At 39.5% G+C, this 881,367-nt stretch overlaps 3 protein-coding genes and 1 long non-coding RNA gene across 12 annotated transcripts; 2 read left to right on the top strand and 2 right to left on the bottom strand.

The window, feature by feature from the left end:
• The first annotated feature begins 13,546 nt into the window (after window positions 1-13,546).
• On the top strand, window positions 13,547-22,264 carry LOC137163665 (uncharacterized). Of its 2 annotated transcripts, none has more exons than XR_010922770.1 (3): window positions 13,547-13,640; window positions 19,930-20,075; window positions 21,894-22,264. It is a non-coding gene; the product is annotated as an uncharacterized lncRNA (long non-coding RNA). The 2 variants fall into 2 exon arrangements; XR_010922769.1 differs by lacking the exon at window positions 13,547-13,640 and adding an exon at window positions 14,840-14,954.
• A 33,680-nt stretch (window positions 22,265-55,944) lies between these two features.
• On the top strand, window positions 55,945-837,069 carry IMMP2L (inner mitochondrial membrane peptidase subunit 2). Of its 8 annotated transcripts, XM_067564212.1 has the most exons (6): window positions 55,946-56,141; window positions 81,794-81,931; window positions 89,672-89,775; window positions 617,262-617,327; window positions 704,309-704,411; window positions 836,398-837,069. In XM_067564212.1, exons 2-6 carry the CDS (start codon window positions 81,797-81,799, stop codon window positions 836,515-836,517), a joined length of 528 nt encoding a protein of 175 aa, XP_067420313.1. In that variant the 5' UTR covers window positions 55,946-56,141; window positions 81,794-81,796; the 3' UTR covers window positions 836,518-837,069. The 8 variants fall into 8 exon arrangements, 7 of the variants coding, with proteins under 7 accessions (XP_067420314.1, XP_067420317.1, XP_067420319.1 ...); XR_010922851.1 differs by lacking the exons at window positions 617,262-617,327; window positions 704,309-704,411; window positions 836,398-837,069 and adding exons at window positions 281,352-281,449; window positions 283,713-284,129 and having other exon boundaries at window positions 55,945-56,141; XM_067564213.1 differs by lacking the exon at window positions 704,309-704,411 and having other exon boundaries at window positions 55,945-56,141.
• On the bottom strand, window positions 214,293-214,708 carry LOC137163664 (large ribosomal subunit protein eL36). The gene has a single exon (XM_067563961.1). It carries the CDS (start codon window positions 214,649-214,651, stop codon window positions 214,334-214,336), a length of 318 nt encoding a protein of 105 aa, XP_067420062.1. The 5' UTR covers window positions 214,652-214,708; the 3' UTR covers window positions 214,293-214,333.
• Window positions 455,890-459,224, bottom strand: LRRN3 (leucine rich repeat neuronal 3). Its single transcript, XM_067563960.1, has one exon. The coding sequence runs from the start codon at window positions 459,222-459,224 to the stop codon at window positions 457,098-457,100; it is 2,127 nt and encodes a 708-aa protein (XP_067420061.1). The 3' UTR covers window positions 455,890-457,097.
• Window positions 837,070-881,367: the final 44,298 nt, after the last annotated feature.

Genomic DNA, 881,367 nt, shown 5'->3' with positions numbered 1-881,367 from the left:
TGCAATCCTTGGGTGCATAAGCAAGGGAATGTTGAGTAGGAGAGAGGTTATTTTACCTCTGTCTTTGGTACTGATGCAACTGCTGCTGGAATATTGTGTCCAGTTCCGGCATCCACAATTCAAGAAGGATATTGATAAACTGAAGGAGGTGCAGAGAAGCACCATAAGAATGATTACAGGATTAGAAAACACGCCTTACATCATGGAGTACAATCTATTTAGTTTAGCAAAAAGAATATTAAGGGATGGTTTGATTATAGTCTAGATCTAGATGGGGACAAATATTTGATAATAGGCTCTTTGATCTAGCAAAGAAAGGGGTAACATGATCCTTTGGCTGGTAGTTGAAATCAGACAAATTTGGACTGGAAATAAGGTGTAAATTGTTGAGTGACTGTAAATAACTATTGAAACAACTTACCAAAGGTTGTGGTGGATGCTCCATTTCTGATGATTTTTAAATCAAAATTGGATGTTTTTCTAAAAGAGCTACTCTAGGAATTATTCTGGGGAGCTCTCTCTGGCTTATGTTAGGAGGGCAGCCTAGATGAGCACAATGGTTCCTTCTGGCCTTGGAATCTATGAAACAAAGGAGCTCTGCATGGATGGCTGTGGCTACACACAAATTCTTGTGGATCCAGACAGTCCTGGCAGCGTTGGGTGTTTGGGCCCTCCACTGTAGAAAAGTCATGAGGCCTGAGCCCAATATGAGAATGGAACTCTGCAAATGGATCTGCAAAGCCATTCCCCCTCAGCACTATCCCTTACACAGGAGCATGCACAAGAGGAGGCAAGTAGTGGCACAGCCTCACCCCCCCAGTAATCGTCAGGAGCACAGAACTCCAGTCCCAGAGCCACAGTTGGGTGGAGGGGAGAGCGCCCTCCTCCCAGCACTGGGCTGTGGTGGCTGGGGGTAGAGAAAGCGAGCTCCTGCCACAGCGGGGAAGTGGGAGCGAGTGAGCTCCTGCTGGGGCCAGAGCAGGGGGAAGGAAAAGTGCGCTCCTGCCAGTGCAGGGGAAGTGAGGGAAAAGCAAGTTCCTCCCAGGGCTGGGGGAGGCGCACGAGCTCCTCCCAATCAAAGTTAAATTTCTGTGCGTGCCCCTACCCCCTCAAGATATACTATCAGAGGGGCTGATCCAGGCCACCATAATAATCTACAGCCATAGTTTGGGTTCATTTGTCCGTAGAAGGGCTCTGTGATTTTAATCCAGTTGTTTACTGATATTTAGTTCAGCAAACTCCATTGATTGGTTGCTCTTGTAAACATTATCACAAAACCTTGACATTAGATGGGCCAAAGATTTGAGAGAGGTCTGGAAATCACGTGCTGATGGGTTAGACCTCAACATATGTATGATCAACAGCCGCACGGAGTGACTGTTCCTTGGCAGTGATACTAGTGGTGAAGAAAACAGGAAAAAGTCTCATCTGTGGATTATTTTAACATGGAACTCTGTATCTGACAGCATAGGCTGCCCCCGCTGCAGGCTGCAGTGTATCCAGCGTGCATGGTGCAAGCCTCCATAGTCGGGCGGGGCAAACTTTCTGTGCCTAATGTAGAAACCACAATGACCAAAGGACTTTGATAGTTCAGTTCTAATTGGATGCTGTTGGTTTTCCTTTCAGAAGAGAGATGGTGTGGAAGAGAGAGAGAGAGGGAGATCTGGAGATGAAGAGAGGCATAAATGGGGTGTGGATAAACTCACTGAAGAGCTGGGGTGTAGGCACAACTTTGGGACTGGACAGTCTCACCCGAGCTGGCTGTTCTTCAGGTGGGAAAAAGGGCATAAAAGGGAGGCTCTTCAGCACAGCAGTGTCAGGTGGAGAGACAAACCTGCACTCGCTGCCATGGAGGGACTATGCCAGGAGGGTAGCCTCAGGGGCAGGACAGCTGCATGAAGCAGGGACTCCCCAGCCAGCAGAGGCCCATTGGCCAGGTGAAAAGGGACAACCACAGGCCACGATGCATCCCAATGAGGGCCAGAATGTAGGAAGAGACACAGGGGAAGGTGTTAGCTGGACCACAGGAAGCGGATGGCTTCCTTATAGGTGCCCAAGAGGGCCCTGGATTATAACTTGGTGGAGTGGGAGGGCCCAGGTTCCCCTACGACTAGGCAAGGTTGCCACCACAGACTAAATGCTAGGTGGGAGCTCACCCCTCACAAGTAGATAATGAAGTAAAGTGTTTTTTCAGTCAACACGGACACAGCGGATGAAGCTGTGGAAAGAACTTGGGGGGGGGGACAAGAATAATTCTAACGAAAAAACTGAACCCAGTATAGTAAAAATAGCTACACTATAGTAGAGTAGGGCATCCATCTTTACCAGCTTATATGTTTCTGGAAGGGGGTGAAGCTGTGCCCCAAATTCATAGTTTTAGTTTAATGTTTTTCTTGCCATTGAATTGTCCAGGGGGGAAAGTGGGGAAGGAGGGGTGACTGTCATAAATTACGGGAGAAAACGGGTTCACAAACCCCATGCTAGTTTTATGAAGCCCTCCAGAATATTAAGATGTTTGCCTGTAGCTGTCACAGAGTTATTCATTCCACTAATGATCTTTTCTCATATTCACACACACACACACACACACACACACACACACACACTCTCGCTCTCTCTCTCTCTCGCTCAGGGGTTTTTAGAGAACAATTCGGCATCCAAATAGAATAGCAGGAAATGGCTGCTGTGATACAGCTCATAAACTGTTGAAATGTCTATGGTAGATTTAAATACATGTTTTACATCATTGAGTTACTATTACTACTGGATCCACTGGTGTATTTTAATTTGCGCCATTTGTTTGTAAATGGTATAGCAGGGAGACAAATTATACCCCTGCATAGCTCTGAAATGTTAGTAGCACTGTTATTTCGTCTCATTTTCCATGGCTTCCCTAGAAGTGCCTCCTCTAGGAAAGGCTCTCAGTTCGCAGTATGCCACATCTAAATCGTACAGTGTGTTTCTGATGAGCACTCCTGGGGGGCTGGCTCCAGTACTTAATTTGTAATAAAAGAGGTGCCAGGACTCAAGCAATTTTTGCTTTCATATCTGACGTGGCAAGCCCAGAGGTGCTGGGGCTATGAACTGCCAAGCCTAGCGGTACCGGGGCACAGCCTTAGCACAAATTAAGCACTGAATGCTCCATGTGCCGTGTGCATTCTCCTAGGATGATGGTTACAAGAGTCTTTTAAAAACACCAGCCAGGGGAGGCGAGGGGTGTTTACCTGTAGATGCACACATTTAAGAGTGTGTGGGTGGGTGGGTGTGGATGTGTGTGGAGGCAGCGACTGCTCAAGGGACAGGGATTCTAAAACACTTCATTCTAAAACACTTCAGGTCAGTAACCTAGTCAAACAGGACAACACGGTCAAGGCACTGCACTACAGTGCTTCAACAGAGCTTGAAGCTCAGTGCAAAGTGTTCCCTGAAAGTGGAAATATTTGCTCTTGCAGCCTGTTATCATATTCCCTTTTCCTCAGGCAAAAATCCCCAGGGGTGGTGTGGGGATGAAACAATTTTTAGAGGGAACGCAAAGGAGCCAACCTCAGAGCGAACCTTCGCTCACCTGGTCATCTGGCCAGTACATCATTCAAGAGCAGTAGTGCTTGGCAGGAGTGCCGTGAAGGGGTTTCATAGAACAAACTACCTGGCGAGCCTTGAATCACATTTACTCTTCTAATCCGGCGAAGCTTTGCTGTCTGCTGTGAGAGGAAGATTCACTGCATGAGCACAATCTTCATTCCAGTGGGGAACTGAAGCAGACGGCGAGCTATGGGCTGACCAACATGCTCCTGGTCATGACACCCAGCTTTCTGAGACACCCAATTGACTTGCATTCATCCTGTGACTGCAGTAAGGCAAAGGAGTCTGATCCAAATCCCATTAAAGTAAGTGGAAAGATTCCTGTTGACGACAATGGGAGCTGGATTGAATCCCAGGGGATTTGGGAGGAAGCAGCTGCTAGATAATGACCAGGACTCCCAACTGAAGAAAAGAAGGCACAGCCTAATACTGACCACATTTTGTTACTAACATTTTTTTTTAAATCAACGAGCCAATAAGGTTTTTTTTGTATTACAAGGAGATGCACCAAATACTTAATGTGCTATGCCATTCTTACACTATTTTCCTCTTCCACAATAGACTATGTCAGACAGAAGCCTTTTCATATTGCCAAAGAAAGCTTTCCCCACACATTTGCGGTCCTTCCCTTCCCTCCCCCCAGTTCTGAACCGCAGAACTGAAGTAGGTCCTGTCAGTAATCCTAAAGCTTTAGTTTCAAATGGATTCCAGTCAGAATTAGAGCAGTTAAACCTGAGCTGCATGATGATAAACCAGCAAAATCAAAGCAGAGAAAAACAGGGCTTCACACACACACACAGTCAGTTCCGGTGTGGGAAGCTTTTTGCCATCTCTCTGCGTCTGGCTGACTCCAGCGTTTGATATTATAACAGTGGGGAGTGAATGTGTTCTCCAATAGTTTCAGAACTTTCAAAAGAGTTGGGAAATTATGAACACTTTGTTAATTTTTGCCTTCTCAGCAAATAATATCAAAGAATAGTTTTTGGAAAGGGACATTGTTTTCCTGATTTAATTTCTTACGTTATTCCTATATCCAGGGGTGTGCAATGTCAGACATTTCCAATTTAGTTAACATTCATGTGATAGACTTTTCTCCCACTCCTGCAGGAGAAAGAGAGAGGATTTCCTCCGCCCTCCAAGCAGGCTTAGATATTTGGTTAGCTTTTCTCCCCACAGATGCAGGGGAAAGGGATGGTCTCAGTTCTTCTTACAGAAGGTCAGGGATTGATAGGTTCTTCTTTCCTTCAACCCCCACTTAGGAGGTGGAAAGAGGATCTCCTGCAACCAGCGATGCATATGATCCTAGCCTGGGGTTGCTGCAGAGCACAGTTCCAAAACAGTTGTTTTGCCAGCCCTAATTCTTGGACCTTGAAAGGTTCCCGTTCAGTTATACATTCTGAACCCACAAACTGGATTTGAATTTAGGCAAAATGTGTTTATCCACCCCTAGTAATAAGTAGCTGGTGCTCTAGTGCAAGGCAGGGAAAAGTGTTTGCAAATGAGACCTAGTAGTCGCTCCAGGTCGGTGGCGTCGAGCCAACCTGCACCAACGTGGGAAGTTGAGTGTCCCACTCGGCACCAACGTCAATCCCCGGCACCGGCAGCAGCGCAAGCCAGGAAGCAGCACCGGTCGAGGTTTGCTATGGAGCCGCAAGGCAAGTGGCACTGGAAATCTTCGGTATTGAGACAGCGCTCCGGTACTCCAAGCTCTTCGGCGCATGACCCTGCTCGTCAGCACCACTCGCGGCAATGAAGGCAGTCCTCATCGCCATCCAGGTCGGACTTGTTGAGGTGGCATTCCCCGGCGCAGAAGGGTGTCTGTGACCGGGGTTGGACACCGTACCGCAGGTCCAGGACCTCTGACTCCGATGATGCTTTGGGGTGTCCCAGGGGGACAGTCGTCGGGCCAGTCAACACCCTCATAAAGTGCCTGAGCCTGTGTCGCAGTTAGCCCCATGCTGGCCCCAGGGATAGTGGCCACACCAATGGCCTTGTTGGGCCCCCTGGGGTCTCCAAGTGGGACCTGGGCCCCAATCCATTAAATCATCTGGAGTGCAGTCTGTGCCTCCTGTACAGGAGAAAGCCCATCGGCATGACTCCTCGGACGAGGAGTTGGACCCCCAAGAGGGAATCTTGCAGGCTGCACCACTGCAATCCTCCTCGCCTGACGAGGACCACTCTGTGCCACTGGAAGATTTCAGGGCGCACCAGGAGCTGCTCAAGAGGGTTGCCTCCAACTTGTAGCTGGAGGTGGAAGAGCTAAAGGAGGCCGCAGATTGCATCTTTAATGTGCTGGCGGCGGCTGCCCCAGCTCGAGTGGCCCTCCCTGTCCACGGAGGGGTCCTTAAGATTGTACAGGCCCTGTGGCAAACCCCTTCTTCGGTTGCCCCGACGTCAAAGGCAGCCGAGAAGAAATATTATGTCCCGGCCAAGGGGTTTGACTATTTGTTCACACACCCGGCCATGGGAACCCTGGTAGTAGACGCTGCAAACCAGTGGGATAGACCTGGTCAGCCAGGGTCGGCTCCCAAGAACAAGGACAATAAGAAACTGGACTTGTTTGGGAGAAAGATTTACTCAATGGCAAGCCTTCAGTTTAGGATTGCCAACCAGCAGGCTCTCCTGGGCAGGTATAATTTTAACCTGTTTACTCCCTCAGATGGTTTGCTGAGGCCCTGCCCCAGGACCAGACTGCAGACTTCAACACTATCATGAAGGAAGGAACCGCGGTAGCTAGACCAGCGCTCCAGACATCCTGGAACTGCTGGGACTGCTGCTGACTTGGCGAGCAGGGCTATAGCCTCCGCCGTTTGTATGCGAAGGTGCTCGTGGCTGCAGTCCTTGGGGCGGCCCCAGGAGGTGCAACAGTCCATTCAGGACCTCCCCTTTGATGGGTCTGCCTTATTCTCAGACCAGACTGATGCACGGTCTGAAGGACTCCAGGCCCACGTTTCGCTCCCTGGGCCTTTATGCGCCCCAGTTTTCTAGGCGTCAATCAAGCCCCCAGGCTCAGCAGCAGCTAAGGCCTCAGCCCAGACCGTTCCATTCCTATAGGCAACAGGACAGAAATATGGGGTTTAGAAGGAGGAATCAGCCCCCTGGCTCTTCCTCGGCTCCCCAGCAAGGATCCCCTAGGAGGTCAGGCAACCACAGGAGGCAGTTTTGATGGTGCGCCCGAGGGTGGCGCCCTGACTGCTCTTCTGGATCTGCCACGCCCCTTCCTGTACAGGTTAAGCCCCTTCTATCCCAAATGGGCCAAAAATCACTTCGGACTATTCAGTCCTTGGGATAGTTTGGGGGGGGATATGCCCTGAAGTTTTCTTCTACAGCCCCCCAACAAACCCCCCTCCATCCCTCTTCAAGGACCCCTGTCACGAACAACTCCTTTTATAGGAGGTGGACACCCTCCTCAACCTGGGAGCACTGGAAACGGTCCCTCAAGGCAGAAGGGGGAAGGGTTCTATTCGAGGTACTTCCTCATCTCCAAGGCAAAGGGGGGGGTCTGAGACCTATATTAGATCTGTGTTGTCTAAACAAATATGTCAAAAGACTCAAATTTTGCATTTTACATCTCCTGGATCCAGGAGACTGGTTTAACCACCCTCAATCTCAAGGACACATACTTTCATATATTTATCCTCCCCAGCCACAGGCGCTTTCTTTGTGGCTGGCTCCCATTAACAGTTTGCAGCCCTGCCATTTGGCCTATCTTTGGCCCCAACGGTATTTACCAAAGTACATGGCGGTAGTGGTGGCCCACCTAAGACGAAAGGGTGTGCAGATTTTTCCTTATCTGGACAATTGGTTGATCAGGGACAGGTCCAGGTCCCAAGTGCAGGACAGTGTGATCCTCACTTGCTCCATGTGCCACAGGCTGGGACTACTCATAAACAAAAAGAAGTCCACATAAACCCCAGTGCAGCAAACAGAGTTCTTTGGGGCTACCCTGAATGCTTCCCAGGCCAGAGCCTTCATGCCTCAGCCATGTTTCAAGGAGATGGTCTCTATCATCTCCTAGCTGCACCAATGCCCCACGACAACAGTCAGGCACTGCCTGCAGCTGTTAGGCCACATGGCAGCCTGCACATACGTAGTGAGGCTCGCTCATCTAGGACTCAGACTGCTTCAGGCTTGGTTAGCCTCCGTATATATTCCGAGCAGATAGCCACTAGACCGGGAGGTCACAGTGCCCCTGCCAGTCCTAGCCTCCCTAGACTGGTGGCAGACCCCCCCTCCCCCCGACAGTGCTGAACAGCGTCCCATTCGAGGAACTAGTCCTGGCGGTCACCCTAATCTCCGACGCTTCGGACGTAGGTTGGGGGCTCTCATCAGTGCCAACCTAGGCACTCGGGGGTCTGGTTGAGGAAGGAGAGGCACCTGCACATCAATGTGAAGAAGCTGAGGGCCATCCGCCTAGCGTGCAAGGTGTTCCTCCAGTTCCTGGCAGGCAGGGTGGTGCAGGTGCCAACGGACAAATCGCAGGCGTGTTCTACATAAATAGGCAGCGGGGATCGTGCTCCTCAGCCCTGTGCAGGGAAGCTATCCACCTGTGGGACCTTGCCGTGAGGCACGATTTCCACTTGACTGCCTCTCACCTTCCGGGTCTGAAGAATGACGAGGCAGATCACCTCAGCAGGTCGTTTCTACCCCGCCATGAGTGGTTGCTACACCAAGAGGTGGCATGTATGATCTTCTGGAAGTGGAGTGTTCCTGAGGTGGACTTGTTCACATCAGCCTGGAACAGGAAGTGTCTCGCTTCTGCTCTCTCCAGGGTCGCGAGATCAGATTGATTTCCGACGTGTTCCTCATGGACAGGACAGGGGACCTAATGTACGCATTCCTGCCCATTCCGCTCCAGCTCAAAGTCCTGCTGAAGATAAAGAGGGACAGAGCGGACGTTATACTGATCGCTCCAGCCTGGCCGAGGCAGCACTGGTTCAGCATGCTGCTGGACCTTTCTATCGCCCCACCCCTGGAACTCCTGAGGCAGCATCATCTCCTGTCCTAGGATCATGGTCGCCTGTTGCACCCAGACCTGGACTCCCTGCACCTCACGGCCTGGAGGCTCTGTGGCTGATGGAGGGAGAGAAAGCCTGCTTGGTGCAGGTCCAGATCACATTAGAAGCTGGTAAAAATATGGCGTAAAAGTCTGAAGCATAATTGCTCTTTATTATGCTCCTTTTACTTAGGAAATTACCGCTCCTTTGCTTTGAAAAAATGCATTTGGAGGCCTGCATATATTTGGGTATGTGAATTGGTAGCTCCTTGCATTTTGATTTGTTTTGATTTGGTTTGGTTATTTTTAAAGAAATCATCAGCCATTCTTGCCAGGTGAGTCTTGAGGAATCATTCCGGATGAGATCCTGAGGCAGCTAGAAAGACATCTCTATAGAAAACCTTTGGGCTGTTTTGCTCATTAGTGACATTTTTATTCCACACAGAACTAGATACAAGTATCTGACAGACCGGGGTACTCTGAGCAGGCAAATATGCTTTCTGCAACAACAGAAATGACAGCAGATGGCAGGTTCAGCTTGTTAGCTATGTTTATCTAATTAAAGACTTTACACATAGTGTCAGGTATAAATCAGCTGTCAGAAATTTCTCTTGGTCATAATTGATCATCATTAATAAATCTGTTCCAAACCCGTCCGCCAAAATCTCAGCTATGATCATGTAATCTCAACTAATGCGTAAATTAACTAGAATAGCTGTATGTGACTGGATTCTACTTTAGCTAACTAGAATAGAAATGATTCCTGCCTGCAGGGAGACATGCAGAACTATCCTGTAACGTGAGAGTGGTTTACTGGACTGGGCTGTCAGGACTAATCTTTTGGCTGTGGTTACAATTTCACTCTTTGACAGTGTTCCTGTGATTCTGCCTGTATTGTGGATATAATACTTTACACAAAGGAGTCTGGACCACCTCTTTGTCTAGTGCCAGGGGAATCTGTGGCATCTTCAGATGACATATTGATTTTGCATAAAGCAGTAAATATTAAGATTGGATTAGCCCAGACTTTTGCCCTGTGGTAAATAACCCTGATTCCTACTTTGTTCTCCCAGGGAAAAAGAGGATTGCTAGGAGTTTTCTTCTAAAAATAAAAGGGAGACTTGGCTGCTTGTTAAAAACAAGAAGTCATCCTTGCATTATCTGTGGACTTGTTTGGGTTATATGCCCATATGGAAAACTGGTTGCTAGCAAATCAGATAACTTACTCCAAATCATCCTCTCTTTGTTCTCCTGTCTTTCCATTTTCTGGTGTGAGGAAGCTGAGGGGTACACTGAACTGTGGATGCGTATAAACAAGGGCCAGTATCTAAGACTTCAGGAGAAATCATCACCAATCATACCAAGCTGTCAAAGGCCGGAGTAAAAAAACCTGAAAGTGTGTTTACTTCACAGAGGATTGGTTATCCGGCTGCAGTGAAATCAACAGCACCCTGCAAAGGCTATTAACTCAGTTGTTCTTTTCCCTCAGGGGAAGCCAATTAGATGTGACATGCCTCCACTTTTGCACATACCCTGTGCCACCCCTGTTTCTCTTTACATGTGATGAAATGACAATGTTGTCCTTCTCAGGCTGTATGTATGAGGGCCTGAAGCAAATTGAAGTAGAGCTAGATGCTGCCAGAAGTGTGATGACTGGTCATTGATGTAACTCAGGGTATTCTGCTTAATACCCTGCTTAATAATTAGAGAGAGCAAGATTTCACCAACCCCAAACATGCAACAAGAGCACTGTGACCTCCTCACTCCTCCTGGTCATGAACCGGCCCATCTGGCTTTTGCCCTTGAAAAGGCACAGGGTAGGCTGGCTCATTCTGTGTGCCATGCCTAGAAAGTAAAATATTGGCAAGAACACACAGCAGGCATGGGAAGAACGAAGAACTGAGGTGTGCTGGTGTCTCAACCCTGGAGGCAATGTGATCTGCCTGCCCTACTACACCAATAGCTGAGTATGTGCCTAATGAACATAAGTCACAGTTCTTGCTCAGCATGGCCAGAACAGTACAATGCAAGTCACTTAAGCAGAGAGGCAGAACAAAACCCCTAGGGAACCACAAGCATGCTTTCCAAGTGGAACTCGTGACGCGGCACTGAGTCCATGCCACACGGAAGTACTTAAGCGAATAACAAGTAAAGATTAGAACTCAGATATTTACTCCACATCAGACAGTCTGGCCCTGGGTGATAACTGGCAAAGTTATTGACATAATGACATGGGTTCTTATATAGTAATAACCTCACCACTTGAACAGAAAACATTGGATGTAACATTCAGACGATCTAAAAATTATGTTAACTATTCAGAATGTATGTTGTTTTACCTTAAACAGGCTGCTACTGTTTTGGGGACTTTTAATTGCTTATTATTCTAAATCCATTTGGAAAAAATACCAGAGGCCAGTGGCAGATTATAAATAAGGTAAGATGATATGTAAAAAACAGATATTTTAATATTGATTATTTTAATTATCTCAAATTTATTCAGGCAAAAAACCACTTTGCTAGCCTCATGTTTATATTTTCACCTTCCTGTGTTGATTTGTCTCTGAGGGCCACAATTGTTTCATGTTTGGTGTTTTATTCTGAAGAATTTTCAGTATGCAACTGGGAATAAGTGATCATTTATTTACATAATATACAATAAGAAACTCTAGTTTGTGTCACTAGAATGTTTTGACTTTCAATCTACTGTATATTGCTTTCTTTAAGTCCTCAAAGTCACCCAGTCTAATGGATATATGAAAAATGTATATATGGCCTGGTAGTCACTCAGAGTGAAATTGCAAGCTGTTTATAACAAACATGTACCATCCATAACCAGGTAGTTCAAAGGCAATCATCTTCCATATGCCCCATATGAGGCTGAGATGAGAAGCAATCAAACAGCAGTTAGCACATAAGTCTGATTTTTATTCTTGGAAGGTATATGAAAAACTCAGAAATGAATTCATATGACAGATTAGAACTTCTAAAACGCTCTTAGGTATACATTCTGGCCAGTGGGCCAGGCAGTCCAAACTCATTTTGGTGCAATTTACAAACATGCTTTCCAGGGGGTAAAATAATTCAAACCTGTATTGAGCTGCTTGAGATAAGTGGTAGCAATGTAATATGCCACAATCTGAAATGGCTTTTTTTTCCTCCCCAGAATGGCTAGTATTCTTCTGAAGTATTGCAAGAACTCTAAACTATTGTTAACACTCTGAACACAAAATAGCTACATCTCACCAATGCAGAATTAAAAATGAAATGTGAACTGTAAAAGCTTTAGAAAAAGAAAAATGTAATGATTAACAAAATAATCATTTAAAACCAAAGAGCTATGTATGTTATGCTAGTGTAGTTATACTGGTGCAGTTCCATTGACTTCAAATAAGTTATTCCTGATTTGCACTGGGGCAAATTAAGCACTGATATATTTTTAAAACAGTTTCCTCTTCGTTTACCTTCTAAGTCCTGAGTTTAGTGTTCTTGGCACGATTCACAGATTGCAAGCCAGGCATGTGATCATGACCTTCTGTATAACACAGGCCATAGAACTTCCCTGAATTAATTCCTGTATCACTGATGGTACATGAGATTGATGTGTCAAGTCATTTCATAACAATTAAAAAGGTGGTTGATACACGAATTGATAAATAGTTATTAATTATTAATTTTAAGAAGGTGGTATGTGAATTAATAATGTTTGGAAGTACTGAACTATAGCACATCTTTTAGAAAAATGTGATGATGTCAAGGCCACCTAAAAAACTGCATGGAACTCTCTGTGGTTGGGCAGACAGCATCAATCAAAGAAGTGGAGAAGTATATGATTTTTAACTATTTTGTTGAATGTACAATTTTAGTCTAGGGTGAAATTCACTCCCGTGCTACCTAAGGTCTATGAACATCATAAGTGCTATTTAAGTTCTCAAAATAGGGAGTAAGTGACACTTACAGGTGCACAGGCCTTTTGCTAGTTCCATGAAAAGCAGTGAATTTTACCCTAACTGATCTGAGATTTTAAACCATTTTGCAGTAGAACTTCACTAAGCTTCACTTTATGAAATGTGACACTTTATAATCACACACAAACAGGTGCTCTCCTCAACTCTCAACAAAGATATGTAATAAAGTCTCAGATTACTATCGTATTATTTGCATGAAGTATACCACAGAATATTTACTAACATGAAGGAAAGTATCATTATGAATGATTAAATCTAAACTTCAGCTGACAAAACACTATTCATGAAAAGTACATTTGTGATGCATTTTCCTGGCTTTTGTATTGTTCACTTTTTACTTGCAAATTTCACAATGGGTCTCCCATTCATTACCACAAATGAAGGAGCATTTGTTTGTGGCAGGGGTAGTAAAAAATTATGCTGTGTTATAAAATAACCTAGAAGAGTCATGGTAACTGACACTTTGTTAAATGCTCAGACTGGGAATCACCAAGGGGAATTAGGTGCTGCCACTCCTTGCTTACAGGTGCCCTGCCATTTACTGGAATTCACAACCTCCAAATAGGCATCCAGGCTCCCTAAACAATGCATGATAATTAATTACTAGATTTATGCCCTTCTATTCTATGCAGAACATAGGGTCTTCAACATTGTCTTCTAACTTTAGTGAGCTCTTGTGCAGTTTTAGCTTCTTCCCATGTGAGGACTTTCAGTTTTGCTTCTGTTGTGTATTTCCAAGTTGTCCTTGGTCTACATCATCACCTCTTGCCTTAGGGCTGCCTGTCCAGAGCCTGTCTTGTTATGTTGTTGTGATAAGGTATAACAGGCCCTTTGTGTCTCCCTGCTGGAAAGCCCTGAGGTCCTACTACAACATACCCCAAGAAAGAGCAGTGAAGATGGGTCCTCCAGGCCTGTCTAGAAAGGCTGCACAGACAATTAGAGCCCAGCAGGCTCAGATAAGGGCTGCAAGGCCTGAGCAGGTCAGTTTGTGGCTGGGACCACAGAGATGAAGAAGGGTGCTGTGGCCAAAGGATCTCAACTGGCTGCATTTACTGGTCCTGGGAGTGAGAGGACATGAGAACTGTAACCCTGAGGTAATGGGTGAAGGTAAAGGGACCAGGTGGGAAGAGGCTCAGAGAATGCAGCAGTGACTAACTAAAGGAAGCAGTACATGGCTGCCGTTTACAGGATCCTTGGGTTGGTACCCAGAGTAGTAGATGGGCCTGGGTTCCCCTATGGGCAAAATGGCCTAAGCCCTGAGAAGGGGACCAGACTTGTTTAGAAGGCCAAGCAAAGGGCTAGATTTTGGCTGGAAAAAAAGTTAGAAGCATCAATTTAATTTCCAAGTGGTATTTTTGTTTCAAAACGTCTTCCAAATTTATTTTTCAAAATATTACCAACTATTTAAAAAATGCTCAAGCTAAACATTTATTTAATCTCAAATGTTTTTTACACTTTGATTCACCAATAATTTCATAAAATTTTCGTTTGATTGATCTGAAAATATTTTTAAGAATTGCCAGAGAACAAAAAAAAAATCTGTTGTTAGCACAGCTCTCTCCTATGATGAAGCTGCTTTGGTCAGTATAGTTATAATGGGTTATTCTCAGCAATTAGCTACTCTCATGATATTAGTAAACATTACGTAAACTGTACTATATGCCAGAATGGGAAAAATGACTGTTTATTATTAAAGTTTCAATAATATCTTGGAAGGAGACAAATATAATAGCCAAGTCTGTAATGCACAGTAGCTGATCTTCAGTCTATTGTAGCTATTGAATCTTCATACTGTAAATACATACGTTTCAGGGTAAAGCATCTTATGGTAATCTTTGAAATGTAAAAGATATTGCAAGTTAAAAGAGTTAAGGGGATGAATACATTTTGAACAATGGACATTTTACTGATTGTCTTTCCTAAGTACCTTTATATTATATTTGGATTTTCAAATAAAATGTAGAAGTACATTTAATAGGGTAGTCACAAATGTATCAGAAAATGGAGAATTAAACTATTGTATGTAGTTTTTTTTAAACTGACAATTTAAAATCAGGATAAACAAATAGCTTAGTGGCTAAATATGAACCTGGAGAATGTAAATAAATTTGTTTCCATCTGAGGAATACAAAACTCTTTATACAGACCAGTTTTGGATTAGTTTGCTGAACCTGGCTGTAATTGAAAGCCATTTCATAAACTGCTATCAGGAGATGCCACACTCAGGTGATGAACTTTTGATCTTGAGGCTCCTAATTATTCTTTGCTAAGCCTTGAAGATTTCACTGTGAATGAACTCTGCTGAAGGTCTGTTTAGGGAGAACTTTAAAAGCTTTCAAGAATACCATCCCTGTGGAGCTTAACTACAAATGTACAAATACGAGCAGATTGGAAAAAATGACCTGCAGGTGATGCCATCTTGGAGAATTCTTAATGACAAATCTGAAAGCCTGAATTCTAATGTTTTTATATGCTTGAGAGAGGCCATGTGTGTATGTGTAATAGCTCTATAGTTAAAGTTCCAGAAGCTTCCCTATTTTACATAGATTCCATTCTTATGATCTGATTCTATCATGAGATCTGTGACTTGACTTCAGTAGGGTTTTGTGTGGCCACAAAAGTCTGCCTTCCTGGAGTTGATTGCAGGATTGAGGCCACAAGCTGTGCCTAAAGGTGAATACTTTTGGAAAGGGTTTCCCTTTTTTGGGGGTATGAAGTGAGTGGGAAAAATACTTTTATATTTAAAAAAAAAAAAACCTCTTTCATATTTTTAGCAGCTCTCTAGCCACAACATTTGAGAGTTGAAAAAGCTGAAAATCAGCATGGAAATAGCCCTCATTGCATTTGATTTGACCAATTTATTAGCCTGGCTCATGCAGTGAATATTTTGTATAAGTTTTTGCCAACCTTGTAAAAGTGTGTGACACAGAAAGACTGCCCTTCTCAAACTCATGCCTGGCTAACTCAGCCAGAAAGTGCTAAGTGGGCCCAATTCTCAATTACACAATTGACTAGATCCACAATGTGATTTGGGTATTTTAGTGTCACTTTAGGCATCTAGACCAAAATTTAGATCCTCAAAAATCCCCACTCAGCTGCTGCTTAATCCTATAGACAGCAAAAGTCTCTAGCAACCTAATTTCCATTGATATAGTCACCTGCCAGTGAGCATGCGCACAGCTGCTGCCTAAGGCCTGGTGCTAAACCCTGGTGTTCCTCTGTTTATCCTGCCTGCAGGGCCTGAACCAGAGGAGGTTCTGAGAGGCTGTCTACCAGATCAGGTCCCACATAAAATGCCAGTGGCAGTAGTGCCATCCCTAACCCTGCCACTTATAACTGTTGTTCAGTGACTAGAGCACTCATCTGAGTTAAAATCTCCCCCCATTCCCAACCCCCTCCAATTTGGAACAGGGATTTGAACCCACATCTCAGGAGACTGCCCCAGAGGCTGGACTGTAGGATATTCTGGGGTGGTGAATCTCTCCTGTTGAAGTCATTCTGCTTTGTATAAATAACTAGTCATTGGGCCACTGTCATGGGCTGGCTGGCCTTTTGAGGCAAGTTGGGCTCAGCCTTGCATGTGCCTTATCAGTTATTTTATCATTTATCCCTTATCACTTATCCCTCAGCCTCCTGATGAGTTGGCAACATAAGGGCTACTTTAATGGGACTTAATTAGAAAGGCTGACCCCTGCCCCCAGGTGTGGTGATGAAGAAGGGAGATCACTTCTTAAATAGAGCTGGGAACTCAGTAGAGGAAGGGAGACTCTGGCAGGAGGAACAAGGGGAGTTCCCCTTTGAGAAGAGCCTGAGGAAGTCACACTGAGACACCCCCCACAAGGAGCAGAATAGGCTACTTTGGTGGAGCACTGAGCTAGGGCCTGCAAGGTTAATGGAATAGAAGAGACAATCAGGAGGGGTGGAATACTGGTATTTGGACTCCCAGCAGGGAAAATCCTGGGTTTGCAGCAAAGAATGGGGAAATCCTGCTGAGGAAGAAGCTAGACACGAGAAGTTCTGCAGGGGCAAGGAGAAGGGCCCAAGAAGTAGAGGATTTCAGTGGAACCTGAGAGGATCAAAAGGACTATTAGTTTAGATATTTGATTTTAGATATTGGACTGTAAGTTGACCTATAGTTACCCTGGAAGGGGGGTGAACTGTTGTGTGACTTGGCTGGAGAGCTGAATCAGAGGAGATCCAAAGAAGGAGTCAGGAGACAGTACCTCCTGGGACTGATATTGTGGCCAAGAAAGTGGGAGGGAAAGCCCCATGCAACACTGTATCCAGGCATGGGGCGGGGGACTGCCCTAAAGATGTGGTTGTGCCTTTACTGACACACAGAGTATGAATAACTCTACATGCCCGTGGTCAGAGCTCTCATGTGGAATATGAGAGACTCAAGTTCAAGCCCTTGTTCCGATGAAAGGCTACTTATACCAAAGGGAACGGTTTCAAAAAGCGAGATTGAGACACCTACTCCAAAAGGTACCATAGCTCTCCTGCGAAATGAGAGTTCATATTCCTGCCTCACCTCAGGCAGAGTGGGGATTCAAACCTGGCGCTCTCCCATTGTGGGTGAGTGCGCTACTCACTGGCCTAAAGGTTAGAAGGGGCAGCAATGGTGTCTCCTCTACCTCCTATTTGTTGTTGTTGTAAGAAAGGGCTAAGTGCCTAACTCAAGGGGAGGGTTCACAGCTGTGATATCTCGAGCAGAGAAAAGTGACTCCCTCCCGCTCTGACTGCACTACAGACTTATGTCAACCTAACTATGGAAGTGTCTACGCTGACATTTCACTCCCACTGATGTAAATGCCCTGCTAGCTGACATAATAATTCCATCTCCACAAGTGGTGTAGAGTGAAGGCTGATGTAGTTAGGTCAGCGCAGTGTCAGTGTAGATGCTATGTTGCTTACATCAAGTGTTAGTGGCCTCTGATCTGGTCATCATTGTGAACTCCACTGCTCGGCAGCCCGCTGGCCAGGGAACTGCCCCTCCCCTTTAAAGTTCTGTGGATTTTTGAAATTCCATTGCCTGGTTGCCTGGCTTGGAAAGCACACCTAGCAACTCCAGAGCATGTCAAGTAACTGCCCAGCTGACCATGCCAACTACACACTGCAAATGTGTTTCTGCCTGGAGTAAACAGAAGACCTTCTGTTCCTGTTGGATCCTGTTGGATCTCCTGGTCTGTGGGGAGAAAAGGCTTCACAGGCACAGCTCCGATCCAGCTATAAAAACTTTTACATCTATGAGCAGATCGCTCAGGGCATGGAGGAGACAGGACATAGGAGGGACCAGCAGCAGTGCTGCGTAACAGCCAAACAGCTGCGGCAGGCATACCAAAAGGCAAAGGAGGCTAACAATCGTTCTGGTGTGGAGCTGCAGACCTGCTGCTTTTACAAAGATCTGCATGCCATCCTCTAACGAGATCCCACCATCACCCCCAAAGCCCCATGGCTACTTCGGGGGACCTCGAGTTGGCTGCCTTTGCTGCGAACAATGAGGAGATGTTGGATGAGGAGGAGTATGGGGGACAGGCAACCATGGAATCTAGTGGTGCAATGAGCCAGGACATGTTTTTGACTCCAGCCAGTCCCTACAGTCCAGCATGGGCGAGCCTGATGCAGGGGAAAGAAACTCTAGCAAGTATGCAATTTGCTTTGAAATTACAGGGATAGAAACCACAAAGTAACAGGACAATCTGGTGATTTACTCTTGTTTTACTTCTGCTAGAAGAGGCAGTGAAACAACCAATAGAGAGAGATTTGCTATCTGCTTATCATCCCCTCTGGAGTTAGGTAGCGGGGGCCCAGCGGAACACTCTTTATATACACTGGGATGTCCTGTGAATCCTCCATAGAGATCTTGATGAAACTTTCCTGCAGGTAGTCTGCAATCCTCTGACAAAGGCTCCTGGGGAGAGCTGCCTTGTTTCTTCTGCCATGATAGGGCACTTTCCCACACCACACCGCAGTTACTTCAGTGGAAACCATTGCAGCACACAAGCAAGCAGCATCTGGTCCTGGGCAGCAGCCAAATGTATGCAGGAGCTGTTTCCTTTAAGCCTCCATTACCTTCAGGAGTGAGATATTAGCTAAAATCACCACTATCTGTGGAAGATAGTGTCAGTATTCAGTTCAACTGCCCTGTACATATATGCTCATGCCCATGAGCTATCCCTCCTCAATTCCCCAATTTGTCCCCCACTCCAGGACCATATGCACCATGGCTGGTGCTATGGCTGCTGTCATGCTGTATAAATCCCAAGGAGAGGCAAGAATGTCGTTCTCACAATTTGTGTGGATCAAGAGGAGTGAGTTCAGTACCCTAAGTTTTGATTTATCTCATGAATACACTGACAATAGTACCTCTGTATACTGTATTTTCAGCAGCTGTAAATGTGTCCTTGAGGATCTTTCCATCCAAACCAGCGGAATGGCTGAGCTAAATAAGGAGAAGGACGAGGACTCAGGATGACATGTTCTAAGAGATCCTGCAAGCCTCTGCTGCTTCACATAACAAGCACAGGTCTTGGAGGATTACCTTTTCAGACAGCATGGACAGGGATAGAGTGAAGAGGAACAGAGTGGAGAAAGGTGCAGGAAAAGGAGAGGGATGTGCAGCAGGAAATACTTGTATTAATCCACCTCCCTGAGAGGTGGTAACTATATCAGCAGGAAAAGCTCTCCCATCAACATAGCACCATGTACGGGTGGGGAAGTGATATAACTATATCACTCAGGAGTGTAGATTTTTCACACCCCAGAGTGATATAGTTATACCAATAAAGGTCTGTAGTGTAGACCTTGCCATAGGCTCCTAAGCCCCTTTGAGGGGTGGTACGTAGACCACGCCCCCTCTCCTCAGTACTTATTAATTAGCTTAGGTGGCTCCCCACCTAGCATGTTGGCTTTTGTGGATTCCATTCTTGTGTGTCTAACTCTCCCCATGCATTGTAGGGACTCTGGGCACCTAAATTGGGGCTGTGGATTCCAGTAGGCAGCAGAGGACCTGAAGTTAGACACTGCCAAATCTGAACAAAGTCCTCTGTGCAGATTTGGCTTTATGTCTCCTTTGTCTGCTCTGACTGCATAAAGAGAGCTTCAGTCAGTAGAAATGTCCCCCAAAAATACAACTTGTGCAAGAGACCTCCCCAGCCAGTTTAGCACTGTCATAAAGGGCTCTACACTGGTTCTGCTCCCAGCCCACAGTGTAGTGAGTGGATCAGGGGCATTGCAAGAGTGAAGTACACTGTGGCTAATCTCTGCTTTTTAGAACAGAGAACGTTGGGAACAGAGTGTAAGTTAAAGAAGATAGTTCGCCCTGGATTCCTCCTGCTTGTAACTGAAATGTGTGATTAATAGTGATTTTTTTTCTTTCTCTAGTTCCCTGAGCCAGAAACTTCTAAACAAGAGAAACTCCCTTCCCTCCTCTCGCGTCCCCACTACAAAAGCCAGCTGCTGCCAACCAGAAACTTGAAAGGCAAATGCTATATGCTGCTGAGGCTTAGGGAACCATTTCAGAAGGAGAGGTAAGAGGTGACACTGGAATGAAGACATACAGTGGGAGAAGATGAGATTGGCACCACCTTAGGTGACTGAGGGCATGCCACATAGCATCCACCATCACAGATATCCCCATCTAAACACAGAAGAATTTTATTTCTCAATTCTGGAACAACGTCTAAATCATGCGATGCTCCTGATGCTGCAGAAATTGCCAGTGAGGGCCCAAAACTGCTTTCCAAAGCAGAAATGAGCTGCACTAGAACTGCAGGTGCTAAGTATCTCTGAAAAATCATGTTGCTGTTATCTAAGTGCCTAATGTTAGGCACCCACTTTTGACAAATTTGGCTAAAGAGGCCACAAAAACATTGCTAAACATGCAGGATTGCTGTGCTTTGACATGAGCTTTTTTTTATGCTATTTTAAAAAACCATTTTACTGTTCTACCACTGTGTGATAAGAATGTGATGTGCTCTGCATTAATAGAAGCCCATGTAGAAAATTTACTTTGCCCACTCTAGTATATTATATATTTTAAATGCCAACTGTGATCTAAATGTTTCTCAAATTAGCTGTGCTACTCTAATGCTGTTATTGAGGAATTCAGAGTGGTGAGATGGCCTTTGTTGCATAATAGACTCATAGACTATTAGGTCAGAAGGGACCATTATGATAATTTAATCTGACCTCCTGCACAATGCAGGCCACAGAACTTCACCCACCCACTCCTATAATAGATCCCTAACCTAAGATTGAGTTCTTGAAGTCCTCAAATAATGATTTAAAGACTTCAAGGTACAGGGAATCCACCAGCAAGTGACCCATGTCTCATGCTACAGAGGAAGGCAAAAAAACCCCAGAGCCTATGTCAATCTGCCCTGGGGGAAAATTCCTTCCCGACCCTAAATATAGCGATCAGCTAAATCCTGAGCATGTGGGCAAGACTCACCAACCAGACACCTGGAAAGAATTCTCTGTAGTAACTCAGAACCCACCCCATCTAACATCTCATCACAGGCCATTGGGCATATTTACTGTGAGTAGTCAAAGATCAGTCAGTTGCCAAATTAAGCTGTCCCATCATACCATCCCCTCCCTGAACTCAGTTATCAAGCTCAGTCTTGAAGCCAGCTAGGTTTTTTGCCCCCATTGCTCTCCTTGGAAGGCTGTTCCAGAACTTCACTCCCCTGATGGTTAGAAACCTTTGTCTAATTTCAAGTCTAAACTTCCTGATGGCCAGTTTATATCCCTTTGTTCTTGTGTCCACATTGGGATTAAACTGAAATAATTCCTCTCCCTCCCTAGTATTTATCCATCTGAGGTATTTATAGAAAGCAATCATATCTCCCTTCAGCCTTCTTTTAGTTAAGCTAAACAAGCCAAGCTCTTTGAGTCTCCTCTTATAAGGCAGGTTTTCCATTAATGAATATTATGGGAACTTAAACACACCTGCTCTTTGTGTAAAATGTGAAAATAATCAATAAAGATGTCTTTTTTTACCATTCAACGTCTATAGCATAAGCCCAGCTTACACTGCAGCAGTCTGATCCTACAGCTTTAACTCATGGCATCAATCCCCTTTAAGTCACATAAGTAAGGACTGCAGGATTGGGCTCCTGCTTTCCAAGCTTATGGTGAGTCTCATGATTAACAGCTTCTGACTCTGTATTTATTATTGGTGATGTTGTCATGAACAAGTCCTCTACATTATGGAAAGGACCTAACACTAAGAAGCTCAATACAGACCTCAACAAATCCCACACATCCCCAAAGCTGTGACTGTTCTTTGAATTTCTTAGTGGAAATTAGATGTCTCTAATATAGGTTTCTTTCATTATGAACAGAGCATTCATGGAGGATGTCTCACATGGGAGATCAAAGCTGCAATTCCAAAAATGATTGCTGAAAGCCGTCTTAGAAGAATTGGGGTTCAAACTGTATTTGCTGATCCGATTTAAAACAGTTTTAACCAATTCAGTTTAAATTGGTTTAGCAAGCAGGGTGTGTTCAGAGCCAGGTGTCCTGTCACTTTACATCAGGGCCTAGAAAAATCTAGTTTATGGAAATGACAGAATAAATGTAGGTGCCAAGTTTTCTAAACATGGATTCCAAGGTGTATCACTGAGTGTTATTTATAAATGTAGTGAATTGAATGTATTAAGCAATTAAGCAAAAACTATGCAATTCAAAATAAATAAAGCCCATGTGGAATAAGTGAGGCACAACTGTCTTTTAAGTACATTTTTATAATGGTCATAACCAGTGCCACATTGTTGACTAAGAATTAATTATGTCTGTGTCCCCAGCTCTGTTTTTTTGGGAGAACACTTTGATTAACTAATATACTATTGTGCATGTGTGCTATACTATCATAGTGTATAGTATTATATTACAGTATAGTATTATATAGTGTATAGTATACACTATTATAGTGTATACTATTGTGCATGTGTGAACAGGCACTTGTTTCACACTTGTAGACAACGATATTGGACATGTCACTGCTTAGTGAAGTGGCGGATGGGAGAATTTGGAGTAAAAGAGAGAGAACTGTTGCCATCATCCTTTGTGTGCTGCACTCAGGATAAGAGTTGATTCAATAATTCCACAGGAGTCAAGACACAGTTGGATTTCATAAGTATACAGCTTAACAGTTCCTATATATTATGAAAGACTGCTTCTGCCCTTTGACTCACCCACATTCCCTATTATTTCTCCACTTGTCTAACCCCCACATGCACTCTGCTAATTTTCCCACTCTCCTATTTGCCATTTCAATGCATTTAGCCATTTGTGTTTCAGTTTTTAATTTACTCATACTTCCACTGCTCAATCTTTCTGTCTCAGTAATTTTCATCCTGCTACCTTATTCCCATTTTAGCTCCCACTCTCTCTTTCAATGCCTTTTCATGCTGATTTTACTTAATACAATATAAGTACAATGAGGTTGTTCACAGAAATAAAAGCCATTTTTCATGGAGCAAAACTGCAAATCTTACAGGGCAGCATTATATTTCATAAACACACTTTTAATGACCCACAAAGGTAATGAATTTCCATTCACTTTTTAGTTTGTTGGAGCTCATAATGAGGTATACAGTCCTTTTTTTGGCATAGTCTTCCAGTGTCAGTACAACTTCATTTCAGGTTTGCCTGTAAAAATACCTATGAGAGAGCGGAGACTGGTAGAGAGGGAGAAGAAATGGTGTTGGCTTCCTGAGTCCAGCTCTTAACACATCCTCATACTGAAACTGATCATTTCCACATCTCTCTGCTCTTTTTATATACCTGAGAAATAAACAAACATGGCAGCAAATTTAAATTTCACATTTTTGGTGGCAGTCAAGTTCACATTAAGTGTGAAATCTGTGATCCTTTGGAAAATAATATAACCCTAAGTGAAAAATAAATACCCTCTGAAGGGGTCTACAGGCCTGTCCAAATATAAAAAAGGCCTACAACCCTTTTATTCCCCCGGTTGGGTCAATAGGCATATGTAACTAAACTGAGAGAGGTTACGTGATTGGGAACAAATTCAGTAGGAACTCGATACACTCCAAAGTCCAGTGGATGTGCAAAAAAGAGGAAAGTAAGGAAGTTGGTAACAGAATGGGGAAAATCTGGGTGCAAACAGTGAAGGAACTTTGTTCTAGTAATCCCACAGTGGATGGACTTTGTTTTGTGTGCTATTTTCACTGGGCCAGTGGGAGCAGCCTGTGAAATATATGCTTAAGAATATATGCTTTGTGGACTATAGCATATATATGCTATATGCTAGTGGCCTGTGTTTGGACATAGGCCTTGTGCAAAACATTGATTCTGAAAGAGGCCGGTACTATTGCTACAGTTCAGATAACTGAAGGCAGTTTCTTAACATTGTATCTCAGTTAGCAATGTGTTAAAAGTGTTATTGGGTTTCATGTTTTAGCACCTATTACGTTTTGATTAGGTTTCCCCTGGATACTTGGTTTTAATAGAATTTGAGGAATTAAAAATGGCTTCACAAATCATTTTTTAATCTGGTGAAGTAAGCAGGGAATGAAAAACATCCCACTGTCATCTCTGAGTGTTTCAGGAAAGTTGCAAATAAAGGACATAAATCATTGGCTGGTTCACACTTCATCAACTGCCTAACAACCTGTAACCAGTTAATTACACATCTTTAAAGTGCACGTACAAGAAAATGAGTCAGAATTAAGTTTCTCTAATGGGGAGAGGATAGTGATTACTTATACCAATCAGCTGAGATTAAACTCCTTAAATAGTGTGCTACTAGGAAGGAATGTGCTGCATCTCATAACAAATTAATGTTGACTCTCTTGTAGTAAGTGTACAGTACATAGACCACTGGTGTTCTAATCTTAGTTCTGACAATGTCTCCTGTCCCATTTGCCTTTTGCCTTTACGGAAAGCACAGAATTGCTCTTCCTCAGGCTTTGGTTACACTACAGAGTTTTATCAATGTAAGTTACACCGACGAGCATAAACCACTATAATTGCAATGCTTGTGCATGTTCACACAATGCTCCATCTGTCAGCATTGCACAGCTGCAGTTGGTGCTCTAGCAGTGACAGTGAAAGAAGTGCACTGTGAGTAGCTATCCCATTGTGCAGCTCACCAACTTCTGCAGCTAGGAGTTGTGGGAAAGCGTAGTGGTTCGCAGTGCATGATGGGTTTGGGCTCAACCTCCCATGATGGAATTTTTTCTGTCCCATCATTCCATGGGCTTCTGGCTGCTTTTTGTGCCATTTTTCAATGGCCCCTGTTTACTGTGCACCTGCCATCTCTGCCAGAAAGGATGGATCCTGCACTGCTCTCTACTGTTGTGGTCAGTGTTATGAATACAACGTGGCTGATCATGCAGTATTTCATGAGCTCTGAATCTGAACAGGAATCCATGGTGCCTGCCCTGCTGTGTGCCATGCAAAGAAAAAAGAACAGATTACTTATGACATTCACAGAGCCGCTTGTCCTGGTGGACCATCAGTACTGAGCTCAGGAAACAAGTACTGAGTGCTGGGGTCACATTATGATGCATGTATGGAATGATGAGCAGTAGCTGCAGAACTTTAGGATGCACAAATCCACTTTCCTGGAACTGTGTGTGGAGCTTGCTCCTGCACTGCGCCACCAGCACAACAAAATCAGAGCTGCCCTTTCAGTAGAGAAATGTGTGACAATTGCTGTGTGGAAGCTGGCAACTCCAGGCTGCTACCGGTCAGTTGCAAATCTTTTGGAGACAGGAAGTCCACCTTTGGGGTTGCATTAATGCAAGTGTGCAGGGCCATTAATCACATCCTGCTACGAAGGCCTATGACTCTTGGAAATGTGCATGAAATAGTGGATGGCTTTGCAGCGATGGGATTCCCTACCTGCGGCAAGGTGATAGATGGCACACATATCCCAATTTTGGCCCTGAATCATCTTGCAACAGAGTATATTATGTGGATGCTGACGATTAGTGAGTTAATGTTGGTAAAATAAGACATGCATACATGTTAAGCGTCATGGCTGAGTTATGTTCCTATTGCTGAATATTTAGAACCTTACTACTCCTTATAGGAGGTCCACACACACTACTCATTAGGGCTGTGATACTTATATATTTTTCTGCCCTTTGAATTTTGTGGATCTGTGTAGTACCTGTGGTCATGATTTTCAGATCCCTGCTCCTGTAATTTACATTTTCCCCATTTCCCTCAATAAAGAGGTGTTTACTTATACATTTTTATGGCCCTGAGAAGCAACTTCCTTGTCTTATTCTTATCACTTTTTTTTTTCAGTGTATACAATGCCTAATATGCACCAGAGCAGTAAATGTGATAACCAATAGCTTAGCAGGAACCGAGGAGTACAGCTGTACTAAGGTTCTCCCAATTGTCTTTTTGTACTTCCACAGAGAATTTATAACCTACACCAAATGAGGGTGGAAGTAGCATTATTTGGATTGCATCTGTACTAGAGAAGTTGTGACCTGTTCGTGTCTAGGGTAGCCACCTGAAAATGCTAAGGTCAGGGCAGGCTGCAAAAGGAGAGCAGATTCTCCCAGCACTGGTGGGTGGTACTGAAGCCAGACTTCCCAATGAGCCACAAACTGTGCTTCTGATTCCCCTAAACTGGTTATCAAGAAGCTAGTACACAAATACATACAGCCCCCTTTACTGCATTCCAGTCTCCAATCAGCCACTAGGTCCAGTAAAGAGACCAGTTATTTAAACTCTGTGCTCTTTACCAAACAGGTTCCCCCTGACCCCAAAGGGTCAGCCACATTACCAGTTTGGATATAATATAAATATAAGTTTGGATCTTACCCAAAATACCATGCTGCCAGCTAATCCTTTAGTAACTAAAACTAAAGTTTTATTATAAAAAGAAAGGAACAAACAATAAGAAAAATGTTACAGGATTAAAGCAATCAGATACATACAAATGATTTGCAAGTCCACATACATGAGGTTTCTAGAAGAATTGTAGAGTTTGCAGGCTTGTATAGTCCCTCTGGTGCACATCCGGTACCTGGATGGGTCTCAGGTTTCACACCTTCAGTTGCGGATGACTTGTTCCAGAGGTAGATAGGTGGCTGAAAGCTGAACAGGAGTGAAGACAAAATGGATTCCATGCCTCTGCCTTATATATCCTCTGGCCCTTGCCATGCTGCTTGTGGAATTTCACAGGAACCAAAATGGAGTCTAGAGTCACAGGAGCAAGTCCTGGTGACTCATCAGGTATATCCCTGGCTTCTCCCCCTGGGCCCCTTGTACCTGTGACTCTCTTAATGGGCCATTAAGCAGGCTATTGTTCTGTAGCTATCCTGACGGGTGTATCCCAGACAGCACAATTTGAAATACAGATACACCAAACATATCCATAACTTCCATTACACATATAACATGTGATCATAAACATCATCTTACTTAGCACATTATAGCCATTTATAGCCTGTAAGATATGCTATGTCAGATACATGAATTATTATGATTTTGACATACTGATGTCAAACAATATCACAAATGCTGCCCCCCTCAATTCAGCCAGCGTGACAGAAGTGAACCATTGTAATTGCACTGGTATAAATAGCAATGGTGCAGTTCCTATCCTATGACCGCTCTATGCTTCCTAGAAGCCTGGGCTGCCCTTCACCTGCACCCCAGAAAGCCCTGCAGATAGGCAACATGACTGCTGGTGACCCAGCATAAAAGACTGCAGGTGTAGAGAATTAGCCAGCGAGAAGCTAGGTCTCTTGAATGCTAAGTGTGGAGTTTTTCACAGGTTTTAATGACACTGGAAACCTGCTTCTCATTTACACTAAAAATATGTCTATCCTGCAATTAAACACCCACAGCTGGCCCATGTCAGCTGACTTGAGCTACAGGGGTGTAAAATTGTAGTGTAGATGTTCAAGCTCAGGCTGGAGCCTGAGCTCTGGGACCCCCTGTGCGCGGCACGTTATTGGAGTATATTTTGTTTGCTTTTGCTGAATATGAGGATTTAGATACACAACCTCATTCATGGAGAATAGTACACCATGCATCCAGTTTTTTATAAAAGGAAATAACTTTCACTTGGGCCTTCAATATCATCATCAATATTTCTTTCCTAAAAAGCGGGGTGGGCCTGTTTTTCTGTAGTGTCTACATTCAATTTTACAATGGTGTTAGTTAACTTGTGCTAGGTGCAGATTAAAACGTGATTAGCAGTTATAGAAGCTTTGGGGGATGGAGGAAAGAAACAGTGGAAATGAAGGAGAAAATAAATGGTCCACATTAGGGGTAACATTTGCATTTGTAGGGTAGACAAACCTTAAAACATGGCAGCTGATTCCTAAGTATCCCAATTATGGCAGCTGGGTCTTGTTTTCAGTGCATGGAAGCTTAAAGAGCAAGCTATCTTATGGCAGTAGAAAGACAAGCAAGTGTCTATAAAGAGTGAGTGGGTACAGGAAATACTGTAGGTCACAGGAATCCTTACTCTGGACATCAAGGCATTTTATAGCTTGGTTTAAGTTGCCAAGTTTTAGATTATTTTTGTTCCATACTAGACTGAGGGAAGTGGGTATTTCTTCCTTGAACAGATGCAGCCATATGTTCCATGTGGGTGTGTGCACTCCAAGCACCAGAGCCAGAAAACTTTGCCTAGCAGTACCTGTAGTGGTGACACTCATGCCCTGTCACCATAGCCTCTCCTCTGGCCATATAAGGGCAGTGCTGCCCTGACCCCCTCAATTCCTTTCCATCATCCTTGGCTAGAGTCAGAACGCTGTGTGGTGTGTCCATGTCACACTTTTGCTCTGAGTTTTCTGGGAACTTTTCTTGTATATAGTAGTAGTAGTACCTTAGGTTTAGTTTGTGTTAATTTAGTATTAGTAGAATACCTGGCTGCCCTGTGTGATGCCCTCACCAGGGTTCAAGCACTGTTTATTGTGTAGGAGGGCCATCCCCAACATGACCCCCACACAAGGTGCTTGTTGTGTCTTGGTGAGGAACACAATAAAAAGGAGGTGGTCAATCTTCAAAGTCATTTACAAAGAGGACTCAAGTGGCGAAAGACCAGCAGTTGAAGTAACACCTTCTGGGCCAGGCCTTGAGGCCCACTTCAACACCAAGGCCCTCATCTGCTCAGCGGTCACCTTTGTATCCATCAAGTGATTCTGCCTATGCTCGGGCTCTGGTGTTTCCCCCAAGAGGAAAAGGGGACATTCACCCTCCTCTGGTGCGGCAAGGAAGAGGTCCTATAATATGAGTTAAGACAATTCCAATGTTCGGGGACACTCCTCCTGCTCTCTCTCTTCTCGGGGGAGTGCTGTCAGCTTCGTACTCTCTCTAGCATGTCAATGGAACAGGTCTGTCCAGTTGCTCCCTAGTATGATGCTGAGAGCAGCAAGGGCCCATATCGTCAAATCCAGTTCTGGTCATGGGGCATCTGAGTCCAGTACTGACAACATTGGCACCAGCGCCAACTGTCTCCATGTTGACAGCATACAAGGTGCCATCAGACCTGCTTTGCCTCTCAGTCCTAGACTCTCTGCTGGTTCAGGAATTTTCCGGTGTTATGGCTTCTATCGGCTCATCCTCCGTTGTGCCCAAGGCACCTTCTGGCCATGTTGCAGAGCTGCCAGGTCCATTGGTACACAGCTCACACCACCTGGGCTACAGACTATGGACTCAAGGCAGAGCCTGACACCACAGGCCCCCTAAATGCTGATGCATCCATCGACACCCTCATTGTGTTGGTAGCAGATGCCATCATTGAGATCCCTCGGTGCTGACGCCTCTCCCAATACAAGGTAGGGGTGTGTCTCATTCAGTGCCACTGGTGTTGATGCCCCACTCCTCTTCAGCATGGATGATGCCTCCTTATTGGGTTTCAGATGAATCTGATTGATTGTTTGCTGCATCAGAGCTGCCTTCCCATTGTCACCACAGAATACCCAGGATTTCTCAAGATCCATGTCAGGGTGGTTCTCCCTCTCTTCCTCAGATTGGCACCAAAGATCACCCTCAGATCACTATCAGTACCGAGACTGGCATCTGTCCCACAGGCGGGACAGGGGCTCTTGGCCTGCTGCATACTAGTCACCAATGCCTCATCCATATGTCAAGTAGCCTCCTTGGAATCCCTGGCACCACTCCTCAGTCCCTCAGGTCCCACTCCTCGACCCACAGAGTGAGATCACTGATCCTGACAGTCGTTCCTCCTCGTCCTCTTTGGATGATTCTACCATGCTGGAACCTTCCTCTCTCTCAGTGTCTGCTGACTTTAAAGGTGCATCAGACCTCCTGAGTTTTATGGCTGCTACTTTGGGTATCCAGGCAGAATTCCTGAAGGAAAATACGCATAAGCTGCTGAATATTATCCAATCGTCATCTCCAGGGAGAGTTGCCCTCCTGATAAATAAGACTCTTCTGGAGCATGCAAAGGCCCTCTGGAATACCCCAGCTTCATTGCCCCGTACAGTGAAGCATTTGGAAAAATGGTACTTCATTCCCATGCAAGTGCTTGAGGGTTTCTACTCCCACCAGGCTCCTAACTCCCTGGTGGTCACTGCATCAAATGACAGGTTATGGCAGGGATGGTATAAATTCACACCCAAGGACAGAGAGTTCAAGGGGATGGACTTGATGGGGAGAAATATTTATACCTCCTGTTCCCTGCAGATGCTCATCACAAAACTGGAGGTGTTACTCTCTAAATATGACTGTTAATTGGGCAGTCATGTCTATGTTCACAGACAAGTTGCCAGAAACCTCCAGGAAAGAGTTTAAGGTGTTCATTTCAAAAGGCTGTCTGGTAGCCAACACTTATACGAGGCAGCTCTGGATATGGTGGATGTTGTGGCCAAAATTATGACATCGGCTGTGACCATGAGGAGGCCTCATCGGTGCAGAACTTGGGCATTGCACTTGACATGCAACAGACCACTGAGAACTTACTGTTTGATGGTCAGGTTTTGTTTTTAGAAAAGACCTCCAAAACCTTGCACTCTTTTAAAGGCTCACAAGCTACTTTATGTGCTTAAGGAGAATGTACTCTGACTGTGAAGAGATGCCACTATAACGGTCAACAGCTGCAGCAGCAATACCGCTCGCAGTGTTCTTCTTCAAGGGATGTCCCTATGGGTGCTCCACTTCAGGTGTCAGTGCATCCCGGTGCCATTGATTGGGGAATTTCAGCAGCAGTGTCTGTCCGGGTTGCGCATGTGCGATGGTCATCTTGTGGCATCGTTGGAACCTCATCTATAGCGCGTGTGACCTGACCCTCTGTTTCTTCTCGATCATCCTTGGCCTGAGATGGAGCTCCATAGTGGTAGCATAATGTCTGATAGACCTAGAAAAATGAGTTAAAATAGTTATAGTTAGTAGTTTTAATCAAAATAAGTTTCATGGCTAGTCAGTTTAAAAAAAAACAAACAAACAAAAACACACAACTCTTTTTAAGTAGTTTTTTCCCTAAGTGGGAAGATATTCAACAACATCTGCCAGGCTTTAAGGGATGTGGTTCCTGCCAAGACACAATACTGGTCTCAGATGGCCACTCTCTGTGTCAGGTGTTTTGGAGAGTCACACATTCCACAAAAGTACACCCCCTGCACAAATCTGAAGGCTGGAGCTAGGCGAGAGAGAATACTTAAGCTGATTCTGATGGAAAAATTGGCCTCTGACTCGGGACAACAGACTCCAACTACAGAAGATACCCTGGGGAAATCAGACAAAAACAAGGCTCATTCCTCTGCAAGAGCGAGGAAGAGAGCCATGACCTCACCACAGAGATATGCACCTAAAAAGAAGCGGTTTCCTGCTAGGTCGCTATCCTCGGTGCCAACCACCTCCAGGGTCAGCACCTTTGAGGCAGAAGGCACATCTGGCACTTTCCACACTGGGACTTCTGCTGAGCCCCACTGAAAAGGAAATGAGCTGAAACGGAAGTTTGAATCCGCTTCCATGGCACCGTTGACTAGCAAAAACTGCAGCAGCAAGACATTATCTAGTGGCTATGCCACCACCACTGGTGCCGAAATCCTGGGTGCAATTGTCAGGTATCCCAAAAGACATGCAACTGAAAGTGGAGGACCTCCCATTTGATAGGGAACGATCTCTTCTTGGAAAAAAAAACAATGAGGTCCTTCACTCTATGAAGGACTCCAGAGCAACTTTAAGGACTTCAGTATTTACACACCTGCACCCAAGTGCAGGTGATACCAACCATAATGCAGGGAAGCCGCCTTCCCTCATCAGCAAAAGCTATTCAACACATACAGACAATGACAGACTTCAGAGATGGAGACCAGCCCAAACACAATCATCCGCTTCATAATCATCAGCAAAGCAATAATTTTGAAGACTTGGTCAAGGGTCTGAACGACCTCCCCAATATCTCAGCACCAACAATCAACATCAAATAGATCTTTGGGCATCGATTATGGCCTTTTTACCACATCTGGGCATCAATCACTACAGACAAAAGGGCTTTAGAGATTATACAAGTGGGCTGCTCCATCCCCTTTACATTAATACCACCCTTCCTGTCCCTCTTCAGGGACCCTTCTCACAAACACCTTCTGTGACAAAAAGTAAACCACTTTCTACAGTTAGATGCCATGGACCAAGTTCCTCCACAATACAGAGGGAAGGGACTCTACTCCCATTACTTCTTAACACAGAAGAAAAGTGGAAGACGGGAAACCCATCTTAGATCTCAGAAAGCTCAACAAGTTCGTACAAGTCCAAAGATTCAAGATGGTCACACTGGCCATGATAATCCCAGTGCTGGAACAAGGGCATTGGTTTTCAGACCTACAAGGTGCGTACTTCCACTTCACAATACATCCAGCTCAGACAGTTCCTTCACATCACAGTAGGAAAGGAGCATTACCTATACAGAGTATTATCATATGACAGTGGTCTTTCCACAGTGCCACAATATTCTCCAAAACCTTTGTGGTAGTGGTGGCATACTTACACAAAAAAGGGATGATAATCTCATATTTTGAGAATTGTCTGCTAAGAAGCCCCACTTGATCAGAGGCAATAAACATTCAGAAAATTATCAACCTATTTCAGAACCAAGGATTTCAGATAAATGAACAGAAGTCAATCCTAATTCAAATACAACAATTGGAATTCATTGGAGCACATCTCAATTCCATAGAAGCCAAAGCATCACTACTGACAAACATATTCCATACACTGACAAACCTCATTTCAGTATCTACGTCCAGCCCACGTATAGCAACATGTACTTACCTACAGATACTAGGACAAATGGCGGCCACTACTTTTGTGATAAGACACGCATGACTGCACATGCACTATCTATAACGGTGGCTGCATTCCATCTGCACACCAAACAAACAGAACCTGATCAGACATATGACAATACTCAAAGTCAAAGAGACCAGAACACATGTACAGGAATACCTTTCCAACAAGAACAGTCTTCGATATTGATTGCAATAGAAGCTTCATTGATTGGATGGGGTGCCCACATGCAACATCACACCATTCGGGGGCGATGGTCCCCTATGGAGATGCAACTTCACATCAATCTACTTGAATTACAGGCGGTTTGCAACAGGTGTCTTCACTTTCTCCCACTTATAGAAAACAAGACGGTACAGGAATACACGTCTTGAAGAACCTCAGTTGCACAAGGTGAGTAACCTTCTCTTTTTCTGGACAATCCTCCCTTCTTGTGTGACCATTTGACTACTCCAGAAAGCATCACAGATCTCAAAGAAGAATGTTCTCTGGTTCTGGGTTTCACCAGCTGCCCTCATCAGCATCTAGTAAACATCCATTTTGACTCATGTGTCCAGGACAGCAATCCAGTGGTAACCTCTTCTCCATCCCATCTGTTCAGGAACAGACTGGCCTGCTTTTACACAGTTTGGCACTCGATTACTACAGTCCTAAGCACCATTAGATCAGGTTATGCCATGCAGTTCCTCTCTATCCCGCCTCCTCATTCCTCCCCCACCTCTTCCCTTTTCAGGAACCCTCACGAGACACTGCTTCTCAAGCAGTTTCAATCTTTACTGGCTTTGGGGGCCACAGAGGAGATCCCCCTGAAGAATGGTGGCAGTTGTTCTACTCCCGGTATTTCCTGATCCCCAAGCCCAAGGGAGGAAGGAGACCTATCCTTGACCGCCACAATCTCAACAAATACATGAGATCCCATTGAGCCGCTCATGTAATTATCCTCCCTGCCTTGAAGCCCTGGACTGCAGGATGCTTATTTCCACATAGAAATGCTGACAAACCACAGGAGGTTCCTCAGGTTTTTGTCAGGCCAGCACTACCAGTACACTGTGCAATGTTTTGGCCACTCTTCTGCTCCCCAAGTTTTAACCATGTGTATGACTGTGGTAACAGCATAACTCTAGAAGAAGGGGAGTTCATATGTTCCCATATCAGGATGATTGGTTATTGAGGGGCAAGTCCAAAGAAAAAGTCCTCATGTTCAGTTTACACTAAACCTAATTTGATCATTTGGTCCCACCCTAAACAGTGGGAAGTCAATGTTGCTTCTAACTCAAAGAACTGAGTTCATTGGGGCCCTGATAGGCTCTCCAGATCAGAACCTTTCTACCAACCGAGCAATTTGGCCACATGCACAATGGTAGTCTAATATTGCAGGCTGTGCCTGCATCTTCTTCAGATGTGGCTGAAGTTGGTCTATCATCTAAATTGCTACCCTTTGACCATGATGGTCCAACGGCCTCCTCTAATCCTGGTGGACAATTCAGGCAAAGCATTCCTAGGTGTCCCTTTCTCTTGGCCTTCACCGACCAGCTATAGTTGCCGATGCCTCCTTAATAGGGGACCACATTTGGATTTGTTGGAAATTCAAAGCCTGTGGTCCAAACATGAAGTTTCTCTGCATAGCAGTGTCTTGGAGCTTTGTGCCATATGCAATGCCTGTCAGACCTTTCAGGATCCCATCAGAGGTTCTCATACTCCCTGACAATACCACTGACAATATTATGTGAGCAGACAGAAAGGAGCACAGTCCTGTGTCAGGAAGCAATCTGTAAAAGCTTGTGGGACTAGAACTAGGGGATTTGGGACTACTGACATTTAGGCATTGCCACTGGAAGCTTAGGCTGGGTTTCTGCTGGAGGACCATCCCTGTGAAGCTAGGCTCTGCAGGAAGTATTGCCCAGCAAGGCCTGAATGGTGGTCCCCTCACACCCCACTGATTGGCTGATGCTAGAATTTAAACCAGGAAGCCATCATGGGGAGCTGTCTGAGCAACAATGCAGACTGCCTGCTTGCTTCTGCTATAGATCTTGCTTGCTGTAAACCCTAGACTCTGGCAACTTCTTTCTTCCTTGTGAGTCAGAAAACTGCCTTCCTTGTAGTGCTAATATCTGCAACAGGAGTGTGGGAGTTGCAGGCTTTGATGGCAGAGCCTCCTTACGTGCAATTTTCCAAAGATAAAGTAACCCATATCTAATAAATGTGACAATTTCCTTTCTATATTCATCTGGATTTATGAAAGATGATTAGCAAGGGGTGGCATAAAGAATGCTAGAAAAGCATAATACAACAAAGTATATAGATACCAGCTTGACAGCCATGTGTAATATTTAGACCCAATCATGCCCATTTCATAAACTAATCCGTGATGTCTTCCTCTGAAGGATGAAAGAATACATTATTTTACAGGGAGTATAATATAGTTTCTATATTGTGGCTTTAGGCATGGGGGATAAACAACCTTGATCATAGGCCAAGGTAAATTAAATGTTATCCATATTTAAGAACAGTTTATATCTTACACTAAAAACTAGCAGAGCACCCTATTGCTATGCTGATTGGTACCACACATCTGCATACTTAAGATTTTTTACACCACCCCCACCACATAATTATCATATTGAGGAAAATATTCTGCTAAATATAGAGGTTAAGGCCATGTTCTACAAGTGGCTTGTGTTCATTTATGATTGCAGTAATTAACATTAGTAATGTATTATTTGGGAGTGTGATAAACTCGCAGCACTCACTGGCAGACTGGTGCCTCCTGCTGGTGACCTGGGGAATAGCTTGAGCATACGCCCATGTCCACAGGTGTACTGTGTCACACTTCCTCAGGGTTCACCAGTAGTCCTTCTTGTCACCATCAGGAAGGCCACCACATCTTCTTCCGGACTCAGTCCTCTGGCCACCCTACAACCCGTGTTCCCCCCTCTACCACTTATTTCAGTGGCTGCCGCAGTCCACCACCACTCTACTGGTGGTCTGGGGGAGGTACCCGAGCCTGCCCACTTCTCCAGGCTCCCGCTCAGGGACCCTGTGTGTAGCGATCTTGCACTGCTCCTTCCCCCAACTCCTTAACAGTCTTCCCTGTGCCACTTCCCTGCAGCCCCAGTACCTCTTCCGCCTTTGTATCAGGGCCTCTGGCTCATGCAGAGTACTGCTCTGCCCAGGGTGCTGCCTTCCTGTAGCCTGCAGGGTGGGCAGCCTTCCCTCCCTGAGCTCCTGGGAGTGACTAACTGCCCCTGCTCTGCTTACAGCTCCTTTTTATACTGGGCTCCCAAACCCTGATTTGCTATCCTGCAGTCCCTTCCCATTGGCTGCTGTTCCAAGGGCCCACTTAACCCCTTCCTAGTCAATGCAGGGTAGATGCCCCGCTACAGGAAGAAAAAAGAAAGCACAAGGAAAGTTCTGAGTGGACACAATTTGGCGAGTGATCCACGGGAAAAGGAAGCTAATAAAGTAAGAGAAGAAAAGTTAGTTTAAAAATAAAATTATAATAATAAAAAACATTCACACAGTGTACCTGCTCACAATTAGCTGTAACCAAAATAAAGTTGGCTAAATTCATAGATTCTAAGGGTAGAAGGGACCATTGTGATCATGTCGTTCATATAATATCCTGAATATAACGGCCACAGAACTTCCCCAAAATTATTCCTAGTATATATTTTTTAGAAAAACATCCAATCTTGATTTAAAAATTCAGTGATGGGGAATCCACCACAATCCTTGGTAAATTGCTCCAATGTTTAATTGCTCTCAAAGTTAAAAATTTTCACCTTATTTCAGTCTGAATTTGTCTAGATTCAACTTCCAGCCATTGGATCATTTAATACCTTTCTCTGCTAGATTGAAGAATCTGTTATTAAATATTTGTTCCCCATGTAGGTACTTATCGACTGTAATCAAGCAACCCCTTAACTTTTTCTTTGTTAAGTTAAATAGGTTGAGCTCCTTGAGTCTTTCACTATAAGGCATCTGTCACGTGGGCTAGCTTGAGTGGGGGGGGGCATTTAGTATATCGTGTGACATCAGTATGTCAGAATCATGATAATTCGTGTGAGATATATCATGTCAGGTACTGTTAGAAGGGATATATCATGCTGAGTAAGATAATAATACTTATGTTCATGTATTATATGTAAAATGGAAGTTATGGATGTATATGATATTTCTGTATGTCAAGTTGGGCTGGCTGGGACAAACCCCAGACAGAGAGGCGGCAAGACAATAGCCTGCTTAATGGCCCATTAAGACACTCACAGAGGCAAGGGGCCCAGGAAGAAATCCCAGGCATACCTGAAGAGTTACCAGGATTGGCCCATGTGACTCTGGACTGCATTTTAGTTCTTGTGACTTTCCACAGGCTGCATGGCCCGTGACAGAGGGTTTATAAGATCAAACCACAGAATCCATTTTGTCTATGTTCCTGTCCAGCTGCAGATACACACCTACCTCTGGATCTATTCATCTTGCAACTGAACCAAAGGATTTAGACCCATCCAGATACTGGATGTGTACCAGAGGGAACTATACAAGCCTGCAACTCCACATTTCTTCCAGAAACCTGATGTACATGGATTTTCAATCATTTGTACGTATCTGATTTGCTTTAATCCTTTAACATTTCTCTCATGGTTTATTTCTTTCTTTTTACAATAAACCTTTAGCTTTGGTTACTAAAGGATTGGCTGGCAGCGTGGTATTTTAGGTAAGATCCAAACTTATATTGATCTGGTACTGTGGCTGACCCCTTGGGGTCAGAGCAAACCTTTTTAGTAAAGAACATAGAGTTTAAGTAACTGGTCTCTTTACTGGACCTAGTGCTGATTTGGGAGCCAAGAACTGGAATGCAGTAAAGGGGGCTGTGGGCATTTGTAGACTGGCTTCCCCACACTGGTTATCAAGAAATCAGAATCAGTTCGTGGCTGGTTGGGAAGCCGGGCTTCACTGTCACCCACCAGCACTGGGAGAATCTGCTCTCCTTTTGCAGCCTGCCCTGACTTTGGCATTATCAGTTGGCTACCCTGGGCACAGACGGGTCACAGCATCTTTTCCACTCCTTTAATAATTCTTGTGGCTGCCTTTAGAATCCTCTTCAATTTATTCTTCTTGAGTTGCAGGCACCAGAACTGGACACAGTATTCCAGCAGTGGTCACACTAGAGCCAAGTACAGAGGTAATATAACCTCTTTTCTCATACTCAAGATTCCCGTTTATGCATTCCAGCATCACATTAGCTCTTTTGGCCACAGCGTCACACTGGGATCTCATGTTCAGCTGACTATCCACCATGATCCCCAAATCTTTCTCAGAGTCACTGCTTCACAGGATTGCTTCCTCCATCCATTAAGAATGGCCGGCTTTCTTTGTTCCCAGATGTATATATTTACAATTAGCCGTATTAAAATGTATATTGTTTGCTTTTGCCTAGTTTACTAAGAGATCTAGATTGCTCTGTGTCACTGACTTGTCCTCTTCATTATTTACCAAACCCCCAATTTTTGTTTTCTTCCTGGTCATTGATAAAAATGTTAAATAGTGTAGGGTCAAAAACCAATCCCTGTGGAACTCCACTGGAAACAGACCCGCTTGATAACAATTCACTACCCACAGTTAGTTACATTTTGAGACCTATCAGTTAGCCAGCTTTTAATTCATTTAACATGTGCCATGTTAATTTTATATCATTCTAGGTTTTTAATCAAAATATCATGTGGTACCAAGTCAAATGCCTTACATAAGTCTACATATTTTACATCACCACTATTACATTTATCAACCAAATTTGTAATCTCATCAAAAAAGATATCAAGTTAGTTTGACAGGATCATCTAATCTGATCTCCTGCATAACACAGGCTACTAGAATTTCACCCAATAATTCCTGTATTAAGCCAACTACTGGTTGAGTGAGAGCACATCTTTTAGAAACACATCTTTCATGGTTACAGAATAAACTCCACTTTCAGCCTCTTTAGTTCTCCTTAAGTGCATCCCTTCCGTGACAGTCCCGGCTTCTTGCACTTCATTTTTGCTGAAACTGCTAGATTCAATCACTGTAGGACTCGATCGCTGGACATCAGGCTGTCCATTTTTCCAATGGTATTAATGCAATAGGCCCAACTTGATTTGGCACCTGTAAACCCTTTCACTCTGGGGATCTGTGATCAGAGAGGTAAGTAAAGCAACTCAAAAACATATATTTCCAATTAAAGCATTATTTATTCACCCAAAAGTACATAGCATATATAGTGAGGGGTAAAAAACAATAAAGGTCTACATGCATATTCCCCTCTACTTAATCCTCAATTTTTCCTTGGAAGATTTCATACATTTCAGCTAGCCCAGTAACCTCCATCTCTGGATTAAGAGAAGCAGGCTACCCCACTGCAATTTCTGCCCCACTCTTTCTCTGTGTCTCCCTAGGCAGCCTCTGGCCATTCATTCAACCCCCATTCTTTTCTAGGCCCAGAATCATCTAATATTAGGTATCCTCCTTTTGATCCTACACTTAGCCTTGGGAAGAATAAACAAGTCTTAGTCTCACTAGAGCCAGGTAGGTGTATTCCCAATAAACAATTTCCCCATTGTTTCCTCAAGGACTTTTATGTCTGTCATTGTTTTATCTTTCCTGCTTGGTTCCTTTAAGAATCTCTTTTGATGTACCTGGAGAGTAAGTAACCCTCCAGAAACAAACCTAAAGAGACATACACCATATTCATTAAAAATAATACAGATATTTCTCAGTTTGCCACAACAGCCAATCTTGATCTAAAGTATTAAAGTCATAGAGCATCCATTGCATCTCCTAGTCAATTGCCCTCATTGTTAAAATTTTGCAACTTATTTCCGATTTTAATTTGTCTAGTTTCAACTTCTAGCCATTGAAGCGGTACTGCTGTGGATAAATATTTAAACAGGTATTAGGCCAGAGAGTGTCAGAACCACTCTGGTCATCCTAGTCACCCAGGATGTAGGAAACTCAGGATCCATTCCCCCTGTTCTAATGACTCTCATTAGTTATACAAAGTGGAATAACTTCAACAGGAGAGATTGAAGGAGCCTCAAATCAGAATATTCCACAGCTTAGTGGTTAGAGCACTTCCTTGAGGGGTGGGAGACCCCTATTCAAATCCTTTCTCCCCATCAGGAAGTGGTGGTGAACAGGGGCATTTTAGCAACCAGCCAGGTGTCCAAGCCACTGCCAATTATTGGGATGGACTACCAATTATTTTGCTTGCTGCTTTTAGCCATTTTCAGGCCTTTGAAGGAATTTAGCATAACTAGGCAAACTGGGAAGAAGGGGTAGAGAGTGAACACGTGAAGTGAGTCTAGCTGTATACATTTTTTCTCTTTGAATATGCTGGGGTGAATGTCTGTGAAAAACAGGAAGTCTGGATATATTTTAGAATTGTTGGTATGGGGAAATTTAGCTATCAGACTAACAGGTTAAGACTGGATTTTGCTTAACAATATTTTTTTAGGGACATGTCTCTGTAACTCCTGCTTCGGTGCAATGATTGATTTGTTTGGTCAGCTATGTAATATTCTTTTGATTTACATGTCTGTAATTTTGGGGTATAAGAGGGAGGTAGCGAGCCTGAGTCAGGCAGATTGCTTCATGGACATATTGAAAAGATCTCCAGGTGCAGACAGAAGGACCAGCCATCCAGAAATCTGTGATTGATTCACCCAAAGACTGCCTCAGACTTGTGGGGGTAACTACCAAGTGTTGGGGTACTTTAACTACTTATAGTATTTGTATGTGCCTAAAACTAATAAGTGGATACTTCCAGTAAACGTAATTCCAGTGGGAATTGCTAGAGACCAATAAAGTAAAGCTTTAAAGTTAAGAGCACTTGATTTTTGACTTGTCTGTGCCAGACATATAGCAGGCAGAGATACCGCATTTTCTTTGGTTTATTTCCTGATACTGACTCGCAGAGACTGAAAGTTACTGGGTCGAGGAATCTTGGATAACAGACTGGGGAGAGGAGGACTTGAACTGGGGTTCTCCTACTCTGAGGCAAACTTACTACCACACTAGGGCAGCTCGCTCAGCTGCTGTGGTGAGTCAGCCTCAGGCATGCAGCAACAATCTATTGTTGAGCAGAGCTTGGGTCAGATGACCTTGGGCTCAGGTATTTCCACAACTCCAGCAGAGCTGCAGCTTATTCTGAGCAACAGTACTACCTGGACAGGAACCCTCCTCCTGCCTTGAAGTGCACCAGACTTCAGTGACCCCCTCGCCCCAGCCCTGCCTTGTCTTTCCTTGCCTGAGTCCTGTCCGAGTACTGTTGTTGCCCTGCATTAGCCTTGCTCCAGCCTCGTCACCGGCCCACTCCAGCCTTACTTCTACCTCCCCCAACCCCTCAGACTCTGACTATTCAGTTTTAACCTTTGGCATGTATCTGAACTCTGGCTTTGTTATTGACTTGACTTGTCTTTGGACTCTGACCGTCTGGCTTAGACCTCTGACCTGAACCTGGACTCTAGCTACGGTTCCGATTCTTGTTTATCTATGGACTCTGATCTCAATTTTGACCCCTCCTTCCCTGGATTGTCCCCGGATCTCAATTCCAGGACAACCCTTGGCCCTGGCCCAGGCCCAATCCTACATCTAGCTGTGAACAATGCTCCAAGCACTAGGCTTGATTAACAGAGGCAGTGCCTGATACTTACACCCCAGGGATGAGTATCCTATCTGCTAAACTAAAAGTTATGAGGGATGTCCTCCTCCTCTAGTTGTTTTCTATGGAGAGATTGGGCCCCACAGGCAGATTAGGCCTGCCCCACAGGCAAATTAGGTAAAGGAGCATCTATTTTCCCCTGGTTTGTGGATTGCACTGGGGCTTAGGAGTCTGGGCAATTACAGTGAGGCAGTAGTGCATATGTCCAAAGCCAGAAAAAATAGATACAGAGGGAATTTTCACTGCAAAAACTTACTCACTGAGTGAGTATAGACACCCTACAGGTTAGGCAGTAGCTGAGCAGAAGTTTTGTGAATGCCAAATGGAGCCTAAGACTGGGACTTAGATGCCTAAAGTGGCAGTTAGATGACTCTAGCCCTATGTACCTAAAGACTTTGAAAGGGTAACAGCAGATTTTAATGTCTTTTTTTGTTAATCCAAACTTGCTACTTCATTAATCAAGATAACTTGAGTTTGTATCTTCTCAGGAGAACAAATCAAAAGCAGCCCTACAAAAGAAGTTAAAACACAAAACATGCAAATCCACATAAACTAATATTCTGAAAGCATAATTTAAAAATGAGGGGAAGGTTGCTATGGTAGCTTATAAAAATATCCAAACCCAGTAAACATCTAAATGAAATGCACAAAACCTGGTATTTGCATATGTGTTAGACATAGGTCCCAGTCCTGTGTTCCTTGTTAACGCAAGGAAAATGCAGGATTGGGGCCCTTCTGCAGCAAGTATTGTGTAATGTATTCAGAGCACTTAGGAGTCATTACTCTAGGTGCAAATACATATGCATTAATGAATTAAAATTGGTAAAAGCTGAACAAAAATGGTTTTATTTTTCCAGATGGCATGCAATTTATACAATTTACACAAAGGGTTTGATCTGAAAAATGAAAGTGGAAAGTTAAACCTTTCAGGAATTAGATTAGTTTAATCAGAATTGCCATAGTAATTGCATTTGTGAGAAACATTGTAGGCAGAGTCACTATGTATTTGCTTCTCTCTTAATCAGTGGTGGGTCCAGGAGGCAAATAGAATTTTCCTAAGGAGCAGGGACCACAGCCCTACCTCCTCTGCGCTGCACCCAGCCACTCCCTGCCACTCCCCCAGTCCTGAGTTCTCTCATGCTGCCTCTAGGCACAGGCTCTCCCCCCTGCACTCAGCTTCACATACACACTGCCCCATGCTGCTCCATACTCCACTCCATGATTTCCCCCTGCACCCTGCTCCACACACACTCCCCACCTGTTGCTCCACACCCAGCTCTACAATCTTCCACCCACATTGCCCAGTGTCTAGCCCCCCAGTCTCCCTGCCCCACACTCAGTCCTGAGCTCAGACCCAGACAGGCAAGCAGGCTGAAGAGAACCATCTCAATCAGGGCAGTGACAATTCTGGGTGTCCCAAATCCCATCATCCATTTGTGTCTTCACTTCCCCAGGAACTGACAAAAGCCTGGATCCAATCTCCCCACCCTCCTGGTGTGACATTCCCCTCTTCAATCTGGACAGGTGTATTGCTGTGTCACCCCAATCGCTCACTCTTGGAGCCCGTCTCACTCTGCTTTACTGTGTGAACCTCCACTCCTGGGCAGTTCACACACAGCCTCCTCCAAGCAAGCTGCTCTCAACTCAGTGAGTGAGTGCTTCTGGCCAGCCACTCATGGGATTATGCAATAAAAATGACCCCAGCAAACACCCCCAGTCCCAGATACAATCCTAGCAACTTCTATCTTACAATGTTCAGTGCTTCCCGCTGCACATTCAAGCTCATTGGTTCATCAATTTATCAAAGAAATTGATACACACCTGCCTTTTTACTTCAAATGAAGTCTTACACATCTTAAACTACATGCACTGCTTTAGATAAAACAAACAAACAAACACATTTATTAAGTACAGAAAGATTTTAAATGATTATAAGTCAGAGGACAGCAGGTCAGATTTCATCAAAGGCAAATAAAAGGCAAATTGCATTCTAAACTAAGCTTAACACATTCAGCAACCTTACAGTCTTACCTGATTCTCACCACAAGGTGGCTGGTCCATCTCCAGCCAGGCCTTCCCCCTGTGGTTAATGCTTTAGTTGCTTAATGTTGTTCGTAGTTGGGAGTGGAAGAGAGAGGGCCTTACAGCCAAAATGTCACCCTTTATACCATGCTCCTTCACCTCCCTCTGGGGCCTTGTCCCCCCGCCCCCTCCCACTCAGGGTTAGGTGACAATCTGTTTCTGTGCATGGTTTTCTCCACTGGCATTCTTTGTGGATTCACTTGTTGATGTCTGGGCTGGTCCTTTGTTCTTGGAATGCTGAGCCGGGTTGTTCTCTACAAGTCTTAGTGAGGTGTGAATGGCCCTCCAGTTCTGTAGAGTTTTGCCCAGATCTGCCTCAAGCCATGAGACAAATATTTGGCAAGATTACATAGCAAAACCTCATACCCATACACATGACATTGCAACAAACATACTACTATAAACATAATGTTCAGTACACCATGAGCATTTCAGAAATATCTTACATGACCTACCTTGCATTAAACAATACACAGTTATACTACAAGGGTGAACATGAATGATACACAATCACACCATAAGGGTGCACATAGGGAGTGCAGTGTGTCACACCTGGGGACGGGGGGCTCCCACTCCCTCTCCCTCACTCCATTTCTCCTTGGGGGATGGGGCTGCCTGATGCCTGTGTGTGCTAGGAGGACCACAAACATGGGGGGCCAACGAGGCACACGGGGTTGCAGCACCACTCAAATTTGGTCTGGCTATCACATCTTGACGTAGGTGAAGCCAACTGTGACATACCCCAGAGTACAACCTGAACTGCTGTGTCCCCTTAGCTCTTCATCCAAGCATGCCTTTTACACTGTTTTGCTAGTGAACTGCAAACCCCTCCAGGCTCTGCTCACTCACAGTCACCAGCATGCAAAGTCACTCCCAGCTGAGTAAATGAATGCTGTGCCCAGCCATCCATGTATCACATACAGGACAACACCTGCATATCACTCAGTCCCAGCCTTGTCCCCCAGAAATGTGCATCTTGTACCATTCAGTAGCCCACTGGACCATACAAGCTCATAAATAGTTCATCATTCTATCAATGGGTAATGAATATGCACCAGCGTTCTTGTCATAAGTGGAGGTTTCCCAAACACTTCAATCAAACACACTGGTTTAGATAAAACAAGTTTATTAACTAGCAGAAGACAGATTTTAAATGATCATGAGTAGTAAGCATAAAGCTCAGAATTGGTTACGAAAGAAATAAAAGGATAAACATGAAAGCAAATTCTTAAATTTTACCAAGCTACGTGATCTTGAAAACAAAACAAAAAAAGTTTTCTTCTCATCCAAAAGCTTACAGCAGGCTGTGCCAGCTGGAAAGTCTTCCAGCTAGGACCACTCCCACTGGTTCCAAAAGCTTCCTTTGTTCTTTCAAGCTTGCAGCTGCTGTGAGCAGAGATTTTGGGGGGGGGGGGGGGGAGAGAGAGGATGGGGATGGAAGAGGTAATTTGTGCGTTGTAAATTATCCATTCTTATACCATTTCCCCCTCTTTGAAGATTATTCTCAGATGGCATGTAGACAAAACAGTCCCCTGTGTATGTGAGATTCAAAATGGCTTTTAGGTGAATTGTAAATTTTTTGCTTATATCTTTTGCATACATGACATTTGAGTCATTAGAGAGGACATGTAAATTTTTTGTTTACTGTCTCCCCTGCTGGCAAATGGTTGCTTCAGCACTTAATAGTTTTCTGACACCTTTGGTCAGTCCTTTGTTGTCTCTGAGGAGCTAGTCTGTGCGTGTACCCCAGAATTACAACATATTTTAGTAAAAAATATATAGTAAAATCTCATAGCTTTACACAGTGTTGTTACGCACATTTTAACAGGACAATGATGTTCAGCAGATTCTAAGTTTTCAAATGATACCTCATAAGGCATACTTTGTATAAAATATATCATAGCTATATAAAAGTGGTGAATGTGGGATACAGGATGTTATACTGAGTTAAATTTCCAGCTCCAGTCAGGATCTGGGGGGCCTGAGTCCCCTTGCCTCCCTCCCTATAGCCATTGCACCCCAGATGGATCTATGATTTAGGGTGTCACACAAGAATTCGTCCAAGCTCTCCCAGATTTTTGAACGAATATAAATTGTCTTCAAAACTATAATAGAGAATATGTTGTACATTATGTGTTAGTCCTAATAATGGGTGAATACAATGTGCTGCCCTTAGATAAGATAAGAACATTTTGTTTAGTTCTGAGATCAGTTCTGAAGGACTATGTAGGGATGATGTCTGCCTCTAGATAGGGTTTATATCCCCCCACATTTTTCACAAGCAATTCTGCATTGCAATGCTGGACAACATCTTTTACTATATATGGGCATGGTTAATGTCATATTTTATATGGGCATTCTTCGGGCACTCAACTTGTAAAATGCAAATGGGAACACCAACTTTAATTTTTTTTTTAAAAGGGTGTGTCTCTACACTCCTGATAAATTTCATCCTTGATGTTTTAGACAGAAAAAAATGGCAATGGCTTTAACAGTTCCTTGCATTCTGTCACAGTGAAAAAGCTAAAAGATTCTCTGATTTATGATGTGATCCACATCAACAGGCCTAAGTGACAGTCTAGTTACCACTACAGAGAAAACACACAATATACGGTATTTTACCTCCTATTGAGTCCTTAAACTAATTTTCTTTTCAAAAGCAAAATTGCCCCACAGACCTCAGCAATGATTTCAAATATCACTGAATTCTCATCATGCCACTTGCACAGAAGTTCTAGGTTTTGGAGTGAGTGCTTTTATGATTTCACTAAGTTTTACCTTTATATGATGTCTTGGGATGATAGAAAACTGAAAAAAGACAGACTGTCAGACCTACATCAAACCTCTGATTTTGCTTCTCTAGGAAGCAAGTTTTTGACACTGGATTATAATGGTATCAGAAGTGTTGCTAATAATTAGTTAGTTGACATTTCCATGTAAGACCCTAGGGCCTGATTATCCTGGCAGTTATACATGCACATGCAGTTGTATGTGCACAAGTGACAAGATAAGAGGTCTCCTGAATTTTGGAACTTAGTGGATTGACTATTTCAAACTGCATTAGTCTGAAACGTCTAAAACTCCCACTAAAAGTAGTAACGCTGCTTAGTTTCATTACAGAACCAGTGAATTTCAACCCACCTCACAACATAGGCCAAGATTTTCAAACGTGGCTAGTTATTTGGAGTACCCAAACTGAGATGCCACCAAGGGGCCTGATTTTTCAGACTGTGGGGTTTTAGTACCTTCTGAAAATTAGGCCCTTTTAAGGTGTCTCAAGCAAGGCACTCAAAAACTGAAGCATGCAAAATCACTCATCACTTTTGAAAATTTTGGTCTTAGAGGTTCAGCTGACTGGCCCTTCTGTGTTTCTTCTTTCTTCCTCCCCAAATTTGGGAACAGGCAAGAGAAGACCATTCTCTTTTACAAACATCTTTAGGGAGAGTGGCTGTCCCCTCATACACCATTTAGCAGTGCGAAGATACTAAATGGTATTGCCAGTCATGGTGGATGAATTTTCGGGGGGAATTGGGGTGGGATTTGAAACTTTTATGGTGAAAAATGCAGATTTGGCAACACCAAAGCATTTCATGAATTTGTATCAGTTTCACCAAATTGTTCATGTCAAAAACCCTCCCCCTCAAAAATTCAAAACAACTCACACAGTTTCATTAAGAAAATGCCAAAATGAAACATCTTGAATTTTTGGTTTGAAGTTATTTTTTGTTTTAAATGTCTGTTAACTATAAAAAAGTCAAAACCCTTTAAATGGTTAAAATTTAAATGAAACATTTAGTTGTGAGTCAAATGAATAAAAAAAATTGTTATTCACCCAGCTCTGTATCACACATAGATAGGGAGAAGGCTACAGTGGATTGAAGTGTCTTACACCTATTGAATGGAAAAAGTTCATAGGTGCCCCACTCCCTTGAAGGTAAGCATGGAGCTTGCTTTTTTCACTCTTTCCCAAAATTAAAACTGCAAGGAGTAAATCAGCTTCTGAAGATGCCAGGAGGGAGCAGCGTGCTGACTTGCTGCCCTGAAAATGTCAGAAGAGGAAGAGAGTTTGCAGGGCACTATCACAACAGAAGACAACTATTGAAAGGGTAATGTACGTGAAGAGATACAGGGCATGTTGGGAATTTGGGAGAGAGGAGGTCCAGTTGTCTATGACATTCCCAAATCTTTGAGTATTGTTTTCAAAGCAATATCTCCTCAACCTGCCTCCCCTCCCCAAAATAAAACATACACGTTTTTCATGAATTGAGCATTCATAATGGAAATTTAATGCAATTCTAATCAGAGTCTTGCTTGCTGTTGAACACAGTCCATTTACCACAAATACTGCATGTGGTATAGCTCCAGATTTAACTCATAGAAACCATTCCTGTGTTACATTAACCTGTGACAGAGTGCTGGAAGCTAGCAGGTGAGCCAGCAGGTGAGCCACTTAGGCATCAATCAGCTTCCTGGAGAAGGCTGATTGGGGATGTGCAAGCTAATTGGCTGATCATGCTGGGAAGCTGGATAAGCCAGTAAGTCCATCAGCTGAGAGATATAAGGAGGACACAGGAAAGAAGTACGGGGGGGGGGGAGAAATAAAAAATAATCAGGGCTAGCTGAATACTGTATGTTCAGACATCTCAAGGATGGGAACACGCTGTTCCTCCCAAGCTTGGTGGGTTACAGGGTTAAAAATAGAGATGCACTATATATAATACTGCTGCATGGGACTGTATTGGTAATGGGAACGTAAATAACTCATATGATGTTGCCACTCAATGGAGAGAATCAGAGGTCCCTGGGGCAGCTGGGGATGGAGTGTGCCCTGTTACACAACCTGTTAAAGAAATAACATATTTAAATTTTCTGCTTTGCTAATTCTCTAGCTCAGCAGCTTAGAAATTCTACTGTGTTGGTTGAGCTAGAGTGGTTGGTGGAATGAAATCTGAGAACCAAGCAATGGAGAATTAGGGTGTTGACTGGACAGTTGGGTCCCTACAAGAATGTCTTTTACCAAGTGTTAAGTCGGATGAAAATATAGAAGCATTACTCAAGGCCTATATGCTCTGGCATTTGATATCTGAGCAAAACATTATCCCCAAACCTAGTGTATCCTAAATATACCAATTTATTCTGTTTTCTTCCATCAATTATTCAGTTTTTGGAGTTTCTCCCTTTCTTTACTCATCCTCACTTTTTATTCCTCTGATGTTTATCTTTACTTCCTAAAGTAAATTTTGCCACCTCTGTATCAAACTGTTTTTCTCTTTCAGTCTGGGTTCAGAAAACCGTTTCTCAAAGAAGGAAATGAAGTTTTGACAGTCAACATGACTGCAATTCTTCCTCATCCCTGTTTTTTAAGTGTATAAGCAATTTTAAAGATTAACTCTTCAAAAATATTTTTGGCTTTTATTTCATGGATTTGTCAATATATGGATAAAGAGACACTAATTGGTAGACAGGGATTGGAAGACAGGAGAATGTGGGAGATTTAAAGAGTGATGAAGCAAAATAAATAGTTAAAAGGAAGATAGTTGAGGAGGAGAAGCAAGGTGGAGAGGGGAAAAAGAACATGAAGAATGGAGACGAAGGGGAGAAATATAACAGAAGAAAATCACAGATGCTTATATTTAATGGTTTAAGTGAAACATAAGTATCAAGTCATACTGACATACAATATTCAGAAAGTTGTTAAAAATGAAAGGTGGTATGGCTTAAAGGAATGAGGAAAAGACTGGGACTCAGGACCACAGCAGAGTGAGTGTCAGAGCTATGATTAGAACTCAGGGACCCACATGCAATTGTCAGAATTATAAGACCCCTGACTTTTGATCCAAGACACTTTACTTTAATTCCTCTGGGGCTTTGGGTATCTCCTTACCTTCTCTATCTTCATTTTCCCCTCTCTAAAATTGGGATATTAATGCTTACCTACCTCAGTGGAGTGTTGTATGGACTGATTATAAAATATTTGAAAAATGTTCAAAATTTAAGGTGCTTTACTGAAGTGTTCTTAAATATTATTAAAAGTTGAACTTATTTTACAAACTATACATATCTGCCTGACCAAAAAACCTCACTTGGTTAGGACACAGAGAGAGAGAGATGCTTCTAGAATTCATAGGAGCTCAAGATTTGCAGGTGTAACCTAATTTTCATATTGTTCTATATGCTGACTGGTCACAGTTGTGGTTTTCCAAGAGCCTTTAAAATCCTGAGTCTGTCACCATCTTGTCTTTTAGTAGTTCTTCCTGCCCATGCCCCCAGACATTGCCAGCCTATGCATAGTTTGTATAGTTTCTCTGTGTGTATATTTTGTATAGAATCTATACTCACAGGCTCCCCCTATCAGTTTATGTTTTGTGTGGGGTGTGTAGACCGCCATCACGGGTGTATTAATATGAGTTTTGTGTGTAAGACAAAACAGGTAATTGTTTAGCGTGTTGTGTTCTAGGCACCACACTTTAAGAAAGATGTGGTCAAACCGGTGAGAGACCAGAGGAGAACAACAAAAATGATATAAGGTTTAGAAAACCTGACCTATGAGGACAGGTTAAAAAAAACTAGGTATGTTTAGTCTGAAGAAAAGGAGACTGGGGGAGAGGAGGACCTGATGATAGTTGTCATATAAATTAAGTGCTATTATAAAGAGGACAGTGATCAATTGTTCTTCATGTCCACTCAAGGTAGAAAAAGAAGTAATTATCTTAGTCTGCAGCCAGGAAGACTTAGGAAAAATTTAGTTAAGCATTGACATAGGTTGCTGAGGGAGGTTGTAGAATCTGCGTCATTGGAGGTTTCTAAGAACAGGTTAGAAAAACACTAATCAGGGATGGTTTAGGTATACTTGGTTCTACCTCAGTGTGACAGGATGGACTACATGACCTCTCAGGGTCCCTTTCAGCCCTATATTTCTCTGATTCTATGTCAAGAATGAGTTTCTGGCATATCTAGCTAGCTGAGCCACCCAGCCACCTAACAACCTTTACCATAACTTTTGGCAGATACCAGTGGATATGAATGCCTATGGATATCAGCCTGGCTCCAGAGGTGTTCTGTGTAAACTCAACTAGGCATAAGAGGGAGTCTTAGGCATTGAGACTTTAGCTGATAATATTTTTATTGCAGGAAAAGGAGAGGTCAAGGAAGGATCATGATACTAAACTGCAACAACTCCTAAACAGGTGCTAGAAGCAGACTATTAGGCTGAGTGCAGACAAGCTGAAACTGAGTAGAACTGAAATCCTCTGCATAAGACATAGGTTAATTTCTGAGGAACTCTGGCTTGACACTGAGAAATTGTGAATCATTAAGGAAATGCTTTGACCCAATTGTGTGGAGAGAGTCCAATTTATAGGGATGGTCAACTATCTGTCCAGATTCTGTGCATACCCATCAGAAGTCTGTGAACCCTTGTGACAGTTTACACACAATGATTAGGTGTGTGTGATCAGAGACCCAAGAACAGGCATTTGAAAATGTAAAGAAAATCATCAACAAGGCACCAGTCCTAAAGTATAGCACCCATGAGGAGCAGCTAGAAGCAGTGCAGTGAGTAGAAGGCCTTGGAGCAGAACTTGATGTAAATCCAGCAGCTCATAGCATTTGCTAGCACAGCTAGTACACTCCCTGGTTTCCTGATTGATATCTCCTGGCCAGGCATGAATGCCCCATAAGAGCATATATGGAACAGGGTTGGTGTGTAAACAGCATAGTGATTGATAACAGAACTCTACTATGAAATGGAATCTCAACCTGACTCTGGAAAAAGTTTGGAACAGACCTCATCACTTGACAGGAACTACCTGGTCATGGTAGATAACTCCTCCAGAGACTGGAGTAATCTATCTACTGAACAGTAAGGCAAGAACTATGATCAGGAAACTGAAAGCACATTTTGCAAAGTATACCATAACTGACATGCTATGTGTAGACAATGGGCCACAGTACAGCATAGCAGAATTAAAATGATTCAATGCCAAATGGAAACTTGAGCACAAGACATCTCCCCTGGGTACCCACAAAGCAATGAGAAGGCAGAGTCAGCAGTAAAGACAGCAAAGAGGCTGATGGCAAAGGCAAAACAGACAGCAAGGGATTCCTACCTGGCAATTTTGGACTATCACAATACTTTCTCTCAGGAGCTAGATAGTAGTCCAGCACACGGATTGCTGGATTACAGAACTAGGACTTTGCTTCCCATGGTGTTCATCTGCTGCAGTCAAATGAGGAGCAATGGACAGGACAGAGAAACAATTAAGAGAATGCTAAGCTAGGCAGGCAGCTTGCTACAACAAAGGAGCCAAGGACCTGAGGCTATTATGCACAGACGAGCAGATCTGAGTCCAACTATCAAATAGCGACACAAAGAAATGGCAAAAGTTGCAACAGGACACAGGTCATACGAAGCGTGACACTATCTGGAATATGAGTGACCATTTATATAATACTATTAATAACAATATGACAAAATTGCAATGTTTTTTGCAAGACATGTCATGTAAGGTACCATTGGAAAGGTTATAATTTGCTAAGTATGATAATAATGTTTACGTATAGGGTATGGTTGGAGGTCCAGCTTGGCCTGAGTTGCTTGACTGAATTGCTTGACCTTTGGTGAGTTGCTTCACCACTGTTTGAGGCCTAGCCTCAGCAGCCTGACTGCTTTTTACAATTGGCAGAGACCAATAAAGTGCTAAACAACCTTGTGCTAAATATTAGTTTCTGCGCACCACAGCAAATAACTAGTGTGGGTTTGGCACAACATAGCAAATGGTTTGTTAGTTTGCAGCTGCACATAAATAAATATGAATAAGCATAAGAGTTTATACATTTTATGTTATGGGACGGTCTTTCTCACTGCATCTCCCAGATGTTGTTTTGCTCCAATTTATCATGGTCAGAACATAAATATATCTAGTGTTAACAATGAAGTATAGAGAAAGTGAAGTACATGAGAACATCACCCAAGACAAGCAAATGGAAGGACAATGTGTACAGAAAAGTATAAAAAGCCACCACCCAGGCAAGGAGGCATGTTTCATTGCCACCTGATTCTGCAGCAGATGCTGTCAGCCCTATCACCGGGCAGGGCTCCTGAAGACAGCCATTCCTGAGTACAGACTCTGAAGTGAACACATAATTCCTTGCGTCTAGTGAGTATGATATGTTGTAGTTAATTTTTGGCTTTGTATTGAACTAACTCTAAGATCCTTGTGCATTAAACCTTATTGATCTGCAAATCGGGCATACCATGTCTCACTGATAACTTCACACTGCAACATGTATCAACTTTGTATTGTAAGTTATGGATATGTGTGATTATCTGTATCCAAAAACTTGTGCTGTGCTACTGGGTTAAACCTCCCAGGTAGATTAGCATCAGCATTGTTCAGCGCACTTGATGACTCACCGAGATCCATCAGCTATATAATGAGCCCACCCACAGAAGCCAGGGGCTAGCCTATGAGTCATCAGGACATATAAGGACATGCCTGTGGACAGGAGCTCTAAGAGCTTTTCCCTGCCTATGTGCTAAGAGCTTGTGTTTGAAACACAGGATGTACAAACCACATGGCAGAGATTATAAAATGCAGCTTCACCATCTCCATTTTGTCTTCATTCCTGCTTTTTACCTCTGAATCAACTATTCTACAACTGAAGCTTTGAAATAAAGGACTGAGACCCATCCAGGAATTGAATGTACTCCAGCAGAACTGTAGAAGTCTGCAAACTCCTTAATACTGCTGAGAACCTGATATATATGGACTTTGAAGTCATTTGTATGTATCTGATTGCTTTGATCATTTAACATCTTTCATCTTGTTTCTTTCTTTTTATAATAAATCTTTAGTTTTAGATACTAAACGACTGACTGGTAGCATGATATTTTGGGTAAGATCCAAACTAATATTGATCTGGTATTGTGGCTGATCCTTTGGGGATTAGGAGAACATTTTGGTAAACAGAATGGAGTTTTAAATAATTTAACTCTTTACTGAAACTAGTTGCTGATTGGGAGCCACAATCTGAAATGCAATAAAAGGGGCTGTGTATTTGTTTTTGGGGCTTCTTGATAACCAGCGTGGGGAATCAGAAGCACTGTTTGTGACTGATTGGTGAATCTAACTTCAGTGTTAGCTACCAGTTTTGGGAGAATTTATCCTCCTTTTTGCCCTGCCCTGCCCTTGGTATTTTCAGGTGGGCTACCGTAGACACATGCAGGTCATATGAAGTAGCTAAGCTACAGTCTCAGGACACAGGTGGAGACACAATTGAGGACAATGGCGTACTACTGGCAGAGGTTGATTCTGGACACTTTGTGATCAGTGTGGACACAAGTGAAACACGGTACGCCCGATTTGCAGATCAGTAAGGTTTAATATGCAAGGTTTTCTATAAATATACTAGTTAGATACAAAGCCTAAAATTAACTACAATATATCATACTCTTTAAGCCTGGAGAGCTAAGCAGTTGCTCAGAAGGCTGTATACAGGAATGGCTTTCTTCAGGGGCCCTGCCAGGGAGTCAGTGGATCCGCTAGTCCAACCGGCAGCACCTCCCATAGAATCAGGTGTTGATGGAGCGCCCCCCTTTGTCTAAGTGGTGACTACTTATACCCTTCCATAAACAACCTTCACCTAATTATCTTTCTCATTATCATATATGCTAATTACCTAAATTGGATTTCTACCCTTAACTACATTTCATTCTTACCATGATAATTGGGGTCGTCAAAATAACATCTAGTGATAGGAGGGGTGGAGTAAAAATATGCCCCTTGGCAATAAAACAGTGTACCCCAGATGTTCAAGGATAACTTGTTGATCCCATCACTGTTATCTATGTGCAGCTGCAAGCATACAGTATCTGTATTTTGTCTTATTAGGTGCCATACTATGCAGAAATTGAGACATCTGTAAGGTTATTTAGTCTCCGCCAACTGGAAGATGTCATGCTACAGGGGTCAGAATAGCTAAGTAAGCAGCTGAAGCTATGCTAGGCCTGTAGGACAGTGATCAAGCAACTAAAATTGTACTGGTCCTTTAACAGCAGGTAGCTGATATACTCAGGCAAGGCCAGGCAGACTTAGAAAAATCCTCTGCCATCATCTGGCCTGATGTAGGAAAGTCAGAAAAAATGTGGTTCATGAGCAACACAGAGAACCAAGAGGACACCACCCAACAGAATGAAGACAGCAACAGGGTGGAAGCAAGTCCCCCACCAACAGCCATAACATAAACAATAAGTAGAAGACTGGTTCAAAGACCAGTATATTTGAAATACTAAGAGACTTAACACACAGCAAGGGGCTGGCACTAAAGCCATAGCCCTACAGTGGGCTATGTACTAGTAACTTTTGTCCCCAGCAAGTCACCAAATTCTGGCACAAAAACCACAACAATTGTTGAAGGATATAGCAACCTGCAGAGAAGTTGGAGGGAGCAGTGCAAACTGCAGGAGGTAAGAGTTTGGAGGCTGCACCAGGGAGGTTGTCTATGTGTATATGGCTTGAATACTAGCTGCAGTTGCAGCATCTCTATAACTAGTGCGATGTTCCCCTCTGCAATCTAGACTGGTGCATCACTATGTCACCCCAATCCCTCACTCTTGGAGCCGGTCTTTACCCTGCTTTGTTGTGAGAACCCCCACTCCTGGGCAGCTCATGCACAGCCTATAGCATGTAAGTTGTTCCCAACTCAGTGAGCGAGTACCTCTACCCAGACACTCATGGAATTATGCAATGGTATGTCCCCAGCCGCTGTCCCCAGTCCCAGATACAACCCTCGGAACTGCCAGTGTACAATGTTTACTATTGCCCACTGAACCCTGCAAGCTCATGTTTACCAATTTATCAGTAACATGCAAACACACACAGCGCTGGCTGCACGTACTGGGTCCCTCGCCATACAAGTCCATCCCAAACTCCACTTCATCCTAAGCCTGAACTATTTGGTGAGCTGGCCACGCTAGAGCATTGTCAGGCGTGAGGGCAGATGCATGTAGCCGGCTTTCTATTTGAGCACTCCATTACGGGACTTGAATGACAAGGTCAGCGAAAGCGCCTGAGCCAACTATTTTCCACAAGCACGTGCTGCGCTGCTAGGGTAGCAAACATGACAATTTGCTGCACTAGGAGCCAAAGCGTGTGGCAGGACAAACCCGTGCTTAAACTGTCATGCATTTGCCGGCTGCACTGGCCCAGGAGCCAGCAGGCAGCGGGCTTCCTGTTGGGAGGAGCTGTGAGACTGGTTAGCTCAGCCGCTGGAACCCGCCCGCTGGTCCCACCCTCTGCTGAGGGGCTTCTCCGCCTCGCCCCTTCCTTTCCCCTCCAGCTATCGCGCGGCACCAAGTGACGGGTCTCTTGGGTGCTGAGTCACACGGCGGTGCTGATTACGTCACCAGCGAGCCTAGGCCGCTCACCAACACCGCGCCCCTCGCTTTGCGAACGCCCTCCGGCCCCGGCCCCGGCCCAGGAGGTGCGCGCACGTAACGAGCGCGTCTCCGCAGCTCGCGTCAGTGGCGGATTCAAACTGGAAGCGCTGAAAACTTGTGGTAAGTGGCACCACCGCACGCTCCGGGGAAGGTGGAAGAGAGCGACGGAAGCCGGGAGAGATCAGAAAGCTCCCGGGGCCATCAGCGGCGCGCGCATTGTGTGTGGGGGATGGGGTCAGGAAGCTGCTGGGGAGAATGGGGGGCGGTTTGTTCCGTTGGAGGAGCAGTGCCATTGGGGAAGCGAGGAGTTCCCGTGCGGGTGCGTGGGGGGAGCAGGCTCTCGGGTGGGCACATTCTGTGGGGGAGCAGCCCTGAGCGCTTGCTGTGGCCGGTCGGTGGCGCTGCGGCCATAGTAATAACCCGCGTGAAAGCTGCTTTCTGTCCCCGGCTGCACTCGTAACCCTTGGGTCGGGCGCGGTGCTCTCAGCTTCCAGAGCCCGCCGCGCCTCGGCTTCGGCTTCGCTGGGCAGGGAGCTCGCCGTTGCCTCGCGGCGTAGCATTACCGCGCTGTGTGAGAACAGCCCGGAGAGGAGCGCCTGGCGGCGGGGACTTGGGAACCGCTGCACGCAAACGGCCTCCCCGCCCATAGGCGCTAGCAAGCGCTGCGAGGGAGCAAAGACTAACCGCTAATGAAATCACTCCCAACTCCGCGGTTACCAGTTACTGGGAGCAGGGAAGGGTAACGAACCGGGAAAGCTGCGCAGCAGGTGACCTGAAAATAACTTGACCATGCCAATTGACAAATGGCTTGTATTGGGTGGTTTCCCAGGTACAGGCCCCGGTAGGAGTTTTTAAAATAATGGATCGAGCCCAACCTGAGCATAACTGTCCCCTTCTCCTGTGTAGGGTATTAGAAGGTTTGGTCCGCCGTTAACATTTGGAGAGTCTGCGATCTGGGCAGAAGGCAGGAAGAGGCGACTCTTGCACGGTGCTTTTACTCTGCAGGTGATAAGACTTAGCTCACCCTAATCATTGGCAGAAACACGAGTTAGGTGCTACAGTGTTTCAAACCTTAGGGGTCAGAGAGGCATGTGTATACTGCCTGTGATCTTAGACATATACTGTTCTTGTTTGAGGAAGGGTTTTGTTTTTGTTCAATTTGTGCTGGCTGGCTCTTGCTTTGCTGGCATGTTTTGTTACGGCGAGCTGCTGCAGAATGTAGCTAATTCACAGGAAGTCATATAAGTGGGATTTTGAAGAAATCATCCCAAAGAGTACAAAATGTTGAAAGAACTTCAAAATTGTTCTATATACTTAAAAAACAATCCTTTTACTAACCTACCTGACTGCCTTCTTACTGACACTAGCAAGTCTCTAGTGGCTGTTATGTCACGCAGGACATCTCTCCCATCCTTTGGGTCTCTCTGCCACTTACCCTGTTAGGATTCCTTCTTGGTGGTTGACTTCTCTCAGATGTCACTTGTTTAAAGCCAGAATTGGAGGGAAAGGGAAGAAAGCGCAAGCAAGAGACCAGATGCTGTTGTGAGGTATTCTTCTGCCTCCTCTGTTTGCTATGGTTCAGTGACACTGATTAGAGCAGAGGAATCTGGTGAAACAGTTGCCACATGTAAAGGAGGCAGCAGTAACAACAACCAATAGTGGAGGAGAAATAGGGTTATTTTAATTAGAAAATGGCTGCCATGGTGGGGATGTTTTACAAGGGGCTCCTGTGAGCCCCTTCCAGCACAATACTTCTCAAGCGGATCCTCCTTCCTACATTGTCCTTGGTCCCAGAAGACTCAAAGAAGATAATTTGCATCAACCTACTCTTCTCTTCTTTAACCAGATCCTCAAAGTCATCCTTAATCTATTGAATTTCTTTTCATTTTATTTTTGTGTTTATATGTTTTTCCCACATAGACTAATGAACTGGAATCTTTAGCATTCTTCAGGTCTCACATCTTTCTTGTCATACACATCCTGGGCACCTGGGAAGTTTCATAGTATTATCTTTATGTAGTTCATAGTAAGCAGGGCTAGATTTCTCACTATGGAATTGGTAATCTGAAAATGTAATCTTCAGCACTTGCTGCTTGTTTCTGGTCCTTCTTTAGCCTGTTTTTTTTTATTTCTGCTTCTCTTCCTCAAGGCCAGGATACATATTATAATTGACTAGGCTGAAAAAGGTTCCTAGAAATTTCCTCTCAGTTGTTCTTACCTTTTCTCGTGGGAAAAGTAATTTTGTTTGTATTCAGTGGTTCTTTGCTTTTATATTCATGCTTTACTTTCTGTAAGCTATAACCCAGTAATAGCTTTTAAAATTACTCAATATTTTATAGGTCTGTAATTATCTTTTTCATGTAGACTTCCTGATCTTAAAGGGTTCTAATGCCGCTAGCTCAGTACATCAGGACATTGGACTATGAGGTTGGTGAACTGGAAAAGCTGCTTCATAGTTCTTGGGTTACTGTAGGAAACAGTAAATTAAAATTAAAATTCCCCCTACCCCCTGGATAAACTTTGTGTATGTTGGAGTTCAAAAGATACTGGTGAAGATGGTTCCTTTTAACCTTTAAGGAATTGTGGATATTAGTTCACTAGAAAAGAGGTTTATTATAAAATCATAACCTAATGCCTTGATTATTGCAATAGTCATATCTTTGGCCTTGACAAATGCAATTTTGTCCTCATGTCTATTCAAAATGCTGCTGTAAAGATGGTTTTCCTAGCCCATCACTTTGGCCACATCATCCCTCTTTTTGAATCACTCCACTGCCTCCCCCTTCTTTTTCGCATCCAACACAAGCGCTTGAATTACTTTCAAGGCCTTTCACTGTCAATCCCCATGCTACCTATTATCTCATATTTGCTATTGAGCTGTCAATGTTTTCTGATCATAGGTGAATTATGCCAGCCTCCTCTGCCCACTTGTTTATATTTGCAAACAGCATTTTTATGCTTTCTCCCATATTGTCCCATATGCTTGGGAGAGACTTCCTATGAATATCTGTAAAGCATCATTATCAACTTTCAAATTCTATCTCAAACTCTCCTTTGCTGCGTTGTCTACCAAAAACCTGGCAGTGGTGTTGGTGTGCAGAGACCACTGTCTATCATGCTGCCAATACGTGTTGTCCTTCTGTCTCTATCCATTTGTTGTCTCCTGTCTTAGTCCCTTCCCCAGAGAGTGAACAATCTATCTTTTTGTTCCGTGTTAATATAGTACCTACATAATGGAGATCTGGTTCCTGACTAGTACTCCTAGGCGCTGCCATAAAGCAATGAATAAATGCGTTAAAATGATATAGAATATACACCATTTTATGACTATTATGATTCTGTGGATTGGCGTTATGCATGTAGATGGATAATGTGTATCAAAGATACAATGCTTTGAGGTTATCCTGAGATCAGTGAATGCACATTGTGCACTTCAGAGCCCCACAGTATGGATTGAAACACAGGTACCTTCAAGCAAACAAAAGTATAATAATAAAAATAAATCCTATCTATTTTGAGACTTTTGAAATGCATTTCCTTAGTGATTTTCTAAAGTACAAATAAAACTAATGAAATGTAGAAACTGTATGTTTGAGTAGATAGGACATTGGGGTTGAAAGTCATAAGACTTGGCTCTGTAGCACTGAGCTCTTCAGCTAAAAAATCACTGTATAAACTAATTATTACTTTCTGACAAACAAGACAAAATAAATGACATTTCCTTGAGTTTCACTCAACTTTAGACACTTTGTTTCTGGAGGAGCAATGTGAGTGCATGTAATGACATTCTGTAATCCTTGTTGCCTCTGACAAAGTTTCAAAGCACACTTCTCTTGCTACTGCAATATCAAACCATACAAAATGGCAGATCCTCAGCAGATATTTATTTTTATAGGCCCATTGAAACCAAAGGACCTATGACATGAGCTGAAGGCCTGTCCCTAGGTGTAGTGGTGGCATAAGTGATTCATAATTTTTAGTTTCCTCTGCAGTAAGTCTTACGAACATAACATTGTTTAGTTAGAATGTGAAAAGAAAAATAGCAATTAGACTTTTCAATCTTTAAGTTATTTTATTCAATTTTAAAATGTTAACACCTTTTGAATATTTTCTGGTTATTGAAAGAAATTACCAGATTCTGTTAGAGAAATGACTACATATTGTATATAGAAGTGAGAAATATCCAGCTTTGTGTTAAATTGCATAGTATATAAACAGTTATGAGAAAAAATATTAAACTCTTCATATTCAATTTGTCCTTTAATGATAAAACTAGTAGTTCTTTGTTCTTAACATAATTGGAATTTTTATTTGGGATTTTTGGTAACTTTTGTCCTTAACATGTAGAGGCTTCAAATGGTTTCTGAAATACCCATATCTTCTAGTTTGTTTCTTATTTCAGCAGTGGGTTTTCATATTAAAAAGATAATTCAATATGCCAAATGGACTGCATTGCATTATAAGATTCTTCAGGACCTGTTAAGCCTAGTGATGGTTCTAATTAGTGTCCCTACTAACATGTGTTATATAGAGGTTGTTCGGGGTTTTTTTCCCCCCTCTTTTTGAAAACCTTTAGTTTCTAAGCAGCTGCTTCTTTTGTATTGAGGGTAAATTTATCAAAATTTGAAAGTCAGTTTTCTAAATGCTATAAGAACAAAATTAATTGATGATATGTATTTACACAGGATACATACCAGGAATTATAATAATTAGATAAATTGAACAACAAAACCTTCCTGTTAACTAGTTATCAAACAACTTAATTTCAGTCATTGCAGAGTAAATATTCTTGCTTGTGCAGATGTGTATTTCTTTGTTTTACAATTTGTTTATTTTAAAATAACTCTGCCATCAGTTGAGGAAAATATAGTGAATTTGAATAGATTGCAGTGTACATTGGAGGATCTAAAATATTTGGCAAACTGGCTGTGTTGTTCTAACAGTTATATATGTTTCCACAAAACATTTCACAATATTCTGCCATCTGCACCAAGAAGATCAAGTTCTTCTAACTAGTATCTCACTGATTTGTTATGTTGATCCTTTGATATGAAGGAGAATACGACATCTCCCATCTTATCAAGTTGGATAATGTATCTTCTGCCTTGGTAAAGTGGTGCTTGCAGTCCATCTAACGTATTTACGATTTACAAATGAATTAATTTACAAGTGAAAAATAATAGTAGCTCTTTTCTCTTGCCTTCCTTCTGATGTCAGTGACATGACTTCTGGACACTTTGCAGAAAAACAGATTAGAGAATTAATAAAGTTAATATATATTTCCCAAAGAATATTTACTACTAATTATTATAGACTTCAGTGAGGTATGTTTATCCTTCAATATCACGAAGTGGATGTGGCAACTGGCAAAGCATGCTTCTTGCCATGAATATCAGATTCAATATCAATATGGCAGCAAATATTTGCTGTTGCAGTCCCACAGTGCCCTCTAATGTTCATGGATAAAATTTAATGAGTCACAGTAAAGGAAATCTTTTTCAAAAAAATCAAAATTTGATACAATCTAATGACTTAAGACGAGAAACTAATTTGCAGAAACACTTAGTTCCATAGTATGACAGTAGATTTTGCATCATTAGCAAATAATATACAGTAATAATATTTACCTTGGTATCTTGTAGCGAGGTGCATGAAAAGTATGTTTTAGGGAATTTAGTCAGATTCCGTCTTTGGTTTTGGACAAATATATTTCTCTAGTTTATCTCATTTATTAAAAACCGCAAAACTCTTTCATTACAGAGGTTCTGGGAGGACTAGTTTTCTTCCTTGGGTACAATTTTTAAAGTAAATTTAACATTTACTAAGTTATTAAATTATGAACATTGATCTCTTTAGGCTACTTTCACAGGAGAGAAGCTTGCTTTAATATTCTCAGATATTAATTGTCTATAAACCCAGGAGAATTCAAAGTTTCCTTTCCTATCATGCTGTGCTAAGATGAGTACTTTGCTGAAAAACGTGCTGGAAAAGTCTGATTCGGAGACTTCCATATTTTGAGATGGCAGTTTTTCATTTTCTGTATAACAAGGATTATTTATGCTTCATGAATATATACTTATTTTTATTTAAGCAAAAGTAAATGATAAACATTAATTATTTGGCTATTGTTTTTTGTTTGGATTTGCATAAATTTGAATAATAGCAAATCGTGTGGCAGTGCTATAAACTGGAGTGCAGAATTTTTGGAGTCTTCTTGGAGGTGGGAACAGGAGAAGTGGCTTTACAGGGGAAGTAGATTCATGTAAGGAGTGGATAAAAATCCAAAGTTTGTTAAATATATTAATGTAAATGTTATACAAAGCTAATACATTGAGATGCAACATCTCATTTACAATGTCTACCTGAGGCCAAAACACAGCAGCTGCTGGCATTTACAGTGGGCACTTCACATTCATTTGCCAAATTAACCTGTTTTTAATGCTTTGAATCAACTTAAAGGCTGACGTGAAAACAATCAAATCAAGTGCAATAGGACATACCTGCCATACTGTTCATCTAAACCTTTTCTAAAACTGAAGTAAATTAAATTGGCGTATATAAATGCATTCATTAATCTGTACAGAGATTTATCTTTCTTTGTCTTTAAAGCTGTGCATTTTTCTATGTTTTGGAAATAGATCTCAGCTTAGCCCAAAATATTCTGACCTGGAGCCTGAGAAAGCTAAAGTTTGCTAGGCCAATAAGTGTGCATGCATAGGACATTAATGCTCAGAATTGCATGAAAAGCTCAAATGCATTATTTTTTGAAAAAGAAGTACCATATAAAAATCCTGCTAACATACATAGATCATTTTTCATGGCTCAATGGTTGCAGAAAATTAGTTGATTTGCTATATCTTTTCTTTCTTGCATTTATGTGTGCTTGGGAATGGTCTGCTGAGCTTAAAAACGTGAATACCTCAGTTCAGAATAGAAGGGTAACTAATCTGAGAGTAACCATCACATGGAATTCTGTTTCTTCTCTCCTTGTTTTCCCTGTCTCAAAGATAAATCCTTCTGTTCAGAAATGGATGACTGTCTAGAGGGGTAGAATTTGTGTTTGACACACAATTTAATTTGTTGCAATAGGCAATGAATTCCTCCCAATCTTTAGTAACAGCCTGACCCATTTACATTCTGAATGTGTGGGTTTGATATGCAATCTTTGCATGGATGGGATATGGTGATGGTACTTTAGCAGAAGAATTGATCCTTCAGTGAGTTGTATTTTCCAATAATGAATCAGTGATAGGCAAGGCTAGTGATCATTGTGTTCTAATCTGATCTGTGATATTTTTGTAGCATTGGCCTGGTGTCTCAAAGATCATAGTATTCATCTGTTTGCTTCTGAGAACTCCAGTTTGGGGTCTTGTTCCCTTGGTAAGGTTATAACTTTGAAGATTTTACTGTTGATTTTCTGTATCATGATTGTACTAGTAAGGCTTTTTCTTAGTTCATAATGATGGAAAATTAATCTGCCTATTATGGAAGGCTGGTTGGCTTGTAGTAATTAAAATTATGCTGTGTGAGAGCAGATTCCAGTAAAGTGTAGACTAGAACAAAAATCTTTTTGTTTAGTTTTACATTTAGATTAAAATAACGCTAATATGGATATTATTAGAAAAATGTTGGAAATAGTCGGGATGGCTACTTCCCTTATATTTTTTTAGGGTTTCTTACCTCATTTCTCATATGAAGTGGAACAGTGATGTAATATAGAGTATCTGTTTACTTTATTGAAAAACATGCTTAAAATTCTGATTTGGAGATTTTCACCTGTTCAACAGTTAATTTTTAATATTCAGCTAACTGTTGTGATTTAAAACAGGTGGAATGGTAGTGATGCCAATATGAAGAATAACTAACATTTTCCATTATAACCACCTGTTTTCAGTTGCTTATAACTTTACCAAACTTTAACCTTTTCAATTGATGTTTTTTATGCTTGGTCTCTACCTGAGACTGAATTGTAAGGGAAAGTTTGAACAAAATATCTTTCAACCACTTTGAAGAAAGAGTATCTTGACAAATAGGTAGTTTTGCTAATATTAAAAGAAGTTTGGACTAGTTTTGAACAGCTTTAGTACTTCTGTGGTTTGGAGTAGGAATCTGACATTTGTCAGGGAGATATGCTTGTGGTCAGACAGATGCCTTTTGCTGTTCTCAGGAAAGTCTCTGTACAGGTTTGGTTGTTACAAACTATGAAGATCACTATTTGCACATGTACAGCAGATCGTACAAAGACTTGTACCTTAATTTTGTGAACATTCCAATTGCATGGAACATACACTCATGGTACACTGGACCTTCTGCATTGTTCTGAAGCAATCAAACAGAACCTTTGGTTGGGACAGAGACGAAATGGTGATTGGTTGATTTCTGCAGGCTCTGCTCATCTTCTTATCAAAATGGCCAAGGAGAAAGTGCGTTGGCTGGGAATCAGATTATGAGAGATACCCATTGTAGTCAGTGGAAGTTTTGTTAATTGGACCAAGATTTTACCCTATGAATTTTAGATTAACCTCTTCTGCTGACTGGTGTTAATAGTTCTGTGCACTTTACAGCACTTATTAATGAGCAAGGCTTCATGCACTACCCTTATAAGGGAAGCAAGTATCAGCTTCTTCTTTTACAGAAGCATAGTGGTTACTCAAGGTCCTATCTAACAGAGGTAGGCTTAGAGCTCAGGTATCTAAGGGGTATGTCTACATTGCAATTAAAATCCCACAGCTGGCCCACTCCAGCTGACTTTGGCTTGCGGTGCTAGGACTAAGGGGCTGTTTAACTGCGGTGTAGATGTTCGGCCTTCAACTGCAGCCCGAGCTCTGGGACCCTCCCACCTCACAAGGTCCTAGAGCCCAAGTCTGAACATTTACATCGCAATTAAACAGCCCCCTAGTCTGAGCCCAAGTCTGCTCTAGCATTTTGCCAATTGGACCTCAGGGGCAGAGCCTCACATTGGGGCTGAGGTTCCTGTGTCCCAGGTAAGCTATTGTCAGCAGGCTGATATGTGGAGGGTTGGAACATGGCTGCTCCCATAAACCTTGCAGAATTGGGTTCAAGATCCTTGGGTCATGACACACAGTGACTCGGAACCTGTCAAATCTATCTGCAAATCAACTACCACCACCTCCTATAGTAGCTGGTCCACTGAGGATAACTGTTACTGCTAATAGTGAGCAACTACCTCATTCATTGAGCACTGTCCATCATGTGTACTGATTGAGGCTGGTTGGTAAAATGCTATAGCTACAGCATAATCTTGTTGACCTGTTAAAAGGTCACAGTTGTCTTTTGATTTTTGTGAGACTTGACCATGTTGAGTCCTCAAAATGACTGATGACTTCTGTTTGTGCATAGGTGAACTTTTATAATGTTACATAAATAGCCTCTAAAAATTCTGCTGAAACAGTTACAAGGCTAGCTGTACCTTGGTACCCTCTCTCGTGCCTCTGAATTCACCCCTTCTCAGGTGTTAGGCCTCTTGCCTTAACCTGTCTTAGGTAGAATCCTGTGATTTTCCCAGTCAGGGACTTGGTTTCAGGTTACAGTGCCCTGTGTACCAACTCAGGTTACAGTGCCCTGTGTATCAACTGTGTACCCATTTCTCAGCAGAACCAGCTGGGCTTAGCACCTGCAAATCCTCCCTTGGGGAGATGTGACCAGGAATTAATATAGTGACCAGTCAGTTTTCTTAAGATTGAACAACACCTTTTTTTTTTTAACAGTAAGAACACAGCAGAAAAATGGATTTTAAAACAACTAAACAGTCTGTTTGCATGACTATCTTACCTAAGGTTTGCCATCCCCTGAAAGCTTAGGAAGGTCCAGCTGCTTCAGTCCTCCTTCGCAGGGCTGGCATGTGCATAATCTGACCCTTGTGAGGAGTTTAGGTGACAGCTGCTTTTGTCCCTCTCCCCCAGCAACTCATTTTTTAATAGTTTCACATCCTTTTGATTTGTCCACTCCCAGCCTTGGCAAAACATCTGTGAAACTTGGAACCAAAAAGTAGTATCGTCACGGCTGGTAGCACAGGTATTGTTTCTTAACCTCCTGACCTGTTTAATAGAAGGTGTTTTATCTGGACCCATAGTGTTGTCTTCCTGCTTGTTTCCTAATAGCCCTGTTAGTAAATTAACACATGCATGCAGTAAGTAACCCCATATTATTGTATACAGGGCCCTACTAAATTCACAGTTCATTCTTGTCAATTTCATGACCATAGGATTTGAAAATTGGTCAATTTCACAATTACAGATGTTTTCATCTGAAATTTCATGGTGGGGGTCCCAACCCAAAATGGGATACTTGGAAAATCACAAACCTGTTGTAGGAGGGTGTCAGGATTGCCACCTTACTTCTGGGAGATGAGTCTGATCTCCCCTGTGCTGCTGGGAAAGCCCAAGCCCATCCAGGATTAGCAGCTAGGTACTGTCTGCAGGTGCGCTCCCAGCAGCTTGGGGGAAATCGGACCCATCTCCGATAACTCCCCCTGCTGCAGGAAGCTCCAGGGCTGGGCAGCTGCCCCAGAGGTTCCTGCAGCTGGAGGAGGCTTTGGATTTTCCCTGTGCTGCTAGTTCCGTCCAGGTTCAGGTGCTCCCAGCAGCATGGGGGAGATCAGATCCACCTCCGATGCTTCCTCCTGCTGCAGGTGCTGGAGGAGCCTTTGGAATTCCCTGGCACTGTTGAGAGCGTCACAGCCCTGCTGGGACTAGCTTGGGGCCCCTGGCTGGGGCTCTCCCAGCAGCATCGGGGAGATCTGAAGCCACATCTGGCTGCAGGAACCTCCAGGGCTGATAAACTGACCCCCCCCAAAAATAGATATTTCATTAGTTTGTGAAGATAAGATAATATAAATATAGTCATTTGTTTTTGACCTAAACAAGCACTTTAAGTGGAGAAGAGAGAAGGAAACAGATTGTTTTAAAACAAACTGATACAATTTTTGGTTTTGCAGTTATTTCACTTGTAGGCTGTGATTGCTTGCCTCTTCTTCCCCAGATGTTTTCTTGTAAAAGCACATCAGGGATCATTTTCTTTCCTTTGTGGATGACTGCTAACACCATGTTTTTACTGCTGTCTTTCCCATCACACTTCTGTGAGTAATGTTTAAGTGCTTAGATTTGCAAATATATTGTAACTTGGGGCTTTCTGCATATTACTTGATGAGAGTCTGCAGACTGCTTGATAAACAGTGTCTTCTAATGTGCAGGCAAGCTTAGGAAATCAAAACATGTATGTAGAGAGCAATCTAAATAGTATCTCTGTTCCATATGTTGTAGTACCCACCAGGGGCTCATTATAAGCCTTGGACCTTTTGTGCACCAAACACTTCAGTCCAGATAATGCTGTGCTCCATCTGCCCTAATCTCTGAGTTGCATAATGTGAACTTCTTAGTACTTTGACTTGTTACATACTAACACTTTTGATCCTTGCTATTGCGTGCTGTGTTGTGATTTTAGACAAGTTTTCTGTACTAAAACATGAGTTAGCAAGGTTGCTGTTTTATGGGATCAGTTGCTGTTACTTGTTTTTACCTTATAACCCCTCCCCCTCCCTAAACCCCTCAAAAAACCAAGTGCAGCACTAATTGTAAATACTATGAAAAGGGAACACATTTCAGGGTTATTTCTGCCTATCCTTTTTTGTTTGTGTTTCTTGGCTATTTAGTAATTGTTTTTGCGGCCGCATGAGCAAGTGCTTATGGCTTTTTAATGTATGCAAGGTGCAACTGTTACACTTATAAATGAAATAAACAGCAGGATCTTATTCGGGGAGGAGTAAGGCAATATGTCGCGCTTATTGTGAATACAGAGATTCCAAAAAGGAATTGTGCGCCGCCGCCGCTCCCCCCTGCCCCCCACACACACTCTCCCTCTCCCTCCTGCAAGAGGGATATAATTACCAGCCGCTGTGTTGCTCAAGCCGAGCCACTGGCCATGTGGATTGGGCATGAGGATGGAGCCGGGCTCCATGCTCCTTGGAGTTTGCCGAACGAACCAGAAGTCCTCATCTTTTCACACAATGTTTATAGTAATCCATCCCCATTCTATGGATTTCACCATGCCATACTATCTCTGTGTTTGATGTGATTGTCAATTACTCATGATGTTGCAAACATGACCCCTTCTGTTATCCTTCCATTCCTGTTTCACACTTTGTCTTGTTCCTGTCCTTGGTTGTTAACTCCTCCATGTTAGGGGGTTATCTTGGTTTGTGTTCTTCGGCTGTTTGGGTTGTAAAAGTTTTTTTTTTAAATGAAGCATCATCCCTCTCTCCTGCTGCCATGGAGTTTTAGGGTTGCTGCCTCTCCATCTCCTTATTTTCTACAAACTTCATTCACTCCTCAATCACACAAACTAACTTTTTACTTCTAACAGAACATTCTCAAATTCACTAACTGGGATCACATACCTACCAAATACTACATTCTTCAATCTTAGAAAGAAAACAGATACCAGGGTAGCATTAACCATTAATATGGGTTCCACTGTCATTCATTATCAGAGACCTATTTACAATGGATGTTCCTTGATTTACACAACAAATGTATTCTTGATAGGCTTCAGACACTTACATGTTACAGCAAAAGGGCCTCAGGATGTTCCCAAACAAACATAGGTTAAGTTCTGAGGAACAACCCTCCAAGGTGTTACAGAATGTTAAAGCTGGATGTTTCCCATGCATTTGTTAACACAATTACAGCCCTAGAAGCCTAGGATGCTAGGATGTCTAAGTGACAGCAGAATAAACATCAGGATGTTAAGCTATCACTGTTGCTCTGAATTCTTGATAGCCTAATACACTGAAATCTATCTCTATAGTGGAGGTCTCAGATAGTGGTTTAGATTTTAGTTATCAAACTATTGTTCTTGGCCTGGCCAACACAACTGGTTGCTTGTTGATCCAGAAATATGTGCTGTGTTGGTGGAATTGTTTGAGGTCCTCTAATTAATTTATTATAAAAGGAATAACTCTTTGGAGGATTAAATACTTTGCCTGCTCCATTGACACACTAAGTCTAGCCATACTTTTTGGCTAGTTCCCTGTTGGCATAAAACCTACAGTGTTTTGTGTGCCTTAGAAGCTGCATAAGAGTATAAGAATGGCCCTACTGGGTCAGATCAATGGTCCATCTATCCCAGTATTCTGTCTTCTGACAAAGGGCCAATGTCAGGTGCTTCAGAGGGAATGAATAGAACAGGTAATCATCAAGTGATCCATCCTGTCAGCCATTCTCCGCCTCTGGCAAACAGCATTTCCTGCCTATCTTGGCTAATAGCCATTGATGGACGTATCCTCCATGAACTTATCTGACTATGCATTGTGTGAAGTTTAGTTCATTTTAAACCTGCCTATTAATTTCATTTAGTGACCCCTAGTTTTTGTTATGAGAATGAGTAAATAACACTTCCTTCCTCATTGAGTGGTGACCTTATGGGTGCTCCACTCCAGGTGTCTGGTGCGCCCTGATGTCCGGATTGGAGATTTCCATCAGCAGTGTCCACTTGGGTCGCACATGCGCAGCTCGTCTCATGGCACCGTTGGTGCCTCAAGCCGTGCGCATGACCCAATCCCCTTGGTTCCTTCTCAACTGTTCATGGTCCAAGATAGAGCCACAGCTGTTCTCTTCAGCTGCTTGTTCTGAGAAAAAAGTTAGAATAGAATAAAAGTTAACTTAGTTAGTTTAGTTAGTTACCAATTCCTTACCCTTTTAAAAAAAAAAAATCCTTTCCCCAATACTTTAGCGTACATAGTAGTCAGACAGTTATTATGCCTGGTTCCCCAGGCTTCAAAAGATGCACTTTGTGCAGAGATGTCATGCAGGTATCGGACGGCCATGCTGAATTCATTTGATGCCTCGATGAGGGACATGTCACACGGAAATGTCCCCATTATAATAAAACCTCAAGGCAAGAGCCAGAAAGGACAGGGAACTCGTGTTAAAATTGATTCTAACGGAAAATTCCATGAGACCTGCCTCAGACCCTGGGCGTGAGCCATCACCCTTACCATCAGATAAACACTTCAGAAAAAGGGCTTCAGTGCCATCTAAAAGCCCACCAAAAAGAGGATGGCACCGACTAAAATAAGTCTCTCATACCCCTTTGGTTGCTGCAATCTTAACATTACCGAAGGGTCTTTTCAAAGCTATTGGCCATTGTAAATGCATGCCTTTGTATTTTCATACCTAGACGACTGCCTTATAAAAGTAATCATTCAAATATAGGCCTTACAAGCCACTCAGCGAACATCACTATTCCAAGCCCTGGGACTCATGATAAACCATCAAAAATCCACACTGGTCCCAGTACAGCAGCTAGAATTCGTAGGTGCATACCTCTACTCAACATCAGCAAGGGCGTCATTACCAGAAAAGAGATTTGACACCATCAGAAGCCTAATCACTTCAATAAGAAACAGCCCTACTCTGACAGCCCACGTCTCCAATCTCTGGGCCACATGGCAGCCATGACTTATGTAGTAAGACATGTGCGTCCACAGATAAGCATGGCTGGCCACAGTATACAAACTCGCAGACATGGCCTATTCAAAGTGCTAACGATGCCCAACCACATCAGACTCACTATTGTGGTGGATACAACCTGCCAACATGAGGACTGGCATCCAATTCTATCAGGAACTGCCCTCAATTATAATCACAACAGACACATCCCTCATTGGATGGGGTATGCATCTATCATACCACACTATTCAGGGCAGGTGGTCACAAATGGAAACATGCATGCATATAAACTTGTTGGAACTCCGAGTGGTATGCCATGCATGCTCAGATTTCCTTCCACTTATAAAGAACAAAACAACAAAAGCCATGATGGACAACATCGCGTGCATGTATTATATAAACTGTCAAGGGGGAGCCAGGTCATATTCGCTATGCAGAGAGGCGATGAAGCTATGGAAATGGTGCATTCGTCATGGAATCAGTATCTCAGCTTCATACCTACCAGGATGCCAGAATATAAATGCAGATGCCCTCAGCAGGAACTTTGCACAGAAACACAAATGGGAACTAAATGAGACAGTACTACAGGAAATCTTCTGGCGATGGGGCCGTCCAACCAGTGACCTTTTTGCAACCCCACAGAACTGGAAATGCCCACTATTCTGCTCCAGAGTGGGCCTGGGTATCAGATCAATGGGCGATGCCTTCCTCATCAGCTGGAACAAAGATCTACTATACACATTTTCCCCCATATCAAGTCATACCCAAAATATGAGGATTATTTTCGCTCTGTTCGAACATAGCTTCCGCATGGCTGAGACAAGTGTGGTGTTCCTACCTGCTTCAGATGTCCATGTGCTCACCGGTGATCTTTCCAACACACAGAGACCAACTCCACCAAGATAACTGTTAGACTCTGCGCCCACACACAGACAAACTCCATCTCATGGCATGGCTCCTACATGGTTCCAAGAGGAAGAGTTAGAAGGATCAACACAAGTAAAAAATGTGTTATTAAACAGCAGAAAATCAACAACTCTCAAAACTTACCTCCAAAAATGGACCAGGTTCAACGAATGGTGTAGAAGCAGACATATCTTACCTGTGTCAGCCTCAATCCTGACTGTTCTGGAATACATTCTCAAATTCAAAAACTCAGGCTTATCATTCAAGTCCGTCGAAGTTAATTTGGCTGCCATAGCTACTTTCCACCTGAACATAGCAGACAAGACAATATTTACTCACCCGATGGTCAAACTATTCCTTTGTGGCATATAAAACACATTCGAGATCTGCTTGCCCACTATAACATGGAATCTGAACTTAGTGTTGTGCACCATCACCGAACATCCATTCGAACCACTAGTGACATGTTCCCTCTCTCATATGTCCATGAATACATCCTTTTTAGTGGCCATAACATCTGCCCTATGTGTAGGGGAAAATGGGGCACTCATGGCACACCGACTAAACACAATTTTTTACAAAGACAAAGTCACGATACGTCTTCACCCAAAATTCTTGCCGAAGGTCAATTCATTATTCCATATTAACCAACCAATTCACCTACCTACTTTCTATCCGAAACTGCACGATAATGCATGAAGCACGTCACTATACACATTGGACATTAGATGTGCATTAGCATTCTACTTGGATAGGATGAAATCCTTCAGGAAAACATCGACTCTTTGTATCGATATCAGAACATTCTAAAGAAGAGACCATAACTAATCTGAGACTTTCCAAGTGGATAAAAGACTGCATCCACTTATGGTGCACGCTAAAGAATGTGCAACCCCCGCAAGGAATCAGAACGGACTCCACCAGAGGAATGGCAGCATCCACAGGCTTCCTTAAGAGCGTTCCCATAGCTGATATATGTAAAGCAACTACGTGGGCCTCTATACATATATTTGCCAAATGTTATGCCATTGACCAGGTCAGATGCAGCCTTAGGCCTAAATGTGCTATCAGCCATAGACCACAACAACTCCGAAGTTCCCTCTGCCAAGTGAGGGACACTGCTCCATAGTCACCTGGAGTGGAGCACCCACAGGGACAGCACTCGATGAAGAAGAGAAGGTTACTCACCTTGCGCAGTAACTGAGGTTCTTCGAGTTGTATGTCCCTGTGGGTGCTCCATTACCTTCCCTCCTTCCCTCTACTTTGGAACTTGCTTTTATCGCTCCACGTTAGAGAAGGAACAGATGGGATTGGGTCGCGCATGCGTGGCTTGAGGCACCAACGACACCGTGAGACGAGCTGCGCATATGCAACCTCACCAGACACTGCTGATGGAAATCTCTGATCCAGACGTGAGGGTGTGAACAACATCTGGAGTGGAGCACCCACAGGGACACACATCTTAAAGAACTTCAATTACTGCACAAGGTGAGTAACCTTCTCTTATTTACTTTCTACACACCAGTCATGATTTTATAGCCCTCTATCATATCCCTCCTTAGTTGTCTCTTTTCAAAGCTGAAAAGTCTGTCTTATTTATCTCTCCTCATATGGAAGCTTTTCTATACCCCTAAACATCTTAGTTGCCCTTTTCGGCATCTTTTCCAATTCCAATATGTGTTTTTTGAGATGGAGCAACCAGATCTGCACGCAATATTCAAGATGTGGGCGTATCATTGATTTATAAAGAGGCAGTATAATATTTTCTGTCTTATCTATCCCTTTCATAATGATTTCCAACATTGTTAGCTTTTTTGACTGTCGTTGCACATTGAGTGGTTTTCAGAGAACTATCCACAATGATTTCAAGATCTTTCTTAAGTGGTAACAGCTAATTAGATCCCATCATTTTATATGTCCTGGTCTACACTGCCAGCGAAATTTGGCGGCAGTCAACAGGAGTTATGCAAACTACACAGAGTAGCATGTGTAACTCCCGTCAACTTTGTAACTTCCATTCAGCACACTGTCTCCACGGTGCTGCACCGATTGGAAATGCATACCAGTCGACATAGTGCTACACTTTTTGAGGAGGTGGTTTTATTACATTGACTTCCGGATCGATTGAGCAGTTCTTCGCTCAATCGATTCGGATAAATTGATCTTACAGTGGAGAATTTGCTGCCGTCAGTGTAGACATACCCTATGTATAGTTGGGATTAAGTTTTCCAATGTGCATTACTTTGCATTTATTAACATTGAATTTCATCTGTCATTTTGTTGCCCAGTCACCCAGTTTTGTGAGATCCCTTTGTAACTCTTTGCAGTCTGCTTTTGACTTAACTATGTCGAGTAGTTTTGTATTACCTGCAGATTTTGCCTTCTCACTGTTTTTCCCGTTTTCCCAGAACTTTTATGAATATGTTGAACAGTACTGATCCCAGTACAGACCCGTGGGGGACGCTACTATTTATCTCTCTCCATTCTGAAAACTGACCATTTATTCCTATCCTTTGTTTCCTATCTTTTAACCAGTTACAGATACAGGAGAAGATCTTTCCTCTTATCCCATGACTGCTTACTTTATTTAAGAGCCTTTGGTGAGGAACCTTGTCAAAGGCTTTCTGAAAAATCTAATACACTCTATCTATTGGATCACCCTTATCCATGTGCTTGTTGATCCCATCAAAAAATTCTTGTAGATTGGTGAGATGTGATTTCCCTTTACAAAAATCATGTTGCCTCTTCCCCAACAAATGATATTCATTTATATCTCTGATAATTCTGTTCTTTACTATAGTTTCAACCAGTTTGTCTGGTACTGCAGTTAGGCTCGCCGGCTTGTAATTGCTGGGATCACCTCTGGAGCCTTTTTTAAAAAATTGGTGTCACATTAGCTATCTCCATTCATCTGGTACAGAAGCTGATGTAAATGATAGGTTACATATCATAATCTCTTCTTTATGATATTGAAGGAAGCAGAAGAACTTTGCAGAATGAAATTTTGAAATCCAAGTACCACAAAAGGCTTAGAATTTTAACTTTTCTAAAATTTTTGTTTTACTCACTAATATTAATAATTCCTTGTGACTATTTATATGGAGACTTTTTTTTTACCTGAATGTATTTTCTTATGGTCCTGCAGATTTTTTTCTGTGAAATTAAAGAAACCCAAAACCACTGAAACCCATTGTCATATAATGATTTATTTTGTAAAACATCATTAATCAAATCTTTCTAATAGTGTTTTTGATATGCAATGTTTTATTGTTGAATTTTTATGTTAGGAAGTTGTGTTTTGTGCATCAGACTTGCCAATACCTATTTAATGTGGAAACTGAACAAACTTTCATTGCTCTTTGACATTTGCCAGGCTTTATACTCCACCAGCTGTGCGAACAGTGTCCAGATAGTCATGATTAAAGTTAGTTGGGAACCAGAAATTCCATTCTGAGGAAAATTCCAACATTTTAAAAAAATGTTTCAAATTGGAACGAAAGGTTGAAATGTCTTGTAGAAGAAAAATTCTGACAATTGTCAGTTTGGGACCATTGAAACGTTTAGTTTTGAGTAATTTTTTAGATTAAGTACAATGTTAAAATATTGTTACATACATTAAATATTTAAATATAATACAATTAATATTTTTATATGTTATAAAAGTAAAAATGTTAAAAAGGAAACATTTCAATATGGTAGAAACAAAAATATATATATTTTTTCCCCAGAAACATTTTCCCTTCTAAATCAATATGTTCCCTTTAAATGTTTTGAGGAAACTGTGGTTTTTTTTGACAGAAAACTGTTCTGTCACAAGTTTTTTGACGAGCTCTAGTTACAATGAGACAGATTTTCAGAATGTGTTACAACACCCAACTCCAGCTGAAGTCAGTAGAAAATGCAAGTGTTCAGCACTTCTGCGTGTCAAGCTCCATTTCTTTCCCTACTGAACTAACCTAATTTTTTGAGCGTGTCCAATGAATCACTAATGGAACATTATATTAACTTGTTTAACCTTGTCAGTCTTTTTCATTCATGTGAGAATATATACACTAGGAGCTCAGTCTGTGTACTGTTCCAGATAAAAATAATAAACTGAACTAGAGTTAAGGTTGAGAAAGTATTGTGACAGGGTCAGACTAGATGGCTACTGGAGAATGCTAGAAGGCCAATATATCAGCCCCAGGCTCAGCAAGTCCCTTTTTCCCTGGTAGCTGAGCAGGGGTTACTCCAGGTTAAGTAAACACACCTGGAGCCAATCAAGGCCCCACCTAGGATTTCTTAAAAGCCTCCCCTCCAGAGAAAGGGTGTGGCTGGAGTTGAGAGTGAGGTGAGCTACCAGTGTGTGTGAGCAGGCAAGATGCTGTCAAGAGCCATGAGGGTTTAGGAGAAGGAGCAGAATGCTGGCAGAAGAGAAACCTGCAGGTACAAAGACTGGGGGAGGGAAAAACCCTGCCCAAAGAGGGCAATGGACCTTTCCCAGCCCTGGAGGCCTAAGGGAAGAGACCCTGTCAGAAGAGAGAGATTGAACTGGACATTTGGTTTGGGCACTACCACACCCAGTGGGGCTGTCAGCAGTTAAAAGCCTTCCCTGGCAAGGAGGCCAGGAAAGACCCCTGTCTGAGCAGGATATGGACATTAAGTCAAGGGGCATGGGGAAATAACCCAAGGAAGCTAGCAGTTTTCCTGAAACCACAGCATGAGGCTGCTACTTGTAGGGTCCCTGGGTTGGGGCCCGGAGTCGAGGGTGGGACCAGACACCTCCCCAACCCCCCCGCACTACTGGCCATTCACTGGAGGTGCAAGAGCCCCAGCGAAGAGGCAAGGGCCTGTGAGAACCAGAGACAGGACTGGGAGCCAGCAGGGAGCGGCCATTTTAGAAAGGTTGTATTATCCCCCCCGCCCCCCCAATCACTAGAAGGTGGAAGAACCCTAAAGGGTGAAGCAGTTCCCTGAGCTACTGTTAGAAGAAAGCACTGGACCCACCAAGGTAGAGGAAGAGCTTTGTCACAGTATATATTTGTAATTTAGAAGTTTAAAAAACGAACTCTTACATTAACAATATAGCCATAATGATCACAAATGTAGGAAATCTAGAGTTCAGGTTAAATTTAAAAGAAAGCCAAACATTTTAAAGTATGTGAATATAAGGATACTGGACCACTTTGATTAATCTAATTTCTGAGACAATCATTGTCATCTATAATAATAAACTGTTTAATCTCTTTAGTGACCACAGAAAACAGAATCCCATATTACATACCGATATGTATTCTTTACCTTAACCCGTGTTTTATTTTTGTTTTTTGTTTTTGGGGGGGGTGGGGGGGGAAGGGCGTGGAGTAGTGTGGTTGGGAAAGTTCCTTATTATAGAGGAGCAGGAGAGACTTTCATAGTTAAGATTGAGGAGAGCGTCCTGTTTAAGAGCCATCTTTCAGAGTGCTCTAAAATGAGCATGCGTATATATGATGCTCCCCAGGGATACCCTGGCTTGTGAGGCACCTCACCACCATCTGCCATTAGTGTGATGGAGTCTTCACTGTTCCTGCTCTGGATTATCTCCCTGAAACCAACAGCCTCTGACAGCACAAATATTACCTTCCAGGCTCTCATAGCTATTGCTTTCTCTCAGTAGGGGTAGTAATAGGCACACACCAACCCCAGAATGTTTGGAGTGCACCTGCAGTGTCTAGTCCTTTATCCTCTGAATAGTCAGAGAACTATCAGGCCTGCTATATACAAAGGAACAGAACACACCAGCTTGTAAGATTCAGCTTAGGATAAACACTTCGCTTAACACCACAGCACGGAGCTAAATTTATAGTACAAGCAAGAATATGTTTATTATCAAAGAACAGAGTTTCAAGTATTAGCAAATAACAATACTGGAAACAAATGGTTCTTCTTCGAGTTTGTATGTGTATTCCACACGTGCCCCATGTGTCTAAGTCCAGAACTTTCTTGTAGGCAGTGTCTATTGATTTGCATATGCACTATAGGAGGAGTGCTTCATGCTCCAAACCAAGGGAATAAAGGACTGTGGACCAACACCTCTTCAGTTCCTTCTTACTGTTTCATGGTCTGAGTCAGAATCTTTGGTGTCCTCAGCTTCTTTTCTACTGTGTGATTTAGATGAATATATTGTAAAAAGTTTGTTTTTCTTCAATGAGTTGGAAGCTCCTCAGGAGTTTTGCTATACCATGCAGAGGAGTCCCTTGACAGAAGACCTAGAAGATCAGGGTCCTAGCCTCTGGCCAGACATGATTGGCCAAGGGACAGGTTGTACCCTATACCAGGGTTTCTGAAACTTGTGGGTCAAGACCCAAAATTGGGTCACCAGAATGTTTCAATGGGTTGCGTGGCAGCTCTTGTGATTCCTGTCCCACAAGGCTGGCTTGGGCCTTCCTCCCTTGTCTAGGCACTGCAACCTCTGAGGTCCCAGCGCCACTCAGGTTTGGCACAGCCAACATGCTGGGAGTCTGGGTAGGTCAAATTTGAGTGAGTGGCACTGCAACCCCATAAGCCAGGTAATGACTCCACTCTCACAGATTTGGTCCAGTCATGGGGGTGGGGCCAAACTTGAGTATCACTGCAACCCCAAAGGTTGCAATGCCCAGAGCAGAAAGCCAAGCTCAACAACACAGGAGCTGCCACTGTGGGGTGAGTGCTGGGCAGGACCCAATCCCTCCCCGCCCAGGGGGCAGGGTCTGACCAAAACCACTCCAGGGCAGGGCTGTAATCAGGGAACAGTGAGTGGGGCAGCCGCGCAGAGGACAAAGCTGCATGGGTGGCTTGGGCTGGTGATACGACTTGCGGCAGCCCTATGCAGCAGGGCTCAGTGGGGGTGCACCTCTACCCCTGACTCATCTTAGCAGGCCACCCAGCCTGTCTAGGTTCAGGGGGTGCAACCCAAAAATCTGGGGGGCACATGACCCCACGTGTGCCCCCATGCATCATCCTATTCATATGCCTGCTGACGGATGGGTACTGGAAGTTATTCATGTCAGCTATCTGATTGTTTCTGGCAACTCCTACCTCTTCCCCATTCCTGCTTTCCATCCTCCCTCTGTGGATTATCTGGATTTGTGGTAAAAGTAGGAATTGGAGAATTATCAGTCTGCACTGCTTTCATTTGAGAGCTCACGTGACGTTCCTTTGTGAGCTAAAACATACATACCTGACTCAGAAGATTCTTGTAAACCCTCTGCACCCTCTTGCCAGTTTGCATTAAGGTTCTTGGCTCATGTTTGGCATGTATTGGGAGGAAGCGAGCAGAGTACTCTGCAGGACTTCTAAGCTTGTAAGGCACTATTATGGCGGGGAAATTATGTTGTATGGTGGGATTCAGAGAGCCATGAACCGTATAGAGTTAGGGGTATGTCTAGAGACAATGAGTTGTTTAAATTGGGATGAAAGATGTATCCACCTTTTAAAACGCTAGTTATTAAGTTGTATTTTAACATGTTGGTTGGATGCTAGTGAACGCTAGTGGCAGTGTAGTCTTCAATTCAACCAGTTTAATGTGTGTTAAAGTTTTCACTGCCTTATCCACATTAGATTTTTAAAATGTCACAGCATGTGCTAGTAACATCTTTAAATCCTAGACTAGGAATTTGTCTTGCTATCTCCATGTTTCCCCTGGCTCCTTAGCCTCCATGAAGCTTTGTTAGTGACAGACAAAATATTAATTCCCCCACTCCCAAACTAACTAGATAGTGATTGTATATACATTGGGTCTTGCCAATGTTTAGTCCTGCTCTTAAGTTCTGTGGTCATGCTAGTTATTAATTATCTCACACAACCAAGGGTGTGTAAGGTGCCTTAAAAACAGATACGACATGACCATTGCCCAAAAAAACTTACAAACTAATATCAGGCATGAAGCAATGAATGGATAACAAGACATTAGAGTGGGCTTGGATAAGAAGGATGGAACAATGCCAATAATATTATGTAGTTTGTGAAGACTAGTGCATATGTTGATGGATTAAAGAAGAGCTTTTAAAAAAACTGATGTATTTGAATAGTTTCTTATAGGTGTCGCAGAAGTGTCTTCAAGAGGGATTTAAATGAGGAGAGAGTAGTATTCTGGCAGAATTCACAAAGGGACATCCATGCATAGGAGCTGGTTGTGGGGAAAGCGCACGAAGCAGGGTATTAGGACTGATATTACTGGAGGATTGGAGACGGGTGGGAAGGAACATAAGATCCAAGATTAGATAAATAGGGAGGCGTTGAATTATGCAGGGCTTAGAAAGGGAAGGCAGGAAGCTTGGAAGTGATGCAGTGGAGAAGGGGGAGGCAGTGAGGGACTGATGAAAGATTGGTGTGATGTGGTTAGTTTGATGGATTAGGAAAATTATCTCAGAGGTTGTAATTTGTATGGAGTAGTTCTAGAAGTGAATTTGAGCTGGTTTGGGCAATGGTCTGTTCTAAAACAATAAGATGGAAATACATATTTGTTAAATTTGTTTAGGATCGGCAAGTTTTTAAGTTTGTGCTTCACAACCTGTTTCAGATATTTTACAAAAGCAAATGATGCAATTTGAGAATATTTTCAGAGAGAATGAGTTAATTAAATCTAATGTACAGGGAGAAAAGTCACTGAATCGTAGAGGTAGACATATTAAATCTGTACATCAGTTATGCCTCTATCACCAAGTATCATAGACGATAATAAAGATCCACATGAGGAAAATCATTTGGAGACGAGTTTTAAATCTCGTGAAGACTAATGTCAAGAGTGATAGAAAAGATGTTTCAGTCTTTTGTGTGAAAGATCTTTATCATTGAAAAGATATTGAAATCTGTAAAGAATTCAAGTGAAAAACATGCTTATCGTGTTTTTTGCAGAGCTGGTTCTTGTCACTTAAGTTTAATACTTTATGAAACTAAGCTTCCATGTCTGTAACAGAAATGCAGTTTGCAATATTATTTCATTAAATATACTTGGAATACCTTACAACGTAACTAGTCTGTGTAGCACAACTGACAAAGACTGAACAATAAATAATTATAATATGTAACTTTAAAAATTCTGTAGTTAAGAAGATTGAACCAAATTACTTAAAGAACTCCAATAGTTTCCTCCAAAAATATTCTCCGTTCATTCCACATAGTCATACTGGATGACTGTAGACTTCAGAGGTGGGCCCAGCCTACTCTCCTCACCCTATGTACAAATAACTTCTATTAATGGCAGCAGAGTTGCACACATGAAGAGGAAAATAAATCTTATGTTATGAGTTCAGTATGTTAAAATGTTACTTAAAAAGTAGAATTTAGTGCTCTAGAATTGAAAGCCCTGAAGGTAAAACTTTATTTAACCACATAAATGGGCAAAACACAGGTATAAATATCCTTACTCTGCTCCCCCAGTGTGCTTCAACACTGGCTTGCAGGGAACATTTTTATTGGTGGAAGGTTATTTATCATCTTATTCATCCATTTATTTGCTTCTCATCTGAGAGCATCAAAAAAGGTGCTAATTGTGCTGGTGATTTATGAGAGAGGTACACACATATATTAGCACTGGGATTGAGGCCCTCAGCTGATTTAATATAGGCCTCATAACAGGTCCGGATGCTGCTGCTCTGATATAAGTGCTGACAGTTTGCTTGGTTTTGTTTGACACAAATGCATTATTACCAACCTTAAAAGTCATGAATTAAGCCGCCTCCTCAAAATTGTAAGTGGCTCCAAATTAGAGATTTTTAAAAAAAATTAAATTATGTTTTTGGTCTGTTCCCTCATTTTTTTAATGCCTCTGTCTCCCTCGTGTGTGTGTATTTTACTATGTGAAAGTGGGGATGTGATAGAAGAATTTTTATGCCCTGTGTTACAAAATGAATTACATATTTCGGTTGCCTAACTGTAACTAATTCTCTTCTTTAGCCATAGACTTCATAATCTCCAATGGCAGGGAAAAAAATAATTTGGGAACACTGACATTCTACTCCAATTCGTTATGCTCCAGTTTGTTTCCTTATAGTACATAAGTTTTTGCTGCAGATACATAGTTGGGTTTTATATGGCTATATTGCTGTTCTAACAGTTCCACTAAAATGGCTTGACTACTACTGATTATGGTAAACTTATTTCTAATAGTAAACTCCACATATAATGTTTAAATTAGATAAAAGGTGAATGAGAGAATGCCAGACATCAAACTCCATTTGTCTACACTGGCAGATACATAATCTCTATTTTAATCATTGCAGGTTTGTAACTTTTTGTTCTGTTGAATGCATTCATCTTTTCATAGTAGATGCAGAGGAGCACTGACTAATTATAGTTCATTTATCAATAAGTATTCATTGCTTAATTATCATAAATAATCCTGCTATTATTTAAGATTTGTTTTTACGGTGTTTCCATTTTCTTCCTTCATCTTTTCAGATTATGGCACAAGCTCAAGGCTTGGGGAGGAGATACATTAAAGCCTTTTTTAGAGGCTTCTTTATTGCTGTTCCTGTGACAGTGACTTTTCTAGATAAAGTGGCCTGTGTAGCAAGAGTGGAAGGAGCATCAATGCAGGTAATAAAGCTTTATTTTCTGTTAAACTATATCCATGTGTTTAGCAAGGCCTGCGTCTGAATTTTAAGTAATTGACAATCCAGTTTTAAAGGTGAGTGGATTTTTGGTAGGAAGGATTGTTTCCCCTTGATATTGTGCAGTAAAATGAAATGTATGGACAGGGCCTTACATCATGGGGTGGTCTGCTTTCTAATGTGTCGCAGGTATTCTGTAGTGTGGCAAGAAAAGGCTCTTAGGAGTAAAACTTCTCAAAACACTATAATGCCAAGGAAAGCAAAAAGATATTCTTTCAATAATAGATCTTGCTAATATTTTGGCAAATTCAGACATAGTCATTTTACAGTAGTAAAAATTTCAGTATGGAATTTGGAGGCTGTAGAGGAGGGTGGGTTGCTTGTTTTTGAAATGTTCTATTTAAAACACTATACATTTGAATGTTAAAACAGAAAACAACTATTAGTAGGCTTATTATTACTCATGACCGAGTACAAGTACCATTTCAATAAGGAATCTGTGGAACTCATTGCCAGGGGATGTTGTGAAGGCCAAAACTATAATGGGGTTCAAAAAAGACTTCGATGAATTCATGGCGTATAAGTCTGTTGATGCCTATTAGCCAACATGGTCAGGGATGCAAGCCCATGCCCTGGGTGTCCCTAGCCTCTGACCGCAGAAGCTGGGAGTGGACAACAGAGGATGCATCACCTGATGATTGCCTGGCCAGTTCTATTCTGTTCATTCCCTGTGATGCACCTGACATTGGCCACTGTCAGAAGACAGGATACTGGGCTAGATGGACTATTGGTCTTGACCCAGTATGACTGTTCTTATGTTCTTGAGCTAGAAAATTGATACATGATTTCATGCCAATACTTATTTTTTTTAATTGGGAAAGTGGTGTTCTAACTGGGGTTATAGTGTATGGTTGTGATATAAACTGGTGTACTAAAGCATATGAATATTCTGATATATATGTATATTTTTACAGTGTAAATTACATTTAAAAGGAAACAAAACATTCTTGCTACTGAAACTACCACTGCTTCCCCTTACTGTGTTGTTAGGACTTCTCAAATGGATGCTGCTTCAATTTTTCAATTGTCAGAGTTACTCCTTTTGTCTGTTGCTTCATTGCATTCTGATTACCATATTCCTGTGTGCTTAGCTATTGTATCTATCTTGTTTGGACAGTGCAACCTTCCCTCCCTCTCTCTTCCCCCTATGAAAGTTACCTTAGTGTAGCAAAAGAACTGTCTTCTCTGTCTTTCTTAAGAGTGGTAGGGATTAGGGATTAATCAACTTCTGTTCCATAGCGTGGCTCTTTAAAGTTCCTGGAGTTATGGCATAGATGAAGATCTCGAGAAGAGCAGAGACAGGTATTGGAAGAGAGGAAGTAGTCTTGGGGAAAACCCAGGCTACTGTTTCTTTAAGGGTCCAGGAACTTTTTTAGGGGTCCATTGTAATTGTAGTGTGGAGCAAGGCCTTCCCTCTCTCCCAGCCCACAGGATAAGCTCTGGGAAAGAGAGCAGTATATGGTCTTCCTCTTCCATCATAACAAGAGAGATACCAGCAAGAGACAGTCTGCTGACTTCTGCTAGTCCAGGAGGAAAAGGACTGAGTTACAAATGGGCTAGCTCGGAGAAGCTGGTTTAAGGCTGTAAGGGCCTGAAATGATCCCTTGGGTCCCAGAAGGAGGGCTGTGGGGCTCTGAACGAGGGAGAAGAAATGTGCTTGAACTAGCATGCAGGCCCCAGAAACAGGACTGTAGAACTTTGGAACCAGGGTGAAGAAACCTGCTTGAATTAGCAAACGTACCCCAGAAGGAGGGCTGTGAGACTCCTGAATCAGGGAGAAGAAACTTGCTTGAACTAGGACACAGACTCCAGAAACTGGACTGTGGGACCCCTGAATTTAGGAGAAGAGGGGTTAGGCCTGAGGAGCTAAAAGAACTTGTATTTGGGAAAAGACTAAATAAATAAGACCTCACAAAGGAGGCAATCCTATTTTAAGTATTCTAGTCTGAGTGTAAATTATTGTAAACAACTCACAGGGAACTGAGAGCTGGTTGCTTGTCATGCTACCTCAGCCAATGTAACTTAAATTTATCACTCAATCTTGATGATGAGTATACATTACTACTTGATACCGGCTCTTACGTTTATGTAGCACTTTTTTATCATAAAGTCTTCAAAAGTGCTTACAAACTAAAGGTTTGACTCTGTGAGTTACTGTGCGGCCTTCTCTGATGTCCTGAGCCCACCCAGCAATTGACTTCAATGAGCGTTGAGGGTGTTCAGCACTACCTGGATCATCCTCAAAAGATTTGATCCTTCAGCCTTTATTCAGGCAAAACTCTCTGGGCAGCTGTGCTTGATGTAAGATTCAGGATGGGAGAGGAAAGATGGCTCTTACACCTTCTTTTTGCTTGTCTATTCTTTGTTAATCTGGTGCCAAACTGGCCTCTGTGAGGCCTTTGTGCTGCTTCAGGTTACATTGGATAAAGTGCTGCTTAGGCACTGTTCCATTGTCTACAGATTGCTGGAGCATGGTGCATTTTGACATTGCTCTTGGCTACTTCCTTGGCCTGACCAAGAATTTTACTTTATGCCTGCAGATGGAGTAGGTGGTATTGAGCTGGCTATGGCAGATTTATATCACTCCAGGGATTTCCTGTACATCAGGAATCCTCAGCTGTCCCTCTCCGCTCACTCTGCCCCTCTAGTCTCATGTTGTGACTTTTTCAGAACACTACAAACCCTAACTAATTTTAAACATATTCAGTTACTTTTGTGTGAAGGTTTATTAGATACCAAACTAGACCAATCTTTTAGCAGGTACGTTATTTTAAAGAAATGTACCTCTCTGTCACACTACAGAGTTTGAGGAAGGAAAACTACAAGTCACTGCTTTAGAATGCCATTTCTTTATCTTGCACTCTGGAAAGTGATTTATGTTGAATGCATTTGAAAGCTATAGTATAGGAAGGAAAGTGAAGTTCAGTCAGCATGTAGCCTTATTCATCAATAGCATGCCTCTATTGGGTATGTGATTGTGTTGACTTCAAGCTCTCACTGTATGATCTCCAAGATTTGATTTGTACTAGACCGCTTAGACTCCTAGCTGGCTTTTTGCACTCATTATTCTGGTTCCTGCTGTTTTTGAAATTAAAAGTTCTGTCAAGAAGCAAGCACTAGCGCTTTTTTCTTTTCAGATTTTTCTTTTTTGTTTGTTTGTTTGTTTTGGACCCAAAATATGTGTAATATTGTCCCATAATCACTGAAGATTGTAACTCTTTTGATACTCTGGCAAATATACTGCATGGAGGTCCTCAAGAATACAAATATTTTGCGATTTATTCTCAATCACTTATGACAGACTTCATGAATTTCATTGATTTTGCATCTTCACAGTGCTGAGAACCACCTGGTGCAAATCTTCTTTCTGCTCAGTCTCTATGATGTTCACCCCAATCTGTAAACTAATGCACTAATCAATTTTAGTACACTTTATTGGTTCATTTGTCTTTTTTCTTTTCAAATTTCCTTTTCTTTAAATCCCTCGTTGTGGCTTTTGTTTCTTAGACTGTCAGATTTCTATGTGCTCATCTAACATATTGTTATTAACAGGGGACTTCAAATGGATTAGTGTTGATTTACAGCATTGAATATATGTGATACAGAAACAGCTGATGTGATAAGTTAGTAATTTATTGTTACGGATCTTGCCATTTTTCCTGTAATGTTGGATATACACTTGTTTTATAGTGTTACTGTCCAATATAAATGCACTTTCATTTTCTGTCTTTATTTTTGTTCATGGCTTCTCCTGTTGAGTTACAATGCTTTCTGCTTGTCAGATACATTAAAGTTCCTTTATACTTCAGTGGATTGCTCATGTTTTTCCTAATGATGTGGAAAAAGGAACCCCCTGATGGTTAATGAATTTAAAGATTCATATATCCAAATTAGCTGCTTTGAAATGTTAGATTACAAATGACAAAATGAGCTTGCAATTTTATCTCCAAGTTCAGCAAGAAACAATTGAGTGTTCTATACCAGGAATTTAGTCTGCTGATCAATAACCTCTGACAAAGTACACTTGCCACTATAAAGACTACAGTAGCAAATATTTTTGAGTATTATAATCCATTATGCAATGTACATGTAATAATTACATTCTATGGCAATTTCCCCTTACTTTATTATTGTAATATTATGATTACCATGATTATATCTATGCCTGCATACTGCTTTGAATATTTCTCCTCCTCTTCAAGCTATAAGAAAATAAGCCTTGACCTTCTGGTGTCCTGCAGCAGTATAAGTATCAAATTAATCATTTATTGTTAAAGGGTGTGTTGCTTCCCTCTTACGGAATCTTGTGTCCTGTGAAGTTCCTATCATATGGCTGGAACCTTAATTTACATGCTTTTAGCATTAGGTTAGTTAGAAATTGGAGAATCAAAATGCTGTGTGAATTCTGCACCCTAGCTCTAAATTAAGACCTATGTGTCCCATTTGCACTGATCTATTAAGCCAGGAGCTTGAACAAACGAGAGAGGGTTCTTCAGATTAGAGATATGTGGGTAACATTCTTGGATTTTGTTTCCTTAAAATAACTGCATTTAGGAGTCCATTTGTTAACCCTCTTTCAGAAGTAGCATTAGATGTGTTTGTGGGTTATTTTTTAAAACTTGAAGTTTTACTGCTAATAAAAAAGCATGCAGAGTAAATTACTTGCAAAAACAATTATATATAGTGTAAGTGTTCAGAAAAGAAGTCACAATATATTCTGTTTGCTAAAAGATTTATGTTGTTGTTTGCGGGAGACTGCAATTGATAATGTAAAATGAAGGTCTTCTCTTTCAGGTTATCCTCCCTTCTTCATGCCTTCTGTTTCTAAAGATCAGTTTCTGTATGTCCCATTAAGATGCCATTTCATCATATCAAAAATGCTGTTGTGGGAAAGAAGAAATGCAAATTATCCTAAATTTCAGTATGTCCTTTGGATGTAATACTAAAACATAGCTATCAATGAATTGGATATCCAGCCTCTGCATCGAAACAAACCATGTCAGTAATATATTTTTTAAAATGATATAATTTTCACAAACCTGGCATAAGTTTTAGTGCTAATAAAGTTTGCGGATGACACAAAGTTGGGAGGTATTGCTAATACAGAGAAAGACCAGTATATCATATAAAAAGATCTGGATGACCTTGTAAACTGGACTAATAGAAATTGGATGAAATTCAATAGTGAAAAGTGCAAGGTCATGCACTTAGAGACTAATAACAAGAATTTCTGTTATAAGCTTGGGACGCATCAGTTTGAAGTGACAGAAGGAAGAGAAGGATCTGTGCGTATTGGTTGATCACAGGATGACTAAGAGCGCCAATGTGATATGGCCGTGAAAAAAGCTAATGTGGTCCTAGGATGCATCAGGCAAGTTATTTCAGTAGAGATAGGGAGGTGTTAGAACCGTTATACAAGGCATTGGTCAGACCTCATCTGGAACACAGTGTGCAGTTCTGGTCTCCCATGTTTAAGAAGGATGAATTCAAACTGGAACAGGTGCAGAGAAGGGCTACTAGGATGATTTGAGGAATAGAAAACCTGCCTTATAAGAGGAGACTCAAAGAGCTTGGCTTGTTTAGCCTAACCAAAAGAAGGCTGAAGGGAGATATGATTGCTCTCTATAAATACATCAGAGGGATAAATATCAGAGAGGGAGAGGAGTTATTTAAGTTCATCACCAATGTGGATACAAGAACAGGAAGTTTAGACTTGAAATTAGATGCAGGTTTCTAACCATCAGAGGATTGAAGTTCTGGAACAGCATTCCAAGAGAAGCAGTGAGGGCAAGCAACCTAGCTGGCTTCAAGACTGAGCTCGAGAAGTTGGAGGGGATGGTATGATGGGACAGCCTAATTTGGCATTTGACAGATCTTTGACTACTACTGGTATATATGTCCAATGGCCTGTGATGGAATGTTAAATGGGGTGGATTCTGAGTTCTTTCCAGGTGTCTGGTCTTGCCCACATGCACAGGGTTTAGCTGATCACCATAGTTGGAGTTGGGAAGGAATTTCGCCCAGGGCAGGTTGTCATAGACCACTCTTCTTTATGGGTATGAGACATGGGTGACATATCAAAGCCATCTTAAGTGTCTGAAGTGGTACCAACAGCACTGCCTTAGGAAGATTCTCTGTATCAGATGGAAAGACTATTGCACCAATGCCAGTGTTCTCTCTGAAGTGTTGAGGCAAAGATTATGAAACATCAGCTTTGCTGGCTGGCCATTGAGTGTGGAGGGCTGATATTTGTCTTCCGAAGCAAGTCTTCTTTTCTCTACTTAGTCATAGTAAGAGAACCCACAGGGGACAGAGGAAATGCTACAAGGACACCTTGAAAGTATATCTTAAGAAGGGAGTCATTGACCCCACGAATTGGGAGGAGCTGCTGGCAATAGATTGCACATGGCGTCACATCATACATCAAGCTTCAGCCCGTTTTGAAGAGAATCACCTTGCTCAAGAGGCTGAGAAATGGCAGAGGAATAAGGAAAGTGTACAGAATCCCGGCCTGCAGTTGTGCTCTCTCCAAGCAACTACCTGTCATGTGGAAAAATATGTAGAGCACGAATTGGACTCCTCAGCCCTCTTAAGCTGACTCATCAAACCTCATCAATAACTTCCCCCTGACAGCCATGATCCTTGTATCCAAGGATATTACAACAATGGTAGCATGTGTGCAATGCTCCACATAAAAGTCCTAAAACAGAGAACTATAAGGTGGAGTCTAAAATCTTTTTTGCCTCTGATATGTCAGTTAGCATTGTAACAACATGATGGCTGGAGCTGGTTGAAAATTTTCCGATGGAATGCTTCTATTGGAAAATGCTAATTTGATAGAATCAAAACATTGCTGGAGCTCAATGACTGTCAACATTTTCGATAGAAACCAGGTAGGCTGGCTAGCCCTGTTTCCTGCCAGCCTGGTCACCCCTGGCTCCATGCTTCCCTGGGCAGCTGCCTCTCAAGGCAGCTGGGAGAGCTGAAAAATTCCATTTTGGCTGTCCTGTGATTTTTTTTTTAAATTTTTTTTAACTGTTCATATTGATTCAGGACAAATATTTTTTCCCAAAACATCAAAATTTTCCATAGCTTGGCTGGCAAATGTGTATTACACTCTCAAAGGAGTGGGTTAAGAGTCTGAAAACTCCCTTAAGAGGCAGGTGGGACTGATGCCAGCCTCACTGAGTACATTCCTGAACTCTAAATCTGTTAAGCAAAGAGGTCATGCTAGCAGATGACCTCTATTACAGATTTCAGGGACAATGTGAGTACTACTTGATACAGAATATGGTAGAATGGCTTTCTAAAAATGATCCCACTTTTCATGAGAAGCGTTCTTGAGTCCTGTTATCCTAATAAAAGTATGGAATTGCAGTTGAATTACAGTTTGCATGTTTTAGTGCATTGCAAGATGTACATTATACTTTACTACAAATATATGGTAGTTAACTGTATCAGTGCCTAATATAAGTTCCACTGAACATACTCTTCTCACCAATGGTTCAAATCCTGGTCCCATAAAGCCAGAGGCCAAAAGAATTCCATTATCTTAATTGGACCAGGATTTGGAACATAGATGAAGTGGGAGAGGAGCAGGAGGGGAGACAGGAGAAACGTTGAGTTTCTTTCTTTTAACATTAAACTGTTTTCCCTCTTTCCTTAGCCTTCCTTGAATCCAGGAGGCAGACAGGTATCTGATATAGTGCTTTTAAACCATTGGAGTGTTAGGAATTATGAAGTGCAACGTGGAGACATTGTGTCATTGGTGTAAGTAATTTCAAATACATTTCAATACATATTTATGCACATCTTGAACCATCAGCATTGTGTAATACATTTAATCTGTAATGCCACAGTGTGTTTTTGCATGCTGACAATGAAGCTATACAGAAAATTGATAGTATGAGCAATCAATGCATTATTATTATAAAATGTCAACATACAAGAGATCTTTAAAGGGTTCATTATAATGTATTTGCTTAAAAGGAGAAAAATGTCAAGTAGTGTGTGGTGTTATATAGATGTTTACAAGAATTGCCAAAAAAGGAGATGTGCTGTAAGGATTTGAGATTTCTAATCAAGTAAAGTGATCAGCTGAATAATAATTATGGCTGTGGAGTACAGTAGGTAAAAATACATGGATTGATGGAACATATGAAGAGTTTTTTTTGTTTTTTAAATTGTATAGCTTTCTGAATATATTCAACTCAGGAGAAAAAAAACCTCTATTTTTTTAATGTTCAACATACCATAGTAACTTTTTTTCTGAAGAAGTCTAACTACAACATTTAAGTTAAAGTTAAATTTTCTTCACAAAAATCAGACTTCTCTTTAAAGTATAATTTTATAAAAACAGCTTATGAATTAGAACATGGAGGCCTATGTATCAAGCCAAAAGGTGGCACTGTTTCTCTGTTGAAAATACTCAAGACCATTAGAGGACAAAAACTCCATGTCAGTCTTAATGTAATGTAGAAATGTAATGTCAAAGTGTGCATAACGGACACAATGATATAATACAGTCTTATAGTATATGCCTGGACGGTTTAAGCTTAAGGTTTTTTAGTTTCATAAGTAAAATGCACAGTATATAGACTACAACTGAATGTGTCTTCTAAAGCTAATTTCCTTAGGTTTCCTCTGCGATATACATCTGTTTTAATGGACCATGTAGTTATGCCTACCTATCTATTGAGATAGCAATTAATATATTAAAATTTTACTACCAATTGTTAAAGCAAAATAAAAATGTGTTCTAAGGCACACTGTTCTTTTGTTGGAATATTTCTGGTTTATTTTTCTGGTTCTTGAATGGGCTACTGCGTTTTCTGGCTTTGACTAAAGTAGTATATTATTCAGATTTGAGACACCTTACGTTTTATGGAAGGCCTCCAAATTCAGGTCTTTTATTGACTGTGTAGAAGCAGATTCTACATATGTGTACGTACTTCTGCCCAAGTCATATCCTAAAGGTTACTTTAAAATATAGTAGTAGATCTGGTTAGTAATTACTGGACTGAATAGGAGGTCAGTGAGTTTAACCAGGCACAAAGTGGAATAACATGGTTACATAGTCATTATGCTTTCAAAGGTTCCTGCTATCCTCTGAGCCATCTGCATGGATTACTTTCACTTTGTCACACAGATGCCCTGTTTTTGAAACCTCCTTGTTATCAGCTTTTTACATGCTGGGCTATACACTCATGTCCTCATTACTCTTTTGTCTTCTGTTTGACAAGGTTGTTTCCTCACTTAGCTGGTGATGGAAAGAATATCCACCCATGTGGAAGAGGTCATATACAAGCCATGCAGCTGTATTGAGGTTTTTCCTTATTCTCTTGGGAAGTGTTCAGAAAGCACAGAATAGTATGTTCAAAAGTCACTATGAGCACAAAGAAACAAAGAGATGAAATTTAAGAAGATTCAGTATAATTTTTGTATGTAGAAATATTAAAGGATATGTCATTACTTAATTTAGTCTATCCTATCATATGGGCTCATTAGAAATTGAGTACACTTGCCTTTCCCTACTTCCTTTCAAACTTTGTGACTTAGGCAATATCTCATTATAAATTTTGAAGTATGAATGCACAATAGGATGTTGTGTGTCTTGTATGATGTAGTATCCAGGTGAAAAGAAATTGTGCAGGCATGTGTTTATTCATTCAAGAGACTTAATTTCTGGTACATGAGGCTTTGTTGAGTAAATGGGTTAATTTCTTTATCCTGTCCGTCTTGGTTCTCCATCTATGGTTTTATGATTCAGTGGTCAGTACATATGGTGTGTGTGTTTTACTAACTTATTCTTGCACTGAATATTTGATATGGACCATCATTATACTGCTTGTTAGAGGACTCATTTGGATTCAGATTGCAGATATTCATCACTACACATCTTACAAAATCAGCAATTGCATGTATACCCATGTGATACACTGTAGCTGGTTGTAGATGAGATGAATTATATTGATTGTGGCATCAATGCTTAAAAATATAAATGACCTACAGGGCCAAATTCTGCCTCTGGTTGTAACTCTCCTGGGCTTCAGTGCTAGCCACTGTGAGTGAATTACTGATGGAAGAATTTGGTGGTAGAGGGTGAAGTTTGTGTAGTTTGAAAGTTTGTAAAACCAAATGTGATTTCATTGTATCCTTTTTAGTTTTATGTCATGCTTATAAATGGATGAGATAAAGAGAATCGTGTGTTACATATAAAAGCGTTATATATATAAAAGCTTGGCTAACAAAAGTGGGTGCCCCGTCTTCTGTGAGTGTGCATATGTAAAACATAAAAAAGGCATTTTACCTCATCTAAGCAGATCATGAATCCTATTTTTGAGCCAAATTTTCAAAACCACGATGTTTGAGTTGACTCAAAATTAGGAGAAATGAATTCAACCATCCCTAAAATTTTGCCCTTAACTGGGACATTATTGAATTACTAGGCTGTAATTTAAAACGAATAAGGTCTAATGACAGATTTTTCTCTGGTAATTAAATGAATATGAAGTATAAATATGGAGTAAATCCATTGTGTGTGGTACATATGCCATTCTGTCGTGGTGCTTTCCTGGCATCTTTTAATGGGTAAAGATACAGGGTAGTCTATATCTGAAAATATAAAGCTTTTTTTTTCTTTTTTAAAAAAATGAACTTAGTTTATCTTCAGTGCTCAGAATCTGAGAGCAATTAAAGAATGGGGTCATCTTAATGCCAAAATAGGCCCTGATCCTATGCTAGGCATCATGGTGAAATAAGTCCTGATCCTGTAGTAAACGCTGCGCAGGTAGAACTCTGAACCTGTGTGGAGCACCACTGAAATTAATTGGCTCCACTCACACATAGTATATTGCAAAATCAGGGACTATTTTGCCATGATGCCTATTGTAGCTTTGGGGGTATCTTTTGTAATCTTTTTATTTTAAAAAGAAATTGCTAAGGAATGATTTATAACTCTAACATTTACTTTACATGTGTTTACTGAAAACCCCTGGTGCTCTGACAATCAAATTCCCCCCTCTGTCTCCAAGAGTTACTGGTATTTTTAATTTATTGTGGAAAAATATAGTTGAAACGTTTGCTTTGGAGCCTTCGGCAATGCACACACTTCAAATTAGTTTTATACGGGCATGGCAAGAAAAAAAGGGTTGGTCAAATTTTCAGATGAGTAAACTTGACAGTAAACTGTTTAATTCAGACTTTTAAAACATCAGGCATCTAACATATTTTAATATAGCTCTGCCAAAGCTTCTTGTACTACTCTATTTGGTTCACTAATGGCTGGCTAAGGGACAATTTGACCTAGTGAAAATAGTATTGCTCTGATTCTAAATGCTGAATGTAGAAACTAAATGAATATTCAAAATGTGCTTATTTTACACGCACACACAACTTGCTCATTTGTACATTGAAGTTTACTTTTACAGTGACTTATAAACATAGGCATGCAAATGAAATCTTAAAACGAAAAAATTGTGTGCACACTTAGATTCCAGTTGAGCAACTTTTACAAGAGTCCTATCTGAAGTGAAAAATGAAACTTCCTATATTTACAGCATGTAATCATACATATTGACTGCTAAGGTGCTTCTAAAGATTTGAAATTTAAACTTCTGAAGGACTGGAATTAAAGTGGACAGAGAACTAAAATATATATATATTGTAAGGGACAACCCTGGAAATAGTGAACTAATGATCTAACAGAGCTTGTCAATGTGTAATTTATATAATTATGTGATCTTTACAAGGCTCAGGAAAAAAGTTAATGAAAATATTTATGTAACACATTTTATCTGGAAACTTTCCCAAATAGTCAACATTATGTACTGTGAAATATTGATGTGTGCTGTTCCATAGTGTGTGTTTCCCCTCATGCTGTGGATAGCTGCATTTCTACACTGGGTACAGTATTGATGAGGATAATAATTAAAATAAACTGTAACGATACCTAGTTCTATATTGAACTTTTTTTTTTTTTTTTGGGCAGCATTTGAAGTGCTTTAAAATGGAAGTCAGTACCATTATCCCTGTTTTATAGATGGGGAAACCGAGGCAGAGAGAGGCATATCAACTTGCCCAGTGTCACTCTGTAGGCCAGTAGCTGAGCTTGAAATTGAAACCAGGTCTTTTAAGTCCTAGTCCAATGCACTGTGTATTAGGCCACACTGTCTCTGGCTTTAGTTGAAGCCGTTTACAGATATGTCCTAATGAATTCTAACAACACCTCTATGATACAAGTATGTCGATAGCATATTTGAAATACTGGGTATTATAATACTATATCCATTTTACAAATGGGGAAACTGAGGCAGAGATATTTTTTTGTTTGTGGCTCATGTAGCATTAATTTCAAAGTCTATTAGTCTACAATCTCCCAAGCCCATGTTTTATCTACTAGACTGCTCTTCTGTCTGTGATTCCTGTTTTGTACAGCAGTTTAAATTTATCAAGGACTTTGGGCTCTTGTACAAATGTATACTTTGATTTCTACTTAAAGAATAACTTCAGTCACCTTTGAATATAATGCAGCAATTGTTTAACAGTGTACAGCAAATCTGCATAAATGATTAGGTCAGGCAATGAAGTATCTTGTAGAATTCAAACCCTAGATGGAATTTTAGGTAGGTAGAAACCAAATCAGGACTCTGTGGCTAATTAGCTTAACTTGTTACATGGGAGCCAATTCATAAATAAGAAAATAACAGCTATTACCTTGTTTGGACTGCAGAGAAAAAGATAAAATATGAAAAACCATTTTTAATCCATGTAAGAATATTTTCCCAGTCAAGCACACAAGAGCTGTACTGCCTGTAATAGAAAAATCTCATCATTTATAACCTTCTGAGTCACAGGTTCACTGAACACAATATCAGTTCACATATAATTAAACCTGTGAGAATGTCTGTTTAGTTTTCCTTTTGAGATATGGCTGATATGATGCAACATAATGAAATTCTGTCAAATCTAGGTTCTTTATAAAATAATTCAGATAAGTCTCAATATGGCCCAGTTAAAATTCGATTGTGACTTGCATGCTTTTGAGAGTCTTGCTCATGTGCCAGAATCAATTCAACATAAATTTTGTGATTTTAAAATATAGTATTTGGGAACCATTTAAAAACACACAAGCCTGTATGTAAAGATGCTGAATCTCTTGTGAACATCATCTTAATATACACTTGTATGAGTGTGTTTTTAAGGTTATTTTGCCTGTCAAATATCTCAGCACACTGTGTAAAACACCGTAGAAAGGAAACTTAGTGTGATACTAATATCTTCAGTACCCCCGCCACCTCCCCAAAAAAAAAAAAAATTCTAGGGAACAGTTTACATGTATTGTGAGATAGATGTACAAAAGGACCCAATAACAGAACTGAGCAAAATGCTCACATTGAACTTAAATCACCCTTGAAATAAACCTTATATTTGAGATTCTAAGTTTTCATGAACTTCACCCTATGTTGTAAGAGTTCACCTAAAATGAGTACCTGGGAATCTTCATTGCCTTCAGCGACAGCAAAAGCCTTTTCATCACTTGCCTCCAACTCACTTACCTCTGTCTGACTCTCCAGAATTCACATTTAAATGCATATATTTTTCTGAACTGGATACTGCAAATGCCAGTCAAAGCCACATGCTACATCTGGAGATGGAGTCAGAGCGCATGGAACCCTGGCTACTGTGTCTCTGCTTGATCTGATATGTCTCTATGGGTATGTCTTTACTGCATTTTGGAGTGAGCCTCCCAGTCCAGCTCCACAGAGCTATGGTGACAGGGCTCATAGTAGCATGGTAAAAATAGCTGTGTAGATATTGTAGCTCAGGCTGTCAAGCCTGGGGGTAGGGTTGGGGTAGGGTTGAGAGTCCAAGCTCCAGCCTGAGCTGCAAAGTCTATACTGCTACTTTTAGCATGCTAATGTGAACCATGCTAATACACGTTTGTGTTTGTGGACCCAGGCTGGAAGGCTCACTCCTGAGTGCTGTTGTAAACATACCCTATGTACATGTACCAATTTATGAATATCTGTTACAAATGTATGTGTTACTATCTCTGAGGCTCTGTCTTTCTGACTTCTTTCCACAGGTCAAAATTCCTAAGGGTGGTTGCTGTGATCAGAATTGTTAAATCACAAAATTTTGAAATAAAGTTTGATCCAAACTGAGAAATATGTTGGGCCTTATAAATTTCATGGAAATCTAAATTTTGAGTGTTCAAAGCATACAAACGGAATTAACAAAAGTTTCTTTCCTTGTCAAAAGTTTCAACCATGCATATATAATATTCATAAAAGGCTATATATATTAGTTATTTTATTAATGAGTCTTTTGCCTAAAAAGTAAAAAAAATAAAAACGTACAAATGTATTTATTGAAAGAGCTGCACTGCATTTTGTTAAGCCATTACTATTCTGAACAGTCACTCAGAAAAATTTGCAGCTACTAAAAGAACCTAAATAAATGTAAACTTAGCATTTAGAATGCAGTTTGATGATCATAGTTTATGCTTTATTTCTTAAAATTTCAGAAGCTGTTTTCCTGTCTCAAATACTGAACTAGCTTTTGAGAATCTTGGCTTGACCTTCTACAGTCTGCCTATTTCTATTCTATTATTGTTTGTATTTAGGGCCTTATACACAATCATCTGTCTTCTGGGATGCAGGACACTGCACGAAGAGGTTGTGCTGACATAGAACTTAAATAATCACTTTACTTTTTGAGCCTTGGTGACCTCAAAAGATCTTCTATTTTCTTCTGTTTCTTTGGCTGGAGGAAGAATTTTCATTGTCTTTTCCCAATAAAAATCATGTGTAATTCTACTTTTATTATCTTTTCTTAGTTTAGATATTATACTGTATATTACGAGTTTTATAGAGTTGGGGAAAGACAAAATTATTGTATCTTGTATTTGTAAAGTGACTAAATTCTATTTCCCAAAGAATGTTTTCAAGTATTGTACTGACTTCCATTTTAAAGCACTTCAGGTGCTGCAAAAAAAAAGTTAAATATAGAGCTAGGTATTGTTACAGTTTAATTTAATAATTATTACCCTCATCAATACTTTACCCAGTGTTGAAATGCAGCTATCCACAGTATGAGGGGAAACACGCTATGGAATAGCACATATCAATATTTCACAAAGTATCCCTTTGTGAGGTCAAGGGTTGTGATGTACTGGGCTTCCCCAGGCTGGTTGAGAAGCTTGTCAATTCAGGGCATCGGGTAGGCATCGAACTTCGAGATCACATTCACCTTTCGGAAGTCGATGCAGAATTGGAGAGTCCCATCGAGCTTCAGGACCAGCATGATGGGACTGCACTATTTGCTCTGTGACCAGTCAATGACCCTTAGTTCTACCATTGCCTGGACCTCTTTTTCCATGACCTCCTGCATCAGTTGTAGGAGGGGCCAGTTGATTTCCAGACCACCTGTCCTGGGCTTGTCAGGATAGCATGCTGGATGAGGGTGGTTTGGTCCGGTACAGCAGTGAAGATCTTGGGAAAGGTTTTTAACAGCCTCTGGGCTTGCTTTAGCAGCTCCATTGTCCCCTCAAGTTCCTCTGAATGGTTTGCCTTGGGGACCTGTGGACCCAGCTCTGGTTTGAGGTGGGGAGTAGCCCTTCCCACTCTTGGCAGAGCTTTAGGAGGTTCATATTAGAGATCTGTTTTTGTGGGGGGATTTTTTTTTTTCTGTCAGTCTGGTTGTCCAATCTTGTATGTAACTGGCCCTGGGTCAGCGGAGATCTCACTGAAACATGCTGACTCATGTTCTGAAAACCTGACTCAAGTCTGGTTTCCTTGGGCTACTTCTCACCAGTATCCGGGGCTTGGGTCCAAGGGTCTTCCATCTCCTCGGAGTATTTGGCCATTGGCAGTTCTAATAGCTCTTCTCTGTATTTGGTCTCCTCTGGATAAAAGGCAGCCTGCAGTCCCAGCAACTCTTCTCCACACTTGGCTTCATCTAGGGACAGGGTGCTGTCTGGCTTGGTAGCGGAGCTGGGTATCCGCAGCAGGCTAGAGATGTTTGTCTCCTTCCTTGCCTTTGCCACAACTGAGCCTGGGGCCACGCTTCTTATACTTCCTGTCCTGCCTCTTCTCTTCTGGCACAAGAGATGGGTCTCACCTGGCTCCGCCCACTAGGCAGTAGAGGGCATTCCCTCCCTCTTTGGCTCAGAGGGAGGCCATTCTGCCTCACTACAGGCTGTAATGGAATAATTGTGGAAAGGTCCACTTTCATAATGTGATAAGTGGAATGTATGCCAGCCAGTGAGACCACCGTATTGTGTTCTATTTTGTTTCAGTTCTTGTACTTGACTGGTCATCCAGGTATCTGCTTGCCACTTACTGAAAAAAGTTAAACAGTAAATTATTGCTTGTTTGTAATTTTTATTATCTTATTTGTTAGGACACATTATGGGTTAATAAATAAAAAACCTTCACTTTCATGGTTAAGCTGATCTGATTGGCTGCAGGAAACTCTTGGCCTGTTGTTGAAGCCGACCAGAACATACTAATCAATATTGATAAAAGAAGCAACTGTTCTACTGCAGCAACATCTATTAGATAAAATGGTTACATCAGTCATTTGGTATAATAGACATAATATAACTGAGAATAGAACTTTGTCAAAGGATCAATATCTTCTGCTTCAAAAGTAAATGTTGAGGCATTGTAGCAACAGGAAATGATTACCTGTATTAGTCTTATTCCAATAACATCCCTTAAATAAATGTATGGGTTGAAGTTTGAAAGCTAAAAATTCCTTTTAAAATATATGAATATATATACTAATTACCAACATGTATATATTTGTTTATGGCTAAATTGCTTCTTAGCTGGGAGATGGCAGGTTGCAATGCTCATCCAACTAAAGTGCTGCTAATGCAGTGGCTGAAGTGTGCTGGAAAAACGATAATTTTTTAAGAGTGTTTAGCTCTTGTTGTTGCATGTGTGTGTACAGTTTTTATTCTCTCTTTAAAAGGTAGCAATTGGGAGCTGGTTAAAATATCAAGTTAAAAGCAGGTAAACAGGATATAATACAATTATTTCACTTGGTACATCTACACAGACTGACAATCTGTAGGCGAATTCATAACCTTTGGCAAAACTCCCATTGACTAACAGAGTCAGAATTTTTATAACCTCATGTATGCAAATGTGCACTTGCCATTACAAAGATTTTGCTTCTGACCCAACTGTGCTCCCACTGAAATAAATTTGAATTATACTGTTGTCTTCCATGGCAGCATTAGGTTATGACTAAAAAATCAAAGGATAAGGTTATATTAAGCTCCCACCAGAAATGTAATTGATTGGAGGAAGGGGGATAGAGAAGAGAGAAAAATTAGGTCTGTATGTGACCATTTGTATGAGTTCATATACATTTTATAAAGTGATCAGGTACCATGGTGGTGGGAGAAATGTAAATATATAAGGAAGACAAGGGGTCAGCAAACCCCAGTAATTTTCTAAATCTAACTTGTGAAATGAAATCAGGTTCTTATTCTTTTTGGTCTCCTTTACTTTTTAGTCAGTATGTGGGGGAAGGAGAAACCCGAACAAATCTACAAATGAAGTAACTCTTACTGTTCTTTTTTGTATTCAGTGGAATAATAAGCAATATAGAATGGGGTTTCTCTGTTGTTCTTGATGACTAGCAATCATAGTATTTTGAAGATAGTGGGTCTAAATGGGCAGACAGCTGTTTGAAATACTGCAGAAATTACATTTATGATTTGATTGGCTGAAAAGCCATCTGTGTCCTGTTACTGTGCCTGACTTACAGCATGATGGTTGACTACTCTGTGAAGGTCATTTTATGCAAAGGGAGCTTAAAAGCTGTCCTGGTTTAGAAATATGTCATTTTTACTTTTTGAAATATTTTATAATTTAGATCCTAGGAACTTGCTTTGATATCAGAGGAGCCTAATGATATATGAATGCCTGCTGTGATGTATGTACAGTAAGATGAGTACACATCTTGGACATTTTTATCCATACGAAGATGTGGGTAATTTGGTAGTGGAATTTTTAAAAGCAGATAACTTCATAGTCTTTAAATTGTGGCCAGTAAAATTCTTTGCTGCAGGCAAGTGGGTATTGATTATTTACATAGGGGCACTGGTATACAGGTACCCTGTTAAAAGTTGTTCACTTTAGTGTAATGGATAGAGCACACTATCAGGCTGTCTAAAGTGGCTCAAGAGCATGAGTACCAACCTCAGGACAGACTGTTAAGGAGCAAGACACAAACCCCAGAATGATTGTGAGTTCTATACTTTGATTTCGCCAACCAAGTATCAAATGTAGACTCCTCAGGCACTATAACAGGCTAACCATGGAGTCAGACAGTTGCCTGGGGCACTCTGATCTGTCTTGCCGCCTAGGAGTTCTTGCCTTTGTGATAGATGGTCACTTACATCAAAAATCACAACAATATTTAGGTTACTCCCAATTCCAAAAGGATCAGTAATTTATCCCAGGTTAGCTGCAGTTTAGATCTTACATCAAAGACAGTGCTTGTAGCCAATCCTAGAATAAACTAAGTAAAGATTTATTAACTAAGAAAAAGAAACAAGAGTTGTTTACAAAGTTAAAGCCGATAAACATACTCTCACAAATGAGTTAGTCTAAGGTTCAAAAGGTGATGATAGAAGCTACTATAGTATGCAAACTCTATATGTCCTTTAGGGCTGACCCAGGCTAAGCAGCTGGTGGTCCCTTGCTTATGCTTAGAATTGTTGCCCTCCCAAAGTTCAAGGATCATAGAGATACAGTTTCTTCTTGTTGGGGATTTTTGTGCCCTTCTCCATAGAGTTTAAGCTGATGGGTTGAGTTCATGCTCATTTCTCCTCTTATTGGGGGAGGGGGAGAAGGAATGTAATTAACAAAGTTTTTGTTCTTTCATGTTTCACAATGGCTCATTTAGTTTCAATGGGCCTTCTTGGTGGGCAGGTCCTAACACCTTCTGTAGGAAACCAGCATTTTACATTAATTAAAGCTTCTTTCTTGTTCAGTGACTTACACAATTACAGAAGATTACAATGCAAACACTTAATATCACTTTATAACATGGAGTACAGATGTTATAAACGGGATTAATCCAGGGAGCATCCTACAAGCGTTTCATAAAGGCTAAACACATTCTTATAAACTTAACATCTGTTTTAATAATTGTAGTACACAGGTGAACCAGACTGGTTCCAGCTATGTGTGTGTCAGTGCTCATTTGAGACCTAGGGACCTTTGTATGAGTTGCCACCTGGTCTGCCAGTGTATCACACACAATCCCACAGTCAGATTGGTATCTTAAATGAGTACTTTAGCAACAAATTGAAGATTTCAGTGCCCATGGATGTAAGTGGTGGTCAGTTTAAGTGCTCAGATAAGAAACCACAATAAATAGTTGGTTTTTTGGCATTAGAATAATAAGGGGAACTTGACTTTTTTCCCTATACCTTTGCAGACATACTTTATAGGCCGGTTTCAGTCCAGCACTGAGCTCATGCAAGTGGTGCAAAGGGGCCTGAAGTGGGGCAGAGAATCTGGTCCTAGAGGGTTACTTAAACTACGGAAAACTATAAATTTACTTCTTTATTATAATAAAATTCCTGGAGTTCCCTTATTTGAAATATTCCTTTTAGCTTGTTATAGAAAGAGCTTGGGCCCAGATCATTCCCTCCATAATATTCATGGGAGGAAACTAATTCTGTATACTTTTGGGTGGGAGGGAGGGACTCTTACTCACTATGTGGCCTCTAAACCTTACAGAGTGCCACAGCTATCTGAATAGCTTCAGTATCTGTGCTTCAGTATTGGCTCTATATGGCTCTGACAGCCCCAACCCCTGCAGTGTGGTACCATCAGAACTATGTTACTGGACTCAACCCTGAGTTCCAGCTGTACTTTGCAGAAAAGATTATACAGCCTTTAATGGCATTAGTACCCCTTCTACAAGGAGAGGAAGAGAGATATGTGGTTGGAAGGTCTGCTTTGTGCAGGTAACTAGGGGTCAGGAGCTGGGCTTTGTCCTTGTGCTTCACTAATTATTCCAGGGTGCTAATACTGTCCCACATATACATGAAACTGCCATGTTTCTTTGCAGTGTAGTTATAGCTGTGTTGGTCCCAGGATATTAGCAGGACAAGGTGGGTGAGGTAATATCTTTTATTGGACCAACTTTTGTTGGTGAGCAAGACAAGCTTTCGAGCCACACTGAGCTCTTCTTCAAGTCTGGGAAAGGTACTCTGAGCATCAAAGCTACATATTCTACATATTTTATTACGCTCATAAACTAACGTGGTTTGAATACTCTGTACACATGATTTAAGTACAAAACAAAATAATCAAACATTTTATAATTTCATTTATAGAGATAAATGTATGGTGTGATTATAAAAGTACAGTAGAACCTCAGAATTATGAACACCTCGGGAATGGAGGTTGTTCGTGTTCCGACAGGTTAACGATCCCCCAGAGTCAATAATGAGTCAGTTAGGGAATAAAGGAATTTTATTATAAACACAGGAGTAATATAGATTTTTAACTAGTTATACTCATCTAAACAAACAATTAACTATAAAATATAGAATAATATAAAAGGATATAAACACAATTAAGCACAAAACATAAATTGATATAAAAAGGTATTAAACAGGCAACTAACTGTAAAGACCTAAACTAATATTAAACAGACAGTGGTTCCCTGCCCAGGATCAAACCCTGGTCTCTCAGGTAGCAGACAGGGACACTTACCACTATGCTACAAAGACAGTTAGCTGCTTGCAGGAAGCAGAAAGGGGAGGGGGGTCACACAGACGGTAAACTACAAGGCACAGTGGCAGAAGCAGTTAATTACAAGACAGAATGCTTTCACACAAACACACAGAGAGTTCACACAGACAGTTACTGGCAAAACAGAAAGATTTTACATAGACACACAGAGAGTTCCTCACCATCACACAGGCGTAGTATAATGCATTCGATTTCGATACGGCCGGCAAAACTCGATTCATGCTCGGGGGGGGGGGGGGAAAAGACGTGAGCGGGGAGAATCGGGACCAGGGGATCAGGCTGGTTTCGATGAGACTTTCCGAGGGGGCTTGGGAAAGACCCCTCTTTATGAACTAAATGGGATATGAAGGGTTAACTGATTGGCCAAGGAACATGATATGGGCTTCGTGCCAGCACTGGATTGGCCGGGGGACCCTTGCAGTTTTCCTGGTTGCTGGGGAGTTTAGTCTCCCCTGGTCAGTTACATTCCACATATATGACGTGGGAGCCAAAGGTGCAGCCGTGTCCATGGTAATGCCCTAATAAGGTCAGGTTGTGGGTTGACTGTTAGCCCGAATGGATGGGTAATAGTGCGAGGGGGGGCCATGTGCAGGAATTGTGCAGTAACAGTTCGAAACTCTGAAATGTTCGTAACTCTGAACAAAAAGTTCTGGTTATTCTTTCAAAAGTTTACAACTGTCTATTGACTTAATACAGCTTTGAAACTTTACTGTGCAGAAGAAAAATGCTCCTTTCCCTTTATTTTTAGTAGTTTACGTTTAACACAGTATTGTACTGTATTTGCTTTTTTTTTTTTTTGGGTCTCTGCTGCTGCCTGATTGCGTACTTCAGTTTCAAATGAGGTGTGTGGTTGACCGGTCTGTTCTCTGGTGTTTGTAACTCTGAGATTCTACTGTAGTACTAGGTGAACTTTACTTAGTAGAAATAACAAAACACTTGTATGTGTATCTATACTCAAATCTTGTGACTCTGCTCGACCTATAACTTCACAGCAAGTATTGCTCCTTCTTCTTGTCATTGCCCACCTCTCTATCATACCATGGTGTCTCATGCTCAGTTTTAAAGCTCCATTGAAAAGTGTAGATAGCCTTCTGCTGGGTTCTGGTAGCACTATACATAATTCTGGCATACAACATCTATGTCCCTGAATGGGAATGACAGTGTGAAGTATTGAACCAAGGAGAGGGTAGATTTAGTATGCAAACTCTTTTAATACAAGAGTGAATTGGAAGTTGTATGTCTCTTATGGGTTAAATTAATGCTATTATGTGATTAAAATGGCAAAACTATTTTAAATGAAAGAGACACAAACAAATAATTTTTCTCTTTAGTTACCTGCTATATGCTTAGCTGATGATTATACAGTATGTTTATTATTAGGGAACATCTCCTTTAATAACTGTATGGCAACCTAGCTTTTGATGGTAATGATTGAGAGGAGTTTGTGCTTTTAGTTAATCTACGTAAACTATTAATGAAGGGGACCTATTCAAAATACCATTTGTATCCTTTACTTATAGATAAGAAACCCTAAATAGATTCCTCTTTTTCCTTTTGGTTCTGATCTTCCTTACTAGTGACTTTATGCTTGACTAAGGCCTTAGTCAAAAGTTATGGGAAGAAAAACCAACAGAGATGTGAATTTATACCAATATAGTTACGCCGGCATAACCCCCATGTGGATACACTTTTTCTGGTGTGTTTTTCTGTCTTTTTTGGTTTAGCTTATGTCTGTTGAGAAGGGGTTTAAGCTAAAGTTTATACTGGAATAGAAATGTCTATATGTGGGATTATGCTGGTATAATAATACTAGTATAACTGACTAAAACTTTCTCATGGAGACAATGCCTATGATTGGTAAATAGGGCTATGACTCTCACTCAATGACAAATTTTACCTCACTGATTATAGAGCCATTTAAAAAGGTTCAAATGACATAATTCAAATTTTGCCATAGTTAATTTTACTTGGACCCTGCCTACAAAATTAGATGGGTATAACACCCTTACCTTGCACCTTTGTGTGGACACTGTCAAATTTAGAAGTTTGTTTGGTTGTTGATTAACCTTTAATGTACCTGTTGAAGCAGAAGAACCTATTCAGGCAAGAATTTCTTGGATGCAACCTCCCATCTTTTCTCTTTTACATTCTTTAAAATTGTGCATAATGAATATTAAGGTCATTAATCACTTAATAAAATATATAAAAAAAAGTCTCTCTTTAAGAAAGAGAAAGTGGGATATTTGCTGATTTGAGGAACACATCTAAATAATTCTGAATGTAATAAATTGAAAAAGATTAGGTCAGGCAAATATTAGTTGCAACCTATGCTATTTTTCTAAAGGGGTAGATATATTAATACAAAAAAGTGTACCCTTTGTGATATTATCAACCACTGTAGATGAGGAAGGAAATTATCACTTGCTTTCTGGCAATAATTGATCTTACTTACAAGGTGCTGAGGTGAGATGTACAAGCCCCACACTGGAGAGGAAGGAGTTAAGGAGCTGCTCTGCCCCAGGCAGCTCTGCCCCACCATACAATGCCTGCACAGGCTCAAGGAGGAGCTTAAAAGGGGAGCAGAGTAAGTCACTTGCAGGCAACCAGTGGAGGTGAAAAGGCTCACACTCTGAAGCTCGGCAAAATGAGCACTGTGGGGGACCCAGCTGCCAGGGCCTGGGGCTGTTTTGACTGTCTACCCAACATACTGAGGGAAAATGACTCTGGACATTTCATAAGGTTGGAGATTTCTTCTTTGATTTCTTTTATTTACATCTTTGCTTTTCCCTCCTTCATGTGGAGGCCAGTAGAAAGTGACCTAGGGAGCACAGGTTGTGGGACTCAGCCTCTTATCTTTTGGCCCTGGATCAAAACCCTTACTCACTCTCTGATGGGGCTGGATGCAAAAAGCCTATCTCTCATACTAGAGGCTCAGGACTAGGAAGACTCCATATCCTGGAGAATCACAACTTTGGAACTTTGGCTGGATGAGCCTGATGCTCATTGCTGAGCAGTGGAACAAGCCTTGGTTGAATTCTTTATATATCCCGGAAAGGATGGAAAGCAACTTGTGTGCCAGATGGAGGCCTTAGTCGCAGAAAGGGACAGACTACTGCAGGACTCGAGCAGCTATCAAGAGTCAGCAAAGACAGGTGGTTCCTGTAGGGAGCAGACCCCTTTACAGCTTTTTATATATAGAAATTGCAAAAAGGTAAACTAAAATTAAATTCTGAGCTACTCACCTTCTATCTTACCAGGCAATTTCATCATTGAAAAAACTCACAATTGTATATCTCAAGATCTATGCCCTCTGCTTGTGATCCTAATGTTCCTCTTAAACATAATCTGAGACCCTGCCTCATCAAAGCATTTAAATCCTGATGATTCTAATGAATCTCCTGGTACAGAGGTCTGCTCACAAAGAGCAGCTTTCTGGATTGTGGCCTAATTGTTCCTCCTTTCCATTTATTTTAAATAATTTAAGAATTAAATTTAAAATAAAAAATCTGTCTACATGTAAATACCACTACAACGATCCATTCTGAAGATTTCCCTCTGAAAAAGGAGGGGAAAAATGGAACATCTTTTCCTAGTGATGATAACCAGTTTGAGGTCACTTCATTCTTCCTTATTTCTGTGAACTTACTCTCTTCTGAAGCATTTCAGTCCCTTGGCATCGAGGTTTGCATTTTCCAGTGCTAAATTGAGATACAAAATATATTAATATATTCCGGGAAGAATGGCTCCAACAGCACCAAAGGGTTAATGAAGAATGCATGTAGAGGGTTTGTAATTTGGTTCACTACATTTGGAAGCTAACAAGTAGTAATCTCACTTAAGCAGTGAAGCATTAACTTCTTTTTAACAAAATACTCAGGTGACTTCAACAGGAAAACAATAATTCCCTTGAGGTAAAACTGCTATAAGAATGGAATTGCTTCTACAGTTTGTAGGTTAAAAAATATTGGATCCTAATAAGTGTTATAGCCATGTTTATATAGTTGGTTGGTTTTCTTTCCATATAATCGGAGAAATACTGAACCGATATATCGCTATACATGATATTTCTTCACACAGTAAGTACATTATTCCAGAAATGACTTAATAGTTTAAATGCCTTCAAAGTCTGTTGCAGCTGACCTCATATCTTTTAGCTGAGGAACAGGCTTCCCTTAGGCCAGTTTAGTCAGTGATATTATGAGCAATCATAAATATTAATTGCAGGATGTTACTTCTAGGAACCTTTCAACAAGTTGTATATATGCTGAGAAAGTGAATTCTGTTTATATATCAAAAGCATTTATTTAAAATCTAACTGAAGTTGAAAGAACGGTGCTGAATAAATTGTCAACATGAATATTTTTAAAAGTAGTAAGTGAGCCTTGGCCATATTTTGTATTATGCTGTCCCCTCCTCAAAAGCAAACACAAGACAGTGGCAAAAATCAGGTTTAAAATGATAATTATCATGATCATTGCTGTATTTTCTAGGCAAGTTATCTGAGCTTCTAGTCATGAATGCAACATTCATCTTGTCCTTGTTTTTAATGCACATAGTTAATACTGGAAACCTACTCTACAGAAAAACATGCCTTGTGTATAAAGAAATAGTGTTAACAGATGTAACTGGTAAAAACCAAATGAAAAAAATCAGCTAATGCAAATCTCAGCAAAAGCTGTATATGTTTTATTGCAGAATTTCTGAATTGAACAGTATTTAGCAATAGAGTTTGTGATGAATGAGATATAACTGTGTTGTCTTTCTCATGATTTTATCAGTTAATGTCCTGTGTCTGGTATACTTTATGCTGGCTTTAATTAGTTCTTTTAGGGAAAGCGTTATCTCTTATTGTGGGAATGAAGACTTCTAGATTCCGTTCTGCTCACATTTATTTGTATTACTGGGTGCCTAGAAACCCCAGGCATAGAGCAGGACTCCATTGTGGTTGGTGCTGTACAAACACAGAACAAAGAGATGGTCTGTGCCTTAGAGAGCTTACAATCTCAGATGAGAGACAACAGATGGATATCTACAGAAAGACGGAAGAGTACAAGGAAATAAGGAGATATTATTGATCAGCATGATAGGCAGAGGTCTCAGTAGACCGGCAGCCTAGCTTTAAAGTTTTTTGTAGGCATCACAGCAAAGGAGAGATTTAAGGAGTGTTTGGAAGGAGAGTAATGAGCTAACTTTGTGGAAGTTTACCGGGAGCTCCTCCCAAGTGTGTGGGAGAAAGTATCTAGTAGCTTTTTTGAAAATTCAACAAATGGAGTGTGGAAACTTACATCATTGGCCCATCATTGGCAGGAGCTCATATTTTGATAGCGAATGAAAGGTGATAGGGGTGTGGAAAAGGGTGTGGGGTGTGGAAAGGCCATGAAGGGCCTTGAAATTGAAGGCAACCAGCTTATGTTTGATGCAATAGAAAAGGGGGAGCCAGGGAAGGTATGTAAAATGATCTTTGTATTCACACTTTAAATGGATATGAGTGGGCCAAGAATTTATCAAATTTGAATTTCCCATGCCAGAGAAAAGGATGTTTCCACTAACTGAGATATGAGATGATGAGAGTGTAGATAAAAGGTTTAGCTTTGTGGATGGATGTGAAAGGCTGTATCTCAGAGAGATTATGCAGAAAGAATCATCAGTATTTAGACATAGGCTGGATGTGAGGACAAAGAGAGAGCTCTCTCAGCTGAGGATGATGCCCAGATTATGGGCCAGAATAACAGGCAGGATGGAGATATTGTCCATAGTGATCAAGAAAGGAGGCATTGGGGGAAGAGCTTGAGAGGAAGAGTGATTCAGAGCTGTGTTTTGACCTTGTTAAGCTTGTTAAGAGAAACAGGCCAAGGTTTTAGTTTGGACAAAAGGAGACCACTCTGGAGTACAGAGGTAGATCTGAGAGTTGCTAAAAGAACACAAGAATGACCATAGTGGGTCAGATCAATGGTCCATCTAGTCCAGTATCATGTCTTCTGATGGTGGCCAGTGCTAGATGTTTCAAAGGGATTGAACAGAAGAGGACAATTATCAAGTGATTCATCCCCTGTTGTTCAATCCCAGCATATGGCAGTCAGAGGCTTACCCCCCAGTCTATATTTACCAGGAATTTCTGCAGCAGTCGACTGGAGTTATGCAAGCTACTTAGAGTAGCTTGCGTAATTTATGTCTACTTCTTAAATCCTCTTCTGCACGCCGTCTCCACTATCCTGCGCTGACAGAAATGTGTAGCCGTCGACTCCAGCACTATGCTTTTTTTGGAGATGGTTTTATTGAATTGACTTCTGGATCGATTGAGTGGGTCTTCACTTCCACTCAATCGATCTGGATAAATTGATCTCTGACACACCTAGATTTTATTCCTGACCATGCTGGCTAATAGCCATTGATGGGTCTATCTTTTGTGAATTTCTCTAATTCTTTTTTGAACTTTTGGCCTGCATAACATTCTCTGGTAACGAGTTCCACAGGTTGACTGTGCATTGTGTGAAGAAGTACTTCCTTTCGTTTGTTTTAAACTGGCTATCTATTAATTTCATTGGGTGACTCCTGTTTTTTGTGTTATCTGAAGGAATAAATAACACTTCCTATTCACTTTCTCTACACTGTTCATGATTTTATAGATCTCTACTGTATCCCCCCCTTAGTTGCCTCTTTTCCAAACTGAAGAGTCCCAGTTTTCCTCATATGGAAGCTATTCTGTACTCTTAATCATTTTCGTTACCCTTCTCTGAACCTTTTCTATTTCTAATATATCTTTTTTGAGATGAGGCAACTAGAACTGCAGACAGTATTTAAGAAGTGTGGCATAGCATGGATTTATATAGTAGCATTATGATATTTACTGTCTTATTATCTATCCCTTTCCCAATGGTTCCTAACTTTCTGCTAGCTTTTTTGGCTGCTGCTGCACGTTGAGAGGATATTTTCAGAGAACTATCCACAATTATTGTGAGATCTCTTTCTTAAGTGGTAACAGTTAACTTAGACCCCATCATTTTGTATGTATAGTTGTCATTGTGTTTTCCAATGTGCATTATTTGTCATTTATCAACATTGAATTTTATCTGCCATTTTGTTGCCCAGTCACCCAGTTTTATGAGATCCCTTTGTAACTCTTTGCAGTCTGCTTTGGACTTAACAATCTTGAATAATTTTGTATCATCTGCAAATTTTGCCACCTCACTGTTTATCCCTTTTCCCAGATCATTTATGCATATGTTGACCAGCACTGGTTCCAGTAGAGATCCCTGAGGGACACCGCTATTTACCTCTCTCCATTCTGAGAACTGATCATTTACTCCTACTCTTTGTTTCCTCTCACTGATCAAGGAGAGGACCTTCCCGCTTATCCCATGACGACTCTGCTGTGCTTAAGGGCCTTTGGTGTGGGATCTTGCCAAAAACTTTCTTAAAGTCCAAGTACAATATATCCAATGGATCACCCTTGTCTACATGCTTGTTTACCCCCCCTCACCCCCCCCGCAAGCATTCTAATAGATTGGTGAGATATGATTTTCCTTTACAAAAGCTGTGTTGACTCTTCCTCAGTGAATTGTGTTAATCATTGTGTCTGTTAAGGAATCGTGTTCAGTGTGAAATCAGTATGTCAGCAAAAAGATGGTAGTTGAATTTGTATTTGTGGATGAGATTACCCAGAGATAAGATGTGGATGGAGAAGAGGAGGAGACCCAGGATTCAATCCTGTGAAACTTCAACAGAAAGTTGGAGGAGAGATGAGGACGATCATCCAGTGGTGATTAGAGAGGTAGGAGGAGAACCAGGAGAGGACAGCATAATGAAAACTGAGGGAGGATAAGATTTTAATAAGAACATGATCAACAGTGTTGAAGGTGTCCAACAGGTTAAGGAAACTGAGGATGGAGCACTGGTTATGAGCTTTGGCTAGGAGGAAGTAATTCGAGACTTTGGCAGTTTCTATGAATTGCAAGGGGCAGAAACTGGATAGGAGAGGGCCTAGAATAGAACTGTAGGACAGGACCTCTGGACAGTGATTTTAAACAGCGCATTCATGTACTTGCTGTATGACCTTGGGTAAGCCACATACTCATCTGTTTCACTTTCCCCATCTGAAATATATATATTATACTTAAAAGGCAAAAATCTTTCTTAAAGTTATTTAACTTCTAGAAATTTGTAGCTAAGGTTCAAACTACAGCTTGCCTATGTACTTCAGATTCCATTAGAATTTCACATATCAAATGGAGCAGATTCTCTCCTGTTGTTGTTTCTTAGTATTGATTTATATTTCAGTGCCACTCAAAGGTCAAGTCAAGATCGGGGCTAGTTGTGCTTTGTGTTGTGTGAACAACAATTGCTTACATTCTAGCAAAACACAGAAAAGGGATGAGGAAAAGGTGTACAACATACAAGTAAAATGAACAGGATTGTAGCAGGCATGTTAATTCTATGTATTTTTACCGTAGTTTCATATATTTAGTTTATTCATATTATAAAAGCAGTTTCAGGATGTATATATTTTTTGAGGATGTATATATTTTTTCAGGATGTATATTTTTTGCAGGGGAGGCACTATAGACACTAGGAGAGCTGGTGTAAAAGAGGGGACTGTGCAAAGGAGAAGGAAGAAGGAATGGTAGAGGGCAGGGGAGAAGCATAATATATAGATGTGAGGCTGGGCATTATTTTAATTCAGATCATTTCAAAAATTGTAACACAGAATTCATTAAAATACTTCTGTGCATGTGTTCCCAGAGACGTACAAAAATTAGTCTATTTTGTAGATTTCTAGACCAAAACATGAGACCTGTTTTTCTCAACAATTTTTCTCTAAATGTATGCTTTCACTTTTGAAAACATTATTCTAATATACATAATTTTAAAAAGGCTGTAAATCAGAATTTCAGGCCCAAAGGAGTTTTTGTTGTTGTCAGCCTGAGAGCATGACACAGTAAATTTTCCAATCATAGTAAGTTTACTAAATATAGTAAATGTAGTAAATTTGCCCAATTGGGCCAATTTGGGCCCAATCTTGCAAGTTGCTAAACACCTATGAAAGAATGCTGAATGTCCTCTACTCCCACTCACTGGAGAGATGGAGATTCCCAGCACATTTTTCAAATTTTGAGGACAGAAGAATTTTATCAATTTTGCTCTCTGCATAACACACAAAATAGAATTTCATCACATATGATTCTTGCATCAGGCCCATAATTTTTAGTTGAGTTAGCGCATATCTTTCAGAAAGTATTCCAATCTTGAATTAAAGACTTCAAGTAACAGAGAGTCCATACTCCGCCTTACAATAAGGGTTCCTTCTTGTGCAGTTTATATTAATATTATGAGTTTTATGTTAGATTTTTTCACATACAGCTAAAAAGTTTACCTTGTAGTTTTAGGATGCCCTTGTTTAACTATATGACCATTTCTCATTATTTCATGACAACATTATTTGTGTAAATGTGACATTTGTTGAACGGCTGAGGAGCTATTGCAAAGAAGAATCTGGATTTGAAGCTGGTAGAAAATAAATACTTAAAATGCACCTCATTTACAACAGATATATGTAGCTTAGTGCCCGTTAGGGCTTCAGTGGTTAACAATGCATATCTTAAGCAAATAAAAGAGATACCTAGTGAGCATATTTCTTATGTCACATAGTGTTTTATATGTTTGCTTTAAGGTACAAATTAGCGGCATTTTGAGACAATAATAACTTTGATGTTACAAAAACTAGGGCAACTGTAATGAGAGAACTGTGGTACTGTCATATAAAGAGAGAGTATATTGTCAGCAAGCAAAAAGATAATAGCATCCTATATACCCAGAAGGCCTGCTGTGATATTTGTGTCTGCTTATGATTTCGTTTACCCTCAGAACAGTCTATTTTAAAATTGATGCTGGATATGACCTTAGTAAAGAAATGCTGTTGGAACATATTTAAATACATGCTGTATTCATTGGTGTTCTAGGACACTGACAACTAAGTTTTTTTTTTTTTTTTTAACCCCTGCGGCAGATTTGTATTAGTTTGCACTTTTCGTGAGTTCAAGGACTTATCGTCTTAAAATCAAATGTGAAAATTTTAATTAAAAATTCCATATCCTTCATCAAGTAATATTTTGGCTGAAGCCTTGAGAAAAGAATTCAAATTGTAGTTTAGTCATCTTAACAGTTTGATGGTCAGAAATCCCAGGATTTCTGATTAAAAATAGGAAGAGTTATGTATAATCAGAATACCAGATCACTTAATTTGTTGAAACTATATTTTTATGTTGATCCTTACCAATAATATGATTTCTTCATAATATTTGAGAAGAATATAGATTATTTTAAGTCTAGAAAACCATCACTTCAGAGGAACATTATGCAGATTCTGGAGAGAGAGCGGGGGTTTAAAGGCTGTTGTATATAGTTTGTGTATTTTCTCTAACAAGTAAAAATAAATGCTCTGTAAAGCTAGAAAATTATAAGAGCAATAATCTTTGATGACCCTCCTGTGGCCTTATATGATGATGCAATACTTTGAAGTATATTATTGCATGATATTTGACTATTATATTGATGAAACGTGTGCCAGAATTTTAAATAAACACTGCCACCTTAATTCTCATTCTTGTCCATGACCAGTTGGTGCTTTCCGTGTATTAGTTGGACTGTAGCCCTGCAAGTGGCAAACCTTATGGGAGAGGACACTTTAGTCCATATCCTTTTTCCTGAGACTTGCAAGTGTGGGTGGGTTCTAGACCCTCTTTCCTTCACTAACTTTTCTTAGGGTATGTCTACATTGACGAAAATGCATCGTGTTAGAAAATGTGTTAACTAACATGTTTCAGCTAATACGGTGTTAAGTATGACTTGGTGTAGACAAGGAGAAATTGTGTTTTAAAAAGTGTTAACTGGTTGTGGTCAATCCTAAGGGAACACAACTTGTCTTTGTCTACTTCAGTGCTAATAGATGTTTAACATTGCATTACTTAATACATGTTAGTTAATATGTTGTTAACATAATATGTTTTCCAGTGTAGATCAGGCTGTAGAAATTGAAGTGTTTGTGAAACAGCCAGGACAAGTCTGTATGAAATTCCACAGCTAACAGTCTATGGTTTGTCTACCTGATGTTACATCAGCAAACAGCTAGCAGCTAAAGCGGAGTTCAATGGGAATTTGGCCTGAGAAGAGAGTGGTGATTTTGTGTTCTGAAGGTGTAGTGATTTGTTCCAGATGTGTGGCATGAGTCAGTGCTTGGTGATAAGCCTTAACAAGAGGGAAGTACTGACCTTTTTTGTCTAGGTTTAAAAGTCAGCCACTAGCAAACATGAGAGCAGTGAATACCTAGCAGCTAACAGCGGAGTGTCTTTGGGCATTTGTAAGTGGGAGATTTAATGGGGTGGAGAGGGGGAAGGAGGAGATTTTTTTTCTTCTCTCCTTTTTTCCCAGAAGTAGAATCTAGGAAGAGAAAACGATGCACGAGAAGTGACTCGAGGAGAGGAGTTAAAAAATATGGTAGGATACATAAGCTGTGGGATGTACATCATCCTTGAGCGTGTATATGATAGAAGCTACCCATCCATGAAATGTGGCCCAAAAGTGCTCATGGCAGGGAAGATCCAAGGATTAGCAATGCAACTGGAGACGATGGAATTCAGACAGCGATTTGAAGGTGTAATACAGGTGAGGAGAGAGGAGGTGATACAGACGACTCAAGATTTGCAGACACTTGCTGGGGAAAAAAGAACCAGACTACCAGAAGAGGAGGGTGATCCATGGAAGAACATGAACACGAGGACAAGGCAGAGGAAGATACTAGCGAGTGATGGTTAAATCAAGTTAAGTAACAGGTTTGCTGCACTGGGGATTGAGAAGGCGTTACAGGCAGAAGATGAGGTGGTGAGGAAGAGAAGTAGGCACACCGGTCTCTGCAGAAGGGATGAAGAGGTGGTGGAGGTAGCCAGAAACCAGAGGCTAAGGAAAAAATGAAGATGATGTATGGGGAACTGTGAAAGAGAACATAACACAGATTCATACCAATACCAGGAAGGGACGGAACTATGTGATTGGAGACTCCATGCTCAGAAGAATTGACAGTGTGTCATCAGACCAGATCCAGAGAACAGAAGAGTGTGCTGATCGCCAGGAGCAGGGATGAACCAACAAGTGGTGATGCCATTTTAGATTTTTATTGGTGAGTAGTGAGAACCTTGTAGAAGAACTGGTTGTAGGGGAAAACCTTGGTTAGCATGATCGTGAGTTAATTACATTTAAACTAAATGGAAAGATAAATAAAAATAGACCTCCATCAAGCATCCTAGGTTTCAAAAGGGCATGTAATCCCAGAACTTAACAGTACTACAGTCAGCCACTGCCAGCTGAAAACTAAACACCACATAGCTAGAAAATAGCTAGCAATAATCTTTCTAGGACCCTGAGAAGGCAAGGCTTGCTGCATGCTAGCAATTTTGCTATTAGTATGGGAAGTTGGGACAGGGAGTCAAGGTTCCATGAGGACATAAAGAATGTTTGGACAATGACCTAGGTTTTAGGTGTCTCGAACATGTAAGATTTATTGTTGTTATGATTAGCTATGTTTTGCTAATAAGGAGAATAATAAATTGTTATTGGCTGTTATTAGGAAAATTGTTAGCCTATTAGAGGCATAAATTATGTGCTTTGTGTGGAGAAAATTTATAAAAAATTTAGTTAGAAAGTGTGCTTGGGAGCAGTCCGAGGGAGCTTTCCTTTAGGCAAGTATCTGACACCTGAGTTCCTCAGCAGCTAGGAATGAGCAGTCCCCGGAAGCCTGGCTTTTGATTCCTTGAAACCATCTTAACTTTGATAAATATAAAGGTTTAATATACTCTGAGCCTAGTGCTACAGCATGTGTGTGTGCATGTGCTTGAGATCTAGTAGAAAAGTAGTTTTAGATGAAAGTGCTCCGGTTTGTATCAATCATTTATCAGGCGAATGAGCTGTGCCCCCATTGAATTATTTCTGACCCTTCCGGAAGCAAAGCAAAACAGTTAAATTACCTCTGCTTTGGGTCTGAAAACCCTGGGTAACAGGCAAACTTTAAAAAAATTAAGGAGCAGTTAGTTAGGGAAGTGGATTGGACTGAAGAACTCTAAGATCTGAATGTGGAGGAGGCTTGGAATTACTTTGTCAAACTTCCAGAAACTACCTGAAGCCTGCATCGTAAGTAAGGATAAAAAATTTGTAGGGAAGGGTTGCAGACCAAGCTGGATGAGCCAAGTATCTCAAACAGGTGATTAAGAGAAAGCAGAGAACCTGCAAGGAATGGAAGATGGGGGATAGATCAGCAAGAAAAGCTGCCTCTTGAAGGTCAGAAAGTGTAGGGATAAAATGAGGACTGCCAAAAGCAAAGTAGAGTTGGAATTTGTAAAGGAAATTAAAACCAATAGGAACAGTTCTACAACCATATAAGTAAAAAGTAAACAAGGAAAGAAGAAGTGGGACCACTAAATACAGAGGATGATGTAGAGATTAAACATAATCTAGGCATGGACCAACACCTAAACAAATACTTTGCCTCAGTTTTTAATAAGGGCAATGAATTACTTCAGAGTAGTGGTAGATAGGTAATAGGAACAAGGATATGAAAGTAGAAATTACCACATATGAGGAAGAAGTTGAACTCAAACATCTTAATGGGACTAAATCAGGGTGCTCAGATAATCTCTATCTGACAATATTAAAGGAACTGGTACATGAAATTTCAAGACCAATAGCAAGGATTTTTAATGAATCTGTAAACTCGGGATTCATACCTATGACTGGAGAATTGCTAATATAGCTCCTATTTTTAAGAAAAAGGGGGAAATGTGATTTGGGAAACTACAGGCCTGTTAGTTTGACCTCAGTTGTATGCAGGGTCTTAGAACAAATCTTGAAAGAGAAAGTAGTTAAGGACATAGATATAAATGGTAATTGGGATAAAATACAATATGGTTTTACAAAAGGTAGATCATGCCAGACCAATCTGATCTCCTTCTTTGAAAAGATATCTGTCTTTTTAAAGAAAGGACATGCAATAGATTTAATTTGCCTGGATTTCAGTAAGGCATTTAATACAGTTCCACATGGGAAATTATTAGTTAAATTGGAGACGATGGGAATTAATATGAGACTTGAAAGGTGGTTAAGGAACTGGTTAAATGGGTCACAATGGGGCATACTGAAAGGTGAACTATCAGTTTGGAGGGAGGTTACTAGTGGAATTCCTCAGGGATCAGTCTTGGGGCCAATCTTATTTAACACTTTTATTAATGACCTTGGCACAAAAAGTTGGGAGTGTGCTAATAAAATTTGCAGATGACACGAAGTTGGGACGTATTCCCATACAGAGGTGAACCGGAACACCATATAAGAAGATCTGGACGATCTTGAAAACTGGAGTAATAGAAATGGGATGACATTTAATAGTGCAAAGTGCAAGAGACTAATTTAGGAACTAGCAATGAGAATGAAAAAGGAGGAGAAAGACCTGAGTGTATTCGTTGATCACAGGATGAATATGAGCTGCCAGTGTGATATGGCCATGAAAAAGGCTAATGCATTCCTAGGATGCATCTGGCAAGGTATTTCCACTAGAGACAGGGAAGTATTAGTCCATTTTACAAGGCACTGGTGAGACCTCTTCTGAATACTGTGTGCAATTCTGGTCTTCCATGTTTAAGAAAGATAAATTCAAACTAGAACAGGTGTGGAGAAGAGCTACTAGGATGATCAGAGGAATGGAGAACCTACCTCATGAGAGGGAACTCAAAGAACTTGGCATGTTTAGCTTAACCAAAAGAAGGCTGAGGGGATTTATGTTTCTCTCTCTATATACATCAGAGTAATAAATACTAGGGAGGCTGAGATGTTATTTAAGTTAAGCACCAGTTTCGACAAAAGAACAAACGGATATAAACTTGGCATCAACAAGTTGAGGCTTGAAATTAGATGAAGGTTTCTAACCCTCAGAGGAGTGAAGTTCTGGAACAGCCTTCCAAGGAGAAAAGTGGGGGCAAAAACTAACTGGCTTTAACACTGAACTTGGTAAGTTTATGGAGGTGATAGTATGATGGGATTGCCTTCAATGGCATATAGCTGATCTGTGACCAGCAAATCTCTCCAACGGCCGGTGATGGGATACTAGATGGGGAGTGCTCTGAGTTGCTACAGAGAATTCTTTCTCAGCTGTCTGGTTGGTGGGTCTTGCCCACGTGCTCAGGGTCCAACTGATTGCTATATTTTGGGTTGGGAAGGAATTTTCCCCCAGGTCAGACTGGCAGAGACCCTGGGGGTTTTTCAAGTTTCTCTGCAGCATGGAGCACGGGTCACTTGCAGGTTTAAAATAGTGTAAATTGTGAACTCTCATAACTTGAAGTCTTTAAATCATGATTTGAGGACTTCAGTAATTCAGCCAGAGGTTATGGGTTTATTACAGGAGTGGATGGGTGAGGTTCTGTGGTCAGCAAAGTGCAGGAGGTCAGATGAGGTGATCATGATGGTCCCGTCTGGCCTTAGAGTCTGAGGTATGGATGTGATACTGAACAGGATCCTGATGGAAGTGGGGAAATATCTGCTGTTTGTGCTGCATGTTGGGATGAATGACACTGCTACATTGCCACTGGAATGGATCAGGGAAGGTTGACCACATTTGGCAGGATAAGACATTTAAAGAAGTAAATACTTCTGGTCCCTAGAGAAGGAGGGTGAAGGTGTTTTTAAAAAAAAAATCAACAGGTGCCAGAAAAATTGGTGCTATGGGACTAGTTTTAGGATGATTGACCGTTGGACTCCACTTGAGCACTGGGATGTTAACCTTCTGGGATCACGGCTGGAATGATTGATAAGAAATGCTTCAAACTAGGAAATGAGGGAATAAGATTGAGACACTTGTGATATCTCCATATCTGGTTTCATTACACAGGAGAAGGAAAATCAGCTAAAGAAAGATATAGTAATGTATAATGGAACACCACAAGGTAAGAGAATGGACAGCAAAGAGGAAGAAAGTTCAAATATTGATTGGAGTAGGTAGGTGCTACAGTAAATGACTGTCTAATCTGGCTAGAAAACTGGGTGAGGTCCAAGGAAAATAACTGAAATGTTTGTATGTGAATCGACGGAGTCCAGGCAGTAAAATGGAGGAACTAGAATTACTGGTGCAGGAGGTCAAACTGGATGTTATAGGGATTACATAAACATGATGGAATAATGCTCATGACTGGAATGCAGATATTAAAGGGTATGTGTTGTTTAGGGGTGAGAGGAATAAAAGTAAAGGTGGTGGGCTAGCACAGTATATTGAAGCAATAAGAGAAATAAGAACTGATCGAATGGACAAAACAAAATCTGTTTGGGTCAACATTACTTTTGGACAATGATTGTAAAAGAAGCTCTATTAGGATGGTATTAGGGGTCTGTTACAGACTGCCAGGGTTGGACTCAGATATGGATAGAGATCTCTTTTAATATGATTAGAGGGAGAAATACTATTAGGACTTGTGTCATAATGGGAGGGTTCCCTGGACAGAGATTGGAAAATAAATACTAAGACTGGTAGGGCCTAATTATTTCAGGGTATGATAGATATTTTTCTTCAAATTGACTTCGAACCAAAAAAAAGTGATGAATTTTAGACTTGGTATTTGGTAAGTATTGAGGACCTCCTGTATCAACTGGTAGTAGGAAATAATCGTTGATTGAGTGATTATGCATTGATTCAGTTTAAATTAAATGGAAGGATAATCAAAATCAGATTGACTATGGTTTTTTATTTCAAAAGAGCAGACATTGGGAAATTAAGGGAATTAGTTAAAGAAGTCAACTGGTCTGAAGAGTTCAAGGACTTAAATGCCGAGGAGGCTTGGAATTTCTTCAGTTCAACTATACAAATACTATCTGAAATTTGCAGCCCAACCAAGAGGAAAAAATGTGTAGGGAAAGGCTCCACACCCAGCTAGATGAATAACCATCTCAAAAAGGTTATTAGGAGTAAGCAGAGAGACTATAGGGAATGTAAAAAGAAACAGATCAGCAAAAAAAAAAAGCTACATCATGGGGGTTAGAATACGTAGTTATAAAGAGAGACTTGCTAAAAGTCAAGTTGAATTAGCTTTTGCGAAGCAAATGAAAATAAATGAGGTTTTTTTAGTTGTATAAATAAAAAGAGAATAATGATGAAGTTGAACCCCAATGTGGATGGGAAAGAGAGTAAAGACAATTTAGATATGACCCAAAAACTGAATGAATACTTTGTCTTGGTTTTCAATAAGGATATGGAACATGTGCATGGAGGCAGTACAGCTGATGGAAATAAATAGAAATAGAAATTACCACAGATAAGGTGGAAGAAAAATTTAGAGCTTAATGTGCTCAAATTTTGGGGACCAGATAACCTCCATCTCAGAATACTAAAAGAATCAGCACACAAGATTGCTAGTTCAGAGTAAGGATTTATGAATGAATCTATTTGGGGTGTTAGAATAGCTAAAGTTGTACCTTTATTTCAAAATTTGGGGAAAAAGTGTTCTGGGAAATTATAGACCTGTTAGTCTCACCTCAGTACTATGGAAAGCTTTAGAATAAATTGTGATGGAAAGAATAATTAAATTCATGGAGGTAAATGGTAAAGAGTATATAATGCAACGTGAGTTTACCAAAGCTAGGTCATGCCAGTCTAACTTGATTTCCTTCTTTGAGAAAATAACTGATCTTTTTTTAGATAAGGGAAATGCAGTAGATCTAATGTACTTGGACTTCGGTATAGTAATCTCTGTGGTGTGTGTGTGCCGGATGGTGGAGGACGACACTTGCAAGTATTATCTGCGTATATGTTACTTAATCATCGCCTTGCCATTTCGGGGGCCTTGGGCATTGGCATGCCTCTATCTCTCTGTTCTCTCCCTGTGACACATTATAATAGTGTAGTCTCCTTTGGGCTATGCAATACTTTGGTCTAATTTCAGTTGTTGGGTCTAGGGTGCAGGTGTTGGTGGCCTGTGATAGATAGATAGATAGGTCAGAGTAGATGATCTTGTGGTTTCTTTTGGCTTTAAACTCTGACATCATGTTAGAATGCAGCCATAAGTTAATGAATTAATTTAAGCATGACTATTTCTGCCTAGACTGAGTGCTAAATTGTGCTTAAATTTGAGTCCGCTACTGTGTCTCAAAGTTAAGTTTTGACATGTTGTAATTCTCAATTGTGGACAATCCCTTAGACCCAAGTGGTTTAATTTAAAACAAGAATGAGTAATTTAGGCACCCTATACTTGAGGGGCCTCGGAACTTATTTGAGAGTTTTACAGTTGAGACGATCCTGGGAGACTACAACTCCCATGATGCCTTGGGGAAAAAAAAAAGAGACACTCTTCCTCTTTCAGGGAGTTCAGAAAAAAGCATGTGTGGACTCCATTTTCGTTTTGGGGGATGGAGTGTAGCTGAGGCTGGAAGCTGCTGGGGGTCCTGAAGCTGCTGTTGAACGCCTGCTGGAGTTTTGATCGAGCTGCCAGCTTCAGAGGTTGGTGGCATTGCCCAAGCCAGGGCAGGAACTGAGCCTGAAGCTTCCTGAAGTGGGCCTGCAGTGAAGGTCGTGTGAGTGCCTCCCCCCCACTTTTGTTTTGGGGTAGGGCTTGTAAAGGAAGGGGCACAACAGAGAGACTTTGACTGGGCTGGAGAAGAGGCAGAGAGGTATTGTCTTCAAGTCAGGGTCAGGATTGCTGACATTTGGTTGGGCCAACTCCAAATCTTCAGCTTGATACATTGGTTGAACTGATACACTGAACCAACAGAGTGCTGTCTCCTTCAGATCTTCAAGCGTGCCCACGCAAGCAACAGATTAGGGCTCTGAACTCTAGGGGAGTGTACACTGCGGAGGTGGGGTAAACAGTGGCAGTGTAAATGCCAGTTAGACAAGTTTCATTTATTACTGTATACTATATTTATAAACTGATTTATTCAACTGCCCCTGTGGATTTAAATTAGTAGTGATATTTAATTTCAATCTGTTATGCAATATTTCTTTAATTTGTTAAGTAAAGGTGTGTTAACTTTAATTAAAGTATATGGGATGTATAGTTTGCATAAATAGTATTTTTGAGTTAGACCCATGCCACAGATTATTATTATTAGAATAGGTTTAGTCCTGGAAGCTTCCAAGGCACGCTATTGAGTGCGCTATTGGTCCAGCCGGATGAAGGCACCACCAATTATAAACTCCTTTAAGAGTAAAGGGACTGCAGCAGAGTGGTGGATAGAGGATTCCCACCTATCCCACATCATCACTGGGATACTCAGATCTCCTTTGTTGTCAGCAACCTTAGGCGCCTGTGCACACAGGTGAATGTTGCCTGCTCCCAAGTAACCTAGAAAAAAAGGGGTTTACAGTAAGAATAGAAGAGAAGGTCAGATAAAAACAAAAGAAATTGTTTGCATAACATAGGAATTGTGAATCTCTGCTAATCTTTTCTAGGTTACCTTTAGGGTTTAAAAACAGTCACCTTACATTTCTGTACCACACTTCCCTTCTCACCCCGCCTGCCAGAACCACACTCTTGGCCCTCTCAGAACACAGCCTTAGGTTTTGGCTGTTATAGATTTTTCTCCCCTTCAGATAGCATCCTTCATAATCTGTGACCATTTTGAATATTAAAGGTATTTCATAATTCTTGAACATATCAGGCAGGCTGGTTGAATTTATATGAGCATTTCATCAATGTAATATTTGAATCTGTTCATTGTGCTAGCTAGGGGGAGTGGACTAGACTGTTCTCAGCACAGTAGCTACTGATCCTTAATTTTGTTAAATCCCTCTTTCCCACAGCACCCACCCACTGTCAGCTCTAGAGATACTTCTCAGTTTTCTCCCTCAAAACCTAGTTGCCCTTATGAAAATCCAGTCACTAAGTTCTGATTCAAAATATTCACTGTTGTCTTGTACTTTTGTTGTTGTTTGAGAAATTAATATTATTTATTAATCGTTATGGTTATAGGCTTTTTCTAGTTGGTTTTATAGTGTGGTTGAAGATTAGGTGCAAAACAAAGTAAAATCTCTGAAACATGTTTGAGTGAAGTTAGATGTATTTGAAAATGTTTATCTCTTGTAAAAGCTCTTTGTTGTTTTATTAAGGATTTAAATAGGGGTTGTAGCAATATGCAAGATAACTCAGCAGAGTTTTTCAGTTCATAGAATTTGCTAATACAGCAGCAGTTAACTGACGAGGGAAATTTAAAGTTGAAGAGACTCTTCATCTCATGATTTCTAAAAGCTCTTGGGATATTGTCCTAAAAATTTCTGCCAGTAATCATATTTAGTCATAATGCATTGCTTCTGTGTTACTATATTCATATGTATACTGTTTGCTAGAGCCCTGGAAGTACTACGTCACACCAACAAATATATTCTCTAGGTACTTTTGTCTCTGCTATCAATCATATGTGACAGCCATTGGCATTCATACAACATACAGTGAGCATTTAGTCTTGTATTACTATAAAGTATTATTTCAGGCTGGAAACATGCCATCTGGGTATCCTTAATCTATTAGTTTTAGTCCTGCTTTGTGTGATATCTTAATGCCATTGCAACTGTTACTATGTCACAGGTTCAGTAAAAGCACTAAACCTATTTTTTCCACAGTCTTGCAGAATCACACAGCTGCAGTTGACAGGATAGAACAGTATTAAAATAAAAAAATACAAATAAATAATGTGCCATTCGTTTTTTGTAATAAGATATATCTTCAGGAAGATAAACCTAGTGTAATCTATTTTTGGAATATTTTAATGTGGACAGCCGACCTATTTTCCTCCGCTTTTAAAAATCTGTGAGAATAAGGTAAGTACTCTGTAACTGGAATGATATCTTGTTACTTTGTCAACACATGAGAGACCTGAGTTTGAAAGTGACCTAGGGATTTCAATCTTATGCCCAATGGGGGCAAAAATGTGGAATCTCTGTGGCGCACACACTACAAATATGCAAAATTATTCTTACGTTGACTCAATTAGGCAACTTATGTTTCAACATTATGGGCCAAATTCTTAGTGTAAATTGGTGAGGTTCTGTTGAAATCAGTGGAGCAATGCTGATTTCCACCAGCTTGATTGTCCCTAAGTCCTCCGTCAGCTCAGTGAAGCTTCATTGTTCATAAAAACATGTTAAACCTCAACAATATTCTATTACAACATAAAACATGAACACAAACGTCTTTTCAGTGTTTAAGAATATAGTCAATCAAACACTTGCTGAATTGAATGATGATCATACAAAATACTATGTTCCAGTATTGCTAGGGTTGTAATATTTGCTGACAAATACAAGGTCCTTTGGATAATGCATATTATATGTATATAGCAAATGCAGTCTGGCCTTTCATTGTGAACCAGCCTATTACTGCTTAAAAATGAAAGGCTAGACTACATTTGTTGTATACATATAACAAACAATACAGTAGCCTAATTGGTAAATATTTAATATTTTTACACCTACAGTTCATATTCTGAAACATTTACTTGGCATGCAGTATTAGAATGGCTCCAAAATGTCACTGTTGTCTATCATGTAAATACTTAAATATGTACACTGTATAAAATCATTCACTGCATATTTCCAGTATTTCGTAGGAGTAACCTTCCTTTGCCTATAAGCCATAGCACCATAGTGTGGGAGTCCCAGGTGTGAAATGCTTTGGATTCTCTATGGTTGATATTTTTTGGTGTTATAAAAAGGTCATCTTGCTTTGAAGACAGATCATTTGTTTTTTTCCCCACAAGCCAGGAGAAACTTCCTAGCATTTCTTTCTCTTAGGGCTAAATCCAATATTGTTTTAGCATAGTTCATAATCAAAACATTTTAAACTGCTAAAGCAGAAATGTTAAGTAAATTTATTTATTTATTTTTTGTTTGTTTTTGCAGTTTATCAAATGTATCAAAATCTAAGGGTTTATATACAAAATATAAAGTCACATACATTGAAACCTATAATTACTGTGTTGAATTTAAAAACAAACAGCCCACTCCATATGTTGTGCTGCAGGATAAAACAGATTGTTTCTGCCACTTCCCTGAGAATCGTGAGCCTCTAGTTACAAACCTAGGTATTACAAGTGAAAATATCCCAGCTAATCCCAAATGCTGGGATAAAAAATGAGAAGAGAGGTAGCCTCAGCTATCTACTCTGTTGTTCTAATACTGACCACCTCACAAACATTTATCATATGTGTCTTCCAACATCTTTGTGAGGTAGGGAAGGATTATTATCTTCATTTGGGATTCCAGATGAGGAGCTGAGGCAGAGAAATAAGTCACTTGCTCAAACTTCACACAAGAAATTTTTTGCAGAGCTATTAATCCTCAGTCGCAATCCAGTGCCTTAACCACAAGACCAACCTTTTCCTCCCTGTTAAGGTACCCAATATCCATAGGGTTTTATCAGTCTCTTCTATTTGTAATAGGCCAGCCTGAAACCCTAAACTTGAATTTTCGCAATCCATTACCTCTGACAAATTTTGGAGTGCTTGAACTTTGGATATGGACTTTTCAAGTTGGACCCATCTGTATTTCTATTGCACCTTAAAAGCCAAATGATCGTAATGATGCTCAGGAGCAATGTTCTCCATTTGCGAATCATCACAAAGGACTGTACCACCTGAAGTTTGAGTGGTCTTTGCATGTGTCACCCGATAGAGCAGATTACAGTAATCCAATCTGGAGGTGACACAGCCATGGATAGCTGAGTGGTGAGGGTCACACTGAAAGGGAAACATTTGCAATCTCCTTGACAAGTAAATATGGAAAAAAAGCACTTTTAACTACTTCTGTTAACAGGGAATCAAAGAGCAAGTGAGGGTCCAATAGGCACCAGGATGTGAACTTCACTAACATGAGACTGAGCATGCCCTCTTGGTTCAAGAAGTAGTACCACTTCCACCATCTGATTGTTTCTCCTAACCAACATCACTCCTTTTGTAGCCAATTAGTCATTTTAATGTTGAATTATGTTACTGTCATGGTGAACTAATATTATTATTTCATATATAATCAATGTGTAATGAATAAATATATGTAGGATAGGACTATAGGAGCATAAGATTGACAAGTATTTAGGAGTGACAAGTAAAGGAAAGATGGAACAACTATGATTGTTCTGTTTCTGAATATGAGACTGTTATGAACTTGTAACTATGGGGAAAACCCAGTTGTGAGTTTTGAAGGACTGAGACCTACCAGAGCCTGGCGTTGTAGTTGGGGTGATCTCTGGTAAATTTTTTAGCATGTGTGTAGGATCTTTTGTTGTTTTAATAGGTTTTCTCTGTAATGATTTCAGCTATAAATGTGCTTGCTTATAAAGAACTGTGCGGTAACTTGTAACTTCTGGCAATTACACTGTTCATAGCCTCTGGAGAGAAATCAAAGTGCTGTTTAGGCAGTCTGGTAATGTCACAGTGTAGGCAGGGAATTGTGCAGACTTGAAAATCCTTGGTCAGAAGAGGGAGAGAGATGTGGGTCTCTCCCCCAAGAGAGTTGACTGCTGAGGAGCTGGGGGCCTAGACTGGGTGCTCGCGAGAAACCAAAGTGGGGGAATACTGGTGCAGTTGCCCTGAACTGTGACAGTTACTACTAGAGTTGGCCGACACAAGAAATTCCCATTCTGTGAAAAATTGCATGTCTGCCTGCAATGCCCCTGGAGCTGGTTGGCTCCCCAGACAGCTAGGTGGATTGTGAAGGAAACCAGGGAGTTAGGTGAACCTACCTGCCTGGTTTTCATAAAATATTTTGACAGAATTGACACATTCTCACAGAACCTTTTGATTCCATTGAACAGTATTTTCCAGCGGAAAACTTTTGTTAGAAAATTTTCCAACATCTCTATTTACTACTACTGCTACAGTTACCATACCTACTTGTTAATTGCTTTCTGCAATACACTTTTCTTCTGCCTTTTGACAAAATTACATCATCCCCTTCGGGTGTGCCAGACTTGGAGTGCCAGCTTCAGAAGTAAAGTTCAGGGGTGTATGAATTACATATCAGAAACTGAGGGTATGTCTATACTGCGGTGATGGCAGGCATCAATGCAGTGGCTTGGATTGAGCAGGTCTGTGTAGACCTGCTCAGTCAATTGAAGAGCACTCTGGGCAACTCAATTAATCCACCTCCCCGAAAGGAGTAAGGCTGTGTCGACGGGAGACACCCTCCCATTGACGCAGTGCCGTGCAAACGCCATGGTACATCAGCGCAAGTATATTGATGGGAGATATATTCTGTCAACTGCCAGTGTTGACCAGTCCTGAGTGTTAGTTCAAGAGTTTTTGGTGGTGTACCCTACACTCTAAGGGTATGTGTACACTGCAGTTCAAAACCCGTGGCTGGCCTGTGCCAGTTGACTAGGGCTAAGAGGCTGTTTAACTGCAGTATATTTGTTTGGGTTTGAGCTGCAGCCAGAGTTCTGAGATCCTCTCAGTTTGCAGGGTCCTAGAACACAGGCTCCAGCCTGAACCCAAGTTTATTTAAGTTGGTATTACTTACATCTTCTTCTGGCCTCTGAGGATATGTTTACACTGCAAGTAAACGGCTTCTTAGCCAGAGTCCCACAAGCCCAAATCAGCTGGCATAGGCCAGCCACAGATTTTTAATCGCAATAGACATATTCTCAGGAGCCAAAAGAAGGTGTAAGTAACACCTACTTAAATACCCAAATTCACTTAGATTTACCTCTGAATTTGTCTCCGAAAATGAAATGTCCTCATAATGTTATATTTGGGAATGCCATAGTAGGGCATTCTATTGTTGAAATTTAAACATGAATTTAGTGGGAAAAGTTCAAAGTATTCTTGGCAGGATAATTTGCCCACTTCTGTTGTTAATAACATTTGACAAGTAATGTCTGTCTCCGTCCTAATGGTATGTAAAATATCTTTCTTTCCTCTCTCCACAACTTCGAGCCCTCCTATTGTGATAGTTAGAAGATTTTCCTTAAAGTGACAATCACTGTGTAGTATGTTTCAAAAAGTGATATAAAAATAACGTGAAAGAAAGAGTATACCAGCAGGAGTTTTTAACGTTAACATATGTTTTTCTTCCTGTCGTAAGTCATCTGTTTAATTAGTTCTATTAGTACTCTAAATGGATAATGTTGGCTGTCTTTCATACTGTTCCTGTGCTCAGATTTAGGTGTGTCTTTTTGTTTGTTTGTATTTTTTGTTTTTAAGTTGATAAACCACATGGGGGAAGAAAAGGTCCTAACTTCATGAATGATCCCTTGGATCACAGATGCTGACAAAATGAAGCCTGAACATTTTAAATTGGTAGGCTGCTGTTATCACGCTAACCGAGCCCATTAAAGTCACACAAGAGAGCATAACTTATTATGTAGCTAAGCAGTGACTTTTTCATGGTTTCATTGTAAGCATGACAAAATTTATGGTTGGCATTAATGGTATTAAGTTGACAGAATTAAAACCACTGTTTATTGTTACAGTTCAGTAACTTGATTTAATTAGTTTCTCACTGAACTGATCTAAGAGGAATTTGAAACAGTATTTTTGTATGAGCATTTAAAAAAAAACTTGAGTTTTTCTATCAAGATGAATTTTAAAGTGTATGTGTTAAGTAGTTTGCTATTTAATATTTAAGCAGTGTGTAGACTGTTGAAACTTATACTGGGGTTGAGCAGGCCCTTTTCACAACCCAGTTACAGGCAGCTAGACCTAGGAGTCAGAGCCAGAGTCTGACAAGACAGGAGTCAGGCTGGGTCAGAATAGCAGGAAGACAGTCAGGAGACAAACTGAACGTCAGAATCACGAATGAGATGCCATGGGTCATGTTGGGTCAGGATACCAGGAAATCAAGCCAAGGAAGCAGAAGAAGGAGCGGGAAGCACAAGGCACACAGTCCAGAATAGGTTGGAGCCTAGTTGTTTGTACAACTTCCTATTTTCGCTGCTGAGTTAACTAGGGCCAGCAGGCCAATCAGCTGCTCTGAGACTCCACCAATAGGACTGCAGGGGTGGAGCTTCAAACTGGGGCTGGGCAACATGGGTCCCAGGTAAGCAAGCATCAGCAAACTGCTAGATGGAGGGTTAGAGCATGACTCCTCCTATAAACCCTGCAGTCCCAGGTTTGAGACTTATGGGTTATGACATCACCTCTTCCCTTAGGGAAGCCCTCTGGATGACATGGGTCCAGGTTTCAGAGGCTTGCTTCTATGGAAGGCCCAAATCAGGGCAGGAGCATGAACATTTTCCTGACTCCCAAGTGCCTTCCTTCCCAATCTATCAGGTACCATAATTTGTTCTGTTTGATCTTAGAGTCGAGGACTTCATGTACAAGGTATTCCTGTTGACCCTGTACCTGTACTATTGGGGGTGGTGCTTGGGATCTATGCGGAAATGTGTTCGTAGTATATGGATTTGAAGCTCAAAGGGGAATGGGTTGATTTGTCGCCAAATGAGGTATGAACCAAGGAGCCAATAGTTTAGTTTCCTGGGAGGGTCTGTCTATGCAGAGGTGCTCTATTGAAAGCCATACCTTTTGTCCTATGGAGCAGGTAGGGTCCTGTTGTATGTTTGTCAACATGCCTTTTGAGGTCCGCCTTTGCAAGGTGTCCCTTCACCTTCTCTTGGATGCGATAGATGTGTTCAACTAGGTCGAAGGCTGATGCGTTACAGGAGGATGTGCATAGTTATGGATGAAGTTGGGTGGTACACATAGTTGATAAAGAAGGGGCTGTGGCCTGTGGATGTGTGGTCTGTATTATTGTATGAGAACTCTGCATATGGTAACAGTGAAGACCAGTCATCCTGATGATGGTTATCTTGATGTGGGCCCACACCTGGCAGGAAGCTGTAAAGATATTTACTGTGGAGCGTATTCGGGGCCAAGACGAGAAATGGAATGTTAATCATTGGGTCCTGTATCATCAAGTGTCCTGCCAAGGTGGAGTCATGGCCCAGTTGGAGAATTGCCATCCTCACAAGTCCAGGGGGAACATAGATACGGTCCTTCACAAATGTGATCATGTGCTGGGTATCATGTGGTTCTCGGTTGACAATAGCCAACCGTAGGATGGAATTCCAGAGACAGAGATAGAGTGAATGAGTGTGAGCAGCTCCTGGCAGTGAGTTGCATTAAGAAAATTATGGGATTTGAGAATGTGTGCTGGTTCCTGACTGGGGCCTCATGGGTCAGGGTCATATCTTTGGACGAAGCATTTTCCTTGCTGTTCCTTGTTCCAGGGTGATAGGTTAAGGTGAAGTTGAACCAGGAGAAGAATAAGGCCCATTAGAGCTGTCGGTTCAGGGGGTTGGCCCTGTGCAGGTACTCCATGTTCTTGTGATCTGTAAACATGTGGACCAGATGACAGGCCCCTTGTAAATAGTATTGTGACTTTTCAAAGGTAGGCTTAATTGCCAGGAGCTCCTTGTTCAGGATTTCATAGTTTTGCTCAGCAGGTCTGAGCTTCCTTGAGTAGTAGGCGATGGGATGCAGTATTTGCTTAGGTCCATGCCTGTGGGAAAGGACTGTCCCGATTGCTGTACTAGAGTCATCGGCTTCCACTTGTGTCATGTCAGGGTGGGCCAACACTGGAATGGGGGTGAAGTCAAGCTTCAGTCGCTTGCATGTGGGCTGGGCCTCGGGCAACCAATGGAAATTGGTGTTTTTTCAAAGTAGGGCAGTGAGGGGCTTGCTGTGTTTGGAAAGATTCTAAATGAACCTCTGGTAGAAGTTTGCGAAGTCTAAAAAAGCATTGTAGGTCACAGATATTGCGGGGAGCTGCCCAGTTGCAGACAGTCTGGACCTTGTGTGAATCCATCTTGATGCCTTCTGGGGACAGAACTCTGATGAGGTCTGATCAAATGTGTTCTCTAGTTTAGTGTAGACACTGTGTTTTCATAGTCTCTTCAAGACTGTGTGGGCGTGAGTGGTTCGTTGGTCCAGATCATCTGAGAATACCAATACATCATTTAAGGACACTTCCATGAACTGGTCCAGTAGGTCTCATGGCACATCAGTAATGAAATGCTGGAATCTTGCTGGAGCATTAGTCAGTCTGAATGGCATAACTAAATATTCAAAGTGGCCATAGTGGGTCTAAAAGACGATCTTCCATTTGTCACCTTCTCAGATATGGATGAGATTGTAAACTCCCCAGAGATCCAGTTGAGTGAAAATGCAGACTGTCCCTCTGTGGTCCAACAATTCGGAGATCACAGTTAGCAAGTAATGGTTCTGAATGGTTATCTGATTTAGGGTTTGGTAATCAATGCAGAGGCATAGTCCTGTCATCTTTCTTTTTTATGAAATGGATGGGGGTGCCAGCTTGTGAAGTTGATTTGCGGATGAACCCCCCCCACCCAGGTCGTCTTGGAAATGTTCTCACAGTGCTGCCAGTTCAGAATCCGACATTGGTTTTATCTGTCCAAATGCCCCAGCTGAAGTTCTGTGGGCAATCATAGTCCCGATGAGGAGGTTTTCTGCATTCTTCTCAAAGACGTCAATGTAGTCATGGTACTTAGAGGGAAGTTACATAGTTACTCCAGTCGGTGCTTCAGTGTGGGCAGCTACCCCTAATTGAGCCTTCTTGGGTTTGGATGCAAAGTTCCCACAGTATCAGCAGAGTTCTGATGGGAAGGTGACTTTCTGTTCTTTCCAGTGAACGAGGGGGTCATGAAGTGTTAGCCAGGAGATGCCAAGGATCAGGGGAAAATGCAGGTAGTGCATCATATGGAATTGAAGCAACGAAACCCTGCCCCACGTCCTCTGCGGCTGCAAGCCCCACTCCAGAGCCTGGCAGCTCCGGCACAATGTGGTCCAGAGCCGACTCGTGAAGGCCATCCCGGCTCACTGGGGAAAGGTGACCGTGAGCTCCGCTATCCCCGGATCCGACAGCCCGCTGCAGCTGGACATCGTGATCACGAACGAGGACCGCAAGAAGATCATCTTGGTGGACGTCACGGTCCTGTTTGAAAACCGGACCCCAGCCTTCCTCGCATCCTGAGCCCATAAGGAGGAGAAGTATGCCCCCCCCCGGCCAACACCCTGAGGGCAAAGGGCTACGAGGTGCAGACCCACACCCTGATTGTCGGGGCCTTGGGCGTCTGGGACCCCCGCAACGTGCCCGTGCTGTGGGCCTGTGGGGTCGGTCAGCGCTATGCCTGGCTGATGCGGTGCCTCATGGTGTCTGACGCAATCCGGTGGTCAAGAGACATTTACATCGGACACAGGCAGTACCGTGAGGAGTAGGCCGGAGCGCCACCATGAGAAACCTACAGCTCGATGAACTAACTTAACCACCCACCTGACTTGATGAGGGACAACCCACTATTACGGACCTATCTACTCCTCCTTAACTACATCCCCTGTAAGCCCACACCAAGTGATGTTCCCTCATTATCGATCCCTTGTACTCCTAACTGTCAAAACTATCACCCCCCCATCCAGGATATAGCAGATTATCCTGTCGTTGTGATCCCCAATTCCCAACCAAACTCTGTACCCCCTGATAACCTGTACACTGTCTGGAAGTTCAGTAACTATTTCGCTTCACCTCTGTACCATAACTTTTTAAACATTATCTTCAATAAAAATTTTATTTCTCTGTGTCCCTGAATAACGGCCTCTAGGGATACAGTTTCCTCCTGGACCTAAAGACAGCAGGGAGCCATCAATAGTTTTGATCGTGTCAGGCATGGCCATGCATAGAAGGGGAATCTGTAGGGCCTTAGCTGAAGCTGAAATTGTCTGCCACTCCTGAATTTGGGAGCCTGTTGGAGGGGAATCTGTTGGAGGTACCCTGGAATGTGCAGCTGGATAGGCACCTGCAAATGGGAAGTCTGTGGATAGGACTCATGGTGTGTCTTCACTGCAAAACATTTATAGACTGATGAAGTGTGTGATTGGTTGAAGAGGACACTAATTTCATCTATTTGTATCTCCTTTGTGTTCAGTTGGTGAAGTCTAAGATCTTGTCTACACTACAGAGTTATATTGACGCAAGGTAGCTTACATTATCCTAACTATGTAAGTGTCTACACTGTCCTTCTAGGCTGACTTAATAACTCCACCTGCATGAGAGGTGTGGAGTCAGTGTCGATGTAGTTAGGTCGACTCAGTGTCAACATAGACAAAGCATTGCTTACATCAACTGTTACTGGCTTTACTGATGCCCCACGCTGACAGTACAGTCAATACAAGTGCTCCTGGTGAGGATGTGCATTGCTTACAGAAGGAGCGTAGTGTAGACACCCAAAAGCAATTTAATTACTGTTGTGGCTGTATGCTGATGTAATTTTGGTTAACATAATTTTGTAGAGTCGACATGCCCTAAACTGAATGCAGTGATGTTAAATGCACAATGGAAGGTTTTTTTTCCCATCTTTGTAGTAAACCCACTCTCAGGAAGGTGTGATAGCTTGGGTTTGTCTATACTTAGACCACTACAGCAGCATCATAAAAAATTCAGAATATTTTGAGTTGGTTGTTTATAAAGCAAATTAATTTGAAAAATATTGTTGGAGCTCAGGAAGGTATTACAATGATGATAATACATGTTGACCAGTGAGATAAATGAGTGTCTCCTGAAAGAGACTGGGCACTGCTAACTCCTATAGATCTCAATTAGAGTTATTGCCTTTAGGGTTGATATTATAATAATCCCCCAACATCTCAGCAAGGATTGGAATGTGGGGTGACTGTGCCTAAAACAGTGCCATTGATTGATAGCTTTGAAATGGAGTTGTCAGCCAGGGGATGGAGATAAGGACCATCAAGGTGAAGACTAATTCATATGATGATCTGAGATTTGTCACCCAATAACCCTCACAGACTCCACATAGGAACAGGTCACTGTGCATTATTTTAAAACTGTAGCAAGTCTGAACACTCGTCATGAAAAAATGAGGCTTGGATTGGCCTGGAGCTGTTTTGAAAGGTGGTGAGCTTACCAGAATGACCTTTGGTTGTCTCTAAATCTGCTGCCAGTGGATGAGGATCCTTCTATTTCCCTCTTACTTCCTGTGCCCCAGGCAACCTGTCCTCATTATTGGCCAGCCTGGTGCATTGCTGGTTTACACATGTGGGACTAATGAGCACCTTATTGCTGTGTAAATTAGGGCAAGGATTTAGTGCTAACTTTCTATATGCAGTAAGTACTACCTGGAGAAGGCTGGAAAAAAAATAACTACAGATTTACAGAGCTAAAGCTTTTGAACATGTAAATGAAGAATGTTATTGGAAAGTGAAGTATGTGAAGTGAGCATAAGAATTGATAAATTGAAAACAAGAGGACAACTGATGAAGGAAAGTTAAAAAGACTTCATGAAATGACTAATGGAATAAGTTTAGGGGAATGCCAGAGTCACACAAGGCTAGTGTACTATTAAGTCTGGAAATTGCTTTTAATGGCATTGCATTATATGAAACTTCAAACGGCTTGACAGAGATTTTGCTTGGCATAACAGCATTGTCAGAAAAAAACTCAGGCAGTCTGTAGAGAAAAGTGCATGCTTTATCTTATTCTGTTGTACTGAGATTACATAATGAGAATCAAGACATGTAGTACCTTTAAACAGAATAATTTGATACTTGTAAACCTGGAAGATTTAAACTGAATAGTAATCAAACATTGTGGAAGGGGTGGAGAAAAATGAGAGATGGGAATTGGTTTTATACTGTTCTTGTTGTTTTCTGTCTGTAAATTGGCTAGTGTGAAGTTCTCTGTTTCAAAATAAATGTTTTTGATCATGTTACACCTATTGTAGTTTACATAGAATGAAGACTTACTTAAATGATATCAGAGTTCTTCCTATTCCATATTCTCTTGTAAATAAACTTAGACCTTTGGGGTGAATTCTGGCCTCACTAAAGTCAGTGGGAATTTTCTGCTGACTGCAGTAGGGGCAGGATTTCACTCTCCATGTTTGTTAAACCAAAATATGATTATTTGCTGAACCGACAGAGGCTTGTAGATTTGTCATTATACTAAAATGTGATCATTCTCCTCCCTCTAACATCACTTCTTTTTGCCTATTACAAAAAGTGATCTTCACACTAACAATAATTAACTTTTTAAATCAAATTTTTCTAAATATTGGCGGTGGGGGAGGGGATGCCAGAAGTTGATGTGGCCATGTTTTGTATGTAGATGTGGAGTTCTGTGGACTATTGATGGAGTGGAGACATTTCATAATCACTGTGTGGTCATTGAGAAATAACTATATATCCATTATGCAAATCAGTTCTCTTCAGCCAATCAGAGTGCAATAAATTGTATAATTGAGAAATTAGTATACAGTTTTGGGTCAATAACTGTACTGCATTCTTGCCTTCTGCCTGAGGCAGTTCTGTTTCCATATAATGCAAAAATTAGGCTGAAGATGTAACTTCGTTAATGTTTATGCAACAGTTGATCATCAGATAGTACAAAAGGTATATGAACACTTTATTTTTAAAAGCAGTAGTGATGGTAAATGTGCAGTAGAAAAAAAGTACACTTTAATGTGAAATAACTTAAAGCAGCTTTGACAGTGCTGTCTTTGTAAGTCATGGATCTTTCTGAGTTAACCGTTACAAAACTGTGCCAAGATTATCAGAATGAAGCATAATGTGGCTCCTATCCCCTTTCCATCTGTTTGCCCAACGCTTGTGGATGTCAGTGGGAGTTATGCAAACAGTGGAATATAGAACCAGACCCCATGGATGAAGTCTCCTGTATTCACATCTGTGATGCAGATAGCCATCTTGTGCTAAATGAAATGTATGTAAAATAAATATATTTGTTGTGTACCATTAGTCCTGAGACTTGTCTGCAAGTTGATTATCTACAGAACACTGACTAGACTCTAAGTCTAAATTTGCAAAAATACATTTGCTCAGTTTTGCCCACTCCCAAAGTATGTGTAAGGTTGGAGATGAATGCATGCAAAAGTGTGTGTGCTGTTAGGAAATGTAGGCCTGAAACAGAACTCAGAGTAAAACCTGGGAAGAAGTCTTTGTGATCAGACTCTACTTTATTCGATAGTTCTGTTCAAGAATCTGAAGGGATTTCACTGGGACATATTATGTGAGATGGCACTATATATACTCCTACAAATTTTCCCCTAGTGCTTTTGTTTCAGTGTTCATGTATCACTGTGCATACACTGTAATTTTGTAACAGTAGAAGATATGAGTAAAAGTGACATAATCAAAATTTAAAACCTTACTATATTTTTTCTTGCTAAGGATTCTAACTGTATTGTCTATATCTCTTTCTTCCTCATTTTGTGAATGACATTTTCAGCTTTGCTGCCCTAGGTACAGATAAAGTACAGTATGTATTGTAGAAACAAAATGAAATGGATACTTTTTTCCAATATATTGAAAATTGTGAAGAGGGGAAACACCTTTCCAAATGTCTTAAATATGAAAAGGGAAACATTAATTTTTAAATGTGTTTGAAATGTTTTGAATATTTTTGGCATCCAAACATAATTGGGGTTTCAGAAACATGTGACAAACTAGATCATGCAGTAAAGCACAGGAAATGATACTGACATTTTCATACTTGTACATCAGATTAGTGTTTTGACACATTTTTGGTTAGATTTTACTGTTGTCTTTGAAGAGCAGTTGAAGTGCATTCAGAGAAAATAGAAACAGTACAGGCCTTGCTCATTTTGGACTTCACTGTATTCCCTTGGCGCATATGACTACTAGAGAATGTAACCAATTCATGGGTCATGGTCCATGGTCCCTGCTGAGACCTTCTTCAAGTCCCCCAAAGTGCACTCTTTCAAGTGACAGATCTGTGCCTTGGCTTCTCTTTGGGGTGAGATCTGGTGATCCAACTACTCTCTCACTGGCTTTCTGGGTTAGACTCCTGTGGTTGCCAGCTTTGTTATTTAGCAGGCCTGATGGGCTTGGCACCTGCGAGTTTTTCCTTTGACAGCATATGTTTGCAGTGAAACAGAAAGTGTTGTTTTTTTGTTTTTTTTTGTTTTTTTTTTTAAATAAAACGTTATTTATTTTCTCCAAAAGGAAAGCAGTACTTACAGAAGTGGATTTAAAATAGCAGAGACCTTACCATATATTCCCTTACCTAAGATTAATCTCTAAACTTTGACTACTGAATATCAGGAACATTCCTGAATCAGTGCTCAGGTCGTATCCACACAGCTCAGTTGGGTCCAGCTTATTCCCCGTCTCTCAGTTGGGAGGAACAGCCTATGCTGCTTACAGCCTTCTCCTTTTGTCTCTGAATAAGACATCCAGGGCCATTTCCTCTCCTCACTTTCAACCGATGACTGAGGCTTGGCGAAACAAATCCTGTTAACTTTGCTGGTGCTTGGAAGTAGCATCTCCAATGAATGATTACATTGTTCTCTTAGTTGCTTTGAAGGTGTGTGCCTTAGCTGTCTTATCCACGGCAATAAAAGGTCTGACCAATGGTCCATCTAGCCCAGTATCCTGTCTTCCAACAGTGGCCAGTTCAGGTGCTTCAGAGGGAGTAAACAGAACAGGCAATCATCAAGTGATCCATCCCCGTTGTCCACTCATAGTTTCTGGCAATCAGAGGCTAGGGACACCCAGGGCATGGGGTTGCATCCCGGACCATCTTGGCTAAAAGCCATTGGTAGACTTATCCTCTATGAACTTATCTAGTTCTTTTTTGAACCCATTATAGTTTTGGCCTTTAGAACATCCCCTGGCAACAAGTTCCACAGGATTGCTGTGTGTAATGTGAAGAAGTACTTCCTTTTGCTTGTTTTAAAGCTGCTGCCTATTAATTTCATTGAGTGACACTTGGTTCTTGTGTTTATGTGAAGGAGTAAATAACACTTATTTATTCACTTTTTCCCCACTAGTCACAATTTTATTAGACCTCTTATCATATCCCCTCTTAGTCAACTCTTTTCCAAGATGAGAAGTCCCAAACTTTTTAATCTCTCCTCATATGGAAGTTGTTCCATACCCTTAATCATTTTTGTTGCCCTTTTTCAATTCTAATATATCTTCTTTGAAATGGGGGACCTGAACTGCACACAGTATTCAAGGTGTGAGTGTACCATTGATTTATAAGGTGAGTCCCTTAATCACCAAGCAATTGGCTGTTAAGAGGTGATCTTTTAATCTTTCCTGTGGATGCTGTTCCATTCCATATAAAATACCTCAATAGTCATTGGGCCAGAGAGAAACTAAGAAAGAGTGACTCTATAGCCTGCTGGTGAGAGCACTTATCCCAGGTGAGTGCCATAACCTTTAGGCTATTAGGTTTAAGGGGGGACACTTGCACCACCACCTGCTGTTTTGTCAGTCTAATCCTTTCCTTTCCTTTGCTTTTTTAAAAAAGAAATTGAAAATGCCTGGAAACTAAATGTTTCATTTTGGGTTAAACTAAATGTTTCTTTCAACCTGAAATGAATTTTTGCGAGCTCTTTAGATTTTCTGAAAATTCTGAAAAATGTTGCTTTCAGTTCACATCAAACCAATTTTTTCCCCCCAAGAAATGCCAAGTAAATGAAAAATCAGGTATTTGTCCAGTTGCAATTAGAATACAGAAACTCCTGACTTCCAGTTCTGTGGTCAGACAACACCTCTCTCTGGTATCCTGAATTAGCCCTACATGAATTACTTGTTTTCCCCAGACCTCTGCTTTCTCATGTGTCACTATCATCTAATATACTACTTTTGACCACAGGGACTGGATGCATAGCCTTATGAAAAACCACTGTAGACACAGCAATCTTTGTACCATCATAGGTGATGCTTCTTTTGAATGCTTCTCTCCATTTCCTTTTAAAGAAAGGCTGTGTACTGTGTAAGAATACTTCTGCAAAACATGAGTAGTGGTGTTGCACTGTTATACTCCACAGCAGTATTTGGAATTAGTTAAATTGAAAATTTATATATTCTATATCCTATATTCTTAACAGGATCTAGAAGTCAAACATAGTTGAATAGTTGATTACATCGTTCAAGTGATTTGCATTACAATGAGAAAATCTGAAATCTTCATCTGTAAAATGGAGAAAATAGTACTTATCTACCTTGCTGAGGTTTTGTGACAATTAAATTGTTCTGTACATTGCTTTCAAAATATAAAACTATTTTATTAACAAAAACAATGAGAAATGACTATATCGAGTGTGAAATTACTATCTGAATAAGTTTAATTAATGTAAATATTCTGATGGGATGACTTTTTTTTCTCAGATGATCCCAAAAAAGACAGCTTATAAATTATGGATACTTTATGGCATAAGAGGCATCAACTTTACTAAAGCATCAGTGCTTGCTTTTTAGATCAAGGAGGATGGTCATAGGGCTAGATTCACAAAGGTACTTAGGTGCCTAACTTCTATGCACCTTGCTGTCTAACGAAATTTTCAGCAGAAGTTAGATGCCGAGGCTCCCCATACAATACATGGGAGAAATGAAGTGCCTAAGAAAGGAATTTTCAGAAGCCAGAAAGCTAAATAAGGATTTGAAACTGACCTTACATACCATGGCACACAGGTTGGGAATTTTTTGGGCTTGGGCAGGTATGTGTGTATGTCCACAATACCTAATAGCTTGGTGGTTGGGGTACTCTCTTGGGAGGTGGGTGATTCAGTTTCAAAACCCTGCTTTGCGTGATTTGGAGTAGGGATGTGAACCCAGATCTGCTGCATCCCAGGTGAGTGCCTTAACTACTGGGCTGTTAGGTATTCTGGTTACATAAATATGGATGCATGCCCAAAATATTCCTGACCTGCTCGCCCTGGCTGTCTCATGTACAGTGTCCGATTCAGTATACATGCTCAGAAAACACCCCTGGGGGATCTGGCCCCTCGAGGGAGACAGGCAGAGGATCCCACCAGGGCTTTGGCTTGAGCAAGGACTCTGACCTGCTTGTTAGCTGTGGGGTAGTGACAGGATTTAGGTGGCTTTGGGCATGCACACCAGGGAAATTTGGGTGCCTGTGAGGATTTAGGTGCTTACAAGGTTATGTGGCAGCCGAATGGCAGTTTTGAGAATGTTGGACTTAAGTGCCTTAGCCCAGGTCTAGACCCAAAAGTTAAGTTGACACAGGTCACGGAGGGGGTGTGAAAAATCCACACCCTTGACTGATGTATTTAAGCCAACTTCCCCCTGGTGTAAACTGTGCTAGTTCAATGAAATAATTCTTCTTTTGACCTAGCTACTGCTGCTTGGGGAGGAGGATTAATTATGCCAGTGGGAGAACCCCTTCTTTTGCTGTGGTGAGTGCTAACACTGAAGTGCTGTACCTGTGCTGCTGTAGCATTTCAACTGCAAACAAGCCCTAAGTATCTTTGTGAATCTAGCACATAGCCTACGAAGCAAAGGATGACTGTAGCTTCTTGCTCCAACTGTAAGCCACGTTTTGTCTTAGCTGGCAAACACTAAGGTCAAAATAGTTACCCAAACAGATAAGATGCCTGGCCCACCCAGGTTAGACACAAGGCTTGGACCCACAGCCCAGACTTCCCCTTCTTTTGCCTCCCGCCCACAAGTCAAGGTGGGATAGAGCCATCAATGTGTTAAATTCATGCAGTCACCACCGAGGAATGTCTCTTTCCCAACAACACACAGAATCCTATAATACTAGGAAATGCATAGTATTTTAATCATTTCTCCCCAAACAGAAGAATAAATTTAATCCACTGCAAAGACTGTATAGTCTCCCAAAGGTGAAAAGCCTTAACACACTGAAACCTGGGTATCTGAATGGAATTCTGGCTTGATGTAAAAAGAAAAGAAAATGCAATGGTTAGTAAACATAACATGCCTTCTGTGGTGAAATACATATAAAATCTCTTAGGAAGATGTACCGAGAGCTTGCCCAAAACCTTGCACCCTGTGTATGGCTGGGTGGGAATGAAAACCCTGCTGCAAGCAGGAGAGCTTGAGTGGTTCTTGGCTGCTTGTCAAGCAAAATGTAAAGGGAAATGCAGTTCTCTCCCTCCCTCCCAGCCAATTAGAGAGTTCTTCAGCCTAAGGAATGACCTACGATAAAGCCTGACACAAACAAAGCTATGTTGTGATTGATGGGGGAGGTGAAAAACCCAGCTCAACCATCCCTAAGCTGGGAGTTTGCATGAAAGGTATGGGAGGGCTGAACTGAATTCTACTGGCAGAATGTTGCTTATTGCACAGTTGTTCATTAGCATAGTGATTCAACTTCACTGTTTAGAAACAATACTTTTTATCTTTGCCCAAAGAAATACCAATTTCTTCCTAGATAATAGAATAAGTGTTGCAGAAGGATGAGGGAAAAACCGAATGCTAGAATAATATGCATGCAATTTAATGAGTCCCTAGTTTGCTAACCTAAAGGATCTTTGATCTTTACCATATTTTAAGAATTACAGTTAAGTCACTGGTTCACTTTGACACTGGCTTCTGAAAGACACCCAAACATTTAATTCAGAATATAAAGCGTACATGGACTCCATTTTGCCTCATGTGTTTATGAACTGCTACTATGAAATATCATTGCTTTATCTTTTTCTTTCCACAATATTTTGCAAACTTCATTCATTGCATGCCCAAATAAGCTTTCAATATGTATTGTAGTAGGAGAGTTAGTGAATCTCTGTTTACAATTATTGACTTTTATTTGCATAGTCATTTGTTGACAGATACTAGATTGGCATTGCATGTTGCTCAATCAACAAGTGTAATGTACTGCAGTTGTAATTAACAACTGGATTAATTCACAAATGCTGGGACATCCCAGTCATTTTATTAAACCATGCTAAGCAGAGTTAAAAATATGAAAAATCTCAGGTAGTGCTTGATTATCCCGCTGTGTCGATCAAAATCCAGACATCCCAAGGGGAGTATGAGGGAAGGGGTTGAATCCCAAGGAATAAACAGTTGAATCAATTGACTTTGTACAATGTTGTTATGCTATAAAAATATGTTGAGTAAGGTCTTTTTTGAAAGCCTGTAATGTGCTGAATTTTATAATCGTTAGGAGATAGGTACACAGGCTAAGGTTATGAATTTATGTATTTGTGTATATAGAAAACTGGGCTCATAAACCTCAGTTCCACCTCACTGCAGGACTGTGAGCAATCAGACAGGGAGAGAGACCTCGCAAGCCAGGTATTTACACAAAATTAGACTTCATTGTACGACCCAGGAAAAGACAAGAAATGGGCCATAAAAGTTAATGGAAAGACATGGACAGAACTGGGGATTTCCCCACTTTGACTATCTTTGACAAAAAAAACCCCCAAAACCCACAACCATTTTAAAGGGAAGGGGTGTGAAATGAAAGGCATCCAGAAACTGAGGGACAAGCCTCTAGGGAGGAAGCTGTTGGTGAACCTCACAAATTACCTAGCTAGAGGGGTGGATTCTATTAGAAAAGGGATTTTATCTAATACAGAAATGCAAAGCCTGAGGTTGCGTCTTTGTTTATTTACGGTGTAACTTGTACGAAACCAAGTACAATCAGTTGTACACATACAAAATGGGAAATGACTCCCTAGAAAAGAGTACTGCAGAAAGTACTGGGGGTCATCATGGATCACAAGCTAAATATGAGTCAACCATGTTACACTGTTGCAGAAAAAGCAAACATCAATCTGGGATGTATTAGCAGGATTGTTGTAAGCGAGATACGAGAAGTAATTCTTCCGCTCTATTCCTTACTGATTAGGACTCAAGTGAAGTATTATGTCCAGTTCTGGGCACCACATTTCAGGAAAGATGTGGACAAATTGGAAAAACTCCAGAGAACAAAAATGGTTAAAGATCTAGAACATTAGTTCTTAAGCTAGAGAAGGGGTCGGGACATGGTTATGTGGGTGTTGTGAGCGGTGAGGCCTGATCCTGGCCAGGCACAGGGCTATGATATTCGACCCTGGCCAGGTGCAGGGCTGTGAGCCTCCCTGTTTCCTCCTCATGGAGGAACGTGGGAGGAGGGTCCGAGCGGTGATACGCAGATACTGCTGACCCCCACATTCCTCTGCGCCCCCCCCCAGGGGACTGTAGGTGGCGGGGAGAGAGAAGCAACACCATGGCTCCCTACATCCAGGTCACTTTCCCCACCTGGGAAGTGCTGTGAGGCGAGCATCAGGAGCTACTGCTCTCTGCCCTTCCCTTATGCAGCCCAAGTGGGGAAAGTGACCTGGATGCAGGGAGCCCTGATGTTGCTCCTCACTCTACCCTCATTGTCCCCTACGGGTGCCTGGAGGAGCAGTTTTTGAGGTGGGAGCAAGCAGCAATACCAGCTGCTCCGTGCATTCAGGTCTGTTTCCTCAGGTAGGCGCAGGTGGTTGCAAGAGTTAGGGGTGAAGAGGGCACAGTTCAGGGATTAGGGGGTGAAGTGAGAATGGGGAGCCCGTGGGGACCAGGGACAGGTGACAATGGGGGGGAAAGGCGGTTGCACTCATAGGCTTGCTATGCAAAAAGGGTCACCAATACAAAAAGTTTGAGAACCACTGAGAAAACATGACCTATGAGGGAAGAGTGAAAAAATTGCGTTTGTTTAGTCTGGAAAAGAGAAAACTGATAACAGTTTAAGTACATAAAATATTGTTACAAGGAGTAGGGAGAAAAATTGTTCTCCTTAACCTCCTGAGGATAGGACAAGAAGCAATAGGCTTATATTGCAGCAAGGGTGGTTTAGGTTGGACATTAGGAAAAACTTCCTAACTGTCAGGGTAGTTAAGTTCTGGAATAAATCGCCTAGGGAGGATGCCTAGGAATTGCCTAGGAATCTCCATCATTGGAGGGTTTTTAAAAGCAGTTTACACAAACATCTGTCAGAGATGGTCTAGATTGGGTTAGCTGATTATTTTTTGTCAAGGCCAAATTTGGTCAAGGTCCAAATTTCTTGGTCAATGTATAGTCAAGGTCCAGACTCCAGAGAAATATTTTTTGCACCGCAACAGCAATAATAATAATAATAAGTAAATAAAAAGATTTCGTGGTCCATTCAAAAGTGTCTGGTGGTCCGGATTTGGCCTGCAGCCTGCCTGTTGACTACTCCTGATCTAGATGATGCTTGATCCTGCCATAAGTGCAGGGGGCTGGACTAGATGACCTCTTGAGGTCCATTCCAGGCCTGTGATTCTATGTTTTCTCTTCCTTATTATTTCATCTTTGAATCTGTGGTTTTTCTATTAAATAAACCTTTTGTTTATTTTTACCATAAACAGGCCTCTGATGTACAAACTGTGTGGAGTGTGGGGATCTGAGTAAGCTGGTATATGGGGGACCGATTTCACACCTTTTGGGGTGATGAATCAGAAGAGAAAACTCTGAATGTGTGGTAGCTAAGAACCTGGGAAGTGTGGATTTGGGGAGACTCAGGACAGGAAGTGCTTTTGGTGTCAATCTGCAAGGACTCATTAGGCTGGTGGAAACCAGGGTGAGACCTTGTGCTTGTGGGCAGACTACTGATGTGAGGGCTTTGAGCCATAGCAGCACAGCATTAAGGCACCCCTTATTGATATAGGTGATCCCCAAAACATCCCAGCAATGCTTTCTTAATAGTTCATTAGTGTATCCGTTCTTCTGTCACTGAGAAAATCACGCAAACAACTTTCCTGGTATTGATAAACCTATAAAAGTGTATTATGGCCAGTGACATCTCTGAGTGGCAAATATAGTTTCTAACTGAAAGTAAAAAGCTTATCTTTATTTTTTATAGGTATAGTATTCCCTCTAATAATCCACAAATCATGTACAATGTACGTTGCAGCATTGAAACATCCTTCTGCTGCTCACTGCCCCCTCTTCACCTGAAAGAGAATGACCTCCATGTTTTTTCTATCTTTGGCATTTCTTATTGTTTTTTCAGTGACAAAAACAGTTTGCTGGAAATTGTGTTGAGACACCAACTTCTCTGGACTTTTCCTGAATCTGTCATGCCAAGTAAAAAGCTTCGTGGTATGACAGAGTCAGGAGAACTGCAGAGAGCAACACCAGGAATTGCATTCATTGACCTAACCAAGGCCGTTGACTTATCAATTGCGATGCCTCATGAAACGTGCTATGTGTAGGCTTGGCTGCCCACAGACATTCATTTCCATCATTAAACTACTCTATGATGGGATGACTGCCACCATTCTGTGCAATGGCTCAGAGACCGAACCATTCATCATTCGCACTGATGTCAAGCAGCGCTGTGTCATTTCTCCAACACTCTCTTTTCCATTTACCTTGCCGTGATCCTGATTCTCATCTTCCTGACAGAATTCGGATCGAGCATTGTATGGATGGCGAACTCTTCAATCTCCAGCGTATCCAAACAAAATCTAAGATCATGAGAATTGGCATCACTGACCTTCAATATGTAGATGACTGCGTCATTCTTGCATACACAGAGGCTGACCTGCAAAGCACACTAAATCTTTTTGCAGATGCTTAACACAGCCTGGGTTTCCCTCTAAACACTAGAAAAATCAGGGTACTCTTCCAGCCCGTACCTGCACAAACTTCTCTTCATATTCCACAAATCACCATCGGCGGAGAACTTCTGGAAAATGTAGACCATTTCCTATTCCTTGGCAGCCTCCTTTCCCAAACAGCCAGCCATTGACACCGAAATCAAGATCTAAAGAGGATCATGATTTTCAGATTTCGGGATCTAAAGAGGATCATTCTAGGTCAGTATTCTGACCTACAGAAAAGCTCCGTGTAAAGAAGAGTTCTGTATAAGCTTTAAAGCGTGTCTCTCTCATCATCAAAAGTTGGTGCAATAAAAGATATTATTTCACCCATCTTGTCTCTCTAATACCTAGCACCAACACAGCTACAGCAACACTGCATACATCGTTATTGTGTCAGATAGTGTTTTGAGAGCTTTCTGTGGTGTTTCAAAATTCAGAGGCAACTAAAATAATAAAGAAATGCTAATAATGCCAAATAATGCTTTAATAATCCTACACTTCGTAAAATTTTACAAATCAGAGAAGCATAAGATGTCATTTTCTAATAGATTTGTTTATTAAGTCCCCTCCAGACAGTTGGATAATGGCTGTTTACAATAATTATACTGTTAATTGTTAGCAAGTTACTGTTGATTTTCAATTTTTACTATGTCTTGTCTAACTATCTGCCTCAGGTCATCTATCAAGAGTAAAATAAAATGAGGTGGTATTTGCCTTTTTAAAGGATTCTTCCAGTTCAGATTTGGACAATATTAATTCCATCCTAAAGGCACAAATTATAATTTTTGTTTAATTAGCAAATTTTGATGGATCGCTACATGTTATTGAGTAGCAGAATTTGTACCAGTCAGCTGAATTAATAACTGCAATTTATCACGACTATTATCACCAATACCATGTATGTGTTAGAAATGTATATTCAACATATCCTCAGTTCTTAAATCTTAATCATGACAATATAAATCTCAAAATACACACAGACAAATAATGTAATATACCTGGCCAAAATGCAAGAGTCACACCTCTCAGCCTCATCTTCAAAGCTCAGCATGATCTACAGCTTCCTATGTATCTCCATCCTGCCAACTATCCTGTCAAACCTGCCACTTGCAGACCCCATTATTATTATTATTATTATTATTAATTTTTGTGTCATATCAGCAGTTTGCTTGGTGCATGACAGACATTCATAAAGATGAGGTAATCAGAGAGGGATTACTGATGTTCTTTATTTTTATCATTCTTTAATAAAATGTTTTGATCTGAAATCTGTCAATTGTGCGCACACAATTTATGAAACCATGTGTTCCTATACCTGCAACTGTCATCCTCCGTCTTCTGTTCCCTCTGATCATTTGTGACACCCACTGATTGCACCTTGTCTTAAATTAGATTGTAAGATCTTCAGGGCAGTGATTGTTTTAGCAAAGTACTTCACTTAAGGAGGAAAAAATCAAATGCACAGCTACAAAATGGGAAATAACTGGCTGGGTGTTAGTACTGCTGAAAAGGGCCTGGGGGTTATAGTGGATCACAAATTGAATATGAGTGAACGATGAAATAAATCAGTGTAGATGGAAGGGGAAAGTTAGCATACATCATGGTAGTATATGTGCGTTTTCCTTAAATAATAAACATTTTCAGTGGTCACTAACATCTTTTTTTTTTTTTCATTTCTCCGTTCCAGTCTTTGCATTTTCCCTGTTACCACTATACATGTAACTCCTATCCTTTTCTATTAAATGATCTCGACCTAATTCAAACAGCTCCCTAAAATACATTTCCTTTGCCAAGGGTAGTTCCACCTCATAAGTATTAAGAGCAAAATTCCGCTCCCATTGCTTGATTTAAACCATGGATTTTAAACTTGTTTTGCATTTATACTTATTTTCTTAAAAAAAGAAAAGTTGATTCTCTTTGGTTGTTAAGCATTAAAACATGTTGATTTATATCTAAATATTAGCTTTACACTAAATTTACTACCTCTTTTGAGAACCAGGAAGATGCACTATATTTATACACATTTATGTAAGCAATCATAGCTTAACATACATTTATTGAGATACTTAATTTTTACTTTTTTAATATGTTAGAAAATGGTGAGGGACTCATTTTTTGTTTACTAGATTAATTTTTTTTGTGATTTGTGTCAAGCTTCATATGGATGGAAATTGGAATTCAATTAAAATGCACAAAAATAGCAATTTAAAATTGTTTTTCATTAGTTAGATAAAACTACCTTAAATGTGCAGGATACATAAGAAGAGTATGTTTATGAAAATATATTTTACATTAAAACTGATTTATTAAACAAAAAAGTATTGGATGAAGTTAGTGAATAGAACTGATTTGATTGTTCTTCTACAAGGAGATGCAGCCATGTATTCCACTTAGTTGTGTGTGCACCCACCATGCTATAGCCAGAGCATTTTGCCTAGCAGTAACCACAGAGGGGTGACGTTCAGGAGTCGTGTCCATAGCCCCTTCCCTGACTATATGACCTCCCTCAGTTCCTTCTTGCCATCCATGGCTTGAGTTGGAGCTCTGGGTGATCTTAACCTTACAACCGCTCACTATTTTAGTGCTTTTTTTTTTTTTGCTAGTTGTATACAGTTAGTGGTACCCTTCATGTTAGTTAGATTAGTGTTAGTTGTTTTTAGTTAAATATTCCCCTATGATGCCCTCATGAGGGTTTAAACATTATATGTCGTAAGGGAGAGCGATCCCCAGCAATGATCCCCATATGCGGTGCTTTCTGTGCTTGGGTGAGGCCCATGTCAAGGAGCAGTATTCAATTTGTAGATCATTCATGAAACAGACTCAGGTGGTAGTCACCTTAGCTTAAAGCAGTATCTGTTCAAACAGGCCATGTGCCCTGCATTGACACTGAAGTCTTTGTCAAATTGGAGATCACCCTTGGGTTCTGATAGTGCTGCCACTTTGTGTTCTAGAGCAGGCACCTCTCCAAAGAGACAGAGGAGCCATTCTCCATTGAGGGTGCCAAGGAAAAGGTCACATAAAACCTATCAAGATCACTCCAGGTCTCATGGGGACCCTTTCGCCTCTCCCAGGAAGAGCATGGACAGGCACAGGGGGGTTAGTGCTGATGCATGGGATGACATGGTTACTTTTAACCGCTCCCTGGTACTGAATAGGGAGGTTAGAAACTCTGTACTGTCAACTCCAGTTCTGTCCCTGCTGCATCCATTGAGTCTGGTACTGATTAGGGCAATGCCGCATTGACTGTTTCCATGTCAGCAGCATATTAGGTGGTTACAGACCTCCTTTACCTTTCTGTCCTTACCTTTCCCTTAGTTAAGGGTTGCATCGTTTATAGCTCCATTAACTCGATGGGCCATTGAAAACCTGGGTTCTGTCGGCACTGCACCCTGATGGTACCGTTCCACAGTCTGTGGAAGCAGAGCCAGTACTGGGCTCAGTGCAAGTGATCTCCGTAGTGCTGAATGCAATGGTGCCGCCGATGTTACTGTGGCAAATACACCACAAATACACACAGCCCAATAATGTAATATACCTGACCAAAATGTCAAATTTATAACTCTCATCCTCATCTTTAAAGCTCGCATAGATCCCAGAGGAGGAGGCAGTCAAGTCCACGGTCCAGTTAGTTGACACACCTTCCCCCAGCAACCCCCAAGCACCCATTTTGACTTCTTGGTCCAAAGCAGTTGTCCGGTCATCACTTCCTTTACCCACCTCCATTCAGGGACAGTTTTGCTTGCTTTTGCAATGTTTGGGGCTGGATTACAGCCAACAGTTGGGTCCTAAGCACTATCAGACAAGGCTACGCTATTTATTTCTTCTCCTCTCCTCCCTCCCACCCTTCTTCCCTGTCCTCCTTCAGATATCCCTCTCACAAGGTTCTGCTGCTCAGGCAGACCGCTTTGGGGGCGATAGAGGAAGATCCTCCGGAACACCAAATCAGGGTTCTATTCCCTGTACTACTTGGTTCCCAAATGCAAGGGAGAGGTAAGACCTATTCTGAATTTTGAGAATTTATAATCATATACACGAGGTTCTGTACGGTCACCCTATCGACTCTCTTCCCTGCATTAACTCAGGATGACTGGTTTCCTGGACTTTCAGGATTTCCAAGTGGCAAATCTCTTCAGCCACAGAAGTTTTTTCCGGTTCATTGTGGCAAACTGTCATTTTCAGTACTGTCCTTCCCTTCAGTTTGTCTTTTGCCCCTGAGTTTTTACCAAAATGTATGATTGTGTTGATGGCATACCTCAGGAGGAAGGAAATCAATGTCTTCCCATATCTGGATGAGTGGCTACTCATGAGTAGGTCCAGGAAAGAAGTGCTTTCTCACATATGCATTACACTGCACTTACTCATCCTAAACCCCGGAAAGTTAGCATTGGTCCCCACTCAGAAAATCAGGTTCATTAGCGCCCTAATAGAGTCTACAAGTTGGAGAGGATTTCTGCTGACTGTTTCCAGACAATTTGCCACCTTTGTCTCTGTCTGGATAGGACTAAACCTTTTCGGGCTTTGCCTCATCTGTTTGTGTCATATACGGACTATGTGACAGGACTGGCGGTCTCCTCCCAGACGATCTCTAAGTGGATAACTTCCAGCATCAAGACTGCATACAAAAGGCTTCAGCTATGCCCCCTCTACAGGTGTAAGCTCATTCTCCAGTAGTATTAAACTACATCAATAGTGTTCTTAAGTGATGTCTCAATGTTGGGTATTTGCAGGGCTGCTATATGGTCATTGATACATATGTTTATGAACCATTCTGCCATTACTGCGGCATCCAGAGCAGATGCAAATTTTGGGAAGGCAGTCCTGCAGTCCTTGTTTAAATAGACTTCAAGTCCCCCACCCCCTGGGGGAACTGCTTTTGAGTGACCTAAGTGGAATACATGGCTGCATTTACTCAAAGAAAAAGAAAAAATGGTTATTTACTGCAGCTGTGGTTCTTTGAAAGGTCTGATGCAGATGTATGTTCCACAAACCAACCTCCATCATCAGAGTCTAGGCCCTGGGCGTTTGATGTGAAGGAACTGATGGTGATCAGGGTGGCACTGCATCATATAGGCAGAGGAGAGGCTTTGGCTACAAGTCATGAGTGCAGCCCCTGTATGAGTATACTGCTAGGCAAAATTCTCTGGCTCTGGTGCATTGAGAGCACACACACCTAAGATTTTAGAACTAGGAGATCTCATCATCATATAGCTTATTTAGATTAAACAGTAACAAGTCACTGGGCTCAGTAACAAGTCACTCAAGAGTTCTGAAGGAACTCAAATATGAAATTAAAGAACTACTAAGTGAGGTATGTAACTTGTCTCTTAAATCAACCTCTGTAGCAGATGACTAGAGGATAGCTAATGTGATGACAATTTTTAAAAAATGCTCCAAAGGTGATCCTGGCAATTACAGGGCAATATGTCTCACTTCAGTGCTAGGTAAATTGGTTGGAGCTATAGTAAAGACCAGAATTACCAGACACATAAATTAAAATATTATGTTAGGGAAGAGTCAACACAGCTTTTGTAAAGGGCAATCATGCCTCAGCAATCTACTAGAATTCTTTGAGGTGGGGGTCAACAAACATATGGAAAAGGGTGATCCAGTGGATATAGTGTACTTTGACTTTCAGAAAGCCTTTGACAAGGTCCCTCACCAAAGGCTCTGAAGCAAAGTAAGCAGTCAAGGGATAAGAGGGAAATTCCTCTCATGGATTAGTAACTGATTAAAAGATAGGAAACAAAGAGTATGATTAAATGGTCAATTTTAAGAATGAAGAATGGTAAATAGCAATGTCCCCCAGGGGTCTGCACTGGGACTGTGCTGTTCAAATTATTTATAAATGATTTGGGTAAAAAGTGAGATGGCAGAGTTTGCAGATGATACAAAATTACTGAAGATAGTTAAGACTCAAGAGACTGCGAAGAGTTACAAAGGGATCTCACAAACCTTGGTGAATGGACAAGAAAATGGCAGATGAAATTCAATGTTGATAAATGCGAAGTAATGCACATAGGAAAACATAATTCCAACTATTCATACAAAATGATGGGATCTAAATTAGCTATAACCACTCAAAAGAGAGATCTTGGAGTCATTGTGGATAGTTCTCTGAAAACATCCACTCATTTTGCAGCAGCAGTCAAAAAAGCTAACAATGTTAGGGACTATTAGGAAAAGGTTAGATAATAAGACAGGATTTATGTAGTGGCATTATAATGTTTTCTTTCTTAAATACGGAGGGTGACCAAAATTGCACAATCTCAATAAAAGATATTTTAGAATTGGAAAAGGTACGGTGAAGGACAACAAAAATCATTAAGGGTATTGAACAGCTTCCATATGAGAAAAGATTAAGAAGACTCGTACTTTTCAGTTTGGAAAAGAGTCAACTAAGGGGGGATATGATAGACGTGTATAAAATCATGGATGGTGTGAAGAAAGTGAATAAGGAAGTGTTATTTACCCCTTTACATAACACATGAACTGGGGGCAAGGTGATCATCCAATGAAATTAATCGGAAGCAGGTTTAAAACAAACAAAAAAAGTAATATTTCATACAATGCAGAATCAACTATAGCTGGGTTCAAAAAAGAACTAAAGTTCCTGAAGGATACGTCCATCAATGGCTATTAGTCAAGATGATCTGGGATGCGACCCCATGCTCTGGATGTCCTAAATGTCAGAAGCTGGGAGTGGATGATGGGATGTGGATCACTCATGATTGTCCGTTCTGTTAATTCCCTCTGAAGCATTTGACATTGGCCATTCTCGGAAGACAGGATTCTGGGGTAGATGGGCCATTGATCTGACCAGGTATGGCATGTTCTTATGTTCATTTATATTTTTAGATTTGTAGATTAAAAGAAGCTTTTCTGTTATTCCAACTCTCACTTAGTTTCTCAACTTTGACGGAACTCATCATTGATCTAAACTAGTTGTATAAACTGAATTGAAGAAAATATTCTTTCTGCAAAAGAATTTATAAAAAGCTGCTATAAAATATCTATAAAAAAGAATCGATTAAAAAAAAAGCTATAAAAAGCTAGTTTAGCACTTCAACGAACTCTGTTTCTAGCTGCTTTGCGAGTGACTTTTACCAATTCAGTGGTCTGACTTACTTTAAAAATTTGGCAGCAACCATGCCCTTCTGTAATATTGTTATTTTTATTTAATTTAAATGATTGTAATAGATTCGAGTAAGTTTAGGATTCAATATAGGTTGTTATAATTTCAAATTTAATTTTAAATAAGTTTATTTTAAAAGTGTTGTTAATATAAATAAAACATTGAATTTAAAAAAAAACCAACCTGATATTTTAAATCATAGATTGTTATCCATCCTACATTAAAGTTCAGATTGAAATTCTCATGGAATTCCTTAATGGAATGAGGATTTATCTCTAAGAAGAAAGGGAATAGGGGAGGGAACACGTTATATTCTCCTATATGTTAAGCTGATCTTTATTGTATATTTCACAAATGGTATCTATGCTCAGACTATGTATTTAAGAAGTGTGTAATACCTGTGTTTAGTATGGACTATAAATCCCCTGAGGCAGGACCTATGTCATGTTCCATGTTAGTTCAGCACTGAGAACACATTCTGTGCTCAGTAGTAAAAAATAAAAAGTATTGTGTTGGTTTGTGGCAGGGCTTTATCTCACAATATGAGGACTATCTTTCAATTAGGGGGAAAACATGCCTCCCCAGTGACTTTTCAACTAAAGCCGGCCTCCTGTGACTTGATATGGGACAACCAAAAGATTGGCATGGGAGATTCATTTTACATTACTGAGAGGCATGCCACATTCCTTCTCACATTTATTTGATGTTATTTTAATTTTGCTGTTCTCTTAAATATAATGTTTTAGTTATTACATTTCTATCATAGATGAAAAAACTAACCCTACGGTTAGTGTAATTCATTCATTAATTTCTGGGTATAAGGCCATCCAGAGAGTGTCACAAATCTACATGATGAACTTGAGTGCTAAATTTCAAATTTGGATTCCTGATATAGCTGAAAGTTATGTTAAAGCTCATGTACGCAGACAGCTCCTTTTTAGCTACGTATCTGAGGTGTCTCAAGAGTCCTAGTTATCCCTTGCAATGTCAATTGTAATTTACACTCACTCAATCACCTCCATATGCATCTTTTTCAAACAGTAGAATAGAAATGATTAGTTATGAAATACACGCTTATGTTATGAAATACACTGCCCAAACCTCCTTATCTTTTGGTTATGCGCTGTCACAAACAAGAGACACATATAAAACAGATGATCTCCACTTCTTGGAGTATAGAAAAATACCAAAGTACCAGGTGCTTTGCTCAGAAGGTGCCTCCAATGTATAGCTTATTCCAATCTTCAGAGCAGCACAATTTGGATCTTAAATAAAATCTGTTTGGCAGTGGAGTCAAGATATATTTGGATAAAAGAACCTCTGGTTTAAGAAAGTAAATTATCTGTGGCAGTAATCATCATTTTTATCCAGGATTATACAATCAGAGCATTCATGTTCTTTTTCATATTCTCATTCATTGAGGTGAAATTTGCCTCTATGTAAGCACAAGCACAAGGTCTATGCACTATTTACGTTCAGGGAGAAATTTCACCTTTAAACTGTATTTGCGCATTTGAGTCTCCCTTTGTAGTCATTATCAGAAAAGTGGCTGTGTACAGATGACATGCTGGCGTCATATATATTTTATTTTCTGTCAGGGACTTTTATATGAAATTTATCTCCATATAGTCAAAAGATGGCTTTTCTAATTGTCAGCACTAAAACCTTAACCTAGAATCTGAAAATCAAATTCCTGTCTCTATCTCTTAAATCATCACTTGTGATAGTGATTCTTCAGAGCTTAGCTGATATTTTGGTGATGATGCACCAAGGCAAGACAAACTCATTATCCAACTTCTTATCTCTTAGCTGTATGTACTAATTCTACCAGTAGTAAGTTCTTGTCAAAATTAGAAGCTATATGATTTGAAGAAAGAGCAGAACTAAATATGGTGAACAAAAACATACTCTTTTAAAGGCATTTTTCTGACTTACTGCTTTTTTTAATCGTATTGTAGAATCCTGTTTCTAGATCTTTTTTTGACATTTATGGTTTCAGGATCTTAGTCCTTAAACCATATCACATTTCATGATCACTCCCATTACCTACACAAAGGTAATGATGGAGTCTGCTGTGGAAATTAAATCTTTATGTCCAGACTTTAGTGCATATAAAATATCCCTTCTGACCTTCACCTTGAAGGTGCTAGGTGACCACTCAGTCACCTCCTGAAGCAGTGATAAAACAGCTGATTTTTATTAATGTAGCTGATCATTCTAGAAATGGTTCATTATATGGAACATCTCCTTTACTGGGTATGAAGTATGTTCTTTGTATTACTACACGTGACAAAATATAACAGACCTGGTACTTTTACCTTAATTTGCATTTAATTGCTCTTCTGTTCCTTGATTTCAAGGATTATTCCCTGAAAACAGAAAACCTTTTCCTTAAGAAATGGTGTAATGTATTTTAATACAAATTATTTTCTATAATGGTAGTTTTCAATATTTTAGTATGACTAAAACAATAACCAAAACATGAATGGCTCTTGAGATGATATGGGAAAAACTCCTTCAAATGGCATTAGAATAACTAAATATTTTTGTTGTAGGAGCTATAAATTAAATTGAATCCAGTTAACTTAAGAAAACAAAGCTATAATATTGCTTAATTATTTTCTTTTCCAGGGATTTTACAGAATGCTCATATAGTCAATAAAAGGGCAGTTTCATCAAAATACATTAATTTTATTTCTTCTAAAACCACTTCAATTTAAACATATGATACTCAAATTTTTACATGAAGGTGATGAAATCCTTTAGGCCACTTAAAATTTGTGAGGAGACTTGTGATTTCATTCATTATGTTGACAATATGCAAAACTTCTTTTGAAAATGGATTGAACCAGAAAAAAGGTGAACAGACGTTGTTGTAATAGCTCTATGCATAGTGTGTGCTGAATTATGAGAGTTACTTCTGGTTATACGTTACTCAAGAGAACTCTTTAATGTGCTTGGTTATACAGATCTGCAATTTTTTAGCTGTAGCTGATATCCATATTGAGCCATAAATTTGCTGTTGATATATTGCTTTCTAGACAGACTACTCTTACTCTGATAGAAATGGAGGCAAGAAATTGATTTCCTGTTTTAGAATAAGACACATTTTAGTTTAAAACAGTAAATGGCTACTAGATACTGTATACAGAAGCAGACATTTGTTATAAATATTACATATGCAAAAGAAAAGGTTTTTTTCATCATAAGGTTTCTATCACCGATTGATTACAGGTATATACATGGAAACACTGAAAAAAGCTTTCTGAATAAAAATAATATATATCCTCATCTGATACATTTCAAATGATAAAAAGTTGTCAGCATTTATTAACGTTTCTGCTCGGTAATGAACAGAATATTTCAATGCAGCAGCTATATCAGTATTGTGTCAATATATCATAAAGGCAGAATGTGCTGAGGTTCGTGTTATAGGTTGTCTCTAGCTAAAGCACTGAAGATGAATATTGCTTTAGTCTTTTGTACAACCTGACTACAAAGGAAAGAAGAAAAAACAAACAAAAAAAACCCTCCAAAACCACACGTATTAAAATCTGTGGGGCTTGAAAATTTATCAGACACATACCAGTCAAAAGCACATGTGAAAGGGAGGTAGGGCTGTCTATGAGACTGAGGGATAACAGCTTTAATGTCTTGGCATTGTTACTGTTTCCTTAGCAACACCAGTCAGATTGACATAATTCTTCTTAGTTTTACTTCTGCCCAGTGTTCTGAAAAGTAGTGAAATTTACCATGGTTTTGTCATGTGAACTTTGCTACTGCTTGATAAGGCTATTCACAGCAGCAGAGAAACTGTAGTTTTCAATCAGCAGATTCAGGAAGACTTCACTATATCAATTTAAATTCAATTCACACCTTGAATGATCTCCATGTATACATGAGGGCTGGACATTTAATTTTTTTAAGGAAGGTTGAAGTGTGCAAAATTTAATGGACTTTAGACCTCTCCTCTTACCAGGGAAAGAGTCCTTCTCAAGTGGACCAAGTGGATTTTTTTTCAAGCTCTGTAAAAGATAGCCATGTAATTAGATGCTCAGTGAACCTGTGAATAAATATTTGCCCTTCCTAACATCATTTAAAAATACATATAGTATTTCTCTATCATTACTTTTGTTTTAGACTTGATTCTATTCTATTCTAATGGAAGAAGAAAAAAACTCTATCTATCTATCTATCTATCTATCTATGAGTTTTTAATTTATATTGGTTCATTACCATGTGAATTTTGTTAAATTCTGTACTTTCTATGATGTAAAGGAAGCATGTAGTCTTCTTGTGACCTCATACTTATTGGCTAGAGAATTTGTTATGTGACTGTAGTTTCTAGCAGATAATGGAGCATGTCAGCAATGTTTCTTTGACTTAGCCTAATTCTGTTTTAAAAACCTCTCTCTACATGGCAGCTTTTGAAATTATTGAAGTGGTGAGTGAATTCAGATTTTTAGCAAACACAATGATATTTCTATGGGCTTGTCAGTCAGTATGTGGCAAGCTAGAGTGTAAAGCTGTAGAACACAAACCTGGCGCACACTAACTGGCCATGTGGACTCTGCTACTGCACACTAGAAGTTTGGTAGTGTGCTTTGATCTACTCCCATTTCAAATGTAGTAGTTCAAAACATGCTATGCTGCTTCTTGTGTGCTGTAGCAGGGTCCACACAGCCCACTAGTGTGTGGCATGTTAATGTGCTGTAGATTTACACACCCGCTTACCACACACTAACTGACCAGACAGACAAACGTTATATCAAAAATACAGTATTTTATATGTTCAGAATGCATTTTTTTCCCAAGATGAACAGTAAATACCAAAGATGGAAGTGGTGTTATTTGTAGCCTGCTGTGGCTGTAATAATACTTTTCAGAACAAACAGAGACCAGGCTTGAGCCCCAAAGAGTTTATGATCTAAGACTCCAATCCCGCAAGGAACTCCATGCAGGTTTGGTGGTGTGCCTAGGTAGAACTCCTTGTGGGATTGGAATATTACTCTAATGAACTATAATATTTTAGATAACAATGTAGGTGCAAGAAAAAATGGGGTATCTGTGAGTTACAAGATTATCATAAGAAGGCTTGACAGATTTGAAGAATGAGATGAGAAGATGTACATCATCTAATGTACGTATGGTGGAATGGGAGGCTGTTTCAAGCACAAAATTCTGTGTTAACAAATACCTTGTATAGTAGCTCTATTCAGTTATGATTTGTTTTCCTTTCTTTGGTTAAAAAAAAAAAAATCCAGAATCAGAATCACCAGTTTATATAAAAATAGTGTCATATTCTGGATCATCTTCCAATTTCTCTTTTCCCTTTTACTAAAACTGGGGCATCCAGATTATATATTTTGGAAATACCTCTGTGGATTTTTTAGGCTATTTGAAAATTAAGATGATGCTTTTTTTTTAATCTGGCTGCATATGATACTTTTCATAACTATCAAGAAATTATATGTAAATTAAAATCACTTCATTAATTTTTCCTTTTTGTTTGAGGTCTCTTGAATCTCCTATTTTTTAGTCTTTTTTTGGTGATCATGTTTCTTTATTAAGATAAAGAAAAATGTTGCTCAGATTGGGACTTCATTTTTATGCTGAAATTATTAGCTATTAGGAGTTTGTTTTTGTCACTACTTCAGTGGCCTCAAGTAGTAGTTTGGAATCAACCCTGCTGGATCATAAATGCCTGCAGCTATGTTGAGACTGTATGCCAAACCTTATTCTCAAAGAGGCCTGCGGAAAGCTGAACCAGTCCAGTTTTTAGTAGAAAAGGTTGAAGTAATTTGGACTACATGATTGGTCTAGTGAAAAGAAATAAACCTTTATAGAAGTAAAATTTATCTTAACTGAAATAGATTACTGTTTCCTGAACCTATGCCATACTAGATTGTGTCTGGAATTTGGAGTTAATAATATTGTTTTTAGTCCCTGGTGGAATCCAAAGGTAATTTTTAGAAGGGGAGAAGAAAGTTTAATTTGCAAGCCCACAGACTGTGTCCACTTTTTACTGAGGTGCTGACTGACAGTGTTTTATCTTAGCTGGATTCACCTGTGAGTGACCTATATGTATGTTGTTACCAGAAGTACACTGAATAAGCTTTAAAGTTACAGGACAGGTACTTTATGCTGTATCTTATACTATATACTTTGGAACCTGTATGGTAAATTTTGAAAGAAGATTTATTTAACGTGTTCCAAAGTTGTCTAAATTACGTTCATGACTTAATGATGATGACTTAAATTTATATATTGCTTTCATCTGGCACTATCTATGAATTCTTTAAATAACAATGGCTGAAGAATGATGCAGCATAATTTCATGTGAATAGCAAAGGCGGATGAAAAATGAAAAACCTCACTTACCTCACTTCCCCTTAAGTTGGCTGAATCAAAGAAGAATGGAGAACAGAGTTCTTTACAGACAAATCAACACAATTCTTAAATTTGTGTTTGCAGCCATTGCCCTAGTATTTTGGAATCATTGTATAAGACTATGTATTGTAGAAAGTGAAATGTAATTCAATTGAAATTACAGGGGAGTATTTAAGGTAGATAGAAAATGTGCTCTTTAAAGAGTGCAAATGGTCAGTTTCTAGATTCCTGGTTTGACATTTCTTATTCTAAAACATATTCTATTAATTCATGATATTTTTTAATTGATGGCCAGTTTCCATAGGAGAATATGAGGCCAACATCGTCAGTTTTAGATGCAATTTTTCTTGTACCTCAGATCATACTCTGTTTGAGTGTTGTGGGACAATATAGTCAAACCTTATTTGTATGACTTTCAAAGTGTTACCGTTGGTATGAATATTGTGAGCTTTCCTTGCTGTTAATTATAATAATGATCTCACCACGTATTAAGCAGTGGGGGCCATTGTCTGGCTTATTGGAAAAGGTGTGTGTTTCTTTAAGGGCTAGGGAGCCAGGGAATGGCTCTGCAGACCAGGCCAGGTGACTGGAAAGAGGGAACTATATAGCTCCATGTTGGTGTAGGCAAAGCCCTCTTTTACCTGAACCAGGCAGAGTACACCTGGCCTCCCCAATCCTTGGATGTGGTGAAATATTGGTTTTTGTCAGGATCCGCTGTGGGCATTGTGCTAGTCATTCCTTTCTTGGGAGCTGGGAAGGAATTTTTCCCTCACTGTTAGATTAGCCAAGGAGAAGTGGGGTTTTATTTGCCTTACCCACGGCAGGTTTCAGGAGGCTAAGTTGGGATGAACATGAGACAGGAGTCTGGCTATGATAGTGCAACGCATTATGTAAACGTGGGGTGGATGTCCATTGCAGGTACTCTGTGGGGAAGTGATACAGTGATCAGATAAAATGCATTGGTAAAAGATTTAAAGGAACTATTCTTTAAAGAAGAAGAAATGGGGAGGGGGGGGGGGGAGAGGACGACGACTCCTATATCTGGTATGGCAGGGAGCTAGCCTTCCTACTTAATCCGCAGTTGAGGTGCGGGAATGATGAGGTCCTAGCAGTGGATTGGCTGGGAACCAGGATGGGTAAAGGGGGGGCTAATGAAAGCCCCCCTGGACATATAGTGAATTACCTGCACTGTACACTTTTTGGACTAGGTATTCCCAGACATTTAAGAATAAAGTTGTGGCCTAATTAAACCACATGCAGTGTCTCTTTCCAGCATAGCCGGACAATTCCCTGTTCTCTTGAAAGCATTTATTTGGGTTATTGTCTAAGGATATCTTGCTACCACTTTTTCTGTTATTTCTTATAGATTCTTTGTGAAGTGTCCATTTGCTGTATTCTTGGAATTCTCTGAACTATTGTATTAATTTAAAATATTGTTAAATATCTTGTAATTTTGTTTAAAAAATCAGTCATAATTAATTTATAACTGACAGTATTTGAAAATTCAAGTGTTGGTCAGCTGTGGCCTATAAGAACTGTGGCTCCTTCCTTTAAATGGATGACATATTTTTAAAAAATTAACAAACTGATATTTGTCTGAGAGGGCAGCCAGCTCAGGTCCTAGAGGAGAAAGAATGTGATGCTTTACTCAGTGGCAATTATTTTAGCTAATCGGTGAGTGCTATTTAAGAGCTGAAAAGTATTCTTGTCCAGCACTTAGTTAGAAAAATGGTTTTTATGACACTAGCCTTGAAAATTAAAGGAATTTTGGAAGAAGCACAACTGGTGGGATGCTCATGATGACTTCTTTGGTAGACTCCTTGTTTCCTTAGGCTGGAAAAAGAACATGGACTAAGATTTTTAAAAAAACAGGAGCCTAAATATAGGTTTTAAATAAAGTTTGGCAAAAGTTTTGACCAAAACTGGTTTTTGACAAAAAAACGCAGATTGGATGACATCCATCCAGACACCAAGAAACCTGTTACCTACAGTTAAGCACTCAGATACCCCAAAATTTACTCCAAAGAGAAAGTCCTGGGTACCTAAAAACACTTAAGACTGCCTTCACTAAACAGACACTCCACCAGAGAAGAAGATTGCATCATGAAACAGGAGAATCTGCTTCAATATGGAGGGGAACCCCACTGATTGCACACCCCTAGTTATCACCTAGAACCCCACACTGCAATCTATAAGGGGTGTCATCAAACAATTACAGCCTAGAGTTGATGTGGCCCACATCCTGAAAGAAATCTTTCCTGTCCTCTCTTCTGGCCTTCAAACAACCTCCCAACCTCTCCAAGCACATCATCAGAAATAAGCTCCCCATAGACCAGGACACACAACTCAAAATGGCACTCGGACCATGCCAGAACAACAGAACCTACAGACATTTCCATTATTATGATGATCAATATCCCCCACAACACACCTTACAAGATTCAAAAGACGAACTTGAGAACTTAAATTCATAACTCTGCTAGACACTAAAAACCATGGAATTAACAGAGATACTTGTTTTATAGTTCATTACAACAATTTGTAACACATCCCACTGCCTGCTAACCCTTAGTTGCCTACTTGATTCTACGAGTGGTCTCCTACAGCATGTGTTAATTCTTCTTCGGGTAGTGTCCCTATGCATGTTCCACTGTAGGTGTATCTGTGTCCCTGCACTGCTGATTGGAGAACTTTAGTTGCAGTGTCCGTTCAGCCCATGCATGCACTGCCCCTCATGCTGTGCCACGAGGCTAACCAGCGTGCGTAGGTCATCCCTATTCAGTTCGTTCTCAACCTCCTCTGATTAGAGACGGAGCTTTAACTGTCCATTAGTGGATCGTTAACCTTTTTAGAATTGTTCATCTTTAGCTACCTTTTGAAGCTTCTTTTCTTTCTTTTACTTCATTTATCTTTTATTTGGCCATTGCCTAAAAATAAATAAAAAGGACTTTGTTCTTTCTTTAACTCCCTGTCTTCAGACCCCCCTGGAAAGCATATTCCCAGCTCCTCAGGCTTCAAGAAGTGTCTTAGTTGCAAGGGATCTATCCCAGTGACTGATGGATACTCTCAGTGCATTCGCTGCCTGGCAGAGAAACACATCCTACAGACGTGTGGTTTTTGCCAGCAAATGAAGCCCAGATCGAGGAAGGACAGAGAACTGAGGCTCAAACTCCTACTCGTGGAGCATCCAAGTCACGCCAAGACCCTGGATGGTGGGAAACCTCACCACAAACTTCTACTTCTAGGGGAGGTGAGCCCAAGGAGACATCCAGAAGCCATTCACGTAAGGCCTCTAAGAAAAGATCTGAGAGTCCCCACCAGGAGCCTGATTGAGCCAAAAATGATCTCCAGCTTGATCAGTATCATTGGTACCGATGGCACTGAAACCATCTAAATCCCATATCCAAGGCTTTTGCGGTACCGTCCTAACAGAGCATGTTGCATTGCCTAAGGACCCAATGGGCACAGGCAAGGAACCATCAGTATCTCCTGAGTGCGAGAAACATGGAAAATCCCCTCAGGGGGAAGGCTCCTGCAGCACAGACATAGACATCAATATCAGTACTGCATGTGGACTGCCAGGCACTGATGGACCATACTGCCACATCACTCGGCACCGACAACCACTTACCGACGGCTTCAGCACCATTGGACTTCCAGTACGCAAGGGATCTTCTGGTGGATTTGCCTCTGCTCAGTATCGGGGCCCTGGTACCGAGCTCATGTGAAGCTTTTGAATCACCGACGACCTCCTGTTGTGCACCACCCTTTTTATCCTCTGAGTCAAAAAGTGAGCAAGGGGACGTGTTCTCCTGCTGCTCTTCTCACCCTCCTTATAGTGCCCAATTCCGTTGGACCACAACCATGCTGCCCACCTGATCCACAGCCTCCCTGGTTTGGACAGTCGTGGTACCAACCAATGGGCCCCTTCCCACCTTTGCAATAGCCTACTGGGATCCCTGGCAGGTTCAAAGACAACATGCCTCCCATAGTTCTAGCGTGGCCTACTGGCAACCAAGGAGACATCCTCCTTCAGCTGCTGATTCGAGGACATCTGAACCCTCTGAATAGACAAGAGAGGAACAAGAGGCTGAAGTTGAGGAGGAGGTTACTCTTTAGACTTATTTCTCATCATCACCAGATGAGACAGTGATGTCCACTCCGCTATCGATGGCAGATGATTTTAAACTGTTTCAGAACCTGGCACAGTGGGTGGCAGAGGCATTGCAGATACCACTATAGGAGGTGACCAAATCACACCACGAACTAGTGGCATTTTACATTCTTCTACCTTGTCCAGAGTAGCCCTCCCTGTTAACGAGGCATTCTTGGACCCCGCCAAAATCATATGGCAGAACCTGCATCAGTTCCACCAACATGTATGTGAACTGACAAAAAATATTATATGCTGGCTAAAGACACAAAGTTCCTCTTCTCCTACCTACCTCCCAACTCAATCATAGCGGACGTAGTCAACTCATAGGGCCGCCAGCACCATTTCACATCCATCCCCTACAACCGGGAATAGAATTCAAGGCCATTGTTAATGAAAGCCAACTAATGGCAAAGACTTCTCTCCAGTCTGCACTCCGTGCAGCTGACACAGCAGCACATTCCATCTCTACTCTTGTTATGATGAGATGAGTTTCTTGAATGCACCTATTTGGCTTTGCAAAGGAGGTTCAAACAACTGTGGACGACCTTCCTTTTGAAGGGACTAAACTGTTTGTTGAAAGGACCAACTCCTTCCTCCACACCTTAAGACTCCAGGGCTACTCTTTGATAAGAGGAAGTATAACCCTCAGCCATCATTCAAACCCCGCTTGTCATAATATCCATCTCAAAAGTCTTATGAACCTCAGAGAAAAAGTCCAAGTTCTCCAGCTGGAAACTTTCAAGATCTCAACCTACTTCCTCTAAACCTGCCCCCTCAAAGTGACAGTTTAATGGGTTGGTCAAGGTGTCCGTAGACCACTCTCCACAACAGCACCAGATGCTGGAAAACCTCACCCATCTCTTCAGATGCTGTCTCACCCTGTTCTGCAGCACCTGGGAACTGATAACCTCTGACAAATGGGTGATGGAGATTATTCAAGATAGGTATTCCATCCATTTCATCTCCTTTCCCCATTCCTCTTCAGAGACCCTTTTCATGAGAGCTTGCTATGATAGGAGATAAACCATCTCCTCAGCATAGAAGCCATAGAATCAGTGCCCACACATCTAAGAGGCAAAGGCTTCTATTCGTGCTACTTCTTGTTACTGAAGAAAAAGGGAGATTGGTGATCATACGAGGCCTCAGAGCATTCAACAAATTTGTCAAGGCTCAGAAATTTAATATGATCACATTAGCAACTATTATTCCAGTGCTAGAAGACCCTTGACCTTCAAAATGCATATTTCCACAAGTCAATCATACTAAATCACAAGATGATACCTCAGGTTTACACTAGGCCAGGACCACTACCAGTATAGAGTACTCCCTTTTGGCCTCTTATCGGTCCCCAGAGTATTCTCCAAGGTCCTCTCAATAGTGGTGGCACACTTATGCTCTCAGGGCATCATGATTTATCCTTACCTGGATGATTGTCTTCTCAGGGCACATTCCTTTGCGGAAGCCTAGTGAATTGCCCATGTCACACTGGTTCTATTCAAGAATCTGGACCTTCAAATCAATGCACAAAAATTGTCATTAACACTGGTACAGAGGTTAGAATTCATAGGAGCTGACTTCAACTCCATCAGCGCGAGGGTGCTCCTCCCACAAATTCCTCAGTCTCTCCATGCTTTTAGAGACAATGGAATCCAGGCCCCAAATTTTGGCCAGATATGGCCGCAGCTTGGTTATAGTTCATGCCAGACTGCACATGAGATGCCTCCAAGCATGGTTCATTTTGGTTTACAGACTGAACAGAGACAACATAAACAAACTACTATTGATGCCTGCCAACATCAAACAATCCTTGAATTGGTGGAAAGACCCAATAAACATGGGGATCCTGTTTGTTCATCTTTCCCCATGGCTACTCCTGACCACTAATGCATCCCTCATAGGATGGGGCGCACATCTTAACAATCTCACAGTTCATTGTCTCCATTTGAGACATGCCTTCACATCAGCCTGCTCAAATTTAGAGCAGTCAGAAATGTGTATGCTCACTTCCTCATGCTGATCAGAAGCATGCACACAAAAGTCGTGATGGACAATATGGCCTGCATATATTACATAAACCAACGAGGAGGAGCCAGATTACTCTTCCTGTGCCTGGAAGCCCTGAAGCTATGGAATTCGTGCATTTCCCACAATGTCACAATATCAGCAGTCTACCTACTCAGAGTGGACCACATGACAGTGGACAGTCTCAGCCGCAAATTCCCACCGGACCACAAATGGGAGATAGAGTCAGTGATACTCCATGACATATTCCGGCACCAGGTGACACTGACAACAGACCTATTCACCACTTACCAGAACAAGAAATGTCCATAGTACTGCTCCAGAGTGGAAATCAGATGACAGTCCATGGGGGCACTCTCCTCCACTTATGGGACAAGGGCCTTCTTTACGCCTGTCCCCCATTCTCTCTATTTACTAAAAGTCCTGTTGAAAATAAAAAGGGAAAAAAGAAACATCATACTTAGGGCCCTACCAAATGCACACCCATGAAATCTCCCACATGAAATCTGATCTTTTGTGTACTTTTATCCTGTACTATGCTATTGAGTAAAAGTATATAAAAGTACACATTGTTTCACAAACTGGGGTCCTGACCCAAAAGGGATTGCAAGGCTATTTTAGGGGGGTTGTGGTATTCCCACCCTTACATCTGCACTGCCTTCAGAGCTGGGTGGATGGAGACCGGCAGCTGCGGGCCAAGCGGCCCGCTCAGAAAGCAGTGCCATCACCAGCAGCAGTGGAGAAGTAAGAGTTCCATGGTTTGAGGCTTTAAATGGTTATATTTTCCTGTTTTTAAATACATATTCATGTTTTGTTACAACACTATGACATTTATGATTTAAATATCTGAAACCATGATTGAATTTATTTGAATTTGAAGATTTAAAAAAATGCTATGACCATGAAATTTGCAAAAATGGTCCCTGAATTTGGTAGGTTCCCTATTCATACTGATTGTTCCTATGTGGTCCAGACAGATCGGATATCCCCACCCGTCACAGCTGGTGCTGTGTCTATTGATAACTCTTTCAAGACACTCTCCATTCCAACCTGTAGATACTATGGCTCAAAGCCTGGCTCCTTCATGGTTCCAGCACATAGGGACATCTTTCCCTGAGGAGGTATAGGAAGTGTTATTACACAGGAGGAAAGTAGCTACCCATTGTACCTACTTACAAAAGTGGACAAGACTTCAAATCTGGTGCCAGTCCAAAGATGTCACCCCAGATATGACCACTCTACCTGTAATCCTAGACTCTCTGTTGACTCTCAAGAAACCGAGACTCTCTATTAGCTTGCTAAAAGTCCACTCAGCAGGAATTGCCACCTTCCACCAGCAGGTAGAAAGGTACTCAAATTTCTCCCACCCAACTACAAAGAGGTTTCTTAAAAGTACAGTGAACTTCTTTCTTCAACCCAGGGCTCTCCATGAAGATGATGTTCCTGATCGCCATCGCCTCGGCTAAAAGAATAGTGGCTCTGATGGCGCATCCTCCCTTCACACTGTTCTTCCTTGACAAAGTCATGCTTAGACCACATCTGAAGTTCACTCCCAAGGTGACTTCTGCATTTCACGTGAGCCAATTTATTCACCTTCCAACCTATCCCAAACTTCATCAGGATAATAGGGATCCTCCATATGCTCGATGTAAGACGAGCCTTGGCCTTCTATTTGGACGGGACAAGAGTTTTTAGAAAATCTCTGAGACTCTTTCTCTCCATTACAGATAGGTCAAAAGATACAGCAATTTCTTTTCAAAGACTCTCAAAATGGGTCCCGAACTGTATCAGACTCTGTTACCAGATTTGTAGTGTAACGCATGCACGCACGCACGCACGCCCGAGATTGGTCTTCTCATCTGTTGCCTTCTCCAGGAGTATCCCCATATCAGAAATCTGCAGAGCAGCTACCTGGATATCTTCACATACCTTCGTTTAATTGGGGGCTTAAAATATCACAGCCTTAACATATGTTACAATACAGACATAAGTTTAATATGCCATAAAACATGAGACAAAATAATTGCCCCATTGTTATGTGGGAGAGAGATCAATCTTGATTCAAAAAGATAATAATAAAACTGGTATAACTTACTTCTTTTTTAATATTAGGTTATTACAAACTTGTTTGCGTCTTTTATTGAATATTGAGATACAATTACAAATATATTTATAGCCAGGATGCTTAAAAATATAACAATAGCTATGTATGCTTTAGTTAGTTATATTATAAAATGTTGAAGCTGGTGAAGAAAATTGAAGGAGGCTTCTGCTTTCTGGCACCCTTAAAACAAGCAAATGTCAGGAGAATAGCTCTCCTTAGCTATAAAACCATGTTTATTACCAAAGTGCTTTTAAAAATCCAGAAAAGTTACATTTAAAACTTCATCATATTTGAATTTTCTATTCCAATTTGTTTATACTGTATTTTGAAAAATGGATGTAAGCTTGGTGTTTTGTGGTGCTATGTTTAAGATATTTAATAGCCATTTTTGAGGAAGGAGAACTGATGGGATATTCACTCTTATTTAACAGGAAATTTTAATTGCAAATTGCATAATGCAACAGGTATATCTCATTGGGTCTAAAGGGCAACTAAATCAAGACACTCTTACCTAGACCAGGACACCTCTATCTTGTATAAATACCAGTTTGGTACAAATATTATCCTTATCTTGAGAAAACAAACCATATAAAACATTCATATTTCAGGAAAAGACCTAATTGTGAAAAGGATAGGGTTGTGTTATCAGAACAATATGTCTAGGTGTAAGGTTGGCTTTGTCACCTCCCCAGGAAAAACTTCTAAGTAAACCCACACAAAAAATTATAGAAATGTTGTTGCTGAAGTGAAATATATACTTACTCTAAAATCTTCATTCAGAAAAGTCTCTAGGGAAAATGTGTAGTTAGAAATGTTTTAAACCTTTTGTTCGTTTCTTAAATGTTGAAATGGCAAACATCTTTGTGAAATTCATACTTACAAATATGTTAGCTAATGCAAAACTCCAAATATAATTTCCTAATATCATTGTTATGTAAATGGCAAAATGCTTTAGATATCCACATGGAATCTAATAAATTTGCTAAACTAATAACCATTTAAGTATAGAATGTTTGTTAATAGAAAATTAATTACTGGCATTGCTCAAGCAACTCCCTCACACAACCCAGGAAGACAAGAAGAATCATTTTTCCAAAATTTGTCATATAGAATGAACAACTTCTTTAATAACTGTTTAATTTAAAGACTCTTTCTAAGAATTATTTAATTTTAAAATAGTTTTAAAAACTAAAAACGTATATATAACTAACAGGCGTGTTTTGGCTTTTCTTAAAACAGAATCTCATTTTTTGTCAAACTCTAATAAAATTGAAGGAATATCTCCGAGAAAGGACTGAATGAAAAGGAAAAGTTAAAACAAACTTTAAAAGTGATTTTGCTGCTTTCCTGCCAAAGTTGAACAAAGGCAATTAGAAAAGTTAGGTAGACCTGCACATTCAAGAAGTGAATGTGTCATCTAAGACAACCACCAATAAGGCATGAAGTCAATGAAAAGGTGACAGCACTCAACTTGGATTTAAACAAGCCCGAAAGAGATGTGTTTTCCTATAATTTTGGGGAAATAGGAAAGAGAAGAGTATTAAAAAAAACCCTTGCAGTGAGCATACCTCATAAAGAGCCAACCCCCTGCTATGCTGCTAAAACAGCAAACACTCATCAACTTATCCTGCATCTGTACAGCCAAGCTGCCACAATAGCTAAGAAAAACAGAAAAGATTCAAGAAGAATCCAACCCAAGGAAAACCTCCCCTAGCCGTAAACATTGGATTAGTAAAACGAATTTAGCTAAAATGCTGCCAAGGGATTAATTTAAATCTTTTGCCATAATTTTATTAGGATATGGAGATGCTGTTGTAACTTAATATACTAACAGTTTCTCCTGTTAATCACCAGATGGTTCGACTATGTATTCCTGGAGATAGGACAGGCTAAATATTGGTAAACAGAGAGATAAGAGGATTTAATTGAATTTAAGAGTCTTAATATTTGTAATTGTCCTATATTCAAAGCAACTCCTTAAATGGCTTCTTCTACGTAACTGATTTACTTTTTTTTTTTATTTCATAGAATTTAGTTTAGATTGCTGATCACATGATTATAAACTCTCTCGTTATTATTAATAATAATAATAATAAAACAAGTTTCACTCACTAACAAATTATTTTGCCCATACATAAACAGTTTAAAGAATCTGATGAAATGCTAAGACTAGATTCACAATAAATTTGGGAAACAATATTGTTTGGTCTTAATTTACCAAATGAAGAATGTGTCCAGAGGCAGTCCACTCTCAAAGGTGTAGTCTCCTGCTAAAAGCTCTCCACTGAGAGGCATACAGAAGAGATTGTAATGGAAGGAACCGTTTTATCACGTATGTTCTATTATTTATGTTGTTTTGTTTAAAGTTTTTCTTTTCTGTTTTCAGTAATAAAACAGCCGTGATTAATAATTGTGATTATTTTGCATGGTTTTAATCATGGTGTCCACTAAGGTGTGTAAAAGAACCCCATCTGACTAAAATAGTGGACGTCTTATGTCTGAGTTGATAGTAACAAAAACAGTTAGTAAGAACTGGCCTACCATTTCCTGTTTCTGTAAACTAAATATTTTAGTAACTTTAAAAACAAAATTACTTGACATCAACTGTTTAAAATTACTCCTTTCTACCCCCACAGTTGGAAAACCACTATAATTTATTTTTTATTTTAATAATGCATGTTAATTAGCAGCTGTTCAGAAGACAATCCACATGATAAAACATTGCTACAGATGTAGTGCAGCATTTTTTAGTTACGTCTGATAATATAGTGAGTTAGGAAATGGGTTGTCTGATCAGCAGTCTGTGTTTGAAAAAAAAGAGCAACAGCAGTTTGTGTCACCATCTGATGGGAGAGGCAGATATACAAGCTCTTCAGAGCTTGGCAATACAAGAATTTGGGCTGACAAGGGGTCGCAGCTCCAGAATATGTAGCTTGCTCATAGAAAATGTGAAGACTGAGTAATAAATCCGGAACATGGTTTTAACAGGGACTTATGCGACCCAGGAAATAGAATCCCAGAAGAGTGGGTAGGCAGTAAGGTGATCAGATAGCAAGTGTGAAAAATCGGGACAGGAGGAGGGGATTAATAGGCATCTATATAAGAAAATGCTCCAAATATCGGCACTGTCCCTATAAAATTGGGACACATGGTCATCCTAGTAGGCAGAAGTTGTGCTCTTTCCAGTTCATCTGTAATAGAGGAAAGGCAGATAGGGCTGCACTACTCAGCTAGTCAGATCAGAAGACTTTATCTAAAATTAATCCTTGACGCTAACTATATAAGAGGTTTTGCTTTTCAGAAGAGAAGGGAGGGAGTGCTGAAAGACCATCTTAGAGAACTGCATAAAGGGTATCTCCCTGTGAAGGGAGCTTCAGAAATGTATTGTTTCACTTCTGTTCAAACTATTTTAAAGTTATTTTAATTGTTTTGTAGCTGTATAAAGTAGAATATGGCTTAGTAACTCCAGATAGGTATTAATTTTATATTTATTCATTAGAAAACCAATTAATAGAAATCCTGGACAGAGACTTTTTTCCCCTCAGCCCAAACCCTATCATCTATATCCAATCAGCAGTACTGCCACCCACAAGTCTTTCACGCACATCCGACGGAAGAGAAAAGAAGGAAAAAAATCTGGAAAATAGCTTTGATCAGAAGAAAAATATGAAGATTGAACTTCTGCCTTTTTTTTTGTTTTTTAAATTCGCACTGAATGTTTTGTGTCCAAAATGTGAAGTCTATATTATATATTAATAGAGAGATGAACTGGAATTTAGGAAGATAGACTGGGTGATAAATAGATCTTTTTATCTTGTATTATTCTGATTTATTTCACCCTTGACTTCAAGTCAGGAGAAGAAAATTATAAGTGTCTGGCCTACTGTTTAAAGCATTTGGAGAGTGCCACTTATATCTCTGTTGTCATAAACAAGTATATATACACAGAATTGCCAACCCCAAGCATTCAGAAATCAGGATTCAAGTCAAATCGTGAAACTGTCTTAAAATGTATGATACTTAAAAGATAATAAGTGGTAAATTATATTTTGTTGCTTTCTGCCATTGGAAAATTTAGGGTTCATGTTTTAAAGCTTTTCTCTGCTACCTTGAGGGCTAAAAACCTTTTTTTTAAAATGAAAACTGAGATTCTTAATTAAACCTAATTTCAGCAGCTAGGACTGTAACAAAAGCACCAGATATTATGAGACTCATGAAAAAATTGCAAGAGTTGGCAATAGTTTATACAAGAAAATTCAAAATTTGAACAAAGTCTTGTAGAATTTCAATAAAGAATGCTGTATGTCTGGTGTGATATATGACAGCTAGACCATTTTTTGGTGTGCTTTGGCATCTAAGGTACTCAATAAAAGATGACTATCGGTAGAGCATTTAAGTTGTAATGTAAAATTGAATTGTGAAGTTATACTTAATGATCCTAAGCCACTTGAGGAAATTAAACCTGAAAATGGCATTTTCATTGGTGGAAGATTTACTGGCCCCCATATATATCGCTATTTATACCTATAATGTGTTGTCATGGAGTTCTTGATCTTGCAGTAAGATTTCGTCTAAGAGGAAACAATGGTTAGTATAGTATATGGTTAGTTTTAGGGCCTTAAAACTTTAAGATTCTGATTCACGAAGTATAGCAGCTGTAATATTACAAGCACAAGATAAATTAATTATGAATATATTAAAATTTTACAATATTTAATATTTCTTATGTTTGTAATATTACAGCTTCTATAAATGATGAAAAGTTTGTGAAGAATATTATAATCAGTATTTTAAGGTTTTAGGGTGAGATTTTCAAAAGCATTCAACTTGGCCAAACTGTGCTCCCAGTGAAGTCAGTGGTAAAACTTCCTTTAACTTAAATGGGAGCATTTAGGCCAATGCTTATAAGTACTTTTGAAAATCCCACCCTTCACTATGCAGATAAGTTTTCATTTAAACTATAAGTTTGAGTGTACTATTGGCATCATCATAAATGTTAAATACATTGAGTATTCTAGTGCATGGTCCAGACATAACACCATCAATGACATCTAATCCTTATTTATAACATCTCTGCTATTTCAGTTTTGGGGGCTTTCATACATGTTTGCTAGTGCACCTAAATCCTTATTTAGAGCTCTCCATCCCCTTTTCTAATCCTGGCAACCTGGCCAAACCTTGGTTATATCAGTACATATCAGTCCTGCCTTAAAATGTACACAGTATAATAATGTACTTCATGAAATAGTGAGAATTCTTTTTAGTAGGAGTCTGACGGGGTCACCCAGAGTATTAACAGCAATGTACTGCTCTGAAAGCCACTGTGCTTTTTATTACAGCACAGCTTGGAAATGCTAGCTATCTCTTTGTTTGAACATAGTGCCTGTACCCTTTACACAGTCTATTCCACTAAGTGCTGTATCTGACATTTCAAGGAGTGGAGTTATACTCGGTGGAATCTAAGTCCAGAGGGAAGGAGCATTGGGATAATTGAATGTTAAGCCCTTTCAAGATGGGCATTTCTATCCCTGAAGGCCTACTTAATGTGAATAAAAGAATACTTATAGTTGCAAATTTTCTACTTAGTGACTGAAAATAAGCTGTGCAAGCACATATGAGATCCACTAAACCACAGATGCCAAAAAGTTGTGAAATTTCCACAAGCTCTAAATGTCTCATCAGGTCAGTAAGGCGGCTGATTGGGCATATATTATCTGGAGGGTTATTTTCCTCTCTTGTTCTTGAATTTTAACTGTGTTGAGTGCAGCTCCATTTCCTGTTATCAGTTTTTTATTCAGTGTAAGATACTTATCAAGTTAGAGGAAGTGGTTTAAGTATTCTTTTGTTTGGTTTTATAAAGCCTAGGTTTTCTAAATGAATTCTGAACTTCCCATGTTGTCTACTGACAAATACTGTGCATAAGAAACTCATATTATTGTAGGTCACTGAATTCATTTTTAAAATGCCAATTGACACAATTCCTTTAGGGAATTGTAAGTTGCAGTTCATATTATGGTCTAGTACAAATGTGGAAATTCATTGTTTTAGAAGGGATCTCATTTGTACTACAGAAGCAGCCTAACATGAATCAGGTGATGCCTTTCCAGCTTTTAAATCCTACTAAATGGAAATAGGAGACTTAATTGGAGTTTTCCACTATCTCTGACTAGCATTCACTAGAAATTTGGAATAACTTTTTTACCTCCTGGCATGGAGCTTTGCTACTGTAGTTGATCCTAGTATTTTGCATAAACAAAAATGGATTGAAGTACCCATAATGGTTACAGCTGTTTAGTTCAAAATAAAAATTGGGGAACTAAATGCATGAAGAGAAACAGCAAAAGACAAGCTATCCAGAGCTATTTGTGTAAAAGAATGGTTTTTGATTGGAAAAAGCTGTGGATTTATTGGTATTCATTATATACTGCTGACATCTTGCATGAATTTAGTTTCTGACAGAGAGTGAAATATAGTGCATGCTAGATGAGAAATGATTAAGTAATAAAATTTGCTTTTCATTTTATTAGAGCAGTGCCCAGTAATACTGTTAAAGGTCTCTCAGAAGTTCTAATATAAATCTCCATTTTCTGATGCTTAAAAAATGGCTGTTTTTAATTGTAGAATTTTGAGGATTGATGTCATGCTTGCAGCCTAAATGCAGTTTCCCTTCTTTCCTGTACTCACCTGCTTCAGTCTATTATCCCCCATCCAAAAAAAAGTTGTGCTTTTAAATTAGAAATCATGAGCATGATTCACTATGCTGTAAATCCAGTATATTATTGGTGTAATATTAATCGCGCGCGCGCGCGCGCGTGTGTGTGTGTGTGTGTGTGTGCGAGGGGGGGGGGGTGGAATGTGGCAGATGCACAATTTGGAACAGGAAGGGACAAAGCAAACTGTATGCAGTTGAAAACTAGAACTTGGCTAGGATTCCAGAGTTAACACATCTCATCTTATGGAAAATGTTATGGGATCTGGGCTTAAATTGTATGTCTTATCCTAGTGGTCCCCAGCCTTTTCCATACCAGGATTTTTTTTTCCTGCCAGGAACCTGCGAGAATCCTCTCTTCTCTAGCTAATTTTACCACTTTTATTTAGCAAAATAGGAAGGGTGAGGTGGTTGCAAGCCCCTAGTACCTGTTTGAGAATCATTGCCTTTTTCAAAAGAAATACTAAAAAAACCCAATTTCTTCACTTACTTAAAGCTAGCCAGGCTAAAACATTAGTTAATAGACAACATGGCACAGATCTGCAGTGGCAGGGAGAAGGACTGGATGACATAGCAAGTCTTCAAATTCTAGTTCCCATCTCTGATTTGTATGATTCTGTCATTGAATAGTTAACATTCTTGTTGGCATATTCCGCAAAAAGGAAGGGCAATATTAATAATGGGCATGGATTTTCATTTTATAGTCTGCTTTTTAACTGAGATTACTCAATTTAAAAAGTTTTATTATAGGTTTTGATTGCAGCATATTTAAGAGCTACTGTTACTTAAACTTTTATAGCATCTTTGGATTCCAATGTATTTCAGAACACTTTTATGTTAACATTTAACATGTTTCATTCAGCATAGTTAATAATTAGTTAAAATAGGACTAACGTCAATGAAGGAAATATTTGCTCTCTCTACTGCTCAGGCAGAACAATGGAGATAGAAACTCCCTTAATTCCCTGTCGTGTATAATCCCAGCATGGAGGAGCCCCCTATATATGCAGACCAATAATCCTTGGATAGCATACGGTTTCTAAGGAACCACACTCAACTGGTGAGAGTTAAAAGCAACCCTCCCCCTCCAAAGCTACTGTAATTTGTTCAGGGGATGGAGTTGTGGCAGAAAATCAGGGAGAAAATAATCAGTTCCCTGACAGTCCTCTTCCCTTGGCTGTGGAGGTCAATAGGAAATAGAATTGTGAGTAGCCAACACATAAGAAATCGAAATCATTTTGTGAATGATTATGTAAAAAGACATGAATAACTTGACTTTAGCTGATGACCAGTAAAGTAAGATGTCCTTTAACTCAAAGGTGATTAGACTGTTTCTATAAAAGGTTTGTAGGTCAGCATAACCTTATTACTAATACAAAATTTTACTAGCCAACTGTGCAGCTGGACCAAGACCAAATTTTGTATTCGCTCAGGGCTCTATTCATTAGTTGCTTTAGTTTGTAGGCAGAAGCAAGGTCTAATAATTAAAAGCAAAGCTCTGTGAGCCAGGAAGATCCTGGCTGGTTTTAATGTGTGGAACATTTGAATCCCTGTATAACCTTGTGCAAGTTAATTAAACTTTTTTTTTTCATCACCTGAAAAACTCACTTATGAAAGCATATTTTGGGTTGAATGATTTAGAATGGAACTAATAGGAGATTGCATACTTTGAATTATCAGCTGTGTTTTCCCTTCTGTTTCCTGCCACTTTCTGGGAGAAATCCTGAACGCTATACCAAGAAAAAGGTGTAAAACATATCACATTGTAAAATCTTAGTGTACATAGAGAAAACTATAGTTTTATCTCTTTTTAGCTAAACCCTAAACTCCCACTTAGCTAAATCAAGGTAAAATTACAGTTTACTGTGGTTACACTAGGATTTTACATGATAGTATCACATTGTAAAAACTCACCTTTTCCAAGTGTAGACACACCCAAAAAGAAGGGAGTGTAAAGCCTTCATTGCATTAACCCCAATTTAGTGTGGCGAAGTCCCAAGGCCTCAGAATGAAACCGTATTATAAACTTTCCCCCATTGAGCATGCAAGATTTGAAATGCTCACCATTTTCTATGATGTGATAATATACTGTACATACAGTAGTTGTTCATCTTGAAAACCTAAAGGCTTTTTTATATGTCTATCCATGAGAAACATCTGTAGAGTAGTTAATCTACTAGACCAGTGTTTCTCAATTTTATTTCACCACGGAACCCTTGCGCGGCCATGCCATACCCTTCGTCGACAAGTCCAGGAAATTTTCCTGTTTTCGGTGGCGCACTGTCTAAGCAGTTTTCAGCGGCGCGCTAACAGCTGTTCGGCGGCGCGCGATTTCTCTTAATTTCGGCGGTGCAGTTCTGCTTTTTCGCGGAATCCTTCAACTCGGGTTCCGCGGACACTATTTGAGAAACACTGTACTAGACTACATTCAGCTCTTTTGTCTTTAAAAATCTAGGATAATTTTGAGGAACCCCAAATTTACTCAGCTGTAGCATTAGCCTTTTCACACCCAAGCACAAAAATAAGGCTGCATGTGCTTTTTATATATGAACTGAAAAGTAATTTCAGATAAAACTATGCATTGTTAAAACACATTTGATAATTTATGTTTAGATAAATATCTGACCAGCCAAACAAAACACAGTTAGGTGAAACAGCTTTTTAAAGAGGCATAATTATCAGCATGTAGCAATGCAGTCAGACGCAAAGTGTCCTATAATGTAGTCCTTTTATTGTGAAGAAAGAAAATGCTCTTATTTTGAAGATGACCCCAAGAAGTCTGAAGAGCTTGCCCCTTTGGGAGATTATAATTTATGGCATAGGCAGATGCGGTCAGAGAAAACGAGCCAAAGTTAAAAGCCTTTTCTGTGCTATTGCATCTGTACCTACCCTCAAAGTACTTTCCACGTTATAAAACAAACTTTCAAATCCTATGGGTAAACGTTATCTGTAGGAACCTCATTGTATATGGAAACATCATTGTATTCTGACAATTAACAACCAGGAAGTACAAATGCTGTATTCTCTTCTCTTCTCTCAATAGCATTTGGTATTGAATTGTTTATTCTTTTTAAAAGACTTAATTGTTGTAACACAAATCAAGATAACCTGGGTAGTTAAAACATGATACAACCAGAGTCCTAGTTTTTTGCAGTAATTGCCATGGAAATCAGAATAAATAAATTCTGTTAAAATTCAGTTTGTTCTGTGCTGTATTCTTCTCTAACCCACATTTTCTTCTCTTATTCTTCCTGCCCTCTCCTTTCCCTCGCCACCTCTTCTTTTTTTTTCAGCTTCTGCTTAGCTCAGGGTAATACAAATCTTATGATTAACATCTATGGATAGCCATTCATAGGTTGACAACTCTAACAATTCTAGCTACCCTTATTATATGTGCCTTTGCTTCAACACAACATGCACCCTGAGGATTTGAGCTGAGCTAATATCTGACGGTGAATAATTTATTTGACAAATTTAGCCTCTTTCTGTTTGTGCAACATTTGCAAACAGATTGTGACTTACTTGAATTTATTCATTGTTGAAATTTTGAATTTTATAGTGTTGGGATTGATCATCAAAAGTATTATAAATTGTTTTGCTTAATTGCAATCAGCCAATTACACCATATTGTACCGCTTCCTTTTTCCTGTTTGGATGAGCACATAAGCATGTTTAGTCTGAATACTGCTATGTTAAATTTTAAAATTTAGTTTTTCTGAATAGTTACACTTGCTTCTTATAGTTTGGCTTAGATCAGTAAGATCAATATTTATGAAAAATGAAAATGAGATACAAAGCTGTCCAAAGAGTACTACTATACAATTAATAATTGTTGACATTTCTTGTATATTTGACTCAGCTTTTTTGAAAATTAAGAACCATAGATAATATGGTGCCAAGAACAGAGCACCAATAAAACACTTTAAAATTGGATAATAACAGGCAATAGAGAAATCTACCTAACACTTCGCCATATACATGCCCATACACTTCCACTTCCAACATCTTTAACTTGCTTGTAAAAGAAAATAGCACCTAACATGTAAATATTATTCTAATTCCTCCCCTCCCCCCCCAACATAATCTTGTATAAAAGCATGTGACAGGACATTCTTATGTGCCTTTGGGCCCAAAATCCCAACACCTTTCAGACTGTATCTTGATATTTATATTTTTTCCTCACTGAGCTCTCTAGAAGAAGCCAAGATTGAACAAAATCAGCACAGTGGTTTTAAAGTTAAAAGGGCCATAAATCAGATGATCTGACTTAAAATAGTCCCTAATGTGAAATAGCTCAGAGATTTAAATGTTCCTGAGTATTTTATTGCAAAACTGATTTTGCATGTTCATTTTGCCCTCAGAGGTCAGTACTTTATTTCCAGTATTTTTAATTTCTGATGACATAATATAATTTCATAATATGCCAGAGGCCTGATTTCGGGACTAGTTAACTGCTAACTAAAGGACTAACTTTTTCTGTCACACACTTACTAGCGAGTTTGTCAAAATATTCAATAGTTCAACAAGCTAAACTGGCCAGGAAAACTTAATTGGATATTTTCCATTCCACATAACTTTGATGCTTATTTTTAAGAGAGCCATGGGAATAGCTGTTAGTATATGTATTGATTATTAGTCTGCTGTTAATACAAATCAACTGTGTAGCAGAGTAGTGATTCAGGAAGTTAAATTTCAGTGTACTTAAATTTAAAGGGAGGAAACCCCACTCTGAACAATGGATCTGTCAAGTATTTTCACTTTGTTACATAATTCTTATTTTATTTCTTTGATGTATAATTTTGTCATTCTGCAAGAATTCACAAGAAATGTGTGTCACAATCTGACAATGATCATTGTTTAACTGCAAGCATGCATCAGAAATCAAGAGATTCACAATCTGATTTCTTGCTAAAACTTGGTCACTCTGAGATGATTAGTCTTATTATCACTTGGCTATTAATGATATAATGTACAAAACATAAGACTATAAAGTGTGTTGGTAGAGTAATAGTAAAGTAGATCTACCACAACTGGCTCCCCATATGAGCAAATAAGTGGTTAAGATCAGTGGCTACAATGACTAGGAAAAACAATATATTAAGTTATCTTGATGAGAGGTGGTGCAATAACATTTCGTTCTTTGACTTCTTATCCCTATGCATTCTCCACCTGAGAATGTGCATGCACCCATGCACTCTTGATCAGAGATTTTGTCTGCTGTGTGTATGGGTCTGTGTCTGGAGCAAAGGCATATGGGTGGAGGGCAGGCACTGTTGTTGCTCCGTTTCCTTCTGAATCACCCTCGGCTCCAGACAGAGCATTGTGGTGTCTGATGGTTAGTGCTACAACTTTCTTCCCTTTTTCCCATTTTGTAGTATATCTTTTATTTAATTTTATTACTTTTGGTCAAGTTCTCCTTCACCCTTGGTTTATTTGCAGCCTTTCCCTGCTTAGGTTATGCCAAAGACCTGTGGTTTCAAACCTTGTCATACCTTCCACAGGTCTTTTCCCCTCAGTGATGGGCATTCCAGCTACCTTGGAGAGTCACTTGTCTCATTGAAATGCAAGGTCTGAGGGAAGATAGATTGAAGCACCTCCTCAAAGAGTGCTCACTGAGACTTGTGGAATCCAGTTATCCCTCCCCTGTTGACTTCTGTAGCCTTGGTAAGTAGAGACCCTGGGGCAGCTTTGGACACTTCAAAGCATTAAAAGTATTCAAGAAGAAAAGGACTCCATTCCCCAGAAAGAGACTCCAAAAAAAAAAAAAAAAAAAAAAAAAAAAAAAGGTGGGGGGAGATAAGTCATCTTCAAGGCCAGGGACCAAGTAGACCTTGTGCCCCAGTGCACATATTATCCAGGCCATTCATCCATATCATCTCTGGTACTGCTCAGTGTCACTGTGGATTACTGCCCATGCTCACCGGTACTGACCAAGTTCATCTCCCATGAGGACTCTGAGTTATGGAGGAACCCCAAGAGAGAATGCTCACCACTATCGAAGCTGGAGTATCTGCCAGTGTACCCCCTTACAAAGATTTGATCTCCGGTACCGACTCGGTAGCCATTCATACTTCAACCACTAGTACTGACACAGCCCCGGTACTGATGTCAATAGCTCCTCAGCAATAGCAATTCAGACATTTTCATCCAGGAATTCATCACCTACCCATTCTAGCCCTCCTCCCTATAGGTATTTCCAGATGAGGAAACCCCAGAAATGAACTGACATCCTCCGCGTCAACCCTGGCACTAACACTCCTTTCTCAAGTGCTCCATCACAGTGGGAATTTTGAAACTCCTGGGCTCCTTATGGGGACCAGTAATATATGGTGCCCTTGTACAAAAGGATCCATCCAGACCCTCAGCCACCAGTGCTGGAGGATCTAGTCCAGAAGTGCATGAACTAGTGATTGCCGAAGAGACACCACCATCCCACAAGTCTTTCTCCTCCTCACCTGACAAGGCAGTTATGCTCCTTCCCCAACCTATACAGATGATTTCAGGGCTTTTCAAGACCTGATTTTAAAAAAAAGTAGCAAAATCTCTACAGATCACCTTGGAGGAAATACAAGAACTGCCACACTCCTGAGTGGATATTCTGCATACGTCCCTCATAGATCAAGACTGTTTTGCCCTTAATGCAATGTTACTCTTACCAGCTTGTATGGTGTGGTAGACACTTGCAGCCATCCTGCCCATGTGCAAAAGGAATGACAAAAAATATTATGTACTGTCTAAGGTGTTGGAATATTCTTTTTTCTTCCATTCCACGCCCCAAGTCTTCAGTAATCAAAACTGTAAATGTTAAAAAAAAAAAAAAAAAAAAAAAAAAAAGAGAGAGATGATATTGTGCTAAGTCAGCTCCCTCCAATAAAATAACTTTAATCTCCTGGACCTTTAGGTCACAAGAGCTACTTCTCACTGTCTCTTCAATTTAGAGTTGCAAGCTACCAGGCCTTCATGGTGACATGACTTCATTAGTTACAGTATATTTTCACATTCTATTGATCAATTTCCTCAGGAACAGGAGCAGTTTCAGATACCAATTTTGAAAGGCCACATCATTGCAAAAGCCTCTGTAAAGATGTCTCTTGATTTGGTTGACGCTGCCTCATGCTTGATGGCAGCCACTATTATCCTGTGTTGAGCCTCTTGCCTGCAAGCCTCCGGCCCTCCCAGTGAGGTGCAAAATACCAGGGGAAACCTTCTTTTGAGGGCATAAGCTTGTTAGCAGTGACATCAGTGGCTCTCTTCTTTTGCCAAAAGACTCCATGGCAACACTGTGATTGCTTGGTGTATATATATACACCTGTAACAAAGAGGAGGTGCAATAGATCACAGACAGCAAAACGTTCTCACCCAGTCCAATACCAAACCCCTCTGAGACCAACCATACCACTCAGAAAAAGGTCCAGATTTCACAAAAAAGGGACCTCATTTATAGTGACCATGGAACCGATAACTGCCTCAAAGTGAATTTTGTGACCCATTGGTCAAGGGTCATAGATTGTCCCCATTCTGGATCTCACACTTCATGAAACCACCCTCAATCCACCATAGGAAACAATCTTCCCTATTCCCTATCTTCCTGGGATCTCATTGCTACAGAGAAGAAGATCCTAGAAGTGGTTACAACTGGATATTCCATCCAATTTAACTCCATTACCCTTCTCCCTGCAACCCCCAATCCCACTCCCTATTCAGAGACTCTTTTCATGAGGTTCCCCTAAAGCAGGAGATTCAATCTCTTCTTCTTCTGTGAGTAATCAAATCCATTCCCCCCATCTCACTGCCATAACAGCCTCTCACCCACCAGTCACAGGGTTTTCTGTTTCAACATATGCTATCCCACTGCTAGGTTCCTTAAATGTTTGTCTAACCTTTTTCCTCACATGAAGTAGCCTACTCCCACTTGGGATCTTAACTAGTTCTTAACATCTTAAGGAAACCTCTGTTTGAACCCATAGGGAACTGTTCATTCCTACATTTATCCTTTAAGACGTTGTTCCCTGTAGCCAAAACTTCAGCCAGAAGGGTAGGAGAGCTAGGGGTGCTCATGGCTGACCTTTCTTACCTGATTTTCTAGCATGATAATGACCTTATGACCCCATTGTCACTTCCTGCCCAAGGTCTCCTCAGTATTCCATATCAATCAGGACATTCAATTGCCAGTATTTTACCCCAAGCCTCAGTCTTCAAGAGAGCGGGGTAGTGGATGTGAGAAGTGCTCTTGCCTTCTTCCTTGACAAAAATAAACCTTTCAGGGCTTCTCCCTGACTGTCCTTTTTGCAGAAGGAATGAAGGGACATCTGAATTCTACTCAGAGACTGTCAAAATGGGCTTCAGGGTGCATTTTAGATTGTTACAAGACTTCTGGAACATATCCCCTAGCTAGAATGACTGTCCCTTTCAGTAGGGCTCAGTCCACCTCCATAGCCCTACTTCAGAAAATATCCATCATGTACAAATGCAGGCTGCCACCTGATTGTTTGTTCATGTGTTTTCCAAGCACTATGCTGGAGTACTTCCTTCCAGAGTGGATACAGCCTTTGGCGATCTCTTCTTTGATCTGTACTGAATATACCTCCTCCGCATTCAAGTTCTGCTTTTGAGTCTCCTGATGCGGATCACCCCTCAGGACAGTAATTTGAAGAAAGAGAGGTTATTTATCCATACAATAACTAGAGTTATTTGAGATGTTTTGTGCTTATTGGTGCTCCCCAGCTTGTTTTCCTTTTCCTCTTCCATGGAGTCTTGCTTTTAGGCTTCGTAGTTGAGAAGCACCAGGAACAGCAGCAGGCTAGGCTCACATTCTGGAGCATGAGGATATGTAGCGCGCAGGCGTGGACCTGTGAACATTGCTGACTAAAAATCTCTGCTCAAGAGTGTATGCATATCCTGAGCACCTCCAGGGACAAAACATCTCAAAGAGCTCTAGTTATCTAAGCAATCTCCTTTTTTATCCTAGGAGAAAATGTACCAAATGTATAAATTCTCCAATGTACCAAGTGGAATTTGGGTACTCATAAAGGAGACTTGATGATGATGTACAAAATTGTGAATGGTATGGCCATCCAGTAATTATCCTTTTTGGATTTCATACACTCTCCACCCAAGTAGGTATGAAACATGCAGTACTTAATTTTAGTCTTCAGTTATAGTGTATTATGCCAGTTGGATCCTTCACACAAAGAACACAGATAAAGGAAAATAGACTTTTTGTAAAAATATTAAATATGTTTAAGTGCACTCATTGCCTCAATTGTGCCTAATTGTTAAATTCTACCAGCAGCCAAAGTAGGCTGGGAATTTACATAGCACTTGCTCAAAAGAGTTTGTATCTGCTCATAAAACGGAAAGATGTGTCATACTTGCTTTTTCTTTTGCAAAGCTTTAATTTACTAGCCTGTTGTGAACTGATAAAAACTGATTTTTCTACTGCATTGTGAAATTGAGTAGCTTTATGTTTGTTGATGGAAGAGTAATAAAATGTGGGACAAGTTAACCATTACAATTTGGGGGGCAAATAAATATACCATCAGTGTTATAATAAAGGGTACAAACAGTAAAGATAACTTATGAAGAAAATTCTTGCAACAATAAAGTGTTGTTTTTCTGTAATCTAGCACAAGTGAAGATGTTGACAATACAAGTGCTGATGATATCACTTGTAGGTGTTAATTGACAGCAAGCATTGTGATTGGGTTCAACTGAAAAGTTAGAATTTTAAGTGTATTTATATTTAGCATGTAATATATTCTAAAATGCTATTTCACTGTGTTAACATTGACCCATTTTTCAACTAAAAGTGGTTTGTACAGTTGTCTGTTCTTTAAAAGGTCTTGCTATCATTATACACTTTATTCCTGCAGAGGTGAGAAATCATGTATTATTAGTGTGCCCAACACAGAAATATCGAAGTAGGGGTAGAGGTCATCTGTACAGTCCATTCCGAATTTGGATTTTTTAAAGCTCTTCTTGAGGTAGAAAGACATTCGTTCTTATACTGAGCCCTCCTGGCCTCTGCACCAATTGATAGGCAAGGCAGCTTTGTTGGATATCCATGAGCAGAAGGAGTTCTGCAGTCTGGCTCTGTTAAGAGTCCTATAACATTTCTGCTGGGTGTCAGAGAAGCAATGTGCGCCTGGCTCTCCTCATGCCAAATGTCCAGGCACAAGCAGCCCCCATGATAACCCAGAGAAGTGAGGGACAGTGTCTTGGACCCAGTTCTGCATGAGGGAAGAGGGGAGCCTTTCCAAGTGTAGATATGAAGGGCATAGTCTGATCCCAAGTTAGCACCTTTCTGTTTTACAAATATTTTTTACTTGAAGTGTGCTAACATGGTTTCCTTGACCAGCATAGAGAGACCTGTAAGCAGTACTGTATTGTAGTCCATACTAACCTGAAAATTTGTGTTTAAACATGCTTCTGTAGAAGGATGGTATCATTGTTTCTAATCTCTAATAAAGAGGACCTACATAAAGATTTCAGGGAGCTGGTCTTACTTTTTCTCTGGTCATTTCCTGTCCATTATCAATAAGGATAACATTTTGTCATGGTTACTTTTAGTAAAAGTCCTGGACAGTTCGTGTGCAATAAACAAAAATTCTTGGAAGCCCATCATCTGTCTGTGACTTTTACTAAAAATAATGGGAGGGAAGGGGGGCTGATGGTGGACAATGGAAACCCGAACTGGAGGGGGATGAGAGCCTGAGCCCAGCTTCAGGAGGGTAGGGAGGGAAGGGGTCCAGCACCCACCACCACCGTGGCTGATAGGCTCGAGGCCCCCGCTGCAGCCCTAGCGGCTCAGGTTCCCCCGGGCTGCTCATGGTAGTTGGGAGCTATGGGGTCCCTGGGTTGCCCACGGCAGCTTGGAGCTTCAGGGCCCCTGCTGGCTGATAGCTCTGGCCTTGCTGCGCTGAAGTGGAAAATGTCACAGAGGTCTCTGAAAGTCATGAATGTGTGACTTCCATGAACTCTATGATATAATCTTATCCTTAATTATCAATAATGTATGTATGCTTTTACTTCTTTGAATAGCAAATAGGTTCACTTCCCACCTTGCAAAGTAGTTCGCTATCCCAGGAGCTGGAGTGTAGTATACTATTGCACTAATGTGAGCTATGTTTTTTACAATGGATGAGGATCTGAGTCTTTCTCAAACTGCATAACCACTGTATTAGACATTTACTCCATTATATTGTTGCGTTTTCACAGATCACAAGTCTATCATCTGGGTAGTCTGAATACATTTAAATTCACCTTTGCCACAGTACTGAAGAAATCAATACTGCAGTCTCTCATATAACAAGTGATGTAGAAATCACATTGGAAACCATTGCCAGATCTGCAGACACTTTAAGCCTTGTACTAAGATGGACCAGGAGGACAGGCTGAAGTTTTTGCTCATGAAGACAGCACTAAGACCTTCAAGTGAGCCAGTCAGCTCAGACTCTTGCCTCGGTGCTGGTAAGGAGTGGTATCGTACTGGAGTCGTGGCACCGATCACCATCCCCTACGTCTAGGGAAAAGGAGTAATAAGCAGTCAGCTGAGAGGGGACGATCCCTGGCATCGAATGGGGAACAGAGTAGAGTGCAGTCTAAACCAAATCTCTCCTCTGCCTCGTACAGCAGAAGTCTGCACTATTAACTCAGGCACCTATTCAGGCACTGGCAAGTCCTGTACCGGCAGAGCCATCTACTTCTGTGGCATAGTGTGGTATTGATACTATCTCGGTATTGACCACATTAGTGGCATTTGCTGCTGCCAGGAACCTTCTTTCACTGTCGGTACCTGTAGCACTGGCAGTTCAAGAGTTGGCATTATCGGTGCCGATGGACAGGAGGGAACACACTGGATACTGTCATTGTCATCCACTGGATACTGGATACTGTCATTGTTCAGTACTGTGCCCTTCAGTACCGTCAAAAGGGAAACCGGCTATGCTTGCCTTGGTGCAGGCATCTCCACCATGGCACCAGTGGAAACTGCAATATCGTGGTCACCAGACAGAGACTTGTTGTCTTCCGAGTCAGAGATTGGGTCTTACTCCTCCCATCTGAGGAGTTGTTCTCTCTACTCCGTGAGGCATTTCTACCCTTCCATGGAGCAGATCAAAGGAGTACCATCAAGTGCTTGGCCAGGAGGCCACTGGGGCCTATGCCAGTCCATTTGAAACCTGTGAGGGTTCCTCCCAGTTTCCAGGGTTATTCTAGGTGTTCCTATTCAGTGGCCTTGGAAAGAAGGGTGGCATCATCTGACCAAGCAGCACCCTATATGGACTCCGGTACCGAACCCAGTACCGAACTGTAAGAGCCAACGCAACAGGATCCTGTTGAGATGGAAAGGGAAAGAAAAGCATCCACAGCCGGTGCTGGCTTCCTCCTTCTCCCCGGGTGAGGCAGTCTCAGCAGGGGGTGTGTCGCATGTCACCTCCACTAGGTGACTATAAGATTCATGAAAAGTTGTTGAAAAGGTGGCGTTAAATCTGGGCATACAGGTGGAGGTAGTGAAAGTTGACATTTTAGCTGCTGTAGGCCTGTCCAAAGTAAGCCTGCCTGTCAATGTGGCCATTATAGACTCTGTTTAAAATCTTGTGGCAGACCCCCACATTCCTTCCCTGCACATCAAAAAGGGCTGAGTGAAAATACTTTGTTCCTGCCCAGGGTTATAAGTTCCTATACACCGACGCCCCTCCCACCAGGATCCCTGGTGGTATCTGCTGCCAATGTGAAAGAAAAGGAGGGTCATCAGGGTGCAACCCCAAAGTCAAAAGACCCAAAGATATTAGACTTGTTTGATAGGTAAGTGTATTCTACTGGGGGGGGGTTACAACTCAGAATTGCAAACCAGCATGCACTGTTGGACAAGTATGATTTTAACGTAAGGGACTCCATGCAGAAATTCAAGGATTTGCTCCTACAAGAGCCAGGCAAGAGTTCTCCTCGCTAGTAGGTGAGGGAAAGTCTCTGGCCAGGGCCTTGTTACAAGCTCATTTTAATACTCCTGACTTGGCAGCCAGGTCCATGGCTTCGGCAGTGGCCATCTGCAGAATTTTGTTGCTACAGTATTCAGGACTCCCGCAGGAGGTCCAGCAAGACCCTTCATGACCTACCTTTTGAAGGAGCATCACTCCTTTTGGAACAGACTGATGCAAAGCTTCATGGTTTAGAAGACTCCAAGGCAACCCTGAAGTCCTTGGATTGTACACACTAGCTCCTTCAGGGAAGCACTATAGGCCTCAACAACCCATCTGGTAGTTGGCCCCAGCTACCCATCAGGATCTGCAGAGAAAAAGAAGCAGGGGTTTTAGGTGTAGGCCACCATCCACTTCTACCTCAATGTCAGTACCTGCCCCACCCAGCCATCCAAAGAGTTCTAAGCAGGCATTTTGATGGGACGCTCAAAGATGCTGTATCAATACCTGTGATGCCAAACCCTGTTTCTCTTTTGTTTGCTAACCGCCTTTTCCACTTCCTCAGTGTGTGGTCCCATATCACTACGGACCATTGGGTGTTGAGCACAGTGGAAGTGGGATACTCGCTCCAGTTTATTTCTGTTCCTCTATTCCACCTTCCCTCCTTGTTCTTCTTCAGGGGCCCCTCTCATGAAGAACTTCTGGTCCAGGAGGTTCAATCTCTCCTTCAGGTGGGAGCCGTGGAAGAAGTTCCACAGAATTTAAGCGGAAAGGGGTTCTACTCCTGTTATTTCCTAATCCCAGAAGCCAAGGGGGAGGGCTCAGGACAATTTTAGACCTGCATCAGCTCAAGATCTATCTCAAGAAAATAAAGTTCCACATGGTCACCCTGACATCCATTATCCCCTCTCTGGATCTCAGGGTTTGGTATGCTGCCCTCGATTTAAAAGACACCTATTATCATATAGTGCTGTACCAAAGACATAGAAGATTCCTCAGATTCATAGCAAACCACTCACACTACCAATCAGCGGCCCTCCCATTCAGCCTGTCTGCAGCTCTGTGGGTGTTCATGAAATGTATGGCGGCAGTAATGGCTTTCTTGAGGTTAGTGTTTTAGGTCTACCCTTATCTAAAGGACTGGCTAGTCAAGGGCTGGTCCAGGCTTCAGGTAGTGTTCAACGTTCAGCTCATCAGTTGACATTCAAGGCCTTAGGCCTTCTGATAAATACAGAAAAGTCTACCCTCATTCCAGTACAGAGGATAGAGTTCATTGAAGTGGTGTTCAACTCTACTCAGGCCAGGGCCTACCTCCTAGAGTTATGTTTCCAATCAGTCACATCACTGATAATGCATCCAATCACAACAGCCTGAAATTGTATGAGGCTTTTAGAACGCATGGCCTCATGCACATACGTGGTACAACGTGCAAGGCTGCACCTTAGACCCCTCCAGACGTGGCTGGCTTCAGTGTACTCACCAAACTGCCAGCATCTGGACACTGTACTCATAGTACATCCTTGGGTTCTCATCTCCCTTAATTGGTGGTTGGATTTGCTCACTGTTTGTGCAGGTATTCCCTTTGTATATGCTCAACTGTCAATGACTCTGATCTCAGTGCTAGGGTGGGAAGCTCACCTGGGGCCCCTCAGACTCAAAAGCTTTGGTTTCTGGAGGAGCTTTTAATCCACATCAATGTGAGGAAACTCACAGACTCAAAAGCTTTGGTCTCTGGAGGAGCTTTTAATCCACATCAATGTGAGGGAACTCAGAGTGGTTTGCCTGGTCTGTCAGGCCTTGCTTCCCCACGCTACAGACATAAACTTCTTTGTTCTCATGGACAACACTACAGCCATGTTTTATCTCAACAGGTCAGGAGGAGCTCGTTCTTCCCTCTTTTGTCAAGAAGTGATGGAGCTATGGGAGTTTTGCATAGCCTATTCAAACAACCTCAAGGCCTCTTACCTTTTGGGAACACAAAACAAGCTAGCAGATCACCTCAGCAGGTCTTTCTCCTGTCACCATGAGTGGTCCCTTTGCCCGGATGTAGCAAGAGATGTCTTCCACCAATGGGGGACTCCTTGGATAGACTTATTTGCAAACAGGTACAATAGAAAGTGTCAGTTCTGCTGCCTGCAAGGCCACAGTCCAGGTTCTGTCATGGATGCCTTTCTGCTACTTTGGATGGGACATCTTTACTATGCTTTGGGCACACGTGGACTAGAGGGAAGAGTCATGCTAAAGATCAAGTGGGACCTTGATAGCTCAAACATGGCCAGCCAACATAGGTTCTCCACTTTGAGAGACCTCTCAGTGGCAACTCCAATCCTGCTTCCATTGCACTCGGACCTGATCTCTCAGGACCACATTCGACAGCTCCACACGAACTTGAGCACTCTTCACCTAATGGCCTGGAAGCTCTATGGTTAATTCCCAGAGAGCAGGCTTGCTCAGAGCAAGTTGGTCAGACCCTAATAGGTAATAGAAAGCCCTCCACCAGGGCTACATACCTCTCAAAGTGGAAGCAGTTCTTGGTTTGGGTGTTCCAATGCGGAGTCTTGCCCATGCTTTCATCCATACAAGCCATACTTGTTTATATATTGCTCCTGATACAGCAAGGCTTAGCAGTCACCTCTATCAAGGTTCACTTTGCAGCAGTATCAGCTTTCCACCCTTGAGTGGATAACTGGTCCATTTTTTCAAATGACTTCTGTTGGATTCCTCAAAGGCCTGGAAGGGCTGTATCTTCAAGTAAGAGAGCCAGTTCCCACTTGGAACCTGAACTTGATCTTATTGAAACTTATGGGCCCACTGTTTGAACGTTTGGCAACTTGCTCCTTTTTGTACCTCTCCTGGAAAGTGATTATCTTAGTGGCCATCACTTCAGCCAGAAGAGTCTCCGAACTCTGTGCCTTCACATCAGAGCCTCCATAAACAGTCATCTTTAAAGATAAGGTTTGTTTATGTCCTTACCCCAGGTTCCTCCCAAAAGTGGTTTCACAATTTCATAACAACCAGTCAATCTACCTATTTGTCTTTTACCTGAAGCCACTTGCAAATAGGAATGAACGGTGTCTTCACTTATTGAATGTTAGACAACCTCTAGCTTTCTACATAGAAAGAACTAAACCATCCAACCCCAACTATTTGTAGCTATAGCTGACAGGATGAATGTTCTCCAAATCTCTTCACAGTCAGTTTCATCTTGTATCACTTCATGTATTCGTACTTGTTATAATCAGGCAGGTATTTTGCCACCAGCTAATCTGACTGCTCATTTCACAAGGTCACAAGTACCAACAACCGCATTCTTAGCGCAGATCCTTATTCTGGACATTTGTAAAGCAGTGACATGGTCATTGGTGCACATGTTCTCCTCTCACTACGCCATCACTTAGCATTCCAGAGATGTTGCCAAATTTGGCTGAGCTGTTCTGCAGTCAGAGTGTACATGAACTCCATCCCTCCACCTATTCAACTGTTTGGGAGTCTCCTAGAGTGGAATGCACATGTTCAATCATTTGTGTGGAAACGGAGAGAAAAACTCTCTGATAGGTTCGGTTTGGGATACGGGGGGTTAAGCGAGACAGTGATGATTCTAGGGGTTTGCTTAACCAATAAACCCTTTATTTTATAATAAACAATTCTATCCTTATAATAAACAGTTCTATTTCTATAATAAACAGTTTCACAGCAAGCGATTGCACAGCAAACAGTGATAGCAAAGGGCAGGAGAACTCCGTGCACGAAAAGACAAAATGTGCCACCCAAGACTTTAGCGTTTTGTGATCTCTCCTGGATCACCACATGGCTGCCAGCATGTGACACTAGGGTGCCCAGTTTTGGAGTTCCCCAAAGAAGTTACAAGACAAACACAACAGAAAACAGTTAATCCATACTCACAAACATTATGTACAGGTATACTATGCTGGCCAAATTCAGTTGCCGTTTGCTTAAGATACTGCAGACGGGAGAGAGCCACTGTGAGTGATCAGTTCACAGTGAAGCGGGCTAGTGAAGATGCGTCAGCCCGCCGAGCCGACAAGACCGGGGGATATGCAGGATGCCGGGTGGATTCAATTCCTCTCTGCCTTCTGCCACCTGGGTTTGAACTTTTATAGTTTCCCCTGGTCAGCAGAGGCTAAGCCCCATTGGTTGCTATTTGCTGCATGACCTTCTAAGGTCATGGCTTGGAGTTTAGTCAACCAGGTGCTCCTGATTTCCCAGGCAGGTATGAACCAGCCAATCAGGTGATTACAATTATCCTGGGCAGTTGCTGACCATGCACCAGCAGGTGGGGTCACTTCATTTCCTTATAAGGAGACAGGTACATGCGGCTCATGCTGCTGAGTCAACCCTCCCTAGGCTGCCTCTTTATCCAGGTGGGGGGGGGGGGCAGTGCATGTGGTGCTGCAGACGCCACTATGCAATTCAGTCTCCACAATTTGAAGAAGAAAAAACAGTTACCAACCTTCCGTAACTGCTGTTCTTTGAGCTGTGTTGCATATGTCTATTCCACAACCAACCCTCCTGCCCCTCTCCTTTGGAGTTTTCTGGAAAGAAGGAACTGAGTGGTGCGGGTTCAGCTTGGTGCTTTATACCAGCACTGTAGGCATGAGGCAGCAGGGGGCACTCAAGCCACCCTGACAAGTACCACAAAGGGAAAAATTTCCAGCAACTATGCTCAGGACATGTACACACCTGGAGTGGAATATGCAACACACCTTGAAAAACTACAGTTTTGGAAGGTTAGTAACCATTTTTTCTCTTTTTGTTCCACTTGCATTCACCCAATGTACATTCCTCCCTTCTGACTGACAGTTTGATGTCTCTGCCTGTCTCCAGCTCCAGCTGGTTTCTTGCAGTGGACAGGAAACTTGACATTTTTATTTGCCCATACAGAATTCCTGTTCCTGTCAAGCTTTGTGCAAGAGGATTTTTTCCAGCATGGGGGAGAGGGAGGTGGTGAGAAATTGGGGTCAACTTCGTTTTTATACCACATGGAGGAATTGGGAGAAGGAAGGAAAAGGAGTAGTTAGAGGCGTATTGCGAAAAGAGCATGGTGGTCTGGGAAGTTGGGAGAGGAAAGAGGGAGTCATGGAGAGAAGATGCTGCTGTCAGAAATAGAGAAGTGATGGAGTTGGAGGGGAGCCTGGTACCAGATGGAACAAACAAAGAAAGCTAGCAGGATATGGAGCTTTCAAATAGATATGCGGATTGGTCAGGAGAAGATGCACAGGAGGGAGCCTGGAATAGGAGGTGAGTTCTCTCTGGGTCAAGAGTCCTACCATCTGGTAGGAGTAAGAGGTAGGCACTCCCTGATAATGAAGAGGCAGAGGCAGACGCAGCATGTTCCATGTGCCCTGGGTGGTGAAGTACCTGGTTCTTGTGACATCTTGTGAGATGCTAGACACTAGATGGTGGCCACCAATGTAATTGTGGATCTCTGAATACAAATACCCAGATTGTCAGATTCATTTGGTCTTACATACCTTTTTCATGTTTATCTGGATTTCTTAGATTCTGTTTAGTTTTCACAACAGATGCCATACATGAATATATAGCATTTGGGGCACCTCTTAATATGTAGGAACAATTGATACTTTACCAAATGTCAGTCATATACCACAGTAACCCATACAATATATTTTAACTTTAGCTTATATACTGTATTTTATTTTCATTTTCAATATTCTTTTAAGTTTGGTGAAGTTTTAAAAAATAAAAAATAAAGTTAGTCATCTAGTGGCCTCAGTCTCTCAGGATGAAAGTTAGCCTAGTTAACAAATAATCTGAGAGCTACACAAATGGGTACTCATTGCAACATAAAAATGAGTTATCTAATGAGTTTGTAATTATTATTATAAATTAATATAATAATATAATATAATTATAATAACTTGCTGATCGCAGTGTCTTGAAATTAAGTAGGCAGTTTTGGGATGAGTAAGGATGGAGAGCTCTATTCAGTTCTTGATAATGCATTGCAGGAAAGGGCTTTTGAGGTAAAGTAAATAAGGAATACATGTACGTTGATTCTTTATTTAATGTTCCCTGAAATTACTATGAAAAATTAATATTGTATAAGTAAGACATCAGGGAGAAATTAAGAAGAATCATAGACATAGAGTTGTGAAAGGGACCTCGAGAGTTCATCTAATCCAATCCCCACAGGATTATGTATATCTGGACCGTCCCTGACCAATACTTGTCTAAAGGTAAGAATAGGGGTGTATGAGAGAGTCTAGTGGCCTGCTACCACTATCTGGTGTGTTCAGGATGAGGATGCTTTATCCATTTTCTTCCTCTGGCATCCTTCCTCCTTTCCTTGGGCACATAGAAACATGTGATTCTCTCACTATATGTCCTCATCTCTCTGTCTCTTGCGTGCTCTCTTTTCTGTGCCCATCATGGTGTCCCCCTTGCCTTTTTCGTCTGAAATTTCTCCATATCTGTTTTTCCTATTTTTTTCTTCGCTTCCCCAAATTATAATGCTAGCTGCACCAGCACCAGATTTTAATGGTCTTGGTTTGCCTCCCACCTTCAGATTTGATGGTCTCTTTACCTCTCCCCATCTCATCAGAAGTTATGGCCTCTCTTTGACTACTTAAAGAATTGACGTGCCCATCCCTGTCTGCCCATCCTCCAACATACACACAGGTCCAGAAAATCCGAGTGCTGTGGAAGAGTAATGCAGCTTCAAACAAGGGGTGATTTGCCACCACTGTGTTACGTTAGTAATTTTTCTATTCCTCTCATGACCTTGGTGCCTCTCCCCATTCCATTCTAAAGTCAGACACTCCAGCAGGAACACAGAGGAGTATATGAGGCAGGGAAAGTGGAAAGCAGTGAGCCAGAATTGTTAACTCTAATGATTTTTATTACAAGTACCACGATACTTGTTTGGGTTTATTAATGACGCCCATTAATTTCTTAATATGAAATTACACCCTTATCCAAAATGGTGAAGGGGTTTCACCCCAGAGCAAGCCCCATCTGCCCAGAAGTAACTCACTGGCCAGCATTCCCTTGTGGCTTGGTTTGTGTTGCTGGGTTTTCTCCTTGGTTGCTTCCTCCTGTTTGCTCTCTCGGTCTGGGTCGTCTGTGGCTTAGCGTTCCAGTGAAGTCACTTAAAAATTCAGTCCCCTTCTAGGGTACTGAAAGTCTCAAAATAAATTCTCATTTCAACAGTACTCTCACATTAACACAAACAAAAATATTTTGCCCCTCCTTAGTTCAACTCACTAGTCACTGCCTCTTTATTGAACGCTGGACCCCAAGACTCCTTCCTTGAGCATGGGTGTCTCAAGCAGCTATTGCTTCTCTCCTTAAGCTGGGTATCCCCAGTTCTCCTCCTGGAGCAGGGTTTAACTTAGGCTTGTGTAGGGCCTTAGCCAGAGAGTTTGGCAGCCTTCTCATGCTGGTGTCGTCTTTGTTGTGAGGGAGTCGGTAACATATATGTAGGGTTGGAAGGATTAGATATTTATTGGTAAATGTCGATTTCACCATCCCACACATAAACTGATGATTTTTTTACAGACAGACAAAGTAAGAAAAATACTGCATGAAAACTTAGTAGTGTTTGATATAAGGCTATTTACTCTGTATATTTTGACATATGTTTTATTGGTGGATATAAAGCTTTAACTTTTTGAATGTCAGCATACACTGTCTTTAAATAATTATTGTGTGACTCCTCCCCCAATAATTTCCCACAACTGTGAAAATTCAAATAGATAAAAAATAGAAAAACAAGCTGACAACCCATAATTTTGCACAACTATGAAAACGTATATGGATAAATATCAATTAATGCTTAAAAATAAAGCCTCAATATTCAAATTATATATATTAAAACAAATTCTGCCAAGCCTACAAATTGCTAGTCCCCATCTCCTAGCTCATTCTCAATTGGATGGAGAGGGAGAGCTTTGCCCTGCCATCTCTGCAAGGCTCCTGGCCCTCAGCCCTTACCGATGCAGTGATGGAATTCTTCACAACCACCACTCATTCCCAGGACCACTTCTTCTCTATACCCCTTAGTTCCTTATATTTGTCCTTTAGAATCCTTAAAAGGCCATGCCACTTAATGCAGTGGGTTGTCCACTAGTCCTTACTACCTTTGAAGGCGGACTACCCATCAGAGATGCCATTCCCCATTGCCATCAATGCCACTAAAGTCAAGGCTGTTCTCAGCAAGATGGTGACCATATCCCTGTAACCTTTGCAGGTGAAAATGAGGCTGCCTCAGCAAAGATGGAGCTATGGACTGTTTCCAATAGGGCTGACGCCATGCTACTCTCAGTAATGATGATGTTCCCTTAGGATCCATATAAAGACCGGGCAGGACACAGGAGAATGTTGAGGTGCAGGAAATGGGATTGTGGGGAAAGGAATATGTTAGGAAACAGGACAAGAAATTATGAGGAGTTAGAGGAATGTGGGAAACAGAAGGCTGAATGAGGAGACTGCAAGATTATGTAGAGAGCAGGAGGGCCAACTGAGGGAATGTGGGAAGCAGGAGGCCAAGTGATTGTAGAATGTGCAGGGGAATGTCTGGAGCAGGAGGCTGATGGAGGGTTGTGCAGGAAAACAAGGCCTATGGAGAGATAATAGGGTGGTGTTTTAAGTAATTAAAATATAGCATGGGCTCAAATGATTTTTTGTGATTTAACCATTGTCCTCTATGTAGGTTACTTTCCATTGAAGTTTTGAGAGAAACCAGCTCCATGTATCTTTTATGAATGTATTGAAAGATTAAACAAGCAGTTATAAAAGATATTAGTTTAAGTGAAATATGTCATTAGCTAATTTAACTTATAGTTTTTCTAACCTAATTTACAACAATATAATACAATACTCAAATGAAGGTTGTAATTGAAATATAATCTATAAGTCAATGGTTCATTTTTTCTGGCTTGCCAATCACTAAATGAGTAATTAAATCAAATTATAATAAACAAGTTGAAGAAAGGAATTCTCTTAAGGTCTAACAAGAAGATAAGTGAAGTAGCTGTTCCCATTGTTTGAAGCTGATTAGCTAAGAGTCTGTTAAAAGGAGAAGATGGTCCTTGGTTTTAAGGAAGTACAGCTCTTAAAAATTATTTCCTGATAACTTCCTCCTTTAGCTTCTCTCATTAAGCTTCACTTTTCACAGATATCACCTCAAACTTTTGTTTATGTAGTCTATTTCTGCTTTCCTGTTTTACACAATGCCTGCATCTTTCTGTCAGTGTTGTACAGATACAAAATAATTTCTAGTATCCCCAGTTATAACTACTTTTGAATGACATTGGTTTAACCCAGAGATCTCTCATTGTTTAGGTAACAATGGATGTGTACCTCCTGGAGGTCCTCCTGGATACCTCCTGGAGGTCAGTTAAGATGACACAACGAAGGTAGCATCTACACTGACACTTTGTAATTCTAACTTTGCCACAAAAAGCTCTGAGCCTCTAGTCAAAGTGGTTTTATTTTGTCAGCAAAGCAGGAGTGTTTTGTCAGCAGGAGGAGCATTGTAGTGTGAACACCTCCATTGTTTTGTCAAGAAAACAAAAGTATAGACCAGGTCTTAGTATATCGCATGTGCATGACTGGCTTCTTGTGTCAGCGCTGCATGTATTTATCAGGAGTGCTTGTGTTGAAGTACAGTGCGATCCACCATGGCTAAATATCCCAGTTTGCAACCTACCACAATCCAGCACATCGTGTTTTGGAGAGCTTTAGCATTGCATGATGGAGAAGAAATGAGTCACAGAGGATTGCATGGGAGCAAAGGGTCGGCTTCCCAGCATGCAACTGTCTCCAACCCATAATGTCATCTATAGCCCATAATTTTCACATCTTTTAAAAAAAATCCCATGAACCCACTCAGTCCTCCTCACTGTCCACCATCTTTGACAGAAGCATGGAGACTGCACAGCTCTGTGCTATTGTCATGAGCATTGCAAGCACAGATGCATGATCCTCTGGTAGTTGCAGAACTCTAAGAAGAACCACAATCATGAAGATTTCTTGGAGGATGCATAGCTAGATTGCTGTGGTACATAGCTAGAACCAATACAAGGCTGTTGGTGGCATTCATAGAGCAGCTTCAGATGGTGGAGCGCTGCTTCTGGGCCTGAGAAATGAGCACTGACTGGTGGGATCACATCATAATGCAGGTTTGGGATTACAAAGCAGTGGGTGCAGAACTTTAGGATGTGAAAGGCCACAATCGTGGATCTGTGTGCTGAGCTTGCTCCACCCCTCCAGCAATGACACCAAAATGAGAGCTACACTGTCAGTGGAGAAGTGAATGGTGATCACAAGTGTGGAAACATGCAGCGGTGGATTGCTACCGATCAGTGGGAAATAATTTTGGAATTGAAAAATCCACTGTGGGGGCTGTCGTCTTGCAAATGTTCGGGGCCACTAATCATCTCCTGCTATGCAGGACTATGACTCTTGGCAATGTGCAGAACATAGTAGATGGAATTGCAGCAACGGGGATCCCAAACTGAGGTGGCACAATAGATGACATGCACGTCCCTATTTTGGCACCTGATCCCATTATCACAGAGTACATCAACGGAAAGGGCTATTCTTCTCTGGTTATGCAGACATTGGTGGATCACCAGGGATGTTTCACCAGAATGTTGATTGGTCAGGAAAAGTGCATGATCTTTAAGAACACAGGACTATTCAGAAAGTCACAAGCAGGGACTTTCTTTCCCAACCAGCGGATTACCATGGGTGATTTTGAAATGCTAGTAGTAATCCTGGGGGAAACTGTCTACACCTTGCTTCTCTGGCTCATGAAGTCATACTCCAGCCACCTCTACAGCACCAAGGAAAGATTCAGCTATCATGTCAGTAGGTGCAAAATAGCAGTTGAATGTGCTTTTGGTAGATTGAAGGGATGCTAGTATTGTTTAGGTCTCAGTGAAAAATATCCCAATGGTTATAGCTGCTATTATGTCCTGAATAATATCTGTGAAGCAAAGGAAAAAAATGGTGGAGATGGAGGGGCTGTCTATTGCATTTGAACAGCCATACACAAGAGCTATTAGAAGAGCTCAAGATATAGCTATATGGCTCAGGTAGGCTTTGAAAGAGCACTTTAACAGTGAGTCACAATAATGTTTTGGGGGTGAACTGTGCTTTACCTGGCCCTGCTGTTTTGGGACCTGTTAGAAATTGTGTGGTGGTTGGTGTACATCTATGAATACAACACTCTCAATGCACCTATTAATTTTGTGGTGCCTGCTGTACATTTATGATTATTACACTGTTTGTTACTGATACTATAAGTTGTGTCACATTGTACAGTAACAAGTAAACAAGCTTTCAGAACTGCTAGGCACTATGCAGCATATAATGTGAACTAGAAAAGAGGAATTATTTTCCAAATAATAGAATTTTATTCAGTAACAAAACCAGTGCAAAGAAAACTCTGTGTAATTTGGAAGCAAATACATTAAAAACTTAATATATCAATGGAACAGAACTTAACAAGGGAAAAGAACACTTATGTCCATTTTTAACTTCACATACAGCAACCATGGCTTTCACGGGTCAGTGCATGTGGAAGTGGTGAGGATAGGGATGTGGCCTCTGATGCCACATGGCATGTTAAGATAATGTTTAGGGAGATACTGCATGAACCTGAGTCAATTGACCCAGACTCTGAGACTCAGTGCCGAGGGTTTTTCTTTGCAGTTTAAACATATGTTGTGAGGGAAATATGGGAGGCAGTTGATTATTAGGTTTACATAGGTACAGGAGAATGTGGGAGAACATGGAAGGAAAATATAAGTATTCTATCTAGGTAGGAAGAGCAGTAGAGTGCTAGAAAAGCAGTTCCCCATGCCCTAGGGACAGGAGTGTGTGAGTGGTGTCTTATCTAAGTAGCAAACTGCTAGGCCTGCATTTTTGTGTGTGCAAATAAGATGGACTATGGAACCTGATATGATCCCATGCAAACTGGGGGTAGGCAGCTTCACCTAAAGGTGAAAAGACATCAGAAGACAGCTGAAAAACCATGATTTTGTCATGCTGTCTCATGATTTTGTTAGTTTCACTTATGATGTTTGAACTCTTGGGGTTGATAATAATTGAGTATCCATCTAACATCTGGACCACTCAGTATGTTGGAAGTTTGTATTACTCTTTGTATGTCAGGTAGAAGCAGCAAATAGTGCCTCTGATGGTACATAAAACTCAGGTTAGTCATGGGACTACTGGAACTGTTGGCATGTATTGGTCCCTACCATGAAAATTAAAAGTAGTTACAAGCGGAGTATGGTGGATGAATAGAAACTTAGCATGCTTGCAATTTACATGTCAAAACTAAAAGTCTTAAAAAGTGATTTACATCTTTGGTAAAGGACTGAAGTCAAAGTGGTCATCCACTCAGAAAAGACAGTCCATGCAGTTCCATTATCCTTAACTATTTAAAACATGTAAGACTTGGTTGCTAATTGATATTTTCCAACAATTGCACAATATATAGAATGGTTCAGAGTGAGTTTTCATTGTCAAACTTAGTGGTTAAAATTAATTTTAAATGTGGCAAATGTATGGCAGATGACATCTTAAATCCTTTCCCTCTCTTTTATTCTAGAAATAATTTTAAAATGTATATTCTTCCATTGCTTGATGCTCACATAAACCTATTTGCCTGAAGCAAAGGTAGAAGATGATAAAGAAATCAATAGTGTAGGACAGTGTTTCTCAACCTTTTTGATACCAAAGATCGGCTTGCTGCCTTCCCAAACTGTCAGGGATATCTCAGGGACCAGTACCAATTCATAGACTAGTCGTTGAAAAACACCACAGTAGGCATACATGGTTGTTGCTATATGTGATTGGACATATGCAGTTTTGTGTTACAATGTAAAAAATAATTCTGGACAGAAACTGAATATGTTATATTAAAACAAACAAAGTACTTCTGTTAGGCAATTCTATTCCACTTTTAATTGGCTTAAAATATTCAACATGCGGAATATATTTATGTCTTGACAGCACTTTCATTAGCATTTTCATATCTTGATACATCCCACTGTGAACTCATCAGGGAGCTTTGGTATCACTTAATTTTGAGACAAATACTTTATTTTAACAGTTTATTCATTGGATCTAAACTTACTGTAAATCTAGTGTTTATTAGAGTGACTGGTAAACAGGAGCTCAGGGTTTGTTCTCCCATTAATGTGTGGCAAATGTATGTTCAGAACTGTAGTAATAGTAGGAGTTACTGTACTTGCATATTTCCCAGTGTACTGAAAGCACAAATCTCTAAATCTTTATTTCCACTTCTTAGAAAAATCCAAGTTCTCAGTATACAAGTTTAAATCTGTAACTATTTAGTACTGGAATTCTTGGTTGTAAAGGACTTGCCCTTCAGGGCTGGTTTTAAAAAAATCCAAATGGGTTATTAGTGCATTCTAAAAATATTTTCCTGCATATTTTAAATATGTGCATAATTTACATGTTGTAGTGTGCAAAACTGTTCTTATATCTAATTATCAGAACTTCTATATGTATATATTGCCATTCTGGAAATGACAGGCATATTGGAAACCTTTGGAGTTATCTAAAGAGAGTGCTCATCCTTTAGAGGGCAGAGAAATTTGCTTAAAAAGTGGGGAATTAGCCAAGCTAAGCCATTTAGACTTACACTTTTTCCAATAATCATGTCCTATTTTCAGTTGCTTAAAAAAATGTTTACACCAGAAAATTACATTGTATTACAACATGACCTGGAGGAGTTGTAACAGCTAACATGGTGTTAAATGGTATAGACAAGGACTGGCATGTTTTACATCACATCAATTGGTTAGTTTCACCCTTAGAGTTCATAAAACACTAAAATACAAATTCACTCTTTGTTGATACTTGTAACTATACAATGCAATCTTAGTATAACAAACTAATCTGTGTACTTTACATTGTGGCTACATTTCAATAGTCCTTGTTGTGTTTTCATTCAGAACTAGACTCTTATTTCAAGTGCATTTTATTTTGTTCCTTACTTTTTAAAATCCATTTGTTAGTTTGAAGCCAACATTTCTTTTTCTTTTCTACTTTTTTATATTGTAAAGTTGGCTGTAACCTGAACTGTGGAACAGTTAGTGCTGCTCTGCAATACCAGTTTGTATTTGTCTTAAAGGGATTATCAAGGGACTCCCCTGTTCATAAAAGTTGTGAGGTGGCAACAAAAGCAAAATAATTGACTGAGTCCACTGAAGCACAACAGGGCATCCTTTCACTATTTTTTGCAGTGTTCATGAGTCTGGCTGGAAGAACCTTTAATTGTAAATTTTCCTATTCTTGCTTTTTGGTATTTTCTGTTGCAACCATAAAGGTCTTTTAATGTGGATTTTGTTAGATGTGTATGATACTTTTTTCTGGGTGTATTTGTTCAAAGACATAATTGGCACATAGCACGGTAAGAAAAAAATAATCCATCTTTAAAGGTTGCCTTTCTTGTCTCAATTGCATGATTAGAGGACTGGCCTCAGAAAGCAAAATCTTAAATTCTTACACATTTGCTGTCAATACAGATCAATGGGCAATTATTTCTATTTTAATTCTAAAAGCTAATGAACTCCAGCACTTGGTAGTGTCTATTTCAGTGTAATTTTCTGGTGAATTCATCTCCATTCCTATTGATAACTGTGCTGCCTCTTTTAAAAAAAGAAAATAGAAACAAAACAAAAACAGCAGATGCATAGAATAAGCAGCAATAATCAGTGTTTGTACATTACACCTCATTAACGATACCAAATTGTAAGTTTAAAGTATTGGAATTAATGTCTGTTGCCTGTTCATTCAGCCTTTTTTTATCCAAGTCTCAGTTATGTCACCAGGGTGAACTACCTAGTTTTTTATCCAGTTATTTGAACCCCTGTTTATCTGAGTGCCAAAATGGTTTGGATGAATCTGGTTGTAATGAGTAAATTTCTTTATAAAATATTTTATTAACCATTTGAAAAAAGGGGTGACCTATAGTGAGGTAGCAAAATTTGCACATGACACAAAGCTATTTAGGTTAGTAAAGCACAGAGAAGATTGTGAGAAACTTCAGAAGAATTAAATCAAACTAGGTAAATGGGCAACATGATGCCAAATGAAGTTAATTGTTGATAAATACAAGTAATGCACATTGGAAGGGAAAAAATGAATTACTCCTATGCCTTACAGCGTTCTAAGGGTTTTACTGAATCAAAAGAAGGAGATATCAAGACCTCTGCTCAATCTGAGGCTATGGTAAACAAAGATGTTAGGCGGCATAAAAAATGGAAAGAAGAATAATGGGAAAATATTACAATGTCATTATATATATCATTGGTGCAGCCTCATCTGGAATACTCTGTGCAGTACTGGTTACCCTGTCTTAAAAATTAAAAAATTAGGGGCAATGAAAACTCATATGAAGAGAGAATGAAATGACTGAGATTGTTTACTTTAGAAAGGAGATGATTGGAAGGGCCTGATAAAATATCTATAAAACAATAAATGGTATAGAAAAGATAGATTAGGAACTCCTGTTCTCACTGTCTTAAACACAAAAACAGGGATACATGTAACAAAACTAAAAGGTGGTCAATTAAAACTGATAAAAGGAAATACTTTTTCACCTACAGTATAATTAGACTGTGGAAGTCATTGCCTCAAGATATCACTGAGCACAGAAAATTAGTAAGATTCAAAGAGGATCTGGATGTTTATAACATAACTATCCAGGGTAATAATTGTTAATGATAACAAAGGAGTACTGACAGGGAAATATGAAGGTTTTTAACCGGTCTCTAACTCCTGAGAATAAGGCTGAGACTGTTCTGGGGAGCAGATTATCATACGTCTGCCTGCAGTGAGATTTCTTGTACCTTCTTCCTCTGAAGCCCCTGGCATTGGCTACTGTTGGAGACGGAACATTGAAATAGATGGACCATGAAACTGATGCAGTATGGCATGTGTGTGTAATGGGCTTCCGTACACTCACTGGCTGGGTGGTACTTGGGTGTGAGTTGAGAGAGAGGCTGGAGTAGTTAGCAAAGTAAAGCAAAGTGTTTTGTTGAAGGGGTACCAGCTTTGTATGTTCTAGGGAAGCAGACATTGCTGTGTGAAAGCTCTGATTGTATTAAAGTTTGTTGGATATTTACATCATGTGGGCTCACCTCATTCACATATTCTTGATGTTACAACATATAACCTAGGAATTGCTGTTCTGGATCATATCAATGGTCCATCTAGTCCAGTATCCTGTATTTTATATGAGTATGACCATGCACCTCTGTATTCACACTCTACATGCCTTTGTAATAATCTTTGTACATGATATGCATTGTGAGGTATTATTTGAAAATTAATAATGCACTGGTTAATATCATGATTAAATGTGTATAGTAACATTATATGTAAACTTATAAACTTAAACTGAAACTGGGTCTGAAATACGGTTACCACACAAGTGAGTTTCTCAGACAAAGGACAAGTTGATGCCTCTAGCCAGGTGTAATTCCAGTTGATGGTTGATCACCTATCAAGTGACTATTCTTTGGCAAGGAATGGGGGCAGGAACAAACAGATCTGCTTGTTAGCAAACAACAGGATGAAACCTCTTTCACCAAGAGATTCCATGACTCCAACCTCAAAGTGGGAATGAACTTGATCTAGGGGTAACCCACTTGAAATGAAAGTTCATTTCAAAGGGTGACTAAACTATTAAAGCAAGGGGCAAAATCACCATAAGTTCTCTCTCCCTATCCATCTCTCTCTTTCACCTAAGAAGACAAAAGAAATAGTCTTTGGAAGCAGATCCTAGTCTGAGAATTTGTTCAGCAATGTTACTGGGAACAAGTAGTAAGGAATTTCACCTTGAACCAAGCCTAGTTTGTTAAGTTTTAGTACTAGGAAGTATTTTATCTTTATGTTTCTACTTTAGTGCTTTATACTTGTACTCACTTAAAAACTATCTCCTTGTAGTTAAATAAATTAGTTTTATTCTTTAATCAAAACTAATTTGATGCTGTGAATTGTTTGGGTAACTCCATTTATGGTAGCAAATTGTTGTATATTGATTCTTTTTGGGCGGGGCGACAAACCTAGTACATCTGAACTGTCCAAGAGAGGGCTGGACAGTGCAGAACATACATTTTTTGGGGTAAATTCAGAACTGGGAATGCGTTGGGGGTCATCTTGCAAGAAGTAATCAAGGCTACTAGAAGCGAGAGAGTGACTGGTGTTTGCTGACAGGCTGGTGCGGTCAGCATTGCTGGAACAACGCTATGGCTATGCATGGACACTTAGGGTTTGACCTGCGTGCTGTTTAGCTGTTTGTGAGTGGCTCAAGTAGGAGCTACAACTGCAAAGCATTGTGAGGCACCCAAAGTTGCAGGGCAGGAGTGACACTACACTTCAGTGGTGTGATTTGCACCCCCAGAATGTCATAATGTGTATGTATATATTTTACTTACATTTTTATATAAAGCCTTGTAAACATCCCCAAGCACTTCACAAATTATACTCAGGATGCTCCATCTTGCTGCCTTGTCAAAGCTCTCATTGACTGTATTGGGAGCAGGATCATATCCATTACAGAGGAATCACTTCACATGCCACTTATTTGCAACCACTTCTGATGTGAAACAGTGTGACTGTTCATTAGTGCACAGCCTGTTACACAACAATTTAGGAGAGATACTGAAAAAGAATACTATACCCAAAAGAAACTGGTGGAAGAATTTAGTTTGGCCATAAGGTAATTTCCCAAGTTGGAGTCTAGCCAAGGCACTGGTATTTATATTTTCACTCTAGCACAACAAGTGCCATGGGATCTATAATTACAAAAAACATGATCAGGACCTCAATTTTATATCTCTTTGAAAGACAGAAGCATCAGCAGAAAAATGTGCCCTAACACCATGCCAGGGCATGGTTCAGTACTGACTCAGAATGAAGGACGCTTCTTAATAAATTACCCATATCATTTCCTAAACACCTGGGTTTTCCTTGGCAGTCTCCATTCAAATGCTGAGCATCCCCCACATGCTTAGTTCATAAAATTTGACCTCACATCCTTAGGTACAGTAGTATGGCTGCAGGCATACAACAGGCATGCCACATTATAGTTGTTCTATTAAAAAGAAAGGGGGCAGAGCGGGTTTCAAAGTGTTAAGCAAAGGCTTGCTTTTCTGTCTGGATTTTGTTAACCAGTCACACGGTACAACTGATCCTAAATACTCTTCCAAATTCTATGAAGCCATTGGAAAAGAATAACAGGATTGACTGGCTTCCTGTTCTGCAAATCTGTCACCTATTAAACACATCCAGCATGACCTGGATAAAAAGTAAGGTCTATGAAACTACACATTGAGTGACTAAAACTATACTTTTAAAAAATCAAGAGCTACCAATGGGTTATTTTGGAAAACAAAGTTCTATTTGAAAGAGACTTGTTTTGGTCAGGAGAATCATTTACAAATTCAGTGTGTAATACATATTTAATTTAGTGTCTTGGACATTTTATTTTGTGTGTGTGTGTAAGGACACTGTTTTAAAAGAGGACTGTATTGTTTAGATGTATAAGGCAGAAACTGCAGTGATGTATAACCATGTATGACCCTTGATAGACAGATCAGCAATTCAGCAGACTAGCAGATAATTAATTCTGTGTTTTTCTTCTCTTAGATTCATTGGAATTGTGCTTTTATAATGATTTTTTTAATTTTACATAATTCATTTGACTACCCACTTATAGTAGCTATTTACTCCTGCAGTCTACAAAGCGTATTTCTGAGCCAGTGATCTGACCTCTAGATGAAAAGTTTCAAGTTGTCAGGTACTCTCAAATCCATGGTTATTACCATTCAGCAATTAATTTTGACTGTCTTTGGCACTAGCTATTTTATGCTCTCACTAGAGGAAATAGATTCCATAGAAGTGTTATGAATACATAACACAGTAAGTGCACCAATCATATTGATGCCTAATGATGAGGGCATGTCTACATTACCACTTAGTGTGTCGCAAAATAGTGTGTAAACCTACGGTGCTTCAGTGTGCTGCATATTAACTGTGTGTGAGGACCCTGCTGCTGCACACTAAAAGTTCCTAGTGCATAGCACATCAGGGCACACTGGACTTATGGTTTATTACAAAAATCTGTAATACACTAATCCCCTCTTTTTGTTCTGTGACTGCAGAAGTGTCATAGTCCATTACAATATGTGCTAGCTACTTATGCTAACCAATCTGTTTCACCTTGCATGTTGCTGTGAGGCTGGGAGTACTTTTTCCAGACCTGAAGAAGAAATCTGTGTAGTTCAAAAAGCTTGTCTCTTTCACCAACAGAAGTTGATCCAACAAAAGATATTACCTCACCCACCTTGTCTCTGTAGATTTATTTTTTTAGATTTTAAAATATAATACTGTGTTTCAGTAACATTGTGAGTGTTGAACATGCAATAAAAATATAAGGAGGTTTGTGCTTGCTTTATTCTTATTGAAGAATAAGCATTGAGACAATTTCCTTGCTTCAAGCTAAATCTCATTGACCTAAGGCTTGGTGTCAGCCAATCCAGACAAAGGCTACAAAAGAAGCAAGGAATTTATAGGTTTTTCCTATGTATCTATATGTGGGGGAAAATGGTGGGAAAACAATAAAATATACTATGAAAGTTTTGATTGATATATAGAGAAGGAAATTAATTAATTTGCACACCTGGGTACTGTAACGAACATTTCTTTGTTTAGTTAGTTTTCATATTGTAGAAAAATGCACACTTTCCTTGAACTCTGAGACTAATTTAATAGATTCATAAGAGTTTAAGGCCAAAAGGGACCATTAGATCATCTTGTCTGACCTCCTGTGTATCACAGGCCATTATATTTCACCAAATTACCCCATATTGAGCCCAATAACTTGTGTTTCACTAAAGCATACCTTCCAGAAAGGCATCCAGTCTTGATCTAAAGTCATCAAAAGATGGAGAATCCATCACTTGCTTTGGTGGCTTATTCCAGTGGTTAATCACCTTCCCTGTTAAGAAAGTATGCTTTTTTTCTAATTTGAATTTGTCTGACTTCATCTTCCTGCCATTAGTTCATGTTATGCCTTTCTCCCCTACATTAAAGAGTCTTGTAGTACCCAGAGTTTTCTTCCTGTGAAGGTAATTATATACTAATCAAAGCATCTTTACCAAAAAAAAAAAAAAAACCAACAGATTGAACTCTTCAACTTTCTCAACATAAGGTATTTTCTCTAGCCCTTGAATCCTTTTCATGGCTGTTTTCTGAACTCTCTCCAATTTGTAAATGTCCTTTTTAAAATGTGGACATCAAAAGTGACTGTAGTATTCAAGTTTCGGTCTCACCAAAGGCATATACATAGGTAAAATAATAAAATCAGCTACCGACTTCTACGTACTACTCCCATTTATACATGTAAAAATAGCATTAGCCCTTTTTGCTACAGCATTGCACTGGGAACTCATGCTGAGTTGCTTATCCACTATGAACCCTAAATCCTTTTCAGGGTCACTGCTTTCCAAAATACAGTTCACCATTCTGTAGGTATGGTCTTCATTTTTTGTTCTTATATTGGCCCAGATTACCAAGTGTTTTCATGTTTACTTCCAGATCATTGATGAAAATGACTAATATCAGGTATAGTTCCAATCTCTACAGAATCCCACTAGAAACACTCCCATTTGATTCTGGTGCCCCAATGACAATGGACTACTCCTTGATATCTGTAAATTAGCAAGTTCTTAATCTATTTAGCATGTGTTTTATTGATACTGTACTGTTCTAATTTTTTAATCAGAATGCTGTGTGATACTGTATGGGAACAAAGTATAAAAGCCATATAGTGCATATTGTTCTCACACTGTTACTAACTTTCATTGCAGGGTTTTGGTAGTTGCTTGTGGCTGCAGAGTTCTTTTCTGTATGTTTTAAAAGCCACAGTTGTGGAAGGGTTTTTCCATTTTTACCCTTTATACTGGCAGTTTCATTGTTTTTGGATCATTTCAATAAAACCAAGATGACTCAGCTAAAGGTTGCTGTAATAATATATCTGTATTGAAATAGTAAACAGTGAATGAGATATTTCAATTTCAGAAAAAAATAGAGCGGTGGTGTAGCATTTAATTAGTTCTCGTATGGACTCCTTAGTTTTCCTAAAAGGAGAAAATGGTGGATAATGCTGGATAGTACTGTCTATCTGATACATGTTATTAATGTATTAATAAATGTGACAAGGATAAAAGTATGAAATAATTCGAATTATAAAGTGCAATAGTGTTAGAAAAACCAAACCACATGCATGTTGAAATGGCACATTTAGGTCTTAAGACCTGCCTGAGGTCTTAAAAAGTTATTTAAATCCTGTTTATTGTCCACTATGATCTGAAAATTGCAGTACTTTGAATCTACTGTGTTCTTATGGACATCCTAGGATCAAGAGGGATCTCAGTATATTTGCTTCTCAAACCAGATAAGGCCAGTGAACATTGTAGAGACAATAGTCTCAATTTTCCAGAGGGGGAGGATGTTGCATGCATCATACTTTATATCCCCCAAATGCTGTTGCTTTGGGTTATAGCTTTTGAGAAGACAATTTCCTTGGTGCAGGAAAAATACAGGAGTCATAGCCAATGGAGTTGAAAGGGGAAAAGATACCCATATTAAAGCTAAAGTTGTAAGATTCTTCAGTTCAGACCAGCTAACACTATGGAAGTTATTGCTGATTCAGTAAACGAATGGGTTTTTTGCTAAATATTTAGCAAGACCTAATAGTGTGAGCAGGAAGTTCTCTACTACAAGCTCCCCACAATCTTCCACTTCTCATTTTACTCAAAAGAATGATCTGATTTCTAATCTTTGCCAGAGGCTTACTAAAACTTTGAATAGCATTTATAAAGTGTTAAGATGTCTTAAGTATATACACACTGATAAGGTATAGCCAAGTGGCTATGAGAGAGTCACTGAAGGAGGATGTGTAAGCCTCAGATTGGTCAGAGCCCTGTTCCCAGCCAGCTGGGAAGGGGTAACCTTAGGTTAATGAGACCACCAGGGGCTAATTAAGGGCCTGCCTAAGACCTATTAAAAGCTCTTGCTCCAGAGGATGGAGGGAGTTTGGAGCTGAGAGAATGAGGAGCCAGGAGCTGAAGGAAGCAGAGTGAAAAACCAGAAGCAGGAGTGGACTGGGGACAGAACCATGGTAGGGGGAAGTTACTACTACCAGGAGGGTGACTACTAGAGTCTGGGGAGGACAGCGTGGGGAAGCAGCCCAGGGAAAAGATTGTAGCAGTTTAGGCGAGCCAGCAGCGTGGGCTGCTGCCATCAAGGTCCCTGGGCTGGTGTCCGAAGTAGAGGGCAGGCTTGGACACCCCCCACCTGCTGCAGCTGGGACGGCCAAAGCTCTCCCCAGAGAAGGGGTGAAGACCCCACGGGCCCAAGGCAGGGTTATAGGCTACGGTGAGTGTTGACCGCTGAGGGAAGCACCGGACCCAGGGGCACTGGATGGATGCCCCGTCAAGCATCACACCACAACACTTTATCTGTTTCTATGTTTTTACATCAAGCTAAGGATTTTTCCCAAGTGTCTAGTCTGCTTTTCTCAAGAAAAGTGATAATTTTCCATAAATATATTATCCTTTTGGACCCTTCATCCCTGAATATGTCACCTGTTACTCATAGGAAAATGCACTTAAACAAAAGTCAAAGATGTAAGGGAGAAAGAGATCTACCTGAAATTCTTTTTCTTCTATAGATATTAAAATCTTATTTGTAAGTAGATGATCATAATCAAGACAGGATTTTGACCGTACTCTTCTCTCTCTCTGATGTTTTAGCTAGCTAATAGATTAATAGATTTTAAGCCCAGAAGGGACCATTGTGATCATTTAGTCTGACCTTCTGCATAACACAGGCCATGAGACTTCCCTGAATTAATTCACCTTTCAATTAGAGCATATATTTTAGAAAAACATCCATTTTTGATTTGAAAAATTACCAGTGATGGAATATCCACCACAAACCTTGGTAAATTGTTCCAATGGTAAATTATTCTCTCTCACCTCATTTCCAATCTGAATTAATCTAGCTTCAACTTCCAGCCACTGGATTTTCTTATAATTGCCTTTACTAGATTGAAGAGCTCTCTATTACCGAATTTCTCTTCCCTATGGAGGTACTTAAAGATTATGATCAAATCACTCTCACATTCCAGGGTACAGTCCAGACCAGTGGGGGGCTGTGTCACCACTGCCCTGCAACTTTGACTACCTTACAATGCCTGCTGCTGTAGTTCCCTCCTGGGCTGCTCACGAATGGTCCTCCAGCATGCAAGAAATACACTCTGGGTGTCTATGTGTAACTGCAGCCTGTCAGCCACACTTGGGTTATACTCTGGCTCTCATCAGTCTTGGTTTTTACTGCAGAGTTTTCCCCCAGAAATGTCCAGAAATGCCCAGCTCTCTCCTAGATGGTACACATATTTTAAGTCCATTATGCTTTTATGGGAAAAATATGTCAATTTATTATCTCAAATAGTTAGTCAGACATTTCAGTTTGAACACACTGGATTAGACAAAGCAGTAAAACAAGTTTATTAACTACAAAGAGAGAGATTTTAAGTGTGTACAAGTAACGAGGCATAAAAGTCAGAAATGGTTACAAGAAAAATAAAGATCAGACGTTTACAAATACCTAATTTAACAAATTATAATAGATTCAAGTAAAGTTTCTCATCACATGTTTTCAGCAGATTACTGTCCAAATCTCTCAAATCAATTAGGCAGATTTTAATCCATAACGTATGCCATGTTAACTTTGTATCATTCTAGTTTATTAATCAAAATGTCATGAGGTACCAAGTCAAGAGCCTTACACAAATTGGAAGATATTACATCAACACTATTACCTTTATCAACTACACCTGTAATCTTATAAAAAGAGATAACAGATTAATTTGACAAGATCTAGTTTCCATTAACCCATAATGTTTGACATTAATTGTATTAGCCTCCTTTAATTCTTTATTAATCAAGTCCCATATCAACCATTATATTATTTTGCATGGGATTAATGTCAGGATGATGATAATATCAGCCCTATCATTTCTCTTCATCCCAATTACACTTTTAAAATATTGACACACAATATTAGCTTTCTTCCAGTCTTCTGAAACGTCCCCAGTGTTCCAAGGCTTATTAAAAATTACATTAATGGTGCACAGAGGTCCTTGGCCAGAGTCTTTTAAAGCTCTTGGTTACAAGTTATCCACCCTGCTGGTATAAAAATGTATAGTTTTAGTAGCGACTGTTTGACATAAGAATGACCATACTGGGTCAGGCCAATTCTCCATCTAGACCAGTATCCTGTCTTCCAACAGTGGCCAGTGCCAGATGCTTCAGAAGAAATGAATAGAACAGAGCAATTATTGAGTGATCCATCTCCTGTCATCCAGTCCCACCTTCTGGCAGTCAGAGGTTTGGGGACATGTGGAGCATGAGATTGTATCCCTGACCATCTTGGTTAATAGCCAGTGATGGACCTATACTCCATGAATTTATCTAATACTTTTTTTAACCCATTTATACTTTTGGCTTTCACAATATCCCCTGGCAAAGAGTTTCACAGGGTTGACTGTGCATTGTGTAAAGAAGTACTTCCTTTTGTTTGTTTTAAACTTGCTGCCTATTAATGTCATTGGGTGACCCCGGGCTCTTGTGTTACGTAAAGGGGTAAAGAATACTTCCCTATTCACTTTCTCCACACCATTCATCATTTTATAAACCTCTATCTTATCCCCACTTAGTCATCTCGTTTCTAAGTTGAACAATCCCAGTTTTTTAAATTTCTCCTCATGTGGAAGCTATTTCATACCCTAATCACTTTTATTGCTCTTCTCTGTACTTTTAAAAAAAATTGTATTATGTCTTTTTTTGAGATGGGGCGACCAGAACTGCACACTGTATTCAAATTGTAAGTGTATTATGGATTTTTATAGTGGCATTATGTTTTCTGTTTTATTTCTCCCCCCCCCCCTTTTTTTTTTTTTTTTTTTTAATAGAATCACTGAAGATGTCCTGCTCTGAGCAGAGGGTTGGACTTGATGACCTCCTGGGGTCCCTTCCAACTCAAATCTTCTATGATTCTATGGTTAGGGTTGGAAGGGACCCCAGGAGGTCATCTAGTCCAACCCCCTGCTCAGAGCACGACCAATCCCAACTGTATCATCCCAGCCAGGGCTTTTTCAAGCTGGGCCTTAAAAACCTCTAAGGATGGAAATTCCACCACCTTGTAGGTAACCCATTCCAGTGCTTCACCACTCTCCTAGTGAAAAAGTTTTTCCTAATATCCACAGTAGACCTCCCCCACTGCAATTTGAGACCATTGCTCCTTGTTCTGCCATCTGCCACCACTGAGAACAGCCTAGCTCCATCCTTTTTGGAACCGCCCTTCAGGTAGTAGAAGGCTGCTATCAAATCCCCCCCCACTCTTCTTCAGACTAAATTAGCCTTGTTCTGCCAGCCTTTCCTTATAAATCATGTGCCCCAGCCTCCTAATAATTTTCATTGTCTTCCGCAGGACTCTCTCCAATTTGTCCACATCCTTTCTGTAGCAGGGTGGCCACAACTGGACACAGTATTCCACCTGTGGCTTCACCAGTACCAGATAGAGGGAAATAATCACTTTCCTCAATCTGCTGGCAGTGCTCCTACTAATGCAGCCCAATATGCTGTTAGCCTTCTTGGCAACAAGGACACACTCTTGACTCATATCCAGCTTCTTGTCCACTGTAACCCCAAAGTCCTTTTCTGTAGAATTGCTGCCTACCCAGTCACTCCCCAGTCTGTAGCAGTGTGTATGGATTCTTCTGTCTTAATTGCAGGACTCTACACTTGTCCTTGTTGAACCTCATCAGATTTCTTTTGGCCCAATTCTCCAATTTGTCTAGGTCACTTGGTATCCTATCCCTACCCTCCAGTGTTTCTACCACTCCCCCCACACTTAGTGTCATCCACAACTTGCTGAGGGTGCAATCCATCCCATCATCTAGATCATTAATGAAGAGGTTGAATAAAACCAACCCCAGGACTGACCCCTGAGGCACTCCCCTTGATACCGGCTGCAAACTAGACGTCGATGGTTCCTAACATTCTGTTAGCTTTTTTGGACTGCTGCTGCACATAGAACAGATGTTTCAAAGAACTACCTATGATGACGCCAAGATCTTTTTTGTAAGTGATAACACCTAATATAGACCCCATCATTTTATATGTATAGTTGAGATTGTTTCCAATGTGCATTATTTTGCATTTATCAACATTGAATTTCATCTGCTTTTTTTGTTTTGTTTTGTTTTTGCACGGTCACCTAGTTTTGTGAGATCCCTTTGTAACTTTTTGCTTTGGACTTTACAAGGGGTTCTCAAACTGCGGGGATCTGCGGGGTCATGAGATTATTGGGGGGGGGTCTTGAGCTGTCGGCCCCCATGCATGCCAGGGCTCTGGCTGTCAGTCCAAGCCCTTCAGAGCTGGGTGGCCAGAGAGCAGCAGTTGTTGGTCAGGTGCCCAGCTCTGAAGGCAGCACTTCCCCTGGCACCAGTGCAGAAGTAAGGGTGGCATGGCATAACGGGGGGGTCATCACAGCCTGAAATATTTTCAAAGGTGGTCCCTGCAAAAAAAAGATAGTTAAGTCCAGGGGTTGTCAATCTTGAGTCATTTTGAATTGTCTGCAAAGTTTGTCACTTCACTGCTTACATCCTTTTCCAGATCACTTATGAATATGTTGAACAGCCCAGCTTCCAGTACAGATCCTTGGGAGACCCTGCTATTTATCTCTTTCGATTATGCAGTGGTCCCTAGGGCTGCCCCTAAAGCCACATCACTCAGTCTTACTCTTATGGTGGGCTGGAGCGGGTCAATTATAAAAAATAGTATATACATTTTGTACACAAAAGAATGTTCACAATAAGGGAAAATATTTTCAAGAGTGTTATTAATATTTTTATTACAGTTTGTACAAAAACAATTAGCTTGCCTTTGCATGGTAAGTAACACCTTCTTCATTAGTGTGAACTCTGGGCTTGCTTCTGGCTGGAAAGAAATTCAATGTCAAGCTCCATGGTGGACTCATGTAGTCTCAGTGACTGATGCAGTTGTTCATCAGTGATTCTTGATCTCATCTGAGATTTCAGTAATTTCATTCTTGAGGTTTGCTCACATATATAGGTGCTGCCAAAGATGGTAAACATTTAAAGAGCTATTTTTTTAATGTTTGGATAAGTGTCCTTGAGAAGGGCGACATAGAAGTCAAGAAGATTGTTTGACTTGAACAAGTCTTTCGGAGCATCACTTGTAATTTGGCCAACACAAGCTGATAAGAAGGCAGGGCTTCATCTACGTCAGCTTCAAATGGATTTTGAAAAAGGCGAATGAATATCTTTGGCAGTTCATGGAATCTCTCCTTGAAGTCAGTCTGCAACATTTCCAGTGCATCAGCACACTTTTCTACTGGAAATGGGACTCCTGGTGCTTCAGCAGACATTTGTTGAAAAGTAGGCAAATGAGCCATGTTTCCTTCCTTCACGAGTTTTACAAGCACTCTTAATTGAACTTTGAATCCCTTTACATTGAATACATGTTTTTTTTTTGTTTTGTTTTGTTTTGTTTTTTTGGAGTCTCACAACACACTTCATTGAGTTACAGGAGTTTGTGTAGCTTAATCCTTCTTGGCAGCAGCCTTCCTCATGGCTGCCAGGACATTGCTGAGCTCTTCCCGTTTCCGCTTGGCCCGAATGTGAGTACCAACCCTTTTCTTTATGAACTTCAGAGCACGTTTGTCCTTGGAAACTTTCAGCAATTCCATAGCACGTTTCTCATAAGGGGCAAAGCCACAGACCTCTCTGATCATGTCTCGCACGAATTTAGTGTGTTTGGTCAGGCGCCCTCTGCGGCGGCACTGCCGGGGCTTGGACACGTTCTTCGTCACCTTGTGGCCCTTGCTCAGGCCGACGGCCATGGGGTAGCGGATCGCCATGTCTGCCCCTACTCGAACGGCTCCACACCGGAAGGAAAAGGAACGAGACCGCGCGGCATGTTGCATATGAGTTTTCCCTTGCCTTGCAGCTGTAGATTAAGGAAGTTAAAAAATTCTGTTACATCAGTCAAAAGGACAAGGTACTATTTCTATTCCAGATTGGTTAGCTCTGGGACAGTTTTGTCCTTTGTCAAGAGAAATGTGTTAATTTCAGGAAGCAGTTTGTAAAAACGTTTCAAAACTCTGCCCCGACTCAGCCATCGCACTTTTGTGTGGTACAGCACATCTCTATACACTGAGTCAAGATCAGAAAGAAATTCCTGGAACTGTCTGTAGTAATGACAGTTTGCTTGGATAAAATTCACACATGATACAACAACCTTCATGATGGAACCGCATTACACTATTTTGCAGCATAATGCTTGCTGATGAATTATGCAGTGGATTTGTACTGGACGTGTGAGACCGCGTTCATCCATTTTCCTGTTTATGTGACCAGTAAGTCCCTTTGTTTTACCAACTATGCATGGAGCACCATCAGTTGTCACACTTGTTAACTTTGCCCAGTCTAATGCCAAAACAGCCATTGTTTCGCAAAGCTTTTCAAAACTATCCTCACCTGTCATTATACCCTTGAGGCTTTGGAGACTAGCAAGCACCTCAGAGAGGCCTAAATTAGAATCAACTCCACCGATAAAAATGATAAGCTGTGCCATGTCACTTACATCATTACTTTCGTCAAGTGCAAGCGGGAAAAAAAGTCAGTTTTTAGATTTTTTTTTGGAGCTGGATAAACATGTTATCCCCCATTTCTTCAATTCTTCGCATAATGCTACTTGAAGAGGAGAGACTTACAGAAATGAAGGCTTTTTTCTTCTCCAGGCACACCTCTTCAGCGACTATAGTCATGCACCACTTAACAAATTCTCCATCTGTAAAGGGACTCCCGCTGTCCACAATCAGTTTAGCAACATAAAAATTGGCACGAAGGGATGACAGATTCTCCTCCGATTTCAGTTTCAAAATGTTTCGCTGTTTTGATAGTCCGTTTTTAAGTCTTGCAATTTTGTCAGATCACACTTTTCCTTGCAGACTATCATATTTTTCTTTGTGATGAGACTCAAAATGTCAGTGAACATTGAATTCCTTGAATACAGACACAGACTCTTTGCAAATGAGACAAACGGTTTCCTGTACTGTAAAAGAAATAATCATAGAATCATAGAGTTGGAAGGGACCTCAGGAGGTCATCTAGTCCAACCCCCTGCTTAGAGCAGGACTAACCTCAGCTAAATAATCCCAGCGAGGGTTTTGTCAAGCCGCAGCTTAAAAACCTCGAAGGATGGAGATTCCACCACCTCCCTAGGTAACCCATTCCAGTGCATCACCACTCTCCTAGTGAAAAACTTTTTTTCCTAATGTCCAACCTAGACCTCTCCCCCTGCAACTTGAGACCGTTGCTCCTTGTTCTGTCATCTGCCACCATTGAGAACAGCCTAGCTCCATCCTCCCTGGAACCCCCTTTCAGGTAGTTAACCGCTGCTATCAAATTCCCCCTCATTCGTCTCTTCTGTAGACTGAACAAGCCTACTTCCTTCAGCCTCTCCTCATAAGTCTTGTGCTCCAGCCCCCTAATCATTTTTGTTGCCCTCCGCTGGACTCTCTCTAACTTCTCCACATCCTTGTTGTAGTGGGGGGCCCAAAACTGGACACAATGCTCCAAATGCGGCCACACCAATGCCGAATAGAGGGGAATGATCACTTCCCGTGATATGCTGGCAATGTTCCTACTAATGCAGCTCAATATGCTATTAGCCTTCTTGGCAACCAGGGCACACTGCTGACTCATATCCATCTTCTTATCTACTGTTACCCCCAGGTCCTTTTCTGCAGAACTGCTGCCTAGCTCGTCGGTCCCCAGTCTGTAGCTGTGCATGGGATTCTTCAGTCCTAAGTGCAGGACTCTGCACTTGTCCTTGTTGAACCTCATCAGATTTCTTTTGGCCCAATCCTCCAGTTTGTTTAGGTCCTTCTGTATCCTATTCCTATCTTCCAGGGTATCTATCACTCCCACTAGCTTAGTGTCATCTGGAAACTTGCTTAGTGTAATTTGTCCACTCTTGGTTAAACACCCTGCATTTGGAATCAGTTTTTCTCTTCTCCTTCTTAGACATATTGCAAGTAAACTGAAGGCTTCAAATTTAATGTGTTCTTTTGATTCTGGTTTTTTTTCTTTTCTCCTCCTTCTCTCCTCGCCAGTCTTTTTCCACTCATAACTCCCACACCGGATATCAGTGTATTCGCTTTTTATATCCTCATGCTCGGCTTCCCACTTAATTCATAATTCTACCTATGACAGGGACACTGAGCCCGGGAAAAATTATGCAGCCGCCAACTGTACAGCAGATTTTTTTTTAAACAAAACCGTCTGCCTGCTGTTAAAAGTAATTATTACTAAATAATAAAACCTGACTATATATACATTTTAACAGTTATATTACAAAAGAAAAACAGATTCCTGTTTAAAAAACAAGCATGAATGCATGATCTGACCCATTCTCTGGAGATTTTACTGGCTTATGTTATATGTTCAGTTATTAAGGGCCGCATGTAATTGTAATGCCACTGGACTCAGCGGGCTGGTCAAAATGTGTTGGCGGGCCGGATGCAGCCCGTGGGCCGTAATTTGGGTACCTCTGCCATTGTGGATTCTGACAATTTATTCCTACCCCTTTTTTCCTGTCTTTTAACCAGGTACTGTCCATGAGAGGACCTTCCCTGTTATCCCATGACTGCTTACTTTGCTTAAGAGCCTTTGGTGTGGGACCTCGTCAAAGGCTTTCTGAAAGTCCAAGTTCCTTATATTCACTAGATCACCTTTATCAGAGGGTGATATAAGTGATAAGGTAGATACCACAGTTTGTAGTTCTGCAATTTCATATTTGAGTTCCTTCAGACCTCTTGGGTGACTACCATCTGGTCCTGGAGACTTATTACTGTTCAGTTTATCAGTTTGTTTCAAGACTACCTCTGCTGACCTCTCAATCTGGAAGATTTCCTCAGATTTGTAATGTAAAAAGAATGGCTCAGGTGTGGGGAATCTACCTCACATCCTCTCCAGTGAAGACTGATGAAAAAGAATTATTTTAGCTTCTCTGCAGCCATTTTGTATTCCTTCTGTGCTTCTTTAACACCTTGATCGTCCAGTGGCCCTTTTGATTGTTTGGCATGCTTCCTGCTTCTGCTGTATTTTAAAGAAATAGCTGTTAGGTTTTGTGTTTTTTGCTAGTTGTTCTTCAAATTCTATTTTGGGCTGCCTAATTATACTTTTACACTTGACTTGCCAGAGTTTATGCTTCTGTCTACTTTCCTCGGTAGGAGATGACTTCAAATTTTTAAAGGATACCTTTTTGCCTCTAACTGCCTCTTTTACTCTGCTGCATAGCCATGGTGACATTTTCCAATCCTCTCATGGTTTATTCTTTATTTGAGCTATATGTTTAATTTTAGTCTCTATTATAGAGTTTTAAAATATTTTCCATGCAGTTTGCAGGCATTTCATTCTTGTGACAACTCCTTTTTACTTTCCATTTAAGTAGCTCCCTTATTTTTGTGTAGTTCCCCTTAAGTTCTACTATGGTTTGTTTCTTTGCTATTTTTTCCCCTACAAGAATGTTACATTTAATTATATTATGGTTGTTGTTACTGAGCTGTTCAGCTGTGTTCACCTCTAGGACCAGATCCTGTGCTTCACTTTGGACTAAATCAAGAGTTGCCCATCACCTTGTGGGTTTCAGGACTAGCTGGTTCAAGAAGCAGTCATTTATAGTGTCTAGAAATTTTATCTCTGCATCCCATCCTGAGATGACATGTACCTAGTTTCTAGGTGGATAGTTGAAATCACCCATTTTTATTGGGTTTTCTGGGTTTTTTGTAACCTATTCCTATTGCTATATTTTTATTATTTAAGCATGGAATTTCAATCCATAGAGATTCTGTGGTACAGTTTGATTCATTTAAGATTTTTTTTTATATTTGACTCAGATGTCTTTCACATATAGTGCCACTTCCCATCCAGTGTGACCTACTCTGTCATTCCCATATATTTTATACTTATTTTATTTTATATATGTCCAGTTGATTATCATCATTCCACCAAGATTCAGTGATGCCTATTATATTAATATCTTCATTTAATACCAGGCACTCTAGTTCACCCATCTTTGTATTTAGACTTCTAGCCAATGTATACAAGCCCTTACAAAATTTGTCAATATTTAGTTGTCTGTCTTCATGTGATGTAATTGAATGGGACTCTTTTTTCATTTGACTGTTTCTTTTAATTTCCATCACATACTTGATCAACTTCTTTCCTCTCCTCTTTATCAGGATATAGATATCCACTTTAATGAATCCTCCCTTAAAGGATATCTCGCTCCAAACTATGTGCTCCTCCACACCTGTTATCTTCTCCCCCAGCCCTTAATTTAAAAACTCCTCTATTACCCTTTTAATTTTACATTCCAGCAATCTGTTGTCATTTTGATTTAGGTGGAGTCCATCTTTCCTGTATAGGTTTCTTTCCCAAAAGATTCCGAAGTTTCTAATAAAGCTAAATCCCTGCTCCCAATACCATTGTCTTATCCACACGTTGAGACCCTGTAGTTCTGCCTGCCTAACTGGCCCTGTGTATGGAAATGGAAGCATTTCAGAGACTGCTACATCCTCCTTTGTTACTGTTGGAACGGAAATCATCATTATATTGTATGAATACATCATATGGCTTTTTCTCAAATGCAGAACACAGATATTTATTGGATGCTTCCAGCTTTTCTGAATTGTTATTGATAACAATAGTAATGGACCTTTACATTACTTCTTTGAGTACTTGCTTATATCGATTCCATTCTAGGTGTAAACACACCCACGTGCATGGTGACTGGAATTTTTTTCCCTTAGCAGAATCTGTAGGGCTGGCTCTGGCACCCTTTGGAGCCCCGGTCTCATGCTGCAGTATATGAGATGTCACTGGCCCTGTGCCTCCGTCAGTTCCTTCTTTCTGCCCATGATGGCCGCTGGCACCCTCTCTCTCTCTTTCGCTTGCTGTTGCAAGTGTTCATAACTTGCCCATAGTAGTTATAATTTAGTTGCTTTCTTTTTTTTTTTGTCTAGCAATTCTGTATATAGTCTGTATTTGAGTTCTAGTCTGGGAGCACTGCCCTTTGGCCTTTCCTCTGTCCCCAAGGGTAGTCACAAAATGCATGGTGGTGGTGGCTGCACACCTAAGGCACCGGAGAGTGCAATTTTATCCTTACCTGGTGTGGTACGGTGTGTTGGCCCCCGGTGTTTATCGGTGTAGGCTGCGTGCATGTGTTCCTGTACAGATGCTGTCCCAGCTCTGATCAGGAAACTGAGACGGCTCTCACGATGGAATGAATCGACACAACCACGGATTAGCTGAGCAATGAAGGCACCCAGGCCAGGTTTGTTGCGTGCGGCACAATAATAAGTAGCCTACAGAGTATCTCTGGGTCAGTTTCGTATAGGCAACGTTACATAGGCCACGGCCCAGTGGCGGGACTTTCCGTTATCCCCTAGACCGGACGTCAGTATTCCCTCTGACACCCTCTTTTATACATTGTTTCATACAATTTCAATCTGCCCCTTTTGACATAGGTAGTTGCCACCCTCTTGACGTAGTCGAATACCACTTTTTTCCGTTAATTGGCTGATTTGGGCAAAACAACTCCATTTATCACTTTTTAGTCATTTCTATTCATCAGTGTCATTCTAGGGTGTTAGTATCTTGGTACCTCCTATACCTGCTACATAATTTAGTATTTTGACAGCACTTTCCTGTGCCAATTTCAGCTAGCTTGGTTTTTTCTCTTATACTCCTGTTCACTCGGTTTTTTCCACTTAGGCCTTTAACCTGTTTCACAGGCCTTAAACTCTCATTTCTTACTACACCTGGATGACTGGCTAATCAAGGGCAAGTCCCAGTCTCAGGTCCGGAACAGCCTAAACCTAATTTGGGCCATTTGGCACCGTCTTGGCCTAACAATAAATGAACAAAAATCAATGTTATCACTGGCCCAGTGAATAGAGTTTATCAGGGCAGTCCTCGACTCTACCCAAGCCAGGGCCTTCCTCCTAGAGCCTCGATTCAAAACCATGTCAGACCTCGATATGCACATCTGTGCCTTTCCCTTCACAACAGCCCGGACTTGACTCAAGCTACTAGGTGATACAGTGGCTTGCACATACGTGGTACGCCATACACGTTTAAGGCTGTGGTCATTACAGTCATGGCAGGCCTTGGCATATACCCCAAGCAGACACCATCTTGTCAACTCTAAGTTGGTGACTGAACACCTATTTGGTGATGCGGGGCATGCCCTTCGAAGGGTTAGTCTCCTCGATCACCCCATGTATCTGATGCCTTGGACATCGGATGGGGGGCTCACATCAGCATCGATCACAGCACCCAAGAGACCTGGTCGCAAGAAGACTGCAACCTCCACATAAATGTCAAGGAGCTCAGGGGAATATGTCTGTCTTGCCAAGTATTCCTCCCCTTCATGATGGGCAAAGTAATACAGGTTCTGACGGACAATACTGCTGCAATGTTTTACATCAACAGGCAAGACGAAGCCTACTTTCCGGCCCTGTGTCAAGAGGCCATGTGCCCATGGAACTTCGTCATTCAACACAATATTCATATCATGGCTTCTTATCTCCCAGGAGCCAGGAATGCCATAGCGGACCTCCTCAGCAGGTCCTTCTTACCTCGCCACGAACGGTCACTCCACCCAGAGGTGGCCAACATGATTTTCCGAAGGTGGAATTCTTTCCAAATGGGCCTTTTTTGCATCCAAACTGAGCAACATATACCACCAGTTCTGTTCGATGTGTGGGCTTGACGAGGGCTTGCTGTCTGATGTCTTCCTTTTATTGTGGACGGGAGCACTCCTGTATGTCTTCCTGCCGATATCACTTATACACAGAATCCTGTTGAAGATCAAGAGAGACAAGGTGGATGTGATCCTCATAGCTCCCGCATAGTCATATCAGCATTGGTTTTGCACTCTGCTGGAACTGTTAGTGTGCCCTATCCCCCTACGTTGGACCAACCTCTTCTCCCATGGCCAGCTCCTACACCCAGACCTAGGATCCCTACCCCTGATGGCATGGAGGCTGAGTGGGTAAACACTAACGAATAGGCATGCTCGTCCCAGGTCCAGCAAATCCTGATGGGCAGCAAAAAATCCTCCACTAGGATGTCGTATCTGGCCAAGTGGAAAAGATTCACCCGTTGCGCATTAGGCCAGAAAAATCTCACCTCATCAGGCATCAGTCCAGTCTATACTAGACTACTTGTTGGATCTGAAACGTCAAAGCCTTGCTAATTCTTTGTTAAAATCCATCTGGCAGCCATCTCTGCATTTCATACTCCGATCCAAGGGAAATCAGTTTTTTCCCACTACATGATGGTTAGCTTCCTTAAAGTCCTGGAGAGGCTTTACCTAAAGTTTGGGACCTGTTCCTCCCCTGGGATCTGAACCTAGTTCTATCAAGGCTCACAGGGCCACCCTTCGAGCCTTTGTCTACCTACTCCTTGTTGCTCCTTTCCTGGAAAGTGACCTTCCTGGTAGAAATCCTCTCAGCATGAAGGGTTTCTGAGATTACGGCACTCACCTCTGGGCCACCAGACACAGTGTTCTATAAGGACCGCACCTGACCTTTTACCCAAGTTGGTGTCTCAGTTTCATAATCAAGAGATATTTCTTCCAGTGTTCTTTCCAAAACCGCATAGCTCGAATGAGGAACATAATGGCACATACTTGATGTCAGGCATGCCTTAACCTTCTACATTGAAAGGAGAAAACCTTTCCATAGGACCATGCAACTCCTTGTTGCAGTGGTAGAAAAATGAAAAGCTTACCGCTTTCCTCCTAGAGGATCTTCTCATGGATAACTTCCTGCATCAGATTCTGTTATGAGTAGGCAAATGTTCCTCTACCAGAAATTGTCACAGCCCATTCCACAAGGGCAGAAGCCTTTTCGGCAACTTTTGTGGTGCAAGTACTGACAGAAGACATCTGTAAGGCCCCTACCAGGTCCTTGGTCCACACCTTCACGTCCCATTATGCCATCATCCAGCAGGTGTGGGACAAGGCCAGCTTTGGCAGAGCAGTGCTGAAAACGGCGTATCTTTGAACTCTGAGCCCACCTCCAGGGATACTGCTTGTGAATCACTTCGAATGAAATCGACATGAGCAATAACTCAAAGAAGAAAAGATGGTTACTTACCTTCGTAACTTGTGTTCTTCGAGATGTTGCTCATGTTCATTCCATGACCCGCCCTCCATCCCCACCGTTGTAGTTGACAGCAAGAAGGAACTGAGGGAGCACAGGGCCAATGACACCTCATATACCGCGGCATGAGCATGGGGCTCTAGCAGGCACTAGAGCTGGCCCTATGGTTACTGCTAAAGGAAAAAAATTCCAGTAAGCGTGCACCTGGGCACGCACACACCTAGAATGGAATAGACATGAACAACGCATCTCAAAGAACAACAGTTATGAAGGTAAATAGCCATTTTTTCCCCCCCCCCCCCGATACGTTTATATACACAGAGAACTACTCCTTCTTATTGTCCTTAAATCTGCTGGTCATAGATTTCTCCTAGTATCCTTTTGCTCCTCATATTGATATACAATTTCTAGATAAAATGGTTAGGAACTGTGGGCAAATCATTTAACCTTTCTGTGCCTCAGTTTAGTCATCTATAGAATGTATATTGTTCTGCTTGATAATTATTGATCTTACTGGGATGAAGTCTCAATAAGACTCAATATATGTTTTAAAGTACTGCATGGTTTACAAATGAAAATCTGTTACGAAATTAACAAATATAACTTGTAAATGTTAACCATCTTCTGGGGATTTAGTATTCAGAAGCAATGAGGAATTACGGTGCTATTAAGAAGAATTAAGGAATTATACCATGTCCCAAGGCTATGGAAGGCCTCATGTTCTGCAGACAGCCAAGCTCAGTGATCTAAAGAGTGAAAAAAACTTGGAAACGTCTTCTGTCTTTTCTATCTTTGACCTTGTCTCCAGATGTAGGTGGTTGTCAGCAAAGCTTAGGCCTAGGGCAGCAGACAGGGTGAGTCTTCTCTTTTTGCCTCCAGCTGTGGGATGTGGGTGATGTCTGGGCTAAGAGGCAGGACAGCTGCAGTTTTTGTCTCGTTTGCAAGTTAATTGACATAGTACATCATTTTACATCCCTGAACAGTGTAGTTTTCATGTATGAGAAGGGCAGCATACTCTCAATTTTGACAAACCAGAGATGTCACAGATTAGTTGTGCAGAGAGTTATGCTAATGTATCAGAAAGGAGCTGAACCTTAGATAAAAAAAAAACAAACCCTCAGTGAATATATTATATCTCAATAGAAGTGTATAAGTCACCATGCTATGATGGAGTCTGCAAGGTCAGTAATTGTTTCAATAATTAGTGTAAATGGAATAGAATCCATATTAAGGGCATCCTCTCTATATTAGAATCTAATTTTTTTTTAAACTAATTTTGTCTTTTGCTTAAACAGTACAAAAGGTCATCTGTAGCTGTTTCCAGAAAGAAAAAAAGTAGAGTTTTGATAAAAATCCTTCCACAGCTCAGCCTAATACCCTTTCAGTCTGGAGCATGCTTTGCCTTTTGTTGAATGAGAAACATTGGAAAATAGTGGTTCATAATGGAAATACTGGCACACTGACAAGTACTTATTGCCATAAATATGAAGCAGGTCTGCTTGTTTTTTTAAGGAGAGAATACATTGAAGTTGCTCATTTTCATCTATTTCCCATACCTTCTGAAGATGTGTCTTTCCTTTGAATGCTAGCCAAGCTCGGAGGCTTTTATTTTGTTGTTTATTTTTAGATTTTTAAAATGCTTCCATCACAATATCAATGAGTTATTGAAAAGACAAAATACTGTTTTCTTACACTTTTAATGTCAGATATACAAAACCACTTATATTTAGTGGAAAAATATGAGTTATATGCTAGATGAGTAAACAGAGAGGACTTTAGTGCATTATTATTAATAAATTGATTTCAGATTGCTGATGCTTTATTACCTATTTGCTCACATATCTATAATCAGGGGTTACAAGGGTTATCCCTTTGTATCCAACAGATTGATATATGGACATGAAACAGTTTAATTTAGGATATGATATGTTAATCCTGTGCTATTTGATTTTCCCATCTGTAATCCTTTATTATTCTCCTCTAAGTATTTCATGTTTGAGTAGTAGAACTGGCTGCTTTGTGGCAGGAAATGCAACAGCAGCTTTAGTGTTGTGTGAAATGAGTATCTTTATGGGAAAAGTAATGATATCTTTCCCAAGCAGGTGGAATAAAGCATTATGATGTGGGATGCTGAAAATGATAAGCATAAATAAAAATCTTTTCAATACATAAAATATTCATTATATTCATGATATCAGACAGTGTTTCAGAACTTGAACAGTTTGAAATAATCACCTTTCCCCTACATTGTTCAAGTAGAGCAAACTACAGAAGTTCAGAATTATTCAAAGATCATTGCATTCTATTAATTCCATACCGAATTTAATTTTAAAAGATTAGCTTCAGCAAAGTGAACAAATTACCGTTCCAAATAAATTTTATTAGTTAAGGCATTTTATATTATTTCAAAGCAAATTAAATGTACATTGTTTTCTAACACTAAAGAGAACCTACAGTTATTTAAATGTTAATTATTAGATAGGAATGTTTTCATATTATGCCTATAATAGTAATAACTTCTGGTTATGCATTGAATACAGAATGTTTTTAAATGTTATGAAGTTTTAAGGTGTCATTTTAAGTTTTAATATAATATTCAAAGTAATACTGTAAATAGAGTTCCAGAGGGGTAGTCATGTTAGTCTGTTTTTAGCAAAACAGCAAGAGTTCTGTGGCACCTTAAAGACTAACAAATGTATTTGGGCATAAGCTTTTGTGGTCAGAACCCACTTCATTAGATGCAAATGTAAATAGAATCTTCCTAGGTACTGTTGATATATGGAGAGTTGTTATAGCAATGTCGGTTCCAGGATATTAGAAAGACAAGGTGTGTGAGGTAATATCTTTTATTGAACCCAACTTCTGTTAGTGAGCGAGACAGGCTTTTGAGCCTACATGCATAATTTTGTTAATGGTGTATAAAGCCTCTTACCCTTTTATATTGGCAGCTGTGAAGGATCCTATATAATAGATTGAGACATGTTCATGCCTTTCTCCAGTGTTGGCCTTCTATTGCACATGCACTGTACAGTTGTACAGTCCCATTCTTTGTTTGATTGTGTGAATAAATCCTCATTCATCAGCAGAACTTTTTCTCCCCCAAATCTTTATTCTGCTTGTCATTTAAATATAAGTACTAAATAAATCCAATATAATCTGTACCCCTTTCTCTCCTAAGGATATAATTTATGCCAGAATGTACTAAATATCCTACTTCACAGTTTACTATGGTTCTATGGTCATACCCTTCTTAGAAACTTGCTTGTTTTAGATCTGATCAGATTATAATAGCTAATATTCTATCTCAATAATTTTACAAAACAGGGCTGTACCAGCCTTCATCTTTCTGTTGCTGGAAAGTTTCTCAAATATATTGGTTGAATTTATTGTTTTGGTTTGGGAGTGGAACAACTTGCTCTTTGCAGATTTGTCACTTACAAGCATTTTTACCAGCTGCCTTATTTCAAGGGAAGTTCTCTGGATTGAATTTGCAGAAGTGCTTCTCTGGTGCAGTTATTAACCATAATAGGCTGGCACTAGGTTGAAGGGGCAAACTCTATCATCACTTATTTAACGTCACAATTTTCATTTAAGTCTGGCAAGTTAAACAGCAGTAAATTTGGTTTCCAAATGTGAAATGGACAAGAATTGGAACACTATTTCAAGTGTAACAACTATGAAACTTGACCTTGCTAAAATGCTGGGAAGAGAAGGTGCCAAAATTTAGCAACCTGGTTGTTTTAAATGAAAATTGACTGAGAACCATTGCCAAAATGGGAAAATAGGTTTAGGAATTGGACCTTTGGCATTTGAAGGTACATCTACACTGCAGTTGGGGTCTGTGATTGCAGTATGTATAGTGTGCTGCCATGGCTTCACTGTTATTGGTATATAAACTTGCTAGTATAAAGTTAGCCTGGGTATGTCTACATGTGTTGCAGTTACACCTCCAAATGTTGTGTAGACGTACCCTGGGTGTGAAACTTGGAAAGCTAGTGGAGGCTTTGTCTTCAATACAAAAAAAGATATGCTCTTAACACAGGTTAGCTAACTTGAGATAAAATCCAAGGGAAGACATGTCAACTTGTAGTTTTCACATGAGTTACCAAGTCAGGTTCATAGTTTTTCATAAATTTCAAGGCCAGAAGGGACCATTGTGATAATCTAATCAAGTGGTTTTCAACCCAGGGGTCCGCAGACTATCGCTAAGATTTCCAAAGGGGTCCACACCTCCATTTGAAATTTTTTAGGGGTCTGCAAATGACAAAAGGTTGAAAATCACTGATCTAATCTGATCTCCTGTATAACACAGGCTGTAAAATTTCCCCCAAATAATTCCTAGAGCATATCCTGTAGAAAAATATCCAATCTTGATTTAAAATTTGTCATCAATGGAGAATCCATCATATTCCTTGATAAACTGTTCCAATGGTTAATTACCCTCACTATCAAAATTTGACACCTTATTTCCAGTCTGAATTTGGCTAGCTTCAACCTCTGGCCATTGGATCATGTTATAATTTTCTCAGCAATACTGAAGAGCCCATTATTATATATTTGTTTTCCCATGTAAATACTTGTAGACTGTTGCCTTCTCTTTCTTAAACTAAATAGATTGAGCTCCATGAGTCTATTCTCATGGCTCTTCTCTGAACACTCCAATTTCTCAACATCCTTCTTGAATTGTGGGCACGAGAACTCGACACAATATTCCCACAGCAGACACACCACTGCCAAATACAAAGGTAAAATAACCTCTCTACTTAAGATTCCTACGTTTATGCATCCCAGAATCGCACTAACTGTTTTGGTCACAGTGTCACATTGGGAATTTATGATCAACTGATTATCCATCTTGATTCCCAAATCTTTTTCAGTCACCATTTCCCGGGATAGAGTCCCCCATTCTGTAAGTATGGCCTACATTATTTGTTCCAGAGATGTATACATTAACATTTAGCTGTATTAAAACACATATTGTGTGCTTGCTCTCAGTTTACCAAGTGATCCAGATTGCTCTGGTGGATTCTCTGTAAGTTGAAGTCTTTAAATCATGACTTGAGGACTTCAGTAAGTCAGCCAGAGGTTACGGTGTATTACAGGAGTGGGTGGATGAAGTTGTGTGGCCTTCAATGTACAGGAGGTCAGACTAGATGATCATGATGGTCCCTTCTGGCCTTAAAGTCTGTGAGTCTATCAGTGACCTGTCCTCTTCATTATTTACCATTCCCCTAATTTTTGTGTCATTTGCAAACTTTATCAGTGATGCTTTTGTTTCTTCCACAATATTGATAAAATGTTAAATAGGGTAGGGCCAAGAACCGATCCCTATGGGACCCCACTGGAAACACACCTGTTTGATGATAATTCCCTATTTACGATTATATTTTGAGACCTGTAAGTTAGCCAGTTTTTAATCAATTTAATGTGTGTTTATGTGAATTGTATACCATTCTAGTTTTTTAATCAGAATGTCATTAAAGGTGCAACTACAAGCTGCCTTTTTCAATAGGATTTTACCTTGTTAGTTAAATTGAGTGGTGAATATATCTTTTTGTTGTACTGAAGACAAGTCTAGAGTGCAAAATCTCTTAAAGTTTGGCTTTTCATTATTTGAACTGATTTCTATACTATAAATGTTTTTGTAAATAGACAAATTTTCACAGTACCACTGGAGCTAGTTTCCTTGTTTGCTTTATTTTAAACCTTTCCAAAACTCTCTTAAACATTTCAAGCCTCTCTAAAGCATTATTCGTCCAATTAATATCATGTCTTCATAATGACCATTATACACAGATTCATATTTACAAAATTCAGAGGGCATTTTTTCTACTTTCTTCAAAAGCAGTTGTTTGCCTCCCTGCTGTAGTGAAATTATTTTAGTTTTGTAGTAAAATCAATAGCTCAGTCAAGTACCCTTAGCTTCCATTCACTGATTTTGATTTTCAAGATCCAGTCCAGTTGGGCAGCAATGAACTGGTCTACTGCCAATATATGCTGGCTTTCTGTGCTGGTATTTGATGATACCACATAAACTAAATTCCTCAGATCCTCTGCTTCTATAGATGGTGTCATTTTATTTTTTCTTCACATTAAGAACTTACATTGAAATCAAGAGATTGATATTTCAGTTTCTCTTCTTTAGGGGGTAAATTCTGATTTATTATTTAGAGATGATCCACATAAGTCAGCTATTGAAAGTCTCAATGTTGGTTCATATCGCCAATCATTCATTTGAGGTGTGCTGTTAAACTTGGATAAATTGTTGTGACATTTTGGGGACCACCCACTCCAGTAAGGGGTTTTGTCATCTCCTGCCCTTTAACATTGGGAGCCTTTGTTTTGTGCATCTATGGTTTTGATCCCTGACACCGAGAGCCAGGCAACAACATAAGGTCTCACTCTGACTCTCACCAGCCCAGTTACTCTTGTCAGGGTGACACCAACAATCCTTCCAGTCGCGAGTCTACCCAAATCTGTCCTTCCTGAGTTCTTAACTATGATACATTGACTTTTCCTCTCTGGTTAATCACCCTCAAATGCATGAAATCAGCCCCCCAGATACCAGTTTAATTTGGCATATGTACTTCACACAGTTTGCACACCAGGGATCTGCTGGGGATGAAAATACACAAAAAGTGTATTTAATAGAAAAAACACAGTTTCAAAAATAAAATAAGAAGAGAAAGCAAACATATACAAGTTACACAGGAAATAAAAAGATGCAACTTCAGAATTTAAATGCTCATATTAGATAAAATCCTTTTTCTAATTATAGTTACCTTAAAACAGTTTCCCAGCATACTCCTTAGCTATAGGAGGATTCCAGTGTTGCTGGACAACCTCTGTCCTTGAGACTAGCCCCCAAGTTCTGGTTAAAAACCTAAGTCTTAAGACTGCTTTTTCCATTTTTTTCTTTCTCTATCAGTGGTTACTCATGGTCAGTCAGAGTGGGGAAACATCTTCCTCACTTGATGTTCAAGAGCTGGGGTGGGTTTTTTTTTTCTATTTTGAGTTGTCTCAATGTCTTTCCATTACTTCTGACAGTCCACCATTAACTTTTCTTGGGCTGGACAATGGATAGTTACTTGAAGCTGGCAAACAGCTGGTTTGGGAGCTGCACTTCTCTGCTTGACTGCTCACTGCCCTGCTGTAATGTGGAGCTAAAGTTGCCTACAGATTATGAATACAATCTTTTATGTACATTACTTAAATTCATAACCAATGTCTATATACATATGATGATGACCAAGTTCAGAACATCACAAACTTTTCTAAAGAACTTAATATATTTTATTAAGTAACACAATATGCAATCAGTTAATTTAACTGCTTATTTCTGGGGCTTTAAATAATCTCTTCTCCCCTTGTAGTCCCCGATTTACACAGTGCTTTCTCAAGAAGTTTTGTCTTCTATAATAATAGGTTTCTGTATTACTTAAACAGGAATACTAATGTCTGCTTTCTGTGCCTTGTAGCATGTTGTGGAGTTAGTGGATAGATTGCAATAGAAGTAGAAACATATTTTTAAAAAAGGTTCCTTTATGAACTTAAATTCATAACTCTACTAGACACTAAGGCCTTGTCTACACTACAGAGTTTTATCAACACAAGTTATACTAGCGTATAGCCACTGCTGTAATTAAACCGCTGTTTCATGTCCTCATATGCTTCTTGTGTCAGTGGAGTGTATCAACACGGGGAGCAGTGCAGTGTGGGTAGCTATCCCACTGTACAACTGCACGCAGGGTGCTTTGGGAAGGATTTGCAATGTCTCATGGGACAGACACAGCCTCACATGATGAAGATTTCTGAATCCCATCGTCCCATCCTCCTAGATTGCCAGCCATTTTTCAACTGCCCTGTCAGCCAAACTGACACTGCTGAATACAAACACAAGAAAACCACAGATGTGGGGAGAGGGGAGAGTATGTGATGGGGTGAGTGTGTGCATGAGAGATACAGACAGTGTGTGTTGGACGGTGAGTGTCTGCACACTGTCTCTTTAAGTTCATACAGCAGCCAGACCCAACCAATCCTGAGGCAGAAGCTGGTGCACAGACAGCTGGTGACCCCCCCTCTAACTCCACCTCAGCTCAGCGGAGACCGGTACACCAGCAGGGGTAGAGGGACACCCCTGCCTGGCTCTGTATAGCACATCAGGAGATTTCCCTCCCCCCTCTGCTCCCAGTAGGAGCCCGCCGTGCCTGCCAGCCAGGGAAGAGCAGGATTGATTCCCTCTGTGTTCTCCCACAGCCGCCTCTCCCCACAGACACAGGAGATGCACCCTCTCCTCTGTAGTCCACAGAGGAGTGCCTTTGCTTCCAGGAGCCAGAGTGCTTACCTATGTGACCTCTCCACACTGAGCAATTTCAAAACTTCCTGGAGCTTTGAAAGGGGATGGGGCACATGCTTGCATAGCTGGAATGTAGAGCAGCACAGTGGAGTTCAAAATGGTGACCAGATAGCTCCTGGAGGCCAGTGATGGCACACAGCATTTACACTGATGCTTTGTTGCTCTAACTTTACCACAAAAAAGTTCTTCACTTCTCATCAAAGTGGTTTTATTTTGTTGCCACGCCAGGGGAGTTTTATCTATGGGGGCAGCATTGTAGTGTGTACACCACACTGTTTTGTTACCAAAAGCTGACTTTTGTTGACAAAACTCTGTAGTGTAGACCAGGCCTAACAATCATGGTCTCAACAGAGGCACAGGTTTTATAGCTCATTACAACAATTTGTAACCTACTAGCCCTTCATTGACCTATGACTACAGAGGTGTTAATTGCCCGCTTTAAGTGGTTTCTTACAACAAGTGTTAACCCCTTTTTTAGTTTTTTTTTCTATAAGCTGTTTATTCCTAGAATCATCGAATATTAGGTTGGAAGGGACCTCAGGAAGTCATGTAGTCCAACCCCCTGCTCAAAGCAGGACCAATCCCAACTAAATCATCCCAGCCAGAGTATTGTCAAGGATGGAGATTCCACCACCACCCTAGGTAATCCATTGTAGTACTTCATGACCCTCCTGTTGGTAAAGCACTGGATGGTTGGGAAACCTCAATGTTTCTCAAGATTAGAAGAAACTGTTAGAAGTTCTAGTTTGGTCCAGTTGTTGGATTTTTTCCCATATCCTGGAGAATGTTTTTGTCCCTTTGGTTCATCTTGATTCCTCTCCTGATCCAATTTATAAGACTAATGTGAACCTTTTAAAACTTTATATCTCCAACTGTACTTTCTTGGTCTCTGTATGGTCTCTACTCTTAGTATAGAGGTTGCATCCAATTAACTGGATTTTATATTAGCCTTAGCATCATATTGCATCTGTTGCTGGCTCCTCTCCTATGTTGCTAAAGCTGCTTGGATTTTCTCCTGGCTGGCATTTATTGCCTCCTGGCAAGCTTTAATTTTTGCCATCATGGAAATGAAATTCTCTGTTTCTGTTCAAGCAGGAACCATACAGCCCTAACAACTCAAAATTTCTCTCCCTGGAAATATTAACATCTCCTACCACTGATACCAGTTGGCACAAGTTCTGAGTGACTAAAACAGTTTCCTTTTTGGGAGATAGGATATTTTATCATAATTTACTTTTTACAGTCTGTAGTGGATATTAATCCTTTCACTTGACATATTTATAATATACTTCATAATAAAATCTGTGGGTTTCATATTGTATCTTTGCCATAATAACTTTAAATCTCAAATATGTCTTGCATTATGGTATCAGATGGAAGAGGCATACCTTTATATACAAGTCATAAAGAGATGGTTTAATTGCTAACATAACAAGAAAGTGAAATTAAAAGGACTATTCTGTTTTGAAATAAAACTGGATAAAAAAAGCATGATTTTTTTGTGTGATACCTGAAATTTAAGATTTTGTGTGTTCAGAAAGTCTCAATTACATTCCACAACTAAAGTCTCTGTCTTTAAAAAGAAATTTTCATTAAAAACATCTTATGAACAGTGACAGCTATGAAACTATTGATGAATATGTGCATAAAGAAAACTCAGACTTTCTCTCCTCTTTTTATCAAGGCCATGATACAATGTGTGTTAGGAGGTATAAAGAATTGGATTAAGGAAAATTATACTAAAAATATTATAAAGCTATTTATTCCAAGTGAGTTGTACTATTGATTTTAATATGTCCAGATTTCAGCTCTCTGTCTTAGCAAAGATACATCAGAAAAAGACAAGATCCAGAAAAGGGTAAAACAAAAAAATGAGTGCAGAGATTTCTTTATGAGGAGAGATTGAAAAGATTGGGACTGTTTACATAGAGAGGAGAGAAGTCTGAGGTACATGATGGAGAGATACAAAACGATGAATGTTTAGGAAAGGTATATGAGAGACTATTTACCATTTTGTATAAAACAAGAAGAAGAGAATGGGAACATCCACAATTACAAGTGAATAGGATAAACGTTTTCCACCTCAAGATTTCTATCACTTTCTATCATAAGCATCTACAACTGGCTACTTCAGTGATAGGAGACTGGACTAAATATATCCACTGGTCTGATGTGGAATGGCAATTTCTATGTTCCCATAAAACACCCTTCTGAATCTGAATCCTTCCTGTGCTTTCAGACCTCACTGAGGGAATGAATAAGTCTTCTCTATCCCTGTCTGTCATGTTGTTGGCCAGAATGGTTACCTTGTTATGTTATTAGCTTAACTTTTGTATGAGAATAAGATGTTGGCCTATTGTCCAACCCCCAACCTAGAGGAGCAGTGGGCTGCTTTTCATCTGGTTCCTACCCTTTGACCTATCTGTCTTGGGTGACCCTAAAAATCCCACTTGCACAGCTTTCAGGGTCATTGGAACACACAAGCCTTCCCACCATGTCAAAGTGCCATCCCCAGAGAAAGTGTCTTTGTAGTAGGTAAAAGTATAACAAGCCATGTACAATTTTATACACAGTTAGAGTGTACATTAGGGACACATTATTCCTGATCAAACTGTAAAGAATTTCTTGTATCGGAAGTGTATAGTATGAATGACAGCCAAGACCCTAAGTAATAGTGGGCATTCACTTTTATCAGAGAGACATGTTGCGTGAAGTAACATATTTTATTAGACCAAGTTTTGTTGGTGGAAGAGACAAGCTTTTGAGCTTCATAGAGCTCTTCTTCAAGCCTGGAAAAGGTTACCAGAGTGTAAGGCAATGGCTACACTGATGGCGGCAAAGTCACTGCCATCAGATCGATTTCTCTGGATCGACTGTGTGGTCAATGAAGACCCATTCAGTCGATCCAGAAATTGACATACTAAGACCACCTTCACGAGTGGCGTAGCGCTGCGTCCCCGTTGGCGCAGTGCAGTGAAGACAGTGCGCAGAAGAGAAGCAGAGAAGTCGATGGAAGTTACACAAGTTTTTTGTGTAGCTTGAGTAACTGCCGCAGAATCTCGGAGGTAAGTGTAGACCGGGTCTGAGTTAAATACAAAGTGGAACAGATTGTTATGCATAAGGGGTTAACACATGTTGAAATAAACCACTTAAAATGAAGCAGGCAATTAACACCTCTGCAGTCATAGGTCAAAGGAAGGTTAGTAGGTTAAAGATTTGAGGCAGGCAGTGATGCCTTCATGGTGAGAGATGTTGGTATATAAGAAGATGATATCGGATTGTGTTCTGAGGCAGGCTTTTTATGACCATGCAGCTTTACTGCCTGCCTCAAATATCTATAAGTTAATGGTTAACATTAAGATATCCACCCCAAACACATTGCCAAACTCATACATTTCATCCACATCCATAAATACTTTACATTTAACAACAAACAATGTGGCCAAACCATGGGAACTAGGAATATGGCAACCTCTTCATGGGCCACCTCGAGGAAGAACTTCTGGAAAAATGCACTATGAAAACAATGATATGCTTGAGATACATCAGTGATATTTTCATGCCCAGGACAGATAACCTAAACACCCTCATAGATTTCCATTGCAACTTCAACAATCACCACCATTCATCAGATTCTCTCTAAAACACTCCCACACCAGTATCAGCTTCCTGGGAGCCATGGTCAGCTTCAACAATTAAACCCTACAGATACCTATATAAAAGAAACCCAGGGATAACCACACTTACCATTACAATATGTAACCTACCAGCCCTTTTTTGTCCTATGACTGCAGAGATGTTTATTGCCCACTTCATTTTAAATGGTTTCTTCCAGCTTTAACAGTCTGTCCCACCTGATTTTAGCTGTGAAACTCAGGTCACTTTCCCAGACCTGAAGAAAAGCTCTGTGAAGCTTGAAGGCTTGTCTCTTCTGCCAACAGAAGTTGGTCCAATAAAAGATATTACCTCACCTACCTTGTCTCTCTCATATCTTGGGCTACAACAACACTGCAATTTACCATTATAAAAATCATGGTTTAGTTTAGTTTACTGTAGCTTCATCACACCAGTATTTGTAGATTAGGGGTACACTTAAAAGAAAATGGCATTGTTTATCTTGGTGGAAAGCACTTTCATACACTTTCATACATCTGAATTGATTTAATTTGAGTAATAAAAAAATACAGATAAAATGTCTGGCACCAGAGAATTTTAGCAGTCTGTAGATAAGGAGGTGGGGGTAGGAATACAAGATCTAGATAAAATGAGTTAATTCAGTTGATATTGTTCAGAGTTTTAAAAGCACATATGAGTATCCAGAAATGAATGCGTTTAGGGTTGTTAATATGGCAATTACACATAGTTAAAGACTACACAGATTAGCATGTTTTTAATGCTTATATGATCATCTTAATCTTGTAGGGATGACTTAATTTCAGAGTCATTTGTGGATAGTTAATTTTGCTGTATTGTTGCATACCAGGAAATGAAGCTTCATGATGGATCTGTTTTTCCATGCTTATATGGAAGACTTTGGGTTTTCTTTTTTAAGATAGCACAGACAAAATTCAGTGTTTGTTTTGCCCCAGAAGAGTGTTTAGAATACATGTTAAGAAGTAGGTAGCATGTATTAATCTTTTAAGAAATTATACAGTATATATTTTAAAAATTATATTAAATCTAAAACCTATATACAAAGCCCTTGAGTTCTGTAAAATAGGTTCTCTAATTTCACATTATATATGTTTGTCATACTTAATATTTTTGCAATCCCTGATATTTTCTAGGTGTTGTATCTGACACTATATATAATTTTAATGGAGAAATATTTGTGGCTAGATGTATTTTTATATTTAAGTTCATAAAAGGTGCCAATACAGAATTCTTGGTACTGTATGGTCATTAATGCATCCAAAACTCAGCTGATAAATCTTAGAATTCTACGACTGGAAAGAACCTAGAAAGGTCTTCTAGTCCAGTCTCTTGTATTCAAGGCAGGACCAAGTATTATCTAGACCATCCCTGACAGGTGTCTGTCCAATGTGCTCTTAAAAATCTCCAATGGTGGAGAGTCCACAACCACCTAAACAGTTTATTTCAGTGCTTAACTACTCTGACAGTTAGGAAATCTTTCCTAATGTCCAGCCTAAACCACCCTTGCTGCAATTTAAGCCCATTTCCTCTTTTACTATCTGCAGAGGTTAAGGAGAACAATTTTTCTCCCTCCTTCTTGTAACAACCTTTTATGTACTTGAAAACTGTTATCGTGTCATGTGTCCATCCGTCCCTCCCCCCCGAGTCTTCTCTTCTCCAGACTGAACAAAACCCATTTTTTTCAATCTTCCTTCATAGGTCATGTTTTCAAGATCTTTATAATTTTTGTTGCTTAGCTTGTGGTCCAATATGACTCCCAGATCCCTTTCTGCACTACTATTTCCTGGGGAGTCATTTCCCATTTTGTATGTGTGCAAATGATTGTTCCTTCCTAGGTGGAGTACTAATTTGTCCTCAGCCTGTTTACTTCAGATCATTTCTCCAGTTTGTCCAAATCATTTTGAATTTTAATCCTGTTCTTCAAAGAACTTGGTATCCTCTCCTCCACATCCTTCCCAGCTTTGTATAGTCTGCAAACTTTATAAGTGTACTCTCCATGCCTTTATCTAAATCATTGATGAAGATATTGAACAGAACCGATCCCTAATCCCTGCGGGATCGCACTCAATATATCCTTTCAGCTTGACTGTGAACCATTGATAACTACTCTCTGGGAATGGTTTTCCAAACAGTTATGCACCCACTTTATAGTATTTTCATCTAGGTTGTATTTCCCTTGTTTGTTTATAAGAAGGTCATGCGAGACAGTATCAAAAGCCTTACTAAAGTTAAGGTATACCACATCTACTGCTTCCCCCCATACACAAGGCTTGTTACCCTGTCAAAGAAAGCCACCAGGTTGGTTTTACATGATATTTTTCTTGACAAATCCATGCTGAATGTTACTTATCTTATTACCTTCTAGATGTTTGCAAATTGATTGCTTAATTATTTGCTCCATTAGCTTTCTGGGTACTGACGTTAAGATGACTGGTCTTTAGTTGCCCGGGTTGTCCTTATTTCCCTTTTTATAGATTGGCACTGTATTTGCCCTTTTCCAGTCTTCAGGAATCTCTCCCATCTTCCATGTCTTTACAAAGATAATCACTAATGGCTCAGATATCTCCTTAGTCAGCTCCTTGAGTATTCTATGATTTATTTTATAAGGTGGTGGTGACTTGAAGACCTCTAACTTGTCTAAGTCATTTTTAACTTGTTCTTTCCCTATTTTAGCCTCTGATCCTACCTCATTTTTGTTGGCATTCATTAAATTAGATGTCCAGTAAAGACCTCCCATTCCACCAGAATAAATTTTCTCCATTTCTGTTAATTTCAAAACCCTATTCAACCCTTTGTAACAACCCCAGGAATGCCAAAGAAAAACTTGTCTTCCTCTGTGCCCTGAATGTTATCAAATATTGGCTGTATAGGACCAAGGAGAAATTTCAGGGTTGAAGATCCTTCACTGAGAGCACTGTGCAGCAAAACCCCTCCCATTTAGACCATGGATCCATAATTGTCACAGAAGAAGTGTCTCAGTTGATCACAACTGCCAGGGGCATTGCATGAAGAGAGGCATCATCCAAAGAAACAAAGAACCAAATTCCTGTTGTGATAATCAGAGTAAAGCATAATGGTATGAGTTCAATGCTTCTAATGCTTTTTAATATGTAGTGGTCAAACAGCTAATCAAGGGTCTGTGCAAAAGAAAGTCTTAATAAATGTAGTGAAGAGGGAAGGGGAGAAGGCCTATAGGTAACTTCTGTAGGGGTTACTGCAACCTTACTGTATTCTGTCCCTAGTAGGAGGCTTTGCCAAGGAAGTCAACAGCCTGGCAGTTTAGGTGGTTTATTCCTAGACATGATTCAGAGGCTGCTCTAGGAAGCCCTGCCACTTGAGAGCTAATTAAGGAAAGCTGGGTTTATTTAATATTTAAAAGAAGGGATTTTTCTCTGAGAGGAAAGAGACTAACTGGTTGTCCTGACCAAGAATAGAGAGCTTTGGGAAAGCATAAAAGCTATTTTGTATGGCTTCGGCTTTTAGTATTTTTTGAACCTACTGCTTGTAAAATTTTGCAGAAACAATACAGCTAGAACCCTTTTTCAAACTCGAGTCAACCCAGAATCTAGAAAGTAAATCCTACCACAGGATAGTGATTTTGTATTCAGAACTTAGCTTTTGTTGTACTTTTTTCTTATGTTCTACCCTGGCTCTGTGACAGATTGATAGATTATAAAGACAGAAGGGGATATTGAGATTATCTAGTCTCATGTCTTACATAACTCAGGTCATAAATGTGTATTGGGTTCTTGATTTGAATAAATTATTATGTTAGGGGAACTAATTCCTAGTCACTAGATTATGGGAGAAAAGGCCATTTGCAAGGAAGAGTGAAACTAAGGGAAAGTAACTCATGATCCAGGGATTTTGGGAGTTAGAAGAGGGATAAGAGTCACCCACCAGAAAGGATATCTTACTCAAACGTTAAATTGACATTGTATTTGAAAGATGTTGTGTAATATATTTTCCCTCCAGAGAAATGAGAAACTGTTGGAAGTCTAGAGCTGGCATAGTCAAAAGTTGTAGATTACCCAAAAGGAAAATAAGGGTATGTTGAATCCAAAGTAAAATATTTTCTATTTAAATTGTTCCCTTCTTCCAGTTCAAAGAAGTTTGAAAGAACTTTAGACACCACTTTAAAGATTTGCATTTTACGTCTTTCTTGGCTGACTTTTTTTTCCAGGATGGAATGAATTTTGTTTTTATTTAAGCTAAATGAAGCTACTGACCATTTTGCAATGATTCTACTAGCTCTTAACATTTTTAACCGAGGAGAGGTTGTGAAGAGTCAGAGCCTGAACTCAGTTTATATTCTTACTCAAAAGCACAGACTAGGAAGTCCCAACGTGTAAGGCAGTCTCAGAACTCTGACTGTGGTCATACCAAAGCATGGGAAAGCATAAGGGACTAAGAAAAACTAGATTGAGGGGGCAAATATAATTTATAATGTGTATATAAGTTATAATGTGTACTACCTCTGAAGGGCATTCTCTTGCTGAGTTACCTGTGATTTCCCAATGGTTTTAAGTTGTAGAACTGACCAACTTTTTGGTAGCCAAGGCATAGATAACTGTGGGAAGGTCCAAATCCAACATAAAAGGTCTAAACATTCTTGCCACATGAAAATGATAAAAGCATTCTTGGCCGCTTCTGCTGTCTGGGCATCAAGGAGCAGCTAGGAAACCATCAAGACCTGTAGGCTCCCAACTGGAGTTACAAGTGGAAGGCATGCCACTTCAGTGCTATTCTTTCTGCCATTTCTTCCATTTGCTTCCCCCCAAGTATGAACTTTCCTTCAGGCTTATCTCTATTTAGTCTCAGCCAGTGAGCTGTCATCCAGGCCCCACGCTCTGTCAGCTCCTAGGTAAGCTTCTCAGCTGCACCAACTGAATCAGGAAAAAGTGAGATACAGTTTTTGTTGTCATCTACATACAGTGAACATACCAAAACAAGGAAATTTAAAAGAATACTTGAAAATTTTATTTTATTGAATATTCAGTCTCTTTTCTTTGTTTATTGTACAGTCAGAATCAAATAGGCTTCAGAATTTTTTAATATACTCGCTTTAGTAATCTCAAATGAAGTATCTCAAATTTGTTTTATGAGTTTTCCAGTTGAATTAATTCTGTCAAGTCAAGTGACTAGTTCACATCATTATTCAATATTCATCAAGACTTGGAACATACTCCTTTGGCTTTAACCACTGCATCAAATAGCTGTAAGCCTTTTGTCTTCTGTTTTGGACAGCAATAAGGACTGAATTCAGGTGACAATATTCACTTGGCTGTAAGCTTAGGAGTACTGTGTAGCTAAATAGACTAGAGACAAACCCAACTAGAGACAAACCCAGCGGACTGTACTCTGATTATAAAATTTAAAAGAGCCTTGCTTACCATTTTATTTCCCTTCTCGAGAAGTAATGAACACTGAATTCACTTAAGCTTGGAACATGACTGGATAATTAGACTTGTCTGAATAAGTTTAAAAAAAAAAAAAAAAAGTGTGGCAGCACAACTTGGTCCCAGATATTCAAATTTGTGTGAAACAGAGGCACATAAATAAAAGACCGGATTTTCGGGGATGCTGAACATTTATCCGCCCACTGAAGTCCACATGCACTTATACACCACTTAAAAACACCCATATAAAGAAGGATGCTCAGGTTGTAGGATATTATCTTACCGTAGTCTTAGATTCCTTATGTGCTCCTGAAATGACCAGGTATTACCTAGGTTTAGTTTTAACCACAAAGCTTGGTGAAACTGAACCTGATCCTTGGTATCCTGAAACACAGAGTTCTTCTGAGCTAGCATCACAGCATAATAATATTGCTGCAGTGCTGCCATTATAACATAATGTTTCAAAATAATAACAATACCTAACTTTTATAAAGAACTTTTCATCATTTGATCTTAAAGCACTTTACAGAGGAAATCAGTATCATTATCCCCATTTCATGGATGTCATCACTTTTGCAGATGTGATACATCAAATAAGTCATACTTGCAAAAATTTGAGTTCAGTTTAAGGTGGAATAATTAGATGATAGTGCATAGATATAGAGGGCTAGAGAATAAGTAATATGCTCTGATGTGAAATACTTTTTTGGGGGTATTAGGAAAACTATCATGTCAGATGTCATTCTGTTGAAATAAAACTGATGTTAAAGTAGCTGAACATCATTTCACTGAGATGTGTCAGCCTAATCATATTCCGTTTTATATTAATAAATCAAATGGGATATATTGAGGGGCAATATAATAGCTGTCTTGCAATGCATAGTCCTCTGAAGTGTGAAGTCATGTGTAATGGATATGTGATACAACACTGATAAAATTGAGATGGACTTGTCACTCTTCATTCACTTAAAATATATAGCTGAAAGTTTAACACAATATCGACAGATTTACAAAAAGGTAAAACATTGCTGATGCACTTATTTACTAGGCTTCAGTACACATCTATCCTAGATGACTAGCAGTCATTGACCTTAAGATGTGGAGTTGAAGAACTTATTTAAAAACTCAGAATTTACAAGTGTCATGATGGCGTAAGTTTTATCTGGAAGCATGGTAGAAGTGGAGAACAACACTATCTCAGTGAATGCAAATGCGTGTGTGTATCAGAAATAGACTGCATTGCATTGAAGGGGGGGAAATATATATTGCCCTCATTGACATTTACTTGATGGGATACAGTCTAATAATATCAACCATTTTCTTGAATTTTATGTTTAATTACTTGTCTTAAATTTTTTTTAAAAAGCATAACCAATTAACTTAAATGACTTCATTACCTTTTTAGTTTTATTTCAAATCAACAGAGTTGTAACTGGAAGCTGACATTTACACTGGTGTGGAGGGCCCACACAAAGCTCTTGATACAAGTTGAGTTCATGTGACAAGGGCAAGCCATCATGGCATTGGTGCTGCATGCCACAGAAAGAAAGGGGGAGTGGCCTGCCTGGTTTCTTAATAGGGTGTTGACGGGATGGGCCATCCATGCAGATCCAATAGCCCTAATATATTCTGATAGTGACACAGATGGAATGTGATCTTTGCTCCAGCCTATAAACTGTAGTGTTGTCTCAGCATATACAGAATTGCAGCTTCACATCCTTGTCCCTATTTAGAAGCTCAGCTTTAGCTTCCCAAATCACTCCTCCTGCACTTAATTTCACTCAGGATGCATAACTCAAAATAATTGTTCTTGATAAAGTAGAGTACCCATTTTATTTTTGTCTTTCTATATGATTTAAGCTTAATCAGTTTTTTATATTGTGTATCATTAAATATCAAAATCTAATATTAAAATAATGCATCTTAAAATTCCAGAATTCATTAAAAAGTGAGTTGAGGGTGACTCTTAGTCCTTTACCTATCCCAGTGTGCATACCTATAGCATATGGTAACACAGATAGTAAAGTTGGAACTGAGTTTTGGGGAACTTGATAGCTCAAGAGACTACTAATTGGGTGTATGGAGCCTTTAGCTCTGGTTCAAATCCAGCCCAGATCAATAGTAGTGGGAACTGACCTGTGCAAAATGACTTGATTCAACTCTGACTTGAATTGACATGAAAAATTCACTACTTTCTAAATCTTAGAGTGAATTCCTTCAGGTCAGGGTTAAAGCACATTTGTGAGTAGCATAAGTAAGCTTTGTCTGTCCTATGTCGCTTTGATTAAACAGGAAACGTCTGGGCCTTATCTTTATTTTCACTAAAAGCCCTCAAAGCGAGTGTAAATGTAATTTAAGCCCATTTTAAGTCTCCTTGCACTGCCAGAGTGTCTCCAAAGCTGTTTTTTCAGCATCTTGAAATTCACTAACAAAAGATTCATATTTGAATCAACAAAGAAACTCTGACAGATGCCCTTCTTGACATGTTTTGTGACACTTTAAAAATGTTCAGCGAAGTTAAAGCTTTACAAACAAAGTCCCACATACTATTTTCTTATGTATATTATTTTCATGTATTCCATGTTTTGCCAAAGTGTTAAATTTGGTCATTAGGAACTAATGTCCTGTAAATCCCAGAAGGCAAATCTAACGTTATCTGTAACACAGGGCATATCAAACAGCTGTTTATTGCAGAGCAGTAGACCACAAATATCCCTCTGGTGTCCAGACATAAAACAATCCTGTGCTAGTTGAAAATACACTTCAGTCTATGCTTGATTCTAAATGAAGCACAACCAAAGCATTTTGCTGTAATGGTCAGTCTCATCAGCACTTTTTTTACATGCCTGAAATTAATTGTTTTATGGATGTGAATAGTGTCAACCATGCAAAGGAAATAATTAAATCCCAGTTTGATCTTTAATTCACATTCTTATTGTGATCACCTATTGAAAAATGTAATTGTCTCAATTTTCATGCTTTTAGTTGGTAGTTCTTAATTTTTGAACAAGCTAATGTTCAGGAAAGCACAAGATACTGGCAAATGAAAAGAATCTTGTCTTATGTAAGAATTGCTTCAGAGAAGACATAAACAGTCTGAAAAGTGAACAACCAAATGCTGTGAAAATATTAAATAAATATCTCTTCTGACGCTGTAAGGATTTTCATCCTGGTTGATTTTAACCAATGATATTATTCCAAATTCTGGAAGCAAGGATAAACTGCAGTGTGGTGAGATATTATAGATAGTGTTCGTGTAAATAGTGTAAATACATAGTCTATTGCCGAGGGACTGTCTTCGCCTCATGGGTCGGGCATGCCCCGGTTCCTGGGCTTCAAACCTGGTACCTCCTGTGGCAAGCCCATGCCCGACTTCATGGCCAGAAGAACTTCGAAGAAGCACTTCAGGCCTCTACCTCCACCACACTTCTTGGCTCTGCCTTTGAGGCAGGAAATCTAACAAGGAAAGGGTGAGGTTACAAGTGAAGTCAACCTTCCACCTCAACCTCCCAGCCAGGGTTTCATAGATATTCCAGTAGGTGCAAGCAGGACTTTTGAAGGAACTATACCAGTTCCTGCCTCAGATTCTGCCTCCCTTTCATTTTTGGACCATCTCTCTCACTTCAGCCCAGAATGGTCCTGCATAACATCGGACAGCTGGGTGCTAAATACAGTGGTGGTTGGCTATACTCTTTGGTTTTCATCCACCCCTACTTCCAACACTTCATTCCTGTTCCTTTTCATGGACCCTTCTAACGAGCAACTCCTTGCCCGGGAGATGTAGTCCCTCTTATGGATGGGGATCATAGAGGAGGTTCCTCAATACTTGAGAGGTAAGGCGTTTTACTCCTGATACTTGGTAATCCCAAAGACTATGGGGGGCCTTCAGCCCATTCTGGAGCTGCATTGCCTGAACAAATATATTTCAAGAAACTGAGTTTCCTCATAGTCTCCCTGGCCTCCATCATTCCCCCTCTGGATTTAGGGGACTGGTATGCCACTCTTGACTTAAAGGATGCTTACTTTCACATATCTTATTGTCCATGGCCACAGAAGATTTGTCAGGTTTATTGTAAACCAAACCCACGATCAATTCACCGCTTTTCCCTTCAGTCTGTCCGGAGCCCTCTATGTTTTCATGAAGTGCATGATGGTGATAGTGGCCTTCTTTAGATGGTGAGGCATTTGGGTCTACTTGTATCTCAACGACTAGCTGATCAAGGGTCAGTCAGAGGCTCACATACAGAACAGCATCAGTATGGTCCACACCACCTTCTGAATGCTTGGCCTGTTGATAAATGAGCAAAAGTCTACTCTTGGTAGAGTTCAAAGAGTAGAATTTATTGGGTCAGTGCTTGACTCGACTTGAACCAGAGCCTTCTTTTTCAGAGACCTAATTCCAGACTGTGTCAGACCTGATATCCAAGGTTGTGGTCCACCCAATTATGATAGTCTGAGTTTGCCTTAAGCTACTGAAGGCTTGTTCACACTTACCCGGAAATTCGGCGGCAGTCGATGGGAGTTACTCAAACCATGCAGAGTAGTTTGCGTAACTCCCGTCGACTGCTTCTGCGTGCTATTCACATTGCACTGAGCTGATGGGAACAGCGTTCCCGTCGGCTCAGTGCTATGCTAGTTGAGGGGGTGGACTAATTCAGTCGACTCCCTCATCGATTGAGCGGGTCTATACTGACCGCTCAATCAATCATGAAAGATCGATCTGGCAGCGGCGAATTTGCCGCCGCCAGTGTAAACGTAGCCTGAGGCACATGACCGCATGCACTTACATCAGGAGTCTCCAAACTACAGTTTGCGGGCTGCATCCGGCCCGACAACACATTTTGACCAGCCCGCTGAGTCCAGTGGCATTACAATTATGTGCGGCCCTTCATAACATAACGTATAACGTAAACCAGTAAAATCACCAGCGAATGGGTCAGCTAATGCATTCATGCTTATTTTCTAAACAGGAATCTGTTTTTCTTTTGTAATATAACTGTTAAAATTTATATATTGTCAGGTTTTATTATTTGGTAATACCCCTTTAACGGCAGGCAGCCAGTTTTGTTTTAAAAAAATCTGCTGTATGGTTGGCAGCTGCATAATTTTTCCCAGGCTTGGTGACCCTATCATAGGCAAAATTATGAATTCAGCGGGAAGCTGAACCCAAGGATATAAAAAGGGGATACATTCCGGTGTGCGAGTTACACATGGAAAAAAAGTGGTGAGGAGAGAAGGAGGAGAAAAGAAAAAAAAGAGAACAAATTAAATTTGAAGCCTTCAATGTACTTGCAATATGTCTAAGAAGGGGAAGAGAAAAATCGATTCTCAGGCAAGGTGGTGCAATTTCTGACAAACAATATCTTGGCCATGTTTGAAATCAACAAGAAGGGTGGAACCTGATCTTCTGCTCTGTGTCAGGAGGCCATCCGTCTACGGGATTTCTGTTTGAAGCATTCCTTTTACCTCAAGGCGCCACATCTTACTTGATCCCGGAATGCGCTGCTGGATTAGCTCAGCAGATCCTTTTCTTCTTGCCACTAGTAGTCTTTTCCTCTGTAGGTCACCAAGTTCATCTTCCAAAGGTAGGGGTCTCATCAGTTAGACCTGTTTGTGACTAAGCAGAACAGAAAGTGCTAAAAGTTTTGCTTGCTGAGCAGGCAGAGCCTGGGGTCCCTCTACGACACCTTCCTGCTTCTCTGAATGGGGTTCCTGTTCTATGCTTTTCTCCCAGTCCCTTTGGCTCACAAGGTCATCCTGAAAATGAAGTGGGACAAGGCAAGGATTATTCTTATAGCCGTGGCCACACCAGCACTGGTTTTAGCATGCTTCTGGATCTATCAGTAGAAACCCCACTTCCGCTCCATCTGGACCTGATCTCACAAGACCATGCCCAGTTGCTTCATCTGAACCTCACCTCCCTTTACCTAACTGCATGGATGTTACATGGCTGAACACAGAGGTGCAGTCCTGTTTGGAACAAGTTCAACAGTTCTTGCTAGGTAGTAGGAAGCTGTTCACTAGGGCTACCTACCTGGCCAAATGGAAGCACATCTCGATATGGGCCCTTCAACAGGGTCTCTCACCGATTCAGTCTTCCCTTCAGTCTTTCTTGGACTACTTGCTCCATCTAAAGCAGCAAGGTCTGGTCCTCACATCTATCAAGATGCACTTAGCAGCAATCTCAGCCTTCCATCTGCCAGTGAATGGCAGGTCAGGTTTCTTAAGGGTCTGTAGACACTCTGTCCTCAGTTCTACAAGCTGATCTCTTGGTCCTGTGAAGGCTCACAGGTCCTCCTTTCAACCACTAGCATCAGTCCTCCTCCTACTTCTCTCTTGGGATGTTGCCTTCCTAGTAGTGATCACCTGAGCCAGAAGGAACTCTGAAATCTAGGCCCTTATGTCAGAACCTCATACATGGCGTTCTTTAAGGACAAGGTCAAACTGCAGCCCCACCTGGTCTTCCTACCAAAGGTAATTTAGCAGTTCCATAGCAACCAGGCTTGTTTTCTGCCAGTTTTCTTCCTGAAGCCTCACAAGAACTCTTAAGAGTGGTGGCTTCACTTATTGGATGTTTGGCATGCCCTCACCTTCTATATTGAGAAGACTAAATCCTTTCACAAATACACGCAATTCTTTGTAGCAGTAGCAGAAAGGATGAAAGTGCTTCCAGTGTCAGCCCAGAGGATCTCATCATGGATAATCACCTTTATTCTGGCTTGGTATGAGCAAGGCTAATCCCTGTCCAACCTATCTGCTCATTCCATGAAAGCCTAGGCCTTGTCAGCATTGTTCCTCACACAGGTACCAAGTCAGGACATCTGCAGGGCTGCAACTTTGTTTTTGGTGCATACCTTTGCAACCCACTATGCCATCACCCAACAGACTCAAGACAATGCCAGATTTGGAAGAACAGTGTTGCAGTCAGCATGCCTGTGAACTCTTAGTCCACCTTCTGAGATTCTTCATCTAATGTGGAATGGAAATGAGCAAGCACTCGAAGAAAAAATGCTTACTAACCTTTTGGTAACTTGTTCTTCAAGATGTGTTGCTTATGTCCATTCCATGACTCACCCTCTTACTTCTCTGTCAGAGTTGACTGGCAAGAACGAAATGAGAGGATGTGAGGCTGGTGGTGTCCCTTATACTGGCACATGGGTGTGCCTCCAAAGGGCGTTAGAGCCAGCCCAGTGGAAACCATTGAGGAAAAAATCTCTGGCAACAGAACACACCTAACATGGAATTGATATGAGCAACACATCTCAAAGAACAATAATTATGGAAAGGTTAGTAACCGTTTTTTTCTGATGGAAAACTGTTCTGTTGGAAAATATTTGACCAGCTGTAATACCTTTCTTTGTAAAGGGCATTGAGATCTGTAGATGAAGGATAAGTATTAGCTCTTTTACCACATTATTTTATTGTTAACTTGTTTTTGTACCTGAAATCTATTGAATATGTATCACTTCTGCTTTGCTTTGCTTAAAAACTCCACTGGAAAAAAGATCTAAAAAATGCAGTGTAAGGAAAGGTTTTGCATTGGTAGACAACAGACTAGGAGACCAATTAGGTCCCTTCCTTCTACAGTTCTATCTGATTCTATGAATTAAATCAATTGCTGAAATTTGTTTACTTGTATCATTTGGAGAAAGGCAAGAAACATAACTAAGAAAAAGTAACCTCAGAATTTGAACATTGTCTTCAAAACCAAGTTTTGTGACCTTCTCCCAGCTGTGCAAATTAGTTTGTAAAGGAAAAATTAAGTTTCATAAACTAAATTAGCCACCAAATTGAGTGCATACAGTCCTAAGACATAATCACATTAACAATAAAGCTAAACATAGACATTTCCCTTACCAGAGAAAACGAAACATTTTGTAAGTTTTACTTCATCAGAAGTCTGTTGTCGCTGCAGGGAAGGGAGAGTTGGATTCTGCTTCTTCTGTGCAAAATTAGATTCTCTCTGAAAACAGAAATCACTATTCATATTTTCAGCTATTTTTAATGTTTTAAGAACTCCCCAATCAAACGTAATGGTAGTTTAACTCTCTTTGTCTTCTGAGCATCTTTGAATGTGTGGTCCTAGTTGTGAAGATTTTTCATTAGTGTATATCTCCAGCATCAATTTCTGTTTACTAACCAAGACTACATGAAGTCTGAAATGTCAGCTGTATAAAATATTCTTCTACTGCATATTTTTAAGTGGGCTGAGGAGGAGAAGGATTTTTTTTCTTTTTCTTAAAGAACATAAGTATGTATAATTTTCACTATTTTACTCACACACGAGCAACTCCTAAATTACTCTTGTCATTTTATCTTAAAGTAAATTGGCAAACATTTGTAAACTATAGAGGAAATTATTATAGTTATTGAAAACTGTAAATAATTCACCTTCAAAATAAAAAAGAAAGTATATATGTTAAGCTAAAATGAACCAAAACTACAACCTCCAATCTAAAAGTTCAAAGTAGGTCAAATTTAGGGATGGAATGGAAGAGTTCAGTTTTGAATCTGAACCTGCCCTTTATATTTTGGTTCAAGTGTAGAATCATAACTGTAAAGAATTTATATTATGGTTCCAATTTGAATGCAGATGAAATCTTGCAAATAAATCCTCTGAGATTTCCACCATTTTGGGCTAAAATTAATGAGAATGTTTTACAAGATTTTGGTGGCTCTGTGAAGAATGTGGGAGATAACCTGTGTTATTTTTATGAATGTTGTTTGCATCTCTGTTTGAGTATTGAATGGTTAGCTCTATGGAACACCTTTGTGTTCTCCACATACACCCAGGAATGAGGCATGGACTAATTCAACTGCCAGAGCTCAAATGGACAATACAGCAAAACCACTACTGAAAGTCTACCTCTGACTCTCTTGGAGAGATGCATTAAACTGGATTGACTAGGTTCAGGTGTCCCAGGACAAATACCGGGACTTTGAAGTGGATAAAATACTGCCTGGGAACTCAGGGTGGAAACATTAACTGAGGGGGTAAAACTGAGGGGCAGAGGCTGCAGGAGTACAGTCTATCTTGCCCAGCCCTAGTATTGGGGGAGCGTTGAGATAATGGCGGACTACCTAAACTTGCAAGGAAAGATTGAGGTTCAGGTAAGATAATAGGAATGTAAACCTGTTGTTGTTATCTGTCACTGCATTTTCATACTGTTCACATCTCTTGGAGGGAAGTCCATAGCAGGAGCCAGAACCCACTTGGACCTGCTGAGGGTTTGTGGACAGAAGTGCTGTGACCTGGGCACCTAGTCTAACAGTGGGGTGAATTGTGGGATTCCACCCCAAGAGAAGTACAGGCACAGACCTGTCACTAGGAAAGGGTGCTGTCAGAGCAACTGAGTCAATGGTCAGTCAAAGGTACAACTCGCCCAGGAAATGAAACGGTAGCAAAACTAAATCACAGCCCTCTCTGAAACTCAGCACCCAGTTTTAGTTTAAGTTAATATATCAGTCCTGATAACAGTTGCTCCTCCTCACATCCTTAGTTAACATTACAATACAAACAGCAGTTCTTTTTAAAAATAACAGCGGTGCAGCTAATCAAACTTAAGACACTAAGTATTTTTGAAAAACAGCAAGAGTCCTGTGGCACCTTAAAGACTAACAAATCTATTTGGGCATAAGCTTTCGTGGGCAGAAACCCACTTTGTCAGATGCATGCAGAAAGTGGGTTTCTGCCCATGAAAGCTTATGCCCAAATAGATTTGTTAGTCTTTAAGATGCCACAGGACTCTTGCTGTTTTGCTAAAAACAGACTAACATGGCTACCCTTCTGGAACTCATCAAGTATTTAAAGTTATTTTTACTAGGGCAATGCTATAAGATTACAGCAATTCAAATAATAGAATTAAGCAAAAATGCTTTGTTTCAAGTTAATATGCAATTTCTACATCCTGTATCCCTCAAACACACAGAGATCTTTATAAGTGCACATACTACGTGTTCTTTTTAAAGATAAGGGGAAACGGCAGTGGAAAAAATAAACATGAGCATTTTGTGACAGTAGACACAAGCAGTCAATCACACTGATTGACAGGTGCAGTGGGAGAACATTTTAAGTTCTTAGTGTCATTTGAAGTTTCTGTAACATTAATTGTCAGTTTAGGATTTGTGGGTATAGAGCACAATAAACATCTAAATATATTACGTACACTAAAAATGTATTATCTGCATGCATTCTAAATGTAATCATGATACATCTTTTTAAATAATATTTTCAGTTTTACAATATTCTCTAATTCAACAGTGTCGTCAATTTTAGTCTTCATAAAATGTATTGTAAAGAAATACTTAGCACTTATAACACTTTTTATCTTCAATTCTTTCTGAACATTAATTCTGACAGCATTTCTGAGAAGAGGTCACTGTTAATTAATCTTGAAGCTGACAATATTTCTAGCTATTGACTTGTATCCACTCTCCCTTTTTTGGGAAAGGCCACTGAGAGCCTTTTGGTGATGTAGCTTTGGCTGTTTCTGGAGTTTTCAGATTTCCTTATCCCAAGTCAATCAAATCTCAGGCACAGGTATGATGGAGAGATCATATTGGTGATATTTGTGTATTCCTAGCAATGGTCAAAGCTGAAGTGTCTGTGCTGATTCTCTTGGATCTGTCACCTGCCTGTGATATCAATTACCACAATTTTATAGTTGACCCTTGGGACGGTTAGTATTACTTAAACTCAAGCAACCGTTTCTTAATGTTGACAATTTTGTTAAGTCTGTGCTGCATCTGCAGCAGCACTGGATGTAGGAGGAATAATAGTGTGAGGTGGGAATGGGCCTGAAGAGCAATGGAGCAGATTTTAATTGGGAGGAGAGAAGGAGGGGATGCAATTCTGCACCTCCTCAGCAGCAGCAAAAGAGCCATGCAAGTTAGGGAAGCTCCCAGATGTCCCCAAATAGGTGAGACAGAACCAACTCCCCTCTGTCCCTATGCCAGTGCAGTGATTTATCTGGCCCACTGAATTCCAAATTACCCTAATCTGTCACTGATACTTGTTAATAATGTTTTTCTGATTGATTAGCACTTGATGCTTAAAAACAGTTTCTAGCACTGTGGAATTTGGCCCCATGATCTTTGAGTAGGATGCAATGGTTTCCTCTTTGCTGCTTGTCTGAGTTATTTCAATCTTATTTCCTCTTAGTGCCTGCTCACTTCTGCTTTTCTACTCTTCTTTCCTTACATTTCCTGTTCTAGGCATCATAGTCTCTTTCCTTTTCTTTATTGATTTTCTTTTTCTTTATGTAAGGTAACCTCAGTACCTTTTATACAGCCAGGATTCTGAAAATTAGAGAATGTCATTGAAATTAGTGGCAAATATCCCAATTATTAATTTGGGTAAGGTGCCAATCAGGGTACTGTTTTGTCCAAGCATTTTGCGTCATTGGCTTTTTAGGATATAAGTTGCACAAGTAGAGTAACTGGGAAAAGTACCATTTGGAACACAATATGTAGCATAATTTCTTCAGCACAGTGTTCGGTGACAGTGGTTTCAAATACATTATAAAACAGCCTCTTATCATATTATGTGCCAAGTCTTGGGTGGATGATTAAAAATGTGCAGTGATGTGGTAAAACTCACTATTATATTCTCCTGATACTGGTGTAATAGTGTGCAGGGCTGGTCCCCCAGCATACGTAAGAGCATCCGGAAGACTACTCTAATTTACTCTGGCTGCTAATGGCCCCATGGGCTGAAACTAGAGGTAGGAAGCATTGTAGCATAGAGATGTCTTATCCTGTCGTCCTACACTGGCATAAGGGAGGTGGCCTCCATAGGAACCTTTATGCCACCAGTGATCTTCCTGGGCAGATATATCAGTTATATAGTTATAATCTGCTAGTGGTGCAGTGCAAAGCAGTCACAGTGCACTGGAATATCTGGCTCAGATCTTTAAATTCCAATATGCAGACTCCCACTCATACATATACTCTTCCAGGGAAAAGTTCTCATGACCTGAAAGATAGTATAGATTCACAAAGCAGGGACATGGGTAGATTTCTGTCTTATGTATAAAAGATGAGTCCTACTAGATTGCAAAATCACTATAGTCACAATTTGTACCTGCAATGGCTATCTAATATACATTTAAGTGGATCGGATCTCAGGATTCTCCTCATTATGAAAGATTCATTAACTGTTTTCAATGTGGGTAAGTTACTGTGATGGGATAAGTGTAATGGTGCCTAGGGGTCAGCTCCTCCTCCCCTCCATCTGGTCTAATGGTCCCACACAACTGCAATCACTTAATATGGCCCTTTAAGAGTTTGAGGGGTTTTGATATTCGAAATGGGGAAAAAATGGTATCTGTCCCAAGTTCCTATATAACCAGGGTCCACTGGCATGGAAACGGATGATGCAGCTTTTCACCAACATTTTGGAGACTGGTGAAATTCCCCACATGTGGAGAGAAGTACTCCTAAAGCCTGGAGAAACTGCAGATCACCATTCTAGTGTTAGGCCAATCTCCCTCTTGAGTACTACCTACAAGGTGATGGAGAGGATGATTCTGAACCAAATTGGGCCCACTGTGGATGCTAGCCTACCAAGGAGAAAGCTGGTATTCAAATGCACAGAAGTTGCTGTGACCAGGTCCTGGCCACTGAGGCTGGATTCCAATGAAAACTCAAGACCGGTAGTGTTTTCATCGATCTGTCATTGGCACATGACACAGTCTGGAAGGATGATCTGCTACTGAAACTGGCAAAGTGATCCTTTGTGTACAGATTCTAAGACTGCTGAACACCATATTTAGCGGGTGAAGGATGTACGTACTGTTCAGAGGTCAAAGCAGCAAGCCATGCTCTTTGAATAATCGGCTACCACAAGGTTCTGTACTTGCTCTGACATTCTTACTCATATATACAAGTAATATGTCTGAAATGGTAGCATAGAAATTTGCATATGCTGATGTTTGGCACTCACATCTCAGGCCCCTAGCTTTAAAGAACTTGGAGTGACCTTTACATGTGACCTTAAGATTATGGAAGGTTCTTCCAAAAGTGGCAGCTGAGACTAAATCCAGGTAAATCAGTAGTCTCTACTTGGCAATAGAATTGCACAAAACACTCTGTCGAGTTTTGTGGTGAAATTATCTGTTATGTTCTGAAGCCAACATATCTCGGTTTCGTTCTCGACTGCACACTGACTTTTCATGACCATCTCAAGATAGTAGCCTCTAAAGCAAAGGCTTGTGTCAATGTTATTCAAAAGTTAGTGGGATCAACTGCCCTGATGCTACGAACATCATCCTCGCCCCGGTGTACTTGGTTGCAGAGTTCTGTGCAGTGATGTGGACAAGAAGCTGCCATACTCAATTTGTGATAGTCAGCTGAATCAGACCATATGAATGATCATGGGAACTTTAAAATCAACACTTCAACCATGGCTTTCTGAGTTAGCAAACATCAAATCTCCAGATATCCATAGAGATATACCCATAGCATGAGAATTTAAATGCACCAGAAACTATCCAGCACCTTCCATCCAGCAGGTTATGGAGAATATACCCCAACAACACCTGAAATCGTGAAAACCACTATGAACCACGCATGAACACCTCATGTCTCTGGATCCAGCCAGGGAATGGCAAAATGTCTGGACCTCACTTCATCTCATCCTCATTCCAAACAAGCACATTATTAGTGACCCTACAAGATGCCCTCCTGGTTTTAACTTGTTACACAGACTTTGGACCACACTGAACTGCATCCAAACAAACTGTGGAAGATGTGGCTACTTGATGCACAAGTGGAAAATCAAAGACTCCCGTTCATGCAACTGCAATGGGAACATACAAACCATCGAACACATCATAATGTAGTGCCCCAAATATGGATTGAAAGATGAACTGGACAATATCCACAATGTCACAGAGGAGGTCTTGAAATGGCTTATGGACCTATGGCTGCACCTATAGAATGTTGTTCTGCAGATGCCGTCCATGTGTGAAAGAGAATCTCTTGAAGGTTTTCCCCAAAAAACATTCTCACTTCTAGACTTAAGAAAAGCATTGAGCATGTACAATATCTCCCTGTACCCATGTGGAATGCTGTGATATACTCTCTTTCTGAGTAAGTTCTTTGGGGGTAGGGACTGTGTTGTCTTTTGGTTTTTGGACAGTATCTATCATGTAGATGGCACTAGAAAAATACAAATAAATAATCTATGGTAACAAGGGGCAGAAAGTGTTATGTGGGTATGTAGCATTTATGTTAGCCTTGCAAAATTCTGCTTGCCTGGGGCAAGATTATTTTTGGGGCAGGTAAGTAAGATTGCTAGCACTTTCTTCTTCATCATCATCATATTAAGATTAAGTGAGTAAATTTCATGTCAGTGCTGATAAATTTTCATAACGATTTTGCAAGATGTCTTATATGGCCATCCTGAGGAAACAGTGAATATTTTCACTAATGACTTGGATGATGGAGTGGAGGATATGTTATAAAATTTGTGGATGACACCAATCTGGAAGGGGTTGCAGGTACCTTGCTGGACAGAATTAGAATTCAAAATGATCCTTGATAAATTGGAGGATTGGTCTGAAATCAACAAGATGAAAGACCAAGTGCAAAGTACTGCATTAGAGAAGGAAAAATCAAATGCACAACTACAAAATGGGGAAAAACTGGCTAGGCAGCAGTACTACAGAAAAGGATCTCGGGTTTATGGTGGATCACAAATTGAATATGAGTTGAATGTGGTACTGCTGTGAAAAGGCGAATGTCATTCTGGGGTATATTAACTGGAGAGCCATATATAAGACATGGGAAGTAATTCTTCTGCTCTGCCTCACACTGGTGAGTTCTCAACTGGGATATTGTGTCCAGTTTTGGGCACCACACTTTGAGAGATGTGGAAAAAAAATTGGAGAGAGTCCATAGGAGAGTAACAAAAATAGGTCATGTTTTCCAAAACTTATTAGGAAAAGTTTAAAGAATTGGGTTCATTAGGTCTAAACAAGAGAAGACTGAAGGGAGGTTGTAAATCTTCACATATGTAAAAGGTTGTTCTGAAGAGAGTTGTGATCAGTTGTTTTTGATTTCCGCCACGGGCAGGACAAAAGATAATTGGCTTAGTTTGCAGCAAGGGAAATTTGTTAAATATTAGGAAAAACTTTCTAACTGTAAAGATAGTTAAGCACTGGAACAGGTTACCTAAGGTTAGGCAAGAACATGTCTATGTATTCTTGGTCCTGCCTCAGCAAAGGAGGAATGGACTAGATACCTCTTGAGTCCCTTCCAACCCAACATTTCTATGATTCACCAACTTAGAAGCTACCCTGTATTCTATATCAGTGTACCCAGACATGTCCCATGCTATGAGTGTACTAGGGCCAGGCTTTGGACCATAAACTTTCAACAGTGGGCTTCCTTAACCTTTTCAGAGGCATCTGGCTAGTGATATTGGAACTGTCCTTTCAAGTCAGGTCGCAGGAAGGGGAAAGAGCCTTGAAACATCATATAAGTGGAAGAAGGAAGAAATGAGGAGAGAGGCTGGGGAATGAGCTCCATACTAGTGGAGGGCCTTAAATATTGAGCTCATCCATCATGATTAGACTGAATGGATAGATGCTGTGTCACAGCTGTTTGTGGAGCCTCTGCACTGGCATCCTTAGAATCAGAATTTGTAATTAGTCAAGCTGCATAAATCTCCTATGAAAGAACATATAGTTTTTCTTTTGATCCCTTAAACTAATATGTCTGTCACTTAATTAAGTTTGCTTTGTTTCCTGAAAGTAATAGAATTATCTTGTACTCCAGTGAGTAATGATTTTGTTATCAGTATCTTTGTGGTAAGTTCTGTTTAAGTAATAATAAATAATAATAATAATCATTTGATTTGAAGAAAGGACTCCATGTACAAGCAAAGTCCAAAAGGGACAACAGTATCCCATAATTTAAAATTACTTTGCAATAAACGTATGTAGCAATGATCTTAGATTAGCATTAAAATCAATCTTCGAATTGTATTCTGTTAGTATTTGCTACCAGTAGAACTGATTAATGAATGTTTTTTACATTTTATTTCCATAAAATAAGTTACATTAAATAAATTTGGGAATGAACAGAAACCAATCATAATGTTCTCAATACATTATAAAAATAAATGGATTTCTTTTAAGTTTAACCTTGCTGTAAATGTCCTGGTTTTACTATGGGTGATTTTGAGATAATTGCTGCGTCCGTATAATGTATTTCACTTTAATTTATTCATTCTCAATCTGAATGAGTTTTTTGTCTGGGAATTACCTTGGGTTTTTATTTAAAAACATCATATATGAATAGTAAACAAAAAACCCAAAGAGATTGTTACCATGTGATATCTTTAATTATATGAAAATGGAGCACTGATCTTATATCTCTTAATTTTATGGCTGTATTAATTGGTATGGTCAGGATGCTGTATGCCACTCTGGAGCAGTGAGAGCATACTGGGCATTTAAGCTTGGTTTATAGGCTGGTTTTTTTATTATGAGTTCTGCCCAAAGCAACTGGAATGTATTCCTCATTATCCTCTGATCTCCTGTCCTCCACACTCTCCCGCGCACACAGTTGTTTCCTTCTCTCTCCTGCTCCCCTGCATCTGCATTCTCTGTTCTACATAACCTCTAGATTCTCTATCCATTTTCCAACCCACATTCCCCTGCACATACAACAATATCTCCCCTTATACCTCCTGTTGAATAGATCTTGTAAGACAGATAGCTTTAGAAATGAAGTATTTGTGACCAATGGTATTTTTTAATCATTTTTCATAACTGAAAGTTTTATGTCAGCAGAGGTTGGTACATAAAATTGCTCCTTCAGAGAAACTCACGAAGAAACTCTCAAAATGTGATCGTTTTCAATGGGACTAAGATGATAGCTGCTCTCATACAAGATGCTCTTATTCAGAAGAGCAAATGTCTTCCATTATTTTCAATGAAAGTGAAATCAGCAGTCATCTTTATTAAGAGCAAATATGACCTCAGTAAGGTGACCATAGTTTCCCAAAGGGAAAATGGGATGCCGTGCGGGGCCAGCTCAAGCTCTCCTCCCCTGCCCCCATTTGTGCATGGGGCAAGGCCAAGCTGCCCATCTCTGCCACCACCTGCCTGCACAGAGCCAACCCGAGCTGCTCGCCTAGCCCTTCCTCCCATGTGGGGCTGGTGTCACCACTCGCCCGCCTCCCCCCCACCCCCCCGTATATTCCTCTGTGCCCTGGTAGGGGTTGCACCCCACTTTTTTTGGCAAAACTGGGCATTTGTTCCTTTTGCTCTTGACAAACGATCATCAGTTGGCAAGCGCAAATGGGACAAATGTCAGTTTTGCCAAAAAAGTCAGGACGGCCAGGACAGAGTTTAAAAAAGGGACTGTCCTGGCCAAAATGGACGTTTGGTCACCCTAGAGCTCAGTCCCATTGAGAACAGGAAATTAGAGCGACTTTGAAAGAGGGAAGGTCTATGATGAATTCTCTTTAGGGGAATACACATCTCAGCCCATATTGAAGGATACAAGAAAGAAAATAATCATTAGTTTAAAAAGACTATAATGCTATAATTTTACATAGGGATTATTCTTTATACATAGCAAAGTGGTTGGATCCCTGTGTTAAGTGCAAAACTCAACTCAGCCTTAACAATAGAACATCAAAAGGTGCTTCCATTATACTTAGCTATATTTTGATTCCTTAATATACTTGAACGATGGCAAATCCTATTCCCTTGCAGAGTACTAGGGTGGGCAAGATTCAGTCCTGGACGAGTGATGTGTTCTGTGCATAAGTGTCACCGTTTAGAGTTTCAGTATTCCAAGATACCTCTAACCTGACAGGATTAAAAATAAGAGCTTTATGACAGTGAAGGAGGGATTGCACTTTCTAATTGGATGGAGCAGTTGCTCCTAGGAATGGAAGATCTTGAGACATAAGATTTAAAAATCAAAACTTAAAGGGAATTTATTTTAGTACATTTGTAGAGGATTTTATGGCTCCCTTTAAGCTGTGTACAGTTGAACTGATGGTAAATAATACACCTGTAGCTGTGGGCTGTTGATTTTCTATATTGTTTGTTAAATACGAAGCAAGATTTCAAAAAGAATATAGTCCCAGTGTATATTAAATAATTTCAGAGTGATATACACTTGCTCATAGTTTGATGTGTTGGTAAAGTAGTTGAGTACTTTTAAGAATAAAATGGGAATCCAGGCTGTATAAAAAAGTCCTGTATGGTGTTATAGACTTTTAAAGTTTGTATTTTTAAATTACTAATTATACTGTGTAGCGACTAATCGTACTATACGTTAATATTGGAGTATACTGGAAATGGATCCCTGGAATAGGAAATGGAATTTTACAATCTTATAGTTTATTTTGGCACTTTCATATATTGTTTGCAAATATTAGGGAACAAAATTAAGCTTAGTGTAAGCTCGGTGGAGTACTGATGGCATCCCAAGTGCTTCATTTTCAATTTTAAAGTGTGAAGTGTTTGTAACAGTGTAATTATTCCTTAGCTTCTTTGAAACATACTTTCAACTATAACACTTCTTTAAGCTACTTGTTTATGGATTTCCCAGTTTTAATCAGATTACACTGACCAGAGAAGAGGAGCCCTTCCCTGATAGATAGTAGGGATTTATCTTTTACAGATGTCGGTAAATTGCTGGTAGGTGGGGTTGTGTGTTAAGGAAAGAGTTGAGCCAAACATGCAGGTAATTTGCTTTAGAAAAGGTGAAGCTATTTTAAAAACATCTCACTAATGAAAAAGCATAGGTCTGTCTTATGCTTTCTTAAAAGTACACAATCGCTAGGTGGTGCTGCAATTGAATCAGTACATTTCTTGAAATAAGTAGAGCATTTTAACACCCTTTTCTGAGTCAAATTTCTATTATGAAATTGTCATTGGCATGTGTTGAAGTTAATCATGTTTATAACTGAATGAATAAAGGACTTTTCCAAATAATCATTTCAAGATAAGGTAAATTATGAAAATTGTTACATAGATTCTCCCCCCCTAATTTGAAAATTTACTTCAGAGGTGATGAGTGTGTTCATTGATGAAGACATGCACCAGTGAGGACAGGCAGATAGTGAAGTTAAAGAATGACTGACTGAAAAGGCTTCTATCTGTTAATATTACAAATTAATTAAATAAATCCTAAATGCAGAGAGCTCTGACAGCGATTGAAAGGTCTGTAAGCCTAAACAGATTTTCCTCATCCAAAGTCATGTAGAGGCATGCAATCTAGTGAGTCACTGCCCTGAGATATTGCCAGATGTTGAGATGTTATATAGAAAGACTGGGTACTTACTTCCATAGATCCAACTGCCATCAACCCCAGATTGTGAATTGATTCACAGGCCAAGGAAAGCACATCCCCCTCAACTCCCTATCACATTGGTTTTCTCTGCATGGAGCTGTTTATCCAATCAAGAGAATGGGAGAGGAGGCAATTCTAATACCTGCTGCCAGAACCACCCACTTGCAGATAGAAATATTACTATGATACCTGCATAATGTCATATATAAAAATCCACAAATGTGAAAGAAAAACAGGAAACATTTAAAAAAATGCTTGGCAGTGTGAACTGTGGTTTGAGAAACAGCACTGAAGCCAGGTAGGAAACATTTTAAACCCTCTATTGGAAAAATATATATTTTTTAACTGTTAGAAGATTTCAGTTAATAAATAAAATTACAGAATTTACTAAATAACTTTGTAAAAAAGATAAATGTTCAAGACCACAACACACACACAAGATTCTAGACATATTTATGGTTATAGAAAATGTAACATTAGCATGTAGATTTCATAAGATCATATCATGATTTCCATTTCTTCTGACGATCAAGAAGGAGTCAATCTTTTAGATCTCTGAGACATCTGAGGAAGACTCCAGCCTCAAGCTTCTTATATGAGTTGTTTCAGAAAGTTTCACAAAATCAACTAATATTATGCCTCCAATTTTAAATTTAGTATCACTCAAAGCTACCAGCTAACGCTAATCTTGGAAAATTCACTGTTCTGGGCAAGGCATGCTGTTTGAAGACCACCTGAATGTTTCTTAAAGAAAGTCTTCCACACTTAAGTACGTTACATGAAGATTTCACATAGGCTTTGTAAAAGATAGACTTAATGCAGCCCACACTTACTCATTCCTGACAGTTTCTCAAATAGTGCATAGAAAGAAAGAAATAGGAGACCCGACTTGAGAACCTCAGATTGAAAAAGACTTGTTTGCTATTACCCTTGACAACACAGCATGCACTAGATTCACAAGGGGAACTTAGACACCTAACCACCCCTTTAAGCACCATTCACAAAACCATTGCTCAGTTGCCACCTTGCTGTGTAGGAGTCTAAAGTCCCTAGGTGCCGAAGTTTCCACTGGAAAAGTCCACATGGTGCATACATTTCTGCCAGTGAGCATGAAAATCTTGACACCACCAATCTGCCTGGGGCCTATATCACACCTAAGCCCTGCTGGGATTCACAAATGAGTCATTCCCTTGCCTGTCTCCCCAGTGACATCTAATCCAGGAGGCATTCTCAGAGCCTGCCTAACCTGCACAATGATGGAGGAGGTGCCTTCCCTGATTTCCCCCATTATATCCCATATCCCAGTGGCTAGAACACCTAACCCAAGTATACCAGAAAAACACAGGTTCAAATCCCCACTCTGCCTGATTCAGAGCAGGGGCTTGAACACAGTTCTCCCAAGTGAGTGCCCTAAACACCAGTCCGTTGGTTATGCTGGAGAGGGTCTTTCTCAGAATCTCCTGTTGAAATACTTAATTATTGGGCTAGAGAGAGACCTATGGTCTATAGACCAGTGGTTAGGGTACTCATGGGGGGAGGTGAGAGACCTGCGTTTAAGCGTTCTAGTCCCTACTCTGAATTAGGCAGAGTGGGGATTCAAACCTGGGTTTCTCACATGCTGGGTGAGGTGAATGCTCTAACCAATGGCTATTGGTTGTAAGGGGGCACCACCACTGTTTGCTTAGTTTTTCATGAGAAAGGAGTGACCTTGTTTAGGTGCCTAACTCCAGGAAAAGAATCTCATTTGAACTTTCAGGCCTCCATTTAGGCACCTAAAACCCTTTGAGTAGTAAGGTTTAGGCATTTCCTACTGCTAACTTCGGCAGCTCCCCGCTCAGCATGCTGGTTTCTGTGAAACCATTTTTAGGTGCATAAATTCCCCCATGTATTGCATGGAGTTCCTGGGCACTTAACTTGGGGCTATGGATTCCACTAGGTGGAAGGGTGTCTAAAAGTTCCCTCTTGTGAATCTAGCCCTATCTGTTTTCCCCTTTCTAATCACCTTGGTGCCTCACTATCCTTGACAATGAGGAGTAATAATTGATACTGATTTTCTAAGGGATTACTTGATACTACTTTGTGAGGTCCGAGGCTGAATGATTCCAAGCACCCCCAGAAAAATATCGTTTAAAAATGGATTGTCTTCACTGTTCAATAAGTCTAAAGAAATTGAAATGATGGGGAAAAAAATAAGATAAAAATCACACTTGAACACTTTCTAGGGATTGTACATGAAACAATTGTGAAGGTCCATTTGTGCTCAAGGTTCTAAATCCTTTTTCTAATTCTATTTAAAATGCTTCCTAACACACAACTTTGATTTCATTGTGATTCCTGGGCAAAATGAAGCCTCCTAAAATCCAAACGTTAGATTCACAGATGATATGTAAGGTTATATAGGATATATCAGGTCAGTACATGGATGTATGTGAATTTAAAATAATATAACTGGTATAACAAATATGGCCCGGAGTAGAAGAGAGGGATGCAATTTGAAAAAAGTAACTGACAGAAAAGTGTGTTAAATTATTTTCCACCCTATTTCATTGATTTCTTTTTCGGTTCCCTTGTATTTTAAGTTATACCAATTTAGGTTCCAATAGACACGGTGGAACAAATTCATTGTTGGTGTACTTTGGCTGGCAAAAGTGATTAATATGGCCAATTTAAACTTCCCTACACTACTTATTGATGTATAATGTACACAACGATTTATGTCATCTTTGAGTCTTGCAGCAAGAATTAAAATATTTATGCTTTTTTTGCACCAATTTTCTAGTGTTCTCTGATACTTAGATAAATGTGTGTGTAGAGTAAATCCAAGGGCATGGTGAAGTAGCATGTGGAATAGTTACATGGGAATTTGCTGCAACAATTACTGAAGTGTTTAATGACAAGTAATTATCTACTTCCCAAACTATACATCTCTTCCTTGCCTTTTACCATTATGTACCCCTACTTGTTGACACACACATTTATTCTGTGCAGCATCCAGCTGTTACTTATTCCAAGAAGCAACATACCTCTAATTTATATATCTTGACTCAAGACACAAATGACTGATACATGTCAGAGATTATAGTTCTGCTTTTTGCTTTCAGGATGCTTTGTCTTACCCTTGAGGTCTTGGGAAACTTTCAGGCCCAGTGACTACTTGAACAATCTATCACTTTTGCAAGAGTGCTGTTATGAAAGAATCCTTTAAAAAATCATCTGTAAAAATTGGCGAATCCCAGGAATCACTGCACCTGACATGCATCCTTGAGTGCAGCCCGGTCAGATATTGCCACCACCTTATGTGGGTCCATGATGAATCCCTCGGGTTAGACGATATATCTAAAGAAATTCCACTGTGTCCTTATCAAAATTGCATTTCTCTAGCTTCATGTAGAGGTGGTTCTGGTGGAGTGTCTCCAAGACAGTTCATTTGTGATGATTATTGAAGTCCCGACTTTTGGAGAAAATGAAGATGTTGTGTAGGTAAATGCTGACAAATTGGTCCTGTATGTCCCTAAAGATTCATTTATAAAATGCTGCATGGTCGTGTGGGTGCTGCACATCCCAAACAGCATGACCAATTAGTTGAAGTGGCCATACCTGAGAGAGAGAGTGGTCTTTCATTCATCTGTTTCCAGATCCTCCCCAGAGCATAAGCTCCATAGAGCTCCAAGTTTGTGAAGACTTTGGCTGACCTGAGTCCTTTGAACGACCAACTTTCTTTACCATCTACATTGGGGCCACCACTGCAGACATAGAGGGGCAAATTAAACCCTTTTGCAGGTTTTCCTCAAGATAGCTTCAGGGTGCCTGTAGTTTGGGTTCCAAGGGGGAGTAAATACAAATGGAGGGAATCTCTGATCCTGGTTGGAGGTTGATGGGGCAGTTGTAACTGTGATGGGGTGGGAAGGTGTTGGCTTTATTTTTGTCAAACACATCAGCATAGTATTGATATTTACCAAGAATCCCTGGAGCCATTGTGGGGGGAGGGGCAGGGCAGTCATTGGGGTTGCTTGGGTTGTTTTTGGATCCTCTCTGCACATCTCTGAATTCTTTGGAGGATTTAGTAAACCACAAAGATTGCTGGTCCTGGGTCAGCTCTTGGGAAACAGGACTGTCGGCAAAATGAGGAGTCAAAGCGTACCATTCCTGACTGCAAGTGGGTGTGTGGGTCATGGGCAATGAGCCAGGGAATAAAAAAGGACAATAGATGAATGTGGTGCACGAATTAGCCCAAACTGAAGGACTTCTTGATGGCCTTGAAGGGAGCTGTCTGGTGAATGACCGGATCTGACAAAAGGAGTGACCCATCTATGGTCTCTACTAACTCACTGGTTGGGGATCTTGCACTGGTTGGGGATCTTGTGTGCTTGGGGAAACTCCAGATCTATTAAATTGCCTGAGGCATCCGAGTCTACCAGCAGCTCTATATTGGTTTCAGACATTGCAGGATGCCAGAATTGGAGAGGAAATTAGAGATGTGTAGGACACTGATTAGCCATCACCATCATACCAGTGTATTGGTGCAGACTACTGGAGAAAGGGGAAGGATGCCAGTCCAACTCGGACACCAATGTAGGGGCTGCGGCTTGGTATTTCCTGACCAGAGTGCAGATTAAATCTTGGCAGGGCAGCTCGATGCAAAGTGTTCTGGTTTCCCACAGTAAACGCATAGATCTGATGCCCAGCATTGATTCTTCTCCATGCTAGATAGGAAGGGCCAGACCTGATCGACTTGTATGTGTTTGGGTGATGTAGAAGGGTCTGGTCATGAGAGGACTAGAGCCAGCAGAATTCTCAGGAAATGGGAAGACAAGCTTTTTTCTTGGTGGCATTCAGTCAGGTGGTCATTGATTGTGATTCATAGATAGCAGAAATAGGAGCTGACCCTGATTTGTTGTGATCATCATTGAACTTGTCAGACAGGGGGAGCTTAGGCTCACAGGGAGTGGGGGTCAGAGCTTGAAAGTGATGCAGTTGGAGCTTGCAGGACCTAATTCTGCACCTGCAAGATGGTTACCTGGGCCTGCAAGGTCTCTAGGGCTCCCACTATCTCCATCAGAGACATATTGGCCTTTGTAGGATCCATGGTCACTGTATATGCTCTAGTTCCCTTATTGTTTGGTTTTTTGGGCAGCTCAAATTTCCAGAGACCTGGACATGGCAGTCATGCCTTGTGGTTGGAGCCAGGAGTCATGATTGTCAGTTAGAGCAGGAGTCAGTAGCCAGGACTAGCAGCCCAGAGATGGAACCAGAGGCAGAGGCCAGATGTCAGAGCCAAGGGTCAGAGCTGGGGAAGCTGGAGTGAAGCAACATACGGGCAAGGCTGGGACCAAGGCGGGAGCAAGACTGGGAATAAGCAGGCATAGGAGCTATTGCAGCCATGGAGCAAATGCTTTGAGAAGATACCAAACTGCTGCTGGGCGTAAGAGTTGATATGCTGACTCTTCCCACCAATCAGGCCGGGTTGCCAGTCAGGCAGCCTACTACAAGCCAGCAGCGCTTATTAGGTTGTCTGGAGACTGGTTTTGATGCAGGCCCTAATTCCTGACAGGGAGCAGGATGACTATACAAAGAAATATGAAACTAACTATATACAAAGTACTGTCAACTGCAAAGGTTAAACAAACTGAAAAACAGAGAAATGTTTCTTGGTAAATTATTTCAGTTTTAGTAATCTTATATTTTACAAGTAACAGTAGTAGTACATAATTTTTAGGCAAAAATTTGGGTTTTTTTCAAGTTGATCATATCCCTTTTATTTAAAACTCACTTTACAAATTTTATATCTGAGCTAGCTTATATGACAGGTATGCTGAGAGCTAGTTATATGCCTAATATTGAAATCTTTTATTGAAATAGATATTGGGCAAAGTCCTGAGTGCATGCGAATTGGCATACCTAGGCTGAAATTAACAGGTACACTGATTGATGGAACCTGAGGATCTGATCTACTGGGTGTTTTGAAGGTGCTGCTAAACACCTGTGGAGTGGTCTCCCAATCTATTATGTCCTTCTCGTGACCAGCTTCTGATGAAATAGATAGAGAAACTGGACCTGTGAGTTTGGCTTTTTCTGTTTTGTTTGATTTTGCTGTATGTTCTCTTTTGCATTTCACTTGGAGCTATTAAGCAACAGATAAAATAAAATAATCTGTATGTATATCCAAAAATATGGAAATATTGACTTGAGTAGCTCAATTTGATTGGCCAAATTGATTTAATATTGTTGAGATTAAAATCACATACTATACACTTATAAAAATTATAGTACGTAGCAGTAATGTGTGTTTTGGCAGCTCAGTTACAGACAGCGTTCTGTCTGGATAATATTTTATATTTAAATTTATAACGGGATGCATTTGACTGCATATGTTTAAATATTAATTGTCTGTTTTTAATTGTACTGTATACTCGTGCAGTTGAGGGAAGTGGTCTTAACGTACTTTCTTTGTTTTTTGTACATTGTGTATATTATGTCAGTCAGTATATGCATAATTTTTGGTTATACATACTCAGTAGTTTAATAATAAGATCATTAGTCCAGGTCTTCTCCCATTGAGGTCTGGAAGAGTTTTGTCACATGCTTCGGTGAGAGCATAGTGTTACTTATGTTTACTTCATAACATACTTCGTAACATAGTGTTACTTCGGTGAGAGCATAGTGTAATTATGTTTAATGTTAGGTTTATGGAAAAGAGAATGGATATTGCAATATACTTTCTATATTCATATATTATTGAGATCTGAACACTTTCCGAGTAGCAAAGTAAGGCAAAGTGTTCATACCCAATAGATGAAAAATAAAAATTGTTCACTGTCATGTATTCTATGCTATATTCTGTGTGTTTGGCTTTATCTTTTTTTTTTAATGAATTTTGAGTACAAGCTATTTGGATTAGAGGTTTAGACTAATAGAACTTGTCACTCAGGGTGAATAAATGGTTTGTTTTTCCTATAGTTTGCAGAAAACATATAATTTATTCTTGATTTTTAATTTATCCTGGAATAAATACATACAGTGATAGGCCTTAAAATGTACCTATTACCTTATTTGTCTAAATAAATATGTGCAGTTAAATAACCTCAATATTTATTTCATTTAAGATAGTTCTTATAGGAAGTATGAGAGGTAAATGTGGTGTTTATCTTAGGAAAGTCTGGCTAGTTTTTAAAGGTCACCCATAGAAATCTATGTTTATTGGGTCAAATTCTGACCAGCATGGGGAGAGTAATGTTACAACTCCATAGTGGACACATATGTACAGTATGCTGCGACTTTACATCTGTGCCATCTTTGGGGCACTTTTCTCCCTTAATACTGACTTTTTAGCTATAGAATGGAAACTATTTAGATTAGAAAGACCCAGGTGGGTGAGGTAATATCTTTTATTGGCCAACTTCTGTTGGTGAGAAAGACAAGTTTCCAAGCTTACACAGAGCTCTTTTTCAGGTCTGGGGAAGAGCTCTATGGAAGCTCATAAACTTGTCTGTCTTCCCAACAGAAGTTGGTTCAATAAAAGATATTACCTCACCTGCCTGGTCTCTCTAATATCCTGGAATCAACATGGCTATAGCAACACGGAATACAACCATATTTTAGATTGTACACTGGCGGTATCAGGTGGATGGTATGACCTGCTCTGTGTGGAACTCCTAGAAAGCACCAGTAAAATGACAACCTAGACTAGGATAGACAACCGGATTTGCTCTGATCCCTCAGACAGAGACAAACACCTCCAGGATCTCCATAAAACATTCTTAAAACTACAATACCCACCTGGAGAGGTGAAGAAACAAATTGACAGAGCCAGATGGGTACCCAGAAGTCACCTACTACAGGATAGACCCAGCAAAGAAAACAACAGAACACCACTGGCCATCACCTACAGTCCCCAGTTAAAATCTCTCCAACACATCATTAAGGATCTACAGCCTATCCTAGCAGATGATCCCTCACTGACTCAAGCTGTGGGAGGCAGACCTATCCTTGCTTACAGACAGCCCCCCAACCTGAAGCAAATACTCACCAGCAGCCGTACACCATACAACAAGAACACTAACCCAGGAACCTATCCCTGCAACAAACCCCGTTGCCAGCTCTGCCCACACATTGACTCTAGTGACACAATCACTGGTCCTAACCACGTCAGCCACACCATAAGGGGCTCATTCACCTGCACATCTACTAATGTAATATATGCTATCATGTGCCAGCAATGCCCCGCTGCCATGTACATTGGCCAAACTGGACTGTCACTACGCAAAAGAATACATGGACACAAATCAGACGTAAAAAATAATAAGATCCATAAACCAGTCCGACAACACTTGAATCTCCCAGAACACTCTGTCACTGACTTAAAAGTTGCCATACTCCTACAAAAAAGCTTCAAAAACAGACTTCAAAGAGAAACCGCTGAGCTTGAAATCATCTGCAAACTTGACACAATCAAACTGGTCTGAATCGGGACTTGGAATGGTTATCTTATTACAAGAAGTAATTGCCACTGATCACACATTCTCACCTCCTAATCAATGGTTGTGAATAGGCCTCAACTACTCTAACTGAATGGACTTTGCTTTCATCCACCTTCCCCATTGTTGTTACTTCCCTTGGATATGTATATATATGCCTCCTATGTGATTTCTATTCCTTACATCTGACAAAGTGGGTTACAGCCCATGAAAGCTTATGCCTGCAGAAATTAAATTTGTTAATCTTTAAAGTGCTACAGAACTCTTGTTGTTTTAACCTAGACTAGGCTGCTCTGGTGCACACAGAGAAAACATGGAAGAGCAATTCAGGCATTTTCTGCAGATTCCAGGTATTTGCATGGTCTGCATGCACAGAGAGGCTTGCAGCATTGGTTATGCTGCTCTGCTAGTTGCTGAGTAAAGGCAGTGGTAATTTTGGTAAAATTCTGTGCTGGGCTAGGCTGCTCTCCACATGCATTCTGTGGGAATCTGGAGGAAGGGAATGCAGCACAGAAGCTGCCTGAAAAGGAAAGTCAGCAGGTTCTGATTACTGAAAACCCAAATCATTAGAAGCTTTTAAAAATTTTGTGAGAGGTGGTTCTTATGTTGTAAAGTTCTCTATAATGGAGAAGAGTGAGCCTATGCTGCTCTCAGATGGAGGTAAACTGGAGTCAGATGGGATTCTGCAGTGGAAAAACCCTAAACTGCCTCTATAATGATAGAATAAGCAGACCTAAGCCAAAGTGTCCAGACTTGTAGATGCATATATATGAGACAGTGTTATATTTTGCAGGTTAGCTTAGATAGCACTGGAGTACCTTTTCTTTTTAATGATCATCTCATGGATCATTCTAAGAAATTCTGATCACATTTTCCTGTGATTCGTTCTGTGGCTGAGAAATCAGACATGCTGTAGGAAGTGCCCAATGAGGCACTGTTTTTCTTCATTTCTCTCTTCGGTGGGTCAGTTGCTAGTGTTTAAAGGGCTGTCTCCCACCGACTCTGTTCACAGGGATTGTAAATTATTCAGCTATAATGTCTTGTCATGAACATTATTAGTAGCATTGGATTCTTAGTGCACTGGAATTTTTGGTGGGGAAGGTAAAAAGATCCTTGGTCCTCTCTATTCAGGAAGGCTTGGTATGGTCTTAAGTGTTTGTAATATTATCTATATCTTTCTCCTTTTTCCCTCTCACTTGTTCTCATTAAGACAGAATTATCTTAGAGGTGTAACTTGATAAATACTATAGTGTCAGTTACAACTAGGGCTGAACCCTAACCCTGGATCTGTACATCTCTGAATTTTAGGAAAGTTTGACTCTGAGTCTTTCTTGCTGCTCCCTATCTCTGCTATAAATAGGAGGCTGTTGATAAGTGAATATAATATGTTGAGAAAATAGCTGATGATTTAATAATTCTATATTTACAGCTATAAAAGTGAGACAAAACAAATGACTATAGAAGGAATATGTTTAATAGCTAGCTGTTCAGAAGATATTTCAATGTATTTAATATGCATGATGGAAAAGGTTGAGAGCAATACGAGCAATATATCTCACAGGTATAGATCAATATTTGGAAACATCTGCTCTCAATTCAGTTTGTATATTCTCAATTCAGTTTATATATTCTCAAAAGATGGAGGAGATACCTTGTAGAATGATTTATGATCATGCTTATATTATCATCTGTGGAAAAACACTGCAATTTACAGTTGTGTTGAAATATTTATATTTACAGGAAGGAGATCATATTTATTGCATATATGCAAAGATGTGTAGCCTGTGCTTAAGTATTAGTGTAGACTTTGTTTGGGAGTGCACAATACCTGATAACACAATAGTGCTTTGGATGATAAGTAAAACCCATTGCTGTTGTTTATTTTTATTTATAGACCCCATAAAAAGAACATTAAATTGTAAACACTGGTCAGATTATTTATCATCATTCTTTAAATAAAATGCACACAGTGAGGTTCAAAGTACTCTACATGAGTTTAAACTAGTCTTCAATAAGTAATATATAAAAGAGAAAATGGTACAGGATCTCTTCTAAGATAATTAACTCTCTCTTTTTCAGCCTTAGAATATTAGTATTTGAAGAGCAGCAAAATGTTTCTCTTGGTTAAGGCAATGTAATGTGACTATCAACAAAATGCTGCTGAGTTTGAATGTTAAGAACTGCTCTAACAGAGAAGGGTGGCATTTCGTACTGTAGATGTAAATGTATATATTGTGTGGACTTTTCTGGGTCTATGTCAGTGAGGGTGAGGATTCTGGGTAATGGATCCTTGGAACCAGGTTGCCATGTACATACTGGCTGCAGTTTTAGTTTTGGGTCCAATGCATAATGGATCCCAAAAACTGATGGTGCTGGCTAGATGAAGGATGAGACCAGGCAATGAGAGTTTGTGGATTCAATGGAGAATCTCCTGCCAGTGGAACTCCTAACTCTGAGGGTTGTCCTCCTTTGCCACAGTAGACAACCCATGGAGGACAGTGACGGACTACTACCTTCCGACTGCAGGTGTGACTCTCTCCTGCAGTACAAGGGGCTTTGATGCCAGGAGATATCATTTACAGCACATGCCTTTCTGCCCTAGCTTTGTTGAATTTGGACCCCATTTTTATTATTATCAATTAGAAATCATTTACAGGATTGAGTAAATTTTTAAATATTAAAAAATAGGACAGATTCTAAGGCTATGTCTACACTGCTGGCAACTTGGGGATCAATGCAGTGGGATTGATTGAGCGGGTTGTAGAGACCTGCTCAGTCGATCCCGGAAGTGCTCTCTGGTCGACGCGATTAAACCACATCCTCAAAAGGAGTAAGGCTGCATCAACCAGAGAGCATCTCCGGTCGATGCAGCAGTGAAGATGGCGTGGTACAAGGTAAGTAAGTCGACGGGAGATATGCAAACTACTTTACGTAGTTTGCGTATCTCCCATTGACTGCTGGCAGCAGTGTAGATCAGGTCTAATTCTTTTTATTTCCTACTTGAAAATAGCTGTCTGGAGAGCCTTGTGCTCATCACAAGTAGTAAGATACAAAAATAAACTGATAAAACTAGAGAAAGGAATTATGCTTAAATAACATCAAACTGTAATACAGACTGACTGTCCATGTCTCTTGGATAAGCATGTACAGTGCTTAGATTTGTGTAAATAAATATTTAGTAGAATCTGAAGCTCTTACCCTGAATGGTGTTCTGTTTTGGGTGGGATTCTGCACTTGCATAGTATACCTTGCAGGATTGGGGCCAAAATTTGTATATAAGGATTGTCAGGTTTTCTACATTTGTAAATAAATAAATTAGAGCTAAAGATTTCCAAGTATTTTATGCTTTATCAGGTAAATAATTTGTAACTTAGCACTTTTGCTTTGAAAAAATTCATGTTGTCTGTTTATATGTATAGGAAAAAAATATATATATATATATATATGTATATATATATTTGTGCCCCAATTTAATTTTAACAGTTTGCATGGTTATAATTCACTGAATCATTCCATTTTAGCTCATGGAGTATTATTAACCGGCTAGCATGTAACAGCTCAGAAAAAGCTGTTAGGTTATCAAATTAATCTGGCTACTGCACAAGTATTAAATCCACATATCTAAAATCCTTATGAAATTTTCATTAAACAAAATTAGTATGGGTTCCACACTTTTAAACAAAATAGTAAGTTTGCTTTTAATTGTTTGATTTTAATACTCAAAGGCACTAATCCACATTATGGACTAATGGGCTGTGAAAACTTATAAGAGGCATAACAAAGTCTTTGAAACCAGTAATGTCTGCTTTGCTGTTTTTTAAATTGAATGAGTGTAAAACAACAACAACAACAAAAGCTTTTATTTTTTATTTTTGCTATATTTTTCTGGAACTAAGATTTGTACAACATAATAAGAATAGCCTGGAGAGTTTTGTTATGGCCAAAGTTTGAAAACCTAAAAATGGGGAAATTAGAACCAAAAAATAGCCATTTGAAATGACAAAGGCTTCCTATTGATTTTTTCAGAATTCTAGCACTATGTATATCATTAGCTCATCTGAAGCTTTTTTCCTAACATTCAGTTTCCCTCCAGCACAGAATAGCTTCTGCTTTTAAAAACAGTAAGATACCTACATGGTTGGGATGAAACAATCAGTCTTGTTCCATATATTTACATACAAATGAATATCTCATAATAGCCAGCCCCATGGGATGTCCTGTTGGTTAAATACAATATATATCTTAAATATTCAGAATCATAATGTAAAAAGTTCATTTTGTAATACAGTAATTAAAGAAATTTTCCTGATGATATAAACAATTTGTAACCTAATATTGTCTGTCTATACTGGAAGGAGGACAGGAGACACTCTATGTGATTTAATTAGGCTGCAACTTTATTATTAACTGTCTGGGAGTACCTGGCAGATAAAAGTGTATAGTGCAGGTAACTCCATGATCTTTTTAATATTTACCCAGGGGGTTTCTGTCAGCCTCCCCATCTTTCCATTCTGATCCCCTGCTGCTGGGACCTTACCATCTATCTACTCCTCAAATGAGGGATGAGGGTAAAGGTGGTCTATAAAACTGTGCCAGTCATAGATGCCCCGAACCACCCCTTGCCCCTTTCTGCTCCATTAACAAACAGCTCTTTTAAATCTTTTATCAAACCATTAGTCCGACCACTATATCCCTTCCCTGTGGAGCACCTGCACTAGACATCTGCCACAAGGAGGTGCCAGTAATTAGTTTGGCTGCCCCCCCTCCCTCATGCCCAACTGGATCCCCAAGCATTTACTAAAACTCCCTTTAATATTGGCCAAAAATATGGCAGTCCCCAAGTCCAACAGGTGAACCTCATCCTCCCTCCATAATTCTGGTGCCCCATATGCTATGTCAGATTGTGAAATTATTAACCTTCCTCTAACCCCTGTGAATTTGACCACCTTCCTTTTCACATACCTCCTAGCTTTGTCAACCCAAGGGGGCTTCACAGCTCCCCACTAAATGCTGTGTTGTAGCATGTCCAACCATACAATTTTTATGCCTGGAAAAAGTTTGAAGATCTGCCCCAGCTCCCTCTTAGCTCTAAGAATTAATGCTACCCCTTTACACATTCCCAAATCATTCCCCCATGGTGCACATAATTATATCTCATGCTCTCTCAATGGCCCTCCTGGTATACAGAAGGGATAACAGTTGATCCTGTAATGTTCCCCTTCTTCTGTGACAGCTCAGGACTGCTTCCTCACCAAGCCCCAGCTGCGAACCTTTAGACAACCTGGAAGCCCGCCCGTGTACTCAGTAAACAGTACTGTGCTCACAGATCCACACCACCATCTGCCTGACCCGTCTTCCCTCATCTGGAATTTAAATATAATAGAAAATTAACACTGATTCCCCACTTGGGTCTCATGTACGTTCTGTATGATTCTGAATGCCAGTGCCCAATTGCCTGAATTGCCATAGCCCCCATATCGAGCTGTTGCCAACCCAATCTTGAATGAGTGGGAACCAAATTCATGGGGTGGGAGCCTGAGACTCGTCAATCCCCATCTCAACATTGTAACAAACTGGTATGTTGTGAGAGGACTACTGTCACTGTGCACAAAGAGGGACCCATCCCTCCCCTGTCTTATCACCATGTATGTCCTCAGAGCTTCAACAGGAGAAGCTCTGGGCTCACCAACCTCCCAGAGGATTATGGATTCACCCGGCCTCCTTGATCCATCTTTGACTTACACAAGGTTAACATAACTGCTTGCCCCTCCCAGTATATATCCAGCAGTTCCAAAGCCCTTCCAGAAGACCCAGCTACTAAATCTCTGATCCTAAAAGCTCCAAAAAATGCTGCCCTGAACAAGGCCACCTCCTGTCCACAACAACATAAATTCTCCGAGAGCTGCATGAGATCCCTATGCATATTAATTGTGGTGGGTTGATGGGTATCCTCCTTTGGGCCAGTTCTGTGGGACCACCCTGCTAGAAACCTTCAAACTAAGAAACGGCTGCAAGAATCTGAGTAGCTATGCAGCCTACTGACAAATGTAAGGGCCAAGAGGCAATTGGAGATAGTTGAGGAGAGGATGCTAATGACATCAGGTACTGCAGGACACATTCCTCTGTAACAGGCCATCTGCGCCACTGGCATTCCAGATCCTGAAATTGCACAAAATCATTAAAAGTTCTTTCATAGCGCCACAGTGTTCATGGAGCCACTGACCTCTGCACTAAACTGACCATTATGCTAAGGTTCCATACTGCTAGCAGCAGCTGCTCAGGTTCCTTGCTGGCTCTTGGTACCAGCTCCCGAAATCTGTCCATCTGACAACGAAACAATGCATCTGCTAAGCCGTTATCAACCTTAGGCACATGCTTGGAAAAGAAATAGATATTAAGGCTTAAACATTGTAGCACAATGGCCCTTACCAACCTCATGACCCTGTGTGATCCAGTGGACTGGCAATTGTTAATGTACTACTGACATGTTGTTGCACCAGAAACACACCCTTTTATTAGCAAACTCCGTTCCTCTAATGACCATTACAACCAAAATGGCGGGAAAATTCCAGAAGTGTCAAGTCCCACACTATCCCTTTCTGCATCTAGGTAGAGGGCCATTTCTGGGCTCACCACCTGCCTTGGTACAATACCCCAAAACCCATAGCTCCCAAAAGCAGCCCAATGGATTTTTAAATCAGCCTTCAGTAACCATTCCTCTCTGCATAAGGACACACCACTAAAATGTCTCAAACTGTTTCCAAACCTTCAATTCCTCCCCCATCTCTCTAGTAACTCTTATAAAATGGTAATGTCATGCTATGCCTGTGGTGGCTGCTGCCAGCCAGGCACTAAATGCCCATCCTGAGGCTACCACCTAGAAGGCAAAGTCAAGGTGCCCAGTAATAGATTGCAGCTCACAGAATGTAACTTGCTTGGCCCCTATTCCTCTCCCAAGCAATCCCAGTAGCTCCTGAAACTTATCCTGAGTGAGTTGTGTTGTACCAGCCCTTGTGTCTAGCTTGATCCCTAAGTAGGTCAGTGTAATGGAAGTTCCCTGTTTTTTCCTCCACTAGAGATACCCCCAGTTTTTTAGCAAGGGCCTGAAAGGTGTACGACAGGTTAATGCACTTGTCCAACTTTACTGTGCCTGTGAACAAAATATCGTCTAAATAATTCCCTACTTGCTGTAATCTAGCTTCCCGCATCACTGGCTAGTGTAGCAATGTACTAAATTTTTCAAATGCAGAACAGGATATTGCACATTTCATGGGCATAGCTTTATCAAAATAAAATTGTCCCTTGAAAGAGAAACCCAAAAAATTGAAGTCTGATGGATGCACTGGCAGCAGTCGAAAAGCGGACTTGATACCACACTTAGCCAACATTTCCCCTGGGCCACAAGCCCACTCAGCCACATTTCCCCTAACCATACACATGGCCTCATCGATGGAGGAATAGCATCCAGGACACAAAGCTGGGTCTATTCAATCATTAAGTAAGCTACCCCAGGGGTATGATAAGTGATGAATTAATTGATATTCACCCAGAGCCTTCTTAGGGACCAAGCCTAGGGGGGGAACCGGCAAGTTCTGAATAGGTAATTGATTGAATGGCCCTGCTACCCTATTCTCAAGTGGGCCAGGTCCCTGTACCCCACCAAGACACCTATTGCCGCGATGGGTTGCAGGGGCTTACCTGCACTCCCAGCTCTTGCAACATCCATCTGGTGCTGATCAAACTCACTCCTTCTAGCAGTGTCAGCCTCCTCTCCTGCGGCCAGTTGAATCAAATGTCCCGACGACCCAGGACACTTTGCAGACAGTGACGTGCAGTGGAAACAATCTCAGAAGCAACCACCTGGACCTCTTGAATTAATTCTCTGCTGGCTGACCCACCCACAAAGGTAGCCAGCTCACCCACAGGGGTGTTTGTTTGCCCTGGATCCACCTCATTCAAGGGGACTCCCTTGATAAACAGAAAGACCACCCTGGGATCCACCAACCCCAGTCCTGGGTCTAGCCACTTGCCTAACTGGTGGGAATCCTACCCCACTCCATTCTGGTCTTTCCTCGTTCTAGCACTCCTGCTGTGCCCAGCTGAAAGATGGAAGCCATCTTCCCCACTCCTATCACATGCCCGCTGTGACTTGAAGCAAAGCCTGAAACCTGATTTCTCTCATCCTCTCCCTCAGCCTGCCCACTACAGAGCCCTGGTGTTGGGGGGTGGGGTGGCTCGTTTCCCTTCTCCCTATCTCCCGTTGATCAGATGTGGCTCTAAGCTCTCTCACTAATTGCTTCCCCTTCCCCTTCTGTTAGCACCTGCCTGACTCTCCTACTACAGACAAGACTTCCCCCTTACCTTGCTCTTACTTGTTCTCATGCAGTGCCATTTAGACTGGAGAGCTGGAGTCCTTGCTGCTCCATGCTGCAGCTGCTCCACTTAGTCCAGGTGAAAAAAGGCTTCTCCTACCTGGCTTGCACCTATGTAGTCTCCCCCCTCTTCTGATCACCTGGGGGAATGAGTCAGTCTTCTCATACTGACCAGCTCTACCTCTGTAGCAAGGTCCGGAAAGGAAAGCAAAGAACATAAAGAGGAAAGTGCAGTAGGCCTTAAGTAGTAGTAGTAGTGTGATGGCAGTTAATGCCTGCACTATTTATGGCAAGGACTGTCGCTTGAGAATTGGGCTTTCTAGCCACCTGCAAAGCTACAGCGTAGTAAATGAACTGCTTTGGCACTTACCCCATCGTCTTTCCAGATGGACAGTTGCATAGCCACAAATTTTGCAGTGCATTTATTTCAGCAATAGAATAATTAACAGTATCTAGTTTACTGAGAAGCAGAATAGCTGGATTTTTCTAATTTGGTTTACATTTGTGTTTAAATTTAATTGAAATTGAAATAACTACAAGACATCTAGAATATTTCAGGATATATACATGTATTCAAAGACACAATACTTAAAATATGATTCATATCATATGGATTAAATCCCAAACCGTTCATGTACAGTATTGCTGTGCCAAAATTATTTGATGCATATAATGCTTCTAAAGCAAAATTCAATAAATGCTGTAATCTCCCTGGAATGGCATTTGAAAAACTCATAAATTTAGAGTACACAGTTATGTCAGTGAATTCAAATTAATGAAATGGCTTCCCACACAAGCACCATAGTAATTTACATATTAATTTCCGCTAATGTTTTTTTAGGGATGTAACAGACTTGTACTAGTCATATTCGATAAAATACAACAGATTGTGAAACAACAAACAGTGAGCAGTTGGGTCTGATTTATCTTCTGTTCCATCCGATCCTTATTTTTCCCTGAAAATGCTTTGTCTACATTATTAATGTCTGACAATTTTCTTGCATTTTATGCCCTGAAGCAGAATATGTCTGTTAATTTCGTATATTGACTGCTTTCGTAACAAATGCTATTTATTTTTCATACTATAACAAACCTAATAAAATAGAAAATAGAGCAAGATGTGCTGAGATGGACACTAATGATGAGCAGTTATATATTAGTGGGTAAAAGATGTACTGATTTTAGGATGCAAAGTGGAAATGTAATTTTCATTGGTTATCCTATGTTTCCATTCAATACCACAGTGTCTATTTTACCTCTGACCTTGAAAGTTTGTTGGGTCCTACAACTGTGGGCAAAGAATGATGTGATGCTATAGTGGAATGTGCTAGCAAGGTGTTTTCTTCAGAAGACAGCTTACCTCAGCTCAATTCTAGTAACCTCCTACAGAATTCAGGTCTCTTGTCAGATTAATTTTCTTGTACTACTTGTTTTCTAGGCACTTCTCCAACTGAGTGGAGGGATAGAATAGGTTAAGTTGTATGGGAAAAATGCTTGTTGTGAGAGCAACAGCATTGTATTAACTACACAATAGGGTGGGCGGCATACAAAATCTCTGGATAATCTGAAATTGCTAAAGCTTTGAAATATCTGTGATTAAAAAATAAAAATAAATGCTATGAGCTTAAATGACAGCTAAATGTCAAGTAAGGTAAAGATCAGTGTTGTTTTGTTTCCTAAATGAAAGCCTCAGCATTACATGAACATTCAAGCACTTACTGACGTAATAGCCATCCTCTAGATGTGCAGCACAATATATATCTTATTTAGATCTGCACTCTGGGGGTCGCACAAAGTCATTGGGAATCTGACAGAGATCCCAGTAGTGAAATACTCTGCTCATCTGCTGATGTGAACCTCTTGGGAGGACATTTCGTAAAATGCCCCACACTGAAAAGAGCAACTAGGGGTGATGTAAACAAATGTTTGGCATTTGTTCATATGATATTTGGCTAAAGGTATTTTGAAAGGTTGGGAAGAGGACGCAACATGGGTCTTTAAACCCATTTTGTCAATGAAATGTTCTGCTGGCTTTTGTTTTCCTTGTACCGAGTTATTAATAGACTTTTTTCCCTCCAGCTCAAAAGATTTTGTATCTGACCTCTTTTTTACTATTTGTCATTTTATAACATATTTTTATTATATGCCTGTAATTTTAGAATTTCAAACAGAAACTACTGAATACTTTTTATATGTTGGGCTGATGTAAAAAAGAATAGAAAAGCTTAACTGCATTTGAAACACATTTTAGATAAAGCAGGGAACAAGGCAAACTTCTGGCTGAACATTTTATAATTCCACAATATAGAGACTGACGAACATATTTTACTGACCTATAAGGCACAGTGCATCACAGTGAATTTTAGAAACTAATAATGCCTTATGTGTAATCCATCTCCCACTTATTCTAATTATTTACAAATAAAAGGCATTCCTGGTTATACAGAAGGCTTGATCTCAGTTTGACTTAGTTGTCTGTAATGGTAACCTCTTTCAGAGTAATACATTTATTCTTGCAACTTGGAGTTACATTAACTAAGTATTATTGCCTATCCTGCTTTAATGTTTGTGAGCTCAATGAGTAACAGTTTCTCTACTGGATAAAAACAGTTCAGTGCAATGTGAACAGAAGAATGTAAATTAGGCTAACTTGAAAACTAAAAGTTTCCAGTTTTTAAATATTATTTTCTTCCTGTGTAGACAGAATGGAAAAGTCAGTTGGCTTCTTTATCTCCTTGTAGGGCTTTGCGAGCATAATTTGCATATTAATGTATGTATTTTTCTTTTGTGGTTTAGTCCATATATCATGGCTTCCTGCAGTAACCATTTTCCAAGCAAAAGTGGACTTTATTGGATACATCCTGTAAAACAGCCAGATGTCTGAGAGTGTTAAAAATCATGGTTTTATAAGCAACTTCTGTGTGCCTATAAAACATTATCACTGATAGTTCATTAGGAGGTAAGCTTTCAATTGCCATTAGGCTGAATAGTTGGATATCAGGTCTATTCTTCACAGAGATGATGGATAAAATTGCAGTGGCTAAAGAATGATTTTTTCTATTAATACAAGGTAGAGCTCAGAAAAAGCCAAATAATTACCAATTATGATGATGATTTTGTTGATGATGACTGTGAAGGCAGAATGCAGTTTTCTAAAGATTTTTAATTTGGTAGGGAAAAGTGATACCTATAGTTCTACTTTTGAATATAACATTAATGGGAAATATCTATAGGAAGGTTTCATATTGTTGCTTTCTTTACACTACAGCGCAAAATAAAATAGTCAAACTGTTATGTCTCCATAATGGTCACCTTAGGTTTGGGTAGGAATTTGTGTTATTTATTTTATTTTTATTTTTTCTCTTTTCAGTAGGGAGTCCACAAGTCAGGATTACATTTCATCATGGCTTATCACACTCACAGTCATTTAGTATATCGAAATAAAATTCTTACTACAGCATTGTCCCACAGATTTTTTTTAAATGGCCACCTTTCCAGAACAATAAAATACTCAACAACAGCGACAATAAAAATAAAAAGAGAAAACTGAGATGGTTTTGTGCTATCAAACTTACTAATGTTTTTTTCATGAAGGTTCTCTTTTTCAGTATTAGTTGAACTCCTAATATGGTGAGAGGCCTTATGCTTCTAAAATGGAAATTATTTGAAAACAGCATTTGAATAAGTGTAGACCTTGTCTAAATTGAATTGTTTTATAACTTCTCTAAGAAATCAACCGCATATAGGAATATTTAAAATTAATTTAGGAATGGGAATTAATAACATATACTGTAAAAGACTTTTCTGAAATTCACTCTTAAATATCTGTAAAATGCAGTGATATTTATTATAACCAAATGTTATGTTTGAGTGAAGTTAAAATGTGAATTACGAGGTCATTACAACTTTCATTCAATTGGATAAAATTCTTTAATGCCAAGGCTCTACCTTTCCCTACCTGCTTGTTTAGGATGGGGGGAATACTGGGTGCATAGCCCCTATTCCCCCCACACCCCACATGCTTGAGGTGCAACATGGGAATTTCCATGCCATAGAGGTGTGTTGTACTTACATTTACTTCCTTGTGAAGTCTTGTTAATCTGAGTCACAAGCTTCCTCCAAAATTAGCATGTCTAACTTGGACTCTGACTTCATATTCCAGGTATTTCCATCACTTAATCCTACTTTTTCTTGTAAAAGCATATGCTCTGTACCAAGCACGTGGAGCTGCTTCTTCACCTATAATTGTTGTTTGGTAAGTTATCCTTGCTTCCATGGACACATGGAGTGACTGTCTTTCCAAAATGCATATCCTTCGACATGATAGCACTTTGCACTGCCATTGACGTCATTGAGTTGTTACCAATCAGGAAGCTGTTTTACTCTTGATATGAAAATTGTATTGTACATGCCAGTAATGAAACACATACTTCACCAAAATTGTATTTTCAGTTATGGAACTATACAGTTAAGTATACAAGCAGATCTCATTAAGTGCTTGTAAGGCTGTGATTTTTTTTTTTTTGCTTATCACTTGAACAACATATTTATGTATGAAACTGTGTGCAAAGAGATTTATGAATAAAAGAAGTTAGATTGTTTTTTTGTTCATAAAAGGGTTGTTTGAATTAATCATGTTTCATAAAATTTTGCACATACACAAAAATGATGCATGTTTCAAGTGGTTTGGGGGAATGTTGATGACAAGATGACATCAAACTAATCAGTGTGCAGAAGGAAAAAATAAGTGGCAGATTGATAAACACACTGGATCATAAATAAATGAAGCATATTTTTGAATTATAGAATTTCTCCTAGAACTTTGAAAGGAGATTCTATGGAGAACAGCTGAAGATTTCAAACAAATGGGATGTATGCATTGTATTCTCACTCTAGTTTCTCATGCAAGTATTCTTTATAGATGTTTCCATAAAATTATGCTATGCTGCTATTTTTGTGGTTTCTAATATTATTCTTTGGCTAAGAGAACATGCTTAAGTTGAGGAAAATTATATAGTTTAGCAAAAAAATAGTAAATTAATTAATATTCAACAATAAACTCTACACTATTATAATAAAAGCATGCATTCTGGTGATAGAGAAAATTGTTAAATGATTTGTAATTTTTGATTCAGGGAAAGCTCTCTTCAGAATATCTTCTGAAGTATTTTGCAACGATAAAAATGTATTTCTTGTACTCAACTGAATGAATAACAAATGTGCACATATTTAGCTTTACAGGGCTATAATCAGAGTTCACTTTTGCTGAAAATGGGAGTAAATATTTGTACATAAGGTCAAACAAACATTTCAACTTGCAGCTCACAAAGAAGTATAATTTCAAAACAATTCTTTGTCTCCTCTGTTTTCTGGTGTCACAATCTTATAAAATAAGTTTTGTTTGAAATTTCAAGAAGTAAGCAAGCATGTGATTACATTTCTTAGCATACTTATTCTTCAAAAAGCTTGCCTATAAACTGTGTGAGTTTTAGGACTTACAGATTGGATCCAGTTTTTTTGTTGCTGCTTGTGATGATGGTCTTTATTTATGAGGCCATTTTGAGGGCTAGGTAATGCTTATCAGATACTGAGCAGTCTACCAAAGTTATTGGAGGCTAGTTTTTAGGAAACTTGTGAAGTTAAGACTATTACTGCCACCTGACCAGTCAGCCTCAACTTTTATGTTGTCAGCCTCAACTTTTAAGTTTTTTTCCTTAGATGCAGATTTTCCTTAAATTTTAAAAATAACTCTTCAGAAAGGAGCAAATAAATAAAAACAAACAAAAACCATATTGTAACTGTGCTTTGAGATGTGGGTGCAGATATAGATTACACTTAGGCATTTTCATGCGCAATATGCTGGATCCGGAAAGCTTTCTATTGCAGTATTCATTGGGGTGGTGCATACACCCTCCTCATGGTCCCTCCCAAGGCTAGATTAGGGCAACACTCTCTTGACTCCCCCTCAGTTGCTTTGCATTGAAATATGTGCTGAAGACTTTGATGCAGAAGGGACAGGGAATGGGAGGTCACGGAATACATGTCTGCACCCATATCTTGAAGGATACCACTTACAAGAAAGGTAAGTAACCATTTTTCTTCTTCAACTGATTGCAGATGTGTATTCCATTCAGGTGACTCACAAGCAGTTCTGTCAGAGGCTGGGGTTTGGAGTCTATTTAAATAGAAACTGCAGGACTGCCTTCCTAAAGTGAACTTCAGATCTTGAAGCAGTTATGAAAGCGTAGTGTTGGGTAAAGATATGAACAGAGGACCAAGTATCAGCCCTATATACATTTAGCATGAGAACATCCCTGAAAAAAGCTATGGAAATAGCTCGAGTTCTTGTAAAGGAGGGGTTCTGCAACCCTATATGCCTTTGTGATCCAGGAAAAAATTCATCTGGAAATTGTTTCTGCTAAAATCACTTGGCCTTTCATTCTGTCAGCATAGGAAAGAAAAAGTGTAGAAGATACTCAAAAGATACATAAATCTGTCTAAATAGAACATCAGTGCTTGTCTCGCATCTAATGTGTAAAGGCACTGTTCCTTTGTATTTGAATGTGGCTTTGGAAAAAAATATGGGTAAATATATAGTCTGATTTAGATGAAACACAGATACAAGTGTAGTTAAAAAATTAGGCTGTGGCCAATTGATCTTTGAAAAATTGGGAATACAGTTGGCCTGCCATCAAGGCCTGTTCACCTGCCCTTCTGGCTAAGGTTATTGCTATGAGACTATCTTCTGGCAGAGGTGAGAGAGACAGCCAGTAGCTAAAGACTCAGCGGAGGACCGGGACAGGGCAGCCAATACTGTATTAAGATCCCAAAGAGGAAGTGTCCTTTACTGGAAGGAAGAGATGAATACCTTTTAGGAATCTAACAACAATGGGATTAGAGAACACTGACTTTCCTTGAACTGGTAGATGGCTGAGATTGTTGCTAAGTGGACCCTCAGTGACCTGTTAGAAAGTCCAGAAGATTTGAGGTGTAACAGATTCTCTAAAATGTCCTGAACGTTGGTATCTGATGGCTAAATCCCCTGAAATGTAGATCAGTTCAAGAAACGCTTCCATGTAGCCAAATAAGCCAACCTAGTGGACTCCTTTCTACTATTAAACAGATCTGCTGAACTGCCTCTGAACAACCCTTTTCTGCTTGATCTAGCCAGTCAACATCCATGCTGTGAGGCAGAGGGAGCTTGGGTCTGGATGTCATATTTGAAATGTGACGGAAGGTCTGGAAGAAGTGGAAGAGGACATGGAGGTTGGGTCAAGAGACTGTGAGGATCAGAGAACCAGCACCAGCTTGACCATGCTCGTGTATTATCTTGGCTCAATCCTGTTTCAGCTTGAGGATGATCTGAGGGATTGGTGGAAAAGCATATATTTAGCCTCTGTCCCAAACTCAGCAGAAAAGCATTGGACAATAAACCTGGGCTGTGACCTTCCTGAGAACGAAACTGATATTTTTTGTTGTCCTTTGTTGTGAATAGGTCCCCACACAGAACTCCCCAGACACTAAAGATGATCCTCGTGCACAGTTTTTTAGGGATCATTCATGCATCCAGGAAAAATCCCTGCTGAGATAGTCAGCCAACCGATTGTGACAACCATGTAAATGGGTGACAGAGGGGACAATATCATCTTTGATGGAAAAATGCTAGTATCTCATTGCTTCCTGACAGAATGAATTGGACCAAGCCCCACCTTGTCTGTTTACATATTACATTGCAGTCGCACAGTCAGTAAATATCTGAACCGGCAAATCCTTGATGTGAGTGAGAAAAGCCTGGCAGGCATTGTAAATCACTCAAGGCTTCTGGGGATAGTTACATAACAATAACTCTTGCTCTGTCTATAATGCTTAGATTCACAAATTCACTGAGAGTGTGTAACGTTCCCCTCTGCAATCTGGACTGGTATATAGCTGTGTCACCGCAAGCCCTCACTTCTGGGCACCATCTTGCACTTGCCCTGCCCCACTCCTAGGTTAGCCCACGCATAGCCTCCTGCAAGCAAGTGGTCCCTGATTTAGTGAATGAATGCTTCTGGCCTGCCACTTATGGGATTGTGCAATAAAATGACACAGCAAAGTTCTGTTTTACAGAGTTCAGTGCTGCCCACTGCACGCTGCAAACTCATATATGTCCGATAATTTATCAAAGAAATTGATATGTACCAGCTCTGTCACTCTAAACGAAGTCTCTAAATACACCCAAACCACATGCACTGCTTTAGATAAAACAAACGAATACGTTTATTAAGTACAGAAAGATTTTAAGTGATTATAAGAGAGAGGAATATAAATCAGATTTGATCAAGAGTAAATAAAAGGCAAATTGCATTCTAAACTAAACATTTCAGTAACCTTACAGTCTTTAGACAGTTCTCACCACAGGCTGGTTGGTTAGCCCCCAACCAGGCTGTCCTCCTGTGGACAGTTTTGATGTTGTCTTGTAAATGGATTACAAGAGAACTCCTGAGAGCAAAATGTCCCCTCTATTTCCAATGTCTCCATGCCTCTCTCTGGGACTTCACCCTCCCCCCTCCTCTCCCCCCCGTGCACTTTGAGGATCATGTAACAAAAGTATCTGTGCATGGTTTCTCCACGTCGTCCACTTGATGAGCATCCCCTTATCAGATGCTTAGACCAGTCCATTGTTTCTGGAAGAGCTGGGTTGTTTTATGCATGCCTTAACGAGGCGTGATCTATCTTCCTACCTTTAGTGTTTACCTGGATTGCCTCAAGCAATGTGAGAAACACATTTGGGAATATTACATAACAGAGCCTTATAACCACACATATGACATTGCAAGAAACATACTCCTATAACAATAATGTTCCATATTTCATGAGCATTTCAAAAACACCTTACATGACATATTTTGCATTAAACAATACACAATCACACCATAAGGGTGTACATCGGGTGCAGTGTGTCACAGAGTGCACTGCAACATGTCACTGAAACATCAGTAACTATTGCTTTGGCCAGGGAAGGATGAGAAGAAAAAGGTAAAACTCCACAAACATTCCTCTGATCCATCCACCAAGCTAGGGACTCTAGGACTGCAGGACCAGTTTGTCCGAAGGATGATAATTTAGGCAATAGACTTACTTCAACCATCTCTGAAAAGTGTGGAGATTCAGTCTTGCATAGAAAATTATGTAAGTACATAAGGCAACATAGCCCTGTTGCCTTAAATATATTCAGACTGTGTGATAGAGTTAGACCTGAGAGACAGGCAGAACTGTTAATTGACTGAAACCAGTCTTGTGGGAGAAAAGCCAGTGAATTAGTAGAATTGAGTAGGCCCCTGATGAAGTCAGTTTTCTCTGTTGGAACTAATGTGTACTTTCCCTTAGTTCATATAAGACCCAGACGATAGACTAGAGATAGTATGAACTGGCTATATTGGAGAATCTGGCCTTCAGTTCTGCCTTGCGCTAGCCTATTGTTGAAGTAGGGGAAGACATAAATCCCCTCCCTCCACAAATAAGCTGCCACCATTGCCATGCATTTGTTGAAATACACATGGGGCCGAAGACAGGCCAAAGAGAAGTACTGTGTATTGCTAATGTTGGCCCATGACCATGAATCTCAGGAACTTGCTGTGGCTTGGCAATACTGCCACATGGAAGTAAGCATCGTGAAGACCAAGAACAGTGAACCAATCATTGTGATCTAAGGAGAGAAGTTTTTTTCCTCCGATGACCATGCAAAATCTCATATATTTTATGTATTTGCTAAGATTCTAAGGTTGAGTATAGGTCTCAAACCCCTTTGGACTTGGAGATCAGAAGATACCAGGAGTAAAACCTCTTGCTCCTTTCTTCTATGGCCCCTGAAGTGAGTAGAATCTAAAATTATAGAAGCGATGACTCATGAGATGGGTCCCTGAAAGGGGGACAGGGTTGGTGGGGTGGGTAAGGGGAACGGGGAGGAATTGGATAGAGTGTCCCAATTGCATGGTGCTTAAGATTATGGCTTCCCAAACATTGAAAAAGCAGAACAGTCTGGCCCAAAGAAGAGGGAAATGACAGGAAGATCACTCCTAAGTGGATGGCTATCCTCGAGGTGGAAGTCAAAAGGGTTGCTTCCCAAAGAATGATGGACTAGAATGAGGACTAGTTGTCTACTTGGATTTGGAGCCAGAGGATCTCTTCCCCTGCAGCTTATTCCTCCTTTTTGAAAAATAATGTTGTCTAGAAGTATTAGTATGTAGCATAGCCTGTAATACTGCTGGAAGTATTGCTGATACTGCTGAGATTGCCAGGCCCTGTACTGCCATCTGTTCATGGCTGAAGTATAGATTCTAACTAATAGAGCTAGTACAGGAGTCCTAATAAAGGCTCATGAATTTTTTTCAGAGAGCAGAAGTGGAAATAAAAACATTTAAAGCCTTCCATGGAAACATAGAAATGTTTCTCCATGCGCTTAGCCATAGGAACTAAGGAAACTGATGTGTGCCAAAAAGATCTTTGCTGGCTCCAAGTTGTTCCGACAGGTAAAAGATCCCCCAGAGTCAATAATTAATCAATTGGAAATAAATGAGTTTAATTATAAAACACAGGAGTAATATAGGTTTAACTAGTTATAAAAGGACATAAAAACAATTAAGCACAAAACAAACTGATATAAGAAAGTATTAAACAGGCAACTAACTACAAAGACCTAAACTAACATTAACCAGACAGTGGTTCCTTGACCAGGAAACAAACCCTGGTCTTCCACATGGTAGACAGGGACACTTACCACTATGCTACACAGACAACTAGTTGCTTGTAGGAAACAGAAAGGTGTTACACAGACTTAACTGAAAAGCACAGAGGCAGAAGCAATTAACTACAGGACTAGTTGCTTGTAGGAAACAGAAAGGGGTTACACAGACTTAACTGAAAAGCACAGAGGCAGAAGCAGTTATCTACAGGAGGGAATGCTCTCACAGAGATTTCACAGACAATGAGTTAATTACAAGGCACAGAAGGGGGAGTCACACGGGCAGTCAACTGCAAAGGGGCAAACGGGCAGTCAACTGCAAAGGGGCAAACGGGGCGTAACACACAAACTGCACAGAAGGGGGGTCACACGGGCAGTTAACTGCAAAGGGGCACACAGGCAGTTAACTGCAAAGGGGCACACAGGCAGTTAAAACAGAAACTAAATGAGAGAGAGGGTTAGCAATGGGGGGAGGGGCGGCTTCTGCTTTCAGAGCAGATTTAAAACAGAAACTGAAAGAGAGAGAAGGTTAGCAATGGGGTGGGGGCGGTTTCTGCTTTCAGAGTAGGTTTAAAACAGAAACTGAAAGGGAAAGAGAGTTAGCAATGGGGGGGGGCAGCTTCTGCTTTCAGAGCAGATTTAAAACAGAAACTGAAAGAGGGAGAAGGTTAGCAATGGGGGGGGGGGGCGGCTTCTGCTTTCAGAGCAGATTTAAAACAGAAACTGAAAGAGAAAGAAGGTTAGGATCTTACCAGTCCCAGGAGGGAAAGTTGCAACATCACCCCTGAAGCTAAGTAGCAACACAGAGCAAGCTTACACGTTCAGGCTCGGAGTCCGGAGTGGGAGAGGAAAAAACAGGGCAGCTGGTGTGTCTAGCAGATGGTGAGTTCTCTCTGGAGCCTGGGGCGTGCCCTGGCTTTAAACTAATCACTTCAGGTGGCCAAGGTTACTCCTGATTGGAGGGGAGACATTTGAATCAGGGCAAACCTTTGGCTGGGAGGTGAGCCGACCGTTAGGGTGGCTGTGCTACCGGTCACATAGCCAGCTGCTCCCAGTCACCTGGTCAGTTTCAGGAGGAGCAAGGAAATTGCCTAATAAGGTCAGTTTCAGCAGGAGTGAGCTAATGGCCTAATAAGGTCAGGTCGAGGTTTTACTGATGCACCAGGTGGGTAGGTGGGGGCGAGAGGTGGACATATCAGGTACTGCGTTGCAACACAAGTGAGCCTTGTTTATCGGCTGGGCAGTCCTTGCAGAGGCTGACAACTGAAGAAACTTGTGTCCAGAAACTTGTGTGTGTTCTCTTGGAAGAACTCCTCTTGAATGCCCAGCACTGCAGCCACCCCCTCCCCCACCCCCCCTTAGGAGGGTTGATAGGACTTAAACTCCTCTGGAATAGAGGAGGAGGAATTGGGGGCCAGAAATAGAGACTCATGTTGACGTTCAAGAATAACTCTCTACTGCCATGGAGGACGTTGGTGTCAAAGATGACACCCATGTTTCATCTTTTGTAGGCTTCTTAGCCAGTACTGACACCAGCACCGTTGACAGTCTGTGCACTGGAGCAACAGATTCAGTCATGCCAAAAACTGCAGGAGGCACCTCTATTGTACAGCACTCATACAACAGGAGAGTCTGGAATGTATAGGCAAAGCAAATCAATTTCTGCCTGATAAGCCTGTTGGAGTTGTTGCTACTGACAATAGTGCTGCAGTCATGTGCATTGATTCCAGGCTCAGGACCATTCCACAGATGGTACCAGAGTCAATGGTATTGTACCAATATGTTCTTATTGAGTTACCAGGAGATGTGGGTTGAGGTTGTGGCTCTAACCCAGGTACCTGAGGAGTTCCAGTGATGCAAACCTTTCACTGAGGAGGAGAAGTCGCTCTTGGATCAGGAATGGCTCCAGTTTGTTTTATGGGTCCTCTATTATAGAGGCAGGCTCCACAGAGAAAGATTGGCCTCTGTTTATCCATTAAGAAGAATCTTAGTCCAGAAGCCTGTCAAAATCTACCACAACCTCTGTAGCTGCCTGGGTGACTGGGCAATCAGACGAAGGCCATGTGGCTGAAGCAGGGCATCTGCTCCATGAGGTGCTGTCTGAGATTCAGAATTCTATCAGTATTTTTTCTTGAAAGATCAGCAGATACTGTACCTCTTTTTAATGTGTCCCTCACCAAGACACAAAAGGCAACTTGTGTGTGGGTCACTATTTGGCATAGCTACCCCATGTGACAGACATGTTGTTAAAGCATGGTGAGTGCATACCATCGGGCTTCGCATCAAAGTAACAATTAACTAAAGCTAACTACTGGGTACTAACTAACTATTCAAAAGAAAGACAAGGAGAAAATTTGCTGATGCGGTAATGGTGAGGCAAACTGCCCAGGGAGCTCCAACTGAGGCCATGGGCAATGAAAAGGAACTGAGAGAAGTCAGAATGGTGCAGCCCTTACATAGCTTTAGGAGGAGCCACAAGGAGCTGCAGAGCACATGTGTCCAGTATGCTGGGTGTGTGCACACGTGAGTGGAATATACATCAGCAATCATTCAAAGAAGAACTTAGTTTTAACCATGCAGATGGCTATGCAGTTTGGCAGACAATACACAATGAATAATTTATTGTGTGAATTTACCTCCTTCTGTTCATGAATTATCCATGAATAGGTAATTAATTTTTACAAATTTGTTTACTATTCATAAATGTTTACCAAATCTTCTATGTGAACAGTTTTCTGACTGGAAACTGACTATTAACAATTTTGATGCAAGCATTTGTTGTTTGTGATTTGCTATTTTTACCTGGTGATAGAGTTAAGTCACAAGCAGTTGGTTCTGTTCGCTTATTAAATGATCTAAGAACTATAGGGTGTATCCTGAGCCAGAAGCTCAAAAATCAGTTTATTTGAAGCTTCCTTCCTATACTTCAGTTCTATGAATCACATTTACTGCTTTTCTTTTTCAATCTAATTTTTGCTACTTTACTTTGTTTATTTGATGTTCTTCCTGCATCAGTTCTTTACACTTTAATGGCTTTCATACTAGACAACTCAAATTTTCCAGAAGTGATGCTCACTCTGAGAGTGCAACCCTCCCTGCTATGTGTACGTATGCTTGTGTGCAACACCAATGTATGCATATGCATCAGGTACTGTCGTGTACAAAATGAGAGAATGTTCAGTTGACTTTTGAAAAATTGGGCTTATATTTAAAATGGGCCAAAGCCACCTGCAAGCTTGGAGTGTTTTTTTTGTTTTTTTGTTTTTTTTCATAGAATGTTTTCCATTTGTGGCACATCTGTAATATTTATCTTTACAGTTTGCCAATTATAGTGATTAGCTGAGTCTCTTAGTTCATCATACACCATCATTGTTTATGAGTTGTCTTTCATACTGATGCCATCAGAGATTAAAACCCAGATTGTTTCATTTGACTTCCTGATTTATTCTGTGGAAATTCCCAGTCCAGTAAAAATTACTGGACAAGTGTGTCCTCTTAATTTTTCTAACTTTGTTTTAGCTGGTACAAATTGAGTTAGTCTGAACCAGTTTACAGACTATGTCTTCTGCTGTTAGGTAATGTTCATCTCACTGAAACTGAATCTGTCTAATGAGGTACAATGGTGTTATACACTGAAAATAGCAGAAGGCAAGACAAAAATCTTAGGGTAAAATCCTGTAGAGTTAGAAGTAGTATAGCTGAGCTGGCCATGTATCAGCTAATGGAGCAAACTTAGTGGTCCAGGGTAAGGTGGGAGGAGAGTGCCAACATCTTACTACTGTTTATCTGGAGTCTCTGGGTATCAGGTCACACTCCTTTGAAGGTATGATTCTCCAGTGGGAACATGAAGTAAAGATTCTTGCTTCATGAATATGCTAATAGGCAAGAGGTTCCCTATATCCCAATTACTCCAATGAACTTGGGCAACACATGCCAGAATTTGAACTTTAACACATAAGCATAGCCCTGTTTTCACTAACCAGTAAGTTGCTTTAGTATAGGTATCTCAGAATGGCATCAAAACATTTGTAAGGGCTTGTCTACATACACAAGTTGTACCATTTTAACTATACCAGTAAGTGAAAATGGTACAAAGCTGTTAATGTGGATGTGGTCTTATTGGTATAAAGTTGCTTTATAGTGATACAGCTGTTCCTATACAGGAAGGTGAATAATGCTATTTTGAAATAGTCACTGTAATAAAGCAGTATAATAATTTTCTGTTTAACTTTAAAAAAAAAAAAAAAAACCTAACTGAAACTGTGTGTGTGGAGTAGTAATAAGTATATGTTTTACTGAAATCATTTGATGAAGTTAATACATTAGGATTAAATGCAAGAAGTCATATTATATTGGGATTCCATTTGAAGTGTTTTTACTTTATTTACAACTGTTGTTCTTTGTAAAACTGACTGACTTTGCAAAAGATTAAGGAAGGATGATAAATTGACTTGCACTTTACTTTGTGATTTGGCACTTCTTAATTATAGAACATAAGGACAGTTACGAGAACTGATGGAGATCTGAGGGTTGTGGCAATAATTAGTGCATTAATAAATGCTATCCAACTAAACCCAACCAGAAGGGTCATTCATTAAAAAAGTATTTGTGGTACTTAAAGCTTATTCAAAAGCTCCTGGTACATGTTTCAATCTTTCTAGCCTTTAAGTGGTTTAAACGTATTTATTGCCTCCTGGGCCCAAACTGTTAGCGAGTATTCAAGTGTCACTTCTCCCCTATCTACAGCATCGCTCCACCTGTGGAATTTTTATGGGCCCCTTTACATTTAAAATATTTTATTTAATAGTAGATATATATTACCTTCAGCTATAGAATACAAAGCTTAAACAGACAAAGAAAATATATTTTGAGTCTGTTCGTTCCTTTGAGGTTCTAGTTTATTAATTATACGTTTATGTAAAATCTTAATAGTTGTAAATTATTTATCATGTCCTTACTGTCTATTTATATATATAGATCAGATTATTAAAAGCAATTATAATATACCCAATAATAACTAAGAAATTATTAGTGCCTTTTCTGTTTAATCTTTCAAAGTTAAATTGACTACAATTTTACAAGGATATGCCAATTATTAACTTTATTGGATTATTTGCAGGTGGGATTCAGAGCTTTATTTGACTAATCATTTGAATTTAAATAATTCTGCTGACTATAAACTGGTACGTAATTAATTTAAGTAAATTATGTACCAGTTTATAGTCAGCAGAATTAAGCATGTGTGGAATACTGCCTTGCTTTTGAAATGGTAACTTCACCTTGATAACTACTTAAATATGGTATACTTTGGCGTTCTTCTTTATTCATCTGAGCTTGTGCAGTCCTTGGACAATCTGATTGCTTATCCCAGCACTGCACAAAAGAATGGTGCTCTATAGTACCTGGGATGCAATTTGTAGAAATGAAATCTGTATTTTTTAAGGTTTCAGACTAACATAAATGATTATTGGAGAATCTATTTTGGCTCCATAAAATTCCCCCGTGAAGCTTGCATTATGATATCATATTTCAGAGTTTATGACAGATACACTTTTTCTCATGAGTTCTAAATAATTTTCTGTCTTTTGTATGATGATATTATTTTATAGTAAGATTGGCTGGAAGAAATCAGGTGTATTAAAATCACAGCAGTTCATTCTCCATATCATTAATTTTGTAATATCTTTTTCTGTCCAGCCAATTTTCTCTCTTTCTCAATCTTTGTCTCCACTTATAAAGATATATATAGAGAGAAAATTGTAGAGAAAGTGATATCTTAATTTCTTTCACAAATCTTTTACAGTAAGTTCTTGCAGTTTAACATTAGTTTGCAGATTTCCTGCTACTGGAATTTAATAGATTTTATATTATGCTTATTAAATTTCCCTGCTTTTGGGGTGGGAAGTTATTTCAAAAGATGTAAAAGTTATAATTCCTTCATGTTTTATTTCCCAGACATTTAGTATTTTATACCACAAACTATCTTCAACTAACCAATTTCTTTTATGACACTTTTTAGTTTCTTAAAGACACTGAGAATCTCTGCCTTTAGTGAAGAAAAATGTTATCAATAATTAGAAGAACTAGCTGTGGACACCTCAACAATGCTTTTCATGGAAAGTGTGTTAGACTTCTGGTCGTCTCTCATTTGGGTTAATATGGCCTTTCACTTTTGTCCACTCTTAATGAGCTAATAGAATATTGGCTGTGAAAGAGGAAGGGAGAGAGCTGTTTTGGATTCCTTTCTTGTCTTTTTCCACCTAAACTGTTTCTTGGATCTCCTTTGTAGCAACTATACCAGCACTTTTCAGGTTAGAATCTCAATGCTTTATGTAAAGCTATGGGGATGTTTTTACCAAAGATTTCATGAGATTCCAGAAAACTGCATTTTGCAACAAGAAATGGAATTTAAAGTACAAAATCGCTGGTAAGTTGCATAAAAGACAGTATCTGAGTTGACTATGGACTTGAAGGAATTTTAGCATGCACAGTATTTGCATACTTTATTGGCCAGATTCAGACAGTACATTCTGCTACATGTAGAGGGCTACAAGAGGCAACTAGGAGTGTAATATCCAATTGGTAAGTCCCACTTTTGGCTCCTTAATACCTTCAGAGTTTGGACTCCAGAGATCTAATATGTCCACACTGTTAGAGGATGGGGTTTGCGTGAGTTCTGGGGATGGTGATTTTTTGTTTTTTATACTAGCTATTCTGGAATTAGCTCAGTAGCTGCTTCACATTTTACATAGATTGTCCCTGCCATGGGCATCTGAGATATGAGCTCATAATAACATTGCTTTTGCAGTATTAATTGTACTCCTGCACTCAGGAAAATTGGTGCAAAGCCTGAATTTGACCTTATGACAATTTACGGATTTAGATAATTTAATATATTAATAATTTATTTCACAGGAACTAACCTAAATGGGTGGTGACTGTTAGAGAGAGACTGGAAAATTATTTTGTTCTTCTTCGAGTGATTGCTCATGTCCATTCCATTGCATGCCTCCGTGCATGGCTACAGGAACTTTTTTCCCCTTAGCAGATCATGTAGGCCCGGCTCTGCTGGCCCCTGGAGTCCCGCGCACATGCCACATGCTAAGGGGAAAAAAACTTCCGGTAGCCATGCACGGAGGCATGCACACACCTATAGTGGAATGGACATGAGCAACACATCTCGAAGAACATCAGTTACTGGTAAGTAACCTTGTTTTATGTATAGATTTTTTTGGTTTAAAAGTATTTTTGTTATATGTTGTTTAGACATCCAAAGACTTCAATAAATTGACATATTTTATTAAATTAATGTTCTGAACTGTGTTTTTGGTTTGGAAAAGGATTCTTTTCTCTCTATTAACTCTTTCAATCACTTATACTCAGTGACAACATTTCCCATCTTCTCTCATACTTTTTTAACTATTAAGATTCTTACAATATCTTCATTGTATTTGGACTCATGATCTTATATAGGCCATCTAAAGATAGAGATACTTTATAGCAATGGAATAAATTTGTTTTGGAATAATTTTAGCAATGGAATAAATTTTGTACATACATGTGATGGTAGTAATGTAGGTACAGCATCATGAAAATCCTTTTTTGAGTAGCACCTTCTCTGGTGACTTCCTAGTCCCAAATAACCTTCCCCAGTATAAGAACAGCCATACTGGCTCAGACCAATGGTCCATCTAGCCCAGTATCCTGCCTTCCAATAGTGGCCAATGCCAAGTGCTTCAGAGGGTATGAACAGAACAGGCAATCATCAAGTGATCCATCCCCTGTCGTCTACTCCCAGCTTCTGGCAAACAGAGACTCGAGACACTCAGAGCATGATTTTGCATAGTATAGTGTTACCCTTTTTAAATGAATTGGTTTTCCCAGGGTAATGGGATGCTAAATGGTATTATACCATTTAGCTACTAGGTGGCACTGTGTGAGATATACTTCATTTAAATGAACCTCAGCCATACCTGACAGAGCATTAAAGGATCTTATGACGGATACATCTGGGGTGTATAAGGAATCTGACCAGACCATATCTGATACAGAAGAACATGACACCCAGCCTAATTTTCTTGGCTTGGCCCATTTTGTTTTGCAAAGCCAAAGTGTGGTAGACCTCAAGTGCCATTTTGCATCTTTCTTCCAGGTAAAAATGTCTATTATGCTTTCCACTTCTTATTGCTGAGGAGATGGTCCATTTTTATAGAGATTTTTATATGGTGCCTATCATGAAAGTATCTAAGCACTACATAAAATTAAGGTAAACAAAAGCCCAGAAATAAAAGGTGTTTTTCTCTCTTTACTTCTCCAAGATAGAGGAGTATAACTTTATTGTATACAAGTTTTGTTTTTTTTTTTAAACAATTTAAAAAAGGAATGTGACCAACTGTTCAACACATTTTAATGGTGATGGCAAAGTTTACAACGATACAAAATTACAAATAGTTAATTCCAAAGCTGAAGTGTTACAAAATATTTGTTTTTATTTTTATTCTGATGGAACACTTTATTGAAGTTGTGACCTATGCCTTGAACTGAACACTATCAGGCTTATCTCACTCTGATCTCCGCTAGCAAAAGGTTTCTCATCCAAGGTCCTGCCTGAGAGCTGAATCTTGGTTTTTCTAGCTGTGCTCTTTTTTAGAGTGTAGTTATTTTGGGGGATTGCAGAGGGTAAGGTAAGCAAGTCCCAGTCCATTCAGTGCCTTATGTAAGATGTAGGTGTAATTTAGTTGCTCTAAGAAAGTGTGTGTACTTTATGTGTGCCTTTCTCAATCTATGTGAGTATTGTCTCAGAAAATGTAATGTTCATTACTTAGGAAATATTTATCAGAAGAAATTCAGGCTAAATTATGAGAAATTATTGCCCTTAAATATTTTTAAATGTTCCTTTTTCTGTATGCAGCCATGTTTTTCACAGAGGTAGTGAGACACAGAAATGATCGTCTTAATCACATAAATATCAAAGTGAGAGATCCCCCGGCACAGGAAACCACCTTAAGCAGTCAAAGCCCTTGCTTCTCATGTTTCTTTGTAGTGGTTTGGATAAGAGGGATGTAGAAGTGTGTAGCATACAGCAGCTGCTGCCCAAATTAATTGAAATTGGCAGAGCAGAACAAAGCAATGCAGGTATGATAATGCCTCAGGGTGATGGGCAGCCTTTGTTCTTCACTCTGTCTGGTGAACTGTTATGTACAGTCTCACTGTATACAGAGTATGTCTTAATTATTTCAGGTATTATAATGAGCAGCAAAACTGAATAGGCTGAACTGTCTCTTACCATGTGTTTACATTTTTAATCCCATGTATTTAGATAACAACATGACATTTTGATTATACTGTCTGTTTCAAAAACATCACCTTCTTTACAAAGAAAGCTTAAAATCTCTGGTGACTGTAACAAGCAAAGAACATCATTCCCTTCTGTTAGCTCAATATTTTCAGGTAATTGAAAATAAGGACAGAATGGACAGTTATCTGTTTATTTCTTTTACTACTGTTTTTATGTTTCAAACCATGTAATAGTGGCTATTTTTGACATTTGTGACACATTTTGCATTTTTGTTCATATTTACTATGTTTATTTAAGGCCTGATTCACACAAACTGCTGTATTCATTACTAATGAATTTTCTTGTCCTACATCATGAAAGATAAATACTTGGTCTTGTCACTCTTTATTTTTCTGACTTACGAAGATGAAGTGAGAATGGAGCAGTCACATAGGCTTAAAATGGAGCAAAGTCACGTTTTCAGAGATGACTTGTGGGATTTCTGGCACAGATTTGCTTCTTTGATTTGTTCATTTTTGGGGAGCTAACAATTATAATAATGGAATCATACCTGAAAGACCCAATTTTTTTCAGCAAAGTATTACATAGTGTAGCAGATACACAACGATAAAACTAAGTTGCTTTATTTATAATCAGGGCTTGAAAAATCCACTTGCCCACTCCTTGGTGAGCAGGAATTTTTCCTGGGCGTAGGAAGGCGCTGTGGCCTTCCTCGGAGTCTGGGCCCGAGGAAAGGTCAGGACACCCCTGCTGGGCAGAACAGGGCCCTACAGGCCAAACTGCCCGGCAACAGAGGGGCGGAGCCAAGGCAGGAAAGGGAACTATAAAAGGCTGGCATAGCAGCTCAGTAGGGAGGAAGCTGCTGCTGGAGGCAGATGTGTCTGCCCGGAGGCTGTGGCCTAGGCCTAGGCCTGACCCAGACCCAGTAGTTGTTTGGAGTAACCGCCCCACCGAGCAGAGCATCCAAAACCTGCCCGGATTGTTGGGCTCTAGTGACTAGAGCGGGCCGCCGAGCCCTAGTCACTGGAACAAGCCACCCGAGAGTCCTGGGTGGGAAATACCCCCTGAGGCCAGCCCTGACCTGGAGGAGCTTCCTGACTCCGGGGATTTCCGGGAGCTGACTGAACCCAGTGGACCGGAGGAACCCCTGGAACCCTGGGACCTGGAGGAGCTGCCCTCCGCTGACAAGCCAGAGGGGTTTCCAGACCTGCCGTTGGTTGATGGTGAGGGACTTGTGGGACTGCTGCTTGCTTTCTACTCCAGGGACCTAGAGAGAGACTAAGACCTGCAGGTACCTGGGGACAGGGTGGGAGGAAGTGGCCCAGGGACAGCCGACTAGCAAGTGGCTGAGGCAGGAGCTAAATCCCATCAGCGTGTTATGGTTGGACCCCCGCTGACTCAGTGGCAAAAGGCTTTGCCACTGATAAGGCCCTGAGCTGGGATGCAGTGGAGTCTGGTGGGTCTGCTGCCCCTTCCCTAACCACCCCGGGAGTGCTTGGCATTCTCTGTGTTGGCTAGCCTAGGATACCGAGCTCTACTGGCCCCGCCTGTCTGCCAGGCCGGGGGCTCCAGATTATTTAGCTAGACCTGCCTGTGGGAAGGCCGGGGGCTATTGACTGCCACATCCACCCTGCGTGGCTTGTGGGCCAGGAACTATAAACTGCTTGCCTGCCTTGCCCGCCTGAAGGCCGGGGGCAATAGACTGCTTGCCTGCCCTGCCCCACCAGGGGCACCAGATCACTTGCTAGCCCGCCTGTGGGAAGGCCAGGACTACGGACCTCATATCAGCCCTGCCCTACAGGAGGGCCGGAGGGCTACAGACTGGGAAAGCAGCTCGCCCCATGGGGGGCCAGGGCTAAAGATTTGTAAATGGGCACTGTTTATTCCCCTAAAGGAAGGCACTGTGTCCTTCCTTGGAGCCTGGGCCTGAGGAAGGGTCGCAACACCCCAGCCGGACTGTGCCACCGGCTTACACGGGGCAAGTGCCATCAACTTTAGAATTTAAGATTTTATTTAAAATAAACAAGTTTCGACCTCTTAAGTTTGTAAAGAAAACCTTCGCCATGTAAACCAATGCAGTGTTGTTATCCTCTGTTTGCAGAATTCTGTGGGTATCAGTGAAATTAGATAAGAATCAGATCAATGGCACTATGCTGCAGTTTGAGAAGCTCTGAGCAACTGTGGAAGTAGACACTGGAGCTATTCACAGCAGAAGTCTCCAAAATGGTGGTTGAGGTAGAGCTGGATTATCAGAAACCCTCTCACCATAATCTTGCATCAACCAGAAAGCTCTGAGCTGGGAAGTATTCAGAAGGTAGGGAGGAAAGAATGCCGCTTCTCTTTTCCAGCAGCCAGAGAAGGTTGTGGAAGAAGGGATTTCATATTTATCAGACACTCACTAGGTAAAGGCTGTTATGAAAGATGGAACTGAGAAAGGCTAATGGATAACAGCCTGGTAGCAACTGCAGAACTTTACACTTTCACTGGAGCTAGGGTGGAAAGGGACCATCTCACCTAGGTATTGGTCCTAGACAGTGAGGACTCTTTTAATTTGTTCCTCTGACTGTTAGGTGTCTTGTAAATTTTTAAAACTTTTTAAACTGTGTGCATGAGGGATTGGATGGGTCAAAGAGGAGAAATGGGAGAGAGAAATCAATGGGAGAGTCCACAATGCTGAAAGAGAAAAAGGAACAACGAGAGAGAAGGGCAGAATCTTAAAACAGTTGACAAACAAAAACTGTGTGTTGTGGCAGGACACCTCCATCAACCCAAAAAGATAAAATAATAGAAATAGGAAGTGGAAGGGAAAGACTTGTGCATGCCTTTCCCCTTTCATATTGCCTACAATGCTATCAATAAAACACTGCAGTATCTCAAAGGTTTTCACTTCCGTTTCCAACAGATAACCAAAAGTAATACATATCCAGCTTCTTCAACCTTGCAATCTAATGTAAAATCTTCAGTGACCTTATGCTTTTATATCAATTATATCAACAAATCAGAACATCTGAGTATCTTACATTCTATGCATTAGGGAAATTATTCTGCTATAACATTGCTGAGGCCAGGCCACAGTGGGTTCAACTTCATGCACATATTTTCAATATTAAAATGTTCTGTAGGAAATGCTATCTATGTATAGATTACCTCTCATATGCTGATTCCTAGGTTATCAACATGCACATTACAAGGAATCGTATAGTATTAAGATATATTTGCAGACATTGTAAAACATACATGAAAATACATATTAAAATACTTCTATAGTCTTTATATTCTGAGTAAACATTTAAAGAAGTTTCTACTAAGGAAATGTACCATGAAATCTTTAAAATCCCTATTACCTATTTTTATTGTAATAAAACAAAATTATTTTTAGAAAGCATTTCCTGTACATTGTTCTGTATTTTGGACATTTTATTTTGTTTTTCAAAACAGCAATCCTAACTAGAAAACATTTCATTTCCCTTATTTCTTTACCCAATGAAAGTTAATTTAGTACGACTATAAAGAATCAACAGCAAGGTATCAGGTTTTTTTTTTTTTTTTTTTTTTTTTTTTGCTTCTCCAGTCAAGACCCCAGGATCTCTAATCTTTCTAGGCCCCAGAGTCAAAGATTTCTATTCTTTTTGTTCTTCTTTTAGATTTTAAGTCAATGGTCCCCAAGCTGTAGGCTATCCCTGTTGGGGGGTGCAGAGGAACATTCAGAGGGAAATGGCAGGATTCCGGGAAGGGGAGACCACCCAGCTCCACTCAGCCCCCAGCTCTGCTCTGGCCCCATCCCCAGTCCCAGCCTCGCCTCCAGCCGCAGCTCCTCTCCTGGCCACAGCTCTGGCTCCAAGCCCGACCGTGGCTCCCAGCTCCTGGTCCCAGCTCCTGACTGTGGCCCCGGCCCCAGCTCAGCCATGGCACTGCTTCCAGCCCCAGCTCTCAACCCCAGCTCTGGCCCTGCTCCAACCCCCAGCTCCCAACTATGCTCCCAGGGTAAGGGGGGGGGGGGGTGCAACCAAAAAGTTGGAGACCACTGTTTTAAGTACATTACAGTAAAGCCAGTTCTGAAATATGCAGTGCATCCTAAGCTTTTCTATTATGAAATTCTAATATATTGTAACTAAACATAGGACCACAGAAAACTCCAGAGTTAAATCCTGGCCCCAGTGAAGCCAATGAAAGTTTGGACTTCAGCAGGGCCAGGATTTAACATCAGATGTGAACATATGAACTTTGAAGTTTGGACCATTACTAAACTTTATGGTTCAATTCCATTTTTGGAAATAATCATAACTACTGTATGTAGTAAGAACGTAAGAACGGCCATATTGGATCAGATCAACAATCCATCCTGTCTTCCGACAGTAGCCAGTGCCAGATCCTTCAGAGGGAATGAACAGAACACAATAATTATCTAGTGATCCATCACCTGTCGTCCTATCCCAGCGTCTCGCAATCAAAGGCTTAGGGATACCAAAAGCATGGGATTGTGTCCCTGACTACCTGGGTAATAGTCATTGGTGGACCTATCCTTCATGAAGTTATCTACTTTTTTTTCTAACCCAGTTCTACTTTTGACCTTCACCACACCCACTGGCAATGACTTCCACAGGTTCACTATGTGTTGTGAAGATGTACTTCTTTAGCCTATTAATTCATTGGGTACCTGCTGGTTCTTGTGTTATGTGAAGGGGTAAATAACACTTCCTGTTGTCCGGTGTCAGCTATCCCTCCCTCTCTGGCTCAGATGGAGGCCACACCGCCTCACTATGTCATTGTCTCTTGACAAGAGGGGAGTTAGCCAATAGGCCGTTAGTGGAGCCCCGGGCTCGGCCGCCAGGGCTCTGAAGGGCCGGGTGAGGGAGCAGTCTATAGCCTGGGGTTTTGGCTCAAGTAGACAATAGGCCTGTTGGCTTACGGTGTGTGCTGCCACCCAGGAGTGGGATGGTAGGGAGAGGCAGGCCCACCCAACTCCACTGTGTCCCAGCCCAGGACCCTAACCGAGGTGGAATGCTCCATCATTGGGTCAGTGGGGAGTCCAACCATAACACGCTGACCAGGGCGCAAGCCCCAACACAACCAAATTGAAATCGGCCTTCTTTATAGTACCTTCAAATATTTTGTTTGATATTTTGACAATCACTAAACGTTGTTCAGATGAACCACAGTGGCAGCCAGTTTTTTTCTTCAGTAGTTATAGTTCATTTGAACACATTAATGTTTATAAATAGTTCAGCTTATTTCTTATGAAGTTCATCACCTGGCATTTGTCAACACTTCCGGTGGGTGGGGTGAAGTTGGTCTGGCTCCGCCTACTTGGGTAGGGAGGGTGGCTCCTCCCCCTCTGATTTGGAGGGAGGCCACACTGCCTCACTACAATTCCCTATTCACTTTCTCCACACCATTCATGAGACCTCTTTCATATTACCTGCTAGTTATCTCTTTTCTAAACTGAAGAGTCCCAGTCTTTTTAATCTCTCCTCAGATAGAAGCTTTTGCATACCCCTAATGACCTTTGTTGCCCTTCTTTGTAGTTTGTAGTTTTTTCAATTCTAATATATCATTTTTTGAAATGGGAAGACCAGAATTGTACACCGTATTCAAGGGGAAGGCATCCTATGGATTTATATAGAGGCATTATGATATTTTCTGTCTTATTTTCTATCTCTTTGCTAATGGTTCCTAACATTCTGTTGGCTTTTTTGACTGCTGCTGCACACTGAGCAGATGTTTTCAGAGAACTATGCACTCTCTTTTGCATGAGAGGACCTTTTCTTTTATCCCATGACTGCTTACTTTGTCTAAAATCTCTTGGTGAGGCACCTTGTCAAATGCTTTCTTGAAAGTCTAAGTCCACTATATTCCCTGGATCACCCTTGTCTACATACTTGTTGACACCCTCTATGAATTCTAATAGATTTTAGAAGCATGATTTCTCTTTACAAAAGCCATGCTGATTCTTCCCCAACAAATTGTGTTCATTTATGTGTCTGATAATTCTGTTCTTTACGATAGTTTCAAACAATTTGCCTGATACTAAAATTAGGCTTACCTGCCTGTAATTGCCAGGATTACCCCATGTAATTGCCAGGATCACCCCTGAAGCCTTTTTTAAAAATTAGCATTATATTAGCTATCCTCCAGTCATCTGGTACAGAGGTTGATTTAAACAATAGGTTACATACCACAATCATTATTTCTGCAATTTCATATTTGAGTTGCTTCAGAATTCTTGGGTGAATACTATCTGGTTCTGGTGCTTTTTTTACTCTTGAATTTATCAGTTTGGTCCATAACTTCCTCTGTTGACACCTCAGTCTAGGACAATTCCTCAGATTTGTCATCTAAAAAGAATGGCTCAGGTGTGGGAATCTCCACTCCATGAAAACCAATGCAAAGAGTTTGTTTAGCTTTTCTGCATTGGCTTTTTGTTCCTTGGATGAATCTTTTAGCACCTTGATCGTCCAGTGGCTCCACTGATTGTTTGGCAGCTTTCCTGCTTCTGATATAACAAAAATTTTTGTTGTTAGTTTTTGTGCCTTTTGCTTGTTGTTCTTCAGATACTTTTTTGGCCTGCCTAATTATTTTGCACTAGACTTGCCAGAGTTTGTACTCCTTTCTGTTTTCCTCAGCTGGATTTGATTTCTAATTTTTAAATGATGCCTTTTTGCTTCTAACTCCCTCTTTTGCTCTGTTGTTTAACCATGGTGGAATTTTTTTGGTTATTTTGCTATTTTGTTTTTATTTTGGGTATACATTTAGTTTGAGTCTCTATGTTGTTTTTTTAAAAGTTTCCATGCAGCTTGCAGGCATTTCAGTCTTGTGACTGTTCCTTTTAATTTCTATTTAACTGCTCCCTCATTTTTGTGTTGTTCCTCTTTTCCCCCTACAGGAATGTTAAATTTAATTATGTTATGGTCACTATTACTCAGCGATTCAGCTCTATTCACCTCTTGGGCCAGATCCAGTACACCAGTTGTGACTAAATCAATTGCAACTCCCCTTGTGTATTCCGGGACTAGCCACTTCAAGAAGCAGTCATTAATGGTGTCTAGAAATTTTATTTCTCCATTCCATCATGAGGTGACAAGTACCCAGTCAGTATTGGGATATTTGAAATCCCCCATTATTATTGGGTTTTCTGTGTCTTATATCTTCTTTAACCACACTGAGCGTTTCACAATCACTGTCACCATCCTGCTCAGATGGTTAGTAGTACATTCCTACTATACAATTCCTATATTATTTATTATTCAAGCATGGAATTTCTATCCATGCTATGGTAAAGTTTGTACCGTAATCTATCATGGGAAAGAAAAGAGAAAAAATGAAATAAAGTCAGGAAGGATAAAAATATATAATGAAAGGAAGAGACATATTTCCGTAAAAGTTACTAAATGGGACGCTGATTGACAGTATGTTACAATTAAGTATGGTGACTGAGAGACATTACACAACTTTATTAAATTAAGTCGCAGGGGCCATGTCTCAGGGGAGGCTGGCAGGTTGGGATTGCTACCCAGCATTTCACTCAGTCTTGAAGATTTAATTCTCAGTCTAGTAGGTGTTGGGTATTTTTCAAATGATGGTGACAATCTATTTCTGATTGAGCATAATGTATTCTGTAAAAAAATTGATGTGTAATATTTCATGATGATACAAAATTGTATTTGTAACTAAAGTTGTATTTATCCAAAAATTGTATTTTAGCTTTTCAAACCAAGCTGAAGAATCTGACTCCAATACAAGATCCACGGTGCTCAGACAAGTGGATGTTGTTGATTCATATCTTGTAAAAATAGCCACTGTACTGGAGCTTGCATGGGTTGTGGCTGAATTTACAAGTCATACAGAGATGTTCGCATTCATATAAGAGAGCAAGACTGCAACCAAAGAATTGATTTTCTTTTTTTAATCTTATAACCTGTCTGTAAACATTGATCATGATAAGTGCATTGTAGGCTACCTCTTTAGGTTAATTTAATTAAATCTTGCATTTCTATAATGCCCTTTCATACTGAAGGATCCCAGAACACTTTACGAATCTAGATAATTCTATTGACATCCATGTAATTATGATGGGATTACACCAGCCTACCCAAAATAAGAATATTTCTCTCTCTTTGTTTTTGTATGTCTTTAGAATCCATTCTTACTATGCAAATTGTGAAGAGCCATGACCACTTACAGCCTTTATATATAACAAAAACATAAGATAGCTTTGCTAAACTTCACTCATCTACTTTCCCGTGAGGAGTAATATTTTTGACAAGTGAATAAAATATCACTGAGTTTTTCATTATCATTGTCAACTTTATAAAGATGAAGAAGTAGGGGGTTGTGCTTGGACTGATAAATTTCCAAGAGAATTTTACAAGCTTGACATAAAATAAATATTTTTGACTTCCTTCTTCCCCTCCTCACTGAAATGTAGCCAACTATAGTTTTGAGAACAATAGGTCTTTTATTGCTCACTGCAATATTTCACAGTAGTTTAGGCCACAAAGTGAAGAAGAATGTATCTAATTGAAATTATAATGAAATTCTATGTAGGCAGAAGGTAATTACAAGATTTGTATTACTGAGGGCACTAGTGCTGCTGCTACTATTTTTGAAAAAAGTAGCAAAATGTGACAACCACCATTTTGAGTAATGGTGAGAACTGAATGGAGAATCATCATATCTGAAAGCTTGAGTCTCCATAGCTTGAGCTAAATGGCCAAGTTCTGTAACAGGTCCATATCTTCTGTGGATTGGGCACAGATATGAACATGTAGTACAAACTGAGCAGTGGGTTACAAAAGGAATTTAGAGGAATCATAATTTTGCCTGTCATCCATAAGACATCTCCAACAGGACAGAGCTGTTAATACCAAACTAGGACTTCAGTACTGTCTGAGGGAAGAACCCTATCTATTGAATCAGTCTCCATTTTCAGTAAAACCTGGAGATTTCAGTGAGGTGATCTCTTTCAAGTGCTAACCTATCTGAGCTTTGCTTAGCCTACGAGATTTAACAAGCGAAGATCACAGCCTGACATTGGAGGCAGCTACTCAAAATGGACCTTAAAGTTTATGCTATTATCTTAGAATTTAGATGCTTAGTTTATTGCAACTTCAAATGAGATTAAGGTAAAAAATTATAGATTAAAACCCATTGAGTTACTTTTTTTTAAACTAATTATGATTAAATTATTCGAGGAGCATAAATTATTCACTAATAATGAAATGCTTTTGTACAACTTGTTTTAAACTTCTTATAGTAATGAAAAAACACAACAAGTGCTGATGTGTTAAATTACAAATGAATTAAACAGATGTTATTGAGAATGACCTTTGCTTATGGCAGAACTTGTAACATTCAATTATATTTAAGGGTAAAATATATAACTGATCAACTTTTTTGAAAGTAGTCAGATTGGCTTCAATAGCTTTCAGCTGTTTTATTATCTTTTCTTGTACCCCCAAAAATGTACTTCATAGTTGTAACTTTATCTCAATTTTATCATCAACATCATTGGTTCTGTAATTTATCCTTTGAAGGCAGGAGCTATCAGTATTTGTTTTCCAAGGTTCCATTCAGTTCCAGGCCATAATTTATTAGTCTTACCTTTCTGTGTCTTTTCCTGCCCCTTCTGTCTGAAAATACTTTCTTCAGCCCATTTGCAAGACCCCTACCTTCTTCACATTCAAATCCTTCCCATCTCTCCCATAATGCCTATAAGAAACTTGTTAAATTGTCACTCATGAGCATAAGTTACATGCCCTATTTATTTATATTTAAAATTACTATGCATTTCTTCTTCTCCTCCCTACTCTGATCTCTATTTGTCTGCCTTTACACTGTGAATCCTTCGGCCAGTGAATGGTATTACACAGGTATTGTATACTTTAACAATTATCTTCTCTTTCTAAAGGGAAAACTCAATTTACAACAACCTATTTTTGCTCTTGTACAACCAGTTCAGCATTGTTAAAGATTTGTAAGTACATACTGTTCTTAAGTTATTCTGAATCTTAAAGATTTCATATCTTTACATTTTTCCATTTTTAAACTGACAAACTATATTTTAGGTTTATTGAAATACAGCGAGCACTAAAACTGTTGCTGTTAGCCTTGTTTTTTGAGAAAAGGGGAAGATGATGATGATGATCATCATCATCATCATCGGTTTCTTCTTATGGCTATTCCAAGCAAATCAATACTAGAATGTGCTGCTACCTTTAAATGGCTATTAGCACATACGTATATATATATATATATACTGCTATATAAAAAAATTTAAACATGAAAAAATCTTGTTCGTTGTAGCAGACCTCAAATACCCTTTATTAATTGGAACCTGAGCCAGGAAAGCTTACCAGACTACTGATGCCCATTATTACATTAATTTTTTTCCAGTTTAACTTCACTGTTGACAAATGCCAGGTGATGAACATCGTAAGAAATAATCTGAACTATTTGTAAAGATTAAAGTGTTCTAAATGAACTATAACTACTCAATAAAAAAAAATCTGGCTGCCACTGTGTTTCAGCTGAACTGTGTTTAGTGATTGTCAAAAAACCAAACAAAATATTTGAATGTACTATAATGAAAGGGATCAGAAGTAATAATTGCTATTATTTATTATTTTGCAATGTACAAAAGTGTGCTAGGTACCTCACAATACAAATAAGAGACATGGTCCCTTTCCCAAAAAATGTATAGACTAATAAGATATGATGTAACAAAGGTGGGAAAATATTTAACAAAACTGTAGGTAGGATCTGGGGGTGAAGGAAAATGAAACCTCAATAAGATTGTGTGGTTATCTCGATTAGACCTTCGATAAGTTATTCCATCAGACCTTCAGGGTCAGAAGACACAGGTCCTTGAAATGGGTACCTATATCTTAGTTCTGGTATCCATAATGAACTCCCTAAAGTCACCTGTTCATCAGAGCTGGTGTAAAAACAGAATTCCTGTACTGTAGAAAATGCTAAGATTTCAGAATTTCATTTTGCCCTGAATTGGGACAAAACGTAGAAATCTTGGATTTTTTTGTGAAATGAAATATATTCCAAAAAGTTTTGTTTTGACCTTTTTAAAATTGTTTATTCTTCAAGTATGTATCAGTGTGAATTTCAATGTAGGTGGACATGTGTCTCATGCACATGAGATCGGAGTCCTTTAAATATCAGTGTCCATCAATTATGCTCTCATATGAGGCCATAAAGGGTAGCACAGCATCAGCTGTGACTCTCCTTCAGTTCCTTCTTACCACCTATGGCAGTGACATGGAGCCTGGCAAGTGTATGACTTACTAGTCTTTAACTTAAGTCTTTAACATCTTCTCAAAATTCTCCAAAACCTACAGAAGTCTTTTGATCCACTGATAAAGAACTGCCATGAAGGAAATTGACCTCTCTGGACTGAGTATTGATAGTCAACGACCCCTGTACAGGGCATTTTAACATGGCGGATTCTAAACCTGAGGGCTTCAAGCCTTGCCCGTTCTGTGACATTAATTACGCTGAAAGATGCACACAGTAGATGTCTCTTCCATTTAAGGGAGACCAATATACCAGATAGTTGTTCAGTATTCCTGTTGTTCTTTGCAAGGATAAACTGATTTCCTCAAGCACCCCAGATGCTGAAGACCAGCGTAGAAAAGACAGCACTGAGAAAAGACCAAGTGCTAACTTCAACGCCACTGGCATTTTTAGTACTGGAGCTGACAACATCAGCACTGGCACCAGTGCCAAAGCCCACCCCTGAGAGGCCACTGTGGACACAAAGATCCAAATGGATCTTAATGTTTTTCCACAGGGACAGACCATAAAAATTCTCTGGAAAAAAACCTCTAAGCTCCAAGTGGCATTGAGGGTTAGTGATAAAGAGCACCTTACCATCACAATGCAGAAGAAAAGCTCTCCGGCACCAACCCCGATACTGGTGATATATCCTTCAATGTCAATATCTGCAGCCATACTAAGGCCACTTGAGGTGCCCCTGGAAAAAGTGGGAATGGCTTTGGTACTGGGACATCTACTTTTATCAGTACAGACTCATTGTGGAGAGAGCTGAATGCCTTGGCACTGCCCATAGAAGAGATCTACTTTTCTTCATCGCTGTGGCACATGTTCTCACCTTCCTCAAGTAGATCCGGAGCAGATATCACTGAAAGGCCAGCTGTCTCTCTCTACAGAACTCAGCCACCATCACACCAGGAATGGTACTGAACTGGCCAATAACAATACTGCATGCTGGTGTAGTCTTATTGGTATTATTGGGGTCTGCCTTCAGATGTTTCTAGGAATTGATCTCCATTACATTTGAGTAAGAGAAAGAGATCTCACTTCCTGATGGCATCCCTGGCCAGACCAGCAACACCAGACAGCGAAGAGTCCCAGAATAATTGGACCTGGAGCCACACCAACAACGATGTCCCACTTCACCACCTAAGGACCTGTCATCTTGGTCACCTGATGAAGTGGTGTCAGCACAGATATTGGTTCTGTATGACTTTGTTTGTTTCAAAAACATCTAATGAATATTTCTAGACACTAGAAACAGAGAATTCTATGATACCAAAAAAGTCTCGTAAATTATATGTATGCCAAGTTTGCCAGGTGGTCAACCATCTTCCATATGGAGACCGTGGTAGGTTTGTACTTCAGGTCTTCCCACAGGTCCAATTTTGTTGGTCCCAGTCTCATGCCTGTCAGTTCTAACAAGGGACTCTGAGAGTTCCGTATGTTCTTTGAAGGTGTCTTTAGTTCCTGCAGGAATTCATCATCTTATCCATTTAGCTAGGAATACAATCACTAACAAGCCTAAAAATGCATATAACATTTATGAAGTTAATATAGTAGTCTCTGAATATTCTGTTATTTCATAGCGTTGCATGTGTCACACTTTTCTATTCTGCCCAACACATTTGCAAAATGCAGAAATAAAAGGGGTTCAAAGACGAGCAATAAAATGATGAAAGTTGTGGAAATACTCCCACATGAAGAAAGAGTGAAGGGATTAGATCTGTTGAGGGAGTACACATGCTACTAGGCCAGGACTTCTCAGGTGGTGGGTTGTAACCTGCAGGCTGGTCCAAGGCAGTATATGCCCCAGTGGTTGAAGAGGCCACAAAATCAAGCACTCTCTCTAGGACCCAACAGGAGCCTGGGTATAAGTAGGAAGGAGAAGCTCAGTGTTTCTTCATTAAGAAAAAATATTTAAAAGTTTAAAAGTTATATGAGTTTATTGAGTTATTTTAATTGCATAATCATTTAATAGCTAAACAAACCATATTGGGGACTATTTGTAATAAAGGAACATTTATTGATATTAATTTTTCATTTAAACATATATTATTGACCACATATGAAAATTTAGGAGAGCAGAACAACCACTAAAATGAAACAACTAATTTCCTAATAATATCATATTGCATACTAAGGACTAATGGGAAAATAGAAGAAAATAGAAGATAAAGGCAAACACCAATCTCTGTATTTTTTAAAAAACATCGTGTATTAAAAGAACAATATGGTTGCAAAGTCAAACACTCAAAAGTTAAGAAATGCCACATTTAAAGTTGAAACATTTAGCTCCATTGCACTGATCTATCAATTAATCTAATGAAGTAACTAATAGCAACAGACTCAGTTAGGCTCTATATCAACCAGCCAGTACAGGGCATCTACTTTATCAATGGGTTTTGCAGGTATTTTCTGGGAAATAAGAACATAAGAATGGCCATACTGGGTCAGACAATAGTCCAGATAGCCCATTTTCCTGTATTCCAATGGTGGCAAATGCCAGGTGCTTCAGAGGGAATGAATAGAACAGATAATCACCAAGTGATCTATCCCGCCAGCCATGAGTAATGTAGCAAAGAGTAATGTTTGCACTCTAGAATCCCAGATTCAATTTCAGGTTTGGGAGGGGAGTGACTACACCAGTGTTTATAGTCCCTTTTCCTGCACCTCCCCCAGTTTGTCTCCATCTGTTCCTTTCTCCCTCCAGTCTGTTTGACACCCTCTGCTTTTCCCACTTCACACACATCTGCATCACCTAGTCTACCTCTTTCTCTCTCTCTCTGTTACCCCTATCCTCCTCTCTCCCTTGCATTCAAGCAAGTCCAGGTACTTTCTCTTAGTTCAGGCTCCCTGGGTGCCAGCCAGCTGTGGGGAGTCTGGGGACATAGAGAGTACAGGAGAGCCAGTCTCCATGTTTTTAGTTCTGAGGCCAAACTGTAGAATGGACCCCTGACAGTCAAGAAGAGTATTTGGCAGAAAAGTTCTACTGAGCCCCTACATACTCTGCGGCTGTGATGGACCTTATCTAACCCCTGGTCAGTGTGTTATGTGCAGGGATCCTAGAAATCTGTTTGCCACAGAAAAATACGAAATTTGTGTTTTGACAGAGAACTTTTAATTTTTACATTTTGTGAAAATATAAAAACATATATTAACTACAATGGAACCCCGTGTATCTTATCTAATTGGGACGGGGGCCAGTGCAGATAAGCAGAAGTTCGGCTAATCCGGAGAATGGGCAAAGTGCTTCAGCCCCTGGTGATGAGGCTCAGGCTGTCATCACTGGATGGTGGGGCTTAGGCTGTTAGCCCAGGCAGAAGCCCCACTGCCTGGGGCTAACAGCACGAACCCAACTGCTTGGGCCACCTGGGGCTGACAACCTGATCCCCACTGCTCAGGGCTGAAGCTCCCTGCTTATTCTCTGGATTATCTGAATTTTTGCTTTTCCGATCTGGCCCTGGTCCCAATTAGATTGAATAAACAGGATTCCACTGTATATTGTGACTAGGGAAACTAAAGTTCAGCATTTCATTTTAATTGTGGAAAAACACAGATTTTTATGGCTTTTTATCAGAGAATTTTGGGTTTTTTATCATGGAATGTTAGGATCCCTGATTGGGTCTCCCTCAGTGACTGATCCACAGAGGATGTTCGCTGTTACAGCTTTTAGCTAGAGAGCTTGGCTCGTTAGCTCAAGCCGTACAAACTCATGCTTTTAGCTCTGGAGATCCCTGGTTCAGTCTGAGGTGTTGATCAAGATGGTAACTATTATGTGTGCTCAGCTAGGAGCTGTGAAGGGATGGAGCATGCTCAGTGTAGATGGACTTGTCACAAAATAATACTACAGTCCATGGGTGCCAAAGATGGACGTTGGCTCCTGATCAGAGCTGCGTGGTGTAATTGCCCGAGCCCCTTCCCTGCTGGCATGACAGTGGTTGGGCCAAATTTGAGTGACTGGCATTGCAACCATTACTCTCCGTCCCCCGCTCCACACACTTTTGCAGTCCATCCAGCGCCCCTGATGCAATTTCTATCAAGCCTCTACTGAGCATGTTCAAATTGTGATTTTCAGAGGTTTATACTCATCCATATTTGGGTGGATTTTCACAGGAACATGAAAAAGTACAACCTGACACCAGGAGGACACCTGCCAGATTTCAAGTTCCTGCTCCAAAAGCACAGAAGCCTTCAACGGTTGGAAGGGACCCGAGGAGGTCATCTAGTCCAACCCCCTGCTCAAAGCAGGACCAACCCCAACTAAATCATCCGAGCCAGGGCTTTGTCAAGCCGGACCTTAAAAACCTCTAAGAATGGAGATTTCAGCACCTCCCTAGGTAACCCATTCCAGTGCTTCATCACCCTCCTACTGAAGAACTTTTTCCTCATATCCAACCTACACCTCCCCCACTGCAACTTGAGACCATTGCTCCTTGTTCTGTCATATGCCACCACTAAGAACAATCTAGCTTCATGCTTCCTGGAGACGCCTTTCAGGTAATTAAAGGCTGCTATCAAATCCCCCCTCATTCTTCTCTTCTGCAGACTAAACAAGCCTAGTTACCTCAGCCTCTCCTCATAAGTCATTTTTCTCCATCCCCCTAATCATTTTTGTTGCCTCGTCTGGACTCTCTCCCATTTGTCCACATCCTTTGTGTAGTGGGGGGCTCAAAACTGGACACACTACTCCAAATGTGGCCTCACCAGTGCTGAATAGAGGTGAATAATGGTTACATTTGGTAAAGTTATAAGCAACTGAAAACAGGTTATTGAAAAGAGTACTTTAGCTATGAAAGAAATGAAATATTTAAAATTACCCTTAGGGACTTAGAGAGAAGTTACAAACTAATTACTGTCTTCCTGTGCAGCAGCAAATTCTTCAGCAATGTGCTTCTGGTGGCTTCTCTCATTGGTTTGGAAAATAATATTTAAAAAGACAGTGACAAATCTAGATTAGTTACTTTGTTCGATAGTTTATATGCTGCTTGCTGGAACTGAAAACTAACAGCAGTCAACCACATCTACATGTGGACATAGTTTTGGACACAATTCAAACAAATATCCATCTGAATTGTTGGAGTCTGTTTTATAGTTCCATCAAGGAGTGAAATATGTTCACTCACACGTACTACATTACATCAATTTAATCTTAATGTTTTATGATACTATCATAGAGTCTTTAAAGAAACTCAAGTCAAATACACCTGTCAGTAATTTCCGTAAAATTCTTTCCTCCTTTTCCTACGGTTATTTCATTAGGAATGAAAATTAAAAAAAGCTCAATAGTACTTATCTTTGTAAACCCTCTGAGCAAGGGTAGTCTTTTCATTATATGTTTGTACAATGCCTAGCACAATGTCCCCGACGGGAGCTTGCTACTACTAATTATAATTAATTATCCTTTTCCTCTGAATTCAATCTGATATGAGAAATGCCATTACAAATAAATCAGGTGTGTTTTAGATCCTTTTATTGAATGATAACTTTTTAAATTGCATGTAACAATCATTAGCATTTTCCCTTTATTTTAATATGTGGATTACATTCTCAAATGGTGTGGAAGTAAAACATTTAGAGTCATAGTCAGATTGTATTCAAGTTTGTGGGGAAAATGGCTAAAGATCAATGATGCAGATTTCATGTGGGCATATATTCTGACTTGTTTAAGACCCCACCAATTGGTGTGTGTCCAGAATGCAATAGGGTTTGGAGCCTTTCACCTCTGGGAGTATGCTTAAGGCTGTGTGCATAATGCAATTGTGTGGCTCCCAAGATTGCAGCATAATTGTTCTTCTTTTTGATTTTGCTGTTTAATGTGCAGTGGAATCTAAGCTTTCATTTGTTTTAAAAAATAAAGTCTCTAACCCTGATGATTATCAATACAGACCCATAGTGTCTGTTGGTTTAGTGTGAAAGGAAACATCAATGGACAAAAACGTATCTGATGGTGCTTACTTAATTCTCAGACCTGCCATTCTCTGGCCCTTATGCAGTTTAAACCATGCCAGCTGGTAATGGCCCTTCAGGGGCAATCTGTCATCTGAGAACACAGTAGTACTCCTGCCATGTACCTCTCCTGTCATGGCCCCTACGCAGAGTACAGGAGTGATAATGATGGAGAAGCTTGTTAAGCCAGATGAGGACTTTCCTAGGCTGGGGGATTTTCAGTTTGTGAAATGCAGCCTGTTTGCACCACTGGTTTTGGCCAGAGTGGCCAGATTACTGGTCCATATACCTTGAGAATATGAACTGAGTGTAAACCAGTGCAATTATGTTGGCCTGAGTTTTTGGACAGCTTGAAGCAATAGCCTTGAGCTCTGTGAGCTTCCTCTTTCCTCTTAATCGGGTGTTATTTGTGAAGTCTAATGATGTGAACTTTAACTATTTCAATGCTGAGCATTTTAGCAGTAACATCACATTATCAAGCTCCTCCATTCTTGGTGGATGTAGTAGCAGATGTTATTTGGGGATGCAGTGAGACAGCAAGATGATCTAAGATTTACTGGAGTTGAGAATGAGAAATTCACTTTACCTAATTTTAACCTCACTTTTGCTTCTTCCGAAGAATGGGAGGTAAAGAGGAAATGAAGGTCGCTGGTCTGTGTAATTTTCTGCCACAGGACTTCAGAATGAACTTCTGTTTATGAGTTCAGAACACAACTCAAGACTTCTGTTTTCATGTATTCTGTCAAGAAAAGCAGTGACACACAGCTTTTTTTTTTTTTACTGTAAATGATTTGCTTGATTCACTGTTGCTTCAACCTCGTGTGTGTGTGTGTCTCATCCACCTACTGTATCTTGTCATAACCTAGATTGTGAGCTATTTGAATCAAGGTCTGTCTTTTTACTTCATGTCTTGATTTGTGCCCTTGGGCAATAGCAGTACAAATAAATCATCATCATCCCCTCACCATTATCAAAGGTTTCAGTGTCCTGTTGATGGTGAAAAATAAAAACCACTTTGGGTGCAAATAGCCTTAACCGTCCCTTCACAATGTTTATAACCTCTAGCTTTCATGGACAAATCTCAGGTATGCATTGTCAATAAAAAAAAATCTGGAGCACCTCAAAATTCTGGGGAATGTAAAGGAATTAAATTTAAACTCAGAGTAAACAGAAGAAGGGAAATGTCACTATATTCTGGGTGAAGAATGATGGGAAGAAGGCAGTGCCCAACTGCACTAGGGTTCCTGCCAAGTAACTCAGTGTCCCTGCTGCATAACTTGGATCTAATGACTGCACAGGACATGGGTCCTGGACAGTGGTTCAAAATTGGACTGCTCAACAGTAACCAGCTGGTCAATGGTGTCTGGGAGATGAATTGGTGATCTCAGTTCAACTTCTAGGGATCAAATATTGACATCACAAAAAGAATTAACACAACTGGCACTAATACACAATCTTGTGAGAAGATCAGCAGAGAAGCCAATGATTAACTGAACCTGGAGCGTGAACTATCTTCTTGCACCTGGCTGGGGCCCCTTCAGGACAGGGTTGAAGCATACCAGCATGGCAGTGGGGGAGTGGAAACTTTCATTTCTACTGCTAATGCTGTGCTTTTTCTGTAGATAAACAGTGTGCTGTCAATCTGTCACTTTACATGAGCAACAAAATCAAATTTTAAAAGACCATATGGAAATGTAATTGCATTACATATACAAAGCAAACATAGTGATATCATATCAGCAATAGAATTTCAAGATAAATGAAGATAAGCAATCATAATGGAGAAATTTAACATTGGATATATTTTTAAAATAATGTATATCAGGGGATTTGACATTTTGAAAAGTTGTAGCTGCCCTTTTCATCTCAGTCAAAGTTATTTAAACATTAAGCATTGATTTCTTACTCTATGACAAATATTTAGCATTTAAAGAAAGCTTCTAATTCTGTTGAAAATTTTGCATCATTTTATTAGTTTAATTCATGATAATAATCCAGACAGACTTTGATTACTAAATCAATTTTAGCAGCAGTGTTTCCCAAAGGCCAATCTTAATTTTTGAGTGGTTTGTTGTAGTACATGAACCTAATAGTATATCAGAGTCCTTAGTCGTCATGTTGCATTATGTTTTTCCTGCACTATGCAAGTTGAAATTAACCTTTTTGGATTTTTTTGCTCCAGAACCAACAGTAGGACTCAGGAGGACCCATTTATGAATCTTGTTCTCCATAAGATTTATGGTTTTCTTTCAGAGTGTGTAGTTTCAACAGCTGATTGTGAGGTTTATTCCCCTTGTGGCTGCCCAGGAAATGTAGTCGCTGCAGAAAGCCTTTATGGAATCCCATAAGACTTCAGTGGGTGGTGCAGATTTTCTCTTTTTACAAAAACTCATTGCATTTGTAGAGAACAGTGAAGGTCCAAGTCCTTGAACATCTGTATTTGTCTGCTATTACACATTTTGAAGAATTACCATGTAGATCTATCATTTTCACTTAGGGCTGGATCAACTCTAGTTCTGAGGAAAGAGATATTAACCTTTACATATGCATATATGAAAAAATTGTAAAACAAAAATATGTAAAACAAAAAATACATTATCTCCCTTTTAGATGTGCTTTATATTTTTCTAATTAAGCCTGCTTTGTAGGTTATCATCTTCATTTAGTGTCAGAAATGAGATGTTGGAAAACTTTGAGAAACTATCTGGAGCAGAACCAAATATCATCGATTCATAGATTCCCAGGCCAGAGGGGACCATTGTGATAATCTTATCTGACACATATTTGACCTATATGACACAGGTCATAGAACTGCCCCAAAATAATTCCTAGAGTATGTCTTGTAGAAGAACACCCACTCTTGATTTAAAAAATGTCAGTGATGGAGAATCCACTAAAACCTTTGCAAAGTTTTTCCAATTGTTAATTACTCTCACTGTTTAAAATGTACACTTTATTTCCAGTCTGATTTTGTCTAGCTTGAACTTTCAGCCATTGGCTTGCGTTGCACCTTTGTGTGCTAGTTTGAAGAACACATTATTAAATATTTGTTCACTGTATAGATACTTAGATTGTAATCAAGTTCCCGCCCCAACCTTCTCTTCGCTAAGCTAAGCAGATTGAGCCTCTTGAGTCTATAAGACATGTTTTCTACTGCTTTAATCATTCTCACGGCTCTTCTCTGAACATTCTCCAATTTACCAATATCCTCCTTGAATTGTGGGCACCAGATCTGGATACAGTATTTCAGAAGCAGTCACACAGTGCCAAATACAGAGGTAAAATAGCCTCTCTACTACTACTCGAGATTCCCCAGTTTTGACCATAGTGTTGGATTGGAAGCTCGGCTGGTTATCCACATGACACTTAAATTTTTTCAGTCATTTCTTCCCAGAATAGAGCCCCTATCCTGTAAGTATGGCCCAAGTTCTTTGTTCTTAAATGTATACATTTACTTTTAGCCATATTAAAATGCATATTCTTTGTTTGAGTCTAGCTTACTAAGCAATCCAGATCACTCTGTATCAGTGGCCTGTACTCTTCATTATTTACCACCCCCCAATTTTTGTGCTATCTGCAAACTTATTATTTTATGTTTTCTTTCAGGTCTTTAATAAAAATGTCAGATAGTGCAGGGCCAAGAACTGATCTCTGCGGGACCCCATTAGAAATGCACCTGCTCTATGATGGTTCCCCATTTACAATTACATCTTGAGATCTATCAGTTAGCAGCTTTTAATCCTTTTAATGAGTGCCATATAGTTTTGTATCATTCTACTTTCTTAAAAAGTTATAGGATACCAAGTTCAATGCCTTACAGAAGTCTCACAATATTACATCATGATTATTATCTTTATCAACCATGCTTGTAACCTCATCCAAAAAAAAAAAAAAGATATCAAGTTAGTTTGACAGGATCTAATTTCCATAAATCCATGTTGATTGACATTAATTAAATTACCCTTCTTTAGTGCTTTATTATTCTTGTCTTTATTATTCATGCCATTATCTTGACTGGGATCAATGTAGGACTGACAGGCCTGTAAATATCTGGGTTATCCGGTTTATCCTTTTAAAATACCATGAATAATAGGAACGTATAAATATTTAGGGTTAAGTTCTGTTCTTCTGAAGGTCCATGCACCCAACATACCTATTTCTAGGATCACTGCTTATGATATCTGCCTCAAATTGGTCTGCTCTTCAGTTTTCACTGATTTTATGTTTGTGGATCTGGATGTGGGTGGGACACCCAAATCTACGCTTCTGCCAAACATAGTCTTTGTTTACCCATATGCCCAGACATAGGGCTCTACTTAGTCATTCTTATGCCTGCCATATGTCTTACTCTGGCTTTCAGTTCCAAATGGATTTCTTTACATTTCTTTTACAGACATAACACAGTATGTTTCATTAGCGATACATGGGGAATAAATCATCTTTCACTGAAACTGTGGGTTCTGACTATATGACCAAGAATTTGTACGTTGTTCGCAGTTCTTGTACCCTGAACATGATTGTTACAGTCACAAAATACATATAGTCCAAAAGTGAGCAATGTATCACACTTGATTATTGCAGTATTTTAGTGAAGGGATTGCAGTGTTTTTGGTATTTCTCTTAGTGAAGGGAGGTATTGGAAGTGTGCCTTGTATTTTGAATGAGTGCTCTCTTGTGGTCTCTCAATCTTTATGCAGCTTGCAACTAGAAAGCCTGGTGATGGGGAATGAGGGAGATAGAAAAAACACGAACAAATAAACCTGTCCTCATAAGAGGACCAAGGTTTGCTATCTTATCTACCATGAGGCTATACAACAAAATGAGTTATGGCCTCTCTGTTGCTCCCTGTCAGGGATATTTTATTCATTCTTTTCTTTCCCACATCTCTCTCTCTCTGTCTCTCTCTCTCTCAGAATAACTATTCATATATGTTCTTCGTTAGCCCGTTCATCCCCATTTATTTTTTCTTCTTTCGTCTTCCCTTTTTTGTGCTCTGTCATGTACATTCTCCACATCCTGTATCTTCTAACTTGCAGGGAATAAGACGTCTGTGCAAGCCCATTGTGGCTCCTTACAGTTGCTGTCAAGAATGTTGCCCTCTATATAGCTGGTTAGCTGCATATGGCACTCACAAACAGCAGCATGAGAGACCTGCACTTTGCAGAGGCCAGGGAAGGTAGAGTTGGTTGGCATTTGCACTTCTGAGCTAGAAACTGAATCCACAGTTTTAAGGAGCCATTTGCATGAAGACTTGTGGGCAGTTTAACTGAATTGCTCTTAGTAAGACGATATTTGAGTAGTGCATGTTTCATCTTCACCCATGTTTACTAAATAGGGCTGTCAGAAACTTTTATAACAAACCTGAAATCAGGCAAAGCTCAGCTTTGTTACTAAAACAAATCTTTCAAATATGTTTTTGTTAACTATCTCACAAAGAGGTGTTGGGATGTCCCACAACAGGCCCTATCTTCCCATTGGGTTGTAAATTCTGGTGGGGCCCAGTGGACTGCAACTCATCTTCCCACTGAAGGCACCTTTCTGCAGAAGGCTGCTGCCCCCTTCCTCCATTCTGAACTTTCAGATGGCGGCAGCAGGTCTTGGTCTCACCAGTCCTGTATTCAGGCCTTGGTTCCACCAGTCATGTAATCTTATTTTAAAATTAATAGAATGAGTTACTTTTAAAAACAGCTATTTTTTTTTTTACTTTAAAAAAAAAAATCGAAACTTAACACTTTTAAAGTGTATTTTCTCTTCCTTCTTAAAATCACTTTGTTTTAATTTTAGAAATAGTTAACTTTAGAAATGAATGAAGAAACTCCTATTGCACTTTATACTCCTACATGGGCCAGCAAACCATTTACTATTTAATGACTTCACCAGTCATTTCTTTCTTTGTGACCTTAGTTTTAGTGTCAAAAGAACAAAGACTCTCAGTTTATGCTAATATGGGCTTAAAAGTGACTGACTGTAGATATATATTTTTATGTATAGAACTCTGCCTCTCTTTTAATGATCAAATACTTGCTTCCACTCCTAATTACGAAGATTATTTTATTATAAAACTGTCCATGTACTGCACAGTTTTTAGCGGATTTCTTCTTGAGATTTATGTGAACAGATGGTAAGGTGAACATCACAGCAGCACCTAAAATATGAACCATGGCTTGAAGGTCTTATTCAGGCAAAGGACAAAACTAGTGCTGTATAACTATGACAGAAAATGCAATGGTATGCAGATTTTGAAACTTCATTAATAAAAGAAAAAAATCTTGTTTTGAACAGCTGTTTGAAGTCAAATGACTGCAGTGGAAACTAGCTTAATTTACATAATGATTTCAAAGGCTAAAATATTAGCTATCATCTCATTGATTGAATTGTATGTTCATTATGGAAAAACCTTCATACAGTTCTTACAAATGTCTGGCATAATCCTTACACAGAAAGACAGACTGAACAAATTGAGTGTGAAAGTAAAACATTTATATTTGATATGTCTATGGTGTTGGATTAGTTGAATATCAATTTTGGAAGTATTCATATCCTCCTGATACTAAGAAGTGTGTTTGCTGTTTTTAAGAGAACATTAAGTAGTCTTCTTTGTAAACTGATGATTACAAAAATCAACATTAGCAAATAAAAATCCTTCCTGTAATTTTATGCTAATCCCAGTTCCAAATTCATGCATTCTCTGAACTAGTCCTTGACGTTCAGTCACCTTGAATGGGGATTGTTCTGAAGAATTTATACTATCTGGCCTGGATTATGCATTGAGAACCATTAGTATCAATAGGAATCTATCAAATTTGTGGCCCTGAAAATCATGTCACAGATCGTGAAATCTGGTCTCCCCTGTGAAATCTGGTCTCTGGCCACCCAGCTCTGCAGGCAGAGCAGATGGTGGTGGTGGCTTGCCAGGTGCCCAGCTCTGAAGGTAGCACTGCTGCCAGCAGCAGCACAGAAGTAAGGGTGGCAATACCGCCACCTTTATCTCTTTGTTGCTGCTGGTAATGGTGCTGCCTTCAGAGCTGGCCAGCAGCCGCAGCCCCACTTCAGGCAGTGCTGCAGCCAGCAGCAGCACAGAAGTAAGAGTGGCAATACTGTTACATCCCCCCAACCCCCCTCAATAGGCTTGCCGACCCCCTTTTGAGAAATGTTGTGGAGAAATCACACATTTTTTGTGTGTTACACATCTATGAAATTTGCTGTTTATGCCATGACCAACCCACCAAAATGTCTGATTTCTCCATGATTTAAGTAGACCCCTAAGTATGGGTCACTGTCCTCCTTGTGGAGTCCTATTGAGTTCATTGGCATAGGAGTCCCATCAAGGCCACACAGACACAGGGATTCATGCCAGTGAATTTCAGTACATAACCAGGCCCTAAGTGATCTCAACTGTCTTTCATGAAGAGTCCCAAATTTCTCATTACATTTTAAAAATAAGATGCTTACATCAAATAAAGTGGAGATTGTTTACTTAAGAATTCTTTTATGCAGTATATTCCCTCAAAAGTCCATTGGAAATAAGTTTTAACATTCCCAGAAATATGTTGCTTAAATTAAGAAGGGTTTGATTAAGGCAGAATGCAGTAGCATCTAAATCATACTCATTTGCTAATGGCAAAATAAGCCCAATGGCATCTAAATCAGATTCATAAGCAACTTTGTGCAGGGATCTTGTCTCTATATTTGTCTATAAAGCATCTTACTATATGTCTGTATGTCTATAATGCATACTTAGTTCCTGACCTTGTTACTTATTCAATGCCAGTGGAGGGGTTCACCTACACAGAAGAATTTGAAGGATTGGTAGTTTAGAGCTCAATTATATAACTAAAAATCATAACTGTCCAATTCATCTTTCTAAATCCTGCATTAAGTATCACATGGCTTACAGAGCAAATTAATATTTTAAAATAATTACATTTACCATTTTTGTAGGAAAATTCCAGTAAAATCTATGTAACAATATTTAATTTGTTAAATATCACATTTGTTCTGGAAAACAAATCAGATCATACAGGTATTTTGTTATTTTAATCATATTCTAAAGGGATGAGCATCAGAATGAATATTCAGGAATATGACTGAGCAGAAACTGAATTTTTTGAGAATAAATGTATTCCTAGGATCAATCAATTTGAAACAAAGCTCTCATTTAATAGAAGTAATATTTTTTTATGTTTGCTTTTGAAAATTGGGTCTTTGAAAGTTATGTAACTAGTAAAAATACTTAGATACCACTGATAGGCATTTCAGAAATACCTAAGGCCTGGTCTACACCTAAAACTTAGGTTGACCTACCTACATTGCTTAGGGCTGTGAAAAATGTCATACCCTGTGTGACGTAGTTGGGTTGATCTAAGCCCCACAGTAGATGCAGTTAAGTCAATGAAAGAATTCTTCCATTTACCTAACTACCGCCTCTAGGAGAGGTGGATTTACTATAATGACAGAAAAACTCCTCCCGTTTCCATAGTAACTGTCTACACTAAAGTACTACAGTGGCATAGTTGCAGCTGTGCTGCTGTAGCCTTTGTAGTGTAGACGCACCCTACGGTAGTTAAACCACAGTACATCCTTAGAAACAGGATAAGTATTTCTTTGTTGTGCATCAGTTAAACTGTATCTGGATTAGTAATCATAATTGCAACCATTGCATTTTAGAGTGTTCATGAAAGGGCAACAAGAAAGATATCCAACTGAGTGAACTGTTATGGAAGTTTATTTATCTGATACAGGTCAAGAATACAATAAATAAATTTGATTTGCCACATATTACACTTTGGTAAGTAGTTTAGTTGTGAGTTTAAATGTTTGATTCAAAGAGAATTAAGTGAACAAAATAACGATATATGCTGCCCTACAGAAGGGAAATACAAAAAAGAATGAAGCCATTCAGTGCAGAACAAACAAACCCAGAAAAGCAAAAACCTACTGTAGGAAAGCGCTGTGGCCTCCCCCGGAGCCAGAACCCAAGGGAGGGCCCCAGCAGCCTGAACGGACCAACCCTGGCCCAGCAGACAAATCTGCCCGGCAACAGAGGGACCGGGCCGTGATACGACCGCCCGGCCAGCCCAACCAGTGGCGCTGGGGTGGAGCCCCTACAGGAAGGGGCAGTATAAGGACAGTCCCCAGAGCTCAGTCTGGGAGAGACCGCCGCCGGCAGAGGCCTAGGCCAGAGCAGAGCCTCCGACCACCCACGGCCCAACCCGGACCTGGAGACTGGGTGGGGCCCTCAAAGAGCTGGATAAGGCAACCCAGCCAGAGAGACTGGACCGAGGTACCCGAACCCCGGAACTGAACCAAGCCACCGGAGCCCCGGGACTGGTCAGAGCCCCCCGGAGCAACCCGGGTGGAACATGCCCCCTGAGGCCGGATGGGACCTGGAGGAGCTGCTGGCCACTGAGTCCCCTGACCTGGGACAGGACCTGGATGAGCTGCCGGAAGCCGAGCCATTCCCCACGCCCAATGACCTAGAGGAGCTGCCCCTCGAAGAGGAGCTCTGCATTGCTGCCTGTGGACGAGGAGGGACTGGCGGGTCTACCCCCGACGGAATGCCCCAGCGACCCTGAGGAGGCAGACGCTGTGGCATCCCCTGGAGCCAGAACCCAAGGGAGGCCCCCAGCAACCGGGCCGGAAAGGACAGTCTGCCACACCTACACAACACAGTACAAAATCCTAAAAGTACTAAAACGAATTCTAGTGATAAAACCACAGGGTCCTTACCTCTTTTAGCACTGCCAGGTAGTAAATTATGTCTGCAAGGATTAGTGTTGATCCAGCAGTATTTCAGAGGAAAGTTGTTGATTGCTAGTATGAGTAAAGTTCTACATGTGTATGTTTGCAGATTCAGTCACAGTGTTATTTGTGGATGCAAAGCACAATATAAATTTTTTTGGCCATAAATGTGTTTGAAAATGGTTGCAAGCAGTTCAAATGCTAGCAGGAAAGAGGTCTTTGAAATATATTATGCTAGGAAAAAGTGTTTGGGGCAGATTCTCATCCCTGCTTTGCTCCTTTTGTGCCACTGAGGCAGTGTAAAAGGAGTGGAGACTCACCATAACTCTCTTGCTGGGGAGTTCTGGCAAAGTCAGTTCCTACGGCAGCCTTTGGCACAGGGATGTATATAATGGGGAGTAAAAAGGGGAAGTTGGGGGTTCCAATTGTCCATGGCTTGTAAATGGCCTCTTGGGTTCCACTGCCCACTAGTTCCTGTCATTTTCAAAGCATATTATTGACTTGGTAAGGTGGGTAGTATGGTTCTTGTTAGCATAGTTCTGATAAACAATCCATAGGGACACTGAACACCAAAACTATACTAACTAAAGCCATGTCAGAAAACATTGTTGTAAATACAGTAGCATGATTGATGACCCAACATAAGGAATTTTGCAACACGTCCGTGGCCGCCTAACACCTATATACTTGTCACTTTCTTTGATACCTTGGCCATTAAGAACTTCACAGTAATAGAATTTACATTATCCTTCTCCAAAACAAAGGTCACTGCTGATACCACTTGAACTAGAGGAGAAACATTCTTAGCTCTGAGCCTCTTAGGATAGTTAAGTGTTTTTGATTCCATCCAGTGGAAGACAGAGGTACGAGCACATGCTAGTTGTTTCCTTAGTCTCTTCAGCTATTTATTATCAGAACAAAAGCAAGTAAAATGCAGGAATGAGTAGTCTATAAACTGACACTTGCTGCAGATTGCCGTTTATTAGTTTCGGAGGAAGAAGTTCCTGTGGAATTTTCAATGTGACAAATAATAATTATATATTTAACAATAGAAACCTTGTAGCATATTTTGCTTTGTTATATTTGATTTTGTTGACAGGGCATATATTCTGCCAACATGACTAATGACGCGGATTAGGCAAACCTATGATCTCATAGACCACAGATATAATTATATATTTGCAAGAACTTTCCGGTACTGAATGCAGTAGTTTTGAGAAATGGAAATCTCATCATCATATAAGGTGCATTATATGATAGCTCTGAGTATGTGACAATTTTCCAGCTTGTTGAATTGTCTACAGTATATTGCTTGATAATTTTGTCACTTGGTATGAAGAAACTCAGCTGGAGAATGGTGAGACACATGTTAAGGATAATTTATGTCCTCAAAGGAATGAATAAAGGAGCTGTGCCAAAGATGCATATCTTACAAATGATAACTAGCCTGAATATTAGATCATCAGACACTGTTAAGGTTGATAGGCCCTAAGTTAATATCACTTTAAAAACTTTTATTTCATGTGTTTGGGTTTCATGCCACTAAAAAGGAAAAGAAGAAATATTATTCGACAACCAAAACATAACAGACCCATAAATATTTTTCTCACCAAGTAGCTATTTCCTTATGTAATTGTGAAACAGCTGTGATGATTGCTATTATCCTAATCACTTCTGTTCTTCTAGTGTCAAGAGAGAGGGCTGGATCACTTGTGACCTCTTCTGAAGATATTTAGTAGCTCTGTTTAATGAGACACCTGCCAATAGCTTTGGAGGGACAAGTATCTCTGAGGGAAGAAATGAGCCATCAGCAACTTTATAGTTGGACAGTGGTCTGCTGGTGGGTGTCTGGAAGGTCTCCAGCAATTTGATAATGGGACGTCAGCCTTGAACTGGTCCTCCTGAAGTCTCCATCAGCTCTGGAGAGGGAGCAGGGTCACTGAGGAGTCTAGTTGATGGTGGGAGGATCTGAGGAAAGCATGGAAAGTGCTGGATATGTGGTTTGGTTTAGGACTTTGCCTTAGGCCAGGTTGGGAGCTGCAGCTTCTGAGGTCAGTGAGAATCCTACTTTTGCCTTGCAGTTTGTACTTAGAAAGTTTCTGGCTGATGTTGAATGTTTCAGCAATTGTTTATGGCCCCAAATTCTGGTTTTGTTTGAAGACAGTCAAAGTTATCTAAACATCTCCTCAGCCATCTTTTCCTGGGCATAGTGTTTTTCAGATGCTGCCAGTCCAGCATTGCTTTCTAAGAATGTATATGGCCAACATCAACATAGTGTCTGAGTGCCTCACTAATATTAGTGAATTTAGTCTCAGAATTCCTTTCTAAGGCAGTGAAGGATTATAGTACAGAAGGGGAGCTGAGGCACTGAAAAACTCCATGGCTTGACCACAATCCCAAGGAAATCTATGACAGATATGGAAACTGATTCCCAGTCAGGTGCCTTAATCACAAGACCATTCTTCTTCTCTTGTTTCAAAGTGATATGTGAAAGAGGAAGCAAACTTAGTGGCACTCTGTCAATTTTGATGGGACCCCTCAAATGCTCCTGTGCTCATCCTCCATTTAAAAAGAGCACCAAAGGCTTTTGTGTACTGGGCCGGGGTGGAGATGGATGACATCAGTCTCCACACAAAAAATGACATGTGACCGGACTAATGAAGTTATCATAGACAAGAAAGGGGAAGGGATACAGATCAGGATAAGTAAAGATCACATCCAAGATCTTCTAATTAATGTGAATGAATTCAAGTCAGCAGGGCCTGATACTATTCACCCCAGTGTGCTGAAGGAATCTTGGAGCAACTGGCAATAATAATTGCAAACTCATGGATGGCAGGAGAGGTCCCGGAAGACTGGAGTTCTGATCTTTAAAAAGAGGGAAAAGGAGGAGCCGGGGAACTATAGACCAGTCAGTTTGACCTCGATACCTGGGAATCTACTAGAGCAATGTGTAAAACACTCACTTTGCAAATACCTGGATGATCACCAACAGCCAGCAAGGATTTACTAAGAACAAATCATGCCAGTCTAGTTTGATGTCCTTCTTTGACATGGTAACTGGTTTGTTGGATAGGGGGAATGCAGTGGACATAATATACCTGGACTTTAGTAAGGCTTTTGACGCAGTGCCACATGACATTGTCATAAGTAAACTGGAGAAATGCGGGCTCGGTAGAACCACCATTAAGTGGATACATAATTGGTTAAACAACTGCAAACAAAGAGTAACTATTAATGGAATAATGTCAGATAGGAAGGAGGTCTTAAGTGGGGTTCCACAGGGATCTGTTCTGGGTCCAATATTTTTTAACATCTTTATTAATGACCTAGATGTAGGACTAGAGAGCATTCTGATCAAATTTGCAGATGACACAAAGCTGGGGAGTTGCAAATACTTTGGAGGACAGAGCTAAAATTCAAAGAGATCTTGATAAATTGGAGAACTGAGCTTTAGAAAACAAAATGAAATTCAACAAAGACAAATGTAAGATGCTACACTTAGGGCAGAAAAACCAAACGCACAAATACAGAATGAGGGATAACTGGCTTGGCAGCAGCATTGCTGAGAAGGATCTGGGGTTTGTGGTGGATCACAACCTCAAGATGTGTCATCAATGCAATGCTGTTGCAAAAAAAGCAAATACAGTTTTGAGTTGCATTAACAGAGGCAAACATGCAAGTCACGGGAGGTGATAATACCTCTGTACTTGGTGCTGGTTCGGCCTCAGATGGAGTACTGTGTTTAGTTTTGATCTCTGCTGTGTAGAAAGGATGTAGAGAAGCTGGAGAGGATCCATAGGTGAGCAACAAAGATGATCAAAGGGATGGAATGAAAGGAACAAAGTATGTTTAGTTTGGAAAATTGTAGACTAAGAGAGGACGTGATAGCATTCTTCAAATACTTGAAAGGCTGTCATAAAAAAAGATGGAGAAAAATTTTTCTCTCTTGACACAGAGGGCAGGACAAGAGGCAATGGGTTCAAACTACGGCATAGCAGATTTAGATTAAATCTCAGGAAAAATTTCCTAACTGTAAGAACAGTAGGACAATGGAACACACTGCCTAGGGAAGTCGTGGAAGCTCCTTCACTGGAGGTTTTTTAAAAGAGTCTGGATAGCTATCTGTCTTGGATGGTTTAGACACCACAAGTCCTGCATCTGACAGGGTTTAGACTAGATGACCATCCTTCTAACCCTATGGTTTTATGATTCTATGGTAGTGGGAGTTAATGTTGCTTGAACCATACTGTCAGGAATAAGTCGGTACAGTCATCACTTCAGGTTTACTCCTGCTTGAATTGGCCAGGTTCCTTTCCTTGGGGATGTCCATATCTGTAGGTTGAGGGTGTCTCACTGCAGTGACATTTGCAGCCCACAACCTCCACCCCTTCCAGGCAATTTTGTCAGGAAATTCCATGATGGGAACCTCACTACTTTCTCTGCCTCTCTATTCCTCAGCCCATTACTTGCTGTTATTGGCAGATTATGCTCAAGAAAGGCCTAGGAGTGGAATTACCATAGTTGTTTCAGGTCAGGATTGAAATGCAATGGCAAACATGTGAGAAGAAATGTATAGATCACCTACTCCCCCTGTACTTTCACAAGTACAAAATTAACATATAGGTTAAAAATAGTGTGGTGAGATGGGAGGAATCCTAGTGCACAGACTGTGTAATCTTAAAGGTTGACAGGCTGCTTCTCTGGCATTTATTTAAAGAGAACTAATATAACATAACATTAAAATAATGTATTTGTTTGTGGATCTCCTCACAACATTTTTGGAAGTGGTCAGCACAATTTTATTGATTTTACATAGTGTCCTTAGTTACTGCAGGGATTCCCTTGGGTAGATTGTTCTAATTCCTTACAAGGTTAGTATGAATGGTCACAGAACAAGCACATTTCTCCAGACGTGATCAGATTCCAATGGGCTGGAAGAATGCCAAGAATGTCAAAGCAAATGGAAAGGCGATGTTCTGCCCTGGTTTTGCTGGTTTGGGGTCTGAGACTGAGAGATGTCAAGCAGACAAAGCTGTAAATGATAGAGTGTGAGTGCTTTACATACAGATGGGGAAATGTTGGTGTCTTTAATGTTTGCACAATGTTAGTACTTGAAATCATGATAGCTCTATGCTTTCTGTGGGGAATCAGGCAAGAAAGGCTTTTTTATCTTTGTTCCTCACTCTTGGGAGAGATGTCTATTTTCTTAAAGATGGGTTTTTTAATTCAGGGCTGCAAAACAGTAGTTCAGAAAACAAGCGCTACAGTGTACCCAAACAGCCTCTTCTCTGGTTTCTAGGAATTAACTGTGTTGGTTATTTATTTCTGTCTGTTAATTAGAATATAACAGCTCTTATTAGTAATAGTCCAACAGCCCTCTGAGGGACAGTAGATAACCTTCTCTGTCCTGTTTGGGGATTAGCAAATGCTACTTTGGGAACTTGATTATTATTTTAGTGTAAATGAATCTAACAGCAGCTTATCCAAAAAACAAAAGATGGTATAGATTTGGGAAAGAAGCAGAAAATTCTGCTTTTGGTTATTAACTAAACTCATCAGCTCAACTTAGTTGTAATAAAACCTTTCACAGTGAAGTAAAGTGCAAATAATTAAAAACACCTTTTTACCCATGATTTTTTCTTAGTTCTATGGATTGGTTATTTGATTTTTACTTACCATGTAGGAATTTCTTAGTGTTGAGTTTGAGGTAGAAGCTGAACCTATTTTTAAAATAAACCCTAGATAAAGAACTTGTTCACTAGGTATATATCCTGGTTAAACTGATACATAGCTGTCTATTTTTATAAACATTTTAAAATCTTTTATGAACAATTGTTGAGCAGTGGCATACAATTTTTTATTTAGACTTAGACTGGATTTCCACAGTGGTCTAAAGGAGAACAATTTATTGCTCAAATCTGAACAAATTAGGTGAATAGGTAGTAATATATATGTTGCCTGGTGAGGAGAAAATTTTTACTTGCATTGTTTGTACTGTATTATTGAAAATGTGAGAAAGAGAGATGTGGAGAGCCTATGGCGAATCCATTCTCCACTGGATAGGCAAGAAATAGCTTTGGGTGTAAATTTAACTTGTCCTCTTATCATGGCTTCAATGGTCCCTAGCAAGTTTTCAGATGATTATTTTTAGATTTACTCATGAAAAGTGCTCTGTAAGGGCTAGGTATTTATTTATTTAACAGCATTTTTTTTTATAAAACAAAAAAGAAAACCCACACCAAAAGGCTTTTGCTCTTCAAAGCAACACAAAATCCAATAAATTGGCACAGGCTAATTTACAGTTAGCACATACAAATGGAACACAGGATGGGTATAATCTTCTTTGCCTCTACTGACAGCAGCCACTTCTATAAGCAGTGCTGTTATTAACCCTCAGTCACCTCCCAAAACGGTCTGAACCATTTTTGCTCACACTTACAAAATGCATTTGTCTTCATTTAGAGAGTAGGCCTTGGAAAATTTCAGATCAGGAACTGAAGGCTTTGAAAAATTGTGAGGGATTAAAAACCAGGAATTAGAAAGTAAATGTTTAGGCAACCTTAACTATATCAGTTGCTTGCACTACAGCTATAATGTGCACTCTCTCTCTCGTGAGACTTGGTATGTATTCTTAGTTGTACTGAATTTTTGTATCTCTAATAGGGGAATGGGAGAAAACACTAAATGTTGTCTAAAATTTTACATTTGGTGGATTATGAGAAATAATGACTAATGTTGTTTCACCAAGCTTTTCAACAAATGAGACTGAATCATTGAAGATACATACAAAATATCTGCAAATGTTTATTAATTCAAGTAAAGCTCAGTCTGTAGTAATAGTTAATTTTATACCCTTATATCCTCAAAATTAAGTCATTTTCTTATCATGCAAATGATTAATAAAAATATCTGTACCCCAGACCTCTGTCTCCTTCTGTCTAAACCAAAATCTTAACCTGCCTCTCTGACATCTCGTGGATGTCTAGCCATAGGCTCAAACTCAATACAATTAAAACAGAGCTCTTAATCTTCCCCCTCAAGCCCTTCTTGCTCTCTCCTCGCTTGATCACTGTGGACAACACTACCAACATCCTGCCTGTCACTGAGGCCCATACCCTGGCCATAATTTTGACTCTGCATAACAGCTCCAAAATATGGCCAATACTATCAATCTACACAGCTAAAACTCTCATTTAGACTATCATCATCTCACTTCTCGATTATTGCAACATCATTTTCTCTGTCCTTGACCAATGCAATCTTGTTCCACCCATTTCCATTCAGAATGCTGCTGCAAAGATCATTTTCCTAGCCTGTCTCATTGATCATGTCAGCCTTCTCTTTGAATCTCATTGACTTTAAGGCCAGAAGGGACCATCAGGATCATCTAGTCTGAACACTTGCACTTTGCAGGCCACAGAACCTCAGGCAGAATCCTTCCACTGATTTCCTCTTCTCTACTGTCTCAAACATAAGCTACCTGTCTTCACTTTCAAGGCCCTTCGCAGTTTGCCTCCCTCCCCACCTATAATCTCTCACTCAGTATTGAGCTGTTGACTCCCTTTTCTGATTGGCCCATGATACCATCACCCATTTATTAAATTTTCACACAAGCACCTTCATCCTTTCTCCCACACTGCCCTCACATTTGAGAGGCTGTCCCCAAAAACATCTGCAAAGCTACTTAACCAGTGGTGTACTGTGGGTTTCAGGCACCCAGGGGCCAATACTTTCTTTTGTGTCTCCTCCCGTCAGGCAGGGCAGCGCACCGCGGGGGACGGGGTCTATAGGCCCATTTCCCATTCTCCCCTATTCCCTCCCACTATGGGGGCGGCTGGGAGCAGGAGCGATGGCTGGGAGTGGGAGGAAGAGTGCTTGCTTCCCCTGCAGCCAGAGCCCTTGGTCACCAGGAGGCCTGAGCTGTGGTCAGCGTGGCTGCCAAGTCCTGGCTGCCTGTGACAGAGGGAAACAACTCCTTCAAGGAGGGCTCAGCTGGCACCCCTAAGAGGCTGGCATCTGGGGGCATGCCCCCTCCCCCCTCCACCTTCTTGGTACGCCACTGTACTTAACTGTCCTCCTTCAAATCCCTCCTTAAAACTTCTTTTTCCATGATGTGTAAAGAAAAATTAACAACGGGTTGGCTGCTGGTGTTTAATGCAACCAATATTATTTCATTGTTTCCTGGTACTCCACAGTCTGTCTGTATCAATATGTTGTCTGTTGTCTTATATGTAGATTGTAGGCTGTTCATGGCAGGGACCATCTTTTTGTTCTGTGTTCATTCAGCACTTAGCACAATGCAATTCTTAGCTCAATGCGTTTTTTAGCTGGTAGGTAGGCACAGAAGGAGAGGAGACTGTTGCTGAGATATTAGTAGGAGTCTGAGTGGTTCTGTGCAGACCCTTAGGGAGGGGAGGAGAAGCCTGAACATGATGAAGAAAGACAGAAAAGTAATGGAAAAGCAAGGATCCAAGGATCCTGCCTTAATCCATCTCATGGGACTAACTACAAGTTTTCCTGTGTTGTGTCCATTACTTTTTTTCAGTCCGATGCAAGAAAAATCACTATTACACCTTAACTTTCCAAAAAATAAAAATTGTGAGACTATTTTGAGATTATTTCAATCTGGCCAGTCAGCCATTTCAGAGACCCATTTGAATTTCAGGAAAAATATGTAATATCTACTGTGTGGTTTAGTAAATAAATCATCTCACTTCTGGTTTCTCGAGTTTAATTTGTAACTGATAAAAGAAAATACATGAGTGAATTTGTAGATCTTTCTGGGCTCCTTTTATCTCCATATTAGTGAGACCACTTCACAAGTACACAAAAATGGAAGCTTAAAGCGGGCAAATGTGACCTCATGAAGTGAGATCTTCAGGGCTCTGTAGTCATAGGGAAAGTGAATCAGTTAGTGAGCTAGGGGTAGATAGCAGGTTATAATACAGTGCATGCATGATTACAGCCAGTTAGGATGGACTTGACTGTGTCACTCAGAAAGAAGATAAGGACCCAGCTGGGGATATAGGATGTAGAATCTGTCTGGAGGATTTAGGAATGATTGAGGCCTTGTCTACAGTAGAAAGTGTTGTCAAGGCAAGTTACAGCGATGATCAAAAAGCACTATAATTACAACACTAGAGTTTGTCCACATAGCATTCTTTGTGTTGCTGAACCACATCCACAGTTGGTGCATTGGCAGTGAGAGCAGTGCACTGTGGCCAGCTATCCCACTGTGCAACTTGCCACCTTGTGCTGCTAGGAGTTGTGAGAAGGTGGAGAGGATTGCAGTGAATCATGGGTGTGAGCTTAATGTCCCATAATGCAGTGATTTCCGCCCTGTCATTTCATGGGTCTTTGACTGTGTTTTGTGGTATTTTTCAACAGTCCTCGTTTCCTGAGTGCCCGCCATCTCTATCTGAAAGGATGGTTCCTGCACTGCTCTCCACTGTTGTTGTCAGTGTTCTGAAAACATCACAGCTAGTCACGCAGCATATCATGAGCTGCCAATCAGAACAGGAATCCAAGGTACCTGACCTGCTGTGCCATGCAAACAAACAGCACAAGATTATTGTTTGCTTTCAGGAAGTAACTGCACATGGTGCACCACCACTTTTGGGTATGTGAAACAAGCACTGAGAGTTGGGATTACATCATTATACAGGTCTGGGATGATGAGCAGTGACTGCAGAACTTTCAAATGCACAAAACCACTTTCATGGAACTCTGCGCAGAACTTGCACAAGGACGAGCCTGCGACACAAGGACACCAGAATGAGAGCTGCCCTCTCTGTGGTGTTTGCTGTGTGGAAACTGGCAACTCCAGACTGCTACTGGTCAGTTGCTATTCAGTTTGGAGTTAGGAAGTCCACCGTTGGTACTGTGTTATCACAAGTGTACAGGGCCATTAATCACGTTCTGCTATGAAGGACTGTGAGTCATGGAAATGTGCATAAAATAGATGATGACTTCACAGCAATGGGATTCCCTAACTGTGGTGTGGCGATAGATGGCACCCATATCCCAATTTTGTCCTCAGGCCATCTTTTGATGGAGTACATCGATAGAAAGGGGTACTTCTCTATGGTACTGCAGGTGCTTGTGGATCACTGTGGGCGTTTGTTTCACTTATATCAACGTGGGTTGATCAGGGAAGGTGCATGACATATGCATCTTCAGAAACACTGGTCTGTACAGAAAGCTGCAGGCAGAGACTTTCTTTCCAGACCAGAAGATTCCAGTGGGGGATGTTGAAATACCCACAGTGATTCTGGGAGACCCAGCCTACCCCTTACTGCCACGGCTCATAAAGACTTTTACGGGCAACCTGCATAGCAGCACGGAGTGCTTCAATAACAGGTTGAGCAGGTGTTGAATGATCGTTGAATGTGTGTTTGGCAGATTTAAAAACTCACTGGCGGTGCCTTTATGGCAGATTAGACGTAAATGAGGAAAATATTCCCATAGTTATAGCCGCATGCTGTGTGCTCCATAATATTTGTGAAGCTAAGGCTGAAAAGTTTCCCCCTGTGTGGAGCACAGAAGCAGATTGTCTTGTAGCTGACTATGAACAACCAGATGTCAGGGCTATTAGAGGGACACAGCAGGAGTTCTTACAAAGCAGGGAGGCCTTCAGGAGCCATTTCGACAATCAGCACCAATAAAGTGTCTTTATAAACTGCACTGTGCCATGCTATGACTGCTATCTAGCTTGCATTGTGTATCAACATGAGCTGTAACCACCATGTGCAAGAGACAAATAAAGATTGCTTATTCTTCACAGAATATGTCTTTATTAAATATTAGTTATTCACAACACACCCAAAAAGCTGGACTGGAGGGGAGAAAGCAGTGAGGAGCAGTGTGAGTTATGACAGCTGGCTGTAAGTCCAGCTATCATTCTGAAAGCTGTCTGAAGGGATGAAGTGAACATGCTACCGAGATGAGCCAGGAGTTTGGCAGGAATATGTGGGTGGATTTTGGGGAGGGCATGGAAAGCAGTTCTGTAGTGGCTGCAAGGGGAGGCAGGCATGCAGGAATTCAGTCTGTAGCATTATTAATGACTTTAGCAGCACTCTTTGCTCCTGTACGGCTTTTATCATGCGCTTGTGACTATCACTCGCTCATGGTTTTCCTTCCTCTCTTGCCTATCAATTTTTTGATTTTCGGACATAGTGTGTCTCCATACCCTTGTTGCTGCACAAAATTCCTGCACATGGCCCCCCCTCGCATTTACCCATCCATTTGGGCTAACAGTCAACCCACGACCTGACCTTATTGGGGCGTTACCATGGATACGGCTACACCTTTGGCTCCCACGTCATATATGTGGAATGTAACTGACATGGGGAGACTAAACTCCCCAGCAACCAGGAAAATTGCAAGGGTCCCCCGGCCAATCCAGTGCTGGCACAAAGCCCATATCATGTTCCTTGGCCAATCAGTTAATCCTTCATGTCCCATTTAGTTCATAAAGAGGGGTCTTTCCCAAGCCCCCTCGGAGAGCTGTATCGAAACCAGCCTGATCAGTTGGTCTGTCCTCCCCACGCACATCTTTTCCCCACCCCCCGAGCGTGAATCGTTTTTGCCGGCCCGTATCGAATTAATCAAGTAATGCTGTGAATATTGGTAAGGAGTTTACCATCAGTCTGTATTTTACAGCTACGTTGTCTGTGTAACTGTCTGTGTGAACTCTCTGTGTATTTGTGTGAAAGTAATCTGTCTTGTAATTAACTGCTTCTGCCACTGTGCCTTTACCATCTGTGTGACCCCCCCCCCTTTTTCTGTTTCCTGCAAGCAGCTAATTGTCTTTGTAGCATAGTAGTAAGTGTCCCTGTCTGCTTAGTGAGAGACCAGAGTTTGATTCCTAGGCAGGGAACTACTGTCTGTTTAATATTAGTTTAGGTCTTTATAGTTAGTTGTCTGTTTAATACCTTGTTATATCAATATATGTTTTGTGCTTAATTGTTTTTATATCCTATTATATTATTCTATATTTTATACTTAATTGTTTGTTTAGATGAGTATAACTAGTTAAAAATCTATATTACTCCTGTGTTTATAATACAACTCATTTATTCCCTAACTGACTCCTTATTGACTCTGGGGGATTGTTAACCTGTCAGAACAACCCTTTTTTCTTTTATTTCCGCTTTAGAAGACTGGAGGAGTTCTTGGAACATCTTCTCTTTGCTTTTCTGTGGTCATTTTCATATCAGCTGTAGGTGCTCGGCAGGTGTGGAGGGGTTTACCCTCAAGGGCACATCTGTAGAAGCATAATAAATAATGAACAGAAGCATGATTGTGAATTCAATAACAGCATTGATTCATTACTGTAAAATACACCTCTTTTTGACTTTTCCATGGCAAGCGCACAGCTCGACAATTAACCAGGACATGGTGTGTTGTGCTAGGGAGAGGGGGCACTCAAGTTGGGGAAAAGATTCTGAGTGATTGTTTGGGGTATTGATTCAGTTAGATAGGGACAAAATTTCAAATTGTGCCACCATTTTCCACAGACGGGGGCCATAGAAGCCTCTTACTCCTGAGAGTAAGCATGGATGCTAGAGTGCATCTCTTTCATGCAAGCAGCTTCAAACCAGGTCCCTATGCTGTTCACCTGTGCCGTTTTGGTCCCTGAACAAGTGATTGCCGATTGGCTTGTGAAAGTTTCCTACAATGGGGGAAGAAACAAAGCAGCTTTTCCGAGGAATCTCTGGCAGAGGATTGCCAAGTACTTCCAAGAAAGTTTCCTACCGAGCTCTCTGGAGGATTTCATGAAATCTTGGTGTGCATTAACACACTTTTCTGTTGCACTGCCTACCTGAACAGGGGAATGGAAAGCACATGCAAACACAGCTACTGTTGTGTATTTCTATTACTTCAATCACTTGTTTAATGCAACAAAGCAAAGGACAGCTGTACCTCATGAAAGCGAGCAACATCAGCTCAAAAAAATCACCTACCTGAACTCCCATCTCCTGCATGTCAGAGTTCCGGGGTCAAGAAGAGGTTTTGCCTCCTCATGTCAGCAAACAACATGGTCCCCTGTTCCATATGGTTCTCCAACTCGACCTCCTCATCCACGACTTCATCAGGGTTGAGTCTGTTATTCGCTGCTCCAGGTCTGTGGAGGTATCCACAGGTCTCTTGACGGTGAAGGTGGGGTCACCGCTGAGGATGCCTTCCAACTTCTTATAGAAGCAGCAGGTCTTTGGCTCTGCACCAGAGTGACAGTTTGACTCCCTAGCCTTTGGTAACCCTGCCGCAGCTCCTTGATCTTCATATGATGATGTTTCCCATTCATAGCCCTTCTCTGCCATTAAACAAGAAATTTGACCGTACATGTCAAAGTTCCTTCAGCTAGAGAGGAGCTGAGACTTCACAGCCTTGTCTCCCCAAATGCCGATAAGATCCAGAAGCTCCAGTGTGCTGCACGCGGGAGAGCATTTGGTTCATGGAGCTGCCATGGTTAGCTGGGAAGATGAAATGTGAGCTCTCCATGCCGAGCAAGCAGGAAGTAGAATTTCAGAAATTCCTGGGACTTTAAAGGGTGGATGGCTGCAAGGCAGCGGAGTTCAAACTGATGGCCAGAGTGGTCAGGATGGGCATTGTGGGACACTTCCTGGAGGTCATTTACCACGATAGAACCAAGCACGGTGTCTACTCTGACACTTTGTTGCTAAATGTTTGGTGCAAAAAGCTCTGTGCCTCTCGTCGAGGTGATTTTATTTTGTCGCAAAATCAGGAGAGTTGGGTCGGCAGAGGGTGTGGGGGATATTGCAAGGTGTATACCACCACTTTTTTGGTGCAAACAGCTAACTTTAGTCGACAAAAGTCTGTTGTGTAGACCAGGACTGAGGAAGGTTAAAGCATTTGTAGAGCTGGGCTCAATATTTTGGTAGATCAAAGCAGCATTTAAGCTACATCCAGCTTCATTTGGTCCCCACAGACCTTCAAATCCAATTGCTCACTGGAAAAAATTAGCAGTACCCTTGAAAATTCATTGGAAACATAATTGGGTTTTTTTGTTTTTGTTTTAGCAGTTTTCAATCTGCATTTTCTTTTCAACCTTATAAACAGTTTTTTCTAGACAACCTCACAATTTGAGGAATGAAAATTTAACAAATGTAGTACTCCTTTCCCATTATTTTGTTGTAAAAAACTTGTCTACAAAGTGATAAGAAGAACTGTTAAATAGTAGCTGCTGTCATTCATAGGGTTTATTTAATGATGCAATGTGCTAAATTAATGTAAAATTTGGATTTGAGTCAGTTTGCAGTTGAATCAAGTCTTTAAGGGGACATTGCTTTAAAAGTCTGATATAGCATTTTCATAGTTTCTGATAAGATTTATTAGAAGAGCTGGGTTTGCACCTGCTGAAACAGTAAAGGCTAGTCCCAATATATAGGTATTTGCAAAATACCACTTCCTATGACATTTATAATAGTCTATTAACTATGTCTGACAATTTGCCACATAACTGTGGAAAAGTACATTGTGGGTCACAGGCCTAAGTAAAACGATTTAGTGTTCATTGAAAATGTTGGTAGAAGTAAACAGTCTCTTACAGTAATTGAAGCAGAATATAGTTTAATTTTCTTGAGTTCCTAAAAGGGGGTTGGGGGAAATCTGTTGTTCTTGTTAGCTATGAAGATATTCTTTTTTTTTTTTGAATGAAAAGATGATGCATTTTGTATCCAGCACTGTAATCATTTAGCATATTGTGTAAGTAAATAAGTAAGTAAGTAAATAAGTAAGTAAGTAAATAAGCTGGTATAAATAAACACATAATTAGTTTTTAATTTGGAGAGAAAGGAATCAGTGGGGCAAAGAGAACATGCAAAACTTAGAGGAATTTGCCTTGTAGAATAACTTAAGAATCACTTGAATAAAAACCTAGTGGAACAAGCTTTTGTTGGACAAAAGAATGCAAATATATTAAAAATTAATACTTCAGTGTAATTTGAAACCAATGGTGCCTGAATTATGATGTGCCAAATTAGGTTGCCATAAACAATAACAATGGTTGAGTGTTCAAATGAATGCAATGAGTTATTTAAACTTGCATTAGCATGTTTAATGAGATGCAGTGAATGTGGGAAATGTGTAATTTTGTGACGGATGACCTGACTCAATCTTTTCTGCCGGATAATATGCTTTTGTATTAATTTTCACTTTAAAAGAAATAACTTAATAATTATTACTATAAACAGATAATAGCATTATTGTGTTTATTCTTAATGAAAGAACTGAACATCTGAAAGAGCTTTTGTTTGATCCCAGTTAGATGTATTACTATCAGGAATAGATATTTTTTCTTTGATTTTTGTATAGAGTGGAAATTTCACTGTAAGTTTAGAAGTGATCAGAGATAGGTCCTGCTTTATTTAATATCTTCATTAATTATCTGGGAGGGAGATTAAATCACAAGTAAATGAAATTTGAGGATGATACTAAAGTGGGACAAGTGCAAGTTACTAGGGAGGCCAGAGAAATTATATAAAGTAACCTAAAAATTGCATATACCGAAAATAAAAAATGAGTTTCATCTTTTTGGATGGCGCTTGTTAATAACATAACTTCTCATTTCAAACTGATAAGGAATGCGGACAGATCTATAAGTATAAATTTATCAACTATAAAGTACAAATATTCATTTAGAAATGGAAACAGTAATAATTTAACTGACCTAACCATCTTAATTACTCTCTATCTGGCTCCCACCACTTTCATAATAATGACACTCCCCTTCTTTAACCTATTGTCTGAGCTTTGCTCCCTTTCTTCATACTTATAAACACATTTGTCACTCTCAATCATGACATCCCTCTTGATTCATGATACAATTTTCTGGAGTCTGAGTCACCTTGTTCTCCTTCTTTCATTCCTGCTCTGTCAATACCTAGTTTTTGGTAGTCCTTTCTGAGGATAGATCTCTCTACTAGGACATCTCTCAAATTTCAGTGCTTCATGCTCTCCCTTTTTTTCTTTCGCATCTTTGATACCCTTCTGCTTTCAGTGAACTCCATATACCCCTTTCTGGCTTTGACTCTTCATTATTTGAATATGATGCTGAGAAAACAAAATTTTTGGAGTCAAAGCATTTCTCTTGATTCTTGGACTCAGAATGCTGGAGTTCCCATGTCTGAAGGATTATGGTGGGATCTCCTTAATCAGAAGAATATCTTACATTTCTATGCCACTTTATCTTTGAACACAAAAAATAAGCTGCATCCCACATCCAAGCACGATACAGCAGGGAAGAGGTTTATAGGAAGTTAATACTATGTTTGTCCAAAGTGCAAATGTTTTATGATTTGGAGTTTTTTCTTTCTGATTGAGGGTTTGAACTTTGAAATTCCTAAAGAAATAGTCATATGCCCTTTCTAGATCTTTTTTTCTTCTGAAGGAAACCTTGACAATGTATTAGGGAGTTTTTCAGTTTAAAAATGTGTTGTGTCTTTGGGTTTTTTTCTTCAAGAATGCTTAATTTGTAAAAATAGTTGTGTGTACTTTCTTGAAAAAGTATGTTGTATACTCCATATCACATTAACTTTTCTATTATATAGATTTTAAAATCAAAATTAACTTTTTTATTATCTAGAATCCACTAAATGTGTTTGGTTTATCTTGAGTTTTGTATGTTTGCCCATCAACATGATATCTCAGTCCCTTTACAAGAAAACACAGAAATATCTCTCTTCCAGTCCTGCTGGCAAGAATAATCTTAAAACTATTTGGGGTTTTATTTTATTTTATTTTATTTGTTTTATAACTATTTAAGGTGTGGGAGTGCTGATGTGTTTGAGAGGATTAATGGGGGAAAGCTAAGTTGAAGAGATGGGTTTTGGCATTGTGTTCCAAATGTGGTGGTGATGTGATGGTCATTCTTATTTTACTTTTTATTGTTTATCCAGATGTAATGATACTCCATGACTCTTCAACAAATGGTTGATCTAGATACTTTCTATCAGCCAGCTTGATGTTCTCATTGTTTTCATATGCCAAAACAATAACATTGTGATAGTTTTAAAAATTTTTTTAAAGTTATGGCTTTTAATACTTATCAGAAAGGACATTTAATGTAGGTGCATGTGACCATCTTTTGTTATAAATTAGGCCATTCACTAGATGCTAACCACTTTGGGCCAAATTTTCCTCTTGACTATAAAGGGAGCATATGATGTTGTGTGTGAGACTGCAGAGGGCATTTAGTACCTGAGCACTAATAAGGTTATGCCTGTATAAAGGCATAATGTTTTCTGGATGTCTGTGTAGAATACACTGGGCAGACACACTTCTTATGCTTGTACAACAGAAGCAGCAGTGCTGGTTAATAGGTTTGGGGCCCTCTGTACTACTACTGCCCCAGGAAACTGCTCCCCTCTGAGGTATGCTAAGGGAGTTAATTGTATGTGGTTCCTGGAACATTGGCAATAGCATTATGCTATCTCCAGTACCAGGAGTACTGAAAAGGAGAGAGTTAAGGGAATTCCTGAATTTATAAAGTTCAGCCATGCTAAAACTTTGGATATAGAGTTGATATAAAACAATATTTGTTATTTTTGTCAGACCTTCTATGCAACATGAATTGTTTGTCAAAGGGTAGGAGCAGTCTTTTCAAAATATATGTCTGAATGGAAGGCAGATAGACTGATAAGTTTTGTCATTGAAAACTTGTGTATGTGGGAGCTTATTTCTTTTCTAAAAACCTATATTGAAAAGATGCCACTTAGATTATTTTTACCTCTGCATTTGATGTATTTTCGTGTTTGAAGAATCCATATAAAATTTTAGGAGACACAAGAAGAGATGAAAACTTTTCAGTTTTTATCTGTGCACTAGTAGTAACCAATTTGAATTGCTGCTACAGAATTCCAATATACTAGACCCATCAATTATCTAATCAGGAAGTTATTGTGTATTCTGACAATCCACCATGGAGACAGATTTATTTTACCTTGAATACAAAAAGTTGTTTCTATAACTGTTGCTTCAAAGGATTTTGTCATCTGTGAAATAGCTTTTTCATTTATTTTTCTAGCTTTTTTCCCCAAACTTCACAGACGAGATGATCAATGACATTAGATAAATGTTACTGTGCATTAAGAAGAAAATCAAATGATTGAAGACATTTTTAACTGTGTTTTAAGCTGTGTCCTTCCTAACAGAATAAACCTTATAGCACATAGTTAAAAGTCATAACCCTTTAACATAATGTAACCTGCAAAGACATTAAAAATGGCTTATATCAAAGCTCTGATGACAGACTTATTCAACAGTATTCTGTCTAATATTTACCTGTTTCTGGTAAGTAATTTCAACTCTGCTTGTTACTTAATGTGTATGTCCGGGAATTTACTTTGGATTTTATAACAGGTTGTACTTGCCTTTTTAATGGGGATTCCTGTTTATTCAATGTTATTTATTCTGTTATTTAATAACAGAATTCTGAGACTTGCAGTCCAGGGCCTGTAGGCGTGATCATGTACCTTTAAAGTCAGAGGGATTTTTGCCATTGACTTAAATGGGACTTAAATGGGAGCAGGATTAGGCCCTCCGTGACTACAGGCTGTTAATGAAGCTTGCTGGGGGATGGTGGGGTAGGATTATATAAGGAAAGCTCTTTGCCCCTTAATGGAAGATCAAAGACAAGATTTGGATTTGTAACTTCCCTGTTACAAAAGGCCTAGGAGGATCCCTGATATAGTAGGAAAAGAAGGAACCTTGGCTAGGAATAAATAGTTCAGTGGAGTAAAATACTTATTGTGAATGTTGCACTGAGGAGTAATTTATGATTTAGGGCTGTGGTGAAAGAAAATAGATTGTAATGAGAGATGTAGGCTTGTGTGTGCAATTTCTCTTATTTAGTGGTGCAGTCCAGGAATCCAAGAGAAGATTGTAGGAAGCCCCTTCACTCCCCTGTAAAAGGGAGAAGTCTAAGACCCACCTTAGACTGTTTATCTTGAAGGAGATCAAAAGACTGTTTTCTTGTTTGGAATTTTCATTACTTCTGATTGAAGGGGAGAACATTATGGTTTAGAGGGCTAAACAACTTTACCTACCCAAACACTGAAGGGAAACGGAGACACATCCATACTTGATGCTAGACCAGATGAGCAAGTCCATTACAGACTTCTGAAGATCACAGGAAGCGGGAGCTTCAATACTGTATACCTTAGAAACCTTTCTGTAAATATATAAATATTGTTGAAATGTTAACAGGACCTTAACGGTATCTTTTAACCAAGCTAATATCTTGCTTATGACAGGAAGTTACATACACTGTTAAGACCTTCCTATTTTCCAAAACAGAATTGTATTGTAATTAGATTTTCTGGCATGGTTAAATCAGCAGTGTAAACTGGGCAAAAGAACTGCAGAAGAGTCTTCCTCTTTGGTATTCTTGGTCCCAAATTTCCTCTTTCCCTCCCACCAAATGGTTGTATGCTTAGCATTTAGCTTGTTTTTGCTTGCCTGAGAGATTTCAGACTTGTACTGAAATTGTTTTGCCAAAGCAATCTCATACTGCACTGTAAGGCATCATTGTAATGGGGACTACCCTGGCTTGTATAGAAATCATTTTTCCAGCATAATCCAACATTGTAATGGTTTAATCATAATGGAATCTATATGGACCTGCACTGAAATTGCTTTACTATTGTAATCTGAGATCATAACTGTATTTTAAACTGGGTTTCCATGGGCAGGCATTGGAATTATTTTGCTATCACAGTAAAAATGTAATAGGTTCTTCAGATCTACTCTATTTTGAAGTTATTTTGCTATAGCAATCTTACATTATAATGGCATTGTAATTTAATGATGATGTTGTCAATAGCATCATGACCAAAAAATTATGAAGTAATGCTACATATGCTCTCCAGTTCTTTGTCAAACTGAATTGCCTTAGTGGTTTATATTTTCCAAGTTGCCAAATGGAACTAGTACAGTTTAAGCACATGCTGCCAGCAGAATTTTATTTTTAAATATCCATCCTGTTTGGTCTAGAATTGGCAAAAAGATCCCAAACTGTGTCCAAGTTTGTTCCCATTCTGAAACTCAAAAATGAGATTACAAATTTAAGCTTTAATAAAATATTGCCATAGCTTAACCGATTAAACAAGTGCTAAGTTAAATCTGATTCAGCTTTCTAGAAAAAGTAGTGGAACAGAATAAAATCTGTTCTCTCCCTGCTGCTCTTCCTCTTTTGTCCACCCACCAAATAGCCTGCCCTAGTTAAGAGAAAAATCTTCAGGGTGTTCCTTTCTCCCAACTCACAATAACTATGGGGCAGCCTTCATTGGTCTCATGCTTTCAAAAGGTGGTTATGGAGGCTCCATTAGGCAATCACTTCTATCCATTGTCAGTAGGAACAATCACAATTGGCTTCCCACTTCTTTCCCCATTCCCCCCCCCCCCCCCCGGCCGACCCTCCTGACCCTGCAATGCACATTTGAGGCTGGACCAGACCTTTGGGAGGCAGCATTTGCTTAACACCATCTCTAACTCTCAATGCAATGGGAAAGTGACCCTGACGTTTTCTTCTCTTGGTGGCATTCTCCACTGGGACATCCTCTTCTGGCCCAGTTAACCTCAGCAGTGTATAAGTTACCTTAGGTAGTCTTCATTAGCCTGATACCTATAATTAGCCTACGTAGCCTAATTCTTATTCAAAACAGGAATATTTGAGGGATTTCCTAATTCTTTACTATTTCCGTGTAACAGAAAAGATCAGCAAGTAATACAATTTCATATTCTGGTCCTGATCCACTTCTAAGGGAAGCTGAAAAGATGGACTAGAGTTAGGTATGATCCATAGTTAAACCTTTTGCCAGCATAGAAATGTTGGTCAGAGGTATGATTTCTTTTTACTGACATAGGTATGCCAGTAATAACCCTAGTTCTGATGCAGTTATACTGGTACTGTTCTCCAAAATATCTGGTTCTTGTCACTGTCCTAGATAAGCCATCAGACTGGATGGTGCTCTGGTCTGCTCTTGTAAATGGATGGGTTTTGGTATTTTAATGATGAGATAAATTTTATAAAAATAAAAATGCAATTAAGATCAAGTGAGTTTAATGACAGACTAGTTAATTAGAAGAAAATGAGTATACATAACAGGCTAAGTGGAACATTTAAAGGAAAAACAGTGAGCCATAATAAAAGATTTTGACCTGGATCCTACAATTACTTTTGTCTTTACTTTCTGCACCTGAGTAGTGGGACTATTCACAAGCACAAATCCAGGCAGGTTTGGAGTTTAAAAATACAGGTTTAAAGTTGTAAATTTAATTTTCTGTCTTAGAAAGCAGGAAATCCTTCTTCTTTTAACTGAGCATTGAACAGAGGTATGTTTCTCTTACAAATTATGTAAATTATGGACTAGTTTTGATTGTCTGATTAAACTGGAAAACTCTAAGTGTAGATTAAGATGGACAGCTATAATATAGTGAAGCGAAATTAGAGCTTTAAGACAAGGGATATTTTGAAATATGAAATACTCACTAAATAAAGCATGACTAAAATAAAGGGACTATGATAGATGTGGTTTGAAGAATTTTTGTTTCCAATACATCAGATATTTCTGTACTTCCAAAGGACTGCTTTATCCAATCATTCCTCTAAGTGAGCCTCTAGATTGGTGTATAAATGAACCATTGTATCTGTTCTCCTTCTTATTTTCTTTTATACCCTGAACTGGTCCTAAGAAAGGTAGATTCACTTATTGTTTAGTTGAAATGGAATGACTGCAATTTCACAAACAAATTGGACCTCAGTTAGATGCACTTTGTTATAAATAATCTTGGAGGAGATTGGATTTCTCTCCTTGCTGATGTACTTCAGCTGTAGATTAAACTCATAGCATCTAAAAAGGACTGAGTTATTGCTCAGTTGAATGATCGCTGAGCAACATACACCTGTCCTTGTTCTTCTGTGTTGTTGTCATCTTTATTTCCCTAAAGCACATTCAGCAAAAGTTTATGGTAAGAGAAACTACTGTTCTGTTTTCTAGGAGTTTTTGTATTGTTTATCCCCATTTTTCTTAATCAGCTCCATGATGCACAGCCCCCTCAGTGCATAATCCTTCATTATCTGGAAAGAAAAGCCATTTCATAGATTGGTTAAGGGCATTTTCCATGGTCAGATCAGCTGGTAACCATATTTCACATTCAGCATTAGGCCACTTTGAAATTTAACAGCATGTCTTTACCAGCTGCTAGAAATCCTTCTGCCTTTATATTTTCCATTCCAACTGTTCGCACTTGTTTATTTGGGTGTGTTAAAAAGGCAGGCTATAAAACACATTCTCTCCGTCCCCCAGAGATCTTTATGATTGCTAAACAATGTCTAATTTTCATCATGAGGTTGTGTGGTAGTGACAGCGACAATGTAAGATTGTGCACTTCTAAGACAACTACCTCTAATCTTGTATTGGTTGGGAAAGTTCCCTTCCAAAATACAGCACTTCTAAACTGAGCTAATTTTGCAAAGAGATAATCACGCTAATTAATGTTAAATTATGGTTTGTGGTTTGCTGATATAACTTGTCATAGGGGAAAGTACACATTTAATTTAGTTGAGCCTAAAATAGTATCACAGGGTGAAAGAGCACACCTGTAATCATTTAGCTAATAATTCCCACAAAAAAAGCAAGTTTGTGCTGTGTATATATGAGTAGCAAATCTGGGATATGTTAGATGTATGTTGGTTGATCAAATTAGTTTACATTCTATTGCTTTTTGGAATCTTCCAAACAAGCAATATTAAAAGGAAGTGGAGGAATCATAATGCCTAATGAAAATGTAAAATAATAAAACAATAGGATAGTGGTTTTTCTTAATGATGAGTTAGCAGATTTATAGTGTGGGTTCTCTTTAAGCATTTCATAGAGTGTACTTAGAAAACTAACAAAGCACAGCTTCTCTGTTTGTTTCTCTGAGACATATCAGTAAATCTGATCAGATAAATAATGTGATGTTGATATACAGTGTACACTGCTGCAGAGACTTCAGTGTGGGTTTTTAATTGTCTTGACAATATCAGATCTGTTTCCTGCAGAGGAGAATTTAAGAAAACATAATTGAACAATGCATTAATATGAATCAAATTGAGAGGCTAGATGTAAGTGCCAAATATAAAAGGTAGGATGGTAGTGTGAAGTTATTAAAAGGATGCGGAACTGTTTCCAACATAAAATAATGTGACAGTCAAACATAGTACATTAGCTTTGTCTGCATTAAAATACGTCTGCAAATAAAAATCTTCTTCAATTGATTGTCTACACAGATTCCATTCTCAGAGCGCTTGTGCCAGATGCACATGAGATTGGATTCTTTTTAATAGGAGAATAGGTCCATTGGGTCCTGTGCCCTGGGAGCCCTTGCAATCACTGTAGTCAAGGGTATTAGGAGCAGGGCTACCTCAGTGGCCTCTCAATTCCTTCCTACCTCCCTGGCTGAGAGATGGAACTCTGCAATGCCTGCACCTCAACAACCAGCAAGATATTTGTTGGCTTTGTTATTCTAATTCCCAGTCATTAATTAGTAGGCCCATTGTTTTAAAAGAGAAAAAAGAAATTTAGATAGAAGTTCCCTGTGCAAACAAAGCATTGGTAGGCTTTCTACACACTTCCCTACCCTCCTGTACAGGACTAGACCAGCTTGTATATGAGGTCAAGATAACTGAAGTAGTGACATAGCTAGGAGTGGAAATCTGGGTGGGCCCCAATTTATGGGGGATGGGCAATGACCTGTACCTGGGGCAATCCAGGGGGTTGGAGACTGAACTTCCCTACGGCTGCATGGGTAGGTAGATCTTTGTGTTTATCCTAGGATGGGCTTGGGAAGGCATCAGGGTGGGGGACATTGTTGGGTAGAGAAGGGATGGGGTAGGGAAGTGTCCTGGGCTGTACTGCTGTGTTAGGAGGTGGCAGAGACATGCCTGCCCCATGGTGAATACCTGCCCTGTCCCTGGGGTAACTCAGGAAGTTAGAGACTGAAGCCCTGACTGGGCTGTGCTTCGAACTTTGTTTCTAAGTAGATGCTGCACCCTCTCCTCAGTGCCTGTGGTCAGGACTCACCTGTGAGTTGAGTCTAGGATCAGTCGAGATCCTCGGAGTTGGACAGACTTTCCTTTCTGCCCTTGCTCTGCATCTTCACCGACAACCGCATTCCAGAGCCATACTGAGCCTGGCTAAGGGAATGGTTTGGTGCTGGAATGGGACAGGAGCCCTAGCTGCCCAGCTTTGGCTTTAGAGGGAAAGGGGACAAGGCATGCCTCCTCCTCCTTTTCCTGGCAGCAGATATGTTGACAAGGGTGGTGGGAAGCAGGCAGGGGGTGTGGGGCAGGAATGGGTGAATTTTGGGTGGGCCTGCAGGCTAATTGGGTGGGCTGTGGTCATGCCCCTGGTTCGAAGGCAAATCTCCAGGATTCAAGATCTTTCCCTCCAATGATACCTTGAATGACTATCACAAATGGGCACGGCTGTATCTTCTATGCTTACACAAGGGCATATGCCTGAATGCTGCTTGGTGTTAAAGCCAGTAAAAAAAGACTGACATTTGATCTCTTGGAGACCTCAGTTCAAATATCCTCAAATCCAGGTAAACCAGCTGAGAGATCATCTCTTCCCAGCTACTCCTCCTGTGACCCTCTGAACCATACCACCATCACTATCCAGCTAGGAGGCAGAAGTCCTCTTCTAAGGTTTTGACTTACCAGAGCCTTAAGATAAAGCCTTGTCTACGTACTAAGGCAAGACCAGCACTGATAGTTGCTCCCCCGTGTAAGTACCATGCTGCCTGCAGTACTGCCCAAGCAGCTGACCCTGCACCAACCAAACCAGCACCGAGGAACCCAACACTGAGCTCATTGGCACCAAGTACTATGGAGCCAAAGGAATCAGCATTCTAATACACTTTTACTGGTACCAATGGCCTCATGAGCATCATAATGTTTCTTGGCCTCAGAAGACTTAGCAATGCCAGAGTCCCTTATCATAGACAGGCTCAGAGAGTGATCAACATGCCAGGTCCATCCTGTGACCTACTGGTACTGGCCATATATATAACCAGATCAGACTCATCAGAGCATTGCTCTCCACCGGTGGAGGATTATTTTGCGTTTTCGACATCCTCAGAAGATTGCCACAGACCATCTTAACCAGACTGCAACTCAGTGGGTCATGAACCCACAATCCAGGGAGGAATCCACAAAAGACACTCACAGGTCAACAGATTTAATTATAGAAACACTGAGCTGGTATGCACCTATGTACCCTTTTTTCCCCTCCCTCAGCCCAGTACCTAACCCTGGCCATATTGGGCCTCTTGGGGTGTAAATCCATATGTCAGGAAGCCGGCTGCCTCATTGAAGTCTAAATCAAGATCATCTTTGCCCAAAAACCTGCTGCGACTGGCCCTGGTGCCAACTCCTTTACAACTTATAATAGACGAAGAACAAGAATTGAGTGTGATGATCTCTTTCTTGAACACCAACAGCCAGTGGCCACCTCCTCCTGGGACAAAGCGAACAACCGTCTATCCATACCCCCTTTAGACAAGTTGAAAATCATTTAGGACTTGAGGAGAAGACTAGCAGTTTGATGTTCTGTTCAAGATCATACAAGAAAAGCGGCACAATTTGTTGAATATTCTCGCCAATCTCTTAATTGGATACAATGGCCCTACTGATCAATGAGAGCTTGCTAGAACCTGCTAAAGCTACATGGCACACTCCTCTGTTGAATCCTGCCTCTTTGAAATGTGCAGATGAGAGACATCACATGCCAGGAAAGTGATTTGAGTATTTTTTTCCAGCATGCCACCTCAGGTATTTGATCAGCTAAGCTGCATAAGAGAGGTCAAAATAACAAGCTTGGTCAACCTCCAGAGAAAAGGATGGTAAGAAACTGGACCTTTTCAGATGGAAAGTGTTATTCCTCAGGGCCTTCAACCCAGAGTCACTACCTAGCAGCTGCTCCTAGCAAAGTACAACTTTCTGCTATGAGATCAACTCTCCTCATTAGCAGACAAACTCCCCAATGAATATCAGGTGGAGCCAATATCCAAAGGGCAGCTCATTTCTAGAATTGTGCTTCTGATGCCACTGGACATGGCAGCTAGGACCAAGGCAATAGCAGTGACAATGAGATGGTCCTACTGGCTGCAGATGTCGGGCATCCCGGCCACTTCAGGGAGACAACTTCTTTAATCGTGACACAAATGAGGTGTTACATTCTGTGAAAGATGTGAGTGTGACCTTCCATTTGTTACCCCATCTCCTAGGTGTAAGAACACCACTGCCACCAACAGCATCAGTCATAATGGAGAGGTGGCTTGGTCAAAACTGAGAGGTGCTGTAACTTCACGAGCCAGGTTGCAACACGACTAATTTAGATTTGGCTGACCTACGCACTCCTATCTCTAGGCAGCAGGAAGGTGCAGTCAGGGTGCTGGGATTATGGCAAAACCTCTCCCCACATTGAGCAGCCAGGTCTGGATGCTGAGTGGAACTGTCTCCTCCTTTGTGTCCTGGGCATGGACTCTTTAACCACTGTAAATAACAAGGGACCAGCGTTCAGAGCAGATCCTGCACTTAGATTATGTCCTGGCCTGGGCCCCTTATCAGACACACATCCCACCCCCCGAAGGACACTTATTATGCCATGCTTTCTTGGTATTTAGGTTTTGTTTAATTAAATATCACAATTACACAAGAGTTTAGTATAGTGCACCCATTGAATTGGGAAGCTACATCCACCCCAACCTGAAGGTCAACAAAGACAAATCCACCCTGACTCAGACACAAAGTATCAAATTAATAGAAACAGTGTTGGATTCCAGGTTAGCAAAGATACTGTGACGTTCCCCGGGTGCAATCTGGACTGATGAATTGCTGTGTCACCCCAATCCCCGACTCCTGGAGCCCATTTTACTCTGCTCAGCTGTGAGAACCCCACTCCTGGGCTGTTCACACACAACCTCCAGCATGTAAGCTGCTCCCAACTAAGTGAGTGAGTGCTTCTAGCCAGCCCACTCTTTTGATTATGCAACAGTGACCCCAGCCAAAACCCCAACCCCAGATGAAACCCTAGGAACCTCAGTCTTACAATGTTCAGTTAAGCCCACTGAACAATGTAAACTCATTTAAGTATGTGAATTAAACAAAGAAATTGATATGCACCAGCCTTGTTAATCCAAGTGGAGTCTCCAACACACTTCAAACCAAACATACTGGGTTAGGTAAAACAAACAAAGAAATGTATTAACTACAGAAGGATTTTAAGTGATTATAAGTCAAAGAATAAGTCAGATTTGGTCGAAAGAAACAAAAGCAAAACACATTCTAAACTAAGCTTAACACTTTCAGCACTTTACAAATGTGGGTGATTCTCACCACAGGCTGGCTTCCCTTCATCCATGCTCTCCCCTTTGGTCAGCACTTCAGTTGCTTGGTGGTGTTTGTAGATGGAGATGAAGAGAGGGAGCATGGCAAATGTCTCCTCTTTTTATAGTGTTCCTTCGCCCCTCTGGGGCTTTGTCCCCCCCTGATCAGGTGACAAACAATGTCCTTATATGGATTCATTCATGTTCTGACTCAGTGAGCATTACTTCATCATGGTTCCAGGCTGGCCAAAAGAAGGGATGTGACTCACTTGAGAGTCCAATTGATCCTCCGTTGATGCCCAGGATAGGTCTTGTTCCTGGAAGGCTGAGCTGGATTTGTCCTACACATGCCTTGTTAAGATGTGAACTGCCCCTCTGCTCCTGGAGAGTTGTGCCTGGATATGTTTCAAGCCATGAGGACATATCCATAATGAAGCCTTATAACCATACACATAAAATTGCAACAAACATTACTACAACGATAATGATCAGCACCTCATGAGCATACCAAAGACATCTTATATGACATACTTTGCATTAAACAATATACAATTATACTGTAAGAGTAAACATTGTGTATGCAAACATACCTAACTGCAACAAAGATTCCAAACAATGACAGACATCATATGGCAGCTTCATGCGCAACCGGTAACACACGTGAAAGCTTCTCTAAAGCTTCTGGGGTACGTGCTGGCATGTATCTGTGTCACACATTATACCAGACTTCTCCTTTGTCAGTCTTCTTTGGATGAAGACAGTCTTCCTGGTGTCCATAACATCAGCCTGGAGAAGAGGGGAAAGCCAGGCCCTTATAGCAGGTCCTCCCTATGCTGTTTCTACAAGGCCAAGGTTACTCGGAGACCATACCCTAAGTTCCTGCCTAACATTGAGTGATATGAAAATCCAAAACAATCTGTTCATTTCCTGGTCTTCTTTCCTAAACCTCATTCTACAATGGCTGAAGCCAAACTTCATACCTTAAATGTGATTAAGGTGTTGTCTTTTTACATGGGTAGGAGCAGATCAATTAGAAACTCACCAAGACTATTTGTGGCATTTACAGAATGGACGAGGATAGCTGATATCCTGACAGAGACTATCCAAGTGTATTTTGGACTGTATATGTACCTGTTATATTGTTGTGAATATAGATCCACCTGAACACAATAAATCCATTAGATTCAAGCTTAGGTGATCTGCTCTTTGAACTATACCTTCGACTAAAATTGTAGATCATCAGTATGAAGTTCAATCCACATGTTCACCACTCCCTATTACATGGTGTACTTGCCTCTAGCTCAGATGCAAACTTTGGCAGAGTGGTCCTCCAGTTGATATTATAGTAAGAAGCCTCTTATCTACCTTCAAAAACATGATAGTGCTTGCTATCGCTCAAAAAATTGTTATTTATTATGCAGTAATCGTAGTTCTTCAAGTTGTGTTGATCACACATATTCTATGGTCCACCCTCTGTCCTTGCTAATTAGGAGCTCTGACACTTGAGATTCTTATTGGCAAAGAAACTCAGAGGCAATTGAGGCCATCCTCCTATTTATATCTTCGGCTGGCCGTTGCAAGGGCTCCCAGGGCACAGGTGTGGCCCTAACAGACACTGTGTCTCAGTCTTAAGCACATGAGGTGCATGGACGCCAAGAGTGGAATCTGGGCGAACAATACATCTCAAAGTACAGTTACAGTAGGGCAAGTAACCATACTTTTTGGTATTGCCAGTACCACTGAAACTCTTTAACGTGTCTGTAAAGCACCATGTGCGCACACACACGGATGCAACAGTGCGTATGTTTTCATACCACCTTTGTGAATGTACTTCCTCTGAGCAAGTTCCTCTGAACAGCACTGTGCCTCCACCGTCACTGTGTTACTTTGAATTTTTGCCCTAGAAACTGTCACTGGTTCCATGCCTGATATACCCCACTTAGCCAACTCTGGCAGGTTACATAAATTTATAAATAATTAAATTAAATTAAATTAAAATATATAAATCTATATATATACACTTCTAACTGTCTGGATAAATCAGCTGGATTCCCTCTAGGCATAGTGGAAGAAGTAGGACTTGAGAGGGACTTAAATGGAGGGAAGGAGGGGGTTGCTGGAGGAGCTCAGGAAGTGTGTTCCATGCATAACAGGAGCTCTGAAAGAAGGCTCAGAGATACATATGCAAGAAGCCAAGAAGACTGACATAGTTGGAGGATCAGCAGGAAATTGGGTGATGCAAAATAGACCAAGGGCAAAGTTTTAGAGGACTTCGAAGGCTGTAACATTAAGCTTGACATTGATAAGGTATAAAGGGGTGAGTAAATGGAGAGATCAACAACACGTATGGAATGATGGGGATAGGTCAATGTGGGTGGCAAGGAAGCCAGAGAGGAGGATGTGCCAATGGTTGACATGGAAAATGCTATTGGATTGGAAAGGAAAGGATAGATTCTAGAGCTGTTGTGAAGGAGGAAGTAGCAGGATTTGGATGTAGGTGAATGTGGGGCAAAAAAGAGGAAGAAGTTAAAAACAATCAAACAAACAAAAAAAAAAATAACCCCAAACACCAGCAGCATATGTACTTCTAATGGGGAGATACTAGTCTTGATAGTAACAAATAAATGGAAAAGCAGAGAGGGTTTGGAAAATTAACAGGTGTAATATGTTCATTTTGGGGCATTCCGTTTAAATGGACAGTGAGACATCCAAGAAGAGGTGTTAAAGGGACAGGCTGTGATGTGGGATGGGATAGTAGATAGGTTGCGGAGGGGGAGAGGGGAAAGTAGAAACATGGTCATCAGCAAGGAGAGATGATAACTGAAGCTGTCTTATGGAGGCGATTGTTCAGAGATAGGTTGCAAAGTTAAAAGAGCAAGGATACAAGGACCAGGCCCTTCTTTATAATTATCGTGTCAGAACAAAATCTCCCTCCTCCCACACACACACCTTTTATCTTGACTAAAGATTATGTCTAGAAGTTTGAAGCATGACAGGCAACAGGTGTGAATTCGTTACTTACCTCACTGCAATTTCTACATTTCTACTTCACTGCAATTTCTTTTAGTTTCTTCAGTGGTCATGTCAAAAACATCTAACTTCAGTAAAACAGCCTTTTTCCTATTTGAAGAAAAATTCTTTTAAAAACATTTTTGATTACATGTCTGTCTCAAATTGCAAACCCACATAAAATGTCAAGTTATTGAATTATCCTTCCAAGAAGAATAGACTTAAAATAATGATGGGTTCCAGTCAGGGTTCTTAAGTAGAACTGGCAAACAGCCTTTCATTCTGACATAATATGACATTGTATTTATATGGAAAATAGCACCCAGAATGCAGTTTTAAGGAGAGTTTCTGTAATGCATTATCCAGTGTGTAAGCCTACACAAATACTTTGCTGGATATTAACAAGTACGTTAGGAAGGTATCTTGCATTAAATAGAAAACATTTTGTAATGATGAAAGGTATACAAGACAGCTCTTAAAACAACACTACTGTATTTCTGTCATTCCTTAAAAAGGATAGATGTCTTATTCATCTTGTACAAAGAGATGAGGTATTTTTCCCATCAGAACTTTAGCGTAAATATTATTGCTATCTTGCAATATTATTATGTGTAATAAGAATTATTTATTCTCTGAATTAAAAAGAAACTGATAAGAAACATTTGGACATTTATATTTTCTACACCTAGTCTTCAGTGTCTACAGCTCCTATTAATGGTCATGACACTCCTCCCCACACTCTGTTCCTAGAGATGTGGGTACCAGCATCTAGAACAAGATAAAAGACTGCTGGATTTTGTTAGGTGCATGAGCCATGAATGTATTTGAATATACAACGAGAGGTTTTGGTCAAACTTGTCTATGTGTTGACCCAAGATGGTAGAATGATCTGGGGGAATAAGCATGGTGTTAGATGTCAGGAAGTCCTAAATTCTAATCCTTCTTGCGCCACAAACTAAACATGAGGTAAAGCTGGTGAAAATTGTTTTGGTGGGGAGAATGGATACCCCACTCTCCTGCACCCTATTCTCCTTATCCTCATCATCCACAGAGTCCTTCTCATTCTTCCTGAACTGGGATTCTTCGGAGGTATCAGTGCTGCATGGTGGCACAGTGGTGGGGTCACCGCCGAGAATGTGTTTTGCTTATCTTACAGTAGACACCTTGGCCTTCATGCCCCCCTGCCCATTGCCGAACTCCAGCTGAAAGACTTTCCCAGATTAGGAATTGGGAAAAAAAAGTGCAGGGATGACATGTTCAGCAAACTAATGCACACCTCCATGGCTGCTGACACAGAGCTCCGACCCTGGAGGATGTCCTTATCTGAAAAACTAGACATGGACATGAAACACAGAGGATCTGCACAGAAGCAGGAGCATGATAAGTCCCAAGGAGATGTTGCATATTATGAGGGATCAGTACGACATGCTGAGGCATTTGGTAGAACTCCAGGAAGAGCAGTGGCAGGACAGACTCCCTCTGCAGCCCTTCCAAAACACTCAGCCGACAACCAGTTTCTTATCAGCCCCCACCGGCAAGTGACAAATTATCAATGGATTTATATCAGTGTTTTTTCAGCAATGTTGTGTACTGTTTATGGTGTTTTACTTTTTTAGAAATGTCCTATAGAATTTAATATAAAGAAAACCTCCCTAAGGTTTGGTAGCTGTCCCATAAAATGTAGAGTTCTACAATTGTATAGAATCTTTCAGGAAAAAAAAGCTATCAAAAGGAGATCATTCTGTTGGTATACAGAATAATTTCTGTAAGAACGTATTTTCAGATCAATTTAAGTACAGAGAACTTTTCCATTAATTGTGACTTTCCAGCATCATGAAAAAGACCTCACTCCTTCGTCATTTCTGGGAATTCATCTTGTTTTTAACTATTTTTACGTGAATTAGTGCTCATGAAAAGTGCTAAAATAATAGTCTCGGAAATTAAAGTTTTCATGAGGTATAACACAGGTAATGGTAGTAACCTAGAATCCCACCTCTGAGTGAGAATAATTCAGCCTCCATGATATTAATTTTTTGTATTTTCTACTAAAATTGCCTATTTGGGTGATAGTTGCGGTGATATTTTTGTAATATGGACATTTGTCAAATACGAAGCAGACTGAGATCACCAACTCATTTATGTGGGCCACCCAACAGCCATCAGCTGGTAGGAAGCTTTGGTTTCTACTAGCTGGTTCTTACTGATCTTAATTCAGATTGGTGAGTTGGAAGTGAAGGGTTCTTTGTATCTAGTTACCAGTACCTTGAGCTATCTATTATTTGTTGTTTGTGTTATAGTAGTACCTAGAGGCAAGGCCACCATTGTGCTATGCTCTGTACAAACATGTAACAAAGAAACAGTCACTGCCCCCAAAGAACTTGTTGTGTTAGTCTATAGACAAGAAGTCTATAAAAAAACAGGTGGAGAAGCACAACAAAGTGATACTTGTCAGCATGAAAAAAAGTGGTCACAACAAAACAGCTGATTAACCATTCCTTGTTTTTTTGTAGACATCATGAAAGAGAAGAGTTTTAATTATAGACTTGAAGGATGATAATGAGCAGGTTTTGTGGATAGGTATGGGGTGCTCCTTTGTTTGCAAAAGAGACAGCATGCAAACAAACCAGTGCTGTTGGAAAAAATTTAAAATGGGTAATCAAAACTGACATCCTTTGGGGAATGAAAGTGAACCGTATAGAAGAGGTTGGGGTGGTTTGGGGATGGGTTCTAAAGGCATTTTAAAAGTGAAGACAAGTAGTTTGTGTCTGATGCACTGGTGGAAGGGGAGCCAGTGGAGTGATGGCATATATACAAGTGATTGAAGCGATGAGCCAGAAAAATTATATTTGCATACAGTATTTTGAATAGATAAAAGGCCAGAGAGAAGGATGTTTTAGTAATCAAGATGTGAGATGTTAAGGAGTGGACAAGAGATTTAGCTGTGTGGATGTACAGTAAAGGTAGAATTTTACAGGGGGTATGCAGCTTTTTAGATATGTCACGGATGCACTCGTCGCTAGTGCCACCTCCTCCTGGTTGTCCTGGGGATTAGCTCCTGGGTCCCAGGTCACCAGACATGTTCCCCTTCTAGAGGTGGTGAAACAAAGTCTTTCCAGGACAAATCATGCCAGGCACTCTGCTGTCCTCTGCCTGGCCTGTGCCACATCACCAATGGCTGGCCGTCTTATCCTTTACAGTCCTACGTGGGATAGACACCCCATTACAAACTAACCATGATTCATTTTATTACAAAATATGGAACCAGTGTCCTGACACATTTCAGGCAATTATTTTTAAAGGCAACTTTAACTCTTGCTTGTAGAAAGAGTGTGAGTATTCATTTACTGCTAACAAATAATAGCTATTGCATTTATTTTAATTTTACAGACTTTAGAGTTTAAATGAGATACATAAACAAGTGTGAAAACTGATTGTTCAGTGCAAATTTTGCTATTTACCATTACCACTGCCAAATACCTTATTTTCCTCTTGACTTTTGTATGTGCAGCACATCTGTGTGCAAATACTATGTATCAGAATCTACTGTGATGATGAGCATTAGAAAATCACCTATATTTACATTAATGAAATAGATGTTTCCTGAGAAAATTTCATTTTCATATTGTCTGAAAAAAATCATTCTGCTGTTACAAATTTATGCAATAATGTATAGAATCATTATTACAAGATTTGCAACTTATGACAATAATAAATCTGTTGTATTGTGAGTAACTGTCATCTGGGATGGCCACCATTCATACATGCTTATGCTGTCTATTTGTATTGGGAATTAACAGTGAACAGCAACAACTGATTGATTTTAAAAAAATTCTTTGTCTTCTTGCCCTCCTTGATTTTCTTTCTTCTTTTAGAGACTCTAATATATCAGATGTTAATATGATGATAAAACTAAGGGATGTAATCTTTCAGTACGCAATTTTCTTCATTGTGTGTATGGATGTAATTGTTATGAAAATTCAATAAAATTCTAAGGATTTTTTAAAAAAATTGGAGATCAAAGCTCTGGGACTTCATAACAACATAATGTTGTAGGATGTGTAGGAATAGACATGTTTATGTCTGAATGGAGTTGATTTTTAAAAAAATTGAAGGATTGGCAGCAATAATTTTGTATCTCACAATGAAGATTTGTAAGTGAATGAGCTTGAATTGACAATATCAGTATTTACAGATTTATTTAGTTCTGTAAAGTCATTCTTGTGCTGTGAACATAATGCTGAATTATATTGGCACTTTTATGTTGTGTAGATAATTTTCTTGCATATAGTGATCCTGTACTTGATAATACAGTATGAATAAGGGCTCAGATTTTCAGAGTTGCTCAGCACCCACAGTGTGGGCCAGATTTACAAAAGAGCTCTGCTTCCATTTAGCTTCCTAAATGTAGTGACTAGGTTTTCAAAAGCGCTTAGTACTCAACCATACCATTTGAGACATTGTAATTATTATGGCTATACAGTGCTCTGGTATACCGAACCCTTTAAGGTATTCAATAGCATGTTGGTTGTGCCATGACTTGGAGGTAAATGCTCAAGGCAGTTCTGGTGTTAGGCCTTATAGGTGCTAGCTCAGGTGAGTTCCAGTAGTCACTCAGACACACAACTAAAGTGAAGGGATGTTTTTCCAGGGATGCCAGGAAAGACAAAGGTTGTATCATAGGTACAGTGGCTTAACCAGTTACACTTCAGGGTAAAACACAGTGGTTCCTAGCTTGGTCACTAGGGGGTAGTCATGTAGAGGGCTCCAGAGGACTAGTGCTTGGGGTGCCCTTTAGAGTCTGTTCCTTTATTAGAGGCAATTAGGTAGCTCTGAGTTTTGAGGTCAGGATCAATCCATGGTCTGTGCCATCTTATTGAGGGCTTCTATGGTTGTCTCCCTACTGTTGTAGCAGTCCTTCCTGGGCAGCTTCTGCTAGCAGTCTGCTAACAACTCTGGTGGCAATTAGGCTACAAAGCCTCTGTGCAGCTCCTGGTTGTATATAATTTCCTTTTGCAATGACAGTGACCCCCCTCCTCCTTCTCTTGGATCACACAGTCAGAGCACACAGACCATTTCCCGCATCCAGCTAATCACCAGTGTCTGGGGGATTTGGCTGTCATAGTCTTCCTCAGGCTCCCGTCCCTTTTTAAGAGTCTGGGCTGGCTGCTGGTGCTGTGTCATAGAGTTCCCTTCAGGACTCTCTGTACTCAGCCCTTTGGAACAAGAACTTCTGTTCAGTCTCTGCTGCATCCCATAAGGTCTGCACAGACCTGTATCCTGCTTTAGCGTCTACCACACATAGCCTGATTCACATGTAGCTCATCTTCTGCTCTCTTGGTCAGTTTCCTGTTCTGCATGTAGTTAATGGAACTACATCAGGGATGAATTTGACTTAATTTCTCCAAATTGGCCTAAAGCACTTATCACAGGGGTGTGGTGTGCTAATTCCAGTCTAAGGAAAGTGTATTATGCCATATTAATATGTCATCTATTGCACAATTATTTAAATGTAATTTTTCTATGTCATTATCTACAAAACAGCCATTTAAAAAGGCCATATCTTAATGTACCAAACTATTTGTATACATTCTTTTTTATGCCTTTCTCAGTAATACTGAAATAATTTTTTAAGTTTTCTTTTTATTGAACTTTATGATTTAAGCTATCATAAGCACACAACATAATGGAATTATTATTACAAGAGAAGCATGTGATCAGATATGAAGATTGAAGAAATATCTACGTCTTGAGGAAGTCAGAACTCATTTTACAGAGCAATATGTAAATGGAGAGACAGTAAAAGAATGATATAATTTTTTAGTAACTTTGATTTGAGACCTATATTTTAATGATGGAAGGCCAGGTTAAAGAATTAAACCAATATTCTGTTACATAAATGTGCTTCTGATCATTTGTGTAGGCCTGGAGGTGGCAAACTCTCAGAGCATCTGAAAGAGCTGAGTTAGAAAACTTTGGTTAGTGATTAGTCCAAGGTCACTTAATAAGTCAGTGGCAGAGAAGAGAAGAGAACCAAAGAATTCTGAATTGGCCTTCTGCCTAAGCTCTGGACCACAAACTCTCTTAGAATAGAGAGTTTGCACAGAAAGCATTATTTATAGTTGAAATTGAGTATTAATATACTTTATACAAGTGATACAAATAGAAAATCGAGAGGTAAAATTTGCTCACTAGATAACAAATTTAAAAAGCAGTAGAAATATCAGTAAATAAAATTCTAAATGATATAAAAAACAGGTCTGCTAGATAACATAAATGGCAAATAAAATGTACTATTAATAAATCTAAAATTATAAACTGATATGAATAAGTGTTTGAAATGTCTGGAGTGGAAGATTTGATGCCAATGATGTAATAATATTGTATTTTTCTTTGAAAAATTTTTATATAACAATAACAAAAACTTTTAAATATCTTTGCATGATGTACATCTGTGTACTCTTAGAACCACGCCTTCTAAGAGCAGACCCATTGATTTCAGTGGAGTAATAGAGTGGAGTAAAATGCACAGAAGATTTTTTTTAGGGTGCTAATTACAGATATCCTGTTGCAAAAAAAATTAAGTTGTAGATTCTAGAATCTCAATAATACAATACTAATTTAAGGTGGGCTATAAAGAACATATATAATTTTATGATAAAACTTGTATAGGCCCTGATCCTACAGGGACTCAAAATGTATTGCAAGTGATGAAGTCAGTGAGGCTACTTATAGTGTGAAAAGTTATGTATGCATATAAATCTTTGCAGAACTGAGATCTGGGCACGCTAGCCTGTGTTTCACAGAACATCATGAAAATGTATAAGACATAGGAAAGAAGTGAGGGTCACCTCAGAACTAAACAACAGATGAGTTTCAAAGGGGGAAGGACTTAAAAAATCTACTTATATGAACACAGAGATTACTGATTTAATGAAAAGAAATTCAAACTTTCACAGAAAAAGACAGTTTTCAAGTTGAGCTGCAAAGTTTTAAAATTTTATTTACATGAATAGATATGAACAGTTTAAGGTCCAAATAAGTAATAAATTTAACTTATACTAACATTTTAAAAAACAATATTTGCTTATACTGAGAAGGGAGATTCTCTTTTTGCTCCATGGATATTATATATATGTATATAATATCCATTAGCAATAAAGCATTTCTCATGCATAGTCATTATAGGAGAATATATATTATTTATCTAGTCGGATTGTTTTTGAACTCTTGAGGAAACTGGACTTCATACTTTGAACTGACAACAAACTGAAAGCCAAAAAGCTGGATCACTCTCATCTAACTGAATCTCTACCGTAAACCTAGGGTGACCAGATAGCAAGTGTGAAAAATTGGAACAGAGGGAAGGGGTTAATAGGAAGGTAAAAGGTAATATAAGAAAAAGCTCCAAATATCGGGACTGTCTCTATATAATTGGAGCATCTGGTCACCCCTCATAAACCCATTCCTGAAATAACATGGTGCAAACAGTGAGTGGACCTGGCTGCAGAAGGTGGAGTTTCAGCCTTAATTCTGAATTTTCTGGCTTTCTGAGTTTAAATAACAGTTTAATGTTATAATTTTTTGGTGTGATTTGATTTCCAGTGGATTGCTGAGAGGATTTTTGTGGCTGATCTCAGGAGACAAATGGAACCAAGTCATGTACTACTCCATGTTCTGAGAATGTCTTTTAAAAATTATTTTTAATAAGTATAATCTTTCTTTTTTTAGTCAAAGGAAAAGCAAACGGCTATTTCCTACTCTACAGGATGGATCTAACCAGATATATTAGTTTTGTGAGGTAAAGCTTTAATTCTTTTGAACATTTATTTTTCTCTTCTTGCCAATAGTTGTGTAAAGGACAAGTGTCTGTTTGTGTAAGTGGGTGCAACTCTATTGATTTCAGTGGAATTGTACCTGCTTCTACCAGCAATGAATTTAGTCTGAAATATCTGTGGACACTTGCAATTATACTTAATCTGGTCTAAAGTTTCAATCTGGCAACCAGTGTATAGTTTCTTGTAATGATCACTCTGTATGCTACTAGTGCAGGAGATGTATCCTAGGTGACATTTCATATTTAAAAGCTTCTGTAAAAGTCAATTGTTCTGTGCAATACACATGGAAGAAACATTATGGGCCAGACTAATTCCGAGAGAAATATAACTGAAGTCAATGAAGATCTACAACAGATGGTTTTGGCCCTGAAAGTTCATCTCTTTCTGGTGAAAAGCTCTTCTCCAGCACCCAGCCTGAATTACTTTGCCCTGGCTGTGGGGATCTTCAGGGGAGAATGATAGATGTCTAACTGCTGAAGTAGCGTGCTTGGCTCTAGTAAGTGGTGAGGAATCACCAGAGAAGCTGGACGAAGCAGATCCTCTAGCCCTCCCGCACAGTACAGAGATTTGCTTCTGAACTGAAGTGTCTATGTAGGTGAGGTACATGTTCTATGTGACCTCCTCAAATTTAATTGTTCCTCCCCTGTGCTGCATTTTCTTTGTGCAGAACTGGGTGAGTTATGTTGTAAAAAGGCCCTCCGTACCTACAAGAGGGAGCATAATTTTTCTCTGTATGACTAGTGATTTGGGGAGTACAAAACTTTTGTACATGGACATCTTACAAAGTCTCAGTTTCCAGCCAGATTTTTATCTCATGAATCTGTAGGCATTTCTTTCTCCTCTTTGATAACTTTATTTCTTTCCCTTTTGCACATCGCATGCCATGAAATTAGAACATACATTTCAAGACAGAAAAAGAATAGAACAATTTCTCATCTGCATTATTATTGCTTTTAGCTTTTTATTTTTGAAGTACAGGAGATGACTTTTTTCTTTTTACTCTTATATTTCATTCACAAGTAGAGCAGGTCTTCTCTGATAGGTGGGGGGACATCATTTGTATTTTAGCAGCCTATATGGTTGTAATGGGAGATACTTTGATGCTAGAAAAACACTTGATTGCTTTGAACTTCTGCAGTTAGATTACTGTAGTTAAGGTGGGAAAAGCTAAAAAAAAATGGTTTTTATTGGATTTAGAGAGAGAACAAATGCATAGGCAGGGTTGCACATTTTGCAATTTCTATTTCTTCAATCTATTCTTTCTTCAGCTGTTGTCTAATATTAATGAGTTATATAAGTCATACTTGTGCCATTTAAACAAAGCCCCAAAATGGGGACAGACAGTACCAAGACGTATTCAATCTGAGGGAGATGCATGCCTACTACTTCATTCCTTTATGATGAGCAGCTAACTTCCTCTGCCCATGCTGCTGGTCTGTCCATGGAGAGGTATAATCACAGCTCTACCTTCTCCTGTTCCCTCTAAGCACAGGAAGGGTGTAGCAGTTCCTATGTACAGGGGAGTGCAGCTCTGCTTGGCCCTTACATGTATTTTTTGTGCTTTTCCCATTCCTACTGTACATACATGAAAGGACTGAACAGAGTCTGGCTATTAGGGAACACAGTGGCTTGACAATAGACATGATCGTGCTGCTTATCTAACATTAGGTGTTTTTATATTTTCATCTTTATATTTTTAACTTCCAAGGTTGAATTGAGAGGCCATTATCAGTGAGCAGCTACAGTAGTTCTGGGGTACATGTTACTGGCTTGAAATCAGCTTGATAACACAATATACTGTCATTTTTTAAGATACAAATGCAACAGTTTTATGGTACTTTAAAAGTACTGAGTGGATCCACCAGTCCTTCATAGGTATTTTTATTGCATTACACACTTGGAAGGAAAAATGTAATTTCTATATCTGAAGAGACAAGTGAGTTGTATGTCTCTAATTTCCAAGATTTCTGCTGGGAATCAATTGCTGCTGATTTTTATCTGTCAGCTTGCCGGTGGTCCTCTCAAGGAGGCCCAAATGATAGTACAATCCATCAGGAAAGCATTAATGACTGTGGTCATTGTTAACCTGTCAAGTGCTGGTGACACAAATAGCCACAGCACACAGATAGTCTTTGTGAGATTGGTGGGGACATCTACCATTTTAGAAACAAGGGGAGGTTTTAGAAGTTTGTGCTGTCTGGAAGAAAAAGCTATGAATTAGTTAAGAGACCCTTTGGAATAGTGATTTGAATAACTGGATAACATATTGGTTTAATAAAAATATAACATATTGAAGAACTAGGGAAGCTTTATAAGAAAAAAACTCAGTCTTTATATAAAGATTAGAAGGAGAAAATTGATAAAATACAAATACCAGAGGGAATCTTACCTACTGGTATGCAGTTGAGCAACTTATCTGCTAAATCATTTCTTGGGAAAGCAGGCAGTCTAAAACTCACTATTTTAACTAGAGTTCTGCCTACTTTTGTGCACTTGCAATATTGCCTAAAGCCAGTTAAGGCCCTAATCCAGCATAGCACAGAGTAAATTTAAGTATGTACGGATCCCACTGCAGTCTGTGCACATGTGAAATGCAGTGTTTAAAGTGGTCTGAAAAAAAAGTGGGAGTCTATCATTTTCTACAGAAATGAAAGTGATATCACTTCTTCCTGTCCCCATACCACATTTGCTCTGCCTCCCTAGCCCCTACATCCGTCCTGCTCCCTTCTCCATCTGTTTTGCCCCATATCAGTTTTACTCACCCTCAGCCTTACTTCCAGTACTTCTACTGTTCCTGGGGTTCTTCACCCACCCAACACTTGGTGGGGCTGCAGCAAGGTCCCCTCTCCCAGGCTAGGTGTTATATGGACAAGGAGGAAGAGGATGGAACAGAGGGGCTGTTTTTGTTGCTCAGAGAAGTGGGGAGGGAGGAAGGAGCTGGAGCTGGCCTGAGCTCATCCTTTCCCCTGTCCTCCTTTGTAAAGATCTTTAATTCCTGAGGGAGTGAGAAAAAGTTCTGTCTACTTCCAGCAGCAGTTCCGATTGGCTACTCTTCCCCAGGAGGTGGGCAAGTGAGGGAAAGCAGCCAATCAAAGGGTTTTTTTCTCAAGGCAGGGCTGGAATGTGCATCTCTCAGCCATCAGGCATAAGTTGTAAAAATTTTATTTTGTAGGTCTGTGAAGTGGCAAAACTCTGATTGATTGATTTTGCGGCCAGGATTTTGCCCCTTACTTTTAGGGTCCAAGTTAACACCCCCTCAGTTATAAAAAGACTCAGAGCCTCATCACAAGAAACTCCTAAATTCAAGGACACCCAAGTAAAAGTTCTGAGCTCTCACTGATTGTTGCTAAAGCATCTGTAACTGACTTTCACCAAACAAAATAAGCTATCTTCTCACCAAACATTGCATGCATATTGTATGATTAGCCTTACAAATATTTTCTCTTCCAGAAATGCTTCCTTTTATACACTCACAGTTACTTTTAAAGGTACAATAACATTTTAAACATTTGTTATATCACTACATGCTATCTTTGAGTAAAACGTGCAAGTTTCAGGAATACCCCAAACACCAAAACAAACAAAAAGAAGACTGCTGACACATGCCTCAATACCCACAAATTTCAATGAAAAAATCCACTCATATTTCTTAACCTCTATTAATTATATAATAATGAGTATATAAAACCTACAGGTACATCCTTCATAGTTTTGCTGTTCTCTCATGAGGAAGACATTTATTTTCATAAAGAGTTGTGATATTGTTATGGATTGTGAAGTTTAAATTGGTATGGTTGTAAAGCTTCCATTTTTGTGCTAAATAATTAAGGGACAACATGGCCACCCAATAGTATTCTTTGTTATTTATTAAATAGAGAAGTAAAAGAGAACATAGAAAATATTGTTGCCTCTGGATAGTTTTTTCCTCAGAAGAAAAAAATTGAAGAGTACAAAACCATTATTAAAGACCTGCTATATTTACACATCTGAAGTAGATACCATATAAATATGAAAAAATTACAAGTAATTTATGTACACAAAAATAATGAGCTCTGTACGGTAATGCAGGCCTCTAGTCATTTTCATTTGTAATAAATCTTATTTATAGTATATGAATTATTTCTCTAGAGCTATTTCTTCTTTTTTCTAGCAATGTTGTCCTGAAATTGGTAGTTTGCTGCCAGAGATGACTAGTACATCTATCCTTTCACAAGAATGGAGTAGCTATTTTGATTAGTCCTATATAAAAATCAAAGATACAAATCCATGAATACAGTGTAGTTGATTATTGATTCTGTTTTTATTTTCTTTTGTGGGACATACACTGATAGAGAGCATCAACATCATTTTGCCATTATATTCATGTTGCTAATAATTTACAACACTGAATTATAGTCAAGGGAAGACTTGCATAACCTCAGAATAGCTGCAGTTTTTCTAGGTTTTATACAATACAGTAGATTTATGAAAAAGGCTCTTTGATCTAGTATTCTGAAAATGTTGAGCACCTTGTTCTATTTTCTTCCTTTAATTTAACATGGAAACTACATAATTATCTTGCAAGAATCACATTCAACAAGTTTCTCTAAGAGTTTGCAGTTGGTTTAATTACCTTTTGGATGCAATTACCACACACCTGTGTACACATACTAGAAAACCTTCATATAAACAATAGTACAAAAGCATCATAATCCATTAAATGAAATATTCTTTTCTATATATACAAAAAATCCCTCATTACTTGATGATCTCAAGAGGCAATTTCAAAATCTTATTTGATTGACTGGATATCAGCTATTAAAACTTAGCATTTTGAAATTGAAGGGCCTCTTTTCTGAACAATTTTCTACTGATGATATACTTACTATTGAGATTTGAGCTGTTCCTTGAATAAAATAGCTAAACTATTCCCCTTCTTTTATGTAGAGTATGTACTGAAATTGGAAATCACTAGACAGGACAGGCATTTATAGTGAACAGATATATTTTAATGCATTTTCTTATCAGCTGTATTATGAGCTGTTGGTTCACAAATAATGACTCTTTCCCTTCTATCACGAGTGTCATTTTGTAGTAATTAATTAGGCCAAGATTATCTTTCCGTCCCCAGAGTTAAACAGGAGGCTGGCAGGGGAGGTGGAGGACCCCATTTATGAAATTCATTCCTACTTGTGTTCTGCCAAACCTGAGAATGGGGACAATTTTTCATAAAGTATCTATTTAGCTAAACATTATGTTCAGCGGGGCATTAAATATGGTTAATTAGGTTGGTAAGGCGAGGAGCTGTTTGGCTTTCATTCCCAGTATTCACTGGCCATTTTGTTTGTTTCTTGCAAACAGTTTGTTTCTTGCAGCACTGTCATGCACAGCCTTACAAAAAAGGATAAAGAGACTTAAAAGAAAGACACTAGTAAACTTAAGACTGAAAGTTTTAAGGCCAGATTTTAAGATAAAAGTGATGCTCGCTCTTGGGAAGAGAGGAAGGAATTGCAAATTTCAGCTTTGGAAAATGATAGGGATGGTACATGAAGAAGAGGTGGTATGAGCTAAGATGGTGAGGAGGGCAGAGGAGTGAAGAAAGGGAGTAGGAGCATATAACATCAGATAGGTGTAAAATGAGTTAAAAAACTAGGAAAGCAGTTTTGAAGTACATTGTGATAGTGAACAAGTGGAGAGTGATGGAAGATAAGAGTGATTTGGTCCCTTTTCCTAAACATTTTGGCCAGAGAATTTTAGTTTCTTAATCCATACTGTTAGCTTCAGAGAGAAGACAATAAAATTGGAAATTATAGTAAATTCAATTAAGAAGGTAAATTATTTTAGGCAAGAACATGGATTCCAGCCGGAGCAGAGTTGCAATATGTATGAGTTCTGGCAAGGTTCCAGGAGTAGTGAAAGGAGACTATATGAATGAAAAAAAAAAAAAAAGACTTTAGCTTGTGAGCAGAATTAAAGTCTCAGTTAAGGAGGGTGATCCTAGAACTAGAAAAGAATGAACTAGAATTTATCTTTGACCTAGAAGGACTTTGCTCATATTGGTGTTCGGTAGTGGGAAGTTATGCTGTAGCCCATAGCTAAAATCTTTAATTTAGATCAGACATTTTTAGGAAAAAGGTGATAGTGGATTTAAATAATTATTAATTTTAAAAATTAAGAATTGCTGTTTAAAATATATATTGGTGTCTAGATTCCACAGTGATGGGTATCTTTATAATGCATAAGGAAGCAAGAAAGAAAAATAATTGAGGATTGCAAACTTATTACTATCTATTACAAATTTCGGGTTATGAAACCTAAATAATTATTTGATGTTGAACATACTAAAGATATTAAGATAAATCAAACTCTGTAGATTTAATCAGCTCTTCCTATATATGAACATTAAATATATACAAATTGATTAGTACAATAATATTTTTTCAGGACTAAGGGTTTTGAAATAAATAGGAGCCCATTAAATACTGTAGACCAAAAATCTTGTCGATTCATACCATGTAACAGCTCTGATTTAAATTTTTCCTTTTAGTTTTTAAATATTGTTATATACATTTTATAATAATTGTTTAAAGATAGTTTATTTAATTTAAATGATAGGTATGCATGGAAACCTAAAACTTTATTTATTTAAAGTTACTTAATGTTTTGTTAGTACAATCATTTGATAAATGGCATTACTCCAGCTTTCCAAGAGGGGAAACCGAGATACAGAGAGTTTAAATGAGAACAAGCTATTATGTGACCTATTTTACTTTTAGTTTACATAGGGGTGTTTTTTGGTGAACACTAAAAATAATTTTATACTGTCGTTTTTGAAAATATAAGTTTTAAAATCAAAGTCTTTCAGTTTCTGACCTTTTCCGTTAACAAATGTTTATCAGTGCATAACTTTTGTTTTTGTTTTAAGTTATATACACTGAGTCAGAGCCTCCAGCAATAAGGCAATAAATGTTTAAAGCATTTATGCATAAAACTGCCTCAAAGGATAATTAGATGATTAGAATGGTACTTGCTTTGAGATAGCTAATTAAAAAAAATCTATTGCTCCCAAGCCTAATTATTTGAGTAATGATAACATATTAGCAACTCTGAAACTTCAGTTACTGTCAACCTTGGTTAAAAAAAGAAGCAAATGTGGTAATCAGAATTTCCCCATAAGGTCCTAAAGCAGCTTTACTACACTTTCATTTAATACTCCTCCAAAATTTCTGTTTTTAAAGTACTTCTGCACACTATAATTATGTACATCCACCTGGGAGACTAATAGAATCATAGAATTGTAGGATTGGAAAGGACCTCAAGTGGTCTTCTAGTCCAGTCCCTGCACTCGTGGCAGGACTAAATATTATCTAAACCATCCCTGGCAGGTGTTTGTCTAACCTGCTCTTAAAATCTCCAGTGACAGAGATTCCACGACCTTCCTAATCAATTTATTCCAGTGCTTAACTACCCCAACAGTTAAGAAGTTTTTCCTAATGTCCAACCTAAACCGCCCATGCTGCAATTTAAGCCCATTGCTTCTTGTCATATCCTCAGAGGTTAAAGAGAAGAAATTTTCTCCCTCCTCCTTGTAACAACTTTTTATGTACTTGAAAACTGTTATCATGTGCCCCCTCAGTCTTCTCTTCTCCAGACTAAACAAACCCAATTTTTTCAATCTTCCCTCATAGATCATGTTTTCTAGACCTTTAATAATTTTTGTTGTTCTTCTCTGGACTTTCTCCAATTTGTCCATATCTCCTCTGAAATGTGATGCCCAGGACTGGACACAATAGTCCACAATACTCGACTGGACGTAGTAGAGCAGAAGAATTACTTCTTGTGTCTTGCATGCAGCACTCCTTTTAATACATCCCAGAATGATGTTTGCTCTTTTTGCAGCAGTGTGACACTGTTGGCTTATATTTAGCTTCTGATCCATTATGACCCCCTAGATCTCTTTCTGCAGTTCTCCTTCCTAGTCAGTCATTTCCTGTTTTGTATGTGTGCAACTGATTGTTCTTCCTAAGTGGAGTACTTTACATTTCCCCTTATTTAATTTTATCCTATTTACTTCAGACCATTTCTCCAGTTTGTCCAGATCATTTTGAATTTTAATCCTATGCTCCAAAGCACTTGCAACCCCTCCAGCTTGGTATCATCCACAAACTTTACAAGTGTACTTTCAATGCCATTATCTAAATTATTGATGAAGATATTGAATAGAACTGGACCCAGAACTGATCATTGCGGGACCTCACTTGATATGCCATTTCAGTTTAACTGTGAACCACTGATATCTACTCTCTAGGAATGGTTTTCCAGCCAGTTATGCACTCACCTTGTAGTAGGTCTATTTAGGTTGTGTTTCCCTAGTTTGTTTATAAGAAGGTTATGCAAGACAGTATCAAAAGCTTTACTTAAGTCAAGATATAACACATCTATCGCTTCCTCCCATCCGCAAAGCTTGTTACCCTGTCAAAGAAAGCTATTAGATTGGTTTGACACGATTTGTTCTTGACAAATCCATGCTGATTGTTACTTATCACCTTATTATCTTCTAGGTATTTGCAAATTGATTGCTTAACTATTTGCTCCATTATCTTTCTGGGTACTGAAGTTAAGATGACAGGTGTGTAATTCCCCAGGTTATCCTTACTCTCCTTTTCATGTACCTTTATAGTCAGATCCTCTGATGTGGTATGCCAACACCAGAGGTTTCTGGTCCTAAAGCCAGCATATCCAGCCCTGGGAGTTGATTCCATGGCTCCCCCTTACACTGGGGTGTTTTCAATGACCGAGAACTAGTGTAGAAGTTCCTATACCACCCTCCTCTCCTGGTATAGATGGTGAGATCTAGATGCACCAACACTGTACTCCTGGCTGCCATTTTGACCATTTACAGCTTGTGTGTCTATGAAGGCTGCTCTAATTTATGGCTGTGGTCCAGTCAGCATATAGCCAGCCCAGGACTGTGGGAGTACAATGGTAAGATTTATGCTATCTCTGAAAATTAACCTCCATCATATGTTCCTCAGCTGTAGCATAAACATAAAAATAAACTGTTCATGGTTTTTTATTTTGTTTTTTAAAGCTTTCTAATTTTTTCCAAGGCTAAAGTTGAGGCCATTTGAAAATATTTCTCCACACTTTCCTGATCTCTTGCGTGCAAACACTCGCGTTGGACCTAAAGGAAAAAGCAAGAAAACTCATGTCTCATGGACATAATATAATTACTAGGCTATGCTTCACAGCTGTGACATCTTAGTCAGGTGTAATTTAATCAGTAGAACCACAATATGTCAATGACATGTAGTCAGCTGTTTGTTTAACAATCATCGGTGATGTCAAAATTCTACCAATCACTAAAAAACTGCCACCATCTTGAAATCAGACTGTACAAGTATAAAATCAGCTGGAAAGTTAATCTTCTGCAAATATAAATATACATAGAAAAGGACAAAGTAAACACTTTAAGAGTAACATTTTAAAATTAAGTCTTGTGATATCCAGAAAACTGAAACAGAGAAAACAATTCCTCAGGAGCAATCATTCTAGACTTCTGCTGCATACTTTTTTAGCCTTGTTGAAAAAGAAGCAATTTCTAATGAAGTCCTAAACCACAGTACAGCAGCTCAGGTTTTTTTTTTTTTTTTTTCCTGTAACCATTATCAGCTTGATGACAAAGTACACTTTTGAGGAAGATGGTGGGTGAAATCCTAGCCCCATTGAAGTCAATGGCAAAACACCCATTGGCTTCAATAGGAACCAGGATTTCACCTGCATCTCTGTATTTGCCTCTATCTACTATAAATATGTTGGAACTTGTTGTGAGCATGAGGAGGATGATCAACACATAGCACTTTCTTTACACTCTATCTACTGAGAGGCACTAAACGGTTTTAAAAATTGAAGGTTTCTAAAGGATTTGACAGATTACAGGTTGCAGTTTCAGTGGAAATATGTCTTGAACTAATTAAAAAAACTGGAAAAACACAAAGACAGAATTGAAACATGATTTAGAGAAGCTATCACATTAATCCATTACTTAGCAAACATGACTGCTATCAAATGCAAGGGCTGTCGACTGTAGAGTTCAGCAAGAACAGCCTGAAATGTGGGCTGTGGGACAAGATCCTTAGTTTTTCCTTTCTTCCTTCTCTAGCATTTAAAATTAAAGATCCAAATTTCTTCTCCAGATCTTCTATTGTGAAAAAGATTGTGTCACACTTTGTTGCATTATAATGATGGGAAATTGTGGAAGAAAATCATCAAAGACAGGACAATTAATGTCAAGATTTTGTTCAGCCCACTCCTCATCAGTCAAGCTTATTATTATCACATTCAGGTAACTTCAGGTGAAATTTTATAATAAGCCTTGTAGTGAAAATCAAATAATTTGGCAAAAGTGTAGCTAAAGACCGATACAACAAGTTGCAGGCTTAACTTACTAGACTGGGGAAACAATTAATTGTATTCTTGTTTTGCTTACAGAATTGCAAGATTTTCATTGGAATAAATATGTTTATGGAATGAATTACGTTGGGTGTGTTTTTGTGTTTCATTTCAGAAAATCTTTGTGGCTTATTTTCAAGTCTTTAATTGATTTTTTTTTTCAGTGTTGTTTTTTTTCCCAGAAAGGAAATTTTTTATCAGGTTGACGAAAGTATCAGAAGAACCCTGATTGTCACTGATATCTATCTTTGGGCTAGGACTGAAAGTTTTCAGTGCCAGAGTATTGACTTTCAGCAGCAACTTTCTGGATTAGATAATATTCAGCATCAGCAATGTGGCATTTAAAATTTGCCTGATGTTCTGGAGCAAGGAACTATTTTTCTTGCTAACATGCTGATGTAGATGAAACTTCCAAATTTTAACTTTTGGTGTGTAAAACTGCCCCTGCCACTGTTCTCCCAGTCATTGTTCTCCCCTTGCTCCATGCTGCCACTGCTCTCCTCATGTGAAGCTATGTTGTGGTCCTCGTCCAAGTTTCATCCTAGATGACTTACTCCATGATACGTTTATATCAAATCCTCAAAGACAGTTACTGAATTTAGAAGTAATCAATCCATGTTAGTCCCTTTAGAAAATTACCAGGCTCTTTCTTTTCCCTTCAGCATATGCTTGTCTGCATCTTCTAGTTTACTACTCTTTAAATATAACTGGGGCAAGTTTTGCATATTTTAGAACTTGTTTTATTTCAGTTTTACTTTTACATCAATGAATAGAGAGAACAGAAATTCTCCATTGATTCTCATTATTCTTTTTTTCTTTAATGTATTATTTGTATACCACATGTCTGTGAAAATTATGCTGTAAACATAAGAATTGTAAACAAATTTATTGATGAGATTATGCAAGAACTTCATTTAAAGATAGTAATAGTAGGATATAAGGTATGTGGATACAAAATAAGGCTTCCCTTCTGAAGTAGATTTTTTGCAGATGAGAAAAGAAGTATTTAAGAGTACTTCATATAGTTGCTCTTCAGATAAAAGGGTTTAGAAGTCTTATATGGAGAAGACTGTCTTTGGCAAAAGAGAAACACTGAAATTATTAATTGTAATTGTACAAAATATGTTTTAATAAGCATGAAACCTGTGGTAAGGGTTTACTAATAGGTGTGTGTGTAAAGGCAGACTGAAAAACACTAATATAAGGAGATGTCTTTGGGTCTTCTGTTTTGGTTCCACTTTCAGAGAAGCACTGATTCAGTTTATAACTCAGTGCAAATAAATCTAAATTGGTTGAACCTTTTGTAAGGTTGGCCCAAGTACATTAAACAAACCAAGAAAAAGTCCATGTGCTTGAATAAAACCCCCCTTTACTCCCAAGGTATTACTAAGGAATTTGAAAGATATTATTGTGCTTTCTACTGTGAAAATTGAACAGTATGAATCCAGGTTTATTAATATCTAAATGTATTACATAAGTTGATATGACTGCAGATAACCATTTTGAGAATATGATCTGTGCAAAAATGATGTTGAATGAATCAGACTAGAGAAGAGATTTTAATCTTCTGTTCCTTTTCCTGTAATGTCCTAAACTCTCATACTGTATATATCAGTGAAAATAGTGTTATACCTTTATTAAAACCTCAGTATCTGCATTTATATTTATAATGTTAGAAACATAAAACTGAAGCGTGCAAGTTGTGAAGGATATAAAGTCATGTTTTAATAGAGATGCTAAATTGCTCCTTCCAAGAGCCAATAAAACTGAAAAGTATGCATTGTAAATGTAATAAAAACTTACGAGTCCCATTCTATTAAAACTACTATCAAGTTTCCTGATGGAGCTGGCTTACTTAGGGGACAAACCAGTGACATCTTATGTCTAGTGATGTGGTTTGTCTGAGATGATGTCCAGTGAAATGAGATTGATAGCTTTCACATGATCTCTAATGGACAGCCTTTTACATCATAAGATTATAAGTCCCAGTGTAGCATACACAGCTTCTGATTATAACAGGGTCCTGACTGCAGACATTGAATTACTTTTCATTTCTTGAATGATGACAGGGAAAGTATATGCTTTCCATAACTGGTATGTTAGCAATATTGTTTGCTAGATTCCTAGAATTTATGATAGGTCATATATATGTACTGTAATCCATACTAGGTTGCAATATTGCTCGACTCTCTAGGATAATACCACTTTCTATTGATTTGTGAACTATGTGATATTTATAGCATATTGATGCCTTGACAACTAATATGACATGGATCAACACATGCTGGAGGGCACTTTTTATTTATTTCCTTCCTGAAGTATCTATTTCCATAGATTTTAATGATCAGAAGTTTTATATTTAGTCTACTTCTCCAAATTTCTTTTTGCTGGTACCATTTTTATACTCATGTAACTGAAACATGTCAAGTCAAATCAATTCTGGCATCAAATCAAAGCATATGAAATATGGTGTCAAATCAAATCACATCTGGCATCAATCAAATCTGCTCAGACATCAGCATGCCCAAGTTCAAAAAAGGGTGAGAAAAGTGGAAGTGATGTCATTTCTAAGTCTGAGAAGTAGTGCTGTTCAATAGGAATGTCTCCAACCATCAGGCTGGCCACCTGGACCAGCTTATAGAATAGCTCTAATTTTTCAGCTGTCCAAGTACTTTGGCTATGGGGGATAGAAGAAAAAGGAAAAGAGAGAGAATGGTGGGGGGAGGAAAAGGAGAGTGATGTTTTTATGAGAGAGTTGAGGAAGGAAGGAAGAGCCAGCCCATCTGCACAGCACTAAACTGGTGGGAAAAAGAGAAGAATGAGACAAGGACAAAGTAAGAAAAACAAACAAAACAAAAGCACAGAAAATTCAGAACAGAAATCCCATCTTGGCAGGAAGCTGAGTATAGAGGCACAAAGAATAAGGTAGGACTATGAACAGAGCTAAACACAGAAATGGAGTAGGTATTGTGTGGGATAGAATAGCAAATGCAGTGAAGGGGCTGGAATTGGGAAAAACTTGTAAAAAGGGAACAAACTCAGAAATGTGAATACTCTTCTTTCCCCCCACGGATTAGAACTGTAATGTACTCCTGTTTTCCTTTTCTCTTCCTGTAGGGGGGAGAATGTCTGGCTGAGTAGACAGAGGCCTTTACTTACCCTCCACTATAACAGATGGTTGGTTTTACTGTTCATCTTGGTTCCAGATATTTGCACTATGTGGTCCTTACTACCTGGATCATATGTGGTCAGAATTACAGCTAGGCCATAAAAGACTCCTATCTGAAGGCCTAACCCATAAGTTTCTCATTTTCACCCTTACAGGAGAGTGGATGACCACCTGCTTGCTATGATAACATACAACAATTGACTCCACGTATACTTTGACCAAATCTAGGAATCGGTGTTGTCCCATGACACTGATTGAACAGCCACTGTTTAAAATAACCCATAATCCTCTTCTGACTGCAACCAAGATATGACATTGAAAATTAGGAGAGTTTAATTTGGGAGGAGAGGCAGGTACATACATGATGACATCGAAAAGGGCACATAAGCAAAGTTCCCAAATTTTCATGGAACCTTTGGTTCATCATGGTTCCTTTATGTGAACAATAAATGCAAAGGTACTTTTATTCAGTGAGTAGGGGGGTGCAGCTTATCCTGCCATTTTTGTGGCACAAAAGCTTTAATACAGCAGATCCTCCTTTTCATGTAAAGGAAGAAGAAATGGTCAATGCATTAAATAAACTCTTTAAATTACGTTCCTTGTGGTCTTATTGAATAGCATAGATAAGGACCAGTGTGTATCAGGGAGGAGTGTCTAAGATGCTAGAATATGGGAACAAACCGCACAGGAAACATGGAATAATCATTAACATAAAGTGAAAGAATAACTGTTTCTTTTGCTGTTTATTACAAAGTGTATTCAATAAATGTAAATACGCTACCTGCTAATTTGGAATAATTTAAAATACATTTTGTTAATTGTTTTGTCACATACAATGTCTTTCAATACTTTTGCCTAAATTTCGGTACACTGCCTGTCTGACGAATGTTTTATTGAATGCAAATTGTGACTGAATTTAATAATGTTAAAATTAGGGACTGTTGTAGATTCGCTTGTTAGCACAGCAAAGGACTAAAGGATCTTATCCAAGGTTGCTTGGATGCTTTAATTATATATCTCCTACATTTACTTACAATTTTATGTTGGTTCTGTGTGCGAGATGGGACTAAAATGCATGCTTGCTATTAAAGTTTATTTTCATTGAAATATTACAGTATAACATTTGAGTTTCTCTAATTCTAAAATACAATTGCTAGATGCTTAAGTCTGACACTGTTAGAATCAACTCTGTTGCTCGTATTTCCATACTGTTCAGCCTCTATTAGTGCCAAAATATCTAATTTTGAGAGTTGGTGGAGAAGTGGAGGGGTTATATTTTACTTAATCTAATCTTTTCTGATTAAAACTATTTTTTAAAAACTCAGCAAAAACAAAGTCAAGCAAACAGAAAACATGGAGCTATCATTGTTCAAAATTTTAACCTATTAAATAATGTAAAGATTGGGTTGCAAGGCAAAAATCTGCTCTTGGGTAGCAGTTGGTAAAATGATTTTGATTGAAAATCTGCAGCTAAAAATTGTTGAATCTTCTATAATTAATGAGCATATTGCTCTTGTTCCATGAACAGCAACTCTTGAAAGCTGTTCTAATATGTTATTATGCATTCAATGTAACTTTATGTTATGAAATTAGTGTTTAGAGTCACCCATTTTTCTGTCAGTCCAGTTTGTACCAGAAGTGCAGTAGCAGCAATCAGGTGAAATAGAACTGTTAATATTCAAAAACACATTCCCTACAATATATCTGATATTCCATAGACATTAATGGGATTTCAATTTCCAATGTCTTTAACACTTAAAATGGTGGTAAATAACCTAACGTAGATTTCAAGAGAGCCTTTGAAGTCGACATCAGAACAAGTGCAAAAATGAAAAACTTTGAGTTACTTCCCCAGGTAAACTTTTCTGAAATATTTCTGACATTTCACAGGTATTAAATACTGTTCTGTTTTGTTTAATTTTCTTTAACAAACTAACTGCAGGAAAAATAACCATATTATAATAAATGGAGACTTATGTATGTATTACTTCAACACATGCTTTTAACTCATCATCCATTATAGAAAAAGAGAGGTAGATCTTTTGTTTTGTTTGTATTCTGCATTTATGGATGCTAGATTTTTAAACTTTTGAATCTAGAGTGTCCACTGAGATTTGATTTCTAAGTTTGGTTTATTAACTCCTAAACAATGTTTTAACATAAAAGCAATGTTTAAATGTACTAGTTTATTATGGGAGGTTCTCTACTATTTTTGATTAGTTTAGACTCAGTTTAAAAAAGATACTCAACCAGATTCCTCTCTTTCTGGATCACACAGCTTTGTCATTGCTGCTTAACTTTGCAAATTGAACAGAATGTGACAGTATGGGCTAGAACTAATTTTGAAAACAATTAAATATTAAAAACAAAAATATCAATTTTAATATTCATAATTAGCATATTTTTTACAAGACTTTATACCTTATCATAGTTACGATTATCGTAGGGAAAATAAAATGGAAATTGAAGAGAATGAGAAGGGTAACTTTTTCATGAAGTATTGTCAGTTTATAGACTTCCAGAAATGGTTGATAGTTCCTGCTGTGTACTGAATAAATTAACAGAATGCCCTTCGGTCGGTTGGTCACTCACTCACTCCCTCTTTTTGGGTGCCCAACTTGAGACACCTTAAATGTAGAAGTTCAGTACTTTCCAAAAAAAGGGCTCTTTACGGTGTGTTAAATTGGGTGCTTTAAAATTTAGGCAACCAAAATCACTAGTCACTTTTGAAAATCATTGCCTTAGCATATGTATTAGCAAAACAGGAAGGACAGTCAGTCATTCAGAAAGAGCCATGTAATATTAAGTGTACAGCAGAATACTGTTTAATAAAACAGTACACAGAACTGTGACATGTTGCTTGATTTGTCCTCTAGAGAGCTATGTCTTAGAAATAGATTAACATGCAGTGAAGCAGGAGAGTTAAAGCAATCAATGAAGTTTTACAAGGCTATTGTGTGATTTGGGCTGGGCGATCTGGAATCAATTGATGTGTGGAGGATTACAATGAAAATAATGGGAGGACTAGGCAGTATATATATAGCTAAAATAAATTACTGTATGAAGGAGAGTCATCGGGTAGAGTGGGGAATTAGAAAAGCCAGTGAGTGTGCCCAACAGAATGAATTAAGTATGTATCAAAAAGGTGAATCCTTCCTTAACACTTAGTACCTGACTAGATGTCTCTCTCTTTGTCCTGAGTCTTGGAAGCAGATCCTTCTCTCCCAGCTGCTTTCTCTAATACCTTAGGAACCATTTCCTAGCCACCTTCGCAAATGTTAGAGAACATCATACAATACCACATTGCAAAAGGACAAGAGAGGCTCACATTCTACTTGCCATATACCTGCTGCTGGTCCTGCCTTTCCTTCATGAAAGTATCCTAGGCTCCTCTGTCAGTTGTTTTTCACCACCTGCAGTTTTCCTAATGTGTGCCATTTCCTCCTCCTTCCCCACCACCCTGCAGCTTCTGTGCCTCACTGGATATGTAAAGTAGTTAGCTCAGACTAGGTTAGCACTGGCTAGCCTAGCGCAGTGGAGTGTCCCCACATGACAGCCCCATGTGGTTGCATCTCTCCACGTGCTGGACTGGATTTCTAGCAGGATGTTACATGATTCTTAGAGGTGCATTAAACTGGGCCACTCTATGAATTAATTTGCAGTGTATTGTGGAAGAACTTGTCTGTCCTTCCTTGGCTTCTACATGGAAGTACTCATATAGGTCTTAGAGATATTATACCACAGCTTTACCAGTTGGTTGGTGTAAGCTTCTGGCCAACTGACAGCGTGGGAGAGGGATATCTTGATTGGTATCTCTGTTCAAATCTGAGGAAGTGCAGCAGAAATGAAGCAGGCAAATGTGGAACATTTCAGAAGAATGGAGGGGTTAGACAAGTTATGGGATAGGATAGGAGAATTAACAGCACCCAGGCTATGTCAGCCTGAATTCTCTCAGTTTGCCAACTTAGGCTGAAGTAAACTTGAGCTCAAACCTGTATCCTTAGCTATGCCAGTTAACTTGGGCTTAATGCACCCTCAAGCCTGCTTTAGAGATTTTTCTGGGTGGATGGAAGGGAGGGTTACGGTAACACCTGGGCTAAAGCCTAGGCTAGCTCTTCAGTGAAGACATACCTACAGTGGGAGTTTAGGCAGAAAAAAAAGGGGTTTGTTTGGCAGTAGGGAGGGAAGGACCCTACTGGTAGGTGTCAACCCTGCCTGACCCCTCCAGACAAAGCCAGCATATCTGCAACCATCCTCAAAGCAAAAACCTGAAGAATACAGGTTTATATAAATTTGAAAAAAGTATACATGTGAAATAAAACTACTTAGACCTGAGGAAAGAGGCACAGAGAGAGGGAGGGAGAAAGACTCTGAAACTACTTTCCCTGTATAAGCCCTGGAACTGCATAGTCCCCCCTAGTCTGCTGCTTCTATGCCAGAGCAAGCAATTCCTTCAGCAGCTCTGCTCTGCAGGGGTAGATTTAGATCACAGGCCCTTGATTTTGGTAACAGGCATCCTTTCCTCTGCTCTCCTTCTCTTCTCCCACTCCTACCAGCAGTCTGGCCCCAAATTTTGACTGCAGAGTTAGTGGTGTGGCTAATATTTTGTGCCCAATGGAGAAGGATTGCCTCCTGTAGGGGACTAGCCCCCTCCTCAATGGGCCTTGTGGTTCAGAGGGCCCCTCATTGTACTTGAGTAGATAGACTGAAGCTGGCTCCTCACAATGTGCTGCTGTCGTCATTGGGATTGAGCAACTACTAGGGTTACAGAAGAAAGTTGAGCACTGTCCAGCAGCCCCAGTGTCAGCACCAGAGGTGGACGTAGGTAGTAGGGCCTATGTGACATGCAGACAATTCTAGCCAAAGGGTATCTCCCCTGAGAGATGGATAGACCATCAAACCCTCCATCCTTGCCTTCACTATATGCCAACCCAATTCCTGCCACCCATACTACTGACCAGTTAGGGCTTTCCTTTCCAGGGGATCTAGTCCACCTGGAGCCCTCCCTCCCCCTTGTTCCAGAATGTGATGCTGTTGGTGTAGTCATATAATGGTCACTGACACCTATTGAGAATTATGTTTTTTGCTTGGGAACCTGCTAGTCCCAGCTCTGCTGCCCAGCCAACTTCTACCTGAAGCCCAGGGGATAAGACCACTATCTTAGACATGAATGACCCTTTAGATTTGTCTTTGTCCTTCTCAGGCTCCCAATCCCATAAAATAGAAGTCTTCAAAAAGGTCTGAAACATCTATCAGGATTTTCAATGTATTCCCCCTCAGCATTTCATTTTTTACTCCCCATCATATTCTCTTTCCCAGGAATTTAAATTTAATGTCCTCTCACAGTATTGATTAAGCAAAACATTAAGCTTTTCCGCAGGCCATTTCATTTTAAACCTCACCCCTCCAAGCATTTAATTTGAATCCCCTCTCCTCCACATTAAAAGCCTGAGGGAGTTAGTTTCCGGAAACTATCTCCTCCCCGCACACTTCCTTGCTAGTAATGGAAACCTCTTCTTTTTCTGCCCTGCCCCACTGGCTTGGGAGAGGGGCAGCAACGGGGCATCTCTTCTTGTCTCCCAGGCGTGGGGTTGGAGGGAGGGTCACTGCTGGAAGTCAAAGCAGGAGCTGCAGTCAAAACAGCCATAGCTTCCCAGCTGGTTGTAGCATACAGACATACTCCTAGCCCTGAAGCAGGGGAAGGGGAGAGAACGTTAGCTGTTTCATGTGCTAAGGATCCAGGCAATGGCCCCAGGAGGCAGGGGAAATAGAAAAGAGAAGCAAATAAAAGGGATTTCCTGTTAAACTCATGTTTTCCCTATACACCAGTAGGAGGATTGCAAAACCTTTCTCTACAAGGAAAACCTGTCGGTTTGGTAGGTCTACACTAGGGTGTCAGGGAATAGTGCTAGTGGGCAGGGTAGGAACAATGCTCAGGGGATGGAGGAATTGGACACAAGACTGTGCCCAGTGCAGGTGGGTGGAATCTTTGCCTTTATGGGCAGGAATATTCCATAACTTTGAAGCATGAGGTATGGGCCACTATCAGAGATATGATACTGGAGTGACAAAATACTAGTCCTCTCCAGCAGGAGAATTTCTCCATAGAGAGTAATATTGAGAAAATTGTTGACACAAGTGAGAAATAGAGAAAATGATATGGACGTGGATAGAGTGAGACAAAGAAAGCAAGCAAGCAAGCTAGCTAGCTCTCAGGCCAGTGAATTTTACTTTATTACAATTTATTTTTAAATTGTATTTCCATGATAGGTACCCTGCATCTCTACAAGCTTGGGGAGAGAGGAATGGATGGCTATTCTCTGCATTAATACTAATATTTCTGGCTGGATTCTGTAGTTAAATAATTTGAGAGGAGGCTGGTGGTGTCTTGAAAATTCCCTCTTCCATTTTTATCAGAGTTATTTAAATGAGGACTACCCCCGAAAGTGTGAATGGGAGGCTTTAAGCCTCCCAAAAACCCTAGGGCCAGCTTTGAGAGCAAGAATCTGCAGTGCCTTCAGAGAACTTTGATTATTACTATTTGCACCATTTCTAACATTGCTTCAGATTCTGGCTTTCCGATTAATCAACTGTATCCCTGTCTCTGAAGGCACAGAGTATAAGTATTTTAGTGGCTCAAGCATATCTCACTACCGTTAGAAGAATGACTTTCCAGTTATCTCCATTACGTTTTTGTAGCAGATTTTTCCCCATCTGATTGTTGAAATAATTAATCAAAGAATGATGCTAAAGTTCCTGCTCCAGTATGCCACTGATCACTTTCCTTTTTGTACATTGTTTGAATCAAATCCACAGGATCATTGCTAACAAAAACATTACCTCAGAGATACTTTTTAACAACAAAAATCAAAGGTGCTAACTGTCATGGTACACATACATTATACACAGGAGTGAATTGAGAAGCAAAAGGTGGTGTTACTGCTCCAAACATCAGACCACTTGGCCTGTCAAAGGGTGTTAGTGGTTTTTGTGGCCCTCTAGTAGCTTAAAGTTGCTCATCCCTGATATGAATGTTCAAAATATGGTCATGCATACTCCTTGGGCTCCAATGGGCTTGCCCTAGGGATTTCCACTGGACATCTAAGATATCACCTAAGATGAATGTGGCAGTTCATACCTTTCAGAGCTATTGCTCTGGTTTCTCTGCAGACACCAACAGATGTCTCTGTATCCCTTACATTTGGTTCACATTTCTGAGGCTATGTCTACACTTAAAAAGCTACAGCAACATAGCTGCTACTACCTCCCCAAGAGATGGTAACTAGGTTGATGGAAGAATTCTTCCATTGACGTAGCGCTGTCTATACCAGGGTTAGGTGAACATAGTTTCATCTATCAGGGGTATGGATTTTTCACATTTTTCACACCCCAAGAGGGCAGCTTCAGAGAGGTGCCAGGCTGCCATACTGCTGCATACTAGCCCAATCCATGGTCCTGATGGTACAGAGAGAGAGTAAACTGGAGGGAATGTTACTGTTCAGGTCAGATCCTATTCTGAGACAGATGCAGAGGAGTTTTTACATGTTAATTTTGTCCATATGCAGCGTAGTTGAGCCATGTCGGTCACAGGATATTAGAAATTACTTCGCCCACCTTGTCACTCTTTTATTGGACCAACTTCTGTTGGTGAAAGAGAAGCTTTCGAACCACATAGAGCTCTTCTTCAGGCCTGAGAAAGGTACTCACAGCATCACTGCAAAATGCAAGGAAACCTGACAACACTTTCAAAAGACAAGCCTGGGAGTTTAAATTCATTACTCTGCTGAACACTACAAATCATGGATTTGAACAGATTTGTGGTTTATTACAACAATCTAACCCACTAATCCCTTCTCTTTGTCCTATGACTGCAGAGGTGTTAACAGGCCACTCTACCTTGAATGGTCCCTAATGATTGTGCTAACTACTTATGCTAAACAATATGTTCCACTTTGCTGTTTGCTATGACACTGGGAATACCTGTTCCAAACCCAAAGAAGACTGTGATTCAAAAGCTTGTCTCTCTCATCAACACAAGTTGTTCCAATAAAAGATATTACCTAACCCACCTTGTCTCCCTAGATTTGTCTGTCACTTTCAGATCTCTGAGCGATCATTTGAGACACAAATTGCCATGAGTGCACTGAAGGCAACATGTATCGTACATTACAAAATATGAGTTAATTAGAGCCTAGAGCTGATTGAAAATTTTTTGAGAGAACAATTTCCATCAGAAAATGCAGTTCCATTGAAATCAAAATATTTTGCAAGAACATGTTAATTTTGACAAATTTTTTTATTTAAAAAAAGATTAATTTTGATTTCTGGTCATTCTGATTTTCTGATTTTGTTTTGATGTTGACATTTCATTTTGATAAGGTAAAAAAAATTCAGCTTTATTGTGTCATTTAATTTTGTTTCAACTTTATTGTATTGTAGTAATTGTAATATTTATTTTTATATATATTATGTTATGTTATATTATATTACGTTATCAAAATGAAACATTGTGACATCAAAACAAAACAATACAACATTATCAAAATGAAATGTTTTGATGTTTCTGAATTAACATTTTTTGAAATTTCCATTCCATGCAAAATTTGGACTTTTCATTTCAACTGTGGAACAAAAACAAATTTTGAAATGTCAGAATTTTCTGTGAAATGGAAATGTGATCTCCTGTCTAGCTCTTCTGGAGCAGAGATGGAGAGTTGGAATGAGGTGCCAACAGACAAGCCAGACAAATTTTTCTAGCTTTTAACATTATCTCACCTACAACTACATACCATACTTGACACAATGGAAAAGCCATTTGCTTGGGGAGTTGCTGAGCAAAAAAGCACTAAGGCAGAGAGAAGATAAAGAAAGAGGAGCGCGGGGATTAGAACTAGGATACTAGATAGCAAATGGTCTAATTGTACAGCAACTAGTTACCAAAGTCCATAACAAAATTAATGGGAACCTGGAGCTGTCCTAGAAACTGGGCTTTCAAAAGCCTTTTGCTTTTTCAAACAATTAGAGGTATTTTATTGATAATCGTATTAGCATTTATATAGCAGTTTTCATCTTCAAAGCACTTTGTGAACATTTAAATAATCCTCACAAGACTCCTGTGTGGAAGAAAAATATTATCCACATTTTAGAAACTTACATCTTAGTTTTTTCCCCCCATCTATAATTTCTCTATTAGATTATCTTGTCCTTTGGCAGTGCAAAATTATTTTCTACTGAAATTTATTTTTAAGGGCTTTGTCCAGTGTTGGTTTCAAAATAAATATCGGAGACATCAGCCATTCCAACTGAATTTTATTCACTTTTTCAAAGTCTAATTTTTTTAGACATGAGTTTGAGCCTGGAATTTACATACACACATTTTCTTTGATGATTTCATTAGTGCCCCTAGATATATAACACTACCTACTCAGCCCATTTTCCATTGTGTTGTCCTTGTAGGTTTGTACTCACTTTGAAGACGCCTTGCATGTCCAAATTCTTGCTTGGGAGCTGGAAAATTGATTTTCACACTGTAGGACAGGCTCCTGCCCGGTCCAGTCCTGGTGGCCCTTCCGCGGGCCCAGGCTCAGAGGAAGGCCACTGCGCCTTCCTACTCAACAGGGGAATCTTAGTCTTTCGTCCCGGCCCTCAGGCAGGGCGGGCGAGCAAGGAGTCTTTCGCCCCGGCCCTCAGGCAGGGCGGGCGAGCAAGGAGCAGTGGGCTCGAGTCCAGCAGGTGGTAGAGACTATTTCCCTTTCGGGGGTTGTCAAGGATCAGGGGGGAGGGGAGGGGGACGCAGGCCCACCCAACTCCACTGCGTCCCAGCCCAGGGCCCTAGCAGTGGCACAGGTGTTGCCACTCAGTCGGCAGGGCTCCTGCCGCAACACGCCGACTGGGCATTACCCCTAGTACAGGCACACCTCTGGCTGTCCCTGGGCTCCTTCCTCCCCGGGTTCCCCGGTACCTGTGTCCGTCAGTTCCTCTGGGTCGTTGGGGTACACCGCACGGGGTAGGCCAGTCAGTCCTTCTGCATCCACAGGGGGTAGGTTGGGGAGCTCCTCAGCGAGGGGCAGCTCCTCCAGATCGCAGGGCTGGGGGTACGGTTCAGCCTCCGGCAACTCCTCCAAGTTGGATCCTGCCTCCAGGGTTGGGCGTCTGGCAGCTCCTCCAGGTCCAGACCGGCTTCTGGGCGGAACTCCCAGCTCTCCGGTTCAGGGGGCTCGTCCCAGCCGCTGCAGGCCTGAGGCTGGGCCCAGCGCTTTGGGCCTGTAGGCCTCGGCCAGTCCAGGGGGCCCAGAGGCCTAACCCAGGCCTTAGAGGCGGGTCATCGGGGTCGCCCCAGGGGCCACAAGAGGGTTACCTGAGGTGGAGGTCTGGCGTGGTTCAGCCCCTTGCTGCAGCCGGCGAGGCAGTGCGTCCGTCTCCACCAGCAGGCTTCTTCCTTCTGAGCTGCAGGGCCTGCTCTTTATGGCTGCCGCCCTCCCTAAGGCTCCGCCCCCCTGCTGTCAGGTTGGCCGCCCAGCAGGACCTATCGGGGCCCAGCGGCCTGGTTGCCGGGCAGACTGGGCTGCCGGCAAGTCTAGAGTCTGATTGGGTGCCTGCGGCCCTTCCGCGGGCCCAGGCTCGGAGGAAGGCCACTGCGCCTTCCTACACACACCTAAATCTTGTCTTTTAGTCATTCAGTGGACATAGGTTTTGAATATCTAACTCATTCTGCCTAGTATATAGAGTTTATCTCTTTTAGTGAATGTATGTCTGCTAGACATTTTCCAGGTAGAGTATACAGAATGTTGTATAGTTTGATCACAGCTTTTAGGTGCAACACAATTGGTCTTATTTTCTGTTCATCTGAATGATATTTCTCTATTCAAGAAATTTATTTTTATGGTTTGTATAATCTCTCATTTTAATAGGATAAATTTTTTGAACTTATACGTTTATTTTATTTTTTTATATTAATGAGATTTCTGCATGCTAAGATGTATTGCAGAATCACTCTTCTTTCCTGACCTGTACAATGGGGAAAAACACACATTTTTACCCCTTACTCATATGAGACTAATTTTTCTAAATGTAAAAAATAATAATATTGAAATTTATAATGAAATAAGATGTAAAGAGGGAGCTTTGGAAGCCATAATTCAATGGTAAAATAATGTTTGATTGAAGCTTTAAATATATACATACTTGTTAGTGGAGGCAGAGAAAAAGTATTTTTTGTTATCATCATACTAGAGCCTGAAAAATAGATCACACACTTAGAATGCTCACTGAAAAAGACACTTCCCAGCAAGCTACCCTGAAAAATAAGGAAATGATATAGCTAACACCAAGTAGCTCAGTGATCAGTGTTCTTAGCTGCTGGCCAGATATTTAATTTAGTGTAAAAAATGGTGTGAAACTGTGCTTTAGAACATAAATCCAGTATCATTGTTTGTTTTGACATACTGACAACCAACCACTTCAAGTAATTTCAACTGGTAACAATAGAAAAAATTATCTCATCAGTATACATACCATCAAAAGCTGACATTTAGGAATGTCCAGTAAATAAAACCTAATGATACATGTATAGAACTTGACATATTGAGGCTAGTCTATGATAGCAGTTTATGTGTGCGTAAGCATTTGGATAGGGGAAGACAACCTTTAATTTCAGAGGATAAGTCTTTAAAACAAGTATCTTTTAGGACAGTTCAAGAACACCAGCATCATAGGTGTGACGATTTCTGGCGTATTAGTGTACTGGAACTTTTCTAAATAAAAATAAAGGATGATCATAAACAAACAATCCCTCAACCTGTTTGAAACAGGACTACATCAATGCACTCTAGCAGGGTCTACATGGGAGAGTTAGAACACAACATACTGTGTGGTCTACAAATCACATCCCCATAGAGTGGATTCCAGGGTCATACAGACAAGCCCAAAGATTCATGGGAAGTCTGTGGGTAAAAATGCAGTACATTTGACACCCTTGACTTAGATGAATCAAGTGACACATCCTGGAAGAGCATCTGCACAAGCAAGCACCACAAACAACATCTCAAAGTAATTTTGATTTGGGTTACATAAATGCTTGTATGTAAACCTAAACATTCTGGGAGATTTTCCATTGACTTCAGTGGATTTTGGCACTGTTTATCAGTGGTCTTGAAGTTAGTATCAAAATAACTATGTAGCAGAGTATGAAAGCATTAAGAAAAGCTCTATGAAAATAACTCTCTGCTCCCTTTAAGTGATAGTTCACATTTACTTATCAGTGTTGGGCTAGCAGGCACAGGAAGCATTTCACTTTTTCATTAAAAAAGAAGGAGCTTATATGTAAGAGGTTATATAGTTTTTTTGTAGTAGTAATTGATATATAATGTCTTAACACAGCACAGGGATGGTATATAAAGTCTTCTGCCTCCGAGATCTGCAATTCAGCTCCTGCTATATGGAAATCAGAACAGTGGTGAAATCTGTCTTTTGTAGTTGTTTGATGGGATACAGAGGAAGGGAAGAGCAAAGTTTTTTATGTGGACTGATAGAGCATGTGAGCATGCCATGTTTTAGCATGTGACTCCATATTGGGAACGCTGCAGTCTGAAGTTAGAAGCCAGTGGAGTTTGTTAGGCTTTAAATGAAATTGGCTTCATTTAATAAAGAAAAAAATAATTCAAAAGGTAAACATATTTTGGGAAGAAACTGAATTCACTTTCCATCTGCTGATCTTCACTGTCAGAATCTTGTGCATTGCCACATATCCATACAATCAAAAGTAATAAGAGAGCTGGGATCCAAACAATCTGAAACATTTTATTTAGCCAGTAATTTCAATAAAAGGACTTAACTGTATCAGAAAAAAATCCTTAGGAATGTTGTATTAGAGTCTTAAAAATTCTACCTGTTTTTCATATCTTCTTAGACTTTATTGCCTATGTTATTGGAATGTATTCAAAGGATAAAACTTGCCCTTATTTATCTCTTATTCATGCCTTTAATGGAGTTGCATAAGAATAAGTGAAGGTGGCATTTAGTCCATACGCTTTATTTTGTTGTCTGTTACTAAATACATGAAGGTCAGATTTAGAAAGGTGAGTTCTGTAGTTGATTACTTTTATGTATTATTGGGGCCCATGGAGGGTCTCATTAACACTCACAGCATGGAAAATTCCTGCAACTGTCCTACGGAGCTCTGGAAAACATGAGTGCTGAGCAGACTTTATTTTGTATGCTTCTGTGTTTTATATTAGTGACTTAAAGGACATTATTGCTGCCTCTTTAATATAAGTGGGATGTCATATGGAAAAGAAATTGAATATAGGCTGAAGATATATTTATTGATTTACTGCAAGATTATCATCTTGTGAGAAGGATTAACCACTTTGGTTCCATTCTTGTAAATATTTCTGCTCTGAGTTGGTATTTGACATGTCAGCAGAATAGAGATCAGTGATAAACTAACTTTACTGCACTATTCACACTTGAGAATATTTGTTGTTCTGATGATTTTATATGTTGTATTGCATGATTAGAGAGCATTTTTCTGGGGGAGGGAATTAACTTTTGGAATTTATAGCCTGACATATACATGCATGTCCTCATCAAGTTATTTAACCAAACCAAAATCAAATACTGCAAGATAACATGCATGTAATTATCATGGGCGTGAAGAAACTTTATTTCTTCTTCGAGTGCTTGCTCATGTCCATTCCATTATAGGTGTGTGCACGCCTCCGTCATGGTTACCCAGAACTTTTTTCCCCTTAGCAGATTCTGTAGGGCCAGTTCCAGCACCCCTGGAGCCCCACGCACATGACGCGGTATATGAGGCACTGCCGGCCCTACACTCCCTCAGTTCCTTCTTTCTGCCCATGATGGTTGCTGGAACTAGCCTTGCTCACAGCAAGTACTATTCCCCTTGTTTGGTCTTGTTTGATGTTTTAGTTAGTTAAGTAGTTGTTAAGTATTGTTAAGTGTAGTTAGAGATAAGGCAAGTCCCTGTGGGGACTTAGATTGGCCGGACCATACCCCGGTCGCCAGGATTCAAGCCATGTGCCTCTTGCGGGAATGCCTTCTCACTTAGTGACCCCATGACCACTGCCTTAAGTGCTTGGAAGCCCACAGGAAAGAGAAGTGTAAGATCTGCAGGGCTTTTAAATCGAGGACTCAAAAGGATCGAGAGATGCGGTTGAAAGCCCTGTTGATGGAGGCAGCGCTCTGCCCAGCGTCCGAGCTGGCCCGCTCCACCTTCGCACTGAGCGTGACTTCGGTACAGAGTGCACCGCCAGCACCGCCCTCGACTCAGCACAGCGCAACATTGCCAGCACCGAAGAAGAAGAAGTAGCATGTGGATCATGGACACTCCCCTGCGCCATCAGTATGGGCAGGATTGAGTACGGACCCGGCCTGTCGAGTCTTCTCCAGTGCCTGCATTTCCAGTCAGGGAGCCTCCCCCGATTCCTGAGAGTGGGAGAGTGCCCCTGCCAATGCCATCAACACCGGAGGCTTTTCAGGTGGCAAGAGCTTGCGGCGATGGAGGCAGTCCTCATCGTCCTCCAAATCGGGGTTGTCGAGAGGGCGGTCCCCGGCATGAAAGGGTGCCCGGGACCGAGGACGTACACACCACCGCCAGTCCAGTGACTTGGGGTCTCCCAGGACGGACAGTCATTGGGAGAGTCGACGCCCCCACAAAGCATCACAGCTTGTGGCGCAATCAGCCCTGGGTTGGCCCCAGGGTCAATGGCCACAACAATGGCCCCATGGGGTATCCAGATAGGGCCAAACCATTATGTCATTGGGGGTGCAGTCCATGCCTCCAGCACAGGAGAAGACCCATAGACAGCACTCCTCAGACGAGATGTTGGACCCCATGGAGGGACCCTCAACAGGTGCAACCCTTCGTCAGGAGGGGGCACATCTGCAGGATGTGCCTCAGCAGTCTTCTTCCTCCTCACCAAATGAGGCAGTCTCCTGGGACCACTCGGCGCCACTGGAGGATTTCGGGGTGCACCAGAACCTGCTCAGGAGGGTGGCCTCCAACTTGGGGCTGGAGGTGAAGGAGTTAAAAGAGATGAAGATAGCCTCTTTAATGTGCTGGTGGCAGTTGTCCCAGCAAGAGTGGCCCTCCCAGTCCACAAAAGGGTCCTTAAGATTGTAAAGGCTCTGTGGCAAACCACTTCCTCGGTCTCCCCTATGTCAAAGGTGGCCGAGAAAAAATATTACGTCCCGGCCAAAGGGTTTGAGTATTTATTCACTCACCCTGCCCGGGAACCCTGGTCGTAGATGCAACTAACCAGCAAGACAGGCAAGGTCAGCCAGGGTCCACTCCCAACAACAAGGACAATAAGAAGCTGGACTTGTTTGGGAGAAAGGTTTATTCCACTGCAAACCTGCAGTTCAGGATTGCCAACCATCAGGCCCTCCTGGGCAGATATAATTTCAATCTGTGGGTCCCTGCCCCAGGACCAGGCCAAAGACTTTAGCACCATTGTGGAGGAAGGAACCACGGTAACTAGGGCAGCACTCCAGACGTCCTGTGATGCTGCTGATTCGGCAGGCAGAGCCATAGCCTCCACCATCTCTATGAGAAGGTGCTCATGGCTGCAATCCTTGGGCCTGTCCCAGGAGGTGCAGCAGTCTATTCAGGACCTCCCATTTGATGGGTCGTCCCTATTCTCCGACCAGACCCATGCGAAGTTGCACGGTCTGAAGGATTCCAGGGCTACGCTTCGCTCCCTGGGCCTTTACACGCCCCAGTTTTCCAGGCGTCAGTCACGGCCCCAGGCTCAGAAGCAGCTAAGCCTTTGCCCAGGCCTTTTCAACCCTATAGGAATAAGGATAGGAATAGGGGGTTTAGAAGGAAAAACCAGCACCCCAACTCATCCTCAGCTTCCCAGCAGGGGCCCCCCAGGAGGTCAGGCAACCAAAGGAGACAATTTTGATGGTGTGCCCAAGGGTGGCACCCCGACTGCTCTCCTGGATCCGCCCCGCCCCGCCCCTTCCTAAACAGGTTAAGGCCCTTCTATCCGAATGGGCAAAAATCACTTCGGACCGTTGGGTCCTTGGGATAGTCTCAGGGGGCTATGCCCTACAGTTTACATCTACTCCCCCCAACAACCATTCCCCTCCGTCCCTTTTCAGGGACCCCTCTCACGAGCAACTCCTCTTGCAGGAGGTGGACACCCTCCTCAACCTGGGAGTGGTGGAAATGGTCCCTCAGGTTTCGCATGGTCGTCTAAACAAATATGTCAAACGACTCAGGTTTCGCATGGTCTCCCTAGCCTCCATAATCCCTTCCCTGGATCCAGGAGACTGGTATGCTGCCCTCGATCTTAAGGACGCATACTTTCATGTGTCTATCCTCCCCAGCCACAGGCACTTTCTTTGCTTCACAGTGGCTGGCTCCCACTACTAGTTTACAGCCCTACCCTTTGGCCTATCTTCAGCTCCAAGAGTGTTCACCAAGTGCATGGTGGTAGTGGCTGCCCACCTGAAACGAAAGGGTGTGCAGATTTTTCCTTACCTGGACGATTGGCTGATCAGGAGCAGGTCCAGGTCCCAAGTGCAGGAAAGCGTGACCCTCACTTGCTCCACGTGCAGCAGGCTGGGACTACTCATAAACAAACAGAAGTCCACACGAACACCAGTGCAACGCATAGAATACTTTCCATTCCACAATCCACACCCCATCCCCACTGCCAGAGTTGGCAGAAAGAAGGGACTGAGGGGGTGTAGGGCCGGCAGCACCTCATATACCGTGTCATGTGCGCAGGGTTCCAGGGGGTGCCGGAGCCGGCCTTACAGGATCTGCTAAGGGGAAAAAAGTTCCGGGTAACTGTGCACGGAGGCGTGCATACACCTCTAGTGGAATGAACATGAGCAACACATCTCAAAGAACATCATTTACTGGTAGGTAAGCTTGTTTTTTAATGAGGGAACCCTTTTGGAACAATGAGGTCCATAGTTCTCACACTGACAATTAGTCTTCACTTTCCCTCCCCCCAGATAAAAACAAGAGAGTTTATATTTCACTAATGTGATGGTACAGTGTGCATTCAGTACAAGACATAGTAGCACACAGCTATGAAGTGTGGATAACAAGTTCTTTCACTCAAGGCTTTACAGTGTCAACAGCATAGTATCATTTCAGGACCTTTTCACATTGCTATTGCAGTGCCTGGTCTTTAGCTGCAAAAGCAAATGAGCTGCTTGATCTAGCACTGATCACGGTGTCACCCTGTGAAAGAGTCAACACTGGAGCTGCAATACTTTTAGTTACCTATTATCCTGATGGCTTTTTTGTCTATTTTGGTCCACACCCAACAGTTTCCAAATCTGTTTATGAACTAATAACTCTCAGTTGGCAACTGAGCAAGCAGCTGTCATGTCAGTATGTCAGTCACATCTCTTTACATAGGCTTATGAAAACATTGTACAGCATGACACAGGGAAATGTCACTATTATTTGGTTTGATTATCAACATCAATGCTAGCTGCTGCAGGTAAGGGATATCTTTTATTTGACCTCACTGTGGAAAAGAATCTATTGTATGGGCACTTCTTTTTAGCAATTGGAGACAAATGGCTACTTAGGGGAAATAAAATAAATATAGAATTGAGGGTCATTTGGATTTTATACTTTTAAAATGTTGTGTATGTGGCTTTTTACATACATTTGCAGATTTGGATCCAATGTCTAATGTGTACCCTTGAAGTTATGTCCTTACAAATTCTAGTAGTTTCGTGGTTGATGGTAAATGTTTTTTAGGATATATTAAGAAACTGCAAATTTTCAAGTAGTCAGCCTTTTATTTCAAAGAGATAATCTCATTAATTGTAAAAAATTTATTTACTTACAGGCAATATTCACACTAAACTATTTACAAATTTTTGTTATTTACTTACAGACATGACTGCATTTTTCATAGGGGAAAACTAGCAGCATGCTATTGATTCCCAACAGCTGAGATTTTCAAAAATAACCAGTGATTTTGACCCCCTCAGTTTTTTGCATGCATAAAGGGATGCCATGATAGAGCAGCAGCGTACAAAGGGTTAAGGGATTTCTCCCTGTCACATGGCTGTGTAAAGTATGTAAGGAAAGGGAAGCTGGACCAACGGGACAGAGATGATGGGTATGTTCTCTTTTCCCCCTGGCTGGTAGAGGCAGTGGAAAAGCTTCTGAGGACTATAGCCAATATTTGTTGGTTGAACTGTTCTATTTTGTCTGATTTATGTCTTTTGTTTTCAAACAATAAATCTTGCCTTGAGGCAGGGGCCTTTAAAGGACTAGGATGTGGCATTAACTTCCTTTCCCAGGGTTAGTGAAACAGCACACCAGAATACAGACACTTTAAGGGAACTTGGTTTTCAGAGGTTGAGTTCTCAGCACTTTCTGAAAATTAGGCCTGCTTAAGATTTCTCACACTGGGCATCCAAAATAGCTAACCACTTTTGAAAATCAGGACAAAAAGTGCCTAACCATATACCATTGAAATGTTTCAAGTCTGTAGAACATCTGAGATAATTAACATAAATGTAAATTAATGCTTTGTCTTGTCTCAAATTGTCTTTCATTGTGTTAATTTCTAATTATGGCTGACTGAATACTTTAGAACAAATAATTTATTTGGCAAATGCCTCCTCTTTTTCTGCTTGGGTTTATCTACAAGCTGATTGTTTATTTTCTTGAATTCATGTCAGAACATAATCAGTAAAATAAACCAGAAAGCATACTCTATGCACGGTTTGTGGATATTTTGCTGTGGGTATTTGACATTCAATATTTGACAGTTGAGTTGTATGGTAAAAGTGTGATTTCTCAGATAAGTGACATGATACTGTTCCTGTTCCCTGATTAGCTGAATGAATTTGCACTTTGTGTGAATAACTGCATTTCCAAATTTAAAATTCTCTTATACAATTTGTTGCCTTTGCCCAAATCTGTTCAAAATCAGTTTTAGATGGACAATGAAAGGGGAAAGTACCTATTTTTAATATAAGCAGTATAAGACATTTGAAAAAGCTAAGAAGACTGAACTCTGTCTTTAACGTGGTGTTGGGGGTGTATATGAGGAGGCACTTAATTCCTGCAGTAGTTAATAAGGGGGCAGAGCACACCAGAGTGAGAGCAGCAACACTTTTTGAAAGTTGTAGCTTGTGTTTGCTACATATCAGTCCTACTCTTCTGGCTAACTTGAAAGTTTGGGTAGAGATGGGTCCATGGCTTTGTCCCCTTTGGGATGACTATTGTAGCTGTCAGCACGTAACCCCTAAATCCTTGTGAATGAAAACACAAAGACCAAGATCATGGCCTTCTTTTGTCACATTCACATCTCCTTGGGAGGGCTCCCAGAACTTCCCCTGCTCTTCTGTTCACCAGTGCAGAACTAGCCACATTCTAGCCCTAAATGTTGGGCAGTCTAGTGGCAGTGCAGTGTTCAAAAGAGAAGGGACTCTGAGAGACATGTGACTTCTTTCCCCCATAGGACTTACCACTGGTGTCAAATGTTCAGGGTAGCATCAGCTGGCTCTGGAGAGAGTCACCTCTGTGCTTTGAAATTGAAAGTGACCCTGGAGAAAACTTTCATTCCCTCTAAAAGGTATATGACATATTCTTTCATTTCAATGACTGCTACTACTTTCTAATTTACCTTGGGGTGCATAAAGCAATGAAGGCAATTTACATCCCTGTCTGAACTTTTTCTCCAATATCAGAAGTGAAATTAGGAAGTGCATGAAGCACAGAGACACCTTGCGGTAAAATGAAGAGTAGGAAGCTGTGTCCTGAAATGTAAACTCTTATGTTTAATGCATTTACTGACTGCCAATTTTTATAATTAGTCTAAGGCAATTAACCACCATAATTAGTTTGATATTTATGGAATTATGAGCATACATTAGTTTTGTAATCAGAACTCAGACTGAATATATGACTAATATCCATAGTAAATACAATAGTGCAAATCAAAATGGTTTATTTCACTCACTGCATAGAGATGCTTTATTAGTGTAATTTTAATACAGATTTTATAGATTCATAATCCTATGTTTTATTTGATTTTGTTACCAAGGAATATCACGTTATCCATCTATAGGTATTATGGGGTTAAAGAGAATGTAATGACTTTTCTGCCATTTATGGTTTAGATGCATATGGAAATCCAGTAAGTTAGGTATCCATTTAAGCTATTAAATATAAATATATATTTACAATAAATTGTATAGAGTATATTGTTAGATTTTAGGTGAAAAGATATGCTGTGTGTGTGTAAATATCCATCACCTATCATTTTGTACTAGTGAGATGTATAGCAAAAATTACTAGTGATCAGCAAACTGCAAACAGTTTGGAGTTTCACCTTGAATAGGCACCCAGGAGGCTGAACATTTATGTGACCTTTTTTCAACCTTCCGCAGTCTCATACTTCACCGTCTCTCCTTCCATTTTTCCAACCTTGCTAGATCTATTTCTTGACTCATTCATTTCTGTTTTTTTTTGTTTTTTTTTTAACTTTTCTAATTAGAGGTTGCCAGATGTGTTAAGTCTCCCAGTGGATGGTGAAAGAAAATACCTTGGAGACAATGATGGGAAAGGGATTACCTCTCTGAATTGTCTGTTCTTTTAAAAGCATTTTAGCTGGTAATTAGACTGTTTTGTTTTATTCTTTTTATGAAACAGTTTGCATATCTTTAGTATAATAAGAGATATTGGTGAGATTAAATGTTTGTATCAGCCTTACTGATTTATATGTCCTTGAAACCTCTATAGGTGATGTCTCTTCTTCAACAGTTGCTATGTAGTAAGTCTGGATCATATGCATCTAAGTGACAGATAGGTTAGCTGGAAATTCTACAGATATTGGACTTACTGTGTGAAGTAATCAATAATAATAATAAATAAAATAATCAATAAATAAATATAAATCCTTCAAAACTCTTGCCTCTTAAGTTAGTTTATATGATTATATTTTTAATAGAGCATGCTTTTTGTTTTCTCCTTATTGACATACTTTACCATTAAATGACATTGGCACAGTAGTGTTGTTTGTTTCCAGTTTTGTACACTTCTGTATTTAATCTCTTCCACATTACTTTATAGATATGTGGATTAAATATCTTTACAGTAATAAATGAAAATGTTTGTGATACTTTTTCTAAACAGCGATAAGCAGCCATAAATCCATGCCTTAGTGTAAAGTCTGGCTGAGCTTTTATGATCTTCCTGCAAGTTCAGAGCAGTATTGCCAACCCCAAACATTCAGAAATCATGACAAATATCCCTGAAAACCATGAGATAAGCTTAAAAACTGTGATTAAAAATAATAAAAGTTGGGTTTTGCCCTCTGGTTTTTGAGCCTTTAGACTATGGTGGGGTATTGAGTGGTAGAAAGTGGCCCAGGGAGGCAGCCATAAGTCAGTCCTGGTGTCAGACATTGTTGCTTTTCATAGGGTTCTGGGTTGCAGCCCAGTGGATAGGGAGGGCTTGTGCTCCCCAACCAACCACCATGTTACGGATAGCATGAAAACACTCCCTTCCAGACTCTCTGTGGGGAAACCTGAAGAGGAACCAGCATTGAAAATTCCATGCTGGGACTGAATAACAGGGGTCACTAAGCAAACTGAAGATCCTCCTCCTTTCTCCCCCTCCTCCCAGGCAGCTGAACTGCTCCAGGTCAGCTGTGTAGGTAACCCTGTGTCGACACAGGCTGGGCTGGATTTCAGTTTTTTTGAGTTTCATCTTGATGAGGATTATGAACCGTGGTCATGCAGTCCTTGGATTACAAGCACTGCAGGGGAATGGTCATTTGTTTTAAAAATTGTCTCCATTGAAACATATGGAGAAAATAACAGAGCCATACCTTTTCTGGTTTGGGTTTTTTCTGAAGCTTGTTTTAAAACTTTAATTGGTGGCCAGATTGGACCTCCTCACTGTCTCTGCATTGATGCTCAGTCTATTTCATAAACATGTTTCATCTGTGGAAATTGTGCAAGGAGCACAAAACAGCTTATGAAAACTCTCTTTGGGAATTACTTCTTGGATAGATAGCGGCTGGCCCTGTGTGGGTGCACTGAGCAGAGGGAGCAGGAGGGTGCAGAAGGAGATTCCTCCTTTCCCATCCTCACCATTCAGAGGGTCCAAGCACAAGTTCCCAATCCTTGTATGCCCAAAGTTTATGGACTGGATGATACTAATGGGTGCTGAGGCTAGGATCATCAAAGGGCATTGGGAAGTGTGGCACAGGGACAGGGCCTTAGCTCTAGTGCCCATCCCTGCTAGCCAGGGATTGCACATTGCACAATGTATAGGGTAGTGCAGCTCCTGTTCCGGAATAACACTCCTCCAGGGAGCCAGAGGCTTTCCGTTTGAATCCGTGAGAGTGCTTCAAGGAGTCCTGCTACTGCTGGTCAGGACACACAGCCACTAGATTCATAGGAAGGGAGTTTAGTCTGACTGCTATATGCTACCTGGTTCTGTTCAGTTTTAGCATGTTTGAATAGAGAGACATTAATATTAACCATATGACAGACTAGTGTATTTGTTAAGAATATCACTTCAATTCTGTGATCAAGTCACCTCTTGCCCTTCTCTTTGTTAAACTAAATAGATTGAGCTTCTTGGGTCTATCACTAGAAGCCATGATTTCTAATCCTTTAATAATTCTCATGTCTCTTCTCTGAACCCCAATTTATCTACATCCTTCTTAATGATTCCTCATGTACAATTCTAATCATTTTAACATGTCCTCTGTTGATTTTGTATTATTCTAGTTCTTAATCAAAAAGTTGTACTTTACTAACTTAAACGCCTTACAGAAATCAAAGTATATTACATTAACTTTATCAACCAAATTTGTAATCTTATTAAAACCAGATATCAAGTTAGTTTGACGAAACCTGTTTTTCCATAAACCCATGTTGATTGGGATTAATTATATTACCCTCCATTAATTCTTTATTAATTGAAGCCATCGCCACTGGCTATAGCTAAGCAACCTGGAAACTGTTTCTTCCCCAATTCCTGTCTCATCATCAATATGACTCTACCCCTCTTTATAAAATAAATATATAATAGCTATGTACTAAAAAAGTACTATTGTTATATACTCAATCAGCTTTCTAAACTAGACAGATGTATAAGTTAGCACAGAATCTTTTCTCCATCAAATCCTTTTTAACGTGATGTTGTTGTTACTTTTTATTCTCAAAGCTATTACACGAAGAATGCAGATACAGGCCAGATGTCATCAGATCAACCAGATTTTTTAAGTGTGTACTGATAAAACTTCCATTGTAATGTGGTGATTAATGGAAAATTATTTTTTGCTGTTAGAAACTAATTTAATAGTTTTACATATATTTAACAGCTAACTATAAATTGGCAATGTTTACATAACAATAGTGTGAAGATGCTTTGGTTACATAGTTCCTTTCCTACCGATCTTTTTTGTCATTACAAACCTATAATTATTATTTGAACATACATTAGTTTGTATGAGAGAAAAGGAAAATATTTTCAGGATAGACAATAGGGCTAGAGAAGTGTAACATGAAGTTGTTCTGTCTGTTTTCATGTGTTAATTGATTCGTCTGTTTATTTTTATATTATCCAAAACAATTTTGTATTGCTTGATATTTTTTCTGAATTATTTTTCAACTTGTATAGTAGTTTGTGTGAGGCTGTTCACATGTTCTGTTAGTGTTATGATTCATTCTTCATTGCTATTGCTGCATGTTTTCACAATATTAACGTTATTTAGAGGGGAGTTTTTTGGAAGCTGATTCTTAGCCACTGCATATTCTCTACCATACTATATATTCTCTCTTTAGGTTTATTATAGTTGCAAGTATACACAATTGTATTATCACTGTTATTTCTGAATTCAACTCGTATTTTGTAACAAAATAGAGAGGGCAACATACAATGTTTGTTTGGCATCTTTTGTCAGAAATCATGTATTGTAGGAAATGTACAGAATTTACTGTTTGTGGAGGTTTGTGAAATATTTAGAATCATAGAATCATAGAATATTAGAGTTGGAAGGGACCTCAGGAGGTCATCTAGTCCAACCCCCTGCTGAAAGCAGGACTAACCTCAGCTATATCATCCCAGCCAGGGCTTTGTCAAGCCTCAGCTTAAAAACCTCTAAATATGGAGATTCCACCACCTCCCTAGGTAACCCATTCCAGTGCTTCACCACCCTCCTAGTGAAAAACTTTTTCCTAATATCCAACCTAGACCTCCCCAACTGCAACTTGAGACCGTTGCTCCTTGTTCTGTCATCTGCCACGACCGAGAACAGCCTAGCCTAGCCCCATCCTCCCTGGAACCCCCTTTCACGTAGTTAAAGGCTGCTATCAAATCCCCCCTCATTCTTCTCTTTTGCAGACTAAACAAGCCCAGTTTCCTTAGCCTCTCCCCATAAGTCCTCATAAGAAACTCTCAAATCAAGCAAATCTTTTGAGTTCTGATGGATGTGAACCAAAACCTAAATATGACCAACTTTTGGGTGTGCAGAAGCCACACCCATATCTAAATTTCCCCAATGGCCGCTATCTTGGTAATGAGTCAATCAAAAACTATGGCGCCAAACATCTACAAAGTATAGGTTTATTGAAATCTTGATACTGAGTTGAATTTTGTGTCTTGAACTCATACCTCTATTAAATTAACCTGGGCTCAATTTTAAGCAAAACTGAGCAAATGTATAGTTCTGATCAAAGACAAACATGGTATACATGGTTTTAAACATGTAGTGAATTTCAGCCCGAAGTCTGAGAGAGTTTTATCTGCTTTTGAGTTTCTGAATCTGACACATACAAAACAAATAGGTAGTAACCACAGGAAAAGCTAGATAACTAAGAAAAGCCAGGCCCTACACTCAACTCAGTGGCATTTATCTGTCCGTCTATCTGTCATAGGATAACTTTCAAAAATTGCATCCAATCAAAATGCCAAAATTTCAGGGTGTGTTCTAGGCACCAATGGGCAGAACTCTATTGATTTTGGCAAAAACCAGAGAACTGCAAAAGCTAAAATAAGGACCACATAGTGCCCGTTTGGTGCTGCAGGGAGCTCTCTGGCACTCTCTGTTAGTGTCTACACAACTCAGGCAACAGCTTATTGGAAGAAGCAGCAAAGTGCAAAAGGACTCACAATGCTTATATAACAGCGGTGAGTGTCTTATAAAAGACTTAAATTATCTTTTTGTTATAGAGGCTAATATAATTGAATATCAGGGAACTCTGCAGTTTAAAAAAACTCACAGTGACCCTTTTTCTCATTTACATTGAGACCCTTTTACACTGCTCTGGTGGTGTAAAAGGGCCTTATAATGGGCATAAATTACATATACAAGACTGCAGGTCTTGATAAATCTTTGAATGACATAGGGCTGGTAAACCTGAGATATTTTACAATGCTCAGGACTCGAGCAGCAAAAGCAGGGAAGTTCTTGTTACTGCATGTGTTGGCTGTGGTCTCCCCGCTCTGCCTCCTTTCACTGCTACAAGGACAGGCTTCCTTTAGAAGATCTTGTTTAAGTTAAAGGTTTAATAAAATTGTGGAATCTTGGTCAGAAGATTGTAATGCTTATCTCCATGCTCATTGACCCGCTTCCATTCACAATCTTGTTTTATATGGTTAAGTCCATATTCTGTGTAGTAGCATTCTTTAGCCCTAGAAATCCTCATTCCCAGCAAGACACATTCACAGAGACAGTAGAATGGTCCTGATTTAGGATGTGGTATTTTGGAGCTAAAAAAAGATTAATTAGGAGATGGAGTATCCTTCTTTTTATGCATTTTCTAATTATAGGATTGCAATTCACCCTCTTAGTACCTGCTGCAAGAGAAAATGGCTCTCTTTAAAACAGAAAAGCAGGTGTGCAGAGGAAAACAAGATGGCATCTTACTAGATTATGTGTGTCTTTTCAGTATACTTCTGCATAGGAAGTTTTGTTAGGAATACAGCCTTCTGAAGAGAAAGCTTGAAATCCCACAATTATCTTTCCATTCCATGGCTTGGATTTTTAGTTGCAGGCTGCTTACTCATGTGGAAGCAAGCACATTTTACATTTAAAAGCACTTTAGCTTTTGCTTGGATAAAGTTTCTCCTGCAACTGGCAAAGTCAGACCAGCCCCAAAGCTTTACAAATAAACATACATTTGCTGTGTTTTGCATATACAGAATATGTAATTTATAAGTAAAAAGCATTTTTTTTCTAAATTTCCACAAATTAAAAATAATTTAACTTAAATCATCACTTTAGGTAGCTGTTGAAAGTCTTTTGAAATCACATTCCTACTAAATACTCAAGTTACAAAATGTGAGTGCCGATCTGGGTTTTGAACCCTTTCATATTTTGGCAGTTTTCAGAGCTGTAGCCCTAAAACTTGCAAATATTTATGCACTTGCATAATTTTAAACATGTAAGTAGTTCCCTAGTGACTCCAGTTAGACTACTCACATTCCTTAAAGTGAAACACTCTAAGTGTGTGGATGATTAGCTTTTTTATTTTGGACTGTTGTAAAGGTAAAGGTCACTTGCATATTTTTGATCTTGGTTGGGATTTTGAACATCCCAAACATTTGGTGATGTTCAGAAATAGGGTTTGGTTTTGGACTGTAATTAAGTACTTAAGTAGTTTTCAAAATATGAATTGAATTTTCAGAATAATTATTTGCTTAAATAACCTTTGGATGCAAAATGTGTTTTCCCTGTGAAAGATGACCCTCACTGGTAGTGCTGCCTTGTGGTTTGCCTTTCTTCTACAACTCCATCATGTGGCATTAGTCCTTTCTTTTGCGTCTCAGCCCTCCAGCCAGGTTACAAATTCTAGTCCATCTCTTTAGGATATACACAGAAAAAGTCCAATAGCACAGAAGTCTTTTAGTGCCTGCAAGAGCTTTGGAACCTTCTCCTTAACCTGGGGTCTGTTTTAGCTCAGTTTCTTTACAATCTCAAGTGTTATATAGGAGCCTCATATGGTACCACCTTTTTAAGACTAGGGCTGTCTGAATTATTGTATAGTTTTGAATTGATGTGCTTTGTGATCAAATATAGTTATTTGAATGAATTATAGTTATTTTGTGCTTTTAGTGCATCTTACATGTTTTTGATGTTTCTTTAACTAAAAGAATTTGAGATTACGGGAATGTCATTTGAAGTTGTAATTATTGTGAATCACCATAAAGTCCATTTTAACACATACCTTATATTTCTAAAGAAGGTCATCACTCACACGTTATTGATTAGGTGAGCGTGTTTAACTATTTGCTATTAGGAGGCTCCTGTGTCACTTAAATTCTGTCCAGTCAAGTGGCATGAACTAGACAGTGGCAATGAATCTAATCGACTGTTCTGCCATTCAGTGGCTACGTGCAAATCATCTGTTATGCTGTCTGAAGAAGGGTTTCTCTTCTCACTGGCCCTATCATCTGTCCAGAGAAAAAAATGATTGTTTTAGCTTGGTCAATACTGTATAATTTCCAGCAGGCTTTTGCTCTAAGAAATTGTTTTGAGTTACAAAGTTTATATTTTTGTCAGGCAGGCGCAAGGAAATGAAAGGGAAGAAAAAAGTTAGTGAGTGAGCGAGGTGGGATCGTAGATATAATGTATAGGTATTATACTTCTGGAGACTTGCGTTCCAAAGTGGATTAAATCACAGGTAAAATGAGTTTGGTCTCAGTTTAGTCTCAGGTGAACACTCTTCCTTGTCAAAAGGCTATTGCACGTGTTAGTGTGATTTTAAGTCTCTGTTTAGAAGACGCTTAGGACTGATAAACAGTTGTGTTCAACATTAAGGCCCAGATCCTGTAAACACCTGTGCTGTGTTTCACTTTCTTATCATGAGCAATCCCATTAATTAAAGGGGCTATTGACTGTAATAAAGTTAATAATGGGCATAAGTGTTTGCAGGGTTGGAGTTCAAAACTAAGGTCCAGAGTTGGAACATTTTGAAGAAGTGGCCCAGTGCTCTTTCACTATGCCTGAATCTAGTAAATGCCATCAATCTCAGTGCCATTAGTAGCTTCAAAACAAAATTAAACCTCAGAAAAGTCTGGCTCAAAAACACCCGTAAACAAAGTTAGTAAAATGAGAGCACATTTTCTGCATTACACATTTTTATTGCCTCTGGAAGAGGTGCTTGGTTTTTTTTTTATTTTCTACTATTTCATTATCATGTTACAATGGTTCTTTTTATTAACCTTTAGACTTGTTAAATGTATTTGCAATTTACATGGACTGCTCTATTTGAATACTGCTGTGGAAAATTATTTCAGAGCATATGCGTTTCTTTTGATCATTTTCTAAGCTTCAGTGTTTTGTTAATGATGAAAATAGAAGGTGCCTTTTTTTTTCTTTAAATATATGTACTTGCTGACTGGAACCTAGTAAAAATAAGGTCATTAGGGAGTACAGCTTTAAATAGAAGTTTAATTTAGTAAAGGAATTTGTTATTAAAAATCTAATTGCATCATAGCCCTGGAATAAACAGTCAGGACTGAAGGAGATACTGGTCTTTGATGAGTGTGTCCAGAGACTTTTTATTACCTAACTGTTGCTCTTCAGTGGAGTATAGGGGTATCCTTATTGATTCTTTGTATACTTCATTTGTGTGTGGCATGTGGTGTATGTTATAACAATACCTTGGCAAGTTACATTTTCCTTTCTGCCACAATAACAGCTGACTTTAATTATCTCAGCATAGTGCTATACCTAGTAAAATGCATTAATATGATTGTCCTTACTGACCTGAGCAGTTAGCCAATATTTGGGGTTTTGTAGGTTGTTAGGAGGAAAAAATTGATGACAGAAGCAAGTCTTTCTTCGATGCAATCTTGTTTATTGACAAAGAATGTACACAAAGTCCTGTTTCCTAGAACTCAGCAGGAACAAACAGTAGGCCATTTCTTTGCTCACTTCTCTAAGCTTTTTTCAGCCAGTGCCTGATCAAAACTGCTCCCTCTCTTCACTTTCTCTCAGGGACACGTTTCTAGTCCTTCTCTTGCGATCTGCTTGGCTTTTTGGCTGCTTCTGCTCACCAACACATAGAGCTCCAGTGAAATCCCTCTGTCCATATAGGTCAGTTTCTAACCAACCTTGCATGTGACCTGGCTTTTTTGCATTTGGATCCTACTACTTCAGCTGTTTTACTTCAAAGAGTAGCTTAACTGCTTGTAACCTTTATCTTGAATGAAAGGCAGCTATCACACTTAGTAGATTCACAAGGTTTCTCCCAACCTCCATTATAACAGTTTGAACTAGATTTCTTTTTCATGCAGTAACTCTGGTTCATTATTTCACTCTTAATTTTGCCCTTTATGTTAATGACTAACTTTTATGTCCAATATTTATCACTCAAGTTAAAGATGAAATATAAAAAGGAGGGATTCTGTTCACTTTCTTTCATACTTTGCACCATAACACTGCAGTCTTTCCATTTTCAGACGGTGAAGTTGTCACTTCAGAACTAAAGCATGTTGGTCGTAGCACTTTTGAGTCCATTTAAGAATATGCTTTTGTGACTTCATATTCTGCCATGGATTGAGCATGTGAGCTATTGTTGCTAGCCAAGGTGGATATACTGAATGAAGTGGCCATTGCAGTCATATCAGATATCATGTTACACAAGCATTCCAACACTTATCATCACTCCGGCATCTTTTGTTCATTATTGAAAGGTCTGATCAGAACCTGTGGTTGTGCAGTTCTCTGTATCAATCTATATGAGTGGTTGTTTTTGAGTATGTCTGTTACAAATATTTTTGTCCTTTCTCCATTATTCAGTTCACTGTAGCTTTCTTAATGTTTTTTATCCATTGCCAATCGTCAGTGCCTAAATGCTACCACTACTGCTAGGGTTGCAAATCAATTTCCATTTTTAACCCCTTGTTTTCAGTTGCTCATAATTTTCTGAAATATTCTTCTTTTGAACCAGTTTTTTCCATGCTTGGTTCCTGTCCCAAGGTGAAATTTGTGGGCAGTCCAGATAAAAGCACTTTGGCTGTTTTTGAGTTAAAAAACCAAAAGGACCCTTTTTCCAAAATAAGAAAAATACATATATCATGGCATTTTTGGACAGCCTTACAACTCAAGTCACAATTTGTGTACTCAAAGGCTCTTCTCATGTCATCCTTATTCTGGAGGAAGTGGGTTTTGATTTGATTGAGATATGAGCATTTGAAAATCACCTACCGCACATGCATGGGACAGAATTTTTGGTTACACATTGTGACGGGGCCAGCCCTGACAGCTATAGGAGGGTGCTGAAAGGCATATATATCAGCCCCAGGCTTAGCAAATCCTTGTTCCCTGGGTGATCCAGCTGCAGCCACTCCAGGACAGTTAGGCCAATTAGGCCAATCAGGCCAGCTGGGGCCAATCAAGGAGCTTGCCCCAGCAGTTAAAAGCCTCCCAGTCAGGCAGATGGGGGCAGCTGAGAGGGAGTTGAGTGGAGGGTGGAGTAGAGCTGCTACAAGGCATGGAGGAGCTGCAGCAGCAGTAAGGTGTGGAGCTAGTGTGGGTGTGGCGAGAGCACCCAGCCATGGGAGGTAAGAAGGAGCCTGTGCAACCAAGACCAGAGGATGCTGGCCCCAAAGAGCCTGAAGGAGAACCACAAGCCAGGGGGGGCTACAGATGAGCGACCTAGGGAAGGTAGTAGCCCTTGGACTAAGTTGTTTGAGGCTAGTCCTTGCAGGGTCCCTGGGTCGGGACCACCGGCATAGCTGTAAGGAGTGCAGACCCATGGGGCCAAACAGGCCCACCTCGCCACAGCATATGAAATGTGCACCTAAAAAAGGGTGGACTGCACATACAAGTGAAGTACTTAACTCCTTACTTATCGGAATGATTCCCATCCAAGACATATTTTGTGTATATCTTGGAAAGCCCAAGTTCTGGCAAATGGAGCCTTCCCTAACAAGTTCTAGAATCACCTCATGGTTTAGGAATCTGCACAGAACTGGGTGACAGGAGGTCCTGTATTCTATTGCCCCTTTTTCCCTGACTGGTTTCAATAATTCTTTGCACTTTGGCACCCTTATTGATATTGGCTTAAGCTGCTATACCACCTCTTCGTATAATTCGCAAAGAATTACCTCAATTTTTCATGTTTTAGAAAAATCAGATTTACACACACTTGTAAAGTGCTTAGAGAGCTACAGATTACAAAGCATTTGGTCAATGAAAAGCATCATTATTCATATTTTCTAGTTGAGGTAACTAAGGTGCAGAGAGTTTGATTGCCTTGAAGCTATTGTGGGGTGATCGAGGAAGAGTATGTTATTAACCTGCACTTTGAATATATTTAAAATATATTCTTCTATGCAAGAAGGGTTTTTCAGTGGGCATTCAGCCTACTTGAAGCAATGGGGTAGAACAATCAGTGCTGGGCTGCATGGCCGTGAACCTGGAGTTTAGTTCTACCTCCTCATTTGCCTGCAAGCTCTTGCAGACCTATTTGCTTTTATAACATTTTCAGATGGCTTTAAGTCAAAACTATTTGTGGATTTGGAAAGATCAGGTCATACTCAGAGGTGTACAGCCAGGCTTTTGCAAAGATGAAAAAGCACTGGGTATTATTCCAGCCAGCTCTGTGAATGGCTCCAAACCAACCCAGCCAACATAGCAAATGTTTCAGAAACCCTATAAGCTGTTTCACATGGATATCTAATACTTTGACCCAGACAGATCAGACTATGTTTTTGAAAAAATGCTGTACAATTTTGTCTTGAATTATCTGAGAAGTAGTTTTGTGGTCACATAGGGACTATTTCAGATGCACAAACTCATGGGGCCAGAATACAGCTTACACATTCAGGCCACTATTTTCAAAAGAGACTAATGATTTTGTATACCTAAGTTCTTGAGTGCCCAACTTGAGATGCCTTTAAAATCATGACTTCCAGAAACTGGGTGCTCAGGGCTTTCTGAAAAAAACCAAGCCCTATTATGATGTTTCACTTTGGGCATCCATAAATAAGGACGCTCAAATCACTGGTCACTTCTGAAAATTTTTGCTTCAGGTTAAACTCTTACATCTTCTGATTTTGAGAGCCTTAATTTGGAACCTTAACACAGATTTTTATTTTTATTTTTAGATTCAGTAGAAGGGATACTGTCAATATTAAAATCATATGGTATCTGAACATTTATTACATATAATTACAAGCTACACTTAAGATTATTTTAATTGAAAAAGATTAGAGTAAATATTTCTCTTTTTCAAGTGTACATTAGACAGCACGTTTTAATTTAGTAATTTTCACTGTTTCAGTTAGTGAGTTTCTCTGTCTTTTTGTTTTTGTGGGATTGTCATCAAGTCTTTCACTTCCAGAGAGTCTCCTAGTGCCCAGGTGCAGCATTGCGGGGATTTTCCCAGTCTAGTGCACCCTGTTGTTGTTCTAGGGGCTACAGCAGTCTTTCATTGTGTATGGCCTTGCCCTTCAGCCAGGTCACTATTCAATTTATTTCCTTTCCAGGGTTAATAGAAAAATTCCAAAAACAGGAAACTCAAAGCCTAATGGCTTCAAAGCCTGTCGTGTGGCCTCTGACTGTTCTTGGCTTCTTTAATCTTTGTCGCCTATGCTTCCCCTCTTGGTCAAGGAAGAGGTAGGGGGACCAAGTTCCCCACTTTCCCCTGGGTTCCAGCCCAGGAATCCTATTTAGGTGATAGACTGTTCTTCCAATCCCTTGACCATTTCTGTGGACTGCTCCTACCTTTACTTCACTGATCAGCATCTCCATAAGATCACCAGGTTCTGTTGTCCTCACCTTGACTCTGTGATTCCTCCCAGCTTCTCCTGGTACTAACTCAGGAGACCTCTCCTACAAGCTCCTCTCAGTAGCAGACTAAGAGGATTCTGACAAAGCCAATAGAATCAAGGGTCAGAGCAGGGTCAAACCTCAGTATGGTAGAAGCAGAAAAATTCATGTTCCAGTTCCAGGCCAGGGCCAATACCAAGGGTCAGAGTCCAAATCATGTTTCAGGGTTCAGGTTAGAAGGCAAAGTCCCAATCAAGCCAAAGTCAAAGCCAGGGTTCAAGAGCAGGAAAGATCCACTTGGTTACCTGGACACTTCCTGGAACACCTTTTGGGTTTATATAGGATGGGGAGCCAATCAGAAACCATGAGGTTGCTGCCAGACAAACCCCTTGAGGCAGGATTTCCCATGATCTATATCCAAACAAATTCATAGGTAATAGAGGGCAACTTGGTTACTGCTGCTGCTGGGTGACAGTATGGTGGTGTCTTCTGCCTAGCAGCACTGTGGGCCCAGATTCTAGACCCTCTTACACACAGACTGTACTATTAGCAATTCTTTGCCCGTATTCTTAAGACAGTCATTAGCTCTCTCCTTTGAACATGGTTTCCTCCTCACCCCTCTCCCTGGGAATAGGGTTGTGTCTCAGGCCTCCTTGCCTTAGAATAATCTGTATTCCCCTTCTTTGAACAGAGGTTTCCTGTCTGGGACTTGGGGTTGTCTTCTTTGTCCTTAGAATAATCTATTTTAGTCTCCTTGCAACAGGAGTTTCACCTCTCCCTGGACCTGCGGGTGTGTGTGAGGCTTACCTCCTTAGGTTAGTGAGCTGCATTGCAGCTCCCCTTAGCTGAATACTCTTCCTCATTAACCTTTCAGTCTTGTGGGTTCAACAGGCTAGTCTTTTGCTGTCTGCATCTCTCTGCTGTGAGGGAGAAGGCAGACTTTACATGATTTCCCTTCTTCTAGCCCTTTCCCAGTTGGTTTGGTGAGAGAGAGCCTTGCCCGGGCCTCTCTGCAATGTTTCGGGCTCTCAGAAGTACAATCTCCCGATTCCTTCCCTGAGCACTGGTCATTCTCAGGACTCTTAGGTCTCTGCACATATCTTTTTGAACCTTCTGAACAACAAAAGGACCAAGCTAGGCAGTAGGGTGGGCTGAACACTAGATGCTGCTCCACTTTATGGTGGACTATGCCATCTCTGGGTCTTTCTCACAGGGACAGTAGAAAGGAAACCCTTAAAAAAAGAACAGGAATATTGGCTGGAAGACACAAGCAAATATAGTATCTGAAACTATTTTTATCTGATTTTTTTAAAAACTGACTTGAGTACAAATTAATAATGGGCCAGATTTACAAAGCTACATAGGTGACTAAAGATGCCAGTAGAGACCTATTAGGATTTATGAAAACACCTTAGCAGCTGTGGTACCTATCTCCCAGCTTGCTGAACTCAATGGAAATTAGACATCTAACCTGCTTAGATATTTTTGTAAATCCCAGTAGGTCCCTGTCTACATCTTTAGGTGCCTAAATACTTTTGTAAATCTGGCTCAGTGCTCTGGCCCAGTGTTCATATTTGAGTGTTGCTTACACGGCATTGAGACCAATATGCTTCAATACAGTGCTATTCATCTTGTCATTACATACCCAAGAGTGACCAAAGACATTTCTCATGAAAGTCTTCTGACATATTGAGATGCAATTTGTGGTAAATCTATATCTCTGGAACATACAATATAAAGTGTGGAAATTCTTTTTTGTTGTGGTTGTTGTTTTGCTATGTGTGTACATGCAGGAACAAAAGCCATGGGGCTTCCATCTATGAATGTGCAACTCAATGAATGCAGGGCACCACGGTGTCATTAATTATGACAAATGCAAGGTAAGTAAGCATTTTCACTTTGTTTAATACTGTACTAATAATTCAGAGATTTATTTCAACGCACAATATGTTTTTGTTTGGTGCTGATTGGTGCATGAAATCTATGAAATGCACATTTTAATGCCAAAGTTTACAAGAACAGTTGCAAAACAGGATGTCATTACCAGTAGATCTTTCTTTGAGCACATTGTCATTCACAAAGAGCTTTTCCTTTAAGTGCTTTTGACACCTCTGTTGATGCACATAAATGAGATGGATTAAAGAATTTGCCTGTGTGGATTCTAATCTTCAGTTTCAGTAATAGGTCACGACTTGCTTCATCTAACTTTTAAAGAAAAGTCCAATAACTTATAATACCATAAGGGTCAGATGTTGTTTTCCCTGTATAGGTTCATCTATGCATTCACCAGAGTTGTTGGATAATGTTGATCATTTTATCTGATATAATTTTTCCAGGAGCTTCCAAGAAATGCTGACAGTTTCAAAATCTTTTGTCAGGTCAATTGCAACTGTGTTTTGTTCCTTGGACTTTTTGCAGATGTGAAGAAACAAAGATCATATCAGCAGTGCTGAGTTCTGATTAAAAAAAACCATCACACTATGACTGAGAGAGTATGGTATCCATAGAATTGACCATCAGTTGTTTGGGAAAATCACTTATCAGTAATTTTCCTTCAGTGGATAGTAGAGAGAAACCACTAGTGTTATCATCATCATTTGAGCCTTGCTTTTTCTTTTTATGGTGGTGGTCTCCTAATTTCTGCGGTTCTTTTTCTTGTTTCCAAAATCCTTTTGCTTTTTCTTATGTATAAAAGTGTAAAAGTTGCAGAATGTTGATGCTACTGTATCATTGAAAAGTTAAAATGTTTTGGAAACAAACAAGCAAGCAAGCAAACCAGTTGACTTACAGTAGCTGGTACTTTCAGTGTTTTATTTCCTGTAACGACTTGTTAGGTATCACATTTCCAATAACAAATATACCTTGATGCTGAATTTTTCCACTGAATTTGTAAACTTCTCAGAGGAACTATTTTTCATTTGCTGCTATTGGCATTGTTTCTTTTGGTTGTAATAGGTATATACTTCAAGCCAGTCTCAGTCTTCTCAGTCTTCTTGTCTGATAGCACTCTGCTCCCTAATATTTGCTCTGGTTCTTCTACATAACAAGCCATTGCCTTTCAACACTGCTTTTCCAAAGAACAGAGCAGATAATAAGCTCTCCATGTGACCAGTGTGAAATCATGGATAATAAAGGTTTATGGGTCTACATTACCAGACAGTTTTTCTTTTTACGCCAGAGCTCATTCATCTAAGGTGGGTCTCCTCTACGTGGCACTGCAAGATGCTGGCATGGCCACATCATCATGGTTCTGTCATTCAGTTTATGTAATATGTAATGTAATTTACTATTCTCAGGTACACGTTGTTCTGGCTTTGAATTAGTATCAGGAGCAGGCAGTAGAGTCTTTCAACATAATATAAAGAGAATGAAAGAGAGGTAACAAAGAGACACTAGTATAATAAAGTTGGTATCAGTATTCCTGAAAGTAAAGTTCAGTGTTAGGGCACTAATGGATTTACTGGCTATTTTTCAAGAATAAATCTGATTAGAAATCAGATTAGAAGTCTGATTAGATTTAGTGATTAAAAACTTTTGAAAACATGAAATACATTGTTTTATTAAGTCATCTTGTATGTTCCACATCCTTTTCAAGTTACTCAGAACCAAGGTAATAAAAAATCATTGTGTAGTAAATTTTGTGAATGCATTTCTGAATTTGTGTGGCTTTTTGTTTTGTTCTTCTTCTGTAAATAATACTAAAGTTTTTTGTAAACAGGGAAAGAAATAGTGATCAGATATGGAGAAAATCCTGTACTTACAGACTCTGTTAATGTAGAAATACTAGTGATAGAAATTGAGTGGATATCAGTAATTCTCTGTCTTTGCAGAGAAACATATGAAAGAAAATCAAGCTGACTTTGCAGTAGTTGGCAAGGCTCCTTTTTTTCTAATGATGTGAGGGTTTAAATGTACTGACCTACTCTCAGTTTACAAAAACTGGCTGCCATCCAAGCCTCCTGTTTATAGTTGCTGCTGGACTCTACTTAGCAACCATACTTAATCGGATGATCGTGAATTTGGACTTCCAGCTAAATGCCTTTGGAATGCTGAAGAGGAGCAAGGAAAAGGAAAGAGAGAGAGAGACCATAAAATTATAGGTTTATTGCACATAACAAAATAAAGTTCTGATGGTTTTATTACCTTAGAAGTGCAAATGTTTTTTTGCCAAGTGCAAGTTTTCTTTTAACAAAGTTATCTTGGATAAAAACAGCATTTGAAAGTAAAATGAGTGAATTGCTTCTGCAGTGTCAAGGGACAGCAAAACTTGTGTTGTAGAAATAAACAAGAGAATCTCTCCTGATAATGAATGTCCTTGATTCTGTTAGCCAGTTTTAACAGTAGTCTATGAGCTTGTGCACTAAATTCAGTAGTGTGAGCAAAGCACAGGGGAAAATGTTCATTCAAAGTTTTCCAGCATTGGTTGGTGTCTGAAGCATAAGTCAACACATTATAAAAATAAAATATCTGCTCTTATATCGGGGGGAGGTAATACTTTTTTAAAAACTTAATTCAAAGTTGTTGAATCTGAATTAAGTTTTCTATCAGTCCTCTTTCTCTGAGTTTCCCTTTTACATACAAATCTCAAGCTGTTCTTCTCACAAGATGCTATCTTACTTTTGAAATGTATTTAAGAAAAGCCCTTTTGCCAAGTTTCAAGTCACAGATAATGTCAACGATATTGGTTGAAGGTCAGTTTGCCTTTAGCTTTTATTGAATAACAAATGTACCAATAGATTAAACCTAAAACCTGGATCCTACATTTTTAGCAGCTGTTTGGACTTAAATTATGTGTTATGTTTGAACTGTGGTAGATTCTCCATCACTTGAAGTCTTAAATCAAGACTGGATTTCTTTCTGAAAGATATGCTCTCCCAAGTTGGGATCAGTGGGTGAAGTACTATAATTTATGATAAACAGGAGGTTAGACTAGATGATTGTAACGGCCCATTGTGACTTTGATTTTTGTGGAAAACTAGCAATTCTATGGTAGCATGAAAAGCACTGAAATACAGAGGTATTCTATTGAGTTAAACATGAATATTAATAACCAATACTACATGGCAATCCTTGATTAGATGTAATATTGTGTTCAATTCATTGTCACTGTATTTTAATGCTTCTCCACACATTTCTTGCTACCCTAAAATTTCCAATTTATTGCAGAATAAATTGTTGCTGTGCAACAGAACTCAAGGCATCTTGTTATAGAAATTTAGTCCAATATTCTCCATCTCTTTTCCATTTTCTCTTTAGGAGCTGGGAGGGGACTCAGGGAGGAGGTAGGAAATGTGATTGCTTCCACCCTTTTCTTCCCATTTCAAGTCCCAGGTCCTTGTTGGTATCTCTTTGGGAGAAAGTGAGTAAGGTACATGATTGTTCCTTTTCCTTCTTCCTCCTTCAGCAGCACTTATTTGTGGTTTATAGGAGGTACCTTCCAGAGTAGATAAAAATTGATGATTTTTTTAAATAGTTTAAAAATAATTTTTATTTAAAATTTGGTGGGTTTTTACATTTAAATTTTAAATATATGTTTATTTTTTATTTTAATTTTTTAAAATTTTCATTGTGACAACCTACATTAAGCCCAAAATTTACTAAAAATATTAAAATCATTTAAATAAAATAAATCCCCAAAACTACATGTTTGCTGCTGAAATTTTAAAGAAAGTCAGACCACTCAATTGGTGGAAGTCACTTGCTAAGCAAATGGAAATAGTTTGTTGAAGTGCTAACACTGCTTTTGACAGCAGTGGTCTCTTCTGCAGGTTCTGAGAGAATACTTTTCTAATTTCAGTTCATTCAACTAGTTTAGTTCAATGCCTAGTTCATTCAAAGTTGAGAAAGTAATTAGGAGCTGAAAAAGCAGGAAAGCTTTTTTTCTTCTTCCAATCTATGAACAAAAATGAGGCATGAGAGGATAAAATCTACTAGTTCTAAAATCTTGAAGGACTTGGTGACCAGAGACAAACAGCTTAATTTACAGATACTTCCTTTGTTTAATAAATCAGTTAGTTTTAAATGCAAAACATGTTTTGATAAACTTTTTTTGTATCCAGCATATTTAAGGTAGTTTTATTTAACTAATAAAAAACAAATTAAAAATGTTTTATGTATTTTTAATTGAACTCCAATTTTCATCCAAATGCAGCTTGACACAAATCATGAGTAATACATTAATCATCCAATAAATAAAAAAATATTCAGTACAGTTTTCACAAAATGTGAAAATTAAGAATTTCATTAAATGTATATTGAACTATCTAATAACTTAAGTAAATGTGTATAGATATAGTGTATCCCCCTGATTAGCAGGAGAAAAAAAGTCCCAAATTATACCAGTGAATGGGAATTAGCCTTTCTTTAGGAAAATACTGTAACTAAAAAGTACAAATGCAAAACAAGATAATGATCAATTATTTAAATCAGGTTTTCCTGCCTGCCAATTTAAGTCACTTTAAGTCTATCGACCCCGGCTCCTGTAGGCTACTGCTGCTTCAATTCAATCCTAATTCCTTTTACTTAAGCAAAGCTACATTCTTGTGATTGGGGTCTGCTGACTGTGCTTGAGCAGAACTCAGGTCTTAGGAATTCTGATCTGTGTTCAAGCTCACCTTGGTGAGGAGAGGAAGGAATCCTTTGAAATGTGATCTGCCTGAGGCTCAGTAGTATGAATATGGGTGCAATGCAGTATTATTGCTTCCTTAAAATTTCCCATCATTGCTACTACTGGTTCGACTTTACACATGATAGTAAAAGTTGGAGCAAAGACAATACTGGTAGCTACTGGTGGCCTGGTCTACACTCCCATTGACTTACTTATGTTGCCATACTGTGGCATCTTCACTGCGCTGCGTCAATGGGAGACGTCCTCCAGTCGATGTAGCCTTACTTCTTTCAGGGAGTGGATTAATTGCATTGACTGGAGAGCACTTCTGGGATCGATTGAGCGGGTTGTGTAGACCCACTGAATCAATCCTGCTGCATTGATCCCCAAGGAGCCAGCAGTAGACAAACCCGGTGTTTTAGCTGCCATGTTTCTCTGGGAAGGATTAATAAAAAAATAAAAATGATAATAGTAATAAAAAAACCCTACTATCTACTGGACTTTGAACTCGGGGTAGCAAATGTGAGGGGTTTTTAGAGGGATCTCTGAGAGATGTCTTTGCCTGAAAGATTGTAACTCTGCAGCTAAATTGGCTGTTCAGTTTTTGATAATCAAAATAAAATATGCAGTTATTTGAAAGATTAGACTGAGTTCTGGAGCTGTTTTTCGTAGTCTCTGCATTAGGCATGTATCTTTTAGCAGTATTTTTTCTATCTGTAAATTACCCATAAATATTGTTTTTTTTTTTTTTAAATCTAAGATAAACTGGGTTGCGAATGTTACTGCCTGGCACTTAAAAGGAAACAAAGCTCTCTGCCCTCCATAGGGAGACAGAAATAGATTAAAGCGGGTGCCTCTGTACAGGGGTAAAGAGCATGGAGGCCATTTTCCTCCAGAGCAGTGCCACAGAAGGGCAAATGGTTGAGTCGAACAAGGATCTGAGGATACCACTGTTCAACTAGGAATTTTAAAGGAAGGAATGATGAAAAGGAGAATTATGCATGTAGGAATTACAGATCCAGCATGTTTAGATAAAAGGTTGAAATTCATACCTGGTGTAAGTCCACTGAGGTCACATCCACTTGAACTGTAGGATTAAAAGCAAAAACCAGACCAAATTCATTATACCAGAGATGAATTTGGCCATTCATATAAGACTGTAACAAAGGTGGCTGTTTCAAAAAGAGCTTTCAAAGTAGCAAACTTGCAAGTCGCTCATCTATATGAGGTTTAAGAACACTTAGAAATGAAAATATGTATTCCCATTTTGGCCTAATCAAAATACAACAGCTTTAAACTGGGGTCACCATTTGTTCCTGTAATTGGCGAGGCTGCTTGTTAATAATGTATAATATGGAGGCACGTGGACTGTTTTCTCATGAGAATTTCCCATGATTTATTTCCTTCATCTGATGCTGTTTCTCATCTGTTTGTTTCATGTGACAAAGGATATGTGCATGTCATTTGCAGTTCAAAACTGTATCACTTTAGTCATGATACTGATATTTGATACAATTTATTTTGCATTGCAAATCACCATGCACAAAGAACTGCAGATGAATTTTTTTTGGTTTGTTTTTATTTTTTTAAGTCCAAACTGATGGTTGCCAGGCACTTATGGTTGCAGAACAGTTTCTGTTATAACTTTCTGTTCTTGATTAACATTTTGACTATCACCTTTTGAGCTTACATTTCCCATGATTTGTCAATGCCTGAATGGTCATGAATTTATTTGGAAAGTTTAAGAAAAATTATTGTTGGGTTGGAAAAATGAAATTTGGCATATTAATACATGCAGTTAATGGATCAAGCCCCAACTATGTCAAAGACTGAATTCCATCTTTGAACCATCATTGCAGTTGAACTCCTCTGGGACAGTGCAGATCACAAAGCCCAGGATGAAGCAGCTGAATGCTGGGGAGGGATCCAGCAATAGAACTGTCTTCCAGAGGAGATCAGATGAATTCAGAGTCTGACTGTGTTTGGGAACTGCATAGCAAAGACTTTCTTTAAAAAAAAAAAAAAATACTTTTTATTATAAGTAACACTCATACTTTGAACACCCTTTTTATTCCTAAACTCCTCTCAACTTCCACAGCTAAAAAAATCCCCAAAACAACTCCCCCAGCATCCTACCGCAAGCAGAGTTCTGACCACATAAAAGGAGACATGCCAGAGTCTCAATAGAGTCTACTAGGAACTTTGCTATAGATTTTATGATTGGCACTCAGATTCTATGGTGTTGTGTGGCAGTATTAGATGATAGATAGATAAGAAAGAAAGAATGGTCACATTGGAATGATGACCCAATTTGCCCACTAAGGCTTCTTCTGTTGTTCGGGAAGGTGGTGTCAGATGAAATTCAGTGTTTACAAATGAGCAGTGCAAGGAGTAATATGAACTACCATATATTAGCAAAACTTTTGATATGGTCTCTCACAGTATTCTTATCAGCAAGTTAAAAAAGTATGGGTTGGAAGAATGGACTATAAAATGGATCAAGAACTGGCTAGAGCATAGGGCTCAATGAGTAGTGATCAATGGCTCCATGTCTAGCTGGCAGCCGGTCACAAGTGGAGTGCCCCAGGGGTCAGTCCTGGGGCTGGTTTTGTTCAACATCTTCATCAATGATCTGGAAGATGGGGTAGATTGCACCCTCAGCAAGCTTGCAGATGACACTAAGATGGGGGGAGTGATAGATACCCTGGAAGGTAGGGATAGGATACAGAAGGACCTAAACAAACTGGAGGATTGGGCCAAAAGAAATCTGATGAGGTTCAACAAGGACAAGTGCAGAGTCCTGCACTTAGGACGGAAGAATCCGATGCACAGCTACAGACTGGGGACCGATGAGCTAGGCAGCAGTTCTGCAGAAGAGGACCCGTGGGTAACAGTGGATAAAAAGCTGGATATGAGTCAGCATTGTGCCCTGGTTGCCAAGAAGGCTAATAGCATATTGGACTGCATTAGTAGGAGCATTGCCAGCAGATCACAGGAAGTGATTATTCCCCTCTATTCGGCATTGGTGAGGCCGCATTTGGAGTATTGTGTCCAGTTTTGGGCCCTCCATTACAACAAGGATGTGAAGAAGTTGGAGGGAGTACAGCGGAGGGCAACAAAAATGATTAGGGGGCTGGAGCACAAGACGTATGAGGAGAGGCTGAGGGAACTAGGCTTGTTTAGCCTGCAGAAGAGAAGAATGAGGGGGGATTTGATATCGGCCTCTAACTTCCTGAAAAGGGGTTCCAGGGAGGATGGAGCTAGGCTGTTCTCAGTGGTGGCAGACGACAGAACAAGGAGCAACGGTCTCAAGTTGCAGTAGGGGAGGTGTAGGTTGGAAATTAGGAAAAAGTTTTTCACTAGGAGAGTGGTGATGCACTGGAATGGGTTACCTAGGGAGGTGGTGGAATCTCCATCCTTAGAAGTTTTTAAGCTGCGGCTTGACAAAACCCTCGCTGGGATTATTTAGCTGAGGTTAGTCCTGCTCTGAGCAGGGGATTGGACTAGATGATCTCCTGAGGTCCCTTCCAACTCTATGATTCTATGATATGTTGCCAAATTAAATTAACTGTAACCGCTTAGTCCAGAGAAGAGCAATAAAAGTAATTAGAGGGATAGAGAGACTTCTGTATGGTGGGAGATCAGAAACGTTGGAACTGTTTCATTTGGAGCGTGGATGAATAAGATAATTCATGAAAGAGGTATGCAAAATAATGAACAGTATATTGTGCATTTCTTGTTTACCTTTTACTAAGAATAAAGGTACATAATAAAACTGTATAGCAAGAAATTTAAAACTGATAACATGGAATATTTTTACACAAAGCATAACTAACTTGTGGAATTAATTGCTATAAAGACAAGAAAAATTGTTGAATTCAAAAAAGCATTGAGCACTTTCTGTTAAAGTAGCTGAGATATAAAAAAATATATAGGTCATAAGTTGACCGCCAGTTGGCAAGGCGTAAAAAAAAAATATCCCCTTGGGCAAGTTATTTCATAATTGTCCACTACAAGTTTTCTAGCTCCTTCCTCTGAAACATCTGGTATTGGTCATTATCAGAGAAGAAACTGGATTAGAAAGATGATTTATCTGATCTGGTATAAAGAAACTTTTTAAAAAAAATTAGAAGTACTGTAGCAATGCCTTGCAAAATTCTACTTGTCCATTCACCATGGAAAAGTTTTGTTGTTGTTGTAAGTAAAAGTATATTAGTTTTATGATCAGTATCAGTCATCATGATAACGGTTAGGTGAATAGAATTTATGCTGGATGGTGAATTTTTCTTGACGGTATTTCAAGAATGCAGTAGCATAATAGATTGCATTATACAATATTAATACATAATCCTTGGAATGTGTTTTGTATATTTTCTTTTACAATGTGATTAAAACTACACACACACACACACACACACACACACACTGCAATCTATAATGTAATCTATATACACTGATTTGACCAGTTGGAAGAATCACATTATTTGTTTTTGCCATACAAAAAAAGTAGTAATCTTATTTCATAATTTTCTGATTCTATGCTGGAGCACTTTCTGTGTCTGAATAGCAAAGCTGCAGTGAAATGTTCATTTTCTAAATAAAGAATCATTATGAGAAAGCATTAAAGTGCCTGAATATTGTAATAAGGATTCTAACAAATGGTGGTGATAGTAATGTCTTTTAAAGATAGTCACTCACAAATATACTGGTCTTTTCTTGGGTTTATATTGGTAGTAGTATAAATGTTTCAATCATTTATATAATCATATGTTTCAATCATTTAGGCATGCCTTTTTTCTTTTGTCTAACACAATTTGTTTGTATTATAGTATTCAGTAAATGGTAGATACTGTACATTCATGCTAGTGTAGTGTCTAGTGCAATGTTACTAATGTCTGTTCATCTGTAAACAGATTGTTCTGCTATGAGGAAAGTGTTTGGTATTAATAGGTAACCAACTCACTCATAACTGAAACAAGCCAATGTATTTGTGATATTAGGGTTAATCTTACAGCATATTTGTGTAGAAAATTCAAGGCACAAGTAGCGTCACCTTAATAACTACATATTTGCAGATGTATCCTGCTGTTACGTTTACAGTTAAATTTTAGTGAAAATCTTTTTCCTTTTATATTTTTTCTTTTTTCTCTCACTATATATATATATTTTTCTATCTATATATTTTTAAAAAAAATTAAGCAATAGACACAGTTAAAATTTCCCTAGAGTTCACAGTTATTGGTGAGGAAGGGTCACAAGGGTTTTTTAATTGGACATTTAAGCAGTTACTCAAGAAAAGCAAATTGGCATAGTTTGATTTTATTTTAGGGCACTTTTTAAAACAACAATTCTGTGTGTGAACTATGGCCACCAAAGACCTATTCATTTGCCAGAGATAAGCATAGGGGATGGACACGTGACTTGCCAAAGCTTGGATTTTGAGCCTCTCCTGAAAAGAGACTGTCAGTCATACCAAATTGTTTTGTGTGTGTGGGCACTGTGGATTTGGGTTTTTTGTTTGTTTGTTTTTGTTTTTTTCTTCTTGTGGCTATACAGTAATAATTAGTGTGAAAGAAATTAGAGTCATGCTAACCTTTTGTCACATCTTCTTTGGTGCCATCACAATAAAATAGATTTTGAAGAGTTTCATTTTGAACAATTAAGCAGTCATTACCATAGGATCTATTTGGTTACCTTTTCAAATTATTTGATCTAGAAATTGCATTTTTGGTTGTGTAGAGTCTTCACTGCATGATACTTGAGTCAAATTTTAGTAAGTTTCTAACATCGAGATTTTTTCCCCTCCCTTCTTTGTGTCCTTTACTTGTACTAGACTAGTTGCTTTATTATGTTTCATTTTGTTTCTAGCACTACCATTTTAAGAAATAATAGCTTATTTAATGGGTGTCAGCTCAGCAACCATGGAACACTTTTCTTCCTATTAGATGTCAAAAGAAATGTGTTCCATGGCTGCTGAGCTGACTCCCATTAAAATAGCCATTATTTCTTAAAATGGTAATGCTAGAAGTAAAGTGATACCTTTGGGATGAGTATTTTCATATGAATACCCAGAATGTTTTTCTAGTTCATATCTAGTTCATAAGTGTCTATGAACGTCAGTTATCCAGAATATTTGTTTGTTCAATGTTTGTTCATTTATTTGTCCTTTCTTGGTTTTCAGGAGTGAGAAGATGTACAATATGACATTCCCCCCGCTATTAGATTCCATGTCTTTTTGGGCTATTGGTTGTGATTTTATTTAAAAAATAAATAATCCATGTAATTTCATGACATAAGTCATTTTTTACTGTGGGACTGTTTCTACCCTCCAAATTCTTTATTAAAACTACAGATACTTTTGATGTTCAAAGCTACCAACACAAAACAGTGTTTCAAAGTTCATTTGCTGATTTAATAAAAAGGCTAAAATGGAAGAATATTTAAAAATACTAATAAGGATCTGTTTAAACTAATGATAGGAACGACAAAACTCCCATTGATTTCAGTGGGGCCAAGATTTCACTTCAGAGTTAAAATTAACACAATGTCTTGTTCTCTGTCTTGGTATTGCAGCATATATTGTGTGTAAGGATTATAGGACTTGATTCTGTAGCCACTTAAGCATATGTTACATTTTACTAAAGTGAGTAGCCCCAAAATCAGTGATTGCAGGATCAAGACCATACTTTGTTCTGAGGAACCATGAATCTATTCCTATAAGAGAAGAACTGATTATAGCATGTTAATCTTAATTCTGAATGCTCTTGCTTTTGTTGATTTAAGACAGAACATTAATATTTTTTTAAACCATAGTAGTTGCTGGTTATTTATTACAAGTAAATGGTTGAAAACAGTAAGTAGCCCTACAGGGCATATGCTTCTGTAATTTTTAATATGGAATGTGAAGAAGAATAGAGATTAAGTAATGAGTGTCTCATTGTATTATGAAATTACTGGAGATCTTTTTTTTAAAATAAAAGCAAAAAAGTGATGGTACATGAGAGACTTGTTAGTAAGAATTTGACTGGGAGAATTACTCAATGGAATGTCTCCAGACTATCAGAAAATGTGATTTCTAGTCCAAAGAATTTGAATAAGCATTAGGAAATATGAATTTGTTTCTGCTTCATCTAACCAGATTCTGTATAATGTGGTGTGCAGTTGGGAAGAAAATCCCTGGTACTTATTAAGGCAATAATTCATGAGCGAATATGAGCAGTCATTCAGGGAACAATCGATTTTACAGTATCTTAGACTTGGTAACTTCTTGGAAATTTGTGCTTTTATTGTACTGTGTACCATAAAGAAAATAAAAAGTTCACATTATAGTGTCTGTTTTATTAGAGGAGACTTTATATGTGAAATTTGATCCTCCATTAACCATAGAAACACTTTTTGTTTACCAACATCTGGAAGTTAAATGCAGTAAGAGGGATCTGTAGAGATTAACTAGATAGAGAATATGGAGCCAAGTATGGATTTAACTGTTGGAGACTACATAAAGAAAAGGATCAATAGTAAAGGAATATTCATTGCCAGTCTCAAAAAGGGGTGGTTGATTCAGGGAGGAGGAGAACTGGATTCCTGAAGAGTCCAGATGTGCCGTGTGACCAAGAGGTAATGTCAATATCAGTGGCACCACTAAGGCCAAGAAGAAGCAAGATTCAAACAAGCAGAGACTGTGTCTGTTTTATTGGGCACAAGGTAGCAAACTGTAAATTACTGTAATTTATTATGTGATTAAAGTGTTCAATTGGAGTAATGACAGAAGATAATATGAACTCTGCTTACTTTTTGTTGGATGCCCTTTTAAATTTTGCAAAAGGTGTCAGAGTGGAAAACCAATTAAAACATTGCTCCATTAAACATTCTCCTCAGGACACAATGGGCATTTTGGCTCTAGTTTGTGCTGTCAGGTTGAATAGTTAGTTACAAGATCTCAAAGGTAGTAGCATAGGTTGTTCTGTTTAGTGGCAGGGAGTTCATTTGCGTGTGGAGGAAAGAAAAATGATTTGAACTGCACTCTGTTTTTGAAGTCTTATGGGAAAATAGGCAAAGTGACGTGTCAGCAGGAATCAGAAACAAAGATCCTAAAGCTGATCAATCTTGATCACCTGTGATGGTGATGGTGCACTTTGTGTTATACATATGACTGAGAAAGTGAAAAATAATTTGAAAAAGTCATGAAATGAATGATTGAAATATTTGGTACTTGAAACGAACAGATATTTTGTTATTTATACAAACTACACTACTTTACACATAGTGACAGAAATCAAACCTGTAAGAGAGTTTGTTTTATGTATAATCTCAAATACTTTTGCCTGTGATATTTTTATTGAATGAGTTGCTTTAGAAGAATTTATGGCACCTGTATTCTGAGGCATTAGAAATACATAATATAGATATATTCAACATGGTTTAGATTAGTGTTTCATGACACTCCCCTCATTATATTTACCATAAAAGTAGGAGAAAAATATATATCCGTGATGATGAGCCTGTGTGTGTGTGCGTCTGTGTGCGTGCACCCTTCAAGAGGTTGACAGAAAGTACATGACCTTTAAGCACAAGTAGGGAAATGGAGGAGTGAGATTTTTTTGCTGTAGATTATTACAGTAGAACCTCAAAGATACAAACATCGGAGTTACGAACTGACTGGTCAATCGAACACCACGTGAAACAGGAAGTAAGCGATCAGGCAGCAGCGGAGGGGGAAAAAAGGGGGGAAAAAAATAGAGAAAGCAAATACTGTGCCTGTACAGCAAGGTTGCCATGCAGAGCAGAAACAGTCCCGAGTCTGTGCTGTTCCTGTAAGCCAAGGGCACTGTTTCACCCCCTCCCACCTCACCCCATTGGGAGGGGGAAACTATTTTCATCACCCCCCCACCCCCGACTCTGGAGACCAGGAAAGAAAGCTCCCTGCTGATATTGCTGCAAGAAACTAAAGGTTGCAGCCAAAGCCTGACCTGGAGCTCTAGTGGGAGTCAGCTGTGCTCTGGAGGAGTTTTAAAGGGCTACAGCCTGTGCACCGATGCAGCCCAAGCCTTGCCCATGGCTGCACTCCTGGATCCTGCCAGCACCTCTGGGAGTGCAAGGGGCAGAGGACGGAGGGGTGCTGGCAGCCAGTTGGCACCAACCCCTGCCATATGCTGCCTCTAGAGCCTGGCAAGCGGTGCACTGAGCAGGGCGAGCCCTGGGGAGAGGCGGCTGACAGCTGGGGCTTGTAGTGCCAAGGATGTGAGGTAGGCCCCCCTGAGTTCAGCCCAAAGGCAAGAAACAGGAATAGGTCAGGGAGCGGCTTGCAAACCAGGCGGTGCCAGCTTTGCAGAGCTCTCTCCCAGCCACAGCTGGAAGACACTGACTGCAGGGTACTGTACCGTTATGTTTTGTTCAGAGTTACAAACATTTCAGAGTTACGAACAACCTCCATTCCTGAGATGTTCATATCTTTGAGGTTCTTCTGTATAAAGTTTTCAATGTCTCTCAACCCTACTGATGCCTTTGTCAACCTTCTCGGTCATGACACACCAGTAGAAAAGAACTGGTTTAGATAATCCCTCCAAGGCACCCTTAAACAAAACTTTTCTAAATGTATCAGAGAAACCTTATTTTTTCTTTTCTAGCATTTCCCTTTTCACCATTTGCTAATACTACTACTTCAAACCTAATCATATTCTTACCTACCCACTCTTCCCAGCATCTGTTTTCTTCCTTCCAACAGCTGGCCTTGGCCATTTGTTCTCCCTTTTATCTTATAGACTTTAAAGCCAGAATGGACCATCATAATAATCTAGTCTGACCTCCTGCATATTGCAGGCCACAGAGCCTTGCCCACCTGCTCCTGTAATAGACCCATAACCTCTGGCTAAGTTAATGAAGTCCTGAAATCCTGATTTAAAGACTTCAAGTTACAGACACTCCACCATTTACAATAGTTTAAACCTGCAAGTGATCCATGGCCCATGCTACAGTGGAAGGCAAAAAACCCACAGGATCTGTGCCAATCTGATCCGGCAGAAAATTCCTTTGTGACCCCAAATATGGCAATCAGACCCTGAGCACATGGGCCAGAACCACCAGCCATTCTCTGTAGTAACTCAGAGCCCTTCCCATCTAGTGTCCCATCACCAGCCATTGGAGATATTTGCTACTAGCAGTTGCTAACCAGCTACATGTTATTGTAGGCAGTCTCATCATACCATCCCCTCCTTAAACTTGTGAAGCTTAATCTTGAAGCCAGTTAGGGTGTTTTCCCTGACTACTTCCCTTAGAAGGCATCACGCTCACAACTGTGACCTCCCCTTGAAAGGTGGCTCGCAACTGTGAATGCCAATCTCAGGTCAGACTATCAAAAAACAAGGCAGACACCCCAAACCTATGGTATAGTCTATAATTAGATTTCACAAAGCCAGTAACAGATGTGAGCTCCTGGTTCACTATATTAGTCTTACCATGGAGTCACAAACAGTCCCCTTAGGCTCTCCAGCCTATCTTGCCATCCAGACAAACTGGACTTTTTGATATTGGTTGCTATACCAAATATCACATCACATTATGTTACTCCCAACCCCAAGGAGAATGCATTTACTTTCTCCTTGCCCTTTTTGAGCAAGTACAAGTTTCTTGTTTTTTCAGTAATAATGACAGTTCGGACAGATGCAACTAAAAAAAGTCTGATCTCTTGATGCAAAATCCTGATCATTGCAGAGGGAGATTGTCCAAAGTCTTATTCTAGTTTACTTAAAGTAAGTATCTTGACAGAAAAATTATTCTGTTCTTTATCCATTTGCATGCCCTTCACCAAGGCCTCTATAAGTGGGTGGTGATCCCACACACTACCAGACCTTCAATGTTCCTAAGTTTTGGCAATATTGGTAATTCACTCAAATAACAAAACATAAACTTTGTTACGTTTTCTTCCTAAATCTTGGCTGTTCCTATGGCTTCCCTGAAAAACCTCTACTGCTTCAGAGAGCCACTTCATACTATCTTCCACTACTTAATAGGAGCTAATTGGACACTCCTGAGATAAACTTGGAGTAGCTAACCAAAAATACGTCTGCAGTTCTATGCAGGGTTCTAACATCTGACTGTGTTTTGGGTAGCTTAACAGATCATTTCTACTTTTGTATGCAGGCTCCTAGAAACTATTGCTCTAGTACAGTCTGCCTTGCTTTCAGGTTTTCTGTGGATCCACAGTATATTTACCCCAGTGCTTTTTAAAAAAAAATAAAAAATTATTTTTCTTCCAAATATTTTCAACTGCTGTGCTTTCTCCTTCTAATTTTGCTTCAGTAATTACTTCTCTACTTTGAATCGTAGAATGGTAGGACTGGGAGGGGCCTTGAGAGGTCATCTAGTCCAGTCCCCTGCACTTATGGCAGGACCAAGCATTGTCTAGACCAGGAGTCCTCAAACTTTTGACCCGGTGCCCCCCCACTTACCCCTGTTTGCCCCACTCCCATCTGCCACAGCTAGGGGCTGTGGTCAGGGCCAGCCTTCCAGGAGCTCCGGGGACTGCGCGGGCCATGTGTTGAGTCTGTGAGCTGAGGTGGGGGCTGGATGCCGAGGCAGGGGCTGGATACTGCGGCTGGGGCCGGGCACCAAGGCCTCAGTGAGGCCCGAAGCAGAGCTTGGGGAAGAGTGGGGATGGGGCCTGAGGTCACAGCAGAGCCAGGAGCAGAGCTCAGGGTATAGCGGGGCTGCCCTCCAGAATGTTTCTCTGCATCCCCTAGGGAGACATGCTCCACACTTTGAGGAACTCTGATCTAAACCATCTCTGACAGGTGTTTGTCTAAACTGCTCTTAAAAATCTCCAATGATGGATATTCCACAACTTCCCTAGTCAATTTATTCCAGTACTTAATTACCCTGACAGAAGTTTTTTCCTAATGTCCAACTTAAACCACCTTGGCTGCAATTTAAACCCATTGCTGCTTGTCCTCGCCTTAGAGGTTAAGGAGAACAATTTTTCTTCCTTCTGTTTGTAACAACCCTTTATGTACTTGAAAACTATTATCATGTCCCTCCTCAGTCTTCTCTTCTCTAGACTATACAAACCCAATTTTTTCAGTCTTCCCTGAGAGGTCATGTTGTGTAGGTCTTTAATCATTTTTGTTGCTCTTCTCTGGACTTTCTTCAGTTTGTCCACATCTTTCCCAAAATGTGGTACCCAGAACAGGACACAATATTCCAATTAAGGCCTAATCAGCGTGCAGTAGAGCGGAAGAATTACTTCTCATGTCTTGCTTACAACACTCCTGTGAACACATCCCAGAACAATGTTTTCTTTTTAAAAAACAGTGTTACACTGTTGGCTTACATTTAGCTTGTGATCCACTCTGACCCCTAAATCCCTTTTTGCAATATTCCTTCCTAGGCAGTCATTTCCTATTTTTTATGAATGCAGTTGATTATTCTTTCCTAAGTGGAGTACTTTGCATTTATCATTATTGAATTTCATCCTGTTTACTTCAGACCATTTCTCTAGTTTGTCCAGATCATTTTGAATTTTAATCCTATCCTCCAAAACATTTGTAAACCCTCCCAGCTTGGTATCATCCACAAACTTTATAAGTATACTCCCTTTGCCATTATCTAAATCATTGATGAAAATATTGAACAAAATCGGACCCAGAACTGATCCCTGCGGGGAACCCACTAGATATGCCCTTCCAGCTTGACAGTGAACCACTGATAACTTCCCTCTGGGAACGGTTTTCCAACCAGTTATGTAACCGACCTTATGGTAGCTCCATTTAGGTTGTATTTCCCTAGTTTGTTTATGAGACTGTCATCCGAGACAGTATCAAAACCTTTTAAAGTCAAGATATACCACATCTGCTTCCCCCCATCCACAAGGCTTGTTACACAGTCAAAGAAAGCTATCAGGTTGGTTTGACAAAATTTGTTCTTGACAAATCCATGCTGACTGCTACTTATCACCTTATTATCTTCTAGGTGTTTGCAAATTGATTGCTTAATTATTTGCTCCTTTATCTTTCTGGGTATTGAAGTTAAGTTGACTGGTCTGTAATTCCTTGGGTTATCCTTATTTTCCTTTTTTTTACATTTTTAGAGACTCATTCAGTGGAGGAGAGGGTGTTTCAGATTTCATTTATCCCTTCCCTTGCTCCCTCTTTGTATTTAAAAAAAAAAGGGGGGGAGGGGGGCTTTTTTTTGTTTACATGCTCTTAATCTCTCTTTCCACCCCCTCTGCTTACTTCCTTGAAAAGTGGAATAAAATATGCTCTGGGTGCTAAGTAGAAGTAATTTCAATATATTCCAGCCTCTATTTTGTTACATTTAAACAGATTTTTCCAATTAATCCTTTTGAATAAAAATATTTTAAACACGTCTTAAAGTTCTAAATATTTTTTTCTGGCTTCCTCTGGTGAGCATTCAGAAAATCACATAACCATATTATGATTGCTTTTTTAATGCAGTCCCTGATCCTCAAGAACCCTCCCTAAGTAGCTCCTCAGAATCTGTGATAATGAGATTCAGTACTGTCTCCCTTTCATTGGCACCTTGACTACCTGTACTGGAAAATTTTCTCCTGATAGCTCAGGGTTCTCAGCTTCCCGTTGTTTCCTGGATAAAAATCTCCTGTAATGGGGCACACGAGTCTTCATGCAAGGCAGGAAGGGGTTAATGGGTCACTGAAGATCCAGTTCAGCTCAAAATAAGATACCTGGAGCAGGAGGCAGGCTTCCAGGGAGGGATTAAAAAAGAAGAGCTCTGCTCAGTTGGAGGGAGTAGGTAGACAGAGCAGATATAGAGCTCTCTCAGTGGGAGAGAAGGTAGGTCGTGACCAGTCAGGTGCCTAGCAGATCTCCTGGAGGAAAGAGAACAGTTTTTGATTGTGTTGCTTCAGACTTGTTTTGGACTTTGAATGCCAGAGGAGTAGAACTGTAAGTGACCTACTCAGATGTCTACATTTCTACAACTGAGAAGATATGGGAAGGTGGGTAAAACCGCAGAAGACCAGCTGGGGAACTGAGGTTCATTGGCTGCTGCACTACACAAAGAAGCACCGTGGTAGCGCAGAAACACCTACCATGACAATTACTTTTCCATTTTTAGCTGCCATTCCAATTTTAGCCAGTAGTTCCAAACTAAGAATTTCCTATATCACTGAAGGGTTACATAATACCTATAGTGATCAAAACCCACCCTTTCTTTTCCCCCTCCTGCACTGTTTCCCCCGCCCATTTCTCTGATGCATGTTTACCTCAACGCCCTTGCTTTAGCAACTTCCCCCTATTCTCCCACCTCCTTAGCTTCCTCCTTCCAATCCCTTTTCCTTCTCTGCCTTCTTTCCTTCAACTTTTAAAACACTTCCTTCCTCTGTCCTAAAGTAATACTCAATTGACCGACCACTTTCTAAATATTGACTCCTCTCTTTCCTAGTTTTAATGTCTAAGCTCCTGGAGTGGGCTGTCTATTCCCAATGCCTTAGTCCCCTCAGCTGCAAATCTTTCATCAGTTCCCTCCAATTTACTTTTGCCCTCTGGGATTCACTGAAACTGCCCTCATGTGAATTAGTCAGTTACTTTGCTTAGTCTGAAGATCTTTTCTCCTGCTCCTTTATTTGTCTGCTCTCTTTCATGATGACAGCCACCTGTTTCTTTCTGGAGACCTTCTCTTTCTTGGGCACCTGTCACTCTCTTTTCCTTTCCTGGCTGCTAGTGTTACCATCAGTGGATCATCATTCACCTACACTCTCCTGCTTCTTTTGCTGTGTTTTTCACCATTGCCCTTAACTCCTGTGCTAGCTACTCTTTCTGATCGTGGCATACATCATTTTCTATTTTTAAAAATCAGTACTTGATTTGTTGTAGTGTAATATAACACATCTGTATGTTTTAACCCCATTCCTTCCTTCCATAAACTTTCTTCATCAGTTATTTTCATTTTCCTGGCATGTGATGCAGTTCCTAAGCTCTTTTGAGTAGGTATTTGTTTTAATCTCAGTAAAGTACTATACAAAGTTGCAACATTATATACATATTTAATAATAATTTTGCATATTATAGGATAAAATTGTATCAAAAAACATTTGGGATGGCTGCATTACTTCTGCAGTATAAGCAGAGAAATATTAATTTAGAGAAGGCTGTGGTGGATGTCAGTGTTATAAACTAAATGAGTTGTGAGGAGAGCGAGGTTGCATGTCACACAGGGTCAGAGAGGCAGCATAATTAAAGGTACAGTGACACTTGTTGAAAGAGACAAAGAACCACTGAGACAAATTGAATTGGTAGAGCATAAGTAGAGAAGGCATGGGGGAGTAGAGATGAGATATAGGCAGCAGCGGAACTGTGCATGACCTTGAAGGTAAGGAGAAGGAGAAGATAAAATGTGATACAGAAGGAGACCTATACTCAGTACAAGTGCTCAAGTGTGGGTGATAAGGCTATACAGTTGGAAGGTCTGATGAGGAATATGATTTTGTTTACACTTGAGGGATGCAGTGAGAGAACTGACTAGTCCAGAATGGAAGAGAATTCAGTACCCATAGTGAGAGACATTGTGGCTTGGACTACTGTTTTGACAGAAAGGATAGCATTAGTTTGGATATGGGGGTGGAGGAGTGAATGTGCATGAATTACGCCAGAGTTGTGAGTCTGGATGCCAGAAAAGCTAGTGGAATTATTAAGAGTTGATGGGGTAGTGGAATGAGGAGATTCTTTTGATATGTTGAGTTTGAGGCCTTGTCTACACAGAGTTTACTATTATAGCTATATTGGTATAGCTACACTGGCAAGCTCTCCCAGTGGAAACAGATTTTGCTGGCAAAAGAGTGCTTTTGCTGGTATAGTTTATACTACTTCCCCAAACAAAATAATCTATATCAGCTTATATCACTATAACTGTGGTCCTTTGCCAGCATAGGTAGGTTGTTTATGGGTTCCAGATCCCTGCAGCCACAAATTCCCTAGAGGGAATGATGTTGCCCATAGCACAAGCTAGACAAGATCGTGCTTCTTTTCAAGAAAACCAGTTGCCTGCCGTGATGAATCCTAGTATTTGTTAGCAGGATGACTTCTCTCCACATGTGGTTACCACAACTAAGGAACATAACTCCCCAATATGTGAAACTAAGTATGGATCTCCAGACACCTGAAGGGAATGTATTGTCTGCCAATAAACACATGTAACAGATGTTCTCTGACCATTCGTTTAATGATTTGCTAAGCAAAAAATCTTCCAGTAAAATAGTTCTTGAAATTAAAAAAAATGTTTTTAAATACCCACCCACCACCCATGAAAATCTGGTAATATCTCGTGTTTGGCAGGCCGAAGAACCTTTCCAAAAAATGAAGGAACCAAAGCAGGCAAGCTCCCTGAATTTTGTAAAATAAAACTGGATAGGTGGCACATAAAGCTAAGAACAAGGAGCAAAGCCAGGTTTATCAGGTAATCAGACAGGAGTGTTGGAATGGCCTGGGTACCTCATGTGTTCTCATGGCTTTGATTACCATCCTTACGCTTATAGTTTCCAAAGAGACTTCTGATTCTTTCCAGTTTTGAATCTACAACTGTCTTTCCGACATCTCTTTCCTTAACTCAGGTCTGGGCTGCGATTAAAAATTTTACCAGCCTACCTATGTCAATTAGACACACTAGTTATCAAATAGTGACAATAGAGAACAGCCATGTTGACTAATAAACAGGGATTTATTTGAGCAGTACAATTCTGTTCATTCCCATGCTGCCATTTAGGAACCCAAACCAACCTCTGTTTTTATGAATATTTAATTATTAAATTCTTTCAATGAAAGTTAGATGCCTAAACTTCTTAGGTGTTTTTGAACTGTCTGCATTTTTAGGCACTTAAATACCTTTTGAAAATCTGGCCCTGTGTCTTTTGATCAGTTATTTATTTAACCAATGTTTGTTAGCCAAGCTAGCTGGGGATAATAAGATTTCTGCCATTTTCATAATATTCCAGATGTCATATAAGCTTAATATATATAAAATCACTCTGAGCATGGTGTAAGTGTTATATTTTAGCTAGCTTTTGAAAGCTTTGGTTTACAAGAAACTTTGGTTAACAGGGGCTAATTACTTAAAGAGGCTATGGACTGTGGAAGTAGAATGGAGACTTTTCAATGCTTCCAGATTTATAGTCTGCAAATTTGGCCAGGGAGCATACAAAATCTTCATAGTACTCTGAACACGTAGGGCTGTTCGTGATGTGGAATAGCTTGCAAAGTCTACTGTTGTGTATCATCTTTCTTATATTATCAAAGAAGCAATCTGCTTCTGATGATACCTGAAATCCCCACTCAAATTCATGATACAACCCAACTCTTTTGTTTACACAATTGTGCAGAATTAAATGATGATTTTTCTTTTCCTATGCTATTCTTTAATGGAGAGACTGGAGGCAAAGACAAAAAAAGATGTCTCATAAGAGAGTTGAAAAAAATGAGAAATTAAGGAGACAGAATGTTGTTGTAGAGGTGAATAATGTCATGCCACCAGAGGTGAGAATGTGTGGAAGGACAGACAGAAGACCAGTGCTAAATAAATGGAGGGTGTAAGGAGGGTAATGGAGAGAAGTCCATGAAGGTTTTACAAAGGAGAAGGCAGTTTTGAAGTGGATCCTTTAGTGATTGGTGAGCTAGCAGAGAAAACTGAGGGCAGAGTTAATGTGATCATATTCCTGTGTATGTGTGAGTAGGTAGGAAGCAACATTTTGCATATCTGAGACAAAGCTATGGAGAAGATATCTGCAGTAATCAAGGTATGAGGACGTAAAGCCATGGAAGAGGATGACGATTATAGAAGAGCATGAGTTGAGGCAGTGATGCGCATGTGCAATGTTATAGAGGTGGTAATAGGCAGATCTGCAGGAATTAGGAATTTGGAAGGGGGAAAATGTTCCATTTTACACTGTTCTGTATATTGTTAGTGTGTTTGCATTTGTATCCTTGTATGTGTGCAAATGTATTATAAGTACACATAATTTGTTAATATTTAATATGTGTTAGTTTAAAATCTTCACAACACTTATGTAATTAAAATGTGTGGTATCTTAAATTTTAAGGTTGGTAAGCTCTTCGATTTTCAAACTACACAAAACAATACAGAATTGATACCTTATAGAACCATTTTTAGTCTAATGAAGCAGACATTAATATTAATAATCAATTTATATAATTTTATTTTTGGAATTAGCTATCACAGTATTTTTATTGATAAAATTAACTAACGAGACAAGAAGGCAAATAGCCACCTAACTAACATATTTAGCTATTGCCTTTTTTAAAGAAAATATTATGGCAGAATTAAATTAACAAAACAGACTGCTGCTGTGAATCAGTCTAATTTCACTTAATCCTTTTATTACTTAATATATAAACTAGAAGAGAACATAATGCTTCACTAATAGTAGTTTAATGAGGACGGTTTCCTTATTTTACAGAAAGGCAACTTCTGAATGGCTATTTTTATTTTACATAATAATTGGGTACTTTGCATATAATTTAAAAATATTTCAGCCAACTCTACATATTGTTCTTTGTGTATGTATTATATTTAAAAATGGTGTATGAGAGCTCTAAGTGATTTTCTCCTGTAGTTCTGTATAAATATGAAGTCACTCTGTCATTACCATAACTTCCAACAAACCATTTTCTTTCCTGCTGTCTTTCATGACCTCCAAACAAGAACTCAATTTCCTTTCTGATAGAATGTATATAAACTAAATGTATTTAAGTTTAGCTAAAATTCAAGCTAGAGACAAAGACAAAACCACAAGGTGAATGTTAATTGTCTTGAACACCACTTCATATTTAAAATATGAAATAATATGGGGCACAATTCTACACTCAAGTATATAAGTACAACACCTATTGAAATGTGCGTGCCCATATGTCTGAGAACAAATTTGGACCCTTGATCTACAAAATGAAATAATCATATGCCATAATACTTACTACATGCAATCTACAGTAGGATGGGGAAGATGAATGTAGACAAATAATGATTTTATGTTGCTGCTATTTAAAAAATGGACTTTTCATATTGAATGTTTTCCTTCTAGGTTTATCCATTGGATCTTACATCCCTAGTATGCAAATTCAGAAACGTATAGGTATTAATATTTTGGGGTCACATGCGTACCCATTACAGCTGGTGAAGAATTTTCTGATTTATTGAGATCAAAACATTTTGTGGAAGTGTATTGAATTTTATGAATTTTCATTTTTGGGTAAAATAAAAGGAAAAAAGACAAAGCTTTTTGATGTTGAATCATTCCATTTTGACATTTTCGTAATAGAATGTTTTAATTTTTGTTTCAAAACTTTTTTTTGAAATTTTTATATTTCTTTTTAAAAAAATAATATATAAATAAATAAATAAATGATGAAATAAAAAACCCAATGTTTTCAATTAAACTGAATTTTTTTTTGAATTTCATTTCACAGGAGATTTAGATTTTTTGTTTTTTCTCATTCTAGAGCACAAAATACATTTACATTTATGGATTCTCCATAATGGCAGGGGCTGATAGAAAGGACGAGCACTATGTGTCCTGCAGTCAAAACAGAATAAAATCTAGAGCAGTGGTATATATACATGGTGCTTTAAAAGGGCCAAATTCACAAAGCTGAAAACAATTATGAGCCAGATCGTCTTGTAATCAGAAAAATGTGAATGATAATTGAGAATTCTTTAAGAACACCTTACTAAATACCTGAACAGCCACAATCCTGTAATCAAAGAAGAAGCCCATATTGGTTAAAAACTGACCTGGTTTAGAGGGGAAATTAAGGCAGCTATAAAAAAGTAACATATAACAAATAAAAAGGGGAATTTAATAGCAATGAATATAAACCAAAAGCTGTTTTGTATTTGGGGAAAAACAGATGATGTAGTCATATCATACAACACTCTTTCCATACCACTAGTATCACAGGAGGATGTTAAACATCAGCTGCTAAAGGTAGATATTTTTAAATAAGTAAGTCTGGATAACTTGCATCCAAGAGTTTTAAAAGAGCTAGTTAAGGACCTCGATGGTCCATTAGTTGATTTTCAATGTGTCTTGGAAAACTGGGAAAGTTCCAGAAGACTGATAGAAAGCTAATGTTGTACCAATATTTAGAAATGGTAAATGGGATGACCTGGGTAATTATAGGCCTATCAGTCTGACATTGATCTCAGTGTTGGGGTACCACTGCATGCAACTAAATATCAAGGCCCAAAAACCAAAGCACGTCAAAATTTGTAACAGGAAGGAAAAAACAGACAAGATTTGGAAATATACAAACACTATATTTATATCCAAACACTGTAAGTGATGATAATTCGGTCTGAAATTGTATAAATAAACGCAAAAATTGTTAAAGCCTAAATTGGCTGTGTGTGAGACTCAGTTTACCAGCGTACACTCCCAATACTGAGCAAAATAATAGAGTGGCTGATATGGAACTGAGATATGAGACGTGAATTAATATAATATATAATTAATAATATATATAATATAATATAAGTAATATAATTAGTGCCAATCAACATGGGTTTATGGAAAATAGATCCTGTCAAACTAACTTGATATCTTTTTTTGATGAGATTACAGATTTGGTTGATAAAGGAAATAATGTTGATATAATATAGTTAGACTTCTTTAAAGCATTTCACTTTGTGCCATATGGCATTTTTCAGTTTTAATTGAGATTGGTACAGATGATGCTGTGGCATTGGCTCCTTTGCTGTTGTCCCCTCTGCTGAAAACTATGCATGCTTTGGTATAATCCCCCAAAATGTTTTCTAGGTAGTGTGAGGAACTTGTTCTGGTTAAGCCTCCATTGATTCTTTCCAGTTTAGTCAATCCCAGCAAGGACTCTTCCCCTTTTTTCAAGTCTTTAAATGTCAGTACTAGTGCCATTCTTTGCAGAGGTTAGGACTCTGCATCTGGGTATGCTGTTTCTTTGATATTCTGCCAGTCTTGAAGAGCTTAGATCATCTTCATTGGGACTCACCTAGGGATATAGACAGAGATGCAAGCATTCTTTCCAAGGGTGTGTACCTGCCTCATTGGGGAGCTTCTCTATCGCATAGTGCTCCAGACAGTAAGTTTAACAGGACAATAAATCATCTCCAACTAGTCTCTCTCGTGTATTTGTACCCTTTCAGTCCTCCTTCCTTCAAGGTGCTGTGGAGATAGATTCTAGAAAACAGTGGCTCTCAACTTTTCCAGGCTACTGTTCCCTTTTCTGGAGTCTGGGGTTTTTGAGTACCCCAAGTTTCACCTCACTTAAAATCTACTTGTTTACAAAAATACAAAAGTGTCATAGAATACTATTACTGAAAAATTGCTTACTTTCTCATTTTTATCATGTAATTATAAAATAAATAGATTGGAATATAAATATTGTACTTATATTTCAGTGTATAGTATGTAGAGCAGTATAAACAAGTCATTGTCTTTATGAAATTTTTGTTGTACTGATTTCACTAGTGCTTTTTATGTAGCTTGTTGTAAAACTAGGCAAATATCTAGATGAGTTGGTGTACCCCCTGGAAAACCTCTATCTACCCTTAGGGGTACACGTTCCCCTGATTGAGGATCACTGCTATAAATCATAGTAAAAGGTTTTGCCATTTAAATCCATTCTGTGCCTCCTCACCACCCTTCTCCATCCCTTTTCAGGGATGGTCACTTCTCATAAAAGTGCTGAAACTAAGGTAAAAAATTTCAGAAGAGATTTTTGTGTGCTCTAATTTTTGAATCTCCAGCTTGAGACCCTTTAAAGAAAAATGATTTTTCAGGAGGCAAATGTTCAGCACTTTCTGAAAATCAAGCCCTTTTTAAAGTGTCTCAGATTGAAGACCAAAAAATGGAAGCATCCAAAAATCACTAGTCACTCTTGTTAATTTGGATCTACAGGACTAAATCATCTCTGTTCTATATGCAAGTCTTAGAGGACACTCACGAATGCAGGATGAAACTGCTTAGACTAGATGACCCTTGTGGTCCCTTCTAACTCTATGCTTCTATAATTCTATGAACTGTTACTTGATACCCAGAAAAGAGTATGGATCAAATAGTTGAAAAACTCTATGGTAACATTGGCCTCTATGGCATTTTCTTTACATCTACAGATCCAGTTTGGGGCTTTAACTTAAAGGATCTCTAATTCCTGTTTCAGTCTATCCATCACATCAGAAATACTCATTGTTTTCTGTTGGGGGAAACCTGAAATAGCAGAGGCACCACAAGAAATGTCTTTGGCCTTCCAGAAAGGGTGCATGCTATGCCAGCTCTGGGACTTATAAAGAAAAGTCTGTTTTCATTGCAGCACTAGAGGAGGAATTCACTGGTGCCCTGATAGACAATGAAGGTGTTCTTGTTACAAGAGCCCATACCTTGAAAGAGCTTCTAGTTCCTGTGAACTCCCAATGTTGGAGAAGCACCATTAGCAAGATTTTCCCAGGGATTATGATCCGTCTCAACAGCATGGACAACTTACAGAGTTGAGACTGATTGTAATTTTGGCTGAAGGAGCCTCCTGCACCCAACTTGTTCCTTCTTTGCTAGGTGAAAAGTTCTGGCACTAATTTGATGGTGAATAGTTCACTCTAGAGAACCTCAGCTCGTAAGAGATACTCTGCTTTAGTGGGCAAAAGAGGTACATGCTCATCCAGCAGCACATTTCTTATGTCCCTCTCCATCTGCAATTATTGTCAGACACCTTAGGCATAGGCTGGGATTCCTATAATGATCATAACACTATTTAGCTTTGGTTCCATAACAATGTGAAGCTGAGAGCTAGTTATCTGAAACCTGCAATGCTTTCTTCTGATCAAATCCAAAACTGACAAATATTGGTGGACAACCACATTGTGATGTATTACATCAAATGCCAAGAAAGAGCCCATTCTTGCCAGCTATGCTAGGAGGCTGATTTGCAGTGAGTGAAGCACACCTTTTGTGGCATATGGAAGTAAAGATTAGGGGTCAGTGAGGTTCAGCTCAGAAATTGTGCAGAAGGATCAGATTGTAAATTTGACTGCAACTGCTTGGCATGAGTTGGACCACCCATTGATATTAAGGAACATTCAGCCAGATCTAAGGCAGCCATCACAGCTTGCTTTTGCTATGACTTCATAAATGAAATATACAAGGCTGCCTCTTAGAGTTGTAAGTACAGTTTTACACAGCATTACTCTCTTGATTTAGGTTCCAGATCTGATGCACAGTTCAAGAGAACAGTCCTGCAATCACTTGTAATAATACCCAGACCCACATCTTGGAGGGTTAGATGGGGCCACCAATTCTTGTTAACCTTGCAACTGGGAAATTCTTGAAGGGGAAAAGAATTACTTAGCATAATAACTATTGTTCTTCAAGATAATTGCCTATATGGATCCATGTTCTCTGCCAGTCTTTTCCTCACTGTTTTGGTGTCTTTGAGGGATTCCTGAATTAATGGAAGGATCTTAATGGCAGTTGAGTTAATATTGCCATCTATACCCTCAGCATGAAAGGAGATACTATGTGGACACTGCTTGCTAAGATCTTCAGTATTTGCATACCAAGGTGGCACATTTCTTGAAATTGTGACTCTTTGTGGACAATCAGCTCAAAGGGCTATAGTTGTTATGCTAAGTATTGTCTATCTTTTGGACATCTATTCCAAACTTCCCTTCATGGCTGAGGTAGGGAATTGGCTTTCTGATTCCCAGAAGCATAAAGGCTGTTTGGAGCACAGCATGAAATTATCAACATGAATGAGGAACAATAGCTACATTAGGATAAGGCAGATGGAGTTGTTTTCCACTCCCATAAACTGCAACATTAGAAAGAACGTCAGATATTTTAAGATCTGGAAAAGCCTATCTGGCCTGAACTGCCTGCCCTTTTCAACTTTACCTTATTCCCACATAACTCTTTTTGTCTGAATTTCACTGTATTTTATATGTTTATGCTTTGCTTCTTTATATGGTGCTTTTTCTCATTCATAGATTTTAGCATTTTATCCAAAGTGTTTCTTCTAAGGATTGCAGAATTTAAGAGGTTTACACTTTTGCTATTCAAATAAAACTTTTGTTTTTTGGTGGGGTGAGTGGAGCGGAAGGGAAATATGGAATTTGAGTGATAATTTATTTACTGAATCAGACTAGCATCATCTGTCCTAACTGGCAGAATGGGGGATGATGTGACAGTGCTGGCAACAATGCTACTGGGAGATAAACTAGGCAGCAGAAGGGATTCTGGAAGGTAGAGCAATTGAGCATCTGTGTCAAGGCACTACTTTCAGCAAGTAGAGAACTGTGAAATAATAAGAACTGGGAAAGAGAAGGCCTGGACAAGTGAGAGTAACAGATTTGCAAATGTGCTTATTAGCAAGGAATGAGAACTATTCACTTGCAAGTCAAGACCCAAGAGGATCTTGGAGGGATCCAACAAATAGTTCCAGCAAATTGAAGAATTTCTATTTTATGTTATTAAGGTTTTGTTATAAGAAAATATAATACATTTGAATTTTCTCTCCAAATATTTGAAAAATAAGGTATTAAATTACAAAACATTTTGCTAGAATTTATAGAAAGCTAAGACAAATTCAGGCCTGATATAAGCAGGCACAATTCCCAGTGTAGTTGATCAGAATTGTGCCCACTTATGTCAGAAGTGTCCCCTTGCTTCTTTGTTTCGTTTTGTAAGCACAAGACTGTCCTTTTCCACTTTCACTATTACCAGTGATTTCTTTGTCATTTTACAGAGAGAGCCATTTTTCCTTTTTTGTCTGCAAAGTAGTTAGTTACTAACAGGGCCAATATTGTGAAAGTCTTTGTAGAATCTCACTTCAAATTGCTTAATAGATTTTTTTTTTTTAAATAAAAATTTAATATATGATGGTTTTAAAAAGAAATCTAATGATACGTTCACAGATCAGTTGTCCTAGGAGCAGATGTAGGACTTTATATTTGACTAAACATATTGTAATACAGTTAACATAGAAATTTGAGAGAAGGCCACTACAAACCTAGGAACATAAGAATACCCATACAGGGCCATCTAGCTCAGTATCCTGTCTTCTAACAATGGCCAGTGCCAGATACTTCAGAGGGAATGAATAGAACAGGGCAATTATTGAGTGATCTATCCCTTCTCATCCAGTCCCAACATCTAGCAGTCAGACACTTAGGGACACCCAGAGCATGGTGTTGCATCCCTGACTACATTGGCAAATAGCCATAGATTAACCTGCCCTCCATAAACTTATCTAGTTCTTTTTTTAATCCAGTTATACTTTTGGCCTTCACAACATCCCCTGGCAATGAGTTCCACAGGTTGTCTGTTCATTGTATGAAGTAGTACTTCATTTTGTTTGTTTTAAACCTAGTGCCTATTAATTTCATTAGGTGACTCCTGGTTCTTGTATTATAAGACAGAATAAATAACACTTCCTTATTCACTTTCTCCACACCATTCATGATTTTAAAGACCACTATCATGTCCCTTCTTAGGTGACTTTTTTCCAAACTGAAATGCCCCAATCTTTTTCATCTTTCTTCATATGGAAGCTCTTCCATACCCCTCCCTAATCATTTTAGTTGCCCTTCGCTGTACCTTTTCCAATTCAAATATATCTTGTCTGAGATGGAGCAGGTGCTTTCAGATAACTATCCACAATTACTCCAAAATCTCTTTCTTGAGTGATAACAGCTAATTAAGACACCATCATTTTGTGTATATATATAGTTGGGATTATGTTTTCCAATGTGCATTACTTTGGATTCATCAACATTGAATTTCATTTGCCAATTTCTTGCTCAGTCACCCAGCTTTGTGAGATCCCTTTGAAAATCTTCTCAGTCTCTTGGGTCTTAACTATCTTGAGTATTTTGCATCATTTGCAAACTTTTCTATCTCACTGCTTACCCCTTTTTCCAGATCATTTACAAGTATATTCAAGAGTATTGGTCCTAGTACAGATCACTGGGGGACCCTATTTACCTCTCTCCATTGTGAAAACTAACTATTTATTCCTACCCTTTGTTTTCACTCTTTTAACCAATTACTGATGCATGAGAGGACCTTCCCTCTTATCCCATGATTGCTTACTTCGCTTAAGGACCTTTGGTGAGGGACCTTGTCAAAGGTTTTCTGAAAGTCCATGTGCACTATATCCACTGGATCACCCTTGTCCATATGTTCGTTGAGCCTATCAAAGAATTCTAGTAGATTGGTGAGGCATGAATTCCTTTTCCAAAAGCCACGTTGACTCTTCTCCAACAAATCATGATCATCTATGTGTGTCTGATAAATCTGTTCTTTACTGTAGTTTCAACCAATTTTCCTGGCACTGAAGTTAGACTTACCACCCTGTAATTGCCAGAATCGACTCTGGAGCCTTTTTAAAAAATTGGCGTTACATTAATTATTCTCCAGTCATCTGGTACAGAGGCTGATTTAAGCGATAGGTTACATACCACAGTTAGCTCTTCTGCAGTTTCATATTTGAGTTACTTCAGAACACTTTGGTGAATAGCATCTGGTGCTCAGGACTTATTACTCTTCAATTTATCAATTGTTCCCAAACATCCACTATTAATATGTCAAACTGGGGCTGTTCCTCAGATTTGTCATCTAAAAAGAATGGATCAGATTTGGGAACCTCCCTTACATCATTTTCAATGAAGACTGATGTGAATAATTCATTTAGCTTCTCCCCCAGTCTTGTCTTCCTTAAGTGTTCTTTTATCATTGATTGTTTGGAAGGCCTCCTCCTCCTGATGTACATAAAAAAAATTTGCTGTTAGTTTTTGTATCAGTTGCTAGTTGCTCTTCAAATTCTTTTTTGGCCTGACTAATTATACTTTTACACTTGACTCAGTAGGATTTGACTTCTAACCACCTCTTTTACAATGTTGTTTAGCCACAGTGGCATATTTTTGGTCCTTGTGATGGACTTTCAGCACTCACCACCAGACTGGAGCCTCCTGCTAGTGGTCTGAGAATTAGCTCAAACAGCCACCCCGTCCACAGCCTGTGCTTGGTCACTTTTCCCCAGGGTTCCCCAATAGTCCTTCTTGCAGCCCTCAGGACCCACAGCATCTTCTTCTGGACTTGGCTCTCTGGCTGAGCCACAACCCGTATTCCCCTCCACCTTCCGGGAGTGAAGGGGGAGGATTCAACAGTCCTGGCTCTGCCACAGTCCACTGCCACTCCACTGGCGATCTGGGGGAGGCTGGGAGGAACCTAGGCCACCCACTTCTCTGGGCCCTGGTGCAGGGACCTGGTGTGCAGCAACCTTGCACCATCTCTTCCCCCAACTCCTTAACAGACTTCCCTGGGCCACTTCCCCGCAGTCCAGTTATCTCTTCTGTCCTTGCATCAGGGCCTCAGGTCATGCAGAGCCCCAGCAGTCAGCCCCACAAACTGCTCTGTCCACAGTGCTGCCTTCCTGTAGCCTGCAGGGCAGCCAGCCTTGCTTCCCTGAGCTCCTGGAAGTGACTGACTGCTCCTGCTCTGCTTGCAACTCCCTTTTCTACTGGGCTCCCAGGCCTTGACTGGCTATCCCGCACTCCCTTCCCATTGGCTGCCGCTCCAAGGGCCTTCTTAACCCCTTCCTAGCCAGTGTGGGGCAAATGCCCAAGCACAGTCCTCTTAGTGGGTGGGATGGAGTGGGGTTATTTGGGTAATTTGAGTCTCTATTATGATATTTTTATAAAAATTTCCATGCACCTTGCATTCTGTTTAGGAATGAAAATATTTCTCAAAATGTTGGAAAGGAACAGAAATTCCAAGGGTTGATTTGCTCTAGTGAACAAGGATATTAAGTTCTCCATGAAGTTGGTACAATTTGACACTAGTTCTGTTTATTTGTGCAGGTTAATTTTAAGGGTTAGTGTTTGCATGTTAGATCTCATGTAAATAAATCACTAAAGCCCTGATCCTCAAGAGACCCATGCTTCATTTACACGCATGCTTCACTTTATGAATAGGAATGGTAATACTGACTTAATTGAGAGTATGGTGCACATATAGTTAAGTATGTATATAAGGCCAGGTCTACACTTACCTCAAAATTTGGCGGCAGTCGATAGGAGTTACACAAGCTTCGTAACTCCTCTTCTATGTGGCATCTTCACTGCGCTGCGCCGATGGGAAATGCGTTCCCATCGACCAGCACTACTCCGCTTGAGGGAGTGGTTTTAATGCATCGACTTCCGGATCGATTGAGTGGGTCTACACTGACCATTCAGGCAATCTGGATAGATCAATCTGATGGCAATGAATTTGCTGCCGTCAGTGAAGACATACCCTAAGCGTCTGCAAGATCAGACCTTTTTAAATATTATATTATTAAAAAATGTGCAGCTGTTTAAGTATGTGTGTTGAAAGGAAGGAAAAGGAGGCCAGGCAGCATCCTGGAGAAAGGGACTTATGGTTGGCAGGGTTTAATTCATGGATCCTCAGGCTAAGTGTAATTAACAAGCTATATTGCTTACTTTCTTGATGGGGATACATACATGTTCCCTGTTCAGTGGAGAATTGAAATCCGTTTAAACTCTTGATGTTTTTTTAGAGTATTCCCTTCCAGGGATTTCTCTGCAGAAGGAGAGAATATAGTCTTAAGTAATATTCTTGGTTCTGAGGGTTTTAATCAGACCTTTAAAGTTACTTTAAGTTTTTGGTAGATTAAGTGCATTATTCATTTATTATAGGTAAATTAAATTATATCCTCAGGGTTATTTTTGTTCATTAAATTTGCTTTTTCTTATTTTTCTTAGAGAGAGAGAGACAGTCACAAAATTGTGAGCATTTTATGAAGCATGAAAGCACATTTTATTTTTAAATATTGAAAGAATGAATGTGTTATTTCCTTTGTGTAATAGAGGTAGACTGCCCTAGGTATTAAACTGTCCTCTGTATCTTCATGAATTACTGCCAGCAAAGGCAGGGTCTGTGCTAGATAGAAGCCGATAGGTTGAAAGAAATTCAGAGCCCTGTGTGTTCTGTTTGTTTGCTTTTTAAACTGTCACCCTCTTATGCATGTGCACAATAGACTAAAATAGAGAAACATTTAGTGTAAGGAATCTGTTCCTTCAGGAAGAACTAATGTTTGTATGTTGTATTATAATATGTGTTTATGATATAATCACATGTAGTAAACACAAGAGAAATATCTGTCTCCAAAATGCTTTAAAAGAATACTGGAGGTCTGACAATTCAAGCTAAACTTTGCTGATTTTCAATATAACTTGAAACAGCTCAGATTGTTTGACTCTGTGTTCCCACATTTATCTACATTATTGCAGCTCTCAAAACAATCTACACCTGTATCCAATCAACTCAAGATAGATTTAGAGATGTTGAAAAGTTAGCGAGGGTCAAGGAGAGTGGAAATAAAACTGCTTTTGACACTGCGCCTTCATCACTCAGAAAAATGAGGTGGTAATTTAATCTCTCTCTAATTCTAGATTCTGGTATATTTTCCTGTTATTTTCTAAAAAAACGAAAGTTCTGTGGCATTTAAAGACTAACAAATTTAATATTTGCAGACATAAGCTTTCGAGAGACTTCAGCTCTCTTCTTCAGATGCAGTAATACAGAAAATAGGTAACACAGAGGCATCTTATAGATATCCAGGTGCATTGAGAACAATGGGGGAGGTGGAGTCCAGTACTTAAGACCTAATGACGACCATTGAGTAGGAGGTGAGAATGGGTGAGCAAAGTAATTTACCTTCGGTAGTGAGATAGCCACTCCAAGTCTCTGTTTAAACCCAGTTGCTGGTGAGTATTTGCTTCAGGTTGGGGGGCTGTCTGTAAGCCAGGATGGGTCTGCCGCCCACTGCCTGAGCGAGAGATGTATCCAGCATGATTGCATTTGCATTGTCTCAGATTGGGAAGAAATATTGACATATAAAAAAATAAATTGGAAGAAAAACATCTATTCTGCTACTGTAAATGTGCATAAAGTAATTTTTTTTCATTGTCTGTGGAAAATAGTAGTGAAAGTAGTCTATTTTCTGATACAAAACCAAGGGAAAAGTATATGGGAAACTGTATGACAAGACTGGTAGAAGATGCTGAGTTTTAACTCTACCCCAAATATTAAAATATTTCCACAAGAATTGTATTACTGCAAATTAAACACACAATTGTGTATTGTGACTATCTGCCTAAAAACGACTTATTGTTTTACAGATTAACTGAGAAAATTATGCTGCTCTGTTACCAGACCCTGCCTGCCTCTCCTCCCACAGGACATGACATGGAATATGTGTAGCTTTATACACACACCTGCAGTAGTACGTCTGTAGATATCTCAGTCTGTGGTAGAACTCCCAATGTTGTCCACGGCTATGAATTTGCAGATTAAAGGCAGCATAAATACCAGGAAAGGAGAGGAATTATTTAAGTTCGGCACCAATGTGGACACGAGAACTAATGGATATAAACTGACCATCAGGAAGTTTAGACTTGAAATTAGATGCAGGTTTCTAACCATTAGGGGAGTGAAGTTCTGGAATAGCCTTCCAAGGGGAGCAGTGGGGGCAAAAAACCAAGCTGGCTTCAAAACTGAGCTTGACAAATTTATGGAGGGGATGGTATGATGGGACAGCCTAGTTGGCAAGTGACTGATCTTTGACTCCTGGAGGTAGATATGCCAATGGCCTGTGATGGGACGTTTGATGGGGTGGGTTCTGAGTTATTACAGAGAATTCTTTCTTGGGTGTCTAGCTGGTGAGTTTTGCCCACAAGCTTAGGGCTTAACTGATTGCTATATTTGGGGTTGGGAAGGAATTTTCCCCCAGGACAGACTGGCAAAGACTCTGGGGGTTTTTCGCCTTCCTCTGTGTCATGGGGCATGGCTCACTTGCTTGTGGATTCTCTGTATCTTAAAGTCTTTAAATCATTATTTGAGGACTTCAATAACTCAGTCATAGGTTAGAGGTTTATTACAGGAGTTGATTGGTGAGGTTCTGTGGCCTGCATTGTGCAGGAGGTCAGACTAGATGATCATATTGGTCCCTTCTGACATTAGAGTCTGAGTCTATATAGGTCCCTCCCAACAAGGTAATTAAACATCTGTGCAGTGTTAAGCATGAGAGTAATCCCACAGATGTAAGTGAGACGATCCATGTGTTTAACATTATGCCCATGTATAAGTGGTTTGCTAGATTTTCTTTAGTGAGACAGGCTTTTTAATTTTATATTTTGTGTGGAAGCAAGATTTCAAAGTTGTTAACTATATTTTTGTGTAACAAGGAGTAAAAGGAAATTCCATTGTCACCATTCTTTGGTTTTGCCCAGGTTCTGATTGCTCTGACAAATGCTCATAATAATTATATGGGAGGGAGTTGGCAAAATCTATACCACAATAGGCTTTTTCATAACAGAAATTTACGAATGCTGTTCATTATTCTAAAAATACAGTCCAGATTTGTGATCATTTGGGTACCATCTATGTAGTTTTCCTTTCTGAAGATCAATCCTTTTCTTTCTACTGGAGATTGGAAGGCTTTTTGCTATAACAATTGCAGTTTTGTATCCCTCTGTGATAGTGTTGCAATCAACTAGATGGAATTGCATTACTATTATTCCCAGTTTTTCTCTTCATTTGTCAAAAGTGGTATGGGTTTTGAAAGACCTTGCTTTAACTGGGTAGAAGCCCATTTCTGTTTTCAGAAAATGGCATGGTTATAGCAATGAAATGTCGTTTTATAACAATGAAGTTCCTTGTACTTTCTGTGTACTATCTTATGGTCAATCAGCCACTGTAAAGTCAATTGCCACTAATCACTGGTGACTCCTACTATTACTTTTTGCCATATAGATATGATTTTTTTAATTTGCTTTGTCTTTGTTTTTGTTCTAAAGATTTAAAGATGCATTTACTGGTGATAGCTTCAGAATTCTGAAGGACATTTACTCATGGATAGAATTTAATCACGTACATTTTATTTACTCTTTTTCATAATATTCTATAGAATTAGAGAATAAGAAGTCACTCAATGAAGATAATGCCAGATTCAACCAAATAAAAACACTTCCTTACATAGCATTTAGTCAGTCCTGTGGAATATTCAAAAGATTTTAATGTCAGATGTTGCAATGGGGTAATTTTAAAATAAAAGTAGTTTTGTAGACATGCAAGCTATGATAAGAGTAATCAAATTTTTTTGCTTCAGGGCACTGCCTGGTTGCAGAAATCAGTTGGTCGTGTGCATTGTGGGATTTTTGTCTTCCTCTAAAGCATGGGGCCAATGCCAGAGGAAGGCCATTGGACTTGATCTGGCAAAATCCAAGTTCCTATATCCTCCTGCAGAAAGCATAAGAGCATCCGAAACATTGACAATTTAAACTAGATTAATTTAGATTTATAGTTCCTCAGTGCAGGAGGAGCCTTATTTTGTTTGTTTATAAATTGCCATGAACACCAATAGCATTATCAGTAATAATTATGAATGACACTATCAAACAATGCATTCATACCTCTCTTGAGTAAATAGAAGTGACTGTGTTGTAGAGAGATTTCTTTGTATGGCTTCCAAAAATATAAAATTTCAATCTTTGGTGATGGCGGTTGTTAATAAACTTTTTTATTGACGCCATTGTCATTGTAGCTGAGTTCCTCACAAATATTTGCAGATTAAGACTCTCAACATCCCTGTGAGGTAGGAAAGTATAATTATCTTAGAATAATACCCCATTTTACAGATGGCTAAACATAGGTTTCCCTACTATCAGTCCTGTGTCTTATCCACAGTTTCATCCACAGGCTGTTTGTTAAAGATGCTCTCTTTTTAGCAGTTGCAGCAGAGCAATATATTTTGAATATTAGAGGCGATAATGAAATATTTCATTGATTTTAATGATATTTGCACATGGTGAGTAAAAGATGGGTTTCCAGAGAGGAATTAGGGCTTTGAAACTGGGCATGTATTCATATATATATATATTGTATTCTTCTATAAAGAAATTATCTTTTAAATAGAACAGTTTCAGTGATGCTGAATATTGAACAATATTACAAAAATCAAACTTTTAAAACCTCTTCTTAAAGGGAAAGCAGGCTGTGCAGTGTGGGGAAAAGGAAGGGGAAGCAATTGGGCAGGAAGGGGGCAGGGAATATTATTGCTATTGCTATTTATTATTTATTTATTTATTTATTTATTTATTTATTACCATAGCGTCTAAGACTCCTGGTTTTGGTCAGGCTTCATTGTGCAAGGTGCTACAAACACAGAACAAAATGACACCCCCTACTCCAAAGAGTTAATAATTTAAGTCTAAAACAAGAGACAACAGATGGATATGAGCAGACAGTTATAAGGATTCAATGAGAAAATATAGACTCATAGACTATAAGGTCAGAAAGGACCATTATGATCATCTAGTCTGACCTCCTACACCATGCAGGCCACAGAACTTCACCCATCCACTCCTGTAATAGACTTCTAAGCTAAGACTGAGTTATTGAAGTCCTCAGATAATGATTTAAAGACTTCAAGGTACAGAGAATCCACCAATATTGGTCAACATGATAGGTTGTGAACTCAGCACATCATTGGCCTAACCATTGTCAAGATTTTTCTTGGCATAATGGCAAAGTAAATGTTAAGGAGGGATTTGAAGGAGGATAATCCATTAGTTTTGCAGGTGTTGATGGGGTAACCCTTCTATGTGTAAGAGACAGTGTGGGAGAAAACAAAGATGCTTGTTTGAAATCTTAACAGATGGGCAGTGGAGATTGGAATCAACCATTCAGTACTGATTGAAAGAAGATAAGAAGGGTGAGACCTTGATAGTGAAGAAAAGTAGCTTATGTCTGATGTGCTACAGAAGAGGGAGGTAGTGGAGAGATGCAATGAGAGTGATGACGTGGTCAAAGCGATGGGACAGGACAATGGTCTTTGCAGATCATGAGCAGAGCTTTGGATCCACCCCCAACTCTTCCTTGCATCCATCCATCCTCCCAACACACCAGCCAGCAAATACCCAACACAGTTTACTCCCACCCTGGAACAGCAGGGAAACTGTGAGGGAGACTGAGACTCCCAGGGCTTTTGTGTAATAACTGGAGTTATATTTTGTGTGCATGTGACTGTTATCCTGAACAAGAACTAAAATAAATGTGAGACATTTAAGCAGTGTTTGCCCAAATATGTAACAGAGTTCTTATATGAAATGCAGCTACCAGGAAGTAAAGGTTTATCCTTATCTCAACAGAACACAGTATTCATCAACATATTAATATCTGCCCAACAGAAAGAACTCAGGTATTGTAGGTGTTGTACTGAAAAACTGCATCAATAAGACTATTCAGTGTTATGTCTTGGATAATGCCTCTTCTGATATCCTAAAACCAACTGCTGCCTTAATGTCTTCTGTAGTTGGTATCACATTCCAGAGTGAAGTTTACAATATTTGTACTGCAGGCATTAAAATATGACGATAAGGAAAATCAATTTCAAATCCTACTCAACTTCTGCATTTACCAGTTTGAAACTGCAATAAACAGTGACTTTAATGCATTGGATTCCTGAAAGATAAGTATATTAAAAAAAGAAAAAAGAAAAAGAAGCAAAGTTGTGTGACAATCCCATTTTCCATCTTTGAAAAAATGAAATATAACTATGTAGTGGGTTTATGCTTACAGTGTACAGAATAAATATGCTAGTTAGAGCAAGGTTAGATAGAAAATAAGACAAGCAAGCTTTGAAGTGTTGAAGCCATACTGTGATATTAAAATGTAGATAATTCTCAGTAAAGTTCTGTAAGAGTTATCATGAATTTGTTCATCAACTGTGCAGTTTCTGTTCACATAGTGTAGACCGATCCTATAGCACACACAAGTTCAGAAAAAAACATTTAGTCAGTAGTTTGCTGGTCCATGTAATTTATTCTGCCTTTTCTTTTACTGTGGCAATTTGGAAGATGTGCATTCCCAAGTACTATCTGAGTCACTTACTGTGCACTGAGGGAACTCAGGAATATAATCTCATGAAATTTAGAAAAATCATGAACTGGAACCTTTTAGAGCATATTGCAAATCCTTGTGTAAATATGAAGTAAGGCATTCATCATGATGTAACAACAACCATTGTATAATTAAGGTCACAATGAATTTCCACAATAAACCTGATTGGCTCTGCCTCACAATCCACAAACAAAAAAATATTGGCCTGAAAATTGGTGGGTTATATCTGGACCTAAACTGAGCTGGAGATCCCTGAAATAAGACACCCTAAATAAAGGTATACACCAGAGTCCAAAACATTCTCAAATTTTATTTGCCACCTTATAAAAGAAGTGGGAAGGAAGTGTCTGTGTGGGGAGTGAGGGTGGGAGGGGGTGAGACAGAAGAGACAGACAAATGTAGATAGATGGAAGTAGATAAATCTAATTTACTGGATTCACATCATTAAAATCTAATGGATATGACCAAAGATTAGAATTTTAATTAGAACTTTAACTACATTCTTAACATGTGTAAATATGATCATTTATACCAGATACAGATCTATTAGTAAGATTTTTAAATAGTAGCATCAAACTGGATTGTAACTTCAGATGATTTTAAAATAGGACACAAATTAGAGTTGAAGAGATAAGCTTTTGTTTAATAAAAGGCGGGGGGGGGGAGGGAGGAGTTTAGCCTTTTGCCTGGTCGAGAAAATCTTTAGCATGTAAATTGAAGTGAATCAGTTAATCTCTGTAAAAATTAAGACACTCAAAAAGTGTACTTTAATAGAAAGTTTTTTTAATACTTTTTTTTGCCATATTTTAGTTTGAGAACAGAAAGTAGAAGACATTTAAATTAATGTTATTGGATTCATGCATTTGACAGGGACCATTCACTTAAGTGAAGTCAATTAAGAGTGATTTTATGATATTGCATTCCAAACTCTAACTCTTTTTTTTAGAGGCAAACGTGTGTGTAGAACAATTCTATTCTCTATCCTTGAAAAACTGAAATTTAAGTAGCTAGTGTGATTGCCTTACACTGCTTCCTTTCTCTTTTGTGAGGTTCCTCACACACTTTATTGAATCTCCCCACTAGCCCCAGGAACCTCAAGACCTCCTAGAGTGCTCATTTCCTGTGGAACTTAGGCAGACTATAGGAAGAGTGTTAGTGTGAGGGACAAGCATGGAGCTTGGAAGGGAAGGACATGGTGAAGGTGGCTATATGTGATACTAGTTGGTAGGGAAGGTGGTGGAAGAGGGAGAGCAACAGTAAAGGAGAATGGGAGCATGTGGATGTAGTGGAAAAGATGAGCACAAGGTGGTGGTAGAATGGAGTAATGCCACCCTCCTGCAGGTCCTTTGGTGAATTCAGTAAATTTCTGCAGGACCTCACTGCCCTGCTGTGAGCCTCAGTGTGGTTATTGAACCAAGCCTTATTAGGCTTAGCAACAATAACCATCCTTACTAATTCAGACCCTTATTAGGCATGGCAGATCCTGACAAACTTAAATAGCTTCATCAGACCCCTAACAAGCCTAAACAGGATCATTGGGAGATTGCCTGTTCTACGTAGGCTCATCAAGTGGCCAGAGATCTCATTTTATTTTGGGAGCTTAGAAGCTTCCAAAGACTTTCAGGGAGACGGGACAATTTGGTTGAGCACTGAAGAGCATAGGGCTTGCAGGCATGTGGGCCTGGGAGGGAGTCCCATCAGTTTCTATGCAGGCAGCAGAAGACTTCCATCAGTCACACCAGTTTGTTTATGGGTCTTGACAAGCTTCCTAACGCCAGTCAGGTTGAGGGGTTGGGAATGGGGGCATAACAAGCCCCTACAGGATTTTCTGTGGTTGGTCACTTACTCATATGGGAGCTGCACATCCTAATTTTGGACCTCATGTGGAAAAGACAAGAGTCACAGGTGGAGCATGAGGAATACCTCTGATTGACTGTTCCCCTATAATCCTCTTGCTCTCCCCATTCTGTCGGCCTCATAAGTCTACTACGAAGTGCACCTTCTAAAATCTGCAGGACAGAGGCTTCACTTCATGCAAGAATAGGTCTTTGCTCCAGCAGATCTGATGAAAGAGGCATGGGTTAAATAGCCTGCTCCTACCTCCGAATAGCATTTCCTGGTCTTCTCAGCCCTATGTAAGAATTATTTTTGAATAATTGGAAAACGCTCAGCCAAAACCTTTTGCTTTTTAGTTGAGGTTTCAGGTGATTTTACCCATATACTATCTCATGAGTGTTTAGTTTAAAAACAACCATTTGTTTGTGTTTGTACAGCTCTAGCACAATGGAGTCCTGGTTCATGACTAGACTTTCTAGCCACAATGGTGATACAAATAATTAATCATCATCATAATAATGATAGAAACTAGGAATTTAAAAGTAAAGCTTTCACTACTTAAACAAGATGACTCTCACTCAGTCAACCATGACTTTAACTCTGCACCAATAGACTTAGAGCAGTTTAGTAGTAGGCTCAGAGGAAAGTGTTATATAGGCCTTTTTAAAGTTAATCATATAAAAATGTGCCCAATGCAACCATATTTAAGTGAAAGTTTGAGGAGATAAGGATGAATGGAGGCCACTGACTATATGATTTATAATGGCACCATAGAAAACTCCTTAATGAATGGCTTTTCAAGAATTTTGTTAATTTAGTTCTTAAAGGAATTGATTGCAAATGTGGTGTAAAAAGAGTTAATACCATCATTTCTTAGCTAATTTATACCTGTGTATGTACACTCATGCACGCACACACTCATTGTGGGATAGGAAATCGATGGAAGAATGAATGAGACCTCCAAATATTATGCCTTTTTGTGTTAGTGGCGTTAACTTGTGCATTTGGATTGTGTAACCCAGATCACTTGTGTTGTATCTGCTGGAATAGAGTAAAGTTGTGGACGCTATTTGGGTAAGAAGTGTAAATTTAATTCTTAATTTCTTTGCTTTCTAATTTTTCTTTTTTAATTCAGACATTCATGAAAGCTAATGAATGTATACTTCAATCACAGATATATATCTTTAATACCATTTTGTTAAAATTGAATACTTTAATACCATTTTGTCAAAATTGTTAGGATGTACTGTTGTTGCTCACTGGGAACTGTCTTTGTACTACACACCTATGCACTGAGCTGGTATCTTTTTAAAGTATGGGGAGTGCATTTACTGGAGTGAAATCCTGATCCGTTGAAGTCAATGGCAATTTTGGCACTGACTTCAATGGGGCCAGATTTTCACCTTTGGGTCTTAATCTGTTGCATTGTTGTGCAGTTGGTGGACAGGAGGGAAAGGTTTATTTTGCTCTGTTACAAGCATGAGTAGAAGCTACTTGTAGTCAGAAACTTGTTTAAGAACTGTAATGAACTGAAATAAATCTTAAAAGCCTTGCATGGCCTCTCCCTTATGCTCCAGAGTGCAGATTGAAAGGGGTTGAGAATAGGTGCATCTGAGGAGATATGGGTTTGAGTGCAATCTTTCACATCAAAATGAGGCACGTCTATATGCCCCACCTTTGAAAGGCTGTGCAGCAGTTTTCTCTTATGCAGGTTTGGATTTGCATAAATTCATGTTCTGCTCATCATGCTTTACCTTGTGCTTATATGCACAACTGTGTGCCTGCACTTTGGAACCTACCAAATAATTCTAGATTCTACCTGCAGCCTGAGAAGATAGAATCTAATTTATGGCAATGTTTAAGTTTATTCTTTAATTGTTTAAAAAAAGTGACAATGTGATGTTTTTGCACATAGTTAGTTTTGAGGTTGTAACATTCTCCCTCTGAGCCCAACCTTTTTTCGTTTAATTGCTTTTGAGTAGCTAATACATATACCTCTGCCACCAGATTAACACTGAACTAATCAAAGAACAATGATTTGAGAAAAAATGTAGTTTATGTAAAAAAAAAACAAAAAAACCTGAGACAAACTTCCAGTGAGTAAATATAAAGATTAAGATCTGATAAAAGTTTAAATTATCCCATCTCCAAAAGATTTTCCCATTTAATGTTTATGGTAAACAGAATTTCATCAAAGAAAATGTGACTCTACTTGCTCACTTTCCTATCAGTCCGAGGAAAATCTAAGACTAAAACATATTTGAACTCCAATGAAATCCTGCAAAATTATATAGATATTGAAAAGTATCATACCTGTTTAAAGGGATACATTTATTATCTTTAGTGTCTAAGTCAATCAGTCTGATTTGTATCTTACTAGTAAACCCTAAAAGTTAAAGTCAAAAGAAGGGTTCTTTAAACTTTTCATTCTGCAGACCATATCACAAGAGAGCAATCTTTCATGGGACATCTCTGCTCCCAACACTCCTTTCCTGTTGCTTGGTTCTCAAGACATTTAATTCTATGGGCCACCTAAAAGAATTCCACAGGTCTTTTGTGGTCCATAGATCTCAGCTTTAGAATCACTGATTTAATGGACAAATCCCATAGTCTTCATGCAGGTAATACTCCCATTGAAGTCAATTGATATTTGGTCATTTAAGGATAGAAGTGCCTTCCCCTATTTTAAAATAACACAACTATTATATAGTACTTTTTGTTTGTAGACATCAAAGTGCTTTTAGTAGAAGCTAAAGTTCATTATCCCTCTTTTATAGATGGGGAAAATGAGATATGGAGTGAAGTAACTTGATTAGGGTCACATGGGAGGTAAATGACAGAACCACTTTATTGTAATGAATTTCTCCATCTCACAAGAGATGTGGAATCTTTTCCATCTAAACAGCTAACAGTATAGTAATCAATCTCTAATTTAAATATTTAAGTACATTTTCATATAGAATGATTGGTGTGCTTTTGACCAACTTTTAGGCATGATATATGTCAGGTCTCAGGATTACAGGAAAAAATAAATGCCCTCCTAGATAGCCAAATAAATGCATTTTCTTCACTAATAGATAATCTAGACTAGATTTTTAAATAAATAGTATGATGATTTGGTATGAACAGCTGTATTTATTCAGCTGAAACAAAAATATTTTTTTCATTTTAGTGCTTATCATTAGGTGTTCATTTGCTGCGATATTTCATACCGTTGCTGAGTTACTGTTGCTTGAAACAAATGAGATTCTCACCTCTGCTATATCCGTAACCGATTCTAAATGTAGCTAGATTCCAAAGATTAACATACAAGATACATGAGCAAGTTCTTGCTGACCTATACAGTACTTGCATTGTAATAGGTCATATTTCAGCTACTGTGTTTTTGATAAATAGCTTGGCTCTAAAAGCTCTGTCCAAGGTTCTGAAATCTCTTATGATGTATGAGCATGTCTAGCTGATAAATTCTGATGCCAGCCTGTGTGTGATAGTGATTCATCAGGTTTGTAAAATTTGTGTTCAGTGAAACATATTGAATTTATAAAGATCCAAATTTGGGATATTTTAAAATTAGTACTGGCGTGTTCTCCTTTCTGGTTTTAAAATCTTTTGAAAATAACTTGCACATTGTCAAAAACAACTAGGATTTAATCAGAAAGTGTCAACTTTAACTTGAAAGCGAGTTATTCATTAGTAATAGATAAAATGAGATGATTTTCTATATTAGAAATGCTTACAAGCCAATGATATTTTTACAGTATGCAACAGGTCATGAATAAGTGGAAAAGTTAAATGTCTGATTTCAGGTGGACACAAAAAACAATTAACATGAGAGCACTGGAGAATTTTAAAGTTAGGATTCTGGCCTACAAAAATGCTATCAGTCATTCAGAGAAATATTTATTTCAGATGAGTTCAGAAAGATAAAATCTATTTTAAAATATTAAAGCATAGTAATAACCAAACTGCTTTTTGCCCTATTTTTTGTTTCATACACAAGATACTTACACAATAATTTAATCATTTTTAATTTCCTAAATGTATTCTTTTCATTCCCTAAAGGGAAACTCCATTTTAACTTCTGACTTAGTTCTCAGTATTTATATACACGATCACTAACTGGAGTAAGGTAGCAATTTTGCTGATAGTTTCATCATCTGTCTTCTACTAACTGGAGGTCAGCACTCCTTTAGCATCTCATAGCTCACTTTTTGGACTACCTTTTCTATTGAATCCAGGAATAATCAGATTTACTACATCCATATAACAGAGTTAGGATTTAAATTTAGAATCAATATTCTGGTCAGCAATGTCCATTTGCTGTTTCAAGGCCTAGCCCTACTTCTAATGAACTCAATGGGAATTTTGAAGGTCATAAAGGTCAATGCAAGTGGCATTTTATTTTCAGTTTATTTATTCGTTTTATTTTCAGTTCTACTATTTCAGTGTGCATCATTCATTATTTGCATGTCACATCTTCAAAGCTGGAGAGATAAATAACCATTTATTGATGGTGGTTGCTGTTATAACATAAGTGTGCAAACCCACAGAGGGATCCAAAAGGTAAAAAAGATTGCTAAGCTCTGTTAAAAGTTGTGAGTTTTCTGTGTACCAAGCAACCCTATTAATGATTAAATTGGCCTTTTTATTGCAGCCATTTGTGTCTAATAATTAAATTAGACACATTATTTGTGTCTAATAATTAAATACAATTCTCAGACACCAAGTAAAAAAGAAATCTAACTTGGTAGTATCTCCTTGTATGTTACTCTTTGAGGTTGAGAAGGTGTGGTGTGTGTTTTAATGACCAACAGGTAAAACATGTAGTTATTACTTCTTAACCGTATGGATAACTACTTTATAAAAGTATTTATTGTGGTTTTTATTGCAGTTATACAGCCTAAAAAAACAGCAAACATTTCCTATGCAGTCAAACCTGTATTTCAACTGGAAAATATATAGAGAGATTTATCAGACATTAAAATGAATTTGTTTATTGTCAGAGAGAAGCCCGCATAGGGATTCTATTTTTTTTTGGTTTTTTTTAAGAAACAAACAAGCCAAAAACTATTTTGATTTTAATCAAAAATGTATTTTTCCTCATAAAAAATGTTTCACATACTCACTGTGTCTACTCTACAGAATTTGTCCATTTCATTACACCACGTGTCAATTATAGTTTATCTGGTCACTGCAAAAACACGCTGCTAGTGTGTGTAATACAGCACAGGAGGAGGTATTGCTGAGTTCTACTACTCTTACTTAATTAAAAAAATTACAGAAAATGTTCTTGGCTACTTGCACTGTATTCCAGACTGAAAAGTCACATGAAAGTTCTTAAAAAATGGAGTAATTGTATTTGGTTGGCACAATACCCTTAGAAGCCAGTTAGTTAAAAATCTTTTATGCTGAATCAGTACATATTCCCATTTGTCAACAGCAGCAGCAATGTCCACACTTCTGATTTCTTAAAAGTATTACTTTTGTTTGCCTTTTTACTTAGCACAAATTGCAGTCTTGTGCTTTTTGTTTCAGAAATTGTTTTATAATGTTGGTGTTTCATGACATATTAGTTGGTAGTCCTATCACAGATGCTTTTACTTCCAGTGCTGTGCTTTTCTCTTTGCCACTGTCCCAGAGACTGATTAGAGGAGGATAAAGCTCATTGAGTGAAAAGGATTGTTTCTTCAGGTAATTCCTTAAATAGCTGTGTCCTGCATCACAGTTGATTTCTTCTGAAATGCAGCTGTAGAAATATACCACACAGATGACTCCCAAGAGAACTCCAAGACCGGCAAGGAATCCGATTATGTTGGTCTTTTCATAATCTTTCACTGCAAGATCCAATCCTTTTGTGGTGACATTGACACATTGTTTTTTATTCTGCTGGTAGATGGTGGGGATGTCTATACAAATTTTGTATTCAGTTGATGGATTTAGATGAGTAAGATTATATACCTTTATATCAGATGGAATTCGAACACTCTGTGCAGCCTGAGAGTTCTCGGTCTTCAGAAAAGCAGTCCATCTAATGCTGGATTTTAGAATTTTAGAACTTGCTTTCCAAGACACCAGAATAGAATTAGATTGCACATCTTTTATTTTAATATTCAAGGATCCATTGCTGTCTTGGGGGAAAGAACCATCCACTTTAATCATAACTGATTTTAAATCTGCTCCAACTAGGTTAGTTGCTATGCATGTATATAGTCCACTTTCTTTTTGTGTTATATCACTTATGTCTAATGTTCCTTCAGAATGGACATAGTATTTATCAGTAATCATATTAGGCAAAAGTTTGTGACCTGATGGTGTTATCCAATATATTTCAGGTTCTGGTTCTGCTGTTGCTCTGCAGTGTAAGGAAACATAGCTGCCAGTTTCTAAATCCAGAGTAGAGGGAAAGCTTTCAGGTGCTATTAGTGGGAGGCAGATTTCCATCATTTCCCTAAAGTGTACCTGCCTCACATTCTGGCCTTGAAATTCTGGAGGATCCACACAAAATAATGAATCAGGCTCCATGAATCGAATGTTAGTTTTATTCATGTTAATCCAGCGGATGACACAATCACATCTGATTGGATTGCTGTGTATACTAATTTCCTTGAGGTTAGGCAAAGAGTCTATGGTGTTATGGTACAGGGCACTAAGTGCATTACTATTGAGCATGAGTGATTCTAGCTTGGGAAGTTTGTAGAATGCATTTGGATGTATGTAGGATAATCTGGGGTTATTGGTAGCTTCTATTTTTCTTAAATCTGGCAAATTATCAACAGCAAGACTATCTATAGAAATTAGTTCAGGCATGTTATTAATTCCCAACTCTTTTAGGTGCAGCATATTGCTCAAATCTCCTCTTCGTATTCTGTTAATGGGATTCTTATTTAGATCCAAAAATTTTAGATTTATAACCTTTTGAAGAGCAACATGGGGCACTTTAACAAATCTGTTGTCATAAAATGAGATGCTTTCTAAATTTTCAAGGCCAACCAAAGCATTATCAGGTATTTCAGTGAGATTTATGCCTGCTAAAACCAGGCTGCGTAGATTGATAAGAGGCTTAAAGTTCATATCTTCGATTCTGATGATCGGATTTTCACCAATCATGAGAATCTCAAGTTTAGGAATAGCTTCAAACCACTTACTGTTGATCATCTGCAGGCTATTTGAATTGAGATGAAGTCTGAGAAGATTATCAAGGCCTATAAAAGCTCCTGGTGCAATTGTGGAAAGCAAGTTGTGATTAATGTAGAGTTCTTGTAAATTGTTCAGTCCAGACAGACATTCTTCAGGCAACTCAGTAAGTTTGTTTTCCTCAAGGTACACTGAAAGAAGTTGTGGCATCTTTCTAAAGTTAATATTGGTCACTGATGATAAATTGTTTTGAGATAAATCAAGACCGGTAAGATTTATTGGAAAGTCTATTGAGTATTCAATTTTTGCAATGTTGTTAGTCTGTAGAAGTAAAACCTGTGTGTCAGCAGGTAGTCTGGATGGGAAATTAAAAAGGCCTAAATCATTACAGTCCACGGTTGGAGCCTCCATGTATATAGATCGCGGGGTAAACCATGGTCTGATCTCACATGTACATGACTGAGGACAGTCTGTTTTTTTATCTACAGCTCGTACTAATGCAATGATAGCTAGGCCAAGCAGAAAATGAATTTTGAGTGTCATGTCCTTCATCTTAACTCAAGTCTTCAGAAAAGTGATGGGCCCTTAAGCATACCACAGTTACTGGTTTTAACTTCAGTAAATGCTGGTCATTTGATAAAACAAATACTTGCATTTGTCAAATGGTGAATGCCAAAGAAGCACAAAGACTTTCTTCCTGAAAGTAAGTGGTAACCTCGTAACCACCTTGTCCAATGATAACAGGCATGTTGTGGAAATGAAGGTCACTGTCTCCTTGATGGCATAAAACTGATAAACTTTGTGAAGATGGAGCATGTATAGATGGTCAGAGAAGATTAACCAATTCATTTATTTAGTAGTGTTAACTTCAGATCCCATGATTTATTAGTGTTTGCAGGAATGACAGGATGCCCTAAAATATAAGAAGAGGAAATAATTAGTATAAAAACCTATAAAGCTATAAAGTAATTTAGCCATCTCTCTCTAACATTAATTGTTTCAAGTAATAAAAGAAAATCACTGTGGTATCTAGAGTATTTCAGTGGTATCCGTATAGCATAAATGAAGTTAATATAGTAATATGTCTTTAGACCTGTAGCTTTTCATTCATCCACTAGCGCACAAGCAAGCTGAAGATCCCAAAAGGAGAAAGAAATATCACTGAGATTTTTTGGCATATTTCAGGCTACTTTAGAATATTTTTTCTTTCCTACTGTTATCACTAAAAGCAGACTGCTGTATTGGCTTTGAATACTTAACCACTGAGCTAAATCTTGCAGAGTCTGAATATTTACTCTCTGAACATGGAGTTTATAAATATAAAGAACATAATTTATATGTAATCAAGGAAAAAAGGAACAGTTGCATTAATACACACCCAAAATGATGGTATCCTGAGACATGCCTGTGAGATATTTATACAGTAACATACAAAATTGATAATCTTGAGATTTCATCTTTTCATAATTCTTTTTATAGCTTCTATTCAGGAAGCAAGCTTGAATTTTTAAAGATATAATTGGGAGGGGAAGTATACCTTGTAATACATTGTTTGTCATACTGGAAATTCAGTCTAATTACTTCTTGTCTTATTTTTACTTGAAAAATATTACATTGCATTATGCAATAACAAAGAGAAAGTGCCTTTATTGCAATCAGAAAAAAAAACTAACAAACCACACTTAGCTGATGATGCTTTTGACTCCAATTGTGTTAGACTCTGAGCACTACTATTAAGGTGCTGAGTGTCCCCAGTCTCCACTGACTTTAATGGATATTGAGGATCCCTGTCCTTCTGAGATGTACTTAGCATCTTGCTGTATCATACCCTTAAAATGTATCCTGTCTGCAGATTTATGATAGCTTTTTCTTTCTTAGAGAAACAACTTTGAGCACATTCAAAACTACATTGTGAGAAAGCTTTGATGTCTTTATGCATGAAATGGTACACACACTACTGCATTTATTTTAAAACAGACAGACTATGTACGAAAGCTCGCCATACAGTATATGTCTCTGGGGTCAACCGTAATTTATACATTTTTCTACCTTTGTCTTTTACTTCTAGTATTAAAATTCACAATGGCAAAGTTTACAAGCTTTAAGATAAGGTCAATGCTTCACTGATATTGATGAATGCATTTTGAGATGTCACTGGTATGGACAGACAGAAACACTATATACTTGGCAAAAAGGTTCCTGTCTTCAGAGAGGTACAGTGTTTAAAGTCGGAACTAGCATCTGATTTGGCTCTTTCCCTTCATTTGTTGGCACCAAGTCTTTATCTATAAAACTGACTTGCAAGTTACAGATAACTAGTAAGTGTTCTGCTAGTGATAAACGCTATCTTAAATTAAAATTGCTGAAGTAAGTATGAGAGGCATATTGGAAATTCTCCATCCTTTCCTTTCTCTCCTGTTGAAGGAATGTCTATTGATTGTGTCCAGTTCACTTATTTTAAGATCCAACTTATTGCCTATATTCTCCTTATTTTAAAATATTTGCCTTCTGTATCTTATTTGCATCTTATCCATTCCATAGTGTATATATAATTTTAGTTGGTTGCATTAACAAATATATGTTCTTTGGTTTGTTTGGAGTAAAATGGTGGCCTTTAAAAAGTTGTCAGTTTTATTTAAGATAAATAGATACGGTTATTTTAGTATCTCCAGCATTCTCTTTAACTTCCTCATGCTTACTGCAGCAAATGCTTGATTACTATAAATACCAAAGTTAAATAACTTAAAATAATTATTTAATTATCTAAGACATTTGGCAAGTTTTTGAGGTCTACTCTTTGCATACATATAAAGCTTTTTCATCACTTAACTTACCATATAAATGTATTAAGAAAATGAGCAGAAAATGTGTGAGCTAAACATACAGAAAACATTCTGCTGTTTTGGAGTTTTATAATACATTTTTATGGCAATGGTCCAGTTCATCCTGTAATGTAAAGAAACACTGATACAAAATAAGATAATCAAAATATAATTTGTTCCTTCTTTTCTTGAAATGAGGTAAACTTTAGATTACAAAGAAATAAACATATGTCTGGTCAGTTAATTAGGTAACTATGGGCTTGTCTAGATGGAGAGTTAATGTGCAAAAAGCTGGGAAGTAATTCGACAGTGCTGTAGCATGTTGCACACTAAGTTGCCATGTGGACCCTGCTGCTGTGCACTAACTCCCCAGGCAAATCCTCACATTACTAATTTATAGTCTGGAAGCGTAATGTAAAAAATATCATTCTGTGGGCAAGTTAGTGATAGAAATGTAAAGAAGATATCATTTGATTCATAAAGATCTACAGAATCATAATTTCAGTGGTGTCACTCTCTGTGGCACAGCAGGGGGACTCACTGCCCCCCAGCCTCCAGCTGCAGGTCTTCTGGTTGGTGGAATTTTTGATAATATAATGTTGTTTGAAATGCGTTGAATTGGGTATCATTCAAAAGGCCTTTCTTTCATGAGCACCATGGTACCAAACATGAAAAACCTAGAAAAAGTATGTAGATATATATATTAGATAAAATGTTTAAAAATCAACACTTTTAATTACACTTCAACACAGGGATGCATTGCCCACATTAAAGAGGACATTGATCTTTGGAAATCCTAGGGAAGTTCGCCTTGTAGGACTGAAAACATTTAGTCATCAAAGTCATCATCAGTGTCGTCTCCATCTAGGGCACCACCGCTAGACATGTTGTCACACTGATCTTCATCTGTGCCATACTTGCACATCTTCATGTAAGGCAGGCTGCTGGCCGAACAATTGTGGACTGGTGAGCATTTGGTCTTTACACAAGAGCATTTTATTAGCTGAAGGATTGTTTAAGGAGTGAATGGTATTTCACACATTGCTGCTGTGATCAGTCCATTCTTCAAGACCCATCCATACCCTATGGGGGGATAGTTTTGGATGTGCCCAATCATCTGGAGCCATTATATTGCTTGATGATTTGCTCTCTTGATAGCAGGTATAAATGCACCCTTTGTCAGTGGCAATTTTTTCTCCAGATGCTTCTTGGAAAACATCCACCAAAGTAGCTCCAGAAATGTCATAATGTTGGTCTTCAAATGGTAAGCATGGCATACGAATACTTCCAGTGCATTTATGATCTAATCAGTAACTCTCAACCATTCCAAGCTCCTTCAGAGCAAGGAGAGAGTCATCGGTGGCTGAATCAAATGCCTTCCAGTAAGGTAATTTCCAGTCAACCTTCCACTAGTGTCACATCCAGAAAGGGCATGGAAACCTGGCAGTGTGGCAGCTTTTAATGGTCCAAGTGACAGGAACACATCTCTGCGGGATATAAAATGATTCAGTCCCCCAGCAGCAGGCCTCAAAAACAAAATATTGAGGAAGTCTTGGGTAGCATCTCAAGAGATCACTGAAACATCTGTGCCTTGAGCAAAGATCTGGAGTTTAGTAGCACTTTTCTCTCTGGCACTGATGGCATGCAAGATAATTTTAGCATCAGCTCCTCATGAGAATGCTGAACAAACCAGTGTCAGATAGCACCTTCATTATGCCATGGAACAATGAAATTCTTCAAGCAATTTTTTGTGTGCTGGAGCATTTTTCCTGCAAAATATACAGCTAACTAATCCTTCTTGGGAATATGAAGCAGTAACTTCTTCATTGTGACACTGGAGATGTTCACAGAGTCAATTATTTTGTACTGGACAGGTGCAATTTTATGTAGCCTCTTCTTTCTGGTGATATATTAATTGATTCCTCTGCATACATGTCAAACACAAGTGGATTTTGTCATTGGTCCAATATTTTCTATGTAGGCTCATACATGTTGGTAGGTACTAACAATTTCTGGTTTGTTGAGAGATTGTGTCAACTGTGCCGTTGATGATTGCTACACTGAAGGCCTGTGTTGGCATAAATTACCCTCATGATGTCAGGAGGTGCTGAATTAAGAAGATCTTGCAAGATATGCATTAGTTTGCTTTTGGCGAGTCACACAGGAATATCAATTGTGGTTCCACGGAGAACTTGTACTTTCCCAAAGTCTCACATAGATCAACATCATGTTGAGAACTGAGCATGATCAGGAGATGAGCAAAGAATGATCTGTCAGTGGTTGGTTCTGTTATTGTCCCTGCCACCTTCACTCTGACATTCTTCTTTGCATTCGAGCATAGCTTTAGTCTGCCCTTCTTGATTGGAGCCCATAGAGTGATGGAGCTTTGTATAATTCTTTGGGTTTTGAAGGCTTCATACAAGTCATGAGCCAAAGTATCCATTCAACTGGCATCTTTAGCTAGCTTGTCACTGAAGACATGATATTCATGAGCTCCAGTCCATCACACACAAATGGGTTGTCAGTGCAAGTAAGCTCATCCTCTAGCTTTAAAATTGTCCTTTCTTGGCATTTAACACCACCAAATGAATCTAGATGGTGTTTGGTTACTTCTGGGGAAAATCCTAGCTATGCTTAATGTTTTGTTTGAAATTCAATGGTGTTCAGAGGGTGTCAGAAAAAACAGAAAAGAGCACTTGGATGCTGTGGTATGCGCTCCAAAACCCCTTGACTTTCATTACTCTATTTTTGTATTCTAGGGCTTCATCTAAACTAAGTGCACAAAAGGGAAGTGGCAACTTTTTAACAATCTGTTTTCCTTTTCAAAAGGAAAGGGCAGACTTTTCTAAGCTTCTTATTTCAGTGCGTTACCTGGCAATCATCACAGTATAATTGGTTAAATCTAAAGATAAAAATTATTTTTAAAGCAAAATAGTCTTCCAGCTGGCACTTCTCGTGGCATCTTCAACTTTTTCCTGATGCTTGATGTAATTCCTCTCCAACTTCGCCAAATTCGGTTTATAGGTGCACATCTTATAGTGTGTAGCCATTACGTTGATAAATTGCCCTTAATAAATGCATCCATTGTCAATGGCAATTTTTCTCTGTTTGCCTGCTTCTTGGAAAACATCCACCAACGTATGGTAAGGTGCCTCCAAGCAGTGTGTTTAACCAGGTCGTCTGCTTTGGTATTTTCCAAAGATCTAATTACTAGTCAGTACTCTGTCTCCCCATTGATGCCTAAAAATGACCAAGACCAAAGTAAAAATGAGGACTTTGTAATACATTACTTTGGGATTTGTAATTCATTATGTTTTGTAATGTAACTCTGTTCATACCATTTGCAGATGGAGCCCAGTATTTTCTACTGGATGTTGACATCTTAACCAGTATCTTATTACAACTATTTTGTCATAATAAAAAAATTGATAATCAGTACCACTGAACTGCCAGTGATGGCAAACCAACTTGAAGCACTCCTTCCATTTATAGTCACCTGTAACATTAAAAAATTAAATAAGCTATCACATTCTAAGCATTAGCTGATAACATACTGTCAGTCGAGGCCCACAATTTAATTTTGTGAAGGCTGCATGTTTGACATGCTTGTATTAAAATATAATTTTAAAATGTTGATTTTTAAACATTTTCTCCAATATATATTTACATAATTGTTCTAGGTTAGTCATATTTAGTACTATTGTGTTTGTGGGAGGAAAGAGCTTTTGAATGATGCCCAATTCAACAAATTTCCATCGACATTATATTATCAAAAATATCTATCAGCCAGAGGAGCTGGAAGCTGGGAGTCAGGGGAGAGGAGCAAGTTCTCCCCTAACATACCGCAGAAGATGCCACAATTGAAATAATTATTCTGTAGATTTTTGCGAATCAAATGATGCCTACCTTACCTTTCTCTCATTAACTTTCCCATAGAATTACACAGTCCCAGGCTGTTAGTTCCCAGTCCTGCAAGATCCATGCATGCACACCCCTGTTTCTATGTGCTGCCCCATTTACTAATAGTCATCTGTAGAGATCAGCTTGCAGGGCCAAGTCCTTGTAACCAAACTATGTTTCAAAATGCACAGATGTAACTCCCTATGTTGAGAACAGGGTTAAAAAGATGGGCCCAGTCCTAAAGTCCCTGCTTGGGTGAATCTCCTATTGATTGCTGGTATTCTACTCACGGTATTTAATTACAATAATTTCTGTGGAATTCAAACTTTTTTATAAGGATGAAAAATGCAAATCTAAACTAGTTGTATTTGAATAGTCATTAGAAATTTTATCTGCAGCCAGATTCAGAAATGGACTTAGGGAAGTCCCAGGTTTCTGTGCCACTGGTATTTGCCAAACTCCTATTCAGCTGCTGCTGAACTGTGTTGGTGCCTAAACTCACTTGGTGACCATTTTTGCAATCAAACATCCCTAGATGCCATTGTTCTGGCCTCTGGCTGACTCTACTCCTGCCTGACTCCAGGCAGTTGGATGCTTAGCTCCCAGTCTGAGCCCCAGAGCAATCCACATGCCTAAGGCCCTTTGTGAATCTAGTCCTAAGTGACCTCAGAATTGGGCCAAATCAATCTGGTTGATAATCATTGTCAAGCCAAGTCCATTCATTTTCTCCATTCGTACAAAGCTAATTATACTCCTACAGTAGCTGTAGGTGATAAAATTAAAAAACAAAATACAAACTAGGAAGACTAGATTTTACTCTTAGCTTTGTCTGGCTAATTCTTTAACTTCTCGTTTGAAAGCAATTATTGTGTTTGGGCATTTCTCTGTTTGTTCTACATGTTGTAACAAACAGCTCTGTCACTTGTATACTAATTGCAGGAAATCTAATTGACATTGTTCCACTAGAGTCTGACACAAATTGATTGGTTTCTAAAAACCTATGTGGGGATGATCCAAGGACTGGTTTCCTTGTTGTGATTCAGTGAAGAGTACAAACTCAAGTACCACATCCCTTGGTTTGTCTGAGGAAGCTTTAAAAATGTTTGACTCATTCAGTAACACAGTAGCTTTTAATAATATACATTCATCCCTATACTCGGGCCAAGCAAGCATTCATTAAAATAATATTTTGCTGATAGTTTATTTGGACTTTTACATTAGACAGTTAATTGCTCTCTATTGGGATTAAAAAAGATAAAGGAGAACCAACTGGATAAAAGAGTCTAAGTGAGTATGGCACCGATCTTTCACTGAGATTTAATGAGTTGGGTATTTAACTCACTCAGACACCTTTGAAACTCCCAGGTAAAGTGATTTAGGCGAACAGCTCCCAGCTCTCAGTGGGAGTTAAGAGTCTAACTCACTTTGGCGTTTATGAGAAACCCAGCCATATCTGAAAGAGAGAAACAAAAACCTCTTTGTGTTTTCTTATAAATAAGAATACTTTTCATTTAGGCTAGGTAAAATCTTTTGCCTGCGGATCATCACCTTCTTTACAAACATCAGTTTAGACTCACTTAGGGGAAGCGTTGTCATTCCTTTTCTACAGTAGAGGACATTCAGGCACAGAAAGATTGTTCTACAATCAAAGTCCCACAGGACATCTGTGGCAGAGTCAAAGAAAATACCTAAAACGCTTGACTCTCAGCCTTGAGTTTTAACCACAAAACTCATCCTTAGCAGATACCATGTTTCATTTTAAAAGGCATGTGTTTTTGGTTTTAAATAATGTTACACTTCAGACAGCTTTGAAAATGTTCCTGGGCACTTCCTGTATTTAAAATTGAGTTATTATTTATTACTAATATCATATTAAATATTTATTTAGTACTATGCGTATGCAAGGTGCTTTACTTACTGCACATACTGGAAATCCTTATCAACATATTTAACTTTATGCACGTGAGAAGCCCCTTTAGCTTCAGGTTTGCGCAATCAGGATCATAGTGTATAAGGACGTGGCCACGGCCCCAAAGAGCTTACTGACTGACATCTGGTTCTAGCAAAGACTTACATTCGTTCTTTGCTTTTAATATATGAGTAGTCAGCTACTCGGCTTGATTTTAGAGAGCTTATTTGCATGCGTAAAGTTAAACCTATGTATACATTTTTGCAGGATTGAGCCTTGATATGTCATGAAAAGAGAAGATGTTCGGGTGATAACATGGGAGAGGGAAGGAAGTAGGCAACGTACAGAACAAGACTACAGGTGTGTTTGGGTGGTCAAGTGTGTGTCAAGGTTGCAGGTATTTTTTAATATAATTACATTTTTATGTATGTCTTCAGGGTAGCATACTGAACGAGAAAGCAGCAAATTCCTGGATTCCTAATGTAGATTTTTGGTGCTGTACCAGGAAACCAAAGCACAGAATCAAGTTGTGCAGCATTCATGAATTATGTATAAAATGATATGCAGAAGGTAAAATGTTTCTTACTCTGACAGGCCATTGTGAACTTTGTGTATGTCAGCTGATTGTATTGATTTTTTTGGGAGGTGTGTGATTTTGTTCTAACCGTGAACAGAGCTACAAGGCACTTCAAAGTCAGAAGTCAGCTGCAATTTGCTGGTTAAAAATTAACTTGCACATAAAATTGGTATTTTACATTCAACGTTAGAGTGTGCAAATTTCATAAAAAATGAAGCCTTACAGAATTAAATGTTTATATTGGAAAGTAAGCACTCAATTCTGTATGGCTTCATTTTTTTAATGATAAAAGAAATGTGCAGCCTCTCTACTGTTGAATGCAAAATACCATTTGTGTGTGTGTGTATGTGAGAGCAGAGAGAGATTATTTATTCTTCATGTACCTATTCAAGATTTATATTGCATACGCAGTATTGGATGGACTATGAAAATAGATACTCAGGTATACTGGAAGATTTTTGTGAACACTAATATGCTTCTGGCAAAGAGGTTATCTAGCACTACTATTTGTCAACTAAAACTCATATACTGGGAAATTATCAAACTTGTCATTTTCTTGCTGTAGTGGAATTAGACATTTCCTGCTTAATACAGATTTATTAGATGATTTTATTCTAAGGTAAAATGGTTTTATTCTAGAGTAAGATCTTTTTCTAAGGTAAGATTCTCCTGAACACCTTGACTGGCACTTCTGTTCTCCATTTAACATTGCCAATAATAGTAAACAAAGGGGACTCCCCCCCCCCCCCCCTTCAATTCCAATAAAAATTCCAAACCAAAATTTTCCTACTTTAAATTACCATTACTTCTAACGTTTCAAAGCTGAAATACTTTGATAAATTAGATCTTTGAGCAGCCCTATCTTTTTTTTAGGGGAATTATCTACAAGTCCTTGCTTAGTTTTATTCAGTCCATACTCTCACAAAAAACTCCCATTTCAACAGAAGATTTTCCTGAATAAGGACTGATTAAAATCTGAGTAAAGCATTTTGTATATGGCCTTAATAGAAATGGATAAACTTAAATTTGTAATTTTAAAAGTAGTCATAAGAAACACAAAGATAAACAGAAGGGCTAGGAGAATTTATTCTGTTCTTTTGAGCAATTTGTATGGCTTTTGCTAAATTTCTTAAAAACACACATTCAAGTATTGCTGTTTTATCAACATTTAATTTAAATGAGAAATTACACAGATTTATTAAATAGGAATTTTGTTGTGATAGCTTTTTTGTTTATGAGCTAGTAAAGAACTCTCATGTCTTTTATGTTGTAAAGAATGCTTAAATGAAAGTGAATAGAGCAATCAGTAACTCTTCCCTTAGTGAATATACACTGGCTCATCTAATTTTATACAGACATATAAGAATGCAAAACAAAGGCCTCCATGATGTCTGCTGCTATTTCCTTAAACCTCTAAGTATTGTTTATGCTTTTAATATTGTCGTTATTTACTTAAGGTTCTAACTTGAACCTGATCTAAATCTTTATTAGCAGGTTTATTATCCTCTTTGGAAGTCCTTTGCCACTATGAATTCTACTTTTTGAAATCCACCCAGGCTTCTCTATTAGATATTATAGCCATGTCAGTTGTTTTTGAAACAAATAAGTTCTGTACTCTTTGAAAGTGTGTGACCCTTTTCAGACTAATTATCTGTTCTGTAAGCAGTGATTGTTATGCCTTAATTAGGTTTGTTTCGCTTTCTGTCATTGATTCACAAGGGGGCGTTGCCATTATTTGAGCTGGAGAAGACATGCAGGGAATGGATACACTGAGCATTGCTTCTCATCACTGAAGCAAAAGACAGCTAAGAACCAAGTCAGAGTGGGCAGAAAGGAAAAGAAACATGTCAGGCTTTGGCAATCTTTCTTTTCCACTTCAGCAGTTAGGGAGACAGTGATAAAAAGTAAAAATGCAGCAGTTACACTGTAATATGCCCTGTTGGCAATAAGGCAAACATTTCAATTCACAAGGAGCAATTTAGAGGTGGCTAGCATTTTCAAAACACAGCTGCTCATACAAAGTTTCCTTTCAAATACATCCATTGAAAGAGGCATTTCTCAATTCCTGCCATTAGAACCATTTTCAGCTGTTTCACCGGACAACAATTCTGAACATGTCACTAAACCATAAACTAGGAAAGGGAAGATTTTGTACGTTGCTTTATTATAATTACAGCACTAAGCAAAGATTCATTTTTTAAAATAAAAAATGGGAAAATTGTGCATGTCTGAGTTGTGACAGATGGAATGTGACACACGCTGAATTGATGAGAATATGTGCTTCTTATTTTTCCTTTTGAACACACAATGGACACTTTCTTTGGGTATATTTTGTTATTAATGTTATAAGAAAAATTCAGATAGAAAACTATTGGTAACCAGAAGCAACCTTTTATTTACAGTTAAAATCCCTATTTATTTGGCATATTTGACGAATTAGATACAAAGTGGAATGGAAATTTTTTTGATGAGCTATCAGCAGCTCTAAGGTAATTGATGCAGTTTCAGGGTAAACTAGCAAAAGACATTTTATTCAAACAGATACTTTGTAATAGGACTGGCCCTGGGATAAGGAATGGATTTCACCTGCTCAGTCCCTTGTGCTTCAACTGCTTACAGTCCAGTTGCTTTGGCTTTGAGAAGAAGGTGAAATGGATTTCAACCCAACTACATTATCTTGCTTTCTTTTCTTCTCCAAGATGGGATATGGGAGTAGTTTGTGTAGAATTCTGCTGCTTCTTATAGACGTGATCCTAACAGTTGAGGAGAAAGGGGACTGTTATATGTTCTCATTCGAAAAACATGGGTCAAGATTTTCAGAAGTGACCATTAATTCAGGGTAGCTCAGTTTCGAGGTGTCCAGCTTGAAATACCTTAGAGGTGCCTGCTTTTTAGAGGCTGGGTGCTCAACACTTTCTGAAAATCAAGCTTCTTTCAGGTGTCTTTAGATGAATGCCCCACAATTGGGGCACCCAAAATCATTGGTCATGTTTGACAATTTTAGCTGTGGTTATTGTTTATTGGGATTTTTTTTTTAAACTTGGCAGATTCTAATCTGTCTTCAAATGGTTTATTTCTGAAACTAAAGTTTGCAGTGCTCAGCATTTACTTAAGATGTGAGGTGCAAAGAAGACAGCAAACCCTTTGTAGTTAGCAGATTGATATACAATGGAAGCAATTTACAGTGGGTGAATAAGTTACTTTAGCATGTATGTTTGGTCTTACTTTGTGACCTTCTTACACCATTCTCTTTCTTTCTCTTTCCTTCCCTTGACTAGATTTTCCCTGAGGGAAAGCCAAAGGCTTAAAATGTTTTGTATACAAATAAGGCAGGATAAACTCTCTCATTTTAGGATATTACAGGAAAACAGTCAGAGGAATTATTGCATCATAAATGCTTTATACCTGCAGACATCTCATGTATTTTGAGATTTCCTTTAATCTTAAAATAAAGATCGTTTCTGGAAAACAGATGCATAGGAATTTACAGTATTAAATAGGCCTACTGTTTCTCTTCTTTTAGTTGGATCCGATTCACGAATGCGTTCACCTTCACTATACGCTGGAGTAAATCAACTGATATCTGTGGACAGGTATAGAACTAGAACAAGGCAGTGGTATATCAGGACCCTATAGCAGAAATTATCTCCATTCCCTTAGGACTTCTTGTAGTGTTTTGAAAAGCATTATAGTAATTAAAATGTATAGCAGTGGAAAATAAAGTAACTCAAATAGTAGAATTAACATGATATTGGTATCCTCTATTAGAAATGCAGTAGAGTAACATGCAGTGTACATGAATGTTCACGTATCCTAAAGAATTAGATTGCATGTGTTCTGTTGGAAGAACATTCCAAAAGACTTGGATAAGCAGTTGATAAAGGACATTTCTTAAGGATTTGAGAAACTTTAATACATCACATCCTCTGCCTCACTTATTTTGAAGCAGGTTGCCAGTGTCTGGTAAAAGCTAGACCGGGTAAGTGGCAATTAGCTATGTGGGCATTTGCCTGAAGGAAACAGGAAAGGTAAGGTGTACTGCCAGCCACAGTATTTAATTTTACTATAGCAAACTATTTTATTTACTATAGAAAACTACCACATGAGTTCATGCCAGGGAATCCTGGATTAGTTTTCCCAATATTTTAGATTTCCTCTATATAGATGTCTGTCTCATATGCCTTTCAGATTTAATTGAATACTTTCTACCCATTGGGCATTTCTGACCGTTTGTCTGAGTGGTATAGCAAAATGAAGGGTGGAGAAGCAGAGTCCCTTAAAGGATATTTGCCAAGGGAAATCTTTACTTTAATCACTATAAAACCACCTCATTTCCTGAATTTTGATGAGTTACATTTCTTTTATGATCCCAGTATAAAGTATACAAACAATTTGGCAGGTGAGGTATTTAAATGAGTGGAGATAAAATGTAAAATGATACGAGCATGTTAAAAAGCAAAGGCTTTAATTAAATTAGAAATAAATTGTGGACGAGCTATGCAATTCTGTTCTTTGCTGCTCACTTACAGTGTTTTAAGTCGGTGTAGTGATTAGACTCTCTTTAGTGAATTGCATCTTTTTGGACTAATTATGAAAGCAACTTTAAAATGAATTTGAAATATGATTAGCTTATGTGATTCCTTCTTTAAATATCATATGGTGATGTTATAATGTTATGTATAATTCTGTCAGTAATGTATTACCTATATTGATTCCTAAAGGATTTTAGTTGCTCTTACAATAAAAACGTTAATATTTATGCATATATATATATATTTATCTAAGTGTGGAAGTCAGGGATGTACAGTGTTGTATAAAAGACAAGTTCAAAGAGAAATAGTGAGAGTGTTCAAGAAATAGATTAGAAGGAGAATTTTTCCAAATACTTATAACTTTGGGTTTCTTCTTGTTACGTTGTTTTATGTTATCATTGGTGTGCTGTATGAATGTTTCACTATCTAACTGACTTCTCTGTTGTAGTCAGTAAAAGGTACAGAACAATTATGCCAGATTCAGTACCACTGTGGATTGTGAGGATCTTTTATTGGATTGGTTTCAGTTGGTGAAAGAGACAAGCTTTCGAGCTTACACAGAGCTCTTCTTTAGGTCTGGGACCAACATGGTTACAACTACACAACAAACAATTGTGGATTGAGAAAGTTATAGTTTATTTTAATTTTTTAGATGCATCCATACAGACTCAACTTTCTTTTGCCAGTCATCATGTCAGCATTGGAAAGCATTTACTGACAGTTACTAAGGCAAGTAGTCAGCCGGGAAACAGTCAAATTCTGGGTGTGGTTGATTGTACCAGTTACCAGATGCTTCAAGCAGATGGCCAGCACTAAAGATAAGAGAGCCACTTTTGGCATGATTTTACTAATGGCACCAAATCCATACAGGGCAAATAAAGTGCTTCTGGCTGTTAAAATAGTCTAGTCAGTTTCAAACAATTGCTGGCAAAAAACTATATTTGATATTTTCTTCTTTACGGCTCCTAAAACATGAATAATAAACATGCACCTAACATTGAGAATTGGATTCCCTTAGGTAGCTGCATTAAAGATGGAGAAAAAGAGTGATTTAGTTTGGTCATTTGGTTGTGGTTGTCATATCATATTTCCCCCTAAATATGTTAACTTCTGAATTTTGATTTATTTAGCACTCAGCGGAACACAGATCCTTAGGCACTATAATAAAGTAGCCATCATAGCAGAATCAGACTTTATTTTGGTTATTGCTTCACTTGTGTATTTTTTTCAAAGAGTAGGGTTTAGGTTTAAAAGAGGGATAATGATGTGTTTATTATCTGACGGTTTGTTTCATGTTCATTTAATATATTTTATATTGTCAGTTTTTTTAATATCTGGAATGACTTTCAGGCCTTTGATGTTTAGTTATTTTCCCTTTCAATAGTGGAAGTACTGCCAATTGATTCATTTTGGGAGAGGGATGTATGAGTGTTAAATATCCTTTTTTTCTAAAGAGAGAAATCATCTCGACTGTGTGCTATATTGCTTAAATTAGAAAACCCTTAAAAACCTAAAGATGCAATGTGACTATAATTTGTATCAGCAGAATCAACATCCCAACTAGTTCTTAATGTGTTCTCTTAATATACTACACAGGGTCTAGTTTAAGCAGTATAAACTGAAGAATTTGTATCTTTTGGCCTAATGATAAATGGAAATTTCCACCAAAAAGCAATATTAATTTCATTTTGATGTGTTAAAATAGAGGATGAATGACAATGTTTTATATGACATGTATTTTTCCCTGGTAATTTAGGTCCAATTTCTTTTACTTTATGATTTGGGGTGATTAATTTTATCCTGAGCCACAGTGGGAAACAGGTTTACAATGGGCTGTTAAACATAAATGGGTATTTTTAACTTTGCTTGAGGCACTGTGAAGAAGTGGATTGATGAAAAGACAGTTATGGGATGCTAAAATTGACAAGTGATCATTTGTAAAGCAGAAATTACTCGTTAGAATATTCTTTGTAAAGAATGGGAAGTGTAAGTTCTGGTCTCTGCAGTGTTTTATATTAGTTGGAGTGATTTATTCATGCTCATAAATTACCAGCTGGTAGAGATACTGTCATTTCTAATTCCAGAAAGAATTTTGATTTGTATTTGTTTTTAATTATAGTTTTTGCTCAGTTGAGCACTTCATTAATAATATTACATGTTAAGTTGATTTTTGTACATGATTAGCAAAACAAATGATATTTCCAAATTTGAAGTTATTGTCATTTCATGCCTATATGAATATATTCAAACACTTCGTCAGCCCTAATCCACTATAGGATTATTATGGTTCCTTTCGTTCTCTCAGGAACAGATACATTAGAATGCAAATCTTTTTTTTTTTTTTTTTAAAGAGCAAAAGGGGAAGGATAAATACAATATACTGCACATATAATTAAATCCAATATCACTTTTCTAGATTTGGTATTGAAGGTGAATTAATCATACTCTTCCAGAAACATTGACTGACTCTCCTTAAAGTCTTCTTGCTTTTCTTTTAAACTAAAGGTAATTTGTGTCCAAGTTTGCTAACTCACTTAACCCATTGTACCTCTCTTACAGCCAATTTCCAATTTTTTTTAGTATAATCCTTTTAGTACTTGCTGTTTAAAAGATTTTTTTTTTCCGTGCTTTGTTTAAATTGACAGTGACTCAAATCCCTTAATATTAGATGATTTGGCTCACTAGCAATGTCACCGGCTGGGATAACTTTAATTTAATTTGTTCCCTAAAAGACCGAGAACATAACCATATCATAAATTTGTATTTGATTCTTAGCTGTTCCAGTATTTATCATTTTTTATCCCATCTTCCTGCATTTTGGACACAAGATCTGAGAATGATCTGCAGTATAGATTTTAACAATGGGTCTAATGTGCATGTTCTTGCATAGTTTCATACAATATTTTATTGTTAATATGTGGCCCTTGACCAATGTGTCATCAATTTATCTGTTCAAGATTTAGGGCTAGATTCTCCAAATTTGTGCACATAAGTGCATTTCCATATTTGTATCCTCTTAACTTATGCTGCAAGTACCTATGGACATAAATAAGCTTCCTGTGCATGTGCATAGCCAGTTGGGTATTGCGTGCACATATCAAGTATTTCTGTGGATAAATTGGGCATACACAAATGTATGTTTGTAGTTGCATGTGTCTAACTCTGAAAATATGGTCTTTGCTACAAATCAATAGGAAGGAAGTATACTAAGGATAATGAATCTGGTGTTATATGAAAATTCCTCATATGTTTAGTAGTGGGGAATGGGGATGTTAAAGTGAACAATCTTGTTCATTGTTGTAAGTGAAGTGAGAGAGAGATTAGCCATTTCAGATTATTCTTTTTATTGGTGCTTGTAAAGGTGAAGCCAAGCAGTGGCTCTAGCTAGAATGTTGGGACCAGTAATGATTATTTATTTATGTCAAAGGACCACTTCTTACAGAAATGTCAAGAAGCATGGATTATTTCAAAGCATTGCATTAAGCCTCACTTTTCCCTTTTTATTTTCTGTTTCCACATAATGGGTCAAATTCACCTGCCCGTCAGCAGAACTACTTGTATGAGTAAACTGAGCTAGATTTGACTTTAGCTATGAGTGATCATGTTCAGCTATTTGTGATTGATCTTATTCAGCTATTTTGTTTGGCGTTCCTCTTGTTTCAAGTTAATGTGTCTTTCATAGGTTGAGCTATTCTAAATTGAATCGAATAATTTATCCAACTAAATTAGCTCTTTTTTTCAGTTTGCAAACCATCTGTAACCATGTTATGATTTTTACTCATGTTTGCATTTGTGCAAATGGTTATGCAAACATACTTCAGCCAGTACATTGTTCACAATCTGTTTGCTTCAACTTTGTGATTGATTTATTTACGATTCATTTTTCATGATATATACTATTGGTAGGGCTGCAGATTTGTCTCAGCATTTATTATCAAAAATAACAGACCAGTTATGGTAAATTTAATAAAAGTCATGTAGCTTAAGGTGGTGTATAAAATCATGGGAGTGCCATTTAAAGGAAGTAGGCCACATGATGGGGGTTGAGGCCAGCCCATGGTGGGGTGGGAGAGAGGCCCTGAGAGACTGGGAGTCGTAGAGTGGAGCCTGCTCCTCACTCACTCACTCTGCAGCAGCTCCTGTCACAGGGTTGGTCAGTTCCATGCTCCAGCCCATTCCTCTCACCACAGTTTGCAGGTGGGACCTGCCCCCCAGGCAATGCCTTGCTGTATCCCCCCCACTTTCCTGGCCTTGGCGCCACTGGATTGCCTGCCCTGAACTGAGCTGTGGTAGCAAAAGTGGTTGGGCCATGGTCCATGTGGCCCTCCTGGCTGTGCGGCCTATGAAATCCCGGACATGAAGAAAAATCCTAGACAAACAGAAAAAATCACAGTATCCGTGACATTTTTACCACCACGACAATCCTGCAGTCCTAAATTTGGTCCCCCAAATTATGTGGTATTGTTTCTGCTACCTAAGTGATTGACTAAATCTTCATTAACAAGAGGAGAATGAATAGGGAATATAGATGTTGGCATGTGGCTACCAGTTGTTAATGCTTATATGGATAGTTGTGAGTACTGCCATTCCGCAAATATTCCTGAGAATGAAAACCATTAATATTTGTGAAAAGTGAAAATAAAAGGCCACAGACACAGCTGATCTCAGCAAATGTTTGAAATTTGCACTATTCAATCCCCTCTGCCTACAAAGAACAATAATACTTTCTTTTGTAAACCATTTTGAGATCTGTGGATGAAAAATGCTATATGAGAACTAGATTTTATTATTATTGGTACAAATTATGATGTGCCCTAATATATTACTTGTAAAGGCAAGTGAATAAAGGGTACATCTTTTGAAAAGCTCAAGAACTGTTCCTCCCCATGTATCCAAATGATGATACAATGGAGATATCTACACTAACAAAGGGGCTTATGAACAATTCACTGTAAAAATGCTATTCCAGGTCTCTCTTAAAAATATCTATACTTAATAGATTTCAGAATGTTGTTCTTGCTCTTCTTTGAATTCATAAGCAATAGTCTTCAGAAGGTATAAAGCTGTTGTAAGGAAGAACTTGCCTGGCACATATCGTGATATAGTGAAAAGTATTAGTTTTTTTTATTTTAGGTGCCACAGGTATAGCTGTGCCATCCTCAAGGGGGCGGCATACACAGAGGAAAGATATATTATATTGAAAGTATAGGAAAGTGATTGTCATCAGATTTGTATTGCTTATTAATTTGCTCAGTTTTGCAGAACAAAAATCATTGCTAACATGAAGGCCATAAGGAAGCTTCTGCATATGTTTTCAGAGATATAATGTATATCTAAAAAGGAAGAAACAATTTAGTCACACATAATAGGCTAAATGAATCCCTCCTTTGGGAGGAGGTCCTGGGACCAGGAAATTTCCATGAGGTTCTCTTCACAGAGATGTCCCTGAATCTCCTTGGGACGTTGGAGTTTACCTCTATTATTCCCTGTAGAACAAGCAGCGGTTTGGATCCCAAATCACACATACGCCTAATATCTCTTTTAAGGCATAAGGACTTCCGCACAGGGCCCTCTGCCTGCTGTGCACCAGCTTCTGCTCTCATGCAGCATGGCTCCAATGAGTAATGTTGCCATAGGCTTTCCACCCTTCACATAAGCGAAGGTTGTCTGCACCACAGAGAGGAGCCAAGCAAATGAAGTAGCATAGCTTTCTAGTGCATTACCTATGCAATTTGGGGAGTGACAATGCTCATCCCTCTTAGGTTTTTCTCTTCCTGCCCATTGGTCCTGAGGAGCAGGACAATGTGGTCTCTCCCCACCCTTTCATCCAGGAAGGGGAGATCCATTTGGAGAGATGATTCTTCTGCACGTGGACCCTAAGTTGGCACAGTCCCCTCCAATAATGGGGAATAACATCTAAAATAGTATGGCTGTGGGAATTACAAATATTTAAAAAATAGCATTTACTTGACGGAAAGCTTAGATAGTAAACACAGTAGCCAGCCCAGCAATGTCAGCAAATATACAGTAATTCTTTAAGCTTAATGTGCCTAACTACAGTTGAATCAAGCAAACTGGTACATTTAGCTTTTTTGTATGATCTACCAGAGTTTACAAGTGATGAAATGAACATGCTGCCTAAATTGTCTTCTAATATAGTCATCCCTACTTCAGGCAACAAACAGCCTTTCTCAGACAAGTTAATAACATTGTTACAGTGGTGGAAGATACAAGCTGTCTGCTTTTTTCCTGCAAATGACTCTCAATGTCCTCTGTTTACAGAGGAAAATGTCTCCTTAAAATAGATTGATAATTTTAAGGTAGAGTGCAAAAAGATGGAGGATGGAAGTCCTCTTGGGTTAAATGACCATCATCTGTTGCTGAACCTGCATTAAACATGTCTGTTGTTAATCTCTTACCATTATATTTCAGACTTTCCCTATCCTGGTATATCTATATCTCCTAGAAAAAAACAAGTTTTTAAAGTATTTCCATAGTCCATTGTTAGAATTGATAATATAGAACATCACATAATTTAATGGGCAGAGCTGCTTAAGCTTCGTAATTTGTATGTTTTCTTGCTGTGACAGATCAGATCAAGTTTTCCCTCTCTTATGGGGAGCAGTGACAATTAACCCTTTTGATACTCCTTCACTGCCCTTTATGCACTGTCCTTGCTCATCAAGACTCTATTGGAGTCAATGAAATGGCAGAATGTTGCTGATGCAGTACACTGAGAAGCACAAGCCACATGTTTGACCTGGCATTCCTCGACCATTTAGCTGCAGTCAGTTGGGTGAAATTCTACGAATTCCGGAATGAAATTAATAGGAAAAGCAAGACAGCTGAGTGACTGGGAACATGGAAAGCATGCTAACTCATTTCTTAAAAGTGATAGGATCTTCTGCGTTTCAAACTCCACTCCTTCAGGAGAGACAGCACAAGAAAGAGCAAAAGAAAAAATCAAATAGAGTTTGAACATTATTTCAGCTGTCAGTAAAACAAGGAATGATCTACTTGCCCATTTCTGACATTATAAATCTGAAGATTTTGCTCAAATAAAAAGACCATGTGGGTAAGGCCTTCAACAATCCAGCCCATCAGCATTCCAGGCTATAGCTTTGCAGGGTTACTGACTTTATCAATTACATCACTGTTAATAAATAAGCCATTAACAATATAAAAATACTCTGAATATGACTGATAAGGTTTAACCTAAAATTGAATGTTATCAGAGAAACACCCTAGTTGTTAAACAGTTGTAGTTAAGGATTATGAACTATCTGCATTTCTAGTGTGTTTTTTTCAATCTAGGTGAACTGCTCTCCCAGTAGGGCTCTCAGACTATTAGCTGTGCTTCTATTCCTGAAGAGTTGTGGTGGAAGCCAGCAGTAGCTCGTTCTCATCTCCCTGCAGTGTGATAGCTAACCAGCAGCAGGTCCTTTATTGGGGAATTGGGAAGCCAGCAGCAGCTCCTTCTCACCCTTGCATAGGGTTACAGATGGCAGCTTGCGGCAATAGTAGTGCTGACAGTTGTCTGATGGTGAGAGGGAATCTGATTTGTTCTCCATATCAGTTCCTTGTAGTCAACCAGGGTATGAATGACTGTGGAACTGATATAATGCTGGCAGGATGGTGGAGATATTTGGGAGCTTTTCAGTATCACCTACATCACCTCGACCTGAAATTAGACTGTCTCCTCAACGTGCTAACAATCCTACCCATGACCCAATCTACTCTGGGGGGAGCAAGAGGTTCTTGGAGACAGAAGGATCCTTTTGATCCCTCAGAACCACTTTTTCTTCTTAATGATCAGCAGACATGGGAAAGTTAGTTATTGCTGATGGGAAAAAGAGCGCTAGGATTATCTATGATGTCACAGTGAGGTGGCCGGGCTTCACTTGGTTCCTAGGATAGGGGAGGGAATTAGTAAACACAATAATACAGGGTTAAAAAAAAAAAAAGAAAAAAAGAAGGAATTTTAAAGATCAAGATGGGCCTTATTCCTACAGTGGACCTTTTAAAATAAATTAGCTTACCATTTTAGACAATCTGCACCTACATTTTCAATGGGAAACTGACTAGATTTGCAAGGTCTCACTACTTTTATGTATTTTATCCCCAAAGTCATAGAAGATTCTCTGCATAGTCTATTACAGGCATTGGATGAAATTGGGAGTGCTTTGTGGCCTTAGTTATACAAATATCTTGCTACATACAGTATCAGAATTCATCCATTTTATTAATATTTTTCTTCTACTGTCTAGAATGTGTAAAACAAATAAAAAAAAACCCTTATCCTTGCTATGAATTTTTCTGCTGCAGTCTATTTGTATTGCAGATCTCAAACATGGAATATGTTATGAAAAAAGAAGATAAATATCTTTGTGGCCTGGGCAGAATGTTGGATTCATAGTAAAAAGAGTTTCATCAGAGAATGAGTAGATAGAATGTGGTGCCGTCCACACTGCACCGTAAAGATTCTGGTAGTCCATCTAAGAATTAATTCTTGCTTTGTCAGTATCAGTCAATAAAGGTCAGTGTTTAAAACGGACCATTGTTATGTTCTGCCTTAGTTAAGAGTACACTGCAACATCACAAAAAAGTTCATTGCTAATTGTTGTTACACAAGGTTTTTAATTAAAATCACAAAATATATTACTGAGGAGAACATAGATTTTTCAGTTACATAAATCCAGTTTACATGTGAGAAATCAAACCAGAAGATTATTTCTGTGTACTGAGGAAGGTGTAATAAGCCTGGATCCAGCTGAAAATATTGGCAGCATTATGATCTGTGCAAGCCCTGGAAGGTTTCTGGCTTCACAGCAGGCTGAGCTATTCAGAGGATAGGCTGGTCTGCCACAGAAACCCCTTTCTTAAAAGAAACCACTCTTCTTTGTAACAGCAGGTTAGGAAGCTGCTGTGGAGTAACAGAGCTTGTGAAGTGTCTCCAGCACTTGAGTGCTGGGATCATCCAACTCAACTCCCCCAACATTGCCATCCATGGTGACATTACCTTAATAGATAATACACTGCCAGGACCTAAGAATTCTTTTGATACTGTATGTCATTCCTCTTCACAGGCACTGTTAAAAGGATAAATGGCATCTAGGTCCATTCTGTGAACTAGGTTCAGTTAAAAGTGCCCAAATTAGCTTATTATTAATGGGGAGGATCTCTTTGCCCTCTGTCTTTGCCAAAGTGCGGCTAGGGGTCTCTCTCTATCCTAACTGCCGAAGCGTGCTATGAGGAACTCCTGATCACTTAGGATTACTTAAGCTACGTCTACACTATGAGCTGGGATCTGATTTCCCTGCTAGTACACATATACTCATGATAGCTCTCATGGAACTAGCACAAGTACAAATAGCAGTGTAGCCACAGTAGGCATGGCTTAACTTTGCTGAGTATGTACCCACAGTGGCAACACTGCTATTTATACTCATGCTAGCTCAATGAAAGCTAACACAAGTATATGTACACAGGCAGGGGAGTCACAACCCTATCTTGTAGTGTAGACATAGCCTTATATGGATGGAGCAGTAGGTTTGCTTCACCTATATTCCCTTTCTTAATCTTCCTGGATGTCCTCTGAAATAGAGCCCTTAGACAGGGAGAACTTAATTCTTCAGGCACTGCTATAAGCTTTTTTCTTGGTTGACTGATAGTCAGTCAGCCAGGTGGGAAAGACATTGATCCTGTATTAAAGAGCAGGCTTGCCTGTGAGCCTGCTCATTGGCATCTCCCAGTGTTGGCCCCAAGAACTTGACTACCAAGTGCAAAATCAGACTCTGGAATTGTGAAGTAGAGGTGTGGCATTACACATGAGAGGAGGGGGATGTTTCTCCTCTCTGAATACACCTATGGAACACAAAAGGCCTCAGAACCTTACTGGCCCATCAGTCTTGAAGTTGATTTTTTGCCTACATAGGTCCAATAATAGATGATGTATAAAACATAGTCCCTACAATCCAATTAAAGTAGAAAGGTGCACACATTCTAATGAAAAAGCTCTATCTCTAACACAGCTTAATCTGCAAAATAGCTGCTTTTTTCAGACAGTTATTAAGGTTTGACATTATCAACATTAATTAATTTGGTAATTAGTTTAGGTAGCTAGTTTTGCAACAGCCCCATTGCTAGCTTACTACTACTGCACCAGTCATATTTTCAGAGAACATTCACTGTCAAGGTATTTTTCATAATTGCTTCTAATTGCTTTATCTCACTTTTTAATAATAATGACCTGGAAGCATGAAACTGAAAATGGTTTCATTAAAAATATTACATTTACTTCACTGGCAACCCATATTGGTTTGTTTTTGTAAGATTGCTCATAAATGCTAGGCTCCTGGTCTCCATTGTCAATGAAAGAGTGTTGCAAGATTAGATGGATTTCACAAATAGAGATTATATATATATATATATATAAAAACTAGGTAATTATTTGGCTCTATCAACCCTGACAACATTCTTTCACAATAATAATTATTATAATAAGTCTGTTAAATATGGGTTGTGGTGCACAAAATCACTACCTTTGGATTTCAGTGACTTCTGTCTGCTGTGATGGAACTAACAGGGATACTGACCCTTACAGTAATGTCACATCTGTCTCTTAAAATAAACTTTGTCTGCAGGATTAAAAATAAAATTTGGGGAGACTGGATGTCTCAGGCAATAGGTAATGAGGATTCAGATGGAGTCCTTAGGGCACTTGAATCCAGACAAGGTTAATAATGACCTAATTTTATTCCACCTTTGAATATTTTACACAACAATCCATTAGCCAGAAGCCAAGACAGAAGATCTGTCCATTTTCCTCCCCCTTCCACCCCTCCACTTTCCCCCAAAGCAACATTTCATTTTCCTGGGTGGACTGTCCATACACTTGACCCATTGTCAGCTGCAAGGTTAAAAAGAGGAGAACTCTTCTCCCCAACCCAAAGCTTGTGGGTTTTTGTTTGTTTTTAAATTGGGTTTGCTGTGACAGTGGATGATGCCCGTGTCTCAGCTGCTGCTTGACTTTCTAGAAGAGCAGCTGTGTTATAGGGGTTGAGTGTGAGTGCATTTCATTATTGTTAACTCTAGAATTTGAGCACTGCAGCATAAAACTGATGAAATATTGGTAAATTAAACTTGGTTGTTCCAGAACACAGCAGGCAACAGCAACTATAAGCAAGAACTCAGTTTCTTCTGGATTATGTGAGCTATCCGTAGCAATTATTCATTTGATTTTTTTTATCATAATTTACTATGTAAACTCTGTAACAATAATTTCTATTTGAGTTATTATCTAAATGAAGGACCCATTCTTCATAAACTACTTGCCATACAAAATGAATTTTGTTTAGTGAGAAAACTAATTTCGTTTATTGATTTAACAATTTCAGCGATAGCCCCAGAGTTCACTTTGTTTAACCATTTGTGTGAACAAATCAGATGAACAACTGTGAAAAGCGAATAAAGCTGTGAAAGCTGCTGAATTGCAGTGTGATTCTGGAGATTCTTAAAATGTTTTGCAAATATTTAGTCCCTACTACTCACCCAGCCCTGATCACCTGCTTTACACCAGTATTTCTGGAAACATTTGGAAAGTATTCCTAGAATTTTGTTAAGAAATAAACCATAACAGAATGGACGATTGGCACAGTGATTTTTCTGCCTTGAGAGATGTTTTTCAAACAATTCAAGATAATACACTAATTCCTAAAGGCTTGATTGTGTCTGATTACGTATAACCCACAGTGAGGGGGTGGTGCTGCACTTCACTACTCCACGTTAAGGGACATAGAATGCCTTCTGGAGCCCCCATGTGCACAGAAGCCACTACTACAACCCTTGATTTCTCTATGTGCAGACACATAAGGGCAGGCACAATCTGGCCTTAAATCACTATAGACTTGCTCTTGCTTGTTACCATTGTTAAATAAAACCTAATTACACTAAGCACAAACATAGCAGTACAAAGAATATACTATGCATAAAACTGGAGGCCATGAAGGCTCCTTGATATGAACAGAATAGCATTCCAGAGATAAATCCTAGGGAGGGTTCATTATACCTACCAAATGATTGCTCTCTAGCTTTGAAATAACAAGTCTAAGGCCTTTACATTTAATTTGAGCAAGAATGGCATTTATTGAATCTCATGTTCAGGATTATTATTTCAATAATTTGCCAATTAATGTAATTTTTTTTCTTGAAAGCCAAATACTTGTTGTTTTTCCACAGACTTTCCACTTATCACTTCATATGCTAGTGTTTTCTCTTCAAGATACTCATTTGGGCACTTTAATTGTAAAGTGCAATATAAAAATATTTTATAATAAGTACAAAGCATTTATCAGAATTTTTTCTTTTAGTAATAAAGGAAGGAAATGCTAGAGACTGAACATCTATAACAATACACCATTTAAAAAGAAAATAAGATTAACTTTCTACTGAAACTTAAAGAAGAACAGATAGTCCTACTAAAGAGGCACTATATAAGGACTAGAACAAGGAGTGTGCTATAGACCTATTACTGGCTATGCACAGGGTTACTTGAATGATTACATATAGATAGCTCTAGTCTGTGGGCAAATTGAGGCCTCAGAATGTACCTAAAAAGCGTGCTGGGAACCACAAGATGCAATGTTTGTACCGTCCCGTAAAATCCATATAGTTCGCACTCTGCAAGTCCTCTGTGACCATGGAGAGTTCATTCTGTGTTCGGTCCTAATGCACTCAATACCCCCAAAGCATTCTTCTCCTGGATTAATTGTGTTCCTGATTATTTGTAGTTGTGTTGGGGCTTTTTGGTACTCACACAATGGCCTGAACATGGATCTACATTAACAGTACTTTTACAATGTTAACACATACTCAAAGCTTATATGGGTGCATGTTTGGCTTTATATGTCTATTCTATATATGTATCTACATTTTGAATTAGGCCATAAAACCTCATTTAACTGATGAGTGATATGTTTTGCTCAAATATGTACTGTAAGTACTATTTAGTAGATATTGCAAATGATATAGTAGTTTGACTTTGGTTTCACTCTTTTCAACAGAATCTTTGATTATATTTTACTAGGATTTATAACCACCCATAATTGTTTTGCATCTTAATATATAAAGAAGTAGGTTGAATAAAGGCATAGCATATTAGAAATGCCATTAAGCAAATGATTCTACATGGAATTGCTGAATGAATGAATGCTTTGCCTCTCTTCTGAACAAAACACAAATTTCCCCCAATTATTTTACAGTTGATTGCTCTATATTGTGGCCCAAGGGAATGCAGGAAGTCCATTTGTATGTATTCTGCTATTCTATTTCTTGAGTTTGATTAAATTAAACATCAGAAGAATCTCATTTCATTATACACTTCTGAAGGTGAATTAGTATGTTTTTCAAGAGTCTAATGATTTTTTATAGTTCTGTTTTCTAGACAGGAACATTCTAAGACATTGAATCTGCCTTTCTTAATTATGTTTATTTCCTGTTTGTCTGCAACATAGATTTCCATATTCTGTTTGTGTGGGACTAAAGGCATGTGCCTTTCACCTTTAGACCATCAGTTTGGAACCAACCCAGTGAGGTAGCCAATGCATGCTGCCATCATCAGATGGCTATTTGTGGTCTTTATGAAATTAACTTGGTCTTAGTCCACTTCCTGGACAGATGTCCATATCAAATAAACCATCACTACAGTTTTGTGCTAATTGGCAAATTGTTCATAGTCTTGAGAGAGACCAAGCATGGACAAGGCATGGTAAATACTATCTTCTCACAAAGAGAGGTGGGACTTCAAGGATGTGGTTGAGGCACACTGGCAGAGCAGCATAAAGAAGCATGCACTGCTGGTGTTTGTATTCTTGCCAGGACTTCCATATATGTTGTATTTTTTTAAATTCAGTCCTGAGTGTTTGCATTTTTATCCAAATTCCGGGCACCTGGCTAAGTTTTTTAAAAGTCCTTTCTCCCCTAAGGGTTGCTATGGATAGATGCAGACCTGTGTCTGGACTTTGCTTCCCCGTCTCCATATCTCAGCCACTAGACTCATTCCTAGAGTCTCTGAGAACATAGCAGAAATCAGTAAAAGCAAGGAAAAAAGCCAGAACAGCAGTATTTGCTCATCTGCTTGCCCATTAATGCTGCAAAAAATGGGGAATGGGGAAGATTCAGTGGGGGACTGATTAATTTTTTCCCTTCTCCTTTCAGTGTGAAAGGAGCACAGATGAAAGCAAAAGGATTATAGGCAATAGACATATGGGAGATGTGGGAATAAAATGTGGACAGAAGAGAGATGGGATACAGTGAGGTACTAGATTGGAAGACAGAGATGAAAGAAGCATAAAACTACCTCTTCCACTATGGGGAAGCTGAGAGAAGAAGCAATGGCCAATTCCCTTAAAGAGGATATAAGACCTAAGGCTTTCCTTGCTGAAAGAGAGGAGTGTATGAGAAAGCCACATGCCTCCCCATCTCCCAGAAAAAGGGAAAGGGGAAGATACTTCTTGAAGATTCTAGAGGAGAGAACACGACTCCTGTCCTCCTTTTAAAGATGATGAAGTCAGTGTACATAGGTAGGGGAAGAGAGAGAACATACCATGTCCCCCGCAACATGAACATCATCCTAACCAGAGTTGCCGTGAGCAGACACATCCTGTAAGAGGTTTCAAAGGTTCAGATAAGCATCCATTACTTCTAGATGTTTATCTAAACCTACAGCATTTTGTCGTGGTCATAAAGATTTAAAATATATATTTAAAATATAATATATAAATTCATTTAAAATCATCTGGATGGACACACAACCCTTCAGTGTCTCAGTTTGCCAGATTCTAGGTTATTTGTAGAATTAGGAAAATGTTTACATGTTGTCAGTTAGGCTTCCTTTGTTGTATCTTTTCTCTGGCTAAAAAGACTAGCAATCTGGCACTTTTGACCTAATTGAAGTTGACAAAACAAAAGTATGTCTTCCACAGCGTGGTGTAGGCCAAGGTTAAATAAAATATGACTTTGCATAAAGACTATGAGAAATTAATTTAAAAAAATTGACTCTCAGGACTGGTTGTGATGGCTAAAATTTTCAAACACACCCAAGTCTCATTTTCAAAAGTAATGTAGTCTCTTAGAAGCCTGAGTCTCATTGAAAATCAGTGGGAGTTAGGAGTATAACTGCCTACATCACTTTTGAAAATGAGATGTAAGGGTCAATTTTCAAAGGCCTAAATAACAATTTGGAACCTAATTCCTTGAAAGTCAGTGGCAATTAGACACCCAACTGCCATTTGTGACTTTGAAAACCTACTCCTTAAGCTCTTAAATCATGATTTTACCCAATATGATCATTTTGGGTAAATTATCTCCTTTTTTTGCAGACAGGTTGAGCATATAGGGAAAGCTTTCAAAAGCTACAAAGACACTTAGGTGTTTTTGAAAATTTTACCACATCAAAATCTTGTTCCGATGTGACATTATAATAGATCAGTAACAAAAAGGGAATGCTGAAAAGAACTATCAGATTGGACAAACATACCCTCCCCATTCAACACTCTGGATCTTTTCTTATTTTCCATGAGTGACATATAAATTATTAGACAAAATGAAATTTTGAAACATTTTGAAATACAAAACTTTGATATAAACTAGCCTTTCTTTAACAGGCTTATCATTAAAACTCTGGGGAAATATGTGTACATGTTGCATCACTTAATCCCCATATCTTTGTAGCATGGAGAGATCCTGATAAAAGTACATGGCAATATTTTTCTTTCAGATGCTGTTCTGTATCTCGTAGACAAGCTGAGTAGCTTGTGGCAGTTGCTAGGGTAACCATTTTTTTTGATTCACGGAATAAGTCCAAGAGTAAAACACATGTAAATTGACAATGAGTTACTGCTGTTGTGGAAAGCAGTAATATATGTACAATTTGTTTTCCATTAATATACCTATATTGTATATACATCTTGATATATAAATGGTTGCTCTTCCTCATATTCTGCTCTTTTATGCACCACACATTGCTGTGTTGCATAATTGGCGAGATCTTTTTATGCTCAGTGACTAAAATGTTTAAATCATTTTATTTTAGGGTTTTCCTATGCTCTCTCTTGTCTTGGTATCTAAACCCCAATCACATGAAAGGTAATTAGTTGAATAATCGCTTTCAGGAAATAAATTTTCAGAAAAGCATTCTATAAAACATTTTGTTGTTTTGTGATTAGGGTCCAAAAAATTAATCAGCGGGGGGGGGAAGTAAAAGTCCTCTCCGCAGCTACACAGGATTTACCCAGATCTTAGATCTGGGTGCAGAGATGAGATCAGGAGGTTGTGCTCCTATTATCACCTCCATGAAAGCAAAGCAGAGAGGTGTGTGGAGTAGGAGTAGCCATGGCTCCATCTTCTCTTGCATGCTGGCTAGCACCACAAGCTCGATGTGAAGATGGTATGCAGCATGTTGTAAAGGGTTCATGCAAGATATTGCTTTGCCCCACTCAGCCTTTCTTCCCTCTTCTTGGGATGGTCAGTTGTGCACCATCCCATACTTGGTGCTGAGCCTAAAGACTCCATCTTGCTCGAAATAAATCAGAACTTCAAACATAAGAACTGCTGATGTGATTTATTTAGCCAAAAGCATTAGCAGTAAATGATTTTAGTACTCTGTATGATTGCTAGCGATATTAGTAGTAATGAATACTGAACTTTTAAATACTGTGCAGAAGTATTTAAAAGAAAAGAAATATTTTAAGAAAGAAATGGTTGCTTATTACTGTTCAAATTCGATTAAACATTTATATTCATTATATGATGCAAAGCAATGGTATTAGGAAGCGAGATGGAATGGACATGCATTTGAGAGAAAATGAAAAGAAACATTTAGAAAAGTAGTGACTCTATTGCTTAAATGCTGATTTAGGGCCTAAGCAGAGTATTCTCACTGAGGCAAAACTATTGCTGATTGTCTTGGAAGAGCTGCGTATGTAGGGACTGCTGGATCAGGTTGTATAGCAGGAACTCTTTACATGAGAGATAATTAATAGAGAACCATCAATATTTTTTGCAAACCAAATCTAAAATGTTCCCCTAGAGTGAATGGCAATCTGGCTGACTTCGTCAGAACAAATTTCTTGTGTCCGGCTGAGAAATATACTATTGTTCTTTTTATCACTATTATTTTTGTAAAACAAAGTTGTTACTGCTTCTGAAACTTCTAGATGGCTTGTATTCACAATTATCTCTCATGGTGCACACAGTTCCTTTCTTTTAGTAATACTGAGTACAAGCTTGCTTAATGTAGATATATAAACAATAAAATAAAATTATTGGGGAAATAATTAAATCCCTTAAAAATAGTAACAAAAAAAATAGCGTTCAGTAAAAATAAGGAACAGAGATGAAAAGCCCCTTCTCCATCCTTCAAGGGAGTCACTAATAGAAGAAGAGTACTTCAAGACTGTTTCCCTAAAATTAGTGCTAAGTATAATTCATTACAATGATATATACCTTCAAATGGAAATGAAACTTTTCTTACAGTATAGATATCAGTATTGAGAATTCTGGAATTTAATGTTTGGGGCTAATTTCTCCCCTGATTTACACTCCATACAGCTTCAGTGGGATTACAAGTAGTATAAATCAGCACATAATTTGAAAATTGGGAATAAAAAGTTGTTGATTGACTACATAAGGATACTCTAAAATTTAGGTAACTCTAATTGGATTGTTCATATATTTTAAATAACCTAGAAGTATATACTTGTATGAGTCTCGATATCAGAGATGATTCCAATTGAGAAACCTAGTTGGCACAAATAATAGGTCAACGTTGGCAAGATTTCTTAGCCGATATACCCATCATACAGCCTTGGGTCATGTAAAGTGCAAAGCAGCTTCGATCTATTGACTGCCTTAGTTAAAACACCAACGGAGGAACAGAAAACCACAGGCTGGCATGGAGTTTAGACTTTAATATCAGCAACAGCATGGAGTTATACTTATGCTAATGCTACAGTCTCAGCCTTGTGTTCAAAATTGAAGTTGATCCAGTCAAAATTATTGGAACCCACTGGACATATAGTAGAATGGTGAAGATTGTTTCTAAAGGCAATGTCACTTTCTGGGGGATGGTTTCAGAAAATGTTCAGTGCCTGCTCTCTAAGTAAAAACAGTGCATTAACGTCCAGACTTTTAAAAATGTCTATGTAGAAAAGCACTCTAACAAGTTATTGTACAGCATTGTGGGAGGAGGAGAAGAAGCTTAAAGTGACAGGTTACCCTCTCTGGAATGAGAAATACAAAAAATTATCTTCTTGTGGACAAACAGGTGTCAATTTCATTGCAAACGTAGCAGAAACCCAGACCCACAGGAGTTAGGTGCCTAACTCCCACTTTAGGTGCCTATGTCTAAAGTTTAGGCTTCACTGACATCCTCAAAACTCCACTTGGCTGCTGCTTAACCTGGAGGTGCCTAAAATCCTTCGGTAATTAAAGTTCCACTGTTAAAGTCCCATAGGCACCCAAGTTTCCGCCTCTGGGCATCTGCAGTGTTGCCTTTGTCTCTGTGCCCAGCCCCTATTTCACACCTGAGCCACAACAGGATCCTTAAACCAGGTGGAATTAGGTGTTTTCCCACCTCTCTTGCCTGTGAGGCCTGACCCAGTAGACATGCTCAGAGCATGCCTCGCTCCAGACAAAATGGGAGAGGAGTGGGGGAAGAAGAGGCAGCAGCGGCTGCTGGGTGAAACTTCTAACCTTTAGCCTTACCATTAGTGGCTTCATCCAGGATGTGGGAGACCCTGATTCAATGCTACCCTCTGCCAGATGAGAAGGGATTTGAATTTGAGTTCCTCATCTCCTGAGTGAGAACCCTTTTGGTTGCCTAATCCCTCTGTGGGTCTGTCTCTGTTCTTAGATTATTCAGGCCTGCCTCTTTGAATCAGAGACCTGAAGCAGGTAGCAAGCTCCAAGGGGAAGGTTCAGAAACCTTACTTTCACCTCTTCCAAATATTTTATGGATCCCATTGGATACCTAATCAGTTTCTGCTGCCTGAAAGCTAAACTAGATTTTGGTGATGAAGCAAATGCTCTTCACTTACTGCATGGAAGGAAAGGACTTTAGCTTTGGGATTCTGCTGTGTAGGATTTATGTACGCCATCGGAGGCATACTAATACATACATTATAGAATTACTATAATTCCAAGGCCTTTGGTTATGAAATACTAAACTGACTCGATCAGGTCCTTAACACTGGGATTCTCAGAAGATCCCCTATTCATTTTAGGTCATGTGTGCAATAAAGTATCTTATCTGTCTATCAAAAACTTTGTTTTATAAGCAGTATTTCTGCAAACAAGACTTTTTTTACAGGAATTAACATTTTCCTCAATCATTAGTATTGGTCAGTGGCATATTGCTGCTCCTGAAAGAAATATATTTTAGTGCAGTGACAGGGTTGATACCATCTATGAAATTTGGTCAGCCCTTTTGAAAGTTTATGATTACCCTCTGCAAGAGAGGTTAAATAATGGTGTCCAGGGCTTCTTCTGCAATTTGTACACATATGATTTCCTAGCTCTTACCAAGTAGTCTTATATCCTGACCCAACTATAAACATAATATTTATGTTTTCTGTTTATATATAGCATCTTTTGGGGTTTTTTTCTTAACTGTAATGTTGTATACCTTCTTAATATTACTGGGGTGAAATAATTACTAAGATTGTGCTGTTTGGATAACCAATAAAGAGCAAATTAAATAAAAAATAAGATTCTTAGGGTCCTCTGTGGAAAGATTCCCATTGACTTAATTGGTTTATGGATCAGGCCCAGAGAGTGTCAGAGTAATGATGCAGAACATCACTTAAAAACCAAGGACTGAAATATAAAGACCTGTTCTTTCCCTCCTTCTCCCCCAGTGACAGTGTGATACAAACACTGTGATAGCGACACTCCAGCCAATGTGATAGCAAAAGATCTGTTATTTAGAAACAGTGGGCCAGATCCTTGGTTAGTGAAAATTGACATAGCTTCATTGAACTCAATGGAACTATGTTGATTTACACCAGCTGAGGATCAGGGTCAGAGCCCTAGAAGTACTTGAAAGTTTAGAAAACATGTAGATAATTTTATATTTCAACCAATAATTTTTGAAAAGTACATCACATTTATTATAGTGCTCTGTATAATATGGCTTACTACTCATTAAGGCCAACATTTTCAAAACTGGATGTCATTCCACTCCTAAATCCATATTTCTATGCCTAAATAAAAGTGATCTAATTTTCAGAAAGAGTGAGTACCAAAAATCCCATTGGAATGAGTTGAAACATCAAATGCTCAGCAACTTTAAAATGTAAACCTCTTTTACTTAGGTGCCTAAATATGGATTGAGGAACCTAACTTTAGACACCCAGGTGCGGCAATTACATATATTTAAGAAAATTATTATAAAATAAAGTTACTTTATTTCTGTCAAGTTCTGCAGTAAAATCATGTTTTTATTGGTGCATAATGTAAACCTTTTCAATTCTTTTTAAAGCAGCTTACAACTACTGTTGGGAGGTTATAGTAATAAGAATCCAGATGAGAAAAATACCTGGTATTATAGATGTGCACATTATGGATTTATGTAGGTGGCCTGTTTAGACTAGACCATGAAATCAGCATGAAGTACAGAAACTAATACTGTCTCGGAATAGGTAATAGACATATCAGCAATGGCATGAAGATCAAGGATAAGCAATCTGACGTTGCTCCAATCTCCCATGAAAATATCCTGTAAAAACATACCCTAGAGTTTGTATGTCTTAGACATATTCTTTTGAGACATTTACTAAGTGTCTGAACAGACTTCAGTCACTTTTACTCATGCTAGGTAGAGCCTTACTTGTGGAGTAAATTACCACACAATGTAAGTAAAAGTAGCAGAAACAGGTCATATGAGAATTGTTTCTTTTTACAGTTTGGACCTGATTCTCAGGTTACCCATACCAGTTTTACACCAGTGTAACTCCAGTGACTTCAGTGGAATTATGTCTGATTTACACAAGAATGAAAGATAGCAGAATTAAGTCCTGTGTGTAGAATTTTTCTTTTTGATAGAATTGATTTGTGCTCTGATACGTGAAGAACTGAAGGGGTTTGCATGCTACTGCAATCCCTTTTTTCCTTCTCCAAAGGACATAAACTGTTACTGGAGAGGAGGGATTCAGGCTCATGGGGAGATGAGTGGGCTTGGAGAAAGTGGCACAAAATTCAGGCCAAGTTTGCCAAAAGATTTAGAGTCATGCCACGCCATCCTACCTGGTAAACTTGAGTATAGAATAAATAGAGCCAAAGTTTCATTGCAGGCATTTTGCACTTCCCTGCTCTGAGTATTCAGGGGAACCAAGTTTATAGCTCTCATTACTACAAATGGGAGTATATGGGTAAATCCTTTGCATATTTTCTATAACTACATTTCAAAATACTACTGGAGCACAAAAACATTTTATCTTTGTCTCATATTAGGCAACTGGCCACACAAATGGGACATAAAAGTTGGTTCTTCACTTTTACGGTGAATTATTGTAGCTTTTAAAAACTGAAAAATCCATGAGTGCCTCTCCCCTCTTCACCCAGCTATTATGTTAACTGTGTAAATAATGAAGTGCTTCTCTGAAATGTGTTTAACTACACTACAGTGAAATATGCACTATAAAATGAAAAAAAAAGTGTTCTTGTATTGTAATGCTAGTGTGTGAAAGCTGTACTGATAGTGATATTGCAGTACTGGACTCGTATATGGTCATTTTTTAAATATGTGTTTCGTTCCTCATGAATTATTTTTTCCAGGTTAGAAACATTAAATAATGAGGAGGTTTGGTCTTCCTTACTGACACGGTAACACTTTAGTAACAGTATGATTTCTATTGGCTTGCTTCCTGTATAACTGTTTCCTCACACATGTGAAGTAAAATGCACAAGGGCCCAAATTAATCAAACTCCAATTAACCAAAAACTGATTAACTAAAGGCTGGTTATGTTCCCAGGATCTCTCAGAGCACAGCATCTGAAAAACCAGATGGTAGACTCTTCTCTGTATTCTGGGGTTGGAAATCCTGAATGCAGGCCTTTTAATGCTCGCTGGCTAGACCCCTCCCCCTTTATCTGAAAATCCTGTTTATTTGAAGATTTTGTGTGTCCCTCTTGACCTTCAGAGAAATAGGATTACACTAAAATGTGTGAAATGACTAGGATTTTTCCAAACAATAAAAAAGAGGCCTCTTTGAGTTATTCTTTTGTGTCCGCTACCTTGCTTTATGAGTTCAAGTGAAGCAGCATGATGAGTTCTGCTTTCCTAGATGGAAAAATGATGAAAACACTAACAGGTAAAGAAAGACTCTTAATATCCCACTCTTGCTTCTATTGACATCATTTGGAGTTTTGTCATTTATTACAATGGCAGTAGGATTGGGACCAATGATGACAATTCTTAGGACCATCTGTGAAAGAATTTAAAATTGCTCTGCCTGTTATAGACATTTTAATGGTAATAGTTTCATTTTGTTGGTTTTTTTAGCATAGCATTCTCTTATAATTAGCTTTACACAGAACTCAGTTAAAATGTTGCTAGGGGAAGCAGAAACCAACACAATTAGCGAAAACAAGTATGAATAAAAGAGAACAATTTCAGTTAAGGCTTCCCACAATGGTTTTTATCCAGCTCAGTTGTACTGATTCTTGAGCATAAACAAAAATCACCTGGACTATATGAAATTGTCCACTTTAGAGACAAAATGATAGAGGGCCATTTATGCTTTAATATCTGTGGCTAATGAGGAAGAATTTTGAACATCACCTGAGTTGTTAATCAGAATTTGGCTTATACCCTAGCACTGTTTTATTACTCCTTTTTTCATTTCTTTCCATTTTGTTTGTTGTATTTAATAAAATAATGTAATCTGTATTGTAGAAAGAAAAATGTACATGTTGCAGAATGTGATAATCATGTCTAAGGGTGTGTTTTCTGTGGGTGGGAGCCCAACCTCCTCGTTTATGGATGCATGTTGTGTGTCTATGTTAGCACCTGCTACAAAGTGGATACAAATGTGAGTTATTTGCTTGTCTTCCTACTGGATTTGCACCTGCTGTTGAATTGGAGGGGTGAAAAATGTTGGCACACATTTTGCCTGGAAAAGATAGGGGACATTCGGAAAATATAGCTCTAAAAATGAAGGGTATGGTGAAGTGTGAAGATTAATATTTTAGAGAAAAGTTGAAGAGAGTCCAATAGTGCCATAATTGCCTTACGCACTAAGGATCAAATCCTGCTAGTGCCTAATGTTTCACAGAAGGGGTTAGACATAGGGAGTTTTGTAGGAATTTCTGTTCCAAGCGTTCAGAGAACTGTGTCTGTGAAAGTGAGGAAATACAGCCATTGGATCTGTAATTACACAGATCTGCTAGCTAGTCTCTCTGCCCCCACGGGTGTGCGATAATGTGACTTTGCTGACACTGAGGAGCAGGATCCTTTTTCCCATGGATATCTGCAGTGCACAGCCTTTACTTGGGCTATATGATAAGTACAAAATGTTGCACTTATTATAATTCATATGACCAGAAACTGAAATGTCAGATGCAGGGTGTGGGTGACACTTCAGATATATATGCTGTCACATATATATATATATATATATATATATATATAAAACGTCTGAGTAAACTACACCAAAGGAACAGTCAGGAGGTTACATAATCTGAGTAGTGTATGCCAGGCAAATCTTTTTAGCCCTATATTTGCAGTGGTGTCTTTTTTGTCTTTACCTCACATCTTAGCGTTGCCCCCATAAACTAGCATTACTATCATTCATCTTTTGCCTTTCTCAAGGCAGTGTGGTTGCCATACTTGATCGAGTAATAATCATGCTAACAAATTCTATTAAAGGGAATTAAAGTGACTAGTGAAACCACCTTATTGCAGATGTGTCATAAAAATAACTATTGTACAAGCTCAGCAGTTGTTTTTCAAATTAATACCTGCCCATGGGGGGGAAATATATTGTAAAGGACTTAGTCCACTACAAGTATCTTGGATAAACTATCAGTACCAGGTATAGAGGATTAATCAGCTCCTATTTGTTGTTAACTGATATTAATGGGAGTTATGCATCTAATCTGACTCCCGCAATGCTGGAAATGTAACTCAGCCTGTCTCCAATATTTTAATTTTCGTATTAGATTTTCGTTTAGAGCTTGGTAAGAAAAATAAATTAAAATTTGACCCTTTTAATTGTTTCCTAAGCTCTAAAAAAGGAAGCAAAGGGAACAACTTTTAGGAGTCAGGCTATTTTCCATAATGAACACCTGGAAAACTGCCGTTTTGTGAGGCTTATGGGAGTGGCTAGAGTTTGTTGTATAAGGTGGAGGAAAGGTTTCTGTGAGGCTGGGCCAAGTTGGGATTCTTGTCTAGAGCAGGTCCTGAATGCTCCTTCCTGACATGCTCCACTTCCCTGCACTGCTTGTTCCTGACCTCTCCATCAGGACAGAACAATCAAGGAAGAAAGAGTTTTCATAAGGACATCAGGCTGATAGTGAAGAAGATTCAATACACTGCTGGCAACGTGTGTGATTATGCCAGTGTCAGCACAGGGGACGCTAGGGATAACAATGCCTACCCTGGAGAAAGCCCCTTCCAGGGATTTAAGGGAGGGCCAGGGATGATAGAGAAGAACCTCATTTGGAAATAAGGGAACAGGAATGAGGGGGAAGGAAAATATATATAAAATCCTTTACATTTAGAGCTATCATTATACTTTTGCAAGGACTGAGAAAACTTATCTTTATGTTTAAAAAAAATCTTATGCAGGTGACAAATTTCACATTGACTGTAAGCACAGTGCAAATTGACATGGCATATGACGGAAAGAGAAACTCAGAACTAATGTACAATGCAAGATTTTGTGCTATTCACAGCAAAGTTATGTCACTGCTGTGAAACTGAACTATGACATCTTTCTATAGGTCTTGATTTAGGAAAGCACTAAAGCACATGCATATGCTTAAGTTACCCTTACTCAAGAGCATGCTTGGGTGCTTTCCTGTATTATGGCCATAGTGATGAAGCTAACCAACCTTATTGTCGTTTGCAATTTTCTCTAATCGTAGAAAATCATGCTAACAGCCCAGTAATTTGCTGAACTTGTTAATAGCACCACATTCCCTGCATGAGGAGTTTCCTAAAAGGAGATTCCTGTTTTCTTTTCAATGACGCTGTCCATTCTGTTGTGTTTTTCAATCCTAAGAGGTTCAGTAAAGTAAGTCCCAGTAGATGATTTTGCTGAGGTGTGTGTATCTGTCTCTCTCTTTTTCTATATCTATTATACTGCTTTCTAATTTATTCAGCAAGGCTTTGCAGAAATTGGCAGCCCCCTAGATAGAGTATAGTATAAACAGTCATTTTTTCTTAATGCAGATAGCTAGATGTCCAGGGAATTCTTGGTATTGTTGAACTTAAAGCTGATATTTCAACCCTTTTTCTTGGAAAATGTTTTTCAGAGACTTTAATGTATTTCCTGGCAGAGTAGTTGTTATTCACACGAGAAGAAGCCTCCAGTAAAAGACTCCTGGGATAATGCTAATAAACAGTAGGCATTTTGAAAGATTCTTTTCGTCAGCTTTTTACTCAGATTTACAGTCTTTACCTCCAAAGACAGAGGCTTAAGTAGTAAGGGATACTGTTAAATTATTTCCTTTGTACTAATGTTGTCAAAAGCTATTTCCCAGCTTGATTTAAGTAGAGGGGTGCAGATTTTCTTCTGGCTTAACTCTGAAGCCATCGGAGTTAAACCACCATAGAATTTGACTCAAAGATTGTATCTAATTCCATAAATAGTAATAACAGAAAATAATGTACAGCACACAGCACTTGATTTTGGTCCAGTTTTAATCAGATTATAGCTTTATGTCCCATTGCATAGCAGCTACAGCAAATGTACTGTTTAAAAGAAAATACATTAATGGAGAAAAATGTTAGGTCAAAAAGAAATCTCTCCATATTGTACTGTACCAAAGTTTAATTGTTTAATGTATAAATTGTGTGATTTTACTTATATTTCCATTCAGTATTGGATCATTTGAATGTCTTTATAAGTCCGAGTTGTTTTCAAGGCAAACTAATAAGTAGAATTGGGAGTGGGAAGAATGAGAGGGATGCAAGAACAAGCCTGTTTTCCAAATATTTCATAATATAAGATTAAGGAAGCATATAGTTGAAGGAAAAACAGCCTGATAAATATTTATCATGTTTATCAACTGATGCCTTTTCTAACTGTATGACCAGAAAATGTCTTTGAATAATGGAAAAGGATAGCTTCCCCAACAACCAGTAACTGGAGCCTATGGTTTTTCTTCATTGTTCACTTCATACGGGATTTTAGATGGTTTGCTATATAGTGCCACATTCCGTGTATAAGCCTTTTATGTGTATATTAATACAATTTTATTATTATTTCACTTGAATTTCTCAACTAGTACAAATTGGAGGTTAAAGTTAACATACCTTTTGAAAAAATAGCAGTTACCATGTATTTCACTCTCAGCATAATATTCTTCCTCACTAGCTAGGACATCGAGCTACTTTTCCTAAAGCCTAAGGTGGGAATAACCTTGCTGAGATCCAGGATGGATCCTCAACTGACACAAATGGATACAGCTCCATTCACTTCGCTAGATGTGCCAGTTTATCCCACTAAAGGAAATGGTTCTATGTTAGGGAGGTTGATATTGGTGATATAAAATATGTCTATTACTTCAAATTGTATCTTTGTAACCTTATCGTTTATCCAGACTGTGGGTGTCTAAAAAGAGGTTTTGGTAGCAAAAACATTGAGGAATGCTCCTTGTGACCTATAGATGACTTACAATAATGGCAGTCAGCTATTTACAAACTACTCAGTTGTATAAATAAATAGCATGTACTGCATTTTCCCATTTACAAAGACTTACAATGAACAATATTGATTTCTTGCTAATATTGATGCACCTAATGACCTAATGCATCTGCTGCACTGTTTCTTCTCATGTTCCAATGGTATTTCCCTTCTTTAAAGTAAGACATTTTAATTTCTTACTGAAATTTCCTCCCAGATCTTTGTATTTAACTACAGCCCTCTTATTAAAAGGAAAGTTACTAGGTTTTTTGGGGTTTTTTTTAATAACAGTTTGGCTTGAGTATATTATACAGTAAGAACAGTACAGATATATTTTAAAAGGTGTCCATTTTTTTTAGAAAACTTTTACTTAAAAAAAATTGTATGAGTGATATATGTCAAATCAATTTTCCATTGTCCCATTTTGTAGTTTGTTTTTGTATTTTCAGAGGATGAGGTAGAAGAGTTCACAAAGTGTCTCTGACAATACTCTAGAGATATTAACTATGCCTTCTGATTTTTATCTGTTTTTCTTCACCTTAATATGTCGTTGGGTGGAAGAGGGACACATGAATTACTGGAGTAATTGAACTGTATTTTTGATGCCCCATAATCTGCTAAAAATATCTTAATACAATGCAAGAAATCAAATTATGTTTAATTGTCTTTCTCTGGAGGCTTTTTTTATTGACGCAAGATAGTGCTTATCTCACACCTAGCTGTTTGTTTTTTACTGATTATCTTATTCTATTACATTAGCTTGTACAAAAATTTAGCTATTGAATTAGCTCTTAAGTACCAACTATTTAAAGTGATAGTTGTTCTTTTTGACCAATAAAGCAGAATTATTTTTGTTACTGGAATCAGTACTAACATCATTAAGATTAGGGGTCAAATTCAGAGAAAGTAGGTGCAACTGCATGAATTTGAATTATTCTGATTTGCACAAGATCTGAGTTTTGTTCTCTTGTGTCCCTTGTTAATCACAAGTGGGTTTCAGTACATTAATATTCTCATAAAGCTTCTTATGCTAAACCTATTAATAAGGATTATGCATGATATTTTATTATATGCATTGCAGGTGGCAGCATTTTACAGATGGTCTGGTCTAATCTGGTACAAAACAAAAATACCAACATGCTCCTGGGTACTCCAAACAGGAATTGTGATGTAATTCCCAAATTCACCATCTCTGAAAGGGGAGGGTACTTCGAGGGTTGCCATAACAACATCAGCTAGTCATTGTCTCTAACGCTATGACATTATTCCAGTGGGTTTTAGGGTGTATTAACTAAAATGTAGGGTCACCATACAGATTGCCTGGGTTAATGGGTAAGAATGTCTTCGTTGTTTATTAGGACATCCATGTTTCCTCTATACTCATGGGTGATTGGAATGATTGCATTTTTCAAAAGCTGTTTGGCATATCTTTGTAAGTAGTGCAATAGTATGTGAACTAGTATCTGTGGCAAAATAAAACAGAATATTAGGTTTAAAGTTCTCAAGGTTAACTGTTGATGGTATCGATTATGTAAAATGTGAGTGAAAGTAAAGATCCAGAAGAGCTGGACATAGACTGTGACATAATGCAGAAAAAGTTTTCATGCAAGTAGTGCTCTACATGTAACAAGAAGAAACAGAACGAGTTCTTTCCTCACTGCAGTGCCACATACTGGACTAGGATAAATCAGAGGGTTGCAGTTCTTCTTTAAACAACTAAAACAAACATACAATGTGGCTAAAAAGGTAGATTTAAATAATAAAAACAGAAATTACATTTCACATTGTACGATACATTTGTATGTTTTAAAGAGATTTCCGTTCATAAAGCAAGCTTGCCAATAACGAGCTATGCCTTCAACACCTTTCATTTTGCACTCTGCAAAGGAAAGCTCTAAGTAAGCTCATTTATTTTCCAGAGGGAAAATAAAATGCGGTGACATATTGTCAGAGCTGCTTTACTGTCATCATTTACAAAGGTCATTTGAATTAATTGACTTCTTCCCATACATATTGTTAAGCTACCCTTTTCTGATATATTTATGGGAAGATGACAGGTCTGAAGCAGTTGACTGTCTTTTAGTGTTTGTCTTGCACTGTAATCTGAGAAACAAACCATAACTCTGAAGTTGCAATTGTATAAGCAAATAATTGCATTGCTACTGAGGAGATTTCTGTTGGTGTTTTTGAGGGTGAACAGGGGAAGAGGAAAGTGCTGTTGGAGTAATTTAAATGTTGAGCTGGTTTATGCGTTATTCCACAAAACAACAGAAAAGCTACATAGAAAGCTTTTGAAGCACACATTAGACAGCCAACCTTTGTATGGTTATGAAGTAAAATCTCTTAACCTAGCTTTCACAGCCACCTAAGTCACCGATTCACGTATGCTGACTGACTTTACTGAACATGTTTTCATTTTAAGGGAGTCATACTAAAGGCTTTGCTTATATTGGGTGAAAGATATGACGCACACGTACACACACATTAAGCAACATTAAAGTTAGCATGGTATTTCAGATTACATGGAGAATTTTTAGCTCTTATTCCCCCACCATTCCCTGCTTTCTTCCCCCGCAAACATCCCCTGTGCGACGCTCTTCTCATTGGGATCAGCAATGCTGGGCAAAAACTAGACATGTGAAAACAAAGACATTTTCTTACAAATAAATTGAACAGCCTTCCTGTAGAAAAACAGGCAAGGGGAATATAGCAGTTGATTTGAAAAAACAATCTTCTTAAATGAAAAATGTACTTTAGAGCCATCCTGCTGAGATCTTGTTAATTACCAAAGAAGATTAGAACTCTTCTGCTTAATGTTATCCTTTTTACCTAGCATGTGTCAGTTCCAGTTACACTAACAATCAGACCTTCACACTGTCCTTTCTGACTGGTAAGGGTTTTTTTTTAGGGGAAGTCATTTGCCACAATCCCTAAGATGTAGCTTGGCAGAATTTCAATAAGTGTTTGTGATATGCTCATTCAGCTTCCGTGCTCAGTGGCTTTAGGTCCTGACATACAATGGCATTTGCCTTAATCCAACCATTGGAGAGAGAGAGAGGAAAAAATAGCTGTCCTGTATCTTGTTTTATTGATTTCAAAACACAGAGCAACTGTGTAATTTGATTTTGCATTGTAAAGACTAGGGGAAATGTTCTTTTTTTTTTTAATCCTTTGATGTTCGTTCAAGCTAGCAAATGCACACATCTGTGAGTCCTGCAAACACATTTAGATTATCTCTTAGCCAAAAGGGAGTTGCATTTGTATTCTGAATATAAAGTAAAATTTTGAAAGAGTCTAATAGAATAAGTTGAAGAAAACAAGAAGGGAGGGAGGGTTGTGTAAATGAAAAGATAAACAGTAGAACACATTTTAATATATATATTGTTTATATATAAACAAACTTACCCTGTAAGAGTAGTTTCAGTGCTGGAGGACTTCTGCATCTCTATATTTGGATTCCTTAGTTCAGATAACCATATACTTGTATTAACGCCAGGGTGTGAAGAGTTGCAAGTATATATAGTATATGGTCCATTTATCTATAGATATCCTACAACATGAGAGAATTTCTGTGCTGCCAGCTGAGATGCCTCACCTTTGCCAGAGCTCTGCTGCTGGCTGGCTGAGGCTCAGAATCCAGTGAAGAGAAAGATGCCTGCTAGCTCTTCTTATTTCTCCTTGTTTCCATGGTGGTTAGAGCTGCATCGTTCACCCGATCAGTTGTCACACTGACATGGTGCTGCCTGCTCAGCCGTCATTAATAACTGAACGTCCTCCACTCCCCAGAGAGGAGCCAATAGCTTCAGAGTGCCAAGATGTAGCACTCGCAGCTGCTCCAGTCTGGTTGGCTGAAAAATCCTGTCTGTTATATGACATTGCTGCTTAGGATAGGAATAAAGGAAACAAGTCTTTATATGTTTCTGGGTATCTCTTCTGATTCAGGGAGGGCATGGAGCAGTGCTTCATATTTTTGTGGGACACTATAGGATATTTAAATTAATCCTTAAGAGACACAAGGAGGATATCTCTGCTCAAAGCAACTCATCAGAGATCATTAAACTAAAGCAATCTGGGTAGAAGTTCAAAAGACACCACATACAGGTTGAAGTCATTTGGTAAAGCATTTTTTTTCCTTGTATCTTTTGCTGTATTCTTAATTTTGGACAGCATCTTGTAGATTATTTTCTAATCTTTTTCTTTTCCATTTGTTTTTTATAAAATATTATTTTTTACATGCGTTGATCGACTAAAAATCAATTTTACATATCTCTGTAATGTAAAATGTAGTATTAATAAAATGAAGAAAAGATTTGTTTTTTTAAAAAAATCTTTGGTGTTTTTTCACTCCTGTCCAGTTTATTAGTTATTGTACAGCCATTTAATAAAATGAAACAATTGAGTGCACAGATTTTTCTTTTTTTCTCCTTGTAATATTTTCGTTACTACTTTGGGAACTAATGCAGAGGCACAGACACCGCTTCTGTTTGTTCTTATCTCTGTGGACAAAAGACAGGAAAACTATAGTATGCATCTGTGCAGGCCTCTGACATTACAGAATAGTTCAGAAAATGTTTTCATTCTGAAGGAAACTGAACATCAAAATGTATTGCCACTTTACTTCCCAAACAACAAAAATTAGGTGGATTTTGTTTAGAAAAAACTCCTCATTGCAAATACTGTATCATGTAAAGAAATTACTTTGTAATGGGGGACAAAGAATAGTGGACTATAGAGACCTATTTATCAACAGGTCAAAACTAGACAGGATTTGTCTTTTTGCATAGATCTCCTGCTATAGCCCTGACTGAGACAGGCCACCCTCTAGTGGAATAAAATGAAATGTGGTTTTCCTTTCATTTTCTTCAGCTTTGTTTAAAGAAAGATTGACAGTCATGTCTAATTGCATGGGGATTTTTGAATGATAGCAAACACCATAGATCAATGTCTGTTTCCTAAACGAAACAGCAACAAAATGCCACAGTACTGTATTATTTAAATAATAGTTATTGTTTTGTGAGCGCTAAGTATCTCTTTGAATATCAGATTATAGGCTTTATTAATCCCTGAGGAATTAGTTTTATGCTTTATAAAGTTGCTTATTTTATAACATGTGATTTAAAAAATAGTGCTAAATACTTGGAATAAAAGTCACATTGGAATAACATGTTAAGAGCAAATAGGTGCAAAGTCCACACATTACTTGCTGGCACTTACATTTGTAGTGGCTATAATGAAACACACATCTTGATTTTTCCAAAATATGTCAATACTGTATTTATTCTTAATAATGAGAACATCTTTTACAAGTTGTTTAAAGATATGTGCATGTCTCTTCTTATTTTTAAACACATGCACATGAACGTGTGCACAGTTTCAATGAATCATTCAAGAGTACTTAGAGCTGTACACTTAAGTTTTCTAAGTAACATATAGTGCCTGAGAATCATGCAAAAATGGATGCAGTGATTTGGTATATGAAATTTAGATTATATTTTTACTACATCAGTGCTTCATTTTGGTTGATTGATATGGACTATATAATTGGAGGGCTAAATAATTAAATAAATTAGCGTGTACTTGCATAAGGAAAGTAAGTTTTGATAATCAAACAGATATGTAATTAAAATACCTCCTTGATTGACATGTATATGAAACTACAATTTAACTGATATTTAAATAAGAATATACTTTAATTATATCAAAGAAGAGAAATAATTTAATTTTAATTTCAGCTAATACCAAAGATTTCTTAAAGATGTTTTCAAAATGCTTGCAACATAAAATACTTTTTATAACTGATACAATTATGATGATTAAGGTTCATTAGAAGCTCTTTTCCTGCTGATTTCACCAACATGTTTAGTAGTTTTAAAATAGCAATGTAATTTATTTCACCAGATGTATATATAGTTTATTAGGTTTTAGTCTGCAATTTTTTGCCTCAGACTGTGAGGGTAGAGGCAGAGTGAGGGAGAAAATAAGGCGTGCAAGCACTAAAAAGGAATTTGTTTTCAGTGGATTTTACATGCTAGATGAGTGAGACATCAGAACAAACCCAATAATTATTGGTTGAAATGGAGAGTTAGTTTGATGCATTAGACAAAGGGTTGTCAAGCTGGGAGTTGTGACCACTCTTCTCTATGATGAGGGGGAGAGGTTGCAAAATTTTTTCCTGTTGTAACATAGGGTCATAATATGGAAAAGGTTGAGAACCACTGCATTAGACTATTAATCTGTTGTATCTTTACATTTGTTAAGAGAGTTGATAGTGACAGAACTTTTATTACTGGCTTTATTTGGAAATTAGCTCTCTGCACACAGAACTGTGTTGAAGAGACAAGCAGAGGTGCTTAGAAAGCTTATGAAAATTACATACTAAAAAAATATGTCAAAAGAACATCTTTTAGGTTGCAAAATCAAGCACTTGAAAGTTAGGAAATGCCAGATTTAAAGTTTCCATGCAACCATAATTCTGCCTCTTTTTGCATCCAACTTGTGAACTGAATGAGGCAGTGCTCCTGTGGAAAACATGGTGTGATTGTGTAAGTAATGCATGTACACAAGGTGGCTAAATTGAGGTTGCATGGGCAACTGTAAATCTGACATTTCCTAAATTTGAGTTCTTTACTTTACGATCTAAACACCATTCTCTTTATGTAATTCTTATGCATGTAATTTTCTAGGTGTGTTGTTGCTTAAAGGGAAAATATAGAAATAAATTCTATTTGTTATAACTGTATGCATCACCAGCAGGGTTTGAAACCTGAATCTTCACTACAGCTTGATCTACAGAACTAACTGTAACTGACCACACGGGAAGCCTGTTATCTCTGGTGGGGAAAGGGAAATGGGCCACTGAGGCTATGTACTGAGTCTGGTTGGGGAAACCATGCCCAACTCCTCTTCCCCGGGCCCCCCCCCCCCCAAGAGATGAGGCAGCTTTGGCTGTATGTCGTGTCCCAGGGGCCATGTGCTATGTTCAGGGAGAGTTATGGAAAGGAATAATGGCAGCCTTGCCTGGATCTCTCCTCAACCTTCTTCTGCAGCTGATCCACCAGGTCCCAGGAGTTTCCAGAACAGTGTGTGTGCTGCTGTTTGTGTGATGGCCTGGACGCAGCCTTAGAAGGTTAATGTTTACATATTACTGTGGCATGTTGTCAAAAGTTTCCTGAGGAACACAAGTGAGGGAAGGGAAATGGTGATTTTTAACAGTTTATATTTCAGCCAAACATGAACAGATTTTTAAGTGACAAACAAAAGGCATGTTTCTAGCTCCAGAGCTTTTTCTGTGCTGAATTTCAAAGGCTTGCTGCAAACAATGGAGGTATTAGAGCTTCTAAAAATGCTTGCAAGAATCTTTCATATGGAAAGTGTTAGGCAACCTAAATATGCTGTTGCCACCAACTCTCCCTTTAGCAAGTACTGAGGATTACTGATGCTAAAAGGGTAGAGATTAAGCAGAAGGACACAAGAAATTTAGTTCACAGTCCCATACAAGGGTCCCTATGGATTTACCCTTACATCCATATAAATACCCATTAACTTCGGTGGGACTCTATGTGGGTGTAAGAGTCCACCCAAATATATGTCCTGGCAAGATCTGGGCCCTAGTGAGCAGCACAATAAGGGCAAATTTCTTATATATTTAAATTTCTTATGAAATATGTTCAAATCTGAAGGCAACTTGATTATGTTTGAACATGGACTTTGTTAATGGTCTGTTGTTTAACTTGATAACTATCGGAGTTTTGCATGTTTCCAGGTAAGCTCAAGTTTTTAATCAAATGACAACTGTGCTTCAGATGTTGGAATTCAGAGAATTCCTGAGTTGTGCCAGAACTGCAGTCAACAGAGCTCAAAGAGGGCAGGATTTCTGCAAGGTTGACATGAAGTCATCCGTCTGAATGTGTTCTGTACTGGAACTGGTGTGGTCCCTGATGCAGCTTGGAAAAATATCAGAACTACTTTAATTTATGGCCAACTGCCCCTGGTTCTAAGTGTGGATTCTGGCAACCAGGGATCTGTCCATACTACCTTTCCTTAGAACATGCCCCTTCACTGGGGGCTCAGAGGGAGTGGCATAGAGACAGCACAGCAGCTCTATTTCACTTGAGCATTCTCCTTATTCAAGGAGAATCCTGAGGGACTACAGTGGTGCATAGCAGCCAGATGGTAGAGGTTAATAATTAGAGGTTCTTATGTTTTCAAGAACTATGTTTTCAGTGTACTATTTATTCTGCTTTAAAACTGATTTCGCCTCAGCTGTGTTTGTGCCTCTTTGGGGTTTGCCTTCCTTTTTCTGAGAACCAGAACAGTCAGACTTCATTGACTTGAACCACATAGTCATTAGATCTTTGTCTGAAGACAGAAATCTCCTCACCCACTTCAGAGGAATGTGACTGAGATGTCTTGCTCATTAATAATATTAATGAATATATAATTCATAAGCACTGGACACTGAAGAATTTTTTTTTCTCTTGAGACAAGACGGTTCAGTTGAAAATGAAACACAAGAATGTGATAGTGTCTTTTCCTCAAGCAAAATTATTGGATTTGGAATGGGACCGTCCAGAACGTAAACGTAAAGGTTCTTTCAACAGCCTCTGTCAAACTGCATTTGATCCAATAGAACAAGGCCAGCAGGTTCTTCTCTGAGTGCTTGCTTATGTTGATTCCATGGTAGGTGTGGTATCTGCGCCCACGTGCATGGCTACTGAAATTTTTTGCCTTAGTATCCATATGGGCTGGCTCTGGCACCCCCCTGATGCCCCACGCTCATGCACTAGGATATGAGGTGCTGCTGGCCCTGCACCCTCTCAGTTCCTTCTTCCTGCCCATGCAGATTACTGGAACTCCCTCTCTCTCTCTTGCAGTTGCAAGTGCTGTAGAATTGCTATCTTAGTAGTTGTAATATAGTTCTTTTTCATATATAGTTAAGTAGTAGTAGTTCCATTAGGGACGTTTGTCAGGGAAGCGGGGCATGCCCTGTTCCCCAGGCTTCAAACCATGAGCTACCTGCCACAAACCCTTTCCACTCAACAATCTCCATGACAGTTGTATGAAGTGAAGCACACAGAAAGGACAAGTGTAGTATCTGCAAGGGTTTCAGGCTGAGAACTAAAAAAGATATAGAAATCTGCCTCAAATCCTTACTCATGGAGATGGTGCTGAGACCGACCTCGGAACCCCGCCATGCCAACTTGGTGCCGAGCATGTCGGCGTCAATGCAGAGCACTCCACCGGCACTGGGATCATCTCAACGCTGTTTCACTCCCCCAACTCTGAAGAAGCGGGAAAAGAAGCTCTCAGATAGAGGGTGCTTCCCTGCCCCCAAGAAGGCCAAAAAAGTGGGGTCAGGCGCAGGACCTTTGCTGAGCCAGTTGCCCATATCAGAGTGGCAGGAATTAGTGTTCCCACCTAGAGCTTTAAGCCCAATGAGGGAACTGCCTCCAACTCCAGGAAGCGGAAGGGAACCCCTCCAAATAGTGGTTCCGTCTACACTGGGGGTACTGCAGGCTGCCTGGGACCACATGGCCCTACCACTATCCCCATGCCTAGGCACGCCCTAGTGCCGGAATCATTGAAGGTGCAGACGTCTAAAAGGAACCCTGTGATGGGACCATCACAATGGATGCCCAGGCACCGGTCATCATCCTCACGAAGGAGGTCTCCACCTTCATGGCAGCAGTCTCCGAAGACGCGATCTCAGTCCCTGGCACCAAGATGTTCACCTCCAGAAGGGTGGTGCCATTCCCGGCTGCCCTGGTATCAGTCCTTGTTGTCTCAGCACCAGTCACTGACAATACGGTACAGAGCGCAGGACTCCTGGCACCGATCCCCAGCTCATCATTCCCCAGTACTGAGCTATTCGCCGTACCACCAGTGCTCACCGGAACAGCACTGACCCAGGGAAGCTCAGCACTGATCTCCATCCCTACTGCACCATTCTCTAGCATCGTGCTGTAGCCAAGCTGAGACACAGTCAGCTACACCTGTGTCTCCGAGGGAGGATCTTCCTCCACAGGGTCAGAAGGAGAACCTACTCCCCAACCCTGCCATCACCAACCCGGGGCACAAGTTTCCGGTGCGGTGCCCGCAGCAGCATGTTGGCCTCAAGGCCAATGGTCAGTCCACTGGCCATATTGGAACCCGTATGGAATCCTTTTGGCACTGGGCTCCTTCTCCTACCAGTCATCTGGGTACTGACAACCCCAGAGGAAGGTCAGGACTCAGCTTCTGATCCTGACACTGAGTGTCAGGATGCAGTGACTGCTTCAGCTCCCCTGCAGGAGAAGATGCCACTCCTCCCCCGACATTACCATCATTCTTGTCATCCCCAGACGAGATGGTTGCGAGCACAGGCCCCCCAGTTACGTTGAACAATTTTCAAGACCAACAGGAGCTCCTCAAAAGGGTGGCCTCCAACTTAAACCTAGAGGCAGAGCAACTCAAAGAGCCCATGGACAATTTATTTGATGTTCTAGCAACCGTGGCGCTGGACTGGGTCATGCTGCCAGTACATGAAGGGGAGCTCAAAGTGGTTAAGGCCCTGTGGCAATCACCATCTTCCCTTCCCTCAATTCAAAGGGGGCCGAAAAGAATATGTCCCGGCTAAAGGGTTTGGGTATCTCTTTTCTCACCTGCCCCCAGGTTCCTTAGTGATGGCTGCCGCAAATGAGTGGGACAGGCAGGGTCAGGCAAGCTCAACTCCAAAGAATAAAGACTCTAAGAAGCTGGATCTATTCAGAAGAAAAATGTATTCCACAGCCAGCCTTCAATTCACAATCTCTAACCAGCAAGCCTTGTTGAGGACATGCAATTATAATACCTGGGACTCTCTGTCAAAATTTAAGGACTTGTTGCATCACGAGTCAGGACAGGACTTTACTATTATTCTTGAGGAGAGCAAAGCAGTGGCTAGAGCTGTGGCACTGGATGCAGCGGATTCTATGGCAAGATCAATGGCTTCTGTGTTGTCCATGTGTTGATATTCTTGGCTGCAATCGTCAGGGTTATCCCAGGAAGTGCAACAATTGATACAGGACCTTCCCTTTGAAGGCCACGCTCTATTTTCAGCGAAGACCGACACCAGACTCACCTTGTGTTCGGTAGGCCGCGACATACTGTAGGCTTCTAGGATGCAGGTCCTCCCATTGCTGCAGCAATGGAAAGCTCCAGGCCATTGCAGTATGGCTCCTACAGGAAGAAAGACAAGGACAGAGGCGTTGAACGTCCTCACCCAGGCCCGACCTGTTCTGCAACTCAACCAGGCCACTCATGCCACCCATGGAGGCAACATCAGCTGTTTTGAGGGTGTGCCCAAGGACGGCTTTCCAGTTCCGTATCAGGATCCAGCCCCTCCCCTGTTCCTAAACCGTTTGTTACCCTTTCTCCCTGCATGGGTCCAAATTATATCAGATTGTTGGGTCCTCAACACCATCTCAACTGGCTATACCCTGCAGTTCTCCTCATTCCCTTCACCCTCCTTCGCTGTCCCTCTTCAGGGACCCCTCTCACAAGCAATTTCTTGTTCGGGAGATGCAGGCCCTTCTATGAATGGGGACCATAGAGGAAATTCCTCCAGATATGAAGGGGAAAGGGTTTTACTCCCATTACTTCCTTACTCCCAGAGTAAAGGGAGGCCTCAGACCTATCTTAGACCTGCTCTGCCTCAACAAGTATTTTAAGAGGCTGAGATTCCACATGGTTTCCCTAGCTTCTAATTTCCCTTCCTTGGATCCAGGGGACTGATTCGGCACCCTTGACTTAGATGCATACTTCCATATCTTAATCTTCTCCGGCCACAGGTGGTTCCTTCGGTTTATGGTGAATCAAATCCATTATCAATTTATGGCACTACCCTTTAGCCTCTTGTCTGCCCCAAGGGTTTTCAAAAAGTATATGTTGGTAGTTGCAGCTTATCTGAGACGTCGGGGAGTACAGATTTACCCTTACCTAGATGACTGACTCATCAAGGGTAGGTCACAGGCTCAGGTCCATCACAGTTTATCTCTGGTAAAGACCACCTGCCAATGCCTTGGCCTGCTAGTAAACAAGCAGAAGTTGATTCTTTTTCTGGTCCAGTGGATAGAGTTTATCAGTGCAGTCCTCAACTCCATCCAGACCAGGGCCTGCCTCCCAGAGCCTCGGTTCCAAGCCATGTCAGATCTCATTGTGCACATTCAGACCTGACCCCTCACAATAGCATGAACATGCCTCAAGTTGTTGGAGCATATGGCAGCCTGCACCTAAGAGGTTCACCATGAGCTTCTATACCTCAGGCCTTTACAGTCATGGCTAGTTTTGGTGTACACCCCAATCAGGCACAGCTTGGACCACATCATCACATTATCACCTCACATTGTCATCCTTTGAATGGTGGTCGAACCCACACACGGTGATGAAGGGCATACCTTTCAAAGGGTTATCTCCCTCGGTGACACTGGTTTCTGGCACCTCAGACTTAGGTTGGGAGGCCCACATCAAGAATGTCAGCATTCAGGGAATTTGATTTCAGGAGGACTGCAACCTCCATATAATTGTCAGAGAACTCAAGGCTATTCGACTAGCTTGCCAAGTGTTCCTTCCCTATGTGGTGTGCAGGGTAGTCCAGATTCTAACAGACAACACTGCTGCGATGTGCTATATCAACAAGCAAGATAATGCTTGTTCGTCAGCTCTGTGTCTGGAAGCTCTTCGTTTTGTGTGCTCTCGCAGTACAAAATAACTTTCATATCATGACTTCTCATCTCCTGGGTACCAGGAATGCCCTAGAGGACCTTCTCAGCAGATCCTGTCATCTTGCCACAAGTTGTCACTCTGCCTGGAAATCACTGGCATGCATGATCTTCCGAAAGTCTCGGATTTCCCAAGTGGACCTCTTTGCATTGTGACGGGGCCAACCCTGACGGCTATAGGAGGGTGCTGGAAGGCATATATATCAGCCCCAGGCTTAGCAAATCCTTGTTCCCTGGGTGATCCAGCTGCGGCCACTCCAGGACAATTAGGCCAATTAGATCAATCAGGCCAGCTGGGACCAATCCAGGGCAATTAGGCCAATTACGCCAATCAGACCAGCTGGGGCCAATGAAGGAACTTGCCCCAGCAGTTAAAAGCCTCCCAGTCAGGCAGATGGGTGCAGCTGAGAGGGAGTTGAGCAGAGGAGCGGAGCAGAGCTGCTACAAAGCGTGGAGTCAGTGGAGGAGCGGAGTAGAGTAGAGCGGAGCAGAGCAGAGCTGCTGCAAGGTGTGGAGCCAGTGGGGGAGCTAGTGTGGGTGTGGCGAGAGCACCCAGCCACGGGAGGTAAGGAGCCTGTGCAACCAAGACCAGAGGATGCCGGCCCCAAAGAGCCTGAAGGAGAGCCACAAGCCAGGGGGGGGCTACAGACGAGTGACCCAGGGAAGGTAGTAGCCCTTGGACTAAGTTGTTTGAGGCTACTCCTCGCAGGGTTCCTGGGTCGGGGCCCGGGGTAGAGGGTGGGACCGGGCCCCTCCCCCGCTCCCACCCAGCCACACCACCGGCATAGCCGTAAGGAGCGCAGACCCATGGGGCAAAACAGGCCCACCTCGCCACAGCATCCACACAGAACAAGAAGTGCCAGCAGTTCTGCTCAATCTGAGCTCTCAACGAGGGCTCCTTCTCCAGTGCCTTCCTTTTCCTGTGGATAGAGCCACTCATGTACGCCTTCCAACAGGTACCACTGATCCACATGGTATTGATAAAGATCAAACACGACAAGGTGAATGTGATCCTAATCGCTGTCACATGGCCACGTCAACACTGGTTCAGCATGCCAATGGAGCTGTTGATTGCACCCTCGCTGGAACTAACTCTTCAGCCCGACCTTCTTTCTCGGAACCACAGTCAGATCCTACACCCGGGATTAGCTTCCCTGCAACCTGACGGCATGGTGACTACCTGGATAAAGTCAGATGAACGGGCTTGTTCAGCTCAGGTCCAACAGGTACCGTTGAGCAATAGAAAGCCCTCCACCAGAACAGCATATCTGGTTAAATGAAAGAGGTTCTCCCCCTGGGCCTTAAACCAAAAAATCTCCCCTTTCTAGGTACCAATCCAGTCTTATTGGACTACTTGCTGCATCTCAAACACCAAGGTTTAGCCCTCTCACCATTGACCTGGTGGCCATCTCAGCCTTCCACCTCCTGATCCAAGGTAAATCTTTCTTTTCCCATGACATAACATGTAGAAAGGCCTTCCTGAAAGACCTGGAGAGGTTCTACCCTCAGGTCAGGGATCCGATACCTCCATGGGACCTGAACCTGATTATAGCAAAGCTTATGAGCCCCTCCCCCTTTGAGTCCTTAGCCACCTGCCCGTTACTGCTCCTTTCCTGGAAGGTAGCCTTCTTAGTGGCAATTACCTCTGTATGGTCGGTCTCTGAGATCAGAGCACTCACCTTGGAACCACCATATACGATGTTCTACAAGGACAAGATTCAGCTGTGATCCCACCCAGCCTTTCTATCAGTGTTTTTTCCAAAATCATACAAATATTTGGCACACCCTTGATGTTTGGCGAGCCCTGGCCTTCTATATTGACAGGAGTAAGCCTTCCACAAGTCCACACAGCTCTTCAATGCACTGGCAGAAAGAATGAAAGGTCTGCTGAGGATATCTTCATGGTTAACCTCCTGCATCTGTTATGAGGAGGCAAAGGCACCTTTGCTGACGATCGTTACACATGATAGTTACAGGGCTTAAGCCTCATTGGCAGCTTTCCAGGCATAGGTGCTGATCCAGGACATCTGCAGAGCTGCTAACCTGGTCATTGGTTCATACCTTTGTGTCCCATTATGCCATCATCCAGCTGGCCCCTGACAACACCACCTTTGGCTGAGCAGTGCTGCAAACAGCACATCCATGAGCTCCGAGCCCATCTCCACCAATACTGCTTGTCAGTCACCTAGCATGGAATCGACATGAGCAAGCACACAAAGAAGAAAAGACGGTTACTAACCGTCTGTACCTGTTGTTCTTTGAGATGTGTTGCTCATGTCCATTCCATGACCCACCCTCCTTCCCAGCCATTGGAAGGAAGTGGGGGCACAGAGCTGGTGATGCCTCATATACCAGCTCATGAGCACAGAGCTCCAGGGTGCGCCGGAGCCAGCACTACAGATACTGCTAAGGCAAAAAATTCCAGTAGCTTTGCAAGTAGTCACGCACACACCTAGCATGGTATGGACATGAGCAACACATCTCGAAGAACAACAGTTACAGAAGGTTAGTAACCGTCTTTTCTCTTCCATTCCCAAAATAGACTAATCTCCTCAACCTCCCAAGACACATCTCCTTCTCTGTTCCATACACACACACACACACACACACACACACACACACACACATTTTATCAATTTGCCTGTCAGTCTGACAAAGAATATAATAGTGATTAGTGATCTGAAATATACTAGTCATAGACACCATTCTCCAGGTTTCTCCTGCAGAGTGGACCTGGTGGTTCTATTCAAGAGTCTTTGGGGCAGATTGTTAGGTGGCATAAATTGTCACCTGCTCCATCCTTCTCAAAGAGGCATATCTCCATTGACACATTCATCCCTTTTATTATCCTAGAGTTCTTCATTACAGGTAGTCCATATTATGTGTGGCTATGCCATTTTGCCTATTATCTATCCTCAGGGTAATCATAAGTTGATGGTCAGCCCTCCACCTTCAGTTTTGGTACTCTCCTGACTGCAGTGCTGCATCTCTTTCATGTTCATGAGCTGTGTCAGACCAGCAAAAGTGGAGAGAAGGTCTCATGAAAGAAAGGAGAAAGTCTGTGTCTTCTTGGCCTTTTGATGCCTTTGTTGGGAGCAGGATGTTGGAATGTTTCTGTTGATCTAAGCCACAAATAATACTTCAGAGAAACCATTGTTTCCCAGTGAACAGTTCTCATTGGCTCTGCCAGTATGTTTGACAGATCAACTTCCCTTTAATGTATGAGAATGTAATGACGGGTTTAGAGGCCTCTAAAAAGAGAGGTTCTCTGGGGTTCAGCCTGATGCTCTTATGATACATCTTTGGAGATTCAGCTGAAAACACCAAAAGGGTAAAACCTGTAGCAACCAGAAAATAAGGTGGATTCGTATTGTCAAGAATTTCTCTGCAGGGTTAAGAACTACCCAGTGGCATTTTGAGCTATGTTCTGAATGAACGATGGCTTGAGAGGGGATTAAGAAGTTTTTCTTCGGATTCATTATGAAACCATGCTCTTGGAAGACTAATGGCATTTGAGGATGTGGCATTTATGAGAAGATCATCCCATTTTAATAGTAACTCATATGGCTTCTTCCCATTGTTTTTCTCTCACTATTAATGAGGTGAATTCATCTGAGAATGCAAGGTTCTTTTAGTTGAATGACTTTCCTTCTCAGGAGTAAGGATGGGTCACCAGAAGAACCAACTTAAACCTGTTTGTCTAAATGATAGTTTGTTTAAGAAGAAACCATGGGGACCTCACTTATTTTCCAGACTCCTTTCCTTCAACTTCCCTTCCTCTGGCATCCAATAGTTTATCCCTCTCCTGTCCAACTCTCCCAACTCTTAGTTTTTTCCCCTCTGTGCTAGTCTGCTGACCCATCCAACTTCACTCCAGCAAAATGGTCAGCTGCCTTCTCCTGCAGGCCTTGAAGACTCCTTTCTCTCATTCCCCTGAAGCCCACCTATACATGACCCAAACTTGAATGGTTTTGTGCAAAATTCACCTGTGTCTTTTCTGAGTTCTTTCAGTTTTGATATAGTCTTGACTGCAATGTACACCAGCTTTGAAGGAGGAGATTAATGGGACCAGCAGAAACCCATCAAGGGAGTCTGCTACAGATCTTTCAGTGATGTGGAGGAGAGGAATAGCAGTGTTCACTGAGTACTGGATGAAATAGGAGAAGAGGATATTCTGGGCCTGGTTGTGAGGGTTTGCATCTTTCCCCAATTTTAGCAACGTAATTACATTTCTGAATGGATCAGGAATGCAAAAAAGGTGACACATTAGGATATTCTCACCTCAATTTTAAACAAAGTCTGTATCCTTGTTTTGTTTTTGTTTTTGTAGGTAATCCAGCAATGTAGATGTCACAGGCTTTTCTTTGGAGTACCAACTGAGTTTTTATGGTACATTTCCCCCCACAATATTAATCTTATTTGTTATGTGTACCTCTCAGCTTTGGCTGTCACTCCTAAGGACAGAATATCAGACTTGATTTTCCTAGCTTTTTTGGCTAAAATCAGACTAACACTATTTTATCATAGTATTCTAGCTGGAATATTCTGTAGGGATGGGACTGAATATAGACGATAATAGCAATTTTAGATTTTTTATAATTCACAGCTATCTGTATGGAAGCTAAATTGCTGCCTTGGAAACCTGTATAAACAGGACCACATTCTAGATACTGTAGAGATGATATCCTTACCATTTTATTTATTTTTGCTTCTGAGCTCAAAAAAAGTACCATCATGATTTTTCCCTGTTCAATATCATAAACTCAAGCTTACTTCAAGTATAATTGTTATGAAATGAACTAGGAGAAACAAGGAATAGGCAGGATGTGTGTAACACGTGTTGAGAGTAAGGTTAGCTCAGAATACTAGTTTAGATCAAGTACACTTTAAAATATATAAATGTAATGAATACTGGAATGAATTGATTAATAGTTTTAGTACATAATTTTGGGTTTTCAATTCACAATCTAGAAAATGAATGATTTTTAAAAAGTACTCAAGCATATTACATTTGTACTTTGAAGAAGGAAATATGTTTAATTAGCAATGCAATAAATATTCTCCCACCCACCCTCTATCACCATCACAGACTTTGGGCATGCTCACAAGCTGCATGATGTGTTTGTGCACTAATAAACTGAGGGGGAGACTTACTGGGAGAGGGCTGTTTCAAAGGCTTTCACATAGTTCCCATTACTAAGGAAACCACTTATTTTGTCTGTACGTGGCTTTGAATAGAACTCTCATTTGAAGTCTGGTGCTTAAACCAGGAGGATTGCATTATGGCACTGAGAAAGAAATGGGGAAAACAAAAGAGACATAAAAATACCACAATTTTAACAAATGCAATCTAACAATATTGTGTTAGAGGTAGGGTGTGTGTGTGTGTGTGTGTGTGTGTGTGTGTGTGTGTGTGTGTGTGTGTATACAATATTTCACAGATCCTTTAAAAATCGGTAGGCTTTGCCTGACTATGTGTTAATAAACAAAATAGGTAAAGCAGATTTTCTGACTTATACTCATTTTCTCCCTTGTTATGACACTGTTGAGAAACTTGGGTAGCTCCAAATATGGACCACAATTTGGGGTGTGACTACACTCCAGCTGGGAGCATGCCTTCCTTTTTGGGTGGACAGACCCATGCTAATTCTGCTTGAGCTTGCGTGCAAAAAATAGCAGTGTGTGGACAGTTGTGGCACAGGTGGCAGCATGGACTAGCTACTCAAGAACAAGCCTGTCCGACCTTCTGGTCCTTACTTAGATGGTTAGCCCGTGCTGTCACCCATGCTGAAGTGGTCTGCACTATTTTTATTGATCTAGCTAGAGCAGAGTTAATGTGTGTCTGCCTACCTGGGCTGGGAGGCAAGCTGCCAGCTGTAATGTAGACATCCTCTTTTATCCTCTGATACTAGTTTGAAATAAAAGAAGGCACTGATTTAATAACAATGGCAAAACTGTGGTTATCATGCTGTCTATTAATTTCACAGTTGATCAAACATTTGCTTGGAGATGAGTGTGTGTATGTTTTTGGCAACAGTGCCGAATCCATTCTTAAGAGTTAACTGCATAAATAAAGACATTTACATTTTATAGGAGTAAGCCAAGCCCCCAGTTGCTCAAAATGTTCATCTAGGTCACAGAAATATTGGCCAATGACACTGATTCAAACCCTATCTTAAAACTGAATTCAAATGTCCCTCTATTATTAACTGCGTAGTGCTCAGTTATAGTATTTGAATCTGAAGGCATTGACTCTTAAGATATGTACCATGTACACTCAAAGATCACAAGTGTTCATGAACTAAAGTAGGAAGCATGTAATCAAAGAACATTGTACATTGATCTACTCGCTCTTTTCCCCTTCCCTACATGAGTGAGTAATAGGGAAATCTTAACATGTGCATCTTGGCAAATAAATGTTTTTATTCAGCTTTTCCAAATTAGTTTGGAATTAGTTTACCAAACATTACATAAGGATGAAGCCATAGAAAAAGATATCACATTGCTTAAATCCTTGCGTTATCTTCAGACTTCTACATGAATCCATGGAGTCATATAACGTCAGAGATGGTGCTAGGCTTATCTACAGAAAGCTGATTTCCTCTGAAAGTACAAACATGCTCTACTAATGCTAATTTTTTTCCTGGTGGAGGTGATGACTGTTTAATTCATTTTGAAATGAGGAGCCTAAAGCTGCCAGCTGTTTGGGGGGTCTGATGTGTCCACTGAGTGTTTAAGTGTATATTTAGTAGTTCAGGTGACATTGTTGCTGACAGGAGAATTGTTCTGGAACTAGTATATATATGGAGTAGCTGGCTTTTTTCCCCCGCAATTAATAAGCAAATGGTCCCGTATAGATTTTCTCTTAACTCCCTGACTGGTAGAAGAGAAGAAGAATGACAGCTGTGATGAAGATAAAATGTCCTTGGCCTGACTTAGTTGAATATTTCTGGGTGATATAAAGTAGTTGATTTTAAATGACATAGAATTATCAGAGCTGAATTGTGTCAGCTAAGAAATATCAATTTTTAATACTCTAAAGCATTTGTGTGTTTTACTCCTAGACTGGTTATGTTTGCTTTCTGTTTTCTTTCTGTGTGGATTCACAACATGTCTCGAGGGACACTAAAATCATTGCTATTCATTATCATTAGATTACAGCTTGCAGCAAGAAATAAGACCCTCAGGGTACGCCTATACTGTAGCCACTCCAGCAGCACAGCTATGGAACAACAACTGTGTTTCTGTAGTGTGCATGCTTCCTACATTGATAGAGGGGATTTTTTCATCAAGGTAGGTAATCCACCACTTTGAGAGGCGATAGCTAACTCAACAGAAGAATCCTTCCATCAACCTAGAAGTGTCTACACCAAGGGTTGGGTTGACCTAACTACAATGCTCAGGGTGGAAAAATATTCACACACCTGAGCGACATAGTTTTTACAAATAATTTTTAAGTGGAGAGCAGGCCTCAGTGTATGGTAACATTGATAATTGCCATTAAAAGATAATCCCTGCATTCCTGAGCGAATCATGAACTGCCCGTTCAGGGAGGTTAGTCCCCTGGCCCCACCTCTTCCATCTGAAGCCATGCCCCTTCCGCCCACTCTCCAATCAGAGCCCCGCCCCAGGCGGCTTGAACACCAGCCAGGGTGGCTGGGTGGCCCCAGCACCAGCGCCGGGCGGCCTGAGCACCACCAGAACCCGTGCTCCAGTGCTGCCCCGCCCCAACCCACCCTGGCCCAGGCTGGCCATCTCACTCCAGCGCCCCCTCACTCCCACTGCCAGAGTGCACCAGTGCAGACCCAACCCAACCCCAGTCCGCCTCAGCCCCCGGAGCGCTGCCAAACTGCGCCACACCCTATCACCGGCACATTCCCACTGCCGGAGTGTCCACCTGTCCTGTCCCAGCAGCGCAGCACCGACCCACCCCGGCCCTGGGTTGGCTGGTCTGCCCTAGCTCCCAGAACGCTGCCAGCCCATGCTATGCCACAGCACTGGCCAGCCTGCCCTGTCCCCAGGCTGGCCAGTCTGCCCCAGGCCCTGGAGCATCTCCGGCCCAAGCGCTCTCAGCCCCTGGCCCGGCCGGAGTGCCTCTGACCCGAGCACTCCCAGGCCTCACAGCGCCACTGGTCTGCACCACACTACAGCGCCGGCCGGTCCGCCCCAGCTGGGCGGCCACCTACACCCAGCCCCTGCCCTCTTCAGCAGAGAGGCTGGCTAAGAGTGCATTCGCCAGCGGGGGCTGAGCATGGGCGGGGCCACACCCGACTGTCAGGCTTTATAGACCGGGCATGCATGCCTGCATTTTCAAGAAAATGCATTAGGATTTAGCCCATGACTTCCAAGAGTACTGTGACAAAGGAGATGAAACTAATAACTTAAAATATCTGAGATGGAAACCCTTAGAAAAGGTTAACAGCCACTTCAGACACAGCTAGCACAGTGTTATTTGGTGATAGGTGTCATTGAACTTGAGAGGCTGTTAACAGTAGATAGTTGAGCCCTTGAGTTTAGGAGGGAGGTTTCTTGGTAACTTACAAAGAGATACAGTCTGTCTGGAGATCAGATGAACATGGACAGGTTGAATTGTGACTGTTCAGTTGGGAGAGAAGGATTTTTTGGAGGTGGGTGAGGGATAGGAGTGTGCCTCCTTGGTGGCAAAAAGGTTTTCAGGTACAGCAAAGTAATGCTAAAACCAATCCTCCTGCTTAGACTACGTTCTTGTGATGTCCCACTTCACTGGTGGAGAAAGTTTTTACTTGTCACCCTAGCTGCCTGCTATTGTTATAATTTCTTTGTTCTTCACCAGTTTCTATGTCTCATGATTCTGAAGTGTTGATGATACCAACTATCTAAATGCCCTATGTCTGTGTAATTTTTGGATTGTTCAGTTCCTTGAATAAATTGTGACTCTACAGAGTTCAATAAGTACTCAAAAATGTTGTAATAATTTCTTTATAAATTGTACGGAAAGCCTCAGTTTATTTACTTACTTACTTTGCATTCTTATTTTTGTGTTTAAAAAAAATGCTTTGTAGAAGGTTTTTGTTAAAGTGACTCTAAAATGTTATGATCTTGGCTAAGGCAAGGCAGAAATATTACTGTTATTCTACATCGTTTTAATGGCTTTCCGAAGCCATCCTAAGTAACGAATGTTTTTTTTCAATACTGAAAGTACTCAGACAACAAATTAAGCCTTTGTCCTCAACACACAAATCACCAAAGAGTTAAATGCAGTAATCAACCTGCCTCAACACAAAGCAACTGGACAGGAGGTAAAAAGGTCAATGTATTAAAATCAAGTATCCTATTAAACATGCAATTTCTTACACCCATTAGTAACTGTAAATTACTAACTCTTCTTGTGTTAGCTGAGTGTAAATATGTCATAATCTTTAAACAATACAATTAATAAATCCTTTGAAAAGAGGTCTAGGGTAAGAAGGGTCTGTAATACTTTGCAAGGCTTTTTGTTCCAACAACCAAACCTCTCTTATTTTAGCATCATCTGAATCCTGTCATCATTAAAATCTTCGTAAGCTTTATCAGGAATTTTGAGAAATAGAAACTGGGGTTTTTTGGCAATAGGAAGTTATAGTTTGAAATTGTATGAAGACATTCTCTATGATGGATATATAGATACCTTGCTTTTAAATGCTGCACAACATCTGTATCAGGGCATGTCTACACTGCAAACTTAAGCTGACTTACCTCGGCATACACCCTCTGCAGTAACTGCATTCCTTGTACGTGTCTACACTTTGCTTCTTGTGTCGGTGGTGTGTCTCCTCACTAGGAGCACTTGTATCAATTGTACTGGCAGTGTGGGGCATTGTTGGATGACTTCTGAAAGCCAGTAACAGTCAATGTAAGCAGCACAGTGCCTACACTGACACTGCATCAACTTAATTACATTGAAATTAACTCTATGCCTCTTGTGGAGGTATGGTTATTAAATAGGCGTAGCAGGGCAGTTACGTTGGCAGGAGTGAAATTTTAGTGTAGACACTTACATAGTTAGGTTGATGTAAACTGCCTTGTGTTGACCCAACTCTGTAATGTAGACCAAGGCTCAGTGGAAGATACTAGCAATAGCAGCAATATGGTGTTCCTTAAAGCTTGTCTGCATTGGAAGTTATTCTGGAATAACTATGCTTGATTAATTCCTGATTAACTCCATGTGTGTATTCCAGAATAAAAGTGCTTTATCCAAATTAGCTCAATCCCTTCTGTTTCCCCAACCCCCCAGAAAAAAATAAATAAAGCACTCTCGATCTGGAATAAAAGGGTTCACACATGGTTTTTATATCTGCTTTTGGAAAATATATTTTTTTAAATCTCAATTTAGCTTGTTTCTTTTACATACAGTTTATTTAACCTTTCATGATATGCTTAGCAGACCTCTTTGAGCAACTATAGTTTTTCCCTTAGAATGGATGGATTTTCTTTCAAAATAAAATAAAAAAACCTCTTTCAGAAGCTTTCAGTTTTGGTGGATGTATGTTCTAGATGTCATTCCATTTCTAACTTTTCTCCTGTGTTGAAAGTATGAGATGCTGCAGTCAGTGTGGTGATGAAGTTGTTCTTCAAGTGTGAATGGTCTATTGAGAGAGGGTGATTTCTGGAAATATTCTTCGCTAGTCTTGCAGTTACATCTCTCTTTTGTTTTTAGTATAATGAAAGAATCTACCTTGACTAATGGAGCCACTAATGCTTTATATGGAACTGTTCTTATATGATTCTCCTTACAGTTCACTTTCTGATCAAGTTTGATGCTCTATTATCCCAGGCCTATATCTTAGGCTCTTTATTTCTCTGTGGATGCTCCTTTCCTGTGAGGATTTTTATTGTTCTGTACATACATAACAATAACCTTGATATTTTTCTAACCATTACAAAACATTTCACAGAAAATAACATAATTTTTGCTAAACTTACTTAGGAAATAATTCTAGCTTCCAGTGATATTCTGAAGGAATTTTTGTAGCTCCTTCTCCCAGCCTCACTGAAGAGCTTAGATGCTATAGTGATGGATCCTATACAAAATCCTAAAATTGATAAATAGATTATTATGTATGAGAAAAGCAGTGGTTTGTGATAATTTCTCTAATACTACCGTAGCACTATTGTGACTTGGACCATAACTGGAGAATATTGTACTACAATATTTTTACAAGGTTGTGCATATTCCTTGTCACAGCCTTTATCCTGTTGTTTCTGGTTTTCTCATTTGTATCACTTTATTATTTCACCTTAATACTTTTTTATGACCCCCCTGACTATTTGTTGAACATACTAGTTATTTAAAATCCTGAAATTCCTTTGTTTTCAATCATGGAAATGTTAGTGGAATGTGAAGGCATAGGAGCTACAGTAGAGGACATGAAATTAACTTACTTTTCCTGCTATATTTTTCAAGGCTTCCTTAAAAATTGGCTTTATAGAATAGTTTAACTTAAATGTAAATAATGGATCCTACATGAATTGGGATATGAAATAGGCCCCTAATTAGTTACAAAAACATGGAAAAGCCAGTCAAAATCTACAAGAAGTATGGGATATGCATAAGTCTTTGAAAAATGTTTTGGATCCCAGCAGGATTACTTATTACCAGAGTATATGTCATCATTCTTACCATGTGACCTGCAAAGTCTCTATTAAAAAGAAGTTGAAGATTGAAGTGCATTATGACAGATAGCTGCTTGGACAAAACCCCTTACACTAATAAAATATATTAAAATATCAAAGATCACCAAGCTCTATAAGTGGAAAACAGATCTTCTGTGCCCAGGGTCAAAACAAGAAGCATCCTAAGTGCTACAGAATGATTTTTTTTCCCCCTGATTTTTATTATGAGAGAATAACTTGACACTAGATAACACTCTTATGCTGATTTTCCTAGCAGGAGTAATTGACACAAAAATGGATAGGATATCTTTTCTTTTTTTCAGAGCCTGATAATGCTTCGTGACTGAGATGTAGACAAATAACTCAGAGAGAAGGATGACACTATTCAGAATAAATAAAGCAGGTGGTGGAATAGGGAAAGTAAAAGTTTGGAATGTGCCATTCAATAGCACATAAAATAGTATGAACTCAGAACTTTAGAGTGTGTTAATGGTGCTAGATGCAATGATTCACGATCAACCAGAGTAGTTGTTACAGTGTGGTTGTTCAGGTAGTTGTTACTTTCTCCAAATTTGATCTGAAACTTTGCCTGTTTTGTCTCCTTCACAATGTGAATTTTCTTGTTTTGTTTTTGTAAGTTTCACAAAATTGATTGAGCTATTTTTAAATTAAATTAGGTGAGCATGAGGTGAAAACATCTTTGTAATGTAACTTACATCTGAGTTGCATTAAGGTTGTGAATTCAAATAGACACAATAGCCAATTTGTGAAATTGTTCAGGGAAAAGCACAACTTTCTTTACTAACTGAATTTACAGAGCAGTCTATGCCAATACAGTCTATTGTATATTTCACAAATATAGAATGGTGTCATTAAATCACTGTTCTCTTCTCAGGGATGTTTGATGGCCCTTATATAAGAGTAATTTGGTGGATCTCAGTTAGGAACCCATTTCACAAACGCGTCACCATTTGCATTGATTGGCAGAATCAGCAGAGAGGCCAAAAAATGTATAGTTCATTGAGACAAAACTGTGCCTATAACTTCTAGAGGAAGTTGCCCTGAGATCAGGGTTGACCCATGCTGGCAGGTTATTTCTGTTCTGTTTATTATAAATAAGTTGCTATATGGCCCTCATCACCTTGGTATCTGAGTGTCAGCATTAAGATCTGGCACTTGTGATTTGTTCTTTCTCTCATCATCTCCCCAGGGGGAGAATAGTGTGTGCGTGGTTGTGTTTTGTTTTTGTAGGGGTGTCTTTTTTTAAAAAAAAATGTGCATCTGGCTATGTATTTATGTTAGAGATGGGAAAGTGGAAGAAGTGTGCCTTACATTTTGAGTGGAAGTTGGTGAAACTTGTAAAAGTCCTTAGTTCTTGTGGAGTTCATTCTACAGTCTCAGACCAGCCCCCAAGAAAGTTCTGTCTCCTACACAAATGAGCTTTACCTGTATAGTGAAAAGTTACCTTGTGTCTGAGCAGTGGAGTTGTCAACCACTCTCTCTATCTCATAGCTGTGTAGTAGGTGTGAAAAAATTTGCCCTGCTGATACCCTATAGATCAGAGGTCCCCAAACTGTGGGGCCTGCCTTCCTCCCAAGAGGTTGTGGAGGAACATTGGGGAGGCACGGCAGGGCCCCAGCCAGCCCCACCCTCCAGGGAGTTGGGAGGGACCGCCACCCAGCCCCGCTCTGCCCGCAGCTCTGCTCTGGTCCTGCTTCCCCAGCTGTGGCCCCAGAACCCGGCTAGGCCTCAGCTCCTGGTTCTTCATCTGCAGCTCCTGAATTGGCCCTGGTGCCTGGCCCTGGTGCCAGCCTTGGTCCCTGGCATCCGGCTCCCTAGCTCCAGCCGTTGTGATCCCTGGTGCCTGGCCGTGACCCCGGTTTTGGCCCTTCACGCCTGGCTGGGGCTGCTTGGCTCCCGGTCCAGCCATGGCCTTGGCTCAGAACCCGGCCATGGCAGTGACCCTGGCCCTGAAGCTCTGGCTGCCGTCGCACCCAATCTTGGCCCCTGACATGCTGCTGCTTGGGTCCCGGCCTGGTCCCGCCCTGCTGCAGCCCCTGGTCCGGCCCCAGCTCCCGGCAGCAGTCTCAACCCCTGGCCAAAGCACCAGCCACAGGCCCCTAGTGCCTGTCCCCCCACACAGCTATGGCCCCCTGGCTGCTACAGCTGATTCCGGTCCCCACCCCCTCCCAGCCTTGGCTCCTGCTTCCAGCCTCATCCCCAACCGTGCCCTAACTCCCAGCCCCAGCTGGGGGGCGGGGTGTGTGTGTGTGTGTGCGCGGACAAGGGTAAGGGAGGGTGTGACCCTTCCGTGCCTAGGGTAGCCACCTGAAAATGCCAAGGTCAAGGCAGGCTGCAAAAGGAGAGCAGATTCTCCCAGCACTAGTGGGTGGCACTGAAGTCAGACTTCCTAACCAGCAACATACTGTGCTTTTCATTCCCCACACTGGTTATCAAGAAGCCAATATACAAATACACACAGCCCCCTTTACTGCATTCCAGTCTCTGGCTCCCAATCAGCCACTAGGTCCAGTAAAGAGACCAGTTATTTAAACTTTATGCTCTTTACTAAAAAGGTTCCCTCTGACCTCAAAGGGTCAGCCACAGTACCAGCTCAATATAAGTTTGGATCTTACCCAAAATACCACGCTGCCAGCCAACTTTTTAGTAACTAAAACTAAAGGTTTATTATAAAAAGAAAGAAAGAAACCATGAGAGAAATTTTAAAGGATTAAAGCAATCAGATACATACAAATGATTTGAAAGTCCATATACATCAGGTTTCTAGAAGAATTGTGGAGTTTGCGGGCTTGTATAGTCCCTCAGGTATACATCCAGTACTTGGATGGGTTTCAGTCCTTTGTTTCACAGCTTCAGTTCAGTTGTAGATGAGCTGATCCAGAGGTAGGTTGGTAGCTGAAGCTGAATCCCAGCTGAAGAACAAAATGGATTCCCAAGGCTTCTGCCTTATATACCCTCTGTCCTTGCCATGCTACTTGTGGAATTTTACAGGAACTAAAATGGAGTTCAGAGTCACATGAGCAAGTCCTGGTGACTCATCAGGCATACCTCTGGCTTTTCCCCCTTGGCCCCTTGCATCTGTGGATGTCTCAATGGGCCATTAAGCAGGCTATTGTTCTGCCGCCACCCTGTCTAGGGTGTGTCTCATACAGCACAATTTGAAATACAGATATATCAAATATATCCATAACTTCCATTACACATATAACACATGAACAAAAGTATTATCATCTTACTTAACATATTATAACCTTTCTAACAATACCAGACATGGCATATCTTACATGAATTATTATTATTTTGACATAGTGATGTCAAACAATATACTAAATGCCCCATCCACCAATCCAGCCAGTGTGACACCCCCAATGTGAGACTGGGGTAGAAGGGAGTAATCAGAGCTCTTGAATACACCTCAAGGGCCCCCTGATTCAGTTGTCGTGACAGAGGGCATGATGTAAAAAAGTTGGGGACCACTGCTATAGATAAGCACAGGACATCATTCACCAGGGCTATAATTTTGATGCTTCTTACCATTGCTAAAGTTGTACAATTTTTATGTTTTGTCTCTATGCAAATATGTAGATTAGCTGATAAATAGTTTGTATAATTTGTATCACACAAGCTTCACAAAACTACAGTTGCATAACCTGCTCGAAACACTGCAGTTGTGTCAGCAGTATTATGTACACTCTGCTTTAAGGCAGTGATTCTCAATCATTTCTGTACTGCAACCCTATATGAGACTATATTATAGAAGAAAAACATTCCAGGTTTCTTCTCCCCTAGTTCTGAGACCCACTTCCCATCTTTTCATAAAGAGAGAATGGTAAAGACACCTGTTCATAGTCTCCCTGGGAGTTGTGCTCCCGTGCTTTAAGACATATCTTTAAGTACCTTAATGAGTAACCCAAAATGCCACACTATACACGTCATGCAATGTGGATGAAGTAAATTTTTGAATATCCTGAATCCTTAACGTATGAATTTCTACTTGGTAAATGCATTTCAAACACTGAAATTCTCAACCACAACATTACATTTAATACTGCATAGTATTTTATTTGGTTTATAGTCAGCAATTCACATACAATCACTGAAGACTTTACTAATTATTTTGCTACTACCAAGTACTAAAACCTTTAATGATAAAATAGGTAGTGTGAAGGAAAAAGAAATGCAAAATAAAGAGCTGCACTGCAATGGAATAAAATATGCAATCTAGGTAGTTCCAGTATTATAGCGGATGAAATGAACACTTTTTTTTTTACCATATAACTTTAATCAAATATGTAACTTACCATAACAATGAAGCAAAAAAGGGGGTCAGGGGATATCATCCTTAAGCTCAGTTTTCAGTGTACAAATCTTACCATACTCTGCCTTTCAAATAGTGCAGGCTCAAACTACAGTATTTCTAAGATGGTACTGATAAATCAGGTAAGCAACAATAATATCACGTGGGAGGGTTTTGATGGGTGCTAGCAAGCATGTCTTCAACTATGGGCCACCATCTTCACCTTATTGAAGCTAATGGGTGTGCTAACCACCTATCATTCAAGCTAAATGAGGGAGCAATTTAAAGCCCTTTTGTTTGAGATCACTGAAACAATAGAAACCATTGCCCAGGCATTGGATCACATGGTAAGGTGAGAGCAGGAACTAAGAGAATAAGGCCAGGTCTACACTACAGATCTATATTGATATAACTATTTCTCTTGGGGGTGAAAAATCCACTCCCCATAGCAACGTAGTTATACCGACCTAACTGCCTGGATAGACAGTGCTATGTTGATGGGCGAGGTGGGGTGGTGGATTAACTATGCCAGTGGAAGAAGTTGTCCTGTTGGTGTAGGAGTGTCTTCATTAAAGCACATTGCTGGTATAGCTGCTAGTGTGTCAGAAGCAGACAGGGCCAGAGAAGCAGTTTGAATGTGAAGCAGAGAGAGATTGCCTTATGGACAGAGTCCTGGCTAGATTTCTGAAAGAGAAAAGCTACCTCCTGTTGTTTGTTCCTACTCTGTTCAGGGAAACCAGACTTTGTGTACATTCTTATTAAATAAACAGGATTGCACTAAAGAAATACCTGACTATCAGCAATTTCTCCTCCTAATGGAAACAACCCAGAAAGGCCCTGAATATTGGCTAACCACTCAGACCTAAGGGCAATAATATTAAAGATGATCTATAAAAGAAAACAAAAAGGGATTCTGTCTTGATTTTTGCTTTTCTTTGGCACAAAATAAAGGTCTGAAATGTTTTGTTTTATTTCGGTTTTTTGGGGTTTTTTTTTTTGGGGGGGGGGGGGGAAGGGGGAGGGAGTTTATTTTCTAGCTTGTGGTTTTATCACTGACCTATCAGGAACGTCAAGCCTGATCTTTTTTGGTTTTGCTGGTGGAATTGAGCAGTGGGAGTCATAGAAATATAGATTGACATTTGAAGGCTTGATTGATCCTACCTCATACCTGGTTATATGGGAGAGCATGGAGAAGTAAGGCTTCCATCTTACCTTTCTGCTCTGCTGAGGAAGGGATGATTAGATTGTAGTTCTAGTCATGGGTGGGGTGAGTAAAGTATTTTTTCCAAACAATCAAATGTTTACTTGTTTTTATAATTAGAAATACAGGACTGATCTACTCATTCTAGAGACAGCTACAGAACTAGACGGTTTATGACATCACAGGTATCAAGATGTATCAAATTCATGGTAACCTATCATGCTTATCAGTGTCAATGTGTATATATAGGTGCTCAGTTTTTCAAGGCTATATGTATTTACAGCTGTTTGCAAATATCATGTTTTATATAGTACGTACACATAGGCTTGAAAAATTGAGTGTGTTTTGTAACTTGCAGCACCTATATATACAATAAGACAGATAAACAAACAATTTATTTAGTCATTTTGAATTTTCTGTAATAGGTTTGGGTTATATTCATCTTGGAAATAAATGCATATTTATCTTAAACAGCTTTTGATTTGTTGGCCTTGTTGAAGTTTATTCTCCGTATAGAAAAATAAATCAGCAAGTGTGGCATGTTATAGACTTTGTTTTTTCACTGGTAAAAGAGATGTTGGCAACTTTTCCAATAGCTTCAATAGGGGTGATGTTGGCCACTTATAGAGAATAGGGATGTAAGCGGCTAAACGTTTAAACAGTAAGCGAGGGTCTTACCATTTAGTTTAAACGTTGCCCTTGGGGGAGCCTCCACGCCGAGCGAGAGCTGCCCAGTTGTGACTCAGCAAGTGCACGCCTGGGGGGAGCTATGCTGGGCTCAGCGCCTTCCCGCCAAGCAAGAGCTGCCCAGCTGCGGCTCTGCAACAGCGTTCCCAGGCCCTTGTGGACAGGCCGCTTCCTCTTCCTTCCCCATCCAGCAGCCTCAGGCGTAGCTAGACTGCTGACGCCAAGGGGGCGTGCGGCTGCTTCCCCAGGCTCTGCCAGCACCTGGCCGGCAGCAGCTGTTAGCTCCACACCCAGGCGCTTGTGGACAGGCCGCCTCCACCTCCTTCCCCCCTCCAGCTGCTGGTAATTCCATGGCAGTTCAGCGGGGAGAGCCAGCTGGAGAAGCTCGTCACCTCTTGCTGGTCCCCTCCATCGTCAGCCCCACCTACTTGTGCAGCTGCAGGGTAAGTTAACGTTTAACTATTGAAACATTCTATTTGTAGACATTTAAATGGATAGTTAATTAAACAAATTTTTACATCCCTAGTACAGAATTTAGATTTTGGCAAGAATAATCCTTCACCACAATTATTTGTTTAGCCTGCATGAGAATACCGTAAGTTGCATATACAAAAACTCTATAGTGATACTGCGTGTGCTGAAGTAAGCATTTAAAAAGTAAATGGTGTGGAGTTGGAATCCCAGATAAAGTAAGGAACAGGAATAGAAAATAAAGCTTAAACTTGTAAACATGGCTTTGGCTAATGGAGGGAATAGTGTTCATGCTTCCATTATGACCCTTAATTTTTCATTGCTCATAACTTTCTGAAAATTCTCCTTTGTGATTAAATCTGAAAATGGTTGGTCTCAACCCAAAAGTGTGTATGTGCCTGAACTAATGTGACCATAAGAATCTTAACTTTTTCATTCCCTGGCTTTGCTGCATTGAAATTTGTAAACATAATGTTGAATTAATACTGCCTTTTTGCATTTAATATGTATTTTGGGCTATACAGTAAAGTTACTTAGCATTAGTTTATGATTAGTATTCAAACCCTCTGAGGTGATTGTTTAATTAAACATCAAAGCTTGCCAATATTGTGTCTCTGGAGATTAGAGCGAGAGGCGGGGTACATTCAGAAAGAGAGGACTAATTCACAATTCCATTGTAAAAATAAAAGATAATATTGAATAGAATTTTTATGTACAGCATAACAAGCCTTTGGGGTATGCATTTTAAAAGATTTGAAGTTCAACCATGCTGGATAGACATACATTGGTCAGCATGCTTGAAGCTAATTCAAACTTCAGTTCTAATAGAACAGGTTGCTAGTATGAAAGAGAAAGTTAAAAGCTTTGGCCATTTTTTTCCCACTAGGACATCAGATTCTTCCATTCATTTGGTACATAAACTGACTTGACATAGAACATGATTTAAAGATGGGATGAATCTACTATTTTTGGATTCTTTTCAATACCAAATAATAATCATTGATATTTGCTGAATGGTTAATATAAATACAAACTTTCAGCATGGAAGATGGAGTCAGACAACAGAGTCAGAATGAGGAAGAACTCTCAGATGGATATTAATGTTTTTGTAGAATGTCTGTAAAACTTGTTTGTGTAAAATTTATAGTAATGTTTTCATTAGTTGTCTTTCTTTTGAAACCAAGATGACTGGAAATTGCCTTTGACTGAGGTGACGCCATAAATTAGAAAGGACAGAGCCTTAATTTCTCACTGAGGCAGCAGTGTCTGTTATTTTAATACGGCTTTGGAGAGAAACAAAGGAAGGCTAATTAATGTGTTTATGTAAATTTCTACAGTTGACAGTGTTAAGCCACAATCAGTTCTGCGCTTCCGGGGAAGGAAATGATGGTAGTCTTGTTCATGCCTGTTGTAATGATTTGAGGCCTTACCAAAACAAACAGTTTCAAGAAATATGAACGTTCTCTGGATTTCAGAGACAAAGCAACGAGACAAAAGGCTGAGGAGTAAAACTGTCTGACAAACTGATTTCATACTGAGTGCAGAATAAAGGATACTACTTCAAATGCTGATGAGTAATTGAACTGCAAAACACTATGCTGCATTACCATGACAATAAAACATGAAAGCCTTGTCTACACTAGGTTCTTTTCTGAACGATTTCTCATGGTTGATAACACTGGCAAGTAGGAAGGAACTGGTGAGAAGCCCAGCTTCCACTCCTTTCCTCGATGCAGAGGAAAAGCTCCCCCTTTTCCTTTCCTGTTGCTGCTAACAGTATAAGGGAAGCTCCATCTCCTCCCTGGTTGGTCCAGCGAGATCTCTTCCTCCTGTTTCAACTTATTTTAATCCTTGGATAGACCTCCATCAGTGGTAGAATGGTGGAAGTGCTGTAGACAAGGTGTGGGCAGCTGCTGGCTTTTTTTCCACCATGTTGTACAAACCTGTTTTGAGCAGTTTTAGGTGACCTTTTGCTAAAATACCACCGGCTGCCTGGCGCCCTGGCTGCACTGGTGTTTCAGTTGTTTTTATCACTGATGGAGCTGTCAGCAACAATGGGAGGTTTTTCAGGAAAAAAAGGGCTTAGTGTAGGCACATCCTGTGATGTGTTTATTAGGGTTAGAAATCTTTAGTTGTATCACAGAAGAGAAATGTATTTTTATACAGAACTCTGAACACAGAGGAGCCATTTGATCCCAAGTGTAAAAAGGGCACAACTGTCTTGGAGTCAATGAAGTTGTGCCTGTTTACATCAAGGTTGAATTTCTATGATGCTGCAATAAGACAGATTGCCTTTATGTGTGTAAGATGCTATTCTTGTTCTAATGAAGGGTAGCTTCTTAACTGGACCTTTACTTTATAATCTGTAGAACAACAGGCATGGAACTATTGGCCTGTGATGCTTGTACAATGAACTTTCTTTCTTTTCTTTCTTACTTCAGGTTGATGAGGATGTGAAATTAGCATGAGAAAACACTGGAGACTAAAACCACAGGAATTTGTTTTATCTCTAGGGTCAAAAACAATGATTTTTGAGGAAAAATTTGGGGAAGCAAAAAGACATTTGTTATCCATTTCACTGAGGAAAACTCTTGGCAGAGGGGATTCATGACCATTATGGAACCTGGTTTTGACTGAAAACCAGCAAGCTCTATAAACATATTTTGAGGATGAGAAAACTGCTTTAGCAAAAGAATTGTAGCCTGCTAACGTTATATTTAGTCTCTTAGGAGCATGTTATACTTATGTTTTATTTGTATCCACTTCTGTTTTCACTATCCTTAGCATCACTTAAATCTCTGTTCTTTATTAATAAACTTATTCTCGGGTTTATTATAAATTCACCTCAGTGTTGTAGTATTAAGTAAAGTGTGAATCCTTAGCTGAGCTGCACGTTCTATCTCTATGGAGACAGCAGATGTGATAATTTCTGTGAGTGACAGGGGCTAGATACTACAGGGGATCTCTCTTCAATAGGCGTGGGGTGTGGGGTGCACTTAAAATTAACCTGTGATGCAAAGTAAAGGCTGGCAGTGTTTCTGAGTAGATTATTTGGGTGGCTAGCCAACTGGCGTGACTGGAAACTGACACCCAGTTTACCACCAGCAAGTCCCTGACTTGCTAAGACAAAGGGGAAACAAGGTGATTCATAATCTTGTGTGCCCCCAGAAAGTGTAGCATGTTTGGTCAAATTCTGTGCTTGTGGTTACATTTTTTGTGATCCCATTGAGTTGCACTAAGGTAACTGAGAATAGAGTTTACCTCAGTGGTGAGCTTGGCCTGTTGTTTTAGCAATGGTTCCAATATTTCTTGTTCAGCCAATAACTTATTAACCTGTACCACATCATTAAAATGGTGATTATTTTGGATTGTGAAGAGTTCTATATAATAGAGATTGGGATAAACATACAGACTAATGCAGGGGGGTGGAATCTGAAAATACGTAGGAAAAATGATGCACAAAGGTATGCTTAGAGCAGTGGTTCTTAACCTTTCCAAACTACTGTACCCCTGAAGCCTGAGTCCCACCCCCACGGGGCTGAGGCATGTAACTTAGTTTCATGGCGCCCCTGTGGCTCCAGGCAATTGCCTTTCTTGCCACCCCCAATACCAGATCTGCACTTGCGACCCCTCTAAACCCCCAGGTTAAGAAACACTGGCTTAGAGTCACTTTACAGGATTAGGTATAGATCATTCTGTATCTGACTCAAAAAGCATGATTCTTGGCCAAATGAAAACCACTGAGATTGACTTGTTACTACACTGTACGTAGCTAAGAAATTTAAAGGAGTCTTGAAGAGGCAATGGGGTTCAGGACCAATTGATACAGAATATAGACAGTGATGAACTAGGCTAATTTAATAATAAAATCCTCTCAATACTTTATGCAGTGAATATAAACTTGAGAAGGATCAGACCTAAGAGAAATTCAATTCTTCTGAATCTGGCTATGTTTGAAGGCCCTGGAATGGGATCAATAAATTGTTTCACATGTCTCTTAGAAACTGTGATTGAGACCAACATATTTTATGTTGTTCTCCGAAGTATAATCCCCATAATGCAACTCTTACAACACTGCGATTGCAGTTGTAGTAACCCTTCTCAGCTTAATGCTATGATGTCATTCATTTTAAGGCAGCATTTTTGTACATGAATGTTATCGGTGTAGGTTTTTGATATCCTTGGCACTGCGTGCATGCATTTACAGTTATGCCAGTCAAAATACTTTGTTTTCTGACCTTTTTTGTAATATTTCTATTAAAATGTATACATTAATTACACTACATTGTGAGGGACAGAAAGGTGACAAGATTTAGCTTTCATACCAGTGTACATTAGGATTAATTTTATTTCAGTGAATACTGTTTCGTCAGTGTAAAACTGGTGTGAGAGTATAATCAAGCCCAGAAAGTGGAGTGTTTTCATTTACACTAATTAAATGAATTAATTAAATTACACTAATTAACTTTCATTTAGAAGTGCTTTCATGTACACTAATTAAGCTATATTTTGTATTGTCTTCAACATGTGCATTCCTACTGACTGCATGTCACTGCGAGCAAAATATTTCCCAGGGATTTTACATATTCCAATAATTTGACACTTGCAAGGTGTTACTTTAACTGGACAGAGGGAGCTGTCATTCTGCCAGAACAACCAGGAAACAGCGTTAGAACTGGGGAGCATTGGCTGCCAGTAGAAGTAGGCTAAAAACAAGGAAATTAATTAATTAAACAATAAAACATAATGAGAAGAATCTCTCTTCCACACTTTATGTTTTTATGAAGTGAAAAATCAATATGTAGAGGCACATTAACTTTATTACATGTTCAAACATTCACAGAGTGAGAGAGCTTTGCTTAGTATGTGCTTGGCAGGAATAAAAATGGCTGTGCTGAGTATAAAGGACTGGAAAGATTTTAGTCCACAGAACTGCTTCTTTCCCAGGTGTGCCATTTTAGCTTTTGCCTATTACAGCAAATTACCACTTCACTGATTGTTCCTAATACTAAAGATCCATATAAATCTCATTTCACTTTAAAAATGAGATGCCTTTTCTGGGTCACTTTACCTCAGAACTGGTATAGACCTTAATTAATTTTAAATAAGATGCTAAATGTAAATATAGTTAATTTATTTAACTTTTAAAGTTACAAGACTTCATCAATAAGTGATGTTTTATTTATAATGTCTTTGTTCTTTTTTCCTTCTTATCTAAAGCATGGAACTTATCAGGTACTTTTGGTTCTAGATTTCATGTCAAACACTTTGTGACCCATAGAATCTAGAATCTCTCACAGGTTACTTGACCTGCTGTTATGTGTCTTTAAAAGGCAGTGCTGGGCAGTTCCTATCTTCTTACCTTCTCATTTGCATGATCTTCGCTAGAACACTAATCCTGGTCTTATTCTACAAATAGCTGTTATTGTGCATATTCTTTCTCCTGTGTGCAGTGGCAAGTCACTAGGACTCTATATGGGATTGGAATATGTGTGATAGTAACTTTTAGCAGGATCAGGCTATAAGTCCACAAAGGGACTTAGGTGTTTATGACATTCTGGGGTGCAATCTAGACCACAGAGATGCTGTCTCACTCTTGTCCTGCAACCTGAGGTGCCTCAAAATGCTTTGCTGCAGTAGTTCCCAACCAGGACCTCTCCCAAACAGTCTGCAGGTCACACACACTGAGTATCTGTGTATAGCCACAGGTCTGATCCAGCAACTCCAGCAGCCTATCAACAAACACTAGCCACTACTTGCAGGATGACCCCCACCCACTCCCAGTCTGAAATTTCCCGCCCAAAAATGTGTGATCTGAACTGTCCAGCCCTCTCTTGGACAATTCAGATATACTAGGTCTGTTGCCCTTTTGAGGGGATTGATATACAACAGTCTGCTACCCTAAATTGAATTACCCACACAGTTCACAACACTGAATTAGTTTTGATTAAAGGATAAAACAAGTTTAATTTAAGGGGAAAAGTTTTTAGGCGACTACAATTAGAAGGCATTTGTGATTGGGTGTACTAGGCCCTCTGAGGGTACTGTTTCACTCAGACTGAGCCATCAGCTCTAGTGCCCTCTCAGGGACTGCTGAGCCTGGCCACTTCTCCAATGACAACAGATCACTGCAGGTCAGTAGGCCGGTATCAGCTATGCCGGAGGCTAATGTTGTGGCTAAAAATTTATTGTGCTTGTCAGTACCACCATTGCCTTTGCTTCAGGGTGAAGATGCTTGCTTGTCACTAACACAGCTTTCTAGATTGTCGGCACCGGGTCGCTTGTCCATGGCACCACCTGCTTCAGGCTTGTACCATCACCTTCCATGGGGCCAGTTCAAGATCCCCTGTGTCAAATATTACTGGCAGCTAGGAAGCTGTCCATACTGCGTGAAGTACTGTGGTCTAGGAATAGGTCCCAATCAATGTCGCCAAAGACCCCTCCTAGCACCAAACCATTCTGGCTCGCCAGCAACTCGAGTTGTCTTTGGACTCAAACTGAATCTTAGGTTTCCTGGGACTAAGAGTCTAGAGCCCACTCTCATCATTGTTCTCTTTGCCAGGGCTTGGAGAAGGGTCCATCCATGGAATGGGACACTTGGGCTAGTGCAGGCTAGGGCCAGGTACTGTAGCAGTCCCCCACCCCCTGACCGCAGTGGCCCTACTGGTTGCTTTGGGAGATGCCGCCAACATTCATAACTATATCACCTTGTATGAGTAGATTCCCCCAGGAGGCTCTTAGTGGTTGGTGACAGTCAGTACCGAACAACCTCCTGACTCCCATATGCTTGACTTAACGTTGCTGACTCCAGAACAGCCACCAGTATCATAGTCTGTACTGGTATCTCAAGATCCACAGAACCATCTCCTTTGCCTCTGCTTCAAGCCTCTTTTCCTCTTCTCCAAAGGAGGCCAGGTACTGGAGGCATCTACCCTGGTACCAGATGACATTAAAGCATATCAGGAGAATGATAGCCTGTCTGTGCATCCAAATGAAATCGTGGAGAAGAATACACACAAGCTCACTGATAGTCTGCATCCCACTGCCGATAGCCAAAATGATGTCAGATCCCTTCCTCCATTCCATCAGTGACCAAATGAATGGGACAGAAATACCAGAAATACCAGGGGTGTGAGCAGGTATACCTACATCCCACCACTTCCTCATTAATCATGGCTGCGATGAATGAGAGAAGTCAGCAGTGCTGTGCTATTGCTACCCCCAAGGACAAAAACAAAAAAAAATTAGTCTTTTTTTTACAGAAAAAAGTATTCCATGACAAGTCAATGCTGGATTGCTAACTATCATGCCTTATTGTATGCGGTATTGTTCTCCAACGGGAAGCCATATCACACTTTGTCACCAAGTAGTGTACAAGGGAGCTGTTCCAATTGCTCATGGCAGAGCGTTGCCTCATCACTCATTCAGCACTTCAGGATTTCCTGGATGCAGTGGATTCTGTCGCTAGGGCCATGGCAACCACTAATGATACGCTATTCCCTCTGGTTGCAATTCTTAGGAATTCCTGTGGAGGTGTAACAAATGATTGAGGACCTCCCCTTTGAAGGGCATACCTTTTTCTTTTCCAAAACAGATGAGGCTCGGAACACCCAAGCCATTGAAAGCCATTCTGAAGTTCTTGCGTCTCTACACCCTGATGACAAAAAGGACATAATATTGTCCTCCATACCAGCCTAGACAGCAATGTTATCCCTTCCATCAGGCTGATCCTCCTAGGAGGAGGCAGGTGCTTTCCACTTCTTCGGGTTCAAGGCATTCCCAGGACTCAAAACAACAGACTGGACTCTTATATCAATGACTGCACACCTCCAGACTTGGATCTATCTGGCCCTTCCTTGCCTTTCCAGGACAGGTTGTCCTACTTCCTGCATACCTGACAGTCCATCATCGTGGAAAAATGGATTCTAAGCTTGATGGAGAGGATATACTCTGAACTTCCTCACTCTCCCCCCTTCCCATCCCATTTCATCTTCAGAGACCACTGTCACAAGTCTGTGCTAAGACAAGAAGTGCTGACTTTATGTTCTTTGGATGCTAAAGAAGTAGTGCCCCCTCTTCATCGGGGTAAGGATATTTTTTATTTCCCAAAGCCAGAGGAGGTCTCAGACCCACACTAAACCTTTGGAATCTGAACAGATACATCAAGAAAAAAGTTCCAGATGTTTTCTCTGGCCATGATTATCCGTTTCCTAGATCTGGGAGACTGGTATGCTGCCCTTCACTTACAGGATGCCCACTTCCACATGGTAATGCACCTTGGCCACAGGAAGTTCCTGAGGTTCATAGTAGGTCATGACCACTACCCATTCACAGTACTGCCATTCAGTGTATTGTTTTTACTAAGTGTTTGATATCTAGAATTGGAATTTGGTGTTTTCTGGACGTACGGATCCTTCTTTAGAACCTTTGGCATAGTGCTTTTTTATGCATCTATCGGCAAAGGTATTTTAATAGCCATCACCTTGGCCAGGAGAATAGGTGAACTAAGTGTGTTGGTCATGGATCCACCATGCACAGTTCTCTCCAAGGACAAGATTTATCTTAGCCTGCACCCTAAATTCTTCTCTAAGGTGGTCTATGATTTCCACATAAACCAATCTACCCACCAATTTTCTTTCTAAAGCTTCATGTGCCCAGGGAGTATAGGAGACTTCACATCCTCAATGCTAGTCACACATTGGTTTTTTACCTGGATAGGATGAAGCCCTTTTAGGCCTTTTCCCAGCTGTTCCTGTCATATGTAGAACATATGAAAGGTCATACAATAACACTTCAGACTCTCCAAATGGATCACCAGATGCATAACAGTAGCTTTTACTGCTAAGGGAGTAATGCCTCCTGATAGACTTATGCATGCTTGACCAGAGGACATTAGTCCTTTCTGGTACATATCCCTATCATAGACATTTGTAGATCAGTTATGTGGTGCTTGATTCAGACTTTCACTAGACGTTATGCACTGTCTGTCTCTTCAAGGTAAAATACAAATATAGTCAAGGTGGTCCTACAGTCCATTGTCCGAAGAAACTCTGAGCCTCACGCACTGGGGTAACAGCTTGGGAGTCAGCTACCATGTAATGGACAGATGCAAGCATTTGAAGAAAAATGGTTACTAACCTTCTTGTAACTGTTGTTCTTTGAGATGTGTTACATGGCCCATCATCCTTTCCAACACATCAGAGTCTACTGTAAGTTTCTAGTGCAAAGGAACCAGAGGAAGGAGGGCACATCTCTGTCCTTTATACTCTCACTCCCCGCACAAAAAGCTCGATAATGGATAGGGATGTCTCTACAGGTACCACTAGGGAAAAATCTCTGGTGCTAATGTGTGAGGCATGCACACACCTACACCATAAGGGACATATGGAACCAGTTCAAAGTCCTGAAGGGGATGATTTAGTTGGGGTTGGTCTTGCTTTGAGCAGGGTGTTGGAGTAGATGACCTCCTGAGGTCCCTTCCAACCCTAATATTCTATGATTCTAATAACACTTACGAGAAGGTAACTAACCCTTTTTTATGGCAAGCTTGATGTCATGACATCTCCACAGAGACTGTTGACAGGCCTGAAACATGGTGGCAGAAGTTGCTGCAGTATGAGCACCCACATCCTTTGAGCATCTTCCAACACTATCTATGATGCTGCACAAGTAATTAACAGTTCCATCTGCTTGATATCCTGTCAGGTCAGGTTTATACTGAGCTGTTTGTAATATGGGGCTAGAGGCTGCTTGATGGTAATGGCCAGGAACTTAGTTTAATAACCAAAATAGATTAGTACCCAAACCAATGTGCTCTGCTTCTTGTCTGATCAGATTGGCCATCAGCTGCAGTGAATCGCCAAACTAAACCAACAAGACAATGTCACTGGCGTATTTGAGATCTCGAAGCAGAATGGTATTCTGCTTAATGCCACCCACAGCTGTCTCCTCAAGTTTATCCACCAATCAATCTATCAATTAGTGCTGATATTGAACAATGATGGTGACAGAATGCAGCCTTGCTGAACTCCCATGGAGATAGAAAACCAAGCTGTGTATATGCCAATGCCTTGAACACAGCTTTCAGTTTCATTTTAGAACTGTATACTGACACTTTTCAGGATGCCAAGTTGCTCCATCAAATCCCACAAACTTGCTTGAAGCACAGAAATCTATAAAAAGTGCTGTGCATGGCTTATTAAATTCAGCCGTCTTCTCAAAAAGCTATCTCAAGTTAAAGATCTGGTTGACATGGAATGACCAGGTCTAAAGCCACACTAAGTATCCGGGTCTTTGCCATGAAGTGCATCATTGATTTGAGACATTAAAGGGACGTGAAGACTTTCCCTGGGACTAACAGCGCAATACTTCTATAGTTCCTACATCCAGTCTTATGCCACTTTTTGAAGTAATGGTTTGAAAGAGTGGTTGACTCCAAAAGTTCATTGACTTCAATTGACTCATGTGCTTAAAGTTAGGCATGTGCTTGAGTACCTTGGAAACTGAGCGTAGCTAAGGTCACAGGAGAACTATAGTACAACATTTGTCCAACATTCTAGAGGATTTTTGTCCCTTTACTTGTGTAGAAGATGCAGAAATGTGTTTGCAATTTGCCTCTATTTTTCTTTTTCAGAAGATCTATGTTCATAATTATCTACAGCAGTCATAGTTGGCTGCTTTGGTCCATTTGTTCAGATAAGTTAACTCAACCTTGGTCTTTATTTGTTTCTTTAGTAGGTTCCCAACTTTGCTATTTGTTATGCTATAGGTGTAAGAGGCCAATAGGGCTGAAAATGGAGTAACAGTAGGGACAACATAAATACAGTATACTATATATCTGTAAAACTAATTGTTTGGTCATTTGATCGAATATTACGATGTCTAAAAGAATGATCTCACAAGGTATTTTATAAGGGACAATCCTTGATGAACTGTCCTATAAAACAGAAGACAGAATCACTTTGCAAGCTGGAAGAAAAGCCCTTTTGTAAGCATGCAATGTGAGGTAAAAACTTTAGTTAGCCAAGTTCTTTGGTGAAACTTCCTTTCCTCTATTTTCCTTATTCTGCCTCTTTTAATGTATCCCAATCTCAATGCTTTCCTTTATTATTTAATTTACTCTTCCTTGAATTTCAGTTCATTCTAAATGAAGCCATATATTTCAGGTTCATCATATATAGTACTTAAACCAACCAAAGTTGGTGCCTAAAGTTAGATAACTAAACCCTCATTTTCAGAGGTTCCAAGCATGCACACCTCTTGGAAAGTTCACTGGGAACTGTGTGTGATTAGCACCTTTGAATTATCAGACTGTTTTTATTCAGAAGATTAAATTTAATCAATCTTAAACATTTTGGCCTTTACATTACCCACAGGCCTTTACATTACCATGTTTCTGTGAGTTACATCACTCATTTTGTATCTAAAACTTCCCTCTTGCACAAATCCATTCTTACACATTGTTTATTAACATAGTTTATTGCCAACAAGAAATACTAAATCCTGAAACTCAAGCTATAGAAGCTCTGTATACTAGAAGAGTTCTCATTATATTGATTCACTCTTAATTCTCCTCTATTTTTGCTGTAGCTTTCTATGACCATGTGTACTAGCCCTTAAAAGTTCAGGAGAGAACACTTCTGAGATGAGGACACTCTACCCCAAACTGGCCCCAGAAAGGAATCTATATCTACAGCAGATTTCATCCTGGAGTAGGAAGTGCTAAACAGTTGAGTTTGTTTGGCAGGGGGTCTTTGTTAACTTGTCGAATAACTCAGCAGGAAGCATATAATGTTACCTGAGAAGGATCTGCTAAGAGATCATAGAAAGTTTACAAAACCCAAAATCTGAGTTCAGGGATTTATCTGTGGTTTGAGATTTTTGTTTCCTTTTGTTCCCTTGCTAGAGTTTAATGACTAAAAGAAGCACCTGACCTGGGACCTGGAGGGTAGTCATTGTTCCTTATCTTTTCTTCTCTTACATAAATAAAGCAAGGGAGACTGCCATTAAGGAGATTGTGAGAAAGGATCAGGATACACTCATTTCCTCGGACCAACACAGCTACAACACTGCAAACATTAAGGAGAGTGTCAGTTGCCTCTTACTAGACTCAACTACATGCTCCTTATGAATCTGCCACAGACTTTGCTAACATACTTGACCCTGAGGATTTAGCAAATTGAGGATTATACCTACAACATCTAATTACTGTATTTTGTTATCTTCACTCACAATCCATGGTAAATAATGGGTCCTAGGCTGGAAACAACTTCATATTTATTGTAGCTCATTACTCTTGCTATTGCCATGATAGGGATTCTTCTTGGTATTATACTGGTTTCAAACAAGGAATATTAAAGCTTTGTCATGAGTCAAAACTTCTTTCTCTTCCTGTAATTGTAGCACAATTAAATGAATTTCAGCATACCAGAAAATAAACCAAGATCATGTGGTAGTATCCAAACATTAATTGGAAGTCCTTAGGGCAAAATATCAAAGAGAAGAATAACTCTGAGCTCTAAGAGGAGGATTTTTTAAGGTACTGGCTGAATTTTTACAAACATAACTGGTAATTCACTTTTATTTTATTTCCATTACTAATGTTTTGTGGAAGAAGCAAGGAAGTTTAGAAGTTTAAATTAGAAATGGACTAGAGAAAAAATTCCTTTTAAAATATCAACATTTAAACCACCACAAAGGTATTGTTAATCCACATGAGGCAGTGAAATATCTGAGTATCAAATGGTAAACTGTGAGCCTTGAGAATTAAGAAGATTGAATTAAAAAGCTTTTAGGATGGCATTAAAATATAATTTAAGTGTTTTCAAATAAAAGCATGAACATCAATACAGGTATATAAAGAGAGAAAGAAAAAAAGTTGTTTAGTAGTTAGAATGGGTAATGAAAATCAGAATATGGAAGTTTGTCAATTTTTCATAAATATTTCAGGCTTGAAGGCCAGATTACATTAATGGTGAGTTCCAAAATGGTCACAGTAAACAGGAGGATCTGACCTTCAAAGTGTTAATGATAACTAAAGTAATATAGAACTTAATCAGATATTTGAACTAAAGGTACCAGGTTTGCAATAAAACTATCTTTGTGTCCCAAAGTTCTTCATGGCTGAAGGGAAAGAACATTGTTTGTCTTCAAACTGCTTTAACATTGAAAATGGTTCAGTTAGTACTATACAAAATGTAATATGCAATTCCAGTTAGCTGACTAACTCAAAGCATTTGAATTATTGTTTCATCTGAATAGGAAAACATTTTCCCAACTGACTGCTGCAGTCCAGCAACTTTCCTTTTTCAAAAGACAGTGACTTACGCACAGCTACACTACAGAGTTTATAGTGGCGCAGCTGCACCACTGTAAACTCTCTAATGTAGCTGCTCCAAGCATATGGGAGAGAACTGTCCTGTCAGTTTAACTATTCCAACCTCCATGAACAGCAGTAGCAGAAGCTCTCCTGCTGGCTGTCCACATCGGTGGTTATTTCGGTGTAACTTATGTCGCTCAGGGGGGTGGTTTATTCACCCCCCTGATGACATAAATTATGCCAACATAAGTGGTAGAATAGACATATACCTTCAGCTGAAAGGGTAGAATAAGGCTAACAGGTACACCTTGTTCCTTTGGTAGTAGGTAAACTTGACATTACACAAAGAAGTATCAAATCTCATTTCCACAACAAGCTTTTCCTCTGGTAGCCTAAATCTGTCCCTTAGCTGGTGGTGGTTTGGCAGAAAGAATGAAGCTGTGACTGAATCTGTGGCCGACGAAAACTTTACTCAGATTCAAAATCTGCAGATCAACCAGCTTGTGTGTCACAAAGTTGCAGTGGGTAGGTTTGAACTGACAGATGCCAAATTTTCATTTCCTTTAATGTTTAGGTATTTTTGGTAGCATGAAAATAAAGCTAGTTTCTGCTAAGGGAGTTTGGAACTGTGTTGGACTGGTGGCACCCAGCACAGAATCTTCTATTGGTGGTATTCCACATAGCTGGCTAAAAACTGTAAAATAAAAACAATAGAATATATTTCAAGTGGGGAAGCTTTAACAAACTATGATATGGTCTTCTGTGGCCAGGCAGCATAGTACTAGATCTCTGGTCTTTCAGTCTGTAAGGCCAGAGGGAGTGCTAAGGGGACCTGGGCCTTCGCTCTCCACAGGGTCCCAGCCGAGGGCCCTGTGTAGGTCAACTTCTAAACAGGGGAGATGGGGCTACCTCCCAGCAGGGAGTCAAGACCAGCTTCCCTGGGCTACTTCCTACAAGTTTCTTTAGTTTGGGGCATGGCCCCATTAGTCCAGTTGCCCCACAGGTGGGGTTTTTTGCAGGCTCCCCTTGGCAGGGGAACCTTTACTTGCCTCAAGTGGTTGTGCTGGCTGACAGATCGCTGATCCGTTCCAGCAGACAGAGAGCTCCTTACCAATCAGCCCTCAGCTGAGCTAGGCAAGCTCCCTTCGTTTCTCCACCCTCCAAGCCTGTCATTGGCTGCAGGTATAGCAGGACGGGGCTAGCTGTATCCAAAGGTTTTCTTTAACCACCGCTGTGCTGGATGGCAGTTTCTCTGCTCTCTCACACAAACCTCTCTGACAAAGAAATAAGGTACACATCACAAATGTTTTGGCTTAATATCTTATTGCAGTATAGTAACAAAATTATTCAGAAACTACTCTGACATTCTCACGACAATTTTTTACACTAAGTTTTTTATTAGACAAACTTCAGAGAGTTTCTTTACAAACAAAACTATTCTGTTGTCCACAAATGAGTGATATATTTAAAGGCAAGAACTTATGAGTCCCAGGATAACAATGATTCAATTTCCTTAGCCTTGCGGGGTGTTCCTTATACAGTCTCATCTTTTTGAAGATTTCATATAAAGAGACTGGATGTGATACATAATTCAGCCAGAATGAGAGTATCATTAGCACACACTTTAGATTTTCAATTAATGAATATTGGTTTAGAGTGGAACTGTGTGATAATTTAAAATTATACCAACATTGTTAACACTTTGTACAGCTATTTTAAATTGTATTACGAATAGGGCTAAATCTTCATCTGGTATAAATCTGCATAGCTCCATCAATGGAACTTCATCAGTGAGCTGTACCAGCTGAGAATCTTGCTTATAGGTTTTTAAAACCATCACATATATTTCTAACTGAAAAATATTTTTTAAAAACTAGACCTTGCTTCAGCTGAAAGATATTTTAATATCCATAGACCCAGTCTTTCTCTCATTGAAGGCAATGGGATTTTGCCATTTACTTCAGTGAATGCAAGTGCAGAAACTACAGATTTCCTCATTTTATGGCATACGTATCCCTCTGAAGATTGGGTCTGCAGCTGCTCTGAGGCCCATACATCTACCCAGCACTTGGCATAACTACTCAGATTAGGTGCTGGGCTCTGGATTTGAGTATCACTAATTCTGTTTGGGAGATAAACATCTGTCCAGATTCTTTTATGTATTGTGTTTTGGTTCTTTTACATGGATTTTCATACTTTTGTAATGTCAAAAGTACAAGCTTTATGGCTTTGTTCTTTTTCTAGGGCAACAAATCTAATGACTCTTAGGGTATGGCTACACTAGAAATGCTACAGTGGTGCAGCTGCAACACTTCATTGTAGCATTGAAGTGTAGACACCTACTACAGAGATGAAGGGTTCTTCTTCACTGTAGCATATCCACTTCTCCAGGTGGTAGATAGGTTGACAGAAAAATTCTTCCATTGACCTACAGTGTCTACACTAAGGTTTAGGTTGGCTTAATTACATTGGACAGAGTGTGCAATTTTCACAACCCTAAGCGATGTCATTAAACCAACCTAACTTTTATAGTGTAGACCAGCCCTTACAGGCTTGTGATTACTGGTCATCAGCTGAAGTCCCCTTTAGAATAGCAAGTAATTAGAGAGTTTGCAATGGTCAGATCCTGAAACATTTACAGGAGGGATAATCTGCCAGATCTGATTCTGTTTCCTTTTTGGTGTGATTTGTTAATCATTAACAAAAATAGATCTGAAAGTGCCTTGTTAAGTAAACCTGATGTTCTTGTCCCAATCCGTCCTGGAAATAAATCAGTTTATTTGTGCATCATAAAGATTAATAGACTATATTAAGTAGGAGCAGTAGTTTGTTTTTATTTAAAAGATACAACACATGTTACTGACAAATTGCACGATAGCTCTTATTGTAACTTCCAGCCTTAAGGCCGGTCAAAACGATTGGTCGCTGAGCCTTGGCAAATAATATATATTTTTAAAGTTAAGAAGGCTACAAACAGAAATTGACGAAACATGCTTCAAATTATTAGGTTTCATAGTTTTAAAGAGAAAATCTGCTGGCCTGGAGCCATGGTACAGAAGTAGCACAGGAAATAGTTGTGGCTCTGCTTAGACTAGAGATAGAGAATGTCTCACAAATTCAGTCTTATAGTTGGAAATAAGTTGTCCATTGCACCACTAATGTACAGTAGCAATCTTGTCCATTGAGTCACTGAACAGTTTAACTGGTAGCTTCTTTATGAAAATGATGGAGGGGCAAATGTGCTAAAAGCTAAACATTCTTTTAGTTCTTCAGCATAGGCTTTGCATTAACTCACTGGCCAGCACATGGAACTACACAGGTCCAAACTCTTGATAGCTGCTATGAATAGATATATACTTCATAGTTTTCTTGGTTGTTTTTTATGTGCTGACCACTTTGAGTAGGATCACAGTTTTACGTTTTTGGCCTAATTTAATGTTCGTGAGAAGAGTGAAGTATTTTGAAGACCAAACCAATCATAGCATTGAGGGAGTATATACTCAAAAACTGAGGTCAGTCTATTACTTTGGAGTTCTAGACTCCTCATTGTTTATAGACACTAAAATAGCTATGGTTCTTTTATCTGATAGTAGAAAGAAAGCTGTGCCCCATACTGTCTGTCAATAATCTGCTTTTGACTTCCCAAACTAGATTACTGCAGCACAAAGTACTTGAGAATGAGTGTGACAACCTTTCAAAACACTCCATCTGGTCCAAAACACTACAGTTCACCTGCGCAGCAATGGCTGCTGAAAACACAGTACTCTGGTGATCCACTCACTACTTTGGCTCCCCATAGGACAAAGGGATATTTACAAGCTAGGAGTCCTCCACTTTAGGGCATTCCATGACATTGTACCAGGTTACCTAAAAGGGCACTTTTTGGTAAGGGACCAACGCTTCCCTTCTGTGATCTTGAGAAGCAACAAAATGTCAAGAGCCAAATTTGTGAAAATGTAGGACAGAAGTTGCATAGCAACTGGCCCAAGTGTATGGAGCTCCGTTCTGAGGGAGATCAGACCACAGAACTTGCTGCCTTCAGAACATAATGAAAAAATTTAGTTTAGCCTTCCCACTACAATAGTAACATCAACTGAGAAAAAGAAGGTAGTAGTGAACTTTACACGCACACACATATGCTTCAATTAGTGAGGCTTGTGCTACTATAGGTGTTTCCTGTTGCCCTAATGCTTCCCAAGAAAAAGGCCATGATTGTTCTCTACTTAGGGGTTAAAATTGAAAGGTAGATTGAGGTTCCTTGCACCTTCTGTCACCCATACATACTTCCTCAAGGCCAGAAATAATTTTGCCCTTTCATAGTATAACAAGAGACATGATGAGTATTTTTATAGGTTAAAACACAGCAGCTTTGATTCCAAATATATACGTTAAAGATATGATTCTGTAAGTGTCCAAAAGTGAATTTAGTGTGCTTTTTATGTGCCATTTGTATTCTTTAGCATCTGCCAACATACCCTTGAAGCCGTTCTTGATTCCCGCCTGCCCCCCTTCCCCCCCCCCCCCAGTTATTAAAAGGATAGGATCTAGTTTTATTTTGGTTAATTCATTCTAGAGCAACGTGTAGAGTAAAGCAATTCCAGATCATTCAGGAAACAGCGAAGGTGTTTGAGATGTATATGGTACAAAGAAATCTCTGTCTCTGGTCTTTAGGTTATTGTATATAATTCTCAGGCTGTCATTGTTAGCTGAAAATGGTATGGTGTCCATAACATAAACTACTAATTCCAGCATTCAGGAAGAACTCATTGCTACCCAATTTCTGAGGAAACTTGGCATTGTTCTTTTGGCCCTTTGTATCTCTAGAGGTTTTTTTTTTTTCCTGTAAGGCGTACCACTAAAGATGAAAGACATAGTCACCACATACAAAAATATGAATTTGTTCATTTGTTGTAGCAAATGATATGCTTATTATAAATGTGTTTTGTGCCTTTTTCCAGAGACCATAAACTGTCATGCCCAGGGCTGCTAATTCATTTTCCAAGACCACAGCAAATTACTTCCAAGTGGTATACTGTTTCCAATATCTTTTTTTTTCTTATGGACAATACCAGAATTACTATATATATATATTTATGAATGTCTGGGAATGTGCTCTTTATGGTGTCATGTATCAGCTGTTTTCCCAGCTTGTGTTCTCACTAGCAGCAAAGTGGTTTTCTTTCACAATATCTGCTTGTGACTGTTGGCTAAATTTTTCCTTTGGTTTCCTACTGTTTCACATGTTGCTATCTCTACTTTTGCACCAAGGCAGCAACTGCTGATTGTACTGGTCAGGACTGCAATCTCATTGTTGAACATTTTGCATATGTGTTCCAAGAATACCTAAAGAAAATTGAAGTTCTAGTTAGCCTCACATCCCCTCCCATACACATCTGAAGAAATATATAAAAAATCTTCCCAGTGGTGCCGGCAGAATGGGAGGAAGAGGATGATGATTCCCACGTGCTTAGCCTCTACCTGGAACCATCATTAATGTGTGGGAAGGGAACAGTGAGAATGGAGTGTGTCTACACTAGAAAATTAGATTGACCCAACTACGTCACTTAGGGGTGTAAAAATCCATGCCCTTGAGTGATGTAATTAATGTGTAGATAGTGCTAGGTCAATAGAAGAATTCTCCTGTTGACCTAGCTGCCACCTCTGAGAGGTGGATTTAACACAGTGACAGGATAACTCCTCTGGTCACAGTGCCACTATAGTGTTTTGAGAATAGACATATATAAAGGCTAAGTGATGGAGAAACACTGCTGAATAAGGTACAAGAGGAATAGAGGATATGTAGAGGGGAATTGTATTTATGCTTAATAAAGCATACATTTATAAAATAGCAAAGAATAAAGTACAGATCCAGAAATTGTATCTGTCATTCTTTCCTTTAGTCACCTTCCTATTAGTAAATACAAGAAATTATGTGGTGTCTTGATGCTACTTCCTCAGGTTTGCAAATATAGCCTTTCTGTGTACAGAAGATCTTCTGAAATTTGGGGAAATTATAGTTTTATGTTTTGAGTGATTTTATTATAATGGAAATGTCTATCAGTTTGCAATTTATTACTCTCAATCTTCTACAGAAATCTGCTGCACTATGAAAGTACTTCCAAAAGGTAGGAAATGGCGTAATGGGCTTGTAACAAACAGCTTCATGGTTGTGCAGGAGCTCCAAACACCTTATCATGTCTTAACATTAAATAATCACTGCCCTTTTAATAACCAGATTGGGCAAGTAGTGTGTGGCACTAAACATTTAGCAATGGTATATGTATTGATAAACTCACTTTTTCAGATAAATATTACATAGACAAAAATAATTGAGGAATCATAATATTAAGTGTCTGAAAAGAAAAATATGGTTTCTAAATGCATTGAAAAGAGGACATAGTTTATTTATGCTGTAAATGTTATTTCACAGTTCAATCAGTTACCTTGCTGTGTAATAAAAGACCCTGAAATTAAAATGACCCTTCTTCATGATAAATAACTGTGGGATTCATTTTCTATGAAGCTGCCTTGATTTGATCTTACTCCTACTGAAACGGAAAATTATATTCAACTAATGCATCTGAAGTGGGTTTTAAACCTATCCAAGGCACTGTCGTGAAATTAATGGCTTCTGCTTTTGGCCTCAATTACATCTTATAATTCCCCAATAGTAGACTTTCGCCCCCTTTTTCTTTCTCTTGTGATTTTATGTATCCTGTTGATCCGGCTTCAAATCTATGAGAAATACATATATTTGAGGTATTATATATCTACAGAACAAAGAAGACCAATTCAAATTTGAAAACATCAGTCTCATAATTAATGTTCTTTGCCATGTGTAGTAGTTAAAGGACAGCTCAGCCTTTTAAATATTAAAGCAGCTACTAACAGCTTGATCAAGAAAATCAGCTAACAGCAGAGCAGCATAATGACTGCAAAATGTTAATTAAATTTTTCCTTGTAAAAATATTTCATTTTCAGTCTGACTGAGCCTAGACAACAGAGTGTTATTAGCTGTAAGCTAGATATCTGCTCATTATTGATCCTTGACATTTAGTTTACAGGAACATTTACCTTGTTGCAAAACACTGTATCACTTAAAGAATATTTATAAATAAAAATGTTTCTTTTTAATTGCAGTAACCACATGGAGTATTGTGTTGTGGAACAATATAAGTAAGGTACATGGCTAAGTGCTAATTTGAATTTATTCACAGTCAAAATTAGTCACCAGTTTCTTCTTTGATCTTTGTTGCCCAGTTTATCAAACTTGTGGAAAAGTATGTGCTAAAAATGTTCCTTTTTAAAAAATGAAGCTGTTTTACAGTATCAATAGTATCATTCCATTAACCCACATCTAGATCATTTCCTAACCAGGAGAAAGGGTATGTTTGTAAGGTATTGAGGAATCTCATCATGATTCTGGAACTGATTATGATACCATCGTAGCTACTCTCTTCTGCAGTCAAATAGGCTTACAAAATGCTTCTTGAGCAGGAGAACCCTTTGAAGGCAATTAAAGTGCTAATCATCCTTTAAGCATCCCCTGCTGTTCCTTAAAACTTTCTAGTGTGTTCATTCCTTTACAAGTTATCCCTAGTGCTGGTACATGGACGTGTTTCTGTTGTTTAATTGATGAACAGATATCCTGTAATTTAGTGCAGTGTGCAATGCTAAAGTTAATAAAAAATTATGACTATATATAATATATATCTCCTATTCCAAAACTGAATTTATTTTAGTGGGTCCATCTTATGTGTATCTTTGGGTTTGGATTATAATGGAAATCCTCCTGTTGTGTAGAGTGCCTGGCTGCAGTTCATGTCTCCTGACTGAGCTAAGGGAGCTCTTGTCTGTTCTGAGGTTAGGGTCACCAAGTTTTATTGCCCTGTGTAATTTCAGCACTGGCATTGACCCAGTTGGTTTTATTGTCCAGTGGGTTCACCTCTGCAATTTATCTGTCTATTTTAGGTTTTCTTCCACTAGGGTGGAGGATCTGTTTTATTAGTCTGCTCTTAGAGAATAATGGACTGTGTGGGTTTCAGATCCCTGTTCAGAAATTGGGCCCAGCCACTGGATCTCTCTGTCTTAGATTAATTTAAAATTATGATTTTTGGTTGTCCTTGACTATCTCAGGATGATAAAACACCCTCTCCCTTTGTGCCATCCTCATAGGCTACCCTCATTTAATATATGGATGACCTGTAACAGAGGATTCAGGAAGGAAGGAGGCTAGAGAATTGTTAGTAGAAACTGCATGCTGAATCTGAATGTTTGCTGAATAAAGAATGTTTGTTATTTTCGCCTGTGGATTGATGAAGGGAAGGAAATGGTTCTTTTTCTGCATTATAACGTCTTCTAAAACCTGAAGAAACTGTGAAACTGAATTGTCTCTGCTTCAGTACAGCATCAGGTTTTAATTTGGTTCATGGATTAGGTCACTCTGATTCAGTATGGATTGACAGTTTCTGTGACAGCAGATGTTGTGGGCAGGTGGAGACAAATGCTTCTCAGTGAGGTTCTAGAGGAGCACAGGAGCTTCTGGCTGTGACCAGTGTACTGGAGCCATGCCTCTTTTCACTGGTAAACTCTTACAGTAGGACATGGTTCTGTGTTTGCTAGAGATTGTGTGTGCTTTCCTTTAGGAGGACAAGGTGTAAACCTCTTCCAAAAGAGTGATTACTAGTTTCATGCTCAAATAACCATTCTTTGACACTCACAATCTCTAATGGTGAAAAGTTCCAGAGGGGTAGCCGTGTTAGTCTGTATACAGCAAAAACAACGAGAGTGCCGTAGCACTTTAAAGACTAACAAATTTATTTTCTGCAGGCATAAGCTTTCATGGGCTGCAACCCACTTCGTCAGATGCAAGAAATAGAAATCAGATAGGGGGTATATATAATATCTGATTTCTGTTTCTTGCGTCTGACGAAGTGGGTTGTAGCCGACAAAAACTTATGCCTGCAGAAATTAAATTTGTTAGTCTTTAAAGTGCTACAGGACTCTCGTTGTTTTTACAGTCTCTAATCTTTCTTTCTTTCCAAGTTAAATTATTGAGGAGATTGTTGAGACAACACTGGCACCATCATGCATCCTCAGATAACCTTGACCTTTGTCAGCTGGATTCAGGCTTGGGTATGGGCACAAAGACTGATCTGATCTCACGGTCAATACTCTCCTTTTGTTGATCTTGAAACATCACATGTCCATATTGATTCTTTTAGATTTATACTACCTGCCTTTGATGTATGCTGCCTTTGATACTATGGATCATGTGTTGGTGTTGACACATTTGAAGAATGTGGCAAGGATAGAAGTGGTTTTAGATTAATGGCTTCAGTATTTTCTCCCAGGAAAAAAACCCAAAAGGTAGTATTAAAGGATTGATCATCAGCCTTCTGGGTGCTGTTTTGTGAAGTGCTGCAAGGTTCCATTCTGTCACTCCTCCTGTTAGTTATTTGTGGCATGTGTGGCTGCTGAGTAGATAGTGATGCAATGGCATTTATATTCTGATGTCACTCAGCTCTATATATCCGTTTCGGTTGACCCGGACACATGGCTTTCCCCAAATTGGATCAAAATTGGTGCTTATGTGAGAGCTAGCTGACTGAAGCTCAGTCCTGAAAACACTGGAGATAATACTAGTGGCTAGGAAAATATCTGGAGGAGATGGTGACAATAGTATCTGATCCTTCAAATGAGGGATATGTCTGCCTTCTGCAAGTTCTACAAGAGGCCTCACTATCAGAAAACTCCCCTCTGTTATCTTCAGGATACTTGTAGTATTTCTAGTACCTTTCAAGATCAGACTTAGTGTTGAAATCAGTTAGAAGTCTCTTGAATATTCTCTGTACTTGTGTTGTAGTTGCAATCAAGGTTATATTTTTATTCGTTAGTTTGAAAGTGAATGTAGCTTTTGAAAGACTTCAGAATGACAGCAATGAAGACGGAAGGACGATCTTTAGCTGCAGTAAATGGTCTGAGCTCCATTGGCTTCAATGGACTATGGAGCTATGACAGTTTCTACCTGTTTCTGCCCCTGAAATCCTCCATTTCTTTATTAAAGTGGTACAGCACAGGCAGCAATAGTGCATTTTTCTCTTATGTACTCCACCACGTCTCCATTTTGATCTCCTTTAGGTATGATAATAGTAACCCTTTTGACCTGTGTGACTAGGCAAAAATTCAGGGTCTCGCAGGTTGTTTCAGTTAGGAGGAGAAACTGATGATAGAGTCAGGCACCTTTGATACAATCCTGTATTATTTACCAAAAAAAAAAAAAAGTACAAAATTGTGTACCGAACATAAGAGGAACCAAACAGGAGACAGTTTCCTTGTTCAAGCGCCAAACCTCTTTTAATCAGCACCAAACCTAAAAGCCTTCTCTCAGATCCATAGATAGATGATACAGGCTATTTTGCTTGTACTGAGCGCTATTATCAGTTCTCCAAGACAAGGCTGCTGTGAATTCTATTTCCTATATCATACTTCTGCATTTAACTGGTGCGTGCGTGTGTGCATGCGCGCGAACACACACAACAGAGAATCATTGCATTCTGTACTAATGACTTGGGCTGGATTCCAAGCAGTCATCTAGAAGTAAAGGGCTCAGTATCCCATTACCCTTCCCTTGAGCTGTACAGTCCAACAGCATTGCTTTAAAACGTTTGTCCCATCGCTACAAACTAAGCAGTTTGCTGTAATCTTCCCATGAGAGAAAGTATTCTCCTCTTCACCCTCATCTTTTGGTATTACCTAATATTGTAATAATATAATACTAGTAATTATTGTTTATTTACAAATTCTTTCTCATTTGTTTTGGAAGCTATCAGAACAGCAGTAAAAAGAATTTAAGATACATTTAAAAAGATATCTATAGTAGTTTTTAAATAGAAACATTAAATGGTTCTGTACTACAAAAAATGATCATTCAATAGCTCAGTTACTGCAGTGTAAATCTATAGCATGGTAATACTCTGTTCAATTCTGTGGTATCAAAAGTCTGCAAATATTAACAATATCACAAACAAACCAAAACCCCAAAATAAAAACAAACATGGAGTAGAAATAAAGATGATTGAGTCATTTTTATACTGAATGATACTGCGTAGTATTGCAATGGCATAAATTCAAACTAGACATATTACCTCTGAGTTTAAGGTTCTATTTGTGGCTCTTAGGAGCCTGAATACTAATATTCAGAGAGATGTGCATTGCCTGAGTGAAAGTGACTGGTGGCACTGTTTGAATATTGAAGTTTATTATTATGTTTAAGAATATATAAACACTTGTTTATGGAATACACTTAATGCTTATCAAACATAATTGTCATGCAGTTATTGAATGAAGAAATATCGAGCCAGATTCTGAAGCTCTAACTTAGAACGCTATCGTACCATGCTTTTTTAAAGTAAATTTTTTTAATGCGGCTCCCCCATTGACATCAGTGATTAAATTTACTCAAAAATCGATGACACAATAATGGCTCTTAGTTCATACTTAGTCATTTCTTGACCTGTATCTGTGATCTGAGGTGTACAGAGCAGGTCATAATATATTTAGGAAATGGTGAAACAGACTACAGAAAAATATGAGAATTGAGAACATTCTTCCCTTTCTAAGAAATTATTGAGCAAGAATGACAGACCACATAAGATGGGTGGAGTGGGAGAGAAGGGGAACGTCCCTCCCTTCTTTTGAACAAATTGCTGCTAAAAGTTGAGCTTTAGGCTTTCATGAGCATATTCCTTAGATGCAATAGCTTCCCTAAGCCTAGCTCAATTGCTCATTTTCAGCTAAGGAGAAAAATACATGTAGAGTAATTGTCAGAATTATATTGGAGGGATTTTTTGTTTTGTTTTGTTTTTTCTCTCAAACTCATTTTTCACAGAGCTACTATCTTTCCCTGCCTTGCTTTAGATTACAAGCATGTGTCTTTTATTCCTTTTCACTTCCATTTTTTCCATGGCAACATACTGAGATATCAGGGGAGGAGAGAAGGAAAAGAGAAGGAAGGGAAAATTCACTAGATTTAAATTAAAAAAAAAAAAAAAAAGATAAGGAGAAGTTTATTTAGTGACATACCTTGACCTTGACCTAGACAAATACTGGGGGGGAGGGTGTGTGTGTGATACCTCAGAGGTAATGAGAATAATGATGATAGGTTGTTTTTGTGGTTTTTTTGGTGCTGGAGGGGAAGATTTTGCCTAGAGAAACCTTTATTCAGTAGTGCAGTTATAAGAAGCTATGGAGAAAGTACAGATTGCTCAGAGATTTTATGATTAGCCATCGGTGTTGATTTTATAGTTACTTTGTTTTTGTAACAGAATGATTATTAAGTAGATTCAATGGTGATGGCAGCTCTAACGCCTCTCTGCTGATTGCATTATCAAATTTGTATAATTTGCAGACAAAGAAAGTTTCCACTAAGAAAAAAAAAAATGTTTACCAATTTATTTGCAGTTACACCAAACACTGACAGAAAGTTACGTATCAGAAAAATTAGAAGAGCAGGGAGTGACTAGAAAGCTACTATTGTAGTAGTAAAAAATAACAGTTCACTGCAGCTGGCAAAGTATCTTTTAATGTATAGGTGCCACATTTGGAAAGTAATATACAGTGATTTATTTGCAAACATGAATAAAGATTCATTCTTTTTCCTTTGGGTATCCTTTGCGTGTGCTTGTGCAGGAAGAAGATTAGAGAAGATTGCACAGCTGTACACAACAATTCCTGCAGAATGTTATTTATCATACATTTTATCATATGAAAATTTTTGACCCATAATATTTAAATGAAGAAAGATTTTTAAAGCTTTTTAGCTACTAAAGCACACAGATATTTTCCTTATCGAAGAGGTGGGCATTTAGCCATTGTACTTAAGCGAGACTGTCTTTACGGGATGACAGTATTAATTTTAACTTTCAAAGGCTGCTGTTTGTCATGGCTCCATTATTTTGACATTGCATCTGTCATCAATCTAAACCAAGAAGTGAGTGCTCAGTGCTTCCTGAAAATCAAGCCCCTTCAATGCATCTCAAGTTGTGCACACACAAATTGAGGCCATCAAAATCACTAGTCACTTTTGAAAATCCCAGCACTTAATTCTAGTCTCTGAAATTCTGTTTTCATATTTTGAGACTTTGCCACTCAGTTCTAATACAGATATTTAAAGTTACTTGTTTTGCTCTGTGTATTGAAAATTAGGAGAAAGGGAAAAAGAGGTGAACATTCTACATCTTGCACTATTTCAGGTTTACTATAAAAAGCATGTCGTCAATCTTCTCTTTAAACTTGGTTCTTGTTCTTGGTCTGTGGTCAGTTTCCCGTCCCATGCATCTTATGACCACAGTCCAACAAGTAATGCACCTTATATGAGGAGGACTTCATAGTCCCATTTTTGTCTGAGAATCACAAGAGGGGTAGAGTCCAGACAACCATCCATTCATTACCTCTTCTTAGAGATTGAGGGTTTAATTTCCCTGGGACAGTGCATTAAATTCTCCATATACAAGTCTAAGACTCAAGTGATCTAATTAAAATAAAAATGTATTAAGAACAGAGAAGCTGCTGGAGGTTAGAAGAAAATAAATATTCTGCATACCATCTAGTCTGCCACTCTACAAAGCTCATCTAGGTAGGTTTCCTTTGGATTTAATTATAATGGCTTCACATTTTAAAGTAATAGAAAGTCATTTCTCCCTTCTGTGTGCCTTGGCCAGGCAGTGTCTCAGAGAGATAGTGTCTGGTATCAGGTGTTTCAAGTTTTCCCCCTTTCCCTCCCATTCCAGTCCTTTATAGTCTGTGACCTGTTCTGGTGTTCAAGCTATATTTATTAGGGGTACGATTTTTTTTCTGAATTCCTAACCAACATAGCTATGCCAGCAAAATTTGAAAGCGGTGACCAGGCCTAAATGAGTCCAAAGGAGTCAAGGCAACAGAATCCTGGTTTGCTGGTGGGTTATTCCTGACTGGAGGTATTAAAATACTGTGTTTAAAGTAACAGTATGTCTTTTTTTAGTTGTTTCCTTTTACCTGTGTTTCTACTGTCAAGTATGAGTTAGTTGTAGCCCTTTAGTTGTAGCTGTGTTTGGTCCAGGAAGAATTCTGTGTTTCTCGAGAGCTTGTTTCTCTCACCAATAGAAGTTGGTCCAATAAGAGATATTACCTCACCCACTTTGTCTGAATTATTGACAGGTTAAAACCAAATCTGCCCCAAAATGATTTAATTATTTTATAACTTTAAATAAAAGTACAAGGAAATGGGAATTTGTGATGTTAAGTTTCATGTTGGTGTGGTAGTACATTTAATAAAATCAATTGTTCTTTTTTTTCTAATAAAGACTTAAGAATGATTCTGTTTCTTTCTGTTGTTTGTTAGATGCATGGTTGTTGTAATCAGCTTCAAATTAAACTGCATCTAATCCTTGTTTTACTGAACTACTGATTCAGTGTTTTCAGGTACATTCAGTGCTGGAATTTCCTAGCTATTTATATGTAAATAGGCAAGTCTTTCTGTAATTGGTACTAGAATTGCTTGCTTGCAGCCCAGTAATCTAATCTAAGTTGCACATTTTTTCTTCGTTATCCATTCATAATGGCATTTGAGGGCAAACAGTTTGATCCTTCTGTCAACATTACTTTTCTGTGCAATAATAGAAAAAGAAGGAAACTTTGTTTTAAGGATTAAATGTAGCTATTTTTTAGTACCGTACAATGTTAGACATGACACAACAACTGAATAGGGAGCAAAAGGTACGATTAGCTTCTAAATGGTAAGAAAAAAGATATAAATTGTTTGCTTCAGACATAGGGAGGAGAATAGGAAATGGTTGAAAATGGGGATATAATCGAGTTGAGAGTTGAGGTGTAGCATGCCTTACATCAGACTGATTGATAATAGTGTAGATGATGATATTTTGATTTTTATCCTTTTAAAGCACATCTTTCATTGATGGCCTGAAATAATGCCCACTGAAGCCAAAGGGAAACTTTCCATTGTCTTCAGTTGTAGCCTGATTTTCAGTGTATTAATTATTTAATAGGGTTATAGGTTTGCCAATTGCTTGGATTAGAAGGTTCTTGTCCCTGAATCAGGCTCCAGAAGAATTATATAGGGACCCCCGGGGTGTACAACAAGAAGATTCCTAATGATCACCAAATTTGTATAATTTTATAAGTTTTATTAAGATAACATAAAATGATATCAATTATTTGTCTATAGAGAAAATGAACAATCTAATGGATAATACAATCTTAATTTTAGAGACTCATATGGTATATATATTTCTATGATCTAATTTGGATTAATATACTCACACGCTTCCCTGATGATTTGGTTGAGAGAGATGTCTGGTTCCTCAACTTTTGAATAGAGGGGTGAAATAAGCACTAATAGAGAGCTAAGAACTATAAACTAAGACTATAAAATGAAGAAGGAAAATCTTAACACAAACAAAAGAAACTTCAAGCAAGAGTAGATGACGATTGCACCAAATAGCATGATCTTTCCCTTCTTATACCCCAAGAATATGGGTCCTCCTTCTAAGTCCATACTTGGATGTTTCCCCTCCAAACTATTGGGGTACACACATTCTATAGGCTGGCAGGTTCATGCGTATTATTGACGTATCCACATCCTTTCCAGGTGGTCTTTTTATCTCACCTTTATTATTTCTGGCCCTTTGTGGGTTCTGTGGTGGACTTGTAAAGCTTCTTGGGGCGTAACCTGTGACATCCCCCGCCCCTGTTTAATGTCTCCTGACTTATCTAGGGTAAAGATTCTAAATATATGTATGCTAGCTGTGTTTCATACAGGATGTGACCTGTAAGATGTCTTGCATTACAGCAAAATATATAAATTTATAACTCTATTAATTAAACAATTATACTTAAATATATAAGAAAAGATATATATCTATGATACAAGCAAGCAGGCTGGTCCTATGGGCTACACAGTGGACTTTGGATCTCACCTATACAGAAGATTTCCATGTGCTTATTTTGCGGACAGGAATGTAATATTACATTAAAGGTAAGCCTACTTTGACTAAGGCCTACTTTGCCTTGCCTACACACACAAGTTGCACTGATTTAACTAAAATCAATTTTTAAATCAATTTTGTTAGACCAATGCAAACCCCTCTGTGTACATCCTTAAATGTGGTAACAGCTGGTTTTTGTCTATTAAGCTTGTGGGACATACCTGCAGACTACTTATGTACCCATATTTAGTCATGTGCCTAAGTCTGGAGCCATAATGGCTCATTTACAACTAAGAAAAACATTTGGTGATAAGGGCCTGAACTGAATGATGCTTTTGTCTGTGTGGGCAGAGAAGAGGTCAACATAACAGGGTTGCAGCTTCTAGAGCCCATCATAAGAATTCAGATGAGCTAACACTGTTCCCAGATGCTAGAACTATACATAGAGTGAAGAGGTATTTTTGTTGAATCCCTCTAAATTTATATGTGGTATGTCCACTTTAATCTAGGACTTTTAAAGAAGTTGGAGTGTTTCTATGAGGCAGAGAGAACTAGGAGAAGGGACATACTTTCCAGTGAGGAAACAGTAGGAACCAGCCATCTATGGAATGAATATATAGTCTGAAATTTATTTTATTGTTGTTAAAGCCATTTCCAGGAAGGGGTGAGTTCCGTCTATATATACAGTGTGTGTAAACTGTGTATTGTTTAGTGTAGTGGGGTGGAAACTATACTTTTTAGTAACAAGTGGAGACTTAGAAATTATGTATTTACAACTTAGAGACTGCCTGTGTGTGTTGGAGTATGGTAGCATGTTCATTAGTGACAAAGATTAGAGGGAATGGAAAGGATTTTGGAGGAAAGATTATCTAAGGATTTTGGCTGCAGTGGTGACATGTTTATGCTGGTGCTTGGGCACTGTGGTCTGAGATCACCACTTCACACTCTTATTCAGGTCTGTCAAAGACCGTCCTCAAATCATTAGCTCAGTAATCTGTCAGCACAAAGACTAAAAGTGCCTGCCCTAACCTGGGAAACAGATGCCTGAACTTCATATGTAGTCTGTCTGAAGATAAATGTCAGCAAGGCTTTTACAGCCATTAACCACCTTAGGCATCAAAAAGGGCCTGTACTGGTGTTGCAAAGGCCTGGATTCACTAGTAGCACATGGACCACTTACAACACTTGTGAAAGGTGAATATTTACATTTTGAGGCATATTATGGTGTAAAATGTGCATTGGCTTCCAAGCATTTCTACTAGCATATTACAAACACTAATTAGTGTTGCAGTTTAGGATTGGAGTAAATTTTAATAGGGGTGGGAATTTTTATAAATAAAAAGTACAATCAATCGATCTTTCCAATGAAGTTCACTATCATAAATATTCAAAATACTTCCTTATTTACATTAACTAGATAGTATTTAGATAATCAAAAAGTTCTAGAATGTTCTATGTACTGAAACAGCCTAACTTCAATAGTTAATCTATTGTTTATAGGTGCTCTGAATTGAGTGCTGAACAATGAATTAATCAATTCAACTTCCATTTTTACTACCACTGGAAGTTAAGAAAGCAAACAAAGTATGTAAAATTTTTAATTGTACTTGGCACTTAAGAAGCACTTTTCATCCGTAGGTCTCCAATGCTTATCAAGGGTTCGGCCTCATTATTATTACCATTTTACTGATGTAGAGATGGTAAATGACTTATCTGAGGTGAGACACAACCAGAAACAGAAGAACTTGGGACTTTTGACTATTCACTATCCACTTCTAAAGAGATCTTTTCCCCCTTCTAAACTCACATAATCTAAGATAGGGAAAAACCCTCACTCAAATACACAGAAGACCTACCTGTGCAATATCACTTTTGTCATCCCAGGAAAGTATATTTAACCTATTAGGGAAAGAAATCACTCCTGATTTAGTAAAGGTACAGATTTGCAATTTTAAACTAAACTAGCTGTTACCTTCCACCAGATTCTAAGGAAACAGAACTTGCTCTTGAATATAAATAAAAGCAAATTAAATCTCATCTAGAGACACTTTGTTTACCATTTCCCCATGTCCCTAGGAATAATTTAAATAATTTTGTGTGACCAACATTTGTGCTATTACTTCATGTATGATTGGTGATTGCTCAGAGTATGAACAACCTACACCTTGCCACAGTGGAGAAATATGTTTCATGATACATTTTAAGTGGCTTGAATGGACCTATTTCTTTGAGTAGTTTAAAGGTTGCTTTATATTTTAGCCAGCTTGCTCCCTCCCTCCACATACACATACTCAATCTATAATAGGTCTTGATGGCTGATATTATGGATTCATACAAAATGTCTTATTTTGATGTTCATTGTCCCTTTTGCAATTTTTATCAACTCTTACAAATTTTAATGACTGTTCAGAGAATGTGGGTATTGAAGATGCATGAAGTATCAGTGAATATGCATGTATAATTAGTATCTACTCCCTCTGGGAATCTCCACATTTGAGTGAGTGGTGCTCTCTTCAACTCTTCGATTTGATAAGCAGATGACAAGACGTCAGATTTTTGCAGTCTGAGAGGCTGCACAAAAAATTATTTGGTGGGTTGGCAGATGCTGGGTGACTCAAACCCAGAAACATGGATACAGTGTACCGTCTCTTGACAATACATAAGGAGTGGAGTGTACATCTTACTAGACATCTTACTAGACCCCTTTCTTTGCAAAGCTCATTAAGAGTCTATGTAATCTTTCACCATGGTACTGCCTCTCGTCTAGTAACTACCTTGTATCCTTTTGTACAGTTACTTTGTGCCAGACCACCTACACAATCTGCCCTTAAATCAAGTTTAACCAACCTAAGGAGGATTATTTAGGTCAAAGATGATCCATCCATGACATAAGGCCAGGCTGTTCCCTCCACCCCACTGCTGCTGCCAGTTGAACAAAATGATGGCATGGCAAGGACCTGCACCACACCAATCTTTGGCTGTGTTTTTGATTTCTTGGTGCTCTTGCAGCAAAGCAGATCTCAAGTGAAGGACAGACCTCAAGTGCAGGACTGTGAATCCATCACAAAGCAGCAGCAGGATTAGTGGAGCAAAAAGACAAGCACTATGTAATTTCAGCCCCATTCTATTCTGGACCTATCTCTCTCTCCAAGAGGGTTTGTTGGAAACAAATATGGCCCAGGTGAGGGTTTGGTGTACTGACAATTTATCCCAATGGTTTTACAGAAGAGAGATGTGTGCGTGTGCGCGCACACACTGAGAATGCATTGCTAAACTATAAGTGATTCACTATATCAGCAACTTTCACATAAGTAATTATCAATACAAACTTGACAACGCTTTTTAACTCAGGTTTATTCAATATTATTCCATCTACCATATCGTAGGAAGAGTTGAGAGCGTGAGAAGTTTAAATTGGTAAATCCAAGGCAGGTTTGCATTACAGGTGTAGGAAAATATGTGCAAAAAGTTATTGATCATATTGTAGGTACTTGGAAAGTAGTGTCTGCAATCCACATGAGAGCCCTGATGCAATTCTTATTAGAAGAAGTGATTTCAGATGCAGGATTCCTTTTTAAATCACTTGCTGCTTTTTAATTTGTGTCTGGCAAATTTTGTAACTCTTATTCTAAATAAGGCAGTACTTTTTTGGATGCCGCCAGCATACACTGGACAAATCCACTCCTCCTGCACAAGTACATATGGCACAAGGAAGCAAAACAAATCTGGTTCCACTTTGCAGGACATAACAAGATATGGAAAGCTTATGTTGGGAGGTAATGGTTCAGCAGTCTTTTACATCATGGACATATGCTTCCTAGGGCTCCATTTGCTTCACTATGTAGGAGTGTTTCACGGAGAGGCAATGGTGTTATCAGTGGATCTGTGATTATGCTGGCCAAGAGCCAAACCTGCTGCAACCACCACAGAGGCTGTCTCTGCTGTTGGGCCACTGGCTAGCACGTTCAAGCTAGTGCATGTGTAATGATTCCTCACCTTCCCCACTACCCCTTTGCAAAAGCTATTCCTTCTGCATGATGCAAAGGAGAGGACTTAGTCCACTCTATTATTGACCTTGCTTCTAAACTTAAATGTAGCTGAAAATTTATTTTTTCCATCAAAACTTTTTGTGGGAAAAAAAGCAAAATCCTCATTCTTGGGCTGAGGCCAGGTGCCTTCCTAAAGTGTATTTTATGGCTGAGTTTTGAACCCCTGTTATTACAGAATTTTAACAGAAACCTGGAATAGTACCTGAAGTTTATTGGCTCCAGTGTGTGCTGTGATAAAACCTTATGTGATGCTGTACAATTAAAATGTGCGTGGTCATATTTTAATTATATCATGTCACATCATTGTTGCTACCATTGTTATATAATTGCAACAAATCTTATGCATAGCATGTCATATAAAGTATCAATGGAAAAGTTATGATTTGCTGAGTATGATTACCCTGTTTATATGCATGTATCATCTTTGTATCTGAAGTTATAAATATGACTTTCCATCTGGATTTCAAATGTGTTTTGCTCCTGGGGTAACACTTGTTTGTATCTAGTCTAGCTACTTTGTGATGGAACAATGCCAGTTCATGGCCCATCAAAGGATACTTAGCTTTCACAATAGGCCATAAAATGAGCTTGATCCCATCCAGTGAGCTTTCCTGTGGACACTTTAGCCAGTTAATAAATAATGTCTACTCCTATGACTCAACAAAACATGCAAGGATATGTGACTTGCTCATGTGACCTTGGACTCCATCTTGTGTCTGTGAATTTCCACAAGCTGAAACAATGAGCATCCACCCACATGGCAGAGGGTATTTAAGGCCATGAAAACATCTCCATTTTGTCTTCATTTCCTGCTTCATTTCTCTGGACCGGATTTCTAACAAAGACATTCTAAACAAGGATTGATGATTCCCAAGCTACTTGGGTAATTTCCAGAGACTTTGCAAATTGAGAACTTGGCAACTCAGTCTCAACTTTAAAACTGACTTATGAACTTTTATTCTCATCTGCATGTATATGATCTTTTAACCTACACTTTCTTTTTAAAAAAATAAATATTAGTTTAGTTAATAAGCATTGGCTTTAAGATCTGAAATATTCATTGACCTGGTTGGTAATGTGTCCAGTCCTTTGGGATTGGTAGATATTTTTTTACATATGATTGATAAAGATTTTCAGTAATCCCCATCATATTTGACATGCCTGTCTGCTTAGATGCCACAGATGGATGGCTTTACGAGAACTATATTTTTATCTTGTGAATAACTGGTGAGGTGATATGAAGCAGTTTGTTGCTGTCTTGGTATATCTTATGGAAGAAAAACCATCAGTATTTGGAGGTCTGCCTGCCCCATTCTTTGCAGTTTTGTCCTATTTAAGATATCTCAGAGTGGCTTCCCTGGAGGCTAACATCACACTGCATCTGAGCTGAATGATATATAACTGTTTGTACAGTTCACAGTTTTAAATTTCAGTGCCAGTTAAATAAGAAGGAGAGAAATTTCATATTTTCATCCTTGAACTTCTCTGGCCTTAAACCAACGTACTAAGCTTATTATTATTAATGCTGCATTGTACTGTGGAGCCACAGGATTCCTGGGGAATAGAATACAGCAGTTCAAATTTAAAAAAAATATTACTGTGATGATTTGGGAATCTGTACAACGTATGAATTCTGGTCGATGTTACAGCAGTTTTGATAGTAACACTTCATGAAAGCATTGTATCTTGAGTGCCTGAAAATGATCCGAGGACAATAGGAAAGTGCTTATATATTAATGATGGTTCTTTGGTCATAGGTTTATCTTACCCCTCTGAAGGGAGAGGGGAAAAGGAGAACAGTGGAAGACCGAACAAAGGAAGCCAGATGTTGGAAGTGGGGATTAAAAAATAGAGAACCACACAGGAACAGAGCAAGTTCCAGTTCTCCTGGGAACTAGGGTGCTAGACAAAAGATCCATGCCTTGAGAGTGTGCCTAGGGGACCCCTAGGTTGGGACCATGGCTGTATCTGAAGGCTTATACCACCTAGTGATCCAGGAACCCATAGGCTTGGATTCCCCTCACAGTAGTCCAGTAGGTGGCTGAGAGGAGGTGCCCTACCAGATCTGTGATAAAAACTAAAATATCTGAAATAACTTCAATTCACTATTTATTATTGTTTGTCTTTGTTCCATGGGCTTTGAGGTGCTTTCACTGGAATTTGAAACATACTGTTGATTATTAGGCATCTAATTAGTCATACAGAGAGAATGAGGTTTATGTGTATTTGTTAAAAGTACAACCTGCTTTTACTTTAAATTTTCTTTTAGTTTTTATGTCACATGTACCCATTGCAACACTTGAATTCCTTCTGTAATTGCCGGAGAGAGGACGTTCTAATAGTATAGCAGAAGGAATGCAATCATATTTATATGTAAACAGGCTGTGGAACTGACATATGTTTTATTTTGATTAGCTGCCTCATTGCTGTTTTTCATGCATTGAGAACATAATTCTATATACTGTCAGAAATACTACAAAAAGAGGAGGATATGCGTTAAACTTTACTACAATATAGTAATATGAGATTGCTCTTTTACTGTACAGAAATAAATGTACTCAATGGCTTTGAAGATTACATTGCAATTATAAACACAGAAGCAGCTTTAGTGACTTCATTGTACTTATGCATTTCCTTTCCCTGATTCAGAGTGAAATATTGATGTCTCCTTCACCTGTCAAAATTTCTGCCTCACATCAGAATTCAGATGTTAATCTACTAAGCATGGCCTCTGTCAAGAACCAGATAATCTATGGAGTTGATCCTCAGCCTCCTTGCTACATAGCTGCAGCTTTCCAAGGGGATAGTACCCTTTCTGAATCAGTGTGATGTGCTGCCCAGTCCCTGGAAGGCTGTGTGTTTTTTGTCCCAGAGGTAGAGTCGCAGACTTAACCCAACCTGATTCTTGACCATCTGGGTGCACACTGAGCATGCCAAACATCTTAAAGGGGGCAAGGGCCTTCCTGCCTTCCTAATTCATAGAATTTAAGGTCAGAAGGGATCATTATGATCATCTAGTCTGACCTCCTGCACAACGCAGGCCACAGAACCTCACCCACTCACTCCTGTAATAAACCCCTAACCTAAGACTGAGTTACTGAAGTCCTCAAATAATGGTTTAAAGGCTTCAAGGTACAGAGAATCCACCCAAGAATCCACTAGCAAGTGACCTATGCCCCATGAGTCCCAGAGGAAGGTGAAAAACCCCCAGGGTCTCTGCCAATCTGCTCGGGGGAGAAGATTCCTTCCCCATCCTAAATATGGTGATCAGCTAAATCCTGAGCATGTGGGCAAAACTCAACAACAAGGATCAAAATGTTACAAGAAGGCTGATTCCCTGCTAATGTCAAGGAGATGACAAGGGACTGATCTCCCAAAGATCCCCTCAACCTGGGGATTGGAGGGCAAAGGAACCAACATGTTAAACACAGTTTTATGCCCAATAATTAAAAATCAGTTTGTATCCTTCCTGCTGGGAGTGCACCAATCACCATTAGTACTGAACTTTTAAAACTCACTTCTTTCACAGTGCCCACAAAAAGGGGGAAATCTTAATTTTAAATCTGTCTCTTATGCCTTGTTTATACTGGTGGTAATATGTACGGTACGTGTAGCAACATGCTGCAGTGAAAAGCAGGCTGTGTCCATGCTTGCTGAGGTGAGTATCACACATGGGGGTGAAAGACAATAGGGTAAAAATAGCAGTGTAGACCTGGAAGGAACTTCTTAGGCAAGTAGAGAGCTGTATAGGGTATATACCCTAGGGTTCTGTCTTTTCTTGCCTAAGCACTGCCTCACTTCTATACCATTATTTATACCCATGTTAAGGAGTCACGCCGTGGATGTACTCTACATGCTGCCATAAGTGTAGACATAGCCTTAGACTGTGAACTCTTCAGTTCAGGAACAGTCCACATTTTGTGTCTTATACAGCACCAAGCACATTGTCAGTAGTCAGCAAATTAACTTTAATTCTTCAAGGCATTGCACAAACCATGGCTAATTAACAGGGTTATTTCAGCTTTAGGGTGGATAGTATAGTAAAGATGCCTGGGAACTATGACTCACAGAAGATAGGGATTTGGAGACAAGGATTTGCTTTTTATTTTGCTTTTGTTTTGACCTTGTGCAGTGGAATGGTCTTTTCTTTGGATAAGACAGCTTGCTGCACAGCCAAGATTTGCGGCCTATAAGGCTTTCACACGCTAGAAGGCTGTTTTTGTTTTCCACCAGTGAGGTTCCTGAACATTTACTTGATCAAATTACCTTCTTTCAAATGTCATTTCAGATGATGAATCCTGGTGAAGCACTGCCACTTGCCAACCAACATTTAACTGATAAAAATGAAAATGAATGCAAATCAGATTTAGAAGCATTCAGCTGGGTTTTAAGTCAGAAACCAGGGTTTTAACGAAAGTATTATGTCAGTTATTGGTTTCAATTCTTCTCTAGTCATATAGCTGCAGGCTTATAATTTTGAGAGATTTCTTTCTTTGATCCTACATTTTGTCATACAATTAAAGTCCAGGACATGCTAACATGGTACTTCATAACACAAGCTATTCAAGTTCTGTGAAAATCACTATTAAATCACTTTATTATTTTGTACAACTGGTTAGGGCTACTTGGAAGGGATTTATTTGTAAAAAGGAGGAGATTATATATTATAGCAAGATTCCTACAAAGAGAATGGTCATATATTATAGGAAGATTCCTACAAATAGTATTTTATTTTTAAAAAATTATAAAATATGTGAGTGTGACCTAAGGACCTTTTGATGCCAATTGCCAGAAAACACAGGGGCACATAAGCTACAAGGATCCCCTCAGTTCACCAACAGATGTCATGAAAGGTCTCTAATGAAAGCCTGGGTCACACTGGTCAACATAATCATTACAAGAGGTATGTACAGAAAATACTTGAAGAGTTATGTATACACACTAAAAATATGTTCTCTAGGTTTGGGAGTTAAGATAGATCACCAAAAAGAAATCCACATACACCCGGCAGGCAGGAAGAAGAGACACGTAGCTCGATCTGGCTGATATTATGCAACCTGAGTATTTTATTGTTCAGAATGAGTACTCCTTTACAGTCTGAGCAAAATGCTAGACAATAGATTATGGAGGCTGAAGGACAAAACAAAAATATCTGGAGTTATCCTGTGAAGGAGATAGGGGAATGCCTTATGAGTTAAGTTGAGTCTCTAGAAAGCATGTTATTAGTTTGTTTTAGATGTAACTATTTGTTTCCAATATTCACTATCACTTGAATCTCTGTTCTTTGATAATAAACTAATTTCTGTTTTCATTTGATCTGTCTGTCTGTCTATCTAATCGGCTGCATGTTAAGCACAGTGGTGATCCAGAGTGGACTATTACAAGTTTGGTGTGTACTATTCCTTGGGAGTAGCAGCTCTAAGAGTTCTGTGAGCATTCACTGGAACAAGGACTGAGAACTCCCGAGGGACGCTCAGAGGACTCTGGAATTGGTGTGTGCCAGTTGCTAACCTGAACAGAGAGAATGAGGCCTGCAGAGGCCTGGAAAGCAGTGCTTGTGTTGCCAGATGCTGGTGGATTTCAGGAAGCTGATCCACAGCAGGCACAGACAAGACTCCCTCACTAAGGGTGGGTGGTAGTGAGATGCCTTACAGCCCGGGGTACCCTGGGAAGCATCACAATGGGATATACACTCTGACTGAAAAAATAAGATGAGTAATAATGGTCCATATTCTTGGCCTCACTTTTCTTTGCTCTGCCTTTGTAATGCAGCACAAGGCAGCTGCAAAGCTTCCCTGAAGGGCCAACTCAAGATTTTAATAGTTTAGAGGAATCCTAGGGTGGCTCAAACCTGCCTAACTGGCTTTCTATCATCCACTCCTCTCCCAGCATAGGGAGTGAGTTAAGAGCTGGGGCATACTGCTCTCATATCATCTGGCATCAAAAAGCCCATTAGATGTCAGAGTAGGTTGTTCTTTCTTTACACCAGGGGCTAGTTTGGTCCCTGGCTCCTCCATGTTTGGCGGAGGACGGAATGTGTTTTAGAGCCAACATTCTTGGTATGGCTAGAGATTGAGCCCAATGTGTTTCAGTTTGAAAGAGCTGCTAGTTCTCTTCAAAATATATTTGAATACAAAAACCATTTTGGCACCACTGAAATGCAGCCACTTCTGGAGTGTAATGTCAATTGATTTTGAAGTGTTTCAGGCCTTTGAAAATTCTTTACTAATGCTATCACAATGCTGCAGTGGAATGAGCAAGTTTTATTCATGTTTTCAGAAGCTTTGAGAGGCTATAAATGTGTGCATGTGTTATATTTTCAATTAATTCTGTTGTCCTCTTATGATTACTTTGGAAAATATGTTTGAGTGGCTTTGAGGTGATTTATTTAATCTTACTGAGTCGCACATTTAAAGAATATGTCAAGAATTACCCCAAAAGAAGAGCTCTGCGTTCATCATTACTCTGTTGTAACTATGATTTGTAGAGCTAAACAAGTGAAATAAGTTGACAGTTCAATAACTGTTCAATGGACCATAGATTTACTAGTCTTTGTTTTCAGCATAGTTTGATCAAACTTAGATGTGAAAGGCATAAAAACAAATGAAATCCTTCACTGGAAACAGTTGTCCATTAATTCATACTCTGATGAAAAGTGGTCTTGTAGTAATTGTCATTTTTATATACTGAGATTGCCTTACCCTTTCAATTTGTTTTGTAATTACTCCCTCTGAATGGGTGACATCAGTGTGTATCTTAAACATCAATACATAATTTTCTTTTTAAATATTTTCTGTGTGTGAATTTAGTACTTGTGAAAGGTGCAAGAATGACACTGAAGTCCTCTATTTGTGCAACAGTTACTGCATGGGCTATAGCAATGCAGGAGTGCATGTGCTGCCCTACCACTCTGCCCCAACCTTGACATGGAGATTCACCTTTAAGTACAGAGGATAATGCAGTTTCCATGAGCATTGAGCTGCCAGCTTCTCAGTGAGACAACAAACAGTGCCAACAACAGTGGTGATATTAGTGATGTGAGCATTTGCTCATGAGGATTGCATTCAGGCCCATCAACTCAGTTCACATCTGCTATCAAACAACTTTTAGATAGTAACAATCATTGGACACTTTGTAACAACAGCCCCTGGAGTCAGGGGATTCTGAACCTTGCCATGTTGGGATACAACATTTTGTAACCATGGTTTATGTTGTGTAATTGCGGCCAGGAAATGAAGTTACTGGCACATTTGTGTGTGACAGACAGTGATGATATAGGCTGAATTCTATTAGGGGACCCATTAGCGTCTCTAATGTAGAGGTTTTAGGTGAAATCCTGGCTCCTCTAAAGTCAATAGCAATTTTATTGTTGATGTCAGCGGGGCCAGGATTTCATCCCGTACATCTAGAGCTGTCTAAAATGTCCACCTTTTCTTTCACCAAATTGTACACAAATTCTTTTGCTGTTTTAGTTCACATGATTACTCTCCTTCCTAGGTCACTCTATTTCTCTCCCCATCCCATCTTGACAGGGCTATTATTTTGAAACTCTATGGTATTCATCTTACAGTTTTCTGTTCCTTCTTCTGATTTCTCCACCAAAGTGAATATTCAGTCCCTCTGCATGTTTTTAAATATCCCTATTTTTTAAAGGTGAGAACTCACTTGTCACTATATAATTGAATATTATTGCACTATAAAGAAGGAAGTATGGTTTGTCAGTCATTCAACACTCCAAAGAATTATGAGAGAACTATGGAGAACCATGGATACTGACTGCTTGGCAAGGAGATAATTAAAAGTTATTCGTATACCTGGGTCTTTGGCTTAGTGCAAGTAAGCCAAGTAGCTGTGAGGCACCTCATATCAGATGCAGTACTGAGTTGCCAGATTGATGTCCCCACATACCACTGAATGGAAACAAGTCTCTTTCATCTGTGCAGTTCATGTACGTTTTCATTTATATTGAAAATGGTGATGGCAGAATGATCAAATGTGTAAGTCAGAACAAAACATTGCAAAACTATCCCTCAACTTCAGTACTCAAACAAGTTATGCTTATAACAGTAGCAATGAGAATGGACAGCTAAAACTATGGCCATTTTTAGCTCCCATAAACCCATATTTCTGGTGATTTTGGTGATTAGATTTCAGTGAAGTCACAAACAATTCCCAAATATTTACTCATCAAGAGGTAGATTGTGAAACCTTTGTTCCTGTCAGTGAGAGCTTACTTACACACCACAGTTCTGGGCAACCGTACCTATATTTCCTGGCAGTGGTCCAGCAAGGGCACCCACTCTCAGGTTTCGAGCTCCCCAGACGTTGCCTTTCTGGGTGGAGACCCAAGTCTCCCTCCCTTCTGACTGGGGTATTTCCAAGCTGCACAGTTCCCTGCCTACACTGTGTTATCCCTAGCATGATACCTACTTGCTTTCTCTTCAGAAACTGTTCACAGGTTTAATTGATACACTTTATGTTCTCACACAGCACTTCCTATGCAAGCCTACTTTATTCTTAAAGTAAAAAGCATTACAGAGAAAGCATATTAAAAACAATAAAATAACCTACATAACGCTAATAAGGTTCTCAAAATTACCTCAATCCTAACGGATTCTGGCAGGATAAATTCTTCACCCCCTCATCCAAGGGGATTTCTTGGGGTTAGAGTTCATCACAGCTTCAGCTCAGAACAAGCATCCAGTCTTTTGGGATCTCAATAGGTCCTTTCCTTCCAACCCTACTATAGGGATTGGAGCCCTCCATCAATCAGGAGCCCTGTCTCTTTCCTGGATCAGGAAGAAAGCCCTGAGCCAGTTTAAAACCATGCTATTTATTTTAAAAAATATTCTTTGTCTGTTGGTCCCTAGACAGTCCAGTTTGAACTGGTTTATGTGAACCTCTCCATAAGGGAGGTGGCTTCAAAAGACTGGTAACGGAGGCAGTACATTATCCTCCCCTCTCCATACTAGAGAAGGTATGTACAAAGCTAGAGTGAGACATACACAAATGCATTTTTAATAAAATGGACCCCAAATGTATTAACCCTAATCTCATAAACTTTATTGAATTAAGTTAAACCTTGTCTTAATTTTATAAGTTTGTTGAGGATATTACAGAATATTGTCAGTCTGTCACTGCTCAGCAATGGAAATAAGGGGTTGATAATCTGGTCCCAAGTTATTTGGTTTTAGATACTATTTTTCTTAAGCAAAGTTCAAGATGCAGCACTGCAGAGCACGACAACTCTCAGACGTGTTCTGTTTTTAATTTTTCTTAATTCCATGTTAATGAAAAAAGTCAAGGGAGAAATAACATGAATAGCTCAAGAAAAATGGTTACTGAGTAACATTATCTTAGTTTTTCCAACACAAACACATTTATAATTAGTAATTTAGGGGTCAATTGTGCAATGCTTACTATGCTGGTGATTGCTTACTCTCATGAGTAGTCTCATTGATTAACTCAAGTGAGTAAGTACTTACCAACATTAGTCAGTGTTACATAATTTATTCATCATGCTAATAGACTATTGTAAGTGACTACAGCTCCCTCTGTTATCTAGAATATTTTATTGGTTTAAGCAATAGCTTAATTAATGGAATTCTAAGGGTATCCTGTTACAGTACTATCAAAGGGGGTAACTTATATGAGGCTGTCACTTCTTGACTGCAGTATTCTTCCATTTCTTTGCATGGGGTCATATCATCACTTTTTAACCTATTGATCCGAGAATCCAACAGGTGAGCCACTGTTGCAGGGTAAAGTCTTTCTTTCCAGACTCCAGTCTAAATGTGTCCATTTACCTAGGCATTCATATTCTGCCTATCAGTATGGTTATCTGAGCATCAAAAGCTGTGATGAGAATTTGTGCATTCTTGCTACCAAAAAACCATACAAATCAATAGTTTTATGGTAAGTCTAGGGCAGCAGTGTGTGTGTGTGTGTGTGTGTGTGCGCGTGTGTGTGTGTGTGTGTGTGTGTGTGTCCTGTATAGTTTTGGAGATTTGATCTTTGTACTATTCTAATGCCTTCTGGGAGAAGACAGTGAAAATGTGTACTTCACAGATACTCCTTAAAATGATTATATGCAATTTTTAAAAAGTGCGATTGAATTGATAATTACAACTTATACTTCAAAACAAGTAATGTTTATAATCTGCATACCATTACTATGGAACAGTTTCACGATCATTATGGTTTTTCTAAGGAAATATCTTTGTATTAGAGAATGGACCTACTCTATTTTGCTCTTTATTTGTAGACTCTGTTAAAAATAATTAAAAGAATAGAAATGAAATAACGATTGAACCAAAATCAAAAAAAGGCTATACATGATTAAATGTTTGTGCTATTCTGAATATAGCTTTCCTTAAGGATAACTTTACTCTTTCTTTTGCCACTGACATATATGGGAAATGTTCTGAATATTTATCTAAAGATATGCTGATACAGTTAAAACCATAACTGTCCAATTAGAGCCCAATTTCAAATCCGCCAATGGCTAGGTTGGTATAATAACAGGGATACTGACACTGAGATTTCACTTCTTAATTTCCTATGGAAATGAGGGAATATAGTTGAACACAAAAATATTGCCTTGAAGCAGTGTTACAGAGTACAAACAAGGTTAGGGATTCTATTTAATTGCTATACAGTGCCAGTTGTATTGCTATCATAACCATAGGATTTTTAACATGCACTCAGGTGCTTTATCTACTCCAAACATATTTTCCATTGTAGATTTATTTATGGAAATGTTTTTTTCTTGATGTACTATTGATAATGTTACCTTACATTTTCTAAATATAGATTTGTAATTATTATATTTTTACTTTCCATACCAATTGACACATCTGTATTAGACTCCTGAAACAGAATGGGGGACAAAGTTATTGAAGCTGGCTGGTACAGGAGGGTATAATTTACATTCCCCTGCAGCATGGCTCGTGCAGTAGCGTGGCCTCCCTTCATACAGGTGGGGAATTAACCTAAAAGAAGGGCAGGTGGTATGGTGTCACCTACATTCTCTTTGGGTTTCCACTAGGCTGGGCAACTTAAAAATCCTCTTCAATTCCAACTTAAGAATTTCTTAGAAGACCTTTGAGTACAGGCTGTTGAGGGGATGAGCGAAGTCAGTGCATTCTATAGTTACATTGACCATGTTCCCTTCCTACTGCTTTCAGTGTGTCCTTTAGTAGAAGGGAGATTTCAGCCATAGCCACCTCCCAGGGCAAACCTTCCACTGCTGGGAGCCTTAACAATGGAAGATTACATAGCTGCTAGAATTAAAACCCAGTATTAGAATAAAAAGACATATAGGATTTTGGGGTTTCAGAATCCCACCATAGCAGGACATTAGGATAATGTAGAAAAACTAGTAAATGGCCTACTTCTGTGCTTCCAGAATCATTAGGATTGGGGGTTGAGGTCCATTTGCAGAACCAATTCTCCCCTTCCCCTTTGGCAGCACTAAAATTGTGAAGGCAAAAGCTTTTATTTGCCTGCTTCTGATTCCTCTGAGTAGGCTCCTGGTGGGAGGTCCCTTTGAAGACAGCAGGTATTTTTCAAATGATAGATCTCCTAGTCTTTGCCTAGCCTTAATGTACTGTAGAACAGCGGGCCGAATCCGCCACCGAAAGTCCCCCCCACCGCCGCCGAAAGTCCCCCCCCCCTTTTTTTTTTCCTGAGTGGTACTCGGGTCACGTACAGTCAGGTCAAGTACCACTTGACCTGACTGTACCTGACCCGAGTGGTACTTGGGAAAAACAGGTTGAGAACTGCTGCTCTAGAAGACTAATCTTTTCCCCCACTATAAGCTTTATGTTGAGTAGAATTCAGATAAAATCACATTAATCACAGTATTCAAAGTGACTAACAAGAAACTTCTATAAAATAAATGTTTCCCCATTCAAAATTTGAAAAATGTGGGGTAATACTATCATTATCTTATTTATTTTGGAAGGGCTAGATTGATTATTTATTTATTTTACTTGAAAGATGGAATAATACAGACACATGATACAGACCCTTTACAAGTGCCACTATCTCTATCAAGATCAGAGTCAATAACACAAATATTGACTGCCACTTCACTTTTGTGTTCTTGTACATCTTGGGATCAGAGAACGGTTACAAGAGGAGGTTGAAGGATAGAGGGAACACTTTGCACTGGGTTTCACTGTGTTATAACACATCAGAATGTCTTTAATAATATTGTTATTGGGCTCAGGAAGTGAAGGAGGCACTTCAACTAAAGGGGCAGTTCAACACAATTACCCCCAAGGGAAATTTTTGACCAGTTGGATGCAAAATGGTGCAGTAGAGAGACAGTTTGTTGCATGTGTCAATCAAGTCCTCCTCCTACTGGAATATAGTTTTCCCAGAGATGTTTCCTAGATGTTTACAAAAAACGGTTTTCCCTTTTCAAGAAACAAAAACAGAGATTTTGTTTTATATATAAATGTTTTTTAATTTCACTGGAATTTGGAGGAGATACACTGTCAGGGATGGAAGGAGGTCTTTTCAATTCAGTGACAACTGGACAGTAGGAAGGGCTGGGTAAGAGATGGAGCCAGCTGGCTCTCTCTCTCTCTGATTGATTACCCAGTGAGGATGGACACATTTTGTAGGGTACTCAGTTACTGTGGTGTTAAGGATAGCAGAAAAACAGCTGAATAGACAGAATGTCAGGTGGCTTTTGGACTTTGTGGGAAGGGGGACAGGGCACTGGTCACAGACCCTTGACTTCAGTCCTAGCAACTTCTCAGCTTTTAATTAGTTAATAATAATTAGACCAACATTTCCATTTGAATTTGACATCCAGTAATTCTAGTGATCAATGTGCAAATTTTTACTTTGTGAATACTGACAAATAAATGATCAAAGCATCACATTATTTTCCAAGCTTGTCAGCTGCTCATTAGTTACACAGATTGTTCCTAATTATAGTTTACATAGCCTTGTAAAGCATATAAGAAGGAATTGCCTGGAATGCATATGCAATTTGTTAGGACATATTTTAAGTTTGTGATGTTCTTTCAATTATCTGACTTTCTTGCCTCCTTAAGGTAATTGCTGCTTTTTTATTATTATTTATTTGTATTACCATAGTGCTTAGGAGCTCTAGTCATAGACCAGGGCATAGTTATGCTAGACTCTGTACAAAACACAAACACAAAACAAAAAGATAGATGCAAGCTTTTGGACCCAAGTATAAAACAAGAGACCGCAGATGGGGGAAACAATGAGATAATGGCCAGCATGATAAGCAGTGTTCTCAGCACACCAGCAGCCTAATTGTCACAGTCTGCACTCTGATGCAGTTGAATCTGGGATACTGCTGAGCCTCCTTACTCTTGCAGCCTCAGCTGACCTCCAGCCATACTTCTGCTGATGATACACACGGGACCAACATGACAGCATGTGGTGCCACACACCCGACTGAGTTACCTAGAATGCTGTCCCTGAGCAAACATGGATACAAACCCCAGCCAGTTTGCCACTAGCTCTCTAAGTCCTTAACTACAGGAGTGCACCCTGAGTTTATACTGTCTTGCACTGGACAGAGATCTGTACTGTGCAAGCTCATTAATTAATCTGCTTCCCACTCAATGTGGGGAAGACATACACCAGCTTCTGCTAACAGAGCTAAGATTCCCTAAACACTTCACTCAAAGACACACCGGTTAAGATAAAACATTAAACAAGTTTATTAACTACAGAAAAATACATTTGCCACTTATAATAATTTAAAATCAAAGAGACCAGAAAGAGTTAATAAAAATAAAAATAAGATCACAGTCTAAATTCTACACACTGACAGGATTTGAATCTAGAAATGTCTCACCCTGAGAGCTTGGACAAGCAGGCTACAGATCTTCAGTACACAGGCAGAGACTGCTTTCCCCTCCTGGGATCACCCCTCCCACAGTCCAAAGCTCTTTGTCTTCCAGGTGATAAACTGTGGGGGGAGTGAAGCCAAGTGATGCTGTCACTCCCTTTCTTTTATAGTCTGTTTCAGATTGCTGGAACAATCAATGCTTGTGACCTGGGGGTGGAGGTTGTCATCCTCATTGGTCAAGCAGAGTCCATTGCCTCCGTGCTTCCTCAGTGAAGTCCACAGTGTAAACAATCTCTGGGGTAAGGGATTATCTCTTTGATGGGCCATTAGCATGTCTGGCCACTTCATTGGTGTACTTGAAAAGTTGGTTTGTGAGTGTTTCCCACCTTAAAACATGTTCTAGTAGCATTTTCAGCAATATTTTATAACTTCATATACAATGATAGCACATGTAATCCACCAGGCTATTAATGTTTATCAGATCAAGACTTTTAAAATGATACCACTCAAGGCATACCTTGTACAGAATATATCATAAATATATGACAGTGCTGAATATGGGGTTTCTGGGCTGTTGTTTTCGGACACAGAGTATCAAACTAAGCATTATCAAATTTATTGAAGGCAACATGACAAAAGAAGAATTTGAAGGAAGACAGTTTGTGCATGTTTATGGGGAGATCCTCTCAAGTTGGAGAGAGAACCTGGGAGAAAGCATGAAAGTGCTTGTTAGAAAATGTAACAATTGGATGATGGAGGCTGATATCATAGGTCAGTCAGAAGCAGGAGTCAACATCTCGATAGTGAACAAGCGATGATAGGTAGAATGGGTATTAGCCATGAAGGACCCTGAAAGTAAAGATAGGTAGCTTAGGTCTGATGTGAAAGAGAAGGTGGAGCCACTGGAGATGCAAAGAGACAGGTGACATGGTAAAAGCGACGGGCTAGGAAACTTATTTTTGCAGTATGATTCTGAAGGAGTATCAGTGGGGCAAGATTGCATTTGTCCAGGCTAGAGAAAAGGATGTTGCAGTAATTGAGATGTGAGATGCTGAAAACCTGGATGAGAATTTTAGATGTGTGTGGATGGATAGGAGAGTCTGTATCTTATGTTATGCAGAAAGAACCTGCAAGATTTAGACATAGCTTGGATATGAGGACGTAAAGGGGAGGTTCAAGTTGAAAATGACATCCAGGTTACAGGCCAGGATGTTGACAGGCAGAATGGTCATGTTATACACCATGATCAAGAAGAGGTGGGGGAAGGGCTTGGGAGGAAACACAAAGATCACAGTTTTTGCCATGTTAAGCTTGAGCTCATGGCTAGACATCTATAAGGAGATTCAGAGAGAGAGTCTGAGACTTTAGTTTTCCACATAGAAATGATAATTTGTGTTTGCTGATGAGATTACCCAGAGATAAGGTGTGGAGTACCAAAGGCAGAGCCCCCATGTGTCGCTGTAGAGTTTTAAGTGTAGACATACCCTAAGGCAAGTCTAATAATTATTTTTCTGGCTGGATGCTCTTAAGTACCTTTGGTTAGTTTGATCTCTTCTCTTCTTTGGCCTGGTTCAAAACCCATTAAAATCCATGGGAGTATTTCTTTTGACATCAGTGGGCTTTGGACAAGGCCCTAAATGTAGAAGACTAACAAATTTTTATGTCAAAGTATTTAAGAATGATGCCATATTCTCAAGTTGCTACAAGAGGCCCATCCATCTGTTTTTAACGCACATAATTAAAAATATGTTGTAAACAGTGCATGTTGGGGGAGATATCTCCTTCCCCCATAATCTTTGTTGGAATCTAAACAGAACTGTTTAACTCAGTGTAGATCATCAGGAGTTCAGCCATAGACATAAAATGATGTCACTTCTACTGAATTGTATACAAGAATTTAATTTCTTATATTATAAATTATAAGACGAAACAGAGTTTTGCAAGTCATAACGTTCTAAGACTTATGTACACCAAAGACATTATATAAATGATACTAAATCATTTTAAAAGTAAGGGTCAGATTGTCTGGGATTTGACCTATGCAGAGAGCTGGAAACGGCTGTGAGTTTGGACTCAGGGATTCTGTCTGACTCTTCCCTCCGGGTGGAGGGAGTATTTTCCCCCAACAGTGGAATGTAAATAGGATTCAGTCACCAAAACCTGTGGATCTCCTGCGATCTCTTGAAAGTTCAGGCCATCTGCATAAATGCCCTGTGCTTTTGCGCTGCTTCCTTCCCTCTCCTGTTGAGCCTCCATAATGGAATGGCTTTGGCAGACATTTCTGACTGATCATCTGCTCTGAAACCATGCAAAGAACCTGCAGTTTCCAGAAGAGGAGAGCTTTGATTTGGTCAGTCAGTGGCCAGTTTTTAAACACGTGACAATTACAGTTTAGTAAAATTAACTGTACTGTGGCATTGACAGCATTCATGAATGCAGGGATGCCAACCCTCCCTAATTTTCAGTAATCCTCCCAATTTTTTCATGTCTTTACAAAACTCAGGCTTAACGCTACTAATTTTGTGTGTGTGCGTGTGTGTGAGAGAGAGAGAGAGAGAGAGAGACTCACCACGACTTGGATCCAATGAACACAGGAAATAGCGCTGCTGTGGCACAGCGGGCGGGGGGACACACATGTTCTTCACCACCATCCCTGTAGCATGTGGGCAGGCATGTGCCACAGCTTCTCCTCCTCCACAGATTGCGCAGTGAGGGTCTGATAGGAAGCAAGCCACAGCAGTTTTGAGTAGGCTGGGGCAGTGCTGGATTCATCGCCCAAGCCACAGGCTGCTTGTTGTGCTTTACTGCCCTGTGTGGACCCTGCTGGGCTACATTACCAGAGCTGCTCTAGCAGGTCCAGCCAGTGCAGTTAGAGCACAACATGCAGCCTGTTGCTTGGGTGGTGAATCCAGCAGCACCTCAAGCCCCACGGACAATCGTTGCAGCTTGCCTCCTATCAGAAGCTCGCTGTGCAGTCTGCGTGGGAGGAGAAGCTGGCAGGGTAGTTGGAAGCAGCGGAGGAGGAAAGAGGGAATGTGACAGGATTAAGAAAAGGAGGAGGATCATCCTGGGAAGAAGCTCCAGATCTGGGACTGGCCAAGATAATTAAGGGCCCTATGAGGCATAGGAGGACAGCTTTCCTGTCTCTCTGTTTGGGAGTGGAAGTCATGGTGCAGTGGGGCAACCCAGGTGGTCCAGGCCCCTTCGAAATAGACAGGAAGAGGAGCAGAGGGGGAAAGAAGCCAGGGGAAGAGGTCAGTCCCAAGTAACCTCCCTAATTTTTTTCATAAACATCTCAGAGCAAGGTTGACGTATCTGTGAATGTGGAATAATGTGGAATCCTGCATTTACAGTAATTCAAATAACACTAAAATTATCAAGCTTTGAAATGCAGCTGCAGAGGGATTAAATGGAGTTGGCAAAAAGCGTTGGGAAAAGCATTGCCTGGCCCTACCTACTCCACTGAAGATCTGACATATCTGTCTGAGCCGCCTCCACTTCAGAAGGTGAATTTGGACATAGGGATTAAATATGATTTAGAGAAAAGAAATGGTCAGGCTGAAGACCTGGTAATGGAAAGGCTTGAAAACAAAATGCCAAGGAGTGGTTATAGACAGTCACAGAACCCACTTATTGAATCAATAACCAAATGAATTAACAGAAATCTTTTTAATCCTATAATCTGCTCCATGTGGCAGTCAAAATATTATTCTGTAAAGTTTAGAAACAAAAAACCATTATAAATAACTATGTTTTACACATTTAAACTGTCCTTATGACAGTAACACTTCCAAACAGTACTGTGGTTGCAGCAGCAAGATCTGTAATTTCTTCTGTGTGGATTTCAGGTACTGGATACCCTATGCGTCCATGATTCTTTGATTCAATCTCCAATCCCATATCCGAATCAAAATACGTAAATAGAGCATTACTGAAAATATGTGAGTTACTGCTTGAGATGACTATTTCACACAATAGACAATAGTATCTAACATTTAAGGGGTTTATTAACTATGAAAATAGCTTACCAGGTAAGCATGACTGGAAGAAATGAATTGCATAAGGAAAGCAAGATAAAAAAGAGCAGAGTGACCCACCCATCACAATAAAACTAAGGTCTCCCATTTCCACTGATTCAGTTGTTAAATATCCCGTTTAAAGCATCTGTTGTTACATTAAACAAAATGTCCTTTGTTACTTAAAAAACCTCAATGTTATGGGGATAAATTGTGTGGTTTACTACTTAATATTTTTGTGTTTTTGAAATGACAATGTTAATGTTTGACAGAAGCTTTTTTCAGTATATTTATAAAGCCTCCATTTACAAAGCTTTATTGATCCCTCACTAAATGATGTGCTTTCACAATATCTGTGTCCAATAATGACTCTCAACAAGGGCCAGGAGAAGTTCAAAACCTTGAGATTTAATCTATGTACTAACCAGATACTGCGAGAGCCAGAAAGTTCCATCTTTTGTAAATACACGCTTCCTCTTTCTCCTTACTTTACCTGCATCCCACAGGGCATCCTGCTATGGCCAAAGATCTGTCTGCATTTCCATGCTAATTACTTTGTCCTATGTTTTACTAATCTCTTCCTATTGCTGGGCTGGAATTTTGGAGAATATTTCGGGGTATCTTGTGTGCAACTGACTCATTGACAATTATCAGCAGTAGGAATAAATTCAGTTAAATGTATTAAGCTAGAAGTTGTGAGTCTGACTTTTTTTTTTTGCCTTTTCTCTTCTTTTTTTCTCTTTTCCAATCTTGGACTCATTCTGTTCAGACTCATACAATCCTCTCTCCTGTTGTTTGACTAATGGATTGCCCAGTTTTATTATTCTCTCTACTGGGTTATCTTACTTTGATAAACACTGTTTCATTTAATGCCATTCTTTATCACTTTTTTTATTTGCCTGCATTCTCTGTTGTCTGCCCTGTATTCTCTCCTGTATTATGTTGTCTCTTTTCCCTTTCCTTTTTCCCTGTCTGTCTGTCAAGTTATTTATACTGTGCTCAAATATGTCTAATTCTTCAAACATCAGTTGATGGGTTTGTGATGTTAATGGGCTGAGCACCTACCTGAAATGTGTCCTATGACCCCTTGTTTTCCTCTATATTGTCTCTCAGTGATCATCCCACCCATCTTTCTCTTTGTCTCTCTCCTGTTTATCACTGTCCCTTTTAAATTCCTATTGAACATCCATTGTTCATCCTCTCCCTCTGCCCCTTTGAAGTCCAGCCTCCTTTCTCTCTCTCCCCTCATTTGAGTTCACTTTTCAGCTTTGTCTTCATGGCTAAAAAACTGCGAGAAAACAAATGCACAGTCATTATCTCTCTGCAAAATCCTTTTTCAAGTGTAAGACCTAGCAAGGAAGATCTACATTGACAGAGAGGAACTGGAAAATGTAGCATACTTTGCCTACCTTGGCAGGCATCCTTCACAGAGGGCAAACATAGATTTTGAGATTCAGCGCAGAATCCATTGTGCGTATGCCTGATGCATGCCTACCAAATTGCTGTACATCCAACTCATCAAAGGAGAAGGGAAACGGTGAGGCCAAAAGAAATGCTTCAAAGTGTATCCTCAAGACAATCATCAAGAGATATGGCATTGACATCACACACTGGGAGACAGTAGCCCAAGATAGGGTTAACTTGCAAAGACTTGTCAGAGAAGGGACGACCATTTTTGAGGAAAATCGCTTTGTCCTGGTTGCAGAAAAATGCCAGAAAAGGAAGGCCAGATAACTGTCATGCAGTAATCATGGCCCAACACTGCCTTCGAACACCACCTGCAATGTCTACAAATGAGGATCAGAGTCCTCAGTTACCAAAGGACCCATATAAAATAAAACCTGTGAAAGAGATCATCGTCGACTCAAGGGATCTCCAACAATGATGGTGCTTGTTCTGTTTACCATGAGGTATCTAGATGAGGTCAGAAGTATGTCCCCTTGCCTGGAGTTGATCTTGCCTAGTTTATCTTATATAAAAACTACAGTGCCTCATTTCTGCTAGGATTTTACAGAGGGATAGCACACTTTATATATCTGACAGTAAAAACACATCTCCTTTTCTTTTATCAGTGAAGACAAATCCTCACTCTTTCTCCACCTTTCCCACTTGGGACTGCTGTTAAGGAGAGAACCTGGTGCCATCTTTCTCTGCCCCCTTATGTGCTGGTAGTGTACAGCTAAGTCATTCATATGGTCATTTCTCAAGGCCTGCTCTTGGGACTAGAGGCTGCACTGCCAAATCAGGGGAGGAGCTTGCTCAACTGCACCAAGTCCATTGGAGGTGAAGAGGAAAAATGGAGAGACCTTAGTTTCATTGGGGATAAGTCCAGTTCACACCCCTGAAGAGGAATAACACTGGGCCTCCTGGGCTCCAAAGACTGTACTTGGGTGTCTAATTATTATTATTTATTTTATTTTTTTCTTATTGCTTAATATTACTTCATTTATATTTTATAGGTGCCCATCAATATAATAGGTGGTGCTATATGCTCTTAGAAATATAGCAATTTTGTTCAAGACTACAAACCATTTCTGACCTTTTCCCCTCTAATTTTGGTAAAATTACCAAAGTTTTAATAAAAACAGTTAACTTCAAAACAAGAAATGCTAGTAATTGTTTTTAAATTTAAGTTTGAGACCTAGTTCAGTGAATCCTCAAACTTAATTAGCCCATAAAACAAAAATATGAAAGACTGGTTCTGACAATTGTGGTGCTTTTCCTTCTGTCCCTGTAGATGGCAAAAGGTGTAGTCCCGATAGATAGTAACAATTGTCTACATTTTTCTGTTTAGAGATCTCTCACATGACCTAAATAACAAATACTTTCTCAGAAGGCCTATGGAAAGCTGGTCATCCTGCTGTAATATTACTAAAAACAGATTAAATTTTCAGTAAAATCTAGGTGTAACCCGTCCGTGCCTAGGGTACACCACCGAAAATGCCAAGGTCAGGGCAGGCTGCAAAAGGAGAGCAGATTCTCCCAGCACTGGTGGGTGACACTGAAGTCAGACTTCCCAACCAGCCACAAACAATGCTTCTGATTCCCCACACTGGTTATCAATGCATTGTTTGTATATTAATTAATAATAGTACACAGAATCCTTTACATGAATGCAAAATAACCATCTATTTGTGGATAACAACAAGGCTAGGTTAAAGTTCAAGTAGCTACACATTGCTTGTAATCATTTTTCATACTATATTTCCTTTGTGATGCAATGAATAGTCACCAAGGGAATGATAATTTTAACTGAGTGATTTGTAGATGGATGTTAGCCAAATTACTTTGACTCTGGGGACTGAATAGAAGTGACATACAAGGACAACGCTAAATATATTCACTGTGAAGTTGGCAATCTGAATAAATATTAAAAGTAGTATTATGCCTGAATGTATCCTTAATCATAACTGTCTTGATATTGGCTGAAAATTTTGCTACATTTGGATGAACTATTCATATGTACAAATGCTTGAATGATCTTATTAAAGCTGCCTAATGAAACTGCTATACACTGTGAAATTTTTGCCAAGACATTTGGAAATGCAGTTAACTAAGCTAAAGGTGTAATAATGGAAGTTACTTTCATAGAGGAAAATTATTTGTGTTATTTAGATTACATTCTTAGAGGCATTGCTGTTTCTTTGTGGGTGATTATTAAATATCTAGTCTGTAGCATTCTTAAAAGAGATAGTGAATGAATAATAGTTCCCATGTATATTACTAATGACTCCTTTCTGTGATGTAGAAGGGTAAAACCAGGTATCTCAAAGCATATAGGTATGTTCTCACTTTTTTGCTCGGAATCTATTCTCACTCACCTGTGGACTATTAAAATAGATCCCTGAGAATTCAAAAAGCTTTCCGGTCTATTGAAGAGGCAGTAGTTTCTGCATAGTTAAGGTTGCCTTCATTTCTCTTTAAAGAGCTCAATTTCAGCATTCTTATACTTTTTTGTTTTATACTAGGTTTGTCTTGAAAATTGCTTTAAAATCTCTGAAGACAAAGGTGAATGTTGTAACACAAAAAATGTCTTGTAACTTCAAACTTACCAGGTGGTTAAATCTCCATGAAACTTATTCACTAGCTGCATTTTAGAAAATGGCTTATAGTTAAGTGAAGCTATTTACAATTTTGTGTTGCAGGTAGTTTGGACCCAATCCAAGTCCTAGGTATTTCACATGGGAATTATGGGCCCAATCTTGTTCCAGTTTGTGTCATTGGAAGTTATCCTACCATTTACTTCAGTGGGAGCAGGCTTTGGTGTGTGTGGCAGGGCGTGTATGTGTGTTAAGAGTGGTTTTCCTTTATTGGCTGAGTGAATCTTGGAAAGACTATATGAAGTTTTCTATAAAAGAGAGTGAACAAAGATCTTGGTTTTTGACTCAAAAGGCAGAAGCCTATTTGTTTGGAGTTAGAGCCACAGTTCCTGCCTAGCCTTTATTGCTATGTTTTGATTTATATTAGAGAGGTGATAGTCTTCCCATAGTTAAGGTTGCTACTACATGCCCACACTAAGGCTCATTTTGATCCCTTGTAATTAAAAAAAAATCCTTATGCATTCATATTTTATTTTTTTATCATTGAGAAGTAGAACATTTTCTGAAGATTTTTAAATACATTTTGCAGTCTATCCAAAGAAAATACTTTAAAATGCTTCATTTTGACCATTTTGCCAAGTGTCTAGTGTCTCTTTGTGGTCCTCCACCTGTCCAATAGAATCACATTATACTTCAAAATTTGAAACAGGTTGATTTTTGACATCAGTGTATGTAAGAGGCAGTTTTCAAGGAAAGGGATATTGAAAAGGCTATTGTCATATTTTAAAGTTAGGCATTCTCTGTTAGTGAACAAGATCATTCAACAGTGTAGCTGATGGAGAAAAACAAGCCTGGTAACAGAATATTTTCAACATTGTCCTCTAAATAGACCAGTGCTACTTTTCAAAAGTGAAAGGATAATTTTAAATGATTCAAGCGACATGGGTTCCATCACTTTCCTTTGGAGAACATGGTCACTTTTAAGATGATTTGTTGTTATAGAGTTTAATATTTTAACATTATGAATGCCTTTTTAATGTAACCTATTTACATTTAAATAAGAAATGTTCCCATATGCCCAACTCCAATTACAATTAATTTTGGGTAGCTCTTGCATGACAGTTGATACCTCTTCTAAGCCAACCAGTTAATCACACTGTAGCTTGGGATCCCAGAAGAAATGGTGTAAGAAATAGTAGTAAGCGGCATTGGGGGGAAATCGTGATTGGGTGACATTGAGAGGTGGTAGTGTTTAGTAGGTCTAGTTGCATAGACAAATGGGGTGCATAAGTAGAGTGGCCTTGGATAACATTTTTTGTTAGAAATCAATGAATGTAGAAAGAAACTTTTCCTCTGCCTTGCATGTATTTATTTTACAAAGAATGTTGATTAGAAATTATGGGCCAGCGTCTCTGCCTCCCCTGAGTTTCTGCTTAATGCAGCAGAGAGGGGCCTGTAGGGGAGCTGATTTTCTGCCCATCTCTATTCTCAGGGTCGCTGTAATTTGTACAAGGAGACAACAGTCCCCAAGGGACAGTCTGCCAGCTGAGGATACTTGGAGCATTTGGCTCCCTCTCCCCAACATTTTTTGACATGTCTCCTATATTGGGGTTGTGGAGGAAGATGACATAGGAGTTCTGGCTAATCTCTAGCTCTATGCCTGTTGCGGACCCACTAACACAAGGGAGATTCCTAGTAGAGCAAATGGGGATAGATTTTATGCCCTCTGTGCTGCCAAATCTGTGCAAAAGGGACAGAGCAGGGCAGAGAATCTGGCTTGTGTATGTATAAAAAGAGCTCTCCTGAATCCTGCAGATCAGTGAGCCTACTCGCACGTATGAAGTCAAGTGCATCCTTAAATGCTTTGCTGGATCAGAGCTGAATTTCACAGCACCTTGCAGAGTTGAGCACAAGGTTGTAAAATTTGTGTGCACAGAACACACATAATCATCGTCACAGGTAAATAACATAATATACAAAGAACAGGGAATTGAATAGGTCACAATAATTTCCCATTTGGATGAAGCCTTCTATCTTAATTAGCTGTATTTTATTTTAATTTTAAAATTTAATTTCACTGTTTTGTTGCATAGATCATTTTGGGACTTCAAGGATTCTGTTATCAAAGTATAAAATGGTATTCTTCATTTTATAAAAACTCAAGAGCACTATGGTCTTTCAGCTGCTCGTTGTAAAATGCAGAATACATTTGTACATTCAAAATAGGTTTGTGCAGCAGAATATTGTACACTGTGAATACATGTCAAATCTGTTTATCCTTTTCTTCTACAAGAATGGACTAATAGCAAGTAAAATTTTACTTGTGAAAATCCACTTAGTGCCATCTCAATGCTTGAAGACAGGATTCTGTAGATTATTTAAATCATGTAAAGTTGCCACAATGGCAATTTGCACTCACTTTGTCTCTCTTTGAAATGTTTAGTCGTTTCACTGTCCCACAAGGCAAAAATGGCATAGGAACATTTCCAGAGTCTCAAGTCTTCATCGGCTTGACCTACATCTTGATGTTTATTGTTTTCCCATTTTGCCGTTGTTGTAGGGTTTGAAAATCCTTTGTCAGTTCCTTTTGACTGGCAAGTATGTCTGGATAGTAATAATAGTACACTTCTCTTCAATAAAATAAAAATAATTAAAGTGGCTATTAAAAATGTATGCAGTTCTTCCTGATGCTGTCTGTAATGTTCTCAAAGAAAACAGACTGAATTTAACATGTTTAACAATTTCATCCTGTGCATGCTAACTCTTAATAGCCAAGGTGAGAAGTATTACCTCTCTTGTATTTTGTAGTCATGTGAGAAAGGTGAGGGGAGCCTCCATCAATACGAGAACTATACAATTATGAAACATAAACATCTTTAGATATGATATTGAGATCTATAGGTTTATGGGGTTGGCGAAGTGGATGGCCATGTAATACAGGAGGCAGAGCTTGAGAGGAGTGAAAAAAATGAGATGGATGGAGTACACTTTTCTTCCTACAGCATTCAACCCTTCTCATGATAAACCTTCACCATTAAGGTGGAGCTTTCTGCTATCCCAGTAGAGATGCAGGAATACAAAGGGACCCACCCCTCTGCACTGTCTAATACTCTCTTTTTTGTTTGTTTGTTTGTTTAGAACAGTGGTTCTCAACCCATGGGTCGCTTGTGGCTCAATCAGCACACACATGTGGCCCATGTGACATCCTCAGGGCCATATAGGTAGCATATATATTGTGTGGTTATGGCCCACATAATGAGCTGCATACACAATGGTAAACATGTTGAGAACCACTGGTTTAGAACATTTTTAACTCAATGCCACAATAAACTGCATGAAAAATGATTTTTTATTAAAGATTACACACTTCTGCAATTAAGGGGAGAGAAACCCTGACTCCACATCTCTATCAAGTTAATATATATTAACAGAGAAAGAGAGGCAAAAAAGGGCACCCCCACACCTTGGTCCCCAAAGTTTAAGATTTAATGAAGCAAAGTGACTGAAAATTAGTTGGGTAGATGATTGGGTAGGTATTCTGGGACTGATAGTCATCGCCGTCATCAAGTTCTACACCAACTGTGATTAGCAAAGAGGTTAGTGGGGTGCAAGGACCATTTCCTTTCCTTTGCTGTTACTTATAATTGTTACTATGTCTTACTATTAAAAAATAAATATATGATCAGATAAATGTATTTGATCTATATTGTGATTCTTTTTATTTCTTGTCTACACTAGAAAAGTTGCCCTGTTTTAACTATATTGATTTTAGACTAATCTGCTCAAACTGGTTTCACCCCTGCTTAAATTGATTTAACTTGCTTTGGTAATTTATGAAAGCTAAAATACACTTACACCAGTTTAATACTATCTACGTTAGTTTGCATTTGTTTAATGAAATTGATTGATGATTGATTTTAGTTATAGTGGAGCAATTTTGCCAATGCACACCAACTCTAGATAGTGCATCAGCTGATTTAAATATGAATGATCACTGTCATGCTGTCTGGAGTGGTTCATGACTATGAATGCCAACCTCAGGAATGACTGTGAAAAAGCCGGGCAGACACCCCAAACTGGTTGTATGTTTTATAATTGTATTAAGCCACCGAGCAACAAATGTGAACGAACTCCTGTAGCACTATAGTAGTCTCATCATGGAGTCACAGACAGTCCCTTTAGGCACTCCAATCTATCTTGCCACCCAGGCAAGCAGGGCTGAGTGATAGTTGGTTGCCATACACCAAAGATCACAGAAGATTCAAGCTGCTTCCAGTCCCACGAGATCAGTCACTTATTGCAGGTCAATTTGTGCTTCAGATCTCACACCAAAGACAATGCTTGTAGCCAATCCTATAGTAAACTAACTTTTGGGATTTATTAACTAGGAAAAAGAAATGAGAGTTATTGAAAGGTTAAAGCAGGCAACATGTATACACAGATTAGTTAGTCTAGGTTCCAAAAGGTGACAGTTGTAATCTGTTAGCACTGGATGTCTTCTGCGTTGACCTTAGTTGACCAGGTTGACCTTGGGGATCTCTGCCTTTGTTTCATAGCTCCAGCCCTGTGAGTACCCAAACAGCAAAGAGATGAAGAATTTTCATGTCAGCTGTCTTTCTTTCCTTCTTCCAGAACTCAAGCTGATGGGATGAGCGTTCTTGACTGTAGCACCTTCATATGTGTGAGGGGACCATTAACCCAGTCTTTGTATTGTGATGTTCCAGAAGCGCCCATTTAGGTTTGATAGTCCTTCTTGATGGGCAGGAGAACCACTCCACCTGCCTAGGTTCACAAGTTCAGAACAGACATTTTTACAATTATAAAGCAAAACTTACGTATGCCCTTATATCATGGGATACAGACATAACTAATAAGATTAATGCTTGCAGCAATTTACAAACATTTTATAGAAACCGAACACATCCTTACAAGTCTAACCCCTATCTTGCACAATACTAACAAACAGGTGAGCTGGTCAGGTTTCCAGCTATGAATTTGTCTGTGCTCAGCTGATGCCTACAGCCTTGGCAAGAGCTGGCACCTGGTCTACCAGCTTCACAATCACAAACATATATTCTGGATTAGTGAACAACAAGGCTTCTAGTTAGAAAATTCACAGCTGGGAAGGGACTGAAACCTTGAGTCCGATCACCCTTGAACTTTGGGGAAGTTCAGATTCAGATCTGAATCCAACGTTTCTGTTAGCCCTGAGGCTAAGCCCCTTATCCAAGCCCTCAAAGTTTACCAAAATCCAGATCCGGACTTTGAGTATGTTTACATTTGGAGCTGGAGGTTTAATTCCCAACTCAAGGAAACATACCTGTGCTAGCTATGATTGGGCTAGCGTGCTATAAGTAGTATAGCCACAGTGAGGGGAGGGATTAGCTGCCGCAAGTACCATTTTGTCTGAGATGCTAGCTATGAATTCTGGGCAGCTAGACCGCCCGCTTCTCTTGCCACTACAGTTACACATTTATTTTTAGCATATAATCTCAAACTGAAAATTACACCACCATCTCCAAGTGTATACATATCCTTAGTGGCTCATCTCTGCTTGGAAGGTGAGCTCTCTTTTAAACCTATAAAGTTGTTCAAATGGTCTCATTTTACTTTGTGATTAAGCCAGTAAAAAAGCTGTAGAGCTACTGGGAAATCTTTCTCTTTTTAAAAAAAATGTTTACTTTTTATTCTTACTCCAGAATTCTCCAACCAATTAGGGTACAGCAATGATTTGATATGAATAGCCAGTTGCATGTTTCTGGTAACTGTGTTGCATTAGGATATCAAATTTGTTCTCTCAGAGTATGCTATCTGACCTTTGGCCGGGCCTTATTGCTTTACTGCTATCACATATGCGGGGTTCTTTTGGTATGACATGTCACTCCAAACCCTAATAATAAAAAGTGAAACAATGACGACTGAAACAGGCACTTTATGTAATTGGACTTGCACAATACAATCATTTCACATCACGGTAATGCAGATGGTAACAGTTGTCACCAGTGGAGTTTCTTTTGTTTGCTAACACATTGCATTCGGAGTAGTTTATTATGGCTTGCAGAGGTATGGAGACATCTGCACAATAAAAAAAAATTGATAATAGCCTGGATGGATGGGTTCTTGTTGCAGAAAATAGCATTCTATCCCACAAGGACAAAGATGAAACTCTGCTACCCTTCCTTGTTTGAATGAGTCTCTTTTCTGAACCATCTGAGGGGAAAATAGGAATACGATATCAGTGCCCAAGAAGGGATGAGGCTAATTCTGTTTAAGTAAAGAGAGAGGAAGGGAAGTGATGTGTATTTTAAAGGCACGAGAATTGTGTGAAAGGAAGGCTGGTGAAATCTAATTCTATTTTCAACTGATTCTGCTGCTAATAGTCAAGTTATAAGGAGGCCATCAGCCTACAGACAGAGGTCTGTCTGTAGGAATTAGTTAATAGTTTGTTTAGGAAAGGCTGTGCTGCTGAGCTTTTTTCCTGCTTAGAGTGTTTTGTTCAGTCACTGCACACCCTGAGAAATAAACTAAAAGTGTGTAACATACTAACCATCAAAATATTGTTCTGGTTCCTCCTTCAAGTGACACAGGTCCAGGTCCTCCTTCAAGGTCCACAGCCTTCACCATAGTGAAAACGTATTACTTTTATAATAACTTAAAATTTCTGGCACTCATGTGCAAGAATATTTGGGCACTTTAAATTATATTTAAAACAAATTTACAAATGTGACCTTAGTAAGAACATATGGGATGGTAATTCCTATCTGCATACTGGTCTCTGAAAGCATCCAGGACTAGATGCCTTAAAAGCAATGTTTTTCAACTACTGGTTTGTGACCCTCAAGGAGGTTTATGGAAGGCAATCAGGAGGTCTTTGAAATTAACTATAATACTAAAGCAAAGAAAATAAAATTTCCAAAATAATTTCAAGATGACCAAAACTCTTCAATGTTTGCGAAGTCAAAAGTAGTAGTTGCAGTTTTAGTAGTAGTAGCAGCAGTCTTCCCTATTCATGTCCATGTAGCTAACCTTCTCCTGCTACCCTAACCCTCTCTCCCCTCACACCCTTACTTCTGAAGGTCAGGTATTCCTTGTTAACATCTTGAAACACACACACACTACATGCATATGCACACATACAAAAATAAAAATTATGTAGGTTTATCATTATTGTCACTGATACTTTTTGAAACTCTTTTATAGTAAATGTAAGCAGTCAAAATTTTTGACATTGAATAAGGGGTTGACAACCTGAAAAAAGGTTGAGAAACACTGCTTTAAGGGAATGTGAAAGAAACTCCGTAATCAACAAGTGTATAATAACCTGGACAGAGAAGAAGGTTCCACCTACCCTCTGTCAGAGCGATGGCTTGTCACATTGTATACCCCCTTTATACATTTTTATTAGATTTTATGTGGCTTTAGTTTCCCTTTTGTAGAAAGAAAAGAAACAATAGCAAACCTCATATCCATCCCCTAACAAATAAAAATAAGAAAACAACAAAAACACAAACACCACAGCTTTTAAAATTAAAATTGATTTTTGCTAGGGAAAATTTGAGGATAGGCTCTGATAAAATGAAATGACTCTATCATGCAAGGTCATATGGGGAACATTTAAAAGTTGGAACCTGGTTGGTTCCACAATCCTAGGATAAAGAAAGATAGGAGCTCTAAGCTGGATAAATCTTGGGATTTATAAATGAAGTGGTGTACAGGATACAGTTGTGTCCCAGGACTAAACACAGAATTATCCATAAGGACCTCTTCAGGTTGTATCAGGGGGACAGAATTTCAGTTCGGCTGCCTCCTGAATCTGAGAATGTAGCTGTGGAAGTTGAGTCTGGAAAAATTGTTACAGAGTTGAATTTCCCAAGAACAAAATGGTTAGAGTCTGCTTCAGCCAGCACAGTCCACAGAAATAATGGGCATTCTTTAGGGGTTGATTGAAAGGAAATCCAAGAAGAGAAAAGTCAGAGATTTGGGTGAGAATAAATTTTTTGACAGGAAGACGTACGTATGTAAATAGTTAAATAATTTAACAAATTAAAAAAATTCTTTTTCTGTCTATTTGGGAGGGAGTGTTGGGTGTCACCCTTTACACCTCATTGGGATGATGGGCAAAGCTGAGGTGGGGGATATTATCAGCTGGGTGAAACCTTGTAATAGTTTAGTTTGATAGGGGTGAACTCACCCTTCAATTAACATAACTGTAAAGATGAGCCTCATCTAGGACAAAAGGAGTATGGAACCCTCCCAGGAGCTTTTGCTGAGTATTGTTTTGGATAGGGATATGTGTGCATGAGTGTGCATGTGCAGGGAGGCAGAAATGTCAAAAACAAAAAACCTCAAAATAACAAAAACAAGAACAAAAGAAACCCTGAAAAACTGAAGGCGGGAGAGAGAAACAGAAGGGGCATCTGAAAGCATGATGACTGACCCTGGAAGAAACCTGGGAAGAGTTTTTTGGCTGGGGTGCAAGCTGAAAAGGGTACTCTTGTTGCTGTGAGCAAAAGAAGTTTCATCCTGCTACTTGATTCCTTTTGCTTTTTCAAAGACACAGGATATTGTACATTCTTGCAAACAAACAAAACTGCATCAAAGAAATACCCGACTACCACAAATTTCTACTCCTAACCAGAATATGCACAGGGCCCCAAACTTAGACTAGCCTCTCAGGTCAAAAAGGAGTGAAAAAATGGAAGTTCATGTTCATTTACTTCTTGGACTCTCTCTTCTAAAACTGTCAGCCTGGGTGCCAAATAGTGTTATATACTTATTTATTTTTATAACGTGGGTACCTATCCAATTAAGAAGCCATCTACTCATTTTACTGAGCCACAGAACAGCCATCAGATGGCAACGGCTTTTAGTCACTCCATCTGGACTGGATTCAAATGAGTGACCTAAATAGCATGCTCTGATTACAGTGGTCCTGTCTGGTGCAGGCTGTTCTTCGAAACAGTTGACCTTGATTCCATTTAGCATCCTTGCCTTCAGCTTGAGATTCATAGCAGATATGGAAGCCCATTATTTTATGGGAGCAATCATGATGAAGAAGACTCTTGCTTAAATGAGGCAGCATTAGCTCTGTTAAACATAGGAATTGTATACAGCACAAAAGACCCCTGGTTTTGAAACAGAGACTTAAATTCAGTTGCAGGTGTTCCAATGCTTGCACAGTTAATGTATAACCTAATCCACACTGGAATTTAAAAAAAATCTTTGAAGAATATCTTGTATTTTTCCCCTTAATTGGAGACAACATATAATGTACTCTAATGAGGTCTTTTTAACTTGTCCCTTTAGGTGTAATTCCCCATACCAATTCCATGAAAGACAAGTATAAAAGTTAAAAGAAAACATTTTATTATTCCAGATAGTGAGTGTATTTGTCTCAACTAACCAAACTATGGAGGTAGCAGGTGTTGTCTTTCTGTAGTGCTTGTCTCTAAGGGATGAAGAGAAGGAAAGTGGAAAGACATGTGTGACAGTGCCAGCTGTGCAGAAAAAGCCCTCAACCCGATAGGAATGACTTGGAACATTTCTTTGTGTGATAGGATGCAGGGGCGTTAGGAGAATTCAGTAGGCTAACTCCAGTTTCCCTTAGCAGAGATGATATGGGGAAAGTTTAGATTTCAGGTAGGGCTTTTGGAGAGAAAGAGAATGAGGAGAATGCTTTGCAGAACTCAGTGTTCTCAACCCAGACTCTGAGAGCTAGTAGCATCCCAGAGTGGAGATTTTCCTAGGTTACTTTTTACTCAAAGCAGAGCAAGAGCTTGCCCATAGTTAAGGTTAAGACCAGGTTTCGTTTCAAACCTCTATTTTTCTAAATCCTCTGAAGTCTACATGGGTGCTTGGATTGCCTTGGAATTTGCTGTGCTTCATGGAGGAGTGGTGTTCTTTTTAGTGGTCTAAATTTTGGACCATTTGACCAAGGGGTTTCCAACATGCAGTCCGCAAACTCCTTCCCTGACCCCAGCATTTCTTAAAGTTGAGAGATTCTGACAACTTTTGTTTTGTCACAGATAGCGATCAAACCAGCATTCAGGTTATCACACCAACACTCCAGCGTTACCCCTAACAGAGTGCATGGCACCCACCTGCCCTTTGGGGAAAATCAAATTAAAGCCTTATTTTTTAAAGACTTTGTTTCTCTATTTTAACACATCACAAGCCTCCATTACTAACTGTGATGCTAAAAGCATTACACTGAGCATGCACAGACATTATATTTTTACATTCAAGCAAAGTGTTTTTGTAATAAATGAATTAGATATGTTAATGGTTGCTGGCAGAGGAGGAGCATTTTGGGATGTGTAGAAGTGGGGCAAATAGGAGTGAAAGGGATTTGGGGCTTTGTCGAGGGGGGGGGAATAAATAGGGATGGGTGGTAGGGGAGCTGAGAGGGGTTGGGGGCTCAGGTGATGGGGAACGACACACAGATTGAGTGGCAAAGGGGCTGGGGAAGAATAGGAAGAGGAGTGGTAGTCAGCCCCACATTCTTCCCTTCTGTGTGTGTGCCAGGATCTGGGGCATCTGATCCCCTCTCCCTACCCTGTTGTGAGCTGGGGTTTAGGTGTCCCTGCCTCTCAGGGATATCTGAACCCCACACCTTTTCCCCTTGTGTTTGTGCCGGGATCTGATGGGGTCCTCCCATCTGTGGGGTGTGATGCCCTTCCTGTCCCCCTTCATGGGAGCTGGGGACTTGTCTTTCTGGGATGTGGTTATGAGCCCCTCTTCCAACCCCTCATGAGCTGGGATCTGGGAATCTGAATCCCACTCCTTTTACTCTTGAGTGTGCCAGGATCGGGGGGGTGGGGGGGTGGGCCAAGGTCACTGTCCATCTATGGGTCTGACACCCTCCCCCCCAAAAAGGAGCCAAGCTCTGGGAGTCTTGCTTTACTATGGGCATCTGAGTTCTCCACTCTCCTCCCTCCCGCATGTGAGCTGGGATCTGGGGAAGTTCAGCCTCCTCATATGGAGAACTTAGAACAGTCATTCTTGGAGCGTGCACTAAGAACATGCTGCGGAGACTGGAATGAGGAACTGAGAATGGGTATGCTTGACACATATTGGGGCAGTGTGGAAAGGGAACTCCCCCTGACTAGAACGGCACAGTTCATGTGCCTCACAGCTATTGTTTCAGGCTGTATTCATGTCCATGGGGTATTTGCTTTCAGCTGAGAATATCTCATTGAGATGAATGGGCCACTTGATACCTCTCTGCACCTTCAACTTTGAAGTTTGAACCCCTCCTCTCCCTCCCAGGCAGAAATCTGAAAATGAACCGTGAACATTTGGGGAAAATCTGCCATCATCAAGGTGGTTTTCAGATAAATGTGATCTGTGTACAGCAGACTATTCATAAGGCACTGAAACTATTTTTGGAAAAAAAAGTTACACATGCAAATGCTCACTGAGAAGGGAGGGGTGATTGGGGCGGAAGAGTAAGAAATAGGGGAGGAGGGGTTTGGGCCTGCAGTGAGGGATGATGGTTTTATGGGAAGGGATTTAATGGGAATGGGTGGTAGGGGAAGGAAGAGGGGTTGGCGGCTCCCGTAAGAGGGAGGGGTAGGGATTATTGAGTATGGGAGGTGAGAAAATGGGAGGAGCTGGAGAATATGAGGGGTTGCAGAAGAAGTTGGAAGGCAAGGAGTGTGGGGGCATGTCAACCCTAAATTCTTCCTTTCTGGGTACATGCTGGGATCTAGGGGAGACCTATTCCCCTGCCCACTGTGTGTTTAGGGATATGGGGGACCATGCTCCACTTGGGGTCTCTGTGCCCCACTCCCTGCAAGATGAGATCTGGAGTGGAAGGAATGAAGGTAATGTAAGTTTAAATATCTTGTAAGCCAGAAAATGAACAGTAAATATATACATGGCTTGTCAGACATCAGTTTTTATTTTTTATAATCTTGATAGATAATCTCAATGTTTATTTGTGAGCATACTTTTTCAATGCTTATCAATTTACATTTTGTGCAAAATTATGGGGTTTAAGCATTTAAAAATGTTTTTTTTTCTATTGAAATTTTTACAGTTGCCGGAAATTATGGGGAGGATCAGACAATAATTATTTAATGACTGTGGAAGTGAGATTCAAACAGTGTACGCTCGATAACTGTTAAAACACAAATTGTCAACATTATGTCAAAATATACAAATTAAATAGCCTTACATCAAAGTCTAATAAGTTCTCAAGCAGCATTTTTCTTACTTTGCCTATCTGTAAATTTCCATTATTATTGATGGAAATATTTTTTGTGGGTTTCCGTGTGTACAGTGAAATCAGTGGTTACTGACATTTACTGATAAAAATCTAATCCTTCTAAGCCTATATATTGTCTGTGTGTGTGGGAGTAAGGGGGCAGACCAGTTTGCAAAAAGGAGGGGGACTGTGTGGTCCTGAAGAATGGCTGGGGAAGCTTGGCTGAAGCAAGGATAGAAGTCCTAGCTGGAGGTGGGTAGTAAGAGTGAGGGGCTCAGTTCAGTATGCAGCTCGGGCTACATAACCAACGTAGCATGCGGCCCTCCAGTAAGCTGTTTCCAGTGATAAGTGTACACAGCAACACAGGGCAGGAAATAGCAAGGAGCAACTTCTTATGTGTTAATGGCTTCAACAGTGCCAACTTAGGGTATGTCTACACTGCAAAAATATCTCCATGGCAGCGATCTCATAGCTCAGGTCAGCTAACTTGGGTTCACGCTACAGGGCTAAAAATAGTAGTGTAGATGTTCCCACTTGGGATGGAGTCCGGATTCTGAAGCCCTGTAAGAGAGGAGGGCTCTCAGAACCAGAAGAGTATTGTGGAATCAGAAAGGTTTAGTCATTATCTCAAAACATTGCTGCATGCTACTTGAAAACACTTCTGTATACATTTGATAATCTTTGTGCACAGAAATCAGAAGTACATATTCAGAATGGAAAGAAGAGTGCTACTTAGGAAGATCAGGTGAAAATGTTACAGCTTTCCAAACTACTTCTTAAATTCATTGTGCAATAGGCACCAAAGTTGAAAGGTTTGTATGCTTTGCCACCATTTTCCCTTTGATTTTTCACCCGCTCCAAAATCTCCTTCGTACTCCCAGGAGCTTGAATCGTTGTTCTCTCATAAATTACTTTTTTCAATGCTCTCAGCAAACTGTCATAGAAAACATCCTCTTGTCCCTGGTTGTTCCAATACTTCCCATGGGTCTGCAAATACAGGAGAATTGTGCATCCTATATTTGCAATGTTCACGAAAAGAGTGCAGAGCACTATGGGCACCACGCATCTATCAGAGATGGCAGAAAAATGCTGTGTGGGTGTAGTGAGCAGAGTGGCCTCCCTCCAAACAGATGTGTCCAAGGCAAACCTGGGAGCCAGACACTTCCCAGCTGGTCAGAGCCAAACTAATCCCACCCCCTGTGCTAAAAGCACAGGAACGGGACAGGAATTATAAAAGTAGGGCCCAATAACTCAGATGTGGCAGAGCCAGGGAAGGGGGCAGACATCTCAATCCCTCTGCAGGACTCCAGAGCAGACACCGAGCCGCGCAGCACCCTGTCGCTGGAGGAGAGCGAAAGTGGAGAGAAGTTGCTGGAGCTACCGTTGACCATCTATGAAGCAGTGACTGAGGACTTGCTTCCAATGAAGCCATGCTGATGGAATGCAGTAGAAAGTAGCCCGGGGATCCAGTCTTCAGTCAAGTTCTGCTGCCGCGAAGTGAGGCAGCGGACTTCGGCTTCCCTGCTGAACCAGTGGTGGGATCGCCTGCCACTAAAGGGCCCTGGGCTGGGATCCGGTGTAGTAGCGTGGGCCACGGTCTCACTCCCACTCCCCCACAGCTACTACACAGCTGGGGATTGGCTGCATGCTTAACTTAGGCATTCAGGCCTGCAGACTGTTGGTTGCTGTCTCCTCTAGCCAGGATGCTTTGGACTCAAGACTACTCCTTGCTCTGCCCTGCCCAGAGGGCCAGAGCTATAGACCGTTAATTGACTGTTGTTTGCTGCCTGATGCAGTAAGGCAGAGTGATGTCCTTCCGAGCCTGAGAGCGAGGGATCACTACAGGAGATCTGTGAGATTTAAAAAAAAAAAAAGGAGCAAAAATTATGGGATGTGGATGGCATTATGGGATGGAGAAAGTTCCATGCTGGGAACTTGCCCCTTACCTCATTGAGATAGGGAAATTTCTGCAATGTGCTGTGGGTGAGTCATTGCTGTCCACAAGACATTGCAAAAATTTCCCAAAAGGCATTGCATCAGATGGTGGCAGGTGGCACGGTGGGATACCTCGCTCTGGTGTATCAGAACCAGCACTCCTGGTGAGTTAATGTAGAGCTGATGCAAGCAGCCAAGTACAGATGTGTCCAAGGCATATACAAACTTTGGTGGCTGTACACCGACATAACTTGCGTTGACTCCTGACTCTGGAGTTTTGCAATTCAGATCTCTTTCAGTTATGTACTTCTCATGAAAATATGAAGTCTTAATTCTGAAATGCTAAAGGCAATGTTGCCATGAATGCCTTAACTGAGTTACTTTTAGCCTACTTCTTACTGATATTCTGTATTAGGAAATCCCATTACATATACTGATTGTCAACACATTTCAAAATCTCTGTCAGTGCATTCCCAAGTATAAAGCATAATACATAAGCCATTTATTTGAGAGATACAGTAGCAGATGTAATATGAGTTGTCTAAAGTAATGTTAATCCTACAATATACCCTCCATTTCCCACTCCTAGCTTCACATGCCACTAACGCTCAAATATGCAAGTACTTTCCCAAAGCTTAAAGCTCTTCTGTGTGAGTTTCTAATATGACCAGCATATAAATATTGTGTCATTTGTTCCAGCATTCAGGTTTTTTTTGCCAACTCTTGGCTAGTCTTCTATAGCCTATGAGATTACCTATTTTTCATTCAAAAAGCTTTTTAAAAATTCTAAAAGAAGTCAACTTTTTATCATGGTTATTTTGTTAAGTGACAGTAAAGAGAAGCATGAACTCTGTTTACCATTTTGTGAAATTATAGAAGTTGGCTTGTAAGTGCAGGCATTAAGTCTGGAAATAACAATATGGATATGAAGATGATGGACATACTATGTGAGGAACTTTGATTTCTTAGTTTCCATTTTACATTACAGCTGTAAATGATTCTTTAATTTGCTCCTGTGTCCCATGCATACAATAAATAAATGTGATTATTCTTAGCCTTCTCCACATGGAAATAATAAGTGATGCTTGCTGAAATCCTACATGGGTGATTTTGGGGAGGTTTAGTGGGTGACAAATGGGCAGAAGATTTTCAGAAAAGGGTAGCTGGAACATTTGTGATGCATTCTTTTATGGTTTACTTTTCAATCAAACTATTTGTGCACCTTTGAAATATTTGAAATATGCATTATTTTGTGCACACAGAAAATTATGCATCTACTGGGTGTATGCACAATTGTCTCTAAAAATTGTAATTATTATCTTAGATGTTTATTATACAGCTTTTCTTAAATGATCCCAGAGTGCATTACAAACTACAGGAATCACATCACCCCTTGAGCCATCTCTGCAACAGAGGGTGGCACCAGGCAGATTGCAATATCTACTCACAAATATTTATATTTAATTCAACTAGGAAAAAATATCTGTAATTTTATCTATTTTTCTTGGTAGTACCATTAGCGGCTGTGTTTCTGTTTGTTGAGCTTCCTTTCTCGTTGTTTTTTGTAGGGAAAAATAATCTAGTTATCTAGATGTGAGAGGGTAGGCTGAAATATTTTTTGGTCACCTCTGATTCCTATAAACCTCCTAGAGAGCACAGCACAAGATAGTCTGATATTTCTGTAGAATCTTTAGAGGTCTGTTTGGGTGTGCTTAAATGACCAAAATCTCTTAGGGCAGTTTTTGTGCAGCGTTCCCACTGATGTCAATGAGAGCTCTGGACACAAAACAAGAGGAGAATATTGCAATTAATATCAAATGGAGCCAAAGGCTGGATGACCTTCTGACACAGTAGGTCAGTTTCTGGTTAAGAATACCGTATCAAAAAGGACCTCTTACTGTATTTCTCATTGGAGTTCTTTGCTGAGCTATCATATGCAGGTCATAGCACGTACTATCAGAGGCATGTCACTCACAGTATCCAATCTGTGATTAGTTCAGACTGACTTGATCTTCGGGATGGACACCCAAAGCTCGTTTAATATATGTTACCATGCCGCTATCTAGCCTAAAAGGTGTATTTACAGAAAAAAAATTAGGCTGGCTTCTTTTTATTGCAACAGCTTTTAGATACTGGAATGTTCAAATATCTACATATCTCCATCCTGGTCTGTGTATTGCTTAGCAGAGTATTTCAAAGCCTTTGCACATAGTGTTTTATAATTGCAGTCCTTTGATATAAATGCATAGTAATTTTCACAATTACTGTTTTTAAAATGTTTGGTCATTTTGCTAGGATTTACATTTTCTATTTATTATTGCAATCTCATGTCAAACCTATAAATATGGTATCATTATCTCCAGCACTTTTTAGAATTGTTATGACTCCTTAACACTGTGTACAAGGGTTAAGTGAATAGATCATTATACAACTTCAGAAATATCGGTTGTTGTTGGTTTTTTGTTTTGCAAATAAATTGAATATAAAGCTCTTTATGATGGCTTCATACACAATTGTTCTTCTATCGCAATACAAATTCTGAGTTTAAGAAATACCATTTGCCATTACTTGTGTCTTTACCTTTTGATAGCTAGAAAATAATTGGCTTTCATTTTCCTAAGACATAAACACTGAAAAAACATCTACTGTCTACACCAAACTACTTTTATAAGAATGATAACAAGGGTAAAACTCCTATTGACCTCCAAAGAGATGTTCTTAATGAGTTTTTCAGTTGATTTATTTTGACATAATGCCACTATTCTTAAAACAATTAATTTTTTTTATTTTTAAGAGGTCTGAACATCTTATTTTATGAGACATCCTGGAATTTTAGTAAGCAGAGTTGGAAAGGAGCAACTGGTTATCTTTTCCATCTCTCAGCCAATCTAGTAGTATTCACTACAGTGTGCTTTCAAGCTAAAATCCTAGCTCCACGGAAGCCAATAGGAGTTTTGTCATTTACTTCAATGAGGTCAGTATTTTCCCATCAGTATTTTGTCCAGTTTAGTTTTATATGTCTTGGGCAATGTGGCTTCCACTTCTATGGGAGACTATTTCATGAGCTAGTGGAGTTGGTGTAATTAGGTATCAGATGCAATTTTGTAACTGCCATTATAAAATGTGTCTTTCTCCTTGGTGTGTATACTTTTCAAATACCTTGAAGAATGTTATGATGTCCCTCTTCAGGGTCTGACCCTACATTCTGTTCATTGCAACCTGTGAGGGGTACAAGAGCCCTCTCTCCTGTGGAAGTGAGATTAGAATGCTGAACACCTCACAAGATCGGACCTGTAGTCTTCACCTCACCAAGTGGTACACATTTATGTTAGTCTTTCCTTTACTCCACCATTACAACTTTATTTGTTTTTTTGTAGTTAGTTCTCTTTGGATTCTCTCCCTTAGGGATAGTTAAAAAAGAGGGCTAAGTTTATGCAAACGATACAGGTGAATTATAGTGCAATATGTTAGTGCACACTGCAGTTCACGCCCCCTTACTCCAAACTGTGGGGCTGTGTAGACTCATTAGTGCCCAAGTTCTTTATGAAAATGGGACTTAGGAGTCTTACGTCACTTAGGGACTTTTGAAAAATCTACAATATACACACATTTGCTACCAATTATTTGTTCAATAACTTGTGGGGGTGGTTAGCCGGAGAACCTTCTTGAAATTTTGTCAGAAAGAAATGATGTATGGAAACTATTCATGGTGGTTGTACTAAGCCACTATGGATGATTTAGAATAACACCTCTCTGTAGGAAGTGGGACACTGTGATGAATCCTTGATGAACTTAGGTCCATGCTCTGGAAGCATGAAAACACTGGAACGTACATTTTCAGTGTATAAAATACTTTAAAAAATAAGACTAGCTAGCTTACAGTTATTACATATAAAGCTGATATTGCAGCTTAGAAACTTTCCATGAGTATTTTATTACTGCTGCTTTCCAGAGGCTTTGATTATGTACTCTGTGCAACCTTTTGTAACAGAACTAAGTCATTGTGTTTATGTTATAGCATAAAGTGTTTTGGAAGCTATATTTAAAATAGTTTCATTCACACATAAAAGTCTAAGCAGCAGGATAATGTGACAGTCAATCAATAGTTTACTTTAGCACAACAAACATAAGACATCCAGATGCCCTGGTCCCCAAATTAGTTTGCCTTGTATTAGTTTGGCTTAGAATTCAGCAGATAAATAATTCTAAGGGCATTCTCTAAAGGAAAGGTTGAGGTGATGAAATTTTTCAGCTCTTTAGGAAAAGGTGGAAGTGAGGTGAAATGGCAAGGGTAAAACAACAAATAATTAATTGAGTCTCTTTGTTAACAGGAAGGAGGTCAAGTACACATAACCTTGGCAATTACTTAGTTTGCATTTTAAACAGCTGAGTCATTTAACTTCAGTGTGATTAGATTGGAGGGCTGGGAACTAATTAAAATGAGATTTTAATTCAGAAGAGTAGTTATGTTTGCACGTTACTATAGTACTTCCAGGTTTTCAGATTGACTAGTCACATTGTTTTGCAGTCTACCCATTAGTTTTATTGCACTGAAGCATTTTAATTAGAGTGTTCAATTTCCTTTTTGTTATTCTTGCTACTGCACTTGAGCCAGTTGGCTGAAATCTGAAAATAAAAGGTCATCCTCAATTGAGCCTGTGTTTAAATTTTGCCTTTCAGATTTTCAGAACTGCCTATAGCAGTGGTTCCCAAACTAGGGGTCGGGACCCCTCAAGGGGTCGCAAGGTTATTATGGGGAGGTCCCAAGCTGTCAGCCCCCACACATGCCATGGCTATGGCTATCAGTCCAGTGCATGGCTGACAGCCAGAACCCTTCAGAGATGGGTGGCCGGAGAGCAGTGGCTGCTGGCTGGGTGCTCCGAAGGCAGTGGCGCCCCCAGCAGCAGCACAAAAATGAGGGTGTCATGGCATGGGGGGGGGGGTGTCATGGCATGGGGGGTTGTCACTGCCTGAAATATTTTCAAAGGGGGTTAGAGAAAAAAAGTTTGAGAATCCCTGGCCTATAGGATACACAGTTTTGGTTGCTAGATCTACATTTTTCCTAAAAAGGGGAAAAAATAACAAGATGGCTTTGCTTGGTTCTGCCATGATAGGAAATACCCATTTAGATTCCATAGAAGATAGTTGCTGAAGTCCTTTTCTGGAGTTGGCTACTGACAGAGACCCAGATAATCTTCCACTGCCAGTCAGAAGTGACAAAAGTCTTCTATCTCTGTCATCTCAGCTACTAGTGAGACTGCATCTATGTAAAAAGTCAAGAATATACCAGAGATACCTTAATCAGTCACTGAGTACCCAGATCCTCTTATTCTTCATCTTCTAACCCATCCTTTAGGGACCATTTGTCCTAGATTTATTAAGGCCTGGCAAACCATTCCTTCAGACACTCTCTCCAGCTTCAGAGAGTCTTCTCTCAGGAAACTGCATCTATCTGTCTAAGGTACTTACATAACCCCATTGCTACAGAATTTGAGCTCATCACAATCTTTAGTGTATTTATTCTCCCAACAGCTCATTTTACAGATGGGAAACCGAGGCACGGAGATTAGTGACTTGCCCAAGGTCATGTAGGCAGTGTGTAATGCAAGAAGAGGGCCTGACTCTGTTGAAAATGGGAACCATACAGGCAGTGGTAGAGTTTACCTAAGGGAAAGGTAATTTTTTTATGCCCAAAATGAATAGTTGCTCATACCCTATTCTGGACATCCACTAACTGAACAAATACGGAAAGAAAATCTAATTTCACAGGCTTTCTCTGTGGATCTTATTCTGAGTTCTCAACCCTCAAGACTGGTTCTGAGCCTTCCTCTTTTGTAAAGCTTATTTCATGTCTCATTAAGGCAAAAGCAAAGGAAATAATTCAGGTTCATTATGGGCAAGTGCAGGACAGTATCCTGTCAGCCTTCAGGGTATTAACCAAGTATTTGGTGATTGCCACTCATCTGTGAAATCAAGACCCACAATCTGTATCTGGATGACTAGTTCAAAAGAATTAATTCTCAAGATGGGGTAGTTCATCCCTTGAGGAGACTTGCTGCCTTTTCAAATCTCTTGGTCTGAGAGTAAACAAATATATATATATACATTGATCCAGCTCTCAGGTTTATCTAATCTTTGTTCAGGCACCCTAGATTAAACAAGGCACCTAGTTTGTCTACCCCAGAATGGATGGCTGAGATCTCCTCCTGGCACTGGACCTAGAAAAGTTCAGACTAGAAGCCTAGGGAGATTAATATGCAAGTATTAGGCCTGATGTTGCCCAGCACCTTTGTTGCTGGCTTTACAAGACTATAGACCAATCTTTGCTAGTGTGGGTGAATCTGTGTACGAATTGTATATGCTAGTATTCCCCTATAGTTGTACAAAGACTCTATCGTGGTGAAGACTGTCAGAGAATGTCCTGATGGGGATGCCTTCCTCTGTGCCTACTCCTCAGATAAGAATAGACATGGATGCTTATTTCTGGCTTAACTTGTGCTCTTTATCCCTCACATTTTCATGACTATGACATATATATGTAAATTTTCCAAATAAAAAGTCTACAGTCTGGGTTAGGGAACATATTTAGGATATTTAATTGTCCATGTTCTTTGAAAGCTTCAGGAGTCAATGCTTCACAGTATTTGGAACAAAGTGATCCTTTCTGTTTGCACCTGGTAGATATTGATCCTCATCCCATTTCATCAAGGTAGTCACTTATAGCTAGTATCCTATAGAGGGGGCTCTATTTGTCACAAAGGAGGAGAAAAAAGATTTAGTAACTCTTGTTTTTTTAATGACTTATGTCCAAATAGAGATACTGATCTCCTCCCTCCCATTCTGTTTCAACGCCCAAGTCTAAACAGGACTTCTGGAGGCAGTGGGGAACTAAGGAACTATAGAGAGTGGAGTGTGTGTACTTCATAGGTGAGGTCTGTAGAGCATGAGGAATTGTGTACACCTCCTCACTGCCAATTGCTGCTTAAAAAGGTTTCACAGCTGTGTGGCGAGGCACACGACTCCTTCAGTGAAGTTTTGTACAGGCCATTACTTTGGATGGTTATTATTTATTATGATTCGTTATTACAGTGGCACTTAGAGTCTTCAATCATGGGAACCCATTGTTCTAGTTGCTGTACAAACATAAAAAAAAAAAAAGACAGAACCTATCTCAGAAAGAGAGCTTGCAATGTAGAATTGTTGCAAGATGTTACCATTGGTAGGTATTTCTCTTTTCTGATAGTGAGTGATCTTGCTTTTCAAGAGAAAGCTTTGTATATGAAATGCTAACATAGTTCAGAACTTCTAGTCATGGAATTGTAAGAAAGAATTACTGTATGTCATTACAAATATAGCCTTCCTAGTATTATTAATTATATTACTGCAAACATATTTTCCACTGGAGATACGGTGCTAATCAAGCATTCCTGAAGCTTACGCTCAACCAACTGGCACAACTCCAGCCTTAAAGTGTAATGAGACTAAGTTTCGAAGATGGATGAAAAAATAGTGGATATTCAGCATATGGTTCATTTAATCAGCTTTCATTACAACTGAAGATCTGCTTCTTCAAGCTTAGCCTACAAGGAATGCAAGACCAATTGAAGAATGTTCTGAGTTGCTCTTAGTGTCTGTTCATAGTGCCAATATTATGGATGGTTAGTTGGGAGATTTTTATATGCAGAAAATTCGCATATGTCACACTTATGAAAGGGTCAGAGGCCAAGTGTGCTGGTTAAGCCAGAAAGTGAGCCAAATGCTGTCGCCCCCTTACCTCTGCTCTGTAGGCAAGAATGGCATAAAACACAACAGAATTGCAACAGTAATGATGCAGTTCAGGACGTCAAGGAATACACCTGTGGTGTGCCTCTTTCCTCAATAATACAAGGATAGGGAAGGGAGAAGAATAGGGGAGTAGTTAGTGGATCAGCCATTATCCATGTCCATAGGCCTGAAACCCCTGCTAGGGAATGTGAAAGGGATCTGGCTGTAACTAAAGGATGGAGTCGTGGCAGTGGAATGGTTGCAGTGCTGCTCTGTACCAACAGGAATTTTCCATCTTCAGCCTCTCTGCAATGTTGGCCAGAGAAAGACCTCTTGTGCCCTAGAATGCCATCCTACATAAGTTTGTCAATGCTCTTCATTTCTGACTTGCAACACCCCTGCTGTTGATTAGTATAACTATAGCGGCTCTCCTGAGCAAAGCTTGTCAATCATAGCAAGATGTGTGATATATTTTAGTTTTGTTAAGGTTAATTTTCTAACTTTGTGCTAATGAGAAGTGGATGGATTCAATTTAGTCATTCTAGAGAACAAGCACAGCATGTACACTGCCTCAATTCTGAGCTGGAGAAATTACTTCTAAGGGGGTGAAGCCAGTGCATTTTGTGTGATCTTTCAATCCTTGACCCCTTTGCTGAGAGACCAACAAGGATCTGATGATGGCTTTGTCATGTGGTCACATGCTGTGAACAGATCTGGAGCTATTGTTTACTGTTTTTGTGGTGTCCACTTATGAGGACAATTGGATTTTAACTAGGTTCTATTGGTACTTCCCTACATCATAGAGAGGTTGTGGGGATACATAAATTAAACAGTGAGATGCTCAAGTACCATATAAATACCGAAGATAGATAGATATGTGAGAAAATCTGTTGCATTAATCACTCTTTCACATATCTTCCCTGCTAAATTTTTTAATCTGTGCCATGTTACATGATTATTTATTTCACATCCAAGCTTTTATCTTATACAAATTACACTTTTTTTCCCCAGAAAAAAGATGTTTTTCCTATAATGATGGCCAGGAAAAGAGGACAATAGAACAGATTAGAAAATACATTCTCAACTATAGGATACAATTCTGTAGCAGTTCTTTGCCTGGAGCACTTAAATAGGGATTCCACGCATCACATGGCTTATAGCAAATATCATAATAGGTTTATTATCAAGAAGGCCAAAGGTAATAAATACATAATGAGGCTATTAGAATGGTTACTTTCCTATGACATCACTACCAGAATTTAAAAATGCAGTGGAAACTTCTGGGGAAAGGAATGGTGGGGTAGATCAGGCTCAAAGTGTTTTTAAAAGTGTTCTCTTATGAAAAAGATGGTTTTAACTTAAGTGTTCTGTTTGTTTTGATTTCCTTTGTGTAAATAATAGTTAGTTTAAATCATTGGCTGGCATAAATCCCATCTGGTATAATCTGAAAATAAACTGTGCCATTTAAACATTCTCAAAGTATACAGGAGTAAAGCCACATGAAGACACGAAGCATCTATTATCTTCAGGCACTTCTCAACATGCAGTTTAAATACCTTTTACGAGAAATATTCTATATATGATCTGTTGGCATCACCAATCAAAAGATACCACAAACCTCACAAATAAAGGCTTAGCAGGATAATGCAACATATTAAATAAGTACTGGTTATCACCACATTTCATGATTCTTGATAATGTGTTAACAGTATAAAACTATCCCCTCTTTGTTCCATACACACACCTATAAACCCTGGGTGTTCTTTGAAGAACTTTATTTTATGATGCCGCAGTAATTTAGATGGGCTCTGCTGGCATTCAAGTCTAATTTCTTTATTCTTTTAGTAGTAGATACAGTAATAATGTCTGTTGAAAAACATAATAGCTTTTGGCTTGTCCGCTTTCTCTAAGCATCAAACATTGTGTATGACAGTTATCCGGGGTCTGTGCGTTAGTTTTACTCTTACAAAAGACTGCATACTCAGCAGGCAATGATCTTGCATGGTATTTTGAGATATGTGTTCCTTGGTTCCTTTAGAGAGTGAAAAACGAAGCAACTGCCTTTCTTCACTAAGGTTATGTCTACTCTGTGGCCTATGTTGGCAAAATTTACATCACTCAGGGTTGTGAATATTCCATCCCCCCGAGTGACATAAATTACACCAACATAAGCATTCATGTCCACAGCACTACGTCAGTGGGAGAAGCTCTCCCACTGACATAGATTATGCCACTTGCAGAGGTGGGTTTTTTATGCCAATGTGAGAGCTCTCTCCCATCGGCATAGAGCATCTTCACCATATATGCTGCAGTGGTGCAGCTCTATCGATACAGCTGTGCCGCTGCAATGCTGTGTGTATAGACAAACCCTCAGCCTGCTGCGATAGACCCTAATAAGCACTGTTTACGGAAATGCTTGTAGCAACTTCAGGGCCAAGTTGTTATGCATAAATTGCTGTAGGCAACTATTAAGAGGAAGTTACTAAGATGAATTAAAGGATGAAGGGAAGAGTAGACACTGAGATATCATAAGGGAAAGTGCTATGAAAGGTTAATGATAATTGTTAATGAGTTTATGAGAACCATTATTTGAAATTGTGCTAAATGATTTTCACTCAGTGCACTTAAATAGTCTAGATGGGCAGAGCAAATGCTGACCCACCCCCTTGCTACAGTATAACCAAAGGTCTAAAGCCTTCAGGAATCTTTCAGCTCTTTCATATGAAAGCAGAGATTCTAGCAGCTTCTGCACCTTCTCATCTGTCTCTTCTTTCTCCTCTACAATTCTCATCCTCTAAATGGCTTCTCTAACACATTCCCCATATCACCCCCCCTCAACTTGTTTCTGGCAGGCAATGTTGTCTGCCTGGGACCATAAAGCACTACTGCTCTGTAGCTAGCTCCTCATGCTCTGAAATGGGTGTAGTAGATTCGAAAGGATTCTTCCTCTGCTCTTGCTCTGAACTTCCATCCTCTTCTCTTCAAGAGAGTCCCTGCATGGAGTGTAAGGAAAGATAAGGACCTCCATTGGAGGCTGAGATCTATCCCCATCAAGGAGAAAAGAGGAGAAGACACTTTTTTCCATCTCCTGGTTCTGAGAATACCCACTCTCATCCAGCAGATAAGAGGAGAACCCCATTTCCCTCCCTAAGTCACAGATGTTGAACACTCCCCAGCCAAAAGGTAAAATGTCTGAGAGACACCCCGTACCAAGTAGAAATGGCCCTGAAAGTGGGAGCTTCCCAGCAAGGGATGACTTCTAAGCAGTGGTAATACAAGTGCCTTGAGAGAGAGACTGCAGAGGGATGGCAATTAGTGGTGTGTGTTGTATGGGTTGGAGACAGTGGGTGTGTCATGAGAGTATATGGAGGGAGAGAGGTGTGGTGGGAATATATGAAGGTGGGTGTGTCAATGTGTGAAGGGGAAGTAAGTGAGTGTGCTGTTGAACTGATTTAGTGAATGGTTTCATGGATACCTGTGGGTATTTTAGTGAGAGAGAGGTGTGAGTAGGTAGAGGAGAAAGAGACAGACCTCTCAGAAGGTTCAGAAGGCTCACTGAAATCTTGACACTGTGATCTGGGGCCACCTGAAATTTTACAAAAATAGTTCCACAATTCTGGATTACTCTGAGCTGTTGTGAAGCCGTGGAGGGACTGCCATTCCAATTGACTGTTTGCACTTTCCTATGGTTCAAAGCAATCAGGTTGCCCATATCTGTTTTCACATGGGAACTTGGCTGCCCTGTTTCAGTTTTCATGGTTAACCTGGAAAAATTCTGATTCTTAAGGTGGGCAACATGATAAAATGTTTAGCGATGTGGATCATCAGGCAGGCAGGAGCCATCTTATCTGAGTCATTGGTTTTTCTACCTGTTGCCCTTAAAAGCCAGTGGGAGTTGGAAATGGTGTAAAAATCTGCCAGTGACCATTTCTGCCTTATAGTACACATTTTTAAGAATTTGAAGGCATCAGACCCATAAAATGTTCACTTGAATACCTGGTATTTTTCATGGGTTTTAGAGAAATGTTAATTGGGATTGTAGGACTCTCTGCATTCTATTGAAAAAATGAATTTATGTGGTAAATTGCATTGGTAACATTATCTTTGATGTTTGTGACGGAGTGGAAATAAAATTGTGTCACCCAGTTATCCCTCTGTTGAGCCCAATAACTTGTTTGATTAAAGAATAACTTGTATTTTGACTAATTCATATCTTCCAGACAGACATCTAATGTTGATATGAAGACATCAAAAGAGAGAATCCACCACCTCTCTTGCGAGTTAATTCCGTTGGTTAATTACCCTTACTGTTAAAACTTTGTACCTTATTTCCAGTTTGAATTTGTCTGGTTTCAGCTTCCTACCCTTGGTTCTTGTTATGCCTTTCTGTACTGGCTTAAAGAGCCCTTTAATACCCAGTATTTTCTCCCTGTAAAGATATTTATACAGTGTAAACAAGTCACTTCTCAATTTTTTTTGATATGCTAAACACATTGAGATCTTTAAGTCTGACACTATAAGACATTTTCTTCAGCCTCAATTCATTTTTCTGGCTCTTTTCTGCATCTCCCCAATTTTCCAACATCCTTTTTAAAATTTTGAAACAAGAACTGTAGGTGGTATTCCAATATCTGTCTCACCAATGCCATATATGGAAGTAAAATTACCTCCCTATACCTACTCACTTCTCCTGTTTGTGCATCCAGAGATCACATTAGCTCTTTTTATGAGTGTCACACTGAGAGCGCCTGTCAGCTGTTTGTTCACCATCACCCCTCAATCCTTTTCAGAGTCACTGATTTTCAGGGTACAGTCCCCCATTCTGGCCTTTATTCCTTGTTCCTAGATGTATAACTTTGCATTTGGCTCTTTTAAAACACAGTTTGTTTGAACAGACCCAGCTTAACAAGTGATCCAGGAGCATTGTCTGACTGCCCAGGCCTTTTCATTATTTATCATTCTGCCAATCTTTGTGTCAGCTGCAGATTTTTATGAGCCATGATTTTATATTTAATTTCAGATCATTGATAAAAATGTTGAATAGTGTCAGGCCTTCAATCGATCCCTGCAGAACCCCACTAGCAACATCCCCATTTGATAATGATTTGTAATTGTTGACTACTTTTTAAGATGCCAATTAACAGGTTTTTAATACATTTCAAATATGCTTTATTAAGATTCTTAATTTTTTAATCCGAATACCATGCGGTACTAAGTCAAACACCTTACACAAGCCTCTCTGCAGTTGTCTTTATCAACCATAAAACCACATTGACTGGCATTAATGATATTCCTATCCTTTAATTATTTAAATCCTGTATCAGCTTTTCTATTATTTTGCCTGGGATAGATGGTAGGCTAATGAAAGCAAAGAGCCTGTGAGGATCCATGGACCTAAATCTGCTAGCCTCTGGGCAGCTACCATGTCCATACCACCACCCGACAGCTCTAGTGAAGTGGGGATCAGCAGTCTATGAGCCCTACACATTCAAGCACCACTGGATGCCCCCACAATGGAAGTGCTGGCATAGCCTACTGCATTCCTTGATTGGCCCTGGCATGATATCTAAGGTCTACGGGAAATATCTGAAGGTTGTCTGTACAAGTATATGGCTCCTTGGCTTGCTGCTGCAAACAGACCTCGCTGTGCACTCCTGATACCTTCTGTGCTCCTGGTTCCTGACCCCAGTTTTGCTCCTGAAGCCTAGCTTTTTTCCTAATCCCTGCTCCACTCCTGACTTCTCGCACTGCCTCTGTTCCACTAATCCTACTTTGTCTGGCTCATTTGGCTCTGACCCAATGCAGCTCATCAACCTCAACTCCGACCTGATCTTAGTGTGACACTTGTATTAACTGCTGCTTCTAGCTTTGACCCTCTGAACTGAGCTTGGATCATGTTCCTGAGTCCCCTCCAACCCAGACCCTGGCTTTCACCTGCATCCCTGGACCTGGGGTCTTGACAGAGCATCTCATTTAAAGAGAAATGGATTAGCAGCAAGTGAGTCTCAGATTTGGTGACTTTTGGGTCAGCTGCAAGGCTCACCTATCTGACAGTGTTCATGGGGAGAGGAATTGGGATATGGAGTGCAATTTGGTCTGGGGTTAAAATGGTTTTCAGGAAGTTTGTTTTTCTAATGCTCATTGATAGGCTTTCTATTATTGCCTCTATTTTAAAAGTTTTTGTAATATTCCTGGATGGTTTGATAGGCACTCAGCTTCATAACAAGGGAAAGTGTATGTGTGTGTGGGGTGAGTGGGGGGTTGAGGAAAATGCCAATCTGCCTTTTTGAAAGGCCACTACTGAATCTGGATGGGGCAGAGACATGCAGACTGGTCTATGAAATACGACCTCTGAATTTCGTTGTTAAGTCTTTGAGAGGTAACTACTAGTCCTTGTTATGGGTCTATCTATCTTCAGTAGGCCATTTCCTAAAGAAAACAGTGTACACAAAATTGAGTTTGGATATTAGGTAACTGGAGAAAACTGGTTAGGATAGTGGAGGCTGTGGCCCTGGATCAGGGGAGCTTGAGAAGCCAGTTGAGTGAGTGAGTGTTGCCATTAGGGTGTGATGGGTGAACACAAAAGGGAGGGACTGAAGGATCAAGTAGGAGATAGGAGTTGGTGCGGGTGTTGGTCACAGGCATACTGGACACAACGTAGATAAATTAACATGCGAAGGAGTTGCCTATCTCATAATTAGAGAGTAGATTGAATAATGATTACAAACTTTGCCAACATTTGCCCTAAATAATTATTTGTAAATAATATTTTTTCTCACTTTTTGACCAGATCTGCAGCCAGAGTGTGGCTAAAATATTCAGTGACATTCAGTAAGAAAGAATCTGAAGCCAGAAATTGCCTACATATCTCCTCTTTGTATGTCTTCCACAGCCAGTTAAGGTTCCTTCACTGAGCATATTTTAGGAGAACCCTTGTGATTACGCTAAGTTCAGTGCAAAACTGTGTCTGTAGAATATTCTCTGTCATCTATGGTCCACTATTTGTGACTGTTGAACTAAATACCCTATCTGCAGCCAACTGAAACTCCCTTGTTCAGTGGTATCCATATTTTTTGTATCCTGTTAAGTCCAGTTCTTATTTTTCTTACATATGTTTTTTCCATTTAAATGAATTCTAATTAAAATATGAATGTAATACTTATTTTTTTATTATATTTTTTCTGGCTTCAAATGTGTAAAAACATTTATTATTTAAATAATGCATAAGGGTTTCTTTGAAGCTTCTTTGATAAATCAGTTTTTTAATGTGTCCTTACTGGCAGAAAAGTGACCACTTTGAGAATGAATGTTCTTGCTCTGATTTAGAATGATGTTTATTCAAGGTCATTACAATTATTGCTGAGTGGGTGCAAATTAACACAGAGGTCAGTAATTACATTACAAAATGTACATGCTAATCAAACAGAAATGCTTATGAGGGGAATTCAAAAGAACCTTTAAAAGTAATGTGTGAAATAGAATTTTGAAAGGGCAGACTTAAAATTTGATGGCTGTTTTCACTCAGTCTTTAGCAAACACACACTTTAGCACATACATTATGTATTACTATTTCCCTTTGGTTAAATACATTTACAAATCAATTACCTATGAAATTTTACTGAAATGGTTTAATTTACAGTAACTCTAGTGGGTAAAAAGTAATAGGTCTTCTCTCAGGCTGATCCTGAGTGAGCAGTGGCACATAAAGATATGGTAGGGGTGGTAGCAGTGACAAGTGCTGTTGGTGCTCCAACTACTAGAACCTTGTAGGTATCTAAAACTTGGTGGGTTCCTCCCAAGAATGACATACAAAGGGGTCATAAAAATAATCTCTGTTTTCAGACTGGTAGAGAGAAATGGCGCAATGAGTTAGCTTGAAGGTAAAGTATTTCAAAGAAGAGTCACATTAAATGACTTTATACAGTAAATGATCTCAGGACATAATTCTAATGACTAAATTATCACATTTGAAATTATGGCTCACCAGGTTGAAATGCCATGGCCACATACTGCTCTGAAGGAAACATATCCTTTGGTCATAGGCTGGGCAGATGTCTTTCTGCTTTGATCCTTTTCCTTCTGAGTCTCTGGGCCGGGCCTCCCTGCAATTCGATCACTCTTATGAAGACGGGAGCTGTGGACATGAATCTGCATCAGCCCCTATGCTGACATTTCCTTCCTTGGGCTTGTCTTCCCTATTGAGTTAATATGAAGTATAGTATTGTTCCTGTTAACTTGACCCTTGCCTCCAAACAAAATTCTATCACATGTGAGTGGAGGTGGTAGTAACATGAGTTGGCATGACCAGGGGTATAGAGCAGATCTCAAGTGAGTTTCCGTTGATAGCTGCTAATATGACTTGTCTGTAGTGGAACTGTAGGCAAGTGCTATAATACAACAATCTTGGGGCACCAATTCTCCAATGTCTCCTCATAATCCTCCAAGAACCTTGTGGCCCTTTCTTGCCTATTCCCTATTTCCTAACCAGAAGTCACCTACCACTGCAAATAAGCCTGCTTGGTGTTCTGTCCCCCTAGTTTCATGTGGCTTCCAATAGAGATTACTGAACTCATCTCTGGTGAGTTTCCCATCCAAAGCCATCTTAGTTTTGCCTTTGAAGAATACACCCGACAAAGACATTATCTCAGCATGCTGCCAGCTGGCCAGAGGCTGTGACATGAAGATACTGGTGGATTTCTAGAGTGAGGCTAGCAGGACCCAAGATGTCAAGAGCAAGAAACATAATGCAAAGCTCTGTGATAACATTTCTAACAAGCTGATTAACCTCAGAGTCTTATGTACAGAACCTCAGTCAGTGCCAGGAGAAAACCAGAAGCGTGGGCTATTTGATGGCCTTTCTTAAAAACAAAGAAATGGAAATCTTTATTAAGAAAACATGGAAAAATTACATTGTTTGCACAGTTAAGCATTTAGAAGTAAAAAACTGGCTAAAGTGTAAGTATACCACAAATAGATATTTGATGATCATATGTGAAGGTATAGAAATTTTTTGATAGTACACTGTATTTTTTGAATAATAGCATGATCATATATCTTAATGTATATGCAGAAGGATGTAGAATTCAAGTTGTGCATGCAGGCTTACCTTTGCTTCCTGATTACTACATGCTTAAGTGTGCAACTGTATCACACTCAGCATAAAATATTGTATGAAAAACAATTTTAAATAAAATGTGATATATTAGGTGACTTTGTATAAAGCTGAAACTTTTGGAAAATTCTATCTGTTTTTCTAAACTCCTTTGCTTACCTCTGCAAGATTTGCCTAAATTAGTGTGATAAATATTAATCTCATTTTGAGTTTTTTTCAAGTGAATGAATAACATAAATGTTTAAATACTCTATATTATTAAAGTTTGATGGAAAATTCAGGTTTAAATGTATGAATTTATTTGCGAAGGTTCCCACATCATCAATAATGGGACATTCTAATTTCATCAGTGTCAAGTGTCTTCCCCATTTCTACTGTAATAAAAAGAGTGTTGATTATCTTAGACTTTGCATTCAGCTGATATTTCAGCATCTGTTTTTTTCATGATGGTTTGAAATAAGAATGATAGCAGCGGCTTTACTTTAGCTGGAACATCATGATTGATGCCATATCAGGGAGAACATGGAATCCCATAATGACTTTAATAGTGCCTATTTCTTTGTGAAATTTCTTTTCATTTTCTTAAAACAACAGGAACATTACTGATTGTATAACCTTATCCTTTTTCAGGTCTCCTAAAAACCCTGAACAGAAGATCATTAAACGAGTGATTGCTCTTGAAGGAGACATTATCAAGTAAGTATTGTGAGCCTTAATCTCTGACTCCTTATAGGAACACTGGCTTTTCAGTAAATTTTGTATGAGTATCCTAGATGACAACTTTTTAGTAATTTCTCGCTACATATTCTTAACAGGAATGTCAGTGTTGTACATCTCAATATTTTTTAATAAGACAAGAAATGTGTACACAAAGGTAACCTTATGAAAATTACACAGGTGCAAATCCTGCTCATCATCTACAGTATCTGATTCCCCATGGCAAATTTATGCCAGACAATTGCAAAGGAATTTTTATAGATGAGCACAGGGCTTTGGGCTTTCTGGTAGGACTGATAGTATTTATACAGTAGTTGGTAGGTAGAAAGTTCACACACTAAGTAAAATAGTTCACACAGGTGTCTGTCCTCATTGCAGGTATTTTGGGGGAACCCAGACCTGTAAGGAATATGGCTGATTGCCGTTACAGCAAAATACTATATCAGGGGGGATTATAAAGAAGGGAGCTCTGAAAAGTCTGTTTCTAGATTTTGGGCTGTCCTGGGAACTAGGCCTTTCTAGGACTAAGAGAAATTAAGGATCAAATTTATGAGATGATGCCTAAAAGTGTGGCAATTTCCCTCCCATTTTTAACCCCTTAACGATAATGCTCTGCTCTTATATAGGTAGCACTTTTCATCAGTAGTTCTCAAAATGATTTGCAAAGGAAGTCAATATCATCCCTGCTTTTGCTCAGAGACTAAAAACTGTGATGTTCCCAGCTTGTTATAATCATGGCTCTCCTAACATGGCTGTATGGCTTCTCCCACCATTCTGGTTTGCTCCTCCTACCCCAGCCAACATGTCACTTTTCTACTGTGTGCTGCAAACGGACACTTGCAGTTAATGCCAGCACAGCGGAAACAACTAAGTGCATTCTGGTTAACCAGCTGTTCTTCAGTTCCCACTTCTTCTGTACTTTTTATTGCTGCTGTTGCCCATTCATTACATCCTCCTGTCTTTAAAAAAACCAAAAACTAAAACCAAACAAACAAAAATAAAAAAAAAACCACAAGAAAAAAAGACAGTCACAAAATTCTATTGCTTAGTCTTAAATCGGGTGGGCCTATTGCTTAACATGACTCTGCGGGAGACTAGCTGTGAACAGGTTTGTCTTCATTTATTTGAACCGTAAACTCACCTGGCCATTGACACACTCACTTCGCCACAAGGGCCGCAATGGCTTCAAGAGAATTCAAGAGAAACCCTTAAGTACACTGATAGTTATTTTTATTAAGACCACAGCTAGCCCAGTGTTCTTGTCTTCTAAATATATAAAAGATAATAAAGGGTATATTTTCAAAGGGCTGAAGCCTAACACCCCTTTGTGTTGAAGCATTTGTTGACACAAATCTACATACTTGCACCTCTGTCTACTTAATTAGCACTCCTTTTGGCACCAGCATTGCCCCTCTGCCAAGCATGCACAGATGTATGGGGACGTGCAGATTGGTTTCTCATTGTAGAAGAAATCTAGACAGTCAGCCCAAAATGAATGACCAGTTCCCAGGGAACAGCTCTGCTTCAAGAACTGATTCTATTCAGAGACCAAGATGGACAACAATCCCTTCTGCTGCTCACACAGCTTGCTCTCAGGAATCATTGCCTATACTCAAACCTTTCATAACAAAAATTAACCATTACATATTATGTCTTACCAAGACTGAACATTTGATTATGAGGTAAAAACCTATAATACTTGGAACGCTATACGAAACAGCAGCATTGAGCTATAGCAATCTGTCTTCACACAATAGCTTCTTTCTATGCCATGTTGGCAATATATTTGATTTCAATGTTATTGTGAAAAAGGGCAAGATTAATAACCACCATTTAGTGTTCCTCATTCATTTCTGTAAGAATGTTGTTGAAAATGGATAGCAAAATAAATCAGTTCGAAATGATCCTACTTATTATTTTATAATATTAACATTTTAGAGTGGTGTTCTTGAGTACTTATAGGGTGGGGTTTTCAAAAACACCTAAGGAAATTAGTCAGCTAGTTCCCACAGATACTTTTGAAAAATCCCTCCCGTGATGATAAATAAACATGAACCTCAAGTGCCTTCAAATATTGGATGTTACTTTCCTGAACTATTTTTGGTTAATTTCTGGTTAGAACCATTCTCAGAAAAATACTCATATTTTATAATGTACCCATACATATTTTGTACCATTGAAATAAATCTTTGAAAAATTGACAACTTTTCCCCTTTAACTGCTGAGACTAATTTAGGAGCTAGAAATAAATCCAGAATATAAATAGAGGCTTATATAAGCTGGACAATTTTTTCCTAACATTTGAGTTCTTTTATTGATTATTTTCTGCAATGTATTAAAAGGAAATATCTGATTAAAACATGTAAACAAACACCAATTCTCAGGAAATTGGGTCACCTAAAGTACATGACAAAAACACAAACATAAATTTTCTAATCCAGTTCATTAATTTGAAGGCAAGTATTTTTTGAAGCAAAACAAAGTTAATATTAAATCAACCCAATATACCATGTTTATGTATTCATTAATAGGTTGTACAAAATTATCTGGCCTGCAATAAATGATATTGTGAATAAAACTAAACATAAATTGGAATATCTGCACAAAATATATTCATGAGAACTAAATTCATCCTCTGCTTGGTTCATTGAATAATTGGAATGAAAATGTTTGGAAGTCTGAAGCAATTCAGGTAGCAGAAAAATTACCCTTAGTGTACCTAAGAAATATTTTGCTTCTCTTCAGATTCACCTGTACTTTGAGCCATCTTTTAAAGTGGTTTATAGGAGATATAGTAGAGGTGCTGTCCACAGTGGTTTAGAAAACTTCTTTTGAAAATGAATTGGTTGTAGACTCTCTTGATAGGGACAAAAAATGTTATGAAGTTGAAGTACTTGCTACTAGAGGTTTAGTGTGCAAGCTGCACCGCTCATAATGCCAGGGCTTGGAAACAGATGGTTTGCACCCAGATGCCACACTGGCACTTCTTTGTGCCTGTCGCCATCGTTTCCCACCCCTGTCACTTCACAGATTAATAAGAGCTGCTCCATGTGCTGAAGGACAGCTGGTCCCTCAGTCCATGGAACAACCAGTGCTCTGTCTCCTTTCTTCTTGAAATCACAGAGCTGGAGTTGTGCCAGCAAAGAATAGGCTGCAGCATAGCAGCTCCTGCCTTCTCGACTCCTCACGCTGCCTGAGGGGTGAAGATCCCCCAGCCTTTGGGTGCTTGTGCACATCAGTTGTGAGGAGACCAGTGTGCGTTTGTGTGTGGTGTATCAATTGTTGAGGGGGACTGTGGATAGTAAGACAATTGTAGATTGTGCGAGAAGAGGCTGTGTTTGTGTGTGGTTGTATCAATTACATTTGGTGGAGTAATATCAGTTGGAGGTGGCTTGTGTGAATGTGTGTACTGATTGTGGATGAAGGTGTGTGTGTGTGTGTGTGTGTGTGTGTGTGAGAATGACTGGATCCCATGGGCACAACCTTGAACTATGGGACTTCTGTGTCCCCTTAGCTCTCCAGCTTGGTCTGTTTCTCATGATGCTTTGCTAGTGACAAGCAGCAAACCTCTCCAGGTGCTCAGGTCACTCAGTCAACAGCATGTAGGGCCACACCCAGCTAAGTTACATGAATGCTCTCTAAGCCACTCATGAACTATACCCAGGGAAATACCAGCAAATCCTCCCCAGTCTCCAGCCTTGCACCCCAGAAATGTACCATCCTACACTGCTCAAGACCTTCTCTTGAATAATGCAAGCTGATGGGCAGGATTCCCTGGGAGGCTAATATGAGGGGGAAAGGAACCCAAGAGAGCTGGCTGTATTTTAAAGAGACCTTATTGAGGGCACAAGAGCAAACCATCCCGATGTGCAGAAAGAATAGCAAATATGGTAGGCGTCCAGCTTGGCTTAACAAAAATGTCCTTGGCGAACTTAAACACAAAAAAGAAGCTTACAAGAAGTGGAAGCTTGGTCAGATGACTAGGGAGGATTATATAAAGACTGCTCGAACGTGCAGGAAGGCCAAAGCACAATTGGAGTTGCAGCTAGCAAGGGACGTGAAGGGGAACAAGAAGGGTTTCTACAGGCATGTTGCCAACAAGAGGAAGATTCGGGAAACTGTGGGCCCCTTAGAGAATGAGGGAGGCGACCTAGTGACGGAGGATGTGGAGAAAGCTGAGGTACTCAATGCCTTTTTTGCCTCTGTCTTCACAGACAAGATCAGCTCCCAGACTGCTGTACTGGGTGGCACAGAATGGGAAGGAGGCGAACATCCCGCAGTGCTGAAGGAACGGGTTCAAGACTATTTAGAAGGATTGGACATTCACAAGTCCATGGGGCCGGATGCAATGCACCCGAGGGTGCTGAGGGAGTTGGCTGAGGTGATTTCAGAGCCATTGGCTATTATCTTTGAAAGCTCGTGGCAACAGGGGGAGGTCCCTGAGGTCTGGAAAAAAGCAAATATAGTGCCCATCTTCAAAAAAGGGAGGAAAGAGGATCCAGGGAACTACAGACCGGTCAGCCTCACCTCAATCCCTGGAAAAATCATGGAGCAGGTCCTTAAGGAATCCATTTTAAGGCACTTGGAAGAGAGGAAGGTGATCAGGAACAGTCAACACGGATTCACCAAGGGAAAGTCATGCCTGACCAACCTGATTGCTTTCTATGATGAGGTGACTGGCTCTGTGGATGTAGGGAAGGCGGTGGATGTGACATACCTTGACTTTAGCAAAGCTTTTGATACTGTCTCTCACAGTATTCTTATCAGCAAGTTAAAGAAGTATGGGTTGGATGAATGGACTATAAAATGGATAGAGAACTGGCTAGAGTATAGGGCTCAACGAGTAGTGATCAATGGCTCCATGTCTAGCTGGCAACCGGTCACAAGCGGAGTTCCCCAGGGGTCGGTCCTGGGGCCAGTTTTGTTCAACATCTTTATTAATGATCTGGAGGATGGGGTAGATTGCACCCTCAGCAAGTTTGCGGACAACACTAAGCTGGGGGAGTGGTAGATACCCTGTGAGGTAGGGATAGGATACAGAGTGACCTAAACAAACTGGAGGATTGGGCCAAAAGAAATCTAATGAGGTTCAACAAGGACAAGTGCAGAGTCCTCCACTTAGGAAGGAAGAATCCCATGCACAGCTATAGACTGGGGACCGACGAGCTGGGCAGCAGCTCTGCAGAAAAGGACCTGTGGGTAACAGTGGATAAAAAGCTGGATATGAGTCAGCAGTGTGCCCTGGTTGTCAAGAAGGCTAATAGCATATTGGGCTGCATTAGGAGGGGCATTGCCAGCAGGTCACGGGGAGTGATTATTCCCCTCTATTCGGCATTGGTGAGGCCGCATTTAGAATATTGTGTCCAGTTTTGGGCCCCCCACTACAAAAAGGATGTGGACAAGTTGGAGGGAGGGCAACAAAAATGATTAGGGGGCTGGAGCACAGGACTTATGAGGAGAGGCTGAGGGAACTGGGCTTGTTTAGTCTGCAAAAGGGAAGAGTGAGGGGGGATTTGATAGCGGCATTTAACTACCTGAAAGGGGGTTCCAGGGAGGATGGGGCTAGGCTGTTCTCGGTGGTGGCAGATGACAGAACAAGGAGCAACGGTCTCAAGTTGCAGGGCGGGAGGTCTAGGCTGGACATTAGGAAAAAGTTTTTTACTAGGAGGGTGGTGAAGCACTGGAATGGGTTACCTAGGGAGGTGGTGGAATCTCCATCCTTAGAGGTTTTTAAGCTGAGGCTTGACAAAGCCCTGGTTGGGATGATATAGCTGAGGTTAGTCCTGCTTTGAGCAGGGGGTTGGACTAGATGACCTCCTGAGGTCCCTTCCAACTCTAATATTCTATGATTCTATGATTCTATAATTAGTTTGATATTTTGTCAAAGATTAATGGACACGCACCAGCCTTCGTAATATGAGCAGATTCCCCAAGCATTTTAGACAAAGTCACTGATAAGGATGAAACACTAAAATAAGTTTATTAACTACAGAACGACAGATTTTAAGTGATTGTAAGAGGGAAGCATAAAGGTCAGAGATAGTTACCTAAGAAAATAAAAAGTAAACATGCATTCTAAATTCTAAACTTTCAGACTAAGCAAGATTTGAATCAAACAACTTTTCTCACCCCACTAGACAGTGCAGGCAGGTTACAGTTCTTAATATACAGACTGAATTTCCTTCTCAGCCTGGGACCAGTCTCATCAGTTCAAAGTCTTTGTCTTTGCAGCATTCTTGTTGCCTTCAGAGTAGGTGAGGAAGGAGAGAGGTGGTCTCATTGTCCCTTATTTTATACTCTCAGTTCATGTCCCAGGAAATATCCTGGCCCAGGCATGTCCTGGTGGGCCTTACTGAGTGCTGGAATTGATCAATCTCTATTATGTGGTGCTTGCACAACTGAGTCATAGAGTTGAGCAGTCCTCATTGTGTGATGCTTGTGCAGCTATCACTTACAGAATTGTAACTCTCTTTTTTACAAGTCCTCTGCTGGTCAAAGGCTTATTATGGTCGCTTAATGCCTGTTTGGGGTGGGTCACCTCCTTTGTTGCCACTGGAGAGATAACAGTGGGTGTCTCCCAAACTCACAACATATTTCAATAAAAACCATATAGCAAAATCTAATAACTTCATATACAATAAAGATGTACATATTTTGACAGAACAATGAGTGCTAATTTGAGATACAGCATGTCCGTGTGGCTTTACATCGGATGGCCAGTATCAGTTGTAGTGAGAGTCTGCATTGTGTGGAGATCTTGTCTACATCAATTGTTTATTGGTGAGGGCAGAGATAATGGTGGGAGACAAAATTAAATAGTTTGTGTTGTGGGGAGTGTCAGAAAAAATTGGTGTTGGGTGACTGAATGAATATGTCTGTTATTTCAGTGGTGGCAATGAGGAGAGGGGCTTTGCCAGGGAATGGGACTGGTGGGAGATCAGCAAGCAGTGCTTCACCATGTGGATGATGAGCAAAGAGTTCTTAGCAAAATATGGTCTGTAGCACCACTCTTCCAAACTGAGCATCAGCACATTATGCTAAGTCCAAAGGGTAGTGCCTGGTGAAAGCATGCACTGAATTCCATACTGCTACTTTGATCACTTTCACCAAGGCAACGTGCCTAAGGGATGCTGCAGTGGCTCTCATGGACTGGATTTTAAACTAGGGGTCCTGGATTCCTAGCTAAGATCTAACAGCATTCTATACATCTCTTAATCCAGTATGGAAGTCTGTTTGGTAATGGACCTAGTGATGGCAGCCCCATGGACACTCCTGGTCCATCCAGACTTGATCTCACAGGATTATGCTTGACACCCGGATCTCAGCTCCTTGTACCTGATAGCATGGATGCTTCATGGTTAAGCCAGTAGGGACGAGCGTTTTCCACCCAGGTCCAGAGAGTCTTACTGGAGAGCAGGAAATGTCCACTAAGACCACTTATCTGGCAAAATGGAAACGCTTCTCCTGCAGGGCGAGGGAGAATAGCCTCTCCCCATCTTAAGTGCCTGTGCTGTCCGTCCTGGAATACTTACTCTACCTGAAGCAGCAGGACCTGGCACTGTCATCATTTAGGGCACACCTAGCAGCCATCTCAGCTTTTCATCTGCACATCCAGGACAGTTAAATCTTCTCTCATTAAATGACTGTCAAATGAAGAGCTCTTCCCACAGGTCAGACATCCAGTCCCCCCATGGGAGATCAACCTGGTTCTCTCCAGACACACTGGGACTCTCTTTGAGCCCATGGCATCCTGCTCCCTTCTCCACTTGTCCTGGAAGGTCCTTTCCTGGTGGCGATTACATCAGTGAGGCGTGTCTTGGAAATCAAAGCGCTAACTTCCCTGTACTATATTCTACAAAGATAAGTTACAGTTGCAATCTCAGCCTGCGTTCCTGCCAAAGGTAGTGTCGCATTTTTATGTCAATCAGGACATCTTCCTGGCAGTATTATTTCCTAAGCCACATAGCTCTAACAAGGAAAGAAGACTACACACATTGGATGTCAGGTGAGCATTTGACTTTTTAGAGAGAGAGAACTAAACCCTTCCAGAAGTCCACACAGCTTATTATAGCAGTGGCCGAATGCATGAAAGGACAACCAATTTCATCCCAAAGAATTTCCTCTTGGATACCTTCTGCATATGTATGTGCTATGAGCAGGCAAAGGCCGTGTTTCTTGCCACTTTAACAGCCCATTTGATGAGAGCTCAAGCCACATCAGCGGCTTTCCTAGCCCAATCCCAATTCAAGACATCTGCAGCTTGGTCCTTGGTGCACACCTTTACGTCCCATTACTCAATCAGACTGCAAGCCTAGGACAATGCGGGCTTTGGCAGGTCAGTTTTGCAGGTGGCATGTCCGTGAACTCCTGGCCCACCTCCAGAGGTACTGCCTGTGAGTCACCTAGCATGCAATGGACATGAGCAAGCAGTCGAAGAAGAAAAACAGTTACTAACCTTCTGTAACTACTGTTCTTCGAGATGTGTTGCTCATGTCCATTCCATGACCTACCCTTCTTTCCCTGTGTCAGAGTTCCAGCAAAAAGGAACTGAGAGGGAGGGGGATCGGCAGCGCCTTATATACTGGTACATACACGCGCCACTGCAGAGAGCACTAAAGTCGGCCCTATGGATACCACTGAGGGGAAAATCTCTGACACCGGTGCATGTGGCAGGCACACACAACTAGCATGGAATGCACATGAGCAACACATCTCAAAGAACAACAGTTACGGAAGGTTAGTAACTGTTTTTTACTGTTAAGTCCCCCCATCTTTTTTTCCTCTTTTTATAAATATCTGACCTCTCACTAAATTTCCTATGGCTTAATAATCTATGGAATTGAACAAATAGCGGTCCTAATTAGAGCTGAGCAAAATTTTTCTATCAGAATTTTTTTCAGCAAAATGTAGATTCAGGTCAACCAAAACATTTTCTGAATTCATGTTGAATTCATTGAATTGTTTCAGTTGAAAACTACCCTTAAAAGTACCCATTGAAAAAATCTAAACATTTTATTTACACATCTTTAAAACAAAATGTTTCAAGATTTTTATTCAAAATTACTTTTTGTTTTAAAGTTTTCTTCAATTTGACATTAAATGTTTTTAAAATGTTTTAAAAGCTCAAAATTGAAACAACACATTTAGTTTTGGTCAACTGAAACACATTGTTCAACTCAAAATTATTTTTTTTAATTCACGGGAAATTAATAAAAAATCATTTTCTGAAACTTGATACAATTTTTTCCTAATTGTCTGCGAGTTGAAAACATCAATTTTATGCATAGCTCTAATATCAGCTTACCCTTAACTAAGGTTATTACTGCTGCATATTGTAATAATAGGGAGTGTAAGGTTTAAGGTTTAGTGTTAACATGGAATCTCCATATTGGACATTTTTGAGAACAGGTTAGACCAGCACTGTGAAGGATGGTCTCTAGATAATGCTTGGTCTTGCCATAAGTGCAGGGGCTGGACTAGATGACCTCGCGAGGTCCCTTCCAGTCCTGTGATTCTATGGGAAAGGAAATAGCAAACTCAGAATAATGCTGTGAGAAATGTTACACACACAAATAGAAGTGAATAAAAATGTTTAGGTGAGTTCTTAAGTCACACTGTTATCACATACAACAATCACAACCTAATAAAAATTGACATAAATACTGGATTAAGTTAACAATGTAAAGAATCACAATCCCATTTCTTTTCAATTGGATTTTATCTAAAAAGCTATCTGCCTTTAAAATAACTGTCATGGAATAGCAAAGTATCTTTGTCTAGCTTGTTCTGAATGGATTATACAAAAGTATGTTGGCCTGTCTTTCAGAATAACTTGTCATGATAAAATGCTGTGTATTCCATGCCATTAACCAAAACAAGTGTAGCAAGCTTTCTGTTATGTCTTGAGTACTGCAGATAATGAAAGTAATGTTTAGATAAAGCCATTAATTCCATAGAAAAGGTTTTTTTACAGTTGTTTGTTTTTATATTAATTTTTGACCCATACTGCATAAAAAGGCTAGTTTTGAGTTCTTTATGTGTAAAAGCAAAGAGTAAATATAAAATAATAAATTAATACACTTCAGCTGTAATTTTGGCAGACCAAAGGAGATGAAAGACCTGGACTGGGAATCATTCTGACTTTGTTTTGTAGATTTTCCATGTAATCAAAATGATAGAGACTACACATTTTGTCATCCTTTAAAACCTGCTGTTATGGACTGAAAATACTGCAAACTCAGTAAATAAAAGTCCTGGCATTTCACTTCTGAGACCTTGGTTCCAGTCTAGTTGGCAGTCCCAATGAAGTGAAGTGATGCCTTTTAAATTCCCAGTAGAGCATAGTCCACATCACCAGCCATCACAGATAATTTGACTTTGAGCAGTTAGCGGCAATTCTTTCTCAGGAGATTTCAAAGAACAGGCAGAAAATCACCTTTTGGCCCTGGAGAGATGTTATAGGTCAACACTAATAGCATTGGTGGACAGGGTGCAAATCTCACACAGCACATGTCCTGTAGACAAGACTTTATTTGTCTTCCATGAATTCACAGCAGAATTCACTGTGTAGGTAGGAAGGAAATCATAAAAAAATGAAACCACTGTAGACTATTTAAATGATAATTCTTCCAAGAGAGGGGCTGCATAAATAAAAGTCAATACCATCTAATTTATTAAAAATAAGCGCTGATATTAGAAAACACATTGAATTGCTAGAAATTAAGCATTTTATAACCAATTTATCTTAAATGTGCTATTGAAGATACAAAAATCTATAGTAATCTATCACAGATGGCTGAGTCATGCTATGTACAGTCCCAGAAATAATGAAGCTTTATGAGAAGAAAAACTGTACCAAAATTGGGTTTTTACTAGTAAAACGTAAAAAGATGGCTGTTTAATAACCTATGGTACTGCTTTTTTTATGGCTATTGCCACAACATGATGTAATGTGTTTACTTGTCTTAGATCATTGTTTGATACATAGTTCTAGTGGGAGACTGGGAATGGAACCCCTTGCCTCTCCCCAGGAAATCTGTATAAAAAATCAAAAAGGAAACTTGTGTCCAGGGGTATCGTTAGATTGCTAAAGGTCAATGTTCAGAATCCTGAATATTTTAACATGAGATCAATGTACCTTTTAAGTGTTTCTTGCTGCTGCTGCTGCTTCCTTTATCTATCTTTAACCTAAGTGCGAATAACAGAAGCTTTGGGTGGTTGTGTGATAAGTGACTGAGTCTCTTAGGGATTGTATCTCTAGCACTGATTATGGAGCAGGGGATGGTAAATGGTAGTACCATCTATTAAGTCTGCTTGACACTTCCTATTATTAGACCCTTTAACCATGTTGGCTGAAATTTTACATGCTGGGTATCTGCATGCTCAGGGCTGAGCAGGATTTTCCCTTCAGTTGCAGAACTGTGTTGCTATGGGCTGAGCTGGGTCCAGGCACCTGAAGTGAGAGTACAGAAATTGTGTCTCTTGTGCGCTCAATGATCTCCCTGCTGGCGTCAGGCAGCATGGAAGAGGAAGCTTCCTGATTTGAATTCATAGGTGACGAGATTTGGACCTGCAGGAGAGGGGGTGGGGAAATAGATTGGGACAAAGAGCTTGTGGGGAAAGCGAGACTGGGACTGGAGGCTGGTGGACGAGAGAGGGTATCTGGGAGTTATGGTGGGGGGAGACTAACACTGGCTGAGCAAGGAGACTGGGACTGAGAGCTTGGGAAGGACTGAGATTGGAATTTGAACCACTCAACAAGACTGGGACGGCTAAATGAGAATGAGACTGGGATAAGGAATCAGGAATGAGAAAGAAACAGGACTGGGACAAACAGAGGTTGGAGGCTCTGCGGCAGAGAAGTCTATGTCCACTAGAATACACTCCCCTCCAGAGCCTAAAATAAAATCCAAGAATCCTGAGTCTCAGCATTCCTGCTATCAGCAAATATCTGTGAAGCCCATTGGCAAAGTGTCCCATCTCCCTCTAGTTCTGATCCACATAGAGGATGACAACCTACTATTGCTATCAGGTACTCTATTAGCTCAAGGGGAAGAGGTCTCTGTGGTGGATCTAAAAGTTCCAAGCCTGTTCATGAACCATGTGGATATCACTGTGATGCCACATGATGAAATTTCTGTTTTAATTTTTAAAAAACGTAAGAAATTTCTCTCAGTCTCACACACTATGTTAAAGAACATTATTAAGGTGGCTCAGGCAACCTTAATTCTGGCACTTCCTAACTTTTAAGTACTCGACATTGCAACATTAATAATGTTCTGTTAGTTTAGAGATTTTTTGTTGTGTATAATATATATTTATAGTGAAACTTCCCCTTAAATTAAAGGTTTGTGGTGGAACCACTTTGTCTTCTATTAGTAGGTCACCATAGTCTTAATTTGGAGTTTTAGGAAACATCCCTGTTAAGGGTTATGCAGTATGTTTGTCAACACTAATTTATAGGTACCTATGGGATCTGTCAAGCCAATGAAAACTTCAGTTAAGCATAAGTAGTAATGCTTGGTTATCATTCTTCAGCACTGAAACAATCCTGAAAGCCCCCTGGCATTGAATTTCCATATATGGAGGCCTTGCATTATTGCATCCTATTTCTATAAATGAAGACGATAGGAATATGTATTGGTACAGTATCAACAAGTTGAAGAAATATTCTGGCAATGCTTGTGGGAGTATGTTTAGTTTTCCTCTGTGTACATTTAGCTTCAAAGGATCAGTTGGCCTCTTGATTCAGTGACCAAAGTCAGTCAACAAAGCTTGACCTTCCAAAAATTTTATTTACTTAGAGCTAATGTGAAGGACCCAGAAGAGATGGGATTGCTTTGCATTTGATTTTTGTAAACCTCTCCCCATATAGAACTTCTAGAAAAGCATCCTATTGTTTGTGAAATGAGCATGTTTGATGTAGAAACCATGAGAGACAATAAATTTGGTACCCTAACAACACCATTTTTATAGAGCTACTATTCAGAGTAGAACCAGGAGTGCAAACAAACAACAAATACAAAGTTTTTGTGGAAGAGAGGACATAAAATGACTGACTCTATAGCATGCTGCATCGGCATTGAAACACAAGTGGCATCTGCCTCACAATTGGCCCTGAAACAAGGAGAGACTTTTCAGTGGACTGCTTCTTTAAATGTAACCCAACGACAGCATCTCTTTTGAGATTACGAAGTTATGAACTATGGTCTGCAAAGATAATACTAATCTACTATTGCAAATGATGATGGGGGAGAAAGCTTTCAAAAAGATCTGTAGACTTTTAGGTGTAACATTTCTGCTGACTTTATATGGAAGTCATATGGCTATCAGTATGTGGGTGCAGTAATGAAATAATTCTTTCTCTTCAAACATTTTTCTCAAATATTCAGTGAAATATTGTTAGCAATAATGGTGTATGGTACTACTCTGCCCGTGCATTAGTAAATATTGCATGGAATCTGGAGAAAGATATTGTACTTCATTAAAAAAAAATCCATAAGCTCATATTTTCTTGTCATAAGAAACTTCCAAAGGACAAAGCCCAGCACATAGTGGGGTTCAGGAGGAGAGGGGGCAAAAAGGTGGCTTTGGCTATCCAGACTGTGGCTGTACTAGGGGCCAATGCAATCTCTACTGTAAATTACAGGAGCCGTGCTGTATGTAATTACAACATAATATACAGCAGTTTCCCTGCAGCTGTCTGTGGGCTGCTGTGCAGAACAGAATAGCTGTATCACAGAGCACTGTAATCATCTTTTTTCCTGGCCCAATCACCAGCACGCCCCTGATATCGCTGGGCATAGCAAGTGGTGGGCAGTGTATGGGTATCATCGACTGCACGATGTGGCTCCTGCACTCGGGGAAATTCTTCTGTTTGTTGATGCCACTTATGTCACTCATTTCCTGCTGGTGTGGTATGTAGGGGCAGAGGGACCAGATTCTGGTCCAAAAAACATGTAACTGCTTTCTTATATGTGAGTTGGGAGCGAGGGGGAAGGAAATACCAGTTGCAGCCGATCTGGTGCTGGTTTTCAGACACGTTAACCAGTTTTGGTGTAGTGCTTTCTTTGTTAGAGAGGGTCAGACAGGTATAGAAGTTTTGTCTTGATCGCTTTGAGAAAACCTGGACAAGCAATCATTTGTAGAGTTTTTGCTTTACAAAAAACATCTCTATGTGTCAATAAAAGTTGATGTCGTGCCAAGATGTCAGAAGGCTGGAAAAGACACACAAGACTAATTATCTCAATGGGAGACTCAAAAAGATTGTCTTTATGAAGTCTTTTTTTAAAAAACGATAAGTGGCAAGTCAGTAAAATGCATGAACATTTGAGAACTAAGCATTTAATAATTAATAGCCATGTCAATCTATTTCTTTTCATTTCACAACTTATATTATTTTACTTATTACCATCTCTACAACAGACAAAATTTTCAAGCCTGGGTACCTAAATCTGGGCTTCTATATCCCTATTTAGACACCTATATAAAGGATGGCCGGGGTTTTCAGAAATTCTGGCTACCTACAGTTCCCTTTCCCTGAGAATTGCCAATTGGAATGGGGTGAGGGGTTATCACAAATACTGCAGTGACTATACTAATGGTCAAAAGTTGTCATCATTTTTTATTATTATTATTATTACAGTAGTGCTTAAAGCCCTCAGCCAAGATCAGGGCCCTGATCTGCTGTACACTGTACAGACACAGAGTAAGAATCAGCTACTCCCCTGAAGAGTTTACCATCAAGACTCAAATCTGTGAACACTCAGACATATGCTTAACTTGAAGCACATGAACAGTCCTATTAAAGTTAATGGCATGACAGAGGCTTCATCTGCATGAATGTCATTGCAGGAGCTAAATAGACAAGAAAGACAAAAGGTAGAGGAGGTAGAAGTAGTTTGCCAGATGGGGAGCTCAAGTTCAGAGAGATTGTGTGACTTGCCTGAGGTTATCTAGAAAATCTATGGCACAGCTATTAGTGGAACCCAGATCTCTTGCTTCCTTATCCCAGTGCTTTACTCACAAAATCATCCATCCTCTCTAAAGTTGATAAAGGCAGGTTTTAGGGCACAGTCTGTACCTGAATGTAGATAAGCTTTAAACTGTGGGATTTATGTGTGTTTAAGGCTGCTCCTGCTCCCAATGAATCCAAAGGCAAAACTCCCATTAACTCTAATGCTGCAGGTTCAGACCTTTGATGTTTTTACATATAAAATAAATACATTATGGAACAAAATGTCCACTATACATATGTAAATCCTTTTGCTTGTTACTCCTTTTTGGAGCAATAACTCCTCTTCTGCACTTTCTTTCTCACTTAACTCTTTATAGGGTATGGGTTTGTGAAGCTCAGCCAATGACAGCATGGGTCCTAAAGGGGTCATACTGCCAGGTGGATTATGGGGTAGGAGAGCAGCACAGAAGGGCAGGCTCTGCAATAGCTTATTCTGGAAACTACAGGATTGTCCTCTGCTTTGGATTTGCAACCCACAACCCCATCCTCTTCTGACTCTCTGAGTCCCTCTGTCTACCATAATGGGAAAATTAAGCAGAAATTCCATAAGTTAAAACTGAAAGGGTCAGATTCTCAGCCAGTATAAACTGACATAGCTCTGACATCAACAGAGCTACGCCAATTTATTCCAGATGCACAACCAGCTGAAGTGCTGTTATGCTAAATGTTTACCCTCTTGCAAGATTTTCGTTGGGAAAGTAGCATGTGGCGTATGGTACACCACAAAAAAAGTCAACTGCTTTAAAGATTTTATTGAGATATATTTTTAATTTTTCTCCATTATGTAAATATTTGAACAAGGGGAATATAGATTATATACCCACTGATAGTGGTTTTGCTACCGTTGATTTTAAAATACAGTAGAAAGGTATTGAAATTCCCTTTTTGTTATTGTTTTTGTCTCCTTAAAAGTACACTTTGTCAAGCCTCTTTAGTACAGGCACATACATTACAGCATTGTTTCTCAGACATAAACAATAATTACCCATGTTTTAACTTTTAAACTTTGAAGTGATTGTGTTTGCTGTTATGTAAAACCGGGAAATATGTGTTGGGAGAAATATTAATTGTAAATTGTTCATTACGAAGACTGCCTCTATAGTTTTGCAATGCAAACTGATTTTGAAAAGAGTGTTGAATGGTTCACACAAGTAGAACTAATAAGTTTTTGAAATTGATCATCCTACTGGTTATGAGATTCAAATGAGAATAGAAGTGAAAATGACTATTATCTTTTTTTATTATTATGTAACTGTCTATTGTTGACACTTTCAGTGAAGTAAATTGTGTGACGAAACTACAGTATATTTGGGATACGTTGGGTAACAAGTCATTAAGTTGAGGCTTCAGCATCTGTACATTGAAGAACCAAGAATATTTTCTGTTTTGATATATTTAATTAGTACTGATTGCACAAATAACTTCTGCTCACTGACCACTATGCCCAAACCTTTTAATATGCAACCTGAAACATATGGTGATAAATTGTATTTACAATAGTTCTGGAACTTCAGATATCTCCAAGGTAGCATTTCTAGTGCGTAGGCTTCAGTTTTACATATAGCAAAACAAAACAAAAAAATACCTGTTTAATCCTATAGTATGAAGATAAGCAAGTGAGTAATTTTTAAACTAAAGGCTGGGGGAAAGCCAACAGGTGTGGAGGAGCACAGATTTTGGACAGAGACATCCCTTATGACAGGATATATTCAGGGCCCAAGCATAATTTTTTTGGGCCCTGTACAAACTTGTAACATGGGCCCCCTCACACACAAATATCCATGGGGGTTGCAACCTGGGTCAGGCCCCCCAAGGCCTCCAGGTCCTGGTAAAATGTACCCTTCCCCCACCCATGTGAGGGCCCTGGATATAAATGGAGGTTCTCTATATCCGAATAAGAAGGAGAGGATGGAAGAGGATAAAATATGGGTGGGATCTGATGAGAAACAGTCAAATGAAAAAGAGTCCCATTCAATTACATCATATAATGGCAGACAGCTAAAAAGTGACTATTTTTGTAAGAAAGCATAGAGTCAAATGAAATAAAAATCTTAAATGAACCAAACTGTGCCATAGAATTTCAATGCATAATAATTCCATGCTTGAATAATAAGAATATAGCAGTATGGATATACTGCTGAACACCTGACCAGGATAATGATAGTGACTGTGAAATGATCAGGGAGATTAGAGAAGCTATAAAAATAAAAAACTCAATAATAATGGGGGATTTTAACTCTCCCCATATTGACTGGGTACATGTCACCTAAGGACACGATGAAGAGATAAAGTTTCTTGACACCTTAAATGACTGCTTGTAGAAGCTAGTTCTGGAACCCACAAAAGGAGAGGTAGTTCTTAATTTAGTCCTGAATGGAGCACAGGATCTGGTCCAAGAGGCGAATATGGCTGAGCCGCTTGGTAACAGTGACCATAACATAATAAAATTTAACATCCCTATGGGGAGGAGGGATGACACCAAAGCAGCCCACCATGGTAGCATTTAATTTCAGAAAGGGTAACTACACAAAAATGAGGAAGTTAGATAAACAGAAATTAAAAGATACAGTGCCAAAAGTAAAATCTCTGCAAGCTGCATGGAAACTTTATAAAGACACCATAATAGAGGCTTAATTTAAATATATACCCCAAATTAAAAAACATAGTAAGAGGACCAAAAAAGTGTCACGGTGGCTAAACGACAAAGTAAAAGAAGCAGTTAGAGACAAAAAGGCATCCTTTAAAAAATGTAAGTTAAATCCTATTGAGGAAAATAGAAAGGAGAACAAACTCTGGCAAGTGAAGTGTAAAAATATAATTAGGAAGGCCAAAAAGGAATTTGAAGAACAACTAGCCACATACTCAAAAAGCAACAGCAAATTTTTTTTAAAATACATAAGAAGCAGGAAGCCTGCTAAACAACCAGTGGGGCCATTGGATGATCGAGATGCTAAAGGAACACACAAGGAAGATAAGGCTATTGTGGAGAAACAAAATCAATTATTTGCATCTGTCTTCATGGCTGAGGATGTGAGGGAGATTCCTAAACCTGAGCCATTCTTTTTAGGAAACAATTCTTTTTAGCTATACCAGAGGACAGCTAATATGATGCCAATTTTTAAAAAAGGCTTCAGAGGCAATCCCAGCAATTACAGGCTGGTAAGTTTAACTTCAGTACCAGGCAAACAGGTTGAAACTATAGTAAAGAACAGAATTATCAGACACATTAGATGAATACAATTTGTTGGAGAAGAGTCAACATGGTTTTTGTAAAGAACAATTATAACTGACCAATCTACTAAAGGAGGTCAATCTATTTGAGGAGGTCAACAAGCATTTGGACAAGGGTGATCCAGTGGATGTACTTAGACTTTCAGAAAGCCTTTGACAAGATCCCTTACCAAAAGCTCTTAAGCGAAGTAAGCTGTCATGGAATAAGAGAGAAGGCCCTTTCCTGGATCAGTAACTGGTTAAAAGATTAGAGACAAAGGATAGGAATAAATGGTCAGTTTTCAGAATAGTGAGAGGCAAATAGTGGTGTCCCCAGGGCTCTGTGCTGGGACCAGTACTTTTCAACATATTCATAAATGATCTGGAAAAAGGGGCAAACAGTGAGGTGGCAAAATTTGCAGATGATACAAAACTACTCAAGATAGTTAAGTGCAAAACAGACTGCAAAAAGTTACAAAGGGATCTCACAAAACTGGGTGACTGGGCAGATGACATTCAATGTTGATAAATGCAAAGTAATGCACTTTGGAAAACAATGAAAATCCAATAAAATTAATAGGCAGTAGATTTAAAAACAAACAAAAGGAAGTACTTTTTCACACAATCCACAGTCAACCTGTGGAACTCATTGCCAGGGGATTTTATGAAGGCCAAAACTATAACTGGGTTCAAAAAAGAATTAAATAAGTTCATGGAGGATTGGTCCATCAATGACTATTAGCCAGGACAGGCAGGGATTGCTGTTTGCCAGAGGCTGGGAATGGCTCATTGGATGGATCACTTGATGATTACCTGTTCTATTCATTCCCTGTGAAGCACCTGGCATTGGCCACTGTTGGAAGACAGGATACTGGGCTAGATGGGACCATTGGTTTGACCCTGTATGGCCGTTTTTATGTTCTTATTATATATGCTGAAATAGATTTTAATAGGATTGACTATAATTGAAAACCAAAGCATAGTGACCTACTATTAGAGATACAAGTCTAACAAGTGCTCGGCCTACAGAGGAGATGGAATATAATAATGGATGGAGAAATCAATGAACAATTCAGAAATGAGTATATACTAAAAAGAAATGTGACCTTGAATGGAGGTCTATGGCATAGCTTTAGGGATTGCACAAAATAATCAGCCTTCCAGTGCTAGTGCAACTTTCTGTGCAAATAAAAATAAAGCTGCCTACATAGAACATGATGGAGCTGGAATGGAACTTACAATTAGGAGTAGCAATGCTGTGTTCAGTCTGTGATATTACAGCCATGTCTTGTGATGTTTCCAATGTAATCTACATAGGGGCTGAGCATGTTTAAAAGGAGGATTTAGGGGTTTTAGCAATAAAAATCATTCTACTGTATGTAAACTTATGCAGTTCTTAAAAGTTTAATTAAACAGGTTTGCAAGAAAGGGGAATAGAGACTAAATGCATAAACCAGACAGATATGCTTTGTAAATGAAGAAGAAAGCTAATTAAGCCAAGCATAGCAGCATAATATTAATTTTTAAAAGCACTTCTAGCTTATTTGTAGTAAATCTTGCTACAGCTGCTGCATATTTCCTAATAAGTTATTCCACAGTTTAAGTTTAGCATCTTTGCTGGCAAGGTTTCTTAGCCAGGTAAGAAAATTATATTCTTAGGCACTATGCTAATATTTATTTCAGTACAGTTAACTCTTTGAGTCCCATCGATTAAAAGAAAAGAGCAAAATTGACATGGAGATGTGTCTAGTATATTTTTCATTCCAATAAACTGGATTCAAGTAAGACTAATTCTTTTCCCTTTGAGAGGAGCAAGAGGTTAGTATAGGGCATTTGGTCACCTATCCTGAGAGCTGTGTCATGTGGGGTGTTACAGGGCTACACTTTTCAACATGTTTGTAAGATGCTTAAGGGCTGCATTTCCTTCTACATACCCATTACACCCAGCATACATCTCTGTTTTATCAGATCTGGATAGTGAAATTGATAGGACTTTCCAGTGTTTGTCTGAATTTGGAGCTTGTCTGAAAGCTGCCAGACTAAAGAACCCGGTTAACCAGAACCTGGTTAAGACAGAGGTACTGTTGGTAAGATGGGGGGAACAACTGGTAGAGATAAAATCTGCTTTTTTAATGCAGAAAGTTTGCTTACATTTGGTTCTCAGGTTCATAGTTTAAGGGTCTTACTGCATCCTCAGCTGCTTCAGTAGTCCAGACACAGCGTTAGCAGTGGCCACAGTGTGTGCTTCATCATTGCATGGAGTTTGCAACTTTTTCTCTCTGATGTGGTCCTCAGACAGGAGCTGTGATCCTTACCTTTACCATCTCCAGCTTCCTGTAATGTGTTCTGTTTGAGGCTACATGTGAAGCCCATTCAGAAACATTAGCTGGTGCAGCAATGCAGTGGATTATTTACATAGCAATGCTTCTCACAAGACTGCTTTGGCTTTCATCTCACTTGGAGAGGCAATTCAAAATATGCTTTGAATGATAAAGCCCTTTAGAGATTGGCTCCTCTGTTTTAATTACAAACTCTCTTTCATATTATACCCAGAGTTTGAGATCAGTTTGAGTTTAAAGGCTCTGGACATTTTTGTGTTGAGGCAGAATATTCTCAATGGAGGGTTGTCAAAGTTGACATTTACTTTGCTCCTTTGCTGCTGCAGAGGCTGGGACTTTTGACATCCAGAGCACATTACAAGGCCTCTCTATTCTACTGGCTTTTTCTGAGAGAGGGGGTCTGAGGAAGATAAAGGAGGCTAGTTTTCTGTTTCCCAGAATATAAGAGGCCTCTTTATGGTGCTTCATCCAAAATTTTGAAAACTTGAAAATCTTGGTCTCTTTTGACATTCACTATATAGGAATCCTTCCTGAATGAAATAATTGAATTATATGTGCACCTAAACCTTAGGATAGGTAGATCTACGTTTATCAACATGAATAAATAACCAAACAAAATCTGTGGCTACTGTGGTTTTGAAGACTGCATAAGCTGAGTAAGCCTTCCCAAATAGCCTCCATGCCTAGCTATTTTATACAGCTGACCTGAAGAAGGCCATCAAATAGAAATAACCAGTCTTTGGAAGTGGAAAATTGCACATTTTCTTTGTAACACCCTTATGACTACAGTGAATCTTATAGGCTTGGGTTATAACTCATTGATGGAGAACGAAAGAGTTCATATTGCAGTGAGCATCAGTTGGGTTTTTTTTTTGTTTTTTTTGGTTTTTTTTGGGGGGGGGGGGGGGTTATTCTACTACAGTTGTGAAAGGGGAAAAGAGAGGAAAAACCATCAAAGATCTTTATGTGCTTACATTTTTTAATCTATGACCCTTTAAAAATCTTTTTTGACATTCTGATATCTCTATTCATGGCATCATCATAATGGTGATGTGTATAACTAATATGTTTGCTTCTACCACTTCCACAGTTCTAGTGTTGCATACTGGAAGATGTTGACATGTAAAAGAGACTTGTCAAAGTCTGCTCAGAACCATTTTACAGCAGTGGGTTGAATTATACTGTATCTGATCAAAGCCACCATATTTATCCTGAGCAGCCTCCATAGCTAGAACATCAAGAATGGTCATGTTAGTAATGAAGGGAAAACACTTGTGGCTATTCTCAGGGCATTCATCCTGTTGTCATTACCAAACATTTGATTAATATGTGTAGCAGTTGGGCAGTCACTCTGCTTTGGAGAAGAGATTGGATAGAATAGCTGATGTGGTAATCTATAATCATCTACAGTGGGAGAAAAGACTTCTGCTAATTTTGTTTTATTTATTTCTTTATATAAATTGTATCTTGTCAATCACATGGAATAGGCAATACATAGGTGCATTAAGTTATCAGGTCATGCTTGTAGTTTTCTTATATATTCAGTTCCCCTTGCACCATGTTCATATATTGTACTTGGTCCTGAGAAGTGGGGAACCATGAAAGGTTATGGAATCAGCCAAACAGTATGAAAATGTATATATTCAAGAAAAAAATTACAAAAGTTTTAAAGAATGAAAGTGTACGTAAGGCCTACTGGCAACAAAAGTGATATGTATAACTAAATCATGATTCATTTAAATTATTCAGCATCTAAAATCCACCTTGTTTCTCACTTTACCGTGAACGGAAGCTTTCTGCCTAAGTATATTTATAAAGCATACATTAAGTATATAATATATGCTTAAACGCATTGCCTCTAATTACAAGGACTTCAAAACATCCATTTCTCATTCAAGACAAAATCCGATATTCTGCTTAGATTAAACAAAACAGATTGGAGTAATTGACTTCATGTCTTAGAAAACAGCCAAAAATTGCTAAGAAGATGTTCTGGAATACCTGTAGTTCCCCATCTGACAGTCACAGTGGCTGGCAATAAATGCAAATTTGAAAACAAATTAAGTTGAACAACTGAAATTGTTTTGTGTGTAGTCTTCTTGTGCTTGAATTGTTACATTATGCTACCATGATACTATCATCAACAGGACATCTCTGAAAATGAGATTTGTATACCAGTAGGTCCCTGGAAAGAACAAAATGTCTCACTGATACTGCAGATAAGACTCCTCCAGCAGTTGTCCCTGGAATTCAGATAAATTTTATATAGTTACTCTATTTTTGGTTCTGACTTCAATTTTAAAATAGTGTCACTGATAAATCTGTGTGTAACTTACTAAAGAGCTATTTCTTCTGCCATGCTGAATAAGTTTTTGCCTTCTTATTATGTTAAATGTTTTGACTCAGATTGTAAAATTATTAGCTGAATCAAAAGGTTATCTTTGTCATTTTTATCCGATTTATAATACTATTGAAATAAAGGGCCATATACTCAGCTGGTAGAAAGCAAAATATTTCCATCTATTTCAGTTTAGGATAGCTGTTTATGATGTTCCCCCAAGAAATGACAAGCCTGAACACATTTTTTAGCCAATCAGATTTCATGAGAATTAACGTACTAATTAGCAGGCAATAATAAATAGCTTAGTAGTGATTTGCAGAATATAATATACTTGCAAATGAGAACACTTACACAGCTCCAAAACAGAAAAGTTCTTATATATAGTGTGAGGATTCTGTTCTTCTCCACAGGGAGAAAAGTCATTCCCTTAACCGCCCACTCACACTTTGCCCTATGGCCCACCCAATTTACAGGAAAACAACTTCATATTTACCAACTATCAATCTCAGCACTACATGCAGACTTCAAAATTGGCTGTATTAAGGGATCTCATTAATAACTCAAACACAGGGCTACTTCCTCAGTAGCCAGACTGAATGTTCCATACATACATCACAACCTGACCCTCTCTTACACTCTGGATGGACAGCAGTCTGTTTTCAACTGGCCCAACCACTGGATCCCATGTGTTTCTAAGCCCCCTAGATCTGGAGAATGACTAGAGCTGAGTGAAAAAAGTTATTTCAGTCAAATCCCCTGTCTACTCCTTTCCAAAATCTAAAAGTTTTGAATTTTTTGTTTGGTTGAATGACATTTTGTTTTGAAATTTCCTAAAATGTTATTTCATTTAAAACGTTAAGTACTTGCAATTTAAATGAAACCTTTTGTTTGATCTGAAATTATTTTTTAAGAACGTTTTTTATTTTTATTTTTCAGAATTGCCAGAGAACCAAGAAAAAAAAATCCATTGTCCATACAGCTGTAGTAGTGACAGATCATGGCTGCTAGCACTAGATCTTTGTCAAGTCACAGTGTCTGATGCAGATCCTATGTCTGACACCCTTACTGGGCAGTGGGACCCCACAGTCCAGCTGCCTAGCCCCCAAAATGAGTGCCCCATCCCTCTAGAGCCCCGAGTTGCTTAGATATGTTCCCTCAGAGTTCCAACTTGCTGTAGGTACTCTGAGCTTCTCAGTTAATCCCTTTATGGATAACATGGCAGGAAAGCAAGGAAGACTGGCTTAGCAAAAGATTTTTTAACCACAGGCACTCTTCTCTTAAACAGCACTAGAGAATTACAGATTTTCACAAAATAATAGTCCTGAACACTTCCCCCCCCCGCCTCCCCCGCATAGTCTGATCTCATCCCTCCTGTGAATCCTGGGTTTGGTCAGCATCCATAGGCTAGGCAGCCCTTTTTATCTTCTCTTTCCTGGGCCAGGTTTCCTTACGTGGCAGTGGACAGCCTCCCTTTGCAAAGAGCATCCCTCCTTTAAATTATGTCTTTGACATCTTCCATATATCCAGAGTGAGAAACTCCTGCCCCTTACCCCAGGCAGGCTTGTGTGTAGAGAGTTCATTGCTCTTGTTGATGGGCCTGTAGTTGAGAGACAATCAGAGTTGATGGCACTAAATTGCTCTATGCCAGCTTCTCAGACATATTTATTTATTTAACATGCTATTATGATAATGCCTAAGGGCCAATCAAAAGTGGGGCCCCATTATGCTAGGCATTGTACAAACATAAAGTAGTAGATGGACTCTGACTCGAAGAGCTACATAGTCAACATAGTCATTCAAGTAGGTGTCCTGTCTGTACTATGAAATGGATGCTCTTATCCACAATGGAGGCTGCATACACGATGAAGGCCACACGCCAAAATGAAGGTTATGACACATAGTGGAGCATCTGAAAAGAAATGGCATTCACAAAACCAGATGGAGTTCACAATTTGACACAGACCTGGTTTCCAATCTGTCACAGCCGCAACCTGCTAGCATATCAAAAATGGCCCAATCTAGTTCTGGATGTCTAAAATAAAAATGCCAACCCCAGTTGCTGACCAGACTGAGAGGGTTTTTTTAATACAACATTTCTTTTTTATTTTTAAAATTAAGTCAACCTCAGATTAGTTGCCAGATCATGCTCTTAAAATTGTAATATCAAAATTTGTTAGTACCTCATGATTTTTCACAGCAAATTGAATGTCAATTCAGGATAATTCCAATATATTGCAAGTACACCATGTCAAAATATGTTGATCAACATTTTGCCAATGCTCATCTTTGAATCAAGCCTACAACAACAGCCCATTTATTTGTCCAGTAAACCAGACTGTGCCAAATATTCAGACTTTAAAGGGCAAGAAGGGAAACTGTGCACCTAAAAATTAAAGAAAATATAAATAGATATAAACTTAAACTACTGTCAAACTACAGCTATGTTGCCCCATCTAATCTGACATGAAGTTCATGAGAAAGACCAAATAGCCTATAGGAACCAATAAGACTTAATGATAAAAGAGCTCTATGATTTGTGAGAATACTGCAACTTCGGTTTTAGATGTAACCACCCTGACTTTCACATATTTTTTTTAATTTAAACCTACAATTGATAGCTAATCAGTGCTTTCCCCTCTGCAAAGTTATAAAGGAGAATAGGCTGCCTAGTTTTATACAGGACAGAGTTTCCCCCATACACCTCAGCAAAGAAATAACTGACTGTCCCTTTTTGGTCAGTTTTTGAAAACCGACTACTTAGCTAAACTTCTAGCTACCTAAATCCTGTGCCATGATAGCAAGCTGTAAAGAATCCCCTGCAGAAGCAGGAGTCAATTTGCTTACTGTTAGGGCACCAAAGAAGGCCAATGACCAGATCTCAAAAGGTCTCAGACCCATTCATGCAAATATTACCCAGGGACCTGATCCAAACCAATGAAGTCAATGGTCCTTATCAGATCACATCAGAGGCAGACCCTCTTGAGATAAAAAGTACTAAAACTCAGTCAGTAAAATCTCTCAAAGCCTGAGCTATAACTCTCTCGATCATCTCAGAAATACAGGAATTTAGTTATCACTGACAGTTCCTTCTCAACAGTCAGTGCCAGGCCTTGTATCTTGTCATCCTGCAAATCGGAGAACACATCAGCAATGTCATTGTTAATGCCTGGAATGTTTCTTATAGTGAAAAATATATTGAGCCCCATATAGTGCAAAACAAATTCCCTTACTAATTTCATTAGCAAGAGAGACTTAGATGATTGATTGTGTATTATATGGAAGACAGCCAAGTTACCAGGCCGGAATAAAATTTGTCTATTTGTTAATTCCCTCTCCTTCACTCCCCATATAGCCACTGCACCAAAGATTTGAAAAAAAATCTAGGAACATGCTGTCTCTTACTGTGGCTGCCTCCATCTAAGATGATCAACACACACGTCATGATCCTTGTATAAATATATCAAAAACCCAAGTCTCCAACTGTGTCAGACTATATCTGTGAATTATGAACCCCACTCTGATCTCCATAATAAAATCCCTTTGGACTTCCACAGGAATTTCTCTCTAAACCAGAAAATCATCATGCACTACTGTGGGACATCTTGATGAAGTGATGCAGGAATCACATGCTTTGCCATTGCAGGGGTCAACTGAGAACAAAGAGCCCTAACAAGAGCCACCACCAATCATACAAAATTGAGATGTTTCAAGTGCAATTGACAGTGTCACCAGGTGACCTTGGCTTTTACATCACCACTGAAGTTTTGCAGTTTCAACACTTTTCCCCTAGGCAGTCCAGATTCACCATCCCAGAATCAGTTTAAATTCCTTAAGAAAGTTAATATTTGAGAAGGTCCTTGATGAACAGGACTAAGACCAAACATGGAAAATTTTAGCCCTGAAGGGATTTTAGGAAGTTATGGACTACACAACTGGACCTAGATTCCACTTTATGTGGGACCCTAACTGAGTCCTAAGTTACACATGCAAAATGAATATACTCTGAAACAGATATTGCACTTCTACACTTGAATTTTCTGAACATTCAGAGACACCTTTCTCCAGATTGCCCCTTTCCTCATGAACATACACAGACTCTCTTCCTTCTAATTTACACTATTAGCCAAATTTATCTTCTGAAACATAGTTGCCTCTATTTGAAGTTTTAGTCTAGATGTCAAAATTAGTTCCAAAGTACCTAGAATTTGATTGAATTACTGGAATTTCCATTTTTTTCAATGTGGTTTCATTTTTTAAAAATGATTTATTTCAAAGGCAATGAAACTAATAGTGACACAATACATATTTACATAAGTAGAATATAATTGGATGAACAAGTAGGCAAGATTGCTTTCTGTGTTGAAATGATGACTTGCAAATGACAAGTGAGAATACAATATGTTGTCTTCTGCAGCATCAAATCAATAACACAAAATCATTCATATGAGATACTTCCAAATATTTTATGTTGCAATTAAAAATGATATCAATGTTTTTGTATTCAGTGTTGTTGCAACCATGTCAGTCCCAGGATATTAGAGAAGAAGAGCTCAATGTAAGCTCAAAAGCTTGTCTCTCTCGCCAATGGAAGTTGGTCCAAGAAAAGATATTACCTCACCCATCTCATCAGTGCTTTTGACATTTTATGTTTAGATTTCCTATTTGATATTTAAGGAGTTATTTAAGTTAAGCACCAATGTGGACACAAGAACAAATGGATATAAACTGGCCATCAACAAGTTTAGGCTTGAAATTAGATGAAGGTTTCTAACCATTGTAGGAGTGAAGTTCCAGAACAGCTTTCCAAAGGGATCGGGGGGAGGGTAAAAAACCAAGCTCGCTTCAAAACTGGGCATTTTAAAATCAGCAGGCTGGATAACTTGCAGCCATGAGTCCTTAAAGAGCTGGGTAAGGAGATCTCTGGCCTGCTGATGATAATACACCTTTGAATAATGGGGAAAATGTGGGATACCGGAAGAGTGTTAATGTTGTGCCAATATTCAGAAGGGGGCAAACAGGATTACCCAGGTTACTATAAGCCTGTTATCCTGACATCAACCTCAGGCAAAATACTGTAAAAGTTGATATGGGATTCAATTAATAAATAATTAAAGGATAGGAATATAATTAATGCCACTCAACATGGTTTTATGGTTGGTAAAGGTATAGATCTAATAGAATTTTGTAAGGTGTTTGAGAACCGCATGATATTCTGATTAAAATATTGGCACTGCAATATCAGTAAACCATATGTTCAATGCATTAAGAACTAAGTAGCTGACAGATCTCAAAAAGCAGTCATCCATGAGGAATCATTATTGGCTGAGTGTGTTTCTGGAGGGGTTCTGCAGAGATCGGTAGCAGGCCAAGCACTGTTGAACATTTTTATCAATGATCTGGAAATAAATATAAAATCACTGTTGTTAAAATTTGCAGATGACACAAAGTTTGGTGGAGGGGTAAATAATGAAGTGGACAGAAGAGTCATACAGAGTAATCTAGATCACTTTGTAAGCTGAATCTATTCAAACAAACTTAGTTTTAATATAGGCAAATGCAGTGTTCTCCATCTAGAATGTGGAATGCAGGCCAGAAATGCAGAATGGGAGACTGAATCCTGGCAAGCAGGGACTCTGATAAGGATTTAGGGGTTGTAGCGAATCAACAACTCATCAGGGCCATTCCAGGAATCTAGGATCATAGCCCCAGCCATTCCTTGGTCATGCCTCAAACAGATCAGGAAGGGAGTTAGTGTAGGAAATGCTTAGGCAACACAGGGATAGTCCTAGGCAGGGAGAATCCTCTGTTATGTTTGATCCTTCAGCTTCAGGGTTTGCTGTGCACCAATGAAGTACCAAAAAGCAGCCATATGTTCAGGGCCGAGTCAGGGAGTAATATGCCATTTTTAATCTACTGTAAAAGGCCAGTGTGGTGGTGCTGAAATGTCAATATTAGCAATCTAAATTTGAATGATTCTTAAATCCAATTACTGGATAAAAAAATTCCCAACATTACTGGTGTCACAAAATGAGATGTAAAATGCTACTTCTGTTCCTGTTTGCTCAGATTAGTCATTCTCAGTAAGTAGGACTGTGTGTCAAATAGTTGAGGTGGCCATTTGAGAATGTGGCTTGTTGGTATGCTCAAAGGATTTGCTAGGAGAGTGCCATTTCTTTTAAATTCATTGTAAAATGTTTTGTTGAAGACTTATATGGCTCCTCCTCTTCTCACATCACTGTAAGATTTTTGAAGGCGTGCTTGTATCTCTTCAGTTAGAAAAGTTGGGACAGGTTCAAAATCTTTCACCGTTTGTGTCTTGATGAAAACAGTCAGGAAGCATTAAATACCTTATCAGACAGCATCTTTGTACTATTTCTAATGAATTTGGGCCTGATTCTCATTTAAACTAAGGCATTAGAATTGAGCCCTTTTATGCAAAAAAATTATTTTAGGGTTTTGCGATTTTTTAAATTTTATTTTAGTCTATTCTACTGTTACAAAATTTTCTTATGAGCCGTATACTTTCTGATTCATAGCTGTACTGAAACTGCTTTCTCTCTCTGACGAGGTAGTCAATCATCAAGGGTAGTAGTTCCTAATGGTCAGCCCACCTTGCCACCTGGCATCACCTTTGGAGGGTTTGAAAGGTCCAGTAGGAAGATATATAGAACTCTAAGGGGAATAGGGATAGGAAGGAAGCAGATGTAGGAACAAATAGTGTTTGGGGGAGGGAATCTTGTTATTGTACCTGTAACCCTTGGGCCAGGAGCCTTGCAAAGAGGGTGGAGCAAGTCTCTTCTCCCACTCAACCAATTGGGAAGGAATTGGGAGAAGGGAAATAGCATAAAGTCTGCCTCCTTCACTACAGCAGGGCTAACAAGGGGATAGCTGGTCTGCTGAACTCTCCAGATTAGAAGGCTAATTGTGAAGGTTATTCAGCTGAGGGGAGTGGAAAAGGCTTTTCACCTGATTAACCTCAGATAAGAGATACAACTCCAGCTCCATAAAGAGGACTGAAGGGGAACTCCTGCTTGAAGGAGGATAATGTTGACTACTCTAAGGCAGAGAAGCTGTCTGATGTATCGCTTCAGTCCTGGAGAGATGGCTGAGGGGGAACTCCTGTTTAAAGGAGAGAGATACTGATTGTCCTTAGGACAAGGGGCAGACAAAACTGCTAGCAGTACAATCCAGCTGCTGAGACTGGCTTTTAGGAAATGTCTCTGTAGCTGGCCCAGAAGCTGAGTTAAACCATAGTGTCAAGGAGGGGCAGCAGAGCCTGCAGATCTGGTGAAGATGTCAGTGAGCAAGGTAAAAGTAGGAGTTGCCCAGGAAAAGTGACATAGGGGTTGAAGGAATGGTCCCTTAGCCACCTGAACAGGGTCCATGGCCTGGAACTCGGAGAAGAGGGTGGAACTGAGTTCCCGTATTACGCCCCCCCCCCCCCCCCTATAACAAAAGGGGAAGCATAGGTGTCAAGAATAAAAGAATGGCTAGGATATGGTCTTGAAGGCCATTAGATTTTGAGTTTCCTGTTTTCTGTACTTTTCTGTTAACTCCTGGAAAGGAAATGAACAGTGACCTGACCAGAGGGCTAGGCTAAGTACGGTGACAGATTGTTGTGGCACCAGCACAAGTAAAAGGGCAACCGACTGAGAGAACCCCTCTAACACCGTGCCCAGACTGTAGCTGGGACTGTGTAGGTGAAAGGCGTGGTTACGGTCCCCACTACAGGAGAATAGTGAATAAAATATTTCTGTTTAAAGCAAAAATGCAAATATCTCCTATTTCAAGCTAGTATCTTCTCGACAATGATTACTGTTATATCTTCAACTAGGGAATACAGTTCTGGAATATGCTTCTTTTAAAAGAACTTCTATTCCTGCTAGTCTGAATTAATATCCCTTATTGTGCAATACTTGTGTTTATTTCCATCTCAGGGTTGCTCTATTTTGTTCTCCTTCTGGAGCACTTAAAAAAAATCAAGATTCCTTTCATATGGGGAGAATGTACTCTATTCAGGTTCTATTAATTCTTTTGAGTGCAGTCATTTTATTTTAAATGATCAGAAACCCATGTTTGTTTAGGTTTAGTTGCATTAAAACTGAGCCAGTGCTAACTGCAGTCCTCCAAATCTGTTTTCCCAACTTAGCTTTTCATTTCAATCCATTTTTAAAAAGAGAATAAAGGATATTGGTTTAGATCCTCAGCTACTGTACATTGGCAGAGCTCCACTGAATGATACTTCTAAACAAATTATGTCTGAGGGTTTTTTTCCTTCTCATTTTAGTGGTAGGGACATCAGATAAAGAGAAGATAAAGATCTTCATTTTTTAAAATTTGTCTGTTCCTGCTGTTGATTCCTCATGGAAATTGTAATTGGAGCCTCCAAGTATCCAATTCCTGGGCTGTATGTCGAATCCCTGCTCACTTGGAGACTGATCCAAAACCCCATGGACACAGTGTGACTTTCTATCTTACTTTTTCATGCACATATCTAGTAGGCAATTTGCTAGTTCTCTCCCCATTCCACTCTGACTGGCAGTTCCCTACAGAGATTCTCAGAAAACACAGAGTGAAATCCTGGCCCGACTCATGTCTATGCGAGGTTTGTTTCTGACTTCAATGGAGTCAGGATTTCACCTTTTGTGTTTTGGGGCTTGTAGCAATGAAAATATTTTATATTATATAAATGAACGCGTATACCCTATTCAGTATCTGTGGAATTAAATCTGCTGTGCTGATTCCATCCGTATATATGATTGAAAAACTTGACATCTATTTCCACGTGCTACTCAAATAAAGGATGCAGATGTCATTTCTGAGCTGTATTTTGGATGGGCTTCTGGAGATTTGTCACAATCGGGGGTATCTCCACAGCCATAGTATTACTACTGATGGGCTATATGTCAGTAGCAGATGCAATAACAAATATATTTTTCTCTTGAGTCTTGACGGCATACTTTGATTTATATAGATATTCTAAAACAGTATTTTCAAGATTTTGATATGTGCTGAATGCATGACTGTACAAGATACAGTTAATGTAGCTGTAAATAATTCTTAGCTAGTCTTCACACCTTCTCTTTACTGGTCACTTGCTTCAAGAAAGTGCAGAGCAGTAATCTTGAAAAGCCTGTAGCAAATTTGTAAATGCATTAGCATCTCGTCACTGGTGTAATTTTCAAGTGCAGTAGGTTTTACATTTTTCCTTGTTTTGGTACTACAGAACTGCACAATAATAAATTACACTGCAAGGCTTTAGAGGTTTTAGCTTGGAGGAAGTTTACATTGAGTAAGTTAATTTAGGTTTAATCCTCATTAGGTCCACACATTAGCTCAACAGTCGTTAGATCCACACTGTGTTGTGCTGAAAGATTAAATACTCTGTGTGTTTCAGGGGCTAGCAATAGCATATCCATGAAACTGCTGCTCTGTCAGGGCACTACAGTTTTCCTGGAAGTGTTAGGTCAGATATTAATGTATAAAATGCCTTAGTCTGTGGTAATGAGAGTGAGGCAATATTTGACCTGAAAGATTTTAGTCCCACACATCTGTTATCCATATGTCTTGTCTACAACTAGCTTATCAAGATTTCACTAGATGAGTGATGTGTTCCATACATTTGTCAGAATAATCAATGTAAATGAGCTTCCTCAGATGTGTGTTCAATTGGGAGCTGCCTGCCTGTGATTCTACATATTGTCTAACTAAATAAAAGGTCCAGATACAAAATCATGCACTCAGTCACATCAAATGGATTTGACACTACATTGGCAGAGTTTTTGTCAATACACTGATGAATGGATTACATTGACATTCATATTTTCCTTCAATGGCATTTAAATAATAGATGCTCTTTCTGTGTAATACATAAGCTAAGTTCAGCATAACCTTAAATGAGTTAAAAGTTTTTTTTAAAAGAATGTATTAGGACACCAGATATGAGAAAATACAGTGCAACAGAAAGAGATAATATTAAAAAAAAAGTAAGATCATATTATGGCATGTTGCAAGCCTTTCCATTTAAAAACAAACTAAAAACCAAGTGTGATATGTCAAAATATTACAATATATTGTATATTGGTGAGATGCTACATACAGTTTTTTTTTTTGCCAGATGTTTGGTTATGGAAATCCTGCCTTAAGGCAGATCTGCAACCACAACTGTGCCAGAACAAGCAGAGCAATGGATGAGCCTGGGTATCACATGGTTACAGATGAAATCAGGTCATTTAGGCCTCCACCTGCTAAAGCAGAATTGTTTCCTGAATACATTTTCTACTGATTTGACTAGTTGAGTTTTCAAGTCCCAAGTGATGGGGCTTCCACCACTTCCCTAGGAAGACTTGCATAATCTAATAAATCTTCCAATCAGGATGCTTTTTCAAGGTCTGACTAGATGATCACAGTGGTCCCTTCTGGCTTTATAACCTATGCATTCTATTCAGCCTAAATTTTCACTTTTTCTTAAATTTTTCCTGTTACTCATTCTAATGTACATTTTATTTATTACATCCTTGTCACACAGGCAGAAACTAGTCTCTTCCAGCCCTCTTGGTTGCTGGCTGCTGCTTCCATCTGCTTTGTGGTGTTGAGGCTGACTGTCCTGCCTTCCCAGTTAAGAGTTCTTCTTAAGGTTTCTTTTGGGCATCCATGTTTTCTCATACCAGTTGGTTTCCACTTGGTAGCTTCATGTGGGTGTCTGTGTGTTGGCATCTAGAGTACATGGCCCAACACTTCCTTCTAATTATAGTGGAGACAAGCTGCAGGTTAGTGATTTCTCTGATCTGTTCCTTGGTGATAGTCTTTCCATCAAATGCCAGGCACTTATTTTAAAAGTCATCTATCTAACATTTTAATAGATTTCCAGCTCTCGCGATCATGTGTAAGCACTGAAATTACATTTGACTTGAAAATTCTCAGTTTTGTTGTGACACTATATACCTTTGATTACATTACATCTACATTACAGAGTTTACTGAATGCTGCAGATGTCCTATTTTTCATATCACTTCTTTTTTGATATTTCCATTGGCCAGTATGGGACTGGGAGCCAGTTTGCCTGGGAAGGGGGAAAACTGAGATTGGATGAGGACCTGGGTGGAGGGAAAGAGACTGGGACTTACTGTACAAGGAGACTGTCACTAAGAACAGTTGAGGAGAACTAGAGTGGGGGGGACAAGAGAGAGATCTGAGATGTAGCTAGGGTATGGGGAAAGAACTGGGACTGTCTGGGAGACTGGGACAAGGAGTCTGGGAGACAGGAGACTGGGATGAGAATTGGGGCAATTGAGATTGGATGAGAAGCCGAGGGAGGCAGACTGGGATTAGGAGGCAGTGGTGGGGGGGAGAGAGATATTGGACAAAGAGTCAAGAGGGGTAACTTGGATTGGCTGAGCAAAGAGACAGGGACTGGGGGTGGGGAGAGGAGGAGAGACTGGGAATCAAGGAGAATTGGAACTCAGATGGGGAGTCTGATTGAGGAAGACTGGCTGGACAAGGAGGCTGGGACTGGGATGGGAAGGCTGAGGAATGGAGACTGGGACTGAGTAGTCAAGGGAAGTGGAACTGAGACAACAAGCTGGGGTGAGGAAGAAACAGGACTATAAAGGGAACAATTTGGGGAGGATGTGGCAGAAGGAGTCAATTTTGGGAGAAATAGGTAAAAGAGTCTGTGACTACTAGAAACATTTTCTGTTTAATTGTTACATGATAATGGCACTAAGAATTAATTTGAATTAATTTCTCTTGAGAATGAAACTTATTTGTGCAAAATTGGGCATTTGTAGATAGATTTTTGACAAAGGTTTTGTTCAGACATTTTGGGTTGGCAGATAGTCATTTCGTTTACAAACATTCAAATAACTAATGTAGCAACAGATGGATTAAAGCCCTGTACTTCTCTGTGCAATACTTATGTGCATTTCATTGTCGTGAAAGATAAAAAGGTCATGTAGAGTAAAATTTTCAAAAGTGCCTAAAGCTATGTCTGCACTGCAGAGTGAAGTCGACTTACTTAAAATCGACTTTCACCCGCCAATTTTTAGAAGTTGCTAGAGCATGTCCACACCACGCTCCTTGCGCTGGGCTCGTGCGTCCATACTCGGCACGCTTGTGTCGACATTCAAAGCAGTGTACTGTAGGTTGCTATCCCACAGTGCAACTAGCCACTGGGGCTGTTGGGACAAGTTTCATTGTCCCATGATGCAACGCTCCTTCCCCCTCCCTTTTTGCCCCAAAGAAACAGGAAACCGGTTTTTGTGCCGTTTGTTTATGCCGAACGCTTGCCGAACATTTGTTTATACCGAACATTGCTGCGGAGACATGGAGCCAGCTCAACTCTGCACTATTATTGTGAGCATCACAAATACATCACAGCTTATCCTTGAGTATTTTCAAAGGAGAGCGAGAACCCAAAGCACAGACAACAGCGATGTCACCGAGGCTGCCCTGGTACAAAACATAGAGCGGAACAATTCCTGATTGCTGCAGGCTGTAACGAGTCATCTGCAGTCCATGGAGCACTGGTTCTGGTCCTGCGAAGCAAGCACGGACTGGTGGGACCATACTGTTATGCAGCTGTGGGCTGATGACCAGTGGCTGCAGAACTTTCATATGCGAAAGGACCCTTCCCTTGAACTTCGCGGAGCTGTACCCCTCCCTGAAGCATGTGAATTCTTGCTTGAGACAAGCTCTGATGGTGAAGGGCCATTGATGACACACACATCCATACATCTAGCGACAGAGTACATAAACCGCAGGGGTACTTTTCCATGGTGTTGCAGGCCTTGTGGATCACAGGGGTCATTTCACCAACATCTATGTGGGGTGGTCTGGAAAGGTGCATGATGCGCACATATTTAGGAACTTGGGGCTGTTCTCTAACATGCAGGTGGGCACTTTCTTCCCAGACCAAAAAATTCACATTGGGGGTGTGGAAATGCCAATAGTGATCCTGGGGGATCCTGCTTATCCCTTGCTCCCTTGGCTAATGAAGCCATACACCAGGCACCTTGACAGTGACAAGGAGCATTTTAATAACAGGCTAAGCACTTGCAGAATGGTGGTGGAATGTGAGTTTGGGCATTTAAAGGCCAGATGGAGATGTCTCCTTACAAGGCTGGACATGAGTGAAAAGAACATCAGTTATATCTGCGTGCTGTGTTCTTCATAATGTGTGTGAAGTGAAGGGGGAAAGGTTCCCCTAGGGTTGGACTGTGGAGGCGGAAAGACTGGCTGCCAATTTTGGGCAACCAGATGGCAGCAATACGCTCAGAGCCAACCGCGGAGCGCTTTGCCTTCAGGAAGCATTGAAAACCAGGTTTTGCAGTGAGATGCAGTAGTGATTTCTGTTTCTGTATGTTTTGTGCCTTTGCTTACCATCCCCCCACTATCAATATCGGTACCCTCCAAAGCCCTCCCCAAACAAGCTATGAATCAATAAAGAGACATGTATTGAAATGATGCAAACTTTTATTTATGAACATTCAAGTCGGTGGAGGCAGGGGGTGAGTGTTCATTCAGTCTCAAGGGGTAACGTGGTTGCTTGCAGGACAGCTGTCAGCATGGCCGCTGCTGCTTTCTGCTTGCCTCCACCGAGGTGGAGTGCACCACATACTGCAGCCTGGCCATTCTCCTCCGAGACCACTTGCGGATGGGGGAGCAGGAAGCCAGGAAAGCCATAGGCAGAGGAGAATTCTGGAGGGGCTGTAGTGGGACTCTGTCTGGCCACCGCTCCTCCAGAAGCTCCACAAGCTGCCTGAGCATGTCTGCCCAATCGCACATGATTTGCAGCATCTCCTGTGTGGTACTGTGCTCATGCTCCTGCATTTGCTCTACGATTCTCCCTGTCCATGTCCATGTTCTGGGACAAGGTCACCCGCCATGCTTGGAGCTCTGTCTCAGCGGCCGCGGAGACGTTCATGAGCTTGCCAAACATGTCGTCCCTCGATTTTTTTTTTCCTCTTTTTCCTGCGATAGTCTTTCCATAGCAGTCCTAGAGGGGGGTGCCAAGGCATCTACAGAATGAAAAGAAATGCACAACGTTGCCATTGTTAGCAGACACAGAAAACTGAAGCAAATGCAACAATGTATAAAATACTCCCCTTAGTGTGCACAAGGCTAAGCCAGACCCGCATTCCATTACGAGCATCTCAGAAGGGTCGGCTCGCTGTGCCTTTACAGAAATGGTGAGCCAGGGGCACTTTACTCTGCTATAGAGAGGATTAATTATCTCTAAAAAGCTCATTTCAAATGTCCTGTATGAGAGGGCTGACCGGGTGCCACGGTTTAATTAAGGTGACCGTTTTGGGATGAGGTGGCTACAATGTAGCTGAGGACAGTGAGGGCGGGTTAATAGTCTTGTCACATACCATGGCAAAATTATTTGTGACTCAGTAACCCAGTAAAAAGGGGACTTGAGAGGTACAGGGTATCGGCTGTGTAGCTCAGGTACTTTAAACATGCGCTGGTTTCCCTAGGTGACCATGAGCAATATCAGTCTCCTGAGGGTAACGCATGAGGAAAGGGAAGATTTGCATGTAGGGTACCGGCCTAGCCCTTATGCTGCTATGCTGTGTTCCGCCATAATTCTGGCTCACTTGATTGAAGTGTGGCACAGCAAAGTATCCTACCGTGGAGGAGAAAACAAGGCTGCGCTTCCCCAAAACCTTGTGCAAAGGATAACAGATTACGTACATGAAAGTTTCCTTGGGATATCAACGGATGATTCTCGGAGCATACCTCTGCACATAAATAATCTGTTCCAGGAGTAACCCCCCATTAAAGTCCTCTAAATGCCTGAAATCCCCTTCCCCCCCATTTAAAAAAAGAAAAAAACTCACCAGATGTGTCTTCCCTGGGATCATTATTGCTATCCTATGTGTTCCTGGACTGCTCTAGGGTCAGGAATAGATCCTGACTGTCTGGGAGAGAACGGACACCCTGCTCTTCTGCACCCTGCTCTCCTCATCGTCCTCCTCGTACATGGAGTCCTTAGCATTATCCCTGGAGTGGGATGCAGTGGCGGTATCGATGCTGCGTGGTGGCACCAAGGTGGGGTCGCCGCCAAGAATTGCATGCAGCTCCTCATAGAAGTCGCATGTTGTGGGAGAGGAGCCAGAATGGCTGTTAGCTTCCCTGGCTTTTTTATATGACTGCCGTAGCTACTTGATTTTTATGCGGCACTGTTATGCCCTTTCTCCAACATGCCCTGAGATATCTTCCCTTAAATGTCCAAATTTCTTTTGCTGGCTCTGAGCTGAGCCATAACAGACTCCTCGCCCCACAGACCGATGAGATATAAGACCTTTGGTCGACTCCATGCTGGAATGCATTTGGGGCTTGCAGTAGCTATGACGAGTTCATCAACAAAGCTCTCTCCACACTGGCTGCACAGGAAATGAAAATTCAAATTTTACCAGGACATGAGGGGAGGGGCCATATCCTGTTTGCGTGGCCACGTAACAGCAGAGCGCGAATGTCCAGAGCGGTCACAACGGGGCATTATGGGATACCTCCTTGAGGCCATTAACATCCAATTATGTTATGCTCTGTCTACACTGATGCAAAATCGACCCATGAAATTTGAATTACGTGCTACGCCACTTGCGGAGGTGTTTTTATTATGTTGACTTTTGCCGTGCTTTAAGTTGACAGAACTGCCATACCAGTGTAGACTCAGGCTTTAGGAGATTGACGTAAGTGACGTTATGTCGACCTCTGTTGCTGGTGTAGACCAGGCCTAAGTGACGTAGGTGCGCCAAGGTTTCTAATATACTCTTGGAGAACTGAAAAATTGAATGAACAAGAACAGTGTGTGGTTTAGTCCCTGAAAAAAATTTCCTGTGCCATGACCAATTCCCACTAAAGCTCTGCTACACCTTTTACTAGCAGTTGAATAAGTTCTGTGTGTTGTCTGTAGTGGTGAATAAGCATTTAGGGTCAGGCAGGCACAGAACTTCTATTAATTGCATGAACGTTCAGCTCAGTCTAAGTTTGCTCTAGTTCCTGGAAACATCTACTTTATTGTGCATGCTCAAATGCTTAACACATTCCTAGAGGGTTTGATTTTTTAAAGTATTTAGACACCTAAAGAAGCAGATAGGTATCTAGTGGGATTTTGAAATATGCCTAAACAGATTAGGTTGCCTAAACACCTGTAAAAATCTGTCCTAATATCCTATACTAGTAGCATGATATTAGCAAATAGATGCCTAGCCTTACAATGGCATTTTAAATTGTTTGCAATAGGCCAAAACTTGTGATTCAGCCATCCTGTGTTCCTCTCTAGAAATGGCACATTTTATTCCACTTTTATTTAAAAACACAGAGCTGAGAATGTGATTTACTCCTGAGATTAACTTAATTCAGAAGTTTCTCCCCCTTTTTCCCATCGGTGGTTTTACCATGCTTAATAAGCTATGAGCTCCCTTAGGCCTCATAATGTGAGCATTTGGATGAAATAAGCAATGTCAGGTTAAAAATGTAATCTTGTTTTATAATAGGCTCATCTGACTTTGATTTAATGTCTATAAAAGGGTCTACCTGGAGTCTGTAATGGACTTTGGTCTAATGGACTAGAAAAAGCCAATACATGATTTTCTGTACAATATACAAAATGGAGACTGTAGAGTATAAAACTGTGAGGCTACAAGCCAAATTTGAACTCAGGTTCAAATACTAGTAGGCAAATATAAAATAAATTTCAAGATTTGTAAGCCAATATCATGATTTTTGAATGCTTGGGGTTGGCAACACTGATGCTGTCAGCTACGGGAAAAGCTCTCATACAGACTTGGGCAGCAGTTCACTGGCTCAAAAGTGTCACCTATTCCAACAATACTTAGCTCGTCCCCCAAAACACATACTATGTGGCATGCAGCTCCTAAAGGAAGCCCTAGCACCTGTACCCAGTAAAATCATGATTCAGTCCAACCATGATCATACTTTTTGGTAAAGTTTGTATAACTGTATTTTTTCTCATGAATGTTTGGGGCAGACATCTATGGATAAAATCATTTATGTGCAGATTAGCATGTTCCTGGACACACAAATTGATTTGCTTGTGAACAGGTGTACTCACGTGAGAAGATCTTTCTTAGCCAAACTATATATATTGGCCTTTTGTTATTGCTGGGCAGTGTGCCTGTGATGTTCAAACAATCTTGTGAGTGGTTATTCAGTCTGAATAGCCGGGAGAAGAAGATAGGGCAGCAGCAACAGAAAGGTCTCTGGCCTTCAGGCATTTTGCACTTGCTCCAGGTTTAGAATACATATAAAATCTATTACACAGCCAATAAATCTGTCCTTTCTATCTCTTCAGGATGAAGGAATTCCAGCTTTTCTAAAATCTTTAGTACATGTACATAGGCAAATATGATGTTCTTCTTTGGGCAAAAGACGAAAAAACATTTAAAGTGTTTGAACATTTCCTAGGCCTGCTTATCTCTTGCTCTGCTACTCTCCTTAGAGATTCAATAAATCCGTTATTTTGTCAGGTCCCATCCCTGTTTCATAAAGATTAGGTCATCCAATCAGGGAGCAAAACATAACTGCTATACTCGCTCAGACCAATGGTCCAGCTAGCCCACTATCCTGTCTCTGACAGTTGCCAGTATTAGAGCTTCACAAGGAAATGTACAGAACAGGGCAATTTGGAGAGAATCATCTGTCTTCCCTTGCCAGCTTCTGGGAGTCAGGTTTAGGGTCGCCTGGTGCATGGGGTTACATCCCTGACCATCTTGCCTAATAGCCATTGATGGACCTATCCTCCATGAAATTACCTAATTCTTTTTAGAACCCAGATATATTTTTGGCCATCACAACATTCCATGGCAATGAGTTCCACAGGTTAATTGTGGAGACCAACCATGTGATTTAGATGACCAATCACGTAATTGAAATAGTGAATTCCAAATACTGATTGCTCAGAGGTAATTCACCCTACACAGAGGACCACTACAGCCCATACATTAATAAATAAAAAATAATACTTACACATGAAACAGTGAATGACGGAGAGAAAAAGATAGAGTTCCTGGGAACAGGTTGAAGGGAGTTGTATACTCAGGCCATAACACTGGGCTTCATTTAGATGGAGTCTCTAGAAAATATTCTTTTAAATCTGTTCCTATTGCTTTGTACTCTGTTTAAGAGCAGCAGAGGGAAAGCCCTGTTGGATAATAATCACAATAATACATAGTAGTGTGTATGGGAAAAAGACACTTTACACATTGAACTGAATGCCTAACATGCAATTCAATTCTCCCTTTGTTCAGTAATGTCCCCTTTTTGTGCTATGTCAATGTCTTCTAACTGTGCTTCCTGCAAATCTCACTTATTCTTTCAAATAAACAATAGCCTTTAAAATCAAAATGCAGATAGCAGGGAAAATATCTATTAATTTTTTAAAAAATGTTACTTTCCTAATGCTGGACAATGAAGATTAATTAAAATAAAATATGAACTTTTTTTCCTTTAGAGGTAATAGTTACGTAATGTTAGCCTCTAAAGCATATGAAGAGGAAAAAATTAACTTGTTGCATGAATTCTCCATTTTAATCTTTTTTCCCGTGTGTCTTACTAATTTTTCATTCCAGGGCTCTCACCAGTAGAATATCATTATTAGAATGACACTGTACCCTGCAGTAACTTTGTATTTAATGTTTTGTTTTGCTATTTTTTTCTATTTTTGTCTCTGTTGATTTTTTGGAAATCAAGTCTGTCCTTTGGTAATGTGATTTTTGGGAAATGGAGGAAAAAAGCACTACAAACAGAGTGCTTTTAAATAAATTGTAATTAATTACATGTGCAAATGCATTGACTGTTTGAGTTTGCAATTAGATAACTAATTATGTTGAAAATGGTATTGCATGCTTTAATAGATGCCTGTGCCTCTGGCCCATCCAGTTCTTTCTAGTTTGTTATTTAAGTATGCAATCATTTCTTTGCTCTTAGGTGCCACCTGTCAAGGCTGCCCATAATGGGATCTGCTGCTGCCCTGCTCTTCCATTCTACAAATCCCAACCTCCACCGCTCCCCAGTTTTGAGCTATTGTTTCATAAACTTGTTCAGTTTTTAAAAACCCCTTTTATATTTCTCTCCCATAAATGAAGAGCCATCTGTCCATGAATATCGATCATGTCATTACCCGCTTGATAGATGGCATCAGTAATTTGCTGATTGTCCCCCTGTGGTGGACTGACCTTCTGGTGCTGGTAAAATAGGGGCTCAGTGGCAGGCTACACTCTGCTCTTGGAACAGCTAAAACCTGTGCTAGACTGAAGAACTTGTTAAAGCAAATTTTATGTAGAATGCTTGTTTACTAAAGTCCTGGTAAATGTAATTCAAAATAACAAGTACTAATTAGATAGCTAATCCTTTGATCAGCTTCCAAACACATAATAATATCACCTTGCTTTTTTCCACATAAAAGGGGCTGCTCTGGTCAACTCATTACTTACAATTTTAGTGGATGTTTTTAGAAATGATTTGTATCAAAATGCATAAATATACACCTACAATTATTTTTACAGAGTAGAAGATACCTTAGTTTTTTTTAAAAAAGCAGACAGATGTAGACTTTAAAAAGCAGACAGTTGTAGAATTTTTGTAAGCTCCCTTGTGAACCTTATTGACATTAACAGGAGTGGTGTACAAGAATCTGAGGGCAGTATTTTTACTGTAAATTTGGAGAGTTATGAAACATGACATACTAATATCTTCTATATAAAAAAAGCACACAGGATTTCTTAAAATATAGCTTTGTCTGCTCATGTATAATCCTGGAGTAGCTAAAACATTATTAGATCTGACATATATTACTATATATGTGACCCAGACATTTCTCACAATAGGTTACCCAGTTACAGATGCTTTCTGAAAAATGCTTTTCTTTGAAATATATTAGTAAAATATGACATCAGAAGACATTTAAATTTGAAAGCAAAGAAGGCAACAAGCATAGCACACAGACATGTTGTTTAGAACCAATGGCTGTCTTGTTGTTTGTATTAAAATGCAACTAATATGTATGCAACTAATATGTAACCTTTCTTTACTCAATATTAATTATTTTACTATTTTGAACTACAGTTCTGGGGCCTTAAAATGCCACCTGTATTGCATATGTCTTTGTAGGACCTGGAACGTCGAAAGTAGTTCTTTCACTTGCTAATACACAACATGTGGAAATTAACTTTACAAATTAAAGTGATTGAATGTTAACAACAATTCAGAGTATTTTTCTTTGGAAAACAGTATTTAATTAGGCTTAGAACCATTCTGAGATGCTGGATTTATTGCTGATTTTATATCACTTCCTCACTCCAAAACTTCACCTAAATTAGACAGCAGGGATGACATGTGAGGCTAACTGAATTTCTGCTGTGTGATTTGTGTCAATGTTCCTTATTTGAAGGCATTTTGGTATCAAGTTCTTGTTTTTTGCATGTGCAGATTTATTACAGTCACTATTTGGGTCTTAGTCAGAGAATCATGGAGCTGGATTATGCCCAGAGAAAACCACAGGAAATTCTGAGATTGTCTTTATGGATTTTTCAAGGAACCTTCCCATCAGATGGCATGGACGGGCACAAATTTGCAGAGGACAGAGCTTCCTAAATTCCTTTGGTTCTAAGGATCTGCAGGCCAGGGAAGCCCCAGTTCTGTGGTGTAGATGGCTAGTCTTTCTGTGCTTCTCTTGTTCTTCTCACACTAGCAATGTTAATTTAGGAGCTCCATGCAGTGTAGAGGTAGTGAGGGGTCTTGGAACATCAACATTAATGCCTGATCAGACACTGTACTTGTTCAATTATTTGTGGATCATCCAGGGACATTACTGTAGAGAACACTGGTCCCTAACTCGATCCTCTCCCATCCCCCAAAATTAGATATGGCTAACATTAGTCATCTTGCCCGTAGTTCTCAGCCAGGGGTGTGTGTGCCCTTAAATCAACTCATCTAGATTGATATTTCTCAACCTGGGGGTTGCAGAATGGGTTTCAGGGAGTTGCAAGTGCAGGGCGGCATTAGGGCATGGCAAGCAGGGCAATTGCCCAAGGTTCTTTGGCACAGAGGGCCCTGTGAAGCTAAGTTACATGCTTTAGTCCCACGCAACGGGGCTCAGCTTTGAGGCTCCTGAAAGGGGTACAAGTAGATGGGAAAGTTTTTGAGAACCACTGATCTAGCCTATCCCGCTACCAGTGCAGGACTGTGTTATGCTAATTTTTCATTTAGTTTATTCATTGGCTATTTCATACCTATATTCCATAAAGTGTGAACTCCATCAAATAAAGAAAACTCTAAAAATACCTTTACCAGGTTTAAAACTTAACTTACTAGGGAGTATGCTACTGTCTACACAATGACAAATCAGCCTGAAAACTGTGCTTAGAAAATACAGTAGATTAGCATTTCTAAATAAAATTGCTACAGTATGTGTAGAGGATAAAGAGAAGTAGAGAATCTGCATGACCTTTCTTGTTTTAGCACTTCATTGTCATCTTTCAACAGATTGTCTCTCTTGCGCTAGAGTGATTTCTACATACAGTTTTGAGATGTGTCAAAATAGTTTTTTCCTTGTGGCCTGCTCTAGGTTGTCAAGCCTGTTTGTTATTTCAAGATGTAAGAGTTGCATTACTAAGTGGATGCAAATATGTGGTGAAAGCTGCAAACATTGTCAACTGAAAAAATGATAGAAGAGAAAGGAGAACAACCAAAGGCATAACTGAATCATTCCTCTTCTTCCCTTAAAAGAACAGGGTGGGTGCATTTGTAGCAATATTTCTTTCTCTTAAAACAAATCTTTATTGATATGAGTTCAAAACATGCATAACTTTGAGCTCATGGATTTTATTTCAGGAGTGGGGCCATAGAGGATTCAATAAAAGGAATTGTTTATTTTATAGAATTATATTTAGCCAAGGTTTCCAGTTTTGTAAACTTCATCCTATAAACCAGCTCTTCATTGGCTATGAAACTTCTGAAATCCTGTATCGCTTCCTTGAATGGAAAATACACTTAAATCCAATTTCTTACATCCACTGGTGCACTGTGGTCTGCAAAATTGATAGCATCTCTGAGAACAGAACATATCTCAATATCCTTGTATTATGCACTGAAAACCATGTTCCATTAGTCAGGGAGAAGCTCCAGAGTAATTAAATGTGATAGTAGATGATAGGAAGAAAAGAAATCAATCATAAAATCAAGAACAAAATTTATTTTTGCTCATTTATGAACTATATACAAATATCTCAATTCTAAATTGCAAAACTCTGTTTTTTACTTTGTATTTCAGTGCAGAAAACACGTCCAATCTTTTGCTGCACTATCTGAACTGTTTAGATGAAAACTATAATTTATTTTTTAATATTTATGGTGATTTACATTCTTTAGGAACGGTGATTCAGTAGTACTTTTATTTATTAATTCTCTCTTGCCCCTACTCCCCACCCCCAATTAAGTCTTCATCCAATTACGTTTTCCTTCATTTGAGAACTTTGGGGAGTTTTACATTCAGCAAACATTTGCCTCCTCCTTCTCCTCTCATTTACTAGTATGAGAGAAAATCCTTAAAGTAGGCCCTGTTGACAGATGATTTTTAGTATTTTCATTTATAAAATTTGCTGCTTGAGACCCATCTTTCAATTATCCATTTCAAGCTTTGCTAGAAAAGGTAAACACATTTTGTGAAGGGAAAGTTTTATAGAGGTAATTATACTGTAATGGATTGTCCACTAAGGGACCTAAATTTGTTTTGGCTTCATCAAAGCATCTCTCATGGTTGACAAGTTTAGTATTCATTATTTCAACTGATGTTTGGAGGTTACTAAGCCTGTCCGAGGTTTTACTGGTGTTCAAACTAATCTGCTCAATTAACCTTGTGTTTTTTGACTCCCTCCAACTTCCACTTCTAAGTTACAGATTTGGAAGTGTTGAAAAGAATCCATTGATGGCAAGGAGCTGGATTAATCTCTGTACAAGTCAATTATATATTTTTACTTGCCTTTTATCATTTGAGCAAAATCTCTCAGTTAAATGTTGGAATGTCAAAATGTTGGAAAATAGCAAGCTTTAACAAGCCCTGGTGTCATGTCACGAGTCTGTGCTACAGCAGAGGTTTTGAAAGAAAGCCACCAGTCTGTTTTCCCATCCCACTGCCTCTATAGAAGGCAAGGTAAGAGATGCAGTTAGTGGACCATTACTCCCTCTGGTAACAATAAGATGATAGGAGAAGTCCATGTATTCCCATTCTGAAAAGAGAGGAAGCCCTTTACTTGATAACCCTCACATTCCCTCGTCTCACTTCTTTCTTCTCCGTAAAATAAACTTTTTTAACAGTGTGAGCATCTTGTTGAACTGAAGTAAATTAAAATGAAAAGCTTTTTGTTTTGTCTTATTAAACATGCAAGTATGACTAATGATAGAAAGTCCTGCTGCATTTCACTGTTTCATGTCATCTGGAGTTATTGACTACTGAAAGGTGCTGGCTTAGTAGCCTTGGAGAATAAAATGTACTAAACTTACCCACAGAACAGATGCCATATGGGTAGAACAGGCTCATTGTCTCTTGAGCTCCACTGAACACGACAGATTTCACTTTGAAGGCTTATAGCAATCAATAGTCCCCACCACTGAGACCTTTGCTCTTTTCCTTTCCCTTGCAAGTGACCTTCTGTTGATGCACATTCACTGAGTCTCAATTGGATGCCCATATTAAATACTCCATCATTTAGTCTCTCTCTCATTCCCTAATAGTTTTAAAAGAAAAACTGTCAAATCATTTATTTGTATGATCTTCAGTTCTGTCCAACATAGACTAGTCTTTTACAAGGATATAGGGCCCAATATAAGGAATGTCTGTGTACTCAGGCCTTTACATGACTATTTGAGACTTTTATTTTGAGACTAAATTGAGACTTTTATTTTGTCTTACTTACTGCTATGACATCCCAGTGGCATTGTAATAGATGCTCTGTGGCATCAAGGCAGTGTGGTCCGGTGAATAGGGTATTGCTGGACCCTATTGCTGGAATAGGGTATTGCTGGTCCATGCATACTTCTATGCGTGGCTTTGCCACTGATTTGCTATGTGAGTGTGAGCAAAGGATTTCACTTCTCTGTGCCTCTGTTTTCCCATTTGTGCCTTTTGTCTTTCTTCTTCATGGATGGCAAGCTCTTTGGGACAGGAATGGTCTCTCACAGTATAAAAAGGTTAAAGTAATCATAATGGAATCTAATCAGGCTGAGGCTGATGTTGCTTCAAGTAAGATGTTATTACTAGATAACTTTAACTGTAATAAAGGCATTCCACATCATATTTTGGGGAGACTGTATAGATAAAGCTCTACAGAGATAAAATAAATGACTTAGATAACTTTGATTTGAATCAAATGTGCAGCAACAGGAAAAGATTCACTCAGGATCAGTCTTTGTGGTCATTAACTGGTGCTACTAGGCATACTAACAAGGTAAACAAGGAACTGAATCTCAGCAACTAGTGACCTAATCCCAAGAAAATTCTGATATCAAATTTTGATTAACTAATCAAGGATCACACTGTAATAAAATATGTATATCCAAACATATATTTCATGTATCTTAAACATATATTATTAACCTCTCAGTCAGTAGTAACAAAACATGCTGGCAGATCAAGTGTGATAATGTGTGAGAAAGAGCTAGTCATGTATTGCACAAACCAGAGATGTTTGTGCAATGTGACAAGATGAAGTGGATTGAAACGCTATAAATTGCATGAGGAGAAAGATTCATCTGCAGCTGAGCAGCACCAGGTGTCTACCAATTTTATGAGACAAAAATACAAATTTAGAACAGGTCATTAGTTTGATAAACTTTGAACTGAGACAGATGTCTCCAACACTATAGCAACCTTCAATGATGTGCAGTAGGCACCACTTTGAAGTAGCTGCAGTATTTCTAATAGTTGGGCAAATAAAAGACAATTACACCTCTTGCCACTGTTTGGAAATAGGAATAATTAATCAGTGTGTCCCATATGTTTGAACGAAATAAATGGAAAACATAACATGGCAAATGTGCATATGCTTATGCAAGAGTTGTATTTTTTTAGACCCTAGTCTATACCGTAAATAGACATCTACAAAAATGGATATGCTTTTGGTATCTATTTTTAAAGTATGGTACTTTTGAGTATACAATTTTTTTTACAAGATTAAAATGCCAAATCACACAGTGTTGCTAGCTTCTGTGTCCATATTGCAAAGGGCATAATTGATCTTCCCGTTAATATCCTTTCTGTCACAGTAAAAAAAACAAACAGTGCTATCATGATGACGGACGTGGAAGAAATGAACAATAACTGCTGGACAGCTATCTAACAAAATAATCTCACAATGTTTTGTTGATATAATTTACAGTGGAGACTACTGAAAAATGTTGTCCCAGTAGAAAGTGAAGATCCAGATACTAGGATCTACATTTTCCCTTTCAGTCTGTTTTCCTATTTCAGACACAACATGCATGTAATTATTTATCTACTGAAAATCATATCTTGGGCTCCCTAGCATAATCATGTCTGTGCAGATGAACTGTGATACTTATAACGGTACGTGGAGTCCTTTATGTTCATTCTATTGTATTAGAATAAGAAAACCTGGTGAAGGTAGGCAATATTTTCTTTAAATATACAAATCTCTTGTAGTAGAGTATGTCTTAATTTAGTCCTTACAGCACTGATCTTGAAATGTTTTAAGCAACACTTGGATATAATCAAAAGAACCACTATTGTATGGACCTTTAATTTCAGACAGTTAGCACAAAAGGTGATGTGCACGAATGTTTAGGCAATTGAAGGAGGCTTTTCACCCACAGTGTGGGAATAAACACTTTCTACATGATCAGCCAAAGATAAAATGCTTGCGATACTTTAAAATTTATTTTAGAATAGTAACAAAAATCAGTTGGATTATCTAAAAAAGGCAAGCTCTAACAAAAGATTCCACTGAAATTCAGTTAAGAACCATGTCTGTCTGGTATGCTGGAAGTACAATAGAAAACTACAGAGGCTGAGATTTTAATGTGCCAGTAAGTAAGTCTGAAATACAACATTAGATAATTTGTTCTTGTCAGCTTTTTAAACCTTTGATGTGTTTATCTCTCTGAGCTTTTCTCCAAAAAGTTTAAATGTTAGCGAGTTATGTGTAAAAAGGAAGAGATGTTTAAGGGTTGAAAGATCTGTTACTGTCAGCTTGCACAAAGAAAAAAAATAAAAAAGTGTAGCTATTATTATGGAATTTATGCCTCAGTTAATTGCAAGCCTTTCACTATTTCAAAAGGATTGATATATATTATAGCAAAAAATTGTACTATATGGAAATGACAGTTCATGGTTAAGCTTGTTTTTCCTTAAAAATCATTAGGGTTGTTTAAAAGTTATTGTGATTTATTTACTATTGCATTATAGTAATGCATAGAGGGTCTGTGTTGTAAATGCTGTAAAAGACAGCCCTGCCCTGAAGATCTTACACTCCAGACCCCCAGTCCTACAATTTGCTGCACGTGGCCCTAGCTGTCGAGCCACATGATGTTCATTACGGGATTGGGACCTAAATAGACAAGACAGATGACGGGTAGGAGAACGGAATTTTTATTACCCTTAATTTACATATAGGAAAACGAGCCACAGAAAGATGATTTGACTTGTTGCAGGATACACTGGAAGTGTGTGGGAAAGCCAGGAATTGAATACAGAGTTCAAGTAGTCCAGTCTGTTACCTTAATCCCAAAACTATTCTTTCTTACTTGCTGTATAAATTCTGGAAATTTTGAAAAGCCCAGAAACACACTACTTTTACACCCATTTTCTCTGACTGCTATTATGGTATACGTAGTAGATGATACTAAGGGCATGTCTCCCCTGTACACTCCTTTCCACAGCATGTAGAGTGTATACACTGCACACAGCAGTATCATGGGTATAAATAACAGTGTATGCAGCGAGGCACTGCTTGGGCAAGTGGAGTAAAGACACTCCTGAACCCTCTGGGTATGTACCCAACAGGGCTCTCTCCTTGCCCAAGCACTGCCATGCTACATACACTGCTGTTTCTAGCAGTGTAGTGTCCTGCTGCTTCCCCGCTGCTTGCATCTTCACCTGCCACAACTCCAACAGTGGGAAAAGACTTCTGCCTCAGGGAGCTGCTGGAGCCTTTCCCCGCTGCAATGAAAGACTACAGCATTAGGGAAAAGCTCTATGGGGTGGGGGGCAGTGGGAAAAGGTTTGGCTGCTGTCCACTGCTGAGCCTTTCCCCATTGCTTCCCTCCTGCCAGTTTGCTTCACTGACAGGTATAGCTACACACCACAGTGTGGATGCAGCCCTCTTTTCACTGTGACATGTAGCCTCAGGGTATGTCTACACTGCAGCTGGGAGTAAGCCTCCCAGCCTAGGTAGACAGACTTCTACCAGCAGGGCTCAGGCTAGCACACTGAAAATAGCAATTGGGACATTCTGGTTTTGTCTGTGAGCCTAGGGGCTGGGGTGGGTCTGAGAGCCTGAACTTCTGACTGAGTCAGAATATTTACATTGCTATTTTTAGCATGCTAACTGGAGCCCAGGCTGGGAGAATTGCTCCCAACTGCAGTGTAGCCATACTGGCATAGTTCTTAATTTGCAACGGTGCTGAGCACCTGCAAATCCCATTGATTAAATTAAAGTTGTGGATGGCTGATTCTTCTAAAAATCCGGCACACAGATAATTTTTAACAATAAATACACGTTCACAAGGTTGTAAAATCTCCCTCAGAAATTAAGTTGCTGTTGTTGTTTGCTTTTAAATCATACTGCTGTAAATGTTTGAGTTAGGGTGACCAAATAGCAAGTGTGAAAAATCGGGACAGAGGGTAGGGGGCAATAGGCGCCTATATAAGAAAAAGCCCTGAATATTGGGACTATCCCAATTTTATAACACCCTTGGAGAGGGAAAGGCTTTATCCTTGTTTTACAGATGGGCACGGAAAGAGTCAATGATTTGTCCAAAGTAACAGAAAATCTGTCAAAGAGCAGGGAACTGAACCCCAGGCTAATACCCTAACCCCAGGACCATCCTTCAACTTCTGGGAATTGATTATTTCTTAAACCAACCACCAGCTGTAAGAATATTGTGTGTGTAATCCAAAAAAAATTTGGGAGCCTTTGTCCAGAAAGATAAGATGGGACTCAGGGAAGACAAGCACAATGCTACCCCACAAGTGCTTAGGAGCCTTTACTTTTTTTCATGCCCAGGGCTCATATAGTTTGTGCCATCAATGGAAGCCCCATCATGAAATGCTTTTGCTGGAGGCAATGCCAACATTTCAAATTGAGGGTGAATTTTCAAAAGCTCTGGAGACACAACAGATGTACTGATTATATCATTTTGTTTGGTTTTCTATTGTTAGGAGTTTACAGATTGTTAAACTGAATGAAGGGAAAGTGGCCAAAGATTGGTGGTTTGAGCAATTTTGTTGCATCAGAATAAAAAACTACTGTAAATAAATCTGAAATGCCACCGAAGATTTTCTTTTCTGTTTGTTACTTGGTGTAAAACAGGTGAAAGTGAGATCAAACTCAGACACCTGGTGGGTTTATCTAAGTAACTTCACTTGGCACAGAAACATGGGGTAAATCCTGGTCCCAGTGAAGTCAATGGCAAAACTCCCACTGTACCACATTGCACATTTCTATTAGGGCAGCGGTTCCCTACCTGTGGTCTGCAGACCCCTGGTGGTCCGTGAGGCTACTACAGAGAGTCAGCAGAAAAGAAAAATAACATCCTCACCAAGGAAATGTACAATTTCACATAAAACTAGCAGCATGTGGTGGTCCGCGAAATGTTGGGAGGTTGAACCGCTTAGATAGCTTCTTTTCACTTTTATCCATGTCCCAAAGGCCATCTGGTATTTGAGAAATATCCTGTTTACTTCTGAGGGTAGTTCAGTCTCTCTCTCTCTCTCTCTCTCATTCAATTTTTTGGTATTTGCTGAGACTTTCAATGAAGTACCTCTAATGATGATGATTTTGTGATGAAGACAAACTATCCACTAGCAACCAGACTCAGACCACTAACTATTTTCAGCAAACTGTGGTCAGATGGTGACAAACTTCAGTCGCTATCGATTGGAGTGGATCTGAGCCAGTGATTTACAGGTGAATACATTTGTATATCATTAGCTATCCTCTGAGCCACCTACCTGCAAAAAGGAAGTTAGTTTACTTTTTCCAGATTTAAGCTTTTTGGAGCACAGAGACATTGTCTTCATTTAAGTTTCTACAGTGCTTAGCACACTTTTGGCATCACTGGAAATAAATAATAATAACAATAATATCCATTGGAAAGTGTGTCTATGATCTCATGATCTTGTTGATGTCTCCATTTTTTACCTCCTTTCATAATTTCTGTACTAAAATTCTATAAGAATTTAGGTGCGTCACATAGGTATTCCAGATGCCTAATATTAGGCAGCCAACTTTGAAAATTTGTCCTATCTTCAGATTTTCTGATGTACTCAGTGTTAATAGTCAAACTGTTTAAGTATTTTACTGCTGATTTCTGTGTGAGCTGCTGTCAGCACATGTGAGGGCTAATAAAAAAGAAATCATAGTCTAGCTCGGCCGCTCCTGGAGCTGCCAACAGACAAGCTGCTGGTGGCTGGGTACTTTCCCCTCTTCTAGCATGAAATCATGGGAAAACTGAGAATGCGTAATGGCTCCTCCTCCTCTGGGCTGCAAGGGGAAATGGAAAACTCTCCTGTATCAGGCACCTGGGAGCAGAGGAAAAATTTCCACTGAATTTGGGCTCCCTGAATCCAAAAGGTGTTAATGTATGAAGTAGCTGGGGCAACAAGGTGGTCTGTGCAATGGCTCCCCATGCTGGCCTTCGTCTTCCTACAGGATCCCTTCCCTTTAAACTTATGCCTGGAGTGTGGCTTGAAAACCTGCCTTTCTTCTTTTAGGGTCATGACTAAATTCTAAGTAGCTCTATCACCTTGCTATTCTCACTGAGGGTAGCTATTGGTCCTACTGTTTTATTCTACATCTCCGGGAAATAGCTAGGGAAATCAGCTCCCCTCAGTCCACCTGATCTATTTCTTAAGTGGGGTGGGTGACTTGTATGTCCACGCCCCTCTCCCCTCCTTCCACTCCTGCAGCAGCCAGACTCTCAAACTGCCTGCTGGGTTCCATTACTGCTACTAAGCCTTTAAACTGCACTCCTTGAGACTGACGTGCTTCAGAATATTGGGAAACCCAACTCTTCTGGAAACTCCCAAGACAACTAAAGTTAGGTAGGATATAGGATTATATTGGTTCTCAAGTTGTCTGGATATTATCTACATCTGAATGTGGTGGCACTTGTCCATTCTGATTGATGCTCCAGCTACGAAGTGTCACATGTCACTTGCTACTGAAGAGGTCTAGGACAGGAGTGATAGCTAATCTAAAGTTAGAAAGTTCACTTTGCAGTATTTTTTCCCCTTGCTGCGCTCCTTTTATCTGTCTTCCTCATGTTTCTGTACTTTCTCTTTTGTGCTACAGTACTGTTGCTGAATGCTAATGATAAAAATCATGATGTAGTCCCAGAAAGTTTTCTTGCAGCAATAGATTTTGCTTTGGAACATCCAGCTGAAATGTTGTCGGGTATGTCATTAGATATAGCAATTGAGTGGGAGTATATTTGGGCCTCAGCATGACAGTTATTGAAATACCCCTCCATGTCTGCCCTGCACCAAGGGCCTTTTTGTTTTTTCTTTTCGAACTGCTTAGCAATGATGAACAAAAGCAGGTTCTTTTTTCCTTTCCTCTTCATCCCCACTGGAACTGCTTGCAGTTGTTGGCATTTTTCATGGTTTCCATTAATTTGTGCTCAGTTTGTTTCTTTTTTACTTTGACACCTTCACAAACACTGCTTCCTTCAACTCTAAAGGAGACCCTATTGCTTCCTAATGTTCTCTAACCAAGGGAATGCCCCAGGAGTTGGAGTTTACAGATCCACCTGCTAATCATCTGCCTTCCAATTGCTGGTATCTGTACTGAGGTGTCACTACTCAGGGCCATATTATTTATTTATTTATTATTTAGTAGGTTTGCAATTTTGGAAAGAGAGGCAGGCAGGAGACTAGAAGGCATAACAGAGAGCCATGTAGACAAAGGGACTTTAAGGAGTGGCTGAATGGTGAATATGCATTTTAGAAGGTGCATCAGTATATGGGAGTAGCTGCAGCTGTGAAGAGTGGAGGAGTCTTTTACTGGTTGTTTAAAGGTGAATGAGGCCTGTGAAGAGAGAGGAGGCCTCTGCTATGGACCTTGTTGAGGGGAGAGGCTCTATGCAAGGGACTAATCTATACGATGTTCCTGATTTTTTTTTTTTTTTTCCTTAAATGGCATGTCCATACCATACCAAGATTACAATGGTGTTGTACAAACTCTAAACAGAAGAGGCTATTGAAATTCATTGGGTTGAGACAACAATACCAGAAGAGCTGTTTCCTCAGTCTAGAAAGTCTCTCTTGGAGGTGCTGTTGCAAAACGCAAAGGCTAGCATGGAGCAGCTAGACAATGAGTTGGTGGATGAGGAAGCATAAAGGGAAGGGGGTACCATGGGAAGGAGAAAGGGAAAGGTGTGTGAAGGGTGATAAATATGAAATCAAAGGGACCATGAGAAAAATGAGCCATAACATTCACAAATGTCTCACAAGGAAATGGCCCTTCAGCTGCCGTGGAATTCTTCAGGCTTTGCTCTCAGCTTGTCAGCAGCACATTACATCATTGCTAATATTGGTTCAACTTGAAAGTTACTGTGAGCTGGCAGTTCAAATGGTGTAGGCAGAACCACCACTTCCTTCCTCTTCTTCTGTAAGCCACTCTCATTGATGGCTGTGACTTGTTTTGTCCGTCACTACCACAGCATTACTGCAAATATCTTTTTAGCTCATTTTTCTTTTCAGTGGTGACAATACATTCACTTTCCACACTTATTGTTGCCCTTCATAGTCTTTTTCTAATGCAGCAGTTCCTACTGACTCATCAGCCTAAAAGAAGCATAGCAGAGTGAAATGGATGTGTATTGAAGCAGGAGATCCTATCCTGCTGCTATCATATCTTAATTTCTTCCGTAAAGATGATAGTGTGAGTATCCCCTCTCCTCAAATACACTGTAATTGATTCATCCAATTGGGAGGGGAGAGGGTCAATTTGCTTTCTTTTCTGCTATCTAGTTTTATTTCCCATTCCAGTTTTCCACCTGCTTTCTCCCATAAGACAACTGAAGGACTTTTATATCTAATTTTTGTATTCAGGGATACAGCATCAGTCAAAGATTTTAAGAATTGCACGTGTGCAATTTTCTCTTGAGCAAACTTTGTTTACTGATTTCTTGAGAATGTTCTTCTGACACCCACACAACTTGACATCTAAAGATTCTCCATTATCAGAGTGAACTCTAATGATTATGGGCTAGGTTATTCCCCTCCCTTAAGTATCTGGGCAGCAGGAGCAGGACTGCACACCTGGGGTTCTGGGGAATGCAAGGGCTACTACTGAGATGCTTCTGTTCTGGAGCAACTCAGCTTAAAGGAGGGCTGGAGCTATGTCTCCCTCTGTCACAGGCTGGTCAGTTAGCAGAACTGGTAAACAGTGCAAGGAGGAATAGGCTGCACCTCAAAAAAAGGGTTGTCAGATGTCAAGTGTATTCTGGTGTGCCTTTCTCTGAAGACAGTGATTGGTCAGAACTGAAGATGCTGTTGACTATGTTCTGAGGCAGTACAGAGAATCCTCTTTCTTAAATGCTTGGCTGGTGTGTCTCGCTCACATGCTAGGGGTCATACTGATCACCAGATTGGGTTCGGGAAGGAATTTTCTCCCAGGTTAGACTGGCAATGTTCTTGGGAATGTTTCACTTTCTTTTGCAGCAGGGGGGGAATAGATCGCCTGCTGGGATCATCTGGGCATCTCTTACCTAATCAATTTCCTGCCATTGCAGGGGCCTTAGGCATTGGTAGCACATCTGTCTCTGCTATTTTCTGCTTGTAGTGCACAACAGGTTATTCTCTTGGGGACTGAAATGCTTTAGCCTAATCCATGTTATTAGGCTCAGTACAGGGGTAACTGGTGAGAATTAATGGCCTACAATATGCAGGAAGTCAGACTAGATGTACCTGTAAGGCTCCCCCTCCAAGCCCAACTACTTTCCCTGAAGTAGGGCCACTCTGCATTCTCCCCAGTGCAGGGATATGTGTACATGCCACAATCCACAAACCCTGTGTGAGTAAAATGGGGATTACAAACGTATCCACACCACTAAGTGCAGATCGGGGTCTAAACATCCAGTTTGGGAGCAGTACAAGGTGAGGTTTGGACTGAGCCTATCTCTAGTTTAGATTCAGAAGAGGTGGTGCAAAAAAGCTGCAGCTTAATCTTGATTCGCACCTCTTTTTGCACTGTGATGCTCATATTACTCTTAAAACCCAATCTTACAAGTGAGTAAGTCCTTGCCAAATTGGGACCATAGAAATAAAGGGGCTTTTAAAAATTATTATTTTCTTCACAGGAACTGTTCATGCCAAAACTGATGAAACACTTTTTTTTCAACTTTAAAGTGCAAATGTAAACAGATGGGATTGGTGATACAGTTGTAGATTATTAGAACAAGGTGTAAAAATTGGCTTCTCTTGAACTGTTACAGTAATGATTATTGCTATAAAAACCTAGGAAATGCATGTTTAAAGCTATCACTATAAAAGGATGCCACATAAGCATTAAAATAGGGAAAAGATGATTTTGTGGTTTAAGTATTGGATGAGTAGTCAGGAGATCTTTTCAGGAGTCAGGAGTTCAATTTCCTGATCTGCCAAAGGCTACCTGTGTGACAGTAAAATGGGGATAATAGGGGTTCCTTATTCCCAACCTCTTGTGTGTTTTGTCCGTTTGGATTGTAAACTGTTCTGGGCTCTTTCTCTTGATATGTATATACCTAAAAGAGCATCTAGTATAGTGAAGCCCTGATCTTGGTTGGGGTCTTTAATAATTATTTTACAGAAGTGCCTAATAATAAAATATTTGCTATTGTGTTTATTGCAGTAAGCGATGACAGAGAAGAAGAAAATTGAAAACGTGACATTATTAAACCTGTAAATATGGCATCAAAATACCAATGTGAAAGTGGGGCTGCAAATACAAAACTTACTGTATGCATATCACTAAGGGCTAAATCTTCCCACACTATGCAAAGGTCTGGTGCCAGAGTTTTTTGTGAGGGTGGGGGAAGTTGAAATTTCCTTCTCCAGGCTCCAGCAAAGTTTCTCCCTGGCAGGTTCTGCACAAGGGTATGTGGGATTGGATGGTTCTAATTCTTTTGGGTCTCGGGGCATCCACTTTCCCTCTAGTCCTTTTGGAACTGGCAGTGTGGCTGCCTTGTGCCATACTTCTCTTGGTTCCCTTGCTGCAGTTGTACATTATTTCCTTCTTCAGTGGAAATAAAGTGGTGGAGGTGAAGTTAATGGAAGGTGCAGCATAAACTGATTCTGCAATTTGTTGTGTAATTTCTGGAACATTGCTATAAAATATGTTGCTGTAGTTACCCTGGGTTCTTCTGCCATAAAAGACACTGGTTACTCTGGGTAATAAGAAAGTCCCCCCTCCCCGCCTCCTCCCCCACCAGAAACTCTCAGTGAGGTTCTGTCTTTGTTTTAGCACCTTAACAAAAGGGGTGAGGGAAACAGAAAGAACCCCTGGGCCCTTCTCTACCTACTGTCCCAGCCAGGTGTATGTTTTACATTCATTACATTTGCAGCGAGTAAAACAAAAAAGAAACAAATATTCCAATATACCCAGAATAAAGATTGCTTAACCCCAACTGGTCCAAGCAACCTCCTTGCAGAAGAGACATAGCTAACATGTTTCCTTTTCAGCGACCACCTTGGATTGGGATGCTTTTGGCTCAGCTGGACTCTTCCTCTGAACCTCAAAGGAATAGTAAAGCCATTCTATAGAAGTGAGATGAGCTCATCCCTAATTTCACTCTCTTCTGTCTGGTTGTACCCATGTAACATGCATTTTTTAAAAATGTGCAATTGTCATGAAAAGTCTGAGGTTATGTGTGAGGGGGATTATGCGGCATTGCCATCTTTTTCTCTGTACATGTTCCTCAGCCTTAAGATTGCATGAGTAACTTTCACCCTCCACTGCACTACACAGAAAAGGGGAAAGAACTGGCTTAAAGATCATAGTTTTAAATAAGTTCAGCATCATAACCACTTTGTGGTTTTTTTTTGCCCCAAATTTATATATATTTTTTCATTTCCTAGCTAGACCTATGATTTCAACTTTGGGTGAAATAATAGGTATTTTATTTTCTGTTGCTGATAAACAATAAGCATGTCTGTTTCTCTGTCTATTAGAATGTAGGCTCTTCTTCACTCTAACTTGTCTTTCATCATGGAATCTAGTCATATTGCTTCTTTACGATCAGGCTAATAACATTATAGCCACTCATTCCGGAAAGACAGCATGCTGGGTGTGTCAGGTCAGAAATAGAAATCCCTCAAATGACTTTTCTACTTTAATATAACCAGTACAACTGCAACTGAGTCTTTGTGAAAATAATACAAGATTCATTTTCCCATTACTGTGAATTTATACTGTGGAGAAGGACCTGATATGAAACCATTTTTAAGTTGATTGTGTCATTTTTGTGATACGTTTCTTTGTTCTGTCTTGATTCTTTTCAGCTTTTGTTGATAATTATAGCAAGAGTTCAGGATCAATGTACAAGACTCTAGGGAAGATTACACCAAGCCAAATCAGAAATACATCCATTGAAACACTTTATAGTTCCAAAAGAAGTGTAAGAATTCTTCTAGTTCCCTTTCTTCTACAGAATTTTCTCAGCAGAGTAAGCACCAAATAAAAAACTCAGTATGTGCATACTCCTGTTTCCACTGAAGTCAATGGGAGTTGTGACATTGATCTGAATGGATACAGATTTGGGCATTACGCTGGTGTTAAAGTAAAGATGTTCAAAGTATTCTGGAAATTCCATATTGAATGAACACTTGCTTGGTTTAGTAACATTAAACCAGGAAAATCATGCTGAGAGAGGGGAAACAGGCTAGCTTAATGAGAGATCGGCTCACTCAGTACTGTGAGGTTAGTGGATGCAGAGGCAATATTTATGAGGAATAACAGCCTTTCCTTTTGTAGTTGATTTAGATGACTTCTTTGAGAATATCCAGTTTGAAGTGTTTACTGCTATACAGGGTTCTCCAGTTAGCAATGCGATATGGAATCCCAGTCTTGAGTTCTGGGAAAAAGGAAACCTCCATTAATGCCTGACCCTCAGAGCACAGATCTGCTTTTTAAAGGATGTTTTAGGTTCAAACCTGGACTGCCTGTATGTGAACTCACTGAGGAAAATGGTTAAAGATGGAATAAAGTGGCAAACAATATTCCACGCTGCAAAGTGTCAGAATTTCCCTAGCTTAATTTTTTCCACTTACGAAGTGCCCCATATAGAGAGAGGTTCTAAGGTCAAAACTGTAAAACTATAACAATGTTCAGCAAATATATAGAGATAAGAAGGGCGAGGTAATATCTTTTATTGGGCCAATTACTGTCAGTGAAAGAGACAAGCTTTCGAGTCACACAGAGCTCTTCTTTGGGTCTGAAGTAGCTCTGTGTTGCTTGAAAGCTTGTCTCTTTCACCAAAAGTAGTTGGTCTGATAAAAGATATTACCTCACCCTCCTTGTTGCTAGTATCCTGGGTCCAACATAGCTGCTATAACATGCAAACAGTAAAGATAGGTCTGTACTGAGAAGATAAAGTTCCGATAAAATACTCACTAATACTGGCAGACCCTGCTGCTAGAAGCATTGTTGACAAAAAAATCATCAAATGGGATTAAAGGTGAGTTATTTTGCACCAACATTCTGTAGATACCCATATTTGCCCTGAAATTGAAACACCAAGGGATATCTAAGTTTACCCTTCCAAGGAAAGGGTTTGTTTGATTCTAATAACATTTACTTTAAATGATAAAAGTACATTAAATAGTGAAACATTCTATATACAAACCTTTTGGAAAATCATCTAGATTCAATAATATAAAATACATTTAATGAAAGGAGAATTCACTTCAGATATACCTTTCATTGAAATCTTTTTTAAATTTTAAAAAAATATAGGAACAGAAGCCACCGGTTGTCCCGAGTGCCCTTACTTGTCCTGTAATTGTTTTTATAGACTGATGCTGGTGGAGACTTGAATTCTACATTCTTCCCTGGTGGGGGAAAAAATAACAAAAGGATTCAGTTCTGTAGATTGTTCAAGAAGGTTATGTTAGCCCTCTAAATGAAATAAACCAAGACACACACATTTAAGTTTATGATGTTTTGAAATATGGAAACAGAAAGAGGCTTTCTTTCTCTTCCTTTCAAAACGGATTATAGAAGGGCCAGGTGGGGAGGAGGAGTGGGAGAAGAACCTGAAAATGTTGCTCCAAATGTTTAGACAGTTGGCTGGAAATTCAAACCAGCTGTTGTGTACTATGTTCTCTCTGTTTTTTGCTTGTACTGAGTGTCAGGCATGAAGATATGAACATCATTTAATTAATGAGTTTAATTAGAATTGTAAAGAAATCATGAAACTAGACACCTGTGACTTTAGTTATCCAAAAATGTTTAGACATCTCTTCCTGAAATGCAAAAATAACTTTATTGGAATTTTTTTAGTTTTTCTATTTAGTAATTTATGTGTCATCTATTAGAAATCATTACCAACGTCTCTTTGGAACACTGTGTATATTAGACTTTAGCAAGGTGGCAGACTCTCACTTCAGACAAAATTACTAAATGTTTAGTTTCACATCTTTTCTCTCGTCCAAATTTGACTTGCTTGATCTTCAGGCATATCCACATTTAGGATAGATTTGAATGATGTCTCCTAAGTGGACCCATTAATACCCTCTATACAGCTAGACTGAATAATGTCAGTATCAGAATTAGCCAAATTTCATCCATGTCTGTGATCTAAAATTTAACTCAGCTTTTTAATACGATCCAACACCCATTCAATGGCAATGGCAGAAATTCCCCATATTTCTGGCAAACAGGAGAACTTCCTTTGCTGTTTCAAACGTTCTTTGTAATAGTTTTCTTAAGAATTGCTTTCTTAAAATGCACTCCAATTTCTTTGTGTTGAATTCAGATAAAGTTACGGAACAAGTCACTGAACATTTGTTCTTTGTTCAAGAATGTTTGTATGTGCTTTCCTATTCCTTGTTTTAAAAAGGAATTATTTTCCAAACTTCCACCACTAAGGGATGATTTTTGATGCTAGTGGGAATTAGTGAACAGTTCACCACCATCTTAGATCAGAGATTCAGCACTGAACTACTACACAAATCTATCATACTTAATAGTAATAACAGCCATTCACAGTTCTTTTAGGACTTCTTTCCTTCACCATAATCTAAACATTCCCATCTGAATAGATCATGCTCATTTGTGTTTCTCCAGATATAAGCTTTTGTTTCCAAATATTTTACTTTCACAAGTTGTCGTGAGGCAAATTTTAATCACAGTGCCTTGTGCTTTTTTATGGCCTTTTTTCCCCATTCAAATCCTCTCTTTATAACTCTTCCCACAATTGCTCATATCAACAGTACCTACTTCATGGGGCTAAATTAATTAAAGTTTGCAAACTGCATTCTCCAGCCAACATATATTATATCTGTGTAGGAAGGCGCAGTGGCCTTCCTCTGAGCCTGGGCCCGCGGAAGGGCCGCAGGCACCCAATCAGACTCTAGACTTGCTGGCAGCCCAGTCTGCCCAGCAACCAGGCCGCTGGGCCCCGATAGGTCCTGCCGGGCAGCCAACCCGACAGCAGGGGGGCGGAGCCTTAGGGAGGGCGGCAGCCATAAAGAGCAGGTCCTGCAGCTCAGAAGCAAGAAGGCTGCTGGCGGAGGCAGATGCACTGCCTCGCTGGCTGTGGCAAGGGGCTGAACCACGCCAGACTACTGCCTCAGGTAAGCCTCTTGCGGCCCCGGCGACCCGCCTCTAAGGCCTGGGTTGGGCCTCCGGGCCCCCTGGACTGGCCGAGGCCTACAGGTCCGAAGCGCTGGACCCAGCCTCAGGCCCGCAGTGGCTGGGATGAGCCCCCTGAACCGGAGAGCTGGGAGTTCAGCCCAGAAGCCGGTCCGGACCTGGAGGAGCTGTCAGACGCCCAACCCCTGGAGGCAGGATCTGACCTGGAGGAGTTGCCGGAGGCTGAACCGTACCCCCAGCCCAGCGATCTGGAGGAGCTGCCCCTCGCTGAGGAGCTTCCCAACCTACCCCCTGTTGACGCAGAAGGACTGAATGGCCTACCCCGTGCGGTGTACCCCGATGAACCAGAGGAACTGACGGACATAGGTACTGGGGAACCCGGGGAGGAAGGAGCCCAGGGACAGCCAGAGGCATGGCTGTACTAGGGGTAACGCCCAGTTGGCGTGTTGCGGCAGGAGCCCCGCCGACTGAGTGGCAACACCCGTGCCACTGCTAGGGCTCTGGGCTGGGACGCAGTGGAGTTGGGTGGGCCTGCGTCCCCCTCCCCTCCCCTCCCCCATGATCCTTGCCAATCCCCAAAAGGGAAATAGCCTCTGCCGCCCGCTAAACTCGAGCCACTGCTCCTCGCTCACCTGCCCTGCCTGAGGGCCGGGGCGAAGGACTGAAAGACTAACATTCCCCTGTGTTGTAGGAAGGCGCAGTGGCCTTCCTCTGAGCGTGGGCCTGCGGGAGGGCCGCCAGGACTGGACCGGGCAGGAGCCCGTCCTACAATCTGTCTCCGATTTGCTGTTAACTTCTTCAGGAGCTTAGGTACTTTGGTCTAGATTCTGTTAAAATTGTAATTTTTTTCCTCCCCTCCCTCTTTTCAGACTTTCCCTATATGTTTCTGTGGTGACAAAGGTCAAGTCTCAGTGATTGCTTTGCAATTCAATGTTGGTTTAATTTAATACATCATACTTTGTACAAGTAGTTAGTACACAATACCTATAAGATTTAAAAAGAAAATACTGCTGTATTTTATCAAAGCCTGCAGAGTTTTGGGGGCAACTATACATGAGCATAAAAATTAACCTTTTTTTTCCCTGAGTGCTACTGGAGCCTATTCATCTAATGTCCTCATTCTGTCCTTAGACAAAAAGGTAATCTAGTTTCAAAAGAAGGATGTGACGTCTGTTCCAGAATATATCTGTATAGAGTGATTATTCATTACTAAGACCTGAGTTGTGACCTGTAGGTGCTGCCCTTCATTGAAGGGGGAGGTTTTCTCAGGCACAAATGGGAATTTGACACCTAACTGCCGTATCTCTCTCATAACGCTCCCTCAAGGTCTCCTGTGCATAGGAGTAGTAGGAGAGTACATCTGCTGCTATGTAATATCCTCTCTTTTTAGCCAGCAAGCTCCATTGACTTGAATGGAGCTTACAGGCTTTTACTCCAGAAAAAATTGTGGCCAAGTGTATGCTAATTTGAATGTATTATATGAGTAATTTCCAAGTTACTTTTGTAAATGTGGCTTATTACTTATGCGGCTGCAGACGTAAGGCTTAGCAATTATGGGGAAGATGTTTTAAAAAGCACCAAAAAGGAATTAGGAGAACAAGTCTCACATTGACTCACAGTAAAATTTGTGCACCTAAGTCCTTTAGCTGCTTTTGAAAACCTCCCAGATGCTTTCACATGAGAATGTTGCCAAAGGGCCTTAAGTTCTAGCAAAGAGTCAGTCTTTAATTTCTTGAAGTGAAAGTATCCACCATATTTCCTTAAATTTCCTTTTGAAAGAATGATGACATGTGAAATTGATATTGAGTTAAAATTAATCTGCCCTAGAGATAATCAGACCTCTGAGTATTCAGAGGCTTGCATGAGCACCTGATGGTTTGGATGATAATTTCGACCGCTTGTTTGAATCTGTAAAGCTAGGCCTATTTTACAGTGTGATCTGTGCACGTGGACCTTATGCCTTTGGACAGAAAACTTACGAAAACAGGGTTTTCTCTAAGATTCCTATTGCTTCCTTTAAAGTCAGAAATACCACATGAACATCCTTTCTCATGGTCCTTCAATACTTCCATTTCAGGTCCCGGGCCCAGTTCTGAGCAGTGTGAAAACAAAAAATAAGCATTGATTAACTTATTAATGAACAAGTTTGGTAAAAACATCTCAGGAAAGTTTATCAGTTTAGTGTAAAGTTTCATATTGATCCTTGTTTTGTTCACATTTGTCAGACTCTTATCAGTTTCACTCTCATGCCAAGATGTCAAAACCCTGAAATGCTCCCTTCTTTTTACTTCACACAAATTATTGAAAATCTGCTTTCTCAATTGAAAATGTTAGTTGATCAGTCTAGTCATTGAGGGTTAAATCACTGTTGTTAAATAGAGGTCTCATGTAAGTAAAGGCTTGTATCAGTAAAGAAGCATTTTCATTTGTATAATTATGCAGAAAGAAATATTTTCTATGACTTACTTAACAGTTTCTAAATTACTTATTTTGATAGTACTGTCTTTTAAATATGAAAAGATAGCTTTAAAGCAGGAGCAATAAAGCATCTTTTGTCCTTCTGTTTCTATAAGTCAATTTAAGAGATGGAAGGAAAAATGTAAAAGACTTCAGGGCGGCTAATGTTGAAAGGATACCCACTGTACTCCTTTCATAAATAAAAGTGTTCTTGAAAGTGCTTATTATATTTCTTAATGGTCTACATTTTTCTATACAATGCCTAAAGCAGACTAAGAGTTTGATACTTCAAAAATTAATTAGTGTTAAGCTAGAAAGAAGGTATAACAATTAGTTTCCCTGTCAGAAGTGGTATTAAATAGATGCGTAGGTAGAGAATTATCTCTTACATTTGGAACTATGCATAGATACTTTCAATTACTTTTAACAGACACCCGATCCACTAGAATCTGATTTTAAATGGAACAAATATTCACCATTTTGAATCCTTACAAGGTTTTTTTTTCTTTTTTTTTAAAGACACACTATTTGATATAAGACTTCATGTTAGCAGTTGTAAAACATAATAAATTGCAAATACTCCTTAGTATTTGGTGGATTTATAGAGGTGTTCTGTTTTGTATTTTTACATATGAGCTTTTTGATACTTATATAAGCAGGGAGGTGTCTTCTTCTATGGATCCTGGTGTGAAGAGGGATATATTGTATATATATTCCATCGTATACTCCCCTCTTCTCACCTGCAATGCCAAAACCTTTCTAAGTGGATTCAGACTCCACAGGAGGGGGGATGGCAGTGCAGATCTCCACATCAGTGGTGCAAATCAATGCAAAACATTGGGGGCAAACGGTGTGTAAGACATATTCCTTGTTGTTTTCAGTTCTTAATCTCTGAATTATCCCCCAAGCGGCCTCTGTGCCTTAGAAATGCATTCTTCAGCACGTAACAGCATAACTTCTACAGAATCTACAGGGAGCCAGCAACAAAGCTGACCTCAGCATTTTTGATAAGGCCAACAGAAAAAACATCCCAAACATTTGATTCCTGTGCACCACGTGTAAAGAGCTGGATCAAGGATTTGAAGGGAGAGTTAGTGAGATGATGCATTAACATATGTCTCAGACTAAACATTTCTGTGGTGGTGGTTTATTATTTGTATTACTATAGCAGTTAGGAGCCCCAGTCATGGATCAGGACCCCATTGTGCTAGGCACTGTAGAAACACAGAACAAAAAGATGTTCCTTATTCCAAGAGGCTTATGATCTAATTATAAGATAAGAGATATCAGAGGGGAAATCTTGAACATAAAAATGGCCAAACTGGGTCGACCAATGGTCAATCAAGCCCAGCATTCTGTCTTCCAACATTGGCCAATGCCAGAGGCTTCAGAGGGAATGAACAGAACAGGGCAATTATTGAGTGATCTATCCCTTGTCATCCACCCCCAGCTTCTGGCAGTTAGAGGCTTAGGACACCCAGAGCATGGGGTTGCATTTCTGATAATATTAGCTAATAGCCATTGATAGACCTATCCTCCAGGAACTTATCTAGTTCCTTTTTTAACCCAGTTATGGTTTTGGTCTTCACAAAATCTCCGGGCAATGGGTTCCACAGGTTAACTGTGCATTATGTGAAAAGTACTTCCTTTTTGTTTGTTTTTAAATCTGCTATTAATTTCATTGGGTGACCCCTTGTTTTTTTGTTATGTGAAGGGATAAATAACACTTCCCTATTCACTTCCCTTTCATGGTTATGATTTTATAGACCTCTATCATATCCCCCTTTAGTCATCTCTTTTCCAAGCTGAAAAGTTTCCAGTCTTATTAATCTCTCCCCAGATGGAAGCTTTTCCATATCGCCATTCATTTTTATTGCCATTTGCTCTACCTTTTCCAATTCTCATATCTCTTTTTTGAGGTGGGGTGACCAGAGCTACATGCTGGGTGTACTATGGATTTATATAGTGGCATTATGATATTATCTGTCTTATTATCTATCCCTATCGTAATGGTTTCTAACATTCTGCTAGCTTTTTTGACTGCCGCTGCACATTTGGAGGTTGGACTAGATGACCCCTTGAGGTCCCTTCCAACCTTAATCTTCTATGACATGTAGTGGATGTTTTCAGAGAACTATCCACAGTGACTCCAAGATCTTTCTTTGAGTGGTAACAACTAATTTAGACACCATCATTTTGTATGTGTAGTTGGGATTATGTTTTCCAATGTGCATTATATTGCATTATCAACACTAAATTTCATCAGCCCTTTTTTGCCCAGTCACTCAGTTTTGTGAGATCCCTTTGTAACTCTTCACAGTCTGCTTTGGACTTAAATCTCTTGAGGAATTTTGTATCGTCTGCAAATTTTGCCACCTCACTCTTTACCCCTTTTCCAGATCATTTATTAATATGTTGAACAGCACTGGCTCCAGAACAGATCCCTGTTTATCTGCTATTTTTCATTCCCCATTCTGAAACCTGGATGTTTTGTTCTAACCCTGTTTCCTATCTTTTAACCAGTCACTGTTGCATAAGAGGATGTTCCTTCCTATCCCAGGACTGCTTACTTTGCTTAAGAACCTTTTGTGAGGGACTTTGTCAAAGGCTTTCTGAAGGTCCAAGTCCACATGTTTGACTCTCTCAAAAGAATTCTAATAGATGGTGAAGCATGATTTCCCTTTACAAAAGCCATGTTGACTCTTCCGCAACATATTGTCCATTTATGTGTCTGATAATTCTGTACTTCATTGTAATTTCAACCAATTTGCTTAGTACTGAAGTTCATCGTACTGGCCTCTAATTTCCAGGATCACTTCTGGGGCCTATTTAAAAAATTGGTGAAGCATTAGCTAGCCTCCTAGTCATCTGGTACAGAAGCTGACTTAGGTGATAGGTTATATACCACAGTTTGTTCTGCAATTTCATATTTGAATTCTTTCAGAACACTTGGGTGAATACCATCTGGTCCAGGGGAATTAATACTGTTTAATTTATAAATTTGTGCCCAAACCTCCTCTAATGAAATCTCAATCTGGGACAGTTCCTCAATTTGTCACCTAAAAAGAATAGCTCAGTTGTGTGTTTTTCTTCCCCTTACGCCTGCTGCAGTAGAATAGCAGAGCTGTTTGTTCTGGGGTCTGTGCATAGTGGTCAACATTTTAAACATAGTTTTGTAAGGCTAATTTACCCAAATAAACTGAAAGTCTGTGCACTGCTATTATCTCAGCTAGTAGAAGATTCAGCCCTGGTCTACACTTACCTGGAGATTCGGTGGCAGTTGATGGAAGTTATGCAAGCTACGCAAAGTCGATTGCTATGCTTCCCTTCTGCGCGCTGTCTTCACTGCTCTGCACTGATGGGAACTTGAGGGGGTGGTTTACTAACGTTGACTTCCTGATGAATTGAACGGGTCTATACTGACCGCTCAATCGATCCAGAAAGATCAATCTGATGGCAGCAATTTTGCCGTTGTCAGTGTAGACATATCCTCAGTCTGCATTCTGGTGAATTTTGGTACATCCATAGAACTTTAACCACTTACTCATCACTCACCCCTATGAGGTAGGTAAGTACCAGTATCCTTGTTACAGACATGGGGAAATCAAGTCAGACCAACTTAAGGCTACTGAGAAAAGTGGTGTCAGAGCTTTATTAGACCCCCTAAGTTTCACGCATTGAGCCTTTTGTTTAGTCCACTTGATCACACTGCTTCTCATATTATTGAACTGTCTTCTCCCCCTCCTCAAAACATGCAGCCAGATGTCACATTGGCTGCTCAGCAGTGGAGCCATCTCCATTTCTGGGAGCCATCTGTATGGTGTCTAAGGATGGCCAAAGTGCCATCAGCAGAAACCAGATAGAGCTTCCACCATAGGTGTGAATTGACTTGGATTCCTTCTAAAAAATCAAGATCTCTGGCCATTATTTTCACAAATTCCGAGCACTAACACTGAGCACTGTAATGGGAATCATGAATCTGTGATCTTTACTAAAAATCCATGACTAACTTTGAACTCCAAGAATCTGTTTTTGTCTGTTAAACTGAAGGCTCTTTTCACAAAGGAAAGTGCTCAAAACTCCCCTTAAAAATGCAAAGCAGAGATTCTCCTTTTTCTCTCTCCCTAGGCCCCCTTAAATCAAGCTTGTGTGGATATAGACTTTGTGGGCTCCCGAGGGCAGCTCTGGCAAGAGGGCTGAGCAGCAATACAAAGGCAAGGTGGCTGTCTGAGGATGCCCTTTCTTTTCCTCCATATTTGTGGAGTTGGGGGACCAAACCATTTGCATGTAGTAGGGATGAAACGCCATCCTCTGAATGGAAGAGTTAGAAAAAAATTGAGTTTTGAGTCCCCTGAATAGGGGACAATGGGATCCTTTTTTCCTGTCAGTTCAATCTGTTTCTCATATCAAAATTCATTCAGTATAAAAACCAAAACTCACCTGTGCTATTGAAAGTGCCACCAAAATAATTTAGCATGGTCAAGAACTTTAACAATCAATTTTTGAACATGCTACAGGTGAGGGCAGAAAATTGTGAAGACAGTATTGTCAAGAAAAAATCCTAGATTAATATAAACAAAACAGTAGTAAGAGGAATAGCCTAGAGCTTCATATAAGACTTGCAAATTCAGCAAAATTTATCTGGATGGTTGGGTGAATTTAAAATCGATAAAGTTGTGATATTGAATGGAAAGATGCTGGCCAATTCTGCCCTCAAGTAATCGGATTGCATGAATGTAAGTAGCAGAGCAGAATCTGAGCCATTACTATAAAAAGAGGGATAGGAGGATTCTGTAATCAACATTTGGAAAGCATTTCAGCAGGAGGTCATTGGGTCAAAACTGCTCTCATTTACGCTGGAGTATATCTGGATTATTTACTTCAGATCAGTTGACTTCAGTGGAGTTCCTTCAGACTCTATACCAGTGTAGGTAAGTAGAATTTTGCAAAGTGTTTTCTGATTTTAAAAGTAGAGCAAATATAAAAACTGAAGGGATATGGATAATTAAACTCTTGAGTAATATAATTAGCAGTACTGTTGGTTTGGGGGTTTTTGTTTTTGTTTTGGTCCTGTTTATCCTTTTGTTGTACACTTGCAAAATCTCCAGCTGAGTAACGCTATTAGGATTTACTATTTAGTTTACCCCTGAATATCTAGGAAATATTTTTATGCTGGTAAAATTATATGGATAGTGATAATGAATTCACCAGATGGTATCTGTGGTAGCTAAACATTTGCAATATTGTACTCTATCTATGGTGCTAAACTGAAAATAATAAATGAAGCATGTTAATCCCTAATGTGAATAGGTAATGAACTGGTATGATCATTAGTAGTTTACATCAATAAATAGCCAGCAGAATGATTTTCATAATCATAACTGGGAACATGGGTATGGCATTGTCAATGAAGTAATAAAGATTTGCAAGTGAAAGGATAAGCATAGTAGAGAGATGACTTTTATTATGTTCTATTTTTCTTTTGCTGAATCTGCAAGCACATTAGCTATTTAAATTAGCTGATTTTAAAAGGTGAATTGCTGCTATTTTTCTACAGAAAATTACTGTCTTTATAAACAGGTTTTTTTAAACTGAAGAGAATTATAGTTCTTTTGAGTAGGGGAATGTGTACATCAGTAGAATAAAATAATTTCAATATCTCATAACAGTGACAGTTTCATGTATAAATGTGTGTAGAAATACTTGCATTCACATACTCCATTCACATGGAGTTATCTTTGGATAGTCCATGTAGTACATATCGTTCAATATTAACATATTGCACATTATATATAAACAGCACATTTAATATGTTCTTACACCCATTTTAAATGGAAGCATGCATAGTGTTAAACACATATATACCTCCAATTAAAAGGAACGTATACCTCCATTGAAAGGAATATGGGCCTGACTTAGGCATTCCATGGTACCCCATTAGTATTAGTCTTGAGCATCAGTCTAATGTACAGGGAAATAAAGGCTCAAATTCTGCCTTCAGCTGTTCCATTGTAAATCCAAATCAGCAGAACTCCTCCTGTACCATTTGTATGTAGTAACCAATCCTGTTTTTCTCTAACAAAGGTTTGAGGGAGTGTTGAGTGGAGGAGACTCCTGCATTGAGAAGGATATTTGTGTGGGGAAGGATGAAAGACATACAATGAGAAGGAGGTAGATCTAAGAGTTGGGGAGACAGTATAAAAGGCATGGTGTAGGAGAGGCAAGAATGATACTGTTGTAAGGGGCAGGATGGTTCTGGGTGCTTCAACAATAATCAAATTTCTTAATGCTAGTCGTTCAACTCTTGGATCAACAGAGCAGAAGCAGCTCTACTTTTTGGAATATTGAGAGCTTGGACCTAGGGAAAAGTGAGATTCCCTGTGCACTGAATGTGCTGTATATGACAGGCCAATTGACTTGAAAGTGGTTTCAGCTGGAGTGCAATGGAATGAATCAGAAAGAAATGTTGCAAAACAGTGTGAGAAGGGAGGATGGTCATAGAAAGTAACTGAAAGATGAATAAAGAAGATCTGACCTGGAGAGAAGTCAATTCTTTAAAATACAGCTCTTCTTGGCTCTATTGGTGCCTGATCCTGCAACTCATCTGATTCCAGTAATTATCAAATAACCTTTAGTGGCTTAAGCTTCTATAGCTCAGTCTTCAGCAAAACTGTAGAGTGCTTGGCTACAGTTCCACAACCAATTAAGGAAATGTACGATGGTCTCTAGTACGGTATATAGGAAAAAGATTTCAAGGCATATGCAAAATCTGTGTCCCAGCTGTACATTGCATCATTAAAACTTAAAGTAGAATGATGAAAGACTAAGCAAAAAGTTATCTACAAAAGGTATAACCTCATGTAACACTCTTGGAAGATCAAATGTAGCAGGAAGTAAATGGTATTTGGAGGAGACAATGAGAAATGATACCAGAAAATAAAATAGCAGATATACAAAAGACTACAACAGGATGTAAGATCTGTGATAAAAGGACACATACTGTTACACAAACTGGGCATGGAGTGTACAGCAGTTTGATAAAATTAAACTATAAATCAGAGAAAATGGGTGATTAAAAGATACAATCCATATTTGCCAGCTGGGAAAATATGACCATGAAACAAATTCTCAGAATATGATTATACACTAAAAAGTATAATAAACGCATGAAACCCCAGGACATAAAGAAACAGGGCATTTTATTTTATTTATCAGCAGTAGTCTTATCATAGCATAACCCCAGTCATGTACCTGGACCCTGTTGTTCTAGATGTTGTACAAAATACAGAACAAAAAGATTGGTCTTGCCGCCAAAGTGCTTACTATCTGTTGCCTCTTGTTTTACATTTAGAAGGAAATAGACTAGGGGAATACAAGGAAACAATTGTCCGCATGATTCAGAGATTCCAAGACCAGAAGGAGCCACTTGTGATCACTCAAACTGATCTTCTTTATAACAAAGGCCATAGAAACTCACCAGAATAATTCCTAGAGCATATCTTTTAGAAAAACTTGAATTTTTATTTAGCAATTTGTCAGGGAGGAAGAGTTGACCATGATTCTTGGGTAAGTTGTTAATTACTCTCTCTCTCTTAAAAATGTATTCCAGTCTGAATTTTTCTAGCTGCAATTTCCAGTCATTGGAACATGTCATAAATTTCTCTGCTAGATTGAAGACTCCATTATTCAATACCTATATGGGAAACAAATATTTATAGACAGCAATGAAGTCACCCCTTAGCCGTCTCTTTCTTAGACTCATGGGACTCAGTCTATTTAGTTTATCACTGTAAGGCATGTTTTCTAATCATTTCAGTCATTCTCATGTTCTCTAAACCCTCTCCAATATATCAACATCCTTCTTAAATTGCAGACACTATAACTAGACACAGTATTCCAGCAGTGGTTGCCCAGAGCCAAAACAGAGCTAAAATAATCTTTCTATTCCTACTCAAGAGTCCTCTGTTTATGCATCCCAGGATCACATTAGCCCTATTGGCTACAGCATCACACTGGAAACTCAAGTTCAGCTGATTATCCACTGCAACTCTCAAATCTTTTTTCAGTCAGTGCTTTTCAGGATAGAGTCTCCCATAATGTAAGTATGGCCTACCTTCTTTGTTCCTAGCAGTATACATTTACATTTAGCCATATTAAAATGCATATTGTTTGATTGAGCCTAGTGTACTAAGTGATCCAGATCGCTCTGTATAATGACATGTTCTCTTCATTGTTTACTACCCTCTCAATTTTTATGTTCTCTCCAAACTTTATCAATGGTGATTTTATTTTGTTTCAGGTCAATAATAAAAATGTTAAATAGCTTCAGGTCAAGAACCCTAAGGGATCGCACTAGAAACATATCCATTTGATGATGATTCCCTGTTTACAGTTTCATTTAGAGACTTATCAGTTATCCAGCTTTTAATCTATTTAATGTGTGCAATGTTAAGCTTATATCTTTCTAGTTTTTAATCAAGATGTCATGTGATACCTACTCAAATACCTTACAGAAGTCTATTGAAGTCTACAGAAGACTTATTGAAAACCAACTTTAAGGGTCCAGTTAGCTCCTCAGCCAGCTCTTTTAAACTCTTGGACATAAGTTATCTGGACCTACTGATTTAAAAATGTTTGACTTTAATAGCTGCTGTTTAACATTCTCCTGAGATACTAGTGGAATGATGAGTTATTATATGATATGACTGCATAATCTCTTCCCTCCCCCTCAATACAGAATAGAAATATTTATTGAACACTTCTGCCTTTTCTTCATTATTACTGGAAATTCTACCATTTCCATCTAGTAATGGACTAATACCATTGTCAGGATTCTTTTTGTTTCTAATATACTTTAGAAATTCCTTATTGTCCTTAAGTCTGCTGACCATAGATTTATCTTTGTGTCCCTATATTTCTTTTACCAATCTTCTACAATTCCTAGCCTTTGATTCATATTCATTGCTATCAACTTCCCCCTTCTTGCATTTGTTACATATTATTTTTATAGCTTTCTTCACTTCCTCTGTAAACCTACTTGTTCTTTAACAATATTGCCACTGTAAATCAGGTGGGGTTTTTTTTAACCAATATTGCCAATATTTTAAAAAAATGTGAATGATGATTGTACTTTATCTGTTCGGACATCAATCCATAAGGATGGCTTCTGTGGCACAAAAAGCAATGCAATATTGGTGCCCCAAATATTAACCAAATATAAGCATGGCTTTTGCGGCACTGAAGCATGCTTATGGATGCAATATTGCCTTTTTCATTGATTGTGGCTTCAGTGCTGGCATTAAAACAATTTGTTAGCTCATTTTCATATGGCAATCTAACAAAATACAAAGTATATTTCTTCCAATTTCAAAAGAAATGGTTTGGTGTAATTTTAGGTATGCTTTTACATGAAAAGTGAAATTGTTAACGTTCAACAAATATTTAAATGTAGGAGTCTTTCTATTGACTTTAATTGGAATTGCATCCTGTCTAGAAGCACCAGAATATTGTCTTATTTCTAATAGACTACTCAGAATTTGATGGTTCTGGACACAAAACTCACAAGACCAGAAGACTAAATAGTCAAGAAAATCTGAAATTGTGTAGAGAGAGACAATCAAAATAGTGACCTAATTTTATCATGTTGGACCAATATTATATTGGCATAAGATGAAGAAATTCTAGTATGTCAATGGATTTGAAACTGGTTAGGTCAGAAATACATTGGGCCAATTGATTCTCGGAAAGTTTAAATAATCCACATTAGTCAGCTGTTATATCATGTTATGATCACTGAAACTTTTAGAAACATAAAGGCAGCTGTAGAGTTTCATTGTAAGCATGGGAGAAAGGTGAATTAAGTGACCTCAACCAAATTTTATCTTTAAGTGGATAGTTGTTTCTGCAGGAGATCCCTCTTTCTGCATATTGGCAGACTATGAATTATTCTACTCTTAACATTAGGAATATCTTGTTTTAGTCATCTGATGGGATCTGCACAGAAAGACAGCAAAGGCTTATTTCCCCCCCACCTCAGTTTGACATTTTGGTTAAATATTAAAAGATTTCTGTCTGGATTTTGCTCAGTAATGTTTTAATATAGTGTCTAGTTTTCCTAGCATCATGCAAGTTTCCCCCATTACTCTTTTGATGACACCTCATACCTAATCCACAACATCCCATTTATTTCAGTCCTGACTCTTTCCAAACCAGGCACTACTAATTGAGTTTAAATGAGTTCCATTCTGGAATCAGCCTTGAATAGGAATTTGGGTAAATTTCAGTGTAAAATGTTGATATTAAGTTTAGGCTGAATAAGAGTCATGAGACAGTGCTTCCTTTCCTGTGGTATGGCTGGCTCAGATGCTTCTCAATTCAGATGGTGGATAGCATAATTTGTTGGAGAAATTGAGGAAATGAGGAAGCCCAGCTCAATTCTGGTCCCTCCCCATAGCAGTGATCACTTCTTCTGTCATTCTCCTAATGACCATTTAATTGTAGACCACATTCTCCCCTTGCTTCTTCTGAATTTTTTTTTCTTTCCCATCTCCCTCTGTGTTATAACATATAGGAATGAATACAGAAGTACTGAACAGCTGTGGCTCTGAGCTGTGCACAATCTTTTTAGGAAGGATATCTGATATTCTTCACTTTTTACATCATTTTCCCAAATAGTCTCATGTAGACTTAATGCATTAGATCAATAGCATATGCAAAGGAATTTTTGTAGAAAGGTCTTTAACATTCTTGGAGTGCATTAGTCCACTTTGATATATTAGAAGAAGGAAAAATTAATAATTCTTTGGAGAATGGGAACAATAGAATTTAAATATGATTGAGAGTTGGCTGCAAATCCTGTATGCCCACCTACTTTAGAGGCTATGCTTTCATTTTAATGTTATGACAACAATACAGTATAACTGGAATTAGAATATATATCTATGTTCTTTTTTGTTAGACTTGGACTTTTAACGGTAGAGGATTGGGTTTTATTAGTAAAATTGACATAATAAAGTATAATACATGTTACAATCCATTGCTCTGTTTGACTTCTAATTCAGCTTTAGGTTAAATATTGTTTCCAGCTAACTGGTCTTTAGGAAAATAATAAATATATCCTTTTTGTTCTGGAATAACTCTGGTGGTTAGGTGACATAGATAACTATATATTAGGAAGCAAATGAGATCACTTAACTCGTTTTCACTGTAGTATCTTCAAGATGTTAGGATAAATTTCTGAAGGTGAAGCTTTAATCATTACCATACATAGTTACAACAGTCAGAAACTAATGTGACATGGTTTAAGAAATCTGTTTTCATTTTGTGTTTATATATGGTTATATTCTTCAATTCTTCTCTAACTATGAACATCATTCCTATGTTATGCTTTTGTCTAAACTGTTAAAACATATGTTAGGTTAAATCCTGGCCCCATAAAGTCAATGAATGTTTTGTCCTTGATTTCTTTGCAGCTAGGATTTCACCCACTGAATCTAAGATAAGATTGTGCTTAGTTTACAGTTTGGCATTGTAAGCCGGTGGTGAAATTATGTGCCAAACAACTGCGCTTTCTTTACTCATTCCTTTGCTATTGTTTATTATTTATAGAGCTGACCAGAAATGGCAATTCCAAACTCACAGAAACTTTTGAGGTTGTTTTTGTTTCACACTGGAATGAAATAAAACCTTTCTAATGCTGGAATGTCTGTCTGTTTTTGCACCAAAATCTTAGTTTTTCGATTTGGGAAGGGAGGCTGTGTGCATGTGGGATTGGCCCAGGATGTGGGAGACCCAGGTTCAAATCCCTGCTCTGCCTGATTCAGAGAACATATTTCATCCCAGGTCACTTTGAGTCAGGTAGAGCAGGGATCTGAATGTGGGTCTTCTACATCCCAGGCTAGTGCTCTACCATCAAGCTGAGGAGCATGATTTAATATAACACCTGACTCCTTCAGTGTTTCCTATGAACTAATTTCTTTTTTGGTTGATGGTGACTAAAACCCTGAAGGAGGTTGCAGAGATCTTTTTAGGTAAGTTTAGAGAAGGGGCTTTCATAGTCTTCGGAATTGAAACCCCAGTGTCCTGGTTGCATTCTGTCAGTGGAATAGGTGTGTATTATTGACTCAGGAATATTTTATGTAATGCTGTGAGGGCACTGGCAACAACATTCAACACCCCAAAGCCAGATGTTTGGTCTTTCAAGCCAATCCTTAAAGACTGCATGTTGTCTCTTGTGCTTAATTCTCGGGTGCTTAATTAAGTTAGTATAAATGTAAAGTTATTTAAAATTTCTCTTTACTATCCAACTTTATCCTTAGTAAAATGTATTATAATAAATATCTCCAGAGTGCCATATATGATTTTTCAAACATTTCACTCCCTCTTTTTTTTAACCCAACTCTAGCTGCTAAAACTCACTATAGAGAAAGGGAAATATCTATAATATTTTATATAATTATTAGGTGCACTTCAATTTACCTGTATGGATACATAGTTAAATCAGAGGAGGCTGTAAGGGATAAATCAACAGCAAAGAAAATGGGACTGTCATAAACAATGTCAAGTGTTCTTAGGGAACCAATGAGGGAAGATATTGATTGGAGAATACAATGAGGGCTGGTTTCATTTACTCCAGCAGCCTGTGGCCCCAACAAGCTATTACAGTGACCAGAGATTGCTGGGGTACAGACACTCTGCTCAAGGTTGCTTTTTCTGTAGCTATGCAGCTAAGGTAGGGAAGAAGGTATATGACTGACCATAGTAGCTCTACATCACCCGAGTAGTTCCCTTACCTCGCCACAGGAGGATTCCCTCTCCCCATGTTAACTGGTTTTAGGGCAGATTCATATGCACATCTCCATCTTCTGAAGGTAGCTGACTGGGTAAGAGGAGGTCAATTGGCTACAAAAGATAGAGGACCAATAGGAAGAGTGTGGCAGGTTACTGTGCAATCCCTGTGCCCTCCTAGAGGACATCAGAGGTGACCAGTTATTTGTGAGGGAAAAAGATTCCTGGGATACAGTGGTTAGAGTTGGACTGACGGGGAAGGTGTCTTGAGGTGAAGGGGAAAACCTCTTTGACTCTGAAAATGATTTGGAAGTCCTGGTGGATAATCAGCTGAACAGGAACTCCCAGTGTGGGGCTGTGGCCAAAAAAGCTAATGAGGCCCTGAGATGTATGAGCAGGGGATTCTCAATTAGGAGCAGAGAGATTATTTTGCCACTGTGTTGGGGCACTGGTGTGACCATGGCTGGAATACTGTGTCCAGTTCTGCTTCCAATAATTCAAGAAGGATGCTGAGAAACTGGAGAGATTTCAGAGAAGAGCCACAAGAATGATTAAAGGATTAGAAAACATGCCTTATAGTGATAGTCTATTTATCTAAACAAAGTGACGTTAGGGAGTGACTTGATCACAGTCTATAAGTACCTGCATAAAGAACAACTATTTAATAATGGGCTCTTCAGTCTAGCAAAGAAAGGTGCATGATCCAACAGCTAGAAGCTGAAGCTAGATAAATTGAGAATGGAAATAAGGCACACATTTTTAACAAGGAGTACTTAACCATTGGAACTGTTTACCAAGGGTTTGTGGTGGATTTTCTATCACTTACCATTTTAAAATCAAGATTGGATTTTTTTTTCCCTAAAAGATATATTCTTGGTATTGTTTGAGGGAAGTTGGATGGCCTGTGTTACACAAGAGGTCATATAAGATGATCCCAGTGGTCCCTTCTGGTCTTGAAATCTGAGGGGATAATAGCATAATGTTCAGGTTTGAGGATCTGAGCATATCTTGAATCTGAGTGTTACACTATTTACTCATTCTTTACCATTTGTTTGTGCAAACAGATGCACATGCCAAATTTGCACATTCAGTACAGTTTCAGAGGTGTTGTTTGGAAAAATTTGCCCCACATTACAGATTGCCTTTGTTATATTAGGGGTTTGTGTTTGTTCATTATATACAGAGAGACTATTCCATGTAGTGTCTGTCCCCTGGTGACACCAAAGATACAGAGACCGCTAAGGCTTTCTGATTTCTCAAGGTCAAATCAAGCTGAAGGTAATCATTCCTCATCTAATTTATCTCAGCCAAGTCACTCTCTCTCTGGCACTCACAGCTAGCCCTAAAAGAGCAGATTCCTTTTGCTTTGTGAGCAGGTGGTTAGAATATGATACAGAGCTCATTTTTGACTGTCAAGATTGAAATTACTTCTCAGCCAAGGGATAGGTGTAAGAGCATCTGTTAACTATTAAGTCATCTGAGAAAGGGAAAAACATTAAGCTGGATTAGAAACATATCCTTGATTTGCAGTGATTCCATAACTATTTCTTAAACAAATTAATTTAAAAAATATTCTGCAGTGCTAAAAATGAAAAGGGTTTATGTAGATCCAATGATCCTAAATAGCATTAGTGTCCTCAACATAACAAGTTAAATTTAATTTTTTAATATTTGTTATGCGTCTTAGAAAAGATTAGGCTAAAATCTTGAAAACTGTGTATAGTGAGAGGTTTAATAATGTATAGACAGTGGTAGCATATGTTTCCACTATAGATCTGCCAAAGATCTGAGTCTCTGCCTTATGTCATCTAATCCTACACTGAAAATTTACATAATCCATAGCTACGTCTTTCAGGGGTGTGAAAAATCCACATCCCTGTGACGTAGCTATACCAACCTAACCCCTGGCATAGACAGCACTAAGTCCCCAGAAAAAATTCTTACATTCACCTAGCTACCACATCTTTGGGGAGGTGGATTAACCACAGCAGTGGGAGAACCCCTTCTGTAGCAGTAGTGAGTGTCCATGCTGAACCACTACAGCGACATAGTTGCAGCCCTGCTGCTATAGCATTTGAAGTGTAGACATAGCCTTGTATGGCTTCCATCACATCTCTGAGCACCCTCACCTTAGTGTCTGAGCACACTGGTGTCCGAATTACATGTTATTCCCATGGTGAATCTGTAAAATGCTCAAGGGACTGAGATGTTGGAAGAATAAATTCTTTATTTATTCTTGTTTCAAGATGTAAGGTTTCAGAAATTAAAAATGTTGTTCGTAGAGTGATGTTCTTGCATCTGAAATTATCAGTCTAATTGTAACACCCATGAATGAGTTGGTTACTAAGTTAATAAATACTGAATTAATAATTATTTAAGCTAGTTGTATTCCTAAGAATTCAATGGGACATCCTATAAATTTTCAGTTAAATGCTTTATATCTGAGAGGTCACAAAGCAATCAAGATTTGAGGGAAATGTGGACAATTGTAGCAATACTAATTCTTAACAAAGGAAGAGAACCAGCCACTTGTGTTATTTTCCTGAAGAAATCAGAATGAAAGCTCATTCAATGTACTTTTTTTGTAATATAAGTAAAGGACAATGAATGGGCAAAAATAATTACCAATAAATATAATAGTGCCCCATGGGTTTTGTATCTTAATGACTTGAAGTTTTTAGGGTGTGCTTTTTTTTTTTCTTTTTTTAAAGAAAGAGAGCTATTGCTATTTTTTAGTGTCATTTCGTATCATAATTACCCACAATCTTTATCTGTATGTCATTGAATCTGGAAACTGGATTGCACTTTCTCGCAGAAGTTTGCTAAAAAAAGTGCTTGACTCGACACCTTCTTTTTCTGTTTGGAAATGCCGTTGTAAGTTAGTGAGTCTGCCTAGCATGTTTGTATTGAAAAGAGAAATGGGGAATTGTTTTCAGTGTGTCCAAAATGCTTAGTAGTGAAATGATGTAATTGGAGAGAGAGCCTGCTCAACAATTTAGTACAAGTGATTTCCTCACTGTTACTTAATACCAAAGGGGTGTTTAATTTCCATGAAGTTCATATGAGAAAGCAGCAGAGTCAACAACAAATTGACTAATTTTAATTGTGAGAAATGTGCTAGACTTCAGTAAGTGGTGGTGGTGGTGATGTCTACAACTTTTTTTTGCCCTTCTTAGGAAAAACTGAAAGCGTTCTTCACAATAGTAATTAAAAACTAACAACAGTCATTAAGTAAATGTGGGTTTCTGAACTCTGTAGCCCAGCTTGCTTGCAGGAATGATTTATTGATTTGTTGCAGAGTAATTCAACAAGGAAATTATCTTGAAAATTAAAAACAACATTAAGTAATGGATGGTTCAGTTTACACTAGCATGAGTTTAGTGCTATAGCTTGCTATTAATGCACATAATGAAAGATACAAATAAAACTTTTTATTCCAAATTTTGGATTTGCTAATGTGAATACAGAGAATCCAGACTACTGCATTATGTTGATGAGAACGTGTTGATCTCTGCAGCTCAGAGACATTGGATTTTCTTGCCCCAGTTCTGCTTTGGGGTCTAAAGGACACATTGTTGTGAGAATGTTTTTAAACAAACTTTTGTTGCACGTATATGTGCAAGAATCTGATGATATATATACTTTATACCTGAAATAGCAGAAGATTTTTCATTTATTCATTATCTGCTGTGAATACAGAGGGATTATCTATGCAATATCTGTCCTACTACTAAAGTGGATAATTAAAAGCAGCTGCTTCTTTTTTCTTTTCCTTAGTCTCTCTCTACGTTTATTAATGTCACCAATTTCAATTTGTGGTTTTTTTTCCAGCAAAAGATCTCATATAGTCTGAAAAGAGGCTCCTTTGCAAAGGGTCCCCTCTTCTTTACCAACAAGTCTCAGATCTGACAAACTCACTACACTACATCCACATCCAAATTTTGTGTACTCTATATGGATAAGTATCCTCTAAGACAGCTACGGAAAGCTTTTATCTTGTCCAGCATTCATACGCATTGTGAGATGTACGTATGGATAAAAGTTAAGGATAATAGTTATATTGAAAGTGTGCTTTATGTACTTAGAGTAAAAATTAGTCATGTCTTGGTGGTGTACTATTGAGGCAGGAAGGAGTTGCACCCCACCCTGTTTAGCAGATGATGCAACGCAAGGCTCAGTTGTTTAGCCTTGTTCAATACCAAGGCTTGCAATGGAAAACGATCAGAGACAACTGCAAACAATCGAAACCACTTGGAGGTAAAAAGAGAACTTTTACAAGACAGAAGTTTGCCTTGTCTATGAATAGAAACAAAACTGTTTCAGGATAACACAAGAGATGGAGAGGTCCTCCAAATCCTTTCGCTATGGCAGCATCTTCAGGAGCAAGGTGATCCATGAAAAATTAGATCCTGGTTTCCATGAAGTCAGCTAGCTTGGCAACAAACTGAAACTTTGGGTGTGGGGGAACCTACCTTATTAGATACGAAAGTGATTATTAAGTGTAGACTCAGGTTCACACTTTATTATTTTATTTGGTATTGTAACCATTTGTTTCCACCATACTCTTTTGTTTCTAGTTAAATCTGTCTTCTTTCTTAAATAAACCAACTTTTGTTTTATTATAAGTGCTCACAACTATTGTGTGTTCTACAGGTGTGGTGGTTTAACATAAAGCTAGTAAACTGAGATACACTGCTTCCTTTGGGGCACAGGATTTCTGTAAGTAGCCGATGTCAGGAGCTGGATATCACAGGAATGATTTAAGACTGGGGTGCACCTACTGTTAACCTGCCAGGGAAAAGACAGGTCTGGCATAGTCCAGAAGAGAGTGGTTGAGTAGCTGAAAGGGTAATAGTGTTAGGGAGCTGACACCCAGCCAGGGACAGGCAAGATTCCCTCATGCTGGAGGCAGGGAGTAACAAGGTGACATTAATTCCTGGGTATCCCAGCACATCATCATCATTATCCTCATTTGATTTTTTGGCTTCTTAGTATGAGAATTTTGCAGTTCATTTCCTTTTAATGACTACAATATTCATAATCCTTTTACATCGTTTTCTGGATAATTTTAGGAGCAGAAAAACATATGCATTGAATGTTTTTAGTAGTAAAAAGAGAGACCAGTTATAACTCCTATACTCTGTAATAACTTCCCTTATGCAAGTCCCATTGAGTTAGGTGGCAGTTCTGTACAGGTGTAAAATCCATCCATACAGATCAAATTGCATTTTGTTTTGAAATATTTATTGGAAAATCTCTTCTCCCCTCCCAGTGGAGGTGTGTAATCATAATAAAGGAGGATATTCTTGGGGTTTTCTAGTGGTTTCTGGCAGACATTTTGATTTAAAAAACCTAGAATGATATAAAATGGCACACATTAAATGGATTAAAAACTGGCTAACTGATAAGTCTCAAAATGTAACTGTAAACAGGAAATCTCATTGAGCAGGTGTATTTTCAATGTGGTTCCGCAGGAGTTGATTCTTAGTTCTACACTATTTCACACTTGTATCAATGATCTGGAAAAAAAATCATAAACCATAGTTTGCAGATGACCCCAAAATTGGGGAGTGGTAAATAATTAAGAGGACAGGTCACTGAATCAGAGTGATCTGGATTGTTTGGTAAATTAGGCAGAAGCAGACAACATGCATTTTAATATAGATATATGTAAATGTATACATATTAGGAATAAAGAATGTAGGTTATACTTAAAGATGGGGGATTCTATCCTGGAAAGCAGTGACTTTGAAAAAGATTTGGGGTTGTGGTGGATAATCAGCTGAACATGAGCTTCCAGTGTGGTGCAGGGGCCAAAAGGCCTAACATGATCATTGGATGCATAAATGGGAATCTCAAGTAGAGAGATTATTTTACCTCTGTATGTGGCACTGCTATGACTACTGCTGAAATACAGTGTCCAGTTCTGGTGCCCACTATTTAGGAAGAGAAGAGCCACAATAATGATTATAAAACATGCCTTATATTGATAGACTCAAAGAGCTCAATCTATTTCGATTAACAAAGAGGTCATAAGGGGTGACTTGATTATAGTCTCTAAGTATCTACAGGAGGAACAAATATTTAATAATGGGCTCTTCAATCTAGCAGAAAAAAACTAAAATATGATCCAACAGCTGGAAGTTGAAGCTAGATGAATTGAGACTGGAAATACAGTGTAAATGTTTAATTGAGAGAGGAACCACAATGGCCCCTTCTGGCCTTGGAATGTATGATTTACAAATGAAGTCTTTGAGTGCCATTTGTCATTCCCCCCTCCCCCCTGAGTATTTGCCTGAAATTTTCCTTCCATTCTGGTGACACCAGGTTGGCCCATTTACATACTTTGGGGAAATATAGGAGGAAGAATAGGAAGGGAAAAGGAAATAAGGAAGAGCACTACTGTAAAAGTGAGCTGCTTTGAAAGATGTCCTTGAGTAGAGGATGTTGCTCTGAATGGAGGTGAGCAAAAGTTGAAGAGTAGAGTTTTGTTGCTTCAAGCTCATGCTCTTTTGTGTTCTTTCTCTAAACATATGAGCAATCAAATGTTATTAGCAAAAATTTTCACGTGGGAGGGAGTATGATCTGGCCCAGAATTTGGGCTAGAATGATGTCAAGAATAGTTGTACCTTTGCCTTGTTCATTACTTCTGCTGCCTCATTCACTGTACATTTACCAGCCTACTTATTGAATGAAGCAGATTGCAACAGGCTATCATATGAGAGTACATAATTAATGACAGTATTGCACTACATTCAGACAAGAGGGCAGAGTTAAGATAATGTTAGGCTTTATCAAGTCCCTAAGATCTCTGGATAAAATTCACGCATGTGCAGACGGCCAACACAAAATCTATAGAATACTTAAGTCTCTCACCTTCAAAATAGAATTTAAGTGGGACTTCAGTGATGGCCTAAGTCTGGCCCTAGCTATATCAGTAACAGTAGTGGAATAGAAAACACATGTTAAATAATTCTGAGCTACATAGTGGACAACTTCTCTGGGCTAACATTTTGAAATTCTTCATTAAAACATATTCTTGTATAGTATTTTATAAATGTATTATTGAAACAGAGCATGGGAGCTGCTCAAGGCATTTAACATATTTCCTAAGAGAATTCTTAATAGCATGAAAACATCTCTGTTGTTGTCTCAAATACATTTTGATAAGTACAACCTTACAGCTTCAAGGAAGTTTAGCTGTGTCACATCTATAAACCAGAAAATCACGGGTAGAATTACAAAATGCCACGATCTTTAACAGTAGTTCACATCTTTCAAAATGTGGGGCTGTATTCCTCAAAAGTTGTATATAGAAATGTCTTGAGTTGGTAAATATATACATTAACTGAATTTTGGAAATTAATCTTTAATCAGGCCAATTAGAGATTACATAAACTTTGAATCCATTTTTTTTATCTTGTCAACATTAGAGGAACTTAAGAAGGAGCTTCCATTGAAAAAATAGTTTTTTCTAGCTTCATTCTTTTAGCTACCCATAAAACTATTTAAAGGAGAACTGTTTTGGTTTTGCAATTTGCAAAATAAATAATTAGTGCTTATTGTTACTACTTACTTGCTTCCAAGCAATCTATAGCCTGCCTAGAGTCATAGAGCCATTTTCCATGTATTTCTTGTCACAATGTAGGTTAGCTGGAAATGTGGATTAAAATTAGATGAAAAATGTAATGTGGCTTGATGAATCAATAGTTATTGAAATGCGAATTGAAGTTAACTGCCCAATTCACTTTTTTGGTGAAGTGACAGAATCTGATCATGAAAGAGCCTTTATTTTTATTTTATATATTATATACTTTTTCCAGAAAAAGGTAGTATTTCAGAACACCACAACCATTAATTGATTTATCCTCAGAACATCTCTGCAAAGTAGAGATGTCTGATTGTCCCCATTTTATCTATGGGGAAACTGAGGTCACAAAAGCGATTAAGTTACTTGCCCAAGGTCACACAGGAAAGTCTGCGCTAAAACCAAGAATAATCTTCAGATCTCCTTAGCCTTAACCAGACCCAATGCTTTGACTAGAAAAACAACCTTTCTCACCACAAGAAAATTACTGACCAAAGACCAGAAGTAAGCATGAATAGAGTCTGTGCAATCATGTTCTATTGCACCTCTAGTAGAGTTAACATTATATTGAAATATATAGCATGCATGTCTGATAGGATACAAAAATTTAGGTTTGTTTTATACCATACATAAACCTGAAAATGACATTCTAGGTCATTTTGTGCCCAACTTTTGCACACAGGGCAACTTGCTAGAAGCCTGAGGAGTGCAAATGATTTCATAGAATCAGAGATGTAGGGCTGAAAGAGACTTTGAGAGGTCATCTAGTCCAGTCTCCTGTGCTGAGGCAGTTTAAAGCTACCTAGACCATCCCTGACAGGTGTTTGTGCAACCTGTGCTTAAAAACCTCCAGTGGATTCCACAACCTCCCATTAAAGCCTATTCCTGTGGTGAACTGCCCTTATACAGTGGAACTGGGTTTATCTGATCTAATGGGGACCGGGGCCAGATCAGATAATTAAAAATTCTGTTAGTCAGGAGAATAGAGGAAGAGCTATCTGTCTGTTAGTCCCAGGCTTCTAGCAAGTTGCTCTGCGTGCAAAAGTTGGGCACGTTTCCATTTTTTGTAGGATTCCTTTTTGATTTTGTGGTCATTAAAGAGCTCCTAATGCAGCCTTATTCACCTCTTAATATTCTTCCGTCTTTCTTTCACATCAGGATAGTTTTCATGTATCTTTACATAAATTTTATGTAACACTTGTATTCAATACATAATGCATTTAGAAAAAATGAAACATGTTTTAACTATTGAAATATATTTATTAACTGAAAGGTTGTCTCTGTTTTTTGTCTTTCCTCACCCTCTATTTTTGTGTTCCCTTTTCTTTCCTTCCATATGTCATATCACTTTATCTGTTTTCCTTATTTCTCTTCTCTCGCTATTTCAATTTTTCCAAGATTCCCATTTCTGTGATATTTAGGAGTCAAATATAAAGTTTAGAGCTTCCCTAGCCGTGGTCAATCCATGTAAGCACTTAAATGTGGAACAAACTTAACACGCCTGACTAAAGTTACTTCCCCATGTGGGTATTTGTAGAATAATATAAGCTAAATAGGAATGAGTTGGACAGTCTTTAGCTTGTATTATTGACTATATAGCTTGTAAAATTCAGATGATTGTATGTTGTACTTAAATATGAAGATATTTTAATGTGAATTTCCTATGTGCCGTGCAAAGTTTTGCACCATCTTATTTAGCAAAAATAGTCCGATAACTCTGTGTTGGCCTCAGATTTGGAGTTTAAATTCCTGCAGTCATATGACCTTGGAGTTTAAACTCCAAATCTGAGTGAAAGTGTGATGCTACAAAGAGTTCATACTAATGACTATGGAAAAAAGTCCATTTCATGCTTAGTAATACTTTACTATATGTGTCTTTTATTCCTTGCGGTGTTAGAATATTTGCAAAATAACCCCCATGTTTAATAAACAAGGATCTGTTTATTACTAGAAACACAAACACGTGCTTAATTCTTCTCATTTAAGTAGTAATACTGAAGTCAATGGTACTACTCATGAGGTGTAAAATTATGCATGCATTTAGCTGTTTGCAGGGTCAGGTAATAAATAACTGGACTTTCTTAACAAAAATATTTTATATTTATTTTAATTTTTGATTCAAATATATATATTTTACACTGCTTATTGTTGCATCTGTCTTTAGAACCATAGGGTACAAAAACAAGTATGTGAAAGTTCCACATGGCCATATATGGGTGGAAGGAGATCACCATGGGCACAGCTTTGACAGTAACGCATTTGGCCCGGTAAGTTACATTCACTTATCATTTTATGTTTGCAGTTGGAAAGCAAATTGTATGTAATGCATTACTCAAATAATAAAACAAGTATTTATTTAGTGTATTAACATGTTCATAATTTAAGAGAGAATCCATGCACCTTGAAATTTTTCTTCTAATCGAGATGGAGGGACAGATCTTGCTCCATTCTTTTTGCACTGCTTAAAAGGCAAGGAGCAAAGGAAAGAATTTTGTGGTAGTGGGGAGAGTTTGGTGGGAAGGGGGCATCTGATAGATGTCCCATATCTGTTGTCAGCTGATGCAACTTAGAGTGCCTCTCCCCCAGCTGTTCTATCCTACTTTGGAGCCACGGCAAGCGTTAACTGATAAATCAATATATTGAAGAAAGAATGAAGTAATGGACACTTTGTCTGTCTAATCAGTTCTCAACATGAGAGGAAAAAAGAAACACACTCACTCTGTAGGGTGGATCTATTTGCATACAAGCATTTACAAGGTAAAAACTAAAAAGCTAAAAACTCTTATTTAGACTGGTAAAAGTATGCACCTTTCTCTATGGAAAGACAGGATAACCTTTTCAGGATTTCAGTTTTTTAGCTTTTTTTAAAATTGCTGACTTTGTCTAACATGAAGAAATTTAGTCTCATAGTCTCTGCATTCTGCCCTGGAGATATTAATCATTTTTCTCATGTTATAAATGCAGTTTTGATTACATATTTACTTAGAGATGATTCTGTTCTAAAATGATAAAAATTACTGGCTGTCATGGGAAATTCAGGCCAGATTCTGCTACCCTTACTCAAGTTCTGTTAGCAATTTACTTCAGAAGTTGTCCCATTGAATTTAGACTAATCATGGAGTAGGTGCTGCTCAATTTGAGAGAGGATGGCAGAATTTGGCCCCAGATAATCTATCTTAAATAATGTGAGATGAAGAGGAAAATATCAGAGTATCTAAGGGTATGTCTATATTGATTCTGCTGCACTGGGCTCCATGGATTGATGCAGCGGGATCGATTGACCGGCCAGTGGAGACCTGCTCAATTGATCCCAGAACTGCTCTCTGTTTGATGCAGTAATTCCACTCCCCAGAAAAGAGTAATGCTGCGTTGACCGGAAGACATTTCCCATTGGCGCAGTGAAGATGCCACGGTAAGGGAGTGTAAGTAAGTCTACAGGAGATACGCATTCTACAGTACATAGCTTGCTTATCTCCCATCAACTCAGTGCGACAGTATTGACCAGGCCTAAGATTCAAAGACCCCCATCTGGCTGGGCCAGTGTGATGCTATCCTAATTTTTCACCTCCGTTGTAGTGTGTCTCACTATTTGCTTCAAGGGCCACATCACTATGATTTCTTTTATTCTCCTTTCTGCCATGTCAGTTTTTTGACAGCTAATTTTAGAGCTCCTCTTTTTTTTCTCTGTGCCACTAGATTTTTCTTCATGTGACCCTATGCATCTCTCTCTCCCTTTCTGTATTGTTACCAGGTGTCTTTTTATCCACAGTCTCTCTCTGGGAAGGACACTCACAGTCCCACACTCATCATTTTCCTGTGACTTCTAGTATTTTGTCATGGTAGCCTCATCAGTGTTTAAAACTACTCTGAAACTCAGGCCTTGTATTCACTATGAGAGAGGTATGTTCTTAACTTGTATTAGCTAACCTATATTAAGTAACATGAGGTAGAATCCTAGTGAAAGACAAGGCAGTTAGTAGTTTTCACATGAGTCAGTAGCTCAAGGTACACCCTAGGCTCCTCCATAGCATTCAGCCACACCTGCTAACACGTGAAAACTACAAGCTGCCTTTTCTTCTCTGGGATTGTACCTCATGTTTGTTATCATGAGTTAAGATTTCACCTTTTTTCTGAGTGAAGAGGCACTAAGTAGTTCACAGAGAACTTCTGTGACAACTTTTGAAAATGAAGTTTTCTAGCATTCTACAGAGGATGACCTTGGGATATGTGTATAGAACCATTTAAAAGGTTTGTATTGTTTGAGTTGTATTGTTTGAGTAAATTTTGAGTAAGTATCAAATATAAATAGATATTTTTCTTCAAATTTAAATTTATAGCAGCAATTGGAAATATAAAGGAAAAGGTGACAAGCATACTCTTGTGGGAGGAAATTAATTATGAGAATAGACTAGATATATAGAAGATGAAAAGCAGACTTAAAGACGTACTTTCAGCTCTTATTGACTAATGTGTCGCCTACACATGTTTTGGTTTGTGGAGACAGATTTGCATATGTTATGAACAGATTGGCATATCACAATGTCCATTCCTCTGCCTGACCAATTCTTGTGAGCAAGTAGGATTCTGAATATATTAAAATTGTACTCTCCAAGCTGTTCAGAAGCATATTCTTCTTCATTTTAGTATCTTCTCTCTTATAAGAATAGAATAGTCAGTCATAATGAAAAGACAGCACAATGGCAAGAAAGGAACTCACTGTCCTGGTTTTGTTGTAATAGAAGTCACCCAATAGAATAGTTTGAATGTTATCTGTGTCACAATTGTAATTTGGAGGAACCAATGCATTTTGCTGGGTCAAAAAGGCCCAGTACAAAAAATTATCTTTAAGGTAGATTACATTTTAGGGCTATCGACCTTGATGCTATTCCTTTAATTACAATTAAAGAAAAACGTACATGCTATAGATAAAGTCAGACATAGTTATGTTTTTTAGATGAGCATAATGAGTTACATGTGGCATATATGGAATAACAGATTGAGAACAGATATTAGAAATCATTTATCACTTGTAGAATAATGTGTAATGAACTAATGGACTAGTCTGGTCAGACAAAAATACTGGGATCATTCAAGATCTAATTTGTCATCTTTGGGGGATTATGAATCCTAAAATGTGAAAGATCTTTGACAGATAAAATATTTTAGGAACTATGTAAAGATTGTTATCCATTATGTCCTTTGGTCTCTTTGTATCTATATTGCTTTTAGTAGAACCAAAATCAGAATCTCAAGGCATATATAGAGAATTTCCTCAAATTTATAAATAAAATACGCTTTTTTGAGCTGTAGTAAAAATATTGCAGAAAAAGTCAAGGGACCCTCAAAATGGCTTTTTAGTTCTTCTCTGTCTAGGTTGTTTTTCTAACTTCAATTAAAGCATTAATTTAATTCAAACACCACCACATCTGTAAACTGTGCTGAATTAGAAACATTATAACTGTATAGTATAGCTGGCCAACTACAGATTTAAATGTTTAATTTCATTCAGCATGCAGGGAAGTTATATGAGTAATGTGGTTATTGAATTTTGTCATTTAAAGAACTACTTTGTGAAACACAGACAAATGTACTGTAATGTTGTTACTTTGATATTGCCTGGTTCTGTTTGAGGGTTTACCTACACTGCCACACAGTTTGGACTATAGGGATCTGAATAGCAGTGCGCATCAAAGTGCTGAGCTGTAACATCCTATCTGGACTCTGAAGGTGTGAACTAAAAGGTTCCTAGTTCCTGTTTGTGGAGGATTATGAACTAGGAACTTTTTAGTTCCTGTCTGCAGTCCCCACAGAAGAGTTATGGCATAGCACTTTGGTATGCACAGCATTTTGGTATGCACAATCTGAACTACGGGGCAGTTGTAAGTCATGTCTGCCATGTAAAGGGGCTGTAAACAGCCATTATAACCATTAAAAGAATTCAGTGATCCTTGCCTCCTTTGTTTTGTTTTTTTATTTAAGGGAAGAAAAAAATTTCATATAAAATCATTTTAATTCAATTAGCTGGACTCGTTTAGTGATATCATTTCAATGAACCAGTTCTGTTTTCAAACTTTTATGGGGTAAAGCCAAATATGTGTTATAGCACCTTATTTTCGTTTAATTGGAATATTGCAGAGATGTTATAATGCACAGTGTTGGATGATGTATGGTTTTGCTTTTAAAAGTGATTCCTTTGTTTTTAATTCCAGTAATGCTCCTATTTAGCTGTGCATTCATCTAAGAAATGTTCCTTGGTAAAGAACTGTGGCAGGAGTACACACACATAATAATGAATTCTTTCAAATTAAAAAAAAAAAAAAAAAGAAAAAAAAGAAAAGACCTTGAGGATACCAGGTTTCATTTTGTAAATATACCACTTCTATATCTATTACTTTACATTTCAGAGTGCTTCACAGCTTAGGATCTGAAAGTGCTTTACACAATTACTACCTGATAGAATGCCCACTGAAGTCAGTGGCACTCCTTCAGTTGACTTTCATAATAAGCCTGCACAAAAGCCCAATGATAAACTTTCTATTGACTTTACTGGGATCTTTATGAATCAAGCTTCACAATCTGATGTAAGGTAGGGAAACATCATTATCTCCATTATCTTGGTGGGGAAACTGAGGCAAAGTGCAGTTAAGTATCTTGCCCCAGGTCACAAAGCAAGCATGTGACAGACAAGAACAACTCCCAGATATTGGATTCCCAGCGTGTCTCGTCACTCCAGAGATAATGTAGGTGATCAGGACCTAGGTCTGACCACCCAAGTTAGTCTAGCTCCAGTGTGAGCATCACCACTGCAAAGCTCTACATGCATTATTGTCTTCTATTTTTCTATACATGCCTGTGTGTGTGTGTGTGTGTGTGTGTGTGTGTGTGAGGGTATATCCCGAGGTTCTTTCTGCTGAGACGCTGTAAGATTATTTTCCAAGTCAATTGTGGGAGAACTTGTCTGTTCTTTGGGGAGACTTATGGGAAGGCATTGGTGGACTAGGAGCACTCGAGTGAATTAGCCTGTATCCTCACTGCAAAGTGGGTGGATTCCAAACTGAGTTAAATTGGAGTCTAGCTTCTAACCCACATCCTATCTGAGTAATCTAACTCAGCCTTAACACTTTCAAACACAGGTAAAAGGCTTCTGTTTGTGGACAGTGGGAAGCAGAAGCAGGGTTGGGCTAAACCCCAGGTAAGAGCCTGGGTTAACTCTGCAGTGAAGACATATGCATACCCAGTCATATATTTTCAACGTTAGACTGTTATTCCTCTAATGTGCCTACTTTCTAAAGCCTTAACTGGTTGGACTGCAATCTGACCTCAATATATTTTACCATAGGCTTTACATTTATAAACTACAAATGAGTAAATTAGGACAACTGTAAAGACCAACATCTCACCTGTGATTGTCCAAGTAAGCAATGTTGTGATGCAAATTCATATGGAAACCTGTCTGAAATGCACTTTCTTGTCCTACTTTCTTTTCCTTCTTCTTTCAACTGCATGAATCTGTGGATTAGAAAAACACAATAAAGATTTTTAGAAAGAGATGATTCAAAATGCTTGAATGTGCTAAATTTAATCATTTGGATTTTCATTTCAAAGCAAAGTCATCAACTCTTTGGGCCATATGATGAAGAGAAGATGTAATTGTTAATCCCATCTGGCCAGATTCATATTGATTTAGTATCTTACTCAACATGTGAGGAGCTACTCAGCATGAATAAAGGTGACAATCTGGCTATATATAATTTGTTCAGTAAATTGACTAAAAATATTTAGTCCTCTAAATAATGAGGGTGAATTACCTAATGCAGAGTGGCCAGAGGAAGAAAGGGGATACAGAAAAGAAACCAAGTAATGATAAGAGCTGAAACCTGTTAGGGACAGAGGAGCAATTCAGGCTGTCTAATAAGAGAAATATTCTAGTCCAGAGGTTTTCAGACAGTAAGTATGACGTTCCTAGGAATGCTCTGACCTCTTCTAGGAAGGTTCAAGCAACCCCAGGGAAAACTGAGTGAAAGTACTGTTGCTATTGCTGCTTAGGGCTTAGCAAAAGCACAACTCCATGTTTGCTAAGACAAAAGCTAAATGATCTTGATTATGGTGTTGCCATATATTTCAGCTTTAATTGGAAGAACTGCGGAGCAATTTGGAAGCTATATAGTGGTGTAAAGATCACTTCATCATCCTTGAAGTGCAACTGTTTGTAGGGTAAAGGTGGCAATTGTTTAGCAGCACATAGCAATGCTACACAATAGTGAAGTGCACTGAGTTCAGATGAAATTGCAAAGGGAATGTATGTGGTCAGAATGTAATCTCCCCAAAGTGAATGAGGAGTGATTAAGTCATCTGGTCCCCCGTACACTGACCAGCTGTATAGAGAGAAATACTTTGTGTACTACAAATGGATATAGCAGCAGATACATAGCCTTCGTGATCCTGGTGTTTCTTCTGGATTTGTGCTGATCCACACTACTCCCAATTTAGGACCATGCTTACAGAACACAATTGAACCCTTAGGGAGGAGTGTGTCTCCTACAAAGACTCCAACAACTCTTTCTGCAGAGCCTAGAATTGAGGTTAGAACGTGGTTCTAGAAATTAGTTCACTGTAACATCAGGCAGTGTCTCTGGTATACTATAAAAGAAATGTTGAACAGACTGTGTAGTGTAAATATGCAGCCAGTGATTTCCCATTATGGTTATATTGGGCCTTGGATGAAGATGCAGAAACAAAATTGTCTATCAGAAAAAGAATTCTGTGTATGAAGGTTGAGGTGACAATAGAGACTGTGGCATGTATGTACAGCCTGAAGTTATTGTAAAAGTCTATGATGGATAAAGTGTACAGTACATTATGTATTATGACTGAAGCAAAATATGCCTGGAAGGATAAACATGCTTGTCCCTGTTTAGAAAATATTACATGAGAGATTCAAAGTGGGATTGAGGGTTGTCTATTAAGAATGACAAGGCATTGCAAGAGCTGCTGGAAGGGATCCCTTGATGGCAAGGCAGTGTGGCACTATCCATTAAAATGATCATGGCTAACTAAACGTGCAGTACAGAGAATAGAGCAGAGGTTTTCAAGTTAAATCCAAAGCAGACTGAAGAGTTACAAAGGATTCTTGCAGATCTGAGTGACTGGTCAACAAAATGGCAGATGAAATTTAGTGTTGATAAATGCAAAGTAATGCTCACTGGAAAACACAATTCCAACTTTACATACAGAATGATTGGATCTAAATTAGCTGTTACCACTCTAGAAAGAGATCTTGGAGTCATTGTGGATAGTTCTCTGAAAAGATCCATTCAATATGCAGCATTCCATTCAAAAAAGCTAACAATGTTAGGAACCATTTGGAAAGGGATAGACACAGAAAATATCATAATGCAACTATATAAAGAGGGATTAGAAGGCTTGGGATTTTTCATCTTGGAGAAAAGGCAACTAAGGGGAGATATGATAGAGGTCTATAAAATCATGATGATGGAGAAAGAGAATAAGGAAGTCTTATTTACTCTTTCACATAACACAAGAATTTAGGGGGTCACCCAGTGAAATTAATAGGCAGCAGGTTTAAAACACACAAAAAGAAGTACTACTTCATACAACACACAGTCAACCATTGGAACTCATTGCCAGGGGATGTGGTGAAGGCCAAAACTATAACTGGGTTCAAAAACAATTAGATAAATTATTGGAGGATAGGTCCATCGATGACTATTAACCAAGATGGTCAGGATGCAAGCCCATGCTCTGGGTATCCCTAGTCTCTGACTGTAAGAAGCTGGGAGTGGATGACAGGGGATAGCTGACTTGATGATTGTCTATTCTGTTCATTCCTTCCAAAGCACCTGGCATTGACTTATGTTGGAAGACAAGATATTAGGCTAGATGGACTGTTGGTCTGACCCAGTATGGCCATTATTAGGTTCTTAAATACAGCAGCCTGGTGAGCGTCTAGCAGGTGGAGCTTTACCTGGGCTGTGACAATGTAAATCTGGATTCTGTTAAATCAATGCACCTCCATCGGTGTAAAACCAGTGTAAGTTACATCTGTTATCTGTAATGAAATAAATTGACCAGCTCTATATCCAAATTTAGAAGACATCTGTATCTTATGTATACTTCACATTCTGCATCAGTTTTCTTTGCATATATATGTGTCTCAGTACTCAGGATACAGTGTGAAATGCTCTTTAATTTGATAAATCATTCTCCAGAATCTACACTATTATATCCTCTACATAACTCTTAAAGTAATCCTGTTTGAGTAGAAATAGAATTGATTCCTTAGGGGAATCATTGCTGACTTTTCTATGGCTTCCTGCTATGGTTTTTTTTGACCTGTGTTGATGTTCATAGCAAGATATACTTGTACATTTTTAAGAAACTCATCGAACCTAATTTAGGGTTTTTTTCCTTTTCTGAGACTGGAGAGTATCTAAAGCTCCATCACTACTAACTCAAATGCAGTTCTCAGTTTTGGTGATTGCAACACTATAAAGAATTATTTTTTTAGCTGATTTCATTTTCAGATAGGAAAAATATTACTATGCTATCAATACAAATGCTTTGGGTTTTTCTTATGTGTGAGTTGTCTTAAGGTGGACATCGAGGACATTTGATCTCAATGCCTTGTGCAAATCACTAGTAGTCATGTAGGGTGACCATCTTTTTTGGACAGAAATAAGGGAAAATCACATGAAAAATAAGGGGCAACACTTTATTTTAAGGGGAATTTTAAGGAAACACCATTTTCCTTAACATACCATATATTTCTTTTTCTTGTGTGCATTTTTACTGCCCTCGTGTATACAATGCAATCATCATAAACTTGAATGTAATGTTTAAAATAGTACTTATTATGAGTTTTAATACATTTCAGTACATCTTTGTTTTTTTTAAATGAATTCATTAAACTCCTTGCATGTACAATTTGAAATTAACTTTAATTTCAAGCTCAGCCATCACAGACTAAATATTTAGCAGATTTCTGCAATCGATCCACGTCTGTTTACCCAAGGAATATATTCTTTCCTCTACTGCATTTGAGGTAGGAATGGACACAAGAAATTCCTTAAGTTTTAAGAAATTGGGAGAAGGAGGAGCTAGCTACCATACCAAGGCCATCCCTCCTCCTGCACACAATACTCACTGAATCTTCTTCATGATAAAACATACTAGCACCCATATGTAGCAAGCACGTGCTGTTTGTTTAGCCACTAATGAACCTTTCCCTTTCCAGAAGTTTTGTAATTTCTTCTCTGCATTTTCTTATCTGCCTTACAAGTACAAAAAGAGGACTGTAGTGGAAACTTTTTGAATATGTAGTATGTTTTAACTGTCAGTCTGAAACAAGAAGCCACATCTGTGATTTTTATTTCAGGTGTGCAAGTCAATGCAGTCTTAGGACAACCCTAAAGGAGAATCTTTTTTTAAATCTTTGTGATTAGTTTTTGTTAAAACATTGGTTTCTTGAGTCTGAATTCTATACTGAAAACATAGCTTAGTGCTCTTCTGCAAAGATTTGATTCAGCCTTCCCTTACTTATGGAACAAATCAATTAAATAAGGGCGTCTAGGGATGTCCCTTGTACTAAGGGATGGGTGGTCACCCTATGTCATGATGTCAGGAATGTACATTTAATGGAGGTGGATTAAAAGCAAAACATTAGTGGAATATGTGGTCCACTGTTAATAAAGAAGTAGCAGTGTTAGTAGTTGTATAAATTGTATTCCCTTTAAAGGAATGAGATGAAAATGTCAACAAATATAAACAAATTGGCTTCAAGTAGGGAGAGTGTTGGTAATAATACAATATTTTAATTGATTAAAAATGGACATGTACGTCCAGTTCTTTCAACTTATTTTCTGAGAGAAACTATTGATGCAAACAGTCTTGTGAAATTCTTTCTTTAATGGTTTGTGTGATTTAAAATTATGATATGTTGTGGTTGTGCTCAATGTTTCTTCCATTTTGAAAGGTTCCATTGGGAGAAAATTGCTGGAACCTCTTCTGTACGTTACAGAGATGATAAATGCATTAATGTTTGTTCTGAGACAGTCTCACACTATGATTGTAGGAGCCGTGTAAGATAGAGCTGGTAATATTCCTGAAAATGGACTTTATATGTTTGATCGCTGTACTTGATGATAAAAAAAAAACTGCTATTAAGTGTGAGCAAATTTGGAGGAAAAAAGGGAAGGAAGAATTTGACTGATCCTTCATGCTTGCTGACAGAATTTCCAGTTTGAGGAGCCATGACCAAACTATTTGGAGAGCTGCATAAATCTCAGTAGTTCAGAGATGAATTCATTCATTTCTGATAAAAGGTTTAAGGTTTTACATTTATAACATTTTCTAGGAAACAGCAGGAACAGGTTTAAGTTTAAGAACCTGAAAGAATTTGTAAACAATGTTACTTCTGGTAAAATCCATTTGAAGTGCAGTTGAAGTTACTGTGTTTATGTGTACCCAAATATATCGGATAAGTGTCTTCAGTGTATTTATGTTTTATGCTCAGATTACATAGTCCTGAGGTTTCACTGGCCTGTTTTACTCGAGTGTTAATTACTCTATAAGATCCTTCAGATACAGTCTTGTTCCCCAATACCCATTCAACTCCAAACCCAGGTCTCCACATAAAGCTTAAAGCCAAAATTTATATCCTTTCACAGGTGCCACTTTCAGACTGAAATGCACCAGAATGTCCATGCACATTTGGAATATAGGCACAAATATCCACATTAATTTCTAGATGGATATCGATTATATTGTGACGATAACTGTGTTCAAACTGCACAGTGATGGATAAAAGCTCCCATTTACTAAATGCATTGTCCAGTTTCTATTTAGCTTTACTTTGCTTTTTGATATAATAAAAGTCCAAGTGGGAAGTTCCTTTACCTATACTTGAAATCTGCTTCCAAATATACTTGTGGCCTAACATGGAGGCAGTGGTGAATGGTTACAGGTTTTCACTGTTCTCCTTGCTGACTACCGTCCATTCTATTTGTATCTGTCAAGCTGTATTATCTCAATCAATATGTAAAAGTTGCTTAATCAAACAAATGCAGAAAAAACTTAAATTATACTTAATAATGAAGTAATTGTATTAGATGTCTGGTTTCCCTAAATTCATTTATGGCCGTTGAGATGATTTTTTGCAAAGGAGTGCATGTTCTGTGATTGTCATTTTTCAGTTTTACATTGGCTTTCAGCATATTCATTGTATTTAAAGATTGAAGCCAGGAGCTTAGTAGGATTCAAAAAAAGATTAGACATTTTATATGGATAATGAGAACATCCACAATTACATTAGAGAGGATAAAACAATTTTAAGAAGGAATAAAATCCTCATGCTTCATGGTATAAGCCAATCACAGACTTACATAGATTAGGAAGAAATTTCCCTTAGTGACGAGATATTGCATAGTGGTCCATTATGGGCTTTCTTGCACCTTCCTCTTAAACCACTATCATACAGAATACCTATGAGATGCAGAACTATTTGGTATAATACTAAGGTACATTAGCAAGAGGTACTTTTATCAAAATAGCTCTCTTTCAGGTAAAGATGTACTATACCAATATATTCAATTATTGTGGCAACCATTCTACTGCAGTAATTTACTACATTTGCATTAGCAAGCTAGATTAAACTCTTATTTCTTAAGTGATAAAAAATTCAGAGTAGATTGTAGAAAATAAATTTATATTGTTGGGGATGACTAGGTTTTTCCATTTCTAATTTCTATGATTCTATTATTCTATATTAGTAGTATCTTGGCCAGTGCTAAAAGGTTAATAATTGCTCTATAACTATGGAGGCATAACAATCTCTTAACATGTTTTCTTTGTTTTCCCTGCCTCATTCGAGTGAATTCCATGTGACCTTTGCATTGTAATTTCACAATGTGAATGTGTGCTACTAGGTTAGAATGTTGCAACTAGATTAGGATAGAGACAGTGCAATTTATATAAATTAGTAACTACTGAGTGAGTCTTTTAAAAAAAATAACCTAAAACAACATGGAAAGAGAAGAGTTTTTTTTTTTTTTTTTTTTTTTTAATTCAATCTTTTTCCTAACAGTCTGGCTACTGCTGATTTATAACATTGTGTTGTTCTTATAGGTTCTTTGCATCCACACTGTTATGACATGGCCCAGTGTCCCACTGTATGGTCACCTGTCTGTTAAGGGTAGACCCAGTCATTGGGCACATGTGCTTCCAAGCCAACTGGGTCTGTATAGTCTAGTCACTGTCTTATAGTTCTGAGACTCTAGGGTACACTCTTGGAGCTGAAATCTCTTGTCTGACACCCTCCCTTGGTATGTGGAGCTCTGCCCAACTTGCCTGGACCCCAAAACTAGTGCCTGAGATCTCCTGACCTACCAATCACTTACCCATGCTCCTTCAGAATCCTTCAGGCCATGACTACTCTGGGTTTCTAGTTTAACCCCTCAGGCACAATGTGTAAGGAAAATAAGGAACACAGGTCTAACAAAGGAATTTCTTAACCGTGGTTACTTTTGTCCTAAAGTCACTCAGGAGTGTCAAATTTTTGAAAATAAAAGTGCTGAAATGTGCTCCCTTCCTCACTTCAGTTATGCCAACCTAATTTTCTAGTTTAGACCAGGCCTGAGATGATATGGATCCAGAAGTCATTCTTGTCCCTATCCCCTTGTAGGCCTTGTGTAGGAAACCCATTGTAGCAGGGGGTTGGGCCAGTATTTGAGACACAATCAGTTATTGGCTCCAGGTTGCAATCTTCATGGCTCTTAGCATTACTCCTTCAATGAGGTGTCAAACACCTTTCCTGGGCAGGGCAGCCTGTCTGGACTGCAGTACAATAGGTTGTCATTGAGTGTGCTTGTGGAGTCAGTGTCCAATATTTTAACACACAGAACATGAAAGAGTCCATAATTTGATAAAGACCTACCCTATTCTGTCACACAATCTCCTCGCAAGAGGGAACTCCTCACCTATTTGGAGGGATTTGGTGGGGTTTTGGTCCCAGTGAGAATGTAAGTTCTCAGTTAATTGCTATAATTGGATTTCTACTAGCTCACAAGATGCTTTCTTTTCATTGTATGATTCTCTAACATATTGGACACGTTTTTGGCCATTTCACTTTGTTTTTGTGATACAGCTTGCATCATGTTCTTATCTTTAGCAGAAAGGAACCACAATTAAAGTGAAATGAAAAGAAAATTCCAAACCTGATTAAAGACTTGTGCAGATTAGAAAAAGCTTCTGTTAGCTTCTTTTATATAATAGTTTATTGAAAGGCGTTTTAAAGCCGGCTTCCTTATGAGGAACACACTTTTGGAAGAAGGTAAAAATGATAAACACTGACCAATTTATTAAGGCTTTTAAAGATGATATCTGTGTTTGATACATGTTTTCTTCTGTCTACAAAACATCTCAGTATTATGTAGCCGAAGTGAGAAATAGGTGCAGTGCATACCTACAGCTCAACCACTCCTCACATTGGTGAGCTTTAAGCATTCATAATACCTTTTGAAGACCAAAGCACTATTTACCTGAATTACTGCTTAACTGTAGTTAGATGTGTTTGCCCAATTGGGCTTTTATTGTTCAAGGAATTAATTTTAGTTTCGGAGGGAGAAATAAATTAATATAATTCATATAATATATAAAAAAAATATATAAATTCATATAATAGTGCTAATGCACTAATGACCTCAGTGGGACAGTAATTTAGATTCTTTCAGGAGGGGCTGTTTGTAGACAGTTTTCACGCCTAAGACCATTGTTCCCCATACAGTCTAGGAGACAGCATTCATATCCTTGCTGTTCTTTTAATATTCAGACAAGATCTCCAAGTTGCCTTGCATTCCTGACCTGAGCCTGGTTTAAAGGCTCTCTTTTTATTATTTGAGTATTAAAAAAAAAAAGCACACTTGAAATTAGTACATATTCCAAAAACAAAATTTTAAAACCTGTATGTCACTGTCATAGGTCAAGGTGTGCTTGAGATCCATTTTAGTCCCTCTTGAGTGGACCCTTCAGGTGACAGGTTTGACCTCCTTCCACTCTGAGTGGAACACCATGGTTCAGCTAATCTCAGCCTGGGAGATTTCTGGGCTTCTACAGTCCCACTTTTCCCCAACTGCGTTAACATGACAGGCCCAACTGTGTGTGGAACCTGTAAGCCTCTGGAGATTTGTAACCATGGCTGATTAAACTGACTCAGACACAGCTTTCTGAAAACAAAGCATTATTATTCTTTCACCCAAAGATATGTAGCAATCAGAGACAAGGGTTGAAGTAATAAAGGCCTATATGCATATTGCCCCTTACCAAAGTTTGCAAGGAGAAAGATTAAGTTTTAGGTAAGTTCCATTCAACTCAGTTATATCCTTCTCTGGTGTAGGAGCAGCAGACTGTGCTGATGCAGCAGCATGATCTCTGTGTGTCTCTCAATCAGAGACTCATCTACAGCTTCTGGCTACTCAACCCACATCTTTTCTTGTCCAGAAATATTCTTTTTGATCTGTAGGCTTTCAATCTTGGCAAACCAGCTGTGTGCCTGGTGCTTGGAAAATAGCACCTTCCCAATTAATGGCCCAGCCACTGTGCTCTTAGAATTCTCTTAGAAACAAGCAGGATGATATCAAACAAGTAGAGTGAGATTAATAAAAAATTCAGATATTTCCCTCATTTTTTTTTCTCCATGCTGGGGAAATATTTTTTGTTGTATTATGAAAATTTTGCCTTAGCTAGGAATATTAGGTTCTAATATCAAGATAAGCAGGAATAGCAGACTATGTTGGATTGACTCTTACTGCACAAGTAGTCCTATTGAAATAAAATAATGTATTATTCACATAATAGCAGAAATGGGCTTCATCTTTAAGATGCCTCTTTAAATAAGTAAGGAAAATAAAAAATGTACTTGATCATTTTACATATACATTTACATTTAGGCATTCATAACAGTCCTTATTGCAGTACACTGTTACAAGGTGCACCTACATAAAAATTCTTGCATCTTAAAAAGAATACAATGTAACAGAAATTCTATTCTTGTTGGAGGGTTTTGAAAATTTTGTCCTGGTACATCATAGACAAATTCATTTGACAGAATCACAGACTGAAAAGCTACTTGGGTTACCTCAACAACAAAGTAGCAATGGAGCCATGTCATTTCAATTTCTCACTCGCTGGCTTTGTGTATGTGAAATCTCCACTCCTCAGCTCATTGCTGTGGGTTACGATATAGGAACAAAGTTCTAAAAGTCTCAAAAATATCACACTTCATATAACAAAAAAGGAAAAATTTCTGTGTGTCAAGTGAAGTCTATAACCCACTGTGTGTTCCCATTCTCACAGGCTCTGCAAGTTCTTAATGAACATCAACACCATCTGAATTACATGGACATGCTGATATCACTTTTATTCTTGTTGTTGCTATGTATCAACTTATTAGGGTTTTGTTCTTCAAAACAATTGCTCCGAAGAACAGTGCATTGTTCCTTCCAACTTGACATTCCATACACACAGATTTTGCCCACTGTTAAAGCGCTTCTTCTAGTTGCATCACTGTTGAGCATTACTGTTGAATACTCACCTTCCTAATTCTCCTAGAACATTTAACAGATTCCCATGTTTATACAGCAGCAGCATAGAACCATTTTGTTCACTAAGTTTTGAAAATCAAAAGAATTAAGAACATACAAGATGAAAGTTTCTGAAAATAATAGAAAAATCTATCCTGTGACACCGTGTTTGCCTTTCTTCTCTACCATTTGATAAACTGAGAAAATAATCAAGATATGTTATACAGTTAAGAAGTAAAGAAAATGCAGCTGTTAAACAGGGAGGTATTGAGTATTACAAGGTCTGTATATGTCCAATTATAATAAAGTATCTTGTCTGTTTGCAGAGAAGTTTGAAAATCTGATGGCAGCTTATAGGTTAAAAAGGGAAAATGAGAGGGAAAATAAAAATCTCTATGCCTTAGCTTCTGCAAAATTAAACTTCCCTGGGTTTTTCCATCCCTATTTTCAAAGGCATGTAAGATCACAGTAGACAAATTATCACATCTCATTTCCACAGCATGTGTGTGACCCACTAAAACCATGTATAGCAGATGACTCCCCTTCTGAAACGAATCATGTTACGACTCTATTGTGTACGAAGAGCTAGTAAAAACAGCCCATCGGCTGAATGGGTGTTGAACAAATCTTTCCACATCAGTGTCTAATAATTTGGGGCTCAGGTAAGTCATTTGATTACTTAGACTGATGACTTAGTCTGAGTAAACATTAACACGGTAGGTTAAATCTGTATGTAATTGTACTGAGTTTTGTTTAGTGACTTTTGTTTCATTTAAATGTGATTACAACTATTTCTTATTGTTTACGAGTCTCCTATAGTACGGCACTTTGCTTAGTGCTGACTTGTGTTCTAGAAAAATCTCTTGCATCAGTGAGAAATAGCAGTCATGCAAAATTAACCATAACATGATTCTATTTAGGGTGAAATTGTGTTCAAAGGTATCAAATTCACTTGACAAAAAGAAGATTTTCATTATTATCCATGGCTCTTTTATGTGTCAGAATGGGCAGTCTCTCTTTTGAAAGAAAACTATTAATTCAAGAGAAATTAGTATTATCTGCAAGTTGAGGTAATTGAAGATATCAAAGATAACCAGGAAAGATTGATTTATCTTGGGAATAATATCCCAGAATTTACTCTTCTGTCGAAATTTCACTTTAAAAGACTTTCTACTTAGCCCTCTAGAGAAGGTCTCAATCTACATTTGAACGCATGTATTTTAAAATGAGACTCATAGGGAACTTAAACTATCAAATTTTTATAGGAAAAAGAATACAGAGTTGCTTCTTATATTTTCTGAAATGAAAACTTGCATTATGCCTTTAAAACGGTATGGTACTAACTTTCTGGGGACTAATTTAAGCAGTTCACAGAATAATAATATTACATATCATTAGTGATTGGTAGTTTTACTTTTCATGTCTTATCTTGAATCTTCATTTCCATGAAGTTTTTTAACATTAAGTTTGGAACAGAAGAGAGAATACTAGTATTTTTATAAGCAATTATGCGCTCATCATTTTGAAATTTCAGAAATATTTGCTAATTAGAGTGCCATCAGCTTTACTATTAAGGGGAGTTACAAATAACTACTGTAATGTACTAGTGACATTGAGCAAACTCTTTGCCAGCTATCAGACTCCATATAGGAGATGTAAGATGAATATGTTTATTTGCCACAAAAATTCATTTCTATTGCTCTAGAAAACTTTTGAAATAAGTCAAACGTTAAAAGTGTAAACAACATTCAAAATGAACCTTTTCAAGGTAGTGTGGAATCAAGGTATCAAATGATATAGGGTGGAGAGCAGGGAAGCTCTCTTTCTATATACATCTGCTGGTAGACTTGATCTTTAATTTAGTGGTTTATGGGAAAGGATTTTTGACTTCCAGTCATCTGAATTATTTGAAGTAGCTTCATTAGCTGTCCCTATTGTAGTCAATAGGAGATTCACCATTAACTTCATGGAGGCCAGGATTTCACCCTAAATCTTTCCTCAAGGATTTGGCCAAGACTCCAGGAGATGTTGCAGATCATGGGGAGGAGTGGCTTGAAGGCACTTCTGTGCCTTTGCAATTTGGGGCTGCCATGGCAATCGGAAAGGCCCCCACAGTGATTTAAACAGCCTTGAGGAACCTTTTATAGCAGCCTCCCAAGGCTACCCTATAGGTTGCACTGCTGTTCAGAATTTCCACAGTAATATGTGCTATGTCCCTTTCCCTGACATATCCCTCCCACTCTTATCTCTGTCCCCAGTATGCCCCCACAGCCCGGCCTTCCAAGGACAGTGTTCAGAAGACAGCTTTACGGCTCTCTTCCATAATGCTTGTGCCAAGATTATAATACTGTGTATAATACTGTCAGACAATCTTGCAGGCTAGAGAGGTTTTGTCAGTTCCAAAACTTGTCTGTCATTATTAAATAATGGCATCTAAATTAGCTGCAACGTGGTACTGAATTTTTATCTGTAAATATTCAAACCCAAACCATAACCTATCTGTTTATTTTTCACATACGTTAACCGTTTCACAGACTGATTCAGACGTTATGGTAAAGGTTGGTATAAAGTTCCAGATATATTCTTCATGCAATTTAATCTTATTTGGAGTCTCATTTATCCCAACTCTCTTGCTTTAAAATAAACTGTGTGGATTTTCATGGATCCTTTTCTTTCAGCATCTGAGAAAGCCTAGATGCATTTGAAAGAGCTATCTCACATGATAAGTCTTTGGAAATGCGTTTCATCTGTCAGACACAGCAGCCATTGTTAGTTCACAGAAAAAGGGACTATAGATTTCTGTTTATATAGATGGAACGGAAAATAATTTGCTTTTATATGGTGTCTTCTATACTTCAAGTTATTTCAAAATGCTTTTAAAAAATCCCAGTTGAGTTCAGTGGTAGCTGTCCTGTGTATGAGTAGGCAATTGCATCTGCCATGAGACTGCCGTGTGCTCAGTAATAGCACATAAACAAATTTACAAATTAGAAATAGTTTAATTGAGAGAAAGTATATTGCAAAGGACTAGGGCTAAGAGAATAAGAGCATCAGGGGAAGCACAACATCGGAAAAAAACATTAATATTTGAACTGGATGGCATATTTTTCTGCACTTTTCTCATTTGTAAAAACACCATCATCACAGGCAGAAAACAACACAAGGCCAAAGACTATATAAAAGTCATAATCTTCATCCTGGAGACATTTTATTTTCTAAAATACCTCTCCCCTCTCAGCCTGGTTTCTAGAGTGCAGGCCAAGATCACAAAAACCACAACAAAACTGGCACTAATTGTCACTCTTGACAGTCTCATCAGGCAAGCCAAGAACCGAACAAGTATGGAGTCTGAACTTACTTTTCATCTCTAGATGTGGTGATCTCTCTAATCTAGGGTTGAGGTGTACTAGAGGATTGGCATGTGTAAACTTGCATTACTAATGCCTGTACTGTACTTGTTCTGTAGGGTTGGCTGTCAAATATATCAGTCTGGCACCTTTCCTGAGCACTAAACTCACATTAAGTTTAAAAAACAAAGTAATGCCACAACTCTTTCTTTAGTTGACAAGCTGCCTGTTTGGTAAGGTCTTTATTATTCACTTAAAAATCCTAATCAGCTAATAGGTTGCCCTATGACAATGTCTCAGCCAGCGGTCTGTCTGAAATGAATGTGAACTATTGTTTGCAGTAGGGATGGACTACTACAGTCCAGTAGGGATGTGGTAGGGATGGACAGATCAGTTTGATAAGGTAAGGACTGACAGGAATGTTTACCCAAAGCTCTAGTCAAGCTAAACCTGATTCTTCAAAGAATATATAGAGAGTAAGATTTTCACAGTCGGGGTGGTCTAAAGTTAAGTTCTTAAATCCATAGTTAGAGACATAAAAATTGGCCCAATTTTCAAAATTGCTGAGCACCCAGTTTTTTGTATTACTTTCATTGAGAGATGCTGCATGGTCAGCACTCTCAGAAATCAGGCAACTTAATAAAGTGCCTAAGTATGAACTTAAAAGTCCAACTTTAGGCCCTTATAGCCTGATCGTTCCACAGACTCCCTGCGTGACCCTTGGGGAAGCCGCATACTCCCTCTGTGTCTCCGTTCTCCATCTATAAAATGGGCACAATGATACTTCCATGTCTTCACACTTTGTCTGTCTTGTCTTTTTAGATTGTAACCTCTTTTCTATATATTTTCACAGTGGGATCTCAATCTGTTGGGCCTTCTAGATACTACTGTAATACAAATAATCATTATTAATAGGGCTGTCAGACAATGAAAAAAATTAATCGTGATTAAGCGCGTGATTAAGCATGCTGTTAAATAATAATAGAACACCATTATTTAAATATTTTTGGAGGTTTTCCATATTTTCAAAAATACTAATTTCAATTACAAACAATACAGAGTGCTCACTTTATATTTATTATTATTACAAATATTTTCACTGTAAAAAAGAAACAAAAGCTTGCCAGGCCTTGTTTTCTGGGGGGGTACACCTGGAGTGAGTGGCTAGCCCAGGGGTGTCCAAACTTTTTTCACCAAGGGCCATATGCGATAAAATACACAAACAGCCGGGCCACTCACTCGAGATGAAGTACGTATTGCCTCACCTGGTTTATTTAAGTAAGTAAACTAAATCAATCAGCCTACAACACTGCTTTTCATGAATGGGATTTTTTTTTTTTAGAACAAAAAAGGTTGGCAGTTCATTCTCAAAACAGCTGCCTCTGATTGCTTCTGGATGGTGGTCCTTCTTGACAGACCTGGAGGGGGTGGGGATATAAAATAAATTATATACTATATTTCAAGCTTGTTATGCAAATAAGTTTGGATTGTCAACAGATCAACTAATATTTGTTTTAAAAATGCTATCAACATAAAATGATTACATTTATTAAGTAATAGGGCTTAATAACACATGGAACGTATAATATATTTTGAACTCAGGGGAACACGGTTGCGCTCAGTGGGAACAATGAAGTTGCGCTTTGGCCTGCAGGATTGCTGGCAGGTCCGGAGTCAGTTTTGTGGTTGAGATGCGAAGGACGTCACAGAGATGGTCGTTGGTCATTTTGGTTCTCAATCTGCTTTTGTTCAGCGTCATCAGAGAAAATGTTTGTTCACATATGTATGTTGAGCCGAACAGACTCATCATTCTTTTTGCGTGGCGTCTCATCAGAGGAAACTTGGCTTCTTCCAAGCTCCGGTAGAAGTCAGGTAAGGAGAGAAGCTGATGTTGATTCTTCAGAGAATCATCACACTGCATTTCTATAAGTTCTAATTGCAGACTCTCTTCCACTTCTTCTGCATTTTTCATGAAGGGAGTCGCGAACAGCTTGATATCGTTCTCAATGGTAGAAAAATCTTGGAAGCGCTGAGAAAATTCTGTCATGAGAGATGTGATCACAGACACATATTTCCCCTTTTTATCAGTGAGATCGGCCTTTGGAAACGCAGATCTGATTTCGGACAATGTGGGGAAATGCGCGACATTGAAGGTGCGCAACTGTGCCTCAAACAGTCGGAGCTTCACACAGAATGCTTTCATGTGTGCGTGAAGCTGCGGTACGAGTTGGTCTTTGCCTTATAGGTTTTTGCTGAGTGTGTTGAGGTGTTCAGTGAGATCAACTAAAAACGCCAGGTCTGCCATCCATAGAGGGTCACTCAGCTCGTGAAGAGGTCGGTCCTTTTCTTTCAAAAACTGGTCGATCTCTGATCTCAGAGAATAAAACCGCCGAAGCACGGAGCCGCGACTTAGCCAGCGCACTTCTGAATGGTAGAGCAGGTCCCCATATTCAGCATCAACGTCAGTTAAGAAAGTTTGAAATTCTCTGTGGTAGAGTGCTCGTACTCGAATTATGTTTACCGTTTTCACAACAGTGTTCATCACATCGCTAAGCTGTACTGTCTTGGCACAGAGTGCTTCTTGGTGGATGATACAGTGCATTTTAACTGCCTCACCTCCGCTCTCCTGCACCTTGGCACACACCATAGAGGCCATTTCTTTGCGCTCGCCTGTCATAGCTGGAGCTCCATCCGTTGTAACTCCACACAACTTGTCCCATTTAAGTCCTATCTTGTCAATTGCATTTGACACAGCTTCAAAAATGTCTTTACCTGTTGTTGTGGTATTTAGACTGCTGAGATCAAGCAGCTCCTCCGTAACGCAAAAGTTATTGTCAACTCCCCGCAAAAAAATTAATAACTGTGCGGTATCTGTGGCATCTGTGCTCTCATCACATGCAATGGAGTAGAAATCAAAAGCACACGTTTTGTCTGACAGTTGATGTTTTATGTTGGCTGACAAGTCTTCGATTTGCCGCACAACTGTGTTTCTTGATAGGCTAACGCTGTCGAATTCTTGACTTTTTTCTGGGCACATTATTCCTGCGACTTTAGTGAGGCACTGTTTTATGAATTCACCATCTGAAAAAGCCTTCCCATGCTGGGCAATGAGTTGAGCCACCTCATAGCTGGCTATTGTGGCATTTTCTTGAGTTTTTTTGGCACAGGAAAAATATTGTTGTTGAGCTAGCAAGATAGTTGTCATCTGCTTAACCTTCTGTTCTCGTTCCACACCAGTGTAGGACATGTAGGTCTGATGTTTGGTTTCGTAGTGTCGTCTTACATTGTACTCCTTCATCACTGCGACACTCTCATTACAAATCAAACACACACACTTCCCCTTGACTTCCATAAAGAAGTATTCATTTTCCCACCGTGTCTGAAATTTTCTACACTCACTTGCTATCTTGCGTTTCTTTAGTGTTGTCATTTTCAGTGCGCTGTGGCAAAATTTTTCTTTCCTTAATTTTGTTTTGTAGAGGAACTGCCTTGATCAACTCAGTAGCTCCACCTAGAGTTAAAACCAAGAAGTGCAATACCGCCAGGTTTCATGTGCGGGCCATATTCTGGTATATTTTTGGAATTTGCTGCGGGCCAATTAAAAATGGATCGCGGGCCGCAGTTGGCCCGCGGGCCGTAGTTTGGACACCCCTGGGCTAGCCAGAAACAATGGGGCACAGTGTGGGAAAAGGGGGCAAGTGGTGGTCGCAGGAGTGAGTGACTGGCAGGGGACAATGGGGCACAGCACAGGAAGTTAGGATCCCTGCCTCTCCACTGGAGCCAGCATGAAAGCCCCTTCTTCCTCTGTCCTCTTCTCTTCAAGCCCTCCAGTGGTGGCTTTGTGTTACTGTGTCTGACTGGACACAGTCAGGTTCCTCTGCAGCTGATGCCTCCCTCCCTGCCCAGAGGTCTGCAATTAATGAGTTTTAAAAAAATTAAGGCGTTAATTGTGTTTTCAGTTAATGCAGGCGTTAACTGTAATTCATTGATAGCCCTAATTATTAATAAACTATTAGAGAAAGCAAGTGCACAGCAGAAAGAATAGAGATTTCCACCAAACCTTAATATTTCTGGGTCCATCCTGCCACCTTCTAGAGCAATGATTGCAGTATTAAGCATTCTGTTAAATGGCACTTCTGACAAAATCCAAAGGCACTTTCTTTTGTCAGGTCTCCTTTACCAAGCATAATAGTATAATCCCTTTAATCTTATTTTTTGCAGGTATAGGTTTTTATAAAATGCTGCTGAGACTGACCTTCACATATTGTTTGTAGTTGTCCCCTGAATTACCTCACTTTCTAGCACCCAATAACTTCCTAAAACTCGCTCCTTTTGTTTTGCCTTCAAACTCTGATCTTTGAACTAATGATTTCTTTTTGCCAACTGTTGTCTGTCTTGCCTTCCCAAGTACTATATTTTCGTGTCTGAATTAGACTGTAAGATACTCAGGGCAGGGACCATGTGTTTCATGTGTCTGCTAAAAGCTGTATACACCTTTGGCATGCCATAAATATTAATAATGTACATTTTTCAAATTTTTTCAAAATTATTGTGCCATTAATGTATAAAACCTCTCTCACTTCTGTTACATTTTGTCAGATAAATGTTATTTGTCATGGCAGAGCTCAGTGCTCAGTAATATGTTCTCCTCAATAATGTTTAAAGTGCGTGATTCATGTTAAACTTTTATCTCAGTTGAGAGTGAAGAGTGTGCACTTAGCATTTTGACAAATTGAATCTTCATGCTGAAATTTAATACTCTCCACTCTTTTACAGTAGAGAAGACCACACAGCTCTTCTCTATGAGTTTGTTTGTTAGCATTGTTGCATGGAAAAGGTTTATGTTGCCACTGCTGCAGTTTGCAAACAATCCACTACAGTGGGATTTAGCAAAGCAAAATGAGAGAGTTGTCTTTGTATACACACAAAACTGTTTCCTTTTGACAGTCAGCTTATTGCTGCAAATAGAAAGCAAAGTTTCTGAGCAGAATCAAAACGTAAGACACAATATAACTTGATATAAATATTAAGGGACTCTACAAAGATTTTGTCATTTAGTGAAATGTCAAAGGAGTAAGATTCCACTAAAACACAGAATATTGTACAGTGGCACCTGGACTTTATAGTTATTTTTTGCTTTTGTTTTCTTTTGAAAGGGAAGGAAGAAATATGCCTTAGTAATAATAAATTACAACATACATGAATTATTTCATAAGAGAAACTCACCACAGAATAGCCAATAGACTGGTTGTTATGGCACTCACCTGGGAAGTGAGAAACTCAGGTTCAACTCTGATCTGAATCAGGTATTGTGGGGACTTGAGGTTTCCCACATTTCCACTGAGTATCCTAGTCACTGGGCTAGTGGCTATTCTGGAGTTTCTCTGTGTCTTTTTTGACCCGAAATTCCATTCCAAACCAGAGAAACCTTTTCTGATGATAGATTCAATGAAGCTGGTAAGTTCCTGCAGAAAGTTTCATTTTTGACAGATCAACTTTTTTTCAACAAAAGATTCCCAACCTCTAGTACAGAAGGAGGCTGGCTTGGAAGAAAGAGAAGCTCCATAAGTTGTCCTCTGTATGAACAACTTCCAGATCATTTGTCAAACTTTTTAAAAGAATAGTTTCAGGTTTGCACACAAAATAAAACGCAAACCAAGGCAAATTTCATTTCATTTTGTTTGTGAATGAAATATTGTGCACACCTCTCCTATTAGGTCTATTGTCTATCACCTGCATTTTTCCTTACAGTACATTTAGTTCCATTTTTATACACTCTAATTTTAAATATCCCAAGAGATGGATCTTCTACTTTTATGAGACTGTTGCACTACCCAAAGAATCTCACTGGCAGGAAGCTCTTTCTTATATTAAGCCTAATATTTTCTTTTAATGTTATCTCATGTTTGACACCATATAACCCCCTTCCAATCTTGGCATTTATAGGCTTCAAATATTTATAGAAATCTGTGAAGTTCCCTCTTAATAGTAACTTGGCCAACCTATACATATTTAGTATTTGTCGTCTTTCCTCATAAGGATTATGATTACACTCTTACACTTACAGTGTAAGAACATTAAGAGCAGGACTATGTCTTATTTTATTAGTTGTTGGGGATAGTTACGGTGTATTTGGATATATAACAATAAGTCAAATCCTCTAGTCACCCAATCATGTTTGGGGCTCTTCTACACATTCACTCTGTCAGTATCTTTCTACTAAAGAGGTACCCACAGCTGAATGCAATTTTCTAGCTTTCATACTAAAGCCTTGTGGAGAGGGCCATCACTGCCCGTGACTGCATAGGTTCTCTATATATAGTCCAAAATTATGCTGGCATATTTTACTGCTATATCGCATTGAAAATCTTAATCCAATTTGCTATCAACTATCACTTCTAGATCCTTTTCCACATTTTATTTTCCTGGGTTCTCCCTTCCATTAAATATCTGTTGCATAAAATTTTCCCCAGATGTAGTATGTTATATTTTTACAATTTGTTAGACTATTCTGCCCACATTCCTAGCTCATTTGTGTCCCTTTGTATTGTTCATTTGACTGTGCTATTGTTCGTAACATATTCTGGCAAAGTAGCATTTGCAACTTAATTAATGACTGTTTACTCTGTCTTTGAGCTCATTAATGGTCTATTTAGATTTTAAGCTTCACAAGGCAGGAACAATATCTTCTTCTGGTTCTGATACCAAGCAGAACACACTGTTGATGCTTAACAAATACTGGAAAATAATAATTGATGATGTTATAAAGGAAGAAGTCTCATACAGGAACATATTCCTCTCCTGTTGTCCATATCATTTTGTTAGCCACTCCCATCTTCCAAACCGAGACCATGTTCCTATCCTCCCCTTCAAGGCTCTACATACAGCTCCCTGCCTCTGTCTCTGCTCTTATTTCCTGCTATTTCCTTTCAGTTGCCTATACACTTCCAAAACCTCCTGACTGACTGTTCAGTTTCTCCTGTTCTCTCACTTTCCATTGTTATGCTCTCTTCCATGCTTCAGAACTCCTTTCCAATACTTATTTGTCAAACATTTTCCCTCAGAACATTCAAATCCCTACTCAATGCACATTTCTTCTGCTAGGCCTTTCACTATTAACCCTCCAGACATTCGAGGGAAAAACAAAGAAACAAAAGAAAAAAAATCAGATGAAGATTTCATCTTCTGTAGGAGCTATTTAATGTGTATACTTTATGGATGTCATGTATGTTTGCTTGAACTGCATAACTGATGTACAATTTTTATTGTATGTCCTTTGGTCAGGGACCGTGTCCTCTTCCACCTTTTGTAAGCCATGGGCACGCTTTGGGGATTCTTTAAAATGAATAAAAACACTGGACCAGCTCTCAGCTAATTTTAAATCAGAGTAGCTGTATTGAAGTCAATGGATATACCAGTTGGCTTACTAGTTCCTGCACTGCTCCCCTAGACCAGTGTTTCTCAATTGGTGTTCCATGAAACCCTGGGGTTCCGGGGGAACACTGTTAGGGTTCCGCAATGAGCTGTTCTCCACGCCGCTGAGAGCAGCTGTTCTCCGCGCTGCCGCTGAAAAAGGGAAGATGTCCCGGATTTTTCGGCGGAGGGTACCCAGTGTAAGTGTAATTTAATTTATATTTAATTGAGAAACTCTGAGCTAGTTGTTTGTGTATAATTTGCTTATTTCCACATTTTTTTTGGCCCCATATGTAAAAATACTGTTAAGAGTTTGGGGGGTTCCGCAATTATTTATTGAGTTCAAAAAGGTTCCGTGGCCAAATTTAATTGAGAAACACTGCCCTAGACACATTCCCCTTTCTGACATATTGCCATTTAGTAGTACTCTTTGTTTATATTCTTCAGCCAATTTTCAATCAGTATCAGAGAGTTTATATCCAAGCCAATTTAAGATTTTGTGAGATAGTGTATTAAATGCTTTACTAAAATCCTACGTGTATCCTATTCCCTTCATCCACTAATTTTGTAATTCTGTTAAACAAACAATACAGGTTATATATTAGTGTGCTTGGATTATGCAGAAATAAAAGACGTCAAGTTCTTGCTCCAACAAACTTACAATTTAATTCTGTGTAAAGGATTATACTTCTATACAAGCATATATTTATACAAAGCTTTATGTCACCTTTGACAAATTCCAAAAATCTCAACCTATTAGTGCATTACTCTGAAAAGTTTTTCAAACATTTTACATATATTACTGCAAAACAAAGAGAGTTCTATTGATTTTAAAGAACTCATGTTCCTATACATACCATATATTGAAAAAATGGTAACCTGTGACCAACTATGCTTTAACATCTACCCCTGGAGTGAGGACACTTATTTCACATTTCTCTACCTGTTTCCTGCTGGGAAAGCTTTTATCATGATTACAATTCCTTTTAAATCAGTTTGAGAACAGTAACCTCTTAGTTTTGAAGGAGGAAATTTATGGTAGGTCCCTGCCCCTTACCTAGTTCAAAAATAAAAGTGTAGTGGTAATTGTTACAGGAAATGGGATTTCTTCCATATTTTATAAGTAGTATTTTAAGAAATGTGGTTGGTGGGACATATACAGCAAATAATTACAAAAAATCGTATCAAGTATCAGTAGCCACATGTTGTTGGAAAAAGTAGAAATAAAAATATGATTTTGCTTGTACTCTATTTTTTATATATGTATGTGATGGAAGAGAGCAAATATTTATTCAACTATTTTAATGACATTTTAAGAGAAAATGTTTGCAAAAACTCTTTCTCTTTTGTTTGGTTGGATTTGTTATTCAGAATGTGATTTGGATAAACGTTATAACTATAAAAGTAGTTACCATACACAGGTCATATGTATTCCATGACTTTACAACCAAAAAATGTATCACAGAATCCCATTCCCCCTGCTCCCAACACACAGTGTTAGATCCTGATGTCTCTTACGGCTCCTTTGTTTTAATCTGGTGCAACAAAATAGCCATATAACCAACAGATCCAATTGCCTGAGGACTCACCCCACGTGGGAGAATCCTCAGATACTGTAGGACTGCCATAGCGGTTTTTATACCACTCCTATTGGGCTTATAGAATGTGGCTGGGAGGACAAGGAGCATAGCTTGGAGAGTTGCTATGCCTGTTGATCACTGGTCTTAGAACTACCCTTTGTGCCATTAGCAGTCAATAAAGAAAGATTTCAAAATGTGAATTAAATTGAGCCATTGTAGTGATGACTGTCTTAGTCTGTGGTTAGCCTGCAATAATAGCTTGGAGATATTTGAATCACCCCGTTCTTTTCAGAAGGATGTTTGGTGTGTAATCTACTGGTTACAACTTAAATGTCAGTGCTAACAACTGACGATCAGTTTAGCAGAAATACCCTGCAATGTATATATCCCACAATGCTGAACAGTTTCCTGTACTTTGTGTGGCATTTTGGGAATCACCCAGATCACTAAGGGGTTGGTCACTACCTGCCCTATAACCTTATAGTTCCTTACTGCTGTGTTGCTATGGCTCTGATCCCTGACACCAGTAGATTGCCCTCAAGCACAAGGTCTCAGCTTGCCTTTCTCTAGCCTAATTACTCCTTGCAATGTAACACCAGCAGCCCTTCCAGTCCCCAGTCTCCCCAAATCTATCCACCCAGAATTCTTGATTCCCAAACACTCAGACTTTTCCCTTCTGGTTCATCAGCCTCCCCAACACGGGAAACCAACCAACCCCCTCCCCCGCCTCCGCCCGATACTAGCTTTCTTTGGCACACAACTCCACACAGTTTGCATGCCAAAGACCTCATGCCAGAGACCTTTTTTGGGGTAAAAATAAACAAAAGGTTTGTTTATTAGAAAAATCACAGATTCAAAGAGGACACATCAAAGAAGCAAACATATACAAGTTCCACAGGAAATAAACAAAGACACACAACCTCAGGCTTTACACTTTCAAATTAGATAAAATCCCTTTTAGAATACAAGTTACGTGTTGCCTTTGACCAATTTCCCAGCAAGCTCCCTGCCATAGAGGAGATCCAATGTTTCACAGAGAGCATCCACCAAGTGACTGTTCTTAGTTTATGGGTGGTTTTCAAGTCAAACCCCTTTCTTTTTAAAAGGGTTTCTCCCCCCCCTCCCCCGACTATGGTGACTTATGGTTAGTCAGACTGGAGGAATTCTAGCTGGGATGTCCATGTCTTCTCATAACCACCCTGGCACATCATTTTTCTTGCTTTGTACAGTGGTGGATGCCCGGAGCTAGTCCTGTCTCATCAGGGATGAAGTCCCACCCAGCCTGATTGCCCCACCACATGGCTGTGAGTTGGAGCTGAATGTTGCTGCACCAACTGGGCACAGTTTTATATAACCATTCAGTTCAGACATTACAAGCTTACTCCATATACTTTTACAGTACAGTAGCATTGAACATAATCAGTTCATTCAACTGCTTATTCTGTTGAGGTTCAAATCTCCTGTTCTCCCCTTGAGGTGTTTGGACCCTGACTGGGCTTTTGGCACCTGACAAAGTGAGACAAAGTGCCCTGAACACAGCTAGCCAAAGCTCCAGCTGCTCGCCCCTACCCCTGCCCAACTGCTACAGTGTGCTTCCATGATGCCAGTATAGGACTCCAGAGAACATTAAAAACAAGCTAGAGGAGCAGAGTGAAATGAATTTAACATCAGAACTGATAACACATAGAAACTACATGGATTGGATTAATCATTTTCATATGGAGTTCATAAAATGCTCCCTGTTTTAATTTGTGTTACTGCTGTGAAATTTCCAGACATTGGTGCAGAGGACCCTGTTGCAGTGGGGCCATGTTACCATGGAGTACACACGTCCTTGACTATGTAAAGCAAAACACTGAAAAAGATAAAGGGTTGAACATAATAGTGGGCCAACTGTCAAGCTGATATTTTTAAACGGAGGAAATTCTACATGCAAAATTCTTAGCACTTTAAAGAATTGGGGATTTTATATTAGATTAGAGTCAGGCTAGCAGTGTGCAAAGCATTTATTATTTATTATTTTATGGCACCCAGGGGAGTGCTAGACACTTCACAGAGGGCACATGACTCTCTCTGCCTAAACAAGCTAAGGCCCAATCTTGCAAGAAATTGAATGTGAACCCCCATTGAAATCAATGGGGCTATGGGCTGATACAGGAGTCTTCCCATATGGAGCACATGGCAGAATCAGGCACTAACTACTCTTAAGCTAGTCTAGAATCTGGGGCCACATTGCCTTATAGTTATGCAGGTTTGGCTACTGATTGCACTGTGTGTGTTTTAAGAACATAAGACCAGCCATACTGGATCAGACCAATGGGCCATCTAGCACAGTATCCTGTCTTCTGACAGTAGCCAATGCCAGGTGCTTGAGAGTGAATGAACAGAACAGATAATCATCAAATGATCCATCCCATCAGCCATTCCCAGCATCTCGCAAACAGCAATCCCTGCCTTTCCTGGCTAATATCCAGGAAATTATCTAGTTCTTTTTTGAACCCCATTCTAGTCTTGGCCTTCACAACATCCTCTGGCAAGGAGCTCCACAGGTTGACTGTGCGTTATGTGAAGAAATACATCCTTTTTTTCATTTTAAGCCTGCCGCCTATTAAATTCATTGAGTGACCCCTAGTATTAGTGTTATGAGAAGGAGTCAATAACACTTCCATATTTACTTTCTCCACACCAATCATGATTGTACGGACCTCTATCATATCCCCCTTAGTCATCTATTTTCCAAGTTGAAAAGTCCCAGTCTTATTAATCTCTCCATATGTGGAAGGTTTTCCACACACCTAATCATTTTAGATGTTCTTTGCTTTACCTTTTCCAATTCTTTCTTTTTTGAGATGAGGGTGACGAGATCTGCATGCAGTATTCAAGATATGGGCATATCATGGATTTATAAAGAGGTAATACAATAATTTCTGTCTTAATATCTATCCCTTTTCTAACAATTCCCAACATTCTGTTAGCTTTTTTGGACTGCTGCTGCACATTGAGTGAATGTTTTCAGAGAACCATCCACAATGACTACAAGATCTCTTTCTTGAGTGGTAACAGCTAATCTTACCCCCATCATTTTATATGTATAGTTGGGATTATGTTTTTCAGTGTGCATTACTTTGCATTTATCAACATTGAATTGCATCTGCCATTTTGTTACCCATTCACCCAGTTTTGTGAGATCCCTTTGTAACTCTTCACAGTCTGCTTTGCACTTAACTATCTTGAGTAGTTTATATCATTTGTATCATCTGCAAATTTTGCCGCTTCAGTGTTTACCCCTTTTTCCAGATCATTTATGAATATGTTGAACAGTACTGGTCCTAGTACAGATCCCTGGGGACATCACTATTTACCTCTCTCCATTCTGAAAACTGACCATTTATTCCTACCCTTTGTCTCCTATCTTTTAACTAGTTACTGATCCAGGAGAGGACCTTCCTTCTTATCCCATGACAGCTTACCTTGCTTAAGAGCCTTTGGTGAGGGATCTTGTCAAAGGCTTTCTGAAAATCTAAATATACTATATCCATTGGATCACCCTTGTCCAAATGCTTGTTGACCGCCTCAAAGAATTCTAGTAGTTTGGTGAGGCATAAATTCCCTTTACAAAAACCATGTTGGCTCTTCTCCAACAAATTTTATTCATCTATGTGTCTGATAATTCTGTTCTTTCCTATACTTTCAACCTGTTTGCCTGGTACTGAAGTTGGGCTTACTGGCCTGTAATTGCCGGGATCGCCTCTGTAACCTTTTAAAAAAATTGGTGTCACATTAGCTATTCTCCAGTCATCTGGAACAGAAGCTGATTTAAATGATAGGTTACATACCATAGTTAGGTGTTCAGCAATTTCACATTTGAGTTCCTTCAGAACTCTTGGGTAGATACCATCTGGTCCTGGTGACTTCTTACAGTTTAATTTATCAATTTGTTCCAAAACCTCTTCTAATGACACCTCAATCTGAGAAAATATGGGAGAAAAGAAACTTTCCTGAGAGCACTTTCTGTGGCTGTCATAAGGGACTCCCAAAGACTATTTGGACTATGTTATTTCCTAGTTCATTTGAAACCAAATGTTTAAATAAGACAATATATATGGTCCTTATGTCTGCTTTTTGTGTGTCTGGTTTTTGTTACCCCTCTTAAAGGTACAATTTTATTTCCAGCTGTCTTAGAAGTAATGAGCTACTTAAGAAAAGAAAACCTAATCATGTTGGTGTATTTTTTATCTCAGAGAAAATTTTCGATCTGACCCAGTTCAGCTAATTCAGTTATTCTAATCTCTGGGTTCCGAATCTAATTAAGACATCTTCAACTGTGCTATTTTGAGCTCAATGTCCTGCTTTGCCCGTAATTTTTAGTAGTCGAGACAAATTTAATGATTTTCAGCCTAAGCTTTCTTGCAATTAAAGTGGTTTTCCATTAAGCACTGTCAGACTCAGTCCTGAAGCTGCATGATTACCAACTATTCTCATTAGGGGGCAAAAAAAAAAAAAAGTTAAATATCCCCCTTAAGAGTCATGCATGATTTGGGTTGGTGAGTGAAAGCAATTGTGGAACAAGTTTTCTGACTTCCATGGAGCTGTGCCAGGGATTCTAGCAGAGAATTTGGCTCTATAGGTGTTTTCATAAATTTAGATGGACAATTTCTGCATGTGGTGATTTTTAATTTGTCCTTCCTTTTTTACTTGCTGTCTTCATATCCATTCCCCCAACTATGTGCCATGTGTTATCACATTCCTTATTGTGAGAGAACAGCACTTGTGTCTTGTCTGGCAAAAGTCATATAACTGGCAGACATCACTTCCTGCCCCTGTGGGTTTCATATATCACCTCCATCACACACACAGCCTCTGCTGTCCTGTGACTTGTGAACCTGAACTCATATTTCCCAGTTGGTGAGACATTATGCTGTTGCTCACCATCTGGCCAGCCAGGGTCTGCATCCAAAGAGGATTGAATTAGGAGTGTAAAGGAGCTAATTATATTCAGTGAGTGTTTCTTGACATGCTATAATAGCCAAACAAACAAGAAATTAATTGTGGAAATGTTTTCTCCAAAAAGTCCCCATTGAACTGATTCAAAGATATAGAATAAAATAGTCAATATGCACAAAGAGCGGTTTGAGAAATACTGGAAAGTCTAGCTAGCACATCTAGCTAACTGATTCCCCCATATGTGCTGAATTACAATCCTTTTGGAGTACCAGACAGACAAGCACACATAATATCTTATGTATGCTTCATTTACAAAGGACAGTCACTTTCACACTAAGTGCTTTAATGCACGTTGTACAGTGATAACATTTCAGTCTTGGCTGTGAATTTCAGCACTCCCTGGCAACATTATGTGCTTGTTATTATTGCAAAGAATGCTCATTTGTTCTATAAATGTTCATTTTGCCTCCTTCCCGAACTAAACCGCAGCAGGATAAAATCCTCCGTTAGAAAATATTTTTGAAGGAAGTTCTGTACCAGTAAGCAAAATTTAGATTTGAGGTAAGTTTACATTTAAGCATCTTGTTTTTGACAAGTTCCTGCTTCTTGATAATAGGTAAATTCTGTTTTTAAAAGCTCATGGGTTCATTACAGTAGCCCCTCGCTATAACAAACCGCTAGGGATCCAAGCCATTTGTTCATTATAGAGGGGTTCATTATAGCAAAAGAGACCCGGGTGGAGTGGGCAGCCCTAGGGCTCGAGATGGGATCCAGGGACCAGGTTCGTTATGGCCCAAGGTTAATTATTGTGAATGGCATTATAACAACTGTGTTGTTATACTGTTAGGGCAATTTTCTGCTTTTGAATCCATGATATGGTTCTCTCTTGATATTCTACACTCAGTTTCCATGCAAAGATACCACTGACATCCATGGAAGCCTTATTCATAGTTCGAATGCGGAATGTGCACAAGTGATCTCTGATACATGTAGGTTCAAGATATACAGTATGGGTCAGACTGCAATATTTGGCCCTTTGTATTCTTGTGAGCTGTGATTGAAATGTGACCATGGACGTAGATCTGCATGTCAAATATGATGTTAGTCATTTATTTTTATTTATTTAGATTTACAAAAATGCCAAAAAGGGGAGCCTATCCATATGCTCTTGGTGCCCTGGAGTAATTTAAAAACACATCCTAAATGTAACAATTTAACATAACTGACTGCAAATCCTCTTCCCTCTCACAATTCTCTATCCAAATAATTTGCATATGCCTGGGGGGGGACAAGTTGTGTGTTGCAACTGTAGGCTATATTTATATTTTAAATGGATTCAGAAACATTTGGACGTGAGTAGTAAAACATCTGTGATTAAATAGTTATTACAATTATCTAAAAAAGGCCCTGATAAATTGGAATAAGTTAATCGGGCATCAGACACTGGAGAAGGATGACGACTGACTGAACTTTAATGACCAGGCTTCCTCAAAATAGATTTTTACCAAATTGATCCTCACTCAAAGCCTTTCCAGCCCTCAATAAGGTGTTTGAATGACACCAAATATACTCTCAGACATGGATTCTCCCCTGTGGTTGAGCTCCACTTGATGTAGCAGAGGCTGGAAAGTTGTGTGAACTGGTTGCAGCTGTCTGATCCTGCACTGCCCAGGTTTGGTGTAAGTTAGAGCAGCTGACTGCTCTAATTTAAGCCATTGGTGTAATGTCACTAAACTTTGAACTTTACAGTGGAGGGTAGGCAAAGCAAAACTCTATCAGTGGTACAAAGCAGCCATAGCTGACTAAAGAATATAGCGCTGAAAATGAAATCTCATTCATGTGGTCTGGCCATGAAACAGGAGGGCTAAAAACAAACATACTTGCCATTAAAAGCAATGTTAGAGGATGTAGCTAGTATTAAATCCACCATGGGCACAGTCCAGTCAATACAGCAAGATCTCACTGCTCAAATAACAGAAGTTGAAGACCAGATTTTAGCTTTGACCTAAACTGCTGAAGAAATAGGGGCAAAGCAAGCCAGCCTGGCAAAAACATAGCAGAGAAAGTACTGGCTCTAGAAAACAAATCCTAGGATCCTCCATAGACACAGAGCCACTTGAATTCCAGTAGCACATACTGCTACAGCTCCTGAAGCTAACCAAGGTCTCATTGCTGGAGACCAAAAAGGCTTCCAGACCCCTGGTACTTAAAAGAAGAGAATGGAGCTTGACCCCACTTACCTTCGTCTTCTCACCATTATGTCGTATCTCTGGAGTAACAGTTGAAAGCATGTGTGAAAAATATTCCATGTGACAGAATTAACATATGTAAATGTAATAGTCTGAAACCAAGTTTACTCTACTTACCGCTTGGCATATGTTTTCTCATGTTCCAACATTCCAGTTTCTCAGACTGTCAACCTTCAGAGGTTACCTTGAAGCAATATTTGAACACTGTACAGCAAAAGAACCACAACAAACAAACCCAGAAATTTTGTGCATTCTTAAGGATTTTCTCCTTACCTTACAGTTTCCAGATGGTGTCTAGACCAGTCTATTGTTGCCATGTAAGGAACTGTGCAGACATCTGGGCGTCTGGGAATTTGCTATGTCAAGATAAATGAGAAATCCTTGGGAACATACAGGGGCTTTTGTTGCAAGAATATCTAATAATAACTTTTGAATAAAATTAGAAGTGAAATCCTTACCAACAATCCTTCATTCAAGATGCTTCTACATGCAAGAGTTTGGGAATATATAGTTTAATGAAACAGAAATTAATATATGTAGCACAGAATTCACAAAACACAACAGTGGATGAGGAAAGCAGATCACTAGGCTGGCTTCATGATCTAGGGATAGTGTGATCACAGGTGACTAAGTTCAATCACAAACCTCCGTGCTGATAAATCTACAGTACAGACACTGTGTAGAGTAAGCGTACTTGGACCTTGCAGGGAGGGGTTGTTTCATATTGCTGTTTGGTAATCGCCTCTGGCATTTGCAGGGATCAGTGTTGAAAGGCTCCAGAGGGAACAACATCCAGTCCTTCTGGAGCCTCTCAACATAGGGAAATTTGGAAGGCGCAGCTCAAAAGAGGAAGAAATAGGGTAACCTTTGGGACTTGATGAGGGTTCCTGTGACTCTTCCTGCGGAGCAGGGGGTGGGGAAGCAGTGATCTTCAGTGGGAAGCCCATCCAGTCCTTGTCTCAGTCACAGCAGGAAGTGGTACTGGGTCTGCTGTTGCCACTTCTGAATTTGGCACCTCTAAAGTTGCCTAGCAAAGTGAGACTGGAGGATTCTCATGTGTTCTGTTTCTTCAGGGAATTATCTAGAAGGGAAGTCTGCATCGGGCCCAGATCCTGCAAGTGAGAGGTGAAGTAATTGAACTTCTTTAATACTCTAAAAGGTTTGTGTGCAGCTCAAGTGGAAGGCTGGTTGAAGGTTTGGTTTAGATTATATTTTACCTGAACCAGTCCACTTGACCCTACTTTAAAAGTCTTTAACCACTGAATCTCAATTTTAAAAATATTCTTTTAAAAGGCTTAGTTGCATGCATGATCCAGTCTTCCATTAACACGAGAGGGGAAGTATTTCACATTTTGTCTTGGAAATTTCTGAACTCTCTCTTATTCTGAATTCTACAACCAGGCAGTATTTGAATTACAATAGTGGCCACAGGTGCTAAGTGCTGCTCATACATATACAGTAGTGAGACACTGTTCCTACTCTGAAGTGCTCACAATGTGAGAAGATAAGTGAGAAAAAAAAGGTTGAGGAAAGGGATGAGAAATATAATCTGTTTTTATTACAAAATAAATTTATATACCAATTGGCCATAGACTTAGCTGTTGTTGGCTGGCTACTTCCTTTTCTCCCTAGTGACACACAGAAGTGGGTCTTGAGAAGGAATTTCTGTTTAGTCCTAGTGACCCAGTAAAAGTGGATCTTGAAAAGGGATTTAAAACAGGAGAATGTAGTGGATATATGGACTAGTACAGGGAGGGCATTTGAGATATATGAAGCAGTATGGAAGAAAGCCATAAGATGACTGTGGGAGAAGTGGGCAAATAAGGGAAGAGGCAGTGCCAATACAATAACAGATGACTGAATAAGTAAGGAGGGGCAGTGTTGTGAAGGACTATGAAGGTGAGGATAAGAAGCTTGTACTAGATGTGATAGAAATGTGAAGCCAGCCAGGAATTCATAGTGGAGGGTGCTATGGTCAGAGCAATGAGCAAAGGAAGATAATTGTAACAGCTAGTACTGGATGATGATTGATGTGGGTGTTAGGGGGGCCAGTGAAGAAGAGATTGTGTTAAGCAAGACAAGGAATGCTGAGGACCTAGGTGCAAATTTTGGCTACATCGCAGAAAGAAAAAGTTAAATTTTAGAAATATTGTGGAGAAGGAAGAGGCACGACTGATGTGTGGGGCAAAGAAGAGGGATTGTCAAAGATGATCCCCAAGTTACAGACCTGTGTTACAGGAAGTATAGTGGTGTTGTCCGCAGTGACAAAGAATGGTGGGAGCGGGGAAGCTTGGGGAAAAAAGATGTCAAGCCAGATTCTCATTACACTATGGCCCTTTTGCACTAGTGTGGCAGTGTAAAGGGACCTTAACTGTAATTTATACCCATCCCATTTTGCTGCCAGTGTGGGGTAAAGGGATTCTGTGTAAATGAGAATCAGGTGCAGAGACCTCATTTTGTCCATGTTAAGTTTGTTTGAGATTCTAGTTGTGTCCAAATTGATTCAAAGTGCAGTATTTTTGTTTGCCGGTAGCATTTTCAATTTTTGTTTTTACACTATGAGATATGATATGTCTGCATTTTGTTATCAATGAATTCTTCAAAATAAATTTAATCATGTCACAGAAACAGGTGAACGAATCACTCCTTCCTATTGAATTCTAGCCTCCTAAACATTCCCTGCAGCATTCCACTGGCTAGATTGCAATATTTCAGTTGTCTGCAGCCCAGCCTCAGATTTACACATTTAATTCTGCTAATATTGTAGAGTGCTCTTTTTATGGATCTATCAATAGAATTATAAAGAGTTGTGGCACAGATGTTTACAAGAAGGTAACAGAAAGCAGATAACTTTGTTTTAAATTTCAGATTGCGAGCAGAGAATGCTCGGTACACCTCAATATCTCTCTCTGCATTTGGTCATGCTATGGGCATATGATCATGAACATTCCAATCTTTAAAAAGCTGTTAAAATAAATAGTTGAATAAGAATGCAAAATATAGGATGTGGAAATCTTTGGTTCTTTAAAGAGAATTTATTATGTTCCGAGTTACATCTTGTTAAAAGGCAAACATAACTGGTATTAAAATATTAATCCATCCATGCCATTTAGTACTTTGAATTATTCATAGTTTGTTTTTTGTTGGTGTCTGTGCATAGCGTTTTTTTAGATGAATAGAGCTTTTATCCAAACCAAGGTCAATCAAACTGATAGGAACATAAAACTAGCCCAGTGGGTGGTTGTTAATGTGGAAAATCCCCTTTAAACTTTAGAAGACCTATTCGTAAAGCAATCAGCTAAAAGTCCTCAATCTTTTCCTTCAAAGCTCATTGCTTTCCCTTTGCTTTCCACTGCAGAACAACAAATCTGTTCTATCTACTCATCTCTTCAGTCACAGTTTTAAAATACCATCATTTATAATCTTCCTTTGCATGATAATATAACTCAGAGTATCCTTTTGTTTGTCCCTCCCATAACTTCACCTTCATCTTATCTTCATTTTCTGTTTTTCTCTGATTTGGATTGTAAACTCTTCAAGGCAGGGAGCATGTCTTTAAAATCTTTCTAAATTGCCACACAAAGAGTATCATTATTTATAAATCACCCGACATGTGCGGTAGGCACTCTACAGACAAATAAGATAGTCATTGCAGAAAAGGGTGATGATGCTTTGATCTTAGACAGGACACCATTAGTACTGCAGTAAAAAATGGGGGAATAAGAGAATAAAAGTTAAAATAAATAAATGATCTGAAAAAGGGGTGAACAGTGAGGTGGCAAAATTTGCAGACAATACAAAATTACTCAAGATACTTAAGTCCAAAGCTGACTGCAAAGGGTTCTCAATAAACTTGGTGACTGGGTGACAAAATGGCAGTTGAAATTCAGTGTTGATAAATGCGACTAATACACATTGGGGGGAAAATCCCAACTGTATGTACAAAGTGATGGAGTCTAAATTAGCTGTTACCTAGAAGGAGGTCTTGGAGCCATCCTGGATAGTTCCCTGAAAACATCTGCTCAGTGTTCAGCTGCAGTCAAAACAGCTAACAATGTTAGGAACCATTAGGAAAGGCATAGATAATAAAACAAAAAATATCATAATGCCGCTATATAAATCCATGGTATGTCCACACTTTCAACATTGTGTGCATTTCTGGTTGTCTCATCTCAAAAAAGATGTATTAAAATTTGAAAAGGTACAAAGAAGGGCAACAAGAATGATTAAGGGTATGTAATAGCTTCCATATGAGGAAAGATTAAAAAGATTGAGAAAGTTCAGCTTGTAAAAGAGAAGACTAACGGGGGATCTGATAGAGGTCTATAAAATCATGAATGGTATGGAGAAAGTGAATAAGGAAGTGTTATTTACCCCTCCACATAATACAAGAGCTGGGGGAGGAAGGTCACCCAATGAAATTAACAGGCAGCAGATTTAAAACAAACTTAAAAAAGTACTTTTTCACACAATGCATAGTCAACCTGTGGAACTCGTTCCCAGGGGTTGTTGTGAAGAATAAAACTATAATGGGGTTCAAACAAGAATTAGATAACTTTATGGAGGACAGGGCCATCAATGGCTATTAGCCAAGATGGACAAGGATGCAACTCCATGCTCAACGTGTCCTTTAACTGCCAAAAATTAGCCATTCTTATGTTTTTAATAATAGTGTCACATGATTATGTGGTTTGGCTAAGTGCACATTTTGATGGTTCAATTATAGATATGTTGTATATAAAATATACTTCACATCCTGGTTTATAATATTTTGCTTGTTTATAAATTAATGTTGTCAATAGAGGGACAGAGTCAGTGTGGCGCTAAGGTGAAAGTGAAAGTTAGGGAGGAGAATGGTGCAGAAAAGACTGACACAAGGAAAAGGAGAAAGAGGAGCACAGGTAGAGGAAAGGGCCAGAAGAATGAATGGGTGAAGGCAGGGTGGGCAAGTATAATTAATTGATGGCATTAAAACAAATGGCAACACAGAGTTAATCAGTTGTTGAAAGGTTATGGACTCCTGGAGTGTGGTGGTGGCGGCGGACTCACACTGAATCAGAGGCTTTTTGTAGCCCACCCAGTAGCATATATGCTGTGTTTCTGTTCTGCTCCACATGTCTCTTCACACAGTACTCTAACCCTTGCACACCCCCATAAATGTATGCATAATCTTTTCCTACATCAGCAAAGGATGTGTGGGAGTGAAAGAAAAGATCTGTGAGTTAGGTTAGTGAAAGTTCAGGTATATTTTAAAAATGAGAGTTGGGGTTGTTTGAATCAGTGTGTGTTAGTCTATTTAAAAACGTGTTTGAAATACAGCTCAGTACAAACGAACATGCTTAACTTTTGTCACTGAAAACTAAAAGGAACAAGAAAAGCCTTTTTTGGTTTCTTGTTTTTTACTGAAATATTATGCCCTAAGCAAAACATTTACTGTTTATTCTAGGGAAAAACTGTAATTTTTTTTTAAAGTGAGATACAAACAAGTGTTTTTGTAATTGTTTTTTTTAAAAAAATCTTTAAATAAATGTCAGAATAATCCAAGTTGAGAGGATTATCAGGGTTGGTTTTTTCCCCGTACTATCTTTAGATCAGTTATTCTTTGTGTATGAAAATAAAGCCCTTAGCTTGATTCCATTAGCTTGCCTTTTTCAACTACAGAAGTGAGAGATCTTCCAAAGATTGTATAAGAGTTAGAGAAGGTAGATATTTTCAAGGACATTTTCAAGTAGACCTCTCTTCACACTCTTTTTGTTACAGAGTACAATACAAAACATTTAGTATAGTAGAATCATAGTAGTCATGTCAGATGTCAGGGAACACTAGTTTATTAGATAATTCTACTGTTTTTTCCTAAGTAACAACCAGCAAAAAGTAATTTGGTATCACTTTAATACTTTATTATGAATTATTAAAATCGCACCTTCCATCCAAAGATTTCAAATTACTTTCCAAACATGAATTGAGCCTCACAATGTTGCTTTGAAGCAGGCAAATGTTGTTATCCTCATTTTACAGATTATGACACTGCCTCAGAGGCATTGTAACTTGCCTCAGGTAATACAGGAACTCTTTGACAGAGCCAAGAATACAGCTCCAGTGTTATGACATCTACTCCTGTACTATAACCAGACTTTTCATTGTCCCTTAGAAGAAGTCCAAAACAAAAAGAACATTCTTCTGAATTTTAATTAGTTATTGATGTAGATGTGAATTGAAAGTGAATGGTAATTATCAAGGGCTCAAGTTTATATAAGATGGTTAGTCTTCTTCATGAGCCTATCTCAGTCCAAATAGTCTTTGATTTTATGACAGTTCTCTTGCACTGCAGTTGTCTCTGAAGACACAAGAGATGGTCTGAAATATAGAAAGAAACACTGAAATAATTTATTTCTCAAAAATCTTCTACAACATTTCCTTGCTCTGCCTAAGGCTGGTAAGGGTTTTTTTAAGCTAATTAGATAGAGAAAAATTCAATAGTAGTTTAAAGTGACATTTGAGTGTGTGTACTTTGAAAAACTCGAAGGAGACTTACAGTCGACTAGGTTGTTTTTGCCTGTGTTTTAAGGCACAGAAAGGAAGAAAATAATAATCCTGTTTAATAGCTATTCAACTCCAGTATGTTTTTGTTATACAAAATACATTAATTTTCCTGTGCAACTCTTAGTATCTAGAAAGGATGCAACATACTGGCTTTTATATTGGGTCCTTTTGAAGATTTATAATTAATTTACTATAAAGCTTTTGCATAAGGCCCTAGAGCATCCTAAAAAACTCCAGTCCATAAAACAAATTCCTTAAGTGAAGTTTTCTAGTTTCAGTGGTTTCTGTTTATGAAATCAGTAAAAATTACTTAAATATCCGATTAATATCTAATTAATATTAATTAGCTCTTAGATATTTTTCATCTTCTTCATATCCTTAAATAACAGCACATCTTATAGACCCAAACTTTCAAAATTTCAGAGTTGCTTGTTTCTGCAAGAAATGTAAATGCATGCACAAGCACAGTGATCAATCTCAAATATTCAATATTGGCCAATAGATGTTACACACTTATCACAGTTACTTTATATTGTTCATATGTGTAAAAACATAAAACAGCAACAACAAGAACCAAATAGCAGTAGCATATAGCAAAAACCCTTCACCCTTGCCTGGGCTGTAATGAAAAATCACAATAACTGTTTATAATAAATTGCTACCTCTTAGTTTGTTTTATGAATTTATTACCCTTTATCACATTTCTCAAAATAATAATTCATTACATTAATGGCGAGTAGATTGCATTTCCAGGCTTTTCTATGACACTTTCTTTATCTGTCATTAAGACTATGCCAATATTGACAAAACAACAGTTGGTGTTTACAAAACCTACTGTACTCATTAAATTCTGAAAAGAACATTTTGGTATTTTTCTGTGTCTTTTAGACAGACAATATAATTAATATTTCTTCTGTGTAGTGTACAGGCCTTGATGACAGATCAGAATAATGTAGAGACAGAAAAGACACATGAGAGTATCTAGTCCATTCTCTTTCCAGTAGAGGTTTGTTCTCTACAGTATATTTCCCAGAATCTGGTCCAGTGTAACTGAAAATATTATGAGGAATGGGGCTTCCACCATTTCCATTTCAAACCATTCAACCACTGGTTATTTATTTATATATCTTACAGGTTTTTGTTTATCATTTTTACATTATTTCATGGTAGGTCAGTAGTAGTAGTGTGTATTAAGACAAGTAATATGGTGTCATGCAGTACTACTACAGATGTGCCATAAAGTAATGTAAAAATAATAAAAAAACAAATAAAACCCAGAACATAAATTTTGAAACATTGTTTTAAGAGGAAATTTTAAAAGTTTGGAAACTGAATATTCCAAAATGAAATTTTTCAGAATTTCTGATTCCCAGGAAATTTAGAAAATACATGTTTTTTTTTTTCCAAATCTGAACAAAATAAATATCAAAATATCAAAATTTTCAGCAGAATGGAAATTCTGAACTTTGACCAGCTCTAGATATAAACTGCCTAAGGTATATGGACCCCTTATGATTTACCTCCTTCCCCCCTTGAGCAAGAGTTGAACCCAAAATCAGAGTGTAACAGCTTGGATTTTCAATATGCTAAGGACTGAAATGGGGGTGGGTAACTGGTGTTTTAAGAAGGTGCACCCTGAAACCAAACTCCAGCTATCTGACATGGAAAAGGAAGGCATCAGAATGAGGTAATCCGCTCAGTAGATTGTGCAGATCCTAATACAATTGTCCCTATCCTTTCTTTCTTCCTGTGATTAGCACAGAAATAGGTAACAAGCCTTTCCAAATGGGACTTGCACTATATGGATCTTATTGCTTCCCATCTCAATCACCAACTACTTTTGCTCTGTCTCTAGTACCAAGATCCTTACACTTGGAAGGTGACTTATTCTTTAACTCGTCTGCTCCCTAGATGTTTGCTTTCCTTTTCTTCCACTGCTTCTGAGGGGCTCTAAAAAGGATGCAGTGTGATCAAATTTAAGTCACTTTAATTTCCCCAATTGGCCCTGAAACTTCGGTTCCCTAGCTGCCTCCAGATAGCCAGAGCAGCAAAAAAAAGTTGGATTTGACAATGAGAGGAGCTGAGTACTGCAGTTCACATTAAATTCAGTGGGAGTGGCAAGCACTCATGTCCACACAGAATTCAGCTAAAAAGGGATGGTTATGTTTGCTTATCTATGAGAAAACTGTAATTACATCTTGAGACTGAAAGTATTGTGGGGACAGAGCTCTTACTGAATCATTTGCAATAAAATTTTTTCTTCTGTAACATTTTGTGGTGAATGTAGTGGTCAGTAGTGCTCCAACCTTCATCTTATTCTCACAACGTGTATAGCAAAAACAGTAGTAGCACAAGCATCTCCATACTGCTCTGCTATTGAACATCTAGGGATGTTAGGTTATTTAATCTTCAATCCCATTCAGGCCTTCTTTTTTTCAAGAATGCCAAATTGTGATGATTTTTGTGATATAGATTCATGTATGGCAGGAATGAAATTGAGACCACATCTCATTATACACAGGCCTCCTCAAAAACCATCAGTTGATGACTTTCCATCACTTCCACCTGTGCTGAATTCAAATCAACACGTTATAGATGAATAACTCATGATTTAGTAATCCCTTCTCTGACAATCACATTTTCACCTGCCCACTTAGGGCCCTATCCAAAGCCCATTGTGTGAATTTAACAACCCTCGCTGACATCAATGGGTTTTGGATCAGGCCTTCATGTAGACATAAGCCCTGATGGTATTGCACTTAAAGACTTTAAAAGGCCATGAATGATCAAATGGATATGCAATGAGAAGGATGCCAAGGCCGTCTCATCTAAGACAATCAATATATATATTAAATAGATTGAGTTGAATAGCAAAATTCCCTACAGTTCTCTGGGTGACAGATCAGTTAAGTTACCTAATTACCTACTATTTTGGCAGTACTGCAGTCACTGAATGAGTCAGATATTTCAGTCCTACCTCATCTTTATTATTAACAGAGGTTAAATCTGTTCATTCCAGTGTGAGCTCTTTTGCTTTGATCTACTTAGTAAACAAAACTTCTGCATTTTTTAAAGATAAGATCTCTGCTTATTTTTGCTCAGTGCTATCTAAACTGTCCATATTTGCTGGTGTTGAGACTGCTTTATGACACCAGTAGCCAATTTTAATTCCTCAGTTATTTTCATCTATTTTTTTACAATGCTAGAGAAGAATGTAGATATGTAATTATGTATAATTTCAAAAATCACTGTTTTCAGTGGTTTCCTGAAATGGCTGTTCCTCCTACCCCTTTTAAATTTTTGGTAAGCATCCAGAGATTCTGAATGCATTTACTTGATATGTCTCTGGACTTTTGCTCTGTTTTTCTCCATAGGTCTATGGTAAAAGTAAGGGTTTAAAGAATTTTAAGAGACGTGGTGGTAAAACTAGTACTTTACTTAAATGAAGCACTTCAAGAGGGTGAGCGCTATACTACATGTGCCCTGTCAAATCTTCATTTTCTGCCTTCTTGTATGCATCCTAGCTAATGATTTGAAAGGATTCTTACATATCAGAATGCTGAAGAATGCTCGTTAGCCCAAGATAATTATGATTGCATCTGGTTTATATAACTTACTGTTCTAGTGCTATGTTCTTGGAGAATTATAGGTAAGATGTAGCAGATGAATCTGGAGCTGTGGGGAAAGAGGTAGGTTTAAGATCTCTGAATTAGGAACAAATCTTCAAAATCCTTCACAGAAGTAGATCCATTAATTTCAGTGGAACTACTTGTTTGAGTAAGGTTGTTCAGGAAAGGGCTGTTAATTAAGATTTTTCAGTTGAAAGAGACACTTTGTGTTACCCTGTCAAAACACTGAGGGAAGAAATGTGCTGTATCTAGCTGAAGTATTTATTTAAAAGGAAACTACTCTACACAACATAAAATATGGTGAGCTTTTCTCACAAGGATTGAACCTATACTTATTGTTCAGAGTAGATGTGAAAACATGATAGTTTTATGGCAAAAGTTTTTGTAATTGGGTTATAGTTAAACAATAAATGCTTCTCAGGTCAAATTTCTCCCTAGTGTAGGTCCCGTGATATCCTCTTGATTTGGCCTCTAGAGATTAAATTTTTAACAGTGAGTTTGCACATAATATATCAGAAAAAAATAAATAGTTGTTTAAAAGAGATTTAAAGGAAAAATAAACACACTGGCAGCTGACATTCCAATGTTTGTCAGGGTCCTTTTGTCATGAATCAGGTTTTATGTATAACCGTTATTATGCCTTATAATTCCTTTTAAAAAAATTGGAGACATGCATTGAAATATAATTATTAGAGGAAAAATCCATTGTTTTACAAATCTCAGTCCTTAGTATAAAGTGCGTCTCTGTGAAGTTAAAGCCTAGGGGCATAATCTGAATGTTAATTCTTCCATGCACAAATTCTAATTCATACAGAATTAATTGAGGCTGTTTGCAGAACTGGTGGCTGCTTGAATTGCCATGTACTACAACAGGTTAAGAGGGTAGGTTTTCTGGGACCCACCACCAGGAAGTTAGGAGGCAAAACATTAACCGAACAAGACTTGATGTGTGTGTTGAGGAGAGGGAATAAGAAGGTGAAGTCACTTTAATGTACTGTTACAAATTTACAAATGTGTGAAAACTGAAACTATTTTTTCCCCAAACACCCTGAACTTTACTAAGGAGTCTGGGTAATGTATGCACAGCAAACTGCAGAAGAGTAGCCATAGCCAATAATAGTAGCACTGTTTTATTCTGAGTCCAACTGAAATTGGTGGGGATCAAAGATTGACTTCAGTGGGAACCATAGATAAAAGATATTTTTAATGGATTCCCTCCACACACTCTAGATTTTGTTCCTATCAATGCATTTGGACCAGAAAGTAAACAAGATCTTGATGCTGTCCAAGGAATGGCGACTGGTGTTACTTGATTTGTTTGTGAGAAAGGGGGCAAAATCAAGGGGGTCAGTCATTCTCTCGGAGGATGAGATGAACAAACCAAAGGGTTATGTAGGCTAACTCTGTCTCTTCAGCAAGGATCGGTAAGATTGCTGAGGTTGGTGGTGCATGTGTGTTATAAACTTACGCTTGAAAGCATAGTGGTATGTGTTGCATTTTGTGTTTTGTTCCTGTTTTTCAATTGTTATACCCCTCATATCTGTGTTTCCCACTATCCTCAGTGTGTCTCATGAGCACAAGTAAATAAAATCTCACCTGGCATTTCTGCACTGTTCTTTGTTCTTGGGACTGCATTTTGAACTATCAGACATGAGTAACTGAGATCTGGCATATATGATAGCTCTCAAATTCTCCTTTGGGGGTAGAACACAGGTGCCTATTTGAGAGAGTTTATTGAATACTTGATATGATTTGCCTCATGTTTAAGGGGAACAAAAGGTCAAAATTCTCATTTATTGAATTTTCAGCATTACATGAGTGACTGTTTTGGAAGTATCCATATAAATATCAAGAAAACAGGTGACTGTGACCTTTACAGTAAAGGCCAGTTCAGTTTTGCAGTAAGCAGATATAACTCCCAGGACTGAATTTGGCCCAATATCTACATTTATTTCTTTTCATAATTATTTTAACAGGGTGGCTGTGACAGGTTGTTACCAGACTATCCACATTTTTTCTAATGCAACAGTGTGTTTATTGCTCATGGAATGGAGAGACTATATTAAGGATAGATAACACGTTCCTAGAACGGGCGTAATTTTGCTAATAGTTCTTAAGCCTCTGAGCATGCCCAGTGTGAACTAGGTGTTTCCAGAAGTCTGAGCAGGTTCAATCTGATCTGCATACTCATTAAGTTAATAAAAGTTATCTGCTTTCTCTCCTGAGGAACCTGACTCCTGAATGTGTAGTAAACATTGCAGCTAATTAACTCTTTGGAGACAGGTTCATTCAGTAATATAGTGCAAGATTCCCATGCTCAAGGCCCTATGTGTACTCCTTGCCCAGCTTTACATAAATTCTGACAGGCCGTTGGATTCTGCAGCACTGGGCTGCAGCGGATTGCAGATTCAGATAAATTAAAGGACTCGATTGAATAAAATAGAAATAATTAAATCACTCCAGTATTTCTTGTGTTAGTCAGTCCAGTTTTAAATGTAGTTTGTTACACTGCCCTATATTTTTAATCTTCAAGGTGCTGTAGATCTTTATACTGAAAATACAAAACTGAATTGTGTAAATTGTCAGGGGGAGAGCTACAGATTCTGGTAGGTAGGGACAAGACAATGAGAATTTTTAGCAGCTGGGAATATATGGAAGCAGTTTAGGATTGTGGGATAAGAACAGCAGGTGGATGTTACTGCTAAAAGGATTAACAGTGAATAAACAAACAGTTTATGTTTCTGTGACTTTTGTTCTCAAATCTTTTGGTCTAAAATGTCTGTCTTTCCAGGCTTATTGTATTATAATTACTGTGGCCAGATTCTGCCACCCGTATGCTTGTTGAGTAGCAGATTACTCCACAAGAAGTCTGGCTGAAATCATTATGATTATGTGAGTAAAGGTAGAAGAATCTGGTCTTATGTAAACTTGTATCACTGAAATAACAGAAATGTAACTATTTCTTCAAGGATATGGCAGTGTCTATTCCACTATACGTGTGCATGCACCTCAGGCTTGTGAGAGGAGATTTTGTACTAGCAGTGTCCATTGGGGCTGCATGTGTGGCTTGTGCTTCCTAGTGCTCCTGTACAAGAGCATAAAGGATGGCCAACTGTGACCCTCCTTCATTTTCCTCTCATCACCTGTGGTAGCAAGACTGAACTTGGGGACTGTCTGACTTGCTAGTTCTTATCTCAGGCTAAACTTCTACACATCATTTTATCTTTCTGAGCTTAAGATTGGTTTGTGGTTCTCAATTTGCAGGGTGTGTATTTTTATAGAGCTAACCCTTCAGCCTGCAAGAAGCGCCACAGAGAGGCTCAACCATTACCAATACCCTTTGGACTCTCCCCAGCACTGAGAGTATTCACCAAATGTTTGATAGTAATAGCAATGGATTTAAGGAGGATGATTTATATCTATCTGTATTTGGACAACTGGCTGATAAGAGGCAGGTGTACACAGGAGACTGCAGTCACTTTAGACTATGTCCTTTTTCTCTCAACTAGAGCGTCTCGCCAACTATGGGAAATCATCTCAGACCATCACTGATAAGAGCCATGATCAATTTTCAATCAGCAAGAGTATAGCTCCCAGAGAACAGGTTCCTATTTCTCCAGTCAATGACAAACAACCTAAAATGAAATCTGATAACTATGGTGCATACATGACTGGGTCTGTTGGGCCGCGTACCTGCTTGTATAAATATAACACTGCTTGCCAGACTGCATCTGCAGCCCTTACAAGTCAGTGTACTCCCCCTCTAGGCATCACATATGCAAGAAAGTTAGTACCATTGCAAGTCCTGCAAGAGCTCACTTGGTGGCTAGACCTAGTGAACATATAGAAAGGGGTACCATTATCAACCCTCTCCCTGACAATGACACATCACAGGTGCTTCAGCAACAGGCTGGGGGCCCACCTGAACCATCTGCAGATACAAGGAACAAAGTCACAGGAGAATAGAAAGCTATGTATAAATATCCTGGAACTAAAGGCCATCAGGCTAGGTCACATAGCATTTTTGCCTGTTTTGCAAACTCCACAGAGCAAATCCTGATGGACAACATGTCCACAATGCCATTCTCTGTCCCAGTTTTTCATAGTCCTCATCAGTATGGGCTTTGAACTACAAGAGACCTAAGGGAGGGTTATGGTCACCCCTTCCTTAATGCCTTCATGGGGGCACAAGGAGGCACAAGGTACATGCCTGGCATCAATGGACACCACCATTAAAAAAATTTACATAAAGCTCCCAAAGATTTCACATGCTTGCGACACATGTGCAGCACTTACAGTGACAACTAGAACAACACTTGCTCTAGGCTAAGTAACTGTTCTTTACTTCATGAAAACTGATCTTTTTATCTTTCTGGAAATTGTTTTTTCATGTTTTTGTTTTTCATTTTGTGTCACTGCTTCTAATTCACCCTAAATCTTATATAAAATAATTGTAAATGGGAAAGTCTTCAACTCTTTCTGAGGTCAGGGAATTAAGATGTTTGCTGGTTGCCATTAAACATTTCAATTGACTAAAACTGTTTTTATCTCACAGAAGTCAGATTAAAAGATTAATGGTAAGATTCTGCTGTCACTTTGTGCCAAAGAGCTGACTTATTTGTATAAGTTAAATGAATGAGATGTTTATCTCTCCCTCAACAACATCACTTACATTTCATTCAATAAGTATTTTGCTTTCCACGCAACATTCCTTACTGTGACATAGCTCTTTATGTTTTGGTGGGAAGGGGTGCATTTTCTTCGAAGAGGTAGAATTTTCCCAGAACAAGTTGTCCAAGATGCTCTTGGAAAAAGTGGATATTTTAAAAAATACAGCTTCCAGTTATGTACTTCATTGGTTTATATGCTGAGATTGTGCCCTCTTATCATGTACCTATCCCAAAGCATACAGAAGACCCAATTTAGTTCTAACAATGACAATATTATTAAGTTTCACAAATATACCAGAAAGTTTCATACTTGGTTGCTTCTGTAGACTGAGTTCATTGCACACACCAGAGGCTTCCTGAATTCCTCCATTCCTACCGCAAGGTCCCTGTGTACCACTCTCCCCCCATTTCAGGAACTCCCCCCACCTCCTTTTTCAATCCAAGGGCTCTGTGTCCCCCATGTTCCCTTGCCCCCATACCATTGTCCCCCACCTGCTCCCCTGACAGGGACTTAGTGTTCTGTACCTACTTCCCCCCATGTCAGGGACTCCTTGTGCTCCTCCCATTTTCCTTTTTCTCCCCATGCCCCCATTCTCATTTTCCCCACATAGTAAAGTCCTCCATTCTCCTGCCTGCCAGTGGTTCTATGTGCCTCCATTCTCCCCTCCATCCATTCTTATTTTTTCTGTCTGTCTGGGAGGTAATTCATTCAGGGTTTTAACATTTTTAAACTATTGGGAGTATCAGCAGATCTGAGATGGGTGGGTTGTTATGTTGAGCAAAAGATCTTTTTCACTTATTCAATTATTATTACTCTTATTTTCATCTTTATAAGACATTCATTGTCATAAATGGACACATTTCTTGGCTCAGATTTGGGTCATAAATATTCCAAATACTGGCAGAAAATACTAAACTCCCTTGCTCTGTCCACAGCTGTAAGACAAAGCACGACAAAGGATCTGGTGATTTCAGCTATAAAAGGATAGAATTTCATAGTTCATTTATTAAAGAGAGTCTGAAAAAAGAGATGTCTTTCACCTCTTTCTAAATGCATCTAGTTTAATGCTTAAGCATATGTCTGGAGAGAGGGAATTTCATGAGTGTAGAACCACTACCTCCATTTCCCACAAGTTTCACCTTTGGGATAATGAATTGAGATGCCACTCCATAAGAGTAAGTTCCATACGTTTTATTGTGCAGTCAGGTGACACCAGCTATCTCAGGGCTAGTCTATACAGTGACTTAGTGGGTGGCAAGCCACTTCTGAATCTACAACTCACTAGCTTGCTGAACACTAACTCACTCTGGGGACTCTGCTGTAGTGCAGTAAAAGTCCTGGCATGAAGCTTTGCATACTGTGCACTGTAGATTTTCATCTGGCTTTTCATGCACTAGCTTACCATGTAGACAAGAAGTTAATGCACAAGAGGAGGGAAGATTTGAAGATTTTGAATTGTTCTTTTGTTTTTTTTGAAGATTTTGAATTGTTTCCTTGCCCTCATTAAGTTACCCTCATTGTCTTGATCTGGACTGTTGGTATTTGTTTTTCTAACAAATCTAACTGTCTTATGAGGTGGTATAGGGTCTTCATGTAATTTTGTGCTGCAGCAGTCTGTGCATCTGTTGCCATTTTGTCTATGAACTCTTCTTAGCACTGTTTTTGGCCACGTTGCTCTTTATGGGCATATTCCTCCTGGGGTCAGTGTGTCTGTGGTGGTGTTCTTGTTTGATTTAGTTTCAGTTTAATTTTGGCTCTTTCTTCTATTTCCACCGTGTATTGTCAAATAAACATTTGTTCTCATGTTTATTCATGAATCTGTGCACTTCTTCACAAATATTAGTAAAAGTTTTCTTTACCCGTTTCCATATCTTGGAAACAATGTAAATACAACAGGTGGAAAAAGCCAGAATAGCCAGGGTCAGACTGGAGAAACTTAAATCTGCCCTCCAAACTAAACTTGGAATACTTAACACCATTGTAAAATCAGTCTTACTAGATGGTGCTGAAATGTGGAGACTCAAGACTTTACTATCTAAACTCCAAATTGTAAACAGCTGTCTTAGACAAATCCTCAGTATCAGATGGCCAGCAAAAATCACAAAGAAAGAAATCCAGGGAGGACAAAACAGAAACCGATAGGATTGAAAATTAGGGAACAAAGGTGGAGAGGGCTAGGACATACATGGAGAAAAGACCCAAATAACATAATGAGACAGGAGTTAGAATAGAACCCCCTGGGCAAAAGACCAAGGATAACATGGAAATGCACCATAGAAGCAGATATGAAAGTTCAGACTGCAGCAGCAGAATGGCAAAGATGGAAGGCAGTGGTGGAGACTCTGTGTTCCACATGGAATAGAGAGTCATGAGGAGAGAAAGAAAGATCATCATAAAGTTTTAATGAAACAATGTTCACATTTAAATGCTGTCAAAAAGAATGTACAATGTAACTGCAGATTTTAACAGCAAGCTCACACTCTATTAATTATTACACATTTTAGTTTAAGCTTGTTTCCATGGCCATGAGGGGCTGACCTTTGAAATCGTCCCCGATGATACTGTATTTGGGTATAATAATAGCCACATTCTGAGAAAGTGTTGCAATTTCAAACTGAAAATAGCCCATAGTTACAGAATATATAAAAGGGACTCATTCAAATGCTGTCTATTAGAAGGCCAGCATACTGTGTGTGGCCCACATAGAAATGCTTAGTGGAACTTGAAGAAAGACTTTGATGATGATTAAAAAGGCTGAGATCCTGAACTTTTAAAAAATATCTCTAACAAAACAATGAAAATTTGATGATGAGTAAATAATGGAAATCTTATAAAGTAATAAAACAGGCAAGGGAAAATTTTGTATATATACAAAGTAGCCATTCAGGATAGTCAAGGTATTAAGAAAATTGGAGTTCAAACTTACTGAACCACCAAAAGTTATTTATGAAAAAACATGGACAAAAATTATGTATCAGTAAAGTGAAATCAAGCAAATGCAAAGACTATTTTCAGATAAATAAATATTAGTGATCCCAGCAATTACTGTTCCATAGATCTGACTTCTCTTGTAAACAAAACAATGGAATTTTTATTAAGGAAAAAAGTCACATGTAGGGTTTGATCTTGTTCTCAGTGGAGACAGTGGTGAAGTTCTTATTAATTTATAGGGAAGAGAATAGAACTCCTAAAGGATAAAGGAGTTCTGACCAATAGGCAGAATGGGATTATGAAATACAATTGTCAGACAAACTTGACTGCTTTTTTGTTAGAATTACAAAATTAGTAAACTGACGGAATGCAGTAGATGTAATATATTTGACTTTTTGTAACGCATCTGAAACAGCGTACCACTAAATAGTAATTGAAAAATTAATTCAAATTGACTTGGATAGGAGTACCCTCATTTGTCTGTTTATAGTTATTTAGCCAATTTTCAAAGAGTAATGCTGAATAGCAACATATGAGGTGGTGGTACTTGACAAGTAGGTTATTACAGGGATTGATTTTAGCACTAGCCTTGTCTACATCTTCATTAATTATCTGAAGGAGGGAGCACAGAGCACATCAGTGACCTTTGCAGGTATTAAATTTGCAGAAGTTGGAAACAACAATGAAGTTAAACAAATAATGCAGAAGTATCCTGAGAGATTAGCAAAACATTCATCTTAAAGTGCAAGCAAATAAAGCCAAATATTAGTAATCTGAAATAAGTATTTACTGTGGGGGAGTGAAATGTGGAAAGCAAAAATACTAGAAAAAGATATAGAAGTGACAGAGTAGCAAAAGAGACTTCAGCAATAGGGCTGCAAAAACAAACAAACAAACAAAAAAAAAAAAACAGTTCAATTTTGGGCTGCATATACAGAGGTATCATCATAGAGTAATAGAGCCCCTTTTGTATTGCTTTGGTACAACTCTTAAATTCAGGACACTTGAATTAGAAGGCGTTCATTGATCAACAACAAAATTTATCAGGGAGTAAGTACTAGCACTCAAGGCTGCATAGAAAAGCTGAAAGTGTGATATGAGCACACATTAAAGGTTTAAAAAACAGCAGGAAAATACCCCCCGTATTTATTTACTTAAAATATCATGATATTTAAGCCAATGCCATTATTTTATAGGTCTTGCCTCATGATTTTTGAACATTTGGGGTTGACAATTACTGTCAAATAATAATGACCATATCCACACCATGCTTGGTGCTAGCTGGTTTTCACTTTCAAAGGGGGTTTTCATGGGCTTATAAAAATTGGTTTTTGCATTAAATGCAAGTTGGGAAACACCAAATTAGAAAGTGAATTATGTTTAGTCCTTCTACAAAATTTACAAAAATATCTATCTGAGCGGGTTCACTACTTGAAATTGATCTACAGACTTTAGTGGAAATGAATTTGATTTGATAGGTACAATAAATCCCAGAGGATGTGAATTTTATTATGTAACTGCAAACTAGTTTGGAGAGAGTAAGAACTGATTTGGAACTTTGCCTACAACTCAAAATAAGACTGCAGCAAACCTTTAGTATGGTTTAGACAATTTCAGATAATTTTATTCCCTTTGTTTTTCATTTTTGCTTTCTGTGAAGTTCTTGGTTTTAGTTAGAAGCAAAAGTGCCAAATCCATCCTGAGAGGCTGTTTACGCAACCTTTACGGATTTACAGCGAGAAGGGAATTTAAGTAATCTCATAAAACAACCTATTCTCATGAGATTTCCAACCCAATTTTGCAGATTCCAGAGGTTCAGATAAGCACTAAACTTTTGATTACACCTGGGCCAGACCAGGTATCTGAACTTGGAAGAGTGCCCATCTCTAATTGTGGTAACATTTGCAAGCTATTACTATTCTTGTTCTTAGTTAAATATGCACAGTTCAACTGAATACAATGGGGCAGATTGTCTGCTATGACCAGCTTCTACTGAACACAGCAGACAGGCAGGGCTGGAAGAAGTTCCCTAGTTCTCTGTCCCAGCCTCAGCCCTGGCACTGGTTAGACCCTTACAGACTCTAGCCAGCTGTGAATTGCCAGAGCCCATTTTTCTCTAATCACTCTCTCTCCTACTGCAGACATGCTCCTCTGTGCCTTCAATGGGAATGAAATTTAGGAGACAATTGAATTGGCTCTACACTTGCTGGGAATCCCAGACAGGAATTTGGGATTGATTTCTATTTCCTTTGCGCAGCCTGAATGATGAAGGGGGAGCAGAACAGGGCAGAGAAACTGCCTCATTGTGTTTGCATGCATGTACTTGAGAGCAGAATCTGGCTCTAAATGTTTGATATACAATTTGGCATGTCACTGCTTTTGTTTCTGACAATGCATTCTGCATGGTAAAGTCTTACAGGTGTGTTCTGGGGTTTAATACCTTTTATGTTCAGGTAATTTGTGGTGTTTCAGTAATAGTCCTTGCGAAAGATATATGGAAAAGCCAGTTTCCTAAATATGTACAAGCTGGTTACACAGAGCGGTGCAAAACAATCAAATTCTGTTCTAATAGAAGGTTTATATGCACAGGGCATCTGTGAAAAAATAAATTAACAATGGCACTAGCTGGAAAGTCTGACAAAACTTGAGAGACAACTGCAGGCTATATAGTGTTCGCCACACAGGATATTTGTAGCTCTACAGAAACCCTCTACAGGTCCATCGAATTCTACACTAATTCACATCTAGAGATCCAGCCCTATTTAGCTGAAAGCATCTCTTGTCATATTACACTCAGAAGCTATGCAAATTCTGCATGGATTTCAATATGTAGCAGATTTGAATATTAGGCCATGTACTGTGAATTTTACCAAAGGTTTTCCTGAGACACAAATGAGAAGAGATTACACCAAGCAGAACACTTCAGTATGATGAAATAAGCTACCCCAAGAAAACAATGCTCTTTTGTGACAATTCTTGCATGTAGAATCCGTAATAAAGATCTGATAAAAATTATTTGAGAGCCATAAAATATATATTCACCATACCTAGTAATACAATTAGTAATTTGTTTAGTGTATGCAAAGCTTCAAAATAAGAACAGCATTGTAGCAAGGCATATAGGAACCAAAAATGAGTAAAAGTTTTTGAAGGCATTATGAAGGTGACACATTACTGTTTTACTGAAAATTTTTCTGACAAACTCCATTTCACACAACTGGCTTGTGGTTTTATTAATGCTGTGAGCGATTTTTCATCCTCAGCAGCTTTGACATTATAAATATGGAAGGTTTTTATCACTGAATGATATTCTTCAGTTAAACTTGCCCTACGAAATGAACCTGCAGGCCGAGAGAGCTTATTCTAGAGGATGTAATTCTAGCCTATCACTAACTACTTTCTGGAAATCAGCAGGACTTTCCAGGTCTTTCAAAAGTGCAGTTTCATCTGTGGTCTTAATCACCAAAAATGGTGGCTACTGGGACTGGCAGTGTTTTTCTGTTCCAAGAAAAACATCAGGTAGAAGGATTCTGTGCCACAGGCCAGTACCCCAGTGGGGATATGAGACCCTCTGGTACAAGGTAGGAATGTGCCTTTCATACCATGGTTATTTCCACCCCTCATGTTTTCTGAAGATGCAGGCTAACAAGGCCTGACACCTGGACACTGAATAGCTTGTATTGGAATGAAAAAACAGTTTTTATTGTGGGGGAAAAGTGGATTTGCTTAAAAGGCTGCTCTACTCCGTTCTGTAAAAATAGAATTATGTGGTTCCATGTTTAATACCTGTAAATTATTTCAAGATGGAATGTGTTCAGTTTACAGTACATTTCTAGCTAACATGGCAGCCATTTAAGTACTTAAATTAGACAGACTATTGCTCTGTATATATATTTTCAGAAAAAGAGAGTTTCTAGTTTGAAACTACTTATTTTAGTTAGAAAAACCTGTGAGCAGGAAGAGCGCAAACCCTCTTCAGGTGAGGAAGCGTGCCTGGTTTATGTCTGTTGCTTGTACATTAAACAAGCATAATCATCAATGTTAGGTACACTAGTAGTCCTGCTTTTTGCTTGTTCAGATGTTATTCAGGCCTATTGTACAACAAATATAACAGAGCAGATATATAAATGGCAACAGTGACCAGACCTGTTGGATATTCTGTGACCTATACTGTGCTATTCTGTGACCTATACTTTATCTGACTTTCTCTGGTGTAAGGATGTAAGGTGTAAGGATGAAGCTTATTATATCTTAACCCTGGTCTACACTACAAACTTATGTCAGTATGTCACTCAGAGCCCTGAGTGATGTAGTTATACCGACCTAACCCCCAGTATAGACAGTGCTATGTTGACAGGTGGGCTTCTCCTATCGACATAGCTACCACCTCTGGGGGAGGTGAAGCATCTATGATGACAGGAAAAGTTCTTGGTGCAGCTTTGCAGTGCTGTAAGTGTAGACAAGCCGTTAATCATTTTAAATTTCTAGACCTCATTCAGAGTAAAGACATACTAAACCACTCACATCGGTGCAGTGACTACAAACACCAGCAGGCAAGTATGTCCTGTGTGTGTTCTCCAACATTGTGTGGTTGAAACTGAAGAAAACTTACAGAAGTCATCATCAGTTCTTCCTCTGATTGTCTGAAATGTATTACCTTAAATGCCCTTAATGGAAACCAAGGAATCAAAACACAGCTCAGCTTAACCCAGACAGCCATGTAGCATCTCCATGTCCTGCCCTGAAGTGTAAAATTTAGACTGTGCTGTGGCTTCAGTGCAGCTGATAAAATTGTATATGACAGTTACTACAGAACATTTAATACAGGGGATGATTAATTGCCTTTCTTCTCTTAACATCAACATGAATTTCTTTCCAAGTTCTGTTATTTTGCACAAGGCACACCATATGATGTTGATGAAGATTCAGATTAGGTGAGACACTGGAGATGGAATGAGTTTTGCTATACTTAAAGTAGGTTAGCTTTTTAAAACTGAGTTAGTTTTTAATTTGCAGGCACTAATTGATATATGGAATGTGAAGTCATTGGGAAAGTGATTTCAGTGTTTGTATTAGTAAAGTTGTTGAGCTGGCTGTGGTCATTTGACATAATTGCTTCTTTTAAGAATTACTTTAAGAAAAGGGTAAATTGCATGTATAAAATATTCCATCGTAAAAAGTAAGAAAGAAAGTGAGACAACAGACACAGAATAGAAGAAATAGTAATGGCTAAAGAGAACTTGGAAACATATTGCTGAACTGTGCTGGACCAAAAAAGTAGAACAGAGTTTGCTGTTACAGAATAAGCATGTATTTTATTCACAAAACTTCTAATATATCTTTTTATTTATCATTATCATCCACTGCGCGGCATGTGTCATGTTTTCTTTTGAAGTAAACACTACTAAATTGCTGCAAAGCAATAATTCTAGACTGCTAGATAATATATTTATATGCTGTGTGAGTATTAACTGTGGCAAAACGATGAGAACAGTAAACATTTTTTAGGTACCCCTTGAAGACACTATCCATCTTTTGCTTGACATAAAGTAGAATCTCAGGCCTCAGGTTAAAAATAAGAAGTGTCTGACCCTGAATTATGGATATCAGTCACAATTCTTCCATCTCTACAGACTTAGTGCTGTTATTCCCTCCTTTCACTACCTAACTTGTCTGCTTTTTTATGGGTATTGCTACAGCAGTCGATCTGTGGCTGATGTGCCAATGCTTGAACTGATTGTCAGTGGTTAAGTGAGAAGTACGGCCAGTTAACTTGTTCCTTCAAGAGACCATGTAACTCTGCCACAAATCCTTGATTCACTCCTGACCCCAAATGTCCTACAAGTTAGTCTTTGAATGCGACAGTGCTTATATTAGAGTCCAAGTCATACAAGTCAGTTGCATATGGCAGCATTCATAGTTCTAGATTCCCTTGACAACCAGAATACTACAGTAGTTTGCCTTTTGTATAGATACTTACAGCTTACATACCATGATGATGACTATGAAGTCTTCCCTGCAGTTATTTTCTAGGCATTACCCTTAATAAAAATATATTATTTTTTAGAGTTAGTGTTTTGGACTATTTTCTGCCATATGATATTGTATATGTTTATGAATAAGAAACTGAGACTTGGGAAGAACTGGGCTTTGTTCCTGATTCTGTCACAGACTTTCTGACTCAGTTTCACAGGATTCAGGCAAAGGGGCTGTTTAATTGCAGTGTAGACATTTGGTCTCGGACTGCAACTCAAGCTCTAGGACCCTCCCATCTCACAGGGTCCTAGAGCACAGGCTCCAGCCTGATCCCAAATGTCTACACCTCAGTTAAACAACCCCTTAGCCTGAGCCCCGCAATCCTGACTCAGCTGGCAGTCATGGTTTTTTTAATAGCAGTGTAGACATAACCTAAATCACTCTGTACCTCACTTCCTTATCTATTAAATGGGTTTAGTAATCCTTTTCCAGCTGACTGGGATGGTGCAAGGGGAAATCCACTATTGAATATGAAATCCACTGTAAAAAAGAAATCCTTATACATCAATTAATTACATCAAAAAGTTTTAGTTTTGGTTCATTGTTACTTTTAGTCACCAATTTGGTACACAACCTCACTTTCACTCCCTCTACCTGTCAGAATTATTCTCTTTGATCCTTTTACCAGCTTTTTCCATTTGTAATAGTTCTCTATAGTTGGGCTATTTTGCCCTGACCATCTCACTGATTTCCAATCCCAAAGCTGCAACTCAATTCTGTAGCAAGAAGTATAGCATTGCTCCATGACTTTCTATTAGCGAAATTAGAAAGCACAACCTGACCTCTTTGCATTTCTGTGTATAGAGATACATTACCTTATTTTCCTCAAGATTGTTCATGGCAGCTCTAACTGTAAAGACATGAACATACACTGAACTAATACTGAGTAGAGATGGTGGAAAAAAGGGGGGAATTTTTTTTTACAATTTGTCCCCACACCGTATTTTTGATAGAAATGTTCAAAATTTGCAATATTTCAATTGTCTCTAGTCCTGAAACCTATGACTAAGGCTGTAATATTTTGATGATTATCTTATATTTCACAGAAAACATGAAATTATGCGATAGCTGAGAAAATATTTCCAAAATCTCAAGTTCAAACTTTTCACCTTTTATTTTATTTTATTTTCGTGAGCTGTGCATGACCAAAGGAAATCCTCAGCAATGTGGAGGTGATTAATCAGTGTGTCTCACTACAGTAGGGATGTATGTGAGTCCAAAGGCAGATGAGGGTGAGCTGGCTTTAGTGCCAGCTGGCCAGACCGCTAATGGAGCCCAATCCTAAAACTCATTTGAAATCAGTGGAAAGACTCCCATTGACTTTGGGCTTTAGATCAGGTCCAGGCTGAGTGGACCTCTGAAAGCAGGAGGAGAAGAGAAAAGGAAACACAGATGTGGAAAGAGGAACCAGCTCTCTCCAAGGACACTACTATATTTCAGGGCCAGAGAAAACCTATGCTCCCATTCTTTTAAATTGTTGCAGTTTTTCTGTCCCTCCTCCCCTTTCTGCTCTCAGTGGAGAAAAGTGTGATGGTCACTACATGAAGGTGTTAGAGTTTATTTAAAAAAAAAATCATGTTGTGAACATGAGCTAATGCTGGGAATAAAGCCTGAAATAATGCTGCTTAAATGGAGTGTATTTAACATGTGCAGCACACCTGCTAAACCTGTTGGAGGTCATTTGGATGAAGAACTTTAGCAATGCAAATGATCTTCTTGTAGCTAGTAAAAATGGAAGTATTCACAGCTGCTTCTGCAAGATAAACCAAATACTGTTTTTGAAGACTCATTTCAAAAACTCAGCATTGCCTCCATGGCCAATAATTATAAAGTGGAGAGGTAGTTTCCTTGCTGTTTTCTAACATACAAAATATTTGGATGACTACATCTTTTTCAGTGTAACCCATGTGGTGATGCTGTAGCTTGGTCCTTGTTACTAAACAGCAAATGTGACATTAAGGAGGTAGCAAAACATGCACCTATATTAATGAGAGTTCACTTTATGTAGACCCAAAGATACTGGATTTTGTCTCGTTATTAGAAGTCGTGGGGTGCGGGGGAGCATCCAAGCACAAAGTTACCAAACTCCCTCCATTCCCCATTAGGTTATACTCAGAAGCTGAATGACTATGTGGAACAGAATAGTCATTTTTATTTGTCACACTCTTTCAAACTGTGAATTTTTAACTTTTCAAGGCTCTTGTCTTTTCCTTCCCTGGAGGGTCTTGACACCTCAGTTTGATACTGCAGAAAGTGAACATCTAAGTACCTAGATGTAAATTAAAAGTCTGTGCAGCTGACCAAAATAAAAGGAAAAAACCTGCATCTCACATTTAAAAGATTTTTGATACTATCCTATCCTGGTCAGATGGTAGCTTTGACTTTCATTTGGCGGTTTGGCTTCAGATAGCTCGTGACCCACATTATCTGGCAAGAAAAAATCTGTTAGGCTTCAGTTACACATCACAATGAGAGGTCTAAATTGAACTGCAGACGTAAACAACAATTGTATTTTTCCCTCAGTAATATTGTTGGCTTTCAGCAGCATGGAGGAATGCTTGATTAAAAGAAAGCCTGCAAGTTAATTCCCAACATGCCCCTTGGCAGCTTTTTCATTTCACTTAGAGGTGGGAGCAGGTGGTGTCATTTAGAATTAAATACATCATATCTAAGTTGGCAGGAAAACAGCATTCAGTGATGACATGTCCCGGCAATGAATCTCATTAATTGTTCACCAATTTGTGGTAATTTTATTTATATTTGCATGCTGTAATGCAAGTACAATGAGGTATCACGTATTTGAATTGTATTTATTGTTGAGTTTATCTAAAAGAAATAAAAAACTGGTGCCACTGAAGAAGAAAAAAAACCATTCTTTAATAGTACTTTGAGTATTCATCTATTTCCTACATCTGTTTACTAAAATAAAGAAGCAATATATTTAATTTCTTGGAGTTGCCACTCAAAAGGAGACAGCTTCAGACTGCTGATTCTTCATATTGTTCAATAACCCATTCTGACCATGCTGTATTAGCATCTGTTCAACATAAAAATATACATGTCCCATTCCTATACTATCTAGCTGTTTTCCGTGGTATTGCATTATTGCAAATTATGATATATTTGCATGCAAAACTCCCACTGACTTCAGTGGGAGCTATTCATGTTTAAGGACTGCAGGACTGGGCTAATGCTGTTGTGTTGTAGAAAATTAAAAAAAGTATTTTTGTTGTTTTTGTTTCTCTCCTCCAATGTGATTTTTACAGACCAATCACAATTGGACTACACTAAATATACCTGCTTGATTATGTCTTATGGCTATAGCCCTGCATTGGGATTCTGCGTCAAGGTCTTTTAGCAGGGTACACCACACTCACCTCCCTGCACCCACCAGCTGTGCTGGCCAGTGCAGAGGAAAAGAGAGACCATGCCAACCACTCCTGTTTCCCTGTCCCCCTGAGCCACCAGGGGAATAGGCAGGAATGGTACTTGGGGAATGCATGGTCTACAATTGTGCCTATCTACTACACAGAGGGCCCAAGAAGGGAAAGGTTTCTAGCACCATCCACCTTTGCACACCTGTGCAGCAGCTGGGCACAATCTTCCCTATGTGTATTGGTTAAAATAGTTATCACACACATTTTAAAAATGAATTGAGCCAAAATTCGACCCTCACATCCAAACCCCTCCTCATTTCTAAAGGAGAGAGGAGAGAATTTAAATTCTTCTATTCATATCTGCACCTAGGATTTGATTCCAGGTTGGTCTGTTATCAGCCATTATGTTCAGTAGAGTTATGCCTGAAGTAGGTCTGTAGGATTTAGGACTCATTTAAGACAACAACCAAAAACTGCACAGGGATAGTACAAGCTCCACAAAAACAAGCCTCCTTCTATCTTTGTTTGCTCCTGAGACCACATTTTTCACCATAGCACAGAGACATCCAGTGACCAGACAACACCCCTGCAAGTAAATATTATTACATCTTCATGACATGAAAAGATGGACTGAGGCGGAGAAGACAGTGAACGGAGCATTACTAACTATAAAGAAGATTAGCTACTAGAGAATAATAAACCCAGTGCAACTGTGCATATTGTAGTGGTAATAGCAAGTAAAAGGGAGACAACCCAATGAGCCACAGGCTAGAACTGTGGTGCTAGAAGTAAAGTAACAACTCCCCTATATCAGGTCTCACTTTCTGCTTTAGTTTATCTTTTACTAACTTAATTAGCCTTATCTGCTATGTTGGTGTTAGTCTAACAAATGCATCACTAACCACATGCATCTTTAGGCCATACCATGATATTATTACAACATCTGCTCCACTTTTAGCCAGTTGGACTCATGTTTGCCACTCAGACCAGTTCTGTTCCACCTCTGCCCTACACATTTCATTAAGCTAGAATCTTCCTTGTTCTTTTGATGCCTGAGTCTGATTCCTCTCAAAACCTAAGAATGCTACTCAGAGGAACTTTCTGTGCTTTATTAAAGCAATTATTTTAAAGAACACCTTAATACTTACTTTTCTCCAAATATGTTGTACAGGGAACCTGAAATTGGTCTGAGAAGTTCAGACATGACCAAACCATGATAGCTTGTAGACAATATCTATTTTACATCTTCTTTTAGGGAATAATTAAATAAACATCAAAATGTTCCGGAAATATTTGTCTGACTTGTTTATCCCACATATCTGTTGCCTGAAAACCATCTAGTGTGCTTGCATCCTGCTCTTTTACTGTAACCTTCTTTCCACCTGTCTAAATTTGATGTTAAAAAGACTTCAATACCAGAAGAAAATAGCTGACCTTGATATAGTGGCACTTTAATATCTTAGCGTGATTTTAATGCTGATACACACAATGATTGTAATAATTAATGTTATCATAATTACTTTTGTTGTTCTTACTGTGATCCATTTTTTTTCATTATCATCCAATGCCAGGATCTAATTTAACTTACAAGATACATACTAGGCAATTAATATTGGAGTCAAAAAACAGCCTACCAGCTTCATTATAATTCATGTTTAGAGTTAAGTACACTAAAGAACCCAACAAAGTTTTAAAATTTTTATGACAAATGTGTTCTATTAAAATATCTCACTTAGAATAGTTACATTAATGTACACTACGGATGCAAAACATATTAACAAGAACAAGCCTATATATGCAAAGTAAGACATTAACCCTCAATTTTCAAAGTGGCACAGATATTAGTCACTTCAAACCTACATTTCCAAAAATGACTAAGAATTTTGGGTGCTTCAGTTATTGTGCACCCAATCTGAGACACCTTCAAGGGGCTTGATTTTTCAGAGGTCAGGTGCTGAGCATTTTCTCAAATTGGACACCCCAACACTGAGGCACCTAAAATCGCTAGTCACATGTGAAAATGGAGAACACAACTTACCATTGACTTTTTGTGGGGGTTGAGGCTAAATCTTTTAAATAGAGATTGGCTCATTTATTTGTAAACAGCAAATTGGTGAAATGTGTTGATTTCAAAGTCAGCCATGATAACAACATAACATAACACAGGATGGAAGGGACCTCCTGAGTCACAGAATCCCATTCCCTGCTGTCATATAATTTCATTCATAAATTTATCAATCTCCATCTTAAAAGTAGTTAGGTTTCCTGCTCCCACTACTCCAATTGGGAGGCTGTTCCAGAACCACAGTTCTCTGATAGTTAGAAACCTAATTTCCAGCCCCAAATTTACTCATGGCCAGTTTATACCCATTTGTTCTTATGCCAACATGGTTCTGTGGTTTAAATAGCTCTTCACCCTACCTGATGTTTACCCCCCAGGTTGTATTTATAAAGAGCAATCACATCTTCTCTTCAGTCCCCATTTTGTTAGGCTAAAAAAGCCAAGCTCTTTTTGTTTCCTCTCATAAGATAGGTTCTCCTTTTCCCCGAGGTTCCTAGTAGCCCTTCCATGTACCAGTTCCAGGCTGATTTCATCTTTCTTGAACATGGGTGGCTGGAATTGTACACAGTATTCCAGATGAGAGCTTCTCAGCACCTTGTACAACAGTATTAATCTTTCTCTATTTCTACTGGAAGGATCTTGCCTGATGCCCTGGGAACACTATTTGAGATTCAAACTGATCGCTCTGCCATGAGAGGTTTCCTGATATCCTGCCTACATTTTTCCCTCTTACTTGCAACCCCTTTTACTATCCTAAATATTTCTTCTCTGTGTTTACCCTTTTTAGGTACAGGGGAAGCAAAGATGGCAAATGTTGACTGGCATCCCATCCATTAATATAAACATAGCATCATGGTATTCTACGACCCATTGCTCAAAGTTAATTCCTTGGCCTTGTTCACTTTGAGATGGACTGAGCTGGGTCACTCCTCTCACTCTCCTTCCCAGCCAATTGAGCTCTTTTCAGCTGAGCTGGACTAGACTTACTCAGTCTTTTAGCTGTTTCTATCTGGCCAGCTCTCACTCCCCACCCTATCCCCCGCCCCTCTAAGTCTGCTCCCCTGATTTGGAGGGAAGGAAAACCAGGGCCCTTTCTTTGGCTTTGGAGGGAGAGGTGACAAGATATTCATGCCATGTTGAGGTGGTGGTGGGGCAAGAATGAATTACTCCCTTCTCTTAATTTGAGATGGTGAAAATCCAGCCCTTTGGGTGGTAGGAACAATAAATGTCCCCACTTCTCCATGGCAGATAGAAGATATCATGGCTCTCATGCCTGAGTACACACATCCACCACGCCAAACTCTTCACCCTTCCTCCAGACCAGGCTGCCCCTCCTCCCCCTGCCTTTGATCTTTTCCATGATTTCCAGCTTGTCATTGCTCTATTCTCCAGCAAAGACTATTTTCCTAAGCTTTATATTAGTCCTAATCATGGTAGGAACCCCCAGTTCATTTTCTTGTTTTGTCCTACTTCTTAATTCTATTAACACCTCTCCACCGCACAGGAGTTGTCTGTTGTTCAAACTGTGAATATTTCTCTTCAATCTTCCCTCATAAATTAATACTTCCAGCATCAGAAATCATTTTGTTGGTCTTCTTTGATCTCTTTTCATCCTGTATATTGGAGAGATAAAGGAAAGGGAAAATTAGGGGCAGAGCCATTTTAGAAAGAACCCAGGAGGAGAAAGAGGAGGAGGATGGGAGTGGGGGAAGAGAAGCAGGAAGGAAGGTAGGACTTGGAGCAAGGAATTTTTTTGTGTAGTGTTTGAATTATATGTAAAAGAGTTGGGCCTGCAGAAAAAGACTTGTGTACACACATTATGGCCCAGACTGAGTCTGCCCCACATAAGTGTGAAAGGGGTGCAGAAGACACATAGCTTCCACCCAACTCACCCACCCCATTTATGACTGATTTCCCAGACTTACCTTCATGACAAGCCATAGAGTTAATTTGGCATGAAGGGGAGCAGCTGCTGTACTGCATGGTGACATGACATTATGACATGCTGAGCAGACATGGGGTCCACCTATCAAGGAAGAGTAAGAGTACCTTCAGATACAGACTGGCTAACCTAGTGAGTGGACTTCAACAAGGTTTGATGGGAACAGGAGACAAAAACCCCCATGGGTAAGTTCAGAACATGGACACCCGGTGAAGAGTCAGAATTCAGGAGGAACGTGGACAATCATAGCAGAGAGAAAGGAGATACTTGAGGAAATATAGAAGGGAACTCTAATGAATGTTTTAGATGTCTGTATACTACTGCAAAAAATATGGGGAATACACAGGAAGAACTAGAAATATTAGCGAATAATCACAATTATGACAGAATTGGCATCTCAGGGACTTGATAGGAAAAATCATATGATGGAATATTGGTACAAAAGGGTACAGGAAGGAAGGACAGATAAAGAAAAATGGGAGGAAGTGTTGCCTTGTATCTCAAAGATGTATATACTTGCACTGAGTTTGCATTAGAAGTGAGAGGCAGACCTGTTAATAGTCTCTAGGTAAGGATAAAAGGGGTAAAAACAAGGGGGATGTCATGGTGGGAATCTATTATAGACCATGTAACCCAGAAGGAGAAGTGGATGAGACTTTTTTTTAACTGCTAACAAAATCATCCAAAATACAAGACTTGGGGATGATGGGGGACTTCAACTACCCAGACATTTGTTGAGAAAATTATGCTGCAGGGCACATACTATCCAACAAGTTTTTCAAATGCATTGGAGACATCTTTTTATTACAGAGCATGGAGAAAGCGAGTAAGGGAGATGGTGTTCTAGATTTAATTATGGCAAATAAAGAAGAACTGGTTGAGAATTTGAAGCTGAAAGGTAGCATAGGTAAAAATGATAATGAAATGGAAGAATTCATTATTCTAAGGAATGGTAGGAGGAAAAACAGCAGAATAAAGACAATGAACTTCAAGAAGGCAGACTTTAGAAAATTCAGAAAATGTATAGGTAAGATCCTGTGGGAAACAATTCTAAAAAGGAAAAAAGGTTCAGGAGAATTGACAGTTTTTTAAAGAGACATTAAGGGCACAATAGCAAACTATCCCAATGTGTAGGAAAGATAGGAAGAATTATAAGAGACCACCCTGGCTTAAGTAGATCTTCAACAACCTGAAACTCAAAAAATAATAATACAAAAAGTAGAAACTAAGTCAAATTACGAAGGATGAATGTAAAAAAACAAACAAACAAACAAAAAAAACCCAACCACAAGTATTTAGGGACAAAATTAGAAAAGCCAAGGCACAAAATTAGATTAAACTAGTTAGGGACATAAAGGATAACAACAAAACAGTTTAGAAATACAAATAGAAGCAAGAGGAAGCCCAAGGACAAGGTAGGCCCATTACTCAATGAGGAGGAAAAGACAATAACAGAAAATGTAGCAATGGCTGAAATGTTGAATGCCTTTGTTTCAGTTTTCACCCAAAAGATTAGCAGTGATTGGATGACTAGCATAGTGAACGTCAACATATGAGGGATAGGATTTGAGGCTAAAATAGGGAAAGAACAAGTTAAGAATTACTTAGACAAGTCAGATGTCTTCAAGCTGTAGGGCCTGATGAAATACCTCTCAGAATACTTAAGGAGCTGGCTCAAGAGATCTCTGAGTCATTAGTGGTTTTCTTTGAGAACATGTGGAGGATGAGAGAAATTCCAGAGGACTGGAAAAGGATAAATATAGTACCTATCTATAAAAAGGGGAAAAAGAGAACCCAGGGAATTATAGATCAGTCAACTTAACGTAGATACGTAGAAAGATAATGGAGCAAATAATCAAACAATCAATTTGTAAGCACTTAGAAGATAAAATCCTGTAAAACCAACCTAATATCATTTTAGCAGGGTAACAAGCCTTGTGAATAGTGAAGTGAAGCCTTGTGAATAGCAGGGAGGTAGTAGATGTGATATATCTTGACTTAGTAAGGCTTTTGATATTGTCTTGCATGGCCCTTTCATAAGCAAATTAGAGAAATATAGCCTAGACGAATCTACTACAAGGTGGGTGCACAACTGGATGGAATACAACACTCAGAGTAATTATCAATGGTTCACAGTCAAACTGGAAAGGCATATTGAGTGTCATCCCGCAGAGATCTATCTTGGGTTCAGTTCTATTCAATATCTTCATAAATGATTTGGATAATAGCTTAGAGAGTACACATAACATTTGTGATACCAAGCTGGGAGGAGTTGAAACATTTTGTGACACAGGATTAGAATTCAAAATTATTTGACAAACTGGAGAAATAAATAGGAGGAAATTAAAAAAAGAGAAATGCAACTTACTATGCTTAGAAAGGAATAATCACATACAAAATGGGAAATAGCTGCCTAGAAAGGAGAACTTCAGAAAATGATCAGAGGGTCTCATGGATCACAAACTAAATAGAAGTCATCAATGTAACACTGTTGCAAAAAAAAAAAAAAAAGATAATTCTGGAATGTATTAACAGGAGTCTTATAAGCAAGATGTGAGAGCTATTTTTTTCACTCTGCTCAGCACTGATAAGGCCTCAGCTGGAGTATTGTGACCAGTTCTGGGTACTGCACTTCAGGAAAGATGTGGACAAATTGGAGAAAGTCCAGAGGAGAGCAAAAGAAACGATTAAAAATCTAGAAAACATGGCCTTTGAGAAAAGATTGGGAAAAAACAGGTTTGTTTAATCTGGAGAAGAGAAGATTGAGGAGGGGACTTAAAAGTACTTTAAGTACTTAAAAGGTTGTTATAAAGAGGAGACTGATGAATTGTTATTCTTATCCAATGAGTACAGGAGAAGAAGTAACGGACTTAAATTGCAACAAGAGAGATTTAGGTTAGGCATTAGGAAAAACTTCTTAACTGTAAGGTAGTTAAATATTGGAACAAATTACCTAATGAGGTTTGCGGATTCTGTCACTGGAATTTTTCAGAACGAGCTAGACAAACACCTCTCGGTGATGGTCAAGATAATACTTAGTCCTGCCTCAGAGCAGGGAAATGGACTAGATGACCTCTTGAGGTCCCTTCCAGTCCTATTTTTCTATGATTCTATTATTGTGTTTTTGTTGTGCTTCCCAAAGTTCTATGAGCCATTGTGTCTGCTTCCAGCCCAATGCTTTCCAGAGCTTCCATTTGCGTAGTGCACCTCCACATTGCCCCCAGTCCACCCAAGGGCATCATTGCCAGACAGGCTCCAACCCCACCTAAAATCTTGTGATTTGTGAAAAATGCATGAGTTGACAATACTGGTTTCATTGTATTTTCTGCAACAAACTTCTGCTGTTACATAATGCAGAAAGATTAAATTGGTAGTGTTTCCACTACCTAGGAATACTAATACCTTGTAAATAATGCTGGTACTTTGCAAATCATTGCTAATTTAGGTTGTAGAGTTTAGTTTCTACTTCTCTATATGTAAGCACCTGCCTATTTTTTATAGTTGGAGAACACTAATTCTCTTCTAGTACATTTCTGTTAAAAGTGATTATGGAAAATCTGGAGAGAGCAGCCACTGGGCCCAGTTTCCCTCCTTATTGATTCATTTCATTGACCACAGTGGAGCTCATTTAATAATGGAATGAAGGTATAATTTGGCACTTCTTGTAAAAAGAAGTGGTATCGGAGTCTGATCCAAAGCCCATTGAAGTCAATGAAAAGGTTCCCTCTGACTTCATTGAACTTTCGAGCAGGCTTCAATGAGATATATTATACTGCCACATCTCACTACATGGTCACTCATTTTTAAACCCAAATTTACCTTTGTCTCAACAGAAACCTGCTCTTTAAAACTTTTTTAGTAAATTAATGACATAAAAGTACCAAATCTTGAAAAAGAGATTCATACAGAGTTTACGAATTAATCCCATGTCAAAAGCTTGGGAAGTATAAAACTTCCTCTCCCATTGTTTGGTGTTTTGTCCTTTATTTAGGCCTTCACCACACATCTTAAATCTCAGTGCCACACAATGGGTTCTCAACAAGTTGAGGGTTATTGCTGATGGTGGCAGCAATTAATGGCCGGGTCCTTATTTTCTGGAATTTTTTTCCCTAACACTTAAATAATGGCTCGAGCCCCCATCCAATTACGTGGGAATCTACATATCACACTGAGAGACATTGATTGGCAATTTATTCTCCACTTGCAAGCACAGTGACCAGAGGGTCTTAAATGGAAAAACTTTATTGGAAGACGGAAGGGGAATGACTGGGCAAACTTATTTAAACATTACAACTTTACAGTTTCTAGCAGTATTAGTCCAAGTGCATGAGCCACAGTCCCAACCTATGTCCATCCGCATAATAAACTATGAGTAGCTGACACAGTATTGTCACCTCCCCAACTCCCCACTTGCAGTTGGTTGGACAGGACAAATCTGGATACCAACTGCTGAAGCAACTCCGGGCTTTACTACTTGTCCTGCTATAGTGACATTCAGCTGTGATGCTGGGTCAGGGAGGCTTTGCCATAGTTTCTATGTGGATGGAAACTGAGGCTCACAACCCCTCAGATCTGCTCCCTCCCTTGCCAAACAGCTTCTCTCCATACATTTAGTCCTCAGTAACACTGTTCTACGCTCAGAGCTGTTAGTGGACTTCAATTGCTACTTCAATCCATCCTTTGGCTGTGATTAGGATCTCTCACTTAGGTGCTGCTGGTGCCCTGGAACTGCTACTCCACTCTGTCTGTACAATATAGCTCTCAGTTTTGGATCAGCTCTGCTGCTGTGCTCTATCTATAGACTATAGCTCTTTGCCACTCTGTTCCCTTCACAGAATGCAGCTGCTACTCTCAGCTCAGTGCCACTCTCTTTAGAAAGAGATCGGTGATATAAGGGATCCTACACAGCTCCCACCACCCAACGAGGTGCCCCCAGAAACATGCAGTCCCTTTCTTTGGCTCTATCTAGGGCTCCCTACCCAATCTTGGCAAACTTGAGTCTTAATCAGGGAGTTCTCGAGCCCAATCATTGACTGGGCCTTGCCCAGGTGATTACTGACAGGGTAACCTCCAAAGTATCGGGCCCAAGTACAAAACGTAGTCAAATTACACCTCAGTATCCCCAAACTATCCACAGTTAATGTGTAAATAAGCCACTACCTCACTCCCCTTGCTCTCCAGCATATGCCAGCAGAGAGCTCACTCAGTTACCTCCCTTCTCTGGTAGGCCTCAGGCCACAGACTTACATACCAATTTACTCAGTTCTACTTAGCATCATAGCAAAGCTGAAATATTGTTGCTATGAAAGGGGACTCTTTCATGTAGGTGCAATAATCCGGCACATTTACAGAGAATGCCTTTCATTCTGAAGATCACAAAGTGCTTCACAGGCCCTGGGCATTATCCTCCCCCATTGGTGCAAGGAGTGTAATCTGTGCCTCTTACACTGTAGGAGCAGATGTGCTTCAGGGAGGTGCACCCCTGGTAGTGTGTTGTGGAGGCTCATCAAGGAAAGGCAGTTTTAGGGCTCCATAGGAGACTTACTGGCAAAGCTTCCTTGGGAGGTTCCCTTGTTATAAACCTCCTATTTTGGGGGGATAACACTGCCTACCTCCAGGCCTTCCAACAGTGAAGTGGTGCTTTGATCTATTACAATGCCCCCATAGCTATCATCACAGGTAGAATGAAGGATATCTGTCACAACCAACTTTTGATTATGTCCCCTTCATAGCAGTGGCATTATAGGACTGATACATTATCTCTTGTGCCTTACCCCATATCCAACCACTGGCTGCACTGCTGTTTCCATCACCAGGTGCCTGTATTGCAGATTCCGCCAGCAGAAACCTAAGAATACATTGAACCCTGAATTTGCAGAAATTACACTCACCAATAAAATACACCTGTCTCTGGGTGTGGGATGTGGTAGCCATTCTACATCATCTGTACCATAAAATCTTTTTTTTTTTTTTTTTTTTTTTAAGGAAATGAAGTAACTTTTCCAACTGAAAAAATAAAATTTATTTGTTATGCTATAGTTTAAAGATTCTGTCTCTAACTCTATCCAAGGTCAAGCCACACTGACTGTAAATGATAATTAAACCTTTTAGAAAGAGAGGATAAGTCTTGGAAATAAATAAATGAAACTGCAGTACTTTACATCTACCATTGTGATGTTATTCTAAAGTATCGCTCACAAAGTGATTATGCTAGAAAACATTTCATATTACAGACAGCACAAATTTCCTGTAACTTAAAATGTAATGAATAATTCTTTCCAGCTGAGACTGGTTTTGCTGGCTTGATATGAACAATTTTGATGATATTTAATTTTGGAGATGTCAGTAGAAGCGATGTTCTTTCTTTCTTGATGGAAATGAAATAAATTTATGCTCCTCCTTATTCTGCACTTAGCGAGATTGCTGTGGATTTTAACAAATTATTGTGAGATATCAGGGCAGTAAACGTTTCGATCATACACTTTGAGATTTAGGACTCTAAATTTGTGTCTTTATGAATATCCGTGGACGAGAGCAGGTGTGTAAGCTGCACCGCCCCAGAATTAGACCAGAAGGCATTGTGACCAGGACATCCTTCTGAGGCTCAGTTCCCCTTCTTGTTTCCCCCTTGCTCCAACATGGAATAGTAATTTCCCTCTATGCCAGCAGCAAATTATCAGGACTATACTAGCCACAAATTATGACACTGCATGCACTAGCTCAGCTGCACTGGCCAGAATTTTAGGGAGAGGAACCAAGGCTCCATCCACTCCTTGTCCTTCCTCACCCACCTGCTTTGGGAGAGAAATAAGCATGTTTGCTCATTCCAGATGCAAGGTCCAGTGGCCTGCACAGAGTTGAAAAGGGCATTTTTATCCCCCTTACTCTCCAGTTTTGGGCTCCTCAGCCCAAGTCACAATCTAATACTTCATATTAAAGAAACAATTATGTTTCTTCTGCCTTTGAATTTGCCAAGTGCTTATTTTAGACACAGGCTATTAAGGAAGAAATTATGATATATATAGCCTAAGTGGCATTTGAACCCAGATTTCAAGAGCTAAGAAATCAATTACATAATCTACTCTGCCAAAGGTATTTTTCAGTTTTGGCTTAGCAAGACAAAATATTCCACCATAGAAAATATTTTTTACAAAGAGCTGTCCTGACAACTGTTAAATTACTGATGACTATTCCAAAACACTAGTAAAAGCTAAATTTATTTTGCTTTTCATGTCATTGTTTTTGAAAAAAGTTTCAAAGGTAGAATGCAGGAAAAGAATATTCAGAATTCTGCAGTCAGACTAGGCAAAGACTTAATAAGCTTTTATATTATTTGAAAAAACCTAATAACGTACATACTTTACATTTACAATTTAATAGTATTTAAACATTGACGGAATATATATAGATAGATATATGCTAAGAATTTTTATGCACAGTAATACTCCAAATGAATATAGATGTTCTATGCTATTAAAAAAGAGGATGTGCTGTACTTTCTTCATCTGTCAATTTAAGAAATTTATTCCTTGGCTGGTTTAGGAATATAATATGAAATAAATTTCTCTGGCAAAATCACAGCCTTTTCAGGTGGCTTCTTATTAATGTCTCACACAGTATATATAAGTAAAAATGGTTTTAGTGGTCCATAAGGAGATTATGCAAAGCTGAGAACAATAGAGAACTGCATTCAGATACTGCAGTGTCAAAAACATTATTGGCACAGCTGGCACTGTGTGTAAGATTATGCCTGTCCTTATATCATCATAATACCGAAATACTATAGCCCGACTATCATGCTTGATTCTGAATTTCCTCACTTTTGTCACTACAAATAGGCAATTATAAACAGGGATGGTTATACAGCTTTGGTGAAAATAAGAATTGGCTGAATACTAAGTGCAACTCTTAAATCCAAATCAAAGTTTTACATTGGGTTCGATAAATTCTACAGGTTAGCTTTTGGAGAGTTATCAAAACCACAATTGTAGTTTCACAAAATTTTGTGCAAAAAATTTGTGTTTTTGTTTCATATGCTTTTCCACTCTCTAAATTTTACTTTATCTGCAATTTCACTGAGTTGATTATTTTCACATGTAACACTTGTAAAGTGTTCATTTTCACACTCAGTGGAAAATGAACTTGGTTTTGCTCAAAAAAGTAATATAAGAAATAATTGACCTGTCATCCTTACTTCGATTCTGGGAAAAATAATGAAATGGCTGATATGAGACTTCATTAATCAAGAATTAAAACACAATAATATAATAAATGCCACTCAACATAGGTTTATGGAAAATAGATCTTGTCAAACCAATTTTATTTCATTTTGATGAGTTTACAAGTTTGATTGATAAAGATAATTGTGTTGATGTAATATATTTAGACTTCAGTAAGGCATTTGACTTGGTATCACAAAACATTTTGATTAAGAAAATAAAACAATACAAAATCAACATGGCCATATAGATTAAAAACTGGCTAACTGATAGATCTGAAAATGTAATTGTAAATTGAGAATTTTCATTGAGAAGGCATGCGTCTAGTGGGATTCCCCAGTGTTTCATTCTTGGCATTATGCTCTTTAATATTTTTATCAATGGCCTGGAAGAAAACATAAATTACTGGTAAGGTTTGCAGATGACACAAAGATTGGTGAAGTGGTAAATAATATGGTGGGCCGATCACTCATAAAGAGCCATCTGCTTTGAACAGGGGGTTGGACTAGATGACCTCCTGAGGTACCTTCCAAACCTAATATTCTATGATTCTATCTGGATCACTTGTTAAGCTGAGTGCAATCAAATAATATGTGTTTCATTATGGTCAAATCTGAGGTAGTATATCGGGAACAAAGAATTAGGTTGTACTAACAGGATGAGGGATTCTATCTAGGGAACCACTGAGTCTTAACAAGGCTTGGGGGGCACAGTTCATAAGCTCCCAGTGTGATGCTGTGGCTAACCGGGCTAATGCAATCCTTGAAAGTGTAAATAGGGGAATCTCGTGTAGGAAAAGTGATATTATATTACCTCTGTATTTCACACTGATGTAGCCATTTTTGGACTACTGTGTCCAACTCTGGTGTCCACACATCAAGAAGGATATTGAAAAATTGGAAAAGATTCATGGAAGAGCCATGAGAATGGTTAAAGAATTGGAAAACATGCCTCATAGCAAGAGAATCAAGGAGCTCAATCTGTTTAATTTATCAAAAAGACGGTTTGATTCAGCACTCTGGTCGTTGTCAATCCAATTAGTTTCCCTGGAGAAGGGCCTGATTAAGGAAAGCTGGGGCTAATTACTAGATCAGGCTGAGCTGGGAGAGCTAATGAGCTACTTAACTTCTTAATTGGAAAAATAGAAGGATGAGCAGAAGAATGTGCAAAAGGGGGAATGAGGGAGAGAAAGAAGGAGAGGCTAGCAGGACCAGGGTAAAGAAAGATTTCTGTGTGGAGAGAACTCTTCCCTCTCTTCTCTCTGGTAAAACAGGATGATGTTTGTGCATCAGTGAAAAGAGGATTGGTGCACAGAACTGTAAAAGGCTGCTGGTGGTTGAGATAACACAAATAAATGACATGTTGGTGTTTACAAACAAGAGGTGTTAAAGCCATTTGTGCAAGAAGACAGGAGTGGCAGGCCATGCCCTGTCAGAAGTGGGGGCTTGTCTGGAATCTTACCTTTATCCGTACTGATGGAGGACCTGAGAGGAGCCAATGCAAAGGTTAAGCAGGCCAGGCAATGGAGGAAACATTACAATGGCTTGCAGAACAGCAGAAGGAGATGTAGAAGATCTGCAGGCCTTCCAGCAGTCCCACCATCTAGAGAGACAGTCCTTGCTTGCCTGGCAGTTTGAGCAACAGAAAAGTCTACAAGACATTAGTTGAGGTCAAACTCATGCAGTAGCATCTAATCCAAGGCATGGTGAGTCCTGTAGATGGTAATGGCAAGTGGCAGCAGGCGATGGGCCTTTGTAAGATGGGCCTTGTGGATGACTTCACTGTATTCTGAGTCACTTTTGAAAGAGTAGCTCTGGATGCAGGTTGGGACAAGGGAGTTTGGGCTCTATAGTTAGCATCCTGTTTAGCAGCGGAAACTCAGGCACCCTGTGTGACTCTAAATGACAAGCAGGTGCAGGACTATGATGTGGTTAAGGCAGCCATCCTAGACAGCGTGCGCTTAGCCATTGTTAAGTACTGGCAAAAGGTTCAGGCCACTAGATGGACTGGAGGATTACTGCCCAGGGCATTTACCCAGAAATTGATGGACTGGGCTACCTGCTGGTTGAGGCCAGACACTCAGATGGAGGGGTGAGATCATGGATGCTGTAATTTTAGGACAGTTCCTGCAGAGCATCCCTGAGAAAACCTGGACATAGGTCAGGAGGCATCAGTCGGTCACCGTCGATGCTGAGGTCATGCTAACAAAATAATTTGTGGAGGTGGACATTCCCAAGAAAGACGATTAACAATCCAAGGCACTGGATCTGTGGAGGATGGTCAGAGAACCCATGACCAGTAGGGTGACAGAGAAGGAAGAACCCAGGGGAACTCCATCTGGTCTCGGGGTACTGTTAGTTATCAGTGTGGGTGACAAGGACACATAAAAAGAGATTATCCATAAATGGAATGTGGGTTTGCAGAGTTTTGCAGTTGGGCCAGGACTTTTGGACATGAAAGGGGGAAAAAACTAGTTACAGTTTCTTTGAAGCTGGAGAGGAGATGTCTAGATGGATGTAAAGAGGTCTAATGGACATTGCCTCAGCAAGTTCTTTAGTTAAGAAGGAATTGGTGAAGCCCCTGTGGATATTCTTGGGAGCAAGGTTGTGGCTCGACTGCATCTATGGGGATGAGAAACTCTGCCCTATGGCTGAGGTACCCCTTGAGGTGTAGGGGAAGTTTAGATGGAAATGGGGTGAGATAGTGGACATATTATCTCACTCTATTGTACTAGGCACCAACTGGAGTTCCTTCCCATTAGGGAAGAAAGTGGGGATCCAGGGACTGAGGCGGAGTGAAATAAAACCCTTGATGAAAAAACACATAGAGACATGAAAAAACACTGGACAGAAGAACACAAGCCAGGGGATATGAAGAAAAGGGAGGACCCCTGGAGAAAGAGAGGAGACAGAAGAAAGGATAGAATTAGCCTTGCAGGATAAGGACAACCTGGGTTTATTGGTGTGGGTCGGGTGATCACTGGAACCCCTGCTACCTGAATAATGGGAGGAACAGTTCAGAGGCCGGGGTGAACCTGAGACCATGGATAACCAAGAGGACGAGGGGCACCAACAGGCTCTGTCACAAAATAAAAGGGGTGAGAGTGGTGAGAATATCCCACCGGTTTGCCCCTGGTGTGAAGACTTATAGGTCAAGACAGAATTACGGAAGTGACGCCCACCCACCAAATGTAATTTTTGTGGGTGGAGAATGGGTGGACCCCATACAGGGATGCTGGATGACCACCCTGGAGGAAAGAAAGAGACAAGGAGACTAACACCTCTGGTAAAGGAGGAAGAGTCTGAGGAAGGAGAAACTTTTCTGCCAGACAAGAGGGAGGAGTGTCAGACAGAGTGCTCAGAATCAACCAGTGTTTGAATCAGCACTCTTGTTGCTGTAAATCCAGTTAGTTTCCTCAGAAACGGGCCTGACTGAGAGAAGCTGGGGCTAGTCTGAACTGGGGGAGCTAATGAGTTAATTAGCCCATTACTGAAGAGCAGAAAGGTGCACTGGAAGAAGTTCAAAGCAGGAATGAAAGAGAGAGTTGGAGAGGCTAGTAAGGCTGGGTGAAGGGAGATTTCTGTGTGCAGAGAGTGAGCGAGCTTTTTAATGTAAATGTCAATATAGATTTTTAAGTATCTTGGTTTCCACTAAGATAAATAAATAAAATGTAGCAAAACATGTATAGTGACACTACAGACAAAACAATTCACAGGATATAGCAAATGTCATGTAAGTTGTGCCAGGCCAGCAGCAACATTATTCATACCCTAAAGTGTCATATCTCTAAGGAATAACTCCCTCCCTCACCCATCCTGTGTTTGTCATCTCTGCCTTTTCTTTGTCTTATCTTTGACTGTAGTCTGTAGAGCACCAGGCATGTTTGATACCAGTACCTAATGTTATTAGGTATTATAGTTCATCCAGGTTGCAAGTAACTCATTCAGTTTTGCGGGGTCTTGTTTCTACTAAAAATATTAGGCACTGTACTGCAGTTAGAAGTCTCTGATGTGAATCCCTGTGTCCTTTCTGGTTGTAGCAGTTAGCCACTGCCATGCATTGGGGATTCTGAGGAGTTACTCTGGGAAGGATTGTACCTCAGTGCTCTCTATCCTTCCCAGAGATCTCACTGTATCCAAGGATGGTGCAGCCTCCTCCCCCTGGCATGCTCAGCCCCCTCTCCATAGGCTGAAGCCCTTTGTCACTCTTCCCCCTCCTTTGCTTTGAGGCAGTGTGTGGCCCTGAAGGATTACTGAGGGAGCAGCCCCTGAATTTCCCTAAGTGCAGAGATTGCAATTGTGAGCAGATTTTACACATCATCATTGCACTGTGTAAGAGACAGTCACAATCTGCCCCACCATTTGGACTCATTTGTTACTCAGGCAAACCCCTACCTATGTCAAGAGCAAGTGAGGCATGAATGAAAACTGCCTGAGTGAGGTGTGAATGAAAACTGAGTCAGGCCCTCTGGATTTAGCCTTAAAACAGTATTGTTAAAAAAAAGCATAGTGGTAGTGTGCCATGTGAATGGCAGCTTTAATATATTGCTCATTAACTGCCTTAAACCATTGTTTCTGGACCCAAGGATATGATAATGCTGAGTATTATGGAAGAAATGCATTCATTTATTTAGAATGTCAGAGGGAACAGCAGATAATAAATATTCTAACAAACAGTCACAAATAGAATAGAATAACTGAATTCCATATGTTATCCATGTAAACAAAAAAGAAAAAGTTTACGTATCCAATGAGTTTAAAAACATCAACAAAGCTCAATAACATAGTTATATAAGTGCTTCCTGTTGAGTTTATCCCAGTACCAAGAACAGTATAAGTAACTGCATGCATCCTGATTTCTCTTGGAGGCATAAAACATAGTCAGAGGAATGGTGAGCACAAGTAAAAATAGCAAGTTTACAGCAAGGGAGAAGATATTTTGGAATAGTTCTAGCTAACAGTTCAGTGCAACCTCATCAGATCCTCTTTTTCCTGGACCTCCCTATCACCCTAAATGGGGCCTCTGTTTTAGATATGGGGGTTGAAAAAGTGATTCCTAGATACTGACAAATGCGCAAGGGTAGCCAGCAAAAGTGCTGAGAAGCCCACTGGGGGCAAGACATAAGGTTGCAGTGGGGAGCTGTACATACTGAAGACACTGTACCCTTATAGGCTTCAGTGTGTAAAATTGTGTAATGAATGTTGGGCAGAAATGAGGGCAAAAAGGTTTCAACTGGTTGATTTCACCATCCTGCCTTTTCTCCTTCATGATTTTCCTCTAGTTCCCAAACCCTTTCCTTTCCTTAATCGACTGGTAATGGGCAAGGTGTCTAGCTCCCTGGGATATTCTTTGCTGGAGACCTTGAAGTCTGCAAATCTGCAATGCCTAGTTATGCAAGCCTTAATTATCCAAATGATATAGGTGTCCTTCGAGATCCACTGTAAGAATACTTAGTAGTGCTGGAACCCCAGAAGGATCCCAGTTTTGATTTATGAAGATGTTAATGACTTAATTAGCACCCATTCCTTGCTCTGGGCACATTTTACAGTAGTTACAATTTATGTTCTTTTACTAATATAAAAACTGACAAATAATAAACTGTTCATTACCTCATAATTCGTAACCTCCAACAGTTCATGTGATAACTTCTCACCCGCTCAATCAACCTCCCACTCAAATGCATGATAGAAAAGGTTGAAGTAGCATGTCCAGAAGGTTAATAAATTTGGGCTATAATAAACAAAACTGGAAAACAGAATGCATAGTCAAAGGATTTTTGTGAAGAACAAACTGTAAGGAGCTCCCTCTCACATATAGTAAGGGCCCTCCAGCCTGAATGCCACTGTTGATTACAAATAGGATGACTCCATTTCTCCTACTAATGGATATGCAGCCATTCTGCACCAGCAATGCTGGAAAACTGTTTGTTTGTTTGTTTGTTTGTTTGTTTGTTTGTTGAGGGGATGCAGAGGATAATTTTCCACTGAAAACTACAAATGGAAACTGTAGATTAGGTAAAGAGGATTACCCAAATTATAGTTTTCTCAGGACAGTAAAATTAATAGCCAAAGCCCTGCCAAAAATGCAGGACTTTGGATTTGGCTTAGCCAAATGAAGCACTTCCTGCTGTACACTGCACCCTAACATTATTGTGAGATTATTCCATATTGCCACATCCTGAATCCCCATCACTACTTCCTTCTGTACTTAGGTTTCCTTGTAGATCTTCGTTGTTTAGTTGCTGGATCAAATGTCTTTAGCTAATGATAAAATTAAAGCCTAAAGTGTCTGGCCACTAGTCTAGAACAAAAGACTACTGCACCATTTTAACTACACAAGGACACCATTAGCTGAATACACTGTGAACTAACATGCACATATACAGTTAACAAGTTTCATAGCTATGTTTTGTGAGACATAATTTATTAGACAGTAAAAAGTCTTACTGAAAAAATGAATTGTTTTAAGACACCGATAATTCAGCATTTATGAGACTAAATAGGGAATTAGATACCTCAATTTACGCACACAAGTTAAAGAATTTTATTCTTTTCATTTTATGAAATAAAAATAATGATAATTTCCAATTCAGTTTTACAGACTCAGGAGTTTTGATAAAAACTGGAATTTCTGGATGATTATCTAAACTCAAATGGCAAATCTTTGGTGATTTACTCATTGCTAATTCAAAGATAACCAAAATAAAACTTCAGACATGACTGGATATTGAGAAGTATTCTGTTTCACATGCAATTTTTTTGCTTGGAAATTTGGTAATGTATGTGATATAGAGAAATACTGTAACATTTTAGTACACAAATAGTTCTTTAAAAGTTAACGTAATCTATCTGTTCAAGTCATTGACCAGAAATATTTCACCACTAGTGTTCTCTAATTACAAAAAAAGACTAATTATCCTTAACCACATTAACATTCACATGAATATTTATACATATACATATATGAGAGCATATTGGGGGCACATTACATATGGAGGAATGTGTGTGTGTAAGCTAAATGAAGCCTCTAGTATTGGGTGGAAGTTTCAAAAGTGGCCACATGGCTTAGGAGCACAACTTCAATTGAAAGTCAAGCTGTAATCCATATGTGTATATTAAGTCTAAAGATATCTATATATGTATATGATATGTATATGATATGAACGTATATGGTGGGCTAGAGTTCACTTTTTTAGGCCTTTCTCCTATGCCTAAAAAAATCCAACTCCCATGGAAAAGCTGTAGACCCAGAATTCATTAAGGATTTGAGTAAGGATTGCACAGGGTCAAAGTTCCCACATTTAAGTACCAAATAGAACAAAAAGGAATGAACTTAAATAAGAACCAACTTTATACATCTTATGATAAAGAAACATAATAAATTATAATAATAACAAAAACTTAATTTTTTACAACATAACATAGCTATTTTATAATCCATGTACATTATCTTCATAGTTTTACATAAAACCATAAATAAAGGAAACAAATTAAACTGAAACAGGCCAGTCCCCACAGAAACACTGTAAGAAGAAACTTACAAAGCTTAGGCTGAGTTCCTTTGGGTCTTCCTTAGCGTCTTTGATCACCAAGTCTATAGTTTGCCGAGTCAAAAGCAACAGCTTTCCTGTACTTACTTGTAGGAATCTTCAGCCGGCAGACTCTTCCTCCGCCTCTGCTGAAGTCTCTGTTAGCCAGTCAGCTAACTGATTAACCAACCACTCAATTAAGAATATTGATTAAAAAAAAAAAAAAACCCTGTTACAAGAAAATACAAAACTGAGAATAGCAAAATATAAATGACTCTTCCCCATTACTACATTTATGGAAAAGTTGGTAAAGCAGAGTAGTTGAGACAATTTAACTAAAACTGTTTGGCTAAAATCAAACAACATTCAAAGTATACAATAAAAAAATAGAAGAAATTATTTTTCCCTCCCAATTTTCCCTTTTCTATAATTAACACCATTAGGGTTTCTCCGTTGGAGGGTTAACAATATCACTAACCTGCATCAAAATGCTTCAGAGTTAGGGAAAACAGCCTGCTCTCTGTTTCTGGGCTCAGCTACTCCCAACTCACATAGAGCATATGCAACAAGAATCCTGTAGCACCTTAAAGACTAACAAATTTCTGTGGGCATAAGCTTTTGTGGGCTGCAACCCACTTTGTCAGACGAAGCCCACAGAAGCTTATGCCCGCAAAAATTTGTTAGTCTTTAAGGTGCTACAGGACTCTCGTTGTTTTTGCTGTATACAGACTAACATGGCTACCCCTCTGGAATAGAACATATGGTCTTTTGTAAAGTAGCTACCCTGACTGCTTCGAGTTACCACATGGTGCAACAGACAGAAAGAGGCAGTTTGTCCAATGTTTCTGCTAGATAATGAGGATATGTAACAAAGAGTACTAAATAAAAGTGTTAGATACCGATTTTTATTCCACCAGAACAAATGTCAGAGATATACAAACAAGCGAGTTATACATCAGTACACAGTACACATTTGCCTACTGGGCAGGGTTCTTACATCTTCCTCTGAAGCATTTGGTACTGGCCACTGTCACAAACAGGACACTGGGCTAGATGAACCTTGGGTGAGAACCAGTTCACAATTTCTGTTCCTATGTACAGTTACAAGTTGTTTCTTGTCCATGGTACCTTTGGATGGCCAGAATGCTGAGGCTGGAACAGAGGCAATAGAACTAGCTTTTATTTTTTAAGTTGAAAAGGATAAAAAGGTATGGCAGGAACCTTGTATTGCAGGAGTTAATTTGAAGCGATGCACCTATCCTGACCTAAGGCATCCCCGCACTACCTTTAAAAATAAGTACATGTAGCAAAGATTCCCACATCCCTGAGAGTAAGGCCATCTTTTACCAAAACATTTTTTTCTACAATATGTATGTTTTCCCCTTCAGTTTTCTATGGCAGTCCATGCATCACAGCAAATGGTCACAGTATAATGAGACTTGTTAGTGATGTCATCCACAGCATATAAAGAGCTTGCAGAACTCAGTGGACTCTTCAAAAACAGAGTGTAAAATGTATTTACAAAGAATAGTATAGCACAGAAATTGGAAATCCTCAGCTCTAGCATCTTTGCTATTTGGAAGAAAAAACCTTTAAACTTTGTAGAAAACTTTATTAATATTGAAGGCATTGGGAGATGGATGAAATTAGCTTCCCTGGGTATAGACTCATGGACTCTAAGGTCAGAAGGAACCAATATGATCATCTAGTCTGACCTCCTGCACAATGCAGGCCACAGAACCTCACCCACCCACTCCTGTAATAAACCTCTAACCTATGACTGAGTTATTAAAGTCTTCAAATCATGGTTTAAATACTTCAAAGTACAGAGAATCCACCAGCAAGTGAGCCATGCCCCATGCTACAGAGGAAGGCGAAAAACCCCCAGAGCCTTTGCCAATCTGCCTTGGGAGAAATCACTTCCCGACCCCAAATATGGCAATCAGTTAAGCCCTGAGCATGTGGGCAAGACTCACCAGCCAGACACCCAAGAAAGAATTCTCTGTAATAACTCAGAACTCACCCCCATCTAACATCCCTTCACAGGCCATTGGCATATCTATCGCCAGTAGTCAAAGATCAGTCAATTACCAAACTAGGCTGTCCCATCATACGATCCCCTCCATAAATTTATCAAGCTCAGTTTTGAAGCCAGATAGGTTTTTTGCTCCCACTGCTCCCCTTGGAAGGCTATTCCAGAACTTCACTCCTCTAATGGTTAGAAACCTGCATCTAATTTCTAAACTAATTTCTAATTTCTGAATTTCTAATTTCTAAACTTCCTGATGGCCAGTTTATATCCATTAGTTCTTGTGTCCACATTGGTGCTGAACTTAAATAATTCCTCTCCCTCCCTGGTATTTATCACTCTTATGTATTTATAGAGAGCAATTATATCTCCCTTCAACCTTCTTTTGATTAGGCTAAACAAGCCAAGCTCTTTGAGTCTCCTCTCATAAGGCAGGTTTTCCGTTCTACAGATCATCCGAGTAGTCCTTCTCTACACTTGTTCCAGTTTGAATTCATCTTTCTTAAACATGGCGGAACCAGAACTGCACACAATATTCCAGATGAGGTCTCACCAGCACCTTGTATAACGGTACTAACAGCTCCCTATCTCTACTGGAAATACCTTGTCTGATGCATCCAAGGATCAGATTAGCTTTTTTCACAGCCACATCACATTGGCGGCTCATAGTCATCCTGTGATCAACCAATACACCCAGGTCCTTCAGCTCCTCTGTCACAGCTCTGGGCTGCAATATGCAAAGCTGGAAAAAGAAGTAGCCAAAGAGAGGAAGACACAAAGTAAAAAGAAGCTTCCTTGTTTGTCAGGAACAACTTGTGGCTTGGTCTTGTATGTCAATTTTGGTCTGGAAAACTTGTTCAAGATTTGGGTTCTATCTTAACAGTGATTTCCAGTTGCACATTTTTAACATTGGTTCCTCTTCTGAGCCATAACCAACCACTTGGGTGCTTATTGACATGACATGTCAAACAAATAGGATATCTGGCACGTGTGGATGATAAAGAACAAAAATAGAGGTTCTGAAACAGTAAAAACTTTACCAACAGCCCACAGGAAAAATGCTATCATGTGTACTCAGCTCTACATGCCTACAGTTTGCTGGACAGTTGTAGTGTAAGTGTGGAAAGTATTATGTAGTTCAGTGGCTCTCAACCTTTCCAGACTATTATACCCTTACGTGATTTATTTTGCGTACACCAAGTTTCACCTCACTTAAAAACTAATTACTTACAAAATCAGACTTAAACATACAAAAGTGTCACAGCACACTATTACTGAATAATTGTTTACTTTCTCATTTTTACCATATAATTATAAAATAAATCAATTGGAATATAAATATTGTACTTACATTTCAGTGTATAGTATATAGAGTAGAATAAACAAGTCATTTGCATGAAAATTTTAGTTTGTACTGACTTCACTAGTGCTTTTTATGTAGCCTGTTGTAAAACTAGGCAAATATCTAGATGAGTTGATGTACCCCCTGGAAGACCTCTTAGTACCCCCCCGGGATATGCGTACCCCCAGTTGAGAACCACTGATGTAGTTCACTGGGCTGGCGGCATTACATTGTGCAAAATGAAATCACTATGACCACTTGTTTAGCATATGCTGCTGTAGTCTTTTCAGATGAATGGAGTCTTGTTGAACTCACAAGGTCCTTGAAAGTACATTATGTGCAGTAATCAAAGGGATAATACAGTATGACCAAAATAAGAAAAGATATTTCAAATAACTCCATATGTAGCTTTCCATCCCATTCCTCTGTCTTTTGTTTGAGATTCATAGTCCTACCCCATCTCAGTGTAGAGCTCACTGTTACAGAATATTTCAGATTTAAATTTTCCCAGTGCTTCTTTCAAATAGTGTGATGTTTGTTTATACTAATCAGAGAGTCTTCACCAGCCCAGTGCTTTCACTTTTGTCACCTCTCTGTAAACAGCAGTATAAAACAGACAGGTAAAATGAGATTAAAGGAAAAATTATGAACATTGAACCTGAAGAAGCTACTTGGTGAACAACCTTGGGTTCTTTGTTGAATGAAAGAGCCTTTGTGCTAGAATTCAAAACCTCTCAGAACAGGACAACCAAACCATAAGTCATGAAAAATATTAGCCAGATTTGACCACTTCTGTTTATGAAGGTTGGAGACCATATTGAAGTTGATCTCACTGACTTGTCTACATAATAAGATCCTGATGGAAAAGAAATTATATATGACACTGAACACACAAGATAGTAACTACTCAAATTCAAAACTAGGAGCCTTTATGTAATTCTGCATTGTTATAAGGATGTGTAGTGTTATGCTGACCAGAAATGGTGCACATAGGATAAGGCAGCACAATAAGATGAGAGGAGGTGAAGAAGTTAAACATCAGTTTGGAAGACTGTTTAGTAAGTAATCATAAAGCAGATATTTTAAAAAGGCGTATGATGAGTTCTATAGAGCAATCTGGATTGCATGGTAAAATAAGCTCACATGAACAACGTCTTTTAATACAGCTAAAATGTAAGGATCAAAAATTTATGTTATAATTAATAGGATGGGAGATTATGTTTTGAAAAATAATGACTCTAAAAGAAGCTTAGGCATCATGGTGGAGAACCCACTAAGCTGAGCCTCCGAGAGTGATGTAGTGACTAAGAGAACACATGTGCTCCTTGGATGTGTAAATTGGGGTATTTTGAGTAGAAATAGGAAGTTGGTATTACCACTGTATACTACACTGGCAGTAGTGAGAACATTATTAGAGTACTGTCTCCAGTTCTGGTGTCCATACTTTAAAAAAAGGATGTTGATAAATTGAAAAGGGTTTAGAAAAAAGCTGCAAGAATGATTTGAGGTCTGAAAAACCTACCTTACAGTGAGTGATTAAAGAAACACAATCTATTCAATGTATTCAACAGAAAGTTAACAGGTGACTTGATCATATTCTATAAGTGCCTACATGTGGAGAAAATTTTTGATAGTAAGGAGTTATTGAATCTAGCAGACAAAGGCATAACGAGATTCAAAGGTTGGAAACTGAAGCTAGACAAATTCAGACAAGAATGAAGGTACATTTAAAAAAATTGAAGGTATTTAACTATAGGAACAATTTATCCAGGGCTGTGGTGGATTCTACATCATTTGAAGTAATTAAATCAAGATCTTTCTAAAAGATATTCTATAGCTCAAATAGAAGTTATGGCTTTAAATCACTTGGTGAAAAATCTATGGCTTGTGTTATGCAGGAGGTCAAAATGGATGATCATAATGGTCCCCTCTGGCTTTAAAAATCTATGAATAATCCTTATAAGCACACTGCCACTCACTGCCACATGGCCACAGCATTTCTCCATAGATTCATTGATTTTTAAGGCAGAAGGAACTTTGAGATCTTCTGGTTATATAGGAGGTCAATCTAGGCCATAGAATTCCACCCACTAGCTCCTGCATTAAGTCTCACCCTTGAAAAAAAAAATCACAATCTAAAAATCTAAAAAATCACAACTGTCAGGTTAGAAAAGGAAAGTTTATCTAACTATAGATGACTATACACAGTAGGTTATGTGACAGCTGCCAGATCAGTCTGTGACAATGCTTCTGCTGGAACAATGTTGCTGTATATATGCACCTCGTGTATATATTCCCAGGCACAAACATTAATTATGCTAGGGTTATGGTTGGAAATAGATGTATAATGTTTTAAGAAATCTTATTAGAAGACTGTAATTTTAAAAAATCAACTAAACATTTGAAAGTCAGTGGAAAGGTGCCACTTCACTGTGTGAAACATGTTAGTAGGAGACTTAATACTTTGACACTGGCAAGGGACTTAAAACCAGGCTGAAGTGAGTGGAGGGGAGGGTACAAGAGCTCTAAAGATGTTAAGAGGGGGTCTAGTTATAGCCAGAAAAGGAAACTCTTGCAGTGTTACTGTAAATATTCATCTCAATAAACGTAAGCTCTACAAACACACTCATACGGGCATTTTCAGCTTACTGTGAATGAATTTAGCTGGAGGACTCCCATGAGTACTGCAAGTGAACTACTATGTGAACTTGGGCAACTTTCATGCTGTTCACAGTTCATGCATGCTAGTGGAAGAAAAATGCTAATGTTGATGAGGCTGCCTGAAGTCCATGCCTAGTGTTGTAAATATTCCCGTGTTGCTGGGTCTCTGGGGAAACACACAGAGGAGCCTCAGAATGGAAAAGACACACAGAAAAGACACAGACCTCATTCAATGCATGCACTGCCAAAGCAGGTTTGTTCCCTATGGCAGCCTTTCCAGATTTAATAGCTCAAACAATGGAGTTGTGTTTGTGGGCTATTCCATAGTCTAATATGTCTACGTAGTGTTATTCCTCCAGATAATCAGCCAAAATCAGATTTTGCTTGGGTTCCTTCTATATACTACTATAAGTTATAACTTCTGGACATGCCTGAACAATTCCACTCCCTCCTTGGTGTATTTCTCACCCTACACGTTGAAGTAGAGTGGACAATGCTGATACAACACACGGAGGTTCTTCCAGATCCAGAGGTTGCAGAGAAGCTGGTAGCTCCTTTCCCTGTAGGAGGAGATAAGTGGAGATGTTTCCCATGCATTTGAGATAAAAAGAAAAATTTGATGCCTCCCTTTCCTGTCCCCCTCCAAGCAGCCTAATAGGATAGGGATGAGGGATCTTTGACGTCTTTGTGTGTGCTCAAATTTAGGTTGAAAATTCAGTATGTAATCCTCCCAAGTACCCCGATCCTGTAAAGACTTATGTGTTTGCTTAGCTTTAAGCGCATCAGTAGTAGACTTCAAAGGGAATATTTGAATGCTTAAAGCTAAACACATCCATCAATTTTTACTGGATTTGTGCCACAATTAAATGAGAGAGAGGGAATATTTACCTCTAAAAATCAGAAGACAGAGCACAAAAAAATCAAGACATCTGTTTGTTTTCAATTATATGATTGGCTAGTTTTGTATTTTATTTAAATTCTTGGGATTGGCAATGCACCTTATATCTCTTTGCTGCTATCCCAAGAAAATGAAAGGCATTGGATGTGTAACTTCCTTCATTTTCAACCATCTTCCTTTCTAAACAGGGATCATGCACTGAAATCACAACCCTGTGCTTATGTTTTATAATCTGTTACCATGGAGATATTACCATACACACAGGGTGGTACTTTCGTTGCATATCATCAAACAGGATAAGAATGTTGATTAAAATGGGTGCACAAATCTCATTATAAGCCATAATGAAAAAAGGAATAATGGAAGAAAATTAAGTAGGTTTGGTTTAAATTTGTAAAGATTATATTGCTCAGATAATTGTTTACATTTTCTGCTTTAGATTTCCTTGTTTTTGCATTATGTATATTATGGAAATCTCATGGTGTTTCTTTTGCTTATAAAAATTCTTAATTTAGGTAGTTAACTAAATAATGTTAGGACAAGGAATGACATTCTGACAGCTATTCTATTATTAAGTTGTGTTATTATTTTCATTATAGAACTCCACGATAAATAATTCTTATGGCCTTAAATTGGACCTGAAAAGTGCTAGCCTGAAAGTGAATTTTTTTCACCAAATCTGAGACAGAACACTTCCCTCTCCCTCCCTCTCCTCCCCCCTCACCCCGCCCCACACACACTTCAGCCTTGTTTTAATTATAAAAATGTGAAATAAAAATATATTTTTAGTATTCATGGACAGTAAAATGTCATAAAGAACTAAAAATTCTTGGCCTACTGTGGTGTTTTATGCTTCAATATTTTCTGCAATCATCAGTCTTACAGGTAATATGTAATAAATTACCATGTCTACCTTTTGGTAGTTAGTATAGATCAGCATATTACCTCATTCTCATAATCTGTTTTTCTTGGCAATACTCACTTTTCACCATAGACTGGACATTGTACAATCACTTCTTCTGAAGGTAATGGTAACACCAGCCTAACTACATAAAGTGATAAATGTAATACATCTGATGCATTTTTCTATGTAAATACCTAAACTATTACTATATTACTGTTTTCCTTGACAACCAGCATATTTTCCTAAGCAACAGCACTGAAAAAAGTAAAACACAAACCTTTTTACTGGAATCCCCTTGTTATATGACATTTATTTCTCAAATATAAGCTGTCGCTTATCTGGATTGGTATGAATTGACGTAATTGATATAAATCAAAATTTTATTTCCTTATTCAAATCCAGTGTTCGTTCTGAATTATGTGCATTGCTGTTGGCTCTGTAATGCTTATTCCTTGACAAAAATATATTTTTATTTCACAATCTGACAATCATAGCATCCTACTCATCAAAGTCACTCTTGTCAGATACATCATCATTGTGGATGACAGGTTCAGCAGCTTTTTTGACAATGTTCTTACACTTCTGACACTTATGCAAGGCTGTGCAGGAAAGCCCAGCAGCATGACAGGAACACCTCCATGTTTGAGATTTCACATGTTTGCAGGCACAATGGACTGCCTGCAACCTACTAGCTGCTACTGGACTTCTTGTCATCCCAGTGATGGCAAGCTCTTTGTTTTCTAAATGCCATCCTCGGCCAGCAGAAGAAGAAGCATTCATCCTGTTAACAAGAGAGGGCCTTATTGTAGCACCTGATACTTTTCCTACTTGCTGTGTTGGTGTAGAGCATCGCGTGTTGGTGGCATGCTCTGTGCAGGTGGCGGACCACTTTGTGTCTGGAGTCATTGACATCCTGTGATGAAGCCTTGCCATACAGCTGCCACACAAAATTCTCAAGCAGAAGGAATGTTGGCCTTCAAGTGTGAAGTGTTGCCCAAGGTCTGTGAAAACATCAGGAAACTCTTCACTCTGAGGCCACATGCCTTTCTCTTTCTCTTCCCATAGAGGGCACTTGTAGAATCACAATCTGTGGAGTCCAATAAGGAAGGTACAGACATTTGGGTCTAGAGTTGAAATGACTTTCTCCAAATCAGTAATGCAGCTTTGATTCCCAACACCAGAGAAGAAATGCAAATTGACTGGTAGTTGTGACTTCAGACTGATGCCTATGACAGCAACCTCTGTATCTGGACTCTTAATTATCACATTCTGGTAGTCCTTGGCAGTATGTTTCACATGAAGAAATATATGTGTGTCGCATTCTTCATAGTCACAACTTAATTCATCAACAGCTGTGACTCACTGAACCCTTCTGCACAACCAGGCAGTGAAAGTCCTCTCCAGGGGTCATGTAGAGAGACTTTGCCTACAGCTTGCATCCCTCCACATGTTTTACAAGAATTTCTGAAGTTCCTCCTTATTGTTGCCATCAGTAAGAAACTTCTTCCAGTGACTGGGGGTTTTCTGGTCCTTTCCATAGATTTGTATGGTTTGGGAGTCACCAGCTGCTTGGTGTGACAGTTTCACACTTTTGATGCTCATATTGGGATACTGATCTATGATAAAGTCCAAATGAGTACACTTGTACTTGCAAGCTTAATCATGTATGCTAAAATGGTATCTGCAAGCTCACCAAAAGTTGAAGGAATATCCTATAGTGCTTAGATGATAACCATTCCATCAACAATTATTGCATCATTCTCTGAAATATGGTCAATAAGGCAGTTTCCATCTTTGGATTGAAGAAGATTGAGCAGAGCTGATTTGTTGGTTTTTGCCAGAATACCATCAGCACTAGCAAGAGGGTACAAAGCTACTCCCAATGCCTAGGACAAAGTTTCCCTGAGATCAATGTTCCTACTTTGACCTAATACAAGAAGTCTTACAGAGTTTTTTGTTATTGTGAAGAATCATGTCTTTGCAGCTACTTTTCCGTCTTCTTTTTTTTTTTTTTACTTGTTTTCAGTTTCTGGTTTTTAATGGGAGAAAAAATGTGCGGAGTAGCAGAAAGCAGATGCTGGTTCAAGAAGTCCATCAGTGCAATTTCACCTTTCTCTTGAGCAGCAAGCAAGTCATTTGTAATCTCACTGGTGGCAACAACACCTGAACTTAAACATACTAGTTCATCTTGAGGAGCATCAAATGATTGATCAGGAATTCAATAGTGCACAAAATGTTCATTATGGCTGTCCCATCATTCTCAATTCCTGTGCTATCAGGATCTTTCCATTTGTGTACCTCTGGAGTCATGCCTGTCATCACTTCACAATGTCTCAGTACAGCAGCTCTCTCACTTTGTGACAAGATTCAGCAATAAACTGCAGAATGGCTTTGTGTCAAACCAATCAAGCCACTTTTTGATTTTGAATCTTTATTGCAGGTTTGTCTAATTGCCTGGTCACATGAGATTGAAGAGAATCCATATCTACTTTGACGTTGGATTGTCCATTGTCCTTGACCACCGAGTTCTGTGTAACATTCTGTGTGTTTGATGGGCAGATTCACTATTTATGGAGGAAGATATCTTGCATAGTTGACCCAATCATAACAGAAGAACCAGGGCATTCTTAAAAGCATAGCTGAAAGGTGCAAATCCCAGTCAGACTAATAGGTTGCTCTCACAAAAAGGAGCAAGATTTGCATCATGTAGATGTAATAGCTCCAGAAGGCACATGTTGGATTCTCTTTGCTCTTTCTCCTCTTCCTCTGGACAAAGTCTTCATGTTTCATAATTACATTGATGAATTCATCAGCTTTACACAGAACATGAATCAACAGGCAATGCTAGCTTCATTTTTTTGAGAGCCTTCATAAAAATATATGCTAATTCCATTCTCAGTGCTAGTTCCAGGTTTGATCTGTACCTGTCAGCCTCAAATGGGGAATGTGCATCATGACTCAAGTTTTGTGCCTCTTGTTTTGATGCTATTTCTGTATCCCAAATCCGGGGGAAGCTTTAAGAGAACACACTCATTTTGGAAGTGGCACACTGCCTGATGTCGGGATTGATTCAGTGATGCAATTCTGCAGTATTATTCCATTTCCATGGTGGACGGTACTACGCCTGAATAGAGTTTCTTCTCCAAAATCTATATTGACCCAGATTAGAACTTTTGGAGCCTTCTTTGCAAAGCCTAGTGGAACCTCATCAGAACCTTTAACAAGCTGTAGCTTTGCAACTCCTATGTCATGGCTAATTACTGTATTCCAAGATGTACACTGTCCCAGTTTGTTTAGTACAGAAATTACTTGAGATGATCCCATCTAGAGTCTAATTGTCAATCCAAGGCAAAGGGATTTAGGTATCTATTTTTGATCCTTTGATGCAAGGTAAACACTATTTCAGTCTGTCAGCTCAGTAATACAAAAAACATGTATGATTTCTAAAAGCAGGGTTCTCTGTAGGGTCATTGATTGTAACTGTAAGGCATGAGTCTTGCTATTGTGTTTTAAATTTATATTTTACTATTGTATTCGAGATTTACTACGAACTTAAAGGTTAGAACAATGCTTTGATATTTACATTTATATTTGGCTCTACCATGATTTTTGCCTAAGTGATTATGATACTGTCTGCCTATACAATATATCACTTACCTGTAATTTGAAGAATCAAGACCTTCATGCTTTTTAAAAAATGAAAATGTGGGTAAGTCTTGTCATCCAAAACACCTTCTGGAGTCCTAATCCACATTGAGCCTTTGGTGGATGATAGTGGCACATGCAATCTTGTAGATTTTGCTGTACATGTGCTCAGCACAAGTAGGCTTATCCTTATCTACTGCCGTGTCAAAAATTTTGGCTAGTCTCTGTAACATGTTCTACACCCAGTACCAGACTTCAGCTGCCACACAATCTTGTCCTTGTATGTGAATGACAATGCTCTGATACTTTCGACACTGCAGCTCTTTTTAATTTTCATGAATCTGTGGTATCTGCCGAGACTAGCTTATCCTTCTTCTGTTTATGGGACATAGTGATGTATCACTCCCTTTGCTTGTGTATGATGCAGATGGCAAGAAAGACTGATCCAGATGCATGAACAGGGAGGCTAGATCTTGAACAAAGTGTTATCCTGGGGCTGGGCAAAGGTATGAAACTTGTGCTGGAAGAGGTAGATTGTCCATCATCTTGTTTACCTGTAATATTGACTGCTGAGTACATCATCGTCTTACACTCTCTTTTAAACTCTCGTAAACATGTTTTAACTTATGTATCATGTATAAGCTGTATGATGCTTTCACTAATCATTTTGATACAACTTTGAATATATTTCAATCATTTTGAACCATCTTGGGCGCAGATTAGGAAAATATTGTGGAAGTTATAGCCAAAAATTCTTTACTCAGTATAGTATCAAAATTGGTTCACAGCCAGAGCACTTTGGATGTGCTGTGACAGAAAACTGCAGGGTTTCTTTCAGAAAACGTATAACATAAGATCTTTCAGGTTCTTGCCTACATAAAATTGCATAGAATTGCAGTGCCCCTCTTGCTAGAATGGAATGACACAATAATGGGCCTCCCCATACAACATAATGGATGTTCAGTATGTTTTAATTTTGATTCCTTTTCTAGTGTGATTAAAATAAATAAATAAATACAGTAAAGCTAGAATGGTGATAAATATGTATCTTTCCCTTCCTTAAAAAAATGAATCTGTAATAGAATATTGAATTTTAAAGCAAATGTGTTGTTACTTGGATCTTTCATTTCTCCAACAGAAACATGTTATTGTATTTCATTTTCTCAGAACTTCTCCAACTTTTACTTTGTTGTGTTGAATATTGGTGTTTTGGTGACTCTCATGAGACCTGGGAGTACAGAAGAATACATAAATGGTATTTTCAATGTTTCTGTATGAAACAAGATACTATCAGAAAGCAGTAGATCTCAATTGTATTTTAAAGATAAATTGCCTCCTATCACTTTTTTTAATTTCATTATTTGAATTTATTAATTTTGGCTTTATCCAAAATTAAAGTTCAAAGAGCCTTTTAGGTTACCTCTGAGGAAAAGTGATAGGTGGCAATTTATCTTTAAAATACAATTGAGATCTACTGCTTTCTGATAGTATCTTGTTTCATACAGAAGCATTGAAAATATCATTTTATTTCCTGCATTTATTTCAAAAAGCAGGTCTTAATTTTGCATCCTTGAATTTTGCATGGCCACTTCTGAAATGCAATTGACTGCACTGAAAATGGGAACTCACCCATTGGAATCTGCAAAATTGAGGGTGGCATAGGTTATCTGAAAATGTTGTTAGTGACATGTAGGCAATTTGACAGAATAACTCCTTATAAACCATTTGCATAGTTAAAATTATATATATATTTTAATTTAATCTTTCCAGTCGATGTTTATATTCTACCCCTACAGTTCCACTGAGATGTTCACAAGAATCATTAGAGTAGCTTATCTAATGGATCCTTCAAAGAATATATTTGAAGTTTGAAGTACATCTTGTGAGGAAACTTGCTTCTGACAGTCACTAGTGGCAGCCCAGTGGAAGTTAATATTGCCTCAACAGTTTCAGAAAGCAGATGATAACCTTGGTTTCTGGGCCAGCACTGAGTTTCTGAATAAAAAAGGGCTGTGAGATTTTTGAGCTATTTATTGAATACATAATGGCCTAGAATTCTTCTTTTGATTACCTTGAAATAACAAGTATTTAACTGATTACATTGTGCTCAGAGGTAAATCGGACAGCTGTAAGTGCAATATAAGTCAAAACTATCTTTAATAGAGATAATGAGTTGATGTGTAAACTGGAGAGAGAATTTGGTCATCGGGTTACTATCTTTAAACTATTAGTTTGTTGTCTTATTAATTGTTAATTTATTTGTACAGTACTATAAAGTGTGCTAGCCTTAAAATATCCACCAGAACAGACCTCAAATGATTCTATGGATCATATTCACATCATCTCCATCTTGATGTAAAATCCAAGTTGGCAGCATTGTGAAGAGGGAGATGTAGTGGCAGATTCTTCATGATTCACTTGTTATTTTGCAAATGTGCTCACATTTCAATACTAGAAATAGAGATTTGTGTATTAGGAGATAGACCCTAGTGGGCATTAGAGTAGATGATTTTCCTGAATGTTTGAGAAGAATGCTTTGCATTTTAAATGCTACAAACTTTGTGACAAGCAAGGGAAAATCTCCAGATTGTCTCAACATTGAGCATTTTGTTACCAGGCTTGACTGAGTGGAAGTTAGATAAGGTAACAGGGAGGTGTAAACATGGTAGGGTATAGAAGCCCGAGCCTTTTGCCAAAAGTCATGCTAGTCTGTCTGGACTGGAGGGAGCCAGAGATTTCCTATGTTTGGTACCTATCAGAACTTCGGTTTGGTTTGTGACAGAGTCATTGATTTGGTCGTGGTGTGTTAGTGGGGTGAGAGGATGTAGCTGTGATTGTCTGAAATCCTTCACTTAGCTACAATGCTATTGCTATGCTCAGTGGTGTCTTTGCATAGTATATATCAGTGTTTTTCAACGACCAGTCCATGGACTGACACTGGTCCCTGAGATCTCCCTGACATAGTATAGGAAGACGGTCTCTGTATCAAAAAGGTGGAGAAACACTGGTATATATCCATAAAACTGTACAGCACATGTTTTGCCATCATAAATATAGCAATTCTCTTATATTTTGTGAAATATTTCAAGCTTTTACTTGTTCTTAAGTTTAGGCTGCAAATAATGCTTCCAAGCAGAGATCAAAGAGAAATGGACTGGAGTATATGGAGAGTGGAATCAGCTTATAATTGTACTCTTAATAAATATATTTGTTTTGGAATTAAGGCTAGAAATATATTTTTAAATCTGTTTTGAAATCCTTTCTGTAACACTGTTAGAAATAATTTCCAAGCCCTGGGGACCTCTTCTGGGAGAAGCAAGGTGCAACAACCACAGAGGCACCCCACAGCTGCTCATTCACTGAGAATTTTGTGCTTCCAAGAAATGTGTAATTCCTGATTATGAAGGCAGCCTTAGCTTGGCACAGGATTCACAGGCGCATGTATTGCTAGCAGACATTTGCTGTCCATATTTCACTATAAGATCTATAGGACAAAAGCTGCCTTAAATCACTATGGAAAAGTGGTGTCAATTGTTAAAGTATACCATCAACCTGAAAAATCACTCTTCTATCTGAAAGTGCTGTCCTTACTCTAGTTATAAATAAAAGGTAAAATTATTAGGGCTAAAGGAAGTTGGCAAATTTTCTCCATTTTTGTGTGTGTTTGCTTTGTGAATCTGGCAGCACTTTGTACATGTTCAGTAAAACCGTATAGTTATCCAACCGGAGGATCAAATTCGGTGATGAATCCTGATCATGTGCCACCTGAGGCACTTTGCGCATACACTAAATAGAGAGGTAGGCCCTGATCCGGCACTATGTTGCAAACACTTAGACTACTTTGCCTTCATGGCTCTCCAGTTAAGTCAATGAGGATCCGTGCAGATGCAGCTGTTCACTCCTGTACAATGTATTTCAGGATCAAGACCTTTGTGAGTTTCACCTTTGCTAAAAAGGCCCTTTTACACATCAGTATGAGAGCATAAAACATTTTTAAAGGAATTTAAAACAACAAAGGAAATCCAGTACATACTATTTAAAGGGGCTTTCTCAGAAACTGGATTTTTAAAAAAAATTAGTCCATTTAAAAAAATTCAAGTTGACTGTCCCCTTAACAGGAAGCCTTCATATCTTTAAAATAAAAATGCTGAGGTAGCTCTTTCCAGGTAGAGTGCAAGAAAGTTATATAATACATTTAAAAGCGCTATTCAAAATGTGCTTCAGAAACTTCAAACTCACGTTGTTTTATAGTCTTAGTAAAAAATGATATATTATTCATTTAGTTTGGTTTGTCAGGCTGAAAATTTAATTAATGAAATGAAATAGTACCTCTATGAATCTAGTAAATATACAGTAAAATGTTTTATTCACGATGAAATTTTCATTACTTTGTTCTCTAATAGAATGGCATAACTACCCATTGATGATACTGGAAGTTATGTGTGCATGTTGTAGGGTAAATAAAAATGCTAGAGGGGCCTGATTCTGCATTCCTTGTGTATCTAAAACTTGCACTGATTTTTCAGCTATTCAGTGGAAGTTTAGAATACGCCAGGAGTGCAAGATTATTAACAAAGCATCAAATGATTGTTTTCCATTTTATCTCAGATCTCTCTCATTCCTTGCCAAGAGCAAGGTTTTGGCCAGCCTTGACATGGCTAAGTTGTGGAGGGGGAGAGATGTAAGAAAGAATCTTTTTTCCCAGCCCCTTGTGTAGTTCATGTAAAAGCCTACCACAACTGCAGACCATGTGCTCAGAGGAGTGCAGGAGCTTTTACTTTCAACCAGGAAGAACTGGGTTGACAGGAGACAAGGGGCAAGTATGTGGCACCATTGGGTTGACAGGGGACAAGGGGCAACCTGGCACCATAACTTTACCCCCACTGTTTCATTAGCAAAAAGTGAAACTGAATGCAGGTATATTGAACAAATGAAATTTTATTAAATCCTGTGGATTGCTTTGTTCACATGGATTGCTTTGTCCATGTGGCTCCATTGGTTCCAGCCCAACTCTTCACATTCCCTGTTTTCCTGATGTGTCTTCAATAACAATCTCTCCTGAGAACATAGGCTCTCTGACTCCAGTTCCACACCTCACCTACAATGAGGATATAATCTGCAATTATTTTCACACCAAGTAGATCTACCTGGGTGAATCTTCGTTGGAATATATCTGGAGCTGAGCTTATGCTTATTGACATGCACAGTGACCAAATGATATTGCAAAGATTGTCAGTATTCTGGACTCTTTATCCAGGTTTATGTGCCAAAACCCCTTCCTAACATCACAGACTATAAAGATTCTGGCTTTGGAGAATTCTGGCAAGATGTCATCAATTGTGGGTGGTAGATAGTGACATCTTGTCAATGTCTGGTTGACTGACATGATTACTCTCTGATGTAGAGAGGTACAAGACTGACTGAATCTTTCTTTCCGAGAGCTTCTTCTGTTCTTGCAAACACAACTGAAATGGCTTAACTTGCCACATTCTTTGTGATGCTGTCCTAGTTTGGGGCACTTCTTCTTTACCTGTCAACTCTGTCTCCCACTCTAAATGCATCTGAACATGGCATGGAATCCTTGCCACTTGCTCTCCTTTGCTGTTGTCTCATGACTTGTACTTCTGGGGGTTCTTTGCCTCATAGGGCTTTCATCCTTTCTCCTGAAGCCTCCGCTGCATGCCCCATTTCTAAACATCTGTCTAATGTGAGATCAGCTTCCTGGAGCAGATGTTTCCACAGGTGATGATCCCAAGTGCCACAGACTATCCTTGCTCTGAATTAGGGAGTCTGTCGAGTCCCCCACCCCCACTGTAATAGCCGATAAGACAGTAAGAAAGGGATCTATCCCCTTCTTCTTTGGATTGGTCTTTATTCACAAACCTGCGTCACACCACAGTTTTGTTCTGTTTTGGAGACAAATAGTTCCCCAAGGCTCCTAGGATGGTTGTGAGGCTTGGGGCAGTGGTGAGCTTCAGAGTAGTGCAGGTCTCTCTGCCTTATTCCCCATAAGGTAAAATAACAGTTTTACTTTCCTGCTGTTGTCATCCTGTTGCATGGCCAGCTCTGTATGCAGCTCAAACTCCTCCTTCCATCGGGTCCATCACTGGGCTAGGTTTGTGTCTGCAAAATCTAGGGCTCGGTGGGCTTCAGACCAAGTTCCATGGCTCATGTTGCCAGCTGCTGCACTGCAGAGAACTCAGCTCAGCCACTGTCATCATGTTTCATTAGTTAAGAGTGGAAACTGAACGCAGATTATGTTGAACAAGTGGAACTTTTTTAAACACTGTGCACTGCTCTGTCCATACGGCTGCACTGCTTCTAGCCTAACCCCCCTCCCACATTCCCTGTTTCCATGGTGTCCCCTCAATAACAATCTCTTCAAGGAACATGGGGTCTTTGACTTCAGTTCCACTGATCATGATACACAGCAACACTTAAAAGGGTGTTGTGGATTGTTTATGCCCCATGCAACCAGCTCTCCATGGTGTGGTGCTGCTCTACCTGTAATTCCAAGTCCCTAGCTGGCTCTAAATGATTAGCCTCCCCTTGAACTTTCAGCCATACTTCTGGTCCCATTGAAACTAATGAGATTTCTGCCATTGATAAGAGCAGAACTCGTATTTGGTCCTTCGTGCTTTTATTAAAACAATCTTACATCAGAAGCTTTCAGTCATTAACTTGCTTTCTGGTGCCAATCTGGATCTATTTGTTAATCTGTTGTAATGTAGTATGTATGTTCTCTTGGTGTACAAAAAGGAATTTCTTTGAGCATTGAGCTATGAATAATATTGGTGTTATCCTAGTTTCTCTTTTCTTCAATACTCTATTTTTGTTTCTTCTGGATGCTTCATCTCATTTCCTTGAAGCATCTTAATCTTGCTTGGCTGCTGAATTTCTTTCAAATTTGTCTGTAAAAGGCTTGAGGAAAGGAGTTGGAACGCCTAGAATAAAGAAAAACGAAGTAGGGTTAACAAAAGGCTGAAAATATGGTTTTGAAAGAGCATATAAGGTGAGGCATCTTTTCCATAAATCTTTGTTATTTCCTTTGTGTAGGCTACAGATATGGTGTATGTTATTTGAACATTACATACTAAAACTGTGTGAAACTGTCAGTTTATTGATTTGCCAGTGTTCACATGCAAACTATGACATTTTCAAATGAATTGATGAAAATTTGTCTTTCCTTTTGGCAAGCACAGCTTTTTTTTTTCCTGCCAGAATTTAGGGTCAGGCATGAAAGCTTCATAATTTCCACAAATTGGGCACATCGTTATTATGAGCCTGTTTCTGGCTACTTTTAATCCTATGGAGGCCATGATTATGAATGTCATCAGCTGCAGTGTTTTGTGTGGAACTAGATTGGGGTTGAAAGATGAGTATACCTTGATCCTTAAATTAGAGGCGATTTTTCCTGCAGGATAAAGCTCTGAACTGGGTTTCAAGAGACCTGGGGGTTTTTCCAGGCTCTGACAATGACTACTTTGCCTCTCTGTGCCTCATTTTCCTCATCTGTAAAATTGGGATCATGACACTGACCTTCTTTGTAAAGTGCTTTGGGATGTACTGATGAAAATTGCTATATGAGCTAGATATTATTACTGTTATTTTATTATAAATACAGCTTTGAAATGCCCATTTGTTTGTAGTTTGAGATATGGAAGTCTTATAGTTTGGAAGTGAGCCAATATTTCAGCACATAATTTCTACCTTGCTTTCACCTTACTTTGTTTTTATTTGCATATGTGCAGTTCAAGCCCAAATATGGCCCCCAAAGTTTTCAGGTTTGTTGTTTCACTGGCTGTGAGAATTTTGTTTTTTATTTGCACTGTCCTGCTTAAAACAAGCCTCCTATACTATTACAGAAGTGTTAGTGAACTAAACTGACAGCAAGTCAGTCCTCTAATGCTATGATGTAGCTTCGCATTGACAAACATGGTCTTGCAACTGGTTCTGATATTCTGAAAGTGTTGATGTGCTGCTCAGGGCACACACATCAGTAGACTGTGCTTTCATTTTTTAAAAAAGTGTGAAACTTGTATACTATAGAAGAAATATGCCAAAAGAAATCATCACTGTCACTTCAGATTTGGCCTTACCCTCAGAGTCCTAAATAAAAGCAATCCTTGCAAAGTTTCGATATTGGAAACTTTTATTTCAGTGGCATATTTCTACCACTGTAATTAAGAGCCAGTCAAACTTGCTCAAAACTCATATTTGTGAATAGATGGAACTTATATATGTATATATATGTATCTGAACTTAAAAAGTGGCAGATAATCTTACCTAGTCAACAATTTATTTTACAAGAAAAGTTTAGTATGTTTTTTGCCAGGCTTTTGATGCAGCAGTTGGTGGCTTTAGATTGCTTTCTCTGTTCCTACACAAAACTCACTCAAAAAGAGCTTTGCATTTTGTCATACATAGTTTTATCTGTCCAGTTTTTAAGTGTAGCATATCATAGCTGCAAGTTATACATTCTGTAATTGTTATAAGGTGACATGCAGGAGGCATATATACTACAGAGTAGAATAAACAGCTTTACAATATCATTATTAAAGTAAAGTTCTAAAATAATATTACAGTTTTTGTTCTAAATCTAATATATTTCCTAGGCTTCTTTTCTATCTACATTTAACAAATAGTCATATTTTATTTTTATTGACATTTTATACAAATGAAGTAAATACATATAATAGGAACTAGATATTCTGATAATACACTCTGTAGTACAAGGAGCTATTAACATCAGACCTATGCATGCATATTCCAGAAAGGGAGAAACAACTAGCGGAAATCTATTTCCAAGCTGCCAAGAGCAAAGAAACTTGGTGTTAAGATGGCATTCAGATTTTGATTTGTCCACTCAAGCTTACAACACTCTTTGTTTAGGGGGAAAATGATAACTGAAGTTTTTTTCAGTCCTTCCTAGGTCTGTCAGCCAAGAAGACCCCTGCTGGTATGTCAGAAAAGGGAGTGCAAAAACACAGTCTCTCCTGACATCATTCCACAAAGCCTATTTGTCATGTAGGCAATGGGATGGAATAGAGTCAAAGACTTCATACCAGGGAAGGAAGAAGAATTGGGTGGCTGCATACATTGCTGCCTCCTATGCTGTATCTTTGCTGAGCTTTTACTTTAAAATTTCCCAGTAGTATACATCAGTGCTGCAGTTCCACTGGAGTGAGCCTTCATATAGACAAGGTGCCATTTCTGTGTCATCTAGCCGTGCTAAAATCAAGTGTAGATGATAAGGTAATACAAACTCTGCATGTACCTTACTAATCTAAACCCCCTACTGTTGCTGCCATTGTTGAAACTGTGCCGGTGATGGGAATTTTAAGAAGCCCATATTTACAAGACCATACCATATTTACAAGACCACAGTGAGTGTTTGGATTCATGATACGAAGTAGTCTCTGTGTCTTCTATAGTGTAAAGAAACTACTTCAACCCTGGGGACAGATGGTAAAAGCATCAATGGATTGCAACTGTTGTGGAGGAGTATGGGGAGAGGTGGCTGCTAAAATCTTTGTGTCCCAAGCCCATTTATGGCTAAATAAATGGTAACTCACATTCTGAACTGCACTTACAAGCCAAAGCAGAACACAGTGTGTAAGTGGTATATACTCATATACTAACCGACTTATTATACAGAACTATGTATTCTGCACAAACTGTTGCTTCTGAGAAGCATTCAAGAGTGAGCATACGCAGAGCATATCATAGTATTCCAGGCAGAAGAGTCAGAGGCATGGATAACTATGGAATGGTCTGCTTCAGGAAAGATCATGTGTGAATCAATGAGCAATGCTGGATCTAATAGGACCCAGGTGTATAGGATAGGGATACCTGTTCACTTGGAACAACAACTCATTTTCAATATACCACTAAACAGCAATCAGATTGGAATGTGTTTCATTCAGTACTGATCTGGGCTAGTTCTGAATCAGCAGGTCAGAGGTGAAAGGCTCCATATCCTACTACTGAGACAACCCATTTCTTCTCCTGACAGCCAACCACTGAAAGTAATGCTTTTAGCTATATTTTTGTTAGGCACTCAAATGACTTCTGGTTTGAATGTCATATGAATTATTTATTATGATTATTATATAATCTGTTAAGAATAAAACCAGTTTAATGTGAAATTCACCCCTAAATTTATTTCTACGGGAATCTAAATCTGTGCTCTTGGATGCTTAACTGAGGATTTAGATAAATATGCCAATTAGCATTGCTGAGTCTTCATCTGAGGCACTCAAAATACAGTACCAGAGATTCAACTTTATTGATAAAAATATATACATGCACAGTAGTAGCTCTAGATTTGGATTCTGTTGATTGACCTGATTTGTGATTTGTTGAGCACATGATACATGTTTTAAACATTGTGTAAATGTGGATTGTCTTACTCAACTATGGAGAAACTAATATAGTGTAGCAAATAAATACAAAACTATATATTTACAAAGCACCTAAATACACAATAAGCCATAACAGCTGGCTCACATGTTTTCTTCTTTATACTATACATCTGTGACAAGAAGTGGCGTTGACAACGAGGGTTTCTTTACTGAATTTGTTCCCATACTTCTTATGGAAATGGATTCTTCATATAAATCCTATTGTCCATATTTCATTTTAAATGCTAATTTGATTGCATTTTACATGTTTTCAATTTATAAATTGCTTATAAAGGATTAATGAGTGTATATATGCATGTTACGGACATGAGTGGTTAGTATTATTGATGATTAAGGCCCTCCCAAATTCACAGCTCTGAAAAATGCATCACTAACCATGAAATCTAGTCTCCCTGGTGAAATCTGTTCTTTTGTGTTCTTTTACCCACAGATTTCATGGGGGAGACCAGCGTGTCTCAAACTGGGAGTCCTCATGCAAACGGGGGTTGCAAGGCTATTATAGGGTGGTAGCAGTATTTCCGCCCTTACTTCTGCACTGCTGCTGGCAGCAGCATTGCCTTCAGAGCCAGGAGGTCAGAGAATGGCGGCTGCTGGCCGGACGTCCAACTCTGAAGGCAGCGCCGTTATCAGTAGCAATTCAGAAGTAAGGGTGGCAATACCACTACCTTCTACAATAGCCTTGCAACCCCTACACAACTCCCTTGGGACTCCCACGGTTACAACATCATGAACTTTCAGATGTCAATATCTGAAACCATGAAATTTAAGATTTTTAAAATCCTCTGACCGTGAAATTTACCAAAATGGACTGTGAGTTTGGTAAGGCCCTATTGATGATTGTGAGCATCATATTGATTTGTTGGACTTTACAACAACCTGCAATAATTGATTAACCATTTATTAGAAAATTAATAATTTATTAGCCCTTTATAAAATATTTGTGAATGGAAGCTTAACATGATGGGTGACTGTTCATTTAACATAAGAAGGGCCTACTTTTGACCACCCAGCATTGTCTGTTGGATTTTGAGGGTTACCTGTTTTTGGGGGATAAGATTGTAAAGATGGTCATGAGTGGGCTACAAGGACTGGATCCATGACTGGATCCTGCTGTTCAGGTAAGAGGAAGGACCAGGATGGCTTTCTGAGAAGGTAGATAGGTCTTTACTTCCCTATTCTAAAAACTTCTTGTCTGGTTAGTATATTGCACCTAGAAACGTGGGAGGTAATTTACTGGTGGTAGTTCGCATGTGTATGTCTGATCAGGTTACAGTACTTGGTGCTTATGGTTTGATATGTGGCTAGCCTAAAAGAAGCCTTTACTTATTATCATAGTTGCTGCTTAGTTATAGGTCCTGTTGCAACTCTTGGACAAGTGGAGTTAATCACTGCAAGAATGTGAAAAATCACGTATCAAAACAGAATGCTAGTTGCTTCTGAAATTGCTTATGTAGATGTGGGAGCCACAGCAAGAATAACCATTGCAGGGTAAAGCTAAGCAGCCCACAGTCCAGCTGGTGCACCTGTTTGTTTACCTGGTTTGGAACCTCAGCTTGGAAGGCATGTCATATGAGCAGGTAGTCGTAGCAGGAGACACAATATCCCTATACCCAGACTAAAACCTGTAGTAGGCAGTAAATGGCCCAGTACACCTGCCCCACAGAATGAGACGGTTTATGATCAAGAGCCCAAGGACAGAATAAAACTCAAAGATTGACTACTATCCTTCTTGACATGCTAAGTGAATTGAACTTGCATTATCCGAACTTATATGTGAACTTGCAGATTTGGACTACTTTTAGAGCATATCTACCTTTTCATTACTAGCATGATGTGTCAACAATTGCTTTCCTTTCTCTTTTTTTACAAATATAGTAAGAAACTTTTTTTCCACTACCACCCTTCTCCCATATATGTCTGCCCCCACCCCCATTCTTATATTAATGTAATGTTCATGATCTAGCTTTAAAGCACACAACAGGGAAATTCAAAATTAAGGATGCAGCATCTTCCTGAAATTAGTCACTTGATTCCATCTTTTGAAATCTCTATGCACAGGTAGCAGGGTAAGGTCTAGAAGTGCTCAGGAATTTTTAAATGAATATTTTTGTTGCAAAAATGCCAATAACCAAAATTAAAACTTTTTGCAGGAAAGGGTGTGTTTTGATCAGTTTCTCAACTTGAAAAATTTTGAAAAAGTTTTTAAATTGTCAGAATGTTTGGACTTTTTCAAATTGAAAAAATTCCACTTTCCCACTTGGAAATGATTTTTGTTTTGAAATTTGAGCTTATTATAGTAGTGGTCAAAATTGAAATGAAATGTTTCAATTGACCCAAATCTATTTTTTTTTTCAGATTTTCAATTCACAACAATTTTTGAGATAGACTTCTTGTCTCAATTTGGAATGGGATTTTTTTTTTTTTTTTTTTTTGAAATCTCAAATTTTCACAGAACAGGAAAAAATGTTCTCCATCCAGATCTAGTAAGGGCAATTTATCATCCTTCATTCTGAACATCCCAACTTTCTCGGATTCAGTAGTGCCCTTAAACATGGATGATGTGTCATAGCACATTATTTTTAAACAGTTCAGCATTCATATATAAATCACGTGTTCTATCTCGTTCATTCCTGATATTTATTTCTTAATATTCCCCACCAATCATAAAACTCTGACATCACAGTTATTTCCACAGTAACCAATTAGTGATAAAGAATGAGAAAAAAATAAGAATATAGGGCATGTCATTAGGATTTATTCTAAATAGAAGCATTTTAAGATATTTTTGTCAAGAGGTGTCAGCTATAACAATACTGTCTGGAACTTGTCTTATTGTAGGTAATTTTATTTTCTGCATCCTGCAGGGGATGAAACAAATGAATGAATAAAGAAATAAGTTTGCCATTCTCAAGGCCATAAATTACATACTGCTAAAATGATTTGGAGATGTCAAGAGCAAGAGCTTTTTGTACTTTTACTTGAGGAGTTATTAATTACGTTTGGTATGTTGCTATATTCTCTTTAGATCATTCTCCTTCTTTGCTGCTGAGCTTTGCTGCTTTCTGTGTTCCAGTCAAGCAAGCAGGCATATAGAAACCTCTGAGAATTACTGACCTGGGGGACACATCTTCAGCTGGTGTAAATTGGCACAGCCCCATTGATATTGACTAAATTACTCTGATTTATACCAGTTGAGGATCAGGCCCTGGATATTTAATAGGGGCCTAATTTTGCTATCTTTATGCACATTGAGCAGTACTTTACTATGTGAGCAAACCTATATGTTTCAGTGGGATTATTCATGTAGTAATATACTACCTGATATGAATAGGGGCAAAAGATCCTTTCCTACAATGCTGAATAATCACTTTGGGATAGATCGCTCACTCATGTGACAAACACCACAAAACTCAACTACTCCCCATGCCTTCTTCCTCCTCTGGGCACACTGCCAGTGTTTAACTGACTCTTATTGTCCTGGGACCACCCTCCAGAAGATTTCCCCAGTGTTGTGTGTGTGGGAGGGGGCTACAGAGAACCAAACATTAACTTTTCCCCAGATTCCATATGGGATCTTGGGGGAGGAAGATGCCCATTCCCTTGACCCTCAGTTTGTGCTCTCCTTGAGGAAAAGGATCTGTGCGCTGTGTGATGAAGATGATCTGTGCTCTGAACAGTCCAGTGCAGGGAGGGAGACTGCTGTAGTGGCATATTAACTCCTTTCTATGCAGGATGGGAAGGATATGCGTGGCGGTTCCCCTGCCAGCTGCTGATCAGGGTCTTGCCAGGTTTGCAAAGTTTATATCAGCACATCATGCCATTGCTAAATGATTTGCTTTGACTTCTTGCTAATTTCCAAGTAGAATTTAAGATGTTCTCCTTGACCTATGACCTTATTTCAGAGACTCTCTCTCTCCCTGTGCTGTGAAGTTGAAATTGTTACTGATAGAGACATTTACTAGTTACTGGGAGAGAATTCCCTTAGTTTCAAAGGGAGGGAGCTGCTAACATGGCACTTTCTGTGAGGGGCCCTTGATGTTGGACTTTACTCCTCATTTTTGTCCAAAACAGCATGAAGTTGCTGTGCTTCAGGGCATACTGCAAAGCCCAACTATTTTCTCGACTTTGGAGGGCTAGAAACATGGCTGCAGGATTTCTCAGGGAGAGCGCAGTGGGTATAAACTTTAACCCTTTGGTCGATTAAGCTTGGCTATGTATTTTATTTAAAATTATCAGAATTTTGGGATAGGTACTCTAATTTGTTTATAAAGTTAAATAAAAAATAACTATATTACTAAAGTGGGAAACATGAAAACTGTGTTAAAGAATTAGTTTTAATGTGGTCTGTTAGGCCCCATGAATACCCATCATAGCCTTACTTCAGCAGTCCAGCAATCATTTTGCAATGTATTAACTAACTTTGTCTGCATTATGTTTTCAACATTACATTGCCACTTGGGATATCATAGCTTTGACAAGGGAAATAATTTTCACTTTCAGTTTAGGAAAAAACCAGCTTATTAACTTCTGCATAACAATTCAAAATTAAATATAAAGTATGCATGTCTGTTAGAATACAAAATAAAAAGCATATCACACTACTTTATCAGTTATCCAGTTTAATTCCTACTGTTTCTTGCCTGTTGGTGAATTCATGTGAGATGTAGAATTCTAAATGTTTGTTTCTAGTAGAGTTTATTACAAGAAAAAATAATGCTCATTTATCTGACCTTCCAGACTAAGGTAAACAGTCTGTGTGGATTCTTATAGGCCTGTAGAAATTACATAAAAATTATAGCAGGGACCCATTATGTCAGAACAAAATATTTGTTCACTAACTATAAATACAGAGTTGCAACTTAAAATTTTAAATATAGCCATCTCACCACTTTTTCTCAGTTTGTCTAGGTTTCCTCTCAGTTTCTAACTGCACAGAAAATGCTCTCTAGTTAAATTATACAAATAGGGTGAGAGAGAACTAAATTTCAAACCATATTCGGGTTAATATAACTATATAAAATGTTATCAAAATAATAACTGTAAACCATTGCAAAAGGTTATATTTTCATTAACCCAAAACAGAACTACTCTGAAGTGCCATGTTGTGATGGAGAGATATTCACATTGGAATCAGGCTTCCAGACCTTTGACAGTAATTCTGTCAAGTATCTGATAATGAAACAGCAAACTCTTTATATTATGCTCATTCGACGTCAATCATTTCTTACCTTGGAGCAGTTCTTGGTGGAATTTTGTATTTGCTATTTTAGTACCATTTTTCTGGATTTTTTCATGTGGGACTAACATGGGAGCTGGATATGCAGAATCCTTCCCATCCCTGAGGCTGGGCACCTGCACTCTTGCTGAGTTGGTGCACCTGGGGCACGCCAACCTGTGGCATTCCCCTGCAATCTCTCTCTTATCTCCCAGCCCCAGCAGTACAGACAAATCGTTCCGATGTCTTTGCCTTCTGATGTTTTGTCTGTGGATTGCTTGGTTTCATTTTTAGACCTCAATCTTGAAGTACTTACATAAAACTTTGCAAGTAGTTAGCATGATTGAGTGACAGTTCAGGATTTGGCCCTTAGACAAAACATGGAATATTTATTGCACATGTAATGAAATGTAAAAAAAGAAACACTACACATTCAGATCAAACCGACAATTTAAAAAGAGATATTTTAGGATTTACTTATGGCTAGTGATTCCCTTGTTCTTAAATGGAGTTGTCTTGACACCAGTAAAAATGAATATCGTTGATTCAAGCCTTATAGCAGTCAGTTCTATTTTTAATAATAATATGTTACCATGGCACAGAACATAGACAGATCATTCTGATCAGTATACAACAATGCTTTTGTGATGGCTGTGATGGGGGCAGCTCTACCACCAAGCTATGTTGTTTCCTGAGTAAAGATTTTAAAGCCACACAACTAGATATAACAAATGTGTTACTTAGACAGGTTCTGATTCATTTTATGTGATTACCCCAAGGGACTTTGGATTTACTTTTCTCATACTTCCTCACTCCCAGAACCGTCATCTGATATAATGGCATTTAATGAATTGTATTTGGAAACCTTTTTTCTCTAGTCGAAGGCACTCAGATTTAAAAAAACCCCAGCCTAGCCTTGATGATCCATCTGCAGGTGGTGTTATTCTTTTCTAACTTTGAACTATAAAAAGGAGGACTTTTGTTATATTTTTTCTGAGGAAAAACAAATTATTAATGAGGCTGAGAAATGTAATATTAGCATATGTCTATACTGCAAAGAAAAACCCACAGCACTGAGCTTCAGAACCCGAATCAATTGGCTCAGGCTTATGGGGCTCAGGCTGCAGAGCTAAAAATAGCAGTGAAGCTGTTCCCACTCAGGCTGGAGCCTGGGCTCTGAGAGACAGACAGACATACCCCCATCAGGTTTCAGAGCCTGGGCTCCAGCCCAAGTGGGAACAGCTACACTGCTATTTTTTAGCCCTGCAACCCAAGTCAATTGACCTAGGCTCTGAGCCTCAGTGCCATAGGTTTTTCTTTGCAGTGTAGACATAGTGCATAGAGACTGTGCACCGATCCTGCACCAATGAAATCCACAGGAGCTTTGCCATTGACTTCAGTAGGTTTGAGATCAAGTCTTTTGGCAAGTGAAGCTAACTTGTCCATTTTTTTATGCCACCTGATGTCTTTTCTCTATTTCACATCTTCTAACCAGATATCTTTTGTTATGGGAAAATTAACATTTCTGTCAACCTAGGATTAAGTTCCCAACTTGGTAGAATCTCGTTAGAAGAACAGAACTCACAGGATTTCCATCACTCAGGAATGGTCCTAACATCAGAACTCAAATACGAGCCTTCATTTGGCCTCAAATCTGAAGCCTGAGCTCTCGCCTAAACCTAATCCAGATCCAAGCATTCTGGCTTTCACTAAATGATCATAATGCCTTTATCCAATGATCACTGCATTTCCAAGTTTATATATTAGGGAACAGAACAGTTCAGCAAAGAGTATTTAAATTCCAGACCAAAGTTTTCACTTTTCCACACAGTGGATCTGCTTTTTTCCCCACCACCCTTGATGGCTGGAATTATATTACCTTTGGAAATCAGGAATCTTACTGTATATAATTTATTAGCCTTCCAAAAGGTCAGTAACCCTCTGATTTTTGGGTGAGATAGGGTAATTCATGGATGTAACCAGTTGATTTAGTCAGCTTTTCTAAAGAAGTCATATTAACACTACACACCCTAAGTTCAGTCAAATTTGAACCACATAGAACTGAATAAGAAAAAATGGCAAAATAATGCATGAAACCCGGGTGGCAATCATAAATAGTCATTTTGCCTAACATCCTCCTGCCCCTATGGATGTGTAACCCTGAATACTTAATATAAGGGCCTGAGCCAGCTCCCATTAATGTTGGTGAGAGTCTTTCCTTTTGCTTTATCAGACTAGGGTTTCAATGCCCATTGAAGTAAATGAAAAGATTCCCATTGAATCTAGTGGTCACTAAATCAGGCTTATGGTGCATTTTTTAGTGCAATCTGTAAGTGTCACAGTAATCTGCATTACACTCCAGTAGCTGCCTCAGTCAAATGTCTCTGAGGAACTAGCCACCATTTAGGTCGTATATTACTGGACTGGGCACACTGATGTCTTCCATGTCTTTTTCTTCTTCCCTTTGTTTGAATAACAAAGGTTTTTTTATGGTAGAAAAGCATGTTTTTTTTATATTCTGTATGATCAGAAATATGGATTTAGCATGCTGATAAAAAGATTTCATGGCATTCAAAGTTTTACTGTGAACCCTAAAATGTTTTGGAAAAAATGTTGATGAAACTGGCAAAACCTAGCATTCCAGTGAGGATTGTCCTTCTCTCATGTTTATTTCTAAAGCTACGTTCACAAAACTTCAGTAAGGATCATTTTTAAAAGTCACTATATACTAGTAACTTCCATAAATCTCTTTCTGAAAAATGTCATGTTTCCCAGAGATGTCATGACATGGTGTGGTATTGTTAGGTATTATACCCACTGGAAATAATAGCCTTGGTCAAAAGCAAAATGCAGCGCAATCCTGTACTGTTATCCACATATCTTGGAGGTAATGGTACTGTTAAGTCTTACCATGTATTAACTGTTGAAACTTGTAGGATTTGTCAGGTGGGGTTGGACAGATGCATGTTTTATAATCTTCCAGAAACCTTTCTTTCTTTAAAGACTATTAAATCCAAAAAATTATATATTTGGGGCCAGATTTTGATGTCCTTACACATGATGAATAGCACCTTAATTCTATGAGTTCAATGGGATTGTTTGCCAACTAAGTGTGAGATTGGTGGACTCTGGCCCTTACTGTTAAAATTGTCTTCTAAACGAAGAGATTAGGAAATTCACAGTTCGAGGTGACATTTCATCTGTAAAGTTACACCACTGTTCTAAGAGTACACAGGAATATATTTTTGGCTTTAAGTAGTTTTTTTCATCATGATAGGGTTAGAGTTTAGACCAGCAGCCACAGGAGTTATTCTTTGGAATTGCAATTTTTTAAAACTGCAGATGACAGTCTGCATTATGGATTATAATCACAATCAACAAAAGAAGAAAAGCCCTACACATTTATGTGTATGTTTGATGCCATTTTTAACTTTTACTTTCTTTACTGCTAGTATGCTTAGTTAAACAATTAGAACATTGTTTATATTTTAATATTTGATTTATTTGTTCTTATTTCAATATATTCATACACCATTAACAATTATGAAGTAACTTTTCTGTAAACGAGACAAATATTTAAATCAATTATTACAGATATTTATTATCTGCATATATATTTGATAGTTTTCTCATTCTAAGCAACTTGGTTATGAAGAATAAAGTGCATTATATTTCTGAATGAAAATATTCTAGAGATGAAATTAATCAAAATTTCCCCAAAATTTTAAGGCTGAGCGGGTTTTCAGAATCCAAACTCTCAACATCCTCTAATGGCCCACTGTCATGAGAAACTTGTAAAGTCCTGATTGGTGCAGTGTGATATCTAATTTGCCCAGTATCATTACACTGTGTCTCCAGATTCTGGCATCCTAATGAGGGCAGAATTAAGGGTGTATAAATGTATTTTGTGGCAAGTGCTACCTTAACTATGCACTTCCTGGTTTTCTTATATTTTAACACCCAGCAAGGGATATGCTATAGGACCTGAAATAATCATTTCCTGGTTGAACAACATTTGAGTTTATGGTGTCAATGTCTCATATTCTGGGAGGCTAAAGGGGGCAAAAGGCATTTGTGATGGCAGCAATCTTAACTCCGTCTTAACAAAATATTTTTTGTAAGTGAATAAATAACATAAGTCACTTTTTGGTTATTAACTGGGGCAAAATATCAAGCATAAAATAATATGACATGTTGTTGTCTGAAGACTATTTCTGACATGGCTATAGGATCCAATCATGAATTATTTATAAGATATCATTTTAAATTATTTACAAAAAGTTCTAATGAGCGCATCTTCCTGTTTTGATATTTTTAAACCTCCTGAAGAGCTGCTGCTAAATATGGGTGTTATTTTTGCCTGGGTTCCAAGTAACAAATCTCAAATGATATTCATGAGAATGAATGAACTTTTATTGTGTAGCAGCCATAAATTCAATAGAACAGCTTAAGGCAAGGCTTGATATGCTGGAGATTTCACATATAGGGTCTGATTGTCTGTTGCTCTGTACCTTGTACGGATCCCTACATCAAATCAGAGTGGTAACATTTTACACACACCTTGCACTAATGTAAATGACTGCATGAGATACAAAGTACTGGAGACAAGACCTGTAATTATTTTTATTTTATTTGGTTTTTTAAAAAATCTTTATGATAGTTTTGAGGAAAACCTTGACTTTTTCAGAGAAGGGGTCTGCTTATGTCAAGTAGGTTCATGTGTTTCAACAAGTTACTTTAGGCTTTTCATTAATAAGTAGCTTCTGATGATGGCGGTGTTGGTTGCAACTCTCTAGTTTAGGCTCCTTGGCACGTCACACTTATATGTACTTTATCATAAAGCGATAGCTAGGATAAATTGATTTGTTTAACATAAAATGAGTAATTTTATAATGTCAGCTTTTTAAAAAATGAGTTACAGTTTTTTTTTTTTCTGAGAATGATCAACTATATTCCTTGTGCCTAAAATGTGTACATTTCTGCTCTGGATACTTGTAATAACAAAGGCCCTAGTATTCCCTGATTCAATGGCTGCAGAATTCATTCCTTGCCACAGGCTTGTGCTGCTGAACCTCAGCTTAAAAAAAAAAAAACCTTTATGGCTGAGATGGCAACCTTGAAAATGCGATCTGAGGAAAAACAGGGGGTCAGGTACCTGCCTGAGTCTGCAGAGAGTTTGAAACAGTAGCTTTGAAGGTGTGCCCTGCCCCATTCATATCAGTCAAGGCCCTGTATATTATGTAATTCTGTGGTCATAGAATTTAGTATTTTTCCAGGATGCTACAGAATCACCATTTGGCTGCTGCCAGATACTGATATTTTGTTTTCCAGCTCACTGCCCAGCTGGACCTGCCTGCAGTGGCATCTGTTCTGCAACTTTCCCCACAAAGGGGAGCTAATTGGTTTACAGTGGATGTTCTCTGCACTGCACCGTGGAGCCAGCCAGCCAGCCAAGGATCAGGGAGCTAGAGCTGGACTCCAGCTCTGCTAGGGAGTGGGGAAAGCTAGATGTGTAGGCTGGTGAGCTGTGCTGCTCAGGGAACAATGTAGCAGCCAAGATCCAGAAAGCCTGGAAGATGAGCCACTGAGGCTACTCTCTCACTGCCTTTAGCGGAGGGGGACCTTTGACTGAACATCAGGGAATGAGAAAAGTCCAGAATGCATGTGTAGCAGGAAAGTGGGAAGGGACTGTCCATCCCCATTCCCTCCTTCCTTTGGTTCTCCGCTTAGCAATTGGCTGGGTAAAGAGGGAGTAGAGCCAGCTGATTGCCTGCAGGGTGCCCGCTGGCCTATTTAAGCTAGCCCAGGTTTTTCAAAAAGCCTCTTTTCTTTCGGGTTAGCTGCCTACCCTCCCTCTCCTTCGAAGATTAGGATTAGGAGCTGTACTGTTTATGATGCCACAGTTCTGAACAATTGGCTGTTGTTAGGGAAAAGGAAGGAATTTTTCACCTGGAGCCAAATTGGCATGTGGTCGGTGGGTTTTTTACCTTCCTCACAGCCTCTTGGAGGCACAGTTGGGTAGAAATGATAAGATTCAAAGTTCATATAATGCTGTTAAAATTACTGACTTGTTGCAATGTGGGGTCCATTTGAAGTGTAAGCAAAGGCTAAAAGGGCCAGCTCCCGGGGGTAATTGAGCATTGGGATAGTACAATGGGACCTTGCGCTCACAGAAGAGTAGCCTGAAGTCTTTCAAACTGAGGTTCTTCTATCACTTCCCCCTTTATTTGAGGGGCAGAAGGGGAAACATTTACACAATAGAGCTGAGCCTGCATGATAGACCCAAGGAGGTTCTATCCTGAGTTATGTGTTTAGTTATTAAAGTGAGTTATTTGTGAGTTATTAAAGCCCTATAACTCACATTGGAACAAATTAAAAACCTGGTGCATGAGAGCAGGCTGTGGGCAGTGTAGTGCCCTTCCCTAAGGTATAAGTAATGAAGTTGTAGGATGCCATTTAAACCAATCCTAGGTGTCTGTCATTAATTTGCCTGCTTGTCCTGGTCAACAACTACATGTTGCCTTCTATTCTGGCACACCTGTGGGAAGGAGTTTCTTAGCTGGGATTCTAGGATAACATCACAGGATCAGTGGCTCAGGGAATGGAGCCATGGTGACTGGAGTGCTTTTGGCCAGCCACTCATAGGATTATGCAGTAGAATGACCCTCAGTGGAAATCGCCAGTCCCAGATGCAACACTAGGAACTGTCGCCTTACAGAGTTCAATGCTTCCTATTGAACTCTGCAAGCTCGTAGGTTAGCCAATTTATCAAAGAAATGAATATGCATCTGCTCTGTCACTCTAAATGAAGTCTCTGTACACATTCAAACTACATGCACTGCTTTAGATAAAAGAAACAATACATTTATTAAGTACAGGAAGATTTTAAGTGATTATAAAACAGAATAATATGAGTCAGATTGATCAGGAAGAAATAAAAGAAATCGCATTCTAAACTAAACTTATCACTTCAGTAACTTTTCAGTCTTTGATGTTATCTTACCACACAGGTTGGCTGAGCTGACTCCTTCAGCCAGTATAGGTACCCCTCACCCTTTGTGGGCAGTCTGTCAGTTGCTTGATGTTGCTTTGTAGATGGTTTCCAAGGGAATGCTCCAGAGACAAAAACGCCTCTGCCTTTAACATGTTTCCTTATCACCTCCTGGGGTCAGGTGATCAGCCATGTCCGGCAATGAGTCAAATGAGTGTCACCTTATCAGGTGCTCAGGCCAGTCTATTGTTCCTATATGAACTCTCACTTTGCTTTGTGTTGGCCCAGATCTATTCAAGCCATGAATGATGTATAAATCACACCCTCAGGGTGTACATGGGGTACAGCATGTCACATAACCATACTCAGAAATAATCAATGTCAAAAAAAATCCCTGACAAACTAAATGTCAGTGAGAAGTAGTTGTGTGGGGACGGGGAGGGATGAGAATGAACCTGCTTGATAGTGGTGGAATAAATTAATATTGATACAGAATTTGGCAGTTCTCACAGTGGACTTTTAGGGATGGTTATTGCAGAATTTAGGGGCTGTTATTGCTAAGTTTGTTCCCCTTGTGCGGTGTTGTCTTCTTCAGAGCTTGGGTTCCCCTATTTCAAATCCTGCAACAGGGACAGTAGATTTTCTCTATCTTCAGAAAGTGATCAAAGTAAACATTTAATAAAAGATCAAGCAACTCTGAAATCCCATCCAAAGTTTTGATTCTATCTACATCTTACTTAATTCCAGCTCCCCTCAGATTCTTGCCCTTGGCCTGGTTTTCCTTCATTTCTTGTAAGGAACACATTTTTTCTATCAAAAGATACATGCTTACCCTTTTCATCTTCTTTATTTAAAGTGGCAAGATTTTGACTCACAGTATGTAGTTCCTTCTCAAAGGTTAAAACTATATCCTCAAGTCTGGAAACACAGGGTGCGTATACTTCCAATTCTTCTTTCTTCAAGTGAATTCATGGTGTATAACATCATCTGGTGAGACTTCTGAAGAGAAGGCTACTTCTCTTTCACCTCTGGCTGACTGTGACTCCTTACATACTGGAGACTAAAAATACAGCAAGAGAATGCTGTTACACTAAAGCACAGAGCACTTACTGCTATTTATTATACAGAAGCTTTGGTGGCTAGTTTGCCTTTTCAGGGATTGTCCTACAATAACCCAACAGAAACAGAAAAATCACAAAAACATCACTGTGAAAAGACAGTATAGTCTTTACCAAGGACCAAATATCCAAAGCAAAGATGTCTAGTAGCTGAAGAACAGGAGTCCCCCTACAAATAGGTCTGCACACCTCCATTAGGAGAGTAGCAGTTTCAGCTATAGTCTTCCCTCCCATACTTTAAGTACAGCTGTCATGATTCTTGGACTTTCAATTGGGAGATCTGTGTACTATGCAAGGTGGTCTCAAAATCTTCTTAATTTTAATATGTGGATCATTTTGTGATCTACTTTATTTGTAAGTCTTTCAAGTTCCCTGAAGCACTATAAAACAGTACAGTGAATGTATAGGAGCCCTGGATTTTTTTTCTACAGCAGAACAATGAAAATGTATCTGATCATGTGGTCTATGCATCTCATTGCTGCTGTCTCCTCAGCTATTTTCTCAGAGGCTATTAGGTCTCCAGACATTGCAGAAATAGTAATGGATATGCAGTCTGTTGTTGATCTAAAATGTGATTTCAAGTCTCAAAATATTAAGATACAAAATAGCTCCTGAGTTTTATAGCTGCCAGAGGCAAGTGCATATTGCATAGGTTTGTGTTAGTTAGTAAGTCAAATATTTAAAATTCATTTTGATTTACTTGATACTTTCACAAGAAGTTGTGATGATTTACAGCATAACTGCATCAGGAAGTACTGATATGTGGGTCTTTCAACTTATAAATGTGCTAATCCTTTCCCCATATAAATAACTCAAGAGCACAATTTCTTCAAATATATGTAAATACTGAGAAATTTAGTTATTTAAGAGGTTAACAAATTAAGATCCAGTTAGCTCAGAACCAGAATGTAAAATTGATTTATTTTATCTTGCTTAGCTGTAAGAATATGTTAAGTGCTTTGCAGAATAAGGATGAGATTACTCTTGTGTTTCAAGTTAAGCACATGATTAAGTACTTTGCTGAACTGGGGCTAACTTGCACAAGTGTGATTACAATAGAGTATTTATTAACTATATAAATAACTGAATTCATTAGTCTTCGATTGGAAAGGTGTACAGCTCTCCCTGAGTAGATCAAGAGCAGCACCTAATATCTCCGTGAGATAAACATAGCTTTTTAGGACAAGGTGGTAGATTAAATACAATTACAATGTACGGATAAGGAGGGAGATATCCATATTATTTTTTGTGTAGAGTAAGTTTCTCAGTTTACCTGCATGATGCTACTCCATTTAATTCCACAATGTTAAGCAAAGAATGTAGTTAGGGAGAACAAACAAGAAATGAAACAACAATTGAGATAAGATACCTCCAGAATGAGTACCAAGGGTCTTTAGTGAACAGTGGGGGCTGTTAATCAGGAAATGCATGCCTACCTGGCTCCAGCCAGGTTAACACATTTATTTTCCCAAGGTCAGACCCTAATGTCCCTAGGTTCAAAGGGACACTAAACTATTAAACTCTACTGCCTAGTTCAGAAGATGGGGAGTGGGCAGCAGCTGCTGGAGGTGAGAACGACAAAGACACACTGCCAGAATGTGGCAGCGCAGGGGTTTTTTTTTCAGCCCAAAAGCAAGGTGTCTGGGCTCATTGGGATATACCAAAAATTTAAAGAAAAGGGTAAGGTTTAGCTAAGACCCAGGCATATGAGCCTTTGTTGTTTTATCCCTCTTCACTGTCTGTTATTTACCTTTGGGTGAATAAAAAAGATGTTTGTTTTGATAAAAGTGTTTTGAGTCATTTTAATCAGCCAATGGCCACAGGCTCCTGGAGAGAAATTTCCTTACAGGTGCCAAATACAGTTGGACCTGTCATGTTTACATGGTTTGGAAACAGGGGTCTGTAACCAAGCGATCCAGTCCAAGAGTGGCTGGATCATGGTGTACCATTTGTGAGAGGAGAAGGAAGCTGAGCATGTCAATTGAGGGGTGCACTTGAGAGGATCTACAAAGGTGTCTAAAACTTGCCCTGTGTAACCCTGACACTATACATGTATTTCTCATTTATAATAGGAAATATTCTCTGCCATGACTCATGAAATAGAAAGGATCATTACGTAAAGTTTAACTTCTTATATGGAAATGAAATGAATAAATAATGATAATCTCTGCCCTTAAACACTACTAAGTAAAATATCAAGGGAATGCAATATCCTTCCTTCTCAGCCTTCACTGATAGAATATGTGGGTATGTAAAAGTTAGGTACCATGAGGCAATCTAGTTTGCTAGATAATGTAGTATCTGAACATTGGCTCTATCTGGAGTTGAGCAAGGGATGTATTTGCCCCCTGTATTTCTAGTCAAGGACATACACTAGAACTGTTATTATGCCAAATGTGACTCCCCTGCTCAACAAGCATAGAAAGGTGCCTTAGCATGGTGCATCTCAATCTGGCTGGGCTCTACACTCATACAGTGAGAGAGGAGATTTCATCTTCACCGGTCCCTTTGCTACCTTCCACTGGATCCCTGTATGGGAGAAGGGTCTTTCTTGCTCAATGATAGTTGGAGAGGATGTAAGAAGGTTAATTTCTTCTTTACCCTTCCCTGCATCTAATCATCTTTCAAGGTATTTAAACACTCTTTTGAGCTGACTATTTTAGCTATGAGGAAGAAAAATCAAATATCTATTAAGCATATTTATATGTTTCTCTCTGTAGATCTTTCAGCTCAGTGAGAGTGGATATATGCTGCAAATGGTTTTGATAGAATTTACCATTTTACATGAGCTGTGGGCATCTTCACACAGAGACCTATATCAGAAAGTCTTTTACAATTTTAATAACATACCATGTGGCTATCTAATAACACTTTGATATCCTAGCTATCCATCGAATATCTGCTTCCCTATTGCTTTTCAACAGCATGTTTTCTGTAAGCCACACTGCTTTTATATGTCATTATATGAAGAAATATAAACAAGCTGCATAGTAGGGCTTTTCGAAAGATTTAACTAAGTGGAATGGTCTACTGAGTAGGGGCTTTTTTCTGTCAAGTGAGAGAAAATCAAATTGATTCTGATAACAATATCCAGAGAACATGATTCATGTCAGTCTAAAAAACATGAACTTGCATGATACAAAAGAACTGGGAAAACTATGAGTATGATTACAGATATGTTTGCTGCAACCTGTAAATGCTTTCTTTTGAAAATTTTAAAACAATTCATCTACCTTTTAAAAAGCTCCTTTCTTACCAGGGAAAAGCTGTACTATCATAAACATGCTTTTCCAATTTGTTTTAACTAATAAGCATAAAATCTCTTTTATCACAGACATTTTTTTATTAGCACTAGCTAATGAACTAGCTTCTTGAACTAGCTACTGCTTAGTACTGTCATATCAAAGGAAATAAATTATGGTGTCATTGGTCATGATTTGATATGTAAAGTTGTTACTGCTATTATATTGCACTAGTGCCTAGAAATCCCAGTCAGGATCAGAGGCCCTGTTCAGGGAATAGTAATCCTCAGAACAGATTTTTCCATTTATATATATTTAGGAGGTTGTAAGTTTCTTTGGATGTGAACCTAGCTAACATCATCTATGTCTTTGTCACCTGAGGGTTAGATTGCAGAACGGTATGATTTACAATGATTATCAGTTAACTTCCAGGTAGAATGTAAGGTAGTGAAACAAGCTAAATGGCTTGGGACCTATCTACTTGGGAGACTTTCTCTCTCCCGTGCCATATACAGTTATCATCAGTGGAAGCATTCAAGTTGGAACACTTAAGTATAAAACAGAGGAAGCAACACGCAGGATGTTGTCCATCAAAGGTCCCTTAATATTGAAATTCACTCCTCTCCTTGGTCCTAAATAGTCATAATTTGTTGCCATTCAGGGTGAGTTTTAAGGCCTATATATTTTCCTGGGCTTTTGGGAAGATTGTTAGAACAGAGGGAATGGGCTGCTGATTTGTTTGTTTAATTATGGGTGAAGATTAAGGGATGATGCTTACTGGGATGCTTTATTGTACTGTTTAATTTTGTACGTGATTTTACATGGATCAATTTAAATGCTGCTTTGGATAAGTCCTGGCTTGTTTTAAAAATAAGAATAAATAAGAGCACTCTGCGTTGGGGCTAGATTTTAAATTCATCCAGCAAGCCATGCTGGTGTGCAGTTCTACACCTTGTATCTTGGTGGAAGCGTTTTAAAATGGGTGCTTCTATGATCTACACTGTCTGCCTGTTGGTTCTGGATGGAGTTAAGGTGTTAATTTTGCTCAGTAAAGTCATAAATGGCCTGAGACCAGCCTAACTAAAAGACTGTCTGTCTTCCTGTGTTAGGGATGTTGATCAAAAGAGGCACTTGAGCAATATTCCCCCTCTTTTAAAAAGAGAGGGACATTCTCTGTGCGCATCTCTTGTCCTTGGCGCTTCCCCACTTTGGTATGAAAAAGCCAGTATCTCTTGATCATTGGGACGTGTAGCACAGCCCATTTATTCTTCTCAGCTTTTGAGCTGGTTAGGGAGTTCTGAGTGTGCTGAGTGGTGGGATAGATTGTTTGTTTTGCCTGCTCATTGCTGGGTGAGGGTGAAAGGATAGGCAAAACAGAGGGCTTGTAAACCATAAGACTAGTGTGTTTAAATATTGTCAAGATTACCTAGAGACTGGCAGCAGAAATTTTAATCTTTTTTTGTCTTCTGCATTTAAATAAAAAAGAATAAATGTATCAATATTAAAACATATCTTCCTGGATTGGTGCTGCAGGACGTCTCCTGCTAGCCCCTCAGGAACTGGAAAATATGCTTACTAACTAATGTAGAACAGTGTGTGTGTGTGAATTGGGAGGTGCGGGCTGGCGGGCAGGCAGGCAGAATATTGTCATTGGGACATAAGGTCTGAGCCTGGGTCAATAAGATCCAGATCTCAGATTTTTTTGGTGGGTTCATGGACAAAAAAAGTACTCTTTTCTCAATAGTGAAAATTAACCCTGAAATATAACTCCCCCCTCTACTTTTTAAAAACTTAATGAAAACCTGATTTGTATTTGACCAATTTACTCAGCTCTGGAATATTCACACTAAAGACTGGTTTTCAAAGAGCCAAACTCTGCCTGACTATGTGTGACACATAGTGGAAGCAGACAGGGCCCACACATGGGGAGGTAGGGGATGGGGGGCAAGAGTGCACTTTACCGGGGCCCGAAGGCCCTGGAAGCTCCGGCCCAGGCTTCAACCCCCATTCCATGGGGAAAAAAATTGAGTCTAAATTATAGATCATGCCTGAGTATATTTATAGAAACTTATTTCCCTGTATCTATGTATCTATTGTCCAGATCTTAGAGCACAGATTCAAAGCAGCCAATAACATTTATTTGGCATTCCGTTCAGTCCTAAAATATGTGACACTAGAGCCTGGGAAACTGGAAGAAGCTTCTAAAAGTCTACTTCACAAATATGCTACAGATCTTTCTGAGAATTTTCCTTGTGAAATGTTGCACCTGAAAAATACCTTCAAGTCTACTTTTGGAAAAGAATATGAACTACCCCCACTTATCTTATTAAATAAGATTTACAAAAAACAATTGCAACTAATTTTCAGTGAAATGTGTATAGCCCTACTGATTTTTTGCACACTGTCAGTGACTGTGGCAGAAGCTAAAAGAAGTTTCAGCAAGTTAGCACTCATCAAAAACTGCAGGTGTTCTACAATGGGGCAAAAATGGTTAAGCCACTTAGCTATCTTGTCTATTGAGTGTGAACTTGCAAGATAAATTGACTTTGGGGGGGCTAATTCATGATTTTGCAATGAAAAAGGCCAGAAAAATAAAGCTTTACAGTTAATTGGCCTAATTATAAAATGTTTGCAGTCACATTGGTCCTTAGAATAAAAAAATCAAGACATTGACAGGATATAATACCTTTATAATGACCAAAAAGCTACAAAATAGTCAGCATACTTGTAGGACTCTTAGGCTGGGTGTTATGTTAAACAAAAATAGCAAAGGGAGGGGGCATTTTTCAGAAATGTAGAATATGTAACAGTAATTTCGAAATTCAAAGTTTTTTCATGGCTAATGAGATTGTATGTATGGGATGAGGGATTGTGTTATGTGTTTGGGACAGGACCCATGTTACAAGTTTGTACTGGACCTGAAAAAATTATGCTTGGGCCCTGGAAGCAAAGGATGTAAGGAGCCTCTTCCACCTTGTACAATCTGCATATAGGCCAGACAGAATGACAGTCTCTGGACTCTAAAGAGTAAGGTAACAGCTCTGTTTCTAGTCCCTTGGATGCACGCCACGTCACAAAGGGAGGTGAAACCACAGGCCTATAGCCTACCTGCCTCGTGTCCCAACCACCAGCCAGCAGGAGGAATAAGCCCTTCCTGTAAAGGAATGATGCAATGGGTGCATGCACGGCTTTTGTGTGCCCAAGGGCTCCAAAAGCTATTTTTCCTGTGCTCCCTGAGGGACAGCAGTATGCCACACTGGTCCTTACTTTGTCATGCCTAAATGGCATAATTAAGCCCTAAAATACTGACATGCAGCAGACTAAATATATTAGTCAACTTCATGTGTAATGTACAGCATTTTTAAGTGGGTGTTCAATCAAGGAAGACAATGTTATACAATCAATGGCAGTATAAATCCTGTGAAAAATATCATTAAAACTGACACTCTCAGAATATACTGCTGCAAAAGTATGCTCGACTGGAATTCCCACAGAAGTTTCAAAATTTCCATGCATTTCTGAATAATTAATATATACAGACTTTGGATGTATCTGCTACATTCTATTTGAAGATAACAAATGTGTTGTAATGACAATTTCCTCCATTTACATTACCAATTCTTTACATTATTGAAATGCAGAAATACTAGTGCTTTTAATCTGGGACTGCTTCATGAAGACTATTAATAAATTCAGCTCTTCTGTTGAATAACATGACATAGTGACACCCCTCTTTAGGCATTAGTCAGTGAAATATTAAGCAGCTCTAAACTAGTAAATGACCAACTTTTTGGTATATGCAGCAAGCAAGCATATCAGGCAGTGCATTGAAACAAATTCTGTCTTATTTTTTGCAACTCTTTGGGCTAAATTTTTTAAAAATAAATAGTATAATGGTTTATAAATCTTTCAGTAGGCCTATTTAGCATAATGGTTTTGTTAATCATAAGCGAGGAAGAATCTTACAAATAATTTCTAAGAAAGTTGCACTTATTGAAGATAAAAGACTAGCAGTAAAATGCTGTAAATTAACCTCGGTTTAAAAAAAAGACTTTTGAAAAGACAGAGGAAGAAATGGAAAAAGACCATTACTAGCTATTGCTCTCCTCTCAATAACATATCCTTGACAATTCCAAGAATTCAGTGCCTTCAGTCAGAGGTCAACTCAGAGACATGTATGTACTAGGCCTTTTCATTAGTGTATCTAATTCAGTCATTGGCATTCATAGCTGCTTTCTTTATGAAACTGGAAAAAAAGATCCTGTATACTGCTTAATTTCCTTAAATCTACAGTACTTTGATACTGTTAGGAATATAAGTGATGATAGAAAGTTAACCAAGCTCTCGCTCTCTCTCTCTCCTCTGTAATATGTTCATCTACGTGTGAAATTTATAATAATTTAATAAATAAAAAAATCCTCATTTTACCCCTTTTATTACTCAGGCCTAATCTAGCCACACAGCTCTGAGTAAAACTAAGAAGAGAACACAGCTCATTTCTTTTGGTACTAAATTTACTACTTTTTATGGATTCAGTCAAGAATATGAACCTTATTAAGAATTCAGTGAGTGCCCACCTATTCTGCTATGAACATCTTAATTTGCAAAGCCACATTGGAATGGTGTCGGTACAATTGTTCTACAAATTTCAAATAGCTATTCTATGCTACGCTATGAATTTTATTCTTTCTGAGAATTGGTCTTAGCATTTTGAATAGATTTTGAGCTCTCATATATATATGGATATAATTGCATGCACATACACACCGTCATACAATATATATGCAGCATTTTGAGTGTGTATTTATCCATCTGTATGTGTTAAAACTGGTTCTCAGAATAAATACTCTTTATATTGTGTTGCAGAATACCAGTCTGAAATGCATATAATAATTATTATGACTATACCATTCCTCTGTGTACGTGTTTTGTTTGTATTTTTTAAATTAAAATGATCACGATGGAATATTGGGAACTCCAGCTGAATCCTTGTTTGAATCTACCGTAGGATCTTTGGATGGAAACGCTTATGTTATACTTTATCTGCACTTGGAGCTCATGCTCCATCTATAATACTAACAAATCATGTAGTAAAAAAATTAATGGGCTACATGCTTTTATTCGTGAGTTGATGGCTCCATTAGGTTTGACTTGTAGGAGCAGGGTAAGCATGGGGAGAATGAGTGAAATTGTCAGTACGTTGCCTTTCTTCTTATAGTTGAACCAAGTTTACTGCATTTTTATTTTGATAAACAAAATAGCATATTGCAGCAATAACAGCCAGCAGGCTCATTTAAAATGAATAATCTGAGGTGCAGTGTGCTTTTTAAATAAAATAATTCCGTCGTTTTCACCTTGGTTTGTTTCTTACATGCATGAAAGAAGATCAACATTTGCTTCTGCTCTTATTCATTATCACAGATACTTCAACTGGAGGAAGTGGTTTCTCTGGGATACTACTTTAATCCACAGGATTTTATTTTCATTGAGCCTTGCTCCTGCTGCTGTACTTGGGAGAGGTTGATTCAAAGTTCAGCAATACAAAGAAAATGAAATGTAATAGCAGTTTACTTTCTGTTAAACTATGGATTTTTTTGAAGAGGCTAATTTACTCAGAAAATACTCTGAGGCAGTTTTACACTTACAATCTAATATCAAAACCCAGTGTAATAGCCTTTCTTAAAAACAAACAATCTGATTCGATACACAGCTATCCTGCACAATATATTTTGATTAGTATTATACCTGGAAAACTAGCTGGTTGCCTAAGTGTTTCCATTCTAAGATCCTGTTTTCAGTTGCTCCATAACTTTCTGAAGAATTCACCTTTGGGACTGAAATTTTTCCAGAGTGTTTTTTCCCCTTTTCATACCAATGTCAGTTTCATGTGGTATACACAGCCTTCTAGGACTTGTGTAACCAAGGGTTTATGCTCAGGTGAGCAATGTAGAGGAGGTAAAAGTGGTTGTAAACTACCTTGATGCCTCACCTAATCCTGAGGATATTATTAGAGTAGCTACATGTCTGCTCTAAATTACGATAAAGACAAGATGAGTGAGGTAATATCTTTTATTGTGCCAACTTCTATTGGTGAGAGAGACAAGTTTTTAAGCTACACAGAACTCTTCTTCAGGTCTGGGAGAGGTACTCAGTGTGTCACAGCTACATACAAGGTGGAACAGATAGTTTATCTTAAGGGATGAGCACGTATTCTAAGGGACCACTTAAGGTGAATACTCCTATAGTTATAGGACAAAAAGAGGGGATTAGTGGGTTACAAATTGTTGTAAGAAGCCATAAATCCAGTGTCTCACTTAAGACCATGATTTTTAATATCTAGCAAAGTTATGAATTTAAGCGCCCAGGCTCGTCATTTAAAAGTGTTGTGCAGATTTCCTTCGAGGATGAGGTCTGATAGGTCAGATATAGATTGATCACTTTTTGAAAAGTGTTCACCCATAATTGATATGATGTTTTTGTCTTTTATCATTATCCTGTGTGGGTTTATTTGAGAGTGTAGTGATTGTTTGGTTTCACCAATATAACATTGTTACTGGGACATTTAGTGCACTTGAAGAGGTACACCACATGTTGTGATAGGCATATGTAGGACCCATGAATCTTGAAAGGTATGTTGTGGGGTAAATTGATCATTGTAAAGTGGAAATATGTCTGCTAGTTTTGCATCTCCTATTCTGACAGGGTCTGGTGCTGCTTTGAGTTGGTGTGTCCTGGTCTGTGGAAAGCTTGCTTCTGATGATGAGCTTACAGAGGTTGGGGGGTTGTTTAAAGCCCAGAAGAGTGGATTCAGGAAAGATTTCTTTCAGGATGGGATCCCCATTGAATAGGGGTGGTAGTTGTTTGATGATACCCCATATGGGTTGCAGTGTGGGAAGGTAGGTGACAACTATGGATGTGTGGTCAGAGGGGATTTTATTTCTGTACTAAGGCAGGATATTTGGATGGTCTGCTTCTATGATGTGATCTGCTTCTCTGGTGGAGTGCCCTTGTTTGGTGAAGGTGATTTTGAGTGTGTTGTGGTCCAATAAAATATATTACCCCACCCACCTTGTCTCTCTAGTGGTGCCAACACAGCTACAACAGCACTGGATACAACTAATTAATTATGGCTAGAATAATTTCTTATGGACCTTCCTGCTGAGGGAGCTCAGCAAACTGTTAAATGAGAATATACTATTTCAGGGGAAAGAAACCCTAATTAGAAACACCAACTTTGATCTTATTGTTTTATCTGTTCCAAGCTTGGGTGAATTTTACTCTTTGTGCTTTGTTTATCATTGTTTTGAAGCACTTGGAATGCCTGTGGCATACAGGTAGAATATAACTCAAGTTGAGTGGTTAAAACAAGAGACACACATCAGAGTCAGAGGATGGCATATGCTTTTAACATGTTGGTTTCTAAGTGTTGATGGAATTTCTCACATACCATATAACCTGTGGCATTTTTAATTTGGTATTATTTCTTTCTGGTTTTATTTTAAAAGAATTTATAGTTCATTTCTGCCAACGGCATTCTACAGGCTTCACACAGAGTGGATACATATTAACAAGACTAAAAGACAAAACACAAATTGAAAAGACTAAAATTCTTACAGACTTAAAAATGATAAAACAAGATCAGTCACAGTTAGTGTTTTTAATTAGTGTTTCTCATGAAGAAGTACATTCTCATTAAACTTTTTTTCTTCAAATACAGTTTAATAAGAGAACAATGTGAAAGATTAATGCTGAGGAATTCTTGTTATGCTTTAGATTTTGTGCTTGTGGTTAGCTACCTTGTGATAGAAAGTGGACAATCCAAGATTCCCATTCCATTCTATTGGAATCTTTAGTATAATTATAATAGGGCCCTAAGACATAAGTAGTCAGTGGTCAAAAAGCGATGGTATGCTGTAGAGGTACATGGGCAATTCTGCTCTTTCTTCTGATTGTGCATTTCACTTTACTTCTAGATTGCTCCATGTGAGCAAATCTACTGTCCATATGTATTAGTTATAAAGAAGCTGCTGTGAGGGCCATCCTCTTGTTTCCTCACTGGAGTGTCTCAGTTAAGCTCTGTTCCCCGGTGCTGTTCTTTTTCACCTCATATTTTGATATAGAAACCAGAATCTCTGCTGTTAAAGACCCAATGGCAGCGTCCAAGGATTGAGGGAGTAAAGCAGCAGAAGATGGGGAAGGAAGTCAAGGGGGAGCATGAACAATACAAGTAAAATGGAGGCATGAGATAAAGAGTGAGGAGTGGAAACAGAAGCAGCAGAATGGAGAGTAGCAGTTGCATTTAGGACAATGGATAGGGTTTCCAGAAAACTGGGAAAATCTCACTTAACGGAGCTGCTTCTGGCATCTTGGCTGGGCCACAAAATCAGTCTTTGTCCTTATTTTTGTAACTAAGGCTGAGAACTGTGGTTCCCCCAGAACTTCTGGGCTGCTGATACACACTAAAGCCTCCTAGAGTTATTCAGGCTCTGCAACAAGGCCACGGCTGGTGCTGCATCCTTTGAATCCAGGTGGTGTTTGAAGACACATGACTCCCATAGACTGGGAGATGGTACCTAGAGCATCTCCTCCCAAAGCTATAGGAGAATGAGTTGAGAGAGCAATATGTGGGGGGAGAGGGCCTCATAATCTAGGGTAAGAGGGTAGCATAAGAGGAAGAGGAAGAATTAGTGATATAAGACCCATCTACGTGAATAAATGTATGTAGAATGTATATCCAGAATCCATTTTGTGTAGCTGGGAAAATCCATTTTGAACATCACTGCAGAGAGCAGTATTGAGCCCAAATACTTCCATCACCAGTAGAGTGCCAAAACAATCAGCCCTCCAGACAATTAATGTGCTAACGATGGCACTGACTTCCAAGAAATATGCTTTTAGCAAAGTAGCAATGTCAAAACAGTATTATTCATTCAAAACGTGTTTTGCAGATAGAATAGCTATGTTAACAAAAATGATTTCTCAATTGGTCAATTAAATATTCAGAAGAATTAGAGAATTAATGCCTCAACAGCAATTCATTTTGGTGGTTGTTGTTTCCAGAACAAAAATAATAATCCGATCATAATGTTACAGTCTAAATGCTCACTTAGAAATCTAGGTTGCCAGCAGCTTTTGTTGGTAGCTATAAATGATTTTCCTCCAAGACTCTAAACATAAGGACCTAAGTCTCTCTTTTTACTTAAATCAGTTTTACAACAGAGTAGCATCATTGGCTTCAGTGGAGTCACTCCTCGTTTTCAACAGCATAAATCAGAAGAGAATAATGCCTAAAAGTGTGGGAATGATTTCTCTTTTCCCCATGTGTTAAGCTCATTATTTTATCATAATGAGGAAAAATCTGTTCTCCCAATTCTTTCAATTCACCCTCTGCCCATATGTGGCCTTAATGGAGCTTTTCTTCTTCTTAACGCAGGCAAGCGTGTTCCCCAAGAACAATCTAATTATTTCCCTGTGCAGCTCCAGTTTCTTTATCTGCCATATTGACTGCAGGTTCTGTTGTTCATAGGCTATATATATATATATAGGCAGAAGTAACTGAGAGTCTTTGCTGAAGATACAAGTAAAGGTGCCTTTGTAGCCAGCCTTTGGACCCCAGGGTAAAGGAGTCCCGATTTCAATTTCATTTGCCGTTTAATAAAGTGTCCTCCAATCCAACCCTTTTTCAGAAATGCCTATTTAACAGAGGATACTTCTCGTCATATTCTCCTGTAAATGAGCTTTATTGGGAAGAGGTTTTGTTTCTTGAAACAAGTCAGGAGATGGTCAGAAGAAGTAATTTTCAGGGCATGACATTTTGTCAGTGTCATGGGGCAATTGGCTCTTTAAGGAGAGTCAAGGCCTAGCTTGCCCATGGAAGCCCTCTAAAAACCATCTGGGAGCAATTGATTGCCCTAGGTGAGTTTTTAAGGTTCATTTTGTAGAGGAGCATCTGCACTCTAGAAAACAGGCTGCCTGACCTCAGTTAGGGAGTGTGCTCAGGAGGAAGGTGCCCTGAGGAGAAAAGGCTTATAAGGGCAATGCAACCCCAGAGACAACAGGAATAGCTTAAAGGAAGAAACTGGGAAGGATCCAAAGAGAGAGACTGTTCCCTAGGTGAAGGGAGTGGGAATATCATGAGAGAAGAAGCTAGAGACTTAAGGTCTGTTTGGACTTGGCTGTACCTGGTTGAGGAGAAACTAAGGCAGGGCTGGCCCTTGGCGCCTTGCCTAAACACTAGGGGACATGCAGTCGGAAGCAGAGCATTCACAGTTAGATTCAAACGTATTTTGACTCCATTATTATGTTCTCACTATATATGCAGAAATCCTATTGAAATCAACAGCTAGTTATCCATGCACTGAGAGAACACAGAAAGATGTGAGAAGAGAACTTAATATTCCACATCAGTAGTACATCCTTGCTTCTTATATGCTGCAGTGGTGGTTGCATCCATTTTATTATTTGCAGCCAATGCTGTAATATGAATAATATAACATGATTTACGCAGAGTTACAAATCCCTGTGATGATGATGTGCTGCCATGGCATCAGAACTTCAGTCAGTGGGATACTTAAAACAGAGAATATTTGCATGCCCAAAATACTCAACAAGCTATCCAGAACAACAGCAGTACTGAAATAAAAATGTAGCAAATCTATCAAAAAGGAGCTTGCCAACAATGACCACTCAGAAGCTTGGACTTAGTTGCCTTCCACCTTAACATAAAAGGAAACCTGCAATGGTCCAAGGCAATCATCAAGTGAAATAAGATCTCACACAGTAATTTTGGTGATCTGCTTTGAATTCTGTTAGATATGGTGGATTGTTAACTAACCAAATTATATTCAAGTAACTCAGCACCTGCTTAATCAAGCTACAAAATATGGAATTAGATATAGGCCACTTAAACTTCAGTGATTTGATTATATAGAAGAGAGAGATTGGTGCATATACATTAATCCTATGAAATTAAATCAGGAAAATTAGTTGAAGATATTCCTAGGGGTCTGTTTGGTTTCTATTTGCTTAAAATGTAGAATTACCTTCTTATTCAAAGAATTCTTTTTGTGGTGAGAAGTGAGGTAGAATTGAAGATCCGTGTCTGTAGTTATATTGGGTTAATAGTAAAGAGCCTAGGAGGTATCCAAAGTGCATTCTGATTAAATATAAACCTTGTGTGGGAAAACTGCTTTTGCATTATAAGAGAACTAAAATCTGTGAGTAACTGTCAAGACTCAGACAAAGACTGTGTCCAATTATTAAACATGGGTTAAGTGCCCAAATTTTGCATTTTTGCCCCAAAATCAGCATACAGTCAACCAAAATTCCTATTTTTTGAGTCCAGATGTAGTGTTGTTTGTAATTTTTGGTATTTTCTAAATAGAACAACAGTAATGGCTTCTCTTTTGATTTGCACACATAAAATAAAATGACTGAGTGAGTAACTGTTAAACATAATGTGGGAGAACTCTGCGAAGTTCCAGGGTTTGCAAAATCATTAGAACTTAAAATAAGTCTTTTAAGGTCTTTTGCAAATAGCATTTACTTTTCTCTTCCATTATGTTTGTAGCACAAGTCAATAAGGTTCTAAATTCTTTGCTTTGTATTTCCTTACGTCTCTCATAAAACCATGCACTACGTATTTTCCCTCATCCTCTCCTCCCCCCAAAAAAATCTTGTAACATTTTATTAATGTCTGTGGTTTCTATTGTTGGTGCAGGTTTCTCTTGGACTTTTACATGCTCGTGCTACCCATATCCTGTGGCCTCCAAAACGGTGGCAGAAGTTACAATCCATGCTGCTTCCAGAACGTACACCGCTTCAGAGTGATCAAGAATGACCTACGTGTACATGATGGGGAAACAAAATATTGAAGCTAGGATTAAGCAACAAGAGGGGTTGATGGTGTAATACCACAAATAAAAATGCCAAATGTACTTTAACAGATCCTGCTGCAGCACAAAGTCCTTTATGTTAAGGTGTCCCATTAAATCTAAAGCTTTTCTTTAAGATTTAACATCACATGGGCATTATTTTGGCGTGGAGTAATTATTCTCTAATTGTGGAGTTTTCCAATGTTCAATTTTCCAAAACCAGTAAAATGTATGAGCCATTGTCTGTTCCACTGCTCCTGTTGATAAGATGTTATTATAACAGTCTATAAAATGTTTTAATCTTTTGCTTTTGATTTGTTTCTTTAGCAGCTTGACATATCCTTGAAAATTAATATTTTGTTGAAAATGTGAAGTCAATCCAGTACTTCATCATTTCAGTTAAGTCTGAATATGTAGAAGCATTTACTCATAATACAACATTTTGGATTGCACTATGATTGCTAATATTGAAAAACAAGCATTTCTATGGTATGTCAAACAAGGAAAAAAAGAATAAAAATGCATCTTTAACCCAGTGATTTTCTTTTTCATTTAATGCAGCATGTTGTTTTTATTATTAAATTGAATACATATTATTGTTAATTTATTTTTCATTAATGTTTAATATAAATACTCCATTTGTACCTATTTGTTGAGACAGAGTTCCAAACAAAATATAATACACATTACACCACAACATCTACACAAAATACACTACACTTATTTCTTAAGTACGATCATTCTGTGTTAATATTGATTGCCACATTTATTTGGAAATATGTAAAAAGTGCCTTTTATATTGTAAATACATTCTTCTACTAATGCACTAGAAAATTTCCATAGGTCACATTATCAGTGAAGGGGCCTGACTGATTTCCATTGACGAGTGACACATTTTCAATCACAGATCGGTATGAGCCATCTTCATTTCATACTTATTGAATTTTACTTCAGATGGGATAATATTCAGAAGGATTCGACAGCTGACACATCTGTGCTGGAGTTATGCAACCTTTCTCATCAGAATCCAAAACAAGGTGAAACTAGGTGTTGGGTTTCTGACCTACACTGAATTTTAAAGAGGTTGACGCTATCTATTCTATCCTATATAGATTATTCAGTAGTTCCCACCACTGCTAAAGCTAGCTATTAGTTATCTATCCCATCAACTTATTATAGCTCCCAGCACTTGGTATCTCTGAGCACCGTAAATCTAGACAAGTTTCCCTTCCTTCCTCCAAAGCTTCTTCCAATGTGGAACCAATGTGGGTTGCTTCATTGTTAATTTCAGTAAATCTTAAAATATTTGGATTTCTTTAGGGAAACTGAAAACATTGATTTGTAATCCTTTCACAGATGAATCAAGACAACTAAAATGGGTTCAAAGAATTTGCCACATCTATAATTAATTTGGGAGACAAGGCCACACATGAAAGAAAAACGCAGGGGAAGGGGCAAACTTAAATAAAAATAAGCAAAACCAGAACACATTAAACGAACTCCATCTCTGATGTCAGTCTAGGTCTGTCATTCTTCCCTTTCCTCTAGTTCAGTTCCCTCCATCCTTATCCTGCTCTTGGGTAACAACTGGGCAGCAGCTCTCACATATATTGACAGATTGACAGAATTCTGTTAGCCCTTTTGGTTCACTAACATGCATTCTTCAGCAATGCCAGGCAGTTGTCAACAGTTGTAAAGCCCTTTTAGTTCATGAAAAGCTCCATGATTAGTATTTTAATTATAATATCTCAAATCAAGTTGGGTAGAGACACCTGTCTAAGGTGTCTCAGTTGCACAGCAACAAGAACATTTGATAAGGTTCGTTCGGCTTGCAAGCCTATTCTTCCAAAAGAAAAGAGTAGGAGAGAGTGACAGAAAGACAGAGCATGGAGATGGGAGAGATTTAGGGGATAAAGCAAACTGAGCAAAGAGTAATGTAAATTCTGTTCCATAGACTCAAATGTGATATGCTTCAAAACCTCTTGGTATTGAATAAACTTAAGTCCCAATTATACAACTGACTTTGTGCAGGCAGACACTTGCACCTATAGGGGGTTGCATTCATTTCAGTGGGATGCATCACAGGTTTAAGACTCAACATGCACAGACCCATCTGTGAGCTTGGACCCTCCTATACCATCTTCCTGGGCCAACACAACATTCACACTCAAATGAAAGAGCTGAAAATATTTGGTCTTCAGTATATCAACCTTGTTGGCTCTGCAAAACTAGTTCTTTCAAGAGAAAAATACTTTGCTATATCTTGCCATCAGATGAATGTGGGTGACATATTTCACTATGTCATAATGCAACTGATGACCAGAGATCATTCACAGCATGATACAAAACTGCAACTAAGGTCACTTAAAGTCACGGAATTCATTTAACTGAATGTGAAGGTTCAACAAAGCCACACACAGCAGACAAGGCACAGCAGCAGCTATAGCACATACTCAGATATATAAAAAAGTATTTTTCTTTCCCTGTCGTAATATTGTGTGTGTTACCTGCTCCACCTGCAATTGAGGGATTCATGATAATTGAGGGTCAGGTCCTAATCTCATTGACGTTAATGGCAAAACACTCATGGACTTCATGACAGCTTGGGCCCATAGGGACAAGCCCAATCACTCCCTCCTCTCTGACTATGGAGGGCTCTGCATTGGAACCAGTGCAAACCTGCTGCACAAGAGAGGGGTGAGGTATGGCCAGGGTGATGGTGCCCACCACTATGTAGATCCTAGTGTCTTTCTGTATAGGGAGCCACATACGTGCCCTGAATAGGTTACTTCAGCAATGGATTACTCCTCCCCTGTGCATCTCCCCCTTATGCAGCACTGCTACTCTGGCCTGGTGCTGAGTTCTGGATTTCAGTGGGACAGACAGGGTATGCCAGCGAAGCTAACAGGGCATTGGAACTACTGGCAAACATGAGCAGCAACGTCCGAGGCTGACAGAGTGAAATGATATAAAGCCATAATGCAGCAACACACTAAAGGAAGAAATAAAGAAATTGGAGAGCAGGTGCAATGAAGGGCCAATCTTATGTGTATTGGCACGCTTAATTAGACTTTCTGGATTTCCCTGCAACAAAGAGACATTAATTATAGGAGCAGACAGAGCAAGCTCCCTCGTACATTCATGCTTCCTGTAACAGATAGAAATGTAGCAACAAAGTTTAGTAGCCTAGAATAGCATTTCACAAAGCACCATGTGTTCGTGGCTGAGGCCTTTGAATGCTACAGGAAGATGTCACACAGAGGTAGGAGTTCAGTGCCACACTAAAAGGGGAAATGGAGGGACCAGGAGCAATACCCTGTACTTTAATGGTTTACTCTAATGCTACCTAGTTTCTGATGCATTGACACTAATGGCCTTATCAGGCAACAGAGACCACTTCACCTACATCTAAACTACAAATGGTACACTACAATCTATGTTACTGCTAAACAGGAATGGAAAAATCAGTTACTGTTGTGCTGAATATTTGTCTTTGATTTGTCTTTCACTGTTTTTTTTAGCTTTGTCTTCCCCAGAAAAATTCATAAAGAGTGTAAGCTCTGTGCAAACAGCACTCTCGCGCTCTAGCTTTCAGAAACAAACTACAGAAGGAATAACGTATGTAGGTCACAGACGGTAAGTGCATGGAGTCAGTATCTAGCCACGGGTTGGCTAGGCTGCTGGTACGCGCCCACTACTCCCCTTTGGTCATAGGCTTTCATCCTGAATGCTCCTTACCCAGTGTATGAATGGTACTATTTTGCATACTTAACTAATATTTTAGACACAGAGAAAAATTACTAATCCATCCTGTCATTAGCCACTGTTGCAGCTTGTGGCCTATTAAATACTTGATCAAGGGCACAGAGCATGTCTATGACAGACCTGGAAACTGAACCAAGAGTTCTTGGTTCTCAGACCAGGGTCTTAACTGCAAGACTATTCAGCCTGCTGAGTAGTTCACATAAGCTGTATTGCAGACTTCTCAAGCACTTTATGACAATTTGCTGAAGGAAAGAAATGTTGCTGGTCAGTGGTATGCTGTCTATATCAATATACCACTGAGTAAAATGCAATGTAATATAAAATGTAATGCAGCTGCCGTCACAATAAAGGGCTTAAGACAAGGCTTTCAGCCAGAAATAACTGCACTTACACTAGATGGGGGCGTATGGAAAGAGGCTAGAAGCTGGTTGGGCAACTTGAGATTGGTGTACATACAGGAATTTGGTCGTGTGTTACTGAATGGTGTAGTAAATGTGATGTCAAATTTTTAAACCTAATTGTGCTTGGTGAATGTCAATTTTTTACAAATAAGTTTTAATTAAACAGAAGGGTGTGTTGCCTGGAGCCGCTGTTCTCAGCCTTCCCTGTTAAGCAATGAAGGATTTTTATGTTTTGTGTTTCGTGCAACTATACTATCTTAACAAGGTAAGTCAACCACTGAGTTACATCACCGCTGTCACCCAAGAGACGTTTAAGCAGAGATTTGCATGATAAACATTGTCAGAATGCAAGCAATTTTTCCTGTCCAAAATTGTTTTCTGATGGAATTTTAAATATTTTTATGGACCACTTTACTATCTTTTACCATTTCAAAACTTGGACTTTTAAATAATTTTTGAAAAATAAAACAGCAGTATTTCCAAATACTAGGCTATTTTAATAATACAGTTGGAAAAAAAAACCTGATGGCTGAGAAAACATTTTAATTTCAGCTAACTAGTTGAAGTCATGCTGAAACTGCACATTATTCTTTAAGCCAGCCACAAATGGCTCAGCGTTTTATTTAACATGTAACTTTCCCCATATTTTTTCTAATTGACTAAAATTGAATTATACATCCTTTGGGGGTTGCTATCTATCACCTTCAGGATCTTTCTTAAAATACTTCAATTAATAAATGAAGCAATTGACAGAAATTTGTTTTTAACATTCCCCATAGCCATACACAGTTGATTATTATAGGAGCTCATCATACAAATTGTTACCAACCCATGCTGGAGTGCTTTGATGCCTAAAGAGCTAAGCCCTGCATTTACTACTTGAACCTGCTTTTCACGAGACTATAACTAAAGAAATTTATTTCCTTTTTTTCTCATTCAACCCTTCATTATGAAAGGGACATAGGAATGAATTAACTCACTGTTTCAGATGATGGTCAGTACCTTATGTTCCCTATAATGAACAATTATGGAATAACTTGCCCATAGGGAAAGTTTCTTTCCAACCTCTGATAATGTTAGTCATATGCCTTGAGGCATGAAAGTTTAAATCCCTTATTTATTTTTCATCCTTTCTAATGTAAATGTGGATGTTCTCATTATCCATATAGATGTCTAATCCTTGCTTTCAACCACAGTATATGAAAAGTCTGTCAGCAGATATTTTTCAAGTGGTGGATAGTTCAGTAGAGTTTGAAAATTTTAGGCTCACCGGCTGAGTGGGTCAGTTATCCCCATTTGTAAAACGGAGGTGGCTAGATGTAGTTGACCCTCATAACCATAGTATCTGAGCCCCTCACAATCACGAGTGGATTTTAATCTCACAACTAAAGGTAGAAAAATATTGTAAAGTTTTTGAGCTATGTAAATGAAAAATGCTATATAAATGCAACTTATTAATATAATTATAACCATGCTGGCTTATACCGTAAGAATACAAGTAATGGAAATCAAAGAGTTTGGGGCAGAGTCTGGTCACATGTCAGATTGCTAGTCTTTTGTTATCCTAATGTCTACATCGTTCAGAAGCCATTTGTAGAAAATCCTGGAACCTCTAGCTGTAGTTTCTTTCATTAAGAAATTATTAATTGCTGTAAGAATTCTTTGGAAAATAAAGCTTTGATGCAAAACTTGCTTACCAATTGGGTAGATCTAGCAATGGTTAGAAAAGTTGCTTCTGCAAAGTTGGACATTGGAATGCTGAGCCACTTGGGTGCAAGATGTATGGTACTGATGACCAGGCTAAGATATATAAGTACCAAGCATACGTTTCAGACTGTACATTTTTGCTACGGGAAAAATGAAATAGCTTGTCATTTAGCCATTAACAAGACTTTATTTTAATGTGTGACCATGGTACTATTGACAAGACTCTAAGCATTGCTGCACAATGGCAAATTATTCCCCAGAAATGGCCAGCAGAAACTATGTTAACATCATAGATGTCGAGGACCAGGAGTTAGGATGGCTGTTTCCAGGGTTTCATTCAAAGTGCAAAGATTGTTAAATCTCCAAAGGGCAAAACCTATCAAAATAGTAAAAGGCAAAATTTAAAATAAAGGAGCTCATGAAGATTGACAGCATTATGACCAGGATGGAAACCTTTGCTTTTGAACCTTTAACCATGTCTTGAACTTTATTTAAACAATTATCAAGATTTTCTCCTCCTGCCAGAACTTTAAAGGGTCACTGGGTAAATTAAAGGCCATGCAGTGATCTTTACAAACAGTTCTCCTGAAGAACATGTAAGCAAAGGGAATTGCAGTCCCATTCTGTTATAACTTAAAATCCATTCCACACCTTATGCTTTGAAGGATTAATTGGAATAGAATTCAGATTTCATCTCCTCTCTAAATCAACCATACTGGATGTCATCTGAACCCACCTCCCTCAAGACAAATTGGACACTGGATTAGCACTCCTTGAATGTAAATGATCCTGGAATATTTTCAGCTATGAAGAAAACTAAGAGTATTTGGTGCTTTAAATGGTAGTAATTTAAACTGTTTCTGCCTTGTAAGACACTAAGACTTAAAAACCTATTATAGAACCCTACTTTGTAATTAGAAGTGTCAGATCATTCTCATTAAGATATACCGAACCCACCACAGTATACTTGGAGACTATACTAGCTTTTCATATGACTGTAATTTTACAGGATGAGTTACCACAAAGTAACTCAGAGATCTGTCAAAGGGATTAAAAACCTAAGGTTCCCCCCCAACCATCTGCCAGCTCATTCCTGGGACCTTTTCATATTACTCAGAGGAATCACTGAGCTTCCATTTGAACCCATCAGAGCAGGCAAATTAAGGTGTCTGTCTTAAAAACTAGCTTTTGCTATCACAGTTTTTTCCTGCAAGAATTAATTACATACTTAAGTGACAGATTTTTTTCCCTTTCTGAGAGTATCCAAGGAGACAATGATTTTAAGACCAGATTTTTCTTTTCTCTCCAAACTAATCTCTTTTTTTCACATAACTGTTTAAATTAGGCTGGCGACATTCTGCCCTGGACCATATACATTAGTCAGCTAGTTTATATTCCATTGTGGAGATGAGAACAGCATCTTAGGAACACACTATATAGGAAAGAGAAGAAGTTCAAAGAACAACAACAACAACAACAACAAAAAAAACCTTGTTGAGCCATGTCAACAAGCTGTGTTAAGGCCCACATAGGGGTAAATTCATAAAAAGACTTAGGCGCCTAAGTGCCTCGTTAGGCACCTAAATCCTAGAATCAGGCCCCCACTGGGTGTCACAAAACCCCCCTCAGCTGCTGCTGAACCATATAGGCGTGTACATCTTTGCAGTAAAAATTCTTTGTTTTTGCCACTGTGCATACGGACTGCTGCCTCACTCTTGGCATCCAGATGCCTAAACCCGGAGTGATGCATGAACCAGGAAAAGCGAGGTGTTCTTCTGCCTATCTCCTGAAGGGCCTGAATGCTAAGAGCCCTGGTAGGCAAACTCACACAAAATGGCTGGGATGAGGCACTCCCTTCTGATAACTTTTAGCTGAGTGTTTCAGGTACTCACCTGGGATGTAGAAGACCCCTAGTTCAAGTCCCGCCTCTGTCTGAGGAGGAGAAGGAATGTGAATCAGGATCTGCCACCTGTTAAGTGAATGCCCTAACCACCGGACTGTGGGGCACTTACCTGAGAGGTGGCAGAGCCCAGATCAAATCTCTTCTCCCCCTCAGGTAGAGGAAGAACTTGAACTGGGTTCCCCCCTCCACCATCCCTGGGTATTACCCTAACCAGTAGGCTAAACTTAGGAAGGAGGTAGTTGTCCTGACAAAAACAGCATAGATGCCTCTTTCCAAAAGAGAATTTGCAACAGAAAATCCCACCGAGAGATAGGTGCCTCCCTGGAGCCCAGATTTAGGCACCGAGTTCCCTGAGAAAGACAATGTTTAAGACGCAGGTGAGGTGGGGAGTTACCTAGCATAATGACTTTTGTGAATCCCATTCTCGGGTGCCTATCTCTTCCCATTCATTTTATATGGAGCCTGGGCGCCTAATTCAAGCTTTTTGAATTCCGGTGATTTTGTAGGCAACTAAAACTTAGGCCTGGTGATGCTGAGGTAACATGAAAAGTGGAATAATGTGTGGAGGAATTATTGTTTGCAAACCTGAATGACTGCACCTCCCTCCCCCTGTAGTGTCATCAGTTTTTCACCTCACTCTATTGAGCAGGGGTTCTCTTTACTTATTCTGTGATCTGTGTTTATCTGTTGTTGCTTGAGATAGCAAAGCAGAGGTTAATGTTTCCCAGCTTGCTTTATGCATGAGGGCAGTGGTGCCTTAGTCCAAAGGGCAGAGATAAAGCTATTAAAAAAAACCCCAAAAACCTTTCAAGTCACAGGAGGCATGCCTGCTAGTGCTGAGTGGGTTTCAGTGAGAAAGAGAGAAAAGACTTTTTCCTTTATGGCACATAATCCCACTTCTCAGATGAGATGCTGCACCAAATAGTTATGTGATATGCAACTATAATATTTCTGAACTTGTTCTGCCCAAACATGTGCCTTAAAAATCTTAAACCTATAATTCTACTGATGACAGATAATCCATTATGCCAGCAATGTTTGGAATAGTTTACAGTTAAAGGGTGACCACACCCTGGTGTCGAGGGCCTTGTGCAAGAGGACAACAAGGAGGAGACGGTGACCTCTGCAGATGGGGTCCAGGCATCACCCCACGTTGGCTAATATAGGAGCTGTGCTGAAGAAAGGCAACAGAAGCCCTTTTTTTTATAAGACTCAGTTACCATAGTACGCTGTATAAGCTGAACATGGGTAGTGGATACTGTTCCACAACATAGTGTCTGGGGGTTGGAAAGGCCAGGCTGCACTGCATCCTCTACCTAGGATCTGCATTAGGGCTTAATTTTACATCCCCAATCTTCTCCCACCTTATATTGCTCCAGAAGAGATGACACGGGGAGTGAGCAGAAATGCCAAAGGATACATGGCCTACCTGTTGGCTAGACAAAGCTAATGTATGTCCTGATTCACAATGGTATGTAGTCACACAACCAACCCTAAGCATATGAATAGTCCCACTGAATCAACAGGGTCACAGATGTGCTTGAAGTTAGATGTGAGCATAAGCATCTGGCTGAATTAAGGCCCTATTTTAAAAAAAAAAATAACCCACCAGATAGAGCCTGTTCTACCTATGACCCTGATAGTGCATCAGTTTGATACAGGCAGCCCACTGTTCTGCAAAATCCCACTGACATCAGTGGAGCTTCTTCAGACTTCTGCATGGAGCTGGTTGCGGGATCAAGACCTATAATTTGAGTGCTTTACTTATAGCATTATTTTTTACTGTTGTACCTGAAATTTACATTTGCAGATATAGAGGCTGGGATGAGGCTGAGTGAAGCTATTGCACTTTAAGGTAACGTGTGCTCCAGTCAAAATTACACTGCAGTCACCTCCCATACATGACACAGACAAAACAATTGCATTATTTTCATACCATCCAATATTAATTAATTATCACAGAAAACTTCCACAAAGTATAGCATTCCTGAGGATTTGTCCTTTAGTTAAAAGCTCTCTTTGCGGACAGTTTTCTTAATCTCTATGGCTTTAAAATGCATCTTGAATATTTTCCCCTCTGTCTTTACGCCAGAGTTTCAATAGTGTCATCCTCTTATTTTTCCTTCCCAACGTCCTTTTAAAAAGTCCTCCCTCAGGTCTACTCTGCTTTGCTCTCAGTCCCAGGTTTTTATAAACTGCTCTTATACTCCTTCTTTCTCTCTCCTAGGATAGCTTTTCTCTCCAGTCATCCTTGGAAAAATCAGCTCTACTTTGGCCTTGTCTGCAAGTCTGTGGGCTCTTTCTAAGGGCAGTAACAATGTCCTCTGACTACTTGTAGTTCAGATCCTCTGACACGCAGGCATAGTCACCAGCTGCAAAAATTGCACAAAGAATGGGTTTGCACACACCCAGATCAGCAAAGGCAACAACAACTTTAAAGGCTATGTATTCTTTGCAGTATCAGTGTAAAAATCAATACACCAACTGAAATGAGCTACACCAGTTACTGAATCATCTGCGCACGGAAGTTAAAGATGGAAAAGACCCTTCCCAGAGGACTCAATACTGCACAGTACAGAACACTCCTGGGTGAAATGCAACCCTATGTAGAGCACCAGCTCAAGGCCAATGCCTCACAGACGTCTTTAAGAGGTGCTTAAGTGGGCTATAAACTTCGTCCTGACTCTCTGCACAAGGGTGAATTTCTTATGAGGAGTTGAGCAAGGCTTCATTGGACGTTGAGAGTGCTCATGACTTACAAGCATGGAAATTTTTATTAGATATTGTATAACAATAGTTCAATAGCTACAGTGGTTTGCTCAAATGACATGCAACCAAATTCTAACTGGGTGGAAATGTTAAACTATATACTGTAAAATTAGCATATAGATTCAAACTCTTTAATTATGGTCTGAAAGGTTTAAAAGTACAGACAATTAATTTAAAAAAGCTCCACACATTCAGCACTGTTGCTGTTCCAGCTCTTTAAACATCAGCCCATTAACTAAATTGGAGATATTGAACTGATGAGCAGTGTTTATTTCCAGTAATCTGCCCTTAAGCTTTCGAATGGGTTCAAATACATGCTTTACCCATTTCTAGTTGCATGAATGAAAGGTGACTATGTGAATAAAACTAATTTGCTACCAGGGGAAAAACTACACTGTTACATAGCAATCAAAGTTGATGGGCCTCATCGAAGGTTTAGCATATTACAAGACTTGCCAGTGCTTGAACAGGAATTGTATAATTCCCTTAATTAATGTAGATAGTTAGTATGCTGTTGAGAAAGGAAAAGGCTGCAATGAAAAAAGAGAGAGAGACGTTTTCTTTTTTTGGCATGGAGACAGTACAGACATTTATAATATCCAAGGAAAAATGTTTTGTTACCTTGGTCCAATTTCCAGTTGCAGAAAAATATTCTGAATAAATATAAAAAGAAAGTCATTCTATTATACATGCTTAAGGAGTCAATTTTTCATTCTCCTAGAATATATACTAAATAACACACCTTTGATGTTCAAATACTTATTTTTCTTCTGAGTTTCCCTTAGAAGAGCCTCTGTCCTCTCAGGAGTTATATAATGATAGAATTTCCTTAGATTTGGCTGTGGTTTAATATTATTAAATAGTAAGAGGTGCTACAAATGCTGGACTGACACTGGATATTTAATTAAAATAAATAATCTAAGCACGTGCTATTTATTTATTAAATAAGATGCCATGTATACCTCAAGATGATAAAATGTTCAAAGGAAGAAATATACTGTGGAATACTATAACTTATCTGTTCTGATGTACTGCTTCCTGGAAATCTGGTACTGAATATATCTAGTTTAGTAAAAGTACATGTATGACTGTATTCTCTGTAGGTGAAATGCAGCCGCTTCCGCATGCAGTGTGAGTATTTGAACTTTGTGCCAGCAGCTAAGCTCTGGCTGGTGGGGCTAGAATTCACACACTTAGGTCTGCTGTGCAACCACTTTTGACTTGCCTTTGGTTTAGAATGGGGTTCTTGCTCAGGGTGTTCCGAGGTTCAAGATCTACACAAGCCTTATGATGTTGTCCTGCCTGCGGTGTTCCCCACCGTGCTGTCAGAGAGTTCACTTCCCAAATATGCAGGAGTGCTTAATCACGCCTGTGTGGCTGGCCGACTTGTGACCCTGCAATGGGGTTCTCTAATGCCCTCCTCTAATGAGAGAAATTTCACTCTCAAAGTGAGCATTTAGGGGCCGATCCAAAGCTCACTGAAGTCAGTAGAAAGATACCCATTGGGTTTTGGATCAAGAGCACATAACACCAGTATATTACCCTTTTTGCTTTTCCTTATTGAGTTAGTATATTGAAATAATTATATACGTTGAAAATTACACATTCCAAATACACAGAAATGGACACTGCAGGAAGATACAACAGCAGGAATGTGGTTTATCTATGCCACAGCGTTATTAAGTAACACATCTGGGAGTTATCTGATAACTCATCTAGTGCAGGTGATTTTTCCTTTGTGATCCATTCCATCTGGCAGTGGGGCTGCCATCATCATCCCCATCCCATTACCTTGTCCCAGCATCTTTATTGAGACCCCACTGCCCTCCTCTCAGATGGCTTCCCCCCCCCCCCACTATAACAATCAGTAGAGCCCCAACCCTAGTCCCCACTTTTTTTTAAGGAGATGCATCCTCCTAACCTGCTTCCAATTCCAGTTTTTTAGGGAACTGGATCCCTTATTGAATGAGTACCTGCACTGCACACCTGCCAAGCTGTGACAAAAATGAATTTGGCAATATAACCTTCTCCCCAGTTGCGTGGGTTGCTAAGAGGAAGATTGAAAAAAAACCCAGGCAAATCTGGCATGGAGGGAAAAATTCTTTCCCAGCCTCAAAAAGGGAACAGGTATGATGCCCACAGCAAGGCCCCCAAATCTAATCCTACTCAAATCCCAAAGAGGAAACTCTTCTTGCCAATGCAGAATGGCGTGGGTTTATATAAGCCTTCTCTTTGAGTCCTTGGAAGCCAATAGGCTTGTGCTCCACCCATCTGTCAAATCCATCAGCCACAGAGACTCCCTCCTCAAGCCCAGGAAGAGGCTGAATGTCCATGAGGAGGGTGCGTGTACACAATCTATATAGTAGCCATGGATTTTCTGTCCTCTGCTGGCCCAAGAAACGTCCCCACCTCTGAGACTGTGGAGAGGGAAACATTTCATAGGCAATACATTGGTGAGAAAAACGGCACCTTCTACACTGACATTATTATCATCTACATTTTCAAACCAAGAAGCCAAAAGTTAGGTCACTAAAATCAGTGTTTAGACACACAAGTAAAAGCAAATGGATTTGCATTATTGCCAAAAAGGGACAAATTCTGAGAGTTTTCTTTTTTCAATAAGATTTTTTTCCCCTGCAAAAAAAGCATACAAATATTTTGTGTATTACAACATAACTGGAGAGAGAGAAAAGAACTGACACGCTATAATCTAGCACAAAATATGGAAAACAAAAAATTAATTTGTATTATGATGAGTGACTTGGTAGTTGCTGAATGAAAGCTCTTCTGAGATAGGCCAGTTGTATAGGTGTCTAATGGTTGATTTACAGGCCTAACTTTAGGCTTCCAATTTTGAAAATTTTGGCCTATAATTTTAAGCGTATAGTTTTTTTTTCATAACTTAGAAAACTGTTCCTAATATCTTGGCTACCTCTGCTTATTAGAACAGTACAGCACATTATACACTTGAAAGGATGACAGGAATAGAACATTTATTTCATTTATTATAAAACAAGAATTGAGCAAAATTGCCATTAACAGCAGTGGAAAGTTTGCCCATATAAAGAATGCAGGTTCCATCTCGCTTGCTCTTTGTTTATTTATTTGTATTTATCATCAATGTATTGCTTTTCATTTATTAGCTCCTCCATTTACTGTACCTATTCTATAATTGTGCTCAAGCATACCATCTAGCAATAATTAACTGTACCACTCCATGTAAATGAGAGATGAAGTGCTAATATTTATGTTTAATGCATGCACTCGTTCCAACTTTTTCTTTTTGTATTAAACAGCTATTTTGAAAACGTAAGCTTTTGCTAATCCTTCTGCTCCCAAATCTGTGTACCGGCTGATTTCCACTGAGCATAGAGTGCCTGCAGTCAATGATAAATCTTGGTTTAAACTTTAATGTGGCATTCAGTGGATGAAGAAGATGTCCCATAATCATTCCAGTCTCATGCAACATGGCTGAATTATGGTTTACATATGCATATACAATGTTGCTGCAATCTGCACTAAGTAGGAGTTTAAATTTGAATACAACACTCCCTGGATGGAAAAAAGAGGCATGTTATCATTGCAGTATCTACTGAGGGAGATATGAGATCACTTGGATGGTAATGTTTTCATTATCCAGCTCTCAGGGTTCCATATATTAAATAATGCAAGAAAAATCAGCAGAAGAAGGTAATTAAATGGGTAACATTAATGCCCCTGTTAATCTGACGTGACTGTGATGACCATTTAGTTGTGCCACTCCAAAAATATCTTTGCAGACTTTTCATGAAAAATACCTTCCAGTTTCTAAAGCTAAATGACCATTTCTAATTGCAGCAGATCGTTTCATCTAACTTCTTTACAGGCTATCAGTGCTGAGAAAGCTAAATATTATGTTGCTGATGTAAAGAGCAATTTACTTCTGTATAGTCCACTCTAGCTTACAGAAGTATTGCTTTTGCATTTTAAATCCTTTCACCCTAAAGCAGCACTGTCATCCGTCTTTGCTTGTAGCTAGCTACATGCAGTAGCATTAAGAAAAAAATCATAATTGACAGTCACTGGGATCCCAAGGGCAGCTCCCATGATCAATTATGTAAACATGCTGGCAGTTACCAAAGTGACTAGAGTTCATGAATCTAACATAACAAGATTTGTATATAAAAAGACATTTGCTCCGGATGGCATAAGATCATTGCCTGACCCATTGCTCATCCATACTACCTCAAATATGCATAAACTGAAAGCAGTTGTCAGTGTGAAAAGCTTTTATTTACAATTTTATTTGGCCCAGATTTTGACACCTTTACTCATACTGAACAGTACATACTCCATGAGGAGTTGCATTGAAGTAAATGGAACTACTTGTGCGGTACAGTGCTATGAAACTGCAGTAAAGCATAAAAATCTGCCCCTTGAAATTTTATACAAAAAAATCAGATGCACATATGTTGTACGCTGAAGAAATTGGTAGGTTCATCTGAGAAATGTTATTTGTTTTGATCCACCCCAAATATTTTGTCCAGCTATACCAAAAGAAGGACAGAAGATATGATATGGTTTTATTCAGACTGCAAATTTATTATTAGATGTCTTGGACTACCTGGCAGCTAAAAGTATACAGTGCAGGTAAACCCATATTCATTTAATAATTACCTGGGGGACTTCTGCCAGCTCCCCCTCTTTTTCCATCCAGGTTCCCCAGCCAATCCATTGCTGGGACCTCACGATCCACCCCCTGTCGTCAGAGGACTAAGATGGGTTAGAAGAAAGGCGGGTTGATTCCCTGTTGTACCACTCATAGGAGCCCCAACTCCCCACCCCCATTCCATTCCTTTAAGGAACACTTCTGTATCCAAGCTGTTTATCCGATCCCTGTATACCTTTCCTATGGAGTACCTACACCAGACCTCTGCCACAAGGAGGCATCAGTAATTACATTGGCTGCCTGCCCCAAAACCCAGTCTGGTTCCCAGACATCTCCCACTGCCCCCTTTTATGTTGACCAAAACAAATCGGCCCAAAGCCTGACAGGGGAACCTCATGTTCTCCTCACTTGTTCACCCAGGTGGTGCCTCACGCCTCCCTGCCATACCCTGCATTAATACATGTCCAACCACACAATTTTTATTTTTTCTTCTGAAAAATTTGAAGGCTCAGCCTTGAGTTCGTCTTTGCTGTGAGCATTAATTGAACCCCTTTACACATTTCCAAATAGTGTAAGGTGCCCCACCAATATATCGATGACCGCTGGTGAGCTCCCACAGCATACAGTGGTGGCATCAGTTGGTTCAGTAACATACTCCTCCTTCCATGCCAGCTCGGGCTCGCCCCATCACTGGACCGCAGTAGCAACTAGGACGTCCACCTGTGCATATAGAAAATAGTGCTGTGCCCACAAATGCACACCACCATCTGCATGGCCAGTCTTCCAACATCTGGAATGAAATCGTAACACAATTTTGAATGACCACAGAAGGTTGCACACACATTTTGTATGCTTCCGAATGCCAACGCCTGATTGCCTCCGTTCCTATACCTAGTTGTACTGCTGCTGTTCTGGCCCCGATTACAAATGAGTGGGAACCAATTTCATAGGGCAGAACCAGGCTCATCACCTTCCCGAAGGATAACAGATTCTCCCTGGCCTCTATGATCGGTTGTTGACTGTGGCACGTTTAATAATCTTGCTTGTCCCTGCCAATGTACATGCTGCAGTTCCAAGTGCCCGCCCCACAGAGCCCCTACAGAATCCAGGGACTAGTTTGCTGAGCTCAAAAGCACCAAAAATTGCTATTAAGAGTTAAAACCGCTGCATGGATATGGATAACCATTTAGCCTACTGATGACTGTAATAGTCTGGAGGCAATTCTAGATTGTTGATGCCAGCTGACAGGTTGCCAGCGACACCATGTACTGCAGCACCCATTCGCCTGTAATGGGCCATTTGGTGACCAGTCTTTCCACTGCTGTAATTGTGTGAATTCATTAAAACTTGTCTGATAGCGCTGTCACATGGGCGGAGCCAGCTGATCTCCACGCTACACTGATAACCATCCTAACCCAAGATTCCTGGCGTCAGTTCCCGCAATCTGTGCATTCGAAAATACGACAAGGCATCTGCTACGCCAGTATCAACCCAGAAAAGGTGAAGAAGTAATCAATTGTCTCCTGGAGCCTAGCTGAGGACCAAGCCTCACAAGGGAAACAGCTGCAAGTTTTGTACAAGCCATTGCATAAATGACCCTGCCAATTAACCTTAATTAATTCCTGTGGAATCATTTTATTTATACCATAGCAGATTCACGCCCATGACTCCATTTTTTTACATCAGATGATTTCTAGTGCCAATAAAGTGGGTCACACTTGGTAAGAACGGGTTTGTATAAAACCAACAGTAATGTTTCACAAACTGGTTTTTTTAAATTCTAGTGGAAATAGTTGTTTATAAATTAATCATACTCATGCAATGTTTGAAACCCAAACATTGCAGCGTTAGGAACTAGAAAGTGAAATTGACTGACTCTGAACTATAAAAGTGAAAGCAATTTCATTTTAAAAGAGCTAAGTAGTTAATATAACTGAACAAGTACACAAAGACCATTGTGACCAGTAAACTAGATTTTGATTTTTTTCCCTCCAGTATTAATTTAAGGCCCTGATTTAACAAGATACTAACGCAAGTTCCTAACTTTAAACACTGTTTAAGCACCATATTGAATCAGGACATAAGACCCAAAGACTGTAATAAAATCCAAGAGGACAAGCTTCCGAAGTTGATGGAGCTCAATAATCCATCTCCATCTGCTTTGTTAAGATAATGTCACATGAGCACCCCTACCACATCCAGCTTAACTGGTAATGGTGCCCTTGCCACACCTGCGGGTGGCATTTGATTTAATCCCTATTCTGCTTTCCCCTGGGATACTTCCCTCCCCACTTTGGCATGAATGTGCTGTATGCTTCCCAAAATGTGTTTCACAAACATGCCTGCCCTTACGGCTGCTGTGAAAAATAAACCACCATCGTTAAATACCCAGCAAATACTGTTGTGACTCAGGTCTTTTATCAGAGCAGGCATCAGGTCCTTGCTGTGTCGTCCTCTCCAACCATAGTGAATGATGTAATATGTCCCACCGGATCCCCATTTGTGTTGCTGCCCATCATGTAAACTGCTCATTATAATAAAACCACAACATGCCCTTCAACATACTGTGTGCCAGCCTGATCAGATCCACCTGTATAAACAAGGCTCTTATCCATGGGTAAGCCTCTGCATTAACCCTGCATAGCTGAAGAAGGCAACCTCCCAATTTTTTCCACATTATATTTACGTTTGGCTGCTTGGGCCTGTTCTGTTCTGCTTGCCCTGACACAGCTTATTGTCCGCCAACACCATCCTGAGTAATAGTGATAATATATCCACACAGTCACCTCTCGGGATTTTTATCCCTAGTAGTTCTGAGAAGATGAACTCCCTCAAGGTCAGTCACCCCAGCACCACCTTATTCAGGACTGACCATTGTGGCACCTTCATTGCCCTGTAGCTTCCCTGGGACAGAACTTGACAGTGTAAGAGCACACTGGGTCCCACTGAGGGCTCCCACACCAGCACAGGAGGTCTGCCCCATCTGCCTATCGCCTAGGTCTCCAACTTGTGCCCTCCTTATGCATCACTTATCACCCTGTCAGACCCTCACTGTGGGTGCCCTAAGCTGTTCCAACAACTGCAAGTTAGCTGGTAGTAGCAGTGCAAAACCATAAGCCTCTCTATTGGTTTGTGCCCCCAAGATGAGGCTGATTCAGCTTCTATGATTGGCCCTGGGCCATTTAATACCCCACTAGGTCCACCCCCATTTTTTCCATGGAAAGCCTCAAAGAGACGAATAGTGTCCAGACCCTGCACCTCCCCGAAGTCTCTGCAATCTACACCTGTTGACACAATGTGCAGTAGGGACCCATCTGCATTTCATTACCCTATAGCCTCCGCCCAATGCAACCTGCATCTGCTGCTGCTTCTACACACCGCTACTAACAGCGTCACTCTCATCTCATCAGTCGATACGAACATCAAGGCTCTGGCGAGCCAGTACCCTTTGGATGCCCCAAATGCATCCTGCATCCAAGCCGAGCTGCCTTGTGACTGCTCCTACCTCCTGGAGTGGGAGAATCTGCCTCCCTGCCCTGTGTGCATGTGGAGGGGAGCTAAGTTGTGTGCTGGTGTCAGATTTGCCCTGCTGCTGTCTCAGCCTGCTCCATGTAAAAGTGGGGTTAACACCTAAGGCTGCCCTTTTTAAACCCTTCCACCCATCCAGTTTCCAGGGGATGAGTCAGCATTGCCACGCTGGCCCCTCATCCCATTTTGTAGCAGTTTGACCTCCCTTCCCCACCTCTAGCCATAAAGCACCATTCCCTTCATTCGGCCAGCCAGTCAAATTCCCTCCCGCGTAAAGGTGAGGTGTGGTCTTTCTTTGTATAATAAATAGTTTAGTCTCATGCCCCTAATAAATACATGTAATCAGGGTTTAATACTTCTAAATTTGACTGCTGGAGTAAATTGTGATGTTTTATGCCACTTAGACGCATGGAGAAGAAAGAACATCTTTAAGCAGAGCTCCATGCTGCCTAATAGGAAAGAAAAGCTCAAAAGGCCATTTCCCACATATGGATGAGTCTGTAATATTTAGTCAACATTTGATAGCTGTTGTTTCCCATTTCTGATAGAAAATTTCTCAACTGAGTAGTTTCTTATATTTCTAGACTGGGTATCAGCTATCAATTTTCATTACAGGTGTAAATATTATCTAAAACCAGTGCAGTCAGCATGTTTTGATGAGCAAATAAATGTCTATGTGACAGTGTACACAAATACACATCTCTGTGCTATTCTATTCCTTATATTGCACCCATCACCAAAGTACTGAAGAAACTTTGAGAAAAATCAGTGTAAATATTAGTTTTAGAGTAGTTTTAAGACACTCTTTTAACAAGATGTGGTAGCACTTCATTGGACAGAGCCTGGCCACATGTTAACTCTTTCTCAAGCCTGCTGGAAAAGCTTTTTACTAGAAAAATGAATGATTAACAATGAAATCTACGTTTAAAAATATATGTAATTGAACCTGAAAGCCTGGGGGGAAAATTTGAATGACACTAACCTTGCTGCTCAGATCCTCAGTACACAATGTACTCATTAGCATTTATTGTTCTTGTATATGGCATCTGATGATGGCTCATAAAAGACATATGTTCATTGATAGATTAAAAAATACCAGGAATGGGTCCTTTTCTTTATCTTCATGTTAACTGAATAAGGTGAGTCACTTTCAGAATGTATCATTAAGTTGTCATTTCCATGTTCTTACTTTGGCTTTCACTCTTCAAGATACAGACATACCTTCTGTCTAAAAGGACTTTGAAATCCCCTCATTGTGAAGTTTACAGGGAGACATGTCAAACTTCAGCAAGGGAAATCAAAGAGCTATGGAGACATGTTATCCAGATGCTGTATCTCATTTTCATTTGGCTATATTGCGCAACGTCTCAGGAGTGAGTGCACTGAATTTTTCCAAAGGAGCCAAGAAAGCGCAATTGTCATGACAAAGGTGAGTAACGTGATAGATTAGCTTGAAAGAGACAAAGTATTCTTTTTATATGAATAGCTGTAGAAACTGGATGATCCATGAGACTATACCAGGGTAAAGTTGGAGGTGAGACTTTGTATTAGACACTAAAGTGGAGTCTTGCACCAGTACTGAGCAGAAAGGAGTAATAGTGGATACCGCAATTTACTATGGTCAATAACATAGCTACTTTCTTTTCGTTCTTTTTTTTTTTTTTTTACTATATAAATTACTGAAATGAAGGTATAGTTCAAATGTAAGTCAGGTATGAGGGGGAAGGAAGGTGACATCAGGCACCTGCTACCAGTCTCTGACATATTGTCCTGCCAATGGATTAGGAAAAACAGAAGCTGAAGAAAGAATGGCTTACAGAAATTTAAGGTATTTCTTATTGCTTATAACGATTGGAATGATAGCTTTATTGATAAGCTGTGTTATACTATGTCTTTATTTTGTTTTAAACTGATTTTTCTATATTCTTAATGTATCTTGTTTTATTACAACTCTTGTGGTTGTAAGAGGTTTTACACTATGATTTGTGAAATTTCAGGTGCCCAGTCCTGGGGAAATTAAGCAACCTGCAGCTTCTAAAGAAGTAGGGAAGGAAGTGTGTCAGTGACCTACCCACCTGGAAGTCTTGGTCAAAAGAGCATGGAAAAGGAGTCCTCTCCCAAAATGGTATGACTTTCAGGGCTGCATCCTAATGCAGCACAGAAACTGCTTAATTACCACAGGGAAGAACCACTTGACTCGTGGGTGCAAAGAAATCCTGTAATATTTTTAATTTGCCATTCAGAGATTTCACCTCACTTCTGTGATGACCAGAGCATTTTGATCTGAGGGAAAATCTCATTGCTAAAACTAGGATACAAGTTGTCTTATGAGACAAATTATAGGTAGTGTGACGGTTCCAATAACAGGAGATCTTCACAATGTAATAATACACCAGTCCACTGCCTGCCAGAGTCAAGCACAACGTCTAGGAGGACAGCGGGATGGAAAATAGTTGGGGGTGTTTTCATAAAAAACTTAGACAAAAATGAAAAATAAGTAATTTTTGTCACCTTTTTTAGTGAAAAAATACTTTAAAGGTTTTCTGAGTTCTTGTTTTTCTGTCAAAAAAATGGAACATTTTTGAGGGAAGCAGAGACTCGGCAAATTTTTCATTTTGTTGAAAACTCAATTTTTGAGGGAAAAGTTTTTAGGGATATTTTTCAACCAGCACTAGCTAGGAGAAATAGCTACATCTGTTTTTCCCCTCTGTTCTCCCCTTGACTGTTCCTGTGGATCAGAGGACTCAGCTAAAATACCAGCTCTCTCTCAGAAACCAAATGAAAATAGCTTTTGTTAAATTCGGCTAACAGTACTGATCACAAAGATTAGGCTCAGTTAGTCCGAGTGACAGATGGAATACCATTTGACTTTGGTTATCTCACCTAGCTGAATTAACCAGGCTTAGGTGTATACCAGCCTGATAAAAAGGCCAACCCAACACAAATAGAAATCAAGAAATGAACCACCATTGTCTTCTATAGACATTAGATCATATTCAAAGATTAAAGCTGGATTCTTGTTCATTATTAATATTGTGGTAGCAACAAAAGGCCCCAGCCAATATCAACACCTATTATACTAGGAGCTGTCAATGGAATGAGCTGCTCTGATTTTCACAAAAAAAATTATGGAGATGGGAGGAAATTTTGAGCATATTACAGGTTGAATCAAAACTCAGTTGAGTATTTTAATGGTTTAAATCAAAGAGTTCACATAGCTCTCATCAACCTGTGCCTTTACATTTAAAAAAACACACTTCCTGTCTTGACATATTTTCTGGCATATGATATTGCACTCTCAGTAGGTGTTGTACTTTCCCTTTGTCTTCTAGCTTCATACCATGGACATTGCTCTACTTTGATTGTTTGAAATCATTATTATGAAGAATCCAATCAACACACTGAAAAACAGAAAACACATAGTTCAGTGTGCAAATCTTGTTCCAACGGCTTCTTGTTTTGCGCTCACTTCACCTCTCTTCAGAATGCTCTGATGTTTCACTTTAGATTTCTGTGTCTCTGACAATAGCCTTTGTGCATTCGTAGCTGTCCATAATTCCACTTTATTTTTGCCCTGCTGGTCAGGTTGATTATCAGCATCTTTTTTTCCTGAGTGGAACGGATGAAAATCCTTTGATGCTTACTTTGTTGTTCTTGCCTTTCTCAATTTTCACTGTAATTTAATTCCAGACCCATCTTGTTTCTTCTTCCCTAGACTTCTTTTTTTTGTTACTGCTTCAGAGGCTTTGTTTTGGAGGTTTACAAGAGCTTTCATGCTGCTCCACATTTCAGAAATAAAGAAAAAATAACTAATCTAAACAAATAAGATACCTACCCTTTTTTTCTGATGGTGTTTGTACCTTTGGAATGTTAGTGCATTCATATATGTATATTTGACAGTTTTCCTGGAAGTAAGTGTGAGCACTTACTTAACAGATACATAACAGGCCTGGGCTGATGCCTCTTACATGACTACTAATGAATCATCCAGTCAAATGCTGGAAAATTATAGGTAATGCAGACAGGGAGCAAAATAAGCTGAGGGCTTAAAGTGTAATTGGAACACAATATAGATACCAGATCAGAAGAATGACATGGGGCTTATTTTGGATAATACACCAAATCCATCAATGATACTAGCTTAATTAAGGAAGGAAAAACTAGATCTTAAGGCACATCTGCTCTTTCAACTTCAGAATTTTTGTCTTTAAGTAATGCATTAGTTTTGGTCCCTGTTTTACAGAAGAAAATATCCCAGATATTGAACAAGCACCGAGCAGGATCACCAAATTGAAACAGAGATTAGTCTGGTTTAAGGCACTGTACAAGGTTTGCCAGATTTTGCCATTAGTGATTAGAATTAAAGAGTGACTAACTGGAATGTCATTGAGTATTATAAATTGTGAGAGTACAAAAATGGCTAAGCAGTGTTTCAAACAGTGACTAAGTCACAACCAAAAGGTCATGGATTGAAGTTAAATAGGCTGCTGACCTATAAGTAAGTCTATAAACATGTTGCTGAAATATGGACCATGTCAAGGACTTCAACTCTAACAAGAGGTTTAAATTAGCTAAAGAAGGAGTTGGCTAAATTGTTAGAGAAGGAATTAGTTGGAGGGCAGAGCCTGAATGTGGGTTCGAGAGATTATATATGGATTGGTTTGATTTTGAGCTAGATGAAAATAAATTAAGTAAAAGAAAATGGTCTCAAGGGTATTAGGGTCAGGACTTGATACACTGCATGGTCTCATGTCTTATATATGCCTACTCTGTTGTTCTAATCAGTCTCAGTTCTATTGACAGAGCTGTGACTGCCTATAAAGTAAATACAGATAGTGGAAGTGGAATGAGGATTATTCTGCATTAAGAGGTGGGTTTTTTCCAAAAATGTCTCTCTTAATTTCGAGTGCTCATAACTAATGGATGCTACCAAGTGTTGGGCGGTGCCACCTTAGATGTCAAAAACAAGATAGTGAAATTTTTTAGCACTAAAATGCTTTCAATTTACATAATGAGTAAATATGCAAATGTATGCACACAATTTAATACGCTAAGAATGGAGAGATTACATCAGCTAAGTACAACAGTGCCATACTCATTCCTGATGTACTCGTATGCCTATGGAAATCAATAATAAAGGTATTGCACATATATGGAATAACTATTTTTAAAAAAGTATCCAAACAAAAAATATCCTGATGGATGCTCATCCCTAACACAGATAATCCAGCCAGGCGCATGAATAGACTAGTGACAAAAAGGCCCATGTATCAACTTCTTACAAATACAACTCCAGAAATGATTTCTATATGAGATCACGTGGGCTACATTGTGAAGAAATGAAGCCAGACATCCATGCACAGTTAATGGCACATGCAAATGGATGTGTCACCAGGGTAATTGCATGTAGAAATATAGGTGCTCAATTGAATGCATATCTTCCCAGTGCAAATGGGGCTGTGTTAACTGAATATTTTGCCCTAGATATCTATTTTATTAGTGTGAATGGAGTTCCCATATTTAGCCATATCTATAAGGAGTGTAGTACATAAATCAATGCTGGCTTAGTCTTGTACATCTGTATAATTCTTTTAACAGTGCTTCAGAAGCCACCTATTTATCCATTCAAATTAAATGAAATGAAATGGCATGTATACAGAGCAGTTAAGCAAAATAACCAACCGCTGTGCAGCCTTCAAAGCATCCCTTTATTCTAGCATTCATCCTATTGTTACCAGCCAAATGTACAGACTCTCAAATTTTGCCAGGGTATGTGAAAGAAAGTGACAAAAACATTCTGGCATGATTACAGGGACCCATCTTTAGATCCTCAGGAAATTGGACTTGATTAACTTTATTTTTGAAGGTATGTCTACACTAGTGACTATACACATGTCCATGTGTGTGTTTGTTCCAGAACCTCCATATTATACATAACTAACCCTCTGAAGTACGTTTCTCAAGGCAAGTACAGGATGAGCAAGCTAGCACACCTGAGTTTCAGTAGTCCTCCAGCCCCAGTCCCACAATACTCAATCTTTTTACCACCTACCCTTTACTCAGATCTATAAAGGTCCCTGTCCCCACATTGTTACCAATAGTAGCAAGCTGTGTGGACCACCTGAGAGTAGTTTTCCCTTCCATTCCTTTTATCAATGTGTGGTCAGAATACACTAACCCACACAGCTTCTCTCAATGCTTCAGGAATGTTCAGCTGTACTGGGAAATTTCACAGAGCCTGGAGGTGATGGCCATTCACTGGACTCCAGCCCAGTGCTGGGAATGCAGGAAACTCCTGAGGCTCTGAAACAGAAGGCAAACAGTCACACCAGAAAGGACCAGGTGCTTGCCAATACAGAGCCTGAAGTGGCTCACGAATCCCTCTTCAATCCCGTTGGCCTCATCCTCTGATGGGATACTGAAGAGGGCCAGGGCAAGGAGGCAGCACAGACAGCAGATGTCCCAGAGGAGCAGGAGGTAGAGAAGCAAGTAATTTTGCATCTCTGCTTTTCAGAGCTGGTTAACCAAGGCTCCCACTCCCCATGGAATCCAAGTAGGACCCCAAGCTGCAGCAGGAACCAGAATCTCAGGCTGGTAAATTTCAATGGACCTCATCTGCCTTGCCAATATCCTTTTACTCTAGTGTTACAAGCCTGATTTTATGCTCACTCACCCCCGCCCACCCCTGCTCAACCCCTGAATGGTCCCTGAGTAAGACACAGCCATCAATCAATTTATTGAATTCCCATGAACTGCTATTACACATTTGGAAGAAGCTATAAAACAGATGATTTACAAAGTGTCATGGTGTGCCTATATTTGTGTATTTCTCTGCCTTCACACTGGCAGCGATAGTCCTGGGGCATATGGATCAGGGGAGAGAGAGGCAGCAAGTTTGGAAAGGGACCAGTTGGGGACAGAAAACTTTTGTGGCTATCCACGGTTACAGCTTTGAAGATGACCTTTAAAACCACTATATTCTTCAAATGATGGTCAAGTGCTTCCTGGGAATGAGATATAGTGTTTGGTTTTGCAAAAGAAAGGGACTGTCTTGAGTGCTGTTTCTGACCACCCATGTCCCAGAACTGGTAAATAAAACAAGTCACACTTAGAATATACCTTGACTCTGCATCACTGATTGGGAAGCTTACCTATAAGGCCTTACACATACGCTACTGCTTGGGACAGAGAAAACATCTGTATATAAACTTCAACAATTGATTCATATGAGACTATGTCAAGGATACCTAAAATTAAACAAAGGTATCCTTAAAAAAATAAAATTCAAACACTTATGCTGTTGTTTTTAGATTACTGGATTTCTCTGTCTTTCCCTCCAGCTCTTTCTCTATCACTGGTCAGATAAAACTAAAATGATAAATATGTATATATATTTTACTTGCCAAGTAAATGAGCTTCACTTTTCTTCCACCAAAATATCACTACAACTGTCCCCTGAAATTTAAAATAGTCACTGCCCAGTAGCACTGCCTCTGGAGGCAGAATTCTGGTCCTCCAACTTTCTGTATTTATACACTAATTTTGTTCATAGTTTTGCCTTCCAGTGAGAAAAGAAGACAAGAGATGGCTTCTATTGAAATATCTATTCTGAAGTGAAATTTTCAAGCTTTTTTTTTTCATAACAGAAAATCCTTTCTAAAATCATTTTCATAGAACAGTATAATCTAGTTTCACTCAAGGTAACAGAAACTCTGAGGCCGGTGCTCCCTCTGACATTCAGGCACAGGAAGAAAATCATATTTAGAACAAGATTACGACACAATGTTCTCAGATTGAACGTTATTTTGTCTTATTTCCATAGTACAAGCAATTGTTCTATTAGTTCTAGGGCTTGAATTCTATAGGATAAAGTTGAATTGTGAGAGTGTCTGCAGCACTCATGTTTAGTTGTCACACTGAGTTGAATCAGTGAATGTCATTGATTTGACATGTTCCAGAGGGGTAGCCGTGTTAGTCTGTACACAGTAAAAACAAGGAGAGTCCTGTAGCACCTTAAAGACTAACAAATTTCTGTGGGCATAAGCTTTCGTGGGCTGCAACCCACTTCATCAGATGCAGGAAGTGGAAACCACAGATAGAGGTATATATATACATCTAAGGGTGAGAAACATGAGGGTAAGGGCTAACAAAGTCCATTCAGTTAGAGTAGTTGAGGCCTAGTCACAACCATGGATTAGAAGGTGAGAATGTGTGAACAACGACAATTACTTCTTGTAATGAGATAACCATTCCAAGTCCCTATTCAGACCCAGTCTGATTGTGTCAAGTTGGCACATGAGTTCCAGCTCTGCAGTTTCTCGCTGAAGTCTGTTTTTGAAGTTTTTTTGTTGAAGTATGGCAACTTTCAAGTCAGCTACAGAGTGTCCTGGGGGAATTGAAGTGCTCTCCTACTGGCTTATGGATGTTACCATTTTTTATGTCTGATTTGTGTCCATTTATTCTTTTGCGTAGTGACAGTCTGGTTTGGCCAATGTACATGGTAGAGGGGCATTGGCAGAGGGACATTGCTGGCACATTAATTTGTTTAAAATGCTTATCAATATATCCTATAAATACAGTAATAAGAGTTCCACTTGGTCATGAATCTGAGTTTCCTAGTCTGAAGCCTGCTCGAGAGAGGCAATGATAGTTCTAGTAAGTAGTTGTAGGCAATCCTTGGTGAACTTCTCCTCAAAGGAAGTGTTGACAATCTCTGTGAGTAGGGATCCCAAATGCTCTGTATTCTCTTTTACTAGCAAAGTATAGAATGGATCATAATTGAAGGTGGTAGTTCAGTTTTCTTGCTATGCAAAGTCCACTTTTTGTTTGAAAAAGACACTTCACAAAAGCTTACCACAGCTGAAAACAAACATCAGGACTTCAAGCTCCTGCTAATCAAACCCTGGCACAATGTCAGGGAGTCATATATTGTCTATAACCTCATCTCAAAAGGTCTCTGATGTAGACACTTGATCAGATGATACTGTAGGCTTAGTGCTTAGCTCACCTCATCACCTCAAAGCTACTTTTGCACCCCAGACCTGCGTACAGTTTTGCAAATAGTCCCTTTCTTTCTAATGGATCTGATCATCTTGATTTCTAAGTTGTTTGAAATCCATATCTGAATCCATTTTTCACACAATTTGATCATGCCATGGAGTGTGTAGGAAGGCGCAGTGGCCTTCCTCTGAGCCTGGGCCCGCGGAAGGGCCGCAGGCGCCCAATCAGACTTTAGACTTGCCGGCAGCCCGGTCTGCCCAGCAACCAGACTACTGGGCCCCGATAGGTCCTGCCGGGCGGCCAACCCGACAGCAGGGGGGCGGAGCCTTAGGGAGGGCGGCAGCTATAAAAAGTAGGCCCTGCAGCTCAGAGGGGAGAAGGCTGCCGGCGGAGACAGACGCGCTGCCTCGCTGGCTGCGGAAAGGGGCTGAACCTCGCCAGACTACTGCCGCAGGTAACCCCCTCCCGGCCTTGCGGCCCTGGCGACCCGCCTCTAAGGCCTGGGTTGGGCCTCCGGGCCCTCTGGGCAGGCCGAGGTCTCCAGACCCGAGGCACCGGGCCCAGCCTCAGGCCCGCAGCGGCTGGGACGAGCCACCTGAACCAGAGGGCTGGGAGTACCGCCCAGAAGCTGGTCCGGACCTGGAGGAGCTGCCCGACGCCCAACCCCAAGAGGCGGGATCCGACCTGGAGGAGTTGCCGGAGGCGGAACCGTACCCACAACCCTGCGATCTGGAGGAGCTGCCCCTCGCTGAGGAGCTTCCCAGTCTGCCCCCCGTGGACGCGGAAGGACTGACTGGACTACCCCGGGCAGTGTACCCCGACGACCCCGAGGAACAAACGGACATAGGTACTGGGGAACCAGGGGAGGAAGGAGCCCAGGGACAGCCAAAGGCGTGGCTGTATGAGGGGTAACACCCCGTCGGCGTGTTGCGGCGGGAGCCCCGCCGAGTGAGTGGCAACACCCGTGCCACTGCTAGGGCCCTGGGCTGGGACGCAGTGGAGTTGGGTGGGCCTGCGTCCCCCTCCCCTCCCCCCTGATCCTTGCCATTCCCCAAAAGGGAAATAGCCTCTGCCGCCCGCTAAACTCGAGCCACTGCTCCTTGCTCGCCCGCCCTGCTTGAGGGCCGGGGCGAAAGACTCCTTTGCTCGCCCGCCCTGCTTGAGGGCCGGGGCGAAAGACTCCTTTGCTCGCCCGCCCTGCCTGAGGGCCGGGGCGAAAGACTCCTTTGCTCGCCCGCCCTGCCTGAGGGCCGGGGCGAAAGACTCCTTTGCTCGCCCGCCCTGCCTGAGGGCCGGGGCGAAAGACTCCTTTGCTCGCCCGCCCTGCCTGAGGGCCGGGGCGAAAGACTCCTTTGCTCGCCCGCCCTGCCTGAGGGCCGGGGCGAAAGACTCCTTTGCTCGCCCGCCCTGCCTGAGGGCCGGGGTGAACAGACTCCTTGCTCGCCCGCCCTGCCTGAGGGCCGGGGTGAACAGACTCCTTGCTCGCCCACCCTGCCTGAGGGCCGGGGCGAAAGACTCCTTGCTCGCCCGCCCTGATTGAGGGCCGGGGTGAACAGACTCCTTGCTCACCCGCCCTGCCTGAGGGCCGGGGTGAACAGACTCATTGCTCGCCCGCCCTGCCTGAGGGCCGGGGTGAACAGATTCATTGCTCGCCCGCCCTGCCTGAGGGCCGGGGCAAAAGACTAAAAGCCTAACGATCCCCTGTTGTGTAGGAAGGCGCAGTGGCCTTCCTCTGAGCCTGGGCCCGCGGAAGGGCCGCCAGGACTGGACCGGGCAAGAGCCCGTCCTACAGAGTGATAGCATCATACAGAACATATGACACAACGTATAAGGCTAATACCATTCTGATCAAAGGCTCCAGCCCCTACATACACATTGGCTAGAGCTACCTATCGGAATAGGGGCTGTAAATGGAGTCAATACTGATATTTTGTTTAAAGACTGCACTGGTCTTGGTTGGGAAGAGTACACAGATAGCCTCACCTTGATTATTTGCCTTTTCCCCAAAATGGATGCTGCCAGTCTGGTTGGCTGATGCACGACAGAGACCGTGGATCTCAGAAGGGTGGAATCAGTTGATTTTGCCCAAACTGTGGAAGTACATAGCATTGTGAAAGGCACTGGAAGGTAAATGAACGTGAATGATCTTCAGCTCTGCTCTGAACCAGATGAGCTGTAGTGAGTCCCACCAGAGAATGTATCTGAAATAGAGCATGAAAACTGGGTGAATATTATGCAGAGCATTTGGCTCCTTCTAACTAGAATATTGCTTTGGCTATATTTGCCTGCCCTTCTATTCTTTTTTGTACACATTTATGTGAGCAAAATTTTGTGTATACGAACATTCAAGTAAGGCAAAATTGGGCTGAGAATCATTTAATCCAATAATGAAATTTAGACCAGATCATTTGGGAAACAGAGATGCATATGCTATTGCAAAATACCCACTAGCCAGCACCATGTTTCTTATAGTTGGCCTGATATAATATACTGTTAAATACACTTTGCTGATCTTCTGAACAGGAGTTCAGAGCATCCTGCTATTGGCTAGTGCTTGCTGATAACTACCTTATAGATTCTAGTTGGCAAATGGGTCTAGACATACCCCTAGATTCCAGACCATATTTCTTTGGGTGTGCAGTGGCTGGTGTATAGGCAGGAAGTGTTTCCTGGTTCACCCTTAAGGGCTCTGGAGTGTTTATTGTATGCTGCTTGTGCAAAGGTTACAGAGACCTTATGTGCTCTTTGCTTTGCACACCAATGCAGTGGAAGATAAGATTTGGCCCTAAAGTAGAATTTGCAGATGTGACACTTAAATAGTGGGTGCTAATATATAAATAGAATGTACTAGAGCATTGCATTATTAAGGGGCTTTAAAAATTTGGATTCAGAACAAAAACTGGAAATTTAAATTCAATGAACCACAATAGGGCTAATTATAAAATATATAACTACAGCAGGTTTTAATTAATGCAACGTGCAGCATTGCTTTAACTAGCCAAGAGAGATGAGATGCTACAATACAGTCTTTCAAGGAACAGAAATGTTCAAGTGCTCTACAAAATAATTGCACTCTGAAGTGTTCCCCTAGGCATGGGGGACCAAAAAAAAAAAAAGAAAGAAAATCGAAAGACAAAGATTCCACCTTTCCTTTAATTTTTATTTCAATTTTTATTAAAGAAATGATAATTGTGGTTTAAATTATAAAACCAGCACTCTATAATTTTAGTACAGAGCCACTGAAATTCTTAAACTTATTCATGTTAAAACTGAGAATAATTTGTTCAGCATATCCTGGTGTGAAGAAAATTTTCTTATGACTTGAAGGGGTCATAACAGTTTCCCAATGTCTACAAGAAACCTATTGCAGGACATAAGAGATAATTGAAAAAATTGCATATATTATATCTACCCGCATGAAGGTTAAAGTAGTAGAATAAAACATGTTCTGGTTAAGTGATGCTATTAATGCAACGACTTCACATGTAATATTTCTAACACATTAAGATTTAATAGTGTAGACACTTCTGCTTGCATATTATATTAATCAGCCTTTCTCTTATACTAGGAAGGGTTTGCAGAAAATGGAACATTTATTTTTATAATAAATTATTTTTTCTCTTTGCTACTTTCATCCTCTCACCCCAGAGTTTATGTGTACTGTATACTGAACCTATGAAGTAGAGATGAATCGGAGATGAATCCTGATCTGATCTTCCCCCAAATCCAGGGAATATTCAGATTCAGGTAACTGGTTCTGGATGCACATCAAGAAAGTTTGTGTGTGTGTTTAGGGGAGGAAGGATGTTCTAGTGGAGAGAGCACTGGACTGGGAAGCAGGAGATATGTATTCTTTCCCAGCTCAGCCACAGAACTCCTGTATGATTGTGAACAAATTGTCTAATCTACCCTCTGCCTCAATATCCCATCAATTAAATATGCAGATAATACATCCCTACGTCACAGGGATGCTATGAAGCTGACATCTATTAATAACTGCAAGTTGCTCAGATGTGCTGAGGAATTAAATAGAGAAAACGTGTTTTTGGTCCCTTTGCTATGTGGGTGGAAAAAAGCCACAATAATTTTTGGATTTTGGTCAGAATTTTTTCTGGTATTTTTATTTAGAAAAAACCTTTCACAGTCAAAAAGTGACTGACTTTGCTGACGTGAAAATTTTGAATCATCTAGGCCAAAAGGAGTCAGCAAAGAAAGCGAAGGCAAGGAGTGAAAGGAGTTGCTGGTATATTACATTATGATATGGAAAGCCCTGCTAAGTTACTGGTAGCTTGCATCATGGGTTTGATACAAAACTCATCAAACTCAAAAGGAGTCTTTCCACTGATTTCAGATGGTTTTGAACCCAGCCCTCTGTGCCCAACAAATCAACCCGCCAGTCACACTCACACATCATGACTAAGTGCCAGATTTTCAGTGCTAGCTTCCTTTTTATGTGCCTGTAACTTTGTCACTGCAAATTAGATATTTAAACATCTATGTGGTAGAATTGGTACCTCCAATTAACTGTAGCTACAATTAATTGTTGGGCCAAGAAAAAGGAAGCCCTTAACAAATCTGCCCATAAATTGTAGTGTGGTTGTTCTAATATTCTTACCAATCACCTCTGTTGCCATTTTATATTTCAGAAGGTACATAAGGTTTCCTCATTTATACTACTAAAGTGTATTTCCCTTCATTAAGTTGGCATGAGCACAACAAAAATACATGCAAGTCTTGGTATATAAAATACATATAAGAACACCAAAATAAATACTAATAGGTGGAAATTCAGCATGCAGGATCAGTTCAGATGTTTAACCAAATTTCTTAGGGCCAATACACATGAAGGATGGCAACCTTCCACCTCACAAACCACCTTCCTCACAAACTGTGGCTCACCTTGGTTGTTGTTGTCTCCTTGGCCTGCTACTTCTCACTGCTTGCTACTTCCCTCTGGCTGTTCCAACATCATTTTGGCAATTGGCAAGTCTGCTTCCCAAATGATGACTTAATGACCCTCCTTTCCTCATTCTCACTGCCTCTCAATGTTTCTCCTTGTTCCTCCTTCTCCTTAAAATCCTGTCTCCCTGTCTCACTGAAGTACTGGTAGTCTCCTCACTTACGGCCTTTCTCCCCTTTTCTTCCTTTCTTTCCCTCTTGAAGTCCCCTGCTACCCTTCTGAGGCTCTCTTCTGTCACTCCTTTTTCTCTTTCCTGCAGGAACTCTACTTGTCCACTCTGATGTCCCACTCCTTCCTTTTCCCATTCCTACAGAGAAAGAAACACAGCCACATTTTACTCTCAGTTACATTGGTTTCAGGTCAGAACAACTCCACTGCCAGCCATCAGTCAAGATGCTTTGAATTTACACAGCTGTACACAAGAGCAGAATTTGGCTCATCCAATGTGCTTGTTATCACTAATAGAAAATCCTATTAATCTTCATAGAATTTCTCATCTCAGATTAAGAAAGGGTGAAGAATTGATGGAAAAAAACTGCACCTTTATGATATGAGCTAAAAAAACACTAGCTCACAAGAGTAAAATGTAAACAACTTTCTTGACACTCAGATTTATAGCTAGAGCTGTTCTGCTGCCAGTTTCTGACCCAGCCCCTTGTGGACAAAAGTGGACTTTAAGCTTCAGCAACTGGCATTCTCATAGAAAGAAGCATGTATTGCCATTTTTCTCATATTTCTGAAAACAGACCTTCCTAAACCCATCAGCACACTAATCTTTTTTTGGCGTCAAAGCTGTTTAATCATTGGCAGAATAACATTCAGTGGATGGATTAGAGGTGTTATCTCGCTAAGACCAGCAACATCAGCAATCAATACACGAGTGACTTCCTCAAATAATACCTGAAGATGGAGCAAATATTTTTCATAGGTTTACCAAGATGATCCTAACTCTGCAGATGTATCTGCAAGATAAGATGGAGGCATGTGATTATGTGAACACCATTCCAGCTCATATCAGGTCACAAGGGATGAATATTTTAGCCTAGAAACATTGGCAAATCGCCTTTTGTTACTTTTTCAAGCAGAGCAACCAATGCAACATACAAGCTGTGAAAGACAGACCCAAATTTCACACTGATCAACTGGCTGTAAAATTTTTTGTTCTTACATTCCCTTACTTACACCCCCATCACACAGACAGAATTGGTTCATTCAAATTTAATGAGAATAATTTGTCTTTGAACTCTTAGTGAATGATCCTCCTTTAGTATAATTGGAACTGACCCTTGTCTGTTGTAAATCCATTGGCTTCCAGGGAACTATGACAGTTGACTCATGGGGAAGTTATGGACCCTTTTGTTTATTGTAAAATGAGACAAATTGCCAGCTAATGTAAATCCATGTAGCTCCACTGAAGTCAATAGAAATATGCTGATTTATACCAGCTGAAGACCTAGCCCTTAAAATTATTGCAAGGGAATGTACCATCTCTTACTAATATTTTCTTCCTTTCCTTCCAATTTCCTCATCCTGCAATTCAGTTTTCTCTTTCCTCAGTATTGGCCTTCCTTAATATCCCAAGCCAATCATCACTGAAACTCTGCTGAGGCCACAGAACTATTTCAGGTTTCTCTACAGAGAGGCCAGCGCTGCCTGATTAGCTGAAGATAAGAACATAAAAACGGCCATACTTGGTCAGACCAATGGTCCATCTGGCCCAGTATCCTGTCTTCTGACAGTGGCCAATGTGAGGTTCTTCAGAGGGAATGTATAGAATAAGTAATCATCAAGTGATCCATCCTGTTGGCCATTCCCAGCCTCTGGCAAACAGCAATCCTTGCCTATTTGGGCTAATAGCTATTGATGGACCCATCTTTCATGCACTTATCTAGTTCTTTTTTGAACCCCGATATAGTCTTGGCCTTCACAACATCATCTGGCAAGGAGTGCCATCAGTTGACTGTGTGTTGTGTGAAGAAATACTTCCTTTTGTTTGTTTTAAACCTGCTGCCTATTAATTTCATTTGGTGACCCCCTAGTTCTTGTGTTATGAGAAGGAGTAAATAACACTTCCTTATTTACTTTCTTCACATCAGACAAGATTTTATAGACCTCTGTCATATCCCACCTTAGTCGTCTTTCGTCCAAGCTGAAAAGTCCCAATCTTATTAATCTCTCCTCATATGGAAGCTTTTCCATGCCCCTAAACATTTTAGATGACCTCTTCTGTAACTTTTCCAATTCCAATATGTTTTTTGACATGGGGCAACCAGATCGGCACGCAGCAGTTAAGATGTGGGTGTACCCTGGATTTATAAAGAGGTAATACAATATGTTCTGTTTTATTATCTGTGTCTTTCCTAATGATTCCCAACATTCTGTTAGCTTTTTTGGCTGCCACTGCACATTGAGTGGATGTGTTCAAAGAACTATTCACAATGGCTCCAAGATCTCTTTCTAGAATGCTAACAGCTAATTTGACCTCATAATTTTATATGTATAGTTGGGATTATGTTTTCCAGGGTGCCTTACTTTGCATTTATGAACATTGAATTTCATCTGCCATTCTGTTGCATAGTCACCCAGTTTTGTGAAATCCTTTTGTACCTCTTTGCAGTCTGCTTTGGACTTAACTATCTTGAGTAATTTTGTATCCTTTGCAAATTTTGCCATCTCACTCTTTACCTCTTTTTTTACAGATCATTTATGGGTATGGTGAACAGTAGTGGTGCCAGTACAGACCCCTGAGAAACACCACTATTTACCTCTCTCCATTCTGAAAACAAACAATTTATTCCTACCCTTTGTTTTCTATCTTTTATCTAATTACTGATCCAGGCTTCCCTCTCAGCCCATGACCACTATTTTGCTTAAGAGCCTTTTGTGAGGGACCTTTTCAAAGGCTTTCTGAAAATCTAAGTACACTATATCCACTGGATCACCCTTATCCACATGCTTGTTGACCCCCTCAAATAATTCTAGTAGATTGGTGAGGCATGATTTCCTTTTACAAAAACTATGTTGACTTTTCCCCAAAAATCATATTAATCTACATGTCTGATAATTCTGTTCTTTACTACAGTTTCAACCAATTTGCCTGGTACTGAAGTTAGGCATACTGGCCTGTAATTTCTGGGATCACTTCTGGAGCCTTTTAAAAAAATTAACATCACGTTAACTATCCTCCAGTCATCTGGCACAGAAGCTGATTTAAATGATAGGATACATACCACAGTTATTAGTTCTGCAATTTCACATTTGAGTTCCTTCAGAATTCTTGGGTGGATACCATCTGGTCCTGGTGGCTTATTATTGTTTAATTTTTCAATTCCAAAAAATTGCATGTGCTTTCAACCATTAATACAGATTACCACAATAGTATTCCGTGGCCACTCAAAACCAGTGCCTGCCGAACCTCTGCCTTGCAAACACCAGTCTAACTTGGGGTAACAGCTCTCTCAAAACTCTGTGTGTGTGTGACTCTTTTCTGGGCCTCTGGAAATTGCAGCAGAGCAAGCACAGGCAAGGGATAATGGACAAAAATGCAGTTATGCTACCTTGGCACCATAAGGATTCTGGGCTTCTTTGGGGATCATAACAACCACTGACATTAGAGAAACCTAGGTGCTGATTTTAATTACTGCGACCTGCCAAGGGCAGTATATACTGTTGTGTTCTATGGAAACTGCCACCTGCCCTATTCCTGGCACACTCTGTGTGCTGGGACTTGGGAGGTAGGCAGTGCAGGGCCTCTTACACTGGTCCTACATGTTGGAGGCCCAGTACAATTTGAGTTGCTAGACCCCTGTCCTACAGGCCTAGCATAGCTTCAGTTGCTTGCTTGGCTATTCTGACCTCTGTAGCATGACATCTTCCAGTTGGCTGAGACTGAATAACCCTATAGATGTCTCAGTTTCTGCATACCCCGGCACATAATAAGACAAAATACAGATACTGTATGCTTGCAGCTGCACATAGATAATGGTGATGGGAACAAGAAGTTATCCTTGAACGTGTGGGGGTACACTGTTTCATTGCCAAGGGGCATACTTTTACTCAGCCCCTCCTATCACCAGATGTTGTTTTGATGACCCCAATTATCATGGTGAGAATGGAATGTAGTTAAGGAAACCCAAAGTAGGTAATTAGCATATATGATAATGAGATAGATAATTAGATGAAGTTTGTTTATGGAAGGGTATAAAAATTCACAACTTAGATAAAGGGAGGCACTCCATCAACACCTGACTCCGCGAGAGGTGTTGTCGGTTGGACCAGAGGCCACTGACTCCCTGGCAGGGCTCCTGAAGAAAGCTGTTCCTGTATACAGCCTTCTGAGTGACTGCTTAGCTCTCCAGGCTTAGTGAGTATGATATATTATAGTTAATTTTAGGCTTTGTATCTAACTAGTATATTTATAGAAAACCTTGCACATTAAACCTTATTGATCTGCAAATCGGCTGTACCGTGTCTCACTGGTATTCACACTGATCACAAAGTATCCAGAATCAACACTACACTGTGCCTGTGTCAGAAGAATGCTCTCTTGACCCTTTGCAACACAGTTCCAGCCCCTTAAGCTGCCAGAATCTGTAACTGAATCAGTGCCTTTGCAGCTAATGATTGTCCTGCATCTCAGTCTTGAAACAGATTGAAATAAACTAATGATTCTCATTTCTGCTAGTTCAAAGTGAATTAAATTGAAATCCTGAGTGCAGTAGACTTGTAAAATATTCCCTTACCATATTCAGCAACATCACCAGCTAACAATTAACATTTTTCGTTTCACATCCATTGGTTTTTACTTTGCCTATGTGTGGAAGCAAACAAGCTCCAAGGTGAATAGATTGAAAAGGTGCAAAACCAGCAAAGAAAAATATAGCTCAATAGCAGCAACATTGTGATGCGGAAGAGAGTTGGGAACAGTAAGTGAAAAACATGTATTGCCCGAACAGACATCTTTAACGTATGCAACCATCTCTTATGGCAGCACATAACCTGAGGTCTGACTGACATTGGCAGCCTTACAAGGTTTTGGGGACTGAATAGATTTTCCTCATCTTGGCATGTGAAGCCCCAGACTGTGACTCTGGCTCCATCTCCTAAGAGTGCTTGTAGCATGAACAGAATGTGGAAGCAGCCACTTCTTATGCCGTAGAAATAGGAAAATCAGGAGTTTCAGCATAGGCAGACTGTACTGGAACAATTGTACCAACCAGTTGCAGAGCACTTCATAAAGACGGAGGCTGCCTTTTTTTTTTTTTTTTTGCTAAGTGCTAATAAAGTGTTCAGTGAACATTATGGAGTGTGTAGTTCCTTCTGGGAATGAAAACTCGGGCAATCCCAGAAGTCCTCGTGTGGTGCAAAAGAGACAATAATAAAACTATTTTTATACATGTAGCCCAGGTGCGTGGAAATATTATCTGCCTTAGGCACTTTTTGTCTCCCATTACATAGTATTGGAACGCCTCACTCTTTTTAGTATATTTATCATCACAATATCCCTGTGAAGTTGGGAAATATTATCCCCATTTTACAGGTGGAGCAACTCTATTTCAGTAGGAGTTAGGCACCTAAATACCACTGAGGATCTGGGCCAAAGTGACCTGCCTAAATATAAGTTGTTGGTACCAGCAGGTAGTAAATATTTATGTTCTGGCTCTTTGAAAATTAATGCAGAGAGATGCAGTGTGTGTTACTTTGGCATGCAGCAATGTTGTGCTATGCAAACAGTACTTTATGGACTGATAGCAAACACAGGAGTATAGGAAAAATTCCTGACTATGAGGATTCTAGTCAGCTAAAAAAAAGTCTATATTCTTCTAAATGATCAATTTAAATATAAATGTCCAGCAACAAATCCCAATTTGAATCTTGCTGAATTATTGGCCTCAAAATGTCCTGTGGCAATGAGTTCCACAGGCTAATTGTGTTGGGCAAAACAAAAAAAAATTTCTTTGCTCAAGTTTGAATTTGCCACCTTTCAGTTTCATTGAATGTCTCCTTTTACTTCATTCTGAGACAGGGAGAATAAAAGCTCCTGATCTACCTTCTTTATGACATTCATTATTTTATATTATCTTATTGTGTTCCTGTTTATTCATCTACTTCCGAAAGTAAACAACCCTAATCTGTTCTATCTCTCTCCATATAAAAGTTTCTCCGTGTCCCATACAAAACCCTCTCTAATTCTGTGGCATCTTTTTTGAGATGGGGTGACCAGTACTGCACACAGCAGCCTAAGGGATGCCATATCACTAATTTATGTAATGGCATTATAATATTATGGATATTAACTTACATATTATCCTTCATCCAGTTCCCATGTTTGATTTTTTGACCATAGCTGCATATCAAGCAGAGGTCTTAATTGAATTGTTCACAGTCAGGTCCAGGTATCTTTCCTGAGCTAATACAGTTAGCTTAGAACCTTATATGATGTCTGAATAGTTCAAATGCTTTCCTCTTTACTTTCCATGTATCAGCAATGAACTTAATTTTCTATTGTGTTGTCCAATCACCAGGCTTGGTTAATCTCCTTGTAGTTCCTCACAGACCTCTTGATTTGACTGACCTAAATAACTCTGTGTCATTTGCAGATTTTGTTACCTCACTGCTCATGCCCTTTCCAGATTGTTAATAAATACATTAAGCAACACCAGACTTAATATGGAACCTTGAGGCACCTTTAGCCATGATGAAGATTGACCATTTATTCCTATCCTTTGTTTTCTGTCACTTTGCCAGGTTTTTATTCCATGACAATATTTTTCCTCTCACCTCATGATTACATTAATAGCCTGTTGTGAGGGAACTTGTCAAATATTTTTTTGAAAGTCTAAATAAAATGTGTCAACCAGTTCTCCTTTACTGACACTTTCAAAAAATTCTAATACATCAGTGAGATTCAGTTTTCATCCATGCAACAATTCATATCATGACCTTCCCAGTGCTTTTATTATTCTACTTTTTGTTATTGTTGCAACCAATTTATAAGGTACAAACATAATCCAGTTAGTGTTCTTATTGCTCCAATTTGTTCCCAAGATGTACCATTTCCATTGTGCATTTCAAAACTCAGGAATGTCTATTTTGTTCAGAGGCTCAATGACTACCTGAAAACGCCTAAATAGCATGGTTACCTGTAGGCACTGAATTTTTGTGAAGTTGCACAATCCATCTGTATGATTGATGAGCCAGAATCTGACAACTACTAAGGATGCTTTTGTTAGAAATAACCAAACAGGTTGTCCTGGGGGTGGATTGGGGAGACAGAACCCTTTATTGCCTGCTCGTTCCACCTCAACGCCACAAGTGAGTGACGAGGGGGTTTCTTTACAATCTTTTTATCCATAACAGTATACATTTCCAGCAATTCCCCATAGACCCTTATTTGGTTAAATTGACACATAAAATGAATATTAATAACTACATAATGAATACAATTATACCTGCCCCTGTTTGTTGTTTACAGGATTACTGCACAGAGTGCAGGAACATTACCTTGAAACTTACTAACATTCTTTAAAATATTCTGTATGCAAGGGAGGAAAAAAGGTAATGTTGTATTCCCACCAAAGACCTTGAACAAAAGGGAAAGTAGTTATTTGTTAGTCTCATTCCTTGTACAAATAGCTAGGAAGGGAGGGAAAGAAGAGAAATAACAGACTCTAGCTAAAATTCACACCAAGTAACAGAAACAAGGTTTTGCCTGTGTCATGACTCCATTCCCTGTAGCTTAGGCCTGATTACTTGTCCAGCTTTTAACTCTTTACTCTCCTACAGCTTTGTGTTGCTCCAGAGGCACCAATAGCCTAAAAATGGCTTAACTGGCTAAATGGAGATTTCTCCGGGTAGCATACAGTAAGTATACAAATTTATTTGCCACACCCACTGTAGGAATATGACCGTGAAGAAGGAGGCATATCTGGGTCATTGTTGTGCTCTGTTGATCCCTGGTTGTTGGAATGGCTCTTTGAGGGCAGTTGCTGCTGCCAGAATTTGCAGCATGGGGCTTTGTGGCACAAAAATCAGGGGGCTACATAGGTAGCTGTAAGTGTAGAAGTACCAGTCCTGAGGATTTGGCTCAAAATGTTTGCATTTTTCTAGTTTATAGTGAACCTTTGTTCAAGAGATTATCTCTACACATTCTGAATTTTATTAATTTGCATTTGTTTTAAGAATGATTATTCAGCAAGCTCACTGAAGAATCTTTTCCATTGAATTAAGGAGTAGCATGCTTCCTGCCAATTTTTTCCTTCAGAGTACGTATTTTAAGGGCTCTTTTATATTAGCAATAAATAGCTCCAGGTGAATACAGTAATCTTTTCATTCCCACCGAGTGTTGTTTTCACTCTACTGGTCTTTTGGAATACTAATTTAGCACCTCACAGTATTATGCTAATTAATCTCTGAAACATTCAGATATATTCACACACTTAGAAGGCAGTTTATCTTTGTGTTTTAGTGGCATTCTGATGTATGTTTGTATGCACACACTCATGCACACACACACACTACAGTATAGGTTGCCAGTCCATAGACACATTAGAATTACAATTAAAACAGTTGGAATCTTATACACTTTGAAGTACAGCATGAGTTTTCCAGTCCCTTTTTGATAACTGCAGCTATAATATAATACAGTGGCAGAAAAAGTAAATTACACACGAAAAAATCCATTTCCATGCTAATGGAGTGTGCCGTATGAGACTGTTAGCATGCTTTCAGAGAGCAAATAGATGTTATTTAAGAAACTCACTTCTAGAATAAAGGTGTACATTAAAATTACTGACTGTAAGGATTCTAGTCAGCTAAAAAAATCTATTTTCTTTTTAATAAAATTGTTTATTTCTGAAAAGAACACTCAGGATGAAATCAATGACAAACTAAAGAGCAGGGACATCCTACCTCACTTTGTGGGCTGGGATCTTTCATTTCAAAGCCCTCTACTATTCCCACAATAATACCTTCAGAATGGATCAAATGCGATTTTGCAATTCTGTGTATGTCAAGTGAGAATAGTTTCCTTCCAGTTTTCTTACTGAAAGAATGAAATTCTTCTTTAAAAGCCTAGAACTGGAAAAAAACACTGTGGAAAATTTCATAATCGTAATTGCACAAAGAAAAGAGAAATTCTGTGTGTGTGTGTGTGTGTGTGTATGTGTGTGTGTCTGTGTGAGAGAGAGAGACAGCATGCTAACTTTTTTTCCTCTGGAATATGACTCAGCCCTGACACTAAATCCCTGATTTCTTTTTTCCCCTCAAATAAAATGGTTTACCAACCTCAAAAGCAGACAGGTAAATGGCACAATCCCAGAGGCTGCCTGTTGATAAGCTTTCGTCTCCAACAGTTTTGCTCAGTTGCTCCTTCCTTGCACTATAGTATATAGTCTATAATAATTTCTTACTGATGGAAGAGTGAGAAGTGGTGATGCCTTAAGAGGTGGAAATGGGATATGGCTGGGTGAGTACAGCAGGAGAGCGAGCATGACTATTCTTGTTGGTGATTTGCTTTGCTGGTGTTCACCATCACTTTTATTTGGAGTCATTTCCTGTGAGTAAGTGTGTAGACTCACGAATACCCTCAGAGAGGAAAAGCACTGCAAATACTAGAGAATATTTACACTGCAAGTGCCCTGACAGCCATTTTGAAAAGCTCTTTTGTTATCATTTGCATATAGCTGGTCAGTAACACCAAACAGTAACCATGTTTGTAAACAGTTAGCAAAAGAGAAGGAATTAGTACTGCCAGCCACCAGTGTCCAAAACTCATAAGCCAGGTCACAAAAAATCATTATATTGGCTTTAATGAGATTTTTAAAACAAGACAGTTTGAGTCGTGTTTGCCTTCCGTGTTTGGAGCTTTGAACATTCACATTTTCAAGCTTTTTTCCAAAACTATGAAGACTAGAAACTCACAAAAAATAATAATTAAATAAAAATCTCTTCACCTAGTAAGAGGATACCAGAAACCTGCACTTTAAGACAAGAAGATTGAGATATTTGCAATATAATCATGAGAGTTGGCAACATTAACGTATAGACAATCCAGAGAGTGAATAGAAACACCATCATGTGCCTTTGCTGATGAGTCACATGTCACTATCCTTCCCTGAATTCTCCTGTGTACCGAGGGACTGTGCAACGTCTTCCCGTGGTGGCATCATGGACCTTCCTCTTCTCCACCCATTGTGGGGCATGACTGCTAGGTTCTCCTGGTCTTGGCTGCTGTCACCTGGGGTTTCCAGTTAGGAGGCTGAATTTCCTGGTGAAACAAGGAGACTCATATAGGAAGTGGAGGTGAGTTGCTTTCTCTACAACTACTCCTCGTCTCTGCAATCTCAGATATATTACTCCTGTGTGTGGCTGCAGCAAACTATATGGCATCTTAGAGACTAGCAATGTATGCGTAGAGTGTCTCATGCCTATTACTTTTCAGACCTCAGAGTGCAGAGATGGTGCATTATGTTGAGGCGGGCAGCCTCACACTCTCTGTGTACACAGTGGTGGCTGGGACTGTGGGGAAGGGAGAAATAGTTGTGGGGAACTTGTACCTTTAAGAAGCTCTGCCAAGAACAAGTTGGAACTGGTTGTGATGTTATGTTAATCAGTTAGAACTCACACACTAAATGAAGCAGAACTCTGTTAGACTCCTTGGGATCCAAGTGATCATTGAATACCCATGGGACCAGGAGTAAAGTGAAGAAAGAAAATACCCTGAGTGGAAGACTGGAGTAGTTAAAAGCCCCAGCAATGTTTAAACTCTCTGGAAACGTGGAAGTCAACTGGAAAAGATTTACACAGCACTTCACTCTCTCTCTGCAAGCAATGGGTGTCAGCAAGAAGGTAGCTGGCTCTGAAGCACTTGATGTGTTTAATAGATTTCAGTTAGCTCAGGCAGAAGAGGGTAACTATGAAACTGTAGTACAGAATTTTGAGGAATACAGCACTCCATGTAAAAATGAAGGATATGAGAGAAATGTTTTTAAACAGAGTACAAAAAGAAGGTGAAGCCATAGAGGAATTTATGATTGATCTAAGGCTGAAGAGCCAGTGTTGCAATTTTGTGGGAGCTGAGTCCAGACAAGATTCTGACTGGGATCTGGGGAAAAAAATCCAATATGATTTGCAGCTTTGGGATTTGCCATTGTTTCATGAAAATTGTGCTGTTGGTAACTACACTGGGAAACAGTGGTCACCAACAGCAGTGGTGTCAAAAGAGCTTGTCCTCTGGTCATCTGATGTTATTACCCCTGTCATCACATACTGTGGAAGAATAGGCAACACCTTCTACAAACCCCAGAAGGGAGGGAGATAAAGGGCAGTGAGTTTGCTGTTTTGCATGAGAGGGTCTCTGATAGGCAACAACCACAGAAGGTTGAGAAAGGACATGGAACAACCAGAACAAGTGAATTTGCCACTTTCTGACAGCAGGAGTGCTGGACACCTCACATACTAATTGAAGATTGTTAGTTTAATCAATAGTTTAGTTATAAGTATTTGAAATTCTATATTAGGTTAATGTTGATTGTTAATTAGTGTTATGGTTCTGTTTTGCTGTGGATGGAAGATGTGAAGAACTGTACCTTTAAGAGGCTCTGGCAAGACCTTTGTCATGGTTATGTTATTCAGAGGCTTGTGTTACCCAATATTGACAAGTTAGAATTCAGACTCTGAAAAAAGCAGACCTCTGTCAGACTCCTTGGCTTCAAGACTAGAGTAATTACTGAACACCATGGGAGCCATGGGCAAGAGATGGTCTATAGGATCCCTGCTATGGAGCTATGATGATTGACACCAGTTATTGCTACAAAATGAGATCCAGTAGGCAGAGTTTAATATACATTTTCTTGTCACTGGTTCCCTGGACATATTCAAATGTGGTTGATGTGGCCAAATCCAAGATAGTTCTATTTTTTTCCATCCAAATGTTCAGTAATATAAAGGGGTTGCAAATCCAGGAGACAGAGAAATACATTACAACTAGGCTTGGCAGAATTCGATTTTTATTTGTAATTTCAGTGGTTATTTTTATTTATTTAAATTTTCACAGTTGTGGGAAACTATGGGGGCTCAGACAATAATTACGTAATGACAGTAGATGTTTAGATTTAAAAAATTAAAGCTGTATAA

This window comes from Emydura macquarii, unplaced genomic scaffold (assembly GCF_026122565.2).
Source record: "Emydura macquarii macquarii isolate MOO-44397 ecotype Brisbane River unplaced genomic scaffold, CSIRO-AGI_Emac_v2 contig_2636, whole genome shotgun sequence".
In the NCBI taxonomy this organism is placed as follows: domain Eukaryota; kingdom Metazoa; phylum Chordata; order Testudines; family Chelidae; genus Emydura; species Emydura macquarii.
Note: the sequence above shows the minus strand (reverse complement) of the source record. Positions and strands in the feature narration are given on the sequence as shown.

Excerpts from the sequence above, each read along its gene's own strand:
- IMMP2L (XM_067564212.1), top strand. The coding sequence starts at position 81,797 with ATGGCACAAGCTCAAGGCTTGGGGAGGAGATACATTAAAGCCTTTTTT. Across the intron at positions 81,932-89,671 it reads TGGAAGGAGCATCAATGCAG|CCTTCCTTGAATCCAGGAGG; the intron begins GTAATAAAGCTT and ends CTCTTTCCTTAG. Across the intron at positions 617,328-704,308 it reads CTTGAAGGAGACATTATCAA|AACCATAGGGTACAAAAACA; the intron begins GTAAGTATTGTG and ends ATCTGTCTTTAG.
- LOC137163664 (XM_067563961.1), bottom strand. The coding sequence starts at position 214,651 with ATGGCGATCCGCTACCCCATGGCCGTCGGCCTGAGCAAGGGCCACAAG.
- LRRN3 (XM_067563960.1), bottom strand. The coding sequence starts at position 459,224 with ATGAAGGACATGACACTCAAAATTCATTTTCTGCTTGGCCTAGCTATC.